The 1,002,578-nt window shown below is 30.7% G+C and overlaps 15 protein-coding genes and 31 long non-coding RNA genes across 209 annotated transcripts; 22 read left to right on the top strand and 24 right to left on the bottom strand.

Moving 5' to 3' along the window:
* Positions 1 to 22,162: 22,162 nt before the first annotated feature.
* On the bottom strand, positions 22,163 to 32,824 carry LOC121127095 (uncharacterized). 7 transcript variants are annotated; one of them, XR_011782958.1, is made up of 4 exons: positions 32,698 to 32,824; positions 30,720 to 31,243; positions 22,439 to 28,880; positions 22,238 to 22,376 (listed from the first exon to the last, which is right to left on the bottom strand). It is a non-coding gene; the product is annotated as an uncharacterized lncRNA (long non-coding RNA). The 7 variants fall into 7 exon arrangements; XR_011782957.1 differs by lacking the exons at positions 30,720 to 31,243; positions 32,698 to 32,824 and adding an exon at positions 29,520 to 29,660 and having other exon boundaries at positions 22,163 to 22,376; XR_011782955.1 differs by lacking the exons at positions 30,720 to 31,243; positions 32,698 to 32,824 and having other exon boundaries at positions 22,163 to 22,376; positions 22,439 to 28,419; positions 28,684 to 28,824.
* Positions 29,582 to 104,677, top strand: LOC121127094 (FAT atypical cadherin kugelei). Of its 11 annotated transcripts, none has more exons than XR_011782950.1 (8): positions 29,582 to 30,643; positions 32,088 to 33,141; positions 36,296 to 36,645; positions 42,823 to 43,291; positions 62,410 to 66,651; positions 82,111 to 82,226; positions 97,092 to 104,276; positions 104,588 to 104,677. XR_011782950.1 is itself a non-coding variant. In XM_071892373.1 (8 exons), exons 1-8 carry the CDS (start codon positions 30,066 to 30,068, stop codon positions 86,261 to 86,263), a joined length of 8,439 nt encoding a protein of 2,812 aa, XP_071748474.1. In that variant the 5' UTR covers positions 29,582 to 30,065; the 3' UTR covers positions 86,264 to 86,852. The 11 variants fall into 11 exon arrangements, 10 of the variants coding, with proteins under 10 accessions (XP_071748474.1, XP_071748475.1, XP_071748481.1 ...); XM_071892373.1 differs by lacking the exons at positions 97,092 to 104,276; positions 104,588 to 104,677 and adding an exon at positions 86,150 to 86,852 and having other exon boundaries at positions 62,410 to 62,818; positions 62,885 to 66,651; positions 82,111 to 83,808; XM_071892374.1 differs by lacking the exons at positions 97,092 to 104,276; positions 104,588 to 104,677 and adding an exon at positions 86,150 to 86,852 and having other exon boundaries at positions 62,410 to 63,226; positions 63,320 to 66,651; positions 82,111 to 83,808.
* Positions 36,652 to 40,596, top strand: LOC121127097 (uncharacterized). Its single transcript, XR_005867523.2, has 2 exons — positions 36,652 to 37,584; positions 37,634 to 40,596. It is a non-coding gene; the product is annotated as an uncharacterized lncRNA (long non-coding RNA).
* LOC139906863 (uncharacterized) lies at positions 50,916 to 52,886 on the bottom strand. Its single transcript, XR_011782963.1, has 2 exons — positions 52,773 to 52,886; positions 50,916 to 52,710 (listed from the first exon to the last, which is right to left on the bottom strand). It is a non-coding gene; the product is annotated as an uncharacterized lncRNA (long non-coding RNA).
* On the top strand, positions 100,055 to 123,635 carry Nelf-A (Negative elongation factor A). Of its 4 annotated transcripts, none has more exons than XM_040722589.2 (6): positions 100,055 to 104,950; positions 105,024 to 105,195; positions 118,931 to 119,813; positions 122,766 to 123,003; positions 123,085 to 123,292; positions 123,346 to 123,635. In XM_040722589.2, exons 1-6 carry the CDS (start codon positions 104,786 to 104,788, stop codon positions 123,498 to 123,500), a joined length of 1,821 nt encoding a protein of 606 aa, XP_040578523.1. In that variant the 5' UTR covers positions 100,055 to 104,785; the 3' UTR covers positions 123,501 to 123,635. The 4 variants fall into 4 exon arrangements, with proteins under 4 accessions (XP_040578523.1, XP_071748490.1, XP_040578522.1 ...); XM_071892389.1 differs by having other exon boundaries at positions 105,006 to 105,195; XM_040722588.2 differs by having other exon boundaries at positions 104,699 to 104,950; positions 122,766 to 123,021.
* Positions 123,636 to 130,851: 7,216 nt separating this feature from the next.
* On the top strand, positions 130,852 to 157,868 carry LOC121126973 (uncharacterized). Of its 2 annotated transcripts, XR_011782947.1 has the most exons (4): positions 130,852 to 137,336; positions 137,454 to 137,558; positions 137,631 to 138,321; positions 138,397 to 138,954. It is a non-coding gene; the product is annotated as an uncharacterized lncRNA (long non-coding RNA). The 2 variants fall into 2 exon arrangements; XR_011782948.1 differs by adding an exon at positions 157,151 to 157,868 and having other exon boundaries at positions 137,454 to 138,519.
* Positions 139,833 to 174,872, bottom strand: LOC121126968 (solute carrier family 25 member 36). Of its 15 annotated transcripts, XR_011782939.1 has the most exons (8): positions 174,316 to 174,752; positions 174,124 to 174,248; positions 157,404 to 157,620; positions 150,505 to 151,934; positions 150,270 to 150,447; positions 149,900 to 150,175; positions 148,295 to 148,382; positions 147,598 to 148,145 (listed from the first exon to the last, which is right to left on the bottom strand). XR_011782939.1 is itself a non-coding variant. In XM_040722324.2 (5 exons), exons 1-5 carry the CDS (start codon positions 174,677 to 174,679, stop codon positions 148,127 to 148,129), a joined length of 813 nt encoding a protein of 270 aa, XP_040578258.1. In that variant the 5' UTR covers positions 174,680 to 174,752; the 3' UTR covers positions 147,598 to 148,126. The 15 variants fall into 15 exon arrangements, 4 of the variants coding, with proteins under 4 accessions (XP_040578256.1, XP_040578258.1, XP_040578263.1 ...); XR_005867375.2 differs by lacking the exons at positions 149,900 to 150,175; positions 150,270 to 150,447; positions 150,505 to 151,934 and adding exons at positions 139,833 to 140,346; positions 174,838 to 174,872 and having other exon boundaries at positions 147,972 to 148,145; positions 174,316 to 174,757; XR_011782938.1 differs by having other exon boundaries at positions 149,900 to 150,447.
* Positions 163,829 to 170,687, top strand: LOC139906859 (uncharacterized). The gene is made up of 2 exons (XR_011782949.1): positions 163,829 to 170,384; positions 170,449 to 170,687. It is a non-coding gene; the product is annotated as an uncharacterized lncRNA (long non-coding RNA).
* A 4,734-nt stretch (positions 174,873 to 179,606) lies between the features above and the next one.
* Positions 179,607 to 181,371, bottom strand: LOC121126970 (uncharacterized). Its single transcript, XR_005867381.2, has 4 exons — positions 181,229 to 181,371; positions 180,905 to 181,167; positions 180,553 to 180,848; positions 179,607 to 179,621 (listed from the first exon to the last, which is right to left on the bottom strand). It is a non-coding gene; the product is annotated as an uncharacterized lncRNA (long non-coding RNA).
* Positions 181,372 to 182,415: 1,044 nt separating this feature from the next.
* On the top strand, positions 182,416 to 184,421 carry LOC121126971 (uncharacterized). The gene is made up of 2 exons (XR_005867382.2): positions 182,416 to 182,556; positions 183,587 to 184,421. It is a non-coding gene; the product is annotated as an uncharacterized lncRNA (long non-coding RNA).
* Positions 184,422 to 184,481: 60 nt separating this feature from the next.
* LOC121126972 (uncharacterized) lies at positions 184,482 to 188,176 on the top strand. Of its 3 annotated transcripts, none has more exons than XR_011782946.1 (5): positions 184,482 to 186,185; positions 186,239 to 186,576; positions 186,648 to 186,836; positions 187,140 to 187,481; positions 187,540 to 188,176. It is a non-coding gene; the product is annotated as an uncharacterized lncRNA (long non-coding RNA). The 3 variants fall into 3 exon arrangements; XR_005867383.2 differs by having other exon boundaries at positions 186,893 to 187,481; XR_011782945.1 differs by having other exon boundaries at positions 186,648 to 187,481.
* A 1,054-nt stretch (positions 188,177 to 189,230) lies between these two features.
* On the top strand, positions 189,231 to 202,254 carry LOC121126967 (ATP-binding cassette sub-family F member 3). Of its 2 annotated transcripts, none has more exons than XM_040722320.2 (10): positions 189,231 to 189,759; positions 189,819 to 190,123; positions 190,205 to 190,623; positions 190,673 to 190,949; positions 191,005 to 191,179; positions 196,043 to 196,186; positions 200,877 to 200,984; positions 201,038 to 201,187; positions 201,240 to 201,388; positions 201,931 to 202,254. In XM_040722320.2, the coding sequence occupies exons 1-9, from the start codon at positions 189,322 to 189,324 to the stop codon at positions 201,384 to 201,386; spliced, it is 2,163 nt and encodes a 720-aa protein (XP_040578254.1). In that variant the 5' UTR covers positions 189,231 to 189,321; the 3' UTR covers positions 201,387 to 201,388; positions 201,931 to 202,254. The 2 variants fall into 2 exon arrangements, with proteins under 2 accessions (XP_040578254.1, XP_040578255.1); XM_040722321.2 differs by having other exon boundaries at positions 201,922 to 202,254.
* A 16,525-nt stretch (positions 202,255 to 218,779) lies between these two features.
* LOC121127156 (basement membrane proteoglycan) lies at positions 218,780 to 325,736 on the bottom strand. Of its 13 annotated transcripts, XM_040722508.2 has the most exons (27): positions 325,668 to 325,736; positions 325,526 to 325,604; positions 291,447 to 291,856; positions 291,224 to 291,390; positions 270,450 to 270,653; positions 264,872 to 265,516; positions 264,571 to 264,816; positions 246,577 to 246,884; positions 246,326 to 246,410; positions 245,892 to 246,023; positions 245,591 to 245,842; positions 245,059 to 245,531; positions 244,540 to 244,997; positions 244,345 to 244,483; positions 243,964 to 244,282; positions 241,533 to 241,648; positions 241,229 to 241,475; positions 240,460 to 241,160; positions 240,073 to 240,404; positions 234,430 to 234,660; positions 234,067 to 234,380; positions 233,410 to 233,676; positions 233,134 to 233,265; positions 226,474 to 226,710; positions 225,292 to 225,477; positions 219,138 to 219,309; positions 218,780 to 219,059 (listed from the first exon to the last, which is right to left on the bottom strand). In XM_040722508.2, the coding sequence occupies exons 1-27, from the start codon at positions 325,679 to 325,681 to the stop codon at positions 218,975 to 218,977; spliced, it is 6,951 nt and encodes a 2,316-aa protein (XP_040578442.1). In that variant the 5' UTR covers positions 325,682 to 325,736; the 3' UTR covers positions 218,780 to 218,974. The 13 variants fall into 13 exon arrangements, with proteins under 13 accessions (XP_040578442.1, XP_071748408.1, XP_040578441.1 ...); XM_071892307.1 differs by lacking the exon at positions 264,571 to 264,816 and having other exon boundaries at positions 265,232 to 265,516; XM_040722507.2 differs by having other exon boundaries at positions 219,138 to 219,306; positions 325,526 to 325,727.
* On the top strand, positions 271,691 to 285,501 carry LOC139906855 (uncharacterized). 2 transcript variants are annotated; one of them, XR_011782933.1, is made up of 3 exons: positions 271,694 to 276,606; positions 276,778 to 277,198; positions 285,087 to 285,501. It is a non-coding gene; the product is annotated as an uncharacterized lncRNA (long non-coding RNA). The 2 variants fall into 2 exon arrangements; XR_011782932.1 differs by having other exon boundaries at positions 271,691 to 277,198.
* Positions 325,737 to 332,024: 6,288 nt separating the features above from the next.
* On the top strand, positions 332,025 to 335,862 carry LOC139906853 (uncharacterized). 2 transcript variants are annotated; one of them, XR_011782930.1, is made up of 4 exons: positions 332,025 to 332,382; positions 332,445 to 332,717; positions 332,780 to 333,031; positions 334,450 to 335,862. It is a non-coding gene; the product is annotated as an uncharacterized lncRNA (long non-coding RNA). The 2 variants fall into 2 exon arrangements; XR_011782929.1 differs by having other exon boundaries at positions 332,445 to 333,031.
* A 73-nt stretch (positions 335,863 to 335,935) lies between these two features.
* On the bottom strand, positions 335,936 to 337,015 carry LOC139906851 (uncharacterized). The gene is made up of 3 exons (XR_011782922.1): positions 336,386 to 337,015; positions 336,194 to 336,333; positions 335,936 to 336,131 (listed from the first exon to the last, which is right to left on the bottom strand). It is a non-coding gene; the product is annotated as an uncharacterized lncRNA (long non-coding RNA).
* A 7,210-nt stretch (positions 337,016 to 344,225) lies between these two features.
* LOC139906662 (uncharacterized) lies at positions 344,226 to 346,145 on the bottom strand. Its single transcript, XR_011782354.1, has 3 exons — positions 346,009 to 346,145; positions 345,817 to 345,956; positions 344,226 to 345,752 (listed from the first exon to the last, which is right to left on the bottom strand). It is a non-coding gene; the product is annotated as an uncharacterized lncRNA (long non-coding RNA).
* Positions 346,146 to 346,635: 490 nt separating this feature from the next.
* LOC139906663 (uncharacterized) lies at positions 346,636 to 348,159 on the top strand. The gene is made up of 3 exons (XR_011782355.1): positions 346,636 to 346,751; positions 346,882 to 347,418; positions 347,494 to 348,159. It is a non-coding gene; the product is annotated as an uncharacterized lncRNA (long non-coding RNA).
* A 3,715-nt stretch (positions 348,160 to 351,874) lies between these two features.
* LOC121126868 (uncharacterized) lies at positions 351,875 to 353,302 on the bottom strand. The gene has a single exon (XM_040722223.2). It carries the CDS (start codon positions 353,261 to 353,263, stop codon positions 351,950 to 351,952), a length of 1,314 nt encoding a protein of 437 aa, XP_040578157.1. The 5' UTR covers positions 353,264 to 353,302; the 3' UTR covers positions 351,875 to 351,949.
* A 348-nt stretch (positions 353,303 to 353,650) lies between these two features.
* On the top strand, positions 353,651 to 355,985 carry LOC139906856 (uncharacterized). Its single transcript, XR_011782935.1, has 2 exons — positions 353,651 to 355,211; positions 355,274 to 355,985. It is a non-coding gene; the product is annotated as an uncharacterized lncRNA (long non-coding RNA).
* Positions 355,986 to 359,137: 3,152 nt separating this feature from the next.
* Positions 359,138 to 363,464, bottom strand: LOC139906804 (uncharacterized). 2 transcript variants are annotated; one of them, XR_011782753.1, is made up of 3 exons: positions 362,810 to 363,464; positions 362,249 to 362,490; positions 359,138 to 362,147 (listed from the first exon to the last, which is right to left on the bottom strand). It is a non-coding gene; the product is annotated as an uncharacterized lncRNA (long non-coding RNA). The 2 variants fall into 2 exon arrangements; XR_011782752.1 differs by having other exon boundaries at positions 362,249 to 363,464.
* Positions 363,465 to 381,538: 18,074 nt separating this feature from the next.
* On the top strand, positions 381,539 to 401,873 carry LOC121126881 (uncharacterized). Its single transcript, XR_005867279.2, has 3 exons — positions 381,539 to 386,080; positions 386,133 to 387,455; positions 400,479 to 401,873. It is a non-coding gene; the product is annotated as an uncharacterized lncRNA (long non-coding RNA).
* LOC121126877 (bromodomain-containing protein 3) lies at positions 389,011 to 393,701 on the bottom strand. Of its 2 annotated transcripts, none has more exons than XM_040722231.2 (8): positions 393,010 to 393,701; positions 392,553 to 392,767; positions 391,840 to 392,501; positions 391,719 to 391,770; positions 391,517 to 391,663; positions 391,107 to 391,454; positions 390,909 to 391,052; positions 389,011 to 390,857 (listed from the first exon to the last, which is right to left on the bottom strand). In XM_040722231.2, the coding sequence occupies exons 1-8, from the start codon at positions 393,251 to 393,253 to the stop codon at positions 389,307 to 389,309; spliced, it is 3,363 nt and encodes a 1,120-aa protein (XP_040578165.1). In that variant the 5' UTR covers positions 393,254 to 393,701; the 3' UTR covers positions 389,011 to 389,306. The 2 variants fall into 2 exon arrangements, with proteins under 2 accessions (XP_040578165.1, XP_040578166.1); XM_040722232.2 differs by having other exon boundaries at positions 393,510 to 393,641.
* Positions 393,744 to 394,688, top strand: LOC121126880 (uncharacterized). The gene is made up of 2 exons (XR_005867278.2): positions 393,744 to 394,205; positions 394,258 to 394,688. It is a non-coding gene; the product is annotated as an uncharacterized lncRNA (long non-coding RNA).
* Positions 394,610 to 396,369, bottom strand: LOC121126878 (uncharacterized). 2 transcript variants are annotated; one of them, XM_040722234.2, is made up of 4 exons: positions 396,212 to 396,362; positions 395,978 to 396,153; positions 395,575 to 395,804; positions 394,610 to 395,518 (listed from the first exon to the last, which is right to left on the bottom strand). In XM_040722234.2, exons 3-4 carry the CDS (start codon positions 395,641 to 395,643, stop codon positions 394,697 to 394,699), a joined length of 891 nt encoding a protein of 296 aa, XP_040578168.1. In that variant the 5' UTR covers positions 395,644 to 395,804; positions 395,978 to 396,153; positions 396,212 to 396,362; the 3' UTR covers positions 394,610 to 394,696. The 2 variants fall into 2 exon arrangements, with proteins under 2 accessions (XP_040578168.1, XP_040578167.1); XM_040722233.2 differs by lacking the exon at positions 395,978 to 396,153 and having other exon boundaries at positions 396,212 to 396,369.
* Positions 397,945 to 416,293, bottom strand: LOC121127056 (uncharacterized). Its single transcript, XR_011782924.1, has 6 exons — positions 405,776 to 416,293; positions 403,746 to 403,933; positions 403,302 to 403,478; positions 400,173 to 403,248; positions 398,731 to 400,110; positions 397,945 to 398,668 (listed from the first exon to the last, which is right to left on the bottom strand). It is a non-coding gene; the product is annotated as an uncharacterized lncRNA (long non-coding RNA).
* Positions 416,294 to 417,164: 871 nt separating this feature from the next.
* slo (calcium-activated potassium channel slo) lies at positions 417,165 to 708,487 on the top strand. Of its 50 annotated transcripts, XM_071892321.1 has the most exons (19): positions 433,100 to 433,200; positions 433,996 to 434,077; positions 434,134 to 434,357; positions 465,079 to 465,237; positions 489,388 to 489,499; positions 492,023 to 492,174; positions 496,798 to 496,965; positions 533,653 to 533,744; positions 542,507 to 542,617; positions 552,666 to 552,771; positions 577,461 to 577,882; positions 602,388 to 602,623; positions 602,692 to 602,781; positions 622,879 to 622,929; positions 637,224 to 637,374; positions 647,049 to 647,132; positions 665,084 to 665,658; positions 683,774 to 684,369; positions 707,591 to 708,487. In XM_071892321.1, exons 2-19 carry the CDS (start codon positions 434,032 to 434,034, stop codon positions 707,807 to 707,809), a joined length of 3,594 nt encoding a protein of 1,197 aa, XP_071748422.1. In that variant the 5' UTR covers positions 433,100 to 433,200; positions 433,996 to 434,031; the 3' UTR covers positions 707,810 to 708,487. The 50 variants fall into 50 exon arrangements, with proteins under 50 accessions (XP_071748450.1, XP_071748428.1, XP_071748429.1 ...); XM_071892309.1 differs by lacking the exon at positions 552,666 to 552,771 and adding an exon at positions 556,694 to 556,799 and having other exon boundaries at positions 433,078 to 433,200; positions 433,996 to 434,357; XM_071892308.1 differs by having other exon boundaries at positions 433,078 to 433,200; positions 433,996 to 434,357.
* LOC121127051 (uncharacterized) lies at positions 420,395 to 432,487 on the bottom strand. 4 transcript variants are annotated; one of them, XR_011782921.1, is made up of 4 exons: positions 429,726 to 432,487; positions 428,936 to 429,049; positions 421,193 to 427,562; positions 420,395 to 421,089 (listed from the first exon to the last, which is right to left on the bottom strand). It is a non-coding gene; the product is annotated as an uncharacterized lncRNA (long non-coding RNA). The 4 variants fall into 4 exon arrangements; XR_005867466.2 differs by having other exon boundaries at positions 420,395 to 427,562; positions 429,726 to 430,049; positions 430,132 to 431,967; XR_011782920.1 differs by having other exon boundaries at positions 420,395 to 427,562; positions 429,726 to 431,967.
* LOC139906857 (uncharacterized) lies at positions 509,376 to 516,824 on the bottom strand. Its single transcript, XR_011782936.1, has 3 exons — positions 514,325 to 516,824; positions 514,135 to 514,272; positions 509,376 to 514,072 (listed from the first exon to the last, which is right to left on the bottom strand). It is a non-coding gene; the product is annotated as an uncharacterized lncRNA (long non-coding RNA).
* Positions 569,863 to 570,385, bottom strand: LOC139906854 (uncharacterized). The gene is made up of 2 exons (XR_011782931.1): positions 570,250 to 570,385; positions 569,863 to 570,187 (listed from the first exon to the last, which is right to left on the bottom strand). It is a non-coding gene; the product is annotated as an uncharacterized lncRNA (long non-coding RNA).
* On the bottom strand, positions 571,489 to 577,291 carry LOC139906858 (uncharacterized). Its single transcript, XR_011782937.1, has 2 exons — positions 571,774 to 577,291; positions 571,489 to 571,671 (listed from the first exon to the last, which is right to left on the bottom strand). It is a non-coding gene; the product is annotated as an uncharacterized lncRNA (long non-coding RNA).
* Positions 583,984 to 590,526, bottom strand: LOC121127055 (uncharacterized). Its single transcript, XR_005867471.2, has 4 exons — positions 590,106 to 590,526; positions 589,266 to 589,844; positions 588,987 to 589,208; positions 583,984 to 588,928 (listed from the first exon to the last, which is right to left on the bottom strand). It is a non-coding gene; the product is annotated as an uncharacterized lncRNA (long non-coding RNA).
* LOC121127052 (uncharacterized) lies at positions 625,801 to 635,470 on the bottom strand. 3 transcript variants are annotated; one of them, XR_011782923.1, is made up of 5 exons: positions 632,212 to 635,470; positions 631,634 to 632,151; positions 627,797 to 628,358; positions 627,531 to 627,740; positions 625,801 to 627,472 (listed from the first exon to the last, which is right to left on the bottom strand). It is a non-coding gene; the product is annotated as an uncharacterized lncRNA (long non-coding RNA). The 3 variants fall into 3 exon arrangements; XR_005867467.2 differs by having other exon boundaries at positions 631,634 to 635,470; XR_005867468.2 differs by lacking the exons at positions 631,634 to 632,151; positions 632,212 to 635,470 and adding an exon at positions 629,145 to 631,595 and having other exon boundaries at positions 627,797 to 629,074.
* On the top strand, positions 647,149 to 660,313 carry LOC121127058 (uncharacterized). Its single transcript, XR_011782934.1, has 2 exons — positions 647,149 to 653,350; positions 653,415 to 660,313. It is a non-coding gene; the product is annotated as an uncharacterized lncRNA (long non-coding RNA).
* On the bottom strand, positions 696,425 to 710,175 carry LOC121127054 (uncharacterized). Of its 2 annotated transcripts, XR_005867470.2 has the most exons (3): positions 709,702 to 710,175; positions 704,478 to 705,359; positions 696,425 to 704,393 (listed from the first exon to the last, which is right to left on the bottom strand). It is a non-coding gene; the product is annotated as an uncharacterized lncRNA (long non-coding RNA). The 2 variants fall into 2 exon arrangements; XR_005867469.2 differs by lacking the exon at positions 704,478 to 705,359 and having other exon boundaries at positions 696,425 to 700,054.
* A 5,846-nt stretch (positions 710,176 to 716,021) lies between these two features.
* Positions 716,022 to 827,654, bottom strand: LOC121126795 (cytosolic carboxypeptidase 2). Of its 8 annotated transcripts, none has more exons than XM_071892363.1 (10): positions 819,428 to 827,654; positions 819,143 to 819,365; positions 806,333 to 806,421; positions 790,916 to 791,221; positions 789,444 to 790,526; positions 789,341 to 789,394; positions 777,985 to 778,269; positions 743,565 to 744,004; positions 743,383 to 743,508; positions 716,022 to 717,164 (listed from the first exon to the last, which is right to left on the bottom strand). In XM_071892363.1, the coding sequence occupies exons 4-10, from the start codon at positions 791,161 to 791,163 to the stop codon at positions 717,148 to 717,150; spliced, it is 2,253 nt and encodes a 750-aa protein (XP_071748464.1). In that variant the 5' UTR covers positions 791,164 to 791,221; positions 806,333 to 806,421; positions 819,143 to 819,365; positions 819,428 to 827,654; the 3' UTR covers positions 716,022 to 717,147. The 8 variants fall into 8 exon arrangements, with proteins under 8 accessions (XP_071748464.1, XP_071748465.1, XP_071748466.1 ...); XM_071892364.1 differs by having other exon boundaries at positions 806,337 to 806,421; XM_071892365.1 differs by lacking the exon at positions 806,333 to 806,421.
* LOC121126798 (uncharacterized) lies at positions 717,173 to 722,544 on the top strand. Of its 3 annotated transcripts, none has more exons than XR_011782927.1 (3): positions 717,173 to 718,649; positions 719,554 to 720,562; positions 720,627 to 722,544. It is a non-coding gene; the product is annotated as an uncharacterized lncRNA (long non-coding RNA). The 3 variants fall into 3 exon arrangements; XR_005867191.2 differs by having other exon boundaries at positions 717,173 to 719,769; positions 719,821 to 720,562; XR_011782926.1 differs by having other exon boundaries at positions 717,173 to 720,562.
* Positions 743,999 to 744,778, top strand: LOC121126799 (uncharacterized). The gene is made up of 2 exons (XR_005867192.2): positions 743,999 to 744,510; positions 744,563 to 744,778. It is a non-coding gene; the product is annotated as an uncharacterized lncRNA (long non-coding RNA).
* On the top strand, positions 815,486 to 831,317 carry LOC121126796 (rho guanine nucleotide exchange factor 26). 2 transcript variants are annotated; one of them, XM_071892369.1, is made up of 4 exons: positions 815,486 to 815,789; positions 816,552 to 817,552; positions 817,617 to 817,888; positions 827,651 to 827,755. In XM_071892369.1, exons 1-4 carry the CDS (start codon positions 815,531 to 815,533, stop codon positions 827,700 to 827,702), a joined length of 1,584 nt encoding a protein of 527 aa, XP_071748470.1. In that variant the 5' UTR covers positions 815,486 to 815,530; the 3' UTR covers positions 827,703 to 827,755. The 2 variants fall into 2 exon arrangements, with proteins under 2 accessions (XP_071748470.1, XP_040578070.1); XM_040722136.2 differs by lacking the exon at positions 827,651 to 827,755 and adding an exon at positions 830,517 to 831,317 and having other exon boundaries at positions 815,487 to 815,789.
* Positions 831,318 to 848,928: 17,611 nt separating this feature from the next.
* LOC139906852 (uncharacterized) lies at positions 848,929 to 851,462 on the bottom strand. The gene is made up of 2 exons (XR_011782928.1): positions 851,362 to 851,462; positions 848,929 to 851,302 (listed from the first exon to the last, which is right to left on the bottom strand). It is a non-coding gene; the product is annotated as an uncharacterized lncRNA (long non-coding RNA).
* A 5,661-nt stretch (positions 851,463 to 857,123) lies between these two features.
* Positions 857,124 to 867,898, bottom strand: LOC121126579 (rho guanine nucleotide exchange factor 10). 6 transcript variants are annotated; one of them, XM_071892358.1, is made up of 5 exons: positions 867,614 to 867,898; positions 867,044 to 867,404; positions 865,546 to 866,990; positions 865,136 to 865,339; positions 857,124 to 858,738 (listed from the first exon to the last, which is right to left on the bottom strand). In XM_071892358.1, the coding sequence occupies exons 1-5, from the start codon at positions 867,637 to 867,639 to the stop codon at positions 857,226 to 857,228; spliced, it is 3,549 nt and encodes a 1,182-aa protein (XP_071748459.1). In that variant the 5' UTR covers positions 867,640 to 867,898; the 3' UTR covers positions 857,124 to 857,225. The 6 variants fall into 6 exon arrangements, with proteins under 6 accessions (XP_071748459.1, XP_040577803.1, XP_071748461.1 ...); XM_040721869.2 differs by having other exon boundaries at positions 857,124 to 858,753; positions 867,614 to 867,852; XM_071892360.1 differs by having other exon boundaries at positions 857,124 to 858,753; positions 867,044 to 867,480; positions 867,614 to 867,834.
* A 23-nt stretch (positions 867,899 to 867,921) lies between these two features.
* LOC121126580 (uncharacterized) lies at positions 867,922 to 868,436 on the top strand. The gene is made up of 2 exons (XR_005866982.2): positions 867,922 to 868,062; positions 868,133 to 868,436. It is a non-coding gene; the product is annotated as an uncharacterized lncRNA (long non-coding RNA).
* Positions 868,437 to 873,622: 5,186 nt separating this feature from the next.
* On the bottom strand, positions 873,623 to 935,445 carry LOC121127331 (uncharacterized). 39 transcript variants are annotated; one of them, XR_011782919.1, is made up of 7 exons: positions 916,598 to 919,594; positions 911,607 to 912,018; positions 910,244 to 910,319; positions 910,059 to 910,169; positions 898,995 to 899,070; positions 897,993 to 898,922; positions 890,474 to 890,836 (listed from the first exon to the last, which is right to left on the bottom strand). XR_011782919.1 is itself a non-coding variant. In XM_040722668.2 (6 exons), the coding sequence occupies exons 1-5, from the start codon at positions 935,399 to 935,401 to the stop codon at positions 893,180 to 893,182; spliced, it is 516 nt and encodes a 171-aa protein (XP_040578602.1). In that variant the 5' UTR covers positions 935,402 to 935,445; the 3' UTR covers positions 873,623 to 874,399; positions 893,157 to 893,179. The 39 variants fall into 39 exon arrangements, 10 of the variants coding, with proteins under 10 accessions (XP_040578602.1, XP_040578596.1, XP_040578601.1 ...); XR_011782894.1 differs by lacking the exons at positions 890,474 to 890,836; positions 897,993 to 898,922; positions 898,995 to 899,070; positions 911,607 to 912,018; positions 916,598 to 919,594 and adding exons at positions 892,764 to 893,032; positions 893,157 to 893,212; positions 929,165 to 929,270; positions 929,321 to 929,452; positions 935,245 to 935,445; XR_011782896.1 differs by lacking the exons at positions 890,474 to 890,836; positions 897,993 to 898,922; positions 898,995 to 899,070; positions 911,607 to 912,018 and adding exons at positions 892,764 to 893,212; positions 914,910 to 915,653; positions 915,720 to 916,270; positions 916,429 to 916,535 and having other exon boundaries at positions 916,598 to 916,964.
* Positions 929,445 to 933,360, top strand: LOC121127334 (uncharacterized). Of its 2 annotated transcripts, none has more exons than XR_011782925.1 (4): positions 929,445 to 929,926; positions 929,979 to 932,959; positions 933,013 to 933,152; positions 933,237 to 933,360. It is a non-coding gene; the product is annotated as an uncharacterized lncRNA (long non-coding RNA). The 2 variants fall into 2 exon arrangements; XR_005867788.2 differs by having other exon boundaries at positions 933,013 to 933,167.
* Positions 935,446 to 947,096: 11,651 nt separating the features above from the next.
* On the top strand, positions 947,097 to 949,564 carry LOC139906850 (uncharacterized). The gene is made up of 2 exons (XM_071892305.1): positions 947,097 to 947,395; positions 947,493 to 949,564. The coding sequence occupies exon 2, from the start codon at positions 947,754 to 947,756 to the stop codon at positions 949,128 to 949,130; it is 1,377 nt and encodes a 458-aa protein (XP_071748406.1). The 5' UTR covers positions 947,097 to 947,395; positions 947,493 to 947,753; the 3' UTR covers positions 949,131 to 949,564.
* A 22,413-nt stretch (positions 949,565 to 971,977) lies between these two features.
* Positions 971,978 to 1,001,699, bottom strand: LOC121126698 (protein LSM12 homolog A). Its single transcript, XM_040721998.2, has 5 exons — positions 1,001,444 to 1,001,699; positions 1,001,168 to 1,001,322; positions 982,806 to 982,915; positions 982,615 to 982,744; positions 971,978 to 972,262 (listed from the first exon to the last, which is right to left on the bottom strand). The coding sequence occupies exons 1-5, from the start codon at positions 1,001,610 to 1,001,612 to the stop codon at positions 972,131 to 972,133; spliced, it is 696 nt and encodes a 231-aa protein (XP_040577932.1). The 5' UTR covers positions 1,001,613 to 1,001,699; the 3' UTR covers positions 971,978 to 972,130.
* Positions 1,001,700 to 1,002,578: the final 879 nt, after the last annotated feature.

Genomic DNA, 1,002,578 nt, shown 5'->3' with positions numbered 1-1,002,578 from the left:
TATTTGGAAGAATAGCTAAAAAAGTTCAATCCATATAAAAAAGTACAATATCATAACTTTTGAATCTGATATATTCTAATATAAACATTGCACGATTTTCGAATTAATTAATTATTGCCTTTTTGCAAGGTTGATTAACGCATTTTTCTTGAAAGGTTGTGAAGAATTCAAAGGAGTATTTCGTCATAGAATATCTGTTACTTTAGTTAATTATAGTGAATGATAAGTAATTATAATACCTAGTCTAGAGCCGAATCCAACAACGATAATCAAAACAGTTTGACTTGTAGTGTCTGTTAATATTCTATTTTTTGAAATTTCGTTTTATTTCCGGGAATAAATTTTCTTGCTCTATAGGAGAGGGGGAAATAAGTCCATATACAGATTGCAAGTCTACGTTTTTGCTCACATGTCCAAGTTCTTTAATATTTTCATCGACCTCCATATTATGAGAAAATTTGTTAAAAATTGTCTCAAATGCATTAAAGGTTAGAGTTTTAGCTTTCAAATTCAAGTAAATACGTAAGTATTTCATTGTAAGATCAATTGAGTTGCAAATTTTTAAAATATGGAATCAAGTCCGAGTAGGAAATAGCGAGTCCAATCCTACAAATAAGGAGTGAAGATTATGTATTGGAATAATATTTTACATTCAGTAACTAAGATTGTAAAATTAATAAATTGGAAAGTTAAATTGCACAAATATGGTAATTCATGAAATTTTCTCAGGTGATTGATGGATTAGAATTTCAATTTAATTGAGTAAATTGGAAAAAAAAGATTGAAAGTACCACTTCGGAAGTATAAGTGAATGATAAAATTTACTGTAAATGAGATTGTAAAAAGTAATGAATTGGATAGTTAGATTGCAAAAATATGGTAAATATCAGCTTCATGAAATTTTGTCAGGGCAAATGTAATAATTTCAATTGAATTGAGTAAAGTGCAAAAATGGATTGAAAGTACCACTTGGAAATATAAACGATTATCCGTGACTTGAATTAATACATTATTTCAAGTATTTCATAAAAATCTCCTTTTTTGTGTGTGTTCGAAGCGCACCCTATAACGTTTTTAACATACCTAAACGTTTATATCTGAATATTTCAGATTCAAAAGTTATGGTATGGTGTTTTTTTATATGGATCGAACTTTTTTTAGCTGTACCTCAGCAATACTTCCAGACTCATTTGTGCACATCCAAACTCACATTTGAAGTGAGTTGAAGCAAATTCGTCATGAGTCTGCATACAATATTTTCCTCTTTTTTTCTTTTGTTTCCTTCAAAATTGTGAAAAAATGAAATTTTGCGTTAAAAGTTCCAAGCAACTTCTAAGAGCAGTTATTGTAAAAAACGCCAGAAAAATAACAATAAAAAAGGTAGAAGATTTGCGTTGTAGTACCCAAATACTTCGTGCAGATCCGATCTAAGATACTTTATCCTCAACAGGAGATGCTTGAATTTCATTTTCTACTGGAATGATGGCAGATTAAAACTTTATCCGAAGAAGAAAACCAAAACCAAGTTAAGCCTCAAAAGAGAAGAGTCGACTCCTTTCTTGGCTGGGGAATCTTGTACAATATGAATAGTCCATAATTCCTAATGATATTGTAATTAATAATGTAGAATTAAGTGATTAGCACTCCTTTAATTGGAACCACTGTCGTGTTTGTTTATTTTTCTTTTCTCTTATTATATATTACATAGGTGATATCAGTTTAAAAGAATCTTGCCATTCATTTTTTCATTTAGACCCTTTTCCTCTTTTTTTATCTTACCATTTCTTCCTGAAATCCACCTTTAATATATACTAGAGTACGTTTGCGCGGCGTTGCCTAGACATTAAGAAATATTAAAATAATTCTGAACTCTTCTGCTTCGTATCATAGAAAAAATAAAGAATTGTTCTCGCAGGATGTTGTTATGTATCTTGGCAAACTTTTTTAAATAAGATTATGAGGTTTAAATTCTAAATGCCTTGAAGGCCAAAAAATTGTTACTAGAACTATCTTGCGAGCCTTAAAAACCGACATGAAATTTTTTAGTAAAACAATTCTTTAGTTAGGCATTGATTACCGGACACCACGCCCCATACTCACACAGACATTCGCATTTAATGTATATTTAGACTTGTACACGCACGACTAATATAGTAACTCGCCTTTAGTGAAAACAGTATTTATATTATATTCATTAATGTAATTTTAAAACATTATCTCGAAACACTTGACAGAATCAAATATGGAAATAAAACGATAGTTCCAAGTATAATCCAAATTATGAGCTGGCTACTTTATAATAGGGAGTGTTCCAAGGAATAGAATAAGGTGGGCATTAACTACGTAAATATACCAAAATACATAAGAGATCGCAAACGGAGAAATGGGCAGGTGGTTTGGGTAATACAGATGTGATACTTCATTGTAAACTTATTTTGCTTTCAGCATGTAGGAGAGCATTTCAGATCAATTTTCCGTGGAAGAAGTCTTTGTATGTAGCCTGTAAGGAATTTGGAAGATGCCAAAAATTCAAATTGACACAATATGGGATACAGTATACATTGACTGGAAAGATAAAGAGGATAGAGCGTTATAAGGTTTTTACCCTAAAGTGGAATATTTCATGAAGTTTTTGAGTAACTATCACTCAACCAGGAAAAGATTAGGTGGTTTAACTACTACAAAAGTGGAACTGGATTTGTGATAATCTATTCAAGAAAAAATAATAATGCTAACAATTAATGTAATAGATAGATTTGATGACTAAGGTTGATAATTTTGGTAAGAATACAGAAGCGTGCGAGGAGAAGAGAAGAAATACTTATGGCATCATTGATTAAATAACATACCTCTTCTTCTATGAAGAACGTTATCATTCCCGCCTTTATTATTCAATATTAATATAATATTAGATGGTGATAGTCGATAGAGAACTGAATAAAATGCCTAAAATAACGTCGCCTTCTGTCTTGATTTCTGAAAATGGAGGCCCAGGAATTTGGAAAATACTTACCGGATGAGAAAAAGATGGCTTGTCGGATTTGTCGATATAAATGTGCCTTTAGTGCCCTATCTAGAATTACACGTCACTCATTATCCTCATCTCATAACAAGAGAATGGATATTCATCTATAAAATCAAGTTAACGATGAATACTTTATGATTTCATGTCAGACTTTAACTTTGATCTCACAAAGATGCTTATTGCATGTAATATAACCTTATCCATTGCTAATCATCCTACGTTAAAAAAATTTATCTAGAAATATCCCCATTATAAATTGCGAAGTTAAGATAATTTTCAGCATGTTTAGAGTCATCCACGCCAAATTACGAAATGGAACTTTGAATTTTGTACCATCTAACATTAAGTATTGATTTTTTTTTAAATCTAATCCTAAAATATGATCCTATTTTAGCTAAACTTATCAAGAATTATGATACACAACTCCTTAAATGGCAAAAACATGTGCTTAAATGGTCACAACAACAGGAGTAGTAGCTTTGGATGGTTTGCAACTAGTTTGTCTGACATTAGTTTCTTCACTTAGACTTGGGCATGATAATTAGGTTTTCCAATATTACATAGTCAATAAATATTACTTTTTTATTACTTAAGGATTAGCTATGATTCATAAGCTCCAAGAAATGGTGTTCAGAAACTCAAATTGTCACAACATCGGGGGTAGTTATATTGGGTGTAGCATTGTAATTAGCAATTGTGCATATCCTTCATGATAACAGTATGCTGTTATACAAGCATAAATAACGGCGGGGGGTGATCTTTTTTGATACACTGAATAAGGAGTAATATCGGCGGACATTACTACATAATTAGCTTTTGCAATAAATCTTCACGATGGATTTAATTCTAACATTTTTTTATTAGTATATTTATTATCTAATTTTATGATTTTGAGATTTACTTAATTATTAATAATTATTTAGATCTCCTCGATCGAGATATATCTTTCCTGTGCACAATTGTATATACAACTTCCACATTAGGGAAAAAGGGCGATGATCTTTTTGATTAAACTCCACGTCTGGCCTGTGTTTAGTAACTTTAGTTATGACATATTTAACTGAATTCATGTCAGAACCAGAAAATATTATTTCAATATTCTGTATTTAAAATTTATTGTTATTATTAGTTATATGATTCCAATTGTTTAATTTTGTATATTGAACATAAATGTATGATGGTTTATTTTTAGTATGTAGATTATATATAATTTAAGCCTTCTTTTTAAACTTGGAACTTCCAATATATTTTGAAATACTCTACTTTGTCGTTTCATTAGTTATTATTCTGAGAATATGGTTCATAATGAATTACAATTTCATGGAGTCAATTATATGTAGTATACCTTCATTAAACATTTTGCTAATAAATACTTTCGTTATACCTTCAAAAATCCTACATCAGTATTTTAAACAATGATACCATAAGTCTATCTCCCCCTCTCCTTGCACACGTTTTTCTCTACAGAATTATCAACTTCATTGAAGACATAAAAAGTTTTCCAAAAATCAATGAGAGGATTTTCCTCAATATAAGACATTTGAAAAATCTTAGAACAGCTTCTAAGTCTGTTGGAGGTAATAGTTAAAAATGGCTCTGAACCTGATTTAACGTATCTAAAGGAAGTTATGGCGGACTTTAGGGATATTACCAGCGAGTTAAAAAAGTTATTGTTCTTCGTAATCCCAGAAGAGGAAAAATTGAATTCCTGAAAATATTGGACAAAATAAGTTCTGGAATTTTACAACGAGACCAAAATGAAAATTCTCTTAAATAGTTCTTGTCAAAGGAAAAAAAGTAGGAGTAATATCAGACATGAAATAGATACAATGTCTTAGATACCGGAAATTTTGTTACAACAGGTACAAATGTTTTGTTTAAAAAAAAAAAGAACATCCCATATGGATTTTGAAATATATATTCGAATTGAGCTAGGTCTCGCCCAGAGAATTAGAGGTGCTGAGGAAATGAGTGTTATTAAACAAGCTACCCTTTTAGAGAAGAGAGATGTTGTTAGAGAAGCCAATAATGAATACACCGTGTCTAGGAGAGAAAAAGTTAACAATTCGTTGAAATCAAGTCGAGAAGAATTAGACCATACTCTACCTATTGCAAAAATGGATAATCGGAGGGAAGATAGGAAAATGATACTGAGAAAAAGACCAACTTCAACAAAAAAAAACAGAACAAGATCCAAAGAAGAGGTCTAAAGATAATAACACAACAGAGTCAGGTGGAATTTCCCGCAACAAATAATACAGGAAGAGAAATTTAGCAATTTATAACAATTGCAAATTCTTTGATATTCTTATTTAATTAATCTTTTGTCTTTCTCGTTTGTTATTTTTTTAATGATGTTTTCAGAACTGCAAGTTTGTGGGTTATCTTTTATTATCTCATACATAAGCTGATGTTGCTTTAAATCTTTCGTTTCTGCGGCTCAAAACCTGCTTGACTGTGAAGATCTTCTTGTTTGAGAAGTTTTTCACAGTCGATGGATTACTCTTCAAGTAATTAAGGACTTTTTTGTATCTCTCAAGCCAGAAATCCTTCATTCTATCGGTAAGGAGATGAATTAGAGGCTTGACAAATTTTTGAGCCTGAGTTCATTATGATCTGCTCTCCTGATGGTGATCTCGTTCACATTAAACGCATCAGTCAAGGGGCGCATTGATGTCGTCGGATCTTCCTTGATCTTGGCCTTGAGGGACTTGAGAAATGCTTCATCTCGCTTCAAATCATGTTCTCCAATTTCTCACTTACTTTTGACTCCTTTTCCATTCTTCTTGGCCACCCTGATGTTCCAGACTGTCCTCACAGTCATCCTACAATGTCTGAAAGAAATTCTTTTTGGATCAACATCCGTGTCGAGAAGATCCGAAACCCTTTGCTTTTTTTATTCCTGTTCACTCATTTTTTGTCCGATTTTGATCAAATCAAAGCAACGGGAAGAAAAAAAACACATGTATCGGAACATTGCTTGAGATGTCATCTGAACTCTTAATTAGCACAAAAAAAATATAATTTTAAGGACCCTGAAAATTTCCTGTAACACTTTGTAAGTTTCAAGTTACCATTAAACTCCAGATTGAGTAGACTGGGCACTCTTCTGAGTAAAGTTAAAGAAGGATGGAGAAAAAGAGTAGGTATATACTTAACCAACATTTTACTTGCAAGCTATATGCAAGTAGAGAACAAGTTCTCAAATATACTAGCACATATTTGAAAAAAATATTTATTACTACATATCAGTGTTATTTTGTCATTTGTTTCCTCTTATTCGAACTTATTCTGCATTCAATTTTATACATATAGTTAGTAATTGATTGCTCTGCATTAAAAAATTTCAAACGGCCTGCATATTTTTAGATAGTTATATGGTAGTGTTGAGCAATGAAATATTTGTTGGATAATTTTACTTCTAAAAGAGTAGTATTTTAGTATAATTTGGATCATCATCAGATAGTTTCTCCGAAAATGTAAAGCATATTTATATATCATCAATCAATCGTCATCTAAGAGCAACTTTGCATAATGTTATAGGTCTATTTCTAATCCTGTCATATTTGTTAATTGAGATTCAATATTTTAGAAGTATTTGTATTGATTAAGAATTTAATCATCATAAGTGTATTAATTTTACAAAACCATTTCATATAAAAATACTTAACTTAATACTTACTACCAAATTTTCAAGAAATAAAACCCATAACCAAACAATTTTTGAGGAAGATTAATAGTAAAACATTTACCAAGTTTTGGATGTCTATTTTCAATGGCAAAATCCTCCCAATTTTTTATCCATTTATGAAATTGTTTCAAATGAGGAACAAAAACAAAAAAACGAATGTAATAATGGGTAACAAGTTCATCGATCTGCAAATTATTGAGAAAAAATTAATAAAGGGAACATTCCTTTTCTTATGTAATAATATGCATTTCTTATTATCACTTTATTTCTTTGTATTTTATGTATAAAAAGATTCATTAATACAACAATTGTCTTCATTTTTACTAAGCGGGTATGCACAAGTCTTGAAACTACAATAATAAAGTACCAAGATTATGTTTACTAAATGAAAACCAGGGCAGGGCTAATAAAATGCAAAAAAAAAAAAAATACCTTGTGCATAGTTATTAATAGAGATAAATACTAGCCCTGAAAATCGGCATGAAAAAAGAAACCACCTAGACCAGGGATGTCCAAATTGTGGCCCGCATTGCGGCCAACTACTCATTGTCACATCAATCAGTATTTTTTACCCTCCCCATATAAAATAATTTTTGAAATAATATACGGCCCATTATATGAAAAGGTTGGACATCGTTGGTCTAAACGGCTATAAATAAGTGCCTTACAGCAGAATAAATCCATTTTTTTATTATTTAATAACCTTAAATTAGTGTTGTAGCCAGTGAGTAATAATAAGATATGTAACAATTGTGTCAATCCTCGTGAGCACAAAATTAAAAAAAATACTATATGCCGATAACTATCCAGATATTAGTGCTCTTATCAATTATTGCTCCTTATATAGAAAATTCAAATGTATTAGTCCTTGAATTGCAATTTGATTTAAATCCAGTACAACTAATCCATCTATTAGTAAACGTTACTATTAAAACCTTAGGTAACAAAAAAATGGTTTTTTATTTTCATCTGGAAAGAGTTTCTAGATGAGTATGGACTGCCTTTTCTCAATTCTATGCTAATTTCAAATATGTACAATCTCAGAATCTGTTTCTTTAGTGATTAAGGACTGACTCACCAAGATAACTAAGAGCTATCATCCTTTTGGATCAGGATCTTTCAAGATAATACGAATATAGTCCATTCATGAATTACTCATTTACACGTACTTGAGTAAAGTGACCAATATTTCTTCTCTTGAAAGTCGAGAAAATTTTTATTGAGGAATTATTACTTTCTTGCATCATCAAATAAACGCAACAACAGTCAACATCTATAAAGAATTTATGTTCATACAGTTTATATAAATTTGATTTAAGTTTATTTCATCCCTTATTTGAATATTATAATATTAGTCCATAAAGAGTTGATACCCTTGATGTAGACTATATTTACTTATTCCAATAAATACACTTTTTGCTTCAGATACGAAATATATTTTCTATTTGAACAAATTATTTTTTATTGCTTTTAAACATTAAAAAAAATACAAATTATTTGAAGGATTGAAGATATTCCGATAATAAAGGCTTCCTGCTTACTCAATGTTTAGTGTTTTTTTAACTCTTTTGATTTATTTCATTCATATCCAATTCTTTTCTTGTTCTCATGAATTTTATAATTTAACTCAGATAAGTATATTTTGTCATATAGTTGAAAATTTTACATGCTATACTGAGAAAATATTCGTTAAAAGTATGATTTTCCTCACATTCTACATCGGCAATGCCTGAACCATAAGGATCATGTTAAAAAATACTTTATTTGATTATGAAATGCCCGGTTATATTTAAATTTGGAAACATTTGAAAAGCATAACAGCATGAGAGTAAGGTAATATCATCAAAAATGGTTCATACTGACCTCATCCCGTAATTTTGAGATATAATGTATAGTCCAGTTGATATTTGTTTAGCTATTAAAAATGTATCATTAGTGAGACTTATTACTTTGTCATTCACTAATTCATCAAGCCAACATGAAAATCTTTTAAAAAGTGAAGCTGAGAGCAGTCCATGGTAATGGGGTTTTTCCATTCATTTCTCTTTGTAACTTCCAATTCGTGAGAATCGTGTGTTTACAATCATCCACCATGTCCAAAATACTTCCAAAAAGTCCGCCGTGACAAGCCACTCTTATTACAATTTTTTTCTCCATAATGTATAAGTGTGGCGATCGTTGCCTAATGAAACAAACTAAAAGCTTCCTTGCGGAGCTCTCGGTATAAAAAAAATCCATAACATAGACAAATCATATATCTATGTGGTGTACCTCCTCTGTGAAGAATCTTTTAGAAGGAGGGATAATTATGCAATGAGGATTGAGATTCTGAAGACGCTTAATAACTGATTCTATTTGATATTCAACATTGTTTTCAGTTAAATTTTCAGAAACAAAATTGGAAGTAGACAAGGAATTGAGAAAGTCCAGTATGTTCAATAAAATATCACACTCATTAATATGATTATTGTCAATGATGTTTTTAAGTAGTTGAAATGAAAGTTCCTTGTTCCTGTACCTGAAAAATTGAAATATACATGATCATTAATGCATGTACCATTTAACAGACTAAAATACTAACCACCTTTTAATTTATGAGTCTAAATTAACTTTGGCATAAAATCAGATGAAAAATCCATTTGAAACCGAAAATTTAATATTATTAAATATCAATGCTTGATCAATGGAGTCAAAGCTCTCATAAAACCCATCGGGTAAGCTAGTTCTGTCCAATTTTAAATTTAGTTTTGATATCCAAGAAATAGTATCGACCATTTCGAATACATGAATTTTATTCATAAGATTTTCTTTTAAGATCCGAGTCGAAAAGAGAGATACTCTGCTCCTAACTATTTTAGTTGTCTTGAAAAAATAGGAGCACATGATTGTAAACTGGGTTTGTATAGCATTCTTGTTTAATATTTTTATAGAGATATCCTTACGGATAGTTGTTTGTATCTTCATATTGAATTTTATAGTCTGAAGAAAAAAATGCGAGTCATATATAGCAGAATATTTTGAAAGGTCTTAATGGCTAATTGTTAAAAGAGAGAGCTGTGCTCCAAAAACTTCGTCATTCTTGATCTTTTGGAAAAATATTGCAACGTCTTTTGGTGGGAGGAAGATCCTTCTTCTCCGTCTTAGTTAGCCTGTAGCCATTAAGGCATCCAGGCGTGACACCAATTTTCCCCATTACTTGGATGAACTTATACTTAATCAGTGTAGTCAAATTTTCTCCATGAATTGAAAATAAATCCTACTTGGTAGACTTCTTTGAAATGGTTGCGAGACTCTTCCCTTCCTTATATAATAACTCATTTATATAAGTTATTATAATAATTAATAACTATCTTATTACAACTTACAAATTCCGCAATATTGTAATTTGTAAAGATGAAATATTATTAAAATACCTAAAAAATAAACTATTGTCAGATAGCAGGTGACATAATCTTAAAAGATACTAGCGGCCTTTAGCAATCCACCCTAATATTAGAGCAAGGGACAGTGAGTCTCACCACTGGCGGAAAATGTATAGTTTTTAGTTTGCTCGTGCCATATTAGTGTTTATTGTTATTTGGTGCCTTTTAAACGATGTTTTTAACCTCTCATAGATTTCTATTCTCTGGAATCCTTATCTTTTGACGTATTATCTGGATAAAAATTGTCGCCATCTCTTCATCAAATAGTATTATTAATATTTCACCTCTACTACTCTTCATATTTCTTCACTCATGGCAATAGGAATATACACACATAAAAAAAATTGGTGAGGGTTTTCTTCTGCCTTTCTATTTCTTTATTTTATTGTTACTTATTACTGAGTTCATAAATAATGTGATATTGTGTCTTATTGGTATAAGCAAATCTAAGAAATTTAGGAAATTATGTTCGACTCAAAAGTAGTTTTTTTTTATTTTTTACTTTATTTATTTTTAGTACAAATTTGTGTACTCTGGCAAAATACATATAAAAGTGGAGGGATACCCCCCACGAAGACGGCTCCAAAAGTATCCCTAATGCTGAGATTATTGGTCTAGAGTGGAGGTGTCAAAGGTACGGCTCGCGGGCCTTAACTCGCCTGCAATGATGTTCAATCAGTCCCAAAGTGAAAAAAAATACATAAAAGTTTCAAAAAATAATATTGAATAATTTTTGAATTCTTATGCACAAAATTGAAACAACATCCTTCATCTGTGTTCCATTCTTTTTTTATTTCATTTTTTTTCTATTTTCTATTCCACTTGTGGCAAGTTTTTCGAATATATTTCCATTAATCCGATGGTAAATCAAACTTTTCTCTTTATTTCTCTGCTTCACCCATATAAGCAATAATGTTGTAATTAAAAAAAAAAAGGAATGTGGATAAGGAGTGTAGAATTTTTCAAGAAAAATGAACCACATCATATTTTTGCACAGAAAGGCAAGGTAAACCATTGTTCTTGGTGTGTTTACAGCATGTTTCGGTATTCAAGGAATATAATATTTTGCACCACTATTAAAGTCACCTCTGCGCGATATATGACACAAGAAAAGGAAAAATGAGAACAAATAAGGTCAATCAACTTCTGGCGGGTGTGAAAAAACAGCTGTCAACCTTTTCCCAGATTCAAGAAGTAAGTGAAGCTTCAGTAAAGGCCATCTACCTAATTGACAAGGAAATAATATTAACATCAAAGCAGTACTATGACGGTGATTTTATTGAAAAATTCAAGATGAAGGCGTCTGAACTCGTATGTGCCGAGAAGAAACAAGCCATTGCGAATATCACCCTGACGTAGAACACGGATCTATTGGAAGATTTTACCAGTAATTTGAAGCAAAGAGTTGGGCGTTTTGTTGCATTTTCTGTTTCAATTTATGAGATCACTGACACCACGGATGTGGCTCAATTGGCAATATGTATCCGTGGTGTTGATAATACATTAACAGTTACTGATGAATTTGTTGACATTTTTATATCTGTTGTAGCTGCACTGGACAATGTGGGAGTGGACTGGTCACGTGCTGTCAGTATTGCTACAGACGGCGCGCCATCTATGATGGGAAAAAAGGGGCCGTGACAAAGTTCAAAGCGAAATTTCAATTACACCATCGAGGAGTCACTTTTGGCCATTCCATTATATTTTGCACCAGAGGGCATTGTGTTGTAAGTCCGTGAAAATGGACAACGTTATTGAGGTGGTTGTTCGAACTGTAAATTTTATCTGAGCCAGAGGGCTAAACCATCGTCAGTTTGAGACATTTCTTTGTGGCAGGAACATTACACACAGCCTGCCATGTGACACTGAAGTGCTATGCCGAGGTGTCCTGTTGATACATTTCTATGATCTACGAGAGGAGATCAGTCATTTCGTGGAGAAAAAAGTAAAACGGTTTTAGAATTACAATCCCAAGAATGGCTACATGATCTTATATTTTTAGTTGTTATTACTGGACACTTGAACACCCTTAACAAAATGCTGCAAGGTAGCAAAAAAGTTGTCACACAGTTTTATAACAAAATAAACGCATTTTAATTGAAGCTGGCTTTTGAGAGACCCAAATGGAAAGTGGCGACCCTGCTCATTCCCATGCCTGAGAAATATGGGTGGAAAAAGACCTAATACAGACTTGCAACGATACAGAGACAAGATTGCAGGATTACTGACAGATTTTAACAAACTATTTCAGGTATTTGATGAACTTGAGACAGAATTTTCAGTTTTTAGCTCGTATTTCACAGTTAAAGCCATGAATCTTCCGATCGACATCCAGCTTTGAAATAATTGATCTTCAATGTGATTTAGATTTGAAGAACAAATTTAGTTTCATTGGTGTGAAGACATTTTATCAGTATATTATACCAAGATACACGAAATTAACAGTTCTTGTGGCTAAAATTATATGCATGTTTGGAATAACTTACCATTGTGATCAAATTTTCTTCGTTATGAATATCAAAGTTACGTTCTTAGACAACCAATCAGCTCTTAAATGACATTATAAAAATTCCAACCAGTCAGCACATTACATTTGATGTTGATGCACTCGTTCAGGGAAAAAGATGCAAAGTTTCAGGAGCAAAAACTAGTCCAGAATAGATAAAAGTTTTTAAAATCATGCCTCGCTATTTCAATTTGCAGATAATATTCAGATATAATGATTGCAGCTCTCTCAGAATGTCTATTTATGGTTTAATTTATTAAAATGTGCAATTTAATGTCTTATTTTTTCATAATCTTTATAAAATCTCATGTTAAATATAATTTTTCTTTTTTTTTCTTTAAAATTAAAATTTTATGCAATTATGTGAAATTTATTGCAAAAAGGGTATTAAATAAAATTTTAGTTAAATTAAACAATGTACCTTATCTTTTTACATAAGAATAAAGAAAATACATGACGTTTTGGTTAATTAAACCCAAATATGCTATAATTTTAATAGCTGACCCTGAACGAACACATAAGTATCTTATGTGGCCCACGATGTGAAACTAGTTTGACATCCCTGGTCTAAAGATTCAAACGGAGAAAAATTTACAAGAAAATACTTGTCAAGGGACTGTAACGGTTGAGTCGATGAGCTCCAAAATGATATAATTGAATTCAACACTGTTATGAAGGAAGGTGAAGAGAAAAAGTTTGAAACAAAATCCTTGTTTCTCAGAGGTGGTTGGGAGGAATAGAAATGAAAAAAAAAGTAAATCATTAATTTAAACATGATATGGAAAAGAAATGCAAAAGACGGAAAATAAGTTATCGTTATTCGTGTGTGAAGCGAGTAATGGTAGAAGAGCCTCAATTCAACAAATGAGTCTGAATAATGTTGCCTGTATAGCTAGAGATTTGTTAGGACCTAAATTAATGGAGGTAATATATGTTACTTGGGAAACACACCACCGACCTTGAATAAATTTGATGAAGCCTCAACCGCTGAATACACTAGGAGAGAGAGTACATTTTCTTGTGTTAATTGATTTAAAGGATAGGAAAAAATAATTCTTTGAAATGACAAGTCGAATGTCGAGAATTTTCGGACCGTTTCAGTAGAGACAGAACATTCCATATACGTCTAAAAAATGCGTGGGGGTTAATGACGTTTGATGAAGTGGCAGACCAACTATCCCAATTCATAAAAGTAGAAAGCATCAAAGTGGCCGAACCAAAGCCATTCCCTTTTATTTCAGCAATTTCCCCATCTTTTAAAGCAGCCCAGTTCTTCTTTAAATATTCTGTAAAAAGAAACCCCCATAAATGTGCTTTCACTTCCTCATATAAATGGAGCTATTTATCAATTATCATTAAAGCAATGTTTAAATGCTTTACATTTAAACATGGTAGAACAAAATGCAATAAATTGGCGAAAGGACAAAAGGCAGGATTAAAAGTAAGATTCGCCGCCATGCAAACGGCCACGCCATACATTTCACAGAAGAGGTCAGCTCCAATGACTCATCAAGTCTTGATAACTAATACAAGGGTGATAAAACACTAGAGGAATCTATAAAACAACACAATTACAATGAAATTGTAAAGGAAGATAAGATCCCATGCGATAAAATAAATAACGCTGCAGTCGGGACAACTACGGAGACTCAAGTCTGCTCTGGAAATTAGAGGAAGGTGGACTCCTTCAATGAATTTGGGGAAGTACGTCTAAAGAGGACGGACAAGAGAGCAGAGGGACGAGGGTGACTGTAGTCATGGGAAGTCAGTTAAAAAATGTATAGAAAATGATAAAAAGGAGGATTCCATGGAGACCAAGATATTAGTGGGACTATACATATACAAGGGAGACCTAGAAATAAGAAAAAACCAGAAATATCTGAAACATTGATTCACCTTTTTATAACAAGATCAGGGATTGTGTCTACAATTATAGATAGTGGGCCTCAAATCATTCTGCACGAATTCTCATTAAACGCTTCCAAGTAACGTCCATTAAAAAATATAACTAAGATATTCTTTATATTCAGAGATAGAAACATGGGAAAAAGTAAGATTTGATAAATAGCACATCTTTGAGCATAAGAAAAAAAATATGGTAGTATTGTTAAAATGTATGTTATCTGTTGATGTTGAAGTTCATGATATGAATCCTTGAACATAGACACAATGATTTACGAGGTTAGGAGATGCTATCCCAGACCATGATGTCAAGGAGCATCTGCCACATGAACGATCCTTCCATTAAGAAAGATAAGAGGCACTAAAAGACTTAAACAGAAAATCAAGTGGAAGATATTATCCAACATCTTGTGGATTGGACATCTAAATGACAAAAATAGGAATTCCTAGGAAAGGGAAGAATGGGTGTATGTGGATCCATATATCAGGCCAGGATAACGCAGCCATGGCTCGAGGAGGATTTTTCCTATTTCTGTCCTCCCTCCTCCGCCGACATGAATCATCTCAACTATGGTATCTAGAGCTATGTCGAAAGTAGGTCCTGTGCCGTCCCCCATCCCAGTTATGACGTACTAAAGACCTTCGCCGAGAGATGGTGGGCGTCCATGTACGAGGGCTGCGTCGTCAAGGTGTGTGCAGCCTTCAGGCCAGGCTGAAGCCAATGTAACTAAAGAGGGCGGCTAATTCTAGATATAACTTTGTAATTATATAGCCCACTCGTTCAATCCTGTGTTGTTCTTGGTGAAGTCGATTTTTTTTATACTACGCTTAAAGTAGGCATTTATAAAAAGTTAAATCAATTTTTTCCTTATAAACCTGTTTTATCTAATAGATAATGGTAAAAAATACATTTTTGTCTTTTGATATCAAAATCATGTCTCTAGTTTTAATATTAAGGAAGTTATGGCCAATTTATCAAAAAAAAAATTTCGCCTTTTTTTTTTGTAGTGTTTACGTTATAATCTAAAGCCAAATCTGCCATCTCAGAAAATATGATGTTTCAATACAACAGCATAACTTTCTTAAATCTAAAGAATTTAAGTAAATTTACAGGAATTACTGAATGCAATATTGTGGAAAAGTTGCGCAATACTTTTAAATACCTGCAATTGAATTATATAATATGAATTTCAAGTATATGAATATCTTCCCACGCTCTCCAGACAATCAATAATTATTATTCATAAAAAAAAAGAGGATAAAAAATAAGACAAAGTACTTTCATATTGTGCCGTAACAAAGATTGAAGGTGCTAATGTCGGATTGAAATTTATGTATTTCGTATGAATTGATTGGTTGGAAACTTTACAAGATACTAGATAAATAAAAGTTTTAACATCCATTATATGTACCTTTTATTCGATCCATTACACCCTATTTGTGATTTTGAATACTATCTTGAGATATCTTATTTCCTAGCGAATGTTGCGATTAAACGAAGCAACGTATTGAAAATAAATTTAGACTAGGTAAAAGATTAATAGTTTTCTTCCATTATACATAAATTACGTTAAATTGATTTCTAATTAATGAAAATCCAACATTTCTATTCCCAAAACACTTCTTCTAGACTTCCGTGGACCCCTCCTATAAGTTTTTTCTCTCTCACAATATAAGGAACTCAAAATTTTCATATTTATATATATTTATTTATAGGGTTACTTTTAAAGGCATTTTACACTGCTTTACTTTTTTTGTCATAAGTCATCACGTAATTGAAAACGCCACCCATCAAGCTCAGCAACCCTTGGATATTTATTGGTTGAACCCCTTCCAGAAATACCAACACATGCATTGCATGGTTTTAAAAATAATACGCGCGTATAAAGGAAAAAGACATATATAATAAAGTATATTTAAATTTTTTATAATGACTAAGTAAAACTACAATTTTATTATTTATCCGCTGCAAGAAGGAGCTGTTTCTCGAAATTCACGTCGTCCTTCTCAATATCAATTTGTATTTGGAGAAAAGCCTTTCCAAAGTGGAACTACTTGGGAACATTACATTATACCTCAGAAATATTTTTTTAGTCCTTATATATGCAAAGATTAATTCCATCGCCTCTGACTCGTCACTTAAAAGCCTATCGACTTCCTGTCTAATTGTATCAGTCGTCATTTGTCTCTTGGCTAAGAATTTGTCCTTCTCTTCCCATTCTAATTCCTAGGACAGTTGGCTTGACAGAAAATCTCCCATTTCTATCGCCTCCTCCAATAGGTAATTTCTTCCCTTCTCTTGTTTCTCCATATCCATGAAGCCTACTTTGAACTCAGTGAGATATGCTGAAGCTATTAGTATCTCCCTACGTTCAAAGTAGGCTCCAAATCTTGTATCTATACCAGAGAAGAGTGTATCAACTAATGGTTGGCATTGAGCTGTCAATTATCTCTCCTCGTGCAGATACATTTGAAGGTATAAGATGGTGGGAATCAGCTGACCCAGAAAAACGATATTATCTCCCTTAAGGAAGTCAAACGCTTTACCTACATACCACATTACACTTACCGTTGATCTATGAAAGGAAGGTTGGGTTTCCTTGTCCACACCACATATAATCTTTCTCTCCTTCCTATTTTAAATAAGATGCTTCTCGAAGGCTTCCATACTCGAAGAATGGTGCCTGCTAATATGTCGACTTAGATTATCCCTGGATAAGGTGTGAGCCTTAACCAATACCACTGTGCCTACAGAGGAGGCATTGAAACACAGCTTTAGTATACCCTTCCCTGACGTTTCCCGTAATATTGCTGACTTAATTTTCTTTTTTCCTCGTTGCTGGCCTTTAGCGGCTTTTGTACTCTGACATAGAAACAAAAGTGGAGGCATGAGTGTCCATCTCAACGGAATATATATTGTCGGATTCCATAGACCTTCCAAGGTACATGACTTCGTCTAGTTACGTAGACCTTTCCTTAAAGGAGCGTGGTGGAGCTTGAGATAAGGGGTACCCTTAAGTACGGAACTGATAACCATGTCATCCTTATAAGCGCTTCACAATCACAATTTATAGACGGTGACTGCTTCTTAAAACAACGAGTAATGAACTCCCGCACACCCGCACTTTGTTGAGTTCGTACATATGATAACGCTCATCAAGAGTTTACTCAACTGGAGAGAAGGCATCGATAATTCATCTTACCAGACCAGAATAACAGTCTTCATTTGGCTTTTCCTCAATTTTTAAGATCTTCTTCCAATGCTAAACCTCAGAACGGACACAGTGAAGTAGGAGAGCTGATTTAATATCCTAGACACCTCACCCTTTAACGACGCATAGTTGTTAAAATCGTCGAGCCAAGATAACCATGGATGACCATTTTTGGGACCTGTGATCTCAAACAAGGCTGGTTGAGACACTCCCAATCGCAAAAATGACGGTTTTACTGCTTCAATGACTCTAGAGCAGTCCTAAAATAGATATGATTCAGGATCAGAGCCACAATTGATGAGATGATTCCTTATCAAGTTATTGAGCTCTTCCTTCCTAAGTTTAAGATATCCTCCTCACTAGAAACGAGCTCAATTGATGTACATTCCTGTCTTAATTCCTTCAGAGTCAGTGTGGGCAGAGTCTTAATCCTTGTCTCCAGATTATGTGTATTCATATATTTATGAGTTATAGACAAAGTTGCCCAAAGGGTAGGCCTTAAAATGCACCAAGCCTGCATGTGCCACACGACGGAGAATGAGGGATTCCCAAAAAGGAACCACGGGAACGATTTTAAGTAATAATTGGAGGTCTTAGTATATTAGATTCAAAATGTAGAATTGCTTACGCGTCACTTTATTATATTTGCATGTACATAAAGGAACATGTAAAGAAGGATAGGTTAGACCTACTGCCAGTATTTTAAACTATATCAGAGTTATTGTCAGCTTTATGAAATTTCGTCAAATGATAGTTGAAACAATTTAGTATGTGGAATTATTAAAAAAATACATATAATACTTAAAAAATAATAGAAATTTATTCATATAAAAAAACTCCCCTCCCTTGAAAAACAAAAACAAAAATTGAAAAGCCCTCTATGTTGTTAACATACCTACCAATACACAGACGAAATTAAATTTCATTGAAACATTTTCGTATGAAAGGGAAAAGTGTTACATGTAGTACGTTGTTACCTTAAGTGTTTACCGCAACTTTTCATCCAAAAAGAAACAGAGAAAAGGTCAGATAGCCTATGGTAATTAGCCAAATAAGTCAAGCCTGCCAACTGCTAAATATCTCTTAAGTTCTCCCAGACTATCACTGTCATATTATTCATCCACAATTTTTATTATGAATTATGTATTCATGAAATTAAAATCATACATATTATTTTATTCAATACTTTAAAATAATCTTATAAGAAAAGTGTATCTATAGATTTGTATATGATACCCAAAAAAATTTCATTTAAATAATAAAATGACTAACATATATACATATATACTAGGACTACATTAATAAATTCATGAAGTCCTAGTATATATATACGACAAGGGATCAACAAGAAATTGTATTCATGCTCTTTTAGAAACGGAGCATAATTATAAAACAGCTTGTTACTTCGTTTATTTTTCAAAAAGAAGAAATAACGAAATAGCCATGACTTATCAAGTAAGATGAGTGAATCGACAACTAACAACAAAATACTCATGGTATTTTTGTATTAGCAAGGTAACGCTGTGGTAAAACAAAACACAAGGAAAAGAGGAAATTAACAGATAAGAACATAAACAAAAATAAATATGTCTCCTAATTATTAGAAGTAAATTAGCAACTTGTCAAATAAAATTTTTAAAGATGATGAACAAAAAATAATGAATTCACTACAGTATGACAATTATCGATGATATCCAAATCAAAAAAATGGTCTTGTCATAAAAATTAAACATTATGCACCTTGTAAAAATTATACTTACTTTGAAAGTAGACAACTCATAAGCCATTTTCCTTGAACTTACATTCTTTATTTCTGATAACTCTAAGTCATTTTTTATACTATTAGAATATCGCTTCAAAGATTCTAATTTATATTTTTGCATTGGACAAATAGTGAATACTGGTGGATATATCTTTTTTTGTTCTTCCACAGATGTCTTCATATATGTTGGTGTTTCTGAATATTTTGTTGTACAAAGAATCGTATGATACAACAGTAAAATTATTAAAATAGAAGCACTACCTATATATAATGTGTTAGTGCAAAGTTTTCTGAAATTCATCATGTTTTGATGCAAAGTTTTAAATAATATCAACATACTATTTTTTACTCCTTTTTCAATAAAGAAATTATTTATTATAATTTCTATAAATAAATAAATAATTGATTATGAAAAGATAAACTTTTCTAAAGAAATTGCCAAGGCTGACATTTTGAATATTTTATGTATTTTTATGTCTTCATATTACAATTTTAAATAAGAATTCATAATTCATGCTTGAATAAAAATTGTATGACGTAATAAGAAAAGTTTTTTTAATCTACTGAAATGGGTTTTTAAATATGGTATCAATGTTATTGATGTTCAATTAGTAGGATTTAGGAAAAAATAAATTCAAGACAAATAAAGGAAAAAAGAACCGGGACCGAAGATTAAAAAGTTAAAAGATTTACAATTATGCTATGATCATCGGTCATTCGAGTACCCGTCACCCAATTCAAATTCGTTAAAAACCTTATTGAGCGGCCACAATTTGTGTTTCATATAAGAGAAAACAGGCTTGAAGTTATTTTTAGCAAAGTTAGCTAACAATTTATCTTCAAATTTACGTCTACTCAAAGACACAAGAAGTTTAACATTATTTTGGAGAGCTTTATACTTTTCTAAGTTTTGAAGACATTGGAATTTTTTGTATTGACACCCAACTTTTCTTTTCTTCTTTGCTAATAAGATGATGCTCCGATTAGTCGATAGAGAGCCATTATTATTATTATGAGATTTTTTATTGGGAACGTACTTATCAATAAGGGAGTGAAGTATATCACAAAATATAGACTACATATCCTCGACACCTGGTACCATGTTCGTGGAGATATTCCGGCGGGGAAGAGTGAAACCCAGTCAATGGATAAAAAGCTTGTTCGGATTGCTATGTCATTGGTGTTTTTAAAATCTAAAGTGTAGGTGGGTGACTCGTGTGGTCTTATTCAACTTGACGATGTAATCAGCATCAATAAAAATGGGGTAGTGATCTTAGAGGGAGACCTCCTTCATGACCTCGGTCTTAATATTACGTGATGAATTAGAGAGGACAAGATCTAATATGTTTCCTTTGATGTATGTAGATTCAGTGATGTATTGGTGGAGAAAAGAGTCGAGGAATACCTGGATAAGTAGATTTGCTGAGTTGGAATAAGGTGTCAGAGTATTCCAGTCAACTGCAGGAATATTTAAGTCCCCGCACATTATGGTTGAGTTATTAATTTCTTTTATGAAAGAAGAGAGCGCAGGGTCACTTTTTTTATTGGAGTCGGGAGATTTGTATACACACATGCATTTCAAATTTTGAACTTCAATCGTACACAGTTCAAAAAATTCACCAGAGTGTTCCTGGAAATTAAAAGCTCTTGTATCATTACGGGAGTAGATTTTATAGGTTATATCAATTATTTATCTCTATTTTGAAAATTCTAGCGTATCAGCGAGCAAGGAGCAATATAGTTTACAGTGATATCTTTCACCTGATATATTGTCTCTCAAAATTGCTATACTTTGTATGGTTGGATCTAAGATGTGGTTTTTAAGCTCACGGCAATTTCGGAAAATTTCCCGTTCCTGGTTATTTATTATATAAAATTTAGGTTGGGTTAAATTATAGAAAAAATTAAATAAATAATAATTTTAAACTATGATTTTTTTATCTATAACTGTTGTATTCTTTCAGTATTGCTTAAGTTTTTTATTGATGAAAAAGGGATTTCATTAAAAGATTGGGGCAAGGAGTAATAGAGTACAGCTGTAGGTAGACTTAGAAAAGATGTGATATTAGGCGAAAGCAAGACTTTTTGCTGTTGGCAACCGGAACCATGTATTTTATTTTCAAAATCTGTTATCATCATTCTTTTATTCTTCAAAAACAAGCATCAAAGGATAAAGTAATCACTATTGTGTGAAAGCCGATGAGTAATACTTAAGACTTGTTGCAGAGCTATAAGTGTAAGTCCTGTTGGACTCAAAGCAGAATTGAGGTCAATCTTATCGGTCTTCTTGCAAGATACAATGTGGAATTTCTTTATATCTCCTTAATCTCATATGTACTTGTAGCTAATATAATGATACGTCATGATTGAAACCCTATTGATTTTCGTTTTATTAAGCTTACTAGAAGGTCATACTTTCTACAACTCTAGTTATAGATAGTGTACCGTAGGCAAGGTGATGTACTACTTTAAACTATTCAAAACTTTGATCCCATGATAACAAAAATGTCATGTAAAAAAACCTAGAAGAATATTCTGAACTCAATATATTTTTACCTAAATTATCAGCGATTAAAAATATATAATAAATTTACTTACTCTTTAAAAGATATTTTTTAAATATATAGTATTAATTAATTTTGAAATGTCCGGCGATATTACTCCTTATTAAGAGCATCAAAAAAGATTTTTTTCTCCGCTATTTATGCTTATATAACAACATATATGCACAATTGGTAATTATAATGCTACACCCAATGCAACTACCCCCGTTGTTGTGACCATTTAAGCAGTTGTTTTTGCCTTTTATGAGTTTTCTGAACACCATTTCTTTGAGCCTATCAACCATAACTAAGCCTTTAGTGATAAAAAAGTAATATTTATTGACTATGTAATATTGGAAAACCTAATGATCATACCCAAGTCTTTAAGTGAAGAAACTAGTCTCAGACAAGCTAGTTGCAAACCGTCCAAAGCTACTACCCCCGTTGTTGTGACCATTTAAGCAGTTGTTTTTACTATTTAATGAGTTGTGTATCATAATTCTTGATATGTTTAGCTAAAATATAATCATATTTTAGGGTTAGATTTAAAAAAAAGATTGAATACATACTGCTAGATAGTACAAAATTCAGAGTTTCATGTCGAAATTAGTAAATATTTTATACTTTTTACTGATAACTTGATCGTCATTTGGTGTGGACGACTCAAAACATTTTTACATGTATTTCTATATATGACATCAGTACCAACATCCTCCATTAATTTAATGATGGCTCCTCGGGAAGGGATAGGTTTACTCGTGTATTTCTCCATAAATTTTTTGAACATAAATGATTAGCAATTGATAAGGTTATATTACATGCAATAAGCATCTTTGTGAGATCAGAGTTAAAGTTTGACTTGATGTATTCATCATTAACTTGATTTTATAGATGAATATCCATACTCTTGTTATGAGATGAGAATAATGAGTGGCGTGTAATTCTAGATAGAAGACCAAAGGCACATTTATTTCGACAAATCCGACAAACCATCTGTTTCTCATCTGGTAAGTATTTTCCAAATTCCTGGGCCTCCATTTTCATAAATCCAGACAGAAGGCGACGTCATTTTGGCGATTTTATTCAGTTCTCTATCGACTATCACCATCTAATATTATATTAATATTGAATAATAAAGGCGGGAATGATGATGTTCTTGATTGATGGAAGAAGATGTATATTATTTAATCAATGATGCCATAAGTATTTCTTCTCTTCTGCTCGCACGCTTTTCTATTCTTACCAAAATTATCACCCTTAATCATAGGACAAAAAGCCAATGATCCACGCTGGGTCGTTTTCATCTTATTTGAATTAAGGATATACATCGGAGTAATTCTACCCTATGTTCTTCCCATATACGAAGCGGGATTTGTATTTACTCCCATTCCAACTCTCTCCAAGCTGCTCACAGATAATCTAATAAAACGTCACGACAGCTAAGCTGCTTTTCTTCTAAACATTACTCTAATTGTCAGGGTTACCACGTTAATTTTCGGTTTCTTTTTTTATCATATTGGCAGGACATATTATATTAATCACTGCTCATTCCTCATCCCTATGAGAAACTGCAAGTAATCCTCTTCTTTAACGTTGACTCATATGAAACATACACCTACCTCATTCTTCACCACTATGAGGAACTGCAAGTGATCCTCTTATTTGACTTTGACTCATATACTTCACTACAACATCGAAGAACATCAAGGGGTTTAAATGAATCATTCATTTTAGTATAATGAAGACATTGTCGTGATTGTAGATTAGAATGCAGAGACATTTTTGAAGTTCTTGGATGTCAAGTGTCCCTGGAGACAAATGTACTACAATTTATTATCTGAAATATTAATTCTTTAAATTCCGATAGACGGATTAGATGACGAGTATGGATAAAAACGACGAGAAAATTCAAAATTTGTATAAGTTGAAAATTGAAAGTTTCTTATGAAATGACGTCATTAGTCATCATTGGCATTGTTTTGTTCTAATACAAATTATAAAATCATATAGCTGTAGAAAAAGTCCCCCCAAATAAATTTCGATATAAAAAAACATCACGGAAAAAATCTTCGATATTAAAAGTGGACAACCTATTATTTAGTGTCAATGAATACTGAAATAATCGTTCTTTTATACAGTTTTGTTACATCGTAAGCATTTAGTGTAATTCTTAATTTATTTATAGGAGAGTTGAATATGTTTTGCAGTCTTTGCTGATAAAGATATCTAATGAGAAGGATCACATTATATTCATACCTCAGGATCGTTTTCTACTTTTTTTCTAATTACAGAAGAGATTCCATAATAATGGAATCGGCAGCAATTATGAAGTGTCAAGAATTACAGAAATATTACAACCTTATAAATGGACTCTATGTCAAAGCTATGAGTTGTTTGTTTGTTATGTACATCAATGACATTTAAGGACTCAGAGCAATGAAAGAGTTTTCAAAGAATATTATAAGATGAAATAGAGTAGACTTTGGAAGGAGTCTCAAAGGATTCCATCGATTCCAGACAAAATATAGATGGAATATTTGAGCCAATGGATGATGAAGTAACAGATTAGGACTAAAATGACATCTACAAAATGACTGATACTTCTATTAAATGAGATGATTTCCATCGAGTATGGTACAATAACTTTTTCTAAAGAGATGATATGGTTTAGGTGCAGTGCTGTTCCAGACGAAAGGTGGATCCCCATTTCGTATGCAAGTCGGACTCTGATGGAAGCTGAGAAGAGGTATGCTCCTATAGAAAAGGAAGCTCAGCAGTGGTTTGGGCTTGTGAATATTTTGCCAAATTTATTTGGGAGAAGAAATTTCAAGTCGAGACGGATCCTAAGCCATTAGAGTGTCTGTTGAGAAGTAGACCATTACGTGATTTGCCTCTAAGAATGCAGAGATTTAAGCTCGTATACAGAGGTATGATTATAGGTACATCCTAGGAGAAACACAATATATAGCGGATTTTTTTAGTAGAAGAGGGAAGGATGCCTCAAAGGATAGTCATCCGTCGTCAGACAAAAGAATTGGAGCTGATATTAATTATATTACTACAGGAATAACCGATGGCATACCAGCATCTGACAAGCGTTTAGTTGAAATAGCAAAGTTGACTATGGAAGATTCGGTGCTGCGGAAAGTTTTAGAATATGTAGAGAAAGGGTAGTTTGAAAATATTAACCAAATTCCAGAGGAAATTAGACCGTTGTATCAATATCGTGATAACATTTTCTTTGGGGGTAATTTGGTTGTTTACGGGAGAGAGTAGTAATACTTTTGGAATTACGGTGTGATATACTGCATCGGTTGCATGAAGGACACTTGGGCATAAGTAAAACAAAGTTAAGGGCGAAGGAGTCCGTATTCTGTCCGGGGTTGACTCGACAAATAGAACAGACGATATATTCATGTGGAAAGTGCGCGGAGTTTGAAAGCAAGAGAAAGTTACCTTTGATACGTAGTGTGTGGCCATCAGTACCATCAAAACTAGTTGCTAGTGATTTATTTATGTTTCAAAGAAAAGACTATCTTATAGTAGTGGACTATTATAGTAGATATATCGAAATGGAAGAGCTAAAGAATAAAAAGTCCACATCAATAGTAGGAGTAATGAAGTCAGTATTTACTAGACATGGTATTCCTGAGACGTTTGTTTCACACATTGGACCATTTGTTATGAGTCGAGAGTTTTCGGATTTTGGAAAGGAGTGGGGGTTTAATCATACTTTCTCAAGTCCAAAACCGCCACACCACAATAGTTTAGCTGAAAGAGGCGTGCAAACCGTAAATAAATTTTTGAAAAAAAAAATCGAGATGTAGAAGACGCGTTACTGGCGTACAGGTCGGCTCCATTGCAAAATGGAAAATCACCTGCACAGCTCCTCTTTAATTGGGAGGTGGCAAGGAAGCCGGATGATGAGGAACTGAGAAAAATAGAGGAACAGCAACGAAAGGCTAGTGAAAGTTATTGTAATGAATATCATCGAGTGGTTAGAAAAATAAACTTGGAGAGAGGGGACATCGGAAAGGTACCAGACCTAATCAGAGAAGGATACATCGAAAAGAGAAATGGGAGAAGGGTGAGCGTAAGAATAGGAAAGCAAGCCTACGTCAGAACTCTTGGCACAAGTACGAAAGGTGGAGTTTTGAAGGAAGAAAAGATGGATTGTTTGTATTTGTCTTTCTTCTACTTACGGAAGACGAAGAATATGTATGCGAAATTAAGAAAGTTAAAGAAATTATTCCATTTTTTCATAGTAATTAAGCTCAATAAAATCATTTTTTTAGTCTTTATTTATTGTAGTAAGTTCTTTTTGGGTCATTTGATATCTATCATATAGGCCCCTGAAATCTCGTGACGTGACTCTTCTAAAATGGCTCTAGTATAGACAACTTGTAGAAATTACTAGTTCTAGGTAATTTTATTCCTAACATTATTTCCGTTGGTAATTTTTCCTCGAGGACATTTTGTCATATGACAAATTCGTCGCCTTTTTATATTTTTATATTATCGGTTCGAACTTTATAATTGTACTTCAATCAGATTCATTATATAACTAAGGGAGAAGAAGGAGAGAATAGTGATAAAATAATTAATAATAATAAAAAGTAATCTTGTGCTGTTAATACTGTTAAATTATTTTTAAGGAGAAGGAATCACAGATCTGGACTGATGAGTCTATTTCGAAAGGACTAATTGACTTGTGGCATGATAATGCTTGTGATTGAGCTTTGTAGTGCCCCATTTTTGAGGGATAACATAAAAAATATTTACAGGAGATTACGTGTATTTCTATAAAAGTTAAGTAGAATACAACCCACTTTTCCCCCATTAGATTTATGAACGAACGAGAAGTGGAAAGAACAGAACAAACAATAGCAATGAAGGGTTTCACAATGCATTACAAAGCTCAATGACAAGCATGCACCCAAATTTATGGAAAGGTATAAAATGTTTAAAAAAAGAAGAAGTATTTGCACAAAAGAAAAAAATGATATTGAAAGAGGGGATTGCACCTTGAGAATTTTGTTTTACAAAGAGATAAGTTAAAGACTCCAACAACAAGTATTAAATTATAATCCAATCGAAAAATAAAAATATATGAGAAGCATTGCCTGGAATCTCCGTACATTTTAGAATTTTACCATCAGTTATGCATTATGTATTTTATGTGTCTTTTTATTTTAATAATTAAAACTGTCTATATAATCGTTATTATAGAAAATGAAGGATATAGAATCATCTTATTAAAATATTAAATTTATATGAATTATAACTAATGACTTGAGTATATATATATATAAAATAGACATAAGAAAAACTATCGGCTTCTCCAGAGCTTATCTATAAATGGATAGCATTAAAATACAGATCACGTTAAATAAAAAGTAATAAATTCAGTGTTATGAGATAAAAAGTCGTACTCCACAACGTAAGAGTAATGAAAACATGGTATCCTCCAGGGCTAATGTTTTTCCAATGAACAATGATCCAAACAAGGTTGACAAGATAACCCTCTTGACTTAGCATGATCGAGAGAGACAGAGTTCCAAAAGGGGAAAATAGGCTTCTGAAGAATGATGGAGTAAATTCAAGAAATATACAAAGGAAATTGTTGATTAAGACATAGTCTAGTATGATGATTTTACCGACCATCTGGGATAGATATATTTTTAAGTAGATTGTCCTGATAGGATTCTTTGGTGATTTCCAGCTTGAGAAGGAAGTCGAGGCGGAGTCTACAAAGAATGAAAGAATCAGAAAGGAATCGCCATAGCTGATGGACCCCCCCACGTTCGAGAGTTATTCTCTTGAACTGAATGTGTGTACGTTCGCACCCCGGTGATTCCTAGAGACCGAAATATACTATATGTATATGGATTTCACCAAAAGATTTCTAGGTTAGATGGAGTAATTGTAATATTATAATGTTTACTTATACATAATCAGTGCAACTCCATCTAACCAATTAAAGGAACATTAAAAAAAAAAGAATCCGTAGTAATATCGTAATAACTAATATTAATAAAATGTATTAGTTCAAAATGGGATAATACTAAGGCCAAATGGGATTAATTAAAGAAAAGAGATGCACTTTCGTGAGCTATTCAATCTCCATTAATAGTAAAAGTAGATACGATAGAGAAATATGAGGCTACCCACCATCTTCGGAAAGAGCTATGATTCATCAATAAATATTCTTTTCTTTCTATCGATAGAGCTTCTTTTATTTCTTCAAGCCTCAACTAACTCCACTACTATGATTCATTAACGTGTAATTAGGATATACCCTTCCTATCCATCATATGATAAATCATTGTTACTCGGTGTGTGAAGTTAAAAATGGTCTACTTGGTAAAAAGTAAAAGAGGATATAAAATAATATGATAAAATAAAAATATATAATAATAATTTTAATTTTTAGTATTCTGAAATACAAATAATAACAACAATTTTTTTTTGTATGTAACGTGATTATTATTTTCTAATTGAATAGGTCTGTAAAATTATAAAATGTTATATTTCTTGAATAATAGTAAACGAATAATTTTTACAGAAATCCTTAAATGGAGGAAACAATTATTATTTAGTAGAGACTTAATCGAACATACCTTTAGTTCATCCTCCATCAATATCAATCTAAGGTCAAGAACTAATTCATGAATTGATATAAGTATATATTATATTTATTCATGTGAGACTTGAAAGATCACGATAAAAACAATATGACCTCTTCCATTTCTTCGTGAGTCAGTCCTTGGTCACTAAAAAGCATCCTCCGAGGGTTGAACTTCTTTCCCACAATGATCTGAAATATTAAACAATCATGAAAGCCAGTAGAATCTTGTTTAGGAGTCCTCAACAAATAAAGAGGCAAGGAGACAAATGTACGGATTCCTCATGGCAAACGAACGTTTTTCATGAGTACATGAGATAGATTAACAAATAAAAAGTCGAATAATTAATTAGACTATTATTTATAATCTTTTATCAAATCAAGCAGTTTTCTTTGCTACGTAGATATACTAAAGATAATTTTTTATGTCAACATATGTATTTTCTGAAAAGACGTGCACTCTCCATGTATATAGTGCTCCCTGGATCAGACTAAGGCCAAGTGAGATGAGTCCAAGAAAGAGATGCACCTTCGTGAGCTATTTAATCTCGTTGATAGTAAAAGTAGATACGGTAGAGAAATAACAGGCGACCCAATATCTTCGGACAAGAGCTATGAATAATGATTCATCAATAAATATTACTTTCTTTCTATCGATGGGAGTTTTTTCAATTTCTTCAATCCTCAACTAAGGCCACAAATATGATTCATTAACGTGCCAGAGGTCAATGAGTCCTTTCGAAACAGACTCAGCATCCCAGATCCGTGATTCCTTACTCCTTCTCCTTATAATATAAAGTTAAACAGTACAAGGTTACAAATTATTATTACTTCTTTATAATTATTCCTTTTTTCTTCTTCTCTAGCAATATGGTTAAGTTCGAACAGATAATAGAAAAACATAAAAAGACGTCCAAGATGTCATGTGACAAAATCTTATCGAGGAAAAATTACCAAGAGGGAAACATGTAGGAGGCGAACATGTTAGCGGAAGAAATACCGGCCACCACTCATTTCAGTGTTCCATGACATAGTCCTGTTATTTTCTAGCCCGGTCCACCCTTACTTGGTCTATTATTTGATTCTCTTAACTTCTTTCTTTTTGCCCTTATAATAGAAATGAGTTCATCTCTCACTTCTTTTTTAACTGATTCCAATCTCTGTAATAATATTTATAATTTGAACACTGATGCTTTTGGTGTTAAGCAAGACATTTGAATAAATCTGGAGTTCTCCCTCCTTGAATATTAAATTTTGTTTGTTAGCTGTTTACTGTTTTCATATTCATGGAATTCAAATAGATGTTGACTCTTAGTCTGTTTATGTTTTGAGTGTTCTGCTTGTAATAGTTGTGATTCTGTTGGATTCTTGGGTAGAATGAGATGGTTGCCACTGGTGTTGGTGCATTGGATTGTAGGTTTGTGTTTTCTGACGAGAATGGGATCCGCCTCTCAGGACTTGCTGGCCATGCCCATTGCCACTCTTCCCTCCTTTCCCCTCAACTTCACCTCTCCCACTTATTTCGGGTCCATCCCTGAGAATAGCGTGGGCAAAGTGCTGGTGTCCCCGAGCTATGTCTTTGGGAAGGACTCTGCGAGACTTTTGTGGGGCATTCCATTGGGAGGTGAGGGGAAGAGGCCTTTCCACAACTGGCACATCACATACCATATTGTTACTGCCGCAGGGGAGGCGGGAGAGGCGGCAGAGTTCTTCAAAGCAGAGTCTGCTCTCATTGGGGACTTCCTCTTCCTCAATGTTCGTCTTCGTCTAGGAAACCTTCGAGTTCTCAACAGGGAAAAGAGAGATGAGTACATTTTGGAGATCGTAGCCCTCGTCAAAGATGAGAAGAACAGGAGCATCACACCGGATCCCAATCTCAGGACCACTATGTTCATTCAAGTTTCCGATACTAACGACTTGGATCCTATCTTTCCCTCCTCCAATTATACTTTCAGGTACGTTTATCATTACTCTCCAACTACTCCAATACTTGCCCTTTTTAATTTTTCACTTATCTTTTACTTATTATACCTATAAAATCGAAAATAATCCTCCAACTATGTTCCATGTTTTCCTTGCAATACGCTCAAATCCATGCTCTATGCGTTTCGTTCATTAGAAATATTATCTCTCATAAGTGGAGTTATCCATCTGATTCGAGTCCGGATGGGGGGAGGTCAAGGGAAATTATGTTAGGACATGAGGAAATGCCCATGAACCCGCTCCTGAGTTCTGTGTTACTTTGTTAAGTAATACTTACTATAATTTTATTAGTTTATTACTTTGAATTGGAAACAAAAGTGATCATATTACTTTTCATTATGTTATTTCATTTTTATTTTCTTAGATTAGATAAAGGTAATTATTTTAAATTGAAAAATTATATGATATTATCTCAAGTTCAAAATAAGATTAAAAAACTTTAAAAACATTGTGATGGTCATAGAACGATAAAGATCGTTATTGAATGAGGTCTTTTTAAAAAAATTATATTTCAGACTTTTAGCTATCAAACAAGATATTTTGACACTTTCTGGATGTATTCTTCTTGGCCTCTGAAAAAAAACAAAAAAACTGTATTCAACTTTGAAAAATACATTTAAAGATCTTTTAAGATTAGGTTTTGAAATAGATTCATATTGTTTCTCTATATCTTCAACATCTAGCATTTGAATTTTAAAATAGCCAGAAATTGTGAAAAACTGTATAGCCTTTTTCTGAAGGCCTTGGGATGTTAGAAAAAAACTACGGCCATACTTGAAATCAAAATAGGAAAATCATCTATTTCAATTTTGTGACATTTTGGCTATTGAACAGTGTTAGTAATAACTGCCTGTGAAAATATTTTTCTATATTTCAATTACAGGAACTGGCATAAATTTTAACTGTATTTTTTTCAAACTGGAAGAATTGACGAATGAAAACTTAGAATATTTAATCTAGGTAGCTAACATCAAATTTAAATTGACAAAGGCTAATTAATCATATAATGGTATGAACCAATGCCGTTTCAGTCCACCTTCCAAGATTTTTATTTTTTCTTATTGATTCCATTCAGTGATCTGAATAATAATAATAATAATAATAAAACATTAGTGTATACATACTATGTTTTGACAATTAATGATATTACGGAAATGTTTTAATTTCCTATAGAAATTATGTTCTATTTTATTAGGCTTTTTTAACAAAAAATAAAACTCTATTTTAAAAGGAAGATGCTTCTTCCAAGACAGACTTAAATTAAATAAAAGAACTGTGCTAAAAGTTTTTTATTTTCTAATCATAAAACTTTGTATAATTTATCTTAATTATAGTCCCATCCCTAATAATAACTATAATTTACATTTTGTTTAAAATATATTTGATAAAAATACATTTTTACTCTTTTCTCATTAGAATTGATAAAGATATGCCTCTTCATCGAACGATTGGTACAATATATGCAGAGGATGCTGATGAAGGTATTAATGGTGAAATTTACTACTCTTTTCATCCTTCAACATCTTCGAAGATAATGGAATTATTTTATTTACATCCTATGAGTGGTTCTATTTCACTTCTCAAAAATATTGGCAATGAAAAAAAGTCGGTTTACTCGATGGCAGTGGTAGCTGTGGATAGGGGTATTAAAACTATATCTAAAACATATGCATCCGATATAGCTAATATTAACATCATTGTTGAAGATGTAAATTATTTTGACCCGGATATTAGTGTTATATTTTTCCAAAATATTGTACAAGAATCCTTCTCCAATTTATTTGCTATTGTTGAAGTAGATGATAAAGATGAAGGAAGACACGGTGAAGTGTTATCATTGGAGATTCTCAATCAAAATGATGATTCAAATTTTCGTATTATGAGAAAATTACCTGATGTTAATTCAACTAAGACCAAAAAACAGTTTTTTATATGTAGTAAAAATAATAATTACAACAATATGGTTTATAATTTGAATTTGACACTTAAAGCAACTGACAATGGTATACCTCAAAGATATTCTTACCAATTTTTGAATGTGAAATTCGATGGCTCTATCAATGATCAACCCTTATTTAATCGCAATGTTTTTCATGTATATGTAAATGAAAGTATTCCAATCAATACTCAACTTATTCGTCTTCAAAGAAATACTGTTTTCAAAGATAATTTCTTAGTATCTTACAGTATTGTAGGGGGTAATAAACATAAACATTTTAAGATTAATAATCGTACGGGAGTACTTTATTCAGCCGAGAAACTGGACTCTGAAGTAAGATCTTCTTACACATTAGCAGTAACTGCTTTGTATAGTCCAATTACAGGAAAAAGAAAACAAACTTCTGTTAAAATTAGGATATTTGTAATTGATGTTAACGACAACGATCCTGCGTTTGACATGAATGTAAAGGAAGTATTCTTTCATGAAAATCAACCCCCTGGAAGTACTGTCATAAAAATAAAAGCTAAGGTACGTAGAAGTTGAGTATTTTTTACTTCAGTAATTTATTTTTTGTCAGAATATATTCTTGAGGAATTAATGATGGTAAATCGGGGTGGAAAATTCCAGGTTTAATAAAATTATCAGGGCATTCAATGTCAAGTGTACACACACTTCCGCCATCACCATCACAAATTTACATAACACAGAAATAAATATTTTTTTTAAATAAAAAGGGAGAATTTACTATTATGGCAATTATGACCTTTTTCTAGTTATAGGCCTAAATGAAGGTGATCCAGTTGATATCCCACTCTAATTTTTTTAACACATATAGAATATAAGTAGGTTAAAGGTCTTACAACAAATTGGTAAAATAAATTTCGAAGCTTGGCGGGGGCGCCATTTTTATATATTTTGTAATTATGTTTTCATAGTATTTTTGAGACATATGCCATTTTTTATGAAGTATAAGTTGAACTTTGTACTTTTGAAAGTATTTTAATTCAGAAAAAAAATTAAATCGGTCTAATCTCAATGTAGTTATGGCTTACTCGAGCTCGGAGGTCTTTTGAATGTAGCAAACTTTGAGGGACTCCCGAACGGGCCCTTGCGCCTTCATAAGCCTTTTTTATATCATTATTGTATAGGCACCCTTACTAAAAATTATGAAAACCGGTGATGATCGTGTCTAAAATTTCGAAAAAGTGTGTACACTTGACATGGAATGCCCCTATAGGAATAACTTGTTTACTATCAGACCATTCTTTATGTTAACATTATACAACTCCAGGAAAAGCTGATATGAAGGTCAGTGTGTTATAATTTCTTATGCCTTTTAGAGAGCAGAAATAGTAGTCAAAAAAAAGTCATTCAGTTATACCGTTGTTTTATTGGGCATCCGCTTATCTTGGAAGATATAACACTAAATTTAGTTTATACTTTGTCGACAACTTCTACTAAATATTCTACTCACTCAATTTTTGAGTGATTGTAATACAATTTTAAAGTGACACCGAAGCCGCGATCTGGTGAAAACATTGAATGATGTGCAGCAAGTGAATAGAAATTCCATCAAATACACCAAAATAACCATGTATTCTACAAACGCCATTATAGTGTAATTTTTAATCTGTCCTGTAAGGGAAAATCAAGTGTGGAAAGCGATAAAACTTAACGATCTATTATAACTTTCTTCCCCCCCAAATTATCTCATTGAATTCGAGACGCAGAAGTGTACTTCTACTCTGTTGTACATGGTATAAGAGAGATGCTACACAATTTGAGCCTTTCTTATATGTTTCCTATAAACATTTTAGAATAAGATTACAAAGACTGGGAATGTTTGAAATAATAATGTGCTTGTTTTCAGCCTCATCAAATATATATATGCTTTAAGTTCCTAATCCTTCTTTCTCAATAGCAAAAAGAAAAAGAAAATGTGTATTTTCCACTTTTATTGGCATGTAAGAAATTGATTTAGGTTCAAAAAAGTCCATCGTTAATAGCATAACAGATTTTGATGATCTTTGGCGTATTCAACTTTCGTATTTTAATACCTGCGTTCAGTGTGGACAAACGGAGATAGTCTTCTTTTTTGCTTTATAAATGGAACGGTTTCCCAAATCTATCAACCTCTTCAAACGTTTGATAAATTAAAACTTACGTTGTGGAATTATGACACAACTATAACCGAAGATAAATTTGAACAAATATGTCAATCTGAGAATATCTAAACTCTTTGTCATTTAGGAAATGTACTTGAATCAAAGCTTGAACAGTTTATAACAATTCTAAATACCAATGAAAATGAAGATAAAATTTTCATAGAAAAATAAATTTTATTGCTGAATAGTTAAACAATATATCAAAACTAAACGATTTGAGTGAAATCAGATAGTCTTCTTCGTTCCACACTGCAGTCCACAACGGAAAAGTTATCCTTTAGAGAAACAGAGAGTTAGCTTCAAATGCTTCACAACGACCTGGAAGATCTTTAATGGATTTGAATGTCTTTAATAGAATGAAAATCTTGTCAAATTGTAGAATCAAGAATATAGATTGTTGAGACAGACCCAGAGGAGAGAGACTCTGGACTCCTATTCTATTAAATAAAGGAGCATTGATGGAGTTGTTACATGAGATCCTAACCAAGGAGACGAATTTTCTTAAATTTAATAGCGGAAATATGGATTCCTAATGTCCCAAAACAGGGAGTAGATGAGGAAGATGGATGAAATTTATGACTGAATAGAAGTGGACATCGACAGCTCACACGTACTATCGTAGAGACATTGAGTGAAGTCCAATTCTGTGGAAATTCCCCCTTTTTATATGGCCCAGATATAGTGTAATCAAATTCATAGTAACAACAAATTGTTTGTGTATTCTTTTAAAGTCATATTCTCAAGATTTAATGCAGCATTGACTTAGTTTGTACTAGCAATAAATCTTGCACAGGTTTTTTTCCACAATTTTTGTATCTCATCTCCAATTCTCTTAGCCTATATTTTTGAATGGTTAAATTTATATTTTGAATTTGACTATTCTCATTTTGAGTTTGACTACTCCATTTTGAATTGGAATATTTCCATTTTAACTGGACCATTCCATTTTGAATATGAAATGGTATAGATATACCAGGGGTCCCCACTAAAACTTTTTTGACATATTACTTTTCATTGATTAATATAATTCTTATATTGTTTCAGCTTTTTCACATAGTTATTGAGGAAAATACAAAAGAAAAAAAAAGGTTTTAATTATCTTTAGCCTGTGATAAATTGGATGAAGGGGGAGTTTTTTTTTTATCGATTACATCATTGACAATTTATTAACGTTAATAAATCGAAAAAATGATTTTATTTAAAAAATGTTATTTGGATTGAACAATTTTTGTGATTAACTTTAATAGCTAAAAAATGAAATTGTATGTGGGTCACAAAATGAAGCTTAGTCAAATTGTGAAACAACCTAAGGCTTTTTTATTATCAAAAAGGAAGAATGCCCCAGTTATTATATAGAAATAAAAAAAATTCTTGAAATTATGCCTCTCAAATAAGTAAAAAAATATATGAAGCAACGTTAGGGTTGTAAACGTGTCTTGAGGAAATCAATAGAATAAATTTTTTAAACGTGACCTTCATATATGTCTCTACTTTTTTACTTTTATTTTTTCTCATAGGATAAAGATTCGGGAGAAAATGGTTATATATCCTTTACCTTTGCAAACTTGAATGCTATACCGTTTGAAATCGATCACTTCACTGGGGTAATAAGGTCTACGAAATTAATTGACTATGAATCTGATAAGCGAATTTACAAACTTCGAATTAGAGCAAGTGACTGGGGTTACCCATTTAGTCGTCAAGAGGAGATGGAATTATTAGTTAGAATTCAGGATGTAAACGATAATCGCCCACAGTTTGACAAGACTAAATGCATTGGAAAAATATCTAGAAACTTACCTATAGGATCAGAAATTTTTAATATGACTGCTATAGATCTTGATGAAGGAAATATCGTCTCGTACAGGTATGGAATTTTTAATTTAACATTTTGTAGTCGTATTTAAACCTTGTATTTACCAAGTTGCACATATCCTTGGTTTTTGGAATTAACGAAACTATCTTTAATTAATGTAATAGGTGCACTGAATTTCAATTTCCCAAAACATAAAGCTTTTCTGATAACAAATATAGTTTCATCCAAGGTTAAAAGAAGTACAATGTTAGACCATCATGTAATCGAGTTTGCTAGAATTTTCACTTTTATGTATCGTATCATATGCAACCAATCATATTCTATGACACCACTAATAAAAAACGTGGTGGAAGGCAAACATCAATCGTACATGTGTTATGTATAACCTTGTATTTCTATTAACCTGGCTCTCAAAAGAGCTTGTTACAAGATTGCCCTCTAAAATATATTTTTTTTGTTACAATCCTGCATATTAAAATACTCATGGGTTTCTAATGAACACAGACAAACTATTATAAATTTTTAGGTTTACCATAAGAACTAGCACACGATTATTTTTCCATAATCCCCCCCCCCCAACTAATACATAAGTATTAGAGAAAAAACCCTCATCCCGTTCGACTGAGATACAAACATTATTTTTACAAATAAGTTAAAAAGCATTGAAAAACGTTGAACGAGGTTTAATCAAGACTAAAAACAGCTGGAATGATCCTTTCCCCTGAAAAATGCGAGTTTTTCATGAAATCAGTTGACTTCCTTGGACATTCTATTTCACCGAAAGGTATTAGGCCTCCAGAATGTAAGATAAGCGCAATCCAAAAAGTAACATCTCCAAAATCAAAAGATGAACTTCATAGATTTTTGGGCATGGCAAAATATTACTCTCAGTTCATCGAAAGTTTGTCTCAATGGACAGTTCATTTGTACCCCTGTTAAAGAAGAATGTTAAGTTTAATTGGAATACAGAATAAGAACACGCCTTGCAAGGTATTAAAAATAGTTTGTCTAAAAGTACTCAATTTGCATTCAGAGATAGTTCATTGCCTTTAGCCCTGACGAATGATGCATCTGATACAGGAATGGGAGCTGTTCTCGAGCAAAAAGTAATTGGACACTGGCAACCTCTAGCTCTTTGGTCTCGGGTTCTTTCTTCGACACAACATAAATATTCTACGTTTGATAGGGAATTATTAAGTGTTGAGGAAAGCATCAAACATTTTCTATGGGCTTTGGATTGACAAGTGTTTAAAGTTTTCACGGACCACAAACGTTTAGTCACTGCACTTGACAATTACAATCCCTCTTGGACACCCAGACAGTTCCATACGTTTGCATTCATAGTTCAACAATATTATGGATCCCACTAGCCACACATGTAATACATAACACTGGGAATAGTGTATTTTGAGGTCTTTGCCGGCTTTTTTGCAATATGAAGCACCATCCTTGATTAACCTTTTAAGCACGAAAGGGCATTTAAATACCCTATGATATATTATACCATAAATCCGTAATTGTTTTATTAAATAAATGATATTTTTGCAGGTTGTTCCTGAGTACGTTAGTAATAAATTATTAATAAGGATGAATATGATCTGGTTAATTATCATCAGTTTGTTGTTTGTAATGGCATTTAAGGATTTGTTCAAGCTAAAAAAATAAGCCATTTAGTTTTCATTGTAATAAATATCATAAATACTCCTTCTTCATAAAATAATTTATTTTTCTCCTTTACTTTTTCACGACATAGAGTTCCATTTTTGCTTCGTTAGTCTATATTGCAGTTTAACAGTCGATGATATCTTAGATTTGCAAGAAATTCTCGCATTTCAATGTGGAGAGAAAAAAAACCCCAAAAAATTATGGATCGGATCAGGATTCCGCCAATTCTGAAGATACAAATAGTCTCAGAAGGGGAGGCACCTGTTTTCTTCTTCGCAGTGAGAGTTATGACGATGAAATAATTAGTGATACAAAAAAAAAAAAAATACATACAATGGAAGGGAAAAAAACAGATTTTTTAATTCTTGCCTATTTCAACATTGAAGAAACATCCCCCTCAACATAGAATCATGGGAGTATTTTGAGCAATTCTTTGACCAGAACCTGAGAGATCTCATCATTCTTAAAAGTAATAGGTATGCAAGTCAAAACAAAATGACCTTGGATTTGACAGAAGATGAGCTCTTTGTTTTCATTAGTAGTCTTTTTTTTATCCAGCACGATTCTTCAACAGATAAGAAAAGATACTGATCAAATTTTGAAGTTGTTCCTTATATTTCAACCAATAATATTAGACGATATCTATTTTTAAATATTATGAAAAAAATTAATTTTGTAGACAATCAAAAATTCAGACACTAGAGCGAAACTGATGGCCATGCTTTGAGGCTTTACAGGCATCATTTTGGAAGTTCGGAGCCACAACTGAATATTCACCTATAAATTAAAGTATGGTTCTATATTATGGAAAATATCACGGTTAACAGTTCATTCGAGGAAAACCCATTCGTTTTGGGATATAAAATTTCGAACCATTGTTCTAAAAGAGGATTCTTACATTCCGTTGATTTCTGCGCAAGGAAAATCTATAAGACAACCCTTAAGGGAGAGCTTGCCTTTGGAGGAAATGTTGTCATGCATTCATCAAATTTGGATGGACTGCAAAACCAAAAAGAATACAAATTATTTTGGACAATTTTTTTACAAGCCTTCTATTATTTGATAATTTATCGGGAAAAAGAATTTACGGTATGTGAAGGGCTCGAGAAAACAGACTAAAAAAATATCCTTAACTGAACAAAAAGCAGTTGTTTCAGCAAGTAAGAGAGAAAGTAGATTTTACCTATGAAAAAAAAAAAAAATTTGTTTAAAAATAGAAGGAGGCAATTATCTTATTTTAGCTTCGAACTTCGGATCAAATAAGCTATTATCTACCAAGTGATATTGTGGCTCACTAAAGAAATATATTGATATACTTCAACCCGAAAATTTGAATGAATATAACAAGTACATGGGCAATGTGAATCAAATGGATGAGGTGATGTCGAAATATCGGATAAAGATCCGGTAGACGAAATAGTGCGTACTCAAGTATTTAACAACCTATGGAACTAATAGGATTCAAAAAGAAAAATACATTACAACAAATCACAAGTGTTTGTTACAAAAAAAGAGGAACACTAAGTGTAGATCATACAAGAGCTAAGTGAGACAAATGTTAATTTCTCAATCAAAAAGTTCGCTGAGATTCGTAAGTGGAAATACAGATTTAATTTTAGCGATTTTCAGTCTTTCAAACAGTATCGTTAAACATGAAAAATCTTTTTTCGTTTATTAAATTCTTATTTGTGCTTTTGTGGACTGTGCACCCTTTTTTGTATGATGATGATTTTAAGAACAAAAGTGATATTATCAAACGCAAAAAAGAGTTACTTACATCCAGAATCACTGTTAAAAACGGGGTAAATGCTATAAACGCGAAAATGGTGAGTGATTTTGCAAAAATATTACTTTGAAGGCTGATTTCTCATCAATTTGTCTTGAAAAACTACTGATATCACATTGTCTGCTCAATTAACATTATTTTCCATAGAGGTTTAGAGGTCATGAAATTTGAGAAGAATTGCTTGGCTTAGAAACTTTGTCTTCAAATACCACAAAGAAAGATATATACGAGATTGTGCTAACTATGTTGCGTGAAAGTTAATCTTCTACAATTCTGATATTGTCAGGGATGATGGCAGGATGAAAAATGATCCGAAGAAGAAAATCAAAGCATACTACGCCTTATACGAGAGTAGAGTCGACTCCTTCTAAGTAGGAATACATTGATCCATATATAAAACAATGAATATACTCAAAGTTGAAAATATGAAGGAATCCATTCACTTTAGGGTGTGGATGTCAAATATAAAACAAAGATACGTAAATTATGTACTAACTACACTATAAAGTTATAATCATAAAACGAAAATATATAACAATTTGAAATCTAAATGTAATTTTAATTTTACAATTGTTCAGGCCTTAATTCATTAAAAGCGGAAGAATTATACTTTTATTTTCTCTACGAGTTAGGCCCTAAAGAAGATAGAGAAAATCGGAGAAAAAATTGTTAACTTAATCATCCATTTTAATAACTGCTCCAATTCGGAATGCTGTATTCCACGAAGAACAATGTGAAAATTCCTCTGAGGAAAATTACAAGGGCTGATAAGATAGTAGAAAATATTCCTTCCTTAGGAAGTAGATTTCAGGATTGAAACAATGAAGAGATCAATTCCTAGTGATTTGGGAATTTATATATATCAAATGTAATTAACAGTTATATTATTAAATTTGTACAAAGAAAGGTATTATATTATGATATTAAGATATGATGAATTCAGAAAGCCAGTATTCGAATGTTCATCAATTGTAGACATAGATCTAAATTGGAAAACCGATATACGAGGGCTGTTTGAAAAGTCTGTAGTGGGTGCAAAATGCCCCCACTGCCCGAAAGCACGTATGGGTATAATTGAAATCACTAGTGTTATATAGTTACTGCACGTTACCTCACTACTCAAAAAGGGTTCACAAATAGTTTATTATTTAAATAGAGTTAAAAGACATCAAAATCGCTAAGATTATTAAGATAATGTTGTCTTTTTGTTAGTATATCATCTTAAAAATTGGGATCTCCCACAACCCCCACAAACCATGTATGTTACAAAGGCCATTATGATATCATTTTTATTCTGGCCTCTGTAAAGGAAATTAATTGTTACAAGTAGAATAAATTTCCATATTATTCTAACTTTCTTACTCACAATTATCAGCTTCATTTCAAAACGTAGAACACCACTTATACGCTACAATTCGTGATATAAGAGATATATTCTTTATAGTTTTCTACAGTTATTTGAAAATAAGATTACAAAGACTGAAAATATCAGATAAAAAGGTACCTGCTTAGCTTCATCATAAATATGTATATTGGATGTTCCTTTTCTTTCACTCTCAATAGCAAGGTTAAGATAAGAAAGATAAATGAAAAGTGTCTTAGTAAAGAGGGGGTGAGGCTATATTTTGATTTCTATACATAATATTGTTTTATGTTGAACATAATGTAATCTAGCATTCATTACAATGTAGCATGTATGAGTACTTGTATTTTAATATCCATTAACTTCTAATATAACTTATTATCTTAAAAATAAGCGATTTATAAAGAATTTTACCTTTTTAAGGTTGTATTTAAGTAGTGGCTACATATATAAAAAGTCCCAGACACTTTGATCAAGTCTACTTGAAGATTTAATTCCAAAAATATATTTTATTCTTTAATATCTTGTTTCTTCTCATATTTTGTATATAGTATGCAGAAAGATCTTTTGTTTGAGTTAAATACGGGAACTTGGAAGCCTTGACCAAATGTTGGTAATATACGAATAATATAGATTGGTTCATAAATATTTAATAATGTACTTAATCACTAAGACTATTTATCAAAAAAAAAAAAAAAAGGCATCTGGTGGGTCATCTCTGGGGGAAGGGGGGAAACTAACACCTAATGGGTGGTCAGTTGGAAAATTTAGATTATTAATGTAATGAAGGGAAGAAGAAAATTTATGTGCCATCCCTAAAAAGTATTATTTTATATTTGAGTCGTACAAACGTAGCCTTTTCTTTAAAAAAATAAAGTAAATCATTATTTACTTAAAGAAAACAAGTTATTCGAAAAACGGTCAGCATTTCATTTAAAAAGTCATTTCAAATTGGATCGAAAAAATGAGTTATCAGTCAGAAAATTTGAAAAAAAAAAAAAAATCATATGATTTTTAACTTATAAATTAAAAGTCCAGATGATATGATACAACTGTCACAAGGAGTGATAATTATATTAGTAGTATAATTCAGTTCTTAGAAAAAATTAAAACTTTCCTATAAACATTTATTAGTCCATGAAATTTTAGACACCTAGAATAATCACTTATGCAGCTCAGTTTGTTTTTCTTTATTTCACCTTTCAAGGAATGGAGTTAAAAATCATGCTACTCTTGTTTCCCCTTTTTTCAACCAACCACTCATTTTATATTCCACTCATGTATGAATTAAATTTCTGCATATTTATTTAGGTCTCTAGAATTCCATTACTATTCATACATTTCCAATAATTATTTTTTTATCAAGAAATATACTTTCCTTGTTCACTCCTTTATTATTACTTATTAACTTTAGGATTGAATCTGGTAATGAAGATAGTTGCTTTGGGTTAGACAAAATGCACGGAACACTGTCCACACTATGTGATCTTCGTTTCCAGTCTATTTCAAATCGCGAGATAAATATTACTGCGTCAGATGGTCAACATTTTTCTGATGTAATGAGTGTTAAAATATCTTTATTAAAAGATAGCTCTTTACTAACTCTAAGAAGAAAATTAAATCAAATTTCTTCAAACTCTAATAAATCGCTGTTGCTCTCTTGTAAAGATGCTGATGTACCCCGAATGTTATCTAATATTATAGCTTTAGAAGATGTAAATAATATGGAAGCATCAAAGGTTGATGGTAATCCAATTGTGACAGATTTCAGGATTGATTCTATAAAAATGGAAGTGAATATTCATCCTCCTGTAATTATTAATAATTATCCCTCCAATATTACAGTGAAAGAAGCTACGCCGATTGGGACGAAATTATTCCAGGTTTGTCTTTAAAATAGTTGTAAGCAATTTTAACTGATTTCTTAATTAAGATAACTCATATTCATATTTTGAGAAAACATGATGAAAGTTTATACAAAAAGAGACAAAGAGAACAATCTTTAAAAATGAACCAATTAGTTTGACCTCTAAAATTATATATAATACAATCCTTCCCCATATTTTGTATTATTTTAATATGTATTGTTTCTATGTGTGCACTGGGCTTATTTGCTCAAAAGGAGGTGATAGTGGTGTCACATTACCAATTAAGTGGCTATCATTTCACTTTCAAGGTGAGTCTTTATATCTTTAGAGAGTCTAACTTTACGATGTACTTGATTTTGGATCGGAAGGATGAAAAATTTATTAATAAGAACTTTGCTTATTATAATCCTTAAACTTTAACATATATCCTTCAGAAAGAGATTACGCCACTCTATAATTATTATTTTAAATATGAAACGTTGCCTTTTGCATCATTTATAACATATCATAATGTTACAAGTGTAAGAACTTGTTGTACTGAGAGTATAATTGGGTATTATCATCGGAATGATTCCTGCAAGATATGGAGTGGAATTTGTGTTTATTTCCTTCATGACAAAGCTGCTCGTAACTAATCTAATGAAACGTCATGATAGTTGTTAACACTTCTGAGTAGCTAGAATAATCAAGTTACTTATTTGTACTTTTCTGTTTCTTTCTTCTTTTTTTCCCTTAATTATTTCAGTTTATGTATTTGGGGTTATAGCTAATTACTTATTTATATATTTTTTCTTTTGATCATCATTTTATTCGGGTAATACCTTTCTATTATTTTGAATTATTTATTTAAATATTCTAATTAAAATTGATATTTTATTATTTTTGAATTTATCCGATAATTTAAGTTCATGCCTGAATATAAGGAAAAACAACTTAAATTTTGTTAGGTTTTGTGAGATAATATTTCATTCCGTCGCACTATTTATTTATTTCGTTAGTGATGTAATCGGTGGAAGAGAACCTAAGAGGATTGAAAAAAAATTGCTTCCTTAATTTTGTGAGGAATATGAACTTTTCAACTGAGTTGCAACAAAGTTTAGTTGAAGCTTATTTTGATGGTACTATACAGGAGAAAAATCATAGGGAGACATTCTGTTGAAATTACCGTTACCATGGTTCAATAGACTATTGGCGAAAACAAGGATATCAAAATCCACTTCGTGACATATCGGGCTTAAGAAGATTGCTAATTGCGTTGGAAAAGTAATAATTATTTTTCATAAATCTAAACTTTGCCATCAAATATCTAATTAATCGGTGTAAATGTACTGTTACTACATAATTGCAATAATTGCAAATGAGTTACGGCCAAGAGTCTATTTTTTTTTTTTTTTTTTTTTTGTAATAAAAGATCTGGCGGTGTATCGTTGCCTGTGAGGAGAATTCCAATGAAAACTTTTAACTTTTCTTAACTTTCTAATATTACAAAGTTGTAACTTTTATTTGATAAAGATTATTCAAAAATTACTTTGACCCTTAAAAATGAAGTTTTGCATTGTGAGCTTTTCTTCATATCATAAAATGTGTCCACAATTTTTAGGATTTGAAGTACTATACTAGTAAGTTCTGACCCCTATGAGTCGATGTTCACTGCTGAAATTGTACTTTAATTGTTTCCTCTAAGTGGCGCAACAATTTATCCTTATTTGAGAAAATTATGAATATTTAAAAATTAGAGGGGGTAAAAAGGACGAATATCACAAATGAAATATTTTTTTTAATAAAGAGACGGAATTTACTATTATGGCGATTATGGACTTTTCCAGGTATAAGCCTGAATGATTGTGATCACACACTTATAGAATATGAGTTGGTTAAAACTCTTGCGAAAAATTGGCAAAATCATTCTTGAAGTTTGGCTAAGGCGTTCTTTTGTTATATTTTGCCATAATGTTTTCTTAGTATTTTTTGCTCTTATGCAATTTTTTGATGAAATATGAGTGGCAGCTATTTCTCTTGAAACTATTTCAATGCAAAAAAAAAAAAAAAAAAAAAATAAGTCTATTCTAAATGGAATTATGGCTTCTCCCTTTTGATGGACTTTTGTAATGGACCCAACCTGGAGGAACTCCCAAAGGAGTCTTCGCACCTCCACAAGTCTTACATTTTACACACGTTGTTTCTTTGATGTCCTGACCAAAAAATTTCAAAATCAGTGATGGTGACGAGAAGTGTGTGTATATTGAGACAGATGGATAAGAAATTAATGGTTTAGGATATGTGTTACGTTAAAAGTATAAAGAGGGATGGAAGTTAAAACAATTTGGATCTCGATTTTTTGTCTAGTGCAAAGACAAGATATGCCATGATCGAGTTGGAATGCTTGGTAATTTTGTGGGCAATTAAGAAGTTGCATTCATTTTTGGTTGGATTATCTACATTTACAGTTATAACTGATCATAAAACTCTGATCCTTATTTTAAATAGTTACAGTATAGATATGGTTGAAAATGCAAGATTGATCCAGTATAAACTTAAGTTGTCCATATATCAATTTAGGGCAGAATGGAGGAAAGGAAAAGATTGTGAAATCCGGGATGCATTGCTGAGGATACCTGTGTTATCTTCAGAAGTTAATGAAAATATTGAAGAACAAATTGGTTATCATGGAGACAAAGTAACACGGATTGCAATGATTAGAGTTGGTCAATCAGAAAAAGAAGAAGAAAATAGTTGATCCATTAGTAGATGGTATTAGTGAGAAGTCTTCAAGAGATCAAGATTATATCGACATAGTAAATGCAATTGAAAATAATGTAATTAGAGATGGAGTGAAACCTTACATGAAAATGTTACCTGAATTGAGCACTGAGGGAGTCCTTGTTTTATATAAAAATCGTTTTACATTTGCAAAAGGTAAACGGAAAGAAATTTTTGAAAAGCTTCATTATTTACATCAAGGAATAGAACGGGCAAAGAGAAGAGCCAGACGAACTGTTTATTGGCTGAGAATGAATATGAAAATTCAAGAAATGGTATAGTCATATATGAAATGTATAGAAAGGTTACCATCTTTAACAAAGGAATCATTTTTTTGTGATCCGACTCCAATAAGACCGTTGGGAATTCCATCTGCTGACTTGTTTGAGAGTAAAAGTAAACATTATATTGTTTACAGTGATAGACTATTGGGTTACCCATAAATTGAAGATTTTCCTAAATCTAAGGATGTAATTGTAGTGTGGAGGAAGAAATTTTTGAGACTGGAATTCCTATTAAGTTGAGGACAGATCAAGGTCTACAGTTTAATTATAAATAATTTAAAGTGTTTTTGAAGAGATGGAACATAACTTGGGACTATCATCTTCTCATTATCCTAAGTAACGGCCACACCGAAAGTATAGTCATGTCAATGAAGGCACTATTGGAAAAAGTAAATGGAAATTATGGGTCAGAAGTGTTATTTCTTGGGTTACTTGAGTTTAGAAATGCCCCGAAGACTTGTATCAAATTTACAAGACCGTGTTAAAGACTGTGGCAAAATCTTCAATTTGACAGTCCATGCGTTTGTGGAATCCCAAGCAAGCAGGTTTTTAAGGCATTTTATAACATAATCTGAAAGATATCTCAAAATACACCTCGAATGCTTGGAAGGGTATTATACTTTTTGGACTCAGTAGACGTGGGACTATCTCAGATACTAAAGCAATAGAGTTTGCCATTCTTACTGCAAAGGATTTTACTGCACAGAAGATTACATTGTATGAACTGTTACAGCCTTCTTAACTAAGGAGTATTTTACTAGCAGCTGCAACAAGATATGCTACTTTATCCCTGAAAATACGTTCCTGGGAATCGATTAATCTTGGGGGATGGCTGGGAGAATTCTCTCTTAGCAATACAATAAGTTAATTAAGAAAAATAAAAAAAATTAACAAGCCCGTTTATTCTGTTTTAGCTCCTTCATTGTTTGATTATTATTATTTTTAATGTACCTCTGAAATTTTAATTTAACATTGTCATATAAATTTTATTCTATTTTAAAAAACTTATGGACAATATATTTTTTCATGTATCTGTGTATATGCATTAGCTTCGTTTTAATGTATTGGTATATTAATGAGCGGTGAATTTAAACATATAAAAACTCATCGTGAAAAAAATATTGTTATATTGTACTCCACATAACAAATTTTAATATTGTAATAACTTTTGAGGCCACTCACTTGAGATCGGTAGCTCTCCAAAAACCATAGAAGAGCAGTTTAATGGGCTTCCTACCCAATTTGGACCCCACACTGTCATGAATTTCTTTTAGTATATTAATTTAGGGAGCTGCAGTCCCTATAATTATGCAATATTCGTATTTTCCCATTACATTCTTTGCAGATTGCCTGCTCGTCCTTGAAGAGTCCCTCTGTGAAAGAGACCTGAGAAGAGATACTATATTTCAATTAGATCTACTTTGGTATGAGGATATGATCCCAAACACGCTTGATGAAGTCCTTTATTTTCTGTTTCCCTTGCAGCTTCCATAAATTTGCCTGTGTGATCTTGTCAAGAGATGTTGTACCTGATAGTTGACTTTGAAGTGGTCCCCATTGCTTTAAATTTAGAAGTTTTGTCGCTTCAAAAATTAAATAATGATGTTCAAGAAATAATGTATATTAGTTCGAAATTGATCAAGATATAGAATATAGGATAATAAAATGTGAATAATACCAAAAATTCTTTCAAGAAGATGTTAAAATCATATTAAAAATAAAATGGGAATATTTCTGGTTTTATAACATACATAATGTAGCAGACCTTATAAATTTTCAAAACCTCTACTAATAGAAATAGAACTGAGGGGTTTGAATAAGCGACTAAAAGATTTTTTAAACTCGTATCTAAAGAAAACCTTGAAGGGAATGTTCTTCGTGGACATTCGTCATCTGCACGCGAGAGTTACTTTGGATTAGGAAGGTAAAACTGTGAAGCAGACCTTTTTTGACTTCCAAGGAAAGACAACTCAAATACGTTATTGCTATATTTTTCTTTATAGCCCCTTCAAAAATGGTAGAGGGCTGTTAAAAGAGTTATTCTCTATGTAGTGAGAAGAACGCGAGAAAATATTTTTATGGATTGCTCACTGGGAAGACAACGGTCTCAAAGTACGCTCAGGAGGTGGAAAAGTTCATTACAGGGAGGTTCACGGAGAATGAAGGCAATAGATCAATTACTTAAGGAGATAATCGCTAGGAGGAAGGTAAAGACTAAAGGCCTCTTCCTGGCCTATAGCTATAGCTTCTGTCAAAAAAGTCCAAGGAATTGTTATTTTAAATTGCCCGCACTGAAGGGATTTAAAATCATTTTTTTCTAGGTCGGCAGCACTGTCTTTCATTATGCTACTAAGTTTGAGCTCGATCTGTGGACCAGTTTGCTTGCAACAGCTGGATAAGTCAGTCTATCTTACTAATGCTCCACTATTTTTAGAATGAACGAAATTACTGAACGAAGAGTTTGCCTTAAACTTTGTGTTGCGAACGAAAATTCATGCCCTGATGCGTTGAAAATGTTAAAAAAGTTATTGGGAATCAGTTTTATCAAAAACCCGTTCATATGAGGGGTACAAAGTGTTCAAGAAGGGGCGTGAGATTGTCGAAGACATGCCACGTTCTGCTCATTATTTTCTTTGATATCTGCGGTCCGGTGCATCATGTATTCATTCTAAAGGGTCAAATGGTCAACAAGGATTACTATTTGGACGTACTAAGGCGTTTGTGTTACAAAATCCGTCAAAAAAAGACATATTTATGGAAAAACAACTCGTTTATTTTATACGACGATAACGCACCATCGCACAGAGCAAAATATTGAGCAAATCCAAAGCCAAGCACGCAATAAATACAATAGATATATTCATCTGATTTAGCTCCGTGTGACATTTCTTTGTTCCCCAAACTTAAATTACTACTACATGAAACCCGTTTGGGAGTCTATTGAATCCACAAAACTAAATTTGTGGAAGAGCTAAAGGCCATGGCAAAAAGTTCTTCTAAAAAATGTTTTGTAGACTGGAAAAAACGTTGTCATTTGTGTATTGCATCTAATGGAGATTACTTTGAAGACGACAAACTAAATTTTAATGATTAAAATTTGTGTTTTATTTTATAATTTCAAGTACTTTTTTTAACAGAATGTAAATAATATGATTAGGAAATTATATATAGCATGCGTTTAAGTAGGTCATTGCAATAAAATTACATCAATAATATAATTCCACAACTTCCATTTATTTATTTTCTTCCTTCCCTCCCAAAGAGGATTAAAAATAAGTAAACCTCCCATTAAAAATTTTCCGAGATATAGAAGCAGGTCAATACAAACAGACAACGCTCCTTGGTTGGATGTTATTTGTCAACAGTGTTATTAAAAATTATTATCTGGCCAGTGCTGTGCCTGCACATGAGAAGGAGTCCATGATATTAATCAAAATGGACACGTAGCTTTGGATTCCAAGTGGAATAATTTCATTCGTATGCTTTGCTGTGCAGAGCACTTCCTGGACCTTGGAAACAATGTTTTCTGTTTTGAGATACTCATCATATGTAGGATATGTGACGACAAGCCAATCCAACTGGGTGAGTCTCCCTCCGAAGTGGCACTAATGACAGAATGAATACTTTCTATCCTACGGACTCACTCTCGATTTATTGATAAAAAGTGAGTATGTTGCCGACATATACCTGAGCCACTTCTGATGAGAGTGGCTGAAGGGTTATTTAAAAATTCATAATTGGTTTCCTTTTGTCATGTCGTTTTCTAGGTTTAGTCTCTCCATTCTTCTCCGAAAGAGTGTTCAACAGCAAGGTTGTTGGAATAGGGGTATCTTATTAATTTACTAAAAACAGTTTTTAATGAAATATATGCCGGTGTTGGAGGGCCTGAACGCTTCTCATCCGCCTGTGACTCTTTATTATCATTCCAACAAAAATATAAAATATTTTATTACATGTACATTTTATTATATTACGTTGTAAAAAAAAAAAAAGATAATAACATGATAAAAATTTTTTTTTGAGGAAGAAGGAAAAAATATTCAGGTCCCGGACTTTTTATATTGAGGGCTACGCGAATATAACTCAAATTCTACCAATCAACGGTTAAAACACTGATTAAATTAAACGAAACAAAAACATAGATAGTTGACAAGAAAATACATGTAAATTTTTTGTGAAAGTGAGGTGTAGCACCGTGAACTACAAAAATTTATTTTACTAGACAGAAAATTATTAAATTTATAGACAAAACTTCTCACAATAAATATATATATTTATGTATATATAATCCTGCGGACTCCCCTATATGTAAAGTTGATAATATTGTAGAGAAAAACGCGTGCAAGGAGAAGGGGGGAAAGACATATGGTATCATTGTTTAAAATACTGATGTGATTATCATTTGCCTGCTTTATTATGGTTTTTGAGGGTATAACGAAAGTATTTATTAGCAAAATGTTTAATGAAGATATACTACGTATAATTGACTTAGACGTTTTTTATCCGTTACAGTAGATTTGAAAACGTTCCACTCCATGGAATCGTAATTCATTATGAACCTTATTCTCAGAATAATAGCTAATGAAACGACAAAGTAGAGTATTTCGAAATATATTTGAAGTTCCAAGTTTAAAAAAGAAGGCTTTAATTAAATATAATCTACATAATAAAAAATATACCATCATACATTTATGTTAAATATACAAAATTAGACAATTGGAATCATAAAGGGTGATTTTTTAAGAGTTAAGTTTTTCAGTTGGCAGCACTGCTTGATAATGGCGTCCTTACGTCAGCTGTTAAAGTGGAAAGTTTTCAGTATACTCTGCCATTTCATCATGGAAAGACTTACAAATGAGCAACGATTGCAAATTGTTGAAATTTATTATCAAAATTCGTGCTCTGTGAAAAATGTGCATCGTTTGTTACGACCATATTATGGTCGTCATAATCGACCTTGTGAATCGACAATTCGTGCTGTTATCACCAAATTTCGCACGAAATTTACTTTGCTGGACATTAAACCATCGACTCGCATGCGTACAGTGCGTACTGAAGAGAATATTGCAGCCGTAGCATCCAGTGTTAATGAGAATCGTGAAATGTCAATTCGTCGCCGTTCTCAGCAATTGGGCTTGTGTTACTCAACCACATGGAAAATTTTAAGTGTCGATTTGGGTTTGAAAGCCTATAAAATTCAGCTTGTGCAAGAATTGAAGCCTAATGACCTACCACAACGTCTAATGTTTGGTGAATGGGCGTTAGAACAGCTCGATGAAAATCCGCTGTTTTATCGAAAAATTGTGTTCAGCGATGAGGCTCATTTCTGGCTCAACGGATACGTAAATAAGCAAAACTGTCGCATCTGGAGTGATGAACAGCCACATGCTATAAATGAATTACCGATGCATCCCGAAAAATGACAGTTTGGTGTGGTTTATGGGCTGGTGGCATCATCGGTCCATTTTTCTTCAAAGATGATCGTGGAAGAAACGTTACCGTCAACGGCGAACGCTATCGAGCCATGATACACGACTTTTTTTTGCCCCAGTTAGCTGAGTTGAACTTGGTTAACATGTGGTTTCATCAAGACGGCGCCACATGCCACACAGCTCGTGAAACAATGAACATGTTGAAGGATGAATTTGGTGAGCAGCTTATCTCACGAAATGGGCCTGTAAGTTGGCCACCAAGATCGTGCGATTTAACGCCTCTTGATTATTTCTTGTGGGGTTATGTAAAGTCGTTAGTCTATGTGGACAAGCCGAACACGATTGAAGCCTTACAGGATAACATAACACGCGTGATTCGTAGAATACAGCCCGAAATGCTCGAACAAGTGGCGCAAAATTGGACCTTCCGAATGGACCATTTGAAACGGAGCCGCGGACAACATTTAAATGAAGTTATCTTTAAAACGTAAATGGCAAAGGCTAATTTATTGATTTCAATAAAATTTTTGATTCTATGCTGCAAATTTAAGTGTTTTATTCGATTCTTAAAAAAACAACTCTTAAAAAATCACCCTTTATAAGTAACAACAAATAATTATTAATGATACAGTAAATGTCAAAATCATAAAATTAGACAATAAATATACAAATAAAAAAAATGTTAGAAATAAATCCACCTTAAAGATTTAGAGCAAAGCTAATTATGTAGTAATGTCCGACGATATTACTCCTTATTAAGAGCATCAAAAAAGATTTCCCCCATTTATTTATGATAATATAACAACATACTATTGTGATGAAGGATATACGCAATTGCTAATTATAATGCTAGACCCAATGTAACTACCCCAGTTGTTGTGCCCATTTAAACAGTTGTATTTGCCTTTTATGAGTTTTCTGAACACCATTTCTTGGAGCCTATCAACCATAGCTAAGCCTTAAGTGATAAAAAAGTAATATTTATTGACTATGTAATATTGGAAAACCTAATTATAATACCCAAGTGAGGAAACTAGTCTGAGACAAACTAGTTGCGAACCATCCAAAGCTACTTCCCCTGTTGTTGTGACCATTTAAGCAGTTGTTTTTTGCCATTTAATGAGTTGTGTATCATAATTTTTGATATGTTTAGCTAAAATAGAATCATATTATGTAGTTAGATTTAAAAAAAATTGAATACTTACTGTTAGATAGTACAAAATTCAGAGTTCCATTTCGATATTCGTAAATACTTTTTACTGATAACTTGATCGTCATTTGGTGTGGATGACTCAAAACATTTTTATATGTATCTCTATAAATGACATCAGTAACAACATCCTCCATTAATTTAATGATGGTTCCTCGGGAAGGGATATGTTTACCCTTGTATTTCTCCATAAATTTTTTGAACTTAGATAATTAGCAATGGATAAGGGTATATTACATGTAATAAGTATCTTTGTGAGATCAGAGTTAAAGTCTGACTTAATGTATTCATCGTTAACTTGATTTTATAGATGAATCTTGTTATGAGATGAGGATATTCGAGTGGTGTGTAATTCTAGACAGGGGACTAAAGGCACATTTATATCGACAAATCCGACAAACCATCTGTTACTCATCCGGTAAGTATTTTCCAAATTTCTGGGCCTCCATTTTCTGAAATCCAGACAGAAGGAGAAGTTATTTTAGGCATTTTATTCAGTTCTCTATCGACTATCACCATGTAATATTATATTAATATTGAATAATAAAGGCGGGAATGATAACGTTCATGATTGATAGAAGAAGATGTATATTATTTAATCAATGATTCCATAAGTATTTCTTCTCTTCTCCTCGCCAGCTTTTCTATTCTTACCAAAATTATCACCCTTACTCATAGCAAACTTGTTGGGAGTCAGATATTCCAAGATACAGAAGGAAGTCATCAGAGCAAATCATCACTAAATCAAATCATAGAGGAAAGGCACATTTATTTCGACAAATCCGACAAACCATCTGTTTCTCATCTGGTAAGTATTTTCCAAATTCCTGGGCCTCCATTTTCATAAATCCAGACAGAAGGCGACGTCATTTTGGGGATTTTATTCAGTTCTCTATCGACTATCACCATCTCATATTATATTAATATTGAATAATAAAGGCGGAAATAATAACGTTCTTGATTGATAGAAGAAGATGTCTATTATTTTATCAAAGATGCCATGCGTATTTATTCTTTTCTCCTCGCACACTTTTCTATTCTTACCCAAATTATCACCCTTTTCTATAGGAATAGAAGACGACATATAGTTCTTGCCGTCGCGGGGTATTACTTAGAAACCACGAAATTTATTGTTTTTTCCTATTTCTTGCACAATTTTTTATTTGTTTCCTTTTATCTTTTTTTACATATAGATTATTATCTAGTATATGCGTATATAACAATTAATAAATCATTTAGTATATGAATTCTTGAGGGGGACAAAAAGAAAGAAGAATAAAACTTTCACTAAATTTTTTACCATATAATGATAATGTGATGTACAAAATTACTTAAAGTATTTTAGTTTTACTTTGAAAGAATAGTTTGAATTAATTATATAATAGTAAAAATATAGTATTTAAATTAAACTCATCTGTTTAGTCAAATGAAGTTCGCCATTGTTTTTTCTGTTGTAAACCATGAAAAAAAAATCTTACTATTGCAAAAATATAATAAATGGCCGGAACCCCAGCTTACAGGCAATATATAATAAATATATTTAGTCTGGGTAATGCTTATAGGTACTCAATCTCCTTAGAGCCTAATGGACCGTATTAGCCTGATGCCTCCCTAAGATTAATCCTTAAAATTTATTTTAAATTTAAACATAAGTAGAGAAAAAGTGATAAACGTGAAAGTTATTGATAATATTTCACAGGATATTGTAGAAGATGTAACTACTTCTAGAAAATCATTTAATATTTATGAGGTCAAAAAAAAAAAAGCATATAACTACACATGCAAAATTAATTAAATTCGGGGAATAACTGAGGCCTCTTCTTGTTGTAATCAAGGGATTTATTATGAATTATTTTGAATATAACTATTTTTTAAGGTTTTTTTTACAATATATAATACAAAAAAATACAACTTAAGAATTTGGTTAATTACATTTAGTAAAATTATAAATAAAATAATTTAAAATTAGTTTCCGAAACAAAGACCTCTTAAGTAAAAAAAGGACATTAAAAATAAATACAATAAATAATTATTAAAAAAGTAAGATTTATAAAAATCCCAACAACAAAGAAAAACATAAAATAGCCAAAAAGTTAGAAATCTAAAAATAAGTATGCAGAATTGTCCTATTTTAATGTTTTTGAAGATTTGATAATGATATTTAAAATTTTAATGTATTTTATAAAGATTTCTGGAAAATACCCTCCAATATTCAGCACTTAATTGAACGTCCATGTATTGTCCTTAGGTATTTTTAATTCGAATGTCATGTATCTTGACGCAACCGCAATAAGTATGATTCTTAACTCCATACTATCCATTTGACCCTTCAAGGTCAACTATTTCGCTACATAAGAATTGGAGGTAAATATGCCAAACCGATTGTTTTAAACTTCTTCGAAGGCATTAACTTATTTTTGGGCAGCCCAAAAATAATTATGGGCGAGGTGTTCATAGGACCAAACTTCTATTCAACAATCTTCCTTCATAACAGAAAAAACATACACTCAGCAAAAACATTAGTAAATGAATTGAACACATTACCACAGTATTTGCAGTAATCATTAAATATTATGCAACCCTTAACCACTTCAAATTGGACAGTGAATTTCCGGCTATCGGCAATTCTTTTGGTAGATTTCAGTATCTGGATTTTCCAATTGTCTTGTCATACTTAGAATACAATAGTTTCTTCAAAGTGTGAAGGCTTCGGTTGATATTTTTTTTAATAAAGCCGTTGTTATAGGCCAAGGAGTCAGCAGATACTGTGTTGCTGCTGTCCTTTGCAAAGCATAAACTAGATTCCCTTTTGAGAAAATATCAACACATTTAAGTCCATGAATTGAAATTACGTTATTATCCAACACTTCCCTTTCCATGCTTATGGGATTTTCATGGAAGGGAAAGAAATGCATCCATCCACTTGTGTTATGTATTATCTAGATTAAGGAGTTTGAGTTAAAAACCACATCGTTTATCTACAGAAATCTATAATTTGCGCCAATAAAGGAAGAGAATTGATCCACTTGCGAACTTATCATTTTTGTTCCAAAAAAAAATCAAGTAAAAAATACTACTCGAGGAAATACAAGACTTCCAACCAACATCCGGGTGCAGAATTAAATTAAGAAAAATCTTCGTGTAAACTCATCGCAAAAAAGTAGAAATCATGACAATCCAACTTCGAGTTGCTTCGTGCTTCTTTTTAATGATGGAATGTATGATTTATAAAATAACTTTTCAAGCTATTTTCCCCCTCTGCTTAATCTGACTATCGGAGACAAAGTAGCTTTATCTGAGATCCATGGAATTAATTTTGCGTTATATAAGTCGATCCTATTTTGTAAGTTAAAATTTATCCACTCCGCTAATTTTTTATGGATAAAACTTTAAAGTGAATTCCAGTTTCCTACCGTTACTCCTACTTTATCCCAAGAACTTCTTAACTTTCTCTAATTACGTAACCTCGAGTTTTGGAGTAAGATATCGAAGTCCAATTACAAATCGGTAGTATCTATTTTATAATTGTCGACTGCTAGGCCATACTTTATCTCATACTTCTCGAAAGCAATTTTGACTTTTCTAATGAGTTGCTTCTCCAATTTATCCATTACCATAAGAGTCACATAATCTGCATACAGGTAAATTATTTTTCTGAATTGAATACCATATCTACTATATTTCATTTTAATAGTCTAACTAATTTCTTCAGTTGCCGCAATAAAAAGCAAAGGAGAAACCGGGCATCTCTGTCTGCAACTTCTCTTTAATTCAATTGCTTTATTCTCCAACACATCTATCTTTGTTGCTTAAGTAGAGATTATAAAAAGGATTATGAAACTTTTTAAAGGTCTTAAAACTAAAAACGGGCTTGGTAGAAGCAAATGCTTTTGAAAAATCAATAGCTATAACAACACCATACGTTTGACAAAACGATTCTAGTGCCGCCTGAATTGTCTTAGGTTGACCTAAATAACAAATTATGGATTTGAAACCTTTGATTGGAAGAAATTGAGTTATTTTACACTTAGGCTTTATGCTTAAAGCGAACTTGCCATTATTTAAACCCTTACATCTTCCTGCCTGAAAAAAAGATGGTTTTGAACGATTGAAAATAGTTCAATACTTCTTTAATAATGAATTAAATTCTTCATTTACAACATCTTCATGTGGGAAAGTAATTATAACTTTCTTCTAAAGAATAATTTGATTTCCAGTAGAGTATTTACGTTGATTTTCTTAAGCTTCTTTTGATTCCTCCGTCTTTTTCTGCTACTTTTCTTTTGACAAACTCATTTTTTTTCTTCATAAGCAAAGGCCAAAGCAATGCTGATATCTTTATTAAAAACAATAACAATAATATTTCTATTGCCTGGTATATATGAATTCCTTGAAATAGTATAGAATGTAGAATCTAGCTTAAGAGTCCCAGATATTGTGTTTTCTACTTGCTCTTAAGTATGACGCTTAGTTGAAAAATCACCATTTAATCGTCTTAAGGTCTATTATAATCTTACTTTTAATACCCTTACCGGCTATATCTTTTTAAAGCGTTTTTATAATTATATTGAGGGTGATACCCACTTGAAAATTCATTCATTTTCAGCTATTTATTTCACAATAAATTAGCTGAAAAACTTATAAGAATGTACTAAAACAAATCTGTTTTCCCGTAACTCAAGGAAAAATAAATAAAATAATATCTTCATTTCTCTTACAGGCGCTCTCCCTTATTTCTTATTACTATTACAATATACACACATACCAGGGGCTTCTGCAGAATTGTTTTTTTTTTTTGGGAGGGGGGAAAGAGAGGTTGCTCAATTGAAGAAAAAACGATATTTTCTTTTCTTAGAAAAAAAGCCGATTTTCATTATTATTTTTTTCGAGGGGGGAGGGGGCTAATTTTTCCCATATAAGTTATTTTTTTAAATTTATCCATGTTTTTGTCATGCGGAAGTCCCTGCATACACACCAAGATATTGTCGTTCAAATAGTAATTATCCTGTTTGATATGTGTACACCATGACTTATGAGTGAACCAAAATTAACAACAAACAACGTGTATTATCTGAGCAGCCGTAGTTCTTCTTTAAAAAACAAAAAATAAACGATCTCACAAGGATCCTTGAAGGAGGTTGAACCTTATGATATCACAAAACTCCCAGAATGTCACTTATTTCCAGAATAATCTATTATTACTTCACGGAGAAATAAACAACACGTCCACACTCTATCAAAGTTTACACAACACTCCCTTTATATTTATTTCAAGGGATAATAAACCATTGGGATAGGTGGAGCATAATATTAGCTACTTAATTTTATGCTGTCTTTTCAAATTTTTCCTTGATAAAACGTATTCATCGAAATGACTATTGATGGTTAAAGATTGAAATTCCCACATTAACATTGTTTAAGTGGAATTGTCGCTCTAATTAGGTTAGGCGACGAAAAAAATGTATTTGGGCTTGACTACAAATATTGAGATTATTTCCAAGTTAATGAGTTGAAGCGGTTTGGACTCGAAAATACTTTGTACGTTACTTGACTAGATAAAGAATTTAAAAAAAATCATTATGTATTCTTAATTGTATCCATATAATTAATTGTATTATCTCACCGAACCGGATCTGTTCTATTCATTCTCGTGAAGGAGTTGGAAACATAGGTATGCACTTTGGGATTTGTATTTCCTTTTAGTTTTTTTAATATGACAAATATTTTCAAATATTTCCTTTATACACTTTATTTATATTATATAACTAATAATTAATTATAGCCATAAATTAAATCTATATTTAAAGAATATAGACTCCAATGATTCAAAAGTATATTGGCTATTAAACAAGTTATAATAAAATAATAATGTGTTGGGATCTGCGTCATTCGAAATATTGGATTCGGATTGGGGCATTATATGTACCAACCCTAACCTGGTTTGTATCATCAAATCTTCGTGAGCATTCCCTAATAATAGCGTCATGTTGTCTTAAGACCCATCCAGTATCTGTATGACTTTTTATTATAATCCGTCAGTATATTGAAGTAGATCATATTCTTTAGTATTCCAATTCCTTGTCACTTTGTACCCTCGTCTATATGACCAGATCAGTGCACATTCGCTAATGGTTGGGACTCAATACCTCGCTCGGTAGCCATCAAGATATTGTAGATGCCTTTTACGTGAATGACGGAACCATTTAAGTAGGTTGTCCACTTTAGTTCGTAGTATTTTTATGCAAGCATTTTCCATTATATAAAGATGTAACGGAATTAATCAACATAAAACTTTAATGGCTGCTGTTGGCGTCAACTGCATGGCTCTGGTCATTCCTAAAAGACCTAGTCTTTGTATTTTTCCCATCTAGAGAGCTTATCGACCGATCCTTGCATCAATAATATGAATCATATAGATTGGTATTTCTATAAGATCAATTTCTTCTTGAAAAGAAAGATTTCAGGCAAGTATGGAGATGAGTCCTCCTTTTTGACATCCTTTTGTTGGTATTGCCGATCCAATCTCGCCACCAACCTAACAAAAATAGTTCTATTATTTGTAGATTACTATATGAGCGAGTTGTTGTTTCGTCAACACCATACTTGTGCATGTCATTAATGATGTGATCAAAGTAAACTCTTATCAAAAGCGCCTTCTATATCAAGAAAGGGCACTTAGGCTTCTTGCTTACTACAAAAACTCCTTTATATCAGTCTATCAAACTGCTAATTGTAGTGTCAGTAATCTTTCCTTTTGTAACGGCATATTAGTTTTCAAAACGATATAACATTTCTCATAGATTCTACATTGTATCATACGTTCAAGAATTTTTAGAGCCACACTTCTTAATGTTATTAGTTGGAAGTCTTTTGTGTCGTAGTTGTACTTTTTTGCCTGTTTGGGGATGAATATTACTTTGGCTTCTCTCCAATTTTTTGAGTGTATCCAGTGCTGTAGACTGCATTGTAAGGACCTGTCAAGTGCTCCATCATGCAGTCTGGAATATTTTTGTAAGCTTGTGCGCAAGACTTTGGTCCAGTCCAAGCTTTTTATTCGGTTTTAAGCCGTTTATAGAAATTGTCATAAGTTTAACATCAAAATAACCCGCATAACGTTCCTGCCGTTGTTCACAAATTTGTTATATACAGTTGGCTGCATCACAATCCATCGAATCGGAAAAATGCGTCATGAAAGGAGTTCCAGACTCTTGTTTTCGCTTTCAAGTCGGCAAAATATCAACTCTATGTATTTTGCACTTACCTTCATTAGCCTGGATATTCTAGTGCTAATAAATCCCTCTAAAGGCGTCCCACTTAGCCTTTATTATCATGATTTTGTATATTTTTTGTTTGGCTCTATATTCGAATACCAGTTTTTTTTCGTTCAAGGTAATTCTCTTTGGTCTTTGTTCTCTGAGTTTGTAATTCCACCAAGGATTCCAGATCTTATACTGCAGGAGTCTCTTAAGCATTTTTTTTCAGCATATTTGCAATACCACGGGCTTCTAAATCAATATCATAGGTATATAGAAAATTATATTTCGTGTTCGTCTCGAAATATTCGACTTCATGCGTCAAGCTGATCCAATTTAATTTTTTCAAATTCACACATTCATATCACTGGACATTAATTACAGTGGTTTCAAAGGTCCAAAATCTATGATTAGAGACAGAATAACAAAAAGTCAGTTTTTCACGCTTTTTCATTTTAGGGTATAATTACGATTCAGTACCATATTTCGACATTAAAAACTCTATAGTTGAAAATATGAATGTATACATACATTTCAATATTTGAAAAATGAATTATTCGTTAATTTATATTGATTTCAATTAATATAAGATCCATATAACTACCAAAAAATCTTGTAAAGTTTAGGACTTTACCTAAAAGCTAATATCATTTTTATTTTTCTTCATGTTCCTCATATTCTAATTGAAGTTATAGAATAAACTTTGTTACATTTTTGAAAAAAGGCATATAAAAACGGTAGATTTTTGATTGATTATTGTTCAATTTAGGTCTTTATATTTATCAAGATATTTAAGTATAATAAGCTGGTCCGTTTGCTTGATTATATATTATAATAATATTCCGGGGCGAAAAATTGAAAGGTTTATTATATTTTTTACAAGAATAGTTAAGATGTAAGGGGATTAAACCAAGTTTATAGATGCTTTATATTCAATAAAATTGATTAATTATACTCAAAAGTGATTCATTCAACCACCCCACAAGATTATTATTGTTATATATATTCATGCAACGTAACCAGCTTATTATATTTAATTTTTTTAATAAATATGAAAATTAAATTCACCAAAAATCAATCAAACCGACCTTATTCAAAAGGCAATTTTTAAACAATTGAATTTGAAGGTCAATTCTATAACTTCATCTAGGATTTAAAGCGCTTTAAGAAAAAATAAAAAAAGATACTGGCTTCATAGTAAGGTCTTTCATATTTTTTTTTATGGTTATATGTATTTTTTTATTAATTAAAATCTAGATAAAGTAATAAATAATTCATTTTTCAAATATTGAAATGTTTTTATGAATTTACATTCACTTTAATTTTTATCTATATAGTTCTTACTTGTCGAAATATCGTACTGAATCATAGATTTATCCTAAAAACTTCATTTAAAAAAAAAAGCTTTAAAGGGCAAACATATAGAGTTTGGAGGTTTAATTGTCATTTTTGTGTTCTGCAGCTTAAAAATAAATAATAATTGTGGTCTTCAGCCTCTGTGTAGCAATGTTGTTGTATGGTTCAATTGGTCAGAAATTTTTCCTAACTTGATCTATTAATCTGTAGTCTGATTGATTAAAAATCAAATCAAGATTAACCCTGTGAAAAGGTATATTTAAAAAGTGTTAAATGATTTATATGATACCAATGATTTTTAATTGATTCTGATACAAATATAATCCAAGTCAATGGCATACTTAATATAGAAACATTTTGGTTTATTATGTTATTATTGCAGCTAATGATTTTTATCTAATGAACTCCCTAATTTTATTTACTATTGTTAGAACGAAAATACTAACATTAATGATGAAAAACCACTTTTAATAGCTGTAAATATTTCTGCAAAGGTACCTAAAGATATTCTTATAGGAACGGTTACCGTGGCGAAATTTAAAACGCCAATCTTTATTATTTTGAAGGAGATAATTTTTTAGATTTGAAGGTTATAACATTCTAGTTTTTTAGAAATAAATTGTATATGTATCTATTCCAAAACTATACACGTTGTTTTCGTTTACATATAATAAATGTTAGAAACCCACCTTAAAGAACTGAATGTACGATATTAATAAAGATCATCAGTGGACATTTCACAACTACGAAAGACGGTTAATGTAGTTGATATTTAAACGAAACAATCAAACTTTTTGTTTTATATAGCATTATTTTTATTGTAACAATTTATTTCTAGGTTCAAGCAAATGATCGAGACCTTGGTTTTAATGGTCTTCTATTGTATGTTATATCTTCAGGAGATTATGGCTCTAACTTTAGAATTGATACATATTGTGGTGATCTATACGTCGATGGTAAATTAGATCGTGAAAGTATATCTCTCTATGAGCTTACAATTACAGTTTTCGACCAAGGCTTGCCTCAAAAATCATCATTAATAACTTTATATATTAATGTGGAAGACAATAATGATAATCCACCAATATTTTTCAAATCATCATATTCTTATTTGATTCCTGAAAATGTTAAAGTTGGCTCAATAATTGCTTCTGTAAATGCTAAAGATATAGATGAAGGTCTTAACGGTATAGTTCAATATTCTATTAAGTCCAAAACCAACGATTTTTTAATTAATTCTGATACTGGTATAATCAAAGTCAATAGCATACTTGATAGAGAAAAAATTGAGGTTTATGATATTATCATTGCAGCGAAAGATTCCAATCCAATCAACCCCCTAATATCATTTACTATTGTTAGAATAAAAATACTTGATATTAATGATGAACAACCAATTTTTACAACTGCAAATTATTTTGCAAAGGTACCTGAAGATATTCCCATAGGAACTGTTATCGGGACTGTCAATGCGTATGATCCTGACTTATATGATGGCGGAAAAGTAATGTATCGCTTTGAGGAAGCTACTTCTAAATTTTATGTAGGTCCCGAAAGTGGAGTTATTAAGCTCACTGATAAGTTAAATTTTGAAACAAAGCCTATTTATAACATTTGTATTATAGGCTTTGATCGAGGGTATCCGAGTCTAACAAGTAAAACATATTTTTTGATTGAAGTACAGGATATAAATGAAAATTATAATTCTCCTTTTTTTGATTCCTTCTTCGTATCTGCAACAATTAAAGAAAATGAGACGCCAGGAACGTTTGTCTTCCAAGTACAAGCTAAGGACGCTGATTTTCCTCATACAATAAATTCTCAAATTACTTATTCTATAAGAAATGGCTCTGGCCTAGGAATTTTTAGCATTGATTCAAAAACTGGTTCTATTTATACCTGTACCTCTTTGGATAGAGAAACAAAAAAAGACTATTGGATAACAATCTACGCTCAAGATCAAGGTTTAGTTCCTTTGTATACATCTTTAGATATTTATATCTTAATTCTGAATGTTAATGATAACGTTCCATACAGTAATAATTTTTCTACAGTTGTTAATATACAAGAAAATTCCAGACCATATACGAAGCTTTTGACTATTGAAGCTTTTGACGACGATGAAGAAGATGACTATAGTAAGTTTCAAATAATATCTTTTTACATCATTGGTGAAGATCCCTATTCTTTATTCCAAATAAATTCTACATCTGGTGTAATTACTACTACTCGTCGAATTTTGGATAGAGAAGCGCAAAAAGAGCATATTCTTCAAATCATGATTAGTGACAGCGGAAGTCCTCCACTAAACTCAACTGTAATTGTGATAATAAATGTTACTGACGTGAATGACAATAAACCACAATTTTTAGAAAAATTTTATAATTTGAAAATATTGCCTCCTGTTTTATCTTTCACCTACATCCGTGATAAACATTTTGACTCAAAGGCAATTGGAAATAAATCATTTAGATATATGTCACCTACGCTAGGACAAAGCAATACCGAACTTTATTCGTCACTTTTTAATAAAGAATCATGGAAATTTGATGTAACAAAAGATAACATTGGTCAAATTCGTATTCCATTGTTTAGAGCTATTGCATTTGACCTTGATGGTGATTCAGATATAATTTATTCTGTTAAATCGTCATCTTTTTCAGAAATATTTACAATTGATCAACATAATGGAGTCATTTATGCTACAGAAATTTTGAATCCCGTTGAAAAATTTGATTTAATAGTTCGGGCTCAAGATAAAGATGGGAAATATGGATTAGCTTGGGCCTCCCTTCAAATTTTTGATACTAATTTAAATAAGAACGAGCCCATTTTAATTGAACCTATATCACCTGTTCAAGTTTTAGAATCAGATTCAATTGGGAGACTACTTACAGTGATTCTTGTGCAAGGAAATAATTTGAATTTTTTTTATATTACTTCTGGTGACGATAAAAAATATTTTTATGTAACAGTTGACAAAGGAAGTGTTATTTTAGCTAAACAGCTTAACTATTCAAAGCAAAAATCATTCAACTTAACTATAACAGTTTGGAATGGATATGATGTTCTTGATACTTATTTGAGTATTGAGGTTCTTGAAAATAATGAAAATGGAATTCAATTTGAAAAAGATGAATATAATGTTAGTGTCTCAGAGAATGCTGATATCGGCAGTACAGTCCTTACTGCATTAGATATTAACATTGTTAGTTCATCAAGAAGACCAATCTTTTCATTATATTATACTAAAGATCCTTCAAGCAGAAATAAATTTATTGTAAACCCAGTTAATGGTGCAGTTATTTTAAAAAATACGTTAAATCGAGAAGTTATTGAATATCATTACCTAGTAGTTTCAGTTAAAGATCAAATTAATCCTAGTAAAATGGACTTTACCAAAATCCGAATTTTTGTGATGGATCATAACGATAATTCACCAAAATTCATGGTGGCGAGTTTAACGACAAAATTGTTGGAGAATATTGAAATTGGAGGATTTGTTGCTCAAGTTATTGCTGTTGACAATGATGTGGGATTAAATGGCCAAGTTTTATATACTATTGAGTCGGGAAATGTTGGAAATTCATTCATTATTGACTCCAACATTGGAATAATAAGAGTTTCCAAAAAAATAGATTTAACTGTACAGGGAGAATATATGTTAAATGTTAGAGCTACTGACCAAGGAGAATTCAAACATTCTTCCACTGTCCAAGTACACATTTTAATAATAACTCCAGACAATTATATTTCACCAATAAGGAAAATGTCAGGGTATTCAGTTGAACTCAATGAAAATGAACCCATAGGAACGTACGTTCTTCAAATAAAAGCAGAATCATCTTACCCTCTTAAATATGATATATTACCTGGTTATGAAAATCATCATTTAAAATTCAGTGTTCAACCAAGTACAGGTATCCTCATTACATCTAGTGCTTTAGACTACGAAGATCAGACATTTTATCACATAGTTGTAAGTGTAGAAGATATCTTCGGATTTTGTACAAATGTCACAATGGATATATATATTGTTGATCTAAATGATAATATCCCTTATTTTTTATTCTCTGAATATTACGGATTTATATCAGAAACTGCCTCTGTTCATTCTTTAATATTAACAGAAGATGGTAAACCGTTGCAGATAAGAGCTCAAGATCACGACTCTGGAATTAATTCCTTTATTAAATTTGATATAATGGAAGATATCTACAAAGATGTTTTTTCCGTTGAATCAAATACAGGAGTTGTTCGATCACTTATCAATTTCGACCATGAATTTATAGCTGATTATACATTTAATGTTATTTTGTCAGATTGTGGTAATCCCAGTTTATCGTCAGAGGTATACGCTAGTATTAAAATCCATATAATAGATGAAAACGACACACCACCTATATTTCTTCAATCTACCTATATTTCCCAATTGTCGCTTCCTTTATATTCGGGTGTTAAAGTCATTCAAATACAAGCTCTGGATAGAGATGATGATTCAGAACTTGAATATAAGATAAGTGAAAATAATTCCAATTTTATAATTGACTCTAAAAGTGGAAATATATTTGTCAGAAGTACAATGGGTTTGGATAATTTAGCATCAAAATATGATTTTAAAGCCACAGTATCAGATGGAAAATATAACAATAGTTGTTCAATTATTGTTCACTTTAAAAAATCTGTCAGCTCAGGCTTAGCTTTTGGAAAAACCTCATATAATGGAACTGTAATCGAAAATACAACTAGACCGGATGTTGTATTGATCTTGACTGTATTAGGTACTTCACTAAATGAAAATATTATCTTCAAGATACTTGGTGGTCATAAATATTTTTCTATTGGTCGGACTTCAGGAACAATTAAAACGACGGGTGCTCCATTTGACAGAGAAGTTAAAGATAAATATGAATTTATCGTTGAAGCAAGTAGTGGCGAAAAGAGAAAAAACCCTAGGATAACCCATGTAGATGTTACTATTTATGTGTTGGACTTGAATGACAATGTTCCTTTTTTTGTGAACAAGCCATACTATACTGCTATTCCAAGAAATGCTGCACAGGGATTGACAGTGTTAAAGGTACTTTTTAATATAATTAATTACATATCACTTTTTATTATTTTATTGCTAACATTATGCAACAAAGTGAAGTCCTTGGAGCGCTTGCAGGCTAAAACTCACATTTATTATTGTTATTTAAAGTATAGGCACGAAAATGAGCATTCAAAATTTCAATTTTGATAGGTTTGGCTTTTCAAGCCATTTGTGAAAAAGTTAAACCCAAATATGTATATAGTGTTTATTAACAGTTATTTGTCAGAACTCGCTCGAGAACCTCACTTCTTGATCTGATTACTTATCTGCCTGTTTTTCTTTTCATCCTTCAATGGCGTTACCCTTATTTTAATTAAACATAATATTTCAGATTCTTACATTCAATCATTTGTATTTTTTTTTGTATAATTATTATTTGGAAGTACTCTGTTTTCTGTTTTTAATAACAAACTTTCATGATTTTTGGCTACTTTAATATGTATAAATAAAAATATTCGAACAAAAAAAGAAACTGTGACTGATCGGAAAAGAAGATAGTAAACAGTTATGAGATAGTTTTGTTGGCATTACCAAGCTTACTTCGGATTTTTATTGAAAATCCTTTTTATTAACACCTTATAACATTACAATATAAAAAATTATTAAACTTTAAAAAAAAAAAGTTTCCATTGTATATAAGCGGGTGAATACTAATAAATTAGTTTGAATATGAAGCATCTATAAATTTGGTTTAATCCCATTACATATATATTATTCATTATATATCATATAAACCACTTGAAGAACAAATATAAAAGATATTACTATGTAAGTTCCTTCATTTTTACTCAATTAATTGGTTGTTAAATACAGTTTTTATTAATGGTATTAAAAGATAAAGTAATAAATTATTCCTTTTCAAACGTATTAATTTCTTGTTTACTTTGATTTTTATCTATATAGTTTTTTTCATGTCGAAATATGGCACTGAATAATAATTAAAAACTTGATTTAAACAGAAAGGGTATTAAGGCCAAAACTGTCGAGGTTGAAAGCTTTAATGGTCATTTTTGAGTTTTACGGCTTGGCTTAAATAACTATAATAATTGTGGGTTTTAGAGTCTGTTGCATGGTGTAATTGAGTATATTGTTATTCAATGGAAGGTTTTAATCATCTCAGATTTATTGTGTTTTTATGTTAAGGTATATTTTTTGAGTATTAACTAAGTTAATGTAAATAAAATTGTTATATTACATATTATATAATTCTCCTATTAGATTAGTTATGGGATATATCTTTTGCAATATTTATTCACTCGTATTAATTGTCTTTTAAGTATTCAAAAATGGTATCGAAAGTTTTATTCCAATAATTTAATTAATGATATAATTAATATTTTTTTAAATTCTATTAGATTTTTTATTTTGAAAAAATATCAGTTAAATCTGTATTATTAACTCAAAACAATGATAAGCTAAAACAAACAAAACAGTTCTTATACCTTAAAGCTTGGAGTTTGTAAATTCAAAGTACTGCAGAAGTTAAAATAACTTCAAAAATTTCAGTTCAATTTTTAGCTTGGTTTTAATGGTCAAGGGTACCAGTAATACAATGCATAGTTTACCTAAATCCAAAGTTGGGTCTTGGAATCGAGACTTGTAACTTGAATTGTATTCTAGTAAACATTTTGAAGACTTATGACTTGACTTGATCTCACAATTTACATCTTGAGACTAGAGTTGAAGTCTAAAGCTAAGACTTGTAACTCAACATGGACTTTAAAGTAAAAATACAATCAATTTGTGTTATATATAGACATATTTAATACGTATAAATAAATATGTTGAACATTAAAATCCTATTTAGGATGATCTTATGTATAAGTATTTAAAGTTACCTTTTTTGTATAAAAATAGAAATTACTGATCAATATAGCAATGATAACAGGATGTCGTTGCATATTCATTTATAATATTATTGAATATCATTATATGGCGCAGTGGATAGTTTAAGAAGAAAATACCTTACACCATGACGCCATAGGCACCGAATACTCCTTGGTGAAGAGATCGATGTCGCTACAGACCTTGAGGTACGCGAGAGTATGCAAGACGAAGAGAAGGCCGCCTAGTTAACCACTGTCAGGAAATCCCAAGATGCCAAGAGAAGATCATTCTACATACCAACTTAATATTTATAAAAATTACTTCAAAAAGATAAGTTATGCCCGTTTAAAATCAGCCGGACACTTGAAGCTGTAAAGAGTATAATTAAATATTAATGAAGAAACGGAGGAAATATTCAATTTTTTTAGGTGAACATCATATGACTATAGGAAGGAGGTAGAAGAGTTGATTCAGATGGAAGAAGTCCTCATCGAATTTGAAGCTCAAGTAGATGTTTATTTTGAGAGACCTTCAGAAGATGGATCGTTCAATCAAAGTTAGGAGGCAAAGTCATCCAAATATCCAAACCAAATCGAAGTCGGCATCAAATACTTTGAAATGGATTAAGACATGGGATAATTATGTTCATTTAACCAAACTAAAAGTAAACGCGAGAGAATGGAAAATTGCTATGTTACTCACCCAGGTTCCTTATCAAGATATGGCACATCGTCAAAATTCTATTGGACTCTTCTAGAACCTCAGAGGAAGTTATTGAAGACGTGAATAAATATCAAAAAGCAAAAAAAAAAACAGATTGCAACAGCTAAATACAAATTGATGTGACGTTAGCAAGCAAATTTTTGAAACAATCGACGAATTCTATTTTGAGTTAAAAATTTTAGCAGAGGAGGCCACGACCTATGAAATGAAATCGGAGGATTGGTTGGACACTTCGATTACTTGTGGAGTGAAGGATGAAGATGTTTGCAAAAACGTTTATAAAAAAACTCCTCAGATCAATTTGAAAGACAGCATTAACTTGTGTATGACCATTGAAACGGTCATGATCAATCAAGACAGTTTAACACTAGTATACGACACCCCTTTAACGATAGTGGATATCAAAAATGGTACCAATTTTTTTTTTTTTTAATATTGGTAACTGTTAGTGGTTGATAAAATTAAAAGTAATGTGTTAATTTTTATTTTCTCCGAAGATTTATTATTTATTTAAAAAAATTAACATAACTTTTGTAATAACCCATATAAAGAAATTAGCATTTTTTACAAGTTACAATTGTTTTTTCAGTACCAATACAAGGCTTGCATACGAATCTCTTAGATTTACAACAGGTTTTGCTTGCTGTGATTTTCTTGTACAATTGACTGTACACCAGTTTCTATCTTTAGTTGAATAGTTGATTGTGATTGAAATAATTGATTATTTTCTTCTATATTATCCTTTGATTCATCATCTTCACCAATAAGTTCGGTAATCAAATTATTCAAAAACTGGCGACGAGTTATTTTCTTACCAGTCACTTCTCTGCACAAGATAACAGCATGTATACCAGCAAAATCCAAAATATTATAAAAAACTTGTAAAGGCTATCGGGGAGAGGATATTTTGGTGGAGTAAAGTCTTGTCATTTGATCTAGAATATCAACTCCATACTTTGTTTCATTACAATACTGGATTGATTCTGGTAACCTTTTTCGTACATCTAAAACTTTTACACTTTTGTGAACAGAGCTCAAAATTAAAATATTTTTATTTTTTTCCCCTTGATAAGAAGTCAATGTTTTGCCACTATTTACAAAGATTAAGCTTGAAAATAGTGCTTGTTTTGTAGCTTTTAGTTGAGGATGTATTTCTTTGCGACCACGATTCATAGTTCCTTAAATAGTTGTCCTATTTTTCTGAAGTTCATTTGCAAGAGACAATGACGTAAAGAAATTATATGTTGTAACATTCATCCCTTTACCCAAATATGGTTCCATTAGCTTCATTACGACATATTCTGATAAAGATTTATTTGCTTGGCTTTGAGAATCTTTTCCCAAGTAAGGAAATCAATTTACCAAGTATTTGGACGATGCATCAACTGCTTAGCAAAATTTTATACCAAATTTATCAGGCTTTATAGCCATATATTGGGTAAATGGATATCTAGCCTTTGTTGGGAATAGTTGTTCATCAATGGTAATATTTTCACCTGGCCTGTATGATGACTTACAATTTTCGACTAATCGATCCCATACCATTGAAATCAAGCCAAACTTGTCGTTTTGAAGTCTTTGTGATCTTGTGCAACGAATATCAAAGCGGATATATCTCAATAATTCCTTATTTTTGTCGCGAGGGATAGTATTCCTAAAGAGATTGATCCCCAATTTTCTTGACCACATAACTTCTGTCGGCTGCCTTTGGACAAAGATTCCTCTCGCATATATTATTGCAATCAGTTGGAGTATTTCTCGTTTGCTGGTTGTCCATACATCATTCTTAAGTTTTGAACGAGCCTCAACTATTGTACATTTTACAATGTGATCAATAATATAATGATCGATCAAGAGTTCAAAAGCTGATAATGTTTTATCTGTAATGATGTTACGTTTTGCAAATGATGATGGACTTAAGACTTCCTTCAAAATGTTTTCTTGGCAAAACGGGCTGAAATTTCTCCATTTCCTATTTGTTTGTGCCAGATTGTGTTATCCTTGCCAATATACATTGACTCTTCTAATAAGTCGGTTGATTTCTGTTTCTTAGAGGACGGGAATTGAGTCACTTGATTCCATCCTGGCATTTCTTGAAATGTTAAATATACCAATTAGTTGTTAATAAATACATCTAGTACATAGCAAAACTAATAATGGTATTCAAGAAAATTACTTACCTATAGGCTTGTCAAAAACATCAGAATAGTCATCAAAATCAGAAGAACTTGATTGAGGTGGTTGGACATATTCTTCATCTTTTTCCAATTCGAAATCCTCACCTTCTGAATTGGAGTACAATGTGCACTCAAGATAATGTCTTATTTCTTCAATGGATAATTTTTTCTTTGATATCCTTACATAATAAAAAGTGGAAGCAGAATGGATAGTTCAGAAAAATCTACGTTTATATTTATTATAGAAATGTACACGATTCCTATCTAGAGAAGTGTATTCATGTTTGAACTTGCTTCAGCCTGTTCAAACAGGCTTGAGCCTGTTTATACACAATTATAAAACAAACAAATTATTTGAAATGATTGGGTATCAAATATGATACCCACGTATGTCTAGGTAGTGTTCACTGTACCAACGAAACGAATACTAATTTTAATTTAGTTTTTTGTGATTAATAAAATGAATTAGGAGAATTCATGAACTTATAAACAAATGCAATGAAGAAGTTTCTCACAATATTTTATTGAATCCCAAATGGGTATCAAAAATGATAGCCTCGTCGTTTTAGTATTAAACCATCTAGTTTTGAATGGTGTAAATCGAATTTCGAGATCTGATGATGATAGTAAAGTTCATAGAAGAAGGAGGAATCAAAGTCATGGAGATAACTTTTATGGAAAGTGTAGTTTCAATGCTCCTCAACAATTTAGAAGACCGTACCCTGCAAATGAGGTCGAATCCCAGGACAGCAAAGAAAAAAAGACATTATGCTAGATTATGTAGAGCTATAAATATAAGTTCAGTCTTAATAGTCAATTATGTTCGTGAATGAGAGCTGAACATACTCCCAATATTGAACACCAGAGGAGAGTTCGTCGCTAACAAAATTGTAGTATGTGATATTGTAACAATGGCTTCTATGGTTGGTCTATGAGTTTATAAAGACTTAGACCTACTATCAAGTAAACCAGACAAATTTTCAGCCACCCCAAAAATTGTCCGTGTGAACGGTTCGAGATTGGGAGTCGTAAAGGGTGTTGAGGTGATATTTAGACTGGGAAATCGTTAATACAAGGAGATAGTTTATTTGTCGAAGATATTGGCCAAGATGAGATGTTTATCTCTCAGCATGCATGTATCGGATTGGGAATTTTGTAAAGTTCAATAGAACTTTTGAAAGGAGCAAAGCCGTTTGCACTTCATTAATCGAAACAAATCCCTTTTGGCAACAGGGAACATGTCTAAAGGACTTTGGAGGATATCGTGAAGAACGACGTGATGTAAAATACAGAATGGTGTCATCCAATCGTGCTTGTACCAAACCTTAGTGTCAATATGCAGTTAAAAATTGACTTAACTAAATTGAACTCTCAAGAAAAGAAGATTAGTTCACCACATGAAAAAGCCAAAAGAGGCAGTGTCTGAAATTGACCCTAAATCCAAATATTTTACGAAATTTGCGCAGTGAATGGAATGAAGGAAGCCAAAAGCTCACTACTTTCATAATATCATATGGAAGGTACTTTTTTCAAACAAGCACCGATGAGTTTCATATCCTCTGGTTATGTATACAATTGTAAGTCCGACCAAGCCTGTAAGGAGTTCGTAATACTATTAAAATTGTCGATGATATCCTGGAAGGTTTGAGGAGAACGTTGATAGTGTTCGGAAGATTTTGTTAATATGTCAAGAGTACGGTATTGCCTTAAGCAAAGTGTAGTTCCAATTTGCGTGTGAAGGTATTAATTTTGTCGGCTACAAGATTTGTAACAATGGTATCACGCTGGATGGAAAGGAATTTAAAGGAATCTTTGAATTATCTACACCTACGAAAAAAAGAGTCGAGATTATTTATTGGCTTAGTAAATCAGCTTGCAAGTTTATCATCGAAATTTAGCTTAGTAGCAGAGCCTTTAAGACATCTGATGAAGTCAAAAAATAAATTTTTTGGGGGAAATGGGCATACCAAAGGCCTGAATGAAGTAAAAGACGTTATGATGAATACCCGTGTTCTTGCAACTTTTGATCCAAAGAAGGCCTCGAAACGGATGTTTCAAGGATTGAAGGACTTGGATTCGATTTGCTACAAAAACTTGGTGCAAGATGGAAATTAGTGGAATGCAGTTCGAGATTTGTGAACGACACTAGAGTTAAGATACCCAATGGAAATGCTCGAATCTCTTGCGATCAACTGGACAATAGAAAATTGCCACGTTTACTTTAGTGGATTACCAAAGTTTAAAGTCGTCACCGATCACCAATCACTTCTTACGATATTTAATAAATATCCCCTCATTCAAATTGAAACCCGGAAGGTCCAGAAGATAAGGATTGATCTCCAATATTGCGTGACAAAAGTTGATCTTTAAATCATTTTGTAAAATTGTCCAAGGCTGTTTGGAATGAGTTTACTGTTGACGATTGATATGGCTCAATATAACGAGAATTATTGTTGCAAAGCCATGCCTAAGAGATTTTTTGACAAAACTCCGCTCTGCTCATCAAGGAATTAAGAAAACAATGAGACGCGCAAGAGAATTCATTTACTGGCATAGAATGAATAATGAAATATAAATGAAGATAGAAAAATGTTAGCCGTGCCAAAGTTAAGGAGTAAGCCAATTCCAAGATACCTTAGAGCTGGATTCAGTACCTTCCATGATTTTTCAGTCGATGGATACGGACTTATTTACGTTGAATGGACAATGTTATCTTGTATGTATCGACGCTCTATCAGGTTATACTGTAGTGAAGGAGTATAAGAAGGATCCCTGTACTGACCAAATCATTTGATCATTATCAAGATTGTTAAGAGATTTTCGATATCCATAGAACTTAAGATCAGATCAAGGCATTATGTATGCTGTAAGAAATTTCAAGAGTTTTTGAATAATAATGGAATCGTTTGGTCACTTTCAAGCTCACACTAACCCCAATGTAATGATATAAGTGAGTCTGCCTTGAAGAATATGAAGAAACTTCTTAATAAATGTGGCTCCTGATCGATGCACCCCGAAGAATTCCGTGATGGTTTATTAGATTACATGTATACGCTTCGTCGATGTGTATTTTCATTGAATGAAGTTGTTTAGGGCCAAAATTTATGATCCCCCATCCCAACACACCAATTTACTATGAAGTATACGTTAAATAATGTAGTAAAGTCATTGACAGTGAAGCATTATTATGATAGACGATCAAAAGATTTACCCACACTCAAGGCAGGGAAGAAAGTTTGTGTTCAAAATAGTGTATCATAGATTTGGGATATCATTGCAAAAATGATTATGATTAGTAATAGGAGGTACTAGATTCAGCTCGAAAATGGGAAGATGTATTCGAGAAAAATGAGTTTATCCGCTTATTTCATGTAGGGAAGGGGATTGTTGTATATTGACATATGTAATACGTGTAAATTAACATGTTGAATGTACCCACAATGAATATTTTATATTAATTACTTAAACAAAATACCATTAAACATTATCTTATGTATTGTATTTCAAGTTACCTTTATTATATATATATACTAGCAGCTAATAAGGTGCTCCATGCCAAATTCGCACAAGAACAATAATTTGAAATCCTAAATTAATTTATTTAAAATTTATAAATCAAAGGTTAATTAACCTATATATGATCAGAGTCAATAGCAGCTAATAATCTTTAAAATTCACTCATGCTAAGTATTTTACCTCAATATGCTTATTTAATTTAGCAGCTAATAATGGAATCCATCTTTAAAACTTGCTCATGCTAAAATTTTGCCAAATATTTAACCTAAATACGAAAATTTAATTTAGTTTCTAATAAAACGTTGCAAATATTAGTAATATTTTTCTATTTACGAACTGACCTAAACAGAGTCAATAGCAGCCAATTAAGACTTTTTGCAAATTATTGAACAACTATTCAACCTTAATATGCTAATTTAATTTAGCAGCTTATAATGTGCTCATCTTTAAAATTTGCACATGCAAACAATTTACAATCTTAAATTAATTTAGTCGAAAGTTTAGTTGCAGATTGTACCAATAATATACAAATTAGCTAATAAGTGTCACCATCTTTAACTAAATCGCAAAACAATTTGTAAATATTTGCAATATTATGCTAAATTAATTTAGTCAAAAAAAAAAATCTCATTTATCCTGCTTGAGTTATTGATCGTTGTTTTTTTTAAACACCTTGTGTTCTTTTTATTTTCGGCGTCTTTTCTTATATGTATATATGAAAATGAGTACTTTTAAAAACATATTTTAATGACCATGATTAATATCTGGAAATTGTATTTTTTGTAAGTTTGTAGAATGGGAAAAAATAATAAGGGTATCCCATATCAAACCTCTCCAGCACTTCGTGGGATCTTAAGAGGAGTCTGTCCAAATTAGTAGGTATGCAAGAGTTCTTACTTTTTGCAGCGTAGAGAATAAATAGCACCTTATTATTAAGTATTCTATTTTGAATAAGCCAATAAGGAATTCTAAAGTTTTTATTTGTAGGAGCTGAAAAAATTTTAATCTATCATTTTGTGATCAGAAGAAGGTTAAAAATGTAAGATGCTTGTTTTGTGCAAATCAAGTATCAAGTCCACAGTGATATTTCATGACTAATCTGCGTTAAAATTTCAAATTATATCAACATCGCTAAGTTCTTTTATTACTTCAATTAGTATAATAACATTTTCATATAATAACCAATTAATATGAACATCGAGATCGTCAATTAAAATAATAGGGAATGGATCTATCTTTTGATAGGTCCCCCATAAATTCAAAGATGTGTGTGTTTTTCTATTAGAATGTAAGCGTTTATAATACTTAATTGTGAGCCACTAGAGGAGATTTGGATTTTGTGACATTAAAATTTATTTGTGTACTGTTTTGTGGCATCGAGTATAGTAACAAATTTAATTTCGAGGATGGTATAATAGACAGAAGCTTATACAAGTGGAAGATACTTTAGATCTTGCAAATAAATCATATCAAGTTGTAATGCTTAAGCCCTTTTCAGCGTTGTATGCCTGTTGTTCTGTTCTCTCCCTCCTTTAGTTTTTAAAGAAACTATTATCTTACCCATATTTATATTGAGATCATCTGAATAAGGACTTCGGTTATTCCCTTTTCTGGCTTCCTGTGTTATGGTGTGTGGTGAAATATACTAACTGGTTGTTATAATTATGAAATGTACACAGTCTTAATCGTGTGGTAGGAAGAAGAAGACCCTCCTACCTTCTCTTTTTTTTTTAATATATATATAGGTAATATTGAGTTTATATTAATTAGGTATATTTCTTTGTATATGCTCTCCACATATATTTTCAAATCTATCAAATAAAGCCATTATTAAGGTATAATACACTCTTCTCACTACAATTTATTTGACAAGATTGGATCAATATTGATAAAATCCTGAGGCCAACGTGTTTCGATACCGAACCTGGCTCTTCAACAGCCTCCAAACAATGAATCCATTGGTTACGAACATTTCAGAATTATATATCAAGTGTTTCCCTTGTAAACCCTTTCGCATTGACGGTATACTGGTGTACCGTATTTTGATTCATTTGTAACTGCTTTATTTTTCATGATGTTTAAGATATTTTTTAATTATTAGAAAGAATAATAGTAGATCTGTAAAATTTATAAAAATAACATTTTATCATGAGACTTTATATTCATCCTATATAAGTCTTCAATCTATGTCATTTTTGGGAATTCCATAAGATACATTCTATCTGTCATATGTTTTTCATGTATAGATAATTCAAATTTTTTATTGATTGTTTAATATTTGTATAGTATAAGGAGTAATTTTGCCATGTTTTGATGAAAAATGCAAATGTTATGGAAGTACAAAATTGTTGGGACACTGTTGTCCCTATGGGTTTGAAATGGGTTTTTTCTCTTTTTATTAGATTTTAAAATTTGTTTTTGTCTTTTTAGAGTATTTATATTAAAATAATACATGTGCATACAAATATTTTTATAATTACTTTGTTATTGAATGTAGAATTGTTCATAAATGAAAAAAAGAATAAGATATTTTAACCTTATTAGCAGGACTATTAGTAACCAAATTTATAGTATTTTAGACGAATCAGACAGTGATGAAAAATAAATTGTGAATTCCTTATATGATTATAATAATTTAGTTATAGCTTATGAAGAGGTTACGATAGAAACGAATGCATAATATGCTTCAATAATTCCTGAAGCCAATATACACGTTGTTATTATAATACTTCGAAATTTTCACTATAATTGTTAAGCTCTACAACAAAAGCATGGGGGAATCGATTTCTAGATCAAAGAACTGCTTCATACCACTATGATTCATTGATTAACGAAATTTTTATCTAAGAATCTTCTTCGATCATCTAGATATAGTAGCTATATCGTTTATAACATTGAATATCCAAATAAATTATCAATTATTTACTTCAAAGCTGTAATTGACAAAAGCCTGATTAAATATTATGTAGGGCGTAAGAGAGCAACCCAATCGTCAAGACCAACGAAAAGAAAAAGTCATCTGTTATAATGGACAATCATAGTGGAAATTTACGGGATCTTGAACAAAAAAGAAAAATATTTGCTTATCATTAGAGAATCATTAAAACAATTTATCTACGGATTGAAGCTTCTAAGCAAGGATTTGTGAATTTAAAGTTGTTACAGCAGGGGAAATCCGCGATGACGACAACATACAACGACTTGTGGAAAATTCAACAATAAGTCTAATAAACAGCTTATGATCAGGCCCGTTCTATGGAAGCTGCCAAAAAAAACGTCTAAACATTTACTCTTATTGCACCACTCAATTCAATCACTTTTATAGTTATACTGGAGGCTACCTTAGCTACAGTCGTTTATATTCCTGTAGTTTTAAGAATTGTTGGCGTATAATATGCCCAGCTCGAAATGCTATCTGCAACAAATTTGAGATAGAATTTTATATTGCTAAATCTCATAAGATAGATGTTTCAGCATCATTTATTGCGCCTACTCGGAACCCAGCTACAACATGTCTTAAACCAGCTATATTTGAAATATATATGAATGGGATCCAGTGACGGAATTTATGAATACTGTAAGTTCGGAAGTTTTAATAAGTTACCATTTGGCTTATGAATATAATTGACCAATACGACCCAATTTTCATCATATTTACATGGCTTCGACGTCGCTCATGTCCTTCACTTCTGCAGTTTGTGACAATATATATACAAATGGAAACGTATATTCTACCCGAAAATTATACATTCTTAAAGATATCTGCTGTGAAGCCATTTTGGGACTGGATTTTTGTCTCTTGATTCATCGCAAAAGATGCCTTTCGGAGGCAACTGTCAACTTCTGACTGTGTCTTCCTAGTTATTATTAAGCACCTCCAAACACTTTTCATTTTTACTACCAGGATTGTTACTGAGTCTAGACGTTATTAAAGAGATGATGATCAATTTATGTGTACTGAAGTAGATTGCATGCTATACGAAGATATTATTTCACACAGTCGTTCTCCGTGGAAGGCTCAAGTATTAGTAAGGACAAATGCTGATCATAGAAAGCGCTTGTAATTGACTGTTCCCAGAAAATTAACAAATTTAATCTTATTGATGCATATCCTCTATCTAGAATAGAAGTTCTACTAGATAATTAGCTCAAAATAGGATATTTACTACATTTCATTTGAGAAGTGCTTATCATCAAGTGGTAATCTCTGAAAAAGAAGGTTGTCACACAGCTTTCGAGGCACGACGAATACTATATCAATTCAGACAAATACCTTTCGAAGTAACAAATGGTGTATCGAGCTTATAGGGATTTAATGGCTTTAATTATTTAGAAAGAAAATTTGAAGACAAAAAATACTAACATAGAAGATATGACTTTTTGAGGCCTTCATGGAAAAGAGCTTAATGAAATTTTTTAATCTAATTTGACGATTAATGAAATCAAAAGTAAGTTATCACAAGACTCTATGGAATATCTGGAATTCCGAATTTAAAATGGCATACTGAAACCTGATTCTAAGAGGATACGACCACTGAATTTCTGAACCTTTCGAACAAGTGTCTCTGAAATTAATTATCATTTCTCATTAGTAAATCACTTATTCTCTTACAAAATTACAACGATTATCTGCAGTGATAAAATTTCCGTTAGAATCGTAATCTAAAAAAGCTTTTTGAAGAACATAGTAATTAAATTATAAATTCTGTTATTGCTCCAATCGATGTATCTGGTTATGGAAAGTTATGAGTATGACTAGGCAATTGGAGCTACATTAAGCCAAGAGGGTATACCTGTTGTTGTGGGATTACCCACTATTATTTGGAGCCATTAGACGTTGATTACTTTGCTGTAATAATATAGATATGTACTCGTCCTTTTGTATTTGATGATCTGTGCTTTGCAATACAGTTCCTTTGTTAATATTAATTTGGTTAAATCACTTAACGCAGTCAAGTGATGAGAGGTTTTGAGAGCCTCAATATTCGTGTATACTATTATATTATTTTTTTAATTTATTTTAAAAATATTGTTGATGATTGGACCCTGATTTTACTACCAAAAGTATGAACAAAAATATTCAGGGTAGAAAATAACCATTGAAAGTTGTTCAATAAGTATTTTCTTGAGTACAAATGTCAGTAGATTGTGATTTTTTAAGTTGCAATATGTATTTTGTGTAGTTTAGCCAAGAAATTTGAATAAAAAATTAACACTTTTCGATAAATGACTGGCTATATGGAGCCATATCTACCAATAAGAAAGGCCTACAGGCTTGATTTACTTATAATTTAATAAGCTTTAAATATATACCTAATTTGTACTATTTTTTGTAGAAGAACATTGAAAAAAAACAAAAATATTACACCAACTCCCTAATTTTATTGTCATGTGAAAAAAAATACCGTCTGTCATTAAAATGGGTGTTACATAAAAACGTTAGGAGCTATTTACTTGAAAGTTTAATTGTTTTTACCTAAAATAGTATCCTTTAGGCTAATGTGTTTAATTTTCTCTTATCATGTGTAATATTTCCTATTTAAAAAAAAAAAAAAAAAAAACTATTTTCTCACTTAAAACTTTATGCAAAATTTTGCATTACAGGAGACCATGACAAAAATGCAGAATGAGCTAGCTATATTTGTGAAATTTAATCGATTATGCCCAAGATATACTTCTTTATGAAAATGATAACCAATTTGAATTATAATACTAAATATTTCTGATTTTTTTTATGACGTGATAGAAGCTCGATTTTTGAGCAAAATATCTATGTTTCTGATTTCATGATAATACAGACTCACAGGCCAGCAGCCAATTGATATTAACTAAATCAAGTTTCAATTTGTAACAGAACAACTAAAGGTTCTCAAAACCACAGGTGTTTGACTAATTGATTCATATGTAGAACTTGACAATACTGAATCTATATTATTATTTCCGTCAGATTAGACATACCTTTACAAAAATGAGTATCTCTAAAAAAACAATTGAATCTTTTTTATTTTTGACTTCCGATTTGAATTTTTTTTTATATTTTGGTCTAGAAAACATGTATTACTTATAAGAATTCGAAACTTGATATTTTCCCAGTTTTGGCAGTGAAACCGGGGTCGAATCTCAAACCATGCCTTAATTAGAAAATAAGTGGTCTACTTGCATAAAATATTTATTTAACTGTGCTGGGGGATTGTAGTTACATTTCAATAACTAACTGTGGCTTTAGTCAAATCATCGGGAAAGACATCTAGTGGATGATTCTTCAACTATTAGTTGTCAACGCCAGCCTACAGGTAAGTGCAAGCGGAAAAAATATTTATTGTTATCACGAAACCTTTAGAGAAAAAAGATATTCAAACTGTTATCTACTAATAAAGCATTGCAGTAATTAGTAAGTGAACGATAGTGTCTGCGGCTTCAATTGATATACTTACATACTTTTTATTTTAAAAATTAATAGAAATCAACTTATCTACTTTCCAAAGTATGTTAGGCATTATTGTGCAGCAGTGGGCTGTCAGAACAAAGTAGACAAAGATGTACCCATGTGTGTGAAATTTTACAGCTTTCCAAAGGAGGAAGCCAGAAGGGAAAATGTATTAGGAGGCTGAATAGAAGAGGTTGTCATGGAAATTATATGGCACAGTAAAAGCAATCAGTTATCATTATATGGAGACAATAAGCTACTTGTGATATTCTAGATGGTACTTTAAAAATGGGTTCATTGAATTGTTTACGCACTCATTTAGCACGCATATATTCTTCCTTTATATTATTATTCTTATGTAAACTTTAAAATTTTCCAAAAAAAAAGATATGAAGTGAAGTACAATAATAAAAATAAAAAGGTAGAAATAATATGATGTCCCAAATTATTCAATGTTGTTAACTAACGTAGTTTTATCTCAACTTAGTATTTAAGTTACAGTTTAAAATTTTATGCTCTATCTCTCTTTTTATATTATATATTGCCAATATTTAGAAAATTTATGATTGGAAAACTCTTTCGAAGTTATTATCTGTTAATATGATATTTAATGAAGTCTTTATTATTTATGTACCTATAATGCTATAAATTCAATATACTTTAATTTTACTATAATGTTAAATAATCACATTTTTATGTACATATAATTTTTTGAACATTAAAATTGGTTATTTATTATTTTGTTTAATTTTTTAATTTGATTTCTATCCAAAGGTTTCTGCTGTTGACAATGATAGTGGCTCAAATGGGGTTGTTTACTACCAGTTAACAAAAGGCAATGGTGATATGTTTCAGGTCAATCGTAGTAATGGAAATATATTTCTTCGCAAGTATGTAGAAATGCAGGATGATGAATATTTCTTGACTGTTGCGGCATATGATGGTGGTAATCCGCCTTTAAGTTCTGATGTCTTAGTTGTTATTAAAGTATTGAATGAGGTTATGCCCTTATTTGAAGAACAATTATATCGTAAAACTATTCCTGAGAATTTGAGAGCATTTACACCAATTCTTAGTGTCAATGCAATAACAAATTCATTGTATAATGAAAGTAGAATTGTTTATATTATCGAATCTGGAAATGAGGATGAACTATTTGAGATTGACTTTGATACTGGTGCTGTTATGATTGAGAAAGATTATTTAGATTATGAGACTAAAGCTCACTATCAAATAATCGTTCGAGCCATTGACACATACCATGGGCATTTTGCAAATGCTATAATTTTGTTGGATATAGAGAATATTAATGATTGTATTCCAATGTTTGATAATAGTTCATACTTCATAGAAGTTGAAGAATCGATATCTGTAGGAACTAGTCTCATAACTGTGAGTGCTTTTGATGCAGATAATTATGAATTAAGCTATTACATACATGATAATGTAACATATGAATACTTATTTATTAATGCATCGAGTGGTGAAGTGACTCTTAAAAAACTATTAGATTATGAATTACAAACTGAACATAAGTTCATCTTATCAGTAAGGGACAAGGATGACTTAATCACTTTAACTTCAGATGTTGAATTTTTTGTAAAAATTATTAATATTAACGATAATGCTCCATTTTTTGAAGAAGAAGAATATTTTATGACTTATTGTGGATCAAGAGCTCATCGAGGACAGTTCATAGGTATGGTACGTGCTGTAGATATAGATGGCGATGTTCCACTTAAATATAGTATTGCAGGGGATACAACGCATCAAATAGTTTCCATTGATAATGTTTCTGGTATGGTTTTCATTTCTAAATTACGTCAGTTGAACTCATCAACAGGTACTATTAATGTTACTGTAACAGATGGTGTTTATTCCAACTATGCTATTATATGGATATTGCAATATTGGAGTAATTATGAAACGCTTTCATTTTTAAGGATAACTTATAATTTAGAAGTTGATGAGGATATACCTGAAGGAACACTTATCACAACTATTACAGCATCCGAAAAAAATCGTGTTGTCAATCTTAGATATTCAATTTTATCTGATATTCATAAAAAAATATTTAGGATTGATTCCCAGACAGGAGAGCTGTATACCTTAAAAAAATTTGATAGAGAGCTTGTTGCTTTATATGAAGTATCTATTATGTGTTCTGATACAAGCGGTCGAAATGGATTTACTACACTAAAGTTAGCTCTTCGGGATATTAATGACAACCCTCCTAAGTTTGAACTTTCAGAGTATAAATTTAATATTCATTTAAACGCGAGTGTTGGATATGTTATTTGGTGCATTCGTACATATGATTTAGATATAAATTCCAGCATCGAATATTCTATACACGAGATAAATGAATCTTTGGAAGTAACTTTTCTATTTGGAATCAATAATGATGGAAAATTATTTCTTAAAAATAGATTAATGGATCAAGAAATTAGAACTTATAATTTTTTGGTAACGGTAAGTGATGGTATTCATCAAAATGATGTTCCCATTGAAATCAATGTCATTACGATGGAATTTGGAAACATAAATTTGCAAACTTTTTCTTTTGATTTTAAATACTTTGTCAAGGAATCTGCACCTTTAGGAACAGTTGTGTCTGAGATTAATATTAAAGAAAAAAGCTTATTTCGATACAAACCAGCATTATCTGATTCACAACCAAATTTTTTCGGTATTGATGAGTTCTCTGGAACTATTTTTGTATCTGACAATCTTGACAGAGAATCTAAGCCAATTCATGATATAGTTTTTAATGCTCAGTCAATTTTATTTCCAACTATATCATTATTATATAGAGTTACTATTCAAGTACTTGACGTTAACGATAATCAACCTATATTTACCTCTTATAATTATCAGCTTAGTTTGAATGAAAATGTGTTACCTCGCAGTCCGGTTTTTAAGGTTCAAGCAAACGATGGCGATTTTGGAAAGATTAGTTATCATATAGTCAATGGATCTGATTTTCCTGAATTTAGTTTAGATACTCACACGGGTTGGATATCGACAACAACTGTTAGATTAGATTTTGAATCTAAATCTAAATATACACTGATTATTACCGCCACTGATAGTGCCTCAGAGATAAATAAAATATTTACATCGACATGTACAGTTAGCATTTATATAAAAGATGATAATGATAATCCATCTAATTTCAAAGAAAATGTCTACTTTGCAGCAGTTAATGAAGGAGCCATGCCAGGAACAATCGTTTTTCAAGTAGAAACATTTGACAAAGATTCTAACAATTTGAATAATTTAAATTTTTATATAACTAATGGAGATATTCATGGAATGTTTCGAGTGAGAAAGAATGGAGATATATATGTTTCTAGAAGTTTAAATAAAGAACTTCAATCATTTTATTTATTAGAAATTACAGTATCTGATGGTAAATTTATTTCAAAATGTAATGTATCTATTGAAATTTTGGACGAAAATGATAACCCCCCTATTTGTCCAATTCGTCTTTATCAAGAAATAATATCAGAGGACTCAGAACCTGGTACTTATTTGTTAACAATAGAGTCTTCTGATATGGATGAAGATAGTTTTTATGGACAAAATGTATATTCTTTATCAGGTAAGCATCAAAATTTATTCAATATTGATGCCGTTAGTGGATCTCTTTTTACTTCAAGTACTCTAGACAGAGAGTTTAGTGACTCTTACGATATTAATGTAGTAGTATTTGATAAGTCAAATCCTCAGTGGCGATGCTCATCTCAAGTTAATATAAAACTAAGAGATGTTAATGATAATATTCCTATTTGGTCTTCTTTATCCTACAGAATAGCTTTAAAAGAGAATATACCTGTTGGATTTATCATATGTAAGATAAAAGCAAGAGATAAAGACATTGGTTTTAATCGTAAAATAAATTATAAATTTTTAAATACAAATATACCCTTTCGAATACACCCTGAAAGTGGTATCATTACTTTATCCAAGCCTTTGGATCGTGAAACTATAAAATACTACAATCTAACTTTAGCGGCTGTTGATGAAGGATATCCAAAACAGTTGTCTTCTTCAACTAAGTTTTTAGTTACTATTATTGATTTCAATGACAATCCACCAGTATTTACTTCGAAAAACTATGTTGTTACACTTAATGAAAGTGTTCCGTTAGGTTATGAAATTTTAAACGTTTTGGCATCTTCTAAAGATGAGGGAGATAATGCTAAGGTTACTTATTCATTCATTGGGGGAAATGAGGAGCGTTTCTTCGATATTGATTTAGACTCTGGGATCATTTTTACCAACAAAGTTTTAGATTATGAAAATGTTAAGCATTACTACTTAACGGTGGAAGCAAGAGATCAAGGAAATCCTCCTTTAAGTAATTGGGCTACAGTTAATTTAACTGTATTAGATGTGAATGATAACGCCCCTATTTTTAAAGGACATCTATATTCTTCAGATGTTAATGAGAACATACATTTGGGAAGCCATGTATTACAAGTTTCTGCAAAGGACTTAGATTCAGGAAATAATAGTGTTATAAGCTATGTAATTACTTCAGGGAATGATGATTCTAAATTCGATATAAACCAAGAAACTGGAGTATTATATGTTTTTGATTATCTTGATTTTGAGTTGGAATCATCTTATTTTTTAGAAATATCCGCCTATGATAGAGGATCTCCTACCCTTTCTAATTCTATTTTTGTTGAAATAAATATTTTGGATGAAAATGATAATTCACCAGTTTTTACTGAAGAAAATTACACTCTATTCATTCATGAAGATAAAAAAGTTGGTAGTGAAATTTTAATATTTTTGATTACAGATGCAGATGGAGAAGCAAATACTAGTCCTTTTACGTTCGATTGTCGATCAGGAAATGAAGATGGTTTCTTTAGAATTACTCAAGAAGGCACTTTGGAGATATCAAAACTTCTAAATTTTGAATTGAAAAAAAAAATTATGCTTCAAATAAGAGTATTTGATAATGGATATCCTCCTTTATTCTCGGATTCTTTTGTTACAATCAATGTTGTTGAGGCAAGTAAGTTCCGCCCAACCATTGCACCTTTAGAAATTACCATTAACTCATATGATGATGATTTCAAAGGCGCTAATATTGGAAAAGTGATTGCTATTGATCAAGATCCTTATGATAATTTAACTTATGAATTAGTTACTGATTCTTTCTCTTCATTATTTCGAATTAATAAAAAAGGTGAGTTACATGCTCAAAGTATAGATGTCGGTACATATAATTTAAATATATCTGTATCTGATGGGAAATTTACCTCGTATAATTCAGTTTATATAGTTGTAAATCTTATTGATGATGTTTTATTGAAAAATGCAGTGTCTGTATTAGTAAGCGCATCATCACTAAAAGGATTTTTTACCAGCTATATAAAGCAATTTATTAAAGCATTAAAAGTATCGTTAGGTGGTACAAAAATGGATATTATCATTCTAAGCATTCAAGAATTGGTTAATCTAAAGTATATTCATGAAAAAATTTCAGACAAAATAAATGGAAAGCAAATGAAAGTTCAAGTCTTTTTTGCTGTAAGAAATTTAAATAATAATCAATATGTTAACTCTGAAATAATTTTTAATACATTATCAAAAGACATATTTTTTCTTCATCTCGTGACAGAATTAGGTTTAAATATCGAGTACTATAGAACTGAAGAGTGTTATGGCAATCAAAACTGCTATTGCACCGAAGAAGTTATTGTAATAAGTGATAAAATTATCACAATTTCTACAAGTATTTCTTCATTTGTGTTTCCTTTTCATAAATATCAACAGAAATGTACTTGTCTAAAAAGTTTTAAAAACAAAACTTGTGATTTTAATAATAGTGGTTGCCTTACAAATTCTTGTATAAATTGTAATTTCTTTTGTAAATATGGAGGTAATTTTAATGTACTCTACTGTAATACTGATGAAAAAGATTGTCATAACAATTGTGACAACTGCTCTACGTTCTATTTTAATGGTACATCACAAATTCAATATCGTTCTAGCTTAACGGTTCAAGACCTTTGCAGTTCAGATTTATCATTTAATTTGAAAACGAACAATGAGTCTGGTATCTTAATGTTTGCATTAAGAGGGTCTGAGTATTGCATTTTAGAACTTAGCAACGGTGAATTACAACTAAAAATAAAATTAAAAAATGTAGAATTATTAATTGTTTCTGATAAAAGGAGTTCAATTGTGAATAATGAATGGCATAGAATTGTTTTAGATCAAATTGATAATGTTATTTCTCTTCACATTGATTCTATCAGTTATTCAAATTACACTTCACTATCAAAAAAAGTGAGAATAAAAGATAAAAACAAATATAATGAGACATTGGTTTTTTTTGGATCACAAACGAAACCAAATAATATAGTTGAACCAGGTTTCATTGGTTACTTGAAAGATATTTATTTCCACAAAATGGCCCTGCCATTAAATAAGTCACAAAATCAAAGTGTCTTTAGACTGGTGGCATTAGAGAATATTGACTATGGCTGTCTCTTGAAAAGTGAATCCGTAGTAAAATTATGTGGATCTAATCTTTGTATAAATGAGCGTACTTGCTTCAAAGAGTATACAGAAGAAAAATATTGTAATTGTAATCTTCCAGAAAACTATAGAAATGTAAAAGCTCCTTGTGATTCTTCACCCTGTCTAAATGGAGGAATTTGTACAAACTTACATAATGATTTTCATTGTGAATGCCCTGATAGGCTAAGTAGTAAGCGTTGTACATATGGGAAGCTCTGTAATCCAAATCCATGCTTAAACTCTGGTGTTTGTGAAGAAGGGTACGTTAAACCAATATGTCACTGTAAGGGCTTCCATGGCAAATTTTGCACCATTGATATAAATGAATGCTTGATATATAATCCTTGTATGAATGGTGGTACTTGCGTTAATTCGAAGGGGAGTTTTCATTGTGTATGTCCTTCTAATTCAACTGGACACTATTGTCGAGAAAGTATTCTTTTGGCAAGTTATCCAAATTTTGAAACAACGGAAGAATATTTTTTTAATATTAAAGAAGTTGCTACCATCATCATATTTTTATTTCTGTTCATATTTTTAATTTTCGTATTTATTATGTATTTTATAATGGAGTTGTCCAAACGGAGGGCACCTTCTGATTTTGTGCGGGAGTCTATGGGCTCAAATTTAGACGTTACAGCTATTAATCCAATTCAAAATTGTATTAAAGATATTGAAACAGATCATGATAATTGCACTGAGAGCTCGGTAATACGAGACATTAATATGGAATCAATTAGTCTAGTAAAGAAAAATGATTCAGTATTAAAAGTAGTGTCCCCGACTCTAAATGTAGAAAGCAGAATGTGCTACACAGACACCATTAGGTCTTACAAACAAATATCTGAACAGCTTGGTGGTACAATTCTTAAGTCTTCAACCAAAAAGAATTCTATTTTCTCTAACAGCCATTTTATTGCTCAGCCAACATTAAGCCATATTAAACCTATTTGTTCTGTCGCTCCATCCGTATGTGTAACTTCATCTTTGGAAAAGTTACACTTTGATGAACATTACCATTCAGATTTTGAAACAAATACTCCTGGTAAAAATACGTTTCCTAACAATAGAACATGTTGTAACCTTCTCAACAATTCCCTTATTGATCTTTTAGACTTAAATAAAGATACAACACCAACTGGACACCTAGAAAAAGAAATTGAAACTCTTATTGAGGATGATGAGTCTATTCTGCGTGAAAATTTTAAAATAAGCAAATACAGCAAACTGCCAATAAGGTGTGTAAAGGACAAAAACATATCCAATGCAATATCTTCTAATAACTTATTTTTTTCCAACATAGAAGGTTATTCTGAAAACGATAATGACCCTCGTTTTATTAGTTCTGACTGTCCAGATAAAAATCAGTTAACTTCAGTTCATAGTTATTGTCTCCAAATCAGTAAAAGCTCTCTGGATTATTTATCAGATGTTGAGGAATATGTTTCGGATCCATGTTTCCAACCATTTCAACTAAAAAAGCTTACAAATGATACATTTGATAGCACAACATCAGTTATAAATTCAACAGATTCCAATAGTGTCATTGCAATGCCTCCATCGTTACCAATTTTAGGAGCGAAAAAATATTATCTTCTAAAAAATATTGTAGTTTCTAGTTCTGATGTAACACATACAACTACTTCAAACTCTGATACTGACGTGAATAACATATGTGAAATAGAAGAAAAGGAAGAATGACCATTTTTTTACAGTCATTCGAAATGAAAATCTTTGATTGAGATTCCTTTACAGAAAAAAATAATAATTTGTTTATAGATTTTATGTACTTTTTTACAAAAAATAAAATTGTTTTATTTTAAATATACTTCTAATTATTCTTAATTTAAAATTTCTACCCCCCACCCCCGTTATAAGTATTCTGTTTGAATTAAATGTAATATGTATATATAAAAACAATTTTGAATATTATAATGAATAATATTTTCAATTAGTCATATGAATACATATGTTTTTAGTTATTTTATTTATTTATTTTTGCAGGAAAATCACTAGCGAGGGTGGATTTCTACTTTGTTACAAATTTTAATCAATTTTATTTCAATCATTGATGTAACAAGTATGAAATCTTAATTTAAATTAATAATAAATAAAACCTCTCACATTTAAAAAATCTTATTTTATCTCTTTAATAGATTTTTTGAAGATTAAAAAAAAAGTACTACTTTAAATTTGCTGGCTATTTGTATTTTTCAATTTATCAATTACTTTCATGAAAACGAGTTTTTATATTTGACAGGAATGGTAGAATTAGTGGAAGCAAGAACGCTTATTATGTTTGGCTTGAAATAACTGAATAACTTTGAGTTAATTTTAACTTTCAAGAAATCAATAAACTAATCAACTTCACGTCTAACAACAATTATCTTCCTTGAGTACTTATAAATTATGTACTTGTCTAGTTAGGCTCTTTCAAATTCATAAACTAGTAACAACATTAGTGGCCTAATACGTCATTACGGCTGGGACGAATTTAACTGACAGTGCCCCCTCCCCCACTGAGATAACGTAAAAAGTATTGGACTGTTGGAATAGAATAGACATTCTTCAGTTTGACAACTCAAAAAAAAAAAAATCGGGCAAGTCAACAAAAAACTGATTAGCAACATTTCTAAAGAGTGTTCTTCATGAGTGAAATTCATTTTCTACTACATACAGTTATATACAAAACCAGATTGCACATTTGTAGAGGTGTATTAAATATCTCTTAGAAAGCAGGAGTGGCTTTTTCTAGTTATGAATAGTTATGTAATATGAATAGGCTTTTTAATATTCGAAAGTTGTTTTTATTATTATTTCATTTTTGAGACGAGAACATCTTAGTAAAAATAATAACTAATGCGTTTGCTTATGAAAGACGTAGAGTATCAGTTTGCTCGTTATTTATAAGCATACATTAAAATAATCATATCTACTGGTAAGCTAAAAATAAACCGAAATTTAATTTGATAACTAATAATTTGAAGAATATTTAGAAGAAGAGCAGCTGAGCTGACACGAGTAAGAGCTCACGATATAGATCCTTGATATTACAATATTAAATTACTATGTTCTCTAAATATTGAAATCATATTAGCTTCTTAATATCCAAATTGTTATTACCAAGAATAAGATTCAATTTTATATAGAACGTCAAAGAACAATTCTATCATCGTCAAAACTCCAAAAGAGAGAACCCATACTGTTTTAATGTATATTTGTGATGGATTTTACCGGAGTTTGATTAAAAAATAAATCAAAAGGATGTGCAAATGTAAAAAAATATACTTAAATAAATATTGTAGAAGATAGTAGTCTTCCTTAATGTAAGATCAAATAAATAAACTATTTCTTTTTTAATACAATATAGTAAGTATTTATATTATAGGTAGTTTAATTTTTTAAATGTATTTATTCTAAAGGTGGGTTCATTGAAGTGCTTAGTAATTTAGCAGGAAATGTGATTTTAGCGCTCCATTCCACTAATTTTCGCAGCATTTACTCTTAAAATTGAAATTAATTGCACCATCATGAAAAATCATTTTTGATATTTTTTTCCAGAAAATTTAATGTTGGAAAATTAAAAAAATAAAATCCAAAAACCAAGTTCCCCGTAAATTATAATACTGCGGACGCCTATGGAAGGATTCTGGTTAAAGGACTTTTGATTGCCTTAACGCCCGGACCTGAATCCCGTGGACTATGTGGTTTGGGCACAATTGAGAGGATGGCTTGAGCAGCCTCTAACCCGAATGTGGAGCCCCTGAAGCCTGCAGTGGACAAGGAGTAGGACGACATGTGTGATAACTGTGCCATGCTGGCGGCAAAGGGAGACCATTTTGAGAAATTATATAGTCAATTACATCCTAATTAACAAGTAAAAATTTCAATTCTCTGCCTGTTTTATGTTTGAAAATCTGGGTGAAGTTGTATATGGAGTCAATTACTGCACGATTCCCTGTAGCACACTGTACTTGCCTTGTGATTTTTTGAACTCTTTGCTAATTCGAGAGGTACTTTTAATCGTTCTCTCAATTAAAATACATCCTCAGACCGTAGCTTCGGCGTCACCTCAAAATTGTACTATAATCAGGAAAAAATTGTTTATGTAGAAGATTTAGTGGAAGTTGTATAAAAAGTAGTAAATAAATTTAATTTTATTTCTTCCATAAGAAGAAATGTTCAATAATACAATAGTCAAACACACCAGTCAAAACTGACTGCAGCTGTAAGTTGTTGTTGTTAAATGGACTTTTCGATTATTTGTTTCCCTTGTAACAGAGCCTTATATAGGCTTTATGTAGTCATGTTGAGAGTGAAGTATGTCATTAACTTCATCTGTTCCCCATTGTTAAATTATCTCAAGTAATTTAATCATAAAATTTGAGAGTGTGATTGGCTGGAAAAGATTTTGCCTTGCTTTAATCACTTTCGCCAGGTTTTAGCAGAAAACTCACTTTCATTTCCCACCAACTCCTTGGCGTGTATCCAGTGCTTAAAATGACTATAAAGTTCTGAAATGTATGATATTATATAATTCCTATGTTGTTCTAGAACTACTGGTTTAAATCCATCTGGTCCTGAACTTTTAAGTGCCACTAACGATTTGAAATCAATTATTCTGAGGTACTCAGACCAGTTCTTTTAATATGCAAGAAGGTCGGTGTTTTGTCATTCGTGGACTCACTCCACAATTTAAATAATATATTTTGACGACAATTTCTACTAAATCTTCCACACATTGCACATATTGTTGATTTTGACTAATTGTACAAATATACTGACTTTATGAAACTTTGTGCATCACTTTTACTCCATCAAACGTACTTACAATTTTCTCAATGGCTTATTCTCCCCCTGGCAGGAGCGTCGCATTCTGTTAGTAAATGGATAAGAGACTTTGACCTTTCTATACATAAACTGCATGAGTCCTCCTAGACTAATACCATTTTTCAAAGATACATTTTCATTGGAATGTGGCCAAAAACAAAGCTCACAAAGTTTTGGATAAATGTTCTTTTATGTGATTGCAATTTCCATCCATGATTAGGACTTATAAAGAGCCGTTTCGTTTGACAGCAACTTGAATAATTCTGCAATTCCTTTTCCCACTTGGCGGTTACTAATTTTTTAATTTTTACCTTCAACGTTGTTGTCTGTGGAACTTCTATATGCAATTAATAAGTCATTTGGCACCCAATTTTAGCCAAAGCATCCACAAATTAATTCCCAGTGTTACAGTCATGACCTCTTATTCTTTTTATACTTATTGGTAGTTTAGAAATTACAATTTCTTCTAAAATACGTAGTTGTTGTTCTATGAAGGACCTTCTTTTCCTTTCTAAGCATTCAATAGGTGCCATACTGTCAATGTAAAAAATGACAAGGGATTTGAGGTACTCATCCATATCAGTTAGGGCACTTATTGCTTGATAAATACTTTCCAACTCAGCCTGAAAAACAGTATTTAACTATCTCAGATTTTTTGTCTCCTATGGAAATGCACCATTCATAACCAACTTTGTCTACAATCTTCGATTCATCTGTGAAAACATTCAGCCAATGCGGATCCAAGAGTGTCTCATTTTTTATCAATATAAACGGAGGTAGAGAATAAGCTTTATGAAATGTATTTTCTATGGGGATACTAAATTTGCTGAGGAATACTCTTAATTCAGTTTGGAGTATTTCTGCCGCTCCTTTAGATCTGGAGCGGGTCATCCACGATGTTGGAATATCATCCTTAGTTCTTAGCCTGGTCCTAAGTGCATTCTCTTTTATGATTAAATGTAGCGGTTTCATTTCGAACGTAACTTCCATGGTTTTTGTAGGAGTAGACCTCATTGCTCTACACCTCAAAAGACATGTAAGCCTATTAATTCTCCTGGTCCTTTGTATAAAAAGGTCTACCTCAATAACTTGCCCATACCCCTACTCCATAACAAATAATAGGCTCCAGGCAGGCATTCCGGACCCATTGACTATAATAAGGCCGTAAGCCACCCTTTTTCCCCATCTAATTCCTGACTACAAATAACACTTTTTCGGTATTTTTATAATATATTCAACATGGGCCGCCCATCTCAGTCTGAAGTCTATAATAACTCCAAGATATTTGTATTGCTCTACTCAATAGAATTATTGTTCTCTCATTGATTTGATTTTAATGTTTGGGTATATCACTTTGCAGTCTCGGGGGCATACCGTTCCTTTCGTTTTTCACTCGCTAAATTTATGCGAATTTCAGAGACTTGATGTATCATTTCATTTACTTGTATTTGGATTATATCAGACTGTAGATCCATACCTGTGATAATAAGGGCTATGTTATCAGCAAATCCAATTGATGACACTGGACCTGGCTCAAGTCCAATTCAATGCTGAATTCTACAATTCCATTGAAATGGGGAAAGAATCCCTCCCTGAGGATATCCCTTGGTGGGAGTGAAATACATCTTTATGCCCTGTTGCATACAAACGATTTCCCTACTCTGTAATAATTTTTGTACCATTGAATTATGGAAAAGTCAATACCATTTTGATCCAAAGGTTTTTCAATTATGGCGTATGGGAGATTATCAAATGCTCCTTCAATGTCAAAGAAAACAACAATAGTATGTTTTTTTTTTGTTGAGGACGGCACTCTCTGTTCTATCTACTAGTTTGGCAATAGCAGAATCAGTTGGTTTCCCTCTTAGAAACCCCAACTGATTGGCCATTGGAACCTTTGGTCATAAGGATTTGATATGCCGATAAATGATTATCTCCTTCCCTTTGACTATTGTGTTTGCCAATGCTATGTTTCGAAATGCTTTGGGATTTGAATAATTCTCTTTATTTGGTTTTGTTTAAACCAAAAATTTTGCTTCACTCTATATCTTGGGTACATAAGAAAACTTCAAAGTAATTTTCTGGGCAAGTTCATCATGTCCTGGATTTTTATAATTCTTGAAAGATTTAAAAACTTCTTTCACGAGTACTCCATCAATTTCCTTCAGCCATAATGAGTGGCTCTTTACATTCCTTCAATTTTCTTCATCCAATAATTTTCCCTTCCCTGACTCATGGAGGGTGGCGCTGTTGAAATGACTCAAAATCATTTTTTTTCAGGTTATCGTTGACTTAAACGTTTCCTTCTTAAAAATAAATAAATACATATTGTATAATTATTTCTCCCTTTTTGATGTTGAATTGCAGCTCTTAAGGCTTGCTGGGAATCCAATCTAGTGCATCTTTTACACCAGTGATGACGTTTTTCTACTTCTATCACTCTTCTATACTCTCTTTTAGAACTATAGTAAGCTTCTCTATAATCTGCACATTGTGTCTTTTTTACTTTTCTTTCAGCTTTCTTAACCTTTCTTCTCAATTTACTCAGCTCCTTGCTCCACCATGGCACAGATTTGCGTTGAATTTTCGTTTTGAAAGGGGCCACTGTTTCAAATGTAATCTTTAAGGAATTTATGTGATCATAGGGGAGCTTTTCAATGTAATTCAGATTAAGTTCACTTTCCTGATCAGTTAAACCATAATCTCTTGGAGGACATAGTTTTATTACAAATTCTGACCATATAACAGCTTCTAAATTTCTCAAGAGTATAGGCTCATTTTGTAAGTCCAATTTATACATAGTATCTGTAGTCAGACATTGTAGGATTATGAGAAACTCTCCATTGTGATACATATGGGAACATTAAGTGATTTGTAAAGGTTACATCGATTATGGATGATCCTACTCCACCAATGAATGTTGACCTTTTTTGCTCATTACAGATATTCATTTGTTTTGAAGTACATATCTCCTCAATTGTTTACCTCTCTTGTAGGCGTTTTCTGGCCCTCATAAAGAACTATGGGCATTTGTGTCTATTCCCAATAATAGTAGTATTTTACTATTTTTACATGCCATCACCAACTTTTCTCGTTCGGGGAAGGTACATGCATGAGTGATATCTGAATTAAAATGACATTATGGTGTGAAGATATTATAATAATCCTCAACTTGTTACAAAAAGTTTTTTCTTAATGATGGTTCAGTTAATAAAGCTATTTTAATATTATGTTCACTTAGCATTTTCATGAGTTTGTAGGCTGTCCGACTCATCTTCCCGAGATTGATCTGCACATAGTTTAAAGTTGCAAATTGTGCATTTTTCATTATTGTTAATTGGAGTGTTCAGATGCCGGTGGACTGGATTCTCTTGACCGCTTCTGATCTCTTTCTTCGGGGTATTCCAAGTTTCTTTTGGTATTGTTGTTCTACTGAGTGCAATTTGTCTTTCCTTCATAACCAATTTCCAATCATCTCTTCATTGAATTTTCTTTCTTTCCTTTGCTCCTCCGTTTTCATTATTTTCTCCTCGTCGTCTTCCCACTTATTCCTTTTTCGAGGTTTATATTTTAAAAGGTTTTTTTCTATATAGGGGGTTCTGCCAATTGTGTTATGATTTTGGAAGATATAATATGACTTATTTCAAATAACACTAAAGGAGAGTTAAATAATTAAAATACCTTACTTACTTCGTGAACCTCATAAGAAAACTTAGTTATTTATATATTTTAGATATATTAACATTAAGATCTTTTCAATTTTTTCCCTTAAATTGGCAAATATGATAGAGGCAATGAATTCTTAGATCCAAGAATTCATTGATAGAGGATATGATGAAAAATCAAAAACTAATTATTATCACTTTACCCGTGGTAATAGATCACTATTATATTGATTAATTAAAGTATTATAAGGTATATTTGTGATAGTAAGCCAAATAAGTATGGATAAATTAAAAACCCAAGTAAAAAATAATAAACTATCTTAAAAAATATAAATTAGAAATTTGAATAAAAGTTATATGGAGATTATAAGACAAATAAAAATTACCAATGTTACGATACATAAATTATTAATCTTTATTAATAAAGCAAAGTTTGTCTTTATGTCTGTATATAGGAAAACGAGTAAATAGGTACACTGTATATAATACTCCCTGATGTAAATCATATGAATATTTTGATATAAGAAATAATAATATAATCGTATTAATGAAAGATTGCAGGGCTGTGCCAATGCGTTCTTATACATTAAGAGCACTACTTTTGTCTGTTTTTGTTATTGGTCTCTTATGTATAGTGATATAAATTGTTTGTAATTTGTAGCTGGTCCTTTTTTTGGAATTGGTAATCTAAAGAATGAATTTTCTTATCTTTAGCAGTTTATTATTATTCAACTCTTGAGAAGTGAAATCCCTTTTCTACTATTTTCAATTTTATCCAAGACCTGGTTGAAAATTCGTGTGTGCTCATAAAAGGCGTAGTTTAAACTTGAAGATTTGTTGCAGATTTATAATTGTAAGTCTTTGTTGGACTCAGAGTAGAATTGAAGATCAACATCGGACTAATTTTGAAAATGTGCTATTTTGTCCCCTTCTCCCCCTCCCTTGTTACAGCTGATTGTAGCTGCTCTCCTCTAGAAAAAATCTTCAAATAGTCAGAATTACTATGTTGGATTTAATATGACCAAAATACACACGATCTTTATCATTACTTAATGGCTATAAAAAAAGGAAATGTGAACTTTAAAAAAAATATGAAGTCTTCATTTCTTCACAAAAGCTGGATTTAATTGTAAATTAGCTCGATTTTATCTTCAGTATTATCCAAAACTATTGTACAATCTACATAATATATGTGTTTCATTGTAAATGATATCGGTTTAATTGCTAAACTTTCTATTTAAAAAAATGAATTGTTTAAGATATGAATTATTTAAGTTGTAATTTACTGCATTTTTTTTTAATAAAATGAAATATTATAAAATCAAATTAATAATCATTGTGGAATAGTTAAATAAATATATTTATCATTGGTTATCTCTATAAATACTAATCAATACACAAAGTAATTATAAGAACTATTAATAATACAAATACACTTTGATACAATTACATATATACATATAAAATATAAATAAATATCAAGACTAAGACATAAGATTTTTTAGTTTTTTTGAAGATTATACGGATTGAGATTTTGTGTTTCTGTTTTTGACAAAGTCATTGGAAAAAGATTGAAGAAAATGGAACATGTTCGAATAAAAAAAGTTCCAATATAATAGTTATGATGATAGCATTATTTTGTTCACTTCGAAAGACATATGTCAATAAAACATATATATTACTACATAATAGTTAAATTACATCACTGGGCTTACGGAGTAAACCTCTATTGATGATGTTAATATTTTTTTAATCTTCTTGTTCAGGTCCATTATCTTCAATCTGAACACTTAAATCTCCATTAACTGACAAAAATGATGAACAACAATCCTTTTCCAAATTTTTAAGCAGAGAATAGTAGCAATATCCACTAAGATAATATATTATTCCTTTATGTCCAGCAGAAGATTGTAAATCCAGAAAACAGTCCAAAGGGATCAATGATATTTTGATCCTTTTTTATGATAAAATTTGTCTTCTGATTTTTAAATGACTTAATTTGTTTTTAGTATCAAGGATATGCAAGCTTTTTACTCCGCTTCCAAAAAATGACTATTACTGATTAAATAATTGTCTCCTTCTAATTGGGTATACCCTTCAAATCTCCTCTCGATGGGATCAGAGTTAATTTTCTTAGAAGAACAAATTGTGCATCTTTTCCAACCAAAAAATAGGCCGAAAGTTCACTTAATCCAATCGATGTCTAATATGCAGCGTAAAATGTGTCCAACGTAAGTCCTATCCAACCTCTCTCCTTTGTTGGTAATTCTCAATTTTTTAAACAAGAAACAAATAATTTAAAAAAAAATAATTTGCTCTCGATTGTCCTTTTTGATACTCTTTAAAGAATCATCTCTTTTGGAGACATGAGTCACTACACTACATTTTCAAAATTCTCAAAAACCTCTGTTGCAGGTTATTTACAAAAGGATTTAAAATATATTCACAGGAAGTTCCGTTTCCAAATTCATCTCGAAAAAACTTTCTATTAGCCGGATGAGCATCCACTATAGTTGCAACCGTCTCAAAGCCAATTTTTGTAACAACCCTGAGCACTTTCATACAGTATTTTTTATAATATACGGACTAAATTTGGTGATAGGAATCATAGCGGCCATATTATTGTACCGGGCTAGAACACTTTTTATCATGAAGCACAATAATGTTTATGAATATTCTCCACTCTTTTCACAGACGAAACATTTTCCTCCGAAAACTCAACTCTTTAATTTGAGTAAACTTCATCAATTATAATATATATATATCCGTCGTTCGAATCCAAAGTCTTCATTCTTAAAGATAAGTAGTCAATCATCGAATTGTTCACTCCCCCTGTGAATTCAAATATGCTTGTCAATCTCTTTAAATAGTTAACAGTAAGTAGTTGGATTAATCCTGATTTGCGAATTAAGTTGTTGAGAGCTGGACTCGTACTTTGTAACAAAATAGATATTCCAAGAAGCTTAGGCGAATACGTCTTTCCTTTAAGATGTTGTAAATGCAAATCAAGTTGTTGATTAATGAATTCCAGATGATCATTTGATATGGATTCTTCTTCTTCTAGTGATGATTGTATTAGTTTACTTGACATAGTAATATTAGATGATTGTGATGTAACATGTTTTTTTATTTTAATGCAAGCATGTTATGGATTTTTGAAAAATTGAGAACACTCTCCGATGCACAAACATGATTGACTTCTTCCTTTGAAACTAGGAGCTCATTCGAAAATATATAAAACGATAGTTTTTTATATATTTTGATTCCACAACTTAATCCATTTGCCCACTTTTAAAGATTTTTGGTGAAATTGAGGTCTGGAGACTGGGCAGGCAACTCCATTACCTTAATGTGCTTCTTCTTTTTCAGTCAGTCCTTTGTTGTCATGGTCGTAAGTTTAGGTTATTACCTTGCTAGAAGATCCATTTTCAGTTACCGACCCTGAGGTAAGGAGGTTGTTGCCCAAAATTTCCCTGAGGATGGTCCATCCTCCCTTTGCTATGGTGAAATTGAAATCTCCCCTTCGCAGAGAAACACAAAGAAAAAAACAAAGAAAAACAAATTTTATTAATTGATTTTACGCGCCTTGCTAATTTGCAAAATCGTGAATGATCTTATCAAAATCAATTTTTCCACAAGACCACGCTCTATAGAAAGTATTTCCAAATCAGTCAACCTTGTTTGACTCATTGTTGACCAGAAGTAATTCTTAATGAGTTTTAGTTTAGAAAACGACCGTTCGCAGCTAGCAACACAAATTGGACGAGTTAAAAAGATTCTTAAAAGTATATTTATATATGGCACTGAATCAATAAGATTATATTTTTGAATAAACTAAAGAAGTTGTGAAGCCCTTCAATTTCTTCAATATCAGTATCTGCAAAATGCTCATCAAGAGCATCTAAATTACAACAATTTGGACAGTATGAGACATATATATTTCTTTGCAATATTATGTAGGATTTCGAATCTAGAGGATGTTTCTCCAACTAGTGTATTTTATCTCTTACAACATTTATCTTCTTAGATCAGTGTCATAACTTGGAGCCTCATCGACACATCCATGGCATCTCATTCTTTTCTTTTTGCGAATTCGACGCTCTTTGCTCATTTGTATATCGGAGTTAATTTCTGTTGAATACGGCAACGCATCTTTCCCTATTTTGTCTCGATTTTGAAGTAAAGAAGCATTCAAGGCTGATTATTTCAAGGCATATTGTTGTAGGTCCAATCCTGTCGTTTGGAGGAACTTTTGAGTGTCATTAATTTCACGATGTTTATCAGATATTGTTTTCCATTTCAATAACTATTCTCAGAATGAAATTAGATACTATATTTATATTCTTTGATCGTTAGAAATTGGTTTTCTAATGCTACCCTTTAATTTTATAAGAGAATGTTTCTATGTAACTTAGCAATTCTCCGTTATTTTTTACCATAATGATTTATGATAATTACTTGATTAGGTAATCTATCCGTGTATTTGATGCACATGCTTATTTTCTTTTCAGAGATAGGTTTAATGTCCTGTAATCTTGCAGTAAAAGTATTTTTATCAATTTTCAAAAGATGGAAGACAAAATTTCGACGTCATAAAATATTATTGTAAACTTTTTGAAAATATGCAATGGGTCAAATTTGAATATTTTTCCCCTCATCATTTTAAAAAGGATTTTTAATATAAGGTGCTTGAATTGGTAATTATACGAATATATATATAATATTATCTCCTTCTATTTAAAATTTTTTGTATGACAACTTGTAAAATATCAAAAAGTGTGCATACTCCTTCTCTAGAACACTCCCCGTTTGTGACTCTTAAAAATTAAAGAGAAGCAAGACTTCAAGAGTTTCTTTTACACATCACGAGGCGGATAAGTATCTACTTCTTTGTCGTCGTTTGGGATTCAAGATGCCAAATTTTTTGCTCTGAAACAACATATGTATTTACTTAAGTGTGTTGGAGGACATTCCCATTCTTGTGGAAGGACTTTTAAGGGAAGAAGGTGAATAACACCATACTGATTCCTCATGAGTTTGAAATGGCCTTTCTGACTCCAGGATTAATATGACGTTTTTAATTGACATAATACGAGGGATTGACAAAAGAATATACTAATTAAAAAAACTGAACATGTATTTACGATATCGAGCACGCTGAGGTTTTGAGGAAGAGTTGCAAAAGGGCATGAGCAAACTAAAAAATGTACATTATCCGCCAGGATGTGACTAACTGTTGCTTGGGCTAATATGAGACTGGATTGCTAAAGGCCACTAGTATCTTTTAAGATTACGTCAACTGTTGCCTGATACCAGTGTATTTTTTTGCTATTTTAATTCTATTTCATCTTTACAAATTGAAATATTGCGGTATTTCTAAGTTATAATAAGATAGTTATTAATTATAATTACAACTTCTATCAATAAATTCCTTGATAAGGAAGGGAAGACTCTTGCAACCATTCCAAACCAAGTCTACCAAGTAGGATTCATTTTCATTTCATGGAGGAAATTTGACGACACTGTTTAATTATAAGCTCATCCCAGTAATGGGAAAACATTGTATCGCGTCTGAATTTTTCAGGTACAGGAACAAGGAACTTTCATTTCAACTACCGAAAAACATGATTGACAATAATCATATAAATGGGTGTAATATTTTATTGAACGTACTGGACTATTTGAATTACTATTCTACTTCCGATTTTGTTTCTGAAAATTCAACTAAAACCAATGTTGAAGATGAAATAGAATCAGTTATTAAGCGTCTCCAAAACCTCAATCCTCATTTCACAATTATCCCTCCTTCTAAAAGATTCTTCACATAGGAGGTTCACCACATGGATGTATGAGTTGTCTCTGTTATAGAATAGTTTTTCAACGGCTTTATGCAGAGAGCTCCGCAAAGAAGCCCTTAGTTTGTTTCATTAGTCAACAATAGCTGCACTTAGGCATTATGGAGAAATAAATTGTAAAAAAGATTGGCTTGTCACGGCGGACTTATTGGAAGTATTTTGCATGTGATGGATTATTGTAAATACACAATTCCCAAGAATTGGAACTTACCAAGAGAAATGAATGGAAAAAACCAATTACCGTGGACTGCTCTCACCTTCACTCTTTAAAAGATTTCTCATGTTGGCTTGATGAATGCGAAAGACTCAGAAACAAAGTAACAAGTCTAACCAATGATATATTTTTAGAAGCTAAGCAAACATCAACTGGACTATATAAGATACTTCCAAAAATTACTGGATGAGGTCGATATCAACCATTTTTGTTGGACTTATCATTACTTACTTGCTCTTATGGTTTTCAAACTTTTACAAATTTAAAAACAACCGGGCAATATTTAATCACATAAACTATTTTTAAACATCATATTTATGCTTCAGGCTTTGCCGAAGTAGAATTTGAAAATAATCATACTTTTAATCAATATGTTCTAAATAAAGCATCTAAAATTTTCAACTGTATAGCAAAAAATACTTCTCTGAGGTAAATTATAAAATTCATAAGAACAAGAAAAGAATTGGATATCAATATAATAAATCAAAAGAGATAAAAAAACTTAACAGTGAGTAAGCAGGAAGCCTTTAGTATCTTCAATGCTTCATATAATATGTATTGCTTGTTAATGTTTAAACGCAATGGAAACATAAGTGGTTCTAATAAAAAATGTATTTCGAATCCGAAGCAAAAAGTGTATTTATTTAAGTAAGTAAATATAATCTACAACAAGGGTAGACAACTCTTTATAGACTAATATTACAATATTCTAATAAGGGATGAAATAAACTTAAATCAAATAATTTGGTATTAGCCACAACCAATGTATTCTAAAATAAATCATTGCATTTAAACTCCTAACTTAATCAAAACAATTATAAGGTAAGTAAATACTATATAAATAAATGGAAATTTATTTCAGAATACAAAAATATATTTAAAAGAACCATATGGATATCATCATGTATATATTAAATATGAACATAAAAAAAGAAAAGTCGAAGTGATAAGTATGAGTCCTTAGAATTTAATTCAAAAAGTGTTAGAAAATTTACAACAAAATATTAAAACATAGTTATATATTTCCAATGTATAAGAGATCAGATTGCTCCGATAAACATACTAGTATTTAAATTTATATAAATTGTATGAACAAAAATTCTTTAAAGATGTTGACCGTTGTTGTGTTTATTTATTGATGCAAGAAAGTAATAATTCCTCAATAAAATTGTCTTGACTTTCATGAGAAGAAATGTTGGTCACTTTACTCAACTACGTGTAAATGAGTAAGTCATGAATGCACTATATTCGTATTATTTTGAAACACCTTGATCCAAAAGGATGATAGCTCTTCGTGAGTCAGCCCTTGCTCACTAAAGAAACAAATTCCGAGATTGAACTTATTTGATATTAGCATCGAAAAGATAAAAGACAGTCCACACTCATCTAGAAAATCTTTCCGAAGAAAAGAAAAAATCATTTTCTTGTTGCCTAACCCTGATAATTGGAAAAATGTTTTAGAGAAGAAAGTGGTGATGGTAGATTTGATCAAACTTGATTTTTCTGTAATGTGTACTCTTAAATAATTTCGTTTTAAAAGTAATATTTGTTAAATTTTTAAAGTCCAGCGGAAGAACTTGACATTGCTTGGAAATCCGAATTACTTAGCCGTCTAAAAACTTTTATTTTTCTACATATTCTCATAAATATATTAATAAGAATCAGTGCCACTTAAAACATAACATTTATAAGTTATAACCAGACTATAGTAAAATATTGATGTGTTGACTATATGAATTGTTGAAATACGCGTATGATCACGATTCTTATAAGTTAACTAATTTTTAGATTAATCTGTGGAACATAAATTACGAAAACAATTTTTAAATGGTGAGTTTCAATAGTTCGTTAATAAAATAAAATTTTTTTTTAGACAGACGAGTTATTTAACGAGAAAAAATTGCTACGCCGAGTAACGAGTATTCATTCGAGTAACGAATATTCAGGCAAGTAACGAGTATTTAAGCGAGTAACGAGTAAACCTAATTATTCCTTTAGGATTTTTTTTTTAAAACTCAAAAATAATCGTGCAGCAAAATTCAGCTCTTGGCACATCACTAATAATATTTTTCAGATTATCAGCATATACTTTTTATTAAAATGTTTGCTCACGAAGATTTCTACAATTTTGTCATTCCTAGCTAGGGATATGAAAATCTTATAGCTAGCTGTAAGCTAAGCTTAATTTGATCTGGGAAAAAGGTAAGGGGAGAAGAAAAGAAGCAGAAAAAGGAGAGGAAGGAAAAAAGACTAAGGATAATGTATTTGGGAAAGTGGCTTTAGAATCGGAATCGGAGTTGGGGAATTTCTACTGGCGATTGGGATTGAGATAAGTGGAAATGTGTTCAAATGGTAATAGAGGGGTTAGCGGTACTCTTGGATCAGGGGACACGTCTTTGTGGCTTCATAACAAACTTGGAACTTCGAATGACTCATGGACGGGTGGATCCATCGTGTCTCAGTTGAGTTCAGAGACTTTTGTCAAGATTCACAACTGTTTCCAGGTGAGAGAGAAAGACATGTGTTTGTGCTTTGGTCTTTTTTCACACAAGACTCAAGCTTCTCGTTGTCTCCTAGGATCTACAGCCACAAGTGAAGTTGAAGCTTCTTCTCTCACTCTTCCACATCCCCAAGCGGAACTTGGAGTCCTGGAAAGAGTCTCTGGCACTCATTCTAGGCGAGGGCAAGGAGGATTCAGAGCCTTGGGTCTGCATGCTCGCGGAAATCATGCAAACATATCCTACGACTGGTAAGAATCTATCTTATTCTAAAAAAACCTTTTTTCGCTCAGTTCCACCATTCAACAACTAACATTTCTATTGGATAGAATATCTCATTTCTATTAATTACGTATATTTAATTTAACCCAATTTTATAATTAAACAATTATATTATGTACATTATATTTCTTGAACGAAGAGGTATCGGACAATGGAAGAAATCGGACATGGCTATAGTGCATTTTCACTCATGACATTTATTGCATCATAATTGAAGGAGACTCCATCTCAGGGGGTTCATAGTCGATATTTTTACTTCATAAAATTGACAAATTTTCCAACAAAGCTTGATGAAACTTCATCCTATGGCTTTGACAATAAATAAAAAACACTTAACACTTGCATTGCATACATCTTCAAGTTTTTTATTTTTTATAAAAAATAACATTTAACTAATTGAAATATTATTTTACGAAATTTAATGTGGATGACATGAACCATCTATGTGATGTTGTTGGTCGAAAATCATGCTGTAGAACTAAAGAAGCTGAAAAAAGGAAGTACAAATTTCTGTGGAAAAATTATTACTCCGTTGCTATCGAATAAATATCGAAAATATTGGCTGAATTGAAATCAGAAGGAAACGTTAGATTAAATAACTTAAATATTTTGCCTTGCTATCTTTTTTTTTTTAATCGTTTATCATACTAGGGTCTGATATATAATAAAACTAAGGGTAAAGTCTTCATAAGACAGTACATTTTTTATTTGTGGGTCCATTTTAACATTCAGAAGTTTCTCTATTTTCCCTGATATTATAAAAGAAGGGTTTTTATTGTTGAAAAAACTTGTTTGTTTAGGACCTCGTTTTGGATTACATGAACAATGCTGACGTCACATGAAAATGCTTTATTACACTTAATCGAGTACACTTAAAATGAATGACACTTTGAAGTGCATAAATCATTTTTTTTACCATATTTGGTATCTAGTAAAATATCATGATATGAATAAGCCCTTCCGTTTTTATCCAGTATCTCTAACTTTCATCGATCAGGTACGTTTTTTTTAATTAAAAATCGACATTCTTAAGTAATCCGATTCAATTCGTAATTGAAATAGCTAATAATGTATTAGTCATAGTCTAATTTGCATGATTTAAAGTATTTCATCAACATGTAAAATTTATTTTTGAATTTGTTAGACTTTGGGCAGTGCAATGTCCGAATGACTCAAGTATGTTTGTAATGAAAAAAATATCATTTAAAATTAGAAAAGGAAAAACGGTTGATGTGTTTTCTATTTCTTCCATTTTGTTCATTATTTAATAGGTCATCGATGTGTTAACTTCTCCCTCTGAAGTATGGATTTCCGCATATCTTTCCTATTTATAGTTTTAAAAATGTATAATAAAATAAATATATATGAATATAATTAAAATTACAATATTTTCCCTTTAATGCTATTTTAAATGTCGATGGTTCTCCTCTTTATAGTAACAATTCATTTTCTCCCGCAAAATCATATAGCAGACAATTAATATTAACTATGGTCTTTATTCAGGTGTACCATATGTCTCGCTCCAGGCTATTCCTCGTCCTTTTTTTTTTTTTTTTTTTTTTTTCATTACAAACATGTCAATTCTACTCATTATGTATACTTAAATTTTAGAAAAAAGTAAAAATATCGTTTAAATTTAATTGCTCATTTACTGTTCTCATAGTGAGGATTATAATTAAGCCAAGGACATAAAGCTGTAAAAAAAAAGAACTGTCCTTATACAAAAACACCCTAGTCCCTTTTCCTAACCTTGGGGTTTTTTTTATGGACATATTTACTAATTCCAAATAAAGGGATCTATAGGAGAAACAGAGCACGGTATTTAAGCAAAATTAAGTACAGATATATTTAGATATTAAAGCACTACATTGAGTATTCATTGGAGAGATAATGCATATCAAGCGAATCTATTTCCAATCCAGCAGTGCTTATGCATTAATTATAATTATTCAATATGTTAGTGAAGGTCGGTTCATTCAAAGTTAAAATAAATACAAGGTTAGATCATCATGTAATCGGAGTTGCTAGAATTTTCAATTTGATGTATCTTATCAACTGCTGGGTAAGACAGACAGATTTTGACCTCATAGAGCAGTGGTCTCCAACACATCGCTACCAGTAGGTAAGGCGAAAATAAAAAAATATGTAACATGATCAGTGCTCTCTAGGCGCTCAGTGAAGAACGGTCATTGTACTTTCAGCAAGTGAAAAATAGAAGATTTGTGCTCCTCCTCTCTTATTCAAAGATGTTTGATAGTCTCACAGGTGCAACCAGAAAAAAAGGTTGGAGACCCCTGTCATAAAGTATAACAAAGGTACTCTAACAGTAATAGTCAAAACAGGCGATATATAGCTCCTCTCGGTAACAGTTATACTTTTTAACGTCACTATTAAAAAGCGTGTTGAAATTCAAAAATCAATCGGAAAAGCGTTATGGCATAACCTAGGACTACATAAATTTGTACATGTAGTCAAAGAAATATAACCTTGAATTTCAGGTTACCTCCACCTGAGTTCTTAATTCATCCAAGAAGCGATCATTTCTTCTGTTCAGAACAGAGTCTACTGATAAAATCTTGATATCGGAGTAAATCTTGTGCGTGGAGGAGATCGCACACCCTCTGACGTTTTGCTTGTTGCTGGGATATTATTGATTGAATATAAACAAAATAAACACCAAATTGTAGCTTTTTGTCGGTTCTTTCGAATGGTGCCAAGTATAAGATTGACACTGTTAGAACTGATGCTAGAGGGCCTTGAATATGATTCTAATTTTTGAATCCTCACCCTGTATAAACAAATATTTATAAATAAGTTCGAGAATACATTTATTATGGAACTTGGCTGATACCTTGAGTTGTTTCTAGTCACGGGAAATAGCTCATTTCCATTTTTTGAGGAGTTCTTTGTTCTTTAAAAATCAATGTACTTTTAGTTTCGTATTTTATCGATTTCTTTATTTAAAGCATATCATGTTTTGCAATTAGGAACAGCACACACCTTATTTTACCCATATCTATTATGTAGAACTAAACATGGATATTTATTTCATATTTGCTATTGCTTAATTTAATGTAACAATGAGTTTCTTAGTTCAAATAGTCTGCTTGAAACCAAATTATTCGATAACATACTTCTTTAAATTTAAAAACTGTTTACCTATTTACTAATAAACAATCATCATTATTCATTTCCAATGGTTTGAGAAACGAACATCACACTCTTTATGTATTAAAATTAAGATGGAAGAAGAAGACGCCGCACCGCTTTTTCTTTATTTCCTGAATTATTCGGTCTTGTCCAGTCATTTAAGAAGGCCTTGCCTCCATGTTCAGTTAATTTAATTATCGTATATTTTGGATAATTTGATCTCTTTCTACTTGATTTAGATTAAATTTTTGATGAGGTTTAAAATTGTTCGGATTTTTCTAATTGTCCCTTGTTTTATTAACACTTAAGTGAAAATGACTTCTTATGTCAATTTATAGGAAACAGTTCTAAGCATTCTCGTGAAGAAATTCAATCATTTTAAAAATGATTTAGTTGGGCTATTCCAATTGTGCATGGGATGAGATATCTTTTTAACATTATTGATAGGAGAAAGCAGTGACAATGATGAGTTCTCCTCACTGAAACAACTACTCTTGTTATCACTATTGAATTTCAAATGAGTATTATTTTAGCAATTCAAAGTCCTTTCTATTGTAACATTCACTTTAAGGAGACAGTTTGTCTCTGAAGAATAGGTATGTATGTGCAATAATACTACACAACAATATTTTTGCCTACCGGTTAAAACCTATTTTCATTTTTGGTATTTAAGCCATACAATATAAAAATGATTGTTAAACCCTTCAACTGCAATGGGTCTGGACTTTAAAACGTTATATTTAATTACATTTTTGGAGTACAATTTCAATTTTGAGCCATATTTCAAAATAAAATGACTATAGTTAAAAAATTAAATGTTAAAATAAATGATAAAAACATTCTAGCGTTTGACAAATAAGTTAGTTATTAAGTTATATTGAATAGAGTTCCTAGGAAATTTGTTTAATCATCTTTCTTAATCCATTACAGGCGATAAAGCTTCAAAATTGATTTTGCCAATTTTTTGTAAGAACTTAAACATACTCATATTCTAAGTTGTACAAAAAATTAGAGTGGAATCACTTTTTTTAGACCTATAACTGCAAAAGGGCATAATGACCATCATAGGAAATTCCGTCTTTTTGTTTAAAAAAAAGAAATTAATTCCGTTTCATTCATCCTTTTTAACTTTTAAATATTCATAATCTTGTCATTATGTATTTGTTTCATTTATCATATTTATCAAAATAAAATATTTTATTATTCCAAATGACTTAATTATAAGTTTTGATAAAGATATTTAATTATGCAATGCAGAGTTTGTATTTTATTAGTTTGCTATTTATCCAGAGTAGTTCATTTTTTGAAAAAATTTAAAAAAAAATCTCCTTTCATAATTTTATCAAATGACCTTTTTTGGAAAATACATCTTTAGCAAATTTTATTATGTTTTCTCATTAAAATCCTAGAGCGATAATTTTTCAAAAATATTAATTGAAATGAGAATGAGTAGTGGGCTGAACTTAAACATTACGTGGGAAGCAATGTGGACCGGTCCCTTTGTTGGCCATCCCTTATCTTAACGTTCGCAAGCCGATATAAAAAAAGTAAAGTGCTGTTGTGAGTTAAATTCTTATCCGATTTTATTAAAATTTTCACAACAAATCAAAATTATAACATAAATTTGACTTTCAATTAATAAAATTGCAGTTAGCGATTCACCACACTAGAAGCGTCCCACAAGATAAAATACGGAACACCTTCTTTATCCTAGCTCTCAGGGATCGTTTTGCGCTATGGGGACCTTCATTGAAAACCTATTTAACATTGCCCCAGAAAAAAATGTCTTAAGGGTTCAATTTTGGTGAGTTAGGAGGGCCAAGAACTCGGCGGGTCGTACATTGCAATATCAGAAGCAAGAAAGTCGAGTGTTCTTTGTCTGCTATGACAGTATGCCCTGTCGTACTGTCAGATTCAATGTCGGTCTTTCATGATACTTCAGAAAGACTTTGGGTGCGCAGAGCACTTATGAAGACCTTGGAATCGACTTACAGACCCTGTTTGTAGATAAAGGGTGGTATAACGCGCCCCTCACTGTTAACAACGTAAAATCCATAACTTGTTTGGTGTACTTGGCGTTCTTGATTATAAGGACATTTTGCCAACCATCTTATGTTCCCCTAGTTATGCTTCTGGGTTTGACAGATATGTTTCTCATCCGAGAAGAACCAGCCTATATTTTTCACTTGAGGCTTCTGTTTTAGCTTTATCCCTTGCGACTTGCGTGGTTGTGGTACCGTAGGTTTTCATTGATGACTAAATGGGTTGTTTAATAGGACATTACGTCGATGATGTCAGAGATCGTAATTATGGATTGACTGAGATTCATCTCAATCTTTTTCTTAATTTTTCTCAACAAAATTGGACCTCAGAGGATTTTGGGCGCTTTGGGGTCAGCAGGCTTCTTGGAAATAATTGTTAGTGGGTCCTTATTATCACGTTTTTTGAAATTTAAGACAAATCGAGTTGTGCACCCGACCTCTTTAGACAAAAATACGTTGTCTAATTTACCATTTAAATTGCATAAAATACACAAAAGGGCACTTGATTTGAAAGCTGTTCAAATGGAAAAATCGTTCTTTCTTTTTAAAATGAAGAAGTAGAATTTGAAGCCATTTTTTTAATATTTGGAAATAGGAAGAAATCACTGGGAGCTATGTCATAGGAATATGGTGGGTGGGGAGGCATTTTGTAGCCTATATTCACCATCTTGCTCATTCTAATGGCTGAAGAATTGACATAAACATTGTTGTGATGGAAAAAAAAAGTCTTGCTTAAATAAGACCACTTTCCTTTTTATTTAACTAGTCCAAGAATAAATTGTAAAACTATATATTTATTGCCTTCTCTTGTGCGCCTCAGGAAAATGTGTCATTACTTTTCCTGTTGATGTAACCGTATTGGATTTCATGGGAGCACTGTTTCTACTTTTCACCTACTGTTTACACTGTATTTTGTTGCTGCAGAGTGAACATGGATCAATGTTTTATTTACAATAATAAAACTAGACAAATACTCCTTTTATTTTAGCTTAAATAACCGAAAATTAGCTTTAGAGACTATTACTCTCACTTTTTGGAGCAATTGTCAACTAACTCATGACTAAAGTTGATAATTCTGTAGAGAAAAACGTGTGCAAGGAGAAGGGGAGGAGAAAGACTTATGGTATCATTTTTGAAAATACTGATGTGATTATCAGCTGCCTACTTTATTATGATTCTTGAGGGCATAACGAAAGTATTTGTTAGCAAAATGTTTAATGAAGATATACTACGTATAATTGACTTAGTCGTTTTTTATCCGTTACAGTAGATTTGAAAACGTCACACTCTATGAAATTCATTATGAACCATATTCTCAGAATAATAACTAATGAAACGACAAAGTAGAGTATTTCGAAATATATTTGAAGTTCCAAGTTTAAAAAGAAGGCTTAAATTAAATATAATCTATATACTAAAAAATAAACTGTCATACATTTATGTTAAATATACAAAATTAAACAATTGTAATCATATAACCAATAATAACAAGAAATCATAAATACAGAATATTGAAATAATAGATTGATCCAAATAATATTTCTTGTTCTGACATGAATTCAGTTAAATATGTCGTAACTTTAAGTCACAAAGCACAAACCAGACGTGGAGCTTAATCGAAAAGATAATCACCCCTTTTTCTTCTTGTGGAAGTTGCTATATACAATTGTGCACAAGATAGATATATCTCTACCGATGAGATCTAAATAATTATTAATAATAAAGTAAATCATAAAATTAGACAATAAATATACTAATAAAAAATGTTAGAATTAAATCCATCGTACAGATTTATTGAAAAAGCTAATTATGTAGTTATGTCCGGCGATATTACTCCTTATTAAGGGCATTTTAAAAAATTCCCCCCCCTTATTTATGCTTGTGTAACAACATAATATTGTCATGAAGGATACGTACAATTGCTAATTATAATGTTACACCGAATGTGACTACTCCCGTTTTTGTGACCATTTAAGCAGTTGTTTTTACCTTTTGAGTTTTCTGAACATCATTTCTTTGGGCTTATCAACCATAGCTACTCCTTAAGCGATAAAAAAGTAATATTTATTGACTATGTAATATTGGAAAACCTAATTATCATACCCAAGACTTTAAATGAAGAAAGTAGTGTCAGATAAACTAGTTGCGAACCATCCAAAGCTACTACTCTCGTTGTTGTGACCATTTAAGCACTTTTTTTTTGCCATTTAATGAGTTTTGCATCATAATTCTTGATAATTTTGGCTAAAATAGAATCATATTTTATGATTAGAACTGTTCGATGTTACAACATTCAGAGTTCCATTTCATACATTGGTGTAGATGCCTCTTAACATGCTGAAAATTATCTTAACTTCACAATTTACAATGAGTGTATTTCTATAAATGACATCATCACCAACATCCTCCACTAATTAATTATGGTTCCTCGGGAAGGGAAGAATTTACCTGTGCATTTCTCCATAATTTTTTTTAACGTAGGATAATTAGCAATGGATAAGGTTATATTACATGCAATAAGCATCTTTGTGAGATCAAGGTTAAAGTCTGACTTGATGTATTCATCGTTAACTTGATTTTATATATGAATATCCATACTCTTGTTATGAGATGAGGATAATGAGTGTCGTGTAATTCTAGACAGGAGACTAAATACACGTTTATATCGATAAATCCGACAAGCCATCTTTTTCTCATCCGGTAAGTATTTTCGAAATTCCTGGGCCTCCATTTTCAGAAGTCCAGACCGAAGGCAACGTTATTTTAGGCATTTTATTCAGTTCTCTATCGACTATCAGCGTCTAATACTATATTAATATTGAATAATAAAGGCGGGAATGATAATGTTCTTCATAGAAGAAGATGTATGTTATTTAATCAATGATGTCATAAGTATTTCTTTCTTCTCCTCGCACGCTTTTGTATTCTTACCAAAATTATCAACCTTACGCGTGACCCATCCGTCTGAAAGCTGATTCATATGCTAATGATTATGCAAGACGTTTGAAACTTGTTCATAATTAGAACTTCACATTATATGTTATCTTTCTAATAGTCCCATTTGAATGCCTGTAAAATCAACAATATTTAAAACTTCAACATCTGAATTTTCCTTAAACGTTCTATACTATGATATCATTGTTTCATTCAATATTATCTTACTTCTCCTCTACTATCGTAGATGAATAAAGAGGAGTTCCCTACTCAAGAATGAAAGAATATTGACAATACTTTAAACTGTTATCATGATTTTTTCATTCTTTATGGGGGAATATGTTAGTATAAAGTAACTACGTCTGAGTGTGACCATGAAAATGTAGATTAACAATTATGGTTTCTTTTTGGAGTTCTAAGTGTAGTCATTGTTGGACTGAAAGTAGAATTGAGGATGGGCATCGTAAAAAAGTCTTGCCAATGTCCTTGCTGGATACAGGGATGGGATCTGTGTTTATTTCCGTCCTCTTAAAAGTTACTTGCAGCTAATCTAATGAGAGCTATGCTGCTCTCCCGTAAAGTATTCTTCCAATTGTCAGGGTTACCAGTTTAATTTTTGTTTTCTTCTTATACGGGAAGGTAAGATTTTTAATTATACAAATATTCCTTTCTTATCCAACTTTCTTAGCTAAAATTCTTTTGAATTCACCAACTTCTTTAAAAACCTTGTCCATTCATTTGAGGGAGTGTCATGTTAGCAATATTCATTTGAACCAAGGTTAATAGAAATACAAAGTTAGACCATCATGTAATCCGGCTTGCTAGAATTTTCAATTTTATGTATCGTACCGACTGCGTGGCAAGATAGAGAGATTTTGACAGAAGACGCAGCCACTTATAGTCTATAACGTCACTATTGGTTAATATTTTTTAATTTGATTTATCTTAAAGCCTGCTTGGCAAGAAAAATAGATTTTGAGAAAACATGCAACCACTCATATACTATGACCTCTATTTTTAAAAGTGTGGTGGAAGTTAAATTGAGAATATATGGGTAGTAGAATTAATTTAAAATTTCTTCTTGAAATACAAAAGTAAATACTTATATTTCACAGTATTAATTATTTACTAACTGTATCCAGTAATATCAAAAAAAAATCTTGGAAAATCCATGGAATGAGAAACCCTATTGTATACGGACGATAGATTTAAACATTACATGGTTTTATTTAGTAAAAAGTAATATCACATACTCTTTTCAGCATCATTATAGAGAGCTTTTTATTGTGGTTGTCATAGTAATTCTATAAATATATATATACTTATTGTACCGTGTGGTCAATCGAAATCTGAATACTTACTTATTCAATAATTAATTAAGCTTGAGTATTTGAAATTAATTCATATTTCAAAATATTAAAGCTTAATTAATTAGTTACAAAACAAAACAAATCTTAGCTCTCTAGCTTACGTACAAATCGAGAATGTTACACATGAATGTGATCGACGGATTTCCATCGGGGCAATCCAATCTCTGTCTAGAGGACCAACGTCTACGTTGTCAGCAAAGTCTGAAACGTGGGAGAGGAAGAAATGCTCTGTCTAAAGGGCCAAACTGTACCCAGATGAGTTAAGAAAACAGCCCATGCAAGGAATTTCGAGGTTTCACACTAGAATGGCAGAGAGCTTTCAAAAAAGTGGGTGGAAAGAGCCTTGCGAGGGGAGGGGCAACTTGTGACATCAGCAATGAAAGAACCCTATATCCTCTGTTGCACTTTTGGCCCGCCTACAGCACTGATGCCAACCCTGCAGTGTCCGTCATCTAAACACTGAAGCCGTCAAAGCCACTTTCAGCCACAAATGGACGCCATGACAGCACTACATCCACAGTGTGTGCCAGGTCTTCCGCTCCTTCCTGGAAGCTATCTTTGCCGCTAAGGGCGCTTTATTGATGAATAATAGAGTTCCAGACACACATCTATTTATAGTATTAATTTTATTGAAATTTAATTTTTAATTAATAAATTACATCTTGTTGAAGTTTAAAATTCAAAGTTTTTAGATTTTACTGCTCCACTAGGTATATGTGTCGAAGTTATCCTCATTGTTGAGATATTGCTTCAATAGATTGAGAGCGTTCTGTTCAATTTGACTCTAAATATGAAAAATTAATTTAAATTTCGGTAGCTCAAAATGTTTAACGATAAAAAAATGCTCGCTTCCTCCATGCTCAGATACCTACAACTTATAATTGTTGTTGTCTTATTCGATTTCTATTTGTTCAGGTTTTATTCTTGTTCATCTTCCTGAGATCATTTATAACACATAATAGTTTCTTCTGGATTGATTGAAATATATATAAATTTATTTTCTTGCTCCTGCTCTTTTTTGATTTTATTTATTTTAAATTTATGTATTTTGATTGCAAATGTTGTAACAGTAATTTTTATTTATTGATTGATATCTACTATATTAGGTTTCTACTGAATTTATGTAATTATAATCCGAAAGATCAAAAATTCCAGTTACATGATTCAAAATATACCTTTTATTACATCAATATCTACGAAAATATAACATGTGATTCACTATAAATAACAACTTATTTCATTGTTTTTAATGATAAGCTATTTTCCATCAATTAGACATCTATATTATATTCGTGAAAGCCAGAGGGATACCCAACATTAGTTAATTGATCCACTTAATGCTATAATTCAATAAATGCTCCTACAATTAACATGGTGTGGAAGCAAAATTTAGAATTTAGCATAACTTTTATTTTCCGGAAGAATGTGGGATGTAGAAACGATTTTAGCGACAAATGACTTATAAAAGTTATAAAGTAATGATTAAGGGAGAGCTTTAATTTAATTTGTTCCCCTATTGTGTAAATGACAGCCTCTACATGGGTTTTATTGTTCAAGCAGCTGTTAATGATGGGAGGAATGACATAAGATGAGGAAAATATTTCTGACTCTCAAGGCCATCACCTGAGCCGGTTGTTTTGTCTTCTGACCTCCTGATCTTTTGTATTGATTTCGATAGGTATAATTAAGTTCTTTTGTTAACTACAGCTTCCTTGGTGATAATTTTGACAGTGGGGCCATGGTGCTTCTGGTAGGTTAGAACATTTTGGCCCCTTTTCAACCTTCTGGTCTTAATGTCATCTGTCAAAATATGTTTGACAGTTCTTGGACCTGGTGTGGAAAAAGTAATAATACCTCATATTAAGCTATTTTTCAATATTGTTGATTGATTAAATCATAAAGGTGTGATTATTTTTGAAAAAATGGGCTTATTAACTTTTCATTGATGTGTATAATGTAAACAATCAGTTCATACTCGTCATAATAGAAGCAAGAATACTATTTTCAATTTAATTTGTGTCGGGACGACCTCATCCAACATCATTAAGACCCTCAAAGTCTACGATATTTGACATCTGAAATCCAACATGACTTAAATGTAGTAGATTCTTACCCGCCTCGTGATTTTGGAAGGAATAAGGCCTGTAGAATTTCCGGTGTTCAAAAAAAGTATTTCTGTACATTTACGTGTGATCTATAAAATTATCAGAAGTTAGAAAAAATAATCAATAATCAATAGTTATCAATCTTTGAGTAACTAAATGACAAGGTGAACTTGTGAGGTTTTGTAGATGTTGATCATCTTTATAGTATAATAATTCATTAGTTGTGACATGTTTAAAGACCTTAATTTTGTGTTAATTTTTATCAATCAAAGAAGAATATCCAAGATCATACAATTCAAGATAATTTTTTTTTTTTAATTTTCCCCGTTTCTAAGGACTGATCCATAAGAAAAGGAACTTCTTAGAGACAAAACCACTTAAAGAAGGTCCTTCTTTCAAGAGGTTTCTAGAGCCCCTAATTTACAATTGCATGCCTTTTCCCATAAATTGCAAACCATTTCTCGTCTACACCTCCAAGAAATTGTTAATTGACATAGTTAATAACTTTTTAAAAAAAACTGAGTAAAAATGCTGTCGATCAGTTTTTATTTATTTATAAAGAATATTGAAAGATACAAATTGCATTGTCTCTCGATACGTAAAGCTATGCCATGTAAACTCGTTTTATTCTTATGACAAATCTGTTTTAATAAAAATCTGAGGATACAAATATGGTGAACTATTATTTTTGAAAGATCATTGGTGGCCAATTAAAGGCACATTAATCAATTAAAAAATTTATAACTAAATTATTCAAAAGCATCTTTTTGAAAAGGCATTTAAAAAAAAAAATTGAAATATAAAGTATATTCTATAACTTCCTCTAGATATAATGAGTATTCTTAATTAACTTATCCCATCCTACGAATTTGTACATAAATTCCATAATTGACCAAAAGTATGTCTACACTATTAGGTTGTTAATATTTATCAAGTATTTAAATAAAATTGGAATTTATCAAAAACATGAATTTTATAAAAGATTTTTTTTTATAGATGAAGCACGAGATATAATAACTCCAGTATATTCGAATTTATTTAAATAAATATTCTATTGAATAACTGGAAAGTAAAGTCTTAGTAAAACTGGAAACTATCTTTGAGGGGAGTGTTAACCCTCTATCACAAAAAATTATTTTCGAATAAGATTTTTAAATTTTCAAAAACACGTGCTCACCAATTGAATGATTACACTATGTAACAAATGAAGGTCTTTGAGCACCCGTAGGGTTAAACCCACAATTATTATTGTTACTTAAGGCGTAGAATACGAATATGTCAATTAACACTTTCAACGGATATCGGTTTGGCCTTCAAAGTCTTTTTGAAAAAAATCAATTTTTTAGAGTATAGCTACAATTCAGTGCCATATTTCGAAATCAAAGAACTAAATAGATGAGAATAAAAGTAATTATAATTGTATACAAACATTTCAGCATTTAAAAAAATAGTTATACATTACTTTATCTTCATTATAATTAATAAATAAAAAGTTGTATCTTTTGTTAGGATTTTTACTAAAATAATTAATGATAATTTTATCATCAGCGACTCATTTTTATCCGAAATATTATTTCAAACTATATTCAACGCTACATAACCAGCTTATTTTATTACATTTCTAAATAAATATTAAAAACTAAATTGACCAAAAATCAATCAAAATCGACCCTCTTTAAAGACAATTTTTTTCAATTTATGAAATATAAATCCTATTCTATAAATTCACCTCGGATATACGGCACAGAAAAAATAAATAAAAAAGACCTTAGCTTCTAAGTAAGGTCCTGAAATATTGCACTGAATCGTAAATATACCCTAAAAACTTAATTTAAAAAAAAAGTCTTTAAAGGGCAAACTGATATCTGTTGAAAGTTTTAATGGTCATATTCGTGTTCTACGGCTTAAATTACTATAACAAATGTGGGTTTAAGCTCGCGGCACAAAATGTTGTTGCATGGTGTTATTATGTAACTGAAATACTGCACGTGTTTTGGAGCAATACACAGTGTCAGTGTTTTTCCAAACGTGTACTTAAGCGTGTTACTAATAATAATTTATTTATGAAATCATATTTTGGTGCTAATTTTTGAATATTTTCAGGTCAACTAAACGCAGATATTTCTATTCCTGAATCCAATAAAAGAATATTCATGGACTTACTTACTGATATTCGGAAAGCTTTGAAAAAGTGTTGTGATAATAGTGATTCCGTTCTTCCATTAGAATGCCATTATCTCAATAAAAATGCGTTCATTTCAGTCGTTGGTCATCAACCTCAAACTGTTAGGCATTTTACTCTTAAGAGAAAACCAAAAGCTGCAGCTCTAAGAGCTGAACTCATTAATAAATCTCAAGATGCAGCAAATAAAGTTAAGTCCATTTCTACGGGTAATTTTCCGATTCGTAAGAATACAATGCCTCGCAAAATGGACTCAACATCTCTGAAAGGAATATCATCTCGAATACAAACTGGATTTCGAAATTCACGTCCTACTCAAGTTGCCTTACCAAATCGTACGAAAAAAGAAGGTGGAGTCAAGTTATTGGATATAAATGAACAACCCGTTGGCTATGCCTCATCTAAAAAAAGAAAACGTCAGTCAGAACTTGAAGATGCTCCTAAACAAAAAGATACTTTTTCAAACACTGTATTAACAAACTCATCCCCCGTGACAAAAAATTCATCAGTAACCTCATCTGCTTCAACAACTACGGTTGATAATATCACTTCAACCCCCCCAGATTATGCTATTGGTTTGGCAAGTTTAAATACTCCACCTGTATCTTGTAGTAATCTTATTACGTTGTCTAATTCACATCCTGCCTATGCCCCTCCCGTGTATGCTCCACCAGCACCTGTTAGTTCAAAAAGTGTCACAATAGTCAACAAGTCAATGATGAATAACTCTTCATCGTTTTCAAGTGGCCTATCCTTGGAACCCTTTCCGCCAACTTCTTCCATTGAAGTCCATCAGTCGTCTGTGTACGTAATTTTATTCCATTTCGTTTGGGCTCTTTTTGTTAACTAAAATTAGTATATTATAAATTAAATAATTTTACTCTCTGGGAATGTGTCCACTAAATTTGTAAACGAAATAAACTTATTTTTGAGGTTTTTAAATAAGTAATAAATGCACTCAAGCATTTGCAGCTTAACCCTCAATTATTTAACTTTTTTTTCTAGTTAGTGGACTGCAGTAAGCTGTTATGCCAAAGATAACACGAATTATATTACATGTTACAAAGTTGATATAAGAGTCAAAATTACACATTAAATGAACGATCAGTTATTCATGCTATATGAATGTGCTCTTTTTGCTCTTAACTCATTTCAAGCGTTAGCCTCCCTTTTGAACTCTTAATAAATAGATTCTATATTTAGTTTCTACCGCTACTGAAACCTTCTTGCTTGTTAAGCTAAATAGTGTCGACCACTGAATGGAAAAACTTGGTAGTGACTATATATTATCACTGTACATGATATATCCATCAAGAGAAAAATATTCAATATTATGGAACACAATTTTTTTAAACTTTTATAGTAGTATTTTAACACTTATATTAGGTTTTGTCAACATTTAAGTGAGAAAAAAAATCAAATGTAAAGTAATGTATTCTTTACAAAATTTAATGCTTATTCTCAAAATGTGGGTACATATCTTCTGAAATTATCTAATCCTTAGAAAATGAAATATGTAGCTCAGAAAAAAAATAATATTATTTTCGGTGAGAACTAGAGTTGTATAAAATATAACTCTTTTTTAATCAAAAAATATACAAGAAAAAGTAGCGTCCGGTAATAAGACATTAAAGCGACGTAGAAAATTTTGGTCCAAAAAGGCACTTGGATGAGTATCTATATCTCGTGAATGACTCATAATTCTGTGATGAAATTTGGCACACTTGATATTCTCATGAATTTGAGCTTCTGTGCCAGAAATCATCCAAATCTGTGAGGTTCGGCTGACTATTATTATTTTTTTTTTTGTCGATTTGACATGATTATTTGTATTTATATGTTCTCTCTTCAATAATTAAAGAATAATTATAACTGCAGTGGAAAGTAAGAAGCACTCTTGAGATTGCCAGTTCGAAAAAAATCTCGCTCGGTTAAGGTAATACTTTTTACAACTCTACTCCATTTCTTATGAGTAAAAAAGGGATCGGTGTAAAGAAAAAACTAAGTATATGGATTACAAAAGGAAAAACGGTTGATGTGTTCGCTTTTTTTTTTTTTTTTTTTTTTTTTTTTTCATTATTAAATAAGTTGTGGGGGTTGTGGTAACATCTCCCTCTAAAAGAAAAATTCTTGTCTATTTTAAATGTAAATTGTTTTAAAACTAGATAATAAAATAAGTATATATGAATTTAAATATAATTATAATATTTTCTCTACATTAATGCTGTTTTAAATGTTGAAGGTTCTTCTCTTATATCAGTAGTTCATTTTATCCCCCCAAAATCATTTAAGTGGTAGCTAATAGTAACAATGGTCTTAATTCAATAATTCCATATGTATCGCTCCGCCTTCTCCTCGATTTCTTACACAAACCCCATCTCTTCTGATGACTAACGTCTTGACTCGTCTTCTTCCTTTTTTTTATGTCTGATTAGTTTGAAGTGTGAATAATTGGATGCATTATGGCTTAGTAGACGAGCACTCAGGAGATATTATTATCCTCATGTCCATGTTATATGTATATTGACTTCAATTTTGTAGGTCAGATGGATAAATTGTAGTACTAAAATGTCTACTTATACCCAATCAATGCATCTTCATCTGACCAATAGAAAAAAAAATTGTATGGGTCTTTCATTTATTCAAGAATATTTGCTTCGAAATGGTATTGTTAAGAAGTATTATTGATTTGATATCAATTTTGAGGCAGAAATGACAGAATTACATATGGAATCCATAATTTATTTATTTTTTAGACATGTGTATTTCATAAATAATACCAGTTTTCAAAAAAAAAAAAAACTGAACAAAAATTTATAAATTATCACAGACAACTAAAAATGTTTCATTTCCCTGCATTGTAACTCCATAATGATTAAAATACTATATATAGACATTCTGCTAAATAAGGACTATATTTATGTTTGTGTCTTGGAATGGGTTTAACAATTAAAAATCTAGATGTAATTCATTCTCGAACCAGACTTTCTTGTAAGGATTTTTTAGTCATAATATTGCTTTTTTTTCTATATTGGGTTGTCTTTCACATAATATTAAAACATTTATACAAATAATATTTAAATCTAAATAATATCAATCTTGATACATAATATTAGAATTGGCTCAATGGTTGAAAAAAGTTTTAAAATCTCCTCAATGACTTATTGATGTCTAAAAAAATCATTGCAGATTTTTAATCAACTACTATTATAATTCTGGAAACTAATTTATTTTAATTTCTTTTTGACTCAAGTGCAGCATTAGATTGATTATATTTTATATTAATAAGATTTATAATTTTTTAAGAGATGCCGAAATGAAATTACATATATGTTACATAAATATATAATAATTTTTGTGGTTATAGAGTAGACCATTTAATTTTAAATGTTTTAATGTGGCCCTTGAACGACTTCAAGTTTAGTTAAACTACATTAGATAATAAACAAAAAGTCCTTTCATCGATCTATTTTTTTTTTTTTTTTTTTTAATTTATTACTAAAAAGACATTCAAAAGGGACATATTTATTTTGGAAATTGTAATTTTGATTTGAAGCTCCTTGCAATTTTTTATAGATAAATTCTTTTAAAAATTAGATGATGAATAATTTTAAACACATGGGATCCTAATGACACTTTCAATGTGGCTTTTTCCTCAAATAATAGCATGGTATAGTGTAGGGTTTTGAATTAGTACTTTTAAAATTCCGAAAAATCTATATGCGACATGTTAATATGTATTTATTTATTTTACAGCTTCACTAATACCACACCTCCACAAACAATGGTTGCGGTTCAATCAAGTAATGTCCAATCTCGTGTTGTTCAATTACCAACTCATCCTATTCCGCAAGGTCGTGTTCCACATATAAATTCAAGAGTGGCAATTCCTACGTCAATTATTAGTAGTAACTCAACAGGAATAGTGAATAATTTACATCAACAACCCCGTGTTATATCCCCTGTTACAGTTAGGCCAATTATTCAACCTCACGTAATTACAGCCGACGAAGTGAAATATTATCATTTTTTAATGTTAATAAAATAATGTTCTTCCTTTTTTATTGTCTCATAGATTGTTAGTAACACACCTACTACTCAAAAATCTGTTCTGATACCGCCTTCAGCATCTCAACCACCACGGCGCAGTCTCACCTTAACAAAGGAGCAAATGCATGAAGCACAAGAAATGTTTCGTACAGCAAATAAAGTTACTAGACCTGAAAAAGCCCTTATTCTTGGATTTATGGCTGGATCAAGGGACAATCCGTGTCCTCATTTAGGTAAATAACTTTCAAATTCAAAAGCTTTACAAGTATTTTAATTTTTACTATAGGTAACTTGGTTACAATAAAGCTATCGGAAAATCAAGACAATGTTCCTCAAAAGGATGGTACTTATTTAACCATGGTAATAGAGACACATTTTCAGATGAACTATTCTACTGGAGAGTGGAAACGTATAAAAAAATATAGGAGGCTAGATGATTAAAGAAGCTGTTAAACTGTTCTTGTTTCTTCTTCATGAACTAAAATTTGATTAGTCAGTAAAAGAAATAATCAGTATACTATATTTATATCTATATTAATAAAACTAAGTGTTTTTGGATGCACCTACGTACGTACACTCTTGGCTATTTATAAAAACATCGACTTAAGCTTTCTTCAATCACAAGGGATGTTCTATTAAGGAAGTTAGGGTATTTCGTTCTGTGACCATGAGTTTCAATTTAGGTATTCAGTGAGTTTATACACTTTTATTGAATTGAGTGTTCTTTTACAAAAAATCTTGCTATTTATTGTGAAAAAGTATTTAAAAAGTAACCTTTATTCAACTTAAGAGTCATCTAGTGAGTAAAAAATAAGATGTATGTATGTAATCTGTACAGTCATTTTTGTTCTTTAAAAAAAAAAAAAAAAAGGAAGTAAATATTAAAAATAATGAATGTGATTTAGGATTAGGTTTAGCAACGCGCGTGTGATTTTCCATTTGTAATTATTATTCTTTCAGTCTTAAAAATAGAACATTTAAGTGTTGAGGAGCTCATGAAAAGTGGAGAGTAACACAGAGGATTTGTTGAGGAATTAATTTTGCAATAAAAAAGATAACACCCTACTCCGAAAATTACTTTTTCATACTACCGCTCTTTAATCAACTTGTACTGTCATTTTCATTTTTTCGAGATATACCGATGTAATTATACTGTCGATGATAAATTTTATATATTCCATATATGAAAAAAATATTTTTACTACAGAGTCAACGCCACCACTTCAGAATTTATATAGAAAACAAAAATCTTTTTTTATTTTGGAAATAGCTAATAGAAATACACAAATTATATTTCGGGTCAGAGACGGTCTGAACAAGAATAGTATCAAGTTCCATTCTTGAGTCAACACTATCTACTTCCATAATGTCTCTATTGTATATTAGAGCAATTTTATGGACTCAAATTTGAAATTAGTGTGTGTATAAGTGATTGTATAGTTTTTTTAGATCTCTTTATTACATTCTGGAAAATGCATTTTCCAGAGTGACAGACAACTACACCTTTTTTTGTAAGCTGGATAAAGATTTCTTCTTTTCTGATAAGTCATTCATTTCAGTTTTAATCTGGGTTGGTTTTTTTTTTTTCTGAAAAACAGCTTTAAGCATTCAATCTGTCATCCTAGTTTCTTATAAAAATCGAGTAAATTCTCTTAAAAAAGAATTAAAGGAACAAGTTGCCTCTGTAAACGGTATTATAAGATATGTATGTATGAAAATTAGGAACTTGATAAATTTAGTGTGATATCATATAGAAAAGTGAAAATAACGTTATACAATGATTGAAAGATGAGAGAGTGAATGAAACTTTGTTGTCTGAATTTGGTTTAGTAACTGAATAAAAACCATTTAAGTGGTCACCTTCGGCAAGAGCAGCTCATAATAAGTGCATAGTTAAATGAGGGGCGCTAACTAGGAAATGTTAGGTTTCAATGCTAATTATATGACCTCATACGCCGTAATAAATAATAATAATTAATATCACAACACTACACATCGTACAAATTCATTAATTGTTAATTATATTTGAAATATTAAAATTCCCTACTCATCGTGAATGGATCTTTTCATTGTTTCGATCCTGGAATCTGTCCCAAGGAAGAAGATTACTCTACTCTCTTATGAGGTTTGATAGTTTTCCTGGAATGATTTTTCATCCTCCAGATGTATGATCATTTAGAAGTATCATCCTTCGATTTCTTCTATTTTCTCTGGTCCTAACTCTTTGAGAACATAAAAAGTCCACTGCTTCAAGTCTTAATGAATGAAAATGATCTTAGCAACTGTCATATTTAAAGCACATCTAAATATCAAATTTATCTTTGTTAGACTTATTGAACTATTTAAATGCGTTGTTTTTAATATGTAATAATTTTATGGTAATAACTTCATATTGTTAATGTACATAAATGTAATTAAAATACCTTCATTTTATATTTGGCATGCAGATCCTTTAATCGTAAAGAAAATGGATCTCGTCATAGTTTCAACCCGTGTTTATTTTCATCATTGTTATATAAAGATGGATATATTCCTACAAGAGGAGTCTATTCTATTCTCATATGAAGCTTAGCTTGATTCGGTTCTCTTCTTAGGATAAATTTTCATCCTATCAACATCCATGTATACCTCAGAAACTGAGAATCTCTTATTGAGGATAAAGTATCTCGGATCTCTTCTTTTGTCCTAATTCTCAAAGAACTTAAAAAATTTTCTTCTTTAATTAATGAAGATCGATCTAAGCAAATGAAAAGCACAACTAAATTTAAAATTTGTCTCCCCATTTACTATAATGTTTTTTAATATAATTAAACTTTATGTGTATAGCTTATGTATAAATTTCATATTGTGCTAAACCTAATCTTTTATATTATTGTATTTAAATATGTCACACCTAGTCGCTTATTTTATTGAATTAGAATTTTAGTGCCTGGAATAGGGGGTATGGCTTGATATTCACCAAATCAACATATACATTTTATCATTAGTTAATAGATTTAACGTTTTATGAGTTCTGTAAGTTGTCTTTAGTATATTTGTATAGTAACTATATGTTTTGTTTTGTTTTTCTTATGAAAAATGTTTGGTATTTAATAAACCCGTTGTTAAATTGTTATTTAAATGATAATTATTAATGAATTAATAGCATATCTGAGAATTTTATTTTTTATACAAGTTTTAATCGGGCTCAACATAATGCTGTATTTCATATTTAATAGAAATTATATAAATAATTTTTGGGGCTATTAGTTAGAATTGATTTATAATATGATGATTTTTCGAAGAACATATATATAAATATAAGTCTATACTGCTAATATTTATATATTGTAATTTCGAATCATATAAAATTACAAACCAGACTTTAAAATTATCTAGAAATGTCTAATTTTTTAAGTATTTGTTCATTAAATCTTCTAATATCAATCAAAATTCCTGATGATCCGTATTATTCTTTATCCTGATGTTATCTTCCTTTTCATAAGATCAAAGTAGTTTCATTTTAGTTTTGCAAAATGTCTTCAACAAATACTTCTATACGGATGTGCTCAAATAATCCAAGCTTACTTTTCTATATTTGTTATAAGATAGCTTACTTGACCTATATCAAAATGCAAATTGCCAATCACGATCAACTGTTGGCACACTATAAAGTGTCTATTATAGACTAAGTTTAAGGCCATGGCCTATGGGAAAACGGAATAAGATGGCGCTTGGGGTACCTATGGTTTGGCGAGAACCAAAGGATCCTTCCTCTGATTGCTATCTCGTAAATATATGTGGATTTACGAATAAAAATAAAAGTCGTATCGTTTATAAAAATCTGTCTTCCACAACGAGACCCATTTCATTTTGATGAAATTACGGTACCAACATATCAATCAGCTCTAAAAAATCAAGACGATGCAACGTTGAAGAAACAAATGATATGAAGTCTTGAAGATGTATACAGTTACCATAAAGAATTCGACCAGCTAGAGTTAAATGATTTAGGATTAGGGAAAAAAGTATCAGAGCTTCTAGCTTCACGATTAATTGATAAAAGATTGCTAAAACTCGAGGTTAATGTCACATACTATCGAAAACGAGATAGTAATTTTCTGGAATACATTTCTAAGTAAGGAGGGCCTTGTTTATTGCCACAATATAGAAAGGGTAAGTGTATAGATTGATGGAGAACTATCAAGAAGAGTATCTAAATTCATAGCCATCTTGCAAGCTTTCTCAATAATCTTGGTGATGACCAAGAGGACATATTTAATCTAGATTAAATGGTCATGAATAAACGCTATGGAGGAAAATGGGATTAGCATATGCTGGCAGACTATTGCTAGATCATTAAAAAAAGAATGCATTGCAGATAAACATACACAAATTTGAACAAAAGAAAATTTTTACATTAAATTATGATATATAAAATATAATATCAATATATATGTACTCTTTTTCTAAGTTATATTTTGTGTAGCTATTAGTTTATCTGAGATATCCTTACTTTCATATTTTTCTGACTTATTAACTGAAAATATAGGTACTAAAAATAATTTACAAAATGATAAACGAGAAATCTATTAACTAATGATAAATTGTTTGTTTATTTTGTCAATGTCAAACCATACACCTTCTTCCAGGCCCTATAATTCTAATTAAATAAAATAAGAGACTGGTGTGGCATATGTAAATATTATAATGTAAAACATTAGGTATTATCACAACATGAATATTATATATAAGCTACAAATTTTAAATTTAGCTCTGCATTTCATTCGCTTACAACGATTTTAATTAATTAAAGACGGAACAATTTTCAGTTCTTAAAGAATTGGTACAAAAGAAGAGATGCGCAGTTTCAGATATATAGGAATGATGATAAGATGAAAATTCATCCGAAGAAGAGAAACAAACCAAGCTAAGCTTCATAAGAGAGTAGAGTCGACTATTTACTTGGTTAGAAATATAACAATGATGAATATTTTTAAGACTTGAAACTATGTCGGAATCCATTCACTTTCAATAAAAAAGCTCTGGATGTGAAATATTAAAGAAAGATATGTTAATTTCATTTAAGTACTAAAACAGTATAAATTAATTACCATATATATAACAAACACATTTAAATAGTTCAATCATTGTAACTGAGATAAAATTTGATTTTTAGATTTGCGTAAAATTCGACAATTGGCACAAATATCGTTTTCATTCACTAAAACCTGATGATATTTGTTTGAATCGGAGTCTTTGTGTATCTGACCATATAAACACCTACAGGCAATTAAATTTAAAAGACCATTTCAATTTATGATCGTTGAACCCTACTATTCTCAACTAATGGAGAAAGAACAAAAACTTTCTCCAGAATTTTCAATGCCATCAGTAAAATTTTCAAAGTTGGGTTGGGTTTTGAGAGGAGCAACAGGAATTGGTACAGTTACAAATGTACATATACAGCTCTCAAGAAGTTTACTATATGAAAGAGAAAGTACATATAAAAACACTGTTGTAACTTTTGACTTCAACAAATTTAGGTCGGGAGAAAATGTAGGTATAGGCAATTATGAACCTGATAATAAATTAATCTCAGCTATGGACTTCCCAGCAGAAAAACACACGAAAGAAACAGCAGTTTATGATTGCACACAAAAATGCTGGTTTCTTGAAGTCCCCTAGAAAGATCCTAATACAGAAAGTCATTTAATGACAGATAATTATAACAGAGCATTGGCTATTTGGAAAAAGCTTCTAAATATAGTTAAATCAGAACATCTGTCATTAATGGATGACGCTTATCACAAATTTATTGAAAACGGATTTGCTCAAAAAATTCCAACGCAATCACAAAAAATAATAATCCACCAACCTACACTTTGACGAGTCGTCCTTTGTTAAAGCCTTAACGACTGACAACAAAATGTAGGATTGTAATAAACGCCTCCATGCCCGATCAGAAAAATAGAAAACTTATATTAAATAGAATACTATTACCAGGTCCAAATTTATTACCACAAATTTTTCAATTAATTTTGCATTCACTAAGGAACAAGTGTATTGGAAGAATAGATATAACAAAAATGTTTCTATCCATAGGATAAAAAAGGAATCAGACATGAATAGGTTAAGATTACTATGGAGCAATTCTGATTAAAATCCTCCTGAGATGTCTTGGTTTACCAGACTTCCATTTGGATGTGTATGTAGACAATTTATGCAAGTTATTATCTCCAAGCTACTGCAAAACGATGGATAAAAGAATATCCAAAAGAAGTAGATATTATCTTGACAAAAACTTATATGGATGATATTCTGATTGGTGCTGATATTGAAAAAGAAACAATTAAATTAATAAAAGAAATCCTTATCATTCTTCAAGATGGTAGATTTTGACGTCACAAAATTACGGGCAATAGTTAAGTCATATTAAACGGCATTGATAAAGATAAAACAGATTCCTCAAAAATAATTTCGTTTTTTGGTCCTAAATTAGATCAAAAATGAAACGAATATAAATTTGATCTTGTTTTAAAATTGAAACAATTTGACCCAAATGCAAAAAAGATCACTCGTAGAGATATAGTATCACTTACAAGTCAAGTATTTGACACAAATGATATGTATCACCGTCTGTAATGAAATTCAAACAAATCCTACGTATGTTATGGCACAATAAGACTTCTTGGTATGAGAGCCTATTTACCAAAGCAATAAAAGTGGTTAACTCATCTCCAATCCTATCACTCAACATGCTGTACAAATCTTTAAAGATTGGATCATTCAAATTTCCAAATTAAAAGAAATCTCGTTTCCAAGATGGACTGGGGGTCTGTTTGAGTTCCTGGCTATTTTTGGCGCCTCGAGTAAAAAAGTTATGAGAGTTACAGCTTATATAGTCTCAAAAACAGGACATAATAAGCTCACATCACAACTAGGATTCTCCAAAACTTCAATAATGCTCAAAAATCTACGTAAAGGAGCCCATATTGAGGATGCATTAACGATTGCAAGAGTAGAACTAGTTGCCCTACTTATGACGATCAGAGTTGGACTTTTTTCCAAGAAATTTCTATGGGAATTGTCACAAATAAAGATATAGTATACTTTACAGACTTCCTTCTCAATCTTCAGAGGGATCAAACATTTTTGAAAGTGGTTGATTTCAAGGTCACTAAATTACGGTCAATAGTCAAGTCATATTAAACGCAATTGATTAAGATAAAACAGATTCCTCAGAAATAATTTCAATTGAGGGTCTTAAATTAGATCAAAAAACAAACGAATATAAATTTGATCTTGATTCAAAATTTAAACAATTTGACCAAAACGTAAAAAAGATCATACGTAGTGGTATAGTATCACTTGCAAGTCAAGTATTTGTCACACAAGGATATGTATCACCGTTTGTAATGAAATAGAAACAAATCTTACCTATGCTATGGCACAATAAGCCTTCTTGGGATGAGAACCTATTAACCAAAACAATAAAATATGCTAATCATGTTCAAGATTCATCTATCAGATTTTGTCCATGTATTCTTAATCCTGCAGATTTACAGACTAGTGGTATCACATTAGAGGAATTAAAAATAAAAGAGGATATGTGGTTGTTTGGTACCATCTTTCTTCTTAAACCAAGAGAACTGTTACCAAAGCAACCTTTTCCAATCTTTCGGTAATAGATGAAAAACATAGATTACTCTAAAAAAATGGTTTAGATATCTATTTCAATCAAATACTGCAGAAAATATACAATCAATAAAAGATGCAAAAATACATATATTTAAGATAAATGCAGAATCTCATAAAGAGGAACAAGATGCCCTTGAGTTTATAGATACATTAGTAACAAACCAACATAATTGGTCCAAAGTTTTAAATATATTAATTCGAATCAAAAGAATGGGTCAAAGAGCATGAGATAAAAGGTCCAAATCATTTAGTTTCAGAATGGCTAATTAAGAAATACAATGGGTGGAACTTATTCATATTAAAAGTGCTCAAGAAAGTACTTAAAATAAGGATACTTAAGAAAGGTGAGATAAACAAAAAAACGATTTTACAAAAAATTCATGTCTAAAACACTTACCTGTTATATAGAATGAAGATCAAGAAGTCATAATACTCGAAAGTCGTCTTCATTGGGCATCATCCTGATCACATGAATTCAAAAAACCTATAATATTACCTAAAAGTCTGGTTGCAGAAAGAAAAATATTAAATCTTCATCGATCGACGACACTACATATCAGTCAAATACAAATGAGGTTACAGAAAAAATGGTTGGCGTATTTAAAAGACAATTCAGAATTGCAGTACAACGAAATCGACTGACAATTCGGAAAATAGAAACATAAATTATAGAAATAACAAGTATTATAAATGATGGACCACTGGGAGTTTCCGATCAGGATTCCCTATCACTTTCAGCTATTACTCCAAACCTCCTTATTCATGGTTGTCAAAAGGGTGGAATAAACACTCTGAATGAATCAATCTTGTCGACGTTATCATACTGTAACACGTGGTTTTCAAGGAAAAAATTACTGAAATTTTGACAGATTGAGACAGAATATTTAAATGAATTAAGCATTAGCAGAAAATGGTTGAAGTCTTATACCAACTCTATCAGAGAAGGTGATACAGTAATCCTAGAACCTGAATCATTAGAGAAAAATTCATGGAAATTAGCAAGGATTACTGAAATTCATAAAAACCAGGACAACGTTGTCACTTCAGAAAGCACTTAGCCTAACAAATGGCAGAAAATTTTTATGCTCAATAAGACAAATTGCTCTAATAGAATCTAATGTTGCTGAAAAAGAAATGGTGGAATCTATATTGAACAATCAATTTGGAAGTACTGGAAATCAAGAAAAGACGTTGGAGGTCCCTGAGTTGGTTGTACAATCGACTCAGGAGTGCCAATCTGTTCGAGATCGACCTTACCACAGAAAGGAAGTCAAAAAGGATAAAGTCATTCCTGGCGAAACAGCTACCATGTCTGTAGAACCAGTTCCTTACAATTCAGAAGATACATCAGAGAGAGATGTTGTTGATACTCATCATCATGAATTGAGCAAGAAAAGAAGACTTAAAGGAAGTTATATAAAATGATTAAATGGCTACCATGAAACATCTCAAACCATGTATGGAAAGAAATCGTAAAACGATTATTTAATATAAACCTAAAAATTAACAATTTTATAAAATTATTCAACATGTTAAAACTATCGTGGGGGTCGGGCAACCCTTACAACTTCGTCTGTCTATTCCAACCCCGAGTTACAAATACAGTAAAAACATAGGACATATTTTTTTAATCAATTTTTTTACTAAAGACGCAAATAATATGAAAAGAAAGTAACTTAGACACCTCACAAATTATAAAGTTATCTGGGGCATAGTTTGGCAATACAAGGTCGATGTTACATACATTAACGTATTGTTTCTCTGAAGTTACATTTCGATCAATTAGTGAGACTTCCTTGAAAGATCTACAGCCTGGGGGTCTATCAATTCTAGTCGGAACTGAGTAGGATGTAAAAAGACAGAAAATGTTGGAATTTGAGCCTTTGTATATCTGCCCATATAATCACCTATTTGCAACCCTGATTATATTCACTTGTTTTTTCCCTCCAAAAGTTTGGAGGTTTTTTCATATTCTTCTTTATTATTATTCATTCGAAATATACTAGTCAAACCTTACGCACGTTTCTTATCATTATTTAGTGTTTTATTATAGAGTAAGTTATACAGTCCACTCATTTAAACACTCCTTCATTCTTGAAAGAGGCTTAAATCCTCACAATATTCTATGTTCTACAAGAGTTCAAATTCCGAATTCCACGAGGTACGACGGGATGAAAATTTATCGGGGGAAAACTACAAAACCTCATAAGGGAGTAGAGTAGACTTTTTACACTGGAGAGAAATGCCAGGATCGAAACAATGAAGAGATCTATTCACGATGAGTAAGGGATTTTAATATTTCCAATGTATTTACAAGTTATTTTATTTGCGTTTGTAGTATGTGAGGTGTTGTGATATTAATTATTATTATTTATTACGGTACATAGGGTCATGAAATTGACATTACATTAGTAAACAATACCATAATATTGTGGCTTATTTGTTAGTACACCCCTTTAAAAAATGTAACCACTTAAAAAATATTAAATAGAACAAAAATCTTTGGAGATGCATATTTTTTAAATAAGTCTTTTTTAAAACTACGCAATGAATATTTTTCTATAATATAAGCTATGATATTCTTCATCACTATGAATGAGGAATAAGTTATAAACATCTAAAGAAGAGTGTCTTTTTTGTCATTTTCAACCTAAAAAAACATATATTGAGTTCAAAACAAGATATACAATAAATAAAACCACGTTATAATCATAGAAAACCGTTATCTAGATATTTTATTAATTCCTAATTTGAATTTGGATATTTTTTAAGGTTAAAAACTGTCTCTTCTACAATAATTTTCCCAAATTAATATAATCCCAGATATTTTATAATTCAGAAGACTGAAAGAAAAGCTGGGATCAGTTTTGGACTATGTGCTCAAAGATAAATTCGATATTTGGCTTTAATTCATTTGTACAAAATTCGGATTAACCGGTGTAATATTTACTCCAATTACAAAATGTTGGTTATGAATTATCCATGAAGGAACTGCATCCTCGGCCAGGATTTCTTATAATTTCATTCTCGTGTAAGTTTCATTTGGAGGATAAAAAAACCTGACTATATCTGTGAACTTAACTCCTATGAAAGTTTCTCTAGCCTCTCTTTTTGCATACTTAGACCACTCGTGTCAAATTATAGCCCTTAGATCTCAGAGACATATTCCTGCTGATGAAAAATGTAAGTATTATTATTATTATGTCAATACTGATCTGTGTATATATGTTTCCAGTTCTATATATGTTGTCCTTATATATTATCTGTCCATATTTATATTAATTCTCTTGTTGCTACCTGCATAACGTGTATGTATATACATAATAAATCTTTTGTTTGATTTCATTAAAAGAAATCTCAGTACGAAAAATTATTCTCCCGATATCTAATTATATTATTACAATTCAATAATGTTATGAGCCCTTTGTCTGTAGATAGGATGTCCATCGCACCCCTTAAAGGATCTAAATACCCCACGTGGAAAATTCAGTGCCGCATGGCGTTGATGAAGGAGAATCTTTGGAAAATTGTTAAAGAAGAAGAAATGGAGCCTAAGATAACGAATGCGAATTTGACTGAACATGTTGCAATTAGAATTAGTAAAGACGAAGCCCTTGCTATTATAGTATCAGCAATAGACACAAAACCTACTATACTTAGTCGGTGAAGCAACGGATACCTCTGTGGATTTGAGTCAATTTCAAAAGCAAACTTTGGCAAACAAACTAGAATTACGGAAGAAGCTGGTTGGTTGTCAGTTGAAAGACGGTGAGAGTTTCAAGGTCATGTCAAGAAGATGACTGAAATATTTGATTGAACTTGCTGTAATCAGGAGCAAGGTCGATGAGGAGGACACGGTTGTGTATCTGTTAGCGAGTCTTTCTAAATATTTTAATATGCTTGTGACGGCATTGGAGGATAATCTTGAGATACCTAAATGGGAAATAGATCCTGACCACAGAGAGGAAGCTTGAAGAGAATACTTCAAGAAAACCTGAAAAGGGTTTAGCCTCTGGGAGCAGACGTTTGCTTAAACGTTTTTGTTGTGGCAAACCTGGTCACAAGAAAAGGAATTGTTATGAAATAAAAAAGTATACGGATCAGTTCCCCCATGGGTTGAAGAAAGGCCATAAAATAAAAAAAAGTGGCAACGTGTAAAAGCTCTTAATCAGAAAATTTCGAACTTACAATAAAGCAATTTGCCTTGTTAGACAAATTAATTTCAATGGAGTGGATTATTGATTCAGGTGCAACGAGTCATATGTGTCACGATAAAAGTGTGTTTAAAGAGATAAAAACAATGAAGGAAGGGTCAATGAAGATCACACTTGGAGATGACAGTACGTTAATAGTCATTGGCAATGTTAATATTACGACAGATACATTGGATATACCAGGCACATTTCATGATGTATTATATGTACCAGAATTATCGTTCCACCTTTTAATTATTTCAAAAGTATTTTAAGTACTTCAATTTCCTTCAAATGATCTCAATGTTTTATATATAAGTCAGACTAAGTAGATAAACAATGCATCAGGAGTAATGGTCTATATTATTTTGTATGTAGAAAAATGAAAGAAAGAGTTAATATGTCCAAAGGGACCGATTATGAAAAGTGGCATCGATGCCTTGGACACATAGGCGTATCTGGAATCCAAGAAATAGGTCAAAAAAACTAAAGGTATTGGTTCTATAGAAATTCTATCCCATCATTTGTATGAACCTTGTATTGAGGGTAAACTTAGTAAGAGACCGTTTCCACACCAAATAATGAGAAGAGCTAAAAAAATTCAAGAATTAATCCATTCAGATTTATCTGGACATACACAGACAGCTTGTCTGAGTGGACATCATTACTTTATTACCTTCATCGATGACAAATCGAGACATACTTAGGTATATATTCTGAAGAATAAAAATAAAGCCTTAATCAAATGCAAGAACTGGAAAGTCATGGTGGAGAAAGAAACTGGAAAAAGGGAGAAATGTTTACGTTCTGATAATGGAGGAGAGTACATATCTAAAGAATTTATTGAATATTTGGTAAGTGAAGCCATCAAAATAGAACTCGTTTTAACGAGGAATCCCGTGCAGATTGGTGTATCAGAACGAATAAATAGAACATTAATAGAATCAGTGCGTGCATTGCTATCTGATAGTGGTTTAGCCATAAAATTCTGGGCTGAATTAGTGAAAACTGCTGTTTATATTCATAATCGATGTACTACTAAAACAGTTGAAGAGAAGGCTCCTTATAAAGTTTGAAACGGTAAAAAGCCTGATTTGGCACGTCTTAGAAGAATTGGATGTTGTAGTCATGTTTTTATACCTAGAGAGAGTAGTCAAAATCTGGACTACAAGAGTAAAAGAATGGTATTATTGGGATATGAAGAACAAATGAAAGGTTATAAATTATATGAACCTGTTAGTGGAAAAATTATTTTTTGTAGAGATGTTATTTTTGATGAAAATGTCATAGGTTTAAATGAAAATGAGAACTCAAATAATGAAGCAAATTCAGAGGACGATAACGGTTATCGTTTTCCTCATAAGATTGAGGGTAGTGTGCAATAACTCAGAAGATCTACAAGAGAAAAGAAACAACCTGAACGCTTTGGAGAAAAAGCATATATGTTACACAAAGATCCAAAGTCATTTGAAGAGGCTGCTGGAGATGGGCTTCAATTACATCACCTTGATGTGAAAACTGCCTTTGTTAATGTTGAAATAGCTGAAAACGTGTATGTTGAACAACCTGAAGGTCTTCAGTGAACCTTTAAATGAAAAATTGGTATGTAAATTGAAGAAAAGTTTGTATTGATTAAAGAAAGCCACTAGATATTGGAATTTTACATTAGGTCAACATTTAAAACAAATCGGGTTTGAGAAGAGAAAAGAAAATCCATGTTTGTTTACTAACGATGAATGAGTATTTGTTGCAGTGTATGTAGATGATATTTTACTGATTGTTTCTGAAGACAAATTAATTGAAATCAACTCAACCACTTATGGTAGAAAAGGTTAACGTATCTAATCAAGCATGTGTGTACTGGATTATACAAATAAGTAGGGCTTCTAATAATAAAAAGATCAACTCATTCTAGAACTCCGAGTCACTAAGGAAACATAATACAGATTTACACGAAAACGTGAAAATTCTTCAATCGGAAAATAGATTATTAAAATCCAAATCTACTTTTAAGGAAACGACGAAAGGAGAACTTGAAAAGAGGTTCACTAAACCTCAATGTAAACTCATTATGAGTTAGAAGAGTTTTGGAAAATGGAATGAGGAGGATATCGTTAAGGGACTGATACTGAAGTCTCTTTCCTTAAAAACCTACTGTTACATTCAATCCAGCGGTCTACTTCCGATTCCTTGTGTAATAACCATCAAACTTTAATTCCAAAATTTAAACAAAAGGTCCTGGAATAAAATCAAATATTACTAAAATTATTGCTCAACAAATCAAATACAAAGAAACTTCAAATGGTAATTTGGCTGTTTAGTGCTTTGATGAGATGGATACAAATAAAAAGCTTCATACTACATTCTATACCAAAGAATTTATGATCCTAAGAAAAATATACAGGTATACAAAGTTAATAATAACCTTGCAGGTATACAGCGTTCTATTTTTCAACAAATTATAGATTGCAGTATCACTAATGCACTAATGTAGATATAATAATCCTGAATTTCCTTTTAGGTACTATTTTGAGTGAAGCAGATTCAGAAGAAAACAACATAGAATTTTCCCGAAACTTTAATGATAGAATTTATACTCATATTTTTCAAGATGAAATTGAGGAAGGTATAAATAATGATGAAAATACAATAGAACAATCATTTAATGATTTACATCTTCCTAAAAATCTGTGAACAGGAAGGATTTATTTATGTTTCTGGATATGTGGCTAAATCCTTATATCAAAAATATCACACTTTGGTGTAAAATATCTGGTGTAATACTTCCAGCATCCAAGTTCCTCCAAGTCTATGGTTTAAAAAGACATTGTCAAGAGGGGACTGCCTCAGCCATTAGAATCTTTTTCGAAATTTTGCAAAAAAAGGAATAACACTTTATTAAATTTTCATTGGAATTTTTTTATACTGAACGGATCGACTCATTGTAACAGTATCCAAAGGAAGGATAGGAAGTTATAAAAAAATTTATTCGTAATTGTACATTCATTAGACATTAGTAATTAATATTATCGACAAAAGTACCATAAAAAGAAAATAGCCAGTAATGTGAGAAAAACTGATCATTTCTTTAGTTAAAGAATAGATACGGAAAACATGTATATATATTTTTTTTTGTGTCTCATTATTTAATTTTAAACAATAAACTTTCGAAATGTGAGTGCCTTTATTCTAGCTAAGTCTAATATTTTGTCGAATCATTCCTCAGAAATTGGATGGCCAACATTTTTTTCGAAATAAAAAAGGATCTTCTTCGGCATTTAACATAGCTTTTAATGCTATTTCGAACGAAGTTTTCTTCTTCTGTCAAATCCACAAAGAGTAAATATGGGAAATGTTTCACTGAAGATGAATCGGTTCTATCCAATAAAGTAATTATTTTAAGATACTTAAGTTTAATTAAATCATTAGTCTAGTGGTTCCTTTACTTTACCTCATTTTATTAGTTTTTTGTTCTTCTAAAAGGGATTCCATGCCATTAATTTCGTAGTTAATACAAATCACAAAAAGGAAAGCCATCGGACCTGAATGGATTATTTTATTTATTTGAATAACAAATATATTTTAAGGTAACGTGCTAAATAATATACAACCAACTAAAATGGGGAAAAAAGAAAGAAAACTGATAAAGTAGAAACATAACAAAATTCTTTAAAGTTGATATAATACGTCTCACAAAAGCGATTCAAATGCAAGAAGTATTAATAACTTCATTCTCCGTCATCAATTATAATATCATTAGACATGATAGATTGTTCATATTCGATATACACATTAATTATATTAATTTCAATTTGAAACTTCTTTAATTCTGTATATGACGAAAGGTATTTGTGCTCTACAGAGAAATGAACCTTCTTAAGTATATATTACATTTTAATTTAACTCAGATTTATTACAATCAACAAAACCCTTATAGATACTAGGTATTTTTAATATCATTTTTGCAATACTGCGAGATTTTTGTAAATAATTTAAAAATGTAAATGTTCCAATTTATTTTAGTAAAAATTACGAAATTAAAAGCAAAAATTATTTTTGTCAATTCCTTTTAGTCCTTTAATGTCTGAGTTTTGAAAAGACAAGAATTTGTTTCCTCATAATTTATATCTAAATGTTATTAAATTGAATATATATATATTAATTTTTTCGGCTGCAATTTGTTTGTTAAGCATGTGAAAACAGCGCTGAAATTTGGAAAATACTAACATTGTTATATTTTTGATGGTATTAAATGAAGTAGTTAGCAACACTAGTAGGGCACAATCTAATATCACTTATTGTAGATACTTTTTAGTACATCCATTAATATATTATTTGCATATATAGCCATTTTGATACAAACTGAGCATCAAAATATGATAATGAGATCATTAAAACATATTAATTTCTAACTTTTATCATCATATTGAAACTCATAGGCAAATTTTGATGTGTATTTTCGTCGATAAAAAATCGACAAAAATAGATTAATCAACAACTTCACTTATAGGTAATAAATATGAATCTCGTGCTTCATCTTTATACTTAGTGACGCCAAGCCATTACAACAAACTATTGTGTAAAAAAGGGAAAAATGACGGAGGCAACACTTCCGTTGAGTCATACGTAATATTATATCCCTGTATTTATATTATCCTTACTTTCAAAATGTGAAAGAAATATAGATCACAAAAAACCATATGATAAGAGTATGTAGAAACAATAAAACTAACTATTCCGCACAGAAATGGTTTTTTTTAAAAAGTTGATACAGCAATCACAACCAATTATAATAATGACTGAATAATCCTAAGCTTTCAGGACATGAGTTAAATAAAAAATATGTATCATCAGCAAGGTTTGGTTAGTTTGGGGAGCAACATAAAAATATTATACAGTGTTAGTCATTTTTAATTTATTTTTCTTACGCTCCAAATACAATTATGAATTTGAATTTATAAATAATAAATATATTAAATAATATTAACATTTGTGACGTTTTATTGTTTTGCTGCAAGACCACTCTAAATCGTTTTGTAAACAAACTAATATAAGTAGACAACGCTCATGCCCATTAAATTCAGACTAACTTTATGAAACTAAAAAATTGATTTCAGCAATATGACAAAATATAGTGTTGATAATAGCAAATATTATTTATATTTTACAATAGTTACATAATCACTACAAACTTTCAATATTATCTCCATCATTCTTCAGCCACCTAGTTAATAAATTAACAGAAAACTCATACGTAGCCATCATTATGGCTGTATTAGGTATTTGGCGAATTAATTGAGTAAATAAACCCCTATAAAGTCCTGAATGACCTTCTTCTCGATATACGATGTGTAGAGTTTGCCAAAAGGAATTATATTTTGAGCCATCTTCCCGTAATCGGGTCCTTGCAACTTCTAAAATGAAGAAAGAAAGACTGTTAGTACCTTTATTATTATATAATACTATAAAATAAAGCACTAATCAGTGCTGTAAATAAAAAAACACATTTCGGTTCCCTTATAAATCTTGTTCAGAGATATAAAAAAGGAGATTTATTGTTATGTGAAAAAGACAACCGCAATATATTTTCCACGGGGGGGGGCAATGTGGAAACCCTGAGTTTGCTCACGACGATTGAAACTCTAAAAAAAAGAAGAGGGAACAATGTGGCTCTAATTAATTTGTACCTTTACCTAAAAGTATCTTTTCTCTAACAAATTTATGGCAGGTGTCGCGAAAATTATTTGCAAATATCTAACATGATCATAAATTTAAACTATTTGGTTTGCCTTTTTCTTTGTCTTGATAATGACGAAGCCCTACAAAATATTAAATCCAATTTTGTAATAAATTTTGCTAATATAATGTAAATATTCAATATTTAGAGAATATTCGTCAAATAAAATATAATAATCACATAAAACCGTGTCAATTATCCATATCGTTAACTCACCTTAGTTGACAGCATTACCATTCAAGGACCGAACATATATGATCTAAAAATGGATCATTTTCTTCTCATTTGAAAATTTTGTGAGCCATTTATCCTTGATAAACAATGGATAAATTCACCCAAATCAATTCCTAGGTATAGAAGATAGGAATACAACATGCAGTTAAAGTCAGATTGAACAATTGAGTTTCCTCATAAAAGACGGAGAGTAAGACTAAGGGTTGTTTGCCAAGTTATAATAATAAACCTTTATTGGATTCGAATTAGAATTGAAGATCGATATCGAAGTAATTCCTCTCTATGTCTATAATAAGTAAGGGTACTGTTCGTGTTTATTTTCTTCATCGCCCTCAAATGGCTTTCACAGATAATCTAAAGATAACTAATCTGCTCTTCTCCAAAACATTCTTAAAACTGTGAGGTTTGCCACGTTAAATTTCGTTTTTTTATATACCGACAGTTAATATTATTTGAATTGATACCTATCTCCACCTTTAAGCTAATTTATTCCTCAATGTAACGAAATAAATGAAAAATAATAAAATTCGTAAATATGATGTTTGCCTCATATTTTTCTTGAAACGTTCTCAAAATTAATTAAAGATAAGGCAAATAAGCAGATTTATATATTTTTTAAATCGTACCTAAGCTGTTGTCATTATTATTTAAGTTCAAAGTAGTTCTACTATAATAAATTATTTTCAAAACCTGATTCAACATTCGTGTCTACTAAAAAAAGACGGAGAGTTACCTTGAGGACTTGTTGCAGAGTTATAATTGTAAGTACTAGTAGGACTCATAGTTGAATTGATGATCGACATCGATGAGTTATTGACTATGTCCTTGTTTATTTTTGTTCTACCTCTCCGCCTCGTCACAATTGCTTAAAGCCGATATAAGGAAATGTCATAGCAGCAGAGCTGTTTAGTATTCCTCATATTGTCAGGATTACCATTTAATAGTAAGGCGGAGGGGTAGTACTTTTCCTTTTTTTCGAAAATCAAATAATAGGGTGCTTGTTTTAGGAATATTGCATGAAGAACACAAAATAAGTTATGAATTGAAAATTCTTTGAGATTTTTCATTTGATATTTTTTGAAATGGTTTTTCCGTTTCTAAAAAAGGCATTACTCATATTTGTGAATCAAAGACGATTGAGAAATATTCACAGATATGCATCATCGCATTTTTAAAGAATAAAAGAGATGATCCTTCATCTGAATAATCGAGGACAAATAATTTGTTAAAGTCTTATTTATACAACGAAGTGTAAGACTCAACCCAAAATCTCCAATTAATTATCGAGCAGCTCAACTTACATTTAAGGAGTAACTCTGCTAAACTTCTAGGAATGTCTACTTTATGACAAAATAAAAGCCCGGCTCTATCTCGTCAAATTAAAGAATCTGGACTGATTTCTTTACATACCCTAAAACACATTAAAAAGTTAACGAGTGAACTTTCCGTTAATAGCCAGGTGAATACTTCTACTATAGATTATCTTTCTGCAAGATTAAAATCATTATCATCGAAAGATAAATTATTATTGATGATAATTGACAAAGTTTATTCGAGTTAAAGAGTAGAATTTGTTGGAGGAAGTTTTTATGGATGTGAAAAAAATGGATTTCAAAAAATGCTTCATGATTAAGTGTTGTTGGGCGATATAATGACATGGTTTGTATGGCCCCAATTACCACAATCAATAGTTCCACTATCAAAGCTCTTGAGGAAGTAATTTATGTTGGCGTTCCGACGGTTGCAACTATAGTTGCCCCCCATTCTGCGAACAGGAAATTTTATAAAGTAGAGTTATTTCGTGGAATTATATATATATATATATATTAAATCTATTCCCGAAAACAAAACAAAAAAATTAACTTCTTTTTGATGTAGTGCATACTTTTATGAACTTTTATATTAAGTTCTTAAACGAAGGAAGATTCATATGTCCATAATTTAGAGAAGAAAACAAAATTTTTCATTTCGAGTTCAAACACATAAAGGAAATATTTGAAGCCGAACATGGATTGGTCTCAAATTTACCCATAAGCTAAATCAAAAAGTTATTTATCCTCATCAAATACAAAGATCTAACGTTGATTTGTGTGTAAGACTGTTTCTGAATCGACAATAAATGGTCTTGATCATTATGCTTTGCAAAATCCATCAAATGAGTGCTACAAAACTACAGCCGAGGTGATAAGAAAGGATAACAATTTCAAGACGTAAACAAAATTTTATCTTTAATCCCTTCCGAATGCTTCTTGGATCTTAAATTTGGATAAAAAAAAGTGGATATTCTACTCATTCGCTGATTAAATCACTAAAAATAGGCTGTGCAACGTTTTTGTTCGCATCAGGAGAAATAAATCTCCAGTTATGTACTGATGGAGCAGATTTGAAGGAAACTGAGAAGTTTTTTAACAGAATAAACAGAGGTGGTCTTAAAAAACCAACCGATGTTATGTTGCTTATATGTAGCCACATATATTTATAATTAAATTTTGTGTTTAATGCCGAAGATATAATCAGTTCTTTACAGTCAATGTCTAATCCAATGATGTATTTATCAGAGCCGATAATGAACTTGTTTTTTTTTCTTCTCAATATATGACCTGGCTTAATCAATTAAGTTGCTCCCAAAATCACTCTATCAGATCTTATTATGTGCTCAATATTTTTTAAATTGTTTGCAAAAAATGGTTTCTGATTGTAACAGCAAATTTTATAGCGCTAAAATAAGGAAATAACAATTTCAAATCAAGTTTCTCAAAAAAGATTTAAAAATTTAATTGTAAATGATTACACATTCAGTTTGTTCCATTGTTTTATATAAAAAAATCACACAATGTGTAAGATTAAATTGTATTTATAATAATTTATTCAGAATACATGTATACACTTATAAAATATAAATGCATCATTTTTTGAATTTAAAGATATTCTTTAAATATCTTATTGATTTATTTAGCCCAACGTTTGAAAGAAAAAGAAATAATTGAATATTATAAATTCATGTTTACTACTAAATGTAAATAAATTCACGAAAAAAATGATTTTTTAAATGTCAATCCAAAATTATTAATTTATTGTGAAAAATTATTTACTTAAGGGAAATTTATGCTCTTTTTAGTAATTACAACATTTTGTATAAAATTTTAAATTCTGTATGACTTTGAGGAAGTGTAAATAGTGAAATGATACTATTTTTAAGGTTATAAAAGTTCTGGAGACTAGAAATCAGCAGTCTACTGCCTCGCACAAATTACATAGAATCTGCATAGTTAAAAAAATTAAGCTCTTTTTCTTTCAAGTTCCGGATTAAATTTATATTTTTTTCAAGTGAAGCAGAATAAGAATGGCTGTGTTATGACGAAGTCAACATGCCAAAAAAATTCCAACCTAACGTCATGAGAAATGCTCCTAAGGAGTTATGTGCGTATTTTGGAGACATGAGCAAGAGTTTTGGATCTCTCAGGTATGCCCCCTTAAGAACGTATGAAAAAGGCCTATGATCGTTTGAAGCACAAATAATTATTGGCTAAGGAAATTTTGGCCCAGTGTATCGTCTCCTCGGCCATGAGTTTGTACCGGACCTGAAGGACATTCTAGCCAAAGAGCTAATAATTAGATGTATCCCAAGTTCACTCAGAGCCACGGTCCGATTTCAAACAAGAATAAGCTAGGAAATGCTTACAAGCATTATGTTCTGAAACAACCATCTACACTCTCGTAATCCTTAGAGCTGCATAATGCTCAACTACCATCCTTTCCTCATCCCCCCCTTCACAGGAGCTCATTTTAGCTTCGTCGTTCTCTCGTCATCCTCCTTCCGAAGACACTACTTAGCTCCCATTTTTTTTAAGAAACAAAAAACATCAATATCTTCGTAACCAAGCTCCAATTAATGCACGACGTATATGCAGGCAACACTTGATGTACTGTATCTACACTGACCTGTTCGGCTTCCAACTGCAGAGCTGACGTAACCAACGCAGATATTGACCTAATTTATGTGCAAGAAAGTCTCAGGAATATATAATTCCTTGTTGAAGATGGAGCTCAGGTTTCCATCTTAGCAACTACGTTAGCAAAATCCATCAAAAAAGAATCCAATCTTCCCCGACTTATCATTTTTGGAGGGCTGCGAGTAATCCAATCGGTACTTCGTCAGTGGATTTTGCTTAAGAGTGCATAATTTTATACTTTTGAAAACGCCATCCATATTCTTGGTATATAATTTTAAATAAAACATAATTTTAGTATTGATCTTGAAAATAAATCACTTTTCAAATGATCACAACCCTGAGTGAATTGTAATTTGAGTCTCCCAACTCATCAGCTGTTGAGTAAGCTGAGTATGCACACGAATATCCTCTTCTCAAAGTTTGACTATCACGTTCCACTCAACCACTCAGTGACACACTCCATCGTCACAACCGGTGCTCCATCTTTTGGCAAGGCTCAGTAGCCCAAAGCTAGCTTTCCTCAAGTCTGAAGCCCAATTATTAATTCATATCGGTCTACGACTGCTTTCCTCTTCCCCCCTATTCTTCTGCAGTCCACATGGTAGAGAAATCAAACGGAGGGTTTCGTTTTCGTTGAGACTTTCGTATGGCAGAACTCGATCGGTACACACTTCCGAATATGATAAACTTTTCTCAAAACCTTGGGTGCTCCACAGCTTTTCCAAGGCTGGACCTTTGTAAAGCCTATCACCAGATCCCAGTCTAAAGTCGCTCATCATCACCCCGTCAGCCTTTTCGAATAGGTGCAGATTTCATTTGGGCTCAATAACGCTGCACAAACATTCCAGCGTTTTATGGATGCATGATTTCCCAACACTGATGGAGTATTCATGTCAGAATAATCAACTTAGCTAAGAAAAATATGAAAAGAATATTATGCAGCTTACTAACAAAATATAATTAAAAATGATGTCGAGCTACCATCAAAGCTTTCTCAATTTAATTTGAAACCTCAATACGTATATATTAGAGAGCCGGTTTTGGTAAAATGAAATTGGTTCGATAAGAAATAATAAATATCTACTCATCTTAGATTATATTGGCATAACACTTCTTGCTTTAACACGTATTTTGTGTTGGACTACCAATCGGAGTTGAATTGAGTGTATGAGGGCCCTATTGATACGATTCATGGGCCCCCATCTCTCTTTGAATGTTTATTTTCTTTTGAAGAAGTTCGTAGTGTAATTTTAAATATCTGTTACTCTTTTTCAACTGGACCAGACAGAATCAACACCTTATTAATTTATTTTATTATGTAATTTTTTTCCATTTTGTACTATTACGTTGTTTTTAATATTATTATCTGAAATGCATTACTTTTAGTAAGAATGATAATTTTTATATTTTATAAACACTAAATATAGGTAGAACATTTCAGACTTTGATTATAGCCGCTGGTGGAAAATAAATAAATAAATAATATTATTTAAGAATATTTTTGTCTGATTGCCAATGACTAATAACTCCGGGTACTACAGCTAGTATACACATAAAACACCTCCAGCTTAAGGTCAAGGCACTTTTTTTTATTTGTCAATAGTGTTCAACAGAAAAGTATTCTATAAATTTATAAAGCCAGTGCTCAACACCATTGTAATTTCATAATTGCGGGTCAGTACAAAATAACAATAAACGGTGTAAGCTTGAACAAAGTAAGGGAATATTTTTGCCATACATCAACATGTAGTCTTACAAAAAAAAAAAAAAAAAATTGTAAAAAAAACCAGTGCAATTTAGAAATTATTTAATGTTGATAATGTACAAGTAAGTACCAAATTCAAATATACTACAGAATTCAAGATATATAATAAATAAGAATTCAATGTAACATACAATCTCAGCACCATGCATATTTTTCAACACTTAATAAAAACACTCTTTAGTAAAAGTACTGATAGCAGAATTCTTAGTTGTCTTTATGGGAAATTATTTTTTATTTGCTTCAACAACTTATTTTTTTTTGGTTTTTATTTTCATGAAGTATTGTATTGTATTTTTTAAATAGTTTAGCAATGCGCAATTTTTTGCAGTTCTTACATGAATATACGTTTTTTATTTACCAAAGCTGTCATCATTATTCTTGTATTCTTGAAGAAAAAATAAAAAGAATAAAATGACAATTAGTGCGTGAAAGTTGAAGAGTAACTGAGAATTTATTATAAAGTTACAAGCATAAGTCCTTGTTAGACTTGGAGTAGAATTGATCATTGAAGTCGGAGTAATTCCTACCTATGTCATTGATTCTTGAGTTATCCCTTCGACAATTCTTATATTTTTAACTATGAGAACAGTATTTGCATTATATAAAAACAAGCCAAGGCATTCCAGTAGTACTTTTCCTAATCCTTCTAAAGTTGCAAGTTATTAGCTAGAGCTTTAACATTGAGATGAGCTTTCATCCATACCTTTGCGTATATAACTACACAAACTTTATATATATTTTTATACGGACTTCCTCCCTCTTTGTTAGTCTGAAAACTTTTTGGTGATCTTTATATCATATATCAGCTAAGCCATCCATCTAGCATAACGAACATATCCAGGACATCGCCAATTAACTTTGCATGGTGTTCTTCCAAGAAAATCAATTTTAGTTCAAAGTACAAGTTTCAAATTTTCTTAATAAGGGGAAATTTAATAAATTGAGAAAAAAATGTAAATAAATTTACAAAATTCAATTAAAGAAAATTAGTTTTAATATAATTGCTAAAGTTTTCACAAACAATACCATTAACATATTTTAATGCATTCAAATACATATTTAACACAAAAAATAATATACAATTAATACAATGGATAATGTCTTAATCAAACCCGTTTATATAAAAAAAATAGTCATAATTAGGAGGTGATTGGATCTTCCCATAGTTTTGGAAACCAATTTTTTTGCAAAGTATTATTACACTTTTGATAAATGCGAAAAAATTAGGGTTTACCTTGGATTGCAGCTGAAACGTATATATTTTGGGCCACCCTAACGGACATGCTATTGAGTATTTTGGTATAATCTCCTCTGAAGAGGTGATATAACCTCATCAAAATGTTACCTTACCATTCATTATCTATAATGTTGTGTTGGTCCTTATTTATGCAGTCCACTTCAGTCTTAAGACCAATACTATCGGTCCATGGAATTTCCCCAAAAAATATCGATGGTTTATTAAGCCAAGTAAGATATGTATTAATCCTCCGTTAGTGAACATTCTTTTATAGTACGGTTAGTGGACTGGTAAAAAAGAAACCCTCATATTAAAACGTATTTAATGAAATGATTAACAGTTAAACGATTATAATAATTAAATATATACATTTGTTATTTTTATAGTAAAAACATTGATTTTTTTAATATAAAAATTTCAATGAAATAGTCATTACTTTGTGCAAATTTCGGGAATTAAATCAGTGCCAACAGTTTTGATGAGGTTACGAGTATAATATGTAATAATAACGACAACATTATAATCTAAAAAAAAAGAAGAAAAAAAAAAATCAAAAGGGAAAACAAAGGAACAACTTTTAAGCATAAGAGATAATTTAGTTCACTAAACCTCGATTAAAAATGGCTAAATATTCTAATAAATCCTAAATAATACATTATAAAGATAAATAAAGAATTGCATGTAATCTGATTTTATGTTTCAGAATTGTATTAAAAAGTATTGGCAATCAAATGTAGATGAAAATGAATTAGAAGCATAGTTATCAATTTCGGGTCTATAATATCCCAGTTCACTAACAGAGGGTTAAGAGCATTGAACATATCTTGGACAAAATATTCATGTTTTTAATATATTGCAATATAATACGAACATACATGAGAAGAAAACAAAGAAACAGTCTAAGATTAATAAGAAGGAAAGGTGAAGACGGGATTTTTCCCTTCTTTCTATTTTATTTTAAAAGAAAAAGTTCTTCTTGCAACACAAAATTTCACCATTTTTGCAAAAAAAAATCAAAAAATAAAATATGTAGTATTAATATCTCTTATGTCCGACCTTCATAACATAGAAACGTCACATTCACAATATAATATGTGGGTGGTAGAAATACAAATAATTAAAAGGTATCTTGAAAATGGTTGTTCTTGTTCTCAAAGACTTTGGATACTATTGAAAATAAAACTCCGTGTTTAAGCTAGTTTAGCCACAAAGGCGTTTCTTATCGGTAAGATAAAAGCTCAGAAATGTCTTCATTTTCTCGATTGGGTCATTAAATCTCTGAGTTTGGACATTTCGCTAAAATTAGTGAACGGAGAGTTAGTGAGACAACTTATTCTTTCTTCTTGGCTATGGTGAAATCTTCAATTCAATACTAATTAATAGAAAAATGGATTAACACAAAAAACAACAAAAAATATAAGTTGACTGGAAATCCATCTAATAACTCGTAATTAGGAAAGGAGAAGTTTTAAACATGAAAGAATATATTATCTATATTGAAATGTAAATAAGTGTGTTTATTGTGTCTTTATAAAGAGTGGCTGAAATTAGAACTAACAATACTTATTCCATACATTCATTTCCATATTTCATAAGATAAATTTTGTAAATCGAAACCAAACGTATCAACTATTTATTTTTAAAGTTGAGCCAAAATACCTAACTAATTGTTTGATCCTAATATAATAATCATCACCTTTTCAAACAAACATCAAATTCATAAAATAAAAATATAGAATTATCTGAACTAACATTATATCGGAATCTATTAGATTAATAACTTTTATTTCGAAGTGTAAGGCCATCTATTTCTGATCTTCCCAATCTTTGAGGAATGCAATCCTCAATTAGATATATTTCTGCTTGTATAACATGATATTATTTCAAGTCAAAGTCATAGGATTCTGAAGACATAGTAGTAGGCAAAAATTAGGTGTCTAAATAATTTAGGCTACTTGAAAACTAATGTTAAGAGTAAATACACCTTGAGTCTTTGTCTAATACTAAATTGTATTCAAGAGTAAGGGGAAAAATTTCTTACACTGTAAGTCCATGTCGAGTCTCATGTCTTTGCCCCCAAATATCTTGAATATTTTTATCGAGTCCACAAATTTATTTTGAGCCCATATTAAGTCCATAATTAATTTATAATATAGGGTCCATAGAGTTAAGGCTTTTATTGAGTTCAGTATAAACTAGCTTTCGAGTCCAAGTCAATTCGTTATTTTTAACTATCGGAGCCGCAAGTAAAGTATCGAGTCTTTGATTGTGAGATCAAGTCATGTCACAAGTCTCGATTCCCCTCCTCTCAGGTATTCTATTAATACACAACATAATGAAAAGACACAAAATTAAACTAAGGATTTGAATTTTGGTGATGATAATGTTTTTAAAATTTAATTTTACTGAACTCCTTTATTCTTGAAGCAGTTGTCTGGCATCCCTGGCAAGATCACATTCATTTGTATGCATTGCATATATCATGAACTCCTTTTGTCATTTCGTTTACTGTTGATCATCTCATTGACTCGTCATAAGCCTCATACTAATATATTTTATGAGTCGAATAATGTCTTCATTGATAATTTCCTAGGGATAACAATTTGACATTTTAACGTTTTCAAATTGCATTAAGATCCTTATTACATTTCAGACTTATTGTTTCTGAAATCTTCATCTAAAATAAGGGGCACTGTGACTGGTCAATATAATTGCTCGCTCGAACTTCATATAGTTATTAAGAAACTAACTATGACTGAGCTTAATCAATATTTAAAGAAAGTTATATGTTAATTCAGAATCCAACTGCTGTGAAATCTGGATACCTATAATGAACGATCAGTTCAAAGGGATAGAGTCCAATTAAACGAAGCATATTGTCATTTAAAAAAAAGTTAATATTATATTAATTTAACTATAAACCTACTATTTACATAATCTATTCTAAATAGTTTATAGTTATTTGATATTAACCGCAATACCTAGCAAATTAACTTAATTATGTGTACTTCAAAGAATAACCAATGTTAGTTAAAAAATTTATACCGGGAAGTTCAGCAAATTGAGAAAAAAAAATGATAGACACAAGAAATGCAAATGAAAAGGAACGGGAAATTAGGTTTAAAGTAAATGGTAAAAGGTTAACAAATAATATAATAAATAAAGAGATACGATCGATACTGTATTACTTAAGCTAAAACCGTTGAAATGCTGAAAATAAGCAAAAATAGTGGGGGATTGAGGTTTTTCTTCCAATTTTTATTTGAAAGCAAAAATTTTTGAAGGTATTATCAAGAGTGGCCCACGAAACTTTTTGTTTTTGATATCGCTATTAAAAAAAAAGACGGTTGGATATTTTTCAATAATTTTTTTTATTTGAAAGCCTCAACATTCAGGTTAATAATGAAACACCACTTTATTCATATGACCGCTGTTGATGGTCTTACAGTAGCCCATTCTGTCGACCCAATTTTTCAATACATTTTCGATTGTGTGAGCTTCAATAGCTGCAATGGCGACTCCAATTTCGTGTTTCAAATCGTCAATCGTCTCTGGATAGTTGGCGTAACATTTATCCTCGACGGTTCCCCACAAAAAATAGTCCAACAGAGTCCAATCGAAGCTACGAGGTGGCCAGTTGACGTTGCTGTTTCGGCTTATGATGCGATGGTCGAAGTCAGTGCGCAAAAGATCCACTGTAACGTTGGCTGTGGAAACAAATGTCGTCGATGTCTTCCTTTTTCATTTGGGGAAACAATAAATATTCCAACATGGCCCGCTAGCGCTCACCATTGACCGTTACGGCAGCTCCTTGCTCGTTTTTCACTTTCGGCAACAGCAGCAATGTTTTCGATTGAGCGCACTGGACGAACACGGGAACGCGTTGTTTTGTCCATTAACGAACTAGTTTTGCGCACACGCTTCACAAATTTATCCACAAACTGCCTGGAAGTCGTTGTATTTCGACCAACGTAATTTTCTTGCAGTTTCGTTTGAAGACTCCATTTTGGGAGTAAGTCTTTCGTATTTCCCAATTTTCTTCGAGCGTAAACTTAACCATTTCGTAAGCCGGATACCTTTTACAAAATATTAGACACAATGAGAATGTTACTACAGCTGTCAGCCGTCAAAAAAATGGTTGTTCAAAATGCAACCGCTAGATGGGCCACCCTGTACATCAAAAAAGGAAGACAAATAGGGATGCCTTGGATGGTAGTATTTTTTTTTTTTAAATAATTATATTAAAAAGAATTTCACATATTTAGATAGAATTATGACTAATGTTAAAAATATATATTATTAGCTAATGTTTAAAAAATGTTTCACTTAATTTCATCCACAGATATAGTTATAAACATTAGATATTCAGTTTTTAGCACAATTGGGGGAAAAATAATTACCGAAGGACATTTCACCATACAAAATTCTTAAACATTTTCGCCAAAGGACCATTTGGCCAAAAAATGACATTCAATATATTGATATATGCAATTCTATATATTTATTTAATTTATAATGATTGTATCGTATTGTTCATAAACTATATGAAATATAGGTATACTAATTAGTGTTATTTTGGGGAAAATATTTTTTATTAAGTAAATTAGTTAACGATCATTGTATAAATACAACACAGTAACATGTGGTATGAATGGCAGAAGTCCTTATCACTTTTTAATTATCATTCGACATGATGGTTTATTTATAACAGAATAGACTCATGAATTGACAAACAAGCATAGTATCAGGCAAGAGTTGCAATTTCCAATTCGTTATGATCCGGGATGTTTCAGAGCAAGATGCCATTGGTTGTGGTGAGGCAAACCACTAAAAAGGATTCATGGAGGCATTCAAACATAGGAGCGTAGGTAAGCACGAGGAAATAAGAGACGTAAGTGGGAAAAACTGTGAAGCTCAGTATAATCTAGAATTGGCATGTAAAGATGAAAACGATGGTCTTCGTCTCTTCTTTAACTTAGTTTCTTGTCGACAGAGTACGAAAACAGGATCCATTACACAGTCACTCAAGAGACTCGAATCCTAGTAAAAAATATCTAGGACTGTAAATTTATACCTCCAATGAATATTTAGCCAAGTTATGAGAACCACTACAAGAGACTTATTAGATGAAGGCTCCTTCAACGAATTTGTAAGTGTATTTTTCTAAGATGATACAATTATTGGAATATGTTACTTTCACTTGTAATAATTGTCTTGAATGACATTTATCAAAGTATATGAACATTATCTATATAAATTCAATCAACCCAATTTGCTTTAAAGAATGATAATCCGGCTACAATTTCATTAATTTGTAAAACTAATATTAATCGAAATTCCTTTGTCAGTGCATAACACAAGTCGTTTTATGAAATAAACTAGATGTAGTTTATTTTCAATTTAGCTTTTTTAATTCATTTTCATATGTAAACTCTTGTATAATTTAAAGCAGCTGAGTCTATGAACTTAAAAATATATTACATAAACTTTGGCTTTTTATATTTATTTATATCAACTAATCCGGTTATTGATACGATTATCAATTCAATGTATTTAATATATAATAACTATGATCCAATTATATCATATTTAACAGTTGGCAACAAGAAAAATACAGATGTGTTTTTTTTTTTACATTTCCATTCACTTTTATCTGAGGTTCAGAGTGATAATAAAGCTAGTCGTTCAATTCCATCTATTAATTAATTTTTTGAATAAATGTATATGGTTCATTCCATGAAAATTTTAACTTTATTTTATTTTTTCATTGGACTGGACTAAAATTTAATGGAACATCAAATAACCTGTTGATAATTGCGTTTAGGATTATACCTGTTAAACCACTCATCTCATAGATGTTTATAATCAATGACCAAAATTCTGTGTATAATGGGCATGTTAAAAAAAAACGAAAATCAACATGGTAACCCTGAAAATTTGAGGAATGTTTTGGAGGAGATCAGCTGTGACAAGGGAAGAGGGGGAGAAGCAAATAAAGAAGGACATTGACAAAATTTACTCCTATATCGATCCCAAATATAACTCCACAAAAATCCTCAAGTTTACGCTCTGTCTTTGTTCTATCAGATTGGAATATAGTTGAAACTATTTAGGAAAGGATATTCACTACTCAGGAATTAAATTATAATGCCAACTGCGAAGAAAAAGAAAAATCATTTTAGAGTTTACAATTAGAAATACAAAAAAAAGCTGGCTAAAAGTTCTCAGGATTTACATCACTGCATATAATACATCATTTGATAGCTATTGAGTTAAATAAAAAAAATACTTAGAGCAATTTTTTTTATTTTTAAGTATAGACAATCTTTGCCATATTCTCTTACCTTCAAAATCTCTAATTTCATATTCACTGATCTTGGTAAAACTTTTATCCAATCAAGGTAAAATTAATATCTCAATTAATAAAAAAAATAGAATATTGGATCTATGGGCTTATAAGAAGTTTTAATTAATTCATATAAATAAAATTATATAATAAACTTAGATCATATTAAACTAAGCTAATGCTTTAATTAATACTGTTTCTCAATAGTGAATTACCAAAAAATTTCAACCCATTCATCGTCCATATACCAAATATTTTAAAAGTATATTATTTATCATCATAAATGGTTAAAGGGGAATTTATACCTCATGATAACCAGTGGTTCAACTAAATAATTGGTGTTATTAGTAATACAACAAAGAATACAAATGAAAGTATCCCAACTCTCAATGATTAACCAATTATTGCTAAATAAATGGAAGATTTGCGTAAATTTGTAAGCCCTAGAAACCATTAAAATGCAAAAATGTTATTAAATAATGTTATTTATATGTACTTATTAAACTTCTGATATCTCCCAAGGCAAAAAACCTACAGCTTTGTATATTTTAAAGCGACTTGTGTTTAGTACTAACAAAGGAATTTACATTAACATTAGTTTTACAAATTAATGAAATTGTAGCCAAATTAAGTAGTAAATCTATTTTTCGAAAGTGAGATATTGATTTTATCTTGTTCTAATTAAATATTTTTTTGCATAAATCAATAGCTATGAAATGATCTATTTTATACATCCATCAGATTAGTGGTTTAAAAACTACAATCCAAAACGCAATGGTATTCAAGACGATTTTTAATTAAATTCAAGATAAAAAAGAGCTCATATATCAGTGTTGGATTGAGTTACATATCTTTAATTTACTTTTTGAATATCACAATGTTATTAGAGATTCAATTTTTATTCTAATCGGATAAAAAAAGTGTAAACTTTCGCATATACCCCACTGATCTATATACATATTAAATGACCACAGAAACTCTAAAAAATTTATACGACGCTTAATGTCATTCTTTAATTTGATTAATTGCAGAACGTATGGTTGGGAAAACTCTATGGAAAGGTTTCGAGCCCTCAAACAATTTCAAGTGCCAACAATTTCTCTTAACGGTACTGTATTTTAGATGTTGGTTTTCCGGGCTTAACTATTTGCGAAAATGTTTTTTTATAACTCTGAAATTAACAAACAATTATTAAGAAAAAAATTGTTATTAATTTCATTTAATTCTGGTCCTTTTTAAGGTTTATTTTATATGGTGAATTAATGAATTGAATATAAATATTATTTCATTTTCATCATAAAATGCAATCAATCAATAATCAACTCATGCTGAAATTCAGCCCTGATTTTCTGCAGAATATTCAGATGAAAACCAGTTATAATTTAGAAAGACTTTATTCTGTGGTTATTAAACACTTTATAATGTTGACTTATATGAACATAAATCTACTTTAATAATTATAAATCGGTTGAAACTTTTAACATATTCTCCAAGAACTATATATTGAGTCGAAAAAGGGAATATTACCCCGATACTTCATCCTTACTTTAAACGCTAATAGAAACAGCCTGGGTGTAAAAAATTGATTTTTATACCATTAGAAAGAAAAGATGCTAGGCAATTATAGTATTATAATCAAATTACTTCTAAAATATTTTAACTCTTGGCTGCTCTCTTATTTATTAAAAGTAGAAACAATGTGGGGGTTGGTTTGATAAGCCTTGTAAGACCTCATAATATTATGACTGCGAGTGAATGTTGAATACTGCCAGATTTTTACAATAATTAATTATAATTTTGGTGAAATTAAGTGCAAATATATTTCTTTAAACAAAAATAACCAAGCTGAATTAGTCATAAGTTTATATGTGACGCCTTTTTAAAGGCTATTCTCAACGTATTTATGTGCTCTTCGCTTCAGAAACCCCGGTAGAAAAATTATATGCAATGAGTTATTAATTAAATACGTTATGTTAAGACAATCTGTTGAGACACAAACTTTAGCAATAGTTGTCAAAAAATAGAACAATCACTAAATAGAAAAAAGTATCTTTTGTCTCTTCAGTGAAATCATACAAGTGAAATTATTTAATTAGATGTCCTTAATTTCTTCTAAAGATTGTTAACAGTACCAAATGGATTGAAATATAAAAACGTCTTGGGATCGAGTCAACCTTTCAAACTGGAGTAAAATCATGATTACTATATTTGCATGAGTCTACTAAGATAAATTCCATCTTGGAAAAAATTATCAAGAGCTACTCGACTTGTTATTTAAATTTAAATTCCATTTGAAAATGCATACAAAATGATTTTGCCATTCGAAGCTATCACTACGTATTGTATAATATTTAATCTAGCTTTGAAAAACTTTCATAGGAATTTGAACAAACTTAAAGTCTTTGTAATACTTTAGTCAATTCATAGCTATACAGAAACGATTAATGTACTTAGTAGTGTTATCATGATATAAATAATTTTTGACCCAATTCGGCACCAAAATTAGTATCGGTATTTCGATACTTTTTTTACTCCAAATATAAAACAAAAATGTCGTTAAGTGACAAAGACTTACAAGGGAGTTTGTAAGATTTTTGTTTTTGATGGTGAGAGAGGAAATTTGATGAAGTTATAAAGTACAGTTTTCATTCTAGCTTTGTTTTAGAAATGAAAATTCTCTAGCTCAGTAGTTTGGGAATTTACGCTATCAATAAGACAATTTTTCTATGCCATAATGACACAATAATTACCGGTTTCAATATCAATTATGTATAGTATCGTTTACAATGGGCCAATACCACGATACCAACACAGTACCGATATACCGAAAAATATTAGTACTTACTATTCAATTTGTTTACATTTTTCTTACACATTTAAAAAACATTAATAATATAGATTTATTTTATTTGAAATAACTAGGAATAATATTTTTATTTTACCTAGGACAAACATATACTTCAATGAAACATGGAAAAATTCAACCACCTGAGGACACCATTAAATACTAAAATATCACGTTGAAATTTTTCATGCAATATTTTTGAGCCAAATCCCACCCATTCTAAGAGTTAAAGTTCAACTACTCCATAATTTATTTACTTACAAGCCACCCTAATATACAGTCATTAGGAAAAGGAAAATTCAACAATTTAAAATAAATAATATATTATGTTTATTGTGTATAATTAACTTTTACCATGAGGATAGGCCACCACAGTTGCAAAAGTCTTAGAACAAGCTCCACATACCATAAAGCCAGCAAAATCAGCTAATGACTTTTTATTATCCGTCCTACTATGGGTTTGACGAGATAAACACTTAGTTTTTAGATATTCATAGATGACAAAATGTATAGCAGTTTCAGATATTCCCCAATATGAAGCTGTGACTCCTTTCCAAAACCCTACAAGACCCTAAAAAATAAAGCGTGTTTTACTATTTTTATTGATATCAATTTAAGACGATATATTATTAATTGTTAAATAATCAAAAAATATCTTAATTTTTAAACAACAAAAATGAGTCCATTAACATAAGTTATTTGGCAAATAATAATATATGCCTTCCTTGTATACATTGTATAAGATACTTATATTATATTAATTTTTTAAAACATGGAACAATTATTATTTATATAAATAAATAAAAAGTTATAACTCTAGCTGAGCATCAATCATTAAAAATCTTGTCAGTTATTGATCTACCAAATATAGATAGTTTTACAAACGAAAATGGCTGGAATCCCAGTGAACGCGTGAGATGATCTCACAAAAATGCAATAACTCATTGAGACATTTGAATCCTAAAAATAGGAATTATATATTAGTACTATAATTTAAAAAATATACATCTCCAAAGATTTTTACAGGCTTATAAGTTCCGCTATTTTGGTGTTCCGTTCAATTTTTTCTTTTTTCATTCAGTGTTTATCGTTCAGCTATTATTTTAGTTCCATTCCACATTTCGTTTAGCGTTCCAATTATAAGATAGTACAAGGCTTATACAGTATACATACATACACACACAAAAGCTCGTTAAATGAAGCTCTACAGTTTTTGAGGAATAAAAAGTCGGATACTCCAAATGAGAGTGCTAAATTAAATTGAATTTAGAAAAACGAGAACACTTCCATGTATATCTGGGGCACACAAGCTTTTTTTGTCTAAAATGTCTATGGGAATTTGGGTGCCAATAAAATCACTTTTTGTGAAAAAGTAAGAAAATGAGGGTTCAAATGCATTCCTTTTGATAAAAAAATAAGATTAACAAAGTTTGAACAATTTTTGTGAATATTTAGAGGTACCTCAACAGACTTAAAAAATCATGCACATGATATAGATCTTGATGAAGATTGACAGATTTAATACAAATACTTAGTGTAATTGAACATATTTCAATAGACTTTTATCAATGTCAGTGCCATTGGCTTCAATGACAAGCTCCAAGCACCCCTGAAGACCTTGTACACGTTGATGATGTACTTTTTCTCATGAATAACAAGAATTTGTTCAAAGAGACTTGAGGTTTTCAATATTATTTTGCCAACTTATTCAGACATTGGACTCTACATGCCACCAAATGTAGTAATTCAGACAGTTAAGGTCTGGACTCTAGGGGGAGGGCAATAGGACTGTTTTTGGTCAACCAGGACTGTACCTACTTCGTGATGTGGGCAGGTGCCTCATCTTATTGGAAGAAGTATTGTCTCTAAATCTCTAAGTAGTCCGCACTAGTAAGCTTATAAGCCTTTAGAAACCACATGGGCACCATCTTGTCCCCAGTTGATGCCACGACTCTTAAAATCATCAAAGATGCCGGGTGCTAGATGTTGATACTTTCCTGAGGTCATAGATGGCCTGGTTGAATCAAATGACCTTATCATTCTGCTTATTAATAACTGAATAGGCAAAAATGAGACTTTTTCCACCATTGTGCTACAAGCTGTTTAATAGGCGCCTACAAACTTCAGGCAAACTTCTTGCCGTTGTTGAGTTAGAAGAGGCGTTTCTACATGTGTGAGATACTTAACAACACCCTTTTTTACCGTCTTGGACAGTATAGGCACCGACAGGACCTGAGAGTACCCCCAACTTTAATCTCATATTATTCACTAACGTGATAACTATTACTTATGAAATACAGTTAAAATATTGTTCAAATGAATATTTTTCTTCTTCTGATATTCCCGTTATATATGTATATTCCGTGTATTATTGCTTGATACAAAATAATTTATTACTATAGCCATTCGTCTACTATTTTAGAGAGCCGATGCTAGAATTTAATAATGAAGTGGTTTGCTCTGTTTAAGAAGCTGCTCTTATATGAAACATATTATTAGGAAATCTTTATTGGAGGAACTTATCCTCATTTCAATCATTTGAAATTCGTATTCCGTATATTAAAGAGTGAGAAGCTCTTTGACTACTGGCTACTTCAACTGACAACGTAAAATACAAATATACATAAAAATAAGTGTTGACAATATATTCGTAATTTCAAACGGCTTCAAATATTTCGGATGAGTGCTCTGAATTCCTCAACTTCAAATTAAGTTCCAGCTTTTTATAATAACAAGCATGCCTAATTGTACTTAATAAATCATATATATCTTTTTGAAATTTAGATATTTTGAAAACTTTTCGAGAATTTAGATCAATTATAAGGTCAGTTATTATATGTGAAAAAATATAAATTATCTAAAAAAAATTAGGAAAATTAAACAATAGAAATTATTTTTTTAAATAATAAGCGTCTTAAAGATAAATCCAAACAAATTTTGGTTTCAAGGTCAATTTCCGTGAATCTAACAAAGCCTATGTAAAAGCTGACCAAGGATTACTCTGTAAGCACGATGATGGTGAATATGGCTGTACAGAACTTGCTCCTCACTTCCTCTCTGCCACTACCCGAGGGCAATCGCTGCACAGAGATCGTGGAGCATTTCAAGATTCCTCCTCGTACGAAAAAAAAAAGATACGGCACGGACATAGAAACTGAAAATCGACAGATGAATCACCTATGGCAAGGTCGAAGTCGTTTCAAAGCAGAAGAGTAAGCAACCCACATCCATCATGGTACTCAGCGTTGTCTTGACTGAGGGCACTTCATACCACCCTTCTTCTCCCAGTGAATGCAAAGGTTCACTAAGAGGATCTATCTCAACGTCCTCAAGAACTCTGTTGTTCTGTGAATATACTAGGAAGCGTCTGGGCTTCCGTATTAGAACAAACAAGAAAGCGCAGTGTATTTGCTTCAGAAAATAAAGATTGATTGCTTTCTGCACTTCTGATTAACTTTCGGAGGATATCGTTTTTCCAAATTTCTTTATAGAAATTCCATATGCATAAAACCTCATGAAATTACTAACATTTCTTACAACTAATGTATAGGTCGCAGATAAGTATTTTTTCTCATTCCTATCTTTCTATTGAGTAATCTATGAAAAGAAAGTTTGCATTTTTTTGCTCACACAACTTCTGTATTGATTCTATAAGGCTCATTTCTTTTATAGAAGTCATATTTGTTGCTCTCTATAATGTCATTAGCTTACTAGTAATTCGCAATTTTTTCTCAAAAAGAAGCAGGAAAAAAAGGCCCAAAACTGAGTTTTTATTTAGCTAATTTTGGGTCAATTCTTCCCATCTGGAATTATGATTCAACTAAAACTTTTTTTTAAAATCGAAATTATAAAAAGAGAAGAGAGGGTATATCTCTGTAGATGGCCACTATGGGAATGAAAACATCTGAGAAGGCATTCATCTTTTTTCTCAAAGCTACTAAGATAATAGATGGTTACAATGAAGAGCACTTCTAGCATCCAAAAATCAAGAACTTGATGAAAGATTTTTAGGGTAAAAATACCTGAGTGTTTAAGAACAAATATGGTTCATCAACTACAAAGTACGCTGGTGTATAGTCAAATTATTGAGAAATTCCCATTTTATTCATATATTAAAGGCAAAATAGTTCATAGACTTACTTTGGTCAATTATGGGGTTCATGTTCAAATTTATGAGATTGGATGAGGTACTCAATAATATTACCTATAACTTAGTGTGTTCAATAAGTTAGACTGACTAAAATTGGCCCTGAGAAGACTTTTTAAATATAATTTAACTTATTAATAGCCTAAGATATTAATTAAAACGAATTTCTCAAATATTTATTCGCATTTCTCTCAAATATCTATATAAATAAATGATACACCAATTGACGTCATTGTTATCAAGTTTTTAAGTGTTATTTACCTACTTATTATATTAACTATGATCTAAGAAATTAATTCTGCCTCCTAAATCGATATTCGATATTCTACTATGTTGTGACACTTCGTTGTGTAGACAAGGAAGAACAAGAAATGGTTTGCAATCTTTACAGATTGGATTTTATCTCCAAGAAGTGGCCTTTCGTAAGGATCAGTCTTTGGGAATAATGAGAATTTCCAAAGATTCTTTTGAAATCTATGTTGTTAAATATTTTTCAGATGTGGATAAAAAGAACATAAAATGAAGCTCATTATTCGAGGAAAATATGTAACATGTAATCCAAATCACTTTTTCTTTCTTGTAGGGAATGTCCAAAAGTACCTTTGGTAATTTACATACTCATTCGAATTTCATCTGAAAAATTACTTGTTTATAATTATATATTTGAAGAAGCTCTTTTGACATATGGAATACATTGAAAGAAATAATATTCCTCTGATCAATAGTAAGAACAAGAGAAAAAACCTTCATTAATTATTGATTACTTTTCAAGCACTTCTACCTACAACTAACTTTCTACTTACCTTAACCCGTTATCAACCTCAACCCCTCTTCCTACTCCAAGCCTTGAACAGGTTTCCTAACTCATGCACTCATCCTACCTCTAGCTATCGTCCATGTTTATCACCAATAGGACTTTGAACAATATTTAAATAAAAAAGTGAGAAAATAAGTGGTATAAATTTAGTTACGACAATTATTTAAAAAATCAGGTCTACACAGAATAATAAATAGTTCAATTAATGTTTATCTCGCTAGGGTTGTTTTGTAATAAATTATAAAAGTTAATATATATAGCTAATAGGTATGTGATTACATATAGCTTTATATTCTGTTTACAGTGATAGTAATTTTTTCAATATTTTTTCGACGGAGATTTCGTATTTCCTTAGCAAGATTTACATATTTTTTACAGCTACACAATTCAACATAATACTCGAAATAATATTTTTTCCCCTAGCGTTAAGATTTAATGGCACACAGAGAAGAAAAGAAGAAGAAATAGTTGATTTTTTTGTAGCTAACATCAAATTGAAAAATAGTTACTTGGAAATTATTGTATAAATCTTAAAATTGTATCTAAGATGATAATAAACAGACATTATATTAAATTATCAGATTTATAAATAATATTTTCATATAAGATAAATTAATTTTGAAACAACTTTTTGAGGGATTATCTATTGCATTTTTTTAAAGTATTTAATAAAATAGTAGTGAAAAGTATAAATATGAATTAAACAATTATTACATTTAATACTTATATTTAATTAATTGTTAAAAATATTTACAAATAAAAAATAATATTTAGATAAAATATAATTATCCATATAGCTTAAGGATAGTAAACATCAATTCTCGAAGTAATAAATCTGTTTCTATTTGATGTACATGTATTTCTTAGTGAGTTGCTTTCGTGTAGATGTCCAATAACCGGCTGTATTGTTTTTCCTCATCCTATTCTTTAATTTTGAATTTATTTACATATTTCACCATGTCTTCCTCTGCATGATGTACCATTTATTATGGAATTCATATATTCGTTAACTGGATCACTTTGATCTTTGAATTATAACATAACCTGATCAAAAGTTAATCCATCCAATTTGTCCTCTCATTTATTCTATCTGTTGCTGAAATAACATTATCTTTTTCAATATTCCTATGAATAATTTGTAATTGAACTTAACCAGGATATCGTTTTAATTTTGTCCTATGCATACGACCTAACTTTATAGATTTCAGCATTAAAAAAATTATTTCTTCATTTATCATTTGCTTCAAATTATGAAAAGTATTATTTTTTTATGATTGAACTCTGTATTTACGACACAGGAAGTTATGATGTAGAATTAGCTACGTATATAGTAAGGCCTAACACTATTACGGAATTAATTTAAAAAAAATTATTTTCATGTTAGTTCTTCCAGTTGCATTCGTGTATTCAATCAGATTGCAAAAACATAAATATATTCATTCAAAACAAATCAACATAATAAATAAAAAATTTAGGTTATAATGTGTGCTATAATTATAGTGTCATAAAATTAAGTTTCTTTAAAATAAACATTTGAGGTTTACATAATCATTAATTAAAGATTGAAAACATTAAACATTTTTTATCCATTAATTATGTTATAGATATATTCTTAAATTAATTACATAAATAATTGTAAATAAACCAATGTAGTAGCAAATATAGTAATCTACATTTACATATTTAATAATAAAAATATTCATCATAAATTTAAATTAAACTTTGATTAAATTTAAACTAATAAGTATTTTGTAGGTTATCAGAGGTAATATAGTTGATCTCAGGCATTTAAAATTTCGTCACATGATAGTTGGAACACTTTTACTCACTTTACCGTTTATAAAATTTAAATATCTTAAAAAATGACAGAAATATTTTCTAAATCGTAGAAAAATGGCCAAAATTATTATATTCCTTTCCGGGGAAAACAGGCGTGTGATAATATTTCATATACCTAATAACTATTCTTGAAAGTCGTATGTTTTTTGGGCATTTAAAAATAAAGAACGGAATTGTTTTATATGAAAGAAGAATAGTTGTTCCAATTAGACTACGTAAGTCTATATTAAATGCTTTACACGACAGTCATCAAGGGATCGTACGAACCGAACAAAGAGCTCGTCAAACGGTGTATTGGTCAAATGATTGATAAGGAAATAGAAGAAAAAGTTAATTCATGTGACTTATCCCAACGATATCAGTCATCACAAGCCAAATAAGATATATGGAGTGAAAATGAACCAATCAATCGCACGTTTGAAGAGGTGTTGCTATATATATTTCAAATCGGGGAAAAATATTATTTAGTTATGGTTTACTGTTATTCTCTGTATCCATTTTTGTACTCATTTGTTAAATGCCCAAAGACATATTTTCTATGTTATAATTCCATTGAAATGTTGATCGAATGGGGTACCTCAATTCAAGTCAAATGAATGGAAGGAGTGGCTCAAAGAATGGGGGAGCATAGAAAGTCTTTATCTCCCTGAAAGCAATGGGCATACTGAAGCACGTGTAAAAGCCATGATGACTCTTGTTAAGAAGACCGGAAACATCAACGGCAAATTGTTTCTCAGAGCAATATTAGAATGGAGGAAAGCACTAAAAGACCATAGAAGAAGCCTACCAGAAATATTGTTCGTTCATCAAATTCAATCCGTTGTTCCAACAAATAACATCAAACTTAGAAAATTCAAAATCATTGACCAAGGTCGAGTGGGAGAAGAGAAGAAACAAAATATTAAAAAAAGCGAAATTCCTACCACAACCGAAAAACAAGAAATCAGGACACCATTCAAATGGGTGCTAACTTTAGAATTCAAAACAGTTAGTATGTTGTGGGACCTTATGGAAATAGTTGTTGAAAGAATCAACGTCCAAACGTCTAAGGTAAGGCTGAGAAATGGAAAGATTCTTATAAGAAACCGCAGGTTTATTAAACCTGATATATCTGTAAGTTTTGATGTAAATATAAATTATGTATGATAAAGTTTATATTTATGTTTATAGATAAAGTGTTATCATAAAAGAAAAGGGGCATATAGTATATTTATGTATGTATATATTATAGTAGTATTATTGGAATGGAATGTTAATTCAATTACATCCAACCATTGTTGTATGTATATATTAGTTATGTAATATAGATATATATAGAATATCACACTCAATGATTAAATTTATCGTGACTTTAGCGAGAAGAAATATTGGTCACTTCCCTTAAACTCCTCTAAATTACTTGTCATGCCAAGACTTCAAATTACTTTTATTGACGTTCAAAAACAACATTAATATAGAAACCAATCATTGCACAGTTAATACTTTTTCGAATTCTCCTTAAGTTATTAATCGATCATCAAGGTCAAGAAGTAATTTATGAATTGACTATATAAATATTTTCTAGCAAGATCCGGATCCAAAACGATGTCAACTCATCCTTATCTTCGTAAGTTAGTCATTGGTCAATAAACAACCAAATTCAGAGGATTAACTTTTTTGACATTACCATGCTCCATCTAAATAAGGATGAGAGCAAGTCAAAACTCTTTCTACAGAAATAGAGGCAAGGAAACAAAGATTAGAATTCCTCTTTGCAAATGAACGTTTCTCATGAACACATAAGATGTAGTCCCAAATAAAATGGTATTTGTTCGAATAATTAATAAAATCCCTAGCCATAAGTCATAATCTGATCAAATTATAATTAAAAAGAAGGAAACTTGCCACAAGAATTACGAACTATTGTTTACATTTATAACATTTAGATATTTTACGATATTACAAGAAAGAATTGGGCGTGTATACCAATAAAAATTTCATTAAAAAAAGCGTCTCTGATATACCTTGCCTCTAAGGATCTTGAATTCAAGTAATTAAATAATATTTTAAAAGGAAGGAAGGAAAAAACACTCGTTAAAATTGGTATTACGCCAAAGTAACTTATTTGAAGCGTAAATCTTTGCAATTTCATTTAAAAAAATAATTGGAACCAGATGGTCTAGCTCAGCTGCAATATTAATTGGTATTCAATATTACTAAGGAAAAAATCTATAAAAGGTTGACATATTTCTTTCGATCAAAACAAAGCAGCACTTCTAGGTATATACTACATATAATAACATCAAATCTTACTTCCTTCTATCTAAAAAGGATGTTTCATTAAGAAAATAAGGGAATTTCATTATGCGACCATAATATACAATTTAAATAATCAGTGAGTTGATAAAATTTGACTGAATTGAGATAAACATATGTTCTTAAGCATAAAATATTGCTAATTGTCTTGAAAAAGGAATATTGATTCACCTTAAGAGCCATCTAGTGAGTAAACAATAATTTATGAAAAAAGTCATCATTTGTACATCATATACCTTTACAGTATAAAGAAAAGAAGGGAGTATATTCTAAAGGTAGCACTGTATAAAAATTGCTCTACAAATTTTATCTTAATGAATATTTAGAGTTGACATTTTTGTAAGGAAAAAAAAAAAGAGTACAAGGAAAAGGCGGCAGCAAGACATATGATACTACTAAGTTAAGCCCCTTTTTAATATAGCTGTCAGTTACATGATTTGGGAAAAGAAAATTAATTACTTCTATAAAGAGAAGAACTTTCAACATTTAAAATAGTATTAGTGAAGAAAAAGATTGTAATTATATTTTAATTCATATGTATTTATTTAATAATGCATTTTAAAACAATTTACTCCAAAAATAGGCCATAATGCTTACTTCAGACGGAAAAGTTTAAACCTATACGACCTATTAAATAATCAACAAAAGGAAGAAAGATACCAACCCTTTTTTCTTTACTAATTTTTTAAGGTAATTTTTTCATTACAAAAATGTTAACTCTATTCATAAACATTTTCAGTATATGTTAAGTGTTGTATGAAATATGAATATATTTGAAAATGAATGAATCTCGCAGGAGTTCAGTTCAACTCAGATTAAAAAGACAAAGAAAAGAGAAATACTTTATTTAAAATTTAGAGAAATAAATAAGGTTTATTAACGAGCTTAAGTACTCCCTAACTCATCAAACTATATTTAAAAAAATTCTTAAGCTGTTATTGTTATTATTTTATTCTTTAAGCGAGAAAGTTTAAGTATTAAATAACTTCGTGTGAGAGTGGTCATGAAAAACCGAGAGTAAGACGGAGGATATGTAGGGGACTTATCTTCTATATTGTCAAAGCAAATGGTATATTCGTCAACACCTAATAATATGAGGTACTATAGTAATATATATCTATTAATATATTTCTCTTGTCCCATTATCACAGAATATTAAACATTTCTTCACATAACCCAATTTTTTTTTAAAAAGGTAATTTAAATATTTATATTTAAAATAAACTCTCTTTGCATAAAACCAATTAAAAACTGAAGTGTTATTCCTTTTCAAACAAAAACCATAAAATATGGTGATTTCTTAACCTTTAAATTGCATTTTCTCTATATTATATAATCGCATATAAAATAAAAGCACATACTTGAAAATCCATAAAATGTTGCTATTAATTAACTAACTTTAATGTAAATTTCTGATTTTTTTCTTACTCAAAGGTTGGCTCAAACCTATAACAAGGATAAAAATACTCAAAAAATCAAAACGATAACTCTCAAAACAAGATTGACACGAAAAAAACACTTACAGATTTGTGCTCAGTTTGTCGAGTAGTATTAAAATTGAATATAGACTTCAAAATATTATAGACAAAACAAAATTTTGTTGACTTGTTTTATTCATATATAAATTTAAAAAAATATATGGAACCATACTTTGTTCATGGTTTGCATCAAGAGCACTGTTAGAGGTCAGATTTTATGTAACTCTCAAAATGTCGGTAATCCCAGATATATAAAAGGTTGGTAATATACTATAAATACTTTTAAAAATGATTGTCCTCTTATCAGTCACTCCACCCACAAAAAAAAATAAAAAAATCTCAGTATTTTGTTGTCAAATGTTGATGTTTCGGCTTCTTTTTCCTAATTAGTGTTCTTAGCATTGATTGTTCGAATAAGAATTAGCTCGTGTTAAGCTGATATCAATCCCCTACAATTATTTTGGAAAGAACTGGCAAACTACCAACTAAATTTAGTACTGTATTATCCTTTTTGGTGGAGACGTTGTGAGACCAAATAAAAATAAATACATTCCTTATTTTGAAAGTTCTATCGTATCAGCTAGCAAGAAGCACTACAGTTTATTAATATTTTTGTCATTAGATATTTCATCTTACAAATCTGTATACATTAGGTTGGGAAAAAGTAATGTCGTATTTCCTGCCCTTTTTTTAATTAAGTATATATTGTTTAATATTGGTCTAATAGGATATTAGGTGTTGTTAAGAGGTGAGCGTATACTACTAACACAGTACAACAGTATTGCTCTTGGTAAGTTCAGTCTTGAATTATCGTGCGTCGATTATAGAGGTCACAAAGGAAGAAATTCGACATGTTATACATATTTACTATCTTAAAGGGAAAAACGCATCGAAAGCAACCAATAAAATTTGCTAAGTATACAGGGTCCATACATACTCTTTCGGTTGTGTTGCACGACAGTCAGATTTGTTTTTTTTAAATTAATAAAATACATTTTCACAACAATTTTGCCTTCTACTGTGAACAACTTGACCGTTTGAAACTGACAACTGAACAGAAGCAGCTTGCACTGGTGAATAGGAGAGGAATAGTGTTTCATCAAGACAACGCCAAGCCGCACACATCTTTGATGACATGTCAGTAACTCCAGGAGCTCAGATGGGAAGATCTTATGCATCAACCCTGCAGTCCCGACCAAGCACAAAGTGACTACCACCTGTTCCAGTCTAAGGCCAACACACATGGGGCACAAATTCGACTTCAATAGAGGACTGCAAAAATTGGTAGTCCTAGTTTTTTGCCAATAGGGACCAGGGCTTCTACGAACAGGGCATTATGAAGTTGGATTCACGTTAGCAAAAAGTTGTTAAACAGAAAAGGCCTACTTGAATTCAATCGGATGATTACAACACTTCATTTAAAAGTATTGAAATAAAGCGAAAAATACGAAATTACTTTTTTTCCAACCAATTATATAATATATAGGTTTGTCCTTTATGGGTATTCACACCGTTTAGGGTAGGAGGCTTAAATTTTGAATGGGTAACTCTTTTGAACATAGACTCTATATAGATTAATGAAGGTTATCAGCAAGACTGTGATCTACAAAATTAAGGAGAAATTGGAGATAAGGATATTTTCATAGCTGTAGATAAGACTAAATACAATCGGAAGCGATCAATGACATCTATATTGATGGGTCCTCTGGATGGCCGTTTCTTGGGTCGTCCTCATCTAATCAACATGATAAGACATAAAAGTTGAAAATGCTATTAATATTCCAAATTTTGTCGTCCAGAGTATTCAAAAAACTCTTGGTTTGGACTATGATAAAAATAAGTTTGAAGTTTTCATCAGCGAAGGAGGTTCCTACTGTAAAAAAGCGACGAATGCCTCCAAAGAAGCTACTCTCAATTGAAACTTATTACTTGTATAGCTCATGGACTCTATATCGTGGCTGAGCTTGGACGTAAAGAATTCCCTAAGACAAACGAGCTTGTTTCAGAATTAAAAAAAAAAGCTTTTGAATACAACGCGAAGAAAAAGGAACTTTACTTCTTCTTACCAAATTCCCTTACCTCCAGCATCTATCGTCATACGCTAGGGAACTTGTTCAAAAGAAGTTGTTTACTATTTCAATAATTTCTAATTTATCATCAAATATTTAAACAACCATAATGAAAAAGCATCATCGGTTGTTAAAGCTAGGGAGATTATAAATGACTTTATTTATGAAGAATGATCAATAATTAATAATAATCTTAACCCAATTACCGAGGTCATTACCACTATAGAATGGAATTCTCTTTACTTGTAAGCTTGACTATTGTTTAACATTGATACGTCGATATCAACTTAGAGCCATTCAAAACCAAATTAAATACATATTTAGATGAAAATACAGCGTACAACGATTTATGAGGCCTAGAAAATTCCGAGGAGACAAATTATAGGAACATACCTATTTTAAATTGTGACTTAGAGTAGATTTTCAGCATGTTGAGAGCCATTCATAACAAATTAAGGTTGTTTTTATCAGTAAATAGTGTCAAGGACATGGTAATTATGAAAATGTAATACTAAAATAACGGATTCATAAGGCTAAATTTTTTCCAAATAACTTTTTTATTAAATTAAATTTATTCATAAATAAATAATATGGTCAAGAACAATGGCTTGAATGGTCTCAAAGAGGTCTTTTGTTCAAATGTCGTACAAGTAGTTTGTCTAACATAACTTTCTTCTGGTAAAAACTAGGGTAAGCTATTATTGATTTATTCAAATATTCGAAAATAATTAAACAACTACTTTTTCAAATTTAGGATTGGCATATTGCTAAATGCTCATAATATCCGGGATAAGGTGTTAAAAAACTACAGTAATATGGACAAGAACAACTGTCTGATCGGTTTCTGTTATGTATTTCATATTTCCTTTCATGATGTTCTTATCTTCTTGTATATTCGTTATGTATTATAATACTGTATTTTACGTAGTATAAATAGTCTCGTATTGTGTAAATAAATTAAGAGTATAGTTAGAATACACATGATCTTATAAACAGTGTAACATTATTCCTCCACGTGAATTCTTCTCCTCGTGTCTCTCGGTCATCCTGGATCTCTCCACCTTATAAATAAGTTTGACTCTCTCGTTCGTCAAGACGCAACATTGGCGACGAGGATGGGATCAGGATCACGTGACCTCCTTGCTGTGGGATCGTCGGCGAAGCTAGCCCTGTTGGAGTTGGGTAGCCTTTTTTCGTCGATGGGGAGAACGCTCGTTCGTCTGCAGAAGGCGGAGCAATATGGACTGTGTCTTAGTTTGGGCCTCGTGGAGGAAGGAAGAGAACCTTGGTCACTTACAAGAAGTGAAGTGTGTGTCCGGGTCAGGGACCACATAATTAAAAGTGGATTTAGTCCTACGCAATTTTGGTGCTCTGCTGTTCCTACTCTCCCGTTCACATCATTGGTTAATGGATGTGGAACGGTCTCTCCTCTGGATAACTAATAACACCATTTAAATCTTGTTCTTACCAACATTAGTATACCATTTAAATCTTGTTCTTACCAACATTAGTATTTTTTTTTTTTTAACAAAAGGAAAATTACAATCTATATCCAACCAAAAAATACATATACTTAATTTTTGCTCACAATACCTCCAACATATACTTTTTGTTTTGATTTAAGCACACCACAATTGAGATAATTTTCAAATTCCTATTTATAAGTCTGGGATACAATAAAGGGGGATAGATAGCAAAAAGAGTGATTTTCACTCGACATAAAGAAGTTAATAATTCAGTAACTATAACGGGTAGTCATAAAAAAAATCACCACAACTTCGCAGCCTTATATCTCTCCTTCTAAATTAAGTAGAGGTTTTGTGAATTTGTACAGAAAGTTCCCATGTTGTTTTTTTACGATGGAGTCCCAACGAGAAAATATCTCCGCTCTCCTGGGCCTCAATGTCCACCATGTACCTTCGGAAAACCTGCACCGCCTTCCAACCTCGCCCTACATCGTCTCTTAAAGCGGCTATATTCATTAAAAATGGTAATCATAAGAACAAAAATATATTTGCATATATTATATAGTACATAAGCATAGATGCGCCAAATAGGGAATTTTTTCATCGAGTCGGTATGTAGTAAATATTACAATTATTTACAGAAAAGGCTTGAAAAAAAATAAAACTACACACATTAAACATTGTTTTGATGACAATGACTTTTAATAAAATATATATTAAATTTTAAGCCAAAGTTAATGAACATAACTTCTTAATCCAAAAATTAAATTATTTTGTTTTAATCTTCTATATTACAAACTGTTGACACAGCACAAAGTTTCCTTATTTATTTAAAAATTGTATATCCAATTTAAGAAGACAAAATATGCTAACAGAAAGCATCATAAAAAGTTATGTAAGTTAAATCATTAAATTAAATTGTAGCTTGGCATTGAATTTAAAATAAGTTAAAAATTAAATTGATATAATCTTAGTTTGATAGTTAGTTATCTGATTATTTTATGTTTAATACTTAATATGCTCTTATTATTGTACAACATATATTTAATTTATTAAAGTATTTGTAGACCATAATGACTTTTATTTTACCTAAAAATAAATAATAATACGAACAGAGGATATTGAACAGAGGACTATCCTCTTATCAAAAATAATAAACATTGAAAATGGGCATATCCATAATTAGTTCGAGTTAAGGTAGAGTAATAGAAACTTTCATGTTCGATAAAAACCTTCAAAAAGAGCCCCCCTTAAGCCTCCCTATGTGCCACTTCCACAAAATAGGTCTTCTAAGTGTGTTCGTCTTTGCTTTATTAGCCCTTCAAATCATATTAAAAAAAAAAGTATGCCAAATTCTTTTTTTTAGGGCTCAAAGAATTCCGTTCATTCATTGAATGCACGTTTCATGGAACGCCGTTCAATTTTGTGTTCCGTTCACAAGCCTGGTTTCACTAATATTAAAGCAGCAGACTAGAAACAAAGGCACAGGGAGTGCGTCTATGGGTGTCCTATTACTAAGAGTGTTCGTCACTAGGGCTATAACTCGATAATAAAATGTTCATATTGTTTAACCATTACACATTGTACAGACAATCACATGGTTATTGAGAATTTAAAATATCACAACTATACTACCTTTAGTTTTGAAGAAGCATGAATTTATTCATGTATTTGCTTAGGGAACGTCACTTTGCACCCCTCTAGTAATAATGTCAATGGAGATCATCCTAGCAAATTTATTTCTATCAAATATAGTAAACAGGTTGAGAATAATTTCTTATTTAATTCAATCATATGCATCAAAACAACACCCATTTTAGCACTAAAATAATTCTATATGTTCTCTGTCTTTGACAAAGCAAAATTAAGGACTTATAGCTCTTTCATGGGTTATCTCAGATTTGATTTTCTCCATTGGATGTGTTGAGAACTAAACTGAAATCTTGAGCTTGAAATTTTTCAATAAATGCATTTATTTATGGATATGCCCAAACTTATATTATTTACAAGTCTTATCAAGCTACAAGTTACGAAATATGTAGAAGTAATTAAGTGAAATTCTTCTTTAGAGTAAAGAAAAAAAACTGGCACGCGCATACCTCCTTATATATCCCAAAATAAGTTCATGACTTAAATCACAAACATCTTAATCCTCTTAAACTATGGAGGATTTTATTTATAAATTAATATAACTATTTCAATAAGCACATTCACTCTGAAGGCATTTCTGAATATTAAGTAAAATGCATTTTTACATTTGTTAGCAATTAATATTTTGCATGTTATATGAGAAAAAGATCAGATTCTATCATTTTAAAGTTCTGGGGATATAATTTGAGTTAATAATATATATTGATACTCTCATAAAAAAAAACATCAGATGTGACATGGACTTCCAGGAGATATAACTTGAATTATATCATTAAGACTAGATTCGACTACAATACGTATAAAGGGTACAACATTTGATTCTAAATTTCCTAGTAGACTTAAAGTCCCATCGAACTTGAAGAGTCGATACTGGACTCAAATTCGTAAGAAATAACTTGTGAACACATTAGAAACAAAGATGTGTTCTCAACTTGCCCCTCCATCAGTGTCCGAATCCTTTATTTGAAGTGAAAGATAAAATGCAATACATTATCCAGGCACACAATAACATTTCAAGAGTCGAAAAATTATCAGATATGATATAAGAAACCCAACATATGAATTAGGCATATAAAATTGAAAGCTGAAAAGGAAAATAATTCATAATTGAATGGAATCGGAAGGCAGAAGAAGTAGGAAACTTTGATGTAATCACAAATATACAGGAACCTTTTTCTTTCAATGTGAACATATTTATGAATGACGCAAAATATAAGGATGATACTAATGGTACTCGTCAAGATGTACTCATTCTCCATTGGTCATTGGAGGAACACAGACAAAAATATAAAGAGAGTGGAATGGATACTTACATGTTTATGGTAGATCTGAGCAACACACTTGCGAATTCTTCCGTAAGAATTCCCCGCATTTCGGTCAAGCTGAAGACGTGTTTTGATGAGCCAAATTGGATTGGTTAGAGTAGACGCCGTGAAGCCTAAGGAAGAGGCAATCAAGAAAGCAATGAAATAAGCATCAATCACACAAATACAAAGAATTGCAACCTGCTGAAGCAGCAGAAAGTACATGCACGAACGGAGTGTCCCGGTTACGCACAGGAAGACACACGTTCACACGATCCTTGGTCCAAGAGTAGGCACAAAAGTACATGGCTCGAGCGGGCGCCACTCCCAACAGATTCGGGCCCAGCCCTTTGAATAGACCACTCAGTCCCTCACATTTCACTATGTCTTTCAAACAGGCCCAAGGATTCGAGCTGAGCACGTAAGGCCCAGGGCAGGAGGATTGCGAGGATTGCAGTCGCGTCTTCACTACCTCAAAAGGGCAAGTCAAAATCGCGCCCAGAGTTCCACCTGTACCACCAGATACTAAGTGGATCACTGTTCGCCACTCCTCTCCAGAAACCATTCCTTCTTATTTACTTCTTCACCTTTTCTCACTCTCCTTCTCTCTTTCTCTCTCTCTCTCCAAATCCCAAGACTCAACCTGGAATAAAGGGGGGACTCATCACTTATTTTAAATCACAAAACCTCTCGACAGGTGGAGCCGAGAATGTATTCATTTACATAACTTGCATTACTTCTGTTCAATGCTCCGCTTTCCTTACTACACATTCGATTCCAAACATAACACAATAAATTATTAAGTAGTATGAAATTCTCAGTCAGAATGAATCATTATTCAATATCATCTTATGCATTCCAGTAGAACAAATGAACACAATAATTCCATAAACCATATTATGTTATGTATTTAAATATATAATCAGCAAGGAAATAAAGAACTGGTTAACATTTAAGAAATACCTTATTTGTGAAAAGGGAGCAAAACAAAAATTCAAGATTTTGAATTCAACTCAGAAATTTTTCTACATATTGTACAATTCCATAGATAACTTATTTTTAGATTAATGTATCTTGGTATTTTTTATTTTTGTTAATTTTTACTAAACAAATTAAATATAAATTGATTGCCATAATCCATAGATTGTTATCCTTTATCGTGCATTAATTAATTAGGAATTGTACATTTTCTGCATTTTAATATGTTGACAAATGTTGCCATAAATACCCTTAAAGAATTTATTAAGAAATAATTTGCTTCTTTTGATCAAAAAATAATGTGGTATAATTGATTTACGTGAAGTGCAGTTAAATACAACAATTCCAATGCTGTTTTAAAGTCTACTCTATCCATTTCATCTTAAAAACCTTCTATCACCTCACAATCCTCTTCACCGTAATCGATACATTATCTTATTGGCCTGTTAGATACAAGGAACTTCAATTTATTTAAATAATTAATCATTGATGATAAAATTTTCGATTCGAGGCATGGCCCTCACAAAATAATGCAACCATATTTAATCCTATTTTCTGTTATCAATTTAATTCCAAAAATAGCCCCCTCTTTAATAATTTTCGAATTTATTGTGACAACCAGAACCATAGAATATATATCACTATATTTAGTTGCTACATTTTTAATCATAAAACATAGTACCGTTCTTGTCGGTGTGTCATCAGCGTCAGATCCATAAAATGTTCCTCCAACAAACTTGGATCTAAGAAAGCTCGGCTACGGAAAATTTGTGTTGGGAAAATTTATCCTGGGATTACTCACACTGGGAGATTTCATATATATAGGCATACTTGTAAATCCGGTTTGTTTTTTAGCTGCCCAATTAATTTTTAATTCGTAGTATAATGAATTAATTTAATTTTTCTTAGCAGTTGTCATTATTATTTAATTCCTGAGTAGTCCACATACTTTCCTAAATAGATTCATTTATATTCAAAACCTGTTAGAACCTTCGTGTGTGCTCATAAAAGACGTAACGTAATCCTGAGGATTTGTCGATGAGTTCTTATACTTCTTATATAAGAACTCATTGTGTAAGTCCTTGTTGGACTCAGAGTAGAATTAGGGATCGACATAGGAATAATTCTAGAAAATATCCTTGATTATATCCTTTTTTCCTTCCTCTCTAGTCACAACTGATTGTAGCTGATTTAATGAAACGTCATGACCATTTTTCTTTCTCTCTTCCATAGCATTTTTCAAATTGTTAGGGTTACCATGTTGATTTTCGGTTTCTTTTTTTTAACATGCCCATTTAACAATGGATTTTCATTTTTGCATATAAAAGCTCGCCGGGTGGAAAAATCGCCTTCCTTTATTTAATTTGAATAATAATCTCACTTATGTGAAATTAATATTTAAATAATAATATAAAATAAAAAAATTATATCGTTTTTACTATTGTTTAATTACTATTGTACTGTTTTTTACTATATGTGATATGCATATATTTTTGTACTTTTACTCAATTTTACTATAACGGTGCATGCTTGATGAAATCTTATCCTTTTTTTTACTATATAAATTAATTTATTATTTTTATTAATTCAACGACTTTACCACGAAACACTTTTTTAAATTATTTATAATTTTTCAATGATTAAATTTTCAGAAAAAGTAAAATAGATCATTTATTCATCTTTATGACCTCAAAACTCAGACTTTAATCAAGTTACTTAATATTTCATTAATGAATAGTAAAACTATCAATGCTATGACATACCAAATTTAAACCATATTCGTTTCCTCGTAATTTATTATAATTATTATTTAAATATAATGTAAACCATCATAATTTTTTATTGTATATCTCAATTAAATGATTTTAATAATATAACTTTTATATTATATTATGACAAATTAAATATTTTTAGTATATAACAATTCATAATTTTAACAATTTATAATTTATACAATTCTAATATAAACAGCCTCTAATATTTTAAATTCAATATCCCCATTGGCTCAATTTTGTAAATCTTGGAACATAATATTTATATGGCATATTGAAGTTCCACTATCAATATGGGTATGAATCTAACTTTTACTGTAAGATTATATACTTAATTATAAAGTGGATAAATGAGAGAGGCTCGTACTCGGAGACACTCCATGGATCCTCTGTTGGCGGTAAAGAGGGAATAATCGTTAATCCGACATTAGAAGAGTCCATGGAATTGACAGTATCTCACTACGCCAGTTAGATACTGTTCCTATCGTCCATTTTGATGAAAACATGATTGATAATTTGTTTGCTCGACGTGAAATATGAGCCTATGGAGTTAGCGAACATTCAATATTGTCAATCTATTGGAATTTATAGTATATGAAATATGTAACATCGTATTTTATGACTAAAAACGTGTTTCCCGTAGCCTTTCCGTTATACCACCAAAAACTCATCTTTAAAATGAACGTGGTATCTTCTTAGATGATAGGTTGAGCGATTTTTACCATAATGAAAAACTAGAACTAACCTTACTAAAAATGCTCATAGTAGGTTATCTGAAAGGCCTATGACGAATCTGTCTTAAGTGAAATTATTATTTACATTAAATAAAGAAAGGCAAGTCTTCCTCCCGGCTAGCTTCATCCTATACAAAATTTCCCAGCGCGAGTAATCCTAGCACAAACTTTCCCAATACAAATTTTCGGTAGGCGAGCTTTCCTGACTCCACATTAGGGAGTATTGCCCCAAAACGAAAATTGAGATAGCAAAGATTTAACAATTGTGAAAGTTGCGTCTTTACAATAGAAATGAACGTAGATAAATATATTTTCGGCCAACCAAAATACTACAACCATCCCCCCCCCCTCCCCCGACCCCAAACTTTTTTTATTCGTCATTAAAAAAAAAATATTTTAATAAAAATATGTATATTGTCATGTAGTGAATATTTTGATTTTTTTTTTAAATTGCCAAGGAATTTTCCAAGGGTTCAAGGAGCAATAAAAGGTTGTGTGCGCACTGTCTTATAAAGAAAATAGGACTTTTTAATTTGATAGTAAAGTGTAAAACATTAATGCTGTAATGAAATGGAAGAAGAAAAAAAAGCAAAAAAACACTTTCACCCTTTTTGCCAAGAAAATACTATTTTTCAGCATCTTAATTAAAATGATACTGTATTTCAAATATAACACAATCACACAAACATAAAAATAATTTTTCTAATAAACTACCCTTGTTCTAAGATATTCATGTATAATTACAAAATAATGTTTTCATTTATTTCTTTCGCCAAAAAGTTAAAAGAGAGAGGCAGAAATAAAGAAACTTAATGATGAATTTTCAGAAAGAGAATTGCTTAAATTAAGATGGATCGGGTTCGATTGAAGGATTGAAAAGACAAAAGTGGTTAAATCTCTTGATGAAAATGAAAAAAAAAATATTACCACGGAGCCATTCAATGAAGTCATAACATTTTCTGCACAAAATAATAAGAAAATTTAGTAATATTTAAAGTTAGGTTGCCATTACATTATTTTTAAATAGAAATGACGGTTTTGTAGTAAAAATACAGTATCTTAAATTTAAATAATGAATACTTTTTAATGTTCATTTTTAGGGGAAAAAATGAATGCCTAGAAGTTTTATTTTCTTATTAAATAGTTCATTAAAAAAAGTTGTAGTAACCACATTGAATTATAAAGATATTTAAACAAATATTTATAGTAATAGATAAATAACTATAATTAATTGGAATTACAAAAGTTACTATTGTTATGATTGTAAAAATGTAAACGATCGAGGGGTAAATAACGCAGATATGGTTAGTGACAGCTTTATGAAACTTTGTCAGGTGATAGATAATATCTTAAATATCAGAGGATTAATACAACATTGATAGAAAATAAATGAATAAAACAAAAAGTAAGAATTAGTATATAAAACCATATCATTTTAATTGGTGTACTAGTTCATTTCTTCTACTAGTCCTTGACTAGTGCTGTGTCGTCCGTGATCACTTCGTTCTTTTGGACAACTCTTTTTAGTGAACGTACTGAACCAACTCAGTTGTATGAATGATTCGTTCGTTTATACCGTAAGTTTCCCATATATAGAATATATAACTTAACCTCAATCAAGTATTTCTATCCACCTTGACTTTTTTAATAAGTTATTATCAATATATTCAAGTGAAGAAGCATATATTTGTGTATTGGACGGTATTTCATTAGTTTGCTACTTTGAGTGCACTCTAATTTGCAGACACGAACAATTGCAAAGTTACCAACATACCAACTGATCTGTTTTTACAAAATAACTAATTCACTAAAAGAACTAAATCATCAAAAGAACCGAATCCTTTACAGTTTATTCGTATTTCGTACATTCAGGTAGCAGTTCACTCAAGTGTACTCTAACTATTGAGTGAAAAAGAATCTTCTACAGCCACTTCCCTGAGCATCATAAATCCCATATAATATCCAAAAATACATCCCGGCCGACCGATTGTGCAGGTTTTCTTAACTAAAAATCACTTATCAACTAAAATTAATGCTTATATTAATATTGGATTAACTAGAGGACAAGTTAAAGATGTTATATAATTATTTATGCAATATGGATGTTATAGAATATAAGGAATGTTAGACTGAGCCTAAGTAAAGTAAGCTTGTATTCCTTAATACCAATTTGGATTAAATACAGTTTGATACAAATGAATACCGTAGTGTGGTAATCAATAATGCACCATATCTTTAAATGTATATTTTATATATATTAAATAAATTTACATCTAATACTTTACAATTTAATCTTTAAGAAGTGGCTATATTGACTCAATACAGGTTTTTTTAAATATCAGCTTGAATTCTTTTTTTTTTCTGGATATTGAGAGTTGAATAAAAAATGAAGTGGAATCAATAAATGATTCTGAATCATGCCCTAAGTTTTATATTTTATAAAATTATTTATATTGAGCAATTTACTTACAAAGATTTAATACAGTATACATGGAAGTAAAGGTTGAAGATATCACAATTTACTGTATTATAAAATAGAAAGGGGTTTCTTACAGCCTATCGATGTATATTATGCACCTACACAAAGACTTATTTGATTCGATTTGGAGTTGAGTACATGATTTGTGATCGTTTATGTATCCGAAATAGTTCTTTGTGCAAGATTTTTTTTTCCTCAAAATGAAAATTGAGAGATTATATTCTTTTGTACAACTTGCAGAAGGAATTTTAATGAAACTTTTAAAATTCAACATAACTTTAAAATTAAAACATGTCAATCCCTCAACTAATAGTGCATTTAATTTGCCAAATTTCATTTTCAAATGGCTAGATAGGTCACAGAAACGGGTTTTTAAAGACTGAAACTTTTCAAACATCTTTTTTTCATCCATACACAATAGATTATCCAAAATATCCTAGTACACACGTTAAGAAAATTAATAATTATAGCTTACATAAAATCTTGACAAAGTATATGTCACAGTAGAGATTGAAATCCATTAGAACCGTTAATTCTCCTAGTAGAGATCGTGATCGTAATCTGTCGTAGGACAGACAAGATATACACAACAGATCTTAAATAATAAAATCTTGACTTTAAATATATATTTTCATCATTTATATTTACAAAAACAAGAATTAATATAATCTATTTTGATTCGCTCTTTAAGAAGGAAGTTCTTTATAATTTCATAGTTATCGATGTTCAATATTTTCATTCAAGGCATGGACTTTCTGAGTTTGAATTTGACTGTGAAATAAAAATTATAGCTATTAGTATATTAGTAAATGATATTTCAACCTTACACCTCAAACTTTGAAGATCTCCTTGTCCTATTCAATCCTCAAAGCTCAACAAATTAACAGATCAATCGGGTTCTTGTATTTATCAACCACTAAAAATCCTGTTTTATTTCGGAAGGGTCTTGAATCCATTTTTTGACTTCCATTCTTTAGGATACAAAATCCTCCCAGTAATATGAAGATGGTTAATTACTACAAAGAACAGAGTCGTTTCTCGAGGTAGTGAGAGAAGCATAAGTGAAGGATCGAAGTTAGCACAGCACAATCTACAATTGTGATAAGTTAATGAAATATTTAGATATATTTAATATTATATATCATATTCACAAATTCAAGCAGACTTTCATGGACGGGGTCCCCATCTTGATCTAGTTTTATAACTCTAGAACTATCCTCTTCTTGACCTCTCGATGAAGAAATGGACTGCATATGAATGACAAGGATTCTTTGTAACGGACCATATTAGTAGTATTCCGTGATTCCTTCAAATTGCCTTGAAAACCTACGTTTTCAAGTTTGAACAGTTGTGATTGGATGTGAAGGGGATGATTGATAAATTCTAGAAATATATTATGAGTCCCAGCATGATCCTATGAATGATGATGATTATTGTAACTTGTAGGATTCAATCCAGAATTGAGCTTGAACAGGGGAGAGTAAGTGATCCTGGAGAAGGGAGTGAGGGACCCGAGCAATTAGCTTAGAGTTATTGTTTACGTGGATTTGAATTGTGAAAAGGAAAAGAAAGAGAAAAGGGGATTATTAAATTGATGATTCAGAAGTAGGTGCGGTGCGAGTTATAAATTATAATTTATAATAGAAATAGACGATGAAGAAGAGGAGTAATGAGGGGATTTACTTGCATTTCCCAAAGTTGAAATAATATCAGAGATTCCATTTCTTCTCACTATTCAAGATGTATCATGACGTCATTTCATATCTGTCTCCCAATCATCACTCATCACTAATCCTCCCTCATCTCCAGTACCGTCTGCCCAATGTCCAGCTCTCCTTCTACTTTCCTACACAAAAACTACTAACTAGTCTAGAAACTAGGGTTGGATCGGTCTAAAAAAGCTAAAAAGACTGCAGTCCTATCGGTCCGATCCTAATTAATTTTATCAGTCCTAGGACCTGTCCTTATCAGTCTTTTTTGGGAACTGCAACAGCTAAAATGACGTAATTTTTAATTTCATTGCACACCTATTCGTTAATCAGGTCTGAAGAATATTTTGTCCTTCCGCGCTGATCCGTTTGTGGAAAAAATATATCATCACTTGTATTATCAAGATTAGTTTAATCTCCTATACGGAGAAGCTGTGAAATTGAAGACTTTAATGGAAGATTGTTATAAGTTGTCCGACTCGGTGTTCCCATAGAAACTCCAGAGGCTACGACAAGTGACAAGTCTGATGGCCATTTATAAGACCTTTAGGTTGTCCTCGAAGGCCCTTATGGAGCCTATGAGGAGACCAGTATGATATCTCGGACAGTGGCAGCAATGTCTAGTGCTTCTGATCTTTAAGATCAAGCAGAGGAAAAAAGGAGGGTCTCCTATCGGTTAATTAATTTACCGCTACTTCAAATTCTAACTCTATTCCTAGACCAGCAGCAGCACCTTGCCCAATAAAGAGGATGAGGGGGCCAAAGAATAGGTAATTTAAATCTTTTATTACTATTTCAAAAAACTTGTGGTCGCAAATACCAAACACACCTCCTTGATTTATAAGAAAAGTCCCACAACCTTAGCGTTAGACGGAATTTAGCGGCAAGATTTTGGATCTTCTTCGCTTTCTCATCAGGAAGTGAAATAGTCATGGGAAATTGTCCCATGACAAACCCAGATAAAAAAGTTGCTTTCCTTGAATCAATAACTAATATTTTAATAAGAAATTCAAACCAAGGATTGTGTATACCATCAATGCTATACACGAGGAGAGTGAGGCTTGCACATAGGTATTGTCCATAAAAATTAATTCATCTTAATAAATACTACAACTTATCGTAAGTTGTGACGTTAGATATGAATCCACTATTTCAAAAGCTTATTAAAAATTATCGGTGCTGATTAAACCCCATGAATATAATGACAGTTTTTTTCCATTTAAATCTGGAAAAAAAACGACGATGGTCAGGATTTAAAAAAAAAGAAGGATATGTATCAGAAAGATCTACGGAATATTAATTAATCAATTGAAGATAATTTATATTTATAATAAACTATAAGCTTATTAATTAACTATTAATATCCATCGATAATTATCTTTATGAAGTAGCATTGCCCATCAGGTGGTAGAAAAGTAGTTATTTCTTCCCTTTGGTCCCACCTCTGACGATAGTCATAAGCAGAATGAAAGGACAGGATTGCTCCTAAACAATTTTAATAATTTCCGAATGGACCTGATCAAGATGGTTCCTGAACTTACAGGAACTGTCAATGAAATCGCTAAGATTGGGATCGGCTCGAAGGATTTTCTCATGTCTGGACTATCAGACTCTATCATAATCGGGAGTGCTTTTAAAATAGTCTACTCTATGACATTAAATATAAATTAATAAGGTGTTTATTCGTTTTTTTATGTTCCATTCTTCTATTACTCAACATTCAGTAATATATTATATCTCATATTTTAATAATAATTATGTTTATTTATTAATAATTGTTGATATTTATCTATTAAATAGGAACACAAAACTAAGGATTCATGTTTGTACTGCTTACTCTATATCAGAAAAATATTAAATAAAACATAAACGGTGCCTTTAGATGCCATCAATACAATTGAAACCTCCAGTATCGACGATATCTGATTTATATTTTTTAATTCAAACTTTATCCTAAGTATGGAGTCTCTTCAACTCAGTATTTGTAGTATTATAACCTTTTTTTAAATGTACTATAATTATCCGTTGTTATCTGATGAATTGTAATATTCTATCCAGGATTTAAGTAATTCTCCATTAAAACGGATTTATTTGGATTTACATTTGTATTTGAATTGTTGTTATTTGTATATATATATTTACATTTGTATTTGAATTGTTGTTATTTGTATATATATATTTACATTTGTATTTGAATTGTTGTTATTTGTATATATATATTTACATTAATATTTATTTTATTTTTTAAAGACTAATATTGATAATGTAGCATGTCTACTATATTTGTCTAATAATAAATGAAAACTAATATTTTGTTTAAAATATCATACTTAATAATATATAATAATTCTATAATATTGTTATTTAAAGAGCTTTAATACTTGATTCCGTACAATTAACAAGTGGACTAGAATACAAAATAGTTATGAGGTATCTAATGGAAGAAACTGCTATATTATTTAAGAGCAATTCCTAAAAATATGAAGTTATAACTAGCAAAAATCAATGATTAATAGTTGTTCTCCAATTTATACATTAAATACTTCAATTCCTATTCCAAGTTAAAATGTATTATGTAGTTGACTTTTACGACATACAAATATAAGGAAAAAATAAATTTCAATATTATTATTAATTAGATAAATTTAATTATACATATATTAAGTGGGTACAAATTTTTGTGCAAAGTGGTATAAGTTCATTTTATATATATTATTCCATTAGGATGTAAGAAATAATTGAAAAAAGTTAGTGTAAGATATAGTTTAATTTTAATAATACAAGATGGTCCAACTTTTCTATTATGCCTTTTTGCTGTATTTATTTAGTATGCAAAATTATGGATTCATAATTTTATACAAGTTCTTAACCTTTTAAATCAAGATTGCGGACAAATATTAATAGTTTTATAATCTCTTAACATATTTAATAAAGATCGATGGAACTTTAATTATGTTTTTTAGGACATTTATACTTTGTGTGGTTAATTAAATTTATCCAATATTATAAAAAAAATATTATTGGATAAATTCGAATTATCTTACACAATTTGGATATCCTGGGCAATTTACTTACTGTTGTTTTTTCCATAATACTTCATTTTCTAATATTTTTAAGTGAACATTTTGGTTACATAAATATTCCTATAAAACATAAACTGAATAAGATTAATCATTTAGAATCAGACTTGAGTTCTCTCATGTTTTGTATGCTATTACTTTTATATATAAGTTTTACTAGCTGAGATTTATTAACCTACTTTCATTATTTTATGTGTACATTTTATTAATTCAATTTTTTGATTTTGATCAAGTTCAACCCAGCTCGAGTTTAAATAAGTATTTTCTACTCGTATCTCCTAAACTTCGTGTTTTCTAAGTTTTTCTTGAATTATTATTTGTTCTTCTATTCTTCGCTTCGTGTTTTCAAAGTTATTTCTAAGATATTTTTTATTGTGTTTACTACTTCAATAAATTACATAAACTAAATCCATTTCAATTATAATATGCAGAATAAATTTAATAAGCATTGCAGTGAGTGCCGGTATTAAAGATGGGGCTTACCATAGACACAGTACTTTCAAGTAAAACATATTGAACCGTGCAAAATTATTTAGTTTAAAAGAAATTCAAATTAAATTATAAATGCCTAGATATCAATGACGTCAACAGGATTATTTTTTGGGTGGAGGCTTGTTTTTTTTTTGTTTTCTCTAGAAAATTTCAGAAATTAGATTTTTGCTACGCTCCATAATTTGGTGGAATGAATGAAATCCTTAAAAAATTATTTTAACCTCGATTTTAAAGATATATATATCTCGCTCAAAAAAAAATTCTAGTACAAATCAAAAATTGCTTTATTTGGAGGGGAAGGGGGTTGCGAACGCACCTGCTACATTAATTATAATATATTAACATTTATTGATTTCTAAGAATTATATAGTAGTGTCATATATTAATTATGCATAAAAACCGAGCTTTAATTAAATCTTCAATAAGTCGCTTAATCCAAGGAATACTCGATACATATACATTTAACGCTCACAGTTTTTTACATTGACTTTTTTTAACTATTTAGGGTTATTTTTCATATGTTTAGTGTATGTCTTGGTTAATCTTATATAAATTCCTAGAAATTCATTAATTATATATTATAGAGGTATTATTTTAAAACAATTAAAACAGAATATGTTGATTCAGATGGAAATTACATTATAGAGATAATTATTGATGAAGATCATATGGATATGGACACTAGTATTGTTGATCCAGATCAAATGGATACTAATATTGTATTATTATCACCTAAAAATGAATCTATTAATAGTACTCATGACCATCCTGATGACGATAATCTTTTTAATATGGAAACTCAAAATGAGTCCAATTAAGTGCAAAAAGTGAGTTATATATTTAATGTTATATGTAATTTTTAAATTTTATTTTTTTACAGGCCACTTCCACAAAAAAAAAATCCAAAGTTTGGAGCATATAATAAGTAGAGAGGAACAAAAATGATATTGAAATTGATGATCCCACGAAAGATAAAAAAAGTAATCTTGTTGTACCTTACAGTTTATAATTTATATAAGAGGACAAATTACATCATCTCTCACGAAGATGATAATCAAAGATTTAATGCCGCTAAGGGCCATAGATCAATCTGGTTTTAAAGAATTTGTTAATATTTTGGATCCTAGATACATTCTACCATCAAGGACAAATATGCGTCAAAACGTTATACCTAAATTAGTTAATGAAGAAAGAAATAAGTTATGTTGAATTTACAAAGTATATTTAAGATAATGGTTATCATTTCCATATAAATAATGTCATAATATTTTTTTAACCTTATCACTTAGCTCATACAAGAATTGACCAATGTAGTTTTTTTAGGCCTCACTACAGATACTTGGTCAAGTGTAGGCATGGATGCATTTATTTCATTGACAGCACATTATATAGATCAAAGAGTACTTAAAGAAAAATTATTGCCGAGTTCAGAATATAAAGATCGACATACTAGTGAAGCAATATCAAATTTTATAATGGTATGCACAACATTTTTATAAATTATATAAAATTTGAATGTGTAATTTTAATTTAGACTGTTATTGAAGAATATAAAATTACTAAAAAGATTATTTCTATAACTACCAACAATGCTAGAAACATGAAAAAGCCTATTGAAAATACAATTTTTGTAAATATTCCATGTGTAGCACATAGACTTAATTTGTGTGTAACACAATCTTTTAAAAAATCAGTTAAAAGAGATATAATAATAAAAATAAAATTAAAAATATTGTAAAATCAAATTTACTGGAAATTATACAACTTCGTCTTTATCAAAGGGTGAAAAATCTTATTTTAAACTGCGAAACACGATGGTATTCATCCTTTTTAATAATGGAAAGATTTATCAATCTTAAAGATTTTATAGTAATTTACTTTTACGAGGATGAAATGGAAGAATTCTGTCAAGAAGATTGGAAAGAAGCCATAAATATGGTTTCTATATTAAATCCTTTATAAGAAGCAACCAAAATGATACTTGGCTCAAAATTTTCAACTTCGTGTTTAGTATATGTAATTGAAAAAAATATTATTAAAATTATTAAATATATTGTTAGCAACACAAGAAAATTTTTTCGAAGAATGTAAATCCTTATTAATAAATCTTATTAGTGAAATAAGTAAGTAATTTATATCTTTTTAATATTTTAAAAAATTTACATAATTTTTTTTTTAAAGATTCGCGGTTTTCAATAATTTCATCCGTAAAATATATCAATTTGAGGATATTGACGTTAAAGAACCCTTCAATAAAAATGGTGAGATTTAAAAATGACAACATTTTACAATCTACCATAGACAACATTACTGCAAGACAAACGGAGTCGGTATTAATTTCTACTAAAAAAGAAGACAAAGATGATGATGAAGAAAACACCTTAAAAAAATACGTTAATGCAACTTATTCAAAAGGAACAAAAGACGATATCTAAAAAAATAAGTTATGTAAAAAAAAATGAGTGCAATATAAAAGAAGAACTAAATATTTTCCTTGGTGAAGAATGCCTAAGTTCCAACGAAAGCTCATTAAATTGATGGTATTGAAAAATATAGATTTCCAAAGCTATCCCAATTATATTTTTCTTTGGGTATTATTCAAGGTTCTTCAGTTCCCTCTGAAAGGGTCTTTTCAACGACGGGAAATACACTAAGTGATCGAAGAAATTACTTGTCAAATGGCATGGCAGAAATACTAATAATATTAAATTCTAATTACAAATAACTATTTTTTTCGAATTTTATATTATCAATATAGATTTCAAATGCATTTATAAATTATTTTCATAAATACTATTAAAATATTAATTAATACAGACTAATTGCTTAAATGATTTAAAATACAAAAACTTTAGACTGCAGAAAGTCCCAAAAGATAATTAAGGAGCTGAAGGTACTTAAAGGTTGTTTATTTTTTATATATATAAAAAATTATTATATTTGGTGATAAAAATTTGAATAATTAAAAAAATCAAACAAATTATACTCTTGTATTTGGTACACATAATACAATATAAAAAATTGAATATACATAATTTACTTAAAATTAAATTATAATGGCATAGTTATATTGTTAATATATATTAAATTAACTAAAAATAGGGATACAATCAAAACCTCATCTACCTTTACAAGGCTAAAATAACTATGAGTTATGGGGCATAACTCATACTTGACTTATGGCATAATATTTAAACGTCCAAAAATAAAGTATAATGAATAAATACTAAGGTACATTTACATAATTTCTACATTGTTATATTATTTTATAATTTTGAAATATGAATACAAAAATCATTTAATTATTGTTACGTATTTAATTATTTAGATAAATAAAACAACTAGTAATAAACTATTATGGAAAACATAATTTATAAATAAGTATAATCATAAAATGTATTATATAACTTAATTTAAAATAAATCTTAGATCCTCGCGATTCTTCACTGATTTTTTTATTCCATTTTTATTAAATTCCTCACTTTTTATAAACCAATTATTAATTATTCTGCATATTTATAAATACAATGATTAATTAAGTATTTAAGTAAAATATTTTAAATCAGGAGTTACTGACTTATTCTTGAACGTATAGGATATATGATACACGAGGTTATAAGTCCTTGCCCCAAAGTTTGCTGTTAAGGGACATGAGTACAATAAACTATCCCTCCATTTCTATCAGCCGAGCGATAATTTGAAAATATAACCTCTATCAAATCTTATACCCTATCGCCATCGTATAAGTTATTCGATGGCGATACATGAAGTCATCACTCATAAGTAGGAGGCCTGTGGCTAGAACGTTCTAGCTATAATTCATTATTTTCTTCTTCTTTATATTATTCAATCCCAGCTATTAGTGAAGAAAGATACAGATTCCCTAAAAGAGGTTAAGTGACTCCAAATATTAGTAGAACTCATTGCATCAAGAGTCAAGTATTGAATCCCGGATCTGTTGTGATGAGTGAGGGAGAAGGGGGTTGTGGGTTCCTCTCTGCAGAGCTGCGGAGGTTGTGTCTGCGGAGGGGCGCTTGCAGCTTGGACAGTCAGAGTGAGGTGCTGGAGTATTGTGAAGGTGTTTTGTGGAGGTGTGGAGAGGATTTGGAGAGTGGGAGTGAGGTGTACGATGCTCTGGGGGAGCTCCTAGAAGAGCTTCTTCCTGGTGAGGCAGAGGCGGAGATTCGCGCTCTGTGTGATGAGTTGTATGGCCTCTTGGGTTTGAGGACAGGGAAGAGCCGCCCCGGTGAGGGACTGCTGTGCCTGGAGAGTGGAGGCTCTGGAGTGAGTGAGTTGTGCTCTCCCATTTGCCTGGGGGAAAGTCTGGAGGGGGCGGAGGTCCTGGATAGCCTGCAAGGAGGAAGAGGCAGCATTTGGATGGAAGAGAAGCGTGGGCTTGGGGTAAAGAGCGCTCCAAGTCTCTTTACTTTTAATACCTCTTGTTTTTTTGTGATTCTTAGCGAGTGGACAAGGAGAAACTGGAGAAGGCGGAGAAGGCGCTGCTCAAAAAGCAAGGCAAAGATTCTTCTCTCAAGTCTCATAGTTCCTCTCAATTGATTTTGCAAGCTACAGCTTCTCAAGTCCTTCCCAAGACAAGAACCGATTTCAATCTTTCCAAAGATATTCGTCTTGAAGGTGTTGATGTGGCATTTGGTGATAAAATCTTGATACAAAATACGAATCTGAGTCTTATACACGGCCGCCGGTATGGTTTAGTGGGCCGTAATGGTCTTGGAAAGTCCACATTTTTAAGAATGTTATCCAGGTTTCACTTATAATTTATCTATTTCGTGATAGCTATTAGTTAGAGTCTTTACTTTTCATATTAATTTTTAAATCAATCTAGTTCTCAACTTAGAATTCCAACGCACATTTCCATCCTTCACGTGGAACAGGAAGTTGTTGGTGATGACACGTCTGCTCTTCAATCAGTACTTGAGAGTGATACGAAGCGTCAATCTTTAATACAGGAAGCTCAGCATCTCTCCAAAGAAGCACTCAATTCCTATAGACTTTCTGAAATATATACAGAAATGGAAGCTATAGAAGCAGATAAAGCTCCTTCTAGAGCTTCAATAATATTATCAGGCTTAGGTTTTGATGTTATTATGCAGAATAAATCCACAAAAAAGTTTTCAGGTGGTTGGCGCATGAGAATAGCGTTAGCCCGTGCCTTGTTTTGTAAACCTGATTTACTTCTCCTGGATGAACCTACTAACATGTTGGACATGGAAGCAATTGTTTGGCTTGAAAAATATTTACAAAGTGAGAGTTTCTTAAGTATATTTTGTACTTATTGTTTCTTTTATTATAGCTTGGCAATCTACACTTCTTGTTGTTTCCCATAATCGTAACTTCCTCGATAATGTCACTACTGATATAATACATTTACAATCTAAGCGATTAGATACATATAAAGGAAACTATACCGTATTTATCAACCAAATGACAGAAAAGTTAAAAGCTCAAAGACGTGAATATGAAGCCCAACAGGATTACCGAAAGCATGTTCAAGAATTTATTGACAAGTTTAGATTTAATGCCAAGAGGGCATCTTTAGTTCAGTCTAGAATTAAACAGTTAGAAAAATTGTGGGTTAAGTAATTTGAATATATAAGGTCATATCAAATAACTATAATTTACTAGGCCTTTTCTGATGCCGGTTGTAAAGGAGGCTGAAATAATTATAAGATTTCCGGATGTCCAAAAACTATCACCGCCAATACTTTGCCTTAACGATGTTAAATTCTCCTATGATGGCAAAAATGACATATTTGACCATGTAGACATTTCAGCTACAATGGAATCCCGGATTTGTATTGTAAGATATATTTAATTATTATGGAGTATTAGTTTCAACATTTGTTAAATAATTTTCTTATACAACAAGTAATTTCATTTAAAAATATAAATAATAGTTTTTTTTTTGTTTTTTTGCAAAAGAAATAGTCCATCTAGTAGCTATTTCATTGGCTGTTGAACAAATAATGATAATTCCTTATACTTTTAATTGACAAATTATTATAAATAGTAACCTACAGGTCAACATTTTTAGCGAGGTGTAAAACACGTGTTTCAACATGTTGGAGGACTTATTCATTTTAACCATACTCATAAATTTATATATATATATAATAGCAATGCTTCAGATGGTAGAAAAATCAATATTTAGTTTTGCATAATATATGTAGAATGATCCGGGATATGATCAGTGTTACCAGATGGTTTAAAGAAAAATCTGTCTGTCCTACCTCTAAAAATGGTTAAATATATTTTTTACACGATAAAGACTATTTATTAGGAATGTACGTCGGCTAATATTTCCCCTCTTAATCAGTATTATAATTGCGCCGTTAGCTTTATTGTATATAAATCTAGCAAGCCCGATTGGCATGATGGTCTAACCTTATATTTTATTAACTTGTAGAATAAATCTTAAACTTCAATGTATCTCTACTAATATAGAACAGCAGTATTGGAGTGGAATCCTTTATGAATGTTTAATAGTACTGCTTGAATCTGGAAAATTGAGATAATTTGCTACATTCTTTAGTAAATAATATTAAATATAATAATTCCTTACTTTAATCTCTTATTATTACGGTTAAGTCTACATCATACAAATTGTTATTAATCTATAATATTGGTATTGTAATATTGTTGATACGTGCTAATTTTATGCCAATTTTTTGAGTCAACAGAAAGTTTCCTTCCATTTCCCCCCCGACAGTAGTGAAGAAACCTATAAGAATTTGATACTATGGATATATGATTAGGTGAGAAAAAGAAATGAATTCTGTTTGTCCACAAAAATGCCTTAAGGCAATTTAGTTTTGTAGATTCAGAATCTCAGTCTATAGATACCCTAAAAAAAATTTTGTTTTCAGGCTGGGTCAACGAATTATTGAATAATAATTCCATAGTTATAAAGAATTGACCCAGAGCTGACAAACTACTTACTGAATTTTGATCTTTCTTGTTTCTTTTCGTATGAAAGGTTACATTGAATAATTATTCTATAATTATAAAGAATTGGCCCAGAGCTGACAAACTACTTACTGAATTTTGATCTTTCTTGTTTCTTTTCGTATGAAAGGTTACATTGAATAATTATTCTATAATTATAAAGAATTGGCCCAGAGCTGAAAAACTACTTACTGAATTTTGATATTTCTTGTTTCTTTTCGTATGAAAGGTTACTTCATAAAATAAAGATAACTACGTGTCGTTCATGGATATATGTGATCGTGTAAATCGTATGTCCTTTTAAGATGGCCTGGTTATTTTAATTGGTAATCTGAAGGATGGAATTTCTCTTCCTTACCAGTTGTCATTATTATTTAATTCCTGATTAATGAACTTCCTTTCCTAAATAGATTAATTTATATTCGAAACCTGATTGAACATTCGTGTGTGCTCATTAAAGACGGAGAGTATCGACATTGGAGTAATTCTTGCCTAAGTCCTTGTATATTTCCTTTTCCCTCTTTCCTTGCCACAGCTGATAGTAACTGATCTCCAAAATATTCTTCAAATTGTCAGGATTACAATGTTTATCTTCTGTTTCCTTTTTTTCGCCCATTATTCACACGATTTTTATAACTAAGTAAAGCTTTAAACCAAATAGTGAAACGTGACCGTTAGCTTGAAGAGATGCAATGGTCATTATTTTTAATATTTTTTTTTTCAAGATGTCGTTTTTTATATTTCAACATTTGCACAAGAAATATTTCTCCCAAGAATATGAGCAAATGGCAAAAATTATCTAAAGGCTACTGCTCTTCCAACCATATTCTCTGAGTTTAAATCGGAACTTGATCAAACTATGGCATAAAAGAAGGGTCCAAGACATGCATGTAAGGAGAATTGGATCTTTTTGAATCTAAGAGAAGGATGGAGTACATGGTTAGAAACATCCAATAGGCAGTAGGAGAGAAGCCCTAACAGCTAAGCTACACAAGCACTGCAAGCCTGCCTTCGCTTATAATAGATACTCTTTGGATGCAAGTTGGAAGCTACTTGATGCCCCACTAACATCTCAGGGCTTACAAGACTTCCTAAATAATAAGCCGAACCAAAGAAACAGAGTAAAGTTTGAAGCTAACTCTCTCACGGACCGTGACACTGCTTGCAGGCCCCTTATAAGCCATCAATCAGATTGTCAGCTCAGAGTCTGAGTGACCTAAAACTGTAGTAAAATTTTAAAAACTCGCGCTCTGCTACCCTCTGGGAATTCGATCCATATTTAGAAATTTATACTAATGCTTCAACGTGCCGTTTTGGAATTTCTTTTTCAGACGGTAGCTTGGAGCAAGTGGATTAAGTTGCACATCCATATGCCTAAATGCATAACTTTTGCTCCTTATAAAATTATTCACAAATTTACCTGTACCATCTTTGAAGAAAAGAATTGTATACCTACAGAAATGAAAAGAGGAGAGCTGAAGGCATCGCTTTTTGATCATTCTACGCCAAATCGATGAAAAAAGTGACATTTTTTATGGCACCATCTCCGATTTTTTTAAATTTAACTTCCATTTTCTGGCTCGATCAAGAGGCCCATAAATTCAAATCCTGGCATATCAATGGCTGCTCATGCTCGATGGAGGTTTATCAGTTTGGAGGACCTTGGCTTAAAGTCCTACATCTGGGGAAGGCGTCACCTTCTTACCACGAAGATGAAGTACATCAGGTAATAAAGATGCTGAAAACATGGATTTACAAAATTGTAAATCAATTGCAGGTATCATCAAACTATTCAGATGTGAGTCAAACTTCAGTTCGGGCCCTGCCTATAGCTCAAAGAATGACCTCTGGCTAACAGATGACAGAAGTAATGTTCCCCCTGAGATGAAGACCTAGTTCCCGCCATAAGTTATTATGTGTGCCGGCTCACATTTTTGACAGTGCACTAGTACCTTCTTAAGAATGTTGTGGTACCATGGCTGGAAGCCACTTACCCTCCAGATATAAAGTTCATGTGGATTCAAGACTCAGTGCCTTGTCTTGTTGCCAAAACTTTCGTGTATTACTTTCACAGCTAGTTCTACGTCATTATCAAAGCTGATGAGGGGTCTTTTCAACAGCCCTGACCTTAAACAGTGTGATTTCTATTTGTGGTCAGAGCTGAGAGAATATCCATATAGCTTCTTGTGAAGAGTAAAATGTACTGCTTCTACGAGGAAGAGGCTGAGAAGGACTGCTCAGCCTTTATGTTCTGTTTACAGTTGGTGATCAATGCTGAGGGAGATCATATTGAATGATGCAACAGCGGATTTTTTATATCTAAATTTCATATTATAAATTTTGTCTTACAATGACATGTACTATTATTTAAACTTACTTTAAAATTTTGTCCCCCCTCCCCCTCTTTTGTTTTATACATAAAAATAAAATGGAGTGGACCAGCAATTCTTATGATACACATTTTTGAATAAAAAAAAGTCAACACAACTATAAACTCTCCAAAATTGTTTGTAAATTTTAAATATGGATTCATTTCATATGTAGTCATCTAATTTTGAAAAAAAAAAAAAAAAATACCTACAATTTCAAGTATAAGAAACTACCTGGAATGGAGTAGTGCCTCAATTTTTCAATTTCTTTTACTTTATAGGAATTTATTTGAAGCGTTCTCTTATACAAAAATAGTATTTTGGGTCAAAAAGTTTTCTTGAATATCAAATTTATGTATATTTTTTAAGGAGAAGTCTCTCGAGGTTAAGTTCTAAATTTTTAAAATTTTGTTCTTATGAATAATATAAAAATGAAATAAGTGGATACAAATATAACAGTTAACAATTGAGTATTTATATATTATATCAACCTCAAGTGAGTTTTGTCTCATTCAAAATAAAATCAATATTACTGCTGAATTAACTCTGAACTTAATGCTTCTTTTTTTTTGTTTGTAAATGAGAGACTAATTATATAAGTTTGAAAGTAAATTCATTTGGGAGTTTTATTTCTAAGGCCGTTGGATTTGAATCCTTTCCGTGGGGATAGTTTATCTCTCCTCGGCTCTCAAGTTTCAATGTTAGATTAATTTTGGTATTTAAAATTATTGTAACTCACTGTTCTTTGAATACCAAATTCCAAGTTTCTGGGGACGACTGCGCCATATAATGGTTTACAATCACAATTTTATTATTTATTCATCATATCAAGATTTCCTTATTGGAACATAAATACACAACAACGCGCAAGTAAACAAAACTTATATATCGTCACGAATTTTAAATTATCATAAAATGTTCTTACTTAAAAGTACATTTCAAGCCTATGAAATGTAAAAAAAAGATCAAATAGAAAATTCTTGAAAACCAGATTAGATATGAAAATATAATTACAGATTCATGAGCGCCAACGACTACGAAATTTAGATATGGAACTTCCAAAATTTGACTTGAGTCAAATAATAATTGGAAGTCTGCAGAGGGGGGTAAAATTGCATTTGACACAGATCTATTTTCACATGTTCCTCGTGAAAGTGTAAATTATCTTTAAAAAAGTCATTTGATAAACAAGTCGTTTTCGTTTTTACTAAATCTATTCTCGAAGGGGAAGTATGTAGGAATTATCCAAAACAGAGGTTCCTCAAATTGGTCTTATTAAATTACAACATAACTGTTTTCCGATGTTGAAACCGAGTTTTAATGCTGATGATGTTTTAATTTATTTATAGGTCGGGAAAAATGGTTCTGGCAAATCTACATTATTAAAGCTTATAATGGAAGAAATTTCAGTTACGGACGGAAGGAGGATTGTTCATAGAAATTTAAAATTTGGATACTTTAGCCAGCATCATGTCGATCAGCTGAATATGAATGTAAGTATCATACATTAACATTATTTTATGTTAATACTTGAAACAAGCTGTGATGAAATTATAATTTTTTTATCCTCCTACAAACTTGAACTTCTTTTAATAATCAGAGAATATTAATGTATTAATAATGATTTCTTTATGTATTTTTCTTGCTAACTCCACATCTATTATTAATTAGATTTTATTCTGCCACTCTTCATTTTTAACATATCGTAGGGATTCCACATGAAGCATACATAGACTTATGATTATACATTCAATGAATTTTAGTTAGCAAATTTATCTTTCTACAAAATTAGAAATCTTCATCTAATCACGAGGACTGGGCATATATGTGAGTGTGAGGAGAGGGCTGGAACGAGACATACGGTACTATTAATTCTAGTTTATTCTAAAACATAAACTGCCTATGATGCTAAAATTTTGGAGGATAGAATATGACGTGTTTCTGCTCAAAATTTCATATTTCTTTATTATAGATCTACTAAGATTGAGATCTTTTCAATTTCTTCGCTTAAAGTCGTAAATATGATAATTACAGATGATAAATCAAAAAATAATGAAAATCACTTACCCGTGACAATAGATTTACTAGTAAATGGATAAATTAAAGTATTATAATGTAATTAGTGATACTAAGTGTATAAGTATAGGTATTTAAAACAAAATATATTATTGGGAATATTAATTAGTAATTTAAATAGAGCTTATAGGCAGAGAATCAGACAAATTAAAAATGGTAAATCATACGATATGGAAGTTATTCATATAAAATAAAACAAAGATACTCGACAAATTATTAGCCACAAATGTATACAAAATGAAATGAGACATTTTTTAAAGGAATCAATTTTCTTATTAGCTGAATAAAATACATATATATATATATAGTAGACTAAACTATGGGGAGAAAAAAAGGGACATTATCTTTAAGAGTATATATTTATTTTCCAATGACAAAAGAGGCACGCAAGTAATAAATAACTCAGGGGCAAGTCTTGAATTGTCCAAGTAAATAGATTATATATCACAAACTCCAGGTTATAAATGGAATGGATGTTGAGGTGAGTGATTTCTGTATTATATGATAGGATGGGGAAAAAGAAATTTTTTAAACATAAAAAACATTTAAAGAAAAATATAAATCTTTAACTAAAAAGTATTTTTTGTTCTTTCAAGAGATATTTTTATTTATAGGGGGGAAAATCAACAAAAGTTAATGGAAAGACTCTGTGATATAATCAACAATTGAAGAGGGGATGTGTGTAAAGTAAAAACTCTGTATAACCATTAGAAAAGGAAAAACTGTTGATACGTGTGCCCTTTTTTTTTTTTTTTTTTTTTTTTGTTCAATATTTAATTTATTATAGTTGCTCTTAGAATAATGATCTCCTGTCTTTGGTCCAACTTGTTTTAAAAACGAATAATAAAATAATGAATTTAAATATAATTATGATGTTTTCCCTGTACTAATGGAAGGCAAACCGGACACTTGTAAGAGAGAAAACAGCCAGTTTTGAAAAACCACCTCACTCTCAGACATTAAATATCATGAATGAAATTCTGTATAAGTTGAGAAAAGTTTGTATAGAGTCATAATCGACTAATTTTATATTTAATAATTTTCAGGATTATTACTAATTGAATATTAAAAATGGCCGCCATTTGGGCAAGTAACGTTTGGAAGGTACATTCTTGAAATCAAAGTACTAACTACTGAGGAAACATAACTTCTCACTACTACACAGGCTCAGACTTGAGGTCAAACTAAAGATGCTAAACTACCAATATTGAGTGGTTCATAAAAATGGACATCTTACGAGGATTTTGTCGATCAGAAGTACAAAAATTACAAATTTAGCTTAGCAACCGACACCATTAGTAGAACATAGTATAAATACATAGTCTTCAATATCAATTTATGGAGATTAAGCACCTAGATCAATGTTTGTACTATAACCAGATCAAAAAGGAAGTGAATCAGACTAGTGGATGCTAAGAAATAGTGACTTAAAGATGAAAGGTCAGCTATGGAAATACACTTAAGAGGAAAACGAGTTTTATGAATCAGTACCATCACAAAAGAAGTCAAATTTCTCTATTGCCTTTTGAATAAATATCCACTCTTCTCTGAATTAAATAAAGTGTTGCTGTAGACGTACAATTTGCACACAGTCCTGAATCTAAACAATTTCGATTATGAGCTTTTGGATAATGAAAGATGAGAACTTGAAGTTTGTAAACATGCCAAAAAAATCTTAAAAATTAATTTTTCGAAAAATATGACTTTTCTGAGGTTAAATCTTACCTTAATGGTAGAAGGTTGCCCTCTTTATAGCAGTAATTCATTTTCTCCTCCCAAAACCATAAAACAAGCATCCGATATTAAAAAGAGCCTAAATTCAGGTGTGCCATGTCTCGTTACCACCTTCTCCTCACGCTCCTACAATAAACAATTACATGCAAAAAAAATATTTTTAATTTTATATTCAATTCCAGTTATACTTGATGCGGTTATCACGCATCTCTTATTACTTTTATACTATAAAATCTGGTTTTATAGTATTTAAAAAAAAATATATTTTTACAATCTTTATTGGCTTAAGTCAACTTTTGCAAAATAAAAATTTAATCAATAATTCTGATACAAATTGTTAATTTTTTTCAATATTTGATGCTTAACTGAAATATGTGTGTTATCTATGATTGTTAATGACAAAAAAACTGAAGGGGAAAAATTAACCAAACATACTGGACATCTATTGGAAGAAAGAACTTTCATTGGAATTCTAGAACTATTCAAACTGTTAAGTTCTTCAGCTTTTTGGATCTGATGAACCGATAAACTTCAACTCTAGATGTATTCCAAGAGACGAGTTTCTTCAAAGACACTAAGTGATATCAATAGGACAAGTTCAGAAAAGCACTATTGTATTTAATCCTAAGACGTTCCTGTAGTTAGGAAGAATGAAAATAATTATAAATCAAACATATGATAATTTTACGGATCCTCCTTCCCGATGTTTTATAGCTTGAGAATGCATTCCCTTATCCGAAAGAAGATCCAGGGTGGTAGCATGAAAGAAAAATCTAATAACATTCTAAGGAATCGCTTCCTACGCCTTGTCTGGCCTCCCGTATTTGGCGATTTAAACGGCTCCTGTGAGCGTTTTAAGAATTATCTTATGAACTCCAAGGAAGATGGCTCCGCTATAGGATGGCAACCTCCCTACTCTTCATAGAAATATTCGAGAAGGAAGAAGTTTAAAAAAAAATTTCTGTAGCATGGCCTTGTAACTTCCAAGGCACCTTATTTTACGACTGATATATGATGAAAATATTTAAAGGACGTATTGAAGAGTCCTTCAACGTTACCTTGTCCATGTCGGAGTGGCATGTAATGACATCTCCTATACGATCCAACTATTTCATAATAGATTTAATCGTCAGCAAAGTGCAGCTAGCGATATGCACTGCCGGCTCAAAAAGTTCAAAGATCCTTCTGGTTCTCGACCGACTCGTGGATCGAACATTGGGCCTCTTGGCGGTGTTCGAAGAAAACGGAGGAGAACTAAGACTAATATCTTTATTTTGTTTATAATAATTATGTCATATATGTGATATAATATCGCCATATCGCAATTTATTGACGTTCAGAAAAAAGTCGGATCAACAAGCCTCGTAATATTAGACAAATAGCTTTGAAGTAAGTCCGAGGATTATTTTCAAAATAATCTTTAAAAGCTATAAAATATAAACGTAAAACTCACTGTTACCATCTATCATGGTCCTTCATGTTAATGTGTATTTCCACAATGAATGATCCTTCATTAATGGAGATTAGAGCTTAGGAGTGACGCAAAGAATCCCTTCAAGGGAACGAGATCAATAAACATCAAGTTAAAAATATGGAGCGTGCTCCTAGGATATTCAAATGAAAAGATATGAATTCATTGGAGCAATTGGTGGATGCAGATTCATATGTCCGAATTTTCCGTCTAAAATACCCATCGAAATAAAATGAACCGATAAACCAGAACTACTGAGAAATACAATTCAAACTTTTCCCTCTCATAGTAATAATTATTTTTATGTTACGATGTTTGGTGGCGATTCACATTCTTAGTTACTAAACAAAAAGTAAGGATAAAAACCCTAGGTAAGGATAAGAGCAGATAATTATTTTCTTCAGTAATATAATTTATCCCTACGACACATTAGATTCCCTACGAGGGCTAGCACTGCTCAGAGCATCAAAATATTAAATTTTTACAAGTTAAATCAATTATAGGACCAAAGAATCAAATAATTTATTAAGTCAACGAAGATTTTTTGGGTAAAATATCTGTGTGCTCGAACGGTTCTTTATTAAAACCATCTAATATTGAAGTAGTTGACCTGAATATTAAATATTTTTAAATAAAATGTTGAATAATTAAATTTTTTAAATACAATTATAAATTGGTACTTGATCATAATTATTTATAGGTATAATGTGTTAACCAAATGTGTTAATATACTTTTTGTTATAGTTTAATAAATAAATGCGAGCAATGCTGGGTGCACCGCTAACTTAATATATTTTTTAGGAATAATCTTTTTAGGGAGATTATTAACCTTCTCGATATTCTTTCTTTTCTTTTGTAAAATGATGATAAATATGTAAATATAATATTATCTTAAATTTAAGTTATGTCCCCTTCAAATCATGGAAAAAAAGTTTCGTGGGAAAAAAATGGAGGAGTGTCGACAAATGTTAGGACATTTCGGAATTAGTGGAGACTTAGCTCTTCAAAAAGTTAGTTTATTAGGTTAAGCACTATTATAACTTTTCCAATATCATTATTTTAGACAAGCAGCCTCTCAGGGGGACAAAAATCTCGGGTCGCTTTTGCAGTTCTTTGTGGGGAGGAGCCAAATTTCTTGATTTTGGATGAACCAACCAATCATTTGGATTTAGAAACGATAGATGCCCTTGGTCATGGACTAATGAAATATAATGTGAGTATACATATAGATTTATTATCACTTGTTTTATTAAACTCTGATTTAGGGAGGATTAATTTTGGTGTGTCATGATGAAAGGCTAATACGCATGGTCTGTCAAGAATTGTGGGTTTGTTCAAAAGGAAAAATTTCTCGTTTGGAAGGTGGATTTGATGAATATCGCCGCATTTTAGAACTTGAACTAGAGATATGATTGTAATAAATATTATTTATATCGATTTTTTATTATAATGTAACTTTTGCCGTAAGAAAAATTAGTAGGTGGTTTTGCCGCGTTTTTATTTTCTCTCTTTCTTTGTATCAGTTTAATATGATATTAAAGATTATGGATTGATCATTTTGACCTTTTTCTGTTTGTTGCTATATTGGGACATTGTTATGTCCTTTGTAATGATTTTAGAATTTATAAAAGAAATTTAGTTATCTTAAAAGTTGTATCTTTTAATAATATTGAACTTTAAATTAAATCAATTGCTAATTGCCAACAGTAGTATCTGGTAATTGTTTTCCAACCTTTTTCTAGATGTGAGGCTAATTTTTGCCCCATCACGTTGTGAAATACTTCTGTTAAAACAATGTTTTTGTAATTTTAATATGTCTATGAAATTTTGAATAATTATGTCACTTCTAATCTGTATGACCACGAAAGTAACTCCTACTAAATTTATTTTGTAAAACTTTTCTACTTAAAAAAAAAAAAAAAATCCAACTTATTTAATAAAATTTAGTTTTTATAGGTATTTTCTTCAAATAAAGGTCACGCAGGTCAATGTCATGCAAACTATCACTTTTTTGTTTATCTAAGTAAACAATATGTGTAATTTCAAATTTTGGTATGTATCTCTTGCATTGTTTAGCCGTGATACGCTAAAGAACAGACAAATATCCGGAAAGCTACAATTCATGTCATTATATTTATCGGTCGTTTGGAAACGTGATTACGGAATTTCATACAACTTATGCAATATAGTTTGTAGAAATTTTGTTTATATAAATTTGTTATTTTGTAAAATAAGCTGTATAAACTATATAGATGATATTAAAAAAAAACATTTATCAAACATATCTAAATATTTTTCAAAATGCTTCAAAATCAGCAAATGATATATAGATATATATAGACTAACAGAATCATTTTGATACCTTAAGGATATCATATTTTGAACATTTAATATATAAGCTCCACATTAGTTCATGTTACTTTTTAATTTCTTAATATTTTTTATCTGGTCTTCGATTTATTTATCCTGACCTTTCGGACAAAACAATATATATATTTGCAACAATTAGTTTAAATGTTTTTTTACATAAAAAGGTCCCATTTTTTCTAAATAAAAAGGTAATAAACATAAAACTTTGATTTTTTATAACCTTATGAATTTTCTTAATTTTTTTCCAAATTTATCATTCTTACTAATATTCGTATGTTAGATAGTATCTTATTAATTATGTTAGTTCAATTTTTAACGAAACGTAAAGTAGGTTACCACATTTATCATACTTGTAAGTGTATAATAATATTTTTCTACTAAATTCGCATATTATAATCCTCTAATTTCAAGAATTCTCATTAACAAAGTAAAGAGGTTCTGTGAATTAAATTGTGTCTTGTTTGTATGAATGAAAATGCTATGATAAATTATAGTTTGTATGCACGGAAACTACTAGTGTGACATATTCTCTTCCCCAAAAATGAAACGTTTTAAACTAAGAACCTCGTAATTTTGATAAGGAAACAGTTGAAGTTTGTAGATTATGCTAAGTTCTGAAAAAATAATTAAGTGTACCTTAAATCAATTATTCATAAAAAATAGTACATTTTTAAAGAATATATAAACAATTATTCACTGATATGTATTTAAATATCATATTATTCATATGATTTTTAATATGAAAATTTATTTTTATGCAATTAAAAAAATATATTGTTACTATTTTTATTATGACGTCAATAACTAAACCGACCAATTTAGTTCAAAAATATACATACTCCTTTGTTCTGTCTGTCTTTTGTATAAGTTTTGTTTACTATCCTATGCAATGCTGGTTTTAGAGAACACAATTTGTTTTAGCATACAGTGAATTGTTTTCGGGCATATAGTTGTTTTAGGAATACTTCTGGAGTTCCTATGTTGAAAATCCATTTTCCTTCACGTTCATAACAACAGCTAAGAGGATTTACCCCACCCTTTGTCTACGTCTGGTATTGGAACTCGTACCATTTCATTCCTAGTTGCAGGAGGTTTTTTTATTCCATTTTATTATTGATTACCTTCTTAATATTGAAGTAAACATAGCGTAAAATGTAAACTTCATCAACTTTGATATCTTCACAAGCATTGCTTTTAGGATATTATTGGCACATGGTGTGCACGTTACAGTCGCACTTTTAATATATGTTGGTATCCTAAGTATTTTAACATACACAGCAAATGTCAGGAGAAGTTGGGTTTTTTTAGTATCCGCAGAAGTAGAAGGTTTTTTTTAATACTAAAATAATCAAAACTGGTCTGGTTTCCTCCATCATAGGTTGGATTCTCATCTATGAATTCTATTTGGCACTATAGCTCTTGCATTGGCTTATCTGCTTTCTCATTTTTTCTCCCTTGTTATTTGAATGCTGGTCATTATATTTTCGAGTTCTCCCTCAGTCTCTACATTTTGAAACATGTCATCTGGTAGAAATAACGTCGAAAGAACACTCTTGCCTTATAGCCAGATAGAGCTTCGTATGGAGACCTCTTAATCCCAGAATGAAAGGCTCTATTCTTCATAAGCTGAACGAATCTTAATCCTACGCTTTAAAAGTTACTTTTTTGATCTTGCATCCAAGTGCACAGCATATTTTCAATTTGCTCGTTCTACGCTCCGCTGACTTTATGAGTGGCGTGGCTTCATGTGGACGATTTTTAAGACCGGACAATACTCTTTTAGACAATTAGCCCTCTATTTTCATATTATCGGACTGATGAATAGCTGAATCACCAAATAACACAAATATGTCGATAAGCTACTTCTTCCGCCCTCTTTGATTTCAATGCATTGAGAACCACGAACTTAGTGAGATGGCCTTGATACATCATTAAATTTTTTTATCCTCAGTCAGGATGGGCTTGAAAATCGATGAGCTCGACTTGACAGCGAGAGTTGAACTCAATTGACACCATTGGCTCAACAACAATAAAAAAAATCAATAAATGATGAAAATAAAGATATTGCTTAAGTTCCGGATAAACAGGCCTAGGGAGTTGTGTCGTATACAAAAATACTTTTTCAATTATCTGGTTCCGTTGACTTTTTTTTTACACCAAACAAAAGAAACCTTTATTTATATTGATGCGTAATTTCGAGTGATGGAAAATGATACGTTACTATCAGAATGATACTCATCATTTTAAAACTCATCAAATATTACTTCATTATTACGACGTCATCAAAAGTTATCATAAAAAGTTGTCTGGATAGCTCCTAGATACGCCCCCACCACACAGGAACTCAATCCGGTATCAGCTGGTAGAGGTTCATTTATGAGTTTCTAGTTTTGTTATTACAAAAATTAAAATTACATAACATATTAAAAATCCTTAATAGTTGCTCCTCCATTGATCTTTTCCATAGACTCCATAGAGAGGTCGTTTTTCGAATCTTTAGAGTATTTTTTAATTTATTTATTTCGTATAAGTTAATTAATTTATTTCTTTGTACTGTTTAGAAGTTCAACAACCTCGTCTAGTATACTATGTTTCTTCTTTTTGACTTCCTCTAAACCTTCGACCTTCGAAGTTTCTGCTTGCAATTTTTTTTTGTCTCGTCCTGATTAATACTACTAAACTCAGTAGAGTCCCAGTGTGTAATTTTTTTATCTTCCTCGTTACATTGCTGCTCTCTTTTCCTTTTCACATGGTTGTTACGACCCCCCTCAGTTATAAAGGTTTTTCAGTCATTTATTATATTTTCAAATAATTTAGCACCCTTTCACCAAAGAAGAAAAAAAGGTATGGAAAATAGAAATAAAATGACGCCGGATGACATTGGAAAGGTTTCATCGGTTAATGTTCGAATCTGTGTAATTTACTCGCAAATTCTAACCGTATAATAATAAGGGAATTGAATAGAATTAAAAAATGGAAGAGAAAGCAAACTGTTACTCGATTATATTTAATTATAATTATTCGATGGAAAGGAATCTTTTCGTTACTCCCAGTTACATCCATCCAATGAGACACAGAGAAGTGATCTTTGAAGTATTTATAGGGATTTTGCTCCTTTTCGTTATAAATAATAACACAAATATCCATGTATTCTTTTAATTTTTGTATAGTAAGTAATAATATGCAATAATAATGTTTTTATTTAATTTTACTGATAAGCGCTACTTTTATCAATGGTCTCTGATGAAGGCAACGAATCATTAAATATTAGACCCTCCTAGTTTTATATATCTGTTGAAGTTTGATTTGATCGAGTTGATCATTTCTCCTTTTTCTTCTTCTTCTTATTAATCTAGAATATAATCAGTAGATATTTGAACATTGAATACTTGACATATCTATGTTTTGATTACATAAAATTAAATATTTTAAATTTAACATATAATTATATATTTTTGTTTTAAATTTAACATATAATTATATATTTTTGTTTTAAATTTAACATATAATTATATATTTTTGTTTTAAATTTAACATATAATTATATATTTTTGTTTTAAATTTAACATAATTTACTGGGTTAAAGAGAACAGCCCTCTACATTAAAACTAGCTTTAGTGCAGGGAAAATATTATAATTATATTTAAATTCATTTATATTTATTTTAAAACAATTTTCACCAAAGTAGGCGAGAATACTTACTTCAGAGGAAGAAGTTAACACCACAATGACTTATTAAGTAATTAACAATAAAGTAGAAAAAACACACGCAACAGCCTTTTTTCCTTTTCTAATTTATAAACTTAGTTTTTTTCTTACAAAAATGTCAACTCCACTGATTAAGATCACAGGATGGGCAATATATTGAGGGGCAATGAAAGAAATAGAAAATTTATGCAGGTTTATTAATACGGTAAACTGAATCTATGTAATTTATGAGTAGTATTCAATAAAGTATGTCCAAAAATGGATGGTGGTTTTAAAAAAAAAAATCATGAAATGACCTAAACAAGTGATTTTTTTTAGCGAAAAGCTTTATTTACTTCCCAATATGATGCCCTTTAAGCTTAATACATTTTTTTTACGTGTTTTGACATCCCTTCATACAGATTATTCAAAGTATGTGGAGAAATTTTTTCCCAGGCTTCTGGAAGTTTTTTTTTAATTCATCCTCTGAAGTTGCTGGCACATTTTCATTGAGTTCCCTCTGGAGCAAGGCTCACAAATTTTCAATAGGAGACACATCAGGACTATTTGCAGGCCATGTGCCTTTGCCCTAAAAAGAATCCAAGTTGTCTGATCACAACTTTCGTGCCTTTTTGGATTGGTGAGTAGGGCACCATCCTGCTGGAAAATGCCTCTTGATGTATCAAACAACATTTTCCTCTTCAAAGGAGGTCCAGTCTCTTCAGTACGAGACAAAGTTGGCATCAACAACTTACTGAGGATTTCTGTTACTTAGTACTCAGCTGTCACAGTTTGGTTTCATGGAATCAAGTGAAGATCTGACACTGCCTGGTGGCTGATAACGGCCCAAACCGGAATTTTCAAAGAAAATTTCACAGTTGGAGTGGATTCCACATCTCCCTTATCTCTTGCCCAAAACCCGATCTGTTTTGTGGATTTCGGGAATGAAATAGCTCCAATGGACTTTCATCACTGAAGAGGATACATTTCATGTCATCTGCAGTCCAGTGTTTCCGCTCACTTTTGAAATCAACAGTTTGGGAACTTTGCTAATTTTTTTCTTCCTTCCTCGACCCTTCTGATTTGCAAGGGGTTGTCCATCCTTCCTTTTCTTACACCAATTCTCAATGGTCCTGAGAGGAATCTGTAACCTTTGAGCAACGTCTCTCTGGCTTAATTCACCCTCTATCATGCCAACAGTCTTGGCCCTGGTCTCGAAAGAATGCTCTGTCACCATTTCGAATATTGAATTTCAACTAACCTTGTGGTGTTTTCTGAGCCCTTTTATACTGATTTATGATACAATCATCGAAAATTATTGCATCAGAAAAATTCAATATTACCAAATTTCATTTTATTTCAACCAAAATTACATTGTTTTAACTATAAAATGGATATTTTTTATACCACTATCACAATAATGAAATAATTAAATTTTAGTTGGCAATCTGTATCACTCATCTCCTCAGGATGTTAAAATTACTAGTGCTTCTTGTAGTTATAAAAATAAAGATACAGAAAAAAGTCATACCTCTGTAACATCGTCAAAGTTTTTTGCACAAAAAATTCAAAAATATTACTACGATTTTAATAATTGAGAAATTCTCTGAGTATTCGTTTTAATTTTTATTATGTGTATACTTAATCTTTAATTTACATTAATAGTTATTTAACATATAATATTTTTGATCTAATAATGAGAAAACATAAATTATACCTTACAATTAACAATTGCATTAATTCAAAATAATTGATAATTGAAAATGCCACATTCAATATTTCCAAATAAAAGCAGAATGTTCTTTTAGTAAGTGATGATTAACCATTCCTGTTTCATCTTGAACCTTCCTGCAATAAATTATAGGTTTAATTCTTGGTAGAATTGTGGCAATTTCTTCATAACCTTCACAACACGGACTATTACATATTGTCATACCATTTATAATTTTGATACCTTCCATACAACAAACTTTCTATAATTTAAACACAATTAAGAGATTGATTGTATACCAAAGTTTTAAACTTACATATCTTGCTTTGCATGTCATGCAAATAATTATTAGTATTAGGTATCGAAATAGCACTCCATTTTTTTCCATTACTTTGAATAATTTTCAATTACTTATCGACAACAACGCTAATTATTAATTAAATGTGGATCAAAAATATAAATATAAACTATTAATTTACTTCCATTACAATAATACCCGCTTATTCCTAATACAAAAACATTTATTTATATATTTCGTTTGTCATAAATTATCTAGCAGCTGGAAATATATATTCGATAACGTTAATCTTAATATATTTTATACAAATTAATAAACATAAATAACACTTATTATTTATTGGAAGGTTATAATATTAACAATTCACAAAAATGAAAATAATGTAGATATTAGTATTTACTGCATCAATTTACTTGTAGATTAATTATTCGTATTAAAATTACTGTTGTTCAAATTTAATAAGACATTTTAAGACAAATATTTTACATAACTGAAGAAGAAAACAACCTTATAGCTTATGGTTGTATATTTAGGTCTCACTATTTTTATTTTATTTTTTAAATGACTTAATTGGATTAATTCGTAAAAAAAAAGTTTGAAATCAATATACTCGTGACCCATCGTTTATGCTAAAACTTTATAAGCTTTATGTCCAGCCGATTTTAATGTACGGATCTGGAATCCTTCAAAAAACTACTTGATTAAGTCCTTAGAAAAGGTGCCAGCCAGGTTTGTGTCATTTATTCCATCATTGGGAAATAACGAGAATTATGAATGCAAAATAAAAAGACTTGGCCTCATTACTTTTTCTCATATACAAACTCCCCTTTAAATTTTTCAACATGAGTATAAAGGCTCGTTTGTTACTAAGGCTTAGTTCCTGGTTAACAAATAGGCAACCTGATAAGGGTACTATTATGTTGTCAGCATAGACATTTAATGGCCAATTGGGGATCCATGTATCCCTTTGTTGAGTTATTGGTATCAATTTTTTGAAACAATTTATTGCAAGGATGTAGATAGTCAAAGCTACAATATAACTCTGTCTAAATTTTCATGTGATAAACTTTGCATCCTAGTATGTCAATAGAACTTGAAGTATCTTCATTAACGTACAAGGTATAATTTCAATTGAATTGAAAATATATGTATTTCCTTGGTTGCACAAGAAGGAATTCATGTGATTCACTATCAAATAACTTTTTAACGTAGCATAATTTACTACATTAATAATGTTTTGAACATTTATAGGACCTTATATTTCTTTCAAAATTTTGACTTCATTCTAACAATCATGCCTAGACTTTCATATTCTAGGAGCAAATATATCCCTGTGGTTTCGATGCTGAAGTGCTGAATTTTTAATGTGATTGTGATTTTTTATTATCACAATCACAAAGCATTTTTTTATAACTACAAGAAGCGCTAGTAATTTTAACATCCTGAGGAGATGAGTGATACAGATTGCCAACTAAAATTTAATTATTTAATTATTGTGATTGTTGTTATGTGAGTAGAGGTTTCAAAATAATTCCTATTATTAGTTGTAGAACTATTATTGGTTTCTATTAGAAACTGTTCAATCAATATGAAAGTAGGGATGCTTTAGAAAATTAGATTTGCCCAAGGTAACTTAAAATAATAGATATGAGAATAACATACACCGGCCAGCATTCCTTCTCAAATTGTTGTACCGTACCGACTGCTGGTAAAGCAAAATCGAAGGTTTTTTTTTATGTCACAGCCGGTATGGAAAATTTAAATCTTAGCCACAAAGCATTCTGATTCATGGATCCGTATTCACCCATCCTTGCCCCCTTATGAGTTAATATTATTTTTATTTGAAGGATATCCAATCTACACAACTTATGATCCTCTCTTTGACTTCATGTTAAAGGGATATCGCCTCTTAGTGCCTCACTCCTTGGATTTAATACCCTTTAATGAAAGAATCCTTCATTGTGCAAATCTACCTTCGCATTAAGGTCTGACACCATTTCAATCATTGTATCTATGTTAAAGAATATATACATTCCTTCAAATCTTCTCCGGAATATTCCTATTCTTTTTAAATTACAAATAAGGATTTCCATAAAAACATGGAGTAGTCGACTGGAACAGAGAGAGTTCTCATCCTCCATTTACAGCTCATTCAATAAAATTTTTAATCCATTCCTCTATATCTAAATTTTGATAACAATTTTCTCAAGCTAACTTTCTGATATCTTAGATAAAAAATATATTCTTACATTTTGCTGTCAAAAAACGAAAATTCAGTGCATATTGCAAAATTCTCTCATCTCCATAGTGTCAACAATAATTATGTTATACGGTTAATTTAATTTGTATTTTTTATTCTACTTATACTTATTTTCATATTTCATTTTTTTTATCGTTGATTAAATTAATTAATTTTGCCATTGCTACATTACCGTCAACATTTTTTATCAAAAAAATATACCTAATATTAAGCTGATGTTGAAGTTATACAATAAAATTGAAAGGATCAGGTAAAAAATATAACAAACTTAGACTTTAATTTATCACTTATCTTAAATATAATAAATTTAGAGTTTAATCTTGCTAATAAAACGGAATATGATAATAGGCAGATGAAACTTCTACTTGGCTGATATAAATCACTTTTATGAAATAGCATTTACATTTTCGAAACAAAGTTGAAAGGAACAATAATATAAAAAAATATATTAGACAACAAATAAATGAGAAATCTAAATTTTTGTATTAATTACGTAATCAGTCGTTTTATAATTATATTAATTTATATTATAAAAAGTCAGCAATAGAATGACTTATTTTGTCTATTAAGTATTTTTTTATTTCAATTTTAATATACTCGTATTATGTTAATCGGAATTTTTGAAGTAATTTATTATTTTGTTTTTTATCTTTTCGAAATATAAACAATTACCCTCTAGAAACCATTATTTTTAATGTATATTTAGTTTTAAAAAATGAAAAGCACTTTAATAAAATATAATTATTGTGAAGTCTTTTGTATTTTCGCTGAGTAATTGAAGTTTCATCCTCTTCTCAAGATTTTTAAATGGTTTTGAGAATTTCGTCTTATTTCCCACTAATTTCGTAAATGGGAGAGTTCATATTTCATATAATATAAATTCGTTTAGTCTTTCATTAATTGCAGAAAAAAACAACCCATGTTTTTTTGTTTTTTTTTTGTTTACTTTTTGTTGGCTACACGACATTCTAGAAAGGATACTTTTAGTTTCCAGAACTTCTTCTTTGTTGATCTCCAACAGTTGAGAACAACTAAGATCTTTTTGTGATCTGATATGAAAGATGGTATTATCTTCAATGTTTAAAGGTCAATAGTTATATATAGTGATGTACCAGGAGCTACATTTTGCTGATAGAGTATTTCTGATTTTCTGAAAAAGTAATCAAGTAATCTCATTAACAAGGTCAGCTTCTGATTTTTTTAAGCAAGTTGGTCAGACACCTTTGTCTTTGTTGGAAATAATTCTAAATCTTATTCAACTGAACTTTCTGGTTTAATCATAGGATACTCTTCATTTGAAAATTCATTATTGTTTGTATTATTAAGACGCTGTTTTTCTTCTTTTCTTCTGTTTGTTTTCCGTTTAATTTTCTTTTCGGAGGTCTTATCTTTTGCTCCCAGATGTATATTTTCTATTACTCTGAGCATTTAAAAAAAAAGACTTTATATCTTCTTGAACTTTATCTTTTCCTAGTGTTAAACGCAGTAATTCTTCTGTTTTGGGATTACAGATATGTTTCTCAAAACTTTATCAACATTTTGTTGATGAACATCTGACGTCTTTTCTTTGTGTATATTTAAGGCTTTGCCATTCCTTGTAGTACTAGATGATTTTGTTCTTGGTTCAATGTTTTGTAACTGTTGGTAAGTTACACCTTTTTCAAAACAATTAGACTTCATCGATAACGACTCCAGCATCTTTCATATCTAAACTTCCCTTCCTGGTATTTGATTAAATTATAATGAAACATGTTTTATATAACAAAATATTTCAAAACTAGACCTACTGTTATTAAGGTTGATGATTCCATCACATAAATAATTTGGCTTAAAAAAAGAATTTCCCGTATAGCTTCTAGTAGCAGGTTTAAATTTAGACAATATGTACTTTAAAGTTGATATAAATAACTCAAACTAGTATATTTATACAGAAAAAGGCCTAAATTAAACAAAAATTAGTTTAAACCTCTATAAAGTAAAATATGGATTACAAGTTATATCAGAATGAAAATATACGTGAAACAAAGTAATATAATACATATAATTACTCATATTCGCTGAAATATAAAGTTTTCATGAGTTGAAGCCATAAATCTTGTAGCAATTTATCCCTTCAAAATCGAGCAAATTTTAAAGCCTCTAGGGTTGCCTGAATTTTTAAGATATCTGTATGATTTTTTTATTTTAGTTATATATTGAAAAACCTCCTAATAAAAAAGCACAAGTTTCACGATACAGAACTTTATTTCTGGGGGCACCTTACTGTTCACCCTAAAAATTGGATACCGTAATACACACGCTTAAATAAATATTTGGAAGCAGTTCACTTTCTTTGTTACCTTTGACACTTTATATGATCTTAAAACTCTTTTATTAGTTTAAAATGTTATATGACTATTGCTGTAAGCATATAAAGGCTTTAATGATCACCACATTTGCGAGTTTCTTTTTTTTACTTTGAGAAAAAATTTAAAAAACGCGCATTGATGGATGTAAAAGTAATTTTTGAGTCAAGGGGGGGGATTTACAATGCCATTTATGTTTATTCCAAATTTGAATAAAATTTATTTATGAGTAGTGATATAAATGTTGTGTATTTTTTAGGCGGCCCGTTTTATTAGAAGTGGTAATCTGAACAATGATTTTTTTTAGGAGTTATTATTTAATTCCTAAGTAGTGAATTCCTTTCACTGCGGATTCAATTATACTCAAAACCTGATTGAACATTCATCTGTGCTATTAAGAGATGGAGTGTAATCCTGAGGAAATGATCCAGAGTTGTAATTGTGAGTCCTTGTTGGATTAAAAGAATAATTGAGGATTGACATCGGAGTAATTCTAGAAAATGCCCTCGCTTATTTCCTTCCTACCTTATCACAGCTGATTGTAGCGGATCTAATAAAACTTCATGAGCATTATTCTTTCTCTAATACAAAACCTTCTTCTAGTTGTCATGGTTAGCATGTTTATTTTTCATTTTTAACGTGCCCATTGTAGATATGATTTTTCCTTTTTAAACACAACGACTCCCGTACAAAGTATTCCTTAATGTAATTCTACTGTCATGATTCATGGTAGATATAAGAAAAGTCGTATTGTCTTACATAACTAGATTTGATTTCCTCCAGCCTCTCTCAGTCAACGGATGTACTCTGAGAGAACTCACCCCTACCATCCTTCGAATACACCATAGAACCAAATTCACAGCTTTTTTTACATAAACAAACCTTCTATCTATTTTTGTGGCTCTTCGAAATGCAGATTATCCAAATAACTCGAAATAGTCGAGATCCTTCTCCTCTTTATATTCTTTTCTTCACTTTGCATTCCTTTGCTGAACGTACCAAAGTTATTTCCTTATTAATAAAAGTTTGCGATAATTGAATTTCAACTATCCTCTGTCGCTGTCTTGAATTTCGATATAGAAAGAAAAAGTATGACGTGCTTATATAGGATACCCAAAATTAGCTCTTCCTTCGATATAATTGAATCATACTTGATAATTAATTAATGCTGTTGTTGGACTCTTTGAAGTTTCACCTCCAAAAAATGAAATTTTCCGACATAATATTTCACCAGACGATCCACAATTATATGATTGATTACTTAGATCACGAAACTTCTGTGGGGGGAAACTTCCCAAGGCTAAATTGCACAAGCTGTAACTTCCGGTCACCATATAGAATAAGTTTTTACTTTGTGTATTTATGATAATAATAAATTATGAAATAGCCATGACGTATCAACGGGAAGAAAGAATCGACAACAAAATACATTTGGTATTTTTGTGTTAGCAAGGTAACGCCGTGATAGTGAAGAGTAAGCAACGTGCTGGAGAGACAGTTTACTAACTGGGAATAGATACAAATATTAAAGATATCGTAAGAAAGTGTCTGAGGAATGCCAAAAGTTATTAACTAGTCCTTTAATAGAGCCTCAAATCGAAGTACCTAAAATAAAGATGCCATTTCAAATAGTAACGGGGGGCAAGTTTTTTATTAGTGGATGAATTTTTTAGTTTGTGTGGATTAAATTTCGAGATATCCTGCCTTGTATTATTTTGAGCAAGGTACATGCACACCAAGTGTGGTAAAGAAATCATGGAAGGTTTTTCAAGGTTTTTTACCTGAAGTTTTGGAATCAGATGGAAAAACAAACTTCTCGTCCAAGGACTTTCAAAGAATATTTTACGCTTTTGGGGAGTAGAATAGCGATGCTCCTCTCGATATAATAAACAAACGAACAGGTTGGCCGAAGCTGGTGTGTTGAAATCCTTTCTTTTACATAGACCCCTTTTTTATGTATGTAGGATTATCAAGTAGACTAAGGTGTGAAAGACTTGAAAGTTACCGAATTCGTTGTCATTTTGATTACTATTGAACCTAAGAGTGTTGGACGATGTCATTAATCGACTAGAATTACAAAGTGAGGATGGGGATCAAATAGTAGAAACAATATTAACGGTTAAAGATACTGAGGAATTGTACCATCAAATATAGGTATGTATATAGAAAAAAAGAAAATGGGAGTAAGAAAGTGTCGCAAGTTCGAATAATCTTTATCTTAAGTTTCCTGGATTATTAACTGAAGAAACGAATTTTGCAGCATTTCTTAAATGCAGAGTATTGCAGAAGACTACTAAAAATTGTCTGGCGTTGGAAATTTTGACAAGATTTTTTAAATTCCCAGTATAATATCTTTTTAGATAATGTCAAGTTCCACTCTACACCTCAAATGGAAGTTCAGACGTTTGATAATTTATTCTGTAAGAGTACAAAAAAAAAAAAAATACTATTCGAGGAGAATTAAATGACAAAAGTGGTATCAAAGTGTACCTACAAGAAAATATTACGAATTATATTGTAAAATTGATAGTTGGACAGCGTGCAGAAGATAAAAGAATGCTATATGTAGCAGTTGAAGAAACTGCTAAACATGGAGGATCGAAGTTCAAACATAATGGTATTTACGAAGGTAATTAAAGATAGAAATGAGCTCCGAATTTTTGGATGACATCAAAGAACAAGAGTTGAGTATTGAACAGTCTAACAAAAAGAGAAGCACTTACAGCATAGGAAACGGAACAAGTAATACGATACAAATTTTGTTCCCTAAATTATGTTAGAAGACTACATTGCAGAATGAGTACGTAATTGATAAAAAGCTGGGCTATTTTTGAATATAAGAGTGTATAAGATAGTGTGTATGGGGGAGGGGGGTATGGATTATGTGAAAGGGGTTTTAAGAATTACTTTATAGTTGTAAAAGATCCATACCATTACTATAAACATGTTTTTCATACATTAGCAGGGTCCAAAATAAATCTGATTTACTTAATGGATAATCTCCCTCATTTAAAATGATAGTTGTCTTATTTGAGAGTAATAAATATAATAATTTTTTGTACTAAGTAGTTATAATAACCTTGTTTATTCTGGTTTTAACACTTAAGAGTTATACACAAACTTGTAGGATTTTGTCGTTGATTTACGTTGATTGTATAAAATTGACAATGGTTGATATAATAATAATAAAATAATTTATATGGTATATCTTGAATAAAAAAACAAATACATAGATTGAGATGAGTAATATAAGTGGTTATCCTATACAATAGTACATTTAAAGTCTTTTACTCATTCATACACTCTAGAAAGTCCTTTAAACTGGTTTAATTTGGTTACTGATAAAGAAAGGTCTCTTACCCATTTTTAATTAGTGTTGATAAGAATTGTCTTCCTCAGTCCTTGACTAATCTCTTATCAGTACAATAACTTGGAAATGATTATTTGATTAAAATGTTAATTACTTCCTTTGCTGTCATGTAAAGTAAAGGATAAGCTTCTTACTTTGTTTTGCGAATGTTCAAGTTACGTTTTGAAAAATTATTAAACTGTAGGATTCATTGGTTCACTCTACCTTTGACAGGACTAATGTGTCCAATATTTCAATTTCTCCAACATCGGATGAGTCTTTTCAAAGAATATGATGTAACCGAAATCATATATCTCCTAATAAGTGTCTATCGTATTTACTCAGCTGTTGGTTGGTTTGTACTTTTCCTTCTAAAATTGTATCCATCTTTTATCTCGTTCTTGGTGCGTAGAGTAGATTGACCAACATATTCAATTAGATTATTTTTGGCTTCTACTTAATTAGTGTTTGGCTGGACCATTTCAATTAAATGGTCGATCCATCTTGCAATATGCTTGTAATTTTCAAGTACGTTGCAATGTGGATTGATATTGACAGTTTAGTTCGAGATAGGAGCTATGAAGCTACTCGGACTGTATTGTTGTGTTGCATGAATTGAACCAATTTTCATACTTATCTTCTTAATTAAGGGTTCTTCTCCAATATTCATCATAGCCAATTTAATTAGAATATTGACTCTTCCTACTTTAGCTATCTGAGGTTTAATAACAACCCTCCAACTATCTGTAGGAAGAGGGTTGAACTACAGGATTAATTTAAGTTGAATTTCCTGGTTTTGGTTGATTGAAACGTCTAAATCAAATATAACTGTACATTTAGTAGGCAGCGTTGTCTTCCTTTGAATTAAAATTGGAATTTCTTTATCGTTAAGGCTAAACATAAGTGGATCCATTCATATTACATTGTTTGATTCTCTAAATGTTATTATTTCCACTTCTTTGCTACAGGGACCAAACCTTGCAATTAATTTCTCTTGTAGATAAGTGTTAAAGTTCATGTCCCTTAGAGATCCGCGAGATATTGTTGAAGGATTTCCCGAATTTCTTAATATAATGGGACTATAGACAATGGTGATGTTACACCATATATGAAGATATCTAAATTCTTCTTTGGGTGTCCAATTATTTTGAGTTTATTGTTGATTGCTCAGAATACTACTGTCGCTAATAGCGTCAAGACTCGATTTATCAATGTTTTTAACAAAGTCTCTTCCTCCGTGGCGTCGAAGATATTATTTCTTGATTCCACCATTCCTTGGAAACTTTATGTAAATTGATTATTATGCCAGTGATTGTTCCATAGTTGCAATACTATATATTGCAATATTGAATACTTTGCTATCATTGTTGGAAGACTCTTCTTTATTCTCTCTCATCTTGTCTTCCAATTTATCGATTTCTGACGTAAATAACTTTTTAGTTTGCTCCACATCTTCACTTTGTTTCTTTTACTTACTAACTTGATTTATTCTAATTCCACGTTTACTTGTTTCTTAAGGTAATTTTCCATAAATTCCATGATTTCTTTAAAAGAATTTTCTCCATCGATTTCGATTTACAAGGCATGTTTTATTTTATCCTGCATTTTCAAAAAGCTCAATGACTTAAAACCTACAATTTATTCGTTTCATTCTAATCCCCAAATCCTAGAACCAACAAATAATTATCCCATAAGGTCTTCCAATTTCAGAATTCTTTGGAATTTATGTGTTTCTCAAGTAGAGGTGGAGATTTTAAAAGTATTTTCATTTCTTGATTTATTTCTGTGACACTTTCTTCCTCCAAAGATCGTTCCTCTATTTTGTCATTATTTGTGCAATTAAATGCTTTAAACATTTTGTCTATCATTTCAAAGTGTTTTTTTATCTCTTCTGATAGACTCTTCACGGTGTTTTTCATCTCTTCTGATGGACTCCTCTGGAGTTCGCTTTGCTCTTCTATCAAGATCATCATCATTATCATCGTCGGATTATCCTTCTTATTTTTATCGACTGTTTTTAGACTTCCTTCCAAAGATTTGACATTTTCTTTCAAAATTCGATTTTGAAATTAATCTTTTCGTTAACTAGATCTGTAACATCCTAAGGACTGCGCGATGTTAGGTTTAAAACGATCCAATAATGATGATAACTGATTTTTATCTTATGTACACAATTATATTTTATTATATTATTAACGAATTAGCAAAGCATTATATACACAATGTCATGGTCAATCCCATATTAATAATGGCTTTTCTTTCAAGTACCTTTTGCTAGAGAGAGAGCCACGTACCAACCTGCTTATTAAGCTACTAGAACCCAACAGTAGCTGTTACTATTTTTTCAGAACGAGATGCTACGTAACTGAGATGAAAAATCGAAGTATGTGGGTTAAAAATAGGAAATTTATATTTGGAAATATTTTAAAAGTTAATTAATAATTCATTTTGAAATTTGTTTATCCTGTTGAAAGTTAAAGTTATACATTTGATTATTATGTAAGTTGCAGCTGGTAATAGTTGGGTATACACACATTATATAAATAATTTTCTGAGGTATATATTACGTATGTATGATTATCAAATACACATAATAAATTAACATTCCATGCACAAAAAATACTAATTATTCTTCAATTGTTTTGTAGCACAGATTTTTTTAATCAAAAGAATTATTTGAAGAACTTGAAAACACTGTTTTTCGCGAGTCAGATTTAAAGTACAACTATGGATATCATTCAATGTGAAAAATATAAATACTTTAACAAATAATGGTATATTAATATGAACTTAGAGTATTGTTATATTTTCAATTTTATAATATTTACTATTCTATAAAGAAATAATAGAATCATGTAATGCTATTTACAACTAGTGCTACATATAATAATTAATACACTTAATATTTTTCTAGTATGATGTAATTTCTTGAAAAATAAGCTTGACATTACTATTTGACATTTTCTCTATCACAATTAATTTAGCCTACAAATTCGTAAGTTAATTTATCTTCCCCGATCGAACATGTATAAGATCCAGCACTTTCTGTGGTATAGTAAAGGAATCTGTTTCATAAATATAAATTAATAAAATGTAATTTAAAAAAAAATTTATAAAGAAGGTGTAACAGATAAAATATTTACATTAGCTTGTGCCCGTCCTGGAATACATTGGTTCCAAAAAAACCATCCTCTTTGGTCCATTTGGGATCTTCAAAACGATTTAATCTGTCAATACATTCAAATTCAAAGCTGCTTCCAGGAAGTACTTCATTGAAATTAGACGTTATTCTCAGATTGGACATTTCAGTATCTTCTAAAAAACAACAACTTAGTAATCTAATAATTGTCTCAAACAGTTTGTATATGATTTTTATCAATTATGATTGATATAATAATTATAGAATTAATACATTCTAATATTATTAATCAAAAATTTCATTACGGGGGGTAGGGAGGGGGACATTCTAAAGGTGAATTTTGAGTTTACACAGAGTATATTTCATAGTAGGGATGCAACTTTTATTTATTGCCTTGTTCAGGCACTATCTTGCCTTGAATATCCAGTTAAAACCCAATAAAATCAGCTTTCTTATCATTTATGAAAATGAAAGTTAGTGAGTTCGCCTGAAAAGATATAAATTTTGGTTTTGTGATTAGAAAAAATAACTGCCGTTCTTTTTGTTAAGGCAAATTTATATTCATTTTTAATTGAAAATGTTTGCACTACTACAATTTAACAAAGAAAGAACAAAATTTAAGAAGAAAAAAAAGTAGAAACCGTTTTCTTCTTCTAATAAATAAAGTAACATAGCTCTGTCGACCTCGTTCAAGATAAATTATTTTCCTAAAATGAATGTGCGTGAGTTAGATACATGATCACTCCTACTTATTAAATCTATGTTGATTTCAATGTCCATGGTCGGATGGATTTATTGAATTACTAAAAAGTCTATATATACCTAATTGGTGCTACTGCATTTGATCAATAGGGGAAAATGAAAAAAAAAAAATATATAATCCCTAGCGATAGACCTAATAATACTGTCTGGGTTTAAATAATGGAGGAAGCAAAGCATCCTTCCTTTTTGCAGTTTAACCACATCGCTACAAAGAAATAGTAAGGAGTCATATATAATACATTGTGAAAATTGTAAATCCTTTACAAAGGATAGAATTTTTAATGTCAAAATATATTTTTTTATTGCAAAGTGTACTTTTTATGAATTCTAAAAAAAATAGTCAGCTTATGAAAAATCATATGTACATTACTAATTACCTGATGAAATAATTTTGGAAAAGGGATATTTTTCACATTCTTACCTATTACAAAGTAAATTTATGTATGATACAGTAAAAAAAAAAAATATTGGGAGGCAATGGTAATTACTAGGGTTGTAAATCGTAAGCATTGTTGATATGTAAAAGAAACCCCAAAAATTAATATGATAACCCTGACAATTTGAAGAATATTTAATTAGAGAAGCTTAGCTGTCATGGCATTTCATTAGATTACCTGCAAGCTAAGATAAGAAGAAGAAATTAAGGTCAAGTTCTACTCCGTATTGAGTAAGGGCATGTTTAGGAATTATTGCATTATCGATCCTCATTCCTACCCCGATGCAGTGCCATGGGATTAGATTCGGAGAAATGAAATGGCTTGAAAAAAATAATGTATACTTTTGTTTTATAAAAATCTCTATTTATTATTATATTGTGGTTGGATAAAAGAAAAATTAAATTCTAACACAATTTAATAAAAAAGATTAGCTTGACCTTTTTTTTTAAATTCCAGTAAAAAAATGAAAGAAAACATTCTTTTCTAAAAAGAAAGTATTTGGATAAACAACAAAAGTGAACAAAAATTTAATAATTTAAAACCCTATTGAATTCCATATTCAATCCTAGTATTGCTTGAGAAGCTGAACACAAACCTGCAATTAATATTTCTGAATCAAATCTGATTTTCGATAATTTTAAATGGTAAAAAATCTCGGTATCGTAATTGTTGAAATTTTTAGAATTCTATGATAGTGAGTATATTGTATAAAAATAAATCACCTATTATTAAGGTGAATAATGAAGTTTTTATTTATTATTTAATCAACTTCGTAATTGATTATTGCTTCACTAAAATTGCAAAAAAATCAATATCGAAGCTGAATTAGACCTTCTATAACTTTAATTACAATATGCAACAAAATTCAGGCCTTGGAGCTAAAAGTCACATTTATTGATACTATTTATGGCGTAGAACATGAGAGTGACAATTACAAGCTTCAACTGCAATAAGTTTGTCCTTTATCGTCTTTATTAAGGATTCTGAGCTATATTTGGACGTGAAATAGATATACAGGGTGGACAAGGTAAATTCCAAATAACTAATCGCTAATTTTGACACTTGTAAAGGTTATGTGATAAGTATTTCCAAACTTGTGAACAGCTAAATGTGTCAGGTGTCAATTTTATTTTCAGGTTTTTTTTTCATATTTTGTCAAAGCATGGAAAAGTCAGGATAATTTCCAAAATCAAAGCTCTTTACTTGGGACTCTCCGGGCAGTAGATAATTTCCTTCCTCAAATATTCCAAGTCAACGGATTATGACGTGATTCATGCCTTTGATGGAGGAAAAGACTGAGAGAGCAGCTCATTCGACAAGATCTGATAAAATCCGGACGAAAAGGTTCATAGCTGATGAAACGATCCATTGATACTCATCCAGACACGCCAGTCGCTAGGGTGGTCATTGCCCTTAAAGTAAGCATAAAAAATGCCATCAGGGTTAATCTGGATTACTTCTCAAGAGTCAAAGCATCAAAATATTGCTTACAGAGCAAAATAAAGAAGAAAAATGATTGAAGGCAAGATTCTATTGACCAAAGGAAGAGCAAAGGTGGTTACGTGCGGTTTTTTGGGGTTTTTTTTGGATGAGAAAGTCTTCACCATTAATGCCAAGCATAGGCGTAGAAACAATAAATGGATATGTTTAGACAAATAATCCAGCTTCGGTTATAGTTCAGGTGGTCATCGGCACGCAGGGATAAGTTATGCCCTACACTTCTTCCTAAAGTGCCAAAAGTGAGCAAGGATTTATCCAAGGACATCCTCAAGGATGTGGTAATCTCATGGGTCAATCAAGTCACTGATGGAAAGCCATATACATTCCAACAAGATTCAGCATCTGTTCATAAAGCAATGATTGTCGAAGAGTTCATAGAAAAAAATATACTGAATTTTTTCACCATTTTATTATCCAGGAAACATCTGGGACCTTAATCCCTCTTACTTTTATGGCAAGGTGAAGAGGATCGCCTGCAAGATTTAATCATCATTCAATGTAAGCCTTGAATGCATCCATCGTCATTACAAATAAGGGTCTGGATCCGCATGAGGTAGCAAGGGCATGCAAAGAATTCAGGCGCCATGAACAGATCGTGATCAAGAACAAAGGCTTTTATTATAGATAATTATTTTTTACATTTAATGTGGCATTCAAATAAAAAAAAATAGTATTTCTATGTCTTATACAAGTTTCATAATTTTCCAATTACCTTATTCTGGATTTACTTTGTATACCCTTTTAGATGAAAATTAAAAGTAATAACAATTGATAAGTAATATGACGGCATCCGAAAGATAATCTATTTATTAAGTTATCTTGAATACAGCTTCTCACATTTTGTCTAATCATATAAAAAAAAAAAAAAAAAAAAAAAGAGGGATCTTATTTAAATGCTAACACTTTTTCATATTTTTCCAATTCCTTTATATTATAGCTAAAACTAAAACGAGTTAGTAAGCAATGCAAGATTTCGTTCAAACGTTCCGAAATTTAATATATACAAGTCGATTACATTCAATAAATATGTAATAAATACAAATCAATTACATTGGATAAGAAACATATCTAAATTGGCATGAATCTCCTTGCCTCTAAAATATCGATTACTCATTAAAATTAGTCCAATAATCGACTTAATTATATTTAATTTTCGAACTTTTTTACGCAGACTTAAATTCCTTATTTATCAAATATTCTGGTTTTAGGTAATTATGCTGCTGGTAATTTTGACTCAAGGATATTTTGCCGAAAACATATTTGCAGCCTTTTTATGTTTTTATTTTATTAGTTCGAACTTTACTGGTCTATCATGATCAGATTAATTATTTAGTTAGGATAAGAAGAAAAAAGGATAATAATGATGAAATAATGAATAAATAATGATAAAGAAGTAATCTGTAATCGTGCACTATTTGTAATTTATAAAGAGAAGGAGTAAGGAATCACGGATCTGGGATGATGAGTATATTTCGAAAGGATTTATTGATCTGTGGTACGTTAATGAATCATAGTCGTGGTCGTAGTTGAGGCTTGAAGAAATGGAAAAAACTCCATCAATAGAAAGAAAGGAATATCTATTTATGAATTACCGGTGGCAAATAAGTAAAATTACTGGTCACAAAATATTCTATAAGAAAACAAAAAGGCAACTTTAAAAAATCAAAGGTTATCGACCTTTTTTTGAAAGCAAATCTTTTTAAGTTTTAATATAAGGTTTATTTCTTAGTTTAAGTTATAATAAAAAGATGCAATAAATATTAGCTTCCAAGTGAGAAACTTCATTTTATTTGATTTTGTATGATTAGACACATATCTTTATATACTTATATATTTCCAATACTGAAATGTTTTTATCAATTTTTATTAGATATAATTGTAGTCTATATAATTATTTCACGTCGAAATATGGCTTTGAATCGTAACTATTGAGGTGGAAAGTTGTAATGGTCATTTTCTTGTTGTACGGCTTAAATAACAGTATAAAAGTTGGTTTTAGCCGATGGGCAAAAATGCTGTTGCATACTCTTATTCATGCTTCAAGTAAATTTGTTTTCATTATAACAATTGAAAGACCAGAACGTTTTATATTTTCAAACAAAATCCTAAGAAAATGGTTGTTTTTTACCTTTAAATGACAATTTCTGAGGATCACATTATTTGAAATAAGCATAACACATTGCAAAAAATAAAATAATTTTTATGTGTATTATTGATTCTTTTCATTTTCAAAAGTCTGCTCAAATTTATAAAATTTGTAAAATTACTAATTAGATATAAATCGAAAATTCTCCTATACTAGATTTGACACTTAAAAAATAATAACAAATTCGTAATAAACAGGTAAAGTACTATTATAATTACATTAGAGATTCAAACGATATTTTTTTCTTGAATTATGTAATGAACCAAAAAATTTATGAAAAAATTGATTTTATTTCTTGAAAGGCACACATTTCCTCCACCCCCTCCCTTCCCTACAAACACACACACACTCGTAGTTATTTGAAAAAAAAATTGGTTTTTGAAAAAAAATTTGAAGAAAAGATTATGTCTGGCCTTCTATATTTTTCTTCTTATTTTTTTGGTTATTACTATATTGTTATAATTTGATATGCATGATTAGTGTTGGATCGGTCTAAAAAAATTAAAAAGAATCAAATCCTATCAGTCTAGTAGTAATAAAATTGGTCAGTCCTAGGACCGGTCCTTATAAGTATTTTATGGAAACTACAACAGCTGAAATAGTTACTACTAATTACATCATTGAGTCAAGTTTCAAAACAAGAATACTTTTACTTAAAAGTAGAAAGTATGTCACTAGAACTTATTATTATATGTTCTAGCTATCATTAATTATATTTTTAGTTATTATATTCTTTAATCCTAGCTAGGATTGAAGAAAATAAAAAGATAGCTAGGACAGTAGGACTAAAATATCGATGTATAAATTCTTATGAATGGTAAAAAGATCGGACGGATAAAAAAAACCACTAAAAAAGGGGGATGGAGAAAAGATTGATTAGGCCATCAGACCTAGGACTAATCCAACAACGTATGATAAATGTAAGAGGAGTAGTAATAAATTACATTGATCCTAAATATAGTTATTCTTAACTCTTGGATACTGGCATAAAATACTTCATTTTTGTAAAGCTAAATTTAGTCGTAGTGTTAAAATAATGTTAACTATTTAAGATGCATTTTTATTTTCATTTTTGTTCTTTGATAATTCCTTCTTAATAATTACAGTTTTAGAATATTAAAAAAAAAAAACCACACTGTTCAAGTTGCAATTAGAAAAAATATCACACTCGTGTTAGTCATATTTTTTAAACATCTAAACATGTATATATAAAGGGCCTTTATATCAATACTAAGATAAGGCTCTCTCACAGCTTATTTTCAGTCACTGCAAATGTGGTATCCCTCAATATATGCATCCCCATCGAAACTTACTAATGATACTAATTCCGTTACTTTCGCACTCAACTTCATCGGATCCATCAGTGCAATCAAATTCACCATCACATTTGTATATCAAATCAATACAGCCTCCTTCATTCTTACAATTGAAAAATAACTCTGGAGAACATTCCGGCTGATACAAATTTGAGGTATAATTTGACAAAATTTCAGAGTCACCTAAAATCAAATTAATCTTTTTCATAAGTTATCAATATATTAAGTATTTATAATATTTTGCAGCCTTTTTGAAAATAACTTTAGTATAATTATCAAATATATTTATGTATGGTTCAATTTTCTTACTTTTAACCAGTATTTCTATACATTTTATATTCTTTAGGAGGAAAAAAAAATCTTATAATTTCAAAAAGCTTACATTTTTAATAATAATCTTTTTGATAATAGTAATAATGATTACTGATGAAATTTTTTTGTTGATCAAAAGTTTATAATATAATTAATACAAAATATATTAGGAAAATATACTATAACAAGTATCTCTATATAACTTTTAAGTGTATGTTTGACTTAACGTATAAATATCTACTAATAATTTGAAGTTAAGATATTAGTAACATTCTTGTATGATAATTATAGATATTTCATGATTAAGCAAAATTAACTAAATACTTAAAAGTAATGAATATACTTTTGTTATATGAATTATAGTATAACATAAAAACTGTAGTTGTATAGAAGCAGCATAAAACGATCTTAGAAACACTTTTTGTGACAGCTTATTCTGAAAAATTAACTTATTTCAAAAGATACTGTTCTTTAGATTATAATAGTAATATTTTTCGAATTTGGGAACCCTTCTACTTAGGATTATATTTTAACACAAATAATAAATTATTTAGACATTTTCCTTCAGTCACTCTTAAATTTCTATACGAGAAGTTGGAATAGAGAGAGAAAAGAAATATAAATCAAATTCAAAGTGAGAATAGAGCATTAGTAAAATTTATAAAAAGATAGTTTATCAAAAACTTAACAATTTTTACAATATTATTATTTTATAAAAATAGAAATACATTTCAGGCATAAGTGAATTTTTTAATCAAATATTGAATATATTATTATCGTACTTTCTTATTAAGTAAAAAGTTTTCTACTTTTTCTCTTTAAAAATCTAGGATATTTTTATGCTGCCCCTACCTAGTTATAAGTTACCTTCAGTGATATTGACAAGAAATGATAAAGATTGTCCTCCATGTAGACAAGTATACATTCCAGAATCTTCTTTATGTGCTTGTGGAATTCTTAAAATAGTTCCAGATTGCAATAAATTGCCTTTAAGGGGTTCATTGTTTTTAATCCATTTTGGAAGTTCATTTGTTTTTATATTATCTATTTGGCAATCAATATCAAATGTATCTCCTGTATTATGTACCAATTTCACCAGTTTATCTTATAATTTATATACGTAATTAGAATTTAACAATATTAATAAAAAAATAATCATTAATCTTAGTTACAGTTATGATACAATAACTATTTCTAAAATATATATATATATATTTTTTTTAATACATAATTTTTGTTACTTTATACTAAATTTTATTACCATGTATTATAGAGTTGTTAATTCTAAGCATTTACTCGTATGTTAAATTTCTTGTAGTTGGCAATATGTTTTTGTATCTTCTGAAGCTGTTATAATTATTCTTTAATTTTTGAGGAGAGAACATCTAAGTTTAAATTAATCACGATGTGTTTGCTCGAGAAAGATGAAGAGTGAAACAGAATATCTGTTGGAAAGTTATAAATGTACGTTTATCTGAAAAGTTTCGGACCTCAACGTGAACATGGCAGCACTCGTAAATAAAAGCTAGTCATATCTATCTAGCATCTGTTAACAGTTACTCACCAAAGTTTCAATCCTTTTGTAAACGTGTTTGTTATTTAAAAGTCGTTCGAGTGAGCTTATGGGCGTGTTTTTGTGAAAATTGACAAAATCGAGTATTGAGATGTCATTAAATATTTGTTATTTTAAGTGTAACATTTAAAAAGATTAAAACAATAGCAGACATATAAAGGCTTGTTGTGCTAAAATTTGACGCATCTAAGTCAATACAACTCGGTTTAATTGAATCAAAAACAAAAGAGTCTTGCGAACAATTATTTTGCAGAAAAAAATAACTGCCAAGTACTATTTAGACGAGTTAAAGAGATGGAATGATTGATTAGAGAAGTGTGTAGAGTTAAAAGGACACTATGTCGAAAATAAAAATTTTGAAAAAAATCTTTGTTAGGTTGGAAACTTTTCAGACCACCCTCGTAAGTATTTATTTGACTTAGAGTTTAATCGAAACGGTATAATTGCCACCAATACTTTTGCTAAACATCAAAATGGAAACTGTGTATATTTTCATCGTCTCATAGCAGTTTAAAGCTAATATAATGAAATGCCATGATATCTATGCTGCTTTCCTAGCAAACATATATACAAAAAATTAAGACACATAATAATAAGTTTTATTTATATAGAAGGCGATATAACTGGAATTGCTATAATTTTTTTTTCGAGTCTACGTGTGTAATAGTAGTAGTAGTATGTGAAAGTAGCGAGAGATTCCTTCTTCTCTTCATCAGTTGACTATAACGTGAGTTAATTTAGGTGACATTAATTTGGATCCAAAAAGTTTTAGTTGTATATTCACTTAATTCTCTAACTGATAATTTCATTTCTAAGTCAAAAGAATCGAATGGCAGTAGAAAGAAATAGGAAATCCAAGAAAGGAAAGTGATAAAGCCCCTGTAGAAAGGAAATGTTGTTCCTTCCATTTACCTGAACTTAGCCAGCTATCTATACACTTCTTCAAGACCCAGGAGACCATCCACACCTATGGATAGAATCGGTTTTCTAAAGTTTATTTTTAGGCTGAAAGATATCTCTATTTGAAATTGTCATTTCCTTATTCAAAGGTAATTCATCAATCCAGATCTTATCCCTGGTATTAGCCCCAATTTTGAGAAAAAAATTAGAAAAATTAAATTTCATTATTTAAATGATTCAAGGATGATGGAGTTGAAAATTACGTTTAAGAAAAAATAAAATATCTACCAGCCAAGTTCAAATACTTCAAATCAAACCCAATACTCTCGAATTTAATGGGGGTAAAATAGACTCTCACTTGTGGAAAGAGGAATAATGATTTAAGAAAATCTGAGCTTTAAAGCTTTTCTCCAATATTGAAAGATGGAATACTGACCCGGACTTTGAAAATTCCAAATATTTTGTCTCTACTGAAAAGCATTGAAGTTGAAAAAGAAGAAATCTTGATTAAAGAGGCATAGAATAACTTGGAAGAAAAAATCAAATTGGCTGTTGTTCCTGATGAGAAGAGGTACAGTTGGAATTTGTGATTTAGCCATGCAATTTTGTTCTAAGAGCTAGGTTTATCGGGAGTTCTCATGGCAAATTCTCTTCATACGGGATCGTCGTGATTGGGATAATCTAGGTTATATTGTTGTTTATATCTTTCTTTTATTAATCTTATTTGTGTATATATATTATCTAAGTTAATTTCAGTAATACGGGAATGTATGTCTATCATTTTATATTATAAACGGATGTATATATTTGTATGATAGCTGCTGCGAAGAGGCCCAGTTAATTGCTAAGTGAGAGGTTTTGTATCATCATGTAGATGAATCATATCTAGAATCGAGGCCATATTATCATGTGCGCGTATCGTGTATCACACATTGAATAGGATCTGGAATGATCTAGAATGTAATAAGTAAGCCACCACTAAACCCAAACTCTATGAATACTCGAGTCCATATCCATGTTAAGTTAATTACAATATAAACCTCCAAAAGTATTATAATATACAGTGCATTGCACAACTACATGAAACTCCCCGCTTGTTCACGAAAAACCTATGTAGACAAATAAATCTATGATAAGTTTCAAAGCACCTAATACACATCCTATTGTAAGTAGTCTCTAACGTAACTTATATCCAAAGATAAAATATTTCTTCAACATTTGTTACTAGATATCCTTTTTTTAAATATAAATAAGTTTGTAGAAACATTTTCCACGATTGCAGTTCGCCTTGAATAGGACACTAAACTACATAACCCTTGCTAATTATCCATTTTTAAGTTTCCCATCTCCCAGAACACTTAACCAATGGATGAAGCCTTTGAAATAAGAACATTTCATCCACAAACGAAGGCTTTACTTAAAGCAAAGAGTTATAGACCTTAATCGTTGAGAGAATGTAGTTATCCTCCTTCTCAATGACGTTTATTGCGCTCAAAGAGTAGAGTTTTTTTGGCAGGAAAGTTACCGATTTGAGTGAAAATAAAGTAACAAAGGCAGATTTTCTATGGTATTATAAGTTCTTTTGGGGGTTCCTATGATTATATTTCCTATATTCAAGAGAAATACGCCTTGAACAGTCAAAAAATCAAAGAAATAGTTCATACATTGACCCATGAACTTGAAGAAATTTGATTTGATGTAGTGGCTCTGGAGTTGATAATCATAACGCAAACCACAGCTATGTAAAAAAAGAATATTCTCCTAACAGTGTATCATCCCATCTAACCTGTGTCTAACAGGAAATTTTCTGAATTTTTGACCCAACTCATCTCCTCTAATCCATATATAACAGATATATGACCACTGATATATTTGTTATTTTTTGCCGCAGTTTTGTTCTGTGAAAATAGAAATACCGAAGTTATCTCATATACGAGAACTATATAATATAGAAATTACAAATGTACAAAAATTGTTTGAGTTCTAGAAGAAAAATGTCTCCCACTTACAGCATTAGAGAAAACAATTTGCAATTGGCAAATGTGGTATTCAATTGGAGTACATTTGCCGGGCTAGATATGAAGATACCAGCTACCCTCATTTTTGACAGACCGCCACTTTTCCATGTATTCTTAAGGAATGGCGGAACCGGTTGAATCTGAAAGAGTTAATTGTTGCCATGAGACTTAGAGATCCTACAAGACAAACAATATTTGGAAAGAATTATTCAAAGGTCATTTTTCTTTAAGAAATTTGAACCTTCTTAAGTGATTGTTAAGAAATAGCCAAGGAAACGGAGAAGAATAAAGGTAAATAAAATTTTAATTTACACATCGAACTTTCTACTCAGTTCACCATGCAAGTAAAGAAGTTCCATTCTTTTTATTTTATTTGATAAATCTCTGGGGATTGTACTTTCCAAAAAAATTGTAATCAGATTATATTGAACATAGATTTGAACGATATCGAATGATGACGGGGAGGGGTACTATTTCATCTCATAAAGACAACTTCTTGAAGCAGAAAAAGCTCTACGCTTATGAGGTTTTTAGAATATACCGAAGTTCCAATTACTACCAATTAATTATTATTTGGATTCACATCGGTTCGAAATATTTGATGAAGTAAATGAATTGGAATTGGAAGTATACCCACATTTTGTTCTTAAAATCTGCAACAAAACTCTAACACAGAAATTGGGGTTATCAATGAAGATACCAACCTCAATACTACTCTTTCCAAATCGATGGACAAACACTCCAAGGTATATTTATTAAAAGAAATATTTTCTTGCTGCAAAGAATCTATTAATTGAATAAATTTCTTTCGTTATAACTTTATACAATTCTGAATATAAAAAGTAACTAGAATCTCATTAGCAATGGAAAAATCTTATTTTTCTTTTGAGTTAGAACTACCACCTAAAGCTTTAAAAGAAAATAGTACATTAAAGACCATGTGGCTACTTTGTACGAACTCTGTTGTTTACTAAAATACGTTTTTGTCTGATATTTGCTGTATTGCTTAACATCTCAATTTTTAGGACTTATTCAACCTTCTCTCTAAAATTCCTAATCTTCAGCATTTTCTACGTAATAAAAAATAGACATATAATTAATTGTGTTATTTAGAATTTGCTGAATGGTTCAGGTAAAATTTTACTCGAATTAACCATTTCTTCCAAATGCTCAATAAAGATGTAGGATTGTAGATGAAATAATGGGGTATGACCGCTGTTTAGTAAAATTTTGAATGTAAACAAAGTAACAAACAGTGGCGCCATGTTGTGGCAAAGTAATACCAGTCCCTGAATGATAACATTATTTAATAAAAATAAAATTGACATAAGTTTCTGTCATGAAGGGTGCTATGAAAATTCTTCTGAGAATGCACCATTTTTTAAACAAGCCATAGACTGTCACAATGTCTTGCCAAAAGTATATATTTTTTTGGTTTGATCGTTTATATTTTTATGAGGATGTGATAAAGCGATCGAAGGAGTAAATTCCCCAAGAAAGTTCAGAATAAGTGATCTGGAAGATAAATTGTGAGGTTCAGAAGTGGAGATAATATTTTAAAATTGGGGTATCATCCAAGGGCGTTCCTTCATAAATGGTGTTCAATATACAAGTCCCCTCGTTTTCACTACCAACTACGGCCATAGTGAGATTTGAAAACGAGGTCCACTATAAATCTAGAATAACTATTATATCACTAATTTTATTTCGACATATCAGATGAACTTACTTTATGTGTATAATAAAATGCGTAAAAGTCAATACATATTGTATAGATGCTTATATTCATGGTATTGATCATAAACATTGCTTTTGAAGTAAAATACATTTATTCAATTGCTTTTGTTATTTAGTGTATCAAGGATAAAATATAATAAAGCATATAAATAATTTAATTAAAAGAGATGATATTTTATTCCGATGTTTAGTCATTCAGACTATATAGGTGCATGTATTATAAATATCCTCTATAATATGTTGTTCTTAGTGATATCTAAATTTAACCAATAAAGTAAGATACAAAATATTTTGTGAAATATCGTATTTTTAGATTATTCTATGTATCAGTTAATTTAAAAAGAAGAAGTGTGATTATACAAATATATGTTACTCTTGTTTATGATCTATAGACGTATCTATTTCGCTCTTAAACTTCTTTTTGAAGTAACCCCTGGAGACAATTATTTGGCAAAAATCTATTAATAATCCACATTATTGCTTATGTCACAGGGTTCAAAATGTACAACGTGTCCCAGCGAATCATGAATGAAACTTTGTAAAGGTTCCATTGACTTACTAAATAATTTACCGGTTTTTCCATCAACTGATAAATATAAGTTGAGCTATAAAAAATACATTTCTTGTTAACCAAATTTCTTCATCAGATCAAGGGTAACTGAGATGGAGGGAAAAAGAAGTCGTGTGTCAGCACTTTTGATACAAAAATGAGCAATGAGCTATGTAGAGATCTGCAGCATCGTCCCTTGTTCCAAAGATATAATTACTAAGATTTATTAAAAAATGAAGGAAGGCAATAAGATAATTGAGAGCGGTCCAGGGAGTCATAAGGCCAAAAAACCTTATAGCTGTGAGAAAACAACTTGGCAAATTTCTGATCCTGGTCAATGTGGCCTCCGTTTGCACCGAACCGTAAACTTCTTGACTATGAGTGTCATCGAGAGGAAGGTCTGTGTCACCTCCTATGTGAATGTGGATACTCTAAAGGCTGCCAAAGAGAGGGAGTATGCTAACATGACGGAGGAATACGTGAATAAGACCTGCAAGGCCTTCAGGGCTAGAACTGAGGCTATGGCGGCCACTTTGAGATATAATTGTTTATATAAAGTAACATTAGTATATAAAGTCTCATTGTGGTACTATTTGTACTTCAATTGGAGCTTGGGAAAATTCGTTTACGATTCGCAGGGAGTCACTGAACAAAGAATATCGCAAATTTAATTAACTTACGATATTTTGTAAATACATGCTTATAAAATACTCTTAAAATCTGCTTATATAATTGGATTGTTATAGTACCTGAGATTTGATCACTTTCATCCTGATGTGTACTTAAAAATTCTGGTATTTTAAGGTAAGACAAATTTGATCCTTCGCTTCCATCTTGATTATAAAGTACGGATTCCAGCCAAGATATTGTAATTTTATCGACTAATGAATTTGTATAAGTAATAATTTTTTGACTTATATGTCACTTAAACGTATTATATTAAAAACAGTATTTATTTTGTAGAACACAAATTGACCAGTTTCTTTTTCGAACATAAATACTGCCTTATTAATTATTTGATATACCTTCTACGATAATTTCAGCAGTTCCTATAAATCTACCATACGGATTCTCAGCAATGCAGAAATATCTTCCTTCGTTTTCAATTGAAATTTTAGAAAATTGAAGGATACCATTTTCAAATATTTGTACGTTAGAAGAAATTCTTTCCATTCCTTGTTTTTTCCATTGAAGGATAGAGTATGGATGATTGGGTGTGCTACAGTTTATAAACGCTGATTCACCAATGTTAACAACTTGATAATCAGGAGTTAATTTTACGAATGGAGGAGCTAGAAGAATATTTCAGATTAATAATACAGTTTTGGTGCTAATGAACAACTTTAGTTTCGAAATTTTTTAAAAATAATTTGATCAGTGGTATCAGAACTATAGGGCCCAATATCCCCCTTTTTTAAACGAAGTATAATATTTCTATACTATAATTGTAAGGTTGCGTTACTATGACGTTACAGTTATATAGTTTGCATCCTCTCTTACTTACAAATACATTCTAGCACTGCTGAATTATATACATATAGGTTTTAAGATTAGAATAAAAATAAATCTTATTAACAATCACATATTTCATATAGTATATGTTCAAGGAAATATATTAAATTATGGAGATGGGAAAAAGGATCTAAGAATCTTACAAATTAATAAAAATTTGAATAGTTTACTTTTTATATTATCTTTTAAATTCGAAGAAGTTATTTTGGGTCTTCTATCATCAAATTGTGGTGCCTCTAAATCCATCTTTGAACGAATGTCAGTATTATTAGTATTTAGATTAGGATAATATTGATTATCATTTGGACTTTCTCGTTCTACATCCAATACTATAAGTTGCATTATTTCTTCAACTTCTCCTGCTGTATTAGTCGCTTTACATATATAAGATCCTTCATCCTCTTCAGAAACACTTTCTATGTCGTACCTAATGCTTCCAGGAGAATTTCTCAATCCTTGTATTATTTCTCTTAACTGCAATGTACTTCACAGCAAACAATTATTTTGAAAATTTTGAAGTTAATTAAACTTACTTTTGATCACTACCAATTTTTCTTAAAGATATTGTCGGAGTTGGATCACCATCTGCATCACAAACTAAACTAAACTGCTCACCTTTTTTTTTTTGGATTGATCCTCTAGGTTTAAAAACTATAGTTGGCCCTTCCTGAATAGTAAGTGTTACTATTTCTTCAACAATACCAACTTTATTAGATGCTATACACTTATATTGCCCCTCCTCATTACCATTAACATTGTTAAATCTATTGTAAAATAGGAAAAGAACAGAATTAATATTATTTTTCTTCATGAAAATTATATAATCGTACCTATTTACACAACAAGATTGGTGTTGTTTATAAGCTAGTAACACTGGACCACATTAATATAATAGATTATGTTCTAACTACCTATATTGTATAAATTGCAAATTGCAGCAAATTCATATAATGAATTTTTAAATGATATAAACTATACCAGTAATTAATTCATATTTTTTTTTGGAAATAAGTTACAATTCACTGAGCAATGAGACATACAATAGTTTTGAATATTACAGATTTTCTAAAATGGTGCATCGGGAAATATTTCTTAATTTCAAAAAATAGAAGTGCCTCACTAAGAATTTAAAAAAAAATATAATGATAAACGATATTTAATCCTGCTTATTGGAACACTAGGTAACGAAAATTTATTATTCGGTAGCTCAGAACCTTCACTTACCGATTGCCTACTTAATTTTTATCAATTATAATAAGTATTTACTCTTTTATTTTTACTTAAAACAAAAACAATGAAATTTATGGAGTTGTATAAAATATTAATTACCGATATGTAAAACTAAAAGAAATAATCCTAACTATTTGAAGAATGACTAACCTGAGAATATATTAGTAGTCATGCTATTTTATTAGATCAGGTACAAGCACCTATTAGAAGAAAGAAATAACCACAAATTCCACTATGTAAGTATGGGCTGCTGGTGTGCTCAAAAAAAAGATAGGTGATATGGTTACAATTTATTTTCCAAAGCTATTATCATTATTGTTTAATTCTTGAAGAGAGAACATTTAACTGTTAAGTAACATAACATAAATCAAAACAAATAGATAATTTAAATATTGAGCACGTTATGCATCTCATTCGCTTCTTTTCATGGTCTTTAAGTTTTCATGCAATATTTTTTAATATCATAAAACGTTATTTTTCCATAATACCGTTACTTTTTGTTAACATTTTGGAATATCGTTAACTTTATTTTTTTGACTAACAATAATTTTGTAAATTATTCAATATTTTTGTTACAACTAATGATATCACTTTGTAATTCTATTATTTAGGTAAAACCAACCTGTTTTAATATGAAGTGTAAGAAATTAAAAACCAGAAGTAAGACATAATTATAATCAATTAATTTTTTTACTTAACGTACTTAGAAATTCAGAAACCTATTAATAACTGGAAAAAAATAAAACCCTTATTATCTTTTACAATATATAAAAAGAAATGATAACAAAATCAAATTAAATTGTAAATTTATAAAAAAAAAATTTTTTTTAGATTTAACAGAGAATCAAAAGTATTTTAAAATATATCGGATATCAATATATTTTAATTTAGGTATTTGTAAACCATATCTATATTTCTATACATGCCTATTATTTGAATAACATAATAAGTAGTTTTAAACAAAAAATATTAGCTGTGCCATCACTAGGCTTGTAACTTTTGTTGATAAAAAATTGAGTGCAAGGAAAGAAAGAAAATAACAGTTGGTACGAGTATCAGTTCTATCAATACTGTTTAATATTTATGGTCAATAACAAGTAGCTCATAGAACACGGTGTTACCTTGCTAACACAAAAATACCCGTTTGTTGTCAGCTGCTGATTCCCTCGTTTAACTTAATATGTCATGGCAATTTCATAATTTATTATTTTTGATAAATAAACGAAGTACTAAGATATATTATAGTTATGGTGTGTTTCCAAAAAGACAGAAATACAATTTCTTGTTGATCCCTCGTAGTATATGATATATATCGGCCATATTATTATTTAAATGATGAAATTTTGGCTATTATATCGAAATACAAATGTATAGGCCTTTAATAAAATATTACAATGTAATATTATAATACACTATGAAATAAAATACTATGTAGGATTTTAATATTATGATATACATAAATCTAATTCATTTTTGAAATTATGGAGAAATAATATGACAATGATAGTCTGGGAGTACTTAAGGGATAGATAGCAGTTCGGATGGTTGAATTATTTGGCTAACTACCAGATAATTTTTTTTCTGTTTTTTTTTAAAGGAAAGGTTGCATCCTACAATTTAGGTAATGACATGAGAATGAACAGAGGAATCAAATAACAATCGAAGGCGTGCTTATTCACCTCATCAAAAGTTGCATCATTAAGCATACTTCTTTACAGCCATGTCATCACAAGAAATTTGAATATTGGCTAAAGTTTTAACAGCATACGACTACATCTTATTTGTACTATGCACTCAAATCTGACTGGTTATTTTGGAGTTGTAATCACTAAAGAGCATGTCGTTTATTCCCTTCTTTTAGCCCTTGTTGGTTAATACAGTACTTGATCGAAAAACCTGACTCGTGCGATAAAAATATATTTAATAAAAATTATTTGAATTATAATGTACTGATTCATCAATTTAATCCCTGTTTTGTAATGTTAGTAAGAGAAAGATTTTATAGGATACAAACTTGACAAGCCTTTGCAATGAAACATCTTATCTGTGAGTTTTTACCTAATGTAATGAAGAAGGAGACAAAATTTGTGTCGCACTCTTTTCAAGAACTACACAAGTCATAACAAATGCATTTATCTATCCATCTAAGCGTCAGTACCTTTCTATTAAGCATTCCCTAGCTACAAAAATTAAGCTACAATTTTTTTGCCACTTCTTCGTTTTATCTTATTGCATCATAAAAATATCGGAGCAAATATCGAAATTTATAAAAATAATTATCCGATACCAATACAGAGCAGATATTGGATATTTAGAACGATATATCGGTTTATAAAATAAATCTTTTATATTTTAAACCTTACTTGATATCAAGGCCGTCGCTAGGATTTTTCTTGGGGGGGAGGGTTATATTTTATTTAAAAATTTTCCGACTGACGTACCAGCGTCCTTTCTTAATAAAATGTTTATGATATTTATCGAATTACCTTTTTTTTAAATAAGAATATTTTTTTAGAATAACCTGTGTTAAATAAATTGTGTGTACCTTTAATTTTATTACCTTTTTATGAAGATTTTTATTGTTTTCCAGTCAATACATAAATAATCTAAATTTCCCCACTGACATCCTATTAGTTCCGACTTAAAGAATCCATGACTCTGTCGGTAATAGTTGATCTAATTAAACTTCCTAACAAATAAGCTGTACTTCCATGAAACAGTTTTCAAATCGATCGGTTTACAATGTTGATTTTAGTTTCCTTTTTTTGACATGTCAAAAATGCTTAGGATTTACAACTCTATATACTATATAGGTAATTCAATAATAGTTCTAAATACTATGAATACCTAATGTCATAAATTTGTATAAAATTAGAACCAAATGGTATATATATACAAAATTAGTTTAAGTTTAAAATGTCAGTGGTGCATTTGCTCTACAGCCATGAACATTTGAAATCCAACCCAAATTTTCTACCTAAAATTAACTTCAAAGCCGGTTCCAATTTTACAAAAACTCTTTGCTTTATAGATTTTCAATGCAATCCAATAAATGTGGACCTATATCAATCTAAATATACTCTAGATCAGGGTTAGGCAACCTCTGAGACATGGAGTGCCAACTTCAATATTTCTAATCAATGAGTGTGCCACTATCAACAATAATGGTATAAATCACACACAAACTAAGGAAATATATTCTAATTTCCGAGTGGCAGTAAATATGCCTCCACCTACCTACAGTGGCACGTGTGCCATAGGTTGCCGTTCCCTGCTCTAGATACTAAATATCTAACTAATATAAACTGTATTTTATAATATTATATTATTTTAAGCATATTTTTTATGTAATATTACCAGATTTTTTTTTACGCCCATAGAATATGTTGATATTAGTATTTAAAAAAAGGAATCAATAAATAATTCCTGGACAATATGTTGAAAATTTCAAATGATATAAAGTAACTAAAGTCTATTTCATTCAAACATGTTTGTATCTATTAAATTGTATTGAATATTGGTGAGTAAATTTTGTGTAAAATCAGAGCTGGCTGTGAGTTAAATAATAGGCAAAAAGACCGGCCTGAATTTGATGTTCATAACTCGTTTTGTTAATCAAATTAAGTCCACAGATTTTAAACTGAAGCTAATTCGATATACATCTCGCGTGTTTCATTTTCATGATGTCACCAAAAATAATGAGCAATGAATTGAAAATACTACAGTCAATAGCTAACTCAATTCTGTATCAAGTCTTTCTCTTTAGTAGTCCGTGCATGGGCATAAAATTCTTTGTTATTTCTTAAATGTTTTATGAAATTACCCATATGCAGATGTAGTTGTTCAACAAGGAATAATAGAAAAACACTTGCACTTGGATACATTCATATCACTAACAACATTTGTGAAAAAACCACGATAGATACTTGCGAATATTCAATAGATTGACTTGATAAATACCAACTATTTTATTAACATTTACTTCTCAGCAATTTATTTGCAATCACAAATAAATTTATATTAAGTTTTTCATTCATGGTGGAGTCTCACCTATATATTACTTCAATTCAATACATAAACAAGGATTCAGATAATTAATAGACAGTATATTTAAATATAGTATATGGCTTAAAGTTTGAAGCCTTTTGTTGTAAAGGAAAACAACGTGAATTGGAAAAGTACCCAAAATATTTTTTGCTCCCCTAATTCTAATATTTTTTAGTCAAATTTCGTTCTATCAATTTAAATTAGAGTTTTTGACCTCCACTGGGATGTTCCAGGTTTTTTGAATGTATAAAGGGTGATTTATTCCTTTATTTAACTTTTTAAAGCCAAAGCAATATCTTTGGTTCAAAGTCAAATTGTGCCAAATCAAAATTTTGTAAAAAATGAGATACTTTTAACTACTTATTATAATTTTATGATATTTTCATTTCCACTTTAATAGATATTTTGCCATATTTTCATTCAAAAGTTGTTTTTTTAACGTTGACAACCAATTCTTTATCAAGCATATGCTGTAAATAAATGATTACAAAAAAATATATTGCCCACATAAGCAAATATTTTAAGTAGTTAATGTCATATTACTGTTTTTCGAGGTTACAGCATACATGGTAAAATTTTTAGACTTTTGTTAATTTTATGGAAAAAAATAAATGTTGGATAAAGAACTCTTAATATCTTTGAAAAAAATTGAAATAAAAGAATTGCATTTGAATAAAAAGATATGGCTCTAACTTACATAATAATAATATAAATGTATTTCCATTGGTCTTAAAAATAATATAGCTTTAACTTTATAATTGAGAAAATATAAACTATGATACAGATAAACCCGTCATTGCCATCTCTTAAATACAATATAGATGCATTTGAAATAATTTTTAAATCAATTAAATGTTCCAGTAGTCGAAATTAGTTCATTATTGGATAAAATAAAATACCTTATTACTCCTCCCTGTAACATTTCAGCTGTTACAGGTAATGGATACCCATCAACGCGTTTCCATTCTATAACTGGTGTAGGAATTCCTTTTACAAGGCGACATTGAAATAAAACAGAACCAGTTTTTACAATAGTCTGATTAATAGATGGAAATATTTCAATTTTAGGAAGTTCAGTTTTTTCAACTTCAATGATCATAGATGCTCTATAACCATCTGGTATTAAAGTGCAGATATAAACACCACGATCATCTAATTGTATATCACTTATTGTCAAGTATGTATTGGAAAGTATAAATCTAGAATTGGCCAATAAGTTCGTACCATCAGCCTAAAAGAGACCAAAAATGATATAGATAGACTTAAAAACAATTAACTAGTCAAACCTTAGACCACTCAACTAATGGGCTATCAATACCATTTATATTGCATTGAATAGCTAGTTTGGATCCCTCCTCAACTATTTGCCTATCTGGATAAATATTCACAGTAATATCATTATTTGTAGGATACATCGACGGTGAGAGTACATTAACAATAGCTTCCGACCTTTCAACGACTGTTCCTGTATAGGGATTTCTGACCAAACATTCATAAGTCCCTGAATGCTCTGGTTGAATATTAGAAATTATTAGTTTTTGATAATTATGAGAAATATCTATTGAGGTTCCATCAATTTTTGACCAAATTATTTCATTCTTTTTATCATTAGGTTGACAGACCAGTACTAATTCTTGTCCAACAATAATATCTTTATTTTGAGGGGATATCAGAAATGGTGAATGATTTAAGCCAGCTGAGTGAGTTGTAGATACTGTTTGTCTAGGTTTTACATATATAATCGCCCTTTGAGTATTTGTTCCAAATTTATTTGAAGAAGTACAATAATATTGATTTTCATTTTGATCTAGGGACACACTTTGAAAGTATAACTTCGTTCCTTCGATATAGTCACCTTCAATAGATTCATAAGAATCCTTGGTCCACATGGGTTCACCACCATTTGAAACAGTACACAAAAATTCTGCGGATTCTCCTTCAACGACTTCTACATAACTAGGCTGAATATAGACTTCTGGAGGTAAATCTAAAAATATGTGTAAAAAAAAAGGAAAAGTAATAAACGTATTTTGTAAGGTTTTATATGATAGCTACTATTTTCAGTGAATGAGCTGTCTGGAGATTTTATAATATTTTGTACGAACAACCTTGCAGTATCAGTAAATGTAAACAACCCATTAGATACTGAACAAATATAGCTTCCTGAATCCGATGGGATTAGTTTAGATATTTTCAAATAACCATCTGAATCTACACTATATCTACTAACATCACTTAATAATGAATTGGAGAAAATATCTTCCTTAGTCCATGTAATATTCCATTTATTGGATAAAACTGGCTTGAAATAGATAAAAATAAAAAAGTTAATAAATTTGATAAATCATCAATAAGTAACCTGATCATTCAACACAATACTGCACTTGAATTTTGCCGATTGACCTAATTGCTTTGATATTGATTTAGGATTTTGTATTAGTGCTGTCAAGGGAATGTGGCCTTCGATTTCGCTATCTGCAAAAAAACCAAAAAAAAAAAACCCCATAAAGTACCAACTAACAAATGTAATAAAAAGTAACTTTTTCGTAATGTACTGAGTGGTCCATTGAAACCTAAAAACTTACTAATTCAATAATTAATGAAAGTTGAGTGATTGAAATTAACTCATATTTCGAGATATTAAAGTATATCAAAATAGTTATAAAACAAACCTGAGGTCTCTAGCTTACTTACAAGCCAAAAAAATAATACTTTTACGTGATCCACAATTTTCTATTCGTGCACTCCAAGCAGTTGGATGTCTCCAAAACTACCGCCTACACCGTCAACAAGTCCAAAAAGTTGGATAGGAAGAAAGGCTGTATCAAAAAGGTCATACTGGACATAGAGGAATTAATGAAAACAGCCCAGGCTAATCTCCTCAAGTCCATCCGGGCCCGTGCAAGAAATCTCAGGGTTTCATACCAGACTGGCCAGAGTGCTTTCAAAAAAGTGGATGGAAATAAAATAGTGAGGGTGGAGAGGCCACTTTTGACACCAACAATGAAAGAAAAATATCTCCTTCACTGCTGGACTCTTCTGAATGAGTCTTTAGAGTTCTTTGAACTCTTTTTTTTAGACTTTTGGCCCCCAAATAGTCATGACGTCCACTACCTCGACTACAACTTTTGAATGCATGTCGAGGTGAAGGCCTGAAGTGTCTGTCATACAAAGACCAAGGCCATAAAAACCACTTTAAGCCAGCACTGGGACGCCATGACAAAGGACTACATTCGGAGCGTGTACCTGACCTTTCACTAACACCACGTATAGATGCGTATTCACAATATAAAGAAGTGAAAATTTTGGCCGACCATATTTTAGGTATTTATATCCCAGCTATAAAAAGAGAAAGAGAGAGATGTTAACAGGATTTAAATCCCTGTTTGCGTAAAAACCCCACCTGATATATTATGATAAAAAAATATGCTAACTCTGAGAGACAAAATGTCTGCTTGCAGAAATTACTTTTATGCTCCTAGCTAGCTGATCCCATTTGAATTTTGAAAAACGGAGGATTAATTAATAACACCACAAATACTTTGCAGGTTACTAAGATACATTTTACATATGCTTGCTAGAATTCCAGCTATTTTAACATCCCTAATAATAGAGTTTGCCACGACACAATTTTGGGAGTAGTTGATGCTCACCAGAGAGTTTTTGTTTTTGTTGCTTTTCACATTTCTAGATATACATAAATATAGGAAAATTGTTAGAATCTCAGTGAGCGTATATACCAAAAAAAAAAAAAAAAAAAAAACTCTGGTTGCAAGATATTTCTTGGTGTCATTTTAATTTCCAAAATAGGAAGGAATAATAAATTAAATAACAATTATTTGCAGGTGACATACTGATATGCAGAGCATGAGTCCCATAAGAAAGGATGAGCGCGCTACCGCTCCGATACTAATTTTGGAAGCACACCTCCGCACTTTTAAAAATGAGCTGCGCTCATTTTTTCGCTCGTATAAGTGTATTTGAATTTGACAACTCTTTATGATTGTTAATAATTTCAATATGTTACAAGTTTAATGTATGCGTACGACTTTTGACAGCTAATACAATCTGAGGAAACCGATATCTGATTTTTCTTAGAGTAACCAGCTACATGAGAGGAAAACTGGTCAACTGACGAAGCAGAGAACCACAGATACAGCATGAAAAAAAGATTCTAAATTATCTTAATAGATAACTTCAACCTTCTATTCGTGCGATATTTAAAATTATTATTAATCCCCCAAATTTGAGATGTTATCTCATAAGAGGTAAAAACAGGAAAAAAGTAATAAAAGTTATACAAATAAGCGAAAATGCGAGACATTTTACCACTCATCCAAAATGATGAGTGTACTTCTGCTCTCGATCGTTATTTAAACAGTTAGTGCACTCCCGTTCAAGAATTAAAAACAAATAAATTAGCACGAGAAGGAAGATAAACAAACTAAAGTTTGGAAATTTTTTTATATAAAAAATCAGTATTTGTGGTTACTAAACCTTTTTATCTTAAAAAAAAATGGTTAGAGTGTGAAGATCATAATTTGGCGAGTAATTAATAAGTTCAGTGCATAAAATACCAACGATAATTCACAATATATGAAAATCCACCTTAATAGTAAATAAAGATGAAATACAGGTTGCCAACTGACATGTATTAATATATTCTCTATCTTATCATCTTTCCTAAAGGTTGAAAGTTGAAAAACAAGTAGAAAGATAAAATGACAAAATTCCATTTTAAATAGTGCTAAAACTAGGAATCAACTTACATATCAATCATTACTACTTACCTTCATTATTTCTTAATTTATTTTTGGGATCAATTTCTGGAATACAATGTTCCCCTCTTTTCACATATCCTAAGGAACAAATTTCACACAATCTTCCTTCGGATCCATTTACACAGTCACAATTTACATTCTCATCAAAGTCTACGTAACAATTTAATGGTTGTCCATAATTATCTAATGGACAATTGCATGGTGTACAAGATCCCTTATCATAGTAATATCCCTGATGACAATCGTAAGGTTGTTCAACTGGTTTTGTTGCATCTCTCAAAGGAACACATATAGCTTCTTTCGTTTTTGTAAATCCTGGAACACATTCCTATAAGATTATAAAAAAAATTAACATAATAGTATGTAAAAGATTATATTAGAAATAAGAACCTCGCAAGATAAGCCAGAGTATCCATAGGGACAATCACATTTTTCTATTGTTGTTACGATACCAAAGCCAGCATCTCTTCGTTCAGCTGTATCCAGTTTAATATTTTCTATAAAATTTGAACCTCCACCAAAATGTCCCCTTATAAATTTAAATAGAATGTCAAAGAATGTTAATTGTTACTTTATTTTATTTACTTAATCATTAAATGCTGAATATTACTCAAAGCTAACATAAAATCTTCACGTGTTGAAGGATTATTCAAATTATTAAAATATTTATTTTTTGACCAATATTGAGGAAGAAATCGAACTTTAATACTGTTATTAGTAGAAGGGTAAAGGTTTTTCTTAATTCTATGGTAAAGTGTAATATTATTTCCTTGTAAAATAACATCTTCATCAAAAAATGGACCATCATAGTCATAATCATATCTAACATTAAAGCTTAGAAATCCGCCGTAGGATTTTACTTGCGAACCCTTAATCATATTCGATAGGTCAACGAAAATATAAGAGTTACCACCTCTATCAAATTCATCAATTCTAAATCCATTTTGCACATAATACCATCTTTTCTTCGAAGGAAAAAGTTCAACGGGGCCTGAAGGCATACGTATTTCAAATGTAGAAAAATCCATTTTTGATAAATCGATCTATTAAAAAATAAATGCATATGCATTAATTTTATACAAAATGCATATACATGACACATACTATTGACTTGAAAAAATTGTTCCTTGAACATTCATTAGTTATACCAGAACAGTAACATCGAATACACTCTTTTACCGAATCTATATTTGAATGAAAAGTACCGGGCTGGCACGACGTAATTGCTTCACCAAAATTCAATTTATTGGAATCTTCAACAATTATTATAACATCCTGTCCCGGTATTCCACAATCTTTTGAACCAGCAAAACATGATCCTTTAGAATTAATAGCTTCACATGAATATGCTCCCTGGTCTTTCAATGTTACCAGAGGGCAATTTAATTCTCCAAATGCTTTATTTGTCAACAAATTCGGTGTACTAGTCATTTTGCATTTTTTTGGAACATGGCCCCAATTCAACCTCCAAACAATTTCTGGAGGCGGAATACCAACAGCAGTGCAATTTATGATAAAAGATTGATGATAGTTTATTTTTAATCTTGGTGGTGGGGATTGCGTTATTTTTGGAGGAGCTATTTAAGTTTGGTAAATGTAATATAAAATAAAAATTGGATTATAAATATTCACTCACTGCAGCCTATTTCATCTGATGTATCTTGACAATCAATCTCACCATCACAATGAAAAGATTTTGGAATACATTGTTCTTTGGAATGGCACATCCATTCTTTAAATTTACAAGGAGAGCCAGGTGGATTAACAGCGCAATAGTTTTCGTCACTTCCATCACCACAATCATCATCAGAGTCACATACCCATGTTTTTAGAATACACCTTTTGTTATCGCATCTATACTCATTTGGCTCACATCCTCCACCGCCGCCTTTAATTAGGATAAAATGAGGAAAACATAAATTATTCAATTAACTTACCACATGATGATTCATCTGATCCATCAAAACAATCTCTCCTTCCGTCACAAACATTATCCTTAGGGATACATTGTCCATTTGAACATGTTGCTTCATCTCTTTGGCAATCAAATTTTTGTGACTGGACTTGAGCTATCGAGTTTATTACAAGTATTATCCGAATAATATGAAATAATATCATTATCAATATATATTTGAAATAACAAAACTGTTCGAAATAATTTAACTAAAATTATTTAACAAGATGTGAAATAATGGATCAGCTAAGATTATTTCTGTCCTTTCGTTATGTTCAGGAATTAATAGAATTTAAGATATATAATTGCACATTTTTATTTTTATTTTCACCCTCTCTTTTACTTTTTTTTTATTTGCTTTATATATTGTGCGCTAAATTTTATTAATCTATTCACATTACAGAAAATAAAACTTACTCTCAATAACATTTAGGGTCGCTGATATACTTGATACATTTGTAAACATATCCACTTCGCAAAAGTATACACCGGCATGACGAATCTGGAAATTAATATATATATCCATTTCAACACTTTAGAAATTTTTAACATTAATAAAAAATTGTTGTTATTTTTTCTTAATTTTTGAAATTTGAATAAAGGCAGTTGTCCCCTTTATTGTAATTAACTATTATAAAATTGATGATGCTACAATTATATGTACAAACCGATGTTTCAAAAATTTCCAAACGACCATTATTACTTGATACCCTATCAAAAGAACCATCATCTCTTAATTTATTCCATACAACAGGAAGACGGTGGCGACCTTCATCTCTGCATTGAAAAACAACTTCTTGTCCAGATATTACAGTTTGCTTAGTAGGATACAAACGAATTTTAATATGTGGATCATGTGAAAGACAATCTCTTTCATCAGATTCATCTTCACAATCTATGAAGCCGTCACATTTTTTTGATAATGGTACACAATTAAGATTTCCCAGGCACATGAATTGATGATATTCACAACGACCTAAATAATATCATATATATTATTAGATAAATAGTGTCTTATAAAAAACAAGTAGAAGAAAAAAAATGTCATTTGAACTTCGACCTATATTTGACTTGTAATGAATCTAATTAATACGAGTTAAATTACAAAAGTATTATATTTTATAAATTAATATAAAATTAACTTATTTTTCAAAATGTAAGAAGAGTTAAAAAATTACTAAGTACATAAAATATCAAGGCAAAATACTAAATACATTTATGGAAAATATTCTTCTTAAATTAAAAAAAAATGACACATTACTATGACCGTAGTCCAAAAGGTAGTTTGTTTACTAGATTCAGTTTCTTTATGTCTTTTAGAATCTTTTAATGTTTAGTTTGTGTACTCATGGCTAATAATAAAAATATTTTGACAACACTTTTTTCCCTTAAAAAAATATTTAATAAAAATATATATTTGTTCTTTAGGATAGGTTTTTATGTATCTATTGCATGTTAAAGCTTTCTTTTACAATGATTGGTATTCGAATATAATGAAAGGTTCTGAACTTAACATTTTGTAGTTATGGTAACTTAATGGGTATATTCTGAAAATTTAATAGAACGTACGACTGTTTTATGCATTAAGTTTTAGGGTTTTTGGTAAGCTAATAAGCAGTTTATGAATATATTTTTTCATAACCTTTAATTTTTTTTCTAAATTAAAGTAACTCTCGTGTTGCGAAACGGCATTGTAGTAAATATATTTATTAATATGATATAAAAAAATGTTTTAAAAATTAAAAAGGCTTAGATAAATTTAGTTTCATGTTGAAAATCATATGGATGATATAAAACATCGAACTTTTTCTGAAGGTAAAATTGCTTGACTATCATATAATATCTTGCTTAATTTTAGAATAAAAAATGAAAAGAAAAGTAATGAGAAAATATTACTTTTTTTTTTTTTTTTCGATTTTACTAAAAAAATGGATCACTTTGAGAACTGATACATAATGCATTCATTGTAAATCTTGAAACTATTTTCGACTTTTTTGTGTAAAAAATAATTAATATTACAAGGTAACAATTCCAGGGTGATAATTTTAAGTCTTGAATTGAAGATATGGATAGAATTAATCTTAAAGCGCAGAATCTAAAACTGATATCATTTTTCTCTCATGGACCTGAATTCTGGGGTTTTTAACTCAAGTTAAATGTAGAACTTGTAAATGTTATTTAAAGGAGTTTTTTATGATTTAAAAAATGGGATCTATGAAAGCATGGAAATTTGCCGTGGAATTACTCGCCCCGGGGAAATTCACATTGTATAAAGCTCGTCGGTCGAAAGAATTGCCTTTTTATTAAACTTTTATAATAATTTCACTACTAAGATGACGAACGAGTTCGAACCAGAGACAAAATAGGCATTATTAAGTAATAATAGCTATTAGATTAAATATTAAAAAAACAAAAAACACACACGACAGCAATTCCAATGGAAGAAGTGCTAATCACTTAACTATCAATTATCATTAGACTCAAGCTTAATAGAAATGCAATGTTATACCATAACCCATATCCGACTGATGTTTGACTTCCACCACGTCATAGTATATGAATGGTTGCATGTTTTGTCAAAATCTGTTTTTCTTGCCCAACAGTCGGTGCAATACATTAAATTGAAAATTCTCGCAATAGTGACGTCATAGACTATGAGTGCTTATGTTTTTTGTCAAAATCTGCCTGTGTTACCCAGCAGTCGGTACAATACATCAGATTGAAATTTCTACCAAGCCAGATTACATGATGGTCTAACCTTGTATTTCCATTAACCTTGATTAGACTGTTGATATGATGGATTATTCCTATTAGAAAAGACCTGTGGATGAAAGAACAAGCATAACATCAGATTAGGCAAGAGCTGTGACTTCATTTTCGTTATGAGCGAGGATGTATAAGTAGAAGAGGTGCTTGGATGTGGTGAGGGAAATCACTAAAAGGATTGGGGGATCACTCAAAGGTAGGATCGTAGGAGAGCACGTGGAAATGAGAGATTTAAGCAGGGGAAAATTTAAAGCTGAGAAACATTTGGACAAATCTAGAATAGGAATACAGAGATGAGAATGATGTTCTTTGTATCTTCATTTCTTTCTCATTGGAAGAGTACTAAATAGGCTGCATTACGTAGTCAATCAAATCTTGGGAGCTATATATCTAGAACTTGGATTTCATAAATCCAATGGATCTCAAGATAAGTTGTGAGAACCTTAACAAGTGACTTCTTTACTCCTTCATCGCATTTTTGAGTGTATTTTCATAATATGTTACAATGACATTTGAATATATAACTTCATTTGTAATAATGGTATTCTGTTATATTTATCAAAGAATATGAATTAAAAAACTTTATTTACTTTAATAAATGTAAATATATATTGAATGACTACAGAAACAGCTCTTAATTTTTTTTTATTCGACGCTTCATGTAATTATCTAATTTGGTTAATTGTGGTCGTATAGTTGTTGAATGTTCCAGGTCCTGTGCCAATATATGTGTTTCCGAGTAATTCTATCATTCATTTCCAATTCATCGAATTTGGCTCGTAGCGTTCGAGACTGGAGATGACAAGTAAATCAAGCTTCTCCAATCCCTGGTGGAAGATGTGAATATTCTATTCTCTATGTATACAGATTATTGAAAAATGGAGAAAATTTTTTACAATATGATAATGGTGAACACAATCTTGAAATAATCTTGATTTTTGGACCGGGTGCATTAGACCATCTTGTTATATGTAAAGATTGGGTCTGTGACTGAAAACTCAAATACTGAACTCAAATGATTTAATATCAAGGTTTTACATTGCTCATAATTATTTGATATGTAGTGTTAACAAGTTTATTTATCTTACTCCCACATTAGTGTGAAGCGACATAAAATTGACTTTAAATGATCTAAAAACATCATTATGCACTGAAACATTAATGATGGATTTTATTCCAGATGTTATGGAAGGATTTGTTGAGCTTCCTGATGATAGTGATTGACGCCAAGAGTTGATTTTCCATTTTTAGACGCATTACATCACGTAAGGGGGGAGGAGGCATAGCCAAGGAGAAGGAAGAAAGAGAGTGACAACAACATGTCCAATCAAATTATCGAATGTTTGCACCAGAACAACAAATAACCAAATAGAAGGATTCTAACATGGCCTTCAAAGTTATATAACATATACGTGTATTCCAAATAATTGGAAATTAATAAACTATTTAAAAATAGAACAAGATTTGCTAGGAAAACAAAAATGACATAGAACGGGGTAATATTACACGAATGAAAATTGTAATGAAAGATTGCAACGAGTAATATCTCCATACAATTATAATTCAATCATAAAGTTTCTTAAATCCATATCTTGGAACTTACATTATTTTTATGTATTTATTAATATCTAATATTACATTATATATATGTATGTAAATAAAACAAAATGCTAGTACAAATAATTTGCATCAAATTTAATTTAGATGTGTCTTCAATTACATGTATTAATTGAATAATTATAGATCCATATTACTATTTAATGCTTCATTATACTCACATATTTAGAAAATATTTCTAAAAAGCATCATAGGCATAGAATCAGGAAAATTAAAAATCAAATGCCATTAAGGGAAATATAGGACGATTATATATAATATTTGAGAGGTTGGAACCTTTCATTGTAGTTGGCCCCAGCCATACGTACCACAATTAACTCAATTAGATAATTCCATGGAGTGTCGAATAAATTTTTAAAGAGCCGTTTCTGTAGTCATTATAATTGTATTTATACTAGTATGAGCCTGCCCGTTCCACGGACGCATGGGGCGAGGACGCATTTGGACACAAAATGATAGTGGTCAAATAGTTTAAAAATTCAAAAAATTAATGTTATTCATATGTTTGTCTATTTGAATCGAATGTTAAATTACCTAATGTATTCCAGAACAAAAAACCCAAGGACGATTATTTTGGGTAGTCTCCTGGGTTTCATAAAAAAAATTATATTCGTCAGAATTACTCCTAAGCAGGTATTGTTACTCCCCCAGTTACGCATGATTTGAAGACACCCCAAGAAATTGCAAAGACACCAAATAATCAGTAACAGTCTACAGATAGCTACGTAACAATCCTTTCACTATGTAGCTAAACCCAATAAACTAACATACTCCTAAATTGCCTCCAGTAAATATTGCTTAATACCTGCACCAACTATATAACAACTTTAAAATTACTTTACCCCTAAATAAATTAGTATCTTGCGTAATATCCAATGCTTCAATAGAATGATTATGGGGCATAGGTACTTATAAAATGTTACTACTTGTCTTTAATGAACAGATTAAATTCTCATAATTGTTTATTTGAGTTGCAGCAACAAGTGTTCATTTGAATTGCAGCAATCCAGGACGAATTAGCTGGCTAATGCAAATTCCCCTTCATGTTACCACCTGAAGAATTATTGAACAGATTGAATTCTCATAGTGTTCATCCAAGACGAATTAACTGGCAAATACAATCTTCCCTTCTTATTTTTAATAGTAGATAGAGCTAAAAGATAACAAAAACTGTTACAAGGCAGCAAAAACGGAGGAGGAAGATAGATATGTTTCTTGTTGTACATATAAGATTTATTTAATAAATAAAATGTAATTAAACATTAATTCATATCAATATTAGTTTTACAAATTAATAAAGTTGTTCTAATTCTAAATAGTAAATTGAATTGAATAACTATATGAAGTGTTATAATGTTCATATTCTTTGATATATTTCACTGAAGACAATTATTAAATTAATTGAAGTTAATTATTCAAATCTCATTGCATCATATTATAAAAATAAAGTAAAAAATTTATTGAAGGAGTCTAAAAATCACTTGTTAAGGTTATCATAACTTGACTTGGAAAAGCACATATTAAAATTTGTTAATACATATTATGAGACTTGAAAAATATTTAAATTGCATCTTAATCTTTTTTTTGATTAAGAGAAAATGCCTTGTTTGTACAAAAAAAATGACAAAAAATTTACCTCCTCTTTTGAAGTCTAATAAATTATCATTTTTATCACCATGATAGAAATCCTAGTTTGTTGTAAAGTTAACACATAAAGCTTCATTTTAATAAAAAAAAAACTAAAAAATGTATGTTTTAGAATTTATTTAAGATATACTGATTTAAACATTATCTTTATCTTTGAATGCATAACTATCGAGATTGCTTAGAGTGTAGAAAATCCGGGGAGGAAAAAATATAACCTCCTTAAAATAGTATAAATATCTAGTAACATATTAATTAACATGCTTTGGATATCAAATAGTAACTCTTTTTATTTTACATAGTATGTGTATGATAGGATATTATGATTATTTCCTCAGTTTTTAACTTGCATCCGACTCATTATTGACATTACATCAATTCAAGCAAATCTTAAGGTATCTTTGCAATAAAAACATTTTATAATAGAATGAAATATAATTATATTTAATGAATAATTCTAAAATGATTTTGATTTGAAAATCTTATTATAAATCTTTGGTAACTCTTAAGGTTGCTCAGAGTATCCACCAAGATATTTTAAAGTTTAAACATCCACAAAATGTATTATACAATATAAAGTTATTTCAGATTATTGTGAAAAATCAGACATTTTTGTTATGTATTGTTCGTAAACATGTCTCTTCTTCAAACTTAATTATTTGTTACCTAATACCTAAAGAGATGTATAAATACATTTTATGATTGAGTATTCCTTGACTGTGTCATGATTTTATAGATCACACTTACTTAAATAAGTTTCCATGTAGGATTACACTAGCGTTGAAGTTTGTACTGTTTATTTATATTCAAAGTATTTAGAAGTGTGTAGAAATACTGCAAGATCCATCGATTTTCACGGGAATATCAATAAAATGTTGATAATAAATGTCCATATGAAAGTTGAACAAGTCTATAACTATTTTTTAGAAATACTCACCTCTCTCACTGTTTAGGAGACGAAGGTTTTAGGAAGTCTAACAGTAAATTAGCTCTACTAACTTGCAGATGCTTAAATACCTCATATCAAAGAGCTTCCACTTAGGACTAGAAAATATTTTACGACATCCAATTCCTATATAATGGAAAACTTTATTGCTGTTTTAGAAAACTTTCGTTCTTATTCTTTGGCATTCCAAACAATCCATATATCTTCGCAAAAGACCATGAGTCTGAAGTCAATCGATGAAAGTGTCCTCGTCGTAAACGAGTTTTTTCATCAAATCTGAGACTAATGACCCTTAGAAGAAGAAAGCTTAGTTTAGTCTAGGGGGCCAAATTAAGAAGCTCTCTCAAGTAATTGAGAATTTAACCTCAGAAAGATAATAAATACCAAGGGTGTGACAGGGTTAAAGTAATTAGGTTTTCCAAAATCCCTGATTTTAGTAAAACTGATATTAGGGGTCTGAATGGGTTCTGAGTCAAGGGTAGAGGTTCATCCCTAGGTGGATAACGAATTGGCAAACCGCCATAACTAAGGTGAGAGGGGTACCCCCCTTTTTGCATAACCCTATCAGCTATCAGCATGAGGGTACTTAAAGTTCCTCGCTAAATCTAATTAGGCCAAGGGTTATGTAAGACCTAGCCCAATTGATTTTTTTTATTTATCTTTAAAAATCAATTGTCCTTACTAACTAGTAAGGATTAAAGTAGGGCATCCATTGAAATCTAAAATTAAATTACCTAAAGAAATGGGAAATTTCTATTTCTAAATTTCCCTGTCAAATAATATTTCGTGTAAGGCTTAACTTAATCGACATAATCAATTACATTAGATTGCATGATAAGAAAGATCTAAAAACTTATAATTGCTTTACACATAAATAAAGAGAAATATACAATATGAAGTTCAATGATTGTCTAATCCAACCTGTAAACTTATTCTTGTAATTGTGATCAATAAAGTCAAAACATATTAAAGTGATACTTAATTATAAAATGTATTAAGACATCCAATTAGGTCTAGGGTAACAAATAATTGAGTTTGAACAAGAGATATGGTTACTGTGCGAAAACTAAAAGTCGAAATAATGAAATTATATTGAGAATTCACTCCTTAAGTGAGTTCATCGATGCCCAACGAAAAAAAAATGCTGAAATATACTGAAAGTAACGGATTTGCACACTATGACTCCTGTACAAGGTATTCCTGAAAGTAATTATACTGTAATGATTCATGGTAGATGCAAGAAAAGGTCGTAGTGTCTTACATCATGAGATGTGATCTCCTCTGATCTCATCCCTCAATTCACGGATCTACTCCAATATCATTGAAAAAATCAGTAGCTTAGTTAAACAAATTGTACATTGGAGGCAATATATAATTTTTAGTCCCCCTTTGTTTCAGATTTACAGAGTTTCTTTTTTTTGTTAAAGAAATCTCGCATCTTTTATTTTTTTTACAAAATAAATTTCAGATCGTCTTTTAATTTGGAGCCATCTTGAATTTTTTGTGAAAATAATGATCGAATCTTTCCCTTTTTCTTGACTGTTTTTCCCAAAATAAATGCAGGACCTTCTATCGACCGTTTTTTTTGTAAAGGAAGATTAATTGTTTTAACGACCGTTTTTTTTGTAAAGGAAGATTAATTGTTTTAACGACCTTTTTTTATAAATGTTCTATATTCATTGAATGACTATGTATGAGTTCCTATGAAGTTTTAATGAGAAGACTACATATCTTGCAGATTTGGCCGAAATTATAGCTCTCCCTTCTTTACATTTATCGTTTATTGTTCAGTCTCCCTGCAATAGGACCATTTTAGTTTAAGAGAGTATAGTAAATTGCTTTTGTTTCTGAGCTAAACTAATTTGTTTCCTCCAAAATGTAAAAAAACCATTATGAAACTTTATATCACCACTCAACAAATCTTTTACTTTAAATGATGCAAATTACTTTAGAATGTTTAGAGAAGGCCAATCTGCAAAAGCATAAATTGTGTCACTGAACATCTTCCACAGTCCTTACATGGTCTCTAGAAAAAAATATATTCAGAGGAAATCTGTAATTGAACTGTAAAATTTTTTTTGTAATTAATTCCTTTCAACAAAAATCTTATTATGCTTTTCTATTTCTCAGGAAGACTCAATCGTTTTCTGTCTAAATCGCATAGCCTAATTTTGAAGGCGAGATGAGTATGCTATGCAATTCACACAGAATTATCTTGCATAATTATTATTTTATAACTAGAAGTAATACTGATATATGGCTAATTGGTCAACCCATAGGAACAATATAATTTTCCGCCGTCCTGTCAAAAAGAGAATTAATTGCATTATTTAACAAGTTGTGTTAAAGGCTTAAACAACAACAGCCCTAGGTGTGTTGCAAATCTGTGGAAAAACATGAATTTCAATATCACCAGATAATCATGTATTTAAAAAATTAAAAGCAGTTCATGAGGAATGCTTTCAATTAATACAAAACAAAGAAAATAAGAAGAAACAATCTCAAAATATATTTAATAAACAAATGAGAAGAAAAAAAATTGATTAACTATTTGATATTGCTCATTTTTATGGTCTCAATTTAATACACATTGAATAAGATTAACTATTGACATAGTTGGATACGCATAAAGCAGTTGTAAAGAAGATGGTAATTTATTTACTACTCTCTTTATTATGGACCAAAACGCCCTTCATATAGTTATATATTTGAAAAATTCATCAATCCATGCATTTGTAAACGCCTGGATAATCCCCTACGGCGCAATCTTTCTTTCAAATACTATAAACAAACTTTTTGTACATTCAGTTACTTCAATAAGCTCGTGCAAAGAGCTATGGATTTGAATAGACTTTAGAACTTGTAATAACTGTTCTATGTTGGAGAAATCAAGAGGGTTTAATTCCTGTGATTTATAATGCCTTCTGTGATGAGGTATTACTTTTTTACTCCGAAACGTAGATGAAACCAGGAACACTACTAAGGAATGTATCTATCAGATATTGACCTCGCAATGCCCTTTAAGTTTTCCTTTTGACGAACGAGATAGATCAACTCAAGAAATTATGTGTCATTGCTGGTGATATCTACAATGATGTTATAGGATCATTTAATACTCATGTAATTTCCAGTCAGAGATTCATGAATTTCTCTCATCTGCATCGGTTCCAAGCGACTATATACAAATTATTCTCAACTTTACCTTATGAAAAAGAGATTATTCATAAATACCTTTTTAGTATTTACAGAAGAATATATAGGAAGGGTGCTGCCCTATTTTGGCGTCAAAGGCTCATAGTCTATAACAGAGCCATAGTACTCAGATCCGGACATACTCGAGTACTGATTCAAATATTTCATGGACTTGTCTAGGACTCAGAAACATTTGGAAGACTAGGAAAGGATGTACTTGACTATGCTACTGGCGTCTACTCATTATGCAAAAATCAAGTATCAATCCCTTCAATATATCTTTCTATATTTACCACCATACCTTTCTTTACGCTATTTATTCGACTTTATAAGACAACGATACCCTAACATTGAACTTAAAAGACAGTCTACAGTGATTCCTATTTTATAATATTGTCAGATAGTTAATAGAAATATGATAACTGGTAAAAGACAATTCAAGCTTAATAAAATGTAACATTAAATGAAATACATAAGAAGGACTTTATAAACTTGATGATAATTAAAAAATAATTTCGAAAATTGTGATTTGAGAAACTTTTCCTGTGCGGATATTTAGTTTTATGTCCATTAAATATTTTAATTAATCTTTAAAAAATCAGAAATAATTCAACACTGCTAAAGGAAAAAATTTGATTATAAAACAATTAATTAAGGATTTGATTAAGATAGAATTTCATTGTAAGCAATTTTATAATCTAGTGCAAGGATGTCCAACCTGTGGCTCCAGGGATGTCCAACCTGTGGATTGTGGGATACACTGTGCTCCACTTAATGTTTAGGTGTGGTCTTCAACTCATTCTCACTTCAAGTGACATTTTTTCATAATACCACGCTCCATATCATCAAAATGCGTCGAACGCTCAAACATTGAAAAATATTTTTCGGGATTTCGTATTTTCTGAAACTTTAATAGGGTGACAGATTAGATTTTTTTTAGCAGTTTGGCCTTGAAAATTGGATGTGACATTTTTTGATATTTGGTATAAAATTGAAGTAGAGGTGTATTGAATAGTTTTTTATAGGCATTTTTAAGAAATTTAACTTAGTAGGTTCTACAACCCCTTAGAATATTTCAAATGGTAATGCAGCCCTATATATTAGGTATCCTTGTTCTAGTACATTTTCATTGAAAATACACCCAACCCCATGGATTGTGCAAGTAAACCGCTGGTCGAAAAGGTGGACCATTAGACGCCGCCACCACTTCATTGAGCATTCAGGGCCCTTGCTAATAGTCTGTAATAGACTCCAGCCCATGGGTTGGGCATGGAAATCTCCATCACACACAATCTCAGGAATCATATGAGAGAGCAAATGGAGACATTCAAGACATTCTTATGATGTAGCGACGAGACAATAAGACAAGTAAGTTGGCTAATGGACAGTGGTTTGTTCAGTATGCTAAGAATCATAGCTTTCACTCTGGTATTGAACCAACTTCATAACAAGCAGTGTATGACTATTCAAAGGAAGGTCGGAATTTAGGGTTTGCATTTATCCAAAGACTGTTATATAACCACATATAAGCCTCTATTAGAGATGTGTGGAAATATAGACAAGGATAGGCTCGAAGTGGAGGTCATAGAGCGAACACTGGTTGATCACAAGAAATGGGTATTCCGTCAGCAATTTGTATCAAGAGAACAAAATGGTTAAATCTGGGCCTTAAATGCCATGCTTCAGAATCTTCCAGGGTTGCCATTGTGAAAATGAAGATGATTGCACATGTCTAAAGTGGTCACAATGATAATCTACTCATGACGGCAATGTACAACAACAGAGAGGAACTAATCACAAACAAACAGAATAATGCAACTTTCCTCAGGCAGTTTAAGGAGACTGAGGTAGGACAGTGCGTCAACTTCCAAGTTCCTGGGTATCGACCGTGGAAAAACAGATCCCCACCACGTCTTGGTTGTTGCAGCTCATGCAACAGAGAACGGATATTATAGATTAGGGACAAAAATGATGTGTTAAAACAGTTGAATGTAAGGAAGCAGTTTGAGACTTACAAGTAGACATTCCTCTGTGTTTATGAAGTTCCCAGAGAGTATGAAGTGCAACTGACCACATGAATTCAGTAGCATGGAAATGAACAAGGCTTTCAGTGGTACAATTGAACTTACTCCAAACAAAAAGTTTAACTCCAACAAGAGGACACCTTTTATTTGATGAATGTGTTTATGTTTAGGGTATATTAAGTAGGATCAACAATCCTAATGTAAATTCTTATTAAATCTTTACTTGTTGCTGTAGTTATCCTGATATACCACTTTAATCACTTTCATTCAAATTATCACCTTTTTGCCTAATATTTTAGTATTAAAAAACTTTTTAACGCAAAAATTGCAGAGGAAATGCATAACGGTCATAAATTACCAACAAAGTTACGCATACCTTTACAGAGCCCACTAAGTATAATACTATAAAAAGTTTGATCCCTTAATTTGTGTGAATAACAAAGGTTCTTGATGCTGAATGAAGCGATGGAGGTGGATAATGAACTACCTTTTCGACCGGGCGTTCACTTACACAAATCGTGGGCCGATGTGTATCAGAGGATATTAGAAGGGGTCCGATAGGTTTTAGTCCCCTTTGTGTAGAAGTGGTTCACTTCCGTAACCCGTGGGTAAGGTGTATTATATGATATCAAATAGGGTCACTGATGCTCAGGGAAGGGGTGGTGGTGAGTAATGCTCCACTGTTTGGACCAGTGGCTTATTTGTGTATCCTGTGTGCTGGGGTGTATTATAATATGTGAAAAGGTGTCTTTGATATTCAAAATAGGTTTTGATCCCCCTTAGGGACAAGCTGTTCACCTGCACAACCTGTTGGCAGTATATTTTGCAAAATAGAATGGATTCTTTTGTGACAATTTCTTATCATACAATAGTTTGATTGTGTGAATATAATATAAATTTCAATGAAAATATACTAGAGTAACCAATTGCTTGCAATGAAATTATATTATAATCAAATCCTTAATGGTTAAATTGCTTTGGCAATAAATTGTTTAATAATCAAATTAACAACAATAATTTCATCTGACAATGTAAATGAAGTTAAAATAACATTGACCACCTATTGGAAATTTTAAATATTACCCAGTTCTAATGCCCATTTTGCAAATTGTTCGGACATTTTGCCAAATGCCCAATTTTGCACATTGCCGTTATATATATATATATATAAATAGTAATTTCAAAATAAGAAAAAAAAATTGCAAAAAAAAATCTTTAAAATAAAATACATAAATTACTGTGAGTGTAAAAAAAAACAACAGAAAAGTAACTAAATTTAAATAATAATTTTCGATTTTTTTTATGATACTTTAAATCGTCAGAGTAGTCGTTTTGGTCTTTTTGGGAGTATTTCTATCTCGATGGCTCTTGATCATTTCCATGTTTCTGTTCGTAGTCTGCATTCAATCTTGAAAATGTTTAGGAATCCACTAATAACTTCCTTCCTCCCATATAAAAATCTCTACTTCACAGTTTTCAGCCATTTGTAATAGCTTCTGCCTAGCCTATTGTTAAATTGGACCTGGTAGATACCAGTAGCTGTTTTATCTCCGAAATGTTATGTTTTGGAGATTCTTTGAATGTTTGGTAAAAAAATCCACTTTTATCAATTGAATGATGAAGTAGTAGTTTGATAGATTATTCATTATATATTCTTTATTCATTCGAAGAGAATAATTTTTAAAATAAGCTATTTTAATATATAGAGTATTTGCGACATTTCAAACAATAATTGTCTACCCTTAAAGGTGAGAATATAACTCCTGGGCTGCCAAGCGAGGGGGTTAAATGATATTTAATATATGCATAAAATACTTATACATTGAGGAAACTTGAACAATAATTAGACTGTCGTTCAATACCTTCTATAATTAGTTTAAGGAAACTACTATTTCCTTTTTCCTTAATACATACATTTAACTTGTGCCCAACTTCTTTCGCCCTATAATATAAAATATTGGTTACCTCAGTAACCATCTTACTCTTCAAGTGAATGATTTTTTTCCATCTACTGGTGTTCGACTATTATAACTTAATTAATTATGTTAATAGGAGGTTCGAAGGTAGTTTTCCCCTTCATCTTTTATTTTTCCAAAATCCAAGGCATATTCAATTGATAGACCAACGACAGTTTTTGTCCATACGATATTCCCTTTTCCGTTTTCAATATATACAGGCGTTGAATATTGCAGAATACCATCTTATACTCTCATATCCGTTCAAATAATTTCTTCATGAGCAGGATATCTTCTATTTTTGTAGCTATACATATACAATTGATGATTTCGAGATTTCTCCTGTATTTTTGAGAGGCTATTTTAGATTAATTCCACTGCCACCCACAGTTTGATATGGATACAATAGTTATCAAAAGGATGGTAGCTGATTTAATAATATCTTTATTACGCACCAATCCGTCCTTTATATAGATCTATATTTGGAGAAAATATCAGTCACGCCTAGTTGTACTTAACGTCTATATAAGTAGTATTGTTTTTTTTTGGGGGGGGGGGGCAGTTATATCTAACTTGAGACTGTCTAGACTATGTGTGCGAGTGGTGAACAAAAAGTAAGTATGATTTGAGACTTTTTGTAATGTGCGACGTAATGATTTTGATACATTTTGATGTAAAACCAGAAAATATAACTTCGACACGTTTATAATAATTTATATCAATGCATTTTTTTTTTTTTTTTCCAAAGATGGCTTATAAACATATTATTCCCACGTTTTTGGTTACGAAGTTGTTCATTACGATTCAAATTATCATTAATTAATTCAATTGAGTTTAAAAAGGTTGCTCTACAATTAAAAATGTGGCCTGTGTCTTCATCATCTAGTTTTGGATCATCTGTTTGTGACGGGAGAGTCTTGATCTACGTATGTCTTTCTGGCCAGACTTTGTTTTTTGATGAGGGGTTGGCATTAGTTGAAAAGGAATTCACATTTTTGGACATAGGGTGAGGGAAATTATCGTGTATAATATTGAAACTTTGATATGTTTTACGCCCAAGGTAAAACCATTGAAATTTTCACAAACAACAATCAGAGAAGAATCTTTTGATTAATCAATACAGATATTTGCATAAAATGTTCTATATTGAACTAAACTTTAACCATTCACTGAAGTTATGTCTTCTTTTATTCTTGGCTTTAATTTAATTCGATTTTTAATCAAATCTGCCGAAATATTTCCATCCTCATCACTGAAATATCAGCACCAGTATCTGGAACTGCTAAAACTCCAGTTATAAAGTTGTTTTCGTAGAGCTTAATCACAACTTAAATATGTGTTTTGTCCTTATTCCTTTCTACTTTATCGGTCGTTGAAATATTAATAGAGTAAGCAGGTTTAATTTTTTTAATATTTCAAACAGCTTGAAGCAAAATGACCTTTGATTCCACAAGATTTATATATTTGATTAAAGGCTGGACATTCACAACGTTTGTGCTTAGTCCCGTTGCAAAAATAACACGGATTTTGTTATAATTCTCAGTGAAATTTGATGTTTTCTGTGTTTACGACCTTTAAATTTCGTCCTCTTATTAGCATTGACGTACTTTGCATTTGTTTTGAAGAAGAACTGAATTGTTTAGCCCTCTTTCGCACTGTTTCTAATTGCATGATAAATTTTCTGGCATCTTGAAATAGTTTAGGATCTACATACATTAATTTAGCCATGTCAGATTAATTTTTCATAGCTTGAATTAACATAACAATGTGCAAGCTGTCTTTTCATTATAATTTTTGTCTTAGAAAAAATCGCCCAATTCAGTAATTTCGTTACATGGATCCCTTTAAACTTGACTCTCAGACTGACGTATACTTAAGAGGTCTTTCATATCTATATTACGGATAAGTAGGCTTCTGTGGTGAGACGTGAGTTATTCTAATATCTCGTCTGAGTCCCTTCTCGTATTAGCTTTAATACCAAGACATTCAGGAATAATTTTTAAGAATTCGTGGGAATAGCATTGGCACAAACATCCCACCTTTGTGTCACTTGAAACTTGAATAATTTTCCCATATAGGTTTTCAACGTATAAATTGTCGTGAATCAGTGTTCTCCTCCCGAATAGGGGGCGGGTTGACGTTCAGTCTCGGTATAATCGGATTTGAGAAATTTGATTCATTTGATGCAAGAATTTCAGGGGTTTGAGTTTCATCAAATTCCATTAATTTTTTTGCTTCGCAATCTCTACGAGGTAACACTATTTGTTCTTTAGCTTCACGAAAGTCTAACTCATGTTTCCCAATATCAGTAATCCTCATCATATGTCTCAGCTGCTTCATGTCCTAAAATAGAGGTTTTGGCTTTGATATATTTCGTAAAAGACTTTTTCCACATTAGAAGAAGAACTTCCAATTTCCTAGGATTGTCTCCTTCCTCATAAATTTCTCGACATGGAGGCTTCGAGTTTTTCAATTTGGTGACGAGGATCAGGAATCATTTTATAAAGAGTGTTTATAATACAGTGTAGTGTGTACACAAAAAAAAAATGGTAGTTGTCTTCAGTCTTCAAAGAGAAGAAAAAATCAATTTAAGATTTAAGCGTATTAAATCGTCTATATTGATGAGTCCTTGATAAATATAAAATGAATAATGTTCCTATCAGGCCGAATTCCAGTGAATATTCAACGATTTTCTTTGTATATTACAGATACTGTTCCTAGCAGAGCAACTGCACCATGGTACAATCGTATTTCTAAATGAATAAAGATCAAAGTACTGAATTGTAAACTTCTATAATATATATTATAACTGTGTTGTAAAAGAAATAGAATAAGACTACATAAAAGGAACTGAAGGAGGTACTAATCATACACTTGCATGTACACCTGAGCATTGAAGGATTACTTTAAATAACACCTACGAACATAAAAACATTAAAATGACTACTATTGATTCTGAAATCATTGATCAGAAGCAGTTAAAACATTTTCTAACCTCACATACTTAAGTATTTCTTGAAATTATTGGTCTGCATTGGAGTTTTATTTAAACAATGGTGGAAGACAGAGGACTTATTCATGAGGAATTGAATGCATGTAAAATAATTATTAATATAAAAGTTATAAATTATTTAACAGAAATAAGAGGGAAGTTATTGAAAAAATATAGCAATAACAATATTTATGATTTCTACCGGGGAACTTCAAAAAAGTTAGGAGGTGGGACTGGAACGAGGTATGGTATCCAGTTTGTACTTTACATAAAAAGTTATATTTGACTTAATCTTTTCATTTTTGAAGAACCTATAAATATCAAATAATTATCCTCAAATTTTGTTTATATATATGGCATTGAATGATGTTTTATGCCATTATAAATTTTTCTATATTTGTTTTAGTGGAACTCATTATTTGGTTAAAATCTAAATTAACTTGAAATTTGCCATCAACAATTATTTATGACATGTAAAAAATAATTATTGTAAAGAATAATTTACTCTATCAGATTATATTATCCAAAAAAGATAATTATTAGTAGCGTTGTGACTAGTATTGAGATAGAGTTGAGTTTAAGAAGAAGAAAAAAGTGATTTAGTATTTGATCAGTTCAATCAATATTGTTTATTATCTGTTGTCAATAATAGGTAGCTCATAGAATGAAAAAGAGGAACCAGATATCAGTTGAAGGAGTTCTCACTAACATTAACAAAAAATGGAATGTAAATAGGAAAATTGTCCAAATTGCAGCGGGCGTAAAAACAACGCCTGATAAAATGCCATTAAAAACCTTGTGCCTTTAAGAGACGGCATATTTGTTAACAAAGATCACTATAAACTGAAATACTCCTTATCACTAATACGTTAGAATTCTCATAATAGGTTAAAATAATTAATGGAAGCATACATATATTACACTTACCAACCTATAATTTTTTTTTTAAATTCACGCTCGCTCCAATTAAGACAAATTTCCCACACGTAAGTATACATGAATAGAATTGTAAATCATTTGACCTGCATATATGTTAAAAAAACCGAAAAATGTCATAGTAACTCTGATAATTTGAAGAATGTTTTAGAGGTGAACAAATTGGCAGTTACGACTTTTATTACATTAGCTACAAGCATCTATATGAAGAAAGAAATAACCACAAATTACTTTCTGTATCTAGTAAGGACATAAGCAGTAATTACCCTATGTCTAACCTCAATTCTACTGGGGATCCAACAATGACTTACACTATAACTCCATAGCAAGTATCAGTGTAAACTGTTCTCTTTCCATAAGCCCACTCAATAATAGTCACTTTAGACTTACATTTTATGTCCTCAGGAATTACAAAATAATGATAACAGCTTTTGAAAATTAAAAAAAAACACTGTTCAGATTACCAACTACAAGATAATATCACACGAGTTTAAGTTTACAACTTTAAATATCAATAAGTATTTACCAAAAAAAAAAGGAGATGTCGTTTTTCAAATACTAAATATTTAAATGTTGTCTGATAAAGTTACTTATATATTTTATGCAGTCTTTTTCATCTTCTCTAGAAAAACAGTCTGGTTTCCCATCACAAATGTTTTTTTCGGAAATACAAGTACCATCTAGGCATAAAAAGCTTGTCTTGGTAGAACAGTTTGATATTGACCCACACTCAAATTCATCATCTCCATGTAGGCAATCCCTTACGTAATTACATTTTTTACTTATATTCAAGCATCTTCCGCTTTTACATTTAAATTCAAAAACCCCGTTGCAAGCTAAAAAAATTGGGATAAAACCACTTTTTAAAAGAATAATTGATTATTAAGTTACATTGCATATTGACAGTGACTGTGACGTCATTTGATCTAAAAATTTGACCACCTTCTGTTATAATAGAACATGAATATACTCCAGCATCGTCCATACCAACAGATGGTATAAAAAGTTGATCTGTGTTTTGGGATAATTCGAACGAGCTATTATGAGACCAGTGATATTTTAAAAGGAAAGGAGTATCTGTCAAATTGACATCACAACTTAGATTTAAGTCACTTCCAAGAATGATATTTGTATCAATAGGTTGTATATATACTAAATTTGAATAAACAATATTTTTAAACAAATATTGAGTGAAAGTTGATTTCGACAAAGATAATTTTGGTGAAGTAGGAAAATAAAATTTAGGCAAACTTGTTTGAGAGACTACATCCTTAATATCCAAAAGTAATTTAACTGATTGTAATATTGATGATTTATTTGTGATCAAACTGTTTTCCACTCCAGGAATATAATCTTCTTTGTCATATTCTTCACAGTTTTTCTCATCCCATGAAATTGATTCACCAAATAGTTTTGGACAATTCTCTTCTCCATCACATTTTTGAACATGGCATATCTTTATAAGAGATTTAGGGCAAGTGATTTGTGTATCGGCCCTACACCCAAGGTTACCATGTGGCTTTTGACTTTCATATCCTATGTAGGATAATAATACAAATATTTTTTAAATGGTATATCTTAAAAATAAGTAACAACAAAAATAAAACAATAAATATATTACCTTTTGATATTAAATATCAAGTATTATAAGTAATGATATTAACACCCAAAATTTGTGTATATTAAAAAAAAAATAGCATTACTTTAATGTCAAAATAAGGGGGGGGGGAGAAATAATATGAGTTATTTTATTTAAAAATATAGATAATTCAGCTTTGCGTTACCACGCTAAGCGTGCAAAATAAACTCTCCTGGGGAAAATTGCCAGTGGAAGATTGCCATGAAGAAATTTGTCAGTTAGGAAAATTGCTCGTATTTTGATCAAACTTCATGATGAATAATAACACATTATATATTCGCTTAATATTATTTATGACAAATATCTAAACATATCTGTTTGTTCCATCCTCCAAGAGAGTACCTTCAAGTGTGAGTAATATTATTGAAATACAATTTCATTGCCTTTTTTCAAATTTAATCCAATCTTTTAATAAATGGATCGAGAAGATTGATAAGGGAGGGGGGATAAATAGTGTACTCAATTAAACTAATTTTTGGTATTAAAGGGGTTCTTTGGATGTCTGTGATACCTTGGCGGTGGTTTTCAAGGATCCAAGGTACCCTCAAGTACACAGCGCACCTGAGAACTTGGAACTATTTTTTTGATATTAGAGGGGTTCCTTCTATGTATATGAGGCTTTGGCGGTGGTTTTTAACTATCCCGTACTACAACCGGGACCCCAAACAATCCGAGGGCTTTGAACTAGTTTGTTGTGTTAGAGGGGTTCCTTGGATGTATTTTCAGTGGCTTTTAACAATCCCACACTACCCCCGGCACATTGGCCAATCCGAGGGCGGAGAGTATTCAACCATGTTTTAAGAGGCCCTAAGCTATTTATCCCCACCTTACCAATCCTATCGATCCCTTAATTAGAATATTGGATTGAATTTCAAAAGATGCAATGAAATTGTATTGCAATAATAATAGTCACACTTGAATGTACTCCCTCGGCAATAGAACAAACAAATATTTTTAGATATTTGTCATAAACAATATTAAACGAACTTATAATGTGTTATTATTCATCATGAAGTTCGATCAAAATACAGGCAATTTTCTCCCTGGCAATTTTCCTCCATGGCAATTTCTTCCATGGCAATTTCATAGTTTATTTATTTTGATAAATATACAAAGCAATGAGTTATGAATACTTGGGCTCGGTTTCCAAAAGGACAGGAATACAATTTCCTATTAATCCCTCGTTTGATATACATATATATATATATTGGCCGTCTAATTATTTCTATGAATACATTTTATATAGAAATACAATGTATAGCTATATTAAAAGCATATTATAATACAGTATCGAATAAAAGACTATAGGATTTCAATATTATGAAATTTATAATGAAATTCATTTTAAAAATTGTGGAGAAATAAGATGACAATGATAGTGTGGGAGTACTTAAGAAATATATAGCAGCTGTTGTATTTCTGCTTTCTGTTGTTAGCAGACCTTCTTGTCTAACTACAAATGATTTCGGGCCTTTTTTTCTTTTTGGAGAAAAAGGTTGCATGATAAAATAAAGGTAACAGCGTGACAGGGGTTTTTAATATGCTCATTTAAATACCATAAAATTTTAATAATAAGAACCTATCCAATATTTATTCGGTAACCTTTTTAATTGCAAGTTTCATTAATAGACGACGTAGCTCATTGAACAACGCGCTCGGGAGAAATCATTCTCTTGAGCTCTATGTGCGTGAGTTCTTAGGGAAGGAAATATTCATAATTTGTATGGACGTCAAAGAAGATTCTTAGGTCAAATGGAGTAAATGTAAAACTATAGTATCTAATTATACTTAATGAGTGCAACTCCATCTTACCAATAAAAAACCATTGAAGAAAGCAAAAAAAAATACCCGTAAGTTTTAATTCTAGGTATCAAATGAAATACTTACAACACACTCCGCCCAAAAACAACCAAATTAAACCCGTCTATTATATGAATATACGGGCCTGCATCAAATGAAAGAACTCTTCAACATTTACAAAAACGCGATATGTATACGGGGAGTCAGAGTAATTCCAAACACTGTGTTATGCGAAATCTGCAGTGTTTGAAACTGCATTATGAAGGGAAATCTTGTATTTCTAAATAAAGAAACGCAACCTTTTTATAATCCTTACAGTAAGGTTCTATATGGAGACGTATCTAGGAACTTTATCTCGGTGAATGTAAATAACAATAAAAATTTCAGTTGGCAATATGCATAAGTCCCTCACTTAAAAGTTTTAAATCATTGGACCCTTCATCTATCGCAAGCCAAAGGTTTGAACGAGTTGTTATTAGCCATGTCATGTAACATTAGAATCCAAACGTCATTTTGTGGACTCCCTTCAATGATGCACGTCAAAAATGGTTGAGGCATAGATTGGAAACGTCCTGTATTTTTACTGACAAGTCACAGGAAGATACTACAGAGATAAATTACTATTTTTGCCAAAAGGAGCTAGAGACCTCCTTCGATCTATTCTACGAATAAGATAAAATACCCTTGTCCTTATAATGGGCAAGGGTATTTTGTGATTGTGATGTCCTAACAATATAAGGATAGGTGGAAGATTGAGTGGCTCATCTCCAAAGTACAATTCATATTATATGCAGTGAACCACAAGAACCAAGAGCTCCTTTCATGTCTCCATGATTACGTCTCTCAGGCAATTATAATCCTCAACTCCCTCTTAATCTTTGGGGGAGAAAAAAAACTAATACACAATATATATATAACGTTGACAAAGGATTATTTCTCAGAACTTACTGAGCTTACTTATCCTCTTTTCATATAATGATTTATTTAAAAGATCTCTGGATTTGCCGGTTTTTCTTTTTATCCTGGTTTCGTCGACATAACTATAATTGCTTGATATTTTGTTTATCAATTTTGCAAATAAAAAAATTGATTCTTCCTTCAATACAATCTCTGTCAAGTTCGCTTCTCATCATACCAAGAAAATGTTTTTATCGTCATTTTTATTTGGCTTATGAAACTGAATCAATAAGCTCTCCAGATGAACTCATTCTTTCTCTTTGGACGATTACTCCAAGTTCCTGGATATAACTTATTATTAGACAAAACTCCACTTTCAGTATAGTAACTTCGTCTGTGATATTATTGATAAATTGAAGCAAATTTTGAAAATACTAGATACATATATGAAAACAAACTTTAAAAGTTATTTGCTACCTTTTTCTGCTCACAGATTTCTAAATCTACAAAATCTCTCTCCACTCAGAAACGGAAATGTCCAAAAACCATTTCCGAAGCAACTACGTATTCTAGGATATAATGTGAAAATTATGTCATCATTGAGGCTTAGCATGCTTTCATTCGTGAGTACTTTGTCATTGATTTCAAAGATTTTTATGACTAATTAGCAAAAATTAATCCTTATATATGGAATTTATACCATTTATTAATACTTATTAAAAACGAGATGAGTATTTTTTTTTTTTGTATATCAAGGATACTCAAGTACTCAAATCAACAAATAGTTTTTCTTAGAGTATAATGCAAAGTATAGCTGACTTTAAGAGGAATAGATTCAGAAGTTTCAATGAAGTAGCTCGAAAATGAGAAATCTTTATATTTCTCATTGGGTTTTTATTTGATTATTCTTGCTTTTTATCGAATTCGTCATTCCTTCGATCTCGTTGGAGTACGCAACGAGACTTTATAAGATCTGGAGCGGTTGATACATTCTTAATGATTTACTAGATTAGAAGTAACTATCATGGACCTTTATGTTAAAAAGTATCTCAACAATCTTTCCATTAATGGAGATGAGAACTAATGAGGGAGTTAAAGATCTCCCTCAAAGGGAAGAGATCATGAACATTAAGGAAATAATTAACAAGATATTTTATTAATTTAAATAGAAATATATGAATTCATTGGAGCAATGGGGGATGTATATCCATATATACGAATATTCTGTAGAAAAGATCGATCTAAATATAGTAAAACAATAAACTAGAATTACGGAGCAACAAAAATTGTCAATTCAAACTCTTACCTCTCATAAGACACATACTCATAGTCAAAAAGTATTTTTACATTGCGAGGTTTCGTGGATATTCACATTCTTAGTTACTAAAGAAAAGGTAAAGATAAAATATCCCTGCGTAGGGATTAGCTTAGGGAATTATTTTTCTTCAATAATATAACTTATCGCTAGGACAGATTAACCTCCCTACGAGTTGTGGCGTCTCATTAATTTTATCCTCAGTCTAAGTAAAAGTGTTTTATTTATCCTTGGTTGTAATATTTTAGTCATATTATTTAGATTTCGTGCTCCCGTTATTTCTATTTTGATCAATGTCCTCACTTATGGAAATTTATTTACCCTATGTGTCTTGTCTCTCCTCCTCATTTGGGGCACTAACTATTTTTGATATTCTGTTTGTGGGTTGGCTTTGTTATTGTATTAACTAATCAAATAAACAAAGAAATAAAAATCTACCACATTGTATTGCCCTATTCTCAAAGACCATGTAAATAGCTAGGTAGGTATACCAGGTCAAAAAATCACTTTCAACGTGACTTGGAGGTATTTTTACGCGGATTTTTTGTCTGACCAGTTTCTCAGCTTCTCTTTCCTATGCACCATTACGTTTATCTTCCACTTTCATTCTGAATCTTTTCATCGATTCTACTTCAATTTATCTACAAAGTTTGATGAATTTTGTTCACTAACTAAAATCTAAGTGGAAATGAATTACTCCAAAATGATCTTAAATGAAGAACTGCGATACATGTACAAGGTTATTACATAGTTTTACTTTTCTGAAGTACTTAATTTGGTGATAATGATAATTACGATAATCGAAAGTATGTACTTACTATTACATTCATTGTTTTGATTACTACAAATGTCATCATGGCATCCATTTTCGCATTTAATTTCATAATCATTATTTTTATTGCAAAAAGTTTCGTCAGATTCATCCAGGCAATCCGGAATTTCATCACAACGGCCTGATAGCTTCACACAATCCCCAGAGCTACATTGAAATTCTTCAACTTCATTACATTTAGGAATATTATCTACAGTACAAATTATATTTATCAATAAAAATTCTTAGAATATAATCTTAAAATTTTGCGATTGCATGTTATGTAAGAACTTAAAGCTAAGAATTACATATAAATACAGATGTTGTTGAACAATATAATGAATAGAAAAATTATTACAATTACGGTGAATCCAAATAGAATGACTGTGATCATTATGGTAATATTGATAAAGCAGCTCATAAGTTGTTGGGAGTTTGTATCATAGTAAAAATAGAGAATAATATTACTGGTAGTGTTTTGTTTTTATAAGTAATAAGAGGGGGAGGGGGATATATATAGTGATGTAGTAAGAGTAAAGGAGATTATTTTTCTGACGAGAATAAGTAAAATAATAAGTAAAAAAAACACCTTTTTCTTCTTTTTTAGAAGAAAAACTAAAGCCTCAAGGTAGAATTTTATCTTCGCTCGTTGTTTTGTGAGCCCCATCAGCTTTAATTGATTACACAAGTAAAAAAGAATCCTGTATGTTACGTAAATAATTATATTAGTACTTAAAACGCTGCTCAAGAATCTGAAATTAAATTTTTCATATTTAACCTGGTTTACTAGAATTTTTGATTTGAACTTGTTTTAAAGTATTTTTTCCCTTTTTAATGCTTATTGTAAAGTTGTAATGTCAATTCAAAAAATTAAAATCACATCAATATTACTGCTAACCTAGACATTTTAGAACCAAATACTCTTCTATATATAAAATACCAATTATTTACATTTAAAATAAGTTTATATGGCATAATGAATAAAACAAATGGAGGCATTATTCTTATTCTAAATCCAACTCTTAAAAAAAAAAAGTTTTTACCTTTAAATTGCATTATTTCATATTTGGATGACTCCCCATGAAATATAAACACATATTTGAAATTATTATATAATTTTGAAGAGATTTCGTGTCAACTTATGATTGTTTAATTCATAAGTTGATTACAAGATTTTTACATACAAACCATAAATCTACTCTTTTTTGTAATAAAATAATTGTTTTCAAAAAAATAAGTCTAGTAAATTTTAATTAGCCACATCTTCTGAGTATGTGGTTCAATTTCAGCAAACAAAGAATTTCTGAAAATTAACTACGTCCATAAAAAATTCAGTATGACTGATGATTGTATTACCCATTTTTGGAGCCATAAGTTCATATTATGACGTTTGACCTTGAATATTCAAATATGGTTGGGATAATTTATTTTGTTTTGAAACTCAAATCTAAATATCTTGAAGATAAATAAACCCATTATCTCCTCCATATTTACATATATTTTAGATGACATTAATAAAATTCATCAAAAAATTTAAAGCTGTCATTATTCTCGTAGAGCAGTAGTTCCCAAAGAGTACGCCATGCACCTGTCAGGGTCATGAGGACGACGGAGGGATTGCAAGATGATTGCAAAAAAAGAGAATGTAATTTTTATATAGACATTACTCTTAGGGCATCAAACTTAAATAATTATGAATGTAAATATTATTTTAAGTCTTTTCTGTATCATTTTAAAAAGCATTTCCCAGAAGATAGCACTCCACAAAAAAATATCTGGATACGCCCCTTTTTCCACCACAGCTCATCATCTGTTGTCTGACATAAAAGAGGCATTTATCGAACTTTCATGTGATCAACCACTAAAAACAGAATGGTATCGTCGTAGCTCATCAACACTGTGCTCGATAGAATTTATTCTCTTGAATTCAATGTGTGTTCGCACCCAGACGATTCCTAGAGAAATCCATATATTTACTGTATATCGATTTTACCAAAAGATTGCTAGGTCAAATGGAGTAAATATAATACTATAATGTTTACTTATACTTAATCAGTGCAGCTCCATCTAACCAATTGAAGGAACAAAAAAAAATTAATTATAATTATAAAAAAACAGATTTGGATTCTAAAACACTTGACGAATTCTGGATTTCTGTGATCAACGAGTACTCCCTGATGGCTTAAACAGTTTTAGATTTATTTATACCATTCGGCTCAAATTATTTATGGGAGAAGACATTTCCTTTTTTAACTTATATCAAAAATAAATACATATCGCGGTTTAACCTAGATAATTATTATTTAAGTGGGTTTGTCCGAAGTTAGCCTAAATTGGACCTGCTTTGCTCAATGCACAGTTCCCAATTGTCACATTCAGACTTAATTCGTTTATATTCCTATTTGCACATCCAAAGCCTTTAATGTTATATGTTTGTGAGTTTCAATTTTGAACTTATTAAACTCGAAAATGGAATTGAGAATATAAAAATGATTCCAAATTTATATTTACAATACATATATTCAATTATTTCTTTATTTTCTTTTTTTTTATATGTATGTTTCAATATATGTAGAATTCAAATCTATATTTTTGATCAATGTTGTCAAATAACTAATATTATTTGCCACAGGGTTGAACTTCATAAAGTTGATATGGCCTTTACGTCCTCCATTTGCATAAAATGCACTTCAATTTTTATATTAATAACTCATAATAATTCCAGATGTGTAGTGGTTGCTCATTGCTAGCCATATATTTTAAAAGTCGAACTCAAAAAAGTTTGGGAACCAATGTAATAGAGGACTTATCTATTATCAGGCTTGTTGATAGAACCCTAAATAGAACGGCATTCCATGGAACGTGCATTCGATAGACGGAATGCTAAAAGGATTTTTTTTTTTTAGTGATGACCGCTAAATGCTAAAAATGAGATTTTAGCACTCCGTTCCAATAGGGCATTGTAATTTCGGAAGGGTTGTAGTTGTACACGGGATAAGTATCCTAGAAATATGACTATGCAAATTCAGGGTCAATTTTGCTGACGTCTCTGATATTGATATTCATGTGAATGTGAATTAACCACCCTAAAAAGTACATAATCATTATTTATGTCCTTTTACATAGTAATAATTTAATTTCTCTTGCACTTAATGAAAAATATTCTCACACTCTTAAGTATTTCAAAAGTACTTTTCAGCCAAAAATAAAAAACGAGACCTTCACAACATTTTTTGTATGGATTTAAAGTACTTTCATTGAGTAAATTTTATTTTTAACGTTACTGGCTACAATCAAAGTAAATGGTATTTGTATTAAGTATTTTTACCATTAGAGCCAAGATCTAACAACGTTCATAACTCCGTGGGGAAGATTCAATTTTAAGAGATGGCTAATGGGAGTAAATGCAACAAGTGACTTATTCAATCTTATGATGTACCAAGCTTATGGGGAATTGGCAATTACAAAGAAGTTGGTTGATGATATATTAAAATATGATGAGACATTTGAAGAACATGTTAAAAGAGTCAAAGAATTTCTTGATCGAAGTAAGAAGTTTGGAATATCACTCAATACAGAAAAATTTCAATTTGCTAAGCCAAAGGTTGAGTATATTGGATATATCGTAGGAGAACACGGAATTAATATCGATTCCAGAAAAACAGAAACCCTTTCAAAAATACCAGCTTCTCAAAACAGAACTGTGTTGAGGTCGTTCATGGGAATGGATTTTCAAAGGACACAATGTCACATTCAGACCTCTATTATCCAACATGAATGAGGACATATTGACTAAAAAACAGGAGGACAAATTTGGAAATGTCAGGAAGTCTTTGGTTAAACTACCTCAAAAGAGTCACTTATAACAAATATATTTTTTTTTAGAGACTAATGCTTCTAAGAAAAAAGATATTGGCTATATCTTAAGACAAGAAGACAGTGGAGGAAAATGGCATCTTCTTGAAGCAAATTCTAGATGGTTGAGTGCAGCAGAAGATAATTATGGAACAAGAAAACTTTGGACGAAATTGAGAATCTAAGAAAAAAAGAAATCAAAGAAATGACCCAAATTGCGTTATAACTTCCCTGTTGCTTGGAAACCAGGAAGAAAAATGTTAGCAGCTGATAATTTGTCAAAAAATCCATATTGGAATACGAGAGAGGACGAAATATCGGAGGATGTACAAACGAATGAGGTTGCAAGAAGAATATTAACAAGAGCTGTATGTTGTAAAAAAAATCAGACGAATGAGATCAAGGATCGAAGATTTAGAAAATTGAGAGATAGTTTACCGGTTTATGTACATTTGATCATCGTCAATAATAAAAGAATTGTTATACCAAGAGTAGCTCAGAAAGAAATATTGGAAAATCGACATGTATCTCATCAAAGTATAGTGAAGACTAAGCAGCGTGCCAGAGAGATAATTTACTGTCTGTGAATATATAAGGACATCGAAGAAATGGTGAGAAAGTGTGAGGAATGCCAGAAGTTATTACCTAGATTATTAATGGAGACTGAAATTAAAGTACCGAAAAAGACGAGTCCATTTCAAGCAGTAGCTGTGTATATATTTTCTTTAAGTGGAAATAATTTCATGGTTTATGTAAATAGACTTTCTGGATATCCAGCTTTGCATTATTTTGAGCATAGTGGATTCACATCAAGAGTGATAAAGAAAAAAATGGTGTAGTTATTCATTGATTATGGTATACCCGAAGTTTTAGAATCAGATGGCAGAACAAACTTCTCGTCCAGGGAATTTCAAGAATTTATATCCTTTTGAGGAGTTAAATGGCAATGTTCTTCTCCACATAACCCACAATCCATTGGCCCAAGCTTGTGTGAAGAAATTGAAATATTTAGTAAAGAAAACTATAAATGGAAATAAGATAGATCAGTAAAAAATCAGTCTTGGAATTTTAGAAATGTGAAATACTTCGAGAATAGAAGATGGATTGAGTCCAACTAAAATCGTGTTTGGTCGTAGAACTAGATTTATTATAACTATGCTACCTGAATTTCATCAAAAGAGAAGCTAAGAATTTTGTATGGTTCTAAAACCAATTTAAAAAAAAAGGAGATGGGAAAAAATTATCCATACTGAAGATAGATGAATTGGATCAAATACAAGATGATGTAAGCAAAAGATGGACCCATCTAGGTGCAATTGAAACACAGGAATATCAAAGGCGATATCTCATACCTATGAAAAATGGTCGTCTTGGCATCGTAATAGGAGATTCATCCGTTTGGATTCCACAGAAGGGAACAAGCAAATTTCATTTCATGTACCTTAGATTTATATTTTGTAATCATTGTCCTGGGGGAAAGAAGGGATGTTAAATATCTTCATACCTATAGGTTTAGCTACCTACGTATAAATGTTCCGTGTATATTTTATGCATAACAATATATTAATATCAGAATCTTTCTGAAATCTCCGCATATAGAATAAAGTATATATATTAAGTCCATATCCTCATATATATCCTATGCTCGTATATCATACCTATGAACCTTTGTATTAGCTACAAAATACTTTTTTACCTAGTAGTCTAGGAGTAACCTAATCTACACTTTCGAGAACAACAGATAGCAGAGATTGTTCTCAATTAATTATAAATCTGAAATACAATCCAATAATAATTTAATACACAATTTTAATTATTTCCCTCTTTTTTACTTTAAGCAAGGCAATCGTAATATTTTTCCACCCACAACTGTAGCCTGTAATTACAAGTAGTTAGTCCCATTTTTATTATTCCTAATCTAATTTTTTATTATTTTCTTTCATTATTTTAAGTTTAGTTGATATTTTAAGGTCAAACCACTTTTTTTTTTAAATTGTAAAATTTCAAAACTTTGGACCCTTTGAGCTACCTCTAAATATAATTCAAAACTGTTCAAAATTTATATACGATGTCTTTCGCCTAAAAAAAGAAATTTAAAAAAATAAGCTCCACCTTATTTCAGACGTACTTAATAGTTTTGTGTTTCTCCTCCATACTTTAACAGATTGCTACTTTATACTTTTAGCTGTACTACTGTTATGTTTCTTTGGCTAAATTTATCACACTATGAACAATTTATGTATAAGCTATAGATTCCCGACAATATATGAAGCTGCCATGTCCATGTATCTTTACTCTTTGAACACCAAGTAAGTTATACTATCATGATACAGTATCTAGATATTTTCGATTTTGTGTTACTGTCATTTGTGATTGTCTTACATAATAACTTTTGATTATGAAACTATTAATGGTATCGTAAGAAAATATGTTTTTCTACGGATATTGTCTTATAATATTACATATTCTCTGAGTTTCAGATATACTTTGATGAAAACTGCCATTCAAAAGAGTTTTAAACTATTTGTCTTGTTTGGTTGAAAAGTTTTTGGCAAGGAGTAAAGGATATCATTATTTAATGTCCGAAACCGACTTGAGATTATCACGGAACACTATGACAATCCTGTGTAAAGGTCACAAAAGGAGATATATGAAAGAGTGAAACATTGTCAATGTATGGATATTGATAAACAACAGCCAAAACAATGTCTCCAAAGCGAAGGCAAGATATCAAAATTACTTCACTTGGGAAAAAATATGCACAAGCTAACAGGTGATAAGGCAATTTTTTATCATGGCCAGAGAGGTTCAATGCAGCACCTACTGATGAAGAACGTAGATACTAAGAATTAGAAAAAATAGGAATCGTTAAGAAACATTGATCAAATGGAGTAAAAGCAGGTTAGAAATAAGTTATAATTTATCTATTTAAAAGATGTCAAATTTGTCCATTCGACCTGGAAAATAACCCTTCACTAATAAAAACCAATTATGATGGATAGAAGAACACCTACGTTTCACATTGGTGTCTAACCACACATAAAAAAAAATGTTAGAAGTACAACAACATTGGTAAAAGATATAGTTATAGGATATTGATATATACAAAAAAAGTAGGCTTCCAATTAAAAAAAAAATAAACATATATACAGGCTAGAAGAACCTGCTCTACAGTAGTAAAGAAACCCAATTTAGGACTTAGATTTACTATTGACTACAAACAAACTCAAACGTAGTCCCCTCGGCAAAAACCATCCACAAATTTATACACAAAAAAAAACTTATCTCAAGAAATAGCAACTACCTTTGCAATCAAATAAAAGAGACAGAACACGTAGTTCATCATCCTCAATTATGAATTTATCCAATTTTGAATTTCACTGGTCAACTTGCTGATGAAAATAAAACGAAAAACGAGGTGCTACAATTCACACTATTATTCGGAAGTATTTTAAGGTTTGCCTGGAAAGAACCATGTATGGAAAATCCCGCATAGATCCTTTGGTTCGAGTTAAGATAGGAAAATGGGACTTGAGCTGGGATTAATATTAATGATGTACACAATGCTCATAGTGAACAAATATTACCAGTTATCAAAATTCTAGGAGATTGGGATTATAAATGAATACACCTTGTCTTTATTGTGTCTAGTAAAATGATATTGTTGATACTTATAATATAATTATATGTAATTATTTATGTCTTGATATGGATATGTTTAATCTGTATTTATCATTCGATCAAAAATCACAGTTTTGAGTCTTCTTGTGTAATTCATATTCTAATTACTTAAATACAACTTTTACATCAATATTTGTGCAACAATTTTGCTCATAATTTTTTTGTTTTTGTCAAATTTATGAACTAAAATTTAGTTTCAACATTCCAAAGTGTGTCATAAAGCATTTTGCATTAAAAATACAGCAGAAATATTTGTAGATTGTTTAACTACCCATTATAGAAGCTGTGATATAGATCATAATGTATTGCGTGAAAAAAATAAAGGGGAACGGACATATAAAACATTTTTGTTCACTTTTGATTGTTCAATACCAATAATTTTTTTACCATAATATGTGTAAATAGGGTATTTGGAATCTTAAGATACCCAAGGTAAATTGAAATTTACAAATCTATAAAATGATCCTTCATACAGCCCACTCCTATTTCTACCTAAAATAATATATTATCCATGCTTTTACAGAACTTAACAAATTAGAGGGCGATCAAATAGATATTCCTTGATTTTTTAAATATAAATTTCGAAATGAAATGTGTGCTGTTTTTATATAAAGTTACGCAACTTAGATAATTTAATGATATGTTATATTAATTCAATTTTACAGTTGAATTTCTCTATCCCTAGAGATAAGTTAAGAAAAGGGCCTTATTTACTATCAATATTTTTATGAGAGCACTTCATGTATTATACAGCTAAGATATTCTCAATATCAGAGATATCAACACTAGAACTAATGCTTGAAAAATGGTAAAGAATGTATTTCCCTTAAAACAAAATCTTTTTTTTTCTTTTTTCATATCAATCTCATCGGTTGTTCATTAACACAGATCTTATGAAAATTGGAAACATCGGGGGAATAAAACCACTGACTCTAAGGACTAAGCAAGCTTATTAAATATTCTTTGAATAATACACTGTTTTATGAGTATCACTATTGTCAATTTTAATTGGCTGTTTTTAGCTGTTGCATTTTAATGATGATATATTTTCATATTATCTGAATGACTAGACATCCCATAAATATAAACTAATACTACTTAAGTAGGGTTAGGAATTAGAGTTAATTCAAATAATCTGTAATAATATCCAGAAACTATTAAAATCAAATTCTTAGTATTGTGTCACATGAGTATAATGGGGACATTTACCCCCGAACCATAAATTAAAATAGGCTTTAGTAATATTAATTATTAATGTAGAACTAATTGATTGCATTTCAATAACTATATAAAACACGTCTATATATACTATGTATATATATATAGTGCGTTACTCAACAGGTTCTGTAATGCTGTGAAAAGTGAACTTATTGGATCACCCAAGAATAAAGCCATTATTAACCTGAACAAACATGAGAAAGAAGCCTTGACACAACTAATCAAGCTCCAAAGAGATAGAGTGACAGTTATTACCCTGCTGATAAGGGATAGGGTATTGTCATCTCAGACTTTGAGGACTACATTGAGTCAGCGAAGGAGTATCTGGACAACCCAATCTACTACAAAAAGGTTAATGAGAAAGAACTGAGAAACAGTATGTCAAGGATCTCTCAAGTCATAAACGAAATTGGAGTCACTGATGCCATTTTCAAAGAATATATCAAAGTTTTAGATCCAGAAGAAAGGAACCAGGGAAGGTTTTACCTTCTCCCAATGGTTCACAAAATAGTAAGGACAAAAGTTATTGTGGATCATTCTTCTAGAAATCTAGTAAAGCATATCCCAAGCTATGTCAAAGATACTCCTGAGTTCTTAAGAGGATTGGAAGAAATAAAGTAAGTTGAACCTATTTATACCTTCCCAGTATCAGTGGATGTAAATGGCCTTTATTCCAACATACCTCGTAAAGGGGGAATAAAATACATTGAAAAAGCCATGAACACAAGAAAAGATAAATGAATTTCTAAAACAGTTCTCATGAAGCTCTTGTCCCTGGTTCTCACTTGCAACATATTTGAGATCAACAAGGAATTATTCATTGAAATAGTAGATACTACAAGAGGGACAAAGGTGGCCCCCACATATGTCAATATCTTCATGGGATTCATAGACCAACTCATTAAAAGATCTTATTCTTGAAATGCCTGTCATAATCTACAAGAGATTCATTGATGACACCTTCTTGATATGTATCGGTACAGAGGAAGAATTCAAGACCTTCATGCAGAAGATCAATTAACTTCAACTCACAATACAATTCACTTGCTCATATGACTTCCAGAGCAAATTGACAACTTTCCTTGACACAACTATGTCTCAAAAAAGGCAAGTTGATGACTGACCTGTACAGGAAAGAATTTGACAGAGTTCAGTACTTTCTTCCATCTTCCTCACATCCCACTCATGTCACTAAAAATATCCCTTACAGTCTGGCCCTCAACATTGTCAGGATATGCAGTGACTCTGAACAAAGAACTAAGAACTAACGGAGATGTTGATGAGTAGAAGTTACTCTTGAAGAGTTGTTGAAGACTGTCTGAACAGAGCCATGTCCATACGAAGAGAAGAAGCTCTGAAACCCAGTGTCAAAGTAGAATGTAATCGAGTTGTATTTACTATCAAATTTTACCCGCACATACCTTTTATTTCACAGATTATTCAGAAACACTGGAACTTATTAGTGAAGGATCCAACAATGAAAAAAATATTCCTATTTACTCCAAAGGTTGCATTTAAAAAATAAAAAAAATCTCTGTAAAGGAAAATAAAAAAAGGGAAAGTTGAAAAAATTAAAATCTATTCTAAATTTCTTAGCACTTAATTTGAAGACGCAGAATTCGACTTATACTCTGTTGTTCATAGTATAAGAAAGATTCTAAAAAACTTGGGTTTTTCTTACAAGTTTCCTATAAATATTTAGAATAAGACTACCACGAACATACTATCTCAAAGATAGCTTATTTATGTTAAAATTCTAAACTAAAACGATTTACTATAATTATATAATAGGTAAATTTCTATTGTAAAACCTCCTTGTATATAACATTTGTTGTTGTTTCTATTCCTTTAATGTAAATATAATAAAACCTGCAACCCCTTTTGACACTCTTGAAAATGCAACATATAAGTGAACATGTGAAAATAATAATTTTGGTAAATATAAAGCAATTTTTCAAATGTTCTATCCTGTGATTTGTTTATTGTCATTGCCGTTGCTAATTTACCGTGTTCCTTCTTCAACCATAAACAAAATGAAAATTAAAGATACATACTTAGATTAACTCTCTCATCCTATTCCTCACTCCCTTTTTCATTCGTAGGTCATATATGTTCTTCCTTTTTCTGTTACTAAGTGTGACATACATCACAGACACACATATATATTTATAAATGATTTTAAATATATAGGATTAAAAACAGCAAGGAAGTTAGAAATAAAAATTTACCTATTGGCCTTTGTCCTCTAAATTATTCATACTCTTGTAAATTTTTAATCTTTCTGATGGAACTAATGTATTTTGTCAAGTTTTTTTTATGAATGAAATGTGACCAAAAAGTGAATTAATGACAACTATACACAATTCAAGGAACTTTTAATTTCATTGATGTATAACTAAAAATGCTATGTTCATAATTATACATATTCTATCCCCCCATATATTCTAATAGTCAATAGCAGAGCCTTTTTTTTATGATTGCTTATAGACGATTTTTGTACGATTCCACATGTGGTTCCTGTATGTGTCCAGTGTAATGTTCCCCCAAACTTTCTTGGCAAAGGCCTCAAACTGGTTTAGGTTGGTTGGTTTCCCTGACATCACTCTTGTCTTCATGTCTCGTCACAAGTTATCTATAGGACTCAAGTCTGGACTTAGACTCGACCATTATATTGTTATCGTTGAACCATTTCTTCACAACCTTATCACTGTGTTTTGGATCATTATCCTGCCGGTACATACATTTGTGGCAATGCTATAGTTTCTGAGCAGACTCCTATAAATTTTCATCAAGGATCTTGATGTAATCCTCCTTCTTCATGATTCCTTAGACCTCGATGAGGATACCTGTACCACTGGAAGAGAAGCATCCCCATGGCACTATGGTAGCATCACAATGCTTCATGGTTAGGACAGTGTTCTGCGGCTTGTATGCTCCTCCTTTCTTCCTCCGGACATACTGTACATCGATATGGCCAAATAGCTCTAACTTCGTCTCATCAGACCACAAGATGGTTGACCAAAAGTTGGGATCTTGATACAGATAACCTCTAGTTACAAGTTTCTACATGTATTTTTTTTCTGAGCAACAGTGTCTTCCGTGGCCTACGTCAATGGAGATCTCTGTGCACAACTCGCTCGATGGTGGTCAGTAACACCTTCGTCCCAACCTGGTCCTGCCTTTCCATTAGAGTCTTATGTGTTGTCCGGGTGTTATTGTTGACCTCTCAGCATAATTTTCTGGCAAGTTTGGGTGACAACTTACGCTTCCTGCCAGGCCAGCTGAGGTTTTTATGTTTTTTAACCTCTTTGCTGGTTAATTATGCTCTGGATAGTCGCCACAAAGACATCATATTGCTTTGAAATTGCCTTGTAACCTTTTTCTTCATTGCAGGTATTCACAAGACGTTGAAGCATATCCTCACTGAGCTACTTCATCTTGACCATTATGACCAAAAATGAAGTGTGATGAGAAGAATATTACACTATTTGTACTCTGTAAGAAATATGCTATTTCTTATCTTGTTAAACATTTGGTCCTCATAAAATGTATTTATTCTATTAATATATCTTAAAATAACTTTAAGACAAAAATCAACACGTTTGACAAATTTTCATTAAAATAATTGTCATTGCTATGAAGAATTTTGAATCTCGCATTTTTTGGTTATCCATCAATAAAATACCCATGAATTTAAAAGTTCCTGGGATTGTGTATTGATATCATTCTTTCACTTCTTGGTACATATGATTCATAATCAAACTTGCCAAAAATGCATCAGTTTCATCACAAAAATGAAAAATCAGAAAAATTAACAGGGGCATAAATAATTTTGAGGACAAGTGTATATTTATTCAACGTTCTTAATTTTTCAATCTTAATAGCAAAATATTAACAAATAAAGAGAAATAAAATTAGTCATTTCCAATTGGAATGGATTAAGATTCCGAAAAGTCCTTAGCTAATGGCGAAACAGATTTTTGATAATTTTTTGCCGTATTCAACCGTCATCTTGTAATTTCTACGTTATGTTTGGGCATGGTCCAAGTGCTCCTTAATACTGTCATTGATATTCTTATAAACCAAAATTTCACAGTTCTCTTGAGTAAATTGAATGGATTTTTAATAAAACTTTATGCATCTGTGAATGCAGTATTTCCTCTCAAACATGAATAAGTATGAAATTTGATTATAAAGATAGATAAAAAGTGTCGTTAGTAGGATTAGGTTCTTAACCGGCTGATCTGAAATGAAGTTGGTTACTTTATTATATTGGTCATTATGTCATTTCACATCATCATGAACTTGTTGTTAAAAAAAAGGAATGTTATTTAAAATAAGGAAACAGCAAATCATCAATCAGATCTTCTTTTTTTTAATAATTAAAAACATGGCACGCATAATTTTTTACCGATAAAACAAATACTAAAAAAGTACTATTTTGAACTCTTTGCTGAATATTTGGGACGGTACAAGAAGCTGTTATTTCGCCTCTTTTGATCAATAATCCCATTTTTTAAAATTAAAACACCATGAGATCAGTGATGTGCAATTTAACTTATCTTTTTAACTGGTTAAGTTTAAGTTAATTATTATTTTATTTTTTTAATAACTAGTTGAGTTAAAGTTAATGTCGATTTCTATGTAAATTAAATAAATTACTTAAAGTTAACTTCGAGTTTAATTTTTGTAACTAGATAAGTTTTAGTTAATTAACTCAACCAATCTTGCTTAAGTTGAAATTAATTCATTAGTCCATAGATGGATTTATCAAGGCTTCATAATAAAGATTTTTCTCAAGCTGGGATTTTCTCTATTTCCAAGTTTAAAAGCAAGAAAAAAATTACAGATTCAAACTCCCTACAACTTCTGTTTCGAAGTGAAAAGCAATGCTAGAGAAACTAAATAATTAAATAGAGCTAAAATGTTCGATTTTTGAGTTTTTATGCAATTATTATATATTTATTTATGTAAAATTGTAAAAATATCGGAGATAATATAAAAACAATTTGATAATGAATAACCCAGTTCCCAAGTTTGATAAAACAGATAGTGTTGATACAGTGTTTAACTAAATTATCGGAGAATTAACCGTTATTTTAAAAAAAGTTTTTTTTTATTTCAACTTAAAAATAAAAAAAATAATTTAATTTTAAATAATTAACTTAATGTTAAGATAATGCAGTTTACAAAATTAACTAGTTAAATTAAAAGTTAATTTTGATTAAAAAAAATAACTAGTAAGGTTAAAGTCAAAATAACGTTTTTTTAAATAATTAATTATTAAAGTTAAAAGTTAATTAACTTAGCTTATCTAAGTTAAGTTAAACTGCATTAACTTGCCCAACTCTGCATGAGATATTTTGAAAGCCACCGAAACACACTTCTGTTCGAGCGTATATAAAAAATCGGAAATGAAAGTACAGGTGCTTGAACAAATCCGCCTTATAAGATTCAATGCTGAGATGTTACAGATGCTTTTGGTTGGAGAAAAGTAACTAATCAATCAATTTCAGTCAAATACACCCACTGGAATGAATTAACATTGAACTGGCCGCTTGTGAAATTCATTGTACAAATTCAAGTTAATTTTGACCCTAACATTTTTGCCCCGTACATTTTTCCCGCTTGTAATTTTTTTTTCACGGCGAGGTTTTCTCGCATGACATCTTCGCCGCTTTTTTATGTTTTTCTATTATCGGTTCGAACTTTACTGTCTGATCTCGATCAGATTAATTATAAAGCTAGGTGAAGAAAAAATAGAAGTAATCTGTAATCTTGTACATTTTATATATTTAATATACTTGGCCTTAGTCTTTTGTCATTGTGTAATATATTTTATTAATATTAGTTATTACGATATTATTACTGATTATTTCATTCTTTGTAGACTTCGGCTCGATTTCCCTCTCAAGCAGGAAATCACCAATGAATCTTATCAGGACAAAGTGCTTAAGACTATCTCACTCTCCAGAAGCTTTTTTTTCCATATTGGAACTCTGTCTCTCTCAGACATGCTTAATCAAGAGATCTTGTCAACTTTTTTGGATCACTGTTTATTCAAAAAAACGACATGCCAGGAGGATAACATGTTTTCTTTACTCTAACGACTTTAAAATCTCTTAATACTAAATTTATTACTTTATATTTTACATGATTTTGCATTTCTTATTTATGTGCCCCTTATTAATATATAGTTTATAGGTGAGCGCTGGAGAAGCCGAAGTTTGTCTCAAGTTTTTTTTTAAAGTGATTAGTTATAGCTCAAATAAATTAAATATTTTAATAAAATAATTTTATAGCCTTTATTTTCTAGAATAACGATTACATAGATATTGTATTAATCATTAAAATAAGAAGACACATAACTGATTCTAAAATTTGTGAAGATTTCAGGGAGTGCTTTTCATATATTTTAATTTTTCCATTGTATTGTAATTTAATTCTTGGAGCTGAGGAGTAGGCAGAAGGGCATAAATTTTGCTGAGACTGTTTCTGAAAATCCTGCTAAAAGCTCGACCAATCCTAAGAAGGAACGGAGATCTGAGATGCTCTTAGGCGTTGGGAATTGAGGGATGGCTTTTATTTTTTCTGGATAAGCTTGAAAGCCTTGGCTTGTCACTCTGAATCCAGCTAATTTGACTTCCATTTGACCCTAGTGTAACTGTTTGGGTTTGAGAGTGACTCCAATATCTCTACAGCGATCGAGGAGTTTCCTCCCGTTTTTTTCGTGAAGGTACTTAGAACTACCGTATAGAATGATATATTCGAAAACTTTTTCTATGTTATCTATTCGTGCAAGTGCTTCATCTACCCGGTGGTTATTTATTGACTGGATGGTTCGAGTGGTATCTGGGGATATCCAGAGGTGGCCTCAAAAGTTATAAAAAAAATTGTTTTTGTAAGGTATGTTAGAGACTGCATTTTTGTGAGAGGTAATAGGGTGCTCTGGCCTACCGACATGTTTATTTAAGTTACTTAAAACTATAGTGAGCCTCAGTTTTTTCCCCTTGGCAACGACTGACATAGGGTGGACACATTTGGACGGCATAGAAATCTTCTTGATGATGACTCTAATTCATCGAGCATCTTCTTGGCCCTCTCATGAAGAGGTAGAGGGATAGGTCTGGGACCACTAACTTTGGAAGGAGTCACGTTGGGTTTGAGGTGGATGACTATGGTAGGTCGATCCATAACCTTAAGATGTTTTTCTACGTCATACACGTCAGAATATTTCCCGAGGAGGGATTTGTTGGTGGTGAAGATACTTTCTGGTCCGGCTTCAGGGTTGTTTTAATTCTTGTGAACAGGTACTCTGGAGTGATGCAAAGTGGTTGTACCAGGGGTAGACTCGAACAAATTGCCGTTACTGTGAAGGACTTCGAGCACAGTGTGCATTTGGACGTCCTTGATAGGTTCTATTGGAAATGGAAATTCAGGGTGGTTGATTTTCAGTTTAATGCATGAGTCCAGACTGAGGAGTGTACTTCGGTAATCACTAGATAATTAAAAAGTCATTGGGGTTATGATACTTTATTTTGACATTCATTTAAACGATGATGTCGATACTGAGATTATTTGTGGCTATGAGTTGGCCTTCAGGCTTTTTGCCAGTGTTGATGTTGAATCCCAGACGTTTACCATTCTATACACTGATGAGATTACCTGAAGCACTGCTGTCTGGGAGCACATTCCTGAGAAATCCTCGTGAAATTTGTTTTTGAAGAAGAAGTGGGTGGTGACGGACCTGAGCTCATAAAACTTGTTGATCTCCCTTCTGTGGACTGTTTGTCACGTATACAGAAGAAAATTTGGAGCAACGGCAATTGGAAGCATAATGTAACTTCTTGTGGCAGCTGTTATAACTCTACCAATTTGCAGAGTATGCTTGTTTACTGCGTCAGTGGGGTTTGATGGAGTTTTTACATGATTCCTTGCATCCATTAATGCTTGATGAGGAGCCGTTGGCTGATATTTTATACCGACCAAGTGATCTGGACCTAGGTCTAGCATTACCATGTTGTAATGTTTGTCAAAATCTTGGAAGCCGACTCTTTGGCCCTACAGATGTCCCTTGATCTATCTAGTGTTGGGACAGTACACTGGTCTTGCAGAGCAACTCTTGTTCATTGTCACAGACCCCAATAACGATTTGCCTAACGATCTGTGCATCGTGGCAATTATTGTATAGTTCGGCTTCAGCAGCAATGTCGGTTAATGAACCAATTCCCCAGGTATTTGTTTTTCTTTGTTGAGGTTTACTTCAGCATCAACTTTGCTGCTTTCACCTTTTAGTATTGATGGAAATGTTCTAGTAGGACGTTAACTGTGAGACCCAGAGGATTCGAAGTCTATCTGATCTGACTCTTCGAGATTTCACACCAGTGACAGAACTATCAAAAGTTTGCTGTATTGGGTGGCTATTTTATTTAGGAGATCCAGAAGGTTTTGTTAGAGGTGATGGTAGCACTACCTCCAGTCTCCGCATGGCTGTTGGTGTTTGGAAGAGTGTTTGCAGGTTGTGTGGTCGGAGGTTTTCTCGAAGTACTAGGTACCGCTGAACAGGTCGGTGAGGATGCTAGTGCAGCCGGTGATAAAGTAGCTGCGGCTGGCTGAGAAGCCATGGATGAAGATACGACATCCCTCATTTGTTTCAACAGGCTGTTTGTCCACACGTTCATCTGGGCCTCGAGGTTGGAAGTTTGCTTCCGTAATGCGGTTTGGAATTCGTTACGAAGGTCTGCAGAAACCTTTATGTTGACAAGTTCTTCCGCCGTTACCTGAGGGATTGGTAATAACAATTGTCGTGTTACATCAGCAGGGTTCGCAAAGCAGAGAGTGTTGGTGTGAGGAGTGGACAAGGGATCGTCATCTAGAATGGTAGGTTCTCAATGCACCGGAGTTATCTTTGCCTTGGAGTTAATGTTCTTCTTTGTAAACTTTTCCTGACCATTCTAGCAGGACAGGATTTACTAGGTATGTCTCTGTTTCAAGCTGTGGATGGAAATTTTGTCGATCTCCGAATCCATGGCAGGAGGTTTCTTTTTGGCGAGTGTTACGATGATGTCCTCTACCAAGTCTTGAGGACTGTGCCATATGAGATTACCATAAGATCAAATAAACAATGTGAAATGTAATCTTATAACAATATAATTGTATTCTTTTCAATTTCTAACACGGGCTCTCTATATCACATATAATACAATATAACAATACTGAGAGATGCTCACTGAAGTGAGATCGTCGTAAGATTAGGGATGAGGCGATAGCTCACTAGCCGAACTCTTAACGTTCATCTTCTAATTAGATTAAATTCCTACTAATGGTTAATTTGTTCCCAAAAAATCAACCCTTGGAAATTAATAGCCCGGTACATTCGTCAAAGAAAAGAAAATAACCTTTTAAAAAATACCACAAAATTAAAAGCTTTAATCAAATTAAAAGTAAATATTTATTTAGTTCCATACGGTATATATATATGAAAATAATATGATAAAATATAATAATTATTTAGTATGTTTTTAAATGGGTCAGTATTCTACTAATATACACATAATAACTACAATCTTTTTGTATGTAACGTGATTGTTATTTTCTAATTGAATAAGTCTGTAAAATTTTAAAATGTAATGTTTTTTGAATAATAATAAACAGATAATAATCTCGCAAATCCTTAAATGGAGGAAACAATTATTACTTAGTTAAGACTTTATCGAATATTCCTTTAGTAAATCAACCATCAAAATCACTCTTAGGTCAAGAAGTAATTCATGAATTGATTTAAGTCTAAATTATATTAATTTACTTGAGACTTGAAAGATCCTGATAAAAAAAAGTATGAGCTCTTTCATTTTTTTGTGAGTCAGTCATTGGTCACTAAAAAGCATACTCCGAGGGTTGAACTTTTTACGATCATCAACTAAAATATAAAATGAGGATGAGAGCCTGTCGAACTTCGTTCAGAAGTCCTTAACGAATAAAGAGGCAAGGAGACAAATATATGGATTCCTCTAGGCAAATGAATGTTGTCTGTGAATACACGAGATAGATTCGCAAATATAAAGTCGTTTAGTTGAATAATTAATTAGATTATTACCTATAATTTTTTAACAAACTAAGCAGTTTTCAGGTCTATGTAAATATACTAAAGAAGATTGTTTATGTCAATCAATGTATTTTCTGATTAGGGTTGCACTCTCCATGGATCTAGTACTCCAGACTAAGGCCAAGTAAGATGAATAAAAAAAACGATGCAAATTCGTGAGCCACTTAATATTGTTGATAGTAAAAGTAAATACGGTAGATAAATTAGAGACTCACCACCATCTTCAGACAAAACCTATGATAATCAATATGTATTCCTTTCTTTCTATCGATGGAGTTTTTTCTATTTCTTCAAGCCTCCACTAAGGCCACGGCTATGATTTATTAACGTGTAAAATTTCAATGAATCCTTTTGAAATAGACTCAGCATCTTATATACGCGATTCCTTTCTCATTTTTCTTACAATATTAAATATATAAACAGCACAGGATTACAGATTACTTCTTTATCATTATTCCTTTTTTCTTTTTCTCCTATCTTTATAATTAATCTGATCGAGAAAGAACTATAAAGTTCGAACAGATAATAGTAAAACATAAAAAGGTGGTGAAGATTTCATGCGACAACATCTCCTCGAGGAAAAATTGCCAGCGGGAAAAATGTAGGAGCAAAAAATGTAGGCGGCGAAAATGCTAGGGACAAAATACTGGTCAAGTTTGTGGTACTAAGAGTCCAAAATGGTACTTTTTATATTTTTTAGTATTTGGTTAATGAGCAAAAAAATAACGCACGCCATGTTTTTAATTATTAAAAGAATTGAGATTTGCTTTATGATTTGCTGTTTCCCAATTTCAAATAATAATGCTTTTTTTTTAAAATGATAACTTCATCTATGATTTAATTTTGCTACTTTATGTTTTGCCTATTATTCCTCGGTCATTCAGTAATACAGTCCTAGCTATCTTTTTATTTTCTTCACTCTTAGCTAGGATTGAAGAATATAAGAACTAAGAAAATAATGAAATTATATTAATACGTTCTAGTCACACACATCCTACTTTTAATTTCAGGGATCTTGTCTCTTTGAAAGAGGTTATGAATTATTATGAAACTTCAGCGACTCAAATGACGTAGTTAGTAGTAACTTCATAAAAGTCAGATAAGGCATGGTACTAGGACTTAGAAATATTATATGGACCTGACTGCAGTCTTTTTAGTTGTTCTTTTTAGACCGATCCAACTTAGTTGTCATACACATAATAAAAACAGAGGGTTTATTTTTCATGTCATTACATAAGTTGAATATTTCTTGATACGTAAAAAGAAATCTAATAATTAATGATAGTGTTAAATATTAAAGCTCTAAAATAATATCTTTTGTTCTGATATATCTTATATTTTTTTCACGTCGATGATCAAAGTGAAAAAATTGGATATAATTAACATGAATAACCGACACTCATTAAATTATATTATTACTAATCGAAATTCTTATAAATTTATAAACTTATACTAGGAGTGCACGCAGGATTATATTTTGGAGGGCTTGGTTTTTGGAACTATTTTTTTGAAAAAAAGTCCAAAAAACAAATTCTTTAATTTGGTCGGTGGTCTACAGCCCCTCCATCCCACCCTTTGCGGACACCCCTGTATACTGCGTGGATAGTCTATCGATGAATTATATTCAAATGTATAATACTTTAATTGTCATGAAAATCTGAACTGTTAATATATTACAGGATAATAACAAATCCTTTTTGATAATACTTAAAATGTTTTAAATTTGTGGAAAGGTCCATTTAAAAAAAAATAATAATAAATTACAATCTTAACCACAAGGATAGTTTTTATATCGTGATAAAATGGAATTTCAATTAAACATGGAATGGCTTTAAGCTAATTTTGATATTTAATTAAACAATACCTCTCAAATTGAAATGTTGATAATAATTATACTTTAAGGGAGTTTGTAGCATAGTTACCTTTATTAATTTTTTTCCACCAGTAATCTCCACTTTTCCGAATAATAATTTTACCAATTTTTCCACTTTCCAACTTCTCACTTAATATTTTGTTTAAATATTCAAGATTGGCAATCCCACTCACAATTAAGTTTAGAAATACTAAAGGTTCGCCATTTTTTCCTTTACTGTAATTTATTTGGTAATATGTTTTCACTTTTTATCGTAATGTAATATATTTTACCTGATTTTAATTATTTTGAATGTCTGTTGACCAGATACATTATCAAATAATTTATCAAACTGTGTAATTAATTTCCTTTCAATCCTTCTAAATGCGTTGGAATTTTGATCTAAAAGCTCTGATTTCCACTCCCAACCAGGTAAAACTATTGATAATCTAATAAAAGTGTTTTGAGATGGAAGAACAAAGACATCTTCTGGTTCATTAACTTCGTCATCAATGCTGAATGATGTTGTGATAGTTGATCTTAGATCAGTGATTTCCTCATCATCAACTAACAGGTAGTCTAAATCTCCACTATAATCTTCATCATCATTGAAGAATTGTTTTGCTTGTCGTTTTTTAAAAGAACGTGATTGTGTTCCATGATGATATTCAAACAATGGAAAAGAACGGTATTCGTATAGCTCCTATTCAATAAAATATATAAAAATTTACATTTAAGAAAGATATTTTCTCTATTTTCAAAGTAAGTATGAATTAAAAATTTTAATGTGCAGTTCTTGATATGAATTTACTCGCATTATTAAAAATACTATATATTTTTTTCAGGGGGAAGGGGGGAGGGTGTAGGGCTGCTTGGTTTTGTAATTTAAAAAAAAAATCAAAAAATCAAATTTTTTTGAATTCTTTTTCCAAAATTCATATTTATTCACAAAAGAATTATTTTTTTGGAAAAATATTTTAAAATTGAAGCTTAGAAATAATACAGTTTTTGAAAAAAAGTTTCAAATATTTGAATTTTTGAAAAAAGTTCCAATATGTGATTTTTCAAAAAAAATAGAATTCAAATCTATTCAAATTTAATTTAAAAAAAAAATTATATCTTTACGAATAACTGTAGATTGTTGATATTTTTGTCAGAAAAAAACTTAATTTATTGTTTATAGTTGTAGATTATTGAAATTCTTTCAAAAAATGTAATATTTGGAGCTAAAAAGTCGTTTTACTTATACCAAATCAACCGAAAGGTGTTACACATCGGAAATACTCCACTCTTTATAATGTGATGAATATAATCACGGTTAATGGTTATTTTCGAAATCTGTGCTGAATGATTTTTGTATCCAATGATAGTGAGCCTATCAAATTGCTTGAAGTATTAACTCTTTTGGTTGAAAGTTTGGTAAATAGAGTTATACTTCCTATCAATCAGCATCGGGTTTACCCTTTCACCTGTAATCTGGAAGAATACCTTGTTTCTAAATTATACTTAAGATATGAAGCAGAAAATTTCCTCTCTATTATGACCCATCACTAGTTAGAGGATCGAGATAAGAACCTCAGGGATCGATGTTCTCAATTTTTGAGGAAGCTTATTAAAGAACTTGGAAATAGGCTTCCCGACAATGTGAAGGTATGAAAAACAATTTCAATGTTTAGTGTTGGAAACACTTTGTGTGTGATGAAAAAGTCCATATAACCTTATCAAAATCATTGGATTTACCTTCAGAGATCATAACAAAATATAAATTAAATGGTCTAATATTATACTTGTGAAATGGCTAGAAACAAAGGACGCAGTAACATTTTGTTCATCTAATCTAAATTATTTCGCTGAGCCTAAACAATATTGAGTTTGCCTCATTCCAATACTGAAGCTGTAAGGGTATTCAGCCAAATGAATTTAATAAAAGCCAAGTTAAGGAATAAAATGTATCCTAAAACACTATTTCATATAAGATGTGATAATAGATTAATAAGAAATAAATATTTAGCCGATTTTTCAGCTGTTTTTTGTTAAAACTAGGTGATTTGTAGCCAATTTTACAAGAACATCTAGCAGATTTTAATTTTAACCGCCCTAGCAACACTGATTGGATTTGATGGACTTATCTATACATGGTCCTTCGAGCAGGATCTTGAGAGAAGTCTTAAGATCCTACGTTTGAAGATGATTTTGAATCCATCTTACTAGACTTGTAACCATGAATTACTTCACATCTGGATAAACTATTCACTATTAAAATCACGCAACTTCTTTATTTGAAGTATTTATGTTTTGATTTAATAAGATATATAAATATATTCTTTTATTGTCAATCCTTTATTAATAAGTTGTTTTTTCCCATAGAAATCGACTATTTTTAGTTGACGTCAAATATGCCTTCAAATTTTGTGGTTCCTAGTTGCCACACTGGTTAAACATCTGATCGAAAGCTCAATGGTAATAAAATATGAACTTCTTTGCATAAAGTTCCAACATCAAACATGGAAATTCTTAATAAATGGAAATCAGCTATAACAATCAATTAGATACCTGGTAAAAAATCCAACCGATTCCAATCTAGTACAATTAATTTCTTATGAAAAGATAACACTTATTTCCGAGGAATAATGTGATAAAATTTTCAAATAAAAGTAATAATTATAGAACTGAACAAGGAACAAAGTTCATTTGTTACTTTATAGGTGAATTACTCGACATCTAGAGGTAAATGTAGTCATGAGCTATTTTAATTAAATATTCATAGCATTCATATCTAAATATAATGTATTACATTAATATCCGCAAGTAAAAGATGAATTTGCCGTCACAAAAAATTAAATAATAAATCAAAGTCTTGAGTTTGAGTTGTGGCGATAATAACGATTTGTTGCATTAAAATAGGTAAAATATGGACTAATTCATGCTAAACATGTTGAATAATCCAGACTTAGGTTTTGTATCCATAATATATGTAAAACATTCCTGAAGTTAAATGTACATATTCAAGCAGATATGTAAAAAGGAGGATGAGGCATCTTCAATAATAAATTCTTCAAAAATAGACCACAAACATAATCATCTAGGAATTCAAATCAGACACACTATTTTCAACACTTTTAATGAATTGGAAAAGGGAGATAAAATCCAACCACAAGAGTTGAGACAGGAATTACTTATTATGAAGTCATTTATATTTGAAAACAGATTAATCAATTGATGTTCTTCTCCAATACAAGACAAAAATGATAAACTACGAAGGAACTGACAATGTCATAAGTATGTTATCGCTATTCCTTATAAAAAAATGTCTACCTTTGATGTGGTTTAATAAGAGATCTTTCTTCCATACTCACTAATAAAGGCAATCTGCAATTTAAAGTTAGATCTGAAAGGAATAAAAGGAAATCTTGTACTAAAACTTCGACAGAGTTGAATTCTACTTGATCATTGCTTTAGGAGAACTCTTTCGAGTTTCACCACAAACAATAAAATTTTCGGCCAAAATCTTCCACCAGGCAATTCGCAATTTCATGATTGATTACTTAAATCATTAACAAGGGGTTTCAAGGTACGAACAGATAAGTTTCTATCTCCGCGCTCATGATTCATCACTTCTTAACAACAATTAATTATTCTATTCCACAATTTTATTTAATAAAAGAATGATTTATTCTTACAGTTCTAATAGTGAGGTTGCGTGGCTTGTGTTTATCCAGATGTTAAGTAATCTATAGTATAACAGAATGTTTCTTGTTTGTGTTTTCAAGGAATATAATTTGGTATTTTATCGGCTGGAATTAAGTCTGCTTTTATTATTAAAAGAGTGCTTATTCATATTAGGAGAAAAGCCCGTAAAGGGCATATCCAATTTCTTAATGTGACTAAGGAAGAATCAGAATAGGATGAAGTTCTCTTGTTAAAATCTGAACACAAAGCCAGGTTTGCAGAGGAAATTAAAGTTCTCAAATACAGTAACTCTGAATCTGCTAAACGAAAGATTGTTCCTGGATCACTAATGAGGCATTTTCCTGTTTTTTATGATAAAAAATTAGGAGATATTAAGCTACAGAACCGATTGCATACTATAGCTTTTGATATTACTTGTATCTTAATTATTCCTAAAGGAACTCTGGCTGTTAAACTTGTGCTTGATACACATCAACGGCTCTTTTATTCCTAACAAAAGTAAACATTCAACACACTTAGAGCTCATTATTGGTTCATCGGTAATTATAGGTGCATTAAATCTTTACTTAGGAAATTATGGAAAATCCCTAGGTGTGCAATGTAAAATATAAGTCACCAAGAATAGCTCCTTTACCTACTATAATATGACAATCCTAGTCTATGGCGAAATGTAGGAATCGATTACTTTGGGACATTACCCTGAAAACATTAGTGTGATGATGCATATGAGAATCATTGTCCTCATCCACTCACGTTCAAAGAATGCATAGCTTTATTTACTTGCCTTCATACACGAGCTATTTACGTAGAAATAATTCAATCTTGTTACACAAGGGAGTTTTTGACATCTCTTAAAAGATTTGTTGCACGGTATGGAAAAAAGGAAGTTATTTATTCTGATAATGCTACATATTTTGTAGCGGCAAACAAGCAGTTAAAAACAATAAAAATATTGACTTTCTAATCGATCAAAACTGGGACATTTTCTACAGCAACATCTCCAATTTTTTTGAAATTTTGTGTATAGTTTAATTTTGAATACATATTCAAAAATCTAAAATTATAGCCTTCTTTGACCTCCATATCAGGAGTTAGAGGCTCCTAAAGTTCAAGCCTCGAGGCCAGCACCCATGTTTTAAACAGCTATTTCTCTTGTGTTTTTAATTATATCGATCTACTTTAAACGTGAATGCATAAATATTTACACATTAATTATTCTATATTTTATACTCTTACCCAATAAAATGTTTCTTTGACCTTGAGATAACGAAGTCAAATCTTTGACCTTAAAAATTTCAAACATGGTAGATTTCAATTTTTCTTAAATTTTCATGAAATACTAAGAATGGGAAGTAAAAGATTTGGGTACAATATTAGAAAAGATAATTAATTTAGAATTGTGGTGAGGCAAATTTACCCTCATTTATATATTTTTTTAAATCCAAGTTATATAGATTTAGTATACTACAATGGCTTTCACCATTGTTACCATAGAATTGTTCCAATGAAAACTTTGTACCTCGTCCTGAACAACGAAATAAATATTCTGAGAAAAGTCACAAACCACTACCCTTTCCCCATCTTCTAACTATTTCTTCGCTCTTTTAAAGTAGAGGATTCCATTTTGGTTATAAAAGCATGCGGTTGATATTTTGGAAGACCTTCTATAAGTTATTTCATCAATCATATTTTCCTCCAAAATCTGAGACAATATATTTTTAATGTTAACTTCGTCACCACACATTCCACATTGACGGATACAGTATTCTATTGAGTGAGGATTACATTAGAGAATAATGAGGAAATCATCAAGTGATTGAAGTCTAACATTATTATATTCTGAATTTTCCATCCATCACAATTTATTAAAATTATCTCCAGGGAGCATGAGCTTTATATTTTGTGAATTACCCAAACACATACAGAATGTGCCCCAGAACTTCCAACTAAAACACATTCCTTAGGTCTAAACATTGCAAATTTCGAAAAACCAATTTTGTATTGTGGATATGTTTGTTCGAAGAGGTGATGAGCTTCTCGTAAATTAGATAATATGAGGTGCTTTTGCTCTCTGATCTTGGCTCCATTCTTATAAACCTTCAAAATATCTTTTTTCCTAGCATTATCCCTTTCACATCTTCGGATTTATAAAAGTTGATCACGTCTTGAGGAACATGTTCATCAATTCTGGAGTCCCTTTTTAGATTGGGATCTGCCAAAATTCATTTGTCCATGTTTAATTTCTTGGCAAATTGGGCAAAATGATATGTTGTTTTGAAAGTATTTTGCAATTTCCTTATAGGCCAAATATGCAAAACGATAGTCAAGACCTTAATGTTTTCGCTTTTTTTTTTTTGTAGAGTTATCCTGTAAATCTTTGATGAATTGCTCTTGGGCTTTTAATGCGTTTGTAGTTTCTTTTTCAACATTTATATCCAAAACTAAATCCATCCCTCCATAAATATTTATTAATTGGTTTTGAATGACTTTCGATATTTTTTGTGACTTTTTTGGACTTATTTTGGAGTCATTTGACTAGCCCTTTTTGTAAGACTTTCTCCTAATAGAGATACACATTAATTGAAGTCCAAAACTGCAAGTTTGGGATTGCTAGGATCTTCCGAATCACTTTCGTTAGAAGAATTTAAGACCATTGCGTCGTTTTCAATGGTAGTATCTATTTGGGGAGGTAATTCATTTAGATAGCTACCACGCTGATGTTCCATTTTAAAAATGCTTTGCTATGTTGAAACTAAATAAGTAAGTGTCCACTTGTTTCCTAATACGTAATTAAAGTATTCCCAATCATTAGTTTAAATAAAGTACTATTTTTATTTTCCTAACTTATTCATCTCCACCAGCTACACTCACACCCTCCCTTTGTATTAAACTCATACAGTATATTTGAATGTAAAAAATTATTTTATCCCATACACATATAACTAATGCATTACTGAACAGTGCTCAATTGTGCGTCACTCAAAATGAAATTCTCGACGGAGAGCGGGAGTGTGCTCATTGTTCTGAATAACAAGGAAGAGCGGGATCGCATTAGCAATTTTAGAAAAGTGATAAAATCGACAAATATAAATTTCTTAACATACCTATTTCAATTAAACTAAGTATTTGGATTATTATAAGCTATTTCACATAATGTATGGTCGTCAGAAATCGAGTGGTTATCTTGAACTTGTATCAATACTCAGTGTTTGGTAAATACTACCCATTAATTACATCATTCGCTTGCCATCACCAGCACTGAGAAATTTTTTCTTAACTTTAGTTGATACTTTCTATCCTGTCCATATCATGAGCAAAAAAAGTACAGAGTTGATTTTTTTATGGTTTTAGTCTGAAAATCATATAGACAATAGGTCAAGTGCATAGAATTATCATTGTATTTCCAAGCATTTTAACCTCCGTTTTTGGCCAACAAGGAAAGCTGCTTTTACTATATATAATATTATGAAATAAATAAAATGATTATAATTTATATTTTATTTTACATTCATATTATTTTTATTTTGAACAGATAAATAATTATTTAAAGTGAATATTTCATTATACACTTTTTAAGTGCATTTTTAATTAAACAGAGGAAAGTAACAAGGTATCAATTTACATTTATTTCATTATTTATATTTTCAGCTCCACATTAATCAATTATTTTTCTTTTGCTATCAGTTTACAGACAATATCTATCATAATGTCGAATGATAATATTCAATTTTAATGTTTTAAAATGATGCTACACCTCCTAATAAATATTATTAACAAAAAATTAATAACCGCTCTTGGTATCTACATATTCAATTATCATAATGATATTAGAATATTCAAATTCCTTATTCTCTGTCAATATATTCATTCATTGTTACAACACTGGAATTTACTTGCCAAGGAAAGAGTCTACTATACTCTCCTATGAGGCTTAGCTTGGTTTCTTTGTCTTTCTCGGATGAATTTTCATCCTGTCATCCCTCATGGAATACAAAATTCATAATTCGAGCATCTATTGAGCTGGATAATTAATCAAGTTAGAAGTATCTTTCTTTAAGTTATCTTAATGGTATCATATATAATCTTTTTAACAAGTTTGAAAAAAAACGATCCGTAACTTTTGCTGTTATCCTGGTGAGTAACAAATAAACTATCGTCGGCAAAAACCTAAGCTCTATTTAACTTCGTTGCAGAGGTAAGGATTCAATAGGGCATGAGCAAACTAAAAAATATAAATTATCCACCAGGGTGTGACTCACTGTCGTTTGGGCTAATATCAAGCTGGATTGCTAAAGGCCACTAGTATCTTTTAAGATTACAATAACTGTTGTCTGACGCCAGTGTATTTTTTACCTATTTAATAATATTTTATCTTTACAAATTGTAATATTGCAGTATTTGTAAGTTCTAAGATAGTTATTAATTATTATTATATATTAGAGTCTTTGTAAGACGTACAATTTGAACGAATGGATAAAAACTTTTTTTTCGAAAGCTTTGACATTTATGGGCAATAGAACCTTTTTTGTTCCTGTAGCTTTGAAAATTACTGAAAATTGCGGTCCCCCATGGTTTCTACTCTCCCGACACCACTTATCCCAACCAAGTTGGAGTTGTGGTTTCGTCCAGAACAGTTATTATGGAGCTCTTTAATAGTAAACACCAGCCCTATTCAAAATATTATAAATAACAATAAAACGTTAAGTAGGTCACAAATAAAATGCATGAAAGCGTTGATTGGTTAAGCTAGTCTAATAGATATGAAAATAGAGCTATGATTCATCAATAAATATTCATTTCCTTGTATAGATGGTGTTACTTTTATTTCTTCAATCCTCAATTGATACTACGATTATGATTTATTAACGTACCGCATGTCAATTAATCCTTTCGAAATACACTCATTATCCCAGATCTGTAATTAAATACTCCTTCTTCTAATAAAGTATAAACAGCACACGATTACAAATTACTTCTTTTTCATTATTTATTAATTATTTCTTCTCTTTTTTCATTTTTTCATTCTGTCCTATCTTCATTATTAATAATATAATCGAAATACAATAGTAAAGTTCGAACCTATGATAAAAAAAATAAAAATAAAGCGAACATGGCATACGGCAGAATCTCCTCGATACAAAATTACAAACGGTAAAAATGTAGGGGTAGAAAATTACCTAGAACCAACTCAAGCTATTCCTAATGTTTGAATAGTGTATATCCACTTTTTAATTCGCATAAATACAGGGCTTGTAGATGATATCCACGCTCACTTTGGATGATTTTGGAACCAAATATCGTTATATCTTTTTTTTTTTTTATGCTGCTTAATATATTCATAAAACACATTAATTCAGTCTAATTTTGTCACATTGGAATAAGTATACTCGATGCAGCCGTATATTTAGTTAACGGAGGAGGAATTGAAATGTACCGACCGTAGTTATTTGTCTATCTAATAATCAAGGACAAATCAGCAAACGTGGCATCTGTAAGAACATTGGGCTACCAATGCGTTACATTAAGGAACCCCAGAAGAAGTTGGATGATTTGAAGAACCACCAGGGAGACTAGTTCGAGGTCGTAGAGGTCACAGGAGGACGCCAAGAAAGTTAGAGACGTAGAGTTCACTGACAAGGTTTGTTTCATCATTGAACAGTCCCGACGAGATCCATCGTCTCAATAGGTCATGATTCTTGTTCTTCTTATATTAGTCTATCAATAAGACGACAGTGAGTAGCGCCTTATTACATAGGAAGGCAATATATACACTAGTTATATACAAGTAAATATGGTAACAGTAACCAATGGATGAATCACCAAGATCCTTTTGGATCTGGATATTTCCAGTTTATACGAATATAATCAACTCATGAATTACTTATTGATATGTAGTTGAGGAAAGAGACCAAAAAAAAAAATTAGCACTAAGGTCAAGATAATTTTGATTGAGGAATGATTACTTTCTAGCTCCTAAATAAAGACAACAACGACAGTCAATATCTAAAGAATTTATCTTTATACAATTGACAGAAAATCTATATACTATGTTTATCGGAGTCCTCTGATATCTTGTGCAATGAAAAGAAATAACTACGTCTTAATATATGATATGCAGGTGTTGTTTTTATATCTATTTTTGTATTCGAAATCCATTTCAAATTATTTATTTAGTATCTACACTAAAATTTTTTTTTATTAAGTTAGGACTAGAAATTGTAATTTATTTATTCTAGAATCCATAGTTAAGGCTCATTTTAAATTAGTTGATTTAGGCTTATTTAATCTTTTGTGTGAAAGTTGTTATATTAGTGAAAATTACTAAAAAATATTTAATTATACATTTTGCATACAATTTCATAAGTTAGGAAGATGAAGTGCATCATGAAAGTAATGAGGATGATTCCAAATGTTTTTCAAATGTTTGATTATAAATGGATAGTATCAAGGTTAATAGAAAGACAAGGTTAAACCATAACACGTGTACGACTCATATTTGAGTTCCACCACGCTTTTAAATATAGACATCATTATGTATGAGTACATGCGTGCATTGTCAAAATCTGTTTTTCTTACCCAGCAGTCGGTATGATACATAAAATTAAAAATTCTATTAAGCTTGATTACATGATTTTTAACCTTTTATTTCTATTAACCTTGGCTAGGACCATTTTTGATTATTAACAAAGTTTTGGATAGACAACATAGGTCGATGGAGGTCTTCTTTGGTACAAATAGTTTGTACGTATATATAGTTCCTAGTTAACAGGTCTAATTGTTCATCTTTGTCCTGTTTGGACTTAAAATACTCTAGTTTATGTTCTCAGTCTTTACTCCCTAAAACTAACACATCCAAGAATTAATCAGGAGTCATACTTATGTCGTTGTAATCGCTAATTATGTTACAATTCTATAAAAATGTAGAAGTTTTATAATTTAAACTTTCTTAGAAAGATTTAAAGACCTTAACCGTGCCCATTTTGAATGTTGATCAAACGATTATTTTCCTCAGCAAGATTTTTACTTGCATGTGACCAAGGAAAAAGAGATGGGACCGCACCCCATTTCATATGTCGATTTACTAGAGTTTGTCTTGCCACTCAGAAATCTTCTGGCACTGAGTATGGTGATGACATTCAGAATGAACCATTAACGAATTCTCATCTCAGGGCAATCTTCGATTTAGGACACGTACTTTCATTTGAAGAGAATCCCAATGACCCAATGACAACAAAAGATGATGGAATTTATATAGATTATAATTATTACTAACTTACAATTTATATATATTACAATATTGAAATTTGCAAATATTAAAAATTATTAACAAATAATATTAATATAAGTATAACTATTAAATATCAATTTTCTAAGTTATTTTGTCTCAAGCATACAGTAGAGGCACAGAACAGTTGAGGTAATCTTACACGATACTAGAGCCCTCAAGCAATCAATCATTTTATTAGCCCATGTGACAGTTATTTACTTGCGGATAATATATAATTTTTGTTTGCTCGTGTCCTATTTGGTCTCATTACAATCCAAGCAAAGAGAACGGTTTCTGAATGAACTAACAAGGGACTCAGATAAAGCTAAGTATCTATCACTGATTTTTTTCTGAGAGTGTGAAGTCGATAAACTTTGAAGAGTGAAGTAAAATGGGAGAGATGGACCAAAAAATCTGGTAGTAGAAATATTGACTTTGCTTTTGATCTTCTATGTTGAAAGAAATTCTTGTGATATATCTTTGGAAAGTCGTTTTCATGTTCATTAAAATTCGTATTTACTAAATTACTTCTCAGCATGAATAACCACGATAAGTTCAAAGCTTTCTATATGGATTCAATCTATTTAAGAACTAGACCTCAAATTTCCGGCGGAGCATAAATACGATTTTGCCACCTACGACCGAACGGTGCTATATCTCCCCAAAGAAATGGCCAAAACTATATAAATTGATATTTACAATTCCACTTATAATTTAAGTTTTATACAACTTATTTATCAAAAATAAATTAACTTCAACGATTTATATGCTGTTTAATTTTAATTTTTAATTTTGACATTTATGAAAATAATTGTAATATAATTTATTTGTTGATACAGAGCAAATAAACGAAAGTATAAATTTAATTTATTTCATCAGATTGGTCGTTTACTATATCAATATACAATAATGATGTATTATTTTCCAATAACTCTTGTTTATTTCCTTTAGAACTATGTTTTCTAAGGTGAGATATTAAAGGGGTCCCTGCTTATCAGAAGATAGTGAATCTGATCTGTAAAGGTGTCAATTCTTGATGATTTTCTTGAGTGGTTAAGACTGGCATTCCTAATTTTTTTATTTACGCGACTTAATTAATTATTTTTCATGAAGTATGAAGTACATTTTTTTTTGTTATACGTCATTTAAAAATTATACATACACAAAAAATGTTTATTATCATACAATGAATATCTTATACTATTAATAAAATTATTACGGGATTGTCCAAGTACTAAAGAAGCAATAAAGGGTTGCGTGCGTACCATCGGATATATAGAGTAGGACTTCTATAATTCAATATTTTCTGAGCAGTGCTTCCACTCGTAGGGAATTTAATCTGTCGTAGGGATAAGTTATAATAATGAAGGAAAATAATTCCCTACGTTTATCCTTACGTAGGGATATTTTATCTTTACTTTTTCTTTAGTAACTACGAATGTGAATCACAACGGAACCTCTTAGGGTAAACATACTTGATAAATAATAACGCAACAACGAGAGGGAAGAAATTCAATTGAGTAGTTCGGTAGTTTCGGTTTATCGGGGATTTATATGGATATGTTCGATAGAAATATAAAATCTTTAACCACTCATTGTTTCGATGAATTCATGTCTTCTCATTTTAATATCCTAAGAATACTCTTTGATGTTCAGGGATCTCGACCATTCGAAGCAAGATCTTTGTCTTACTCATTGGCTCTCATTTCCTGATACATTTTAACATAAATGCCTTATATATTTACTTCCAATCTCGTAGATTATCATTTCAAAAGTACATCAGTCGATCAAGATTTTTATGGAATCCTCTTGTACTGATAAACTTCCATATAGAACAACAATAATCAAATAATAAACCCGATAAGGAACCCCTCTATTCAAAGCTACTTCATTGATAATCTTGAATGTATTAATCATAAATTCAACTCTGTTTTGTATTCTACTCTTTTGAAGGATCCCTGATTTGTCCTTAATAAACATAACAAACAAATTACTCATCTTTAACACAATGTCAAGTCGTATCAATTTCATTTAGATGGCGGAACGTTTATTGTAAATATAAGTAATATTAGAGGAAAGAGTTTGAATTGAGTTATTTGATAGTTCTAGTTTATGCCTGATGTAGATGGATTTTTCCTTTGGTAAAATTAGAATGTAGGTATCTGGATCCAGTCATTGTTCTAATGAATTTTTAACTTTTCAATTGTATATTCTTGACATTTGCCTCCTACCTTAAATTTGATGTTCAGAATTCGGAGGAAGATATCATGGCTTAATCATTGGATATCATCTTCTTTAATGGAAGAAACACATTAATATAAAGGATCGTGATAGTGACTTCTAACCTGTCTCAAGAATGAATACACCCGTCACTTTAGAGCTATTTGTATTTCTAATATAGGAACCATCTCCTACCCGTAATATTTTCAATAATAATTATTTAAGTTATTATATGACAACTATATTTTAATTTGGAAAAATTACCCCAGCATTCTACCCCCAGGATATCCATCCTCCGTCCTAAAGACTCCTGAGATATTAATTCTCAAAGCTCACCTTAACAATCAACCCCCTAATCAAATCCCTCTCCATCTCTTTTGATTAGTTCTTTCTAATTAAATAGAGTAGCTGTTTATAATAAAAAGATCTATAATTCTTAATCTTAAAATTTAAATAATTCACACAGAGTACTTTTAATATTCATCCTAGGTATAATACTAGGTTAAATAATCTTGATTCTTTAATATTTTCTATCTCTTCTAGTCTAAATTATAGATGTACTTTAAAATGATTATTTCTTTTAATTTTAAATTTCTTTATATTTGTTTTTGAAAATTATTTATCATGTAATTATATATTATATTGTTTAAATCAAATTAGCAAAATAATTAATTAAGTATACCTCTGAATTATTTAAATCAATATATTAATGAATTTACTTTTAAACTGACCTTAATGTTTTAAACATTACTACTTGATGACTTGTGGATGTAGACAATAACTTATAAAGAAATAATTTTATAACCTTATTATGAGGTTATAGACAAGGTATATTAACACAACTTTATAAAAAGTAGAGTAAGCTAGTCCAACTAGCACTACCATTAATTTTGCTATGTAAACGACGAACACAATGGAAATTTTAGTAAAAGTAACTTCTTCATGCTACTCTTCCTCTTCGATGATATATAATTTTATTAGCAGTAAAAATATATTCTCGGTAAATTTTTGGGTTTTCTTTTCTGTTATAATGTCATAGATAAGCATGATGCTTACTTTGAAGTTCTGATGAAACAAAGAACATATCCTTTTTAACATTGACAAAAAAAGATTAAAATGAATTCTTGAGATTATTCTAACAGGTAGTAAAATTAAAGTAAGTCTTCAGTTTTATTAGTGAATTGATGTGATTTTGAAGTGTCTAATTGACAATTTGAGCAACAGTTATTGAAATCAATGACACAATCCACTAGCACAAAAGCTTGCTCTGTTTGAATAATGGCTTCAATTTCACTTTCACTACTAGCAGATGTAGTGGCTTTAGAAGCATATCTTTGACTTTTCGATGCCTGAATGGAGATATATTTTGGAAGATTTGCTATGAAAAAGAACAGGTACCAAATGGCGTTATTGAAGTTTGTTCTTCAATCCTTGTGGCTGTATTCTTATATTTTCGAAATCCCTTCATTTATTAACACTCTCACAGACAAATCTCCATGCTGAAAAAAGATTGAGTGAAGCTTTGAATAATCAGAAGATATTTTGTCGTCTAAGAATAACTCTTAGGCAGGAACTTTTGGAATATTCGTCCTGAAGGAATAAATGAAGTGATCCGGAGGGATTCGTGTAATCAGTTTCATAACCAAAATATAGCAATCGCCCTCATTAAGGACTGTATTTTGTTCTTTTTTCTGGAAAGGAAGTCTTCTGTCTTCCCATTAATTTAGAATACCATGGTATTTAGCAATATAATTTAAATATTCGGTCATAAAAATATTACATTTTTTGTTTATATACGCGCAGGCGTAATTTAAATATTTGAGCATTTTTTTCTACGTCATCAATAAACAAACACATTTATGACGTAATGTATGCGTAGGGAAATGTAGAGATTTTTAGTGGGAGCCCTACTCCGTATTCACATTTTTTTTCTTTTTCATTGAGATATATAATCACTTTTATCTTATCAATCCTGGAATTGAAACCAATACATTATAATTTTAACAGTTTTCTTTTTGTAAGATCATCATTAAGTTTCTCTATTCACTGCCTAACTCTTCTAACTATTTGTCGAAATAAATCAATGGAAACATTATTTCTAATTATATATGAGTAGTTTATAAGAAATATGATCATATGTATATCAGAATTTTTTTATGTATGTGCGATTGTATTATTTCTTAAATACAGTAGTATTTAAATTAATATGCTAACAAATATAAATATTACTCTAAAATAGTTACCTTTAACTAATGTATTAACATATTTTTATTTAAAATGGTTTACGAAGTTCTGAATAGTCATAAAACTATAACTTGATTGAACTATATTATACATATATTCTTGTACATAAAATATACTCACGAATTAAGTAAAAAAACAATTTTTCTGTTCATTAAATTGTTTTTTAATGCCTGAACAACCAAAAATAGACATATTTTTATTAGATGTATGAAAGAAAAAAAAATTAATAAACAATAACAATATTTTGGGTTTTGGCCGTTTTTCCAGTTAAATCAAGCATAGTGGGCTGTTTCGAGTGCCAAAGAAAGTTGTGCTGTTGTTTTCTCAGTTTCTTACTGACTTTCCGAAAACTGGGTGTAACAAAGGAGATGAATGACCTTTAGAAGCACAATCATTTTCCTCATTTTAATTATACCCAAGAATAAACTATTTCGTCATGATGGGACTATGTAATGCCAATGGTGGCTTACAACTTCATTTTCACTCGCACAACTTATAGAGATAAGAAGCTACAGCTTGGAATTTTAGTGACTATTTCTTAATCCAAGGGTAGATTAGAGAAAATAGAACTGGAGATATACTTGGATTCCAAAGACATTGTGTTGAGAGGGATTTCATACAATGGATCTTCTTAACAAGCATTCATATATAGGGATCCACATTTCTCCCTTGATTTCATTAGGATATCCTAGTTAAACGCCTTCATATTCTCTCAGCAATGTTAGGTTCCGTTCAAGGGACCTTCCCTCTGCCTTCCTCAGTCTCTGGATGGATCGGAGATTATCTCATTGCAAAGAAGGATCTTTGAGTGGACAAATGCACTTCATATCAAGATCTGCGATCTATGTCACTTCTCATCTCATGACTAATTGTCTCTATCTTCAAGGATACCTCATTTCCTTCAGATCTTCTACGGACTCATCATATACTTCACAAGAAACAGGGAGCTCTATAAAAAACTCTCAAACTTAATCAAAGGCCGTGTGTGACATAAAAACAGAGAGAGCTACTCACTATTTCCCTTCATCCTCAACTTCTTCATTGAAATCCGTGTTTCCATTCTTACTTACGTCAATACTGCTTCGTCTCTTACTTTACCTATTTCATTGATCACAGTCGTTAGTGTCCTTGATGTAGATCACGCAAAAATGTATATCTTTTTCACATTTACATTAATTCCATTTATTAGGTGGAGTCCGTGATATATGGTCTACAAGGATATTTATAGAAGTTGGATATTTTAAAAAGCTCAGCCTCATTTCATTATTACTTGTGAGTCTCTTTTCTAACTCAAAAACAAGTGGAAGATTATTCTAGAATCTTAAAGGTAATGTGCCTCTTTATTCTCTATAGTTTGGAGTGTAAAGCATATTTTATTCTGTTATTATATATACATACTTATTGTATTACATGAAGTAATCCTATACATATATTAAAAAACAAAAGACTTTCATAAAGAATAATATATTGGAAAATACAGCGAGGAACATAAGGAGAACTGTGGATGGAGTGTCATAACTTTTTGATTTAAATCCTCTTAAAGTAAGCTACGTTTTGTCTCCTACTCTCACTTTCTTTTAATATGTTCTTCAGAGCATTTTGGGAATTAAAATATGAAGAACTGTAAGATTCCATTAGTTTTTTTTCTACTTTAAATCCGTCTTACTCTTACATCCAAGGACGAGCATCCACCCATGATGTGTAAATGAATTAAAATTGAAGTATAAAATATAAAATCCTGAACGCAAAATGAGGAGTTTTAGATAGAAAACATTATATAAATTTTCCAAATTTCGTTATTTTAATTCAACTTATTCCGAAATCCTTCCTTCTAGAACTAATTTCTTTCAAAAAAGGGGATGTTCGTAGTATAATATAAATAAATGAAAGTATACAATAGGCTATAAAAAATCAAAAAATACTGAATCAAGGACTTTAAATGGGTTCTTCTTATGTATATTGAGGGTCGAATTTCCTTAATATCAATATTTAATTTTGACGTCAGAATATTTATTCAAAAGCGAAATCTAGTAAGGGTAAGAGGCAACGCATGTCCAGTGAATTGTTACCAAGCCAGCAGGTGGGTTTTTCTACTTTCTTACAATGCTTCAGGTCATACCAAGTTAATAGAAATACAAGGTTATATCAAATGTACGACTATTCATTTCAATTTTTTTTGTCACATCACATAAAATGAGTTATTTGTGATAGAATGAATGCTAAAATATATGGATGGTTCTTAATGTCTGTATTAAAGATTGTCTCCTGGGATCCCTTTGTTTTTTTACTATCGGAAAAATTCTAGAGATTTGGTTTATTTGTCTTGATACTTAGAACCAATTTAAGAGGTACAAATGTTGATTGTTTAAGCTTTTATGGGCCTATTTCATGTGTAAATAGGATATGATATACTTAATACTGTCTATAAGATTGTTTTTCAACAATATATAGTAGAATTAACATATTTATGTTTAAGCAAAAATGATATTTTATTCAAAATTAGTATGATTTATATATAATATTTTATTTGTCTATATTATCTACTTATGTAAGACTGAATGATTATGTCACAAGCTATTAGCATCGTTTATTAATCTATTATTATATTTATAGATACGAAAAAACAACCTTTCGTTAAAGTAGACATGATTTACCGAAATTCTCCCGCGATCCCGAGATTAAAAAAATTTGTCTAATATGACAATCCCTATTTCTATTATGTAGATAAGGGGATTTGTAGCCTACATATATTCATAGTCGATGCTAATTCGTGTGCAACATGGATTTTTTTTGTACACAATTGCCAAGGACGCTTCAACAATCATCGAGAAAATAAATATGTACGAATGATGTGTGATTTTCAACACGCTTTTAATATTGACGTCATAGCAAATGAGTGGTTGCGTGTTTTGTCAAAATCTGTGTTTCTTGCCCAGAAGTTGTAAGATTCATTGAATTGAATTGAAAATTCTTAGAAATAGTGACGTCATATACTATAGACCATCATGTAATTGCGCTTGCTAGAATTTTCAATCCGATGTATTTGACCAACTGCTGGGCAAGACAGGCAGATTTTGACAAAACGCATCGGATTGAAAATTCTAGCACGATTACATGATGTGCTAACCTTATTTTTCTATTATCCTTGGAGCATACCAGTTTCTTACGTTTCTGACTGTCCCAACCATCCTCCCAAACATAAGGTTTATAGTGCTGACGCCACTTTCAGTTACCGATATGCCTAGGAGTTTTGAAATGTGAGATAATTTTAACGAAGGTAAGAGTGGGTTCAAGGTACAGTGCATTGACGAAATCATCTCCGTTTTGCTATTATTAACAATCAGGCCTAAATGTTCTGCAAATTTTTGAATGCCAAAATCACTCACTTATCTTAATAGGCAAGTCACCCCATATCGTCAGAGTAGTAAACTGTTAAATCATCAGGGTATATCAAGACCAACTGAGGTGGAACGATATTGTAATAAGCCTTTAAGTTCTCTTCAATCTGTAGAGACCGATAAACAAAAGAGTTGGATAAAGATAATCTCCTTGTTTGCAACCTTGGATGATCTAAAAAGAATAAATATTCTCCGACCACTCCAGTTTCATTGATGAATGTCTCAGAATCGTAGCTACCATGTGAATTAACCCAAAGAGAGAAGCCAAAGCTTTTGATCTGCGTATGAATAAACTAACCGAATACGGTGTCAAATGACTTTTTTTAAGTTATGAACATTGCTGCATATTTTCGATTTTTGCTGTTATTTGTTGTTTTTCTCTCTCTTTGTTTATATTTCTTCTAGCTAGGGCATACAAATATTTATGGACTTTTATAATGAGATCAATTGAAAAATGTGTTTTATCCTTGAAATATTGTCGTAGCCATATCTCAAATTGACCCCTATATACAGCCTTTTTGGGGAGGTTGTTTTTTGTAAATTAAAGTTCATACTTTCAGCTATACACTGAGAAACTTATTAACTTTTTAATCCTTTTGTCTTGAGGCACCTCTTTTCCATTTAAAAAAAAAAGATAACTCGAGTTATAAGTATGAACCAGACATTTTAAAAATGTTATAGAATTTTTTTACATTCAGCTTTAAAATATATATTATAATTTATCACTATCTTCATTGCCGAGAGCTTAAAACAGCATTGAGCCTTAAAATGCCCCAAAATTAATATAAACATATTTTTCATTTTTTGGTAGGCTACGAGGCTCTGAGAGAGAAAATAAGCCTATATTTGGAATAAAGGATCAAATTTTATTAAATTTAGTAGATAACTTTTTTTCCTTTTTTTGCTGTTGGACAGTATTATTTCATTTTGGGAAATTGGGGAGTCCAACACCCAGGTTTCTACCTCAATTGCTTCAGGGAAAACTTCATGGTGTAGTCAACCTCAGCCAGCTTTTTTCCGTCTCTTCTCCATCCTAGACAGAAATTACATACACTCTGCTCTTTACAGTCTCTTAAGTTGAATAGCTCTCAATTTTTTTTTATATTATTTTCTCGAAATGATTGAATGATTTTTAATAATACAAACATTTTAAAATCTTAATAGGGATATTTTTACCAATCTTTGTATAATTTTTCCAAGACAGAAAAGGGTAGAAAACATTTTATATTACCTCAGATTGGTATCTAACAGCTTTTTATATATGTTGATAGTGTAAAATCTCTTCTTACTGTTTGTTAATATTAGAAACTTTATCCCAGAGGTTTTTTAGTCTCTGTAAATTAGCCATTCGTTTTCTTCGTTCTGCTGCGGCACTAATGCTATTTTCAATAAATATATTATTTAATAAAATTTTTATACGCGTTAATGTTTCTAATGGAGATAAAATGTTGCTGTCAAGTAGGCCTTGCATTTACCTATGAAGTCTTTAATGGCATGGACAGTGGAAAAATATTAATTGAATGAAATATTTAATTTCCAATATTGTCGGAACTTGATCTTTTCGAGTTTGAACATAGGGAAATTTGGAAAGAGATCCGTTATATAAAAAGGGAGAGTCTTAAAACAAACCAGATGACCACCAAGGTCAGATGAACCTAAAATATAGTCCAATGTAGTCATGATGGTCTCTTTTGTTTAGTTTTTCTTTGAAAAAGTCATTATTATGGATTATTTTACCATTAAAAAAGACCAGTATTCTCGAGGTTAAGTGTGTTTTTAAAGTTAAACGCATCACAATAGCTAATGGAGTCTCAATCCCTATTTCTAGTGACATTGAGATCCCTGATAATAATAAAACTCGAACTTAAGTCATCGGACAATATGTTGGAGAACAACATATTGCAGTTCTTGTTAAGACCATATATTGTATGGATTCTTATTATCTCTCCCGAGATCTTGATATCCACTGAGAAAAAATTACAACTTTTGTCAGAGTTAATTAGCCTAGGAGCAAAAAACTTTCTATCAATAAAAATAACTCTTCTGACAAAAAAGAAGTGTAGGTTTATGGAAAGAGGTAAGAAATAGCTTTTGTATCTTTGCGAAGAGTATATAGAGTAAAAACATCCGGGAATCGAGTTACATTAAATATTTAAAAATCGAAGAAGCCCTTCCATAAGAGGCAATGGAGTTGACTTTATATGTGCATACTGATCGAAACATTGAAAGGGGTTCTGTATAGACTTTATTAGTTATTTATGTTACACCACTGGTGTTACAGGTGTATGTAGACCTTTCCATTCTGAATGCTCAATTTCTCCAACATTTATCTTTCCATCTGTCTACAGACCGATTAGAATAGAGTTTCGGGGTTTCTTCTCCAGAGAATTCCCCCGTGGGATGAAAAAGGTCTTTTTGCCTTTCTTCTTCGTTATTTGTAGTTTCTTGGTGGGAATTCCTGGCTTTTTTTTTTTTTTTTAACGCCATGTTCAAATCTTTTCTGAGCGGAGTGTTTTTTCCAATGTTGGTATAAATCTTACGATCAGTATGTGCTAATTTTGCTCAACGGGAACATAGAGTTCTACAGACAGGAACCTATTATGCGGGTGGAGTTATTTTACGCTTTGGGTTTCATTTGATATTATCATCCATTCGTATGATATAATGTCCTCGTTCTCTTTGTGGACTTTTGGTAATTGGTTTGTAGGTATTTTGCTATTCATCTAATGCAGAGCATGACACACTACATACAGTTTTAGTTTTTTCTTCAAAGTTATGAAAATCTTTGCTTATAAGGTTCTCCTCAAAAATTGACCTTTCTAAATCATTTTTATCGAACACTTTATCCTTTAAAACGCCGTATACTGAGTTTTTGTGTTCAATGTTGATGTCTACATCGAACATCACTACCTTTATTTGAGCAACATCGATCTAATTTTCAGATACAACGCTAATAGTTTTTCTCTATTTCCTACTCCTCCCGAAGGGTCATTCGTCCGTCAAATGCTGCTCCTCAGCTCTTCGAATCCATTGTGGTAGTTTTAACTCTGTTCAGAAATATTTTTCAAATTACGCATATTTGGTCCTTTTTGGGAAAAGATATTTCACTTTTGTGTGTCCAAACTTAAAGGCATTGAAGTTGCAATTTCAGCATCTGAGAGTACAACTCAACATTTCCCATTTTATTCGTACAATTGAAGGTATTTTTCATTTTGGTATAATTTTGATTTTCATCTTTCTTGACATCGTCTTCTTGAAATTTTTTGGGTATTCTATTTCATAGTCTTCTTTTTATTTCGCTAAATGAGGTCCATTTCCTATATTTCCGATTGTTTCATCATTAATTCTTTTAGGTCTAATATATCGATCTCGGTGACATTTTTGCTGGTTACTTCGATTGGATTTTGCATTTTTCTTATTTATCAAACCATTTTTCTTTGCATAAAAAAAATATATACAAAAATATCTTGTAGTGCTTTAATTTTGGGACAAACCCATTAGTATTTTTGTTTTTCTTCTTCTTCCAATCTTAGTATATTTCATTCCCAAATATACATCCGCCAATCGCTCCTTAAATTGCCTGTAGGACATTTTAATTTTGCTGGAGAAATATATTTAATTAAATCTAACAATGTCTGTTTCTGTTTTTTTCTTTTTTTTTTTGCGTCTTTCCTATCATTTCTTTGTCACTTGCTTTCTCTTCCATCTCCTTCTTTTAGTTTGTCACACACTGTATGTTAGGCAGTTTTTCAGTGTATCCATCTTCCCCCTGACATGGTTGTTAAGGTTAACAAAAAGTTGGTCCAACTAACTAAATATAGATATCCAACTTTTTTTGTAGAGTGTCGCTCAAAATAAAATAAAATTTATTTATTTCACAGATGAAAAAAGCAACAAACCTGTTCAGGTGACTCTATAGATACTATCTCTACAAAACATCACTGAAAAAGGCTTAATTCTCAATAAATGGCGCAGTGAACGACGATTTTATTGTTATTTGTCTGAAAAATTACTTTACTGCATTCATTCAGACAAACTTTTGTTCTATTAATATAAATTAGTTACTTTAGTAACTAAAAAGAAATTAATATAAAATATTATCTTTATTTGAATCTTGTAATTACTAATTACCATGCGTTCCAGGGATTTCGATAATAGAATAAATAAATTTTGTAAGGGTTTATTATTAAAAAAATCTTTATGAAGTGTCAAATGTTGATATATTTAGGGTCAAATCCCTAATACATTTTTTATTCAATATCCAAGTACTATAGCTAATTGATACGAAATATTCTAGGTCAACAGAAAAATTAGTGCCAAGCCTAAAAGTGCTCCCCAAAAGGGTGATATCTCCATATGAAAAATCAACATAATTATCGGATCAAAGTACCATATAATAAATATTAAATATATGTATATGTATGTTAACTAATATACACTGGTGAATATAATGTCCCTATACACAATTGAAACCTACACTTGTTCTCATTTCTTGCTTGAATTATATTTTATTGCATTTCAATCCTATTTACCAAATGTGGAATTCAATCATGAGTACTGGAGACTAAATATTCACAAAATTTGAGATTTATCTTTTGTTTTCGAATGTTAGAGCTATATATATAAAAAAATAGTAATAAACTCCAAGTTTTCTGTTCAATAAAATTGTAAAAACTTCTGAAATGTTCTACAAAACCAAAGACAAAGATATAATTTATAACATCAGAAAATATTAACTCATTTTTATTCGAGGTTTCGTGATTTTATGTTATTAAATTTTTATTAATTTTTTTTTGGCGATTCATTAGATTTTTCTTGTTTTTTTTTAATATGGTACTGAGGCGTACAACACTAACTACAAATATTTAATATCATCGGTATTATTTTATATAATAGAAGCAACCTCATCAAAACTAATGGGTACTATTTTGATTCCCAAAATTTCGATAAAATATTGAGTATTTATCAAAAATAAAAAAATAATAAGAATAACAAATTTTATTTTGTTAAAACTAGAGGTAGACGAAGCTTCGGATTCGGCTTCAGAATCGTCGAAGGAAAAACTAGGATCTTCAGAATCCGATTTTTTTTACTGCATCTTTCGGTACACCAAAGTCAACAAGCCGAAGTTGGTTATGAAATATGTTGGAGTATATCACATAAAAAAATATCATTCAGTTTCTTTTGATATCAATAAAAAATATTAAAAATATAGAAGCTCTGATTTCCCTTTTAACTAAATAAGTTGTGTGTCCAGCTATTATTCAGGTCTGTGGTACTAAGTAAAAACTAGAATAATCTAGTTATTCATTTGATCTTTTTTCATGATCCTAAGTAAATCAAAGTTAAGAGAAAAAATATTGCACTTCTTTAATGATTACTCTTTCTTTCTTTCTTTCGTGTATCGTTATTTCTGGGAAAGAGAAGGGGCTAGACCATTTGCACAAAATGTAAGATCTACTGGAAAAAGTTTCACGTGGAGGAAAAAATCGATCCAATTTCTCAACTAACCTATTAAGGGATGATCATCTCCAGTCGAAGCATAAAATTGATTTTTTGGCTATGATTCAACGAGAAAAAGGTAGGTATGATGATAATTATCGACGACATTGTTTTAGGTTTGGAGGGACTTGGTATTTTGTAACATTTTTTGTATTGTCATTTTCTTAAAGATTTGTCAATCCAACTCGCATCAACGCTATGATCCGCCTCATTTCTTTCCTCAACTAGTGCCATGGGATCTTCTAAATCCATCTCCATAAAGGAGGCTTTTGCAAAGGGAAATCCTTACCACACATCATAACCAAAACAAATTAACTTGGTCCGGCTCACTCCTGAAATGATTTGCACGTCCAAATTCCCTTATAACTTCGAAAACAAAGAAGCATTTAAAAGACTCATCCATTCTATGGGGAGCAAGTGCAGTACACTATTGTACTTAATGGATAAAACTATCCTTACATATATATTGTACATATTTTGTCTCTCGTTATGCCGAATTTGCATATGTCAGATTTTTCCTTGTTAAAATAGAAATCATTCCCCCAGCTACTACCCTTATTAGAATCCAAATGTCAAATTCAGGACTTCTCCAAGTGAAAATCCCGTTTGCCTCGACTTCCACATAACGAGTGTCCAGTAGTTGTATTTTAAATCTTCTTATGTTATATGATAGTCATACTTTAGCTATATACATATATGTATAAATCTTATTATATTATAATTTAAAAAAAAAAGTTTAATCAGGGACACCATCCCACGGTGAAAAACTTCTGCACATTAATCATCCCTGATCTAGCGACCAAAGTTAAAACCAAAATGAAAAATATGATATCACTAGCCCAAGAAAAAGACATAATTTTACTACATAAACATTTACCGCTGATATCTGGTCAAGCCTTGCCAATGACTTATACATAAGTTTGACACCACATTATGTCGATAAGTTTTTGTGGAATAATGATATACTAAGTGTTTCGGGATTTAACAATTTGGTCATTTCTAGCATTTGCCTTTAGCAACATCGAAGCTGCAAGAAATACAAGGAAGACTGAATATGCCCAAACACAACTCGATGGGACTTTGCCCTTAATATGATGGAATGACTGCAATAACAGAAGCAAGCATTGATCACCTATGAGACTGAGTCAACTTTGATATCACCCTCTGCGTGGAGATTAATGTATAGGGTGATAAACGTCTTGGCTATTTTCAAAGAAGCCACTCTTAATTAGCGATTCGAAGTCTATAATATCTTAGGTTTTGTCAGCCATCAAAACACTCAATAAATATATCCAGTCCTTATGCTTAACCGATGATACAGGAATCTGGACTCTGAAGCAAAACTTAATCCACTCTATCAACAAACGATTTGAGGAACACTTCGTACATGAGAAACTCCTCCTTTCTACTGCTGTAGATTCAAGGTAAGGAGTGAAATCCTGCATGCAAGGTTTTATGATTTTCAATATCAGTACATCTAAATCTATCACTTAAATGTGTCGGTGGTTTAGATCAAAGCCCTACAAGAAGAGTCAGGTCAAAAGGCTGAAGCGAAAGAGTTTTCTAAGTCATGTGATTAAGTAATATTGTAATACAGGTTCAAAGATCATGGTTTCCCAGATAATTCAAGTCGGGAGAAAGCTAAGGATCTTCTTTGTCATCGTATCAAAAACATCATGGAAGAGATGGTCATTGCAGCTTCCCATCACACAGGTGATTCAAAGCACGCAGCAACAAATAGAGAAGACATTTCCGAAAAATAAGAAGAGCACACTTTGGGAGACGTTTTCTCATTCGGATGAGGAAGATAATCTGATTTTGCATCCTATTGCTTCTGAAACAAGGGTTAATGAAACCCTTACTCTGTATTGGGAAGCACCACTATGCTGTAAGGATTTGTGTCCCCTTTCATATTGCCAGGAAAATAGCAAAGTTCACCCTGAAGTTTTTTGAAGTTGATAAAATAGTATATGGTTGTCCTTCTCGGTCAGTTGACTCAGAAAGATTATTTTCCACTGCCGGCAACGTAATAAATGTTAGGCGCACTCGTCTTAACCCTGAAAATGCGGAAGACCTAATTTTTCGTTCTAAGAATCTCCCATTCTACAACTATTAAGGACTATTAATATATAACTTTCTATTATTATTTTTGTTATGCTACTTTATATATATATGTGTATTTTTGTAATGTCTACTTATTGAAATTTATATTAATATATTATATATTCATTCAAAAACTAAAAAATACTTATCAATTGTTATCAAAATATATACTTAAATACACTTAAAATCATTTACCATCATGTTTGGTCATTTATTGCAGGGTGTATTTGTATTAAGTTTGGACTCCGACGTTCGGCCTGACTTCAGTTGACCTCCTTCGCAAAAAAACAATCCAGGTAATTTGAAGAGCATAAATAAAATATAAATTGGATCAAGATATTGTAATTGGTGATTTTGCAGAAAAATAACCAATTTTTAATACAAGATGAAATCCAATCATTTCATTGGTCTAAAAAATATTTTAATTTGCATCCAATAGTTATATACTACTGAAATCAGAGCAGATATTTACAATCCTGCTCTTTTTGTGTAATTTCTGATGACATGATAAATGGCACATGCTTTTTACATTATAATAAAACATAATTTTTGAAGTTTTTGACAACCAATTGCCCCTAAGTGCTGAAAACATAATATTTCTCAGATGGATGTGCTGCCCAGTACAAGAACTACAAAAAATTGCGAACCTTACTTTTCACAATGACAAGAAAAAACTAGAAGCACGCGTTTTGCTAGGCAAAACTATTCCAGGAACCTGAAGTTACCATTAGTTTGTGCCATTAAATGTTTGAAAATTGGGTTTAACAGAGTTTTTTGATAATGGAAACCTTGCTGATGAATATAGTTAGAAAATGCAAATGAAAAGAATGCAAATATTTTAGTAGAATCATCAGGCCAACTTTTTTTGGCCAACAAGAGAAGATAAATATTGGATGGATTATTATTCTATCATCAGGAAAATGAGTTCTCCATCACCAGTAAATGACATATAAGTGTAATGTGCTGCTCTAATATCACTCACTACATTTATATCAGAATTTTGTCATTTTTTTATTTTATTATTATATCAATGTGTAGATATGTATTTTAATAAATAAAGCTAATTTCAAGTACAAATTATATAGTCGTTAAATACAAATAAATTTTGTTAATAAAATTAAATTTGCATGGCTGAATTAAAGTTGAGGAAGAAACTAACATAAATAATTTTTTTTCAGCGGAATACGGAGCTCTTGAAAAAAAAAAAAAATGTTTAATCCATTATACTCAAATTGGGCTCCAAAGAAATTCTTCCCAAAAGATAAGAACATTGAAAATCATTGATTTCCTTCAGTTTTACACCAGTTTAACCATCAAATTCGAGCTCTTCACCCCCAAAAACAAATAATTTGATACCAAAATCATACTTTTATCATAAGTATGATCTCTAAAATCAGTTATTAAAGTTTTTCAATATGTAAGTGCCACCTAGTGGTTAAGAGTTTTAAAAGGGTTATATATCGGTAACGGGTTGGCCGATTTGAAAAAAAAAATTATGTGATTATATTTATTAATATTCTATGCAACAGCATTTTAAAATAAAATTTCATCGTTGTGGATATAAAATTGTTTGAAAATTTGTTGCAATATAATGGAACGACCCCAACTATTAATTGATACAATTCTTTCATTTTGAGCTTAAAAAAATATATATGTAATATGTATTTAGGAGTTATTTAACTCTGGGTATTTGAACTGCATAAAATGCTGGAAAATACTAGCTATCAATTATTATTTTTCATTAAAAAGGACAACAATTACCCTATTACCGTTTGGACCATCCATTATTGGCTTATACTCATTAGAAGTATTTAAAATTCTTTAGATAAATTATTTATTACATTTTTTTGGTTGCAACTTGTACGATTTGCTTATAACGTAAGTATAACATAAGAACAAGTGTTTATGGGAATTAACTTTATTAGGAATGATTATATTGGTAAATGCAGCTAATACTCAACAAATATAAAATTTAAGATTGAGATAAGTCAAACCTATCTCAGTCCAATTTAAAATAATAATGTCGATGATATAGTTGAATATTTTAGAGAAAAAAGTGGCTTGGAGTTTTTATAATTTATATTTAAACGTACAAATGGTTGAGGCATGGAGGTTACAAGGGTTGTGGGAATCGTATTTAGTACAAGTATACCCACAAATACAACTTCAACTATCTGGTTTTTCTGTTTTCTTTCGAACATAAAGAAACCTTTATTAATAAATATAAATCATACTTTTTTTTTCCAGAACATATGTTAACATTAATTGAACTTTAACATTATAACTTTTTCTATTAATTATATCCTCTTATGATCCTATGATCCACCCTTAATAATCTCTTGTCTCATCTAATGCAATTAAAATTTTCTTTTACCTCTTCTTTTATTCTATTCAAAAATCCTTGATATACTTCCCTAACCAAGTTGTTAACGATCTATCGATCCATAGTAGTTTTTCCAGTATATTTTTTAATAAACTTGGAAATATTGAAATGATCCAAAATATTTAAAGGGATGTTACACAGCATGCATATGTGTCCTATGTCCAAATTAAATGATAATGAATTTAATTCTTCTTTGTCTCCTTGAATCTTATTTTTCTTGAAGACTTTGAAGTTGTTGATGTGATGGGAGGTTTTGGAGTGGCAGATTACTTACCATAAATAACGAGATGGCATGAAAAACCGTAAAAACAGAAAGACATAATCTTATTCTCGAAATCCTAATTCCACACATCAGTACCTCCGTTGTTAGCGACCCGTAGAAAACGACACGTTTTCTTTGGCATGATCCACGTGAGAGAGTTGCAGGGGAGAATTACTTTCGTGACAAACAGGACAATAATGAGGAGAAGTTGTTTAGAAGATGCAAGGATACCAATTCACTCTTTAACAACGATTCTAACAACAATAGAGATTGCGCATATAGGGTGGACTCTCAATACTGTAATATTCATAATTGTATGTAACTTTTACTTATATTATTAGATATCTAAAATTTTACATGAATACTACTGATTGTCTTATAAATAAGTATAAAAAAAACTTCATTTTGAAAATGGTATCCTTTTGCTGAAATAACACACTTGAGTATATCGTGGAAGATATCACATCAGACATAGACCATCTTCATGGGAATTTTGTCCCATTCTCGAATTAAAGAGGCTTTCATTGTATTTCAATTTGGATGTGTTTTCTTTTATGCCCTGCCCTAGAAAATATATCAAATTGCAGAATCCATGGGGTCAAATCTGGACTGGACGGAGGCCAAAAGTAACAGCTCCAAAAGATAAGGAGATGATTTTTGCACGACATCTGCGTCATATTGGACATATGAGAAGGAAAAACATTTTTGTGGAAATATCAGCGATATAATATCGCGATATTGCAATCGATCGCCGATTAGAAAAAACTCCGATCTATAAGCCTGGTAATAAGTAACTTATTACTCTAAACAGAAGGTAGTATTGTCAAGAAACGTATTACTTTCAAATGCAAGTAACAAGTAATATGAAATATATTACATTTCGGAAGTAACTTGTCCAACACTGCTGATGCTATAGATGTGTTGAGTTCTAATCTTTTTTTAAACTTTTCTTTTAGCTACTGATCCTTCTATTCATTTATATATACTCGTACCAAATGCAAAAATATGTATGTACAATTTAAATACATTGTAATTCAAAATGGCAATGGAATATTACAATTTTTTTTTTTTTTGTAATTGCAAACTAAACTGCATATTTTTTTTTCCAAAGTTGTTATTAATATTCTTTTATTATTAAAGAGCTAACATAAGTCATGGAGGATATATAGAGCGTGAAAGTTTTTCTCAAGTTGGCTGTTATCGACTTAAATTGTTGTCAGCTGTTGTATCTATGTATTATGCTAACACAAAAAATATGCTTTCTATTTTTGTTCTATTTACTATGTCAATTTTAATCATTGAATATTAGATTATCGTGATAAGTAATGATGGAAATATTTGAAGAAAATAATGTGTGCGTAAATAGCAGGCGCTTGGGGATTTGGATAGTTTGCAAGTATATAAGATATAAATAGTGGTTAGTATGATTAATTTACTTGGCTAACTACCAGATGATTTCGGGCTTTTTTCTGTTTCTTTTTGGAGGAAAGATTTGTGATATAATAAAAATAAAGACGTGTACTAAAATAATCGTGTTATCTTGTTACGTTCTTAATTATTTTCTTCTATGAAACAAATTATATTTCGCTCTAAAAACTGTTATGGGAAAAAATAAATACAATTTCCTTACGTGGGTAATATTCTAAATTAATGACATGCCAAGTATTGTATCGAAGGGTAAGGTCATTATTAGTAGGGGAAAAATATCTTGGTCAATAATTATTTTTTTGTCCGCCAGAGGTATTAATTCGAGAATAATTTTCTGTTTTCTCGTGAATGAGTGAAGTACTGTACTGTTTCTACTTTTATTTACTTCATTATTTCATTATTGATATACTTTTTGCTTGAACAATTATGGAGAAGGAATTATGATTCAAAATGATATTCACATACAGAATGGTCAGTAAGTTTTCAATTAGGAAGATATTTAAGATTTGATATCCATTTTTTTCTTCTTGCGACTTCTGTTGGATTTTGGGATGGGAAATTCAACAAGGTGAAGATTTCCTTGAAGCTTTTAGAAATTTGACTTAGTTCTATTTTTGCATCCTCGGACACTACAATAACCCATTCTTTCGGAGTAATTTGTTTGAAATTTGCTTTATAATAATATGTAAATATAAAATATGTAAACTATAAAAAATTATATACCTATTATTACTTATTAATACTACATAGTACGTACAGTAAAAAAAAGGGTGACGTCATAGAAAAGCAACATCTTGCAAAAATATTATAACAAATATTAACCATACTTTTTCCTCAGGCTAATGGTGCTAGATGCGCTACTTGGTTTAATGCTTTTGTGTAACCCAAGGTGAATATATATAAGGTGTGTTGATAAGAAACTTGCAACGCTGCATGGTTGATGTTAGGTGACAACTTTTTTGATGACGTCACACCAGAGACAAGCAAACTAAGTGCAAACTCATATTATTCTAAGAATTATGTTTTCTTCTAGAGGTACTAGGTGTATTTATTCCTTTTAAATAATTTTAGTACTGTAATCGTTGCAAGGTCAAAATTTACACTAATAGTATTCTCTTATGAGAAAATGAAATACCATATTTCCTCCTCTGTGACGTCATCAAAATGCCAGTACAATTGTAAACAAAAGCAAAAAAATGTTATCGACACACCTTATACATAGTGAGCTTGATTTAACTTAGTCAGCTATCTCTTTTACATTGTTTTAGTATTCATTGGTTAGACATATAGAAATTATAGGGGGTAGTTGTTCCTTTTTTCAATATATTATTATCGTAAATTTTGATTGGTATCTGTCTAGCTAAGTACACAATACTATTTTTATGGTTTAATTATATTATTTCCGAATTTAAAATAGCTAATTAAACCTATATAAGCAGACAAATAAACTCACTCTTCAATGGCACTCATTTACCGCTATGTCAAACATTAACACCTCAAAAATCTAATAGAGTTAAAAAAAAGGATCAAAATTAGGTTTATGCGTAGAAATATTGTATTAATTCATTTAGAAATGGATTTCCTATTAATTTATATATATATCTTTTAAGACTTCAGAAAAGTTATTACAATATTTAACCACTAAAATGATTCCAAATCTTGAAATGTGTCTTATTTAACTTTAATAGTAAAAATTATATGTAAACATGTGAAACCTTTTGATGGCAATAAAGAAATATTTTGATAACTCTATTCATTTTTTTTTTTTACTTTATTATTAATCATTTTAAAAATAAGGAATGGTTTAACAATATGAAGTTGGGGAACGACGTAGCTGAGTGGGCAACACGCTCGGCAGAAATTATTACCATGAACTCAATGTGCGTAGGTTTGATTCATGGTCGATCCTAGAGAAAAAAATATACATTATGTATATAGACTTCAAAAAAATTGCTCGGTTAGATGATGTAATATAATTAATCATGGTAACTCCATTTAACAAATTAAAGAAAGATTCAAAGAATTATAAAAAAGTATATACAATGTGCAAAACATATGCAGACGTAAAGAAAGTGTTAGTAGATAACATTAATATAAGTGAAAAATTGAATTTGACACCAAAATAATAATAAAATTCAATATTTTATATATGTTAAATTTGAACACACAAATAGTATCATAATGCGTGATTATTTTGCTTAATATTTAATACTTGATAGTTGTAGTTCTCTAAAGGACTTTATATTTGTAAATTATTATATTATGAAAGTATCTAATAAATCTAAATACTACTAGTTTATAAAAAGACTATTATAATAAAATTGTTCAAATTTGAATAGAATAGAATTGCAGTAAAAAACCAATAAAATATGGAAGATAGCAAATACAAGCTGCGCCTTCTGTAGTTCACTAATACAGTGGTTCCCAAATTTTTTGAGTTGGACTCTTAAAATATGTTGCTGGACAGCATGCGACCCCTATACACCTTATTAACAGATAAATATAAAATTTTGAACTGCATGTTATACAAATAGACGACTGAAATCCAATATCAAACCTATAAAAGTTTAACCCCGAGGCAAATGATTTAAGTTATTTGACTAAATTGATCAAAGTAAAGACTTTAATTCTACATATATTGAAAATGTTAAAATACAAAAACGAAATAATCAAATATCTGTAATAATACCTGTAGAATCAGCAATTTAGGTACTACTTGGAAGAATTTCAGTTCCCTTTTTTTTTGTGATAAATAATGTCAAAATTGAGACGCACAAACAAATAACTAACAAGCTGTGGGTGTGAAAATAGATTGATCAATGAATCAAAATCTTATTGTGACAAATTAGCATTATTCCTTGAAAAAAACCAAGTCTATTGTCTTTTTAATTTTGGACACAGCCACTCGAAGATCATCCTCAATGTTACACCGCGATCTGTATTTATTTTAAATAAGTTAATACATAAGAGGTCTCCTCTCATAAATAAGTTGAACCAAATGGTATAAGTAAATCTAAATCTGCTTTTGCCAGCAGTGGGTACTCATTCATCACAGAAATCGAGAATTCGTCAAGTTTTTTAGAATCAAAATCTGTTTTTAGTGTTTTGTCACAAGAAAATTCTATAAGCACATCTTGCATAATAGACGACAGATGATTAGCTGTGGCAATAAGAAAATGTATCAATGGGAAATATTTTTCCAATGATCTAGAAGAGACTAATAAAATATATGTATATTCATTATTATTTAATTTTTGATGCCACTCGAAGTAATGTCAATTTAAAAAAATACCCTTCTTTTTTTGGAAATCATCTCGGAACCCCACTTTGGGAACCACTGCTCTGGAGGATTTTGTATTTGTAACTAACTATATATAAACATACATGAAAAATCTAATAATAATAAATAATACTATTATTCAAAAATACTAAAATACATTCTACAATGTTTACCACACAGATAGCATTGAATTTTCCAAATATATTTTCTACAAAAATAACCATTGACTTAAAACTTTTCCATATATATTTGATATAATGTATTGTTTTTTCTAGTTTTAAAGTTCATATACACAAAACTAAACTGAATATACGATATAATACTTAATTCAAAAGATACTTTGTTTAATTCTTGTTAAACTTCAAACATTATTTAAGTTAATCATGTATTGCACAACAATTCCAAAAATTTTAATGATGATTTGTATCTAATTTTATTAAAAAATTTAAAAAAAAAAGGTTTACGTGACCATTTATTTTTGATTGCTATAAAAAGCAAAAATAATTAAAATAGATTCATTTCTATTAATTTTTTGTATATAATTGTTAATAAAATATGAAAGTTCTCATTAATTTTTTAGTTGTAAACATCTTACTTCCAATGAATCTTCTGTTGTCAATGATAGAACAAATTGCGTTTTATATTTTAAAACGAAAATCATTATTGTAAGGATCCTATAAATAGTCTTCATTATAATTTTTCCTGGATTCCTTCTATAAAAAATGGTACATATTTACTGTCTAAAAACCATTTTTATTCTGCACAACAAATTTCAAGAGGAGTGTGATAACTATAAATCTTGATTGGAAATAAATTATCGATTTTTAAATATTAAAAATACATGTTTTTAAACACCCTCGTTAAATTGTACTTCGCACACGTTCTATTTTTTTTTTTTTTTTGTTCTTTCATGTATTTTAACATTTATTAATCTAAGATTACATTCAATATAAGATAAATATTTTTCATTTATCTTTGTTTAATTAAAATTCAGCTTAAATAGGATAGTTTTAAAACATTAATGAATAAGTGTATAATAAAATAAGAATATGTAATATTCAAAGTATTCCAATTTGTTGAAGGTGATTTTAGAATGAATAATGAATAACATTTTTTTAATGCAAAATTGAAATGATAATTACAATTATTTCCACAAATATATCCTTTTATCCCATTTTAAAAGCCATTGCTATCAAAATATCTATGTTTTATTTTACATTATGTTAGCATACACGGAATCTTTACTTATTTGTTTTATTATAAATAAAAATATATCAAATGAAGGAGTGATTTGTTGAATATTATGATAGTTAAAAATAAACCACAATTCAACACTTATTTTTATCCGATTCTATTTGAGGAATATTTCAATTAAACTTATTTAACATTCTGATAATCAAATATAGTGAAAAAAACATATTAAATAAATTGATAAACAATCAATTGGTGATACTCCAACAGCGTCTGCAAGGTTTTTTTTATTTGTATGGGGTTTTTGTTTTTTTTTCGAAGGGACAAAAACATTTTTAAATAAATTTTTCCATTATAAGTTTCTTAGATTAAAAAATAATTTTATATAGGGATAACAATAAAAATAGATAAAATTTGGGGAGTTCGACAGTCCCCTCCCCCCTTTGGACGTCGTTGCACTCTCCTTAATTATAGATACCTTTCTTATACAAGAAATAATTTTTAAGGTCTGTAAATGTCTAGTATAACTTATTTGTGACTAAAATTCTCAAGTTATTTTTTCCTTCCTGTATTCTTAATGAATTGATATGTGCGATGAATACTAGGAGTGAACTATGAAAAAAATAACAGGAAAATATAAAACTAATTTTTTCTATTTCTAGAAATGTTTATTTCATAAGGGTAGGTTCACTGAATTCTTTACGCACGTATAATTTTCTCATTTTTTGTTATTATTATAATATATTCTTATACCTAAGAAATAAATATTATTTGTTATGATTGACTTATTTGGCAAACTACCGAATGATTTTGGCCTTTTTTTCTATATATCAAGGAATATATATAATCAGGTATGTTCTACTAAATGTTTTGATTTGTTATTGAAAAGAGCACGTCATTAGATTTAAAATAGTAGATAAAACATTTCAAAATATAATTGATATATATATTAATGTTATCATTATTTACTTTAAAAGTCTAGCCACTACGGTTTTCCTAATACTTTCGAAATGAAAACTCCGAAAAGAAATCTTTTACCTTGTGATGTGTCAATCTGCTACTCCCCTTATCTGCCCTCCGGTGAAGCTTATTTTTACCATAGATCTCTCAAAGCAAAATGGATCCAAGCTTGTCGTAGACAAGACCCATTCAATCCCAAAACTGCCAGTATTTTTGTTTCTAGATATTTTGAGGAAGACTGCTATCAGAGAAATCTAAAGACCGAACTTGTGTTTAACTACAGAAATACTTGTAGTAGCAAGGTTTGGAAAACTTTGAAATCAAATGATTTTCCTACTTTATATTTGGTTCCTGTAAGTTCTATTTGATCTGCGGAGACAGAGAAATCAAATGTTAAAAGAACAAAAAGGTAATTGATAGAATAAATAACTATATACATAAGAAATTAAGAAGATCTATTTTATACATATTGATGATCATCCTCATATTGTTGATAAGTCACCTGAAAAATGATTTTAGGCCATGGAAGTATCATTTGAATATTTAATGCCTTCTTTGGATGTCACCTAGAGGACTATTGAAGAGAATGTAATGCCCCAACAAGACATAGATATATGTATATGAATAGCTTCTTCATTGGGGGAAGGAAAGGAAAAGACTTCTCATGAAAATAAATAGAAATAAAAAAATTATTTCCCTTTTGGGAATTGGGTTAAATCAGTGGATACTTGGCCAAGAAGTTTTTTTCGAAATATCCTGAAATCGGTTTCAAGACTAGAGGTGATCCTTTTTGTGATTCATATATGACACCGTGGATATCAGCATTATCCAAAGGAGGACTGACAAAACCTTCAAATTCCTTCATTACTCAGATAATAAAAATTGATGCAATCTTTGAAGTATATCATGGAAAGGAAATATTGAGCCAACCTAATGTTATTGGGACTTTAATATCAATTCTTCAAAGTTCAGTTCCAGATCTCTACCAAGATATTATTAGAAAGTACGGTCGTGTAATAACATTTATAATAATTAAGGCCCTGTATATATGTATAAATTATAAAAAAAAATAATGAAATTTTTAGAAAATGAAAGAAATTATCCCATAATATTCAAAAAAAAAAATTGTTATAATAAGAACCCTATAATTTTTAAAAATCTGTATAACTCTCTTTATTAGGAAATGATATCAATAAATCTACTTTAATTTATCTTGATCTTTTTTTTTTTTTTTTCAAAAAGTTAGAGTAATTAATATCTACGAGCAACTGAGTATAAATATATTAAGGAGATAAAAACTCATAAATTGGCCAATTACCAATATAAGCTTCGATAATCGAGTCTGGAGATCCTCGGAACTCTCAATAATCTTACGATGAAAAAATTACTGCTTCTGCTCAGGAACAGTCTGACTCGTTATAAAATTTGGTTACAGGTATATAAAGCCTTGTCGCGACTATCGTAAATCATGATAATTATTAATTGATAATGCATCTTCAGATGGATATATGAACCCTTACATCCCCTAATTCTTGCAAATGTCAACCTACTAGTAGTATACTATAATTGATATGTTAAATCTAATGAAGTCACAAACCGTGCCGGGCCGTATTTCTGGTGGGCACTCCAGAAAAGTTGATAAGAACATACTTTATTATATACACCTTAGGAATATTTTTGGAATAAAAGTTGGGTGATACAATAAAGATAACGACATGTACCATAAAATGATAATAGGAATGATGAATGCGTAAGAACATGATGAAATACAAGGCTATTCTTGTTACACAAACTTTACCATTTTTTCATAAAAAATAAATTGCAGGTTATTATTGCGTTAAATATAGTTTAATTTGGCAGGATTTCTAATAAAACTTAATGAATCCAGATTGGAATTATATTGTGGTAGAAAAAGACTTCCTTAAAAAAAGAACAACATTGCAATCTACCGTATTAATTCGGATTCAAAAAATGGGTTCCCCAATATAGTCGAAAAATAGTCACCCTCATTCAAACAAGTGGTTGGTAAAATCAAATTTAATTTTTTTAATGCTAAAGTATATTTGAAGTGCATTAGAAAAATGTAATTATAGTTTCCGGACAAGCCACAACCCCTCCCCCCTTGCTACCCTAAAAGTATTTTTTCTTATAAATGCTCATTTAACCAAATTCGACTGTATTTGGTTATGGATATATTTATCATGTATTTATATTATCGATGAATCAAGATGTAATTGATAGTACGGAGGCCCATAGTGGGTGTGACCCCTCACTTCTTTGCAATTTATATAGTTACGGCAAATTTTTTGAAATACCTACTAGTTATACCTAAATTATTTTTGGATTAGACATAGGATCCAATATATAGATATATATATATCATGTTCCTGACGACCACCATGAGCCAACACTATATCAGGAAAAAAACAATGTAGCTATAATATAACTAATATTTTAGTCCTGTTTTAACTATAAATCATGAATTAATGAATATGAATTTGAACAAAATTTAGTGTGAGGGTTCACCCTTGTGGCGTAATTACGTACCTTTATGTTTATATTTTACTTAAAATATATGCATAACCCGATAAGTTTTGCTTCAATTGACAATTGAGGGAGTCTATTTTCTCTTAATTTATCAAATAGTGACATGTATTATCCAGAGCTATATAATATAATCTTTCATACAATTAGCTGCATCAATGTTTGGAGAAAAGTAGCCTATCTGACATAACGTGTCATTAGATCAGCTACAATCAGCGGGGACGAGGAGAAAGGAGAAAAAGGAAATAAACAAGAGCATAGTCAATAAATATTTTGATGTCGATCCTCAATTCTACTCTGTGTCCATCTAGGACTCACAATTATAATTCTACAACAAATTCTTAAGGTTACAGCTACAGTGCAGCTAATTGTATGAAAAATTATATTAAATATCTCTTGATAATACATCCCACAAATGTTTGATACAATCAATGAAATACCTAAAATTAAGGAACTTTATCCTGATTTGAAGACAATAAGCCCTTGAGATATCCTATATATTTCCCAGCTAGACCGCTTTTCAATTCGTTGAAACATAATTGTAAAAGTAATTGGTCTTCTCAAACTAACTGAATGATTTCATCGACAGGGGACATATGTCTTAGGATTTGAAGATTTTGATATGATCAAAAGATTGATCTTATCTATTGAAAATAAGTTCAGAATTGTATAATATTATTTATTAGATGAAGTTATGTGATCATTAAATACAATTTCAAAGGTCTTTGATGGTAAGCATCATACACCGTTGAAACTGAAATTACAATTTTTATTTATACTATTATATTTCTACTGGACATTGAAAGTTGAATATAAATCATATTGAACCAATCATTCTAAATCATACCCAAAATTGTTATATTTGATGAATTTGTTAATATTGAGCAATTTACTTCCAATGATATATCAGATATATAGAATAGAATCATATTTTAGGGTTAGATTTAAAAAAAAATGGAATACTTACTGTTAGATAGTACAAAATTCAGAGTTCCATTTCGAAATTAGTAAATATTTTATACTTTTTACTGATAACTTGATCGTCATTTGATGTGGATGACTCAAAACATTTTTATATGTATTTCTATAAATGACATCAGTACCAACATCCTCTATTAATTTAATGATGGTTCCTCGGGAAGGGATAGGTTTACCCGTGTATTTCTCCATAAATTTTTTTAAACGCAGATGATTAGCAATGGATAATGTTATTTTACATGCAATAAGCAACTTTGTGAGATCAGAGTTAAAGTCTGACTTGATGTATTCATCATTAACTTGATTTTTAGATGAATATCCATGCTCTTGATATGAAATGAAGATAATGAGTGGCCTGTAATTCTAGAGAGGGGACTAAAGGCACATTTATATCGATAAATCCGACAAACCATCTGTTTCTCATCCGGCAAGTATTTCCCAAATTCCTGGGCCTCCATTTTCAGAAATCCAGACAGAAGGCGACGTTATTTTAGGCATTTTATTCAGTTTTCTATCGACTATCCCCATCTAATATTATATTAATATTTAATAATAAAGGCAGGAATGATAACGTTCTTGATAGAAGATTTATATTATTTAATCAATGATGCCATAAGTATTTCTTCTCTTCTCCTCGCACGCTTTTCTATCAAAATTATCACCCTTACTGATAATATTGTTCATTTTTAATAGTAAAGATTCGACAATATTGAGGGTTAATTAAAAAAAAAAAAAAAGATCGATAATACGCGCTGTGAGTAATAGGCTAAAAAAAAAGTCCTTAACTACTATTCCGTTTAAAATCCAAGAAAAACTAATTTAAGAACAAAATAGTATAAATATTTTATAAAGATTATTTGATTATGTAAAATAAATTATAAAAAAGATTTAATCATATCTGCTAATGGTTGAAAAATAATAAAAGAAGAAGACAAAATTTTCGAAAATTTGTCATTCATCTCTTTTTACCCCAATGCATATTTTAACACTATGACGTCTCAACATTTCCAAAAAAAAGGGCAAATTGGACCAGTTAATGTGTCGTACATAAGGGTGTAAGGGGCCACTTATAACTCCGGCTACCCTTTACATATGTCCCCTTCCCTCCAACTTTCATTGTTATTAATAGGCTCAGAGTCTCACCTCTACAGAAATGGAAATCTTCAGATCCATCAAATAGCATAAGAGTGTCTCTCTCTTTAACGAGCTGTCCTTGTTAGAGTTTTTGGTTCTCGATTGTGTTAATTCGCCTTGAAATCATTAAACCAATTTGATCAGTAAAACTTAATTCAGTAAGACGGCTCGTTACTATTTATCCTCACCTTGAAGGGTCTTAAAAGTTAATTCAGAATTAATACACGAAAAAACAGGCGTATTATTATTCGTATTACCCCAAATTAGCCCTGAATGTATTTAATTATATTGAGTTCTTATTTCTATTTCTATCAAAGATTTACACTAGACTCCCTGTCTTATCATATTACTTATTAACTGATTAAACAGCGAAAATACTATGGCTGTCTGCCCCACACTGGGTGAAACTCACGCACATATTATGTTCTATGCAATGAAATACCCTTACATACATATGAATATTTGCATAAAAATTAAATACATAAACAAAAAATAATAATTAACTTTTTAAGCCTTGCAATTCCTTTAGTTACAGAACTCTTGTGTGCATAAAAGCTCTTTCTTAAAAATCTATCATCTCAGCATTGTAGAAATATTTGTCGTGTAGGAAGAAGGGGAGGAACGCAAAGAAATACTTATGTAGAGGTGAGGCTGTATATCAATAGGAATTTCAAATAATTATAATTAAATGCAACTAATTATATAAGCAATGAATGTAATAGATGAGTGTAAAGTAGAGCTCACGAGCAAAAGTGTATGAGGAAAAGAAGACTTTCAATGCAGATCTTGTTATCTGTGAAGAGTATTGAAGAATCACTTCGGTAATAATGATGTCTTCGTGATTTTATATTACTGGATTATGTATACTTATACAAGTGTTCATAGAAAGTTCGTAGTTGTCCTGTATCAATGATATCCTCTTTCAACACTCAAATCCTTGGGAATAGATTCTTTTCCGTCGCTGCACCATATTGAAGAGTGTAAGAGTAACTCACTATATTATAATATGGGAAGGTACATGAACAAGAAATATATACAATAGCTATAAACAAGTAAATATGGTAACATCTCCGAGCATGAGGACTCGACTTATATCCGATTCGGTGACGTCTTAGTTCAGAGGCATCATGACTTGGACTCATCTCGGACTCGGAGCATGAAGACTTGGAGTCAGAAGTATGATAACTTGAACCCAGAAACATGGGAGCCTATGTTCTATGGCCATTTAAGGATCTCTGTACGACAGCGATGGCAAAAATGATGTAGTACATGCGTTGGAAAAGGTTAATTAATGGTAAATAGATGTTTATATTTATATTATGTGAATAAGGAGACAAATATGATCTCAGATTGTTATAACAGGCATTTAAATTAGTTTTTGTGTTTTGAAATTGAGGATATGACTATAACTATAGTTAAGTGATATACTTAACATTTGTCTGTAAAGTGATAGATTCGTCTCCATGTATTGCTATGAACTTGGATACTACCAGAACTGTGTTATTGGAGTCATTCTGCCATAGACTTTGACTCTGAGTATGATTAATTAGACTCAACTTTGACAAGATAGCTGAAAGAAACGGAGGCATGGCAACTTAAAGTAGTTCTGAACCCTTAAAATAACTTGAAATCTGAAAAGACGGACTCGACTACAACACAGGATATTAAATTCAAATGAAGTAGTGTTTTGTTAAAACTGCTTTTGTCATTTAATGATTTATGTGTATTAAACAAAGAAAAACCTCATTATTTTCTCTATTTTCGTTGTATTTTAATAAAGAGGTAATTTTTTTAGGAAATCACACACCAACTATTTTACTCGAACAATTTCAATATAGGTCTTTTGGCAGGTGGATCGTTGTATGATCCGTATTTTTATAAGAGTCCTCAAAACACTATGTTAATATGTAAGATTTTTGCAATTCAAGTATTTTTTTGCAGCAAAAATGAACGAGAAGTATTCGTCCAATAAAGTTGTGATAAGATAGTTTTACCTTGAAGAATTCCATGAAATTTAATCTAAACTTTATTTTAGGCTTGTTTATAAGCTAAAAGGACCCTTTTTTTTATCAAAAGTTGTAAAATGAGAGTTAAATTAGCTGTCCAGTTAATGTCAGACTCAATCGCTACTAAAACTTGTGTCTTGCAATTACAGTATATATAGCCATTAATTTCTATAATAAATTAATGATATAGCTTGAATAGAAGGAATGGGAATATTAGAAGTAGATGGTCTTACACTTCGAAATAAGTTATTAATCTAATCGATTTAGAAATATTTTCAGTTTAGATATTATTATATTTATTTTTGTACAATATATTATATTATTAGTTAAATTATTTTTTTATGTTTGCATGTTAATAAAATATTTTGGCTCAATTTAAACAGTAAATAGGCGACATGTTTGGTTTTGATTTACATAATTCAATCTTATAACTATGGAAATTAATGTATATAATATGGACTGTTAGTTCAAATTTCCCCACTCTTTAGATATATAACTAAATTGAACTATATAAATTAAAATACAAAATATAATTATTTACGAGTATATGCATACACCTCAATATAGATAATATATTATTTGATTGAAAAAAATAAGTTATTCAAAATTTAGAAATAAACAAAATATTAGTATTTGACTTATTATTATTGACAATATAATACAATATTTTATAAGATAATATATATAGAAATTTTCTCACTGTTAGCATTACAATGAAAATAAGTATGGAAAATGTAATGATGATTGATCGCTCCTGATTATCTTTTGTCTCATCGACAGCAACAAAAATATCCTTCTCTTCGACTTTTTCTTTGATTTTGGAGATGACATCGTTACCAACATCCTCCATTAATATAATGATGGTTCCTCGGGAAGGGATGGGCTTACCCGTGTATTTCTCCATAAATTTTTTGAACGTCGGATGATTAGCAATGGATAAGGGTATATTACATGCAATAAACATCTTTGTGAGCTCAAGGTTAAAGTCTGACTTGATGTATTCATCATTAACTTGATTTTTAGATGAATATCCATGCTTTTGATATGAGATGAGGATAATGAGTGGCGTGTAATTCTAGACAGGAGACTAAAAGCACATTTATATCGACAAATCCGACAAGCCATCTGTTTCTCATCCGATAAGTATTTCCAAATTCCTGGCCTCCATTTTCAGGAATCAGACAGAAGGCGACGTTATTTTAGTTATTTTATTCAGTTCTATATCGACTATTATATATTAATATTGAATAACAATGGCGGGAATGATAACGTTTTTGATAGAAGAATATTTTAGTTATATTATTCAATCAATGATGCCATGCGTATTTATTCTTTTGTCATCGCACGCTTTTCTATTCTTACCAAAATCATCACCCTTACTTATAAGTATAGTTGATAATATTGTAGAGAAAAACGCGTGCAAGGAGGAGCGGGAAAAAAAGACATATGGTATCATTGTTTAAAATACTGATGTGATTATCATCTGCCTGCTTTATTATGATTTTTGAGGGTATAACGAATGTATTTATTAGCAAAATGTTTAATGAAGATATACTACGTATAATTGACTTAGTCGTTTTTTATCCGTTACAGTAGATTTGAAAACGTCACACTCCATGAAATTGTAATTCATTATGAACCTTATTCTCAGAATAATAGCTAATGAAACGACAAAGTAGAGTATTTGAAATATATTTGAAGCTCAAAGTTTAAAAAAGAAGGCTTTAATTAAATATAATCTACATACTAAAAAATAAACCATTAAACATTTAAGTTAAATATACAAAATTGAACAATTAAAATCATATAACTATTAATAATAATAAATTATAAATACAAAATATTGAAATAATAGATTGATCCAGATAATTTTTTCTTGTTTTAACATCGGAATTCAGTTAAATATGTCATAACTTTAGGTTGCAATACACAAGCGAGACGTGGAGTTTAATCAAAAGATAATCATCCCTCTTCTTCATGTGGAAGTTGCTATATACAATTGTGCACAGGATAGATATATCTCTACCGATGAGATCTAACTAATTATTAATAATAAAGTAAATGTCAAAATCATAAAATTAGACAATAAATATACTAATAAATAAATTTTATAAATAAATTCATCGTAAAGATTTAGAGCAAAAGCTAATTATGTAGTAATGTCCGGCGATATTACTCCCTATTAAGAGCATCAAAAAGATTTTTCCCCGTTATATAGGTATGCTTATATAACAACATACTATTATCATGATGGATATACACAATTGTTAATTATAATGCAACACCCAATGTAACTACCCTCGTTGTTGTGACCATTTAAACAGTTGTTTTTGCCTTTTATGAGTTTTCTGAACACCATTTCTTGGAGCCCATCAACCATAGCTAAGCCTTTAGTGATAAAAAAGTAATATTTATTGACTATGTAATATTGGAAAACCTAATTATCATACCCAAGTCTTAAAGCGAAGTAAGTAGTCTCAGACAAACTAGTTGCAAACCATCCAAAGCTACTACCCCCGTTGTTGTGACCATTTAAGCAGTTGTTTTTGCCCTTTACTGAGTTGTGTATCATAATTCTTGATATGTTTAGCTAAAATAGAATCATATTTTATGGTTAGATTTAAAAAAAATTGAATACTTACTGTGAGATAGTACAAAATTCAGAGTTCCATTTCGATATTCGTAAATACTTTTTACTGATAACTTGATCATCATTTGGTGTGGATGACTCAAAACATTTTTATATGTATTTCTATATATGACATCAGTACCAACATCCTCCATTAATTTAATGATGGTTCCTCGGGAAGGGATATGTTTACCCTTGTATTTATCCATAAATTTTTTGAACGTAGATGATTAGCAAAGGATAAGGTTATATTACATGCAATAAGCATCTTTGTGAGATCAGAGTTAATGTCTGACTTGATGTATTGATTATTAACTTGATTTTTTAGATGAATATCCATTCTCTTGATATGAGATGAGTATAATGAGTGGCGTGTAATTCTAGACAGGGGACTAAAGGCACATTTATATCGACAAATCCGACAAACCATCTGTTTCTCATCCGGTAAGTATTTTCCAAATTCCTGGGCCTCCATTTTCATAAATCCAGACAGAAGGCGACGTCATTTTGGGGATTTTATTCAGTTCTCTATCGACTATCACCATCTCATATTATATTAATATTGAATAATAAAGGCGGGAATGATAACGTTCATGATTGATAGAAGAAGATGTATATTATTTAATCAATGATGCCATAAGTAATTCTTGTTAATAATATTATGCCTGTTTGTCAATCACAGAGTATTTTTCAATATGAATAATCCATCATGTCTATATAGCAAAACCTATGGCATTAATGAATATTTAATGGTTTAATGCGAAATATCGTGAGACAAAATAGTTTAAGGCGAAAATGCTTAGCACCCCTACATATACTCGTTCATTATCTAGAAATTATCGATATTGAGGTAAATGGTTAAAACAAACCTTTCAGTGAAGTCGAAAGATATTCAGGCGCTACATTTTTAATATTTTAAAATAAATTATTATCTTGAACTAAATGTGCGTAGGTTCGATACAACGTCGTTCCTACAGAAAGAAATATACTTAATTGATATGCACATAAAAGACAATTCCTAGGTCAAATGGAGTGTAGTAATACTATAATGCTTATTAAACTTAATCAGTGCAACCTCATCTGATATTCATATATATATATGACTTTTTTTAAAGAAAAGTATAGACTAAATGAATCAAAATTCATTGTATTCTTCTATGGAAAGGGGATTCTGACCTCATATCTATGTACATTGTACAACCTCACTCATAACTAATTTGGATGTCATCTCAGAACGGAATTTATATATAGCTACATCAATTCAAAATATAGATTAAAACAGTGAAAATACTCGTTATGGTATTTGCATGAAAATTTGATACCCGTTTTTCTTTCTTCTTTTACTTAATAAACATTTTTCTTCATAATCTGTTGTCCAGCTATGTGTACATTTGATTTGACACTCCACATAGCATTAATTTCTATTACCTTAACCACTTGCAATAAAATTTAGAACTGGTACTTATTTGATTCTAGTTACATGTTAATACAATGTTTTTGATCGTTTTAGTATCTGAAGTAGTTTGTTGGGCTACAATTTGGTTTTCTTAAAAATGAAAAATATTGATTATTATTCTATGCATCATTTGAGAAGAGAAACTTTGGAAATTCAGCAACATAACTTTAAAATTGAAACTTCTGAAACCCTTTACAAAACGAAAATGCAAAAAAAAAAAAGTAATTTTCAAATAGCTTTAAAGTTAAAAACGCACTTTGAAGACTGAATCTTTACAAACATAACTTTTTCATCAAAATACAACAGAAAATCGAATTAACAGGTCACTCTAAAAATGAGATACCTTAGTACACACGTTAAAATAAAAAATTACAAGAGCAGTTGACTTTTTGTTTTTTCTCTGACCTATTTATATGACCTTAAAACTAGTCTTTTTAACTTAAAATAATTTATGCCTATTGCTTTAATTATTAAAAGCCTTTAATGATAACAACATTTTCGAGTTTCGTCTTATTACATTACTTTGAAAATAGATTAAAAAAAAATTTATGGTTGAAAAAGTAATTTTCGGGAGTTTTGTTGGTAAATTTTAATTTTTTTTTAAGCAAATGTAGTCATTAGAAAAGTTTCACTAAAATTAAATTTATTCAATTTCATTAATTAATATCCACCTTCCCTACTTCAAATATTTGATTAGAATAAATATGACCATATTAGAACTATAATTGAGAGTGATAATAAATATTAACCAATATCAAAAGTAAAACTGATTGTCAGTTTTTATTAAATATTCAACAGTCTCAATTTCTTAAACAATCAAAATTTAACTGTACAAAATTAATTTTGACTAAATAATTGTAAGTAAAGAGCTTTATATGAGAAATCAAATAGCAAATTATGGAAAAACATTGAGCTCCTTATAAGTAAGAATATTAAAATAGTCTGGTAAAATAATAAATAACTGCAAACTATTTAAGTATGTCTTAAAATTGGCCATTATTTAGGTATACACATCATAATTCAATTTTCCTTAATAAATATTGGAATGATTCATTGAATAATGATAAATACAAAATACTCAAATGTATCATTTTCAGTTAATACTCTTTGAACTATCCTTATGTTAATTATTCGTCACTACTTGTCAAAAAGTAATTCATGAATAATCTATATTCTTATTCTCTTGAAAAATCATCAAGAACCATTAGAACTCTTCACTTTCTTCATGAGTCCTTGCTTAGTCACTAATGATGTTTTCATTGATTATGAAATCCTTTCTCTCAGATATTACTCATAGAACAGTATTTGAATATGATTGAGATGAATTTTGGAGGAATCCAGAGGTAAATTTATCACTATTCATCTGGAGTAGATTCTATTAAATCAATATTTAGCCTAAAATGCATATATAGTTGAATGATTAATTATAACAAATTATATTTATGAATGATATACTTAATTATATTATTAAGCTTAAGTAATTCTTTAAATGTAAATATGTAAAATATTATACCAATACATAATCTTTACTTGGTGCGGACTTAGACTCACTAATTGCGACTCGGGCTGGACTCCATATTTTAAAAATTTGCAACTCAATTGATCTTACAATTATAGACTTACAAACTGACTCAGATTTGAAAGCTAAAACTTGATCCTTTATTGGATTTAATACCGTTTTTAACAAATTTTCTCATAATTTAATAGGAAAAAAAGTCATTGGCATAGAAAGAGAGAGAGAGAGAGAGAAAAGGAAGAATGATTACAAAGAGAAAGTTATGATGGTAGATTTTAGTAAACTTACCCAATGATGGATCTACTGTTGACAACTAATAAGGCCCTATAGTCAGGAAGGAAGGAGATCTTTACTTCTATTTAAAGGGTTTTTCAATAGGGACGCTCACACTTCACGTTAATAGGTTTCGAAAACAATGTCATATTTGTTATTGTTTCTTTGACAGCTGTGCCCAAAAATAATTGTAGTTTCATCATGGAGCAGTACACATTCGAGTAACGCTTGCAAATTATTAAAATTTATTACAAAAGTGGTGAGTCTTTGATCCAAGCTTTAAGAGCATTAAAGCCAATTTATGATCAACGTAATGGACCTGCAAAATCAACAATTCAACGTTTGGTGAAAGAATTTGAGTCCTCATAAACGAAATTTTTTACAAAATGATTAAAATATTGTTCTGCTTTCGGTTGCTGCAATTTGGATAAGAGTTCTTCATCAGGACGTAGTTTCCATAGGTTTCCTAGAGATCAAAGTAAAGCTTAGATTATTAGATTAATCATATCGCGTATTCAATTTTACGTTTCGCTTTCTTGTATAATAATAGAGATTCGGGATAAATTAGTTAAAACTATCCGTCCAAAAGACTTCACACCATCTTCTCATTCTGTATTATGCTTTGATCAATTTTTGTCGAAGGACTATTTAAGCAACCAAGAATCTGTGAAAGCCATAAGAAAATTAAAATACAGCCTCGTTCCTACCAAATCTAATGACTGTTCAAATACTAAAAAATCCATACCGGGGGATAAAGCGTCGACTTTCAACTTGCCAAACTAAGTAAGAGGATCATTTGGTTGATAGTAATATTTTCATTATTCCAATGGAAACCGAAAATGAGATCGATTACTATCGAATAATAAGCATAGACCATGCATATGCACTTCCATCTGATATTAGTTTGTACAAAATCAAATATGATAATTTGCAATCACTATTAGACTAAAGCCATGACCGTGAAAAAAAAGAAAAAAAAAAGATAGGAAACTTCGTAAAAACATATAGTAATAAATAAATAATCAATTAATACATGTAATTGAATATACATTTAAAATTTTTTGTATTATTTTATAATCCACAAATAACTAATAAATATGAATTTTCCTCAACATAAAGATATTGTAGCTACGTTCATTTCTTCTCCTACATCTATGTATTTTATATTAAGACATTTGTTAACTTAACAAAGTATTCCTGTTCCTGGTCATTAAAATGGGCTCATGATAATTTAATTTTTGGGATTCAAAAGTGAGGACGTTCTACTAACACCGGAATTTTAGGAACTTTATTACCAAAATTTTAATATAATGAACAGCTGCTCCATATATGGGGTTGACATATAGGAAGCATGATCTCCGACTAATATATCACGTGCGGAAGAAATATTTCATAGATTCATTTAAATGTATGAAGTGCTTGAGAGGAGTGATGGTATCAGAGTTATTGATTCCAGGCGTCCGTTGGTCGGCTAGGTCTCATCTCCTGTATCTATTCTCTCAGGCATCTAATTCATCTCATGAAATCTGAAGATATAAAATTGGAGTACATTTGCTGCCATAAATTACAACAAGATCAACTTCAATAATTTTTTGATGCAATTAGGCAGAGAAATGGTCGGGGGTATAATCCTAGTCCTCACAAGTTCGTTTTGCATTTAGGTAATAATAAATGTAGAGTTATTTACTTGTATGAAAATCATATTTTTAATTTGGTAGTCATTTGTTAATCCTTTTTTAGAAAAATTATATGCCATGCTGCAGAGGAATAATACATAATATAAACAGCAACTGTGCACATCAAGATGAGACCTTGTTGTTTGCTCTTACAGCAATAACAAACAACACCAAATACAGGGTGCATGACCAAATCTGCCGCATTTTAAAGACGACATTACTCCATCAGCTGATGTCTGATCCGTCTATGTTGGTGTTAAAAATTTTCCCGGGTAGGCTTCAGTTATTTGTTTACCATTTGTAGCGATAGCATCATTTTAAGTGCCCAAGAAAAGTCATTGTGTTCAATGAGAGAGATCGTAAGTGAGCTGCTATTCAAATTATGCTTAGTGATCACATGAAATTAAGCAATGCTGACATCTCTAAACTTCTGTCAATGCCAGTTAGAACGGTCAAAAGTCTCAGGAAGCAGCTGTAGGAGTTATCAGACCCGATGGACGTTGTTGACAGAAAGAAAAAGGAGGAGAAGAGTACCAGGATTGTCCGGGACGTCACTTTCATCAACAAGGTCATCATCGACGAGGATCCCCACTACTTAAGGTGCAAGTCCTACAGGCGTCAGACAGCCCAACTTCTGACTGAATAGACTTAAGGGTTGCAGCTACTCAAAAGCTTCAGGCTGCTGAACATCTTGAAGAACCCAAAGTCACCGAACATGCTCTGGTTCTTCTGTGATGAGAAGAATTTTGTTCAGGATCAAATCCACAACTCCCACAACCATCGCAGGATTGTCGTGAACAACAGAGACGTCCTCAGGGTCATGAAGACCAAGTTTCTGTCATGGTCTTTGGGATCGTTTCGAGTGAGAGTCATGTCATGCCGCCCCAAATCTTCGAGACAGACCTCAGGGTGAACACTGACATCTACCTGCAGGTCCTGGAGGATATTGTGTGGCCGTGGATCAAGTCTGTTGTCAGCGACAGGCCGTGGATGTGGCAGGAGGACTCGGCTCCGGCCCACAAAGCTAAGTGGACGCAAGAATGGCTCAAAAGCAATGCTTTTTCGTTCGTACCCTTCTCCTCTTGGCCTCCCTCACCACTGGATTTGAACCCGTTGGACTACTTTGTCTGGTCCTACGTAGAGAACATGACCAACCGCTCCTCCATATTACAAAACAGTCTCTCATCACCTGCATTAAGGAGAAATTCAGTGAGATAGATGCAGCGCAGATCCAAAATGCCTGTTCTCGGGTTCGTAGCCGCATTGAGCGGGTTTTGGCCGCAGACGGCGGCTACATTGAATAGATAGCTGCTCTATATTCTAATAAATATATTCGTTTTTATTGTATCAATAAATATTATAAAATAAGCTTGAAGTTGTTGTTTTTTGAAGCGGCAGATTTTGTCCACGCACCCTGTAATTGCTTCTTATGAACAAAAATAAGTCAGTGAGACACATTTTGTGATTGCTAATGAAGATTATGATACACTTAGCCAGTCACTTCATCTTAAAGGATGTCTATTGTCTGACTGTAGATTTTATGTCACCACAATTTCATATATTTCAGGATATTGTGTCTTTACTCTACAAAAAAATATGAAATGTGGAATTTCTAAGGCAACACTGTTTAACAGTGACAATGATCCTTGCAATAATTCAAATTTAATATTATTTAAGGATGATTGCACTGACAATCCAAAGAAAGGCCTTAAAATTCCGTTTGGCTCAATGTGCCGTCTTCTCTTCCTTTGCAAGAGGATATTTTTATTCACTTTCCAGCATCGATGTCCACAAAAAATCATAATTGGAGTCCTAACGAATATCGATAAACATGAAATATTTGGAAAATTATCGACACATGCCTTGGAAACTTTAAAAGGTGTCGATAATCACTACCTTACATTGGTACATTGGGAATTAGGCGTAAAATTGGAAAAGATGGGCACTTCATAGGTCCAAAATTTTTCAAAATGTATAACACTTTATATATTTCAAGATATTTTTTATAAATCTAATGATCAATCAGTTAGCAAATATAAGTAAAAAACATTTCTTATTTAAAAAGCGATCTTAATTATTTAACACTAAGATTCTAGTAAGATGACCAAAAATGTAAATTCTATGAAACCTTTAATTATTGCTCAAGATAAAAGAATAAAAGTAATCATTTTATCATAACATTGATATATTCATTCAACAGGCATTTTGTTCTACTATAAATATTTTATATAAATTTCATATAATATATGAATAAGGTCATATCTCTGGACTAGGCATATAACGGGGCTGTGGAGTCTGTAGATAAAATGCACGACTCCAGCATTTGAATGTCACCGACTCCAACTCCAACACACAATTATTTATCAATAACTTTTTAACTTTATGACCCTTATAATTACTATTGAGTCGTTTGAGTCTAGAGACTATAAATATAGATTTAATTTATAGCTTTAGGTTGTTATTACTAATATAACTAATAAATTATTTGTTGTATGTAGTAAATAATTACGCCAGGTATATATATATATATATATTTAATATGAGTTATTTAACAAGATGAACAACAATCAGCAAATAAAATGGAACACAATCTATCGATTGCTAATACATTCATAAGTTTTTGAACATAATTTATGTACTTGTACCCGAGGAACAACAATACAAATAACCTCTCTTTGCAAAATTATTCTGATGACATTCACTAATCACGAGACTAAGTAATGTTCTACCATGACTAATAGATATGCTCTTCCCAACATAATATTTTATATTTTAGAGATGTTCTAGAGTTTTGATTTTATAGACTACAGAGCACGTTTGAAATTTGTGAAGTAAACTTGTAAATGAGCTAACTTTAAGGTTTTACAAATTGATAGTAATTAATACCTATATTTTATGACCATTTAGAAAAAAAACCTTACGAACACTCAATGTAAGGCTTAGATAATAAGTATGCTTTATATACATAAAATTATAATAATTTTTGTAGGTGGAATCAGAACAAATGTTCTGACTTATAACTCCGTAGCCCTGGTATATAAAAATAATACTAGGAAATAATTAAGGTTAATAATTTTGGTCAGAATACAAAAGCGTGCGAGGAGAAGAGAAGAAATACTTATGGCGTCATTGATTAAATAATATGCGTCTTCTTCCATCAAGAACGTTATCATTATCGCCTTTATTATTCAATATAAATATAATATTAGATGCTGATACTCGATAGAGAACTGAATAAAATGCCGAAAATAACGTCGCATTCTATCTGGATTTCAGAAAATAGAGGCCTAGGAATTTGGAAAAAACTTACCGGATGAGAAACAGATGGCTTGCTGGATTTGTCGATATAAATATGCCTTTAGTCCCCTATTTAGAATTACACGTCACTCATTATCCTCATCTCATATCAAGAGTATGGATGTTCATCTATGAAATCAAGTTAACGATGAATACATCAAGTCAGACTTTAAGTTTGATCCCACAAAGATGCTTATTGCATGTCATATAACCTTATGCATTGCTAATCATCCTACGTTCAAAAAATTTATGGAGAAATACACGGGTAAATTCTTCCCTTCCCGAGGAACCACATTAATTAATATAGGACAATGGTAATGATGTCATTTATAGAAATACCCCATTGTAAATTGTGAAGTTAAGATAATTTTCAGCATATTTAGAGAAATCCACACCAAATTACGAAATGGAACTCTGAATTTTGTACCATCTAACAGTAAGTATTCATTTCTTTTAAATCTAATAATAAAATATGATTCTATTTTACCTAAAATTATCAAGAATTTTGATACACAACTCATTAAATAGCAAAAATAAGTACTTAAATGGTCACAGCAACGGTAATGGTAGCGTTGGATGGTTCGCAACTAGTTTGTCTGACATTAGTTTCTCCACTTAAAGAATTGGGTATGATCATTAAGTTTGATAAGCTCCAAGAAAAAGTGTTCAGAAAACTCATAAAAGGAAAAAACAGCTGCTTAATGTTCACAACAACGGGAGTAGTTACATTGAGTATATCATTATAATAAGCCATTGTGCGTATCCTTCATGATAATAGTATGTTGTTATACAAACATAAATAACGGGGGAGGGGGATCTTTTTTGATGCCCTTAATACCGAGTAATATCGCCGGAAATTACTACATAATCAGCTTTTGCACTAAATCATTACGATGGATTTAATTCTAACATTTTTTTTATTAGTATATTTATTGTATAATTTTATGATTTTGACACTTACTTTATTTCTAATAATATCTCATCGATAAAGATATATCAATCTTGTGCACAATTGTATATAGCAACTTCCATATGAGGAAAAAGGGGTGATGATTTTTTTGATTAAACTCTACGTCTGTTGTTGTGACCATTTTAGCAGTTGTTTTTGGCTTTATGAGTTTTCTGAACACCATTTCTTGGAGCCTATCAACCATAGCTAAGCCTTAAGTGATAAAAAAAGTAATATTTATTTTACTATGTAATATTGGAAAACCTAATGATCATACCCAAGTCTTTAAGTGAAGAAACTAGTTTCAGAAAAACTAATTGCGAACCATCCAAAGCTACTCCTCCCGTTGTGGTTACCATTTAAGCACTTTTTCTTGCCATTTAATGAGTTGTGTATCATAATTCTCGATAATTTTGGCTAAAATAGAATCATATTTTATGGTTAGATGTAAAAAAAATTAAATACTTACTGTGAAATAGTACAAAATTCAAAGTTCCATTTCGATATTAGTAAATACTTTTTACTGATAACTTGATCGTCATTTGATGTGGATAACTCAAAACATTTTTATATGTATTTCTATAAATGACATCAGTACAAACATCCTCCATTAATTTAATGATGGTTCCTCGGAAAGGGATAGGTTTACCCGTGTATTTCTCCATAAATTTTTTTAAACGAAGATGATTAGCAATGGATAATGTTATATTACATGCAATAAGCAACTTTGTGAGATCAGAGTTAAAGTCTGACTTGATTCTACGTTAACTTGATTTTATAGATGAATATCCATTCTCTTGATATGAGATGAGTATAATGAGTGGCGTGTAATTTTAGACAGGGGACTAAAGGCACATTTATATCGACAAATCCGACAAACCATCTGTTTCTCATCCGGTAAGTATTTTCCAAATTCCTGGGCCTCCATTTTCATAAATCCAGACAGAAGGCGACGTCATTTTGGGGATTTTATTCAGTTCTCTATCGACTATCACCATCTCATATTATATTAATATTGAATAATAAAGGCGGGAATGATAACGTTCATGATTGATAGAAGAAGATGTATATTATTTAATCAATGATGCCATGAGCAATTCTTCTTTTCTCCTCGCACGCTTTTCTATTCTTACCAAAATTATCACCCTTAGTTATATGGTGAAATTGGTTTCAAGAGGAAAAATACCTTCTTTATAGAATTGCTACGATGAGGTGAATAGTTAAATTTGTTTATGTTTTCATATAATTTTTTATATACGTAGTTAATGGGTTTAATTCCATTTTGGATGTTATTACTATTCCATTAAATCCGTGAATATATGAAGTCTAATTTTCATTCCAGGTGTGCTTTAGCTTTACCCCAAAATAATGCACCACAATGTTTTTTACGTTATCAACTATTACGTAAAACTGTAAATGGCTATGTGTTAAAAGAAATAGGTACTAAGTAAATCCAGCAATGAGGTCTAACATTTCAAAATAAGTTGGTCATATATTCAAGTAAAAATCGTACAGGAACTTGTTGGTACTGCCAGGTGAATGCTAAATATGTATGCATCAATTAATCATATCTTTTTATTAATGGAAACCTAAGGATACAGCAATATTCTTTCTCAATTTGGCTTTAGGTTGATATTTTCATTGTCTTAGTCCAGAATGAAATCCAATTTTACAGAAGAAGATCAAAATAGGGGATTGATAGTTATAGTAAAAATACCTGATCTTCCTTTGATGAAAATGAGTCTTGAATCCGTAACCTTGACCTCTTCCTCCATTCACGGGATTGAAACCCAAAAGTTAAAAATTTTCTTTCATAATAATGGATCTAGGTCTATCGATGAATTAAATCTAACAATCATCTCCTTTTGTACATCTTCAGGTACTCATAGCAAAAATTTAATGTTTAGTGAGAATAGCGATATTACATCCTCTCTCTATCTTCTCTCTTCTCCAGTTTTTCTTTTTAATTGTAAAGTTGAGTTTTCCGAAGAATGAACGAAATATTTATGAACGATATTCGAATATCTGCCAAGTCCCTTAATCAAAGTATATCATAATATGACACTTTCTATTACAATTGGTTATATATCATTTGGGGACGAATATTGAAGATTATTTATGGAAAAATTCACATAAGTAACAATTGATCAGCCGATACAATTGGAGTATGTGATATATCTACTTACATAATAGGTTTAGTGACCGTTGATATAGATACTCCGTGTATATGTATGTATATTAATATATAAATATGAGAGTCATCCTGGATAAATAAAGTGTATATTTAAAGTACATATCCTCGTATATCTCATTGATCCTCGTATATCATAGAGTAGATGGCTTGAGAAGAGACGAGGATCGTCGAATGTGGTATCTCGTACTAGATGTATATAATTTAAAAAGGCAAAAATAATTAAATTTTTAGTATAAAGAATAATTTCCTGGATATATTCATAAGTTAAATAAAAGTAACATGTAGAACAATGAGTAAATAGATAAACTATTTTTATTACTTAGTAGACGACAGAATTTTAAATTGAATCATAACTCATCTTTTGAGCATGATTTCTATATCTTGTCTTCCCGGTAATTATGATTTGGGAATTTTTTGTGAATATAAAGTCAGTGATTATGGGAAATGTAATAATTATTTCAAGGGGATAAGGAATCTCCGTCGAAAGTTAATTATTTTTGTTATGAAATAAATAATTTATTTAAAAAAAATTATATTGATAACTTATTAACAAACGATATCACTATTATTTGGATTAAAAATATCTATAGTATTTAGAACAAGAAGTTCAAATGTATTTTTATTTTCATTGGATTATTTATTTAGATTAAATAATACTTCATTGAATAAATATTTATCGTTTTTGCTTTTTTATTTTGTATTTAAAATAAATATATATTTCCTGTGTTCATTATTAGCATTATTATTATTTTTTTTTTTTTGAGAAGACGAAGTTGTTGATTCTTGGTTCCTATAAACTCCTGAAGTAGAAGGCCCTGACTCAAACATATCTTAGTTTCTATTAATATCGATAATTGTGTGTTAATTCAAATAAATTGCATATAATTTAAGTCTATATTTACAATTCTGATTAGATCCTGTTTATCAAATTATCAGTTAATTTAAGTATTCAATTGAAAAATTTGAATGAGTGCAATTAAGGGAATTTAAGGAGATAAATATGAATTTACTTATATTCTCACCTACATACTTTTTGAGACTAATTTGCCTTTTTTAAAAACATAAATATGGAAAAATTGACTGAATCCAGTGAATGACTCAACCTCAACCCCCCTCTTCAGTCCTTAAAAAGTTCTTTGGTATTTAAATAATTTGTCTTTAAGTTATTTCCATCTTTTTATTTCCTCACCATTTGTATTTCATCTTTAGTCAAGAAATTAAACATTTTAAGTATATGTATAATTTTTTTTTAAACTTTTTACAAATAATCACAGAAATTTCTTCCCATTAAATATTTTTAATGGATTTATCTTTATAAGCAGATTCATCTATTTTGCAAAGGCATGGACGATCTTTAATCAAACTAATAAGTAAATAAATATGTATGTCTGTATTTAATTATATAATAGAAACTACTAGATATAACTTGTAAGAAAATAAATAATAAGTCATAACACTCAGACTCAGACACTATTATAGCATTAATTGTTAATTTTATTCCTCATAATTTAATAACTTTCGCTTTAATGAGAAGTAATGAAAGTAATACTTTAATTATGATTATGTTTTAATTAAAATTGATGAATTAAATAAGTACAAAACAAATAGGTACAATATAAAATATTATTCAAATATATGATCTTCACTCCGTAAGTAACTTCTTGAGACTCTGACTTTAGTCCATATTTTGAAGATTTGCGACTCAATTGATCTTAAAACTAAAGGCTTACCAATTAACATGTATTTGAGAGCTAAAACTTGAGCTTTTAATGGATTTAAGTCAGTTTTTAACAAATTTTCATAAATTGAGGGCTCGATGAAAGTATTAAAGGACTTGACTTGAGAGTATAGACATGAACTAAAAATCTATATATCGACTTATTCCCACCTCTGCTATAAACTAAGCAAATATATTGCCCGAAATTAAACAAAATTTCGAGAAATAAAATACTAACTGACTGAGCAAGTCAAAATAATTACAATCGCCTTGTTGGATTTGTCCCTTCAATGTACCTGATAAATAATAATTAACTTAAGCAACGAGATCCTAGAATGAACTACCCCCCTCAAATTATTTGCAACTCTCAACTGATGACCCACCCTAAAAAAAAAGGCAATCATTAATGTAAACTAAAATCTTTCAATGTTTATATTTGTATACGTCAGTATTCATAGTTATGATATAGTGCTGTTTTATATGAATCTATTTTTTTTAAATATACTTCCAAATACTTCCAGACTCATTTGTACACATCCAAACTCACAGTTGAAGTGAGTTAATGCAACTTTCTCATGATTCTGTGCATATTCTCTTCTTCTCTTTTTCTTCCCTTCACAATCATGAATAAATGAAAGATTGCGTTAAAAGTTCCGGGCAACCTCTAAGAGCAGTTAGTGTAAAGAACACAAGAAAATTACAAGAAAAAAGAAAAAAGATTTAGATTTAAGTATATACATAGCGAACATCAGTGAACCCACTTTATTTTGTCATATTTTGAAAATTAAAGATATAGAGTTCAAGAGAATTATCTTGCTAACTGAACAGAATATGATAAGAAGAATTTGAAAGCTATACAAGCCAAACTAAAAACCTCAATAATGAAATAGCATTTGAATGGCCCAAACAAGTCGAGCAATTCATAAGATGAAAAAAAAATTACAGAGACCATATAAATCTGGAATTTAAATTTTGGTAAACAACTTTGATGTTCTAATTTTAATTTATTTGTGGAATAAGTATCGAAACAATCTGTTTTTTTTTATTAAATTTAACAAATAGTCTGACTGACTAGTCATTTGACTAGATGGTACAAAAAAAAACCTTATGTAATACTGTTTAAAATGATTAAAATAATTTAGAATTAAGTAAAAAAACTCTAAGCTTTTCATTTACCAAACAAGACAAACATTTTCTATGAAAGAGTAAGAGAAATTTTGATTTTTCTTTCTTGTTACAGGCATAAGTAAGAGGGTATAAGAATAAAGCTCATTAGTTTAAACGCTCAATTATCTCCAGTCCAATAGGAACATAATTCCTTATTTCTGCAGGTGTAGATTAGTCAAAGAATTTGAGCAAGTGTAGCCTCCAATTTGTATTAGAAGTTTCCTCCAATAGAGGGAGCGATGAGTTGGGGTGTAATTCATTTTTATAACCAGATTTACTTTGACAATAGTGTATAAAATTAAACGAGGTTTCTACTGAGGTCATACAAAAAAAAGCAGATAATTCATATATAGGGAGGGGATATCCTTATTATTTTGTTGCATTTCAACTTCAATAAAACAATAATTAGCTCTTATTAGTAATTATCCGTAAGTTACGTATTTCTTCACCTTATATTCACTTCAGTTTTATTCCAATAATGTGACAAACAATTGAGATTTTCAAATTTGCTTAGAAGATTCGACACAATAAGTTTAATAATTGCAATGATATTCATATCTTCAATAGAAGTCTACATAAGTAAAGGTCCATTATATTTATTTTTTTAAATACATCACTTAATAGTTACTAACAACTATTTTTAAGTAATAATAATTTATCAAACAATAGTTTTTTTAGGTAACTCCTTAGTAGTTATAGAAGTTTACGATTCCGTAGAAGCTAGGGCAATTTATACATTGAACATAAGAACAATGATTGAAAAGGTCAGAACTTGAAGATAAGCAGTTAACATTCCACAGAATAATTTCGTATCTTATATTGTTAAAGGTATGCAGCCTATTTTACCCCATATTTTAATCGATAAGGGGTCACGCAATTGCTTGTGCACGTATAATTGTTCAATTATTTTAAACTATTTAACTTCATAAATTTTATTGAAGAATTATTATAACTATAAAAAGGAAGAAGAAGTAACGTAGTAAATGCGTGTACGTACATCAATGAAGCCACAGTCTTTATATTGTATATATTTAATTGTGCATATATTCTACCACTCCTATTAAATACTAGAGGTTTAGTGTTGTGGGGGAAAAAACCATTAAATACAGAATTAATGAGGAGAAGATAAATTAATTAAAGTTTAAAAATTCAAAATACATGCATATTTCGAATAAAAAATGAATAAATGTTATCTAAAACATTTTTAAACACATACTACACCTTTTAACTGTTCATAATGAAACTTATAAATAAGAATTTTAAGTAAAGACTTGTATATTTAAAAGTAAAAGAATAAAAAATTTAAAACATAAGATATATATATATATATAATTAATATCCAGGTACATCAGACATACTGTAAGTTCCAGACTGCTGCTCAGATCCAAATTCACCAACACGATAGGAATCAGAGGAGAAAACAGAATCTTTCATAGATTGTGAACCTCCACTATTGAAAGATGACTCCCCTCTGTAATTAGCCGCAGAGTAACTCCCTTCGTTCACCACAGTCTCACATTTTTGCTTTTGTACACTTTTACCAACTTTATAACAATGTTCCTTTGGAACATCAACACACTTCTCTCGGGGAGTATAAGAACAACTCTTGTGTGTATAAGGAGCGCATGACTGTACAAGATCCTTTACATCCGCGTTTTCACATATAGTCCTACGAATAGGTCTGCACTGTTTAGAGTATACATATTTCTTCACTTGTTTAGGCTGAGGACGCTGCTCCAGGTCACAGACTCGCTTTTCTTCGTTATGACAATGTTGTTTCTCCACGGGAAAAGGAGTTCTCTCAGCAAACTTTTCGCACTTTTTTTCCTTACGCATTTCACATTTTTCAGAGCTTATTGTACGCGGAGTATTGTAGCATTTTGTCGCTGCAGACTTTTTACAAACAACCTTCGGAGGTTCCCGATAACCATACGTAGCACTAGGAACTTTATACGTACGGCCGTATGAAGAACCCAACATCCCAGAAGAAGACTCATCATCAATTAAAGCATTAGCAAGTCCACTACTACCGAGGGAACCATCATCCAATCCAGTCTGAGCAGAAAAACCAATTTCCTTGCAATCAAACTCTGTTGTTGTCTTGCAAGTCTTGTCTTGAATTACTTTATCATGGGGACTACAGTCAACATTAGCCAACTCTATACACTTATAATCATCCTTGTTTGTAAATTGAGTCTTGTAAACAGTGTCGCAGACCCTCTCATTTACTTTGTGACAATTTTGTACCGTTACAGTAGCTTGAATCACCTCATACTCGACATCTTCCTTTAACGAGCATAGTAACTCAGTAACATTAAAACACTTTCGAACCTGTTTTGACGCCAAAATTGCCTTGCACGTTTCCCCTGGGACGTCGAAACAATTTTCCTGATGCTGAGTAGTGCATACCCTATCAGTATAAGACTGGCACTTATTATCATATACAGTATCGTAGTAAGGAGTGCACTTCATCTCTGCATTTGAACTCTGAGAGGATCCACCATTAGACGTGGAAGAATCATCGCCCATGGGGCTAAATGCACTGAATAGACCACCAGAAGCCACTCCAGCAGACATACCATTGTAGGGAATTGAAAAGCCCACACCAGCCAAAAACAACAGAGACGACAAAACAACAATCATCATTCAGCAATGAGAATTCTTTAAGTGCTGAGGTTAACTTCAAGATTCCTCTTTTTATATATTTTATAGAAAGTACTTTGTTTCATTGCTTATTGATTACATTATGAAATAATTTTTCGTCCAAATTTTCTTAAGGTACTTTTGAATATATAATATTACTTCATAAATTTATTGGGTATTATCAATTAATTATGATTTTAATAATGAAATAAGGAAATTAAAATAACTTTTTTTATCAATGATGACATAGGTATATAATTTTGTATTGAATATTTTATATATATTGATAAATTTATGTTATTTTAATATTGTGGGCTTTAAATTTACCATATTTTTATTAAATTTTGAAAATTGAACAGTATTATATACTTGTGTCTTTGTTGTGGTTATTAAAAGCTTAATCAATATAATTATTTTATTTAAATACGCAGTTCTTATTTCTTGTTGCAAATCTACTTCTTCATAAAAATGTTTATTTTCTTTAAAAATTAAAGGAATCATTTGTGGTGTTTCATCTAAGAAGTAATTATGGAAACAAATCAAATTAATGATAATTTTCTATTTAATTTATTTACTTCATAAACATTAGCTGCCATATAGTTTATGTGTATACTTTGGTGAGTTATGCAATTTATATTCCAATTTTGGGGGTAGGATGAGAGGCTTAGGAATGTGAATAAAAACTTTCTCATGGTGGGTGTAAAATATTATATAAAAAATCTGTTGGTAGGTATAAAAATAAAGACACGAAATACTTATTAACAATGTATGATAAAATTTGTATATATGACGTCATTTCACCTTCTTCTATTGTCTGAATTACCGGAGTGCATACCACTCACAAGCATAACATTAATAGGAGTACCTTATAGCACTCCCTGCTTTGTATATTAAGATATTTTTGTTTTATTAATGGTAATAATTTAATAAGACATGCAAATTTTTATTCCAAGAAGGTTATCTTCTCATTCAAAGTTGAAAGGTATTCGGTTTACTGGTAATTGGAGTAGAAAGTCATAAATATGTCAAATCATACTGGGATGTTTGTTATGAAATATATTAGTGCTAAAGCAAGGTTAATAGAAGTACAAGGTTATCCAGTAACTAATGGTGATAATTTTGTTAAGAATACAAAAGCGTGCGAGGAGAAGAGAAGAAATACTTATGGTATCATTGATTAAATAATATACATCTTCTTCCATCAAGAACGTTATCATTCCCACCTTTATTATTCAATATTAATGTAATATTAGATGCTGATAGTCGATAGAGAACTGAATAAAATGCTTAAAAGAACGTCGCCTTCTTTCTGGATTTCTGAAAATGGAGGCCCAGCAGTTTGGAAATACATACTGCACGAGGAACAGATGGCTTGTCGGATTTGTAGTTATAAATATGCCTTTAGTCCCCTTTCTAGAATTACACACCACTCATTATCCTCAACTCATAACAAGAGTATGGATATTCATCTATAAAATCAAGTTAATGATGAATACATCAAGTCAGACTTTAGCTTTGATCTCACAAAGATGCTTATTGCATGTCATATAACCTTATACATTGCTTATCATCCTACGTTTAAAAAATTTATGGAGAAATACACGGGTAAATTCTTCCCTTCACGAGAAACCATTATTAATTAATGGTGGATGTTGGTATTGATGTCATTTATAGAAATACCCCCATTCTAAATTGTGAAGTTAAGATAATTTTCAGCATGTCTTGAGTCATCTACACCAAATTACGAAATAGAACTCTAAATTTGGTACCATCTAACAGTAAGTATTCATTTTTTAAAAATATAATTCTATTTTAGCTGAAAATATCAAGAATTACACAATTCATTAAATGGCAAAAACAAGTGCTTAAATGGTCACAACAACGGGAGTAGTAGCTTTGGATGGTTCGCAACTAGTTTTTCTAATACTATTTTTTTCACTTAAAGACTTGGGTATGATCATTAGGTTTTCCAATATTACAGAGTCAATAAATATTACTTTTTTATCACTAAAGGATTAGCTATGGTTGATAAGCCCCAAGAAATGGTGTTAAAAAAACTCATAAAAAGCAAAAACAACTGCTGAAATGGTCACAACAACGGGGGGTAGTTACATTGGGTGTAGCATTATAATTAGTAATTGTGCGTATCCTTCATGATAATAGTATGCCGTCATACAAGCATAAATAACGGGGGGGAAATCTTTTTTGATGCCCTTAATAAGGAGTAATATCGCCAGACTATATTACATAATTAGCTTTTGCACTAAATTTTTACGATGGATTTAATTCTAACATTTTTTTTATTAGTATATTTATTGTCTAATGATTTTGACATTTACTTTATTATTTATGATTATTTAGATCTCATCTGTTGAGATATATCTATCATGTGCACAATTCTAAATATCAACTACCTTATTAGGAAAAAAGGGTGATGATCTTTTTTGATTAAACTCTACTTCTGGCTTGTGTTTAGCAACTTAAAGTTATGACGTATTTATCTGAATTCATGTCAGTACAAGAAAATATTATTTGACTCAATCTATTATTATTTCTATTTATGCTGTATTCCTAATTTATTGTTATTATTAGTTATATTATTCTAATTGTTTAATGTTGTATATTTAACATAAATGTATGATGGTTTATTTTTTAGTATATAGATTATATTTAATGTAAGCCTTCTTTTTAAACTTGGAACTTCAAATATATTTCGAAATACTCTACTTTGTCGTTTCATTAGTTATTATTCTGAGAATATGGTTCATAATGAATTACAATTTCATGGAGTGTGACGTTTTCAAATCTATTGTAACGGATAAAAAACGTCTAAGTCAATAAACATTTTGCAAATAAATACTTTCGTTATACCCTCAAAAATCATAATAAAGCAGGCATATGATAATCACATCAGTATTTTAAAGAATGATACCATAAGTCTTTCTCTCCCCCCCTTCTCCTTACACGCGTTTTTCTCCACAGAATTATCAACTTTGACCATAACGCGTATACGAATGATATTTGACTTCCACCACACTTTTATTATTGACGTAATTGTAGATGAGTGGTTGCGTGTTTTTTCAAAATCAGTTTTCTTCCCCAGCAGTCGGTACTATATATCAAATTGAAAATTATAGCAATAGTGACGTCATAGACTATAAGTGGTTAAGAGTTTGTCAAAATCTGCATATCTTGCCCAGCAGTCGGTACAATACATCAGATTGAAAAGTCTAGTAAGCCCAATTACATGATGGTCTAACCTTGCTACAAAAATACATTTATGAAACATTAACTGATAGCATATCTACAATTATGAATTATTGGAAAGATAAACCTGATATATCAAACTATAGGTAAATGGCATTACTTAATACTCAATATCAAATTCTTACATGAATTATTTGTATCAAACCATACGGAAAGAAGTACATAGAGACGACAAAGGGATTTTGATTGACAGTTCGGTATCTTAAGGTTGTTGTAGATTAAAATCTTCAGTCTGTGCCTAAGCACATCAGCTATGTACAAGAATAGACACAAAGATACTGTAATATCTTGAGATACGAGTGCCACAACATAAGAATTTTTATTAAGATACGAGGTGGCCGAGAGCTGGTGACGGAAGACGAGAGCCAATTCAAGCTTCATTTTCTATAGTCATTTCTTTAAGGATACATTTCTTTGACTAGCAAGCTCCATCAAGGAACGAACTAAACTCGCATGTCAAACTTTTAAAATATAATATTTTATCTCTGGTGTATTATTATTTCAACGTCAGCTAAAGAATAGAAGTTGATTGGTTAACTTTTATTACACCATCAGAATCAATAACAGTTGATAATTATTTATCTAGTTAAAATTGACAATTGTTAATGTAAGAAAAAGAAACAAATGTTACGTCATATTATACACTTTTTTTTTTGTGGTATCTTTGTTTTCTTATATACGCATTTTGTCTCCTCTTTGTATTTATTTCTCTATATAACAGACCTATTAAAAACTTTCCAAAACGAGTAGATAATATTCTATGTTCCATTTAAGATGTCATTGATAAATCAATCGGGGAAATAATAGATTTTGTAACTTTCCTCGTTGATTTCCAAGAGGCTCATTTCTTACCAAAACGATGCTAAATTTTATCATTGGCGGGGGGCTGGAGCTTAGTCAAAAAATATCAACACTGTAATATAATTACTTATAAAAATAGCTTTATTTTATATTTATAAATATGTTATGTACAAGTTGCGATTTTGTACATGTTGTTACTTGTGTTAGAAAATTGTACAAGTTGCAACCAAAAATCAGATTATTTTTTTTAAATGGAGGATTTACAGTATTTGAGATAAGGAATGCAATAATTGAATATTCCTTATATGGTCGATATGGTATAATTTTTGAATACTTTTATTAAAAATACTAAAATGTAAATATTATGAGGCAAATTATAATTTAAAAAAAATAATAACCAATGTTTTAATTCAATAATGAATTTTAGAGCGAAGGAATTGTAACTTGTTAGTTAATGCCAAAGAAACAAAAAAAAAACCTAATATACATAACTATCTTTTTGGATCACAAAAACTGTTCTTTCAATTCTTACAAGTACTATAGCTTATGATCCATTTAACGGTGACGTCTGTATTTAAATCGTTGTTATTGATAATTCATTCATTTTAACAGTATATGGAAAGGAACGACATTCTTCCGTCATATCCGACATGCAGTAGGAATGTTTGAATAAATAAAAACGGTAATTAGGCCAATCAATGCCAATAACGATTTTAGATTATCCTTATAGAATAGAAGGAAGTATCATTGCAAGGCAAGTAAAGCAAATTCTAATTTCCAATATTGGAACGGAGAAAAATTGATTTTTTAAACAGGTACGTTTTTGAATATTTTCTGAAATAGTCAAATTCAGTGAAAATTTAAGTAAGTACGCAGACTGAATAAAACATTCAATATTAATTCAATAATTAATTAGATTTGACGTTTTCATACAAGCTGCCCCTGTTGTTGCAACAAAACATTTTAACTGATTTGAAAGTTGTTATACCAGACAAAAAAGTAGAATACTATTGTGAAATTTCTTAATATATGAAAGAAAATTGAATCCAAATCAGCCAATTGAATGTCTCTTTTTTGATGACCGAATGAACATAAAAAATACATTTTACAATAATGCCAAAAATATCATATGAATGAAAGAAACCAGAACATTTCACGTTCAGATTTGCTCCAAGAGGTTTTTATATTGACCATCTTTCTCACAAAGGAAAAACGATAAATCAAGGGATAATTATATTTTTTCACACAGCTGAAAATAGAATAGATAAATCAATTTACTATATTGGACGAAAATTGGTTGTTGTTCACTGGTAGATGAAAAAAAATTTGCGCCTCTCCTTTTTTTTTTTTTTTTTTTTTGTTAAAGGGTTTTCTCTGACCGATATTTGTGTATACTAAACGCAACTAGTCAATTTTTTTTTAAGTAAAATGAAGGAGGAAGAGAATAGAAAAAATGAAGGATACTTCATATGAAGAAATTAAGATGCAACTCGTACATTACTTATACTTTTTTGAATTTCTTAGTATTGTTCGGGTAATAAGTGAAGAGTTATTCGAACCTTTTCTAAAAAATTCTGTCATTATATGGTTATATTGAAATAAGTAATAACAACTTGGAACCACAATCGAAATAATGTAAACATTGATTCATTCTACTTCTACTTGGAAGAATGGAGAATCTTCCCTACCTTGAGTAGTTGGGATTCGTTCATAATATGTGTAGGTCCATAATATCCATGATGTGTGCTTCCTTTCAAATTACTTTTCTGTTTTTGTCTTTCCTATTTTTAGATTGTTTAAGCCTGTATGAATGAATAAAAACGACATGGTGTTCTTGCATGACAGTCCAATGAATGAAAGCAGCTCAAAGCTGTGAGGAAAGTGAACACACAGAGCTTCATTGAAACTCAAGATCTTTTTATACAGAAATTATAAGGGCTAATTGCAGATACTTTTTCACTCCTAATTGATTGTTGCTAGTTTATATTAATTATTATCCATTACATACGCAACGTCAAGATCTTCAAAAACATTTCCTTACTTCGATTTATAGAAATCTTCTACATATATATATATACATTTTTTTAAATTTGAACACTAATCACAAGTGCAATGACATTTATGTTAACTTCAGATTCAATACCTTCTTTGTATCGGTTACAAGATTCCCTCAACATTAACTTCCCGTCCTATTTACCCACTAATAAAAATGATCGGTTGTTTGATTAGTTTATGTTATTTTTGAGAAAATTCTGAGAAACTATTAACTACTTGACAAAATTTTGTAATATTGTGGAAATGACATAAAGCCTTATTAATTATATTTTCATATGAATATTGTTGAGTGAGTGTTATGATTTAACCAAAATTGGATTAGAATAGTTATAAATAACTATGTATTAGAGGTGACCGATAATATTGTTAGCTAAAACTATCTGGCTTCATGACATTTTATCTTAAACCATTTGGCCTTAAAATCAATTTTGCCTCAACAATATTTCGTCTTAATATAAATATATTAGGTTTATGCCGTTCTTGTTTATTTTTAGTTTAAATTGATGTTCCCTTTGAATTTTTAATAAAAATATGTAATATTTATTATTGTAAAAACATGAAATGGCTGTTTTCTGTTCGAATAACGATCGGATTATGCCCCAAAATTACGATACATAATACCCAAATCTCACTCAGTAATGAGTTCGAACAAGGAACAAAATACGATATATATTGAATCTAACTAGAAAAATAAACAAAGACGAAAACTGTTCGAATTGAAGAAGTGCTATTTACTGTTCTGTTATTAATTATTATTAGACATTATGGATTGGGTTAAAATTTCTACCAATGAAATTAAGCCAAGTATATTATATATCTTTGAGTGGAGAATCCAAAAATGATCTCTGTTTTTATTTAGGTTGTCAGGTTTCAGAGACATCCGAGATTCTAGTAATTCGGGACAATTATAGTTTAGTCATTTTTTATTATTAAGACAACACCGAATTGAAATAGGATGAATATAACTGATATTAAAGGGTTTTTATGATTACAAAAATGTTTTTATTGATTCTTTATCTTGTTTTGAATTTGAAATATTTCCATTTTTAGGCTGGAAAATGATGAAAAACGACATTTTTATTTAAACATCTACAATTTATTCATAATTGATTTGATAAGGAATATCATAGCTTATATTATAGAATAATATTCCATGTTTGGTTTGTTTTTTTAAAGACCTAGTTCAAAAATATAAATATCCTAAAATTTTGGTTTGATTTTGTATTTTTTTGAGTTATTTTACTTTTTATTGGGGTGTACTGACAAGTATCCAACATTATCTTAATAATGTTTACGATTTCAATGTAACAATAATGACATCATATCCCGTTATGAATTATAATAATTGATATTACAATGTCCATATTTTACCTTACTTCCTACAAATTCAAATACAGTAATTACTAATTATATTAGAAATATTGAAATTCTTTACTATTCGTGAATGGATCTCTGCACTGTTGCAATCCTGGAATCTTTATTCCAAGGAAAGAGTCGCCTCTGCTCTCTTATAAAGCATAGTATTTTTCTTCGGATGAATTTTCATACCGTCGTCGACCTTGGAATATGGAGTTGAGAATAACAAATCTTTTGAGATGGATGATCAAGTAAAATGTCTTCCTTCTATTCCCTCTATCTACCTTTGGTCATAATTTTGGAGAACATATCAGAAAGAGTTTCCATATTTTTGTGTCATCAAGAACACCGACCTTATTTTTAGAGTTCTAAGTTAAGTTGTATCTGGATTTAAGAATAAACACAGAAGTCATATTTTGTTTATCCAAATATGTGTTTAGCATAAATACTCATCCCTCATTTTCATGAAATTCCAGTACAAATATATGATTTGTCTCCAGGAAATAAAGATGACGTCGAAGAAAGTAAGGATCCATACTTTGAAACTTTAGAAAATACACCTTGCTAACATAAAGAATTTGATCAGCAATAATTAAATAGTTTGATACGTAATTTGGGATTAGGGAAAAAACATCTAAGCTCTTAGCTTCACAATTAAATCAGAAAGAATTGCCTAAACCGAAGTTAATGTCTCATACATTCGAAAAATAGGAAGTAATTTCCTGGAATACTGCGTTTTTGATGTCTGAAAATACAAACACTCATCAGAGATTAATAAATGATCAATAAAATGACAGATGTGGAGAGGAATTATTGGTTGTGTTGTTATTTTTTCCAAATATGTGGATAACTTCCTAGGGAATTACAAAACAACTATGTACGAAGAGTTAGTACATACAAAGATGGAGGACTACAGAGCAAAGGGATGTAAAATTAGTTTAAAACTTCATGTTCTTCATAGCCATCTTGCAAACTTTCTTAATGATTTTGCGGATATAATTGATGGACAGAAACAAAGAATTAATCAAGATTTATTAGAGTGTAAAAACTTTGTGGAGGAAGATCGATGTTGATATGCTGACATACTATTGCTGGATCATAAAAAGAGATTGTAAAGAAGTTTAATATACAAAAAATAATGAAATAATTCAAAAAAATTAACATAAAACTATGAAATAAAAATATATATGCATATTAAAATATCTGTACTCTTTTCATAATTATATTTTGTGTTGTTATTAGTGTATCTGAGATATCTTTGTATTCATATGATTAGCCTATTAACTAAAATATAGTTAATAAAGAAGATTTACAGAGATATAAATATAATACTTATTTATAACTGATAAAATATACAGATTGAATTAGACAATGCCAAGTCAAACGTCCTCTTCCAGACCCTACAATTCTAAATGAATCAAATAAGAGACTAAATGTAACATATATTAATATAATAAAGTAAAATATTAGGTATTAACAGAAGATAAATAGAGTTTTTCATTTGCTTACATCGATTTTCATGAATTAAAGACGTTCCTTAACAATTAGGACAGAAGAAAAGATTCCATATAATTTATCCTCAACAACAGTTTCTTTAATTCCGATATCCACGGAGAGGATGACCGAATGAAAGTTTATCCGAGGAAGAAAACCAAACCAAGCTAAGCCTCATACGACAATAGAGCCAACTCCTTCCTTGGGTAGGAATTTATCCATCCACATATAACAATGAATATATTTAAGGGATGAAACTATGAAGGGATCAATTTAGATTAAGAAAAAATGCTCTGGATATGAAATATAAAATAAAGATATGTTAAATAGGTACTACAATAATATGAAATTATAACCATTTAATTAAAATAGATAATAATTTGAAATTTAAATTTAATTAAAATAGATAATAATTTGAAATTTAGATTTAATTAAAATAGATAATAATTTGAAATTTAGATTTAATTAAAATAGATAATAATTTGAAATTTAGATTTAATTAAAATAGATAATAATTTGAAATTTAGATTTAATTTTAATTTGAGAATTGTTAAGGCCTAAGAGAATTCTTCATACATTAAGACAGGAAAAAGTTGACTTCTATATTTTCCAAGAGTTAAGACCAAAATCAGATAATGGAAATCGAACGAAGAAACTTCCAACTTGATCACACATCTCAAAATATGCTTTTATTTGGAACTTCACATTCCACAGGCTACGACGCGAAAAAATTTATCTTAGGGAAGCTACCAGGCTTCATAAGAGAGTAGAGTCGACTCTTTCCTTCGGTTGAACATGATAGGATTGAAAAACTGAAGAGATCAATTCCCGATGAGTAGGGAATTTGAAATATAATTAGTAATTACTGTATTTGAATTTGAACGAAGCGCTGTATTATATTGTAAGTAGGTTACAAAAAGTCAAAAATAACAAAATCCAGAACTTTAAATAGGTTCCTACTATATATATATATAGAGTATAATTTTTTGACACTAAAATGACTTCAATTTATAAGGTAAGAACTCTCATAACTCCTCAAAAAATGACGTTACTTACTTTTTTAAATTTTATATTTATATATGAGATGCTAAATCCTATACTCAGGCCCAATTGCTTAAGTTTATTTTACTATATATATTCCAACACAACCTTTCATTGAATTAGAAGGTTACAATTCAAATTATAAATTTAAATACACATTATTTTATTTTATATAAATATATTGAATACAGTTTTTTATGACAATTATAAATTATAATTAAAAGATATAACATAAGAATACACTTCCTTATAGTTGTATATATATATATATATATACATCACCCTTTCGATTAATTTTTTTATATGGATGACGTCATGAATTTCTTTAGTATTTCCTATTTCGTTTATCAGTCATTGTGCTTAGAATAAAAAAATGACTTACTTATTTGCTTTAGTATTTATTTCATCTGTAAGTAAAGATGGGATATTTGGTCAAATAAATTACTGCTTTGAGATTAGAAAAGAAAAGCAGTTGTTAGATTTTCCTTTTTTTCTTATTTATTCATTATTTCTCGAGTTTTTGTTGTGCTTACGACTCCTCTCACAAAAAGTACATTGTTCGTCGAGTACCTTGGAGTTTGTACAATAAAATTAGAGAAATACTGAAAAAAAATTCTCCCTACATCTGAATTGAAATTAATGGAGGCCATGAAATTTGAAACTACCTAACGGACGACAAAAAATATTTTGTCGAATATGGCGATGTAAGTACTCTTATATCTCCCCATCTAGAGTCCGACGACACTTAATGTTCTCGCTCATATCAAGAATATGAACACATACGAACAACATTTGACCTATGATGATTTTGACAACTTTAACACTGACCTCTTAAAGATTTTAGTTTCCTATTTATGAAGAAATATGCCGAGGGAACTGTCTCTATTAGAAGGACTCTAAATATTCTAATGGATGTTGTTAGCAAGGATGTAATCTCCAAAATGAAAGGAAAAATTGGAAAAAAGGATATTTTCTTAGCTGTTAATGAGACTAAAGACAACCGGAAATGATCAATGACAGCTATATTGATGGGTATTTTCAATAGACGTTTCTTGGGTCGTTTTTATCTATTCTATTTGATGGACATAAAAATTACTGATCCCGTTAATGTTTTTGAATGCCAGGCTAAGAAAACAGAACTTTACTGCTTCTTACCAAATTCCCTTACCTCCAGCATCTATAGTCACACGCTAGGGGAACTTAGCTGGAAGCAGTTGATTACTATTTCAATAACTTCAAAGTAATCAGGGAATATTTAAACAACTTTAATAAAAAAAACCATCAATGGTAGTTAAAGTTAAGGAGATGAGTTTATGTATCAATAATTAATCATAATATCAACCCAATTACCGAGGCCATTACTGCTATTGAAGGAAGACTCTCTTTACGTGTTAGCTTTACAATTATCGAACATTTACGGGTTGATATCAAGCTAGAACCATTCAAAACAAAACTAAATACATTTTTAGATTGAAATCCAGCGTATAAAGATTTGTCAGACCTATCAAATTTTGAGGATACAATTAACAGAAACACAACTACTGTAAATTGTGACTTAGAGAGGATTTTAAGCATATTATAATTAATCGTTTTTTAGTTGTGTTTTTTTTTACCCATACTTCTTTAACTTAATATCACAAATATATGTTATAATTCTTTAATTTATAAATTTACTAGTAATCTACTGCGACGGGTGAAGTCATAATCATGAGTTTTTGTAATATAGAATTTGGATTTTTTTTTCACGAGTTTTACAAAGTAAATCAAATAATGTTAAATTTGCAAATTTCAGCTACTTTTTATAGTCACTCTTCTAGTGTAATATGAAATACAGAAGATTCTTATCTTTATACCAGCATATTGTTTTGATAATTATCCATTTTAATTAATAACGGAGCAGTGAATAGTACTTCTTCTATTAGAACAGTTGTCGTTTTTGTTAATTTTTCTTATTAAATTTAATATATTACGTATTTTTTTCTGGTTTGAACTTATTACATTATGAAATTTGGATAGTATGCATTGTATTTTTGTGGAATAATCTCATCATTATTTCAATAGAAAACAACCATTTCATGTTTTTTATCGTAATAAACATTACATATTTTGATTAAAACATTCAAAGGCAACATCAATTTAAACTAAAATGAACAATAACGACCAATAATAAACATCATTTATTAATATAATATAATAAGTCAAAATATCCTTGCGGAAAATGGCTTTTTGGCAAAATGTCCTGAGGTAAAACAGCTGAATGCAAGAAGTTCCTAGCGCCGTATCAGAAACTGAATTTTCTTTTTTTTTTAATATTGAAGATGTTAAATCATTTATATCTTCATACTTCAGTATGAGTTACTGATTACTTAAAAGTTAATCATTTCAGGAGTTAGTTATCTGTCGAAAATAAAATGTTGTTTGAAATTCAAGTATTTATCATATTAATTTATGAATATATATATGATGAGTGAATTCTTTAAATAATTTATAAATGCAATTATTTTCCAGATTCAAAATTTATCTTTGTAGTATAAAAATCATTTTCATATTGGTCATATATGTTAAAGCCTCTGTTACTTTTATAGGGGGCCTTGCTGTTCTTTAGTCTCAATTACTATTTAAATAGTTGATTTACTCTAACTAGAAAGAATAATTTATTGGGGGATTGGTGTTCCAAAACTCTTTGTATCTTACATGTTTAAATGTTTAATTTCCTCTAAATGTAGAAGAACTGGGTACTCTGATTTGTAATAAAGATTTCAAACACAACCAGGATTGGAGGTTAAAAGAAACGGTCAAATAAGAGTAATACTTCAGAATCTAACATTGGACCAATAAAATTTTTAAATAGTCTATTTATTTTATTTATCTACAGGGTTCGGAAGCAAGACGTGGACTGAATGACTGATTTTAGAAAAATGTCAATCGTTTTATTTTTTGATAAATAATTCTGAAACTTTTTTTAACAAAACTTTGAGGTACGACCTTTGTGAACATGTTCATTCAATATAGTCTACCTCCGCATAATACAGCCAAAAAATATCAAATGTAATTCATATTTATCCTCACTTCTAGAATTATGAGAGACTAATATTTTTTATTTTATCTCGTACAAAGTTTCTATTAAAAACTGAATTACCATAAATCGATGTCCTGTGGCCAATGATTCGAAGTTACAAAATTAAAATTTACAATGGTAACTGTTTTCAAAATATGCTTTTGTCTTTACAGGGATGATTTTTAAAATTGTACCATATTTTAAAGACTTTTATTGCATAAATAACTTTCTGAGAGGTTTGTTTTTAAATATACTTCTTTCCAAAAATACAATTCAACAAAACATTTAATTTTCAAAATTACCCGGGAACATATAATTCTTTCAAAAAATGGTAAAATCCCAAAGGGAACCGATTATAACTATATTAAAAGCTGGGCACATTTCCAAATCAATCCAGAAGAACGCCAAAATCGTTTATAGATGCAAAAAGCGATTGGAGGATCAAATTGAGTCTGATCAGACTTTTTGATGCAGCTCCAGCTCATGGTGCCCACTCAGTTCAAAACTGGAGTTTAAAAAAATCTACCATTTTTTGAACAAGTCTATGTGGCTTGCCTCTTCACCTGATATAAATCCCATAGACTCTGATTTTTTATTCTTAAGAATTATAATTATGAAGAAGTTTTGGAATGAATTTTTGTATAAGTAAGACTCTATATCTTATGCCTACATTTATCATGTGATAATTCTTTTTGAAATCAATCTGGGAGTTAGTGCTCACACATAATTGTTTATCACTTCATATTATAAAAAGTTCCGAGAAATTTACGTTTTAATCATGAAAAAACCATCTTCTGGGATGATCCCACGGAAATATAGCCATTTAAATGCATTGAAAAAAGATTTGACTACAAAAACTATAAGAAGAAAGATAATAAATGATATTACAAGCATTGATGGAGGTACCATTCCTAAACAGCCTACCTTTTCATAAGGTAATAATTTATTATTTTGAACTATGAAAATAGACCCACTTCTTCTTGAATGAATTCATATTTGTCCTTCATCTCGCTTTATGGTTGTTCCAGTACTACAATACAGAATTGATTATTTGTATAGTATTTTCGCATGTATAGGATATCTTTCGAATAAAGGAAGGAAATCACAGGGATCAGGCAATTACAGAAGTTGTAATATTCTTAAGATTAAGACGAGATAGATGATAAATTCAAAGATTTTGTTGAAACAGTAAAACCTTCGAAATAAACTACTTTCATTGATGACAGAATAAAGGATCTGAATAAAGGAAATTTTGTTCTTGAATATTAATGCTAGACATACCAGGATTTATAGGGTTAAAGACTCGAATCAGCTATGCAGGTCGGTCAATTACATATGCAAAGTGTTATGAGACTGGTTATTTTACAAAAAAAATGTATCAATGAGGTTGTAAAATATGGAGATTATCTTATGAATATAAGGAAGACAAGGCACTGTACAATAATATAAAAAAAGTGAAAAGAATGATAATGTTCCATCATTACAGAACTGAAGATAACGCGTATTATGTTGTAAATTCAGATGGGAGAAGAAATACATCTGGTCAAGGAACATTGCAGAAAATGACAGGGTGAATATTTGTACTGTCTAAGAAGAGAATACAAAAAACGAAAATACAGCTCTGATGGAGAAAAATTACAAGGGAAATCAATGAGTATCGAATATTTCAGTGGAATTTTAATTCAATCTATGATGATAGTATTCAGTGTAGTTGTTTGTATCAAAAAGAAAAGAGAAGTGTAAATAATTCCCCAATGCCTCATATTGATATAAAAAAATTGTCGCAGCGTTTTCGTTCACGACCAGTTGAGTAACGGAATAAGCCAGATACATTGCCCTTACCAAGTATGTACCCCTTAAGCAATTTAGAAGCTCAAAATAAAAAAAGGTTGACATTTAAAAGTATTGAGGGTGAGGACACAAAATTTAGAATCCACTTCGAATTCTTCTAGTCTTAGTTCTAAAAGAGCTGATAAAAAACTAGAATTTGATGTTTGTTTTGATTTTGTGCAATCAAAAATGTTCGAGCAACAAGAAAAACGGCAGAGTATGCACGATCTCCTCCGTGTACAAATCGATCCCAAGGAGATCTCGGCCATTGTCAACGTATCCCTGACCATTGTCTATCGCATCCAGAAGGAGATGAATCAGTTCAAACGGGTTCCAGGAAGCCTGGAAGCGGAGGTCATAACAGGAAGACACTTTTAATTGTTTTGAAATTTCGGATATAGTGAAGGAATATACTCAAATGAAAATTGCAGCAGAGAATACCCAGTTGAAGAATTAGGGAACAGGAAATAAATGAAACACAAACTTCCTGAAACGTTAAAAAGATCATTTATAATGTTAAGGTTTTGACTAAAACCGACAATATTACATTGGTCACTGGGGGGAATAAAAGTATTAAATGACACAAACCGAATTATATCTAAAGTAATTGCCAATCTGATTCAGCCAATATTGAATAAAAATTTTGGTACTGGAGTAATAACTGAAGGTGATAACGGATTCTGATAAGAATCTCACAGTGGTCTATTATTTAGGATACTGGTTATTTATATAATTAATGTTTAAATTTCTCGAATTGTCAGTAGATTTTGTTGTGCTGCAATTCTTAATTGTCTTTTAAATATGTTAACCATTTTTTCTGTAACACCATTTGTTCAAGACCCCTCTGTTTTTGATAACTCCAATTTATAGGCGAATCGCCATGAAAGGTGTCTGATTGAATCTTATCAAACTTGACTTTAGAAAAAAGCTCTTTTAAATACTTGTTGGGTTTTAACAAATTTGTTACATTGTCGGAATAAAATTTGGATGGTCTGCCACAATTTCCAACAAATCGTCGAAATGCCTAGAGAAAATAGAATTGAAGAAATTGGGAATGATTTTGCTACTTGCATATCTATAACTCTAGTGTGAAAACATGTAAAGAGTGCAAACCAAATTTTTGTGGTTCTTTATGCATTTCACAATCATTTTTGCATGATAAAGTTCCAGAGTATTCAATACAACATTAGACCATAAAATTGGATTATCAATTTTTATAGTTGGAAGTGATAACAATCGTGGTGATTGAAATTTTATGCATCAACATGTTTTCACTATTATTTTGACATAAGACTAATTTACTATGACTTAATATTTTTTTCTTAATAAGTTAAAAGTGTTTTTTTGTTTATATCAAGTCTGGATTGAGGATGAATTAATATTATTCTTTATGCAATGAAACCTTCAGGTAATGCCATACATTTTTTGAATTTTTGTGATAAAGACGATGTCCAATGAAGAAGACTTTCGAGTCCTAAGACTTCTTGATCTTTATCACCTATAACAGCCAAGTGTATTATACATGAATTTTTGAAAAATTGTTTTTTTTATTAATCTCGCCCTTCTTCTAAGTTTTCAGATTTTAAGTCCTTTTTCTTGAACCGTTGTTATAAGAATAAGTTCTCACTTAACTTCTTTACTCCACTCTGCACTCCAGGGTAAGGCTCTTTAAAAAAAAATTCATTTCTTCCTGTGAACAAGGAAAGCCATGTCGAGGCTATAAGAATATTAAAAGATAATTTTGGGTGGAGTCAGAGTATGATATCCAAGCTGGTCCATAGATTTGTGGGTCTAAATCAAGTAAAAAATAATGCAAATGGTCTTCATCATTTCCAGGATGAAATAATGATGATTCAACAAGCCTGAAAGCGAACGATGTAGAAAGTTGGAGGAACTCAATGAAAGAAGATTTAACATTTCTCTTCTAGAGAGTAGAGTTTCTGGCCTCGTTATGGGTGGATGGGGCATGTTTGTTAGTGAAATTCAAGATCAAGAATTTATCTCAATAGAAGAGCTCCTATTGCAATGTTCAAATTGTAGCTAAGGTTGCAGACACATCGCAAATCATGAAAAGAGTTGTTCATAAATTTGTATCAGTCCTTTTAATAATTGGAAAGAACAACATTCACTCGAGGGTTGTGTGTTGTTCAAGAAAAAAAACACTTTACAATACCAGTCAATTATTAGTAAATAATTTTGGTGTTTGTTTTAACTGTTTGAAAATGAGTCATCGTCTAAGCGAATGTTTATCAATTAATTAAGTTTAATGGTATACTCCATGCCCTTCTTCATAGAAAAGAAAATGAAACAAGACTTGTTCCTTCAAGTTCAACATCTAATGTTGGGCATATTTCTACTATTAAATCAACTTTGTTAATCACTGCAAGAACACATATTATAAGCCATGATCGTAGTGAAGAGGTTCTTTTATTATTCGATCGTGGATCTTAGATAAGTTACGTAACGTCTAGGGTGCTCAAGTATAATAAGTTACGGGAAATCCCAGCACAAACGTCAGTGGTGTTCCTGATATGGAGTGTACGATTAAAAAGTATTTTTCACACGGTATTCGATTACAGACTCGTACTGGAAAATCAATTCGAATAGAGGCCTTTGAATACTCCTGATCAAGTCCGAAAATTGTATTACCTCATTCCCAATTATGTGATTTAGTTAGCTGATTAGTAATATTCCGGAAGTGATTTCACATCTTCATAATGAATTGCTCAATAAAGAAGATATAACTCTATTACTTGATTAAACTAAGGCTCTTTGTTACTCTTGGAATCGAAAGGAAGATTGTATTCATCTGTTTATGGGTTTTAACGAAGATTCAAAATCACCAACGAAAAGGGAGGTGTTATCTGAATCTTTGATATATTTTTATTCTCAATGTAGATTTGCACCTATTTTCTTTATAGCTAGACTCATCTTTCAAGAAAGAAGGAATTGGAAGATAAAATGGGAGGACTTGTTCCCAAGAGATCTGGCTGAGAGATGGTTACAATGGAAACGTGAATTACGACTTCCTCAATCCTTTTCAGTTCCTAGATGTGTCATGAACCCCAATTTTAATAATAAAGATGTTGAGTTCTGTGCTTTTGGAGATGCTTCGTCCAAGGGTTTATGTATGGTTTGTTCTTAATGATGAGTGTTTCAAAGTAGGGTTTCTCACATCACGTACTAGAGTCAGACCACTCAAAGAAATCACAATTCCACGCCCAGAATTAGAGGCTACACTTTTATGTGCTCGCCTTATTGAACATTTTTAGCCAATAACTCCAATTAAAATTTACAGAGTTCGTGTATGAACAAATTCTACTGTTTTTTTTTCATTAGATTCAATGTAAGGTATCGAATTGGAAAACATACGTTGCCAATCGGGTACAGAGGATTCAAGATATTATAGGTGTATCATGTTGGAGTCATGTATTCGGAGTACATAATCCTGCCGAACATGGATGCCTTGGATTGTCGGCCACTCAATTTGTAAAAATAGATTGAGGGTTCAAGGGACTTCACTGGTCTGGTTTAAAAGAAGAAGATTTTCCAAAGACGTTTGTTATTACTGCTGAAGAAAATAATGAAATAGACTGTGAAAAAAAGAAATCTATTAACAAACTTTTTGTTCGAGATATTCTCACTCCTTTATCTCAAATCCTAAATACAATTTCGTCTTTGATCAAGATTCAGAGATATATATCATAGTTAAAATGACTACCTATATTGTTAAAGGGAAGTGTCCCAAACCAGATGGAGCACTTTCTCTTGAAGGGCTAGAAATTACAATAAAATATATTGTGAGACATGAGGAAGAAATCTATTTTGATAATCAATTCAAGAGTTTAAGTCATGGTAAATCGTTATCAAAGAAAGATAGTCTTGTAAGTTCAGATATTGTAGGGTATACTCATGATCAATTAATAAAGGTTGGAGGTTACCTTAATAACATTGAAATATTAACATCTGACGTCCAATGTTAGTTTCAAATCTATCACGTTTTGCTGTTGTTCTTATTGAACATGAACATGCAAGATTACTTCACTCTGGTCCTGCTACAACTTTAGCATCACTCGGTTATCGTTTTTGGGTTTTTCGAAGGAAACAATTTGTCAATTCAATAATACGCAAATATGTTAGATGTCAACGTTCTTTAGCCAAGCCGTCTTCTCAGAAAATTGCTGATTTACCTATCGCAGGGGTAGATGTGGTTCCTCCATTTGCACAAACTGGAATTGACTATGCAGATCCGATAAATATTTATAATTAAAAAAGAAAAAAAAATTAAAGAAAAGTCTTTTATTTGTTTATTTACTTACTTTTCAACTAGTGCTGTGCATCTCGAACTTGCAAAGTAATTGAGTTGAAGATTTGATCAATCCTATTTGTCGGTTTGTTGGACGAATAGGAGCTCCCAGTGTCTTTTGGAGTGATCATGGACGCAATTTTGTTGGATTTGCTAATATTCTAGTTAAGTTTTTACAGAAAGAAAAAGAAGTTTTTGCCAAATTGTCAGTTTCTAGAGGGGTTGCATGGAAATTTATCCCACCTGCATGATAGATGTTTTGATTTAACTTAACTTAGAACCTTTTTCCACATAGTTAATGCTCTGTAATAATTATTAGTCATTGAATTACCTTCAGTATTAAGAAATTTACAAGGCATTTCTACTTGATTAAAAATCAAGTTATTTTGAAATTCCCCTTTTTTTATTTACTATACAAATATTATCAACCAAAAAGTCTATAGAAATATATGGTCCATTATGGGATTTATGTATAAATTTGAAGGATCGGATGAGATATTAAAGAATACTACCTATAATTTAGATCCCTCCATTTACTAATTTGTCCCTAATTGACCAAATTCCGACCTTTTGAATATAATTGGTCATATTGATAGCCCCAAATATTTGGTAATGTTTATTAAAACGGAGTTTACATAAAAATAAAGCGAGTGATACAATTTAGCTTTACTCTCAGAGGAACTATATTAATATAGTCTCTGCTTTTTACACTTACACAATTATAAGATTAGACGCCATTATTATTAAGTTTCCAAACGTTATGAATTAAGTACGCCAACTTTTTTTCCACCTCCTATTTCGATATTCGACCTTTATGTCATGACATGACACTTCGTTGTGTGGATAAGGAACAATAAGAGATGGTTCGTAATTTTTCCAAAACTGGATGCCTTTTATATTTAAATTTCTAAATAAATATTAAGAAACTAAACTGACCAAAAATTAATACAATTGACTTTTTTTAAATTGATATATAAGGTCTATTCTATAACTTCGCCTCAAATATACAGCACAGGAAAAATAAATTTAAATTATTATTCATTATTTTAGTAAAAATCATAACAAACTGTTCAATTTTTTTTTTTGAATATTATTGTAATCTATATTCACGCAGCCTGATCGGCTTATTATATTTAAATATCTTAATAAATATTACAAACTAAATTGACCAAAAATCAATCGAAGTCGAGTTTTTTTCAATTAAATATTAAGTCTATTCTATAACTTTACCTAGAATATAAAGAGCTTGAAGAAAAAATAAAAACGATATTAGCTTCTAAGTAAGATACTTCATTTTACTCGATTTTTTGGTAGTTACATACATTTCTTATTAATTGTAATCAAGATAAAGTAATGAATAATTCATTTTCAAATGCTGAAAGTTTCGTATAAATCGTACTGAATTGTAGTTATACCATAACAACTTGATTTTATAGAGAAGGTTTTAACGGCCCAATCAATATCTGTTGAAAGTTTTAATGGTCATATGCGTATTCTACTCCTCAAATAACAATAGTAAATGTGGATTTCAGCCAGTGGGTCAAAATGCTGCTGCATGGTGAAATCAGTAAAATATAGATTGTACTGATTACTTAATTCAAGTAGTAAAAATTGTCTACAAAAAAGATGGAATTAAATGGTTCAATTGGAAAAAATATATATCTGAATACTTTAGTAAGATAAAATAATATCTCTTATTTATGGTCTCCTCTGATCATCCTGGAATTGAAAGAATGAATGAGTGGTCCAACAGTAAAGAAATTAAATTGTAAAGGCTATTAAAGAATAGCATTTCATCGAAGGAATTAACCATTTTGATTACTGAAAATTATTAATGTGAAGCTTTTAACAGGAGAAAGGAAATAATATCAAGAAAGCAATATAGCTTCTCTGATCAATTGTAAGAAATTTTTTCATAAACTTCCGGAGCACTCTTCAAGCCTTCCACCTACATCAATCTCATCTACCTCAAGTCCTCTTTATATCCAAGAGAGAAGAGAGAGGGACAAAAGAATTGTTTTTCATCGAGAAATTTTTCCTAAGAGTAAACGACGAGGTTGTATTGTTTTGGTGGCATAAAGTTATATGTTAGTAAGGCAAGTTATTATAAAAAGTTACTAATTGTCGTACGTTAAATAATTTCGTACATTAAAGATGAGCCTTCTGAATGCCCTTCAATATATGAATACAATGAGGCTTCGTCTATTTTTTTACTCATTTCTATACATACAATCATGCATAATTTAAAATCAAATCCTGAAATAATGAGGCTTGAATGACGCTGGTATGACCAAAAAGATCCATAATTTATCATGAAAGGGCATTTTATGCTAATAATCGTCATGTATCCGATATATCTATATTAATAATAGACTCAAATTAATGGAATAATGCTACACTATTCCTTTAATAATTAATCAATACAAAGGAAATTCATCTTATATCAAAGTAATACGTATTAAACATTCGAATGGTATCAAAGATTTACAAAGCTTGAAATATCTTCTGGGGATTAACCAAATTACCACCAAAGTTTCTTGGGTTGTTATCTTTGTCTTTGATTATCGTCTTCAGTTTCAGGGACAAGTATTTCTTCAATATAAGATGTAGGACACAGTTGTAATGGGTTTTAGTGCCTATAGCAGTGTATAAACGATGCTGTACATTGATAGAAGCAAAGATGCTGTTTTCAAGCTGAGTAGGTAGAGATACGTCAATTTATCAATAGATACTTCTTTTGATAGAGCAGCTCACATAATGATCTAGACGGATGAAGCAGTTCAATTTCCTGGATCCATTCTTGGTTGGTGGTTGGAAGTAAGAAGGAAACGTGGAGATAACACTTAGAACTACACCTCTTTTCATGTACTTCCTCTCTAATCATGGCATAGTTATATAATCTGAGGGTAAGAAATGTGCTGAGCAGATTCTATAGTTTCCATTTTCCTCAGGCTTCCAATCTTTTCTCCGTAGAGCTTGGATTCACTTTTTTCGTACTTCTTTATTCGAAGGTAGTCCATGAAATGAGACTCCAGCTCATGCGTAGTATTTTGAAAATGCTTGTCTGTCAATCCAAGAGTCTTGTCCAATAAGAATAGTCCATCATGTCTAATGATATTGTAATTAATGACGGAAAATTAAGTGATTAGCACTTCTTCCATTGGAACCAATGTCGTGCTTGTTTATTTTTCTTTTCTCTTATTATATATTATATTGGTGATAGATAGTATAGCATTTTAAAAAAATCTTGCCATTTTTTCTATTTAGACACTTTTCCTTTTTTTTATCTTTCCATTTTTTCCTGCTGCCATTTTTTCCTTGACATTTTTTCCGTTGCCATTTTTTCCTAAAATCCAATTAAACATGTTTGGAATTATATGTAAAGTTGTTGGAATCGTTGATTAAGAACGAATTTGGTTGGTTGGAAGAGATTATATAAAAAAAGGAATAAAATACGTTGGTACCCATCCATCTTCTAAACAAATTATCGTCAGTATTGTACTAATCATCAGCATAGCAACTTCCCCTTACTGCTCTCTCACGTGTATCATCCTCATGCCGAAGAAAACGTGACTTATTCATGGGTTTCTAACAACGGAAGTACTGATGTGTGGAATTATGTTTTTGGAAATAAAAGTATATCTAACCGTTTTTGCATTTTTTCTCGTTCTTTATGGCAAGTAATCCGCCACCCAAAAACTTCCCATCACATTAACAACTTAAAAGTCTTTAAGAGAAACAAAACTCAATGCGACGAAGGAGAATTAAGTGGTTCATCATTCAATTTGGACGTAGCAAAGTTATTTGTGTAATACAACATCCCTTTAAATGTTCTGGATCATCCCAATTTCTCCAAGTTTATTGAAAAATATACTGGAAAAACTTCTCCAGGTCGATGAGTCGCTAACAACTTGGTTGGGGAAGTATATCAAGGAGTTCTGAACAGAATAAAAGATGAAGTGGAAGAGAAGGATATTTTCGTTGCACTGGATGAGACAAAAGATCATCAAGGGAGGTCAATGATGACAATTTTGATTGGCCCTTTGGACGGACATTTCTGTGGGAGACCTTACCTTAGAATATAAGTTATGAGGAAATTAGAGTTGATTGATATTGAGATTGCAAACGCAAACGATGTAAAGGAACATCATCATAAACTCAGTTGATTAGTTATTGAGAGAAGATTTTTTTACCATGTAGACTTCAAGTTTTCATCACTGATTCCGCCTTGTATTGTCTCAAAGCAGTCTCAAATTACATGTATTACTTATAGATTACATAGAGTTGCAGATATGGTTCAACAAAAGTTTCCTCTAATGACCGAACTTATTTCCAATGTGAAGAAGATATTATTAAATTCTGGAAGAAGAAAGGGAGTATTAACTACTTCGTACGAAATTCCGCTCCCTCCGTCACCAACTATAACAAGATAGTGAACTTGGTAAAAATCCGTGGAATACTACTACCATCACTTCGACGTCTTCAGACAATATTTCAACAGCCTTGATGAAGATTTGGGAGCAACCAGAAGAGCACAAGAAGTAATTAATAATGGTTCCTTAAGAGAAAAAGTCCTCTTTATGCAGGAAAATTTTCGTCAAATACCTTTGCCAATAACTGAATTTAAGGAAAGATTGCCTTTTCTGACTAGCCTAGTCATAGTAGAAAGTCTGCCTCAAGATTTGAAGGAAGAGCCATTCAAGACCAAGTTAAAAGAAGTGCTTCAAAAGAATCTTGGCTAAACAAAAGTAAAGGAACTCTCAAAAAGTGAAAATCTTGTACACAAAAATACTCTAATTGTCAAATGTGAGCCTTTAGTATGATGAATATCAACAATACAAAAAGGAGGTCCAAACTATGTAATAAGAAATGGAAGGAATTATTTATCACCAAATGTTTTGTTATTATTTAATTGTGAGCACGAAACTATTAATGATATTTTTTTAATAATTTGTTACTTTATTGCCTCATTTCTATTCTTCAGATTTCGTGCCAAAGTTATCTATTCATCCTTTATGGTCAGTGGTCACTAAGAAGTTACGAAAACACTTCCTGTAATGATGGATTTGATGTTTTCTAACTAACAATATATTTTGTCGTGCATAAATTTACACAGTATAATATACATTTGTAAAGTTACTTATAGGGAAGTTATATATTAATAATATACAACAATCCCTCTTCCTTCACGTGTAAATAAATAAATAATTTAAGTTACAGATATATTCTAAACAATACTCTTTTTATTGGGTTGGAATCGATATTTAATAGAACTCTTGATCCAGTGACAGATACAATTGCACCACTGTCATATGTAGCTATTATATTTTTGAATTAATTTCCATGGACATTCAATGCATCTATAGGTAATTTATTCAGTTCAAATTTTTGAATAGAGTTGATGAACAAAATAAAGATTTCTTTTAGATACCTCCATACTCTTGCATAGTGGCCTCTCTTACCACATCTTGTGTATTCGACGCTTTTTGGAAGGCAAACTTTCTCATTCTTACGAGGAAATTAGAAACCTCACTGTCTACACAATCTTTCTTGGCTCTTGTTCCCCAATCTCCTACAACTTTGACTTCTTCGATATATATTGAATCCACATGACTTTGTATTTGCGTTCACACCCTTTGATACTAAATCATTTAGACTATTTTGATTATTCTTTGCCGTTTCTACTATTCTCCATTAATATATATACTTCTCATATTTTATTTGGATCATCAAATATTCTTAATTGTGCTTTTCTATACTTGCATACCAAAGTTTTATATTATGACAATTAATATTTAATACTATTTGTATCATACAATAAATTATTACTAACATTAAGACATCTTCTAGATAATATTATTTTGATTAAATATAACCAAGTAAATATATTTTGGTGAAGGAAAGCTTCTATATGTATTAAATTTTCAGATACGTTGTAATGTTAAAAAAATCAAATTAATGTTATAAGTACATTCGAAATTACCCATCGGCCATCAAGTATGATTTATGAATAAATGTTTGTTTATGTCCGGAAAAAAACAGAGGAACCAGATAGTTGAAGTTGTATTTCCGAGCGCGCTTGCACAAAACACTATTCCCACAGCCCTACTTATAGGTAAGGGTGATAATTTTGGTAAGAATAGAAAAGCGTGCGAGGAGAAGAGAAGAAATACTTATGACCAACCAACACTGCAATCATGGACGGCTGTCGAGTGTCAGTAGTTTCGTCCAATCCAAGAAATATATATTTCCCCTCAAGTTTTTTTAAAATCTTGGTCATCACTACTTTACTATGAGACTCCATTGACTTGGTGATGGAGAAGCGAGAGGGAATTACTTTTCCAGTGTAAATTTCCATAAACTTAATAAAATTTGGATGATAAACGATATGGAATGGAATTGCAGGAGACAAGCATTTTGGTTATATCTTCTGTAAAATTGGAATGTTCATAATAGGAATTAATTATATGACTTGTATACAGATTCAAATTCCTTTCATGTAATTTGAATTTCATCTTCTGGACTATAATTACAAAGATGCCACGCCAAAAATCTAGAATCCTCGTCGTAACTCCATATATTTTTACATACATTATCAGCAATCAAATAATATTTATAAATTGATTTATCCTTTAAAAGCTATGAGTTAAATATTGAATAATTTTGAAAATATATGTATTAGAAAAGTTGATAATACTGTCCAAAAAAACGCGTGCAAGGAGAAGGGGAGGGGGGGGGGAGGGGAGAAAGACTTATGGTGTAATTGTTTAAAATACTGATATAATTATCAGCTTACTGTTTTATTATAATTTTTGAGGGTATAAACAAAGTATTTATTAGCAAAATGTTTAATAAATATATAGTAATATTTAAATATAGAACGTATAATTGACTTAGACGTTTTTTATCCGTTACAGTAGATTTGAAAACGTCAGACTCCATGAAATTGTAATTCATTATGAACCATATTCTCAGAATAATAACTAATGAAACGACAAAGTAGAGTTTTTCGAAATATATTTGAAGTTCCAACTTTAAAAAAGTAGGCTTAAATTGAATATAATCTATATACTAAAAAATAAACCATCTTACATTTATGTTAAATATACAAAATTAAACAATTAGAATCATATGACTAATAATAACAATAAATTATAAATACAGAATATTGAAATAATAGATTGATCCAAATAATATTTTCTTGTTCGGACATGAATTCCGCTAAATATGTCATAACTTTAAGTTGCAAAACACAAGCCAAACGTGGAGTTTAATCAAAAAGATCATCAACCCGTTTTACTCATACGGAAGTTGCTATATACAATTTTGCACAGGATAGATGTATCTCTACCAATAAGATCTAAATAATTATTAATAATAAAGTAAATGTCAAAATCATAAAAATTAGACAATAAATATACTAACAAAAAAATGTTATAATTAAATCCAGGCTACAAATTTAGAGCAAAAGCTAATTATGTAGTAATGTTCGGCGATATTACTCCTTATTAAGAGCATCAAAATAGATTTTTTTACGATATTTATACTTGTATAACAACGTACTGCTATCATGCTACAATTGCTAATTATAATGCTACCCCAATGCAACCCCCCGCCCCCCGTTGTTGTGACCATTTAAGCAGTTGTTTTTGCCTTTTATGAGTTTTCTGAACACCATTTCCCGTGTATTTCTCCATAAATTTTTTGAACGTAGGATAATTAGCAATGGATAAGGGTATATCACATGCAATAATCATCTTTGTGAGATCAGAGTTAAAGTCTGACTGGATGTATTCATCATTAACTTGATTTTTTAGATGAATATCCACGCTGTTGATATGAGATGAGGATAATGAGTGGTGTTTAATTCTAGACGGGGACTAAGGCACATTTATATCTACAAATCCGACAAGCTATATGTTCCTCGTCCGGAATGGGTTTCCAAATTCCTGGGCCTCCATTTCCAGAAATCCAAACAGAAGGAGACGTTATTTTAGGTATTTTATTCAGTTCTCTATCGACTATCAGTATCTAATATTACATTAATATTGAATCATAAAGGCAGGAATTGATAACGTTCTTGATAAAGGAAGACGTTTATTATTTTAGTCAATGATACCATAAGTATTTGATTCCTTCTCCTCGCACGTTTTTGTATACTTACCAAAATTATCAGCCTTATGTATTAGTAGTATTAAATGATAATATTTTTTTTTTATCATGCGTAAGGGAAGATTACAGACAATCAAATTAACATAAGATTTTAACTAGTACAGTAAACAATTTCAATTATCTTCATTTATGAATAAACATTTCAATAACGTTTTTATAATTTTGTTTGTCTCAACAATGACAATGGAAATTATTTATGGTTCACTTCATAATATTGAATCTGATTCTTGGCAATAACAATTTGGCAATTAAGCAGAACTGAATTATTATTTGTATCTATGCAAATTATATAACAAAAATGTGTCAATGACTTAGGGTTCGATAGATAAACTGTAAACAGCAGTTTCTTGTGCATAAGATTAACTCTCTCCATACCTTTGTTCAGAGCATTGCCATTATACATGAATTACTAGATATATGTATGAGTGGAAATTTTATAAGTCAACGAAATCTCAGAAGCTCGCCGTTTTCTATTAATAATAACGAATGAAAAATATGTTAACTCTTAATAGTCCTTCATAAATACATTGAATGATGGCATAAATAAATATTTGTATTTGAATTTTTAAACAGGCAGTGAGCTAAAAGTCTTACATTGGAATATTTTTGATTTAAAAAATTAAAGAAAATTTGTTATTAACAGTATAAGTTTAACTGACTATAATTATCCGTATAAACCTTCTAAATTAATTTTATACAAAATTTTATAACAATATTTTGTATAAAATAAATAGATGCTATCTACATGAATCTATCTTGTAAAATTGGAAAAATTTCTTGAAAAGATGTGAAAGAGAATAAGAAGCTTTTTTCCATCGATTTCCTAACAAAAATGGAGAACTTTGAAAGTAGTAATTTATGTAGTGGTTTATAAAATAATATGAAACATTAAATTATTGACAAAAAAACTTTATTATACAATAACTATCAAACACAACCAAAAAGTAATTTTACGAATGTATTTCAGTTTTAAAAAATTGTATTATATAAGTATAAAAAATAACCATCACTACATTAAACACAAATTTCCTTATTTGGTTAGGTTTTGTGGTTTAAAATCAAATAATTAGACACTAATTAGAACAGACTATGTAAATAGTAGAATTATAGTTGAATTAATATAATATTAACGTTTTTAAAATGACAATACGCTTCATTTAATTGAACTCTATCCCGTTGTTCCGATCGTTATAATAGGTATCCATATTTCACAGTAGTTGAATTCTAAATTTGGGTCTAACTTTCTTAAAATATTAATGAAGCAAAGTCATTCTAAGTTTCTTAATAACTATATGAGTTCGAGTAAGTAATTAAATTGGCCAATCACAGTGTCCATTATTTTAGATGAAGATTTCCGAAACACTATATCTGAAATGTAAAAATCATCTGAATACAATACTTCAAATTAAGAAGCTCACAAATAACATAGTCTGATAACCTTCAGCAATGAATTTTTCGTTTTTCTTTTAGCTTTCATTCTATACTATTTGAAAAAGTTGAAATGTCAAATTTATATTATTAGAAGATTATCAATCTAGACTCATAAAATATATTGATATGAGGCTTATGTTGAGTCAATGACAGGATCAACAGTAAAGGAAACGACAAAAGGAGTTGCCATATGAAGTTGGATTTTAAAAGGTTTTGGAATCATGGCCAAAGGATGAAAGTAAGGTTTGGAATAAATGGGATAAGGAAAATAACTTAGGAGAAGTCATTGACAGGCTTATTTCATTTGTGGCAAGGGAACCCATCCCACCGGACCACCGAGAAATCCCTATAACTTTATAAGGCTACATATCAATAGAATATGATATATCTTCCTACGCTTATGCTCATAACTCTTCCTCGAAAACAGCAACGCGTTTGATTATTTATAAAGATATCGTAGATATAATCGTATATCTTGACATTGTAATATTTCAATTAGGAAAACTCGTTCACTAATTATCCTGAAATGTATACACCAACATAGATAAGTATATCCTTTCTTGATGAAATTTATGGTCAGAAAGGCATTTTTAAATTAATGAAGGGTTAAATTGGTGTTTTTCATCTTCCTCTCATTAAAGTCTTTTCTAAGGAGGGTGATATCCTCCACCACTATAACTGAGGAAAGACAGTTGCTTTTTTGGAGTAAAATTTGACATCTCGAATCCCATATGACGACAATAAAGTAGATAATTATCCGCCTTGTGATTTGAGGAAGAAATAAGGACTCCCGAAAACTTGATACTGTTCAGGAACTGATTCCTTTACTTTTTACAAGTCACACACATGTAATTAATGGCATTATTAAAAGTCCTAAGTATCACAACAGTAATAAACAATATCCATTGAATAACTAACTGAAAAGGTGAGCTTCAGAGGTTGCGTCATACGGAGTATGATTTGCGTTTTCTTTCTTTCTTTCCATCTCTCTCATAGCTGTTCACAGCTAATCTAATAAAACGTCATCAAAGCTAAGCTGCTCCACTCTCAAACATTCTTCAAATTGTGACGATTACCACGTTCATTTTCGGTTTCTTTTTTTTAAACATACTGGCGGTACATAGAATATTCATCACTAGTTATGTGTAATATATATCATACAGAAGTGTCAAAAAAACCTTCCGTTAAAAATAAAAATCTAATGTAATGTACGTCCAACATTGAAGACATTCATGAAGTTATAAATGCAGAAACATCATGTCAGCTGTTTCAATAAACACTTATTATATGTTTAGAATTAAGGATTCAATGTCCTTCTCATCCTCCATAGAACAATTTTTGACTTTGATCCTAACTAATATTTGATATTCCTCTGAATAAAATACAATTATATTCGTCAGAGGCCAGAACAGAAGTTGAAGTGAAGGGATTTAGAGGATTCATTGAAAAAATTGAAAGGCATATGGAAAAGAGGGAAGAAAAGAGTCAAGACTCTTCTATTTTTAAGTTCCATGCAGTTGTGAGTTGAAGCATACAATAGTGAAATAAGCTTCTCACTCTTTAATATCGACTACGAACCTCAAATGATATAAAGAGAATGAGTTTATTCAATATAGATTTCCACATTTGGTGTTTCATTAAAAATTAGTTGCTCAAATGTATCTTTAATATTAAATCTTAGCATAGAATTGCAAGGATAGTAAAATTACATTTTCAAAAAATATCGTAAATTAAAGTAAAAAAGAAATTAGGATTTTTTTCTTATCTTGGGTTGTGTTCCATATTGCTTGTATGTTGACGCACCACATATGCTAAAAAATAATTAAATGAGGGACACCATATGTTCTTATTGTTTGTTTATGTAGGAATAACAGGGCCCCTGTAGGACTAATTTATTTAAATAAATGGAAGATAATTAGTTGAAGAATACAAATCCATCCTAACCTTTTTTATAAAAAAATCCTTCTAACATCAATTCTAATTAACTCAAAATTTATCATAATCATTAATCAAATATAAATAAGTAACCTGTAAATACAATCTACTTGTTTAGTATTGTAATCATTTTTAGGAACGAGTAAAGTTGTATCGTAATGAAGTTTTAGATATAGTATTGACTTAAGATTTGGTTTATAAGAAGTACAATAATTCATTACGTATCATTGTATCTAACGAATATACGTATTTAATTATTAAGTAATGTTTTAAAAAATTGATTTAAAAACCTAGAACGCTGATAATAGAGGTACAAATGTATGCAAAATAAAAAACACTCATCTTTGAAGTAAACACATATATATTTTAAATTCAGGTGATATAAAACGTAACTTTACTGCTTTATGCTAATTTTATCTTCTAACTGACCTACTCTCAAGTGTTAGGGATCTTAGATTAAAGCAGTATGATACTACGCAAAGCACTTCAATTAAGCCAAAGAGTATATAAATGGTTTGAATAACAATAATATAATTTAAAAAATAAAAGATATTTCAAAGAATGAGTCACTTTAGTCAGAAATAATGTTTATTCGACACAATTTTGATCTAATCCAAGTAACTAATTTGAAATTAATAAAAACCCATGGATTCTAAAATAAATAATTGCAATTGTAACTTAATTTAAAAAAATATAAGCTGAATAAATAAATTGAGATAGATTTGAAAATAGAAAATAAAATTTAAGGTATCATCATATATGTAATAAATATTCGCATTCTATGAAGAAAAAAATAATAATAAAATTGATAGGAAGTATCAGTCAAGATTATCTAATTAGAAAATCCTTAGAAATTTACAATAAATTATTAAGAAATTGATATTTCCTTAAATTACTCTCGGGATCAGAAGACACCGTTAAACATGGTATTTAGATATCTATAAATTGTATTCAGAGAAAAGTATTGATAGATGTTCGTCTTGTTGTTGCATTTATTTAGGAGCTAGAAAGTATTCATTCCTAAATAAAAATTATCTAGAATTTCGCTTGAAGAAATATTGGTCACTTTCTTCAATGGTACTCAAAATAACATTTATGGAAAGAATTCCAATTAACTTAATTACCTGTCAAATTTCATTAATGGACTACATTAATATTTTCTTGAAAGACGATGATCCAAAACTCTGTCAGCTTTTCTATATTTTAGTGAATCAATCCTTGGTCATAAAAGAAACAGATTATGAGTGTTGAACTTCTTTGACAAGGTAACTATATATATATATATATAGTCCCCTAGTCTAAAACTAGTCAAGTTTTAACAGACAAGTAAAAATCCTATTCACAGCACTAGTCCCTCCTAGAATTTGGAGTGCCCGTCCTAGGATATAGGTAAGGGTGATAATTTTGGTAAGAATAGAAAAGCGTGCGAGGAGAAGAGAAGAAATACTTATGGCATCATTGATTTAATAATATACATCTTCTTCTATCAATCATGAACGTTATCATTCCCGCCTTTATTATTCAATATTAATATAATAATATTAGATGGAGATAGTCGATAGGGAACTGAATAAAATGCAAAAAATAACGTCGCCTTCTGTCTGGATTTCTGAAAATGGAGGCCTAGGAATTTGGAAAATACTTACCGGATGAGAAACAGATGGTTTGTCGGATTTGTCGATATAAATGTGCCTTTAGTCCCCTGTCTAAAATTACACGCCACTCATTATCCTCATCTCATAACAAGGGTATGGATATTCATCTATAAAATCAAGTTAACGTAGAATCAAGTCAGACTTTAACTCTGATCTCACAAAGTTGCTTATTGCATGTAATATAACATTATCCATTGCTAATCATCTTCGTTTAAAAAAATTTATGGAGAAATACACGGGTAAACCTATCCCTTTCCGAGGAACCATCATTAAATTAATGGAGGATGTTTGTACTGATGTCATTTATAGAAATACATATAAAAATGTTTTGAGTTATCCACATCAAATGACGATCAAGTTATCAGTAAAAAGTATTTACTAATATCGAAATGGAACTTTGAATTTTGTACTATTTCACAGTAAGTATTTAATTTTTTTTACATCTAACCATAAAATATGATTCTATTTTAGCCAAAATTATCAAGAATTATGATACACAACTCATTCAATGGCAAAAAAAAGCGCTTAAATGATCACAACAACGGGAGTAGTAGCTTTGTATGGTTCGCAACTAGTTTGTCTGAGACTATAAGAAGTTTTTCACTAATTTTCTTTGTTGTGGTGAACTTCATACTTTAATTACTCACACACACAATATCAATATAAAAGTTCATATAATCTTTTAAAAATATTTATAACTGCTTCCAAAGGCAAGAATACTTCAGCATTCCCCTGAACAGTCTAGGAGTTAAATCATCATTACACCGTAACTTGGCTCATACGAAACAAATCCACCAGAAAGAGCTGAGAAACTACAATCAAAGCAATAGTCGATACTGTGTGTGATCAAGGTCACAAATGGGCAAACATTCTTCTCAAGATTTCTCAAATCTTCTTCAACGTGATGGATAAGTAGGTTGCTATCTATACTTCTTGTCTAGGCTACACTAAGTGTTGCCAGGTGCAATTTGACATTTCCTTTGGTAAGTTTGACATTTTTGTAGCATAATCGTACCAGAATGTTTTGACGTACGACCATCATTTGTGTTGTTTACAGTGACTTGAAAAAATTAATTTGCCATAAAATAGAATTAAGACGTAAACATTTTCGTGCGATCATTTTTCACAACTTTCGACGCGGATTATCAGGACAAGAGTGCATTGCTGAACTTAAATCTTGGGATGGCGATAAAGCACCATCCTATAGCACTGTGAAAAACTGGTTTAATGAATTCAATCGTGGCCGACGCTAGCTCAAAGACAAATTCCGTGAAGGTCGCCCAAAATGTTTGCCTGAAGTCTTCGGAGAAATCCGAACAAGACACGACGAACCATTGTTCACCATGACAAGGCGAGCTCTCACACATCGGCTCAAGCCAGGGCCTTTTTGACCGGCCCAAACGTCGAATTGATGGTTTATCCGTCGTACAGCCCTGATTTTGCACTCAATGACTTCTTTTTATTCCCGCACATCAAGAAAAAAAATGCGTGGTCAACTATTTTCTTCGCCAAATACTGTTGAAGCATTTAATAACCATATTTTGGAGGTGTCTCAACCGGAGTGGAAAAAGAGCTTTGACAATAGGTTTGAGCACACATGCAAAAGTGTATTAATCATGCTGGAGAATACTTTGAAAAACAATAAAACCATTTTTGATGATAAATATGCGTATTTTCATTATTAGACCAGAAATATGTATACCAGCCTACGTAAAAATTTGTTTCCTCAACTCGACAGCATCTGATTGGAAGGCAGAAAAAGATTGTCTAAAAAATCAGCTGAAATCTAGAAAGGTTGGTAAGCTTCAAACTTATAATGTTTAAATTAAGAATATCAATATTTTGGTGTGAATCTTTATTTGAAGTAATTTAATATAAATTATATTGCTGATATATTACAGGTTATATAGTCCTGAATTCTTATATGTTGTCACATTATGAATAAATATTTATTCATTATATATCTCAATATTATCTCAGAATATGTATTCAAGAACCGGATGAACATATTTTAAATAAAAGAATAACATATTTATGTACTTCTTGCTAGCCATCCCTTGGAGCGCGCGTTTTCTAGTCTGTTGTCCCGGTGCTTGAGACGTCCATGTACAAAACCTATTTCAAATTAAATTATCAGGGTTACCATATTGATTTTCTGTCTCTTTTTATAGCATATCCATTGCATAAAGGATTTAAATCACTATCTATGTACCACTTTATTTAGTATGCTGAAAAAGAAACTGCGAGTAGTCATGAGATGAAGGAAATTAACATAAATCCTACACCGTAACTATCAGTGATAGAGAAGAAATACACCGGTGTCAAACATTTAAAGCTCTGCGACAAATCGTCCGTGTTACTTTTCGTCTTTCACGCACTCTTCAAGAATATATCTTTGGAAAATAAAACGCATTATTCAAGAAGAAACTATAAAAATCTTGGCCCTCTTTAATTTTCATTAAGTCGCACTTAGCGGAAAGTGAATTTATTAATGAATCACTACGGAGATAAAATACAGCACTTACGCTGAGTAAAAGCAAGGGAAACTTTATCAAGCCGAAAGTTAGTTTACCAATACAATCAAAAATATAAGTTTTTAATACATAAATCATTCATTCAGACCTATTTATTGATACTAAAATTGGAATATTTTTGTCAAATACGACAACGTCAATTTTTTCTTCATATCATTTTTTTTAAATCTCTAGGATTATGTACGATAGTAAAAATGATATGGGGAAAAAATATTGGATTTATAGCTGCACGATTAATTATCGTACTATTCGATTGACAGAAACCCTTTTTGTTTAAAATCAAAAGTTGAAATAAAAAGATCTTCTTATCATTTAAGTATTTCAAACGTATAAATAGCCTTTAACTAGAAAAATCACTGCAGGGATAGCAAAAACGTTGAGAAGAATAACAGTTTTAAGAACAGAAAAGGAAACAAGGTTAGTGCCACGGATCTTTCTTTACTGTGTTAACATCTCTCTCTGAATTATGAATTCCAGTCTACTACTCATTTAATTTTTTTCATAAATGCATGAATAAATAATAATAAAAATGTTGCAAAATTATCCAGTATTTTACCTGTACTAATTCAATAATATTAAGGTCTCTTTAGTAGTAATACAGTTTCTCCCTCCAAAGTCATACATGTAGCTGACATTAACAAAGGTATTATTTCAGGGGTACCATAAGTCTCGCTGTACCCTTTCGCGCTTTATTATATGTCCCTCCCTAGAAATCAGACACCTTTATTGAGCTACTCTAATTTAGAACAGGTTTACGTTATAAACAAGTATACGCATAAGATTAGATGCAAGTATTAGTTAAAAAGTAATTTCAATTTGATGCATAAATATCACTTCTATTTTCTGCGGGTTTTATACTTACCTCATTAATTAATTATTTAAACCTATAAATTATATTTATAGTCACTAAAAATTATCAGCTTACGCAAATACGAACTATACAACTATAAAAAGTGACAATGGTGCTATTTAATAAAAAATGAGAATGAGGCGAATGTTAATTATTGTTGCCAATGTGATAGTCATATGTAACAATATGATACATATCAAGTAATTAGTACCCTTTTAGATATCTAACTTAACAGTTCGACCGTATATATGTATATATACTTCAGATAATATTTTCTTCGAAGGCCTGCATTAAATCACTTTGCAAGTTCATATCGATTTGATGGGCCTTTGCTTCACGTCGTCGTCTCTCTTGTTCACGTAAGCGCAACCTTTCTCGATCTAACCGAGTTGAATCCATCGATGAGGAGCCAGACGAAGGCATGTGCGAACTATTTACAGAGTGATGGGTTGGAATGGCAGAAGCACAGTGAGAGGATACAACATCACTGGACTCGTTTATACCTCCAGTGGATGTATTGCCGCTGGTAATCGATGGCTCACTACTTTCTGATTTAGAAGACAAATGTATAGCATTTGAAGAGAGGCTACTATTGTTATTATTTAATGTTGTAGTATTAGACAATGTCTTGCTACAACCACTGTTGTTTCCATTATTTCCCCTTTCTGCCAATTCTTTCTTTAATCTTTGTTCTTTCAATTGCCGTTCGCGTTCCTGTTTATCCTGGGCTGCTTTTCTAAAAGCAGCAAACGTATCAGAAGCTTTCTGTTGTAGCATATTGCTCTTAACAGGATTGCTACTACTATTAATTCCACTGTTATTACTGCAGCCACTCACGGACCCTGGCCCAATAGCATTGGTATTTCCCGTATTTGAACCAATACTAGTGCTATTGTGAAGAATGTTGCTACCAAGAGACGTCCAACCTTTCAACATAGCTTTTGTCTTTGGTATTGAATCTATGTCCTTGGAATCAATAGATTCAGTTCCTGATAAGGGATCCATTGGCGAGCCATCAAGAACAGGATTAATTATGTGGTCGACAGGAGGTGTTGGATTATTACCACAGTATGGAGTGGATAGGGGGGCACTTTTAGGGGATTCATTTGGTTTATCGAGAGGCATTAAGTCCTTCCTCACTTGTATATTTTGATGCGACGATGGCGGATGAGTAACTACAGTCCCAGTTGTTGAAATAACATTATGGGTTGTTGAAAGGGCTATATGTGGTGTATGTTGAGAACCAGACACTATAGGTATAGAGTCAATATCAGTGCAAATACTTGCAGACTCTGTTTTTTTAGTAGAATTTTTACTATTTTCATTCTCAGATTCCGATTCCGATTCTGAGCTTGAGCTTGAAGAATCTGTTGAATCACTGGCAGAAGAAGAAGAGCTATTTTCAACATGTTTCGTAGATGTTGAATTATCTTTCTTTTTAGAATTTTTTTTGCTAGTAAGAGAATCTATTCCATTGCCTCCACTTAGACTTTGAGTTACATCAGCTAATCTTTTTTCCAGCTCTACTTTCTTGTCAATGGACGAATCAACTTTCTTCTTTAAAGAATTATTTGGGGTAGGCGATAATATTGATAAAAAAGTGTTATTATTGTTACTGGCTGTGCTTGAAAGTGAGGTGTCGTCCGATATATTTTGTTTCTTGAGTTTTGAGAAAGATTTTCTCAAACAACTTGCAACATACTTTTCCAACTCGCGAAGAGTAGATGGCTTTAATGTTTCAAAATCAATTTCTATTTCATCGGGATTGGTTTCTCTTAAAGAAGGCTCTCGACTTTGAATAATATGAACAACCTTAAAAAAAACAGACAAATTATTTCAAATAACTTAAATATACAACCTTACCCTTCCAATTTTATCTCCAGGTAATTTATTAATATCTAAACTAAGATGACGTTTTTCATCATAAGACATAGGTTTAGCAGTGTCATCCTCGTCACTTTGGTAGTCTAGGTTAGTTCTAGTATTAGGAAGAGTATGTTGATTATTCTAATAAATAAAAGAAACTCAAAAATCGAAAACATAATCAACATTATAAGATACCATCGAAGGAGAAGGCTGAATATTTCCCAAAGCAGCTTTTTTTATCCCACTTCTACCAAGACATCGTCCAGATGAACTCGTGGAAAATTCAGTGCTTAAAGATTTACGTGACCTCTTCAAACCACTAGTAGATTTCTGAGACGTGGTAAGGGAAGAGTTGGGACATGTCCGAGAACGTCCACGGTTCATATTGGTCTTATTTAATAGTTCACCATCATCTGGTGATACAAGGATTATTCCATCTCCATTAGGTTTTCGAGCTTTGAAAGATTTACGTTTTTTCCTTTGCACAGACTCCTCAACTAGGAGTCGAATTTGATCATGCAACTGCCTCATTTGTTCTTGAACCTAGAGAAAGTCCATCAAAATGATAGTGATTGAAATAAAACGCTATTAATATATATTCTTACTTCCATGAGGCGACGGTTCCAGTCATCCTTTTCGGCTTCAGAATCTGAGTCCGATTGATGGGAAAAATCTTTCTTAGGTAAATTATTTTTTGAAAAAAATGGAAACTCGTCGTCAGGTGGGCAATCTTTAAATCTTTCTTCAAACACCTAAATATGAGAAAAAGCCAAATAAACCTTCCAAGAAATAAAAAAGAAATCATACTTCACTTAATTTTCTGGCCATTGATACAATATCATGAGTATCCGGATTATACCTATATATATATTTTAATTAACGACAAGCATCCGCATTTTATAGTGACATCTTTAATCTATTTACTCACTTGAAGCAATTTTCGAATATAACCCTGATATCATGTGCAAATTCTCCTGTAGTTCGATATTCCCGACTATCCATCTTAGCTTTTGCTGTTCCCAAATCCATAGGTTCTTTAATAATGTCGTGATAGTCATGTAGGCCTAGTTGTTTGGCATCGACAGGTTTGTAAAATGGCCATGCATAGGTGGAATGTTTTTTACTAAACAGTTCTCTTAAAATTTCATTACAAAATTTCAGAGCCTCCGACAACTTAAACTTATTTTTCGGTAAGTATTCTTCATCAACAAAGGGATCCTTACTATGAGGTCTTTTGATTCCTGAAGGTTCTTTTTTATTCATTGCAACGTCTCTAAGATTGGAGAATTCATCAGCTTTTCTCTTATAAGCTCCCATATTTTTTGATATCGTATCACATTTTAGGTCTGATTTATTCAACACTTTAGGCGTTGTTGCTTTGCTTTTATTACAAACCTTTTCAGGCGGTAGAACAAAAGATGTCATCTTTTTCGTTTGTCCGACCATTTGACAGGAGGAAGGTAACAGGTGTTTATGTTTTTGGATAGAATTTTTTTTATCAGGAATCTCAATAATGGATTCAATTTCAGGCATGGACTTGATCTTGGTTAAAAAAAACTTCTCCAACGAATTGGCCATCACAGTTACATCCTTAAAAATAAGTTGTTGATACCGAAATGAAATATAATTCTAGTGATTTACTTCTCCAGATTTGTTATAAAGATAACAGTTAGTGAACATAAGGTTAATGTCATCAATACACTCCTGTCCAGACCAATAATAATTATTCTCCAAGCGCTTTCTTATCGTACCCAAATCCATTGGCTTTAGAATTATTTTGAAATAGTCGGGGAGACCAAGCTTAATTGTATCAACAGGAGATTGAAAAGGCCAGCTATGTGTGTGCTTCCACATTCCTAAATTGTGATAAATTAAAGTTAAGTTTAAAGACACTATGCCGCGATTTACGACGAATCAAGCGTCATAAAGTTGTATATCATAAAAATATTTAGGATAAGAAAAGGGATATAAAAAAATGCTTGATGCTACTTATGATATATCAAATATTGACACGACTAAATGAAAATGACTTGTAGCATGGAAAGAAATGGACAATATTGAGTCGTAGTTGGAAAGGGGCAAAGAGATCAAGAGACACCTTTCATGAGTACATTCTTCAAAAACTGGGTTTGATTCGTGGTACGCCCAGGGCGGGAAGCAGGTGCAAGGACAGGAGGATGAACCATTCCGTTCACAGGTTCCACTTTCACTTCTGGCTGGGGGGCCAGCGGCAGAGGAGCCTCCATGGAATCCAATGGGGTGGAAGCACAAGGAGTGTCTCGAGTAGATGACTCTTCTTCTTTCACAACTACCTCAGAACCCTTGGATCCAGGGCATTCCATCCTCAGGATTCAAAGGATAGCTTCAGATTTCACAGATCTCACAGATCTCACCGTCTTCCCCTCATTCTCTCAAAACAACTCAGTAGGCCTCCTTCCTAACTCCCTCAAGTCTCGAGGAAGGCAGTTGTTCAGTCCCAAAAAATACTTGTACTTGAATTATTCTCAATATACAGATCAAGTCATTAAATTCACTCAGACAATTCCAAAATAGTCAAACTTGTTTTTTTTCTTTTCCTTCTTTTACTTTTAGACCTACATAACATTAATTCCAAGAAGCAAGAACAGAACAAACGATAGAAACGATAGAAACGATAGAAACGATGCTTCCTTTTTCTTTTCCATTCTGCTTCCACTCTTCACTCTTTCACATTCTTTTTTAGTTGAGGCAAAACAGGCACAGAAAGAGAGAGAGAGAGAGGGAAAGACTAGGGCACCGCGTTTCAACTGCGACAAGAAGATAAAAAGGAAATAAGTAGGGAATAAAAAAAGAAGGAAAAGAGGGAAAAGGAGGGAAAAGCGAGGAATTTTTAAGGTCTACCTGAGGTTTCTGAATTCATCTTAACCATTTTACTTTTCATCAACTATTACCCTGGGGAGCGAATTCGGGAACCTGATTGGTGTTGGTACACTCTTCTTGTCAGATGGACGTAAATTTCACTACTCTTAGTTTCATACGGAATTCTTCCTAAATGGTTCTCAAGTTTTGTGACTGGAATATATATACATTTATTTATAATGATAGTTTCTTATCGTTATATTTTGTAACTTATCATCATAAGTCTAGTTTGCTGGGGAAAGGCTTATTATAAATTATTATTATCAACATGTATACATTTTATAACTAGTAAGTAGTATGCAAGTTTTAAAAAAATGGGTCACCTAGTATAGATTTCAAACTATACTTAACAATTTCGATATAATTGAGGCGATTGTACAGATATAAATACTTAAGGTATATTAAAAAATCGTTCAGAACTTGTATTAATAATTTTCTAATTTTTTAGTATAAATGTCGTTATGTGCAACCTCCATTTGGACTAAAATATTGTATGACTTTAATTATAAAGACTATATAGCCCTTTTCTGCTGAAGCACGCTGACTTATTTATCAAGCATAATATTTAAATAAGAAAGGAGAGTACAGATATCAAAAACGCAAATTATATCATATTTGAGGAAGCTCTTTTCCCTATTAAGTACACCATACGAAAGGTCCAAATTTCAATTCAAGTCGAATGAAAAAAATGTATAATCATGTTTCAGCAAAGATTAAGTATATACAAAAATCGAAGGAATCGGCTCAGTTATTTTACAATATCATTATAAACAGATAATATAGTAAAATCATACAGTTCATTAGATAATAATTATTTTATTATAACCAATCAAAAAAATATGACTATAAATAAAGTTCACTTCAAAAATGCACAATTCATTCTTCCGTTATGTTTCTCCAGCATATTCATCAACATCAAAGTCCGATTCTGTTATCCCCTTACTATGCTCATTGTTGTTATTCATGTTATGGTTTTTAGCTTGCTGCTGCTGAAAAAGACTTAAAAGTGTTTTAAGTCGATTATTTTCCTCCATGATAATGCCCATTTTTAAAGTTAATTCCTTATTATCCATGGCCATTCGATCAACTTCATTCTTCAAATCCTTGGCTAACTTTTCCAAACGTGCGTTTTCCTCGAAAATAACTTTTTCACGTTTGATTCGCATATCTCGACTTCGCTTTGCAGCTTCATTGTTCTTAAGACGTCGTGCCCAATAACGTTCGTCTTTGTTAACATCTGGTACATGAGTTTGCTTTCGCCGTTTTCGTGAAGAATTACTATGTGTATGAGTGGCATTCTGTGAATTTGATACTGAAGGATATAGTATAATGTTATCAGAGTCGTCATCTGACACTGGTGCTGAAGCTCCCTTACGTCTTCTTAAACATAAATTTACCGGAATTGAATCAGCCAAGAGCTGCGTTCTAATAGGAGAACTGGGCCGAGAGGACGGAGCGGAGCCTACTGTTAATAAAAGATTGGCGTCCTCAAGAGTAGATAATAAACAATTAGTATTTGACTTTGACTGAGAGAGCCTATCAGGATGGGAGGTTAGGAGGTGTGATGGTAGATTTGACACGTTTGTTTCATCACAAAATGGGCAAAGTATTTGATAGGGCGAATGAGTTGATCCTATGTGAGAAGAAAGATCGCCTTCATTAGGAAATGATTTTATGCAACATGGACATGAAAGTAAATGCTCATGTTTCTGTAAAAAGTAAGATGTGAGTCAATCAAATGAGAAACATTACAATGTTAACTTACATTTTCATGTAAACGAGGTGAGTGCAGGATGCTCCTAACTTCTTCCATTGAATTATTTACAATCTCCATTGTGAATTAAAAGTACCATGACTTTAATAATTCGATTTTGAGGACTGAAGGTAACTTGTTATTATGATATATATAATCGATGACATTATGTTCACATAATTCAACCGAATCTATTTGATATCCAAAATAAGTAGATATGTCGTGTAAATTGAGTTATAAACCTAAAATAGAAGTGAAATTCTGTCACAATGATCGAAATCCATTAAATGATTATTGACAAAAGGAATACATAAAATTACATTAATATTTATAAGATTAAACTTCAGCATATTGATTTATACTAAAATTGGATTAAACTAAGGGAAAAATACGAAGTTAAATTAATTATAAATACTTTCTAGATTAAAAGACTCCGTGACATCCATATTTGCGCATGCTTTTAACTCTCCATACTGAGTAAAACGCAAATTAGGAAAATCATCACAATATTATATTATTGTTCTATAGATATATTCAATCGTACGAATTTGATAAAACATAATATGATAATATTTTACTCAACAATGGCAACTTAATAAAGGAAAAAGTGTTACTCTATAAATAATATTAAACCGAATAAAAAGTATACCTTAAATTTAAAATATTTCAGAACACTATAAAGCACATGATTTCGCCTCACACTTATGGAACTAACGATGACTTAACGATATTCTAGAAATTTATGTACATGAAAGAAGTATGTAAAATTTGGCTGGTTTGGCAAAATAAATTTCTCTATGCCGGTTAGTTGTATTGTTTTTTACTCGCGCTCTCCATTACATAATTTGATATTAACAATATTTTTTTCTACATTAATCTCGAAAAATGAAGGAAAGATATTATACTATTCATATACAAATACAATTAAGATTTTAACAAAATATAAGAATAATAAATAATATACAAAAGGATTTACCTTGTTCTAGATTATAAGTAAATAATAAATGTTTGATATAACGCTAGTCAGTTAATATACAACATACCAATTTATTATTCGTTTCAAAATTGATGATTTAAAGTCGAAATATATTTTATTTAGAAATAAATAAATTATGTTAAAAATCATTAAATAACTATTACGAATATTTATCAAATTTGTACTGTTAATATCATTATGAATATACGATAAAACTTAGTAATAAATTAAAAGTTAAATTTTTATTAATTTGTTTGCTCAATAATAACTAAACAACTATATATTCATAAATAATATTCTTCCATATTTATGATGGAAGGCTAATACGTACTATATAACGTTGATAATAAATAAAGTAATATATATATAACTGATCATTCCATGGAAAATTTACAATTTTTTTTTCTTCATCCAATTTGAATAAAATTTGAAACGTAAAATAAGTTAATGGGAAACTCAAAAATGAAATTTCAGATCCGTAACTCAATCCAACTCTGAGTTTTGAACTCCTTTTCATAACAAAATTGTCTTGAAGAGCCTTTTGTTTTGGATTAAAGTTCATAAACCACTCATCTGATGGGATCAAGTAATACATCTTTTGATTGCTATTGAGTTATGCAACAAAATTGCTTCAAAAAAAAAATTGCAACAAAATTTATTCTGTTATAAAATGTATGGTTGATCTTGACCATATTTTAGCTTAAATATCTCAAACATAATATCCTCTAATTTTAATAAATAAAAATTGTCAGAACAAGATCAAATCAATATCTCAAATTAAAAAAAAAGAATTTTTTATTATGTCTTCAATGCCCAAGTACAAGAAAAGTACATATCTATACTCAGAGTTGTATAAGATAAAAATATGGGATCATCATGTTTGTTTCTAAGTCAGTGAGAAATTAAAATGTGTGAAAGAATATTCCAATAAGAGTGAAGGACGCAAAATCCAAATATCATCAAATGCCTTTGAATTGAATATCGTACACGCCTATGCGCCTAATGTAAAGTCGTCGTCATTCTTCAATCAATAATCCATAATTTAAAAAAGGATTCCTTCCTTTCAGTATAATTACTGACATCAATTTTTAGGATTATCAACATTAGCCATTATCAAAGTTGATAATCCTGTAAAGAAAAACACATGCAAGGAGAAGGGGTGGGGGAGAAAGACTTATGCTATCATTGTTTAAAATACTTATGTAATTATCAGCTGCCTGCTTTATTATGATTTATGAGGCTATAACCAAAATATTTATTAGCAAAATGTTTAATAAAGATATAGTACGTATAATTGACTTAAACATTTTTTATCCGTTACAGTAGATTTGAAAACGTCACACTCCATAAAATTGTAATTTATTATGAACCATATTCTCAGAATAATAACTAATGAAACCATAAAGTAGAGTATTTCAAAATATATTTGAAGTTCCAAGTTTAAAAAGAAGGCTTAAATTAAATATAATCTATATACTAAAAAATAAACCATCATACATTTATTTTAAATATACAACATTAAACAATTAGAATAATATAACTAATAATAACAATAAATTAGGAATACAGCATAAATAGAAATAATAATAGATTGAGCCAAATAATATTTTCTTGTTCTGACATCGGAAATCAGTTAAATATGTCATAACTTTAAGTTGCTAAACACAAGCCAGAAGTAGAGTTTAATCAAAAAGATCATCTCCCCTTTTTCTTCATGTGGAAGTTGCTATATACAATTGTGCACAGGATAGATGTATCTCTACCGATGAGATCTAAATAATTATTAATAATAAAATAAATGTCAAAATCATAAAATTAGACAATAAATATACTAATAAAAAAAATATACTAGAATTAAATCCATCGTAAAGATTATGAGCAAAAGCTAATTATGTAGTAATGCCCGGAGATATTACTCCTTATTAAGAGCATCAAAACAGCTTCTTTTTTCCACGTTATTTATACTTGTGTAACAATATACTATTATCGTGAAGTATACACACAATTGTTATTTATAAAGCTACACCCAATGCAACTACCTCCGTTGTTGTGACCATTTAAGCAGTTGTTTTTGACTTTTATAAGTTTTTTTGAACACCATTTCTTGGAGCTTATCAACCATAGCTAATCCTTAGGTGATAAAAAATTAATATTTATTGACTATGTATTATTGGAAAACCTAATGATCATACCGAAGTCTTTAAGTGAAAAAAATAGTGTCAGAAAAACTAGTTGCAAACCATCCAAAGCTACTACTCCCGTTGTTGTGACTATTTAAGAATTTGTTTTTACCATTTAATGAGTTGTGTATAATAATTCTTGATATTTTCAGCTAAAATAGAATCATATTTTAAAAAAAAGAATACTTACTGTTAGATGGTACAAAATTAAGAGTTCAATTTCGTAATTTGGTGTGGATTACTCTAAACTTGCTGAAAATTATCTTAACTTCACAATTTACAATAGTGATATTTCTATAAATTGCATCATTACCTACATCCTCCATTAATTAATGGTGGTTCTTCGGAAAGGGAAGAATCTACCCGTGTATTTCTCCATAATTTTTTGAACGTAGGATAATTAGCAATGGATAAGGCTATATCACATGCAATAATCATCTTTGTGAGATCAGAGTTAAAGTCTGACAGGATTTATTCATCATTAACTTGATTTTTTTAGATGAATATCCACGCTGTTGATATGAGATGAGGATAATGAATGGTGTTTAATTCTAGACGGGATTTCCAAATTCCTGGGCCTCCATTTCCAGAAATCCAGACAGAAGGAGACGCTATTTTAGGCATTTTATTCAGTTCTCTTTCGACTATCAGTATCTAATATTACATTAATATTGAATCATAAAGGCAGGAATTGATAACGTTCTTGATAGAGGAAGATGTTTATTATTTTAGTCAATGATACCATAAGTATTTGATTCCTTCTCCGCGCACGCTTTTGTATTCTTAAATCCAAATCCAAAATTATCAACCTTAGTCTTTATATGACCTACAGGCATCTTGTGTTGTTGGTAGGGTGTGGGGTGGGGTAAAGAAGGAAATAAAAATATATATTTTATTAAGCAAAACCTATAAGACAAGAAATCCTCATCACGGTTGCAGGTTGTCACTGGTAATAGAAGCCACCTTGTAGCTAATGTCGAATGCTGAACAAATTAGGCTGTTGTAGTCATTGGTCTTGACACCTTCGAAAATATAAATTCCATGTTATGGATCCAGGTAAAAGACGCTTCCTTCTTCGATTATTCTCATAGTCGATGTAATTTTCCCTGAATTGCTCAAAACATAGCACATGAGAATCTTTTCTTTCTTCTCAAGACACATATATAAGTCTTCTTTTCTTTAGACTCCATTCGAAAACGATATGTTAGGGCTTGGTAACTGTCCAGGGATTCAAGTGATCTTGTAACCGAACGAAGAGCAAGCAGGCATTCTTACAAAATAATGACCAACTCAGCACATTAATTTTTATTCAGTATTGACTATTCCATAAGCTCCAGTTATTATTGTCACCTGTTTCAGCATCCAGCTTCTCCTACTCGGGGGCACTGGGACCTATAAAAGGGTATGAGGAAACTGAGAATTGAACTTTATTACTTGATGAACAATTTACTCACGTGTTGGGCATCTCATCTGTTGACATAGCATGCTGTTTATATAGATAGGAAGTAGACTTCCTCCAACCTGGAGCAAGGAACTCTTGACAAAATCTAAGTTTAAGGCGACTGTCCCCATCAAACCATGAAAAATTAATCTTGGGTCTCTCTTATATCTATAGTCCCCCTACCACACGAAGTCTGTTCCGATTCAAAGAAGGAATCCATCAAAACTCCAATCTTTGATTTGAATTGTATACTTATAATTAATATTTCTTATTTGTATTATTTTTCTTTTCTTATCTAATTTTTTTTTTTCATTTTTAGGAAAAAACGGTTCGAACTTCTAATTTTATCGAAAATGTCTCCAAATAGTTCACAGAGAAAATAATTTGATTGGCTTTCACCATATAGTCCGCTGTCTCCATAAAGTCCAGCTACCCTGATCGCAGCCGCAGCTTGATATTCTTGCTTTTTCCGTTAGGATTCCGAGGGCATATCGGTCTTCATGGAAATATGCTGGAGACAAAAGACACTACTACCGCACATTTTTAGATAAAAATTTAAAAATTTTTCTCAGTTTAATACAAATTTTAAGAAAATTATGTCCTCTCCGGATCCCAAAAAAAAGTTATTATTGTTTTATCCTTTTATTTAAATATTATGAAACTACTGCTCATTCTTTTTTATTAAATTTTTAGCTTTTTGTGGCTTTGTTTTGTTTATTTATATATTGTCTAATTTTATAAAGGGAACGTTTGGTCGAAAATATATTGATTACTTTAATCAAATCCCGTAATTTTTTAAGGTATTTGACTTTGGCTTAAATAATTAATTTGAAACTAGAATGTGTATTTATATATCTATATATTGTATGTAACTTCTCTAAAGGAATAAAGTTATAAAAAAAAGTAGTTGTCCGTTTAGGAATACGGAATCCCAATTTTGAACAATCAAATTGAGCTTTGAAATACTTCTGCATCAAAATACTCTCCAGATCTGGCTCCACGAAACTTCTGACTGTTGGCAAATCTAAAAAATATACTTGCCAGAAGGAAATTTTGTGCCAATGAAGATGTTATCTCTGAAACTGAGGACTGTAGAACGGCGCTGGAATGTTTGTGTTGCTCTAGATAAAGATTATATTGGTGAATAAAGCAAATTTTGAACGAAAAAAGAACCGGGTTTCTTTTAGAAGCCCGGGACTTTTCAGCCCATCTGTTATATTAGGTTGAAAAAAAGTATGGAATCGACGTAGCTCATGTACAACGCGACAGGGAGACATTATTCACTAGAACTTATTGTGCGTAGGTTCATGCCCGATAATTCCTAAGGAAATAAATATACTGTATGTATATGGACTTCACACAAGATTCATAGACAAGATTTATTTAATGCAATAAAAAAATACGGGGTTTTTCTTTTGAGTGGTGGATTATGTTTTTTATATTGTCAGAATATTTTACTATTTTTATTTAATATAAAACAAAATTGCAAACAGGGAAGAATAAGTTTTTTGGGATTGGTAAACATGTTGTTCCTACGACTACATTTTAACAAATTCAATAAATTCAATGCTTGTCAATACAAAAGTAGGAGCGGGAGGACCCACCATTGTTCGTAGTTAATAGGCTTGGCTTGAACTATGCTTTAAAAATGTAGAAATGTTACGGTGTTATCTCGCTAACACAAAAATACCCTATTAATTTTGTTGTCACCTTTCACTCATCTCACTTGGTACATCATGAAATAGGTATATCATATATATTATTTTTGAAAAATAAGCAAACTAATATGTTGTTTTATACGAATACTCCGTTTCCAAAAGGATAGAAATACAATATAGCAAGATTTACCATTTTTTTTCAGGGTGGCACCTCCTTGGCTTCAATATAAACTTCTTGTACCCATCCTCCCCCCCAATAAATAAATATAAATTTTCTTCCAAAATAAAAAATAATAGGATGGGAGTATTTGGCTGTTCTAACAAAAATGAAGATGGAAAAAAGCAATAAAATATGTTATCAACCGAATAGAAGTGGCCAGCATCGGTGAATAGAAGAGGAATCGCGTTTCATCAAGACAATGACGAGCGAAACAACTTTGATGAATCTCTGGCAGCTCGGATGGGACGTTCTTATGTAACCATCCCACATTTGTACCTGTTCCAAGTGACTACCACCTGTTCTTGCCTATGACCAACACGCTTGGGGTACAAATTTGGCCTCCATAGATGCATGTGAATGTTGGTTGTGCAAATTTTGTGCCAATAGGGATAAGGCCTTCCACGAAAAGGGCGTTATGAAGTTGGATTCTCGTAGGCAACAAGTTATCATACAGAATAGGACATACTTGGCGTAAATCGGATGATTATAACACTTCTTATAAAACATTGAAATAAAGCAAAAAAATACGAAATCACTTTTTCCTCATCGTATTCGATTAAAATATCTGTACTATTTTCAAACTTATATATTGTGTTGTTATTAGTTTATCCCAGATATCTTTATATTCATATCGCTATTTTCGCTTCTTACTTCTGTCATTATCAATAAATCTGATATATTTGAATTGTTTACTTTTTGGAAAAAAAAAAAAAAAAATGACTTCTTTGCATGCTTTTGAAAAATAATTATTCATTAATATCATCATATTTAAGTCGAACTTAGCTTTGTCTGTAATTAAATGAAGGTTATTTACCTTTATTCAAAGCTATACTTAAATTTAATTAATAAGTCTTATCCAAGCTGCTATTTCAAACAAAATTACCAAAACTGTCCTTTTTATAATTTTGTTTGCAAGAATAGCTACAAAAAAGAACAATTCGCGTCTGCTTTCAATTTTCACAAGTTATCAAATAAAACAGAATGTCCAACAATTTATACTGTTGATGATTCTGTTTGCTCAGTTTTTTAGTTTCCTTACTAAGACAACACATCTTAAACGTTAGGGTGTTTCGGCAAACAGATATGCATCAACATTTTGGTCAATGGTATTCAACAAAATTTCAGTTGGGCACAGGTGCAACTTGCTCCATATTTGGTTTGGAGGTCTATAGACATCTCGGTTTGCCTTCATTACTGCTGCTTCCACAAATCTTAAAGCAAATGGAAATATAATGTACTGTTGCTATTACTATAGGTAACATACTGGAAATAAATCTAAAGCTCATTGTCGTCGATTTTTTTCATAGTAACAATCGTTTCAGATTAGACCGGAGTGATATGTTCGGGGTAATTCATCAAGGTCGTTCGGTGCTTTCAAGGACATCCGACGGACAAGAGTGACAAATTTTAAGTTATCATGAACAGCTCAAAAAAAAAAATCCTAAGAAAATCAAAATCGAACATCAGCGTTGTGAATTAAATAATCGAAGGTTTTTTAAATAGGACACAGACGTTGCAAGAAGATAAAATTATCAATCCATCTCAAAAACCCTCGTTCATTAAAAGAAAAATGGATTGATCAATCTTTGGTAACTAAACAAAGCCTAAAAAATATGAAAATTTTTCTAGATAAATGTAGGTCTAGAAATGTAAATTCAGTGATGGATTTCAGAATAAAGAAATACTCAACGTGAGTGTGGATACTCACCTAATCAAATAGTTCATGTTCAAAATCTTCAATCAAAGGTACTCTTTGCACGACACCACTAAAGGCAGCGATATATTCAACGCTGCTACCAGTGCTGTGAGTGAATATGGTGGCTTTGAAAAGCTGTTGGCCGTTGTAACAGATGGTATATATGTCAGTTTTTGATGCATTTCCAATGTAACATTTATCTAAAAATATGTATAATTCTATACTAATTTTTAAATCTAGAAAAAAAATATATAGAAGTAATCAATCAACTAAGAGTACTCTCAGTTGATTAACTGCTTCTAAAACTGGTAAATACAAAGTCTATAGTCGTAAAATACAAATATTACTTGTTCAATAATAACATTAAATCTGCATGGTTGAATTAAAGTTGAAGGAAGAAACGACCATAAATTGATTAGTACATGGTATTCCATTTTTAATAAGATCATTAGGTTTTCCAACATTACATTGTCAATAAATATTACTTTTTTATCACTCAAGTATTATTTATAGTTGATAAACTCTAAAAAAAGGTGTTCAGAAAACTCATAAAAGGCAAAAACAACTGCTTAAATGGTCACAACAACGGGGGTAGTTACATTATTATTAGCAGTTGTGCGTATCATCCATGATAATAGTATGATGTTATACAAGCATAAACAACGGGGGTAAATCTTTTTTGATGCCTATAATAAGGTGTAATGTCGCCGGACATTACTACATAATTAGCTTTTTCACTAAATCTTTACGATTAATTTAATTCTAACATTTTTTTATTTGTATATTTATTGTCTAATTTTATGATTTGACATTTATTTTATTATTAATAATTATTTAGATCTCATCCATTGAGATATATCAATCATGTCCACAATTGTATAAAGCAAATTCCACATTAGGAAAAAACGTTGATGATCTTTTTGATTAAATTCTACTTCTGGCTTGTGTTTAGCAACTTAAAGTTATGACGTATTTATCTGAATTCATGTCAGAACATACAAATATTATTTGTATCAATCTATTATTTCAATATTCTGTATTTATAATTTATTGTTATTATTAGTCATATGATTTGTAATTGTTTAATTTTGTATATTTAACATTAATGTAAGATGGTTTATTTTTTAGTATGTAGATTATATTTAGTTTAAGCTTTCTTTTTAAACTTGGAACTTCAAATGTATTTCGACATACTCTACTTTGTCGTTTCCTTAGTTATTATTCTGAGAATATGGTTAATAATGAATTACAATTTCATGGAGTCTGACGTTTTCAAATGTACTGTAACGGATAAAAAACGTTTATGTCAATAATACGTAGTATATCTTCATTAAACATTTTGCTAATAAATACTTTTGTTATACCCTCAGTTATAATAATAAAGCAGGCAGCTGATAATAACATCAGTATTTTAAACAATGATACCATATGTCTTTCTCTCCCCCTCCCCCCTCCCTTCTCCTTGCACGAGATTTTCTCTATAGAATTATCAACTTTAGACATAAGTATCAACGTTCTAAGTGTTTGAAGTGTATTTAATGATATTATTAAAACGTAACAAGGCGCAGTCGGCAGGGTAATTAAGAAATTTCGAAAAAAACCTTTGTGAGAAAATTAAATAGTAAAAGGGATACCAACGAAGAGCAAATTAGAAATGGAAAATTAATCATTTATGGAGTGAATTCAACTCAGATCGAAGAAGATATGGAATTCAAAGAATTTATAAATTGAGGAGCACTCTGGGACAATTATGTAATGGCGATCGGGATGAATGACCAAAAAGAAGTTAAGAAAAAAATAATTTTTAAATAATTATGTAGTCCGGAGATGTTGAATAAAATCAATCACGCCATGGAAATCAACATTGAAAATGGAAATGCTATAAAATAAATTATGATACTTAAAGAAAATTACCTGAGAAAATAAACAAATATGGCATTAGAACGAATAAAATTAGTAGAACGAAAACAAAAAGAAAATGAAAAGTTTGATTCATTCTGCACATAATTATGTGTTCAAGCAAAAAAAAAAAACTGGGTTACCTGAAATTACGTTTGAAGCTTGGATGTCAAATTTAATTATACTGGGGATAAGAAATGAAGATACAAAGAAATTTGTATTATCTAAATCACCCGAGTTATCCCTTGCTATAGTAATTTTTATCTGTCGCAGTGAAGAGAAGGGAAAAGTCGAGGAAGAGGCGTTGGCTAGAAAATCATTAGGGTTCATATCTAGTATAAAGCAACAAAATGTGAAAGAGATAACAATTATTGCGGAGGTAACAATCATGGAAAGGGAGGAAAATGTCGAGCATATGGAAAGAAGTGTAATCGATTCAGAAGAATAGGATATTATCAAAGAGTTTGCAAGTCCAAAATAGATGATAGACGATTCGCTGCAATAAGAATAAATTGGATTAAGGAAGATAATAATAATCAAATGGTATTACTGGATATAATTTGTGAAAGAAAGATTATCGGTTAAATTAAAGCAGTTCCCGATACAGGGGCAGAAGTTACTGTAGCATGAATTATTGGAGAGTCAAGAATTACTTTAGCGTTAAATTCAGTAAAAAGTGAAGAAAATATAATTATACCTCGAAATATTCTTGTCTAGACGAGTCTGTAGAGAACTGAGAATCGTATCAAAGGAATTTCCAAAAGGAATGGGTGTAGCTGTGGTGCAATCTGTGAAGAAAGAAGAGATAGAGATTTAAAAAAAATAATCAATGGAAGAATTTAGAGATGTATCTTGTGATGAGGAAGAATTGAAAATATGGAGGGGCAACCAATATAGATAAGTCTTAAAGAAGATTATCTACCATACGCAATTATTACTGCAAGAAACATACTACATACCTATAGGGAAGAAGTAAAGAAAGAAATTAACAAAATGAAAAGAATGAAAATAATAAGTAAAGAAGGTGATAAAGCAGTAGATTGGTGCCATCCATTAGTAGTTTGTACCCAAACCTAGTGGAAAAGTGAGAATATGTGTGGATCTTAAAAAATTGAATAATCAAGTTAGGAGGCCAATCCATCCAATGAGAACACCATGGGACATAATATCAATTATTCCAACAAACATTGAGTTTTTTTGCAACATTGGATGCAAAACAGGGATATTGGAAGATGGAACGGGAAGAAAAATCAAGAAATATGTTGTGTTTTATGACTCTTTGGGGTATATATTTTTTTAATAGAGCTCCTATGGGATTTATAGCCACGGGGATGCATATTGTCTTCGTGGAGATGAGGCATTGGAAGGTTTATCAAACACTTACAAATTCGTAGATGACATTCTTACTGTATCACACAATTTCGAAGACCATATTAAGAATATCCGTAGAATCCTACAAAGATATGATAAATGGATGAAGGGGAAATTTCATGAAGTACCAGATGCATTATCAAGATCACCAGTGTATCATCCCGAGGAATATGAAAAGTTGGATAGAGATGTTGAATATCACAGAGGACAAGTTATTAGAGTTGCTGTTATTAGAGCTACTTATTTAGAAGATGAAGAAAGATTCGTTGATCCATTAATAGAAGATATTAGAAAAGAGGTAATGAAAGATCAAACATATAAAATTTTAGTCAATGCAGTTGAAGACAATTGTATAAACGAGTCAGTACTAACATTTTCCAAGATATTTAATGATTTTAGTACTGAAAATGGTGTTGTTTTATATGGTAATAGGCTGGTAATTCCAAAAGAGAGGCAAGTTCAAGTTCTTCAGGGATTGCACATCAAGGTAACGAGAAGACGAAAAGAAAAACTAGGTAGCGCATTTATTGGTCTGGAATGGACTCAGATATTGAAAAAATGATTAGCACATGTTGAAAATGTATAGAAAGATTACCTAGTTTAACAGAAGAAACGATGATGACGGACCCGATATCAATGAGGCCATTTTAGAGCACGTATACAGATTTGTTTGAGTATGGAGGAAACCATTACTTGGTATATGAAGATCGTCTTTCCAGATATCCATATGAAGAAGAATTCAAAATAGTTCCCTCTTCGGGAGAAGTAATAGTGACATTAAGGAAATTATTTTCTGAAACCGGGATTCCAGTGAAAATAAGAACAGATCTAGGCCCTCAGTTTGGTTCAATGGAATTTCAGACATTCTTTAAGATGTGGGGAGTAACATAAAGTAATGAACATGCTGAGAGGTTTGGTGAAATATACGAAGAATTTATTTGTGAAAACAGGAGGAAAATGTAGTACTGATGAATTCTTACATGAAATTTTGGAGTTTCGAAACATTCTAGAGGCAGATTGAAGATCACCAAATGAGATCTTATTTGGTTATGAAGTAAGATCGTGTTTACCTATTCATTGGAAGAGTTATGGTCCAAGATCCGAAAAAAAAAAAAATGAAAAGACTGTTTGAAGTGAATGGCGGAGCAAAGGGAGATGGAGAAAATCCGTTATAATAATAATAAGAGGGATAATACCGGAGTTGGAAATAGGAATGGAGGTGATAGTGCCAAAATTACAAGAATAATCGATGGTCGGATAATGGATGGATTATTGGAAAGGAAAAGAAATGGAACATACCAAGTTTGATTAAATACAGGAAGAATTATATGGTGAAATCGACGTTTTTGAGGCTGAAGAAAAGGGAAGAAATGGAATGTGGGGAATACAATGGGGATACACATGATTTCAGAGTCAAAAAGGTCGAAAATAATTCAAGTAAGATCGCACTTGGGAGGGAGATGATATGATATAAGTATCAACGTGTAAATAGGAAGTTTGGGTAAATATGTATTAATGCATGAAATAAAGAGTCAGTGTGTTCTAAGTGTTTGAAGTGTATTTATTGATATTAATTGAAACATAACAATTTGAAGGATCAAAAATAAAAATAAAATGTCAAAAATATGGAAGATATCATTAAAAAATTAAGCTTGCAAGACTTAAGTCCAAAATAACTTGGTATGCCAGAAATGACACTCAAATCCAAGACATGAGTGGGAAATGAAATAATAATATAACTTGATCATTTTTTCACATCCAATACAATACAAAATTGCTAGTAGAATTTTAAAAACTCTCAAAGCCAAAATGATTTGTGGTATTTTTTCTATGTGGGATTCTCAGAAACAGATAGAATGAAAGGCAATATAGGTTTTTAAACGGGAAGGTAAGGAAATAGCCAAAATGAAGCAAAAAATCAAAAAGTAGGTTATGTTGTTAAATTATGATTGTGGTAATTTGATGTCGAAACTTGAAGAAATTATAAAATACAAGAGAAAGGGTGCAATGATCAGATCTAAAAGAAAATTGGAGTAGCTAAATCTGAAGGGAAAATCCACATTTAAAATTTTAGAGACCATAAAAAAATTAACTAAACTTTTAAGTATACGTTTACCAACAGGGAAAATAAGTCATTACACTGGAAATATCAAGGGAAGTCAGTAATTTTTACACAAAAATTATATAAGCAACTTGACTGTGCTCCCAAAAATATATATGAATTTGACTATGATTAAAGTTGATAATTCTGTAGAGAAGAACGCGTGCAAGGAGAAGGGGGGGGAAAGACATATGGTATCATTATTTAAAATACTCATGTGATTATCAGCTGCCTACTTTATTAAGATTTTTGAGGGTATAACGAAAGTATTTATTAGAAAAATGTTAAATAAAGATATACTACTTAGACGGTTTTTATCCGTTACAGTAGATTTGAAAACGTGACACTTCATGAAATTGTATTTCATTTTGAACCATACTCTCAGAATAATAACTAATGAAACGACAAAGTAGAGTATTTCGAAATATATTTGAAGCTCCAAGTTTAAAAAGTAGGCTTAAATTAAATATAATCTGTATACTAAATAATAAACCATCATACATTTATGTTAAATATACAAGATTAAACAATTGTAATCATATAACTAATTATAACAATAAATTATATTTACAGAATATTGAAATAATAGATTGATCCAAATAATATTTTCTTGTTCTGACATGAATTCAGTTAAATATGTCATAACTTTAAGTTGCTAAACACAACCCAGACGTGGAGTTTAATCAAAAAGATCATCACCCTTTTTTCCTAATGTTGAAGTTGCTATATACAATTGTCGCATTGATAGGTACCTATATCTCTATCGATGAGATCTAAATAATTATTAATAATATAAGTAAATGTCAAAATCATAAAATTAGACAATAAACATACTAAAAAAAATGTTAGAATTTAATACATTGTAAAGATTTAGAGCTAAGCTAATTATGTAGTAATGTCCGGAAATATTACTCCTTATTAAGAGCATCAAAAAGGCTAGCTTTTTTTTTTCATGTTATTTATACTTGTATAACAACATACTATTATCATGAAGGATACGCACAATTGCTAATTATAATGCTACATCCAATGCAACTACCCCCGTTGTTGTGACCATTTAAGCAGTTGTTTTTGCCTTTTATGAGTTTTCTGAACACCTTTTCTTGGAGCTTATCAACCATAGCTAATCCTTAAGTGATAAAAAAATTAATATTTATTGACTATGTAATATTGGAAAACCTATTGAACATACCCAAGTCTTTAAGTGAAGAAACTAATGTCGGACAAACTAGTTGCAAACCATCCAAATCTACTACACCCGTTGTTGTGACCATCTAAGCACTTGTTTTTGCCATTTTATGAGTTGTGTATCATAATGCTTGATAATTTTAGCAAAATTAGAATCCTATTTTATCATTAGATTTAAAAAAAAAAAAAAGAATACTTAGTGTTAGATGGTACAAAAGTAAGAGTTCAATTTCGAAATTTGGTGTGGATTACTCTAAACTTGTTGAAAATTATCTTAACTTCACAATTTACAACGGAGGTATTTCTATAAATGATATAATTACCAACATCCTCCATCAATTAATGATGGTTCCTCGGGAAGGGAAGAATTTACCCGTGTATTTCTCCGTAATTTTTTGAACATAGGATGATTAGCAATGGATAAGGCTATATTACATGCAATATGCATCATTGTGAGATCAAAGTTAAAGTCTGACTTGATGTATTCATCGTTAAATTGATTTTATAGATAAATATCCATACTCTTGTTATGAGATGATGATAATGAGTGGCGTTTACTTCTAGACAGGGGACTAAAGGCATATTTATATCGACCAATCAGACAAGCCATCTGTTTCTCATCCGATAAGTATTTTCCCAATTCCTTGGCCTCCATTTTCAGAAATCCAGACAGAAGGCGACTTTATTTTAGGCATTTTATTCAGTTTTCTATCGACTATCAGTATCTGATATTATATTAATATTTAATAATAAAGGTGGGAATGATGACGTTCTTGATAGAAGAAGATGTACATTATTTAATGAATGATATCATAAGTATTTCTTCCCTTCTCCTCGCACGTTTTGTATTCTTACCAAAATTATCAACCTTACTATGATTGACACCTCATTAAGAACCACTCATAATTGGACACGCCGACTTCAAGAGAATATATTTTTAATTTCATTAGGGGTTATGAAAAGATATATAAAACTCTTGGATTGTCCCCTACACACCATTCTGCTTGAATTTTATAAGTCATTCGACAAAAAAATAGCTCCCGTGATTGAGATGGTTTTTGAGGAAATATTCAAAATAGGTTTCTGTTTTTATTTTATAAGCTATCTTTAATACTGAAAAACACAAGTGTCCGTATGAGATAGAAAGGTATAGACCAATCTCTTAATTACATACTCCAATTAAAAATATATTTTGAATTAGAATCTTGTGAAAAATCTGCTACTGAGAAGGCTTAATTTTTAAGTTTCACCCTCTTCTCATATCTCCAGAGTAGTTGAATTCATAAAAAATATGTTTGTTAGAAGATATTCTACGTTCCATTGAGTAATCCATCGAAAACTCTGAGGATGATGGTTTCGCCACACTGTCCATGAATTTAAAAAAATCGTTCGACTCAATAGCCATAAATTTATGAACGAGAAACTCTATATCACCCATTTTCCAATAGGATTGTGAAAATGATATCTGAGTTACTACGCAATTCTTCAACAAAATAGAGTTGCCAGATTATACGGTTAGGTTTATAATACTCCAAGAATCAAGACAAGGAGATGCAACCCTCACTTTTATTATCGCTACTAATGCTCTATGACAGTGGCTCCCAAACTTTTTTCAGTTCGATCCCTAAAATATATTGGTAAACAACATCTCATTGAGCGATAAATAAAAAAAAAGAAGTAGATTTTATCCAAATAGATAACTCAAAGGCCATATCACCCTATACGCTCAACCCAGAGGCAATTAATATAAGTTATTTTTCAATATCGATTAAAAATAATGATTTTAATTCTACATATATTGAAAAATTTTAGAAGAAAATAAGAAATACAACGCAAATTAATCGAATATATTGTAAATATAAAATTTGCAATATATGTACTACCTAGAATAATTTTTATAGTATCAATTCTCTTTTTTTGAGGTAAATAAAGTCAAATTGGGACTCACAAAAAATAACATTACAGGCTGTGGATGTGCAAGTAGGCTTATAAACAAATCAAGGCATTAATGTGAATTATGTGCACTGTGCCTTAAGCAAAGCAAGTCCATTCTTTGTTTAGTTTTGGAGACAGTAACTTTCTTTCTTCTTCTCACATTAAGCCGCGATCTAAATTTATTTTTATAGAAGTTAATACGGAATAGAACTTCACAAACAAATAAATAAATGATCCAAATGGTATAAGTAAAGTGTCTAGTGTTTTGAATCAAAACGTTTTTTGTAGTGGTTGGTCACATGAAAGTTCGATAACTGCATCTTCCATATCAGAAAACAGATGACTAGCTGTGTTGATATAAAGGGTGTTTCCAGTTATGTTTTTGGGGAGGACTATCTTCTGGAAAATACTTTTTTTAAATGATCCAGAAGATACTTATAAAAAATATGTACATTCATTATTATTTAATTTTTGATCTTTTTGATTGACAAAGAATTGTCAATTTAAATTATATCCTTATTTTTTGGAAATCATCTGGTGACCCCCACTTTGGGAATCACGGCTCCATGGACAACATTAACTCATAAGTGAAAATAAATAGATAAAAATTGCAAAACACAAACCTAACGGATTATTAGATGCAGATGATTTCACAAATTTCATCACTGGATCCATAAACTAATTTCTTCAATGTATTGAAACCATTATTGACACTATTCAAAAATTTTAGAAAGAAATCAGCCCTAACAATTAACTTCTTGAAAAATAAGCATTTAACAAACATGGGAAATCAGAATATGAAGTTCGTTGATTGAGTAATCCATCGAAAACTCTGAGGATGATGGTTTCGCCACACTGTCCATGAATTTAAAAAAATCGTTCGACTCAATAGCCATAAATTTATGATCGAGAAACTCTATATCACCCATTCCCAACTAAGGAAAGTATATTCAAATATGACCTCGTATTAAAATTTTGAAAAATCAACTTCTTCCCTTTAGCTGATGTTGGAAATGACATACCCCTTCATGAGCTGCAATTAATTCCCACAAACTGAGAATTTTAACCTACTACTGCCAATAAAAATCCCTTATCGCCTCTATGTATTTATTTTATGGATATCATTGTCAGAGATTAAAATAATGCTATCCACTGGTATGCTAAAATAACAAAAATTAACATATTAGCCCTGACAATTTGAAAAATGTACTGGAGAAGAGAAGTTTAGTTGTCATGATATTTTTTTAGATTAGCTGTGTGCAGTCCTGAGAGTGTTGAAAAGGAAGGAAACATAAATTCTACTAATTATCTAATGAAAACATTGGCAAGAATTACATCAAAGTCGATTTTAAAATCTAGTCTAAGTCCAAAAAAGACTTTTTATCATAACCATAATCATAACTTCCCAATCAATGTTGTATAACCAAGAATAGATAATATATTAATGCATTATCTTATTCAGTTTTTAATAAATTTGAATTAATTGTCAAATTTGAGGAAAAGGACCCAGTCCTGGGTCATTTATGTCCTAAAATAGAACGGCTCTCAGTAAAGGGATGGGAAGAGTTGACTGGATAGATCCTTGATATTACAATATAAAACTGTCATGTCATCTAAATATTACTTCTTAATTACAAAACTATTATTGCAGATAAGTTAGGACGTCAAACAACAAATCCATGTCATCTTCACGACCCAAAAAAGACAACCCAAATTATTTAAATGTATAACTGTGATGAGTATTACCGATTTAAAATTAAATAAAAATGATGTACAATTAAAAACAAAACAAAAAAACACCTATTTAATTTTAGTCTTCCTTACTGTTAGATTAAAATAAAAATTATTTCCATTTTTATAAAAAATAATGGGCATAAAAAAGGTAGTTCATTTTTTTAAGTGTATAATATATTATAAGGGTGGGTTCACTCAAGGTTAATAGAAATACAAGGTTATACCAAAACGGGAGTACGACTGATGTTTGACTTCCTCCACGCTTTTTAATAGTGATGTCATAGAATCTATTTGTCTTACCAAGCAGTCGGTACGATGCATCAAATTAAAAATTATAGCAAGCCCGATTACATCATGGTCTAACCTTGTATTTCTATTAACCTTGTGATCACTGAAGTCCTTACGCACTAATTAGCACACATTTATTTTTCCCTTTTATTATTATTATCTATCAGTCCATCTTTACTGCAATATCTCCTTTTTTATGACCTTTTGACAAAACCTCTCCTTTTTTATGACCTTTTGACAAAACCTCTCCTTTTTTATGACCTTTTGACAAAACTTCTCCTTTTTTAGGACCTTTTGACGTAACCTCTCCTTTTGTAATAAATTAAAGTATTTTATTATGATTTCTTCTCCTAAATTCACGTATTCTCTTATAATTTTTTTCTTTCAAGAAAAGAAAAAGAAAAACGGAGTGAAATTATAAAAAAGAGTAGGTGCGCATGAAATCAGAAAAGTTTCATCGGTTTAATCTTCGAATCAGTGTGATTTACTCACATGTTCGAACCATATCAATTACCATCATAACATCATATAAAAACATTAATTATTCAATCAAACAACGTCGTATTTGGGAATCAATCTTGTTGGTTGTTTTATTTTGCCAAGAAGAATCCCTCTATTCGTCTCCTGGCCAATTTTTTTCAGATTTATCCGGGAAGCGTTCCAAGAGGAGTTTCGACTGGCTATCTTTATTTTTATTAAGATTTTAATATAAAAGAAGTTCAAACCTTGGCGTAGGTTTACATAGTGACCCAAGAACGATTAATAAATAAGTGAAGAGATTTTATCGGTTTGAATTATTTTTCAAAGGAATAAGAATTTAGTTCATGAATGACTTCTTTACACGAAAAAAAAAAAAGAAATCTAGAAATACTCCTTCCAGACTAAAGTTAAGTTGTGGAATGTTTTCTTTTTTTCCATGGCAAAGCCAGATATTTTGAATGCTTACGTTTAACATCCATGTAAAAATTGACCACCACAACTTCTTTGATCGAATGTGAATTCTATCATTATTGCTACTTTGGTCTATCCTATCTATGATTTGAAAATGTCAGAGATTCTGATACTAGTGTGTTAGTAATAATGTCAGCTATGAAAAAATTGAATTTTTCATAATTAATTCTGATATATTGATTTCAATATGTCTATTTTGTTTAATTTGTCTTGCACAAAGGCTGATCGAAATTGGTATGATTTTCTCCGTAATACTTTAGAGATTTAACCTTTTTTGTATTAACTTTGGATGTTTCAGATTTTCTTTACCTTTATTACTAACTATATCATTTTTTGATATATATTCAGCTTCACTTTGAGGCTGACGTCGACTTAAATTATCAGTTAAATTCCAAATATCTTCATGCTCTGAATTGCTATCCAATTCATGATTATTATCACGAGGAGTTATAAAAATTCAATTGACTTCTTCTTTTTCTTACTCTAAATGTATAATATTTCTTGTACTGTTAACCAAGAAAAAATCAATTTCCCTGAATACTTTCACCATGTATAAAATATATATGGTCAAGGTACACAATTGATGACGTACTTATATTTTTAAAATAAGATGTCCAATTTAGATAGAATTGTTAGAAAGGAAAAAAAACAAAACAAAAAAACACTAAATGTACTCTTCTTCTACCCAACATACTATATTTAGAAGTTAAAAATAAATTAGCTATAAAATTGAGAATAATGTTTAAAATAATAAAGGTTCACTGAAGGGTTTACAGACTCATTTATGACGCATAATTTCTCCCACTTTCTTATTATTATCCTTGAGTACATCTTGACTACAATAGCTCCTTCTATATTTTGAAGACCTTTTGACCAAAGCTCTCTTTTTTGAAATAATTTCAAGTAAAACTTAAGGAAATTATATAAAAGAGAAGATACGGATGAAATGGGAAGTGGTTTCATCGGGTTATTATAAGAAATTGTGGTTGTTGAATATGCAATAAGAACTGACGATAAGTTTTCATTTTGGTATTGGTTAATATTTAAAGATCATTTATGTCTTTATTGTCACTCTCAGTTTTAGGTTAGAAATGGTCTTATTAATTTCTAATCAAATATTTGAAGTAGGGGGGGGGGGTTAATTATAAATAAAAATGAGCATGTTCAATTTTAGTCAAACTTTTTTACTGACAACATATATTGGTAGAATAAAAAAAATTGGAAGCTAACCTCTATCATGAAAATTACTTTTTCAACCATGAATGCGTGTCTTTTAATTTATTTTCAAAGTAATAAGAAGAAACTTTGAAATGTCGTAATCATTAAAGCAATAGATTTATAATATTTTAAGTTAATAAAAAATGGCTTTAAGGTCATATAAATAGGTCAGAAGTAACAGTAAAAGTCAACTTCTTCTAAATTCTTATTTTAGCGTGTGTACTAGAGTGTTCAATTTTAAAGGTGACCTGTTAATTCAATTTTCTGTAGTATTTTGATGAAAAAGTTATGTTTTTAAAGTTTTACTTCTATAGGGATTTAAAAATTATATTTTTTAACGACATTTTCTATTTGTAAAGAGATTCCAAAGTTTCAGTTTTCAAGTTATGTTACTGAAATTTATTACTGTTCCTTTTCTCACGCGATACATAGGAACATAATCTATATTTTTCGTACTGAAGGAAAACAAATTGTAGTCAATCAATCAGAAATACTTTAACGACCTCAAAATGGAATAAAATAAGTATTAGTCCTAAATTTTAATGCAGATGGCTAAAGTAATATAAATTACTGATATGTGGAGTGGCAAATGCAAAGATATACAAAATAAATTTCGTAGAAAAAAAAATTCAATATTACTAAAGGTATCAAACTTCCATGAAAAATATTATAACGAGTATTTTTAATATTCATAATGTATATTTTAGAAATTTTTGGATTGATGTAGTTATGTATTATGGAATTCTAGAGACATGGAAAACTCACACTCTTTTACCGCGTTTGTTTTCCTTCCACCTTGAGTGCTAATATTTATACTTTCATTCAACTAGGTGAATGTTCTCTCTGATGTTAATCAAACTTTGTTATTGTTCATCGTTAGTCATTACTCATTACCTTCATCATCTCATAAAGAGAAATATCTAATATCATCGGATAACTAATAGTTAATTTTGAGAAGTTTTGTAAGTAAAAAAATAATTAATTTGATTAAATGGACTCTTCAAATACTCTTTGACATCAGCTTTTCTCATTATAATGAGGATCATATTATTAATTATTATATTTGTATTTTATATTTATATTTGATGACATGTTATAGGTATTATTTTAAAATCATGGCAGCTTGTTGTTGTGTACCCAGTTGTCGGACTGGGTATAAAAAAGAAGCTAAATATCCAACCGTTTCTCTTCACTCCTTCCCACAAGATGAATTCTTAAAAAGCGACTGGCTTAGAGCCATACCTAGGAAAACTGACGGAGCTTAGGCAACTTCTAAGTATTCAAGAGTTTGTTCCCTCCATTTTCAAGATAAGGATTTTGTTACTGAGAGTCAAGATGACCGTAGAGTCGAAAATCACAGTTGTTGTCTATGGATCCTAAACTCCAGAACCGTTATTTAAAACCGTCTGCTCTTCCAAGAACTTTCCCTAATCTTCCAAAATATTTATATATGAAAAGACTTGAGAGGACAACAACGAAAGATTCATCATCAGCAAGGCTTTCTGCTGAAAATTTATGCCTTATCCAGGTGGAAGAAAAGTTATTAAAAATGGATCTTATAGACAATTTTGAAGACTCATGTTCCAAATTGGTCATTGAACAACTTCCAGAAAATATATTTTCTAAGAGAACAGAGGACTGCATTCAACTTTACTACTTGAAAGGTTCATTAAAAGCATTCCTTGAAATAAAGTTCACTATAAGTATTGAAATGGATCTTACACTCTCAATTAAAAAAAAAATATCAGAGTGAATCCTAAAATGATTCAGCATATAACGATCGAAAAAACGATTACTTCCATAAACAAGCTTAAAAATATACCGGCCTATATGAAATCTCTATGCTCTCCATCAATGCAAGAAATTATTTCTAATTGAGTTAATGATATGAATATGCTTCTTCAATATTCGTCCTTCGTCAACTCTCAGCTACGAAAGAAAATAATGTTCATCTCTGAACAACTCGTCCTTCTAAAATCCAATCCAAACCTCAGACGCTTTTCTCCTACCTATTTAGCAACTTCTCTCGTTTGGCACAATACAAGTCCTGCACTTTATAAACAGATGTCCACTGATGGGATAACTTTGCCATCACCAAACCACTTGAAAAAATTCTCTTCGTCTTTTACTATGAATGTTGGACTATCTTCTTCATCTGAACACTACTTATCTACAAGAGCCAAGTCACTGTCTGATAATGAGAAAATAGTTGTGCTTTTGGTCGATGAAGTTTTTACTGCACAAAGAGTGGAGTTTTTTGGAGGAAGATTAATAGGTCAGGATGGAGGTCAAATTACAAAAAATTAGCTTGTTTTTATGCTTAAATCACGTGTTCAAGTTACTGGGATACCGTTGTACTTTATCATGTGGTTAACCTCAATTCCGAAACAATTTATGACTTGCTCATAAGGACAAAATCAGAGCTTTTGAATATTGGGTTTAATGTAATAGCTGTTTCGATGGACAATGCTACTCCTAACAGGAAATGTCACCTCAAGCATTTTTGTAATTGATCCTGGAAACCACAAATACCAAATCCAGCAATTCCAGATTCAATTCTCTTCCTTCTCTTTGATAGTACTCATAATTTCAAAAACTTGTATAACTGTTTCCAAAGGAGAAAAATATTGAAATGCCCTAATTTTGGTGATATTCACCTCTCATCTTGAAATTTTCAACTTTTCATTGACTTATACGAAACGGAAAAGCATAAAAAGGTCAAAGTTGCACACAAGTTAATGTCAAAAGCGGTGTATCCAACTCCTATTGAAAAAACCAACGTTATACTGGCTGACAGCATTTTTCATGAAAGCACAGTTGCAGCTCATCATTATTACTCCTCAACGTACCCTGCATGGAAAGTTACTGGAAACTTTGTCTCCCTTGTAAGAAAGTATTGGAATATCGTAAATTGTAAGACGCCTTCTGCGGGAGTTCGAAAAAGGGATATTCAAAGGAACCACTTAGCAAAGGACCCGATAATTTTGAATATATTTTGAAGCATGGTTGATTCTATGGCAGGAAGAAACAAAAAACACAAAATTGGACTTACAATGGAAACCTTTACATCCTTGAAGCAAACTACAAGTGCAGCCATAATGCTTGCTCAACATCTATTTATGAACTGCGACTTTAAATACGTTCTTCTCAGTCAAGTAAAAAGTGATTTTATAGAATAAAGATGCAGCTGGTACCGTCAACTCTCTGGAGCAAACTATTATATTTCAGTAAGACAAATACTTGATGCTGAGAAAAAAATTAGAATACTGTCACTTGCTAAATTTGATGGGCTTAATATGCAAGAAATAAGGAACATTCATTCAAGTGGATTATAAAATTGAAGATGTGGACATAAACAAGTTAAAAACAATAATTTTGGCTTCAATGGAGGAAAACGAGATTACTTATGAACTTGAAAGAAGTGACGAAGCTCTTCTTTAAGTAATTTCTGGCTATATTGAACGGTCACAAGCTTCAAGACTGAAATGTAATAATTGTTTCCACTTTCTTGTATCTTCAAAATATTTCCTCTTGGTTACTTTCAGTGAATCTGGTCTCGAAGACTCTCAACATCAACTCTTGGAGCAAATAAATAGAGGTCTTTATTCGCCAACATAATTTTGTTTTCATATGATCACTAAAGTATTTGTGGTGTATCAAATTATAATAAGAAATAGAAAATCGACGTCTCAATTTTTTCAATTCCAAAATTTAGGAAAACAATTTTCTATTCTATGTTGTAAACTTGTTTATGACTTTGAAAACTATTTATGCTATAATTGTTCTTCAAAAATCATTCATTACAAAGTTTATTTTCTCATTGTTCGATTCAATTACTTAATATTTTTACAAAAAATTATAGTAGAAACCTTAATGGTGACATTAATATACAAAGATCAGCTACACAAACCCAAACAAATTGTCATAAATTGAAAAATTGTTAAGCTATCTTCCAATCAATAATAAAATTCAAGAATAATAATTAATCTTATATTTAATAAATTTCTCTCAGATCAACAAAAAATGCTTATACATTATTTACGAACTATACGTGGTTAATTGATATATATTCCAACAAAAGAGTCTATAAAGAGGATCCCGTCCTTCTCTGAAGTGGCAACAGATAGCCGTTGGCATGGGATCTCAGCCTTCTCCGGATCTCAAGTAGGCTTGATGCTTAATTCGTGGAAGCCTGGCCATGCCCTTCCAACGAGGAAGCAACTAATGATCGTAGGATGGGATCCCAATTTTTTCAGAGATCGACTCTAAGCCTCCTTGTGGGGAATCACGTCTGTTGGATTGAAGTTTTGTGATACTCCATCAATCCAAAGAAGCGTTTACAGAAAGCCCATGGGATAAAATCATATTCTCCTCCGGAGGAGTGACGTTAGTTTGTTCCTTGCTCTGTGAGAGTCCGACTCCATCCATTAAACGAAGCGGCTCATGTGAGGTGTGAGAGTTCGACTGTCAACCAAGGAAACGGCTACAGAGCCCCTTTTTTATGGAATATCAATCTTTTTCTATAATGTAATGTACTCTAGGACAACATAGAAGCCAGTGGTCCTGGAGAACAAGGATCCCCAGGTATAAAGACACACATCACTGATAATAAACAATAAACAGAGCGAAACAAGTAGACAGTAGGAGAAAGAGAATAATAGTATGTCAATTCTGTAAAAGAGAAGAAGGAAAATTTAACCCTCAACGTGGAATAACAAAAAAAGCGTGAGTCATCCATGTCTCTAGAATTCCATGTTATGTATATATGATTTACCCGATGACTTCCAAATTAATTATGAGTGATGGTGTATAATGTACATAGATATGCGTTCAGAAATCCCATTGCATAGTATAATATTATGAATTCTGACTTATTTAGTCTATCCCTTTCTTTTAAAAGAAGCCATATTTATTATTGGAAATAAATCGCTCAATATTAACAATTTTATAAAATATAACACTTCGGGCATGATTTAGAAGGATTGAATGGTCTTAGTTGTTTTATATTCAAATTTCAATGACCAGTAGAAAGATAATAGTATAAAACATTAATTTCCATTTAATTGTAGTTTCAAGTTTTTTTGACGATCACCATCAAATACCTTTGAAATTGTATTTAATAATTTTCACATAACTTCAACTAAGAAATCATATAAAGCATTTCTGAACTTATTTTATTTAGATATGATTGATCTTCTTATCATATTAAAATCTTCAAATCCAAAGAGATATGTTTTCTGTCGATGGAATCATTCTGTTAGTTTGAGAAGATTGATAATTCTGTTTCAACGAATCGAAAAGCGGGCTGGCTGGGAAATATATATGATATCTCAAGGATTTATTGTTTTTAAATCAAGATAAAGTTTCTTCATTTGAAGTACTAATTTATGCTGAATAATTTATTACCATTATGCTGCTAATTAAAGGAAAGATTATTTTAAAAATACATCTAATGATACATCTCACTATTTGATAAAATTAGAGAAATCGCCTTCCTTAAATGACAATACGGGAAAAAGTTATTTGGTTACGTCTATATTTTGAGTAAAATAGTCAAATATAAAGATAAGATACATAATCGCAGCACAAGGGTAAACCCCCCACACTAAATCATGTTCTAATTCATATGAATTGATTCCAAAATTTATAATTAAAAACATACATTAATACAATTAAAGTAATCTTTTACAGTGTTTAAAATATACATTTGCATCTAAAAAGAAGAAGTCAAATTAAATTTGATTTTATCATCCAATATTTAGAAGAACTGTTTTAATCCTCATCATCACTTTTCTAATGCACTTTATCTTTATAAATTATGTATTTGTACGAATAGTGTGGAAATAAAATATAACAACAAATTATCTCTAATCTTTGATATTATTATAATATTCAAACAAATCATCGAATAAACTAAATCAGCTAATTTAAAATTAGCCACAATCCATAAATTATAAAATTAATAGTTGAAAATTTAACTCTAAACTAAATAAAAAAAATTATAGGCTGAATGAATAAATTCAAATAATTTCAATAAAAAATACATTTAAAAGGATCATCTGGACATCATCATGTATGTACAAAATATTAATCCACTATGATTAAAAATTAAATAAAATTGATAAATATGAGTCAAGAGCGACTAATTCAGAAATGCTTGGAAATTTATAACAAAACCTTAAAACAACGATATTTCCTTCCACTGCAGAAAAGATCAGAGAGCACCGATTAAATGATTATTCATATTTTTATAAAATGTTTGAATAAAATTCTTGATAGATGTTGTCGTTGCCTCTTTTTAGGAGTTAAAAAGTAATTATTCCTCAATAGAAATGATTTTGACTTTCTCTAATACAATCTTCATTCAAATGATAAAAAAATTTCACTTTCTTCATGAGTCGTTTCTGTGTCCCTAACGAAACCTATTCCAAGTTTTGCACTTCTTTTACATTAACATCAAAGTGAGGATGAAGAGAACCTCTCGAAACTCGTATCGGAATTCTTTTGCTAAGAGACTAATAAAGGGATTCTTCTTGGTAAACGAACGTTTCACATAAATACATGTGATAGAGTCAGAAATATGAATATTCTTGGTCGTATTGTTAATCAAATCACTGTCCATGACCCTTATCTGATAAAGTTTTTTATCCACGTAGAAATACTGAAGAGGATTTTTAGTGTCAACCTACATTTTTCTAGAAAATGCATGAACTCTCTATGTATATAATCCTCCCTGGATGGATGTAATCAGGAGCGACGAAAAGATTCTTCTAATTCTTGGCAAAGAATCCTAATTTAACTTCAATCAATTGGAGTAATCAGAAATGCTTTAGTTTTTCTTTTATATACTTTTCATATGTCGTAAAGGTGGTATTTGTCTAATATTGATACGGTTCAAACTTGTGAGTAAATTACCCTAATTCGAATTTTAAACCGAAGAGACTGTTCCAATTTAATTAGTACCTAGTCTTTTTTTCTAATATTACTAAGTTTTCTGGTTCTTTTCTTGAAGGAGAATAAATCATACAAAAATACTTGAAATTATTGAGAAAGGAGAGGTTTGGTTTTAAGGTCCTCATAAAAAAGAAGGATTTATTACAGTTAGAGTTGGATCGGTCTAAAAAATCTGAAAAGACTCCAGTCCAATCAGTCCGATCGTAATAAAATTTGTCAGTTCTTAGATCGGTCCTTATCGGTCTTTTGTAGAAAAAACAATAGCTAAAATGACGTAGTTGTTACTAACTACGTCTTTTGAGTCGCTAAAGTTACATCATAACTCATAATTTCTTTCAAAGAGACAAGATACCTGTAGGAGATGTGTGACTAGAACGTTCTAGCTATCATTCATTTTTGTCTTAGTTCTTACATTCTTCAATCCTAGCTATAAGTCAAGAAAATAAAACGATAGCTAAGTCTGTAGGACTGAAAGACCGATTTATCAGTCCTTAGGACCGTTAAATGGTAAAAAAAGTTCGGACTGATAAAAAAAACAAAAAAAAACTGAAAGGGGTGGGGAAAAAGACTGATAAGGTGATGTGTCCTAGGACTGATCCAACACTAATTCCAGTAAAGATAGACTCAAGAATAATAATAATATAAAAGGAGAAATTATACGTGCTTAATGAGTGCGTAAGGACTTCAGTGTCCCTAGTTTGAGACACAATCCCATTATTACTTATTTTTCTTGTGAATAGTTCTAACTTTTTTAAAATAAAATATTATAGCTGTAACAAGATCAAATAAACATAACAACTATATTTTATTTTGTAATTGTTACATATAAATATTAATTTTATATCGGAAATGAACAAGATGCATGTCTCTTGCAATGCCCCACTCCATATTGATACTCATCCAAATCTTATAAAATTCATGTAACATTTTCCAATGATTTTGCATGTCACTAGTCTCGCTCATGGTCTGAAAAGAATACCAATACTCTATCCTAATTTATTTGAAAATACTAACACTCTTATCTCTAAAGTAAAAACTTTATTTCTTGATTCTGGTGATCGAAAACGATTGATTACTACAATTGATTAAAAAATCTGAGCACTTCAATTTAGTATGGCCAAAACAGTGATACAATCAATAAATCAACAGTCATAACATTATATATTTATTGTATACCATACACATTTTCCTCGAGGTTACCAGTAATAAAACATACATGGTACAATCAATATAAGAAACCAAATAATAAGATATATTTTTAATATTATACTCGTATCTACCAATACTCATAATTATCATTAATTGTTTTGCATCTTCAATATAATCCTCTTCATACTCCATAAATAACTATTAATTACTTATTTGAATAGTAAATACTAAAGATAATTAAAGAATAGAGTAAATATTTATTAGACATTCAGAGCTGTATTTGAGTTTAATTTTTCAGTGTTCAGATCAAATCCAAGTCCGTATGCTCCGGGGTAATCGGAAAATAAGTGATGTATGGATCTACCAGTATTCTCGTCCAAGGCAAGATATTCTTTCCTACAAATTATTCCCTAATTTTTGATAACACTAATTTACTTTGGACTCCTTTGAATTTGTGAAGGCGTATGGACAGTGATGAAAATCCGGTGTGTGTTTTTGTTTTTTTGTTTTTTTCCGTTTTGATGGAATTGATAATCTGAAGATGAATTTTCTTTTCCTTAGGAGTTGTCATTATTATTTAATTCCTGAGTAGTGAACATTATTTCCTAAATAGATACAATTATATTCAAAACCTGATTGAACATTCGGTTATGCTCATAAAAGATGGAACTTAATCTGTTGTTGTTGTTGAGTTATAATTGTAAGTCCTTGTTGGACTCAGAGTGGAATTGGAGATACTCGACATCGGAATAATTCTGGTAAATGTCCTTGCTTATGTTATTTTCTCCTTCCTCCCTTGTCACAGCTGATTGTAGCTGATCTAATGAAATTTCATCAGCATTATTCTTTCTCTCCTCGAAAAAATTCTTCTAATTGTCAGGGTGACTAGGTTGATAATCAGCTTTTTTGTTTCTTTTTAACATGCCCATTCTACACTAAATTTTAATCATTACGTTTGGATGATAAAAAAGAACAATTTGGACAGCTTTGGTAAATAAAAATATATATTCAGAGTCGGAGCACTCTCTTTGATTCAGATAACAACTGCAAAAAGCCAGACTCTCTTATAATAGCTTTTTTTTGCATCACTGATAATTGTAAATTGTAGTCAATTTATGAATCTATTAAATATTAAAAATAATATCGTATATTACAATTAGACAGTTGAAATTTTATAATGGCTGAAGAACATTATCAATATTCCTAATGAAAAATATCATCATTTTAATCCCTACCATTCAAATTTTTCAATCATTTTTGACGCTTTAGTTTTCATTTTACAATATGTTAATTTTATACCTCTTTTAATATTATCATTTACTTCAGAAAATAATTCTTTTGCCATGCACTTAAAAGTTTGACTGAAACATAAAACGATCAAAATTATGCTCTTCATCATATTCAACATCAAGAATTTCCAGGAAGTATAGGTTTTCTGATATTAGTTTTAATCGTGCGTGGACACATTGCCGAAAACCTTTTTGCCAAAATCCATTTTCTGGAATGGACACATTGCCGAATGACCTCTTTTCTAAACGGACAGTTTACTGAAGGACCACTTTCAGAACAATTCTATCAAAAATAATGACAACTGCCCAATAAATGAATTCGAATACGAAAACATGTTTAAAGAAGAGAGGATGTCGAGTGTAGATTAATCAATGACTCAGAGAGGGTTGATTTAGATTCAATCGACATTGGGAATAAATAATAGTTTGGATGGAATGTATTAGAACTCCTATGTACCTGGTCATGTCCTGATGGACATTCCTCTATCTCGTGGTCGCCTGAGTTTCAAAATGTGTTTTTCATTGGAGTAGAATCCAACTTATACTACGCAAGGAGCACAAGTAATAATTAATTTATTTATGTTTACCAAGATTTTTCTACCTTTTCATTCAAGTTGTTGTCCGTGCCTAAGCTTCAGGAACAAATGAAAATTTAAATCATCAGAAATATATCAACTAAAGCTATATTCATATTTCCAGTCTAGTTTCCAATGCTAAATCCAGCATTTTTCTCTTTTTAATCATTATAGTCTATCAGAACATACTCCCTTCACGTATCTCTTTATAAAGTATTCACATCTATTGTTGGATACACCTTACGAAATAAAACATTACTCTTTTCTTTCGTTAACTATATTTACTATTCCTTAGTCCAGGCATCTCAAACTGTTGGGGTACCCCTAAGAAGCGTGGAGTATCCCTACGAGAAGGGGATATTGAAATAATCAGAATTGTTATACATTTCTTAAAAGTACTTAGTTATTCTGAGTCCAAAATCCAGCATTATTACATTACAATTCCTAAGAACCAACAGCTGGTGAAACTAAATTATGCCAACAAATGATATATTTACATGATTTATTTCTATAACTTTTTTTTAAGGGTAATGAAATCAAAAAAATACATTACAAAATATGATATTTAAGATAAATAATACATAACGAAGAATAAATCATAAAACGTATTAAAATTTCAAGGTATGTTTCTTAAATATTCCATCTTTTTGTCTGAATTATAATTAAGGATAATGTTGTAGATCCTTCTATTTATACTTCAATATTTTTCGGATATTGGTATTATCTAGCACCTGTCTAAATCACTTTTTTTTCTTTGTAGGCTCTTTTCCTTCTTAAAAGCGTCTTTCAATACGTCGGAATGAATATAACTAACAGAGCTCTTAAAGCGTTGTGTAACTCTACTGCACTATTATTATTTTGAATCGTCATAGCTTGAGTATTTTCGTACATATTCCAAATTTCAATTGGAAATTATGGTTTTACTCTAAACAGGTTTTCTCCACAAGCTTATTCTCCTCCAATATAATTCGTTTCTAAGTAAGAAACAAATTCTTTCAGTATATCATCGCCGTCGGGAGTTTTATAAACCCTGTCAATTACATCAATGACTGGGAGAAATTCCAAGCCTGTAAATCACTTGACTTTATAATTAAAATTTCCGTCGGCTAGATATCTAACTTTGAAGCCCAGATCTACAATGTACCAATAGAAATTTTCGGCCATTTCAAAAAGGCAACTAGTGATTTTAGAAGTTGGGAAAGTTTCACTGAATGCATTTAATATTGTCTTTTCGAAATCAGTCATTAATTTTTGTTGACTCAATGTTAGGTGTAGACTCTTTAAGATGCTAAAAAGCTTAAAAAAAATTTCTCCCGATTTCCCCAGCAGTAAAACGACATACTTTGTATATAATTCTGATTAATGACAATATGCAGGGTGAACAATTGATAAAATATTTGCCATCATTTTCCAGTTTTTTTACTCTTGCAAGATCTTCTAGGCCACTTTGTGTTCCAAATACAAAAAAATGTTGACATACATTTTATTGCAGAACACAATTACTGAAGATGATCAAACTAGATATTTACAAGAATTGTCGTACATATTATTCAAAGACATTTTTATAGTAATTAAATATTGAAAGAGGTACATTTATTCAATAAATTAGTTAACTGATGGAGCTTAACACTCACAAAAGACCATTATTAGAATGAAGTTACATATTCAAATGTCATTGTATCATATTTAAAAAATACACACAAAAATTTGATGAAAGAGCCTATAATTTATAAGTCACTTGGTATGGTTCTCATAACTTGGTTATGGAGGTATGCATTCACAACTCCGAGGAATCGAGTCCCTTGAGTGACTACGTAATACAGCCTGTTTCGTTCACTTTGTGTAAGAAAGAAGGTTCACAAAGAAACAAAGACCGTTGTTCTCATCTTTCTATTCAGATTCCAGATTGTTCCAACTGTATTGAGCTTTACAGTTTTCCTTGCTTACGTCTCTCATTTCCTCATACTCTCCTACGACCGACCTTTGAGTGCCTCTCTAAATCCTCTCAGTGGTTTGCTTCAACACAGCCTATCTCCTCTTCTTCCGAAACATCCGGGATCATAGCGAAGTAAAAATATGAAACCACTACTCTTCCCTGATCTAATGTTTTTTTGTTATGCTTGTTCGTCCATCCATGAGTCTTTTCAAATAATCCATAATGTCGAATTATAATTAATAATGTATTATTTACAGTTATGACTTCTTAGCATTTCTTTCATTGTATATAATCCAAAGAGATATAAAGTCTCTATGATAAAATCACTGTCGTTTTTGTATATTATTTAATTTATTTAAAATACTACAAGTTAAAACGGTAAAAGATTCGAACTACATGCTACTATGTTGTGTTCATACAATGATCAATAATGAATATTAACTTTTGAAGCATCAAGATAATTAATTGAATCAATTAATTATTAACTAATGAACACTTAATTATAGTAATTTGTGACAAATAATTAAACATTTTACTCTTTAACTTTGGAGTAACATGAATGGGAATCATTATTACATAGTATTGGATCATGAATCATCATCAAATATATTTACTATTTTATTTGGAAAGTGGTCATTCGGCAAAGTGGTCCATAGGCAAACTGTCCGTTCGGTAAAGTGTCAGTTCGGTAAAGTGGCTTTCGACAATAACGTTTTGGGTAATGTTTCCTAAAACCAGTTTTAATATATTATAATTAGTGAAAATATATAGTTATAATAAGTGTAAATCATAGTAAATTAATCAATTTTCAATTATACTAAAAGGCTTAACAATTAAAACAAAATCAAAATTCAAACTTAAATTAATGAAGAACGTTAATACCCTTTTTATGTAGGTGTATTACACCATTATTTACAATTGTAAAAAAAATAAAATAATTTCCGTGTTAATGTCATATTAATATACTTCACAATTGTCAATGCACTTAATCAATTATTTAGAGTCAATGAATACTGAAACAATTGTTTTCATGTACAGTTTAGGTACATTGTAAGGCCATAGTGTAATCGTTAATTATTTATTGAACATCGATTTGAAGATCCTAAATCATCACAAGAGTGATATTCAAATATGATGACATAATTGATTTAATAATTCAGAATACTACTCCCAACTCACTATCCTTTGAAATATGTTAAGCGAAATTCATATTTTCCAATATAAGTCTTTTAAAGTTATAAGATACATTAACATATTTACCACGTAAGAATTCCCTTGTACTATTTATGCATATATGTAAGTAATAGGAAAGTTGAAAATGTTTTGCATTTTTGCTAATAAATATACCTAAAAAAGAGGTCCACCATGGTCTTCTACTTTTTTTCAATGATAGAGGAGACTTACAAGTAATAAGGGAATCGGAAATGAGGATGAAGTGTATCTAATTACAGCAATCGTTCAGCCATATAAATAGATTCTGTGTCCTAAATATGACCTTTTTGTTTGTTAAGTAAATCCTTTACATTGGAGGACGCAAATCAATGGAAGAGTTTTCTAAGAATATTCGGAGACGAAATAGAGTAGACATTGGCAGGAGCTTCAATTGAGGAGCTGCTGATAAAGAATGATAAGTATTTTTGTTCCTCACTGGGCATTTCATTCAAGTATTCTTTATCTTTATCAAACTCCTCAGTTCTTACAGAAGTATACAGTGATTCTTTACAAGATCTAGAGTCACGGATGTATATTTGAACCAATAGATGATGAAGTTACCAATTTTGATGTTAAAGGACATATACACAATACTTACATATTTCTGAGACGACATCCATCGAGTAAGGCATAAGAACCTTTTCTGAAGAGAGGAGATTCATGATGTCATATACAGATATGAATTCAATGGAACTATGAGTGGACTCAGATCCATAAGTCCAAGAAAAATATCGATCTAAACCATCATTATTGTCTTAGAAGTAATTAATTTGATTTATATTTCCCTATTCTGACTAAATTTTATCACAATAACTATTTTGACATAAAAGTACTAATTAATTTTATTTATTCCTCCTTCAACTATGAAGTAGTTTTAATATAAGAGGTTTTGTGGCACTTTTGTTCTCTTTTGCTTAGATATTATTGGTATATATGATGTAAAATGTAGTTTATCTAATCTTAAAATATTACTAATAATGTGTAGTTGGTTTCTCAATTAATAATAAAAATAAGTGAGGAGAAAAAAAAGTTCATTGCTCAATGAGGTCAATTCCCCTTTATTGAGAGCATTACTATTTCAGGAGCAGATCTCCATAAGTAGAGTTACGCCACCAGCCTATCCGTTTTGATGATAACTTATTTCTCTATGTGTTTGTGTCATGGCCCAAAACATTCAAAGTTTAACACTATATTTTAGTTGAAAAACTCCACAAAGGCAATATATTTTGTTAAAATACCCCAAGTATGCCCTGTTGTCGTGCCGTGGACTACAGGAATCGTTCTGGAGCTGAGAGGATTACACTTTTTTTAATTTCCAATGGAAGGATTTTTGGGAAGGCATTGGGCTCTAAAAATGAAATGAAATCTTTGGAAACCATCATATAATTCTGGATCTTGCTCTAAACATTTTGAAGAAAATCAATTCATAAAGAATTCCAACTCTCAAGCCATTCCAGCATTGTTTAAACATATAAAACCTAAGCTCTAAGGCTCACCAAAAACTCCAGCAAACACATTTTCATTCTGAAGAACAGAGCTGATGCTAAGCAAATTAAATAATGAAGAAAATCTCAATCAACTTTTTTGATCAAATTTCAGGTACAAAAAAAACACCGCAATTTCAGGATCATAAATAATTAACTCCTTATTTCGAACCTCTTACTTCCAAAAGTAGAGAAACTGACTTAGTGGACATAAATCTAACTTAATCAACAATAGAAGATGAAACTTCTTATAATGGTAACTTTGTTTTTGGATTAGTTACCTTATCTTTAAAAAATATGGCATGTATTACATACATTTCTCCTAAGATAAAACATCTAAATGATATTAATACCAACCTACAAATTCAAAAAGGAGTATATGAAGAAGAAATAAACGAATTGAAGAAGAAGTTGAAGGAGAAAAATGTCAAAATTCGGGACGCTGAATCAAAGTTTAAGTCTTTAAAAATGCGCATTTCTTCGGTGTTTAATTAAAACCAAATAAATTTTTTAAGTTGCAAGTCTTCACATCCCAAAATACGCCTTTGGTCTAATAAAACCATCGAAAATTCACTTAAGTTACGATTCGTTGAGGAACTATATTCTGTCCAATTAATCTATTGCACCAAGAACTGTTCAGATCAATTTGTAAAAATAGAGGCTTTATTCAAATCCTATGTCAATCAATTCAAAAAAATGTATACTCAATGACTTAAGTAGTAGTTACATTAATTAATTCGTCTATAAATGTCATAAAATTTTATTTTTTACTGTGTCTAAGTATGTTAGTATAAAAATGCACACATATTTACGAATACAAACTGCGATTAGGAAAGAAAATATAATAGCTTCTTCTACTTTAGTAAGATGAAGAATGTGTATGTGTAAAGTAAAATTAATAATAATTATCAAAGTAATTATTCCCTTTTTTTTATAATAATAAAGCCCAATAAAATTATTTTTGAGTATTCATTTATTATATTCAAGCTCTATTGGGGAAAGTTGATATCTGTCTCTACGGGACACTAAAATCTCGTGGCGTAACTCTTCTTATAGGGCTCTGTTCAGGAGAATACACCAATGATCGATAACTGGATACTTTTATTCATAATCAAACGTTTAATAAGTAATTCATCCTTAATAAATACAGAGTAAGAGAAAAAATAAAATAGAGAAACCATATCATTGATATATAAAAAACCGGATTGAACATTTGCCTATGCTTATAAAATAGTAAGAGCAACCCTAATAATTTAATGCAGAGTTATAATTCTAAGTCCTTTTTGGGACTCAGAGTTTAATTGAATATCGACATTGGAGCCTTTATTTATTTCCTTTGCCCACTCCGCATGTGCAAAATGCTTATTATCTACAACACCATAAATGACTTTAAACAATCCCAGGTACTCCTGCTAATATTGTATACAACAAGAGAGTGACTATAGCTTCAAAGAGAGGTTTTATACAACTTTTGATGTGTTCGATAAAATTCTAATAATTAAATTTAACTAACTTGTCACAATGGTAAATAGTAATTTGAATAACTCTGCATATCATGGTGTTTTTAGGATTTAAACATTCACCCTTGTTAAATCTTCTAAACTCTATAACTAATAATTAAATAATAATTAATGTTGTTCATGACAATCAAACATATTAATCCAATGTTTATAAATAAAAAAATACATGAGAATGTCAAACTATATTTGGCAATACCACGTTCAATAATATTCAGACGTAAACTATATTAGATATGTCTTGAATTAATTTTACAAAAAAAAAATATATATATATAGAAATAATGAAGTATTAAGAAAGTGAGAATAAATATTTATTTGTTAGAATTTATATTATAATTTTAGCTATAAAATTTTTTGTTTTTTTAAATTCCAAAACGATTAGTTTCTTTTTTGATAATGAGAATGAGGTTCGTTAAATTAACTATTCCATAAGTATTACTATAAAAAGCTTTTTGCTTCAATTTATAAAAAAAAACACTTTTAAATATAAATAAGACTTTCTCACAATAAAAATGTAAAAAGAAAGTATCAACTTTCTTTGCTTTTTCTTCCATTTCTCTCATTTAATTAAAATAACAAGGTCGTCATTCCCGCTTTTCTCATTGTTAAATCGTTATTCAGTCGTTATCAAGTGAAAATCAGTGAATATACAAAATTATTGAAGTATAGCCATTTTCATGAATACAAACAAATACAAGAAAGTAGTTAAGATACTTTTAACTTTGAAATTAGTCATTTAATTGAAATTATCAAAGATCTTGTTTGATCATATAAGTGAATTATGATCATTTGAAGATGAATGCATGTTTGTCATTTATCAATGAAATTTAGAGTTAGAATAATTATACTAAATCATGTTTAATCATTCAAAAAATATTTTAGGGATTTTTTTTATCTGAGTTTAGTTTCTTGATATTGATTTATGAATAATTGGTTTTCTGGTATATATGGAGCTGCTTTAGTATTCTAAAATTTACAAATATAAATTAATGGTTTGTCTCTAATTGAGATATTTATCTAATGAAATATTATGTTGAGCTATGAATCTTATTATATTATATCATTTGACAAAGTTTAATTTTAAGAAATTAAAATGAAAAAATTTCTACTTTTTATTTTTATTTTATTATGTCTTATAGCTTTAAATATATAAAATTAATATAAACTACTAACTTTTTTATGAATTTAAAATGGAAATTCTTACATAAAAATACATATTTTATGTTTCCTCAATTATATGACTAATGTTCAAAAAGAATTTGACTACTGTTTTTGTTTAACTAACATAGCTGAAGGTCCATTTTTTCTGGTTTTTTTTTTGTCGGAATCGATTAAATATTATTTGTAACTAATAAACGTTTTATACAACTTTTGTAATTTTTGGTCAATAATAAATTATGGTCAATGTTTTTGTATGTGCTATTAAATATTAAATAAATCAACTCCTATATTTTTCAGTGCTCAACATGAGTCTTGAAGCTGTTCTTCTTTCTAATGAAACAATTTTATCTGATGAAGAATGTCTCAAGGAACGTAAATGGTGGTGTTTCGTACTTTCATCTATTTTCACTTTTCTCATGGGCGTTCTTTCTGTAGTTGTTGTTCGGGGTCTTACATCATTTTGTTGTAGAGCTGAAGATGATGAATTCTCTCAGGCTGAGCTTCGTAGATCTGAAGAAGAAGCTAAAAAATTACGACTACAGGGGCATAACCCAGCTGATTTAGGAGCCGATAATAATAATGAAAGTGATTTTATGGCAGAAGCAAAAGATTGGGCAGGAAATTTAATATCAGGACAGACTGGAACAGGAAGAATTTTGGTAAGATTAATAAACATTTCACACTGAAAGGAAAATATTCTATTATGCTTCCACAGTTACAATCTCCTTTTGCGAGAAGAATTATTGTCCACTTTTTTTGTAAACTTTGTTAAACATGCATAATAAAAATATATTTTATTTATTTGAATAAAACTACTATAATCATTGCACTAATTCTATTTTAAATATAAAAGATAAGCCTCCTTATAGCAATAATATATATGAGCAGTATGCATAAAATATGTCCTGCCATATGTAAAAATAAAAGAAACCGAAAATTAACGTCATAATCGGAATAAATTAAAGAATGTTTGGGAGGAAAGCAGCTGCCATGATGTTAATTAGATCCGCTGTAAGCAGCAGTGACAGAAAATAAAATAGACACAAATATCTTTCCTAATATATCTAGGACATATAGACAGAAATTACTTGGATGTCTATTCTCAACTCTAATCTGACTCCAAGATAGATTTATACTTATAACTCTCGAGGAAACCCTCATTATTGCATTCTTTAAGAAATAAATAATAATAAGACCAGCTTAGGATAGTGAAAAATCCTTCACAGATTGCCAACTAAAAAAAGTCCTTCCCAGTTTCTAGGACTTATATTATACACATCTGCATCTAATGCTTTGTGTGTCAAGTTTACATTGAAAACTATCTCCCATATGTCTCTGAATATGGTATTTTTTAGTGTTTATCTAAACTTTACTTTGAAAATGAGAATAATAATATTTCAGGTTTACCACGTCAAGCTTTTTATTCATGTGTAACCTCGACTCTCATAAGGGAACAAAAAATATCATAAAAAGATATGGTAGTTAGGTTTTGTGTATTTTTCTTGTTGCTAACTGTTGATTATTATTAATTATCATACTTATTGAATTCATAAATTTTTCAATATAAAAATTAATAACTTACGATAAAAATAAAATGACAAAAATTCTAAACGAAAGTCCTTGGTTTATAAAAATAAAAGTTGTACCAAAAAAGCAATACTTTTCTTCAACAGCTGAAAGGAGGTTGCTTAGGATTTTTGTTTATTTGAAAGAGATAGTTGCTAGAATACCGCGCTAAGAAATCTCCCTTTTCTTCATTTTTCCAAATTTTAATATCGACTTGGTTTAAAAAAAATACAGTTTCAAATTGTATACCAATATTATGATTTAACTACAGTTTTGTTGATTACATTCCTGTTTTTGTCCTTTGGTTATGAATAAAATACAAACTCCAATAGTAAAAGATTTAGAAATTGGCCAGATCATTGAATTATATTTGTACTAGCGGTATTATGCAGCATTGCACGGAGTTATTAGGCGTTGCCGAACAGACAACTTTGTAAAAAATATATTGAAAATCTTTATTGTTACTCACCCTTTATCGTGAACTCACTCACACATAGATAGATGTTCTATCCTCAAGAATTAAAGAATAATAATATTTTCTTGCGAAAAATGTAATTATTTTACGTGAAGAGATAGGGAGTATTCAGTCCCTAGAACGCTAAATAGCTTAACCTTGCTACACACACTCGTTGAGTCTTCAATTTATATTTTATTGTATAGATTTGGTTATAATAGGAAGTGACCTACACGCCTACGATATTTCATTAATTTTTACATGCTGTTCTTACACAACTCTATACATATATAGAGTATATAATAATTTATTATAACTATTTTTTTTTTAATATGATGCACACACTCGATGCTACATGCAAAACGCCTGCAAGATTTCATTAACATGATTACATTGTTATTTGTTAGATTAAAAAGGACTACACATAATCCAATTGTGCTTTATTGATATTGATATAGATTAGGAAAAAAACTATAATGGGAACAAATAAAAATTTGGAAAATGGTACTTGATAGTCTATGTTAGTCCCGAAAAAAGTAAAATTTTTAGTTTTTTAGCCTCTTTTTTTATATGGTTAATATTATATTTATTATAAATCCATTTAAGTTTTAGATACTTAAATGTAATATTATTCGATATTGTGATAGATAAAGATCGATTTTTACATGTTCTGATTGTAGTCAAACTCTATTTTTTCACATATCCTATTATTAATTAAATGAAACCAACTTTGGAGATCCTATTATCTCGAAGTCAAAAACTGTAATCTATAGCTATTGTTTTTTGGAATTTTATGATTTAAAAAATCTTTAGACTAAGATAAACAAAAGAAATGACACTCTTTATAACCTCGAATATGAAGCTCTGATTTAATAGAATTCGATGTTTTCCTTTTAAATTACTATTATTTCATTTTGTTAAGAATTATAATTAGAGTTGCAAATTTTATTGAGGTAAGTGAGTACGTCTTTAATTGCTATCTGGTTACTTTGTTCCATTTTATGTACTACTTTTTATTTAAAAAAAAAAACAATACCGATATTCGTTTATGTACCAACTGTTCCTTTTTCCCCCCACCTTAAATTCTACTTTTTCTGAACATTTTCACAACTTTTACTATAATTTTGAATTTAAAAAAGTTTGGTGAATCATAGGAGACCTTGTAGAAGTGGAAATTAATCCCCTCAACATTTAAAAAAAAAACTTTTAAACTTTCGGCAATCGCGTTGAAAATACTTAGAAGTATAAATACTTAAAAAAAAAATAATGCAGATATAGAATGTATATTATAGTAGTTCCAATCCAATTTTTTATTTCAATATTTTTTAATATTGGGGAAAAATAGAAGTTGACTTCCAAAACATTGTCAACACATACGTCTATGATCGTGCATATGTATATAACTTATACAACGGATTCCAAATTGCACAAATGATGTAAAATGTGAATTTATATATTTCATGTACTGTAGAATGTTGGCTAAGATGTCAAAGTGTAGTAAGGATATTTGTTTATAGTAAATATTTATGAAAGTACCGAATTAGATATTTAACGATGATGTTCGCTTAAAGCAGATCCATTTAAAACAATGATCTACTTAGGATTAATTCCTGCCTATGGTCTTACTTAATACAGGTAAGGATTTGAGTGTATCTCCATACTCAACAGGTGCTAGCAAGCTAATTTAATAACACGTAATGACGGCTAAGTTGCATTCCACTAAAAAACTTTAAAAATTGTCCAATTTATTACAGTTAATCTTCTGTTTCTTTTTTTAGCATATTGACATGTCATATTTTATACAACTATATGAATGAATATTTTTGTCCCTTTGTATTATTTTCCCTCTAAAAAAGTAACCGTTTATAGCAGATTAAATTCAAAAAGTAAATAAAAGATATTAGTTTCTTCTTTGAATGATATAACTGTCTAAAAATATCGATATCATATTGTGTTGCAGTAGCTACGGGGAGTAGTGATATTAGCAGCCCGTGTACTCCCAAACAAAATTCATGTAAACACAATTTAAACATTATTCTACTTAAATGTTAAAATTTTGACCACATTCTTAATTATTGTACTTAACAACTGTTTACTTTTAAATTTACCCTATAGACCTGTGCCTACTAAGGAGCGAATAATAAAATAAATGTCAGATAAATGGTACTTTCAAAATATAATGATAATAATTTAAAATTTTGGGATATTATAAAAAAAGTTAATTAAAATATTTAAAAATGTCAACTCAAGTTAGTCCACCAATAAAGAAAAATCATAGTCACATTGCCAATTTAGAGTGCCTGTCCTAGATTCTATGTCTGTTTACGGGACTGTCATAAACAGACACTTAAATAAAAACTTTCTCCCGTAGCGTGTAAAATAATATTAATAAGGTCAACTGGTAACCTGGTTTTTCCAGAAGAATGTTATTATTTAATTTTTTGTTCGCTGTCCTGTCATATTATTGCTCATCTTGCAACCAATAAGAAAACAAAAATATCTTTATAGACACAGGAGGAAGTGCACTAAAGTAATTCCTGTTAGGCTAGTGAAATCTGATATTTATATAATTATTCTTAAAATAAATAATCTTACTAAAATTATTAATCGATCCAAATGTTTTTCCACTTTTATATAACTCAAAGAATAAACATAAATTCTTACTCTAAAAATTATTACAGCACCCAGTAATATATTCATTTAATAGATATCTCAATTGTGTACATCATATTCTTTCAATATTGAATTTAATTAATTTAACTAGGGTACCACTTTGGCATTGCATTATTTGCCTCAATGTCTCGAATTATATAGTTTCTCAAGAGCCATTGAAAAACCATTTAATATATCCTTTATTTTAAGCCAGTTTCAATGTTTTTAATGCAGCCTAATGATAAAATAAAACATGTGGAATAAAAATTAAATTTATAAGGACTTTTATCAAAAAAAATAATATATTTCCCGTTTATCATTTGTCCATAAAAGTTTAATATATCCTTATAAGATTTTAAAATACTTTTAACTGGCTATTGTTTACACTTATGTGAAGAAAAATCGCACTCTTTCAATATCAGAAAAAGGAAGCTTTTCTTTGATGAAAGATTACGAGGAGCCAAAAAGAAAGGGAATCAATCAAGAAAATTTTTGAAAGTCTTATAAAATGTCTTTTCACTCTATAAAATATTTTTTCATCGGCCATAAAATAACTTATCATGATCGAAATTAGAATTGTTCGTGTACAATGCAATTATATCAAATAAATAATGTTTATATCAGAAGGAAAATTAAAAAAACAACAACAACTTTGTACACTTATTTTAAAAACCTTTTAATCTTTTAATACATTCTTCTAATGTTTAATGTTACGATGTTGATTTTCGGTCCTTTTTTTAACATGTCCAAAATGCTTACAATTTTTGTTAGTATATATATATATGTTTAAAATAATTATGAATTAAATTTTTTTTTATGTATTCTATAATCTTCATTAAGTGTTCTTACTATTTGAATAGTCTTCTTATTTTCATGGACGGATTTTATACATTTTTCGAATATGCTGAAGTTTTTGCCGTTGAAAGAAGCTCCTTTAAGTCTACCAAGACTATTTAAAACTATTTCTCTAATTTATTCCTGTGCATCATTTAATACATAAAATCTGCTGAGGAAATTGCCATCGAATGGACCCGTCATGGAGGGTTCCTTTGAAGTCTTCTTTCATCAACTATTATGGAAAAATATTTTTTAGCCATTTTCATTTTATTAATTGGCCAAAATTGTTACAATTTCTTTTTTCATAATTGTTGAAAGGATTTGATGTAATAGTATGGTATGGCCTGAATATTTTTCCAAAAATCCAGCTTATTTGGATACTTCCACTTTTCTCAAGAGTATATTTGATTTTCTACAGAACAATAGAAGTTTAATATTGAATGTGGATTCATCAAAGGACTTTGCTGATTGTCTTGCATCTCCCTTAAGGAGAGGAAAATTGGTATTTGTAAGATGGCGAAAAGCGTCCAAATGTTTTATAATACTGATACTTTATATGTATTTCATTATTTTGATATACAACATCTTAATATCTGTGTAGACGGGTTATAAATTCCACATTTATTCCGTCAATTCGATATGATCTACCACTCACAACATAATAGTTTCGGTATAGCGATTACTATGTAGTCAAACTTTTTAGATAGATAGATATAAGAACTAGTTTACATAAAGTAAATAGGAGTTTGAGCCCAGACTCTGTGCTCATATTCTTCCAATAACTCCACGAGGAGATATACTGTGGCAAAAACATATCCTGGATTCAAAATGGAGATTGAATCGTTTCTCTAGTCCTTCCATCACTGTATCCACCAACACTTTATATTTATCTATTTTCTCATTGGCCTCTACAATGTGACAAAATTTGGGAGCAAATACATTATCTGACAAAATTTTTGGAAAACAAACTTATGTGGATTAATTCTAGGTAGCTACGCAGAGTTAAGAAAATTGGTTGGATTGTGTATTGTGTCATTTTGTATTATAATTATGGTGCGATCCTTAGGTCTCATATGTTAGTAAATTTAATAATGTTCCATTATTGTTTTTGTTTGACTAAATATTTTCTCCCACGAAATTCTTAATGACATTATTAGTCATAAATAATTATTAAGTATGTTGAAGAGTTACCTTTAAACAAATAAAGAAGACAATTACTTGGCTAAATAGTCAATGGGGTTTACAAAAATTAAAAGTTTATATATAGATTTAAGAATTAAAAATAGCCTTAAATTTTTTGAAAATTGGGGATAAAGTATAAAGCAGGGTAGATATGGGTTCCCTGAATTGCTTACGTATAAATAATTCCTTCATTTTTATTATTATTCTATTTTCATAATCTTTTTCGTAAAAATTTAAAGGATAATAATTAAAATAAAATTGAAGAAGATATGCGTCGTAAATGAGTGCATACTCAATTTAGTGAACAAACTTTTAGTAATTTTTCTTCTTTAAAAAAACTAATTGATATCATCAATGTAACGGATCCTCGATGAAAGATTAATATATTTCATAGCTATTTATATGAATATTCTATATAATTATCTGGGATTGGTAAACAATAATTTTCCTAAAACCACATGTTCACAAATTAATTAAATTCAAAGCTTGTCAATACAAAAGTACGAGCGGGAGTACTCAACCTTGCTCGGAGTTATAAGGCGTGAATAAACTTTGCTTTAAAAATGTAAAAATGCCACGGTGTTACCTCGCTAACACAAAAATATCCTATGCATTTTGTTGTCACCTGTCGATTCACTCATCTCACTTGGTACATCAAGTAATGGCTATTTCATATATATCCTTTTTGAAAAATAAACAAGGTAATAAGCTGTTTTATACTTATGCTCCGTTTCCAAAAGGACAGGAATACAATTTCTTGTTGATCCCTCGTCGTATATATAAATATATATATTGGTCTTTTTATTATTGGACGAAGAAATTTTAGCTATCATATACAAATGTATAGATACACTTTTCTTATAATATTATAATACTGTATCGAATAAAATACTATGTAGGATTTTAATATGGGTTTCTGCTATAAATTTCTTTAATATTGTATTCTTTCACAAATAATTACCAATTTCTATGAACAAACTTTTCATATCAACCTTTAGGAGACGCCGTAAATTGCACTTAAACTAGTAGGTTAAATTGATCTTCACAAAAAAATAAATGAGAAAAAGATAGATTTTATTCCATATTCGGGCCAGTATATGTATCTTAAATTAAATAAAGTCTTTAAAGTATAGCTAGAAGTATTGAATATTATAACTCATCGCTCAGATTTGAATACAAAGCCTTTAATTGACTCAAATATGTTAATGAAATATTGGGGTTTTTGTTATATGAAGTAAAATAAATAAATTGAGAAACCTCGAGCAGAAAAAATGATAATTATTAATAGATGTGGCCAATATCAAATTCGTTGACATCTTCTATTCTGCTATCCTCTTACGATATAAATTAACAAAAAAACACAAACACACCAACAAGTCTTGTTTTGTGTTTTTTGTCGGATTTCCTAAGTTCTCACCAAAGTGGAAATTAATGCTATTCACCGGGTTGCTAAAAAAATTAACAGTAAATTAACATGGTACCGCTGACAATTGAAGAATGTTTGGGAAAGGAGCAGCTTACCTGTCATGACGTATACTTTGAACAGCTGTGAGAGTTCAGTAAAGGAAGTAAACCCAAATCTTAGTCTTTATCTTATAAAAACATTGCCAAGAATTACTTCGAAGTCGATCCTAAACTCTATTCTTAGTCCGACAAGGATTTTTTCTGTCATAACCATAAGTATAACTTACCGACCAATGTTGTATACTTAAGAATAGTTGCAATAGCAATCCATTATCTCAGTCATTTTTTATCAAGGTTGAATGACTTACCAAATGTTAAAATTTGAAGAAGAGGATCCAGTACTTGATCATTTGTGTCCTAAAATGGTAAATCTCTCAATAAAGGTATGGGAAGAGTAGGCGATATGGTTTCTTGATATTACAATACTAAAATGCCATGTCCTCTAAATATTGAAATCATATTATCTTTTTAATTATAAAATTATTATTATCAAGAATTGGATTCAATAGTTTGTAGGACGTCGAAGAACAATTCTATTGTCTTCATCAAAACCCAAAAAAAGATAGCTCAAATTGTGTAAATGTATAATTATGATTGGTATTACCGAAGTTTTATTATAAATTAATTAAAAATGATGTCAAAAAAGAGAAAAAAAATATGTTAACTTTATAGCATGTCTTCCTTAATCCAAAATAAAATTAATGCACATTTCTATTGGTACAAAATATAACACGTATATTATAGGTAGTTTTATTTTTTAAGTGTATTTATGCTTAGATGTATTTCAATATTACGTACTTTTCGTATACATAATAATAACATATTTTAAATGTAATATTAAGTATGTAAGAAGAAAAAATAAATATACCTAACTATTAAATATATTTTTTAACATTAAAAAGATGAATTTTCATTGTATAATTGTTATATATAATTTTAATTCATTTTGGTCGATAAAGGAAAAAAAAGTATAGATTTATGCCAAGGTTTATATATTTTTTTCATCTAGCCTTTGTGGTTTTGGGGTCCAAGCCTTTAGAAAATTTGCATTTCAACAGCATAAAAAAATCGTATTGACGATAATAATTTGAAGCTTTATTCAAAGAATATAATTGAATCAAGTCCTGATGCTTCTAATTTTATGTCAGATATGAACAAGACGTATGTCTCCTTCAATGTCTCACTCCATATAGATAGCCATCCAAATCTAATAAAATTTACGAAACTTATTACTGGCAATGTCATTTCTTCCAGCTACACCATCACAAAGTAATTGGAGTCCCTAAGTAAAGAAATTTAATTAAATTATTTGTAAATCTTCAATTTTAGGTACTAAAGAGAAATATATGTAAATAGGTTAGTTCAAGCAAATCCCTTCATAATGTATGATACTCCCCCTTTCATGTGTGCCGGGTAACGTTATATCTGTTATTAAGGCTGAAAGGCTTGAGAGGAGAAATCTTTCTCGTTTAATAATAATTCTCCAAAATGAGACAAACTCTTTATCTTTAGAAATTATAATACATCTCCAAAAATGATGAAGAACATGAAAAGGAAAAAGTTACACATCTCTTCATTACCAATCCATCAAATCAATGTTACAGTTGACCCGTGGTCTACTTTTTATCATAGTGGATGTGTTTTTGTTATACATTGGCTTTTAATTTTTCATTATCTCCGTGTATGGTTACTCGGAATCGGTAACCATTAGAACTCGTATTAGAATGGTCTTTTATAACTATTTATTAGTTATTTTATTTTCAATATTATTTAGTTTTTTCTCACTTTCAAACAATCATTATAAATATATATTAATAATAGGTTAGCTCTTTCTTTTCTAATTTATCAGCTTTAATACATAATGTAATTTAGCATTATTATAGCAGTTGTTAATATTTTCAGAGTATAATACATCGAGTATTATTAGGGTTTCAATTACATTTTGAGTGTACATAGCTTATTATCTATATAAAGTCTACTCTTAATCAATGAAAAAGAATTGATTACAAGGGTATTAAAATCTAAATTTATGGATTATAATTACTTGTCAATCATTACTGGCAATTTATTATTGTTGCCGACCATTTAAAAAAAAAAAAATATGATTATAAAATATTATAACTCAGTACCAGTTTGTATTTACTTACTAAAACTATATTCATCTACAAAAAGTGTAGTTTGACTGTCGAACAATATTTTTGGCAATACATCCTGAAGAATTTATTATTTTGCTTCCTCAACATTTGGATCGGAAGTGAGGAAACATTTCGGTTTTTTCGAGGGTAAGGAAAAGGATATTTGTATTTAACCAAAGCTGTGAGCAAATTTTGCCAAGCTCAGGTAATGTCCCTGAGGAACACAACCAATTTGAGGAAGCACCTTTATAGGCATCATCTTTGCTCAATAAATTATTCCTCTATTCGAGTGTCGACAACAGCTCTACCTCATTATCCAATATCAACCAACAGGTAAATCAAATGACCAATTCCATCGGCATATTCATGGCTAAAGATCTTGGACCATATTCGGAAGTGATAAATTTGAAATTCAGGAATTTGATTAACAGATAGGAATCTCGATACTAAATTTCATCTAAAACTCATTTTACATGTAATATCAATCCATCTTTGTATAAGGAAATGTTAATATCAGTAAAAGAGTCATGGTGTGGTGTTGAACATATATTGCCCTTCTACTCAAGAATCTTGCAATTTAATGGAGAATTGAGAGAAAATGCATTGCCTTGGTCACAGATAATGCCTCAAATATGGCCAGACAGGGTACTTCCATATTGGATGCATTGTGCATGTATTAAATATTACTTCCCAAAAAGTTATAAAACTAGGAGAAGTGGAAGAATTACCATTAAAGGTTGTAAAAATATCTTGTTTTGTCAGAGTTATCGACAGCAAGCTTAATAGACCAGTTGACATTTTTACATAAAAATATATTGTCTTAGACAATTTGTTTTATACATAGAAAAAATTATTGAAATAAACACACAAAAATTTATTATATTAATAATGTGCTGGTGTAGTGTAAATATGACATATGCTAAAAATTTGAAGTTATAAACAAATTGTATTTCTATAAATAGTTTACAAATACATTTTACTTTTGTAACGTATCTTATAAGTTCCCAATATTGTTACTATAATAATTAATAATAAAGATAACGTCGAGTAAGTCCTGTTCTTGAATGAATATAAAAATGAAGGAGGAAGCCTGACCGATTGAAAGATTATATAACTGATGTATATATTACGGGAGAATATAACTCCAAGAACAGTGTCAGTTTTGGGGGGGTTTTGCTCCTTGTTCCGGGTATGGTAGATTATTTTATATGTATTATCATCAGTAATTAATATTCTACGTTCCGCCGGTATGTTAAAAAAAAAAAGAAACCAAAAAATTAACCCTCACAATTTGAAGAATGTTTGAGGGTAGAGCAGCTTAGCTGTCATGAAGTTTTATTAAATTAGCTGTGAGCAGTCCTGAGAGAGATGGAAAGAAAGAAAACATAGATCATACTCCGTATATATATAGGAAGAAGTAAGGGAATAGAAAAACTTACTCCGATGAACATCCTCAATTCAAATCTGAGTCCAACGGGGACTAACACCTATAACTCCAAAATAAATCATCAGTGTTACTCTGCTTCTTTCATAACATCACGTAAATTTTCAATCCAACTTCGTGTCTATCAATGGTGTATAGGTAGGAACAGTTTCTCTATGGTATTACTAGAACTTAGCTATTAAGTATTAACTCATTATCTTACTTTGTGTTTATCAAGGATGAACGCCTTATCAAATAAGATGAAAATGAAAACGACCAGCGTGGATCATTGGTATTTTGCCCATAATGCATGAATTACTATACTATATGGATGATCACTATCTATTCCACCTCTGGAGCTCACCTTTTCAGTTAGTTATTCAAAGGATATTGTTTATTAGTGTTGTGATACTGAAGAATTCTAATAATGTCATTAATTACATGTGTGTGACTCGTAAAAAGTAAAGGAATCAGTTCCTGAACAGCAACAAGTCTTTGGAAGTCCTTATTTCTTCTTCAAATCACGAGGCGGATAAGTATCTACTTCATTGTTGTCATATGGGACTCAAAATGTCAAATTTTACTCCGAAACTGCAAATGTATTTCCTTAGTTATAGTGGTGGAGGATATCACCCTTCTTAGGGAAGGACTTTAATTAGAGGAAGATGAAAAAAACCAATGTGATCCTTTATTAATTTGAATGGGCCTTTATGACATTAAATTTCATCAAGAAAGGATATAATAATCTATGTTGGTGGATACATTTATACATTTCAGAATAATTAGTAAACGTGTTGTTGTTTTCGCAGAAGAGTTATCAGCATAAGGGTACGAAGATATATCATATTCTATTCATATATAGCCTTATAAAGTTATAGGAATTTCTCGGTGATCCGGCTGGATGGTTTCCCTCGCCACATATGAAATAAGCCTATCAATGACTCGTCCTAAGTCATTTTCCTTATCGCATTCATTCCAAACCTTACTTTCATCCTTTGGCCATGTCTCCAAGACCTTTTAAAAGGCAACGTTCATATGGCAATTCCTTTCGTAGTTTCCGTTACTGCTGATCCCATCATTGGCTCGGCATAAGCCTCATATCAATATATTTTATGAGTCGGAACGTCTTGATTCATATATACCTAATAATATAAATCTGACATTTCAACTTTTTTCTAATAGTATAGAATTAAAACTTAAGGAAAAGCAAAATATCCATTGCTGAAGGTTATGAGATTATAGTAATTGTGAGCTCCTTAATTTGAAGTATTGTATTGAGATGATTATTACCAATTTAGTGTTTTTGAAATCTTCATCTAAAATAATGGACACTGTCACTGGTCAATTTAATTTCTTGCTCGAACTTCATATAGTTATAAAGAAACATACAATGACCTTGCTTCACCAATATTTCAAGAATGTTAGATGCCAATTCAGAATCCAACTACGGGGAAATATTGATACCTATTATAAACGATCGGAAGAACGGGATAGAGTCCAATTAAACCAAGTGTATTGTCATTTTAAATAACGTTACTTTTTATATTAATTCAACTATAAACCTACTATTGACATAGTCTGTTCTAAATAATCTCTAATTATTTGATTTTAAACAGCAAAACTTAACCAAATAAGAAAATTTGTGTTTAATATAGTGATGATTATTTTTTAAACTTTAATAATACAATTTTTTAAAACTGAAATATATTAAAATTTCTTGGTTGTGTTTGATAGTTATTGTATAATAAAGTTTTTTTTAATAATATAATTTTTAATATTATTATATAAAAACAATACATACATAACTACCTTGAAAGCTTTCCATTTTTGCTAGAAAATCGATGAAAAGAAGCTTCTTTTCAAGCAATTTTTCCAATTTTACAAGTTAGAACTATTCATGAAGATGACATCTATTTTTTTAATAAAAAATACAATATTCACTCAATATCGTTAATCATCCAAATTTTGTTAACTTTATGGAAATTTACAATGGAAAAGTAATTCCCTCTCGCTTCTCCATCACCAAGTCAATAGAGTCTCAAGGTAAAGTAGTGTTGACCAAGATTTTAAAAAACTTGAGGGGAAGGATATATTTCTTGCATTGGACGCAACTACTGTCACTCGACAGCGGTCCATGATTGCATTGTTCGTTGGTCCTTTATATTGTTAATTTTTGGTAGTCCTTATCTCATTAATTTGGAGGAATGATAACATGTGTTGCTGTAAAAAGTATCAGCAATGTTCTTGCCTCTTATTTCAGAGGCGAAAGACTGAAGTTTTCATTACCAATAAAGCTTTATATTGCATTAAAGTAACCGAAAACCTTAAACAAAACTTTCCAATTATGTTGCATATCACTTGTCTTGCTCATAGGGTGAACAGAATAGCAACGCTCTTACATGATTTCTTTTAAAATACAAACACTATCATCTCTGAAGTAAATATATATTATTTTAATTCGGGTTATCTAAAACTATTTACTACTACGCCAAGCACTTCCACTTAGTCAAAGAGTATATGTTATGTATGGAAACTATGAAGCAATCTATAAAACAAAAGATACTTTGAAGAATGATCCACTTTTGTATGAAATAATGTTTATTCAACACAATTTAAATCCAGTCCAGCTAACCAATAAAACCTTGAAAGATAAATTCTCGCTATTCCTAAGTGTAACTATCGTATAAAATGTATGCCAAGATATAACGCTTGAATCCTTCAAAATTAACGTCTGTAGATGATTGGGATGATAGGGATACATCACATTTAGAAAATTGCCACCATAAACAATCTATCACAATATAGAGTTTTTAACATACAAAAACACTTCTATCGTTAAGTTTCATTCCAAGAGGGTTTCCAACGTGATGCCATACATAAATGTACCAAAATAAAAAAATCCCGTCTGACGAAGTCTCACGTCAAGAATATAATAATCAAATGGAACATTGGTATTAACTATGAGGATAGTTGAATGATTTCATAATTTCTAAATATAATAATATTAATAAATAATTAAAAATTGTTATTTTAATTTTAAATGATACATACCTATTACATTTAATCTATCATTTTACAACGATTCCATTATGAAATTTAACTACTTAAAAATATAATTAATTAATTAGATAAAAACTAAGTAAATAATAATACTTGTACTTGTAAGATAACATTTACCTATCTTCATAAATCAATGTTCCATTTCACTGTCATAATATTCTTGACATGACCTTCCGTCAGACAGGACCTTTTCGGTATATTTATGTCTTACATCACAATAAAAACACTCTCACAATCACAATTAACAATAGGAGGGTTTTTTTATTTTAAAAAATCGCTATCGTGATTGATGGTTTCAGGTGCCAATTCTCTCAATTCGATCTCTCCTTTCTTTTTCTCTATCACCTCCAGACATTTAGTGTTGAAAGGTTCAAGTGTAATGATATCATAGATTTTCAAGGATAAATTCACTCGCAAGTAGCGGCAATCTCTTTTATCAGTTGCCTGCTTTATTATGATTTTTGAGGGTGTAACGAAAGTATTTATTAGCAAAATGTTTAATAAAGATATACTACGTATAATTGACTTAGACGATTTTTATCCGTTACAGTAGATTTGGAAACGTCACACTCCATTAGTAATTTATTGTGAACCATATTCTCAGAAAAATAACTCATAAAACGACAAAATAAGAGTATTTCGAAATATAATTGAAGTTCCAAATTTAAAATAGAATGCTTAAATTAAATATAATCTACATACTAAAAAATAAACCATCATACATTTAAGTTAAATATACAAAATTAAACAATTAGAATCATATAACTAATAATAATAATGCACAGGATAGATATATTTCTACCGATGAGATTTTAATAATTATTAATAATAAAGTAAATCATAAAATAAGGTTAGATTTCAATCCATATCTTCTTCCAATCTTAGTAAGAACAGCTTTTAGAATCCCACTTTCATTTATTTCATATTTATCTAAAAAAAGAAAAGTGAATCCATTCAGTCAAATTTTAAACCTTAATTACTTATCTTAGATATAAAAATAAGACTCATTTATAACTGATAAGACAATTCAGGCAACCATTCTTGACTTAATGTAGTTTTCTAACATGACATCGTAAAGATTTAGAGCAAAAGCTAATTATGTAGTAATGTCCGGCGATATTACACCTTATTAAGAGCATCAAAAAAAGATTTTTTTCTCCGCTATTTATGCTTATATAACAACATATATACACAATTGGTAATTATAATGCTACACCGAATGCAACTACCACCGTTGTTGTGACCATTTAAGCAGTTGTTTTTGCCTTTTATGAGTTTTCTGAACACTATTTCTTGGAGCCTATCAACCATAGCTAAACCTTAAGTAGTGATAAAAAAGTAATATTTATTGACTATGTAATATTGGAAAACCTAATGATCATACCCAAGTCTTTAAGTGAAGAAATTAGTCTCAGACAAACTAGTTGCGAACCATCCAAAGCTACTACCGTCGTTGATATGACCATTTAAGCTGTTGTTTTTACTATTTAATGAGTTGTGTATCCTAATTCTTGATATGTTTAGCTAAAATAGAATCATATTTTAGGGTTAGATTTAAAAAAAAGATTGAATACTTACTGTTAGATAGTACAAAATTCAGAGTTTCATTTCGAAATTAGTAAATATTTTATACTTTTTACTGATAACTTGATCGTCATTTGGTGTGTATGACTCAAAACATTTTTATATGTATTTCTATAAATGACATCAGTACCAACATCCTCCATTAATTTAATGATAGTTCCTCAGGAAGGGATAGGTTTACCCGTGTATTTCTCCATAAGTTTTTTGAACGTAGATGATTAGCAATGGATAAGGTTATATTACATGCAATAAGCATCTTTGTGAGATCAGAGTTAAAGTCTGACTGGATGTATTCAACTTGATTTTTTAGATGAATATCCACGCTGTTGATATGAGATGAGGATAATGAGTGGTGTTTAATTCTAGACGGGGACTAAGGCACATTTATATCTACAAATCCGACAAGCTATATGTTCCTCGTCCAGAATGGGTTTCCAAATTCCTGGGCCTCCATTTTCAGAAATCCAGACAGAAGGCGACGTTATTTTAGGCATTTTATTCAGTTCTCTATCGAATCACCATCGAATATTATATTAATATTGAATAATAAAGGCGGGAATGATGACGTTCTTGATTGATGGAAGAAGATGTATATTATTAAATCAATGATGCCATAAGTATTTCTTCTCTTCTCCTCGCACGCTTTTCTATTCTTACCAAAATTATCACCCTTACCTATAAGTAGGGCTGTGGGAATAGTGTTTTGTGCAAGCGCGCCCGGAAATACAACTTCAACTATCTGGTTCCTCTGTTTTTTTCCGGACATAAACAAACCTTTATTCATAAATCATACTTGATGGCCGATGGGTAATTTCGAATGTACTTATAACATTAATATGATTTTTTTAACATTACAACGTATCTGAAAATTTAATACATATAGAAGCTTTCCTTCACCAAAATATATTTACTTGGTTATATTTAATCAAAATAATATTATCTAGAAGATGTCTTAATGTTAGTAATAATTTATTGTATGATACAAATAGTATTAAATATTAATTGTCATAATATAAAACTTTGGTATGCAAGTATAGAAAAGCACAATTAAGAATATTTGATGATCCAAATAAAATATGAGAAGTATATATATTAATGGAGAATAGTAGAAACGGCAAAGAATAATCAAAATAGTCTAAATGATTTAGTATCAAAGGGTGTGAACGCAAATACAAAGTCATGTGGATTCAATATATATCGAAGAAGTCAAAGTTGTAGGAGATTGGGGAACAAAAGCCAAGAAAGATTGTGTAGACAGTGAGGTTTCTAATTTCCTCGTAAGAATGAGAAAGTTTGCCTTCCAAAAAGCGTCGAATACACAAGATGTGGTAAGAGAGGCCACTATGCAAGAGTATGGAGGTATCTAAAAGAAAACTTTATTTTGATCATCAACTCTATTCAAAAATTTGAACTGAATAAATTACCTATAGATGCATTGAATGTCCATGGAAATTAATTCAAAAATATAATAGCTACATATGACAGTGGTGCAATTGTATCTGTCACTGGATCAAGAGTTCTATTAAATATCGATTCCAACCCAATAAAAAGAGTATTGTTTAGAATATATCTGTAACTTAAATTATTTATTTATTTACACGTGAAGGAAGAGGGATTGTTGTATATTATTAATATATAACTTCCCTATAAGTAACTTTACAAATGTATATTATATTGTGTAAATTTATGCACGACAAAATATATTGTTAGTTAGAAAACATCAAATCCATCATTACAGGAAGTGTTTTCGTAACTTCTTAGTGACCACTGACCATAAAGGATGAATAGATAACTTTGGCACGAAATCTGAAGAATAGAAATGAGGCAATAAAGTAACAAATTATTAAAAAAATATCATTAATAGTTTCGTGCTCACAATTAAATAATAACAAAACATTCATTCCATTTGTTGATAAATAATTCCTTCCATTTCTTATTACTTAGTTTGGACCTCCTTTTGTATTGTTGATATTCATCATACTAAAGGCTCTCTGCATCACATTTGACAATTAGAGTATTTTTGTGTACAAGATTTTCACTTTTTGAGAGTTCCTTTACTTTTGTTTAGCCAAGATTCTTTTGAAGCACTTCTTTTAACTTGGTCTTGAATGGCTCTTCCTTCAAATCTTGAGTCAGACTTTCTACTATGACTAGGCTAGTCAGAAAAGGCAACCTTTCCTTAAATTCAGTTATTGGCAAAGGTATTTGACGAAAATTTTCCTGCATAAAGAGGACTTTTTCTCTTAAGGAACCATTATTAATTACTTCTTGTGCTCTTCTGGTTGCTCCCAAATCTTAATCAAGGCTGTTGAAATATTCTCTGAAGACGTCGAAGTGATGGTAGTAGTATTCCACTGATTTTTACCAAGTTCACTATCTTGTTATAGTTGGTGACGGAGGGAGCGGAATTTCGTACGAAGTAGTTAATACTCCCTTTCTTCTTCCAGAATTTAATAATATCTTCTTCACATTGGAAATAAGTTCGGAAATTCAGAATCCAACTACGGGGAAATATTGATACCTATTATAAACGATCGGAAGAACGGGATAGAGTCCAATTAAACCAAGTGTATTGTCATTTTAAATAACGTTACTTTTTATATTAATTCAACTATAAACCTACTATTGACATAGTCTGTTCTAAATAATCTCTAATTATTTGATTTTAAACAGCAAAACTTAACCAAATAAGAAAATTTGTGTTTAATATAGTGATGATTATTTTTTAAACTTTAATAATACAATTTTTTAAAACTGAAATATATTAAAATTTCTTGGTTGTGTTTGATAGTTATTGTATAATAAAGTTTTTTTTAATAATATAATTTTTAATATTATTATATAAAAACAATACATACATAACTACCTTGAAAGCTTTCCATTTTTGCTAGAAAATCGATGAAAAGAAGCTTCTTTTCAAGCAATTTTTCAATTTTACAAGTTAGAACTATTCATGAAGATGACATCTATTTTTTAATAAAAATACAATATTCACTCAATATCGTTAATCATCCAAATTTTGTTAACTTTATGGAAATTTACAATGGAAAAGTAATTCCCTCTCGCTTCTCCATCACCAAGTCAATAGAGTCTCAAGGTAAAGTAGTGTTGACCAAGATTTTAAAAAACTTGAGGGGAAGGATATATTTCTTGCATTGGACGCAACTACTGTCACTCGACAGCGGTCCATGATTGCATTGTTCGTTGGTCCTTTATATTGTTAATTTTTGGTAGTCCTTATCTCATTAATTTGGAGGAATGATAACATGTGTTGCTGTAAAAAGTATCAGCAATGTTCTTGCCTCTTATTTCAGAGGCGAAAGACTGAAGTTTTCATTACCAATAAAGCTTTATATTGCATTAAAGTAACCGAAAACCTTAAACAAAACTTTCCAATTATGTTGCATATCACTTGTCTTGCTCATAGGGTGACCAGAATAGCAACGCTCTTACATGATTTCTTTTAAAATACAAAAACTATCATCTCTGAAGTAAATATATATTATTTTAATTCGGGTTATCTAAAACTATTGACTACCACTTCAAGCACTTCAATTCAGTCATTGGGAATAGGAATGTTATGGATGGAAACAATAATACAATCTATAAACCAAAAGATGTTTTGAAGAATGATCCACTTTGGATGAAAGAATGTTTATTTACCACAATTTAAATTCAATCCGGGTAACCAATAAAACCTTGAAAGATAAATTATCGGTACTCCCCAGTGTAACTATCGTAGAAAAACTATACCAAGATGTTACCCTTGAACCTTTCAAAATTAATGTTTGTAGATGATAGGGATACATCAAATTTAGAAAATTGTCACCATAAACCATAAATCACGATATAAAGTTTTTAGCATACAAAAACACTTTTATCGTTAAATTTCCTTCCGAGAGGGTTTCCAACGTGATGTCATACATAAACGTACAAAAAAAAATCCGTCTGACGAAGGCTCACTTCAAGAACATGATACTCAAATGGAACATTGATATTAACTATGAGGATAATTGAATGATTTCATAATTTCTAAAAATAAAAATATTAATAAATAATTAAAAATTGTTATTTTAATTATAAAGAATACCTACCTATTACATTTAAATCTATTATTTTACAACGATTCCATTATGAAATTTAACTACTTCAAAATATGATAAATTAATTACATAAAAAGTAAGTAAATAATAATTATAATACTTGTATGGTTTATGATAACATTTACCTATTTTCATAAATCAATGTTCCATTTCAATATCATAATATCTTTAACATGCCCCTCCGTAAAACGGGACCTTTTCGGTATATCTATGTCTGACATAACACTGAAGACTCTCTCACAGTCACAGTTAACAATAGGACTATTTTTGTATTTAAAAAAGTCGCTATCATGATTGATGGTTTCAGGTGCCAATTCTCTCAATTCGATCTCTCCTTTCTTTTTCTCTATCACCTCCAGACATTTAGTTTTGAAAGGTTCAAGTGCAATCATATCATAGATTTTCAACGATAAATACCCTCACGAGAAGCGGCAATCTCTTTTCCAATGCTTTAATGGCTACTTGTATTTGATTCAAATTGTTTTGAATAAACACTATTCCTGACAAAAGGGACTTATTCTTCATAACATCTTTTACTTTTTTTTATTGCATCATTATTTTCATCCATACCAATAATATACTGTTTGACTAAATTGAGGTGATTGGCATAGTATTCCACTGCTTTAAGCCAAGATCCCTAACGCGCAAGGATAGGTGGTGGTGGGAGGGGAACTTAGAATAAAGCAGTAAATTAACGTTTTCTATCACCTGAATTAAAAAAATACTTTCTTCACATAAGAGATGAGAGTATTTGGATTGTCGAAATAACCGGGACAGAGCGTTGCTATTCTGTTTAGACCATGAGCTAGACAAGTGAAATGCAACACAATTAAAAATGTTGTTTAAGGGTTTCGGCTGCTTTAATACAATATAAAGCTCCGTTGTTAATGAAAACCTTCAGTCTTACGCCTATGAAATCTTAGCCAAGAACGTTGCTGATCCTTTTAACGGCAAAACTTGTTATAGTTTTATTGTTGGTTTTGGTAACATATTCCAAATTAATGAGATAAGGACGGCCCAAAAAATAACCATCTAAAGGACCAACCCACACCCCAGTCTTGGATTGCTGTTAAGTGTCAGTAGTTTTGTCCAATGCAAGAAATATAACCTTCCCCTTAAGTTTTTTTTATATCTTGGTTAACACTACTTTACTTTGAGACTTCATTGACTTGGTTATGGAAAAGCGAGAGGGAATTACTTTTCAGTGTAAATTTCCATAAACTTAACAAAATTTGGGTGATTAACGATATAGAGTGGAATATTGCAGGACACAAGCATTTTGGTTATATCTTCTGTCAAATTGGAATGTTCATAATTGGAATTAATTATATGACTTCTTTACAGTTCCAAATTCCTTTTGTGAATTTGGGTTTTACTGTGTTATTCTACTTTTATTCTAATTTCTATTATACTTCCAAAATTACAAAGACGGCATGCCAAAAATCTATAATCCTTGTCGTAAATCCGTATATTTTTACCACCATTATCAGTGATCCATAAATTTTAATTTTTTGGGAAAAAATATTTTGATGATTTTACTAAACAACTTTATTATTCAAACACAAGAAAAGTAATGAATTATTGTACTTACAAAATCAAATCTCAAGTCAATACTTTATCTCAAACTTCATCACAAAGCAACTTTACACGTTTCTAAAACTTATGAATACAATCAATACGTAGTTCTTGGTTACAGGTTATTTATTTATATATGATTAATGATAATTAATTTTGATATGTTTTCTCCACAAGAATGAAAAAATAATGATGATAGCTTCTAGTATTATAAGAATTGCCAACTGCAAAAATCTGCTTCCGCTTTTGAGGACATATAATATTCATATCTGATTATCATACATGTAAATCTGTTTTGTTTTTCAGATTATCGTTAATTTGTAATATAAAAAATTAATTTTGTTTACCTTAGTATTTATCATTATTATCTCATTCCTGAGTAGTGAACATTCTTTCCTAAATAAATTCAATTATATTAAAAACCTGTCTGAACATTTATGTATCCTCATAAAAGACGGAGCTTAACCCTGAGGATTTGTTGAGGAGATATAATTGTAAGTCCTTGTTGGATTCAGAGTAGAATTGGTGATATACATTGGAGTAGTACAAGCAAATTTAATTGTTTATATCCTTTTCTCCTTCGTCTCTTGCCACTGCTGATTGTAACTGATCTAATGAAATGTCATGAGCATTATTCTTTCTTTCCTACGAAACATTCTTCAAATGGTTAGGGTTACCATGTTGATTTTCAGTTTTATATTAAACTTGCACATTCCACACTGGATTTTCACCTTTGGTTATTATTAATATAAAATAATATTATCATTTTAACCTAAGAAAAACATTATTCCTCAGTAAAGGCCACTTAAAAAAAAAAATTTCGTTTACGAAAAAAAAGGGAATTTTAGGAAAAAATCTTAAATTTATTTTATAATAAATTCTATTATGTAAATGAAATTAATATGAGTATGAAATAGATAAGAGATTCAGGCGTTATAGAGGTCTAGGCCACTAAAAGAAGGTGTTTCTTGTCGTAGAAGACGAAGTAGAACGGACTTAAGGAGGAATGACCTCAATAATTCCAATGAAGGAGCTATTGGTTGAGAATGAAAACTCTCTTTGTTCCTCATTATTCTATTCCTTTATAAAACTCATTATGTTTCAGAATTGCTAGAAGTAAAAATGGATTCCATAGACTATGTAGAGTAAAGGATATATATTCTACAACACAGACGCAATGACTAATGAGGTCGGAAATAACTATCAGAGACCTTGATGCTATGGTACATCTGCACAATACAAGATATTTCCATAAAAGGAGATGGAATCAACTTTTTTTCTGACACTTTGAACCAAGTTAATTCTGTCTTTATATCAGACAACCAAATAATTTTACTAAGAGGGAAAACGATCTTTGAAAAGTTTGGGATAAAATTCTAATACTAACAAACCATTCTCAGGAATCTACGAAATCTTTGGGGTCTTCTGGTTGAGGAATCTTTTCAATTACATATATTTTAGAAGTAGGAGGTCTGATTCCTATATTTGAAATTTTCATAACAATGAAATGCAATTTTGAATTATTAAAATTAAAATTTTTTTTGTAGTAAATCTGAGATTATACTTGGCTAAACTTTCCCAAACTTGACTAAAGTGTTGAAATGGTGCATAAAATAGAATATCGTCCAAATAGACGAAAACAGAAGGAAAAACATGAATCAAGTTGTTCATAAATCTCTAAAATTAATTTCGAAGTCCAAAATGCATTTAACAAAATTCAAACAATCCGATAGGAGTCGTAATAGGAGTGTTATGCTGATGAACACTTCGCACAGGAATGTTATAGTAGGCTCAACATTCATTATTTTTTCTGAATATCTTCTTATTATAGAGCCTGTAGGTTAGGCCATCAATTAAAGGAAAGGAATATTTATCAGGGACCGTATTAAAATTGAAAGCTCTAAAGTCGCTCACCATTCTTTACCCTCTAAGACTGGGCATGGTTTTTGAATCTTTTGTGAAAAAATTCCAAAAATAAAATTCTTTGAAATCTTGTTATTAAAAAAACTTTCAGCAATCAAACTTTGCAAGAATTATTCAATATCAACATCTCTAGCCTTTTATCACAGTTTCCACATAAGGTCAGAACTTGGCAAAGATTCCCACAGTATAATCAGCCGATATTTTAGCCCCTTGCTTCTTGATGCTGCCCTTGAGCTCCTGCACATTTTTGTGTTATGTCTTCCCAATCTTTCTCTTTAAGACACTCCACACTCTAAAGTTGAGGGGTAAGTCGACAATGTAAGAAATTCTTTTTAGATTAACGACTACGTTGAAAGTATCCAAAAACGCTTTGCATTTTGATTCTTGTTCACTCATTTTTCGTGTGATTGTGATTTAATTAAAACAATGCACAAGAAAAATAACACATGTATTAGAAAATTAGCCGGAAAAAAAATAATGACACAGAAAATTTCTCTGTCGCACCTTATAGTAGTTCTGCAATTATTAACCATTGATTCATTAAAAGTTAAAGAGGGAAATCCCTTTGAATAAAAAAAATGTCATAAAAGTATGTACACTTAAGTATAGAGGACTGCAATTATAATACATTATCCAAAATACAGAATAAAATTGAATTTTCACTTGAATCCAAATCCATACATAACGATATGTCGTTCTTCCTCACCTAATTTGAGCCCTCTGTACTTTCCTATATGGAACACCTTTGAGACGGAAACCAACAGGACTTCACACCGAAATGGGGACTCACTGAAGTCCTATATAGTGTCTGCATAGGACAACCTGTCAGAAGAGTTTTTCATCAACACCTGCATGACCTTCAAGGAACGTGTAAAGACTGTGATTGATAATGAAGGTGGGCATATTGAGTGAAAGAAGTTTTGCGAAAACCTTGTGTATATGCTTTGTTAACATTTTCTTTTTGTATATTATTGAAAATATAATATGAATGATGTATTTATAAATACATCGGTCGAGTACACGTTTTGCTGCCCTACACTGTAGACGGAATAAAAGAATGATACGTTGCACAACTCTAGATACTATGATTTGACCAAAATTGCAGGATAAGATAAAATCTTTTTCTGATGGTCGAAAACTATGCGGTGGTGGAAGTGAAGAGAGGTAATCATGGAATTTTCAACCACACTGATAAATCTACATAATCTTTCAACCACCTACAAATTATAAATATTTTTTTTCATTCATTAATAAATACTTGCTGAATCAATAATACCTTTGGTGCAATTGTTGTTGAGTTGGTGAACAGTGCCATGTATCTGGTCTACTGACTTGGTGATGTAGTAATGTCATGTGAAATGCAGGGTGCATATTTTTTTTATATTGTCTAAACGGTCTTTTTTTTTTTTTTGTCCACTTTTGACCATGGAAGATCAATTTGATCTATTTATTCGATGTTCTTTATTTAGGAGGAGGATAAATGGAAGTCTCGGAATCTCTTGAACATTATGTCAGAGTTCTTGGGGAAAAATTTCATAGCCATGACGAGGTACAGCCCTTCCATCTCATCGTCTTCAAAGTCACAACAATCACCCCCTGGAATCGCGACTTTACAGTTTATACTTAACCCTTATATTCTTTTACACAACTGACAATAAGTAGAGCAATAAAGAGTACAGTCACACTGATGAGCTGGCGTGCGTTTTTATCCTTTTCATGGGAGGCAAGAGCATACAAATGTCTTTGATTAGGATCCTATTGAGATTGCAGTTAGACCAGCATGGTCCTAAGGTACTTTTTAGCCTTTGGTGATGTTATTGGATGAAAAAGTTATTGTTCAAAGTTTTTCTTTCTACACTTAACCGAATGTACAGCAAGCTTCTAATTAGGAAGATATATAATATTTGAGATGCATTTTCTTTTTCTTGTGACATCCTTGATATTTAAAAGAAAGGTAAAAAGTGAACGTTTCCTTGAAGTTTTCAGAGCTTTATCTCGTTTCTATTTTTGTATCTTTCGGCGGTTCAACTACCCATTTTTTTTCTAAAATAACTTGGTTTGATACAAATTAACAAATGAATGAATGCCCAGCAAATTTCTAAATGTGCACTATTTTGAATATAACAAAATTAATTTCAAATTTACGATGTTGGTTACTGGCATGAGTAAAATTTATTGTATTTGTTTTTCTATCATTGAACAGGATTAAAGTGCGAATGTAATAGAAAATATTTAATTTAATGTATTTCTCGAACATTAACTTCAGCCGAAACAGGATATTCAGTAATGGAACTTGAATGTTTGCACTCTTTAAAAGGTGCTAATTTTATGTCAAAAAGATGATAAACCAAAGGAAGGAATAAATTAAACAGAGTTGATATATTAAATCCACAATTAATAAGATTTTTAGAGTACATTGCTCCTAATAACTTTAAAGTTAAGTGGATTTCAGGGAAAAAGAATGTTATAGCTGCTGAATTGTCACAATTTCCAGTTTATAAACCAGATTGATCTGAAAAGAAAATTTTCATCGTTTATTTGTTCGAGTCTGATCCTAAACTAAAATAACTTGAAAATTTTGCAAACACATTATAAATAAATAATAATAACATATTTTGGAAACAAACGAATTAATAATGTATGAAAGACTCACCCAATACGTCCCAGAAATCAATTTGGAAGAATATTTCATTTTAAAATAAATTACTAATCACGAATGGAAAGATTATTATACCATATAATTGCATTAGTTTTATTTTGAATAAATTACACTCATCTCATCCCATATAGTTTGAACCAAAAAGTTGGCGAAAGTTAGTTCCTTTTTTCCTGATATGGACAATTCAATTCAGTGGAGTATCAGATTATGTACAAAATGTAAGCCAATTCACCCAAACGCGTCAGAACATAATAAAACGATCGCAATTTCAGCCTATAGAACAAGTATTTCTCGACTTATTCCACCAGGATAAGAAGGAGTTTTTATTGATGGCAGATACATTTACTGGATTTCTTTGGTGTGAACTATTGAAAAAGACTACAACAACAGATGTAACTAATATTTTACTTGATTTGTTTTATAACTTAGGGGTTCCAAAATATGTAAGAAATGGTAGTGACCCTCAATTTAAAAGTGAAGAATTTAAAGAATTCTCTAACTTTAACGGCATTATTCACAAAATTTCATTAACTTATTACACTGAGTCCAATGGACATGCCGAATCAATAGTTAATGGAAAAAGTATTTTATAATTATGCCAAATTTAAGAAAACATTGGTCAAATTTAAGAAAACATTAGCCAAACTCCAGAATAGCCAAAGGGCAGATTTTGATTCTCCAGTTGAACTTATATTCATAATAAAAACTGTGGGTAGAATTATCGATGCACAATTATGATTAAATAATACCATAATCATGGAAATTCCTATGAGAACAAAATGGAAGACGGATTCATAATGTAAAGAGATGCAGTGTGTATAAAGTGTGATTATACACAAACGGAACAAATTTCAGAAATACCTAAATCTCCTACCAAGTCGATACGATGTTATGGTTTTAATAATTGAAATAATTATTTGTAGTTTAAGTCTCTTTAAAAGGGGAAGATGGTGTGTGATTGTTTGTATTATTATTTATGTATTCATAGTAACCAGTGTGTATTACAGACCAGTCAATGAATACGAACTTATTCTAATATATACTTTTAAAGTAAAAGACGTATTTTATTTTAAAATCTTTAAGGATTATTTAGTTCTTTCATCTTTGTAGTTATAAGCATCAACCAGTTATATCTATAAAGTTAATTTTAATAAATCCCAATCATAATAAAAATCAAATTAACTCCCAGGGAATAAAGGGGATTCCCCCAAATATATATGTATGAGTTTATAATAAGAATAGAAATAAGTTTGAAGGAATGCATATGAGGTCTCCGCCACTCCTTATAATGACCTTAATTTATTGAAAGCATTACTAAAATACCCTATTGTTAATAGTCAAACTTCGAAATCAATATAATACAAGCTTTCTAGACATTTATTGAAATCGTTAAAAAAAAAATTGGACTTATATTTTTTGATGGTTGAGTAAGTTTGTTATGCAAAAAAGAGATTCTTAGTTCTCTAAAAGTTACTAATAAAAAGTAACAAAAGTTCATAGAAAATTTTATATGTTGTATTTTCAGAAGCTGAAGTATCATAAAATGATATCGATGATTTCATTCAGGTATTAGAAACACTGGCGTCTCTAAATGTTACTAATGATCTTGACGAGTTGGCATATACTCCTTTTCAAAAATATAGTGTTATATTATCGAATGATGTCCGAATTATGTAAATAAGATTTATTTGGATTTTCGACCTTTATGTTCTTTTTTATGTAGAAATTGTTTATTAGTGAAATTGTTCCATAATAACATCCCTGATTACACATTCTCTAAGTTTCCCCTTTCAAAACAAGAGGGCTCTGTCTCTTAGTTTTCCTTTCCCTGTTTATAGTGTCCATCTTGTCGCAAATGCTATTGAGGTTATTATAATCTATTTTTCTTCTATAAATATTAAGTACATCCATTTTTATTTTATTACGGATATATAACTCTACTGGAATACTATTAATTTTTACACCGTGATTAATTATATGTTAAGTATTACATACAAATATGACAAAGATTCTGGAACCCTCAGTACTAGTTAAGGAGCTGGATAGTACCAAAATATAAGCTTATGTGCCAAAAACAAAGTACCTGTGCAACCTTTGCAACTTCATTGCGAGGGCCAAAAGGAACTATGTCCTGTACCATGTACAGTATGTCAGGCACAAAAAGAATGTTGCATTGCAAATGAAGGGGGAAAGGCTGCTCAACGTCATCTCCTCCAACAAAAACATTGATCACATCATCAAACATTCCCCTGGTCAAGATCGATAACAAGGAGTTCAAAGACTTCTTAGATAAGTGCACTAAGAAGACGATGCCTAACCGCACCACTATAGCCTAGACAATGAAGAAAAAAAAAGACAGAAGATCTTATCCAATATCAAGGAGTTACTTAAAGACTAGTTCTTGTTCGCGTCCATTCAAGGTCCCAGAGGAGAGCATCAATCTGCTCGAGGAAATATTGCCTCTTGTCCATCATTAGAAGGTGCGTGGGAGCCTGACCATTCCCATGCTTGTCCACAATCTGGAAGAGATTACGAAAAAGAACCTAGTGTTTGATAATATGAATAAGATTAGGGTTAGTGCTCTCTGGTGACAATGTATCTGATATGAAGGATAATGATATGAAATGAAGTTCTTTACATTACAAATGTAATATTTTAAATAATTTGACGTCATTGTTATATTGATATAATATATTTTCCTAATGAATTGCCCAATTTGTTCTTCATCTATTGGAAATATCTCCGATATCCGAACTTTGCTGCATATAGACGTCATATTTCGCGATATGGATGTAGTAGAATGACATAGAACTGTAATGTATCTCGAAAATGGTTGTTCCTGTTCTCTAGAATAAATAAATACATTAGGAAACAGAAATCCTTGTTTAAATTGGCTCACCCTTCAAAGAGTGAGCCAAGTTAAACAAGTGGGTGCAAAGAAGTTTGTACCTTTCCTCTTTTTGTTGTGTACAACTTTCCATTCTCCTTTTTTTGTGTATATTTAACGGAATCCTTAAATTATTATGTAGTTAAATGAAGGCGTAAGAGAATAGGAATAATAAAGAAGAATACTTCATAAGAAGAAATGAAGGTGCGACTTTTACTTCTTCCCAGAGTTGTACCCCACTTATTATTTTTTGCGTTTGTTGGTATTTTTCCGGTAATAAGGGAAGAATAGTTTGGAACCTTTTCCAAAAAAATCCTGGCATTGTATGGTTACAGTGAAATAAGTTATAACAGCTTGGAGTCACGAATTCGAATATTTTTATCATTGAGTCGTTTTATTTCAGGAATGTGACAAATAGAACTCCAAAGATCAAATACTACTTTATTGAGGAACTAGGAAAGGGTTACCCACCGTTGCTTGGGCCAAGGAGAAAGCGGGAATCATATTGCCAATGGTCAGTGATTCAATGGTCAATAGTTTTGGCTAACGGTATGGTCACCCATAAAGGACACATACACACAAGCTGTATTGTATTGATATACAGGTTATGAAGATTCTTCAGGGTACTTGTTTTATTCTTCAATATATTATATAGACAACGTCAGCATGACAATTAATCTTCTGTGTAGTGGAATTCAATCTTGATAATTCAAGTTTTTGTGGTATATTTTAAATCATTTAAACAAAACATGCCTCACTGGTTGTACTCAGCTTCAATATTTTAATGTAGGATCATCATTTTGCAATGACATAAAAAAAGAATTTAATCAATATATCGACAATGGAAAATAGTAATTTATTTCTAATTTTGTGATTTTTTATATTAAAACATTACACAATCTTTCCTTTAAAAAATTCTTTATATGACGCCTGTAAGAGAAACCTTGAGTACATCCCTTTTCAAATTCCATAAACAGCTTTGTATCGAAAACGAAGATCCAGATGATATATTGTCAGACAATGGAAGTAGATCAATTCAAAGGAAGTCAAAATTCACATATTTAAAAAGATACGAAGAAATTGTGGCATTAATGATATAAATGACTGAAATGAAAATACTGACATTGTGATAGCGATGCTGAAGGGGTGTCGTTAGATGTTCTTCAATCCAGCTAAAAGACCACACCCATAAATAAGGTTAAATAAGTTCCAAATCATTCAATTAATATTAGTATCCATAGGGGAAAAAATATTTTTTGTTCAAAATATTCCAAACTTACGACAAATAACTAAGTGACGTCATAGTAAAAGTGATATCTCGCAGAAAAATGTTATTTCTCATTGTATATCCTTAAGCTTACAGTCACGTTTTGCTACTTGGTTTAATGCTTTAGTTGAGGTAAAGTATTTCAGAGCAATAACAATAAAAAAAGGAAGAATGTTTGCGTTAAAAAATATATAGATTAACCCAAGGTTAATAGAAATACAAGGTTAAACCATCATGTGATCGGGCTTGTTAGAATTTTTAATTTGATGTATCGTACCGAATACTGGGCAAGAACGACCGATTTTGACAAAACACGGAACCACTCATAGACTATGACGTTAATATTAAAAAGCATGGTGGAAGTCAAACATCAATCGTACGCACGTTCTGGTATTAACTTTTATTTTTATTAATCTTGAGTTAACACAGCTTTAGACATCTAATTATTCATCCTTCACCATCACTTTATTCAATAATATCTTAGACAAATATTAATTGACCAAAAATATTTATCGTAATTATTCATTAAAGCACTTCGATTTCTGAATGTAACATATTTATTAAACATACATTTATATTTCATAAATATTTTCTATAATTAATTTCTAGGTGTGTCTAGTATTCATATTATCCATTGCTTCACTTATTATTTACTTCATTGATGCATCAAGTGAAGGTGTCGAGAAATGTATTCCATGGAATGCTAATTTAACACAGCAAATTGATTTAGCATTCAATATATTTTTCATGGTATACTTCTTTATTCGGGTATGTTTTTTAATTATTTTATTAATTGGTAAGGTTTTGAAATTATTATTATTCAATGTGTGGTAATCTTGCAATATGATAGTCGATTATGTTTCTGAATTCACTTTGAAATTTATTATAATTGTTCAGTTATGCATAAGGATGATTGTATTGTCTAAATTACGGCGAGCGTAAAACTACAACTATGAGAATGTTATAAAAAATGTTTTAACTTTGAGAGATGCACTATCTGCTTACAGGGATCACTATGAACTATAGTGCTCCTCGCTTGCTTATACGTTATAATTTTCAAAACAGAGAGGAATAATTAATATGAGCATTCATATTTTCCCTATCCAACATTCACTTTTTTTTAAATTTGAGCTTACTTACGCTCTACTGTTACTAAGTATCAAGTTTGTTAAAGATAAATCGTAGATTATCTCAAGGTAACTAGAAATACAATGTCAATTACACATATTAGGACTGATGTGTGTCTCCCATAACATGTTTTCCTTTTTCCCCTTTTTCGATGGAGCCTAACGTCATAGTCGATATACTATTAAACTCATTGATTGAATTCAAGCATAATTATGAAATGATTGATCTAAATAATTATTACTAAAATATTTTCAGTTTTAAAAAAAAGCTAAAACCTTAGAAACAAAATATTACAGAGGAAAATTATCTATATTTCGAGAACATAAAACATTAATAAATTACTTCAAAACTAACAATAAAAATAAATTAGAGTAGGATAAAAATTTGATATTTAATTACTTTAGAAGTTAACAGACAAATGAGTCATCTTTCTTATTTTCCTAGCAAATTAATTTTTTACACGGCTCTTATATAATTTATTAATATATTTTAGTAAAATAAATGTTTGTGTACGTATAAATTTTTTGATAACTTGACAAGGTTTATTAAGATATTTACAATGAATAATTTTTATCAGTCTATCATAGCAAATGGTTTATTATCTAAATAGTTCTCTTAGAATTGATTAAATTCGTCTTCCTTTTTTTTTTTTTGAAAAATTTATAAATTCTGTAGATGGTTGAATTAATACCCCTCTTGATAGTTTGTAACCATGGGCCAGGCGGAGAATTAAGATATGAGGTACGGATTTCTATTGTTGGAAATTTGTGGAGAAGATTTTTGGCCACATACCCCACAACGTATATAAATTCTTCTTCAAAACAGTTGAAAAGTAGCTCTTTTGTTAACGGACAATCATAGTCGAAGAAAATGGGTTACTACCAAGAACTTATCAATCCACGAATAAATATAAATTGCATTCGAGACATAAAATAAGAGTATTATTATTTATATTTATTGTATTTATATTTATCTACGAAAAAATGAAATATTCTATCAAAATAGTATCGACATAAATTTTCATGATATCTACAAAAAAATTTTCAATGAGTAGATGATTGAATTTATATCTAATTATGTTAAAAATAATTTATTTTTTAAAGGGTACCAGAAAATATTTTGTACAAATTGGATATAACTTTTATTGATTAATTTTTACTGAACGTCAATGAAGCAAATGTTCAAAAAACAAAAACTGGTACATTTTAACATATTGCAATATATGGTTAAGTCATGGATTACTTTAGTAATTCATGGTTAAGAAAACACGACAGCAAAATGAAAAAATACCCACAAACTTAACAAGTTAGCTCAATTCGTGTTTCGATATGAAGTGTTCTACATACATTCTGCCAAGATATGAAATAATTTTTTAAATAAACATATTAAAATAATGGTAAGACATACGAATTTCTTAACTCCTTTTATATATCCTTCAATATTATATATAGATATAACTGATTGGAATATTATATATATATACAAAGGGTTATACCAAAGAAATCATCATAAATATAAAAGCAATAAACTGATTCTTTGTGGGTTTCAATATATTTCATGAAATGATCATTGTTTTGTTGGTAATATAAATGTTAAGTAGTAGATGATTGAATCACACTGATACTCAATGAATCCCTGGAGATATAAAATGGAACTTGTTATTCGTTGAGATCATCATGGATAGATAAGCTGGACGGAGCTTGAAGCATGATTATATATATTAATTATAAATTCACATAAAATCCAAGTTTTATTGCGGTACTCCATCTCCAGTCACTATATAAATAGAGGTGTATGTATTAGCAGTCAGTACGTTACAACATTTTGAAAAGGAGGGCTGGTCCAATGTATGTTATTGATATACCTTGTATTTCTAGTTACCTTGGATTATCCAAAAAATAAAAAAATATTTATATTTGATAGCAACTTTATTTAAATTAATTTGTTATGTTTACCAAAAAACTGTTAAGTGTAGTACATAAATGACATAAAAACGATTTTTCTAAAACTCTCAATTTTCAAATATTTAAGGCCGTTGAGCTACCTGTTAATATCTTTCAAATTAGCCCAAAATTCGTGAATGATATTTTTTTAACAAACAAATATTTAAAACCTCAAACACCCTCTACTTCAAAAAAATTACCAAATGAGCCAAGCCCCCCGCCTGTTATAGACGTAAACAACGTATTTGTGAATAGACTCTTTATTGCTAAGAACTCTTTAAACTTTTGACAGTTTTTATTTTGAAAAATAGAGAGGTTCTATGACTATATTTCTTCATTGGAGAGAACCTTAAGGATTGTGACAACCCCAATGCCACCCATTAATGGATGAAAGAGAATTCGTTTGACTTCTTACCGTTCTCACATTGCCCCCTCCCCCCGTTTCTCCAGATTTGAATCCCCTTTACTACTGGGTGTAGTTCTACGTCGAAAATAACACCATCATGCCCTCCCCTCCAAAAAAAAACCACCAAAGACTGCCTCCCCTCTCTCTTCGGTCGGCGCGAGTTTATAAAGCGTGCATCCGTTTCTGCACCCGTATTGAGGCGGGTTTGAATGCAGAAGGCGGTTTCATTGAACAAATGTCTTCTCTATAACATAATAAACAAGAACGTTTCTAGATTTTAATAAATATTAAGTAAATAAATCTGCAGTTTCATTTTTTAGGGGCGGCAGATTTAATCGTTCCTACCTCTTTATATGTAGTATCCATTCTTAAACAAGTCCAATAGATATCGAAAATAAATTAAATAGTTTTTCTTCATGTATTTTTCTCAAAAAGCAAATTGGTATTTTATTTTAAATATTTGAAAAAATTAACTCTGAATCTTACAGAAGCTTCAAAAAAATAATTTTAACAAGTTCGAGACTTGTCAACATTGATTTGTTAATGAACCCCTTTATGTTTTGGAGTAGATCCCTGTCTAAAGAGTTATATGTACATACACATATTTTGTTGATGGTTTTAGTAATGTGTCCAAATAATATATATATTTTTAGTATTATGTCTACTTGAGTAGAGTGGTAGAATTACTCGAGTTGATAAATTAGAAAAAGTAAAAAAATAGAAATAATTATGTAATTACGGAATACGCATTCACTGTTTATTATTTAATTTATATTTACTGAAATACTTTCATTGTTTACTTTTGCGTATATTTTTCCCGTAGTATTACGAGGATTACTTTTTCTTTGTTTTATGAGCTGTAATGTGTCAATATTTATTGGTAATTACAGTGCTTTCAGATAAATGATCCTAAAAGTTCAAAAAAAATTGGTAGCCCGCCTTAAGTCCTCGTTTGACTTGGAGTACAATTGTAGATTAACATCTGAGTATTTTCAGCTTATAAGTCCTTGTTATATAAAAAGCAGGTTTTTATTTTATTTTCTTCCCCTCATGGCTGTTTGCAGTGATTAATTAAAACGTCAGCTAAGCTTATTTCCTCCCAAGCATTCTTCAAATTGTGAGGATTACCAACTTAATTTTTTGTTTCTTTTATTTTTACATACCAGCAGTTTGTATTTTGTACAAGATTATTTATGGCTATATTAACAATGTATGTAGTTTGCCTCAAAATTCCTTTACTCTTCTTAATCTCCTTTTTCCGCTTACAACATAAAACCCTCCCTTCCTCCCAAGATGTACTTGTTTCTTCGGATTAAGTTATTGCTTTTTTCATGTTTTATAAAATAAACCAAGGGAAATTATTCAGTTGAAATTAATTACAATAATGGTTGTGTTTTGAAATAGAGTTTTAGACAAGATAGCATATCTAACTTTAGTATCAAATGAAGGGAATGGTCTATAAATGAAGATAAGCTAGATTTTTTTTTTCAAAACGTTTCTTTTTGTTCTTTTTCATTGGACTAAAAAGTTTGGTACATATATTAGACCTTCCCCTACTGTATATTGAATTATTGTAATTAGAAATAGGTTCTTCAGGGAAATAGGTTTGATTATTATTTTCGAGTCACTGAAGTCCAAATTTGGTATTAAAAATTGCTTCCAACAACTTGGTCTTAATATATAAGGGTGATTCTAAACGAGCAGTTTTTGGATTGTAGAAATAAAACACATAAAATATTATGTTATGGTCAAAACTTTATTATGAACTGAAAAAACAATCCTTTACAATTATTTCTAGCAAATAATCCCCTTCATATGTTGGCCGCAACTGGCCTTTAAATGGTCCATTCTTTCGTGCCAATTGTCGATGACGTGTTCGAGTATTGTGACCGAAATCTCACGATTAACTCGCACAATATTTGCTTCCAATGCTGCAATCGTCGCTGATTTTCCACATAGACTCTTGCTTATTGTAGCCCTGAAGAAAAAAGTCCAAAGGTGTGATATCACACTATCTTGGTGGCCAATTCACCAGACCAAAACGTGAAATTAATTGCTCACAAAAATAATGTCCCAATAAGTCCATTGTTACGCTTGCTGTGTGGCAAGTGGCACCGTCTTGTTGGAACCAAATATCGTAGTGACCTTGTGCTTCAATTATTTGTTGCATACGACAAGCCAAGTTGATGAGAGCGGTGGCAAATCGATTCTTCACGATCTTCGGCTACACTCTCGGCTACGGCCGCAATATTTTCTACGCTACGAGCTGTACGTGGTCTACCAGACAACGGGACATCCCAGCAAGTTACTGCCCCTTCAAATTTTTTGCTTATTCTGCGAATTGTTGATTCTGAAGGTCGATTATGTAGACCATAAGTTGGGCGTAATTTACAAAAAACTTATTTCACAGAACGCTGATTTTTATAGTACAAATGAACAATTTGTACACGTTGTTGTGGCGTATACCTTTCCATGAAAAATTGTAAAACAATACTGAGTAAAAATGATGTATGAATTTGACAGAACTCGCGCGCGCCTGTCAAAAAATCCCTACTGGAAAAAACTGTTCATTTTGAATTACCCTTTATATATATATAAAAGATTAGTCACCTCCAACCAAAGTGAAAAGCTTCTCAAGCTCTGTAATGCTGATTGGAAGACGGATAACACTGGACTAAAATATATTTCTGGAAAAATGTTTTACATAAATTTTAATTAAGCCTCTACAGTGATTGCAAATATGAACTCAGTTTTTGTCTATGACTTTGGGTATCCAGGATACAGTATTTGACAATTTTTTATGAAAATTACTTATAAGCCTTTATATTGGAGGTTTCAAGATAAAACACGTGATGTTTATTACTACATTTGATATATTCTTAGTCTAGGAATAACAAATCAAATATAGTTACATAATTAAAATAGCAAATATAAATATACTTATATATGGGCCATAGACCAATGACAAATAGGAATTTTTTTCTTGCCTGATCTCTAATGTATAACTTCAAGGTTATTTTTCATCAACCTACACAATAAACCGCCATAATATGTGAGTCTTACTATCGTTGATACCCTTCTTACATTGTTTTAATGTCATAATGAAAGCACCCCCGATTTTTGATCTTTGATACTCATTCTACATCAAAGATCTCATATGCTCATTAGAAGCTCTTCAATAACCTCTTCATAGTTGTCTGTTTTAATATTTCTTAGAAAATTCTGCGCCATATTTCAAAATAAATTTCGACTCCCTTATTCTGTCTAATTCATTTATGCATAAAATTCGGTACCTCAAATATTACAGCCTTTACTTTCTCTACAATATGAGTAGCAAAAGTTGACAGATATAGCTGAATGGTTTTGCTATAAGATATTTACTTCGATATTCTTCAATAACAAATCGGTTCCAGAAAAGGATTGGTAGAGTTGTTCCTTGTAAAGAAGAAGAAAGAACATCTTCTACGACTGCTCAAAGATCTTGGGAGTTCGTCCTATTTTAGAGAAAATGAATAGATGGTGGATATCAGCATACTAGACTAGATTATCACTACTTTGAGTCATCATACAGTCATCTTAAATTAGATATTTTAATCACATGTGTCTTAAACATAGTTTAAGATCTAAAGATATAAAGCTGGAACCCTTCCTTTAGGCTTCGAAACGTTTATTGAATGGATTATTGTTTTCATGAGGAGGTTTGACAATAGCAGTATAGGAAATTGCATTGCTGATGTTGTTATTTGCCTTTTTCTTTCTTTTAATAACAAAGATTACTCCAATGGTGCCATAATATTATACAATTAATTATACAAAGCAGTTACATAAATCTACACAACCTATGGTTCATTAACTTTATTGACGTAGTACTACTACTGTTTTGTTATTGCTTATGTAATTCTACAGTTCCAGCAACACATAAAAAGTAGGTTATGTTGTGTACCCTCCATGCTCGCCTAAAATAAAGTTAACCATTTTTACATCCACACAAATTAACCACCCATGAACATGATATTACAAACTCTATAGAACAATCTTGATGCGTTTATAGTATGGTTTTGTAATCTGCAAACAGATTAATGACGTTTTTGGCCATATGAGGAGGATCACAGATTGCAACTACGGTTCTACTTTTGCATGGATGAGGGAATTTCGTACATATGTCTGGAACAGATGCTGGAATTCCCTTGATTAAGATATAAAGGATATGTAATTTTCAAAAGCTTTTAAGGCCAACAAGCATCACAACAAGGCATTCATTTGCTGGTATATCTCTGTCACCATTGCGTTGACCACCAAAATTAACATAACTGTAACGCTCTAAATAAATATTCTCTTAGCTATCGTATATATATCCTCCTCTCTTGAGGTATTTATTTCAACTACGCGCCAAAACAGAGACATGTAAATAGAACGTCTCGTTATGTAACAGGCACCAAACCGGTTCGAAACTTTCGAGCCACATGCTCCCATGATCTCAATACCACTGTTAAAAATCAAATTTACAAATACTATAATAAGTAACAAAAAATAACAAAACTAATCATACACACACAAACAGAAAATATCAAACACCGAAAGTAACATTTCATAGTACAATATCCTTGAAATTATTAGGCAATCTTCGATTGCAGCTGGGCCTACATTGAAAGGCATTAGTTCGGCTCCTCAGCCTGATCTTGTCTACTTAATTGGCTCCGTGGAATTGAGGTGATAACTCCGATACCTTTCTCACGTCGTAAATGTGGCTTGGTACGCCATTCACGTCTACACTGAATTTAGAATTTAGTTTTGTTATTACTCCTCTATTCCATCTAGTCGAACATCGAGCTGTAGGAGGCTTAACTTATACCTTATCCCCTTTCAAATGGATGTTATAGGGTGCTCTTTCACCCGTTCTGTGACTACCTTCCTCCAAGCATGGGTTCCGCCATTTCATCTTAAATAAGCGTTCCTCTGGCGTGTCTTCGTTCCCAACTCACCAGTATCATATTGTACCAAAACAAACACTCCTCAATGATCGGCCTTGTCCTCGCCGCTATTGTTTCACGGATCGATGGTGCCACTCAATAATTCCATTACCGTCCTTGTTTCTTCTCGATAAGATGTACTTTTTCTATTAAAGATTGAAGACAGTTCAGAAAGTCGAAGTTTTCTCCACTTAGATGGAAAATTCAAAGGTATAACTTCAAATTTTGAAGGTATGACATTAAACTATAACATTTTCAGAATTATATATTCCTTTCCATCCAAAAAGTCCTCGGGTTAAAAGTGTTTTGAACATAGGACTTCAATAGGAGAAGGTGGGAAATCCTTTCGTCGAACAGCACGTATCCATTTCTGGCGCATATATATTTTTGAAGGAAATCATAGATATGAAACTAACTTTAAGGTTAAATCTTAGGTTTGAAAGACATGGATCTCTAGAAAATTTATGGAAGCTAAGACCAGGTTTAGTGCTCTAATTTGAGCAGCCATAGGCATAGCAATATAGAATTCTAATGATTAGGTAAGATGATAATTCAAACCAATGAATACTAAAACAACAAGGAGTTAAGATATTATTGTTGAAACTAAAGCAAATACGTTACTTATCACTTATCAGTGCTGAACCAATCCCTATAATACTTTCAATCTTTTTTTGTTTTTTATCTGCCGATTATTTGTTATTGAATTAATAACGCTGAAACCCCCATAAATTGAATGAATGAATTCTTAAATATTGATTGCCTAAATAGATCTTCCTGTAAATAGAATTAAGAAAATGTTTCAAATAAATAGAGGTGTGTTCAAGTCAAATCAAGCTCCATTTTTTCCTTCAGATTAGAATATATCTACAATTACACATATTAGAACATCTGTACACTACTTTTTAAGATCAACATACTTGTTTTCTGTCTGCTTAACTAAGCCAAGCAGCCGAGTAAAAATTCTTGTCATCTCTATATATTTATTTATGTATGGAGGAGAGGCAGTTGAGGAAGAGATGGCCCTTCGGGAGGAAGAAGAAGAGAAAGACATAATTTACGTCTTAAATGAAAATGAGATTTATGTTGATTAAAAAATATGAGTGCAGTCGATGTCGACAAGACAACTAAGGTAACCAGTTTTATAAAAGATAATGATTTATGGGAAATGAGATACTTGCTATTTTCCTTGTTTATTTCCTTCTCCCCCTCCTCTCTTGTCACAGCTGATTGTAGTTAATATAATGAAACATCATGACGGCTGAGCTACTCTCCCTCTAAACATTCTTCATATGATCAAGGTGACATTGTTGATTTTTGGTTGTTTCACACAAGAAAGCATTTTAGCATAGACCATAAAAAATCTTATCGAAATAATATTTGTCCTTGTCAAATGCCCATATTCTCAAATACAAAATGTTTATATCGGGGAAAAAATATATAGAAGAAAATAAATCATGAATTTATAATTTTTAGTAATAAAGTAATGACAAAATTAAAGATTTTATTTCCCATTTCGATAAATTTTCTATATTTTCGGGCATGAAAATGAATGCAGAAAAGAGTTCCATTCTTCTTATTGGTAGATGGTGCGCTGGGCCTCTCATAATGATTGGAAGATGTAAAGTAGTTGGAAGGGTAAATATTTTAGGAATAGAACGGAAGAGAAGTCAACCTTCTTTATTTAACTTTGTGAATCTAAACTCTCAAGCCCACAAGTGGTATCATACCTGGAGAGGGTTGAACTGGAAAAATGTATCGGTGGAAAAAACTATCGGTTTGCAAGAGGCTCTTAAAGGAAGAAAAAGAGTGGTTGAATAGATTATTTGATAAAGAATGCGCTTTTGACCTGAAGAGACGTTGATCTCAACTAGGAGGAGGACTAGTACTACTTTCAAATATTTTACAAAAAAATTATATAAAGATTTAAACGGATCTGTTGATGTTTGGTACGGAATATTCCATCAATGCAGCGGCATTAGACTCCTTGGAAAGGGGCAGCTACCAAAAAAAGTATATGGGGTAAATCACCTGCGTTTGATTCCAATAGTACAATATATATCATCTGCCAAAATGGAAACAAGAAGTCATTCTTTATGAACCCCCGAAAAAAACGAGAGAGCCGGAAACGATTGCCATCAATGAGAATGTTCTTACATTTCATGATATGGATCACAAATCGATTCTAAATACTGGAAGATTCTACTACCCTCTGCATAAATCTACAAAGTGGCATCTTCCCCTTACTCCTTGGTATATAAATTGGTAATTCGGAAGTTTTGAAATCTCCTGTTGCGTGTCTTATCACTCAGGATTACATAAGGAGCTTAGATCTTCCTCATACATGAGGGAGGAGGGTAGAATTACAGTCGGAACTTCACCTCACAATTTCAGATATCTACTAAGTTGATTAGTTTTTATCTATTTTGTAAAGACTGCGGATCAATATATCACGATGTCAAGCAAGTTTTTGCTTCCTATCCCCTTTTGAAAACTGTAAAGGATTTTATAGTACTTAATTCCAAGTATATATTAGTTTTTCAACCAAAATATTAATAAGCATTTTTGCTATTCGAACAGGAATTAGTGTTCAGATGAGGAAAAATAAATGTGGCAGTCAGTAATTGTAAAGTTTTTATTGCCAAACAGCTCACAGAATTTAGCTTTATCCCTGAGGATTCCCAATTGCAAGACTCATCGTGGAATTACTCTGCCAAAATAATCATATATTTTCAAACCAAAATCAATTTTGGTACTAACCAGAATCTTAAGAATGATTATTCAGATATATAACATGTATAGAAAAGAAAATACAGAGTGAGTTGGATTTCTCTTTTCCTGTTTCATTTATTTGAGTTATTTTGAAAAGATTTTTTAATTAAATTAACTGGGAACAGTATTTAATTATGTATATGTGATTATGTAAAACGTCGTATTTATCAATTTGTTTATTTGATTGTTATGAGTTTTTAGGTATTTTAGAAGGAAAATAATTTTTAAGGATGACTTTAAATGATGTTTTTATACAAACACAAGTTTCCTTTCTTGTGTTTATTTTTATTTTTGTACATCTAAATATTTATGAACAAAGACCATGCAGTAGAGAAAAAAGAAAAAAAAAGAATCATCTAAAAAATTTCTTGTGAAATTGCATTTGAGGAAACATGTTGTACCGGGGGGTCCATTAAATTCTGAACTTTTACTAATTCAATAATAAATAAAGGTTGAGTGATTAAAGTTAATTAGCAAAAATGAGCAGTGGGACCGAAGACAAGATTGTCAACTGTTTTTATATGGATAAGTGGTATGCTCTCTTTATTTCCAACAGTCACCATCGAAAATCCAGTTGATAGTAGTGACCGATTGGGTTGAAAAAGTGGCTGGTGTTGCCTCTTAACCTAATTCAAAATGTGAGTGTGAAACAGAGATATAAGGCTTTTAAAAAATATATTGCACTAATAGCTCCAAAACACTTGTTCTTATCCCTTGCTTTAATAACTACCTGAATATTCTTGGATATGTCATATATTTTTCTTCGTTTTAAGGACCCTTTTTGCTCCAAGCCAATCTTTTCATTTAGAATAGGTTCAATCTGAACTACAATCCCCCTAAAAAAAATTCTGTAATATTAATTTAATTAATGTAGTGATCGGCCTCCAATTATCAAAGTTCAAACCATTTCTCTGTTTGGTGATCAGAATAATTTGTCCTTTGTAATAGTGTCTGCCTTTCTATCCTTAAAGTTTCCAATTTTATAAAGCTATCGGACGCTCTTTTTCTTGTATATCGTATATATCTTTCCTCCAATCCCATCTGGCGCTGAGGCCTTGTTTTTTTGAAGTTTTTCCTCATGTATTGCAATATTATCTCCTTATAGAATATAGAAGTTATGGTCCTTAAAGGAAAACGACTTCTGATCCCACCAACTGTCATCTGGAAGGTTCTAAGAAATGCTTCTTCCATTTCCTTTTTAATATCTGAACTTCCCCACACATACTCTATTCTTTTTATTATCGAGACTGAGTAAATATTTTTCGAAGTAAGATTTTTAATCCTTTGAATGAGATTATTCTTATTTTTTATTTTAACCCTCTGGTTTTAAATAGGCGATCTCTGCAATCTTGAAGGATTTATAAATCTCAGACGTTATAATTTGTTGATAACCTATAGCGAGTCATTTTCAAGGTACATTCCAAACAATCAGTAAAATAATAAATTACTTCTTTTTTTTACTAATGCAACCTCCAGTAGTACGATGTATTGCGTGTTTAAGGGAAAAACATAACTTTCTTTAAAAAAGTTTCTAATTAAACATAGTTGATACTTTAGTTTTCATTTTATTAATGTATTTTTCATCGTCTCTCAACTACTAAGGGATTTGACGGGGCCTTAAATAAGTTTCAAATACAAAACTCACGACTACCATATTTTAATTTGACAGTGATTCAGCACGACAGAAGACATTTTTTGTATTTTTATAGATCCTTTAGACGTTAGTCCCAAATTAATTTTTGAATGCTTGGCCCCTTCTCGGTGAGACACAATCAGTGGGGATAAAAGAGGTTGGTAAGTCAATCAAGTTTAATTTAAAAAATAAGTTTATCAAGATTTTTGAATATTTTGATAGGAATTGACGATACTTTGTAAGTTAAATTAAAGTTCTCTAAGGAGTAAGATTGGTAAATTATTACCTTTGCAATTATTTATAATGGTCCGGAATAATGCTTGACTCCTTACGTTTTTACCGTAAGAATCAATTAGTGAAAATTTAGCCTTTTCATTGGATATTATAATTTTATGGTAGTCTCTCATAATTGAGTAAGATTTGGTTTTTATGGGGTTTTTCATGAAATTAAGAATTCATGGAAATAATTCCTCTACTTGAATACGAAATTGTAAAAAAATTGTTAAACTTTTTTGGAGGACAGAAAGAGCACTCATCTTTACTTGATGGGATACTTTAGGTTTGATCTCCTTAACATCTGGATTAAGTGATACTACTTATTTCATCAAAGGATGGCAGGACAAGCGATCCTTGTCCCCTCTCATATCTGACGAAAGTATATTTTCAATGACCATATTTTCAGTGACTTTAGTCTGACTGTATCGCTGGTTAAGAAATGGAACAGCAACTCTCATAAGCACATAAGAAGAAGAAGAAAAAGAACTGTTGTTATAAAGTAGAAAGCTGATTGTTACATAAGACGATCATGAAGATTTGGATCACTTTAATTGGTAAGGAGATGTTATTCCTTTTCTGAAGGCGGAGAATTATCTGGCTTATCTCTTTTTCTCGGCTAATTGAGAGCAAGTGCGTTGAGACCAAATCCTCTCTAACTCAATTTGCAGTTCAGGAGCTTCTGTAATTTTTCCCTCCTTCACCCAGACTCGTACCTTTTGAAGAGATTGAGCCAACTTATTCCCTCATAGTCGCTACATGTGTTGTTTCATTTATAGAAACTCTCCCAGGCTGATCTGTAACGTTTGTTTCACCATATCTTCATCGAGTGGGGAATTAATAATCTTCTGATCATTTTTTCACCCCAAGACGTGCTTTTCAACTCCAGAAGCTTAATTATATTAATTGAGTTACCAGTAATCTCAACTGAATCCAAGCTATCAGAACAACCTTATTACCGACATTTTCCCTTGAGTCTGCCAACTTGATATTAGATATTCTGAACTCTAAAGGCTTTACGTGATCTTGTCATTTCACATATTGCTTAGAACGACTCCGATCAATGTGTCCCGTTTTGTAAAATTTTACAGAGTTATTTTTGACCAGCTTATCTTATTCCCTTAGGAATACAATCTCCTTCAATTGTTGTAATTTCAAATAGTTTTACTTTCTATTGATTTTATTGCCATAACTTTTTTGAATACATCCAGATATTATTTTGCCGGGGGATTCATTCTACTTTTCCTGCTATGAAATATCAAACAAACAACCCTTTTAAGCAGAATGTAAGGCTGTGAAGATGATTCTAAGTGATTTTTCTAATCCACTTCTCTCTAAGTATAAACTTATTTACAATCACAGCTCACTGAAAATACTATTCTTCTTCTCTAATCACTAATTATAAGTATTTAATAAATCTATCCACTAATAAAAATGAGTTCGTCTGTAAACTCTAATCAAGATTCAAAAATGACGAATATAAATCAAGTTTTTAAGAGTCCACTTTATTCCCTTATGAGGTTTGGTAATTTTCCTTGGATTAATTTCATCCCAATTCAGACATAAGGATCTGGATGTGAAATATAAAAAAAAATATGTTTAATTAACAACATGATGATAATTAATCTGAGAAAAACTACCAAACCTCATAAGGGCATAGGGTGGATTCCTTCCTTGGGAATGAGCTACCAGGAATGAAACCATGAAAAGATCCATTCACGATGAGTAGATAATTTTCATATTTCAATTATAATTAATAATTATTCAACTTTCTATTTGAATGTATTCAAAATGAGGTATTATATAGTCTTACTTATTATTATTGATTACGGCGTTTGACATTGAAATCGTAAACAATATTATGACAATGTTACCTATTTGCTAGTATACCCCCATAAAAAGAGGATCACTTAAAAAATGCAAAATCGAACAAAAATCAATGGAGATACAATTTTTTTAATTATCCTTTTTTTAAATTAAACATTAAATATTTTTCTATAATATAAGCTTTGATATTCCTCATCACTATATATTATGAATAAGTTGTAACTGTCTAAAGAAGAATATTTTTTTCATTATTTTTTCAGCCTAAAAAATGGAATATGTCGTATTGTGAACAAGATACAGAATCAATACGAACACTTTTACATAAGTTTTTTTTGTGGTCTTTTTTTATTAACTATTACATTTTGACTGCAGTTAATAATTTAATAAAATACCTAGAGGAATTGCATAATAATAATATAAATAAACATTATAGTTTAAAATTAGACCTCGGTTCTTCTTCTTTTCTTTTTTTTATGTCTAAATTAAAAAAAAAAGAATAAAAAAATAGATATTTCAGAATTAGACTGAGAGAAAAACTGAGATCATTTTGGATTATGCGCTCGAAAATAACTTTTTTTTATTCAATTCATTCATATTATTATATATATAAACAAAAAATAAAATATAATAATAATAAAGTCTAGGATAATTATGTAGAGATATATAAAAAAAACAAAAAAAATGCAGTTTAAATTTGGTGCCCTGGGATTGAACCATATCTACTATAAATATAAATGCAGAAAAAATATACTAAAACGAAGTAAAATATCCAAATTATGTGCAATACATAATATTAAAGCGATAAAATATGATACTATGACAATCTTTTTATAAAATTCTTGAATATTTCGTTAAAACTCTTCCGCTGTTTGATCCTATAAGTGGAATAAACTTGATCACTTTTGATGCTGTCGACCATTTATCCGTTCCTATGTTTGGAATTTTCTGCAATAAGGCCACATATCTTGCAAATGCGACCAAAATTATACACCTCACTTCTGCCACAACAATCGGTTCATATGATGTCAGCCTGTTTTGCAATAAAAGCTTTTGAGTATAGCAGAGCAAAGTCAATTGCTTTGGTTTCTGATCAAGTTTCTTTTTTCCTTCGTGAAAGTCCAAACAGGATAATCGCTTTCTGAAACTTTTCATCTCCACCCATCAGACCTTTTACATTTAATTTTACACATTGCTTTAGAAAAAGACGGGCAATCCATAAACGCATGGACTATGTCCTTGAATATCTTAACACATTCCTTACAAGGCCTCGAGAGCAAAATAAAATTAAGAGAAATCTGTAATTCGACTGTGAATTGTCTTCCGTCATTTATTTTTCTCAACGATGACTTGATTCTCCTCTCCAAGTTTTTAGGGAGACTCAATCGTCTTCTATGTAGATCACATAGTACATGCGTCTCACCTTCTAAATTAGGCATTGTCATTTTCAAATGCCGAGGGCGTAACATAATATAGAGACCTGAAGTCCTCTGAAGAGGAAACTTGAATCTCCCGTCATTGAATGGAAGATAAATTCAATTATTAGCTTTAATTCATATGTACAAAATCCCGCCAACCTAATTTATCCCCTGTGCTATTCATGTATATACATAATAGATAGTTTAACATTCATTACGGCTTTGCTGATATAGATATAACTATTTTTTAAAAATAAAAAAAAGCGGACCATATATTCAGTTGAGACTCATAAGTAATCAGTTAGGGATTTCGAAGCATGGTTTAATGGGTTTTAATAAGCATGAATAATTTAACCATATTAATTGATTCAGTTTCATAGATATGATACTTTTGTTTGTTATGTACATCAATGACACTGGAGGACTGAAATCGATGAAAGAGTTTTCTAAGAATATTAAAAGAGAAAATAGAGTAGACCTTGGAGGAAGTTTTAATGAAAAAGCTGTAGATGAAGTATAATAAGTCTCTTTCTTCCTCATTGTACATTTTATTCCAGTATTAATTATATTAATTGAACATATCCTGAGTTCTTTTAGAAGTATACAATTATTCCATATATGATCTATGTATTTTAAACAATGGAGGATGAAGGAACCAATTTGAATGTTAAAGGACATATGCATAATGAATGATTCTTCCATTAAAGGAGATGACATCTACCGAATAAGGTACACGAACCTTTTCTAAAGAGATTACATCCCTGAATATTACGGATATCCCCATGCCATAAACAGATATGAATTCAATGAAAATAAGAGAGGAACTAATATCAATATATTCAGATGTTCAGCGAAAAAGATCAATTCAAATCATTCTTATTGTCTTAAAAGTAGTTAGTTTGATGAATATATAATTATTCGGACTAAAGTTTATAAAACGAATTTTCTCACAAAACAGTGCTACATCATTTTAGTTAGTCCAATAAACCCCATGAAGTAGTTTTAATGTATCAGTTTTTGTGGCTTTTATTATTATCACTTGCTTAGATATGATTGGTTATTTTTATAAAAGAGATAATAAAAAGGATTTCGACATTGAAAGGTACCTACACTTTCGTATTGTTTGAACTAGTTATGTAAATCGTGTGTATTTTTTTAGCTGGCTCGCTTTTTTGGATTTGATAACTTAAAGAATGAATATTTGATTCCTCGGCTGTTGTCATTAATTTTTAACTCCTTAGTAATGAGCTTCCTTTCCAACTACATTCAATTAGATCTAAATTGGAGCTGTTAAAAAATAATATAAATTGTTTTCCACCCTTTTCTGCCTTGAAAAAAAAAATGTACAAACTTTGAGAAAAATATCTACTTTAACATTAAAAAATGGGTTTATTATTAAAAATCCTTCATCTATTTGGAGAGAAATAATTTTTTTATACTCAAAGTTATAGAAATGTAGAGACTGTCAAGAGCAGAGTGCTTCCCATTTTTGCCTAGGATGGAGAAGAGACGGAAAAACGCTCACTGATGTTGACCTGGACCATTACGGTCTTTGTCGAAGCAGATGGAGTAGAGACCTCGGGGTTGGACTCCCCAATTTCTGAAAATGAGATAATCATGTTGATTCAATATATATCGAAGAAGTCTAAGCGGTAGGAGATTGTGGAACAAGAGCCAAGAAAGATTGTGTAGACAGTGTGGTTTCCAATTTCCTCAAAAGAATGGGAAAGTTTGCCTTCCAAAAAGCGTCAAATGCACAAGATGTGGTAACTATGCATGAGTATACGGGTGTCTAAAAGTAAGCTCTATTTCGATCCACTCTATTAAAAAAATTTGAACTGAATGAATTACCCATAGATGTGTTGAATGTCCATAAAAATTACTTCAAAAATATAACACTTACATATGACAATGGTGCATTTGTATCTGTCGCTGGATCAAGAGTTCTAGGAAAAAATTGATTCCAACCCAATTAATAGAGTATCGTTTAGAATATATCTTATACTTAAATTATTTATTTATTTACACATGAAGGAAGATGGATTGTTGTATATTATTAATATATAACTTCCCTATAAATAACTTTATAAATGTATATTATATTTTGTAAATTTATGAAAGACATAATATATTGTTAGTTAGAGAACATAAACCCCATCATTACAGAAAGTGTACTCATAACTTCTTAGTGACCACTGACCATAAAGGATGAATAGATAACTTTGATACGAAATCTAAAGAATAGAAATGAGGTAATAAAGTAACAGAACTATTCTTAATATTTACGTGGTGACAATTAAATGATAACAGATCATTCCTTCCATTTCATGATCAACTATTCCCTCAATTTCTTAGTAATTAGTTTGGACCTCCTTTTCGTAAGGTTGTCATTTGTTGAGAGTTGCTTTAGTTTTGTGTAGACAGGCCTCTTTTGAAGCACTTCTTTTAACTTGGTCTTGAATGACTCTTCCTTCAAATCTTGAGTCAGATTTTCTACTATGGTAAGGCTGGTAAGAAGAGGCAATCTTTCCTCAAGCGCAGTTACTGCCAAAGGTATTTGACGAAAATTTTCTTGTATCAATACGACTTCTTCTCTTAAGGAATCATTATTAATTACTTCTTGTGCTCTTCTATTTGCTGCCAAATCATCATCAAGGCTGTTTAAATATTCTCTGAAGACGTCAAAGCGATGTTAGTAGTACTCCACTACTTTTAACCAAGTTTCCTACCTTGTTATAATTGGTGATGGAGGGAGGGGAATTTCTTATACCAGTAAATACTCTCTTTGGCATGATCCAGAACATTTAAATGGATGTTACACGACACAAATAACTTTGATACGTCCAAATTGGATGATGAACAGTTTAATTCTCTTTAGTCTCTTTGAATGTTGTTCTTCTTTAAGACTTTTTAGTTGTTGATGTGATGGGAGATTATGGAGTGGTGGATTACTTGCCATTAAGAACGAGATGGGTACAAGAAACTGCAAACATGGCAAGATATACTTTTGCTTTCCAAATCATATCTCCACCATCAGTACCTCCGTTGTTAGAAACCCATAAAAAAAGGCAAGTTTTTTTCGGCATGATGATGATGCACGTGAGAGAGCAGTAACGGGAAGTTGCTTTGCTGATGATTATTACAATACTGAGGAAAATTTGTTTAGAAGATTCAAATGTACCAACCTGTTTTGTTCCTTTTTTTTATATAATCTCTTTTAACCAATCAAATTCGTTCTTTTTCAACAATTCCGACATCCCTAGGGATACAGCTGCTCATTTGAGTTCATTAACATGATAGCAAAGATTCTGAGACTTTCATCAAAGAGACAGGAGTCACCAGAGAAGATATATTCTTCTCGGATCATGCAGGGTTGCAAACAGGGAGATTTTCCTTCTCCATCTCTTTTTCTGATTGTAGTAAACATATTGGTAGTACACTTAAAGGGTTCCTCAAGTATCGTTCAGCCTGGTTGTTAATGTTATACGCAAACGATCTAACAGTTTACTGCTTAGAGGACGGGAATCCCTACTTGTAAAGATAAGGGGAGTGTTTCTGGTATTAGATAAATTTACAGAACGTTCGGGTCTTATTGTTAATAAAAGCAAAACAAAAGTAATTTCCTTATTGCCCTATGCCTAGAAGCCCCTCTTCCTTGCGTCAAAATTCTTCATCAATTCAATACTCCTAGGTATATCGGTTAATGAAATTAGGGTCTACAGTATACACCTAAACTGTGAGAGAATGTTTGGAATTGTCAGAAAGGTGACAAGTTTGTATGACCAATACTAAATAAATATCCTGGATACATCCCATTTTTTGAAAAAGTTAGTGCGGATTAACGAATACAACAGTGCAAGTTTCTTTCGAGCTCGAGACGGCCATAATTGGCAAACTCTCGTCTGTATATTCTGACGGCAATGTGGGGGTAAGGCCTGAAAAACATTGATTTGTTATACAATTCTATAAATTTTTTATAGTTGTTCAGACTGAGAAGCAATTTAGACTTATGGACCTTCCGTTTGAAAACGAATTTTAATGAATATGCTCACACCACCTTTGAAGAAAAAATTAACATGGCCCCCAAAAGTTTTTCTAAAACTGCGATGAGATTCTACGGTTTCTGGAAGCTGATGTCAAGGTTATTGAGCTCCATCATGAAGTATGTTCTTCTAATGCTGGACTATAACGAACCGATCAATTTCAATCCTAAGATTAAAACTGGGGTTGAGTTTTTTTAACAAATTCGATTAACATCAATTGGCCAATTCAAGAACGACCCCCAAAGATCTCACCCCTGAATTTCCTTCAACTTCCCATTTTACTTCGCTCTTGAAGGTTTATCAACTTCACGCACTCAGAATATAATCTGTATAATATTGTTTTTTATTCATTTTTAAAATACTTTGATCATACTTCTAATTTATAATAACAATGTTTGAATTTTAAATAATGTAACAATTACGATCTTGGACTGAACAAATTCATATTAGCTCTAAAAAGAAAAAGAGAAAAAAATACATCTGAGTATTGAATTCTTCTCCAACTACATTCAATGATATTAGAAAAAAGTGAATAACTTTGAGGATTTGTTGGACTTAGAGTAAAATTGAGGATCAACATCAAAGTAACTCGTGCCAGTGTCCTTGTTTATGCCCTTCTACCTTCCTCCAGTGTCACAGCTGATTGAAGATGCTCATAACAGCTAAGCTGCTTTCTTCCAAAACATTCTTCAAATTTCGAGGTTAATTTTGCTGATTTGCAGTGTGCTTATTTTTAACGATGCCAAAATGCACATGATTTTCATCAGCAGTTTGAACCTACTTAAGTCATTAATGCAAAAAATGTCATTCAAAATATACAAGAGTACTTTTTATATTATGGCTTTTGTGGTTGCCATGAATATTACAATATAAATATGCTATTTTCATGAATACAGCCTTTAAATTCAAGTAACAATGTTAATTATGTGAAACGACGAACAAATTGTATACGTGTTATTCCACTAAAATTCGAAAAATCGTTGACAATCAATTTAACAGATCTGAATGAAATTATAACTATTGCGAGAAATATTTAAGTTTTAAATTTCATGACTTAATTTGATTCAGTGCATGAATTATGTATGTAATTTTGAAATTTCGCTCTTGTTTACCACACAACATTTAACTCAAAGCCAGTTCCAATTTTATAAATACATTCTGAAGTTATTCAATATACAGTCTAGATATGTGAAAGTTGTCCAAATTTTCGTGAGTAGGGGTATTTTTAAAATTATATGCTGATAGCTCATAATATAGTAGCACCCTTATAAATTATTTCTCCTTATTTTGAAAGTTCAAACAAATTAGCGAGTAAGGAGTTCTATGGTAGTTTTGATAGTGATCTCTGTCAGCAGGTATGTCATTAATCAGAGTTGTCAAGATATCGACAATTTACACATCCCTAACAAACTAATAAAAGTTGACCGAAGGAAATCTAATAAAGCAGAGTGTAAAATTAGAGGTCAATTTTATCGACATAATTGCTTTATACGGGCCCATTTACTATGCCCCATAATTTTATAACAGAAAGGTTCTAAGATTAATATCGAATAGACCAATTCTGATCACAGGAGATTTCAAAATAACGATGAAAATAGATAGGGATTCCAATCAGAGGGAAATACACTCTCGCCCACACGCAACATCTATAACAAGGACATTTAAATTTCACTACGCAGCAAGTCTTAAAGTGGACTTAGGTCATACTTTTTTCTTGTTGGACAGATACTCAAAGCCTATATCCTCGAGGATAGATTTATTAATTTTTAAAGGCTTTCAGACAAGTTCTCTTAAAACATACAAAGTCTTGAACACTCAAATCTCTGACCATAAGGCTTTATTTATTCCATTCGACCCACACGTCAGAGAACTGAAGAACAAGGGCCTTTCGAGTCTGAACCATCGTCATTTGGAAGAATAATTCGTAGACAGTGCAGTTATAAATATAATTGAGGGCACTCGTAAAATAGTAATTACGGCGCTGATGTTTGTTCTGAATATGAAATGATGATCAAAAGAATGAATAAAGTTTGTCGTGGAGAATATGCAATTAACTCCTATAAACATGCTAGAGATTTAGATAAATTAGTAAACATTAACAATTACCCAGCTTCGTTACAAGACAAAGGAACAAAATTATATACGTTATACACATGTTGTTCTTATTGAATCATTTTAGCCCAACTTTTGTTTTGTTTATATATATATATATTTATGTTTATGACCACACTATTATGTTTTATGGAAGGTTATCATTGAACACCTAAAACTAAAAGTGTGAATAAAGTCTAGCCTCTTGCCAAGAAAAAACATAAGAAGTCTACTTATATGGATATAAATATACTTTTATTAATTTATATCAATTTAAATTTCCAACATATTGTCTAGGAGTCATATGATAATTTATAATATGAATATCATCCTAATCCTTGTTTTTTTTTGTTTTTTTTAAACGCTACTAGGAATAGTCTAAAAATTTGTTTTTGATATCATTAGAAAGAACAGGTGCTAAGTCAATGCCGATACATTTCTTTTAACAAAAATTACCACTTCTAATTTTCCAAGTTTTTTCTTATAGTACCAAATACACATTTTTACACCTAGAGACTATTGCATCAGCATTTCAAAAAAGTGATCGAGCATCACGATGAGATTTACGTTCTAACTCAATATATGAGTAAAATAGTTTTGCAAAATTGGATATACAAGGATTTAAAGCATATAAGATGTCGAACAGTTATAATTTATATAAAAAGTTAAAATTACATCAATGGACGATCCATCATCGAACTTGTAGAAAATTTGGAATACCCTGTCCTGCAATTAGTGATGAGTTTTGACATAAGTATACTTATAGAAGTGATTATGAGTCCATTTCATCAACTAGTTGGAAAATAATTTTCAAATATATATTTATATAATGCTAAAAATCGAGCGTTCTCCTGATTTTTCTTCTCATCCTAATATAATATTATGATATTGCCACAAATATTTTGTCATATATTAATTATTAATCATAATTTTCTATAAGGTAAGTTTCTATCTTGCATCTTAAGGGGTATTATTTGTAAGAAATAAAAACAATTTATAGATTCTTTAAAAATTATGTCGGTAGATTACAATATCAACATTGATCAAGGTTTAATTAATTTTTATTTTATTTTTTAGTGATGTTTTTTAATTGTCTACGGTATTCTTAATATGGTCATTCCATGCCAAAACGTCCAAAAATTTCCAAATTCATAACCACATATCCTAGAAATTGTTGATATTTTTTTACAGCATGTAGATCCTACATAGGTAAAAAAATACTGAAAATTATTTCAAGGTTATTAAGTTCATTATTTCTAGACAAATGGATCTCTAAAGTTAACAAAAATAAATAATCTTCACAAAAAAAAACAAAAAAAAAACGAGGCAAAATTTGACTACATTCTCACTTAAACATCAATATCTAGTTTGATTTTTATACAAATTATAATTAAATTTGTGTGTCAATTAGTTAAAGCATATTAGTATCATAAATGTAAATACATTTATTCTAAATGAAGTATTGTAGTAAAATAACCCCTAAAAAATAGCTTGTTGTCAATTCTAACAAACATGTTTTAGACTAATTTTAAGTATGTGGCGGAGTAAAGCAGAAGTTAAAATTACCTTATGTATATTACACATATTCACTATATTTCAAAATGGTAGGGTACTTATTCATGATTAAATAAAAAAATCGGCTTTGGTAATTAAACACTCAAACATTAGCAAGAAATAATTTTTTTTATAAAAATATCTCATAATTAGTCCATTTTTTAAAAGTATATTATTAGTTTATAGCTTCAACAAATGTTAAAATTTCACATTGTTTAGTCAATTAAGTTCAGAGATATATATAAATTTAAATTTGGTAAACTTGAACAAAATACGTTATACGAGAATAAAAAAGGTTTATGATTTTTATGTTAACGATAAATTACTTTGTGTCAAATGTTATTAATAAAATAATATAAATGTTTTTTCTTACGTATATGTGTTTAACCCGTTACATTTCCCATTTGATTTTTACCATGGTGTTTTATTTTCTACCTTGCTCCACCATTTACTTCAAATTAGCACGAAAATTTGTATTAAAAATTACTGCAAGCTATTTTTTGATAGGTTATATATCTAAAATGCCTAGTTTAATATGCTTCATGTATTCTACAAATGAATTTTAGAAAAATAATTGCATAACATTTGAAAAAGAAGTATTGATCTTGAAGTGAGAGTATAGTCAAATTTGGGGCCCTTTTTTAAGAAAATACATTAGTTTTGCTAACTTTAGTGTCCTATATCTCTGGAATTAATCCACAAATTGATCTCAAATTTTCAGGAATTTTATCCCTAAGCAATATCTACATCATGTAAAAAAAAATAGAAATAAGAAGCATGTATTTAAGTGGTGCGGTTGCTTTGGCTTGGACTGACTCAGTACATATAAACTTTTAGTAATTGTAATTTTGATTTTTAACTTTCAGTTCATCGCTGCCAGTGATAAATTCTTTTTTATGTTGGAGCTGTATTCTTTTGTGGACTATTTTACAATACCTCCATCTTTCGTCTCTATCTACCTCGACCGAACCTGGATAGGTATACCTTTTTAACTGAGAGATATATATTCTTTTAATATGATATCAATTAACCTAATCAACAGTAAATCAATATCAATATAAAAATGAATAAAACTTTAGATACATATAAATGCAGAGGCATTTGAACCATACTGATTTCTTTATCAATTTTGGCAGAGGTGAGGATTTGGACTCGATCCATATTTCGAAAACTTGATACTTGATTTGAGATATGGTATATTTGAGGATTTTTACCGACTTAAATTAAATATCAGTGTTTTAGTAAGTTATTGGAGACTCTTATGATACCTCACATTGAATTCTGGAAAGTGGCTTGTAATGGGTTAGATAAAATTAGAACAAACTTTATAAAAAAATATACTTAGCTTAAGTTTAAAAACAAGATCAAAGATTTAATTGACAGCAACAGTTATGTACATTTGAAATTCGGGCCGAAAATAGTAATTAATTTCTTTAAACAAAATTGTTAAGCCCAAGAGACTGTTGCTATTACCAGATGGGATAGAGCCCCCCCCCTAATGGTAATTTTTACCGTTAACATTATCTTTGTTATGAGACAAAACTATCGTCTTTTCTAAAAAAAAGTTTTTTATCTCAAAATAAAGAAATCGATTAGTCTATTCCATAAAAAATGTTAGCCGTTCCGATTTAGTCTCTTCTGCGGACGCCAAATATAAGTGTTTAAAAATGAGATCGAGGAAAGGAGTGAGATAGATTCACCTTCGATTCAATACATGATTCTGGGAAAAAATTTAAACTTTCAATTTAATTATTTTAAGGTTAATAGAAATACTAGGTTATACCACAATGCATGTTCGACTGATGTTTGACTTCCATCATGCCTTTTAATAGTAACTACATAGAATATTATTGGTTGTGGGTTTTTTCAAAATATGTCTACCTTGCCAGCAGTAACTATCAAGGTTAATAGAAATACAAGGTTATAACATAACGCCTCTACGACTGATGCTTGACTTCCAACATGCTTTTAATATTGACGTCATCGTATATGAGTGGTTGTATATTTTGACAAAATCAGTTTTTCTTACCTAGCAGTCGGTACGATACATTAAAATGAAAATTAAGCCAATTGTGACGTCATATCCTATGTGTGGTTGCATGTTTTATCAAAAATCTGCCTATCTTGCAAAACAGTTGGTATCATCAGACGTAATTTCTAGCAAGACCGATTACGTGGTGTTCTAACCTTTTATTTCTTTTAGCTTTGGTAACTATCGTATTCTTATATTTATTTAAGCAAACATTTTTTGAATTGTATTAAATAATCACGTAGTAAAATCAGAACTGCTATTGAGGTGAATGTTAGGCAGAAAATCAGAAATAAATTTCAGATGTTCATAACTCTCGTTGTTGATGAGTATAGGCCCTAAAATTTTAGACTTAAGCTAACTAGATATACCTAGTGGTCTATTGAATTTCAAACATTTACGAATGTAATAATTAATTAAGGTTGAGTAATTTAAATTAGTTCATATTACGATATATTAAAGCATCAGCAATTAATTTAAAAAAATTGACGTCTCTAGCTTACGTATAAGTCGAGAAAACGACACTTGAACGTGATCGAAGAATTTCTATTCGCACACTCCAAGCGGTTGGGTGCCTCTAGGACCAACGTCTACACTTTCAGCAAGTCTGAAACGTTGGAGAAGAATTAGAGCTCTGTCAAAAAGGCCAAACTGGGTCGGAGGAGTAAAAGAAAACTGCCATGGTCAATTCCCTGATGTTCATGAGGGCACTTGCAAGAGATCTCGGGATTTCACAAACAACTGTGCAGAGAGCTATCGAAAAAGTGGGTGTGAAGGTAATTTTGAGGGTAAAGATACCACTTTTGACACCAGCAATGAAAGAAATTCATCTTCTCCGTTGCAAGACTCTTTTGAACTCTTTTTGACACTTTTGGACCCCCTACAATCCTGATGACAACACCCTCTACTACACCTTTTAGGTACGTGTTGAGGGGAAGACCTGAAGTATCTCATCTAAACATCGAGGCCCTCAAGCAACGGTCAGCCAGTACTGGGACACTATGACAAAAGGAATACATCAGCATCGGCTGTGAGGCCTTCCACCGCCACCTAGAAGCCATCATTGCCACTAAAGGTGGCTATATTAATGATTAAGAGAGCTCAGACACACATCTATTCATAGTATTAATTTCTTTGAAATACTATAGTTAATTAAGTAAATTATATCTCGTTGAATTTAAAAATTTTAAGTGTTCAGATTTGAAGGAACCACTCGGTATAGTTAACATCGGTTCTAATTTCATCCAAATCTGTTATATTGGCTATAAGATTTTTTTTTTTTTAATTTCTTTTTTGTTAAAATTTTTATAGAATTATAGATATATATTACTTGTTATTGAAACGATTAATTTTTCCCTACGACCCTAATAAATTTGAATATGTATTCTCAAATAACTGTGTTCTGTTCCATATTTATTAAGTGTACCTCGTCATATTTACAAAAATAAATAATAAAAATATATGTTATTTAGGTTTAAGATTTTTACGAGCTCTACGCCTGATGACAGTGCCTGATATCCTTCAATACCTTAATATTCTCAAAACATCGACTTCAATACGTCTCTCACAATTGGTTTCAATTTTTATATCTGTTTGGTTAACTGCAGCAGGAGTAATTCACTTGGTAAGGGAAAGTATTAAATAATACACAACTTTTTATTAAATTAATAAATTTGAAATTTGAATTCTTTGTTTATTAAAAAATGATACTTAATTAAATAAATTTTTAGTCAGTCACAGTGTTAAATATCATATGAATTTACTACCTACCTTACCAAAAAAAAAAAAAAAAAAAAAAAAAAGTTATTGGATTCTTAGCAATTGTTAATTTTGCAGAAAATTTCAAAAAGCTCTAAAGGTACAATTGAAAGACAATATATATATTTATAAATTTTTTTAGTGAAAACACTGATCTTGGAAGTTATTTTCATTATAAGAGTATATACTGCGAGAATTAGTGGAACGGAACGCTCAAATTCAATTTTTACCATTTAGCGTTAAAAAAGGAAAAAAATAGCGTTCAGTTTATTGATCGTACAGTCCAGAAAAGGGCAGTAAATTTGGCATCTGTTCACAAGCGTGGCAATATTGCATCATTCTCCTTCAATTCTTTATTTCGGATTGCAACTTCACATACAGAAGTTTTATTTTTGTTAGTTTGCTTATCATTGAAAAGTGTTCGATGCATTGTGTCAACATATACAGGAGCAAGTCGTATCTTGTTGTCTGGAAGAAGAGTTTCACTTCCTTGTATAGAATGTTAAATACCCTTAGCTATTAGGTTACAAACAAACAAGATTATAAAGACTGAAAAAATTATATAAAAGTGTACATACCTAGCCTCATTAAAAACATATCTATTGGATGTTCTTCATCCTTCATTCTCAATAGAAAAAGGTTAACTTGATAAGGAAAAATTAAATGTGTCTTCTTTTTTTTTTTTTTAATTAAATTATAAAAAACTTTTATTATATTACTTTCGTAGTCGAAGTTGGTACAAATTTTACGACTCTCACTCCACCAAAAAAGGGTCCGACTGATCAGATTCCTCAGCCCTGATCATAAGTAAAAATCTTAAGTTACAAAATTGGCCATCTTTTTTTTTTTTTTTTTACATAGTGCAAATCCTTTCTTCGATAGACCTTGCCTGAGTACTACCAAAAGGGAAAGTGTTCGTAATTATTCGATAAATTAACCAATATAAGGAAAAATTAAGCCTTCCAATCGGGAGGGGCCTCAACACATCTATTGGATAGGATTGTAATTGTAGTCTTTCGATCTTTCTCTCATTCAACCGTAAAAAGTGTTTCTTATTGTTTTTTGCCACCGGTAGTTCTCAAATTGTTTTGTTCTTCGTCCTCTTATATAAATATATTTTTGTCAAATTTCCCTCTTTTCCTATTCTTCAATAAACATGAAAACACTGTGTTTATTAAAAACTTCTCTCATAAAGTCTAGTCCCTTTCTAATTGATGAATTCGTCATTTAGTCTAGTCTTGTATTTCAATTCACGTGTTCTTGCCACTTCATAGTTGATAATTTTTTTTTTGAAATTGCAGAATTTATTCCATCGTTTTACGACCAAAACATACCCATGTCCTTTATAATGAGGAGCAACTTAAATGGAACTTTGCCTTTCATTATTTCTAAGTCTTGCCCAGTCTTCTCCTTCAGTTTTATCTTTAGTAACTCGGATAATACAGAGCCTTCTTCAAAAATTAGTCCAATCCAAGAGAATAAAAGAGTCTAGCAAAAATCTGTGAGATATATCATCTCAAGCCTCCTGAATTTCTTTAATATTCAATATATATTCTTCTCCACAAAATTAGCTTATTTGGTCCATTAGAAAATATAAAATTTTGGTATATTGTATCCTCTTTTTTTTCTAATCGTTCAGAAAACCCTGTAATCTTCTACAGATGAGTTACTTTATGTAATTTTAATGTGTTCCAGATAAAAATTCTGGAGGTAACATTTGTAATGGTAAAGGTAATGTACTTAGACATTGCTTTCAAAAAAAATCGTTTTCATTTTTTCTTCTAATTTTTGAAAGTCTAGTCTATTCGAGCAGTTTGTCCTAAGTTTTAACTTTTGAAATTTTACTTCTATTTCAGAAATGTATTTGAACTTTTCAAAGATACTGTTGGTACAGTTAAGTGATTTAATAATTTGTTTTGCGTCTCCTGATTATAAAATAGTTAGGTCGTTAGCAAACACTTATACTTTTCTTTTTTAATTTTCCTACTTTAATCCCTATGATGTCAGAACGATTTTCAATTTCCATTATTAAAGGGTTCAATACAATTAAAAAGATAAGGTGAAATTTGTTGCCTTGGCGACACCCTTTACTGACTAAGAATCTATAATTACTCTTTTCATAGAATGAGTGGATGTCACTTAGACAAATGTCTAACATCTCCGAAAAAAGATATCCGAAACCATTATTCCTAAGATATACTATTATCCATTGGTGTGATTTTGAATCAAAGGCTTTTTTGAAATCTATGGCCATAACTGTTAAATCTAGGCCACCTTTCTCCGCAGTCTGTATTGAATCTTTTATTCCGCGTAGAATATCCTCCATATATCGAACCTTTATAAAAAACTTTTTGGGAAGGATGTATGACTGATGTCAAAACCTTTTGAATTCTGTTAGCGCCAGAATTCTACTATATATTTTATAGGTAAAGTTCAGCATAGTGAGTATACTTCGATTCTTGATCCACCTAGGATCCTTTCCTTGCTTAGGTATCAAGATTAATCGTCTGTCAGTAATATTTTTTTTCAAATATCCCTACTTCTAATACCTCTCTATAAACTATTTATAGTTTATTACAAAGTACAATTATTTCTTAAATTATTCCATCAGAAAACCATCTAGTCTCGGGGATTTATTCTTCTTGTTATATGACATTATTCAGTTTTCTTTGTCTTTCTGAAATATAAAATGGTCCATTAGGAATCTGTGGCATATTTTTTTAAGAAATGATAATATAATTTAAATTTCGATTGAACAATTTGTTTTTTAGCTCATTTCTTCTCCTCTACTTTCGATAGGCTTGTTTATATTTTGAAGATGTTTTACGACAGTAAAATAATTTTTTTTTTTGGATTTACTATAAGTTTCTATTTGCATCAAACACAGAATTAACTTGCTTTCTGGCACTTTGATCAGTTTCCATTTTCTTAAGTCACTCAGAAATTACGTTTTCTTTTGATATAGACCTATTACCACTCCTTACTAGACATTCTTGAGGTTTAAAAATTTTCAACCTAAATTTTGCTTCCTCAATAGTACCACAATCTCCATCCACACAATTTTCTATTAATTTCCTTTCCATACTTAGGCTTAACCCAAATTTTATATATTGTCGTCTAAAGAATCCAAAATTAATTTCAAAGCATGTGAAGATGTCATTATTTCTCTATTCCTTAATCTATCTAAAATGTCAAGTATGATATCTTTGATTTGGGGGTCAATCATTTCCTCCCATAAAAGATCTATTTCAACTTCCAGATACTTTTTGAGTACATTTGCTAAGATAATTTAATTTTTATAGCGCCGTGATCTGAAAGTATTTTTGCCAATGAAGGGAAATAGTGAGGGAGACTCAAAAAAATTGTCAAGCCTTAAGCTCTTAATTATATTATCTCTCCTTCTAATTTCGAAAGTACATTTTGGCTTTTCTTGAAATTTTGTACTTTAAGTACACAGAATTTCTTTCATGATTTTTGTTGTGTTAGGATTATTCACATTCATGAAATTATTTTTATCCCTTCTATGGTCCATGAAAATATTAAAATCTCCCATTGCAATCATATCCCCACAATTCCCGCCATCCTCCTCCATTAGCTTAGCAAAAATAAATAATCGATTCCAGGTTTGTCCTTATTAGGTCCATAGATGGCTAATATCGTTACACGAAATTTACCCCAGATATACCAGACAAGATAGTTGCCTTCGATATCTTTAAGTACTTATTTCAGCTTTAGCGATTTCTACGCTATAAGAAGGATTTTCCTTGGATTGTAGTTACTCTTTTTATATCCTGTTGGTGCAAGGAAAATGTCATAACTCTTAATAAAGTTTCCACTATAGTTACACTTGTCTATACTGGTAATAGTTTAATTATGTCTTACTCAAAAATCTGGATATCTGTAAGTATAAATATGAGTTGAAGTGTATTTAGAAAAATAAATAATGTTGAGACCAAAAATTATTTGTGCCTTGTGAAGATTACAGACATTGGCTCAAAAGAATTAATATTATAGATTAGGGAATTTTTTTTTATACATATTTTATTATAATTTATAATTATATCTTTAGTATTTAACATATTTTCATAATATTGTTTTCAAATGAATATTTGTCACACAAGCTCAAGGAGAACTAATATATTACCATTGACTTTTGAAAAAATTAATAGTAAAACAATACATACATTTTTTAGCTTGAAAATTCGGGCAACTTTCCTCGCTTCAATTCCGTTCATGAAATAAGCTATGGGGAAAGTGTTTATTTCCTTATGGTAACCATGTCTACCGTAGGCTATGGGGACATAGTATGCTCAACAAATATTGGAAGAGTGTTTCAAATTTTATTTTTAGGGGTTGGTCTGGTAAGTCAAATAACTAGAAAATATTATTATATTTTTGACGGATTGATTGACTGTAATTAGTTCCCTTGAGCTTGTGTTTCCAAATTTCCTTCTTCAAAAGTATACTTTCCTAACCCTTCATACCTTAGCTTGAAAACTCTGGGGATCCACCGAATTTTGATAATGGACAAAAGCTAAATTATTGGGACTGCGTATATTTTCTTATGGTTACAATGTCAACTGTTGGCTATGGGGATATATATTGTGTAACCTCCATTGGAAGAGGATTTCAAGTACTATTTTTACTTGTGGGATTGGTAAGTTAATATTTAAAAAAAATCTATTCAACAAAAAAAAAAAAAAAATGTTGCATGTATTTTATACTAATACACTAATATTTACTAAAAATTTCTCATATATATGTACATAAAACTCTACCGAAAGACTATGATCTGAACCAGAAGAGAATAATTGCATTAATTAACATAACAAACTTTTTTTTCAAATAATTGACTTATATTGTCCGTACTATCTCATTGGCATACATGATTAATATGTAAATACAATAAATACATTAAAAATAATATTGATTTAAATAATACTTATTAGCTGAATAATGTAATTATAACTTAAAATCCCTAACATTCTTCAACCAAGACTAACACTGGCTGATAAAAATATTTTTAATGAAAAAGAGTAATAGAAGACAAAACAAAACAAAGGATCGGGTCAAAATATATACAAATTGCCAAATTAAATATAAGGCTATATATAAGTTTATCTCTTATGATTTTTCTCTCTAAATACCCATTATGAACAATAAAGTTGGTGTAATCAGTCTTGGAATAACCCCCAAAGGTGGTAATTGATATTTACTATCATTTAATTCTAAACAGTAAAAGGGGACATTGCAAATTTTTTTTATCTCCAAAGTAGTGACAGAATGGCAGGGGAGGAAGCATAGTATACATTAGCGTGACCACCTGTCTTGTTGTCGTTCACCTTTTTAAATCGTTTAGTTCACTTGTTCGAATTCGTTTAGTTCACTAAATCGTTCACATTATACTCGTTTAAGCATTCACTTTTAAACGACTTTTCGTTTCGTTTTAACCAATTTCAGAAAATAAAACCCTATTTTAGTCAATTAAAAAACTGTCAACATATTTTAATATGGGGGTCGTTAGACTAAGACTAATAGTCCCCCTCCAGCCCGACAAGCCCCTTTGAGGGGCCCAAACCCTTCTGGCCTCTTGCTATATCAGCCAACCCTTTGAAGATTATGGATTGATGAAATTATTGTGGATCGAACGAGTAAGTGTTGAGGATTTATTTCATCTCATAAAATATATTTATATTTTTAAAGAGATTAAGATGAATTATTATTTTCTTATATTAATATTATTATGTTAGCACCATGTAAGCGCACATTAGAAATTGTTCTTCAAAATGGTGAAAAGATATCCTTGGCTAATTATCTCTTAGGATTATTTTTCCTTGGCTGAAGAGCCATTTTGCGAGTGATGACGCTGGGGCAATGGTGCTATATTTAATAGGACCTTCCTGATCTTTTTGCAGGACGAGACAGAACCACCGACTTACTTGTATAAGTCCGCCAAAAATTGATTTACTTCATAATCTGGCTTGTCTTCCATATCTGACTAACTACATAAGAATCTACTGTTAACGTATGGATTGATTTCTTGGTTATCCATTGTATCATCCAATGAAGTTGCCTATACTATTAAATACCTTATTGAATTATTGACCAGAGCTTTTTTATAAGAGTTCAAAATTCGTATTTTTAATTCAGGCAGTTGCTATTAAAATCTTGGACTCAAAATAGGGGTTAAGCCGATCATAAATTCCTTTGAGCAATGCATTCGATGATGGCCTGCATTTGGTTAGTTTTCCCCTGATTCTTGTTAAGTGACAAAAGAGGACCGATATATTAGGAAGAAGATGCCTCAAGGAAACTTTGGGTTTTTTCCCCAGGATAATGTCTAAGGCCTGGGCAGGGGGCTGGAGATAAACACTTCTTCTTCCAGGAACAACAACTCTAGTGGTCATCATAGCTTGGTCGTCACATAAGAGATTGGCGTGCCAGGGCGGGTTAATCTTGATTCGTTAGCTGAATAATTATCTGCAAGGAGTCTTACAGGCTGTTCCAGCGATTTTTGTTTTTTAGTACTCCTTTTATTGTTCATATGGAGCAGCACTGAAAAAGTAAACGTTATAATATTACATTTTCTCCATCTGACCTCAGGAATCTTCTTTGAAGTCCATGTAATTAATGTTTAGATTTTTTTCTATGAACAATCTGGGCACAAACATAAGCCCATTAAGTTCAAAATAATAATTTGTCCCGAGCACGTTGTCCATTGAGCTACGTCGCTCCATTTCCAGGGAGCTTGAGTTGGCGTGACCAATGCTGCATTATATAAAACTTTACTTTAACCCCACTGCAGAATTTAAAAGAGTGGTTGTATCTTGTCCAAACTACTTGCAAAAATGTAATATTTGACAGTGTTCTTTGAAGTACAAGTCGTTCTTCCAGTTGGTACCCTCCTTAGAATCTGAAATCGCTATTAATTTGAAGTAATGAGTTGCACACCTGTTGTTTATAAAATAATTAGGCCTTTGAAATATTGGAGATTTTGCCACTCCTTCAAGACCTCTCGTATTGCCTTAGTTACATTATCGAACATGGGTCTCTTTCATTCAACAGTAGGTGATTGCAATACTTTCCTTTACGATCCTTCCATTCTTGACTACTGTAACGTCGGACGTTATTCTCAGATAACTTTTGTAGCCACTTGTTTAAATATTGCAGGATTCTCCAATAAAATCTGCCCTTTGAAAACTTTACTTGAGATAGCTCTTTTCATCATTGTATACGCTACCTATTTTTCTCACTAGGATATTCCTGAACATGATTTGATTAACTTGATGATTTTTTTCATTCAACATGATTATACGAAATGCCGCTCTCATTGATGTACTCAACATTGTTTTTGTCCACAGAACAATTGTAGTCTCCCAAAAGGACCTCTTATCAGAAGAATCACGAAAGAAATTCACTATAGATGGTTAGTTTTCCTGCATCTTGTTACTTGAGGAGGAGGATTTAGGTTGGCCCTTTCTAGCATTCTTTAGAAAAAGATTATCGAAGGCTGCAAACTCTTCCTTTTGAAATGCCTTCAAAGGACGATTGATAATTGTACAGCTGCTCAATTGAGTTTCAATTTCTTTGTATTGCTACAATTGCAAGGAAAAACTAAACTAAGTGAAAAGTGGACCGTTTATTGTGGTGTGTGAAGCAAACCAATTTTTGTTTGTCCGTTGTCATAATCAACAGCCTCCTAAGCTCTCATACACTTTTTTTGAAGAGTATACATTAGTGCTGAAAGTAGGCAAGGTGTCACCTACAGTTTCAATCGGTCTTTCTCGTTTTGCATATATTGCTTATGATGAATGATGTTACTCTATCTAATAGTTAAAGTTGATAATATTGTACAGAAAAACGCGTGCAAGGAGAAGGGTGAAAAAAATACATATGGTATCATTGTTTAAAATACTGATGTGATTATCATCTGTGTTAAAGATAGGGATAAATTATGTTAATATATTTTTAAGTTAAATGTTAAAAATTCTAAAATCATTGTTAAAATGTCTGCATCATACTTTTAACTCGAGTTATCTTTGTTTAAAGTGGAATATATGTGTTTTTTGTTCAGAAGCTCATAGCTTCAAAACGAATAGATTCAAAAAGCTTAAAAGTATTGCATTTCATAGCTGAAAGTATGAACTCTAATTAAAAATAAAGGAGTTTTTCCAAAAATGTTCTATATTGTTGTCAATTTAAAATAAGGCCACGACAATATTTCAAGGAAATAACTTATTTTTGAATTGATCTCATAATAAAAGTCCATAAGTATTTGTTTGCCCCAGCTAGAAAAGATAGAAAAAAAGAAAGAAATAACAAAAAAGATAGAAACAAAGAGAGAAAAAAAGAAAAAGGATTTGCTACGAGGACTCCCTTGAATGTCCGTTTTTTGAAATCCCTTACTCACTACGGATATGCAACGAGTCCTCTTGTGTCCATGAAGCTTTATATAATTTATTTATACAGTTTGAGACATGAGGCTTAATGTTAAACAACTTTGAACCTTAAAAATAACAAAACAATGTATGACCTATGTCTGAACGCTGCGACGGTATGAGAGAAAAATTAAGACCAAATTTGGAATCAGGAGATCAAAATTTAGCATATGCTGTCCTTGTGCATAAAAAAAGTGTGATTTGTTGGATTAGTGTTATTTGTAAACTTTCATTTTTAAGTACTAAAGAGACAATAAGTAAATTCTTCATATATCATGTATGATAGTATCACTTTCATGTGTCCTGAATAACGTTGTATCCGTGATGAAGGAAGAATATTTTTCATGTATTGAGAGTTATTCAATATGAGACAAACGATTCATCCCTCGAAATTTTAATATATATGCAGGGATGTAAACGAACAAGGAAGGGAAAAAGTTAAACATCCCTTCATTACCAATCTATCTACTCAGTAATATAATATTATAAATCTAGTATAAATTATTTCGCATCAATGTTACAGTTGACACTTCGTACTACTTTTATCTGTGTGTATATTTTTTGTTGTACCTCGGTTTGTCATTTGTTATTAGTTCTGAGCATCGTTACTCGAAATCGGTAAAATGAAAAGTTGCATCGCAAAAATAGTATAAGGAGTTTGAATCAGAAGCCTGATAAATCGTAATCAATGTTAACCTTAGAAGTGTCTGATACCTTGAAAGATTCTGGACCTTTCGTAGCAGAATTGCCTTTTTCACTTTTTTTAACTCTCAATGAAGATATTTTTTAGTTTTTCAACACTTCAAATAAATTATTTGAATTTCAACTTTTTAAAATTTTATATCTTAATGATATAAAATTTTTGTTCCTTCTGTTCAAATTTATTATCTTAAATATATAGTATAATTTTGCATTATTAGAGTTGTTTTTGATATTTTTAGAATTTAATACATCGAGTATTCTATTGAAAAAAAATCTTCTAAAATTGATGACCCTCCAAATTAAAAAAACAAACAAACATCTGCTCCACAAATGGAGTTATTGGATGCAACTACAGTAATGAGCATCAAGAATTGACTAGAAAATCTCCTTTTGATGTATCTAAAGAAGAAATAAATGTATACTTGGCGATTGATCCAACACAATTATCTGAAGATCCTCTAAACTGGTGGAAAAAAAGGATCCTCTGAATTTATATTACTGGCACGGCTAACAAAATTGCAGTTATGCATTCCTACAGCAATTGTCTCTGCTGAAATAGTATTTTCAACAGCTGCGGATATTGTTACGGCTCAGAGAAGTAGCATTTTTTCTAAGCAGGTAGACCAACTGATATTTTTACATAAAAATTATAAATTTACGGAATGAATTTAATGTTAAAAATATTATATCTTGTCTTAAACAATTTCTTTAATATACAGAAAAGTTATATAAATAAACACAAATACGAAAAAATAATATTGATAATGAGTCGATAATTTCTATATTGAAGTAATATACTACATTTGATTTAATAAATAGCGTACAAATACGTTTGAGACAAGAATACTTATGGTACATAGCACATTTTTTTAAAGTATCACCAAATTTCTCAATATTGTGTCATTATAATAATTAATTATCAAGAGAACGTCGAATAAGTCCTGGCCTTAAACTAACATCAAGAGCAATTAGCAAGCCTACTCGATTCAAAGATTATGTGACAGATGTAGATATCACGGGAAATTGTGGCTTAAAAAACCAGAGTTGGTTTTATGGGGATTTGCTCCTTGTCCGTGAAGGGCATATTATTTTATATTTATTATGAATATAAAATATATTTTAATATTTTAACTCAGAAATACATTATTATTCTCCAATAAAGGTCACAAAAAATAGTTACTTTCTTTAGAAAATTTAAGAACAAAATTTGAAATTTCTTTTGTAAAGTAATATTATATGAAGGAAATTGATATGATTGTTTTAAGGACTAGTCATGCGTTATAGAAATTTAGGAAACTAAAAGAAGGTGTTTTTGTACTAGAAAACGAAGCAGACTTGACTTAACGAGGAATCGACACGAATTCAATTAGTTATTTGGAAGATTATTCCCGACTCAATCATTTTTAGAATTGCAATGACATTAAGATTATCTGAAGTGTACATAAGTGACTAATTCACTTTTCACCTAATCAATTAACATTTCCCAAGAATTATTTATGCACATAATAGTAGAACAGAATATGATTTGCAGACAAATATATCGAGAAAGAGAGTTTAAGATAGCCTTCCCCTTTTTTCCCATCTAAGAAAAACTTACAAGTTTGATGCAATCAGGAGTGAGAATTAAGGTATTCAGAATGTATATTTGTTCATATCGGCACTACAGCACGAATTTGATCATACTTAAATTGAAATTGAGATAAGTGTGATATTGACTAGCGATTCATGCCGCATGTTTTATATGCATCAAGGACACTGAAGGAATCTTATCAGTGAAATATTTATCTTAGATTTGGAGATAAAGTAGAGTTTCCTTAAGGAGAGATGGATTCCAGACTTTCAATGAAGGAGCTGTGGATAGAGGATGATGACTTTTTTCGCTCCTTATTGGGCTTCTGATCCGATTATTATGTCGCTTTATGAAATTCTTGTAGAATTAGGTGATGATTCCATATAAGATCTGGACTAATGGATGTATTCTTGAACATAAAGACGATTATTAGCGTGGTAAGAAGTAACTATAAGATACTTTGATGGTAAAATACATCTGCATCAGGAACGATCTTTATATTCAATGAAATGTGATCCAGCGAGAGAGGCACAAAGAGGGGAGATCCCTTGACTGAGTGTAACTTGAAGTTGAAGAGAAGATCTGAGATGAGAAGGCGTATTCCAACTTGCACAGATTGGAATAGGAAAATATGAATTCATTGGAAGAAGAAGGATGAGTGGATGCGGATCCATATATGATACATCCCAATGTTCCCTTGCAAAGATCCATTCTAATCCCCATGAATTAAATGTCTAGACACAAAGTTCCAAATTTTCCCTTTCCCCACCTTCCCATTAATCCCAATAATTTGAATCAATACTTCTCCAGCTAATAATTATGAAGTCAAAGTCAATTATATTTGTTCAATTACAATCTTCAATCAGAAAGAATATAATTATATAAGACAATAATACGACATATATGACAATAATAAAATATTGACTCTAAGAAATTTTGAGCCTGCATATTGAATTATTCTTCAATGTTAGTACATAATTGTGAGCGTGTAAAGTATTGATATATTATAATAATATCATTCAAGATCAAAATATCGTATCATGATACAATACAGGTATTGCTAAAGTTCTAGAAAATATGGTAATACGCCCCTCAGAATATATTAATAACATTTACATATATAAACCACAATAATTGCAAAAATAGTATATATCAAGTCCTGCTTTTGTAGTAGTTTATAATTTCAGAAATTTATCATTTCTTATGTAAATTGTTCCATTAATAATGATTTCGTAGGAGGGGCGATTAAGAGTTATAGAAGTTATTACTCCTTCCATATCCGATCGCTTAGTTCGTATATTTTGAATGAGCACGTGATCTCGAACATTAAATTTCGTAGATTTCGATCTATGTAACATCGGTAAGCTACAATTTGTGTGTCATCAGAACATTAGCTCTAAAGGTGAATTATCCTTTTCTTTAGGTACATTTCGCCATGCATTTAATTGCTTATGACATAATGCTTAACATCCATGACATTTCACGCGGAAAATATTGCATTTTAATTAGAGACTTGGAAAGGACAAAGTTAGAATTTGTGTAGATCTAACCAAATTGAATTTAGCAGTGAAAAGGGAACGACTTATGCTTCCTACAGTGGATTATACTATTTCTTTAATGGGAGGAGCCAAGATTTTTTCAAAATTGGATGCCAACTCAGGATTTCATCAGGTGAGTTTGGAGGAAGAATCCAGAAAGCTTCGGGAGGTTCCGGTACAAAAGGATACCCTTCAGAATTAAATCAGGCCCTGAGAAGTTTCAGAGTGAAATCTATAGGATTTTGTGAAGTCAACAAGGAGCAGTTTGTCTTATGGATGACATTGTTGTATTCGGGAAGAGAAAAGAGGATCATGATGAACGACTTGTACCAACCTTAAGGAAGTTGAAAGATGCTGGAGTTATTTTAATTAAGGAAAAGTGTCGATTTGCTCAAAGCCAAATAGATTTCTTGGGTCAATTTGTAGGAGCAAATGGTGTGGAAAGCTCAAAAGAGAAAGTTGAGGCGATCATGAAGATGAGAGCTCCAGAAAATGTTAATGAGGTTAGAGGGTTGATGGGAACTGTCAATCAGCTCATGAAATTCTTGCCAGACGTAGCAACTAGGACACAGCCCATACATGAACTTCTGAAATCTACTAGTGGATGATATTGGGGTCTGGAGCACGAGAAGGCGTTGGAGGAAAGAAAGAATAATCTCACAAGTAAGGTGATATTGAAAATATCCGACTCGTCGTTAGAAGCAAAAGTATCCGTGGACGCTTCTTCTTATGGATTGGAAGTTCCAAAAGTCTCTCAGAAGCCGAGCGAAGATATGGTCAAATCGAAAAAGAAGCCCTAGAGTCAACTTTTGCATGTGACAGATTTTCAGATTACATTGGTGGTAAAGACATTTTATTAGAAACTGATCATAAACCGTTGATTCCATTATTGTCAGCGAAGGATTTAGATCAACTTCCAGTGTGGATTCAAAGAATGAGGATGAAGCTAATGCGATATTCTTTTACGCTAGTACATGTTCCGGGTAAAAATTTGAATACGGATTATACACTTTCAAGATCTCCAATGGATAACAAGGAAGAATTTACTTTTTGCAAAGAATTGGAATTATATGCAAATCATATACTAGAAGAAATACCTATCACCAATAGCAAGTTAGAAGAAATTATACATCATCAGCGAGAAGATGAAGTTTCTTGACAAATTATGATCTATGCATTAGAAGGATGCTCTGATAAATATCTGGTTAAAGGACTTGTTGGACTATATTACGCTTATCGAGCAGAAATGGCAGTTGTAGGAGGGTTGTTAATGATGTGAACTAGGGTAGTGATTCCCTCTGCAATGATATTGAATGTGTTAGATGGAATACATGAAGGACATCAAGGTATTGTCAAATGTAAAGCTTTGGCTTGGAACACGATATGGTGGCCGGGATTAAGGAAATATATTGAACAACTTTTTGAAAATTGCCGGAGATGTCAAGCCAACAGGAAAAATCATCAGTGGCCGTTAATGCCAACAAAACTTCTTCAGAGGCCGTGGCAATATATCGCTACGGATGTTTATGAAGTAAATGGGAAACAGTACATTGTTCTTGTGGACTATTATTCAAAATGGATTGAGGTGGCAAGTTTACAAAGGACAGCAACGAAGGAAGTCATTGATAGGATGAAACTGTGTATTTTCTAAATTCAGAATCACAGATCAAGTGAAGTCTGATAACACCAGTTATTATACATCAAAAGAGTTCAAACTCTTTGCCAATGAATAGTTTCCGTCATCTTAAAGCAGTCCTGGACATTCATCAGGAAATGGAGAAGCAGAGAGAGCAGTCCAAACTGTTAAAAGACTGTTATCAGGCAGCAAGGACCCTTATTTAGTTCTATTAAATTATAGAGCTACTCCTATCTCTAATGGATATTCTCCAGCTGAGTTAATGATGGGAAGAAGGTTATACACAAAAGTTCCTGTAGCTTCATGCCAGTTATCTCCAATAGTAATAACTAGACAGGCTCTTGATCAGTTGGAGGAAAATAAAAAGACGGCACAAAAGATTATTTTTGATCTAAGACACGCAGCAAAACCTTTGATTACTCTTCAGAAAGGAGATGAAGTTGTAATACCAGATAGAAGACAGTCTGGGATTGTTATAAGAAATTCAACAACACGTTCCTATATCATTGAAACGGATACTGGCTCGTATAGAAGAAATCGGGCCCATTTAAATAAGATGCCATCTACTCGCCTAGAAAAATTATAAATCTAAAGAAATTAATCAGCACGCAAAAGATCTAGGCACAGTAGTTCTAAAAGAGACTGTTACTAAGTCGGGACGGGTGTCTAAGCCCCCAGCGATCTACAATGATTATGTTAAGGTTGAATTCATTCATAGAAAGGGAAATGTGGAATATGTCGTGTTTATTAGTCTCATTGTGTATTATATTTTATGTATGTATTTATTTATGTTTGTTTATGCTTTTGTTGTTTGTTTATCGACGTCTCAAATGTATGTAGTACACGTGTAAATTATAGAATAAAGTCAGTAAGTATTGAGTAATGCAAGACTACACAGTTGTTGAACATAATTTTTCAACAAAAATAAAGCCAGAATATCTATAAACCATTACTAAGTAATTCTTTCCTCCGTAATTAAAAAGTTCAATAGATTCACGTTTTATAATATAAAACGCCTTGCAATTTTCTTCATTCGAGTTTGATTTTGAAGGCTGAAGTTGATGCCTTGCAGCACAGTTTACCCCTGTACTTCGTATCTCATTAGATATAACTGGCAGAGTACAATTGATTGGCAAGTTTTCTATTGCGACTAACACCTGTACGTCCAGAATTTAATTTTTGAAGTATTGATATTTTATATTTCTAAGGGATAATATTTCTGTCATCTTATACGAGTAGACCATTTAAATAAGTTATATTTTCCCAAATTGATCATAGTTTTGTGTTGCAGGATGTTCTTTTGATAATAAATGAACACTTCTCCCTTTTAAAAATACCTCAATTATTGCTTGGTAACCAACATCGTGTATAGCAGCATCTACATGAATTTGAAGTAAATGATCCTTAACTTTAATATCTGATATGATTATTTCTTCTTCTTTTGGTGGAGATAAAATTGGTGAGTGAGATAAAGTATCTGCTATGATATGGGGGTTTCCTGTAAACAACCCTAACTTGAATTTGTAGACTTATATTTTTCTTTGATCTCCATGCATCAAATTTGGCAAATACTTTGGATCCTGCAGGAACTGAAGATATGATGTCAGAAGCAGAATTGCATAGGATGTTCAACGACTTTGTTTAGTTTTGTGTAGTCCATAAGTACTTATATTCCTTTTTCTTTTAACTTGCTTGTGAACAAAAAAACGCTGTTCATAACCATTCTATTACTACTTTACATTTTTGGATAACTCCCATCTTTACATAATTGTCCAATTCCTCAGTTGCAATGTCCTCGTAGTGTATCGGAATCTTGCAGCCACTTAAACATTTAAAGGGTACGATTATTCCATCCATCCCTAAATTGTATTTAATCGAAGGACCCTTCATTGCCTTCAACTCATCCGAAAATACAATCGAATAATTAGCTAGGCCAGAGGCTCTTAATCTGGGATCGATTGAACTTCAGGGGTTCGGTGAGACACTCTTAGGGGTTCGGTAAGCTCCCGCATCCACTGACGCGATTATCGACTGGGGTGACCTGCTTTCAGTGTGAATGAGGCGCAACAGCATTGAATCGCTGAGAGAGGGGGATACGAACATGAAAAAATGGTAAATATCCGCTGTAAGATTCAATAAAGTTTCTTCTCTGTGTTAGATTACAAATATTTAGTTGCGTAATAAAAATGTGTTACACGAAATAAATACAGCCCCTTCTTGTTAATTGTGACGTTACACTCCGCTTGTCCATCATTGGCTGCAGGTGATTAGGCCACCGTGCTCAGCATTGATATCTGTGCTGTAGGGAACTTGGTGCACTCAGAAATCAACTTTTGAGTATATGATTTTATGTTATTTGTTATTTTCTTTTAATCTTTCAATATCATCTCTAACTATGTTGAGCAAAAAAAGAAAGTTATCTGACGAATACGTAGAATATGGATTCACATTTTTAAAGGAACATGATGGAAATCAGCGTCCTCAATGTATGATTTGCACTGAGCAATTATTGTGTAGTACAGGGAAATCTAAAGGAACCCTTCCTAAGGCTGCATAAAGATGGTATATACAAGAATTTCTTGAATTCAAAGTGAAAAGAGCATCAACAGCATCTCTTCAGAGCAACAACGCTGTCAACATTTTGGTGTCTGTAAATTGTACCATACTCTCTTATTATCTCATACCGTTTGCAACAACCTATATTTTTATTTTATTTTCCTTCACACATCAGGCAAAAATAATAGAAGTTTGTAACCAAATACAGAAAACATAGAATATCCAAATAAGAATTATCAAAATAAAAAATACAAAAATGTAAAAGTAAGAATTTGAAATATTATATGTTTAATTAAATTAATGAAGGAGGAAAAGGAAAAAGGAAAAAAACTTGTAGATAAGTAACTATATTAAGAAGTGAGGTTATCTTGCTAGCTCTTTATAGACCCCTCCCTATCTCGCTCTTTTCCTTTTCTCCAATGTATCATTCAGTATCTCATATGATGTAGTTGCGATCCTCCTATGTTAACGTCATCATGCAGGAATTTTGTTCAGTGATTTAATTCTATAATAAGTAGTAACACAGAAGAGCCATTCCGAATCCCTCTCATCTATAGAATTCCCTGGTCCGTCGGTAGCTTCATAAACGGTAATAATTCATCATTTTCCTGTAATTTTTGACTGGGCAGAGACGGCTTCTAGGATTTCCATTGAGTGGAGTGCATAATCTTCCAGGCTTCGTGGAATAGGCAAGATTTTATTTTTAACAACATATATTATCCCCTGGACTTTAGAGATTATATATTCAATTTTTATGTTCTGTTTGTACTTCAAAGACGTTGCTACAAGCCCATCTGAAGAGTAGAGTTCTTGGCCGTACTTTCAACAGATAATACAATCCACCATTTTAACAACAGGAGCCACTTTTGAGCAAAAATAAAACAAATGGAATGAGGTCTCGATTTTTTCAATATGCAACAACATATCTTTGTGATTAATCCCTTTCGAGGATGGTCGATATGAAAACGAAGAAAAGTAACACACTCTGATGCTAAAACGATATGATAGTTGCATTTGCCACGTGAACACACACACATTTCTGAAATTGTGTTCGTAAGGCAACAGCAAAATATAAATTGATATGCAACTAATATTCACTAAGTTATGTTTTTGTGGACTAATCAAACATATACCTATGTTCTGAAGAAATCATATTTATTTTTCCAACCATGAAGGGGTTCGGTGAATGCGCTGATGAAGCTTGCAGGACTCAGTACCTCCAATTATGTTAAGAACCACTACCCTAGGCAATAAGATGTAAGCTGAGTTGGATTTTTCTTGGAATATGCAAATTTTGCCCTTGTATTTCTTGAGTGAATTTGAAGAGGAATTTTTTTTTAAGAATGTCTAATTTTACTTAGGTCTCACAATCAAGTAGTATGTTACTTTGTATATCGTCCATCACAACTGCTTTGATGTGTGAATGATTTTTAAAGTATGAAAGGTTCTTTTCCGTAACGTCAATGCATTTCATTTGCTGTTTCTATACATTATAAACTGTAGGAATATACGATTTATCTAAAGGAAGTCAATATATTTTTTACTAGGTAATATGATATCAAGGGCACAGTGGTTCCTGAATCGGATAAATGTCAAATTTAAGATTGAACCGACCAGCCGGTTTGTGAACTGCGATTTCTGCTTTGGGTATAGGTTTGGATTAAATGAAGTTAGCCCAGATGTTATTGCATCATAGTTTCCTTAGATATGAGTTTTACAAATTTTGGAAATATGACCATTTTTTCACAATCTTTGTATTTCATTTCACCAGTCATTATTGTATTTGTTGGGTTTGTGAAAACTTGATCCACATCTGAAACAAATTATCCTTTTATATGGGGGTTTCTGCGCTGGTGTTGTCTTCTTAGTTTTATCAAAAAACTGTATATTGAGTTTTGTTTGCATCAACAGATTCGTATCTCAGAAATTTCCAAAATACTATGAAGAGAGCATTCTTTTCATTACAACATTTCATTTCCCAGTTATTCATTTGTACATGAATTATTAGTTAGCATCGAATATCATCCTTCAAAATTCAGGTTTTGAAGATCTGTAGTATCTCCAATACTTCAAAGTATTTGGTATGCTTGTGACATCAATTCATCTCTGGGTTGTCTTCCACTGATACATTCAACTTATCTCTTAAACGTTGGATATATTATTTTTAAAATCTGAATACAAAATTTGCATAAGAGACAGGACATGTATGTTGTTAGAATCTTTAAAAATTGGTGTTAACTCGACAATTTCTGTTTTATTGTTTCTCCTAAATTTAAATATACCCATTTGAAAAAATAGGCATGCTGTACTGAGATTCCAATAAGATTTATGTTACTTGACTTGTAATATGAGGAGAACTTCTGTATTCATAGTTTCATTTCGACAGGATTATGTTGTAAAATTAAATGTTCTGGTCGTAGTTCTATGTTTATAATTAACTCTAATTAATTATATATTCAATTAATGTAATAGATGTGTAAAGCTCAGGAGTAGAAGTGTATGAAAAAAGAAAGCTTTCAATTTAGATCTTGTCAACTGTGAAGAGTACTGAAGAAGAGGATCCTTGGATCATTTAGGTAATAAGGATGTCTTTGTATTATAATATTACATCACTAAGTATATTTGTAGAATTATTAGTAGAAAGTTTATAGTTGTCCTGTATCAATAATATCCTCTTTCAACACTCAGATTATTTTATGCCACTGTAACATGTTGAATAGTGGATGAGTAACAAATTATATTTTAATATGAGAAGGTACATGAAAAATGAATATATACAATAGTTATATACAAGTAAATATGGTAACACATACATAAAGTGTGGGAAATATAACTAACTAGCAGGACATAAACTACATTAATCACGCAACATATTTAGAATAAAACAAAATAGTAACATTAAAACACAATTCTGACACTGCCTACCAGGACAAACTATTAGGTTTTCATCTTATAATTTTTACAACTTTAAAAACAGAGTGTACATAGAAAGTACACTTATGCCTATCTTTCACACTCCTTACTAAGTTATATTTTCCGGGAAAAGCTTCAACGATTCAGCCTATTGCTAATTCCTAATATTGATCCTTATCTAAAACCACCCTAATATCATCAACGGCGAGATTTTCCCTTTCGTTCCTCCATTTGCTTCTCTTCTAAAGATCCAAAATATAATAATTCTTCCAACAGTCTCCTACTCTCTCCAATAGAGTATTTAACTTATTTCGTCTAGATTCATAACTCACACTACCATTGACCATGTTATCCGGAATATCCATCACATTTTATCCGGTTATAAGCATTGAAGGCGTCAAAAAGTTATGTACTACATCAGTTTATAATCTACTTAACGGTTTGTTGTTTATAACAGCTTCAATTTGAATTAAAGTTGTATTTTGTGGCTTGGAGCTCAAGCGTGCTAATCGAAACTGCCGATTAAATAACGTTTTTGTCCACTTCACCATAGACTCCCAAGCTCCGCCCTAATTAGGTGCTCTAATGACAATAAATTTCCATTCAAAACCCTGTCCATAGCCCATTTTGAAAAACGTACTTCTCTTTTTATAAAAACTTTGATATAACTTTTGAAGTACCAACGAATTCTTCCCATTGTCACTTCATATAACCCTAAGCACTTATCTTTTGTACATAAATCTCCTTAATGCAATTCAAAACTCGGCAGTTTTTAGAGACTGTGCTATGTCTAAAGTTGATAATTCTGTAGAAAAAAAACGCGTGCAAGGAGAAAGGGGGGGGGGGAAAGAAAGACTTATGGTATCATTGTTTAAAATACTGATATGATTATCATCTGCCTAATTAGTATCATTTTTGAGGGTAAAACGAAAGTAATTATTAGCAAAATGTTTAATGAAAATATACTACGTATAATTGACTTAGACGTTTTTTATCCGTTACAGTAGACTTGAAAACGTCACAATCAATGAAATTGTAATTGATTATGAACCATGACATGAATTCTAACAAATGAAACGACAAAGTAAAGTTTTTCGAAATATATTTGAAGTTCCAAGTTTAAAAAAGAAGGCTTAAATTGAATATAATCTATATACTAAAAAATAAACCATCTTACATTGATGTTAAATATACAAATTTAAACAATTAGAATCATATGACTAATAATAACAATAATAATAAATACAGAATATTGAAATAATAGATTGATCCAAATAATATTTTCTTGTTCGAACATAAATTCAGTTATATATGTCATAACTTTATGTTGCAAAATACAAGCCAGACGTTGAGTTTAATCAAAAAGATCATCACCCTTTTTTCCTAAAATAGAAGTTGCTATATACAATTGTGCACAAGATAGACATATCTCTACCAATAAGTAAAATTGATAATATTGTAAAGAAAAACGCGTGCAAGGAGAAGGGGGGGGGGCAATACATATGGTATCATTGTTTAAAATACTGATGTGATTATCATCTGCCTGTTTTATTATCATTTTTGAGGGTATAACGAAAGTATTTATTAGCAAAATGTTTAATGCAGATATACTACGTATAATTGACTTAAGACATTTTTTATCCGTTAATAAAATTGTAATTCATTATGAACCTTATTCTCAGAATAATAGCTAATGAAACGACAAAGTAGAGTATTTCGAAATATTTTTGAAGTTCCAAATTTAAAAAAGAAGGCTTAAATTGAATATAATCTATATACTAAAAAATATACCATCATACATTTATGTTAAATATACAAAATTAAACAATTGGAATCATATAACTAAAAACAATAAATTATATATACAGAATATTGAAATAATAGATTGATCCAAATAATATTTTCTTGTTCTGACACCGGAATCCAGTTAAACATGTCATAACTTTAGGTTGCAAAACACAAGCGAGACGTGGAGTTTAATCAAAAAAGATAACCACCCCTCTTCTTCATGTGGTAGTTGCTATATACACAGGATAGATATATCTCTACCAATGAGATCTAACTAATTATTAATAATAAAGTAAATGTCAAAATCATAAAATTAGACAATAAATATACTTATAAAAAAAATGTTAGAAATAAATCCATCTTAAAGATTTAGAGCAAAAGCAAATTATGTAGTAATGTCCGGCGATATTACTCCTTATTAAGAGCATCAAAAAAAGATATTTTCCCCGATATTTATGCTTACATAACGACATAATATTATCATGAAGGATATACACAATTGCTAATTATAATGCTACACCCAATGCAACTACCCCCGTTGTTGTGACCATTTAAGCAGTTGTTTTTGGCTTTTATGAGTTTTCCGATCACCATTTCTTGGAGCGTATCAACCATAGCTAAGCCTTAAGTGATAAAAAAGGAATATGTATTGACTATGTAATATTGTAAAACTTAATTATCATACCCAAGTCTTTAAATGAAGAAACTAGTTTCAGAAAAACTAGTTGCGAACCATTCAAAGCTACTACCTGCATTGTTGGGACCATAAGCAGTTGTTTTTGTCATTTAATGATTTGTGTATTATAATTCTTGATCATTTTAGCTAAAATAGAATCATATTTTATGATTAGATTTTAAAATAAATTAATACTTACTTTTAGATGGTACAAAATTCAGAGTTCCATTTCTTAGTTTGTTGTGAATGACTTTTAATATGCTGAGAATTATCTTAACTTCACAATTTACAATGAGGGTAGTTCTATAAATGCCATCATTTCCAACATCCTCCATTAATTTAATGATGGTTCCTCGGAAAGGGATGGGTTTACCCGTGTATTTCTCCATAAATTTTTTGAACGTAGAATGATTAGCAATGGATAAGGTTATATTACATGCATGAAGCATCTTTGTGAGATTAGAGTTTAAGTCTGACTTGATGTATTCATCATTAAATTGATTTTTTAGTTGAATATCCACGCTGTTGATATGAGCTGATGATAATGAGTGACGTGTAATTCTAGACAGGGGACTAAAGACACATTTATGTCGATAAATCCGACAAAGCAATCTGTTTCTTATCCGGTAAGTATTTTCCAAATTCCTAGGCTTCCATTTTCTGAAATCCAGACAGAAGACAATTTTATTTTAGACATTGTATTCAGTACTCTATCGACTTTCAGCATCTAATATTATATTAATATTGAATAATAAAGGCGGGAATGATAACGTTCTTTATAGAAAATGTATATTATTTAATCAATGATGCCATAATTATTTCTTCTCTTGTCCTAGCACGCTTTTGTATTCTTACCAAAGTTGTCTACCTTAGCTATGTCAAAGTGCATTGCTCTAATTGATAAATGAGAAAAGAGACATATATAAGCTTTAATAGGAACTTTTGAAGTCCTTGAACTATAGACCACGATTGTCAAGCGTAGTCAACTGAAATGTTTGAAAACGGCGATACAAAATCTGCTCTCAACATTGTCAAATCTCCCATTATTTGAGGTTCATGTTTTGCTAGTTTTCTTTGGCATTTCACAGACATACGTAATTTAGATTTTTCCAATCTTTGAGCATTAACAATCTAAAAACGTAGGCTAAGTTAAGCAAATATACTATTTGACCCGGCATGAAGCAGTCTTAAATCTTAAAGTCTGAAAATACCACACCATTGGACGAATTTTAACATCCAACCTGGGATTCTTTTCAATTTAGATCATGATGAAAATCTTTGTAACAGTACATAAATGATATGTTCCACAACTTCAACACATATTGTCAAAGTAACATTCTTACTTCTATTGAAATATACTTATCATCTTTTCCAATCAAACAAGAATTATTTGGCCAAAGTTCAAGCATTCCACTCAACTAATTAGGACCATGACACCAAAAGTTATAGTAACCAAATTGTTTTACACTTATCACCCTACTTCCAGGATCTGTTGGATTATCTGCACTACGAATATATCTCCAAGATAATGGCCTTGTAAAAGTTCAACACGATTTGCAACAAAAATCTTCTATTTACTTGAGTTAGAGTTATTCCAATCTCCCGCAATCATTGATTTTATCCAAGCTTACACATATTGTTTCAAATAGGTGTAATATTCAGAAAAGTTCTGAATCATTCTAGCAGCCAATACAGCACTTTCTTACTCCCTTCTTGGAATAGTTTCCAATAATATTAATAAGAATTAGAGACAAACTAGGTCAAATTCCAACCTCCACTTTAGAATTTTTTTTAAACTCATATAACAAGGTACGAGCAGATTCTAAGTCACAAGATCCCTCACAAACATCGTCAACATATAACTTACCACTAATAGACTTCTATGCAAGATAATACTTACGCCCTATTTCAATTTCAGAATGATGCTTAATACTTCATATTGCGAGAAATTGCAAAAACTTCACTCCAAACATGACGGATGTCATAATGAAGACTTGTGGCTGCATATTACGATTTTTGTACCTCCAAAGATATTGTTGAAAACAATAATCGTTAGGATCAATTTTTGTTGGACAAAACATTTTTCCTGTCAGCCATAACCCCAATTATATGGTGTCGAAAGCGAACTAAAATGTGTCCAATATCGGATTGATGTCTCGGTCCATATAAAAGAAAATTAGTCGACTAAATTCCGCTACTTTCCAGAAAACTAGCATAGAAAACAGTGAGAACATTCGAAGTTGTTTTGTCTTCACGGATCACAGGATGATTGGTGATAAATACAGAAGACCATTACGAAATTCTTGAAGTTCTTCATGATTGACCTTCCAAGCAAATCCCAACTCTTCGTAAGATCTCATATATATAGTATATTCCTCTTTGAGTTAAGTGTCCTTTCAAGTTTACGTTCAAGGGAAATCAATTTTGAATTAATAAACTCATAATCTGATTTTTATGTCGAAACATTATTTTAAAAAGACAACACAAACTCATATCTACCCTTTTAAAAGGATATTGAATTATTGATTTTTTCACGAGCAATAAGAGCTTCCTTCACAAGAGATCATTCAGAATCTAAAATGCCAATCGATTCTATTGATCAAAATTTCTTAACTAAATTATTTAATTCATCTTCATCCCTATTCTTCTTTGAAAAATTTGTAACTAAAACTTTAGATTTAAATTTGGAGGGGATTTGATATGAGCTAGGTCCAATAGAACGTAACCAAAAGCTGTCTCTAAAGCTGCAGGCAAAACAATACTGTCTGGAGGTTTTATAAAATTCGCAGTAACAAAACGAAGATAATTGTTTATACCAATTAGAATTTCAACCCCCAAATGGGGATTGTCTTCCTGAATGGCAAAATCCAAATTTTTTAAATGCGAGTATTTGCTCCAATCAATTATCAAAGGTTTGAGGTGATAACAAATTCTATTATCGCTAATAAGGGTATTTGTAGAATAAACATTAGGCGAACCCAGACTAGACAGTCTGAATGAAGCGATCGAAGTTTTAAGAGTTGACTTTCGATTTCCGAAACCAGAAGATAATTTCGAAAAGCTTTCAAAAATGGAGTTTCATTTTATTAATTACACGCTTTGATATTCAGGATTCCTGTGATATTGTGTCGAAAACAACCCGTATAGGTATAAGTTGGTCTTTAGAATCAATCAGATCAAGTAATACAGAAGGCATAATCTGATTCACACGGGGCATATTGTCGTTGAAAGAGTGTGAATAGAATTGTAAATTGACATCTGTATATTGAAATGATTGTCCATGTTAGAAGTCTCAAAATGCAGTATTGAATGATGAGTTTTTAATTAACAATTCCCTTCACATTTCCCGAAGCACATTGTTTTAGGATTCATCCAGACATCTAAAACACAAATTAAATTTCTTAGTAGATTCCAACGAGAGGCAGAGGACTCCTGAGCAAAGTTAAAACATTCTTTTACAGAATGATTTGAAATTCTACAACATAATCAGGTAGGTGTAATGGAAGTAATATAAGTATTGGAAGATTTGGAATGAATATTTTTTTTGTAATCCTTTAATGATGAATGAGAAGGTGAAAGCGAAGCTTTTCGAGCAGATATCTCCCTTGATGTCAAATGTTTGTATTTTTCGACTGAAAGGAACTTCTCTTTGCCTTTAATGAGTTCGTTCTTCCAGGACTACGTAACCTCAGAGGGAAGTTTTGATTCTTAAATAGGAACCATTATGACGTCGAAAATCTTTAAAGTATGAAGGCGACCAGATATTAAATCTAAACATTCCTTCATTTGTGCAGGATCAATGGAACTTATCGGTTTTAATTTCATAAAACCTTTTATTATATTAAGAAATCATAGTTCTTTGTTGTTCAAAGCAATTTTTAACATACTTAATGTCATTCTGATAATATTCAGCTAAGGGAGAGAAAGAATTCAAGAAATGTGAAGCTGAGCCTCGAAGCGATTGACGTAGGTAGCCATGTTGATAAAAAGTAATGACCTTGGATTTGGAATGAATTAAGGTGTCAAAATCCTCCCAAAATGCAGGAAATTATGCGACATTTCTATAGAAAAGAGGTGGTGCAGTCGATGACGGTAGAGAGGAGTCCTTAAGGGTTCCTTTCATTTATGACATTTTATCAAGGACATTGGAGAAGAATGTGAACAATAGATCTTCAGAAATAGTATAATCTTCACAACGATGATCTGCAGGAAAAACTTGGATTATTTTTTCTTGTAATTCATTATTTGTGCCCGTTTTAGAGAGCTGATGGTTTTCACAAATCTCACGAAGTTCCAAAAATTTATAATTTTTCAAGTTTTCCAGGGATGACATGATGCAAATTCTAGTTAATATAAACAAAAAATTACAAAATAAATAACAATGACAACACAATGACGAAGGATGACGTCAGACAAATGATAAGCGTGTAATCGAAAATTTAATGAAGAATAATATTATAAATGTAGTGGCTGTTTCACAAAATCTGCTTTTTGTGGAGAAATAGCATAAACTAAAAATATAAACTTGTTATCTCACCGAAGACGAATGATATGAAACCAAGGATTTTAGTTAATTTATTATTTTTTTGGCAGAATATTATGGCGGACATCCCTTATTAACGAACGAAGAAAAACTGATAAAAAGGAACAGGCAATAAACTATAGATAAAAAGAAAGAATGTCGAAGCAAGGGGGTCCGATCAAGTTACTGGCTGACCAGTAGCGGTTTATTATATTTTTGATTTGCGGTTCATTTTGTTTACCATGCCCAAAGTACATACAATTTTCCTCACTAATCTTAAATGTTATGCAATTATTGTGTATTACTCCCTTTTATGTAAATACATAATTGAAGTTATCTACAACCGAATTTTTTTTAAGAACATCTCATCGAATAGAAACTATAATCATATGATATTCGGTGGCCATTGGATATTAAACATTTTAGAATTGTGGGAGAACTAATTATCTTTGTAATTCGTGAATTATGGTGAAGTGACCTTTTTTGATGGATGTATGTGAAACAAGTATTCAAATTTAGAACACATTGGGTATAGTACTTGAATACTTTATTGTGCCTCCTAAAAATATTGACTCTACTATTCAACTGCATGTAAAGTATAAAGTAATGCATTGTGATTTGGTGGACTTTAACCATAAAACGTTCGAATATACGGATTTGCATCCACTCAACCTTCTTCTTTCTAGGAGTTCATATTTTTGACATTTGTGATAACCCCTTTGGAAAATTTAAATCACTTTAAATTTAGCTAACTACAACTACGATCTCAAGAAACACGGAATATCCAAAATTAGAAATCTTACAAAAAAACTAAGGAAATGCATATGTTTTAATGGTTATAAAATGAAGGAAAACTTTTCTTTTTACATATCTTATAGGTTTTTCCCATCCCTATAAATAGGTCATATTACTACATTTTCAAATGTAAATATTTAAATCATGTGTTATTTCTAACTTTGTTCAAACTAAATGTACCGGGTGTTCCATTGAAATCTGACCCCTTAAAAATTTAATAATTAAAGAAGATTGAGTGATTGAAAATAATTCATATTTCGATATTAAAGCATAAGCAATTAGTTACAAGACAAAATAAACCCTATCTCTCTAACTTGCGTACAAGTCGAAAAATTGAAACTTCAACGTGATCGACGAATTCCCATTTGCGCACTCCAAGCAGTTGGGCGTCTTGAGGGCCACAGTCTATGTCTTCGGCAAGTCTGAAAAGTTGGAAAGGAAGAAGGAATCTTTCAAAAAGGCAAAACTTTACCAACAGGACTTAAAAAAACAGCCCAGGCTAATCCTCTAGCTCCATGGGGACCTATGTAAGAGATCTCATGGTTTCATACCACCTTCTCTATAAACTATCAAAAAAGCGTGTGGAAAGAGCCATGTTAGGTTGGAGAGCCTACTTTTGACATCAGCAATGAAGGAACCCCATCTCCTCTGTTGCAAGACTTGTTTGAAAGAGTTCGTTTGTACTCTTTTTTCAACCTTTTTTCACACTTTTGTCCCCTCCACCACAACTTTTGGGTGTATGTTGAGTAGAAGGCCGTCTTCCAGACACAAAGACCCACAAAGCCACTGTCAGAGAGCACTTGGGACCATCACAAAGGACTACATCCCCAGTGGGTACCATGCCTTCCACTGGGGCCTGGAAGCCATCATTGCCTCTAAGGTGGTTACATTAATGATTAAGAGATCTCAGACACACATCTATTTATAGTATTAATTTTGTTGAAATTATATTGTTAATTAATAAATTGTATCTTATTAAAGTTTAAAATTCAAAGTGTTCATATTTTAATGCACCCCTCGGTATATTGTTTTTTTATAGGAGTAGGCTTCATGGAATTGGGAGAGATTTCTTTGGCTACAATATGAGCTTCATTGAATTAAGAAAAAAAAATTGAAAAATCTTACAGCATCGATTAAATATACTTTTCCTAGTCACCACCTGAAAGGTTGGTTTCATACGAAGTGTCAAATCTCTTTTTTATGATTAGTCATACGAAAAGTATAAGACAATATCTTTTGACGAAAGAATACTATATCAAATAATTCACATGTGATACGGTGTAATCCTATAGGATTTCAGATATTACAGAGGAAGGAATTGATAGCAATTGCTTAATGGAGAGTAATAACAACTGTCGACAGCGATTCCATAATTTTTTAAATGGCAATCTACTGCCAAAGTAATGAGATTATTTCTGAGGGAAGCGTATTGGATTGAACAAGCGACATCCTGAGTTATTTCTACCCTCAATTGTAGAGTATTCTTAGCAGAAATAATATCAATTTGTTATGAAAAAAAGTTACTTGTTCCAACTCTAGTATTCACATTCCAAAAACATATATAAGAATATGAAAACAAGTTTCAAAAGTAATAAAGTAAATGGGCCTTTTATTAGAAGGTCAAAATTCTTTACACTTTAATCAAAAGACTTTGTTCTTTATCTTTTGAAATTTAGAGCTTCGATGGAAAAATATGGTTAATTACACACATCTATAACTCGCAAAAGAATTGTGTTTATTTCTTAAAATGTGGATATTATCCTTTTTTTTATTGTTTGGCAATCATTATGGTAAATGATACTTTTGGTGTATAGGCTGGAGATATTGCAAACCAGATTAAGGCCATACTGTACCCAAAAAAAAGTTTCCTTCAAAAAAAATTCTGAAAAGTAGAAAAATCTCTCATATATCGAAGAACATAAGAGGTTCAATTGATTCCGTCGAATAGGATAAGGACAATAATTGAGATGGACTTCCACAAGGCATATCATTTTATAATCACAGTTACATATTTCAAGTGGCTAGAAAAATGTTACCTAAACGTTTTTTAACCACGATAGAACATCAATTCTAACGTACTCAATAGGAGTTGCGGACAAGGGTATTGTTTATTGATATCATTGTAAATCTTTGTATATATCTACAGAGAATATATAAGTGCTTTGGTATTTCATTGGTTAATCTAAACACTTATTAGATACATACGCAGACGACATGACTTTTTTTGTTAAATTAAATAGAGAAAGACAACAAGTTAAAAAAATCGGTATTTTTCTAAATTCATTTAAAAATATTTACATCAATCTGACTTGAAAATAAATAAAACAAAAAATACTATACTTCCAATAAGGATTTGGTGTCCGAAGATCTCTAATAAAATAGCGAAATGTTCAATATGATGGAGGATACAATTCTTTGGTATTGAATGGCAAAAATATCGGAAGACAAGTAATAAATGGAGAACACATAACTAAATAGTGTATAAAAAATTGATGGAGAGGAGTGGGGTCAATCTCCAGAGGAGAATCGATTTATACTTTACTTTGGTATTGTATAAAGTACGTTATCTGCCTATTTCGCTGATAATTTATTGTTGAAGGTTATTTACCCTCATACATACGTCCTGGCATTCAAGAGGCATGAAGGTGGTGAATTGTCTCTTTTGACTTCTATTATTCCCTAGATCTATTAGCGGGATATAATCAACACATCATCTTCATTTACCTTTCTATAATAATAGGGCTGTAAAAATACCTGTATAGTATCATAATACGATATTTAAGTATTGAATGATATTTCAATTCCTCACACCCCCACAATTTGATTTGTAAAAAATTGAAAGATATTGAAGAATCATTCAATGTGCTGTCCCAAAAATTTCTTAGTGTAAGAATTTTAGTAGTGTATTTCTATTAACCTTTGTATATGATTTTATCTACTAGTAGATTGATATTAAATAAATATAATTGACTGTGACGTCATAATCAATACATGGGGAAGTATTGATTTAAATTATTGGGATGAATCATATGGGAAGGGGACGTAAGGGAAAAACTAGAACTGTGTGTCTAAACATTTAATTTATGAAGATTTTTATGGATCTTTCGAAGGGAGTCTTCGGATATATGGATCTGCATCCACTCATCTTTCACTTCCTAGTATTTCATATTTTTCTCTTGGGATATCCATGCCAGTTAGAACACGCCTTCTCATCTCAGATATTCTCTTTAACTCCAGGTTACACTCAGTCAAGGGATCTAGCATCCTAGTTGCTCACTCACTGGATTTCATCTCCTTATATGCAATGCTCATTCATTATGCAGATGTTCATTAGCATTAAAGTTTCTCATAGTTACTTTTTACCTCGCGAATCATCGCCTTTATGCTCAAGAATATATCAATTACTCCATATCTTCTAAGGAATCACCACATACTTCTACAGGAATTTCATAATGCGACATAATAATATGATCAAAGGCCCAATAAGGGGCAAAGAGAGTTTTCATACTCCATTCACAGCCTCAATGAAATTCTTGAGTCCATCTCTCCTTAAGGCAACTCTGCTTTATCTCCAAATCTGTTATGTATTTCATATTTCCTTTCCCCTTGTTCTTATCTTCTTGTATGTTCTTTTATGTATTAAAGTACTGTATTTTAAATAGTATAAATAGTGGTGTATTTTGTAAATAAATTAGAGTATGGTTTTGTATTATAAATAATACACATGATCTTAGAATAAGTGTAGTCTTATTCTTCCACACCATTTCTTCTTTTCATTTGTCTCTCGGTCATCCTGGATCTCTCCACCTATAAATAAGTTTGTGTCTCTCCCTCGTCAAGACACAACAAAATCTAAAATAAATATTTCATTGGTAAGATTCCTTCAGTGTCCTTGGTGCAGATAAAACATGCGGCATGGATTGCTAGTCTATATCATACTTATTGCAACTTCGTTTACATATGATCAAATTCGTGCTGTAGTGCCGATATGAACAAATATACATTCTGAATACTCAAATTCTCACTCCTGATTGCATCAAACTTGTAAGTTTTTCTTAGATGGAAAAAAAGGGGAAGGCTATCTTAAACTCTCTTTCTCTATATATTTGTCTGCAAATCATATTCTGTTCTACTATTATGGCCATAAATAATTCTTGGGATATGTTAAGTGATTAGGTGAAAAGTTACTTATTCACTTCTGTACACTTCAGATAATCCGAATGTCATTGCAATTCTAAAACTTATTGAGTCGGGAATTATCTTCTAAATAACTGAATTGCTTGTCGCCATATTATAATATTACAATAATAAAGATCTTGTATCTTCACACAAATTAATTAATTACAGATAATAAGTAAATGTTTTCCATAAGAGTTTAAATTTATTTAAGAAAATAGTTAAAATTTAACAAAGAAAAAAACAAATATATTTTTTTCAGTATAGAATAGACAAATAATAAATAAGATATAACATTAGATTCCATATTTAGAGATTCTGTTATTTTATTTTTAATCCTTTGATTCATTCGATTGTTTACAAAAGATAGTAATAAATATTGTCAATTCTGCTATGAAAGGTGCAGAATGTTTCAAGATGTGAGACACTTATAAGATTTGTATTGAGTCCGACTTCTCATTACTTTAAGTGCAATCATTATATAATATATATATAATAATTACCCTATCTGGGAGCTATGGCTTCCTTAGACCCAATATTTTCAAACAATAAACTCACCTAGTATATCATTAACGTAAATAGTTAGCATTTAGATTTTTCGTGAAAAAAACAATCTGGGTCTATTTCCATTTATTGTTGATATTACTAATGAGCGTCATCGGAGTTACCGGGCTCATAAATAATGACGTCACATAAAAATGTTTATATTGTCACGAATTTTCAATAACTCCTTTTAATAACCGATTTTAATCTGTATCGATATTCTCACTCAATATCTATAACTAGATGTACTGATATATATTGCGATATCTTATATTGGCTCTACTTAATAGTAATAGTTACAAACTTATCAAACAGATCAGCTGAGAAGTATTCAAACACTAAGGCAGATGCCCTTATGGACAGTTCTCCACTTTATTACTCATATACAATTGTAGACATAATTAATCGAAACACTAATAAAAAGCTTTTAATTATACAGAATGCCGTGATAATATGAAAGTATGGCAATCAGCAATAGTGTTCTAATATTCCATGACCTAGTTAAAAGTATTGAACCAATTTTTTAAATTGGCTACCTTCTTTTTTTACTCAAAAGGCACCTAAAAACCACATCTCACCTCCCTATTGGCATCTTAAAATAATATTTTTAGAAAAATATGATTCATTTATATTTTTTCTTTAGATAGGAAAATTCAGCAACTCCGAACAAAGAATATTGGAAGCTCCCACGGATATATTTAAGATAGTGATGAATTTACTACTTAGGTACAGATTTTGGCACATATAATTTCTTAAGACCCCTGCATAACGATTGCGGCAATTTTTTTTATATTCTACGTTATATACTCTTGTGCAAATGTTAAAAGATTGTTACTCTTGACGTAAAAGATCTAAAGGACTCACATTAAAAATTTAGAAGGTTATTATTCTATTTGGTCCTGTAAAATATCATAAGGGGCCGTCAAGAAAGTCAAAAGAGTTAGAGCTGGCTTTGAAGTCCTTATACATGTCGTCAATCTTGCTTGAAAACATAATTTTTACTCCAAGAAGAAACGGAAAAAGGCCCAAAATCAATTACCTGTTAGCCAAATAAGTAAATCATTCCAAATGCTGTTAATTTCTTATGCATTCCAAAAATATCGTTTTCATATTATTTATCCACAATTTATAAAATTAATTACATATAGGAAGTCTGTTCAAACAGTAAGTTGACTTTTCAAATTTTGCACGCAGCCTATATTTGGTATGCTAGATTTATTTGAATGTTTATGATATTACATTCGAAAAAGAACATACATTTTTTTGTTTAAGGCTACATGATATGTTAAGTTAGTTTGTGAGAGACATAATGGTAAGTAGTATCTTGTTTCTTCGACCATTTTTTTACTATCGAAAAAACATGCATCATAAAATTTGTATGAAACTTTCTGTAAAAAATGAAATTAAGTACTCAAACCACTTTAAGTACTAACTGTGGCATTTGGTGAAACTGTTTTGAGTAAAAAAATCTTAATAAGTTGTACGAACTTTTCCGAGATGGCTAGGAAGATGCTAATGAAGATCCTTCCTCTGGAAGCCCAATTATATTGAAAATGTTGAAGCAGTGAAGAAAATGGGTTTTGAAAATAGACGTATTACTATCAGAGAACTTACTGTGGATATTGACGTGTCTGTTGGCTCATGGAGTAATATTCTATATTACATGGAATCCGTTGCTATTTTTATATTCCCTTTTTTTTTTTTTTTTTAAAGTACTAAAGGCTGATTTATTCATAAGCAGTTGCCTCTCAAAATCTACTATGATCATATTTAGTAATGTTAGTTCTAGTTTTTACTTTATTGTAAAAATTACTCAACCTATCATCTTAGTTAATAAGTAGTAAAATAACCCAAGATATTATTTTCTCTAATGCCGTCGTCTATCATAACAGATTGTAATTATCAAATCCCTCATTTCAATTTAAGGACATTTTTTGAAATTATTTCACACTTGAACATCGTATGTTATGATTAAGGACGTATTTTTCGTAGGCATTTCCAGTGTACCACCAAAAAACCCTCTTTAAAATTAACGCAGTATCTTCTCACTACTTATTTACTTAGATGATACGTTCAGCGATTTTTACAATAAGGAAAAAATAGAACTAACCTTACGAAATATGCTTATAGTAGGTTCTTTGGAAAGGCTACTTAATATGAATGAATCAACCTATAAAGAAGAAAATCAAAGAAATGTGAATCAAACAAAAGAAGAGTATCAACATTTTTTCATTTTTTTTTCCGTTTAGCTTAAATGAAATACATTACAACTTACATAAATTTTCAAAATAATTTATTTAATATCAATATATACATGATTATGATCATGAAGTATAATAATGTTTATGATAATGTTCCACTATTTCTACAACCATAAATTTAATATTTATATAAACTTCACCTTTTGCAATATATTTAATATAATTTATATTTAGATGGCAAAGTTGTTATTCTTTTTTGGACGTATTCACTAGTCGAAAGGTTAATTCCACCATCAATATTGAATGCACTAGAAAGTATCATTAAATATTTAATATAAGGTAAAATTATCACTCCTGACTCACAGAGTTGATTGTATAGTGCAAGGCTTGTGTTTCACTAAAACAAACTATACCCAGGAGTCCTGACGAATATCTTCGTCATTTTAGCGGACTTAACTGTAGCTAAAGTTGTTCAATCATGTAGCTTATGTGGTCGCTATACTCCGATCCTTCCATTTCAGTGACAGACTTCAATAGTTCATTTACTTATGATATGTTTGACAGTTAAGGAATGACAGATTCGTTCTTCAGGAAAGCAAGGATATTGCATATATAAAGGAATCTTTGAATAGTTTATAAACCAAAAATATTGAGCATTCCACTCTGTAAAACTGGCTTACTGTAGAAAAACATGTTAAAAGACAAATCACTTCGAATTTGAAGACCGGAGAGGAGATCTGGTATTACGCCAACAGTGGAAATCGCAAAAAAATATGGCACACTCCTTTTTGAACATATCTTGGATATTCTGAGTCAAGCACAACTTATAAAGATCTTTTTTTTTGTTCCCAAATTGAGAATTATATCCTCCTCGAGAAAGTCATACATCCGTTTATCAATCCTCTTGCATTCTTTCTCAGCTCTGGAAATACAATACAAAATAATATGCTCATGTTTAAATGAAATCATGAGTTTTAGGTAATAAATTGAATGTATAATATGAATATATTTTTTTTAAAGGGGGCTAATGATGTTGATCTCTGAGAAGCTGGTAACTTTGATAAGCATGCCGATGCCTCAGGGAATATTGTTGGCACTGCATCCAGTTTGAGCCTTGGAATTATAAATGATATGTATTTTTTAGCTCTTGTAGAGTTGGATTCCTTCGGCACCTTCTGGAAGCATGACTACTGGAAATGTCTGCAACAGACACAAAAATGCTTCGAGGGAACAAAATCTACTCTTGTTATAACTCAAAGCCCTTTCATTTTCAATTCATCGGCCTTCCAAAATATATGGAGAGGACTTAGGATTAATTTTAAAGTAAGATAGCCAGATTGATAGCCTGAGCAACTTCAGACAAGCATCATTGGACAAATTCATCAAACTTTTAGACTAAATAGATCGCGATCAAAAAGATGAACAGCACTTGAAGACAGAAAAATTGAACTAAATCTCTCCTTTGCCTTTATTCGTACTTCAATGGACTCATATTGACATAAAATCACACAGCATTGAGTTAATTAAAAAATATAGAATAGTTCTATACACTTCACAGCTTAGAAAAGTATACTTTTCAATAATATACGGTCTTGAGTTGATTTTCAATTTTCAGATAGTAGCATTTTTTACCGAATGAAAAGATTTGGTTATTATTTTTTTATGTTAGTCTAAAAAAATAGTAATCCCTTCGAAAGAAAGAAAAAAAGGAGAAATTCCTTTAGTAGGTCATTGTATAAAATATGAGCGGATTCCATGTTGTATGTTATTCCCTGACTCATACTATGAATTTTTTTGAATATTTTGAGGATGAGACGAGTTCCAGAGAAGTTTGTTTGGAAACTGCTTCATTTTGAAAGAAAGAATCGTTGCATGAATATCGCAACTATTGAACGACGTCAATAATGGCCCTGATTAGCTTAAAAGGGTAATTACTGGTGACGAATCGTGTATAAATGATTATGAAAAAAACCAACAAAAAAAAACAAGAAAAACTTGAGACGTATCAAAGGACCTATAGCAAAAAATTGTCCAAGACGCAAAATAATTGAAACCGTTATGCCTCTCACAAACAAACTACATATTTTAGAGCTTTAAACCATTGGTATATGTTCTTTTTTTTATGGACTATCACAGTGTTTCTTAACCTCATTGGAAGTACTGAACCCTGCATGCTTCATCAGTGCATTCACCCAACCCCTTCGTTATTAGAAAAATATAATATGATTTCTTCAGAACATGGTATGTAGTTTATTAGTACAAAAAATGAGCATGCATCAGTTGCAACCAATTACAACTTTGTTCAAAGAACAAAACAGGAATGATATTTCAAATTATAACTCAATGCTGCAAATTAATGTGACTTTTCTTGTTGCCTTTTAGACACAAGTTCAGAAATGAGTGGGGTTCCCTTGGCTAGTGCTACTCTCATATCGTTTTTGCAACAGAGCCTGTTCCTTTTCTTTGCCTTATTGTGACCATCTTCGAAAAGGATTTATCACAAAGATATGTTGTTATAAACGGTATGAGTATCTCCAGGACTTTCTGAGCAACAAAAGGGTGTGGTACGATTTGCTGACACCAAAACGTTGACAGAGTTGTTGTTTTGAAGACTTGCTGTTCAAGCTGACTCTGCTGAAGTTCAGTGATTTCATCGAGATATTCCTCTTTCACACTAAACTTGAAGTCCTGTCTCACCCATACTGGATATGACCCAGTGATGGGGAAGTATCCGTCGACAGACTTTATAAGCTCTTCTAAGTGCATGATAAAGGCTTACTTCTGCTCTCCATGTACATAAATGTCTCCAATTCCACCTCCGTCTTCGATATTACTTACCAAGTCATTCAGCAGGGGAAAGTTTGCGAAATTATCAAACTCTATTCCTAGTTTCGATAAAAGAAGCTATTTTGTAAATGCCTAAAGATTTTCTTCCATATCGATGATATCGACTCCACTGCCCTGTATATGTCAATTGAGATGATTGAGAGTATCGGATATATCTGCCATGTACGGCAAAGTGAGAATGAACTCAGACTTTTCGAAGTTAAGTTGCTTGAAAAATTCTGTACTCTTGCAAAAACAGGGTTTATTCCAAATTCATGGCAAAAACACTATTCAGCACCATCGGATATCCCTGAATAACCACAGAACGTTAGAATGATCTCGAATTCAGGGCCCATTTCATAACACAGCTCTTTGAAGATGCAGTGTTTCATAGCACTATTTGGCACGTATTTCACACATTCAGCAACTACTTTTAATACTTGTGCCACTTTTGGAGTCAAAGTTTTGTTGTCATAACAATGATGTGCAGCGCATCGAATTTCACCAGCACTACAAAACCAGATCGTCGTCCACGCATGTGTGGAGCTCTGTCCGAATAAACTGAAGAAACCATATTCTATGAAAGATTGTTGTCTCCGAAGAAGTAATCCACGAGTTTCTTCACATCAACTGCCTTTTGCTTGTTGTAAAAAGCGTACTAAATAAAACATCAATCTTTATTACATCTTCTATCATATAGAGCACAAACACAACAAGCTGGCTTAGATTGGAAATGTCAGTTGCATTATCGAGTTGGAGGCAACATTTTGCAGGGGCTGAAATTAGATCTGCAACTACTTGAGTAAAGATGTCATTGATCATACGTGTATTATGCTACAAATAGTGTCATGTGAAGGAGGAATTTATGATAAGTTATCTTCAGCAGCTATCCCATCATGATATTTGCTATCTCAGCACAGCAGTTTTTACAAGTGTTTCACCAATGGTGCAGGGTTTGCCCTGCTTTGTGATGAAGTAGGTAACTTTTTAAGAAGCAGTGAGGGTTGGTTTGTTGATAGGTACAAAGGCGATAACAGGGAGTCTAGCCTTTTCATCAAATCTGACACTCTTCACCTTGAACTCAGCAAGTTTTGGGTTCTTATATTTCCCATCTCTATGCAACTTTAGGAAGTATATACTTTTTGGGTGCTTGACTATATTTGCTCAATTTGGCAGTGTAAATCATGCATTGAGGACGCTGACTCCCATCATGTTCCTTTTATACTTGAATCCATATTATGTGTATTCGTCAAACCACTTACATTTTTTGCTTGACATAGTTAGTAAGAAGGGATTGAAAAATTAAAAGAAAATAACAAAAGACGTAGAATCACTACAGCCACGAGTTGACTACTGAGGGCACCAAATATTCTGCAGCACAGATAACAAAGCTTAACAATGTGGCTTGATCACTTGCAGTGTCACAAATATCCCGAATGGCCATTATTTATTTTGTGTAACACATTTTTACTAAGCAACTAAATATTTGTAATCTAACAAGAAAAATAAACTTTTTTGAATCTCACAGTGGGTCCATCCCCTTGTTTTTTCATATTGGTATCCCTCCGCTCCGAGGGATAAACGTTATTGCGGCACACTCGCACTAAAAGCTAGTTGTTCCGATCAACAGTGATGTTAGTAGATGGGTGGTGGGCTTGCCTAACCCCTGATGTTCGATTGAACCAAGGTTAAGAACCACTGTACTTACATACAAAAATAAAATAATATAGACTAATAAATATACGTTGCCTGCGAAATTTGAAAAGTACCCTTACTTTTTGAACACCCCTCGTATATATTAAATAATAATAAAATTCTACATAGCATTTTATTCGATACTGTACTATAATAAAACTTAGAATTATTTTATTCAACGTGTACCTATACCTTTGTATTTGTTTATGAAAGTCAAAAAAATTTCAGAGAAATAATAAGATGGCCATTATATATATACACATAAGATGAAGGATGAACAAGAAATCGTATTCCTGTTCTTTTGGAAACTGAGCATACATAAAAAACTAATTATTACTTCGTTTATTTTTCAAAAAGAATAAATTATGACATAACCATTTTGTATCAATTGAGATTAGTGAATCCATAGCTGACAACAAAAAAAATAATGTATTTTGTGTTAACCAGGTAATGCGTTAGTATAGCATCCAAAATGTCAACCAGATCGTGTTGAAACTGGATGAAATAATGGAGCGGATTCATTAAGTAATATCCCTCAATATCCTTAAAGTACCAGAAAAGTCTAAAAGGGATTGTGAAATCTCATAAAAGTTTCTAAAAAAATGTTTAGTGAAAAATTATTATTTCTTTTTTTTCCACAATACTCCTATATTATGTTTCATTTTATCTGCTGTTCTTGATTTACTTGCTCAATTTTTTTCTTCTTATCGCAAATACTTCTTTCTTTTATTTATTATGTATAAATATGCTATATTTGCATGCATATTAAATAAATATAATTTTATAAAAAATTGTAGAGTAATCAATCGATATAAAATTAAATTTTAAGTCTATACGTTCAGAGTCATTTCTTACAACTAAGACAATTTATAAAAGATTATTCTCATCAGATGCCTGCAATTTAATTAGGAGGGAGAAAAGGTATTTCTGTTTAGGGGATAAAATCTTCACATTTAAAATACAATTAGTGCAGGGAGAATATTAAATTATATATAAATGATAATTTTACTATGAATCTAAAACAAAAAGCTATAAAAAAGAAGGCAGAATAAAATAATTAAATTATTTGTTACAGAGAGATGTTCTAATATAGAACGAACATAGTTTTAAAAAAAGTAAAACAATAGCACAAAATGGTTATACTTATGATAAAGTATGTATTTTTTCTCTACAAAAGTTACATCATTACTTAGAACTTTTTCATCATTTATAGTAATGAGAACAAAAACTACATTTAGAAAAGTATTTTTTATTTAAATGAGAAATTTAAAAAATATACATCTCAAAAAAAAAATTATTCGTTTGTTTTTAAACATACTGGGTTTCCTATTTTTTCATGTTTGGTAGTGCAAAGCCGATAAAGTTATCTTAATTTTGACAACTTTATGTCTCCAAATGACGCCAAACCTCTGCTATAGTTATCCTATTCCGCTTTTTAACCATTCAAATAGTAATTTGAATTATATATATATTTTTAATGGGGCCCTTCATATTTTCAACATTGAAATATACTCAGCTTGATGGAAAGATAGGATTGATATACTCCTAGCCAATGAAGGAGTCCATCCTACTCTCTCATGGCTTAAAAGAGTTTTTCCTGATCCTTGGCTTAGTTGGAAAATTTGGAAAAAAATATTCACAGAACAGTACCTATCCGTGGATCAATCAGTACTGGACCGCCCAAGAATTAATTAGTGATTTTTCGATTTTAATTATTATCTAAGCTTCGGGAAAATAATATAGAGGGACTTACTACTTCATCTACAGTTGCTAGAAAAAGTAGCAAATATTAAGCATAAATCCCAATTTTAAAAGTTGATTAATTTTGCAAGGTACTTGATAATTATTCTTGAGTTGATAGCTTTTAATTGACACGTCAGATTACACGGGCAACAAGCCACAATGCCTATTAAGTTCTCTGTACTCTTCTATTATTTTATGCAGACTCATTATTTTCTTCTTCTCCTTCAAACTGTAGATTGAGTAGAAAGTTGCCCAAAATTATAATCCTAGTTTAAGTCGACTGGTCTTTTATTTTGAAATGTTTTTTTTTTTTAAATAAATTTGTGAATGACCGTATTCTCCTCATTTGTGTGTCAAAATTAGGCCTACCTAGAAAAATGAGTAAGAAACAGGTCCCCGGATGGTACCGTACAGACGCAGAAAAACAAGTTCTGGGCTCTCATGGATTTAGCGTGATGGACAGTTTTTGATATTACAATACCTTCATGTTTTTGGAGTAATGTTCTAATAAAGTTATTATTTCCTAATGTTATAACAGCACTCTATTACGGAGCAATTTAGCAATAAAGTTAGAGTTTCATATGAGAACACAGTGGATTCACGTGCGTTTATTACTATTATTTAATCCCAACCCCCTGCCCCAGCTTGCAGTAAAATTGTCAAGCGCTGATGGGTCCCCCGTTAGAAAAAGTTTGGACACCACTGGTTAAATCATTAATCTTGTTAGACTTATTCATATCAAATTTAATCATGTCGTCTTTCCGTGGATTATAGTACTTCCAGTAAAATAAGTTCTTCGTATTTTTAATTATGCCATCAGAATAAAACTTTCAATCATTTATTAAAGATGCCTAATTGTAATTCTCTGATATAAACGAAAACATTTGATTTCAAATAAAATTGAAGCCGATGTGGGTATAATACATTAGTTGTTAAATAGTTTGATTTACACTACTTTCACTCAATCACATTAAATTAAATATAGATAAAGTATCCTTTATTATATTTTGCTAATACTTTTTATAGGCTCTCTTTGCTTCATGCATCCCTGAAATCATAGATCTTATTGGTACAAGACCAAAGTATGGAGGTACTTATAAAAGCGAACGTGGTCGAAGGTAAGTAACTTACTTATTTGTACACAAATATAAATATAATTTCTGAACGGCCCAATAGATAATTCAGACTATTTATGTATATCATATTCATCAATCATTAACAATTCTCCCTTTTAAAATAAATGGGTTTGTTGATTAAAATTTTTTTGTTGGAAGGAGTAAAGATGCCTAAATATAGGAGAATTTCTAATGTGTTTACAAATTTATCTTTTCGTTACATTTTCCCTACTACAAACAAGAAACATTTTAAATCACGTAACGCCTTCATTTTGAAATGGAAAATTGAAGATGTTTGAAAATTATAATATGAAGAGTTCTTAGAAATAAGTTATCCATTCCCAAATATGTCATGTCTATAGAGATTAAAAACATAAAGTGATAATTTGAAGAATAAGTTGAACTCGTCGACCTTAACATTCTAGTGTAGTTGTAACTAATAAGTGTATGTTAACATGATAGAGAACAATTCAAATATTTTTCTGATCCTCATTGTATTTTACAACTTGATTAAGTTTTCTTAATGGAACTTTGCATTTTTACAGAAGTGTAGGATGATTCCATAGAAAATTTGGAGTGATATATGTATAAATACCTTTATTTTTTATCGTTTTGGAAGACTACCTTTAACCCTTTAAAAAAATTCAATTACTATTTTATCTTGCGTCAGCAATTTATATAATTTAATTCATATGGTCATGTCGTGTACACTGTACATCTTAAATATATGTGGAAACTCACAATAAGGCTTTTAAAAATGAAAAGAACAACAATTTAGAATAAAGGCATATAATTATTTGTATTAGTTTCATTATTCCAATTTTTTGACCAGTTTTGAGAATAAAAATCTTATCGTATTGATACGTTCTATATCAAGCAAAGACATAGCTAGAATTATTCTGTTTTTGATCCTCAATTATACTCTTCATACAATAGGGGCTTACACTTATAACTCACCATCAACTCCTGAGTGTTAGTTTCTCTCATTTATGACAACTCACACGCGTAGTTATAATTTATACTTAGATGTTCTTTCCTCGAGAATGGAAAAATAATGATATAAGCTTTAGAAAATTAAATAAAAAACATTGTTCAGGTTACCAATAACAAAAAAACTTGCATGCAAAAAATGATTAAGCTTTCCAATCCTACTTATAACTAGTAATGGAAATGTTGTGTAGAATGGGGATGTTAAAAAAACAGAAAATCAACATGGTAATTCTGATAATTAGAAGAATATTATGGAGTAGAGAAAGAATACTACAAATGACGTTTGATTAGATCAGCTACAATCAGCTGTGACAAGCGAGGAAGGAGAAAAGAAAATACACAAAGACATTTGCTAGAATTCCTCCGACTTCAATCCCCAATTCTACTTTGAGTACAACTATTACTTACAATTATAACTGCACAACAAATCTTCAAGGTTACGCTCCACCTTTTTTGAGCACACATGAACGTTCAAACAGGTTTTGAATATAATTGAACCTATTTCAGAAAGGATGTTCATTACACAGGAATTAAATAATAATGACAACTACTAATGATAAGATAATTTCTTCTTTACATTACCAATTAAAAAAAAACGGGTTAGCTGAATAATTCACCGGATTTAAATCACTGTTTATTACCGTACCAGATGAGAGTAAAATCCTACCAGTGAAAGTGTCCTAAAAAATTTGGTAATTTTGAGAGGTAGATATCTACTCATAGAGATCACTATAAATTGTGGAGTTTTCTGTAAAGGACTCAAAGGGACTTAAATATCAAATGAGGATTCATAATTTTTTTTAGCTCTCTCATTGGTTTAAAATTGTAGAGTTTTGACCAAACTAAATTTGAAAAATGATATAAATTTTGAGTTAAAAATTAAGATTTAATAAAAATATATGTTATAAAAGTAAATTTTACATTTTATGACTCATTTTGGACGAGTGCACTTTTTTTTCTTTATACCAAATGTATTTTGCCATGCGGGGTTGAAAACTCTTCAGTCTTGAATACATTTTTTAATGCTATGGGGAACTTTAATGTCCACACGTTCGCTAGAGTATTTTAGTTTACTAATACGTTTTAATTTTCCAAATAAGAAGGAATAATTAATCAAATCAATAATATCCTTTACAAGTACAAAATGTATTTCTTTTTAACTTTACCCTCGCCCAAATTTCGACTTATTTCAGATTTCAATTTATAACTGCCCAAAAAATCCTGAGTCTTTCATAAGTACACGTACTTTATACAAAACAATATATATACTCGAGTAAATACTTAGAATTTACAATTCTAACCATAACCCCTTGCGATAAAGCCCATTTTTTAATATGTCGAATCCCCTTCCCGAGGAAGGAGTTGAATTTACACTGGAATGTGAGCTGGTAGTTTTATTTGGATAAATGTCTCCATATGATAGATTTTTTTTACCGATTAACTAAAAATATAGTATGTAGTGGCGTAGCTCAATGAGCAATGCGCTCGGGAAAAATTATTCTCTTGATCTCAATGTGCATAAGTTTAATACTCGGTGGCCCCTAAAAAATAAAGTTTACAATACTACGAATAGCTTTTTAATCCACTCTCTACCTTGACTGTAAAAAGATAAAGGAAAAATTTGAAGAAAAAAAGAAGACATATAGTTTTCTGTCTTTTTCTTGTTAATTATCATTTATATAATATTTATTGTATATATATCTAATTGATAATTTCATCAATGAGAGAATCTGAATTTACAAAATTCTAAACTAAGGTCCTTGAATTATATAAATTAATATGATAATCAAAACCTATTTTATAGATTTTTTTTATTTCATAATACGCAGTATTATCCTGATTTAAATCAAAGACAAGTCAACTAATCCAAAATGTAAGCCATATATATATATTTGAACTTCAAATAATTATGAAGTCAGATAGAGTACCTGTAATACTATAATGTTTACTTATAATTAATCAATGCAAATGATTAATTAAAAGAACATTAAATAAATATATATAGATATTTTTTATTGTAGATCAAAAGGATTTACAAAATGAGTAAATATTCATCTAGTAATTTGTGATAAAATTTATATGTTCAATTGGTCAATGTTAAGTCATACCACTCTTCTAGACACTATAATTCTACTTGAATAAAATAGGAGACGGGATGATTCATTTGTAAATATAATAATTTAAAAGATAAGTATTCTCAGAATATAAGTATTATATATAAGCTATAGTAATAAAATTTAAATATATTTAGAATAACAAACCCTTGTAGCATCACTCATGAAAAACTAAAATACTTCCAAGTTATCTAAGAATTAGGAAAAAAGAAGAGATACGTAATCCTAAACAAGTGGTGCTCGGATATCTACGAGGATATTTAATTATAATGAAATTATTCAAATAAGTATTGACGCTTATTTATCGACACTTTTTTTTAGTATTGCAATTATGGCTTGTGAGTATTAGCAAAATAGTGGTGCACGTTAAAACCACGTCTAAGAAAATGAAATAAAAATATGCAAACTTTCAGATACGACATATCTACTTACAGAGATCAATATAAATTGTAATACTCCCTTGTTGCTGATATGTTATAATTTTTATATAGGGACTTATAATTAATAAGAGGATTCATATGTTTCTTTTCCCAACATACACTTCTTTTTTTTTAAATTTACGTTCACCACAGTTAAAACAATTTTCCCATCTTTATACATTATTAGGGATGTAAAAATTGTCTAAATCTTCGTAAATCTAATAAAAAGTGTATTTTGGCAACTTTGCTGGACAACATATCTGATGACAAGGATAATAGTAAACACTATCGTGCTCTTTGCTTGCTAATACGATTCAATTATAGAAAAAGAGTTATAATGTCTTACAAGTGATCAACTTATACTTTTTTTAAACGTTTGCTCACAAGAATTTCGACAATTTACATATTATACAGGGATATCTATGATGAATAAGGCGGGCATTTCTTAGAGCGCAAGGAGAATACGCTAGAGAGACATATGGTACTTCTGAATTTAGAACAAACTTAACATCAGCTACTTGTTATACTATTTTTTTGGGAGAAAACATTTTTGTTATTATCTTATTATGCATTTAAAAATAATAAAAAAATTAGGCGGGAATTCATCATTCAGAGCTAGATGTTAACAGCTGTACGGTTTATTAAAGAATGAACAAAAATCAAATAAAAACATACGTCAACCTTTCTTCATTTTCTATTTAAAAAAAAAGTTATTTTCTCTATGTTTTTTCTATTCCTAATGTTGAATCAGGAGAGATTCTTTTTACGTGTGTTCGTTTTCTTTGACTAGTACAAGTAAATATTTTCTATGTATTCAGTAATAAGACTAAATTAAAGGACTTAAGGGAAAGAGCGGTCAGACAAAAAATTTACAATATAAGGGAAATAAATAATATCTAAATATACAGCTATTCCATCGACTCATGGTTAATATAAATACAAGGTTAAAACTATAACGCGTGAACGACTGATGTTTGACTTCTACCATGCTCTTAATAATGACGTCATAGTAGATGAGTGGTTGAGTGTTTTGTCAAAGTCGTTTGTTCTTGCCCAGCAGTTGGTACGATACATTAAAGTGAACATTCTAGCAATAATGACGTCATAGACTATGGTTGGTTGTGTGTTTTGTCAAAATATACCTGTCTTACGTAGCAGTCGGTACAATACATCAGATTGAAAATTCTACCAAGACCGATTACATGATGATCTAACCTTGTATTTTTATTAATCTTGGTACCTACGAATATATAGTTATTATACTCCCATGATTCATGATTAAAAATGGTTATTCTGTCTTTTTATGGAACTGATTAGTTCATATAGCAGTATACGATTATTCCACAGAAGATTTGTAGGAATAAATGTATTTTTGAGCATAAAAGCAATGATTCTCGAGGTCAGAAGTTACTATCACAGACTTTGATGGGAAGGGGCATCTACACAATGAACGATCCTTCCATTAAAGAAGATGAGATACACCGAGTGATGCACACCAAGACAAGATCCCTTGAACAGAACATGAAGAGAAGATCAGAAGGATTGTTGCTAGGATATCCAAATGAAAAAATATGAACTCTTTGGGAAAATGGATAGATGCAGATCCAATAAATTCCAATCCAGGCGGAGGGGGAACTTTTTTAAGGCATTTGACTAATAAAATTAATTATATTCAATACTGCACTTGAATACTGCTTGAATGAACAACAATACATTAAATGCCAATCATTCAACAACTTAATAAGTCTTTATAAATTCCTTGGCCTCTAAAAACCTATTCCAAGGGTTGAACTAATTATAAATGACCATCCAAATGAAGATGAGGAGAGACTGGCTTAAACTCATCTAGGAATTCTTTCCGAAGAAAAGGAAAAGGAGGCGAGTTGATGAATTGGTGGATTCTTCTTTGCAAACAAACGTTTCTCAGGAATAAATGCGATAGATTCTAAAATATAAAGTTGTTTGTTCGAATAATTAGTTCACTATCCATGGCAATAATTAGTGAAATCAAAGAGTTTTGTTAGCTTTGTAAAAATGCTAAAGAGGATTGATTATGTCAACCAATGTATTTTCTGCAAATGTACGAACACTTCATTTATATAGTGCTCCATGGATGGATGCAACGAGGAGCGACGTAAAGATTTCTTATATTCAAAATCAAAGGAGATTAATTAAATTCAATATAATGGAGTAATAAGTATTTTTTGTTTTGTTTATTATATTACGAAATTGTATTTAGTTGCCTGCCTTATAATGATCTGGTTTGAGCTATGAGTAAATCACACTGATTCGAAAATTAAAACGTTGAAACTGTTCCAATTTCATCCACACATTCTCCTTGCATGTAATTATTTAACATTTTTACATTCGCCAACGAACTGAAAGGGAGGTTAGATTTTTTTCTACGTTGGTGTGTTAGTCACCAGGATTACGTCAAAAGTTACTGATCAATTTTGATCAAATTTGGTACAAAGATTACATATGATCGACCTTGGAACAAATTGAGGTAAATAACTCAATTTGATTTTAGGCGGGGGTTTCAGGTAATCCAAAATCACATTCTAGTTCTTTTTTCTTTTTCTTTTTTTGCTTGAAGGAGGAAAAATTATAAGAACATAGAATTATTGAAAAAGGATAGGTTTTTTTGAAAAGGAAACAAAACAAAATAAAAGTGGTAATCCTGACTATTTGAATAATGTTTTGGGGGATGTTAGATTACTTGTCATGAAGTTTTATTAAATTAGCTGCAAGCAGCTATGAAATGAAGAAAATAAACACAAACTGTATCAATCAATGCGAAATCGTATGGATTGGATACCCAAAGGCAAAAATATGAGCTTCTAGGAAGGGGAAGCATAGGAAAATGTGGATCCTCTAGTCTAAATACTTTCCAGTTAAGATCCATCCAAATTACCATGAATTACTAATTACATAATACTTAACACGCTGTTAAAATTAATGTTAGAATAATAGCCTAATGAGTTGTTATGTTATAATATTAATAGGTATTATAAAAAGTCAACAGTACTATGGCGAATTATTATTAGAAATCAAAATCAACAGCTAGTATATCACTTAAACAATATTACTATATATTTTTCCAAATGCTCAAAGATGTTCTATTTGGTTGCACCTTATTTTTTTGAAATATTTCCATCTTTGTTTATCTATGAGGATTTGTTGTAGAGTTATAAGTGTAAGTCCTTGTTGGACTCGAAATAGAACTGTGACTTGGCAAAGTTATAATTCAAGTATTTATAACCTTGCTATATACGGAGTGGTATTTTTGTTTATTTCCTTCCTCTTACGGCCGCTTGTAGCTGATCTGATAAAAAGTTATGACAGCTAAGCTGTTCTGCTTCCAAACATTCTTCAAATAGTCACGAATACAACGTTAATTTTCAAATTTTTTTTTTTTAATTACCGGCATGACATATTTTATACATCACAGCTTCAGTTATGAAATGATTATATTGACTTTCTTCTTTTGTATTCATTTTTCTTTAATTTGGGGAGTATTTAATATTATTAATAACCTTCCAACTAATGACACAATGTTATATCTAAAATAAGTTTCTAAAATGTTATATTATTCATTTTTTACTTCAAAATATTTTCTAATAATATTCTCCATCAAAATTTCTTCGATTTAAATGTATTATATTGATAAGTATGTTTATTAAGAAAATAGATGTGTATGTATTGCCATATATTTGAAAATAAATTAATAAAATATAAACATCTTAAACAGTCTAATTCATAACTGTTCAAAAAATATAATTTTGTAGAATTTTTTTATTTCTTATTCAAACTCAATTTTTAAATATTGCAACCATCCTTTAGGACAGTTGCAAGTGCACATGATTACGACAAAAATTGTAGCTTTTGACAAGTTGCAATACAAATGTAATTTGTTATAAAAATTTTGACCGTTATAATCCATCAATATATTCAATCAATAGCAACTAGAAGCATGGTCATATAATTTTTTCTAAGTTGAAGTTAAAACAGCTCTCAGTAAAATAATTAAGACCCAAAAATATATTTATTTTAGTATAAAATCGACAAAAATACTGGTTTTTGTTGATAAAACAAGCAGAAAAGTCTAGATTTATCCAGTGTGAAATAAATTAAATGTATAATAAAAGGATATGTATTGACATAACAATTAATTTAAAAATTTATCTATAAAAATGAAAAAAATAAAATAACTAACCTTGTGTAATAAATAACGCGTGAGATTGAATGAGATGTCTATAAAATAATGGTAATTCTGAGAGACAATATATATTTCAGTGACTTGAATTATATCCTTATATATAATCTTTATACACTACAAATCTAATGCAGTTTATTTAATGATTTGTTCAATTTTTCAACAAAATTGATTATACATCATAAGACACACAAAACTGTAAAATTAGTATACATGAAATACATACTTCATTCCTTCATCATCTATATATATTAAATGGGAATATCTGGGTATGGGGGTGACTGGGATTCAAGGGTAAACCTAAGAATGGATTTTGCTAAAAAAAAAAAGATGTACTTTCTTACGGGTCTAGAGACGGTTCAACAATTTTTTGGTCTTTAAAGCCATCAGGGCCTTAAAATAGCATTTTTTCTAAAAACTAATTTTTTAACTAACAAGCGACTACTTCATATAAAATAAAGACCCTAAAATTCTAAAACTATTCTCGCTGCATGTCAGTATGAATTTTTGCACACTTTTATGAGAGGAGATTATAAGTTTTAGGCAAGATATGAAGTTTAGCCAAGGAAAAAGGAAGAAAGAATAAGGCAAATTTTTTGACCATAACATGACCTCTAAGCGAAAAACAATTAAACGGTCGGTGCTCTTCCTTTTTTCTTATCTAAACTTATAGTCTCCTTTAAAAAAAAAAAAGTGAACAAGGATACATGATAACATGCTGCGATAATAATTCTTTGAATTTTACGATCATTACTCTATGTTTAATATGAAGCAGAAGAATTCACAATTAATTTTATTTTATTTATGACCCAGGTAATGCCGGGCAAACCTACTATAGTAAATATGAAATCTAAATCCAAAGCAAGGCCCGTGTAAATAAATTGTATGTTTCAATCTAGTTACTAAATAATTCCATAAAGAGCACAATATAAGCGAAAATAGATAATTGACTTCTGAAATCATTTGAATTTGCATATTTATAAAACTATTTTAATACAAAGTGTTTATATTTATTGTACTTTTCAGACATATTGTGGTTTGTGGACACATAACATATGAATCTGTCTCCCATTTTTTGAAAGATTTTCTCCATGAAGACCGTGAAGATGTGGATGTTGAAGTTGTTTTTCTTCACAGGTAAAGATATGAATATTTTTTTTATTTTGTTTTAAGTTAAAATATTTGTTGTCTATTTTAACAAAAAAAAAAAAAAAGGATTGTTTTATTTGTATATAATATGTTTTTTATTTATTTGGTAAACAATTTCCATATATTTTCAGCTTGAATTAATATCTAATTATATTAATTTTAATTCAAAGGACATTGTTCAGCTTAAAAATGGAAAACTTTTCCAGAAACGTTGTATCATAGATAATTATAGATTGTTTAAGGGCGCTGTCGTCACATCATTTCATTTCAGCTATTGTTGGGGGCAAAAATCAATCAAATGTATTATTATAAGGATAGAAAGCATGAAGTGATCATACAATACTTTATACTTTTATAATAATACAATAACTTTATGTATGACGTACATATGAGTTACGACGTTTTATAATTTTGAATGAAGAAGTCGTGGAGGAAATTATAATTTATGTTTACTATTATTATCTATTCACTTATTTAATTTTGTATTGCCCAGATTATATCGATCCATAATTGAATTAAATAATTCAAATTAGTATACAAAATGGCTCATAGTTGTGCTACTTCTGACTTTTTTCAGAAATTAGAGTTACATTTTTCAAAATAAGGTAAATAGGTAAAAATAACTAATAAGTATAAAATTCACTATTCTTTTAAAATATTTTATTTAAATTACTAAACCAAAATAGTTTATTTAAATTACTAAACCAAAGTATTTTATTTAAATTACTAAACCAAAATATTTTATTTAAATTACTAAACCAAAATATTTAATCTATCATTTTGACGAAATTTTATAAATCTAGCATTAACCATCTATGCGATATTTAATCCTTTATTTCTATGGACATAATAATAGCATCTTTTTTCATCCAACCAAATCATAAATTTTTGTTCTTGGACTAGATAAAAATATTTTTGTATATTTTAAATTGTAGTTTTATGTAAGTGCTACAACTTCTATTAATTAATTTTTTTTATTTTCTACGTTGTTTTTTTTTAAATACAAAAATAATTAACATTAAGTATATATTAATCAGTTCTTGAATAACCGTATTCATTATTGAAACGGTAATTTTAGGGCTTTTTTGAAACATGAAACTATTCAACTAAAAGGTTTTATCTATCATCTGGCAAAATTACATATGCATGGTATTAACCATCCGTGCGATATTTTAACATTTTAGGTGTTACGGATAACGAATAAGCGATAAGTATTAATATATAAAAAGATTAAATTCATAAGATAACTTCATTGCTTTCATAATATATGTATTAATAAAATCAATTTATAGTTACTACTCGCTATTATAAAAGCAGTTAATTAGTTTCACAAAATAAAATATAACATAAAAATAACAAACATTGTTAACATTATTAAATATATCACAAAAAATATATGTCCAAAATATATTTTAATTTTTGGATTACTTAATTGATTATACTTTTTAGGTTGATAGCCTCAATTAGGTTTGTGACGACCTATTTTATCAGTACACATGTGCATTGTATACAAATGTCTCTATTGCGAATGTTACATGACATGTTACTGATAATATTATCACTTTTGATGTCTTAGGAAGGATGCATACCTTACTGCAGTTCCTTCCATTTTTATTTCTTCTTTAAGCTATTTTCTTAAGAAGGAGTTCATTACATTGAAGATGGGTAAGGACACAATCCCATTTACTTTTCCAAACTATGACGTAATGTCAAATACTGATGGTCTACATAGAGCGTTTTCAAGTGACATCACAATTAATAGACAGTGGCAAGTATAATGGAGGGGTCTTTTATATAAAAAATAGTACATATCCTCTACATCAGGGTACGATTTCTTCATTAGTGACTTCAGTGAAAAAGCTTTATTCGATAAAAGAGAATCCTTGAAACTAATAATAGCTAAAAGAAGGAAGGAAATTGCAGAAAGCTGCGGCATATGGCAAGGTATGAATCCACCTTTACAAATACGAAACATTTTCCTATTCAATAATTTGTACATTTTTTATTCGGCCAGTTGAATTTTCAAATCTTTAAATGGCAAATAAATATTATATATAAGTTAAGTAAACCATATTCAAAATGGACAACTAATAGATAATAAAATGTTGGTGTATTATTTCAAAGTTGTTAGTTATTATGAAATAATAAAAATTAAAGTACACTTAATGCGCTATATCTATTTTTATGTGTATCACAATACACAAAACCTCTAATATATATATATTATTAATAATAAATAGTTTTATTCAGCTTTATCAATGTGATGGAATTAATGTTTTCATATTTCTTCCAAACAGCCACTCTGCTGGTGAAAAGTCCATCCCATCTGGGAGTAACTATCCACTACATATTCAGTCTGAAAACTGTCAATTTCTCAATTTACATTCCTTTAATATTTCTTCACCAGTCATTTAATAGCTTTAAAGGTGTCTTCTGCGTATTTGTTGCTCTGTGGGATATGATAACTCGATGTCTCACAGTTAATATTAATACTTTTCCCAAATTGCTTGAACACCATAGACTTATAATGACGTCTAATGTCTGCCCTAATAATGTTATGTATGCCAAAAAGGTGGGCATGACTCTTTGGAATATTGACAACATCTTCTGAACTTGAAGATTTTCTAAATTGTGTAATTGATGCCATCTACTGTATCTATCAACCTAAGTATGATAGAAATTACTACCCTATTCGAACTTACTATCCTATTCAAGAGAACAAATAATTTTGTCACTGAGTTTGGCTTGGCTTCTAGGTTTTAAGTTTAAGTTTTTTTTTAAAGCTTAGCAGCTTTCGTAGCAAGTCCTAGGGCGAATTCAGTCTGATGGATACGCCCCTCTTCCTCCACCAATAAGTTGACGAATAAGTTTTTTATTCCTTGAGAGAATGACTTTATAACTGCCTTGCTTTCTATGAGTTTCCGAAGCTCGATAATTCCAGATGATTGTTCTTGTATTTTGGGGCCTAACATGCTATGGACTTCACCATGTGATATTCTCTATATATCTATATCAATACTACTAATGTATACGTGAAAAGGCTATGTTATGTTGAATAAGGAGCTGTTATCACGAATTTTCGTCAGCACATGTAAGATTTGATACGAAAGACAAATCTCTGAAAAGTGAACAACAAAATTTGCAATGTTTATGGGGCCCATACTCTTTCGCTTCGTAACGTACAAAAGTACTTTGAGCAATGTATTCTCCCCCCTCAATTCAGCCCTTTACTATGAACAAATCCACCTTTTTAAGCTGTTGATCGAATAGAAATGGTCAGTATTGGTCTATAGGAGACAACAAGACATCATGACAACGCCACCCGCACACATCTTTGATATCGCGCCAGAAGCTCTGGGAGCTGAGATGGGAAATTTTTATGCATCTACCTACAATCTGGACCTGGAACCAACTTACTATCACCTGCTTTTGTGGATGGGAAACACATTTAAGAGTAAAAATTTGGCCTCAATAGTTGGCTGTGAACATTGGTTGTCTGAGTTTTTTTTCTAATAGGGACAAAGATATCTACGAGCTGGGCATTATGAACTTGGATTCTAGTTGGCAACAAGTTATCTAACAGAAGGGGACATACTTATTATACTTATAAGTTATTACTTTTTGTAATGTCAAGAAAGCATCAGTCTTCTTAATGATAAAGTGTAAGCACTATCTAAGTAAGTAGCCAAGGGTTCTATCAAGAAGATAAGACCATTTCTGGGACTTGCCAATTTTTTCAAGCTGCCACATTAAGAACTATGCAATAACGTACAAAACGCTACTTAATAAGATATGTTTCAAAGGCTCCAAAAGGAGCAGACCCAAATTAATCGGCTACTTTAATGGAACAGGAAGCCATCGTATTGGGCTTAGAACAATCCCCCAAACACTTATACGGTCAACCGTTATTTAAATATTTTATTGAGCATATACCAATCCTCAGAGAGCTAACTACCGTGAAAGCAAAGACATTACAAACGCCTCAAAGAAAATACTCTAACGTATATTTCGAGCCTTCTATAAGAAGGAATATGATATGGGATCTCTGGATTATCTGTCAAGAAATGAGATCGTAGAATAAATCAAGAGTTTTGACAAGAGTAATACTCGACTCAAAATCGTAACTGAAGAAGAGTTGACATAGCTTTAGAAAAATCATTGCTATTAGAGAAAGCTAATCAAAATGATAGATTTGACAGGAATCCTGTAGTTTAACCATAAGAAAAATGTCCAAAAGTTCTAAAATCGAGTGGCTAAAAATAATAATATTCTTATACTAGTGGAAAGTAAGGATACTGTAATCGTCAGACCTGAAGCTCTTGAAAAAAAGAAAATTTGGAAACATATCAAGATAACCTGATATTCGGGGGACACTAAGGACACTTACTTACTTTTAATTCTTCCGTATCCTCAATGACACTTCCATCGTAGAAAATTGTGTTACTTATGTCTAATAGGGAAAGTAACCTACAGTGGTACTTAATATACGGATAACGTTGTTTATAATATAAATAAAGCTATTGTTGTTTCTCACATAACTACTACCCCATGCCATCCTTAAAAAAATAGTAAATCAGAAAGATTGAACCAGTCTTTTTATCCTAATAATAAGACAATCATGAAGAAGGTAAAGAACATTTGGTCTGATGAGTGGTTAATTAGTATACAACACGACTTGGTGGCGCACAATCAAGCCTAAACAGTATTCCTAAGAAATCTAAACTGGCAAAATCATTTAAAAGCGAATGGCTCCAAGACTCGTATTCTGTCTGTTGAAAGCCTGGGAGATCCACAAAGCCATCTTGAAGAATCAACCAGGCAAATGAAGGAATGCTACGACAGAAAGACATCGACCAAACATTATGAAGCATAGGATTGGGTATTACAAGGAAATATATGAGTCCAACTATTTGTTAAATTCTTCACCGAACAGCAGAACCTTGGATCGTGATGGCAAGTAGCAAATAATTCACCATGGCAACAATTCAATTATGTCCAAAATCAGAATAATTTAAAGAATTGCAAAAAAGTTAAAACATTTTTATAGTCCAGACCTAGTGAAAGAGAAACCTGAGAAAGCAAAATTTACCTTCATTGTAATTGAAGAAGAATCTTCGCACGAAAAAGAAGAGGAGAAACCAAGTCTCGGCTCAACAGAAAAGGAAGAGACTGAAATAGTGAGAACACTTTAAATAGGTAGAAGCCGACAACATTTATAGCAGAAATTGAAAATTCGCAAATCATACAAATTGTAATTTTCGCCATCACTGATCACAAAGCTAAAGACTAGCATCAGAAACTTCAGTTCGAAATGACCACTTCCGTTGTAGTTAGCAATGAAGTTCAGATCGAAGATGGTCAAAATCTGGTAGATACTTTTGGACGATATTAAATAATAATGAAAAAATGAATAAATTAATTAATTATTTATATAAATATTATGTATGCAAATAAGAAATATTATAAAATACAGGGTTTTCACAAATCAAAAGTATTATGTATAAATACTAATTAATCCTTTGTAGAATGTTGGTTCAAATTCTACTATTATGGCCGGTGGCTCTAACATCTCTATCTCCACACATCAATCAGTTTAAAGATATATAAGACACGAAGTTGGGCTTATTTATCCAAAATAAGAAGATGATAACCATCATATACAAGTGGAGATCCCCTCCTCGAATTTCAAGAAAATTAAGGAATTTAATATCAATTGCTATGCAGACTAAAACGTTCAACAATAAAGTTAAAAGACAGGCTTGAATCTTATACTAGAAACGCTTTAACGTCTATAGAAAAAAAAAAGACACTTTAGATTTAATATAAAGAAAGAAGAATATAAGAACGGGAATTACACAGGGAGAAAGATCGATTACGATGGTTATTGTTGGAATAGAGTATCTACTAATATTTGACTTCTTTGGAGTAACTATGTCTCAAGTTGAAGTGAACAGAGTTTATATAAAAATTTTGTTTCTTGGAAACAACCATGCCAAGTTGAAAAATTTTTCCATATAGAAATAACTCAAATAATTAAGAAATCCTATTACGAAATAAATATGGTAATTAAAGTATTAGAAAACCTGGGCAAACTCCGAGACACAATCCAAAAAGTCCAACTACTAATAGAGTCATTTATAAGACAGTGATTCAGACCTACGTTGTTCGAACCGGAATTAGGGACATAAATATGGAAGAAACTGATACAGGAGTCTCAAAAAGACGGATATCATTGGTCTACAAGAAGAATCTCAAATCTTCTTATGCGACTGTTACTTCTATAGGGATGACAACGATAAAGTAATACACCCCGAAATACATATATAGGTCCACTACTGGGGAGAAAAACTTAAATTATTTAAATTTTGGCCGATATCGACACACCTACATGAAAAATACTCCATGATAAACACTAAAGAATAATATTTGGCAGTGCAAGAAGATGGTACCTAACCAAAACATAAAAATTATCTTGAAATGGTGCGAGATAAAAGAATAAAGGAATGAAATAGCCATAAAGGTTACCGATATGCAATATATTTCCTTCGAATAGAAAAAACATAGGTCATCCATAAAATGTACGAACAGGAAATATCTACCCAAATATAATGGTATAATTAAGTGGGAGCTGCGCCCTCAACACCTACGGAATTCGATTTGCTTGTTACGAGGACATCGACACAAAACTGTATGAGACAGTAAGGGAACCTGGTCTCAATACGGAGCAGTTAATAAAATAATTGAACGAAGCGACGTGAAGTGATAAAGAAAACTAAGCTAATTAATCTTGCAATTAGAATTTTTTGGAAAAAAAGAGCGAAAATTTTATGTATAATTAAAATTTGAAGTCAGAAATACAAAATATGCGATGATTTTTGAGGTGGACTCATTTTTGTAAAGGTTTGTCTAATTTAACAGAAATAAAAATATATCTTCAGCATTTTCAAATTCTACAAATGAATCAATTAGTTAAGTAGATTTGATTTTGAGATCTTGTAGTTGTTTTGTGACAAAATAGACCTTAATTTAGTCCATATCAAGTAAATGTTGCTCAGTTGATGGCGTAATATCTCGCGTTCAGAAAAATAGATATTTTGCTCAAAAAACAAGTTTCTGTTGCTTGGAAAAAAATTGTATATAGTTTTACTGAAACTGGGTATCATTTTCATAAAGAAGTATCTCTTGGGCATAATCAATTAACTTTGAACGAATATTACTCATTCTGTATTTTTGTCACGGACTCTTTTCATACAAAATTTCACATAAAATTTTAAATGCGTAAAGTGGAAAAAAAAAAAAAAATAGGAAATATTTGATCTACCCAGAGAAAATTAAATACATCAGCCTTAAGGATACTATTTCAGGCAAAAACGATTAAATTTTCAAGTATATAGCTCCTAGCGTTTTTATGTACCATTCCTTTTATTAAGGGACGGTATTTTTTTCACAAGTCAATACAATTAAAGAGTAGGGGTAATATATTTTTTTTTCTTCAAAAGTTCCTGTACAATAAATGGTATAGATTGGTATCAATTTAAAGCTTTTTGAATTACAAATTAAATGATAGGTAAATCAAGACTATAGGTCTTTATTATTAGTTGATACGGCTACCTAAAACCAGGCATTTATGGAAAAGTCTGAATTGTGTATTCCTGTTTGTCACTTGATACATATTTTTTAAACGGGTATTTCACAAAAAGTGATTGAAGAAACAACTTAACAGACAGTTGTATTTTGAAATGCTGGTTACTATCTATCATTATAACACACATAAAGGTTTTTTAAATGTACATTGTAGATTCTATAGGTCTACAAATTTTAGAATATTTTTTCACGCAAAAACAGTAATTTTTTGGCAAAATTGGTAACAAATTCAAATTTCTTTGCTAAACGACAAAATACAAGATTGAAACATAAGAAATCATAATTTACAAACATTTTTACCCTAAAAAAGACTTATTAAATAATTGTCAATGCTTATTTTCTATCTGAAATATTTTTTTCACACTTTTGGCAGTAAAACCGAGCTCAAATCTCTAACGATATCATATACATAGCAATAAAAATTATTTTCAAGAATATCATATTTCATCATTCCTAAAATTTGACAGAACAAAATATTTTTATGTTTAACTTGGACGTACCCGTATAATATATTTAATTTCAAAAAAGTTATTTTATTAATTCTATACATAACTCCCAAATGTAGTAAAACTTGTCGATATACATGATTTGAAGCTCTTCTACCCCATTTATTAGAACAATTAGAAATATGTTCTTCCTTCAACCATAATGAAGAGACATACTAAGACAACCATAGCTCGCTAATCATCTTTCTAATTCCCTTTTTTAATTCGTAATCAACATATGTACATTTTCCCTATTTCTGTTATTATATTTATTTGTTTTTTCAATTCTTAATTTTTTTGGTACATTTTCGAATTGACAACCCATACCTTAAAAAAAACTTTGCAACACGAAAAATCTATCTTGTTTATGAAAAAAAAAAATCTACTTATTAGCGAAAAAACAAAATTGCCCTCCAGAACCCAGGAATCTTTTCTGATAAGAATGAAACATGGCCTTAGGTACGTAACTCAGAATTTGTATTAGTTTGTATTTTCATTATGGTTGAAGGAGGAACAAATATCTAATTTTTCTAAATATAATCGCGAAAGGGATGGAAGAACTTCAAATATAGTATATCGGTAATTTTTACTAAATTCTGGAGTAATTCAAAGGATTGACAAAATCATTCAAAACAAACTATATAATACTGGTACATCCTAGTATAACTGTAATATTATATTATAGTAAATGTAATTTTGTTTATTTTTCCGTCAATAAAAACGAATAACCACGGAGAAAGATACAGACTTTAGACATAGAATAAAAGTTGTTCAAAATTCTGAGTTACGTACTCAAGGCTATGTTTCATTTTGATAAAACCCAATTCCTAAAAAAGGTTGTTCTTTTGGAAATGCACCAAAAAATTAAAAATCCAATTTACAATGGAAAAAGGGAAACATATATTGAATATGAATCAAAAAGTGAGTTAGGAAGAAGATTAGCAAGTTAGTCTTATTATGTATATTAATTATGCTTGCAGGAGGAACATATTTATAATTACTATGTCGTCTATCGATAAATTTTAGCAAATTCTGGAGTTATTTATAGTATTAATAAAATAATTAATAATAAACCATATAATACGGGTATGTCCTAGTACGATTATAATATTATATTTCATATATTTATAATAAATATATTCTAATAGTGTAGCCCACACGTCAATGATCTTACCCAAATTTAAATTATGCTATTTTATTCGATAAATTAAAATTAATTCTAGGACAATTATTACATTTTCTGATAACAATCAAAGATCCATTTAATTCAAAGGATTTTATTTTAAAGCAATATCAGAAATGTAAATTATTCATTACTCATTTGCTACGAAAAAAAATTATGTTTTATCTACCAAGTACCAGTAGGCATTGGCGCCAAGAACGCCATAACACTTTCCTTCTTTCCTATGGCTCATAAACTGGGTTTGAATAATTTGAGTTTTATCATAACGGATGTATTCGCTTTCCTTTACGATTTAAGAATATATTTGTCAAAAAAAAAAAAAAAAAAAAAAAAAAAAATATTATACTAGTTTATGCACCATGGAGAATGAGGAAAATTTTATTGTGTATCATCCGACCTGAAAAGTAGTAAAACAAAATTTATTATATTTCAATATTTTTTATACAACCAAATGGACAAAGTTTATATGCAATGTGAAAAAAAAATCTTGGGAAAAATAGAATCCATTTAAAAATAAATTGGATTAATATATTTGTATATATATTTCCTTTTTATCATCGATTAATTATTTTAATTAAATATATTTATGGTTATGAGTGTTTTGTGTTGAGATTAATTACAATGGTTATTTCATTGATAATTACATCCTTCGATCAATATATCTATTTTATAAAAGATGTAAAATATTATTGTATTTAAATATATTTGTTTTCTTCTCATATAGAGCTGAGCCTGATCTTGAATTTGAAGGTTTGCTGAAGAGACAGCACACTAGAGTCAAATATTTTCAAGGTTCACTTATGAACGCAATGGACCTTGAAAGAGCAAAGGTAAAATGTACCCAACAAATCTATTTTACAAATATTTAGTTACGTTGTCATAAAATGATTTTTTTTCTAATTATCTTGAAAAAATAAGTATATATCCTCATTTTAAATCAGATATCTATCTATAACACTATAATAACATGTTCAAATGGCTTATGAACAATCTTAAAAAACAAAACCTTATCAGCTTGCTGGCACCACTTTAATTAACTATAGTACTTTCGAAATAAATAAACTAATTAATGATAAACAAAAATAACTTAACATATGTCATATATTTTGTTTCAATCTCTTAGACGCAAGACGGTGCCACTATTAGTGGCCATGTAACCATTTACTATTAAGTGAATAATTCTTTAAAAATTTCATTAGTAATTATAAATGACTTACATTTACTTATACTTGTATGAAAAATAAATTGTATAAAAATATGTTATAACAACTTAATCAGATTGAACGAGAACTTGTTTGTAAATATTTACCTATTGTCATTATTAACTATAACACAAAATATGCTAGTAAATTTTTCACTAACTATAGTAGCTGGCATTGCCTGGAGTAATTAGGGACCGGCAAAAATACAAATTTAGATTTAATAACATCGAAGATAACTCCCCAATATACCCTAAGGATTACTGTCCGTTTATATGAGCACGCTCTCCTATAACTACTCCGTACTGAAATAAATTCACAAGTGTTCTGTTGACAAGAATGAAAAATTAATAATAAGACTTTGAGAAAAAAATATATATGTTAGGATCACTAATGGGTACTTTGGTTTTTATAGCGTTCACTAAAAAAATAACATATAATTTTTACACACCAGCATGTATATTTAAATAAAATCTTAACACGCACTGAAAATCTTATAAGTTTCCGTTGAATAACTATATGCAAAAAATAGTATATTAAACTAAAAGTTGAGGAAAATGTATTATAGGTTTATCAAAAGGAGACTCAAGGTGGGTTCACTCATGTGCCTACATAGCTGATCCACCGAAAAATATTTTCCCTTTTTGTCACTTCCTTATGCAATTATTGTTAATTTGCTATAAAGTGAATGATAATAATAATAACAAAAATGAAGAATATTTGCGTTATCAGAAATTATAGTAATCTTGATATTTTTTTTATTTTTTTTTTTAGTTGGAAAACTGAAGAGTATTTTTTTTCCTCGCCTTTTATCATTACTATTTAATTCCTGTGGAGTGAACTTCTTTTTCCAATAATAGAATGGGATTTTACATTTGTGTGTGCTGATAAAAGCCGGAGAGTTACCTTGACCTTGTTGTGGAGTTATAATTCCGGGCTGGAATTAGAGTAGAATTGTGGATCTACATGGGAGTAATTCTTGTCTATGTAGTTTTTTTTCTTTTTTTCATGTTTCTTTCATTAGTCAGATAGATTAAGTATAAGTAAACATTAAAGTATTAAATTTACTAAATCTGACCTAGGAATTGTCTTGGAAATCCATATATATATTAAATATATTTCCTTCTTTAGGAACGACCGAGACGTAAACTTACGGACATTGAGTTCAAGAGAATATTTCTATTGTCACAGATGCTTGTAGCTGATCTTCAAAATCTGTCTGTCTTGCCCACGTGTCGGTACGGTACAATTACATGATGGTCTAGCCTTGTATTTCTATTAACCTTCGGAATAAATAAAGATTTGAGACTTTATCACGATGACTTCTTTAATTCCGAGGCTTGGGAATGATGAAATATCTATTCTCTCTTTGATGAGGAAGGCATATGATTTTTTATAGTCATACTAATTCATTATGAATACAATACTAATAAATTGAAGATATCTTGTATTAGATTAAATGATTGAAATCATTTGCACATGTTTCATGAGCTATTAAAAAATAAGTATTCCCTTTCTGATTTCTCTATTTGATTTGATTCATGCGACTCATGTTAGCCATAAGTCTCTTTCGTTCCTCCTTAATTCTATCCTTGATAGTTCTTAATGTAAACTATAAAAACCTCGTAGAAACAATCCTAGCCGAAAAGAAGCCGCCCAAATGAGATTCGATATTTAAAAATCCTCTTTATCGATACTCGCTGAAAAAATATTAAATATAAAAAGTGGACACTGTTGCATATATTTTATATTACATCAAATTTTTGTGACCCTTTTTTTTGTGATCTACTTAAATGTTAGAATTTTATCTTATGTCTATAACATAATTTTATGCATATTGTATGAGTGTTTTTTTTCTTTTACATTAAGATAATTAAATAAATGACCATATCAAAAACTTTCGATAACTAATATATTCTTGATTTCTGATGTGTAGAACCATTTTTTAAAAAATTCTAAAAATTATGAGGCGAAAAAGGAAAGTGGGTTTACTGATGAGCATGAATGAAAATCTGTAGCATTTTGGCCATGTTTAAAAAAAGAAACAGTAAATCAATTGGGGGACTCTGATAGGTTGAAGAATGTTTTGGAAAAGAGTATCTTAATTGTAATTACGTTTAATTAGATCAGCTACAAGCACCTGGGATAATAGAAATTATTCTCTCGAACTAAATATTGGTAGGTTTGCGCCTCGGTCGTTCCTTCAAAAGAGAATATACTTAATATATATGGAATTCAAAGACAATTCCAGGGTCAGATGTAGTAAATATAATACTTTAACTTATACTTAATCATTGCAACTCCATCTGACTAATGAAAGGAACATTAAAAAAACCTAGATATACAAGAATTACTCCCCTGTCAATGCTCAGTTCTACACTAATTCCAACCATGACTTAGAATTATAACTCCACATAAAATCGTCAAGGTTACTTTCTGGCTTTTATGAACACAAACAAATGTACAATCCGATTCTATCTATTGGAAAACACTCTTCAGTTTGCCAACTCCAAATAAACGAGCGAGCTAAAAAATGATAAAGATTAGTCTAATTGCTCATGAGCGTACGCACATGAATGGCATGCAAATCTTTTTTCATCTTTGTTATTATTATTATCTTTTACTATATAGCATATTAACAATGACTACATAAGGAAGTAACAAAAGGAAAAATATTTTTCTGTGAATCATGTAGGCACGCTCAATGAGTAAACCCACCTTCAGTCTCTTTTTATAAACTATTAATATATTATCCTAAACTTTTAGTTTGATATAATATTAATTGCCTATTATTTTTCAACAGAAACTTTTAAGTACTAACATGAAGCAATATAAGAAGAAATTCTTAGTTCGTCAACATATATTATATTATTAATGAGGGATGCAAAATAATTTGGATAACTTTGTATGTATTCTTTGCAACCATTCAAAGAAACTATTTATTAGCCAATTGGATATCCAAAGAATTTGGTAATTCTAATACCTTCTATAGTAAAAAAATTATGTATTTTTCCTAATGTTACTTTCTTCCATTCTAATATTTATCTAGTTCTATCCAAGGTTAATAGAAATACAAGGTTAGACCATTATGTATTCGGCCCTGCTCAAATTTTCAATTTGATGTATTGTACCGACTGCTGGGCAATACAGGCAGATTTTGAGAAAAACATCCAACCACTTACACACTATGACGTCAATATTAAAAACGTGGTGGAAGTCAAAACTTAGTCGTACACACGTTATAGTATTACCTTGTCTTTTTATAAGCCTTGGTTGTATCTAGATTTTGATTAACTTATATTATGATAAATAATGTTCCTTCGTTTACATATTTATAAATAAAATAAAATAAATTATAAATTAATACGAAAATCTAGGATATAAGTTCAACAATAATTTATTATAATTTTGTAAATACGAAATGTAACCTGTTAATGAAATTTCATGCATAGTTTAAGAAATATAATATTTAATTTCATCAACAAAGAATAGATAACAAGACACTCATAAAGTTATATTCAACTTTCATACTTATTATTAATGTTAATACTAGAAAACCGCCGGATTTGGAACTTGAAGGGCTTTTTAAGCGGCATTTTACTACGGTGAAATTCTATCAAGGATCAATTATGAGCACAGTTGATTTGCAAAGGGTGAAGGTGATATAAAAATCAATATTCTATAATTTATGAGTCTACAGTTAGAAAGTTTTATTATAACTATGTGGGATTTCATGTTACGAGTTATAAAGTGATGTTTTGAAATTCAACATAAATTAATGTTGATTAATGCACACTTTCCGTATATAATTTTAATATCCGTACACACGGAGTTTTTATAGTTCTAGAAAATATATTTTTTTTTAAATAGAATAAAAATTGCAAACTTCAAATAATAAAATTTAAGCAGCTATGTACTCTGACAAAGTCTGTATGATTTATTTCATAAATTTGGGTTAAACATCTCATTATTCTCGAACGTTGTTATCAAAATATATTTCAAAATGTAACTAAAGTATACATTGGTCAGTGGTGTAGCCTGTGGGATACGTAAAATTGTTCTCATTTGTAATCTAATATTTTTGTAGCTCTGAAGAAGAAAAAAAAGTAAATGACTTATCTTGAAGTTCTGCTAAAGAAGTACATATTTCCACAATCTAATTTTATCACTCCGTTGTGGACGTCTAGAAAAGAATTTTCTTCTCTTATTATTATTGTGTTTTTTTTAATATGACGCTCTGACCTAAATTCAAAAATTGTTGTTTCCCAGATCAATAAATGACGCAGTTCTAAGATATTAAACCAATACTTAAAAATTAGGCGTAGATAACTTATAATAATAATATTAAAAAAAATAGGAACATCCAAAAATTGTGTTTCCAGTAAAGTTTCCTCATTTGAAACATATACATACTTTCTTGGGCATAATTTATTACACAAGGGGAACACCAAATTTTTACCAATGATATGAAGCCTAGAATATAATTTTTCTTTGATCACAAAATCCAAAACTGATCTCAGTTTTTTTCTGGGTTGTCTAGTTTCATAAATGTTTGAGATTCTAGTAATTCAGGACTATTATCGGTACAGAAATATTTTTCTTCATTAAGAGAATCACCAAATTGACGTACGATTAAATATAACTGATGTAAAACGGGGTTTCTTAATATTTCAATTTTTAGGTTATATAATCATGAAAAACAACACTCTTATTTACACATCTTTAATTTATTCATCATTTATAGTGGCAAGCGATATCATAGCTTATATCGTGGAAAAATATTCCATGTTTTATTTCAAAAAATGGCAATTCCAAAAATATGCATATCCAAGGATTTTGGTTCGATTATGTATTTTTTGAGTGAGCTTATTTTTTTATGGGGGTATACAAGCAAATATGCAACATTCTCTTAATAATGTTAATCATTTCAATGTAACGATAATAACGTCATACCCGAAATAATTAATATCAATATCACAATCAGGCAATGTCACTATAATAACGCGCTTCGTACAAATTCAAATAAATAATTATATTTGAAATATAAATATTCCCTACTCATCGTGAATGAATCTCTTTATTGCTGTAATCCGGAAATCTTCTTCCCAATGAAGGAGTCTACTCTGTTCTCTTATGAAGCCTGGTAGATTGCTTATGATGAATTTTTATCTTGTTGTCACCCTTGGAATATTGAGTTCCGAATAAGAGCATTTTTTGAGATGGATGATCATGTTAGAAGTATCTACCTTTGATTCCTCCTATCCACCTTTGGTCCTAACTCTTGGAGAACTTACTGAAGAGTTTTTGCATTTTCTTTTCATCAAAACAAATTCCCTGATTTTTGTAATTGTACGTTAAGTTAAGTTGTATCTGGATTTATGAAACATAAAAGTAATATAGTTTATCAAAATATGTATTCAACGACGAGCCCCATCCCTCATTCTGATGAAATTCCTTAACAAACATGTGATCTTCCTCTTGAAAATCAAGGCGACGTTGAAGAAAGAAATGATCCAGACTTTGAAATTTTAGAATATACATCCTGTCACCTTAAAGAATTTTATCAGCAAGAAAAAAATATTTTGATTCGTGATTGGGGAGTTGAAAAAAAAACATCCGAGCTCTTAGCTTCACATTTGAATCAGAGAAGATTGCTTAACCCGAAATTAATGTCTCATCCATTCAAAAAAAAAAAGAGTACATTCCTGGAATATAGTGTTTTTAATAGGTAGAAAATACAATATCTGAGATGAAAAGTTGACCAATGAAATGGCAGTTCTGGAAATTAATGTGTGTTTTTTTTTTTTTTAAATATGTGAATAATTTCCTAGAGAATTACAAAGCAACCAACTACAAGGAGTTAGCGCATATACAGAACTACAGATCAGTCAAATGTAAAATGAGTATCCAACTTCAAGAACAGGGATCCTATCCCCTGACACACTACATCCTGTCATTTAACCCAAACCAACTACCCCTAGATCCTTTGCCCCCATCCTTATTATTGAGGAGTGCAGATATTAAATGATAGAGTGCCAAACTAGTAAATAAATGTGATGGGTGTTTGGAGTGGTTGTTGAGCAATGAACCTTCGGTTCGAATCAGAAAATGATTACGAGGTCTATAAATCATCAGAATTTTAATACTAAAAAATAAATATTTTTCAATTAAAATAGATACTTTGCCAGACTCTTTTGGCATGGGCATAACATATAATATACAATATATATTTTGAATAATTCGTAATCTAATTTCCTTAAACCCATAACAAAAAGTTGACAAAACATTCAGTTTTAGTAGGTTATTTATATGTTAAATTTAGGGATCGATTATATTGAACGAGTTAGTCCATAATATTATAATAAATATCTGAGAATGTATTTTCGGATAACTCCTTAAATACGGGGAAATAGAGTAATGCATATCTAAAATAAATAGGGTATTTACATTTAATATTTAATATATATCTGCCAACATTAAAAGTAAAATAGAATCATCCCAAATCTTTTCAAATAATATCAACGCCATAATTGTAAGAAAAAGATTCAAAGTACTTACTTAGACGAAATCATTTTTGATTCTAAATTCTAAATGGTGAACTTATAAGAATTTTGTAAAATTTATATGATTATAAGATTTGTCGTAATTGTAATTTTTTCTCAACATCACATCGTATTTCAAGCAACTATTCCATTTTCTTACATCTTATTTCCATGAAGTTATTATTAAGACTGATGAGTTATTTACTCATGGAGTCAGTTTGGAACACAGAGAATCTGCATATTTATCTATGATTTGGAGTCACAAGCTTTTAAATACCTGCATATTTAGAAATTAATATGAGCTATAGCAACGCAGCTACACTGTGGACAGAAGTTTTGAAAATGAACCCCCGGGATCTTGAATAAATGTGTCTAAGATTACCACAGAGGCCCCTCTTTACTTTTGTCAGAAGAATACTAAAAGATGAAATCCTCCCGAAAGTAATGCTAATGGAAAATCGATCCCAATGAAAGAATAGGTAGTTAGTGAAAAGAAACAGAATGAAGAAAATAACGATGTACCTACTCCATTGGAAGGGAAAGATATGAATACATCAATCACCTTTAAGGAAGAAGAAAAGTCAGAAAAACAGACCTCAATCCCACAAAATATTGTAGAGAACAGTAAAATGGATAAGCAAGTCCAAGATGACAATATATTAGAGATAATGGAAAATCATTGTGATTCAGAGATTATTTATGGGTCTCAGGCAAATGAGGGAGATAAGAAACGAAGAAGTACAGAGAGGAGGAGTGGGAAAAGAAAAAATATATATTTCATGCCTATCAGACTAGTAAAGATGAACATAAACGGGCTATCTTCCCTAGAAAAAGAACGGGAGATTGCTTAAATATTTAAATTTACTAAATTACCGCGATGGAGTGTGCCTGGCGGATACGGCAATAATAAGTGATTGTGAATGGAATTTTGTGTGTGTGAAATATAGAGTATGGTACTACAGTGCAGTTACAACTCAAAATGGATATCCTTCCAGGGGTGTTGCGATATTGACCTTGAGAGATTTTGATGCATATTATATAGGAAGAGGGGATGATGGAAATTTGGTCACAATATCATTAAACGGAACGAGAAACCCAATATACATTATGGACGTTTACATACCGTCGGATGATACAAAGTTCCTAACAAAAAACTTAAGAGATATAAACTTGATACCTGAAAGAGAAAATATAATTGTGGCTGATTTTAATGTGGCTGAAAAATATGGTTGGGATTTCACATCCATATTGGTTTACAAAAACAGTGTGTATCTAAGTGAATAGAAAAATATAAATAAAATGATGGATATACCAGATATTACGATAAGTACAAGGTAACATTTGAAAGAGAAAATGCCAAAAACTCAACAAAAAGTAGAATAGATCACATTGATATATCAGAGCCAATGTTGGGGTTAAAGATAAAAATGTGTACAATATCGTCAAACGCACTGTCAGACAATTTCTTGCTCGAAGTCATGCTTAAGGAGAAGAACTACACAAAAAAGCCTAAGAGATAGAAGCTAAATAAGAAACTCTTCGAAGAAGATGACATTCTAAAAAATCTTAAAGAAGGTGTAGAAATGATTGAACAGGACTTATAAGCTGGATGGAATATTAGAAAGGCTTTAAATAAGTTCTACACAAATGCAAAAAAAGTTCTAAAATCTATCGGGGCCGAAAAATAATGAAAGAAGGAAAAAAAGAAACTTAGATTAGGTCATTATTGGAAGAAGGAAACAATACAATACAGGTCTGCTGCAGGAATTTGGATGCGATAATAGAATATAAAATGCAAGGAGCAAGAGTTCGTACAAGAATTTTAAATAGCAAAATTCCTAGCTGAATTATATAATGAATATTTTTTCGGAAATAGACCTGAAGAAAGAGCAAAAAAGGGAATCATAACTTTTTTTCCTAAGACTGGAAAGATGTACTACAAAAAATAAAAAACTGGAGGACAGTAACTTTATTGGAAATAGAATATAAAATTTACAGTGGATGTCTGACAGAACGTATGAAACCAATAATGGATAGAATGCTCCCAGATAGTCAGTTTGGCTTTAGGAAGGGCAGGCAAACGGAAGATGTAGTTATGTCTCTCCAACCGAGTGTTGAATTGTGGAAGCAGAGAACCCAAAGTTTTGCTTTTATCTCCTTGGATTTTAAAAAAGCTTTCGATTCTATAGAACAATCCTTTCTATTGAGTGAGATTAAAAATATAGAATTTCCACAATTATATTGCAACGCAATAAAAAACATAATTTCCAACAAAAATCAATCATTGATATCGAAGAAGACCCAGTGGTAGAATTGCAGAGAGGAATGTCTCAAAGGGATCCCATAAGTCCTAGTCTCTTTTCATTGGCAGTGACAATCCTACAAAGAAAAATGGACCTGGTATTAGAGAAAATGGTCTTGGGAAACGGGAAATTAACCAACTTGTTTATTCCAAACGATTGCACGGTTATACTAAGAAGCGACAAATTTGAGGAAGAAAGAGCTAGCCTAGATATGCTCCTGAAAGAATATGGAAGAGAGTCGGGTTTAGTAATTAATGATAAGAAAACACAGATATTGACAAACTCTACGGAAAAAATAAACAAAATTAGACCTAATTATCTCGTTCAAAAAGCATTGGTCCTTGGCAATGTGGTTTTGATGAATGATTGGAGATCCCAGAACATACGTTGGATAGATGAGAAAATATCTCAGTCAATAAAAGAAGTCCAGAAGGACAAACTTGGGGTTCTTGGTAAAAAAAAATGTTGGAATATGACAATACTCTCAGGAATTAATCATATTCTTCGATCTACCCCTTTTAATAAATTGAAGGCCCAAGATTGGAAAAGAAAGAGTATAGAGTGCGTTGGCACTCCAAAATCCATCAGTCATCGGAGACTCTTCTTACCAAAGGTTCGAGGTGGACTCGGAATGATGGATCTAGAGTTGCACTGGGAAATTTTGATTTTCTCTTGATATAAAAGAGCGCATCTTGTTGATTATCCTTGGAAAACACTCTACATAGAAGCCTGCAGAGGGACCATCACAAATGCGCCGACATCATCTCCATGGAAGGAATTAAAACCATCCAACGATAAGCTCAAGGTGTATTGGAGGTCAGTGGGGGCGAATGTCCCTCTAGTGGAAAACCAGAGTTAAAAATAGTTCTTACTAATGAGATCAGAGAGGAGCTGAGTCTCAACATCATAAATGATGTAATTACCAAGGATATAATCAACCATCCGATCGTGAGTATGCTACGCAATTCCCTCCTAAGGGTCTTCAAGCCAACTAAAAAAAACACTTCATTTAAGAGTAGCACTAAATATTATTAATAAAGGAGGGAGTGAGAATTAGACAGCCTCCTAACGATCTCTGCAACACTTTCAAATATAAAATAAAGGATAGAATGATCCAGAAACAATATGTGAGGTCATTATTCGATCCATATCCCAATCCTAAACAGTCTTACCCGAGATACTGGGTCGCCTTTGGAGTGTATTATGTAGAGAGAGACACGCCTTGCAAAGACTGTAACAAAATTAAAACGTTTGCCCATGTATTTCGTGACAGTAAATATTTAGAAGGGATATGGTCTATAAGGGCTAAACGACTCACTCACTACCTAGGGAGAGGGCCCATCCAAGAGGAAAACATTTATGGCTTCAACAACATGGCTCTTTTGCTCAGAATTGGATCCAAATCCATTGCAAAATTGCAATACACGATTGCAAGGTCAAATTATGAAATATACTTCCCAAAAATATAGCCTACGCTGCTCATAATGATTTTCGTTTTTTATCTTGCGTGTTGTGATTGTATTTTTGATTAAATATTTTTTATTAATTTGTCAGATGCTATTTTTTTTTTTTATTATTATGTAGTATAAGTTGGGTTGTTGTTTTTTCTCGCCTCCCTTTTTTCGTTTTCTTTTTATGATTGTTTTGTTTAAAAAAAATAAGAAATTGTTTCTATAGTTTAAAAAAAAAAAAAAAAAAACTTATATGCAATATATGTGTGATCTGTAACAACTCATTTAGATGTACATATTTCGTCTGTATTTAACTTTTTAGGAAATGTATCTTTCTACTCGAAAAAAAAAAAAATCAATTATCCTTCATTTAAAGTTAGTAATAATATTTTGGGATCTTGGCTCCGAATCCAAACATTGGACTAATTGTACAAATATACTGATATATAAAATAATCAGATAAGTATTTGTAAAGAGTAGTGGACTGTTTAATTCGAAAATCTACCTTGGTAACCTTGTGTATGAATAGCAATCCTTGACAATGAATATAATAAATATTATTACCTCAATTCATAAATAAAAACAACAATATTTGTGATGAGAATAAGACTTTTTTATTAGAACAGAAAAGCAATTTAGACCTCTTCCTGGGAACCAAAACAAAATAGCATTGACTGAATAAAGGGATAATTATTCACAGTGAAGAACTCCTTTTGTGGCATGTATTAATAGCAGTTCAAGTAAGAATTATTTCTCTCTTTTGGTGCTAATAGACAAAAGGAGAAAATTGGACAAGTTCAAACTTGTAACAGTTATTCGACAAGTTCAAACATGTAATTATTAAGTATGCTAACTTGGTTTTAATAATGCAAATTGCAATATTATGCTAAAATAATAGATTTGTCATGAGACGTTTATCGATCTTAAGAGATATAAAGGTCACATAATGAAAGACAAATTCATTTTAGGGAATATGCAGATCCTAAGAGGTTTTTGAATTATCATATAAATAGTAACCTAAAGGTGGGATTATGTATCATTTCTTTAATTGAACCAATGTCCATTCGTTAGGCTTTGATAAAATCGTGCTGGTATTTGCGAACTTTCCCACAAAGTGTTTACTCGGCACCCAACTGTATAAGTACGAAATACAACTCGCCGATCGATCCGATGAAACCCAAAAACTACATAATATTACATACTTGAAGGAGATATATATATGTATATTTACTCCCCCATCATCGGAAAACAATCGAAATGTATCTCAAGCAGATGGTTGATCCTCAAAACCTTGCCATCCTTGTTAAAACAGACCGAAGTAAGATACTGCTAAGGAGTTTTCTGGCTAAGATGAAAAACCTTACACTCCAAAAAAAGTTTTTCGATAGCTTGGAAAAACAGAGCATATGTAAATGGGAAATCCCTACTTGCCCTGTAGCTTCCAGCATCCCGAGTCTCAACCGAGGTTTAAATTCATTCAGCTGTACTCAAGATCAAGGAGTTTGGATTCCGTGGGGTTGTAAATCCCATATAGAACCTCTCGTCCGATGGTTGTAAGGCTTCTGCACCCAGGAGGTCCGATTACTGCTGGGATTTCCAAAATGATTTAAATTTATCCGTGCATTTCTGTCGGCTATTCACAGATGAGAACTATATGTCAGAATGAAAAGTTATGCAATAAAAATCCTCTGGGGGAGTACGGGTAAAACCTCTGAGGAAGAATGTGGCAAACTTCCTTCTGAAGCTAGTTCATGGGTATTTATTAGATTTTTGATTCTATGTATATGAGGAAAAAAAATACTCGCAGTATTGAAAAAAACCCTGTTCAGAATTTTGCTTTTCTAAGGATTTTATAATAACCTGGGTGGTGTTTTCCTCCTCTTTCATTGTTAGCAAAGTATTCTGTGAAGCCAATAGAGTACTCCTCAGCCTCCTTTAAGCCCTGAGGGAAAATGAGAACAGACTCAGAGGGCAGTTACTGCCTCCTTGCCTGGGGCAGTGTCATTGGTTTCTCCTTCATCAGAGTCCTAGACGGGTTCACCTACTATGGAAGATCGGTCGGTCCCTCCCTTAGGTGTGATCAATCCCTTTTTTTGGGTTACCTTCAAAATCCGCCGTCCGTTTCCTACACATCCATGATCTGAATTAAGATTTCCCAAGTCTTTACTCTTATCGTCCATCTCCACTGGAAATTGCAAAGATTTAAGCAAAGATACTTTCATAACAGATCTTATGTTAACTGGGTATGACAAAGGTTGTTTTATCGAGGCAGGAGGTGGTTACCTTGGTAACTGCCGTGAATTTCTACGACTTTTCCAATTCTCCATTGTTTTTCTCTATGGTGTCTAGTTTAAGCAGAACTACATGCCCTTGTTTGAGATTGTTTGGAGATTAGATTGTTTAATCCACTCTGAAGGATAATTAATTCTTGTAAGTATTCCTTTTGGCATATGGACCAAAACGAATTCAATATCTGTTTTCTAATGGTCCACAGGTCAGAACACGGAACATTGTCCATCACCTTATCTGAAGGTGGGTTAATGGTGTTGAGATTTTTGCCATACTATAACATGTTCAGAGATATACTTTGTTCCCTATCTAGAGTCGTTCTAAGTGGGCGATCATTTATGGCCCCAATTAATTCTGAAATAACGGATTAGAGCTCTTTAATGGGTAATTTATTATTCTGAATAAGCATTTTTAATTGCTTTTTGAAGATAACCCCCATAAGTTCTGTGACTCCATTGGTCCAAGGCGCTTCAAGGGTACTGAATTTCCCTACAATATATTTTCCTGAATAATTCTCCTCTTGAACTTTCTTAAAGTCCAGATTTTTAAGTGTTTGCGGCTACAAAATTACGAGCATTATTCGAGTAGATAGTTGCCAGTTTGCCATATCGGCCAACGAATCTTCTGATAGTTTGTAAAAACTGTCATGTGCAAGACTAGTCAAATATCTCGACGTAGATAGCTCTCGTATGAAGGCATGTAAATAAAACCATCCATACTTTGAACGTTGATGGGTGAGAACAACGATTCATATATGCTTCATCACACTGATGTTTACAATATAATGGACCCAGATAGTCGATTCCTACGTTTTGCCATGTACTTGGATGATCAATTCTTATAGTTGGTAAAGGATCTATTCTTGGGAACTCAAACTTTACATATCGAAACCTAGGAACTTTGCATCAATACCTAACTAAGGATTTGATATATTCATAATTACCTATGAACCAATACCAAGCCTTAAGCCTATTGAACGATTGTTTCTGTGAGCAATGAAAGACACGTTAATCTGTATCAAGTACGAGTATCTCAGGCAAATTTCCCTTAGGTATAATTATAGGATTATTAGTGTCAAAAGCAACACGTGCAATTGGCTCTGAAGTCTAATGAATTCTGATTCTTTGTCGTAAAAACAGAAAGATTCCTGAGAGGTGATACCGGGACAATCTTACGTTTGGCAGACTCAGAGCAGTTATCTTTAAGGATTTTTATTATTTCACAAGCCTGATTTCTTGTTCCAATTTAATTAAAAGGACTTTTCCCCTTCCAATTCTTCCCTAGATACGTTTAGGGATTGAATAGGCTCTTTACGGGGCCATCTCATTATTTAGATAAGCACTCTTTTAATTATAGATAACTTAGGACATCGTCCAATAAGTTCATCTATGATCGAAGTAGACCGGGTTTGTTCTTTATAAGCAATAGCTTTATGACTTTCCGAGGCCATAACCCTAATGTGATTAAAATATATTGCCAGATCAGACCCATTAGCCTTATATCTGTTATCAAAGACTTCAGTTGGCCGTGGCTATTTTGGCCATTTATCACAGCATTCTAAGAGAACCCTTGGGCCGTGTTTCCAAGACTCTATTCTTTCAGTAAGCTCACTCATATAGTTTCCCTCTACTAGGCAAATCTGCTGGATTGAGGACTCTTGGACAAAACCTTACTTGGGCACCAAAGAGATTGTCCAGTACTTTCCAAACTCTACGTTATTCCCATTGCTTAACACATCCTTTACCTCTTTGTATCCGCTGCAGATTTAATAGAGAGTCGGTAAATATGACTGTGTTATGGGGATATACCATTGGCTTAAGTGCATTCTGAATATAATTTTCCATAGTCACAGCCATCGTTAGAGCAACAAGTTCTGCTCGAGCAATCGTCAACATGTCTTCAAGATTAATTTTCTCACGGAGAGTTTTTGGCGTTAGTGAGCTTTTTGAGTAAACAAGTTCCTACCCATTCCTACTTTGGAGGCATCTCCGAAGACAGCAAGAGCCTCGATGCTTCCCTAATTATAACGTGGTCAACGGAGATCTTTCATCAAAAGGATCTGTTCAACCCATTTGGTAAAGACCTTTACAGACTCTATAACAGCTTCGGTGTCTTTAGACTTAAGGTTTTCGTCCAAAGACTTAAACTTGTCTTCCCATAATAAAGGGATAATTATTTTAAATGGTGAGATGTAACCTTTTTTGTCAAAACTAGACTAGTTAGAGATACAGTATTCCTTCTTGTTAAGGAAACACAATCATGATTAAATTTTTCAAATTTGCTTGTAAGATCAAACATAAATTCCTATTTTATACCAAGAACTGAAATCTCACCTCGTGGAGGAGCAATTAGTTCTGGGTCAATATCTGAAAGAATTTCTGGATGTGAAGATGCTATCTTATGGGCATAATATCCTCCACTTTCCAGAATTTTTACTACAATTATTTGACATCACTTCTAGAGCTCTTTCAAGAGCAAGTTTTTGTATTATCTATTTTCCCCGAAGCATTTATGTTACTGATATTAATTTCATCTCTCTTATTCAGAGGATGATAGGACTTCTCCAATACATTCACACCTTTTCAAAGATTAAGATATACTATTGGAAAATGCAGGTTTTAAACCATCCCCAGTAACAGGGTTTGACATGGTAAATAGATAAGAATTTTACTGAGGTTCATTTTTAAAATTATTGTTAATAATTCTTAATATATTATCCACACTTTCATTGTAATAGTTAGATTTTAATATTTTTGATAAAACAAAAAATAAAGAGTCGTTCATATAATTTTTACGTGAAGTTTATTTCTACGATGAATATTTTTATAACTTTTTTTATCTTTTGGAGAATTGTTTTCTTCTCCAGATGTAATAAAAGTTGTTAGGTGATTATTAGTATCTTGCTGAGATTTTAAAAGATCCTGAAGCACATTGGTCATAGCAGGACGTTTAGCTCTGCTATTAGATCCGCTGCTTATCTCTACCCTCCTTTTCCGAGGAAATTCTTTGTTTTCCTATTGGGATTTTTATCGCATACAACGACGTAATGTCAATCCCTACACAAAGGACATGAACCCAAGCACTCCTCTCTAAGACAGCACCTCCAACTTATCATACGCTTCTATGAAGGCCATTGTAGAGGGCTCATCACCACTATTATATCAGCATCTGGAAGCGGTGTTTGTGAGGGTCCTGAGATCATTGGCCTCAATTATAGCTCTTGCGAGCTTAGCAAATAACTTCACACCAAATACCGAATTGGATTCTTTAGAGTCGGTGAGATGCTCGAAGAAGAGCATTTAACCTCAATAAGACCACTCGGCAATCCGCAAACACCTTATCATACTCGGTGTACCGAGATGCAGCAAAGGGAAAATTCTCTTTCACGAGAATCTCGATATCTTCCTTAGAACTCTCAGTGTGGGCCTGAGATAAAAGTCTCCTCAATGTTAATCGAAACAATCTTTCCTCGCAAGAAGAGAGACCATAACTATAGTTGATAATATTGTAGAGAAAAACGCGTGCAAGGAGGAGGGGGGAGGGGAAAGACATATAGTATCATTGTTTAAAATACTGATGTGATTATCATCTGCCTGCTTTATTATGATTTTTGAGGGTATAACGAAGGTATTTATTAGCAAAATGTTTAATGAAGATATACTACGTATAATTGACTTACGTCACACTCCATGAAATTGTAATTCATTATGAACTTTATTCTCAGAATAATAGCTAATGAAAGGACAAAGTAGAGTATTTGAAATATATTTGAAGCTCAAAGTTTAAAAAAGAAGGCTTTAATTAAATATAATCTAGATACTAAAAAATAAACCATTAAACATTTAAGTTAAATATACAAAATTAAACAATTAAAATCATATAACTATTAATAATAATAAATTATAAATACAGAATATTGAAATAATAGATTGATCCAGATAATTTTTTCTTGTTTTAACATCGGAATTCAGTTAAATATGTCATAACTTTAGGTTGCAATACACAAGCGAGACGTGGAGTTTAATCAAAAGATAATCACCCCTCTTCTTCATGTGGAAGTTGCTATATACAATTGTGCACAGGATAGATATATCTCTACCGATGAGATCTAACTAATTATTAATAATAAAGTAAATGTCAAAATCATAAAATTAGACAATAAATATACTAATAAAAAAATGTTATAAATAAATTCATCGTAAAGATTTAGAGCAAAAGCTAATTATGTAGTAATGTCCGGCAATATTACTCCCTATTAAGAGCATCAAAAAAGATTTTCCCCCGTTATTTAGGTATGCTTATATAACAACATACTATTATCATGAAGGATATACACAATTGTTAATTATAATGCAACACCCAATGTAACTACCCTCGTTGTTGTGACCATTTAAACAGTTGTTTTTGCCTTTTATGAGTTTTCTGAACACCATTTCTTGGAGCCCATCAACCATAGCTAAGCCTTTAGTGATAAAAAAGTAATATTTATTGACTATGTAATATTGGAAAACCTAATTATCATACCCAAGTCTTAAAGCGAAGTAAGTAGTCTCAGACAAACTAGTTTTGAACCATCCAAAGCTACTACCCCCGTCGTTGTGACCATTTAAGCAGTTGTTTTTGCCCTTTACTGAGTTGTGTATCATAATTCTTGATATTTTTAGCTGAAATAGAATCATATTTTAGGGTTAGATTTAAAAAAAAATTGAATACTTACTGTGAGATAGTACAAAATTCAGTTCCATTTTGATATTCGTAAATACTCTTTACTGATAACTTGATCGTCATTTGGTTTGGATGACTCAAAACATTTTTATATGTATTTCTATAAATGACATCAGTACAAACATCCTCCATTAATTTCATGATGGTTCCTCCGGAAGGGAACGGTTTAACCGTGTATTTCTCCATAATTTTTTTGAACATATATGATTAGCAATGGATAAGGGTATATACATGCAATAAGCATCTTTGTGAGATCAGAGTTAAAGTCTGACTTGATGTATTCATCATTAACTTGATTTTTTAGATGAATATCCATGCTCTTGATATGAGAAGAGGATTATGAGTGGCGTGTAATTCTAGAGAGGGAACTAAAGGCACATTTGTATCGACAAATCCGACAAACCATCTGTAAGTAAAGTATTTTCCAAATTACTGGGCCTCCATTTTCGGAAATCCAGACAGAAGGCGGCGTTATTTTAGGCATTTTATTCAGTTCTCTATCGACTATCACCATCTAATATTATATTAATATTGAATAATAAAGGCGGGAATGATAACGTTCTTGATTGATAGAAGAAGATGTATATTATTTAATCAATGATGCCATAAGTATTTCTTCTCTTCTCCTTGCACGCTTTTCTATTCTTACCAAAATTATCACCCTTAGTAAGAACTCTTTCTCTCTTTTGGTGCTAATAGACAAAAGAAGAAAATTGGACAAGTTCAAACTTGTAACAGTTATTCAACAAGTTCAAACTTGCAATAATTATTCCACAAGTTCAAACTTGTAATTATTAATTATACTAACGTGGTTTGTATAAATCAAATAGCAATATTATGCTAAAATGATAGATTTGCTGCGACAGTATTGAAAGATCAATCGAAGAATAACATTTCATATCGATTAATTATTTGGATGAAACTTACGACATAATGATCTTGTACAAACAAAAACCTAAGTTGATAAGTTTTATTTTTGAAGGACAAATTAATCAGTTTAAATGATTAATTCAATAATTTAGTTCTGTAAATATAATATTTCACCATGAATACAGAAATGAAATGCACATTTACTTGATACAATTTTATAGATACAATTATAATATTAAATACAATATTTTTTGTATTTGGAAACATACAATGAATTCAAGATACATTAAACAGATTATTCACTCTTCTATTTGCTCCAGGATCACTTTGCCTCATGCATTTTCTATTTTCCTGCACATTAAGAAAGGTACTTTTAACTATAAAATTTGACGTTTTCTAAACTATTAATTCAATCAATTTAAAAATCATGGTAGAATTTTACTTCTCACATACCACTTAAAAACAAGATCCATCGTATATATTAGTCTTCCTCAACCCTTATAGATCAACCATCAGATTCCATTCAAGCTCATTTTGATTCCATATTCAAATCTATAATACGGTGTACATAGTGTTAAGGCTTTTATAAAATATACCAGCTTTGGAGTCCAAGTCAAGTTGCAAGAACTAGCTAAGGAGTCTAAGTCAAGTCTCGAGTCTTTGATTGTGAGATCGTCTTAAAAATAAGGACTCAAATCCAATTTGAGTCGCAAGCCTTGAGTCCAAGTTCCCACCTCTTGCAATAACTGGCCATTGTATCTTAAATTTCACATTTTTTATTACATCTCACTAATACTTACGTCATTAAGTTAAATTAATAATTAAGTTTGTATGATTGTTAAAAGATTGGATGTTTGGTCGTATAGCAGCTATTAATCGTATAGGGGGTAAAATGCTGGGAGGTTGATGGATCGGGTGATGAATTGCTGATAAACTGAGGAAATTGTTGGGTTATTAAAGGAAGGGGGTTGTTGGTCAGAGGGTAAGAGCCTACAACCCAAACATCATTTTTTTCATATCTACTTGCAAGCTTTTCTGATAATCTTTGTAAGTGATGAACCTTGAAGAAAGATTTAATCCAGGTTTAATAGTAATGTAAATACGTTGTGGAAGAAGATGGGACGTTCATATGATGACAGACTATTGCAAGACCATGAAAAGAAATTGTATTGAAGTTGAATATACAAAAAATAAAATAAAATATTTTTTTAACGTAAACTATTAAATAAAAATATATATGCATATTATGCATTTATGTTCTTTTGAAAATTATATTTTATATTTCTATTAGTGAATCGGAGATATTCTTGTTTTCATATGACATATTTTTCTAACATATTAAATAATGATATAGGTGGAAAAGAGGATTTACAGAGTGATAAATGTTATATTTATTACTAAGTGATAAAATATTAATGTTGAGTTAGTCAATGTCAAGTCATACATCCTCTTCCCGACAATTCAATTCTAAATGAATCAAAAAAGAGACATTAATATGATACATAAGCCTTAAAAAAATCAGTTAAAAGTATACAGTATATGAATCTTTAATTTATTATATAAATTTTGTTACTTTAAAAAAATAATTATTAGCATGAGTTCACAAATTACCTTTAACGTTAACACAATATCTTCGATTGCAAAGCTATAAAAATCTTCAACTCCATTAAAGTTCTTTTCTATCCAGATGCCGTAATTTGAGTTGACACAGGACTGGAGACTACGTAAGGTATTCTCCATCCTCTATAAACGTCTTATTCGTAATTCTACGCAAAGGCAAATAGAAAAACTTCCCACCTCTCAAGTGGAGTGGTACTCCTAGTTAAGAACGCTTTTGAACCCTGAATTGTATTTTCAGACCCAGAAGGTAATTATATCGAGCTGGATGTCACATTTCTGTAAGAATGAATGACACTCTACGCAATATATGGCCAAAATTACGAATCAACTTGTTGGTTTTTTAAAGTATAAGAAAAGTATCCCTCAACAAAAGGTAAACTGGATACCTAAACATCACAAGAAAATCATGCATTGATGCACTATTATATAAAGGATCCCATAATATTAAGAAAACTAAAAATCTTGAAAAAATAATCAACGATCTTAATCTTAAAGTGCTTACAAGCGCCTGGCCAAAAATGACCCATGGAAGAACAAAATCTGTTTGTGAAATACATGGAAGACTAAACTATATTTTCATATCCCAGGATGTAATAAGAATATAGAAACAATTTAGGGGTTTCGCCTTCCTACATTTCAGACCATTATCCAATTTTAATATCTTTTAAATGTCCAACAAAACCAAAAAAAATCTTCTGGAAACCTAACTTCTCCCTTTCGGAATAAAAGGAAATTTGTAATCAAATTTTGGAATTAATACAAAATATAAGATCAGCACTGTATTTAGGAAAATAACGTTGTGGGACGCCTTAAAGAACATAGAAAACCAATCAAAAGTAATTTTTGCCCAGAAAAGAAGAGAAAAGGGAAAAAATATGAAAAACATTTAAGACCAAATTGAATCCTTAAACAACAGAACTGCAAATTCATACTCCAAGTTAGAAAATTCTCTAGCATATGAAAGTAAGGGTTTAAGGATAAGGTGTAAAATCAGCTGGTAGACCTCAACAATAGAGGAAAGTTTTCTCTCAAATATTTGGAAGACCTTCGACATACATAAAAATTGACATCTCTAAGGATGCAAACAGGGAGACTATCTGAAGATCCCAAAGAAATAGCTGAAGAAGTCTGCAATTTTTAATCCAAGTTATGCGTTTATCCTGAGGGTTCTACGGACTCCCTGTAGCAACTTTGTTAGAATGGTCGCCCCATAATATATCATTTAAAATGGAAACCATTTTTACACCGCTCCTTGGGACCTAAATATGAAGATATAGATAATCAAAGTATTTATACATTTAAGGCAATAGACGGCCCAATTACAAAAATTAAAATTAATAAGTTTATCAGGAATTACAATAAAAGATACAAGTCTCCAGGGTCCTCAGGTCTGCTCTTTGAGTTTTATAAATATTCTAATACCCAGCTAACCCCTGTTCTTTACGCAGTCTATGAATATATATTTAAAAGGGGATTTGTTCCAGATTTCATCAGGGCCGGATCTCTGGCATTGATACTAAAGAAAAATTGTTCAGGGGAACAAATAAAAATTACATACCTATATATTTTCTAAGTACCTCCTATAAGAAACTCCTACGGGTGTTTTAAATAATAAATTAGTCAAATTCCTCCAGCTATTCAACATCACATCATCACTTCTTTGAATTATAGTATCTACTAAGGTGGGGATCGCTACAATGAGAAATAATGACTATTTAAAAGAAAAATTAATGATAAACCTAATTTTATTTCTAAAACGTAGCATATAACTTATTTAGATATACATAACAAAATAAATAAATAATTTAAGAAAGAAAATGTGCCTTTTTGTTTACAAATTCACTTTTTTCCTCTGATAAAGGGTCTTGTCAATAATTTTCATTGTAGCTAACAGTTCCGTTTTTGTCCATATCTTCTTTTAAAACGCTGAGGGTAACTTTTTGTATTAAAGACAGAGAGTTGTCGCCAATTTCCGACATGACTGGAGCATTTTCCACCAGCAAATCCATACATACGTTTTTCTTCGTTAAATGGAATGGAAAAGTAAGTTTTGTCAGTAAATAGTCCTAAATTTGTCTAAAAGTTTATATTCATGGGTCCCATGTCTGACACAATCCCAACAATACGAATGCCACTTCTTTTCAATTCCAATATTATTTCGAAGAACAGTTCTCTCGTAACCGGACAATCATAGACGAAGAAAACAGTCTGCTCCACGGACTCAGCAATTCACGAATGAAAACCACCTGAAACTAATGTAGGAAATTAGGAGATTCTAAACTAAGAGGTTTTACCCCAAATATTGGACATACCATATAGGTTAAATGATTATAAAATTGGAGGAAGATTCATAGTCATCATATCAAAGTATCCTGTTAATAAAATCACGAAATTTATAAAATAATAGATTTTATTTATAAGACCATTTTGGTACCAATATAAGTCTTTTAAATCGAACAAAGGTTCAAAACTATAGTTCAAATTCTTGGGTACTTTTAATCATTCTCATAAATTTAAATATAATATCTATAGTTGACTCGTATATATATATATATGAAATATTGGCGTTTGTATATATGATTTAAAAAAATAATTTTTATATTAAACACATCAGTTGCAGATTCATGTGAGAGCCCTTGTTCTGGATAAAAATTTGTTGATAATTTATTTGTAAAATGATTTTTTTTTTTTTTTTATGGATTTTAAAAAAATTTGTTTATTTTCATTACAAGAAAAAAGAGGAACGACACTCTTCATAGGATATTCTATTCTTTCCTCAGATAAGCTTGTTTCTTTAAAATATACTCTTCAGGAATCCAGAGAGGCAAAATTTTATGTTTGATTAAGTTGAAAGAAAGAATTTATGAACTACGAGAGCATTTTTTTACGTGTACAACTCGAGGATAAGTATATTTGAAAGTGAATATGTGATGGTTCTTTATTGCTTCTAGAGGACAAAAAACTTTTCTAAAAATTTCCCCAATTATACTACTCTTCTTGGAGGATATAACATTGAATTTAGTGGATATGTGAAGTACAACTTCCACTAAATTTTCCAAACATTCAATTTTTTGTTGATTATAATAAGATTTGGACATTACGCAGAAGCTGTGGTCTGGCAAAAACCTCATCAAATGTAACACAAACAACCAAGTATGCTACAAAAGCCAAAGTGATATAATTTTATATACGGTCTCTGTAAAGGAAATTATTCCTTAAAAGTAGAACTTTCCAACTTATTACATTGAATTTTAAGGCGCAGAAGAGTACTTATTTGCTACAATTAATAATATACGAGAGTTGCCCCACAATTTGTGCGTTTCTTCATAGTTTCTTAAAATTATTTTAGGACAAGATGACAAAAAAATTAGATAACTAAAATAAGTGAGAGCTACAGAGTAACACCTCGATTTAAAATCCAATTGAGTTATATTACTCATTTTTTTTCCAAAAGTATAGTCAATGATTCAAATTTTACGTTTTGTGTTATGTTGACCTTAACATTTGGCCTTCACCTCTTATACTTTAGTTATATAATCTTAGTACCAAGTTTGATCAAAAACTACCTGTAATTTTTGCTGTAATTCAGGTGACTAAATTTCGTTAAACTTAGTTGGTGGAGGTAAAAATGTACCTGCTCCGCCTCATCAAAAAATATATATCGGATGTTCCTAATCCTTCATTGTCAATAGGAACAAGTTTAACTTCATAAAGAGAAATGAAATGTGTCTTTTCAGTTAGAATTGAGGAGTAAATAATTGATTTAGCTTCAAAGAAGTCCACAATGAATAACATAACCGATTCTTGGTTATTTTTACCGTAATCAATCCTCGTATTGTAATCTCAGTTTTTTTTAAGACAAGGTACATAAGATCCTTAACACTGTCGTTCATATTTAATGTCTAATTAACTTGATGATTTTTTTTTAATAACTTCTCAAAATAATGATTCCATTTCTTGAGAATGATGATAATAAATATGGCAAACATCGCTTTGCTGCCCCATAATACCAAATTCGGGCACATAGCTTTCTAATGACGAATAAAAGTGGATGTACGTTAATATTTATTGTACCTTTGATCAAAAATGTTTCCTTATCTTTATTATATACAACTGCCCTATTCCTATGACTTGGAAAATGAATTACTCTAAGATGATAATAAGATGCAACTTTTCCCAGTACAAAAACACCACGATCTTCATTAAATTCCTTAGAAAATGTTTCTATATTTTTTTCATTAATATTTAGATTGTACGCCTTATTAAATGGAATTCTAGTCAACATATATTGTTTCTGTGTGAACAAATCACGAAATGTGTATAAGTGTTGAAAAAAAAAAAAAAAAAAATAGAAAAACCCGTTTTTTTCTTTCCCAAATATTTCTTCAAAGTTGATTTATATTGATAATCTCATATATATTATTAAAAAATTGAATGTTTATTTCTTTTGCACGCGTGTTATATTAAATTCTCAATTTTGATATTTAAAATAGGGATCTAAATTTTCCTATTTTTTCAAGGTCCATGAAGCCGATGCATGCCTTGTTCTGGCAAATAAATATTGTCAAGATCCAGACGCTGAAGATGCTGCTAATATAATGCGAGTAATTTCTATTAAAAATTATTCAGATGACATTAGAGTTATCATACAGCTAATGCAATATCACAACAAAGCATATTTACTTAATATTCCATCATGGGATTGGAAACGAGGGGATGATGTTATTTGTCTTGCAGAACTGAAACTAGGGTTTATTGCACAATCCTGTCTTGCTCCAGGTTTTAGCACAATGATGGCAAATTTGTTTGCAATGCGCTCTTTTAAGACTTCTCCTGATACACTTGCATGGCAAAATGATTATTTACAAGGAACAGGATGTGAAATGTATACAGAGACGCTTTCTACTACATTTACTGGAATGACATTCTCTCAAGCCTCGGAGTAAGTAAATATATTTATTTATATCAAATACATGGGTTTTACTAAAAGAATAATCTGAAAAGTTATTTTTAATATATGGATATCCAATGCAAAAGGAAGTTTTTGTTGTATGAAAATTAATGTGTATGTTCAAACCATTTACGAAATCATTTTTCAATGCGTTACTACTTATTATTATTATTTTTTTGAATGATTAGCGTACTTTGTACTTTATTTTATAAAATATCAGTTAAGATGAAAATTGTCGAAAAAAAATTACTCAATGAAATATTGTGACAATTCTTGTAAACTATTATATAAAATTATAATGATTCTATACAGCAAAATTCTGGTATTAGAGTATTTGCCTACTAAAATCCTAATTTATTCGTGTTAGTTACGCGTAGAACACGAAAATGACCATTAATAGATTAACTATTCATTTTATCATTTTAAATCCTGTTGTTACAAATGTGCCTGCGGTGTTCGATGAGTGATTCTCGTTTGCGCTCTTTTGTTTATTTTATATTGTTATTAAAACAGTCGTAATTTCATTTTCCCTATAAAATAATTACTGCCGTTTTTCAGGTATTCAAAATAAAATAAATAAATATTTTATCAACCGGGATAGCATCCATGCCTTTGAATCAATATATTTATTGGCGACTCTTATCCTTAGACTTATATCGATAATTAATCAATATCCAAATTGGTGGTAGCTCATAAGGTTATAGGAAAAAAATATTTATAGAAGAAAAGCGTGAAAATAATTCAATTTCCAATGTGCCTATCAGGAATCCCGCTTTTAGTATCAAAGATCCTTCTTTTTTCTTCGACATCTTAGAATCTCAATTTACACAAATAATGTTACAGTTGATTCTACGAATTTTTTTAAGATCCGAAGATTCTTTGGAACAGTTCGCAAAATTGGCTGATCAAATGTACGAACTAATTAATATGGAGTTAATTTATAAGGTGACTTAACACTAATATAAAAATCATAATTAAAAATTCAAATTTATTTGTCCATCAGATATTTAAAAAAAAATTAGTTTGGACTCAGAAAGACATAATATCGTTTGAGATTATGAAAAATACTTTGAATCATATATTTTGGTTACATTTTCTAAACCCAACGTGTAATATATTTCATTTCATTATAGACGGTTCAAATCATGCAGTGGTTGCCGTTCTTCATCAAATTGTAGATGATAAGCCATTTCCCATTGGATTTTTCTCTAAGAAGATTAGTTAAGCTCAAATCAAATATTCAACTTTCGATCCCAAGCTATTAGAAGCCTACTTATCTGTTTTACATTTCAAGTATTTGATTCAGGGTCAAAATGTGATAATTTTTAAGAGCAATAAAAAACTTGAATCGGCATTTAAAAGCCAAAAATTAGCTAAATCAGATCGCCAACATTATTATTTGTCATTAGTTACCGAATTCGTCCAGAACAATCAATATACCAGACGTAAAGACAATATAGTTGCTGCTATTTATCACTTTCAATCACAAGTGGGGAAGACATTCCCATGTCTATTTAATTTACCTCAAATTTCAAATGCTCAAACCATCGTTTCATCGGAGGAAGAAAACTTTATAAAGTATTAAGGGGAATTTTAACATCAATTTAAAAAATAAAAATTTCAGATGGAGTGGAGTTCATTTGCAAAATGTCATCTCCAAGAAGAAGGTAAACGGTTGTTGCGTGTTCTCTTTTTCAGTTCATTATTTGTCAAATTATTGTTTTTATAACGTCTATCTCTAATATACCGGTAGTTGCATAAATACGCGGACTAATTTTAAAACGCTTATATCTCAAGGTTCCGTTACCGGAAATAAAAAATTCCAGCACACGTAACTCGGTAAATCTTTTGGCTTTGTTTTTGTCGTTTACGATGAATGACGAGGCCAAACGTCATATGCCTGCCACTCTCCTCCACCCGGGTAGGTCTGTCAAGGAGATCATCAAGGATGCTGGACTATCCAGGACTACTGTGTTCAAGGTCAAGAAGCTTGTCAAGGAGGGAAAAGATCTGACGGAAGGTGTTCGGACCGGCAGACTACGGAAAATCAGTGTGGATGAGATGAAAGAGGCCTTCATGGTCAACCCAAAGACTTCCATGACAAAGGTGGCTGAAGACATGAATGTTCATAAGGCCACCATTTCCAGGGCTGTAAAAGAAGTTGGTGGACGATCTCTTAGAATGATTGAGATGCCTTTATTGTCACAACTTCAACGTGATAAGCGCCTAGAACGTTGCAAAGTCATGATTAATGATATCAAGCATGCCTCGGCTAGGCGTATCATCATTTTTTCAGATGAAAAGAATTTTACTGTTGATCCAGTGTTCAACAGGTCAAGTGACCGTGTGGTGGCCTTCAATGACAACAGGAACATTGTTGAGGAGCTTTGGACAGTCACCACAGTCAAACATCCAGCATCTGTGATGATGTTTGGTGCCATTGCATCAAATGGGGCAAAAACAGATCTAATTTGGTTCAAAACTGGTTTCCGACTTAAATCAGAGGCGTACTTCGAGATTTTGCAGGACAAAGTCCTTCCATAGGCCCTCAAGATCTCTAATGGGGCCCTCTTTATCTTCCAACAGGACAGGGCACCTGCCAGTACCTATGGATTCACTCAGGATTGGCTCACTGCGAACATGCCATTTGGGAACAAAAACATTTGGCCACCTCCATCGCCTGATTTGAATCGCCTTGCCTACAGTGTGTGGTGGCAAATTGAAAAGAAGACCTGTGCTACCCGCCACCCGAATTTGGACTCATTGAAGGCTAGTGTCATTGAGCAATAGGCAGTCATGGAAGACTATTACATCATCAATGTGTGCAAGGCTTTCTGCGGGCACTTGGAAGTGGCATAGCAGCTGATGGTGGTTATATTCAGTAATTATATTAAATTTTATACAAGAACAAATTATCTATTATATAATTCTCAAAAAAATACGTCATACCAATTTTATTACACATTTAATTATTTGCCACAAATAGTCCGTGTATTTATGCAACTACCGGTATAATCTATATTTGCCACTTGTGTTAATCCAATATTAAATATAATTTAAATCCAGGATATGATTTCCATAATTCTTGCCCTTTTTGACTTATTTTCTCACGCAACTGATATTCCTCCTTATTGACCGTTCGTCCCTTTGAAACGAATTGAGATCACGCTCAAAATTGCCATGATAATAAAAAACATTGCTGCTGATCTAGGAAACAAATGTTTTTAAAGCTTTTAAGCGCAGGCAATTTAAATTACCAATTCTCAGTACTTTTTTGATATAATTTATGTAGCTAGTTAATTTTTTTTCTGTTGCTTGCTCCTTTCATTTGACAGTGAAAACAATAAATCGGTTAGTTACTATAAGTCTTGGATCATCTCTAGGCTTAAAAGAAAAAATGGGGCAGAAAAAGTACTTTTCTCTCCAGAAGAGGAGCTAGTTTAAAGGTGGAAAACATGTGTGAGACGTGGAGAAGATTGTAAAGCTCATAAACCGAACGGGGCTGAGCTAATAGATTCAAATCAAGCATTAACTGTTTATTTAAAATACAATCTTTTAAAAGGTCTTAGTTTTCTGCCTCCTCGATGTGTTTATAAATTATTGTCTCATATTACTGTTAAAACAGTGCAAAAAATCATTAAATCTCACAAAAAGAAAGCCAATAAGTTCCAAAAGATCCTTGAAAAAGTTTTAAATAGTTCCTCTATTTTTTTTTTAAATACACAACAGATTTGGTGAATTCATACAGAATGTTTGACATTGCTGAAAGTGAAATGAAAAGAAAAGTAGATCGCAAAACGGATCCCCTTCTTAGAAACAAATATTTGCTCTCAAACATAATGATACAGCCACTACAAACTACAATACAAAAATTGTTGTTAACTTTATAGCAATCGATGAGCCATCTCAAGTATTGCAATATTTTCATAAAAGTTTCTCGGAGATTTTAGACTCAATTTCCCGAAGAAAGGGAGCCCCTCAAAGGTTGTTGAAGTATTTACCAAGGCTACCATCGTAAATTATATAAAGAATGATTTCAAGGATTCAAAAGCATCGGGTCCAGATGACCTTTATGGGCGAATTTTCTCTCTCACGCCTGAAGAAATTCCGCCATACCATTTAAAAGTAGGAAAATCCATGGAGAAGTCTAGAAAATACCCCTTTCTCTTACAAAAAGAAAGATAGCTCTCATACCTAAAAAGGGTGATAGCGCTGATTTCAATCACTGATGACCACCACAGTTTTAAATGAAGCTTACAGAATATTGTCTGGTGTTGAAGCTAAGCAAATTGAACCTATTTTAAAGCAGAACATTAAAGATGAAGAAAAAGGTTTCCTGAGAAATAGAAAAATTAAGGATACTTCACGAAATATAGTTACAGCAATTGAATCTCTTTATAGGAGTGGCAAGTTTGGTACATTGATTGCAATTGATTTTTGCCAAGCATTTGACTCTGTAAGTCACTGCCACATTATGAGATCTGTTAAAAGGTTACCCCTAAAACGTTTTTTTATCCTAGTAGAGCTTTACTCGCTAACAGCTCTTCTATAATTTAGTTGGAGGGTAAAATAAGTGAAGCTATTTTATTAAGAAAGAGCTGTAGACAAGGTTGTCTAGTCGCCCCCTCCATTTCTTCTCTAGCAGAATCTGCAATGATGCAAGAAGATGCATGGTTTAATGGTCTCTTCCATAAAAACTATATTCCTGCTTTAAAGCGTCCAAGGTATAAATTAGGGGTGGGCTCTGCCTTTTATCTAGTATAATTCCAAAATGTTACAGAAAGGTTGTGGAGGAATGAGGTGTATACCTGTTGAGAAACTAGAGGGTGAATTTCAGGTCTTCTAAATATTATGAATAGATCCAAATGGAAACACCCTTAACTAATCGGGATTTTGAAGTTTTTTCGCAACTTCTAGCGTCTATTCAGATAATTTTATGGAAATTAAGGCCTACTTAATATTCAGATTCAACAATTGATATAATTCAAGAAAATAGGACTAAAATGCCTTTTGTTAATAAGTATGGGAATCCGTTTTTATTAGAGAAGACTGCTCTCCATCATAAAATTTTAAGTTATCATGACTTAAGCCAGGAATCTATCTTTTGGTGTGGGAGATTCTGTCTTCCTCTTGAGAGGTCTCTTAAATATTTTACTCCTTCAAAACCATGGTTTTTAGTGAGCTTTTGGCATAATTCATCGGTGGAAGGGAAATCTGTGTCAGGTAAATAAATGGTACTACTCGATCTTCCTCCTTCATGGGAACGAAGAATTCTCGGATCAATTTCTGGAATTTCAGACGGGACCAAATTTATGGAACAATTTCATATTTCCACTGACAATATCAAATTTTATTATCCGTCCAAAGACAGCAGTTTATATTATTTTTATAAATAATAACAACTACAATTTCATTTTAGTTAATATATTCAACTTGCAACAAAATATTTAGAAATATCGTTCAACTCTATCCTACACGCTTTTGCTGATTGCCCAGTTTTTTTTAGTTAATATATTCAACTTGCAACAAAATATTTAGAAATATCGTTCAACTCTATCCTACACGCTTTTGCTGATTGCCCAGTTTTTTTAGTAGTCAAATATTTTATACAATTCAATATTTGTGTGACAGAAGATGTTTCTTCCAACTTAATAAAGGCAAATTTATTGTTTGGACCTTATAATACAAATAAAAATATTTCTCATGTTCACAAAGCCATGGAGTTTACTTTATTAAATATTAAATCATTGATTCCTAAAAAATTAAATATTGACTCTCCATTACATGTGGAAGAATTAAGAGCTTTAATGATAAACTCAACTGCTCGATATTCAGCACTTTCTACCAAAATCCCTCTGTCATCATCTTTGTCTTTGGCATGGGCCGGAAATATCATCAAATTTGTTCCTTCGAGGTCCGTGCAATATTTTAATCTCATCAAGTAATAAGAAGCCATCGTCGTTTTTGATTTACCTAAGCTGATGGTTAAAATTATTTTTTTTTAAATATTATATCAAGTTATTTTACTTCAGGACATTAAATATGAACTATAATGTTCTTCTATGTTTTTTTAAACGTAATTGTCCTGTTGCTATGTGATCTATTTTTATCTTTATGTGTATCCATTAATTACACTGTTTGTATTGTAGAATATAAACTAAATTATTTTAATCAAAAAAAAAAAAAACCTAAATAGTTCCATTGGCCATTAAATACTAAATAATGTTTGTAAAACAAATACAAAAGTATTTAAAAAAAACCATTATATTTTTATAAATAATAACAACTACAATTTCATTTTAGTTAATATATTCAACTTGCAACAAAATATTTAGAAATATCGTTTATCTCTTTAGTGCATTTCCATCTCTTTTAATTTGATTGTTGGACATTATGTTTGAAAATAATTTTTCATACGAAGAAAAATATTTTTTTGGAGATCAAATGAATAAAAGTGATAAACTGATTATCAAATCCTTCTAATGTTTTTAAAGCAATCTCTTGAAAATATTTCGAAAATGGTTGATATAATAATATTAGTAAGGACTTCCATTAATAATTTTTCCCAAATGTTAATGCTGCCAAGGGAGCCATTCTACTATCGATTTTTTTACACAGAAAAAGAATTGACACACCGAGCCTGACGGTATGATAAGCCCTCTAATTGGGTTATCACTGTAATAGTTTTTAAATGAGATTAAAGATGTCTATTGGCATGGCTTTTCTTGATTGTGGAATAATGCTGTTTTGCAAATTTGCATTGAATAGTTTTTTGCAGAACATATTCATTATAGCTTTTAATGTATTAAATTAAAGGGCTTAAATATTCTGCTGTCTGAAGCATTATATCCTCTTAAGTGACATTTTGTAACATTATTCGCCATTGCCACAGTTTAATACAAAACGTGTCTCTATAAACTCATTTTGATCGTTTATTGCAATGATCTGACGTTGATCATGAATAACATTCGCCATAGTTAACATAATAGTTTCATCCAGAGAAATACAGTTCTCATTGTCATTTTGAATGATTCCTCTTCCAGCATGATAGATAATTATTCGAAAAAATATTAATAAAGAGTATTTTATAGATTAAATATTTAATATTTTAAACATAAAAAGGAACCTAAATTAAACCACTAAAAGTTTCAAATACAACATTGAGGCAAATCTGAACTGTTTATACTTGAATTGAAATAGTTTCACTTCCTTTGTCTTATTGCAGGAAGTAGATTTTCGAAATCAAGGTTTCCAAAGCTTTTTCAGGCTGGCTTTTTAGGCTGGCACTCCCTTGGCTTCAATATAAACTTCTAGCAACTATCCAAAACCCAACAAACACATTAGTTCTTCTTCCAAAATGAAAATAATGTGAAGGCTGTAGTGATATTAGTACCTCTGTGATGATTTAGGCCTCTCTCTATAACCAAGGATAATGAAATTAATGGACTTTATTACTTACTATATAAAAAAACACTACACAATAATTATGGGTGCATCGGTATAACGAGTTATATATTTGGAATGAGGAATACAATAAAAGAACAGAAAAAACAAAAAACCTATTATTTGGAGGGAAGAAACAGTTGAATGTAATGAAGGTTGCCATAGGTGATGGTTATATGACAAGATATACATAAGACTCAGATTCCAACACCCCCCCTCCCCCCAAAATGACTGGTTCGTCAGAAGAAGACATTTTCTGTCTCTGTGTCTTTGTATATCCTACTCAATTTGGACTGGAATTGATAGACACCCAGGCTGCAAGGTTAATAGAAATACAACGTTATTCCATAACGCATGTACGACATATGTTTGACTTCCACCACGCTTTTAATATTGACTTCAAAGTAGATGAGTTGGTGCGTGTCTTGCCAAAAACTGTGTTTCCTACCCAGAAGCCAGTACGATACAGTAAATTAAAACTTCAAGCAATAGTGACATCATAGATATAAGTGGTTGTGTGTTTTGTCAAAATCTGCCTGTCTTGCCCACCAGTCGGTACAATACATCAGATTGAAATTTCTAGCAAGCCCGATTACATGATGGTCTAAGCATGTATGTCTATTAACCTTACCAGGAAGTCTCACTAATTGAGCAAAATGTAACTTTAGATAAACAATACGTTAATGTCTGTATCATCAACCTTGTATTGCCAAACTATGCCATAGATAGCTTTATAATTTTTGGGTGACTAAGGTACTTTCTTTTCACAACAATATTCGGGGCTTTAGTAAAAAAAAAATTGATTAAAAAAACTAACCTATGTTTCTCCTGTACCCGTAACTCGGGTTTGGAATGGACAGACATGTTGTAAGGTTGTACAATCCCCACGACACTTTTACAACGTTGTGTAATGTTATAATCTTGTTATTTTTTTAGACTTAAATTAGATAATTGTTTTACTTTATCTTTCCATGCATGGTTTGAGTCGTTTAATCGTCGCCTTTTAATAATTTTATATAACTTCCTTTATATCGTCTTTTCTTCCTCAATTCATGATGATGAGTATCAACAACATCACTCTAATATCTCTTCTGAATTGTAAGGAACTGGTTCTACACATATGGTAGCTGTTTCGCCAGGAATGATTGTATCCTCTTTGTGGCAGGGTTGATCTCGAACAGGAGATTGTCACTCCTGAGTTGATTGTACACCCAACTCAGGGACCGTTAACGTCTGCTCTTGATTTCTAGCAAGTCCACATTGATTATTCAATTGAGATATCACAATTTCTTTTTCAGTAACATTAGACTCTAATAGAGCAATTTGTCTTATTGAGTGTAAAATATTTCTGCTATTTGTTAAACTTAGTGTTGCTGTAGTGACAACGTTGTCCTGGTATTATGGACTTCAGTAATCCTTGTTAACTTATATGAATTTTTCTATAATGATTGAGGTTTTAGGATTACTGTATAACCCTTTGTGATAGAGTTGGTATATCTTGCTAATACTTAAAGATTTAAATATTCTTTCCTCCATGTTGTCCAAAAACCTTTCATGAAATTTTTCCTCGACAACCACATGTTATCACAGGCAATGGCTACTATGTATACATGGACTTAAACCAAAATATAACTTGTACATTGAGAGGGGACCACTCTTGAAGTTATGTATTATTATAGATAAGTCTGAATATCACTCACTTTATCTACATTTTAGTAAAATAAAATATAAATTAGATACAAGTATGAAAATACTCAATATATGTACCTCAAGCTATGCACTTAAATTCACTACTTATTAAGAAATAATAAATCATACAATCAGTTATCATTTAATAAATATATATTTTAAAGCCAAATTAATATCATAGAGCTTATTTCTTCTCAGATCTCAATTTCTTTACCTAATCCGAAATACTTTTATTCTGCTGTTTTGGCGTATCTCTTTCGGCTTTATGAATTAAGTTATTAATTTCTTTAACAAAATGTTTGTTCATGATATTAAATAACTTAAATAAACCTTTGTTTGAACGGATGACCATTCTCACATTGTCTGCCAAGAAAAAGACTAGACTCATTTTTAAGTAATGAATGAAGCTTTCAACAAAGAGATTTCGTTTATTTGAATTATTCAAAAGTATTATTTTATGCTCAATGGATTGAAAAATAGATACATCAAATTTCTAGGCTTCCTGAATCAGTATAAATAGTTCGTTAAATGGTTCTACTAAACTAATAAAGACTTGATATATTTATGATAATCCTTATCCTTATGTCCTTATGTGATTCAAGAGTGTGGTTATCGATTTCGTCAAAAAGCGATAGCATTAAAAAATTACTTTGCGAGTTGTCCTCTTCATATTTTAAGTAAAGTTTACATAAGGAACATTTAACTTTGGACAAAATAGATTTCGCACAATATCCTAAAATGTAAAATAGTATTTTTGGGTCAGCATGCGCTGGAATGACATTGACACTTAAGTTTTCCAGAAAAAGATCAGCAGCGGTAACAAGGTCATCCTCAAATTTCTGAAAAAAAGTTCACTAAATGTTCGCTAAACTTGATAAGGGAAGATAATCGTACATATGTTTCTGTTTCATGAAACGGTCTCACACTTGTCTAATAGTTGCATACACTACTATATCAATAGAAACCAAACTTTTGTTCCAACGGGCCTGACTGAATTTTTCAAGTCAAATTATAATTAAAACTTTTATTGAAATTATATATGGAAACAAGTCCATCATAGCAAAAGTTGTTTGGATTAATGTGAAAAATGATTCTGCACTAAAACAATTTCATTTTGATGAGTTTGTTCGAAAATTATCCGACCAATTAATAAATTATTTGCAAAAAGCATTCGTTTGTTCAAAATTAAATTATGTTATGGGTTCACTATTCCGAGCTTTCTTTTTAGGCCTGTAGTTGAAGATTTAACGTTGAAGAAATTCCCCCAGCGCCAAATAAGCTTCAAAAAGATTGCTATTGTTTCCATAAAATTTCAAGGCCATAATGGTACTTTCATAGAACAAGGCATCTGCTAGCTTGACGTTGGTTTTTTCAATCGAATGAGGGTTAAGAACTTTGTCATTCAATTTGGGTCTATACTTCACAGGTTTTGTTTGCTCGAGATGATATAATTTTTTATATGGATAAATTCAATAATCACTTCTTCACCAGTAAACAAAGTACATTTCAAAAACTTTCTTCCCAATAAGTTGTTGTATATGCACATAAATATATGCACTGAATCAAATAAATAAAAAACTTTTTCCCACTATCACAAGGGTTGACAATATGCGTATCCAATTTGCTGTTTCCTACCTCTTGAGTTTAGAATTTTCGGTTTGCATATATCCATCAAGCAGTGATGCAACTGGCTCAAAACCAAGAGGTGTAATTGCTTCTACAACTCGGTAGAATAATTTTCCCTGAATTTTAGAGTCTAATTTTGTTAAAGGTACTATTACAATAATATCTTCATGTTTGTTAGTTAAGCTTTTGATCACCACACAAAGCAATGTCTTGGTTGGTGTATCCCCTCCATCATTAATGCCGTAAAATTTCCCTCCTGTATACTCACAAACTTTTGCACTGAAATGAAAAAGCTATAAATTTCGTATAAAAGTGCCTTGAATTTCTTGCAGCTTACCAGTACAATTCATACGTAATAATGGTTACAATTCTTTCTCTATCGTTGAGATTCTTTATCGTTTGTTCTAAACATTTTATAGTTTGAAGATTAAGTCCTGCATTGACTGTAAAGCAGCTCGAAAGCCTTGTTAACTACTGAAAGATGGTAATTTCAGTATTCCTTTGCTCAATATAACCTTATACAAAGATGTGAATGCCTTTTTCCAGATAAGAGCCATTGCTAAAAGTTAAAAGCGTTACCAATATTTAATAAACTAAATTTAAAAAAAATATTTACCAAGCGTGCATGGGGAGTATTTCGTAGCTCCTTTTTTGTATTTACAGAATTCGAGTTGCTCAATCAAAAAAAGTAACGATGGTTTTAAGCTTCTATCGATATTTTCCACAATACCATTGAGTAAGTCAATAGAATTCTCAATGACGAATTATATTTTTGACATAAATGTTTCCGAACATAGTGATTTAGTCTTGGAGATCAAATTGCATATCTTACTCGTTTTTGTAATGGTAGCCCGTGGAGCCAACTCAGAAAAATCTCTCATGGGCACATGACTTCCATTAACATGCCCTTAAAAGTCATAAGTGATTTAACCAAGAGACTGAATTTCAAATTAGGATCAGGGGGCATAGCAAGGGCATAGAACGGATTCTTCTTTCCATTGAATCAGTATATCAAATGGTAAAGACATTCCATGAATATGGCTTTTTAGCTCTGAAATGGATTGGATTCACTCTGCTTCAAAAAAATCAGATATGCCGTTTTCTAGCCTATTAGTTTCAGCTTCATATTGTGCCATACAACTTGTCCTATTTAATTTCTCTTTGGGAAAATGCCTCGAATAGTGCTTTGGTAAACCTAAGGAGGTCAAAAAAATGTAATGGTAGAACCGAAGAGTTGAGTTAAGAATTGAAAAATAGGACTATGGAGTTGCATAAGTAAGCATGACTTCTATCCTTTTTTGGATATTTTTGTCTCCACAATGGAATATATGAAAAAATACATTAATGTTTTTAGTATTCCATGCAGATGGACAGTAGAGTAATTCCCTAGATATAGTCTAATATATATATTCTAAATTCAAACTTGGAAAATTGAATGCTATTATGTTGACTTGACCTTCAATTCAATCGTTGAATTGCTTGAGTCCATTCATGACGATGATCTTCTTTCTTCGTTAATACATCCATAATGACCGTTAGATCCTTCCCTTCATTCTTATATCCTGTTTTACATCCAGGGGCACAACATACTTTAGCATTGTAATGCACCACCGGAACTCAAGAGGACAAGACACTCGATATTATTTCCGCGAAGTAATTATTGAAAAGAAGGGAATTCAAAATACTACTCATGAATGATGAAGCATTTTCTTCTCTCTCTTGTCCATACCGATGTACACTTTTCTTTCATGTAAAAACTAGTTTAAGTCCATGTAATATAGTAGGCATTGCCTTAGGGTAACGTGGACAAGGTTGATTCTTTTGGAGTGTTTATTACACCCTTTCGACGACTATAAATCAGAAGGTTTGTAGTAATACCTGAAGGTGATAGGGGATCCTGATGGGACACTCCCAACTATTATATATAATATTTTTTATTTCTATAATTCAAGTTACTACAATAATTCTTAACATATCCATATATGATTCCTTTTTTTAATTTTTATTCGTATGCATATAAACATTTTTGATTTATCTATTGCTACGATAAACTTGTGCATTTTCGTACGTAAAATTAATTGTACAAAATGTAGGTTGGTGATTACATATTTCTTATTTCAAATTGCGTTGAAATTATTCTTGCAATTCGGTTTTTAATAAAGTCATTTTAAGTAACATTTACTATTGATAGATGTTCTGCTTTTACTTTAGTCAGAACCAACCTTTTTCCACATAGTTAATACTCTCTTAAAATTATTATTCATTTGATGACCTTTAGCATTAAGATCTTTCCATGACATTTCAAAAAACCAGCAGCTTTATGAGGAATCATACACTGCTGTATCTTTCATTTATTGTTAAACATGGAAGTCTATAGCTCTGAATAGACTGATGTAGACTTATCTCCACGTTTCCTCCTGACCAACATTTTTAAAGTTAATTTTTTTAACTATATCATTATAGATAGATGTGATTTCATAATTTATATCAGCAAATTCTTGAGAAAATTGTATTTTCGGGGTTGAATTAATGGGAGGAGATTCTTGAACTAATTTCCAAGGTTCGGAATCCTCAACCGATATCGGGGTAGAATGTTAATTTACTTCATTTTTTTGGAGATTTGGTGGTATTTGATTTTAATCCAGACCTTTATTTCTATATTATCCTCATCCATTTGAGGACTCTCTTTTTCTATCGCCTTTGTCCATAATGGAGGAAGAGTTTTAATCTCTTCTTCGACGGATGCTTTGCCACCGAGGTGAATTTGGTGAAGTTACGTTCTTGAAATTTATCTTAAGGTTCAGAAAATTCAAGAGATCTCGGTGTTGAATGATTTTCGTGTTTTTTATGTTTTTTATATTTTCTAAAATATATAGAGAAAAATTTAAGCTGGAATTATTATTTCAGCTTTCAAACAAAATAATTTTTATAATTAATATCTTGTAACTTATTGACTGTATTTGAATTGAATAGATAGATTACTTTCAAAATGTTATATTAAATTGTTTGTGTTTACCACAACTCTCAATATACTTTTAAAGAAATATATATTTTTACACAATGAGATCTTTATGCTTCAAAACCCCCCCGCGTATGGTTTTACAATGAGTCCTTTGAGCTTCAAATACTACACTACAATCCCTTCTTTTAATATAATCAAATAAGTCTGATCGATTGGGAGTATTGTTACTGTTACAGCTGTTGCACAAAATCTGTTTTTGTCTGGAGATTAGCGTAAATTAAACCCCTTATTTCGACGAAGACGAATAATATGAAACAAAGGATCTTGGTTTATTTATTACTTTATTTTATTTTATTTCAGAATATTATAGCGGACGTCACTTATTAATAAAGTTGATAATATTGTTGAGAAAAACGCGTGCAAGGAGATGGGGGGAAATACATATGGTATCATTATTTAAAATACTAAGGTGATTATCATCTACCTGCTTTATTATGATTTTTGAGGGTATAACGAAAGTATTTATTAACAAAATGTTTAATGAAGATATACTACGTTTAATTGACTTTCTTTTGAATTTTTTATCCGTTACCGTAGATTTTATAACGTCACACTCCATGAAATTGTAATTCATTATGAACCTTATTCTCAGTCTAATAAAACGACAAAGTAAAGTATTTAGAATTATATTTGAAGTTCCATGTTTAAAAAATAAGGCTTTAATTAAATATAATCTACATAATAAAAATAAATAAATATACCATCATACATTTATGTTAAATATACAAAATTAAACAATTGGAATCATATAACTAATAACAATAAATTAAATATACAGAATATTGAAATAATAGATTGATCCAAATAATATTTTCTTGTTCTGACACCGGAATCCAGTTAAATATGTCACAACTTTAGGTTGCAAAACCCAAGCGAGACGTGGAGTTTAATCAAAAAGATAATCACCCCTCTTCTTCATGTGGAAGTTGCTATATACACAGGATAGATATATCTCTACCGATGAGATCTAACTAATTATTAATAATAAAGTAAATGTCAAAATCATAAAATTAGACAATAAATATAGTTAGGAAAAAATGTTAGAAATAAATCCATCTTAAAGATTTAGAGCAAAAGCTAATTATGTAGTAATGTCCGGCGATATTACTCCTTATTAAGAGCATCAAAAAAGATATTTTACCCGTTAGTTATGTTTATATAACAACATACTATTATCATGAAGGATATACACAATTTCTAATTATAATGCTACACCCAATGTAACTACTCCCGTTGTTGTGACCATTTTAGCAGTTGTTTTTGGCTTTATGAGTTTTCTGAACACCATTTCTTGGAGCCTATCAACCATAGCTAAGCCTTAAGTGATAAAAAAAGTAATATTTATTTTACTATGTAATATTGGAAAACCTAATGATCATACCCAAGTCTTTAAGTGAAGAAACTAGTTTCAGAAAAACTAATTGCGAACCATCCAAAGCTACTCCTCCCGTTGTGGTTACCATTTAAGCACTTTTTCTTGCCATTTAATGAGTTGTGTATCATAATTCTCGATAATTTTGGCTAAAATAGAATCATATTTTAGGGTTAGATTTAAAAACAATTGAATACTTACTGTGAGATAGTACAAAATTCAGAGTTCCATTTCGATATTAGTAAATACTTTTTACTGATAACTTGATTGTCATTTGGTGAAGATGACTCAAAATTTTTTTATATGTATTTCTATAAATGACATCAGTACCAACGTCCTTAATGATGGTTCCTCGGGAAGGGAAAGGTTTACCCGTGTATTTCTCCATATATTTTTTTGAACATATATGATTAGCAATGGATAAGGCTATATACATGCATTAAGTATCTTTCTGAGATCAGAGTTAAAGTCTGACTTGATGTGTTCATCATTAACTTGATTTTTTAGATGAATATCCATGCTCTTGATATGAAATGAGGATAATGAGTGGCGTGTAATTCTAGACAGGGGACTAGAGGCACAGTTATATCGACCTATCCGACAAACCATCTGTTTCTCATCCGGTAAGTATTTTCCAAATTCCTGGGCCTCCATTTTCAGAAATCAAGACAGAAGGCAACGTTATTTTAGGCATTTTATTCAGTTCTCTATCGACTATCACCATCTAATATTATATTAATATTGAATAATAAAGGCGGAAATGATAACGTTCTTGATTGATAGAAGAAGATGTATATTATTTAATCAATGATGCCATAAGTATTTCTTCTCTTCTCCTCGCACGCTTTTCTATTCTTACGAAAATTATCACCCTTACTTATTAACGAACGAACAAAAAGAAAATAATAGGAACAGGAAATAAATTACAGATAAAAAGAAGGAAGGTCAAAGCAAGGGTGTCCGATGAAGTAACTAGCTGACCAGCAGCAACACTCCCGGCATTGAGAAATCGATTTCTCAAAATAGTTAAAATTAATAATAATCATAATGCATAATCAAAATAAAGAAAGATCAAAGTACAAAAATATATAAATACTCATCTAATTAAATTGAAATAAATAATGATAAATCGCAAAATATATCTATAAATTATGTTGTTAAGAGAATTAAAAATGGCAATTGCACAACTAACAGTTTCATTGTGCGAATACATTACACTTTTTCAGAATGGTGAATAGGTATTTTAATCGTAATGGGAAATAGAATGAGGAGGATTTTGTTTAAGGACTGATACTGAAGTATCTTTCCTCAAAAGCCTATCATTACATTCAATTCAATGGTCTACCTCCGGTTCCTAGTGTAACAACCCTCAAACGGTGGATACGAAATTATAAAACAGCTCCTGGAATACAATCAAAAATTATTAAAATTATCACTCAACAAATCAAATCCAACGAAACTCCAAATGGAAACTTAGCTATCTTGTGCTTTGATGAGATGAAGCTCCCGACCAATATCAAAAAGGACATTGGATATGCCTATGGAGTAAATTTGGATATACAAAAGGATATTCTCCATAACATGATAAATGTGATTGAAAGCAAATTAATAGAAATAAAAATGGGGAAGTGGTATTGCCTAAGACATCTGCTTTAAAGCCCTTCCAAAAGGGCATCAGTATTTCTTCAAAAACTTTGATATCATTGTATCAATACATATATAATGAAATTGGCCTTCCATATTTATTGACATCTCGTTTAAATCAAGATTGTCCTGAAAACTTTTTTTCAAGAATACGATATATTGGACAAACCCACCCTCATCCTAATGCTGTAGAGGCCATAGATCGATTTCGGATACTTGTAATAAGTAGCTAAGAAAAAATAGTTGCTTAAAATGCTCCCGTCAGATCTGAGAAAGACCAATGTTTTGTTTCTATGTTTCAACAAATTTTAGACTGTAGTATACCCTATGCAGTAATGTAGATATACTAATTCTGTATCTCGTTTTAGGTCCTATTTGAGCGAAACAGATTAAGAAGATAACATAAAATTTTATCAAGACTTTGATGATATAACCATCAAATTAAAGATGAGATTGAGGAAGATATAAATAATGATAGAAATACCATAGAACAACCATAGAATGATTTACATCTTCCTAAAAATCTGTGAAGATGAAGGATTTATTTATGTTGCTGGATATGTGACCAAATCGTTACATCAAAAATTTTCCCACTCTGCGGTGTAATACTTCCAGCATCCAAGTCCATGTCTTAAAAATTTTTCAAGAGGGGTGACTGCTTCAACCATCAGAATATTTTTGGAATTTTGCAAAAAAATAGAGAAGTATTTCATTAAGTTTCATGGGAATTTTTTTGATACCGAACCATATGTGATGGATCGACTCATCTGCATAATTGTGCGAAAAGTATCCTAAGGAAGAATATGAAGTTATATAAAACTTTATTAGCACTCGTACATTCATTAGACTAAAGTGTATTAATGTTGTAAACAAAAGTAGCATAAAACGAAAAATAGCAAATAACATGCGAAAAACTGCTCATTTCATTAGTTAAAAAATAGAGGCGGAAATTGTATATATATTTTTTTTGAGATTCATTATTTAATTTTAAACAATAAATTTTCTAAATGTGAGTGTCTGTGTTTTAGCTTATTCTAAAAACCTTGTCAAGCAATTCCTCGGAAATTGAATAGGCAACATTTTTTTCATATACAACTGTAATATTATTGTCACTTTTAATTTTCCTGCGACTGAACCTCACATATATAAATTACCCTTTAGTTAAGGTCATTTAAGTTCACTATCCACGAAACCTCTGAAGTTCACCTTTTTCATTTAGTTTCTCAAAGGTGATTTATTATTAGTACTGTTCTAATGCTTTGGAACTTAGGTATTGTCATTAATTACCTGCTTGAGAATTGCAAAAGGTAAATAAGTATATTTCTGAACAGCAGCAAGTCGCCAGGAGTCCTTATTTCTTCGCCAAATCACAAGACAGATAATTATTTACTAAATTACTTTCTTTGTCGTCATATGGGATCCAAGATGTCAAATTTTTCTAAGAGACAGTAAGTGTATTTCCTTTCAGTGGTAGAGGATGCTAGATATTCCCCTCCTTGACGAAGGACTTTCGTAAGAGAAAGATGAAAAACACCAAACTAAACCTCATCTATGGGAATGACCTTTCTGACTCCAAGATTTTTACCAAAGAATATACAAGTCACTACAATATATATCTATAATATCTTTATAATTAAGCATGCTGAGGTTTTCGAAGAAGTGTAATAACTATCAGCATAAGCGTACGGAAATATAGGATATACCATATAATAAAGGAGTTGATTTTTTTACAAAAGAAAATAAACTGATATTATAGTATAAGAATATGGTAAATGATTTGGATCGAGAGTGGCCAGCTTTAGCCACTTAATACTTACACAAATACAAATCTGTGTATTTAACTTAAAAAAACTTAATATTTCATCTTAATTTATATTGTTTTCATATTTTGACTTCAAAAAGTAAAAACAGTTCAGCACATGAACCAAAGTAATTCATTACCTTCAAATTTGATATTCAAATTTTGAACTGAAATTAACTCATATGACCAAACTGAATCCAATAAAATTATTATATAGACGGTTTTTAATAAGCCGTATAAGATTTAAATGGATAGTGTAAAGTTATTTAAATTTATTGACTTCAGAAATGAGTTTAATAGCTTTTGATTTTCTTTCTCTATTCTTTGATAATACAATTTTTAAAATATATAATACATTTGAAGTTTCTTGTTGGTTGTGTTTGGTAGTTTTTGTATAGTAATAAATATATTTAATTTTTTAATTTTTACTATTATTATTTTTAACAAGACATAATTACTGTATAGTTTATATTTATGGAAAAAAATCGAGCTTCATTTTCAAACCAAATAACTAAAATTCCTTTTCGAACGCAATTCACATCCAGTTTCTCCTTCAGTAAAGATAAAAACTAAAGACCATCATCATGGTATAAAAGAGTTTCAGACATAGGATCAAAATTATTAGTTATTTGTTCCCGATGTGCTTCTAACTATCAATAAAACCACAACTATGAAATCGTGAAATTAATATATTATATTATTTAGCAGATTATATTATTTTAAAAAAATTGAAAAGTATAGTCCTCATTGTGAATCTCGTCTGCATATGTTAAAAACAACAAAAAGGGAATTCCACGATGACAAAATCACTAAAATTATGAAAATTACAGATTACACTAGATATAGCCTAGTTTATTGTTCGAATAAAGTATTTAAAAATATTATTTTACCAATAGAAAATACCATGAGAAATTTAGAACAGTCTTTATATAAATATGAACAAAAAAGTTTAGCTCTTAAAATTAAAGAAGTAAGCAATATCATAATCAAAGACTTTGATCAAATATTACATTGTCACTCATTAAAAGATAAAGTAATGAATATATTCATAAGATTAAGATTAGTAATATTTGAAAAGACTTTAAAAAAAAGAATAAGAAATTAGAAATTACGGTAAAGATAATGGTCAAAATAGTTCTAAAAGTATGGCAGTGAGATTGGCTCTTAATAAAATGAAATGAACAAATAATTATTTTTATTATGTTAAATAAATCTAGTTATTCCAAATGTTAGAATCCAGCAGATATTAAGACTTTTATGGAGTCGAAGTTTGCCTTAAGTACGAATAATTATGATGCATTGACCATTCTGGAGGCGGGGTATGTCAAGTTGGACGTTTCTAAGACCTTTTATAACTATGTATAGGGATCTTATTGGACTAGAGAAAAAAGTCATCAGATCTCTCATCAATAAAGTTAGGTCGTTGCCTATAGAGCTGAGAGAGGTCTAAAACTTGTTTGCTTCGTCACACCAAGACTTAGCAAACAAGCTTGACAAGAGAATATCTCTCCAATACTGCACACAGAAACACAAAAATGTCTTAGAAGTGCTATGTCCGTTGCTGGCTGCTGATACGGCTAAAATCTACAGCCCCAACATCGAAAATAAGTCCGAAGAGTATAGTTATGCTTGTTGTAATGTCTGTATCATATTACAATAACTGCAGAGGCACCACGAATTATGGAGGACTCATGGTGTGAAGTAAAGATCCGATGCAATTATGTACTTAATATAACATAGTTTGGCCGAGAGTATAAAGTCACATATTATTATAACATAAGCTTCCCATTTATTTATTGCCTTCATAAAAATGTGGATTTTATCAGAATTTGGATATTGCCTACGTAATTTCCTTTTGATACAATTTTTTGGATCATTCGTAACCACGTTATGGACTAACATATTTAATTATTAAATTCCCAATTCCTTCGTATCTCCTTAGATAAGTGAATTATGATCACCGTGTTTCTTTAAAGTGGTCTACTCGCTCCAATTATCTGCCAATATTCTTGATCTTTGTTTCCCATACCAAGTATGCCTATGGAATTTGATTAATGGTTTACCCAAAGTATCTCTTACAGACTATATATTAAGTATATTATACCAGTAGCTCGAGATATGTTTTAATATACATACATTCATAATAGATCCAGTAAATACTAAATAGTGATGCATGAGATATCGAAGTTTATAAAAAGTATATGAAAACAGCATTAGTAGTAAACAACAACCACTTAAAAAATAATTTAAAATTGACAAATTCCTATTTATTTATTATCATTGGAGATTGATGGGTTGTAGATCTTGTACATAGTATAGGTGTACTTGATTAGACGATTCTCTCCGATGGGGATAAATGTATGATGTGAGCAGATTCGATAAAGGAATTTGATAAAACAGATCCAGTAATCCTTTCTTTGAGTTCTAAGTTCGTCTTCAGTAAGGGATAAGACTATTAAGTACATTATGAATGAGAAAGTTAATGAATCTGAAAATATAACAAAAACTAAAGAGTAAATTATTTTTCATACTCATAGAATGTGGCTCATTCTTACAACGAAACACTAAACGGTTTGAGGCATATTGATCCTCAATTTGAGTTCCTGAAAAAGGAAGTTAAGAGTTCTAATTAATCTTTAGTAAGGTCCTAGTAGACCCATAATATATTTCCTTTACACTCAACAATTCAATTTGCGTCTTCCAGACCTTCAATGAGCATCTTCCTAAAGTAAAATCTATTCCACGACCATATTAACTCCTCCTAATTATCTATCCAAACAGTAACTAAACAGTCACTCTACCGGACAAAAAAAAACTGTGCAACATGACATTTTTCAGCTGCTCATCACGTGGGTCCTCGTTTCTCTACTTGGTTTAAAGCTTTACCTTGCTCTACCTCTCTTGTTTTCTCACTGCTCACTTCAAAGAATGGATTGACAATCAAGTCTGGAACTATTACCTATAAAAATCCTGATATCGTTCTACCATGTATATGTGCAACTTTCCAAGAAAGTATAGTACAGTTGAAGGTGATACTCTGATATGTTATTTTCTTTATCCAATACACAGCGACTTGGAAACTGGTAAAGTTCTTTGCGTACTAAATTTCGTTTGAAAAACTTCCATTTAGAGAGGAGGGAGTAGATAATTGATATAACTTAGAAATGATGTTGTATAATTTCCTTGCAACTGCGAATTATTTTCATTGAAGTTTGTGACTATATCTCAAAGCAATGTTGTCCTTTATTATTTTTAAAATCATCACATAGACAAGTTTTAGAGTCCAACAAAGAATAAAAAAAGTTTAGGAAGTTTCCATTTTGAATGCCATGCAACTTCTGTGTGTAACAATAAACGTTAAAAGCCTTTATCATTATCAATGCCAAGCTGTCAAAACAGTCTGGAGTTGAGGGAATGTACATGGATCTTATTTAAGTCTATGATAACCGTATTTATTGATTTGTGAAGTCGATCACTAAAATTTTATGCTAACATTGGATTACACAAAGCTCTGTAGGTACACTAGCTTTGGCTTTTCAAGAAACTGATGAAGCAACGATGACGACCTGTCATGGATGGTGTACCATCTATGGCGGTTCACTATTAAGTGATTGTGGTAAAAAGGTTGCGGACAAAAAGGTTGGGGTCATATTGTTGTGTACATTATCATGGTGAGACGAAAACGTTGTGGTTACTATCATCGTGAAGCAATATGATTGTTAGTAATTTCATTGCATACAATATTATCGTCTGAATTTCGTTGCAATTTATATTATATTCGGACGATGAAACTATTGAATGATGAAAAAAAAATGCAGGGTTGGAACCTTTCTAATCTATAATACACCCTGGTCCACAGGATGTGTAGGTGAACTTCATGGAAACGAGGCAAGTTTAAATTATCTGCCGCCACTTTCCTGAGTATCTAGGTACCCTTCTAATATCCCAACATAAACCCCGGCCCACAGGTTGTACAGGTGAAGTGCTGGGACTCTAGGTAGTTTAAACTCCACCACTGCCGCATTTCGAAGCACCAAAGAACCCTTCTAACATGCTATAATATATCCTTGTCACAGGTTGTGTAGGTGAACAATTATGCACAGAGGCAAGTTGAATTTATCCCTCGCTGCTTCTCTGAGCATCAAGGTACCCTTTTTATATCCCAAAGTATAACCGTGCCAATAAATGGTATAGGTGAATGCAGTTTAAACTCTAACGCTGCCACGTTTCTAAGAACCAAGGAACACTTCTAACATGCCGTAATACACTCCAGCCCAAGGGGTGACCATGCCAAATCTGTTTGGTATGTTTATACTTAAAGGTTATAAAAAAACAATGGAAACCCATGTAAACGCTTTGGTAGTCCTGCATAAAAACATTGATAAACAATTTTTAAACACGGGAGTGAGATCAGTGTCTTGCATTGCAATACTTTGGAAATAAAAAAATAATGTAAATATTTTTACATTAATATAAAAATAGACTGGTCCGTGGCCATAATGATTAGAGACACATATACCATAAACGGTGTTTATTTATTTGAGAAATATTTATTTCAGCAATGGTCCTCTTAGGAACCTCCATTTGATCAAATATTCATTTCGGTAAGCGACATTTCAGCGACATTTTCAATTGTAAATATTATGAAAATAAATTACGTCATTATTAGACATCATCACTTATCACCTACCAGAGCGGTGTTCAAAATCAAATTAGAGAAGTCTGGAAGGAGCAACTGAGTTTCTTATCGGATTTCGTCTCAACTCCGTATGCTTATTTGGAAGTATGAATTTACAAAACATATGGAGTGGGATGGCATTCAAAACCTTCGATCTATGGGTTCTCTTTGAGTAGGATCTTTACAAAAGGATTTGCATTCTCTGATCATTTTTGTTTAAATCTTTAAATTATGAGCCATTTTTGACTTGATTCTAAATTATATAACTTGTATTTTGTTTAGGAGAAGGTTTCACGGAAGTTGGGTTGGTTCTTTTTGGGGTGCCCTTTCAGCACTCTGCTAGCTTAATTGAATGTATTAATTCTTAAAGAACAAAATAAACTATAGGTTCTCCCTGTTATTAATATAAAATGTTAAAGTTATGGATTATTCTCGTTAAGAATATGGATCGAAAACCTGGGAAGACCTAGATGGAATTACCTTTGTGGATTTTTTAAAATAATTTAGTAACTATTTGAAAAATCTTGATTATTTGTAGATGATAGTGAAATTATTGTGCCAAATGATGATTTCCTTTAATTAACTATTACGTTGTTTGGTTTAATAGAAGTTACGAATGATAGATTAAATAAATAGTCACACTTATTCCGAACTAGATATAAAAAAATGCTTTCACCCTAATTTTTTTATTTATTGACTAATTAAATATTTAGCGCGTATGGCGATGTAACATCAATATCATACGAATATCTACTCATACTTACCAACATGGTTGTTTCAGTATGACACATTCCTATTGAATATTATATCAACTAGGGCTTGATTGATATGTTTTATGCGTCCCTGGTGATGAGTGATAAGTATGGAAATAAAATTTCGCACAAGCTCACTTCTCTAGGGATGACATTCAAATTTTCAAAATTTATAATCATAATTTATTCACATTTCTAATTAATATCATCTGATAAGGAGAAAAAACTGAACTACTTATCATAGATTTTTTTTAAATAATCGAATTATAACCCATATACGTTTGTTTATATCAATTTGAGATACTTCTAATAAAAGTACAAAGATTGAATATCCAGGGTTGCAGGGTAGGCTAATAAAATGCCTGACTCTAACATAAAAATTTTAATAATATATTTTATAGTCTAGAAGTACTATTCTATAGTAAAATTTATATTTATATATATATTTAAAACTAATAACTTTTTTTAGGTTATGTTTTGTAAAATTAAAACTTCTTCTCCTTGCTATTGAAGTTAAGTCCGAAGCAGAAGGAGGCGATAACAAAATTTCTATAAATCCAAGAAGTACAAAAATTCCAGCTAATACTGTGGGGTTCTTCATTGCTCAATCAGCAGAAGAAGTAAAGCGAGCGTGGTTTTATTGTAAAGCTTGTCATGAAGAAGTGAAAGATGAAAACAACATTAAAAAATGTAAATGTAAGAACTGTAAGTATTTCGGTTTTGATATATAATTTTAATATATCTAAACTTATTCTTCATATACCCGTTATTAGATATAGGAGGTATGTTACTTAATACTATGGTTAAAAGTAATCAAATATCAAATCAAGTGATTAATGGAAAAACGTCATATGTGAATAAAAGTAATTTAGTTATAATTTAGCTTAAAGTTTTCTAAATGGTTATATCATGGTTTTAATTTATGGCAGTTTATTTATTAACCAGAATTTATTTAAACACTAGTTGAACTAACAAGATTATGAAGTTGACTAAATTGTTCTAATAGTTAGTAAATATACATATCATTAGAATTTTTGTATTTTTTGATTCCTAAATTAAAATAGTTATACTTTACTTTTCCTTAGTTAATTCGGGTTATGTTAACATACATAAAATCAAAGAAAAAAGAGAAAAAAATAAACTTCTTCATTATCTTCGTGATAATTCGTAATAAATTATGTTGAAATAAAAAACATTTATTTTTAATTTATATTAAGAATTTAATCATCAAACTTAATTCGAACTTTGTTGTAAATATAAGAAGTACGTTCGACAAAGAGAAATTGTGTTTTAGAAAAAATTGTTCTTGAACACTTTTGTTATCTAATATTTCTTTTATGTGTTTTTTTTGTTATATTTCCAGACAAACATATAACTAAATTATTTTTTTTCAAAAGAAAAAAAAAATGACTTCCAAAAAAAAAATGAATAGCATAACCGTTATCAAAAATTTGTTTCTTTACAGTATTACTTCGTACTGAATCTTTTAAATGATTATAATTAATGTTGAGCTTTCTTTTCTTTATAAAAAAAAAGGAAAAGCTGTATAGCATTGGAAACAAATATTTTAAAACAAAAACAATGTAAAAGAAAAATAACTTTTTTATTTTTTTATTTTGTACAGAAGCGTAAATTTACTCTGTTTATAAAAATTTTAATTTACTTTTTTTTGCTAAATAATTTGTGCTAAAAAAGTAAATGCATTTTATAGACGAAAGTACTTTTTCCAAGTAAAAAAACATTCGAAAGAAAATATTTGTGAACTAATTAGTTGATTTGAAACGATGGAAATATGAAAATAAAATGTATAGTAGCTTTGATTAGAAATAGACCGACTACGAATGCACGATTCGCCATTCATGTGTAAACAACATTTTCTTATTTATTAATCTGATAATCTTCGTTATAATAACTTTGATTTGAAGTTGTTGTTTTTATTCAATGATGAATTCACATCCATCTTTCTGAAGTGAATGAGTGCTATGGTAGTTCTGTGTTATAACTAAAGTTGATAATTATGTACAGAAAAACGCGTGCAAGGAGAAGGGGGGGGGGAGAGAGAAAGACTTATGGTATCATTGTTTAAAATACTGATGTGATTATCACCTGCCTGCTTTATTATGATTTTTGAGGGTATAACGAAAGTATTTATTAGCAAAATGTTTAATGAAGATATACTACGTATAATTGACTTAGACAGTTTTTATCCGTTACAGTAGATTTTTAAACGTCACACTCCATGAAATTGTAATTCATTATGAACCATACTCTCAGAATAATAACTAATCAAACGACAAAGTAGAGTATTTCGAAATATATTTGAAATTCAAAGTTTAAAAAGAAGGCTTAAATTAAATATACTCTACATACTAAAAAATAAACCATCATACATTAACGTTAAATATACAACATTAAAAAATTAGAATTATATAACTAATAATAACAATAAATTATAAATACAAAATATTGAAATAATAGATTGATCCAAATAATATTTTCTTGTTCTGACATGAATTCAGTTAAATATGTCATAACTTTAAGTTGCTAAACACAAGCCAGACGTGGAATTTAATCAAAAAGATAATCACCCTTTTTTTTCTAATGTATAAGTTCCTATATACAATTGTGCACATGATAGATATATCTCAACGGATGAGATCTAAATAATTGTTAATAATAAAGTAAATGTCGAAATCATACAATTAGACAATAAATACAATAATAAAAAAAATGTTATAATTAAATCCATCGTAAAGATTTAGTGCAAAAGCTAATTATGTAGTAATGTCCAGCAATATTACTCCTTATTAAGGGCATCAAAAAAGATTTCCCCCCCGTTATGTATACTTGTATAATTGTATACTATTATCATGAAGGATACGCACAATTGCTAATTATAATGCTACGCCCAATGTAACTACCCCTGTAGTTAAGACCATTTAAGCAGTTGTTTTTGCCTTTTATGAGTTTTCTGAACACCATTTCTTGGGGCTTATCAACCATATCTAATCCTTAAGTGATAAAAAAGTAATATTTATTGACTATGTAATATTGGAAAACATAATGATCACACTCAAGTCTTTAAGTGAAGAAACTAATGTCAGACAAACTAGTTGCCAACCATCCAAAGCTACTACTCCCGTTGTTGTGACCATTTAAGCACTCGTTTTTGCCATTTAATGAGTTGTGTATCATAATTCTTGATAATTTTAGCTAAAATAGAATCATATTTTATGATTAAATGTTTACAAAAATTAATAGTTACTGTTAGATGGCACAAAATTCCAAGTTTAATTTCGTAATTTGGTGTGGATGACTGTAAACATGCTGAAAATTATCTTAACTTCACAATTGACAATGGGGGTATTTCTATACATGACATCATTACCAACATCTTCCATTAATTAATTATGGTTCTTCGGGAAGGGAAGAATTTACCCGTGTATTTCTCCATAAATTTTTTGAACGTAGGATGAGTAGCAATGGATAAGGTTATATTACATGCAATTATCATCTTTGTGAGTTCAAAGTTAAAGTCTGACTTGATGTATTCATCGTTAACTTGATTTTAGGGATAAATATCCATACTCTTGATATGATATGAGGATAATGAGTGGCTTGTAATTCTAGACAGGGGACTAAACGCACATTTATATCGACAAATCCCACAAGCCATCTGTTTCTCATCCGGTAAATAGTTTCCAAATTCTTGGGCCTCCATTTCCAGAAATTGAGACAGAAGGTAACGTTATTTTATTCACTTCTTTATCGACTATCAGTATTTAACATTATATTTATATTTAATAATAAAGGTGGGAATGATAACGTTCTTGATAGAAGATGTATATTATTTAATGAATGATGCCATAAGTATTTTTTCTCCTCGCACGCTTTTGTATTCTTACCAAAATTATCAGCCTTAGTTATACCTCCTATAATTTCATTTTGAAATTTAAATTAAAAAGACCTAGCCTGAATATATATTTTTTATTTAGGCAAAGCTTTCATCATTATTCGTTTTATTCTCACTACACCATCACAAAGTCAATAGAGTCCCTAAGAAAAGTAGTGATGTCAAAGATAAAGGAAGAACTTAGAAAGTAAATTTTTCTTGCCTTAGACGAGACAACAAGTAGATTCGGACATTACTTATTTTCCCATAGACGTCAAGTATGTGGACTCAGATTTTACCTTAATACTGAAAATATGGGCTCGAATACAGCTCTGAATATTTGATCTCTACTCTATTCTTTAATTATATTTAGTAATTAATACATGAATGAGTAATCAATTATGGAATATGTAGATAATGTATAATGAAGATGGAAAATAATTAATAGAATAGGTAGATGATAGTATAATATTGAGACTGAATTGAATTGCTCGGTGTAATAATCAATCATTTTCGATCACCAGTATTGATAAACAAAAAATTTAATTCAGAGATAAAAGTATTGGTATTTCTGAAGTAATTAAAACAAAGTGTTACTATTCTGTTCAGACCATGAACGTCACAAGTGAGAAACAAGTTCATTGGAAAATGTTGCTTAAGGGTTTTGACTGCTCTTACACAATAAGCTGCACCATTTATAATTAAAACCTTTAGTCTGTCGCCAAAGAAATCGGAGCCAAAAACGTTGTTGAGACTTTAGACTTCAATATCTTTAATTTTTCTCTTGTCAGCCTTCTTAACATCTTCCAAATTTATCAAATAAGGGCAATCTAACAATGATCATACAGAAGACCAATCACCACTGCAGTAATGGAACGTATTTTTGTCTAAGATGAGAATATTATAATTTCATCCAATTTCTTTGTTAGTCTTTGACAACACTACTTTACTTAAGGACTCCATCTACTTTGTGATGTCGTAGCTAGAAGGAATGACATTGCCAGTACAAAATTCCATGAATTTACAAGATTTGGATTACTTTCAATATGGAATGGGACATTGCAGGATATATGCATCTTGTTCATATCCTACATAAAATTGGAAGCATCGAGACTTGTAGCATTATAGTCTTTGAATAAAGCTTCAAATTATCCTCGTGAATACGATTTTTCATATGCTGTCGAAATTAGAATTATCTAAAGATTTTTATCCCAAAATCACAAAGGCCACATGACAAAAATCTGGAAGCCTTGCCACAATTCTAGACTTTATCTCCTTCATTTTCGGCAAAAAAAAATTAAAAATAATATTTATGTTATAAAATTGAATATTTTTTAATGTCAAAAAATTAAATATAATTGTTATATTTATTTGTTCCTGTTCCATGTTCTTATTTACTTAAAACATAATTGGATTTATTCATAAGAAAAGTATGAAATATTGGAATTGTAGGTACAATTAGAAATAGAATTAATGCATTTAAAAAAAATAAACTTTTTATAATATACGCATTATATTTCATGCAAATATTTTTTTTAAATCTTACATTAAGGAAGACGACAAGCTGTAAAATTAACATAAGTTTATATTTTTAAATGATTACTCATTCTTATTCAGTTTTTAATTAAACTTTTGTAATATCCATCACAATTATAGATTTAAACATTTTGAGTTCTTTTTTGTGTCTTGATGATGATGGAATTGTTCTTTGTTGTCCTACTTAATTTAATCAGATACTCTGCTTGTATTTATATTAGTATATTATATTCTCTTTAGGGTAATAAAATTCAACCATACTTAAATTTATTTAATTTTCTAAATCTGTCGATCCGTGGTATTCTTCCATTTCATCCAGTATATTATTTATAGCTCCATCAGAATCTAAATATAAATATTCCAGAATCTATAGATATTTTAAAAATACGGTGAATTTCTTCACTTTGAATCTCAAATAGTATGCAGAACTTTAGAGAAGATTTGCAATGCAAACCGTTTGAACTAATTTTTCGAGACATGATGAGTTTTCTATTGATTCTAATCTAACTTGCCTCAGAAATAATCGCCTCTTGAAGAATTTCTTCATTCAGAATAGGTAGTGAACTTGACAGGGATTCATTTGCCCTGCTTCTTGCCATAGCTTGTTTTAGCGCTTTAGCATACTCTTGAAAATTTAACCTAGCGTTGTTACAGCAAGTTTTTGTATGTTGCAGGCCAAAAAAGTTTTCACAATACAATTTAGTTCTTTTAATTTCAACTTAATGAGGCTCCTTTGGAATGAAAATATCTATAGCATGGTGGCAGTGTCATTAATAATTTCTACAGTGTAATCACTGTCTCTGCATACGACTTTATATTTTTTGAATTTGCGCTCAGTTTCTTCATAGGTTGGATTCTTCTTTAGGTAATACCAACTACTTCTCCAAGTTTTTGAAACATTGAACTGATTTACCTTCATCCACCGTTTTAAAGGTGTTAAACATTGTGATGATGATACTTCTTTTTCTTATAACATTAATTTTCCAGCTTGATCTAACCCAAGTTTTGGATTTTCTCTGGCAATTTCGTGCTCTTTGAATCTAAAGAGCACCACTATATCATAATCATCAATGTGTTTTAATCCTTATGAACGAAAGGATTTATATGCATCATCTTCAATTAGAACAACCAATATCTACAATTTATTTCTTCTTTCTCAGTCTTTTCTTCTTCAAGTTATTTCCTTTCCTCACAACTCTTGAATAAAACATCTGAGGAGTACCTCTCTCACATGGTCTATCAAGCGAGCGCCCTGACATTCTTAGCGTGATTCTTTTGAATTAAGATCAACTTCTTATCCCATCTTTTTGAATACGTATGATGTGATGCAATAGATCCTAGGGATCCTAATTGCCTAATTATTTATTAACAAGATAATAAGATGCAACCCTCAAAGTCCGAAACAGATGAAAGGAGTCATTTTGGACGCACTGGCACAAAACAATCAATATAAAAGCACTTAAACCACTTTAAAAAAAAAATATTTTAATGAACAATGAAGATTGATAGCCGCACGCGGCAAATACATAAACCTCTCCCTTTAATTTCTTTTTTACATGTTGAGCATTTAAGCTTTACATCGCTAATGTGTGTATTCAGATACAACAAGTACTCATTCATTATTATTTTTTACTATTTCTGTTTATATCAAAAAAGGTTAACAATTGTATTGAGAGGTCCATTTTTATTTATATATTCTTCTGCAAATTCATAAGCCAAATAGATTATAGTAATTATTAAAGCCTTCATTACCTATAGTCTTAATCCTTATCCTCTTTAATGTTTTTCTTAAGTAATCGGCAGCACCATTTAATTATCTTGAATAGTAAAACAGTTCCTTCAAAGCATATACATTTTTAAATAATTCAATAGAACCATTTCTTATCAGAGTGATTCCTAACCTTTCTCTTACTGCACATCCCTACAGCACTTTTCAATATCCTGTAGTGCTCCTCCCCCCTCCACACATTTATTTCATTTTACTATCTAAAATAAAAATTCAAAATTATATTGACATTATAACGAATAGTTAGTTTTAGTGAAACCTTAGCTGGTTTTTCTTTTTTTCAGAGTTCTGTTATTCTTGGATACATTAATTTTAAGCAACACACAAAAAATATCATTGACCTACAGAATAGGATGTCCTGAGTTATTTTTTATGTTTGTGAGACAAGAAAATGCTTATTCATAGAGGTAATTGCAATCAAATACTAAATACTTTTGTAAAGCCAAAAGAAACTCCGTTTTTATTGAGAGCCAGAACATATCAAGTGACACATAATTACATTTCAGTTTCAACGTTTCAGGCTGTAATTATGTGAGCCATTTTTGCAAGCAGAACATAGTACATGAATTCGGGGATTATTCAGGAAAATAATTTCTAATCTAGTCATACATTTCAACTGAGGAAGAAGGAACGTAGTTGTCAAGGTATTTGACAATATTTCCATACGTTCGTCTATGAATGCTACGACCTTAATATTAGCTGTGGCACCTCATACTTCATATAGAAGTTTAACATTTCCTAAAATGTATTTTTTTCACACTTTGAGTTTGTTCTGGAATTTACTAATTTTTTTTGCTGCAGTGACGATGTTTTTATTTGAGCCCTTCATGCTTGCGTTGAACGAGTTTAAAAGCCAAAATATATCTGCTAAGTAAAATAATTTATGTACCTACTTTACAACTTCAATATAACCAATGAAATATACAATTTTATTATTTCTGAAGAAAGTAAGAAGTTTCTATCTTTTTTCAGCAACCAATAGAGGCTTGTGATTATCATTTCTGATATTACTAGTGATGAAAATCAGTGAAAATTTGTTCGCTAGTCTGTTTTTTTTAAGTCGGCAAACTGAAAAGTAATTTTTTTTATCCTTAGCTGATGTCATTATAATTTAATTTCTGAGGAGTTACCTTTATTTTCCACTACATTCAATCATAGTCAAAACCTGATAGAACATTTGAATGAGATTATAAAAGATGCAGAGTATCCTTGAAGATTTGTTGAAGAATTATAATTGTAAGTAATTGTAACTCATAGAAGAATTAAGAATCGACATTGGAGTCATTCTTGCCTCTGTCCTTCCCTCCCTCCCCTCTCTTAACAGCTGCTTGTAGATGATCTAATGAAATGTTATGACAGCTAAGCCGCTCTCCTCCAAAATATTTTTCAAATGGTTAAGAATACCTTCTTGATTTTTGTTTTATTTTTCCATCACTATCTATTACTAACACAATAAAATAATATTATATATGTGATGAGTTAAATAGAAATGACGCTAGAAGGATTTTATCTCAAAAAAAAGGAAGGGAGGGATTTGTATTTTTCAACTAATGATCTTCTATTTCTATTCATAAATTATTTTGATTAGCCCTACGGAGATCTTTTTATTTCTGCTGAAAGATTACAAAAAATTACGATCACAATAAAAAAAACATATGGGTTCCTTGATTTTATTTTACAAGCAATATTGATCATAAATGAAGATAAGGAAAAAGAAATCCCAATTATTTTTTTCACTTTAATATACGATAATAATAGATAACGTAATTATACGTAAATTGATTTAATAATGTAGAGAGTATTTGAGCTACAAATATTTTTTTATTGGTCTTTATAGGCATGCATTTAAACAATCTTATTGTAATATAACACAATATACTGGAAAAATAATTTGTTAAACATGTAAAAAAATGAAAATTAAAAAGACTAACATAAAATATAGTACAATCAAGAGTATTTAAAATAAATATTTGGAAATAACATTTATTGATGATGAACTAAAAAAAAAGTGTTTAAAGATTAGCAATATGTAAAATTCCATCGAGTTTGTTTTCTTCTACTGTCAATAATTAATAGACTATATATTGCGTTTTAATAATAATTGCATCAACTCTCTCATTATTTGAGGTAGAGAGGAAATCTTCTTTGCTATTAACTATTTCAGGAGGACCATGACAAATTTTTTTAAAGACTTTGAGTATAATGATAATACTATAAGAACATCCGAAAATCTTTAATAAAATTCCACGTTGTTTAGCATTTAAATGAATTTTCCAATAGTCATCATATTCCCATAACTTTTTAATGAAATAGAAATTCAGAGATTTCCATAGAAAAACGAAATCCACAACACCCAACCCCTCAAAGTTCAATGGGTTATAGACTCTTTGGTGATTTATGTTATTTTTTTATTAATAATTTCATGAAGTAATTTTCTAGACGTAATATTTCCCAAGTAATACTGTAATTGAAACGTGTAAAACGGAAGAGGTACGTTAAATTAGGAATAACATAAATATTATATGGCCTGATCCTATACAATACTTTTAAATTGAAAGAAGAGAAGTAATAAATTGTTGCCCTAATTATCTTACAAATCTCTTTCCCATTCATTTTGCAACTTCCTTTGCGTATCCTTGATTCCAAGAGTTGTAACTTTGATTTTAATTTAAAATGAGGCCAAGCCATTCCATATAACCAGTTATAAGGAATGATTATTTCAGTTTTCTCTTCATTCAATAACAGACCAGATTATTTAGAGAATTAAGATAAGACCACAAACGGGTTTTTGATTGATTTTATTGTCATATCAAAACTCCTGCAATATATCATTGTTAAGTCGACTGCATAACATCGACATTTAATATTTAAGTATCGCAACTGAAAGCCTTTTATTCCATCTTTGTGATCTATTTTTTGTATTAACCTATCAAGACATATAATAAAAAGTATTGGAGACAAAGGATCTCCATGACGAACACCCCTGTTGTTATTACGTTTTTATAGTGTACTCATGAGACAGAGTGTCAAAGGCCTTGGCAAAATCCTATGCCATCCCTATTAAGTCACTGTTAGACTCGACAAGAGTCCGTAGTGTAAAAGGGATACTATCTATGATCTTGTTTTTTACAAAACTATATTGTGGTCCAGGTAAAATTTTGCTTAAAACTTGTTTATTCGATTAGTGACTACGAATGAAAATTTTTTGTAAAACCAATTTTGCATAACAAGAGGTCTTAAACTTTAAAAATATTTAGTATGCTATTTTGTTTCGGCAGCCAGACAATGTGCTCCTTTTAAGCAAAGTTAGGGAAAAAACTAACAATGAGAACCTTGTCATAAAAGTAGAGTAAAGATAGGCGATATATTTCTTATAAAATTCAAAGGTGATACCCAATGTACAAGGAGCTTCATTTATTTACTTTATGAATAGCTCATATAATTTCTTCTATTGACAGGTGACCCTCAATCATGTTGTTCTCTTCATTTGATGGTGAAAGTTCTATATCAAACCTACATCTGAAGTCTTCACAGAAATAAGTATTTCTTAAATTGCATCTCTCTCATTTTGATGTATGTTTGCAGTCGATACAATTATATATATTGGAGTAAAAAGACCACATTTCCTTGCAAAAATTCAGGATCATTCGATTCCATGCCATTTTTAAGTATGATTGATAAGTTATTGGAAATATTATTTTTCTTTTCAAACTTCAAATATTGTAATTTTGATTTTGATATATCATCAATGCTCATTATTTTCAATTTAACTTTATGAAAAATATCTGCTTTTCGATAAAGTTGGCCCAACATATATTTTTTACCATTTTCAGGTATTAATTTTTTCTTTGCATATTCTATTTCATTCAGATGTCTGCTTCTTTTTCTCAGGACGCTTTGCATCTGATTGTCGACAAACACCTTTTATTGGGATAATTTTTTTTTGAAATTCAGTAAAAACGTCACTACTATTCTTAACACTTGATTTTGTACTTTGAATTTTATCAATTATTCCATCATTCACATCAATCTTCTCCATTTCTAAAGAGTTAAGCTTCCAAAGACCTATAATTCTTACTTTCCTTGAAATAGGGCTCATTTTAATAAATAAACCACGATGGTCATCTATTTTAGTGTCTATTACTTTGTACGACTTTATTGTGTCCGTTTGATAACTTTTAAAGAGAAAAAGATATATTCTCGGGGACACAGGCCTGCAAAATCTATTTGCTGAAAGAAAACAAAAACTATGACCATAATCTTTTACTAAGTCAGCACAGTCATAAAACCCGTGGGTCTTTAAAACAGAAAAGAGGGACGCCGTAGCTCGAGGATGATGATCCCTTGTACGTAGAATAGAATCTTGACCATATTTAAGTTTTTCATAAAAATCTCCTCTCATTATGGTTGACACATGTGATAGAACAGCTGACAGTTGATTAGATTTCCATCAGAACCACGGTATTCGATTTTTGGCTGTAGTTTTTTTAATCAATAGTAAAACACCCCCTCTTTGGTTGTAAGAGGGACCTATCAAACGTGGAAAATGAAGAGTTGGATTCTAGCAAGCAAAAAAGATTCTCTAAAATACACTTCGTATCTGAAAATATAACAATATCAGGAGTTTAAAAAAAAATTAATGATCAATTTATATTTTCCCCACAAACTCTGAAGGGAATTGCGATTAAAGATAGAAAGGAGATCTTAATTCTCTAAATAACTATTGTGGTTGCTCATTACCTTCTGTCGCCATTAGAGATTCTGAAGAAAATATTTTTTGTTTTGGAGGCACAGAATACATAGAATAATATTTTCTTCAGAAATATCATCAGTAGGTTTTCCTGATTTTCTTGATGAAATATCGCTTTAGATTTTGTCCTTTGGTTGGTCTTTCAATTTTGCAACTACCATTTCTTTATTAATTTCTAATTCCTTAAGTAAACTTGTATTGAATTTCACTGCACATTTAGAAACCAAATTTTTACTTTGGGACTTATGAATTGGATAATACCTTGAGATAATACTGATTTATCAAGTGATTTAGTGAAAACATTTTAAATGTAGGATATCTGAGCCTCAGCTTCTTCACCAATAGCACTAACACAGTTTCTTTCAACCTCCTTAAGTGTTTCTAAAGATATAATAACACTTTCATTAGGATTATTAGCATTTTTATTTGTCGTTGTAGTATTATCCTTATTGCCGGTTGATTCATTTTTATCGATTATAGGTCCAGACAACTTTTGGATGTCGTTCAAGAGGTTTCATGCTTACATGATTGAATACACAATTGTTATTTTGTTCAGTTAAAGATATAATAAACGTTTCCACCTAAACGTAGAACTTACATTTATTCTTTCAATAAAGCCTATGCAAAAGACATTTTAGTCTTAATCATAAAGAAGTTGTTGTCAGGAGGTCGGTCAGTAGGATTCTTATTCATAATAAATGTCTATCACTACTTTCCTCTTCAATATATAGACAAGAAATATAATAATGATATTAATATTAAAAAAGAAAACCTCACTGTCTATATACGCTCGGAATAAATTGTGCATAAACCCCTTCACGCAACCTCGAAAAGAGGGTGTGTCGGGCAAATAAGCGGAAGAAAAGACACAACAACATAAGAAATGCAGATCTTACAGTCCACACATACAGAAATTAATGACAAATTATGAAAAAATATGGAATATTATTTAGGATTATGGAGCATTTTGATTTTCCTATGTATGTAAAGTGTTCAAAGTAATTTGATAAGTCTGTGTAATAGGATAACTGATTCGGAGATTTTGGCTTAAGAATTTTTTACACGACTATTTTAAATTTTGTTTATGCACAATTTACACAAACCAAGCTTAGTGGAAATAGAAGGTTATATCATAACGCTTTGTCACTGATATTTGACTTCCACCACGCTTTTTAATAGTGACGTCAAAGAGTATATCAACTATTTCTATTAATCATATAATTTCTATTATTTATGGTTTTTTAATATATCGTTGCTATTCTTTATGACGTCAAAGTCTATCTGTTTATCCCACCAGTCAGTACGGTACATCAAATTGAAAATTCTAGCTAGCCCGATTACATGATGGCCTATATCGTTTCTACGAGGAGTTCCAAAACAAATTGAAGTACATTTCTTTAACTCTTGATGATTATGAGGTAAGAAGAGAACTTGAGGAAGGAAACTGATTTAATATAGGAATGCTTCAAGGAGGAAACGGATTTAAAATAGAAGAGGGGTTTCATACGGATTCATGGTTAAAGGAGAGCCTGGAGTAGAAAATGGATTTAAGGTTGGCAAGATTGAGGTATAGATTGATTGCTTGGAACTGCTTCATATGTCCTTATTATATTTTTTGTTCTTGTTTTTACAATTGATCAGTGGTGCTACATATATTTCTTTCTAGATATTATTTCCTTTTTTCTGTTATAAGAGCTTCACCCTTAAATAATTTTCAAAAATCGAAATGGTTAATTCCTTTGATGAAATGAAATTCTTTAATAGCCTTAACGGTTTAACTTCTTTACTATAAGACCAATCCTTCATTTCTACAATTCCAGGATGATCAGAACGTGATATTATTTTATTCCTTTTATTTTACTAAAGTATTCAGATATAAATTTTTTTCGAATGGAATCATTTAACTCCATCTTGTTTTCGTAGGCTTTGCAGACAATTTTGGAGACGTGTTATTTACTCATTCAATTAAGTTATCAATTAAATATATACTTTGCTTATTTTGTAAAGATTTACAAATCATTCCTGTTGTGTCTTGACGAGGTTGAGGAGACACAAACTATTTATACAAAGGAATCCAGGAGGACCGAAAGAATTGAGGAGAGGAAAGACGTGGAGGAATAACACAAGGCTTGCTCAATATGAACAATTCTATTCTTATTAATACAAAACAATACTCTGATATATCCATATAATACATGGCTATTTATACTTATAAAGAGGTAAATACATTACTTTACAAACATATATATATATATACAAGAAAATACAAGAAATAAGAGAATAAAATGGAAAAAGACTCGAATACATTACAATTACAAAGGTGCGATTAGCAAACAACTTTGATGAATGATTCTCTACTTGAAAATGAATACAGATTTTATCCACATTCCACGGTATTAAAATGATGCTACAAGGGCCATAATAATGAAATTCTTGTTTTGACCTCTAAAAAGCATGAAAAAAATAGATGGAAGGTAAAAATATTATTTACAGATGTCACCCTCACACAGTTGTTGCACTGAATTTCAAGAGAAAAAGAAAAACTATAATGTAGTATTCCGTGGTATAAAAGTGATACAGTACATTTAGAGCCTTTCTTGTTATAAGCATATATAATTTTTTTTTTTAATTACAATATATAATACTAATTGCTCCACTTCATCAAACATGTATATGTGTGATGTCCCTACTCCTTGCCATATTTTTTGTAAAAAATAAAAATTCCCTGTTTTTACATGGAAATTTGTCTTTAAATAATAATTAAATATAACACTTTGAAGACGTATCAAGGCGTTTGATCTTCAACAGCAAATAAATTGATTTTATATGAAGATAGGAAATGAGTCTTTCATCTTTCAATAGATTAATATAAAATGGACTTAGCCTCAGAAAAAAAACCAAAAACAAACAAACAAACATTGTCTACCATTGAGCTTCATCTCTATTATATTTAGCATAACTGACTCGAGTGTTGTATTTTTTTTTTCATTTGAACTCATTCAAAATGTTTTTCAATGGAACTATCAATATTTAATGTCCAATAGTCTATAGGATTTTTAGGATGGACTCCTTAAACAAACAGGCTAAAGTATCCAAAAGATTGTAATATGTATATTGCAAACGTCACTCCACCTTCCCATAATTCCTAAGGGTGGGCATTTAGTCTTCCAATACTTAATAAAGGGATTTTTACAACAATATCTTTCAAAACCAAAACCTGTCATGATTGAACATATTTGTGGTATATGATATATTTACTCCAATGACTTGCAGAACGAGCAGCCTTGAAGTACGAATGAGAAGGTAAACTTCCACGAATAAAAACGCCATGCTTATTCATGAGGTTTTCAAGAAATATCTTGATACTTTCCCGTTGCTCATGAATAGATCTATTGTAAGGGTTGCTTAATGAATTCTCAATAGATCTACCACTTGAAATTTAGTGCAACAACTGATTATTATTGTCCTCAAGGTAATGAGTATGTAAACCACCAAGAATATTTTGGGGGCGGGAGTACAGCCTCTCCAGCCCATCCCTTTGGACACCCCTGAATGCTTACAAAAGTTATTAAATTATAGTATGTTGATATCTTAATCAGAGGTATATATAATAGTAATATAGAAAAATAATTTATAATTTTGGCCTTCATAATACAAGAACACTACCTACTTGCGTTATTAAGCATTCCTCAATACTAATTGATCATATCAACTTTATGAAAAATATAGGAATCTTGGAAAATGGATATTGGAGCCAGTGACCAACACGATAACATTTTTTGTTAGTGATACATACAACAGCCAAAAACATGGTGCGAAATTCATAAATAGATGGGTTCTATCCATATATACTATTAACTTTTCACAAAGTTTTTTGGTTGGGAGATTTGGGAAGATTTGAGATACACAGAGGATACTCAATCGGCAGTAATCAAATTATATTCAAAGATTAATTACTTATTTGAGTCTGCTTTTCGACTAAAGCTAATGCAGAAAATAACTAATTCCGGAAGTAATCCATAGATGACAAAAAGCTTCTTTATATGGCTGAATATTAAACTTAAAATATTTAAATATAGAGCTATAAGAAGTTATATGAAAGTAATTTTGATTTCCTCAGCCGTTTACATCAATTAGGGGATATATCATCTTTACTGGATGATGAAAGGCTCCAACTTCAAATATAATTTCTATTGACCAAATCATCCTGGTAATTACACTCCAAAGTAGTCGTAGTTACTCATAACTTCTACATGGAACATAAATAATTTGGCAAAGGCTATCGATCTCATCATATAAGGAATGAACTTGATTGATATAGGTTTGTCGTTCATTAATATCTTATCTTCGTCGAATCAAATGTGAAATGGCTTGAAACAACTAAACCAAAGGGTGTTTTGAGTTTTTTTTATTTGAATTTAATGGTTTAACTCACTTCACAAACTGATTTTTTTTTAAATTCTACGTGTATAAAAATTGTTGAATGGATAAATTATCTTTCTGTGTTTCTAAAGAATCATCTTTGACCCTTGACCAACTTCCCCATAAGAGAAATTAATAAATTAAAGAAAAAAATTATATTATAATTGTGAAGAAATAAAAGCAAAGTGTTTTCAAGACTAGTCTAGTTTTCTTTGTCTGTGGTTCTATTTCATACTTAACTTTTAAACAATGGAATGTTTGTCTGAAAATGAGAATTACAAAAGACAGAATCTAAGATTATGTAGTTGTCAATAATCAAAGTATTTGAAAGTACAGAATATTATCTTAATATGGTTTCGAAAGGAGGACTCACTAGTCTTAAAGCCTAATTTATACATTATAATTTCTATTTTGTTTAATATTGAAAAAAAAACCGTGTCTACAAATTAATGAATTTCAGATATACGTGAAATGTTTGTTTCTAAGTTATTTCTCTGGAAACTGAAGCACACCATTGATATCTTAATGGCTTCCGTAATAATTATTAATTGGATTGTACTACTAACCCCTTTAAATCATATACTTTAAGTGTAAGTGGTATTGGGGTATCCTGTATAAGTTGGCCCGCACGTCATACTTTCTCTTCCTATCTCGAAATTGGAGACAGCAACAGAGGATAGTTCAAAATCAATTATGGCAACCTTTGCAATAGTTAAGCTTGAATAAGGACCATGATTAAATACCATGATAGTATAAAAATACTTCAAATTTGAATTCCCTCTTATCCGAGTTCATCGATGTCCAAGAAGAAAAACGCCAGTACAAATTCCCAACGGATGGAATCCAAGAGAACTCCCCTTCCTCCGAATACTTCATAAGAGCCAAATTCACAATTTCTTCCACAAAATGAGACTTTCCATTTGTTTGCGTGACCTTTTGAAATGCTAATTAACCAAGCATCTCAGAAAATCAGCCAATAATATTTTTCCCTTCACTTCGCGTCCCTACGCTTGACGTACCAAAGTTCTTTCCTTACTATTGAAAGGTGCGATAATTGATTTTCAACTATCCTCTGTCGCTATAAAGGATATATTGATTGCTAAAGCAAGAGCTGACATACATCGACATATATATTAAAACACGTTAAGTATTCGAGTCAAAAAGAGAGAAAGATGTATACATAACAGGAACACGTGGTATCATTATAGGTTTTTTATGTAAACATCCACAAATATTTAATATCAAATATCACAAAAACTTGATGTGATGTGGCAAATTTAAGCATATATTCGGAATCAGCAACCCAAATTCTATAAGAATCTGTTGTCAAAGTCCATGCAAGGAAAAAAAATTTTTTTTTGTTGACTATTGTTATTTAGCTAGTAGAAGAAGAAAAAAAAGGAAAATAATATCAATATTTTTTATTTATCAACCATTGAATAATGAATTTTATATCGTATATGTATATTCAGTCGATCCTTTATTTTTCGAGATTTCAAATATAATCCAAAAATGGAAGAGTTAAAATACCACGTGATGTTGACATAAAATTAAAACTATTATAAATATTATAAGTTTATAATTCTACAAATTATATATCGTTTGACCAACAGGAGTTTCTCATCAGAAATTATATTTTTCATTACAACATGTTGCGGTGTCTTATAGAAGCTTGTACTCCTCTGGAAAGTATTAGAACACATTCACTATTCGTTTTTTATTATTATTTTTCTTTTTTTTCACTTAGCCTAGCTATATAATTAATCTGATCGAAATACAACAGTAATGTTGGAACTGATAATATAATAACATAAAAAGGCAGTGAATATGTCATGGGGAAAAATCTCCTCGAGTAAAATTACCAGTGGTAAAAATGTAGGATGCAAAATTTCTTGCGGCACACACGTTTGCAGCAAAGTTAACGGCGGCAAAAATGTTCGCAGCAAAATTACAGGTCACAAGAATTTATTTCTATATTTGTACATTTTGAAAACATTTCAATAAATTAGATCAATATTACGACCATAAAAATGTTTAACTAATCATGAACCATAAATGACTAAAAAGAGCTGGAAAAACAAAATTAAATGAATATATTTTATTAAATAATGTTACACTTATCGTTAATATAAAAAAAATATTTTTCATGTACCATTTAATTTTGATATGTTTCTTTGAAGAGTAGAACCAAGGTAACTTGAAATACAAGATATGCCAATTACAGGTATTTGGACGGATGTATGTCGTGATGGAGTGTGACGTCACATCCGATATACTATTAAATTAATCAATTGAATTAAACGTACTAAAACCATATTTAATTAAACGTATAAATTGATTTATCTTAATAATTAAGCCTAAAATGCTTTTCAATTTTTAAACAAACATAACAACTTTTTAAATACAATCTCTAAAAATGTTGAATTGGTTAGTTAAAGTTCCTATCTGGTGAGCCAAATTTATTCTCCAAAGAAATGAAATGATTTGTTTAAGTAAATATATTAATAATGCTAATGTATATGGCTTTATTAAATTAAAGGCCTTCAATATTTTACATAGAACAAACTGATTGAAATTTCAAATAAATACAAAAGTGTAAAAAATAAATTAATATAAATGTAAAAGGTAGGTACTGTTGCTGCATCATTTCCAATATATTGCGTGAAACGATAACTGTATTGTTGGTTATATAAATGATTAGGAGTCAAGTAATGTATCACACTGATGCACTATGAATCCTGAGAGTTCAAAAATGGAACTTATTATCCGTTGACATAATCATGGATATATAAGCTGAACAGAGCTCCAAGCATGACCATACATTATTATATAAATCAACTAGTAGAATATTAGAAAAAGTATCTGTAGTGTTATCCAATTTATACAATGGCCTTTGAGATCTTAGGACTTCGGTCGACTTTGCTGATAATCTGTCTCAAGATATGAAGACTAAAATCTGAAAATATATGCTTTGATTTAGCGGCAAAGTATTAGGAATTGAATATTTCTTACAGCTGATATTTCAAAGAGATTCTGATGATGATTTTTGCTAGTCACATCATATTTAATTTAAACATTTCAAGCCAAAAAGTAATTAACAATCAATAAAGTATAACGATAATTTATATCAAATAAAACGGTGGAAATATAAAATACTACTTTGGGATTTTTATTTTTATTTAAATTGTTGAGTCCCAATTTTGATAATGATCAATTGTTTTAAAATTTCGAATCCACCTTTTTACAGTTGATACACAAGGAGCTGGAAGAAGGACACTTAGATAACTGAATGTCTCTGTAACCTTTTGAGAAGAGAGACATGAGTTCCAAGCCCTGAATAATAAACTCTTTATTCAATCTACCAGATTCTTCCTGTTTACTTTGAACCTTATAAAATATTTTTTCAAGTCCTCCTTTCATCACTTTTAGAAAATATGAATTAGATTTTAGCTTCTTATTTCTTTCAGATTTTTCAGATCCTCTCTGACGTCACAAAAACAATCAAAACTTAACCAACAATCGGTACAGTACAACAATTCGAAAACGAATGTATGTTATTGACATAACTTGTATTTCAAATTACCTTCAGAAAAAACAATCTTTATTATGAAAGTGTTCTGCTTCATGCTTTGTCAAACATGATCTGTCTTTTCTGTAACAAAACGTATCTTGAATACTGAGATCTTTTTTACATTAGTAATATTTGCTTACTTATGGAAACTATAACCAAATCTGCATTTGTTAAGTCTTCCACGTCCATTTTCTAAGTGATGGCATCAGTCAATAAAGATTGATTGCCATCTTATTATTATTTTATTTTTTTGAACGTTTATTTCGGAATCTATCTTATATATTCATGAGAAACGTCTGTTTACCCAAATAAATTTAGTTATTCGTCTCTTTGTCTCAGCTTCCCTGTTTCTTCCGAAAGAGTTCCTAGATAAGTTTCTACCATCTCTATCTGTCATTCCGATGGCAATGACAAAGAAGTTAAACATTCTCTATTTGTCTCTTCAGTCACCAAGGACTGTCTCAAAAAAAACCTTAGTTCGTTTTGGATCATGATCTCTCAAGATAACATGAATATAGTAAATTCATGAATTACTTAACTTGGAAATATATTATTATAAGATTGTGATAAACATGACTTGTAATAAAAAATAATACTTGTGACTCGAACATAGCTTTACAGTAATTTGTGACTTGCACATGGGTGAATTAGTCCAATTATATACTATTTTATTATGTCTAAAATAAAATAGGAGTTTCTTAGTAAATAACTTTACATATTTATAATTATTGAATATATCTTTAACTCATTAAAAAAATAACGTTCATAAATGTCTCAAATTCAAAAATTTGATTTATACATTGAAAAAATATTAGATTAAAAATTTTTCAAAAGAAAAAGTCAAAAAGTTTAAAAATATGTTTATATAATGAATATAAATTACAAAATAATGAATAATCCATTTACATTACCTCATTATATAAATATTTAAAAATCAGAACTATTAGTCATAACATATTTAAGTTAAATAATTTCTTTATATTTTTTTACGTAATTATTTAAGTGTCGCAATTTCGAAAAGGAGTTCGTACAATTCAGCTAATGGGCAAAGCGAGTGAGTTATTCTATTGAAAAAATAAATAAAATAAAAGAGCTATACAATAAAATATATTTACCTCACAATTCTTAAATTATTATTTAAATACGATCATTAAAGTAATGCATTATAATTTGTTAAATTTAAATTTCCTACAGTTAATATTGTTTATAGATTATACAAATGTAGAAACTAATAAAAAGTATCCAATATATACATTATGCATGGTGAATTTGTTTAATAAATATTGTTACTTTCATATATTTTCTCTAATCCACGTCTGAAACACATATTACAACTAATTTACGGGTAAACAAAATTACATTTGTGGGTTAACATATCTATTAAACCATGTAGGTTTTTATATAGGTATATAATGTATATATTTTTATTAAAAGCGCGAGGAGAATGCAAGGGCAAGACTTGTCGTATTACTGAATTAAGGCCCTTCTTAATACCAAGAAAGTATTATGATTATATTAGAATTTAAAAATATATATTTTGTTATGCATTTTTAAAACAATATACACCAAACATAGCGAAAATGGCTTGCTTCTGAGGAAAAAGTTAACATAACAATGATTTATTAAACAATGAATAACAAAGAAGAGGGAGTACTCGCAACAACCGTTTTCCTTTTATAAATTCTAAAAGTAGTTTTTTCTTCACAAAAAGGGCATCCCTAATACTGGATAGTTGAGAATACAGCATGGCGCCTTCTACACATGAGTAAATTGACTTTTGGGATTAATTATAATATTTAATTCAGATTTTATTATCAAGTTTGCTGAAATACATATAAAATTAGACGTTATCATAAGTCCGACACTGAAACATATAACTGAAAAATGACTGAAATTGAGCAATGTAGATGAATGGACAATACACCTGGGAGAAATAATTCTGTTGAACACAATGTGTGTAGCATTGCGTCTCGGTCGTTCCTAGAGAAGGAGTTATACATTATGTATATGGACTTCAAAAGAGATTCCTAGGTCAGATGTAGTAATTGTAATACTCCAATGTTTACTTATTCTTAATCAGTGCAACTCCATCGGACTAATTAAAGAAACATTTACAAAAATGGGAAAGGACAATAAACCCCAGATGAGTTTTAGCTGCCCACAGAGTAGAATTTAAAACTAATCAAGTATTTCAATGAACCTCTCGAGAAGTTCTATGAAGAGTACTTTTGAGGTATGTCGGACACGGAAATCGAGATTAGAAGCAGGTTCAATCCCTAGTGGACCAGTGTATACTATTAGAAATTGACTGACTATGTGATCTCTTTCATCTAGTTGATGTTAAGTATTTTGACTGAAGAATTAAGAATTTGAGAAAATAGGAGCACTTATCAAGAAGTCTGCCCACGATGTAATAAAGTTTTTTGATAAAGTCGAAGACGAAAAATGTTGTCGATATGAATGCAATGTTACGCAGTTGTATGGGGCAGATTCAAAAACTGATGACTCATTGATATCACAAGTCTTAATACGGTCAATGAAGTTAAAAGAATTAAACAACTAACAGACGGGTTTGAAAGTACTTTTTTAATACTGCCAAGATTCTTTTTGGATAACTGGACATGGCAGTTCATCAATCTCATTTGTATAGTTTTCTGATGTTCAAGTTGATTGACACTCTCAAGACATATGCCAACATGGAAAAAGTTACATTTGTCATGGAAGAGAACCGTTATTTGGAACATTTCAACGATATCTTATACTTAATTTTATCTTTTAGATTCAACTTTAGCCAGATGTACCATAGGTCTAGTCAATGATTTTCTGATAGGTGGAGTGAAAAGAAAAGCAAAAACCTTGAGTATGAATTGGATAAGATCAAGAAGGAATAAGTAATGCTCTTGGAAATTGTGCAAGGCGTAAGGGATACAAGGTTACAGGAGTAATTTCTTTAACTGTCATAATCTACAGTAAAAAGTTAAGTCAAAATTACAAAACAATAGAAAACAGCTAGTAAAACTTCCTTGTTTGGCTATTCTTCAATATATAAAGCTTCATTATACAAGAATGAATAAAATTTCACATGGAAACATAATAATAAGGGGAGATTACGTGCATAGGTAATAACAAGTGTCGTATTAAATATAAATAATAATTAAATTGTAAAAAGGTTGGGATTTCAATCATGTTTGTCGTAAGAAAAGGGATAAGTTAAAGAGTAATCGGCAATATGCCAATAATGTAGTGGTTGTTGGTTAAATATTAAGTACAAATGGTTGCAAACTAGATTCGGATAAAGTAGAGGCCATCAAAAAGGTTCCGTATCCTACAAATATTCCCAAATTTATGAAGTTGGCTGGGACTCTGTAATCAATTTTCACCCATTACTACCAATTTTTTTTACAAGTTATGACATTTCTACTGGATTTCTTTCATATGTTAATGAATTTTTTAGGGACTTAAAATGATCCAGAAGCCATGGAGAAACTATACTCAGATCCAAAAGTGTTGTGGCATGAATTTCAATATGGTCGACATGTCTAAATTTTAATGTCCCTGCGCTACAGATTTATAAAGGTATAATTGAACGAAAACGTAAGGTCTTATAAATTTTTGTAAATCTATTTTACATCTTCATTCGGTTAGGTGAGTAGCCAAATTCAGTTAAAAGTATTTTTTTTATATTTAATTAATGACTACTACATATACAGGGACTTAAAGCAAAATATAACTTGTACATTAGGGGGGGGGGGCACTCTTAAAGCTATGTATTAGTATAAATAAGTCTGAATATCACTCATTTTATCTACATACCAGTGAAATAAAATATAAATTAGATGCAAGTATGATAAATACTCCATATATGTATCTCAAGCTATGCACTTAAATTCACCACTTATTAAGAAATAATAAATCATAAAATCAGTTATCATTAAATAAATATATATTTCAAAGCCAAATTATTATCATGGAGCTTATTTCTTCTCAGATCTTAACTTCTTTGCCTTATCCAAAAGACTTTTTTTTGCTGTTATGGCATATCTTTTTCGGTTTTCATGAATTAAGTTATTATTTTCTTGAGCAAAATTTTTGCTCATGATATTAATTTAAATACACCTTTCTTAATATATTTTTCGAACAGATAACCAGTCTCAAATTGTCGGCAAGCAAAAGACTAGACTCATTTTTAATGTACTGAATGAAGCTTCTAACAAGAGATTTCGTGGGTTTAAATTATTTGAAATTATTTTTTTATGTTCAATGGATTGAAAAATAGTTCGTCTGATGGTTCTACTAAAGATAATCTTGATATATCTCTGACAAAATCCTTATGTGATTCAAGGGTGTGGTTATCGATTTCGTCAAATAGAGATAGCATAGAAAGATTATTTTGCTAGTTGTCCTCTTCACTTTTTAAGTAAAGTTTGCAAAAGGTTATCCAAAAAACTATGCACAAAATAGATTTTTGCAAAATATCCGAAAATGTAAAATAGTATTTCTGAGTCAGCATGTGATGGGATGACATTGATAATTAAGTTTTCCAGAAGAAGATCTGCATCAGTAAAAAGATAATCCTTAAATTTCTCAACAAAATGTTCACAAATGTCGACCCATCTCATTTGGCTGAACTTGATAAGTGAAGATTATCGTACAGATTTTTCTGTTTCAAGGAACTGTCTCACACTTGTGTAATAGTTGCATCCACTACTATATCGATAGAAACCAAACATTTGTTCCAATGGGTCTGACTGAATTTTCAAGTTAAAACATAGCTAAAAATTTTATTGAAAATTAAATATTGAGTCAAATCCATCATAGCAGAAGTTGAAAAAGTTCGAAAATTATCCAGCCAATTAATAAATTCTTTGCAAAAAGCATTCTTTGTTCAAAATTAAATGGTGTTATGGGTTCACGATTCCGATCTTTCTTTTTAGGCTTGTAGTTGAAGATTTAACGTTGAATAAATTCCAACGGCGCAAAATAAGCTTCAAAAGTTTTTTTTTATTCTTAGTATTAATTCAATATCATAAATGGTACTTTCATAGAACAATGCATCTGCTGGCTTGACTTTAGTTTTTTCAATCGGATGAGAGTTAAGAACTTTGTCATTCAATTTGTGTGTATACTTCACAGGTTTTGTTTGCTCGATATGATAGAATTTTTTATATGGATAAATTCAGCAATCGTTTCTTCACCATCAAACAAAGTACATTTCAAAAACTTTCTTCCCAATAAGCTGTTGTATATGCACTGCATCAAATAACAAATAACTTTTTCCCACTATCACAAGGGTTAACAATATGCGTATTCAATATGCTGTTGCATAGCTCTTGAGTGTAGAATTTTATGTTTGCTGAATATCCATTAAGCATTGATGCACCTTACTCAAAACGAACAGGTGTTGTTGCTTCTACAACTTGGTAAAATAATTTTCTCAGAATTTGAGAGTATAATTTTGTCAAAGGTACCATTACAATAGTGTCTTCATATTTGTTAGTTAAGCTCTTGATCATCACACAAAGCAATATCCTGGTTGGTATATCCCTTCCATGTTCAAAGCCGTAAATTTTCCTCCCGTATACTCACAAACTTTTGCACTGAAATGAAAAAGCTATAAATTTTGTATAAAATTGCCTTGAATTTATTGCAGCTTACCAATATAATGCATCCATAATAATGGATACAATTGTTTCTCTATCGTTGAGATTCTTTATTCTTTGTTCTAAATATTTTATGGTTTGAAGACTTAATCCTGTATCGACTGTAAAGCAGCTTGAAAGCCTTGTTAACTACTGAATAGATGGTAATTTCAGTATTCCTTCGCTCATTATAAGTTTATACAAAGATGTGGATGCAGAGCCATTGCTGAAAATGAAAAGCGTTACTTTAAATTAATACACTAAATGAGCAACAATATTTACCGAGGGTGTTTGGGAGTATTTCCTCGGTACTTTTTTTAGATTTACAAAATTCCTGTTGCTCAATCAAAAAAAGTAACGATGGTTTTAAGCTTCTATTGATATTTTCTACAATACCGATGTTTAAGTAAATGGAATTCTTAATGACGAAGTCTGTTTTTGACATAACTGTTTTCCAACATAGCGGTTTAGTCTTGGAGATCATATTGCATATCTGACTCGTTGATGTAATGATAGCCGTAGAGAAAACTCAGAAGAATCTCTCATGGCCACAAGACTTCCATTAACATGCACTTCAAAGGTCATAAGTAATTTAACCAAGAGACTGAATTTCAAATGAGGATAAGGGGCCATCGCAAGGGCATAAAACAAGAGGGATTCTTCTTTCCATTGAATCAGTACATCAAAAGGTAAAGACATTCCATCAATATGACTTTTTAGCTCTGCTTCCAAAAATCCGATATGCGGGTTTCTAGCCCATTACCTTGATTTTCATATCGTGCCATACAACTCGTTCTATTTTATGTATCTTTGGGAACATGCCTCAAATAGTGCTTTGGTGAACCTAAGGAGGTGAAAAAATATATAATGGCAGAACCGAAGAGTTGAGTTAAGAATTGAAAAATAGGACTATGTATTTGCATAAGCAAACATGACTTATATTTTTTTTTCTTATGCTTTTGTCCCCTCTATAGAATAAATGAAGAAATACATAAATATTTCTAGTGTCCCATGTAGATGGGCAATGGAATAGTTCTCCAGATATAGTCTAATATATATATTCTAAATTCAACTCTGGAAAATTGGATGGTATCGCATCGGTGTCCTGAGAAGTAACTCCATAGTTGGAGGGATTTAAATTAATAAAACACACTCTATCATGTTGACTTGGCTTTCAATTCGATTGTGAATTGCTTGAGTCCATTCATGACAAAGATCTTCCTTGTTTGTGAATACATCCAGAATGACCCCTGGATCCTTCCCTTTATTCTTATATCCTGTTCTACATCCAGGGACACGACATATTTTAGGCGTTGTAATACACCACCGGAACTCAAGAGGACACGACACTCGATATTATTTCCGCTAAGTAATTATTGAAAGAAGGGAATTCAATGTACTACTCATGAATGATGAACATTTTCTTTTCTCTCTTGTCCACTCCGATGTAAAATTTTCTTTCCTGTAAAAACTATTTTAAGTCCATGTAATATAGTAATAATTTATTTAGTTTATTTTTCCACTAGATTTTCTGGGTCGTCTTTTTTATATTTCAATGATCTGTAAAATTGTGGTATTGATAATTATATTAGTAAAAAAGATCGATGGAGAAGATCAAGGAGATTCTTACTGATGCTGACAGAATGATTTTATTTTCGCTACGATTCCAAGTTACCTATCATATTAATGATGGATGCGTCAAGAACTGGTATCGGTCAAGGTTAATAGAAATACAAGGTTAGACCATCATGCAATCGGGCTTGCTAGAATTTTCAATCGGATGTATTGTACTCACTGCTGGGTAAGATAGGCAGATTTTTACAAAACATCCAACCACTCATAGTCTTTGACATCACTGTTGCTATAATTTTTAATTTAATGTATTGTACTAACTATTGTGCAAGAAAAACAGATTTTGAAAACACACACAACCACTCATTAACTATGACGTCAATATTAAAAGCGTGGCGGAGGTCCAACAACAGTTGTACTCACGTAATGGTATAATCTTGCATTTATATTAACCTTCGTATTGGTTATATTCTAATCCAGAAGAATGATAGCAGAATACCAAAGTCTATTATTTACAGTTCACGTTTTTTATCCGAATCTGCAATAGGATATGCTGTTGTTGAACTTAATTTTCATTGTATGAGGGATGAGTAATATTAATTTGAGCATCGTCATCGTAATTTTATTGCGCAATAGTCACATTGCAGATTTTACAATGTGGGAGGTAGAAGTGGGATCATTAATAGCGGTGAAAGATCCACAGTTCTTCTACGCCCTTTGTAACTTTTTTTTTTGGTAACTGCCATGTGATGACACAACCCCACCCAATGGTTTTCCCTAAGGAACACTTTCCTATCACGCCCTTGGGTACGTTTTTAAACAAATTTTGTTCCAACATACCTTTCCCATGAATTGGGATGGGATCCAAGGTATGATATGGACCATTGTAACTTTGGATCGATCTAAATCCGTATAGGAGGTCCTTAACGTGTAGAAGTTTCTGGTGAAGCAGCTCTTAATCGTAGATGACGAGTGTCTATCGATGATCCATTTTCTCATAAGCTAATTTATTTTTTGTTCACATTGATAAGAAAGCTTCATAGGTAGCCCTGGTGCATGGGTTTGTATTTCGTATAAAACTGCATAAAAATAATCTATATAATATTTACATTTTATAAGTTTTTGCTCTAATTTCGAGCTTTGTTACTGAAACTGGGGTAGATAGAATTGTTTGGTGTTTGTGCTGATGTGATTATTTATCAAACTCATTTTGCTTTTGCTTTATGAGTTTACTATCCTGATATCGCAGCATCAATTTTAGCCATGTTTACATTAATGAGCTGTTATTCTTCAGTAAATAGTGATTATGACACACTTCCCATTTGTAAGTTTTTGAGTTAGCTCTATATTAATTTGTTTGACGGTGTCGTCTTAATCAGAACATATAAGTTCCATTCTTCATCCAATAATCCAAACAAGTCCTTCCGGTTTTTGTCTAACCCTCTCGATGTCTCTATGTATAGACTAAATTTATTTAAGCAGATTGGACAAGATATTACTCTTCTATAGGAACAACTATTACAGTCACTGTATACGGTTCCCTTAAATCTATATTTTCATACATCGCCCTAAAAAGATTATGGTAACCTTTTATTTCTTTTATCTTTGAGAGAATAACTTTATTTTTGACCTCCAATGACTATATAACGTCATATTGAGATGGGACGGAATTTCCAGTTTATTTATCCATAAAGTTAGTAAAATAAGAATGTTTCACGATTGAAAATGGAATGTTGCAGAAAAAAACATTTTATTTATGTCTAATGTGAAATTTGATGTACTTAAATCTTCATCATTTAAACCCTCAAGTGGTTTATGGATCTTGGAATATATTTTTTTAGTTTGAGACCCCATTGACTTGGTGATTGAGAAGCAAGAGTGAATTACATACCCAAGTATAAAGTTCCATAAACATAACAAAGTTTTGATGATCCTCGATATGGAGTCAAATATTGCAAGAGACAAGCATCTTGGTCACATGAGTAGTAAAATTAAAATTTTAATCAAATTACATTTTCTTCAATGGGAAAATATCTAATATTGGACTCTTTAGGTACAACGAAGAGTTTCCTTGAATAAGCACAATTCGAAAATCATTTTTTTTAATACATAAAAGAATGTTATAAACTATGAAATTAACATATTATCTATTTTATAATAGTGTAGTAAATAATTTAATTAATTTTTTTATCAAACTTTAGTAAACATGAAACCTGACTATAAGTTAAAATAATGTTTTTTTATTATTATTGAAGTTTTCATTTTATATTAAAAATTACATATGAAATAGCTAAAGGAAGAAGAATCATGTAAAAAAGTAAAAAAAATTAAAAAAAATTATTGATAATTATCCCTCACCTATTAAACTTACCTAATCATTATACACATACCACAAAGTAAAAACATTAAATAAAATCCGTCACCATATAAAATTCGAAAAAAACCGTACAAGCATATAACAAGAACCGAAAGAAGAGCAAATAAGAATAAAATATAACAGTTAATATTTAAAATTAAAACTACCAAAAATCTCTTATAGTAACTTACTTTTTAAAAGCCTTCTAAGACCTTGCAATCCACTTAAAGAGTCCAAATATTTTGCCGACATCGTGGAGTAATGCTTTATAATATCAATACCATATTTCCATCCCGAAGTCTCTGGAATCATCAAAAAGAAGACAATATATTTTTTTATAGCTGAAATTATAACATTTCTTATCTGTTCAGTAGCTTTGGGTCCATAATTTGTAATTTTGCTAGCAATTCCAACGCCTTTGTCTTTCCTGGGGATTCATTTCGTTTCCAAAGTCCTAACAAAACCAGTGCTTTTGTGAATTTTGGTTCTGTGCCATTCAGTTCTTTTACATTTAAAGCAATAAATGTTTAAAAAATTCGAACACTGGGATAATACCCGAAAGGATAGTTAAATATTTTTCAAAAGTCATCACATAGATCATCATAAAACATAAGAACAGTCGAAATTTGAAACCGCGCAGTAAATTTTTTGTACCCATAAATATAAAGTATTGATCTTTCTATTTTTCTATCCCAAGATTTTGGAAGATCTAAAATTTTAACATATCTCAGTAACATTATTCTTAAAATTCCTTAAATATATTATTTACACATGGCATGTAGAAGGAGTATAGTTCTTCGAAGTCCTTTTAATTGGAAGACAAAATTTACCCTTCACAAATACCGAACCATTCTATTTCGCAAGGTAATGAACAGTCAAAATAGAATTACAAATTGCTAGGTTTTTTAGGCAGTTATTGGATTGTTGAAGAAATGTTTCTCTGTCACCTTCTCAGCTAAAAGAGGCAGAGAGTGTAAATTATATAAAAACAAGGGAACTATTTCAGTACCATACAGTTCGACTCTTGTCAAGAGATTGTATTTCCTCAATTTTCTTAATTTTTTATAAGGAAAATTATGCAGTAAATGAAACTTGGGTAAGTTTTACCGTGTCTTTGCCATTCAATCCCCAAAATTTTGACCCTATTTTTGAGATTACAATCTAAAAGCTTAGTCGAAGAATCGGAGTTCCAAATTCCTGTTGTGAAAACAGCAGTTTTACTTTTATTAATTATCCAGTCAGACCTGTGATAATATTTTTCAAAAGACTTATTATTGACTTCAATTCTTCTAACAAACTGACGTTCATTGTTGGCATCGACAAATAGTGTAAAACTATTCAAATAAGTACTAATTAAATGTATAGAACTACCTAAGGAAATTCCAAAGCTCCCATATCTCATTTACATAATTCTTCAATTGAGGCAGTAAATAAGAAAGTTGCTGTTGGACATCCATCCCTGTATCTTCTCCTAAGAAGAATAGTCTCACTTACACAACCATCGATCTCAATAGTAGATGATCTATTATAGAGCAAAGGTCTAATATGATTGAAAAATACCCTTAGGAAATAGCTTTTAACAACCGAAAGTATATGACTGTGTTTAATGGAATCCATTTTTTTTTTTAAACTTCAAAGAACCAACAGAGCCCTAATACTTCTACATGTATAAGTTATTTTCCTATTTCTAAGATAGCCTTTTTGGTAGTCCCCTAACCTTTCGTTGAGGATGGGCTCAATTTGTTTTGTAATTAACCTGCTAGCATTCTATTTGTTTCGTTTAAACTGTTATTGTCCTCCAATGACCAGATTGAGTATTGAGTCTCCTTTCTTTGAGAAGAGCCCAATTCTATCAGGGTTGTAGAAGGAAAAAAATTCCATACTTTTCCATCAAAACTCCAAACTTTAAGAAAAACAAAACAAAAACATCGGGGAAGAGTGTTAATTTTTTTCGCCTAAACCATCATGTCCCGGTGCTTAATTACTTTTAAAACAACTTTTGACATGTGACAAAATATTTCGTAATGTGAACAAATGGAATGGTGAAATATGATATCTGTTTTCATAGTAAATTGCTTCGTTTGCCTCTAAGAATATTCTGAAATTGGGAAAAGAAATAGTCCATTATACAAAGTCTATTCAAACGTTAAGGTGACTTTTCATATTCCAGGGGCAACGTTTATTTGGTATGCTAGATTTTTTGATTTTTTATGTTATTAAATTTGAAAGGGATATATTTATTCTTAAAAGCTATATAATATGTTCAGTTTATTTGTTAGAGGCATAATGGTAGAAGTATTTTGTGTGTTCCACAATTTTTTGCTATTAAAAAATATGGATCTAAGAATTTGCATGAAATTTTGCGTAAAAAATGAAATTAAGTGGTACAAAACGCTTGAAATGTTGATAGTGCACACGGTGAACCTTTTCTGAGTAAAAAAAATGTTTATAAGTTTTACAAACTTTGTCAAGATGGCCGGGACGATCCCAATGACAAGCCTTGCTCTGGACACCCCAGCACGTTGATAAAGTTGAAGCAGTTAAGAAAATTGTCTTGATAATAGTCGAATGAATATCAGAAACATTGCTGAGGATATAGAATTATCGGTGAGACGAGTGTCGCAGAAGTTTGTTTCGAAACTGCTTAATTTTGACGAAAATAATTGTAGCATAAGTATCACTAATGAGCTGTTGGCAGTCGTCAATGATGATCCCAATATGCTCAAAGGGTCATAACTGGTAACAAATCATGGGTATATCGTTAAGGAAAAAAACTGAAGATATATATAAATGGACATAAAACAAAAAATCACCGATTTCGCAAAATACTTCTAACCATTATGCCTATAATGAACAAACTAAACATATATATATAGCTTTAAACAATAAATATACGTTGTTTTTCAAATGTACTAACATAAAAAAATCTAGCATACTAACTATACGTTGCCTCCAAAATTTGAATGTAACTTTACTTTTTTTATCACACCTCGTATCCCTAGTTAAGTCTAAAACCTTTATCTTACAAAATAATCTTCTCAACACCGGTTTTGGAATTTATATTTTTGAAATACAGAATCTTCGAATATTGAACTTGTACAATTTCTTAAGTTTTTTCTCGATCTCTTCCTCTGCTATATCAGATACTAGCTAAGAATTTCTTGGAATGGCTCGGGCTAAGGAAGGAGCGGGAAATCACATTGAAAATGGTCAAATTAATTAAGAAAATTAAAAAAATATTCAGAAAATACTTCCATATACTCATAATTATAATATAAATGTTTCGTTGTTGTCGAAAAAGATCCTGATAACTCTAATTCTATTTCTCTTGGATTCTTCAGACTATATCAAGTAAGGTAATTTACAACGTCTCATCATAGAAACTCCCCCACACCGCCCCCGGAAAAAACACTCTTAATATTGAATCCTATAACCTCAGTATTATTATAATGAATATAAAAAAAGAATGTGTTATAAACTTTAAATAACATAGGTACATATATGCATCTACAAAATTGTCTAGATTAGAAGTCCATTTTCTATTTATTTCAAAAAATTCCAGTATCAAAATTCGTCAAGTAAATTACAAAGAACTTTTTTTTGAACTAATTTTGTAAAAAAATAGTTTATAGCATTAATTGGAATTGTAAAAGAAACACAAACCTACGATTATTTTTTTCGTACTTGCAAAAATAAAAAAGTTATGAAGAAAAATGTTGTCAAAAAAAATAGCAGAGAAAAAAATTGAAAAACTATTCAGAAAAGGACAAATATTTCAGTTAAACATCAATTTTTATTTGTCAAATTCATATTTAAACCAATTCCCAGACAAATTCCTACAAACTTTATTCTATTTAGTTATCCCATATTCCATTGGAAGAAAAGAAATTGCAATTTTCACCGATTTCTTTTTTTGCCCATAACTTTTTTTTAATTTTGAATAAATTTAGAAAACGTAGTTAATCGTATAGTTGTTGTTTCAAACGCCAATCTTTTTTTGATAAATAACCCCCCAAAAAAAAAAAAAAAAAAAATCTTAGCACTTCCGAGCTCAAAAGAGAGGCCCATTCAAAATTTCACACACACATCTCTCTTCTATATATATAGAGATTATATAACCATTAAAAGTATCAGCCATAAAAAATCTATCAAACACAGAATTATGTACTTTTTAGGGTATCACTGCAAACTTTTGATCCAAAGTTTGCTGACTGATATTGAAGAAAGATCAATTTTTGCTGCATTGCTGGTAATTACTTCAATAAACTCTTTTCTTGAGCATCATCAGGAATATCTTCAACTTTGATAGTGAATGGGCTTATAGCAAGGAAAAATGGTGTGACAGGTAAATTTGGAAAATATCTTGAAATTTCTTCTTCAAGAACTTTGATTGTTCATTAACAGAAAGTATTGTTATATTCATTGTATTTTGTTTAATTTTAATTTTCTAAAAGAAAAATCTAAAGATAAGTTCGACAAAGTTTAAATTGTATTTTATTACAATTTTATTTCCGAATCTAAGCATGTTTTCTTGATGCATGGAGAGACAGATTTAACCCATTTATGATTGCAAAGATGTTAACCAAGTAAGTCATTTTCTTAACTTGGTTTATGTGACCCAAAGCTCTTCAAACTGTAGTTTGGATTAGTAAGGATAATCTCAACAGTATGGATCATATATTATAAACATAAAGTTTGAAGACTAAAGCTGTACCCGATGAAAAAATTCAAGGACTTTTACTTGTAAGCAAAGACCTCAAGACTAAACTTAGAGTTAGAGCAAACGGACTCCCCCACACCTTTGTCAACTAACCTAAAATAACTTTCAAGTTTTGAATTTACATAAATCAAGATTTTTTTAAATTGTTTTACGAGTATATTCCAAAAAATTACAACATGACACATAAAAAGATGGAAACAAAGTTTAAATATTTGAAATGTTGGAAAATTAATAAGGAATAAAAATTTCAAGGATTAAACTTTAATACATTATTGAATATTCTAGATTTTTAAATCTAAAATCTTTAGTATTTAATATACTTTAATGACTTAAATTGCCAAAAATTTTGCGAATCAGATCTTGTGTATTTCAGAATTGATTAAAAAAAATAACTAAAAAAGGTTATTCGAAAATGACATGTACTCATTTGATCTTTTACCTAGATTAATTATTTTTATGGTCAGATTTCTATGTATGTCTAAAATATTTTATGTATATTTAGTCTGTAAGGAACGAACGGAAAAAAATTATTTATAGTGCATCTTAATTTTTACTATCACAAATAATTTAGCATTATTTACATAAGTTTTATTTGTGTAGCATCTAAAAGCTTATAATATTTATAGTGAATACATGAGAATAAAATGATAGATAATGTATATCTTTCTTTTTCATTCAGATAATATTTCTATAAGTGTCCTCGAACAATGGTTCTTGCTTATACCTTTTTTACGTATATTATAAACGTAATTTTACCTCATTTAAGCATCGTGTTTTTTTTTAAATATATATATATATGATTTGATAAGATTCTATATTTTGGTATACAAAAAATAATGGAAAGATAATTATTTATGTAAGAAAACTATCACAAGAAGGAAATTTTTTCAACAAAATTTTCCATACCTACCCTTTTAAGTGAATGTTTTACGAGAAATTTAACATAATTGTTGGCATGCTGTATATAGCATGTACTATATATTCCTTACCCAATATAACAAAATTTATGCATAAACTTTGTTAAAATTGATCTCAATTCTAAAACTATTATTTTTTTCTAGTGTCGTCCACACAAAATAAAGATTCTAATTTATCTGCTGCTTCTTTCAATATGGGGGGATCTTCAAAAGCTATTAATAGTTTAAAAAAAGCTGTAGCACTTAAAAATAACTGCGAAGATTCGAAACCTTTAATGAACACTGTTATAAATAGGTAAAAGATTTACTTTTTAAATTTTTATTGTTTTAAATGAATATAAATTTTGTAAGAATAATTCAAAATCGTTTTTTCTCTTATTTATTTGTTATTAATTTTTTTTGATTAATTCTATAGACGTTTTAGTAACTAAAAAAGTATTATTTTGACTCTTGTAAAGTGTTTCACTGTTTCATTGATACTAATACTTTAGTAGTTTATCCTTTAACTAATAGGATGATAAGAGTTTAAGAAAATTTGACCTTCCGGTATGCTAAAAAAAGAAACCAGAGAGTGAAATCTTAACAATTTATTTTCCAAAGCTATTCTTATTACTCTTGAAGAAGAGAACTATGTATATAATAATCACAGGTGCGTGTTCCCATGAACGACTGAGAATAACATTGAAGATTTGTTGGGTAATTATTTCTGTAAGTTATTTCTCAACTTGGAGTAGAATTGATGATCAACATCGGAGTATTTCCTAACTATGTCTCTCCTAGATATGGAGGGAGATTTGTCTTTATTCTCTTCCTCTCAGAGCTGCCCGCAGGTAACATAAAATTATGAAAGCTAAGCTGCTCTTCCCCCAAACATTCTTCAAATTGTATGGGTTACTTTTTCATTTTCTTATTTTTAGGACACTAGCAAGTTATAGTCACTTTCTTGAAAGGAAGGCTTTATTCTATATCAAAGCTAAGCATATAATAATATTTGGATGAAATGTTGTTACATTGAACTAGTTTAAAATTTGAAATCAAACTGGCTAAAACGATATCAATATTTAGTTATTACATACAGAGTAAAACATATATAGTGAAGTTTAAATGAGCACATTCTGCTTTTAAAAATTAGTTCCTCCTCCTGATAGCATCAAAAACGATATGTAGTTAAAGAATTCAGCTTATTTGCTATCGAAGTAACACTACTAATGTGAGGCTTGCCATACCCTTGCTGTTAGAAAGAACAAAAAATATGAACAGCTTGATCAAGAAACATTTCATAATTGTTATGCTGGGTGTCGACAAATAAGGGTATTGAAATCTACTCGCACGCTTAAAAATGCGCGTATTTTACTCTATCTGAACATTTCCCATTTAATCTCCCTTTTTCATATTCATCTTTGCGGTAGATAAAGAATAAGAACGCATAAAAAACAGAAATTAAAACCTCGATAATTAATTTCCACATTTGTAAATAACTTATGAAACTAATGAAAACTAATATAACTAATGAAACTAAATGAAGGATCATCTCAAAGTAATTGAAAACAGGAAGTAAATGATAAATAAATAATTTACATAGAGGGAGTAGTTAAAAAAATTATGTTGCATCTCTGTAAATAACCATCAAAATATGAAATTTAGAGGAACAATTCTTGTTTGAAAGAAATTAAATTTGAATTAAAGAATATGAATTACTATAATTTATCTTGAAATTTTTGTCTGTTTAGCACCCTCTATTTTGTATATGACAATGCATCCTCTAATGATAAATCATAATATTAATTGTTATAAATTATATTAATGACAATATTGTGATTAATTTGGTAATACTTTTCTGAGAATGAAAGATAAATCTAATATTGGTGATGATGAAGTGAAAAATATCATGTCGAGAATGTAACAAGATAATAAAAAAATGACAATCTTCAATGCTGTTATGGTCTAACTTCCAACATTTTACTTTTCTCAACTTTCGTCATGGTTTGGCAATGCTAAACACTAGTTTTAGATCAAAAACATAACCCGAAAGAAGATCATGTATGACTGAGTCTGTTTATCATTCAACAATATTATAGGTCTTTGTTACACCTCAAATAGAAAAATATGCAAAGGATATTTAAAATCATATTAAAAGTAGTCGTTTTGAAATCTTTTAGCCTTCACTTTTGGGAATTTCCTATTTCATTGGGAAATGGAGAGGGCTGACACTGTCAGTTTAGGATGAAATCGTAAATGTTCTAGATGAGGACAAATTAAAAATTTTGGCCAGAAGTTTCTTCTTGACGGTACTGTCATATTTAATACGGATTCAATAAGAATAAGCCTACATTATGGACCCATAGAAAATAGCATCCATCACAGAGTGAGTAAAGAGTCTAGTTAGTAATACATAATAAAAGGCATCACAAACACATTGATAAATAAACAAATAGATTATTCTCGAGTTGTAGATCTTGTGCATCTTAGAGTGGGAGACGCTGGAAGGATACTAGGAACTCCAAATGCAAGTCGAAGTCTATCCATCAAGACATTGTCAGTTCTTGATCCAAAGTCAAATTTATAATTACGATCGTGCCTTTCAATCACCTTAAGCAGGACCAAGAAATTTGGATAAAGAGACTCTTTATAAGTTTATTTTTAACAAAAACAAATTCGATTTTTTTTATTCTTTGTTAATAGCTCCTTTATTAAAGTGTCTCGGACGAACGTGTCTTATTTTATATATTGTTTCAAAGAAACTTTCGACGTCGAGGTAGCCAGAAGTAAAGGTGGACAGGTGAAATAAATTAAAGGGCATGGATCATGAGCAGCCTGTGAGTAATTGAAAAAGTGAATACTTTGAACCCGAATTTATTATTTTTATTCTACTGAGTTCCTCAATCCCCATAAAACTAAATCCCAAGTGTTCTGCAAACAACCATCCATAATGAACTCCTGAACCGCGATCTTCGGTCAGACTCAATAGTTTCTGGAACTCCAAACCTCAAAATCCAACTACTCAAAAATTATTGACTATTGTCTTGGAGGTTATATCTGGAATAGGTATCACTTCTGGCCACCTTGTGAAACGATCCATAATAGTTAGGGCATAACACTGTCCCTGAATGATTGGGAATGGACCGATTATGTCTAGGCGAATAAAGGAAATTCTTTCAGATGAAGGATCGAAAGACGAAGTTGGTTTTGATGTCCTGAAATGTTTGGTTTTCTGACACGCTAAATACTCTTTAGTGAAGTTTCTGACATCTGCTCGCAAATTAGGACAAGCATAAAAAAGTGAAACCCTTTTTAACGTTTCTTTGAATCCTGGATGATTGTCCTTGTGTACAGAATGCACGATTCTTTGACGCAATACTAGAGTTGACACAGCCACACGGAATGCGTCAGCATTGCCAAAACCAGCAAGTAGGGCTCATGTAGTGTATTGAAAAGAAGGTTTAATTTTAAACTTAAGTAAATTAGGATCCTGTTTCTTTTGATCCTCAACTATATCTTCAATGAAAGTAGGGCCTATTGTGATGTTCTTTATAATTCCAGAAATAATGTCTGCAGTATGATTTAATTTTCCAGAAGCCTGTTCGATATCAAATTGAATTCTGCTATGAATGCAAAAATAAGGAACTGTCTTGGTGTCCAATAGGGATTATGAATGTCAATCGCAGTGACTAAAGGGTTGTGGTCCGTGAAAACTTTAAAACTTGTCTTTCCAAAAGCCCATATAAAATGTTCGATGCTTTCCTTAACACTTACTGATTAGCTATCAAACATAAAAAATTTCTATTGTGTCGTTGAAAGAGCCAGAGACCAAAAAGCAAGAGGTTGCCAGTGTCAGTTTACCTCTTGGTCGAGAACAGCTCCCACCCCTGTATTAGATGCATCCGTTGTCATGGGTATAGGCAAAGAACTATCTCTTAATGTAAGTTGAATACTTTTAGACAAACTATTTGTAATGCTTTGAAAGACGCGTTCATGTTTCGTATTCCAATTAAACTTTACATTCTTTTTTAACAGGCGATACAAATGGGCTGTTCATTGAGACAATCTTTCGTTGAACTGAGAGTAATATTGTGCCATGCTAATAAATCTATGCAGTTCATCTATTTATGTTGGAGTTGGTACTTTTTGGAATGCATTTACCGTACATTTTAGAGGCCTAAAACCTTTCGATTAAATAGAATGTTGAAGGTAGTCTACCGATTTAATGAAAAAGACTAATTTTTCAGGGCAGATGATCATACCAGCTGTTTTAAGTCTTGATAAAACCACGTGCAACGTTTTTCAATGCTCATCTATCGACTTCGAAGCGACAAGGATTTCCTCAAGGCACACAATCACATTTGGAATTCCTCCTACAATTGAATCGATGAGTCTCTGAAATGTCTGAGCAGCATTTTACGCTCTGTGTAAATCCATTTGACTAAAAACAGTCCTACCTTTTAGATTAGCCACCCAAATCTCTTAGATTTATAGGTGATACCGATCAAGGTCCGTCATCTTATTTAATTGAATATAGTCGCCGCAAAATCGCCAGCTTTTTTTGGGTTTTGGAACGACATGAATAGCGGAAGAAAAATTAGAAGAAGACGATTGTAGGATTCCTTTCTTCAACAAATCGTTGATTTCGTCTCGTACAAAATTTAACATCTCACCATCTAACTTGCGTGAATCTGCCAATTAAGGAGTACCTTTTGTCTCTATATGGTGTTCAACTCTATGAGCTGGATAAGTTTCAATTAACCATTTATTATCAATGACATCATTATATTTCAATTTGACTTCTTGAGTCTTCGTTAGTTCTGAAATGAAGCACAGCTCATCTCGGAATCACTTTTTACTGAAAATATCAACTCCAAATCTGGAATTATATCAATAATCTTCGCACAAAATTGGACGAACATTTTATATCAGAATATATTTCCATTTAAAAAACTCCTTACTTTTTTAGATTGAGATTTAAAGTTGTTATGCCAATAACATCAACAAGGGCTCCTCCATATCCAATAATGGGGGAGAGTTTTTCCAGAGCAAGACTTTTTTCATTGATGATTTATTTACAACCTCGGTCCCGTACAACCCAGGGTAATTTAGTTATTTGAAACAAGTACAAAAAGATGGCAACTAGCTTCTGAACAGGTAGTTGCGCTCATTCCAAATTTAAAATGATAATAGCAGATATCCTTAGATTTAGTAAATTTGGAGGTTTTATGAAGAGGTTTTTTGAAAACATGATTGATAGGAGGCGAAGCGGACGAGTCTTCCACAGTGGAACTATGTGAATTGCTAAGTTCTTTGGCTGCAACACACATTTGCTTCAAATCTTCAACTGAATGGGACTTTGCTCTCAAGTACCCTTGCTGGTCATTTGGCACATTTCTGATGAGGGCCTCCCGTAGTAAATGATGAAGCAAATCATGGATGTATTCCTCGTCAAGGAGAAACTGAACTCCATCTATAACTTCTCCAAGGGAAAGGCCCAATGAATAACCCAGCATATCATAATTTTTTTTAATTCTATCTGAAGGTGAGAGACCATATTTCTGTAAGATTGTCTTTTTTGCACAATCATACATGATTCCTCCTTTTTTTAATAGGAATAAACCCAAAAACTGCATCAGGTAATGCTGAAGTCATTAAACAATATTTGGTATGATCTTCATTGATCTTCCTCATCAAAAAATCCAGCTCAATTCTGCAAAACCAATTTTTCGGATCCATCGCAGAGAATTTTGGAAGATGTAGCTCTGCTGCGGCAATACTTAAGTTGCAGACCTCGTCCGCTACGTACTTTTGTTCGATCTGAGGTACATTTTTCGCATGGTGTTGACCATCAGTATGAGATTTTTTAGGAGGCATTGGGGTCACCAATGCTAAGATTTAAATATGTTTATTTTAACTCAGGAAAAATGATCGTTCCTTTATACGAAAAAAAAGAGGAAAAAAGTATAGAAGGTACTATGATGAATATTTAATATAATCTAAACAAGTCGAACTCCCACATATATATATTTTTTTAAACAACCAACGTTATGTAATTAATGCCAAAAAATAGAAGCCTTTGGATAAAAAAAATATATTTCCTTCTAAGCAGCCAATGGTGCTATTCAAGCGTTATGATTGTTATGAAAATAGTTGTTAGAAAGTCTGAACATATTTTTTTAATCCAAATATTTAACATTATGTATTGCATGAGTCATTAAAAATGGTTATCTTCAACCTCATTTGTACTAATTGTGATACAATTTGCCATAATGGAACAGTTATTGTGTACTAGTTGCCCTGTTTCCTTAATCAAATCTGTAATATGTATTATAATTTTTGTGAGCGTAAATTGAAAAAAAGAAGAACTATACGTTGATTAGGATAATTAGTTTTATATTAATGTTGAATTAATTATTTCTCCTTATTTGAAAAGTTGTAACTTATCAAACAGATAATGCTATATTTTACAATTATATCCTGAGTTATATAAAGTATGATCTGAATTATTGCGAAAAAAAATTCTTGTTGGGAATCTGATCGTTGTTTTTTATTTTCTAAGCTGTCATTATTATTATTTAATTCTTGAAGAGACAGCATGAAACTATAAACTAATCACTAGTGTGTATATTCACAAGAAAGAAGGAGTAGCACTGATGATTTGTTGGGTTGTGGTAAGTGCAATTCCTTTTCCAATTCAGACTAGAATTGAGGATCGACATCGGAGTGATTCCTATCTTTGTCCTTGCAAGATACGGAGTTGGATTCGTGTTTTTTTCCCTTACTTTTTTATATCTGCTCCTAGCTGATCTAATAAAACGTCATAACAACTAAGCTGCTTTTCTTCAAAAAATTCTTCAAACAGTCAGAATTAACATGTCATTTTTCGGATTCTTTTATTTTTGTATACCTGCAGGTTATATATTTTTACAACTTTAGTCATGCCTGTCAGCTGATATGCCGTTCCTCAAAGTTTTCATATTTTTATGACATTTTCACAAGAGTGGTTTTTACACTCACTGCAACTTGACGATGTTTCCATACATGATTTACATATATGAATGAGAGTTAACAATAAATAACTCGAAATTAATGCCAAAATATTTTAAGTTAAACAACAAAATTGTAGAATTATTAATCTTGGTCCTGGGCAACCAGGTGTATAAAGTTTGAATTTTTGTACATCTTTAAAAAAGAATCAAGATATATATCTGTCTTTAAAAAAGATCAAGAATAAAAAAAAATTCACGAAAATATTGTTCGTAAAAGAAAGGAAACAGGATTAATAAGTTGTTTAAAAAAACAAACTCAATGACAAAAATATTAAGTTGGTAATGAGGCAGATTTTTTTAAAAATATGTAGTGTAAGGGTAGTAATATTTCTAAATTTTGATTTTGAATGTTTAAATTAGTTTTTATTGAATAATTAATAGTTTAATTTTATTGGCTTTATACATAGAGAAAGAATTATATAGAGAAGACAAGTTATTTTGATTTCAGTTTGACATTCGGAGACAGATGTCTTTTTGAATATAATCATATGTAGACGAATTCAGCTGCTATAAATAGAGGTTGGGTAGGAATGCTCCTGGTTTGAAAAGCAACTTTGGATTATTCAACGTTAAGACTAGTCATTGTTATTTTTACATCAGCTGAGTAAATTAAATTAATTAAATGATTAGGCAAATCTTTACACCAAAATACAAAAATATCATTTGATTGGGATGATCAATTCTTTGAAAGTGTAATTGTTTTCTCTCTTCCGGTTCTTATGTTTCTCTTTAACTTATCTACTACATCCCTGTTTGTTAACAGCTTAAATTTATATTATGCTTATTCTCAAATTGTCACCTCTAAATATTTCTTTTTCTATGGATACATAAGTCAAATTATTGAGTCGTGACTCAAGGATTAAAAATCGAGACTATTTGTTTAAAATAATTTAAAAATTTGACATCCATACATATATGTTGACAATATTTGTCATTACTAATAATTTGTCAAAAAAGTTAAGTTTAATATTTCGAGATTACAACATATGTATTTATGTACATCTACATCGAGTTTCAGTTAATTCTGACTTTATATGTAAGTAATTGCTTTTTTGGAGTTAATGGGTCATGAAAGTTGTTTACTTATATTGGTTTGCTTACAATTTGATCGAGAGTAGCGCCACCTTGTTACAATATAACAAAACTACTTAATATTATATTTTTTAATAACTTTATCATTTGTAAATTCAAAATTGTATTTGGGGCGCAAGAAAAATAAATTAAGCAAGATCACCCTTTTTAATCAATTTAAAATATTTCTAATGTATTTTTTACAAAAAAGAATTCTACACTCTACCTTCCTCAAAATATTTCCTCAAATACATTAGTCGGCATAACAAAGATAGCTATGTTAAGTAAATAAATAAGATTATTTGTTCTAAATTTTGATGTTGTTAAATTTTTTCCTAAAGTTAGTCCAACTTTAAGATTTATAATGATTTATAACAAAAAAAAAAAAAAAAAAATGGCTATAAAAACTGGGAAAAACATTAATAGAAAATATTTTATGGAATAATATTAGATTTATCTTTAATAGAATGTAATTCACTGATCAATTTTGGTTCATTTCTATGATAAATAATCCAGTTTTTCTTTTAAAAGTTTTTCTATTTTTTAAATTGCCAAACACAATTTCTCTTTTTCCTAACAAAATTTCTCATGAATACAGAAAGCATTTTCCCAGTAATTATGTTTGCAACAAATTTGCAAATGTTCATTGATGTTATATTTATTCAGCCTTCTACCTCTATTTGCTGAGTAGTGGCAGCAGAAAATAAAGATTGATTGCTTTCTTAATTTATAATTAATTGTCAGGGGATATGATTCTTCCCATTCATAAAAATTCATAAAAATTGTTCATAAATAAAACTACTAAATATAATATTTATAATGTTGCAGGGAGGCAATTCATCTTTATTATGTGTGTAAAGAATTCAGAATTAAAGGATTTTTTGATATTTGAAGAATATATCTAATCGATCCTATTTTTTCGATGGTTTTTACACATTTATCACTGCTTGAAATTCGATAAAAAAATATGTAAAAATAATATATTCCCCTTTTTTTTTAATCCGGATTAACTGTTATACCTTCCGGAGCAATACAACGCTCTGGCATTCTTGCAAAAATTAAAATATAAAGTTGAATAAATTTTAATATTGGAACAGCTCTTAGAAATACTATATAACTTAACCATTCATTGTACGTAACATTCAAGTGAGTATATTAGATTATTGAATAAACCGTTCATCTCCTTCTCTTGTATAATCTATGATCAAATGACTTTATATATTTAGACAAGAACCTATTAAACACAACCTCATATTTTTTTTATTTTTTTTCTTTGATTTGGTAAAAAAAACAAGGAGAAAATCCAAATGTAAACATAGAAAAATCTTTTTTATTTATACAAATTGCAAAAATTATTCTCCTACGTAAAAATTGTCCAGGAGCAAAGAATATTAAACAACTCAAAAAATTGGTGTTCCATGTAGAGATGTCGAATTATCAAAACTTATTACTTTTAGTATCAAAAAACTGCGTGAATCAAAAATAAATATTCATTAAGTCATTTATGAATTTTACAAGAAAAGATTCTTCAAGACTTGCCTTCGAGTCCTTCTTTCTTTTTTATGATGTCATGAAATAAAAAAAAGTAATTGTGTTGAAAGCTAATTGTCTAAACATAAAAGCATGTGATATAAGGAAGACTTTAAAAATTAATAACTAAAAGGGGGTAAAAATTGAAAAAAAAATAAAAAATTCGTTGCGGCAAACTATTAGTCCAACTTTATTCTTAATACATATATATTACATTTTTTTTAGTGGGTATAACATTTGAGAGAATATTACCTTGAAATTTTAAGACATTAAAGTATTTTTTGAAATTGACTATTACAGATGAAGACTACATATTTTTTTATATATTTTATTTAAGATTGAAAATGGATCAACAAAAAGTCGCACGAGATGAAGGCTCATATGGAGGATATCATTTATCTTATGAAGTGAAGAAGCTAATGTAATGTTTGACACATTTATTTTCATGATTATATTCAACGTATTTCTTACAAATTTCTTTAAATATCATATACTTTATGATAATTATAAATATGAATGATGATAAAATATTTATTTCTTAGCCAATCTTTAGAGAATCTTTCTTATTCTCTATTAATCAGTGATTAATATTTGACATATTTACTCTAAAAAGATCATTTCAACTATTGATATATAATTGGCAATTATTTAATTTTTGTTATTTTATTTTAGCATTTAAGTACTTCATATTGAAGTAGTCCTTTTTTTAGAACATGGGAATTTTGATCTAGCACTAGGTTTTTTAGAAATGCTAAATTATACCTTCACGCGTTCACGACTGATGCTTGACTTTCACGACGCTTTTTACTATTGACGTCATAGTGTATGAGTGGTTGTTTTTATTGCCAAAATTTGCCATTCTTGCCTAGCAGTCTGTACGATACACAAATTGAAAATTTTAGCAATAGTGACGTCATAGGCTATGAGTGGTTGCGTGTTTTATCAAAATCTGCCTGTCTTGCCAAGCAGTCGGTACAATACATCAGTATGAAAATTCTAGCATGCTTTATTTCAAGATGGTGTAACTTTGTGTTTCTATTAAACTTGATCACGACGATACTTTCTCTTTTTCATAAAATATTTTCACGTCCAGTATTTGAAATGTATCTACCGTAATTTCGGTTTAAAAAAAGGATTTAACATTTTTATTGTCTTATATGTAAAAAAATTTCAACCAATCATTTTATTACCAAAAATGAGTTGTGATATGAGGTTATTAATATATCATGAATAAACAAGTAGTATTTCTGTAGAATAAGTCAATCAACTCACGTAGAAGTTCTTTCAGAATTGCCTTGGTTGCGGATATTTCTAAGTTGTATTGTCTGATTCTGTTCCTATTCATTCAAGAAAATTACTTCAATTCTTTTGGCTTTAGAACAAGAGGTAGAGAAGATGACAATGCATTAAATGGAACTATAAGCGGTTAGAGCTTTAAAAATTTATAATAATTTTACTCGTACCAATTCTACAATGCTTCTTAATTGGTTGATTTTGATCCGTCATATTCAAAGATATTTGTTAGTGATCGAGTCCAAGCTATTACGAGTATTGTCTCCTTGGAACTCATGGCACCATATATGAGGCTACGAGAATCCTGAAGAATGGAGGTATAAATGTTAATAAATTTGTAGATTGTTAGCTGTGGTTTAATGGTCCTCGTAGGCTTATTTCTCTTGAAATATCTTTATCAAAATCACTTTCAATCACTGACTGAGGAATATCAGATGAAGAATGAAAAAATAAAGTTTCATTGAAATGTGTGAAAGAAGAGAACATTATCGGATGAAGTTGATAACAGGTTTGTCGAACCGGACAAAAATTAAAAGATTTATGGCCATCTAGGATCCTTTTGTGTTTTCCCTTAATTTAAAGAATAAATGTTATGTTGTTCCACTTACAATGGAAGAGTTACTTGATGCCACAAGAAATTTGATTCATCTTGAACAAAAAAACAACTTTGGATAGTGAATTTGAGCATTTGAAGGCTTCTAGGAAGTTCAGAAGCGAAGTAAAGTGGCGGCCTCTTTATGTACCCTGTAGCGTTGTCTATACAGATGAAGAATAACCAATCGTATTAATATATATATAGAATAATATAAGAAGCACAAGTTAATAATAAAAACAATTAGAATATACTTTTCGTGTAGAAAAAGATATTCCTGAATTGGTGACCTTGAATGTTAGAATATCAAGGATAGAAATCGACAATAAAACAACACCAATCGTCAGTACACTATTAGTTAAACTTCCCACATTCTATACTAAACGACCTTCGTTATGGTTGTCCCAAGCTGAAAGCTAGCTTTGAATCAACCCCCTCTTGACGCTACGGTTTGTTGGCTTTCACCAGAAAATTTCGACGTTTGACGTTCAAATAGAACCATTACTTATAATACCAAAAACTAATGGCTAATGGAGATCCTATGACGTTTTTGACGAATCAATAACGTCACAGTTCCAAATTGGTATCTTTTTTCGAACAACCAGGATTTTACCACCCCATTACTTGGCTTTTTAATATTTTCTAAAGTCAATCTAGTCATAGGTTATCATCAGATTCCACTTAACTCTGATGAACTCTTTTGGCCTATTCAAATTCCTATGAATGCCTTTGGTCTTAAAAATTCAGCTCAGGCCTTCCAAAGAGTCATAAATCATGTGTTAATTGGGTATACTTTTCCCTTCCTTTATCTGGACTACATTTTAATTGCAAGTTCGTGCAAAAAAAAAAACACAGCATCTAAAATATTTATCAACACTTTTCCAAAGATTTAACACCACAAATAAGGCATTAATCTAGCAAAATATTAATTTAGTGTAACAAATATTGACTTTTTCGAAAGTCATCAGGGATCACATCTCTTCCCGACAAAGTCAAAACAATTCAATCTTATCCATTCCCGTCCGATCTCATAAAAATGTCTAAGAATTGATATGATTTTTAATATTTTATAATCGATTTTTCCTGGTATGGTTAAACTTCAACGAACTTTTTTTCAACTTTAAATGGAGCTCCACAGACCAAGGCTTCTATTATCAAATGCAAGTTTGAGCCTACTATGAAATTAAAAGAATCATTTAATTGTGGAAAATCAGCATTAGTTTACTTTACATGTGAACTCCTTTTCTTGGCATAACAATTATGAAAAACGACACACATCTTTAGGCTCTTATTAATTATTTATCATTTATCGTAATAAAAAATGTCTTAGCACATATATTATAGAAAAATATCCTACGCTTTTTTTTTATAGGATACGATTTTAATGTCTTATAATGACGTCACACCCAGTCATAAGCAATGTCATATCATATAATACCGTGATTCGAACAAATCCCAAAATTATAGATTTCAAATATTTAAATTATTTAAACTCTCTATGAATGGATCCTTTCATTGTTTCAATCCTGGAATCTTCATCAAAGAAAATAGTCTACTTTACTCTCTTATGAAAATAGGTAATTTTTCTAGTTTTATATGGTCGTCCCTCGTAGAATACAAAATTTCGAAAGGGAGAATTTCTTATGATGGATAATGAATTTTCTCTCTACTTGCCTTTACTCCTAACTTTCGGAGAACATACAAGTATGTTTTTTTAGTATTATTATATGAAAAATTATCTAATATGATCTTAGTCTTTATTAATGGACTAATTATGCGTACATCTTAACTCTTACTTTTTCTTTGTCAGTAAAACTGACTCTGTTTGAACGTAATGTTTTTTATTTACATCATTACGTTCTATGTTTATACTTAATACTCTATTAATACCAAATTAACAAGGTTAATAAAAATACAAGGTTATACCCTAACGCGTGTACGACTTATGTTTGACTTCCACCACGCCTTCAATATTGACGTCATAGTAAATGAGTGGTTGTATGTTTTGTCAAGTCTGTTTTTCTTGCCCAGCAGTGGGTACAATACATCAAATTGAAAATTCTAGCAAGCCCAATTACATGATGGTCTAACCCTGCTAAATAACAAATTTTTATTATATATTTCATATCTAGAGCCTTTTATCTGGGTCTGAAAATGAATTACCCCTTTCATAGTTCAACCCTGAAGTCTATTCATTATAATATATATATAGGGATATTTATATTTGAATCCTGTCATCATCCTTGGTGATATTCGAACTCGAGTATCTATTGTTTCTAATAAATTAAACAATTCAACAAAAAAATTTACTTTTTGAAAAATAATTTAAAATCTACATTCAATTCCATTGTTCAATAATTTCGGTTTTGAATTTTGGTGTATTTTTACATTTTTAATAAGCTTGAGTCAACTGTTGAAAATGAAAAGAATCAATTATCCATATACCATGCTATTGATGGTTTCAAAAATTTTATGATGACTTTAAATATGGACTTCTATTTTATATAAAATAATCCACTTTTAAGAAAATGCAATTTAAAGGTTAAAAAATTACTATATTTTAAGGATTTTGTTTGAAAAGGACCTACCTCGGTTTTTTGTTTTTTTTGGTTGTACCCCAAATAAAATTATTTTAAGCGTAAAAAAATTAAGTCTTTATTTAATCAAAAGTTAATGATTCTGCAAGTCTTAATTCAACTAAAATATTGTTTTGGTTTCAATTTTATAGAGGAAATAATCAATAAGAGGTTGATTAAACGATATATATGCAAAATTTTATTGTTAACTTATTAAAATTTGTACATTTTTTTCCTTTTTTATAGAATATAATTCATTCCAACTGAATTTAAAAAATTAACCACATAGCCTTGATAAATTTCTACTTTAAAAAAATTCAAATCAATATTGTAACGGAACTAGACCTTCTATAATCAAATTATTTTTGTAAATGAATCCTTAATAAATTACACTTTTAATAAGCTCATTTGGTGTAAAAAGAATGAAATAGCCTCTAAAGAGGATAAAAATACTTTAAAAAAATAAATCCACAATTCCCAGAAAACCAGATTTTGTAACAATACTTATTCGTGATCAGCTGGTAGAGTATTTCTAGAATTGAACATTGAATTCAAAAGATTTTTTTGCTGACTTGTGAGTTCTCCCATCTCTTTGTTTGTCCTAATTTTTAAAGAACATGGAAGCATTTGGGTTCTTAATAAATAAAGATCAATCTAAGGAAATCAACAGTATAAATTTTAAATAAATCACTGGGTTTAAACGTTTTTGTGTGTTATTCTGAATAGATTTAGTTTTTTGGATTACAACTTATGTATTATATTCATGTTTTGATGATCGTACAACCAATCTTTCTTTAAATTTTATTTACTAATGCAATATTTTCTACCACTTTTCATTCAATAGTGATCCAGTGACTTGAAGTTTGCCAATTCAAGATATAAATAATATCACTAATTTATAAGCAACACTTCTAAAATAATGTAAATTATTTTTAGTTACTATATTTTGAGTTAATCGGTATATATCATTTATATGAAAATATAAAACTTTCAAGTCTAACTTGGGATTTCCAATTACAATTAGATTAATATTAAAGCTATTATAAGCAAAATCTTGTATTTTCATTCATAAAATACTAACTCTTATTAAATAATTAAACGATGCTACTGCATTATCTAAACCTACATTTAACTAAATGATTTTAGAAAAAGGCTCTAAATGCCAAACTTATTGTAGACGAACGTTTTTATGGTCGTTTTCATGTTCTACTTCATAAATAACATTAATAATTATGAATATTAGTAGGTGGACATTCAATATGTTAATTCAAAGCTAAGACTCAAGGTTACTAGAAATACAAGGTATGTCAATGACATAAATCGGGCCAACACTCCTTTTCAAAATGTTGAACAATACTGACCGCTAGTTAACCTACATAGAAGGATTGTTTTTGTGACATCAGAGTCGATAATAATATATTGTTTAGTCATCGTTTTAATACTAATAAATTACTATTACATTAAATTCATAATTTATATTGTAACTGCCGATGGAGTCCCACAATAAAACTTGGATTTGTGCAGTTGCCATTTCTGGCTCACTTAATAATGTGGTTTACCACAATTTTCCTAAGGATTGCTTAAGGAGAAAAATTTTATAAAGAGCCTGCTATCGAGAAGATAGCCTTGAAAAAACACCCCAAAATTTGTGCAAATTATTTTGAGGAAAACAGCTATGAGAGATATTGAAGGAATGATATATTGGGGTTTTCTTCAAGAAGAAAATTAAAATCAGATGTTATTCCTTCCAAAAATCTTGTACTAGGAGAAAAACTTCTGCCGACCACAAGTGAAAGGAGCAAAGAAGAATAGAAAGGATTTTGTTGATTCCATTTTGAAGTCAAATAAAGAAACAGCTTCAATTCCCAATTATTTTGCTCCGGCTGTTGTTCTTGATGTTGTTGAGCTTAAATTTGTAGAAGCTCCCGTTCAAATGCATTTGGAACCTGCTGACACATTGTCTCGTAGTAAAGTAAAAATATGCCACTCGTCTACTCAAACTTATACAATGAAAACGACCGATTCATACAACTATGAGTGTGGATGCCAGACTTTAAAAATAACTAGATCAAACATGACAAAAGAAGATCTCTGGACTCAAGAACTCAAGTCTCTAAGGAAAAAAATCAGCAGCAAATTCAGGAAACTGTTAAAATCCAACAATCGGAGAACAAGAAGGTAAAATCTATATCATATTTTCAAGAGTCAATGAAAGGAATAATTTAAAAAAAAATTACTAAAGTTCAAAGTAAACGTATAGGGAAGAAGTCTGGTTCATGGAATAAGGAGGATAATACTCGAGTATCTTTCCCCAAAAGCTTACAGATACATTCAGCCCAGCGGACTTCTTCCGGTTCCTTGCGTATCATCATTAAAAAGGTGGATCCAAAATTTTAAAACAATGCCTGGTGTTCACTCTAACATTTTTTTGCCTCTCAACAATTGAAGTCAACAGAAGTTCCAAATGGAAACCTAGCTGTCTTTTGTGTTGATGAAATGAAAAACACGAAGGAAGCCTGCTATTCTATTAAACATAAAGAATTTATGTTTTTCAAAGAAAATTATGCAGGTATTATGCAAAAATTGTCTTTCGTAGACATTCTTTGTCTTGGAATATACTACCAACAGCTGGTACAGCAGAATTACAGTGTTCATTAAACCCATTATTATTTTTTAGATATTCTATTCAGGTGAAATAAAATTGTGGGCCGAATCAACATTTCCTAAATTAGTATTTTATCTCTCAGCCATTCTATTTAACATATCAATGGTAAGAAATAATAAATTCCAAAGTATTTAGCAGTTAAATCAAGGTATATATATATTTAGCTTTTTATTCCTCATATTTCGAGACGGATTAACATCAGAATCGATAGTAGTCCAAAGTTATCAGAGGCCATTGTATAAATTGGATAACCTAACATACTTTTTTTTAAGTATTACACTATTGAATTCATACATTAATATATGATCATGCTTTGAGCTACGTCTAGCTAACGTATCCATGATGATGTCAGCGAATAAGAAGTTCCATTTGATAACTCCAGGGATATATTTTGTATCAGTATGATTCAATCATCAAGTCCAGAAGATTTACATAACTAACAAAACAGTTAACATTTCATGAAATATATTAAACATGCGAGGAAACAGTTTCTTGCTTTAACATTTATAATAATTTATTTGGTGTATATGATATTCCAATCAGTTAGATCTATGTATAATATTGAAGCCCTTGATTGAACTTGGTTAATAAGGTCGTATGATTTAGCATTAGTTCATATATTTAGTAAAAAATTATTTCATATCATGCCAGAATATATGTGAAACTCTTCATATTGGTACACAAAATAAACAAATTTAATATTTTTAGAGATTGAGTACAAAATGTTGTTAAGTTTGTGGTTATTTTTTCATTTTGCTGTTGTGTATACTTAAGAATGGATTACTAAAGTAATCCATGACCTAACTATAAGTTACAATACATAAATATGTATTAGTTTCTGCTTTTTTTTTTAAACATTAGCTTCAATGACGTTCAATTAGTAATTAATCAATAAAAATTATAGTCAATTAGTACAATATATTTGCTGGTATTACGACCATTTAAAAAATAAATTATTTTTACCATAATCAGTTATAAATTCAATCGTCTATTCATTGAAAAAATCCGATGATCTTTGCAGATATCATGAAAATTTATATCGATGCTATTTCGACACAATATTTTATTTTTGCAGATAAATATTATTACTCTTGTTTTTGTTTCGAATTCAGGTTATATTCATTAGGGGATTGATAAGTTCTTGAAAGCAACCTATTTTCTTCAACTATGATTGCCCATTACCAAAGGAGTTACTTTTTATTATTATTATTTTAGAATTGGAAAATAATGGGATTCATATTATTGGAATGGTTTCTTTTATGGGACCCAAAAATATCCACCTTTGAACAGTATTAGGATTATTTACAGATATAACATATTTTTCTATTCTATTTAACAAACAAACGTATATATGCGTTTGCAAATGTCCTTCACTTACTGAAGCTACTCAGAAATCATTTCATTGATCATGGCTTTCAATTAGAGGATGGAACTCTCATTTTAGTCAAGACAATTAAAAAGCTATTAAATAAGGATAATTAGGAGCTTCGAATATCCCATAAAGTTTGTTCTGATCATTTAAATGGAGTTGGAAATGCCAGACAACGGGGTTTACCAGACGCTCAACTATTTAGTTACACAACAGCTAGTGCCCTTCGACTTTTCAATGAGTAAGATCAATTTAAATAGAAATTTGCTGATTTTATCGAACTTGTAAGTAAATGGTTTGATGTCATGAACAGTTGGCAACCTATAATAAATATAAGTTTTTGGATGTGGGTTGGGGAAGGTTAATAGAAATACAAGGTTAGACCATCATATAATTGGGCTTGCTAGAATTTTCAATCTGATCTATTGTATCGACTGCTGGGCAACACAGGCAGATTTTGACAAAACACACAAATACTCATAGTTTATGACGTCACTATTGCTAGAATGTTCCATTAAATGTATCGCACCGACTGTTAAGCAAGAAAAATAGATTTTGACAAAACACTGAACCACTCCTTTACTATGTCGTCAATATTAAAAGCGTGGTGGAAGTCAAACATCAGTAGTACACGTGTTACGGTATAACTTTGTATTTCTATTAACCTTGGTTATGGGGTTAATTTCGAGGAGCAACGTAGAATTCTTTTTTCAATTATAAATGTGATAAGAAAAATGAAACAAATTAAAAGGAATGACAATAACGAAATTATCCTATCCAAATCTTCTATCTTAAAGCCTGACCAAAAAGGAATAATTCTATAAACAAAGTGGATGATAGCGTTGTATGAAGATTTAAAAAATCAAATTCAGCTATCGTATGCATTGACATCTCGCCTAAATCAAGATTTCCCTAAAAACTTTTTTTCAGAATTATATATATTGGTCAAACAAACTATCACCCTAATTTTGAAGAACCAATAGATCGATTTCGTATTATTGTAATCAGTTGCATTGAAAATATTATTGTAGACAATGCTCCAGTTAATTTTCAAAATGACGGTCACTCTCATTCCATGATTGAACAAGTAACAGGAGGATATTGGATGAAAAAGATGGAAACTTTCGAAAACATTGAAGATTTTGATTTATACAATTTTTTTAATTTTTTTTTTTGAAGAATAAGAAGAACATAAAAAAACCAGAAAAACTATAAACTACAATATAGGAGATTTTTTAACAATTCTTAACAAAATCAACTGTCAGGAAGAGCAATTTAAATATGTTGTGGGGTATGTGGCAAAATATTTCCTCTCCAAATTCCAAACATTAGAAATCCATACCTCATGTCTTAATGTTCCGCCTAGTCCATGGTTACAAACTTTGTTCTACTAAATTATATGAATAAATTAAATAAGATCCATATAAAAAATTAATTAGCTCGGAAAATAAGAAAAATACCAAATTTTGTCTGTTAATTTTTAAAGTAATTAAATATGAAATTATTATCCCATTTCAATTTATTTTTATTTCCAGTTTTAAAGTAATTAATATATTTTTGTATGTTTTTTAAGTATAAACCATTTCCGTCTATAATATTTTATATTTAAGGTATATTTAGTTTCAAAAACTGAAAGCATTTTATTCTTCATTATGACTTCATAATTATACGTGAATTATGAAGTTATAATTATGAAAGTATATCAACTAATACGTCACACTCTATCGACAAAGGGAGAAAAGGTCAACACTAGGTGGAAGACACACATCAACCCAAATATGCATCATTGATATACTTTTATTTTTAGCTAAATTGTTTTCGAAATTGTTTCGAATATGTTCTAAATACGTCATATAATCTGATACATTTTTATCATTAATTTAATAAATTATTGCATTAAGCAGAGCGTTACTAGCTTTTATTATTTGAGGGAGCTCTGCCCAAAAAATTATCAAAGCCATTTTATAATTACAAATATTATAATAAAATTGGAGGAGTCTTGCAAACTTTTAGGAGGGTCAAACCTCCCTCCAAAGGGTTTGTTTACGCCATAGGCATTAAGTATATACATGTATATAATTTCTTTTAAATATGAAATACAATGTTATGTTGAATCTGTTTCAGACTTGTCAAAAAATTAAACCCCTAGATATACTATTGATTAATCTATAACCATTAAAGAGTAGGGACTACTGTTTAGATCCAAAAATCTATGTATTGTGTTAACACGTCATTTGTGTCGTTTTGGAAAATAAATTGCTTTCAAGAGGTTGAAAGTCTTTTGGACCTTTTTATTCAATTAAAAAGAGTTATGAGAGCCTCCAACCTATTTTACGAGCCTAGATTGAACTCTAGCTGTTAGGATATCCGTCTTTTCGTGGATTGAAAATCATTTTGGAGGATCTCACTTCAGCTAGGCAACCCTGCATTTTTATTGTTCTTTTTCTCCGAGGAGAGTAGGAGGAAAGAAGTATATTTTTTTTTGGATTTCAATATTACAGAACCTATGTAGTATCCTAATTATATGTTGAAAGAAAAGGAATCACCCACCAATATGGAATATAATTCAAATAAGACAAATTTGTAGGAAGCAAACAGCAACCCAATTGATACTACGGTCATGGAATGGGAAACGATTACTTACAATGAGTAAGGTAAAAGGATTAGAGCCAAAACATAAAGAACAAAATGATGGCCCAAAGAGGCTCAGAACTCCAAAAACGTCCGTTCAGAAAATTAAAAAAGGTAATTGAAATAATTGATAAACATTCTGAATAGAGTCTCAAAGTCATGCAATGGGGGAGGGGGGAAGGGTCAAGCAAACAAACCCCCTCCATCAAAGAGACCCCAAAACAGAAAAGAACTCATTGACAAACCAAAGTTTAAAGAAGTTAAGTCGAAAAGGTAATTTCTATTATTCAAATTTCTATAGTCACATTGAACATGTTTTTGGAAATCATCAAGCAAAGGACATTGGTAACATTACTAAAGATGATGCCGGGAAGGAGGTCATCATCGGAAAGAATGAAGAAAATGAATTGAAAATAGTTTTTTTGTTTGCAAAGGCAATATAAATTAATGGATTTTTTTTTTAATCCAAGCAAAAAAAACAATAGTTGTTCAGCAGAATCAAAGAATATTATGAAAACTCATGGAGGATTTGTTAAGTCGTCTAACTAAAGTGAAAGCACTTCTAAAGAGGGAACCCATAGGTCAGAAATTTGTAATCGTTTAGGTAGTAAAAATTGAATATGTTTTTTGACATTGTTGTCGATAACCTCGTCAGTAAACCAAAACAAAAGAAGTGAAATGATGAGTTGATCGTGTATAAACACAAAGCAGTCTAAAGCACCTAACGCTGAATTGAAGCTAAGAACGTTTGAGATAGCTTTAATAACGTCAACGTATCTTATTTACAGTGCTACAAAAAGTCAAAATCTAAGTAAATATATAGTGCATAGTAAATATGAATCAAAACTAAGGGCCTGCATTCGAAATACTAATCATTTGCTTGCCTGGTTTGTTCCAGAATTTTCTGACAGAGATGTCTTCACAGTATGCTTATAGGATAGACGAGTCTATAAAATAAATTTGTGCAGTCTATCTTGATCAATTCCTATAAGTTAAAATCAAGACACTGCTAAGTCTCATTGAACACTGTGAACATACATAAAAACCTTTAGTTGCGGCCATGTCTACAACTACCTTTGTTGTAGTAGATAAATTGACAAATGAGGATAAACTCCAGAGAACGCCATTGATGAACATAATCTTATCCAGCTTGGTCATTCAATAGAAAAACGAACGGAGTTCACTCTTTCCATTCATTTTTTGAACAAATAAACGACAAACGGAAAAAAATTTGAACGTCGTTCATTTTCTTATTCTCCATATGGACTACATCTTTTTTTAAATGTTCTTTTTGAATATGTGTATAATTATAATTATTATTTTTGATGGTGGCTAAAATATAGTTTATTTAGTCTGATTTTTTTAAATCTGTTCTTTCATTTAATTGCACAATTCATTTCAAAATAAGTTATCTCAAGATAGCCTTTAAATTCACAAATAGATTGTAGTGGATAAAATAAAAGGTATAATGGACGTTAATCCATTTATGTATCTATTATCTTAGAAGTTTTTATTCAATCTATGTATGCATATTACATAAATTTTAACCCCACATTAGTACCTTCAATCTTCATTACTGCGCATTATGGAATCACTTTGTCTTAATTTTTAACATCTCCTTTTTTTCAATATCATTTATTATCTGGAGTGCGTGGGATATATTCATTTATTCTAATTTCATATTATACAATTCAATTGCAGGTATTTCAAAATATCAACTTTTGCACAATACTGTATTCCGTAATTCCTGAAAATTTAATTCAATTCTCTTAATGTTTAAGAAAGTTGTGTTACTTTATTGAAATTCTATTAGATCACAAATTTTGGTGTAGGAAATACCAAATTAAAGAAATTTAAATAAAAGATACTAGATAAATAAAATTTTTTAAGACTTGAGAACGGTCCGTGATCTTTAGGACTCGTCCCATTTGACTCCTTAGTTAACTGTTACAATAAAACAAACATGAATTATATAAATCTATTTAATTAAATTTGTTAAAAACTTTTAGTGGAGTCACATCTCCTCCTTTACAAAGTACACTGATGATTTTAATTATTTGAGAACTAAGAAAAGGAAAAACAAGTATCAACAGGTTAATAAACAATGAATGACGTCGATCCATAGAAGAAAGAATCTACAAAAGTTAACATGTGCGTTTTGCTTCTTTGATTGAAAGTTATAAGGCGGGTTCACAGAACTACTTACGCACACATAACTTCTCAATTACCATTGCCATTTATTCATGTGAAGATAAACGACCAAATAGATAAACATCTAGGTCAATATCATTATGCCATGCGATATTCAGAATGTGAAGCAACGTATTTGAATGAATTGCATATTCCATATTGATTTTTTTATGCCAACAGGGCTTATCTATATTTCAATTTAATGGTAAGATAGAAATGAAATCAATAACATTTATATACGTACTCAAACACACAAAAATTTAATCAGAGGCAGAATCAACAAAAATTTATGTATCATGCAAAAGTGAAATAAAAACATGTCAAAAATACTAAATTCTAGAGTTTATTTATAAAAGGATTATCCGTTTTTAAAACATTAAAGTGAATGTTCACAATGGATAAAAGACCGGAGATATCTTATTTTGATATATCACGTTTATCATACAAAATATGATAAGCCAATGTAACAGCTGGGTTCATATTCTTCTCCATTTTTCCAGAGTAAAGAGCTAAGAAATCTTCTTTCTTCATGTTATAAAAACGAAACGTTCCTTTAAATGTTCGCCGATGCCGATATATCTTGGACGGGGTCTTGTCCATGGTCCAACAAAAGCCACATTTACGATTGTCTCCTTTCAAAAATGTAATATTTCATATTTATATATAAAGAAGTTGAAAGGAATGTAATTGTAGTTGAAGTACGTGTTGCAATCTTTATTTCATGGAATTCCTGTAAAAAACTTCAGAGTATGCCTGAAAACCTTCCTACTCAATTACAAGACATTGGATGGATTAAATCAAAAATGATAAAAGATAGAAAGTTGTGCATGATAGAATTCCAGCAGAAATTTAAAAAAATAACGTATACACAATTTCAGATGTTTTGATTGATAGAAAGAAGCAATTGAAAAAAATAAACTACTCACCAATGAGTAAAATATAAAAGGTTCAGCTCTTTAACTTATGAACGAAGCTAAACCTTTTAAATTGTACACTGCTAGGATGTTTTTTGTTCACGATATGAGACCTATATTAGCAAGGATATAAGAGGTTGAATCTGGAAGTAGAGAAAAATAATACAAGACAAGTAACAAATGTTCATGAAGGTACAATTATAAGACGGGAAGGAATGTGAAAGTTCATTTTTACAAAATAGACAATTTATTCATGTCTGTTTTAATTAATGGGAAAGACGTAAGACTTTCAGATTCACCGAGAAATTTAAATAAGAATGTAAGAAGGATATTTGAGGGAGTACGAGAATGTTATATAAATTGAAAGATATCACACATAGAGAGGTTTGATGATACAACATAACTTGTTCCGATTATATTTGTTTATATTATATTATATATGTAGCTCACATTGTCACTACTCGTTTCCTGCCATTGTATCATTACGTGTATTATTAAAGTATTATCCCTGTAACTCCGTATGTACCTAATTTGGTACATTAAATAAAATAAAATTTATGATAATAAAAATTGTTTAATATACCCAGTGATTAACTCTACAAGTCTAGTCATGCAATTCTAGATACTTTGGAATAAACACGTAAAAATTTTATTCCAGAAGAGGGGAATATCAAAGGAGAGATTAACTGAAAAGTAGAGTTGGCGTAATTTTTTACTCCATTCCTTCAAGAGAGGAAATAAAGAGATAAAAGCTAAGATGGATGCGTGATAATTCCATTTGCCTAGAATTCTATGGTTAGGTACAAACTTCATTAAAACGCAAGTCCTAAATATATGCTTGTTATGGCCATTAAAATTCATTGATAACTCATAATTTTTTAGTTGCCATATTATAAATGTTTTTGTGGTGAAATATTCAACTCTTCGTCTTATGACATCGGATTAAGGTGAGATATTTCTGCAAATATCCTTTACATTCCTAATGTGTCAAATTGGGGTTTTAAAAATGCTCAAAAAAAATATAAATTTCGTCTAAAAATCCTATTGATTCAAAATTAGAAACAGAAAAATTAAAATCAAATAAAAAATTCTTTTCAAAAAATCATAAATTTACGGACAAATAAAGTACTGTCCCTGTCCTTATTAATTATTTATTTGATAAAAAAATATAATTCAGTATGATTATTTAAAAATTGTAATAATCTGTACAATTACAGTTACATAACTTAATGTTTGCTTCGTGGGATATTTATTTTTATAAAATCAGTCTTACTTCGAGAGTCTTACTCGCATGTAGTCCCAGTCTTATTTATTTAACAGTATAGAATATGGTGCAGTTGATAGTTTAAACATAATCTACTCCTAACTAACGCAGATATTAGTGTCGAGTTCTACGTATCGACGATATAGTAAAAATAATCAAGATGGGAAAGAAGCAGAACGCCGCCAAAGTGCTCAGGAAGCTAGAAGAGACCTGATGCCTTGGAAAGAAAGCTGTTGAGTACCTAAGAAGTCTTTGTGATGAACTGGAGGTGATGTCAATGGAGTACATCAAATTCCCTTCTAAAATAGTTGTGGTGAAACAAAGTTAGTCCATGTGGAAAATAAAATCAACGAACTCAGAGAGGTCATGGGGGAATTCGCTCAAGTCGAGGAACTTTCGTATCAGGAGTTAACAGAGCCTACATACCACGAAGATTACTCTAAAATAGAGGAGGATCTTACAACTCAGTAGAGAAGATTTGTAGGGCTCAGACACAAGTTCGACAATGCAGTAAGGAATAGTGTCCAAAGTGCGCCAAAAATATTCCGTGAGTATTACTCATTCAATAGCATGCGCCTATTACCTTCAGACGAGCAGAGAGTATATTTGGATGCATATCTAACAGAGATCTTCCACAGCAATCTCGAACATTTCTGGGAAATGGATGACTCAACAAGTATCGAGATTTGTATAAATACGTTAGATAAGCACTACAAAGAGAAATACTCGTTGTTAAATAGCAGCGTCAACAAAAGCTGCAAGAGAGAACGAGATTGATCAATTAGTTTGCAAGATAATAAAAGAATCAAAGTCTCTCAAGAAAATTCCTCAATATCATTATGCACATCTATATGCAAGAGTCTGGGATCATTTATCCTTGGAGGAGAATTATAAGGGATATATCATATTATTCAATGCAAACCGTTTGGCTATACCTCAGAATTTAAGATCCAAAATTATACTAAGTTCCAACAGCAGTCATCAAAGAACGACTATAACGGTGGAGAGGATTCCATCTTATTTCTATTGGACAGGATTCCAAAATGAGACCATAGTATAAGTCTGTGGTGTTTAAGGAATTTTGTAAAAGTTTTAATATTATTCTTGGGACATCGAGTGCTCATTATCCCCAGTGTAATGGAGACGCAGACACTGCATTTAAATTTATGAAAAGTGTCGTAAAAAATATCGAAAAAATGGAAAGTTGGAGACGGACAATTTCCATAGTGCCTTACAATTGCAATTACTGTTACATCACTGATGTTCGAAAACTTAATGTTTGTTTATTGAGATATTTATTTTAATAAAATCAGTGTTACTTTGAGAGTCTTACTCGCATATTATCCAATTCTTATTTATTTAACAGTTTAGAATATTATCTTTTAGCTCCTCATTGTCGCTCTCAACTTCAGATTGAATATGGCACTAGCAATTTAAAATCAAATATTTGAAGAAAAAAAAAACTATTAGAATCTTAATCCTCAATTTATTAATAAATTTCATCATCTTAAATTATAAAACTCGATGCTGAGTATAGAAATAAAAAATAACGACCAAATCATTCTCTCGAATCTTTGATAATATTATAATATTCAAACAAGTGGTATAATAAACTTAATTCAACTAATTCTAAATTAGACACAACCCATGGATTCGAATTTTGTTTTAACTATAATTCTAACTCAATAAATAAAATTATATTATAATTAATTAATTTCAACTGATTTATACCCTTTAAAATGACCAGTTGGATATAACCATTTAACGTTTTATCAAGAAAAAAATAAGTCAAATTGATAGTATAAGAGTATATAATTCGAAAATACTAGAAAATTTAAAAAAGACATATAAAGTATTGATATTTTCTTCTATTACACAAAATATCCGAGTACTCCAATAAATATGGTTATTAAATTTCTATAAATAGTATTCTTGATGGATGTTGTCGGTCGTCCACGCCTATATTTAGAAGCTACAAAGTCATTATTCCTCAATAAAAATTATTTTTACCTTTGCGAGATAGAATATTGTTAACTTTTCTCAAACTACGTGTTAAGGAGTAATTTTAAATTCATGAATGTACTATATTCCTATTCTCTTGAAAGATGTTAAAGAAACGATGTGCCCAGAGACATAGGTCAAACTTTATTCAGGACCTCTTTCCAAAGAAAGAGGAAAACTGAGTCTATGAGAAAATAAATGTATTTTTCTTGGCAAAGAAACGTTTCTGATAAATACATGAGATATACTCCCAAATAAAAAGTCTCTTTTGTAGAATAATGAATTCAATCACTCATCATGACCATAATATGATAAAACCAAAGAGTTTATGTTTCTTGTGAATGTGTGCACTATTTATGTATTTCATACGTTTTTCCTCCTTTTTTTTGTTGTTGTTGGAGGAGTATAAATTAAATCATAAGAAAATACATTAAATTTGGGTTTTTGTTAAAGGTACTCAAAAAAAAAAGGAGGAGCTATTTCAGTAAATAAAGAATGAGGGATAATGAAAATAAAATTATGCGTGCATATGTAATTCAGTGAACCCAACTTTAATCTTCCCTAATGCAGTGTTATTAATAAATTTTATCACACCTCCCCCCTTTAGAGAAAATAAATAAAACAAAGGGCTATTCATTTTAACAAGGGGCTTAATTCAGTAGTCCTAAAAGTCTGGATTCTGTCTTCTTGCGCTGTACAAAAGTTCTATGGAATTACCTATACATTTTTTGAATATATGTTTTTTGTTGAATAAACCTAATAAGTTTTTATAAAAAAATGATAAATAACCAACAACAACAACAATTTCAAAATAGAAGACATGTGATTCGTAAATTAATTTTTCTAGAATATTACAACATATTTATTTATTTTTTAGGCCTACAAACAAAGCAGCAACGACCAAACCTAATGGAAAGAGCATGGAAGTTGGAATAGCTGATGATCAAGCAAAAGATTTTGATTTTGAAAAAACTGAGATGAAATATGATTCAACAGGAATGTTTCATTGGACTCCAGCTCGTTCTATTGAAGACTGCATTTTGGATCGAAACCAAGCTGCTATGACAGTCCTTAATGGTCATGTTGTTGTGTGTCTCTTTGCAGATCCGGATAGTCCTCTCATTGGACTGCGTAACCTTGTTATGCCTCTTAGAGCTTCTAACTTCCATTATCATGAACTCAAACATGTTGTGATTGTTGGCTCAGTTGATTACATTCGACGAGAATGGAAAACTCTTCAGAACCTGCCAAAAATATCTGTTCTTAATGGAAGCCCCTTAAGTCGAGCAGATTTACGTGCGGTAAATGTAAACCTTTGTGACATGTGTGTAATTTTATCAGCTAAAGTACCTTCTAATGAAGACCCAACGTTAGCAGATAAAGAGGCGATTCTTGCCTCATTAAACATCAAAGCTATGACCTTTGATGATACTATTGGAGTTCTAAGCCAGAGTAAGTAACTTTTATTTTTCCTAACAAGAAGTCCGATTTCTATTTTTAAGCAATCAGCTGATTTATTCTTGGGATTTTATAAAATTATGTTACATTTTTCTCAATTTTTATGAAAGCCTTAGTGTTTATTATATTTTGAATCCTTTTTAACCCTTTCTCAAACCTGAACAATAAATCAAATATATATTTTTGAATCTTATTTTTTATAAGAATTTGACCATTCAAGGACGTAGTACAAATTTTCAATCTCATCCCAAAAATCTACTTGAGCAAGGATATATTGTACTTTTGGTACATATTATTAATTTTACTTGGTCGATTTGATTTGGTAACGTTTATATTTGTTCTGATTGAGATTATCGAATCTTAAAACAATAGAAATTTTCTATCTAACCTAAAAAAAAATTACTTTATCTAACCTGGGTTCAAACGTGGCTAATCTAAGTCCAAATGAAATTAATAAATTACTATTTTAACACTATATGTGGTGTACTTTAAAAATTGTTTCAAGCCCTACACTCTTATAAAGTGTTTTCACTTGATTTAGGATTGCTGAAGTTGGTCAATGCTGGGCCAAAAAAAAAAAACACTTTTTTAAAAATGAAAACCATTTCTCATTCATATTAAGCAAAATAGTACATTATTGGCTGTCAAAATGGGACCAACAAATAAAAACACTCAAGCTGAATTGTTTATTGAAAATCTTTTATATAAAAAAAAATATAGAAATCTAGCCATTTTTAGTACATATTAGTTTGATTGAATTCAAATATCACTGTTTATCACTGACATAAAGTAATATCCAATGTAGGTTTGAAGTATTTTTTATTCATGAAGCCATTGGCTGGAGTATAATCAAGATTTATTGGAAATTTGTACATTTTATGTTGTTGAAATATCAATTGTCAGCCCCTAAGATGGCGTTTTTCTCAATTAATATAAATTTATTACGTCAGTGTAAACTTTTTATAGTCAATCAGTTCAACCAATTTCTGGAGTGGAAAAAGGCTTTATCACTCAAAGTTATGTAGTTAGATATGTATTTTTGATTGTTACAAATCAAATGGCAAAACCTAATTGACTTTGTAAAATATTAATTCCTTGTTACTTCATGAGCATCACATAATTTATTTAAAGTCTCGTGCTCTCTTCTGCGAAAGAAAAAAAAGTTTGAACTGAAATAAAAAAAAATTTTGATTCAAAGTTTTTAATTCAACCTGGGAGTGCTACAGTTTAACTTTTTTCATTTTTCTACTAGTCAATTACAACTTTTTTTTTTACCAAGAATGAAGTTTAGATCAAACATTTTATCCATTAGAGTAAGGAGTCATATTTTTGACAGAGGATAAACAATACATCTAACGTAAATACTACAGAACTTAGAAAGAGAGAGAATAGAAGGGATTAATGATGATTAATTGATTAACAATATTATTATTATATTAGACAATATTGTGCGCTAATTTAGAAAAATGTAAAAGGTAATATCTGTAGCACTCCCAGCTTATTTACAAATATGTCTCTGTGACCTCGAAGTAAGGCAAGATTCCAAATATTATAAATTACTAAGGTTACTTTTGGCCATTCCCAACAAAGAATAAAAAATGATTAGTCACATGTTCACATGTTACATGTTCATATATAAAAATAAGATGATAATAGGAGAGGGAGCAGCTTTTTTCGTTGCACCTAGATTATTTCTTATTTTATTTTTTTAAAGCTGTTATCATTATTTTAAAGATAGAGCATATAAGTATAATGTTATCAGGAGATGGTGAAAGATGAAAAGTAACACTCAGGGTTTGTTGTGGAGTTGTAAGTGCAAGTCTTTGTAGGACTCCGAGTATAATTGAAGATCGACATCGGAGTAATTCTCGCCTATATCATTGCAAGATACGGAGCGGAATTTGAATTTATTTCCTTCATCTCACCTGCAGGTAATTTAATGAAACGTCATGACAGCTAAGTTGCTCCCAAATATTCCTAAAATTGGCAAGGTGACATAGCTAATCGTTGGTTTTTTAGTATATCGACTGTTCATATTTTTTTCTTCTATTTCTCTCCAATAAAGAGATTCATTCTGTGTTCTTATTCATGCTTTTAAGAAATTATTGAAGAATTTTTTGGAAGTCGTTTCCATTTCCAAGGACTGATATGCAAGAAATGGGATTTTTTGGAGATGAAAGTACATAAAAGATTGCAACTTTAGGACCTTGACGGCTAAATAATCAAGAAATAGTTGCGTAAGGGATGCTTTTAAAAATTAGACTCAGCTTATCACACATAAGACAAAGAATACATAAGACAAAGAAGAAGTCTTAGAGACTAAGGCACTTGATTAGCATAAGTTTATGAATTAGTGAGATCTATGAATTTAGCTAAGAGTCAATCTTTCTCTTACTCATATGCACCTGCCACTCCATTAATTAACGCTGTTACTAAAGGACCAAAACTATCATAGACAGTTTTTTTCTGAGGATGATCAAATTATAACTACTTCAGTCGCCGTAAATAGATGCTATTTCAGTGGATATATGAAACATTTCCCTGATGAATGGCTCGCAAAAAATGCTTTCTGTATGAACTATAATAAAAAAAGACATTTGGCAATCGTTTGAAAGTTTCCATAGATAGAAAAAAAATCCTTATATCTCGTCTGTAATTAGAAGAGTCACAAATAATCGAATTCCTGTTTTATCTTCTTCTTCTCACGATAAAAGAGGTTTGAAAATGGCACTTGCTTTAGCATAATTGTTCGATGGAAAAATAGTCAAAGCATTAGTCGATACTAGGATCTCGAAGATTTTTATATACTTAGACCTTGCTAAGAAGTACAGTTGGAGAATAATTCCTTCTCAGTTAAGAGTATCTATGACATAGATACATCGTATCTACCTGAAGTTAGTGGTGTGTCTAAGACATTACAAGACCAACATTAAAATTAATTTGATTGTTCTGTTCTTCAAAATCTCTGCTGTGAATGTATAATTAGTCATAACATACCCTAACGGCATTCCAAAATAGAAATCCCGTTCAGAGTACCAAGAAAAGTTATTCAAAATATATTGTTTCTCAACTATGAAAGTTCCTTATCCAACACTTTTTTTGAACCTCACGTCTGACTGCAACCTATAACAATTAAATCACACCGGTACTTTGAGCTCGATAATAAGTACATCTGAAAATACAGCCATATGTTGATGATTTGAAATTTTTTCTCGCATAATCTCCTTCAGAAATACGGACTTTGATTGACACTGTGCTCAAGGCCTTGGAAAATCTTGCAATAAATATATAAAAAACAAAAGTAATCGCATTTATCAAATCGTACAATAAGGTATGCATCCCTGAAGGCTAAATCTTTGAAAGGACCAAGATCTTCGGGATTTTCATTGCTTCGAGCTCAAACATAAGTGAAAAGACCAACGAAGTTGAGCTCATCAATAGATTACAAAAGTCTTCATCATATTTTTCAAAAATCCTGCCTCATATTTCTCAAAAATCTTTCAATATAGGCTTGATAAGACTAAAGCGTGGAGGGTCAACATCATCCTAAAAGTAGTTCACTTGCTATAATAAATAAGAACTCGAAAAATACCTGTGATGAAATAAAGAAAATAAAACAACATCTCATCTGGGCACGATAAAACACTATATATCTCCAAAGAGAATGAATACCCCATTAGTGACTGGGGCGTGAGAGCTACCGTACCCAAGGCACTCTGGAACTTACTACATTTATACTTGCTCAGACGTCTACGACTGGGCAAAGATTTTCTAGTGTCACCAATAAAAATAAAATAACAAATAACAAAAGGGTGTCGGATATAATGAAAGGGTCTTCATGGGGTCAGCCGAAATTATTTAAGTTGACAAGAAAATCCTCCCTATTCTCGGTCCAAAATGAACCTATAAATTATAATACACGTTTCATCAGTGCCGAAGAGACCTATAAATTGACTGGATTGACCTCAGTGGGACAGCAATGGAGCGGGGGTTTCACCCCTAGTGCGAGAGAGTATTATCAAAGACTAAAACAAAAAATACATTCCTACATGGTCTATTAATTCCGTCTTGCATTGGCTTGGAATCCCTTGCAAATCGTGATATTAAAAATGCAATTCTGTCAAGGACTAAATCTTCAAGTTCTCACACAATATCTGCAGAGCAAATAAAAAAACTTGGTGGATTTCTGAGGTTAATTTGAGAATACACGCAAAAAAAAAAAAAAAAAAAAAATAGGATGAATCTATTTATGAACTATGGCAAAAATGGTTCCGGTATCGAATGTCCACCTCCTCATTATTTCTAAATAAGTCACTCCCAGATCCAACAAAGAGGACTTGCTTCTTCTGTGGATTCGAAACCGAGGCAAGCAGACGCATTTTCTACAAGGATTCAAGGGATTGGGGAGGCTGCTTAGAGAAATATTCTTCAAGAATTCTCGTTGAAGCTAGAAGTCCTAGACTGGCTCATAACGACATCGAGCAGGTACTCAAATGCAAAAAATTGAGAGTTTGTTTGTTAGCGTCCTCTCAATCCTCTAAGCAATCCGATGAAGAGGAAAGGGTATCTCAGGCGATTTCCAGAAGTCTGTGGAGCAATCGATACGTATTCTTGGATACTTCACAGGTAAGGGAGCCCCGCTTGGATCAGAAGAATGAACGGACGGAGGTGTATAGGAAAGGATGGATAAATAGGAGAAAAAATATATCATATTAATATACATTAATTGTTTGCTTTAAATGTTAAATGTTTACATTGTCTCTTTTTGATCAACTGGTTTTCTAAAAGTGAGGGATGAATGCTCACTCAATAATTCTTCCTCCTTTTTATCCTTCGTTTTTCTTAAGTTGGAGGAAGGGAGGAAATATAAAAAGTGGTTGTATATTTGTATTATAATATGCAGTTTAATATAAATTGACTTACTACTGGATAGTGATAAATACATGGAAAGTGTTCATATATATTATGTATATTCATGTAGTTTTGTGTGTTTCTTATTTGTGTCTTTATAGTTTGCATTTTAAAAAAACACATACAACCAATTAAAAAAAAACTACATGAAATAAAATTTTAATATTTTTGAAACTAAAGATTGATGAACCGCAAACAAAAATAAACCCATTTAAACCCACGTTACAATAACCTTTTAGAAAAGAAATAGAAATGACGTCATATTTTCCAAATTTCTTTTGTATAAATTTAAACCCCGTACATTTCTCGTACAAAATCATTAAGTAGGATTGATAAGTAAAAGTAAATAGCAAGTGTCCTTGTTGTTTTATATATGACAATAATATTATCCGTTGTCATGTTAAAAAAACAAAAACTGATGATTTCAAGAATATTTAGGATATGATCAGCATAGCTGTTATGACGTTGCCTGAAATGAGCTGTGAACATCTATGAGATCAAGGCAATAAACACAGACGTCACTCCGTACCTTTCAATCATATAGGCAACAAATATAGAGTGTTATTTTTCATCTTTCATACAGTAGTCATTACTTTATAGTTAAAATTGATATGGTCTCTCTTCAAAAATTTATGAATAATGACAAAATCTACATTTGATCATAAAAATATATATTGAGTTAGCAACTACAAAAAGCTGGCCCATTTTCCATTATAATCATATTTTCATCCATGTTTATGAAACTATGATTTATGAATATATTAATTTATAAAGATGGATTAATTTAATTTTGGATATGATCTCAACAAAATCAGAGATTCATATATTTTGATTATGACTTTTATTTAATTAAATAAATGGTGAATTTGGTTACATAGGATTTATTATTATATACCATTATAATATATATTTTAATTATTATTATTTACAAGAATAATTTTATTGTTTTTAAATATATATAACTCATGGTTTAGTTGAACCATTGGTTTTGGTTAGGTATAAATTATATCTAAACTATTTATGATGACAAATATTAAACTTAAAAAAGGTTTGGTATATAATAGGTTGGGAAAAAGTGATTTCATATTTTTTGCTTCATTTCAATGATTTATAAGAAGTCTTATAATCAATAACATTTTTAAAAAGTATTCTCTATTGTTTTTGATAACTTGTTGCCAACGAGAAATCATCTTCATAATACCCTTCTCATATATGTCCTTGTCACCATGGGCAAAAAATTTGGAAAACCAATTTTAATAGGCCTCTCTTGAGGGCAAATTTGTATTCCAAAGCGCGTTGGCCATAGAAACAGGTATTAGTCACTTAAAGTCAGGTCCGGACTATAAGGTAGATATATAAGGACTTTCCATCCGAACTCCTGGAGCTTCTGGTGCGTCATCAAAAGATGTACAATACCTCCTGTTGTCTAGATGAAACACGATTTCTCTTCTATTCGAGCTTCTTTTTGTATTCAGTCTTCTAAAAATAGTTCAAAACGGTTTTATGATCGATGTTCAGCTTCTGTACGATGCTACAACTGCTAACATGACGGGCTTTCTCGATATTTGCCATGAATCAATCAACCTTTTTTGACAAAAGGCCTACCAAAGTGTGGAGCATCATTCGCCTCCACTAGACCAGAACGAAATCGATTGAACCACTTTTGCGCAATAAGAACCGAAAGAGTATCGCCCCTGTATATATTTCAAATTTTCTTGATCGTGAGGGTTTTTCCTTTTCAGGTAATAAAAATATAAAATATGCCTACTTTTCTTTCATGAGGCGGATAAACTCTAATTGTTAAGATATAGCCGAAATGTTCCTATTGGTTATATCAGAGATTACTTGAGGTCTCAGCTCTTACCTTCCTTTTTGTTGTTGTAGTCTGTTAGCTACTAGTACTCTGGATTTTGAATTAGAAAAAAAGTCAAAAAGTATGTAAGGCATTTATCCCAAAGACTTGATGTTTAGAAGCCAACTCAGAACTTCTATTACAGAGGAGGAGATATATTTTTCTTTTTTTCTAAGTACAAGAAGATCTAAAGCTTAGGAATTATTTAATAGAAAGCAACAATTAGCTAATGTTATCTAATTATCATAGTGGTCTAATAACTTCGGTGGTCATAATTGGACAAAATGAGTTTTTTTATATATATATTTCAAATGTTAGTGAGTCTTGAGTCATTCTCTGAATTACTAAAAAGTAGTTAATATAACATAATTATCACCATATGTGAATATAACTATCATAAAGATTTAGGATATCCAAATCAATATTCAATGATTAAATTACCGATTACTTACGAATGAAAAAACTGTGTAATTTTTTTTTCAGTGTTCATTTACACTAAATGATAAATGAAGTTCCTATACAAATGGAAAGTATAATAATATAACCTAAACGCTTAGTTGTTTATTTTTATTTTCAATTTGATTAATGATCTAATAAACCTATTTCTGTATTCATTAATATGCTTCATTGATTAAGGCTCCTTGTTTTATTCTGTCTCAATTTTTTAGGCTTATTCAGTATTATCTTATTTTTCTCAATTAAGGAATATACAACTGATTTATGTACTCTTTGGGGTTTCCTAAAACATTATCTAAAAAAACGTTAATATACTACAAACACATTACATTAACTAACTATCCTCTAAAAATAAACCGAAAAGAGAATATAAATACATTTTAAAAATCCAAACTTTATAAGAGCTATGTTTGGCAATGATCTTTTAAAATCCCGTAGTCATCGTTTTTAATTTACAAATTGTCCTTGACTTGATTTTGTGCGTTATGCTTGTTTTGTTAATCCCATCTGACTTCTCGTCTTTAATGGAGTCCTACTTAAACTACATCTAAATCCCTCACCCCCTCGATTCTTAGATATACCTCTGATCCGAACAGTCTCTAAAATCATGGCCAAGCGTTTTCCTTCGAATTCATGCATTACATACTGTTTTCTTTTATGAGAAGTACAGCCAGAAAGCGAATCGGAATTACATGTATGCCATCATTAAATTTAATAGAGGGTCAAAAATTAACGACAAATATAATTATTTTGTGTTTTTATTATTTTTAAGACGTTTTTGGCTTGTAAGTGAGGTCCAAAGACGATTCCTTTTTCTCACATCTTATTTCATCATGTTATTTCAGCTATTGTACACCTCCATTAGTGGGTGTAGTTGTTTAGTCGGCATAAATAATTTTTTAGTCCCCTGTGTAGGAGGGATATTGTTGGGTGAGAAATATTGTTCGTTTTTAATTCTTTCAATTTTTATATCATCTATTATCTTCATTGGGAAGGTATTTTGACTTCTGAGCATTTTGAATGGTGATCTTTAATAGATCTCTATCACTTCTTTGGTGGGAGCGAGTTCACTCAAGGGAGAAATTTATGGCATGTGATCGTACTTCTACTTTTATATAATAACTTCTCATGGGGTAATACACTGGCCTTGCTCTTCTGTATCATGAAAATAACAAAAAAATCAAGTGGAATTTAATATCAGTCATTGCAAGTCCTCCTCTGGATATGGGAGCAAAGAGTCATCTGTTCTTGTAATTAATCTATTGGAGGGCATCTAAGGATATGATTAACTCTTGGTTGTACTATGATATTCCAGCTCTTAATTTCTAATTCATTAATTTAATTGTTGAAATTTAATTGATGATTAAGGATTATTGCTCTCACTCTGGCTCCCTGTATTTTGAAATCTATTTAAAACGTCTAGTTCATGTTGCAATCTGGTGTCTTCAACTTTGTGTAAAAGTGATTTGATATGTTTTTCATTTATTTACCTGTCCCAAGTTTCTTTTTCGACCAACAAATTATCATTTATTTTTTGCACTCCAATAAAAATGAGTTATTGCTGTCCTTATTGCCCATCATGCCTTGATATTGAAAAGAGATATTGGTTAACCAATCCATTATGTATTCAGTCAATTCTACTTTTTCATATATAGTGTTTATTTATACGGATAAATGTAGCGTGAAATCGTTGTATTAACTCTGCCATAACGTTCATTAAATTTAGATCCTTGTATTTGATTAGTATTTGCAAAACCTGATGACGATCTAAAACTTTATCTCGTTTCTCAGCTACGTTAAAGTCTACAGCAGCGATGATATTATTACGTGTCAGATCAGTATCAAATATTCTATATTTTTTTTCTTTTAATCTACAGTGGTGTTATAAAGACTTAGAAAATAATTTAAATATTTCTAACGTAATATTCGAAGGTTAACATGTTTTATAATAGTCAGAAGAATATTTTCCTCCTCAATTTTCCCCCAATATCGATTTCCGGACGGACAAGAATGGCAACTCTTCTTGATGGGTACCAATGATCCCTTATTTTGGCATTCTATGTTGATACTTGGTACTTTGTATTTAAAAAAAGAGACATTATCTAGTCTTGTAAGTGATATTGGAATGATGTTTAGATAATTGAGGGTACTTAAGTAACTTTTAAGCTTTTCCTTTTTCTTATTAAAGGGGAGCCCATTTGCAACCATGTGTCACTATGCGCATTATTAACTATTTATATTTATTCTTTTACTTCCGCCACTCTTTTCTCTCTAAAGTTGATGAATTTGTTGTTAACGCTTCTTCTCTCTCATTTCCCTAGGACATATGAATAATCACCGGATGACTTTCGCAGTTTATATTTTTTCCTCCGTCCAGTATATCCTGATGGGGTGAAAGCTCTTCTTGGACGTTCATATCATTTTGACCGTTCTTTAGTAGATTCTCTGGAGTTGAGTACTATTTTCTGTGTTGTGATCTGGAATCTTCAAATCCGCTACTATTACTTCCATATACATTCCTATAGTTATTTTTTAATAGGATAATTTTTTGTATAAATTCTGTAATTGGTATCGGTTTCTAATTAACATCCTTTCATTAAGTCTTTGCACCAGCCATCTTCTATATTATGATAGCCTTTTAGATTTTTGATTACATTCCTTTGCAGTATGTCCAAAGTTGAAACATCAGCTAAATTCCTTTATTATTCCACTTAAAATGAGGTCCTAATGTACTATCCAATCAGGAGAGTCATTTTCTTGGATTACCAACAACCTTTAAAGGGGGGAGAGTGAAGAGTAGAGGATGTCAATCTGTCCCTGATTTCTTTTCGCCAATCCTAGACCATGTAGTGTAATAATAGTAGTATATTTTCGCACGGCTTTTGATACAATAAGTCACAGGCTGGTTTTAAGACAAATTGAAAAACGTTTTAGCTATGACATATATAACACGATAAGAGGTTTTATTTCAAAAAGAGCCTCCTTTCTCTACATAGATGGAGTTTTCTCAAAGGCAATAAGTTGCAAGAGGGTTCCCGCCAGGGGGATCACCTATCTCCATACCTTTCTAATTTGGCACTTGTACCCCACATCGACAAAGTAAAAAAATAATCAAATGTTCGGAATCAATTTCGGAGGGAAGAAAGTCAAATGTCAATTTTACGCAGATGACAACTATATTTTTTTAGAAGGTGCTTCGTAAGAGGAACTGAAAATAGCAAGACTATGCCTGAGACTTAAAGAACCTTTTAAAAATATATATGGTCGTAATATCAACAAAGATAGAACAAAAATTCTTGATATTAGTTCCAATAAGTGTAATTTGAAATCCATGGCTGGATGTGAGGTCGTCGACCATATAAAACAGTTGGGGATACCATTCTCAAGTCTAGGAACATACACGAAATATTTAATGGAAAAGATGAGAAAGATTGAAGGCAACGCAAAAATAATCAAAGCTGCTAATATGAACTTCTCCAAGAGGGTATGCTGGTGAAACTTTTATATGAATTCCAAGTTGATATACTAGCTAACTGGAGACTTAGGAAGGCAGACCTAATAAACTTCTAGAGTATCAAATTGCAAGAATGCTGGACAAGCTGAATATCCAGATTTAAAAAAATCGACATCTTTTAATATATTCTTACCAAGACCTGAGAGATATTTAAAGTTTAAAAGGTTTTACCATAATATGACTGTCTCATGAGCGTTATTTAGATTGCACTACACAGGACTAGACGATAAAGAATGAAAGGATAAAATCTTAAGTATTTTTAAATCTTTAAAAAGTGTTAAAGGCATAGAAAGTAGAAATCTAAAAGCTTACAAAAAACTGCAAGACACTTTTATAGAATAATTTTATTGGAAAAACGAAGGTGGAAAGGCTTTGCTCTTTTAAATGTGGTGCTGAAATCGACACACAACTTCATATTTATACGTCATGTGAAATGACAAAAGACTTAAGGCATCTTGCAAAATTAAAATTAAGGGAAAAGGCATGTCCTTTCCTTTTCGGACCTATGGAAGGAGGCCGGGAGGCGGCTATAGCAACAAATTTATTAGTTTTAATTAAAAAGCCAATAATGATTAATAAAAGGGATGGATGCAGGAGGCCTTTGGAGCCGCTGAAATATCGCCTGGCTTTTTACCTCATGTCAATTGGATACTTTAATGAAGGAATATGGTTCCTACTTGACAACATAATTTTACAAAGCCTCTTAAAAAACCAATAATTTGGTTCAAAGAACTCCAGAAGTAGCACAGAATCATCTCACCGAGGAAGTGTGCACTCCTCTTTTATTGTTTAAAGCTATCTTATTTGCTATTAATTATTAATCATTTGTTGTTGTTTTTCTTTTGTTATTTTTAAATATTTTTTATAAAAATGGCTGAAACATTGGGATGAATAGTAATAAATAAAGAAAATAAATCCTAGACCATGTCAGCTCTTGATGCTTCAAATATATCCTCCAATCTTAGGACTGATTTTGAGTAATACTCAACTTTTACAAATAGGCCAAAACCGCACTTTAGTAGCTTAGGCACTATCATCCCTTTTACCTACAGGACTCTAATTTCGAATGGGATTGGTTCATTTTTGCTTTCATGAGCTGTCTTGACTCCACTGCAACAATGAATATATTACCCTTTTATAACTTTAGTTTATCTGACATGGGAGATTTACTTTAGAAATGGTATCATCTTTCAGTATTCGCCTTACATATGTCAAGTATGGGAGTGTTTGACACATCGATTCAAGATCCTGATGATTCATTTCCAAAAATTCCACCTTACGATAGCTGCATTACTATAACTCATTTGGCTCTAGGTCCTTTTTCCTCCGCTTCCCACTATTGATATTGTTTGCAGAAATCATGCACCGACCATTATCGTTGTTTACTTTATCATCATCCCTCGGGTTTCTATTTTCCGGGATGAAATAATTTTATATAAAAATGCTATTTTCCATAACCTTAGCAAAGCTATCTATTTGGTTCAACACCTTCTTGTAAATTTTCCGACAATGTCTGTTTATTGATATTGTCATTATCCTGCTAAATGTATGTGTATGGTATCTATGGTTAGATATTTTGGCTGATAACTATGTCTTGTCCACTTTCCCAGCGAACCTAGGCAATCCAATTTCTCTGTGAACAGTTGGTCCATCACGGACAGATGGCTCTTCCGTAAAGGTTCTATTGTTGTTTTCAGTTGGCTGGGAAGGTGTAATGCCCCCTTAGAGTCAGTATTGACTTCAGTACATTTTGCAAGGGTTCTACGGGTTGGTAGGTTTATTTACTTCTTATGTCAAAGCTCATTTACTGAAACTCTTAAAGCTTGGTCCCTTCAAAGTATACTCCATTTAGTTTCCTTTTGTAAGAACACATTGATTTGAGTCCTTTAATGTCGTTGATATATATAACAAAAACCAACTCATATCTATGACACGGAATCCATTGATTAGGCTAAATTATTGCTTATATTCTAGACAATCCAAGCCTCACTTCAGATTTCCTTATTACGTGTAAGTATATTCTATTATTGGAAAAAATATAAAAACGATCCTTTATTATGAAAGAAGATATGTTCATATTTTCTAGATATCTTAATGAACAAAGGTGCAAAGCAAATTGAACTCTGCTATTATATGCCTTAACAGTTTCAACGGAACTCTTACGTGTTGAAGTAATACTAAATTATAATTGATCTAATAACTTCAGTTGACATAATTGGAAAAAATGAATTTTATTGTGCATATATGAAAGTTAGTGAGTCTATCGTAAAGATTTAGGATATCTACATCAATATTCAATAATTAAATTAGCGATTACTTTCAGTGCTTACAGTGTGATAAACTGTCTAAAAACGGTTATTTCAGTATTCATAGTCACTAAATGATACAAAAAGTGCTTTTACCATTGTTAAGTATATAAATATTACATAAACACTCTTTTCTTTCTTATGTTCAATTTTGAATAATGGTGTAATGTACGTACTTATGTATACATTTATGACATGGTTTGAGATTCGACCCGGTTTCACTTACACAATTGGAGAAATATCAAGTTTCGAATTCTCATGTTTTCAATACCAAAATTTTATGTAGAATTCAAATCTAAAGTCCGAAATACAAAAAATGTAAAAGTTTGTTTAGATACTATTTTTTGTAAAAGCATGTCTAATCTGACGTAAAAATCTGAAATAAAAATAAATCTTTAGCATTTTCAAGTTCTACTAAATGAATCAATTAGTCAAACACCTGTGGTTTTGATAGCTTGTAGTTATTTTTTGACAAATGGACATTGAGTTATTCCATATAAAATAGCTGTTGGTCATGTAATTGTGCAATATCACGCGTTCTTAAGCATGATTATTTGGCTCAAACATCGAGTTTCTGTTTTTTTGTAAAAACAAATTTAAAGGAATAATAATCAGAAATATTTAGTACTTTGACTCAAATTGTGTATCATTTTCATAAAAAAATCTGTCCTGAGTATTAATGATTAACTTTCCACGAATAAAGTTCATTCTGTATTTTTGTCACAGCCTCACCTAATTCAAAATTTTGCATAAAATATTTAATGTCGTAATTTTAAATCAAAAAAAAAAAAAATCGGAAAAATTAGACCTGGTAAGGGAAAATTAATCACCCTAAAGGATACTATTTCAGGTAACAACTATTAAATTTTTGAAGTATACAGTTCCTAATGCCTTATGTACTATCCATTATTATGACAGACAGTATTTTTTTCACAAGTCAATAAAATTAAGAAGTAGGGGTAATTTATTTTTTTTAATGTTCCTCTATAAGAAATTGTATAAATTATGTAACAATTGAAATTTTATTAAATACACATAAAATGATAGGTAAACAAAGCCTGTGGGCCTTGTCTATTTGTAGATATGACTACCTAAAGCCAGGCATTTATCGAAAAGTGTCAACTTTTTATAGCCGTTTATCATTTGAGATATACTTTTTAAATGAGCATTGCACCAAAGTTATGGAAGAAAAAAACTGAACAGACAGTTTATTTTAAAATCCTAGCCCCTATTTATCCTTTTAACATAAATAATGGTCGTTTAAATGTACATTGTAGATTCTTTAGGTCTACAAAATTAGGATTTCAAAACTTATGTCACACAGACACATTCCTTTTTGGGCAAAATTGGTCACAAACTCAAATTTCTTGGCTAAACTAAACATGATAAGGTTTGAAACTTAAAAAATCATAATCTGCCGGCACTTTTATACTAGAAAATACTTATTTTACAATTCTCAGTGCTTATTTTCTACCCTAAATATTTTTTTTACACTTTTGGCAGTGAAACCTGGTTCAAATCTTCAACCATGTCTTATATACTTCATGGTTCAACATTAAAATTATATGGTGGAATTAAAATAATTATTTATTTCATTAAGAATTTCTTTAATGTTCTTAAATATTTATAAAAATTTCACTGGTGTAATTGTATAAAAATTTTTAAAAATATTGTTATTGATGGTTAATAAATTCATAAGTTTACTACTATCGACTCATATTAAGAACTAGATACCTATTAATGAATTAAAAACATAAAATACCCTACATTTTAACTCCTCTCTACGCTTTCTCTTCATTTAGTTCTAGTATTAATTGAATTATTTGCAAAAAAATTATTATTATATTTATTGTTACTTGTCACATTTGTCTCAGATATGAATACATCTTTGTAAACGATTTGTCGCTGTTTAAGTTTAGTTTTTACTCATGTAGTGTATCAATGTATTTCTATGTTTATATTTACATTAAACATACTGAATCATTAATTTACTTAATTAATTAATTTGTTTTATTAACATTTCCATCCAAAAAAAATTGAGGGACCAATATTTCCACACACGGGTCGCCACTGAGGAACATATATAGATATTACAGTATAACTAGGAATGTGAATATTTGCTAATTTGAGATGAGCTTTATTTGTTAAAAAAAAGTATATTTTAGTAAAAGCAAAATAGGAATCCTTTTGTTAATTATTCCTCTGTTTTGAAACTTCTAACGTATCAATCAGCAAAAACATTATATTTTATATTGATCATTGTCAGCAGATATATCGTCTCACATAGTTTCTATATTTTTATAACATTTTCTCAAACGAGATTTTTACGCTCACCTCAATTTTGCCAATATTAACATACCTAAGTATATTTCGTAGAAACTTGTTATGCATTGATGAACACCAGCTTACCTAGTACACCAAGTGCAAGCGTATTTTCCTATATCTTTGCGATTAGAAAATTATAATGGAAAAAAAAGTAGAGACTTACATTAGAATTTACTTTCAAAACAAAGATATTTGGGCGGAAGGGCTTAATTCAAATGTTTGTATCTTCAGAAAAGTAGATATATATATCTTTATGACATCGTTTAGACAATTTGATCGAGAATGACAGAAACACTAAATGTAAAAACTTTGAGACGGATTATATGTATATATTTTTTCTACATTTAAAGACCAATCGAAATTAAATTAAATTAAAATTTAGACTTACTTATTTATGTATATATACGGGCCATTTCATAACAAATTTTTACGCAAAAATGGATTTGAATAAAATTTAGTGAGTGGTGTTATTAATAGTAAACTAGCTCAGAAGTACAATTTTGGTTCTGTAGATCAAGTCAACTCTGAATTTAGAGGTCCTAACTAGTATTACTTAATTAGTATTTTGATGATTTTTTGATTGTAAACCAAAGCAACGATAAGCAAGTATAGTACATCATTGATAGCTATAAGTTAGCTTAACTAAACATATATTATATGTATATAGATTTGATTGTTGCTATGAAAAAAAGAAGTAAACCCTAACTTTAAATTTTTCAAGGTATATTTTCATTGATTTTCTTTAAATTTTAACAATATAAAAGTAAAACACAGGTAATTAAAAAAAGAAAAAAAACTGTAGAAGGAAAAATTATTTGAGTCAGGAATAATTGTTCTAATTCCATAAATTTTCCAGTCTAGAGATTTTTTTTTTTAAATTATAAAGTGTTTACCTTTATACGTTTAAAATTCAAAAAATGACACAACCTTGAAAAATTCTTTTTTTCATATAAAAAATTATAAGAAAGATCTTTTTTAAAGGAACTAATACTTGTCTAGCATTGCTTTGGTTAAGGTTATATTGCCAATCAAAAAATTAATCAAAATCCCAATTTTTTCATATTGAAGGCATAAAAACTCAAAGTTGAATTGAGGTACAAATTCAAAATTACATTTCTGGGCTAGTGTACAATCAATCACCCCATAAACTAAATTTTATTTAAATCTATTTCCGCAAGCAAATTTCTTATGGAATGATATTAGGTTGGGGAAAAAGTAATTTTGTATTTTTACTTCATCTCAATGCTTTATAAGAAATGTTACAGTCATCTAATTTAAACCATGTAAGCCCCATTCTGTTTGATAACTTCTAGCCAAGGATAATTCAACTTCATACTTCTCATTGAAGCTCTTTTCCCTTTTGGAAAAAAGTACTTGACAATTAACTTTTACAGGCATCTATTGAGGCCAAATTTGAACTCCCATGCGCGTTAACCATACACACGAACAGGTGGTAGTTAGTCTGTGCAAGGTCACGATTCCTCGTTAAAACAAGTTATTTTTATATCCAGTCTTCTGCAAACGGTTAGAATCAGTTTTATGATCGATGTTCAACTCATGGGCGATGTTACGACTGCGAAAAGGACAGGTTATTGGCATATTTTCCATTATTTTATCGACATTTTCGACGACAGGCCTGCTAGTGCGTAGTAAATAATTCACCTCCACTACACCAGAACAATATCACTTGAACTACTGTTATGCAACAACAACCAAAGTATGTTCAGCAACAGATACCTTGCAAATTTTCTTGGTCGCCTTCGACGCACTTTTTCCTTTCAGGTAGTAAAATCTAAATATGGTGCATTTCTGCCTTTGATACCTCCATCCTCGGCGTACGATATTTCACAACAGAACTGACCAACCGTAATACTGTCCGAAAAGCGTTTGTAGTATACCCTCCCACCTGAAAAATACTTTATCATATGATCCTGTGACCAATAATGACAAAGATATATTTAGTTTGATAAAAAGAGCAGGAAATAAGAAATTACTTTTTTTTCAACCATTTATAATTTATTTATAACTTATATCAAAGTATTGAAATGCATATACCTAAATATAGGTTAATTAAACAAAAAGTTATGTTTAAGTTTCCATATTGTAATACAATGGATGTCTTTTTAATGATAATTATTTAAATCAAAGGAAAAGTTATAAATTTGATTAAGAAGTCATTCATAAGCTACGTAGTTATATTTCACATAATTATAATCTATCTTCCCACCATGTGGACTTACGTTGATATTTTCTTCCCCCCTCGTTGAAGTATTAATTTCTCCATATTTTATTTTATGATTTTTTAAAGAAAACATTATATAGAATAATTTGTCCTATGTTCCTTATGAAACCATCAATGCCAACTTGACATGCTATTCAAGTCTCTCAAGGTTAATAGAAATACAAGGTTAGAACATCATGTAATCGGGCTAGAATTTTCAATCTGATGTATTGTACTGACTCCTGGGCAAGACAGGCAGATTTTGACGAAATACACAACCACCCATTTACTATAACGTCAATATTAAAGGCGTGGTGGAAGTCAAACCTCAGCTGTACACGCGTTATAGTATAACCTTGTATTTCTATTAACCTTGAAGCCTACAGGATTTTAAGTTTATTCCCCTTCTTCCAAAAATAGGATAGACGTGGTTTAAGGCTGCGTAGTTTGTGAATTTCCTCTCATATCAATATTAAATAATAAGAAATAAATATATTAACATTATATATTTTAATTCATTTTAGATCCTTCTATATCCGAAAATATGAGTCCTCTCGGAAGCCCTATTGTTCTTCAAAGAAAAGGTTCCGTTTATGGAGCGAATGTCCCTATGATAACTGAACTTGTCAATGACTCCAATGTTCAATTTTTAGATCAAGATGATGATGATGACCCTGATACAGAATTATATTTGACTCAGCCTTTTGCATGTGGAACTGCCTTTGCTGTTAGTGTACTAGATTCTCTTATGTCAACAACATATTTTAATCAAAATGCTCTCACACTTATTCGCTCTTTAATAACTGGAGGAGCAACACCTGAATTAGAACTAATACTTGCTGAAGGAGCAGGTCTTCGAGGAGGTTATTCTACTCCTGAAACTCTTGTAAATCGAGATAGAACACGCGTAGGACAGATTTCTCTCCATGATGGTCCTCTTTCAACCTTTGGACAAAGTGGAAAATACCATGACCTTTTTGTAACAGCTCTAAGAAACTTTGGAATGCTATGTATAGGTCTTTATAGATTTCGGGACACCTCAAGCTCATTCGATGCATCTAGTAAGCGTTATGTTATCACCAATCCTCCAGATGATTTTCAACTTCTTCCCACAGATCAAGTATGATTTACTTATATCATATAAAAGTTTTTTATTTTATTTGGGAAGTAAATTAGGCATTTCAGCCACATATTGAATAAAATATATTTATGTAAAATTTAATTTATGTCATAGCTTAAGTGATAAATCTAATATAAACACAAAAAAATATGCTCTTAAATTGGCCTTGCACTAATAATTACATCTACTTTATGTAAGTTAGAGAATTGATGACCCAATTTTTGTCAAAGAATCAGTTGTTTAACTTTTATATATATATTTTATCAATTTGCTATTTTGGTAGGATAAACAATATCATATGCATCAAAATTCGAGACTATAAATAACATTTCATCAAATCATAGTTAATATATCACTCACTCATATTTTTTCCCAATAATGACATTTCAATAACCTGAATAAAACGTTACGTTGATAAATTTACTGAAGATTTTTTTCCCTTCTTAAATTATACAATGCAATATATACAAAAAAAATATGAAAACGAAGTATTTATCAGGGATCTGACAAGTAAATTAAATTACCGTTAGATAAAAATAGAAGCCAATTTCCATTAAAATTTAATAAATTAACTTCTTGTTTCTTATTGTAGGTTTACGTACTCCAACCATTTGACAGACTTCAAAGTCGTTTTAGTTTTACTGAACCTAATAATTAATTTAGTATATACTGTTTTGAAAGATAAAAAAACATAATCGTTATCATTATTTGTTCGTATTTCTAAATATAATAAATAATTGTACTTCAATAATTAAACATAAGTTACGCAATTACTTTTTAATAAAATATGCTTTCAGCAATAACTATCAGTGGGGCATGCAATGTGCTTCTTACTATTAGAAATAGCTGATAAAGAAGTTGCATCTGTAATTATCACAACTTCAATATTGAAGAAAATCTGAAGTTTTGAAGGAATCTCCCATGGTCAAATCAGTTGTTCTTATTCGATGGATATTGTTATAGTTATAAAGAATAAACCTCACATTAAGGTGGTCACAATAAAAATTTGAAAAATATTTGGGAATAGAGAACTTAGATATCATGAAGTTTCTTTATACTTAAATTTTCACTGTCGAAGAATAAAATAATAATTATAACAGCTTTGGAAAATAAAATAAAAAACAGTTAAGGTTGAAACTATCAAAAGTACTTGCTTGTCCGATGTCATATTTTTTACTACTATACCTATTGTTCTCTTGAGGTTAAATATGTATAAATCTATATTATCAAAAAGCAAAGTATTTCTGTTTTTTGATCCTCTCATATTGAAGTGAGCTTAATATCGTAGAACTGCGCCACCATAGAGAAAAAGGTGACAAGGCATGCAAAAGAGACTGTTCCATTGCCTCCAGCTGTTTACTTTATTATGCTTTAGATATATATTTGATATTTTATTAAAACTCCGGGATTTCAAAGTTTTTTGTTTTAAATAGGGATGTATAATTTTGAAATGCACTCCGAGGTCAAAATAATTGATTTTACCATAACTAAGATAACACTACATCTATGTACACACATAATTATCCAGTGTTCTATATTCATCATTCGTACGGATGGGATTTATTTAGAGCGTGATATAAAGGCGGGAGCAGCAATTATGTTATTACTGAATTAAGAGCCTTGTTAACATCACCTCCTTACAAGAGATAAAATTTATTATTGCTATACAGAGGGAATTTAATTATATTAAGAATAACATTATTTTATTGTGTATTTTTTAGATACAACAAAGTTAAGGGGTGATTCTTCTTTCAGAGGTAGGTAATTAGAGTTGTAAATAAAAAAATTATCCTTGTGCGTGTAAAATAAAAATAAAAATTTCAGTTGAAAGGCTGCATAGCAGGTTCTTTCTTTCTTTTTCTCCCTTCCTAAAGTACATTAGTCTGTAATTAGTTTTAGGTAGTAATTGTTATTCCACGCCCTCTTTAAGATATTAAAAAAATATCGATGTTATTGAAAATAAAATCCTGGATTTAATGGAAATGATGACGTTTAGGAACACAACGAATTAAAAAAGTTCTTAAATTGTTCTTTTGTAATAAAAAAACAATTAGATACAAATCGTTCAGGTTGTGTGAAACGTACTAATCTGTTGTGATGTTAAAAATCTTAGTCAGTTTGAAAAGCATTTAATCAATGACAACACAACATCTGACTGACAAAAATAAAAAATAAATAAGTATATTTATGGCGATAGGTGAGACTACGAATGCTACACAGTATGTGTATACTGTGGAAACGACTAGAGAAATATAATCTTTTTTGTTGATACTTTTCAATACATTGAACTTTTGCAGCTTCACAACCAGCGCATTGTCGAACTCACAACTTAGTATCGATATCAATAGTAGGTATGATTAAAGCTATAACCCAAATGGCGAAACGAATACCACAAAATCAATATTTGTAGAAATTAATCCTGGTAGCGACACTTATTTGTCCAACAGAGATGTCGAGTATACTTAAATATTACTGCATAACTAAGTATAAAAACTCTATAAAGTCACTCTTTCAACTGAAATAACAAGTTGAATTCTGCAAGGGAAAGAAAAAGTTGGTTATATCATGAAGGATATGACTGGAAACAACAAAGTGACGTCCTGTGTGTTATCTTAAAAAATAAAATCTTAGGTGTGAAAAAAGAGATCGGTACTACTAGGAATCTACTCAAGCTAGCAGTTGTGTTTCGTTACTCTGTTTTAAAGTTCTATGTATTATGTGAATAAAAAAAGAGAGGAAGTGGTGCGTATACTGAATTATACAGGGATGTGATTTTTGTAGAGAAAAACACAGCGCTAACATATCTGAAAAGATAAAACGATCTGTGTACGTGTTCTTTTTTCTTTTTTTAAAACACTGTCGTGTTATCATAAGGGATGCAAATATTGACAAAATTAAGGTGAACGTAAAAAGCACGCCTGATAAAATGTCATAAAATTAAGGTAACCAACAAGACGTCATATCTGCCGAGAGAGATCACCATAATCTAAAAAGCCTGCCCAAATAATTAGTATGTGGAATTAACTAGCATTCATTTTGAAGGAAATTTTACTTTGATTGCAATGGTGTAAAAATATGTCTCGAAAAATAAATATTTTAGATCTTTTTTGGCTGTTAAAGTTGCCCTAAGACTTATGGTCCACCCTGTTATATGTATACTCAAAAAGGGGAATAGAAGGAAGATAATAATAATACGTAAACTCAACTTCTCTCGTGTTGCATATATTGGATTTTAATAATTGTTTTTGTCATGTTTTTAAACCATATTAACAAAAATATTATCAGCTATTATGTTTCGAATGTTATGTTTAGAAGAACAAATTGCAAAATATTATTAATAATTTTTTTTTTTGTTAAAATATCTTGTTTATTTTTTTAGTTAAAGCAATAATGTAAAACAATTGAAAATAATATTAATTTTCAAGTTAGATCCTTCAATATACTTAATTTGATCTTGACACATATTTTAGGAACTGTAATCAATACAATTTAATAAAAATTAATTTTCCATATGCTGATATGTTTTTATCATGATATTTACATCTATATAATCCTTCACTTAGAAATATGCCTCTGAATCAGGATTATACTTTAAAAAATTAATTTAAAAAGAGATGTTTTTCAAATGTGTTTTATTGGCTGAGGGAAAGGAGAGGCAAAGGGTTTGTTGAGAAAATATCACGTTAGTAATTTTAAGGCTTCCAAAATTTGATTTATCATGGCATTTTCACTAACAATTTTACTAACAAAACAAATTTCCAATCACAGAAAATCTTTCATTTGAAGGCTAGCCTTTCGAAACTGTTAAGGATTAAAGATAACTAGGTTTGAGTATCGAACAAGTACGAGTAAAACGCTGGAGCGAGACATATGGTACCATGGATTAAAGTTAGGGTTTTGGAGGATATAATATCACGTGATTCTGTTATAAAAATGATAATTTTCTATATTTAAGTAACACTAGAACAGACTAATATAAAAAGTTGTCGAAATTTTCAAACTTAGGAATACTTGACTTACTTTGTGAAACTCCTCAAAAAAACTTTGATAATTCCATATTATAGATTTATTTACATTGAGATCTCTGAAACTTATTCCCTTAAAGTTGTTGGTATGGTATGTTATACAATGAGTAATCAAAAACAAAGGGCTAACCCTATGGCCGTAGTAGTAGATTACTAGTAAATTGATTAGTTAAAGTATTATAACGTATATTTGTGATATATATTGTGTATATTTTAATAGAAGCTATATATAGAAAGTCAAACAAATTAATGATGACAAATGATACGATACAGAAGTTATTAATATTAAACATTAAAAATGGATTAAACAAATTATGAGCGACAAATGTAAATTATATATATGATATATTATATATTATGATAATATATAATAAGAAATTTTTACACAAAAATAAATATTCGAATTATTATTATAAATAAAATCTGTCTTTATTTTATTTCAATTACACTAGATATCTTAAATAAATTGCATATCTACATGTTCAAATCCATGGAGCATACCCAAGTGTTTACTAGAAGTTATGGATGTTAGATAAACACCATGCACACCATTTGAAGCTAAGATCCCCTTTGATACCATTCAGGTAGTTGGTCTTCGTTCTTCGTAAATCCAAACACTACTTAATTTACAACTGCCGAAATCAGGGCTTTTATTTTTGATGAGACGAAAACACAAAAACTCTTAAGATATATTCTCCAAGAGTTAGGACTGAAGTCAGATAGAGGAAATTGATGAAATATACTACAAACTTGATCTTCTATCTCAAAAAAATTGATTCGACTCCTTGCAATCCAAGCGGAGGGGAAACTTTTTTTAAAGGCATTTGACTAATAAAATTAATTACATTAAATATATTGCACGAAGGTAAGCAGCAAACTATTATCTTTATTATAGGGAGATGCTGTGCAAGAATTGTTAATAAATAACTAAGGAAAAAAAATCAAAAAGGAAACGCAATATCAGTTTCCTTTTCTAATCTTAAAAAAGTAATTTATTTGACCAAACGTACCCATCCATGATAATGCTATAAAACATAATTTCCACGCGCTCCTAGAAAACAACACTTATTATTGCTTTTTAATCCGTAAAATACGAAAATAACCATTAAACATTCAAATATAGTAGTTTTGGCTTTTAGAACCATGTTTTTTAAATAATCTTTATTCAAACCCTATCTCGAAGTGAAATAATGGTATAGATACAATTTAAAATTAATGACAATAAATAAAAAAATTCCAGCATTCAAAAGATAAATTATTTATGTTATCTTGATTATGATGTTTTTTAAATGCAATTCCTACAATATTTGTTTAATCATACAAAAAATCTAGGAAAATGAAATATATTTAATAAATAAGCAATGCAAGGTGGAGTAAAAATGTCTCGAAATAAATATAATTAAATCGATTATTTGAATAGTTGTAATATGGAATTAGTATTTTTGAGTAAAAAAACTTACAGCCAATTTAAATATGTTTCATATCGAATGTATTTGTTTTGTATTTATAACAGATTAAGCCATCTAAACTGTTTATTAAAATATTTATTTTTGGAATTTCTCACAAAAACTTTGTTATTGATTATTTATTAAATATTCCTCGAGGATATGAAAATTAAATTGAAATATCAATCAAAATGAAACTTTTTTTAAATTGTCAATCTTTTTAAAATGGAAAGTAATTGAATAAAATATGGCAAAAATATTACCTTCCAAATAAAATCCTTCCTTTTATTTGATTCTTTTATGATTAGACACACTTTGTAGGAAACCACATTCAAGATAACTTAATACTTAAATAATTTATCTTCGGAATGCTGAAATGTTTTTTTATAATTTGAACTTTAATATCTATATTTGTATCACGTTGAAGTATGTGTCTGAATCACAACTATACCCTAAAAAGAGACTCTGAAGGCCAAACCTAATGGATCAAATGTTTTAACCGGTTTTGTTATAATAAAATAACTAGAGAAAGGGAAAATAAATGTATTACTGGATGATAGATTTGGTAACTCTCTTTAAACCACTCTAAAATTTGATTGTAAATAATTGCAGGTTTAATTGTGAAATGGATGTAGTATCCATTTTTCCTGAGGAAAACTTGGCTTGAAAATATTGTTTAATTTTATGTAAATATATGCTTTCACTTTATGATGCATTTAAAAAATATCAAACCCAATAAAAGCGGTAATTCATCATTCAGAGATGTACAACAGGCTCATGAGCTGTCTTTCTCATGGACGGCTTATTTTTGCAATGGATATTTGACCTCGATGACTCAATTATGCCTGGTCTCCTCGTGAATCTTGGGCAACTACTACTGGCCTGTCCATGCCATTTTCGATCTCCTTGTCCGCTAGATAGTGTAGAGGATTGATGACTTGCACACATTGAGGTCTTTCGGGCCAAGGTAATGGTCCTACAGCTCTTCCCTATCCAATGAAGCAAAATTAAGGCGCGTTTCGGTTCATGATTAAGTTGTTCGAGGCTCAACGTTAAAGAAAAATGTTTGTGTAATTAATGAAAAACAAGTTTTTCCTACATTTTATCTTTATAATAATTAGGAAATACATTAATAGCGTCATCGACAAAACCAAGGTTAATAGAAGTACAAGATTAAACCCTCATTTAATTGGGGTTCCTAGAACTTTCAATCCGATGTATTGTACCGACTGTTGGGCAAGACAGGCAGATTTTGACAAAACACACAATCAATTACCGTCTATGACGCCCCTATTGCTAGAACTTTCCATTTAATGTGTCATATCGGCTTCTGGCCAGGAAAAACAGATTTTGATAAAATATGCAACCACTCATACACTATGACGTCAATTTTAAAAGTGTGGTGGAAGTCAAACATATGGCGTACATACGTTATGGTATATCCTTGTATTTCTATTAGCCTTAGACAAAATGAAATGATAAATAAGTGAGGGGTAAATAAAAACGACAGACCCGGATAGAGATCTGATAAGCAAGCTACCACACGAATGAACATTGCCTAAATGAGAGGATATCGAGCCAATTATGATAAATAATTATTTATAACCCTTATAATCTGAAACGGTTGAGGCACCCTTAATTTTCTGTCAACAAAATCATCGATTCTTGATGTCAGAGCCAACAACCAATCTTCTTTGTTTAGCTATATTCTAAGTACATCTCTAATTTTCTATTCCACAATTTCCCTGACAGGTATCACATTCATAAAAAGATGGAAGCAGGACTCCCTATGATACTTGCAGAAAGAGAAGAACCTCTCTATTTAATCTATTTTCGACTTGCTGGTAAAGAATCTTGCTGTAGCAAGACGATATCTTAGACATCTCTCTCTAGAATCGGTGAATAAATTTCTTATGACTGATCTCCATCCTAATTTATCGATGCAAGTGTCCGTTCTATTCAGCTTCCGGAGTTTGTTTGCAAATCAAATGAATTGGGAATTAGTTACTTTCATTTGCACGAGCTCCATTCGAATATATTGTTTGTCAATAGGCTGCAACGCAATATAAAACGGGATGTGTGTACCCATACTTTTAATTTGTCCTATATGTTGCATGGAAATGATAAGATTGACCATTTAAAATTTAGTAAAATAATGAATTTATTTTTCTTAAGGAGATAATTCTGGATTGCTTCATTAGCTTATCTCTATTTTTTAAGAGGTCATTAAATTTTCCTGTCTCATTTTCACCCAACAGTGGAAGAGCAGCATACAGAAAGGAATTCCAAGAAGATAATAGCCCTTTCAAATAAGCCTCATTCTTAGTTAAGTTGAAAAAAACTCTCCTGGGCCTATGGTGATTCTTTCCTCAAGATAGTAGCCCATGTTGTTCTGAAGATATTTTAGAGCTGAAATTCTGACACAGCCTACACATCATCTACACTAGGAATAGCTTAAGGACTTCGACTGTATTTTGGTATTACATAGACCAACTCCCAAGACCCAAACTGGAGTATGAAGTATTTTTTCCAATATAAAAGGGTTTTTTATTTATTCAATAGTAACTGCCTTTTATCAAGGTCTTTACCCTTTTCAATTTCTTCCATGACATGGATGAACAGAAGAAGATGAATTATTCTTGGTGAAATAATTACATTCAAAGTTGTAACTTTGTTTAGGAAATTGAACTCAAATTTACGGTGAAGTTTTGTAATTTTAGTTATTTGTTATAAAACTTTATTTTATCCTTTCTTCTTCTATTGAGAACACATGGATTCCTATCAACTTCAATGATTTCACAAATAAGAAATTCGAGTATACTTTCTATAAGAAACCTTCAGTGTGTGTAAATATATTGGAATTTTCGACATTAATAGATAGGACATAGTCTTCTTTAAAGTCATCAAGGGTTCACGAATCGACTTTTTCAGAGTGTTAGGATCATCTGATAAAATACTGTGTCTTTATTGGCGTAAAGCATGTATAGTAAGTGTACATTATATCCATTTATCAAATTGTTAGAGCTAATTTGTTCAAATAAGCTATTTACAACTATTGTATAAAGAATTTGTGCAAGTATGTCACCATGTCCAACTCATTTTCTTATTTTAAACTTGAGGGTACATTCATGTTCATTTATGGAGGAAATATTTGCTTTGATCATTACAGAATTCATTTTTCACCTCATATTGTTCAAAAAAAATTTAAAGTGAAATTTAATTTTTATAAGATTTATTCCAAAGACCTTTTCAAGGCAATGAGTTTGATTTAAACTCTGGAACTGACCCTTAATAGTTATATTTAAGATGAAATATGTGTAAATGGAATGTGGAATGCAGCAGTGATCTACAAACCGAGATACTTTATAATTTTATTTTAAAAAATAGTGTGTTTTTTTTACAATTGGCTAAATTATTTCTAAATAAGAGGTTTTTGGAAAAAATTCAATCAAATGCTGAGAAAAAAACAACCCGCCCCCCCCAAAAAAAAAAAAAAAATCATATGAACCCCCCTTTAATGATATAAACAGTTTTAACTGTACTTATAATGTCATAAACTAATACAACCTATAAATGCAAGACATAAAATATTTTTTAATGAAAAATTTATATTTGAGTTGGCCGAAGTATATGGATTGAATATGGAGGATATTATAGATGAATGAATACAAGATAGTTGGCTTATTCAAACATATAAGACTGACGGAAATAAAATACTGATACTTTCAAATGGATTTAGTTGAGTTTATAAATCTATTGAATGGTATTTTGTATAAACTTAATAATTTATATAAGATTTCTGCTGTAATAGTAGTTAGTACAGGCGAGATAAATAAGATTTTATAGATATGAACAATTCAATCATATCTTATTAACGCCAACTATATGACCATAAACAGTTTAATTCTTTTCGATCCTTTTTTTTATATGCTTTGGAAATCTAATTAATTCCAAAGAGTTCAAAATTTATAAATAATTAATTTATAATAAAATCTAACATTTAAGGTTTTGTAACGATAAAAATTAGATTCTTATGAAAATTGGACGACGATGCTTCCATTACTCTACCAGTTTTCTGATCACAATCTCTCTATATCTCTATGTTGATATAAATTCTGAATATTTTTTCAGCTTCTTAACCTTCAATTACTCTAAAACAAAATATATTGCATATTTTTTTCTATTTTAATAGCTATTTTTCGGTTCTAGGACAATTGACTAAAACATTTTTCCTGAAGTACAATTTGCCGGACAACCATTTGGCTGAAGGACCATTTGGGACATTTGGGCAAAAAAATATATTTAAAATATATTATATTATATATGTGCGATAATATATTTTAATTTAATTTCAAATTGTAGTATGATAAATAGGTATTTTGCATGTGATTTATATGCCCTATAAGATCAATTATATTCATTTCAATTTAACATTAAACCGGCCACTTTAAGTTATAATCATCACTTAAAAATACAAAGACTGACATACCCTTATATATATATTACTTATATTACAAAAATAAATTAGTTATATACACATACATATAGTAATAATAATAACAGACGATATGTTAGGTGAATATAGATCCTGTTCCCATGATAATACAAATGCTTCCTTCTTGAGGGAAAGACAACCTTGTCTTTTCTTGATTTACGGTCCATCAGGATTCGACCTCACTCCCGTATAGCCCTCCTGGCTCGTAGCTTATGAAGCAGCGTCACAAAGAATCCCGAGAGTATATTAATTAATAAAGTATCTATACACAGTATACCATAATCCAAAAACGATTTTCTTCCGTTCGAGCAGAACTTGCCATCTTATCCACTGAAATTTGCTTGTGTGGTTCCATCAATGATTCAATCTTCTTTTTAAGATTTGACTGTCTATAACCATAGATCCAACTTTCATATGGCTCCAAATCCGCAATGACATCTTCTACCACATCCAGAATCATTTTTTCCACGATCATCACCTTGATCTTGCTCACCACTGGTCTTTTCCCAATCGAATATTCGCCATTTCTAACATTGCAATTGTTGTCCAATTTTATTATCCATTGCCCTTTCCCAAGTAATTATTGACGTTTTATTGTCTCACCTGAAGTACTTGACCAGGACCCTTTCACCCTTTGTACGTAATTAACACGTCAGTAGTCGTTCTTTATTAATATTTTATCTCCTATTTAATCTAATTCGATATCTCTCTTCCTAATTCTTCTTTTCCCTACAGAATCAAACAAATTCTACGTTACTTTGAAGTCCAATTTGGTAATATTTTGTTGGAGAAATGTTACTTTCCTGTAATAGATAAACAGATAGAAAGACTACCTTGGCACAGGTACAAGAAATAATTTAAATATAATATATATATTAATTATTCCAACTCATCCCATTGATAACGGTAGCTGCAGCTTGATCTTGTTGGGATTAGGCGTTTGCTGAAATCATTCTACTTGAAATCGTTAAAACAATCTATAGATAATTCCCATATGTCACATGACATTTCAATTTACCGATAATTTTGTAACTGGTATAATTTATTTTTGGGATTTCCCCCTACATATTTCTTTGGAATTTAAAGATAGATTTAATAGCTATTATCCATGAATACACAAAGCTAAACTGAAGAGTGGCCCATGATTCTACTCCAACGGAATACTGAGAAATCTTTCTTCCCCTGTCCTATACCTATTTAGATTTGGCTAGACTTACAACACATGACTTAAATACAAACAATGGTATAACATTTTCCACTTAAAAAAAAAAAAAAAAAAATTGCAACGTATAAAGAAACATTGGGAATGCCTTTCAAACTAACGGGATACATATTCCAAGTAAAATAATAAGTAAAAAAAAGAAAAGGGAGCCAAAAAATTTATTTACTTGAATCTAATCTCTTATTTTAACTAAAGATTCAACTTATGAAGTTCACATTTCTCAAGACTATTTATATTCGTTAATAACAGAATTTGGGTATCCTGTACAAGTTTGCCCGTAAGTCATTCTTTCTCTTTCTATCTCGAAATTAGAGACAGCGACAGAGGTCAGTTGAAATTCAATAATCGTAACCTTTAAATAATAAGGAAATAACTTCGGTACATAAAGTGTAGGTACTGGAGTGAAGAGAGAAAAATATTGACTGAAAAAAAAGAGAAGGATCTCGACTGCAGTCAAAAACCTTAAGCAACATTTTCCAATAATGTTGCTAATTACTTGTCTTGCTCATGATCTGAACAGAATAGCAATAATCTGTCCTAATTACTTTGAAAATACCAACACTTTTATCACTTAATTAAAAATTTTATTTCCTAATTCTGGTGATCGAAAACAATTAATTACTACGTCCAGTAATTTTAATCAGTCTTAATGTTTTTGGATGAAAACAGTGATGTACTCAATAAATCAACTGCGATAATGTTATCCATTCATGAAATATAATATCTTTGTTAGACAATTTAAATGTGTACTGATGAATTAGCCTGCCACACATTTTCGTCGAGGTTATCATCAATAAAACACTCAAAGTACTATCAATAAGACCAAATATTAAGATTTATGTTGAATATTATACTCATACAATCATAATTCTCATTAATTATTTTTTATTTTCATTATAGAACGTCTTCATGTTCTATAAATAGTTACTTATTCTAAATCGTAAATACCAAATATAAATAAAGAAAATATATATTAGATCAAATATTCAGAGCTGTATTTTAGTCCACCTTTTCAGTGCAAAGGTGAAGTACAAGTCTTTATGCTCTGGGTATTAGGGTGAAATATTTAATGTCCGGATATACCTGTAGTCTCGTCTAAGATATCCCTTTTTTACTATTTATTCTTTAGTCTTAGATAGCACTACTTTACTTTCGGATCCATTTATTTTGTGAATAAAAAAGCTTAAGAGATTAATGATGACAGCTTTTGTAAATGAAAACATATATTCAGGGAGGGAGTACTCTCCATCATTCAAGTAATAACTTCAAAAGCCAGAACCTCATTTATAATACCATCTTTTATATCAAACTACACATTTTGTATTTTCCGGCATTATTCTCTGCAAGGTAGTTTTCCACAAAGCCTTTTTGAGCTTTAATAACTATCTTAAGGACAAATATCATAAGTTTGCTATGGAAAATTCCAGTTTGGATTTTAAAAGAGGTAATGATAAGGGTTATAGGCATGAAAAAATTGTCGTATCTGTCCCTTCCTTTGTTGTTTAGAAGTGTGAGGAACACATCACTCATGAAAGATGTGGAAAGATTCTGGAATGTCTAACTTTTGTGTTTGGAATCGAACTTATTAGTGGCATTTGGATATAAAATTTCCTTTTAAATCTCCAACGATTGCAAAACTGTTATTCAGCCTACCTAAAAAATCTTTAGAGGGCTATAAATTTCAGTCACTTGACCCTTTAAGAAGTTGGATTAGTTATGATATTATGGTTATTGTTTCTTTTGCTTTTAACCTCCCAGTACAGTTGTGTTGTCTTTTATTATTTCAAAGAGATTTATCAAAACTACTATGAATACAATAATTCTTCGAAACGGAATGAACTCCTGAATGTTTTAACTTTTTGGCTGATCTTAGTCTGGTAACCTCCCAGACGGGAGATATGAAATAGGGCCTTCAGAACAGGATATCCAGTGCATTTTCGGAGCAGGTGCCTAGAAGGTCTTGGACATTCGGATAATTGTGGCTTATCCCTATAGTAGACACACCTGGAGTTTCTGTATTCAAAACCTAGCCTTGAGGTATGACATAATTTTTTGAAACATAATTAGCTTTTCCATGTTTTCAACTTTTTTGGGTGATCGTAGTCTGCTTTACTTCGATAAGGAAGGATAAACTAGGCCCCTAACCTTTAGAGTATTCTGCTACTCTAATTGCTTTTCTCCTGCAAAGCTGACTTTTAATCAAGATTTCTTTATATTTTTTATCATTGTTTTCTATAGGTATCTGGCAATAGGTTAATTAAGGGTCTACGAGTCCATATATACTGACAATACTAATAAAGCTAATTCGTCGTTGGAACTTTCTTGAACCCCCTTCTTCAGGAAGTATTATTGTATGATTTGGTGTGGGATAGATGATTAATACCTCAGAATAGAGTATTCTTGGATCTTCCTATTATTATTTTCCAGAGTGAAAAGTTGTGTTATGAGTATTGTCAATGGCAGAAATTATTGGTAGTCCTTGATAAATGATTTTTATTGCCAAATTTTGTGAGTGTTTGACCGAATTTATGGAAACAAGTACGCTGTTTCTGAGCTCCACTCAAACTAAGTCAATTATGTAACGATTAAAGGGAAAGAAAGTTTTCTATTTCGACGAATAAAATACCATTTTTTAGCAATTGGAACTTAATTTTCAATTAAAACGTTCTCTTCTATTTCTATGGACAGAGTTCGGGGGTTTTTTCAAAGTTTTTGTTGAAGATTTTTCATCTAGAGATTGAGGCTCCTCCGTCAGACAGATAATTGCCCCTTTAACGGGATAGCTAAAACTCTTTCAAAATGTTTGATTGGAACCAATTGGGTTATTTTGTAAATGATGTTGCTTATATCAAATGTCAAACGCTGAATGGACACCTTCCTCAAAATGTTTTTATAGGTACGCTAATTTTCTTAATGAAACTATTAATTGAAGAATTCTATGATATATTTTAACAGTAAATTAAAGAAAATTGAGCAAATTGAATAAAAAGCTTCCATAGAAACAAAGAATGATAAAAATATTTTTTAAAGACAAATTAAGATAAAAGTAGTTACATAAACAAAATCAAACAAATTATAAATGACAAATTTAAACAAAAACAGATAATTTCCAAATTGTGTTTATATAATGTAATTGGGCTTGTTAGAATTTTCAATTTATCGTACGGACTACAGGACAAGAAAAACAGATTCTAGCAAAATACGTAACCAATCATAATATATGACGTCACTATTATTAAGATTTTCCAATTTGATGAGCTTTAACGACTACTGGGCAAATATTTAAAAGCAAGGTGAAAGTCAAATGTCAGTCTTACACGCGTTATGGTATAACCTTGTAAGTTTATTAACCTTGGGTATTAGTTTGGTCCTCCATCGTTCATATTATTAATTCATCTTGACTTGACACCCAAACTGGAATACCCTCTTCAACACCGACGCCTCCTTCCAAGTTTTCGAGAGACAATTGTATTGACAATTAAATTTCTAATACAGGCATAGGAGAATGACATGACAATATAATTAAATCATTAATTGGAGAATAGTCACCAATGCAGGTAACATATCAAGAACTAAGCCAACAATGAATCATCCATATACACGGCACCCAAGAGGTTATCCAATCCCGTAGTTATTTAATACATATCATTACAGATTGTCATTACTTATTATTTAGATCCCTTCTTCAAAATCTTTAAATTTCACGGACATCAAACGAACTTTTTGAAATTAAATATTAAACAAATATCTGCTGACTTTTTAAAGTATTTATTCTTGACTTAAGGTAGCTAATGCTAGAATAAGGTAACCCGGTTTCCATATTAAAGCACAGGATATAATCTTCATGTATCTTGACGATGGAATTGTGAAGAAGTTTGAAGCAAAAATTTCATTGTAAAGGCTAGGACTAGTATTTTGCCTGATTGAAGCTATAGATAGGATCATTCGAGAATATATCCACTGTTTCGGTGATTTGAAGACGAGATTCAGTTATTGTACAATAAATGACAACTTAGAACCCTGAAATTCATTCACCTCCGTAAGTTAACAAATTGAAAAAGTTCATTACAATATTTCTTGTAGACATTTACTTCTTTATAAACTTTGTCGGATCCCAAAAAACTGCAGCATTGATGGCTTCTGTTGTATATTTTTTTCCCGGAAATCTTAGGCAATGTGACACAGATTTAGTTTTTACTTTGAAGTTCACTACAATATCTAAGTATCTCCTATCTGAATGGATAATTTTGACAGGAGAAACCTGTGGAGTTTACAATAAAATGAATCCAGAGGACGATGATTCAGAGGAGAGCTTGTTATAGAGATGTTTAGCAAACGGAACAATCTCTTCATTAAACATTTCCTTTTTCAATGCTTCATCCTTACTATTTTGAAGTTTAAGTATCCAGCTGCTACTAGACAGGAGGTTGATGGCGCAGATGAAAGATAGGTTGAGGGATTTGGTCATTTAGATGGTCAAGCATCCCTTTTTAGTCGTCTGAAAAGATAAAAAAGCATACTAAAATACTTATACTATTATAAAATAAAATATTTAATAAAAATATAGTATAGCAATGATTTTAGTGAACTAACTTAGCTGGATTACTCTCCCTTCCTGGTGTCTTCTATCAACAGATAGGGTAATGAATTCATTTACGGTGAAGTGTTGACTGCATAAATTTGAACTTTTTGTTGGTGTCTAATAATGTGTATCTCTTGGCATGCCCCTAAGCCACTTGCCCATCTTCATAGTAAATATATGAAGACCTCACAGCAGAGTTCTTAGAAGCACTAGGACTACTATGATTGTAGGAAGGAACAGAATACTCAAAAACCTGGATGAATATCAAACACAATAAAAAACTCGACTGTTCAATTGCTCCAGATATCTGAATGATATTTCAGACAAAACTCCTTTTTATTCAAATGTTATGAATAAGAATAAGTACACAAATTATTATTTATTCATTTTCCTCTGGCATAAAAAACGCACTTTCAGATATTCTAGTATTCTTTTATTTAATACACTATATTATAATCAGAGTTGAATCAAATATTATCTGCCTGTCTGCTAAAAAACCTAAAATAAAAATGGTAACTCGGACCATTTGCGGTATACTTTGGAGAAAAGCAGCATAGATATTATGACGTTTCATTAAATTTGCTGCGAACGGCAATGAGATTTAGTAAATAAACAAAAATCTCGCTGCGTATCTAGCAATAATTTAGGCAGGAAGTACAACGATGTCAATCATACATTCTACTCCGAATCAAAAAAAGACTTACACACTTATAAATCTGCAACAAATCATCAGTATTACCGTTCGTCTTTCATGCCATAGTGATTACTTATATATTCAATCTTCAAGAATAAAGGAATAACGATAATAACTTTGTAATATAAAAATTAAATATATTTTCAAGCAACTACAAAAACCCTTATCATATTCTTCGATAATCATGTCATTTTCATCTATGGTTATAATTTTTATTATAATATTCATTTTTACTCTTCAAATCTCTCCCCAGATATGATTAAATCTTTGTCATTTATCAAGTTTAGTCTTTACTCATATAGTATATGTACATAATAGTAAAAATATTAAGGGGTGTTGCAGTTCCCTAGTACTGTAACCACGAGCTGCTACTGGTTAAAGTATCTCAAATTTCCTTTAACTGTGTGAATTTCGAATTGGTATAGATTTAAATCAATAGATCGTAAAAAAAATCAATAATTCGAATAATTTCATTTTGAGAAAAGCAGATAAAAACTTACTGCATTATTACAAAAATAATTTTACTCAAAACACTAACTTTAACTCTTAAAAAACTAACTTTAACTCTTAAAAAAACTCTCCCAATATCTCAAGGCTAATATAAATAGAAGATTATACCATAAAGCGTTTACGACTGATTTTTGACTTCAACCACACTTTTTATAGTGACGTCATAGACTATGATTGATTACGTGTTTTGTTTACATTTTCCATCGTATAAAAGAAGAAACAATTTACATTCTTCATTCTACAATTTGAAAAGGTGTTTTATTTTATTAAAAGACATTCAAATCAATTGAGAATCTTCCATGTACTAGTGAAGTATATAAAGCTTAGTCTCAGTTTCTCAAGAGGATCTCTTTGTCGTAGTAAACTACAGTGAGGAACGAAGAAAGTTGTTCGATTTCACTCAAATTCATTAGAAAAATTAAATTAAAGGCTTATTCTGTGTTAACTTTTCAGCCTTGTCATAATTAATTATATCATTCAATCCAAGGACAATATATTCAATCCATACATATTGTAATTACTTATATATTATTTTTAGCGACTGTTGTTTGTCAGGATAGCTACTAGATACTCCTTGGAGAATGTGTGGAGTTCAATCTAACAAAAGATCGTGTTATTTGGTTGCTCCCAGCATAAAAAAATATACCATTTTGATAAAGTGTAACATAATTACATATAGGGATTATGAATAAAAAACTTTCATAATATGCATTTTTATGTACTAATTTAATTAAACTTAAATTTCATAAAATGAATATTTTATTAAAATAGAGCCAATTCATTCACAGTCTAACAGCTCCCATATTTACTCTTTGTGGATTTGATAGGAGATGAAAACTTCGCTCCCAACAGCATTACAGCTGTGTTAAATCCAAAGAAGAACTCCTTTACTTAAAACAATGTTGTCCATTCAATTTCCGAGTAATTGCTTGACAATATTTTAGGCACTCAAATTTCGAAAGTTTGCTGTTTAAAATTAAATAATGAGCCAGAAAAAAATAAATAAATACATATAATTTCCGCCTCTATTTTTTACTAATGAAATGAGCAGTTTTTGTACATTAATGGCTATTTTTTTTTTAAAGTACTTTTGTTTATAATATTAAGATAGTTTAGTCTAATGAATGTACGAGTATAAATGAATTTTTATAACTTCATATTATTCTTTAGAACACTTTTACATAATTATGATGATGAATTGATCAATCATCTATGGTTTAGTACAACAAAAAAAATCCCATGGAACTTATTAAAGTGTTTTTTCCATTTTTTTTTCAAAATTCCAAAAAAAGATTATGATGGCTCAGCAGTCCCCCTCTTCACTATGGTTTAAGAAATAGCCTTAGAGAATCTTGGATGCTGGAAGTATTACACCCTATAGTGGGAAATTTTTGAAGTAACGATTTGACCACAGATGCAGCAGCATAAATTAATCCTTCTTCCCAAATATGTATTTATGAAAGATGTAAATCAGTAGATGTTTATTCTATTTTATTTGTCTCATTATTTATATCTCCCTTAATTTCATCTTGAAAGATTTGAGTATAAATTTTATGATCAACGTCTTGAGAAAATTCTAGGGTGATTTCTTCTAAAACCGCTTAAATAAAAATAGGACCTAAAAGGATATGCAGGATAAGTGTTTATACATTAGTGCAGGAGGTCGGCAACCTATGGCACGTGGAGGCATATTCACTGGCACTCGCAAATTAGAATATAATTCCATAGTTTTTGTGTGTTTTTTACCATTATTGTTGATAGTGGCACAGGCATTGATTAGAAATGTTGAAGTTGGCACTCCATGTCTCAAAGGTTGCCTACCCCTACATTAGTGCATTGGGGATACTAAAACCTACAATTTGTTGCAACATAGTAAAATCACATTGGTGTCCTTGAGATCTGACGGAGCATTCTCAACCACCATATATACTTATAAAGTATCCGAAATCGATCCATGGCCTCGACCACATTAGAATGAGAGTGGGTTTCTCTAATATATCTTATTCTTGAAAAAAAGTTTTCAAGAAAATATTGATATAACCGAGATATATGAAAGGCCAATTTCATGATTTCATTATTGATAGAATGATATCATGGATTTTGAAGAAATAATTATACCCTTTTGGCAGGGCTTCAAAGTGGATGACTTAGGCAATTTTGTTTCTCTTAAATATCTTCATTGTGCCAACCACATATATCAGGCTTTGGAGAATATCCTTTTTTATATCAAAATTTACTCCAAAGGCACATTTAAAGTCCTTTTTGATATTGGTCAGGAGCTGTTCATAATATCAAACTATTTATTGGCTAGGTTAACGAAATCGGCTACTTTTTTCATGCATTGAGGCCCTAAAAATCGGAGGGAATTTGCACTTGTATGGCTTAATAAATCAACAGCTGGACGAACTCGTTACCTACAATTTCCTATTATATCAAAATGATTTGAATTTTTATTTATGACAAATTCGGAATTCTCTATCGTTTTCCTTCTATTTTATAATATTATTGACCTTCTTACTTTGAACGACTGCATTTAATTCATTCAAAACAGAATTAATCAATAAAATAAAAAATAAAATGGAGAACTGATAAATAGGGAATGTAAATTTTGAAGAATATAATTTATTTTCTACTATTTTTTCAATCAAAAGTAAAACAAGCGCATTATTATGTTGTTACATTTTAACTACTGTTTTCAGTAAAATTATTTATAATTAGATAGTGTGGCAAACAATTATTATTATTTTTTTTTTTTTTTGAGATCCTATATCTTTGTAAGAGTAATATTCTAATATGGTGACAAGTAATTTGGCTGTTTAGAAAAAGATTTCCGACTCAGTAAGTTTGGAAATTGCAATAGCATTCCGATATTTCGAAAGAAGTTAATAGGTCTCTTATGTATTTTGTAAAACATATAATCACTTAATAGTTCCAAATAACTGTATTATTTGTAATTAATTGATTTGTTTGAAGATCCTAGTTCTTCGGTAGAGTAATATCCCACACACAATTTAAAAATATCCCAGATTAAAAAGAGCTACCATTGAGTACCTGAAAATATTTGTACATTGAATGGGTGTTTAGTATTGGCACTTTGTACTGTATACCTACAAGGTTAATATTAACCTTGCCTACCTTTATATTTTTCGTACGACCATAAATTGTTTGGTATATAATAAAGTATGACACTTCTTATTTTGTCTTCATCTCATCAAAGCACAAGACAACCAATTTTCCATTTGTAGTTTCGTTGAATTTGATTTATTAAGTGATAATTTTGATTGTATTCTAGAAGCTGTTTTAAAATTTTGTATCCACGGTTTGAGGATTGTTACATTACGAACCGGAAATCGACCTTTGGATTGAATGTAACGGTAGGCTTTTGAGGAAAGAAACTTCAGTATCAGTCATTTAAAAATATCCTCCCTATCTCATTTTCCGACCCTCTTCCACAAATGATGAGTTTACAGTGAGATTTAGACAACTTCTTTTCATGTTTTCCTTTCATATCTTCCTTAAATTTAGATTTGGATTTTAATAATCTATTTTCCGATTGAAGGATTTTCACTTTTTCTTGTAAATTTGCATTCTGTTTCCTTAGTGAGTCGAGTTCTATAATGAGTGGATCTTTTCTGGTATTAAAAGCTTTTATTATTTCTATATTCCAAGATACACATGCTTGATTAGACGCGTTAATCTTTTCTACCACAAGTGTTTGAGTTGATTTTACATTGCTTTGGGATGATTTGTCAAATGTCCCAAAATATATGTGATTAGAATTTTCTTCAAAATGGTCCACAATTTTATTTTTTTCTTAGAGCTTGCTCAAATCCTTCTCCTGGTATAAGAACTCTTGAATGAATAGCATCTTCTTTCAATTTTCATTTTAAAAGTAATCCCAGCACTTCACCTTTTATTATCATTTTCTTGAAAATGATTATCACAAATTCTAGGGAATTTTTCTAAGGGGTCCTTTCGATGACAAGCACATTCCCATTTTTTTCTTCTTGAGGGATCCTATGGAAAATGATAATAAATTATATTGTTAGGAGAATCACAAATGGCAACTGACAGTTCCATTATGCGAATTCATTATACTTTTCCGAATGGCAAATAGGTATAATCTTAATAATTATTATTTTTATATAATAGATTTATTTTAAAATGTGAATAAAGTAGTTCTTAATTTTGACCTTTTTTGAATTTGCATTTGGTACCCTTTCTATTCTCTATGATGTCAAAATATCCCTGTCTTCCCCTGCAGTTGGTACAACATATCGAATTGAAAATTCTAGCGAGGACGATTACATGATGGTCTAACCCTGCATTTATATTAACTTTGCAATATCTCAAAGAATATTTGACAAAAAGGATTGATTTTTTTCACATTAATCTGCATTGTACAATTGTGGTGTAAATTTTATGATTGTATCTTTTTTTATGTTCGATAAAAAGGAACTGTTCCGAATGTTCCGTGATGGAACTGTCCCTAGTTTGCCCATATGTATGTTGGTATTTTATATTATTGATAAGACCCGCTCAATTTATAATCACGAACTAACACTACTTCTTTGTATTTCAAAACATTTTAATCTTAATTTTTTTCGATATATCAGAATGTCAAAACTAATATTTTTATATGGATATGCCTATGTTTTCATTCAGCAATAACAATTTACAAAATGTCAGCTAATTCCGATTAAGTGGGTGTGATTGAGGAATCTAGGAAAAATATAGGACATGAATAATATACGAGAAGTCATTGATAAACAAATAGATAAAACTTCTTCCAGGTGCATCCCAATTTTTCTTTTTAAATTAGTTAGCAATATGTATTACTTCAGATATTAAAATCATTAACGTTGTTTGTAGTTACAAATTTAAAGAAGCAAAAAAACGTAATAACTATTCAATATAAAATATGCATAACTGACGTCATTTCACTTTTTTTTTTTGTCTTATATACCACTAGTGCATATTTTTACAAATTACAATCATAGCAAGAAATACTCTAGAAGCTCCCTACTTTTTCTAGAATAAAATTTGTTGTTTCCTTATTGGTTATAAGTTGATATGACAGAAGAAGCAGCTAAGCAAAAGAAAATAATAACATTTCCCTAGGACAAGAAAGTTACCAACCAAAATTGTTATTACTATTTTATGCACACCTAAATTAAGTTTTTATTCACCTCTCTACATATTAAATATGTCATTACAAGTAGTGTCCTTTATGAGACTTCCCCATTTCTATCTATGGGTAAACCATTCAATTTTGACTCACTTTATGCCATGAATTTAAATCAAACATACAGAAAGCTACTATAAAATGTATATAATTTCGTAAAGTTGGGTTAACTAATGGACTCGTTCCTCGGACTTGCCCATTTTTTCCCTTTTTTAATATTGTTATTTCAATGAACTTTTTTATCAATATAATTTTGGTAGGTTATGAAGGCATACTATCGCAGCATTATAATTTTAAATATTTTGTAGCAATTCGCTCTTTTTTTACATATTAAATTAATACACGTAACTCATTTTATGTGCTAACATATATGTAATTATAGTATTATAATTTTTCTTAATAAAAGAGGTCAAATATTACCCATTTTTATTTCGTCCTCCTTAATCTTCTGTATCTGACTCAGAAAAACTTGAATCTAAATACTTATAATTCTAAATTGCTTCAAAATTACGGATTAATTTTATTTTTCTAAATTTTCATCATTCGAAGGAGATTCCAAGCAATGTTCAAAATAAGATGAATATTGTATATTCGGAAATATTAATTCCGATTTTATCATATCAAAATAGTAAAAATATACCAAACATTATTTATATGTTTTATAATTTAAATAGCCAAAATAGAAATTTGAATTAAAGTCAAAATTACAGACATTTAAATTCGACTCCAAGTACTCAGAATAGGTGCAAAACTCTAAAGTTGAATCTAAATAAATGTAATTTGTTGCTTCAATAACTCATTTTGAGTCTGGAAAGATGTAAAATATGTTAAAATTAATATTATCTTAATTTCCTAGGTTTTTTGGAAACCCTATTCTTTTTTTTTGTTAACAAATGTTTCTATTTGTGTACTCTGTCAATAAACCTGCTTTAACACTTCTGTAAATATCCTTCAAATCCATTATAATTAGTTAATATTTTTTTTTAATTGTTGTAGAATTCTCCATAAGCCATAAACAATATTAATAAATATTTTATGTTAAAATTTTATATATGTATTTAAGGTATTTGTTCTTCAACAATTTGACCCAGGAGTAGAATACCGCCCTGATTGGGGAACAACGTCTTCATCTTCAAAAGGAGGAGGACTTCTGATTGGACTCAATTCATCTACATCAACTACTTCCAGAGATTCTCAAGTAGGAGGACAATCCTCTACAACTTCCTCAAACAATCTTAGTGTGTCTTCTCGAAGCCTTCTCAAAAAAGATAACAAAAGATGACTATTACTCTGTAGCGCTTTAACTGATGGACCATATTCATATATATAGTTGAATAAATTAGTTAACACATTTAAGTGCTACAAATAATCTTTTACATTTTAATTATAATCAAAGACGGAGTTTGAAATTTGTATTAGAGAAGTCAATATTAATTATTTATGTATTACGTATATAATATTTTTATATTAAATCTTGAGGGTTAGGAGAGCTTGGCTTCCTCCCAATCTTTGCAAACTCCGCTAATGTTTATGATGCTAATATTTAATATACCCAAAAAATATTTTTGTTCTTTTACTATTTCGTTTAATTGTTTTGGATAGCGTTTAGTTAATTTTAATATGTAAATTAATATTTGAATAGTTTAGGTGTTTTTAAACTATATCTCGCAACAAATATACAGTCTAGTTTGTGAAATATTTAAGCTTTTCGTTTTTTAATCATTTCTATATTAAAGAAAAAAGACAAAACGGTAATCAAAATCTAAAAAATTTTATAAATCTGTAATTTTTATTTCAATGTCAAATTCTAACTTGGAAAGTCCATACCTAGAATGTAATATTGAACACCGTCAACTATGAAATTATAAGGAACTTCCATTTGAAAGAGTAAATCGAGATAGATTATATTAATTCTTGTTTTTGTAAATATACATGATAAAAATAAACTTAAAGTAAAGATTTTTATGAACTATAATTATCCTAACGTATGTACTTGGGTGTCTCATCCTTTGTATAGATGAAAAAAAGATGTTATAAAAATGTCAGTCTTCAAAAACTGTTTCTGTGGCATATATAGCCATTTGAGAATGAAATTTGTAAAATTGAATTTATTTTTAGTTAAAGGATTGAGATGTTTTAATTTTAAAGGTAAAAAGCAGAATTTTCAAAGTTTCATTATAGTTCCTTCCACAAGTTGTAAGGAAGAATTTAATCCTCAATTTCATTTTGAGGGAAAACAAATTGTTGAACAAATAAATATTTCGGATACATAAACGATCACAAACACTGTACTGAGCTCCAAATTGAATCAAATAAGTATTTGCGTAGCTACACTATATACATGGATAGGTTGTCAGAAACCCCCTTCTTTTGTATAATATAGGTAATTGTCATATATTTAACATTTACCTCTATTAAAGGATGGTGTACTAAATCATTGGAAGTATATCGTTCAATATAAATAATTTATTATATAAATAAATTTCTTTAAAATATACATTTAAAAAATATGGCACATCATTGATTACTACATTAACGTATTCATTTGCATCAAACTGCATTTAATCCAAATTGGTATTCAGGAATAGAAGCTGACTTTAGTTGGGCTTAGTTCAACATTCTTTATATTCTAAAACTTCTATTTCGAGTCAATAATACATAACATCTTTAGCTTGTCCCCTAGTTAGCCCAATATATTCGTAAGCGTATATTTTAATCAATAAATGAATTTTAGTGAAGAAGCCCTGCACAACCGGAAGGCCGGGATGTATTTTCAGATTATATTGGATTTATGATCCACAGGGAAGCGGCTGTGGAATAATTTTTTCATTCAATAGTTGGAGTAGACTCAAGTGAACTGCTACCTAAATGTAGAAAATACGACAAATCTGTAAAGGATTCAGTTCTTTTGTTGAAATAGCTTTTTTGATGATTCAGTTTCATTTAAAGATTCAGTTCTTTTAGTGTATCAGTTCTCATGTTAAAACAGTTCAGTTGGTGACTTTGCAGTTGTTCGTGTGCACAAATTAGAGTGCACTCAAAGTTGCAAGCTAATAAAATTGCACAAATAAGTGCTTCTTCACTTGAATATATTCATAAATCATAAAAACTTAACAAAATTGTCGAAGTTGATAAAAATATTTGAGTGATATATTCTATATATGGGAAACTTACGGTATAAACGAACGAATAATTTCTGCAACTGAGTACGTTCACTAAAAAGAGTCGTTCAAAAGAACGAATCGTTCACGAACGACAAAGCACTAGTCAAGGACTGCTAGAATAAATACACTAGTACACAAGCTGAAAGAATAATGTAAATGATTAACTATTACTCGCACGAACACGCTCCCTTCAAGATGAAAAATAAAAAAGTTTTTATTTATATTCAGCTTATTTATTTTAAAATTCTTAACCTAAACGATTTACAATTAACTATAATTATATATTAGATAAATTGTAGGGTATTACTTGGGGTTATATTTTCAAAAACACGCCACCTCTTCAAATATTCAATGCTCCCTCTATCTCCCTCGATAAAATTGTTATTTGTCCTAGGAGAAAATAGGATTGTTATCTCTACTACTGGAATTATTCATTGAAATCATGATTGAAATCTGTCCTACAGATTACAATCATGATCTCAACTAGGAGAATCATCGATTCTACTTAATTTCAATCTGTACTGTGATATATACATTTACATATAAAAAGAATGAATAATAATAAGAATATACCAGAATAGGAGAAGGTGCATACATTTCACTAATAGTGATGACGACAAAGGACTGTATTTTATAAAGTTGCATTTTTGTTCTTGTTATAATTAAGAATAAAGATATTTTTATTAAGCTTTAAAAAAACACGCTATTATATTAAAAAAATGAAATCAGAAAACTTTTGTTCTAACTCTGTAAACATAAAAGATACTGTGAGGTAAGTTACAATCTCCTGGGAAATATTGACTTTTCCTTATTCCAGAATACCTTGTTTAAGAGAACCACAGAACTATAATTCGTTTATATTTGTGTTGCAATACCTGCTTTCTATTTGGACATGGTACAAGGGTCCCTTAATACTCTCGTTCACATTTAATGTATAATCATCCCCAACAAAAAATTATTAGTGAAGTAACTCAATCATATATTTTGTAACAAAAGAAGGAAGAATTAAGAAATTACAATGACATTGAATCATTAAAATAGATTGTGGGTATTTTATAGTTACTTTATAAAATGATCAATGAGTTATTATATAGTTACGTTGTAAATATATATGATAATTGTTATATTGTTAAAATATGATTATTTGTATTTATATAACAATGTAAAACATGACATTGACTCTCAATATTTGATATTTTTGTGCATTGTTTATATGATTTAATTGTTATCATGGCAATATCAACACATAGATCACCAATGTTAATGCAAAGTAATTGAGTTGATATTATGACATATTGTAGATTTTATTAAAAATTTCTTATTTAACATTGTAAAATGCATGGTAGGGACAGTTCCTTAATACGACTAACTATCAAAGCGGGCACTATAAAAGTCAAATTTCTTTACGTCGATAAATTAGTAATGGAAATTGATAAGTCAAAACAACGACTACTTAAAGTAAAAATTTAATTGGGGTGTAATTTATATTTCGATACGTGAAATATATATATTTATTAGTAAAATCATCTTCACGTAATTGCTGTTTAATATAATTATGGATAATATATATAATTTTTTTTGGGGGAAAATGCTTAAGTTTCAACAAGTTACAACTAATAATATTAAAAAGAAGGAAGATAAGCGTGCTAAATAAATACAAAGCACATCTGTGAACCCACCTTATGTCATTAATATTAGGTCAACTCCTTCTATCTTGGTCATCTCATGGTAAAGATGATGTTGTGAACGAATTGTGAAGTCGGTAGGTTCCATTCAATGCTGTACATGTTTATAAATTTTGCTTTAATTTATTATTGATTTTCTTGTACAAATTTGTATAAAATTAAAAGAAAAAAATATGCCTAACATTTGACGTTGAATCAGCAATCTCCATTTTAACTTTAAAGTTGTAATATTTTGTTTCTTTTCACGCCGTTAACTTTATTGTATCACCCAACCTTTCACCCCAAAAATACCAACAGCATAGTTTTTTTATTCTTGGGTGGGATCTTTCCCTCGATAGTGAGTGATTCTTTGGAGATATAATTAGACAGGAATTCCTTCGAAATTTAAAGTATCAATTGCATCTTCTTGCTACAAAACTATCGTTGTTAGAGTTTGTGTATTACCAATAGTTGTTGGAGAGCAACATTATGATACAATTGAATTCATTGTATTTCCAAAACTCTGCTGTGAATGTATTCTTAGACATAATTATAGTTGATAATATTGTAGAGAAAAACGCGTGCGAGGAGAAAGGGGGGGTGGGGGAGAAAGACATATGGTACCATTGTTTAAAATACTGATATCATTCTTACTCATAATCACATCAGTATTTATTAGTTGCCTGCTTTATTATGATTTTTGAAGGTATAACGAAAGTATTTATTAGCAAAATGTGAAATAAAGATATACTATGTATAATTGACTTAGACGGTTTTGATCCGTTACAGTAGATTTGAAAACGTCACACTCCATGAAATTGTAATTCAATATGAACCATATTATCAGAAAAAAAAACTAATAAAACGACAAAGTAAGAGTATTTCAAAATATATTTGAAGTTCCAAGTTTAAAATAGAAGGCTTAAATTAAATATGATCTACATACTAAAAAATAAACCACCATACATTTAAGTTAAATATACAAAATTAAACAATTAGAATCATATAACTAATGATAACAATAAATTATAAATACAGAATATTAAAATAATAGATTGATCCAAATAATATTTTCTTGTTATAACATCGGAATACAGTTCAATATGTCATAACTAAGGGTGATAATTTTGGTGAGAATAGAAAAGCGTGCAAGGAGAAGAGAAGAAATACTTATGGCATCATTGATTAAATAATATACATCTTCTTCTATCAATCATGAACGTTATCATTCTCGCCTTTATTATTCAATATTAATATAATAGTAGATGGTGATAGTCGATAGAGAACTGAATAAAATGCCTAAGATAACGTCACCTTCTGCCTGAATTTCCCAAAAAGGAGGCCCAGGAATTTGAAAATACTTACCGGATTAGAAACAGATGGTTTGTTGGATTTGTCGATATAAATGTGCCTTTAGTCCCCTGTCTAGAATTCCACGCCACTCATTATCCTCATCTCATATCAAGAGCATGAATATTCATCTAAAAAATCAAGTTAATGATGAATACGTCAAGTCAGACTTTAACTTTGATCTCACAAAGATGCTTATTGCATGTAATATAACTTTATCCATTGCTAATTATCCTACGTTCAAAAAATTTATGGAGAAATAAACGGGTTAATTCTTCCCTTCCCGAGGAACCATCATTAATTAATGGAGGATGTTGGTAATGATGTCATTTATAGAAATACATATATAAATGTTTTGAGTCATCCACACCAAATGACGATCAAGCTATCAGTAAAAAGTATTTACTAATATAGAAATGGAACTCTGAATTTTGTACTATCTCACAGTAAGTATTCAATTTTTTTTTAAATCTAACCATAAAATATGATTCTATTTTAGCTAAATATATCAAGAATTACGATACACAACTCATTAAATGGCAAAAACAACTGCTTAAATGGTCATAACAACGGGGGCAGTATCTTTGAATGGTTTGCAACTAGTTTGTCTGAGACTAGTTTCTTCGTTTAAAGACTTGATCATTAGGTTTTCCAATATTACATAGTCAATAAATATTCCTTTTTTATCACATAAGGCTTAGCTATGGTTGATAGGCTCCAAGAAATGGTGCTCAGAAAACTCATAAAAGGCAAAAACAACTGTTTAAATGGTCACAACAACGGGGGTAGTTACATTGGGTGTAGCATTATAATTAGCAATTGTGTATATCCTTCATGATAATAGTATGTTGTTATACACGCATAAATAACGGGGGGAAAAATCTTTTGATGCTCTTAATAAAAAGTAATATCGCCGGACATTACTACATAATAAGGTTTTGCTCTAAATCTTTAAGATGGATTTATTTCTAACATTATTTTTATTAGTATATTTATTTTCTAATTTTATGATTTTGACATTTACTTTATTATTAATAGTTAGTTAGATCTTTATATCTTATCAGTAGAGATATATCTATCCTGTGCACAATTGTATATAGCAACTTCCACATAAAGAAGAGGGGTGGTTATCTTTTTGATTAAACTCCACGTCTTGCTTGTGTTTTCCAACCTAAAGTTATGACATATTTAACTGGATTCCGATGTCAGAACAAGAAAATATTATTTGGATCAATCTATTATTTCAATATTCTGTTTATATAGTTGATTGTTATTAGTTATATGATTCCAATTTTTTAATTTTGTATATTTAACATAAAGGTATGATGGTATATTTTTTAGTATGTAGATTATATTTAATTAAAGCCTTCTTTTTTAAACTTTGAACTTCAAATATATTTCGAAATACTCTATATCCTTTATGATACTATAATACTCTTGCCGTTTCATTCGCTATTATTCTGAGAATAAGGCTAATAATGAATTACAATTTCATTCCTATGAATGACATCATTAACAACATCTTCCATTAATTTAATGATGGTTCCTCGGGAATGGATGTGTTTACCCGTGTATTTCTCCATAAATTTTTTGAGCGTAGGATGATTAGCAATGGATAAGGTATATTACATGTAATAGCCATCTTTGTGAGATCCAAGTTAAAGTCTGACTTGACGTATTCATCATTAACTTGATTTTTTAAATGAATATTCATGCTCTTGATATGAGATGAGGATAATGAGTGGTGTGGAATTCTAGACAGGGGACTAAAGGTACATTTATATCGACAAATCCGACAAACCATCTGTTTCTAATCCGGTAAGTATTTTCCAAATTCCTGGGCCCCTATTTTCAGAAATCCAGACAGAAGACGACGTTATTTGAGGCATTTTATTCAGTTCTCTATCGACTATCAGTTATTATTATACTAATATTGAATGATATAGGGAGGAATGACAACGTTCTTGATAGAAGAAGATGTATATTATTTAATCAATGATGCCATGCATATTTATTTTTTTCTCCTCGCACGCTTTTCTATTCTTACCAAAATTATCACCATTAGACATGCTCCAAGAGCATTCTAAATTTAAAAATCCCGTTTGGAGGCCAAGAAAATTGTTACATGTATATTATTTTTCAACTATGTAAGGCTTGTAAGCGATCAGGAAAAGAAATTGCGATCCAAAGAAAAATTTCGTGCGCAGACACATTACCGAAAACCTTCTTGCCAAAAGCTACTCTGCCGAAAGCAATTTGGCCGATAGGACACTTTGCCGAACAGACACTTTGTCGAATGACAGTTTGCCGAATGACCACTTTGCCAAATTTTATAATAAAAATATTTCATGATGAGTCATGCTCCAATACTATGAAATTATGATTCCCATTGATACTACTCCAAAATGAAAAGATAATGTTAATTATTTGTCACAAATTGCAATAATTAAGTGTTCAGTAATTGATTCACTTAATTATAATGATGCTTCAAAAGTTGGTCATAACCTCAATTTGAACCGTTTTATCAAAAATCATGACAACCGCCCTATAAATAAATAAATGAATTAGAAAGATAAAATATGTTTAAAGATGAGAGGGCGTCGAGTGTGGATTAAGATTAATCAATGACTGAATGAGTGTGGATTGAGATTCAATGGACAATGTAAATCAAGAATAATTTGGATGAAATGGGTTGGAGATCCTATGTACCTGGTCAAGTCCTGATGGGCACTTCCTTTTCTTGAGGTCGTCTGGGTCTCAATAATTCCCCAGATGCGTTTTTCATTGGAGTAGAATCCAAATTACACTACACAAGGAGCACAAGTAATAATTAATTAATATGTTCATATATATGTTCACTAAGATTTTTCTAACTTTTCATACAAGTTGTTTTGTCCGTGCTTAAGCTTCAGAAAGAAATAAAAAGTTGGATCATCAGAAAATATATCAAATAAAGGCATATTAATATTTGCAATCTAGCTTCCAATGCTAAATCCAACGTTTTCCCCTTTTTAATCATAATATTCTATCTGAACTGACTTACTTCATATATCTCTGTATAAAGTATTAACATCTATTATGGGATACACCTTACGAAATAAAACCATTACTTTTTTCCTCGTTAATTATACTTTCTGCCCCTTGGCCAGGGGCTTCTCAAACTGTTGGAGAACCCTTAAGAAGCGTGGAACCTATTATTATACATTATTTTACATTTATGTACCTTGTTATTCTGAGTCATTAAATCCAATATTATTTCTCTACATTTCCAAAAAAAAACCAATACCTAATTAAACTAAATTATTACAACAAATGATATATTTACTTGATTTATTTATATAACCTTTTTTAAATTTAATAAAATCAAAAAAGTACTTTACAAAATATTAAATTTAACATAAATAATACATAGTGATGATTAAATCTTAAAAGAATGAAAATTCCAAGCTATGTTTCAAACATTCCATCTTTTCGTCTGAATTTTAATTAAGAATAATGTTGTAGATCCTTCTATTTATACCAGAATTTTTTTGGATATCGGCATTATTTAACTCCTCTCTAAATTTTTTTTTCATTTTTCATGTTAAGCTCTTCTTACCTTCTTAAGAGGTATATTACAGGTCTATTAACATTATTATTCGTTCTAATTGTCATAGTTTGAGTCCTTTTGTACATGTTCCAAATTTCAATAAGAAAATAGGTGTGTACTCTCCGTCGGTTTTCTCTTTTAACTTCGAAACATTTACACTTACAATATTTATTGTTGATTCTAAGTTATAGAGATCGGTGAGAAAAATTATGATTTAGGTCCGAAGAGGATCAATATCACAGAACTACTTGTAGCTTCTTGGCTACTCCTCCTCTCTCGACTCCCTGAAGTTGTTTTTTTGTTGTAATTAATGGCCATATAATATGGGCACTGCCATATATTTTGAAAAAGAAGGACACGTGGAGTCGAAAGATCTCTTTCTGGACTTTACAAGGAAGGCTGTTAGAGAGGTATTTGTAAAAACTTTGAATATTTTTGTAGGAATGAACTTTCAAAACGTTTCATTTTGACATTTTAAAACGACCACATTACCTTTTAAGAGCCTTATACGAACGTCCAAAAAACTGGGTAAAAACCTATAGAACCTTTAGAAAACAGTATCAAACAAACTTATAGTTGCAAAAATAGGGTGCATTATAACTATATATTAAAAATAAAAAAAACATAATTATATATATATATATTTTAATCTGGTAGTCATTTGCTTGGTAATTCTATGTTAGTTATTTCTGGAGTGGTATGTTTTGGCAATTTAAACAAGAAATCTATTATTCCAGACTAATAAAAAAATCAATTCGAACACGGCATCATCTTTTTTTTCATCTTCTGTTGTAGATGTGAAGTATCCAAAACTTTCATAACCTTCAAAGCAATTTTATGAGTTTTAATTAATTTAAATTTGCTCATGTTCTGAAAAAAAAAATTGATTAATATTAATTAAAGCAATAGTTGAATTTATACTATTTTTTAATAATTTGCTTTCACTTTCAAAACTATGAATTATTTGAATTACTACAATTTTGAACTATTTATTCTTGAATAATAAATTATATGTAAAATATATAGTTGAATTCGTATAATTTTTAATTTGTATGATTTTCTGCATATAAATTGAGAAACACGCAATATTATATCTTCCCAAATCATAGCATAATTAGTAGCTGATTTTTACAATTAAACTTTAATTACAAGTACCATGTATCCTGCTCCTGCCCCTCTACTTACACTCATCCGTATGCTCAGCAAAATTTATATTTATGATTAAAGCTGGGCTGCAAGTTTATATGATTTACTGTTTTGATATTAGAAAAGGAAAAATTGTTGATATATTTGATATTTTTATTTATTTATTGTGAAATATAATTAATAATATTAGTAATTAAATTCATAAAAAAATCATCCCCATCTTTGGATTGAAAATGATGAAAACCATAAAATTTAGAGCTAGCTGAGACACTCCATCTCAAATGTACACAATCGTTTGTCATCCATATTACCAATTTTGATAATTTTTTGGTCAGAATGTCTATCCCATTAAAGAAACAACATGTTTAAAATTTTAGACTTGAGGAGGTGCAAGGACCCGTTTGATAGGTCACCCGATGACAACAATATATTTTTGTCGAATATGTTGTTGTAAGTACACCAAAGGGGATCTTGGCTTCAAATGGTGTGCAAGTAGTTTGTCTAACATTAGTTTCTTCCAGAAAAGTCTTGGGTAAGTTATTATTGAAGTATTTAAATATTCATAAAATTAATTAAAGGAGTACTTTTTCAAATTTAAGATAAGCATATTACTAAATGTTCATAATCTCTCAGATAAGTTGTTAGAAAACTACAGTAATATGGGCAAGAAAAACTACCTAGATCAGGGTCGGCAACCTATGGCACACGTACCACTGCAGGCACGCCGAGTCATATTCACTGGCACCCCCAAATAAAAACATATTCTTGTTGTTTGTTTATGACTTTTACCATTACTGTTGATAATGGCACACTCATTGATTGGAAATGTTGAAATTGGCACTTCATGTCACAAAGGTTCCCTACCTCTGGCCTAGATAGTCTCAAATGGGGTGTTAGCTTCAAATGCTATGTTAGGTATTGTTGTATTATCTGTTTATTTGGGTATATGCATAAGTATATTTCATGGATTCGAGCATTTTGATGTGTAATTTATTTCAGATAAATATAAGTAGTTTTAAATAGAAAGCACATTAAACGACTTTTCTTTTTTAGCTTTACAAATGACTTACGAGACGCAAAATGAGGATTATATATGGAATTTGTAGTTTGATAGGAAAAAGAAGAATTTATTTCTACACATAATTCATATATTTATTCAGTATTAAAATGTCTCATTATATTGTTTATATGTATAATTTAAATTTGTTGGTAATAATTTTTAATATTTAAGATTAATAACTTCGATTTCGTTCAATTTTTATTATTAATTTGCTTGACCTTCTGTATATAACTTTTATTAAAATTTCTAATAAATATTTTTTGTAATAGTTGATTGTTTTTTTTAATAGTCTTTTTTCATTTTAACTATAAATTTTTAACTTAATATCAAAAATATATGTTAAAATACTTTAATTTAATAATACATGGAAGTTTTTTCATGAGTTTCACTTATTAAAGCAAGTATTCCTCAATATGAAATTTAAACTATTTCTATACCAACACTCTTTTAACGTTATAAGAAATATATCGTTCTTATATATGTCAATCCCCTCAAATTTTCTTTCATGGCCCATATCGAAGGAGGGCCTGTAGCATCCATCAACCGAATGTTGAAGCCATGAAGGCCTCCGTCGACTAGGAGTGGTCTGCCATGGAGCCAAACTTCATAGGCAATTCAAACAGCTCTTTTTGCAAGAGGCTTGTCACCATTTGTGAGGCAAATGGCGGTCAAATAGAATAACCAAATTTGACACAGGCCATGTATAAGAAAAGATCAATAAAGATTTTAGTAAATATATAATTAAAGAATGGCAGGCTATTTTCTTATTTCTTTGCTAGTGAGTAAGTTTCAAGTTTCCACCCAGTATATGGACGAGATTCATGGTTCAGATGGAGTAAATGTAATACTATAATGTTGATTTATACTTAATCAGTGTAACTCTATCTGATCAATTAAAAGAATATTAAAAAAACCAAAAAAAAAACACACACACATACAAATGGGTTCAACAAATTATTAACTACACATGTAAATCATAGATATACAAAATTAAATTATACATTTTATACAAAATTAAGTAGACTAATTACCAAAATATCATATGTATTGCAGACCAAATTATCGACAAAAGTGAAGTATATTATCTTTAAGAATCTAGAATATGGCACAAGCAAACTAAAAAAGATACATTATCCGCCAGGGGGTTAACTCATTGTCGCTTGGGCTAATATCAGGCTGGATTGCTAAAGGCCAAAACTGTTGTCTGGCGCCAGTGTATTTTTTTTTCTATTTTAATAATATTTCATCTTTACAAATTGCAATATTGAGGTATTTTTAAGTTGTAATATAGTTATTAATTATTATTTTGATGTATACCAGCGAACTCTTAGATAAGGAAGGGAGGACTCTGGCAACAAACCCAAACAAGTCTACCAAGTAGGATTCATTTTCACTTCACAAAAGAAATTTCACTAAACTTTTTAAGTATAAGTTCATCCAAGTAATTGGAAAAATTTGTGTCGCGTCGGGATGCCATAGTGGCTACATGCTAACTAAGTCTGAGATGAAGGATCCTACTTCCGCCAAAAGACGTTTCCATATTTTCCAAAGGATAAGGAATGACAAAGTCTATGAATCAAAGCTCTCTATTTTAACAATTAGCCATTAGAAACTTTCAAATAATTATGCTATTATATGTGACTCAAATTTTTTATCTTCCAACTATGAAATTCAATTTGAGGATACAAACAAATATTGGCTTGAGGATATCTCAATAAAATATTGAACAAGGATGCTACACCAACACAGTTTCCAAACATACCCTTGTATTTTTCCAAGCTAGCCAAAATATTGAGGAGCAAAGCATCTCTCTCTCTTCAACTCGGATCTTAAAAGAAAATATTACGAATAAAATTCATGTTTTCCTAATGTCTGATACTATTTCTTCGACATCAAAACTAAGTTTAAAACTGAACAGAGCACGCCTACCCCTTGAGTTTTATGAGCGTTTTGACTCCATTGATCAGGCATTGATATTTCATAATCTTGAATTTTCGGATTCACATGGATTTTTCATCGGATTTTGTGCCGAAGTTAATTTAGACTTATCAATTAGAATGTGGTTAGTATTTTAGTCTATTAAAATTTATATGCATTAATGATCATGTATTTTTTAATTTTTTCAGGTACAAGAACAAGGAATTTTCATTTTAACTACTGAAAAACATCATTGACAATAATCTTATTAATAAGTGTGATATTTTATTGAACATACTGGCTTATTTGAATTCCTTAACTACTTGGGATTTTGTTTTTCTGAAAATTTAACTCAAACCAATGTTGAAGATGCAATAGAATCATTTTGTAAGTGTTTTCAAAACCTCAAGCAGCATTTTCCAATTATCCCTCCTTGAAAAATATTCTTTACAAAGGAGGTACACCGCCTGGATGTATGCTTTGTCTATGTTATGGAAAAGTTTTTCAACAGCTTTATATAAAGAACTCTGCAATGAAGCCCTTAATTTGCTTCATTAGTCAGTGATCGCATTTCGCGATTATGGGGATAGAAATGGTGAAAAAGAATGGCTTGTCATGGCAGACTTATCAGGAGTATTTTGGACGTGGTGAATGATTGTAATTACACGATTACCAGGAATTGGAAGTTACCAAGAGAAATGAATGGAAAAACAAATAACCATGGATTACTTTGAGCTTCACTTTCTAAAAGATGTCTCATGTTGGCCTGATGAATGGGAAAGACACTGAGTCTAAGTAACCAGCCTCGACAATAGTTTATTTTAAGATGGACACATACAGATAGGTCACAACTGGAAACATTAGTCAAATCTAGTCATGATTTCGCCGAAGATTTTGCGAAAGATCTTCAAAATATCGACATCATGATTTTATAACCAAAATGCAATCGCCCAGCTTTAAAGGAGCGAAGAAAGAGTTAGAAGATGGAGAAATGGTAGTGGTTTGTGACTCTTGTGATAATTTTTCTTTCGTTGTTTAGGACGAGGTGCAAAGTTTTCATTGGAACAATTCTATGGTAACACTTCACCCTTTCGTTGGATATGTCAAGCAAAATACCAGCTTAAAACATGTTAACTTTGTAGTGAATATAATCAAGAATTGGTACTCTTAAGCGATAGGCAAAAAAGGGCCACCTCTATACCTGGAACTCAGAAGTTTCCCTCAGTTATCTCTGTGTCGAAATTTTCCTTAAAGGTGATACATTTTACTGCTTCTGAGGTATCGATAGTCACTTCAACAAAAAAAAGTTAACTATTGATTCAGAAATTATATTTAAAATACAGCGGCAGTAAGAAAAAAAAATATTATGATGTACCACTATAAATTATTTGTTTTTTCTAAATAACAAAAATAAAGTTAAAAATTTATCTCGTGATCTTTTCATTAATCTGTATTTTATTGAAATTGTACATTTGGTTGGGTAGATATGAGTTAATAAATTTTATTTTCTGAACTAGGTAGTAAAATTTTTAGTAGTTTAGGTTTATAATACCCTATATATTTACAAACACTTAAGGCAATTGTAGAGAGACTAAATCTATATAACTTGAAATTAAAGAAATATTTAAATGAATGTAAATTTGTCTCGCCACAATTCTAAATTAATTATCTTTTCTAATATTGTGCCCAAGTTTTGTACATCCTATTCTTAGTATTTCACTTATAGCGTTGACCCAAATTTGAAAGCAGCCCAAAAACTTTTTTTGAGTAAATTAATATATGTTGACAGTCATTTCATGAAAATTTGAGAAACATTGATGTATACTATATTCGAAATTTTTAAGGTCAAATATTTTACCTCGTGACCTCCAGGTCACAGAGACATTTTATTGTGTAAAAGTATAAAATATAGAATAATCAATTTGTAAATATCTATCTAATCACGTTTAAAATAGATCGATATCATTAAAAACACACGAGACATAGCTGTTTAAAAATATGGGTACTGGCCTCGAGGCTTGAACTTTAAAAGCCTTGAACTCCTGATATGGAGGTCAAAGAAGACTAAAATTTTAGATATTTGTGTATCTATTCAATATTAAACTATTTACAAAATTTCAAAAAAAATTGAGATGGTGCCGTAAAAAATGTCCCTTTTTTGATTGATTTGGTGTGAAATGACTCTATAATAAATCAAGAGTTGAAAAAATACTTAACAGCAAATAAGCAGGTAGGCTTTATTATCAGAATATATTTAATGCCTCAAATAATTTGTATTGTTGGTTAATATTTAAACTAAATAAATAAAAATTTGTTCTAATAAAAAGTATATTTCGAATCGGAAGCAAAGAGTGTATTTATTAATTTGAATAAGTAAATATAATTTACAAGGATAAGCAACTCTTCATCAACTAGGAGGAATATTGCTGAGTATAGCATGAGTTATAATAAAATCAAGTCCAAGTGGGGTCGTCATGTTACTAAGTCAAAGATAAGTTCTCGTAGCACAAGATTTAGGGAGATCTATCGTAGTATAGAGTCCAGGATAAGTTATAAGCTCAAGTCAAAGAAAAGTCGAAGTAAAAGTATCAGTCGTGTTTATCTCATTCAAAAATGCTAGAATTTTTTTTCAAAAAAGAAGATATTTCGTTCCATTCCATAAAAGATCAGAGGGATTCGATAAACATACAAGTATTAAGATATATGTAAATTGTATGACAATAAATTCTTTATAGATGGTGACTGTTGTTGTCTCTATTTAAAGGAGCAAGAAAGTATTTATTCCTCAATCAAAATTATCTTGACTTTCATGAAAAGAAATATTGGTCCCTTTCCTCAACTTCATGAGAATGAGTAATTCATGAATGGACTACATTTGCATTATCTTGAAAGATCCTAATCCAAAAGGATGATAGCTCTTCGTTATCTTAATGAATCAGTCCTTGCTCACTAAAGAAACATATTCCGTAGATTGAACTTATTTGATAATAGTATTGAAATGAGGAAAGGTAGTCCATACTCATCTGGAGGCTCTTTCCGAAAAAAAAAACCATTTTCTGGTTGCCTAACCTTGTAAAAGTGACATTGGCTACTAGATGAATTAGTTGTAACGGATTTAAATCCAAATTATAATTCAAGGACTACTAGCAAGAACCGAGAAGGACTTCATACGTTTCTTATTTCTTGAAACGAGTATATTCTTGAAATTAACTTCTTGGGTTGTCCAACTCATCTTTAGAAGAACCACTTGAGTCAAAAATACTTTCTATTTAATTATTACTTAATAAAATCACTTTCATAAAGTCTCAAGTAATAATGAGTAATAAAATTAAAAGACTTTTGTCAACAGGTGACTCAAATTCGTCAGAAGTCTTTCTTTAGCTAGTAACTAGTATTCTTTGCCCGAATAATCATAATTATTATACAAGGAGGTTTATTATTTTTCCTCAATGTGGCGTTACTCACTGGTGATGTTACAAACGAAAATAAGTAAACAACGAACATGCCCTATTATCTTCTCTTGTTTTTCAATAACAAAAGAGACTTACAAGTTAAAGAAATAAGCAATAAGATTGAAATTTCCGGATAATATAATTATCCATATAGACTGTACGTCACAAACTCTATCTTATAAATGGAATTGATATCAAGGTGAAGGAGATGAGTGATTATTGCATTATTTACAGTAATAAAACTGAAGGACTATCAATGAAATATATTTTTCTTAAAGTAAGAAACAAAGCAGAGATGAGTTTAGAAGGAATAGACTCAACAATTTTAATGAATGAGCTGTGGATGTTAGATAAGAACTCTCTTTTTATGGAACATAAAACTTTATATATGTTGTTGCGTATAGAGACAATTATTCTCCAGGTTATAAGTCACTATCATATACCTTGATGTGAAGGGTCATGTGTACAATCGACGAACCTTCAATTAGAGGAAATGAGATCCATGAGTGAGTAACAATGGGGTAAGATCCCTTGAACAGAGCATGTGGCTAGCATATCCAAATTGAAAGATATTAACTCCTAAAAAAAATCCCATTAATTGCTATCCAGACGTAGGTTTTTTTTTTAGAGGCATTACACTAATAGCATAAATTATATTCAATATTGCATTAAGACAAACAGCAAACTAAAGATGCTTAATTAGAGGAATACTTTATTAGAACAATGATTTGGCAAGTAATAAACAAAAAAGAGAACACAACGACATTTCTCCTTTTCTAATCTCAAAGCAGCTAATTATCGAAACTTTTTGCTTACCCTTAAATATCACTTATGTATGCTAATCAATTTTTGATTCATATTTCAACAATGTAACATTAACTTAATTTCCCATCATTACCACTACCCACATTGATCTCGGTATTTTCGTAGTTTATATATGTTTACGCTTTCTTGTGTATGAAACTACAATATGTACTTATATTCTTCATTAATAAACAAGAATATAGAAGTATGGATTTTTGTCTCTAGGTTTAATAATATAAGAAACTATCATAGTAACATCAGTTCTCTAATAACATTTTCTGTTGACTCCTTTTCAGTTTAAGCTCTTCATATATGGTTGTATAATTAAGTGTAGATTTTCATAAGATTCTCAGTATAAAAGTGACTTGATATTTAAAACAGAGACAAAAGTACTATTCCAGTTTTTAATGAAATGTAGTAAAAAATCATCAAGCTATAATAAAACATAACAATAAGGGTAATTAATATATTTGCAGGTTGCTAAAATATATGCTTTATATATATATATTCGTAACATGTGTATCTTCATAATATCCAGGATAACTGTTCCCTTTAAAATTACATTTGTGTTTTGTCTCTCCGATATTTAGGTAATTTTATTAGGAAATGAATAAAAGTGACAAGGGGTCCTTGTTTAACTGACAATAATTGAGAAGTCCTCTAAACCTGTGAAAATGTGATAAACAGAGCTCCAAAAAAAGTCAGGATCCCATGCTATTTTTATTGAAGAGTTATTGATTTAAGGATTAACAGGACAAATGTAATTTGAAATGGATATTATAGACCGACAGATGGAGTCTCCTCTCAGATAATATCCTTATTTAGAAAAATCTGATTATCATCCATTCTTCCAAGTCCAATAAAATTTCTTTTCACTATATATAGAAATAGAAATGATGATGCTTGGACGCGTTCCCCTTTAAGAGATCGCTTGCACTAAGTGGTTACTTTTTCAGTTTCTTTTGCCAGTCCACATTATGTAAGTTTGACTGTAGTTGTGTTCTGAGGCCTCTGCAGGCAAGGGGGTTTTCCATAATGAGTAAGACTTGAGATATTAAATTTATATGATATATTTGCTGAAATAGTATTAATCAACCTGATAACAGGCAATTCTGTAAATACCAATCATGATATTACTAAAGGACAAACTTTATTAATTGTTAATTGGCTGATTCAACCCTGATATTTCATTTATTCTAGGGCTTATGTTAATAAAATACAGCACTTATAACAGTAATTAATGTGCAAACTTTAGTTTAGAGGCGCTTGAATCAGATAGGAAGTAGAATAATAAAAATATTGAAAGATGTAAATTCTTATTTAAATTCCTTTCTTGGCCCTAATCAGGGTTGCAGACTCGGAAAATTTTTATTCACTCTGGCAACGAAAATTATAAGAATTTGCTTTAATAAAACTTATTTTTAATATAAGGCTTACACTGAATGTTCTTAAAGTTTTTTTACTAAATGTTTATCAGTTATAGGTTATTTATTAATTAATCATAATTTAGGGTACTTGAAAGTTGAAACTAATTTATAAGTTTATTCACAAATTTCAAACATGCTCTGTACGTTCTGTACGCTCTATATAATAACAATTGCCAAGCATATCTAAAGTCTATATTATTATGTTAAGTAGAGAGTGCCCTCTAGCCATGCTATTCTTGTGAATAGTCATTCTCATCAATGTAAAATGTATCGTTGCAGTGAGAGGTTGTGTGTATTATTGTTCCTCGATTACGAGCGTATAAATCATATTCAAAAATTTATACATGAAATAACAATAGATAAGTCCTATAACTTTTCATCCATTTCATTGGTTGTCCATCATGTTAAACATCTTATATTCTAAATATTTTCATTTGACCTGGCACAACTATTTTATACAAATAACTAATACCTACATATAGCAATAAATTAATATATATTGGTAGATTCAAGACTTAAATTACTCAATAGTACTTCTATAGGGTATAAAATATGTTACATCATTAAATCTGGTGTAATTGTGGCTTTCACACAAAATCCCCCCCCCAGCAATATGGTACACAGTAATTAAAAACATATATTTTTAATTATAGGGGACAACAATATGTCTTTATTTCTTTTAATACAACAATACAATTACTTTTCTTTTTATAAAATAAGACAATAACAAAAAATACATATCAACGAGAAAATACAAATTTATGTGGGAGTACATCGAAGAGAATAACATAATAATTAACACAGATAACCAGAAATGGATGATAAAGGCACTAGGGGTATACTATTTATAACACACTCAATCACAATTAGGGCATGTGTTAACTGCTTATGCGAAAGCTTTACAATTCTAAATTGCGTATAAAATATGTTTTTTGTCAACTTAATCATAGACTCCCAAGCCTCGCCCTGATTAGGAGCCCTAGGAGGAATAAACTACCATTCAGTGCTTTTCTCAGTACCCTATTTTATTAATATACCCTTTTCGGACTTCATAAAATTCGTAAGTATCCTTGAGCATCCTAGGAAACTTCTACCATTATCACTCCAAATGACCTTAGGAATGCTACTACGACAGATAAGTCTGTAAAAAACAATTCAAAAATCTATTGTGCTCAATGATCAATACAACTCAAGATGAAAAGCCCAAGAGACCATATCTGCAAACGAACAAATGTATTACTGTAAGTAACAGAACGCCTATTGGTGTTGTTTGTTCGAATTTGGTTCCCATAATTAACCGATACAAGAGAAAAAGGTGGTTTAAGACAAGTCCTGCATTCTTGTAAACAGCCCCTCTTTTGGGGAATTGGACGTGATAGAACAGTACGACAAATTATGCAATTACGAAGTTAGGAAGAAACAAACCTCTAACCGTTGATAATCTAAAAACGACTTCTTAAAAAAGCAAAAACTGATGATGTGTCGGTGTAGAGTGGTCTTATGTGTTCAAAATTAACTAAGAAAAAACATAAGGGAGACTTATTCGATAAAATTAATGGATGTTTAGCAAAAGAGGGAATATAATGATGAGCTTGTAATCTCCCACTGACACGCATAACTTTTTGTTTATCCTCCCAAATTGGATCTAATTAACAAATACTTGAAGGGCAGAGATTTTCCAGACTTCGCAATTGCATTGAACAGATAAAAATTGTCTTTATTGATGTCTAAATAGGAAAATCGTTGCCCTTTGTAATTCAATTGCCACCAACGGGCAAACATTTGTCTTTTAAATTTTCACTCAATAAAACGTATGATCCACGCAACAAGTCTCCTATGTTTACTAAATAAAGAAAAATATTTAACTAAAAGGCATATTGCACCACTGTCATGAATCATTGTACATCATAAGAAATTTTATCTTTCATTAAAAATATAACTAGATGTATGACACAGTCCTGGAATAGGTTTTGGCCATTTATTTTGATGTTGACATAACCAATATGGTCCCTAAAACCAAATGCAACATTTCCCAAATTCTACGGCTCACATTCCGCGACTCGCTAAATCTGCAGGGGTTTCTTGACCGGGAACGTGTAACCACAATACGCTTGGCTTATGACCCTTTATCTGCCAACTTCTATTAGTGATATATGTTATGTTTTTGGAATCCGTCCAAGCGAGGATTCTTGATATCACATCTGGAGTAATATAAATAAAATAGACAACCATGCACTATGCTAATAAAGCAGGATCAAGCTCCATTCGAGGGATCATCATATTCTTCACAGTCTTGACTTTAGTACACGATACAAAAAGGTAAATTTTATATCTTCCCTTTACGAAAAACAGATCTTAAATACAACATTGCACTGCAGATCTTAAATACAATCTTAAATTGGATGAGTCACAAAAATTGCAAAATTGATAATGCACACCATTATGTCTGACACCTATAACTGATTGCAAGAGCGAAAACTTCTTTAAAATATGTTAATCTTCCCTGTAACACTTCCACCTATATGCAAGTTTTTTTGGCAAGGCATCATACCACCCCACCTTTAACTTCCAAGTGTGCTGAAATATAACCTTTTCAAAAAAAAAAAAAAAAATTGGAGAAAATTTACATTGAGGATAACAATATTTAGCTGATTCATACAAAACATAATTATTATAAAACAAACCATTAAGCCATTTGATATTATTCTAGAATATCGTTTTCAGCAAGTTACAGGCTTGATTTATCCTTATAAATAATTATAGGTATTACTACAGTGTTACAGAAGTCAACTCTTTTTTGGAGGTTAAATCTTTTCCAAAAAGAAATACTTTTGTTGACAGAAGCCCGAATTTGGTCCTAAGATCTTCATGAATACCACTGCTACTCAATTTTATACCCAAGATTTCCACGATTCTTTTAACTTTACAGCTTCCAATTTCAAGATTATCTTTATTCTTCTAAGAGACTACAGTTCAAATATAATTCTTCTTTTTATACACAGCCAATAAGTTTTGTTTTATTAAACTTCCAAAAATAATTCAGCATAACTTGTATTCTTGCAATTAGCAGAGAATCAAAATTCGTATCTACGGTTTAAGTGACATCATTGGCATATAAATCAATAATATATTGAAACCGCCCAAAGCCATTGTTCCCTTTAATAATACCTAAAATGAGTTCCTCGATTGCAGCTATGAAAAGAAGTGGACCGAGGGGCATCTCTGACAAGAGCGCTTTTCTTTGATGACTGTCTTGTTCTCTAGTCCATCCAATGAGATCGTTAAAGTGCCGTCGGATAATAAGGAACGTGGAGGATTTATAATGTTTCTTCCGAAACATTTGAATAGATCTAAGAATTTGCCTATGTGGAATAGAGTCAAAAGCTTTACAGAAGTCTATAGCTGTTATTGCCCAAAACTTCTTAATACTTTCCACTGTATCAATTGTAGCTTGAATATTGCGCATTATATTGGAAATCTTCAATTGGTTCAAAAATCATTTTCGTTCAATTCCATTTTTTTTTTGAGAATTGGATCTATTTGTTTAGCCAATACTCGACAGATAATCCTATAGGAATCATTGAAATAGAAATCAAAGGAAATTTCTCAAAATGTTTCAACTTTGTCCTATCTCATTTTTTGGAATCTATGCAGTTTTTCCTTTTGCCTGTGATTTTGTTAGTCTTTCAAACTTTTGCATTGAACGTCCAATTTATGAAAGATACGGAATGCTTCATTGCTAAAATTAGAATCAACTTTTCTAGAGACTCCATCTGGACCACAGGCTTAATTATCCTTATAATACTTTCCTATATTTAAACTTAGAAATAATATCTTTGGTGAAGATATTGAACAATGAAACAATGATTTGAATTCCGTTGAACAATGAAAATTATATCTCTTTTCGGAAAGTGGTTTTTTTTTTGTCCCAAAAATGTACCAGTTGTTTATGACTTTTCCTTCATGAATATTTTTAACTCCAGTGGCAGAAAATATTGTCTTTTAAAAAAAAATTCTTTAGACTTCTGCACGCAAATCCTTCTAACTCAACTTTTCTTTCATTTATTCCTCTGCTATTTCTACTTTTCTAAAAAAATTCGGAAACCCTGCTAAATACTTGCGTGCAAAAATCGATCAATTATTGTGACCATTAGACGTGTGTATGACATTGTTTCCTTCTTATTTTCCAAAAGAAAGTGTGAAGTCTTTGAATGAATTACTTTTATTTTGTTTTGTACTTATCGTCTTCTAGTAACCATTTTGGTATTCTTAATTAAGAAGTTTTTTAACGTATGTGTAATTTCAGGCAATTCAATTATTGATCCAAGGAAGGTGCAGATTTATACATCGCTTTTTACCATATGAGTCAAAATAGTAAATATCAAAAAGAAGTCCACTCTGGAAGACTGATTCCCTCTCCTCCAGTAAATACTTTCTTCTGGACTGAATTTATTAGTCAAGTAAGCGAGGTTGAACTTCAGAATTATATTTGGTAAAGCAGTAAGATTTGGATAATATGAATAAAATTTGTAGGGATCAACATTTAAATCCCCAATTAGAAGTAACCTAGTTGAATCTATAATTTGATAATGAAGAATTGCTTAAAAAAAGAAGTATACCTTTCATTCGGCCCATAAGCATTTATTAAACTGAAACTCACCCCATTTGAAGTATTTCAAGTTTTATGCCAATTACTTTTCTAAACGAATCTCTTCAATTTGTTTTTAAGTTAGAAGATGTTTACAAACTCTGGAAGACTTATCTTCTTCCAATTGGACTTTCTAATTATTTAAAATTTGTACTTATGATAGAATAAGTACAATATGTACTATATATGTGCAAAAATGAAGCATTTTCGAAATAGAAGTTTCTCTCCAGTAAATTTCCGCTTAATTAATTGTCATTAAAGTAGTAAAATTTGATGTATAGACGCAGGATCAGCTATAATTTCTACAATTTAGTCACTGTCTATTAAATTTCCCAATAACTTTTTTATTTTTCCCCTGTTTTATCATCAATTTGTTTTTTTTAGGATAGTGAAATATAATTTCACCAAATTGCTTCAATCATTCAACTATATTGGCCTCATTTGCTCATTTTAAAGTATTTATAAGTGTCACAATCAATTTTATATATTTTAATTAATATTAACCTTGTCAATTTCCTCTCCTTTAAGAGTGACCTCTTCGATTGAACCATCTATTTTTCTTCTTTTAATCACATTGATTTTCTGTTAATTGAAAACTATTTAAACATTTTTGTAATATCTGATACTACAGCAATTTTACGAAAAAATACCATTTGAAAGTTATATCAATGAGATATAATTGTCAATTGTAATCCTTTAAAACAGTTTAAAAAAAGTAATCATGCATGCCCTCCGGCTCAGATAACATCGTGACAATTATTCTCAAACTCCCACAACTGCCTGGAGAACTCATTTTCGTTCATAAACTAAATCACTCGCTGAACGTCGCGTTACGGAAAGAAAAGTGGTTACAGAGATTGATGGGACTCCACAAACGGCTACCCTTGGTTCCGAAAGAGCTTAATTAGAGGTCTACAGCACTTCACTTGCACATCCGTGTTGGCATAAGAGATAGAATAGGGTACCATAATGCTTACAAGGTTTTTGAAGCGGAGATCATCACTCAGGATTCTAAAAAACCGCTGTGGGTGGTAAGAAAAGCTCTGCTGACACCTCTGGAACGCTGAATCGGAGTTTTTACTTTATCATGTACTTGACTTGGGCGATGTTGTTGGGTGTCCTTGTCTCCCAGAGACGTCCTGATGAGATACCTTTCTTCAGCTTAAAAGTGTCATCCCGGATCTTACGATGTGGTGCCTCTAATTTTTATTAATTATAATTATTTATTTTATTATTTTCTGGAATTCACTTGTATGTCTTGATCTGTTTGTTCTTCCTTTTGATTATAAAACAGGTTATGGAACAGATAAATTTTGCATTAATAATATAAATTTAGTTCATTCATAAATCTCCGTTTTTCCTGAACATTCTCGCACGTAGTTACTAAATACTCACATGTAAGAAGAATCAACGATTAATGTACTAAGCTTGAAAAAAAAAAAATATTGAGGTTGTCATCACGAAAAAAATCAGACTCTAAAAAAGGGAATGGTACGACTTAGCTAAATGGACAACGTACTTCGGAAAAATTACGCTCTTAAACTCAATGCCTGAAGGATTCCGTCTCGGTAGGTTCTAGAGAAGGAAATATTCTTAATGTATATGGACTCCAAAGAAAATTCCTTGGTTAGATTGAGTAATTGTAATACTATCATGTTTACTGATACATAACCAATGCAACTCCATCTGAACAATTATAGGAATATATATATATATAAAGAAAATCATATTCCTTAATATATTTGCTCGCCTTTTCTTTGTTAACATGACGCGTTGTGCTTTAACTATTCACGCTCGTTGCTAAAAATATCTAAAGTCACATTGATAATGTTTTATCTCTACTCTTTTTTTATCTTTGTTTTATATGACCCGCAGAGCTTTAGCTAAACTATGAATTAAGCTTTAGACTAATTTCTCTTAAAATAATTACATTAAAAAATTAAGAGACATAACAACAATAATGAATTTCCACTTAATTATAGCAGGGAAACAATGATTAAGTAAGAATTAAAGTTGAAACATTAAGTAAAAATAAAAAAACAACCACCAAAATCAAACAAAAATAAAAAAACTCCAATTTATCAACTAATTTTTTATTTAGCATATGTTTGAACGTGATAAATATTAGGCCTGTCCAAAAATATTGATATCTTAAAATATTCTGATACGAAATCAATACATATTGATATCCTTATTGGACTCAGAGTAGAATCAGGGATCGATATCGGAGTAATTCTAGAAAATGTCATTGTTTATATCCTTTTCTCCTTCCTTCCTTATCATAGCTGATTGAATCTGATCTAATGAAACGTTATGAACATTGTTCTTTCTCTCCTCCAAAACATTCTTCAAATTGTCAGAGTTACCATTTTGATTTTTTTTTAACATGCCCATACTACACTGGATTTTCACTTTTGCCGATAAGTAGTAAGTTTGATTAACGGAGATGATCCACCATATGAAAGTCTATGAAGATAATTGAATTTACACATAATCAAGGATTTAGGAACAAAAGGACAAGGAGATCCCTTAGATTTGTCCCAAATAATAGGAAATTCGCTTTTGAGGAATGGTAATTTCTGAACAATGAGTTAACTGTCTTTGGATGATATAAGTATGTTTCATTCATCATCATGTTTTTATAAATCCACTTCCGTTATAGTACTGATTCATCCTTCAATACAAAAAATTTACGTTTTGATAAGTAAATTATGAAATTACTTACGTCCGACGATATGTCCAACTCTCGGAAGAAATGAGATTTGCCACTCATATACGTTTTTTGGTATTGTTCCATAATTAAAAACAAAGAGTATTCTAGTCATAATCTTATCACTATATAGCTACATTGAAATATCAACTTGGAATAACAAATTCAAAGTATATAAATATTGTATGATGAATAGGATGGATGGCAATTATATTAAACATTGCTGCTGCCTGGGTTACATGATATTATTTCAATTCAAAAGGATCTTAGAAGATACAGTAGTAGGCCAATATAATTGTGTACATCTGTTTGGTTACATTAAAAATTATTGGACTCAGGGTAAAATTTGAAGATATACATCGGAGTAATTCCTATCCATCTTCTTGGTAGATAGAGAGTATCGATATTTCTTATAAGGTTCTCTCAGGCGTAATTTTGTATTCATTTCATTTTTTTAATAAATATTCCCATCTTTGGTCATCACTTATTTAACAAGTTGGTAAACGTATACTTGAAAGTCCATATTCGAGTATACTTCTAGCCTCAAGTTTGAATTAACGCATTCGTTATTCAAAAGATCAATCTTTTTATTTTTGTCTTTATTTACAAAAATTTGTACAAATACACCATGGTTAATAAAACTACTATGTAACCCTTATACAATTGATGTTTCACTTCCACCAAGCTTTTTAATAGTAACGTCATAAAATATGTTTGGTTGCGTGTGTTGTAAAATCTATCTATATTACGCAAAAGTTGGTACGATACACCAAATTGAAAATTCTAGCAAGCCCAATTATATGATTGTCTAACCTTGTCTTTCTATTAACATTTATATACAGTTTATCTAATAAAATAATTTTTGACCATACACAAACACATGAAGCAATGAAATGATTATAATAATTTTTTCACTTATACGTTATCTATAATTATTTATCCACACTGCGTTTATTTTTGTCAGCATTTTTTTCTTCCATTCCCCAATACAAGCACAGATATTACACAAAATTGTCCAAGGGAACGCAACGCCATGAATGATGTGATCAATAATCAGATGCATACCCCTCCCACACGCTCGTAGGTTACCAAAGATGTATCTGGTAAGTGAGTAGCATAATATTGTAAATTATGTGAACAATAAAAACACATATAAAAGAGATTTATGTAGATCAATGCAGATATCTTCCCCAACTGGCTATAGAGACCTATTGTTTAATAACACTGGTTCCATCATTTTTAAAAGAATCAATCTCTATTAGCAATCTTCTATCTAATTTTCCAATCTCTACCGGCTCCGGTTGAGCGTTCACTTTTACCGTATATATTATCCCCTGAACTTTGCCTATGATGATCTCTATCTTTAGAGCCTTCTCCATATTTGCCAACGTCGAGACAAGCCAGCTTAATCTCTTTTTATAATTACTCCAACCCTTTACTACTCTCATCACAGTGGGGATACTAAGGGAAAAATAGGAGGTGGAACAAAGTATCGATGATAGCTCCACAGAAATGGCACATCCGCTCCTCAACGTTAATAGTTGACTGTTGACTACTGCGCTATTCTTATTTTCTTCTTATTTTTCTGATATTTCATAGGAAAGAAAAATTGAATAGGAGTCCCACTTAATACATACACGACTCCCCCAAGCTGTGTCAAACTATTCGAGCCCTCTATACAAGGATGAAGTACTTCAAACCTACTTCTCCTTGGAAAAGGAATTGACTAGCTGAAGATAGTACAACCTCTTTGGCAAACTCATCCTTACTCCCAAGTTTTGGTTTAAAATTTAATACCTTATTAGTGCAAAGAAGGGAAAAGATAGTTCTGAAAATACTATTCATGATGATCCCATGTCTTGACTGTCCGCATGTTCAATCACTGAAAGGAGTTCCGTTGGCCTCATACATTCTCTGTCCAAGAAGTGGTATTCTGGAACTTCTACCAAATTATTTTAAATCCTTTTAGTCCAGATATATTCACAGTCAATGAGTCTTTTGATCCAGAAGACGTTTCATGTATGCCACATACACTTAATGACCTATGATGTTTGTCATAGTATTAACTCTATCTCTTGCTATGTAAGGGTTCGGAAGCTTCCAAATGAGATCGTTCCTAATCTTATGTGCTCCATCACATATTTAGACCCAGAATGGGATGTATCTCCTTATATTAAAAACTTCTGGAAGGACATTAATTTTCAATGCTAACAGTACTTCTTAACCAGAGAGGGGAGTGATCTTATAAATCATGATACTTCTTTGGACAAAACAACTTCAATTCCAAGTAGAGAGGTCGATGTAAAGAAACTAAAGTTACCAAGATTGGGCTTCAGGAATTCAACAGCTTAATTTTCATTTTTTTATTTTAACTTTCTCTGTAATTTGTGAATAAAGGAGATATTTAATTAAAATGGCTGTACATCAATTCACCAGAAGAAACAAATACAAGAATATCCCTTCACAAGAACGCCAACAAAATCATATAGAATGTTCTATTGTACTAATGAAGTTCTCTGTAAGAAGGAAAAGATAATTACCAATAAATATGCTCAAATTCAACTTATGTCGTAAATGAAAAACGCAATATTTAGATAATTATTATTCTCTGTTACGAAGTACTTCATTAATGGAACAGATCAATTAGAACAAAATTAAACGAGGGTGTGATTGATTTTAACATTAATAGCACACCCTAAGCGAAAAGTACTAATTTTTATGTTGCACATCTGAAAGTATAACTCGTCTATATAGAGTTAAATTTTGGTATTAATTTGAAAGAATTCGAGGACATTTTGAAAAAATCGTCATAAAATCTTTAAAAATGGAAGCAGAAAAAAAATCTTTGAAATGTAATTGGAACTTGAAAACATTTTTTCTTCTTTACGTGATGAAAAAAAAAGTTATAAATTCCGTTGCAAATTTGGAAAATGTGGGAAAGAGGGTAACTACTGTGAGGATTTTAAGCCTCTCTCAAATACCTCAAGGATTGATAATAAGTGGACTGTAATAACTTACTAATATAATATATAACGCGGAATAATAACAACGGACGTGTGTATAGTTGAAGATGTATATTTCAAGTGTTCAACATAATAATAAGCACCCTCCCCCCCCCACGACAGTTTTACCATGTTATTATTTCTGACTTTACTTTATTGGTATTTTTTATTTTATTTTATTACCATGCATGGGTTTGAGATGCTTTATAGATCGTCTTTTTTCATATTTTTGTAACTTCCTATACGTCGTCTTCTCTTCCTTAATTCATATGGATGAGCCTCAAAAGCATCTCTATTTGAACACTCATCCAAATTAATAGGAACTGGTTCCACAGACATGGTAGCTGCTTTCCCAGGGACAACTTCCTCTTCCTCGAACTTATCTCTGTGACAGGGACAGTCATTCACAGGAGATCGGCACACCTGTCCTGATTGTACCCCCAAGACAGGGACTTTCAACGTTTGATCCTGACTTCCAGCAAGTCCACATTGATCTACTGATTCAGATTTCATCATCTCTCTTTCAGCAACACTTGCCTCTAATAATACAATTTGACTAATAGACATTAATATTTTCTGCCCGTTTGGCAAGCTCAATATTACTGAAGTGACGAAATTGTCTTTATTCTTATTTACTTTTGTAATTCTTGCCAGTTTCCATACGTTCTTTTCAAACGTGTCTGGTTTCAAAATTACTACATCTCCTTTATTTAGGATATTAGTATAAGGTGTAGACCACTTTTTGTTAATAGTAAGCTCGTTCAGATATTGTTGCCTTCACCTTGTCCAAAACTTTTTAAGAAATTTTTTCCTCGATAACCACATGTCTCCATACGGTAACGTTGACAAAACTAATTCTTTTGGAGCTATTATTTGTCCTTTTTGACGACCGTAAATTAGTAAATTTGAAGTTATTGTTGACGATGCCGTGGGATCTTGATCTATTGATCCCAATGGTCTATCATTGATTATGCCTGTAAGTTCTATGATTAGCGTTTCAATTTGCCGCATAGTTAATTTGTTTTTTTGAGGAACAATTCTAAATTGTCTTTTGAATATGCTAATCATCCTTTCTTTTACCCCATTTGTCCAGGGGCCTTCAGGCTTAAAGGACTCCCATTGAATTGGACAGTCTCCCTTAAACTTTTCTTCCTTGATCTTGTCAAATTTGACGTTAGCAAACAATTCCTTTAAGTGAGCATTTGCTTTTTTTTAAATTTCTTGCATAAAAAGCTACAAATACTCATCCATTATTTAAAGATTTGGATTGCTTTAGTGATTCTTCAGAATTACAAGAATATATGAAAAAAGTCTAGTGGATGAGTTTAGCCTTCTCGTCCAAACTGAGATTGTTTGTGAAAATCCTGAGGATTTAGTAGAAATTGAGCCAATATAAGCTTCTTTCCAATGAAGAAAAAATACAAACGAAATCAAACCGCTGCTAAAATTGTAAAAAAATTTCTGAATTTAGAAGACAACTCTTTAAATCTTTTAAACTTTTTCCCAAAAATTCAAAAAATATTTGAACAAAATAATACAACCATACCATTTTTATCTGCCATTGAGCGAGTATTTTCAAAAAGTGGTTAAATATTTAAAGATAGATGCCAATGTTGAAAGGACGAAAATTTTGAAAAAAAGTTACTTTTGTCAATTAATAATATTTCATAGTTAAACACTTGTACTAATCATTTTATGGATTTTTTATTTTAAATATAAGTTTAGATCTTTCAGTTTTATTTATTCTTGTAACTTATTTGTCCTTATTTCTTGGGATAAATTTTTTAATTTATTTGTAATCATGAAGCAGGTACTCCACATAATGCCGATTTACGGAAAGGGAATATCTTTCCAAAAGCGTGCGCGGAAATTTAGAAGTGTTTCGGGGATCACTGTAAAAATGCTGGATGTTTATTACTTAAATTGGTGAAATCAATTTTATGTCATTATCACTAATGTAGATAAATTCAAAATCTTATACCACTTTAATTTTTTTTTCATCCGTTCTTTCGTTTAATCGCACTATTTGGTATAAAATAAATCAATTAACGTAGCTTTTAAAATTACCAATGAAATGTAATGGATCAAATAAAAAATAAAATCAACTTTACAAGATTTATTTGTCTAGTATTTGGTAATGTTTTCAAAAATCCGGTTATGCAATCTACATCAATTTTACCCTGACATTACCACCTTCAATCTTTATTACTGCCCAGTATGAAAGTACTTTCTCTTAATTTTTAACCTCTCCTTTTTTTTCAATAACTATCATTAATTGAATAGAGAGCATATTATTCACATACTCGAATTTCATATAATAAAATTCAAATGCAGGTATTTAAAAATATCATTTTGCACGGTACTGTATTCTGTAATTCATGAAAATCCCATTCAATTCTCTTGATATTTAAGAAAGTTGTGCTTTTTTATTGAAATATCATATTTTATTGCATCACAGATTTTGGCGTTGCTACAACATTAACAGATTTAACACTACGAAGAAATGGCGTGAAATTTCGATGATAAATTGGCCATAACTTCCTTAATATTAGAGTTAGAGACATGATTTTATTATCAAAGTGTATTTTTTACCATTATCTATTAGATAAAACAGGTTTAAATGTGGAAAAATTGAATTGGATTCTTTTTTGTAACATACATTCATAAAGAGTTGTCAAGTTCAAATACGAGCGAAAAAATGAACGCCACTCATTTTCATTGAGCGGGAGCGCGCTCACTGTTTTACAAAACAAGCGGAAGTACGCTTAAAAAATTAGGAACTGAGCGGGAACATGAGCGCGCTCAGGATCTCTTGAGCGGACTAAAGCGGACTTAAGAATCTGATATAAGAACTTATATTCCAAAAAAGATACAAAACTTGTCTACAAGGACCTAATGTAAACTTCCATCCGGTTATTCATGGAATAAGAATGAAGACAAACAGAATCACCGCTACTTCAAATAAGGAAACAAATCTTTTGCCAATGTCGAAAGGAATCTTTCTCGACCAGCATCACAAACACAACCAATATATTATCAGAATTGGAAAAACAGAATTATATGATCACGGAAACCGATCACAAATGGAAAGTGAATCCCATGGAACCTAGTCGGGTAAATCTACTCATTAAGGGCAGTATTTATTTTATTTTTTTCTGGAAAATAAATCTTCCATTCATTTAGAATTCTGTTTTATCAATATAATTTAAATAATAAAAGATATTACAGTTTCTGTTAAATAAGTGCAGGCGTAATTTAAATATTTGAACCAATTTGTTTTCTACGTTAAATAAACACATTTATGACGTTATATATACATGGGGAAATGTAGGGATTTTTATTGGCAGCCTGTCCATTATAGATAATTTATTTGAATTAAGTCGAAATTATTGTAATTAAAAGCAATTAAAATATTTTGGAGTCAAGACCTTCTACTTCAAGAGACTTTTAAAACCAGGAAATCTATCTCGCCTTGTCAAAAAACAAAAAACGCACTAAAAATATTCTTAAAATAATACAAAATCGAAAAAACAATAAATATTTCGTTAAAGAAGTATTATTTTATTTAAATAAACAATGCAATGGAAGTAAAAATAAGTTTAAGATTTATGCCTTAAATACTATTAATAATTTTAACCCTAATAATAGTTAAATCGTTTGTTATTAAGTTATCGATAAATTATACTTAAATAAATAATTTATTTTATAACAAAAAAACCAAATTAATACACTGGTGACGGGCATTATCTATCATATTGAAATACTTATTATATTATATATTCAACAGAAATCCACAAATCATAATTACCCTGAATTAAAGACGAAATATAGAATAAGGTGACAACATTACGTGATTTCTTCTTGAGATTGTTAAGGGGGACTTTGCGCCGTATCACACGCTTAACTCGATCCAAAGCTTTCAAATTCTGACCAAAAGTACTCTTAAAGACATTAAAGGTCAACCCTTTAGTGGGTGTTGATCAAAATATAAAGAATTTTAAAAAAAATTATAAATGTTATTGTCATTCTCTATATTCTAAGAAATGAAAATTCAATATTATTGTCTTTACTTTGAATATAAGTAGAAATGTAAATATGCTCAACGGAATCCTCGTCTGTTTTACCCTAAAACATGTAAATCCCAAACAGGACTCTTTGCCAATTATGGACAAAAATATATCAAAGATTAAAGAGTCTGCGATACTTACAATATATTTGAATTGGAGATTAATTATTATAACTACAAGAACTTGTTTGTAAAATAATAAATTCCATATTTAATATTCCTGATAAATAATATATCAGGGAAAATATCTCGAAGCAAGACAACACAGAAAATTTAAAGAGGCTGCGAGGCAGACAAAAAGAGTACAGGACTTTATCAAGGATCTTTTGGACCATATCCTGACACAAAAGCAGATTTACTTACATTATTTTATCTAGTCTCTAGTATTTTTCACAGAGAGGCTCTTCAAAGACGAGCCGGCAATCTGCAAAAAAATAGTATCACATAATTTCAGGGATTGCAACTCTCTGAAGTATATAACTCAGGAAATTAGCCAACGTGTTGGGCGGAAATTTGATAGTAAGCCATCAAATTACGAACTCCTGTATGATTTTGGAAGAGTTAGCAATCTCGAACGGGTGATCTTAAAAATTATTAGCAAACTTCAATGTTTACTATCTGGGGCAAAATATGACAATGTTTATTGCAAGTCAACTTTTGCTCCTGTTACTCTAAACGAGTTTGTATGGACAAAGTTTGTCGAGGAAGAGAAGAAGATAGGGTTAGAAGAAGAGAATAAAATAAACTATCTTTACTAGTGTGAACACTTAAAGTTAGATTTCTACGATAAAAATTTGATTTACTAAGCGTCTTTTTAAAAAATTTGATTTACTAAGCGTCTTTTTAAAAAATTTGATTTACTAAGCGTCCTTTTAAAAAATTTGATTTACTAAGCGTCCTTTTAAAAAACTGGATCATCTCATCTCCACTTCTTCTTTTTCAAATAATTGCCACAAGATTTCATATCAAAACTAAATTTGTAGTATTTCATATTATTCATATTTGATTTCAAAATATTATCTTATAATTCTTTTACCGATTTTTTGACTAAAATAATAAATTGATTGTTTTTATGTTATGATAGGAAATTAGAAACTGATGATAGATAGAATATTGAATAAAATGCCTAAAATATCGTCGCCTTCTGTCTGGATTTCTGAAAATGGAGGCTTAGGAATTTGGAAATACTTAATCGACGAGAAACATGGCTTGTCGTATTTGTCGATATAAATGTGAATTTAGTCCCCTGTCTAGAATTAAACGTCACTCATTATCCTCATCTCGTATCAAGAGCATGGATATTCATCTAAAAAATCAAGTTAATGATGAATGCATCAAGTTAGACTTTAACTCTGATCTCACAAAGATGCTTGTTACATGTTATATACCCTTATCCAGTGCTAATCATCCTACGTTCAAAAAAATTATGGAGAAATACACAGGTAAACCTATCCCTTCTCGAGGAACCATCATTAAATTAATGGAGGATGTTGGTAATGATGTCATTTATAGAAATACCCCAATTGTAAATTGTGAAGTTGAGATAATTTTTAGCATGTTTTGAGTTATCCACACCAAATTAAGAAATGGAACTCTGAATTTTGTACCATCTAATAGTAAGTATTCATGCTGTTACAGATAAAAAAAAGTCGAAGTATACGTAGTATATGTTCATTAAACATTTGTCTAATAAATACTTACGTTACACCCTCAAAAATCATAATAAAGCAGGCAGCTGATAATTGCATCTGTATTTTAAACAATGATACCATAAGTCTTTCTCTCCCCACCCTTCTGCTTGCACGCGTTTTTCTCTACAGGATTATCAACTTTAGGAAAACCTTGTTTTTCTATTAAACTTGAGTTGAACCCAGATTGATAAAAATACAAGGTTAGACCATCATGTAATCGGGCTTGCTAGAATTTTTTATTTGATGTATCGTACCGACGGCTAGGCAAGAAAGACAGATTTTTACAAAACACGCAACTATTAATACACTATGTTGTCAATATTAAAAAATGTGGTAGAATTCAAACATCAGTTTTAAATGCGTTATGGTATAACCTTGCCTTTCTATTAACCTTGAATTAAACAAAATGCATATAATGACTAACACAAATAACTTTGAAACAAATTTTCAGTGTAACTTTTCGTCTTTCAGGCACATGCACTATATATTAAAAAGTTCCCTCCTCAATAATGTAAAAATAACGATAACAGCTTTTGAAAATAAAAAAGATTGTGGAAGTTGCAACAACAAAAAGTTTTGCACACCTCCAATGTCATATTTTTTTTAATTCTACGTATATACGTTTCTATGAACTTTTCATATTATAATCTCTAAGCTTCAACAATTATCTTTTTAAAAGTAAGAGGTTCCATGATTTAAAATTTGTCTTGTATGTAGAAGTGAAAATGTTATAATAAATCAAAAATTGTACGCACAAAATTACTAATGTGTCAGTATTTATCTCCAAATAAGTAACGTCGAATGACCTCTTCATTTAGAAAAGGATATTTGTTGGAGTTTGAAGATTATAAAATGCACACTTATTAAAAATACATTTTAATGTTCCACATTAAATTCTATTGTCTCACATAAGTAATTTCATGTCGAAAATACATATTCATTTTTTTATATATACCATCGAATTTTTAACTTCCTTTTTTTCAAATATAAATAATCATCAGATAGTAAAATATGTATGTATACTGTATACGTAGAAAACACAATATTGTACTTCAAGAGAAAAAAAATCAAATATATTTTATAAATTTATTAGCTAGGGGCTGATGACTACCCAAAAGATTTCTTAAAGTATGTAACTAATTATTCATATAAAATATTATGATACCTGTATGCATATATTCCAGATGAGAACAGGGAGTTTTTTGCATCCATGTACATTTAAATTGATTTACAGATGCCATTATTTCAGATTGAACGCGACGACAATTACGCGAAGATATATGTAATTTATCTTATAATATAAATTTTTGATTAATTCAATTATAATGATAGTTGGTGGGACAATACCTATTGAATATAAGGATTTATACATTATAGAAGAATTTGCATCGGTGACAGTTAATTCCTTTTCTTTTTGTATTTGACAATCTGCTTGTTTTATAGATGTATCATTCATAGAGGATCTTATATAAAATTTTATTGAATTTAAATTTTCCTTTTTTTTCTCTTTCTTTTTCTCTCTTCTGTTATATTTTTTATTTTTATTACAATTATTTGTATCCCAGTTTCTTTTTTTAATAGAATTACCAATATAATACATTTCAGATTCACTGGAAGTATCTGATGGAATACTGCAGCTAGAGACACTCGAATAATCAGATAAAACTATATTAGTTGGTTCTATGGCTGTGGATCCGTCTTTGAGAAGTCGATAATGAATTTTACTTCTTAAAGCTTCTTGAAGTGAACATGGATCATGAAAATCTAATAATGTTTCACAAAAACTCCTGAAAATAAAAAATTATATGAGTTTTTTTCCTCTCTTTTTTCTTCTTTTTTTATAACCATAAATTATTCTCAATCTATTTAAAATGCTGAGACATCAAACGCTAAAAACATTTAGAAACCAATGAAATAACATCTATACAATATCAGAGAAGTTACTATTTTGCAAGAAAAACATTAAAAAAGAATATGCACGAAAAAAACTAGAAAAAAAATACTCATCTTGATTATTCTGCTTTAAGCCTTTCTGTATAACTATTTTAGAATGATTATCACGGATCCAGCAAGTATTGAACTCGTTTCCTTGATGGAAGAAAAACTATCTCTTTAGTATTTCAGCCTTATGGTACTCTTCCTTCAATATAAAGGTAGGAAAGTCTTCCATCTCAAGAACACTACAAAAACTTTTCTCAGAAATTACTTTTAAGGCAGCATAAATTGGCTTTAAAAACTTGCACTCGAATAAAATGTTAAGAATTCGTCTCCTTTAGTTGATCACAAAATTACTGTAAATATAGTTCTTTTATAATGAAAGTAGATAATTCATGTAACTTCTGTAGGATTTCAGGTAAAAAATATTGAGCTTCTTACTATTTATCACTTTTCGTACCATGCAAAGTTTCAATATTGAGAAGATTCCCCAGCTGTCCCTTCATTTTCAAACTTGGTTACTGGCATTACATCAGTAAATATTCCCATAATAGTGACAATATCATGTTTTACTTCCTGCTTGTATTCTAACAATTTTATTAATAAATTAAACAGATACCTTCCCACAGCTGGCCTTTCATTAATTATTTAATTAAATTTTAAATATTTATCCAATAATTTAATTTCACTATTTCATAACATAAATTATCCTAAACTTTTTGGTTAAGAATTTAAAATTTGTAATTTGAAGAAGGGCATAATTAGATTTTTTTTATTTTCAAGAAATAAAGTACTTGTAATGAAAACTGTCTTATTACAAATGTCTAGGAGATTTATATAAAGAAAAGTTATTTATTATATACAGACTGCATACATTCAATAACACAGTAAAATAATTATATGGTCAATATTCCTACCAATGAAATGTATTAAAGAATATAATTTATCTTTTAGTGCAGTATCCAAAACTGATTTCAGTTTTTATTTTAATCATCAGGTTTTAAAAAAATCAGAGATTATAGTAATTCGGTACTATCATCGTTTTGAGTCATTTTTTTACCATTGAGAGAATCACCAAATTGAAGTAAATGAATAAAACTGATGGATAATGATTTTTTTTTTTTTTTGATCAAAATGTTATTATTAATTCTGTACCTTGTTTTGAACTCGACATATTTTTATTTTTAGGCTGAAAAATGAAAAAGAGCAACACTCTTCCTTAGACTCTTATAACTTATTCATAGTGATAAGGAATGTCATAGCTTATATGATAGAAAAATATTCCATGTTTTATGTAATAAAAAATAACTATCTAAAAATTATGCATATCCAAGTATTTTAGTTTGATTTTGTATTTTTTAAGTGTTCTTATTTTTTTTAAGGATGTATTAACAAATATACAACATTATTTTAATAACGTTTACCATTTCAAAGTGTTTAATGGGAGTATAGTACACATAGTAATTTTAAGATTCATTGTTCAAGGACAGGATATCATTTTTGTTAATTCTATATTCAACAAAATAAATATCTTTTTTTAGAAATTGATTTTATTTTTTCACTTTTGTATTCCCAAATTATCAACATATTTCGAGGACTCTGTGAACAATTTGAACGTGTAACTCAAGATTTTCATCCTTTATTAAAATATAGTCAACAACATTTTAATTATTTAAAATTACCTCAAATGCTTGATTTTAGGTATAAAACTAATTGACACTCTTTTGATTTCAGTGAAATCAAAGTTGTCAACTTTTTACTTTTTTATGGAGAGGAAAAGGCTAATACCCGTAAACAGTATCAAATTTCGTGAAATATTGTAACCTTGGGTAGATTTCTAAGATAGCTTCTTTATGAGTTTTTATAGCATAGTCTAATCTTTTAAGTTGGTAATTCACATTTTTGAAATCGATTGTCAAACATATTCTTCCATTAGGCTTTAAAACAACCCCTTTAGGATCTTTCTATGATAATGATATCGTTCTTAACCATATCATACAATGGAATCTGTCTTGTATTATTAATTACTAATTGTCTGGCATTTTTCTCTAACATCAATCTTCATAAAAAGGAATTTCATTTTTTTTCACTTCATCTTCACTAGAGAAAACATGAGATAATTCATTCAATAGCTTCACCCACATTCTACCTCCATTACAAAGAAAGTGAGCCGATATTTGAGAGTAAGACTAATGATGTGGTATGCATCTGTGAGAAGGTTGATCTGCTTTAGAACACGATAGCAGTATTATGTGCAGTGCTAACATTATTATAACTTTTTATAAAGAATCTCCATGTTATCGTCGTCCCACTCTGAATATTTTTCTGTTGTCTTGACTGTTTATTCTAAACAGATGTCTTTAACATCTTCCAAGAACGAAAAGCTTACTCTGAAAACTGAAAATCGTGGATCTCTTATGAAAAGTCAAAACCCTGATCAACAATTGGATTGCTGCCTTTGAGAAATCAACAGTATAAATTGTTACCTGGTTGAAATATTTTAGATGCAAAAGAGCCAAATCAGCTAAAAAAAGTTTTATTTTCTAGATGTTGCTGAAGGATAGATATAAACCTCATATACTAAGGAAAAAACATCGCAACGATAACCTGTTTTTACAGAAAGTGGTAGATATGATGAATATTTGGTACAACTAAGAGTATTATTTTTATGAGGAGTCTTTATTATTCACTGTCAAGAACAAGTAGCTTATAGATTGAGACAGATTAATTATTATAAATAATTCAGTATGTATATTTTTGTGGTTATACATCTGAAAATTTGTCAGTTATACATCTGAGTATTCTGTTAATAATATTATTTTAGGTATATTTATTGTATTATGGCTCGTACTAAAATGGTAAAGGCATTTCTTTCGGTTCTGAGCAGAAATAAGGAGGCGATTTTAAAGCCATGTAATAATTTAGAACGTTAGATTAGGCCAAGGGGAGGATATTGTTTATCAAATCAGTTTGTTGATTAATTAATTAGGTGTTGCATCTATACGTAATGCAGTACCAAGGCTTCAGTTGTCTTCACTTGATGGACCTTTGATGGAATTTTCATGCTGGAGAGATTCCTTTGAAGCATTAATTGACTCATAAAATGGGCAAATTAGTCTCGCTACGTATCAATAAAAAATGTTATGACGAGGCCATGAATATATTTTGTATGAATAACATTTGTATTGTAGAAGCTGATCAGTTATCAACAAACTAGTTCACGATTCTATTAATTTATCTTCTTGTATAAATAATTTCAGAGATTTCAGTCACTTTTATTAATGTGTATCATCTGTTAAAAGATCTTTAGAAATAAATTACATACTTATTGATGAAGAGAGCGGTAGAAGATTTTTTAATACAAATATTAGTAAATAAACTCCCATTAATATTGAGAAAAGAATGAGAGCATCTTGTTAGCTCAAAGGATTCTTCTTATTGTACCATTGATAAGCTTATGGAAAATTTAGAGATAAAAGTCTAAGTAGCTGAGACTTGAATAAAGCTGGAACATTTATCTAAAAGGAGGGTTTACAGATCAGTTTAAAAAGCCGTCATAGTCTTTAAATATCGCTAAGGTCTAGTGATAATTCTTTGATACATATTTCGGGGTTTACATTATAAATAATATCAGATTATACTGATCCTGTACCAGTAGCATGCCGGACTCCGACTGCAGTATTCTAAATGTCACCGACTCCGTCTCCAAAACATGTGATTATTTTTTAATAATATGTTGTATTGCCAATATAAGTACTATTGATTCATTTGAGTATATATGCTTTAAATATAGATTTAATGTATGTATAGCTATAGGTAGTTATTAGTTATATGTTGTAAATAATTGTGATATGTATAAAGCAAATTTTTGGAATATAAGATATTTAGCTAGATGAACCAGAAATGAAATGGATCCAAATCTATCAAGAAAAATATTTTGCTTATGTATTAACGAATACATGTCTTTCTAGTAGAGTGTTTAATATTATATTTAACATAGTTATAGTGATAAGTTCTGATGTTTTTTTCGCTCTGCATAATTAATAGTAAGTGTGGTTCCTTTTTATTTGGTTAATTAGTCCGTATCAGTGGTGTTTTGGGCTACAATTGGCTGATTAATTAATAACTGTGTCGTTACGTCATCCTTTCCTTTGGATGAGCTCTTTACTCTTGGGATGATTGGTTACTTCTTGACTCCGAGATACCTTAGCTACACTAGGAGAAGAATATGGCTAATCTATTCCTACCTGCAAAAGAACCGCTCCGCCATGACAGTAACTTTGTAAGGGATGCACGTCCTCACACTCTTTATTCGAGAACGTTAGGTACTCAAGAAGTGAAAAATTCAAGGAAGGAAAACTAATACACTTGAATAGAAATAGAATATTTGTGTGGGAGACTTTTGTGCTTCTCATTGAAAATAAGGAAGGATCTCCTATTAGACAAGACAATTTACTGTATCTTGATGTTTGCGACATTGCTATTAAATTTTGTTTTAAAGAGTATGAAATAGCTGATGCTAGCCCTAGATTTGTTTTTGGATAGGCATATTTTTACTCAAAGTATCCTATTGCTGTTAGAGGTCGGTTAGATGATTTAAATAAGTACACCCTTATTTTTTGAAAAATGCCGGCGTATGGCCATAGATATCAATTTAAAAATGAAAAGAATCGACAAAATTACATTTTAACAGAAAAACGAAATTTACATTGATTAACACTTTTAAACGTTTAAGTGAAATTAAGACAATAGAGTGTTTGAAACAATTTGGCGAAATAACTGGTCCTTATCCCAAAAAGAATCAGTCAAACAGAGTTGCTGAGGATAAATATCAGAGCTATAGATAGGTATAGAGAGATGGGGATTATGTAGTAAAAATTGTGGCCAACCCTGATATGATTTCTCAGATTGTCCCTATTGATGGTTGTATAATTAAATAAAGATTTAATGGAGCTTAATTCCAGTGTCAAAATTGTTTTAGCTTTGGGCATAACAAGCTCAGCTGCAAGAACGAAAGAGTTAAAGCTAAGGAGAATGAGAAATCTTTAAAAGCTTCTTTGGCTTCAATGGACTTATCTTATAATAGTATATTAATGAACAGCTCTAATATAATGGAGAAATCAAACAAGAAGTTTTCTGAGCATGTATAGCAATAATTAGTTTCTATACCTGTCACTATTGATAGTAGCTAGGCTGAAGTAGTGAATAATGGCATTATGCCAAAAAAAAAATTACCAGAGAACTTGGAGACCAAGGAGCGTTTAGTAGAGTGAAGTATTTTTCGATGATACTAAAGAAAGTGCTAAAGAGGGTAGTGATAATGACGTTATGCCAAACAATTTCACAGAGAACTTGGAGACGATTGAGCGTTTAGTGGAGTGGGGTGCTGTCGATGATAGTGAAAAATCATGTATAGCTGGTGATAGTGAAGTTTTTGGTGATAGTGAAGTTTTTGGGGAAAGTGAAGTTTTTGGTGAAAGTGAAGTTTTTGGTGATACTGCCCTTAATAGAGTATGTGTTCCTAAAAATGGTCCGAATAGTGATAAAAATAGAAGAAAGAATGAAAATGTCATTATTGAAAGAAAAAAAGATTGGGTTGTCATTGATCAACACTCTTTGGATGCAGGAGTAAAAAAAGGAAAAGAGGGAGCAAATAAAAAAAGCCTGGAAGTGTATCTAAACCATATTTAGATGCCAATCAAATTATGAAATTTCGAACTCGTTCGGAATCAACAGAAGAATGAACCAGACATTAATTACTCGCCTAGACGGAAGAAAACAGTGAAAAATAGTTTAATTAATCATAACTAATGGTTTATAATGTGAATACAGGGTATGGCGGGGTCATAGTTCTAGTTGTCATCGCCTTTCTAAACTATATTCCGTGGTTGCTAAACAAGAAATTAACTGCATTAAAAGCAGCCAATTTAAGTTTCAATCCCAAATAACTGATTTCTTCCCAAGCAAAGTTGAAAACAATCCTATTCACCGGTTGAATCTAGAAGTAGGAAATATAATATCATAGATTATTAGAGGAGGAAGAAATCGAAGGTCTAGACATGCCATGAAACATTTGTTAACTTTCAAACCTGATATAATTTGTCTACAAGATATAAAATCGTTGGTTTCTTCGACTTGTGAACTTTCTTGACCTTTTTGTCTTCCTCTTACCTTTTGCCATTTTTTTACAGGTTCTGGATCTTCCAGGGAATCATAACCTTCCGTTGAAAGAATTTTTATAATCCTATTTTTATCAAAAAGTTCATTGTTTGCAATAATTGGCATAAAATTTTAGTGACTTCCTCCACTTTTAAGTTTTACCTAATTAATGCGTATGGTACGAACGAGAGATCCTCTTTGTATTTTCAAGCAATTACTTATGACTATATAAAAAATCCAGGCCACTTGTATTAAGTAGTGATCTTAGTGTTGTTATTTTGCAGCTCAATTTAATTGACACCTTGAGTGTTTTGAATACTAGTGATCGCGTATTGTGGAGAAGAAGGGATCAGTCATCCAGAATTAACCTTGCTCTGTTCTCTCCTGTATTATTTTCACAGATTAAAAGAACTCAGTACTATCCTGAACCATCATTAGATCATATGATTATTGAACTTCAAATTCTAAACATTTCATCTCCATAACCATTTTGTCTTCCAAGATGGATTCGGAAGGAAGATAATTTTAAACGTATCATACGTTCAATGTTAAAGTTCGATTTCAGGATTCGTTTTCGGCTCATAGTGCTATTTATTCACTTAGACATAGCATCTTAAAACCTGTGTGTATTTTTATTTGAACCAAAAAATAGTACTTATATTTTTCAGAAGAAAAATAAGGCAATATTAAATAATTGATCATTATTTTAGTGAACATTCACTTCAGACACTATCAATCCCTTAAGGATACCGGATACTGTTGCGCAAGAATAAAGAAGAAAGTACTTTTAGAAAATGACATTTCACTTAGATTAAAAAACATGAAACTGGAAAAGCCTTTACAATGCTCTAAAATAAAAATAAAACTTTTTAAACGGTAGAATCTTTATCAAAGATGATGATATATTATCATGTTTCCGTCAGGACTTTCAATCTACGTTCGAGGCAGAAAGAGTAAACTTTTCTAAAAAGTATCACAAACCTTCTACACCATTTTTTTATAAGAGCTATTATGTAATTATATCAAGGAGAAGGTCAAACACAATAAAGCGTTTGGATCCGATGGGTTTTGAGGGAACGTGATTTCATTGCTTAGTTTGGGATGTTTGGGAAGATTTATGGAGAATAAAGGAAGGCTCCCCAAGTCAGTAATGTAAAACAAAATTGTACTTATACCGAAAAAGAAATATGGGACCGATTTAATGATTAGCAACGAATAACTATACTAAATGAAACATAAAGAATTCTTTCAGAAAGGTGTAGCTAATGAAATTGAACCAATACTTAATAAAAGAATCGGTTTGCATCAAAAAAACTTTCTGAAAGGTAGGCAATTGGCTGATATTGCAAGAAATATCTGCTGTGCGATTGATAGGATGGAAAAAAGAAAATAAATTTGCCCCATTATTGCAGTAGACTTTAGAAAAGCTTTTGACTCCATTTCCCATAACCACATTCTATGAAAAACAAACATTTTTTTAAGACAACTTCATAATCCAATTAGAGCTCTTTTACTCACAGGGACTTTAAGAATAACTTTAAATAGGATAGAAAGTGATCCAATATTTCTCGGAAAAAGCTGTCGCGAGGGCTGCCTTGCTTCTCTTCTACTTTTTGTTACGGCTATAGAGTGGTTATTATCAATTAAGAGAAAATATAGTGGATTCGGTTTTTATTAGAACATAAAAAAACACTTAATTGATCTATACGCAGATGATATCATTTTATTTGTAGAAGTCAGTTCTGAAGAACGACAAAAGAGAGTTGAGTTAATATTGCCTTTTTTCTTTGGTAAGTTTATAACAAGATCTGGTATGGGAATGAATAAAAAGAGCACAATTTTCTTACCCGTAGGAAAATGGAATCCTGTATTCGATAGAAGAGTTGCAGATTGTTACGTTAAAGAAAAAGTGCATATATTACGTATAAAATATTCAAAAGATGGGAATCAAATAGAAATTGGTGTACACTGCAGTCTATGGTTTATAAAAAACTTTCACAATGGAGGCACTTGAATCTTCAAACTTGGATTGATTGTTATAATAACTTCATAATTCCATTAGTGTTATATAAGGCTTCAGCTCTGCCTAGCTTAGCTGACATGGAATCAAAGAGGAAGGAAAGTGGTTTATATGTATTTTGCATAAATCTTAAATTCCCCTCTCAAAAGATCGAGGAAAGATCTAGCTGAAGGTTTAGATACTCTTAAGTAGATTTTTCCTAAAATTTAAATCAAAGTTCTTATTGACCTATCGGCCATACCCGAATAGGAATGGAGATCTGTAATATCTCATTCGTACATATATCCGTGGTTAACACTCAGCTCAGACCTATCCACTGAAAAGTTGAGCTCACTTTCTCCATCATGGACTACAGTTGAAAGGACTGTGTGGTATGCTAAGTCTGTCTATGATACGACAATAACAGTGGATATAATTAGGCAGAATTCATCGACGAGAGATTTTTTCAAAAATCTTGAAAATCTTCAAAGTTGAGCGATTGAAGCAATGCAGCGTAATATTCTTACAGCCCATGACCTGCATGAAACCCCGGACTAAATATTAAAACAAGAAAATTTATTTTCTCCCCTGATCTGATCTGGAAGAAAACATCAACATCCCTGACCCTGGCACCTGCAAATGAAGGATTCACCATCATATAGTGAGGAGGCATCCGAAGAGTGCAAACAAATTGTAAGAACGTTAAAACTACCAGATATTTGGCTGATAAGAATTAGGGGATTCCAAGGTGAAGTAGTGGAAAAAAATAAATTTACTTCATAATTCCAGACAAATTGCCTCTTTTTGTATAGTCCTTGTAAGGACTGTAGGAAGCTCTTTAATAGTGTTCAGGATTCTTTTGTTGATTCTTCTTTTGTGGGAATACTTAAAGAGTTGTTATACTTTAACATAGAAATGACAACCCACAACATAGCTAAAATTAAAGCGTTAATTTTATTCGGTCGTTAATCCAGATAATCGTGATACAAAAGTCAACCCATGCATTTTGCATTGTTAAGTGCCAAGGCTCTCATCGTATCAAAGCTAACTCAGCCTGAAAATATTTGCAGGTTACATTTAAGGCCAATAATTATATCTGCCACAGCGAAATATTCTGCTTTTTATCTAAAAATCCCACACAAGTATGGTAACTCCCAGATCTACGACCTTGAGGTGATTTGTTATCGTATTTCTGATTCCCTCTGATACTATTCAACGTTGAAGAAAATCGTCAGACGGTATGAACATTTTATTAAGAGATCAACGTTTTAAAGTGAGAGGATTTTTCACCAGCTTTACATTATTTTATCTTTGTTATTATTAATTAGTTATTCAGTAATTGTATTGTTGTTATGTCTTGGTTAGGTAGTCTAATTTTAAGCTATAATGTTTTTTTTTATAATGCAATTCTTCCTAACATTTTATATTGTTTAAATTCTGTATGCACATTATATAAATATAAATAAAAATCTTATTAAAAGAAATCTATATATTGCTATTACTTTCATAAGTTTCGGAAAATAATTCATGTACTCGTAACCGAGGAACGACTATAAACAATAGAGCTATGCTCTACCCAATATAATAATTAGGACTTTAGAAGTGTTTGGGAGTTGTGATTGCATGCACGATTGAGCCCGTTTGAATTTTTGAAGTAAACTTATAAATTAGTTAACTTCATAAGTTTTATAAATTAATTGTACTTAATACCTATAACTTAAAATCATTTAGAAAATAAAATTACAAATACTCAATATATGCATAAGATTATAAATAAGTTTTGTTTACGTAATTTATCATAATTTTCGTATCTGGAGTCGCAGTCGGTACAAATTCTAACTCATGCCTCTAACTCCGACTCCACCAAAAAAGGCTACTCCGACTCCCTTTGCCCTGAACAGTGGATATATGTAATTTTCTAATTTGAAGGGTATAAAATTGGGAGATAGCGTTGGGTTCTGTACTAGTTTTTAGTTTTTGATTGACATTAATATGCTACCTCCGATCTTAGAGGACATTATGATCAAATTTGGAAATATTGACGAACCATTAGGTTAAGCTGGACAATTGGTGGAGGCTCAGCGATAAAGTGATAAAAACCTTAAGGGAAATAAGGTTCATCATTTTGCATTGGTAGATGAAATATAAAATATTTCCGAATATAGAGAGTGTTGGTGCATCGCTTGAAACGCATATCTCCAAATCAGAGTCTGTTCCAGAATATCAGAGAAATCTTTTGATATTCTTTTTGGAAAGACTATTTAACTAACATTATTGAATACAGATATAAAATACATTTCTTTGGTTCTTTATACCCAACATATTTCTGCGTTGCTCCTGTTTAAGGGAATGCCACTATGCTTGGTGTTTCCAAACATATTCTTGACGTTAAAAATGATTGTATGTATGTCGATTAGGGTAATCGCTCTGCCCCAACTTCTGTTGATCTTTTTGGTCATTTGCATGGTCTTGATATTTAATATACTGAGGATAAATCCAGAATTGGATAAAAATTGGTCAATGTGTAGTGTTGGGACATTCTTATTTTCGATTAGTGTTAATACGCAAAAAATCATTTGTTCTAATTTTTTTTCTATGTCATATTTTTTTTTTCAATGCAGAAGATCATTAGCATCGGTTTTCTATTAATCAGTTAGTACAGAATAAAAATAAAAGTGCTATGGTACAAGAACAGAGAAAAGTATGAATATCTTAAAAGATAAAAAATACTAAGGTATAAAGAAGTTTAATTATGTTACATATTTAACAAACGTTAAATACATTAAAATTGAAAACTTAATTTAAGTCACTGAAACAGTCCAATGTATTATCAATATAGTTCAACTTTTCTATGATGAAGCAAAACTAGTGTCGATTACTAAAAAAGCCTTAAAAGAAATAGAAAAGACAATGAATACAAAAATTGCCGTAAAGTTCCTATCGTTTGAAGATTTGTTTAGTAAAGAGGTTTTGCGTTTTCATGAAAACCCAAAGAAACCATGGCAAGAAAATTATGCTGAACAGTCGGATGAACAAATACTATTATTCAAGAAATGAAAACAAAAATAACATTTACTATTGGCCTAAAAGACAAACATTGTGAAGCTATCTTCACATACCTAGAATAAGAAGAAAAATAAAAAAATATATATATACATATTTCAATTCATCATGCAAGTTTTGGAGTTTGACTATACAAGAGGGGATAATAAATAATTAATTCAGCTCAGATACATTTAAAGTGAAGTAGTTCTGAAATTTAAAAAAAAATATCAGACCTGGAGCTCTTCATGCTCGGTGGATTGCACAAATGTTATAGTAAATTAAAATGATACTACTATTTATCATATATAATATATTAATTATCCGAAGAAACTGGGGAAAATTACATCAATTAGTACGTTTCTTTGTATATTTTTATATTCCTTGGTGGATAAATGCGCAATTATCAACTTCTGATCCTATAAATTATTTACATCTAATTTATAATGTCCTAGACCATAAAATGTAGATCCTACAATGTCAGGAGAGACTATCAAAGCAATGGGGTTGTATTTGTTGTTTTTACACAATAATTGGTTCTATTAGCATTCATTAGTCAGTTTATCGATGAAGCGGCAATATGAGAATTATGAGCAAAATTCTCAAAATAGAAGACCCATTGAAATGCTTAAATAGACATGGTGCCGGATTTGCAAAACCAAAATTTCCACATGTACCTAAAAAAATACTACTGATTTGGCAGAATTCATTGGGCAAGATATTGGCACTATTTTGAATATTAAATATCAGTTCTGATTTTTTAAAGACACTTGTATCTAAATAGCAATCAAACAGTAAATATATTAGTTTTAACTCAATCGTGGAAAACAAATATGTTCTAAATGATGCCGCATGAGAGGAGACAGAAGCTTTGCAATAACTATATAAGCACATCACTAACCAAACCAGTGACAAAATCTATCGGATAATAAAAGAAGGTATATAACCTATATTGAAAGAAAATATCAATTAATTAGATTTGTTAAAATAAAATTGAAAGTTCTAGCAATAGTGATATCATAGACTATGATTCCTTCATTATTTTTTCCAAATATGTCTGTCTTGCCCAGTATTTGGTATAATATATCATATTGAAAATTCTATCAATTCCGATTACATGATGGTCTAACTTTGTATTTCTAATAACCTTGGTATTGTACTACTACTATTTTATTATTAAGGAAATTGTTTATTATTTTCGTATTTTTAATTTTTAACGAACTTTAATGAATTTATCATAATCATTGTGCTTATTATATATTCTACATTAATTCATCTACTATGTATATTGATTTCCAATATATGAGGATTTGAAAAAAATATAAATAGGTTTATATACATAACAATGACCATACAAAAGACAAATCAAAACTGCAGTCATGGATTGTAATTTTGTCAGGACAAAATGAATATCATTTCTTACAAATTCTTTCTTAATCTTTGACAACACTACTATACGTTAGGACTTTGTGATGGCGTAACAAAAAGTAATGCATTTGCCAGTATAAAATTCCATGAATTTTACAATTAACTTGCCATAAATCTAAACTTTTTCTCTTTCATTATCGGCGAAAAAGGAACTAAAAATTAATATTAACGTATATTCAGTTATATAATTAAATTAAATTTTCAAAAATGAAATATAAACGTTATATTTACTTTGTTCTCGTTATAGGTATAAAAAATATATTTTTTTTTTAAATTTAGGATTTTTCGAAAGAAAAGTAAGTAATATTGCAATTGTAAGTACAATAAGTTTTAGAATAAATACATTTAAAAAAATTTTATGTACCTATGATATACGAATTATATTTTATACAAATGGAAAATATACAAATTAACAAAGTTTATACAAAAATTTTATTTTATCTTCTCTAAAAGGAAGACTCCATGCTATACAAGAAACAACAAAAGTTTTTTTACTTATAAATTGCATACAATTTCATTTATTTTTTAATCAATTTGATAATATCCATCACAATTATAAATTTAAATAATTCGGGTTGTCTTTTTTTTAGTCTTGGTGATGACGATGGAATTATTTTCTAACATCGTACATAATTTTGAATCCAATTCTTAGCAATCTTTTGTAATTAAGAAGCTCATATGACTTCAATATTTAGAGGACATAACAATTTAATATTGAAATATTACGCATCCATATCGTCAACTCTTCCCATACCTTTATATATCATTAATAAAAATTGAGTAAGATAATTGATTAATATTGTAACCGTTATTGGCTATACAACATGAAATGAACATTTATGATAAAAGTTCCTAGTTGGAGTAAAACTAGAGTTTAAGATCGACTTCGAAGATTCTTGCCCATGTTTTTACTAGATACGAAGTGAGATCGGGGTTTACTTCTATACCAAACCTCTCAAAAATATTTTTCTAATTGTTAGGGTTAATACGTTCAATTTTGGTTTCTTTTTTTTGGCGTACCGGTGGTTAATATTATTTTCATCTCTGAATATCTTAGTTAAATATTTTCTTCAAATAGTAAACTTATGATAACAGTTGTGTAGATCGTACGTTTTATTGAGTGGAAATTTAGAAGGCAAAAAGTTGATTGTCCATTGATGGCATTGGAATTACAAAGGGCAACGATTTTTCCAGTTCGACATCAGTAAGAATTTTTTTTTCTGTTAAAATAGAAGTTGCTGGTTTTCTGGAAAATTAGATCTAATTTGGAATGATAAAGAAGAAAATATGTGTGTCAGTAAGAGATAACAAGCTGCTCATAATACTACCTTTAATACTAAGCATAATTAATTTTATAAAGAAAATCTCTCTTGTGCCTTCTATTAGTTTTCTATAAACAAATAAGATTACTCAATACTAGCCTATCAGAAGTTTTTGTCTTTTTAAAAAGTCATATTTGGATTAGCAACGTTAGGACAGTTATTTCTTCTCAATTCTGCAAGTAAATAAAATGCCATATTTTTCTATAATGTCCAATTCCACAAAAGATGGATAATATTCAGGAATACGGGACTTCCTTGAAAAGTTTTTTATTGTCTATCAGTCCGGTTACAATTCTAACATACAACACCAATGGGTGTTCTATAACTAAAAAATGATAAATTTATTTGATTGCAGATATGGTCACTAGTGCTTTTCATCATAAGTTGTAAAGATCATTGAGCAGAGAAGACTTCTTAATGGTTTTTTGCAGATGTATCAATCGGTAAGGCATTCCTAAAGTCCTTTGGAATGATAATGATCCAAGATATTTACTAATTTTATTTATTTTTTGTACTCAAGTACAACTATACTGCAACTTATTACTATATCATGAATCACATACAACGTCGAGGTAAACTCGCAACAAAAATCTAATACATAACCCGAGCGACCTTGAGAAAATCCAGCTTTGCAATTGTACTAGTAATGGACTTCTTCAGGGCCTCCATAGGGAAATAATACTTGGTACAGGCATCATACTTGACTCTCCTCAGAGATAGAAATCGCGGGCTATTTGCAGGCCAAAAATAATGTTTTCAAAAGTGAGGACATTTTGTGGCATTGTGGGCTGGTTCATTGTCGTGTTGGAATTTGTAATTTCTTCTTTAGGGTACTCCATCCATCTAGGAAACTTAAATTCAAAATCATAACCAATACAATGGCAAAGTTGGATCCGCACGAGATCACACAGCCCTGCAAAAGCTTCTGACGCCGTTTGACCGAGGTTATGAAAAGTGGAAGATCTGTTATAAATAATTTAATGTAATTAAATCTGTCTTTCAAATAATGCACAATTTATGATTCTACCATATCTACTTCGTTCGTTATAAGCCTTTAAATATGTTCCCCATTTATTTGTACCACCCTAAATTAGACATACTCAAAAATATATTTTTCTTGAATTTTGGTATGTATCCACATTTTTACAAAACTTTAAGATGTGAGAAGCTCGAAAAACATATTTTTAGGGATCTAAGTATGTACAATACCCTGCCTCATAAGCCTTAAAGTTTTACCAAAATTCCTTTTTTGATGATTTTGCGTAGTTTTTGGACAAGAAGAATAGATAAAACACACCATTGAATGCCTAAAAAGATATTAAATCCTAATATACCCATTTTTGAATAATACTTTTTATATAGTTTATTATCTAAGTATCAAAATTGCCCAGTAAAATGAAGGCAAAGAAAAACATCTAGGTGCGCGAACCGCAGTACTAAAATTGTATTCTCCCATCTTTCAATGTTTTTTTCTCTTATAGCTAGTCAATTTTTACGGAAGGCTATTAATATGTTCGAAAGATTACACACTTATATCAATTTCTCATTTAAGAACAATTTTTTAATGCAAATTTGAAAATCAAAATGATATACATTTTATATATTTTCTTAGACTTCCATAAATAAAAAAGTAAAATCACAAAAAAGTAATTATTTTTATTAAATATCTATTTATTGAAGGCATTTTTTTACAAGTAATCAAGTCATTGCCTATAATATTCTACGGCTTGAAGAAGATACTCTCTCTGCTTGTGATTTTTAATTATTATGTTCGCATAGTTAGTTATCATTTTTATTTCTCTCTCTGCAATACCCGAATATTATATATATAATTTTTGCTTATATATTTTCTTAGACTTCTTATACTAAAAAAAGTAAAATTACTTGAAGAGTTATTGAATTAAGTTATTAATAAACTAGTTTCGCAACTTGATTGTTTTTATTAATGAATTAAGATTAATGAAAATACTTGATAAAAAGTGATTTACACTGCGAATGAGTTAACCCAAAAAGTTACGAAATAATATGCTATACTTCTGATTATTTAGGACTATCTGACAACACATTAACAGCCGTTTTTTGCCACGTGCAAAATACGGCAGAGTTGACCTAGATATTTAATTTAAGATCCTCCTTCCTATCCTGAGCTACACAGGGATATCAAAATGTTGAGAGATTCTCATGGATATAACCCGGATATCCGGAAGGAAAAATGTTGGGAGTGCTAGTCTTTTGTAGCTCAACAGAAGAATGCTAAGTCAATGTACTAATAGACCAATTAGAGTTATTAAAATTCACAGATAGGATTACTGCCCTGGTATTTGACACTGACTCTATGAATAGTGATATTTACATGAGAGCCGCTAAGCTTATATAAAACCAATTACAAATAAAGTTATTTTATCTAGCATATAGACAGCATGTACTGAAGGTAATTGTTTGCTCAGTTTCGGAAAAGTTGTTTAGGAAAGTTCAATCTCTAAAAAATCTATTATTTAAGCACTACAAGTACAAATAGTGTAACTTGAATAAAGAACATACAAAAAGCCTCACTATTAAAAGATATTGCCTGAAAGGAGAAGGGCCAAGAAGATTAATAAAATTTTGAAATCAGGCAAATCTTCAAAGGTGATAATCATAAAATGGTAAAAATCACTATAATTTCATTCTCCTCTAGGTAATCAAAGGTAACAAACCTGGAGCAATTCATCCAGCAAGATGGATGTTCATAAATATTTACTCCCAAAAGATATTTTTATTTATTGAAGAAAGGAAATTTGATAAAGGTACAATGAAAAAGCTGAATAGGATGAACAAATTCCTAACTTTATTTTTTACGCCAGTGTGGATGACATTAGCATTTGAAGTGGATGTTCCTGTAAATTAGTTGAAATTTTTCCAGAGATGTAATCTTTCAAAAGAATTGACAATGATTTAGCTAAACTCTTTATGAAGAAGCTTCATAAAAACATGTGGTAATTGACACAGGAGTTGATTCCCTTCGTTCTATTGTGCAATGTTTTAGATGATGATCGAAAGAGGAATATAGCCCTGAAATTATATTTGACTAAAAACTCTGACAGCTTTAGAATAGGTAAACGTATATTCTAAATTATAACTGAAAAAACTAAATTAAATTATCTTAATGGTCCAGAATCGCGTCTTTTTAGACATACTAAATATAAGGTCAGATTGGCATCCAGAGTCTTTTACATCATGGTCAAGAAATGAGGACTACATGAAAGCAAAAACTCGCAATCAAAGAAAGTATCTCCTTGAATACATAAAATATAATAGGCAGTGAAAAGAGTTTATTCAATAAATAAATAGATAATAAAAATAATCACTTTTCTGTCATTTTTACATTTTTATTTATGGATGTCTGAAAAAATATATAAATGTAATTTATGATAAGTAATTGAGATAAGTGTATAATCTTTCGAACATATTATTTATTTATTCTTGCACCTTATTTGTCTTTATTTCTTCGGGGGATAAATTTTTGTAATTTATTTGAAACCATAAAGAAGGTACGTTACATAATGCCCATTTACAAAGAGGGAATATCTTGCTGAAGGTGTGTGCGGAAGTTTAGAAGTGTCTCGGGTATCCCTATAGAAATGCTGAATGTTTATTTCTTAAATTGTGAAAATCAATTTGATGTCATTTATATTTAATGTAGATAAACTCAAAATCTTTTACCCAGTTTTTTTTTTTTTTTCAATCTGTTGCTTCGTTTATCACATTATTCGATATAAAATAAATTATTTTAAGATAGTTTTCAAAATTATGGATAAAATGTTATGGATCAAATAAAAATTATAATGGGCTTTAAAAGATTTATTTGTCTAGTATTTGGTGAGGTATCCAAATAACCTGGTTATGTGATGTACATCAATTTTAAGCCGACATTAGCACCTTCAATCTTCATTACTGCGCAATATAAAAGTACTTTGTCTTAATTTTTAAACTCTCCTTTTTTTTCAATAACTATCATTAATTGTATGGAGAGCTTGGTATTCATATACTCCAATTTCATATTATACAATTCAATTGCAGGTATTTAAAAATATCAACTTTTGCACAGTACTGTATTCTGTAATTCATGAAAATTTCATAAAATTATCTTGATTTTTAATAAAGCTGTGTTGTTTTATTGGAATATCATATTTTAATATATCACAGATTTTTGTGTAGGCTATAACAAATTTAACACTACGAAAAAATGGCGTGAAATTCCGATGATAAATTCGTCATAACTTCCTTAATATTGAAGTTACAGACATGATTTTGTTATCAAAATGTATTTTTTTACCATTATCTATTAGATAAAACAGGTTTAAAATAAAATTTATTTTACTATGCATTTTTAAATTAATTTACATCAAAGACAGTCGAGAATTATTATTATAGATCGAGATGTTAACACAACAATACTTATTAAATAATGAACAAAAAAGAAGAAAGAAAACACAAATCAATCGTTTTTCTCATTCCTATACTTAGTTTTTTCTTTACACACATCCCCTCTTTTACTTATAAAACATTAGATATAAAAGTGGTCTTTATCGACCCCTATGAGTCAAAATAGAAGCAGATCACTCAATTAAACATAGTGAATAACTGTCAATAGCTGGGGTTGTAAATCTTTGGTATTTTTTAGAGTGAGATTTTTCTTGTTATTGACTACTTAAACAATGTATTATTACTTTCTAAAGTTGATATCTCCTATTCTTAAGGAGATAACAACTTAGTATAAAGTATATAGGACGGAGAAAAACGCCTGAGGAGATATAAGTTTAAGTTTTTGTTGGACTCAGAGAGGAATTGAGGATAAAAACAAAACTATATCACGGACTACTCTTTATTCCCTCAATAGTTAATATAATGAAACGTTATGGAAGCTAAGCTGTTTTTATCTTAAACATTCCTCAAATCGTGAGGGTTACAATGCCAATTTTCGGTTTCAATTTTTTTTTACATTGTACATAGAGAAAATGCTTACAATTTACAACTCTGTACAAGCTTGACACTTATTTATTATTTAGAGAATAGTTATAAATTATTAAATGGATTGAATGGGTAATCATATGAATGACTAAGTATGAAATAATATGAATTCTAAACAAAGGTGCTTGATTTGTTACCTATTTATAAGTGTAAGTCCTTTAACTTACTGTATCATCGACAACTAATATTGGGGTAGGAGTCCAGGGAATATCTAAAATATTATCAAACTGGTATATTATGTAAAATCGTAGAATAGTGTTAATATCTACAAACCAGTCATTTTAAAAATTATTATAACTTTAAATAATTTAATATTGCAAAACTTACGCATCAGACTAATAAAATAAGTGTTTAAGTTCATGTACTTTATATAGACATCGTTTGATATATTTGAGATTTTTTTTAAATAAACAAATTTACAAATTTGTTATTATGAAGTTTTTGTCTGGCTATTTTCATTAGAACATCGAATAAAGATTTATTTATCATTTAAAAGTCAATCAAAAAATGCCCACAATTTATAAATTCGTACAAGTTTCATATTGTTATTTTTAATTTTGGACGTTAGTCGAATCTTGTTTCTTAATTTCAGACACCATGGAATAGCAAAAATATAGGAGAAAAATTTACATTACAGTGCTAATGCTGTTTTAATATTTATTTCATGGGTACAACGTACCTACTCTTGAAGCAGGGGAATCCCTGATTATTTGACAATCCTTGAGATGAAGCATCGCATATTATTTTATTAGAATGCAATGAGGGAGGAACAGACACACGTTGTATAAAATAAATAAGAAAGAGAAAACTCTCTGACGCTTTAGTCATATAAATATAATTTATACAAGAGCATATACGTGTTTCTAAATCCGTCTAGGGAGGAATATAATGGACCCAGTTTTGGAATAAGATGCCATCAATTCCATGGGTACCTCCAATATCCGATTCACTGTTAAATCTCTACTGAGATTCTAACTCCATCCAAGTAATTTATAAAGTCGCTCAAAATCCGATTCACTTTACTTTAACTCATAGATCCTCGGGAAATTATCAACTTTTTAAAGATGTGCTATAACTATTTGGTCTTGTTTGCACCGATAGTCAACTATTGAAAATCAAATCCTCATTTCCAATACGATTCTATATTTCATTAAGGCTTTTCTGTCTCAAAATTTATATTATTCTGATAATATGTTGTATCCATTATGAAGTGGAATTATCTCCAACTCTAAATCTTTCATTTACTTCAACAATCAAGGGCCATAAATTCCTATTCCGATAGACGATTTTTATCTTCCAACTTCTTCTTTCATAATAGAATCGTTGTAAAATGATTTTTTTGGTACATTTATGTACGACATCATATTGGAACCCCTCTCGGAATGAAATTTACCTATAGAAGTAATATCTTGGCTTAGATTTTTTACGATAGTTACACTTGGGAGTAGCAATAATTAATCTTTCAAAGCTTTATTGGTTACTTGGATTGTATTTAAATTGTGTTGAATAAACATTATTTTATACAAAAGTGGATAATTCTTCAAAACGTCTCTTGTTTTATACATTGCATCATAGTTTTCATAATCACATTCATATACTCATTGACAGAATTGAAGTGCTTGACGTAGTAATCAATTGTTTTAGAAGACCTGAATTTAAAAAATATATATTCACTTCAGAGATGAAATTGGTTGCATTTTAAAAGAAATCAGGTTAGAGCGTTGCTATTCTTTTCAGCCTATGAGCAAGACAATTGATATGCAACATAATTGGAAAATGTTGTTTAAGGTTTTTGGTTGCTTTAATACAATGTGAAGCTCCTTTGGCAATGAAAACCTTCAGTCTTTCGCCTCTGAAGTAAGAGACAAGAACGTTGCTGATACTTTTTACAGGGACACATGTAATCATTGGATACCTTCCAAATTAATGAGATAAGAACGACCCAAAAATGAACCATATATAGGATAAAGTAACACTGCAGTCATGGAAAGCTGTTGAGTGTCAGTAGTTTCGTCCAATGCAAGAAATATATAAAATACTTTTCTTGTGTAAATTTCCTTAAACTTAATCAAATTTGAATGATTAATGATATGGAGTGGAATATTGCAGGCGACAAACATTTTGGTTATATCTTGTGTAAAATTAGAATGTTCATAGTTGGAATTAATTATATAACTTGTATACAGTTTCAAATTCCTTTCGTGAATTTGGGTTTTACTGTGTTGTTCTACTTTGAACATCTTCCGGACTATAGTAATTACTAAGATGGTATGCCAAAAATCTAGAATCCTCGTTGTAACTCCATATGTTTTTTTATAAATTATCAACGATCAAATAATATTTATCAATGAATTTACCCTTTCAAACCTAAATTATAAATATTAAATAATTTGAAATACAATATTGTTAATTAATTTCACTTTTAGTTTTATTTTAAAAAAAATTATACTTTATTCAATGGAAAAATAACAAATATTGGACTTGTAAGTACAATGAAAAGTGCCTTTGAATAAACACAATTGTTTTGTTTTTTTGTTTGAAAATATATGTATTAGTGGGGTTATATGTTAACAAATTTTTTTATTTTAACATGCGTAAAGGAAGATTACAAACTATCAAATTAACATAAGATCTATTTTTAACTAGTACAGTAAACAATTTCATTTATGTTTACATGAAACTTGAGTAAATATGTGACATGAATAAAAATTTCAATAACATTTTTATAATTTTGTTGATCTCAACGATGACAATGGAAATTATTTATGGTGCACTTCATAATATTAAATCCGATTCTTGGCAATAAAAATTTTGCAATTAAGAAAAACTAAATTATTAATGGTATGAACGCAAACTATGTAACAAAAACGTGTCAATGAATTAGGATTTGATAAATAAACTATAAACAGCAGTTTCTTGAGCATTAGCCCAACACTCTTCATACCTTTGCTAAGAGCATTACCATTATACATACATTACTAGATATATGGATGAGTGGAAATTTTATAAGTCAACAAAATATCAGAAGCTCACCTTTTTCTACTTATAATAGCGAAGGAAAAGTATGTTATCTCTTTAATAGTCCTTCATAAACAAATTGAATGATTACATAAATAAATAGTTGTATTTGAATTTTTAATCAGGGAGTGAGCTGCAAGTCTTACATTGGAATATTTTGGATTTAAAAAAATTATGTCAATATTTATAAACAATATAAATATAACTGACTATAATGATCTGTATAAATCTTCTAAATTCATTTTATAACAGTATTTTATTTTTAAAAAATAGATGCCCATCTACATGAATATTTAATCTATATTGTAAAATTGAAAAAATGGTTCGAAAAGATGTTAATGATCATAAGAAGCTTCTTTTTATCGATTTCCAAACAAAAATAGAGAGCCTTGAAAGTATTAATTTATGTATTGTTTTATATAATAATATATTAACAATTACATTATTAAAAAAACTTTATTATACAATAACTATCAAACACAACCAACATTAAATATTAACAATACCTTTCAGTTTAAAAAATTGTATTATAAAAAATAATCATCATTATATTATACACAAATTTCCTTATTTGGTTAGGTTTTGCGGTTTAAAATCAAATAATTAGAGACTATTAAGAACAGACTATGTAAATAGTAGGTTTATAGTTGAATTAATATAATATTAATGTTTTTAAAATGGCAATGCGGTTCGTTTAATTGGACTCTATCCCGTTGTTCCGATCGTTTATCATAGGTATCCATATTTCTCAGTAGTTGGATTCTGATTTGGCATCTACTTTTCTTGAAATATTGATGAAGCAAACCCATTGTAAGCTTTTTAACAACTATATGAAGTTTCTAGCAAACAATTAAATTGACCAGTCACAGTGTTCATTATTTTAAATGAAGATTTCTGAAACACTAAATCTAAAATGTAATCATCATCTTAATATAATACTTCAAATAAAGGAGCTCAAAAATACCATAATCTGATAACCTTCCGGAATGGATTTTTTCCATGGATCCGACAAAAGGAGTTGTCATATGAAAGTTGCGTTTTAAAAGTTTTTGGAGTCATGGTCAAAGGATGAGAGTAAGGTTTGGAATGAATGGGATAAGGAAAATGAGTTAGGAAGAGTCATTGACAGGCTTATTTCATTTGTGGCGAGGGAAACCATCCCGCCGGACCCTTTCGGGCCGCCGAAATACCTATAACTTTATAAGTCTATATATGAATAGAATATGATATATCTTCGTACGCTTATGCTGATAACTCTTCCTCAAAAAACCTCAACCTGTTTGATCATACCGTAGAGATGTTGACGTTGTAGTATGTAAATTAGGAAAACTCGAGATCTAATGATCCTGAAATGTATCCAGCTACATTCCAGATTATTGTATCCCGCCTTGATAAATTTTAAGGTGAGAAAAGACCATCCAAATTAATGAGGGATCAGATTTGTGTTTTTTATCTTCCTCTCATTTAAGTCCTTCTCTAAGGAGGGAGATATCCTCCGTCACTATAACTAAGGAAATACACTTGCTGTCTCTTAGTAAAATTTGACATGACACGACAATGAAGTAGATACTTATCCGCCTCGATATTTGAGGAAGAAATAAGGACTCCCAAAGACTTGCTGCTCTTCAGGAACTGATTCCTTGACTTTTTACGAGTCACACACATGTAACTAATGACATTATTAAAAGTCCTAAGTATCACAACAGTAATAAACAATATCCTTTGAATAACTAACCTAAAAGGTGAGCTTCAGGGGTTGCGTCAAACGGAGTATGATTCGTGTTTTCTTTCTTTCTTTCCATCTCTCTCAGTGCTGTTCAAAGCTAATCTAATACACCGTCATGACAGCTAAGCTGCTCTACTCTCAAACATTCTTCAAATTGTGAGGGTTACCACCTTAATTTTGGTTTCTTTTTTTTTTAACACACCGGCAGGAATAGAATATTCATCACAGCTTATAGGAGGCTGTATTTTATTTATCGTGCGTCTGTTCTTCCCCCTCTTCTTCCTCATTTAGAGTTATTTGAATGATTTTATCTTTGGTATCTGACTATTTTATCAGCTATTTGTTATTTTATTCTACTGTTCGAAAATACTAACCTTTAATTTACCTGATTTTACAATTTCAGACACTGTCAATTGTCAATTATTTCGTTCATATTATCACACAGCGATTATTTCGGGAAAAAATATGACAAAAATGCAACAAATACTAAATACTTATGTCAAAAATTCTATTGAACTAAAATATGCCAAGGTTTTTATAAAATAATAAAATGGAGACGAAATATTTTTACAATATCAAACATTAAAAAAAACATATGAATGTTGAATTTTAACTGCATATTATTAGAAAGACGAATTTTAAAGTTCTGTTACACAAAAAAATACATACCAAATCGATTTGAAATTTTATAAGATTATTTGGAAATGTGTGTAGATTACATAACAATCTCTTTTGATATCCTGGGTTTAAGTACTAAAGAATTGTTGGGATGTAACCGTTTTATATCCAACAATTTGGAATATCCGCTGATGTGTTACTTACACTAGTATTAAAATTCCAAATTTACATACAATATAAGTGGGTTCGGATTAATTTATAATGAAATTGCTGTCATGCTTAATGCTGAGCCATTTCACTTTTTTTGTCCCATATGTAATTATTCTCCTCAGAATTTTCAAAAAAAATGCTAGGTTCCTCAGTACCGTTTCTGTTTGACTCTCCTAGATAAATTTTAAATCTAGATTTTATAGAAAATAATGAATAATTTTATTTTTTAAATAATTAATGTTCCCTAAGCCTCGATACTGTAGTGATCACGGAGTCAAAAATCTACAAATCTGATGCCCTGGACTTAGATATCTTCAAATTATCATTGTCTGCTAGAAACCTTTGGAGGATAAGCCATATAACCCTTTCATAACAGTTTTTGGAAGACAATATGGGCATTTATCTCTTATTAGAAGAGTGTCTTTGCAAGAAATAACTAAATAAAATCTATAAAAATGCTTCAAGATAAGTTAAAGGTCCAGTCTTTAGCCATCCAAAGTGATGATTTAACAGTTTCAGGAAATCGTCACGTTTCAAATATTGTGATGTCAATATCGTTCAACTTCAAAATGACACAATTAATGAAATTCTCTCAAAACTTACCAAGCATAATTTCAAGGAGTTTATGCAATTATAAGTCTTAATAGCCACATACAACATACTTCAAAACTACGGAAAATGACTTAAGTACGACATAATTGCGGAAAATTTGAGCTAATTATACTACATCTTTGAAAAGTTTGTTAAAGATACTCTACAACAGGGGTAAACAACCTATGAGACATGAAGTGCCAACTTTAACATTTCTAATCAATGAGTGTGCAACTATTAACAATAATGGTAAAAAAACTCACATACTACGGGACTTTATTCTAATTTGCGAGTGCCTGTGGATATTGTTCCACGTAACAGTAGTGGCACACGTGGCATAGGTTTCCGACCCCTTCTCTATACTATCCTTCAATGAAGATAAAATCTGGAGAGATGAAGAAACAATTAATGAGATATTGAAGGAGTTCAAGGAATTGGTATCATTACATGTGTGCAATCTATTCCTTCCCAAAACTGAGTTGGAAGTACGGTTAAAGGATAAAGATATTAAAATTTAGGTTCCATACAAGGTTTCATTTTCTAAATTATTTTTTATATGAGGAATAACGAAGATGTGGTTGTTAAAATGTTGTCTTCTTGTTACGGCATTATATCATAATGTAAATTGAAATGATATTAATCACGGAATATATTTCTCAAAAGATGGAGTCAAACTGTAAACTGTTGATAGTCGATTTACTCTTACAAGATTATCCTGAAATGCTCCACATCACAGAAGATAAAATGCCCTCTGCATTAAAGTCCTAGCAGAGATCCAAAATTAGGATCGTCGACATTTGCAAAATGCAGCAACAAATTCAACTTATTTATCCAAAGACAAATAGGGCGGAAAAAAAGCCCTACAACACCTTCTTAGAATGTTGGAATGTTCATAGGAAAATCCAAAAGAGCAATTAGAGTGCTAGTGAGAACATCATCATAGAAGTCATGTTATTAATTAGTTCATAATTAAACAATTACCCAATAAATGGGGTCAAACCGGTAAAGTATCACATATTCATGGACAAAACATAGCAAAAGTGTACGACAATGCCACGGCTAATGCCAAAACTCAAAATATGATCATCTAAAAGGATTATAAAGGGGTTTCAGGCCCCATGCGATAGTTAAAACCAACCACTGTTGAATTAGTTACTGACACGGGAGTGCAGATATGTTCAAGGCAACAGTAAATCAGATCAAAATTAAAATAGATGGAGCCATAACACTACGAAAGAATACATTATCTGTAGGCAATGCAGTCCAGATGTGAGTGCCCCCTTCCTCTTAAAACAGGTACTGGAAACGCTTGGATAGTTGAGAAAAACTTCCAAAAGGAAAATAATGAGATCAGTATAACCAAACAGGAGGGTGAAATGCTCATTGACTGTGCACGTCCAAAACGGGAACGACCTACAAGGCTCCAAAATTGATTTTAAAAAAAATTATTATTCACCATTCTCGTATAGGTACAAAGTATTTACGTAGATAAATATACATAAATAAACATTATAGTTTTAAGTTATTGGTTCATATAAGAACTTTCGAATAGGCCAAATGAAAAAAAAAAAAAAGCTGTCTATTTTAGTTAAGTTAAGTGTCATTGATTTAAAATTTTTAAAAAACGAAGCGCATCCATAATAATAAAAAAATCATCCTTATTAAAACAAATCTATAAAAGTTACTATACAAAAATAATTGACACCAAAATAATTCTAACAATCAAGAGTCCAGGTTAGAAGTTCTAAAACTTCTGAGGATTGACTTTAGTACCTTTTTATTTTGGAGTAATACCGATGGATAGAATTTCACTTCTTTTACCACCGGGATACAGGGCGTGTTATCAGCATTGGGGACTTTCAAGGAAAGGTTGGTATATCTACCATCATATGCCATAAGAAGACAGGCTTCTTAACTTTGCCTCGGATTATATCCAGAATGGAATCCTCATTGAATAAAGGAACAGCCGACATAATAATAAGCTTAGCTGCAGTCCATAACGGGGAGTGAGCAGCAATTTTCTCGCAGGTGAGGTCAGTGCAAATCATAAGTCCATGGTAGTACTTACTGTATGAAACCTGTTTCCTCCATTCAATGTCGGATTCCCTGGAAATATTTATAAAAATCTAGATATAAATTTTGGGTAATATAATCCCAAGAAGTGTAATTCGGCCTCCAATGAGTAATTTAGGCCTTTTTATGGAGGTCAAATAGCATTGGCAAAATAGCTTTTTAAGCCATTCTTGTTCCTTTTTCACCATTCCTATAGCAAATTGAGGAGAAACAGCGTCTTTGTATATAACTTAGGGATCTAATTGTGTTATATAGATCAATTCTTTTTTGAGGATACAAATGACTCTACCTAGACAGGTTTCAGTAAATATCAAAATTTATAGAACGCCAATTAAAAATATTAACACCTTGACACTCCCAAATCATGCCCAACATATCAATTTTATCTTTGAACTGACAACTTCTTACTTTTTGATCCTCACTTGGCTTCTAAACACAGAGAAAAACATCGACTAGATGAAAGATTTGATTTTGAAAAGGTCACACCATTAATAGCAAACCACTTAAGAAATTAATTAATATATATTGTTATAATTATTTTATATTAACATTGGAGAAAATTAGTTCTTTATATTGTATATATTAGGCGGATTCTTCATGAGAATATCCTCTCCGACGGCGATACTTGTGCGTAGTGAGTATCTTTCTATTGATTAATATTAAACTAAAGATGAAATAAAAGCTTTACTGCAAACAAGTTGCAAAGAAGGAAGACTAATTCAAGCATAATTTATATCAATTATTTATTTTAATTGATTAAGGAATATATATCCTTCACCTCATTAAAATTCTAAATACGCAATAATTTTCGAATTAAATGACAGTCTCTTCTGTAGCATCCTCATGAAGGTTCCATCTATATCTATCCCTTAAAGTCCGGGCAGCCACTAAAAAAATTAGCAATCCTTTACAGACTAGTATTGAGCTTACCCAACTTACGACTTAACCTCATGAAATACCATCACTTTCACCACTTCAGGACAAATTATTCAATGAACAATTTAAAGATAGAGTCTTCAAGTTTGAAGCCTAGTCAGGAAAAAAAAAAAAAACTCCATTCATCCTTTTCAATGCCTCCTGGTGAATTATAGAATAAAACTACTCCAAAATATAGAAACGAGAATTTTCCAGTAAGTATCATCTGACAGTGTGCAGCAAAGCCATATATACTTATAAGAGTCAGTTGACTAGCAGAGTTCCTCACTAAAATTACTGTTGATATGGTCAATAAGCTCATCTGCTCCCTGTAAGGACAAGATACAGAGCTGTCAAAGTAGATCATTCTCGGATGACTCCCATATTCATCCTATCAGGCTTGTTAGCAGAACACAAAATTTAACGGCGTTCCATGGCGTTTCAAGTATACTAGAAACACTACAATGCAAATTCAGGTGTAATTCTTGAAATTGGATAGGGACCTAAAGCCAACACCTCTACAGACGCCCCTGATATTAATATTTATGTAAATGTGAATTAACCATTTTAAAAAGTGCATAATTATTATTTATATCCTTTTTACGCAGTAATAATTTAATTTCTCTTGTACTCAATTAAACAAATTATCATACTAATTATTTATTATTTTTTGTTCTAAAGTTTCGTATGGATTAAAAGTACGAATGGATGATAGTGCACAAAACCTCATAATGCCCTCTAAGACAGTTGTTTGATATAATTTTAGGAACAAAATATAACCTCATTATTTAATATGTGAATTTATCTCTTGGAAGTAAGTATTCTCGCCTCCATTTAGGGCAAATTGTTTCATAAATAATAAAATAAATACGTAAGAATTTAAATATAATTGTCAAAATTTTGCTTACTTAATGCTAAGGTCTTAATTCAGTATTACCATAACCTTCAAGGTTGTATAAATTTTATTTTTATTCATGATTTTTTATAATTATTGTAATAACATCTCCTTATAGTTGGACACTTACTTGAATATAATTAATGTTATTAGTCAAATGCATCAAAAAAGTTCCCCACGACCTGGATTACAATTAATGCGATCTAAATCTATCTATTTTTCCTAGCAGTTCATATTTTTGCATTTGGATATCCTAACTACATCCCTTCTGATCCTCTATTCATGTTCTGTTCAAGGAATCTCGTATCTGTGTCCCTCACTCCGTGGATCTCATCTTCTGTAATGGTTCATTCTGCAGATGCTCCTTCCCATCAAGGTATGTAATAGTCACTTCTGACCTCGTGAATCATTGTGTCTTTGCTCAATAATAATAAAAAAATTATCCAGATCTATTACAGATTAATCGTATACTTCTATAAGAAGTATTAGAATACTCTGTTAAAGGACAGAATAATTGACTGAAACCCAAGTGAGCAACAGAAAGAGTTATTATCCTCCATCCACTACTCCTTCAATAAAATTGTGCAGTCCTTTTTTACAAGTCAACTCTGCCTCGTCTTTTATTCTAAGAAGACAATTTCATTGATAAGAGTCCTTCAGCTTCATTGATGTATATGGCGCAGAAATAACTTATCTTAATCACATTAATATCAATTACTATTATTATGTATAGTTTTTGTTGTGTAATCTATATGGATAATAACCTGGACCCCTGATTTCTTTGTTACTTGTGTGTCTTTTTTGACTTTGGAAAACAAATGAAAGATGGTTCTAGACTCTTAAGATAATTTTTTTTTTCTTGATAGTTTTGTCTGCAGTGCTTAATATATTTATTTATGTATAATAATGTATCTTTCGTTTTTTATACCTATAATAACTTACATTTTACACTAATAATATGTTGAATCCATTCGTACTATTTTATATTAATAACTCCTATATCCTATCATTTGTCATCATTAATTTGTTTGATTTTCTGTGTATAACTTCTATCATAATTTATAATTAAAATTTTTGTAATAGCTAATCGTTAATTCAGTTATTTTGTTTTATTTTAGCCATCTTTAACTAAATATCACAAATATACGTTATAATACTTGAACCTATAATTTCACTGCTACGGCTAATGTGTTAGTCATCAGTTTTTGATTACTCATTATATAACATATCATTTTAGCAACTTTCAGAGAAGAAATTTAAGAGATCTCAATGTTAATAGATCTATAATATAGAAATATGGAAGTTTTTTAATGACTTTCATGAAATAAATCAAGAATTCCTGATTTTAAAATTTTCTTTTACTTTTTATATTAACTATTCTACTGTTATTTGAAATGTAGAAGATTTTCATTTCCATAGCAGAATCACGTGATATTCTATATTACAAAAACATAATATCAGAGGCAGCTGAATTTTCATTTAAACTTTAATCAATAGTATCATATATCTCGCTCTCTCCTTTCCTGGAACTCGCTCGTACAGCAAGCCTTACATATGGTTCACTCCTTCCTTACGCCTAGCTCACTTTTTTTATAACAAAAATATCAACTCTAAATATAATTAAACTAATATTTACAAACTCTTTTTGAACAACAGTATCCCGATCTAACTCTATTTTGAAGCCATTAGAATGCTATAGCCATGTAAGGCTGCTTTTAGGGAGATATACAGGGGGACATTTGTGCCCGGGGTCTGTGTTGAATATATTTAAAAAATTAAACAAATATATGTTGAGAAGAAATTACATTAAAAAAAACAATAAAATTGTAAAAAGGATAACTTTATCTTTAAAAAAAAAGGTAATCGTATTAAAATTAAGTATTATTTCTAAAAAAAAATAGTCATTTTAATACATATACATTTTAAATATCTCCTTTTTATCTTTAAATTGCAATTCCCAACAGAGTTTCGGGAGCAAATATGAATTGATTAAATTATTAAAATTCGTAGAAACTCTTGATTTTGTTATATTATCTTAAACAAGGTGCAGTTTAGAGAATCACTTTTGCTTGCCAGAATGTTTTCTTCATTTTCCACTTTTGATAGATCCTCTTACATCCAAAGAGGGGTGTTTCACTTTTGATTTTTTAAAAAAACTACAGCCAAAAATCGAATACCGTAATTCTGATGGAAATCTAATCAAGGTCCTATGTAGAGTATCAAGTTCTCTGTTTGATGTAATTTGGATATACGGGCCAAATTGTGAAGATTCCGTTTTTTTAACGAAAAACTTTCACCAGTTATGTGACGTGTACCAGCCATAATGAGAAGAAATTTTAATATAAAACTTAAATATGGTCGAGACTCTATTCAGCGTACAAGGAATCATCATCCCTAAACTACGGCGTCCCTCTTTTCTATTTTAAAGACCCCCGGGTTTTATGACTGTGCTGATTTAGTAAAAGGTTAAAGTCATATTTTTTTTCCTTCTGTGGATAAATTTTCCGGGCGTCCTCGCGAATAGATCTTTTCCTCTTTAAAAGTTATCAAAGGGACACATTAAAGTCGTACGAAGTGATAAACACTAAAATATCTAACCATCGGGGTTTATTTTTTGAAATGAGCCCCATTTCAAGGAAAACAAGAATTAGAGGTCTTTCGAAGCTTAAGTTTTAATTACCAGGGGAGATTGATAGAATAATTGATAAAATTGAAAGTGCAAATCAAGTATTCCAATAACTTATCAATCATACTTAAAAATGGTATGAAATCGAATAATCCTGAATTAGTTTGACAGGAGATGTGGTCTTTTTACTCCAATATGTATAATTGTATCGACTGGAAACATACATCAAAATGTGTCAGATAACATTTCAGAAAGGCTTCTTTCTGTGAAGACCTCAAATGCAGGTCTGATATAGAATTCTCACTATTAGATGAAGATGACAACATGGCTGTGGGTCACCTTTCAATAGAATAAATTATATGTGCTATTAATAAAAAACAAAATTAAATAAAGCTCCTGGTCCATTTAATTTTACCTTTGAATGAAATAAGAAATATATCTTGCTCCGATTTTACTCTTGCATTATGAACAAGTTCTTTGTGTTTGTTTTTTGCCTGACTTTGATTCAGAGGGACACAACACCTTGCTTCCAAAACAAAAAAAGGGTTATTAGATATTTTAAAAATTTAAGACTTCCGGTTATGCAAAGTTGATTCTACGAAATTTATAAATTCGTAGTCATTAATTATATAAACAAAGTTTATAGCAAAATTTTGCATTGATCACAATAGCGTTTTGTAAAAAAAAAAAAGATCATGGATAGTATCCCTTTTACATTACAGAATCTTGTCAAGTCTAACAGTGACTTAACTATGATAGCAGTAGATTTTGCCCATGCCTTTGATAGTTTGTCTCATGAGTACATAATAAAAACCCTTTACCAAAAAGGATTTGGTGATTTTATGGTTGCAGTTACCTTAGCGCGTACTTGTACAATGATTAAATGCAAAATACATTAGAATATTTTTCAAACAATAGGGGCGTTCTTCAGGGAGATCCTCTATCCCTAATAATTTTTATTATATGCCTGGATTGGCTAATACAAGAATTAGATGTCTGAGATGTATAAAAAAATGGGCCAGGGTCTAGTTAAATTTTCCCACTGTTGCTTCCCGGAGTATCAAGAAACCCTCGTAATAACCAAAAAAATACAAAAAATCTATCAAGTTGTACATGTGAAGTTCTGGGTCATAATACAGTTTAATCTCTACCACCACCGTGTTTCTAGGTACCAACAACCCCTGTTAATATGCTAGAATACATCCACTCCCACGGGTTGTGTATATGAGCTACTGGTGCCCAAGGCAGGTTTAATTCTTCCATTACCACTTTACTGAGCATTAAAGAGCCCTTGTAATATCCAAAATACACCCCAAACCTCAGGTTGTACAAGTGAAGTACTAAAAAATCCTAATTTAAGGCCACCACAGCCTCAACGGCCCAAAAAAATTGTTACCAGAACCGTTTCAGGGCCCTTCAGAACCTACATGAAAATTTTCAGGAAAATATTTTGTTTGATTTGCCTGTGATTGAAAGACAAACTCCCATTTGTATTTTACATATAGATGTTCAACTTGTGAGAATTAACCAGGATAGAATTGATGAAAGATTTTCATGGTACTGTTGTCGGGGAGGTGAAAACTTTTCATATCTACCAAGCAATTTCTAGAAGCCAAAAAAAAAATTAAATTAGCAAGTTCAGTTGAAACACTATTGGAATTATTAACGAATATACAACTCTCTCTTTACAAAATTGAATATCAACAAGAATTTTTTTCAATAATCTGGACTTACTTCAAGTCAATGTTAGAAAGTTTAAGATGTCAAAAATGCTTACATTCATTAATTGCATGTAACAATTGTATACCAATAAATCAGGAGTTTCTTGAGCTAAGTTATGAAGTTCCGTAATCTACATTTTATCATTTTTCCCAGAACTTGTGCCCTTGCTTTGAGCTCTTTTCTCAATGATAGAATGAAAAAAGCTGTACATCCTTGAAAATTGTGTTTGGAATAATGTGATCTAAATTTATTACAAAAAATTTACGTCTTTCAAATTTTGTTAATATAATAAACAAAGTTTAAATTTATATGACACAAAATCTTTAGTATTATTCCGATTTTTTTATAGGCCTACCTATTTGTACTTAATAAATGGTTCTATAATATCTTGTAAATAGAATGACCAAATATTTTTTATTGTTTTATTTACCTTATTTCATAAATAATTTATTGTAATTAGAGATAAAAAACGTATTACCTCCCCATTGACTCATAATCACTTGGGTTAAAGTGAGTATATGCACGTGACCCCAGGTTGCTACCACCATATGAAGCTTCTAAAGTGTAACTATTTGCAATACCCATATTCCAAAAAACAACTCTTCCGGTACTTTCTTTTGACTTGGCAACCTTGAATTTACAATCTTCAAAGGAGAATTTTTCAGATGAATTTTTATGTAACATCAGAGGAAATATTTGCTCTTTCAAGTATTTATCTGAATGTCGACGATTTTCGCAGCCATAAATAAACACATTTAGTTTCCTGAAAATGTAACTTCTGTCAATACTACCCATAAAATTTATATGGTATGTATTTATATTGTATTTTACTATATATTTTCATTTACTTTAAATAAATATTTGAGTATTTTATTATATAAAATAATAAGTGTTATAATAATTGAATTTTCTCAAAAAAATAATTCCCAAATACATAAAAAATATATAATTCTGGAGAAATGTGACTAAGGGGGCGTGTCCTCTCCTTCTGCTCTAAAAGTTTCAATTGTTGCAAATCCGAACTTTTTCAAAAAATAATAATTATTATAATAATAATAATCAAGATTCTAGATTATCTTAAGTTTGATCTTTTCTTTGGCTTTATTTGGTGTCACCATACCACTTTGATCATGACCGAACATGCAATCCGGATTTGCAGCAGTAGGTATTCAAGTGGCACTCCCTTTTATACTTTACATTTTTTTTATTTTTTTATTATTATTATTTAACATGCACTGGAATAAAGTTTTTATTTAAGTATCTAAATATCAATTTGTTTGCTGTAACAGAATCAGTGTTCCGAATAGTATTTATATTAAACATAGTGAGATATAAATAAATGACTCAAATACATTTTCTTCATTTATTGACCCCATAGAGTTGTAACAAATAGGACCTAAAAAAAGCATATAATTTCTTGTAGTTGGTAATTTGAAGAATGGTTTTTTTTAATATTCCAATGCTTACATAATTATTCTTTAATTATTAAGGAGAGAACATCGAAGTTTAAATTTAGTAGGTGGATGTGTGCTCATGAATTATTAATAGTATTACCGAAGAATTTTGGAGAGTTATAAGTATAAATTCTTGTTAGATTCAGAGTAGAATTGAGGATCGTCATCGGAATAATAGATGCCGATTTCCTTCATATCTTTGGAGTGGGATTTGGATTTATTTCCTTAATCGCTTTTTCATAGCTAGTTGCAACTAATATAATGAAATCTTCCGACAGATTCGCATCTCTATTCCCAAATATTCTTCAAATTGTCGGGATTATCCTTTAATTTTTTGTTTCTTTTTTTAAACATACACACATGTCATATAATATACAACTGTACCCCTCCTTTGCCAGCTAAAGGACTCGAGGGAAAGTGCAGATACTCAGTCACGACGTTAACCACGGAGAAGAATACATTATCCGAAAGAATGCTTATCGTTCATCACTTACAAAAGAGCAGAGAGAATCATGGAGGAGTTTGAGCAGAAAAGCGGAAGGTCCAAAAGATATCTGTCTATTTCTAATATTTCAAAAAATGACTAACAACTCTATTGGTCTTCTTAAAACTGATTAGGGATACACACAATCATCAAATATAATATACAAATCAAATATACCCTATGTATTTTGTTGTCAGCAGTCGATGCTCTCCTGTGACTTGATACGTTATGGGTATTTGATCATTTATTATTTTTGATAAAGTACAGAAATGTCTTTGTTGATCTTGTTGATCCCTCGTAGGCGTTGCATATATATATTGGCCATTTTATTATTTCAACATTCAATTAAGACAACAAAATACATAGACTATTTTTATGTTAGAGAAATAACTCCATATATAATCTCATCTGTGTCCACGATGCACCCATAAAATCAAGTCCCCTCAGAAGAGAAGCGTCTGAATTTACCATTCAAAACGGGGTTTTTAGAAACTCATAATCTCTATCCAGCGTCAAAAATACAGGTTTATGAACATCTTTTTTGGATAAAGGATATTGAGGAATACTTTCTTTGCAAATCTATACTTTAGTAAAAAACTTGTCTTTATTAATTTTTACATGATTCAGTTTTCTATAGTCTATACAAACTCCCTTGCTTCTAGCTTTTTTTCCTATCAATCACTACTACCGAGGTATAAGGAAAATTAGACAATCTGATTACATTAATTCGAAACATATTTCCTTTTATAAAGTCCCGCTCATCTTAAATTGGACATAATATGTTTGCTGTCTTACAAGGTAATGCCTTGTAAAGGTTACTTTATATTGACAAACATTAGTACTACAGGCAAATCGGTAAAAATGGATTAATATTTTGCAATAGTTTTGCTAGTTCGAATCATTGTACTTCGTCTAGGTCTTCTGAGAAGGTAACATCTATATAATTTTCTGTTGGCAAACTATTTGGAGGTATAATAGCCACTGTCCATGAATGACAATTCCTCAAATTATTTCTTCAGTTTATTTAACTAAAGCAAGCGAAAGTTTGGTTACATCATTATATGCTTTTTTGTTAAAATTTTTTAATAATTTAGGATGATACGTTCATTCTTTTTCTCCAACAGCTACCTAGTAGTTATTCTACCAACAATACTAGTTTTTACTTACATACCTTTTCATTGCATCAATAATTTGTTGTTATCAATTGGAAGTAAAATCAAAACTTGCTCCCCAATTTTAAATTCCGATTTTTTTCAGTTATCCAAATATGTTTATACTTCCCTTGTGAATTTTCCAACTTCTTCTTTCCAGTTAAGATAATTGCGTCTGATCATTCTATCAATTAAAATACATTTAAATAATTATTTGTGATTTCAATTCTACAATTCATTCTAGTCTATAATTCCTTCTGTATTGTATAAGCCCTCTTACTTCCTACCGTATGGTATTCCGAACAGAGCATACCTAGTGCGTTCCTCTATGCAAATATAATCGATTTATATATCAATTCCAAAGTTTAGGTTGTTCTCAATATAGTCTCTTGAAAATTGTCTTCAATTGACCACTAAATCTGTCCCCTAAGCCATTAAATACAAGATGACATGGTGTAGTGGTAATTTATGTAAATGATAGTAATCGATAGATAAAACATTCAGACACAAATTGAGTCCTAATGTCTGATAAAACCTATTCCAGAATGCAAAGTCAACTATAGATTCCAAGAAGAGCTTATGTTGTTATATATCTTTTAAGGTCACTGCCTTAGAATATTTTAATACCAGGTCTACCATCGTTAGTATATATCTATGTCCAGAACGAGGACTTATAGTACCTATTAGATCGATAGGTACTCTCTTCAATGGAGTATCTATGGTCAGTATATTCAACAATTGAATTGTTTTTATTTTTCCTTTAGAGATCGTTCTTTAAGCTAACTTGGACATCTACAGGGCCAACACCGAATCAGCATCATAACCATTTATAGGTTCAAAGCCAAATCTTATTGATGAGTCTGTTGAATCACTTAGCAAGGCTATCAACAGGGGATTAGATATTGGGTGTCCAAAAAGAAAAACAATCAATGCAAAATCAATTTGCTGGTGGACAAAACATCATGCCAGCCTAAAGTATAAACTCAACCCAAAACTTCATGGAAGTTCCCACGGAGAAGAATACATTATCGGAAAGAATGCTTATCGTTCATCACTTACAAAAGAGCAGAGAGAATCATGGAGGAGTTTGAGCAGTAAAGCGGAAGGTCCAAAAAATATCTGTCTATTTCTAATATTTCAAAAAATGACGTACAACTCTATTGGTCTTCTTAAAACTGATTAGGGATACACACAATCATCAGTCAAATCACTAAAAATACTTGTAGAAGCTAATTTCTCACAATGAAGAACTAATACGTCTTCTGGAACATCCATGCAATAAATTATTTTATTATAGACTTTAAGATAAGAGAATCCTTCAACACCTTTGTTTCATTCAAAAGCTCCGGACATAATGAACTGATACCAGTTGTACTGCATCAACTTGGGGACAGCTTTGTTACTATATATCTAGCAACTTTATAAAGCCATCCTATCATTAGTTATACACCAACATACGAGAGAGAATTAAAAGTTATTGTTCTTCCACAATTAAGTAAAAAGATTAAAGCCTGGCCAAATCCTTCTGACCGATAACACTTTCCAACTTTATACGTAAAGGACTTGAACGGATTTTACAGTGGGAAGTGGAAGTAGTTATTCAAACACTCGACTTACAAAATGACCTAGGTACTAGGTACTTTTGACCAAGGGATCACTTGGACAGAGCATTTGAGAAAATAAAAGCCCCCAAGTGTTCTCAGATATGGAATATGTCCAAGGCAATCATAGCACTAAAAAAGAGACGGACCTCAGGCAAGGTTTTCTGGTTGTATGAAGCTATGATCAGACCTCTCATCCACTATGGGTGTCCAGTATGGGGACATGCAATCACTGCAAAGAAAAGTCCAAGGAAAATATTAAACACCATTCAATAAGCAGTCTTGGGAATGACTCATACATTTAGATCGACAACAACCGCAGGAATGGAGGCAGTTTTGAGTATTGCTCCTCTGGCCATATACATCAGGGAACAGGCGACAAAAGAAAAGAAGGAGAACGAAGCCTTTCTGATGTGATACCTGGGATGGAATTGGTAATCTTCCAAAACGTCGTGGGCATCAGTTCCATAGTGATAGAATACTTATACAAGTCGTAATTGATCAGCCAAGTGACTACCTAAAAAGTAATTGCATTTGGATAGATATTAGTTCGATTAAAAATCCTGACGCTATCATTTATACGGACAGGTCTAAAGACGAAGAAAAAAACACTGGGGCTACATAGTTCATCACCAAAATGATGTATCAATTTTTCATTCATTGACTTCATTGAATAAAGAGGTTTCTGTGTTTGAAGTAGATATTTTCGGTATAACACAAGGTGTAGAAACTCTTCTCAAGTACGAAAAAAATACTGAACAATGTAATAATCAGATGAGACTCCCAATCAGCAATTACCACCTTTTTTAATCCAGTTACTACTAGTAAAGAATTTTTAAAGTGTAAAGAAACGATCATCAAAGGAATGAGTGAGAAAGATATACATCTAGAATGTTGCAAAGACATTCTTTCGTTAGAGTAAATGAATTTGCAGACCGTCTTGCGAAGACGGGCACTGAGAGCCAAAACCAGTTTGCTTTTAGGACGCATCCAATCTACATAGAGAAGGTAATTATTGACTTCTTCTATCAATATTGGTGTGACCGATATAAAAAAATCGAAGTATTAAACATACACAAACTATGCTGAATAAGCCGAAGATGAAGTGTATCAAGCTAGGAAGAGAAAAATTGAGACTCATTACCTACACTTGATATGGCCCTTTACTAGTCTACCTAAGCAAATGGAAGGACACAAGCTCAACGTGTAATATATGTAAACTGCAAAGTGTAGACCATTTCATCAATAGATGCCCCCATCTATCTTACAAGAGACATCAAGCAATGAATGAAGAAATATTCCTACTAAAACTCTTCTAACAAACATAACGTTCCCTTTAGACGTCTCATACTTATCTCCTTTAGACATTCGAATGCTTTAGGCGCATTTGTTAGATTTTTAGCTATATTTCTTGCCCATTCAACACCCTATATTGTCCCATTTTCCCTTAGGAAATCAACCAATAACGCCATTCTTCTCACAACTTGCATTTCAGAGACGCCAGACACTGCAAGTTTCTTATGTCCATTTTTCATCATTGATATCCACGAATATAAAGTTACCAAATCAGTTTTGATAATAATATATTTGGGTCCCCCTCTAATAGCCATATATACACCTTTCACTATAGCATTTAATTCAGCCAGATTTACGTGAGTCCCATCATTTTTTTTTTCTTATCCAGGTCCATCTTCAATCTTCTCTCCATCTTTTACTATCTATATGCCATGGGCTAACAAACTTGCATTACATTACACTTCAAAGGTTCCATTTATGTGTACCCTCCATGCTCCACGTGCTAGATCCGAGTCTTTCATTTATTTGATGATAAAGCATAACACTTCAATGGCAGCATCACATATCCCTTCGTTCCATAGGCCCTCCCCACACGCTTTCTTCAGAACAATTATAGTTATTCTAACACATCAGACTACAATAAACTCAGCAACTCTAATCCATAATTCCTCTCCTTTGGGCCTCCTTCATCTCAGTTTACTATCCTGGGCTTTATATACTTCTAGGCCTAAAACACTTTTATCTGATATATTTTCGAATTGCTTCCTTTGAAGTTCAGATTTTCCCAGAAGGTTTAAAACTGTGTTTTCCTATACTCTGTGTAGAAAAAAAAAGAAAAAATCATGAAGTGGTGATCCTCTCCCTCAGACACTCTTTCATCTTTTGCCAGAATATATGATAGCAAGGACTTAATCATCTGAGTAGCGCAGTTTAGTTCGAATCCCAGTCGTGTCACATTGTACTGCTTCGTCTTGTTTCTGACTTGCATTACCCTTGAGTAACTCCTTGTGACCATTATCTGCATATATACATCCTTGATATGCTACAGAGCACTGTTATTGGGGAATTGTTTTTATGCACTTGTTTTTTCTCTGTATATGTCTGCATCTGCTCTATTGCAAAATACAAAATATTTCAGTTCAATGAAGTCCAGCGCTGGCGTCACTTTCTTTCTCCTCTCCTAAGTAAAATCAAATCAAAGAAGATATCTTTGAACCCGACCCTGAGCCAGGTATAGATTGTAACTGAGTCACAATCTATAATATGCGTTCAATATGTCGCTGTTCATGTGTCCTGCAGTTCACATTCCGACTCGCAGCTAGCTGCGATCTTCATCGATCCCCTGCATAGCGTTGTGGGATCAACCGTCTAATGGGCACAACACCACCCCTTGAATTGAACTTGGATGGAGCCTTGATCCACCTCTCTATTTCTTGTCCAAATTTTTCTTGTGACCCAAGCTTTATTGCATATGTGTAATGATATTTGATAGACGGTGCAGTTTCTTCAATTTTCACTCTGCAATTCACATCTCACCATCAAAACATACTACGTAGTTTTATCCTTGTGCCGATTTGACTCCTTGTTGCCTTTTGGGAACCACATATTTGCTTAGAGATACTATTTTTTTATTCACTACGACACAAAAGCTTAACATTTATATACCCAACAAAATGTCCACTCTATCAAACATATATTCAAATAGTATAAATCTCCCTTAAGACGACCTTCTGTCGATCCCCATTCTTACATTCTGTTCCCACACGTATTTGAAGGGGGCGCCGCCGATTGTTATTATTTTCTTTTATGATCTGTAGGGCATCTTTTCATAACACCTGCTCTGTTCATGGTATGGGTTCAACCCATATCAATAAAGTCCTAGACTATCTTACCCTAAACTTTTATATGTATTTTGGGATTAAAGCGCTTTACACTCCATTTGGGATGTTTTCAACACTGACAACATCCCTGTTCATTCCCCTGCGCTCCAATATTACTATGTGAATTCCATCAGCTTATTCCCAAGTTACCTCATTCGCCAGATATGAGACATCTTCTTCTTGAAGGGCATTCTCTGCAAAAGTGAGGGGCACCATAATTGAAAAATGCCAAGGTTTGTGCCCTTTCCACTAGCCGATATCTGTAGTCCGTTCCTCGTAACCTAGGCTTCCCATTTCACTGGTCAGGGCCCTTGTCATCTCTGCCAGCTGGTCTTCGCCTATCTTCAGGATCCTGGGTGTGTCTTTCATCCTGGTACTTACGTCGGGGATAGTGCCGAAATGGAGGCTAGCCGTATTAGTTTGGACGAGCTTTAAATACTGCTAATACCAATTAAGTTCTTCGTCTCTACCAGAAAGAACTCAATGGACTCTCCCGAAATCCATCTTCTGATTCTTAATTTATCATAGGGAGAGAATGAGCCGGATGAGAAAGCGCTTTTAAGTATATTAACAATTAATTTTGCTTCCCCCTTCTCAGCTAGCTAATCATATACTGAGAATGTATTTCCATCCAAGAACAATGAAAGTACATATGCCATGTCTTCTATCTGAAGAGATCCATGGCCAATTCTTTCTTTCGAATCCAAACATTAACATCTCCAGACGTGTTGAATCTCGACATTACATCCACGATTTTTAAGTTACTTATGACCATGATAACTTGTAGTTTCTTTCCCCTCAACATACAATAAATAAAGAAGGTACTACTTATCTACTAGACTCATTTTAATAAACTAAATACATATATCTATATTATCTTGTATAAATTAATCACCTACAATCACGCAACGCCCCCTCCCTTCACTCTTCTGACAGCACTACTCCAATGGAAGCTCGCACTCTCCGAGCTACAATAATTCACCACATTTAGTTTTAGTAAATTTTGGGAACTAGTTATTTCCTAAAAATGTTATTTAAGTTGATAGTAGAAAATTTACTGGAGTATTTAACACTTTAAAGAGTAAATTCAGTTCTCTTTGAACTACGAATTTATTCTTAAGAAATTAGTTTGAAGTGAATGGTATACTAAAAAAATTAAATTTACAACTATTTTTTCAAAACAAACCATATGAAGACATAAATAATGAATGAAAAACAAATAAAATTAATAAATAAATTAGTTAATGAAATAGCCATATTAGTAAGGATGAAAATATTTCAAAAAATAGGGTTAGTGCTAATCGCACGCCTTGGAATATCTGCAAAAATATATGGTATTATTGTTTAAGTGACATTTCACCTGTTGATGTTTGAGATATAATAATAATACGTAATGCTGCAGACTTTTTATAATATTAATATTTTAACTACTTATTAAGTTATTATTCAAATATAAATGCTGAACTACATTTAAAGTATAAAATAATTGAAAGTGATTTTGATGTATATCAACAACGAAGTATTCAGATAATTGGACCTGCATCCACCCATTCTTCCAGTTCGTAGAAGGTCATATTTTTCCGCTTGGATATCTAATTCAGACGACTTAAGATCATTTCTTCGACTTCATATTACGTTCAAGATATCTAGCTACTATATACCTCACTCGATAGGTCTCATCTCTTTTAATGGAAGGATCGTTCATTGCACAGATGACACTTTATATCAAGGTTCGAGGTAGTGCCTTCTGACCTTGTCAATATTTTTACTTATATACAATAATATATATATTGCTCTAGATCTTCTACGGTATCGTCGTATACTTATAATTTAAGAACTAAGTTTCTGAAAAAGAGAGAATAATACAATAAAACACCCAGTGAGAAACAAAAACAGTTCTCTTCCTCAATCCAAAGCTCATTCATTGAAATTCTTAAGTCAATTCCTCTATAATCGAATTTAGTTGTCAACTGTTTCTTAAAGCTAACCTTCTAATATCCTACACAACAATATATTCTCACATTTGTAGGGAATTCATTTAAAGTATTGGATTATTATGTTGAACATTTCGATAAGGTAAAGACCCATTAATGGTTTTTGTTAACCAATAATTATATTTCTTAGTGTAGTTTTTATTCTTCTTACTTTTTTTATGTTAAACCCTAGTCAGTCTTTTTTTTAATATTATTATTGCTTAAAATAATTAATTTCGTCATTGCGACATTACTATCAAATTATTGATTTATTTAAGAATTATTTGTAAATAATATCCAAAAATAAAGATTATACATCATTTTTTTTAAACAGATATTATTGATTTTTTCGCTAAAGCGATGGATTTTTTCTACCAAATATTCTAAATATTAAGAATAAATTAATATTATGTAATAAAAATTAAATTGTCATGTAAAAAACATAAAAAAGCTGACTTTTTAATGTTGTCACTTATCTTTAGTATAAAAAATATAGAATTCAATTTAATTATCTTCCTAATAGAACAAAATATGAAACAATAAAAGTTTTTGAAACTTCCACACGCCTAATTAAAATTACAATAATGCATTTTGTTGGGTATATAAATGTTAAACTTTTGTGTCGTAATGAATAAAGAAATAGTATCTCTAAGCAAATATGTGGTTCCCAACATTTGTATGCCCAAAACAAAGTCGAAGGAATCAATAACATAAATAAATAAAAAATAACAGAGAACATATAATTGGGAAATCTAAATTTTTCTGAATATCGGTTATGTTCTAATTTTTAAATTATTTGTTGAATCAATACTAAACTATTATTATTACTATTATAATTTTGTTATATTTTAACTATTATTTTCAATAAAACAACTTAAAATTACTTCTTATTACAAGAATTTAGTAATTATAAGTTATTTATTTATTTATTTGGAGATATTACATCTTCACAAGAGTATTATTATAATATGGTGATAAGCAATTACGTTGTTTAGAAGAGTTTGGGGATCTCAATGACATTCAGATATTGCAATATAAGTCTACAAAAGTTAAAAAACTACTACTAATAATTTTTTGTAAATATACAATCTATTAACAGTTCTCAATAAATATTTATGTAATCACAGAATATTCGATTTTTCTATATTTTTATGAAAAAACTTAGTTTTTATAACTAAAATATATGACGATTTCATAGAAGATCTAGAGCTCTTTATGTGTTCTTGAATGTAAAGACATTCATTGATGAGGTCAGAATTCACTATTCCAGACCTTCATGTTAAGGGTCATCTGCACAATGAACGATCTTTTCATTATAAAGATGAAATCCACCGAGTGATATATAAAGAGGTAAGATCCTTGAACATAATATACAGTCGATGAAAGGATCATAAGTCGTTTGGATTGTATATAAAAATGACAAAAATATGAGCTCCTAGGGAAGTAGTTATAATATTAACAACAATTATAATAAGTCAGCAGTAGTACTACGTATTATTATAAGAAATCAAACATGTACAACTGGCGTCCCACTTGAATAATATTAGCATATTTACTATTTGCTCGCACCTTATTTTTTCCAATATTTCTCTCCTTATAGGAGAGGAACTTATTTCTTTCATTTTTATTTAAATGTTGTTCTGGAATATCTTCTGTCTGCTCTTTACCTGGAGTCCTTTAATACCAAACATCCTAAGTAACACTTTTTTATGTCATCATCTGAGTATTAATCTAATTCATGAACGACTGTTAAGTTTTGATATATAATTTGTAAAAAAACAAAACAATTAAAGACGATGCTTTGTGAGATTAATCTTGGGAGATTTTTCTCTCGAATAGTTTTGAACTAAATATAAAAAGTAATCAATATTTTATAAAAAGATAATATATTTGAACTTTATTGGCAATCGTATGAATGTTAAATATCAATGTTTATTATTTAATCATTCTGATTTTTTTTTTTTGTACTCAAATATAAAATAAATTACAACTTACCTTGAATGTGCATGTAAATCACAATAAAAGATTACTCCATTTTCTTCTATGTATCTGAAAAATGTCGAATTATTTGTGAGTATGATGTGAAGTAGAAATTAACCTTTTAATAAGAGATTTAACATGAAAAATGGGAGGAAATGCTTCTTTGATGACAGATTTATATTGGCGATTTAAATCGCGTCCAGCGAGAGATGTTCTAGTATTCCCTACAATTACACCATCAGGGTTCAACATTGGTACTATTTTAAAGATATATCTATCTCTCAAAAGTGTTGCATGCATTGAATTTCCAGATAAAAAAAGAAGCATCCCTCGAAGAATCCATGAACTTGGAGTTTCTCCTGGATGAACACGACAACTAATAAATATTATTTTCTTTTTTGGTAATAATACTGGCATGGTTTTAAATGTCTCTGGAGAACTAATTGTGAGTAAGTATACATTGTTTCCGGCTAAACTCTTACAAAGAATTTTTAGATCTGAAACCAATGAACATTCTCTATTTTGAGTGATATTTTTTAAATCTTCTTGAAGATCAGTATAAGAGTATGGATAGCAATGCGCCAGATAAACTATGTCATTACTATGCGGAAAAGTAAGATTAAATGTAAGTGTGTATGATGAGACATCATACTCTGGTTCTTCTTCATCATCAGAAGAAATCATTTTATTTTTGTAGTAACGAATATTTGAGCCTACTCGTGTCCAACCTATATAGTGTTTTTCGGCTTCAATATTTGAGTACAATATCGGTTTCATACCATAATTATAAAGAGAATCTGGTTTCGAAAAATTCACTATACTGAATCGATAAGTCAGGTCAGATTTCATATTTTTAATTTGAAAATAAAACCATTGTCTATGTTTAGAAGTATAAAGATCTGGACGAACATAAAGTTCATAGTATGATTCAGTAATTTTATACACTTTTGTTAAATTACCACATTCAAAACGGGATTCAAACCGAAGACTATCAAAGGAAACATTTAAATTTGAATAAAAGCCTTTCATTTCATTTGAAGGTCCAAATATACTTTTTGAGAAATAGTTCAGAGGGTTAGAAGAAATATATTCATATATAAGGGATCCATGGTCTTCTCCTATCGGTCTTGGCGTGGGCTCTTTTCCAGTGCACGAATAAAATAGTTCTGGATCGCTTGGGTTAGAGCGGATGTGTTTAATTCTGCAAATAAAAAATATTTTACATGACCAAGAAAGATTAAAATTGTCGAAATCTTTGCGTGTGTAAATTTATAAAAAACCTACATGATGATAACTTGGAAGATATTAGTGCTATTTCTACATATTCCTCGCAATTTAGGAAATTCAAATATAATAGCGAGCACGAAGCACTATAGTTTTTAGTGATCAAAAAATATGTGGTTTCAAAAAGTTTGCTATATTTTTTATGACATGCTCTCTCGCTGCAATTTAGACTCTTTTCATTTCTCTATCCATGACTAATAAAATCTATAAATAGTTGAAACCATATCAAATTATTTTAAATGATTATATCGAATATTTTGAAATGATAAAAAGAAAAAAATAACATTTGAGAATGTCAACCATTACCGACTAAAAAGGACCTGGCACTCGTAAGGCCACCTTGGAAGACTATTAGTAGGATCAATGGAATAATCTTTCAAATTTGAAAAGGTTATATCTGAACGCAAATGATCATCCAAAATAAATCCACTTCCTTTGAGACGTAAAGTTAAGTTAGATTTATATGGAATATTTTTGTAATTATTGGCGTCTCTGTTATATTTCTTATCTGGACTTAGACTACGACTTCGACGATGTTCCGTATATTTAATCATAGTATTATATTGTAGGGATTAGATTTCCATTTTTTTACAATTACGATCGTTTAAAGACCTGAAATTATTCAAATAAAACATTAAGCTTAATTTCGAAGGGTAACCATACAATGAATAATAAAGTAATTATTAAAATAAACATCATGATATATAATTTACTATAGATTAAAAGGTATTTATGAAGAATTTTGGTCTCAAATAATCCATAAAATATATCAGTGCCTATTCAGATTTACTTAAATCTACCACAAAAATCTGGAAGAGATAATTTATTTTACTCAACGACGTTATTTTTTCATATGCAGTGATAGTTCTAAAATTTTCAAACTCTTGATAACACTCAATATCTTACTTAAGATTAGATACATCCCGACAGCTTGGATCAAAGTCATGTTTATATGAGCAAAAATTGAACTTAACCCTTTGTCAAGGTAAAAAGTAAGTTTCCACATCTATCATACACAGTGATGTAAATCCAATGATTTTTTTAGCTGGCCTGCTTTTTTGGAATTGATAATTTGAAGAATGAATTTTCTTATAATTTAGCAGTTGTCATTATTATTTAATTCTTGCGTAGTGAACTTCTTTTTCTAAAAATTAAATTAAGTTCTAAATCTGATTAAACATTCATGTGTGATCATCAAAGAGGGAGAGTAAACTTGAGGATTTTTTGCATATTTATAATTGTTAGTCCCTATTGGACTTAGTATAGAATTGAGGATCGACATCGGAGTAATATCCTTCCTCCTTTACCACAGCTGATTGTAGCTGATCTAATAAAGCGTCATCATTGTTATTTTTCTTCTTCTCCGAAACATTCTTTAAATTGTGTGGGTTACCATGTTGATTTTCGTTTTTTTTAACAAGCACATTATACACACAATTTTCATAACTGATCATACATATAAACGTAAATAAAGTACATAAAGTAAGAACTTCCCAAAAAAAGAAAAATCCCATTTTCTCTCCTTCCAACAAGAAACATTTTAAATTTCAGAACTTTCTCATTTGGAAAGGTAGAATGGTTGAGGTTTGAGGTTATGGTATGTGAATTCCTAAAAAATTAAATTGTCCACTCCCAACATCTTTTTCACCTGTACACGCATGATAGATGTGGGAATTCGTCATTTTCAACCTTCCTTCCTAAAATTATATAACTGTGTTACTTTCTCTATAACTTCTTTATCCACTCATTCTAATTATTTTCAAGTTGCATCACTCTTCTCGGTATCTTGTTTTTTGTTCCTTGGATGATCTTAATAGATACGTCTAAATGTAATGTTGTTTAATCTACTTCAACGAAGAGTTAAGATTTTTGTTGGGAAAGTAGGAAAACAGTTTGTAGGTTATTCCATTGTAATTACTTAAACATTAGAATCAGAGCCCACTGCTCCCCTCCCACGAACAATCCTGTCTCTTTCTTATATGAAATCGACCCTTTTCCAAGTTATATGGATCTGATGTTCATGACGATGTTGAGCCTGGTTAAGATTTTTAGAAAACAATAAATATTTATTGAATTTGAATTTGTATTAAATAAGGTAGTAGAGTTGAAAAACAAGACTCTCTTCCAACTTTTCTAGATGATTTTGCATTTCTCCGTAAGAATGGAGCGGGTCAGGATTTGGATATAATAAAGAGGTATCGATAAAAAAAAAGAATTTATTTTATCTTGGATAAAAATAAATAAGAAAAGTAATTCCACTTAGTCAACCCTATGACATTAATATTATTTGGAGAGAAAAATTACAACTTTATAATCTGAAAATGAAAAATTGTGAGATACTCGAAGGTTAATAGAAATACAAGGTTAGACCATTATCTAATCGGGCTTGCTAGAATTTTCAACCCGATGTATTGTGCCGACTGGTGGGCAGGATAAGCAAATTTTTACAAAACACACAACCACTCATAGTCAATGACGTAACTATTGCTATAACTTCCAATTTGATATAAAGTACCGATTGCTGGGAAAAAAAAACAGATTTAGACCAAACACGCAACAACTCATCTACTATGACGTCAATATTAAAACCTTCGTGGAAGTCGTACACGCGTTGTGGTATAACCTTGTATTTCTGTTAACCTTGGGCTACTCGAGATTCTTTTTAAATCAATGTTCATTCTTTGTAAAAAAATAATAATAATAATAATAATATGGTCCCATCTCATACAAAAGAAAAATTGAAGGACTTTTCGCCCACATTTGACAAAAAATTGATAAAGGAGCAAAGTAGAAGTATAATTTCGATATTTATATTAGGAATAGGTTTCGGGTATTAATTTTTTTAACCAGATGGATACAAGTTTTTGAATCTAATATTTTACTTAATTATAATTACATATGTCATATCAAGTCTTTTATTTTCTTCAGTTATAATTATAGTAACTCGAAGAGGATGTATGACTTGACAAAACCAATTCAGCATTCATATTTTATTCATTTAGACAGAAGTATATATATTTTAACTTACATATATATTTTATTTCATAATTTGAGATAAAAAATTTCTTTTATTACATTTTTTTGTATTTTCAGTCTCACTACAATCTCTTTTTATGCTCCAGCAACAGTCTGCTAGTATATGCACATCCTAAATTCCCCCCCTAGCGTTTTTCCATAACCATTACATATTGATGAAACCTTTGCTCTTGTTCATCACTTACATCACTAAGATTATCTGGATAGCTTGTAAGATGGCTATGAAGGAAATGCATTTTTATACTCATTTTACATCCCACTACTTTGTAGTCCTCCATCAGTCTATTCACTAACTCTTTGTAGTTTGTGGCTTTGTGGTTCTTAGGAAGTTATACACCATATTTTTGAAAGAATCCCAAGCATTCCTTTCCTTATTGGCCATTTTATTAGCAAACTCTTCCTCCCTGATGGGTTTTCGTATTTTTGGTCCATCAAATACACCAGGTTTTATTTTCTCAGTTGTCTATCTCCATCATAGGGTAGAGCTTTGATAAATTGTTTTATGTGTCCTAGTTTTATGTGGAGAGGCGTGAAAATAATTTTCTCCCGTTCTACTTGCGACTCATTAATAATATATTTCTCTCTACGGTTTAAATTTAGTCTCAGAGACCAGTTTCAACCCAATGCTGGTATGCTCTGATATGCTCCAATGCTCTACTGTCCCATAAACATAGAAAACACGGATATTTTGTGTAACCGAGCTGTTGGCCAAGAAGGAAAAACACCATTTTGAGATCAACAAAGATTATCCATTTGTGTTTATCATAGTGAATTAATTCAAGAACTTTCTTAATGTTTCCATACATTTCAGAAAGAATAACAGAATACCCAATTGGAATTGTACCAAAAATATCTCCATGATGTAGAAGGACACATTCTTAACTATTCTTTGAGCTATCTATAAATAACCTCCATTCGTCGATAAACTGAAAGTCCTAATTCTTTTAAAAAGCCAGGAATGTTGTGGCAATAAGCAAGGGCCTCCTAACATTGAAATTATTCCAGGAAATGATTTCCTCGTTTTCGATAGAATGAGACTCTCACCTAAGGCTTAATGGTTTTTTTTTCACTCAACCGTGGAGCTAGGAGCTCAGATGCTTTTTTCCCTAATCTTAAATCACAAATCATATCATTTAATTCTTGCTGGTCAAATTCTTTATGTTTACAAGATACGTCTTCTAAAATTTCAAAGTCTGGATCATTTCTTTCTTCAACGTCGCCTTGATTTTCTAGAGGAGATTCATATGTTGGTAGATTAATTTTATCAGAATGAGGGATGGGTCTGGTTGGTGAACACAAATTTGGATACACGATATGACTTTTATTTTTATTAATAAATCCAAATGGCTTCACCGGACAGAAATAACAATCAGAGAAATTATCTTTTGGTTCTCGCCAAATCATAGATCCACCAAACGACATCTTAGTTAGTCTTCCTTCGATCCATTGACTTAAATTTATTTTACAAGTATTACACACTATGTGAGGTCCCCACGACTTATTTTGTTTACCTATTGGTATTTTAAAATAGGCCAAGTGAGTATGCTTTGTTAAATAATTTATATTCCTCCTATGACCTAAAAATGTGTAACAATCATATATACAGCAAAAGTAGGATTATTTGAGCACATACGTATATAATTATAGGTTGAAGACATTTTGCACAACTGAAATGGAACTATTCTGATGTTATGAAAACGATGAGAATATCAGTACATATAGCAGATATAATCAAGAAATTTATTGAACTAAGAAGATAAAACTGACAAATACTTGGACACTTTGTAAAGGATTTTCAAGTCTTGATTGAGATTTTAAATGATCTGTACTTTCAATATTTAAAATATTAGGATAAAAACATGCGTTAATATATCTTCCAAAGGAAAAAAATAGTACATTTAATGACAAAGTATTAATTGTTATTCTGTTTTCGAATTTGCCATATGGTATTGTTTTTAATATATCTTAGATCATATAAAAGATCAATTTTACTTAATATCGCCAAAAATGATAGTATTAAGGATTTATATAATACAATATTACGTAGACCCACTTTATACTTATCTAAAAAATAAAAATATAATATATGCTACTGTTAAATAATCAATAGTCATTAAAAAGTAGTCTTGCAAGTTATAAAAATAACAATTCATCTACAGATCCTGTGAAAGTCAAACATTTTTCGTAAAAAAAATAAATAATAATGAACATTTTTTGTATAAATATTAACAAAAGTTACATTTATTAGTAATTGATAAAATATGTATGCTGAATTGGTTAATGTCAAGTTATACATTCTCTTCGAGAAACTATAATTATAATTGAAGCAAGTAAAAGACTTGATATGACATATGTAATTATAATGAAGTAAAATATTAGGTGTTATCCGAACATGAATATTATACATAAGCTACAATTATGGAATTTAAATATATTAAAAATAACTTGCAAAAATATTTGAGTAGATGGAGGGACAAATTATGAATATAAAAGTGTTTTTCATTTGCTTAGATTGATCTTCATTAATCGAAGACAAAATATTCTTTATGAATAAGGACTAAAGAAGAGACCCGAGATACTTTATCTTCAACAAGAGATGCTCGAATTCCAATATTTACGGAATTCTAAATTTAGCCGAAGAAGAAAATTGAACAAAACTAAGCTTCATACTAGGGTAGAGTAGACTCTTTCCTTTAATGGGAATCTCTCCATCCATATAAAACAATGAACATATTCAACGGTTGAAACTATGACGGGATCCATTTTCTTTCAGATTAAGATAAAATGCTCAAGACGTGAATTTATTATTAATAATTTGTTAATTAGATACTACAACAATGAGAAGTTATAGCTATAAAACTAAAATATACTACTAATTAAATTGAAATGTAATTTTACTTATATAATTTTTAAAGCCTATGATCATTCTTCATTCATGAATACCTGAAGAAGTTAACTTTTTTGTTCTTCAAGAATTAGGACCAAAGGAAGATACTTCTAACATGATCATCCATCTCAAGAGATGCTCTTAGTCTTATTCAGAACTTCGGGTTCTAAGAGGGATGACGTGATGAATATTCATTCAAGAAAGACTATAAGGCTTCATAAGAGAGTAGAGTGGACTCCTTTATTTGTAAAGAGGATTCCAGCAGCTGTCTGCTGATTTTTTTCTGTCTGTAGTCCTTTTCTTCTATTAGTCCTTGATTTATGTTATGATTTTATTTATCACAGGGTATCACGTCATTATGACGACATTGGAATCGTACACAATATAAGATAATGTTAGATATTTGCTGAAAAATACCAAATTGAACTAAAGGCCTTGGAGATCCTTATATTTTAAATAGGTATTTAAAAAAAATAAAGGACAAATAATTTTTCTATAATATGAGCTATGTTACTCCTTATCACTATCAATGGTGAATAAGTTATAATAGTCTCAAGAAGAGTGTCGCTTTTCATCATTTTTCAGCCTAAAAATGGCAATATGTCGAGTTGAGAAAAGAATACAGAATTTAAAAAAAAAAAAAAACAATTTTATAATAAAAAGTCCTTTTTACATCAGTTTTATTCATCATACTTCAATTTAGTGATTGCCTTAATTATGAAATATGTCTGTGAACGATAATAGTCTCGAATTACTATAATCTCAGGTTCAAAAATGGTCCTATTCATTTGTAATCAAATATTTAAAGAACTATTGGAATCCTCATCCTCACTTTTCTGATGCATTTTATCAAATCAAAAATCAAAAAATTCGTAGATATAATTTTATTTGCTAATATTATAATATTTAAACAAGTTATCAAATAAATTTAAAATTAACCACAACTCATTGATTCTAATATGAATAATTGGAATTCTAACTCAATGAAAGATATAAGATAAATCAATAAGTTGAAACAGATTTCAATATACAAAAATTAATTTAAAAGGACCATATAGATATTATCATGTATGTATTAAATATTCATATTACATAACGAAAAAAATAATAGTTAAATTATGAGTATGAGTCAACAGTATTTAATTCAAAAATACTTTAAAATTAACGATAAATTATTAAAACATCTTTTGCGCAAGTGATCAGAAATATCAGATAAAAATTGTATTTAGATTTCTTTCAACTATATGAAGATTAAGTCTAGATAGATGTTCGTCTGCTGTCGTTGCCTTTATTTAGGAGCTATATATTTTTCATTCCTTAATATAAATTATCTTGACTTTCATAACAAAAAATGTATTCTCAAAGCTCCTTGAAATTACTGTAATACAAAGAACTCTATTTAGTCAGTCATCTGTTACTACGAGTCAAGTAGTAATTCATTAATTGACCATATTTAATACTATTCTGTTGACAAATATTGATCCAAAACCAAAACTTCGTTATCTTCGTGATTCATTCAAGGACTGAACTAATTTCATATTATCATCTAAATGACGATGAGAATTCGTCGAAACTCATATAGGAACTCTTTCAGAAAAATGCAGGAAAACGAATAGGTAAATTCCTCTTGGCAAAATAACGTTTGAATACATGAGATAAGATATATTCCCTAATAAAAAGTTTGAGATAAAGGATAGTATTGGTTTTTTATATCTAATAATGTTCCAATACTAAGAAATAATAGCTAAGGTGGATAATTTTGGTAAGAATAGAAAAGCGTGCGAGGAGAAATAAATAAATACGCATGGCATCATTGATTAAATAATATAAATCGTCTTCTATCAATCAAGAACCTTATCATCCCGCCTTTATTATTCAATATTAATATAATATTAGATGCTCAGATGTATATATAATTTACTGTTATTACTTATATGATTCCAATTGTTTAATTTTGTATATTTAACATAAATGTATGATGGTATACTTTTTATTATGTAGATTATATATAATTAAAACCTTCTTTTTAAACTTTGAACTTCAAATATATTTCCAAATACTCTACTTTGTCGTTTCATTAGGTATTATTGTGAGAATAAGCTTCATAATGAATTACAATTTCATGGAGTGTGACGTTTTCAAATCTAATGTTACAGATAAACAACGTCTAAGTCAATTATATGTAGTATATCTTCATTTAACATTTTGCTATTTTGCTATAACGAATAATTTCGTTATAACCTCAAAAATCATAATAAAGCAGGCAGCTGATAATCACATCAGTATTTTAAACAATGATACCACATGTCCCCCCTTCTCCTTGCACGCGTGTGACATCCTTTTAGAACAACACATTAATTTAATTTCTACATCCCTCCCATAGTAAAAAAAATTGATGATTATATTACTTAAAAAACTCTTGAGCCTTTGGCTGGACTCCAATTAGCACGTTTGTTGGTTTTGATCCACAACTTCATTTTATTTATATCTTTTGTTTGGCAAGGTAAACATTTTCAAGAACGAGAAACAAATATACTTCTTATCTGTACCTGTTCAATTTTTTAATACACTGCACTACACATTTTCATTATTAAGGGTGATAATTTTGGTAAGAATAGAAAAGCGTGCGAGGAGAAGAGAAGAAATACTTATGGCATCATTGATTAAATAATATACATCTTCTTCTATCAATCAAGAACGTTATCATTCCCGCCTTTATTATTCAATATTTATATAATATTTGATGGTGATAGTCGATAGAGGACTGCATAAAATGCCTAAAATAACGTCGCCTTCTGTCTGGATTTCTGAAAATGGAGGCCCAGGAATTTGGAAAATACTTACCGGATGAGAAACAGATGGTTTGTCGGATTTGTCGATATAAATGTGCCTTTAGTCCCCTGTCTAGAATTACACACCACTCATTATCCTCATCTCATATCAAGAGCATGGATATTCATCTAAAAAAATCAAGTTAATGATGAATACATCAAGTCAAACTGTAACTCTGATTTCAGAAAGATGCTTATTGCATGTAATATAACCTTATCCACTGCTAATCATCTACGTTCAAAAAATTTATGGAGAAATACATGGGTAAACCTATCCCTTCCGGAGGAACCATCATTAAATTAATGGAGGATGTTGTTACTGATGTCACTTACAGAAATACATATAAAAATGTTTTGAGTCATCCACACCAAATGACGATCAAGTTATCAGTAAAAATTATAAAATATTTACTAATTTCGAAATGGAACTCTGAATTTTGTACTATCTAACAGTAGGTATTCAATTTTTTTTAAATCTAACCCTAAAATATGATTCTATTTTAGCTAAACATATCAAGAATTATGATACACAACTCATTAAATGGAAAAACAACTGCTTAAATGGTCACAATAACGGGGGCAGTAGCTTTGAATGGTTAGCAACTAGTTTGTCTGAGACTAGTTTCTTCACTTAAAGACTTGGGTATGATAATTAGGTTTTCCAATATTACATAGTCAATAAATATTACTTTTTTTTATCACTTAAGGCTTAGCTTTGGTTGATAGGGTCCAAGAAATGGTGTTAAGAAAACTCATAAAAGGCAAAAACACCTGCTTAATTGGTCACAACAACGGGGGTAGTTACATTGGGTGTAGCATTATAATTAGCAATTGTGTATATCCTTCATGATAATAGTATGTTGTTATATAAGCATAAATAACGGGGAAAATATCTTTTTTGATGCTTTTAATAAGGACTAATATCGCCGGACATTACTACATAATTAGCTTTTGCTCTAAATCTTAAGATGGATTTATTTCTAACATTTTTTTATTAGTATATTTATTGTCAAATTTTATGATTTTGACATTTACTTTATTAATAATAATTAGTTGGATCTCTATCCTGTGCACAATTGTATATAGCAACTTCCACATGAAGAAGAGGGGTGGTTATCTTTTTAATTAAACTTTACGTCTCGCTTGTGTTTTGCAACCTAAAGTTATGACATATTTAACTGGATTCCGGTGTCAGAACAAGAAAATATTATTTGGATCAATCTATTATTTCAATATTCTGTATATATAATTTATTGTTATTAGTTAAATGATTCCAATTGTTTAATTTTGTATATTTAACATAAATGTATGATGGTATATTTTTTATTATCTAGATTATATTTAATTAAAGCCTTCTTTTTTAAACTTTGAGCTTCAAATATATTTCAAATACTCTACTTTGTCCTTTCATTAGCTATTATTCTGAGAATAAGGTTCATAATGAATTACAATTTCATGGAGTGTGACGTTATAAGATCTACTGTAACGGATAAAAAACGTCTAAGTCAATTATACGTAGTATATCTTCATTAAACATTTTGCTAATAAATACTTTAGTTATACCCTCAAAAATCATTATAAAGCAGGCAGATGATAATCACATCAGTATTTTAAACAATGATACCATATGTATTTTTTCCCCCTTCTCCTTGCACGCGTTTTTCTCTACAATATTATCAACTTTATTCATTATGTAAAATATATTGCAATTATTGGCTAATTATAACAAACCCTTAATTGAAGCGAACAAAAATCTATCCAAGACGTTTCACATAGATCTTATGGCAGCTAACAATTTAAATCTAATCAGCAACGAGAAAGGGGAAAAAATGTTCTTCTTTTGAGTGTCCACTCTTTCCTTTGAGTTCTTTAGCTCATAAGGTGCTCGATACTTTTGCCTTAAACCATTTTGCCTGAGGACATTTTGCCTTAAACCATTTCACCTTAGAAAATATTACCATATGCCATTTTGCCTCGAGAATATTTAGCCCTATTATATAAATAAAATAAATTTATATTTTATACGTCGTTATTGTTTATTTTTTGTTATTGTAATTGATATTCCCTTTGAATTTATAACTTAAAATATGTAATGTTTATTAGTATAAAATACATTAAATGTCTCTTTTCTGTTTGAATTATGCTTCTTCAATATGTTTGACATTCGTTTCTCAAGTCATTGGAATAGGGAAGGTTTATATCATAAATATAAACAATCATGTTTGGATCAAGGATACGATGAATATTGCATTAGACAAACTTTCATTGTCATTGGAATTCGGAGTATCCCGAGTTGCGTATAATGTGAAGGTGAAGCGATGTTGGTCATATTTGTGATGATTATTCTCAAGAATTTTCCTGGTTGTTCAAAGAATCTCTACAAACTAACCCTTTGGTTGATTGGGTATTGAATATCAATTAAGGAGCACTTGCACCATGTCTAAACTGAACGTAGAGATTACAATTTGAGGTCTGAATATGCTAAAAATCAAGAATCTGTTACATTATTGACTATGGACTTTTTTAAGCTAAATCAATTCCTTACTCGTCAATACAGTTCGGAAAACTGATTTTATTTCTCTTCGTGTAAAGTTCATATCTTTGCTATTGAGAGTGTAAGATTAGAAATGTCCAATATATATATATATATGTTTGATGAAACTGAACAGGTACATTTAGATTTCTAACGTTCTCAGTCTATATAATCTTATTCCAAAATATTAAATATAAACATGTAAGGAAGGGTGAAATTGTGGAGCATCTCTCTTATACCATAAACTACAGAGTATAAGTACAATTCTGCCTCTTGAAATTCAATATAATAATTTTGGTTAAGAAAGTTTTAATAGATTTTTAAATTTTTTCACATTTCATTTTATTTTTACAGAGGCTAGAATAAAAATTACATTAGAATGACTTTTGTGGCATACATGGTTATTTATGGTGCATTTAATGAAATTTCTATTCACTTTCTGACTGAAAATCATTCATATTTTTCGACAGACCGCAGCTTCGCTGTCATTTCAAAATCATACTATAATCTGCAAAAAATTGATTGTGCTGAAGATGTAATGTAAGTAGTTGAAAATGTATCTACTTAAATTAGTGTGAGATCATCCAAGAAGTGGTATAATTGGAAGACATTTTTAGACAATTATTTCCGCCCTCTAAAAGGAATAAAAAATTATCCCACAGTTACCTTCACATCTGCTTTTCCTGGAGTTTTATATGTTAAAAAATGGTCCAATAGTGCACTAGCTATTCCTATAAATTTATTAAAACATGGAAATCTGTTCTTTGATTTTCCATGATCTATTCCTGAAGAATATATTTTGAAAAAATATATATATTATCAGGGGAAATAATGGAATATCTAATCAAGAATGTCGTTCCTTTGGTTTATTGTAATGAAGAAAAAAAAAAGCTTTTCTTAAAGTCTATAAAACGAATTTAACTTATCCGACAAAAAAATTAGTTAATATTCCTTCTTCTCAAGATAAAGATTTTGTGTTTCCATCTACTTCTAACCATAACGATTTTTTTCCTCCGTCAACTTCCTCTCCTACAACATGTATCAATTTAACCGAAGATAGTCAATCAATTTTATCTTTACCAACGAATAATTTGATACAAAATACTTCCTCTTCATCTTTGAGTAATTTATTAGAAGGTATGACTTATCTTTTTCTGTTGCTTCATTTTTAGAATTTTATTGTTCATATTTTATATTATAAGGCACATCATGTAACCTTGATATACAGATTGTGCTACATCTTTTGATCCAGATCGAGTACTTCCAGATGTGTTTAAATCACAACGAATAAAAAAGAAGTGCTTTTCATATGATGGATGGAATTTGCACGGTAAATATTTGAAGGGGAGATAAAAAATTAGGATATTGCACACATTCAATAAAAAAACACTACAAAAAGTCGTGCAAGAAATTTATTTGTACAAAATACAAGTATATATACAAGGAATTCGAAGATTAGTCTTGTTTGAGGATTTTTGGTTGTCTACCTTCTACATTCACAATAATTGGTTATGGATAAGAACTCATTATAAAAGTATATGTTTATATTTATGTTATACTCGTATAATTAATTATAGTTGTTCATAAACCAAATATTGATTTTTGTTTATTATTAAATTTATGAATAATTTTGTTTTAATATTAATAAATTATCAATATTGAGATGGAAATAAATAATTTTATTTTATGTTTTAGTCTAGATTTATTTATTTCCATACATAAAACTCGGGAAATTTTGAAATAACAATCCTTGTTTTTTGTATTTCATTCCATAATGTTTAATTTTGTAAATCGAGACCAAATGTCACCACTATTTACTTTTAAAATAAAGCCAAAAAATTTTATTAACTAATTGATAATAATAAAATAACTAAATTTTTCAAGCAAACAGCTAAATCGATTAAATATGGAGTATAATAGTGTATACAAATAATAATCGCATTATCTTAAGTAAAAGTATATGTTAAGTTATGAAACTGATAACTTCTTCATTTCAAACTATAAGACTATCTACTTCTAATACTCCCACTCCTTCAGCAATGTAATCCTCCTATTTTGAGTTAATAGAAAATTAATGGAAAATAACATGACGTATAAAATGAGATTTTAGATTGAATTTGTTATATTTGAATAAAATATTTTTTTTTGGAGATAAGTTTTTCATAGTTATAACACTTAAATATTTTTTGAAACATATACACGAATGTATGTATTTTTAAATGATGATTACAAAAAAATCTTGTGAACCAAGTTAAGTAAATATTAATCGAACAATAAAACTGCTAGTATACTACCGGTGTGTTCGGTTAAGAGAATATACTTTTTGCAGTGACCTTCTGACCTCGTGAATCATTGTCTCTATGCTCAAGAATAGATAAATTTCTCCAGATCTTCATTGTATACTTCTATGTATAAGAATTCTGCAGTTCTATTAAACGACAGAATAATCGACGGTAAGATCCAGTGAGGTACAGAGAGAGTTATCCTCCACCATCCACTGTTCCTTGTTTGAAGTACTAGGGGCATTTTCTCCCTAAGTTAACTCTGCTTCGTCTCCTACTCTAAGAAAACGATTATATTGATAAGTTTCCTTGATGTATATAACGCAGAAAAAACTAATCTCAATCATATTGTAATCAATTTCACATATAAAGTGGAGTTTATGATATATGGATAAATATATAACTTGAACACTTGAAGCCCTACCCCTAATTTCTTTATTACGTGTGAATCTCTTTTGTGATTGAAAAACAAGCGTAAGATAAGTCTAGAGTATTAAAAAGAATGTGCTTCTTTTTTCTCGATAGTTTTGTATACAAAGCATATTCTATTCTGTAATAAATATGGTTATTGTCTCTTGTATCAAATTATCCTATACTTATATTATTTAACTGGAGAGTAACTCAAATAAAATATTATGGAAAATACAGAGAGGAACAAAGAAAGTTATCATTATCAACCTGCAGATCTTTCATTGAAACTCTTGTGTTCAATTGTCTTAAAGTCAACTCCACTTCAACTCCTACTTTAAGTACCCTCTTTCCTTGATAAGAGTCCTTTAGTGCCCTTAATACCTATTACGCACGAATTACTACTAAATTGTATCTATTACAAATAACAATTCCATTAATATCTTTGAATTAGTGCTTTACTGCAATATAATTATATGTATCTTGAACACTTCAAGCCCCACATTCAATTTACTAAATACTCGTAAGACTATTCTGCCTTTAAAAATAAATGGAAGTTTAAATTAAATCTCAAAGATAATGTTCCTCTTTTCTCTATATTTTAGTCTGCAATGAAATATTCTATTATGTTATAAAATAAAATAAAATATTTCTTGGGAAATGTTAAGTGATTATGTGTTTTAAAAAATATAAGTGCCTTCTTAACTTCTATAGATATTTGAATATCTGAATTTATTTGAAATTCCCAAACTTATTGAATCAGTAATGTTTTTTTTAATCAGCTAAATTGGATGTCAACATATTGGAATATTACCTTGGTGAAGATCTAGGATCTTTACTAAAATAACCGAATGTGTACCATACGAACTAACTATAAGTTGTTTGATTGAATCCAATAGTTAAAATGTAACATAATACTAATACAATTGTTTGAGTATTAATTGAACAAATAAAAATAATGAAAAAATCATTGATACTGTTATAAATTTAAATTCCCTATTTATGTGTTCTGTGTTATTTTATTTTTTATATTTTTGATTCGTTCGGTTTTATTTAGGGCATGCAAATACTATTTTGTTAATGAGATTCTTGTCAGTAAAGATTTCAAGATACTTAATATTATTATTTGAATAAATATTATTGGTCTCTATTACAAGCTATTCTAAGCAATATGAAAGTGGGAATGCTATAGAAAACTTGATTTCCCTAGTATTATTAATATATATATAAATATTTAGAGAAAATAGTCAAAACTACAAAGGAAAAGAGGCTTATTTAATGCATTATATTAGGTTATATTATCAAGATAACTACATTGAACTCTATATTTATTTTATTCAAGATAAATAGCAAATTCAGATGTTATTGTAAATTTTTGTTTTTCATATGATAATTTCATGTTTAGTAAATAATATTTACTTAATCTTAATATATTATTGATTTGTTTGCTAAACGGATGCTATATTTGTTTTATTTTTATACTTAATATTAAGACATGATGTATATACCATTTCTAAAGAAAACATATTGAAAAATACTAATAAATAGCTTAAAGCAGTCGTTCAAAGTTACAAGGGAGCCAAAAGTTGTCTACTTTAATAATAACACGACGATATCTCGATAACACAAGAATACCCTATGTATTTTGTTGTCAGCTGTCGATTCCCTCTTCTCCTTTGATACGTCATGGTTATTTCATAATTCATTATTTTTCATAAATATACTAAGTAATAATTTGTTCCATACTTACGCTCCAATTCCAAAAGAACAGGAATACAATTTCTTGTTGATCCCTTGTCGTTTATGTAATATATCTATTGGCCATTTAATTATTTCTATGAAGATTTTTTTTTTTTTTTTTTTTTTTTTTTTTTTATAGAAATAATATATTAACTAATTATAGCTACTCTTTTAATCAAATAATACTCAAAAATATTTTAATACAGTATCGAATATAACACTATGTAGATTTTACTAATATGTAATTTATTTTAAAAATTGAGAAAAAATAATATTACAGTGATAGTTTGCAAGTATAAAGGATATAAATAGCGGTTGGTACGACTGACTTATTTGCATAAATATCTGATGATTTTATGCCTTTAATATGTTTATTTGTGGAGGAAAGGTTGCGTGATACAATAGAGATAACGACATGATAGATAATTCAAGTAATATTGCTCAAGTTTTGGACTCTCTTCATTCACAAATTTCATTTTTACATAATTCAATTTATAGCTATAAAAATGTTCATTATGTAATTAAATTTGTTTATTTATTTGATCTTGAAAGGTCATACAGGTGTGCGCGTCTAAAACTGAACACTCCTTTAAATTTTAGGCGTTTTTCCTTATCTAAAGGCTTGAAGGCTTGACGAGGGGTTCTCTTGTAGACCTTAAGGTCAAGATCTTTCTTAAATAGCCGGTCCATTGTCCTTCTGCTGACGTTGAACTCCCTGGAGAGGCCGCTGACGGTGACCTTGCCTCTCTTGTCCTCGACAGACCATTTCGTCGAACCTTCAAGGCCTTTACTTAGATCTTGTGGTTGCCTCAGGAGTGCCTTTGGCTACCACGCTGTAAATGGTGGTGCAGCTGCAGTTCAGAACCTTGGCAATTTCATTGGGAGTTTTTCCCCGCGCGGAAAGTCCCAAGATTGCGACTCGACATCTCTCCATATTATTGGCTGTTGTTTCACTGTTGCTATTTAGATTTTGCTGGAGTTTTGTTTATAACTAGTCAAACCCCTTGCCTCGCAGTATAACTCGGTTTCAACTCAATAAAATCACGAATATGTGCATGGCGTAAAATTTAAAGGAGTGTTCAGTTTTAGACGCACACACCTGTATATTGAATGGGGCCATCAAGGCGGTTTTGCTTCTTACCCTTCTCGAATACATTTAGTAGAACTGACTCATCTAAGGAATAATTCAAATGCCCTTCATGGTTCGAATAATGGCCTTGTAGTTCTACAAAGTTTAAATACAAAATGGCTTAAGTAATTTAGATACAAAGGACATTCCCTTTTTTTTATTCAATGGCCAATCCACCTTTATCTCAAATTGAATCCATAAACCAAATAATTTTACCACTTTTTACATATTCAAATGTGTATTGTCCAAAAATTATTTTCATTATTTTCTGAGGAGATTTCGACCAACAGTAAAAGTGAAACTCAACTATTAATAAAAAGTTTTATCGATTTTGATAAGGAAATTGCTCAATCAGAGATTTTATATAATTAATATTCAACTCATGTACATATGTATGTAATTCAGTAGTTTGTTGTATAAGATATTTAAATGTTTCCATTGATGTTTTTAAAAAGTATTCTAGTAATTGTATTTAAATATATAATTATCGTTGTGATGTAGTATTAATTTCATCTTTTTCTGAAAAAAATTATTTGCTCACTATGTTCTAAAATTTCTTTGAATGAATGTGCAGAAATTTTTATTAATAACTATAAAAATCTAATCGAAGAACAATTACGACTTATAAATTCTATAAAAAAACCTTAAACAAAAGCAAAATTAATTTCCACATAAAAAAAATAGCTCTAAGAAAATAAGAAAGACAAAAAAGAATTTCTTAAAACCATTAATTTAAAACTACAGTCGTATCACGGGAATTCCTTTCATGGGAGTGATATAAAAAATATTAGATAACTTATCATCAATATTAAGTATTTTCCAGATATCTATGTGGGATTACAAATAATATTTGGACATCTTTCCAAGCAACTAATACAAAAAATAATGTACACGACTGAAGAAATATCAAGAATAACTAATTAGTTTCATGATTTTGGATATTATTGCAGTTACATTTTACTGAAATATTTATAACTACGAAAATACATGAACTAATTTTTAATATTTCAAGAATACTAAAAATATTCAACTTTTGGAGTTGTTTTTTTATTGGTTTTTTTTTTTTGCTATAGAACAAACAGAATAATCGCTTCATGCTCACTTTGTAAATTATTTTTCTATTTTTGTAGAGTATAAAATAGGGAACAAGGATTCAAATTATCATGGGAAAATTATTATTTAAAGAATATTTCATTTTTTTGGTTCATGTATTTATAAATAAAAGATTTTAAAATATATACATTGGTTCAATTCATATTTATTCTATTAAGACATATTTTAAGGTTTCAGCTTATTTAGAAAAACTAGGATATTTTTTATAAGTTTTAGTAGTTTCGAGTTGTTGTCTTTTTAAGAAAGTTCTTCTTTAAATAATGAAAGTTACAAATTTCAGAGGCAAGTATGTACTTATTTGGACGAATTCTAATATTGAATGGTCAATGTCTATTAATCTCGAAACTCAAAATAAATGTATTGTTTCTGTTAGGTCTGTTAGTCCTTTAAACAAGTTATCTATATGTCTTTGAGAGTATCAACCAATACAAAGTTTGAAGAAGTTAATAATATGGTTTTGTCATCAAATTAATCGATCCTTCTGGATTACTGTTCAAAAAATTGATCGGAAATTTCTTTTTAATTTTAAATACTGTTTGTTTTTTTTTTTTTTTTTTTGGACTCATGCAAAACCTCCAATAATATTAAATTTATTCTATTGGTTTAATAATGATGTTTATAAAATTTGATGATTATAAATTTCAACGTATGTTTAGTAATACATTCAATGAATATATTTAATCTATTGATGGATTGTAGTCGAAGAAAAAAGTCAGTGTATTAAAATCAATATAAAAATAAAATTTATTAATATGTTATACTTTTTCTCATCAAAAAAATTTAATGCAGTAAGAAATTAATTTTAATGAATTTGTTTTTAAAAAGCTATCGTCTATCGATTTAATTTTTACTTTATTTCAAAATACACTAACACTAACGCAAATTTATTTAGACTGATAAATGAATATTTTGTTATAGTATCTATTCAATATTAATTAAATATTTGATCATTAAAAACTATTTTACATTATTTAATACATCTTTTTTATCTTTATTTTTGGAGGAAAGGTTTCGTAATACAATAACGATTTTTTTTTCATACCTACAAGGGTATGGTATGAAAATAATATATAAGTCCCTCGTTATATAGAGCCAAGTCAGGGTTACAATCTTTATTTTTTTAACATTCCCACCAAAATGCTCCCAATTAGCATCAGTGATTATAAACCCCCTCCCTCATGTAGAGTTACGGGGTTTCCTTCATTATCTCCTAAAAATCACGTATTTTTTTTGTTACCCCCCCTCCCGACTTGAAAATATTTTCTCGTGCCTTTTGAAATAAATTTTTCCCATGTTGATGACATTTTTTGGAAATTTTGATTTAAAAAAAAACAAAAAACTAACCATATTAAGTTAAGGCTAAGCCTTTATATAAACTTTTTTTAAAAGTTATTCAATATTTTTTTTTTTTTAGGAAACATAACATTTTCTTTATTTTTCTCCCATGTTCCCTGTCACGTCATTTATACCATCTTGTCATATTTTAGAAGTCTACATTATTTAAAGTTAATCAGCTATCTTCCCCAATTGGGATAGATGTTATTTTTGGTCGGATCTTCTCCCATCTAAGTAACCACTTGGTTTGTAAATATATAGATAAAATATATTTCCATTTCAGCTGCTTTTATTATTTTGATATTATGATTCTTGTATTATTTTAAACAGCTGACTGTACATATGTATTACGATCTCAAAAAAAAAAATTAAAATAGGATTTTGATTTTTATATGAATCAAGGACCCTCGTTAAAAATTTGTGACATTTCTTACTCAGTCATTGATAAAATTTAAATAAAAAATGCAGAAGACTTCGCCCAAATTATTATTTTTCAAGTTCCATGAACGATTATTGATAGTGGAGGTCAATAACCACAATTTAAAAAAAAAAAAACTTATTTCCCCTTCAAAATGATAACATATAATTTTTTTCCCAAATTTCGACCGTCGAGGTTGAAAGTGGATAAAAAAGCTTGACGTCTATTATGTTGACTTATACCAAATCGATACAACTATAACTGAATAATTAGGGAAAATTAATAATTTTCAATAAAATGAGGTCAGATGCTTTATTCTATAGAGAATCAAACAACTTTTACGCCCCTAGTTAAAATTATTGATAATGTTAGAGCTAGTCATGTTAACATGCTCTCTCTTATCTTTTATCTTGTGAAAAGAATATAATTTCGAAGGAAACAGAGATGCTTTATTATGTTGTTTTCTTTGTCACTTCAATATAGAAATCCAATTAATACAATTATGATTATTCTGATATTTAAAATAATAATAATTCTAAGTATATTTTTAGAACTTAAGATTACTTTAAATATATTTTCTTCCATCAGTTTTTGTGTAACTTATATGTAAAAACATGACAATTCCTAAAACTTTTAATTTCAAAATAAAAAACATCATTCATAGACTAAAGATTTCAATAAAAAATATTAATGAAGTGACGTTTGTTGTAGTTTAACTTTTTTCTTGTGTCAAGTAAATAATTGATAAAATTTAAAATTACATAAATATTGATTTTTTGCTACATAAAGTCTAAATATACATTTATAAACCTTAAGGGATTTAAAAAATTACTAATGCCATTTCTATGGATCCCATACCCAAAAGCATAAATAAATTTGTTTATATTTATATTCAGCTTAAAAAAGTTATGGAAAAATAGTAAAATTATTTGATTAATGTTCAAGCTTTACATTATTTTTCTCAATTAACTTTGTATGTAGACTATTGGATTGATGTGAAAAACAGTGTATTACTAATATGCAACCGGCCGTAGGGTGTACAAAAAAAGTTTAAAGTTTTTACCGTTGATATTTTACTAAGGTGAATGGTTGACATAAAACCACAGTTTTAAGAAAAGGTGTATAAAATTCTTGGAAAAGAGACTATACGGTTGACTTTAAAGCAATATTTTAAATCAATGTTCCTCCACTATACTTCATATTTCTAATTTTGAATATACAATTTTAATTTTATATTAAGTTATTAACAGCACTCCCTGAAATTATATTGACAAACTACCTTGCTAATAATCATACTAATTAAAATAAATAACAAATTCTTTTTATTTTAATTAAAAAAATATATTATTAACAATAAATTTATTGAAATTTTATCGGAACATTTGACTTAAACTTGTTTGCTTAATTTTTGAAAATAGTTAAACTTGAATAAAGCAGAATGAATTAAAAATATGGGGGAAAATCCTCCATTCTTACCGATTTTAGTGTTAAACAAAAATATGTATCCTTTAATATAAGAAGATTAATATTTATTTTTCATATTGATTAAATATGCTCAATAACAAAAAATAACCTTAGCCAGTCGAGTTTTTATATTCATTCGCACCCTCGAATGAGAAAGAGGAAAGGAAAAACTTGAAAAAAATATGGTAGCAAACCTTTTGTAATTTCTTGTTATATTGTATATTGTCTTGTATATATATATATATTATCACAGACAAATAAATATGTGTGGCCATAACATAAAAGCAAGCTGGGAAATTTTTGGTGAAACAGAAAAAAACGCATTATAAGTTTTTTTACTTCAATGAAAAACCGAAGAGTATTTTTTAATTGACAAATACAATATTAAGCCACTGAAAAGTTATTCAACAAGTTATTAATAATATAGATATTCGTTTCAATTTTTACATGAACACATTATATACAACTTCATTCAATTTAATTGTGCAGTATTCGAACCTTTAAATCGAATTTTGATATCATTAATAAATCAATTTCTATTGGTGAGGCTAGTTCTTAACCAGCAAATCCTTTTTTTTTTTTTACACATATAATATCAGTCAAAAATCACAAAAGTTTGTAATCCAATACAGAAAACATACAACGTCCAAATAATAATTATAACAATAAAATACAAAGAAGTAAATTGTTAATTGTTATGCATGAGTCTTTTCAAATACAAATAATCCATCATATCGAATTAAAGTATATAACAGATATATTACGGTTATTACTTCTTGGCACTTCTTCCATTCGATCGAATCCATAGTCTAATCCATAAAGTATCTACAAACGAGTCACTGTCGTATTTGTTTATTATTTAATTTATTTAAAGTACTATGGTAAAATATTCGAACTACATGCTACTGCGCTGTGTTCATATAATTAATATTAACTTTTGAAGGATTCTCATAATTGAATAAATTATGAATTAATAAACACTTAATTATTGCTATTTGTGACAAAGAATGAAACATTTTATTTTCTTAATTTTGGAATAAAATGAATGGGCATCATAATGACATAGTATTGGAGCATGAATCATCATAAAATATATTTATTATTTTATTCGGCAATGTGATCATTCGGAGAAATGTCCTTTCGGCAAAATGGCTTTCGGCCAAGTGGGGTTCGGCAATAAGGTTTTCAGCAATGTGTCCTAGAACCCGGTAGGATCGAAAATACAATGACAAAGATGTGGGACACACGTAGAGTAATTATTATTACTGGGGAGGTGGAAAATCTTACTTTGTTGATGTTGAAGGAAAGAAAATTATAGGTAATAGACTCTTCCTAAAAAACTTGTCCACCTGAATCTCCTTAAGACGATTTAATACTAGTATTTCATAATTACCTGTTGTTTATATATTAATATTTACATACATTGTATTGATATTATGTATCAGCATGTTCTTTTGATAATAATATTATTATATTTGTCGTCTGAGGGGGGAGATGTGAGGTCATTTCATAAGAAGATTAATGGGGATGAAACATGTATAAATATAATGCAAAAAACTACCTTTTTATAGATTATATTTGTATTAGGATCAATAGAATCGTCTATCAATAGAAACGCCATAAGTTGATAACTCAATAGCTAGGAATTAAACGACTCTTTTCGTCGCTTTTCGTTACATACATCCAGGGAACACTATATACATGAAGAGTGCATGTATTTACAGGAAATATATATAAATCGATGTTTATAATCCTCTTTAGAATTTCTACGTAGCTAAAAATTTCATCAGACTGTGGGTAGGGATGCCATTGATTACTCCATCAAGCGTATTATATTTGGGAATCGTTCTCATGGATTCATGAGAAAAGTTAATTTACAAAGACGAATCTATCTATTTGTCTCCTTCCTTCAACTATCCTGTTTCTTCGGTTAGAGTTCTTAGATGAGTTTCAAGAGGCTGTTTCGTTAGTGACCAATGAATTACTCACGAAAAAAGTATTGAGCTCACATCGTTCTGGACGAGAATAGGATTGAACAAATATCAAGATAATTTTTATAAAGGAATTATTACTTTCTAGGTAAAGGAAATTAGATAAAAGAGAAGATACGGATGAAATTGGAACGGTTTCATCGGTTTAATATTTGAATTTGTGTGCTTTACTCACAAGTTCAAACCATATCGTTATAAGGCTATTACTACCGTTACGCCATAGAAAAACAAATACATTACTGATTACTCCAATGATGGATCTGATAGAAATTTAATTATGATTCTTGTCCGGGACTTAAAGGAAGCTTTTCGTCACTGTATGTTACATTCATGCAGTGATCACTATATCCATGGAGAGTTCACGCATTTTCCGGAAACACGAAGCTTAACATAAATAATCCTCTTTAATATTTCTACGTGGCTAAAAATAACTCTTTGGTTTTATCAGATTATGTCCATGGGTTGTGATTTGATTAATTATTCGATCAAATGACATCATAATTGGGATTCTATCTCAAATTTATTTTAAGGAACGTTCGTTTGCCAAGAAAAATCCCTTTATTTTTCTCTTAGCCTAAGTTTTCCTATTTCTTCGGAAAGTGTTCCTATATGGGTTTCGAATGACTCTTATCCTCTTCACTTTGATGTTGATGTAAAACAAATGAAAACCTTGGAATATGCTCCCTTAGTGAGTAAGGAACGATTAATGAAGAAAGTGAAGAGATTTTATTGTTTTGGATAATTTTTCAAGTGAATTAGTGTAAAGTTCCAAGGTTAATAGAAATACAAGATTGGACCATCATGTAATTGGCCTTGCTAGAATATCCAATCGGATGTATTGTGCCGACTGATGGGCAATAAAGGCTGATTTCTGACAAAACACGCAACCACTTATAGTCTATGGCGTGACTATTACTATAATTTTCAATTTAATGTATCGTACTGACTGTTGGGCAAGAAAAACAGATTTTGACAAAACACGCAACCACTCATCTACTATGACGTCAATATTAAAAGCGTTGTGGAAGTCAAACATTAGTTGTACACGAGTTATGGTATAACCTTGTATTTCTATTAATCATGTAAATTCATTCATGAGTTACTCCTTGACATGTAGTGACAAATTATGAAAATAAGGAGCGCTCGAAAGAACATTTACCGGCAATGATACATTTTATACATTTCAATCTCCGTGCTTCATCCCCCTTAATGATATCCCAGCATAAATAAACATTTTAGTTTTAAAAAATCTCCTCTTAGAAGAACATTTTAGTTATACGCAGGAAAAGATTAAAATTTAATGCTTTAATGAAAGCATGAAAAAATAGAATACACTGCATCTTTGTTCATTTCGAGAAGCTTATAGCATAAAGTTTTATTTGAGGGGTTGCTTGTTTTAAAAGTGAATAATTTAACCAGATTTTATGTAATCCGTGCTTAAAGTACAATACTTCAATAAATTTTATATTTATATTCCATAAATATGTCATACATTTAGTTACAATGGCCATTCCTTTTCATTTTATCTATAAAAAACAAATCCTGAAAGTTTAATACTTATTAAGAGTTAAATTACTTCCTATTGAATTAAAAATATATTTATAAAGGAATGCTATTTTTCAGTCCTTTTACACTTGAAAGGTAAGTTGATAAAATATTATATAAAATACAATCGTAATAACAAAAATTCCAGGTAAAATAATTCATCTGTCTTTCTTTTTTTTCTAACAAAATCTGTTAAAACCAAGCAATTTATGGAAACCCATTCCCATAAAATTCAGGTTTCTTCATCTATTTTTTTCATTGATTTATTTTCAAGAGTTCTTCAAACGTCTATCGATGACTTTTCCCTTATAAAAAATCAAATTGACATTGAAGATTTAAAATATGGTGATGTACTATTTCGAATGAAAAACTGTTTGTCAATGGATGATAAAATTCAAAATATAGAGGCAGAGTATGAAATTCAAGAGTTAAATATCTGGATATCTGATATCGTGGATACTTATGAAGGTGAGCTTATTTTTATTGACTTCGCATAAATTTTCATAGGCACAAATGAATCAATTTAAGAAATAATTTATATAGATTTTTAAATATAATCTCATTTTCGCCTTTATTGATGATTTAAAATATTAATTTTTGTCATGATTTTGATTTATTATTTATAGAAATATTTTTGTTTAACTTTTGTTTTTTTAGTCATTTTTTAAACAATTTAGAAATTTGATTAGGGTTAACTAGTCAATATTTATCTTCAAATTGAATTGTAATAGTTGCTAAAATACAATTATAATATATATGTAGCAAAACTTTTTAAAAAATGATCCTTTCCAGTTTCATATTATTTTTTTGATAACTTTTATTCTAAATAATTTGATATCGATAAATGTAATTGATTTGAAATAACTAAAAAAAACTATTGACTATAATTTGATAGTTTTATATATTTTACTGATGATTTATTTTTCTTTAGTAATAAGATAATGACTTATAAGCAAAGAATACAATATATTTAATAAAAATTCAATATTATATCAATAAAAAGAAAGATTAAATAATGTTTGACTTAAATTCAATCTTCAAGATGATTATTTGAAGGTATAATTATGTTGTCTTTAGATTGTTACAATAATATAAATATGTATATCATATATATATGTAATATAAATATAAAAAATCATTTCTATAAATTTGTAGAAAAAAGTAGTTTTTCCTAATGTTTCATTTGTTAATATAATAATAAATATTATTTTTACTCCACATTACATTTAGCTTGCCCTTCATCTAAATCTCAACATAAACAAAAAAGAAAACCTACTTTGTACTTTGCAATATTGAGCAGCGAAAATAAAACAAATGTATCATGCAAGAATAATAAAAGTACTATAACAAATAATATTGTTCGTCCAAAAGAAGCTCCACCAGATCCGCCAATATTTGATAAAGATTCAATCAATTTAAATATAAGGAATGATATCATTACGGACAAATTTTTGGATAAAACAAACATAAATTTATTTTGTACTGAGCCACTATATCATCAGTTTTATTGTCATGAAAATAATGAAATGCAAAGTGATAAGTATTCAACAAGGAGTCTAATTTGTTGTAGCTTCCGAAGATTTCAAAAAAGAACACTTTGGTCTGAATTGTCTGAAGTTAAAAATCACCTTTTGAATTTAACTGAAAATGAAGTCAAATTACAAGAGGCCCTTTTTGAGGTCATCACAAGTGAAGCCTCTTATCTTAAATCACTTAATATTTTAATTTCACACTTCATATCAAGTACGAAACTTGTCGGGAATTTTGTTGATGATTCTTCATCATCTATACAAGAAGGAATTTTAAGTAAAAGAGAGTGTCACATCCTTTTTTCGGATATTATTTATATACGTGATGTTTCAAAAAAATTCTTCATAGAACTTGAAAATCAATGGCAAAAATCTATTTTTTTGGAAAATATATTGCCGATTATTGAGATTTTTGGAGCTGGAGACTTTAAGCACTATGTAAAGTACACTGCAAACCAAATTTATCAAGATCGTCTTCTTTCACAAAAATTATTGTCATCAAATGATGAATTTAAGAATATAATGAAAGAATTAGAATCTGACCCAATATGCGAGTCTCTTTCCTTACATTCCTTTCTCATATTACCGTTGCAAAGAATTACAAGATATCCCCTCCTTGTCAGTGCCATTTTAAAGTATCTTCCATTGTTAGATGAACCTCGTGTTGATACATGTAAATCAGCATTAAAACTATTAAACAATGTTAGTATATAAGAATAATTATATTTTTTCTTACAGACGTTTTCATTATTTAATTTTTCAACAGCTGGTTAATGATTGTAATGAGTCAGCAAGGCATATGGATAGAATGGAAGAAATGCTTATATTAAGTAGACAATTTGATTTTATGAGTGAAGGTTCAATTCCTCTTCTTTCTCCAAATCGTTGGTTAATACGTAAAACTAGAGTGGCTGGTCTCATGTATAATAATACAACGTCAGAATTAAAAAAAAAATTTAGTTGTAGATTGAAAGTTAATAAACAACATTTGAATTTATGCCTCTTTACCGATCTTCTAGTCATAGTCAAGCAAAAAAGGTAACATTTAACTTTATATTTATAATTTGTTTTGTTTTTTAAATACTAAATTCCTTAACATTATTTTTCTAACTAAAATAATTCAATGTTGCAAATATTTTTTTGAATATATTGAAAAAAAAACATATTCGTTGATGCATAGGTGATTCCACACAAATGCATTCATTCATTATTCCTAAATAAAAAATAAACAAAATCAAGGGATAAGATTGTTTCTAACTCATTTTCTTATATTTAGCCATATAATGAATATTGTGTCCACAATAAGGAGAGTATCAAACAAACTACCATCCTTATTACAACTGCTGTTTCTGTATCTAACATTTATGATAAAGTACTCATAAATAGAAGACCTGATATAGAAAAGTACTTGACATCGGGAATTTTATACTTTTTTAAATACTAATCTAGGCTAATAGTTCACTGAATTTATAATGAATAGTTCATTGTAGATTGTGATGTGTACTTATAGGATTTCCAGTAAATACATAGAAGACAAATCACTAGTTAAAGTCCGAAGATTCCAAAAGAAGAAATGTTCCTGACTGAAGATGATGATACGTGCAGTATCGTTGTAAAGGTTTAGAAGTTGATTAAAGATCATGAGTGCATAAATTTTCATATGTTGGATCAACTATATCGAAAAGATTAATGTTCTTACGTGATTTTTTATAAATAAAGATTATGTCAGAAGTTTTGAAGATGTTCCTGACAGTAGATATATTTATTCAGAATAGGAGATGATTTAATATAAGTAGGTCAGTTTTTAATTCAAGTTGAAGTAAATGGCTTCTATGTTTTATAATACGTAATAATATTGAAGTAATATAGTTCCTGACTGTTGTTAATTATTCTTCAAAAATGATAAAAGGCTGAAGACTGAACATTTTACCTCTCCAATTTAGAGATCAAGTCCCAATAAGTTAACAAAGTGGGGCGCATATTGTACCTTTATGTTTACACGCCTATATTAAGCATATTAGAAACAAAAAAATAAATGCTAGTCACACAGAGAAACAGTTAAAATGATTGGGAGTACATGTGTCCAAACTAAGCTTTATACTGTTAAATGAATATTATAATGTCCTGTTTTATTCAAGTATTAAAATCGTGGAAAAGGGTACTATATACAAACATAACTTGTATATTTGATAGGGAAAATAGAATTAATGTTACAGAGTAATCTTTCGTTGGATGTAAATTACGTGGGAGACTACTAACAATCCAATGTGTAATAGGTAGTTAGGAACTTACCTTAAATTTAGATATTTATACGTAGTTCAGTGAACAATGCGAAGGATTTTAATATACTATGGATGACCCTTAGCACGACGATTTCGAATGATACTACAGATGATCCCTCTTTCAGGAACAGATGATTTTTCTTTCCTTCATTACGGACGGTCCATTAGTATTCTGTCTCACTCCTGTACATCCCTCCTGGCTCGCATCTTACAGAACAATACTCCAAAGAATCCTAAAATCATAATATTTAGTACAGTCTTAATACTCACTACACTGTAGTCTAGAAGAGATTACTTGTGACCTAGCAGATCTTGCCATCATTCTCAACTTGTCCATTGAGATTGGTTTGTACGGTTCCCCACAAGGATTTTCTTTTTGAGGCTTGATTGTCCAATGCCATCGATCTAAGTATCGAGTAATTCCAATCATATTTTCTACCCCAACCGAAATCATTTTTTCCAAAACTCTCATCTTTATCTTGCACATCATTGGCCTCTCTCCAATCACATACTCCCCAATTCCAAGAATACCATTATTTCTTAATGTTATCCTCCACTATTCATTCCCAAGTACTTCTTGAAGTGTTGTTATCTTATCTAAATCACTTGTTCATTACCTTTTGATCATTTGTGCCTTCTATACATGAACAAACTATTTTTCCTCGTTGATCTGAGACACAAGCACGTCGTTCAAATGCAACATTATGTGACATAGTCCCATATTCTGATTTAAAGTTTCCATGCATCAATACCGGCAATCATTTTTTTACTAATTAGAATAATCCTAGATGTGAACACAGATACTTGCAAGATTTCTGGTAATCTTCAATATTTTGTGGGTTTTTTTTTTAAACAGATACTTGTAGTTTTTCAGGCAAACTTATTATTTTTGTTTCTATTTATTCCCCTTGCATATATACTTTATCAAATTCTTCGTCTATTTATCATTTTTATTTATAGTTTTAGGATTTTTATCCTCCATCTCATCCCCGTTTTTTGAGAACTTCTCTACTTCTTTCTTTATTAAGATGTAAAAAGCTCTGTAGATTTACGTAACGGAAGATAATGATTTAGGAAGTGAAAATTGAGTCACTTGTTTTATACCAGTATCTTTTATCAGTTTCGAGTTTTAAAATTTTACAACTCTCTTTTCCTACGGTAAATATTTAAATTAAAGGGAATCCTTCCTTTTAAAAAATGTCTATTCTTTATGCAACCTGTGATATATCTTTACTTTGTGTCTTGGACACTTTAATTGCTTTAATTTCGATCATTCTGTCTTCAAAACCTTAAAAGATACCATATGGTAAATAAATTATTTAAATTTCTTGTCAGTGTGTGGTACTCATTAAAAGACACTATGTTCAACACTTATATTTTGTTGGACAACCTTATTATTACAAGATTTTCTATTTTTTAAAACACCTTTCTTACTTGCCGTACTCTAACTTTATCTAACGCATCAATAATTGTGTCCAGCAATTTATGATATGATTCGGGTGCATTCTTCCTATTTGAATTTATTTATGTTACAGGTACTACTGTATGTAATCCAGTCAATAAGATAATACCTTAACCTCGGTACTACGAATATTAGGAACCTTACGTGAGCCAAGGCTCCACTCAAACATTTATGCTACAAAGTATTAGGGATTTTTTCTAAACCAATACTGTTCTAATAGTACAATAGAACAATATACTCTATTTAATCGTTCAATCGGGTACACTTGCTAAGATGGTAGACTTCAGTTTCTGCTTTTAATAACTCTCAGCTCATGAGACACCTGATCACTTCAGATTACTATGCTAAAGTACGTACGACTCTTTTTTCGGAACACATATTCTCATATTATTATTTCCTTTAACTGTCATAATAGGTTTTTGGATAAAGCTATAGTCTTATTTTTCGTTTTATTTCAATGCTAAATAAAAAAATCATACAATAATTCAATTTAGGCTAAGTATACCCCGTTCTGTTTGATAGCTTGTACCTACAAGAATCCAACTTCATAATACTCTTCTCTTAGAAGTTATTGTCCGTATTGGTCAAAATCTCGGACAAGCGCGTTGGCCATAGACAAGAATAGGTGGTAGTCACTTGGTGCTATGTACAGACTGTAGAGTGGATAGATAAAAGCTTGCCATCCAATCTCCTGGAGTTTTTGGTACGTTATCAAAGATATATGATGTCTGGCGTTGTCTTCTTGTCTTCTGTTCAGCAATGCTGGCTGTTTCTGTACGATCGTCAGCTTCAAACGGTCGATTTGTTCACAGTACAGAGCAGAATTGAGCGATAAGAAAATTCGCTCGAACCACTGTTATGCAACACGAAACAAAAAAGTATTGGTCCCATATACAGTGCAAATTTTCTTGATCGTTTTCGACGTATTGTTCCCTTTCAGGTAGTAAAAATGTAAAATATAACGAATTTCTTTCCATACTCGATACACAATAATTCACTACTGAACCGGCTATGTGCAATACTGTCGAAAAGTGTTTGTTTTATATACTCACATCTTTACAAAACTTTATCGTATGGTCCTATGTGACAAATAATGAATAAGATCTACTTAGTTAATGAAAGGGATAAATTACTTTTTCCCCAACCTATACATAATTGATCACATATGCTTTAAGTTTTCATATTTTTATACAGTTTATTCTTCCCTTGTGAATTAACTTAACCTATTCGGTTTTTTTTTATATTAATATTATAAACGAATACTTGATATAATTAATGTATTAATTAATTAATCTTTAATAAAAATCTATTGTTATATGCTGTCTGTTGTAATCTTTTAACCTTTAGTTTCACTTTTAACCCTACTTTTCACTTTACCCATTTTTTTCATTATTACTTTGATCTTTTCTTACTTCTGATCGAGTTTTTTCCTTCTCGCAGAGTTATAACAGCAAAAACCCTTATAATGGTTGCCTATGCTTTCAATTTATTTGGATCATCACATTTTTGCTTAAACTTTTTTGTTGGTGTGGTCTTATGCTCAAAGAATTAGTATTCTGATTCTTCTTCCCAGGTTTACAATTAATTTTAATGCTATAAATTTTTGATTGCATATAACTTACCCAATTGCCGCTGAATTCATAAGCCATTGTAATGCTTATATATCTCCATCCATTAAAAAGTACTTGAAATATTCAATAAATACTACTTCTACTTTTTACATCGTAGAATAATTTATTTATGACTGATTAAGGCACCTAAAACAGTATGTAATTGGATGTTCTTAACTATAGTCTGTAACTGGCGTTACTACAGCCCCAATGGAAATATTTGACGATGCATTTGTTGCTTTCTCAAACACTCCACTATTTTTAATCCATTGCTATTCTACATCTCTCCAAAGAAATTTGCAATCAGTTAGGATATTTATTTTTGTTTTCTCTTCTCATATAAGATATCTTAAATCTATGAGGATAAAAGTTCTTGTCCAAGAATGTTTGGATACCCCTTTTGTAACAAGAACAGGTCATTTTTGAACAACCTCTACTAATCTAGAAGCCGAAACAACATGTTTCCTTATCATGTGTCCTCACATATTTGTCCAGGCTTATATAAATTTGGTTTTGTCGCCGTTAGGACCATCAAAGTATGCTACGGAAACCAAGTACTCTGTTGTATTATTTTATGGATTTGTTTATAATTTCATTTCATGTGCCATAGGATAACCTGAGATATGAATAGTATCATTAGATTTCAATCACCCATATCAAACTTTAAGGTTCCATCTGCCATCTTCTCAGGAACCAACACTGTTCCCCATTCACTAATAATCAGTTCAATAGTTCTTTCCTCAATCCTACGCTGCAGTTGATTCTTAAACTTTCCTTCACAACCAGATTCATAGGTCTAACCTTCGTTTAAAACGTTGAATTATTACTAGTATTTACTAAAAATTTCAAAAAATATTGATATCATAAAGTATTTCGATACAATAAATAATATATATACGTATTGATGTTCATAGAAAATATTGATACAGATTAAAACCGTCTATTACAAGGAGTTATTGAAAGTAAGTGACGACATAGATCATTTTGAGGAGAACAGTAATTGTAATATCAACGATAAATTAAAGAAGACTACTATTATTTTATAGTGGAAAATCAAAAGTTCTTTATTTGCGTAATTAATCTAGTAAGCTAGTTTACAAATTATGGGTCTCATGAGGCCGTAGCTCACGAATATGATCATTACTCATTACACTTATACTTTGTTATTTCTTTTTATATTCCTAGTGACACTTCTCCTTGATGAAATTCCATAGACGCTCTTTCATCGACAGCTATTAACGGTACAAAAAAAAAAGTCTTAAACTTGATCAAATGTAAAAAGTGAAGAACCAATAATTATGAAATCACTGAGAATAATTCAATACAATCGTTTATCTCTATTAGAATATTGACTATTGTCTCCACGGTGGGGTTTTGTAATTTTTCGAATTTTTCAGCTCATTTTAAGCAAGTATCTGGTTAATACTTATTACATAGAGGAAATAACTAAATGAATTATTTATAAATCTTCATTTTTAGGTAAAAAAAAGAGATAGTATACTAATTTTTTTTTTCTTTTCATCCTCAGGTAAATGCTTTTAAAAGAAAACAATAAAAATATAATATAGATATATACATCTAGATATAGATAATTAAAAGAGCGAAATGACAATATGCTAATTGTAATAGGTTAGTTCGATCAAATCCCTCCATGTATGATAGTCCTCCGTTCTTGAGTGCCAGATTGCATTATCTCCATGATGAAGACTGAAAGGTATAGAAATGAGGAATCTTATGATGAAAAAAGATTTATTTTCATCTATCACTATTCCTCTCCAAAAAATTTAATATGTCTCCAGGAATGCAGTAGAAAACAGTTATACATCCCTTTATTACGAAACCATTATCCTTGAACTTCACGAAAACAAGGTCAGGAATTTGGAGTAAGACAGATCTACTACTATCCTGACCTTCAGAGTGTATTAAAACGTAAATGAGAATAGGCTACAACAAACGTTACTTATATTTTTGATAAAGAATATAAAGTAATCTTTTATAGGATGTAAACTCTGTGGGAGACAACTAATGATTGGATATGTAATACTTACTTAAGAGCTTCCCTTGATTTAAATGTTTATCGAAAGCTCAGTGAATAAAACAAAGGATTCCCTTAAGTTGTGCAATGCACTATACATCATAATACTTTGGAAGTAATCTGGCAATTAAGCTAACATGACCATTGTATCAAGTATTTTTTGAGTTTTTTTAGTATTGGCTTACTTATTATATTCTAGATCATTCCAGATCATATTCATCATGTAATACCCAGTACATGCAAATGATAATAAAACCTCGAAGCTAGTAATTATTCATCATATTATTCATATATATGATGATCAAAAAACCTCTCACTCAGCGATAAACCGGCACTTTTACAGTAGTTATCATATAGATACATAAAATAATTAATAATATACAATTACAGAAATATATTCCTGTATTACTTGAATTAATTCCTCCTCCGAAGCCATTGTATCTCTCTGACAGTGCTAGTGTTTGGTGAGAGTCTTATCTCCAGAAATGGACCAGTTAATTTTGCTGCCTCGATCGTGCCAAACGCAAAATTGCTACAGTTTCAGCCAATTTATGCGGAAAAGTAGTCGAAAATTGGGTTCAACGATTGGACTTCGTAAAACGTGCACGTGGTGGTCAATCAAACAACATCGAATCTTATTTATAAATGAACTTGAATGTTTTTAACAGCAAATAAAGAAATCGTCGATATCTCAAACCGTTTTCGTTTTTGTTTTTTTAATGTGAGGGATGTTAATGAAAAACCCTTTGGATACTGGGGCCAATGTAACGGTGGTACCCAAAAGTGTTAAGGTCTTCATTTCAATAAATATATATTAAGAAAGCCTACGAAATGACTTAATGGACCTGATCATAAGAAGTTACCTGTGATTGGTGGGTTCATAGGAGAGATTATGAAAACAGACAGGAAGATTCAGAAAGAAATATATGTTCTTTCTTTTGGTTCTCTACTAATTGGAACATAGGCCAGTAGTTCCTTAGGAGTGGTCAAGTTTATCCAGCAAGTAACAACGGATCCGATTAGTTCTCCAGAATTCAAATCCATGTTTCGTGGACTTGGGCGGTTGGAAGGTGAATACAAAATCAAAATTGAATCACATGTGAAGTCTTACAGTGTCATGACTCCAAGGAGGATATCAATTCCACTTCTATCTCTAGTAAAAAACAACAATTGGAAAAGCTCGTAAAATTAGATGTCATTGAGGCGTGTGTGGTGCAATCGGACTGGTGTTCTCCTATGGTAGTGGTTCAGAAAGGAAAGGACAGAGTTAGAATTTACGTAGATCTAACCAAACTAAATTTTGCATTGAAAAGGGAACGACGTATGCTTCCTACAGTGGAGTATACTATTTCTATAATGGGGGGCCAAGATTTTTTCAAAATGGGTGCCAACGCAGGATTTCCTCAGGTAAAAGCTTACTACTTTTATAACGCCGTTCGGGTACAAAAGGATACCCTTCGGAATTAAATCAGGCCCTGAGAAGTTTCAGAGTGAAATCTATAGTATTTTTGGATGTCAACAAGGATCAGTTTGTCTTATGGATGACATTGTTGTGTTCGGGAAGACAAAAGAGGAGCACGATGAGCGACTTGTACAAACCTTAAGGAAGTTGAAATATGCTGGAGTAACTTTAAATAAGGATAAGTGTCGATTCGCTCAAAGCTAAATAGATTTCTTGTGTCAAAATGTTGGAGCAAATGAAGTGGAAAGCTCAAAAGAGAAAGTTGAGGCGATCCCGAAGATGAGAGCTCCAGACAATGTTAGTGAGATTAGGGGGTTGATGGGAACTGTCAATCAGGTCTTTAAATTCAATGGATATTCTTCAATTTAGTTAATGATGGGAAGAAGGTTAAACACAACAGTTCCTGTAGCTGCATGCGAGTTATCTCCCATAGAAATACCTAGCCAGGCTCTTCATCAGTTGAAGGAAAATAAAAAGACGGCACAAAAGATTAATTTTGATCGAAGACACGCAGCAAAACCTTTGATTACTCTTCAGAAAGGAGATGATGTTGTAATACTAGATAGAAGACAGTCTGGGATTGTTATAGGAAATTTAACACCACGTTCCTATATGATTGAAACGGATACTGGCTCGTATAGAAGAAATCGGGCCCATTTAAATTAGATGCCATCTCCTCGCCTACAAATCTATTGCTTAAAAAAAAAATGGCAGAGTAAAAAATGGGAAGGGAAAAAAGAATAAGTGATTATTGGAAAAAATGGCAATATTCTTTTAAACTGTTATGATATCTATCACTAATACAAAACAAAACAGCAGACGGAATAGGAAAATAGCTAATCACTTAATTTTCCGTTATCAATTATAATATCATTAGGCATGATGGATTATTCATATTGAACAACACTCACTGACTGACGAACAGGCATACGTACCACAATTACCCAAATTATATAATTACATGAGTATCATATACATTTTTAGAGCCGTTTCAGCGTCATTAATTATGTATTTCAATTTATTCAATGAATAAATTAAATAATGGAATTAAACATTGACAAAGGAATTTACATTAATATTTGTTTTAAAAGTTAGTGAAGTTGGTGCCACATTCTTATTCTAAACTGAAATGAATGAATATACAAGTTTGATCTTAGCTAGTAGTACAAATTTTATTATTTTCTATTCGGAACAACATTAGTGGACAACAATACTAATTTCTGAGCAGAACAAGCTGAGACGGTTGAAAAGAGCAAAGAAAATTCTAAATTTACTGAAGGTCAACAAAAATTCGACGAAGTTGTATAAATTATATATTTTAAGGATATTAAACACTGAAATTCCAGTTTATTAATATCTCCATTTTCGTTACAGAATCTACTACACTTCATTGAACAAGGAAAGGACTTTTTTTTAAATAATAAAGATCTTTTCAATAGCGATTCTGACAAAAAAATAACACTCGCCGATGAACTTATAATTAGTTCAGGTAGATCACCAACATATTCAAATATGACCTTGACGTACTGACGTTGAAAATCCCATACTCATATTACGTCGCCTTGCAAATTCTTCATGACCCTAAGCCTTCCCTCAACAAGATAATTCATAAATTACGTGAGCTTTTCCACATAATTTGTGCCCATTTAGTACTACGTTATATTTTTTGTTCCGCCACCCCCAAAAAATGGTTTTTTAAAGAAAATAATTTTTCATCTTCCTATAAGTAGCCACTTTGCTATGAATGCCGTTAATAATTTTTGTTGCATAGGCCCACATAAAATCAATAACCAATAAAAAAAAATTAGGTTTTTTAAAAATCTTTTGAATTCAATATTTATTTCTTGTATTACTTGACACACTGATCGCAAATCTGTAATTAACTTTTTCGTATCGAACCTGGTTTTCGAGAATTTTCGATTTGAATTTCTACTTTTTTATTCGTACAGGTTAGAATCAACATTTAAGAATGAAATAATCAATACTCCGAACCTCAATTAGTTTATGGCTTTCAAATTTTTATTTCAAATATGTCCTTATATTTTATATCCAAGCTTTGTTTGTAAATGAATAACATCTATGTTTTTTAATTGTTAAACTTTTTGAGGAAGATGTACTTTCCATGAATGATAAGAAAGTAGAATTGCAGCAAAGGTTAACTTAAGCTCATCCTGCTAGATAATGTACTGGAGAAAAATTGAAAGAGGATAATCTGTTGAAATTACAGTTGACCATTGCTCAAAAGATGTCTTCCCCTTTACTTTATGGATACATCATTGTTTTTTCCATTTGCTGGGAGGACTTCGATATGCATTCTAACTCAAGGTTGTGTAACTTTTTAAATACAGCTTCCTTCGTCAATCAATTGGAGACAAAGGGTATTATTGTATTATTAATTTCTCTTCTATAACTCTGAATTACAGAGACGCTGTTTAATATATCAAAGATAAATAGTTCCATTCAATCACGCACGGTTATAAAAAACTGAACCGTAGTTTATTGGATATTAAATTGATTGTCTAGGCGGATACAAAGGATGTCAACTTTATACCATACTTGAACATGTTATTTTAAAGAAACATTAAGCCAACTCAATGTCGTAATTGTGTCACTACTGGAAATGTAATTCTTTAATTAATTAAAACAATCTTGTAATAACGATTTTATTCAAAATAAAACAAAGTCTCCTGCAATGGGATATCAGCGTTGTTTACTATATTTGTTTGTTTAAAAATGGTCCTGTCTTGTGGCAAAATAAATAAACTCCCTTTATTCTAATATTATTTTGTATATTTATTATTATTTAATTAAAATTAATAATTGCATTTTGTGCGGAAGAAAAATATATGAAAAATAAACACGTTTTTTTAATTTATTTATCTCGCACCCCAAATTATATACAGCTCTACCACCTTGCCGACATTATCAATGTTTTTAAGACTAATTGGAAACTACAGAAAATATGATTTGGTGAGGTCTCATCTCAAGAACTTTCGTTCACTTCTTCTTATTCATTATCTAAAGATTCGACGAAGTCTTCAAATACTTATGTATGACCAATTCATGTAAATTATCAATCTATTTGTAAACAAGTCAAAAAATGAAAGTGAAAAGATTTTGTTATTTCTGTAAAAAGGAATTGAAAAATTCGGGCCATCTTTTTTTATAATATAAATTTGTATCATCAAAAATATTCAATTTTAGTTTAACTGATTAGTTTGATTGATTGGTGGTGAAGTGTCCAAGAACTATTGAAAGGTTTAAAATTGATTCACTTACCACTGGAGTGATCCATATGATATATGCAGTGAGGTAAAAAGGCTCAATCCTGTCTATCTCAAAGCAGTCTGGATAGGCTAATACAAGACTTAATTAGGACACTTGATGCTTTCGACGAACGAAGGTCTTTCAAATACTGACAAACTCGATGGGAGAAAAATAATTCAATCTCATGAACATGGCTTATAATCGTGTCTATCAGAATGCCCGTTTCGACTATCTCTTCATCTACCTTGCTAGGCTTCCCTACGTTATTTAATTCGGAATTTAATATTTTCCATTTTATTTTAAATTACGTTAATTATTTATACTATCTTGAAAGGTTAATTGCTCAATGTATATGTAGATAATGTTAATGTAGTATTTTCACCGTGACAGAAATTAAGATTGTATTTTTTTTTACAAATAAAAAATATTTAAAGGATTCCTTACTTTATTACAATGAATCGATATTTTCAATGTATTTTCTATATATCTGTATCGCTTCGATTAAGATTTGGTGAAAATTATTTATAGTTAAGCTCCCTCTAATACTGTTTGAATTATACATGTTTTTCGGAACAAGCAGTTGCTAACCATCACCCTCATGTCTCAAAACTACTTCCTCATCCCGATGTAAATCATTTAAAAATTAAAATCAAAGGAAATGTATTGGTGGTAGAATAACTTTGTTGTCTACCATAATGCAAAAAATTTATCGAAAAGTATTTATTGTTATAAATCATAAACCAGATATTGAATGGAGAGCAATTGTCTCAAATACAGGTATCTACCCATTTTATATGATGGGAACTATTCTATGAAGTTCTATTAAATTTCTATTTCTATTAAATTGCAAAAGGGTAAAAATACTAAAACAAGTTCACATAAAAAAATCTGAAGATCCCTCATTGATACCAAAATGTAATGACAGATTCGTGATGTACACGTTACGTATTACTAAAATTAAAATGAAACTTATAATTTAAAAAAAAAAAAAAACCTTTGTTGACATGTTTTATTAATGTGTTAGCTGAAGATCTTGTTAATTTATATGTCTTTTATTTGTTGTCTATATTTTTGAATCACGAGTTGCTAAATCATAATTTACTTTTTAGAAATCCTTGGGATATACTGGGATATAATACAACGGTAGTTAAGTTTTATTTTAAATTGATTAATTGCTCAATAATTTGGTACCATAGAGTTGGGAGATTTCTGATATACAATTTGGAGCACATTAAAAAAATGATAAAAAATCTTCTAAGATTGAAGCCTAAATGTCTCTAAATCTGAGTTAATTAGAAAAAAATTAATATTTTATTTATACTTAGCATATAAAATGAGATGAGTATGAATCATAACAACAAAAAATATTGTTTTATTAATTAAATTGAGTATATGTGTCGAGTGTTGGCTATTTTATATGTATACCTTATATTAACTACAAATTATCATTAAAAAGATTTAAGCTTTTGCAATTTGATGAATATAATTATCTAATTTATATAAAATATTAATCTAAAAAAATGTTAATATATATTATTTTATTATTAGTGAGGATCATTACAAAGTATTAGATCATTGTCCTAGAAATTTAGCACATATTAGTGATGTATCGCTGAATGAAGAAAACAATTATCCTGATAAGTTCACACCAGATCTCAATAAAGTGGATCTCCATTGTTTATCATGGTTAACAATTCTACATAAGCATGCAGATAAAACATTGGAATTCTTGATTACATTTGATTCAGAATCAGAGAAAAGTTGTTGGAATAAACTCTTATACCATGAATGCTTAGACAATTTTACAGAAAATATATATGAATCATGGCATTGTCCTGTGATACAAACATTGACAGATTATGGCCAAGGTTCTTTTTTTTTCCGCAAGGGAACACATGCAGATGTTTTACGGAAGGAAACAGAATGGTTATTTGTCAAAAGTATTATTGATAAGAAAGCAGGATGGATACCGATTAGTTTAACAGAAGAAGTTGATTCGAACCATATAAAAGCTAAGAACTTACGTCAAAGGCATAGATTATTTAAACTAGTTTCAAATAATTTTTCATTAAGTTACTAATTATCATAAAAGTATTCGATGTACAATTGGAGATTTATGATCAATATTTAATGGATAATTTGATCATAAAATGTATTAATTTTTTTTTAAATTGTATAAAACAACAAATAAGAAAAAATAAATCACTTTAAAATTGAAAAATATAATAGTTTGTATAAAATCTTATGTTTTTAAAGATATAATTATATATAATAGAGTTTTATAATGATTATGTAAACCTTTTTTTAAAACAGTTTTTCATAAAAATAAAATTACCTCCCTAATAGCGACGCCACTGAGATGACATTAATTTAGGCTGAATCAAACTGATTAAATTTTGTAAAAAAATATGGAAAACATATATGTATGTGAGTTAATAGCTACACACACTAGTTATATTGTTATTTCTTAGATCAAAAATAACTTTACGGGCAAACATCAAGGAAACATCTGCTTTGTAATATATAAATATAAATAGAATGATATTTGAGTGCACTTGGCGTATCAAAATATATGCTTAATCTTGATATCATAAAAACAACATGATAATCATAAAAATTAGTCTATTTTATGCCGAATTTAAGGTTGGTTACAACAACCATCATTTGGGAAACACAATTTTTTTATTGCGACTCTGCACATAATAATTTTCAATCAACAACATTACCTGTTAAAAGAAAGAGGTTCTGTGATTTCAACATTTTCTTGTTTAAGGATGAGAAAATGTCAAATTAGTCATTTTGGTTCTTAAAAATTTCAAAATGGCATATTCACTCCGACAAACAAAACACATTTCCAATCAAAAGACATTTTCATTTTGATGAGGAGAGTTGTTGAGGCTTGAAAATTATAATATCTAATTTTTTTTTTAAATAATTTGTCTAGATACGTATACGTATACATGCACGATAGATACCCCTATAAGAATGACTGTTATAGCCTCAATGCTAAGAAGAACGAAGGAAAACAAAATAACAGCAAGGTTAAGGAAAACTTTTGATGAATGAATATTTTGCCAATTTTTATAAATTTGTTTTTAGGTTTTATCCCACCCAAAAAAATGTAAGTAATTCCCTATACAATATAAATGCAGAAAGTTGATATTTTTAATATTCTCTGGTACAAAAAGAAATAAGCACAAAAAAATAAAAAACGACAAATTACCTTGCCAACCCTGACAACTTTAATAAGACAAGAAAAAATTACATGGCCAAAATTTGTTCCGATGAGTTTGAGTCAAAGATGGAATTTATTTTTGTGCACTGAATTTAAAACTCATCTCTGTTTTTATCTACACAGCTCTGGTTTCTATAATATCCGGGATTATAGTGTTTCGGGACTATTATCGTTCAGAGTCATTTTAGCCATTTAAATAAGCACAAAATTTAATGTATTATTTATAAAGCAAATTTAACATTGGTTTTTTATTTTTATAACAGTCGTTTATTAGATTATAAATTGTTATTATTAATTCTGTATCTTGTTTTGGACTCGAGGTATTTTCTTTTTTAGGCCGAAAAAGGATAAAAAACAACACTTATTTAAGAATTTATATAACTAGGTAAAGGCTTAACAAAAAATAATAGTTTTTATTACTTGAAAAGGAAAAACAGTTTGATATTTTCGGTGTTTTTTTTGTTCATTTTGAAAAGATTTTCCTGTCTTTTTTTTTATCCATCGGTTATTGAAGTGGGATATTATACACCCCGAGATTGAAAAAATACCTCTTATTCATTTGAATCTACATTTTATAGGCCATATTTTTCAATATGTTCCTCAAACATTTACTTCGATTATAGAGAATTCTATAATTAGCTTGATAATGCCTTGTTTAGAATTTTTATACTAGGTTTAGCCATTTTTAAACTAGATTTAGTGAATTTTATTAACTATTTTAAGTTTTAAAATCATTCCTATGTTTCTCCTTTTGATTTCATTGTGTTTTTTTTTGTTTTCCAATGTGAGCATTATGATGTATAAAGTTGATAATTCTGTAGAGAAAAACGCATGCAAGGAGAAGGGGGGTGAAGACTTATGGTATCATTGTTCAAAATACTGATGTGATTATCATCTGCCTGCTTTATTATGATTTTTGAGGGTATAGCGAAAGTATTTATTCGCAAAATGTTTAATGATGATATAAGTCGAATGATTGACTTAGACGTTTTTATCCGTTACAGTAAATTTGAAAACGTCACACTCCATGAAATTGTAATTCATTATGAACCATATTCTCAGAATAATAACTAATGTAACGACAAAGTAAAGTATTTCAAAATATATTTGAAGTTCCAAGTTTAAAAAGAAGGCTTAAATTAAATCTGCATACTTAAAAAAATAGACCATCATACATTTATGTTAAATATACAAAATTGAACAATTAGACTCATATAACTAAAAATAAAAATAAATTATAAATACAGAATATTGAAATAATAGATTGATCGAAATAATATTTTCTTGTTCTGACATGAATTCAGTTAAATATTAGATAACTTTAATTTGCTAAACACAAGCCAGACGTGTAGTTTAATCCAAAATATTATCACTCTTTTTTCCTCATGAGCAAGTTGTATATACAATTGTGCACAGGATAGATATATCTCTACCGATGAGATCTTAATAATTATTAATAATAAAGTAAATGTCAAAATAATAAAATAATGTTAGATTTAAATCCATATCTTCTTTCAATGTTAGTACGAACAGCTTTTAGAATCCCACTTTCATTTATTTCATGTTTATCTAAAAAAAGAAAAGTTAATCCATTTTGTAAAATTTTAAACATCAATTAATTATCTTAGATTTAAAAATAAGACTCCTTTATAACTGATATGACAATTCAGGCAACTATTTTTGACTAAATGTAGTTTTCTAACATGACATCGTAAAGATTTAGAGCAAAGCTAATTATGTAGTAATGTCCGGCGATATTACTCCTTATTAAGAGGATCAAAAAAAGATTCCCCCCCCAGGTTATTTATGCTTGTATAACAACATACTATTATCATGAAGGATACACACAATTGCTAATTATAATGCAAGACCCAATCCAACTACCCCCGTTGTTGTGACCATTTAAACAGTTGTTTTTGCCTTTTATGAGTTTTCTGAACACCATTTCTTGGATCCTATCAAGCATAGCTAATCCTTTAATGACAAGAAAGTAATATTTATTGACTATGTAATCTTGGAAAACCTAATGATCATACCCAAGTCTTTAAGAGAAGAAACTAGTGTCAGACAAACTAGTTGCGAACCATCCAAAGCTACTAGTCCCGTTTTTGTGGCCATTTAAGCAGTTGGTTTTGCCTTTTATGAGTTTTGTGAACACCATTTCTTGGAGCTTATGAACCATAGCTAAGCCTTAAGTGAAGAAACTAGTGTCAGACAAACTAGTTGCAAACCATCCAAAGCTACTACCCCCGTTGTTGTGACCATTTAAGCAGTTGGTTTCGCCATTTAAGCAGTTGTTTTCCCCATTTAATTAATTGTGTATCATAATTCTTGATATGTTTAGCTAAAATAGAATCATATTTTATGGTTAGATTTACAAAAACTTGAATACTTAATGTTAGATAATACAAAATTTAGAGTTTCATTTTGAAATTAGTAAATATTTTATACTTTTTACTGATAACTTGATCGTAATTTGGTGTAGATGACTCAAGACATGCTGAAAATTATCTCAACTTCACAATTTAGAATGGGGGTATTTCTATAAATGACATCATTACCAACATCCTCCATTAATTTAATGATGGTTCCTCAGGAAGGGACGGGTTTACCCGTGTATTTCTCCATAAATTTTTTAAATATAGATGATTAGCAATGGATAAGGGTATATACGTGCAATAAGCATCTTTGTGAGATCAGAGTTAAAGTCTGACTTGATGTATTCCTCATTAACTTAATTTTTTAGATGTATATCCATACTTTTGATATGAGATGAGGATAATGAGTGGCGTGTAATTCTAGACAGCGGACTAAAGACACATTTATATCGACAAATCCGAAAAACCATCTGTTTCTTATCCGGTAAGTATTTTCCAAATTCCTGGGCCTCCATTTTCAGAAATCCAGGCAAAAGGCGACGTTATTTTAGGCATTTTATTCAGTTCTCTATTAACTATCAGCATTTAATATTATATTAATATTGAATAATGTAGTGTCCTTTTCTAGCAATCGTGGAAAAGGCTACTACAAAGTTTACTTATATTTTTTTGTTTGGAGTAATATAAGATCAATATTTGATAATCATTCCTTCTCAGGATACAATTTAGTGGGAGTCAAATGAGAACACCGCTGTGATCAATGGGATAACTATTAGGCCTACCTTAAGTTGTTGTTTTGAAGTTTAGGGTTGATAATAAGAATCACGTAGTACGTTTGCACACTGCTTTATTTATTACTTAGTTCTTCGGAGATAATCTGGCGATTGATTACCCTACATACATCATAACATATATTTATAGACGTTTGGGGTCTAATGCTAGTTGTTCTAGAACTTTCCAATTCACCTCATCACATGCTTCCAGCATGTGATGATTGGCCTAGATGATTACTCATCATACGCGTATCATATCCAAACACACAACTCAGCAATAAACCTGTTAACACATCATTTATCATCCAACATAATATCAAAATAACAATAACTCATGATAGCTTAAATCTAATAAATATATATATACAATAACAACTATCCTTCACATGATCATACATAATACATCCCGTTGGTGATACTACAGATGCTCCCTCCTTGAGGAAAAGAGGACCTCGTCTTTCTTTCCTGATATACGGCCCTTCAGGATTCAACTCACTCCTGTACAGCTCTTTTAGCTCGTACCTTACAGAGCAACGTCACAAAGAATCCTGAAAATATAATGATTAGTAAAGTTTCAATAACCACTATACCGTATATCCAAAAACGATTCTCTTCAACCCTGGCAGTTCTTGCCATTATCCTCAACTTGTCTATAGATATTGCTTTCTGAGGTTCCGTCAATAATTCTAGCTTGTCCTTGAGGCTTGATTGTCCATTACCATAAACCCAGCTTTCATGGAGGTTTAAATCCGCAATAACATCTTCCACCTCATCCAGAATCATCATTTCCACGACCCTCACCTTCATCTTACTTGTCACTGGTCTTTCTCCAATCAAGTAATCACCAATCCTCACATTGCTATCATTTCGCAATGTGATCATCCATTGTCCGGACCCAAGTGCTTCTCGACGTTTTGTTGTCCTACCAGAACCACTTGTACATGACGCTTTGATCCTTTGTGTCTTCTGCACATCCACGAATATTTTTCCATCGTTGATTTGCGACACAAACATGTCATCCGATTTATGTAACATTATGTCACATAATCCCTTAGCCAATTTAAAGTTACTATGAATCAATGCAGGCAAACAACCATTTTGTCTGATTCTGAACAACCTTAAATGTGGACACAGACGAATATCTTCAATATGAATACAATCCGCTAATTCATCTGTTTCAATTTCCTTATAAATACCCTTTATGTCATCAATCACTAAATATTTTCCTATTGGTGATCGATATGACATCCGAACTCCTTCTTCTATTATCATTGGGAGTTCCCTATACTTTATAATTCGTATAGATTCTCTTTGTAATATAAGGGTAATCGAACCGCCACATCTAATCCGTTTGCCATTCTTTCCAGTTGCACAGGCAGAGAGTAAAAATTCCCAATACTCTCACTTTCAACTGGACTGATTGATCAATCATGATTCCTTTCTTTTACCATATCCAAGATCTTCCCCACATCATTGATTGATAACAAGTCTGGTGTTAATCTCCCGGTCATACCAGCCTGTATTCCCCTGATCCATTTGTTGATCTGTTCTGAGATTGTTGTCAACACCATTATCATTGTTTCAACCCTTTCTACTTCTTGTAGCTGATTGTGAAGCATCATTGTGACATTCTAAAGGATATCATACTTTGTGGCTAAGTTTCTTATTACTCCACGGATTGCCCTTAGTTCTTCTTCTTGCTGTGCCAAGGTATCCAATATCTCTGATTCATACCTTGAGTGATCATCACTTGAGAAGAACTTTGTGAAAAACCCCTTAAGTATACAGCCTCCCAATACTCCGAGTTCCACTATCACTTGCCTTTTCGTTTTTCCATCATTCTTATATCCACATAACATCATTCATGTGTGTGCAGATATATTCTATTCTTTGCCGTAGAGCATTCGTCAATGACTTGGGAATACGCACAATGTTCACATACTTAATTGTAGCATGCATACTCCCCAGGACGTTTTCAATTCTTCTGTTGATTTTAAACATTGGTAATTCCGTCTTGACCTCTATCAATTGTACTGAGGTTCCCACTCTACCCATTTCCTCGAATAGAATTGACGAGTTCTTCCTTTCCATTATAATTTCACTTTCTGAATTAACTTGAAGAACTTCAAACACAAAAGTAAGTGATAATAATAAAATAAGTAACTTCATATTTAATTATATTTTATTCTTTTTTTTTAAGTTCAAATCACAATTAAATATTTATTACTTATTCCTTTTTAAAGAAAACTATTTTCCTCACCCTCTTTCTCTTGTGGAACATCTGTAGAAGATATATTAATTGTATCTTCTAGTTCTTTTTCAGTCTGTTCCTCTTCTCCACACCAGTCCAGCTCACTCTCTTCACTTGACTCTATACGCGATTCCTTTTTACCTAGTGCGTGGGTGGGGGCCGACTGGTTTCCTTTTAAATGACTTAGGGCGGGTTTTCCCATCTAGCAACGCAGCTAGTTCATCAAAGACGGCACTTAATAATTTCTTTGACTTTTGTTTATATTCAGGCGTTGCTTTTCGTTTGTTATTCTTCTTCTCAACAGATCTTATTGGGCGATTCTTCCATATTCTTTACTTCTTTTCTTATTTCTTCCACTCCTGCTTCACTCATATATGCCTCCTCGAGTTCATCCATATTACCATTTTCATTTTTATCCTCTTGTTTTCCATTCTCCTCCTCATCATCCCTTTTTTTTTAGAAGATCTTCTATATCTTTATTACTTATGGATGTAGAAATCTTAGGAATTGTTTGAATTTCAGGAGAATCAGGATATGAAAATTGAATTACTCGATCTAAATTATTACTTTCATTCTCTTCCGTTAGTCTAGAGTCTGAAGGTATATTTCTTTCTGTTCTATAGAGAGGTGTATTAAAGGGAATCAATTCTTTAGAAATATCTTTTCCCGATATTACCTGTAGTCTGTCCTTAGCTACTTTTTTAGGACCGTTGTTTGTTCTAATTTCAACCATTCTGTCGTTTATTACCTTTAGAACCTTAAATGGTCCGTTTTGATAAGTAGCCAATTTACGATTCTTGTCAGTTTGTGGTGCCCACAAAAACACCTCATCGTCAACATTAATTACCTGTTGGACTATTTTTGTATTATAAGCCTCTCTATTCTTTAAATGACTTTCAAATTGTTGGACTCTAACTTTTTCTAACGCATCAGTAACTGTATTTACCAGTTCATTAACTGATGTAGGAGCATTTTGCATATTTGAATCTAATTGAACTGCAGGAACCACTGGATGTGCTCAAGTTACTAAGAAAAATGGAGAATACCCTAACCTCGGTACAATTAGGAACCTTATTTGAGCCAAGGCTACCCCAAGGCATTTATGCCATTTATTATCAGGGATATTTTCTTGGACCACTAATGTTCTAATAGCTTGTCCAATATCCCTATTTAATCTTTCAACTGGGTTAGTATGAGGTTGATAAGCTAGAGTTTCTGCTTTAATAACTCCTAACTCATCGCACACCTGTCGCATTAATTTGGAAATAAATTGTGAACCCCTGTCTGTTACTAATTTCATACCCGTTCCATACCTTGGAAAGAATTCAGTTAATAATATCTTAAAAATATTTTCAACTGTAGGTTCCTTAAAGGGGAGCGCTTCTGGAAATTTAGTACATGCATCAGTGATATACTTAGGATCACTGGCATAACCGTTGTACATCAGGCCAATCAAATCCATGTAAAATACAAGGAATCTTTCATTGATGGCTGTAGAAGTTTGTCCCATTTTTTCCAATGGTCTTTGTCTCCTTTCCTTTGCACAAACACAGACCTCGCCAACCTTTTATTTCATCCTCAATATTTCTATCCATATTTGTCCAATATAAATATTGTTTAGCTAATAATTTTGACTTTGTCATTCCAGGATGCGCTGATAAGGATGTACATGTACAGTCGCAATAACTGTACGTATATCTTTTTCAGGTACACAAATTCTCATATTTCCATTTTCCTTATCCTTCATATACAATTTACCATCAATTAAATGTAATTGATTATATATTCTAAGATAAGCTTTAATTTCCCGCGACAATAATTTATTACCTTGTGCTTTAATTTCCTCAACCGTTTTGTTTTTCATTAACAAACCCTTAATATATTTTATGCAAGTATCATCACTTTGTGACCTATAAAAATCGAGTTTTATAAATTTATCTGTTGAGATATCATCAATTTCATTTTCATTGATTTCTTTTCCCTTATCTTGTACCTCAATCATCTCTTGCTCTATTACCTTGAGCCTTTCTTGTTCTTGATCAAGTTCTTTTTTCCTGCGTCGAGTTGTTACCGCAGCAACATTTGCAATGGGTTTGTCTATAGCTTTCATTAGTTTGAAATCATATTCATTGGGCTTTTTACTTTCTTCCATTATACCTTCTTCATGGTCGGGTCTTCTACTCAAAGAATCAGCATTCTGATTTCTTTTCCCAGGCTTATACTTAATTTCGAATTCATATTCCATAAGCCTCTCCTTCCATCTGTGTAACATTCCAGTAAGCACAACTGATTTCATGAACCATTGTAAAGGTTTATGATCAGTCCTGATTTCAAACTTTCTCCCCATTATAAAATACTTAAAATGTTCTATAAACTCGACTACAGCTAGCAATTCCTTCTGCGTTGCAGAATCATTTCTTTGTAATTGATTAAGGGAGGCAATCGGATGTTCTTTACCATCATCCCCTATTTGCGTTAACACGGCGCCAATGGCAAGATTTGAAGCATCTGTTTCTACAATAAATTCTTTTGAAAAGTCTGGGGTATTTAATAATGGTTTTACCTGCAACCTTTTCTTTAATTCATTAAATGCTTCATCTTGGCTCTTAGCCCATTGCCATTCTACATCTTTGCGGAGAAGTTTTGCAATTGGTTCAGCTATTTTAGCATATGATGCTATAAATTTACGATAATAAGAGGTCTTGCCCAAGAAGGTTTGGAGATCCCTCATGTTAGCAGGAATAGGCCAATGCTGAACAGCTTCTACTAGTCTATCAGCCGGAGCAACATGTCCTCCCCCCTATCTGGTGCCCTAACCAATTTGTCATAGGCGTAAACAAATCTGTTTTTGTAGCCTTTACCCTGAGATTAGCCTTCTCAGTCCTGAGCATAAATTCAGCAAATCTACATAGTGTTTGCATGAACGTACATCCTAAGATGAGATTGTCATCAAAGAATCCGAGGAGTCCTTGCTGGTCTAGTTGTGGACCATAAACTTGACGCATTAATCGTGCATATGTCCTGCATGCATTCTTGGGTCCAAAAGGCATCCAAAGGAATTTATAAGTCCCAAATGGGGAAACAATTGTTAACTTGTTCTGATCCTCATTCACTTATGGTCGGTTCAATTATTCCTTCCTCAATCCATTGTTGAAGTTGTCCTTTAAAACTTTCTTTCACAGCTGGATTCATAGGTCTAACCTTCGCCTTCACTGGTCACAAATACTAATATTTCCGTGTGGCCTACATTGGAGGAGTCCTTTGATAATATACCATAAAATCTAAATAATAACTCTTCTACTGGTGCCCGTTCATTACTGCTCAGATAATCATTCTTTCAAACTCTCCCCCCAAACATAATATTAATTTCCTTTGTTAATTTTCTCTGCCTCACTACCTACTCTTTTAATAGGTTTTCCAATATATTGGAACAATTTATCTAGTACTAGTGAATAATTAATATTAGGGTCTAATTTTTCAAGTTCTTCAGATGGAGGGCAGATTTTCTCCATCTCCATTGAAGCTAACAAATTTTCATGAGTTGGTGTGTAACGCTTCAATCGTCGGATAGTTCCTATTTTTCTTCCTTGAGCTATCCGCCGGGGTTCTTCTTCAACAGTCAAAATGACTAATTTTACTCGACTATCGCCCCGCCTCGTCATCCTCACTTTTGTTAATTGTGACTCAAGATTTATTTTCCAATCTTCTTCAGTTGCTGTAAACCATACAATATTTGATGTGCCGTCATCAGTTACCTTGTACCCTTTGGCTGTATCCTCAATTATTACCGTTTTCTCTATGGGAATTACAGTCTTCTCAGTAAAAATTACTTCAGCAACTTCTTCACAGTCAATTAACATTAAAGTGGAGACAAGTTCCATTGCCTCTTCAGAACCCAGATATTCTGTTAACCGAATTTCTTTCCCGCTAGTCCCAACCCTAGCAATGATATTCTCAACTAATTCTAATGATATGGACAGCTGTCTCATAGTTTTCAGTGATAGTATAAATGGCACCCCTAGCCCACGAACTACTAGGGGGTTTATCTTCCATGGTTTTTCTAAATTTTACACCATGATTTCAGCCGGTTCAGTAGAAATACTAACAATATCTAACCTATTATCCCCTACTGAACCCACTACAATGTCCGCCTTTTTCAGGTCCTTGCAAGTATTTGACCTCCTCCATAATGCCTCGTCTATAAGATCGAGTGCCCGGTTTCCAGTGTCTGCTAATCCCTGAAACTGCATACCACCCAACATGCCCCAGAACCAAATTGGCGGACTACCTGGCAGATTTAAGCTTACTAAACTCGATTCAGCAAATTTGCTCATTGTAGTTTCTTCCCCAAAGTCTTTTGGATGCGTCATATCCCCTTTGGTATTTGTGCTGTCCGCGATGGCGTCGCTTTGGGAAATAATACCTAAGGGGGGTTCTTCCCCCCTTAGGAGTTTCCCGGCTTATTTTTAGCCAAGGGACGATTTCTTTTAATATGGCCCTCCTTTTGACAGATAAAACACTTCGGTTTCTGTTTAAACCTCGGTGCCGCAGTAGTGCCCTGTCTTTCTTCTTCCTCCCTTATATACTTCTTTACTATGAAGCAATCCTTCATTTTGTGACGACCCTGAGGGTGGATCTAGCAATGGTGCGGGGAAGAATTATTGCATCTACATCCATGGTGTCAACCATAACGTAATGGGGCTTTGGGGCATTTACATTAGGTGCCTTACTTGGCACAGCTCGTCCATAATACATCCCGTTGGTGATACTACAATAATAAAGGCGGGAAACTATACTATTGCCTCATCAAAAAAATTATGTTTACTAAATGGATTCCCAAAAATCGCATAATGAGTATTTTATCAAATATAAAAATATAATGGTTTTACTATAAGTATAATAAAATAAGTCTTGTTAAACCTCCAAACTTATGTGGTTAACATTATTATAAAATAAAGATTTATTTTTGTCGATGCATTTCATTCATACATGTTTTATTGACATTTTAATTGATATTTACGAGTGCCAAAGAGATTTAATAGTTAAAATTATGATACCAAATCTAAATGGCGTAATTACTATAATCGTTTAACATTTTATGATGTAGTTAAATATGTTTTATATTTGGGGTTTATTTTTTACCCAGTTCACCAACTTCGTTATAACAAAGATGTCCGAACACGAGATTTAATTTGCTTTTTATTATTAATTGAGGAACATTATTAGTAACAATTTAAGTAACGTGTGAAAACAAATTTTGTTTCTAGAATAGTACATTACACTGGTTAACAATTTTTTTTTTTTTTTGCATAGACTTTGACAACGGATTCTTTTAGAATTTGGGTTGCTCATTCCAAATATATGCTTAGATTCTCCTCACCACATCAATTTTTGATCTACCTGATATTTAATATTTTACATGTTTACTTTAAAAGGCTATAATAATACCACGTGTTCCTGTTATGTATGTATGTCTTTCTCTCTCTGAGTATAAGTAAGTTAATCCAGTCGATACCACTTAAAATCTCATTAGATTTATAATTTTAAACATAGCTGTTTACAAAATCCGAACACATCTTGAAACAATATAAAGCTAACCATTTCTACATCCTCACGGAGAAGAAAGGGCTGTAGGGAACCAGATAAATTCTGCTACTTCTATGGATGTTTCACTTTATCACCTCAGAGACGGAATATTACTCCCTTCATTAAGAGTGTGTATCTTACTTATTTTAAAATGCCGCTTGGTATAAAAAAATGGACACTTCACATAGTATGCACGACTTGTCTCGAAACTGGCAGATCACAGTCTCAAGGGAAAAATGTAAAGCTCAAATTTTGTGTGCTGATGATTTCGACAGAGCCAACAAACCAAGTAGATGATTACTACTTCTACATTGTAAATGTTTAAGGATTTAATAAAAAGAACAAGCGATAAATGACATACCCTACCCTCTCCTCTGCAATACGGCCAGTTCCTCATTCCGACGAAATAGTTGTACCTGTTTTCACCAAGTTAGTATATATTGATGAAGAAGCACATCCTTCAGTCAATGACGATGAGGAGGAAGATGCAGATGCAAATTACATACCATTGGGTTCATTGATTGGTCAACCTTCTCTGTATAGGCAACCTAAATTGAATGAACTGATCTGAGATTTAAATTTATCTAAGCAAGAGCAAAAATGCTCAGGGCACAAGTATCACATTTTACCATAAGAACTGAGGAAGGTCTTTGATTCCAACAATCACTTTGTATACTGCAGTGGCATTGAAGGGCTTCTTGTGGCTATGAGATTACCTATGTATCATTTTAGTGTGGGGATACTCTTTATTGATAGCTCAAAAATAAGTTTAAAGTGTCTTTTACTTAACAATGGTGACATAAATGGACGTATCCCTATTGGATAGAGTATGGATACATCATAATAGTACTTGAACGATTAAAATGCCACAATTACCAGTGGTTAATCTGTGTGGATTTAAAAAAAGGTAAGCTTCCTCATTGAAATCAGTAGCCAATCTCCAAATAAAACCACTTAAAACAAAAATAACGTATTATTTTGGGATTTTTGGGATGTGTTGTTGTATTTTTCCATCACTCCGTTGTTCAAAACTTGATGGAAAGGATTAAGATCTTCGTATTCTTAAATTTATGAAATGTAACAAAATGAAACAAATTATTGAGAATAATTATAAAATTAAGTTTTACTGAAGATAAATTTCTGCTGTAGTAGCACATATACCACTATTTATAGTCGTGTTCTTTGCGGTATGTACGTATAGTTTTGTAATGTATACATATCTGTACTATTTTATAATGCATGTATGTATTATGATAAACAGCTATAAATTCTAAACTAACTTTACTTTACCATGAGTTATGCAATGGTTAATTACTATATCATAAAATTGTTAAATATTATAATATTTAGTTCCTCTTAATTGCAAAATTGATGTTGCCAAGAATTGGATTCAATATTATGAAGTAACCCAAAAAGCACTTCCATTGCCATCGTTGAGACCATCAAAATTATAAACATGTTAATGAAATTTACATTAATGTCACATATTTATCTGAGTTTCATATAAACACAAATGAAATTGTTTACTGTATTAGTTAAAAATAGATCTTTATTTTATATTAATTTGATAGCAACGTTCTTGGCTCAGATTTCAAAGGCGAAAGACTGAAGGTTTTCATTACCGACGGAGGTCATATTGTATTGAACCCATCGAAAACCTTAAGCAACATTTTCCAATGATGTTGCATGTCACTTATCTAGCTCATGGTCTAAACAGTATAGCAACGCTCTGTCCTGATTATTTCGAAAATACAAAGATTCTCATCTCTGAAATGAAGAAAGCATTTTTTTAATTCAGGTGATAGGAAACGTAATATTACTGCTTTAATCCAAGTTACACTCCCACCAGCACCTATCCTCATCGCGTAAAGGATCTTGGCTTAAAGCAATGGAATACTATATTCAGCACTTCAATTCATTCAATCAGAATATAATGGTAGGGATGAAAATAATGATGCAATAAAAAAGTAAAAGATGCTTTGAAGGATGAGTTACTTTTGTAACAAATAATGTTTATTAAAGAATATTTGAATTCAATACAAGTAGCCATTAGAGGATTGGAAAAGAGATTTCTGCTACTCACAAGTGTAACTATTGTTGAAAATCTATGCTTAGATATGACACTTGAACCTTTCAAAACTAAATGTCTCGAGGTGATAGAGAAAAACAAAGGATACGTCGTACTAACAGAATTGAGAACTGAAACCCTCAATCATTATAGGAGTGTTTTTAATATACAAAAACACTCCTTTTAATAAATATAATTCAGAGAGAGTTTTCAGTGTGATGACGGGCACAAATGTATAGAAAAAGTTCTGTTTGATGAAGGGTCACGTCAAGGATAATATGATAATAAAATCGAACATTGATTTATGAAGATAGTTAAATGATAACATAAATCATATGAAATATTATTATTATTATTTTCTTAGTTTTTATTTATTTATTTTTCTTATCCTTTTAAGTTGTTAATTTTCATATTGGAACCGTTATAAAATTATGGATGAAGCTATAGCAGGTATGTATTATTTAAAATTACAGTAACAATTTCTAATTATTTATTACTATTATTATATTTAGAGCTTATGGAGTCATTCAATCATCTTCATAGTAAATGCGAATGTTCCATTTTATTATCATATTCTTGACGTGAGCCTTCGACAAACGGGATTTTTGTGGTATATTTATGTACGACGTCATGCTGAAACCCTTATCGGAATCAAATTTAACAATGGAAGTGTTTTGTGTTTTAAAAACTTGATATTGTGATTGATTGTTTTTGGTGCAAATTCCCTATATTTGATGTATCTCTATCATCTACATACATTAATTTTGAAAGGTTCAAGCGTAACATCTGGGCATAGTTTTTTTACAATAGTTACATTTGGGAGTAGCTCTAATTTCTCTTTCAAAGTTTCATTGGTTACCTGGATTGGATTTAAATTGTGTTAAATAAACATTATCTCTGCCGAAAGTGAATCATTCTTCAAAACATATTTTGTTTTTTAATTGCATCATTGTTTCCATACATAACCTTAATATACTCATTAACTAAATTGAAGTACTTGACGTAGTAGTCAATTATTTTAGATCACTTGAATGTAAAAAAATGTATTCACTTTAGAGATAATAGTGTCTGTATTTTAAAAGAAATCATGACTATGAGTAAGACAAGCGATATGAAACATAATTGGAGAAGGTTGTTTAAGGTTTTCGACTGCTATATTTAATTGGTATAGAAAACCTTCAGTCTTTTGTCTCTGAAATCGAAGATGGGAACGTTGCTGATACTTTTTATAGCAACACTTGTACTCATTGGATACCTTCCAAATTAATAAGATTAGGACGTTCTAAAAATTAACCATCTAAAAGAACAACCAACACTGCAGTCATGGATCGCTGTAGAGTGTCAATAGTTCTGTCCAATGCAAGAAATATATCCTTCCCCTCCATTTTTTTTAAAATGTTGGTCAACATTACTTTACTTTGAGAATCCATTGATTTGGTGATGGAAAAGCAGGAGGGAATTACTTTTTCAGTGTAAACTTCCATAAACTGAACAAAATTTGAATAATAAATTATATGGAGTGTAATATTGCAAGAAAAAATTATTTGGACAATATTTGTAGTAAAATTGGAGTGTTCTGAGTTGAAATTAATTATATGGCTTGTATACAGTTCCAAATTCCTTTCTTGAATGCGGGTGTTACGGTGTTGTGCTACTTTGAAAATCTTCAGGACTATTGCTTCATAATTACAAAGACGGTTTGCCAAAAATTTAGAATCCTCGTAGTAACTTCATATATTCTTAATACCATTATCAACCATCCATGATTTTAAATTATTTATATCAGACATTTTATTTTTTAATGATTTGACACTACTTCATTTATCAAAGACAAGAAACTTAATGGATTATTGTACTTACAAAACCAAATATAAATTCAATACTTTATCTCAAGCTTCATCACAAAGCAACTTTACACGTTTCTAATACTTATTAAAATAATCAATACGTAGATTGTAATTACAGGTTACTTATTTATAAATGATTAATGATTATGAATTTTGATATGTTTTGTCCTCAAGAATGAAAAAATAATTACGTCAGCTACTAGTATTATAAGGATTACTAACTGCAAAAAGTCTCTCAGGTTTTTGAGGACACATAATATTCATGTCTGGTACAATGGCGAGCAGTGTATAACTCACATCTGTATCCCTTTAGTCAACCCTTCTCTGTTTTTCTCCCCACTACGATCATTAAGTTATTAACCAGTCCGGAATAGATGATATTTGTGACCATGGACCTATATTTCGATAGACCTTGAAACATATTCAGTAGATAATATATGCAGCATAAGTCAACGATCAACCCGTGCAGGTAGGAATTTGAAAATTAGTTAAGATATTGCTAATAGAGCTAGACTATTTTAAAAAAGATTGATCCCGTGTTATCTGCTCTACTTGTCTCCAACCAAATATATCTTTCGTCACCTACGAACGTTTATGAGGGTGAGTAATTACATCACTTTATGGAAAACGTTGTATTCCCTGTGAAGGGAGGGACGGTTTGCAAAAAAAGAAGGTTGTTCTCAAGATGAGACAGGCGTGAGCTACTTGTGCGTGTAGCGGGTGCAGGAAAAAATAAATGGAGAAAATGATAAAATTTACTTACATATCATGTAGAGATGATAAATTTATTTCATTTGTTAATATATTGGAGTGTGGTGGAAAATTATTTTATAAGATAAAATTTATATGTATAAATATTTCTAAAAAAAAGAGAGACCGTCTTAATGTTATACAATAAGATTGAAATGATCTTTTAAAAAACATAACAAGCCTAGATCTAAATTTGTCACTTATCCTGAATATAATAAATATAGAATTCAACGTAATTATTTTGCTAATAGAACAGAATATGAAAATGGGCTAATTTAAAAACCTATACACAGCTGACAAATATCACAATTATGAACTAGCATTTGTGTTTCTGAAACAAGTCAAAGGAATCAATAAAGTAATAGATTCTTGATTATTTTTGGCGTATTCAAGCTTTGCATTATAATAATTGCATTCAGTTTGGACCTTGTGCAAGTACTCCTTAGTACTGTTATTCATATAAAATGTCCAATCATCTAGAAGGTTAGTTTGGTAAGATTATCTTAATAAAAAAGACAATTCTTGAGAATGATGATAAAAATATGGCGAACATTGCAACGCCCTCTCGTTATACCGAATTTGGACACAAAGTCCCCAAATGGTAAACTTAAGTGAGAGTACGTCAGTAGTAATCGTACCCTTATTATATAATTACTGATAAGTGAACTTCCAATTCTAAATATATTAAAAATCTGACTGAACATTCCTGGGTACTCATAAAAGACGGTAAGCAACCAGATGATTTGTTGCGGAGTTGTAATTTTAAGTCCTTGTTTGACTCAGAGTATAATTGGGGATCGACATCATAGTAGTGACTAAAAATGTCCATGCTTATTTATTTATCCCTTTCGTCCCTTGTCACCACTGATTGTAGCTGATCTCCTCCAAAACATGCTTCAAATTCTCAGGTTACCATATAGATTTTTAGTTTCGTTTTTTTTAAACACGGCTATTACCCACAAAATATACACCTCTATCCAAAATGCTTAATGTGGTTAAACTGAAATAAAATTATATCTTTATAGAACTTTTGATTCGAATTTTCATGGGCAAATTTTTTGAACGGTCAGGGTTTTGCTTTAAGGGTGTTTTTTTTAATTCAGTTCAGGCACTGCTTTATAATGGCACAACAAAAATTTCTATAGATGAAGTGGAGGAAAAATCAGTTAAATTAAATGAAAGTTATAAGTAGGAAAATCCTTTGTCTCCATTTCATTTTATTTGTGCGATTCAGGAGCTTGTAGTAGAGATATCAAAAAAGTATAGCGGGATGATAGTATTTTGTGAGAGACATAAGGAGATAAGTATCTCATTGACGTATATCCAAATTATGGCACTATGACAATAGAAGAATATTCAGAGCCTTAATTAATAAGGAGGATGAAATTTTCTTTAAAAAAATAAGGAAAAGATCCGGTTTGAAGTTAAATATGAGTAAAACAGCTATTATGCTTATCAGTTCATTGAATTCTACTCTAGATCTGAGAGTAGGAAGCTGCAATATAAAAAAGAAGGTTGACATATTAGGCATCACATAGAAGAGTAATGGTATCCGTGAAGGTAACTGGAACCATATTAAGCGGACTGTACATCAAAAAATAAAAAACTACAACAAGTCCTTGAGCTTCAGAAAGGGCAATTCTGGAGGAAAGGATTGTTTTGGTAGACTATTTTTTAGAAACTACATCATATTCATAAAAAGACCAAAATGTCATGGGGGGGGGGGAGGCATAGTCCATTTACCAATTATCATTCTGCGCATAAATTCTACTTATTCACTTTTGTAGACATGTCGAGAACTTCCTCACTTGAATAGAGAAGGGCAATCACTGAGACCTGAATACATAAAAGGCTGATTATAAGAACCAATCTCACCAACAATGTAACCACGACACTGTATCAAGGGTGGGATGCTACTCAACGAGTTATCTGGAATAATTTTTCTGTCTTTAATCACAAATCAACAGTAGATATAGCTCAGAAAAATATGAATAAGAAGTTTTTCTCAAGGAAATTAAAAGATATATCTTTTTGGGAAGAACATGCTTTTGGGAGAGTTCATTTTAGCTAGGCACGATATACACCCTGCAGAACTCTTCAATAATGGGAAATTCAAGTTTCATCCATGGAGGACTTCAAGTCTCTATAATATGCCATGCCCATATAATTTGAAAATGGCATTGCCTAATTTTGAAGGTAAGGCAGATATACTATGTGATCTACGTCGAAGACGATTGAGTCTACCTGAAAACTCTAAGTGGAATCAGGGGATCAATGAGAGGAATTAATCACAAAAAAACATAGTCTAATTACAGTTCTTTGCGAATTATATTTTTTTTTCTCGGGGCCATATAAAGACTGTCGTAAGATATTCAATCACACATTCCACGTTTTTGTAGATTGCCCGTCCCTAACCATTCCAAATCAATTTGTAAAGATAAATATAAAAGATTTGATAGGAGGGGATGAAAAATTTCATAAAGCGATGATGCTCTTTGTACTTTCACAAATGAAAAAAAGGGAATGGAATACATCTGAAACCAAAGCAACTTTGCTCTGTCAAAATCAAAAGCTGTTATTGCAAGTAGCAGACGTTGTATAAAAATATTGCAGTGAAATCAATGAGAGATATTATTTTGAACGCATCTGCGAGATATTTGGTCTTATCGCTGAAAATTTCAAACACAAGAACTGAGACATGGTCCTCAAAATCAGAAATGATCAAGTATATATTATGTGGTTTACTACGACGGTAGAGTTTTTATCAGAATAATATAGAATTTTAGGGATTGCTTATCATAGTACCTTACTTATCATTTCAATTTTACGTAATGCATTTAAGTTGGAGATTTATGTTCATTTTAGTGAATCTGTTCTACATGTATATTTATAGTAGATATGCTTCAATTCCGGGACACTAAATTTAAACTGTAAAGTTTTTTATGTATCTATAAGTCATTGTCTTGACCTTTATTATTTTATCTTCTTTTTATATATTTATATTAATATGAAGGTACTGAATAAAAACAGACTTAATAAACTCCAAATTCAATATCCTCTTCTGTAACTTTTCTTTAATGACAACACAACAGTAGATATAGTTCAGAAAGATATGAATAAGAAGTTTTTCTCTAGCAAATTGAAGGTGCATCTCTTTGGGATGAACATACTTTTAGAGATTTGATTTTAGCTAGGCACGATATACACCCCTCAGATCTCATAAATAACAGGAGATTCAAGTTTCCTCCATGCAGGACTTCAAGTCTCTATATTATGTCGTGCCCATATCATTTGAAAATGGTATTGCCTAATTTTGAAGGTGAGACGGATATATTATGTGATCTACTGCGGGCGGATTTCTCTTGGAATAATACTTCCTAATCTTGATATCGGGGCTGTCTTCTCTCCCAAGCAGCTCTTTGTAGTCAACAACAACAATATTCCCTCTACAAAGAAATCTTAAACTAGCAACAATGACCAAGGAGGTTAGAAGAGCAATACTCACGGGACGGAATTTGTAAACGGTGGTCAGGAGTACCCCAACGTCTTCGGGAACCAGTTGGATGATATTATACTTACTGGCTGGGAGCTACAGTGGAAGGATATTATACTTACTGGCTGGGAGCTACAGTGGAAGGATATCCAGACCATAATCAGAGTGGAGACTGAAATGTATTCGTGTTTCCTTCCCCACTGTTCTCTTCTTTTATTTTCTTGTATGTATATATATGTGTAAAGTACAGTCTTTTACCTCGTTTTTAGTATAAATATTAGTGTATTTTATGCATGTATCAGAGTAGGGATTTGTATTAATAAGAATATAACTGTTCCTATTAGACAACCTTTGTTTTATTCCTCCACGTCTTTCCTCTCCTCATTTTTCTCGGTCATCCTGGATTCCTTGGTTTAAATAGTTTGTGTCTCCTCAACCTCGTCAAGACAAAACAGAGACTGAGGGGGAAACTGTGCCTAAAGTCGAGAGAGATTTTCCTCTACAACTCATGTTATGAAAATACTGTCCTTCGATCGATAACAAATACCATGTAGACTTTTAATATGACTGTTTCCGTAATTTCCCGTGCCTAACATTTTGACAAAGTTGAAAAGTCAGCCAAAGTTTTGGCTTTAAGGGGCGATTCTGGAACAAGAAAAAAGTAGACAAAATCTAATGAAAACAATCGAGGAAACTTCATAGAGCTTTTGTCCCTGCTTTCACACGACAATCAGATTCGCAAAGATAAACTGGAGGACAAGGTCCAAATTTTTGCTTTGATATTGATATTTTAGTCTTAATATATTTATATTGAGTTAATTATTTAACATTTTAATTATAAATTTATTATTGTCTGGGAATTGAATCCATATTTAAAAATAAATACTAATGCATCAACGTCCGGGTTTGCCTTCTCTTTTTCCGATATGAGGTTTGAGTAAAGAGATTGGTTTCGAATTGTACGCTCGCTAAGCTAAAGCAAGGAGTTTGTTTTATTTGTGTGCTAGAATCAGCACAATTATACTTTTGAATACTTAGTGACAGTGCACACAGAACATAAGCCATTGTAATCAATCTAGAATAAACCAATTTGTTTGGCTCCAGCAAAACTTCAGTGCATGTTGCTAAGCCTGGCCAAATACACTTGGAAGTCAAATACATCGGTGCTAACATGTTAATAGAAACACAAGGTTAGACTATCATGTAATTGAGCTTGCTAGAATTTTCAAAACACACTCGTATACTCATAAAAATGCGCGGACAGAAAGATATAATCTGATTCAAAGAACGATTGTGAGGTCTCCGAGCAAGAGGGGACCCTAGTAAATGGTAGAGCTGCGCTACGGCACAGCAAGGACCAAACCATCATAGAGATCTGCAGAAATAACAGACCTATGTTGGCGTTAACGAAAGTCCAAATGGATGGTTTATCGTGATCCTCCACTGACCTGACCTTGAATTGTACAAAAATGCACTTTATTCCAAAGTAGACACAAAGGGGGCTAGAGTCAAGTCAAAAAGGACATCCAAACTTCTCTTTCTTGCTGAAACGGTATATGAATCTTTCAGAAAAAGAATTTGTCCATGCTGTGCAAAATAATGGTAGAGTCCGTCAGCACGAAAGAAAAGCAGTACAGATTCGGGGCACTGGAAGGGGGCAATAAATGCAACTTATGCCCAGAAAAAGTCCAAAATCTAGCTCGTAACCTCTTTGAGCCAGAGGGGAATAAAAAACTAGGAAGGTAAAGTTTTGCCACATGACGGATCGTTCTTGAAGCCAGATATTATAATTATTAAGAATGAAAAGGTTTACATGGCGGATCCGACCATTGTAAAACTTGGGAGTGAACTTGTGGACCAAGAAAAAGAGTTAAGTACGGGACGTACAAGTTTAAAAATTCAATAATTGCGCATTTTAAACTCGGTGACAAGTATGAGCTCGGGGATCGTTCAATACAAAGACAAGTATATCTGGGATCCCATTGGATACTTGCGACGAAATATGAGTTATGTGAACTCTGTTGTTCTCCAACAACGTCAAATCTGGAACATCAATTTGTCAGCGCTTCTCGAGATCATCAAGTTGACAGTGTTCCTCAAATTCATCATAGTGTCAGTGCTCCCCAAAGTCATCCGACCATCAGTGCTCCCCAAGGGTTTCTTCCTACAAGGGACATAATTCCATCAGAATCGCTGTTATAACATACTTCTGAAGGGTAGACTAATATGAAATCACCACCTAAGTGCGTGGGAGATGATACCCAACCCACTGAAGGACCAAACATACAGGAGCGTACCACTAGTTGTGCAGACCTCCAAGTTCAGAGCTAAACTCAACCTGACTCTTGTACTATTAATAATTGCATGAATCGGCCTTAAGTGTGTCTACCCTCGAAAGCCGTACAGAATTGCATTTATAATATCACCATAATTTAGATATTCTAAGGCAATAGTAGACGGAATAAATGGACCATATCATAGGTGATGTTTCAGTTTAGTCTTTGATGATACTCTCCTAGGATTAAAAACCCCATCGCACTAGGCATGAAAAGCCTACTCCATAACTATGCCACTGATGTCAATTTCATTGATTCATAGACTTCTTCGGGATTGACGAAACGTATGTTATATATTTTATTCGTATGGACGAAGAAAAGGGAGGACTGAAGATATCATAAAGGTCTAGAATATACTCCTATTTGACCATATGGCGTCGAGTGAGTTTAATTCATTATTCGTGAATCCCAAAGATCTTTAAGTCAGTCATAGACGTCTATATTATGATACGTTTAGTGATTTTTAGAGTGCCTCGGTTGGGGTAACTCCAGGGACTAATTAGGGTGTTCACTTTCTTCTGAGATATGCAGACTTCTTGTTTCCACTTTTAAAGCTTCCTCTTTACCCCCAGGATCCAAGAAGCACGCTATGTTTCGTAGAACTGAAGATATCATTTCCATAAGTCTTACAGGAAACACGTATTTGATTTGTTGAGTAATTAAGTATTCGTGAGAAATTAAATAAAATTATCCACTGAAACCAATGAGGATAGTTGTTTGCTTTATTTTACGGGTTGTTTATTTTCAATGGCTTCTTGTATTGATCTTGGGATGCCATCTGTGTTACCACCTTTAAAAAACCCTCTCTGGTTTGTTTATATGAAAGTTGGAAGGAATCTGAGTAACCTTTGGCTTAAGATAATATTATATATGATGTATAAGATAGCGGGATTGGTCGATAATTTTTTTTATTTCCAGTGGGTTTCTTGTGGATTAGAATGACAATTCCACTATTTATGAACTCTAAAACATACTCTTATAGAAGATCTTTTTATACTAGTATGGGTTAAATTTCCTCGGAAAATACATCATAAATTTCTAAGGGGAGGCCAGATGAGCCTAGTAATTTTCACTTTTTTTAAAATAGGACTTGATATAATCGTTAAATTAGTCACTAACACAAATTTTAGCAATTTTTATTTTCATCCACCAGTTTTGACTTACATCTAACTAGTTTTCTGGGTTTTCGTATTTTATCATTTGCTTCAATGATTCATTGACTTCAACGAAGTCAGCACCTGAATTTTGGCGAATTTTTAAATCTTAACTCAATTTTCTTCTTTTGCCCAAACTTATAAAGAGAGCTTTACATTTGCCTTTTAGTTTTTTTAATGTGTAAAAGTGAGAATAAATTTATTTTTCTATGTTGTCTGAAAAGTCTTAAATGGTTTTGTCAAACCATTGGTTGTATAAATGGTTTAAAAGCCTTAAACAGTGAAGCTAAGCTATTATTTCAATAAATAAACAATTTAGGTATTAAATTTTGAAGATTGACGATATTAAATTCAAATAAACATTACTTCTCCCAAAACCATTATATGTAATAAAAATTTATATTAACAAATTAAACCTCTCGAATTGCTTAAAAGAAGGTATACGGTAAACGTTATCCATTTTCTGCAAAGTTTTCCGAAATATCATGCTCTTTTTTTTACGACTTTTCTATATATATTGAAATCGATACTTGATAAAATCTGGAAGAGTAAATTAATTCTTCAATTTTGCTTAGAATTCTTTCTACATTGAGAGCATTTGGAGACTAATTGCGAGTTTAACTTGATATTTTACTTTTAGATTTAGTGACCATATATCTTTCCTTTCTCTTATTCTCTTTAACCAACTCAGATTTAAGATTAACCAAAAGGTTCATTATCCAAAAACTTTTGATAAATCTCATCAGATGAATAATTTTGTTTTTCTATATTTGGAACCTATCTAGCTTGTTAGGTTGGAAGAATAATATTGATTATATTGCTCCTAAAATGACACTGAGTAACGTTTATTCATTTCTCTGTATTGATTGCTTTTCGTTTATTTAAATTTTTACTCCTATAAGAGACGTTAAACTCGTATATGAAAAATCTAGGTAATATTTTTTAACCTCTTCTGTTCTCAATATTTGAGTATCTGAGTTATAGACTTTTGACCTACACCACCTATTTTTTGAGGAACCACAACAGAATTCTTTGCAACTCATTCAGCCATTTCTTCATTTAATTTCTTGTTTCCATTATGAAAACAGACATATCATCAGCATATAACAACACTTTTGACGATCTATTTAAGATTTTCGAACTCCTTATGACAGTACCTATTAGAGTTAAGACTCTCGTACAATGATGAAGAAAGTGGATCACCCTATAGTCAAACTCTTTTACTTTTTATCGGATCTCTTTCACTGGGAAGGTAAAATTTAGAGTATGAGAACATTTGATAACTTATCAACGAAGTTTAACAGGAGATGATATTTTATCTGTAGCTCAATTTGAAATATATTACCTCTAAAATCGGAGGTTTTTTCTTAACATATCGGGACCGTTGCAAAGTCTATATATATATTTTTGTGATCTCTATTATGTCTTGCAGAGTTCTTGGTATGTCTTCAGCGAACCTTTTTTTTATAAAACCCTTCTGGGATTGTGGTATTATATATATGGCACGACCTTCGCTAAGTGCTTCTTTAAAATCCATTTTAAAATTTTATATCAGGTGTCCAAAAGTGAAATTAGACGATATCTTCAAATTATTCTTCATAAATTTATTATATACTCATATGGTAGCTTAGTTTAATTGTAAACTTTTGTGTTTAGTTTCATTAATACAACCTATAATTTAGGTAAGCAGTTGGTTTTGGGTAAGAAATAAATAACAATAACCATTTTTGGAAATGAATTACCCATGAATTGGTATGAAACCAACAGTATTTGCTTTACTTTTTCAGCATTTTTACAAAAACATTAAATGTGAGGTTTTATCATATAGTTTTATTTTATACTAATTAATCTCTCATATCTCCAAAGCCCCTATAACTACCCCAAATATTTTTTTATAAAGTAATATATTGATTTTATCATGTTCTGATAAGAGTTTTACCAAAATCAGAGGATATGATCTTTAAGATTTTTTAGGTTAAAAAATAGGATCCCAGCCAAACATAATTTTTTATAATAGTATTAAAAAGTTTTTCAATTACTTTGTAGCAATACTTAACAGCTGTCAAATGATATGATTTACGCATCCATCAGAAGAGTGTTTCACGAATTTTAAACTAAAACGCAAGAGTCTTCAAAACAATTTTTGATCAATTTCATCATGTAAGGAGCTCAGAAATCTGGACTGAGTTAAAGGTACGAAATTTAATTTTTTATTTTCAAAATAATAGATTATTATATTTACTAAATTTCATTTAAATTGGATGAAAATAAAATAAGTGTAAACTTTCCAGGGAATAACATATATACGAGTATATGTGTATTTATTTATTAGTTTTGAATTATTGGAATAAAATATATTTATCACAGATATACACAGTATTTTTAGTCAAATTTTCATTTCCCAAACTACAAGATAAGCGTCTGAATTGTTTACAAGACTCTTATCAGTGTTTGAGTTGGTTGACAAATTTTTATCTATCGATCTTTGACGCCAATTAATGTATCCTCGGCCACCCATAAGTGATACCACTGTTTTAGAAGATGAATATTTAGAGTGAAAATCATTGGTTGAAGGTGATTCGGTTGTATGATAATAAGAAAAATATGATTTTCTAGATCCTATTGACCTTTTACTCAAAAAAGAAGCATTTCTACTAACATTTGGTGATTGTTTATCTGAGTATGACTCGGATGATCCTGAACTACTTGTTGCGCGGGACTCAACAGACCAAGAACTCATGTCTAAGCTTTTGGGACGACTAATTGGATGATTTAAGATATTCAATGCAGAATTTATAGAAAGGTCTGGATTAGATTTACACAAATGTTTTTTTAACCGTGTGGAAGAGGTATCTAAATGTTGATTAGTTATATTAAGAAGATCTCCATATAGAGAATGTACATCCGTTTCTTGAGAACTGCAAGAAGGAAGAGGAAAACCTGGCGGTAGAGTCTTAGAAGATCTTCGCCGAACATCTTTCTCAAGCATAATTGGAGAACTTAACTGCCGAAGACATTTAAGTTTGTTATCGAATTTTGTGTCCTTATCCTTACAGGAATTGATATTAATTATTCCATCAGAGTTCTGTTTCTTGAGTAGGAGGCAACCACTTCCTGATTCATTTCCTTCTATAATTTTACCTTCTGGAAATTTTCTAGAGGTTACAGATAGATGAAAGTTGTTGTTGTATGGACTAGCAACTCTATTATTTAAGTTCAAAAAGAAATTAACAGGCCCAAAATGAGAATGATAACTAATATTTGCACGACCAGAAATAATTGGAACTCCTTCTAGTCTCGGTAAGGGAACAGTAAGGGCGATTCCAACATTTGTGCCTACCCAAAGAAGTCCTTTACTTGCTTTCATAGCACTAACGAATATAGATCTAGTTGGTTGACTCACTTCTCGAGCTGAAAGAACTCTATACACATTTGAAGCAATATTAATGTCTTGTAAATGACGAAAAGTTTCCGTATGATATAAACAAATTGTAGAAGAATGTTTTAAGGATATCCAAAGGCCTACTCCAGATGAAGACATAAACTCCACAAAATTATTATTGTCCTCATTATTACACTTTACAGGAAAGCTTTTTAAAATTTCAAGTGAATTTACATCTATGAGTCCTACAATATTCGCCCACGAAACATATAAACCATCACAAACTGGAAGCAAACAATTGATAGATGATCCATTTGAAGAAATCTTCATTAAAGAAGGATGACTTAAATCCCAGCAGAAAGAAATTGGATTACGTTTAAGTGAAGCAAGTATTCCATTGGAGAGTCCAATCCAGACTGCGTCGAATTGACAAAGAAGGGAAGTAATTTCAGCTGGAACATTGAAACGAGTGATCTCTGTAAATCGTTCAGGTTCATATGCAGAATAAATAATTATCCTGAAAGATATCAAACTGTTAATTAAAAAAAAATTATGATAGATTTGAAATAAAAATGTAAACAATAAAAACCACACAAAAAAAATAAAAACAATGACAGTTTGATTAATTAATATTGGAACTTCTAAATTGTACAAGTAAACGTATACTAAAATAATCAGTAAACGAAAAAAAAAAAAATCCAAATATTAATATAATATAATAAAATTTTCGTCTTTGCAATGATCTCATTACTCCCAAATTAGTATAAAAAAGAGTAGGGTAGCGTAATATACACACTAAGTTGGTAACCCATAAGTAGCAAGCATTAGATTTTGAACTTTTTGTATAACTTATTTTTATATGTGTTCATTTTGTTATGAATATCATTGCACCAATATATATTATTTTTAACATTAAAAGGTCGTTCCACATCTTTAAAGTAAATAGAAAAAAAAATAAAAAGTATCCTAATTTGCTCTTATGTTATCGCCACACATCTGTACTCTCTTTATATTTTCTTATTTAATATAGCCTGCTGAGCCTACACAAGCTCGTTGCTAAACCTCATTTAAAGTCCCATTTATTATTTTTGTTTCTTATATGTACTCTTCTTTTGTTTTCTTCTTAAAATGGTACGATGAGCTTAAGCTACATACGGCCTTGGTTAAAAAAGGGTCCTATTACGTCATAATCTTCCAATCTTACAATTTAATTATATAACTTAATTGCAAAAAGTAAGGTCAATTCTCCCTTGTATTTTATGGTATCGGCGCTACTGCTACAATATCATTTCGAAGAATTGCTCTATAGCTCCCTTGACTTTAAATTAATCGATTAATCGACTGTGGCTATTTGTAGTAAGTTACCAATAGAGCCTTAAATAACAAAAATGCTTCTTTAATTGCTTCTATCAAGAAGCAGTGTTGCTGTCTCCCAAGAAACCTGGCTGCTAAGTTTCAGAGATCATATTTTAGCTGTGATCATCACCAAAGGTGGATATTTTAAATAATCTCTAAACATATATTATTATGAATATAGAAAACATTTTTCATAGAATCTTAGTTGATAAACAATTATGAAAATCCAGTATAGAATGGGCATGTAAAAAAAAAACGAAAATCGGCATGGTAACCCTGACGATTTGAAGAATGTTTTCGGGGAGAAAAAGAATATTGTTCATGAAGCTTCATTAAATCAGTTACAATCAGCTGTGACAAGAGAAGAACTAGAAAAGCTTATAAACAAGGAGTACAACATTTGTTAAAATTACTACGATGACGATCTTCAATTCTACTCGGAGTTCAAACAGGACTTACAATCATAACTACACAACAAATCTCAGGGTAACGGTCCGTCTTTTATTAGCACAGACGAATGTTCAATCAGGTTTTAAATATAATTTAATCGACTTGAACATCCGTTCACTACTTAGTAATGAAATAATAATGACAAATGCTAAGGAAAAGAAAAATTCATTCTTCATTTACCAATTCCAAAAAACGGGACAGCTAAAAAATACACTGGATTTGCATGATAATTGATAAGCTAAGATATTACGACTTTTTAAAGTTTTTATTTTTTAAGGTGGAATCTTCAAATTTGAAGTACTTGAACATTATTAATTAAAAAATGTTTAAATGTTAAAAAATATAATATCATTGAATCTTATTAGCGATTTCGATCATTACACTTGGCGAATGCATATAGAAAAATTCATGATACTTTTTAATTGCAAAATATTATTACTTACAAAAATATATATATAGTAGCTATACAAATAAAATTTATTTATACAATGTAAAACAATTTATTAATAATTAATTACAACGAAACTAGACCGAAGAAAAAATATTTAAAATTTATAAACGATTTTCAATTTATGGAAAAATATAATAATGGTATAACTCCCTCCCTCAATAGTTTTAAATCATTAGCGTTGTCGGTAGGTATAAAAAAAAAAGATTATGTTTTCATTTTCTGATAATTTGAAGTGTGTTCGAAATGCTGGGATCTAATAGAGAGGGATAAAGCACGCCTCACACTCTAAAATTGCTTTGGGGAAACAAGAAATTATTTTGTTCTTTGATTTTTCCTTTTATGAATATACCTCCAAGGAGAAGTTGAGTTTTTAATTATACATTTAGGATTTATTAATCGTTATTATAATAATAAATCAAAATGTATAATTTAAGATACGACGGTCAATTATTGCCAGAGGTGGGAACTTGTACTCGAGTTGAACTTGAGTACATATTTTGAAGACAATCTCATGAATAAAGACTTGACTTGGACTCTATAGTTAGTATATTGTGGACTCAGAAAAAGGGTTAACACCATGCACCCTATATTATAGTAGTGAATTTGTAATGAGCTTGAAGGATATCTGAGGACTCTATGAAAATACTCAAGGACTTGGACATTACTTGAGATTTGACGTGGTCTTACCGTAGAAAGACGTTTTTCCTACTCAGATTATTGCTTTCTTATATGCTACAGGAGTGGAACCGACATTTCTAAATCTTGGGAGGCTATGGATTAAAGATATCTATAAAAAGGATTACACACCTACTAGAACTCGAGTATGGACACATTACATTTTTGAATACGGACTTTGAAGACGACCAATCGGATAACACATCCTCCTGTTCTACATATCATGGTCTATTAAAAAGAATCAAACTAAAAAAGATATAGTGCCATCAATCTTTGTACCCGAAATACACTCCTTAATCTTGCGAAAGGTGAAATACGAATTAGGCATCTTCTGAAGCAAGAATCAGTAAATAATTGAAATGATCATATGAACAAATAGACGCGTTTCACTCCTCCAATCAACACAGCAGTGTGTCAGTCATCCAATTAAGGTTGTTTTTAGAGCAAGAGCTTACTTTTTATCCTTAGCAAAATTATAAGAAGCTTCCAGTGTCAAAGTTTGCGTAAATTGTGAGTCCAAATAAAGTTAAGATTGTTAATGCAATTCGTATTGTCATAGCTTATTTGAAAGATATTCATAGGTAGAAATACTATATTATGGAACATAAGACACGATTACGAAAATTGAGAAATTGATTTATCCTATTGTCTCGCATACCAATAAGTTAAAATTTGCAAATTTTGCTCTCTTCATCAAAAATAAGGACAGAGCAAGACTAATATATACACCTAATATAATATATAAACCTTGTTTATAATTGTTATATGTGTAGCAAAAATTATATAATGATTCTTAAATTGATTGAATTAATACCTTACATAGTCTCATTTCATTGTTAAAAGCTATGGTCACTCTGTTAATGTGCAAGAAACTAGGAAACGCAAGAGACATAGTGATCCTGAATAAACTTTATCTTAAATTCATTGTATGTTTCTAAATCGAAAAATTATTGTATTTAATATAATAATTGTATCTATTATATTCTAGCAAGTAAAAGTGCATTTAATTTGTGTATTCAGGGTGAAATATTTATACTACACTATTTTTTTTTCAGTGGCGGCATTTAAAAAAATATTCTGCATATTTTCTTTTAAACTGGAGGCTTTAATGTATTATTATTAGTTTTCATTGGTTTATATAATGCTAATAAATTGTTTTCTACATTATAGATGTTGTTTTATTCAAGTCTTATACTTGTTTTAAGAACATAATCTCCATGTATATCAAAATACTTAACTTTGTTCGTTGGATTGTCTCTAAATAATGGCTAATATCAAAGATCTATCTATCGAAGGTTTCCCCTCAGCAAAAACGAGGTTGTGTGCTATTTCAATCTCCGTGCTTCATCCCTTTTCATTATATCACAGTACTATGTAACATAAAATTTACATTTATGACGTCATTTTACTTAATTTTATATTTAGTTTTTGGCTGTAAATATTTTGTACTACTCATAAGGATAACAGTGAATACTTCAGAGCGCTTCCTACTCTGTCCATAAAGATTTTTTTTTCTTATTGAATCTAAGTTGATCAATGATATGACACGAACCGCAAATAAGCAAAAATTAAATAATAACAAACATATAAAATAAGTAGGCTTCAAACTGATATTATTATTATTTTACACGCACAAGAAGAAAGTCTTTATTCCAGTCCTTAGTTGTCATACATATAACAATTTATTTTTAAGGACTTTTCATATTATAATCTTCAACTGTCAAGAATTATCCTCTCCAAAATAAAGAGGTTTTATGATTTAAAAAGTACAATAAATATTTTAAATCACTGTACTTCTTCATTTTGAAAGAGTCAGGAGTTGCAAAATTTGTACCAACTCCGACAACAAAAATTATTATAATTTATGTATATTAATAATAATGAGTAATGCAATTAAATGACTTTTGTCAACAGGTGACTGAATTTTGTCTCAATTACTTCTCTTGCTAGTACTCCATGGCCGGAGAATCTTAACTATTACTCAGTTAGGGAATTGTTTTGTTTTTTGCAATACGGTGCTACTCACTGTCGCCTTGTTTAGAAAAGAATATAGGTAAACAACGCTCATGCCCTATTGACGAATTTGAACAATTTTGGTGATTTTTTTTATTTTTTGCAGTTCAATTCAACGCGGATCTAATAAGACTTGTTGTTATTCCTCACATTTATAATAAAGGCACCTCCCATTATGTTCAGCTGTACTAACTATTTAAAGTTACATTATTTATTAGTGCGATATTTTGTTAACAATTAACCCTAATTTGCAAACTCGGCAGAGGGTTAATTAAAAATATTTATAAAATATAAATTGTGGAACATTATTTAAAGAATGTATAGTAACTTTATCTCAATTTTTGGAAAAAACAATCGTATAATGTTTTGTTTGTAATTGTCTCACATGTATACATAATGTTTAATCTCATTTTATATCATTTTTACTTAATATCCTCTGATTTCGAAAAAAATCATCATCAGAACCTGACGAAATCAATATTTCACTGTAGAAAAAAAAATGAATGTGTAATGCTTATTAAGTTAAGCAAATCTTGCCATTGTTAACAAATTCATCTATAATATTAATTCTCATAAATGGTTATTGTTATACTAAATTTATTACCCAAAAGCAATGGTTCCACTAAACCATTTTTCATATAAAAAACGCGTATCATAACTATAAATAAATTAATACAGCATAATTTGAAGATGCTTTATATGCATTTTACCACTAAAATAGATTGAATATGAAATTTTATTATAGAGGGTTCGATATCATATTTTTTTTTTATATGATGCATGGCAATCAAGCTAAAGAAGTAAAAGTGGGGTAGACGTGGTTTCACTATAGAAGCAAAATTTTAAAGTTTTCATGTAAATATAGTCAGTTGCTATCATACAATGCAGTAGTGAGAAACGTGCGTTTACCGTCCAAAATAAATATTGCCAAAAAATAGTTCTGCAGAATATTTTATAAAATTCAAATAATTTCAATTTAGCTCTTTAGTTTTTTATTGGTCAATTTATAAAAATCAGTTAATTCCTTTAATTTCTACTATACAAAAATCATTTTTTTCAATTTCTCTTCATAATTTGAAATTTTCAAAATTATTTGAACGCAAAAACTCCACGTATAATGATGCTTAAGAGTTAAAATTGGTGCCATCGAATTTTTCGTTATACAGGAATTCTAAATTGTGTTAATTAGTCTAAATCAGGTAATTTGAACCGGTATTTTTCGGGTAAAAATAATATTTTTTAAGCCCTTCGCAGAATTGCAATTATTTAAGAAACTAATTATCCACAACTGCGAAGTAAGATACGTTGCCAATTAAATTTTGCATCTTTTTTGATTGTATAAAAAAACTATCGCTATAAAAACTCTCCATGAACAGTTATTTAAAGACAAAAATCACGGGATATTAAAATTTAATTTGTTCGGTGTTTGGACAATGGGGGACGTCAACCTTCTGAGATAGCTGTGTCAAACAAAACTTTAGATTTCATTGGTATTACAAACAAAAAATAAAAATTGATTTATGCTCTTTTGGAAAAAGAAGTTATGTGGCTTCACTCTCTATAATTTTATTTATACAAACAAATGAATCCTCTCATATCGTTCATCCCCAAATATAAGTAAATATGTCATAAGTATAATTTATAAAGTTTTTAAAATACATATATTTATATTAAAATCCTTAAGACACATTTTCCTCCCAGTGAATTATCCTGGCATGATTTGAAACCAGATAATTTATAAACATAAATAATTGCATTCTTCCTAATTAATTAAAACTAATTGGAATGTTAAAGGATATTTAACGAATAATTTTATTTATCTATGAAAGAAATACTATTTTTATAATAAACTACCATTTTCGTACTTAATATAAAAAATTAGTAGTGTTAAATTTCCTAACTTATGTAAAATTGTTCATTTTCAATTTAAAATTGAGAAATAAAGTAAATAAAAAAAAATATTACTTACATTTTATTTGTAGAAATCCACACAAGATTAGAACGTAAGTTTAATTCATCGTTATCATAACTGCAATTTGAATCTATGCCCGGAACAAATTCTATATGTTTAATAAAAGATTTGTGTGTTATAGATGACAATTCTTTATATCCTGGGTGACTAAGAACTTTTAAAATACTAGATGTCCCATTAAAAGCACTAACCCATATAAACCTGTAAAATGAAATTTGAAATAAAACTTTTTGCAGAATAGACTAAATATTATGGCCACAAATAATTGATTGAGTAAGGTTCTTAATGGTGGAAACATTAAAACCTATCTCTATAATTTATGGAACTACAATCATTTAGATTATCCCTTATAATCAATTAAATTATATTAGAATATAAAATATTCACAAGAAGTTTACAATATTTACGTTTGAGGTTTGATAGTACGTGTAAGACTCGTCACAAGCAGTGTATAAGACGTTCCCACGGTTAATTCTGTCAAACTATTCGCTTCATGTATGACAGGAATTGAAGTTACATATAACGGCAATTTCGCAGAAACATTCCTTTCTTCTTCTAAAACATCCCAAGCTGGAGAATTGTTTGTATTCAAGGCCAATTGTGCAAAACAGAGTTCCGTAATCCACTCATGCTTGACATTGGGATCTGATGTTTGGAAAGAAATTATATCTCCGTGCCCTTTAGATGATTTAAAAGACAGTTGAAAACAGCAAGCGTCAAGCCAACTAATTTCTTCATCTTTTTCACGAATTAATCCTTGAATTTTTGACATAACTCCATTTATAAGACTAGAATTTAAACCTTCATAATTTCCTTTTAGAGTAGACAAAAGTGAGTTGATGCGTGAGACAGTGTCAAAATCATGCATAAGATTATTCATATCTGCTGCTAAGCTTTCAGCTATATCATCATTATTGTGTGTAGATGAAGACAAAACTAATGTACTAGAGTTGAAAGTATAAGATGTTGAATTTTTGTTGGATACAGTAGGTTTTTTATAAGATAATCCAGAAGTAGAAGGAGCCAAAAGCCTAGATAATGTCGTACCACCGGGTTTTCCATCTATTATTTCTATATCAATAACTGGCACAGCCCATTTTAAGGAATACCTACGTGGAGAAGGTTGTCCCAAATCTATTTCAGAAAACCGTCCAGACATTGATAGGCATATAATATAGTCATTAATCAAAAGCAGTCGGCGAGCTTTTGACCTAGATATTTGCCCAGAAGAATTAAATTCGAGTTGATGTAAATCACCTTCTTTTAAAAGATAACGATCTTTACACTCAAGTAGACCTTTAGTTTTTCCACCGATAGATTTAATTTTCTCCTTAAAAGCAGCAAATTGTTCAGCTTCCCTCTTCCTCTCATTTAGCATTTCTGCAAGGGATTCTAGAGTAGTAAGAGCCAATTGAAGAGCCATGCGATCTACGTGCCCAGGTGGAGTTTCCTTTAATAAGTCTTGCAGAATCAGTATAAACTGGGGAAATCTCTGAACAGGTTTTACCAGAAGACCGAACAAAGATATCCTGTCAGACGAAGTTAGTTGTTTCAAATCGAGAAAATCTGACAGAGCAGACTTCCTTTTAGACTCATACTTAACAATGTTGAATGCTTCATTGAAATTATTTATGAAGTCTGAGTATGTTTCTAGAACTATCGCCTTAGAAAATGATGCTACAAAAACATCACCAATTTTTTCTTGGCTATCCCATGACAATATCATTTGAGAAAGACCAATTCGAAAAAGATAGTGAATTTGAAGGATTTCGGATATTCTATAAAAAAGAGTTGTTATTTTTGATTGACTAATTATAAGAGGAGATGATTCTTCGAGTGGTTTTTTATAGTCCTAAAAAAATATATAAATCAAAAATATATTCATATAAAAATCCTATAAATTACATTGACTAGTCTCTGAAGGGACGATACGTAATTATTTTCACTCGAAACCAAAGTTTGAATAATATATCGTCTTTTAAGAGATTCTTGACTCAAATTAAGAGGTGGAGATCCGAGAATAACAGGCATATTGCAGCTTTTCTTTGATGTAAGGTATAAAAACTCTTTCGACTCATTACTTCTTCCATTATTACTTTTACTTTCATTGTGGTGAATAGAAGGCTGTTTTTTAAGGGAAAACAGTCGAGATATCCGTTTCTCAGAGTTATTTGTTGAATTTTCCATTGATGCTGAAAGTCTTTCATTCCATGTATGATAAAACTTAGTACTCATAGTTTGCTTTGAATGAACATCATTTATGGATCTAGGCAAAATTTTAGCTTAAAAAATTGATAATGTAACATTGCTTTTAATACTAATAGAGAGAAGAGATGAACTACCTGCAATTTGCATTTTTTATACCTGATTATTTGAATTAAGAATTATAATGAAAAAAATTAAAGAAAAATGCTCAGTTAAAACACATTGACATGTATGTTAGTTTACGAAAAAAAGCTGTTAAATCATTATTACTTTTTTAGACTCCCTAGTTCGCCCATATCAAAAGTATCATCATCATCATCAACTTCATCTGATTCAGTATTAGAAAATGACTCAAAACACTCATTTTTATCCGATTCTATACTCCAGGAATCCTCAGAGGATCCGTTAATTTGACATAGATCCAGGATTTAAATCTTTATGTGCGATGTTCTCGCTACAACTCTGCAGATGAATGCGACTGAAGTAAACTGATTTAGAGAAGGAAATTTACAAAGAAAAATAAAGCACATAATGCGTGCAGGAAACACTGAAATGAATATGCTACGCGCTCTTTTTGTGTGATTGACAGGAGTGCAAAAGAAGGAATTCGAATTGATTAACTCAAACTAAAGTTTTAAACCAACTAGCGAAACGAGAACCCACGTGATCAATAGCTAAAATATTTATTGGTCCAAAGAAACTTTTTGTGTCCGATAGAGGTAGTGTTTAGTTATTATTTTTAGATATAATGAGAAGTGATGATGTTATCAAATATATTTTACATGTTAGAAGATGCTCATTCGAGGTCCAGAAGACGTACTTAGCTTAGCTACAGAAGATTTTTATAATATGGAGTTTTGTTAGCCCAAAAATTTGTGTATTCAAGTTCAAAGATGATGATGTTTATTCAGCGTTACTTTTTCATATATCATTAATGTAAAAATATATATTTTATAACTTAACTATGAAGTCTAATTTAAATCTCGAGTCTAAGTTCCACCTTGACAATAATTGACCATTGTATCTTAAATTGTAAATTTATTATTACTCTATTATTTATTGTAATTAGAATTAATATATCATAAATGTATAATTGAAAACTCCTCTTCTCTTTGGTGGCGTATTCTAAAATGGAAAAATGGAATAATATAATAATTTTTACTTTCCCCACAGTAATTTGAGAGTTAGGCGTGCTTCATCCATCCGTTCTTCTATTAATCAAACGTAAGGTTGATAATTTTGGTAAGGATACAAAAGGGTTCGAGGAGAAGGGAAGAAATACTTATGGTATCATTGTCCATTGACTAAAATGATAAACATCTTCTTCTATCAAGAACGTTATCAATTCCCACCTTTATTATTCAATATTAATATAATATTAGATACTGATAATAGATAGCGAACTCAATAAATGACTAAAATAACTTCTGTCTGGATTTCTGGAAATTGAGGCCCAGGAATTTGGAAATACTTAACAGACGAGAAATAGATGGTTTGTTGGATTTGTCGATACAAATGTGCCTTTAGTCCCCCATCTAGAATTAAACGCAACTCATTATCCTCATCTCATATCAAGAGCTTGGATATTCATCTAAAAATCAAGTTAATGATGAATACATCAAGTCAGACTTTAACTCTGATCTTACACAGATGCTTATTACATGTAATATACTCTTATCCATTGCTAATCATCTACGTTAAAAAAAATTAGGGAGAATTACACGTTTAAACCTAACCCTTCCGAGAGGAATCATCATTAAATTAATGGAGGATGTTGGTAATGATGAAATTTATAGAGATACCCCCATTGTAAATTGTGAAGTTGAGATAGTTTTCAGCATGTTTTGAGTCATCCACACAAATTATAATTAAAGTTATCATTAAAAAGTATAAAATATTTACTAATTTCGAAATGGAACTGTAAATTTTGTACCATCTAACAGTATGTATTCATTTTTTTTTTAAATTTAAACATAAAAAATTATTCTATTTTAGCTGAAAATATCAAGAATTATGATACACAACTCATTAAATGGCAAAAACAACTGCTTAATGGTCACAACAACGGGGGTAGTAGCTTTGAATGGTTTGCAACTAGCTTTTCTGACACTAGTTACTTCACTTACAGAATTGGGTATGATAATTAGGTTTTCCAATATTACAGACTCAATTACATAGTTGTTCTGACTTCGAAATTCAGTTAAATATATCATGACATTAGTTTGCAAAACACAAGCGAGACGTGGAGTTTAATCAAAAAGATAATCACCCTCTTCTTCATGTGGAAGTTGCTATATACAATTGTGCACAGGATAGATATATCTCTACCGGTGAGATCTAAATAATTATTAGTAATAAAGTAAATGTCAAAATCATAAAATTAGCCAATAAATTTACTAATAAAATGTTAGAATTAAACCCATCGTAAAGATTTAGAGCAAAAGCTAATTATGTACTAATGTCCGGCGATATTAAACCTTATTAAGAGCATCAAAAAAGATTTCCCTCCGTTATTTATGCTTGTATAACAACATAGTATTATCATGAAGGATACGCACAATTGCTAATTATAATGCTACACCCAATGCAACTACCTCCGTTGTTGTGACCATTTAAGCAGTTGTTTTAGCCTTTTATGAGTTTTCTGAACATAATTTCTTGGAGCTTATCAACCATAGCTAATCCTTAAGTGATAAAAAAGTAATAGCCATCCAATCAAGGTTGCCGAATCTTGCTAGCTACCTCTCATCCCCATCCCCACCTCCAAAACCAACACAGGCATCAACTAACACCAATAGAGTAAATTCGGAGAATGAAAAACAAGAAGCTCTGGAGTATGCAATGTTTATGAAAGAGACCGTTCTTTCGGCACAAGATCTCTATGACAAACTCTCTTCGGAATCATTATCCTCGGGGTTCTTGTTGCTTAAAACTTCAAAAGTCACTTCTCAAAATTATCCATTCAGATATGAAAGGGCTAGATATTGCTGCCTGCCTGGAGGTGGAAGAAGACGTCTCCTTCAGAATTATCTGTAACAATATCGAGCTAAATAAGATATTAGTATCACATTGCATAAATTCAGAAAATAAAATTAACTCTGTCACTGAAGCCATCAACATTGTTCTTTATCGTCTTATTGTAGGTCATTTAATACCATTATAGAACATATCCTAACTATAAAACTTTCAGGATCCTCCAAAAACTGCAAGGAATAGTATTTTATATCTATGATAATACCCTAATAGAAAATTCTACGGAAAAAAAAATGAAACTTATAAAATGGTTTTATAATGTACAACAGGAATTGCCTGTTCTTACCAAGAAATAGTTAGCATGGTATATGCATCAATTGAAGATATCTGCCTCAAAAATAAAAATAAAAGATTATAGTTATTGCAAAAAAATAACTATAAGTGAACTATTCATCGTCTTATCAATCTGCCCATGCTAACAACATGAATTTATTGAATGTATATATTTGTATTGCAGTGAAAAACTTTTATTTAACAAGTGTCTCTGGAATATTAGTTTCACGTTAATCTTTTCCTGATTTGACACATCTTCAAGTCCGCCTATACAAAGCCGAGAAAAGATAAAATTGAGATTCTTAGTTAAAACTATTAACTTGATTTGAGTATACATTAAACCAAATCCCTTATGTCTGAAAGTAGATCAATATGATATGCAAATTGAGAACATTACGGGGAAATCTACCTGCTATATAACTTTATCTAGAGGATCTTCAACACCAGCCAGGAATAGCATTAATATTGTCGGATATATATCACAATCATTATCCTAAAAAATGTTATATCTGCACATCTCTAAAAATATAAAACTATGATATGACCTTAAATCAGGAAAGTAATAAAAGTAAATACTCAACTACCGTTAGTTATAATAATACCTTCAACTAGAAAGGAACTTCTTAGAAACTTATGTAGAAGTGAGATACGTTCAATTCTTTTAGCAATGATCAGAGATTCATATTATGTCTAACAGTTGTGTTTACACTATGTGTAGTCATATTCTAGAATCACTTTACTTTTAGTTAAGGTTATTATTATAGTTTTTAATAGGTAATAGTAATTGAGTATTTACCCTGTATTTTATCCTATATCCTATAAAAAACCATAAACAACTTGCAAATCTGATCACTGTTTTCTACATATATTCCTAAAATATCGATAAGCTTTTCAACGTTGTGACGGTGAAGAACGGTGAAGAATTGTGAGTTGCTTACTGAAGATAAAATATTTACCATCATCAATACGAAAACAAAAACAGAATTCAAACTAACAGATGATTGTACTTCCAATATTATATTTTTACTATTACATATGAAATAAAAACTATTTTTATACTTAAGTAAAAAAATATATATGGTAAATGAATGTTGAAAGTAATATAAATTAAGTTTTAATTTGTCTGGGTATAAAATGAAGTTATTAAGTTAAAGGATAAATATAATTTGGGATAAGTTAAGAAATTGAATAATTTAAGATTGTGATAAATTGTTACGAGTTGGATAAATTTATCAATGTTCATAAATCATACTAGTCATTTCTCCTTGTTGTAGTTACAGGAAAAAAGAGAGTTGGGCTTCTTATGTGAGGGCGAAATATTTGTTTCCTTTCCAGCAGAGCCCTAAAAATAGAGTTACGTCTGCGGTCTATCCGCTTTGCCGATAGTTGACTTCCTCATGTGTTAGAGTCACGGCCCAAAACATTCAAAATTTAATACTATATTTTAGGTGAAGAACTCTACAAAGGCAACATATTTTGTTTAAAAAACACCAAGTATGCCCTCTTATCGTGCGCCGTGGATTACAGAGCTGAGGTTATGACACTTTTTCATTTCCAAGGGACAAATTCCTTGGAAGGCAATGGGTCCTAAAAATGAAATGAAATCTTTGGAAACCATAATCTAATTCTCGATTGTGTTCTAAACATTTCGAAGAAAAGAAGGAATTCCAACTATCAAGCCATTCCAACATTGTTCAAACATCTAAATCTTTAAGTTCCAAGGCTTGCCAAAAACTCCAGCAAACCCATTTTCATTCGGGAGAACAATTCTTATGCTAAGAAAATTTGATAATTAAGGAAATCTCAAGCAACTTTTTTACTTCGAATTTCAGATAAAAAAATATCTCCACAATTCCAGGATAATATATACTTTACTCCTTATTTGGAACCTCCTACTTCCGTAAATAGAGAAATAGACTAAGTGGACAAAAATGTAATTTCATCAACAATAGAAGATGAAACTTCTTTTAATATATATTTTTTGTATGTATTAGTTACTTTATCGTTAGAAAATAATAATTGTATGTTGAATTACAGATATTTCTTCTGAAGTAAAACCTAAAGGATTAAATACCAACATACAAATCCAACTTGGAGTCTGTGAAGCATAAATAAAGGAATTAAAGATGAAGTTGAAGGAGAAAGATGTCAAAACTTGGGACGCAGAATCTTTAAAAATGAGCCTCTCTTCGGTATTTAATTCAAACCATATAACATTTTTAAGTTGCAAGTCTTCACATTCCAAAATCTCCCTTGGTATAATAAAACCATTGAGAATTCACTTCAGTTAAGATTCGTGAAGGAACTATATGTTGTCCAATTAATCTATTGCCCAAAGAACTGTTTGGATCAACTTGAAAAAATAGAGGTTTTATTCAAATCTTATGTAAAGCAATTGAAAAAAATGAAAAAAATAATAAACTCAATAACTGAAATAGCGGTTACATTAATTAAGTTGTCTATAAATGTCGCCAAATGTCATAAAATTTGTAAAAAGTATGTTAGTATAAGAATGCACATAATTAACGAATACAAACTGCGATTATCAAAGAAAATAGAATAGCTTCTTCTACTTTCGGAAGACGAAAAAAAAGTGTATGCTAAATTAAGTAAGTTAAATAAATTATTATTGAAGTAATTATTCCATTTTTTCATAATAATTAAGCTCAATAAAATTAATTTTTTAGTATTCATTTATTGTATCAAGTTCTTTTTGGGCCATTGATATCTGTCACAAGGGGCACTGAAATCTCGTGACGTTACTCTTTTTTTTAGGACTCTACTTTCCAGTAGTTCTAGTATACTTTGACTATACCAAGGACTCCTGTAAGCAGGACAGGACACTGCCCTCACGCGTTTCCAATATGTATCTTTGTTTATTCTATATTGCATATCTCTCTTAAAGTGTTCTGCTACAAAATAAAAAGCTATTAAGTAATTTGCTATAGAAAATAATAAAAATGAGGGTATATATTTCTAATAGAATTGGTATTTTATTAGAACTTTAATCAAAATAAACATTAAAAACGTATAAAAAAGAAAAGGCACTATAAAAAAGTACAAAGTTGGTCCAAGTCTACAAGTCAGAAGATTTGGTTGAAATTTAGCTTTTTTTCTAATAGCTTCTGAATTCTAAGCCGAAATTTTCTTTTTTGTTAAAAATAGGATGTCATCATTCAGTTTAGCACTTAAATTTTTACCCATAACATTAAACAAAGTGAATGAAATTCTTTGAAGAAAAGCTGACCAGGGGTGTCCTTCCTCGCACTTTACTCCAACAATGGCAATAATGACAGAGTTTAAACTGTCCTGTATCCTGTCAATGAATGTAGCAACAAATGAAGCTCTAGGATTTGGGGTTCCAATTAAACTGTCTTTCTCTTCAGGAGTTGCTGTGATGTAAGAGAACATGGAGTAAGCATAAAGACAGGAGAGGTAGAGAAGGTCGGATGGAGTCGACAACCTCCCCCCTCTGCTCATGAACTTTTTCAGGTCTACATGCTGATTGTTGGGCTATCGAAGGTTATTGAGTCCGGAGGTGTGTCTCTGATGAGCAATAACTCTTGGCATGATGCACAACTGATCTTTTCTACAAAGAAAAACCAATATATCCGGCAAGAAAGTAGAGAGCATTACTGCCTCCCTTAGAAACCAGTTCCTGAAGGTCATCTCGTTGCCAGTTAGTCAAAATGAGTTCAGCTTTTACAAGGTTTTCATCCAGCAGAGCTTTAATTTCTGAAGCAGTCATACCTGAAAATTTAAAAAAGTAAAATATTGTAATGAAATCATTATGTTGTAAAAATAAGTAATACCTAAATAAAGAAGCTAACTATTAACAAATATCTTATTTACATGAGAATTTGACAAGACTCAGAATACGAATCTTTTTCTCTGCTTCCAGGATCTGTCTCACGCTGATGCAGTAGATATCTCCACGTAGTTGTCCGTACCAGCCGAACCTTCTTTCGATGGGATCAGACTGGAACATGCCAAGAAGTACATAGGAGAAGTCTTCATCTAGAAGATACTCTTCCAGATATGCTGCGGCAAGGCACTTTTGCTTTGTTGCTAGGAAGGTTTTTGCAGTTTTGCCACTCGATGAGAAAGAGGACAAAATCTCTCAAGAAAGAGGAGCCAAGTTTGTCCTTCTCAGATATTGGTTCCCGAAGCTCATCTTTCTTTTCGAAGCCAACTCTAGGTATCTTGACGTTTAGGATATTCCTCTAGCTCTGACAAACTCTGAAAATTAGGCTGTGTCTTTAAACTCCGGTATGTTGTCTTCTTTGGAATAGTACTTAAGTGCTCCAATCGATGATTTGTGAAACACAGCATCAGCCAATTTCACATTGGTCTTCTCCGGGTGTGTAGGGTTCAATGCTTAGAGGGTCAATTTGTGGGCCAGTTTGTCTTTGATGTGAGACTACTTGAAGTGAATCTCCCTGAGTTGGGCAAAATTTGGTCCGAGAGTTTCAGATCTTCCAAGTGTTGATGGGCACTCGAGCATCTCCACCCCTTGCAAGCAGTTGTAGATGTTTTTGAAGTTGTGCACTGGGTCAAACAGCAGGTGAATTTTCTTTGTTTCTTCCTGAGGATGAGGGATGGAAGTCTTCAGTTCGCCATCGCAAAGCAGTTTCTTGTAGAACTTGCAGTTAGAGCTATGGTTCTCTACTGAGAGTGCCGCTACCTTGAATCCAACTTCCCAGAGTGCACAGATGAAATCAGAGTCGTTGAAATGCAGGGAGCACAGCTTTGTACTTTAGGATGGTGTTTAATCTGTCTTTTTCAGATCTATTTCTCTTGGAATGGTTCTCCACCAGGTAGTATCAAGTCCAGAATATCTCTCTTTGTTTGGCCCCAGAAGGATCAGAACACCAAACTTATGTGGCTCGTTGTCATAGCCCGTTTTACACCCTGGAACACAACACTTAGTGGGCATGATTGGAATTACAAAACACAATAAGGATGGCGTCCACAAAGTACCTAATAGTTTGTTATTATTTATTATCTTATTAAACACGTTGCATTGTGTTTTTTTTTCATTAGACCCATATTACACGCGTATTTGCATTCATGTTCGCGCGTGCCTGGTCCTGGTTACTGCTAGGCCTATTCATCAAGTTGTGTATGCTACAAATGTTACAAAATGCCGATTTATGGAGAGTAAATAACTTGTACGGAAGTAGGTATGGAAGTCTATCGGGATCCCCATAGAAAAACTGGATTTTCATTACTTAAATGGGAAAAATCAAATTCAAGTTAATTATATTTAATGTAGATAAATTATTTATATTTCACCCAGTTTAACTTTTTTTTCAATCCATTGCTTCGTTTAATTGCACCGTTTGGAAAATAAGTCATCTCAAAATAGCCTTCAAAATTACAAATATAGTTCAATGGGTTAAATATTAGTTATAATGGACTGAAAAACATTTCTTTATCTATTATCTTCTAAAGTTGTCATTTAATCTGTTTATGAGATGTATCTCAATTTTAACCCGATTTTAGCACCTTTAATCTTTATTAGTGCACAATATGAAAGTACTTTGTCTTAATTTTTATGCTCTCTTTTTTTGAAAAAGAAATTGTATACAATAGAAATGAAATCTCTTATCTACACCCCTAATATATGTGAGGCCATCACAAGAAATCAACTCCTAAAAAAATATGTAAAAAGGAGAAAAAGAGGAGAAAAAGAGGTTTTTATATTTCTAGCTATTTTTGCTTCATAAGAAAATACTACTCTTGTAACATGAAATTTCACCCGTTTTAAAGAAAAGTTCTAAAAACTGCAAAGAAAACTATGTTGCTTAGAATTTGTAATTTAATTTGAATTCATTTCTTAAAAGTATAATACTTCAGAGGAGACACAATGGCCTCTTTAAGATGGTATAGCATGAAATTATATTATAAGGTCGAATAAAAATTTATGTTGGTAAGATTAGGTTCTTAACCGGCTCATCTGAAATGAAGTTACTTTTGTATTGTTTTATATTAAATCCTTCGACGCCATTATTATTATATTGATCAAAATAATATATTTTCGTCAGAATTCCTAGCTTTGTTCTTCATTTATTAAGTTAACGATATCTCTGATATCCAAACTTTGGAGCATGGTACCGTCAAATACATGATATGGATATATAAGAAGGATATAGAATTGAAGAGTATCTCGAAAATGGTTGTTCCTGTTCTCTAGGGTCATTGGATCTATTAAATCTATTAAATTGGAGCTAATTTATTACATGATAAAACTCAACATTAATTTGTTTAATTTTATGCATTTGTAGTCCACCCCTTTTTTATTATCAGACTCAGTATGCTATTTTGATTGTACAATTAAGTTATCAGCCCATTTTGATTCAAAACAAGGATTCTCACATGTGTATACAACTGATGTGGTTAAATCCAGTGTTAGGCATACCGCGTTACAAAAGGAATTCGTTACTGTAATATATTACATTAGGTAGTAACGGAGTAATATAACGCGCTTCTAAATATATTACAGTAATATTATTAGAGTTACTGAGTGCGGTAACGAGCCCTACAATCCAAGCTGTCTCACAGGCGAGGTGTTTTAGAAAAACAACACAGGCGCAACAGTCGTAAATAAAGAAGAGAAGAAGACGATTTGGTTTGGAGATTTCAAGATGGCAAAAACAAAGGATAATTCAATATTTTCTAAGTGGTTATACTCGCACTATTTTCTATTTATCAGAGAAATATACAAGAACCTCACCATAAGGTGCACTTTATGTACTGGTGGGAAACCTGGTAATAAGTAAATTATTAGTTATTACTCTACACAGAAGGTAATATTGTAAAGAAACGTATTACTTTCAAATGCAAGTAACTAGTAATATGAAATATATTACATTTTGGAAGTAACTTGCCCAACACTGGTTAAATCACATGGAAAAAGAAAGAAAATATGTTTTTTTATGCAAAGGGTGTGATTTACACAGTAAATATTTGAAGAAGGAGATTAAAAAAATGTGAAACATGTAAACATTGCAAAAAACAATTATGAACGAAATACAACTGATAACCTCTCGACGTAATTTATGCATATATGGTTTTTTTATGGAACGAAATTTTTAATAATTTGCCATTTGAAAACTATTTCTAGGAATTACCTCTACATTTGGAATTTTCAACAACTGGTATTTATCCCACCATATTAGTTTGTTCGTTTTTTTCTCTTCATCTACGTATTCTACGTCATTTCTAACTTTGTTAAAAATTGTTATCATTTTTTCTTCATCACGTCCGATAGACAATATCGCTTAATATGAGGTAGTTTAGAATATTGAAATAATCAAGCTCAATATATTTTTATACCAAAAGTGTGTTTAAACTTCAATTATATTGCTATACTAAAAAAATTATAGAAATTAAAATAATCATTTTATATATATTTTTTCTAATAGATAACAAGATATCAATTTGTAGATCTAAACCTAACATGCAAACTATTTAACTCTAGGATTATAGGATATTTTCTATATAGGATAAGTTCTAATAATAATGAAATTTCTATAACCAATATAGACCATTAAAATCTGAACCCTTTGAATTTTAAACTCCACCAAGATCAAATTTATTAATTGACAATAGACTTTCAACAAAATTAATACACTAAATAGATGTGCGTCTGAGCTCTCTTAATCATTAATGTAGCTGTTATTAGCGATAATGATGGCTTCCAGGTGGTGGCAGAAGGTATGCCGCCCGCTGTAGGTGTAGTCCTCTGTCATAGCGTTCCAGTACTGGCTGACAGTAGCTTTGAGGACTTTTGTGTTTGGATGATGAACACTTCAGGCCTTCACCCGAATATGCAGGTAAAGGGAGTCGTCGAGGGGTTGGCTTTAGGGCTGAAGTGGGTGGAGGGGGGCAAAAGTGTCTAAAAATAGTTTAAAAGAGCCTTGCATCGGAAGAGATGGGGTCCTTCCGTTGTTGGTGTCCAATGTGGGCTCTCCGCCCTCACAAGACTCTTTCGACCCGCTTTTTTGATAGCTCTGTTCACAGTCTGAAGTAAACCCCGATATTTCTTGCACAAGCGCGCATGGACTTGAGGGGATTGACTGTGCTGTTTTCTTTAACTTCTCCAGGATCCAGTTCGGTCTTCTGTCAGGACTGGGGATGAAAATCGTGTGTTTTTTGGGCATGTTAAATAAAAAGAAACCGAAAATCAACATGATAACCCTGAAAATTTGAACAAGTACACGCAGATGTGACATGGGGAAGGGGAAACATTGATACAAAGGAGATAGGATGAAATTACTCTAATTTCCATTCTCAATTATATTCTGAGGCCACCAAGGACTCACTATAATAACTCTCCAACTAATTCTCAGGTGAATTCCCCGTCTTTTATGAGTACACACAAATCTTCAATCTGGTTTTATTTATATGAAGGATATGGTTTTACTATTAATTGATTATCTTACTCTGCAAATATCAAGAATAAATGACTTATTAAAGGTTCATTTATGAGCAAAAAGATCCAGTTTTATAGCATTGATGTCAGGGCCTGAAATGGTAACGCTCGTAACAAAGGGCAATTTACCTCATTAATCAACGAAATACCTACATTATATCAATGAGATTGCAAGTGATAGACACGTTTTTATCCAATAATTACACAAGGGAATGATTACAGGTTCAAAATTTGTACCAATAAATTGAAGCCAAGGAGGGCATTTATCTTTGAGTGTTAAATCCAAAACTGATCTTTGTTTTTCTCTAATGCGTCAAGTTTCAGAAATATCTGGGATTATAGTAATTATGAACTATTTTTGTTCAGAGTCATTTTTTACACTTAAGAAAATCACTAAATTATGAATAAAATTAATGAAACTTAAGTAAATGAATTCATTATTATTATAAAAGTGTTTTATTGATAATGTATCTTGTTCTGAATACAAGAGATTTCCTTTTTTAGGGTGAAGAGGGATAAAAAACGACACTTTTATATATTTCCTTAAAACTAGACATGGGTGTTTTGTAATAGGGAAAGGAGAAAGTAGCAGTGAGATTTATAGTATTATGGAATGTTAATATGAGGTGCCTGTTAAATGCTTTAGAGGGCGAAAATGAATTGCTGATATAAAGAGGAGAACCTTCTATAATTAAAATACTATTAGTGAAGAGAAAATATCATAATTCCATTTAAATTCGTTTATTGATTTTATTATGCATTTTTATCAATTTATACCGATGATAGTCTATAATTCTTATTTAAAAGAATGTTATCACACCCAAAACCTATTACATAAGAAACAATAAAGAAAAAAGAGCACATGCATCAGGATTTTGTATTTTTCTAATCGGTAAAGTAAGTTTTTTTCCTAGGACACATCCCTTTTTACTTTTAACTTATTCATCCTCTATACTGATAAAGAATATCATAGCTTATATTATAGAAACATATTCAATGTATAAGTTTTTATATTAGCAAACAACCAACATTATTTTAGTATTGTTTACGATTTCATGATATCATACTCCGTAATAAATGATAATAATTAATATAATACCACGCTTTTTTCAAATTCAAATAATATAACTATTTCGCTTGGTACTTTTACTCCGATGAATTTCATTCCATCATCCCTCGTGGAATACAGAATCCGAATTCGAGCATATCGTGGGATGTGTGGTCCATTTAGATTTTTTTTTTTTTTTCGATTTCTACTATCTTCTTTTGATCCTAACTCTTAGATAACATAGATGTTTACTTCTTCAGGTCTTAATGATTGAAGAATCATCTCATTCCTTAGCACGTGTCAAATTAAAAGCACATCTAAATTTCAAATGGGATTATATTACATAATGAACAAAAAAGAAAAACGAGCAAATGCATAAGCAGTTTTTCAATTTCTAATCATTTAACTTAGTTTTTTCTTCACACACATCCCTTTTTTACCGTTTAACTTCATACACATACACATCAGGAATATCATAGCTTATATTATAGAAAAATATTCAATGTTTAATTGAAGAAAAATCTATTTAAAATGTGTGGTTATCGTAGTTTTTTGTTATATTAAAATTTGTTATAATACCGCACTTTGTACAAATTTAAATGAAATAATTAATAATTAAACCATACAACAGCATTTTGACCCGCAGGCTAAGTCACACATTTATTATTTTTATTTAAGCCATAGAATACGAAAATGACCATTAAAACTCTCAACCGATGTAGGTTTTGCTTTTAAAGGTTTTTTTTTAAATAAATTTTTTAGGGTATAAGTACGATCTTTATATCCTTGCATAATTTATTGAATTAACATATATTTCAACTTTAAAAAAAATAATAATCTGAGAAAAAAGTCTCTTATGAGTTTATAACTATAAGTTTATCAATTATTTTGAATATGAAGCATTTATAAAATTGTTTTAATCCCCTTAGATCTAAATTATTGATTATTTTAGTATGGACTATAATACATTGTTCAATTTTTTCTCTCAGAATGTTATTGTAATTTATATTTACGCTAACTATAGTATTTAAAATTCTTAATAAATGTTAAAAACTTAATTGACCAAAAATCAATCAAAATCAACCTTTTTAATAAAAAAAAAGAAAAAGATATTAGCTTCTTAGTAATGTCCTTCATTTTACTCAATTTTTTGGTAGTTATATAAATTTTTATTCATTCTAATCAAGTTATAGTAATAAAAAGTTCATTTTTAAAATGTAGAAATTTTTTTATGAATTTATTATTTACTTTGATTTTCATTTATATAGTTTTGTCATATCGAAATATGGAACTAAATTGTAATTTTAGCCTAAAAACTTGTTTTGTTAAGAAAAGGTTATAAAGGCCAAACCTGTATTGGTTGAAATTTTTAATTGTCATATTCGTGTTTTACAGCTTAAATGACAGTAGTTAATGTGGGTTTCAGCCTGTAGGCGTTCCATAACCTTCATTTTGTTGCATAGTGTTATTAGTAAGGGTGATAATTTTGGTAAGAATAGAAAAGCGTGCGAGGAGAATAGAAGAAATACTTATGGCATCATTGATAAAATAATATACATCTTCTTCTATCAATCAAGAACGTCATCATTCCTACCTTTAATATTCAATATTAATTTAATATTATATGCTGATAGTCGATAGAGAACTGAATAAAATGCCTAAAATAATGTCCCTTCTGGCTGGATTTCTGGAAATGGAGGCCCAGGAATTTGGAAAATACTTATCGAATGAGAAACAAATGGCTTGTTGGATCTATTAATATAAATGTGCCTTTAGTCATTTGTCTAGAATTAAGCGCCACTCATTATCCTCATCTCATATCAAGAGTATGGATATTCATCTATAAAATCAAGTTAACGATGAATACATCAAGTATTCATTAACTTTGATCTCACAAAGATGCTTATTGCATGTAATATAACCTTATCCATTGCTAATCATCCTACATTCAAAAAATTTATGGAGAAAAACACGGGTAAACCCATCCTTTCCCGAGGAATCATCTTTAATTAATGGAGGACGTTGGTAATGATGTCATTTATAAAAATACCCCCATTGTAAATTGTGAAGTTAAGATAATTTTCAAGCTTTCTAGAGGCATCCACACCAAATTACGAAATGGAACTCTGAATTTTGTACTATCTAACAGTATGTATTCAATTTTTTTTTCAATCTAACCATATAATGTGATTCTATTTTTGCTACACATATAAAGAATTATGATACAAAACTCATTAAATGGAAAAAACAACTGCTTAAAAAGGTCACAGCAACGGTGGTAGTAGCTTTGGATGGCTCGCAACTAGTTTGTCTGAAACTAGTTTCTTCACTTAAAGACTTGGTAGGATCATTAGGTTTTCCAATATTACATAGTCAATAAATGTTACTTTATTTATCACTTAAGGCTTAGCTATGGTTGATAGGCTCCAAGAAATGGTGTTGAGAAAACTCATAAAAGGCAAAAACAACTGCTTAAATGGTCACAACAATGGGGGTAGTTGTATTGGGTGTAGCATTATAATTAGCAATTGTGTATATCATTCATGATAATAGTATGTTGTTATATAAGCATAAATAACGGGAAAAAAATCTTTAGATGCTCTTAATAAAGAGTAATATCGCCGGATATTACTACATAATTAGCTTTTGCTCTAAATCTTTACGATGTCATGTTAGAAAACTACATTTAGTCAAGAATGGTTGCCTGAATTGTCTTATCAGTTATAAAGGAGTCTTATTTTTATATCTAACATAAGTAATTAAGGTTTAAAATTTGGCTACATGGATTAACTTTTCTCTTTTTTAGATCAACATGAAATAAATGAAAGTGGGATTCTAAAAGCTGTTGTTACTAAGATTGGAAGAAAATATTGATTTAAATCTAACATTATTCTATGATTTTGACATTTACTTTATTATTAATAATTATTAAGATGTCCTCGGTAGAAATTATCTATCCTGTGCACAATTGTATATGCAACTTGCACATGAGGGAAAAAGGGTGATGATCTTTTTGATTAAACTCCACGTCTCGCTTGAGTTTTGCAACCTAAAGTTATGACATATTGAACTGAATTCTGATGTTAGAACGAGAAAATATTATTTGGATCAATCTATTATTTCAATATTCTGTATTTATAACTTATTGTTATTATTAGTTATATGATTCTAATTGTTTAATTTTGTATATTTAACTTAAACGTATGATGGTTTATTTTTTAGTAAGGAGAATATATTTAATTTAAGCCTTCTATTTTAAACTTGGAACTTCAAACATATTTCGAAATACTCTTACTTTGTCGTTTTACTAGTTATTTTACAATTAAAAAGTTACAATTTCATGGAGTGTGATGTTTTCAAATTTACTGTAACGGATAAAAAACGTCTAAGTCAATTATACCTAGTATATCTTTATTAAACATTTTGCTAATAAATACTTTCGTTATACCCTCAAAAATCATAATAAAGCAGGCAACTGTTAAATACTGATGTGATTATCAGTGGGAATCACATCAGTATTTTAAACAATGATACCATATGTCTTTCTCCCGCGTTTTTCTCTACAAGATTATCAACTATAGTTATTAGTGACAACCAGACGTCATCTTCTCTCGTTTCCTTTTTGGTAATTCTTTTAAACTAAAACTAGTGTTGAGCTTAGGCTGAGCATAACAAAGGCCGTTCAGTATAGGATCTAGAATGTTTGGCTGACAGTGAACTAATAATTGGTGTTGCTTTATTGTCTATTTCCATCCTCAATATTTGAACCTTCAGAGTCACAAATTTAGGAACATCTTTTACTTTTCGAAAATAAATCAAATGTTGTTGTGTATGAACTGTTTTATTATAAACTAGTGTATTAACTAGTTTATTCAAATATATACTATAGATGTCGGAACATTTATTCTATAAGATTCTAACCAACTTAAATATCTTTTTGAATGCATACATAATACTCCAGAGAGACCCATAAGTCTTGGACAACTTCAATATTTATTTCTCGAAACATATTTTACACCATTACAATCACCCAAAAATTTGCTTCCAAATGAGTACCAGTTCATTCCACATGGGCACCATTTGCCCTAACTACAACTGTTAGACGCTTCAGAACTGATTTACACGATGTATGGATGGTCTCTTCCGACAAGTTGTCCCATGCAGACCCATTAAACCCTTCCCAGGGATGTTCCTGGATCCAGGGACTTACGTGGGGCTGTTAAATATCCAGATTGACACGTTGATTGACCTACACACTCGGGAATGAAAATCTAGGGCGTCTACATTCCTCAGGAGGTGACACCCACCCAGACCATCACTGAGGCCGGCTTTTGTCCCCTGAACACCCTGTGCTCGTTCGGGGTAAATGCTTCGATGTTCGTACCCAGAACCCTGTCATTATGGCTGTTGTAAGCCAGCTCCACATTGAAGATCATCTAGTGACTCCAAATGATTGAAACTTGTGTACAAGGGATGAGGAACTTCAGAACCACGTTCGCCCGGGTCAGCCTCTTAGCCATTGTCGCCTTTCTGTGAAGCTGCCAATTTTGCAGACGATACAGCTTTGTCCTCAGGTTCCTCCTCATCACTCTAAGCATGGTTTCCCAAGACAAACCAGCCGCATGGGCCATCTTTCTCATGGTGTGCTTTGTTTGTTTTACAACAAACAAAGAGAGATTTTCGTGAATAATATGAAAAAACAAATGGAATAATATAAACTTCTCTAGGTTATAGTTGCAGTCCTAAAACTTATGGGTTACTCTGTATCCAATACTAAATACATAACGTTCTCTTTTTTTCTATACAAAAGGATCAATAAATTTTAAAATGCATGATTCATTCAAATTTTTGGAGCTATTGTCTCTTATTTGTACACTATCTTTCTGCACTCCAAGAATAGCTCCTACTAATACGTGTCTTGTTCCCGAACTAACCAATATCTTATAACATTTTCATATACTGGTTTCCATGGGTTCCTTGAAAATGTGTCCACAATTACCAAATATTTTCCCGGCTTCCATTTGACTGTTAAATGATATCTCATTCATTTATTTGATTTGACCATTCCCAAAATGAACGGAGTTCATAGATGTTTGACGGTATCCAATATGTTGGACTTCTCTTTTAGAAAGTTCAAACTTGTCCTTATTCTGTAGCTTGTTTCCTAGTTACGTAATAATGCGTAATAATTTTTTTTCTTCATATCATCTTTTTGTGCAAAAGGTATGGTTCTTGCAATATACAATTTATAGGTTATAGTGTCTACTTTTAATGTAATGTTAACATTAGATTCCTTCAACATCTTTTGAGTAATACTCATCCTTTAAAGGAAATTATGATCGGTTATTGTCATTTTACATCCTGAATCCATAATGCCAGGTAACTTCCCATAACAATTCCATCTTTTTTTCTATTCTTACTTGAACCATGGGAGATTTATCGAAATTTATCAATCGTCTCATTTTCAATCTTTTATTTTTTAAAAGGAATCTCCTTTTCCACACATTCCTGGATAACCAAAATGACCTACCTTCTCCCAACAAATTCTACACTCCTTTCTCAATGCTGCACATTGTTTTCTAAGATGATCTTGTAAAAAAATATGTATTCTATTACTTCTTTCATTTCCCATGATATAGGCGTTTTTCTTTTCGTTATATTCTTCAATATCGAACTCTTGTCCTTTGTCTTATTAAATTTCCGATTCTCAATCATGTTTTTGACTTTGCTTAACAACTATTTTGTTAAAGCTTCGGTCATACTTTTTAGCTGTTTCTTCAGTATTACATATATCGATGCTTTTTGCAAGTGTGCTTTTGATCTCTGGAATGCCATATGCTTCATTATTGTTTCTTCTTCCCGATATCAAACAATTAATTTTCCCTTGATATTTTTTCCTAGGCAATCCTTTTTATGAAATTTGACATTAAATTCTATCAAAAATCTTCAAACACATATTCTTCCATTTGACAGTTATAGTAAAACATGGTCGTATTAAAAATTATATTATATAGGGATCGATTTTTTTTTTAGTTTAATCTAAAACATCAGATACTTCTATCTTAGAGTCATCTGGTATACACATTGACAGTCTTACTTTTACCTCATAACCATATTTAAAAATGATCGTAAATTTGCCAATTGTTTTTCCTGCAATAAATGTTTTTAATGAAGAATTGGTCAATAAAATGAAAAATTACTCAAATATGTTATATAAAGGCTAGTACCAAAACTAAAATATGATTAAGGAAATTGAAGGATGATACTTTTAACTTGATCATCCATCTCAAGAGATGCTCTTATTCGGAACTCCGTATTCCAAGAGTGACAACGGGATGAAAATGGATGTGATGTAGACTTTGAGTCTTAATAAGAGATTAGAGTCAACTCCTTCCTTTGAAAGGATATTCCAGGATTGAATAATGAAGAGATCTATTCCCGATGGATGAGGAATATAAATATTTCAAATATATTCAGTAATTACTTTTTTGAATTTGTACAAAGTGCGATATAGTGATATAAATTAGTATTATTTATTTTCGGGTATGATGTTATTTTTATTATATTGAAATCGTAAAAGATATTAAAATAATATTTTTTATATGCTAGTACACCCCCATAAAAAAATTGGAGCACTCAAAAAATAAAATATCGAACCAAAATCCTTGGATATAGATATTTTTTTTCTAAAATAAAACATGGATTATTTTTCTATAATATAAACTATGATATACTAACGTAGATCTGTTTTCGATTCCGCGCTCAAATATTCTTGGCTTCATTTCATTGGTGAAAATTTTAATCCTTTAATTGTTCCCTTTTGTTATTTTTCATAGATATAGGTGGCTCTACTGTGTACATATAGAGGTCACCACATCCTTGAATATATCTCCAAGTCCCTTTGGTGAATAAAAATTTAAGTATGTCACACAATGATGGAACAAACCAATTTCTATCATCTGTTATCAAGCCATTTCTAGAAGAAAATTTTCTAACATCGCTTCTGCCATTATAATAGGATTGAAAAGGACAGAAATACCGACATCATAAAATAACCATCCCCCCCAAAAAAAAAAAAAAAACTATACGTTGTTTATATTTCTGATTAATATTGGGAGTTATAAAAAAATTCTGCAAATACCATGGCATTACTATATATCGAAAAAGGACAAACAATTATGTGCTAGAATTACTCTGATGTATATCATAAATACTAAGGATATCTGAGTCCAATGAAGACTTACACATATAGCTCCCCAAAAAATTCTCAGTGTTACTCTGCTTCTTTTATAAACACATACAAAGGTTTAATCCAACTCTGAGTCTATCAATGCTGTATAGATCCTTTATATGGACATTTCTTGTGTCGTCCTTATTTCATTAATTTGGAAGGTATATAATGATTACTAGTCTTGGTGCAATAAGTTTAAACAACGTTCTTGCCTTCGATTTCAGAGACGAAAGAATGAATATTTCCATTACTGGAGCAAAATATTATATTAAAGCAGCTAAACACCTTAAACAACATTTTCCAATTATGTTGCATATCCGTTGTTACACTTATAGTCTCAATAAAGTAGCAACGCTCTGACCTGACTATTCATAAAATACAGGTACTATCATTTTTAAAGTAAATCATTTTTTCAGCAATCAGGTGATCTAAAAGAATTCACTATACCGCCAAGCACTTTAATTGAGTCAAAGAGTACATTAAGGTTGTGGATGAAAACAATGATGCAATATAAAAAAAGTATGTTTTGAAGGATGATCCACATGATGTTTATTAAAAAAGGAAAAAAATCTGATCCAGGTAACCATTAAAGTATTAAAAAAGAGATTGCCTCTATTCCTAAGTCTAACTATCGTTGAAAATCTATGCCAAGATTTTTGAAATTTTCAAAACTAAATGTTTGGAAGGGAAAAGAAATACATTGGATACATCAAATTGAGAGAATGGGCTCCTGAAACCATCAAACACGACTAAGAGTAATTTTAATAAAAAACACTCCTAATGTTTACTTTAATTCCAAAAAGGCTTACAGTGGCATCTAGACAAATTTATACCAAAAACAGAGTTCTATGTAAAGAATATGATAATCATATGAAACAGAGATTTACTATGAAGATAAAGGATTTACCCATAAGTTCTAATTTTAGTAATTTTATAAATAATTAGAAACTATTACTTTAATTTCAATTATTGGATACCTATTACAGCTACCAACGTCATATTTTAGTTTCCCAACGCAAGATTTTAGGCTCCAGGGACTTTGAGTTTCTTAGATGGACAAATTCAATATAAAAAAATGCTCAGGTTTGTAAACGACACTTTTCTCTGGAGGATTTTGAAAGAAATCCCCATGGGAAACTATTAAAATTGAAATGCAAGAAAAAAATGAAACAGGGTGCATTTCCATCGTGCAATACTACAGGGAATAAATGCATTCCCGCTGAAAAAAATGTGACATAGATCGATGCAGAAAAAAGAATGAAAGAAAGGTTTTGATGGAAGAAATATTAAAATGAAAGGGGTGCTTTGAAAAAATGAACGCAAGAGAAGAATTCTGAGCCAGAAGCAGAACTAATAACCAAACGCAAAGTACTCTGTGAGATCATCACATAAAAGATTAATGGAAATGAAACCTTCATGTATATATAATGAGCTTTCTTTTAACAACTTACATAAATCAAGACTGTCTTTAGAATACTTTCTTTCGAATTCGTCCCTCACAGAAAGTAATGAACACCTGTCTCCGGTCGATGCCCTTAGAAGATTAAAAATTATCATACTTTTGAAAAATCATAACTTAATCCTAAGAAGCAGAGCAGTTGAGGGAGAAGCTAATGAAAATGATCAAATAGCTTTGAGAAATGATGTTACAATTGTAACAAAATCTTTAACTCATGTCTTTACTATGTGTACAATTAATCAACTTAATGAATCACATGAAAAAATATTAGATGGAATTGAATGTAAGGAAGCATCGGAATATTTTTAAAATTTAAAGACTTTTGGCGTTTACATAGAAATACTCCATGAAGAATGTTTCAAAGCTTTCACATTCAAAGTAATTACTCAGAACAGGATATTGCATATATTGCCAGATTTTTAGCAAAAAAATCAAATCTTTATATCCAAATCTTGGACAGAAAACAAGTGAAACAGAATCTTATGGGTAAACATAAAGTTATTGGACTATGCTTGTTTCTTGGTGAGGCCTTACCACTCCTTCGGAGGAATTATTGAAATTTTGCCAACAATTAAAATATAAATTCCAAAAATTTCACAGTATTCATAAGGATGGCATTGACAAAAGACCAAAGCTATTTAAGGGGCTTTCTGATCCTCTTGCTAAACATTATTCTAGTTGACCTAAGGAGTTGATAGTCTTTTTTATGAAAACTAGGACAAGAATTAGAGTAATGCACCTAAATCACAAACTTAAACTAAAAAATGCAATTGTTAATGTGAGAAAATTGAAAGAAATTGCCCAATTTACGAATTAGTAATTACGAATATATTTAGTTCATAAATAGTACAAAAAAATTATTTTTATAACTGAAGGATTGTGTTGAAATATAATGGATTTAGTAAATTTATTTTAAAAATTATATTCTGACCTATTTTTCATTGAAACAAACTTTTAATTAATTTATTTTAAATAATTTTAGTATAGTAATCGTCGGAGGGTAAAAATTTACTCTATTAGTATTGTCCGATGAGAAAATAAAATACTATATTATGTAGTAATACAATTTGTTTTATCGAATTTCCCCCTAAATTGCCTCCTCTGTGACATCATCAAAATAGTACATTGGGTGTAGCATTATAATTAGCAATTGTGTATATCCTTCATGATAATAGTATGTTGTTATATAAGCATAAATAACGGGGAAAATATCTTTTTTGATACTCTGAATAAGTAGTAATATCACCGGACATTACTACATAATTAGCTTTTGCTCTAAATCTTTAAGATGGATTTATTTGTATCTTTTTTTTTTATTAGTATATTTATTGTCTAATTTTATGATTTTGACATTTACTTAATTATTAATAATTAGTTAGATCTCATCGGTAGAGATATATCTATCCTGTAAAGGGTTTTAAAGCTTTGAGTTATGCTTTCCCTTAAGAAATATCTCACTCAATCAGAGGAATTATATTTATTTCATGATATTCCTTTTGTTAAAAGAGATTCGTCACTTTAATCATTACAAAGAATTAATGGTGGTAATTTCCTGAGATGAAATTACAATTTTTAATAACCTCTATGAATTTTTTTTCTGTTGGACCACTCCTTCATTCTTTGAATTCTAGGATAAACATAAATACATCTTTCTTTCTTTTTTTCACCTTTGATCGCACTTTAGTATTTCAATTTAAGTTTTTCCAAATAAACCATTTAACATTTTTTTTCGAAGATTTTGCAAACAATTTAGGAGACGTATTAACTGCTAATTTTTATCAGATTTAGAAATCATTTAAAAGTTGGGCCAGCAGAAAGTATGGAATAGTTATCGACAAGTAAATTCAGATTAGTTATTAAAGGCCTTGAGATTAGTTATTACTCACCATCGAAACTTATCTTTCTTAGGAACTATAAAATTCCTCTGGAAATGAAGGAAGGAGACGAACCGCTCACAGTAACCGCCTCTATAGCTCTAGAAAGTAACATTTCCACTACTTTTCTATCTATACCTTCTTTAGCCCTGGACATAACAAAGGATTCCCTCACACAAATGAATGTAATGCTCCTTAGAGTTGAAATTGTGGTATGTAATATATTGAATTACGACGAGGATTCTAGATTTTGGGCATGTCATCTTTGTAGTTATAGAACTATAGTCCAGAAGATGTTGAAAATCGAACAACACAGTAAAAACCAAATTCATTAAGGAATTTGGAACTGTATACAAGTCATTTAATTAATTCCAATTATAGACGTTCCAATTTTACAGAAGATATAACCAAAATGCTTGTGGGAGGGGAACTTGGTATAAAGCAGTAAATTTACGTTTTCTATCACCTGAATTAAAAAATACTTTCTTCACGTCAGAGATGAGAGTGTTTGTATTTTCGAAATACTTAGGATAAAGCGCTGCTATTCTGTTCAGACCATAAGCTAGACAAGTGACATGTAATATCATTGGAAAATGATGTTTAAGGTTTTCGGCTGATTTAATACAATATGAAGCTCCGTCGGTAATGAAACATTCAACCTTTCGCCTCTGAAATCTGAGCCAAGAACGTTGCTGATACTTTTTACAGCAACGCGTATAATAGTTTTATTGTCGGCTTTGGTAACATTTTCCAAATTATAAAATAAGGACAACCCAAAAAATAACCATCTAAAGGACTAACCAATACGGCAGTCATTCATCACTGTCGAGTGTCAGTAGTTTCGTCAAATGTAAGAAATATATCTCAATATATATCACTCAATTTTTTTGTAAATTTTCGTCAACACTACTTTACTTTGAGATTCAATTGACTTGGTGATGAAGAAGCGAGAGGGAATTACTTTTCCCGTGTAAATTTCCATAAACTTAACCAAATTTGGATGATTAACGATATGGAGGGAAATATTGCAGGAGACAAACATTTTGGCTATATCTGTAGTAAAATTGGAATGTTCAGAAGTGGAATTAATTATATGACTCGTATACAGTTCCAAACTCCTTTCGTGAATTTGTTCTATCTGTGTTTTTCTACTTTGAACGTCTCCTGGAGTATAGTTCGAAAATTACAAAGACGGCATACCAAAAATCTAGAATCCTCGTCCTAACTCAATATATTTTTACCACCATTATCAGCGATCCAGAATTTTTTTTTTTTTGAAAAAGACATTTTGATGATTTTAGTACACAACTTTATTATTCCAATACAAGAAACTTAAGGATCTATTGTACTTACAAGACCAAATCTCAAGTCATTACTTCATCACGAAGTAACTTTACACGTTTCTAAAACTTATGAAAATAATCAATACCTAGTTCGTAGTTACAGGTTACTTATTTATATATGATTAATGATCATGAATTTTGATATGGTTTCTCCTCAAGAATGAAAAGATAATAATGATAGCTTCTAGTATTATAAGGATTACCAACTGCGAAACACTGCTCTGGCTTTTGAGGACATATAATATTCATTTATACTTATTTTTTTAATCCTTCTATTAAGTCTTCCTTGGAACTTTCTTTAGTGGACCTTATAATGTCGTTCGAATGTTTAGAAAATTTTTCATGATTTAGCAGAATGGTAAAACCTAATCTATTTCAATATAAAACCTTAAGCCAGATACTCATTGAAATGGGAAATGTGCACTGACTGCAAAATATATATCTTATATTAAGATCAGTAAGAGGATTTTCTTATGTTTCTAATCTGTTCTTATTTTCTATCTTTTCTTTCCCTTGTAATTGTATCTAAGAGTCAGTAATAAATTAGCCTCAGCATGTTCACAAGTGATTTTCTTTTTGAAGTGACTGAAGACACTACCGTTCTTATCACCGATTATGTCAGTCCTTGGGCCTATATACGAAACTGAACCAGACAGAACTGCAGTCTTCATTTCTGAGTAAGGACCGACACAACACTAATTAAGATAATGGATAAGCAGGTATTCAATTTCGAATTGTTGGAGATTTTTATCTTTAGTTATTATTACAATCATATGAAAAAATTATATAACAACATTTTCTATTTTTTTAACATTTATCCCTTGACTTAAAACATAATAATGTATAATTCCTCAAAGATTTAGACCTATTTTGACTCATGAATTACGTTCTAAATTTATTCTCCTTATCATCCAATTGAAACTCTTGAGGCTTTGATGCTTACATTTATCTTTTGAAGGGCGCTATCCTAATAATAATATATTCGAACTCCCTTTAATAAAAACATTTGACAAAGGGAGTACAATTAATTTTCCAATTACTTCATATTTTAATAGTTATTTAAAAAAAAATATATATTGATTTTAATGAAATTTGTATTATTGATAAGTATATACCAAATGTTTATTCATTGATATCTTCACAATCCAGCCACAATTGTGTGAGAAATTGCCTGTAAAAAATGAATTGGAACTAAATTAGTTTATACATTTAGAGTTATAAAAATTAATGACAATAATTCCACAATTACATCATTATAAATTTTGTTTAAATATAAATTTATATGTGCACAGACTTGCCATTTTGTCGAAATAATAATAAATTAATTTAATTATTATTGATACAGTTATACTGTATTATTATTATTCCCGTTTTATTCCAATTTTAAACCTTAATATGTTAATTATTCGCCAGGTATTAAAATTAGTAGTTGCTTATTAATTACACGGAAGGAAAATTAAATATTGAAAATATTTTACAAAAACTTTAATAACTCAATTAAATCTATTTTTAAGAGCATATTCCAAAACTGATCTCATTTTTACTTTTACATGGATTTTTGAGTCATCTGGATTTACAGTTATTCGGAACTGTATCGTTAAAAGTCATTTATTACTTACACGACCATCTGAAAATGAAAATTAAATCTATAAATGTATGTGAAAGCGTTTTATAATTTCACAAATATATTTACTGTTTCTGTATCTTGTTTTAAACGCAGGATAATACATTTTTTAAAAACGACTATTTTATTTACCTCTATATTCCTAATTTATCAGTTATAACAATGATGAATATTATAGTTAAAATTAAATAAAAATACTATATCAACACATCACAGTTTTTTATCAATTGTTAATATTTCATAAATATATAGATTGATATTCGGTATCTTTGTTACTTCGCATCATAAGAAAAATACTCGTTATGGGTACTTTAGGAGCCGAAAAGGGAATAGAAGTCGAGTGAAGTCTCGGAAAAATCAATTTGTATAAATGTTCTTGTTAAGTCGTTCAGAGTTAAACGTGAAGTGGGTTATATTGTAATCTCCTTTGAAATATAATAATTAATTAATAATCTTATTAAGCTTAATGATTTATGCAGAAAAATATATAATTTGAGGAGGAGTTTCCTTGAATATAAAATGCATCCAAATCTTATCCCTGAACAAAATCTGATAGATGTAATTATCGAAAATGGTTTTTAATGAATTTTTTCGTCATACAAGGAAATCATAAAGAAGTTTGGAGATATAAAAAACAATTTTAAAGATGCACTTGTTTACAGTAGAAAAAAAATCCTAATAAAATTAAGTATAAATTCACTTTCTCAAGAAAAACTTATTAAATGAGTTTAATTTAATAACTATTTTTTTAGATATATCTCAATACCCCTATAAGATGTGTTTATATATAAAGTAAGTAAACACACCAATCCCGAGAACATTTTTGAAATATAAGATTTCGAAGCATTAACTATCTGTTCGAAAGTAGAAACTGACTCGAGGGAGATATTACACTGTCTGAGTCAACTGGGGTGAAATGATGGAAACCATATCGGCAAAGTTATTTATGGAACTCTGAGGGTGTTCACAGAATTCCAAATTAAGGAAATTTTGGCTTGGACTATAAAAAATTATCGTTCTCAAAAAATAGTTTATGATAAAACAAGGGAAAACATTTTGATGAAGGGTTTCTCTTTTTCCAAAAAATTATGATTATTTTTAGTTTCTACTTTTTTCAACAAACCAGCAAGTTATATTTTTTTACAAATTTATAGATCAGCGAAGTTTTGTTATAAGATTAAGAAGGGAGAAGAGAATAAAATAATTTATCATTATATTTATTTTTCACTGTACGAGAAATGGGTGAGATGAAAAAGATTTTATTTAAATTTGGAATGTGGTATCCTTGATAGTGACTAATTTAAGTTAGATGAAATTAATCTATGTTGTAGGACTCAAAATTTGTTTTCGGTCCTTCACACTTTTTTTCTATATTTAATACTTTCACACTCTCTCTGTCCCCCTCTTCGGATTTACTTGTTTCTTCAAGTAAAGATTTTGTTTTCTTTCCCTCGGCATAAATAATTTGCTTCATATTAAAAAATTGACAGTCATTTCTTTTTGAAAGTTCTTCAAAACAAATATGTAAACTTAAGTATAATTAACTCTAATAGGAAAACGAAGATAATTTTTTAAATTATTTTTCCTATGTCCTTGTTAGTGACAGAGAGGAATTTATATTGATTTCCTTCCTCGTTCCCATAGTTCATATAATAAAACTTCAGTCCATCTGTTCTCTAAAAAATCTAAAAATGTTAGTGCAGTAGCGTTACTAGCTTTTTAAGCCCTCCCCAAATGATGAAATAACGCACCCTATAGTCGATGTTTTAATTTTTGGTTTTTTTTACTTACCGTCAAGTGATAATTTTTACAGGTCTATTTATGTCTGCTATTTCTCTGGAGTCCTTTGATTTAGAAAAAAATTACCGAACACATATTTTTACTAAGGTTTATAGAAATACAAGGTTAGACCATCATTTAATCGGGCTTGCTAGAATCTTCAATCTGATGTATTGTACCAACTGCTGAGCAAGATAGGCAGATTTTCTCATAGTCTTTTACGTCAATATTGGTACAATTTTTAATTTGATATATATAGTATCCACTGCAGGGAAAGAAAAAGGCAACTACTCATCTACTATGACGCCAATATTAAAAGCGTGGTGGAAGTCATCAGTCGTACACCCGTTATGGTATAGCTTTGTACTTCAATTAACCTTGATTTATACTAGTAATGTATATGAAACGTTTCGATTTCATTTCTTTAATCAATGAAATCTAAAAATAATAATTACCTTCTTTAGCCTCTGGACATAAGAGGAGGATTTAAGTTAAAAGAACCATTCATAAATCTGGTTAGCAACTTATCTGATGATAACACCTCCGGCCGGAATTGATGTTTTACTATAGCCACCTTTGCTATTGCGAATGCACTATATGAAGACGTGGGGTGTGAGGCTAAATTATTTATAACCACATTGCCTGACACGTTTAAAGGAGAGATGCCCTCTCCCAAACAAAACTCATAAAAATGCTTAAAGGTTGATGTGTATGTCCTCTTAGTCGAGGTACAAATTTCATAAAAAATAATATTAATTTCCTTAAAATCAAGACCCTATGTTAAAAGAGCACCCTCTAGATCAACCATGCCATTAACTCTGATAAGATTCTGAGGATCGTGGCCCGATAGAACTCTCCCGGGCAGCTCCCAATCTTATCGATTCCCTCGATACCCCCTGTTACTCTAGTAACAATTTGGCTTCTGTCCATTCGGGAATTATTAGAACTGCTGTGGAGAAACATTGTACCTTCAGTCTGCTTATAACTCTCGAAAGCAGTTGAATTGGAGGGAAGAAGTAACTATTTTCCTTCCATCTGATCGAAAACAAATCCAATTTTTCCGCCTTGTAATCTCTTATTCGAGATACGTATCCTGTAGTCACGTGGAAACCCCTTGACACGAATAAATCTATCTTGCTTACGAACCAAGAGAAATTATTAGGTTGCATACTTCTTCACTCAACTCAAACTCCCATGTTTGAAGAGACTCCCTTGACAAAAAGTATCCTTGCGTATTCTCGTTTGAAGGAATGCAGACAAAATCCGCCCAAATTCCTCTTTTCATCAGGCATTTCCGCGTTCTCACAGCAATATCGTTTAGTCGTTTCCTTTGATACCGCTCTTCATTAAAAATGAAACAAAGCTGTTGTATTATCAACATGTACTATTTTATGCGAATTATAGTAATCCATCTTAATGCTTTCAATATTGCAACATTTCGAGCTTGTTAATATCTAGATCTCTCTCATTCCCTGTCCAAAATCCCTGTTCAAAAGCACCATCTGAGAATGATATACCATACCCTGATAAGGATTAAATACTCTCCTTACTAGTATACAAGTCAATCTCAATTCTTTTCACCATAATAGGTCCTTCTTACTCTCGGAAAAGATATGTATTTCTGGATTAAAAGGGGTATCAAAATTTCCCTTTTCTAATTAGAATTGAAGATTTCTCTGGAAAAGTTGGGCAAATTCAAAAGCTGGCCTCACACTTTCAATTAATCCAGTTATTTATTGAAGGTTCCGGACAGACAAACCTTGCAGATAATAACAGATTCTTTGGATCGATAAGATAATGTATACTGCTTCTCCACTAATCCTTTAATATAATGTGTTCTTCATTAAACAATCAATTACATGTATCGAGCTTGTGAGTAATTGATCCTTGATTAATGAAGAAAATGTATATTGAATCTATTTTATGATTATTGAGGATGTAAATTTTCCTATGTATGTAAAGGGTTTTAAATGCTTTGAGTTATGCTTTCCTTTAAGAAATGTCTCACTCAATCAGAGGAATTATATTTATTTCATGATATTCCTTTTGTTAAAAGAGATTCGTCACTTTAATCATTACAAAGAATTAATGGTGGTAATTACAATTTTTAATAACCTCTATGAATTTTTTTTCTGTTGGACCACTCCTTCATTCTTTGAATTCTAGGATAAACATAAATACATCTTTCTTTTCTTTTTTCACCTTTGATCGCACTTTAGTATTTCAATTTAAGTTTTTTCCAAATAAACCATTTAACATTTTTTTTCGAAGATTTTGCAAACAATTTAGGAGACGTATTAACTGCTAATTTTTATCAGATTTAGAAATCATTTAAAAGTTGGGACAGCAGAAAGTATGGAATAGTTATCGACAAGTAAATTCAGATTAGTTATTAAAGGCCTTGAGATTAGTTATTACTCATTATCGAAACTTATCTTTCTTAGGAACTATAAAATTCCTCTGGAAATGAAGGAAGGAGACGAACCGCTCACAGTAACCGCCTCTATAGCTCTAGAAAGTAACATTTCCACTACTTTTCTATCTATACCTTCTTTAGCCCTGGACATAACAAAGGATTCCCTCAAACAAATGAATGTAATGCTCCTTAGAGTTGAAATTGTGGTATGTAACCACATTCAATAATAAAAAATATGAACTAACTTTTAGTTACAATTGACCAATTATGTAAGCATAAAATAGTTCCACCTGCTGAAGGTAACTGAAAAAAGTTATCAGATGGAAACTTAAACCCCAGATCTGAAAGAATTTGAATTCCTTTATCTAAAGTTTCAAAATGGAAAATATTCCTGAAGGAGGAATAAATCAAGGAAGTGTGTATAAGATCACGAGTTTTTTGAAATAATATTTTATTGTCCCCTTTCGTCCCCTCGGACCTATAAATTTCTTTGCAGGAGGTGGAAGAGCTGACACCGAAGAAGGCCCCATGATCGAAGGCACATTGGCCGACCCAGACTCAAAAGGTCTCTTACGAAACCCCGAACCCTTCTTCATTGCATTATATGAAACTTTGTCATTTCTATCATTATCCAGCATCAACTTAATAAGGGCAGTAATGAATAACGGCGATCAGGAGCCAAGACCTCCGCCTCTTCTTTAAGAACCAATGCCTTCAGGGGACCTTTCAAGGCTGAACCCATAAGTTTCTTTCTTGTATACCTGAAGAGTGTCTCTATTCACCATAAGTATTTGGCTGCACAAAACACATAACCCTCCAAAGAAGGGAAGTGTTCCTGAAAGGACGCTCCAAAAGCTTCCCACTCCCTAATACTTGATGCTATGGTTGCGATTAGTATATTGCCTTCCTTGTTCTGAGCTTCCTCCATAAGCATAGTCGAGTTACAGAAAAAAGGACAGGCCCGCACTAGCATGTTTTTTTCTTCATAGGGACTTATAAGAGGTCTGAAAGACTAGTAATGTAAATGAAACGTTTCGATTTCATTTCTTTAATCAATGAAATCTAAAAATAAAAATTACGTCAATCAATACTAATCTCCTGAAATTAAATGTTATCTTAATTTATTTTAATTACCCATTAGATAAGATTCTATATCTACGAGAATACGCATAGTTATATTCCATCTTGGAGAGGCATTTGAAAAATATCCCTGTCAGAGAGAATAATAGAAGAAATATTACGATCTGGAAACATAGGATACAGTTCCAGATAAAAATGTACGACGAGTAAACATTATTAAAAAGAACTACCAAACTATCCCATTCTACCAATTATTGCACTCATTAAAAAAATGCAAATATTAAAATAGATTGAAACTAATAATAGGTTGGGGAAAAAGTAATTTGGTATTTTTTTCTTTTCTTCAATGTTTTATGCGAAGTGTTACAATCGTTTGATTTAAGCCAATTATGCCCATTGAAAAGTTGTTGCCAACAAGAATCCAACTTCCTAATCGCCTTCTCGTAGAAGCCCTTGTACCTATGGGCAAAATTATGGGATAACCAATTTTCACAGGCCAAACTTGTATCCCAAGCGCTTTAACAATATACAGAAATAGGTGATAGTCACTTGGTGCCAGGTCTGGATTGTTGGGTGGATTCTTAAAAACATCACATCTAGGCTCCCTGAACTTCTGGCGCGTCATCAAAGATGTGTGCCAACTGGTGTTGTCTTGATGCTGTCTTATTGTCTCGTTTTGACCAATGCTCGGTGCTTCTGTTCGATAACTAGCTTCCAACGGTCGAGTTGTTAACATGTTGTGCAACATGAACCGAAAGAGTATCGGTATACAATGTAAATTTTCTTGGTCCCTTTTGACGCGTTTTTTCCTTTCAAATAGTAACAATTTAAAATATGTCTAATGTGCTCCATTGAGAACTCCCTACTCGACACATGATAATTCACGACTGAACTGGCCAATTCCTATACTGTCCAAACCCGTTTGCAGTATACACTTACACCTCTATAACCCTTATGGTATAATCTGATGTGACCGATAATGAAAAAGATTTACTAGGTTTAATAAAGAATAAGGAATACATAATTACTTTTTGCCCAACCTAATATGTAAAATAAACGACAACTGATTAATCCAGGGTGAAATTTTTTATTATTACGTTTATGTCAAACATGAAATTTATCTTTGAGTGCAAAATCCAAAACTGAACTCAGTTTTTCTCTCACCCACCTGGTTTTTGAGATATTTGGGTGTAAAGGCATTTTGAGTCATTTATTAAAACTTGCAGTAAAAAAAAAATTAATCGTAAAAACACAATTTTACGTATCTGTATGATAAATAGACTTCGAAATATTTCCATTTTTACGCTGAGCAGTGATGAAAAACGACACTCTTATTTAGACCCTCATAAGTGGGGTTTGTCATAATTTTGGCATTTTCCCCGAATCTTTCCACGTAGTAACCAATTTTTTTTGTAAATACTGTGTAACCTCAGTCGGAAAAAGTAAAAAAAAAGCCAAAATATCATCTACTCATGATCCTTTGTATCAAATTTAATTTACTAAATTATATATTCTCTTGTAAATATTATATTCTGGAGATTACTGGAGATTAATTTACATTAAGAAAGGTTCTTCCTTTTTTGTTTCTAGAATTTTCTGGAATGCAGAGTGAAAATAACTAACAATATATTCAATATTCAATCAAAATGACTCCAATTTCGGTAGGATTTCATATTTAAATTAGATCTCAAGCATCTCAAAAAATTCAATGGTAAAAATGTAATTAATTAACAAATTGCTTGATTTGACAAGAATTGATCCATAATTTAAAAAGCATTTTAAAGATAATCCCCAATGTATCAGTAAAATATTAAATCAAATAAACATTCATTTGATAATTTATGTACTTACGGCATTACATATCACTATGACTCAAACATTAATACCTGACCTGTTATTTTAACAATAAAACCTTATATTTTTCTATTTGATCAAAAATGTGCTAATTGAACTGACCAGGACTTCACCCTTTTTTTATATATCTAACTTTTAAAAATATATTATTTTCAAATAATTATAAAATATGTGAAATATGCTAATATGTTTGAAGATTTTTATGTAGCATATCGAGTATAATATGAAATGTTAAATTTTTAGTGACCTATGCGCTCTAAATAGGCTATACCTGTATGGGTCCAAACTAGCGCAAGAAGCAAAAAAAAAAAAAATAATAATAATGTGGATTCGGTAGTTAGTGATTCGGACTTTGACGGATTTACTGAGATTGAACTTTTGGAGGCCAAACAATGGCATGAAAATATTTTTAAAAAGTATGCAAGATGTGTCTGACATTAATTTCGAATGAGGATATATATTAGGAATTTAGTGAAAATGAAGACCACATAAGTGATCTTCCTATGGTTACTGGAAATCTTGTATGGTTAAAACACTTCCAAATTTTGAAATCGGTCCATTTGTGGAAAAAACAGGCCCCCATTGACAAATTAAGCCTAAGTGCCATGGCGTTATATTTTCTTTTACTCTTTCTACCTATATTTTTTTTTTATGTACTGGCAGAAGAGACATATAGATATGTGGGGAAAAAATGTCTGAGAATGGAAATGATCCCAGATAGGAGCCTTCTAACACTCATAAGATATGGGTATATTTATTTATCAATATTATTATGGGCATATGTTTTCTCTCCAGGTTATGGGATTATTGATCAATTGATCGACAATTCAATTACCCTCATATTTCATCCATTCTTACAAAAACAAGGCTTTTGAAAATATACCACTATATTCACCTGGGTCATACTTCATCCAAACCTGTACTAAGTTATCCTAAATATAATCTTATAAGGTAAAAATTTTAATTGAATCCCTTTATTTCCAAAACAATTTGAAAATTATCAACTTCGGTGAAATATTTCAGTCGTTGAAGGTATGGTAGGATTCAAGGTACACGTCCAATTTACCAATATATCCCTGCAAAGCTCACAAAATGGGGAATGAAAGTTCGGGAAGTTTGTGAATCTGATTCTGGTTATCTCTCCAAATTTAAACTTAAAAAAAAAAAAAAAAGGGCAGTAAAGCATATTGACTTTTGTATTATACTGTTTGGAATTTGTCAAAAACATTAAATGATCAAAATAAAACTTTATATTTTGACAAAGTTTTTTCAATTGTAAAATTAGCTAACGACTTGATTAATTTGAACACATAAATGTGTGAAACCATTGTGAACAACCGAAAATACCTTCTTAACTCTACCAAAACTGCTAAATCGGAAAAATCTGTCGAAATTATCCAACTGAAAAAAAGGATGTCTACTTCGGAAAAGCTTGGTATGGAAAAAAATGGAAGTCACTTGTAAATAAAGGCTACAATATATATTGGAGGGATTCACAAATTCCATCATATTTTCTCATATTAGCCAGTAGAAAAAAATTACAAAAAAGTGGTGGTGTTATATACTAATATACATAGTAAATCTGTTCATGGTAAATTCCTAGATTTATTCTCAAAATTGGAGACGAAGCCAGGGTCTCCAAAAGTTATGATCTTTTGCAATTCCGTATGGATGATGGAGAATTCTTCAAAAAGCACCAAGTCGGAAGAAAATCAAGTAATCCAATCTTAAAAGTAAACTTATCACATCATGAACTAAGTAAAATTAATGGCTGTAAAACAATTTTCAACCTAAGAGTTACCTACAAATTAATGAAATGAAATGTAATAAAAAGTGCACCATATATGTACATATGCAATGTATTGTGTGTGTTTATGAACATTGTATCAAGATACTATATAGGAAATTTCCTGCCAATGTAACAGAAAAAAAAGTTATGTGTATAAGAAGAAAAAAGGTTGAATTGAAACATTTTTTTAGTTAATAGCAGCACATAAGGTAGCCAAATTTGGGTAAATAAAAACACTAAAAATTACATATATGCATAATTCCTTAAATTTTTTATGAAATAAAAAAGATTTTACCCGATGTCACAGATTTGGATGTAATTACAACCAAAATTAGATATATATCTAATTAGCTTAAGTTTTTAATTCAGGGGTTAAATTGATCTATAGCTGGAGTTATGATTATCTTAAATTCAGTCCTGATTTTCTGCAAACTTCCACATCAGACCACGTTCTCATTTTACAAAGACTTTACTCCTAGTGTACATAATCTAATAGAATGATAACTGGGAGATATAAATCAATATATATTTCAGTTCCTTGATTTTTATTTTGAACAAATTGTGTGAGAATTATCTATTGAGTAATAACGTAAACCTTATCCGGATTTTCGATTCCTTTACTCAAACATTAATAGCAATAGTCTTCCAGGGTATAATTTTTTTTAAGTTGATGAGAGAACACTCATCCCTTCCTTTAAGAATTCCAGTTAATCGTAGAGTGACTATGTAAATAAAAGAAAAAACTAATAACAAACCAAAAATTAATGTAAAGTAGAAAAATTCCATTCTCCCTATCCAAGCTGGCTCCCTTGTGTAGGAAATATCCTAGAATACTAATCGATTGCTCTGTATATTTCCCGAACTCGTCCTGGATCGGTTTTCCCCTAGACCGGGTCGGATAGAGGATTCAGAGGACGCTCACAACCAAACTATCATTTTCTCTGCATTATGAGTGCCAGCTCTAAGTATTTATGAGCTAGTCTAGGACGTTTAACTTCACCATGTACTCCACGAGAATATTCCTCTACACGGTTTAATAAGTTGAATCCTTCAGCTTTTGTAGAACATGTGTCTGCTTGGCTCGGTTTCTAATCAGCAGAAAGAGTAAGTCCTCATCGTTGGATCTGCAAGTGACTTATTTAGAAATAATGAGGAGGTGCACATTCGATACCGGATAAATTTTTTGCCTCATTATTATCTTTTGGACTCATCATATTCGTTTTGGGTGCGTATTCACAAATTTTCTCCAGAGATTTAACGAATTTTTTGATTCATTCTGCCAACTATCGTATAAGAACTTGAAGATTTAGTCCTTCACAGAATTCCTAACATCATCATTCGTAAGGGATTTCAAGCCAATGGTTCAATGGAATAAATGGACCATATGACATGGTTTGTATTGTTTTGATCATTCATAATACTGTCATGAGATAAACTCTCTTGTGCGGGGGATGAAAACCATAACTGTCCCACTGAAGTCAATCTGGGAAATTTATGGCTGTCTTCAGGACTGATGAAACGGGTAGTATAATTTACAAGTTCGTTTGGACCAAGAAGAGGGTGGACTGAAGACATCAAAGAGGACAAAAATCTACCCATGTTCCACCACATGAAGACCCTTTCACTATATGTGACGCCTTCTGTTGAGTTAGTTTCATTTTTATTCGTAGCACCCAAAAATCTTTACTCAGTCGTAGACGTCTGAACCAAAAGGATTTTAGTGATTTCCAAAGTGCCTTTGGTGGAGTAAATCCAATGCCCAAATTACTAATAGGGGTGAACGTTATTTTTTGAGATATATAGGGGTTTATTGTGCTGCAGATAAAACCTCCAGCTCATTTTCATCAGAATCCCTCCTTTAAAAAACCAGCTGAACATAATATTTTCTCACCTTATTTTCTAGCGAGGCAGACCCATAGCATAGACAATATAGGCAAACGCTAAGGCTACCGTTCAATCAGGTGGTGCCAAAGTGGGTTCGAGGAAAAAAAGTAAACCCAAACCTAAGCTGACTTTTAGGTCAGGCTCAATTTTTCAAATATGATAGTTTGCCAATAACGTCTGGCCTGGTGAGGTTTTGATTCTTAATTGACGACCTAATAGGGTTTCTTTTTTTTTCTCCCTGAATTTTTTTGGAGAGGCCTATGATTATATTTTAATGGCTTGCTGATTTTTTTAAAAACGCCGTAAATTCCTCGTATGTGCTCATCTTCCATATACTCATAGTGGTCTTAGCTTGTCTATAGTATTAACCACTTCAGACAGATGGTTTCTTGTATAATTATTTTTATTATTGATACAGACATTAATACAAGACTTAAGGGGGGACCTGTGTGAGAGAATAAAACTATTCCCCAATCACTTGTCTATATTTTTGTGCTACAACCCGACTTGAATCCACTACTCCGACCAGTTAAAGACTGCATTAAAATGGTATACATATATTCATGCTGTTTTAATCTATTTAATAAATTTGTAACATATGTCGACAGTTTTTCGTTTTGTAAATATTTCACCTTTATATTTTGCATGGCTATTGATATTACATTATTTAATTTTTTTAATATATTATTAGAAGTCTTTATTATTACTTAGAATAATGTCTAATAAATGTCTAAGAGAGTATAATATTAAATATACATATTGTTGGTTAAGATCTTGCAAAAGGCACCAAATTGATTTGGAATGGACTGGTTCGATTGCATACCTGATCACAATAACAATAATCCCACCACAGTTTCCCAGCTCCATTCATCATTTTATGAAATAGGGTATGATAGCTTAGGGAAGACTCTAATTTTCTACGTATTTATTCATTTCTAATTATAATTGCTCCCGATTTCCTTAAAGTCAGCTCCATCAAAAACATATATGAAATAAATATTTATTTCAAGTTTAGGCCAAATATAATTTTTCAAAGCCAAATTGCTTCAAAAAAGGCTAATCTGCTTAAAAAAATTGCGAGTCAAATTTTTCCTCCAATGCATAATTTGATAGAATGATTGTTTTTTAGAAAATAAATCGTGTTAAAGTCTCAGAAAATACAAGATGACATAAAAAAAATATTGTTTGCACGTAAGATTTGCATTTTACACGTTATTACGATATTATGACAAATTTGCTAAAGAATAGTGTTTGAAGTGAGAATGATTATTATGCTGCACTTAAACATTTAATGAGCCGCAGCCTTCTACATCCCTGATATAGACAGTACTTTTATTGTTTATTCATCTAGCGAGGTCTCCAAAATTATCTTTCAGCCAAATATAAAACTCTCCGTCCAACATGGACAATAACAATGATCCTTCTATGACAAATGGTAAATAAACTACAAATGGTTTGTATAGACATTTCATAGAAAGTAATCAATGAACAAACCAATTGAAAGTTGTAAGCACAAAATAAGATAGATAATTTTTGAATATACATATAAAACTATATTTTAGCCACCATCAAAGATAATAATTTTAATTATACCCATAATCAAGAAAAAAAGATGTAGTAATCTTAGCAAAAATAGTCAAAAAGTGACCCCTTATGGACAATAAGAAAATGAACGCTGTTGAATTTTTTTTTCACTTCATCGTTCATTTCTTTTTCCTTGTTCGTTGTTCATTTGTTCAAATAATGAACAGAAAGCGTGAACACCGTTGGTTTTTACGTTCAATGTCCAAGCCTGGTTAACTTTAAGATCTTTAATAAGCTTATAATTTTTTCGAAATTCAATTTATAATCAGTTGATTCATTAAAATTTTTGTTACAACAAGATTCATTTGTATGTTATTTAGATCTCTCTAGTGCATATTTAAAAAAAAATTGAGATGAGATTACTCGGTGGATATCAAAGGGATGGCTGAAACCCTGCTCTCAAGGCAATAAATACAGCGGTTTCACAAAAGAGGAAGAACAAATTTAAATCCCTCCTTGACTTTAGTTAATTGAATGACTATGTAGAATGTATTGGAGCCAATGCTGATATGTGCAGCACAAAATTAAGATCGTGGAGAAGTTGTTCCCCAATATGCGCATTGTTATACCTGAAAGACGTCTACATGCAGATAAGAGTTGACTCTTCGTACAAAAATATCCCGTAGTTCGGGTAAAGGACCTGCATTATGAAGTTACTACGCTTTGTTTCGGATTAAACTGTGCTGCAGAAATTATGAAGGCAGTAGTTGTTAAGGTGCTGCAGAGCAACAGAGTTATAAACAGTGATACTGACAGCTACACGGACGACATCATGATTTATTTGGGGAAAGAGCTGTGGGTGACCTCAGACATTTACTTTCAACCTACGGCCTCGAGTATCAAGATCCAGTCTGATTTGGAGAATGTGAAGGTACTCAAAATCAATCAAGAAGAAACATACTCTACTGGATAAGAGCTGAAGGAGATGAGTTCCCATTAGATCCGACGGGCTAACAAAACGTGAACAATTTTCAAAATGTGGAAAGATAATTCAGTGTCCTTATCAGTGAATTTGTTGGAGGAGGTTCTCAATCGGGTAAAAAAGATAATCCGGTCAGAGGAAAGTGGACTGTGGCTCGCGAATGAGAGTTTCAGTTGTGGTTTTGACGCAAGTTTGAGAGCATACAGAGTAGGGTTGACGAAAGATGGCAGTTCTATTGAAGACGGAGCATGGCTTCAAAAAAAAAAGAAGATGGCAATCACATCAACCTTGCAGAGCTAACAACAGAAATGAAGGCGTGAACATGGCGCTTAAATGGGGTTTAAGGCAAACAAAGATTTTTACGGATTCAATTCAGTGTTATCCTGGTTATCCTCTCCCTGAAGAAGGATAATACGATAAAAGTATCTGGTCTGTCAGAGATGCTTGTAAAAAGGCGACTTGCTATTTAATGGAAACCTTTAATTCCTACAACGAGTCTTGGGAAGTGCACCTCTTATCTACAACCAAGAACCGAAGGAGTACATAGTTCGATTTTGCAAAATATATATTTCATCTATCTGTACAAAACAGCTTTATATAATTTACTAGAACCATCCCCTGGGAACAGAGGTAACTCTGGATTTTTCAAGGAAGGTTGACATAAAGTTACGAAGCAGCAAGCAGGAATACAAGAACTGCCACAGGATAGATTCACACTCAATCACAACAGTCAGAGGGTCTCTTGGTGTTAATAGGGACTGGAACCGTTTGATTTTTGACAATACTCATTGGAAATGGAAGAAGTTTCTCATTGTTATTGATTGTAGATCGTGTCGTTTTGTCAAGTGAAGTGAGGTAGTGAGAGAAACTGAGGAGAGATAACAATAATGATAAACCAGATATTTAGTTAATAAGTCCACGTAATGATAACAGCTGCAATTTCTGGTCGGCAATGCTTAGTTACTTATGTTCAAAATGGTCGGTGAAGGTTATCTTTGGCTTTGATTATCACCAATGTGACAATGGAATTATTGAGAAGGACCATCGATCCATGAAAACAATGGTGGCGACAACAAGGGCAATCATTTAGCAGCGTCTGTTTTGGTAAATTATGATACCGGTGAGTAAGAATGGAGACACACCAGTGGAACGCACATTTAAGATAAAATGATGGAACCCACACTTGGACGAAAGTAGTCCCGGGACCGGTGATAGAGCACCTTATAATATCTATTCGAAAGGAGAAGAGGTATGTATTGAGCCTCCAGGACCTCAATTTTCGACTGGATGGAATAGATGGGTAATAAAAAAAATAAACTCAGTGTAGACGTGAACGGGGGACCAAGGCATATTTACGACACGAGACAGATAGTTGAGTCGTCCCCTCAAGTCGAAGGAGCTAAATAAGTGGACAAGATTGAGTAGATGAGCTTAAATAACGCCTCGGCCCAGCTACAATCGAAGATTGCCTGGTTGTTTCAAGGACTTAGTACCAGGACATATTATTTTTGGTTTTGGATATTTTCTACTTGTTTGTGTATTATTAGTTTGATCATTTGCAGTTGCTTTTGATAGTATTTGTAAATTTGATTTTAAATGTGATATAGAGATCATAGGGATATATATCTCAAAAGCTTCGAATTGGGTTGGAACCCTTGACATAATGAGGGGTTCAATTTACATAGCTCTGTTTTGGCAGGTAGTGGAAATAAAGACCTCAAGAGCAGTTGGTTAGAACTTATTTATTTAGAGCATTTAAAGTTTTATTTTGTAGATGTTGTGGATTTGTGATTGTTGTCAAGCGAGTACAAATTTTCAACATTCATTATTATTAGTTTTAGAACTATTATTAGTCCGTATTGTAGCTATATGAAAGTGGGGATGCTTTAGAAAATTTGATTTCCTGAGTATTAATCTAATATTTAAAAACATATATATAATTTATTTCTGAAGAGAAAAGTAAAAATCACAAGGCAACAAAGGCTTATTCAATGCATCATCTTTAGTTATGTTGCAAGATAATTACATTGAACTCTATATCAACAAAAATTAAGATCTTGTAGTAAGTTTATTCATTTGAGCATTTCGTATTTAGTGCATAATATTCACTTATTCTTGATATATTATTGATTTCTTCGCTATATTATTGGTTTTTTTTTATTATAAAAATATATTATATATTAAAATAATGGTCTTTATCCCCTATTTAAAGAAAATTGAAAAATATTTATAAATGATTATATGCAGTTGTTTAAAGTTACAAGGCAACTAAATAGAAGTATGCCGTATTATAATCATAAACATAGATAAATGTTGACTCTTTTTTTTTTTTCATACCTGCAAGGGTATGAAATAAAAATAACATGCAAGTCCCCCTTTATAGAGTCCCAGGGCCAGTTTACAAGTTTCAAATCTTACATTTTGAGTTAGATTGCCAACAACTTTTCTTAATTACTCATTGGTTTTTAAAATAGGCCAAGTTAATTTTCTTAGTTCAATAATTTATATAACTCCCCTGGCCTCTAAATGTGTAACAACAAGATATATTGCAAAATAAGTTTGGATTATTTGAGCACATACGTATGGATTTGTTTAAGACATTTACAAAACTAAAATGAAACTATTCTGATCTTATGAAAAGGATGAGAACATCAGGACAAAGTATTACACAGATCATTAAGAAATTTATTGTTATAAGAAGAAATAATGAAAAATACTTAATAAGTTTGATATTTTTAGGTCATTTTTAAGTCTGATTTCTGATGTTATATGATCTGAACTTACAATATTTAAGATAACAGTAACAAAAACTTAAATTTATATATCTTTTCGTGTGAAAAAATAGTACATATTGATAAAAACCATAACTAAATACCGTTTTTGAAATTGCAATTTAGTATAGCTTTTAATATATATAAGATATTCTTATAATCATATAATTGATCAATTCCATATAACAGCAAAAAAATTATTGTTTTAAGGATTTGTATAATTTTATAAAATATGAAATACCGTATTATGTTGGACCCGATTCAAACTAGTTTAAAAAATAAAATTATTAGATATGCTATTAATTTGCACTCACTAGTCGAACCGGGGAAATAATTTTTTGTCTATCACTTTTTGAAAGGTCAGGCAAGAGGAAAGTAGTCAGTGTACTTGTGTATATTCTCTATTGTTCAAACTTCATCCAAATCTGTGACATAAAGATTTCACAATCATGAAATTTGTTATTTAATTACCCATATGTATATCATTATTAACGCATACTCTCATCAAATTTATGAATAGAAGAAGTCCTAATAAACCCATTGCAGTTTTTTGATCCACACCAGTTAGTTCATTACTGAAATATAAAAAATATTTACAATAATTACCTGAAAAAGGTCAAGTAAAAATAAAAATGCTATTAAACCGACGGATGAAGCATTTTGTAGTGCTTTGCTATTAACATTTATCGACATACTGTAACAAATGAAATTTAATTTACACATGATATTTCGTTAATTTTTATGGAAAAGCATTATCTCTAAAGTCTAATCTAAATATATATGCTAAGTATATGAATAAGAATCTTTACGAAAATGAATAATCTAACACTTTTTTGAGACAAGTTAATCAATAACTAGTCAAAATAAAAATGATATTCCAGAATTTTGAATTCACTTATTTTATTAAAGTGTATATTGTTTATAATATAGAGTATAGTAATAATATTATTTTTGATTCTTAGTAATAAGTAATAACATCGAACGATGAACATAAAACAAGACTAAGGTGCAGCCGCGTTGGAGGGAGTACTTAAGTACTGGATTGTGTATCATATTTTACATGCTCCTATATTCAAGAAGTAGTGTTACACTTTTTCACATCGACTATGAGTATTTGTTGTAAATACAGTTATAACTTATTCTTTGTTAATAACTTTTGGTTTTGAAAAGTTTCAATTAAATAGGATATGACATATAAAAATAATCATAAGTGTACCTTTGACTTAATTATATATAACTTAGTTATAAATATTCAATACTTAATATTTTGCAGCTAGATCAAGATATCTATTTTTATCTTTTTAGGGATGATATCTCAAAACGGACGAACATCAGGACCGACCGTAATACTAAGCTCTCAGATACCATGGGATATATTGGATAAAATTTTTGGCTTGTATTTGTTTGTTATTTTTTGCGAATAGGAACAAAATCATTATTCAAAATTTTTATCGTGATGATGTTTGGACTTTATTTTTTATTATTCAAGTTGTTTGTTTATACTTTTGTATATATTTGATATTCCTTTTTTTTTTTTTTTGGAAATAGATATAAAATTAAAGACCTTCTATCTACGGCTCACTTTTGATTGATAAAATCTAAGTCTAGGCATTATATTGCAAGTTCAACTATACGGTACAATGTGAGATAACTATATGTTATTTGCAATATTTAATAACAATCAAAATTATTGCTTTATTTAAAATAAGTATGTCAATAAATTTTATTTGTCTTTTGGTGTGCTTTGGGCCCAAATAGTTTGGGAAACACTGTTTTAGGCGACATGTATTTACGGGGTTTAGTGGAATATCATCGAGATAGGCATAAGCTTGAACAAAAGTTTCTCAAGTTTTTAAACTTACGATTGCGTTAGATTTGGAGATCATATGTCAATTTACTACATAAAAATATGAGAATATGGTATTTCAATTCAGCACCGCTCACTAATGCATTGCTCCTGACCATGGATAACTTGGTGGAGAAAGTATTTACTTCCCCTCATTTTCAAAAGATCCTAAGCATATGTGCAATTAGTTAGCACCAATTCCACGGAAAAATGAGAAAATCCAATCTATGCAGAAAAACTAGTAGCAAATATTTCAAAGATTCTTCTTTCTTAAAAGATAAATGCTTCTTTCACAAATCCAGAAGCAGGTTAAATTTAAAATTAAAGAAGAAGAAAATGAAATTGCCTTTTCGACAATATCTTCTGGTCTTCCATCCAATTTCCGAAAAAAATACTTTTGAATCGACATACTGCCTTTGTATCTGCAGCTAACAAGTAAATCTAAATTATAAATTGCAAAAAATTGTACATTACAGAACTCTTTGATACAATCATCAACGGAAATAGTCATCTGGAATGTATTGAGGAACAATTATTTCTTCATTTAATATCTTCAAATGGGGGACGTTATTCTACATATACTCTTGGAATGTCATAAACACTATCCACCCTGCTTATTATCAGCAGATTGTTGGATCTTATTTAGTTTGTTTTTTTTGCCTGTGAAAAGCATTTGAAACGACTGCAATAATTTTTACAAGGGAAACGTGGATGGATAATTCGACACATCCAATAAAAAGAGGTGTCAGATGGTATCGCCAGCAAGAGGGAGGATATTATTTTTTGAGTTGCCAATAATTTATAAATAGTGAGAAAAAATAAGAAGGAAATCTTTATTAATGTCGAACAGTAAATATATTTTTTTTTCTGGAAAGATGGAGACGACATTGTAATGCAGCAAAAAATCAACCAAGTCAAATAACAGCTGTAGTGTCTTTTCAATCCTTTCATATATTTGTTTTATCATTGTGTATCTTTTTAACAATTTATACAATGAACTTTTACTTTACATCGTCACTCCCTTTTTACCTGTGGGTCGGGGCACAACCCTGTGTCTTAGCTCTTTTATAAAGTAGTTCGTATATTCTAGTTAAACTATATAATAAACTCTCTTTGAATTATACTACATCCTGAGTCCCTTCTTCTTAAATTTATTTTACCGGTTGTCTTGGAGACGATCCTGGATTAATATATTCAGTATAATATCTTAGCTAAGTATACAACAAGAACTTCTTTTCTTGATTTCCTATTTGGATCTTTCCGATTTTAAAGAACATGTTGGAATGAAAAATAAAAATACTATTCAGGTAAATTTATGGCAATTCTTTGTTGAAAGAAATAAAAAATGAATGTTGCAAAGAACTGACTAATCGTCCAGTAATTTAACCATTATAGTAGAAAAATATCGCAGTTACACTATTGTCGATTCCTTTTTAAATGAAAAAAAAAAAAGGTTTCAACAAGCCTAGTAGTATATTCTATTTCACTATGGTTCATATTTTTAATCTATTGGACCATATGACTCGTTACTTCCAAGTGCAATGATGGGAATTATTTTCAATTTTTTCTCCATTTAATTTCTTCAAAAATGTTCAATTTATATTTTGAAAACAATGCAAGACATTTAAACAACCTTACTCATTGGTTCTAGGACATATTACCGAAAACCTTATTGCCCGAAAGCTATTTGGCCAAATGGATACTTTGCCGAAAAACCACTTTGCCGAATTTTATAATAAATATATTTGATGATGATTCATGCTCCAATACTATGTAATTATGATTCCCATTGATGTAAATTAAAAGATAATATGTTTAATAATTTTTCACAAATTGCAATAATTATTTTTCACAAATTGCAATAATTATTTGTCACAAATTGGAATAATTAATTATTCATTAATTAATAATTTATTGATTCATTTAATTATGAGGATGCTTCAAAAGATAATATTCATTATTGATCATTATATGAACACAACACAGTAGCATGGAGTTTGAATCCTTTATCGTTGTAGTACTTTAAATAAATTAAATACTAAACAAACACGACAGTGATTCGTTTATAGAGACTTTATATATCTATGAATTCGATCGAATGGAAGAAGTGCTAAGAAGTCATAACCGTAATACCTATTATTATTCGACATGATCAATATTTGTATTTGAAAAGACTCATGGATGGACGAACAAGCATAACAATTGATATCAGATCAGGGAAGAGTAGACATATCAGATTTTTACTTTGTTATGATCCAGGATGTTTCAAAAGAAGAGGAGTTTGGCTGTTGAAAAGCAAACCCCTAAGAGGATTTTGGGAGGCACTCAAATGTCGATTGGTAGGAGATCACGAGGAAATGAGATACGTAACCGAGGAACACTATAACGCTCAGTATGGTTGGAGCAATCTGCAATTTGAATCGCAAGAAAAGACCGACGGTTCTTAGTTTCTTCGTGAGACTTCTTTCATACACAAAGAGTACGAAACAGGCTGCATTATGTAGTCACTCCGGGGACGCGAATCCTCTGAGTTTTGTATCTAAGACTGTGAATATATGCCTCCGTTGGATCTCAAGCCAAACTATGAGAACCACAACAAGTGACTTATAAGTTATAGGCTATTTTAACAAATTTTTGTGTGTATTTTTTTAGTGAGATACAATGACATTGGAATGTAACTTCATTTGTAATAATTGCCCTTTGTGAGTATTAATTTCCATCAGTTAACTTATTAATTGAATAAATGTACATATTTAATTACTATAGAAACGTCTTTAAAAAAAATATTCGACACTTCTTGTAAATATCTAGTTTTTTCTATTGCAGTACGTATCTACTGCAATAGAATGTATGTCAATATAATTATTATATTTGGAACTCAAAGTGGCCTAGAAAACCTTGAAAGAGTAAAAAAAACCTGGGATGTTATCGGACATTCAAATGTAGTCCGTAAATATTTATCAATTGTTCACCCTGCATATTGTCATTAATGAGACTAGTATACCACGTTTGTTCGTTTTTAAGATATTAATCTTAAGTTGTTTAACATTTTATAGTGTCTACACCCATTTTGGAGTTAACAAACATTAATGGGTCATTTTGAAAAGGCAATTATACATGCATTCAGTGAAACATTCACAGACTTCTAACATCAGTGGATGTCTTTTTCATTTGGCAAAAAAAATTATCGACACATTGTAGACGTGGACATAAAAGTGAGATATCCAACCGATTCAAATTTTAATAATAAAATCAAGTACACCACAGCCTTAAAATTTATCCCGGTCATTGATGTAATTGATAGATTTATAGAACTCACCGACGACTAGGATATACCGCAAGAATTTGTTTCTTACTTTGAAATGAATTACATTGGAAGGGTACAAGGTTGTAGAGAAAACCGACGGAGGGTACAACCATAATTTCTTATTGAAATATGTACAAAAGAACTCAAGGTATGACGATTCGAACGAATACTAATGTAAAACGATTTCAGAAAGCTTTAAAAAGCTCTGTTTTAGTTGTATTTATCCCAAAATATGGAAAGTAATAGACGCTCTTAAGAAAGAAGAGAGCTTAGCGAGAAAAAAAAGAAATTTAGACAGTAGTTAAATAATGCCACTATCCCAAAAAAAAAAAAAAAAAAAAAAAAAGTAAAAATAGACGTATCTACAGCATTACTCTTAATTATAATCCAGACGAAAATATGGAATATTTGAAATATAACTTTGAATTTTCATACTTGTAAGATTTATTCATCGTTATGCATTATTTATGTTAAATATAATATTTTGTAAAGTACTTTTTTCCTGTCATTAAATTTAAAAAAAGTTATAGAAATAAATCATGTAAATATATCAATTGTTGGAGTAATTAAGTTTCAGTAGGGATTGGTTGTTTGGAAATGTAGAGAAACAATGCTGGATTTCGGACTCAGAATAACAAGGTACTTAAATGTAAAACAATTTTGATTATTTGAATAACCCCTATCCCTTAGGGATACTCCACGCTTCTTATGGGTTCTCCAACAGTTTGAGAGGCCCTGGACTAAGGAACAGTAAATCTAATTAACTAAGAAAAGAGTAATATTTTTATTTCGTAAGGTTTATCTCATAATAGATCTGAATACTTTATAAAGAGATATGTGAAGTGAGTCAGTTCAGATAGACTATAATGATTAAAAAGGGGAAAATGTAGGAGTTAGGATTCGAAACTGGACTGAAAATATTGATATGCCTTTAGTTGATATATTTTCTGATGATCCAACTTTTCATTTCTTCCTGAAGCTTAGGCACGGATAACAACTTGTATGAAAAGATAGAAAAATCTTGGTAAACATACTTAGTAATAATTAATTATGACTCGTATTCCTTGTGTAGTGTAAGTTGGATTCTACTCCAATGAAAAACAAATCTTGAAAATTATTGAGACCCAGACGACCTCGAGAAAGAGGAGTATCCGTCAGGACTTGACCAGGTACATAGGATCTCCAGCACATTCCATCCAAATTATACTTGATTTGCATTGTCCATTGACACTCATTCAGTCATTGATTAATCTTAATCCACACTCGACTCGTTCTCTTCTTTAAACATATTTTCTCTTTCTAATTCATTTATTTATTTATAGGGTGGTTGTCATGATTTTCGATAATACAGTTCTAATTGAGGTTCGAACCAACTTTTGAAGCATCCTCATAATTAAGGGAATAAATTAATGAACACTTAATTATGGCAATTTGGGACAAATAATCAAACATATTATTTTTTTAAATTTTGGAGTTACATGAAAGGGAATCATAATAACATAGTATTGGAGCATGAATCATCATCAAATACCTTTATTAAAAATTAGGCCAAGTGGTCGTTCGGTAAAGTGTCATTTCGGCAAAAAAATGGCTTTCGGCAATAAAGTTTTCGGCAATGTGTCCATGCACGAATTCATTCTTTACGAAAGAGAAAATACAATAAATATGATGAATTAAAAAAATTAAGTAAGATTAATTACCTTTTAATTTCTAATTATTGTCGCATACGTAGAGTTTCTTATTTATATAAACACTAATAAAATTTAATAGATATGATTTTTATTTTTTTAGGTTTTGTGCAATATTTAGTAGGATGATTATTATGAAAGAGCGAAATTCTCTGAATAAATATTAAAAATAATATGACGTTGCAAAAGAATAAAGAACTACTTATCTATGCAAATCATTCTAAACAAATAAAACGAGTGCTTCTTTAGTACTCCCTGTATTGTCTTCTTTTGTGTTCCTCATTGAACGCTTTTAGTAAAAAATACAATATTGAAATTAATTTTTCTTTGAGTATTATGTATGAAATAATTTTGAACTGCACTGATAATTTCTTAGAAAGATTAAAAATAATTTTGAACTGCACTGATAATTTCTTAGAAAGATTAAAAATAATTTTATTTAATATCATATTTAGGAATGGGAGTATAGTTTTAATTGTGATGAGCATAAAAAAAGAGTATATGTTGGTAAGAGAAATGATGAATTATATAACTAGTTATTCCTTCCCATTTGAAAAATTTTTACGTATCACTGAGGAATGAATGTTAAAATTTATAGTAATCTCTAGAATTTTAGAAAATTTGATATGCGGTTACACTAAAAATTGAAATCGAAAATCAACATGGTAATACTAACAATTTGCAATTACATTTAATTACCGAAGAAGATGTTAGACTTGCAATGAAAGACATTCCTTTGTTGCATTTCGATATTGTTCATGAACGAATGATTCTTAATTTATTGAATTATTTTTTTTGTTCTTTCCTAACTAAAAGTGTCTACACTCAAACTGTTTAGCTACTATATATCAAGTCCCAAAAGTCTTCGATGGTCATTTTGCAAAAATCTGCTTTATTAAGGATTATATTTATTAGATTAATTTAGTAGTGGGTATCAAGAATATTTAATAAACAAAAAAGTGAAATACATCTTTTTTGAATATTAATTTTGAATATATATATATGTATCTACATAACTCCCGGTATATATTTTATTACAGTTGCTGATGTCTTTTTAAAACTTTAAAATTAGCAATGGACTTAAGCTAGAAAGAGAAACTTACAAAAATATTATAAAAGATTAATGATAATGATATATATATTTCAAAAGATATAAAGACAATTTCATTAAATCTCCTTGTATTCTTGTATTATTGTATTCTCAACAAGCGACAACTCTAGAATCTCTTTTGAACTTAATCTAAGGTAAAAATAAGAAAAAACCGTGGCTCCAAGATTATGAGGTAGAATAAGAATAGTGTTCGTAGAAAAGTGAAACACGTAATACCCCTTCGTTACGTGTTTGTAAACGATTGTTTAATGTATGGTAGATAAAAACAAGGAAATAGTATAAAATTGTTTTCATAAAAAGGAGCTAATAAAAGTTTAACATTCATTGCTTTTTATTCTACATTTTCTATTTTATAAGTATGTAAATTATCCCTCTTTAAAACACGGTAATTACTTTTGAAATATCCCACCAAATAATAATTTAGCAATTCAAAATAGTATTTTTATATTTAATATGAGGACCTCCTTTAAATGCGAAGAATAACAGCAGAAGTAATTTAATATCTGACTTTAAAGAAGTTAAACTTTAAAAACTCAACCGAAACTCAAATCTATTGCTCAATTTTGTGAATTTGTATCTTTTCATTATGTTGTAAATGAAATGAATACCTGAGGCAGGAACTTGGAATCGTGACTTGGGACTCAGCATTAACTAAAGTCCATATTTAAAAGACTTACCCATCGACTTGATTTTACAATCAAAGACTCGAGACTCGACTTTGACTAGATAATTAGTTCATACTGAACTCAATAGGAACATATACTCTATGAAACCTATATTCTAATTATGGACATGAAATGTGCTCAAATGAAATCTGAGAAACGATAAAAATATTAAAGGCGTTGGACTTGTGAGCAAAGACTTAAGACTTGACATGGACGTGCATTATACGGAATTTTTCTCAGTATGGATGAGTAAGTGAATACTATTCAACTTTCGACTAGGACGCAATGAGTGTAAACTTGTACTCTAACATCAGGCCTGTAAGTGTTCCGTTATTATGACCTTCCTTCATTTTTTTTTTTCCATCAGCTGTCTGCGTTCAGTCATTATTTCCGTTCCACGTTACAGTCATAAGGAACGACTTCCACTTTGACTTCATTTAAGAGCTAGGCTTGAAGATTTTTTGAAACAATAATCTGATGAATATTAGTGTTCAAATGTGATACAACTTACTAAAATCGGCTCATTTATTGTCGAAAGTGAGCCCAAAAGGCCAAGTATAGGAAATTGGATTTGCACACAGCACAGCAACAAGATAAGAAAAACTGGACCGTGGACTATTCGAGAATCTCCAGGAACGGCCTTGGGTCAACCGAGGAAGAAAATCCCACCTCAAGTTTCAACCCACCGGCTCCCTGCTTATCCCATTTGAATCAAAAGTGGATTCCTGCCTTCAGGATTATCAAGAAGATTAAAAAAAGGTAATAGTCGTATGCTCGCTTGATTTTCGCCCCGATGATTTCACTTATGAGTCTTTGGATAGAAACCCCATTAGAAAGAAAAACAAAATCCCTGATGGGAAAGCGTCGAAGCCTCGCTTAAAAGAAGATTCTGTTCTTTTCATTTAGCCCAACTTACCCAGCTATCTATCAACTTCTTCAACATCAAGAAGATCATTTACGGCCACTTGAGCTTCTCTCTTTGAGAAAGAGAAAGAAATGATAGATTCAGCATCTAAAACTTTTTTCGAAGCTGAAAAAATTCCTCCATTTGAAACTGTCCACTCTGATTGAAAGATAATTCATGAATCTGGTTACCATCTCTGTTTTTTGTTTAGAATCACTTATTGATTCAACAACGGTCTAGTTAAAGGTCGTAGTTTATTTTCTTCCCAGCGGATTTCAAATTTTTTCAAAATTGACACCCTGCAGTAGAAAGAGAAATAATTATAAAAAGAAAATCTGAGCTTCAAAACTTTTCTCCAAGGTTCCCTTGGACCTATTCATATCCTGAAACACTTAGTTAAGAAAGATGAAATACTTACAGAAACTTTGCTAATTCCAAACATTTTGTCTCTTTTGAAGAGCATAGAACTAGAAGGAGAATAATTTCTTTTTCAAGATACATTGAATAACTTAGAAGAAAAAGGCAAAGAGGCCGTTCTTTGGATGGCAGGGGCAAACTATTTTATCTCAATTAGACAATTTCTTCAAGTAGAAGAAGCACTTCGCTTAAGAGCTTTTTCAAAATATAATAAAGTTCCAATAACTGAGTTGTCCCGAATATTTGAATACATCAATGAATTGGAATGTGAAGGAGACTTATATTTGGTGTTTAACATATGTAACAACGAAATTGGCTTTACCAATGAAGATACCGATCTGAATGCTACTCTTTACTACATTGGTGGGTTCATTGTAAGGTCGTTTGGAAAAAAAAATCTAGCTCCAAGAATCTTTTAGTGAAAGAGAGTTCCTTTGATGTTAATAATATTCAAGCTACCACCCAAGAAGTTAATGACAACACAGTTTAATTGGGTTGATTAATATAAAATGATTTATTACCCCTTCTAATGGGGTCTTTTTTTCAATATGCCACATAAACAGCTTCCTAAGTAGCATTTTGAAGAGCCGAGATTTAATCGAAAAGTTGCTCAACGCTTCATTTGCTACTAATATTTTCAATTCTGCAGTGATCTAAAGACTTAATGGCGATGTAAGTGCATTCTCACGTCTAGATAAAAAAATATGAATCTGGTTACATGTACCAGGATTTATTGAGCAAAATAACTTTCCTTGGAATCTTATGAATAGAGTTTTAAAATCCAACGAACCTTTGAATTATAATGGAAGAATAAATATTAGGGATTAATGTTATTCATGTACAGATCTGACCTCCACTGGCAAGCTACTATCCAAAAGGGAAACAATGTTAAATAATATCATTTTATCAATAAGGACAAGGAAGTTTTTATTTACTTCCAGAAATACGACAGTTTATCTTAGTCCTGCAAATCCATTGTTAATGGCACTACAACTTCGTACAATTTACAGAATCAAAACAGTGATGATTAATTCTCCAAAAATTGAGGACCCATAGACTTCTGAGCTAATGTCTCAGCCTTCCAAACTTTGCTGTTATATCGTTCTACCTGTCCATTCCCTTGAGGATTATAAGGGGTAGTAGGACTTTTAGCGACTCATTTTAGAGTTGATAAGTTTTCAATTCTTTCGACATAAAAGTAGATCCTCAGTCTGAGTGAATATATTCCGGCAAATCGACAATGGCACCAAAATTTTGAAAAAATCTAATGACATGAAGACATTATAGGCATTTGGAAGAAAGTTCTATACATGGATAAGCGAATGAAAATATGAATATTCATCGACTTAGGTAAGAATATATTTATTTTGCTATTTGAAGGTAAGTTTCCTTTAAAGTCAAGGCTCAATCTTTCAAGATGCTTAGTAGCTTTAATTTATTCGTTACCGTCATTCATTGTGAATTTAGGTTACACTTCTCGCATTCCTTGTAAGTTGAACTCACCCTCTTGAGATCTTCGATGGAAAATGGGTGATTACAAGATCTAACATTGTGGAACATTCGGATAATCAGAAGATGGCACAATTTCTTATGAATGCTCTGTAGTTTATCAGATGAGGTATCAAATATTATGCCACACATTCTTGAAATTGATCTGCCCTCACATTTTTCTCTCCAACCCCATATTGGATGTCAAAAGAAAAGCACGATAATGCCAATCTCAATTTAGAAATTTTCTTATTCTTGATCTTACTAGAATGTTTTTGGTTAAATACGAAACTTAAACCTTTATGATCTATAAGAAGCAATAATTGATTTCCTATCAGAAAATCCTCCATGTTTGTAAAGGTTCAACAATTGCATAAGCTTCCATTTCTACTGCAGAATGAAGCCTCCAAGACTTATTTAACAATCTCGAAAAGAAAGCTACCGGTTTTCCACATTCACTCAAGAAGGCCCCAATTGCACTCTCTGAAGCATCCTTCTCTACTGTTAATCTTTCCATAGGATCAATAATCATGTCCTTTTTCATTTTTGCAAAAAGCTTCTTTCGCTTCTGTATTCCAAGAGTAATCTGGAGAGTGTACCATTGAATGTAACTTCTTTGGGAAAGAGGGTATCCATCGAGAATAATGTACAAACTTCCTCAAGATACGTCGTAAATCTTTCTTATTCCTAGGTTCAGGAATTCTCATGAGTGAATCCAGTCTATCTGGATCTGGTTTCATCATACCATTTTCAATCTGACACTCCCAAAGTTTTATTTTTGTTGTTGAATATTAGCATTTATTTCCAATGGTATTATCAATAATGCTTCCGGCTTGAAATTGATAATCCTTCGCCAATATATTCATAGCTTGAAGAAATGGATCCAACAACTTGTCTTCCTTCTGTTTACGTGAAGCAAGCAAATGTCTACCGAGTATTTCATTCTTTTTCTTTAAAAACTGTCCATATTTATCCATAATTGTAAGTGCCTCCTCATAACTTTCAGTTGCTTCCATAAATTCATAATTCGACGATTTCACATAGTGTTTCATTAGTCCTAATTTGTTCTCTTTTTGCGCTTCCGGTAAAGATTCAAGAAAACTTTTGAAAGTAAACTTTCCAGTGATTTCAATGTTTGTCTGCATCCGGGGAGTTCGGATTCCCGTCAAATCGGTTAGAACAAAGTAACTTTTAGATTTACCATTGAAGTAGATAAAAGGAACGTGTTGAAAAAAAGTGATACAGTTATAGCTGCAATGGATGGTTGTTTTTTTTTCTGTGGAAATGGAAGGCATGATAAGTTTTTTAAAGTAATAAATCTAATACATATTAAGTAGAAAGGAGATGCTACTGTTTTGAAGTATTTGAGAATACATATTTTGAGGTTCTTTTACGAATCCAATATGATTATCCCTCTGAGAAAACAGGTGAAAATTATAATCTAGTTAAAAAGCTCTCCAAGTCAAAGCTTGACAGGCTCGTTTTACTGAGACCAGGAACACTTAGACACTTGAAATTCGACTTCTTTTTGACTAAAGTAATTGCTATGGTCCATTAAACGGGGACCAATAGCTGCTTCCTACCAATTAATATCATGTATACTTAACAAAGAAATATTTTTCTTCTAGGAGATATATATATACAATAAATAAAGCTCTTCTCATCTTGCAAATGTGTGGCGATAACATAAATGTGAGCTGGGATATTTTTTACAATATTGTGACAGTATGATAAAATTGATGATATCAAAATTCGATTTAAATTTCAAATACCGTATTATCAAATTGACTAAACTTGTGTATAATATGTTTATGTAAAAATTGAAACAAATATCTATCATATTAATAACTTGTTGGACAGTTTTTCAGTAGTTTAATATTGTATTTGATTCTTTAAATAATCCTCTTCGGCTTTTCATCGAAGTAAAAAACTTATAATGCGTTTTTCTCTGTTTCATCAAAAAAATACCAGCTTGCTTTTATGTTATCGCCACACATATGTCTGATCAACGATAAGACACAATCAATTTTTAAGTGTGTTAGTATACAATTGTGCTACTTCATTGTAAAATTAGATTATGTACTAGTAAATTTCTACACGCCAATTGCACTCATTGTTCACTACTTATCATTAGCTACGAAAATAAAAACTAGCTCACGGTGCGTGCAAAACAAAAATAATAATATCAATTGGCAGGCTACTTATTATAAAGGGATGTTATTATTTACTTTTCTATGTCACTGATACTATTATATAACTGCTCAACTTACAACCAATAAGAAAATGAAAATATCTATAAAGGCAAATCCTGGAGCGCTCAAATATACTCTCTGTTATGCTTGTGAGTAATAAGAATATGATCTTCCAGTATGTAATAATGATAAAAAGGAAGCGATATGACGTCATAAATACAAATTTGATGTTATACGTTTTTTTCCTTCTTATTTTTATACTTATCGTCAATGCTAATGATTTTAACCTCTTGAGTGAGGTAGTAATGGAGACTAACAAATATAGTGTTCATTACTATTTTAGAACGCACCCAAAGGAAGTTTTTATTAATGCCTCTATTAGTGATTTTCAGTTTTTATGTTCCTTTTGTAGTGTTTTTTTCAGGCCTTTAGAATTCCATGGTCTTGAGGATAGAGAAGAAAGAATTACTTGGACTCAGTTTATCCGTCCTAAAAGGTATGGTTCAATTGGTCTTATAATATTAAAAAGATTTTGTTAATTATAATTATTATCTTGCAATATTATTGGGAGGAAATTTTTATTTATGTCTTTACTTATCAAACTAATCTTGTCCTTTCTTCTCTGTAATTCTTTTTAATAGTCTACAATATCATTATACACAGTCTACACGCCATCTTTTGTTTTATGACTGTTTTTATTTGACTGTTTAAATTACTATTAATACAGTCCCTATTAATTCATACATCTACTATTTTTATTACCTTTTAAACTGTTAACGGTTTTATTATATTGTCGCAAAAATCAATAAGGTAACCCTGACAATTTGAAAAATGTTTTGGGTCGTGGGAGATGGGATAGAAGGAATAAACAAGGACATTGGCAAGAGTTATTCCGATGTTAATATTCAATTCTACTCTGACTCCAAAGAGGGCTTACAATTATAATTCTGCATGATATCCTGAAGGTCACTTTCTGTCTTTTATGTGAACGCATGCATGTTAAAAAAGATTTTGAATATTTCATTTTTTAATTTTACTTTAATGGGTCAGATTAGCCCATTGAGTTAGGTTGTTCCATTGGTTTTCCATATAATTGAATGTAGTACAAAAGGAAGTTCACTACTCAGGAGTTAAATAATAACGATAACAACTTAGGAAAAGAAAATACATTCTTTATACTATTACCAATTCCAAAAAAAAAAAAAACGTGCGAGCTAAAACATACGTACGATTTGGATCCCTTCTTATCAGTCCCTAATAAGAATATTTTGAAATAAACATATGTGAAAATAAAATAAATATATATAAATTTTAGTAGGATGCAACCATCGTCTTTTAGAATATTTCACTCATACATTCACCGATATAGAAAAATGGAACTTCTTTTCTTGACAATTACTAACTTTCAGTGATATTACAATAGATATAAAACATATCATCGAAGGAAGAGGAGTATTGTGTTACACCGGTAATAAAACTTTTGTTGCAGCTCAATTTTCAATTAATTCAAAGTGGCCTAGTAAATATTTATGATATTTTTCCAGAGTTAAGTGTAATTTTAAGACATGCATCTGAAAAAGATAAGATCCCAGTAAGTTTGAGTCCAGGATTGATCTGAGATCTGATTATTGTGATTGAACACAATAGAAAATTAAGGAAGTGAAAGAAGACTGAGTTTGTTGAATTTTTTTTGAAAAGTTGGGTAGGATCTAAAAGCAAAGTCTTTAAGACTACTGGTTCCAAAACATTAACCCCTGAGATTTTAAAGGTCTTTAATCATGAATCGCATAGTGTTATCAAAAACACTATAAAAACTCCATGGTTTGTACATTATATGTAATATCTTCTGATATTATAATGTGATAATTATAATTTTTTTTAAATAGCAAAATGATATTGCCATAAGGGCCATGCATTTTTGTTTAAAAAGAAAAAGGAAATGAAATCAGACTTGGAAAAAAAAACGTGTCAGCTCACGACTAGGTTTTTATGCAATCTTAACCTCGATTGTCAAAAAAGAAAAGAAAAATTTTAAAAAACATACTGTATATATAGTCTTCTGTATTTTTTTTGTTGCCAACTCTTAATTATTATATAAAGAATAGTTATTAATTATTATATAAAGAATAGTTATTATTTATTATATAAAGAATAGTTATTAATTATTATATAAAGAATAGTTATTATTTATTATATAAAGAATAGTTATAATTATTATATAAAGAATAGTTATTAATTGTTATATACATTGACTTGATAATTTAATGAAAATAGGCATCAATGCCAAAGTGATGAAAAAACAAATTAACATAACAATCCATTTTTTGAGTTCATCATACGTAGAGCTATCTGCTTTGAATCGAAAAAAAGACAACTTATGAAAATTAAAGGAAAATACTAATCTTAACAGAAAATATGCTACATTTTGTGGAGGGACTCAGTAGAGTAATCTTGAATTTGTCATCTCTAAATTCAAAATGAAAATTAAATTAGACAAATTTGGCAATTTTAAATTCAATGAATATTTTAAAAATTAAGAAAAATACTTTATAAATATATTTTTTTAGAAATACTTCATTTGAATTTTAATGAAATTATTATCTTTTATGACGTAGAAAAAAAAAATTGGCCCAAATATCTAAATTACGGCTGCACATATATAAACAGAAACTGTCATATTTTTTTGTCCGAATATTTAAACTATATTGTTAAATAACACGGAATTTTAAGTGAATGAAAGACTTCTTTTCCGGAAAAAAGAAAAAATTACAGTCCTTAATGAGAGTGATTGCTATATATTGGTTATGAAACTGATTCCACGAATATCTCCAGATCACTTCATTCTTTCCTCCAGAACGAACATTCCAAAAGTTCCTGGCTAATAGTTATTCTTAGACGACGAAGTACCTTCTTATTATTGCTCACTCTTTTCAGCATGGTGACTTGTCTATGAGGGTATTGACAAATGAAGGGATTTCGAAAATACAAGATACAGCCACAGAGGATGGGAAACAAACTTCAAAAACGTTATTTGCTGTATGTTGCTGTTCATAGCAAATCTTTCAAAATATGTCTCCATTCAGGAACAGAAACGTAAAAGAAACACTTCAAAAGCCACTACATCTGCTAGGATAACAAGTGAAAATGAAGCCATCATTAAAACAGAGTAAGCTGTGGTCCTAGCGGACTGTGTCATTTCAATAACTGTTGCTCAAATTCTCAATTAAAATTTTCCAAGTAACATCCATTCAAAAATAAAAATAAAGATTTACTTTAATTATACTACCTGTTAGAATTATCTCTATTTTTTTTTTTTTTTATCAATGTTAAAAAGGATCTGATTTTTCTATCATAAGAACTTCACAGTAAGCCTCATTGAAAAAAATTAAAACATTTTGTTAAAACAGAAAACAATATCCGAAAATATACCGAGAAGAAGTTACTTTTACTGAAATTTCTATTGTGTTCGCCGTTTCTGGCTATGTAGCCAATTCACTGTTCTCAAGACTAAAATGTAACTTCCAATAAATACAGCTTGTGGTTTTAAAAAATTTCCTCTCAACTAGTCGAAAACATTTCAAAGCAAAACAATATAACAAAATTAATGGTATCAAAAGTGGGAGTAATATACTCCACTTTTTATAAAGTTGTGTAAATATACCTTATCTATAACTTCATAATGAGGTTATAAAATTATTTCTTTATTACTTGTGTTCTACTTCCACAAGTCATCAAGTAGTAATGTTTAAAATACGAAGGTAAATTTAAAATTAAATTCATAGATATATTAATTTAAAGAATTAAGAGGTATACTGTTTTTGGCTAATTTGATTTAAACAATATAATATATAAATACATATATTTTATTTATAAATACATTTAAACATTATTAAGAAATTTGAAACACAAAATAAATAAATTTAAATTTATAGAAATATTTATTTTAATGTACATCAATAATTTAGACTAGAAGAGATAGAAAATGTAAAGGAAACATAAGTATTTACCCTAGTGGTATACCTAGGACGAATATTATCAGTACACTCTGTGAATTGTTTAAATTTCAAAATTAAGAATTATAGATCCTTTTATTATAAACAGCTATTTTAAGAAAAATAACAGATTGTTAAAGGAATATTTTATGTTAATCACACCATGCAACCGAATTTTGGTCCGCGGGGTAAAAATCCTTATTTTTGTTGTTATATAAGCGGTAAAACACAAATAACGCTGAAAAATTTTAACCTTAGAAGTTTGAACTTCAAAGTCCGTTTTTTTTTAAATCAAGTTTTTATGGTAAACCACGATTCAGTGCCATATTTCGACATGAAAAAACTATATAGATGAAAATTAAAGTAAATAACAAATTGATACAAACATTTTAGCATTTGAAAAATGACTTATTGACTACTTTACCTTGATTATAATGAATAAAAAATGTCTATAAACGCCAAAAAAATCTATTAAAATACTTAAAACTTTACTTAGATACTAATATATTTATTTATTTTTTCGTCAAGTTCTTCATATCCGAAGTGAAGTTATACAATATACCTTATTTTCAATTTTTTTTTAATTTTCTAAAAAAGATTGATTTTAGGTCAATTTAGTTTTTAATATTTATTTAGAAATTTAAATATAATAAGCTGGTTAGGTTGCGTAAATATAGATCATAATAATATTTTGGGAAAAAATGAATCCCTTATCAGTTTAATTAATCAACTATTATGAATATAAAGCATCTATAAACTTGTTTTCATCCCCTTAAATCTAAATTATTATTAATTATTTTAGTAAAAGTCATAAGGAACGATTCAATTTTTTTCTTCAGTATATTATTGTAATCTATATTCACATAACCTGACTAGCTTATTTTATTTAAATATCTTAATAAATATTAAAAACACTAAATTGACAAAAAATTAATCAAAATCGACCCCTTCCAAAGGCAACTTCTTTAAAATTGAAATATATAGTCAATTCTATAACGTCACCAAAGATATAAATAATTTGAAGAAAAAATAAAAAGATATTAGTGAGGTGATTCATTTTACTCCATTTTTTGTAGTTATATACATTTTTATTAATTGTCATCAAGATAAGGTAATGAATAATTCATTTTTTAATTACTGAAATGTTTGTATCATTTTATATTTATTTTTATTTTCATCTATATAGTTCTTTCATGTCGAAATATGGCAATGAATCATAGTTATTCTCTGAAAACTTGATTTTTTTAAGAAGACTTTAAAATTCAAACCGATATCTGTTGAAAGTTTTAATGGTCATATTCGTGTTCTACGGCTTTAATAACAATAATAAATGTGTGTTTCAGCCTGTGAGCGCTCCAAGACCTTCATTTGTTGCATAGTGTTATTAAGGTACCAAATGACATTTGCTAAAAAGTTTCCTAACAAGCTTGAAATAAGCACATTTTCACTTATCTAGTTATTAGACAAGGGGCATATGCTAGCATTTAAATTATTTATTATTTCTGTAATATTCCAAAATATTATCATTTCATGTATGAGTAAATCCCCCGTTAAAATGGATTTACAAACATAAGCATAAGAATATTTACCTATATTTGTATAAATGAAGTTAAGACATGTTAAATTTCTTATTTATAAAATTTAAGAACATAAATTACATAAGAATATATTTCAAAATTAAACACGTCCACTTGTTTCATCTATACTAACAGTATCTTACTCATTTGATTGAAATCAAATTATATTTTTAAGGTAAATTAATTTATTTATGTTTGATGATTTAACTAAAAGTAAGTAATAAAAATATTACCGAGTTGACGGAGTAGCAGGAATAGGCATAATCTTATGTGGTAGTTTAACTGTTGTCGTTTGTCGGTTCGTGTTTTTTAGTGGTAGATATTCTACAAAGTATGTCACTGTATTTTTATTAAAAGTTTTCTAATTATTTTCCAATTTAAAAAAATACCTTGAGGAGTTTTATCAAAATCCATTGAATCCAAATAAGAAAATACCGTAATATTATTTTTGATATTTGATAATCTTTTATTCAGATGGAGGTCGTTTAATATATTTTTCTCAACTTTTTGGAAATTGATACCTAACAAGTATATATAAATAAGATAAAAATATGAATTTATTCATTCATGGATGGAAGTATTATAAGCAAAAGTGTTTATTTTAGCTTTTAAAACAGTTTTCAATAAAATAGGTATCTTTATAAAATAAAACTTATGTTTTCTAGTAAAATTAATCGAAATAACAAATTCCATATAGGCATTGATTCCAATAATAATTGAGTAATTCCTTAATTTCAATTCAAGTAAATAATTTTATATTTTATATATATATTAAACAAAGGACCAAGGATCAACAATAAATTGTACTACTGTTCTTTGGAAAACGGAGCATAACTATAGAATAACTTATTACTTTGTTTATTTGTCAGACAAAATACATTATGAAATAAGCATGACGTATCAAGTGAGATGAGGCAATCGACAGCTGACAACAAAATAAATAGTGTATATTTGTGTTTGTGAGGTAACGCCGTGATAAACCATTAAAAAAAATGGTAAATAGCATTAATCATTATTATTATAACAATAGTTTAATCTTTTTTTAAGTGTTTATGTAACTATATATTTTCAATGAATACTCCCAAAAGAAAGCCTTTGCTTGTGCTGTTGGAATTTGCTTTTATCCTCACGTGAACACCTATGAAGAATATTCTTATCATGCAATTTCGAAGCTCAAATATATACGGAACAAATGGATTAAAGCTTGTCATACGCAAGACTCATTTAATCCTCAAAACTGCTAAAGTTTTTTGGAAACATTTCGAGAAAAACTATTTGGAAATAAATATGAAAGTTGAGCTCATGTCTAACTAAGAAAGAACTTCCAGCGACAAGATGAAGAAAAAAAATAAAACCCTACGCAATTCCTTCTGTTCATTTGGTTCGTTTGGTCATATATATTATTTTACCACATATAATGTTATTTTAAATACAGAAGGTTCTCTTCTTTATATCAGTAATTCATTTTCCTTAACCAAAATTATATAGCGGGCAACTGATATTAATAAGGGACTTAATTCAGTAATATCATACGTCTCACTTCCGCGTCCCTATCACTCCCTCACACAAGTCCATTTCTGTACTTCCAAATGATTTGTTCGGTACCGTTCTTTATAAGAAGTTACCTTAATGATTTCGTTTCATTGAGTCCAGTTCGAATTCATTCATTCATTTGGCATCCATGATGATAACATAATTCCCATTCCAAATTAATTAAATAATTAATAGTAGTTACTAAGTATGATATTAATATTTGGAATATTCAGAGAGGGAAACTGACATAAGACCAGAAATTACTTATTTTCTATGGACTCTAAATATGAAGACTCATAACCAAAAAAACCCAGAGCATGAGGACTTAGAAGCAGAAAGACCCAGAGCGTGATGAATTAGACTTGACCTGAGGAAAAAAAATGAAATGAAAAGTATAACTTTCATTCTGTTATCATCCTTGTACATATCGGAATTCGTATTAAAGTATATCGGATCTCTTCTTATTTATTATATCAAAAATTTATGCATGTTTCTAATCCAAGAAAGATTATATTAAATAGACCTCTGATAAATATGTCTATGTTTTTGTCTGCCATAGTGTTTGCTCATGGCGATCGTCAGGAACTCGATATAAATTGGCTTGCCCGGAAATTAACAATTATTTTTTCTAGAGTACTTCAAATATACATTTGCATGGGAAAAGAAGACTTAAAATTGAATTGGATTTTTATTTTATAAAATGATTGAAAATAAATTCTTGATAGATGTTATCGTTGGCTTTATTTAGGAGCTAGAAAAAAATTATTCCTCAATTGAAGTGATTTCAACTTTTTTCCAATCCAATCTTCATAAAAAACGATAAGAGATCTTCACTTTCTTCATGACTCGTTCCTTAGTTACTACGGAAAACTAAAACGAAGTTTGAACTTCTTTTACATTTTACATTAATATCTAAGTCAAGATGAGGAGAGCTACTCGACACTCAACTTGGAACTCTTTCAGAAGATATAGGAACACTGAAGCTATATAGTGTTTTCCGAGATTGATGTAACGAAGAGGGAAGAAAAGATTTCTTTAAGTTCCGACGAAGAATCATCATTAAATTTGAAAAGAGTAAAGTATCTGTAATGTATTTGTTTTTCTATGCCGTAATTCTGGTATTTGCCTTATAATGATATGGTTCGAACTTTTGAGTAAATCACAATTATTCGAACATTAAACCGACGAAAAATTCCAATTTCATTCTCATCTTCTCTTTGATCTAACTTCCCTACGTTTTATTATCTTGAAGGAGACAAAATCATAAGAAAATACTTGAAATTATTGAAAAACTAGAGGTTTTGTCAAAAGTTGCTCAAAAAATAGAAGTAACTATTGCAATAAAGTTGGACTCAGGGATAACCATATGAAAAAGCTATAAATTAGACGTCCTAAATAAGTGTATAAACACTTCAGTGAACCTTCCTTTAGAAGGCTGAAGCTTGTATAAAATAAAACATATATATAGAGTAAAAATGTAATTTAAAACATTATTTTTGTACTGGACAGGTTTTAAGTTAATTTAAATGCAAGGTATGTTCATAAGCATTCGGGCCAGCGTTCTTGTTTCAATTACTTGTACCAAACTGTTTGGTGGTCAAACTAAGCCATGGGGGACGTCAGAGTGGGGATTGACTAGTGATGGGTGACAGGTCTGGAAATTCTAGACCGGTCATAGACCGATATTATTTTCTTTGGGCAGGTTCAAATCAATAGTCTAGATCTTATCAATATCGTTATACGGTCTGGATCAAAAAATAGATCTACAGTCTTCACCGAAAATTGATCTAAATCAATGTAAATACTTCAGACCGCACCGAAAAACAAAATTAGATCCAAACTCAAATTAACAATAATAAAAATATTATATTGTCTTCCCCAATAAGTTATATTTTCATTAATTTATATTTTCATTCAACTACTTATGTTAAAAAAATGATATTATTCAATATTAATATAATAATATTAGATGGTGATAGTCTATAGAGAACTGAATAAAATGCCTAAAATAACGTCGCCTTCTGTCTGGATTTCTGAAAATGGAGGACCAGGAATTTGGAAACTACTTACCGGATGAAAAACAGATGGTTTGTCGGATTTGTCGATATAAATGTGCCTTTAGTCCCTTGTCAAGAATTACACGCCACTCATTATCATCATATCAAGAGCATGAATATTCATCTAAAAATCAAGTTAGTGATGAATACATCAAGTCAGACTTTAACTCTGATCTTACAAAGATGCTTATTGTATGTAATAGACCCTTATCCATTGCTAATCATCTATGTTCAAAAAATTTATGGAGAAACACACAGATAAACCTATCCCTTCCCGAGGAACCATCATTTAATTAATGGAGGATGTTGGTACTGATGTCATTTATAGAAATACATATAAAAATGTTTTGAGTCATCCACACCAAATGACGATCAAGTTATCAGTAAAAAGTATTTACTAATGTCGAAATGGAACTCTGAATTTTGTACTATCTCACAGTAAGTATTCAATTTTTTTTTTAATCTAACCATAAAATATGATTCTATTTTAGCTAAACATATCAAGAATTAGGATACACAACTCAGTAAAAGGCAAAAACAACTGCTTAAATGGTCACAACAACGGGGGTAGTAGCTTTGGACGGTTTGCAACTAGTTTGTCCGAGACTAGTTTCTTCGCTTAAAGACTTGGGTAATAATAATTAGGGTAATAATTAGGGTAATTAGGGTTTCCAATATTACATAGTCAATAAATATTCCTTTTTTATCACTTAAGGCTTAGCTATGGTTGATGGAATCCAAGAAATGGTGTTAAGAAAACTCATAAAAGGCAAAAACAACTGTTTAAATGGTCACAACAACGGGGGTAGTTACATTGGGTGTTGCATTATAATTAAGAATTGTGTATATCCTTCATGATAATAGTATGTTGTTATATAAGCATAAATAACGGGGGAGGGGGGAATCTTTCTTGATGCTCTTAATAAGGAGTAATATCGCCGGACATTACTACATAATTAGCTTTTGCTCTAAATCTTTACGATGGATTTAATTCTAACATTTTTTTTATTATTATATTTATATGGTTTTGACATTTACTTTATTATTAATAATTAGTTAGATCTCATCAGTAGAGATATGTCTATCCTGTGTACAATTGTATATAGCAACTTCCACATGAAGAAGAGGGGTGATTATCTTTTTGATTAAACTCCACGTCTCGCTTGTGTCCTGCAACCTAAAGTTATGACATATTTAACTGGATTCCGATGTCAGAACAAGAAAATATTATTTGGATCAATCTATTATTTCAATATTCTGTATACATAATTTATTGTTATTAGGTATTTGATTCCAATTGTTCAATTTTGTATATTTAACATAAATGTATGGTGGTATATTTTTTTAGTATTTAGATTATATTTAATTAAAGCCTTCTTTTTTAAACTTTGAACTTCAAATATATTTCGAAATACTCTACATTGTCGTTTCATTAGCTATTATTCTGAGAATAAGGTTCATAATGAATTACAATTTCATGGAGTGTGACGTTATAAAATCTACTGTAACGGATAAAAAACGTCAAAGTCAATTATACGTGGTATATATTCATTAAACATTTTGCTAATAAATACATTCGTTATACCCTCAAAAATCATAATAAAGCAGGCAGATGATAATCACATCAGTATTTTAAACAATGATACCATATGTCTTCCCCCCCCCCCTTCTCCTTGCACGCGTTTTTCTCTACAATATTATCAACTTTAGTGATAAGTGTTATACCAGCTAAAAATAATTTTACATTTTTTCGACTATGTCACTTTTCTTTCTTTTCTCTGTCATTTTTTCTTTGACATTTTTCCTTGATACTGTTTTGAATCATCCCTAAGACTAATGCCTAACTTAGGTTTGATTTATAGTGATTTTATGATCAATTAACGGATTTTGGACCTGATATCTCTTTTGAAAAGTATCAATAATAATTGAAGATCTAGAAAAGAGCCTTTCTCGGTGCGAGTAAAAATCGTATCTCAGATGATGTCATAAAAATATTATATTCCTCAGAGACGTTAATTACAAATTGATATCCAGCGGCTAGCTTTAAACAGTTGACAACTTTTACATAAAAGATTTTTTTTTATAAGCTATCTTTCTTTATTCTCAGGGAGGTTACATCCAGTGAAATAAATATTCTTCGTGGCTCTAAATAAATCAAAATTACCTCAGTTATATTTTAATTATAATTTGCATTCCAATTTTGTATAAAGTTCATACTAGGTGTCAGTTTATTTTTTATTACGCTTTCGTAAGACCTGGTAGAAATATGTATTGGAATTAGCTTTTTCAAATTTAAGCAGCACAAGATTTAAACGTCAATAATAGATTTTTGTTTTTCAGGGTTAGCATATCAACTCTCTGCTACTATGGGTTTATCTCCTTTTCCACCAAATTAATACAGTTTTACAAAATATATGTATTTAACATGTGATAAATATAAATAAGTTGGTTAATTTTTACAATGGCTTTAATTTTTTCACTCAAATAATCAATGAATTCTGCAGTTTAAGTAAAAACATATACTTCTCATTATCGAAGAGTTAAATTATTAAGAAAATAATTAAGTATTATTTACAAATTTAAATATACAAAAAAAGCAAAAAAATATCTAAAAATCTTAATGACTAAACGAAATAACATGACCAAAAAAAATAACAAATATGTTAAGATTATATTTTGTATTGTAAAAAAAAGTTAAAAATATATATGCACACATCACATACGGCTTAACTTCGGAATATTATTTCGTTCGTAGTTAATAATCTCCCACGCAAGTCTTGGATTATATGTACCATCTCTTCGTCTAGAATAATATTGTCTATTTTCAGCAATTATAATATTCAACTTAAAAATGAAAACCGCAATAAGTGTTGTTTTCATAATATTGATTAAACTTAACAATAAAAATTACAACCAACTTCTTTACCAACATGTAAATGAATGAAATGTAACATAATATTCAATGCCATAAGAAAAAATAACATGAAATAATGATAATAAAAATATGTAACATATGCTATTTGAAATGAATTAAACAAAAAATTATTTTTTTATTATAAGCATGTTTATTTTAAAAAGTACATGACCAACTTGTTATTGAAAGATTTTTTTATTTCAACGAATATAGAAAACAAAATGTGTTAATACTTAATATAAATTAAAAATATAATTACACGAAATTTATAAAATAAGAGCAGTTTTAGGTGTTTCTGTATAATTATATCAAACTTAAAACATTATAATTAAATTTCATAACATCCATAATGAATAAAGCTATGACTACTGGGTTAATTGAGGTGTGTGTTAAAAAACACACATAAAAGCATTTAATAAAATATATGGTAACATTGAGAGACGACATATCTGCTGACAAATATCACTTTAAACTATAGTTAGCTTCAGAAATCTTAAGCATTTGGACCAAATTAAAAAAATAAACCAAAAATCGAAATGGTTACCCCCGACAATTTGAAGAATGTTTCGGAGGAGAGTGGCTTAGCTGTCATGACGTTTTATTAGATCGCTACGCGTAGCTGTGTAGTGTCAGAAGGAAATAAACAAGGAAATACGCAAGAATGACTCAATTGCCGACCCCTAATTCTATAAGTGCAACAAGGACTTACAACTATAACTCTTCAACAAATCCTTCGAGTTACTCTCTGTCTTTTATGATCTGTTGCAAATCTTCAATCCGGTTTTGTATATATCAATGATATATTTCCCTATTACTTGCGACTGATAAGATACTGCATGATTGCTTGTATTACATCATTACCATGATCCTGTCCTGATATCTCGAGAAGTACTGAAACGTTCCACAAATATTGCTCTTTTAGACAATTCAAAATCCATTTCGCCTGAAGTGCCCTCCAAATTTCTTCCAAAATCAAAAATGGAACTTCTTAATTCTTATAGACGTATCAAATGATTCTGTAGAAGATCCGGAGGAATTTGTGTATTTTTGACCTTAAGGCAATGTTTTCCGAGATCAAAAGTCACTATCACTTTCACCTTCCTAGGTTCAATAGTGTGGGAATGTATAAAGGACATCTACACACACACACACACAATCTCTTTTATATATATACAGATCATTTTAAATAAAACAATATTTTGATTACAAATACTGCAGCTAATAATGATTATTAATACATTAATATTTTTTTTGTAGAATAGCACAACTATATTTCAATATCTATTCAATACAAATTTCAATCATATTTAACACACACATTAGCAAAAAGGGAGACAGGCGGTTATCGTATATCTTAATTTATATAAAATATACTGTACTTTGGTTACAATCAAATTTATTTTTTCCGACCCAAGACCTACATAAATAAAACTAAAATCTTTCGGTCTTAAAATCAAGCTGACTTTTGAAAAAAAATCCCTGGTTAAGTTATTCCATTTGTTATTCATTGTTTTACACTTATATAAAAAATGTTTGGCCGTCTCTATATTGTTCCTACAGAAGAAACAAATCCTTTCTTCGATAGACCTTGCCTAAGTAATACCAAAAGGGAGAGTGTTCGTAATTATTCGAGAAATTAACGAATATAAGGAAAAATCAAATCCGCCATTCCTGAGGGGCCTCAACACATCTTTTCGATTGGATTCTAATTGAAGTCATTCGATCCTTCTCTCAATCAACCGTAAGAAGTGTTTGTTATCGTTTTCTGCCATAAGGTATTCTCGAATTGTTTTTTTTTTTGTTCCTTTCACGTAATTAAAACGGGCCAAATGTCCTCATGTTAAAATATATTTTTGTCAAAATTTCCTTCTTTTCCAATACTTCAATGAACATAAAAAACCTGTTTTTATTAAAAACTTCTCCCATAAGTTCTAGTCTCCTTCTAATTGATGAATTTGTCATGTAGTCTAGTCTTGTATTCCTATCCGCAGGTTCTTGCCATTTCATAGTTGATAAATTTTTTTTGAAATTTCAGAATTAATTCCATTGTTTTCCCACCAAAACATACTCATGTTCTTTATGATTTGGAACAATTTAAATGGACCTTTGCCTTTAATTCGCCCTAAGTCTTGCCCAGTTTTCTCCTCCAGTTTCCTCTTTAGTAACTCTGTCCATACGGAACCCTCCTCAAAAATTCGTCCAAACCAAAACAATAAAAGAGTCTTCCAAAGATCTTTGAAAGATATCATCCCAAGACCACCGAATTTCTTCATACAATATATTTTTTCTCCACGAAATTAGCTTGTTTGGTCCATTAGGAAATATAAAATGTTGGCATATTGTATCCCCTTTTTTTGTTAATTGTTCAGAAAACCATATAACCCTGAACCGATGAATTACTTTAGTTGGTATTAATGTGTTCGAGACATTACTTAGACATTGTGTTGACCAAATCGTTTTCAATTTTTTCCCGATTTTCATACTCATCTCTTCTTTCTATTGTAAAAAACGATCCCAACATTTTAATTACTTCTAAAGTTTCTCATCTTTGAAAGTCTTGTCTATTCGAGCAGTTTGTCATAAGTTTTGACTTCTGAAAATTGAGTTCTAATCTATAAATATATTTGAACTTTTCAAGGATATTGTCGGTACAGTTAAGTGATTTAATAATTTGATTTGCATCTCCTGAGTATAAAGTATTCGTCTCCAGACGCTTCTACTTTCTTTTCTAAGTCTCCTACTTTAATGGCAGAACACTTTTCAATTTCCATTATTAAAGGGTTCAATGCAATTATGAAAAGACAAGGTGAAATAGGATCCCCTTGTCGACACCCATTACTGACTAAGAATGTAATTACTCTTTTCATCGAATGTGTGGAGGTTACTTAGAAAAATGTCTACCATCTCCCAAAAAAAACATCACTAAATTATTATTCCCGTGACAAACTCTTATCCATTGATGTGATATTGAATCAAATACTTTTTTGAAATCTATGGCCATAACCGCTAAATCTAGCCCACTTTTCTCCGGAGTTCGTATTCAATCTGTTATTCGTCGCCAAATATCCTCCAAATATGGACCCTTCATAAAACCTTTTTTGGAAGGATGTATGATTGATGTCAAAACCTTTTGAATTATTTTATCAAGAATTCCACTTTATATATTTTATAAGTAGTGTTCAGCATAGTGAGGTGCCTTCCATTCTCGACCCACCTAGGATCCTTTTATGCCTTAGATATCAAGAATAATCGTCAAATTTCCCTACTTTTAACGCCTCTCTATAAACTATTTCTAATAGATGAGCCAAGGAAGTATTCCGTCGGAAAACCATCTACTCCTAGGGATATATTCTTATTTTATAATATAGCATTATATAGTTTTCTGTTCTTTCTCGGATATAAATTTGTCTAGAGAATCTTTAATAACTTTAGGAATCTGTGTCATGTTTATTTAAGAAATGATAGCCTGATTTATAGCCACTCCTTATTAGACATAATTGGTGTTTAAACATTTTCACCCTGAATTTTGCTTTCCGTAATAGTATCATGATCTCCATCCAAACAATTTCTATTAATTTCCTTTCCTTACTGAGCCTTACCCTAAGTTTTATATATTCTTATCTTGAAGAATGCAAAAGTAATTTCAAAGCAAGTGAAGATATCTTTATTTCTCTATTCCTTAATCTATCGAAAATGGCAAATATGATAGCTTTGATTTTGGTGTCAGTCATTACATCCCCTAAAAGATCTGTATTCAACTTACAGATACTTTTAAGTGCATTTGCGGTTTTGCAACGTAATTTTTATGGGGATGTGATTCTGAAAGTATTTTTGGCAATATATTATAATCTTCCAGCAGGAGAAACAGTGAGTGAGACACAAAAAAATAGTCAACCCTTGATCTCTTAACTCAGTTAATTTTCATTCTAATTTCGAAAGTATATTTTGGCTTTTCTTTGAATTTTGTGGCTGTATCTTCTGAACCTCGAGTACTCAAAAATTCTTTCACGATTTTTATTATGTTAGAATTATTTTCATTCCTGTAATTATTTGAATCTGATTATGTGTTCATTACCATATTGAAATCTGTTATTACAATCATATCCCTAAAATTCCTGTCATCCTCCTCGATTAGCTTAGCAAAAATAGAATCATAGAATCGTAATTTGGCCTTATTGTGTCCATAGATGGATAATAAATTTACACGAAATTGCCACGGTTCACGGTAACAACAAGATAGTTGCCTTCAATATCTTCAAGTACTACTTTAGGCTTTAGCGATTTCTTAACCATAAGAAAGATTTCTTTTATGGACCGCTGGTGCAAGGAAGATGTCATAACTCATAAGTTCCAACTGTAGTTACACTTGTCTATTTTAGTTTCGCAAATGTATAAAATATCAAGATCCAACTGTAATAAACTATACAGCTCGTTTGAGCTTAGATTTATCAGCTAAAGAATTTGCGTTTGAAGATATAATATTAAGGGTCATACAGCTTATTTAAAAAACTAAAAAAAACAAAATATCCGAATTATCAAATTTACCCTTATAACTATTAAAAATATAAAGATAACTTGAAATTCAAGGAGTAACGAGCAGAGGGATGAGTAGAGGCCATAAAATAAAATTAAGTGTTATAAGAATATATCAAATAATAAACTTAAATGAGTTAACATTGTTGATAAATATTGTTTATATCGAATAAAACCGTAATATTTCCTAATTGAATAAATAAAAGTATGAATACCCACCCGCCATGACGTATTATAGGTGATTGATTATATGGTTAGCCATTTGGTCCTTTTTATCACCAACTGGATGTATTATGTATCATGGTGTGAATGATAGTTGTTATTGTATATATATATTTATCAGATTTAAGCTATCATGAGTTATTGTTATTTTGATATTATGTTTGATGATAAATGATGTGTTGAGAGGTTTATTGCTGAGTTGTGTGTCTGGATATGATACGCGTATGATGAGTAATCACCAAGGCCAATCATCACATGCTGGGAGCATGTGATGAGGTGAATTGGAGAGTTCTAGAACAACTAGCATTAGACCCCAAACGTCTATAAATATATGTTATGATGTATGTAGGGGAATCAATCGCCAGATTATCTCCGAAGAACTAAGTAATAAATAAGGCAGTGTGCAAACGTACTACGTGATTCTTATTATCAACCCTAAACTCCAAAACAACAACTTAAGGTAGGCCTAATAGTTATCCCATTGAACACAGCGGTGTTCTCATTTGACTCCCACTAAATTGTATCCTGAGAAGGAATGCTTATCAAATATTGATCTTATATTAATCCAAACAAAAAATATAAGTAAACTTTGTAGTAGCCTTTTCCACGATTGCTAGAAAAGGACACTACAAATTGGCGCAGTCGGTAGGATGCTGTCAGTCTTGAGCAACTTTTGCTCTTGCTTTAGTTTATTTTTGTTATCGGCCGAAAATCGCAAATGTAAAGTAATGTAAAAGTAGATTTTGTAAACATCTCTCAAGATGTAAGTACGGTATAGGACCTAATATTTGAAAAGCCTCCCGAGGAGAACGGTAGTGACGTAATCTTAATGCGGTAGAGGACAGGGCAGGAAAAGTTTCTCAGTATTCCTTTAAAGTAGAATCAATGCGCAAAATCACTGTCCACCCTACAGTTTAGTGCAGTAAATTTACGGAGGGTAGTTATTAGATCTGACTGTAGATTTCTTAAAGAAATATGTAATTAGTAACCCAAAAAATAAATTTAAGTCAATGATAGAATTTAATGTCGGTTAAAAATTATTGAATTATCATGTGACTTAAGGGGAATGGGATGAGTGGGAGTATATAGACAAATTTATATATGTTATCTCTTTTGTATAATTATTTTGTGTTTATGTATTCAATTTTACATGTATATATTTATGTATGTGGGATCGAAGAATATAATCTGACATACATGTTCACTCCGTGTGGGGCATCTATAGCAGATATATATTTGGAGATGAATAATTAAATTAAAGGTTATATTATTAGAAGAACACAAGGGGGTAGAGATAATTAGTAAACTCATGTATCTATATATATTTCTTTAGACTAAGCTGGGGTGAGACGAATAGTGATACGCCCATTTGATTCGAGTTTTGATTCTGAAATAAGTTTTGATTACGCTTTGAGGTCAGGATAAATAGTAAATCGCTGTTTTGCCAAATTAAGTTTTATAAAATTACTGACCTATTTGTTTTAACAATTTAAAGGACAGAAAATGCAGACATCAGGCGACAATCTCAATCCATCGAGGTCACAGACCTTAACCAGGGAACAGCTAGAATTGTATATTGTCCAACAGGTAAATAAAGCATCAAAGCAATTTCAGGGGAACCAAAAAAACCCCTGAAGGCGTATGATGGTAGTACTGACTTCCATTACTGGAAAATCGGTGCTTTGTCCAAGCTGAAGGATACAGGGGTGGGTGAGATTCTCATGTGTAAATGGGTGGCGGAGGCCATGTGTGGTCCCGTGGAACAGACTGTCCGGCACATAGTCATGGACACATATTTTACCTTTGACGAGAGTTTAGGGGTCCCCCTGGAGAAAGTCAAGGGCGTAACACATTTAATGGAGCGGTTAGACACCGCCATTAATAGTGTTGGGGGGAAAGAAGAGGCGATGGCGGCCTTCCAAATGAGATTGCAGAGGACGGGGGAAGGTACTAAAAAGTACTTTTTCATATTAAAGAACCTCTGAGGCCTATGGTCCTACGAAAGACACGGACCATAGTGCTTTTAAGAAGCAGTTTTTGCAGGGCCTGTTAAATAGGGTAATTGCAAAAGCTACTAGGAAAATAAATTATGACCATCCTGAGATGACGGCAGAAGAAGTGCTTCGACATGTAGAGCACTATGAGAGGGCGGATCAGGTCGATTATGTCGACCAAAAGGTATATAAGAGGGATTGGGGACGAGCTGTGCCAAGTAAAGCACCCAATGTAAATGCCCCAAAGCCCCATTACGCCATGGTTGAACCCATGGAGGTAGATGCAATAAGTCTTCCCACGCAAGGAGACCATTGCTTGATCCACCCTCAGGGTCGTCACAAAATGAAGGATTGCTTCATAGTAAAGAAGTATAAAAGGGAGGAAGAAGAAAGACAGGGCGCTACTGCGGCACCGAGGTTTAAACAGAAACCAAAGTGTTTTATCTGTCAAAAGGAGGGGCATATTAAAAGAAATTGCCCCTTGGCTAAAAATAAGCCGGGAAACTCCTAAGGGGGAAGAACCCCCCTTAGGTATTATTTCCCAAAGCGACGCCATCGCGGACAGCACAAATACCAAAGGGGATCTGACGCATCCAAAAGACTTTGGGGAAGAAACTACAATGAGCAAATTTGCTGAATCGAGTTTAGCAAGCTTAAATCTGCCAGGTAGTCAGCCAATTTGGTTCTGGGCCAAGTTGGGTGGTATGCGGTTTCAGGGATTAGCAGACACTGGAAACCGGGCACTCGATCTTATTGACGAGGCATTATGGAGGAGGTCAAATACTTGCAAGGACCTGAAAAAGGCGGACATTGTAGTGGGTTCAGTAGGGGATAATAGGTTAGATATTATTGGTATTCCTACTGAACCGGTTGAAATCATGGTGGAAAATTTAGAAGAACCATGGAAGATAAACCCCCTAGTAGTTCGTGGGCTAGGGGTGCCATTTATACTATCACTGAAAACTATGAGACAGCTGTCCATATCATTAGAATTAGGTGAGGATATCATTGCTAGGGTTGGGACTGGCGGGACAGAAATTCGGTTAACAGAATATCTGGGTTCTGACGAGGCAATGGAACTTGTCTCCACTTTAATGTTAATTGACTGTGAAGAAGTTGCTGAGGTAATTATTACTGAGAAGACGGTAATTCCCGTAGAGAAGACGGTAATAATTGAGGCTATAGCCAAAGGGTACAAGGTAACTGATGACGGCACATCAAATATTGTATGGTTTACAGCAACTGAAGAAGATTGGAAAATAAATCTTGAGTCACAATTAACAGAAGTGAGGATGACGAGGCGGGGCGATAGTCGAGTAAAATTAGTCATTTCGACTGTTGAAGAAGAACCCCGGCGGATAGCTCCAGGAAGAAAAATAGGAACTATCCGACGATTGAAGCGTTACACGCCAACTCATGAAAATTTGTTAGCTTCAATGGAGATGGAGAAAATCTGCCCTCCATCTGAAGAACTTGAAAAATTAGACCCTAATATTAATTATTCACTAGTACTAGATAAATTGTTTCAATATATTGGAAAACCTATTAAAAGAGTAGCTAGTGAGGCGGAGAAAATTAAAAATGAAATTAATATTATGTTTGGGGGGAGAGTTCGAAAGAATGATTATCTGAGCGGTAATGAACGGGCACTAGTAGAAGAGTTATTATATAGATTTTATGGTATATTATCAAAAGACTCCTCCAATGTAGGCCGCACGGAAATATTAGAGTTTGCGGTGGATACTAGTGAAAATGAACCGGTGAAGGCAAAGGTTAGACCTATGAATCCAGCTGTGAAAGAAAGTTTTAAAGGACAACTTCAACAATGGATTGAGGAAGGAATAATTGAACCGACCATAAGTGAATGGGGATCAGCGTTAGTTCCAGTAAAAAGAAAGATGGAACATGGAGATTTGCTACGGATTATAGGGATTTGAATAGTATAACTAAATCGGATGCATATCCTATAGCTCATTCCATGGAATTGTTAACAGATCCACAAATTGGAAAGGCAAAGTACTTCGTTTCAGTGGATATGGCTGATACTTTGCAGTACCTGTGAAAGAAGAGGATCAGAACAAGTTAACAATTGTTTCCCCATTTGGGACTTATAAATTCCTTCGGATGCCTTTTGGACCCAAGAATGCGTGCGGGACATATGCACGATTAATGCGTCAAGTTTATGGTCCACAACTAGACCGGCGAGGACTCCTCGGATTCTTTGATGACAATCTCATCTTAGGATGTACGTTCATGCAAACACTATGTAGATTTGCTGAATTTATGCTCAGGACTGAGAAGGCTAATCTCAGGGTAAAGGCTACGAAAACAGATTTGTTTACGCCTATGACGAATTGGTTAGGGCACGAGATAGGGGAGGACATGTTGCTCCGGCTGATAGACTAGTAGAAGCTGTTCAGCATTGGCCTATTCCTGCTAACAAGAGGGATCTCCAAACCTTCTTGGGCAAGACCTCTTATTATCGTAAATTTATAGCATCATATGCTAAAATAGCTGAACCAATTGCAAAACTTCTCCGCAAAGATGTAGAATGGCAGTGGGCTAAGAGCCAAGATGAAGCATTTAATGAATTAAAGAAAAGGTTGCAGGTAAAACCATTATTAAATACCCCAGACTTTTCAAAAGAATTTATTGTTGAAACAGATGCTTCAAATTTTGCCATTGGCGCCGTGTTAACGCAAATAGGGGATGATGGTAAAGAACATCCGATTGCGTACGGTAGCAAGTCCCTTAATCAATCACAAAGAAATTATTCTGCAACGCAGAAGGAATTGCTAGCTGTAGTCGAGTTTGTAGAACATTTTAAGTATTTTATAATGGGAAGAAAGTTTGAAATCAGGACTGATCATCAACCTTTACAATGGTTCATGAAATCAGTTGCGCTTACTGGAATGTTACACAGATGGAAGGAGAGGCTTATGGAATATGAATTCGAAATTAAGTATAAGCCTGGAAAAAGAAATCAGAATGCTGATTCTTTGAGTAGAAGACCCGACCATGAAGAAGGTGTAACGGAAGAAAGTAAAAAGCCCAATGAATATGATTTCAAACTAATGAAAGCTATAGGCAAACCCATTGCAAATGTTGCTGCGGTAACAACTCGACGCAGGAAAAAAGAACTTGATCAAGAACAAGAAAGGATCAAGGTAATAGAGCAAGAGATGATTGAGGTACAAGATAAGGGAAAAGAAATCAATGAAAACGAAATTGATGATATCTCAACAGATAAATTTATAAAACTAGATTTTTATAAGTCACAAAGTGATGATACTTGCATGAAATATATTAAGGGTTTGTTAATGAAAAACAAAACGGTTGAGGAAATTAAAGCACAAGGTAATAAATTATTGTCGCGGGAAATTAAAGCTTATCTTAGAATATATAATCAATTACATTTAATTGATGGTAAATTGTATATGAAGGATAAGGAAAATGGAAATATGAGAATTTGTGTACCGGAAAAAGATATACGTACAGTTATTGCGACTGTACATGTACATCCTTTATCAGCGCATCCTGGAATGACAAAGTCAAAATTATTAGCTAAACAATATTTCTATTGGACAAATATGGATAGAAATATTGAGGATGAAATAAAAGGTTGCGAAGTCTGTGTTTGTGCAAAGGAAAGGAGACAAAGACCATTGGAAAAAATGGGACAAACTTCTACAGCCATCAATGAAAGATTCCTTGTATTTTACATGGATTTGATGGGTCCGATGTACAACGGTTATGCCAGTGATCCTAAGTATTTAATGACAATCACTGATGCATGTACTAAATTTCAGAAGCGTTCCCCTTGAAGGAACCTACAGTTGAAAATATTTGTAAGATATTATTAACTGAATTCTTCCCAAGGTATGGAACGGGTATGAAATTAGTAACAGACAGGGGTTCACAATTTATTTCTAAATTAATGCGACAGGTGTGCGATGAGTTAGGAGTCATTAAAGCAGAAACTCAAGCTTATCAACCTCATACTAACCCGGTTGAAAGATTAAATAGGGATATTGGACAAGCTATTAGAACATTAATGGTCCAAGAAAATATCCCTGATAATAAATGGCATAAATGCCTAGGGGAGCCTTGGCTCAAATAAGGTTCCTAATTGTACCGAGGTTAGGGTATTCTCCATTTTTCTTAGTAACTGGAGCACATCCAGTGGTTCCTGCAGTTCAATTAGATTCAAATATGCAAAATGCTCCTACATCAGTTAATGAACTGGTAAATACAGTTACTGATGCGTTAGAAAAAGTTAGAGTCCAACAATTTGAAAGTCATTTAAAGAATAGAGAGGCTTATAATAAAAAAGTAGTCCAACAGGTAATTAATGTTGACGATGAGGTGTTTTTGTGGGCACCACAAACTGACAAGAATCGTAAATTGGCTACTTATCAAAACGGACCATTTAAGGTTCTAAAGGTAATAAACGACAGAATGGTTGAGATTAGAACAAACAAGGGTCCTAAAAAAGTAGCTAAGGACAGACTACAGGTAATATCGGGAAAAGATATTTCTAAAGAATTGATTCCCTTTAATACACCTCTCTATAGAACAGAAAGAAATAGACCTTCAGACTCTAGACTAACGGAAGAGAACGAAAGTAATAATTTAGATCGAGTAATTCAATTTTCATATCCTGATTCTCCTGAAATTCAAACAATTCCTAAGATTTCTACATCCATAAGTAATAAAGATATAGAAGATCTTCCAAAAAAAAAAGGATGATGAGGAGGAGAATGGAAAACAAGAGGCTAAAAATGAAAATGGTAATATGGATGAACTCGAGGAGGCATATATGAGTGAAGCAGGAGCGGAAGAAATAAGTAAAGAATATGGAAGAATCGTCCAATAAGATGCAAGGATCTGTTGAGAAGAAGAATAGAAAACGAAAAGCAACGCCTGAATATAAACAGAAGTCAAAGAAATTATTAAGTGCCGCCTTTGATGAACTAGCTGCGTTGCTAGATGGGAAAACACGCCCTAAGTCATATAAAAGGAAACCAGTCAGCCCCCACGCACAAGGTAAAAAGGAATCGCGTATAGAGTCAAGTGAAGAGAGTGAGCTGTACTATAGTGAAGAAGAGGAACAGACTGAAAGAGAACTAGAAGATACAATTAATATATCTTCTACAGATATTCCACAGGAGAAAGAGGGCGAGGAAAATAGTTTTCCTTAAAAAGGAATAAGTAATAAATATTTAATTGTGATTTGAACTTTAAAAAAAAAAATAATTAAATATGAAGTTACTTATTTTATTATTATCACTTACTTTTGTGTTTGAAGTTCTTCAAGTTAATTCAGAAAATGAAATTATAATGGAAAGGAAGAACTCGTCAATTCTATTCGAGGAAATGGGTAGAGTGGGAACTTCAGTACAATTGATAGAGGTCAGGACGGAATTACCAATGGTTAAAATCAACAGAAGAATTGAAAACGTCCTGGGGAGTATGCATGCTACAATTAAGTATATGAACATTGTGCGTATTCCCAAGTCATTGACGAATGCTCTACAACAAAGAATAGAATATATCTGCACACACATGAATGATAATGATGTTATGTGGATATAAGAATGACGGAAAAACGAAAAGGCAAGTGATAGTGGGCCTCGGAGTATTGGGAGGCTGGATGCTTAAGGGGTTGTTCACAAAGTTCTTCTCAAGTGATGATCACTCAAGGTATGAATCAGAGATATTGGATACCTTGGCACAGCAAGAAGAAGAACTAAGGGCAATCCGTGGAGCAATAAGAAACTTAGCCACAAAGTATGATATCCTTAAGAATGTCACAATGATGCTTCACAATCAGCTACAAGAAGTAGAAAGGGTTGAAACAATGATAATGGTGTTGACAACAATCTCAGAACAGATCAACAAATGGATCAGGGGAATACAGGCTGGTATGACCGGGAGATTAACACCAGACTTGTTATCAATCAATGATGTGGGGAAGATCTTGGATATGGTAAAAGAAAGGAATCATGATGGATCAATCAGTCCAGTTGAAAGTGAGAGTATTGGGAATTTTTACTCTCTGCCTGTGCAACTGGAAAGAACGGCAAACGGATTAGATGTGGCGGTTCGATTACCCTTATATTACAAAGATAATCTATACGAGTTATATAAGTATAGGGAACTCCCGATGACAATAGAAGAAGGAGTTCGGATGTCATATCGATCACCAATAGGAAAATATTTAGTGATTGATGACATAAAGGGTATTTATAAGGAAATTGAAACAGATGAATTAGTGGATTGTATTCATATTGAAGATATTCGTCTGTGTCCACATTTAAGGTTGTTCAGAATTGGACAAAATGGTTGTTTGCCTGCATTGATTCATGGTAACTTTAAATTGGCTAAGGGATTATGTGACATAATGTTACATAAATCGGATGACGTGTTTGTGTCGCAAATCAACGATGGAAAAATATTCGTGGATGTGCAGAAGACACAAAGGATCAAAGCGTCATGTACAAGTGGTTCTGGTAGGACAACAAAACGTCGAGAAGCACTTGGGTCCGGACAATGGATGATCACATTTCGGAATGATTGCAATGTGAGGATTGGTGATTACTTGATTGGAGAAAGACCAGTGACAAGTAAGATCAAGGTGAGGGTCGTGGAAATGATGATTCTGGATGAGGTGGAAGATGTTATTGCGGATTTAAACCTCCATGAAAGCTGGGTTTATGGTAATGGACAATCAAACCTCAAGGACAAGCTAGAATTATTGACGGAACCTCAGAAAGCAATATCTATAGACAAGTTGAGGATAATGGCAAGAACTGCCAGGGTTGAAGAGAATCGTTTTTGGATTTACGGTATAGTGGTTATTGAAACCTTATTAATCATTATATTTTCAGGATTCTTTGTGACGTTGCTCTGTACGGTACGAGCTAGAAGAGCTGTACAGGAGTGAGTTAAATCCTGAAGGGCCGTATATCGGGAAAGAAAGACGAGGTCGTCTTTTCCTCAAGGAGGGAGCATCTGTAGTATCACCAACTGGATGTATTATGTATCATGGTGTGAATGATAGTTGTTATTGTATATATATATTTATCAGATTTAAGCTATCATGAGTTATTGTTATTTTGATATTATGTTTGATGATAAATGATGTGTTGAGAGGTTTATTGCTGAGTTGTGTGTCTGGATATGATACGCTTATGATGAGTAATCACCAAGGCCAATCATCACATGCTGGGAGCATGTGATGAGGTGAATTGGAGAGTTCTAGAACAACTAGCATTAGACCCCAAACGTCTATAAATATATGTTATGATGTATGTAGGGAATCAATCGCCAGATTATCTCCGAAGAACTAAGTAATAAATAAGGCAGTGTGCAAACGTACTACGTGATTCTTATTATCAACCCTAAACTCCAAAACAACAACTTAAGGTAGGCCTAATAGTTATCCCATTGAACACAGCGGTGTTCTCATTTGATTCCCACTAAATTGTATCCTGAGAAGATCAAATATTGATCTTATATTAATCCAAACTAAAAAATATAAGTAAACTTTGTAGTAGCCTTTTCCACGATTGCTAGAAAAGGACACTACAATACCCTGAATATTGACTATACCCTTATGGTCTTCTTGGTTTTTAGTTATGGGCTGATCAGCCTGTAAAGATATGGGGTCTAGGTTTCAATCTTCTTTTCTTTCTTCAACAAATTCACACCTCAGCAAGTACTCTTATTCGGATAGGTTTTTTCGAACTTCCAATAAAGTGTTCTCTTCAGAACTGTACATTTAGCCTTGATGTGACCAAACCTTTGGAAGCACTGGACAAGCTGATTCTTAGAAATTAATTCCACTTATTTCCCTCCCACAGGGATGATAGACGGCCGCTTTTTAAATGGTTTTAGTCATAATTTTTATTTCCCTGATAAAATTACATTTAACTTTGTAACATACCTATTTTATCGTCTTTGTCTGCCACCATCTTTTGTACAAGATACTTTGTAGTGATGCCTATGAATCCTGCTCCACTTTTACAATCATTCAACCTAAGAATTTCGTCCTCTTTTAATCTCAGAAAGCCAAATATTTTCTCGTATTATCCCATATTTGGGGTAATTAGTTTTAATCCTTGGGTATCTTTCCAATCCAAATAAAACTTATTCCAAACGGGTTGTTATTTATTTTTTTGTTCACATCATATAACGTATTTTTCCTTAAATTTTTCTCCATTTTTTCCTGTGTCAACAGATCCTTCCGTTCTGCTCCGAGTGACATATGAATACGTCCCCTTTTTTTTTCTTCCTCAGGACTGCCCTCACCTTTTGCCACGTCCAGTTTTCCTTTTCTTCTCCTCCTGCACTTCTACAGGAATTCATGTTATCAAGTTGGCCTAACTTCTTAAGTAAGTCGTTAGTTCCGTGAACTAATGTACCTCCAAAGAATTTTGGGGATACCATATCCTGGGGTAAACGTAATCCACCCCTAGATATTATTTTTTCTAAAATAAGTCTTATATATCACTACGAAACTATTTTTAAACAACAGAAAGCGCTGACACACGTATGACACTTCTTTTATTTTCACCTTAAGGTTTATTAATAATATAATATTGACTATATTTTGCTCTTACCAGGTTATGTCATAATATTAAATTTGTTATTTATAAAAAATTTAATATCATTTATATTTGTAATAAAAAAATAGATTCAATCCAAGATGCATTAAATAATATGCATTATACATTGTAAATAACATACTTTGTCTATTAAGGGAGAAAATAACCAAAGAAATAGAAAAATAATACTGATTAAACAAGTTATTCAACATGCAGTTATTATATGAACTTTAAATAATAAGTTACAGACATGCAAATATTGTAAAATCTATCGTTAATGACAAATATTATAATTAAATACTTTTAAACCTCTCAGTTAACTTTTTCATCTAAATTCTGATTTCAAATCATCACTAGTTTCCATTCTTATTTATGAGGCTTCTCTTTGGGTTCAAAGAGAGTCTAAGATTAAATCTAATGTGCATAATTTTTTCGATTCTTTCTTTTGTTAGTCTATTACAGGGGTCAGCAACCTATGACACACATTCCACTGCTGGCATGTGGAGGCATATTTACCGGCACGTGTCACGCTGGATCAGCATCAGAAAAAAAATTAAGAGTGACAGCACGATACTCCAATCAAATTCACTTCTGTTGTGAGGAAGAGGGATACAACATATGCATGTCGTCTTAAGTGACTAATATTCATTCCTGAAAATACAAACGTTTATATACGTTATTTACAGGATTAAAGAAAGGGGGGAAAAGCGAGCAAGCAAATAAGAAAGAAGATCCAATCCCTCACTAGCGAGAAGAGATCGTTCAACTGCCACACTCCTCAACGCTCTACACTCAACACTTTCCATGGGTCCATAGGCGTATATAAAATTACCATACTACAACTAAATCAAAACAAAGATCGTAAATCTAACTTTATCTAAATCAGTTAGCTGTAAGTAGTGTCTGAGATAATAGATGAAAGAGCCTTCAGATAAAATAAAAAAAAATAGAGGGAAGAGTATATTTTTGTGTACATCAAAAATTGCGCTGTGTGCACACTCTCTTATGACAATGTCGTTTGCCAAACTTCCAGCATTCAGAGGCACTTTGAGACAAAACAAGACAAACTATATAAAGACCCCCTGAAAGAGCTGAAGCCATTAAACATGTCGTGGCTAGATATGGCAAACAATCCATCTCTTTTAAAGTACTTGTGAACAGTCAAGGGAATTTCACAGAAGTCAGTTATAATCTCGCTAGTTACATCGGTAAGCATAAAAAGCTGTTTACTAAGGGGGAGTATATAAATGAGGCCTTACTCAGCTACAAAGAGACTGTTTTTGACAACTTGCCTAACAAAGAGAGCATCACATCACGGATAAATTACATTGTCACGTCGTTTCGTACTGTTCAGCGGTGCATCGAGAAAAATGGCAGGTGATTTTAGAGCCCAACAACCGAAGTGACTGACAAATACTTATATTTTAAGCCTAGGTCTTGATGAGAATGTTGACGTGAATGGCATTTCTCGATTGGCTGTCATGGCAAGATACTGTGACTGTGACACCACAAATATGAGAGAGGAGCTCTCCTTTTTACAGCAAATGCCAGACACAACTAGGGGCAAGGATCTAGCTACGGCGGTTTGACGGCTTTACAATAGGGAGTTTATATGAGAAACAAAATTGCTGTACCTATAGAAGGCACCCCTTCAATGGTTGGTAAGTAGAAGGGAAGCGTCAAACGAATTGAACAAAAAGTTGGCCACCCCGTCATGAAATTCCACTGCATAATCATAAGAAAAAACTGTGTACTAAAATGTCCCATTCAGATTTCAATGACGTCTTGGCTACTCTGTCAAAGCTAATAAATTTCTTTGTCCAACGGTCTGCACTAACACACAGGCAGTTTAGATCCTTGCTGGAGTAAATTGACAGTGTATACAAAAATTTCCCTTCTCGCTTGGCAGTGAGATAGCTGAGCTGCGGAAAGGTTCTCAAGTACTTTGTAAGCTGCGTCAAGATGTTTCTGGGAGAGAAAGGACAACATTATCTGGAACTGCTGGACGACAAGTGAATTGTTAAACTTATATTTTTTGCGGACATCACCGGGCACCTTAACGTATTCAATCTCATACTGTAAGCCACAGGATAAACTGTTCTGGACATGTTTTAAACGGTGGAATGCTTTTGTCACTATGATAGCAGTATTCTCACGTTATATTACGCCCTCCATTTTTGGCTATTTCCGACATTTGAAGGATTGGTCCTCAAAACGCAAGATGAGTACTGTTGAAAAAGCCAAATACATGCGTGAGCTGGAGGCAGAGTTCACGACCTGCTTTGTGAAATGAAGACAGTACGTTCCGATGTTTTCCTTCTTGCTCAAGCCTGACAGCTCTGATGGACAGGACCTGGATGCAGCTCCGATCCACTGGATGGATATACAGGACGTGGAGAGGCAGTTAATAGAGCTGAAGAGCTCATCACTATGGTTGACAAAGTTTGCAGTGCTTCAAAGCAATTGGAATATATCCCTGTACAGCCACACCGAGCATACATCCTGCAATGCTGGTAGTTTTCTCCAGCTAAGGTTGGCTGTCTAAATAACATTACATTGTCCCTGCTCTCAGTGTTTGGCTCTACTTACTTGTGCGAACAAGTGTTGTATCATATGAAAAGTGTGCTCAGCCCTATCCACAGCCGTTTGACAACCGACAATTCCGAGTTTTTACAATTGAAAATGACAAACTATGAACCTGGATAAAAATGATCAGCCAAGACAAGGAAGGTCAGGGATCAAACTGACTGGTAGACAAGATTAATAGTGGCATATATCATCAGCTGAAACTTTCAAGTTACTTTTTGTTCATATAAAATGTTGTGGCTGTTAGTTATGGTATGCATGCATTAATTTACAAAATTAATTCACAAATTTTGAATGTGCTTTATCGTCTGTACAATCACAATCTCAATTTACATGTTGGGTAAAGCATAGCCACTAGCCCTAAGAATTCATTAATTAAACTTGTGAATAGTCGATGTCATCAGAGAAATGTGTAAACATTGCAATTAGATGTTGTGTGTATTGTCGTTCCTCGGTTACGAGTATATAAATTATTTTCCAAACTTATTAATATATTAGTAATAGATAGATTTTGATCCAGTTAATTTCTTGTTCATTTAGTTAAGTATCTTATATTCCAGATATTTTCTCTATACATGGCACAATTATTTACATCATATTAGTAATAACTACCTAGTTATAAATTAAATCTATATTTAAAGTAAATATATATATACTCAAATCACTCAATAGTACTTATACAGACTTTGAAACATATTATTAAAAAGTAATATTGTTTGTTGGAGTCAGAGTCGGTAACATTAAAAATCTTCAATAATCTCAAAAATTAAGCCCATTACAATTATTGATGACAAATAACTTATTTATTATTCCAATTTTATATTCTTACACACATTTAAATAAAAACACATATACACACCTAAAATCTACAGGCTTTTAAGTCAATAATAAACAGTTTTCAAAATTTATACCGACCCTTAGTTTTAAACTCATTCATTTTTTTTTTTTTTTGTATTATTATTGAAGCTAAAGTTGCTTTTACGAACCCGCATATATCATTTTCTCCTCAAATGCTCTCCCATTCTTTTGTTACTAATTTGATGATACGTTTTACCGCCTCGGCGTGCGTGGTACATCCAAAAAGTTTTCATATATCATAATCTGATTATTTTGCATATTCATTCGTCTTTTATGTGCATTTTAGTTGGCAGTTCTGAAATATTTTCTTTGCATTCTATCATTTTATAACTTTCCACATGAAACTAAATACCTGGAATACTAAACTTTCTAAACGTGTTCGAATTCTTATTTTTTCTTGCTTCCAATAGTCGGTGCGGCCCAATTTCACGGATACGGCTTCCTTCATCTGTTATTATCGATGTCAAAATGTTTTTAGAATGACAAAAGTACCTGTTTCTTTGTAAAATTGAATTGACAATTGCTTGGATTTGAGGGCGTATATTTCATTGTCGTTTTATTGATTAAAAAGTTGTTTAGAAACTTTTATAATGGGCAGTTTACTTTTTATTTTGAACCATATAAATTCATGGTAAATAGAGCAATTTCCTGGAAGTTTTTGGAAGGATTTTTCATTTTCATGTACAAGGCAAATAACCCATGGAAGAAGCATTTCAATTATTATTTCTAGGTAAGAAATAATCCCCTTCTTGAATCTACTTTTTGTCATAGTTACATCACTTCCAAGTGTCCGTAAGTCTTGGGTATTTATACTTTCATTTTGTAGAAAAATAAGAATCGAAGAGATAATGTTTAATTCAGATTCAGAGGCAGGAGTTACATATCCCAGATAGTCTGATCTAGCTTCTATTATAATCTTTATATATTCGTCCGTAATTACTTTGAATATTTTTTTATTATATCAATCTAAGTTTAGGTTTCATCTTTCTCACTATTAAAATAGGTTGCTGATATAGTTTTATTAAAGTTTATGCGAGCTTTACAAATTTTAATCTTTTTCTGTAAATATTTTGACGGTGAATCACGTCTTCATTGTTTTGATTATCAATTATTCCAAAATCTTTAAGTACTACTGTAGCTGCAGTACGATTAGAAATTGCTGCACGGTCACAAATTTTACTTAATATTGGCATTTTTTAGTTTAGTTATCATTTTTATAGTTCCTTACATATCTGCTTGACAAACTTTCCTCAAAATCAGACATTTCTATTATGGTGTCCTTTTAATGTATTTTTTGAGCCATGTAAGCACAAGTGGTATCAAAATTTGCGTAATTTTACTCATACAGAAATAGTAAAAAATAAAAATTGTGCATCGTTTGGAGGGTTCTACCGCTCGTCAAAGTTTTGTAAAAATTTACGTCTTCTCAGATTTAAACCGTGTTTTTAAAATAATATAAAAATGAATTTTAAGATCTTTTTATTACTGAAAGAGAATGGGCACTCGTTAGAGTGCAAAATCTACACCTATGGTCATTTTTTGGTGTGACCCTCACCTCTCAGAATGTGTACAGATACCCCATCGACTTCAACGGTTAAACGAAATTATTTGCCGTTGCCAACATTTGCAAAGGTCTTTGATAGGAACGGTTTATCGACCCTATCTGTAGTTGCTGTTGCATATACAGTGTTTACTGACTTTGGCTTGGTTTCTGTCGAAAATTTAAATCTATTTATTGATACAAACCAAATTCACAAAGCTTTATCTATAGCTCGGGTAGAAGCTTCAAAAGCTTTTGAAGGAGTTGCCATTAGAAGTATTTACTTTGATGGACGAAAAGACAAAACTCAGATAAATAACCGTTACCATTGCAAAGAAGTTATTTAAGATCACATCTCAGTTGTATAAGAACTTTGATCATTTTTTTGTTAGACACACAACACCAAGTCGTGTTACATGTAGGACCATTTTTACTTCGATCACAAATTTATTAGGGAAGCAAGGTTTATTTAGATGGCATAATTTCTGTTGGATGTGACGGAACTACAACTTGGTTGGAAGGTGGAAAATATTTAGAGAAACCATTACTATGCTGCTTTCTTTTCTGCTTCATGCCAATGACTTACCCCTTCCTGATTTGTTTTTGTGTTTATATGGTGGCACTTTGGATCTTTAAGAATATTCCGTACAAATTGGGAAACGATTGGGAGTCTGCGAAAATGAAACTATCGTTCCTTACCTCACTCGACGAATAATGTGGTTGATCAACTAAGAACAGATCAAAAATATATGTATAAATTTTTTCATGACGTTTCTACTGGTTTCTGTACTCCTGAGCTGTCAAACTGTAAACCTGGAGAATTGGCAGACTCAAAATGACCTACTACTGTTAATCGTTTACTCAGACTTTATGAAAGTACTCATAATCCATCAAAAAACTTGCAACTTGCATGACATACTTAAAGTCTACGCTCCAGTGTGGTTTCTAATCAAGCAAAAAAACGTCTTTTTTGAACTGATTGTTTGCTCCATATTTTTATCAGAAAATCTTAAGTCTGTTGTGGACCTTGTTATTGAAAGAAATGTTTCTTTTGCACACTCAGAAAACCTACTTGTTAGTATGTTGTTTGATGAGCAGGACCACATTCGGGAGTTGGCATTGCGAAGAATAACAAAAGCTAGGGGAACTGAAAATAGCGATAATAACAGAATGTTTCAAATCCCACAAGTAAACTTTTATACAAAAAATTACACCGAGATTGTTGTGTGGTACAAATGTCAAGTAGCAGCACCACCGGTTCTCCGAAACATTTCAAAGAAGGACCTTGAAGTAATGGTTAAAAATTAGAAATTGCTTATTTTGATTGTCACGCACAATCAGTTCAAAGATGTGTTAAACTGGTAACAGCTACTTCACATCGTGTAATTAACGCTAGTTCTAGAGATGGTTCTATTAGAAATAAATTGCAATATCGAGCAGAAATAACAAATTTTGAAAACAAAAATAAGTTAAAATTCTGAGTTAATTTACTTATATTATTTTTCTATATTTTGGCTCATTTATTTAAATAATAAAATATTCATTTTAGGCAATCAGTTTAATAATGGGGGGAAAAAATCTACAAAAATTCGGAGACCCTCCAAATGATGCAAAATTTAGAATAATTGATTTTAAATGTAAAATAAAATAATAAATTAGCTTTTGAATGTATTATCACTTAAACTTTTCATTAGAATGGATTAAAACTGGTGCACCTTAACGTGAATCATCAAAGTTTTATCAATTTTCTTCTTTTGCTGGATAAATAACTCCTTTTGTAGAAAATCCAGTCATAACTATTTTAAGACATTATTTATATCTAACAATTTTATTTCATAATTTTTTTACGGGTTTATCAAAAAATATAATCAAAATAAGAAAAGATTATCAATAGTTTTGAAAAAAATGTTTTACCTGAAGATAAAGTCGTAGAACACTAAAATTTTGTACTGATTATTTTCAAACCCTATTGCAACTTTTCCGCGCTACTTATAAGTTTCAAAATTAGAAAAAAGTTGTAAATGAAACCAGTCTCATCAACACGCCTGCAATATTTCATTAATACAACTAAATTGTTCCTTCTTAAATCAAAAATATGTATATTATATACATCAGGGAACACTATATACTGTGCACGCTGTATACACTTTCGATGTTACATCCAAAACGCCCGTAAGATTTAATAAATATGATTTCTTAGATCAAAATATCTTTATGATGTACACTAAGGTGTATTATAAATAATGCACCCTGTATATTTACTTTGCGACTGCTAGATATAAATTGACTTCATTATTCTGCCTTGCATCAAAAAATTACTTCATTGGGTTCAAAGATTCAAACCGATACACTTAGATTTTTATTAATATAAATAATACACGCAAACTTGTCAAAAGGGATGGGTACTAATTTAATTATCAAAATTCCCAAAGAGTCATTTATGAAATTAAAATATAATGTTATACTATAAAACCTAGAAATTATAAAGTGTTGGAATCCCAACCTCTTCTTGTTTTTTATTATTTTAAAAATTCAATTGATATTTTTGACCCTAAATCTGTGAAATAGTTAATAAATTACAAAATTTAATTACCTTAATAGTTCATTTGTTTATTATTTCAAATTGTAGTCGTTTTATTTTTTACTGTGCTTTTATATTTTTGCAAAAACTATTTCAGTTCATTTTTTTAATACACGGTCTGCTTAATTTAATATATTTAGCCATGTTTAGCACTTTTACAAAGTTATTTGATGATTGTTTATATGTTAAGTAATTTTGATTGTGTTAAGTTAAATGATTTAATTTTGTCACACCACATTAAACAAAACTTTAATTACAGGTTGAAAAACACGTTTATGATGAAGCGCTGCATTTGAAAAAAAGAAAATCATAAAAAATATACGAATATGAAGGATTGCCTGAACGGATCAAGCTGTCAAGAATCAAAAAACATATTTTGTAATAATAATTAACTCCAATTATTAGATTGACATTATATTTCTATCAAAAAAAAAAAAAAATTGGTACGAAAAGAAAATTTCTCCATATAAGTTTCTATTTATATTATTGAAACACCTTAATATGAAATATATCGAATTTTTAATATGTATCTTCATAATAATTCCTTTGTGCTCATTTCGTTATATTTGTTTTACTTAAACTACAACATATTTTCCTTAACAACTTTGTAAATATAGAGTATCGTTAATTCAAGTATCCAATGAAGAAATTTTATTTCATTACAAATATTGCATATGAAGTATCATAACATTTGAAAAGTGAATTTTTGACTAAAATTAATTTTTTTCAAACTGAGAGGTCTCCAAAATTTAAGGGCATATTTATTTTCTAAAAAAAATCTATTTCGATTAAGACAGACGCATTATTATATAAAGGGTGATTTTTTAAGAGTTAAGTTTTTCAGTTGGCAGCACTGCTTGATAATGGCGCCCTTACGTCAGCTGTTAAAGTGGAAAGTTTTCAGTATACTCTGCCATTTTATCATGGAAAGACTTACAAATGAGCAACGATTGCAAATTGTTGAAATTTATTATCAAAATTCGTGCTCTGTGAAAAATGTGCATCGTTTGTTACGACCATATTATGGTCGTCATAATCGACCTTGTGAATCGACAATTCGTGCTGTTATCACCAAATTTCGCACGAAATTTACTTTGCTGGACATTAAACCATCGACTCGCATGCGTACAGTGCGTACTGAAGAGAATATTGCAGCCGTAGCATCCAGTGTTAATGAGAATCGTGAAATGTCAATTCGTCGCCGTTCTCAGCAATTGGGCTTGTGTTACTCAACCACATGGAAAATTTTAAGTGTCGATTTGGGTTTGAAAGCCTATAAAATTCAGCTTGTGCAAGAATTGAAGCCTAATGACCTACCACAACGTCTAATGTTTGGTGAATGGGCGTTAGAACAGCTCGATGAAAATCCGCTGTTTTATCGAAAAATTGTGTTCAGCGATGAGGCTCATTTCTGGCTCAACGGATACGTAAATAAGCAAAACTGTCGCATCTGGAGTGATGAACAGCCACATGCTATAAATGAATTACCGATGCATCCGAAAAAACGACAGTTTGGTGTGGTTTATGGGCTGGTGGCATCATCGGTCCATTTTTCTTCAAAGATGATCGTGGAAGAAACGTTACCGTCAACGGCGAACGCTATCGAGCCATGATACACGACTTTTTTTTGCCCCAGTTAGCTGAGTTGAACTTGGTTAACATGTGGTTTCATCAAGACGGCGCCACATGCCACACAGCTCGTGAAACAATGAACATGTTGAAGGATGAATTTGGTGAGCAGCTTATCTCACGAAATGGGCCTGTAAGTTGGCCACCAAGATCGTGCGATTTAACGCCTCTTGATTATTTCTTGTGGGGTTATTTAAAGTCGTTAGTCTATGTGGACAAGCCGAACACGATTGAAGCCTTACAGGATAACATAACACGCGTGATTCGTAGAATACAGCCCGAAATGCTCGAACAAGTGGCGCAAAATTGGACCTTCCGAATAGACCATTTGAAACGGAGCCGCGGACAACATTTAAATGAAGTTATCTTTAAAACGTAAATGGCAAAGGCTAATTTATTGATTTCAATAAAATTTTTGATTCTATGCTGCAAATTTAAGTGTTTTATTCGATTCTTAAAAAACAACTCTTAAAAATCACCCTTTATTTATTTTAAATACTATTAGTTAATAATATAGATTATATGCTCTGTATATACTATTTTAACTGTATCGTGCATAAAATTTTCCTTATAACCTCATGTAGTGAGGTTGTTAATAATTATGTGATTTAATTTATAATCAATAATATACAAAACTTATCCAAGTACAAGTATCAAATATTATTTTTCATTCTTTAACGATTGTGACAATACGTTATCGGATGCATGACCTACAAGAAAATAGTTTTTATTTACGAGTATCTTAAGAAATCCTCATTTAAAGGCATGACACCCCCCCACTAATTTTCTGTTATGTTAAGTATAAAGATAAAGTTAATTTCAGCCAATGTTAATTCTATTTCGGGCAAAAGTAAACGTAAAAAAACAATTGACTATCTCTTGTCGTTTTATCCTGATGTATTGTCTATATACGATACTAGAATGTTGGAAGTGAATTCAAGTTATTTTTCCCAATGGTTATGATGTTTTGCTAGTGTCTGCTATTAAAAAATTGTCTAACCATTCTTCAAGGGAAATTTTTCTAATGATTAAAAGAGAATTAAAGCCTAAGTGGTTAGGCAGGCACGTAGATATCCTTATTGTGGTATGAGTTACTGATTTTACTATTTACAATCAAATTATAATCTAAACATACATGTATCTAATAATTGTTTTTTGTATAGAATGCCTCCATACACTCTGGGTGAACAGGTAAGTTGCACATTTTGCAAATATATGCTGAACGACGTCCACGATTCCGGCATCTTCCGTTCTTAGAGTCCTCATTTGCTGGCCAATAAGATTATCTATTTAACCTTGCTTGATTTATTAAAGATTTCGAAACTTCTGTAGGACCAGGATGCTTCAGTGTAGTGCGGTAGGACGTCAAAATAGAAATCACGAAGTGGCTTGTGAAGTCAAGTAGATGAGTTTTTTGTTTAGTTGTTTAGTGAAGTGTATGTACTACCGAATGGTAACTATAGTTACAATAATAGTTATTTTGTCTTATAGAATCAATAAGTTGTAGGAATATTTTTAATAATAATATTAAACAATAGTTTTTCCGCCATAGGATCAAACTATAAAAATCAGACATTATTACTAAATAGTAGATGAAACTAACGATTTTCTGAGCAAGGGTTGTGACATGATGCAACATGTCTATTCTTGTTGATGTTTAAAATTAAATTTTGCTACATGTACTGGATAAAAACAACAATACTCCTTCTGAACATGTATAAAACTTAATTTCATGTGGTAACTATCGTTACAAATCGGCAGAAATGGGTTGAGTAAAAGAAACCTGGAGGATGCAGCCATAAAGTTAAATAAGACTCATGAACATTACTTTTTTATTAGAATTTGGGAGTATGTTAGTAAGAGCTCGAGGTTAGACTATTTATTTGTATCTGAGGATTTATTTCCGATTATATCAGATTATGAAACGATAGTCACTGGGATGTTAAATCATAGCGTAATTATGTTAACTATATTAGACTAAAAAAATTCCAAGAATCATTGGAAATTGAATATATTATCAAAGATATTCTTATCAAATTAAGCATAAATAAGATAAAATCTCCGTCACATGCATTAAAATTAATTCTAGACTGCTCTGGAAGAAAGTATATTAATGTAGGTGTTAAATTGAGCGATTAAATGAAAAGAAGGCATGATAACCTACTCCTAGTCAAGGCAAGAGATATAGGTAGTGGAAATACGGCTACAAATTAAGAATTACAAAAGATTTCTTAACTTATTCTCAAGGGCACTTAATTAGGTCTCGGCTCAATTGTGTTCCAAAAGAATAGGTACTTCTCAATAGGAGAAAGCAAATTGAACAAAGTGGAATGTCCATGAAAGATGAGAGGGTACTTCTGAATGCACATGGCAGAGTGGAGACCAATCCAAGGAAGGTGACCAAAATGGTTACTAAATATTATCAAGAAATGTATAGGTGCAGAGACTGCATAGATTATAATAAAAAGTCATACATAAAATGTATTTTCAACTCAGCATACTTTGCTGGTGAGGTTAAAATTGGTGATATATTTAATGTAACAAAAATGGAAGGGTCTTTTAAGAAGGCATTAGAAGAGAAAGTTGGTGTTGAAGAAATCAGAGAATTCATTAGGTCATATAATGAAATAAAAATAATCTCCTGGACCTAATAGCTTTCCAATGGAATTTTATAAGAAATATACTACGCCTCTTTCCCCATTGTTAGAAGAAGTTTTCAAGAAATATATTGCCAAAGGTTTTTTTTTGAAAAACACATTTCAATAGAGAAATTAATTCTTATACCAAAAGAGGATAAGGATCCAAGATCTATAGAGAACCTTAGGCCTTTAACTATGCTCAACGTGTCGTATAAAATCTATGATGGAATCGTAGCAATGAGATTAAGAAAGTATTCAGTATTCAGTCAGTATTCAATTTTTTTTAAATCTAACCCTAAAATATGATTCTATTTTAGCCAAAAATATAAAGAATTATCATACACAACTCATTCAATGGCAAAAAAAAAGTGCTTAAATGGTTACAACAACGGGAGTAGTAGCCTTGGATGTTTCGCAACTAGTTTGTCTGAGACTAGTTTCTTCACTTAAAGACTTGGGTATGATAATTAGGTTTTCCAATATTACATAATCAATAAATATTACTTTTTTTATCACTTAAGGCTTAGCTATAGTTGATAGGCTCCAACAAATGGTGTTCAGAAAACTCATAAAAGGCAAAAACAACTGGGGTAGTTACATTAGATGTAGCATTATAACTAGCAATTGTGTATATCCTTCATGATAATAGTATGTTGTTATATAAGCATAAATAACGGGGAAAATGTCTTTTTTTGATGCTCTTAATAACTAGTAATATCGCCGGACATTACTACATAAAGAGCTTGTGCTCTAAATCTTTAATATGGATTTATTTCTAACATTTTTTTTATTAGTATATTTATTGCGTGATTTTATGATTTTGATATTTACTTTATTATTAATAATTAGTTAGATCTCATCGGTAGAGATATATCTATCCTGTGCACAATTGTATATAGCAACTTCCACATGAAGAAGAGGGGTGATTATCTTTTTGATTAAACTCCACGTCTCGCTCGTGTTTTGCAACCTAAAGTTATGACATATTTAACTGGATTCCGGTGTCAGAACAAGAAAATATTATTTGGATCAAGCTATTATTTCAATATTCTGTATATATAATTTATTGTTATTAGTTAAATGAGTCCAATTGTTTAATTGTGTATATTTAACATAAATGTATGATGGTATATTTTTAGTATGTAGATTATATTTAATTAAAGCCTTCTTTTTTTAAACTTGAAACTTCAAATATATTTCGAAAATACTCTACTTTGTCGTTTCATTAGCTATTATTCTGAGAATAAGGTTCATAATGAATTACAATTTCATGGAGTGTGATTTTTTCAAATCTACTGTAACGGATAAAAAACGTCTTAGTCAATTATACGTAGTATATCTTCATTAAACATTTTGCTAATAAATACTTTCGTTATACCCTCAAAAATCATAATAAAGCAGGCAGATGATAATCACATCAGTATTTTAAACAATGATACCATATATATTTTTTTCCCCTTCTCCTTGCACGTGTTTTTCTCTACAATATTATCAACTTTAGTGATAAAATGTATCATTTTGTAGAAATACACCACTTAAAAAGAAACAAGAATGACGTGCAAGTCAATTGTACTAATTTATTGTGAGAAAGGGGATGTGTGCTGTGTATATCATGTTTTGAAGGCTACATGATAAAATATTAACTATTCAAAATCATTGATTAAAGTATATGATATAATAGGTAACTTTTAATTTGCTTACGAAAAAATATTTTTTAGTGGATTAATGAATGTTTAGATATAGAATTGTCATAATATTATGGCATTCAATGGGGTGCAAGCAAATATATACCTGGGCCTTGTTCATATCAGAGCCCTATTAGAATAGTTACGTCACGAAATTTCAGCGCCCGTTGTGACAGATAACAAATGGCCCAATAAGAACTCAATACAATAAATGAATACTAAAAACTTTAATTTTATTGAACTTAATTATTATGAAAAAAATGGAATAATTACTTTAATAATAACTTCTTTAACTTACTTCATTTCGCATACACATTCTTTGTCTTCCGAAAGTAGAAGAAACTATTCTATTTTCTTTGATAATTACTGTTTGCATTCATAAATGTTTGTGCATTCTTAAACTAAACACATTAAAAAATAAATAATTTATGACATTTGGCACATTTATAGACGACTTAATTAATGGAACCGCTTTTCAGTTATTGAGTTTACAAATTTTTTCATTTTTTTGAATTGATTTACATAAGATTTCAATAAATTTTTTGAATATTGATCCAAACAGTTCTTGGCGCAATAGATTAATTGTACAACATATAATTTCTCAACGAATCTTAACTGAATTTAACCATTTTCGATGGTTTTATTAGACCAAATGTGGATTTTGGAATGTGAAGACTAGCAACTTAAAAACTTTATATGGCTTGAATTAAATACCGAAGGGAATCGTATTTTTAAAGACTTTAACTTTAATTCCGTGTCCCAAGTTTTGACATATTTCTCCTTCAACTTCTTCTTTAATTCCTTTATTTCTGCATCATAGATTCCAATTTGGATTTGTATGTTGGTTTTTATTTCCTTTAGATGTTTTACCTCAGGAGAAATATCTGTTAAATAATACAATTATTATTTTCTAGGGATAAAGTAATAATGCAAAAAAAATAAAAAAATATATATATATCATTATATGAAGTTTCATCTTCTATTGTTGATGAAATTAGATTCATGTCTACTAAGTCTATTTCTCTATTTTCGGAAGTAGAAGGTTCCAAATAAGTAGTAAAGGATGTAAAGGAAGAGCTCCTACACGTTGTATTATGGCAAAAATCTCTACTTGAAACATAGAAGCCTCTTTATTCCATGAAACCCTTGAATGACATATTTTTGCAACTCCTTTGGTGATAACCCATACAGCTCAGTGTTTCCGTATTCGTTTTGAGTCATATCTGTATAGACTCAGGATTATTAATCCGACTATTATCTATCCAAATGCAATTACTTTTTATGTAGTCACTTGGTTGATCCATTCCGAATTGTGTAAGTACTTTATCACTATGGAACCGATACCCACGACATTTTGGAAGATTATCAATTTCATCCCAGGTATCATGTAAGAATTGCGTCGTTCACCATCTTCATTTCGTTGCTTGTTCCTTAATGGATATGTCCAGAGGAGCAATACCTGAAACTGCCTCTATTCCTGTAGTTAGAATCGATCGAAATGTATGAGTCATTGCCAAGAGTGCTTTCCTTTGAATTGTGTTAAATATTTCTCTTGCACATTTCTTTGTAGTGATTGCATGTCCCCACACTAGACACCCATAGGAGATGATAGGTCTGATCATTGATCGTAGCTCCATACAACCAGATAAACTTGTCTGAGTTCAGTTCCTATTTTTGTCCCATGATTGCCTTAGCCATATTCTGCATCCAAGAACACTTGGAGACTTTTTTTTAAAATGTACCTTTCACCTGAAGAGTATTGCATTGGTGTGCTATAATGCGAGCAAGAACCTCGTCTTCAATATTGCAGGTCACCCAACAAACAATAACCGTGAGGTTTTTATTTCTCTTTTCTGAGTTCCCTCATTCGCTCCACTTTATCCCATGAGGTCACAATTAGAGGTGTATTTGCAATTATGCTTTTTCGGACATATTGTTCAGAAGCATCATCATTTACGTAAATTACCGCTCTTTTAGTGATATAGCGTCACCCTTCGTAGTTAGAAATTAGGTATCCGATTAGTGCAGACAGACGACGTATGTAGTCTGTGGCAAGTATTTTATAAATTTGTTCCATTCAATGATGGAAATATGGTCACCTTTCTTTCTATAATGCCAAAAATGACCATTTCGTTTTCTACCTCAGTAATGTCGGGGAAAAGAAATTTCTTTTTGTTCCTAGTTTTTTTTTTTTTTACATTCTTTATTGTCCTCAGCAGGCATTTGAGGAATATGAGTCCTCTTTGAATGAGGCCTTTCATTAGTTGGGCCCTTTCTACCTCGTTTCATAATGCTAGGGGGTTGCTTTGAATCTTTATTTCTTTTTGGTATCAGGATTGGTCATATTATTTGCCTCTTTCGAGTATCTTCTTGATTCCTTCTTTAAGACATTGTATGGGAATCTAACCCTCTTCTACAACTTTTTGTAGATGATGGTTTCCCATTTCATACCCATTGTTGGGTCGACATTAGAATCATCCTCCATATTTATACATAAAATAATATATGTAGTTATATATTAAATCTATGTAGAGTAAGGTTGAAAAATATTGAAATCCAAAAAGTTATGTTTAATATTTTATTTTTTTGTTACAATTAGTAGAAGACAAAGGAACATCTGATACTTCTTAATTCTTGAATCCCTTAATAACTTTCCAACGAAGAAAAGAGAGATCCAGGCAGTAAAAAGTCAGCCAAAGTACTCAAAAAGAGTTAACAAACTCTGATATTACTATTTAATGGAATGAATAGTTAAAAAAGCTCATATATCTTTTGATTTATATTTAATATCACAGATGTCAGAAATGACGTTTACCTTGTTACACATAGGTTTGGTGAACTATGAAATATAAGCTACGTCAATAAAATACATTGGGTCAGTTCTCCTTTTCGAATTGTTGTACCATATTGACTGCTGGTTAAGCTTAATAGAAGGATTGTTTTTTTGACGTCAGACACCGGAATCCAGTTAAATATGTCACAAGCGAGATGTGAAGTTTAATCAAAAAGATAATCACCCCTCTTCTTCATGTGGAAGTTGCTATATACAATTGTGCACAGGATAGATATATCTCTACCGATGAGATCTAACTAATTATTAATAATAAAGTAAATATCAAAATCATAAAATCACGCAATAAATATACTAATAAAAAAAATGTTAGAAATAAATCCATATTAAAGATTTAGAGCACAAGCTCTTTATGTAGTAATGTCCGGCGATATTACTAGTTATTAAGAGCATCAAAAAAGACATTTTCCCCGTTATTTATGCTTATATAACAACATACTATTATCATGAAGGATATACACAATTGCTAGTTATAATGCTACATCTAATGTAACTACCCCAGTTGTTTTTGCCTTTTATGAGTTTTCTGAACACCATTTGTTGGAGCCTATCAACTATAGCTAAGCCTTAAGTGATAAAAAAAGTAATATTTATTGATTATGTAATATTGGAAAACCTAATTATCATACCCAAGTCTTTAAGTGAAGAAACTAGTCTCAGACAAACTAGTTGCGAAACATCCAAGGCTACTACTCCCGTTGTTGTAACCATTTAAGCACTTTTTTTTTGCCATTGAATGAGTTGTGTATGATAATTCTTTATATTTTTGGCTAAAATAGAATCATATTTTAGGGTTAGATTTAAAAAAAATTGAATACTGACTGAATACTGAATACTTTCTTAATCTCATTGCTACGATTCCATCATAGATTTTATACGACACGTTGAGCATAGTTAAAGGCCTAAGGTTCTCTATAGATCTTGGATCCTTATCCTCTTTTGGTATAAGAATTAATTTCTCTATTGAAATGTGTTTTTCAAAAAAAAACCTTTGGCAATATATTTCTTGAAAACTTCTTCTAACAATGGGGAAAGAGGCGTAGTATATTTCTTATAAAATTCCATTGGAAAGCTATTAGGTCCAGGAGATTATTTTTATTTCATTATATGACCTAATGAATTCTCTGATTTCTTCAACACCAACTTTCTCTTCTAATGCCTTCTTAAAAGACCCTTCCATTTTTGTTACATTAAATATATCACCAATTTTAACCTCACCAGCAAAGTATGCTGAGTTGAAAATACATTTTATGTATGACTTTTTATTATAATCTATGCAGTCTCTGCACCTATACATTTCTTGATAATATTTAGTAACCATTTTGGTCACCTTCCTTGGATTGGTCTCCACTCTGCCATGTGCATTCAGAAGTACCCTCTCATCTTTCATGGACATTCCACTTTGTTCAATTTGCTTTCTCCTATTGAGAAGTACCTATTCTTTTGGAACACAATTGAGCCGAGACCTAATTAAGTGCCCTTGAGAATAAGTTAAGAAATCTTTTGTAATTCTTAATTTGTAGCCGTATTTCCACTACCTATATCTCTTGCCTTGACTAGGAGTAGGTTATCATGCCTTCTTTTCATTTAATCGCTCAATTTAACACCTACATTAATATACTTTCTTCCAGAGCAGTCTAGAATTAATTTTAATGCATGTGACGGAGATTTTATCTTATTTATGCTTAATTTGATAAGAATATCTTTGATAATATATTCAATTTCCAATGATTCTTGGAATGTTTTTTTTAGTCTAATATAGTTAACATAATTACGCTATGATTTAACATCCCAGTGACTATCGTTTCATAATCTGATATAATCGGAAATAAATCCTCAGATACAAATAAATAGTCTAACCTCGAGCTCTTACTAACATACTCCCAAATTCTAATAAAAAAGTAATGTTCATGAGTCTTATTTAACTTTATGGCTGCATCCTCCAGGTTTCTTTTACTCAACCCATTTCTGCCGATTTGTAACGATAGTTACCACATGAAATTAAGTTTTATACATGTTCAGAAGGAGTATTGTTGTTTTTTATCCAGTACATGTAGCAAAATTTAATTTTAAACATCAACAAGAATAGACATGTTGCATCATGTCACAACCCTTGCTCAGAAAATCGTTAGTTTCATCTACTATTTAGTAATAATGTCTGATTTTTATAGTTTGATCCTATGGCGGAAAAACTATTGTTTAATATTATTATTAAAAATATTCCTACAACTTATTGATTCTATAAGACAAAATAACTATTATTGTAACTATAGTTACCATTCGGTAGTACATACACTTCACTAAACAACTAAACAAAAAACTCATCTACTTGACTTCACAAGCCACTTCGTGATTTCTATTTTGACGTCCTACCACACTACACTGAAGCATCCTGGTCCTACAGAAGTTTCGAAATCTTTAATAAATCAAGCAAGGTTAAATAGATAATCTTATTGGCCAGCAAATGAGGACTCTAAGAACGGAAGATGCCGGAATCGTGGACGTCGTTCAGCATATATTTGCAAAATGTGCAACTTACCTGTTCACCCAGAGTGTATGGAGGCATTCTATACAAAAACAATTATTAGATACATGTATGTTTAGATTATAATTTGATTGTAAATAGTAAAATCAGTAACTCATACCACAATAAGGATATCTACGTGCCTGCTTAACCACTTAGGCTTTAATTCCCTTTTAATCATTAGAAAAATTTCCCTTGAAGGATGGTTAGACAATTTTTTAATAGCAGACACTAGCAAAACATCATAACCATTGGGAAAAATAACTTGAATTCACTTCCAACATTCTAGTATCGTATATAGACAATACATCAGGATAAAACGACAAGAGATAGTCAATTGTTTTTTTACGTTTACTTTTGCCCGAAATAGAATTAACATTGGCTGAAATTAACTTTATCTTTATACTTAACATAACAGAAAATTAGTGGGGGGTGTCATGCCTTTAAATGAGGATTTCTTAAGATACTCGTAAATAAAAACTATTTTCTTGTAGGTCATGCATCCGATAACGTATTGTCACAATCGTTAAAGAATGAAAAATAATATTTGATACTTGTACTTGGATAAGTTTTGTATATTATTGATTATAAATTAAATCACATAATTATTAACAACCTCACTACATGAGGTTATAAGGAAAATTTTATGCACGATACAGTTAAAATAGTATATACAGAGCATATAATCTATATTATTAACTAATAGTATTTAAAATAAATAAAGGGTGATTTTTTAAGAGTTGTTTTTTAAGAATCGAATAAAACACTTAAATTTGCAGCATAGAATCAAAAATTTTATTGAAATCAATAAATTAGCCTTTGCCATTTACGTTTTAAAGATAACTTCATTTAAATGTTGTCCGCGGCTCCGTTTCAAATGGTCTATTCGGAAGGTCCAATTTTGCGCCACTTGTTCGAGCATTTCGGGCTGTATTCTACGAATCACGCGTGTTATGTTATCCTGTAAGGCTTCAATCGTGTTCGGCTTGTCCACATAGACTAACGACTTTAAATAACCCCACAAGAAATAATCAAGAGGCGTTAAATCGCACGATCTTGGTGGCCAACTTACAGGCCCATTTCGTGAGATAAGCTGCTCACCAAATTCATCCTTCAACATGTTCATTGTTTCACGAGCTGTGTGGCATGTGGCGCCGTCTTGATGAAACCACATGTTAACCAAGTTCAACTCAGCTAACTGGGGCAAAAAAAAGTCGTGTATCATGGCTCGATAGCGTTCGCCGTTGACGGTAACGTTTCTTCCACGATCATCTTTGAAGAAAAATGGACCGATGATGCCACCAGCCCATAAACCACACCAAACTGTCGTTTTTCCGGATGCATCGGTAATTCATTTATAGCATGTGGCTGTTCATCACTCCAGATGCGACAGTTTTGCTTATTTACGTATCCGTTGAGCCAGAAATGAGCCTCATCGCTGAACACAATTTTTCGATAAAACAGCGGATTTTCATCGAGCTGTTCTAACGCCCATTCACCAAACATTAGACGTTGTGGTAGGTCATTAGGCTTCAATTCTTGCACAAGCTGAATTTTATAGGCTTTCAAACCCAAATCGACACTTAAAATTTTCCATGTGGTTGAGTAACACAAGCCCAATTGCTGAGAACGGCGACGAATTGACATTTCACGATTCTCATTAACACTGGATGCTACGGCTGCAATATTCTCTTCAGTACGCACTGTACGCATGCGAGTCGATGGTTTAATGTCCAGCAAAGTAAATTTCGTGCGAAATTTGGTGATAACAGCACGAATTGTCGATTCACAAGGTCGATTATGACGACCATAATATGGTCGTAACAAACGATGCACATTTTTCACAGAGCACGAATTTTGATAATAAATTTCAACAATTTGCAATCGTTGCTCATTTGTAAGTCTTTCCATGATAAAATGGCAGAGTATACTGAAAACTTTCCACTTTAACAGCTGACGTAAGGGCGCCATTATCAAGCAGTGCTGCCAACTGAAAAACTTAACTCTTAAAAAATCACCCTTTATATAATAATGCGTCTGTCTTAATCGAAATAGATTTTTTTAGAAAATAAATATGCCCTTAAATTTTGGAGACCTCTCAGTTTGAAAAAATTAATTTTAGTCAAAAATTCACTTTTCAAATGTTATGATACTTCATATGCAATATTTGTAATGAAATAAAATTTCTTCATTGGATACTTGAATTAACGATACTCTATATTTACAAAGTTGTTAAGGAAAATATGTTGTAGTTTAAGTAAAACAAATATAACGAAATGAGCACAAAGGAATTATTATGAAGATACATATTAAAAATTCGATATATTTCATATTAAGGTGTTTCAATAATATAAATAGAAACTTATATGGAGAAATTTTCTTTTCGTACCAATTTTTTTTTTTTTTTTTTTGATAGAAATATAATGTCAATCTAATAATTGGAGTTAATTATTATTACAAAATATGTTTTTTGATTCTTGACAGCTTGATCCGTTCAGGCAATCCTTCATATTCGTATATTTTTTATGATTTTCTTTTTTCAAATGCAGCGCTTCATCATAAACGTGTTTTTCAACCTGTAATTAAAGTTTTGTTTAATGTGGTGTGACAAAATTAAATCATTTAACTTAACACAATCAAAATTACTTAACATATAAACAATCATCAAATAACTTTGTAAAAGTGCTAAACATGGCTAAATATATTAAATTAAGCAGACCGTGTATTAAAAAAATGAACTGAAATAGTTTTTGCAAAAATATAAAAGCACAGCAAAAAATAAAACGACTACAATTTGAAATAATAAACAAATGAACTATTAAGGTAATTAAATTTTGTAATTTATTAACTATTTCACAGATTTAGGGTCAAAAATATCAATTGAATTTTTAAAATAATAAAAAACAAGAAGAGGTTGGGATTCCAACACTTTATAATTTCTAGGTTTTATAGTATAACATTATATTTTAATTTCATAAATGACTCTTTGGGAATTTTGATAATTAAATTAGTACCCATCCCTTTTGACAAGTTTGCGTGTATTATTTATATTAATAAAAATCTAAGTGTATCGGTTTGAATCTTTGAACCCAATGAAGTAATTTTTTGATGCAAGGCAGAATAATGAAGTCAATTTATATCTAGCAGTCGCAAAGTAAATATACAGGGTGCATTATTTATAATACACCTTAGTGTACATCATAAAGATATTTTGATCTAAGAAATCATATTTATTAAATCTTACGGGCGTTTTGGATGTAACATCGAAAGTGTATACAGCGTGCACAGTATATAGTGTTCCCTGATGTATATAATATACATATTTTTGATTTAAGAAGGAACAATTTAGTTGTATTAATGAAATATTGCAGGCGTGTTGATGAGACTGGTTTCATTTACAACTTTTTTCTAATTTTGAAACTAATAAGTAGCACGGAAAAGTTGCAATAGGGTTTGAAAATAATCAGTACAAAATTTTAGTGTTCTACGACTTTATCTTCAGGTAAAACATTTTTTTCAAAACTATTGATAATCTTTTCTTATTTTGATTATATTTTTTGATAAACCCGTAAAAAAAATTATGAAATAAAATTGTTAGATATAAATAATGTCTTAAAATAGTTATGACTGGATTTTCTACAAAAGGAGTTATTTATCCAGCAAAAAGAAGAAAATTGATAAAACTTTGATGATTCACGTTAAGGTGCACCAGTTTTAATCCATTCTAATGAAAAGTTTAAGTGATAATACATTCAAAAGCTAATTTATTATTTTATTTTACATTTAAAATCAATTATTCTAAATTTTGCATCATTTGGAGGGTCTCCGAATTTTTGTAGATTTTTTCCCCCCATTATTAAACTGATTGCCTAAAATGAATATTTTATTATTTAAATAAATGAGCCAAAATATAGAAAAATAATATAAGTAAATTAACTCAGAATTTTAACTTATTTTTGTTTTCAAAATTTGTTATTTCTGCTCGATATTGCAATTTATTTCTAATAGAACCATCTCTAGAACTAGCGTTAATTACACGATGTGAAGTAGCTGTTACCAGTTTAACACATCTTTGAACTGATTGTGCGTGACAATCAAAATAAGCAATTTCTAATTTTTAACCATTACTTCAAGGTCCTTCTTTGAAATGTTTCGGAGAACCGGTGGTGCTGCTACTTGACATTTGTACCACACAACAATCTCGGTGTAATTTTTTGTATAAAAGTTTACTTGTGGGATTTGAAACATTCTGTTATTATCGCTATTTTCAGTTCCCCTAGCTTTTGTTATTCTTCGCAATGCCAACTCCCGAATGTGGTCCTGCTCATCAAACAACATACTAACAAGTAGGTTTTCTGAGTGTGCAAAAGAAACATTTCTTTCAATAACAAGGTCCACAACAGACTTAAGATTTTCTGATAAAAATATGGAGCAAACAATCAGTTCAAAAAAGACGTTTTTTTGCTTGATTAGAAACCACACTGGAGCGTAGACTTTAAGTATGTCATGCAAGTTGCAAGTTTTTTGATGGATTATGAGTACTTTCATAAAGTCTGAGTAAACGATTAACAGTAGTAGGTCATTTTGAGTCTGCCAATTCTCCAGGTTTACAGTTTGACAGCTCAGGAGTACAGAAACCAGTAGAAACGTCATGAAAAAATTTATACATATATTTTTGATCTGTTCTTAGTTGATCAACCACATTATTCGTCGAGTGAGGTAAGGAACGATAGTTTCATTTTCGCAGACTCCCAATCATTTCCCAATTTGTACGGAATATTCTTAAAGATCCAAAGTGCCACCATATAAACACAAAAACAAATCAGGAAGGGGTAAGTCATTGGCATGAAGCAGAAAAGAAAGCAGCATAGTAATGGTTTCTCTAAATATTTTCCACCTCTCCAACCAAGTTGTAGTTCCGTCACATCCAACAGAAATTATGCCATCTAAATAAACCTTGCTTCCCTAATAAATTTGTGATCGAAGTAAAAATGGTCCTACATGTAACACGACTTGGTGTTGTGTGTCTAACAAAAAAATGATCAAAGTTCTTATACAACTGAGATGTGATCTTAAATAACTTCTTTGCAATGGTAACGGTTATTTATCTGAGTTTTGTCTTTTCGTCCATCAAAGTAAATACTTCTAATGGCAACTCCTTCAAAAGCTTTTGAAGCTTCTACCCGAGCTATAGATAAAGCTTTGTGAATTTGGTTTGTATCAATAAATAGATTTAAATTTTCGACAGAAACCAAGCCAAAGTCAGTAAACACTGTATATGCAACAGCAACTACAGATAGGGTCGATAAACCGTTCCTATCAAAGACCTTTGCAAATGTTGGCAACGGCAAATAATTTCGTTTAACCGTTGAAGTCGATGGGGTATCTGTACACATTCTGAGAGGTGAGGGTCACACCAAAAAATGACCATAGGTGTAGATTTTGCACTCTAACGAGTGCCCATTCTCTTTCAGTAATAAAAAGATCTTAAAATTCATTTTTATATTATTTTAAAAACACGGTTTAAATCTGAGAAGACGTAAATTTTTACAAAACTTTGACGAGCGGTAGAACCCTCCAAACGATGCACAATTTTTTTTTTTTTTACTATTTCTGTATGAGTAAAATTACGCAAATTTTGATACCACTTGTGCTTACATGGCTCAAAAAATACATTAAAAGGACACCATAATAGAAATGTCTGATTTTGAGGAAAGTTTGTCAAGCAGATATGTAAGGAACTATAAAAATGATAACTAAACTAAAAATGCCAATATTAAGTAAAATTTGTGACCGTGCAGCAATTTCTAATCGTACTGCAGCTACAGTAGTACTTAAAGATTTTGGAATAATTGATAATCAAAACAATGAAGACGTGATTCACCGTCAAAATATTTACAGAAAAGATTAAAAATTGTAAAGCTCGCATAAACTTTAATAAAACTATATCAGCAACCTATTTTAATAGTGAGAAAGATGAAACCTAAACTTAGATTGATATAATAAAAAAATATTCAAAGTAATTACGGACGAATATATAAAGATTATAATAGAAGCTAGATCAGACTATCTGGGATATGTAACTCCTGCCTCTGAATCTGAATTAAACATTATCTCTTCGATTCTTATTTTTCTACAAAATGAAAGTATAAATACCCAAGACTTACGGACACTTGGAAGTGATGTAACTATGACAAAAAGTAGATTCAAGAAGGGGATTATTTCTTACCTAGAAATAATAATTGAAATGCTTCTTCCATGGGTTATTTGCCTTGTACATGAAAATGAAAAATCCTTCCAAAAACTTCCAGGAAATTGCTCTATTTACCATGAATTTATATGGTTCAAAATAAAAAGTAAACTGCCCATTATAAAAGTTTCTAAACAACTTTTTAATCAATAAAACGACAATGAAATATACGCCCTCAAATCCAAGCAATTGTCAATTCAATTTTACAAAGAAACAGGTACTTTTGTCATTCTAAAAACATTTTGACATCGATAATAACAGATGAAGGAAGCCGTATCCGTGAAATTGGGCCGCACCGACTATTGGAAGCAAGAAAAAATAAGAATTCGAACACGTTTAGAAAGTTTAGTATTCCAGGTATTTAGTTTCATGTGGAAAGTTATAAAATGATAGAATGCAAAGAAAATATTTCAGAACTGCCAACTAAAATGCACATAAAAGACGAATGAATATGCAAAATAATCAGATTATGATATATGAAAACTTTTTGGATGTACCACGCACGCCGAGGCGGTAAAACGTATCATCAAATTAGTAACAAAAGAATGGGAGAGCATTTGAGGAGAAAATGATATATGCGGGTTCGTAAAAGCAACTTTAGCTTCAATAATAATACAAAAAAAAAAAAAATGAATGAGTTTAAAACTAAGGGTCGGTATAAATTTTGAAAACTGTTTATTATTGACTTAAAAGCCTGTAGATTTTAGGTGTGTATATGTGTTTTTATTTAAATGTGTGTAAGAATATAAAATTGGAATAATAAATAAGTTATTTGTCATCAATAATTGTAATGGGCTTATGAATTGAAGAGGTATACCAATATGGGGGATATAGAATGTATAATTGATTGGATAAGCCCAACAATCTTTATTCCAAAAAAACAATGGATAATGTATATATTTGTGACTGACTTCCATCAATAAAAAAAATATATTAAGAGATCTGTCCATCCATTTCCCTTTGCATATGTTATAATTATTGCTAAATCTGCATGTTTTAAATGTTTTACTAAAGTTGATAATGTGAAGGAATATAAACAAGTTGAACTAAATTAAAAGAGAAGATAATGAATAACTTTTTTTTCTCTCGATATTGCTTTACTCCTGCGAGATTATACAAGTCAGACATAAAAGTCAATTTTGCTGGATTTATAGTGTATCCAGAAGGCGTGAGTCAAGACCAAAAGAAGATTAAAGCAATCAGCAATTTGTTTACAGGCCTAAAATTGAAAATTGCTCTCATTTCTAGGATTAATAACCAATTCAATTGTCATCCCAATATAGCAAAGTTATATTTAAACTTAAGGAAACAATAACGGAAAGATGTTGTATTTCAGTGGTTTATAGGCTGGTTCAATTTATGTCATACAGTTTTAACAAAACTTCCTTTGGATGAAAAAAATATTGTGTGTTTATTTTTATATACGTCGAATCAGCTATTTGGCCTCTTTAGGCAAAATTTGTAAATTAATTACTTTTTGGATCTCGTGTGTACCCAAGTTTGTAATATTTTTCTGTATAAGGGGTACAACGATGTTAATTTTAAATATAATTATGTATATACAAGGTGGCCCAGATTAATCGAAAAATCTTAATAGGCTTATAACGAATGAACTAGATGGGATAGAATTATATTTTTTTAACATTTAATTAACAGCTACATTTAATTATTCATAATGAGATCCGCCTCACTTGATAACTTGGAAGCTTTCGCAGGCCCAAGCAACCTCGTGCAGATCAACTTTAGCCTTTTTACGGGTTTTAGACTTGCTCAGACAAATGATACTTGGCACAATCCTCATACTTGACCCTCCTCCGGGATAGAAATCCCATGGCTCCAGGTCCGGGCTGTTTGTGGACCAAAAAATAGGGGCTCCAAAAGTGAGGACATTTTGTGACAAAGATATCCTGTACTATGGTTGCCCTTGTAGGGTTTGTAATTGGAACGACCATCTCCTCAAGCACCTTCAGTAACACGTCTGCCTTCACTCTCTCGCCCTTCTTGAAAAAGTGTGTGTGTCTGTGGGCGGGGAGGATGAAGTCCCCCTCACTGGAGATGATACCCAGGAACATGGTTCCGGCTGCCTTCTTCATCTTCATGATTGTATGGACTTCAAGGGTGTGTTCCTGTAGTTAGATGAGTGATCAACCATGAAAATGTTCTCGTCTGAAAAAAATATCAAGAGCCCTCCAGTTGAGTTCATCGAGTTGATGATTTTGTTGCATATGATCACGCTAGTGGCATTGTTGTCCTCAGTGAGGAGATGTTTGACAGCACTGACCCTAGAAATACTTTAAAAAATTTAACTACGTCTTATGAATTCAGGATATTTACCAAGATATGTACGTCTCACAATCGAAATGAGTTTTTTCTTAAAATTCTTAATACCGACTACGCCATATTTAAATTAAGATAATATTATTTCTTATATACATAGAGTGGTCCATTAAAATGTGAACAATTAGAATTTTAAAGTGCATGTATATAATAAAACCAAAAGAAAATTAACTCCAGAGGTAAAGGAAAGCGCAATTTAAGGGTCGATAACAAACTTACGTTGGTTCACATCTACCAATAATGGTAAGAGAAAAATATTCTCTTCAATTTATTTAAATTATGGGGCTAAATATCTTTGTTTTTCTTTAAATTTACCAAGTTTATTGATTAAATACATTTTTTATTGAGATATTATAGAAAGGGCCCCAGGAATATATTTATAATTCATTTAATTATTATTCATGTCGAAAATTTTTAGGTTGAATCTTCTCGACATGCTATTTGCTTACATATACATTTATTTCTACATTTACTCCTAAATTAATATTTTTTATGCTACTATATTATATTTATTAATAAATGAGTGATAAAAAACAATAATAATTGATTATTAATAAATTTTATATCATGATATTCAAATTAATTATTTTATGACATAATAGAATCTGGAGTTTGTTGTAACAAAGCACGTCCGTCTCAACTTTGATAGAAAAAAAGTAAATGTATGAGACAACAATAATAAATCCAACCGTATTGATGTTGAAACACAGAATATTGGTTTACAAGTATCCTTACAAAACAAACAACCTACTGTACGCCTTATGGATATGAAGTTGATATCGTGACCAATGAACTTGAAAAGTATGAGATTAAAACAGATAAAATGCATTAATTTTGATACTACTCACTCCAATATATCAGCAAAGGTTGGCTATTGTAAATAGTATTGTGATCATGCTATCTTTTGTTACTCGATTCGGCACTGCATCGAGGTTTGAGAGTCAAATCGTTATAACTGCAAAATATTGTTAATATCGCCAATGTATTAGTGCAGTTAATAACAATTTGGCACTTGCATTTATCAGTTATGACAAAATAGAGTTTTTTATGTAGCAAAATTAGTATTTATTCTAGATTAATAAAAAAGTCACCCAGTCAACATTTTTAGCATATAATATACGATTTTTCGAATTATACAGTTATACACAATTTGCACTCGAATCTCGACATAACGGAATTGAATATAAAGGAAACTTGGAGATTCATTTTTAATTGCAAGAAATATGTAGAAGTAGTTATTCAGAAGATTGAGAAGAGAGTGAAACTCTTTGAACATCAAATATGGTGAGTTTACAATCATGGACAAGACTGTATTACCAGAAAGGTTGAAAAAAGAAAAAAACAAGATACTTAGTTGGGGTGGTATGAATGCTCTCAAAGATATTGTTTTAACCTTAGATGATAACAAGAACATTTTTGAGTTGACTGTAGTCTATCTTGGGGGAAATAATGATAAATTTCAGTTTCAGCTCACTAAGGAAGACCATTATGCTCGCTGGATTAGCAATTACATTTGTTATCCAAAGTTGGCAATGATGGTTAAATAGCTTAATTCTTCACAGTTTTATACAAGAAGTAATGGTTTGTATCCCCAGTGACAATCTCAGAAGTAATTTGTATCTCCATGGTTTGAGTCAACAACAGGAAGGTCAACCCTAACGTTAATTTGGCTTTTATAGAAGTAATTCATTTTATCCTATCAAAATCATAATTCATTAAAACCAAACTTCTCCTCGGCCTCTAAATATCTCATTTCCTAGTCAAGACCTGTATAGATCTAGGAATATTGGGAGTTATATAATACGAGGCTAACAAAGTTCAGGTTGTGTGTGACTCAATAACTAATTTAGATATAAATATTATTTTTTCAATATTACATATAAAACTTATCTTTTAATGAACTTGTTCTAGCGACTTTTTCATTTGCAAAATACTTCTTTAAAGACTGTTTATTAAGACACATTCTCAATTTTTCTTGATCTCCTGCAGAGGCCCAAACAAATTATTGCATGGCTTCAAGGAACAAAAAAGGCAGATGGACTCAAGTAAGCACTGTGTAATGGACTGGTTATTGTATGGATACATTTAATTCAATATAGTATTATTATATTTTAGTGCTGTGGTTAGTATTAGTATAATATTGTCTAAATTATGGTTAGCGTAAATAAAAGAAGATCATTTTTTTTCATCCATTTCTGTTGTGGTTTTTACGCACATTGCAATTTAGTGAATACTCATATGCCTACTAATGTTAGTATATCCTCTTATTTTAGTTCTACTTGACAAAATCCTCACATGATACACTGATATCCAAAAGAGAACAAATTTAATAGAAACTATCAAACTACAATATTTTTAAAGACGTACTCTCTGGGTTTTTTAGTTCACAGCAATTTATACAATTTTCCGATCCCTTGTTGTGATTGAAGAATTATTATTACCTATCTTGTACATTGTTTCAGAGACCAAGATCTTCATGATGCAAAATAAAATATACATTTGAGATGCATTAATGGCGATATTTCCGACCCTTCAGCACAATTATTCTGATTTGGCTTAAGGATAAGTTCCGATCTCCATATGACTCATTCATGATTATCTAGATCCCCGAAGATAACCTTGGCCCCTTAGGCAAAGCAGCCATCTTTTCTACAAGGGGAGTCCTTGTAGCTAATAAATCTTACAAGTATATAGGGCAATTCAATCTAGAAATTTCAAAATTGTTATGAAGTGAAAACTTGTATATTTTGCTTAGAGCAGTCAATAAATTAAAATTTTAATTATCTAACTCATATGTAAAGAGATATTAGAACACACGCATATTAAACTTCCTTACCTTCGTACATAGACATAAAGAAAAACTTTCTCCCAACCTATGTAAAATAAAATTTCAGATGCCAAACTACCTAACTAGTTATGAAAATAATGTGAATAATAGCATGTTAAAAAAAACAACGAAAATCAACATAGTAAACCTGATGGTTTGAAGAATGTTCTGGAAAAGAGAAAGAATAATGCTTATAACGTTTCATTAGATTAGCTATAACAAGGGAGGAAGGAAATAAAGAAGAAGATTTGCTAGAATCACTCCGATGTCGATCCCCGATTCTATTCTGATTTCAACACAAGACTTGTAATTATAGCACTGCATAAATCCTTAGGGCTACTCTCCGTCTTTTATGAGCACACACGAATGTTCAATCAGGTTTTGAATATAAATGAATCTATTTAGAAAAGGTTGATCACTACATAAATTAAAAAATAATGATAACAGCTAAAGAAAATTCCTTCTTCAGTTTACCAATTCCAAAAAACGGGGCAACTAAAAAATTCACATGAGTCATCATTATACATAAATTTCCCTCACTAAATTATTAGCACTGTCGTTAAATTTAAAAAAAGATGGGAAATACATCATAAGATTAATATTTATGGCGTCTTTTTACTACTTTTTTTAGTTTACATACCAATAAGAATTTTTTTAAACTCACAAGCATAACACCGAGTACTTAAGAGCACTTCTGTTTAGTTTACGAAGGTATTTTTGTTTTTTTATTATTTGTAAGTTGAGCAATGATATGACAGGAACAGCAAATAAGAAAAATAAAATAATAACATTCACATACAATAAGCAGGTTGTCAACTCATAATATTATTTTATGTCCATTGATATGAAGTTTTTATTTATATCTCTAATAATTTATTTCTTTGTATATAGTGTAACAATTCCTCTTTAAAACTCATAAAAGATGTGTTTTTCCTTATTGATGATATTTGACGAACGCACATTAAGTGACCTGCATTAATCTATCTGGTAATCCCTTTTCAGACGTTTTACATTAGTAACTATTTATTGAAAATAATAATTTAGAAATTTAGGTTTACTTTACGTCATTGAATACAAAATATAATTTTAGCAGAGTTTGGCTATAATTTTTTTTTTAAATCAACCCTTAAATACTGCTTTTTTTATTTTATTGCTTTGAAAACATTTTGGTCAAGTGTAAAACGTTACAAGGAAATAATATAATGAAGAAAAAATAAATCTTTATAATAAACGAAATTACTGGTGCAAATTCATAATATCTGTTAACACTTACCAAAAGTGTTATTTAAGTTCTAAAAAAAGTTGCAATTAGACAAACTTTCGTTGAATAATATATATAAAGGCGTATTTTGGTATGTTGCAAGTATACTGCAAAATGTATTTAAGGGTTAAAACTAATGAATTATATTTATTTGAGTTTAAAAGAAAATAATATAGGTTTTTATGGAAACATATTTTTGCTATTGTAACTTAATCTTTATCAAATAATCAATATAAATCATAGGGTAACTTACTATTTTCTTAACATGGTTAAAAGCTTTCATGTTTTTGGTTCCTTTGACATTTTCGGGCATATAAGGGGGAGAAATCGTTACCATGTTCATAATACAAATATTGTCACCTTCCCAAACTACTTCATCCAAACTATATTAAAGTAATAGCTTGTTTTTAAGTAAAAATAAAATCGTAACAAAAATAATTTTACGTTTTACATATTGCCCGGAACAACGTTTGTCCTTCGATGCTTACACCATCCTTATACCCCATGATGAGCCTTTTTTTTTTTTCCACAGAGTCCTTAAGGCGATTTTCTAACTGAAAAATCAGTACTTTATAAAATAAAAACGAACAAAATTAAAACTGACTATAAACATATAAACTATGAAAACCATTAACATATTTAAATATGTTATATACAAATATCTTAGAATAACAAAAAAAGTTCAGCATGGCTATTCGCTTCCTATTAATTAAATAATCATATTTTGATTTTAAGGATTTAGTAACCCACTCTCACAGACTTGGTTCATTAGACAATATCAATAACAAAAAAAAACAGAAATATAGGATATTACAAATTGGAAATGGATTATACTACTGCTCACTATATATAATAGTTATTAATATTATAACTGTATGGAGAGTCAATAAGATCTTAGGCTAACAAATAAGACGAAGTTTATTCTACGAAATTCTTATTAAACTTTAAAGAGTGATACAATCAGTACAGCGCTTCTCCAACATATATGACGATTTGTCAAGTCCTTCAAAATACAGTGGGTGGAGCAGCAATTCGTGTTCTTTTGCCATTATTTTTAGAGACTTGTCACACAGTGCATTCATTGTTTTGATGAAATAACATATTTTTCTTCTTCATTTGGCGACTTTTTTCTAAGATTTCTTCCTTCAAACGTACCAATAATACCATATAATATTCGCTATTAATGGTTCTTCCTTTCTCAAGGTAGTTAAGGAACGAAATACCTTCAGTATATCAAAATACAGAAGCCAAACCCATACCAGCTAACCTATGTATTTTTACTCGCATTGGACCGCTTTCTCCAGATGCTGACGATCAATTTAACTCTGATATGTTGTGGTGGATCCAAGTTTCCTCCATTGTTAAATAAAAAATCCTATTTATTTCGGTTAAACAGCTCCAAACAGTTCTTGGAATTATCGACACATTGTTCCTTTTGGTCTTCTGTGAGTAAACACGGTACCCATTAGGAAATCAGCTTTCTCATGGACAAATGTTCATGCAAAATGGTGAAAACACTTTTTTTTTATATCTTCAAGATGTCAGCTATATCATGCAACTTTATTTTAGGGTTTGCCAAAATTATTTTATTGACTTTTTTATGCTTTCCGGCATAATCACCTCATTTGGACGTCCAGAATCACTGGTGGTTGTTCGGCCACGTCTAAAGTTAGCAACCAACGTTCCACTGTTGCTTTCGATAGAGCAGACCCTGGATAACACCTATAAAGTTTTTGCTGTGACGGTAATTTTTCCCATCAAAAAACAATGCTTTATCAAATCACGAAATTCAGTTTTTGCCATATTTTTCGATATATCATATTACCTTGAAATTTAGACATATGAAGGATGGATCTTTCCAGAAATACAATATATTTTGTATTAGTAGTGCCATCTATACTTCAGCCTTGGGACTTATTGAACCACTGAGTACTTATATTCAAAAATTAATGTTAAACTACGTGTAAAGTATTCAGTAATTCATGGTGATATATGGATTCGCATGCACCTATTCTTCCCCTTCCGAGGAGCTCATATTTTTGTCATCTGGAGGAGATACAAACAACACAACTTCTTATCCTCTCTTCAATGTTATGTTCAAGGGATTGCAGCTCTTTGTGCTTCACTCAGTGGATCACGTCTCCTTTAATGGAAGGATCCCTCATTGTGTAGATCCACCTTCAAATCAAAGTCTGGCACCTCTTCAATCATTGTATCTCTACTCTAAAATACATATGTTCCTCCCGATCTTCTATGGAATTGTCGTCTACTTATATAATAAGTACTAAAAATACTTATATTGGAATATCTGAATGTTATTATACGTCGATCCTTTTTATATATTATTAATCATTGTGTACCTTTTAATATTTTACGTATTCAAGTTTATACATTTTTACATGGTCACTCCCTTTTTAACCGTGTGTCGGGTCACTTCCCTGTATTTTAGTCCGTGTATTTAAGTATATCCATAAAATATACTCTTTTTTAACTATACATCGTCCGTAGTCACCTCTTTTATATTTATTCTACCCGTTGGGTTGGCGACAAGACTGAATATTAATATATTTATTGTATCTTTGGGTAAGACCACAACAAATTGTCATTCACAATTACAGGCGGGAATCGTCTTAACCTAATTGCGTGTCAACATATTGTAATAATACTCCCATGAAGACATATTATATCCCAATAATAGCTATGCATATCCAAATATGACACAGTTGTAGATTTGACCCTGGTTTCACTGCCGAATTTGTGAAAAAAAAAATTAGGCTAGAAAATAAACATTGAGAATTGTTTAACAAGTCTTTTCTAATGTAAAATGTATCTATGTATACTATGATTTTCTAAGTTTGAATCCTTTATTTTGTGTGGTTTAGCCAAGAAATCTGAATTTGGGACCAATTTTACCAAAAAATGACTGTTTTTGCGTGAAAAAAACTCCAAAATTTGTAGACCTATAAAATCTACAATGTACATTTAGAATACTATTATTTTTGTTAATAGTGGCTATGATTTTAAAATAAAACTCTCTGTTAAGTTGTTTCTTCGATAACTTTTGTGCAATGGCGGTTTAAAAAATATGTAAAAATTCACATTTTTCGATAAATGCCTCGATTTCGGTAGCCACATCTACTAATAAGAAAGGCTTACAGTCTTGATTGACCTATCATTTAATTGGTAATATAGTAAGCTATAAATTGGTGCCTAATTTATGGTATTTTTTGCACAGGAACATTTAAAAATAAAAATATTACCCTTCCTCCCTTATTTTATTGACGTTTGAAAAAATTACCGTCCTTCATTAACATGGATGGTACATATAAACCTTAGGAGCTATACACTTGAAAATTTAATGTTTTTACCTGAAATAGTCTCCTTTAGACTGATATGTTTTATTTTCTCTTAGATTGTGTAATATTTCAATTTTTTATTTCAATTTACGCATTTGAAATTGTATGCAAAATATGGCATTACGAGCGGCCGTGACAAGAATATGGAATGAACGATATTCGTGAAAAGTTAATAGATTATGTCCAGGACGTACTGTACTTGTCTATGAAAATGATACCCAATTTGAGTCAAAGTACTTCAACTTTTTTTTACGAAGCAACAGAAACTGGGTTTTTGAGCAAAATATTCAAGTTTCGGAACGTCTGATATTGCACAATCACATGACCAGCAGCTACTCGATATTGACTAAACCAAGGTCCAATTTATCACATCTATAGGTTCTCCTAACCAGAAGTGTTTGACTAATTGGTTCATTTGTAAACTTGAAAATACTGAAGATATTTTTATTTCCGTCAAATTAGTCATACTTTATTTGGCAGTGAAACCGGAGTCGATCTCAAACCATGTCATATGCGAATGCTCCCAGTATAAGATACATGAATTATTCATTAATTTATACTTAACACTAAGTTCAACATTAATATTTCACAATACCTAATAAGTTGAAATATTAATAGCTACGATAAAAAGTCAATAGTAGCGTAACGTATTCTTATTAGAATTTCACCATCAACAGTTTACATGGCAATCGAACAATTTTACAAATTATTTTTCTAATTGCTCAAAGTCTGGCTATTTGGATTGACCTTATTTTATCCAGTATTTTCATCTTTTTTCATACAAGCGAGTTGTACATTCATCATTTAAACTATTTAATATTCTTTTTGTATATCTTTCATTCTTTATATGTAGATATTACCGTACTAAATGTACTGTTTTTTAACCAATCTTCTGTATTGTATAATGTTGCAGGACAGGTCGGACCGACCCGACCTGCCTTCCAACATTTTAATTTTAATAAAAACTATAGAAAATTTGTTAAATAAACATAAAATCTAACACTTATCAAATAAAAAAAAAGGAATAAAATGGTCCACGATGACTTCCTATCCAATGTAGAACAGCAGTCTTTTGATCAAGAAGATCAATACCCCCATACCCAAATGGTATCTTTACAATGGATGAACATGCAATGGCTATTTAGAGCTTTTTTCCTTTTATTCTACTTGACTTTATTGCAGGCTTCCAAGCTTGTGTACATTTGAGTAACTACTCAAAATATTTTACTACATGTAAGTTATTGGTATACTTGAACTCAATATTAATTCCTCAACATATCTTATATTATTATTATAATGTCGTATATTTCTTCCATTTTCTATCTGTTTAAACACAATATAATTTTCTTGTCAACTAATTAGGGAGAACTAAAGATATTGTCGAAATATAGTGTGTAATACGAATTTACAAGCTTCTAAGATAATCTCAGTACAACAATATCTCCAAGTCCAAACTAAGTCCCTCTTTTTTATCCAAGATAAAAATCAAACTCATATTGATATCCTGTTGTACTGCTGCGCCTATACCACAATTTGAATTCCCATAATTCAAATAAGGTGAACAGATATTATGTGTTTACCCTTGTCTGTGGGTCACCATGATAACAGCAAAAGTTGATTTTGATATAACTTGGTAAAAAGATTATATATGGTCAAAGAATGGGTCCATTAAATTTTGAAATGTCAAGATAGCACAAAACATTCAAAATACATAATCGAAAATAACTTTAGAACATAATGAAATAGAGAGCTGAAATAACTGTCATTATGTAGATTTAATTAAAATGCTTCGTATAACATAAAATTCAAGGTCACGATTAAAGGTCAAAGTTACACCAAAGATCAAAAACACATAATCGACTATAACGTTTGAGTTTATTGCGTTATAGAGCTGAAAACATCTCTTCAACAAAGAAATAGTGCTGACTCAACAGGCTGACATCATCTTTATATCTTTATTGTTATTAGTATAAGTAAGTAAGGAATATAATTCTTGTTGTTGAAAACTAATGATGGAATTGTATGAGCTTAGTGCGACACAATACATATATATATATATACAGGGTAGCATAAATAAATCCGGACAAATTCAATTGATAATAACACTGGTATCCTTACACTGAGTTAACAACAGTGTCTCAGGGCTACGGCTAAGAGGTGTGAGTCTTGTGTATTATATTCTTCTGCTTTTTTATCAAAATATATACTTGTTATGGAGTCATGGAGTAAACAAAAAGATCGAATGTCAACATCTACACACGGTTAAAAAATAAGGAAAAGGAGAAAAAATCCACATATATTGCCAGAAGTGATCGTGAAGTCACTCCTAGATTTCTGGCAGGCCTGAAGAGGACCGTGACCGCTGATCCGTCATTGAATCAGAAAACACTGTCAAAGAGGAAGGGTGTGGCTTGCAGCACCATCCAAAGGCATTGGTGGAGCTTGGTCTGACCTCCTACAAGTTGTCTGTACGTCATTTGTTGACTGAGAAACAGAAGTAGGTCAGGTTGGTCCACTGCAAGGCTCTGATCTTTAGGCTAAATACGTCCAATACCGCTCACAACATCATTATATCAGAAGAGAAAATATTCACCATTAAACGCAAGGCATACAAGCAATTTTTGTTTTATTGCTTACATCTCTATCTAGTCCAAGGTTAAGTGAAATACAAGGTTAGACCATCATGTAATCGGGCTTGCTAGAATTTTCAATCTGATATATTATACCGACTGCTGGGCAAGATAGGAAGATGTTGACACAACACGCAACCACTCATTAATCTATTACGTCAATATTGCTAGAATTTTCAATTTAATTTATCGTAGCGACTGCTGCGCAAGAAAAACAGATTTTGGCTAAACACGCAATTAATCATCTACTATGACGTAGATATTAAAAGCGTGATGGAAGTCAAACATCAGTAGTAGACACGTTTTGGCATAACCTTGTATTTCTATTAACCTTCTATCTAGTATAAAATTTTAGAAACACACTTATGAATTTTGTCCGTATTTATCTCGGTAACACTGCATATTTTTAACACATATTTAATATGAGTACAATATATATTAAATTCAAAATCGCACATTTTTAACTTAAGCAAAAAGAAGAAATTCTATTTCATTTAGAAAAAATGACCATAAGCAGAGGTTTGCACTCTGCCCCTTTTCAATGTCACTGCAGTATACAGAGTGATTTTCGAAATCAAAGAACTCCCTCACTTTTGCATCTCTGTTATGATATAATGAGACACTTGTGCCCTGAGTAAGCATGTTTCGCAACCAATCTGGAAGCCAAGAATCAAGCAAATTGTTTAGGTACATTCAAATCTTGAATCAAGTCATTTAATTAAGTTTGAGTATACAGAGAAGGTTGACCAAACAATGAACCCAATGGTATGTCATCATCGACTGAAGTATGTACTTCCTCATTTGGTGAAAACAGATACAAGTATTTCGTCTGAATGAGGAACTGGGCATATTGCAGAGGAGATTCCAGGGTATGCTATGTTTCGCATATTCTTTTTATTGCATCCTTTAACATTTACAAGGCAGAAGTAGAAATCCTCTAGGTGGTTGGTTGGTTCTCTGCAAATTATCGGCACACCAAATTTGAGCTTAGCACTTTTTCCTTGAGACAAAAGTGAAATCTCAGTGTTACGAGACAAGTTGTGCATACCATATGAGGTGCCCATTTTTGCCTTTACCTCCAAGAGTTACTTTGAAAAAAGCACTCACTCTTAACAAGGGAGTTATGATCCGTCGTTGAGTTTATAAAGTGAGGCATCCACAGATATAGGAGAATATATCTGGCTCACTACAGCCCTTTCTTCTCCATGGCTAGGTTATACACATATACAGAAGTGTTCAGATTTCGTAAAACAGCTAAGATGGTGATTTAAAAATGTTTCATAATCCCCAGAGTTTATTAAATCCAAATGAGAGCAACACAAGAAAGCGCATCCAATGGTACCAAAACTAATATCGATAGGATTAAATGAAGGATATATTGATTGCTAAATGAAAAACTGGCACAAACTAGGTTATATATTAAAATAATATAGGTACTCGAGTCAAAGACACACTTACAGAACAGTAACACCTGGTATTAATATAGCCTTTTAATGTAAACATCCACGAACATTAAATATCAGACAGTACAAAAACGTGATGTGATGGGGCAAATCTAAGCATATATTCGGAATTAACAGCCTAAATTCTATAAAATACGTTGTCAAAGTTCATACAAGAAAACAAATAAAATTTTGTTTACAAGTGTTATCCAAAGATAATGCAATGGATGCTATTGAAAGTGAAAACAATGATATTAGTTCCATCATTATTAAAATGGTTGGAGATAACTGGAGTGATGTAGTAAATTCAAATGAGAGAAAAATTACTCTAGTGAAGGAGAAATTCTGGACAATGACAGGGAGAATACTTGTACTGTCCACAAAGATGACATAATAATCAATAATACAGCGTGGCAAAATGAAAAAATGTATATATTTCAAAAAGGCTCATATTGATTAACGACAAATTTTTTTACGGCAATTTTGATGAACATCAGTTAGGAAACGAATAAAACCAGACACATCCATCGCCAGATAAGGGTGAAACCTCACTTCAGCAATTGACATAATAAACTTATATTCAGTATTTAATAACGATTAATCATTGTTGTTGGTTTTTACTTATTTATCAAAAAAAAATCTACCAAAATAAACACACAGAGAAAAGAGAAACTGAAGCTACCTTAAAAAAAAGAAGCTCAAATGGGTTCACAGATGTATTTTTTGTATTTTTCATTGCATATCTTCTTTCTTTTTGTATAGTAGCATTCTTCTGGCATACTTGAACTCAACTTCTCCTTGTACCATTCACCATGCTCAAAAAGAGTTTGTTGAGTAATATGAACGGAAGATGTAAAATAAGGAAATTATGGATTCCATAGAATTGGAAAATAAAGGGGGCTTGATATCCATTGACTCTAAAAAACCTTGGACGACATTTTTCATATTTTTATAGTGGAACTCTATTATATTATAAGGTTTTGTCAGTAACCATATGATGATGGCTCTTAGTCAGTGAAACAACTACTCGAAGTACTCAAATGATAAAAATAACTTTGAAATAAGACGAGATTGTCGCCAGGGTCTTGTTCTTGTCTCTCAGTCTATTCATCTTAGCAATTGATAAACTAATAAGTAAAATTAAACGCAGATTAAAGACATAAACATAGTGTAAAAGGTAGCTATTGTGGATTATTTTACTGTTTAGTATTATAGGATACTAAAATAAGTTCGGAATATACGAGTTCTACTTTAAAAGTCTTACACCTTTTAAAAAATCTTCTGGATTGGAGATAATTTTGTGAATTCTTAGAAACAAAGAAGTCCAAATTCCTTTGTTCTGGTCAAAGAAGTGAGGCTATGAGGCTAAATGGGATGTTATTTTTGTTTTCTTATTTGCTGCTCCTGTCATATATCATTGATCAACTTACAACCAAACAGAAAACGAAATATATTCTTTATATTGTACTAACATATATTGAGGTAACAGAAATATATAATGTTATTTAACGCGCTCCTTTATATATTATTTACCCACAACTTTCTTCAGTTATATAATTATTCACTTAAATTACTCATGTTGAAGACTTCCCATAAGGTATTTTGACTATTTGCATTTTTTTTTTAAATCTAAAAGACAAAGATTTCAAATTCTATAAATCGTTAACCCCTTTCCCTTCGAACAGCATAAGTTCAGGTGATGGGAAATAAAAAGAAAGCATTTACCGTTTATAGTGAAAAAAAAGGGGAATCTAGATCGAATACAAATAAAAATAAATTGATCAGGACCGTATACTATGAGGCAATAACATAAAAGCAAGCTGGAATAATTTTTTTTACAATATTGCGACAGTATGATAAACGTATCTGTTGATATAAGTACTATAATTAATATTAATTTTAAAAAAATGCGAGACGCGGTTTTTAAGGTTAACTGAACCTGATAAATATTAGTTGTTTGGTAACACAAAAAATACAGAAAATTAATTTAAATGAATAGGGTATAAGTATTCACCTTGAGAGAATAAAGAAAAAAAGAAAGGAATTAGCTGCTTAGAAACAAGCCACACCAACTGAAATTGATTATATTGATGATATCAAAATTCGATTGTAAGATCAAATGATCAAACTGACGGAACTTGTCCATAATATGTTCATGTAAAAATTTAAACAAATACCAATCATATTAAGAACTTGTTGGACAGTTTTTCAATGGTTTAATATTGTATTTGATTCTTTAAAAAGTGCTCTTCGGATTTTCATTGAATTAAAAAACTTTTAAAGGGTGTTTCTCTTTTTCCCAGCTTGCTTTTATGTTATCACATCACAGAAAAGTAAAAAAAAATATTATGAAAGATAGCATCATATCTTGTCAATTTATCAACCATTCCGTGAGGCTTAATGTTATCATTTTCATGGGGCTACAAATATAACAGAGTAACAATTCTTTCAGATTTAGAAATTTTCCCTAGTATTAAAAGCACTCATATAAAGAAATTGAACGGGAAAAGGCAACAAACATATTTAAGCGGGGGAAAAGAGCACCTTGAATTCTGATAGATAAAAAATTGTCTACAGCACTACGTTCATCTTATGTGTAGTGTTAATATTAGAGATGGGATTTTTATAGATTAACATTGTTGTGCTATTCTCCTTGCAGTCTACTTAAGTCCCATTCTTAGTCATTTTTGGATCGTGGATGTGAGCTTATTGAGATAAATGTTTTTGTATTCCATTATTATAAGAACCTTTACAATGAAAATTAATCGTTAAAAAACATAAGTTGAGGGTTCAGGGTTCATGAGGTCAAAGTTCAGTTTTAATATTCTATGCATATGATCTGTGAAGATATTGGGTCAGCATTGAATACAGCATCCATACAATGAGCCATGTACATTTGGATGGAACCTATTTTTTAAATGTTCAAAATATGAAGTCTCAAAATGTTACTTTTTGTTTATTGATATCATTAGCTAAAGCATTAAAAGAAAGTGACCCATCGAGGTAACTCGTTGGTAAAAATTCAGAGTATCCAAGTTCATTTATTTCTTAGAAGAAGTTGCTTTTCAATCAACCTTCTTACGTCACAATTAAATTCCTGTTATTATTATCTCGTTCAAATATAATTATTGTCCATTTAATGTTGCCTGCTTCATTCTTTCCTTATTACGAAATGGTATAATATAATTCAATTAAAATGAAAAAAAGAAACAATTGAAACTATGAGTAAAAAATGGATTCTCTTGAAGACGAAAGTATTTCTAAATTATTTTATTTTCAATTTTTCAGTTAAAAATTCCAATAATCGAAGTTTTACTAATGAATCTATCAAAAATGCATTAAAACTACGAATGGAATGTAGTAAATCGGATTATGAGTTATTAAGAGAATACTTGTATATTCCTTGAATAAGAACTCTTCAAAAAATAAATGAATTTTAAATAAAATTTTTGAAATATTTAAGATTACAATATGATGTATATCCAAAATTGATCGGAAAGCTGCTTTAGCATAAGACGAGTGCTCTAATAAAGTATCGCTCGATTATGATGGTAAGAGTGTCTCCATCATGGGAGATCAACCTTTCCTAAACCACTATTTTTTTATGCTCTCGGAAGTGTCCACAGTTCGATGTTAACAAGTCGTAACAATTCTAAATAACATTGAAAATGAAGAAGATAATTTTCAAAGAAAAAATAAATTTAATAACAGTTGAACAATTTATCAAAACCATAACTCAGAAGATACTCTGTGCAGTGTTTAGCAACGTGTATGCTGTGGGAAAACTGTATTCCTGATCTTTATAGAAGAATTGTACATGCTAGTTGTTTTTTTATGCTAAGCATTTTATACTTGAGAAAATTGTCTGGAGTTTTAAATCTAAATACAAGGACATCCTCTTCTACAAACACATATCTCAACCACGGTTAGAGTTGCTTCCTTCAGAACATAAATAAGTACAACTAATATTTAATGAAGTATGTTCTTCTAGACGCATCGAGTTTATTGATGGAAATGTTTATGAAGCAGAAGCTAATGCCACTCCTACCAGTACGATAATAATTATAACGACTATACCGCATTGCATTTAAATTTTTAAAGTCCAGTGGAAAAAAAAAATTAATCAATAAGTCAACAGCATCCCACGTATGGCAAGAGAAAGATCATTAGGGCAAGGTCCAATTTCTTAATTAAATTGAGAATCTTAAATTTATTGTCGGTTCTATTTCAATAATGTATTAATTTTAAGATACTTGAGTTTAATTAAATCATTAGATAATCATACATATGAAAGTTATGAACTATATTTAATCCTAAAAGTTTTGCACTTCAAGAAATACTTGTACATAGTCGGTATTTAAATATATTAATTTACCCATATCACTTAAAAATTCAATATATGTTAAGAGTGGAATGAAACTGACATAATATTCACTATTAATAATTCATGATCACTTTATGTGATTATGTTCTACTTTATCACAACGACTTGTTATTTAATGACGGGAGTGCAATGTAACATGAACTTTTCTTAGGTTTAACTCCACGTATCCGCCGAGGAATCTTTATGATAATTGATAGCCATCCTAACTGAAATTACATTCAATACAAATTATTTATTACAATACATATGAATTATAATAATTTGGTCTTGGACTGAATGATAGAATTCATAATGATTTTGCTTAAGAGTTACCACAGAATATACCTTCTATTTCATTCCCTAATGAATTTGAGTTAAATCAGACAGTCTTCTTCGTTCCTTGCTGCAGTCCAATATGACAAAGTAACTATGATTAATATGCTTTCACTACGACGTGGAAGATCCCCGATACGTTTGAATGTCTTCAATAAAATTAATAATCATGAATGTATATTGTTGAAACAGATCCGGAGCAGAGGGATTTGGGACTACAATTCTTTGAAATAAAAGGGCATTGATAGAGTATTTAAGTGAGAGCCTACTACAGGAGATGAACGAATGTATTTCAATTTATCAGCGAAAGATAACATAATTTCAACATATTATTTCATCTTAACATAAGACAAACCAACAGTTTCACCTACTAGGGATGCGTTACAAGTCAAATTTGATATTCGAGTAGTAATGCAGTTATGAACCCTCAAGTTTAAATATATAAATGATTGGAAAATCAAGTATTTTCACGAGTCAAATTTGTCCATACATTTTCAAGGAATATTGGAGCATTATGTGGCACAACACTAATTATTACTTTTCAAAAAGTAAATATTTTATTTGCTATAAAGACATTAACGGCTCAAGCGAATAAAAAGTGTAAAAGGAGTCACTTTTTATCTAACAAACTCTGATAAAGTGTTCTTCAATTCAAAACTATATTTTAATGCTTTATCATTAAATAATTTGAAACCATTTAAAAAATATGTATTGGTGGCTCAACCCCTCTTAAGTTTTGAAACTTCGACATTTTTGGAAAAAAAGGCGTTTTGATATAATCTAATTAGAACATAATACAACCTTTTTTAGTAAAATAACAAATATAGTTCAAAAGAATTTCTATCACTCATATAGTATACATTTTTTTTTTAAATTCCGTATCTACATTTCCAGAAGATCAATAAAAAGTTACATGAATTATTTTTTACCACAATCTGTCTGTTCGTTAGCGTACCACAGCTAAAGAATTCAACTGATGCATACCAAAATTTACACGTAAACATATTGTTTACTTAAATAAAGAAAAAGTGCAAATTTTGATGGAAATTGAGCAATTCGAAATTTAGTTTAGAAAATGTAGCTATGTTACTAAATTGTATATAAGTAAGAAATGTAAATATAAAAAGTTATTATAAATTATTAGTATGAGTAACTTTTTTTATAAAATGACCTTCGAGGTCATTTGAGGACGAGGGTAACGACGGGCTAAACAATATAAATGTATCATTTTACAATTACCAACTACCAAAATGCAGAACAATTTAACACGTTGCGCACAAGGGTAACTAGGTACGTATCTACTGCGTTATGGGAGTTGACAGGTTCCACCATGTGAGTAAACATTACACAAATTAGCTGAGAGGTTGTATGGTGCATATCCCTGGTATTTATTAGCTATTGCACGAATAAAATAACGTTTCCACAGGTAGGTATTTCTCAATGTAAGGCGGATTACTCTTTTCGATTACAAAGTGCCCACACGTAAATATATACTGATAAATGATCTTGGATTATTTTCATTCACGTGTATGCTCTATATGTTTAACAAAATAATGGTCCAAAAATTAAAATTCTCCCGATCATACAATGTTTCTTAAATTACTTAGATTTTGTTTAAATGACCCACAGGTGGGTCACCACGCTCGCAACGTGTTAGTGAAAAAATAAATTTCTTAATTTGTTTATTCTGAATTAGAAAATACATTTCTATTTACTCATATAGCTATTGATACAAAGAAACAAGATTTTTTTTATCACCATATTAATTTTAAGAAGATAATTCATATTACTATCACGGAAATAGCCAGGATTCCCATTAAGGATAATCAAAATTTCCAATCTAAACTTGAGAAAATTTTTGAGCAATTGAGGCTACAAAAAAAGAACAAAGTACGTACATCGAAAACTCAACTTGTATGAGAAGCAGCCTTTGTTTCTCTTTGGCATTGCTCATACTCTTACTAAAACGTCTGTATAACATGAAGATAAAAAGATCTTGCTACCCTAGAGAGAGAGAAAGGTAAAAAAACTATAGCTGGGTTAGATCAAAAGCTTTTTGCGAAGGAAAAACGGGCGATTGAAAGAAATGAAAATGATCACCAGATTGCATAAACATAAAGAAGGTTTATCATGGAACATTCAGTTGATGTCTACTGAATATGAAAATACAGAAGAGACGAATGATGAGGATACTTAATATCTCTAAGGAATTAAAAATGTTATTACATCAGTGTTATCAGCTGATCTTGATCGCACTATAGTATGAGATCGAAAAGCTGTGTTTATTTAAGCAAAAACAGCTAAAGCCATGAACAGGAACATTGATCAACTTGCTCTTGATAGTCATAATTCAACAGAAAAGAACAGTTACGCAGAGAAAAGGCTATTAAAATAAAAACAGATTTCGTATATAACAATCCTCTTGTAGTGGTTTATTGTGATATTAAAATTATTCCTAGTCTTACGGACAAAAAATTAGGTTGATCGTCTGTCTATATCGGTATAAGGAAAGGAATCTCTAAATAACTTAATGTTGCCAGGCTTTAATTTGGAAAAAGTGAGGCTCAAACTAATGATGTAAATGGAGCCATTTAAGACTGGGGCGTAGGTGACAGAATTAAAGGCATATGCTCAGATACAAGTTCAAAAACAGGTAAGAATGCTGGAGCTTGTATTATCCTAAAAAAATGTAAAAAGCACTTTCTCCTTGAGTGTAAATATACAAGGACTCAGTTTTTCAATCATGTTTGGGATCCAGAGGCTAAAATGTACCAAAAAAAACAGGAAAAATGACCTTCAAATAGACACAAATAAGTATGAGCCTGGAATTCTAGAGCCTGAAGTAGCTAATTTTGTAGAGGATATACGTCAAATAAGTATTGATTATGCTAACAAGATTAATAAATCAAATCTTTCAAGAGAGGTGTTTTTTTTTGTTTTTTTTAAACTAGTTATCGTATTTCTTTTTTAAGTTCCAACACCAAAAGTGAAATTTATGACACCTGGTACAATGCAGTGGCCGCTGACTCTCTAAAGTGTTATATACCAGGTGTGGCGAAAAAATCTTTACACTTACTTTTGAACATAAATCAACGTTTTTGTGAATGTAGTAAAATTGTAAAAATAATAAAAAAAACTAGACCTTCCTAAGTGTCTTAGAAACCGAAAAAATAACATCTGAACGTTACCAACAAATTTCGGTCCGCACCCTTTCGGGCGATGGCAAGAAACCAACGGAGATTGCAAAGAAATTTGGGATCTCCAACATGAACTTAGTGTTCCAGCAGGATTGTGCCCCAGCACACACGTCCAAAAAGGCCCAGAAGGGGTTGGAGGACAACTTACATTTCTGGCCAAAGAAAATATGGCCCCTACTCACCAGAAGCCACCCCCATTGGACTTCACTTTTGGGTGCATTTTGAGTCCAAGGCCTGCACTGTCCGTTACCCAAATATCAACAACTTCAAGGACACCGTCAACTAGCGCTGGGATGCCATATCTGAGGACTATATCGACAATGGATGGAAGGCCTTCCGTAGCCGCCTGGAATCCATCATTGTCCCCAAAGGGAGCTACATCGATGATTAGGGTGGCCAAGACATCACATTAGTTATTTTCATTTTAATAACATACTATAATAACTACTGATTACTGAAAACACATTTTGATAAAGTTCTAGATTGAAAGTGTAAAATTTTTAGCAGCACCCAGTAGTCTCAAAATTTGGATGTTCAGATCTCAATTCAAATTGACTTCTACATATGAGCAAGGATTACAAGACATTTGTGTGTTCATTGTAAGAATATGTCTGAAAGCATGGATGGCTGCACCTCAGGCCTCAGGTGCTTCTAACAATTGTCTAAATTCAATAAAATTACTAATCGAATATTTTACCATAAATTCCATAATATCAAGGTCAACATAGAATAAAATGTATAAAAACTTATGTTACTTGTCAGATGGCAATACTTTAAATCAAAAAGAATATTAAAGGCAATGCAGAATAGGTATAAAGTTCGTAGAAAAAAGTGCTCTCGATGGCTTAAGAGATAAAAATTTAGAAGACTCTGTCAATTTGAAGTCAATGAAACATTTTCAAATCCTGAAACTCCACCAGACATTTTTTTTTTTGGCTGATTCAAAGAAATAGTGGCAAAAAATATTATAAAGACACTCAAGATACTATTGAACCACTAAAAGTTGCTCATGATCTAGCCAAGCTTGGAGTGGGTCGCATTCAAGAATATAGTGGGTTATTAACATCCGATTAATCACAGATGCAATTCGTCCTCCAAGTAGTTAAAGAGAATCGACTTTTGTATCCCACTTCTAGGAAACAAACTCTGTCTATTTGTAATTAGATAAAAAAATCTAAAAACTTAAAATATTATCCAGTAAATAGTGAAAAACAATAAGAAATGATATGGGAAAGAAATATATAGTAAGAATTACATTAAATGATATCTTTACTGCATTTTGGGAGTTAGTAATAGTAAAATGATATATTTATATTGTTTAGTCCGTCGTTGCCTCGGCCTCAAATGTCATTTTTATAAAAAAAAATTACTTTAATTAACTAAGTTTGTTATTTTAACCAAAAAACTATTTTACGTACTATATAAATGATATCAAAAACCTAACAAAAAAAATTATAAAAAAGTGAAAGTGTCAAAACTTTAGAAGAGTTCTTAATATTTTCAAAATAGTTCAAAATTAACTAATGATATCCATAACTATATGATATATATATTAAAGGAACATTTTGAGACACTACAGACCTAATGCTTTGAAAATTTAAAAAATAAGTTCTAATATATTCACTTCTTATATTGCTAATTACTCAACCATTTTTTTTAGTTGGCTATTCTTCATGAACTGTGGTACAGCTCTGCAAAAAAAAAAAAATTGAGTTTCAATTGCTTAATATATTCTAAATTGGCATTTTAAATCAAGAGTTTTAGAAGAACTTGATTTATATCAACTTATTTCAACTATGGATAGGTTCTAGGAAACTTTAGTTTTTTATCAATCAACTAGCAAATTTTATTAGATTTCATCAGTCACTAATACATTTTGGGAGCAACAATTATTTTTTTTAAGTCACACATTAAATGACTATGAGATATAGAGAATACATCTATCTAAATTTACAAAAATACTATTTTGTCAAATACAACTGTGTAAAAAAAATTGAGTCTCAATAACTGTAATACATTCAAAATCAAGTTCTTAAATTAGTGTTTTGAAAAAATTTATTTCCATCCAATTTGGGACATCTCAGTTCAAAAATAGGTAGAATCCAGTCTTTTGACCATCAACTGGAAAAATTAAATTAAATTCTACTAGTCCCTAAAGAATTTTTTTGGTTGGCAAATTTTCCTCCATAAGTCAGTTATCACAATGAATGATCAGCAAAACTAAACAATACAAGAGATGTCAGTGTTTGCATGTTGCAAACATAGACGGGCCACAAAAAAATAATAATAAAAATACATATTATAATAATTTATATAACTAGTATAATTAATAATTTGAATTTCCCTGCTTACAAAATGAAAGGTTGCATTCGGATATAAAAACAAAAAGTGTGACATCATACTTTGGGCTTGTGTTTGATTTTTTTTTTTCTTTTTTTTTCAAGTTTTGCCATAAAAAATGTGGAATAATTCAGAACTTATCCAACAAACATAAAATTTGTTATCAACTAAACTCTACATTCAATATTAATCAAAGGAACTTATTTACAACCCTTCAATAATTTATAATTAATTTTTTGTAACGTACCTACTATATTATACTTATAATGTTTCTAATATTATGTCATAATGTAGACTATTTTCACTAACTTGATGATTAAATAACTGGATCAAAACAAAAGTATGTCTAAAAAAATATATATATTCATTTAATTGATTAGGTGGAGTTGCACTGATTAAGTATATGTATATATTTTAGTATTACATTTGCTCCATCTGACATAGGAATCTTTTGGTGAAATCCATATATATAAAAAGTATTTATTGTTTATATAAACAAATCGCCATTCAATTAGTTATTTTTCTGAAAACATTTACAAGTATAAGTAATATATATGTATGTTTAATGATTTCAAAAACTCGAGATTTGAAAGCAATAAATAACTTCATTTCATGTAACTTTTTTTTCAATTTCATTTATGCCAATAATTACTATATTATTCGACAGTGACGAAGTAATTTGATTTTTTCTAGAGAAATTCCGAATTCCTTTTCTCAGCCTCTTTAATTCTTTAGATTGATTTTTCTGCAAGTAATATCGCACTATTGGTAATTACCAGCTTCACAAAATTTCGTCAAATGATAGTTACAACCTTTTTGTACTTGTAAAAACTTCACAAAATAAAAAACTATAAACTAGCCAACAATAAGGAAATATAACATAAATGAAAATTCGATTAAATATATATATATATTATAAAAAATCTATTTTTGTAGCCAGGAAGCTTAATATTAGTAATTTGTAATGCAAAATAAATTAGTTCTCTTTTTCAACAAAATATGAGTCTAAAAATCTAACAATTCAACATATGGAATAATGGCAGCAAATCTGTCTAATCCCAAACTATCTCATAAATTGTACCATAAAACAGTCTCAATGTTTATAGATTAATAATACTAATATTTTATAAAAAGGATAAACTCACTTTTTGAACATTGAGGTTTGGGAGAGGTGGGAGATAATCTTTAGCACTTCCATTACTGGAATTGGTAGGATCCGTCAAAATATGAAAATCCATTACCAAGCTCAAATTGATCATGTGAATATCAGATTGTGAGTGGCCCTTAATAGAAGGAATTTCTGAAAATATAAAAAATGTCAGAATAAATACTGTAAATTATGATACATCATTAAACATTCATTATTGAAGGATCATCAGAAAAATTTTTACTTATATTGTTATAGGAGTTATAACTTATACTTAATATTAAAAATCTTGTAGCAGGATCATGGGCTAAGACTTCTCCCTTGAGAGGTGAACACGAGTTCCGCAGTTGAAGACTCACGAAGGATCCAACATTAAATAAATTTTCCTTCGTAAGGCCGGAAATTGGAGCTGATGATACGGAGGAACCTAATCTCGAACACATGATTCACGAACTGTATAGCTTATGAAAGTGTAGATTATAATTAATGAGAATCCTATTTTCGCCCTTTTATTTATTTTTCTTTCTTTTAAAATAAAAAAAAGAAACCCTTAGATCAAGACTACCTCTACGAGTTTCACTTAACCTCTTATAAAACCGCACGCTTACAAAATTAAACTCATTCAAACTTAAAACTTATAAGATATTGTTGTGTCGTCAGGCTTCTACCCATTAACCCTTTTTCCGTTCAATCGTTAATTTTATAAAAACATTCCGTTTACGATTTATTTGTTCATTTTCACACTCCGTGCCTTTGTTCATTTTTGAATTATTTAATTAATCAATATATATTTATCTATTATAAAAAGTACAACCTACGAAATACTGATTAATATATAAAGCCTTTTTTGTTTGTCAATACACAAAAATCAGCCTCAAGGGGTCAGATCGCAATCAACGGGATCATGAAATGTACAGAGGTCCAACTGGTTTTGTTGGTAAAAACGAGGCTCTCAATTTTTATAAAATTTATTCAAATTGTTTTTCTTGGTAAGCAGTTTTTAGGGTGACACGGAAAGTGTCTAGAGGCAGTACTTATAATTCAAGGCAACCTCGAATTCATTTTCAACAGCCTCTCTCCATCAAAAAACAGCTGAATAGACAAATATTTTTCAGAGTAACCTTATTTACTTATTACTAGCAATACCAACCTATGACATAGACAATATAAGCCATGGTATGGGTGCCGTTCATTCAAAAAAAAAAAAAAAAAAGTGAGCCCGAACCTAACTCGATTTTGCGGTTGAGCTCAATTTTTCCAACATGATTGCGCCAAGTTTGGCACATAACACTCTGCCCTGGTCGGCTTTAATTTTTTATTGTCATGTCCAATGGGGTTCCATTTTTATATTTCTGGCTAACTTTTTGGAGAGACCTCTGATTGTATTTGAATGGCTTGCTGTTTTTTAA

The sequence above is a fragment of the Lepeophtheirus salmonis genome, chromosome 12 (genome assembly GCF_016086655.4).
Source record: "Lepeophtheirus salmonis chromosome 12, UVic_Lsal_1.4, whole genome shotgun sequence".
Classification (NCBI taxonomy): domain Eukaryota; kingdom Metazoa; phylum Arthropoda; class Copepoda; order Siphonostomatoida; family Caligidae; genus Lepeophtheirus; species Lepeophtheirus salmonis.
The sequence above is the reverse complement of the archived record's forward strand: the minus strand, read 5'-3'. Positions and strand labels throughout refer to the sequence as shown.

Coding starts and splice junctions, on each gene's coding strand:
- LOC121126698 (XM_040721998.2), bottom strand. CDS start 1,001,612: ATGTGTTCGAGATTAGGTTCCTCCGTATCATCAGCTCCAATTTCCGGC. Junction 1,001,323..1,001,443: donor TACAAGATTTTTAATATTAA/GTATAAGTTATA, acceptor TTATATTTTCAG/AAATTCCTTCTATTAAGGGC. Junction 982,916..1,001,167: donor CAAACCTCAATGTTCAAAAA/GTGAGTTTATCC, acceptor CTGATTTTTCAG/TTAGAAAATCGCCTTAAGGA.
- LOC139906850 (XM_071892305.1), top strand. CDS start 947,754: ATGATAATGATGTTATGTGGATATAAGAATGACGGAAAAACGAAAAGG.
- LOC121126878 (XM_040722233.2), bottom strand. CDS start 395,643: ATGGAGATTGTAAATAATTCAATGGAAGAAGTTAGGAGCATCCTGCAC. Junction 395,519..395,574: donor CACCTCGTTTACATGAAAAT/GTAAGTTAACAT, acceptor TACTTTTTACAG/AAACATGAGCATTTACTTTC.
- slo (XM_071892309.1), top strand. Junction 542,618..556,693: donor GAAGTTGTTTTTCTTCACAG/GTAAAGATATGA, acceptor TGTTAATACTAG/AAAACCGCCGGATTTGGAAC. Junction 602,624..602,691: donor AAAATGTAAATGTAAGAACT/GTAAGTATTTCG, acceptor ACCCGTTATTAG/ATATAGGAGGTATGTTACTT.
- LOC121127094 (XM_071892372.1), top strand. CDS start 30,066: ATGAGATGGTTGCCACTGGTGTTGGTGCATTGGATTGTAGGTTTGTGT. Junction 36,646..42,822: donor GGAAATATCGTCTCGTACAG/GTATGGAATTTT, acceptor TATTAACTTTAG/GATTGAATCTGGTAATGAAG. Junction 66,652..82,110: donor AGGGATTGACAGTGTTAAAG/GTACTTTTTAAT, acceptor TTCTATCCAAAG/GTTTCTGCTGTTGACAATGA.
- LOC121126967 (XM_040722320.2), top strand. CDS start 189,322: ATGAGTGAGGGAGAAGGGGGTTGTGGGTTCCTCTCTGCAGAGCTGCGG. Junction 190,624..190,672: donor GCTTGAAAAATATTTACAAA/GTGAGAGTTTCT, acceptor CTTTTATTATAG/CTTGGCAATCTACACTTCTT. Junction 196,187..200,876: donor TCGATCAGCTGAATATGAAT/GTAAGTATCATA, acceptor CTTAAATTTAAG/TTATGTCCCCTTCAAATCAT.
- LOC121127156 (XM_040722506.2), bottom strand. CDS start 325,621: ATGAAGACTATTTATAGGATCCTTACAATAATGATTTTCGTTTTAAAA. Junction 246,024..246,325: donor GACCCTAAATGTTATTGAGA/GTAAGTTTTATT, acceptor TAAACTCGATAG/CTCAAGTCCAGTCACAAAAA. Junction 244,484..244,539: donor ATTCAGCATTTAATGATTAA/GTAAATAAAATA, acceptor TAAATTTATAAG/GGGACATTTTGGTGGAGGTT.
- LOC121126968 (XM_040722322.2), bottom strand. CDS start 174,679: ATGGTTTCTGGAGAGGAGTGGCGAACAGTGATCCACTTAGTATCTGGT. Junction 174,249..174,315: donor ACTTTCTGCTGCTTCAGCAG/GTTGCAATTCTT, acceptor CCTCTTCCTTAG/GCTTCACGGCGTCTACTCTA. Junction 157,621..174,123: donor CTCAGATCTACCATAAACAT/GTAAGTATCCAT, acceptor TTTATTTTTTAG/GGTCTTGTAGGGTTTTGGAA.
- Nelf-A (XM_040722588.2), top strand. CDS start 104,786: ATGTGTTCAAATGGTAATAGAGGGGTTAGCGGTACTCTTGGATCAGGG. Junction 104,951..105,023: donor AGATTCACAACTGTTTCCAG/GTGAGAGAGAAA, acceptor GTTGTCTCCTAG/GATCTACAGCCACAAGTGAA. Junction 119,814..122,765: donor GAAGTCCATCAGTCGTCTGT/GTACGTAATTTT, acceptor TTTATTTTACAG/CTTCACTAATACCACACCTC.
- LOC121127331 (XM_040722660.2), bottom strand. CDS start 935,401: ATGAAAACAACACTTATTGCGGTTTTCATTTTTAAGTTGAATATTATA. Junction 929,453..935,244: donor TAATATTCCGAAGTTAAGCC/GTATGTGATGTG, acceptor TATACTTGTTAG/GTATCAATTTCCAAAAAGTT. Junction 910,320..929,164: donor CCTGCTACTCCGTCAACTCG/GTAATATTTTTA, acceptor TTTATATTTCAG/TAATGAACTAACTGGTGTGG.
- LOC121126579 (XM_040721869.2), bottom strand. CDS start 867,639: ATGGGCGAACTAGGGAGTCTAAAAAA. Junction 867,405..867,613: donor GAACTAGGGAGTCTAAAAAA/GTAATAATGATT, acceptor AATTTTGCCTAG/ATCCATAAATGATGTTCATT. Junction 858,754..865,135: donor TGGATTTCTACAAATAAAAT/GTAAGTAATATT, acceptor TTTAATTAACAG/TTTGATATCTTTCAGGATAA.
- LOC121126877 (XM_040722231.2), bottom strand. CDS start 393,253: ATGGAATGCCCTGGATCCAAGGGTTCTGAGGTAGTTGTGAAAGAAGAA. Junction 392,768..393,009: donor GAAGAATGTACTCATGAAAG/GTGTCTCTTGAT, acceptor ATCACAATTTAG/GAATGTGGAAGCACACACAT. Junction 391,664..391,718: donor TGGCCAGAAAATTAAGTGAA/GTATGATTTCTT, acceptor TCTCATATTTAG/GTGTTTGAAGAAAGATTTAA.
- LOC121126796 (XM_040722136.2), top strand. CDS start 815,531: ATGGAAACCCATTCCCATAAAATTCAGGTTTCTTCATCTATTTTTTTC. Junction 815,790..816,551: donor TATCGTGGATACTTATGAAG/GTGAGCTTATTT, acceptor CATTACATTTAG/CTTGCCCTTCATCTAAATCT. Junction 817,553..817,616: donor CATTAAAACTATTAAACAAT/GTTAGTATATAA, acceptor ATTTTTCAACAG/CTGGTTAATGATTGTAATGA.
- LOC121126795 (XM_071892363.1), bottom strand. CDS start 791,163: ATGATTAAATATACGGAACATCGTCGAAGTCGTAGTCTAAGTCCAGAT. Junction 778,270..789,340: donor GATTTACATGCACATTCAAG/GTAAGTTGTAAT, acceptor TTACATTTTCAG/GAAACTAAATGTGTTTATTT. Junction 743,509..743,564: donor TAAATCCTTATATTCAATAG/GTATTGTCCCAC, acceptor TTATATTATAAG/ATAAATTACATATATCTTCG.
- LOC121126868 (XM_040722223.2), bottom strand. CDS start 353,263: ATGATGATTGTTGTTTTGTCGTCTCTGTTGTTTTTGGCTGGTGTGGGC.